This window comes from Lissotriton vulgaris, chromosome 12 (assembly GCF_964263255.1).
Source record: "Lissotriton vulgaris chromosome 12, aLisVul1.2, whole genome shotgun sequence".
NCBI classification, from domain to species: Eukaryota; Metazoa; Chordata; class Amphibia; order Caudata; family Salamandridae; genus Lissotriton; species Lissotriton vulgaris.
Genome location: NC_141700.1, coordinates 557,730,421 through 558,791,222, shown reverse-complemented (window position 1 = coordinate 558,791,222; position 1,060,802 = coordinate 557,730,421). Strand labels below are relative to the sequence as shown.

General features: G+C 46.6%; 1 protein-coding gene across 1 annotated transcript; it reads right to left on the bottom strand.

Moving 5' to 3' along the window:
* Positions 1-345,013: 345,013 nt before the first annotated feature.
* LOC147677738 (uncharacterized) lies at positions 345,014-978,807 on the bottom strand. The gene is made up of 12 exons (XM_086946495.1): positions 978,748-978,807; positions 973,747-973,769; positions 963,751-963,799; positions 963,583-963,649; positions 865,589-865,639; positions 745,791-745,818; positions 703,776-703,815; positions 593,572-593,613; positions 462,214-462,249; positions 411,485-411,520; positions 348,722-348,776; positions 345,014-345,125 (listed from the first exon to the last, which is right to left on the bottom strand). The coding sequence occupies exons 2-11, from the start codon at positions 973,766-973,768 to the stop codon at positions 348,725-348,727; spliced, it is 423 nt and encodes a 140-aa protein (XP_086802621.1). The 5' UTR covers position 973,769; positions 978,748-978,807; the 3' UTR covers positions 345,014-345,125; positions 348,722-348,724.
* Positions 978,808-1,060,802: the final 81,995 nt, after the last annotated feature.

The following is a 1,060,802-nucleotide window of genomic DNA, read 5'->3' as shown; positions in this document are numbered from 1 at the left end:
CTTTTTCAATTGTCCAAAGGAAACAAAATACATCACGAGAGTTCCTTTCACCCATGGGCCCTTACATTCTCAAATGAGGTTTACATCACCCGTGATAACAATTTAAGAGAGGCCCTACGAGTTCACGTTCATCAACAAAAACCTTTACGGGCGATTCTTCAAATGTTGATATAATGCTCCTGTGTGCCTGCGCTCTTTTTAACCGTGGCCTTCCTGAACAACTGCCTACATCAGCCTGACTTCAAATGCAGCTCAGCCCAAAATATGGCAGAGTCAAGACAGCAAACGTGTATGCGAATGGGCATCTTGGTAGAAGAGCACCTCTATACTTATCCTGCACTTCCTCCTAGATCCGTATACAGGTTATGAGAGCGGCGGTGTTCTTGGTTTGCATACAGTAATATAAACACGGTGTAGCTACACCTGTGTCTCTGCACCCGTTTCGCCGCATGGCATGAGTCCATCACAATACACACTCTATATATACTCTCTGATTTTGCGTGTGCATTGTATTAGGCACAGTGTGTGTCCCACAGTGTAAACACAGTGTGCGTACTTGGAACGCACTATGGCATGTATTTACTACCATATACACGGTGTGCATGCACCTGCCTTATTACCACGTGGTTTGCATACTAGTAATACACTTTTGTCTCGGCATGGTAGCTGTACAGTAGTTGCAAGCACATGCTGCGTGTTTACCACGCTGTCACCACTTGGCGTGCGCAAAGTTTTCTAAAAGACGCACGCCGTGCGTGAACCTGTGTTCCCTGCCTACGTACGCTCAGCAGAATAAACGCACTCATAGCGCTCGTGCATTAGTACAAACCCGTCGGTGTGTTCTGGCACCCGCCCTGCGCCTCGTGCGCTACTGGATGGACCTTCCGGAAGAGAGGTCTGCTCATGAGTAAGAATCTAGTTCCTTATCTAATCTGAGCAGCACGGGAGGGGGTGCTCGGCCATGTGTCCGTGTCTGAAGCAAGGGCCGAGGCCGGGGCAGGGACTGGGGAGGAGGCCCTCCGAGGAAGGAGGCGGAAAGAGGAGGGGCTTATGCTTCTGGTTGTTGAGATGCGGTGCCGGGAGACAAGAACAGGAGAAGGGCTGTAGCGGCGCATGGATAAATTAATTGGAGACACAGACACGTGGACTGGGGTCCACGAAGAGGGTAATTGAAAGAGGAGGTCCATGCACTGGAACGGGAAGAGAGAGGGGAGTATATAGAGGAGAATGAGGGACACGTTGCCCGAGGTAGAAATTTGACGACGGATACGGACTCAGACCGTTGAAGAGAAAAGGGGTTGATGCACCGAGGAGGAGAGTTGGGGGGCAGGGCTAGACAGGAGGAGAGGTAGGTCGGTGACGGAGTGGTTTGATTGCGATGGAAGAATTGGAAATGACCACGTGTCTGTCGCGTAATACTTCGCCACTTCCTGACTTTTTAATCAACACCACTTGGCATTCTTTTGCTTGCAGTTTCACTTCCTCAATTATTAGCATGGACGTAAATGTCTGAGCATGAGAAGTGGTACTTGGTAAACCTACTGGGCAGAAGGAAGAGTGGTGCGGTAACTGAGATACGAGGGAAGGGAGTATCAGAACTAGAAGAAGTATAAATGACACAGCTGTTAAACGAATACACTCAGGTGGGGAGTTTCAGCCTGTCTTGTTCCCACAGCAAATAGGAGTAGCCGTGCCAAGGCGTTTCGTTACATTTCCCATTACATTTATGTGTCCACAAGTCCCTGTATGATTAGTGCTGTTGTCTGAAATTAAGCACTGGCGGACTAGCATGTTTATGATTTGGGATTAGTTGACATCTATGTACTGAGGTGTGTGCTCTGAATGTGGTGGGGTTCAGTGGGATGATGGTAAGAGCTACATAAACCATAATAGTAAGAAGAGTGGGATTGGGAAAAGGAGAAGCATGTGTGTACGTATCTTGGGAAAAGTCTGCGGCTACATGAACAATGGAGGAAAAAGGGTTAAATGGTCTGGGGCAAAAAAGACGGGTACTAGATACTGACTGACGGGGTTGCAGTTATGGGGAGAAGGGAGTGGGGTAGAAATGCTTGGCCTAGGAAGATTGGCGCATAGACCAGAGGAAGAGGATGCTGCACAGGAGCAGGACATAAGATGTCCAGGTCACCCCGGCCTCACAGCTCTTCAGTCCCATTACTTCTGGCATATGATTTGCAGTCACACATTTGATTTCAGCACCTCTGCTCTGGAAACGTTTCCTTATCCATTCAGAAGATGGTTACATGAATGGGGAAGAGATGCACACCCATGCAAGACAGTAAACTGGTGGAGGAACTGGTAGGGGACAACATTGGGTACAGTGACCTGAGTGGATGGGAATAAGAAGTGCAATATGCATACCAGGTGAGGATCAATACAAGGGATGGGTCACAGTACAGGGATAAAGTGGAGAGAGAGAGAGCAATTCAGTTTGACGAGCAGGCCAGGAATTGGCTGGCCTGTGATGTGGAAATGGAGCTGCAGAAATTGTGGTAAATAATGAGGGGCAGGTGGAGGATGGTGAGCAGTAGTATGCACTGTGGCGAAGGAAGTGGAGTACAGTAATGAAGGAAGTAGAGCTGGGTGAAGTAAAGGATGATTCAGAGGAAGACGGAGTTTGAAATCCTTCACTCCTTCAAGGTGCTCATTTTTATACAAACAAAACTTAACTACTGCATAAAAAAAAACATTGCCATTTACAATACTAAAAGCTCAAACTTTTCTAATGCGAGACCTATTGCATTGCAAATGCTTGTTATGTATGAGAATTAATACACTCTTCTTCCTGGACTCTGAGGGACCCACTTTGGCTATGGTGTTAAAAGTATTTGTCAGGAGAGGAACCCATAAATCTTGATGTATCATAAATACATCTATTGGCACCCCGTTCGGCCCTGGAGCTTTGCCGGGGCGGTATGGGCTAATCAACGTTTCACTTCTTCTATATCAAAAACCAGTATGTCGGTAGAGCTCGGAGATATATAGGCCTGTCTGGGAATAACCTCTTTTGCTAATTCGAAGATTTTACTGAAATGGGCCACCCAGGCTTCCTCACCCACATGGATGTCGAACATGGATGCTCGGTCTTCAGCGAGGAAGGGTGCATTTCTTTCTTTCCAAAAGGTCTGACTATTATTCGTTGATGCTGCAGCTCTCAGCTCATCCCAAGCATCCTCTTTAAGGTTTGAATTCTTATACGCCAAGCCTGTATATATTGATTAGAGCAGGGTTTGAACAGTATTCGGATCTCTTGGGGTGAACCTAAGTGCGGCGTGTAAGTTGTTCAAAGAGCGAGCTGCATCAAATCAGCCTGGGGTAGATGCCTGAACATGGTGTGTGGGGTGAGTCAATTTTCTTTTTATGTAGTCAAGTATGCCCGCAAAAGCTTTTATTAACTGTATTGTCTCCGGATTATTGACTAGGCAGACAAGCACTTCAGTGTTCATCTCAGCCAGTATCTGCGGGAAGAATACCTCTTTGTTAATATTCTCACATTTAAGAGCATAGCCATTCGTTCTGGCAACAACCGGCTTTGGCGCTTTGTTTTTGTGTGCCTATTGAACCCCCCCCCCTCTCCTAAAAGAGCCTGTCAGGAGAGTATGATCACTGAAATCTGTGAAATCCGAGTTTATTTGTGAGAACCGGTCACTGAGTCCCTCCGAGGCCACTATATAGTCTACTGTAGAACAGTTAACCTGATTCCCAAAGGTCTTTTCCATTTGCCCTGTGTCAGGATCATTTTTATTTAGAATGAATAGATTCTAACTATTAGTAATCTATTCAGCGTGTTCCCATGCTGGTTGTTGGAAAAGTGGGGCAGATCTTCCATTTCCCACCGGTTATTCCACATAACGCCCTGTGGGATTTATCACTGACATAAATGTTAAAATACCCCATCCACAAGATGCCTACGCGATGTGCTTTAAATAGTGAGTCAAGTTCCTTCTTCAAAAGGGTTGGCACCATCGCCATATTCCCCATAAAATTGTTGTTATGATAATTGATTATAACCCTATCCCAATAAGCATCGCCCTTACAAAGTAATATATGGAAAAAGGAGAAGGGTCAACAGATTCAAGCACTTTGAGATTAAAGGTGTTTGCAACCAATGTTAATAAGCCACCACTTGCTCTTCCTGCCCTTGTAGGCTGGGCCATTGTTTGGTAAGAGCGGAATCCATCTAGAAAGATGTTTTCTATGGTGTAAGTTTCCTGTAGGCAAACTATGTCTTGTTTGTTCAAACAACTCTCCACGCCATTATAATATGGTAACTACGTTTATTTGGGAGTTTCGAGTTTTTGTTAAACCAGTGTAGGGCTTTGATCATGAATTGTCCTGTTGTTTCCCTCTGAGCCTCTTCAAATACGTTGACATTTACCAAGTCTATAATATATGGGCATGCCTCGGGGGGGAGGTCTAACCTGCGCTTGAAGGGAGAAAAGGGAAGGAAAAAAACAAGACAGGAGTCTAAGTGTTCAAAATGTACACTTAGAGAAGGGGAATTGTGCACACCATACACCGGTCCCTAACTGTGGGATGTCTACGTGAGGGAATATTGTGCTAGTGATGGAGCAAGGATTCGCACGAAAAGCGACTTGTTCACATTCATGAACCTCGTTAACTTGTAATAGTACTAAACAATCCTGTTTGTCATTAATATTGCACTTTTACAGTACACGCGGGTGTCCTAGAGATGCTTGCATATGTGTTTATTAATCGTAACTCCGCTTGCATACTACAGAATGGCCGATTCGCAGAAATTCAGTCTGCGCATGCGTCGGTCATACCCATGTGATGTGACGCACTCGCAGATTTGGAGGGAGAAGTTCGCTCATGCGCATTGTAGCTGACATGGCCGCTTGTCTATAATCACGCGTTCTGCTTGCCCATGCTGCTTTGCATTTCTATCTATTCCTGCTTAATCATTAATCGCTATAGTTATTATGAAGTAAGGGGTGCAGTGTAGATTATCATGGTGTACAGTGTACTCTATTTTTCTGTGATATTAATTTGTTTTCGCTTACTTTTCATGTACCGCGTATTTGGGGCCTGGGAGTGGGGAACGGCGCCATCTTTGAAACCTCCTACAACCCTGTCACATGAAGAGGGAAAAGCCGAACCGCGCAGAAGCAAGCCTAAGCCAGCTGGCTCCTGAAGCTGAGATGCGCCTGAGAACATCTTCCATGCACTGGGAAGAGAATTCGGCTGTACCTGAAATTGTTACAAATGTATATTCTTATGTGTGCTCTATTGTTTTACACCTTTCTCATACCCTGGGAACTGGAATGTAAGGGGTGGGTACTGAAAAATAAATATTAAGTATGGGAACCCAGAATTTTAGGTGGTGACTATGACCTAACCACCTCTGCTGACCAATCGTAAGTTGGGACCTTGTCACTTGCAACATTTGTGGGTGGTCTGGGGACCCAAAAGGGGTATAACTAGCCTAGTTTAGTTAGGGAAAGTTGTCCGACTTGTCCGAATAGCTGACCCCACGACTCTATAGGTGATTGATACAGAGAGCTGCGGAGCGCTCTGTCCGAATTTTTCACAAACTCCAAGGGGTGGAAATAGTCTTAAGTGCTGGCGAAGCACTTTGCTGGGAGATTCGAGAACCCAATCGGGGTTACTGGCGGATTCCGTGCAGTGAGGGGGTAGCGCAGGCGTTGCATCCGAAGCTGCAGGTGTTGGTCGTGCCCTTTGGTGAGCCCAGTCCTGACCCAAATCCTGAGGGGTATCCTGTCCTGATTTTCCGTGAGCTGTAACTGCTCACCTACTGATGTCCTAAATCCTTGAGGGTCCTTGTCCTCGTCTTTCCCGAAGCTGACCCGTGGCCAGGTTTAGTCCTCATTCCTGTCCTTGGTAAATATAACTGTGGGTGTCTGTCTACTATCCTTTCCTCCAGCTCTTTAATAAAGCCTCTATGCCCATGATATTCTCTCTGTTCTCTATTGATGCAATTGCAAATTGTTTGTTAGCATGTTCCATTTTTCCCTTTCCTGTAGGACATATTGAAACTGTTTTTGCTTAAATAAAGTGTGGTGAATATTTAGGAACTAAGTTAGATAGACTAAGATTAGGGTTTGAATCACTTATAGGCTATAGAAATTCACTGACTAATGTGTTTTACATTTATCGTCCCTAGTTTAAGCCTGAAACTGAATAGCATGTTCCCTGTTACCCTTGCCCAATAGAGTCTTTTTTGTCCTAAATGGTGTTTCCTCTTATTCATAGTTACATAATTTTTGTGATTCTGCTTATTGATGTGTTTATCAGCATTTGCCTTATACTTTTGTCACTTTAAACTTACATTCCTATATAAAGACTTTAAAACGCCTCAGGTGTCTGTGGTCATTTGGATAAAATACAAAAGTGATGTTAAATGAATAGACTAAGTGATTAAGAATTACCTTGTTGCCTGTCCTCAAACAGCTCCTGATCCATCAGGAAGAGCAAGTACCTGTGGTAAGTCAGGTGCTATGGTAGTAGTGTTACAGGAAACACACATAGAATACTGATAGTGGCGTGTAAACTCACTCGACTCACAAAATTGTATTTCGAAAATCACGTCTTGGGCCCGAGTGCGTGAAAATCTGGTAAACTCCGAGCCGGGTGACCTGCGCGCTCTATCAGTATTTTTCTGGTAGCAGAATGATGGTTTGGACTAGTTAGGATAGGTAGATAAGATAGTTACTGTTGAACCGTGAAAAAAAAATGAATGTGCTGCTGAGTATTTTTCTAATGCTGCTATAATAAGGATTGTTATTTCATTCAAATGTCATAAAATAAGTTTATTATATTTCATGAAATATTGAGTATATTACTAACCAATTGTGAGTAATTGTTTTATGTTGTGGGGATCCCCGGGGAAAAGAAATAGCAAGTGGTGAGTAGAATCCACTTGGCTGTGAGGTCACTGGCTAGGAGGGAGATTAGTGCATGGTTAGGCAGAACTGGAAGCGCTAATTAGGGTTTTTTTCTTTCCATTTATGTGTAAATGTTAGCTACCAAAACCGAGGTGAAACTCTCGTTGTGATATCACGTCACAAACGGCAGGAGTAATAGGTTCTTGGGGCTTGAATGACAGCAGGAGAGGACATTGGTGAAAATTGACTTAGTATATATCCCGGAAAGAAGTGGATTAGTCAAAAGAGTAGCAGGTTCTCTATTGCTCGTGTGGAAAGGATAGGCGGAAGGGACCTATCCGTAGTGAATGAAAAGTAGACAAAAGTGGTTTACTTGCAGTAAAAGGAAAACTCTCTTTCTTTTTAAAACCCTCAAGCACAGTGGCAAACGTTTTACGTTGTTAACTAAAATCCGCACTTGCACTTTAAGAAAAATTCAAAGTTTCCGTTACCTTGTAAAGGAGGGAGTCGGTCGCAAGGTTGCGCTGACGTCACTCCGTGCCGCGCTGGTATTGGTTGAGCCAGCGGGTGTGTAGCGAAGCCAGAATTGTAAGGGAGGAGTGAGTGCCGCAGAGTGAGACCGCGTCTCACGAAGGGGTCGCGCACCCATTGGTCAACAGAATTTGCAACTTCAGTGCTGATTGGTTGCTGAAAGTTGAAAGACGCACTAGCATTGGAAGCCGATACGTAAACAAAATTGAGCGAACCGAGCTTATAAACTGTTACGAGAGGTGTATTACCTGATCCAAGGAATCTAGGTTGTCATAAGGAGTTGATGAGCAGAGGTAGACCTCACAATATGTACGGAGTTAAGAGAAAAATGACTTTTGCCGAAAAGATCAAGAATTATTTCAAGAAAGATAAACCCATTAGAACTAGGGAGGGTGTGATCATTCCACCTCCTAATACTCCCGCATCCTTCATGATGTTTGACAAAGGGTACCATACTTGTGTGTGGTTGGAAAATTGGGTAAAGTACACTGAGAATGACGGAGTCCTAGCATTTCCCCTCGATGGTACTTTTAATGTTAGAATCTTGTTTAACTTGAGAACCCGAATGAATGAATTACACCCCCGACCCAGACTAACGCAGTATGAAGCTTTAGAGGAATGGGAAATTGAGGCTCTAGAGCGAGACAGACCCCGAATGGATAAGGGAGTGAGTAAATGGTATCCAAAATTGCAGCGAGAGACAAAAGAGCAAAAGATGAAGCAGTGGAGACAGAATATGATGGTTGAGGGACTGTTCCCGATGTTTGGGGTAACCGAACAAGCAGGAGGAAAGAAGACAGAGAAAACTCGACATCTAATGGCCATGGGGGATTCAGAAGATGAGTATCTGGAGGATTTGCTAATGAAAAATCCACCTCCTTATGCTGAAGCTTCAGGAACTCTAAGTTCGAAAAATCCTTTTCTCCACCATTCCAGAAGTAGAAGGGCAAGCGAGACAGATGTAGCTGGCATTGGTAGCAGACCTAGTAATAGTGATGACTTTTGCAGACCTAGTACAGCAGTCCCAAATTACCGACCTTTTGGTGAGGATAGACCAGGGTCAGCCATCCCCACTGCCCCGAATATATATCCTCCTTTGGTGCCTCAAATAATGCATGATAACTCGTCGGAAAGAGTTTTACAAGAACGAGAAAGAGATGCCCTGATTAAGCAACAAAATGATCTAATTCAGACTATAGCTCAGATACATCCCAGCCCTGACGCCCTGACAATCCCTGTAACTATCGGTCCTGCTATACCCCTTTATGGGGATAGGCAGGCTAGTCCTAAAACTCCAGTCATTACTCCCATTCCAGCACCCCCCAGAAAAGAGCCACTCATCGTTGATGACTAGGCAAGCGAATGTGAGTCTGTAATCTCCCTAATGGATCTGCCCATAAGAGAGCCTGGTACCAGTGAATCTCGGACCGGAAGTCAGGCTAAGGCTAGGGAAGTCCTAATCGAAACAACATCAGGGATCCGGAGTGCCACAGTGGTGACTCCAGAGGAACTAGATAGATGGACTAAAGAAACGGACCGAGAAACTTCCCCGCCCAAACCTTTGGACATTTACCGGCTAAGGGTAGAAATGGAGGAATTAATGGCCGGAAATGTAGGATTAGACAGATTAAATACTCTTAACGAAGAAGAGTTGCTGTTTATCAGCAAAAGCCTTACCCGGAATACTAGAGTGCTCCATGAAAAACTAATGGACGCTGCTGCGGACATGGGAATTGATGTAAGTCGATCCAAAGTCTTGCAGAAACCTTATAGGGCAGAATTCTCAGATAAGGATTTAGAAAACATGAATGTGTCAGGAAAGAAAACTCAGATAAAGGAATTGCTGAACATACTGCAGAAATCAGGAGATCTGGATAAATGGAAAGCCAGGTGGGCAAAGAAAAAGGAAGACAGTAGGTTGAAACCAAAAGCTTCCGAATTCGTGTTGAAAGAAGTAGGCCAAGCAGAAAAACTGTGTCCCATGAGGGAAGTGCCAGGTGGGAAATATGTACATGTCCCGTGGTCCCGGCAAGACATTGTGTCGTTTACCAACAACTTCCCAAGATTGAGGGAGAAGCCAGTGGAGTGGTATAGGCAGGTGGAGCGGTTTGTGAAAGTCCAAAAATGTCTCCTGAAGGACCTGGATGGGTTCTTTGACATTGTAGTTCCTGTAGATTTATGGACTGATTGCAAAATAGCCATTAATTGGCCCAGTGAAGAATTACCAAGGGACTCCCGAACTGGAGCTCCTTCCCCAGATGTAATGAGGAAATATGACCAAGTCATACAATACCTAAAAGACAAGGTACCAGCGAAGGAAACAGATTGGACTTGAATAGATAGAACTACCCAGGACCATAATGAAACGGTGCATTCTTATTATGAAAGGCTTTTGCAGGTATTCAAGACCTACAGTGGAATCGATAATATTGAAATGAAGGATATGACTCATTTCATTTATCGATTTGTGTTGTGGTTGAGACCGGAAATATCCCAGTGGATTAGAGATAATAAAATCTGTTGGCAGGGAAAGCCCATAGATGATGTCCTCAAGTACGCTAAGTACTGTGAGGATGAAATGGAGAACAAAAAGAAGGCCCTTAAGGAGAAAGTGATGTGGGCACAGGTGAAATTGGCTGAGCAACAAGAGAAACAGTTAAATAAAATGAATAGCAATGTTCAAAACACTAACCCGGGGGGGGGGGGGGCGGGGGAGGGAAACCTCGAGTAAAAATGAGTAAGGAAGAGGCTAAGAAGAAATTTCCCTGTCACGGGTGCGGGCAGATAGGGCACTGGAGAGACGAGTGTCCACATTTGCAGGCTGGTAATGCCCCCATAAATGGTTTAAATCCACAGGTGCAGAAAGAGGGGCCACAAAAGAATCAGCAACAGGTAAATCCACCTCCATTGCCTAGAGCTCCTAGACCTAATTATAAGAATCAGGCTCAACAGAATGAGAGGGTTGAAGTATGGGAAGGACAGAATGAGAGAAATCCGGCAACCTCACAATTCCTGCTAAATGATACATTCCTCTGTGATGAACAATACTGACGGGGCCTGAGGGGGGAGGAAGGGGAGTGCGTGCTTGGCGCATCCCTACCGGTAGACCAGACAGGGCCATACATTGAAGGAAAGGTTGAAGGAAATGATGTCACCTTTCTGTTGGACACTGGTGCTACCCGTTCGACTGTGAGAACAGCGGACGTTCCTAACCTACCCCTCTCGGGAGAAGCAATCCAAGTTGTTATCAAACCAGATAATTAGCACTCCTGTAACTGAACCCATGGAGATTTCTTTAGGGAATTTCAAAGAAATGCACAGATTTGTGGTCTGCGATTCCAGTCCAGTGAATCTACTGGGACGTGATTTGTTGTGCAAAATGAATTGTACCATCTTTTGCACACCAAGGGGTGTTGAAATTCAGACCCCAGATGAAGATGGCCTGTAAAAACTAATGTTGCTAAAGCCTGATACAGCAGTTAAAGCTCTGACCATTCATGACTTACCTGAAGAACTCCAACAAATGGTGATACCAGAGGTGTGGGATTTCACCGGGAGAGATGTAGGATTAATGGCAAATGTGGACCCAGTTGAAATAGCCATTAAACCCAATGCTACCTACCCGAAAACTAGACAGTATAAAATGAGTGCAGAGGTGAAAGCTGGAGTCGCACTCGAAATAAACAGATTATTGGAGGCAAACATAATACAGGAAGTAATGAGCAGTCCTTGTAATTCACCCATAATTGGAATTAAAAAGCCTAGCGGAAAGTACAGGGTAGTGCAGGACCTGCGAAAGGTAAACCAGATTGTTATACCCTGCTGTCCCATTGTGCCAAACCCTGCAGTGATCCTGTATCAGATTCCTTGGAATGCAGAATGGTTCACTGTCATAGACTTATGCCACACATTCTTTTCCATCCCATTGCATCCAGACAGCAAATTTCTTTTCTCATTTGAGTTTGACAGTCATGTCTATGTCTGGAATCGTGTCCCTCAGGGGTACACAGAAAGCCCCTCAATCTTTAATCAGATTCTAAAAAGATGCCTTGAATCTTTAGTTCTACCGAAGGAGTCTGTCCTTGTTCAGTACATAGACGATCTTCTAGTGGCGTCTAAAAGTCAGAGTGACTGTGTTACTGACACCGTTGCCCTGCTGAATCATTTGGGCAGAGGAGGACATAAAGTATCCCCTGACAAGTTACAGTTTTGTAAGAATTCAGTGAAGTATCTGGGACACCAAGTAGAGAAAGGAATCAGAAGAGTTACTTCAGAAAGAATTAGAATAATTCGAGACATGGAATTACCCAGAACCCAGAAGGAAGTCAGAATGTTCCTAGGGGTTGTGGGGTACTGCAGACAGTGGATTGTGGGATTTGCTGTTCTAGCCAAACCTCTGATAAAAATGACCAAGAAAGGGGCAGATGATCCAGTTAGTTGGGATGATGAAAGCATGACAGCCTGGATAAAATTGCGAAACTGTCTGTGCTCTGCTCCTGCACTAGGCATGCCTGATTACTCTAAGAACTTTGAGTTGTTCTGTGATACACGAGACAATTGTGCACTCTCAGTCCTAACCCAAGAGCATGGTCTGACTAGACGTCCAGTGGCCTACTTTTCAGCCACTCTGGACCCAGTGGCTGCTGGGCTTCCCGGGTGTCTGAAGGCAGTAGCTGCCACATGCACGAGTCTGGAACAGAGTGAAAACATTGTCATGGGACATCCTGTCACGGTTTATGTTCCCCATTCAGTTGTGATTCTGTTAACCCGAACCAAAACCCAGTACCTCACTCCTAGTCGGCTGACTAAGTATGAGAGAATTCTTATTGGTGCAGAGAATGTAATAATTTCCCAATGCAACATTTTAAACCCTGCAACTCTGTTGCCCCTCACCCAAAATGCAGAAGTGGAGGGCGAGATTGAGCATAATTGCATTGACTTGACTGAATTTAGCACCAAACCACGTCCTGATATAAAAGAAACGGCCCTTCCCATAGAGGACCTTGTGATGTTTGTGGATGGCTCTTGTTTGAGACATGAGGATGGGGGGTTGAGTGCTGCCTATGCTGTAGTCACACTGGAAACGACCCTAGAGGCATCCTATCTAAGTGAAATAAAGTCTGCCCAAGTGGCTGAGCTGATCGCATTGGCCAGAGCTTGCAAACAAGGGAAAAATAAACGAGTAACCGTATACACTGACAGTCAATACGGTTACGGGGTTGTTCATGACTTCGGCCAGCTGTGGTTACAAAGAGAATTCATGACTTCCTCAGGTACCCCTATCAGAAATGGAAAAGTGGTGCAAACCCTACTGGAAGCAATCCAGTTGCCCAAAGAATTGGCAGTAGTCAAATGTGCTGCTCACAAATCTGGTAATGACGATGTGACAGCCGGAAACAGATATGCTGACCAAATTGCCCAATACTGTGCCCGATACAAAATGTCCCTGAAAATCAAATTATGGGGGGGCGGAAACAGCTGCCAACTTATGGTGTTTGAGAATGTATCTACCTGGAAAGAACTGAGAGAGTTGCAGCAAGCAGTAGAGGAGGATGAAAAACACAGATGGGAGACTGAGGAATGTCAGCTCAGGGAAAGGGATGGTGTTGTGGTTGACAATACGGGTATGCCTGTGTTACCAGATAGCATGGCTGCCCCAATGGCCGGATGATTCATGGAGATACCCATATTGGAAGGGATGCAATGTGCCGTATGTTTGACAAGGTATTCTACAATTCAAAATTCAGGAATATCGCGGATATGCTTTGCCAAAGGTGCCTGGTGTGTCAGCAGTTCAACGCAGGAAAGAGGACTGTGGTAGAGCAAAGTACAATTGGAAAGGCAGAAGGTCCCTTTGTCAGACTACAGGCAGATTTTATACAGTTGCCTATGTGTAAAGGATACAGATATGTCTTGGTAATAGTTTGCCTATTCGCAAGGTGGGTGGAAGCATACCCAGCAAAGAAAAATGATGCCATTACTGTAGCCAAGTTGTTACTCAGGGAGCTAATACCTAGGTACGGTTTTCCAGAGACAATTGAAACTGACAGAGGTGGGCACTTTGCCAACGACATCTTAAAAGAGCTCTATACAGCATTCAAGATTGAGCCTAAATTGCACTGTGCATATCGTCCAGAGGCTTCTGGAATAGTCGAACAAGTGAATGGCTCTATAAAATCAAGATTGGCCAAAATGTGTAATTCCACAAAATTGAACTGGATAGAAGCTTTGCCCCTTGTCTTGATGGGATTTAGGAGCATCCCAAACCGAAAGACAGGCCTGAGCCCCCATGAAGTACTAATGGGAAGAGTGATGCGACAGGCATGGGTACCTGGACACAAACTGCTGAGTATTTCTGATGATTTGGTGCTAGAATACTGCAGGCAGCTGGGTGACCAAGTGCGTTCTATCTCTCACCAGATTGGGGAGACTGCTGTCGAATGGCCAACCACTCCAGCCCATAAACTGAGACCTGGAGATTGGGTGGTGTTGAAGAAACACACCCGGAAGAGTTGCCTTGGACCAAAGTGGGGAAAACCGAGGCAAAAAGGCTCAAGAAGAAAAGTGAACCCAGATATATAAAGAGACTGAAATTAAGATTGAAAACAGTAGAAGAGAAAATAGAAGACCGAAAAAGAGCTGCTAGTGAAAGACAACAGAAAGCAAGAACTCAGCAAAACAGACGCAGTACCAGAGTAAAAAGACTAAATAAAAACTATCGGAGTCCTGAATGGACCTATTTGGTGTTAGAAGAGATTGATGATACAGACGAGAGTGACAGAAGCGATCAAGATTCGATCGAGGATCAGAGTTCTGAAGTAGAAGCCCCACCTTGAAAAGTGAAACTGCGTAAGCCACTTGTATAAAGAAACAAAGAGGGGTTGGAAAGCCACCTGTAAGCAAAAATGTGATTCAAATGTAAATGGAAGACCTAGAGGGAATTGTTGTAAAACTTGCTGTAAGATATGCTTATGCATTGTAGCAATAGTTATAGTAATATGGATAGGACTAACAGTCTTTATACCCTTTATGATAAGTAAAGATACTAACCTGTACCCTACTAAACCGATGACCCCAGACCCAGAAGTTGTAAATACTGAAGAAACACCACGAAGTGTAGAAAGACGTGACAATTCAGTCAGCCTGAGACAAACACGACCTGACTTAGAAGCACCAGATGAGGAAGGACTACATTTTCACCAAATGAGAAACAGATCACATTTAAATGTCTTTGCAAATCTTTTAGTGCATTACGTAAAAGCTATGGAAATAGAAGATTGCTATGTTTGTATGAAACTACCTACTTCAGTAGCTGAAGGCGTGACCTATCACCATTTACCCCTGACCTATGGAATTTCCTGTAGTATATTAGCAAGCTTATTTTATAGAAGCACTTTACAGTACTACTATTCAAACACTGACGTGATTTTTTCTGAACTGCCTATTCGGGGACACCTGAATATTGTGCATGTCAGAAGTGAAGTGACTCGTTACATGGGAGAATACTTTCTGACTATAGGTGACATAGATTTGAATGAAGCTCGAAGAGATAATTTGACTTGCTCTTTACATGAGCAAGAGAAAATGTTTTTGAAAATGGCAGAAAAGAGAAGGGAGAGTTTCCAGAGAAAGGCCAATGATAAGAGACAGAAAACTCCTAAATGGGCTGAAAACATGGAGGGCACCTCAAATGGCGAAGCGAATCCTGCGCTGTTGTTGGATTTTGAACGAAAAGGGAAACTCTGTCTTCATAGAGAGAAGACTAGTTATTATAACAATGTATTCATCGGTTCCAGTGAATGCAAACATAATTACAAGGTAATTGGAGGTTGGGGTTTCAAAAATGGGTCAGAACCTGTGTTTCCCGGAATTTATTATATATGTGGGAACAAGGCTTATTTCAAATTGCCGGATCACTGGTATGGAAGCTGCTATTTTGGCATTGTCTTCCCGAAAATATACCATGTGAACAACGCCGCTGGAAGCAATGAAAATACTAATGGTTTAGTACGTAGTAGACGTGAGAGTGTAGGAGAAATTATAGGTGATATATTTAGTGCACTGATACCTGGAGTGGGAGTGGTTCTGAATACTCACCGTATCTGCAAATTGTCTACAGTAGTGGATCGGTTGTCAACTGACACTGCTGCTGGATTCCTGCTGGTCAATACTGAAATGGTTGCGATCAGATCAATGGTTTTACAGAATCGCCTTGCTCTTGATACCTTATTGGCAAAAGAGGGCGGAGTCTGCAGAATGTTGAAGGCGCAACATTGTTGCACTTACATTCCTGATAAGAGTGTAGAAATTAAGAAATATGTACAAAACATAACTAATTTGGAAAAAGAACTCAAACCACTGGAGGTTGATAGTGCCTGGAAGAGACGGACTGATGGTCTCTCCTCTGTAGGTAGTTGGTTTACTAACATAGGCCGCAGTCTCGTGGGAAAAATACTGATGCCAATAGCTGGAATAAGTCTGATTGTGTTCATTATAATAATTTGCTGCAAATGTCAAAAGTGTAGGAAGAAGTATACAGTGAATAAAAGAGGGGTCAAACGAAATATTGACAAACTTGGAATTAGAGGAGTTAAGAAACCAGATTTATAAGAAGGCCAAAGGTTTCCATCCCAATAAGGATGCTGAAAAGAGGCTTAACAACAAATTTGTCGAGATAGAAATGAGTGAGATGTGAGAAAAATTGAAGTTGGCATCTGTTTCCATTAATAGTGATGATAGTAAATATCATCAAAGAGGGGATTGATGGAGCAAGGATTCGCACGAAAAGCGACTTGTTCACATTCATGAACCTCGTTAACTTGTAATAGTACTAAACAATCCTGTTTGTCATTAATATTGCACTTTTACAGTACACGCGGGTGTCCTAGAGATGCTTGCATATGTGTTTATTAATCGTAACTCCGCTTGCATACTACAGAATGGCCGCTTCGCAGAAATTCAGTCTGGGCATGCGTCGGTCATACCCATGTGATGTGACCCACTCGCAGATTTGGAGGGAGAAGTTCGCTCATGCGCATTGTAGCTGACATGGCCGCTTGTCTATAATCACGCGTTCTGCTTGCCCATGCTGCTTTGCATTTCTATCTATTCCTGCTTAATCATTAATCGCTATAGTTATTATGAAGTAAGGGGTGCAGTGTAGATTATCATGGTGTACAGTGTACTCTATTTTTCTGTGATATTAATTTGTTTTCGCTTACTTTTCATGTACCGCGTATTTGGGGCCTGGGAGTGGGGAACGGCGCCATCTTTGAAACCTCCTACAACCCTGTCACGTGAAGAGGGAAAAGCCGAACCGCGCAGAAGCAAGGCTAAGCCAGCTGGCTCCTGAAGCTGAGATGCGCCTGAGAACATCTTCCATGCACTGGGAAGAGAATTCGGCTGTACCTAAAATTGTTACAAATGTATATTCTTATGTGTGCTCTATTGTTTTACACCTTTCTCATACCCTGGGAACTGGAATGTAAGGGGTGGGTACTGAAAAATAAATATTAAGTATGGGAACCCAGAATTTTAGGTGGTGACTATGACCTAACCACCTCTGCTGACCAATCGTAAGTTGGGACCTTGTCACTTGCAACATTTGTGGGTGGTCTGGGGACCCAAAAGGGGTATAACTAGCCTAGTTTAGTTAGGGAAAGTTGTCCGACTTGTCCGAATAGCTGACCTGTCACTGACCCCACGACTCTATAGGTGATTGATACAGAGAGCTGCGGAGCGCTCTGTCCGAATTTTTCACAAACTCCAAGGGGTGGAAATAGTCTTAAGTGCTGGCGAAGCACTTTGCTGGGAGATTCGAGAACCCAATCGGGGTTACTGGCGGATTCCGTGCAGTGAGGGGGTAGCGCAGGCGTTGCATCCGAAGCTGCAGGTGTTGGTCGTGCCCTTTGGTGAGCCCAGTCCTGACCCAAATCCTGAGGGGTATCCTGTCCTGATTTTCCGTGAGCTGTACCTGCTCACCTACTGATGTCCTAAATCCTTGAGGGTCCTTGTCCTCGTCTTTCCCGAAGCTGACCCGTGGCCAGGGTTAGTCCTCATTCCTGTCCTAGGTAAATATACCTGTGGGTGTCCGTCTACTATCCTTTCCTCCAGCTCTTTAATAAAGCCTCTATGCCCATGATATTCTCTCTGTTCTCTCTATTGATGCAATTGCAAATTGTTTGTTAGCATGTTCCATTTTTCCCTTTCCTGTAGGACATATTGAAACTGTTTTTGCTAAAATAAAGTGTGGTGAATATTTAGGATCTAAATTAGATAGACTAAGATTAGGGTTTGAATCACTTATAGGCTATAGAAATTCACTGACTAATGTGTTTTACATTTATCGTCCCTAGTTTAAGCCTGAAACTGAATAGCATGTTCCCTGTTACCCTTGCCCAATAGAGTCTTTTTTGTCCTAAATGGTGTTTCCTCTTATTCATAGTTACATAATTTTTGTGATTCTGCTTATTAATGTGTTTATCAGCATTTGCCTTATACTTTTGTCACTTTAAACTTACATTCCTATATAAAGACTTTAAAACGCCTCAGGTGTCTGTGGTCATTTGGATAAAATACAAAAGTGATGTTAAATGAATAGACTAAGTGATTAAGAATTACCTTGTTGCCTGTCCTCAAACAGCTCCTGATCCATCAGGAAGAGCAAGTACCTGTGGTAAGTCAGGTGCTATGGTAGTAGTGTTACAGGAAACACACATAGAATACTGATAGTGGCGTGTAAACTCACTCAACTCACAAAATTGTATTTCGAAAATCACGTCTTGGGCCCGAGTGCGTGAAAATCTGGTAAACTCCGAGCCGGGTGACCTGCGCGCTCTATCACTAGCGGCGCAGTGAGTTGCTCAGGCTCCCGTCCACCACCCTGAGAATGAATACCCAGTCTCCCCCGTCACTCGCCTGTTGCCGCGGTCCCCTGTGACCGTGGTATTGTGAGATCCCGACTCCTCTGGTTCCTTCAGGGGGCCGGTCTCGCTCGCGTTCTCTGGTGTCTTTTCGGCGTCTTCTCGGTCAATCCTCCTCGTGGCGTCCTCGCTCTTCTCCTCCTGCTCATCAGTCTCCGGCTCCTTCTCACCACCCGCCTTCTCAGTACACCCGGCCATTTGTGTCCATAAACCGCATGACGTTTGGCCTGGTTGTTCCCGGACGTCTGCAACGTCAACTCCACTAACGGTTTGGTCCAGCCCGGTGGTCATCTTGGGTTGGGTCGCGGCGACGGATCCCTCACACTGCACAGTATACGTTATGCCCTAGGGGCCTAAAAAAACCTATACTAAAATAGTGGTATAAGAACCACGAGAAAATTAGAAAGCAGGCCTGGGGCCTGTGGAATCGCTGGGGCTACTCTAAACAACCAAAGGTTAGGAAGTAGGAGGCCCACGGGAGACGCGTGCAGTGTCTAAACACAATTAAAGAAAAGGGGTAACACTGTGTCCCTCAGAACCTGGGTAATTAATGGTTAAGCATAAGAATGGTTCTGTTGGGTAAGACACATTACTTTGAAGCTGCTTATTAATGCAATCAAGAAAAGGCGCTCTCTAATACACACATTAATCGAGAAATAAATGCTCAAATAAAAGGACATGAGATCAAGAGATTATATTATGCAATTTATATCAGAATTACTTCATTCAATGATAACATACAATGCATGATAAGACCGTCAGAATTAGTGTCAAGGTGCAATTATGTGCCAAATGCTGATTTGCAGCCAAGAATTCCTAGTGTTCCTATTTGGATCCTGGTGGTTCTGGACCTATGACAAGCGTCGACGTTTCGACCCTCATGCGCCCCAATGGGTGGTCGCTGCGGGTCTTTCTCAAGACAGGGTTGTGGGTGAGTAAATGATGACAGTTTGTGCTTCAGACCGGGAAGACCTACTCACTAATGTCACATAATTGCACCTTGACACTAATTCTGACGGTCTTATCATGCATTGTATGTTATCATTGAATGAAGTAATTCTGATATAAATTGCATAATATAATCTCTTGATCTCATGACCTTTTATTTGAGCATTTATTTCTCAATTAATGTGTGTATTAGAGAGCGCCTATTCTTAATTGCATTAATAAGCAGCTTCAAAGTAATGTGTCTTACCCAACAGAACCATTCTTATGCTTAACCAGTGTCTAAACACAGCCGCAGGATACCATTGACTTTCTATGGGAAATTAAGAAGTTACAAATTTACAATTTAAGGACACTTCCGGATGGACTACGATGGAACCCTTTTAAACTAGGACACTTTGAGAGTCAAGACCCACGGGAGCACCGGAGTACTCGTGTTACCTCATCCAGGGAAGCCGGGTGCATAGGTGTCTTTCCGTGTCGGGTTTCGTCGTCGTTTTCAATGGAGAGCTGCAAAGAAGTGCTGCAGGCGACCAGAGGAAAAGTGTCCGGGTGTATCCAAGGGTGTATCGAAGATCTGTAGAACCTGAAAGCAGAAGGGACAGAGTCTGGGTCACTTGCCAGTGACCAGGGCGGCGATAGAAAGATGCCACCAGATGTCGGGTGATTTCAGGTGAAGATGTGAAGTTTGTCTCTTTAGCCACGAAGACCAGGAAGCGTTGATGATGACCAGGAGCTGGATTCGAGCTGTCCCACAAAGGATCTAGTTGACTGCGGTGTCGGTATCCGGACTGGACCCAACAAGCCTTGGCAAACGCAACCCACACAGGATGTTGAGATTGGCTTTGGTGCAGACCAGCAAAGTCTGAGGAACTTCTCCTTTGTAGGGAAGTTGGAGCAAGCCTGGAGCAACCAGGAAAGCAGGTTAGATTCAAAAGAAAGTCTTCGGGGGGGCTCACTAGCCAACGGACTAGGAACTGCGAAGAAGCGTCGAGCTGAAATGCAAAAGTGGGGCCCATGGGTCACTCGTGGCGTGGGGGCCTCTGAGCTTCGGTGCAAATGGTGCTCGGCTCTGGGGCTTCAAGCACCCCAATGCACGACTTTGAGTTACCTCGTGAAATGAGTGCAGCTTGCACAATTTAGGATGTCCAGGAGTTCCGGTCCCACGTCTCTCGTGTCCGTCACGGGTCTCAGCTTTGTTGTGAGCAAAGATCGGGGTCAGAGATGTCTGGAAGTCTGTGTCCTGTGTTGCAGATTCTTCGGGATCCGGCGGGCGCCTCAAAAATGCGGAACGGCAAAGTTGCTGTTGGTGCCTGTTTGAACAGGGTGGTCACTCCTTGACCACAAGGGAGATGTCTTCCATCTTCGAGTCGAAATGGAATGTCGAAGGTCCAGGATTTATGTTTCAAAGTTTCGTCCAGGGTAATCTAAAGTCCTAGTGACTGGGTTCCTGGCTATTCCGAGCAGACCTCTAATTCCTTCCTGCACTCGTTCTGGTCTCGACCCTCAGTCCTCAGCGTCAAGACGCTTCCGGGCATTCACTGCGCTTTATAAATTTAAAAATCAATCTATACTTATACTAAGTTTAGGGGCTGGACTACCCTTAAGGTCCCTCCTATGGGTGGACCTGGGAAGGCGGTGGTTACACTCCTTTCCCTTTGTCCAGTTTCGCGCCAGAGCTGGGGCAGAGTGCCCCAGCAACCGTTTTGAACTGGGAAGTGCATGGAGCACCTTGTGTGCCCCAGGCAGTGTCTGGAAAGCATCCACTGAATGCAGCCCTCCCTGCCCCAATACACAAAAGCCTGTCTGGGGAGGTGCCAGCACCTCCTTGGACAGTAAATCTATTGTCCAGGCCTCCCCTGCCGGAGTTTCCTCCAGCAACGGGAGGTCAGACTCGTGTCTGTGGCAGCAGCATCCATTTTGTGATGCTGAGGCTCTGTTTAACTTTAACCGGGTATACCAGTAACTACATGTCTTCTCCATCTAGAAGGGTGGAATGCTACCCCCGCCGCCAGGACTGGCAGGGGGGGACGATAGTATTCCAAAGTGTTTGACACCTTACACGACATGCATTTTTTGATAAATCCAAACCAAAGTTAGCATTAACCGCAAGGATTATAATGTACTTAAGAGTATATGGTATGGCTATATCATAGAACAGCTATAAGGAGATGGTTCCGAAAGCTGCAGAGGGGCTCAGCTCAGGCTAGGGCACCCTCTCACATAAAACCAAGCACTCTGCCTCCAGGATTGTCAAGGCCTGCCATAGGAGTGACTTATAGGTGTATATGTGTCTATATGTATATATAGATATAGGTATACTATATCTAAGTAAGGGGTGATTACACACACCTTACCCAGGCTGTGTGAACAGGCCTGTGGTGTCAGTTTGGAAGGCAAACCAGGGGTGGCACAATACATGCTGCAGCCCCTGGTAGGCCTAGGGTGCACCTATGCCCTGGGTACCTAGGGTACACTATACAGGGGGTCACAAGGGTGACCCAGTACCCAATCTGGTATATACCTAAAGTACATGGTATCAATTTAGAGAGAGAACAGCTTGGCTGTGGGCCTTATTATCAGGTCCACAGCCACACTAAAGTCGAAAAACCAGAGAATCACAGCAAAAAGTGGGGGCAACCATAGGAAGCAGACCCTACTCTCATACACACACACCCCCTTCAAACGCAGGGATATTAAACTAACCTTGACCAGTTGAGTCTTCATGGTCTAAATGGAAATATCTGGAGAGTCCATTTGCATTGGCATGGTTACTCCCAGGTCTATGTTCCACTGTAAAGTCCATCCCCTGTAGGGAAATGGACCACCTGAGCAATTTGGGATTTTCACCCTTCATCTGTTTTAGCCACAAGAGGGGATTATGGTCTGTCTGATCTTTGAAGTGAGTACCAAACAAGTATGGCCTCAGCTTCTTCAGGGCCAAAACCACAACAAAGACCTCCCTCTCAATAGCTGACCAACATTTCTCTCTAGGGGTCAGCCTTCTGCTAATAAAAGCTACTGGCTGGTCTTGACCATCTTTATTCAATTGTAATAGCACAGCCCCTACCCCCAACTCAGAAGCATCTGTTTGAACAATGAATTCTTTGGAATAGTCTGGACTTTGCAGAATTGGTGCAGTGCACATGGCCTGCTTCAGGTCATCAATTGCCCTTTGACAGCTGACTGTCCACTGAACATTCTTAGGCATTTTATTGGAAGTGGAGTCATTAAAGGGTGTCACTATGGAACCATACCCCTTGACAAATTTCTTGTAATACCCAGTCAGGCCCAAGAAAGCTCTGACCTGAGTCTGGGTGGTTGGAGCAGTCCAGTCAATTTCAATTTCAATAGTTCTTTATTCGGTATTTAGAAAATACCATAAAAGTACATGTTAAACAGTTAAAATCCATAAAATACAATTCATGTGCCACTAATTAAAAACAATTGACCAGAAATGCTTTCAACACCGCCCTCTTGAGTTCCTTAGCCTTACAGAAACCTTAATAAAATTCATAATGCAAAACAGAGTATGAGGATCATTGGCCCTTTGCAAGAACAGTAAAGCGACCTTGGCGTGTTTAAACTTTGCCTGTTTTAAAATTCCTAATAAAAAACTGTGCCTAGGTAGAACATAAAATGGACATAAGAGTACAAAATGAAGGGTATCCTGCGGACTTGCGGAGACCTATTGTCGCAGCCGCAGGTACCCTTCTGCTCAACAGTTGAAGTAAAACCAACGACCCCGCCGCCGCCAGAGCCAACCTGCACGAAGGGATGAAAGAGGTAGCCGAGTGGATGACGACCAGCCGCCTGAAACTGAACTCGGACAAGACGGAGGTCCTCATCCTGGGCTCCTCACCCTCCGCCTGGGACGACTCCTGGTGGCCTCCCGCCCTGGGCACCGCACCCAAACCGACAGACCATGCACGCAACCTGGGCTTCATCCTGGACTCCTCCCTCTCCATGACCAGGCAAGTCAACGCCGTCTCCTCGGCGTGCTTCAACATCCTACGCATGCTACGGAAGATCTTCTGGTGGATCCCCACCGAGACCAGGAAGACCGTCACCCAGGCCCTCGTCACCAGCCGACTGGACTACGGCAACGCCCTCTACGCCGGTACCACCGCCAAGCTCCAGAAGAGACTCCAGCGGATCCAGAACGCCTCAGCCAGACTCATCCTCGACATCCCACGAACCAGCCACATCTCCGGACATCTGAGAGACCTGCACTGGCTCCCCGTCAACAAAAGAATCACCTTCCGCCTCCTCACCCACGCACACAAAGCCCTACACGACCAAGGCCCGAGCTACCTCAACAGCCGAATCAACTTCTACGCTCCCAAACGCCACCTCCGATCAGCCAACCACGCCCTCGCCGCCGTCCCCCGCATCCGAAGAGCGACTACAGGATGAAGGTCCTTCTCCTACCTGGCCGCCAAGACCTGGAACTCCCTCCCGACCGACCTGCGCCTGACCCAAGACCACCTCTCCTTCAGGAAGAAGCTGAAGACCTGGCTGTTCGAGCAGTAGCGGCACCCCCCACCCCCAGCGCCTTGAGACCCTACGGGTATGTAGTGCGCTCTATAAATGTCATTGATTGATTGATTGATTAAAACCTGGTGGGTCAGCCAGTATGTGATGTAAAAGGTTGAGCCTAAAACGGGTCATTAAAAATCTGTCCTGTGCATTGTAAATGAGGGCGAGATAAGATTCCATTCCTTCCTCTGTTTTCAGTAATCTATAAGCTCCAACTGTGAGTTTGCGTTCTTCTACAGCCACCCTGCGTGAAGCTGCCAGTTCCCCAAAAAATGTTTTAACTCTCAATTTATCTTGGGGAGTAATTTCCATGGGGTTAGTAAAAAGATTCTTACAGCCAATTCCCTCAAGTGTAAACTTCACATATTTTAGCCAGGGAATACTGATTCCTTTGTCCCTTTTCAGACAGTCTGTAATAATTTGTCTGCTTAGATCTGCATCAGTGTTAGTCCAGATCTTCAGCCAGGCAATAAGAGGTCTAACCTTTATCAGGTTCTCAATGTATGCCCTTCCTAACTCTTCATGAACAATATAGGCGGGGATACTTTGCGGAGTTTTGAGTACCTTTCTAAAGTATTTGTTCTCCTCTGCCTTTAGCTGCTGGGTATTTACAAAACCCCAAACTTCTGACCCATATGACACTTTAGAGCAACACATTGAGCTATATAGGTTCATAACTTGTTTGGGCGACCACCTTCCCAGCCTACGTCCGTAGTTCATTATCGCCCCGGTTGAGGCCACCAGTTTTGAGCGTCGCTCTTCCACTAGAAGTTTGAAGTTTAAAAACCCGTCAAATTACAAGCCTAAGTAGGAAAAGGACTGAACCTGCCCTAAGTTATGAGTGCCTATCTTGTAAGAAAACTTCTTGCAGGGTTTGGATCCTGTCAGCATAACGTAGGACTTAGCCAGGTTTGCAGATAAATCTATGGTATCCATAAAACTAACAAACCCGTCAATCAAACGCTGGAGTACCTTAGGGGTACGGGCTAAAAGCACCGGGACAGGGCGGGAACCTACTTGGGGGGAATCAACTCCAAATTTGCCTAATTCCATATCTAAATTATTGATATATAAGGAAAACAAAAATGGAGCTAAGATACATCCCTGCCTGACCCCACTGTTGCATGGAAAAGGTAATGTGGTACCCCCTTCCGAGTTGAAGTGCACTTTGGCAGAGGTGTTCCAATGCAGTCCTCTCAGTATATTAACTAAGTCATGTTCAACCCCATATCTAGTCAGCAGGGCCCACAGCTTCTCTCTATTAACATGATCGAAAGCAGCAGTGAGGTCCATGAACCCTAGGTATACTGCCTCATTACTGGCTAGGGTGTATTTTGCCACCAGAAGATAGAGGTTCAGGCACTGATCCATTGTTGACCTTCCCGCCCTGAACCTGTATTGCGTGTCAGTAATAATTTGATGTGCTTCGGCCCAATTCGTAAGGCGATTGAGAACCACTCGACCCAACACTATGGCTGTTACATCGATCAAGGATATCGGTCGGTAACATTGAGGATTGTCCCGATTCCCTTTTTTAAAGATGGGGACTATTGTTGCGGATGACCAAGAATGCGTGAGGCCAGATACCACCACCGCGTTTAGAACCCTCGTAAGGATGGGGGCCCACAACTCCACCTTACTTAAGTAAAGGTCAGGGGGTATACCATCTGGGCCTGGCGCTTTATTTTTGGATAAACCCTGGATGGCCCCCACTACTTCCTCCAGTTTAAACTCAATCGTAACTACCCACCGCGGGCCCGACCCTTCATCCTCATTATTTTCAGCAGTGTGGTTATATACATTTTTTTAAATGGTTATGCCATTGTTCTGGCAGGATAGTGGTGCCAATCTCTGGGGCGTTGGTGTCCTGGAAACATGGGTTATTTATAATTTCCAGAACTCTGTCAGATCCCTTCTATCAGCTGCCTCCCTTAAGTCCTCCCAGGCTTGAGTTTGGATGGAATATTTCCTGTATTTAAGTGCCTTTTTATATGCGAGCCTACATTGTGCGATACGTGACTTGTCCTGGGGTAAGGTTTTCAGGTTTTCAGTCATCAAATGCCTTTTGACAGCTGACTGTCCACTGAACATTCTTAGGCATTTTATTGGAAGTGAAGTCATTAAGGGGTGTCACTATGGAACCATACTCCTTGACAAATTTCCTCTACCCAGTCAGGCCCAAGAAAGCTCTGACCTGAGTCTGGGTGGTTGGAGCAGTCCAGTGCATTATGGTCTGGATCTTGCTCTGCAATGGTTGAACCTGGCCTCCATCTACAAGGTGGCCAAGGTATACAACCTGGCTCTGCCCTATCTGGCACTTGGTAGCCTTGATAGTTAGGCCTGCCTTTTGCAGGGCCTCCGAAACATTTTCCAGGTGGATCAGGTGATCTTCCCAGGTGGAGCTAAAGACAGCAGTATCATCTAGATAAGCTGCACAGTAGTCACCCAGGTCTGAGAGGACTTGGTTCACCAACCTTTGAAATGTGGCAGGTGCATTTTTCAGATCAAAGGGCATTACCACAAACTGATAATGTCTACCAGGGGTTGAAAATGCTGTCTTTGGCGTTGCATCATCAGCTAGTCTGATCCTGCTGTTGCCAGCTGTCAGGTCAAATGTGCTCAAAAACTTGGCAGATGCCAATCTGTCTATGAGCTCATCTGCCCTGGGTATTGGATGGCGACCAAAGCGGTACAAAAGGGGCTGTACAAAAGGGGGGTGGTGATAGACGGACCATCTGAACCAATCAAACACTCACACCCAGTCAACAGATCTGGGTTTAATCCATCACTGTTCTTTAGCCCACTCCAGTTCAGACATGGCCATATGCAAATCAGTCTGACCCTGTGCCTCATGGGAACAGTCCAGCCAGAACTGCCAAGCCATGTCTTCCCTGGACCGGAAACAAGCTTCCGAGGACCGGTTTCTGGCATTTCAGCCGTCTTCAGCCCGGCTTGCTTGAACCCAGTGGGAAAGTGAGCAAGGGACTCACGTCTGAGCATACCCTGCCACACTTATGGCGAACAAAGCGGTACAAAAGGGGGTGGTGATAGACGGAGCATCTGAACCAATCAAACACTCACACCCAGTCAACAGATCTGGGTTTAATCCATCTCCGTTTTTTAGCCCACTCAGCCACCCCAGTTCAGACATGGCCATATGCAGTCTGACCCTGTGCCTCATGGGAACAGTCCAGCCCGAACTGCCAAGCCATGCCTGGGTATTGGATGGGCATCTGTCCTAGTGACAACATTGAGACCTCTGTAGCCAACGCAAAGCCTCATCTCTCTCTTACCACCTTGGGTGTGAGGTTTAGGCACTAGGACTGCTGGACTGGCCCAAGGGCTCTCTGAGGGTTCAATGACTCCCAATTCCAACATCCTTTGGACCTCTGTCCTGATACAGTGCTTGATATGATCAGGTTGCCTGTAAATCTTACTTTTAACAGACAGACTGTCCCCAGTGTCCACTTCTTTTTTAAAAATTTTATTTTTATAGAGTTTTATATAGCGCAACTTGACCCTCAACCAAATCGGGTATCAGAGCGCCTTACATAGCACCAGTTACGTTACATGAGGACATACATTCATTTTTGATAGGCACCGGGAGATTAAGTGATTTGCCCAGAATCAGAGACAGGATGTTCAGCGTCGTTACCGAGACTCAAACCCAGTTCCCCAGGTCCGAGGTCGAACGCCCTAGCCGTTGGGCCAACTCCTCTCCCTTCATTAGTGCACCAGGTAGTCTGACTTGGAGTCAGAGAAAACATATGTCTGTAGGCCTGCATAACTTGTCTGCAGTCCTGCTGCTGTTGGTCAGTGAGGCTGCCTGCCAGGGCTACACCATCAACTGAACCATCACCAGGGTTCTGAGAGAGCAGGTCTGGGAGAGGGTCACTCTCTTCCTCCTGTCCTTCATCAGTAGCCATGAGCAAGCCCATGTCTGCCCTGTCAACATATGGTTTCAGTCTGTTGACATGGAGCACCCTGTGGGGGCTCCTGGGAGTTCCAAGGTCAACCAAATAGGCTTTTTCTCAACAATAGTGTGGGGTCCACTCCACTTGTCCTGGAGAGCTGCTGAGGCCACAGGCTCCAACACCCACACTTTCTGTCCTGGCTGGTAAACAGTCAGCAGCCTTTTGGTAATGCTAGGCCTTTTGCAATTCCTGACTTGCCTCAAGGTTTTTGGATGCCTTTTTCATGTACTCTGCCATCCGGGAGCGGAGACCAAGTACATAGTCCACAATGTCTTGTTTGGGAAGTTTGAAAGGTGACTCCCATCCTTCCTTCACCAGACAAAGGGGTCCTCTTACAGGATACCCAATCAAAAGTTCAAAAGGGCTGTAGCCAACCCCCTTCTGTGGGACTTCTCTATAAGCAAACAAAAGGCAGGGCAGCAGGATGTCCCATCTCAGCATGAGAATTTTAGGGAGACCCTTAATCGTACCCTTTAAGGTCTTGTTGAATCTTTCAACTAGACCATTGCATTGTGGGTGGTAAGGTGTGGTGAACTTGTAGTTCACGCCACACTCCTTCCACATTGCAGTTAGGTATCCAGAACTGAAGTTTGCACCTCTGTCTAAAACAACCTCCTTAGGGAAACCCAATCTTGAGAAAACTCCCAGGAGGGCTCTTGCCACAACAGCTGCCGTTGTGGCCCTAAGGGGAATAGCTTCTGGGTATCTGGTGGCATGTGTCACTACCACCAGAATAAACCTGTGCCCAGAGGCTGTTTGGGGATCCATTGGTCCAACAATGTCAATCCCTGCACGTTCAAAGGGAACCCCCACCACATGTAGTGGTATAAGGGGGGCCTTTGTAGTGCCACCTGATTTGCCACTGGCTTGGCAGGTGACACAGGAGAGACAAAACTCCTTGGTGTCTTCTGACATGTGAGGCCAGTGAAAGTGAGGGACAAGCCTATCCCAAGTCTTGTTCTGGCCAAGATGTCCTGCTAGGCGAATATCATGGGCTAGTGTTAAAAGGAAGCCCCTGAATGCCAAAGGTATGACCAACCTCCTGGAAGCACCAGGCTTGGGGTCGCTAGCTTCTGAATACAGGAGCCCTTCTTCCCAATAAACCTTATGGGTCCCACTAGCATTTCCTGCAGCCTCAGCAGCAGCTTGCTGTCTGAGGGGTTCAAGAGAAGGGCAGTCCAACTACGCCTGCCTCGGATCTGCCCTGGAAGGTCCCCCTGTCCCAAGAAACTCAACCTGATGAGGCTCAAGCTCTTTTAGGACAGTTCTTTCCTGGGTCTCACAATCAGCTTCCTCAGAAGGCTGATCCTCTTCCTGAGGCAGGAGGGAAGGCACTGCCTTAACCCTACTGCTTCTCCTCCTGGTAGGCAACTGGTCCATTATTCCAGAATCCAGTGCCTGTTCAGTGTTGCAATTTTTGACCTGTGACCTAGTCACAGCAAGCACATGTGCTGAGATGCCTAGCATTTCTGCATTTGTCCTATACTCCACTTCAGACCAGGCTGAAGTCTCTAGGTCATTGCCAAGCAAACATTCTACAGGGAGGTCTGAGCTAACAACAAACTTCTTGAGGCCAGTTACCCCTCCCCAGGAGAAATTAACAACTGCCATACTGTGTGTGGTAGTGATGCACAAGTTGCTTACCTTCGGTAACGATATATCTGTAAGAAACAGTAGTTAGTATTAGATTCCTTACCTTAGAATATCCCCATGCAACAGACTGGATCCGGAAACTTTTGCGTAGCAGTTCCCCCTGCACGTCGGTAGGCGTCGTCTGCGGCTCCGCATCTGTCGTTGGCGCCGGGATGATGTCGCCGGAGTACTTAGACGCCTCCCTCGCGCGCTGACGTCAGTTCTTATACACAGCTTTTCCGCACCAGAAACAGAGAGCCATGATAAAAACCAACACTGGTGCCATGAAACTAGGGCCCTGAAACGGGATGACCTTAACCCTAGATATCGGTTCGCAGAATGGGGAGGATGGGTGGGGCGGTAAGGAATCTAATACTAACTACTGTTTCTCACAGATATATTGTTAATGAAGGTAAGTACCTTGTGCATCTGTTAGAAACAGGTTAATATTAGATTCCTTACCTTAGAATAGATACCCCAGCAATACCAACCCCGGTGGTGGGTCTGCGAACCAATAATCACACCAGAAAGACCGGGAGGACGGAACGGCCAAAGAAGCCATCCCTCCGGACTTGGCTGTCCAGGCAGTAGTGTCTTGCGAACGTGTGCAGCGAGGCCCACGAAGCTGCCTGAGAGATGTCCTGCAAGGGGACTCCCCGGCCCAGGGCAGTAGTAGCCTCCGTGGCCCGAGTGGAATGGGCCCTCAGCTCAACAGGAGGCTCCTTCTTAGCTAAAGAGTAGCATGCCTTGATACACAAGACGACCCACCGAAAGATGGTCCGGTTATGCACTGCCCGTCCCTTCTTAGCGCCCACGTAACCAACAAAGAGTTGGTCATCCACCCGGAACTGGCGTGTGCGATCCAAATAGAAAGAGAGCGCACGTTTTGGGTCCAGACGGTGGAGCTGCTCTTCCTCTTTAGAGGGATGCAGAGGCGGAAAGAAGGTGGGCAAGGTGATGGCTGCCTGATGTGGAAGGGCGTGACTACCTTGGCAGGAAAGAGGGCCTTGTCCGCAACACAACCTTGTCCGGATGGACAGAAAGGAAGGGAGGCTTGGATGAAAGAGCCTGGAGCTCACTCACTCTCCTGGCAGAGGTGATGGCAACCAGGAAAGCAGTCTTAAGGGTAAGAAGACAGAGAGGAGAGTTATGAAATGTCTCGAAGGGAGCGCACATCAGAAAAGTCAGTACAAGGTTGAAGTCCCACTGAGGCATCACAAAAGGAACAGGGGGGAACATATGAGTGATGCCCTTTAAGAACCTATTAACAACCAGGGACTTGAACAAAGAAGGTTGATCAGGTAGCCTTAAGAATGCGGAAAGGGCAGAAAAGTAGCCGTTGATAGTGCCCAGAGCAGAGCCCTGCTAGGCAAGAAAAGGAAGGAAGAGGAGAACCTCAGAAAGAGGGGCAGAGAGGGGATCCACAGCCTTTGCTGTGCACCATGCCACAAATTTGTTCCACCTGCAGGCGTATACCGACTTTGTGGAGGGACGCCTGGCTGCCAGAATCACATCACAAACTTCAGAAGGCAAGTCAAATGCCCTCAACTGTTGCCGCTCAATCTCCAAGCATGGAGGTGGAGACTGGACAGGTTCGGGTGGAGGACCGTCCCCTGCTGCTGCGACAGAAGGTCCACCTGAAGAGGCAGACGAATCGGGGGATCGACAGACATGCTGAATAGCTCGTTATACCAGCATCTTCGTGCCCAGTCCGGAGCCACAAGGATAACTTGAGCCTGGTCGCTCCTGATCTTCAGTACTCTGGGCAGAAGAGGTATGGGCGGAAAGGCGTACAACAGACCGCAGCTCTACTTGCCATGAAAAGCATCTCCGAGCGAGTGCCGCCTTGGAAATTCCAACGCGCAGAACTGATGACATTGCGCGTTCTCTTCTTTGGCGAATAGATCTAACCAAGGCTCTCCCCACTGCTGCAAGAGGTCTTGCGCCACGTCCGAGTTCAGACGCCATTCGTGATCCATCATGCACCGACGGCTGAGTTCGTCCGCCCTGGCGTTCAGGGAACGTGCCAGGTGTTGAACCACCAGGGTCACGCCCTGATGTTCCAGCCACTGCCAGAGGCGCAGAGCCTCCTGGCATAGGGTCCACGACCCCACCCCGCCCTGTTTGTTGCAGTACCACATGGCAGTGGTGTTGTCTGTGAACACCTGCACTACACTCCCCCGGACAGAGGGGAGGAAAGCCTTCAGTGCAAGCCGGATCGCCCGTAGCTCCAGAAGGTTGATATGGAGCCGGGACTCTGCCGGAGACCAAAGGCCTCTGATCTCCGCCTCTCCCATGTGGCCTCCCCAGCCCTGGAGGGACGCGTCCGTCACAACTACGTGCTCCGGTTGGGGTAGAGAGAGGAATCTGCCGCTGACCCAATGGCGGTCCGTGAGCCACCACTGCAACTGTCTTGCAGTGCCCTCCGAGATCAAGACATGGTCGGACAAGTTGCCCTGATGCTGGGCCCACTGAAACTTCAGCTCCCACTGCAGAGCCCGCATCCACCACCTGGGGTGATGCGCGAGAAGGATGCAGGAGGCCATCAGCCCCAGAAGCCACAGTGTCAATCTGACCGAGACTCGGGATAACGGCTGAAAGATCGGAATCAGAGCCTGAATATCCCGAACCCGCTGCTCGGGAGGATAAACCTGAAACTGCGCCGAGTCCAGAACCGCTCCGATGAAGAGGAGCTTCTGAGAGGGACACAGGTGTGACTTCGGCACATTGATTGAGAACCCCAGCAGGTGCAGGAGGTCGGCCGTAGTCTGGAGGTGGCTGACGACTGTCTGGGGCGAGCCCGCATTCAACAACCAGTCATCAAAGTAGGGGAAGACTGAAACCCCTTAACTGCGCAGATGAGCTGCGACCACCGCCATCACTTTCGTGAACACCCATGGGGCGCTGGTAAGGCCGAAGGGGAGCACGGTAAACTGAAAGTGCTCGTGGCCTACCGTGAACCGCAGGTAACGCCGGTGGGCCGGCAAGACGGGTGTATGAAAATAAGCGTCCTGCAAGTCCAACGCTACCATCCAGTCTCCTGGGTCCAGGGCAGCTAGGACCTGAACTAGTGTCAGCATCTTGAACTTCTCCTGCCGGAGGAAGCCGTTGCCGTTCCGCCGGTCCAAGATAGGGCGTAGGCCCCCTTTGCCCTTCTTGGGTACCAGAAAGGAGTGGGAGTAACAACCACACCCTACTTCTGGCCCAGGAATGCGCTCGATGGGCCCCTTGGCCAAGAGGGCCGTAACTTCCTCTCGTAGAAGTTTCAAGTGATCCCCCGACATGCGGTGGTACTGCGGTGGCATGGCTGGAGGGGTCACCTCGAAGGGGAGGGAGTAGCGCCTTCGGATGATTTGCAGGACCCACCTGTCCGATGTGACAGTGCGCCAGTGGAGGTGGCGATGGCGAACACTGCCCCTCACTGGCGTCACATGGGCCTGAAAGCTCGGACTAGGAAGGTTTTGAAGGCGGATGCTGGAGTTGCAGGTGTGGATTGGCCTCGCCGTTGTCCCCGACTGCCACCACAGCGGTTTCCACGTCCGCCACCACGCTGGACGGTAGTCTGCGGCCCATGGCTGGTAGGACGTGTGGGGGTGCCCCTTCCTTGGCCACGAATGGAGCGAAAGGCAGCCGTTTGCTGGCGCGGGCCAGAGAGGCCCAAGGACTTGGCCGTAGCCCTGGAGTCCTTAAAGCACTCAAGCGCATGGTCTGCCTTGTCGCCAAAGAGGTGACGGTCATCAAACGGCATGTCTATAAGGGTGTTTTGGACATCAGCCGAAAAGTTGGCAGACCTCAGCCAGACGAATCGCCACCGTCATTGCCATCGCTCTGCCCAGTGAGTCCGTGGTATCCATCCCACACCGGATAGAGTACCGTGCCGCATCTCGACCCAAGGGCTTGGGTGAGTTTAGTCCGGACCTCCTCCGGACATTGTGGCAGCACGTCTGCAACCGTGTCCCACAGACAGTGGGTGTAACGGCCCAAGAGGCACGCGGTGTTGACGGACCGCAACCCTAAACTCAGGGAGGAGAATACCCTTTTACTGTATTGCTCATACCTCTTGGATTCCCGATCAGGGGGAGCTGTCGGGAATGCAGTCTGGAAGTTAGAGGCCTGGATGACCAGGCTCTCGGGGGGGGGGGGGGGGGGTGGACAGAAAGCTAGGGTCGCCCGGAGCCGGGCGGTGGCGTCTGGCCATGTTCCTATCTACAGGCTGACCTGTAGCGGGCTTGGACCAAGTGCCCAGAAGAACGTCAGACAAGGCCTCATTAAACGGCAGCAGAGGCTCGGCCGAGCTTGCCTGCGGTTTAAGGACCTCAGTGAGGAGGTTAATCCTCACGGCCGCGACGGGGAGCTCCAGGCCCAAGGCCTTGGCCGCCCGCGTCAGCACCACACTATAGGCAGCCCCCTCCTCCGTAGCCACGGTAGGAGGGGAGACAAAACCAGTGTCCGGCGAGGTGTCCAGACCACTGGCCTCCCCTAGCTCACCTGTCCAGTCCTGATAAGACTGGCACTCCTGTGCCAGAGGATCCTCAGACCCCTCCCAATCCCCCTCGCTACCCATCTCCTGAGACTCCGCACCAAAGGATGGGGTCGGGTCATAGAAGTAGAAATCTTCTATCGGTGTCGAGAGCGGCGCCGTTGCGGCGCCGGACCCGAATCGAGGGAGGGATCGGGGACGGCGCCGCCCGGAGGCGGCGCCGGGGGCGACACCCTGGGGGCCGGCGCCAGTGAGGTCGTAAGGTCGACCGGCGACGATCCGGACCCGGATCCTGCGGGGGCCTGCGGCGTCGGGACCGAAGCACCCAACGGCGTCGGGGTCGAAGCACCCGACCCGCTTAGGCACTCAGTCGGGGCCGATGGACCCGAAGGCGCTGCGGAGCCCGACAGAGGAGTGAGCAACCTCATGGCCGTGAGGAAGGCCTCGATCTCCTCCGGCGTCGCGTTCTGCCCAGGGACCGACGGGTATGAAGCAGGCCGCGACGCCCGCGGCTCCGGCGGAGCCGCGAGGGCGGTGTTGCCCGAACCCCCGGCCGCGTCAAGCGAGCGTCAGGGGGAGTTGGAAGAGCCATGACGTCTCTTCGACTTCTTGTGCTTACCTGAGGACTTCGAGCCCGAAGACCGAGGAAGACTCCTGGAGCTATGGTGGCTCCGACCCCGCGACCGGTCCCTCGACCTCCTCGCGGACCGGGACTGCGAGCGGCGTGGGGCCGACTGCCGGAGCTCGAGTCGCTTGCGGGATCGCTCCCGCCTAGCTTTAGATGTCAGGGCCCGGCAGTCGGAGCAGGCCTTGTCGTCGTGGTCGAGGCCCAGGCAATGAAGACACCGGCGATGGGGGGCGGTAACCGACATCAGTCGGTCGCAGTCGGCGCAAGGTTTGAACCCGGGCATCCCTACCGGCACCGTCGGAGTCGTTAGACTTCGAAAAGGATAAAAAATGATTTGGATCTGCGCCTGCTGGCGCGGAAAAAAGAAGAACTGACGTCAGCGTGCGAGGGCGGCGTCTAAGTACTCCGGCGACGTCATCCCGGCGCCAACAACGCCGACGACGGACGCGGAGCCGCAGACGAAGCCTACCGACGCGCAGGGGTACTGCTACGCAAAAGTTTCCGGATCCAGTCTGACGCCTAGCGATATTCTAAGGTAAGGAATCTAATACTAACCTGTTTCTTTCAGATATTGCTAGCATTGGCCACTAGGCAATTTTCACCTAGTATGATCTGTTCAGGGTCCACAAAGCGGGGTGTCACCATTGTGACACTAGCACATGTGTCCCTGTAGGCCTGAGCCACTGTATTATTAATTATAGGAGTTTGTCTGTACTTGCCCAAGTTATTGGGACTCACAGTAGAGGACATGGCTATGTCCTCATTGTGAGAAGTTGGCCCGATATGCAACGTTCGCTATTCTAGCGACCGCTATGTATCGTTCCAACGACCCTTATGGTGTTTGGTTGTAAGTCAACCTATAGACCAGCTATCCTAGTAGCGTGGATACGAGCAGTCTAAGGCTAAAGACTCGAGAGGGCGCGTTAAGCCAGCTGTTTACCACACATGTACCCCTTGAACACCCAGTGAAAGGACACCACACAAGTGTTATGAAAATAAACAGTATATTTATTAAGAATCACAACAGCCCTGTACTCTTTATGAGGACAGGGTACTAAGCACAAACCAAATCTCTTTAGCAAATACTTCAAGTGCACAGTTAAAACAAGTGTCCGAGGACACGGAAAGGTTAAGGTCTCGGGCGGACCCGATAAGGCAAGTCGGAAGCGAGGGACTCGGGACCCTAGAGTAAAGAGGCTATGCAGGCACCGAAATGCCGAGTTACCTAGCCACGAGGGCTGCGGCTGCACAAGTCTTACAGGCGTCGGGGTCTTCGCTGACGAGCCAGGAGCCGGAAGAAAAGGAGTTGCTGGCCGGCGACCAGTGATGAATAGTTCGTAGAGATCCAAGCCTGGATCGGAGATTGATGAAACCTGAAAGCAGAGGGGACCAAGTTCGTACTACTAGCCAGTAGTCAGAGGGTACCAGGAAGGCACCGGTTGGCCGTCACCTCGACCAGGTGAGTGGGCGACGCTAGGCTCTGCAGTCTCACGGACCAGGAGGCGTTGTCGGCGACCACGGTGGAGGTGCGAGCTGTCCCACGAAGGATGATGCTGTCGGCGTCGCTGGGCCCAGGATGGGGCAACAAGCCTTGGCAAATCTCAGGGCCACGTGGTGGGCCTAAGATGGCGTCTTGAGTGGACCAGGAGGGTCCGGGGTGCTTCTCGAAAAGATGGAAGCAAGGGCCAGTCTGGAGCAACCAGACCAGCAGTGATGATTTTCGGATGTCGTCAAGGAAGGACACAAGCCAGCGGCTAGTGACCAGACAACGTGCTGAGCAGCGAGCAGAAGGGCCCCACGCAGATCGTGGAGATGCTGGGAGACTGCACTTCGGTGCTGGAGCGGCTCAGGGTCGGGGCTTCTCGGACCCCAGAGCACTCACCAGAGAGTTACCTCGATGGTCGTGCTGGTTTTAAGAGCGTGCAGGTTCTGATGATGGCCGGTCCCTCGAGGTCTCGTCGCACCCACAGATCACAGCTGAGCTGATGACGTGGGTAGAGGTCAGAGGTGCCAGGGAAGCCGGTTCTCGTCGAGCTGGGCCGTCGGATTCCTTGAGGAAGGACTTACAGCAAACCGCAGAGTTCTTAGATGGTGCCCGCTGATGCAGGGTGACTACTCCTTAGTCACAAGGGAGAAATCTTGAGAAGAGTCTTGAAGTCCTTTCGTAGAAAGTAGTTCTTGATTCAAAGATGATCTAATTTGGAAGGGTCCCCGCTCCGGCCTTTATTCTAAAGAAAGGGGTGGGTACATGACTAGGTCCTGCCCTAAGGGTGGGACCAGGAAGGGGGGTAGTTACACCCCTCTCCCCTGCCGGACTTTCCCCAGGCCAGGGCTGTCGCCCCTGGAACTGGTTCTAACCGGCAGATGCGTAGTGAGCACCGGGGTGCCACTCCGCAGTCACCTTCTCGCAAAAGCCCTACCTACCCAGAATACACAAACCCTGTCTGGGACGGTGCGAACACCGCCCTCGACAGGAAACCCTTTGTCCAAGCGCTCCTCGCTGGAAGGACTCCCAGCAGCAGGAGGTCAGACTCGTGTCTGTGGTGGCAGCATCCATTTTGTGGAGCTGAGGCTTTCGTTAACTTTAACCGGGGTTCACAGTTACGTACATGTCGTGTCCCTCTAGAAGGGCGGAATGCTAACCTCGTCGCCAGGGTTGGTGAGAGGGCAGCACCCCGATTCGTATGACACCTTACTCGACATGTCTTGATAACGCGACACCGAAGTTACCGATGTGGTACGCGTTATCATGGAACAGCCATTGGGTCTTTTCTCCGCAAGCTGCAACCGGCTCGGCTCGGGCCAGAACACAGTTCACACGAGCCCATGCACTCTGCCTTCAGGATTGTCAAGGCCTGCCATAGGAGTGACTGATAGGAACTCGGGTGTCCATTGTATGGTTAGATATAGAGCTACTATATCTAAAGCAAAGGGTGATTACACGACTTCGCCCCAGCTGTCATGCAGCCAGTTGTGTCAAATTTAGGAGGCCAGCCAGGGGTGGCATAATACATGCTGCAGCCCCTGGCGGCCCTGGGTACACCTATGCCCTGAGTTACAGGGTCTGATAAGGTGGCCCAGTACCAATTGGAAATGCACCTAGGGTACATGGAATCCATTTTAAAGAGAGAGCAGTAGGCCTGGGGTCCTGATTGGCAGGGTCCCAGGTCGACTATGTCCAAAACCAGCTAAAACACAGGGCAAAAAGTTGGGGGCAACCATAGTCAGGATGTACCTTCCTACACTCATCACAGATCAAAACAGCTTTAGTTGGTATTCTGAATAGGCCAGAATCCATCTCAGTTCCCAGGGTTAACCCTACTACATCCTTCTGTTGAGAACCACCACTCGGAGCTGAACTAGGGAGAACAGTTGCCTATGGGGCAATGGTGGCTGGAGCTGTCGCCTTTTTGTTACAATCACTGGTCCAATGAGTATTACTCTTACATACTTTGCACCAGGGTTTCTTTTGGCCTTCTTTCTTTTTAGATTGTTGGGAACCCCCACCAGTGGAAGCTTTTTGGGGACCTTGAGAAGACTTCTGTTCTTTTGCTTTCTCCCCACCCTTTTGGTCTTGCTTCTTCTGATCACCACCTTGGTTCTGTACCTTCTGCTTCACCCTGGTTCTGACCCATTTGTCTGCCTTCTTACCCAATTCTTGGGGAGAGGTCAAATCAGAGTCAACCAGGTGTTGATGCAATAGCTGGTTCTGACAGTTATTAAGAATCTGTTCTCTCATTATAAGGTTATAATATCCTGTATAGTCAATTACTTTACTGCCCAGTAACCAACCTTCCAGAGCCTTAGCAGCACAATTTACAAAATCTGTCCAGTCCTGAGTCTGTGTCTTCTGGGTATCTCTGAACTGCAACCTGCACTGCTCAGTGGTTAGGCCAAACCCATCTATCAGAGCACTCTTCAGGACATTGTAGTTGTCAGCATCCTCTTCTCTAACAGTGAGGAGCTTGTCTCTTCCATTGTCTGCAAAGGAGAGCCACAAGATTGCTGCCCACTGACTTTGGGGTACCTGCTGTACTTTGCAGGCCCTCTCCAAAGCAGTTATCCACTTGTGAATGTCATCCCCAATCTGATAGGGAGGGACAATCTTGTTCAGGTTTCTATGGTCATGAGACCTTTCCCTACCACTAGGAATATTGCTGCCACCAGTGGGCTCTAGCCCACACAATTTCTTCTCTCTTTCAAGAGCTAGGGTCTCTTTGGCCAGGGCAATTTCTTGTCTCCTGATCCTAAGCTTGACTTCTTTCATTCTAGCTTTGTGCTCTCTTCTCTGAGGGGAAGTCATTCTCCTTTGAGCAGAGGCAAAGGACCCTACTGATGAGTCAGAATGTCCAGATTCTTTTGAAAGAGATCTGCTTCTTCTGGGCACATCATTAGGCCTATGTGGAAAGATAGACGGAGGCCTTCCTATGCCCTATCCACCCTCAGGTAGTCCTGTGTTTCCCAGGTTAGGATCATCAACCTCATCCTGGTCTGCATCCTCATCATCAGCATCATTATCCTGGTTGGGATTCCACTAGGATCTTCTTCTGATGAGGGATGGCCCCCTCCCTGCTACCCTGTGCCTCTGGGTCTGATGCTTTTTCCAAGTCATTTGCCACTAAAAGATTTGCTGGGTGCTGGATGGTTGGACTCTGTCCTTGTCTTAATTTTCTGACAACACACAAGCTTCTCAAATCTTGAAAAGTGAATGTGTCATACTTAGTTGTCTGCACTTGGCTGACATCTGTCAGAGAGGCACTACCTCCTGCTCTTAAAGACATGACTAGTGTGGTGTGGTGTGTGCACCTACCTACACTATTTGTTTTCCTACTAGAACCTCAATAGGAGTTGTAGTCAGGGTGTGCGAGGCCCTTACCACCTACAACTGCTAAGTTCAGTAGAACGTATGTATTATAAGACTTGATTCATATGTACCTACAGGTACCTTGATGTGATCTTTCAAATTATATTCTCAAGATTATTTGGTAAAACAATGCAAGCTCTTATCCCATCCGCTGCACACCAATGTGAGAAGTTAGCCTTGCATATGATGTCCACTAGTTCTAGTGGGCACCTTGCACCAGTCTAATCGACCCTTATTGATGGTGGTTATAAAGTCAACCTTATAGAAAGCTATCCTAGTGGTAGCATGGACCAGCAGTCATCCGGCTAAGACTTCAGAGAGCGTATTAAGCAAGTTGTTTTACCAATTATAATCCCTTGAGTACAAAATGAAAGGACACCACCCAAGGTATATATCAAATATATATATATGTATTTATTCTAAACACAACCCCTCTGCACTCTTTATGAGGTCAGAGGTAAAAGTACAATACAAGTTACTCAATTAGCATACTATAAGTTGCACAGTATACGTTATGCCCTAGGGGCCTCACAAACCATATACTAAAATGGTGGTATAAGAACCACAAGAGAATTAGAAAGCAGGCCTGGGGCCTGTGGAATCACTGGGGCTACTCTAAACAACCAAAGGTTAGGAAGTAGGAGGCCCACGGGAGACGCGTGCAATGTCTAAACATAGCCGCGGGTTACCATTGACTTTCTATGGGAAGCAAAGAAGTTACAAATTTACAATTTAAGGACACTTCCGGATGGACTAGGATGGAACCCTTTTAAACAAGGACACTTCGAGAGTCAAGACCCATGGGAGCACCGGAGTAGTCGTGTTACCTCACTCAGGGAAGCCGGGTGCATAGGTGTCTTTTCGTGTCGGGTTTTGTCGTCGTTTTCAATGGAGAGCTGCAAAGAAGTGCTGTGGGCGACCAGAGGAAAAGTGTCCGGATAGATCCAAGGGTGGATCGAAGATCTGTAGAAACTGAAAGCAGAAGGGACAGAGTCTGGGTCACTTGCCAGTGACCAGGGCGGCGATAGAAAGATGCCACCAGATGTTGGGTGATTTCAGGTGAAGATGTGAAGTTTGTCTCTTCAGCCACGAGGACCAGGAGGCGTCGATGACAACCAGGAGCTGGATTTGAGCTTTCCCACGAAGGATCTAGTTGACTGCAGTGTTGTTATCCGGACTGGACCCAACAAGCCTTGTCAAACGCAAACCACGCAGGATGTCGAGATTGGCTTCGGTGCAGACCAGCAAGTTGTGAGGAACTTCTCCTTTGTAGGGAAGTTGGAGCAAGCCTGGAGCAACCAGGAAAGCAAGTAAGATTCAAAAGAAAGTCTTCAGGGGGCTCACTAGCCAACGGACTAGGAACTGCGAAGACGCTTTGAGCTGAAATGCAAAAGCGGGGCCCACAGGTTACTCGTGGAGTGTGGGCCTCGGAGCTTCGGTGGAAATGGTACTCGGGTCTGGGGCTTCAAGGACCCTAATGCACAACTTCGAGTTACCTCGTGAAGTGAGTGCAGCTTGCAAAATACAGGATGTCCAGGAGTTCCAGTCCCATGTCTCTCGTGTCGGCCACGGGTCTCAGCTTTGCTGTGAGCGAAAGTCGGGATCAGAGATGTCTGAAAGTCCATGTCCTGTGTCGCAGATTTTTTGGGATCCGGCGGGAGCCTCGAACATGCAGACTGGCAAAGTTGCTGTTGGTGCCTGTATGAACAGGGTGGTCACTCCTTGACCACAAGAGGAGATGTCTTCCGTCTTCCAGTCGAAATGGAATGTCGAAGGTCCAGGATTAATGTTTCAAAGTTTCGTCCAGGGTAATCTAAAGTCCTAGTGACTGAGTTCCTATACTTATACTAGGTTTAGGGGCTGGACTACCCTTAAGGTCCCTTGTATGGTTGGACCTGGGAATGGGGTGGTTACACCCCTTTCCCTTTGTACAGTTTCGCGCCAGAGCTGGGGCAGAGTGCCCCAACAACCGATTTGAACTGGGAAATGCATGGAGCACCTTGTGTGCCCCAGGCAGTGTCTGGAAAGCATTCACTGAATGCAGCCCTCCCTGCCCCAATACACAAAAGCCTGTCTGTGGAGGTGCCAGCACTTCCTTGGACAGGAAACCTATTGTCCAGACAACCCCTGCCGGAGTTTCGTCCAGCAACAGGAGGTCAGACTCGTGTCTGTGGCAGCAGCATACATTTTGTGATGCTGAGGCTCTGTTTAACTTTAACCGGGTGAACCAGTAACTACATGTCTTCTCCCTCTAAAAGGGTGGAATGCTACCCCCGCCGCCAGGACTGGTGATGGGGGGCGGGGGGGGGTAGTATTCCAAAGTGTTTGACACCTTACACGACATGTGTGAGAAGTTGGCCTGATATGTAGTGTTTCCAATTCTGGAACCACTTGGTATCAGTCCAAACAAACCCCAAAGATGTCAGGTTGTAAGTCAACCTTGTTAGACAAGCTATCCTAGTGGTAGCATGGACTAAGCAGCCTTAAAGGCTTAACTTAAGAGGTCGTGTTAAGCGAGCTGTTTTACCACATACAATCCTGTAATCAAATGAAAGGACACCACACAAGTATATATTATAAAAATATATGTATTTATTTCTAAATTACTCCCCAGTACTCTTTATGAGGAAAGGGGCACAAGCGTTAAATCAAAAGCACAGTAAAACATATAAAGTTGCACAATTATGGATGAGGGCGGGTGGCCACTCAGACCATATACTAAAAAAATGGTATAAGGAACACTTATCGAACAGTGGTTAGGCCTAGGGCCTAGAGATTCGCTGGGAGCAGTCAGGACTAGCAATGCTGAAGTCGGGAGTAGCCCACAGGAGACGGGTGCAGCACGGAAAGTGCGGCGCGCACCAATGCACTGTCAATGGTGCGTAAAAGTCAGTTAAAGTGAATTAAAAGATACTTCCGCTGAACCTAGGAACACAAAACTTTAGACACAGACCCTAGAGGTGTGTACCAGTGTATAGACACCGGCGTTGCAATGTTACCTCACCCACAGGCCGCGGGTGCACAGGGTTGAAGTGGCGTCGGGTTCTGACACGCAGGTTCTTGGTGCTTGAAGCTGTTGCAGCTGCAGGCGATGTGAAGCAGAAGTGTCCGGTGCGATCCAAGGGTGGATCGAAGTAGAAAAGTACCTGAAAGCAGAGGGGACAGAGTCTGGGTCACTCAGCAGTGACCAGGGTGGAACCAGGACGGAACCAGGCAATGTCGGGCGCAATCAGGCGGTTGTCGATAGGCTTCTCTCCGCTGTCACGTGGGCTCTGGGGCATCTGCGACGTCCAGGAGCAGGTCACGATCTGTCCCACGTAGGCTCTCGCTGTCAGCACCGTCGGCTTCAAGATTGCAGCAAACAGCACTTGGCAAAAGCAATCCACGCGGAACCGGGAGATTGCTTATCACTCGAACCAGGAGGGTCAGAGTGGGGGCTCCTTTTCACAGGAGCTGGTGCAGATCTGGAGCAACCAGAAAAGCGAGTCGTATTTCAAGTTTCGTCGGCACAGGGGCCACAAGCCAGCTGGCAAGTGACCGGGCCAACGCGTCGAGCGCACACAAGCAGAAGGGCCCCACGCAGCACTCGTCGAGTGTGGAGGGGTGAGCTTTGGTGCAAGTGGAGCTCGGGGCTGGGGCTTCTCAAACCCCGGTGCACAGCTTCGAGGATCACTCGTGGGCTGCACGGTCAGCGTCTCGTGGCCTTTTCAAGATGGCGTGCCCCACGCTTCCGGTCGCCTCCACGGGTCTCAGCTCTGCAGGGACTGTGGATCGGGCAGGTAGAAGGCAGGCAAGCTTGATCTCGTCGATCTCTGTCGCTCGAGTTCCGGCGGGAACTGCAACAAAGCAAGGGTCGAGGGCTGGATGGTGCCTGTTTGCACAGGGTGGTCACTCCTTGACCACAAGGGAGATTCTTCAGTCTTCTCACGTCGTGTAGAAAGTCGAAGGGTCCAGATTTCGTTTCTTATGTTTCTTCAGGATGATCTGAGTTGCATTGGCACTGCTCCCCCTCTTATTCGAATCTGGGGGGTTGGACATCCTGCTAGGTCCCCTCCTATGGGTGGGACCCAGGAAGGGGGTGGTTACACCCCTCTCCTTTGATCCTGGCCGCGCTGGGACAGGGGCTGGGAGGCCCCAGAACCGGTTTGGCCGGATTATGCAAGGGGCAGCCTTGTGCTCCCCAGGCAGTGTCTGGTTTCTTTGAAACCTCCCTACTCCAATCCACTATCTCCTGTCTGGGGTGGTTTGACACCGCCCTGTGACAGGAAACTCTTTGTCCAGGCCTCCTCTGCCGGGTTTCGGTCAGCAGCAGGAGGCCAGACCTGTGTCTGTGGCAGGGGCATCCATTTTGTGGATCTGAGGCTCATTTTAAATCAACCGCGTTTCAGTAAAGTAACATGTCTTCTCCCTCTAGAAGGGTGGAATGCTACCCCCGTTGCCAGAACTGGCGAGGGGGTAGTATTCCAATTCGTATGACACCTTACACGACATGTTTTGATAAAGCCAAACCAAAGTTGCTATATAACCGCGAGGATTATAAGGCGCTTAAGAGTATATGGTATGGCATTATCCCGGATCAGCTTAGGGAATTGTTCCCGACAGCTGCAGACAGGCTCAGCTCATGCCAGAGCACCATCTCACATAAAACCACGCACTCTGCCTCCAGGATTGATGAGGCCTTCCATAGGAGTGGCTTACAGGCTATATATGTGTCCAGATATAGGTTTAGATATAGGTATACTATATCTAAGCAAGGGGTGATTACACCCACTTGCCCCAGCTGAGTGATCAGCCAGTTGTGTCAATTTAAGAACCAGCCAGGGGTGGCAAAAGCTATGCTTCAGCCCCTGGTAGGCCTTGGTGGCACCTATGCCCTGAGCACCTATAGTGCATGGTACAGGGGCTGACAAGGAGTCCATTTCCAATTGTGGTATGTACCTATAGCACATGTATTATAAATTTAGAGAGAGAACAGCAGGCTGGGGGTCTGATTAGCAGGCCCACAGCCTCAGTAAGTCGAAAACCAGTGAAGCAAAAAGCAAAAATTGGGGTGACCATAGGATAGCAGACCCTACTCTCCTACATAACCCCCCCCCAAACGCAGGGACATTAAACTTAACCTTGACCAGATAAGTCTTCATGTTCTAAGTGGAAGTACCTGGAGAGACCATCTGCATTACCATGGTCCGTCCCTGGGCGGTGCTCCACTGTAAAGTCCATCCCCTGTAGGGAAATGGACCACCTGAGCAGTTTGGGATTTTCACCCTTCATCTGATTTAGCCACAAGAGGGGCTTATGGTCTGTCTGAATTAGGAAGTGAGTACCAAACAAGTATGGCCTCAACTTCTTCAGGGCCCAAACCACAGCAAAGGCCTCCCTCTCAATAGCTGACCAACGTTTCTCCCTGGGGGTCAGCCTTCTGCTAATAAAAGCAATGGGCTGGTCTTGACCATCTTGATTAAGTTGTGAAAGCACAGCTCCCACCCCCAACTCAGAAGCATCTGTCTGTACAATGAACTGTTTGGAGTAGTCAGGACTCTTCAGGATAGGTGCAGAGCACATGGCCTTCTTCAGGTCATCAAATGCCTTTTGACAGCTAACTGTCCACTGAACCTTTTTGGGCATCTTCTTGGATGTCAAGTCATTCAATGGTGTCACAATGGACCCATAGTTCTTTACAAATTTTCTGTAATACCCAGTCAGGCCCAAGAAGGCTCTGACTTGTGTCTGGGTAGTTGGAGGAGCCCAGTCCTGTATGGTCTGGATCTTGCTCTCCAGTGGTTGAACTTGACCCCCACCTACTAGGTGGCCCAAGTACACAACCTTGCTCTGCCCTATCTGGCACTTAGTAGCCTTGATAGTCAGGCCTGCCTTTTGCAGGGCCTCCAGAACCTTCTTCAGGTGGATCAGGTGATCCTCCCAGGTGGAGCTAAAGACAGCAATATCGTCTAGATATGCTGCACAAAAGTCATCCAACCCAGCAAGGACTTGATTCACCAACCTTTGGAAGGTGGCAGGTGCATTCTTCAAACCAAAGGGCATTACCACAAACTGATAATGTCCACTAGGGGTAGAGAATGCTGTTTTGGCTTTTGACTCTTCAGCTAGTCTGATTTGCCAGTAGCCAGCTGTCAAATCAAATGTGCTCAGAAACTTGGCAGAAGCCAATTTATCAATGAGCTCATCTGCTCTTGGAATGGGATGAGCATCTGTCCTAGTGACAGCATTGAGACCTCTGTAGTCCACACAAAACCTCATTTCTCTCTTCCCATCTTTGGTATGAGGTTTTGGCACAAGGACCACTGGGCTAGCCCATGGGCTCTCCGATGGCTCAATCACTCCAAGCTCCAACATCTTTTGCACCTCAGCCTTTATACAATCCCTGACATGGTCAGGTTGCCTGTAGATCTTATTCTTCACAGGCAGATTGTCACCAGTGTCCACCTCATGGGTGCACCAGTTAGTCTGACTGGGTGTGAGTGAAAACAAATGTCTGTGGGCCTGCAACACCTGTCTGCAGTCCACCTGTTGCTGCTCAGTGAGGCTGCCTGCCAAGGCTACTCCATCAACTGAACCATCATCAGGGTTCTGGGAAAGCAGGTCTGGGAGAGGGTCACTCTCTTCCTCCTGTTCCCCATCTGTGGCCATGAGGAGACTCATGTCCTCCCTGTCAACAAATGCTTTCAAGCGATTTACATGGAGCACCCTGTGGGGGCTCCTAGGGGTACCAAAATCAACCAAGTAGGTGACTTCTCCCTTCTTTTCAATGATAGGGTAGGGTCCAGTCCATTGGTCCTGGAGAGCTGCTGGCCCCACTGGGTCCAACACCCACACCTTCTGCCCTGGCTGGTACTCAACCAGAACAGCCTTTTGGTCATGCCAAGCTTTCTGTAATTCTTGACTTGCCTCAAGGTTTTTGGATGCTCTCTCCATGTATTCAGCCATCCTGGAGCGGAGACCAAGTACATAGTCCACAATGTCTAGTTTAGGCTTTCTGAGAGGTAACTCCCATCCTTCCTTCACCAAACTCAATGGACCTCTTAAAGGGTGGCCAAACAAAAGTTCAAAAGGGCTGTAGCCAACCCCCTTCTGTGGGACCTCTCTGTAAGCAAAGAGCAAGCAGGGTAAAAGGATGTCCCATTTCTGCCTAAGCTTCTCTGGTAAACCTTTTATCATTCCCTTTAGGGTCTTGTTGAACCTTTCAACAAACCCATTGCATTGTGGATGGTAGGGTGTGGTAAACTTATAGTTTACTCCACACTCTTTCCACATTGCTTTCAAGTATCCAGACATAAAGTTAGTACCTCTGTCTGAAAGAACCTCCTTTGGAAAGCCCACTCTTGAGAAAACTGCAATGAGGGCTTTTGCCACCACAGGAGCTGTGGTGGTCCTCAGGGGAATTGCCTCTGGATACCTGGTGGCATGATCCACTACCACCAGTATAAATCTGTGCCCAGATGCTGTTGGAGGATCCATGGGACCCACAATGTCTATTCCAACTCTTTCAAAGGGTACCCCCACCACAGGTAGTGGTATCAGGGGGGCCTTTGTTGTGCCACCTGACTTACCACTGGCTTGGCAAGTGACACAGGAGCGACAAAACTCCTTGACATTTTCTGACATGTGAGGCCAGTGAAAGTGTGGAACAAGCCTGTCCCAAGTCTTATTCTGGCCTAAGTGTCCTGCAAGGGGAATATCATGGGCCAAGGTAAGAAGGAAGCCCCTAAACTTCAAAGGTATAACCAACCTCCTGGTTGTGCCAGGCTTGGGGTCTCTAGCCTCTGAATAAAGGAGTCCTTCATCCCAATACACTTTATGGGTACCTTGAGCATTCCCTGCAGCCTCAGCAGCAGCTTGCTGTCTGAGGGGTTCAAGTGAAGGGCAATCTAATTGGGCCTGCCCCAGGTCTGCCCTTGAGGGTCCCCCTGTCCCCAGAAACTCAACCTGATCAGGTTCAAGCTCCTCTGAGACAGTCTCCTCTTGGACTGCAGAATCAGTTTCCTGTGAAACTTGATCCTCAACCTGGGGCAAGTGGGAAGGCACAGCCTTAACCCTCTTGCTCCTTCTCTTGGGTTGTGGTTGGTCTATTGTTTCAAGATCCACCACTGGTTCAGGAAGGCACTTCTTAGCCTGAGACCTTGCCACTGCAAGGACATGAGCTGAAATCCCTAGCATTTCTGCATGAGTCCTGTACTCCACTTCTGACCAAACTGAGCTTTCAAGATCATTGCCTAACAGACAGTCTACTGGGAGGTCTGCACTCACAACAACTTTCTTTAGGCCATCTACCCCTCCCCAGGAGAAGTTCACAACAGCCACACTATGGGAAGTAGTGGAGTTGCTTGCATTGGTCACTAGGTAACTTTCACCTAGTACAATCTGTCCAGGGTCCACAAAGTCAGGTGTCACCATTGTGACACTGGCACAAGTGTCCCTGTAGGCCTGAGCCAGTTTCTCATTGATTAAGGGAGTCTGCCTATATTTGCCCAGGTTACTGGGGCTTACTGCAGTGGGCAAAGATAAGTCCACATCATATAGGAGAACTGCCTGTGTGGGGATTCTGACTAGGGCAGATTCCACCTCAGTACCCAGGGTCAACCCTACTAAACCCTTTGGCTGTGTACCACCACTGTTAACTGTACTAGGGGGTGCAGGTGCTTTAGGAGCTGCAGTGGTGGGGACTGGATTTTGTTTAGTGCATTCACTGCCCCAGTGTGAAACTGATTTGCAGGTATTACACCAAGGTTTCTTTGGGCCATCATTCTTCTTTTTCTTGTTTCCATTTTGGGAACCCCCCTCCTTATTGCTAGTTTGGGGGCCTGAAGACTTCTGGTCCTTTTCTTTATCTTTCTGATTCCCACCCTTCTGGTCTGTTTTCTTCTGGTCACCTTGGTTCTGGTTTTTCTGCTTAATCCTTGTTCTGACCCATTTGTCTGCCTTCTTTCCCAATTCTTGGGGAGAGGTCAAATCAGAGTCAACAAGGTATTGATGCAACAGCTGGTTCTGACAGTTATTAAGGATCTGCTCTCTCATCATAAGATTGTAATCAATCAATCAATCAGTGACACTTATAAAGCGCGCTACATACCCGTGGGGTCTCAAGGCGCTGGGGGGGGGGGGGAGCCGCTACTGCTCGAACAGCCAGGTCTTCAGCTTCTTCCTGAAGGAGAGGTGGTCTTGGGTCAGGCGCAGGTCGGTCGGGAGGGAGTTCCAGGTCTTGGCGGCCAGGTGGGAGAAGGACCTTCCTCCTGTAGTCGCTCTTCGGATGCGGGGGACGGCGGCGAGGGCGTGGTTGGCTGATCGGAGGTGGCGTTTGGGAGCGTAGAAGTTGACTCGGCTGTTGAGGTAGCTCGGGCCTTGGTCGTGTAGGGCTTTGTGTGCGTGGGTGAGGAGGCGGAAGGTGATTCTTTTGTTGACGGGGAGCCAGTGAAGGTCTCGCAGATGTCCGGAGATGTGGCTTGTTCGTGGGATGTCGAGGATGAGTCTGGCTGAGGCGTTCTGGATCCGCTGGAGTCTCTTCTGGAGCTTGGCGGTGGTCCCGGCGTAGAGGGCGTTGCCGTAGTCCAGTCGGCTGGTGACGAGGGCCTGGGTGACGGTCTTCCTGGTCTCGGTGGGGATCCACCAGAAGATCTTCCGTAGCATGCGTAGGATGTTGAAGCATGCCGAGGAGACGTTGTTGACTTGCCTGGTCATGGAGAGGGAGGAGTCCAGGATGAAGCCCAGGTTGCGTGCATGGTCTGTCGGTTTGGGTGCGGTGCCCAGGGCGGGAGGCCACCAGGAGTCGTCCCAGGCGGAGGGAGAGGAGCCCAGGATGAGGACCTCCGTCTTGTCCGAGTTCAGTTTCAGGCGGCTGGTCGTCATCCACTCGGCTACCTCTTTCATCCCTTCGTGCAGGTTGGCTCTGGCGGCGGCGGGGTCGTTGGTCAGGGAGAGGATCAGCTGGGTGTCGTCGGCGTAGGAGATTATGCTGAGGTTGTGTTTGCGTACGATGGCCGCGAGGGGGCTCATGTAGACGTTGAAGAGGGTGGGGCTCAGAGATGATCCTTGGGGGACGCCGCAGATGACTTCGGTGGCCTCTGACTTGTACGGTGGTAGGCGGACTCTCTGTGTTCTCCCGTCGAGGAAGGAGGTGATCCACTCCAGCGCCTTGTCCTGGATTCCGACGTTGCTGAGGCGCCGTACTAGGGTGCGGTGGCAGACCGTGTCGAATGCCGCGGAGAGGTCTAGGAGGATGAGGGCCGCTGTTTCTCCATTGTCCATCAGGGCTCGGATGTCGTCGGTGGCGGCGATGAGGGCGGTCTCGGTGCTGTGGTTGGCTCGGAAGCCGGACTGTGAGGGGTCGAGGGATCCGTTCGTCTCGAGGAAAGCGGCCATCTGCTTGTTGACGGTCTTCTCGATGACTTTGGCTGGAAACGGGAGGAGCGAGATGGGGCGGTAATTCTTGAGGTCGGTGGGGTCCGCTGTTGGTTTCTTGAGTAGGGCGCTGAGTTCGGCGTGTTTCCAGCTCTCGGGGAAGATGGTGGTGTCGAGGGATGTGTTGATGATGTCTCGCAGGTGGGGTGCGATGACAGCGTCGGCTTTGTTGAAGACGTGGTGAGGGCAGGGGTCGGTCGGTGATCCGGAGTGGATGGAGTTCATCGTGCGGATGGTGTCTTCGGTGCTGATCGGGGTCCAGGCGCGGAGGGTGGTGGTGGGGGGTGGTTGTTCGGTCATGGTGTGCGTTGGTTGGTTGTTGAAGCTGTTGTGTATGTCCGCGATCTTGTTGTGGAAGTATGAAGCCAGGGAGTTGCAGAGGTCTTGCGATGGGGTGATGTCGTTGTTTCCTGCGCTGGGGTTGGAAAGCTCTTTGACGATGTTGAAGAGTTCCTTGCAGTTGTGTGCGTTGTTGTCCAACCGGTCCTTGAATGCTGTTTTCTTGGCGGCGCGGATCAGCCGGTGGTGTTTCCGGGTGGCAAGTTTGAAGGAGGTCCTGTTGTCCGGTGTCGGTTCCCTTCTCCAGACTTTCTCGAGGGCTCGGCAGTTCTTCTTGGAGCTCTTGAGTTCGTCGGTGAACCATGGGGCTTTCTTGCTGCCGGGTCTGCTGGGCGGGGTCCTCAGTGGGGCGAGTTCGTCCGCGCAGTTGCTGATCCACTTCGTGAGGTTGTCGGCGGCCTGGCTGGGGTTCGCTGAGCTGGCAGGAGGGTGCTGGCTCAGGGAGGTGGCGAGCTGGTCTGCTGTGATCTTGTTCCAGCTTCTGCGGGCGGTCTGTTGCTGGTGGTGGTGGGTCGTTGTTTTCTTGAAGGTGAAGTGGACGCAGCTGTGGTCCGTCCATTGAAGCTCTGTGGTGTGGCTGAAGTTGATGTCCTTGCTGGATGAGAAGACTGCGTCGAGTGTGTGTCCGGCGAGGTGGGTGGGGGTGGACACCAGTTGCTTGAGTCCCAGGTTGGTGAGGTTGTCGAGCAGGGTGCTGGTGTTGCGGTCGTTGTTGTTCTCCAGATGGAAGTTGAGGTCTCCCAGGAGGATGTAGTCAGCGGAGGGGAGGGCATGTGGGCTGACGAAGTCGGCGATGTCCTCGCTGAATTGTGTGCGTGGTCCAGGGGGTCGGTAGATCAGGGTGCCTCTGAGGGTGGTGTTCGGGTTGGTGTGGATCTGGAAATGCAGGTGTTCGATTGTACAATCCTGTATAGTCTGAAACTTTACTTCCCTGCAGCCAACCCTCCAGAGCCTTAGTGGCACAATCTACAAAATCAGTCCAGTCCTGAGTCTGTGCTTTTTGGGTGTCTCTGAACAACAACCTGTATTGCTCAGTGGTTAGGCCAAACCCTTCAATAAGAGCACTCTTCAGAACAGAGTAGTTTTTGGCATCCTCAGGTCTAACAGTGAGGAGCCTGTCCCTCCCTTTCTCAGAAAAGGAGTACCATAAAATTGCTGCCCACTGATCCTCAGGGACCTGCTGTACCATGCAGGCCCTCTCAAGAGCAGTCATCCATTTGTGGATATCATCCCCTTCCTTGTAGGGGGGCACAATTTTTGTCAGATTTCTATTGTCATAGGCCCTGTCTTTTTCTTTAGGAACTTTGCTGCCACCAGTGGCATCTAAGCCACTTAATTTCTGTTCCCTAGCCAAGGTAAGTTTAGCTTGAGCCAAGGTAAGTTTAGCTTGAGCCAGAGCTACCTCCTCCCTCTCTATCTGGAGTTGGACAGCCCTCATTCTGGCCCTATGCTCTTTTCTCTGGGAGGAAGTCATCCCTCTTTGAGATTCTCTTGAGGCACTAGAAAGATGAGAGTCCCCTGATAGAGATCTCACCCTCCTGTTGCCTGGGAGAATTTGGTTATGAGATCTGGAGTGGTGCTGGCCCTCTCCATTCTCATGTAGGTCCAAGTTGGCCTGGTTAAGCCTGGCAACCTGTACCTGGTTTCCCCCCTGATCCTGATCTTCAGGCTCTTCTAAATCAGAGTCTTCCTCTTCCTCCTCCTCCACTACTTCATTGTCAGGAAGATCCTCATTCTCAGGGGAGTTTATCCCTTCACTTGTTTCTAAGGGAGCCTGACTCACCTTATCTAGGTCATCCTTTTCTAGGAGAGCTACTAGGGAAGGAATGGTAGGGCCTCTGCCCTTTTTTAGCCCCCTGGCTGTGCACAAGGCACTCAGGTCTTTGTGGCTAAGGTTGTCATATCTGGATGTTGTCCCTATAGGATCAACTATTACAGGAGCAGAGCCTGAGGCTCTACCTGTATCAGACATGACTGCTAGTGAGGTGTAAGTGATGCACTTACCTACACTAAGTGGTTTCCTACTGTACCTTGCTAGTGAGTTGTAGTCAGGGTGTGCTAATCCCTTTAATCTACAACTACTAAGTTCAGTAGAACTTAATATGCTAAGCTTTTGATTTATATGTACCTAGAGGTACTTGATGTGATCTTTCAATTTGATAAAGATTGCAATGGTAAAACAAACAGCAAGCTCAAATCCGCACCGCTGCACACCAATGTGAGAAGTTGGCCTGATATGTAGTGTTTCCAATTCTGGAACCACTTGGTATCAGTCCAAACAAACCCCAAAGATGTCAGGTTGTAAGTCAACCTTGTTAGACAAGCTATCCTAGTGGTAGCATGGACTAAGCAGCCTTAAAGGCTTAACTTAAGAGGTCGTGTTAAGCGAGCTGTTTTACCACATACAATCCTGTAATCAAATGAAAGGACACCACACAAGTATATATTATAAAAATATATGTATTTATTTCTAAATTACTCCCCAGTACTCTTTATGAGGAAAGGGGCACAAGCGTTAAATCAAAAGCACAGTAAAACATATAAAGTTGCACAATTATGGATGAGGGCGGGTGGCCACTCAGACCATATACTAAAAAAATGGTATAAGGAACACTTATCGAACAGTGGTTAGGCCTAGGGCCTAGAGATTCGCTGGGAGCAGTCAGGACTAGCAATGCTGAAGTCGGGAGTAGCCCACAGGAGACGGGTGCAGCACGGAAAGTGCGGCGCGCACCAATGCACTGTCAATGGTGCGTAAAAGTCAGTTAAAGTGAATTAAAAGATACTTCCGCTGAACCTAGGAACACAAAACTTTAGACACAGACCCTAGAGGTGTGTACCAGTGTATAGACACCGGCGTTGCAATGTTACCTCACCCACAGGCCGCGGGTGCACAGGGTCGAAGTGGCGTCGGGTTCTGACACGCAGGTTCTTGGTGCTTGAAGCTGTTGCAGCTGCAGGCGATGTGAAGCAGAAGTGTCCGGTGCGATCCAAGGGTGGTTTGAAGTAGAAAAGTACCTGAAAGCAGAGGGGACAGAGTCTGGGTCACTCAGCAGTGACCAGGGTGGAACCAGGACGGAACCAGGCAATGTCGGGCGCAATCAGGCGGTTGTCGATAGGCTTCTCTCCGCTGTCACGTGGGCTCTGGGGCATCTGCGACGTCCAGGAGCAGGTCACGATCTGTCCCACGTAGGCTCTCGCCGTCAGCACCGTCGGCTTCAAGATTGCAGCAAACAGCACTTGGCAAAAGCAATCCACGCGGAACCGAGAGATTGCTTATCACTCGAACCAGGAGGGTCAGAGTGGGGGCTCCTTTTCACAGGAGCTGGTGCAGATCTGGAGCAACCAGAAAAGCGAGTCGTATTTCAAGTTTCGTCGGCACAGGGGCCACAAGCCAGCTGGCAAGTGACCGGGCCAACGCGTCAAGCGCACACAAGCAGAAGGGCCCCACGCAGCACTCGTCGAGTGTGGAGGGGTGAGCTTTGGTGCAAGTGGAGCTCGGGGCTGGGGCTTCTCAAACCCCGGTGCACAGCTTCGAGGATCACTCCTGGGCTGCACGGTCAGCGTCTCGTGGCCTTTTCAAGATGGCGTGCCCCACGCTTCCGGTCGCCTCCACGGGTCTCAGCTCTGCAGGGACTGTGGATCGGGCAGGTAGAAGGCAGGCAAGCTTGATCTCATCGATCTCTGTCGCTCGAGTTCCGGCGGGAACTGCAACAAAGCAAGGGTCGAGGGCTGGATGGTGCCTGTTTGCACAGGGTGGTCACTCCTTGACCACAAGGGAGATTCTTCAGTCTTCTCACGTCGTGTAGAAAGTCGAAGGGTCCAGATTTCGTTTCTTATGTTTCTTCAGGATGATCTGAGTTGCATTGGCACTGCTCCCCCTCTTATTCGAATCTGGGGGGTTGGACATCCTGCTAGGTCCCCTCCTATGGGTGGGACCCAGGAAGGGGGTGGTTACACCCCTCTCCTTTGATCCTGGCTGCGCTGGGACAGGGGCTGGGAGGCCCCAGAACCGGTTTGGCCGGATTATGCAAGGGGCAGCCTTGTGCTCCCCAGGCAGTGTCTGGTTTCTTTGAAACCTCCCTACTCCAATCCACTATCTCCTGTCTGGGGTGGTTTGACACCGCCCTGTGACAGGAAACTCTTTGTCCAGGCCTCCTCTGCCGGGTTTCGGTCAGCAGCAGGAGGCCAGACCCGTGTCTGTGGCAGGGGCATCCATTTTGTGGATCTGAGGCTCATTTTAAATCAACCGCGTTTCAGTAAAGTAACATGTCTTCTCCCTCTAGAACGGTGGAATGCTACCTCCGTCGCCAGAACTGGCGAGGGGGTAGTATTCCAATTCGTATGACACCTTACACGACATGTTTTGATAAAGCCAAACCAAAGTTGCTATATAACCGCGAGGATTATAAGGCGCTTAAGAGTATATGGTATGGCATTATCCCGGATCAGCTTAGGGAGTTGTTCCCGACAGCTGCAGACAGGCTCAGCTCATGCCAGAGCACCATCTCACATAAAACCACGCACTCTGCCTCCAGGATTGATGAGGCCTTCCATAGGAGTGGCTTACAGGCTATATATGTGTCCAGATATAGGTTTAGATATAGGTATACTATATCTAAGCAAGGGGTGATTACACCCACTTGCCCCAGCTGAGTGATCAGCCAGTTGTGTCAATTTAAGAACCAGCCAGGGGTGGCAAAAGCTATGCTTCAGCCCCTGGTAGGCCTTGGTGGCACCTATGCCCTGAGCACCTATAGTGCATGGTACAGGGGCTGACAAGGAGTCCATTTCCAATTGTGGTATGTACCGATAGCACATGTATTATAAATTTAGAGAGAGAACAGCAGGCTGGGGGTCTGATTAGCAGGCCCACAGCCTCAGTAAGTCGAAAACCAGTGAAGCAAAAAGCAAAAATTGGGGTGACCATAGGATAGCAGACCCTACTCTCCTACAACATGTTTTGATAAAGCCAAACCAAAGTTAGCATTAATCGCAAGGATTATAATGCACTTAAAGAGTATATGGTATGGCTATATCATAGAACAGCTATAAGGAGATGGTTCCGAAAGCTGCAGAGGGGCTCAGCTCAGGCTAGGGCACCCTCTCACATAAAACCAAGCACTCTGCCTCCAGGATTGTCAAGGCCTGCCATAGGAGTGACTTATAGGTGTATATGTTTCTATATGTATATATAGATATAGGTATACTATATCTAAGTAAGGGGTGATTACACCACCTTACCCAGGCTGTGTGCCCAGGCCTGTGGTGTCAGTTTGGAAGGCAAACCAGGGGTGGCACAATACATGCTGCAGCCCCTGGTAGGCCTAGGGTGCACCTATGCCCTGGGTACCTGGGGTACACCATACAGGCGCTCACAAGGGTGACCCAGTAACCAATCTGGTATGTACCTAAATTACATGGTATCAACTTAGAGAGAGAACAGCTGGGCTGTGGGCCTGATTAGCAGGTTCACAGCTACACTAAAGTCAAAAAAACAGAGAATCACAGAAAAAAGTTGGGGTAACCATAGGAAGCAGACCATACTCTCCTACATATACCATCAGACAGGGTGGTCGAATAATTAGTGTCTGAGGCCTCAGCTCAACATCTAGAGTGGACGTATCTGTGGGATAGGCTGTATACTTCCCGTGTCACCACCTGCTGTTGAATGCGCCATGGGCATGTATCCCGAAAGAATGCCAATGGGGCCCTATTTTTATCCGTTGGCGCTACACTCCCCCTTTCGAATATGGATTCAGCCTGGTGAGCTGCATCTGATTTATTTAGTGCTAGTCGGTCATTTAACCTTTGTGCTCCAACTTCCTATTTAGGTCATCAGTGATGTTTGGGGGTATTTCAGTAGTGCATGTGTTGGTGGACTTATTGTCCCTTGCGACAGGCTAAATGGTAAGAGACTTCTTTCCCTTTGGTGCTTTTTTATTTCTGATACCTCCCTGTTTTCTTTTTGGTGGTGGCTCCGAGGGGGTGTATGTACTGACTCTTGGAAGGGTGTATGCTCTGTGTCCAGACTAGTGCAAGGGTTATCCACCAGGCCCCCCCTCACATTGGCCCGCTATGTCCGTTAGGTCCATTACGTGAAGGCCCATGTTTTCACCAGAGTGGGTCCTAACCACTTCGAGTTAAAGACAGCGTTCAGTTAATTCTATCTCTTTTGATAATATATTCGCTGCGCTTGTCAAAACACAAAAAACAATCCAAGATGTTAATAGTCTCTCCTCCTCATTAGTGTTGTTTAATCTTTCTTTTTACCATTGCCTAGGTGTGTCGCTCAATCAGGAAGAACTGGAAATTAGAGGGGGGTGGCCCACACAGCCTCTCACGGGTGCTGAAAGGCCCACCTTCGCCCAGGCTTCAGGAGCGCACTGGCCTTTAGTAGCACCTGTTAGTTGCAGAGTAGCTGCAGGAGCGGGATCAGGACGATTGTGAGACTAGTAATCCCCAGTGGCTGGAAAACAAAAACTGTGGCTCTTCCGGTGGGTAGTCCCCCTCGATATCTCGATACCCAGTCCTATGTGGAGCAGAGGGATTCTGCTTCTTCAGTCCCTCTCTAGGCATCGTAATCTTAAGTCGCTTCTTAATTTCACATGCAGTACATTTAAAGGGTATCGGCAATGGTCGTGTTAGTCAAAGTTGTTGTATAGTTTCCCTGCAGATCTTGTGGTAGTCTTCCGATTTGGGCCTCCGTTCAGGATCTTCCCTGTGAGGCTGACAACAAATCTTTATGCATCAGGTGCCCCCAGGTCTAGGCCAGGATGGGGGCGAACACATCCTGCTGCTAGTGGCAGGAGGTGCCACCCTAGGTCCCTCATACACGTAAGGTGCGCCTAGCCATGACCAGCTTCACTCTACGAACACTGGGGGCTGAGCGGCTCTGCTGCACCTTTCTCCCTCAGCCCGGGTCACCGCACCTACCGGCTGCCGCCCGCGCAGCTCTCCCTTGGTCTCTGGAACGGGGGGGCTACTCTTCGCAGCGGTATGCGGTCCGGCTAGAGTAGTAGGCAAGGTGAAGGTGCCTGGTGAAGATGTAAAAGAAGCCCTAAAGAAAATGCTGCGAGTTGACAAAATGACATACCGTCAAATCAAAGAAGCCTTGAATCTCAAGTTCAATCCAATGACGAATGTAGATTACGAAAGGTAAATATTCAGTCAAGAACGACAGAAAAATTGTGAAACCATCGACAAATTTGTTGAGAGACTGGATACGCTAATCACGCACTAAGTTCTGTGCTCTGAGTGAATTTAATGATGAAGAATCTAAATGCCTCAGAGTTATCGACGGATGCCTGTCAGATTCATTCAGACAACAAATGCTTAGTGAAACTCTTAGTCTGGAGTAAGTTATCATGGCCACCAGAGCTGAAGCTGAATAGTGTGCTGATCAATAATCTGCTAACATGGAGGCCGGAGGTGCCCAGACTGAATCATTGATGAACGTGAAAAGTAAGCCCAAGCACAAGGCAGAGGGACAAACAGTGATGTCTCGACGGCAGTTGTGCTTCAGTTGTAGATTTTCATTTCCACACAAAGGTAAATGTCCTGACATTGGATTGGTTTGCAAAGCCTGTGGGAAGGAAAAACATTCTTTGACAGTTTGCAAGGAGAAGGAAAAAGTGAGTGTGTCACGGCGTGAAGAAAAATGGCTGCCCAAACGCTTCAGAAGCGACGTTCGCCCTTAAATCCAAGCAACCACACCAATTGAGGCAAATCGACACCAAATGAAGTTGCTCGTTATTTAAATCATCGTCAAAATGTTCTTCAGTATCTACATCAAGTGAAAGTGAAGACAATGGTTGTTCAAGGTCGATGATTACCTCAGAAAAATGTAGGTCAAAGAAAAATCAACATGAAAAAGCATCGAAGTCATTCAAATTTTGTCAGAAGTTTGCACTAATAGTACTTTATTATCGACAGTCGTCAGTCGATAAATATAATGCTGAGAAGAAATACAATGAACTATCTATATTGCCACGACTTATGCAATTGAAAACTGAAGTGTACACCTGGACTACATTGACGCCAATAAAAAGTCAATGTTCATTTGAAGCACTGACGAAACACAAGAAAACAAAAGTACAAGCACCCATTCATGTACCTCAAGGTACGGCGTCAAGTGCCTGTTTGCTCAGTTTCAGCACAGCTGCTGATATGGAACTGATATTAGTGAACTATAACATGAATGCTCATCACAAAATAGTAAGTCAGCTCTCTTCGTTGTTTTATGGGTTACGAAAACTCAAGACTATGAAAGTACAATTGCACATAAACAAGGACGTTCATCCTACTGCTCAAAGACACAGAAGAACTATATTTCATTCACAGAAAGATGTTGAAAAAGAACCTGAATCACTGCTCAATCATGACATCATTGAACGTTCCACTGATCCAACGCGCCCTGTTTTTCTCCCATAGCGGTAGTGCCCATATAGGACAGTGAAGGAGTTTTAGGCATCTGCACTGACATCTGTCAAAGGCAATTGAACAAGAACAACATCCAGGTCCGCACAGCCCCGATATGATAACCCAACTGAATGGTGCAAAGGTCTTCTCTCGCCTTGATCTGAATAAAAGATATCATCAGTTGGAACTTGAGGAGAGTTGCAGCTGCATTACAACCTTTTCTACACATATTGGCCTGTTCCGATACAAAAAATCAAGTTTTGGTGTTTCATCAACCGCACAGCTATTTCAAAATGTCATTCAAAGTATCATATAGCCTGTAATGAATGCGTTTAATTATAGTGATGACATATTGGTTTTCTGGGCTACATAGAACGAGCAAGATAAAGCTCTCACGAATGTGTGTCATTTACTTGTGGATGCAGTTTTGACCTTGAATGCTGATAAAAAGTTTAAGTTTCATAAGACAAAGCTAACATTGTTTGACTACATCTTTGTTAGTGGGAGCAGCACACCCCATCCAGCTGAAGTGCAAGCTTTGAAATATGCCAGTCCCCCACAAAATGTTTTATGTTACGTTCATTTCTTCGCATGACAAGCCACTGGTCTAGATATATACATGACTTTGCTACCCTAAGTGCCAGGATGAGAGACTTGACGAAAAAGAATGTTTCATTTAATTGGTTACATAAATGCAAGCAAAGCTTCAAGAAGATCAAACAAGCTATTAAGAACGCTACTAAAGCGGCATACTTTGATTCAAAGCTTCATACAGAGGTGTTTGTTGACACTAGCCCCGACGGATTAGGCTAAATCCTTGCACAGCACAGTGGACACCCGAATGTTCGAAGACATATTGTGGTATATGCAAGCCAAAGTTTGTCCCAAACTGAGTGTACATATTCACAACCTGAGAAAGAAAGTTTAGCAGTTGGGAACGATTCCACTTATTTTTATATGGAAAGCTTTTAACACTTGTGATGGACCATCAATCGTTGTTGACCATCTTTGACAATCCAAAGGCCAAAATGCTTCCTCGCATCAAATGTTGGGGTCTATGATTACTAGAATACAACTACACAATCATGCACCGTTAAGGGAAAGATCAAAACCCTGCCAACTACTTCTCACAAGTGCCTTTTACAGTCCCATGGTACCCCCTCCAAGATGGATGAAGCCTACATAATTTTCATTGTGAAATCAAGCACAACAACTGTCATTTCGTTGGAACAAAATGTCACTGCCACGAGTCAAGATAGTGATATGTCAAAACTGAAAGACATTATTACACATCAGTTGTGGAACCAGCACACTCAGGGCCAGATGTAGGTAAATGTCTTTTACCGATTTTTAAATACCGAATGTTACCGATTCGGTATTCAAAAATCGGCAAATGAGATGTAGGGAAAAAATCGGTATTTTTTACCGAATCGGTAAAATTCGGTATCGGACTTTCGGAAAATACTGATTCGGTATTTACCGAATCGGTATCTCCCATTCATTCCTATGGGCCAAAAGGCCCATAGGAATGCATTAGAAATACCGAATCGGTAAATACCGATTCGGTAAATACCGAATCGGAAAGCAAGCAAAAGTGAAACTGAAGACAACAGCCAATCAGGTGCAACCACCCTCCCCCTTCCTACCAGGAAGTGACTACACAGCCAGCTGCAACTAATTAGAAGATTCTGGAGAGGCAGTTGGAGCTGAGAGAGTGGGAGCTGCAGCAGACGGAGTTTGTGCACTTTTAAAACTTACAAATGGCAAGCAGCAAGGATACAGAGCAGAGTGAAAGGAAAAGAAAGCTGAAATTCAGTAGCATGGAGCTACAGGTTCTTGTGGAGGAGGTGGTAAAGGTGCACCACGGACTTTTTGGAAGGCAGTCCCTGTCTGTGCCTGAATCTGCTAAGAGGAAGATTTGGCTTGAAATACTTGAAAAAGTAAATGCAGTGGGAGTGACCCCCAGACTTAAAGAAGAGGTTCTATGATATAAGGAGCCTATCCAAAAACAAAATTGCTGACCACCACAAACAGGCCTCGCAAACAGGTGGAGGAAAGAACACAGCACCCCCCCTCACTGACCTGGAGGAGCTGGTGGCCACAACCTTGGAGCCAGAAAGCGTCCATGGACTGGGAGAAGTGGACAGCTCGGCGAAAGCTGCAAGTAGAAAAGGTAAGATGCATGCACAGTAATCCCCCTCACACCCTCATCCATCCCTCACCCCTTGATTGCCCCAGTCCCAGGGTGTTAGTGCAAAACAGTAGCAATGCATCATGGTACATGAAGTCATTTAATGAAAGACCATGTAATACAGTTAGGCAAATGATTGCAGACAAGGGCAGGCAGCATGTAATAAGTGCATTTTCGCAAGATTAATTGCAGTGACAGTGAGACATTTGCACCTAGCTGATATGTGCTCGTATGTCCACAGGTCACACTTCAAGGAGGCAGTCACAGGAGGCAGAGGACACGGCACCCGAGAGGGATGACAGTAATGAGCCAGGTCCCAGTGCAGCACAGGACACAGGTGTACCGAGTGGGCAGCCAACTTCCCCAGCACCTGACAACACAGAAGAACTGCAGGCATCCCCAAGACCATCACAGTCACCACTATTGGTCTCCTCGCCAGAAATGGCAGCATCACAGGATAGCAAAACACCTGCAGCACAACGTAGCAGGAGGCATGTAGTGTCCCCACTGGTGGAAATGGAGACAGCTGATGGTGAAATGGTGGGTCAAGATTCACAGAACTAGCCTGGAGCTGACATCTCTGCCACACTGCAGCCCAGCGCAGAGCCTGTACCTACTGCCAGTAGACGCCGCACAGTTCCAGGAAGGAGTGTAGGTGCACGTGGGGAGGGGTCCAGTGTCTTCCAAGGCCTGGAGGGATCCATGGTCAGGATTCAGAGGATGCAGGGGAAGGGCATCATGGCCTGTCAAAGACAAATGCGTAACCTCAACATTAACATGCAGGACATTGGTCAGGGCATCAGGGAACTGGTGGAAGTTAACAAGAGCATGGCCACGGGGATACACAACATGACCCAAACCATGCAGCAACTGTGCACTAAACTGGACTCAGAAATGACATCGAGGCGCAGGGAGAAACAGCGTGCAGTGAGAACCGAGAAAGCCATACACCGGCTGGCAACAGCCACATCCCTGCTATGTAGGCGCAGCATGACCAGTCAGGAAGTCCTGACTCAAAACAGTGATCAGCTGACGAGGGGCATAGCCGGAATGACCGGTGCGCTAGAGGCTCTACTCAATGCACAGACAGCACAAACTGCAGCTATTGAAGTGCCGGAGAGTGAAGCTAGCACCAGTAGGAGCAGCACGGCAAGCCACCCTGTTGTAGAGACCAGGAGGAGCAGCAGGCGACTGGAGGTTACAGGCCAAATGCCCAGTGTTCAGAGTGAGCCACATACACCTGGCAGTCAAAGCGTGGCCGCAGATGAACAGTTATTACCATGGGCTACTGCCATTGGACAGGAGGTGTTATTTTGAAAGTTAGTGTTGCACATTTGTGCCATTTCAACCTGCGTAGTGACAATCTACAACTACGGTGGTTGCATTCTACACCTGTCTGTGTGTGTTTAATCACTGTGAGCATTGCAGTGAAATGCTCACTGGTGCACTTTTGTTGTTTACCATAACAGGATAGTTACTAGATTAAAACATAATTTTGTGCATTCAACATAGGTCTCAGTCTCATTACTTACTCAGAATTAGTTGCGTGTAATCTCCTCAATTCTGTATCTGCCATTACTTGGTGTTGACACTCCAGCAGGTTGTGTTTCAGGCGCAGCAATGTCGTCGTCATGATCCTCATAGTCTGACAACTCCACCTCAGTTCCCTTCTTCACTGCAAGGTTGTGCAACATCGCACAGGCAGCGATGATCTTACAGCAGGTGATGGGGGTATACTGCCTTGCACCTCCACTCTTGTGCAAGCACCTAAATCTGCTTTTCCAGATCCCAAACGTACGCTCAACAAAATTTCTTGTGCTTTTGTGGGCCCGGTTATATCTCCTTTGGCTGGGTGTTGAGGGGTTGAGGTAGGGGGTGAGTATGAAGGAGCGGAGGGTATATGCGCTGTCTCCTGAAATGATATGGGAATACATCACTCACATGCATACATGTACTTCTTGCAGCTATATGCGTTATGGGTGTCACACACTGTGTCTTACCTAGCAGGTATCCTTCACCAAATTCCCCTGCAGTCAGCCGTGCATAGATGCCGCTGTTTTGAAATATGTATGAGTCGTGGTACTCCCAGGGAATTTTGCCACAAGATCAGTGATGTGGTACTTTGCATTGCAGATCACCTGCACATTGATGGTGTGCGTAGACTTCCTATTCCTGTATATATATTCGGTGGCAGCAGGGGGACAAATGGGAATGTGCGTGCCATCAATGCAGCCAATGATATTGGGGAATCGTGCCATCTGGTAAAAGTCAGATTTTGTTTGGACCAGTTCAGCATGGGTTGCAGGAAATGATATGTAATGGTCCATCCTCTGTAACATGGCGTCAAGGAATTTGTGAAAAAACCTTGACAGGCTGCACCACCTACCACAGCAACCACACTCTGGTAGCTACCAGACGCAAGCAGGTGTAGGCTGCACAGCACCTGGACGTGGGGAGGAATAGCGTGTGCCCTTGGGGTAGTGTGCTCCAACAGTGGTTGGAAGTCCCTGATGAGGTCCAAGATGGTGTCTGAGTCCAACCTGTACCTCTGGAGTATCTCTGCCTCTGTGAGCATGAACAGGGTGATCCTCTGTCTGTACACCTGCTCCTCTCTCTGCCATTCCCTCTCTTCTTCCTCCTGTAGCCGTAGCCGTCTTGCAATGACATAAAATGCTGCCATTGTGCAAGAAGAATTGCATTTTGGGTCCATTTTTATTGGTTGCACCTGGTTACCACCTGATTCCAATCCATGGTAAATACCGACTCTTGAGGCAAATTCGGTATTTTAGTGCTTACCTACATCTCATTCTTCATTTTTAACAATTTTTATTTACCGAATCGTAAATTTACCGATTCGGTAAATTTACAGAGTCTGTAAATTTACCGATTCGGTATATTTTCCGATTCGGTAACTTACCGATTCGGTAATTTTTCCGATTCGGTATATTTACCGATTTGGTAATTTACCGATTCGGTAACTTTACCGATTCGGTATATTTACCAATTCGGACCATTTTCAGACTCCTACATCCCGTTCACTCTATACCGGTCGGTAACGGCCGAAAATCGGTATTTTCGGCCGTTACCGACCGGTATTGGGCCACCTACATCTGGCCCTCAGTCTCTTACCAGTGACATTGAATACCAGAAGTAAAAAAAAAGTCAAAGATGAACTGCCCATTACTTAAGAAGGTGTTATCCTGAAAGGTTCACAAATTGTTATTCCGGAGAGCCTGCCACAATAGATAATTGAAGTGGCTCATGAAGGAAATCAGGGAATCGTTGCCACAAAGTGAGCTCTCTGAGACCAAGTCTGTTTTCCCCATCTCGATGAGAGAGGTAAAAGAGAATTGAAGGCTTGTCATCTATGCAACTGCCTTTCATAAAAAACACTCAATACACCTTAAGCATGTCAAAGTTGCTAAAGCATGCATGGGTAAGAATTGCCTTTGACTTCTACTTTTCTCTTGACTACGGATATCACCTGATGATGATTGTTGAATACTCCTATTTTCCATTGACAGAAGATCTCTCATCTGTAACTCAAGAAAGAGTCATCGAGAGATTAGATGGCATCTAAGTGACATTGGGTGTACCTGCGATCCTAAAATCTGACAACGGGTCACCTTTCAACAGTCTCGAATTCAGAGACTTTCTCAGTCATCTTAATATGAAGCATCAGAAGAGCACACTTATTTGGCCACAGGCCAATGGCCTTGTCAAACATTTCACGAGTGCTTTTAAGAAAGTTTTTCAGCGTGCTGTTTTGGAAAAGCTCAAACTTAAAACTGTATTGAATTCTATTACAGGACCAGAGGTCTGGATTGTTGCTTCTCTTTCCTTTCCTGCAAATTTTTAGCAGCCAATGAAAAACGTTTACACATAAAATAAACTACATTTCCTATGATGCATATGTACTTTAACCACCAATCACAGTCTGTACTTTGGTATAACAGCACTCCTTAACATATCACAAGCCTCTTTCTTTGATGCTCGCAGCTGAGTTAAGTGCTCTAATACAGTTTTTTCACTGGTTTCATTTATGTTAATGTATTTCATGCTGTAAGTAATTGCCGATCGCGCCGCTTGCACCCCAATCCTGCGATTAGTTTTATTATTGTTGTATACGCCTTCTGGGCATTTGTCACCCGTTTTGCTATCTTTGTTGCTGCGCTCCATCACGCTGTTCAGTGAGCGATGACCACGCTGTGAGTGGTGCAGGCCAGCGGAAGGATGTGCAGAGCGCAGAGCATTTCTTTATTTGCTTGCCCCGGCACATGTGCTGAGTTCAGTAGCTGTTGCCGCTCTCCTGATACCACTACAGAGCCATCCCTCATCGGGCCCACGAGCAGTGATATTTATCTATAGAGCCAGATGCATGTAGCCAAATTGGGCTATATTTGGGCACCTTTTGGCTATGTGACATCCTATTTCTATTTCTACCTACTCGTCGGTATTCTTCCAACACCGAACTCCACTCTGCATTTAGTCCGCAGCATGGTGTTACGCTGTACTCTGGCTGCAAGAATAGAGTTGGTCCTGGGCTGAGTTCAGGCTCTTTAATGTTAGTGGCTCTTGAGACCCTAATTTTGGGCTGTAATAATATTTCAAGAGCTTTGCTGAGAAGCTATTTTTACCTATTTCACCTACTCTGTGTGCACTGTGGAGACAGGTCTGTCGGTGGCAGTGACAGACGGTACCATTTAAAAAATAAAAAACTTAATTAGCAACCTCCGATGTTTGAGCGTGAGCGCTGGTGACATTGAGGAAATCGTATTTTAACCTTGAAATAATTTTAAAATTTGTACAGTGCTTCCAACTGCCTTGGGGGAATTGTAGGTTGCCTGGGGAACATACCAGCTCTGTGTGACTTGCTTGTATTGCCCGCCCCATTCCGCCGCGTCCATTGTGGGCGTTACCTGGGGAGGTTGAGGAGCCCATCACTTCCGGGCTGACAGGAAGGAGGGTAGCAGTCTAGTTTTCGCCGTCCTGCCCCCTACTTAATGCGGGGAGGACAGCGGCCGCGTTGTGGAGACAGGTCTGTCGGTGGCAGTGACAGACGGTACAATTAAAAAAAAAAAACAAGCATTGGAAATGCAATAGGTCTCGCATTAGGAAAGTTTGAGCAATTGGTATTGTAAATGACACTTTTTTTATTTATGTGTTGGTTTTGAAAATAGCAAAAGTAATAGCTTTGTCAGTTACAATGTCAATAGTTTTAACTTTCGCAAATGTGACACCTATAGCATTTGTAATGCAATGTGTGTTGTCTTTACGTGACTTAGATGTATTGATATTGCAAATAACAATGGCTTTTAATTTTGTAAATAATTAATACTTAAATAAAATTTATTGTAATTTATAAATGGCAATAGCTTAAACGTTTGTAATTTAATTTTGTGAAGATTATGTTCAGTGTATTTTATTGGACGAAAATCCAAGAACATTGCATTTGCACCTGGTGGTGGATGTGGTGGTGGATGTGGTGGTGGTGGATGCGGTGGAAGTGGTGGTGGATGTGGTGGTGGTGGTGGATGTGGTGGTGGTGGTGGATGTGGTGGTGGTGGTGGATGTGGTGGTGGATGTGTTGGTGGTGGTGGTGGATGTGGCGGTGGTGGATGTGGTGGTGGTGGATGTGGCGGTGGATTTCATGATGGATGTGGTGGTGGATGTGATGGTGGTGGTGGATGTGGTGGTGGATGTGATGGTGGATGTGATGGTGGTGGTGGATGCGGTGGTGGATGCGGTGGTGGATGCGGTGGTGGATGGGGTGGTGGTTGTAGTGGATGTGGTGGTGGATGAAGTGGTGGTGGGTGTGGTGGTGGTGGTGCATGCGGTGGTGGTGGATGCGGTGGTGGTGGATGTGGTGGATGTGGTGGTGGTGGATGTGGCGGTGGATGTCACGGTGGATGTGGAGGATGTGGAGGTGATGGTGGAGATGATGGTGGATGTGGTGGACAGTGCACACAGTCAGAGCAGCGTGCACCAAAAACAAACACAGCCCATACAAAACCGAAACAGCATGTATCAAATGCAGAGACGGTTCACACAGAACATGAGCACCGTGCACCTAAAGAACACACAGCCTATGCACAACTGAAGCAGCATGCATTAATAGTTCCGACAGTACACATAACACGAGCAGTGTGCATCAAAGTACACAGGGATTAAGCAGCATGCAGCCAAACCAGCATTTCCCAAACAGTGGGTTGTGTGACCCACAGGTGGATCGTGCGCCAGTTTAGTCGAGTTGAAAAAGTCCCAGCATATGCAAGCAATTAGCTTTTCGATATTGCTATTTAATAATAAATGTAGCAGTATTAGAAAAAATGACATGCCTACTGTTAAAAGTAATAGTGCTACCAAGATAGTCGGCAGCCTGTGTAGTCCACTTTCTAGACCAATTGTTAAGAGAGACGTTGACAGCCGGATGACCCGCCCATTCCAGGAGACATTTAACTGACTGAGGTGAAGACCAATCATGAAAGGCCACATCTATTGAATGGACCGCCCCTCCAAAAAACAAGAGTAAGCTGCGGTATTGATCGGAAAATAGTGTACAGGAAGCATACACGTCTTTGCCTGCACCTATCCAGACAGTACAGCGTTGCATCTTTCTAAGTTTACTAGAAAGATTGGCGGGACGTGCAACACTCTCCGTGAATACAAATAAAGCAACCATTTTGAAATAGTGATTCGTTGTGTTTTCACTGTTTTATATTAAGCCGCAAAACAATATAAAAGGGAAATACGTATTTTTTCTGTATTCAGCATAATATTATGCTTGGGTTAAGGAAGAAAGAGAACGATTGCGCCAACGAAAAAATAAAATGTGAAGTTTTCAATTTAATTAAGTACAATTGTAATACTTTCAATAGCATATATTTTAACTTTCGAAGTGTGTTCTCCACTTGTCATTAAATAAATGCTTCGAAACGACTAGCAGTGCTGTCATTTGCCTCCATTTGCCGCTTCATCCGGAATATACTTTTGTGTCCCTTATCTACGTTTGGAAAAGACTGTTCCCTCCTGAGGGCGATACTATCTTTGATATGTGTCAGGGTTTGTAACTTCTGCAGCTCGATTACGTGCCAGATAAGGCGTAAATTAATCCCTAGGAATCATTTTTTTGTTGTTAGTATCCCACCGAACGACAAAAGAAATTAGCTCGGAGGTGGAGATTTGAAGATCTTTCCCACCCCCTTCTTCCGAATCAGATGGTAGAGTCTACTCGAAAGCCTGCCCCTAGTGTGCTCCGGAAGTGTTTTGTAGTCTCTTTGGTGACGCTACCAGTGTGTGTGAAGGAGTGACTGCTGGAATCATGGGGGCCTGGGAAGGTAATGGTTTATTTTATTCCATTCATTTGCCTTTATGCTGAGCTATCGAACTTTGGTAACAAGCCTAATTTGAAACATTTATTATGTTTTTTAAAGTCTCGGTGAGGAAACGTTAAGGTTTAAGTGAAGGGATAAAAGTGCAATGTCTGTAAATGGCAACAGTGATCTCACTGGAGAGCCATGATTATTGAGTGAAAAATGGGGAGAGTGGGTTAATGCACGGAGCTAAAAGTGGTAAAGCAAAATGCACGAACCGGTATACGGATGTAATTTACCTTGACAGCAGAGAGGTGACCAATGGACGGAGGGAAGAGAGAGAAGGGGAGGGTTGAGGAGAAATGCGACACGGCGGGCAGGGGAGGGGGCGGAGCGGGTAAAAAAATAAATAAACAAGACGGAGGGAAGAGAGAGAAGGGGAGGGGGGAGGAGAAATGCGACACGGCGGGCAGGGGCTGCCACTTAGAGGGTGAATATTTCAGGCAGCCTCCCTCCACTCCTGTGTTCTCACTGTAAATTACATATTAAAGTGGCCTGGTAACTGAGCGCCGGTTGCCGCGCGATAAGGTGCGGGGAATCAATATGTTTGCCATGTGACTGCTAGTTGTTTATGACACCTGCCTCTGGAACAGTTGAGCAATGTTCTGTTTGCGCAGGCTGCATTACAGCCGCTCGGTATCGGCCGGCAGCAGAGCCCTGATCTAACGCCCAGCTTGCAAATCGCATTGATTTTTTCCCCCCTCTCTGCTGTGTGCCACTACTGCATTCAAATGTCGCTGTTTCGCAGAATACACACCCGCAGTTGAGGCATGCGTCGGTGAATTGCAAAAGAAATCTCAAAAGGCAGATTTTATGTTCAATTCTTTTAACCCGTGCTCATTGTGGAAATTGGAGGGAGTCGGGGTTGAGAGGCCTCACTTGCTGAGCTGAAGACTCGTGGTATCAAATGAGAGAGAAGCCTCGTTCTGATGTCACATGCAGTACCGAAGCCTCGTTCTGGTGTGAAACGCACTAATGAAGCCTCGTTCTGATATCGAGTACAGTGATGAAGCCTTGTTTTGAAGTCCAGGGCAGGGTTTCGACTTGAGATGGCGTTGACTCTGCTCTGCTTATGTCCCATTGTGGCTTCTCATTGAGAGGTAGATGTGGTGTTTCACGCACTACCTCATGTTGTGTTATCCTGTACTGTTTAGACTGGTTGTGGTGTTGCATTCAACTCAGTCAATATGCAATGTCACATGCTCATTTATATATTTGTTGTAGTGTCCGATGAGAGTGAGGCCTCGTTCTGACGTCACATGCACAACTGAAGCCACACTGTGCTATTGTTGCAGTCCTGTTTTGGTGTCACCTGCACTATTAAAGCGCTCAGTTTTGCTGCATTCCAATGTCAACACATTACGATGAGACATACTCGTCAGTTCAAATAACTTTATATGACATACTCAGTTCACACTATGTTTTTCCGTCACCTGCACAGCTGAATACTCGTTATGGTGTCCCATGTGTAGTTGAAGATGCCTTGTTGTCTTGCATGCACCAGTGAAGCCTCTTGTGGTGTTGCACGCTCAGTTGAAGCCTTGTCTCGTGGGGCAGGGGAGGGGGCGGAGCGGGTAAAAAAAAAATAAACAAGACGGAGGGAAGAGAGAAGGGGAGGGGGAGGAGAAATGCGACGTGCGGCAGGGGAGGGGGCGGAGCGGGTAAAAAAAAAATAAACAAGACGGAGGGAAGAGAGAAGGGGAGGGGGGAGGAGAAATGCGACGTGCGGATGAGGGAACTGATGTGCACGCGCTTTTAAGCTCAATGCGCATGCGCATTGAGCTTAAAAGTCACGGGCACTGCAAGGAATCGCCACGATTCCTTGCAAGTAGTTAAAGAGTGGATAAGCCCCCATAGTCTCGCAAGCTCGATGCGCATGCGCATCGACAGGCGAGACCTAAAAAACTTAATCAGTAACCTCCGATGTTAGAGCGTGAGCGCTGGTGACATTGAGGAAATCGTATTTTAACCTTGAAATCCTTTTAAAATTTGTACAGTGCTTCCAACTGACTTGGGGGAATTGTAGGTTGCCTGGGGAACATACCAGCTCTGTGTGACTTGCTTGTATTGCCCGCCCCGTTCCGCTGCGTCCATTGTGGGTGTTTGCTGTGGAGGGTGAGGAGCCCATCACTTCCGGGCTGACAGGAAGGAGGGTAGTGGTGTAGTTTTCGCCTTCCTTCCCCCTACTTAATGCAGAGAGTACAGCGGCCGCGCAGCGGACACGCGCAGCGGGCTTGCCTTTGGTGCGCGGCCAGACGGGGCTAGGGGCCCAAACCCCTGCCCAAAAATCTCCGGATGGCCCCTTAAGACTAAAGTATTCTAAAGAACAGATGGAACAAATGTGTCCACCTATGGAAGAGGCCTGTAAGCATGGTATGTGGGCAGAAAGGATGCCCCAGAGGTGTAAGGTCTGTCTATACAACCCTAGGGAATTGCTGGGGCACAAGAGTAAGGAGGAGACATTGACCATGATACAGATGAACTGTCGCTCCCTAAAGAAACATAAACTTGAAATCTTTGATCTTCTAACCGACAACCAGCCAGATGTACTCTTTCTAACGGTGACCTGGTTAGACGAGGAATCCACACCAGAAATCCTGGAAGCACTCCCCTACAATTATGGTATGCTAAGAATAGATCGGGATATACAACGGGGGGGATCGCTATGGTGCATAAGCTAGGGGTGACGTGTACCCTAGAAGCAGTGAGCATTAAAAATAGCGAAGCAGTTTTTTTCTCAATGAAATTCGGGCCTAATATTGTAGGAAGGTGGATATCTGACTATGGTTACCCCCAACTTTTTGCCTGGTGTTTAGCTGGTTTTGACTTAGTTGACCTGGGGCCCTGCTATTCAGGACCCCAGGCCCTCTGCTCTCTCTGTTAAAATGGATTCCATGTACTCTAGGTACATACCAATTGGACCCTGGATCACCTTGTGAGCCCCTGTACAGTGTACCCTAGGTACCCAGGGCATAGGTGCATCCAAGGCCTACCAGGGGCTGCAGCACGTATTGTGCCACTCCTGGCCTGGCATTACTATTTAACACAACTGGCTGATCAATCAGCTGGGGCAAGGTGGTGTAATCACCCTTTGCTGTAGATATAGTATACCTATATCTAACCCAAAATGGACACATAGATTCCTATAAGTCACTACTATGGCAGGCCTTATCAATCCTGAAGGCAGAGTGCTTGGAATTATGTGAGATGGTGCTCTAGCATGAGCTGAGCTTGTCTGCAGCTTTCGGAACCATGTCCCTATGGCTGTTCCATGATAACGCTATACCATATACTCTTAAGTGCATTATAATCCTCGCAGTTATTGCTAACTTTGGCATAGCATTATCAAAACATGTCGTGTAAGGTGTCATACGCTTTGGAATACTACCCCCTCGCCAGTTCTGGCGACAGGGGTAGCATTCCACCCTTCTAGAGGGATAAGACATGTATGTAACTGTAACCCCGATTAAAGTTAACCCGAGCCTCAGCATCACAAAATGGATGCTGCTGCCACAGACACAAGTCTGACCTCCTGCTGCTGGGAGTCCTTCCAGCAACGGAGGCCTGGACAAAGGATTTCCTGCCTGGGGAGGTGCCAGCACCACCCCAGACAGGGCTTTGTGTATCTAGATAGGCAGGGCTGAAAGGAATGAGACATGCCTGGGGCACACAAGGTGTCCCTGTGCATACCCCGGTTCAAACCAGTTGCTGGGGCACTCCAGCCCCAGCTCTGGCGCGAAACCGGACAAAGGATAGGGGGTGTAACCACCCCCCTTCCTGGTCCCACCCATGGGAGGGACCTAGTCACTAGTACAGTCCCCTTTAGCAGGATAAAGGTAGGAGCTGGTCCCATTCCAAATTAGATTATCCTGATTTGAAACTACAAAGAAGAAACTCTGGACTTTGACGTTCTGCTCCACAGAAGACTGAAGAAAATCTCCCTTGTGGCCAAGGAGTGACCACCCTGCATCTGCAGGCACCATCAAGCGTCCTAGCGGTTCACTTTGTCGTCCTTCCTGGTGGAACCAGACTTCAGAGCCCGACGAGACCCGGACTTCCAGACCTCTCCGACCTCTACCTACATCTGCAGCACAGCTGAGGTCCGTGGGTGCGACGAGACACGTGGGACCGGCCATCTTGGAGAAACTGCACTTCGCTTCCAGCACGACATCAGAGGCATCCTCGAGAAACTGCTTTAGGGACTGAGAAGCCCCAGCCCCGAGCAGCTCCTGCACCGAAGACCAGCCCTCCAGCATCCACGAGATCTGCGTGGGGCCCTTTTGCTTGGTTGCTGCTCGACGCATTGTCTGGTCACTTGCCGGCTGGCTAGTGGCCTCCTAGATGACGATCCTTGAAATCCACACCGCTGGTCTGGTTGCTCCAGACTGGCCCTTGCTTCCCTGCAAAGGAGAAGCACCCCGGACCCTCCTGGTCCGCACCAGACGCCATCTCCACTCACCGCATGGGTTGCCTTTGCCAAGGCCTGTTGACTCCGAATCTGGATCAGACACCGCCGACAGCGAGAGCCTGCGTGGGACAGCTCATGCGTCCATCCTGGTCGTCGAAGACGCCTCCTGGTCCACGTGGCTGCAGAGTCAAGCGTCCACTCTTCACCTGATCGCGACGACAGCATCTGGTTCGTTCCTGGTCCCACTCCGGTCACTGGCCAGTGACTGTGAACATTGTCCCCTTTGCTTTCAGGTCTCCATCTTCCTCGATCCACCCTTGGATCGCTCCAGACACCTTCCTCCTGGTCGCCTGCAGCATCTTTCTTCAAGGCTCCATTGACTTCAACGCGGAAACCTGACACACTTTCACACCTATGCACCCGCAGCTCGTGGGTGAGGTAACGAGAGCATTTCGGTGCTCATAGGTAGATTGACTCTCCTAGTGTCCAGGTATCCTGTAGATTTAGTCGAAACCAGTCGGACCTGTCCATATTCAGCTATTTTGTAACTTGTTCGTGCCCATTGACTTTGTACCGCATCTCGCGCGTGAGTTCACACTCTGCACACGCGTCCCGTGGGCCTCCTGCTCCTTACCTAAGGTTAGTGTAGTGTAGTCCCGGCGATCCTACAGCCTCTGGGCATCTTCATTTCCTCTATCGTTCACCTTATGCCATTTACTTAGTATATGGTTTGCCGTGCCCCTAGGGCACCATTGTAATTTGTGCGACTTACTGTATTTTTCTTAAGAGTCTTGTTATGTGCTTAGCCCTCTGATCTCATAAAGAGTTCAGAGGTGTTTGTTAGTAATAAATATATTTTTTATTTTTATAACAACCTGTGTGGTGTCCTTTCATCTGGTATTCAAGGGGTTACATGTGGTAAAACAGCTGGCTTCACATGCCAAAATAGTTTAGCCTAAGACTGCTTTGTCCACGCTACCATTAGGATAGCTGGTCTATAAGGTTGACTTACAACCAATCACCATAAGGGTTGTTTGGACTGATACAAGGTGATCACTAGAACTAGTGAGCATCATATATCAGGCCAACTTCTCACAAATATGACTATAAATGGCTACCTGATTTACCGCCCACCTGGGCCGTCATCACAATTCATAGATAGCCTGAAGGAGGTGGTTGCGCAACCTGCTTTACGCTATAATAGGCTCTTAATTTTAGGGGATCTCAACCTTCACCTGGAGGAGGAAGGCAATAGGGAAGCTCAAGTGGTGATCACCTCACTGCAGCTATTCAAGCTGAAACTCCAATCATGGATGCCCACTCATCAGGCGGGTCATCTTCTTGATCCTATCTTTGCTAATTGGGAGGAAGTGGAGGTTCAGCCCCCGATCCAGGTACCATGGTGAGATCATTACCTGGTTCAGTTCTCTATACCAGGCCTGCCTAAAAATCCTACGCAAGTTAGGCCGATGGCGCACAAACGTAGGCAATGGGGGAAACTCAATCAGGCTGACTTAGAGCTTGCTTGGAGGCTAGGTTGCCCAGCGCTAAGCGATAACTTTCATGAGGCATGGAAGGAATTTGAGGACTGGCTGACCAGGGCCCTAGATAGGGTTGCGCCGTGGACGAACAAGGCCCCGGCGAGGTGCACTAAGACGGCACAGTGGTTTAATGCTGACTTAAGAGCAGCCAAGTCCGCATGCCAAGGTTTAGAGCGCACCTGGCGCAAAAACTATGAGAAGACGGCCAAGCTGGAATATAAGAGCAGTATAAAAGAGTACCATCGCCTGATAAGGAGAACTAAAAAAGAATTTTTAACTAATATAATCGAGCTAGCAGAAAGTTCATCCAAGGAGCTCTTCTCCATATACAAGGAGCTCACGTCACTCAACAGGACTCTGGCTCCTGATACCTATTCCGAGGAGATCTGCGAGGCGCTCGCGGACTTCTTTGTTGAAAAGGTCGAAACCATATATAGGTCCTTTCCAATGGGAGCGATGGAGCCACCCACAGGACAAGCCAGAGAAGTGAGACCTAGGGGTGATAATGGCCTCAGTCAGTTTGTAGTCCCCGACAATCCTGAACTGATGAAGATAGTCCGCAGTGTTCAGTCAGGCTCCCCAACAGACACGGCTCAACCTAAGATTTTTAATAATTTGTTGGGATTTCTTATAAAACGCATAGGACGTTTGGCAGAACTATCCTTTCAAGCAAGCTAAGTACCTCAGGATTGGAAAACAGCTCAGGTTATCCCGATCAAAAAGAAGGCCAACCTTAATGTGTCCCATTTGGACAATTTTCGTCCCTTTTCGCTCTTACCTTTTTGTGCTAAAGTGGTAGAGAAAATTGTCAATGCCCAGATGGTTAAATATAAGGAAGAGTGTCAACTTCTCCACCCCTCACAGTCAGGTTTTAGGGCCAACCACTCTACGGAATCGGCACTGCTCTTCTCCACAGAACTGCTGCGCGGGAGAGTGGATGAAGGGCGGACGGCCGCTCTGCTGCTATTAGATCTTAGTGCGGCATTTGATACCGTCTCGCATCCCTTACTACTCTCCCACCTCAGGGAGGCAGGGGTTGTAGGGCCAGCTCATGAGTGGCTTTGTTCGTTCCTTGCAGACAGAAGGTTTCAAGTCCTCTGTCCCCCCTTTAAATCGGAGGTACGATCTCTAAAGCAAGGGGTTCCGCAGGGCTCTATTTTGAGCCCTACTTTATTCAATCTGTATATGGAACCACTGGCGAAGATAGTGGAAGCCTACGGGGTGGAGATTATGTCCTACGCGGACGACACGCAATTGGTGGTGACACTATCCCAGCCCCCGGAAGAGGCGGCAGCGAACTTCTCCACCTGTCTAGGAGAACTGGCAGGCTGGATGAATAACAACTACCTGCGCCTCAATGCGAGTAAAACCAAACTTCTAGTGATAGGGAAAGCTCCGTCCATCTGGTCTTCAGTGTGGTGGCCACCCGAACTTGGGCCCACGCCTAACCCCTCGGAGCAGGTGAAAAACCTGGGAGTTCAACTGGACGTCAACCTGTCCTTTGAACACCACATTAGAGGGTTAGCCGGCAAATGTTATGGCATTTTAAAAAGTCTGCGTAAAACCCTGGACTTACTCCCCGTTACTGGTAGGAAAACGCTAATTCACACCCTTGTCACTCCCCACTTGGACTACGGGAACTCGTTGTACATTGGGTTGAGCAAAAAAGGACTGCACCGACTGCAATGCGTGCAGAACGCGGCCGCCATGCTGGCACTGAACCTTCCTCGAAGGTATTCGTTGAGTCGTGCCTTAGCCACCCTGCACTGGCTTCCTGTCCGTGAACGCATTATGTTCAAAACGATGTGCATGGATCAGCGCATTGCTCAGGGAAGGGGACCTATCTATCTTCAGAAGTTGCTGACCGTGTACCATCCTAAGCGGCTTCTGAGATCCCTAGGGAGTATGCTCTTCCAGGTGCCACGTATCTACAGAGCACGGATGGGTGGTCGCTCCTTCAGATACCTGGCCAGTAAGCAGTGGAATGCTCTTCCGATTGAGCTTCGTATGGAACCATCGGAGACGAGGTTCCGTCAGAAACTGAAGACTCACCTTATTCCTAAGTAGTTTAGGTTTCTGTCTGCCATCGGGGCCTTTTGAGGTCTATACCTGACAGTCAATGGAGCTTGCTTGGTTTCTGTCGCCACAGCATGGGGACAAACTGTTTCCTAGTGTAACCAGGCGCTTTATACATTTTTTTATTATTATTATTACAGTGGGTTGGAATAGACTTGGCTTACCGGAGCGTATTGCTATTATAAATTACCTCACAATGGAAGAATGGGCCACTTTTGAGGAGGATGAGTATGACTACTACGAGGAGCAACAGGACCTTTTTTAGAGGACAAGTTAGTGGATGCCTCTGTCCAACAATCTGTTAACAGGGCCATTGAGACGACTGCCTCCAATACCGTGAACCAAACATTGGTGGCCGCTCTCAAACAAATTACTGCACAGTTGGAGTGGTTCGCAAAGCCCCATTGTTTTTCCACCTTCTGAAGCTCCAGGGTCCTCACCAGGCTACTCAGGGGGAGCGGCTAAAACAAAGGCTAAGTCGTCTACATGGCCTCACGCACTGGCCCTAGCTAACTTACCTCAAGTTTCTGCAGGGGACCACGAATATTCTGCTCCTTCAGCTTTGTCTAGGGTGCCATCAAAGAGCAAAGTGCCCAGAGACACTGACACTGATACGAATACCGACTGTTCGGATCACAATTCTCCCCTAAGAAGAAGAAATTCCAAAAAGTTGCCCTCTGCCAGATCCTCTAGCAATATTTTGCAAATATCTTCCCCATTTGATTTCAACCCCCAAGACATTGTTCAACCTCGGTCCTCAGACTGGGCTCCTGCCCCTGAAGTTACAGACTATCTTCATGCGAATCTGCATAAATGTTTTGACAAGGAGGTTCGCAACCGCTTGCGGGCTGAATGCCCCCGACCTGACATTACCAACAAGGTGGCTGAAACTCCGGACATTGACCCTAATATGCTGGCTTTCCAGAAGAAATTTGCCAAAGACCTGAAGAAGGGTATCGACAGTGCACGGCGCCGGTGCCAGGATAAACTTTTGGATCGGGCTGAGCCTCTAGCAAAGATTCTGGAGATGGTTCACCCGTAGATCCTGATATTTTTGCGGGCTGGACTCAACTGGCTTTATGCTTTCTGGGGAATGCCAATTGTGCCCTATCTACCAAGAGGTGCAAATCTTTTCTGATGAGAATAGACTCCAACCTCATGTAAATCGCCTCTGCCAAAGTGGGCCCCTTAGCTGAGGGCCTCTACTTCGGGGACAGATTTGTTAAGGGTGTATCCAAATACGTTGGCACCTTTGTGTCTCTTGATAAGGCCCGAACCAATGTAAAAAGAATCTTTCAAGCTGGCCTTTTTGGCAAGGCGAGGCAGGGGAAGGGGCCCCTCGCCAGGCCGACACTACTATCAAGGTCCCCCAAGAGGCAGTTATGGTTGTGGCAGAGGTGACTGGCAAAACACCACCAGGGACGGTATCTTCTACCCCACCAGGCAGCGTTTCTCCCGCCGCCGCTTCAATCGAGGTGGTTCCAAGAGCGGGCTTCCAGCCACAAATTACTTTAGGTAAGGAGTCTGGATACCTCCTCCATTCCTCTGGGAGGACTTAGCCGTTAGTTTCTATACAAATGGATGTCCATTACACAGGATGTGTGGGTCCTTCAAACAGTCCAAGGTTTCGACATAGATTTCTTTCAAACTCCACATCAGGAATTCCGCCCCCATTAGATGCATTTTTCCCAACAAGATAGCGTTTTTATACACGCAAAAATAGCAGACGTGCTGCTGAAGAATGCAATGGCATATTGCGACAAGAGCTCCGGAAGCTTCTGTAGCAACATTTTCCTGGTACAGAGGAAGGGAGGTGGACACAAGTGGGTCTTTAATTTGATAGATTTCAACCATTTTGTCACATACAATCACTTCAAGATGGAGGGTACCCATCTGTTGGCAGACTGCAGGAAGAAGACTGGATGGTTCAACTGAACCTTAAGATGCACATTTAACTATTTCAATCTTCCCTCCTCACCAGCGTTTCTTACAATTCTGGTGGAAGGGCAGGTGGCTGGAATATTTGGTCCTTCCTTTCGGGATTTCTTCAGCTCCTTGGTGTTTCACCAAGCTGATGAAGCCGGTAGTGGACCATCTCAGAGAACAGGGATTACGTTTGAATATTTATCTAGTGACATTCTTATCATGGCCCCATCTCTATCCCAGGCCTCTCTTAATCCACAGATGACGATGGCTCTTCTGCTGGAATTGGGGTTCGGTCTCAATAAACTCAAATCGGTTCTCCTTCCCTCTCAGTCGATAGAGTTTCTGGGATTTGTGATTGACTCAAGCGGCGCAGTTGAGACTCCCAAAAGCCAAATTGCGAGACTTTAAGAAGGAACTGAAGTTGACACTATCCAAGCAGGTGGTATCCTTGCGGACTATTGCTCGCCTGTAATCCTCGATACGGGCCATTTTTCCTGGCCCCCTTCGTTACCGGGCCTCACAACATTTGAAAATACGCCACCTTGAGAAGGGTTTGTCATACACGGATCAGGTTCCCCTGACAGAGGCGGTCAGAGAGAAACTTTGCTGGTGGCTGGGCCACGTGGATGCCTGGAACGGCAGAGCTATCGTCGGTTCTTGCCCAGGAATGGTGATAGAGTCAGATGCCAGTCATTGGGGCTGGGGAGCTCGTTGTGGGGAAGTATTCACAGGAGGCAGGTGGTCTCTCCAGGAATTGTTCCTTTTCATCCATTGCCTAGAGCTTTTAGTTGGGTCATTGACGATTCAGAATCTTTCTGCAAAGTCGGTATCTTGTTCCATCCTTCTTTAGATGGACAACATATTGGCAGTATGATACATCAATAAGGTAGGGAGTTCGAAGTCCCCGATGTTTGTGGAGATTGCCAAGGATTTCTGGCACTGTTGTCTCACTCATCAGATTTCAGTGATAAAAGAGTACATTCCAGATCAGTCCAACACTGTAGCGGACTGGAACTGCAGTCACCTGAAAGATTACAGGGATTGGCAGCTCCAGCCATCACCGTTCCAGGTGATTCACTCGATTCGGGGTCCATGTGTAATAGACCTTTTTGCCTCCAGAATTAATCGCCAGTTGGAGATTTTCTTCATTTCCATGCTGGAGCCTCTGTCAAGGGCCACCAACGTTTTTTCACAGGATTGGTCTGCAACTCTGATTTACGCATTTCCCCTGTTTGTACTTATTCCCATGGTGGCGACCCGGTTGGCAGAGGTAGTCTTGGTCACCACCCTGTGGAAAATTCAGACGTAGTTTCTGATACTCTTGGAACTGGCATGCAATTTCCCTCTCCTCCTTCCTTGGTCCCAGAAGATGCTGCAGGACACTCAGGAGGAGTTGCACCCTTTGGTAATATTGGGGCATCTATCCCTGGTGGCATGGAGGCTTTCCGTCAACAGTGGACGTTGCCAGGACTTTCGGAAACGGCTTCAGGTTTCATTCACCAAGCCTGGGCACCATCCACCTGGAAGCGATACTTGTCAGCATGGCGATGCTGTATGGGTTGATGCCTGAAATGGCATATGTTGATCCTGTGGAGGCAGAGTTATCTCAGGTGAACCATTTTATTTTGCATAAGGCCTCGCAGGATGTCACTTACAGGTCAGTAAATAACTTTAAATCAGCTATTTAGGCTAGACATGCCCAAGTTGATGGCAGACCAGTAGGTATGCACCCAATGGTTTGCAAACTGTTCAAAGGTATTGGTGTGGCGAACCCGAGGAAAGGCTAAATATTCCTTTTTGTGGGACCCATCTAAGGTACTAACCATGTTTGAACATTGGCCAAATAATTCTCAGTTGTCTTGGAAACAGTTATCAGCCAAATTGGCTATGGTTTTGTGTTTATCTGCCTGTTGTCGCACCCCCGATGTGAGAGTTCTAGACTTGACAGTTAGAGTATTTACTCCCGAAGGAGTTTTGTTTACTGTTTCTGCAAGAACTAAGACTTTTTCAAGTTGTATTGAATATAGCGCGTTTCCTTCTAATGAGAAATTATGTGTTGTTCAATGTCTAAAGGCTTATGAAGAATGCACCCGTTCGGTAAGACCGGAAGGTTGTTCAAGAGTATTGATTGCTTTGCACAAGCCTTTTGAACCTGTCACATCTGCCACAATTGCTAGATGGCTGAGATATGTCATGGCAGAATCTGGTATTGATACGCATGTGTTTGGTGCTCATTCTGTTAGAGGCGCAATGGTGTCTAAGTCATATATATTGAGTTCCAATATTCAGGTTCTCATGAAATCAGCTGATTGGTCTTCTGAATCTACTTCTAAGTAGTTTTATTATAACCCTGTGGGTGCTTTTACTTCTGTTGTTTTTGATAAGCATTAAACTAGCAATAATCCAAGCCTCCGGTCCTCTAATAGAATAAAACATTTGCTAGCATCCGCGCCAAGAATTTTCAATTCTATTAAGGACACGGAGGAAAGGATTATCCTGCCCATTATGTCATTATCATGACTGCTATGTGTTACCAGCCGATATATAGTGGGTTTGTTTCCATGGATATTACCAGTTCCTTTTCTTTTCAGATTCGGAACAAAAGGGAGAATGATCCTGTTCCCGGGTGATAGTCAAATTTGGCAATTCAAGTTCTGGTTAAAGTTTTAGCTGTTACTTGCATCAAGGAGGACCACTGACGGGCTGTAGATGCTGAGGAATTCTCGTTATAGGTGTCAAGGATTGTCTCAAGGCAAAAAAGAGGCTTGTGATATGTTAGGAATGCTCTTATACCAAAGGACAGACTGTGATTGGTGGTTGAAGTGCATAAGCATCATGTGAAATGTAGTTTATTTTATGTGTAAACGTTTTTCATTGGCTGCTGAAACTTTGCAGTTAAAGAAAGAGAACCAATAATCCTCGCCTCAGTGTCCTGAATAGAATTGAAAATTCTTGGCACGAATGCTAGCAGGTTTTTTATTCTACTCTTCAAGCTTACTGTTTGACCCTCCATTCGACCACAGGTGAAGGCCTTGCAACCTTGATGTTCGGTAGAGTGATGACGACCAAGTTACCTCAATCGACCAACAGAAGATCAAGTACTGAGGAAGAAACTTGTACAAGAGACTTGGATCATAAAGTGTAAATAAAGGCCTATGCGGACAAGCGGCGACGTGCAAAAAAACATTACTTTTACTATAGGAGATCGAGTGCTTGTTCGTCAATCTAGAAAACGAAACTCTGATGCTCCCTTTGATGCTGAGCCATCTCATGTTGTGACCTGCAAACGACCTATGGCAACTGTCCTACATCCTGGGAAGTCCATTGCCGAGATTCCTTACATTTCCGACCTGTGGCTCATTGCTCGTCAGGCACTGATGTTAATATAGAGACTCGGTCTGAAAGGACAGTTGAAGACCCCATGACTGCTGTTGTTCCAACATCGCCAGCGCAGATCATGGGCATTTCAACTGCCTGTCCCCAGTTCCTCAAGACATGGTCAGTGCCTGTGATCAGAGCACCAGGAAGACTCATCGAAGAGCTATGATTGTATATATTTGTAAAAACTGTAATATTTTTATTTAACAAAGGGGGAGATGTAGTGTCATGTGAGTTAGCTACGATGGAACCTTTTTGGCTCCTGATGGACTCCGCAGAACTGTGACATAACTGTTAGAACATAGTGAAGTGAATGCAGGCTTAGAATGTTGAATTCACAGTTACACAGAGACAAATAAAGACGTATTATACTAAGCTCCGTGTGTGGTGTAGTCAATAGCAGATACCCAGGCTGGGGAGGCCGCTACAGTGTTCACGTTGGATGTTGTTACGAGTTATACAACCAAACTCAAAAGCCCTTTGTAAGAGGTTACATTAGGTTTAGTACTCACTCTAAGTATGATGGTTGATTCAGGCGCCCTCATAACTATAATTTCCAACACTTTATTCTACAAGTATTGGGGTCAAGAGTTTGCACTTAACAGTCTAGATGTACACCCCAAAGCTTATGGGGATCAGGATATTAATATGCTTGGATACTTTGTAGATATTGTCATGTGTTTGGGTAGACAGACTATCACTAAAATATATGTTGCAAGCAAACGTAGAAACATTGTGGGTTTGCAGGACCTTGCTAAATTAGGCCTTATACTAGTTCCCAGCACAGATCCACTTGTTATCATCATTGAGACTCTCATTTTTTTGGTTGAGAACATCAGCTCTAAAACTGTTTCATACATTATTGATACGTTTCCAGAAATGTATTATGACAACATTGAAGTTGTAAATAAATGTGGTCACAAAATTAGACTCCTATACCAATTGTCCAAAAAACCAAATCTGTTCCACTCAAAATTGAGGATGAACTCAAAGAACTTTTAGACAATTTAGTTACAAAAGGCATCAGTGTACCTACAGACTCAGCTGAATGGGTCAGCCCAGTCGTTATTGTATGCATTAATCTGGCGAAATTCGTCTCTGTGTGGATCTCCGCACCCTTAATAAAAACGTACTGGTGGACTGTCAACCCCTACCTGAAATTCAGCAAATATTGGACAGCCCAAATTTTTTTTTTTACTTGACGTTCAATCTGCTTACCATCAGATTCTACTTGATCCAGATTCACATGAACTTAAAACTTTCATTACATCTTTCAGGGCGTACACATATTGCAGATTGCCATTTGGAGGAGCGTTTGTTGCTTGTGTCTTCCACAAATCGATTGACACCATGCTAGCAGACATTGCAGGTGTGCAAACTTTTCAGGAGGATAGCCTGAATTTTGCAAAAAATGGCCAGAAACACAATTTTATTTTGGAAAGTGTGTTAAGGAATTCAATGAATATGCCATCAACCTAAGGTATGACAAGTGCACAGTTTTGTCTCACAAAATCACCTATTTGGGCCATACCATCAATCCCAAGTACTCCCTAATCCAAGCAATACAGAATGCAGATGCATGCAGAGATAGAAATAATCTTTGCTCTTTTTTTGGATTGCGTGAATATTTTTCTCGCTTTGTGCAAGGGTATTAATTTATCGTTCAACGTTGAGCAATTTACTCGAGAAGGGTGAAAAGTATATTTAGTCGAATGATGTCAATGAAGCTTTTCAGAAAATGAAACATTTGATAAGTTTCTTAACCTGCGTTGGCACCATTTGTGGTAAAAAGCAAATGTTCTGTAACTGTGAATACCAGCGAAGTTGGTTTAGGGGCTATTCTGTCACAAATGTCTGGTTATTAGACTAAATTAGATTAATCTATACTACTATTATAAAGAGAGAACTTGCACCTTTAGGCAAGGTAAACTCGGGAACCAGAGCGCCAATCTACACACCCAATACATCTATGAAAATGTCAGGGTGTGTAGATGGACATAGGCTATATAAATAAAATAAAAAAGTAAATAAAAAAAATTAATTTTGAAAACAAAGTAGTCCCCTGAAAGTAGCGCCGGCCGGGACCTAGCGCTGGCCGCGACGCGACGTGCATGATGACCGGGACACAACGTGATGACGATGAAGGGGGAGAGGCGGTGCAGTGACCAGCGGCTGAGCGGCGGCACAGGTAAGGAAAGGGAAAGTTTACACGGAGCGCGGAAGTGAGTCGGGGCGGGAATGGTCCGTGTCCGTGTCCGTGTCCATGCAGGAGGCCAGGCGACAGAAGCACGGAGCGCGGGAGTGATTCGGGCGGGAGGGGGAAGGGAGGGAGACAGTTATGAGAGAAAGGATTTGTGCAACTTGCCGGTAACAACTACAAAATCAAGCGGAGCCACTGCAATGACATTCAAAATTGGATATTCTTGGTCCGTGTCCGTGTCCATGTAGGAGGCCAGGCGACAGAAGCACGGAGCGCGGGAGTGAGTCGGGCGGGAGGAAGACAGTTATGAGAGAAAGGATTTGTTGCCAGAAGCATGGAGCGCGGGAGTGAGTCGGGCGGGAGGGGGGCGGGAGGGAGACAGTTATGAGAGAAAGGATTTGTGCAACTTGCCGGTAACAACTACAAAATCACGCGGAGCCACTGCAATGACATTCGAAATTGGATATTCTTGGTCCGTGTCCGTGCAGGAGGCCAGGCGACAGAAGCACGGAGCGCGGGAGTGAGTCGGGGCGGGAGGGGGGCCTGGTCCATGTCCGTGCATGGGCATGCACGGACAATGTCGGGGCGGGCGGGGGCATGGGCGGGCGGTTGGCCCTGAAGCCTCATTGCTCCCAGGCAACGCTGGGGCGGGCTGCTAGTAGCTTATAAAGCGCATGGTTACTCCAACAGAGTGTCCCCGCGCTACGAATTCTCCTCTCTGTAGAGTGATTCCCCTATCATAAGAAACAGTTCTCAGCACCAGTCTACATGGGATGTCCTGAAAAACCAAGTTTTAAGTTGCTTGCGGAATAGCACTTCTGAGGGCTGCATCCTAAGATCGAGCGGTAGTTGGTTCCAGGCTTTAGTTGCTAAAAAGTTGAAGGATCTACCTCCTAAGCATGCCTTTTGAATTCTCAGAACTGCCAACTTAGCGGTACCTGCAGATCTGAGATTCCGATAGGTCTATAGGGGGTAAGTAGAGGCCAAAGATAGCTGGGTCCTTTGTCGTTCAGGATTCTACGGTAGAAACACTATGCCGTAGATGTCACCCTGTCCAGCACTGGTAACCAGTGTAATTCCCTAAGGGCCGTACCTACCGGGGCTCGCCTTGGGATGTTCAAGAGCTACCATGCTACAGCATTCAGAACTCCTGGCAACATTCCCATGCTGCTTTAGGTAACCCCTAAATAGAGAATGTTGCAGTAGTCTAAGCGAGATATAATCAGAGCATGAATTATGGTTTTTTTGCTGCCAAAGGTAAAAGATCTAACGTTTTCCTTCGCATTCATAATAGGCCTAACCAGGTACCGGCCACAGGAGATATCTGAACCGCAAAAGAAAGGGTGTTATTGAACCATACTCCTAGATTTTTAGTCTTAGGTTTGGGGACAGGGGTTGGACCCAATTCTTCCAGCCACCAGATATGAGACCAAATGGAAGGTTGTTTACCAACTACCATAATGTCTGTTTTTTCAGCATTCATTTGGAGACAACTGGTGTTCATCCTGTTGGCCAGGTAAACCAAGCATGCTTTGAATTTAGTCGCATCCTCTGCATCCCTCTGTTCTAATGTTCTAACGTGATGATCAGCTGAGTGTCATCAGCATAGGACATCAACTCACCCCGTGTTTTAGGATTATGTCCGCTAGTGGTTGCATATACACGTTAAATAACGTTGGGCTAAGGTCAGAGCCCTGTGGTACTCCTTGTAACATGGTTCAGATATCCGACTTAAAAGGCTGTTGTAGGACTTGGAAGGATCTGTCTTGTAGGAAATGCTTGATCCATTCCCAAGTGCAACCTCTGATTCCAGCATCCCACAACTGTTCCAAGAGAAGACCGTAGGATACAATATCATAAGCTGCTGTTCTCCCTTCATCCGCTACCATTTTTAGCGCTTCAGAGGCTAGAAGTAAGGCCGATTCAGTACTTTATAAAGCTCTGAAACCCGACTGGGTTTCATGGAATACCTGGCTTTCTTCCCAAAATTTGGTAAGTTGGGAATTGAGGTATTCTTCTTCTACTTTAGCAAAGAAAGGTAGCAGTGATACTGGTCTCCAAGGGCCAGATGTAGGTAATCCTAATTTACAGATTCTAAAATACCGAATTTTACAGAATCAGTATTTTAGAATCGGTAAATGGGATGTAGATAAAAAATCGGTAAAAAATACCAATTCGGTAAAATTCGGAATCGGACAATCGGTATTTACCGAATCGGTATTCCCCATTCATTCCTATGGGCCTTTTGGCCCATAGGAATGAATGGGAAATACCGATTCGGTAAATACCGAATCGGTAAATGCCGATTCGGTAAATACCGAATCGGAAAAACCCAAAAGTGAAACTTAAGTAGGCAGCCAATCAGGTGCTACCACCCTCCCCCTCCCTACCAGGAAGTAGCTACACAGGCAGCTGCAACTAATTAGAAGCTTCTGGAGAGGCAGTTTGAGCTGAGCTGAGTCCCTGAGCAGCAGAAAGAGTTTTGTGCACTTTTAAAACTGCAAAATGGCAAGCAGCAAAGAGAAAGAGCAGCCAGAGAGGAGGAGGAAAATGAAATTCAGCAGCATGGAGCTGCAGGTCCTTGTTGAGGAGGTGGTGAAGGTGCATCAAAAACTGTTTGGCAGGTAGTCCCTCGCTGTGGCAGAATCTGCCAAAAGGAAACTCTGGCTGGACATACTTGATAAAGTTAATGCAGTTGGAGTGACAACCAGAGGCACAGAGGACCTTAAGAAGAGATTCTACGACCTCAGGAGCCAAACAAAAAAAAATTGGCTGAACTCCACAAGCAGGCAAGCAAAACTGGTGGAGGCAAGAACCCATCACCCCCCCTAACTGACCTTGAGGGGATGGTGGCTTCAACCATTGAACCGGACAGCGTCTGCGGACTGGGAGAAGTAGACAGCTCAGCCAGAGCTGCAAGCAGAAAAGGTAAGACGCATGCACAGCATTCCCCCCATTCCATCAACCTTACTTTTACCCTTTGTGGCCAAGCGAACCCCAGTCCAGGACTGCTAGCACTATACAGGAGCAATGCATCATGGTACATGTAGTTAGGGAATGTAAGACCATGTCAAACAGCACAGCAACCAGCAAGTTAGGGAAATGATTGCAGAGAGAATAAAGCTAAAGTCAGAAATATTTTATTGTAGTGACTGTGAGACAGTAGCGCTCAGCTAATGTACGCTCATATGTCCACAGGTGACACATCTCGCAGGTGTTCCCAGGAGACTGAAGGCACGGCACCAGAGAGGGAGGAGAGTCATGAGCCAGGTCCAAGTACACAGAACATCTCACAGGACACAGGTGCACCAAGTAGCCAGCCTCCTGCACAAGACGCAGAAATGGCTCCAGAGTCCCCTGAAAGATCACAATCCCCTCTGTTGCTGTCATCCCCAGAAATACCAGTATCACAGCATGAGACAACACCTGCATCACAACCAAGCAGGAGGCATGTTGTGTCCCCACTTTTAGAAATGGAGTCATCGGCAGGTGACATGGAGGGGTTAGAAACACACACCTTGCCTGTGGATGGTACCTCAGCCACACAGCAGACCAGTGCAGAGGTGGCCCATACTGGAGCAAGACGCCGCAGAGTCCAAAAAAGCAGTGCATCTGCACGTGTGGAGGGTCCAAGTGTGTTCCGTGGCTTGGAGGGGAGCATGGTGAGAATCCAGAGGATGCAGGGAAAAGCCATCTTGTCTTGCCAACGCCAAATGAGGTCCCTGAACAACAACATAGGAGACATAGGAAAGGGCATCAGGGAACTAGTAGAGGTCACCAAAAACATGGCTTCAGGGATTCACAAAATGACCCAATCGGTGCAGCTGCTATGCACCAAACTGGACAACGAATTAGCATCAAGGCGCAAGGAAAGGCAGCGTGTGCACCAACAAAACAAAGCAATCAACCGCCTGGTCACAGCCACATCCCTGCTATGCAGGAGAAGCATAAACATGCAGGAGGCTGTAACCCAAAACAGCAATGAGGTCACTAGGGGCATGGGCAGGATGACCAGTGCTCTTGAGGTGCTGTTAAATGCCCAAACTGCACATACTGCTGCCCTGGATGTGCCAGAGAGTGAAGAGAGCACAAGCAGGAGCAGCATGGCAAGCTCCCTTGTCCCAGAGACCAGGAGGAGCAGCAGGCGCCACGCTGAGGCTACAGGCCAAACAGGAAGTGAGCACAGTGAGCAACATACAACTGGCACTGTGAAGGGAGGACACAAATGACTATTACAGTTCATGTTGAAGTGAACCAGGACTCACATAATCCAATTTAAATAATTTGTGTTGCACATTTTTGCTTTAGGAACCCACTTAATCACACAATTAAACTACGTTGGTTGCATACTCCACCTGTCTGTGTGTTTTTACTTACTTAAAAAAAGTTGCATGTGATCTCATCCCATATGAGTCTGCCATCAGTTGGTGTTGCAACTCCAGATGTGTGTGGTTCAGGCACTGCTTGCTCATCATCATGGTCCTCATAATCAGAGAGATCCACTTCGGTGCCCTTCTTAACCGCAAGGTTGTGCAACATTGCACAGGCTGCAATCATCTTGCAGCAGGTGATTGGTGTGTACTGGCGGGCCCCTCCAATCTTATGTAGGCAGGGAAACCTGCTCTTCCACAGACCAAAGGTGTGCTCCACAATGTTTCGGGTAGATTTGTGTGCCCTGTTGTATCTCCTCTGGCTGGGTATTGAAGGGTTGAGGTAGGGTGTGAGGATGAAGCACCGGAGGGCATATGCACTGTCCCCTATTAGTAACAAGAAAAAACTTTACTCACATGCACACAAACACATCCATCTGCAATATGTATCAAGGGAGTTTCACACAGTGTCTTACCTAGCAAGTATCCTTCGCCAAATTCCCCTGCTGTCAGGCGTGCGTAGATCCCACTGTTTTGGAAGATGTAAGAGTCGTGGTTACTCCCGGGAAATTTGGCTACTAGGTCTGTGATTATGTATTTGGCATCACAGATCACCTGTACATTTATGGTGTGGGTGGACTTCCTGTTCCTATAAATGTACTCTGTGGCAGCAGGTGGACAAATAGGTATGTGGGTGCCATCAATACATCCAATGATGTTGGGGAACTGCGCCATCTGATAAAAGTCAGTCTTTGTCCTGAAACGTTCTGCATACGTTGCAGGGAAGCTGATGTAGTGATGCATTCTCTGCAACATAGCGTCTAGGAATTTCTTGAAGAAACGTGACAGGCAGCTCTGGGACACCCCACCTACCGCAGCTACCATACTCTGGTAACTCCCAGATGCAAGCAGGTGTAGGCTGCACAGCACCTGCACATGAGGTGGGATTGCGTGCGCCCTTGGGGTTGGGGGGTCCAACAGTGGGTGGAGGTCCCTGATAAGGTCCAGGATGGGTTGGGGGTGTAACCTGTACCTTTGTAGGATTTCTGGCTCAGTTAGCTGGAATAGGGTGATTCTCTGCCTGTACACCTGCTCCTCCCTTCTCCAGACCCTCTCTCCTCCTGCCTGTAGCCGTAGCCGCCTCGCAATGACATAGAATGCCGCCATTCTGGTGAAACTGTTGCATTTTGGGCCCTTTTTTATAGCCTGCACCTGGTTACCACCTGATTTCAATCAATGGTAAATACAGACTCTTAAATACCGAATTTCATGCAAATTCAGTATTTAAGAGGTTACCTACATCTCAATAGTCATTTTTACCATTTCTTACTTTACCGATTCGGTAAATTTACCGATTCAGAATATTTACCGATTCGGAAACTTTACCGATTGGGTAAATTTACTGTTTCGGTAAATTTACCGATTTGATGTTTTTGTGTCCCCTACATCTCACAAGCCAAATACAGGTCGTTAAAGGCCGAAATTCGGTATTTTCGGCCTTTACCGACCGGTATTTGGTTACCTACATCTGGCCCCAAATTTCTAGGAGCGTGGGGTCAAAATAAAGAGCACACCATTGCTTTCGCTTCATGCTCTTTGTAGACGTCAGAAAGCAGTTACAGTACTATTGAACGTTAGTCATTGGTCTGTAGCTGGGCAGTGAAAAGTTTCAAAACTTTTTTTTGTGGCACACATTTTGATCTTTTCACAGACCATAAACCCTTATTGTACATATTGAAAGGCATGGCACAGGGAATGCTTCCTCGAAAATAGTCAGGTTATTATCAAGCCTTCAAGAGTAACATTTTACAGTAAAGTACACCTTTGCTTTAAGAATTTCAGGGCAGATTGACTAGCCCAAAGGCCTGTTGAGGATCCATCAGAAATTGTGAATGATGATATTGAGTGTGTTGTAGCCCTGTTAGATGAATTATTGAATGGCAAAGGGGTAATCACATCTGAGCATTGGTAAGGGCATTCAAAGATGATGTTGTTCTTTAAAGCATTTTTCACTTTATGAAACAAGGATGGCCCAAAGAACCAAATGTAGAATCTGCCCTGAGACCTTATGTCCAAGTTTCAAGCAAACTTTCTATTGAGAAGGGTGTTTTGTTACCTCATGACTTGTGTGTTCCTCCATCCTACATTAGAGAAACGCTGATCAGGGAAGCACATGATGGTCATTTGGGTGCAAATGCCACATGCAAAAACCTCAAGTAGTTGCATTGGTTGACTTCCATGGAATCACACATGGTCACATTTATGGACAATTGCAGCTTGTTTGATTTCTGATAAAAGTTGGAGAGTACATGCAACACCACTCCACCTAGTAGATTTTCCTGCATGGTGTAAGGTAACATTAGATTTTGCTGTCCCATTTGAACTACTACCTGCAGAGAAAAGATACATGTTGGCTATTTTTCAAAATGGGTCTATTTTGATTACACTTGTGTACCCAATACAGAGGCTGTAATCACGTTTTTAGCAAAGGTTTTTTGAAATTGAAGGGGTGCCAAAAGAGACTATTACCGACAATGATACACATTTTACTTCAATGAACCTGAGAAAGTTTACTGAATCTCATCAAATTCAGCATATTCAGGTTGCTTTGTATTCTCCCACTTCAAATGGGTTAGTGGAAGGGATGGACAGATTTCCTAAAGGTGTACAGACAGCGTTGGCCACAGGGTCTGACATTGCGAATTTTTTGAGGAGGAAAATTTGGGTGTATCTAATCACACCACATATCACAACTAATGTGTCTCCTTTCAAACTCTCAAAATAAAGCACTAAGTTGGAATTTCTTAGTGTCCCCCTGTTGCACTTCGATGGTTAAATTAACCTTGCTCTGATTAAAGATAAGATCCACAAATGTTAGTTTCTTCTTACAAACATTGATGATATCTTCATGTTATGGAAGGGTGAAACATCTGACCTCTTACAATTCCTAGAATTCTTGAATACTATTGACGACCGGATTAAATTTACATACAACATGAATCAGAATAAAATACCATTCCTGGATGTACTAATCATTAAACAAGGCAAACAAATTGACTACAGACATCTATAGAAAAAACACCGACAGAAACCATACACTGCACTTTACCTGCTGCCATCAAATTTCCTTGAAAAAACACCTACCATATTCGCAGATTTTGAGAGTCAAAAGAATTTCATCCAACAATGAAATCTTTGAAAAAAACCAAAAACATGATGATCAAAACATTTTAAGAAGGAAATTATCCCATTTCACTGTTAGAAAGCGTGATAAAAAGATCTGAGCACATCGACAGGACACAATTGTTGTCCTGCCAGAAAAAATTGGACACCAGTAATAGACCGATATTCGTGTCGGAATATTCTACGAAGAGCTATCAAATCAAGAAAATCATGTTAAAACATTGGCCAATGGTAAAGGAGCGACTTCAACTGGATTTTCAATGCACAACCTTTAATCGCCTACCAGCGTACAGAAAACTTAAAGGAACTTCTATCTAAACCTCAGATACCAGAAAAAATCTGACACAAAGGAACACTTCCTTGCTTGAATTGCAGTCATTGCAATAATATTATCAAAGGAACGTTTATTCCTCATCCCACCAAAGGTACACCGATTCACCTCCGAACCACTGCTACATGTGACTCCAAAAACCTTGTATACTTATTGAAGTGCCCCTGCAAACTTACCTACGTGGGAAAAAACAGAACGAAAAATCAAAGTGAGATTGACAGAACACAAGAGCAATATCAGAACCAAATCAGAAAAATCACCAATAGCAGTGCACTTCAACAATCACAGACACAACATCAGCCAATTAAGATTCATGGTATTAGAAATAGTCACTTTACTCGAAGGAGTGGACAATCGAAAAAGATTACTGCAAAAGGAACTAATAAGGATAAAAAAATTGGACTCTTGTCAGCCAAAAGGTCTGAATGATAGTATAGAATACAGCTGTTTTTTATATATATTGTTTCTGAATATTTCCATTATTCCGTGCACAGTATTGATATGTGATTGCCACCTCTGTTATATTTATACCACTATCTGTGTAGGCCATACTCATTACATTCATTTTACATTATGCACGTTCCTAAGATGGCGCCCGTTGCCTCTTTATGGCCACCTTTATACACCATTATATCCACGTTGTTTACATTGCAAATTCATATCATGCATCTTCCCATGACGATACTCGTCTGCATTTTTTTCTTATTTTCCTGTTTTCTTATAAGTTCTTGCATACACTTCGTAGACGACAGGAATTTTATTTTTATTCTTTTTTATTCTGTTTTATCCTCATGCACCTTATACAATACTAGATCATGAATTTGAAATTGATTCATACCGCGACTGTACTCTGCTGATCGATATATCGGAAAGATTCTGAAGCACTCTTTTAATATGGTGCCTATCGCTCCTCTAAATATTGAACTACTGCGTTATACATTTGGAGTCCTCTTTCTACTTTTTGCGTCGTAACGTATTTAACACACCCACTGTGTACCTAGAAAACGAACACGTACTGCGTTTACGCCGGCATTTCACTTTTGAACAAAGTACTACTTACTTATAGGTAAGCATCCGATATATCGTTCCCTGATGGATTTTTTCCAATTTACGTACTCTTTTCAGCTCACCCGCGCTAACATATCTTTTACCATTACCTTTACAGACTTCGTGACTTTAAATCTACAGCACCCACTTGGTATTCCCAGGTAGGCATTTTCCTAAAGCACGCCGTTGCACAAGTTACTACTTGTGTAACGATATATCTGTAAGAGACATTAGTTAGTGATAGATTCCTTACCTTAGAATATCCCCAGGCGTCAGACTGGATCCGGAAATTTTTGCGTAGCAATACCCCTGCGCGCTGTTAGGCGTCGTCTGCGGCTCCGCGTCCGTCGTCGGCGTCGTGAGCGCCGGGATGACGTCATCGGAGTATATAGACGGCGCCCATGCGCGCTGACGTCAGTTCTGATAACACAGCTTTTCCGCGCCAGATACGCAGAGCCATGATAGAACTAACACTGGTGCCATGAAACTAGGGCCCTGAAAGGGGATGACCTTAACCCTAAATATCGGTTCGCAGAACGGGGAGGATGGGAGGGCGGTAAGGAATCTATCACTAACTAATGTCTCTTACAGATATATCGTTACACAAGTAGTAACTTGTGCATCTGAAAGAGACACGTTAGTGATAGATTCCTTACCTTAGAATAGATACCCCAGCAATACCAACCCCGCGGTGGTGGGTCTGCGAACCAATATCACACCAGAAAGTCCTGGAGGACGGAACGGCCAAAGAAGCCATCCCTCCGGACTTGACTGTCCAGGCAGTAGTGTCTTGCGAACGTGTGCAGCGAGGCCCACGTGGCTGCCTGACAGATGTCCTGCAGGGGGACACCGCGGCCCAGGGCAGTTGTCGTTGCCGTGGCCCGAGTGGAGTGAGCCCGCAATCCAGCCGGGGGCTCCTTCCTCGCCATGGAGTAGCATGCTTGGATGCACAAGATGATCCACCTGGAGATGGTCCTCTTGTGTACAGCCTTTCCCTTCTTCGCGCCCACGTAACCAACGAAGAGTTGGTCATCCACCCGGAATTGGCGAGTGCGGTCCAAGTAGTAGGAGAGCGCACGTTTTGGATCCAGACGGTGGAGCCTCTCCTCCTCTTTCGAGGGATGCGGAGGCGGAAAGAAGGTGGGCAAGGTGATGGACTGCCCGATGTGGAAGGCCGTGACAACCTTGGGCAGAAAGGAAGGTCGTGTACGCAACACCACCTTATCAGGGTGAACAGACAGGAAAGGCGGAGAAGAAGAAAGAGCCTGGAGCTCACTCACTCTCCTGGCAGAGGTGATGGCAACCAGGAAGGCCGTCTTCAGCGTAAGGAGGCGAAGAGGACAGTTATGAAGTGGCTCAAAGGGAGCACACATCAGATAGGTGAGAACAAGGTTCAAGTCCCACTGGGGCATCACGAAGGGAACAGGAGGGAACATGTGTGTGATGCCCTTCAGAAATCTACTCACTATAGGGGACTTGAACAAAGAAGGCTGATCAGGTAGCCTCAAGAAGGCTGAAAGAGCAGAGAGATACCCTTTAAGAGTGCCCAGAGCAGAGCCCTGCTGGGCAAGGGAAAGAAGAAAGAGCAGCACTTCCGAAAGGGGTGCAGAGAGGGGATCCACAGCCTTTGCTGCGCACCATGCCACAAATCTATTCCACCGGCAGGCGTATACCGACTTAGTGGAGGGACGCCTGGCTGCCAGAATGATGTCACAGACTTCGGGAGGCAAGTCAAATGGCCTCAACTGCCGCCGCTCAATCTCCAAGCTTGTAGGTGGAGACTGGACAGGTTCGGGTGCAGGACCGTCCCCTGCTGCTGCGACAGAAGGTCCTCCCGAAGAGGCAGACGAATCGGGGGATCGACTGACATGCTGAGTAGCTCGGGATACCAGTATCTTCGAGCCCAGTCCGGAGCCACAAGGATAACCTGGGCCCGGTCGCGCTTGATCTTCTTCAGCACTCTGGGCAGAAGTGGTATAGGCGGAAAGGCGTACAACAGGCCGCAGCTCCACTCGCGACGAAAAGCGTCTCCGAGCGAGTGCCGCCTTGGAAACTCCAACGCGCAGAACTGCTGACATTGCGCGTTCTCTTCTGTGGCGAATAGATCTAACCAAGGCTCTCCCCACTGTCGAAAGAGACCTTGCGCCACGTCCGAGTTCAGACGCCATTCGTGATCCATCATGCACCGGCGGCTGAGTTCGTCCGCCCTGGCATTCAGAGAACCTGCCAGGTGTTGAACCACCAGAGTCACGCCCTGATGTTCCAGCCACTGCCAGAGGCGCAGAGCCTCCTGGCAAAGGGTCCACGACCCCACACCGCCCTGTTTGTTGCAGTACCACATGGCGGTGGTGTTGTCGGTGAACACTTGCACCACGCTCCCCCTGACAGAGGGGAGGAATGCCTTCAGTGCAAGACGAATCGCCCGCAGCTCCAGAAGGTTGATGTGGAGCCGGGACTCCGCCGGAGACCAGAGGCCTCTGATCTCCGCCTCTCCCATGTGGCCTCCCCAGCCCTGGAGGGACGCGTCCGTCACAACTACGTGCTCCGGCTGGGGTAGAGAGAGGGGTCTGCCACTGACCCAGTCGCGGTCCGTGAGCCACCACTGCAGTTGTCTCGCAGTGCCCTCCGAGATCAGGACATGATCGGACAGGTTGCCCTGATGCTGGGCCCACTGAAACTTCAGGTCCCACTGCAGAGCCCGCATCCGCCACCTGGCGTGACGCACCAGAAGGATGCAGGAGGCCATCAGTCCCAGAAGCCGCAGCGTCAACCTGACCGAGACCCGGGATAACGGCCCGAAGACAGGAATCAGAGCCTGAATATCCCGAACCCGCTGCTCGGGTGGGTAAACCCGAAACTGCGCCGAGTCGAGAACCGCTCCGATGAAAAGGAGCTTCTGAGAGGGACACAGGTGTGACTTCGGCACATTGATGGAGAACCCCAGCAAGTGCAGGAGGTCGGCCGTAGTCTGGAGGTGGCTGACGACTGTCTGGGGCGAGCCCGCCTTCAACAACCAGTCGTCGAGGTAGGGGAAGACTGACACCCCTTGCCTGCGCAGATGGGCTGCGACCACCGCCATCACCTTCGTGAACACCCGTGGGGCGCTGGTAAGGCCGAAGGGGAGCACGGTAAACTGAAAGTGCTCGTGGCCTACCGTGAACCGCAGGTAACGCCGGTGGGCCGGCAGGACGGGGATGTGGAAATAGGCGTCCTGCAAGTCCAACGCTACCATCCAGTCTCCTGGGTCCAGGGCAGCCAGGACCTGAGCCAAAGTGAGCATCTTGAACTTCTCCGTACGGAGGAAGCCGTTCACGTTCCGCAGATCCAAGATAGGGCGTAGGCCCCCTTTGCCCTTCTTGGGTACCAGAAAGTAGTGGGAGTAACAGCCACGTCCTACTTCTGGCCCAGGAACGCGCTCGATGGCCCTCTTGGCCAAGAGGGCCGAAACTTCCCCTTGCAGAAGTCGCAAGTGATCCCCCGACACACGGTGGCATTGAGGTGGCATGGATGGAGGGGAAGACTCGAAGGGGAGGGAGAAACCCCTTCGGACAATTTGCAGCACCCACCTGTCCGAAGTGACTGTATGCCAGTGGGAGAGGTGATGGCGAACCCTGCCTCCCACAGGCGTCACATGGGCCTGAAAACTCGGACTAGGAAGGTTTTGAGGCGGGGGCTGCTGAGGGAGGTGTGGACTGGCCTCGCCGCTGGCCCCGACCACCGCCACGGCGGTTCCCACGGCCGCCACCGCGTTGCTGAACATTCTGCGGCGCGTGGCTGACGGTCCGTGGTGGGGCGCCCCTTCCGTGGCCACGAAAGGAGCGAAAAGCACCCGATTGCTGGCGTGGGGCCGCAAGGCCCAAGGACTTGGCCGTGGCCCTGGAGTCCTTAAAACGTTCCAGCGCATGGTCTGCCTTGTCGCCGAAGAGGCGACGGCCATCAAACGGCATGTCCAGGAGAGTGGCCTGGACATCGGCCGAGAAATTGGCGGACCTCAACCAGGCGTGGCGTCGAACCGCCACCGTCGTTGCCATCGCCCTGCCCAGTGAGTCCGTGGTATCCAGCCCACACCGGATGGAAAATCGTGCCGCATCTCGGCCGTCCGCAAGGGTTTGGCTGAGTTTAGCCCTGACCTCCTCAGAGCATTGTGGCAGCACCTCCGCAACCGTGTCCCACAGAGTGTGGGTGTAGCGGCCCAAGAGACAGTTGGTGTTGACTGACCGGAGCCCTAGGCTCACAGACGAGAAGACCTTCTTCCCGAACTGCTCATATCTCTTGGATTCCCGATCGGGCGGGGCCGTCGGGAATGCGGTCTGGGAAGTGGAGGCCTGGATGACCAGGCTCTCGGGGGTGGGGTGGGTGGACAAAAAGCAAGGGTCGCCCGGTGCCGGGCGGTAGCGTCTGGCCACGTTCCTATCCACAGGGGGACCTGTGGCGGGCTTGGACCAAGTGCCCAGCAGAACGTCACACAAGGCCTCATTGAACGGCAGAAGGGGCTCCGCGGAGCCGGACTGCTGTTTGAGCACCTCAGTGAGGAGATTAGTCCTCACGGCCGCGACGGGGAGCTCAAGGTTTAGGGCCTTAGCTGCCTTCGTCAACACTACGCTGTAAGCAGAACCCGCCTCCGAAGCCACAGTCGGGGGCGATGTAAATCCAGTGTCTGGCGAGGTGTCAATACCACTGGCCTCCCCAAGCTCATATGTCCAGTCCTGATGTGACTGGCAATCACGTGCCAGAGGGTCCTCGGACCCCTCCCATTGCTCCTCGTCACCCAGCTCCTGGAGACCAGGATGAACAGCCAGGGCCTCCTCGTGGAGATAGAATTCTCCGACGGCCGACGGAATCGGCGCCCAGCGGCGCCCCTCCGACGCCTGAGGCGGACCGTAGGAAGCATTGGGGTCGGCAACCACTACGGCTGCCGGGGACGACACCTGAAGGGACGGCGCCGGTGAGGTCGTAAGGTCGACCGGCGAGGTCCCGGATCCGGAGCCGGATCCAGCGAGGTCGCGCGGCGCCGGGACCGAAGTCGCCAGCGGCGCCGGGCCCGAAGCACCCGACGTCGTCGGGGCCGAAGCGCCCGACCCGGAAGGACCTCCAGACGGAGCCGATCGGCCCGAAGGCGCCACGGGAACCGACTGAGGAGGGAGGGCCCTCATGGCCATGAGGTACCTCTCGACCTCCTCCTGCGACGCGCCGTGCCCAGGGACCCGAAGGTGTGGGGCAGGCGGCGACGCTTGCGACTCCCGCGGAGCCGCGTGGGCGGTGTCGCCCGAACCCCCGGCCGCATCGAGCGAGCGTCGGGGCGGGTCGGAGGACCGATGGTGGCGCTCCGACCTCTCATGCCTCTTACCTGAGGACTTGGATCCAGACGATCGGTGACCACTCCCGGAGCGTCGATGACTCCGACCTCGCGACCTGTCCCTCGACCTCCCGTGGGACCGGGACCGGGACCTGGAGCGGCGCGGGGCCGACTGCCTCAGCTCGAGACGCTTGCGGGACCGCTCCCGCCTAGCCTTCGACGTCAGGGCCCGGCAGTCGTCACAGGTTCGATCGTCGTGGTCGAGGCCTAAGCACTTCAGGCACCGGCGATGGGGGTCCGTGACCGACATGAGTCGGCCGCACTTCGAGCAAGGCTTGAACCCGGGCATCCCTGGCACCGATAGTCGAGAATCGACTAAGTAGAGGATCAAAAAGATCAAAAAGTTTTCAGTCAAAAAGTGACTGGGGGTAGAGCTTCTTCCGGATCTGCGCTAGCTGGCGCGGAAAAAAGAAGAACTGACGTCAGCGCGCATGGGCGCCGTCTATATACTCCGATGACGTCATCCCGGCGCTCACGACGCCGACGACGGACGCGGAGCCGCAGACGACGCCTAACAGCGCGCAGGGGTATTGCTACGCAAAAATTTCCGGATCCAGTCTGACGCCTGGGGATATTCTAAGGTAAGGAATCTATCACTAACGTGTCTCTTTCAGATATGACTCGTTTTTAACCATCGCGTATCTTTGGTGCTTTATAAATCACGTTCTCCTTCATTCATTGATTCTAACTACACTGTATTGCTATAGTTGGCACCGCATGTTACATTAAAGTTCCCATATAACCCGCTCTAACCTTGTTATCGCGTCTCTATCACTAGACTCTCCCAGCATCTCTTGGTTACTCTCCTTTCATAATGTCCAAAAAATAAAAGGGCTTGCGGTCTTTACTTTATCACAAATGCCACCTCCATATTATAGCACATTTGAACCTAGAAACTCTGCTTGTACCTATTAGAAGGTTCCAAACGCTTGATTTTGATCATTTATTTTCAGGATACACAGTCGCCTGATGAAGGGTCCTCGACACGAAATGCACTGGGGCGATTGATGAAATGCATTATATACGTGTGATACCAAGATGATATCGGAATGATGTACAGTCAAATATGAGAATTATCATTGTGATGCTACAGCATGCAATAAAAAACAAAACAAAATTATTTTGAAGATCGATAAAACAAACTTTTGTGAATCTTATCTTTAATCAGAGCAAGGTTAATTTAACCATCGGAGTGCAACAGGGGGACACTATGAAATTCAAACTTAGTGCTTTATTTTACGTATTTAACCCACTCCCTACAGGCCAGAGGGAGATACCCTTGTGCACCCAAGCAGATTACTGTTAAAGAACGAATTTACACCAGAATCACCAACAGTGTGCCTCACTACTCTTTTTTGTTGATCCTTTCAAACTCTTACACAGGAGACTCACCAGGTCATCAGTTCGTCTTTATTAGATCAGGAATCTCAATAGAGGTGTCTCTAATTTTGAACAAGTCAAACAATAAGGCTGCTGTTGCTGTACAAACATGACAGTCTGATATCAAGGTTCATTTTGATGAGAAAAATCATGCCTAAGTGGTTGAATTAGACATTGGTAACTGGGTGCTTGTAAAACAGAAAGTTTGAGCTATTGGTATTGTAAATGGCACATTTTTTATTTATGTTTTGTTTTTGAAAATAGCGAAATTAATAGCTTTGTCATTTACAATGCCAATAGTTATAACTTTTGCAAATGTGACACCTATAGCATTTGTAATGCAATATGTGTTGTATTTACGTGATTTACATGTATTGATATTACAAATAACAATGGCTTTTCATTTTTTTCAATAATGAATACTTAAATAAAAGTTATTGTAATTTATAATGGCAATAGCTTAAAAGTGTTGTTACATTTGTAATAAAGCTTGAAACATTGAGAGAACACATTTGAACCAGGTGTTGTCGAATGGTTGCACAGATTGATGCTGTGGTGGTGCTGAGTGATGTTGTGATGGCAAACAAATGATGCTGTGGTGTTCAGTGATGCTGTGGTAGCACATAGTGATGTTGTGGTGCCCCTGAGTGATGATGTGGTGCTGCAGGGTGATGCTGTATGCTATGCTATGTTTTGTTTTGCTATCCTATGTTTTGTTTTGTTATGCAATGCTATGTTTTGCTATCCTATGCTTTGATTTGTTATGTTATGCTATGCTGTGTTTTGTTATGCTATGCTATGCTATGCTATGTTTTGTTATGCTATGCTGTTTTGCTATGCTATGCTTTGTTATGCTATGTTTTGTTATGCTATGCTATGTTTTGTTGTGTTTTATTATGCTATGCTTTGTTTTGCTATGCTATGTTTTGTTATGCTATGCTATGCCATGTTTTGTTGTGTTTGGTATGCTATGTTTTGCTATACTATTATATGTTTTGTTTTGCTATGCTATGTTTTGTTGTGTTTTGTTAAGCTATGCTATGTTTTGTTGTGTTTTGCTATGCAATGCTTTGTTATGCTATGCTTTGTTTTGTTATGCTATGCTATGTTTTGTTGTGTTTTGTTATGCTATGCTATGTTTTGTTGTGTTTTGCTATGCTATGCTTTGTTATGCTATGTTTTGTTATGCTATGCTATGTTTTGTTGTGTTTTATTATGTTATGCTTTGTTTTGCTATGCTATGTTTTGTTATGCTATGTTTTGTTATGCTATGCTATGCTTTGTAATGCATTGTTTTGTTATGCTATGCTAAGCTTTGTTTTGTTACGCAATGCTATGTTTTGTTATGCTATGCTATGTTTTGTTGTGTTTTATTATGCTATGCTTTGTTTTTCTATGCTATGTTTTGTTATGCTATGTTTTGTAATGCTATGCTAAGCTTTGTTATGCTATGTTTTGTTATGCTATGCTAAGCTTTGTTTTGTTATGCTATGTTGTGTTTTGGTATGCTATGCTTTGTTGTGTTTTGTTATGCTATGCTATGTTTCGCTATGCTTTGCAATGCTGTTTTGTTATGTATGCTCTGTTTAGTTGTGTTTTGTTATGCATGTTATGTTTTGTTGTGTTTTGCTATGTTTTGTTATGCTATGTTTTGTTATGCTATGCTTTGTTTTATGTTATCCTATGCTATGTTTTGTTATGTTATGCTATGTTTGGTTCTGCTATGTTTTGTTGTGTTTTGTTATGCTATGCTGTTTTTTTCTACTATGCTATGTTTTGTTTTGTTATGCTTTGTTATGTTATGCTATGCTGTGTTTTGTTGTGTTTTGTTATCCTATGCTATGCTTTGTTGTGTTTTGCTATGCTATGTTTTGTTTTGTAATGCTATGTTTTGTTTTGCTATCCTGTGCTTTGTTTTGTTATGCAATGCTATGTTTTGTTTTGCTATGCTGGTGAGGGGGTGTGAGTGTGTGTGAGGGTGAGTGAGGGTGAGGGGGTGTGAGTGTGAGGGGGTGTGAGGGTGAGGGGGTGTGAGGGTGAGGGTGTGTGAGTGAGGGTGTGTGAGGGTGAGGGGGTGAGGGTGAGGGGGTGTGAGGGTGAGGGGGTGTGAGGGTATGTGAGGGTGAGGGTGTGTGAGGGTGAGAGGGGGTGAGGGTGTGTGAGGGTGAGGGGGGTGAGGGGTGTGAAGGTGAGTGGGTGTGAGGGTGAGTGAGGGTGTGTGAGGGTGAGGGTGAGTGAGGGTATGTGAGGGTGAGTGACGATGTGTGAGGGTGAGGGGGTGTGAGGGTGAGGAGGTGTGAGGGTGTGAGGGTGAGGGGGTGTGAGGGTGAGGAGGTGTGAGGGTGAGGGTCCGAAGTAAATGGTGGCAGGGCAGACATCATAAGACAGAGAGAAGAGACTGCGTTGTAACTGCGTTGGTCAGTTTCAGAATCAGGAGGGGCAGAGTCTTCGAGGGATCAACGTGTCTAGAGGCAAAGCATAGCGGATGTAGCATTGCAACTAGCAAGTCGAGTGTTTTCAAGCTGAGTGTCCCTAGAGAGATGGCAACACAGCAGCAGCATTTGAGAAGCAAGGCTACTGTAACCAAGCACGGTAGGCTTTCACTTTCGTCACGACAAAAAAAATGAGAAAGGTGCAGGGAACGCCAAACAAAACACGGCTTCCCCGCGAAATGGATGCAAAAAAAACCAAGCTCTCGGCATTGCGTTGGCGGGGGAGCGGGAGCGCATTCCTTTGAAGTCTGATGCCAAGGCTCAGACAAATGGTGGTGTGCGATGTGCACGCGGGGGCGGGTGAGCGGCAGCCTTTGAAGTCTGATGCCAAGGCACAGACAAATGGTGGTCTTTAAAAGGGTGGCGAGTGTGCTTACAACAATTCTTCTTTTCATCAGGCTGAATCCTTACTCATATAGATTGAGTCAAAAGTCCATTGTTTTATATAGAAAGGAGAGCTTTATTGATTCAGGTAAAAACATGAACAGCCGACACGTGTTTCGCCCCCTTTGGCGATTCGCGCCAGGGCTTTTTCAAGGCTATTTACATCTGAGTCTGCTCATTGCAATTCTTCCTCATTATTATGCTGGTTTCCAACAAACATCCGATTTTTCAACAGTATACATTTGTGAGGAGAAATCTCTAAGTTCCGAAGTCAGGAGCCTGCAGGTCGTTCCTTCCGCTTTCGCGTGTGTTTTCTTTTACGCTTACTATAATCTCGCCTATTTATCCCTGCGGGATATAATAATAGAGACCTAAAAAAGAACATCAAGGTTAGGGAAGTTAAGCCAAAATCCATGGATCCTGTACGAGTTGTGAAAGTGTCTAAAGGTTCCGTTTTGATTTTTGGTAATGGTTAGTGGAGTAGGAGATGTTTAGCGAAACTTCCACCAGAACAAGTGTAGGAAAGCAGGATCTGCTCTGCTTCTTATGGTTACCCCCACTTTTAGCTTGATGTGATGCTGTTTTTGACTATTCTGACTGGGATCCTGCTTATCAGGACTTCAGTCTATCTGCTTTCTCCTTAAAACTGTATGCATGTATTTAGGTACACCCCAACCTTTGTTAGTCCCTAGTATATGGTACACAGGTACCCAGGGCATAGGTACCCCAGAGGTACCCCATGGGCTGCAGCATGTATTATGCCACCCATGAGAGACCATTCAAAATGGAACTACATGCCTCCCATTGCAGCCTGTGTAAGTCGGTGCATGCACCACTTACTTAAGATATAGGTTTTCTATATCTACGGGTAACTGCCCTTAAAACCTATAAGTCACCCTTATAGCAGGCCTTCACAATCCTGAGGGCAGGGTACTTGGTTCTAAGTAAGAGGGCGCCCCTGCATGAGCAGGACACTCCTGCAACCTACGGAGTCCATTCTCCCGGGATGTCAGTGAAACAGCCATATACTATATATTGAGGGGCATTACGCGACCACATGATTACCAATTCTAAAACAGCTGAAACAAACACTATTGTGTTTGGTGTCAAACATGTTTGAAGATTCCACCCCTCAGAAGCCTCCTTCATGCGCTCCTGGAGTTCCCGGTACCAGCCTTCTAGTCCCGGGCAGCACAAAATGGTTGCTGCCGACCACAGACACATTTCTGCCCTCCTGCTTCTGAGCCAAGCTCGAGCAGGGGAAGGCAGACCAATAGGCATCCTGTCACGGGGGTGTGACCACCTCCCTTACAGGATTTAGTGTATTAGGACTGGGTGGGTACGCTTCCAAGCGACTGAAAGTCATCATGAGGGACACATTTGGTGTCCCTGTGCATAGTCCAGTTCAAACCAGTCCTGGGAGCCGTTGGCTCCTGCTCTGGTGCGAAACTGGACAAAGGACATGGGAGTATCCTCCCCCCTGTCCAGACCCTCCCCTGGGAGGGTCCCCTGAATCTTTCCAACCCACTCCCGTGGGTACTTAAGGGCTTACCTGGCTGTAGGACCTTAGATTCGTCGTGGACAAAATTCAGAACTGAAACCACTGCACTTCTATCGTCTGGGCACTTTGGACTGAGCTGGACTTCATTTGGGCCTGACTTTGTCTCCCTCTCAATCTGCTGCATCGTCGGTGCCTGTGCACTGTACAGGATCTCTGTAGGATCTGTGGAGCATCCAAGACATCTGAAGATAATCTCCCTTGGAGTGAAGGAGTCACCCCCCTCCCCGAAAGGTCCAGCAACACAGGAGGTGGGTTCCTATATCCCATGAGGCCTGATCTGCCCTTAAGCACCCAACATCAGTCGGTATTCTTCTACTGAGCCCTGGTCACATTCAAATGACCTAAACTCTGTCACCTCTGCTTTCAGGTACACTTCAACCAGAGTCCACGTTTAGATTCCAATGGACACTTTTCTCCCTTCCAGCAGTGGCTCTTCTGCGAAGTCATCCATTGGGTTCGACTGCGGTTTCTTATGCTGCTTCACAACTATGCACCTGGCTTCCCTGGGTTAGGTAACTTGGGTACCTCAGCATCCACGGGTGGGGTGACTCTCCAACCTTCTGTCTTTCACTGGGTTTCTTCTTAGTCCACTGAGAAGGGTCCCTAAACTTAAACATTCCAACCTCAACTTCCAGGTAGACTTGTACTGAGCACAGGTCGTGTTCTCACACTGCACATGCACTCTGGGGGCCCAGTAATTCTACGTCCTCTCAACATTGTCCCAACTCGAGTCGTGGTTCTTATACCATTTTTTTGTATATGATTTGGTCCCCCACTGGGGCCCACTGTGTATTAGTGCTATTTACTGTGATTTATTCGCTATATCATTGTGTGCTTTGTGTATATCTCCGTGTAGGAGATTCTGGAACATACTAGAGAGTATTATATAATAAATACATATGTTTATAAATACCTTGTGTGGTTACCTTTTGTTTAATCTATTCTATAAGATTGCATTCTGGTACAACAAGCTGCTTTACACCCCTTCAAGACTAAGCCTGAAGGCTGCTCTCCGCAGCTACCACTTGGATAGCTTTTTAAGGTTGTCTGAGACCTCTTAAATCACCATAAGGGTTGTCTGGGATGGTGCAAGGTGCCCACTAACATTACTGGACAGCATATACCATGTCAGCCTCTCGCACCAAGCAAATACAATTTTGACTGCCAAGTCAAGTGGCAAAGGATTATCGGATTGGAACTCAGATCTTGACAGCTCATGGTGGTATAAATCACAGAATGCAGCACGATCTCCATCTCATACACCCCTCGCATTGCTTCTTGTTATCCACTCCCAATGTTAACCAGACAAGTAATATCCAACATGAATTGGTCGTACCATGTCATATGCCCACTGATACTATTGACCAACCTGCTACTACTAGATCTTCCAGAAAAGTTTCAATGCCATCTCGTTTTAGAGATTTCTATGTTCATTAATGTTTCTCTTCATAATGTAATTTTGTTTTATTATTTGTAAGGTAGAGAGATGATGTACCATACTTGCTGATGTGTTAGCTCACTTCTTTTACTTTGTAGCAAGCGCTATATAAATACAAACCTTTTTCCCTCTTCTATCCCTCCACTATCCTTCTCAGTCCAAATAACTGAGTAACATATCCACCACTCAAATTACTTTCATATTTTCACTATACAAATTCATTACTAATCCTTTATGGGTTCCGGAGTAGCGTGCTACTCGCCAAAAAAGCACTTTGACACCTCATCAGGGGTTGTAAGTGCTATATAAATGCATTTACAATACAATACAATTCATTGTTTCACAAACCACTTGCAGCCATTCGAGCGGTGTATTACTTCAGTGTGTGTTCCACGTTCTGGACAGGTCTCTCTGTAAACGTCCATTCTTCTTACTGGCAGTTGCAGAGGTGTTCGCGGAGAGAGTAGTCCTGTCATGGGCTTTTTACCATATATACAAAATAAACCTTTGTACTCTTCTCACCTGCTGCCTGGTCCTCACTCTTTACAGCAGGCATGCAAAAACTAAAAGGATGCCTCTGGTTTAAGCCACAGCACGAGCCAGACGGATCCACGATACGGCTTCTTTTTTCAAGGGTTCCATCTTCACCTGCGCACATGGAATAATCGTCTACCATGGGTTCAGCTCTATCCTTCCATTACTTAAAAAGGACACCCACAAACCTCGACTTTTAAAGCAATTCCTCCTGCGCCTCAAATACTTACCATGCCGTCCGTCTGAGCTGGGAAATTCGAAGCACAAGATTTATAAAATCTGGCAACTCATCAGAACCACATTTCAAGAGAACGTTACACATCTATTCACGGGAATGTGTCGTGCCATTGAGCCATCAGATTTACAGCATTTGAGATCACGTAACAGCTGCTACTACATCCGAGCAGGATCATACAACCAGGGACCGTCATATACCTATTTTTAGAACGTGATGCAGCGTTGAGCCATCAGACCTGCTGTAGTTGACACCTCACAACAGATTTTACCCTTGTCCAAGATCCCTTCGTCGGATACCCATTTTTGCAGACACATAATTTGTGTATACATTCCTAGTAGATACCTCAGTATCATACCAGCAATTGAAAATACAGAAGTCCTGATGAAGGCAACTCGCCGAAACGCGTTGGATTCAGTTTTGTATTTGACAATAATAATCAATTGTTGATCTATGCTTTAGTGCTGGGATTATCAATTCTGGTGATTAGGAATATATTGATGTTTAGAAACTTGTATAAACTATTGTAAAAAGTTGGATTCAGTTTTGTATTTGACAATAATAATCAATTGTTGATCTATGCTTTAGTGCTGGGATTATCAATTCTGGTGATTAGGAATATATTGATGTTTAGAAACTTGTATACATTATTGTAAAAAGTTGTATATATGGTGAATTTAAAAAAAAGTGATAAAAAGCAAAATAACATTTGTGAGAGAAAAAAGTAATTAAAAAGAAGTTTTATAAATCCACAATTTTGGGTATTTCAATCTATATAATAACAATATGAGATAGAGTTCTAGAAATACACACATAACCCGGTGTTCAAGTGAACTTTCAAAAAGTCTGGCTTAAGCCACTCCATCCTCTATTACCCAAGGGAAGCCACTTATATAAACTCCATAGAATACAACATACAAGTAGGGCACACAGGTATGAAACAAGCATTGGCAAAGCCAATAGGTCCGGCTTGTAACAGAAAGAGCCTCTTCAACCTATGGTACGTTTAGGCAATCAATAAGGCATCATAGATGCATCCTGGCACTCTTGCACTGTCCTTTGGTGGTCTTTTATACCAATGATGTTTATCTCTGGCCTAAAGACAGCCAGCCTTATGTTTTCCATAAGAAAATACCAGACATTTATATATATATGGGATTCAATCAACACCTTTTCCCAATTGCGCTGTTTAAATGTCCCTCAAATTAAGCTCCCTTCTACGACAGCACAAAACATAGATCAACAGACCAGGAGACTCTAACCATTGGATGCTTTCACTTTGAGTGACTGCATTTTGCCCTTGCAGATGTGCACTCAAAATAAAAAATGTTTCCTCAAGAACAGAACTTTTCAGACACTTGCACTTCTCAGTGACTGTTAGTCCCTATGTAAAGTAGTGTATCATAAACTATTTCCATAACACTCAGTACAATCATTCAAAGTTGCAATGTTGCAGATTTGGTATATTCATTTATCTTGCAAAAAAATAGCACAAGTCATGAGAGTTGCTAGAGTGCATATATAAACTTCTGGGTTGAAGCTACACCGCCCTCATGTTTGTAACTGATATTTTAAGCAATTGTATCTGACTTGCATAAGGCTTAAGAGGACCATTACTAACATCTTGTCACACAGAAGAATTCCAAAGCTCTTGCTTTTGCATCTGACTCGAAAGGGACTTTTAGTGACGACTTCATGAACTACTACTTCACGAAAAAATGTCAATGCTTTTAGATATCACTCGAGAAGGACCTCTAGTAATGACTCAAAGAACTTCAGCTCTGTGAAAGTGTTTTGAATATTCTGCATCAGACTCAAAAGGGACCTCTAGTAACGACTCATGGAACTGCAGGTTTGTGAAGACGGATTAGTTTAGTAACGACTTATGGAACAGCAACTTTATGACAAAATTTCAATGCTTTCGCATCTGACACGAGGGATCGCTATTAATGCCTTAAGAATCTGAAGATATGTAGAAGAATTGCACCTGATTTGAGAGGGACCCCTAGTAATGGTTACCGCCACTGTTTTCTCGGCACTTACCTTGTCTGGCACAGGAATCGCTGCACCAACTCTTGCCTGCGAGATACTCAGTCTCCCAGAATCCCCTGCTTTCCAGTGCGCGTATAAAACGCGCCGGCAGTCCCGCAGACTTTGTTTTGCCACCGTTTTCTCTGCGCTTACCTTGTCTGCTACAGGAGTATTCTGGGTTTCGGGCTTTGCTGCACCAACTCTTGCCTGCCGGAGACTCAGTCTCCCAGGAGCCCCTGCTTTCCAGTGCGTGTAGAAATCACGCCGGCAGTAGCACGGCACGCCCGCGGGCGGAGCCTGGACCAAGAGTGGGCCCGTCCACGCATGTCGGAGGCTGGGCTGGGCCCCCCTCTAACGTGGTCTTCTTGTATACTCTAGCAAAGGCTCATCTGTTGTCGAACAAGTTACTTACCTTCGGTAACACTATATCTGTAAGAAACATAGGTTAGTTATAGATTCCTTACCTTAGAATTACCCCCAGGCGTCAGACTGGATCCGGAAAGTTTTTCGTCAGCAGTGCCCCTGCGTGTTGAAAGGTGGCATTGGTCGGCCCCGTGTTCTTCGTTGGCGTCATGATCGCCAGGATGACGTTGCGGTAGCTAGTTAGATGCCGCCCTCGCGCGCTGACGTCAGTTCTGTACACGACTTTCCAGGCCAGCAGCGCAGAGCCATGCAAGACACTGACCACTGGTGCACAAAACTACGGCCCTGAAAGGAATACCTTAACGCTAGAAGTCAGTTTGCAGAACGGGAAGGATGGGTGGGGCTGTAAGGAATCTATAACTAACCTATGTTTCTTACAGATATATTGTTACTGAAGTTAAGTAACTTGTTCATCTGAAAGAAACAGTTAGTTATAGATTCCTTACCTTAGACTAGATACCCCAGCAATACCAACCCCGGAGGGTCTGCAAACTAAGTTCACACCAGAAAGTCCTGGAGAACAGAACGGCCAAAGAAGCTGTCTCTCCGGACTTGCAGCAATGCCCAGGTAGCTGCCTGACAGATGTCATTAAGGGAGACTCCCCGTCCCAAACCAGTAGTGGCTGCCGTCGCCCTGGGGGAATGGGTGCACAACCCCACTGGAGGCTCCTTCTTTGCCAAAGAATAGCAAGCTTTAATGCACAAAACGACCCACCTGGAGATGGTTCGTTTGTATCGCCCACGTAACCATCAAAGAGCTGGTCCTCCACCCGGAATTGTTTGGTGCGATCCAAATAGAAGGAATGCAAAAAGAAGAATTGATGGACAGAATGCAGAACAATGTCATACATTCACCCCAGTACAGGGATCTGGGCCTAAATCCATCGTTTTTTTACTCACCATGCCATTCCAGTTTAGACCCAGCCATATGCAAATCAGTCTTGACCTTGCGCCCAATGGGAACAGTCCAGCCCCAACTGCCAGGCCAGGTCCTCCCTGGACTGGAAACAAGCATCCTAGGACCGGTTTCGGGCTTTCAGCCCTCATCAGCCAGGATAGCTTGATACCAGTGGCATGGAGAGCACGGGACTCACATCTGAGCATTCCCGTCCCACTCAGGGTGACAAATGCAAAAAGAAGCATTGATGAACAGAATGCAGAAAAATGTCATACATTCAACCCAGTACAGAGATCTGGGCCTAAATCCATCGTTATTTTGCTCACCATGCCATTCCAGTTTGGACCCAGCCATATGCAAATCAGTCTTGACCCTGTGCTCAATGGGAACAGTCCAGCCCGAACTGCCAGGCCAGGTCCTCCCTGGACTGGAAACAAGCATCCTAGGACCGGTTTTGGGCTTTCAGCCCTCATCAGCAAGATTAGCTTGACTCTAGTGGCATTGAGAGCACGGGACTCACGTCTGAGCTTACCCGTCCCACTCGGGGTGACAAATGTAAAAAGAAGAATTGATGGACAGAATGTAGAAAAATGTCATACATTCAACCGAGTACAGAGATCTGTGCCTAAATCCATTGTTATTTTGCTCACCATGCCATTCCAGTTTGGACCCAGCCATATGCAAATCAGACTTGACCCTGTGCCCAATGGGAACAGTCCAGCCCGAACTGCCAGGCCAGGTCCTCCCTGGACTGGAAACAAGCATCCTAGGACCGGTTTCGGGCTTTAAGCCCTCATCAGCCAGGATAGCTTGGCTCTAGTGGCATGGAGAGCACGGGACTCACGTCTGAGCATACCCGTCCCACTCGGGGTGACAAATGTAAAAAGAAGAATTGATGGACAGAATGCAGAACAATGTCCTACATTCACCCCAGTACAGAGATCTGGACCTAAATCCATTGTTTTTGCTCACCATGCCATACCAGTTTGGACCCAGCCATATGTAAATCAGTCTTGACCCTGCGCCCAATGGGAACAGTCCAGCCCGAACTGCCAGGCCAGGTCCTCCCCGGACTGGAAACAAGCATCTTAGGGCCGGTTTCGGGCTTTCAGCCCTCATCAGCCAGGATAGCTTGACTCCAGTGGCATGGAGAGCACAGGACTCACGTCTGAGCATACCCATCCCACTCGGGGTGACAAATGCAAAAAGAACAATTGAAGGACAGAATGCAGAACAATGTCATACATTCACCCGACTACAGAGATCTGGGCCTAAATCCATTGTTTTTTGCTCACCATGCCATTCCAGTTTGGACCCAGCCATATGCAAATCAGTCTTTACCCTGCGCCCATTGGGAACAGTCCAGCCCGAAATGCCAGGCCAGGTCCTCCGTGGACAGGAAACAAGCATCCTAGGACCAGTTTCGGGCTTTCAGCCCTCATCAGCCAGGATAGCTTGACTCCAGTGACACGGAGAGCACGGGACTCACGTCCATCACTTGTGTGTCTTTTGCTTTCTCACCCAAATAGAAGGAAGGCAAATGTTTTGGATCCAGACGGTGGGGCCTCTCTTCCTCTTCTGAATGATGCTGAGACAGAAAGTAGGCAGGCAAAGTGATGGTTTGGCTAATGTGGAAAGAAGTAACCACCTTGAGAAGAAAGGAAGGTCTAGTTCTGAGGACGACCTTGTCTGGATGAACAGACAGAAATGGAGACTTGTAAGGAAGAGCTTGTAACTCACTCACCCTGCGCGCAGAGGTGATGGCCACCAGAAAGGCAGTTTTCAAAGTTAGAAGCCTTAGAGGACCGTTTTGTAGTGGCTCAAAGGGAGCGCACATAAGATATGTAAGAACCAAGTTCAATTCCCACTGGGGCATTATGAAGGGAACAGGAGGAAAAAGATGAGTAATGCCCTTAAGGAAGCTATTTACCACAGGGGACTTGAAAAGAGAAGGCTGGTCAAGAAGCAGAAAGGCAGAAATCCCTGAGAGGTAGCCCTTAATAGTGTCCAGAGCAGAGCCCTGCTGGGCCAAAGAAAGGAGGAACAAGAGAACCTCAGAAAGAGAGGCAGAAAGGGGACCTACAGCCTTTGCTGCGCACCAAGCCACAAATGAGTTCCATCTACAGGCGTATACCGTCTTAGTGGAGGGATACCTGGCTGCCAAGATAACATCACAGACTTCTGGAGGCAGGTCAAACGACGTCAACTGCCACCGCTCAATCTCTACGCAAGTGTTGGTTTCCACCTCCAAAGCCCATACACTGCAGGAGCGAAGTATGGCCCGATCCACTACCCCTATCCATATGCCACTCACTGGCTGATAAACAATGAGTGAACAAATGAGCAAAGGGGAGGGGGCGGAAAAAAGAGGAACAGAGGGAAAGGACAAAAGATGATTGCTTCCACCCGCGTAGTAAAGGCCAGGGGCTTCTTTGTCTCCACAGCTCTGCACCTAGGGAACAAGACACTGCTTTACCGGTCTGCTCTTTCTACTATAGCAACCCTCATACCCTTTTGTCCATGACCATGCCCCCAACAACACACAATAACCTCCTTACCAGTTTGGACTGCAGGGTGCTCAATATGAAGACATCCAATGGGTGAATACACTTTCCAGAGAGAAAGAGGGGAGGGGGGCCGGTTCAGTGCAGGGAAATCCTGAAGCAATCCTCTTGTAGAAACAAAACCCGCAATAAGGGGGAAAAAGTCAGATAAGCGACACAAAAAACCCCTTAATCTTCATTTGGGATGCAAGATTCTTAAAAAGGTAAAGAATAGGGCGGCAACAAACGGTGGATACTCTCAGCGCATTCTCCATGCCGTACAAACCAGGAAGCACCAGAAAACGTCCAAATTGGCAAAACGAAGCCGATAGGTTCCACAACAACGTGGAAGTCCAAAGCGTCTTTATCCGAGTTACCGCGCTGTGACGGTATTCTGCTGACGCCCGAACCACCGGGTCTCTTTGTCTAGTGAAAGGGAGCTGGCGCCCCAGCGCCCTAGACAGGCTGAGTACTAGACCCCACAGAGATGCACCGGATAACACCGCTGGTGTCGAAGTGGAGGGGAGGGGAGGGACCTCACGAAGGAAACAGAGAAAGCACAGGAACTGCCAAACAGTCCAAGAGACCTGCTCACGAGCCCGTGATCTGCTGTGCTGCGGGTCTATAGGTTATGACAAAGTCATACTCGTTAAAAAAAAAGAACACACCGCATTTGGCGTGGTGTCAAAGCACGAGCAATCGGAAAAACTCCAGATTTTTGTGATCGGTGTAGATCGTGATGGTATGCCGAGCTCCCCACAAATAATGTCGCCACTCCTCAAAGGACAATTTAACAGCCAACAGCTCCCTCTCGACCACGGTATAATTACGCTCCACTGGCAACAGAGTCTATGAAAAGAAGGCAATGAGGTGCATATGACCAGTCTCTATGTCTCTTTGGGACAACACTCCACCAACAGCGCACAATGAAGCATCCGTTTCCACAAAAAACGGCAGGGCGGGATCAGGATGCACCAAAACAGGTGCTGTTGTAAATGTCCTCAACAACGTTTGGAAAGCGTCATGAGTTTCAGTAGAACCCCCTTCCTCAACAATCGTGTCATAGGCACCACAATGTCGGAGAAATGGGAAATAAAACGCCAATAAAAATTGGCGAACCCCAACAAAACCTGGATGTGCTTGACTGATGTAGGTATAGGCCAAGTAACAATAGCATGTACCTTTCGGGGGTCCATCTGAATTCCTCCTGCTGAAATGATGAAACCCAGAAACTCCACCTTATGCGTGCTGAACTGACACTTCTCTAGTTTGGCATACAGATGATGTTGTTGCAATTTCTGCAGCACCTGTGTCACATGTTCTAGATGGTCAGCACAGGTCTCCGAGAAGATTAATATATCATCTAGATAGACTATGACACTTCTATCCAGATAATCATGGAGGACCTCATTAATTTTTGAACTGAAAGGCCGCCGGCGCATTACATAAGCCAAATGGCATTACGCAATATTCGAACAAACCATGTTTGGTTTTAAACGCCGTCTTTCATTCATCCCCGGGACGAACGCGTATCAGATAGTAAGCACCGCGCAAGTCCAATTTGGTAAAAACCGTAGCTTTTCGCAGCTGATCTAATAGCACAGGGATGAGTGGAAGCGGGTACTTGTTCTTCACCGTGGCCTTATTCAGGGCCCTGTAGTCCACACAAGCGCGCAACGTGCCCTCCTTCTTTGGAATGAAGAAGATTGCCGAGGACACGGGCGAACTAGAGGGACGAATGAACCCTAACCTTAACATCTCGTCGAGATATTCCTTGAGGTGCAACTCTTCGGGTTCCGAGAGCGCATAAATGCGACTACACGGCAGTGGAACCCCAGGTACCAAATCAATCTTACAATCCAAGGACCGGTGAGGCAGGAGACCCTGAGCCTGGCCCTCATCAAAAACATCCCTATAGGCCTCATACTGCAATGGAACAGAGCCTACATCGGTTAGTGCACATGACAAAGGGGACACCCCCTCACTCGCCTCCTGATAACAATGCTTCAAACATTGTATGGAGTCCAGGGTCACCAAACGTTGAACCCAATCGATCCTGGGATTGTGCTCCTGGAGCCAAGGTACTCCTAACACTAACCCAAAGGATGGATCATCAATCAAGTCAAAGCACACCAACTCGGAGTGTCCATTCTCACACAGCAAACGCAGAGGAACTGTCTGACGTGTAATGGAACCCGAGGTCAACTCTGTTCCATCTATCGCCCTCACTGGCTCTGGCTGCTCCTTATAACAACAAGGGAGCTCTTACTTCTTTGTCAAAGATATATCGATAAAATTCCCTGTGGCACTGGAATCCAATAACACCGACACCGGCACCCTGTTGTTATCAGACAGCAGAAGAAAAGCGTCAATGATTAAATGTCTAGGCACACGGTCAATGACACCCAAGACCTCATACGTCCCCTTGGTTTCGTTCCTGCAAACAGGACCGCCTACATGATGAATACATGCTACCTTCTTACTATACAAAACACCAGAGGGCTTCACTGGACATTCTCTCGCATAATGGCCTCCCTGTCCACAGTACAAACACAAATTCAGTTCCCTTCGTCGTTTCTTCTCCACCATTGTCAATGGGCCTCTAACCCCACCTATCTCCATTGGTTCTGACACAGTCTTCTGTTCCCCAACAGGCCTCGCCTCAGGCTTAGCATAACCTCCTCGAGATACCTGGAATCGATTCCGATCCCCGCGTCTCTCAGACAATCGATGGTTCAGTTTTACTACAAGGTCGATAAAAGCAGCGCAATCGTCTGGGGGATCCACCACCTGAGACACCACATCCTTACGGTACTCACAAAGACCCTGATAAAACAAGGAAGTCCTCTTAGCCAGTGGCCACTGAGTTTCAGACACCAACCTGTTAAATGTTGAAATATACGTTAGCAGATCCTGCCTGCCCTGACGTAACTTTAGGAGCTCCCCATCGCTTGCCTGCATAAAGGCATGCTTAGCGAACAATCCCCGCATTAACTCCTTAAAAGCAGTGTAATTGTACAACACCTGGTCATCGTCATTCACAAGAGGGATAGCCCACTGAGCAGCGGTGCCAGCCAAATACGAGATGGTGAAAGCAACTTTGGCGGAATCATCAGGGAAGGCATTAGGCTTGCACATGAAATGCAATCGGCACTGGTTCATAAATGTACCAAACTTTTCGCTATCCCCTGTAAACCTCTCAGGGGGTGCCAAAGGCACCGGAACAGGTGTTATGACGTTAACAGCTAAGGGAACCCCACCAGTAGCACCCTGTCCTGTCCCTCCTGTATACTGGAAGGTTGCAGGCTGTATAACTGGCCCTTGCCCACGTTGTTGTAACTGTTCTCTGGTTTTCACTGCCCCCAATTCATGCTTCAATCCCACATTCTCCTGTATTAAGTCCTGTACCTGATTTTGTAAAGCTGTTATAGCTCCCATCAGATGCTGCATAGTAGGAACACTAGTAGCTCCACCTAACTGCTCATCCATACTCGCTCAGGCAGTGTTATAATTTCGTGGGCTTGGTATTTTGTTGGTTTCCACCTCCAATGCCCATACACTGCAGGAGCGAAGTATGGCCCGATCCACTACCCCTATCCATATGCCACTCACTGGCTGATAAACAATGAGTGAAAAATGAGCAAAGGGGAGGGGGCGGGAAAAAGAGGAACAAAGGGAAAGGACAAAAGATGATTGCTTCCACCCGCGTAGTAAAGGCCGGGGGCTTCTTTGTCTCCACAGCTCTGCACCTAGGGAACAAGACACTGCTTTACCGGTCTGCTCTTTCTACTATAGCAACCCTCATAACCCTTTGTCCATGACCATGCCCCCAACAACACACAATAACCTCCTTACCAGTTTGGATTGCAGGGTGCTCGATATGAAGACATCCAATGGGTGAATACACAGAGAAAGGGGGGAGGGGGGCCGGTTCAGTGCAGGGAAATCCTGAAGCAATCCTCTTGTAGAAACAAAACCCGCAATAAGGGGGAAAAAGTTGGATAAGCGACACAAAAACCCCCCTTAATCTTCGTTTGGGATGCAAGATTATTAAAAAGGTAAAGAATAGGGCGACAACAAACGGTGGATACTCTTAGCGCGTTCTCCGTGCCGTGCAAACCAGGAAGCACCAGAAAACATCCAAATTGGCAAAACGAAGCCGATAGGTTCCACAACAACGCGGAAGTCCAAAGCGTCTTTATCCAAGTTACCGCGCTGTGACGGTATTCTGCTGACGCCCGAACCACCGGGTCTCTTTGTCTAGTGAAAGGGAGCTGGAGCCCCAGCGCCCTAGACAGGCTGAGTACTAGACCCCACAGAGATGCGCCGGATAACACGCTGGTGTCGAAGTGGAGGGGAGGGGAGGAACCTCACGAAGGAAACAGGGAAAGCACAGGAACCGCCAAACAGTCCAAGAGACCTTCTCACGAGCCCGTGAGCAGAAAAGGAGTGATCCAAAAAACCCACCCAGGCACAGAACCTAAAACCAACATGGATAGATACAAAGCACTGAGGAAAGGGCAGACCCTGCCTAAGTCTGCATAGGTAAGTCATGTGACATCAGGAACATGGTCATGGAAAGAGGACTAATCCCAAACCCTAACAGCAAGGAGGTGGAGGCGGGACAGGTTCATGTGGAGGACTGTCCCCTGCTGCTGCGACAGAAGATCGTCTGATCAGAGGATCGATGGCCATGTGTAGCACCTCGGGATACCAGACTCTTCGTGCCCAATCCGGAGTAACAAGAATGACTTTGGTCCGGTCGCGCTTGATCTTCTTCAGCACTCTGGGCAGAAGTGGTATAGGCTGAAAGGCGTATAGAAGACCGCAACTCCACTTGTGACGAAAAGCGCTGCCTAGCGAGTGCCGCCTTGGGAATTTCCAACACGCAGAATTGCTGACATTGCATGTTCTCTTCGGTGGCGAATAGATCTAACCAAGACTCTCCTCACTGTAGAAAGGGTCCTTGCACCACCTCCGAGTAAATACACCATTCGTGAACCATCATGCACCTGCGGCTGAGTTTGTCCGCCCTGGCGTTCGGTGAACCTGCCAGGTGTTGAACCACCAGGGATATGCCCTGATGTTCCAGCCATGTCTAGAGGCGGAGAGCCTCTTGACATATGGTTCACAACCCTTCCCTGCCTTGATTGTTGCAGTACCACATGGCAGTGGTGTTGTCCATGATCACCTACACAACTCTTCCCCGGACAGAGGGAAGGAATGCTTTGAGTACAAGACGAATCGACTGAAGCTCCAGGAGGTTGATGTGGAGCCCGGACTTCGCCGGAGACCAGAGGCCTCTGATCTCCGCCTCCCCCATGTGGCCTCCCAATCCCAGAAGTGCTGCATTAGTCACCACTGTGAACTCTGGTTGGGTAAGGGAGAGGGATCTACCGTCGACCCAATCCTGGTTCGTTAGCCACCACTGCAATTGGTGTGCAGTGCCCGCCAATATTTGGACGCAATAAGACAGATTCCCCTGATGTTGTTCCCACTGAACTTCAGGTCCCACTGCAGAGCCCGCATATGCCATTTGGCATGGTCCACCAGCAAGATGCAGGAGGCCATCAGGCCCAGTAGCCTGAGGGTCATCCTGACCGAAACCCGGGATAGAGGCTGAAAGATCGGAATCATTGCCCGAATATCCCGGACTCGCTGTTCGGGAGGATAGACCCGACACTGCGTCGTGTCCAGAACCGCTCCGATGAAGAAGAGCTTCTGTGAGAGAGTCAGGTGTGACTTTGGCACGTTGATGGAGAACCCCAGCTAATGTAGGAGGTCGGCCATAATCTGGAGGTGGGAGACAACAGCATGGGGCAAGCCCGCCTTCAGCAGCCAGTCGTCACGATAGGGGAAGACTGAAACCCCTGATCTGCGCAGATGAGCTGCGACCACCGCCATCACTTTCGTGAACACCCGAGGGGCGCTGGTAAGGGCCAAAGGGAGTACGGTAAACTGAAAGTGCTCGTGGCCTTCCGTAAACTGCAGGTAATGCCTTTGGGCCGGCAGGACGGGGATGTGAAAGTAAGCGTCCTGCAAGTCCAACGCTAGCATCCAGTCTCCAGGGTCAAGGGCAGACAAGACCTGAGCGAGCGTCAACATCTTGAACTTCTCCTTCGGGAGGAAGTGGTTGACGTTCCTGAGATCCAAGATAAGACGCAGACCTTTGTCCTTCTTGGGCACCAGAAAGTAGTGGGAATAGCAATAACAACCTACTTTTGGGACAAGAAAGCGCTCAATAGCTCCCTTTGGCTAAGAGTGCCGAAACCTCCTGTTGCAGAAGGGCTAAATGATCCTCCGACATGCAATGGTACTGAGGTGGCATAGATGAAGGGGTAGTCTCGAAGGGGAGGGAGTAGCCCCTTCAGACTCTCTGCAAATCCGACCTGTCTGATGTGATGATGCACCAGTGGGGGAGGTGATGGCGAATCCGGCTGCCCACTGGCGTTTTGTGGCCCTGAAAAGTGTGACTTGGAGGGTTTGGAGGCTGCTGCAGAGAGGGCAGTGGTGGACTAGCCCACCCGCTGGCCCCCAAAACCACGGTGGTTTTTCCCACATCCCCGGCAGCGCGGAGCTGAACAGCTTGCGCTGGCCTGTGGGTCACCCCTTCCATAGCTACGAAAGGGGCGAAAGGCAGACTGCTCAGGGGCAGGTTGTGGAGAGGCCCAAGGACCTGGCCGTAGACGAGAGTCCTTAAAGCGCTCCAGCGTGTTGTCTACCTTGTCGCCAAATAGGCGATGGCCATCAAAGGGTATGTCCATAAGGGTGGATTGAAAAAACAGTCGACCTCAACCAGGAGTAGTGTTGAAGGGCTACAGACGTGGAAATCGTCCTGCCTAGTGAGTCCGCGGTATCCAGCCCACAGCAGATGGTAAACTTTGCTGCGTCTCTCCCTTTGGTAACTGTGTGAGAGAGTACAGCCCAGGCCTCCTCCAGGCACTGAGGCAGCACTTGCTCAACCATATCCCACACGGAGTGGGTTTAACGGCCCAACACACATGCAGTGTTTACCGAACACAGTCCCAAGCTGGAGGAAGAAAACATCTTCTTCCCAAGATGATCCAGCTTTCTGGATTCCCTATCAGGTGGAGCGTTAGGGAATGCACCCTTGGAGGTGGAGGCTTGCACTACCAAGCTCTCAGGGGTGGGGTTTTGGGAGGAGAAAGATGGGTCGCCCGGAGCCGGGTGGTGGTGTCGGGCAAAAATCCTATCCACAGGAGCCCCTGTGCTGGCCCTGGACTAGGTGGCCAATAGGAGGTCAGTGAGGACTTCATTAAATGGAAGCAGGGGCTCTGAGGAGTTCGCTGCCAGTTGAAGCACCTCTGTCAGGAGGATAGTCCTGACTGCCACCGTAGGTAGCTCGAGGTGAAGAACCTCGGCTGCCCTACGCAACACCATGGCGTAAGACGCTCCCTCCTCGGTAGACACGGTAGGAGGAGACAACATGCCATGGTCTGGTGACGTATCCAGACCACTGGCTTCCCCAAGTTCCTCTCATCGCTCAGGTCCTCCACAGCTAATTTGCTCCATGTCCCCAGGTTTAAACTGATGACAAAAGTAGGAAAATCCATTGCAGTTATTGGCGCGAAAGCATGGAACAAGCTACCCCCATTCCTGCATCAATCTGCAACTGAACGAAATTTCAGAAAGCTTTTAAAAACATGGATCTATTCCCTGCCAAACTCTGAATGCATGGGGCTTTTATGATCTGCTGCGTAGCCAGGTAGTCTTTCTTTCCCTTTACTGTCATCTGCCTTTCAGGAATCTGAGCGCCAAGATACTCCTTGGAGTGGTAGCACGTTATATAAGTGCCATCTCACATCACATCACATCACTGGTTCATAGCCTAACTGGTCAGTTAGAGGGTCTCGAGACCACTCCCAGTCCTCCTCGCCCTCTTTTGGCTGCCTTTCTGGTCTAAAAGAGCCAGGGTAGAACAAGGGCACAATAGTACCCGTCGGCGCTGAATCCAGCGTCGATGCGCTGCGTCTACATCGAGGTGGCGCCCAGGATCGACGTTGGCAGGGGACAAAGCCGACGCCAACTGCGGATGTGGTGCCGGTGGAATTGGCACCAGTGGAGGTGTCACAAGGTCGACCAAGCGCCGATCCGGATCCAGCTGAGTCCACAGGGCCCGAAGGTGCGCCAGCAGAGTCGGGCTGCCCAAGGATGGCATGCATCGCTTTGTAAAACTGACAAAGCTGGGCTGGGGTCGCTCTGGGTCCCAGGAAGGGGGGAAGGCCAGAGTCGACCCTTCAGGCTCCGCACGAGGAGCCGCAGGAGGGGCACCACCCGCATCCCTCATCCCGTCGGCCGACGGACGTGGAGAAGTCAAACAGCGACAATGTTTCTTTGACTTCTTCTTGTGCTTCGACTTACCTGAACCCGAGTGAGAAGACTTGGACGTAAAATGAAGATAGTGGCTCCGTGACCGGTCCCTCGACCTCCCACATGACTGGAACCTCGAACGGTGCGGAGCCGACTGCCGGGCCTCAAGAAGCTTTCGGGTCCGCTCAAGCAAAGACTTTGAATTAATGATCCGGCAGTAGGAGCACAACTTGGGGTCGTGGTCGTGCAGGCAGAACAGGCACACACGGTGCGGATCCGTCACCGACATCAGTTGCTGCAGAAACTGCATGGCTTAAAGCCAGGCTGGGTTCCCATACATAGTAGAGGAGACATTCGTAGACCAGGAAGGCAGGTACGCATTGGTGAGGGGCAGACTGGATGGCCAAATGCTGCTCATAGGCTCCATCTATGCACCTAATATAGAACAACCCTCCTTCCCAGACAAACTGACGCGAGTATTGGCCAGATGGAGTGGCATACCGTGGCTCATAGGGGGTGACTTTAATTCCGTGCTTAATGTGGATTTAGACAGGTCATTCCTACCTCTGACGAGAACCACAGCAATATCTATTGCACAAGCCCTAAAGACATAGCTGGAACACTGGTCGCTGATGGACATATGGTGCACTCTTCACCCTAACACATGTATCTACTCGTTTTACTCGGCAGTGCACGCGTTACATGTCAGGCTAGAACGTATAGAGGGATCATACTCCTTCTCTCCACTCATAAAAAAGATAGAATACTGAGGACGCACACACTCCGATCATGACCCACAAATGTTGTCCCTTGCTTGGAATGCAGGCCCTCCTCCAATTCCTATCTGGAGGCTTCAACCAGCAGCACTTGAAGATCACGCTTTCCGATCCTCATTAGGGACCGCACTCCTGGATTATTTTGAGGCAAACAAAGGCACCAAAGGGGACACAGGGTTAGAATGACATGCTTTCAAAGTGACCATGAGGGGTCACTGCCTGGGCGCCACATGGAACATCAGAAAGCAACTAACTAATTCATTCAACACCATAGAACGACAATTATTGCGACATGAAACAGAGGTAGACACAAACACGAGATGCGCCGCACAGGCTAGCAGAAGAACTGCAGGCAGAGCATGAGGACCTTTTAGAGGGGCTCCGCTGTCACAATTACACAACACATATCGCACGTTCACATTCTGTGGCAGATAGAGCAGGCCGACTACTAGCATGGCTCTTACACTAGGACCAAACTCGCCACCCAATAAGTGCTCTGCGGGCGGAAGGGGGAACACCATATACATTGTGGGAGGGATGAGCCGAAAAAGAATCTCAGGGAATTAGTAGGCGGATTAATTTTGGCGAAGTTTTATTGAGGTGGTGATGAATAGAAAATATATTAGGTAAACAAAGGGGCTTCTTTTCTTCTAAGTAGACCTTCCGTGGTTTTCTAGGGTCTTCTTCCGGTCAGACCATGGCTTCTACCGAGAGGATGTTCCCCAGAGTCTCAAAAAGAGAAGTAGAAGAGGGCGTTAAGTACAGCTGCTATAAGGATTCTGAGTCCAGGATAGGGCCCTTAACCATTCCCAGGAGTGTGAGGATCTCATGCGGGAAAATGTGTACTGTTTGAAAATAAAATAGAACTAAACATTAAAAAAAACACAACCTATTGTGAGGATTCGTGTCCTCTGTGGGTCAACTATCAATCCCTTGTCTTCAGAGAACTGGTCAAGACACCAAAAGTAGATCATTTCTTTTATAGGGATGGGTGCATGCCATGTAGGGAAAAACTCCCTTTCATACCAACTCTCTTGCTGTTTAGGCCGTTACATAAACCATATCGCGGTCAGGGTGTGCTCGTGCAGGCGGTTCAGTTGCCAAGGGAAGTTCTCAGAGATGTTCAGCCAATACAGGGATTTCACAATACCCTTCAAGCTTCCCGCCCTTCTCCCCAACCCCTCACTCCCCTCCCCCTACCCTCCCCGAATCACGTACCGCAGGGGCCGCAACTCTCCTGAGTTGTCGCTGAATGAGAGCATCCTCCTGGAGAGTCCACCAGTCCTCGCACCAGGTCTCGAGGGTTTCGTCTGCTTCGTCGTTCTGGCGCACAGAGTTCGCTGGATTCGCCTACGCTTCTAGCCTTCCTCTCGGACCACAATTCGGTCCTTCTTCTCCTACGATGTAGCGTCTTCCTCCCTCGCTTCAGCTGGACTCCTTCTCTCCTCGTGGATTTCGGCGTCTTCTGGATCTGCAAGGTCCTCCTTACGTAGTGGTGGCTCCACCTCCTTTTGTCCCATTGGCTTCTATTCTCCAGAAGCCGGTCCTCTTCCTGCACATGAGAGAAGTCAGGGAAGGTTAACCCTTGCTTTTCTGGTCTCTTCAGGATATCAGTCCCGACAGTCTGTGGTAATTGGGGCAAGTCGAGCTATTTGCTCTGGATCTTCAGCATCCTTGGCTCTATTCCAGGCCTCTCTTAGGGTAGGGTCTTTCCGCTGGGGTGCCAAAAACTCTTTATCATACTGTTATATGGGGGACTTCTCTTTTCTGGGTTAACGCGACTATGGTCCAGTCTCTTTTTTCTTGTTTCATTTGTTTTCCACTCTTCCTGGGTTTTCCTGGGAGAAAGTGCGTACTCCGTTCCTGGGGAAAAAGGTGCTGTCTTGCTCCACTCTTCTCCGTTGGCCCAGGTCTCTTGTATTAGCTTAAATATATGGAGATTATCGGTCCCTAGGACTAAGGGTTCGGGTAGTTTAGGAACCAGACCCACCTGGTGTTGACCAGGGTCCGTTTTGCACAAGTATGTCCATGGTGGGGTATTGTTTGTTATCCCCATGCACACATTGAATGGTGACAAACCCATTGGTTTGAGAGACCTATTCAGGGATTGCCCGGGCTGTATAACGCTCTGTAGATAACTTGTGTCAACTAGGGCTTGTCTGTTTTCACCATTGACCACCACTGTAAGGTGATAAGGAGGGTTTTGATTAGCGGGGGTGCAGTAAAAGGAACCTGTCAAACCAACCTCCATGGGTTCTTCTTTTTGGGGACACAGGCGAGCGATATGACCGAATGCCCCACAGTTGAAGCATTGTGGTCCAGGTTGGGGAGGTGCTCGGATAGACATAGGTAAGGGACCTGGTAACAACGTGACTGTCTCTGGTTTTTGAGGAATGGGCTGTTTGGTAACCTTAGCGACGGTTCCTCCAGACTGTTTCCAATGGTGTTCTTCAAGGCCCCTTTGGAGTTCATGTGCACGATTGAAAGCACTAGCAATCTCCACAGCCCTTTCTAGGGTTAACTGAGTATGTTGACATACCCATATATCTGTATAGGGGGATATAAGGAGGATAAGTACTGTTCCAGATATACATTTTCCATTATTTCTTCCTTGATGGAAGTCAGCTGTTTCAACCACCTATCTGCCAGGTCCCTGACACAGTAGGAGAGAGCTCTAGGGATTTCTTGGGGTTCCTCTTTTAGCTGCCGAAGGCGGATCCGATATGTCTCCTCGACTATCCCCAATCGTTTTAAGATATTCATTTTTACCTCATCATAAGGGGTGGTCCCAAATGGGTTGGCAGCTTGATAAGCGGCCTGGAAATCACCAGAAAGGAGTGGACCTAGGTATTGACCCCATTTGTCCATGGGCCAACCCGCAGCTCTAGCATCCTTTCAAAGTTCGAAAAGAAGAAGTCAGGGTCCTGTAACACCACTGTTTCTGTAACACCACTGAGGGAAGGGTGGTGTGACCTCTTTGTTGGCAGAGGGTGTCTGCCAGTTTCACAAGGACTGTTTCTTGTGTCTGACTTTATTCTGTTAATGTCTTGTGGAGTTTCTCCCTATCTTCTTCAGCCACTGCCAGGAATTTCTCCATGATGCGACCCAATTTCTCTTGGCCCTCGGCCATATTTTGCATTGCGGCCTCCATTTCCTCTGATCCCACTTCTGACACCAAATGTGGGAGGGACGGGCGGAAAAAGAATCTCGGAGGCTTAATAGGCGGATTCATTTTGGCAAAGTTTTATTGAGGTGGTGATGAATAGAAAATATATTAGGTAAACAAAGCTTCTTCTTCTCTTCTTAGTAGACCTTCTGTGGTTTTCTTAGGTCTTCATCCGGTCAGACCACAGCTTCTACTGAGAGGACGTTCCCAGGAGTATCGAAAAGAGAAGAAGAGGGCGGTAAGCATACTGCTATAAGGATTCTTAGTCCAGGATAGGGCAGTGCACCATTCCTAGGAGTGTGAGGATCTCATGCGGGGAAAAGTGTACCATTTAAAAATAAAATTAAAATAAACAGAAAAAAAACAACACAACCTATTGTGACGATTCTTGTCCTCTGTGGGTCATCTATCAATCCCTTGTCTTCAGGGAACTGGTCCAGAAACCAAAAGTAGATAGTTTCTTTTATAGGGGTGGGTGCATGCAATATAGGGAAAAACTCCCTTTCATAACAACTCTCTGGCTTTTTAGGTCATTACATAAACTATAACGTGGTCGGGGTGTGCTCGTGCCGGTGATTCAGTTGCCAAGGGAAGTGCTTAGAGGTGGTCAGCCGATACAGGGTTTTCACAATACCCTTAGTGATTACCTTCCTTCTCTCCAACCCCTCAGTCCCCTCCCCTCCCTGAATCATGTACGGCAGGGGCCGCAACTGTACTGCGTTGCGGCGGAATGAGAGTGTCCTCTGGGGCGTCCACCAGTCCTCGCACTAGGTCTCGAGGGTTTTGTCTGCTTCGTTGTTCCAGCGCACAGAGTTCAATGAATTCCCCTCCGCTTCTGCAAGCTGCCTTCCTCTCGACCCGTCATTTGGTCCTTCTTCTCCTCCGACGTGGCGTCTTCCTCCCTCGCTTCAGCTGGGCTCCTTCTATCCTCATGAATTTCGGCGTCTTCTGGATCTGCAAGGTCCTACTTATGTAGTGGTGGTTCCGCCTCCTTTTGTTCCCAGTGGCTTCTATTCTCCAGAAGAAGGTTCTCTTTCTGCACATGAGAGGCGTCAGGGAAGGATAACCCTTACTTTTCTGGTCACTTTGGGATGTTAATCCCGACAGTCTGTGGTAATTGTGGTAAGTGATGTAAATGAGATATCCATGTTGGGTTTCCCGCCTCACATACATGCAACATGAAATACATGCAGCCATGACACAGCACTGTACCACACTGTATCAGTCTAGGGGGCATTGCGATGGCCAGGACCTGACTGCCTTCTTAGGCGCATTGCGCCTCCTAGAGGCGACACTGAACCACAGAGAGACATTAAATGACCCCCTCAAGCTTGAGGAGATCAGAGCAGCCATAGCTGCACTAGCCACTGTGAAGACGCCGGGACCAGATGGCCTCCCGGCAGAATACTACAAAGCGTACTCTGCATCGCTGGCCCCACATGTACATGCAGTGTACAACATGGCTCTGAATGAACAGCGGCTCCCTCCCTCAATGTGTGAGGCCAATCTAGTGTCACTGCTCAAACAAGACAAGAACCCTGCAGACATGGGCTCTTACAGGCCCTTAGATTTACTAAATGTAGACTATAAAATATTTGCGAAAGTTTTAGTAGAACGCATAACACACGTGGTCCCGTCTTTGGTCCGCAAGGATCAAAATGGGTTTGTCCCTGCCCGCAGTACCTCCCTAAATATCGGACGACTATTCAGAATAGCGACCAATGCTCCCACGCAGTGGCCGAGAGCAGGATGTCTGACACTAGATTTGGAGGAAGCGTTTGACTCCCTGGAATGGGAACATCCATTTGCAGTACTAGACAAATATAAACTGGGCCCAGTGTTCCTTAATCTGGTTCAATTGCTATACACCGAACCAACGATTTGGGTCAAGGTGGGTCCCTATATATCGGAAAAAGTGCAAATACAGAGGGGAAACAGACAAGGATGCCCCTGTCTTCTTTCCTTTTCTCCCTGGCCATTGAGCCACTAGCAGAGTCAATCCACACCAAACTGCAGGAAAGCATACTGCTGGCAGATGGCACGCATGTGGTGTGATTGTATACAGACGGCTTAATGATATATGTCAAAGACACCAGAAGAATTCCCCAACAATTAGCACAAATTCTCAAGCCTTTCGCCACCCTATCAGGACTGAAAGTCAACGCTGCTAAGTCCTGCTTCTACCCATTCTGTGACACAAACGAAGACCCGGGGTACATCCTCAATGGTGTATGAGTGGAATGGCAGGCAGACATGTTCCGGTACCTGAGAATAAGACTATACAGGCAGCCCACGGACCTAATCGAGCGTAATCTGGGCAGAGCACACACCGCGATGTGTTCCCAGATGTTGTTCTGGAGCACACTGCCATTGGCAGTGACAGGCAGAGTAGCACTGATTAAAATGGTATTCCTCCCCAGACTCCTCTACTATTTTACAAACTCACCATTTCACATTCCCCCTCCCTTTTTCCGGTTGTTGGAGAGATTGTTTAGAGATTTCATCTGGGGCAACACCGGCCACCGAGTAGCGATAAAGAAATTATATCTACCCACACACCAGGGAGGTCTTGCATCCTTAAATCTGGAACAATATTACTTGGCCGAGCAACTGTAATGGGTCGCCAGGTGGCTGGCTGACTGACAGCATGAGGACACCACTGCGGCAAGCCCACGTTACTCGCTCTCACAACTGACTGCGGCCTTCCACCCTAGTGTGTTACTCAGGCAGCCAAAACCGATACTGCTCGCAGTAGCCTATAAATGCTTCCGTAGACGCCTATATCTGACCAGACGTGTTGTGCCATACACACCAGCGATGCCTCTGGAGGGAACACCTAAGGGTCAATCGGTAGTGACCAGAACGTAACTGCGAAACTGGCACGAGGCAGGGGTTCAAACTATGGGAGATCTGCATTAAGACGGGGAGTTAATCGCTTACATGACACTAGTGGAAGAGGATGAGCTACCCCAGGGCAGTTCCTTTTACACTGAGCATTGATAGCCACTCTTGCGGCCAAATTAGGTGATTTGGCAAGGGAGCCACAAATACACCTCACGATGCAATAGGTACATGTCATGGGGCAGGGCATGTATCTCACGAGGTGATTTGCGGCCTTATTGAGGTAGCATACAGCAATCGATCTGACATCGCTACGAGGTCATTGGGAACAAGACATGGGCCGCCCATTCACAATAGGGAATGGGCCTAGGTACTGGAGAGCCCGGTGAGCATTCCCAGAAAAGCGCTGCTTCGCCAGATCCAGTATTACATCACACAAAGGGCGTATCTTACACCAGCCAGAATCAACCGGTACTTCCACTGCATAGATGCAGCCTGCCCACGCTGCACCATCGCAGACTCAGACCTGTTACACATGCTCTGGGTATGCCCCCACTTACAAACATATTGGATAGAGGTAGCAAATACATTGGCCATATGCACGGAGTGCGCATGCCTATTCGAATTGCACACATACATTTTACATCTATACCAAAGGAGCTGGAGCACCAAAGTCACCTCTAGATTTCTCGATCTGGAAATGATAGTGGCCAAGAGGCTAATCACTAGGAAATGGAAGGCACAGGCGCCCCCCCCACATATTAGCATGGAGACAATCCATGTTGGTGAGGGCAAAAGCAGAAGGCGTGGCACTCCGCAGAGAGGATACCATGAGCACACGCATAATTCCAATAGCAACAAACTGGGAAGCGATAATGTTCTGATTTGTTGCCTTTACCTCAAATTGTGAAGCGCTCTGATATCCTTCGGGATCAAGTTTGCGCTATATAAAACTTTATAAATAAATGAATAACGTGTGCTAACACCCATACATACCACCATTAGTGAAGACACACATACACCAGGATCCGCGGAACAGGAAAACACACGAGTAACAGAAAACTTCCTGACCTGGTAGGAGGAGCAGGAATAGGGGATATACACTGCATGTACAACACCGTGCTGGATTAAGAAATAAGTCAACAACAAACTGGCACTCAAATGAATAAATACTGGATGGCGACTGAGGTGGGGGATCGGGAGGAACTCTCAAGGGTTGTTAGTTCATACCTGTTTTAATTTATGTTGTCCCTGTACCGTTATTTCCCGCCTCCAGTACAAAAGAGGTTACATAATGCGAAACAAGTCATAGCAACGTAAGACACTGTTATCAAAAGCAGCAGAAAACACACAAGGCCCTGACACCATAGCAATGACACTAATGATCAGTAACAATGTACCACTGCCTGTTTATATTGCTGGAGAAGGAAAATAACTGGCAATCTTTTCCCACTGTATATACGCTGTTGCTTGACCAAAAATGAAGTTAATGATGTGTCTGTAAAATTCAGCATATGTAACATCTACTGTTGATATATTTGAAAAAACAATAAAAATATATATTTTGTAAAAGTAGGTATCCCCCTTAACCTGACTAGAAGCAAGGGTCCCTATTTGGACAAAGGTATCTACCTCTGCCAACTAGAGACCCCCATTTTTAAGACAGGCTCTACAAGAACCCGATTGATTGACTGAATCCCATTCTTATAGTCAGTGTCCAGATAGAACTTTTGATTCCAATATCACTCTTCTTAGATTGGTTCAAGGTGGGCGTTCTTCGATAGTATCTCCCTTCTCTCCAGTGTAGACACAGTCTTTGTTCCCATGTGATGATACCACAGCAGGAAGTAATGCACAACATCACCAAATGAAACATCCAAAACAAGGGCACACATTCCACATGGCAGCCATCTGCCCTTTAAGAATGACACTTTTGTAAGTGGCAAAAGACAGACCTTGACAGAATGGTTTTCTTTGCCCTATAAGGAGACCACTGTCTCTACCTATTTACATCCTCTGTGATCTAATGGATGAGCTCAGAAAAAAATAAGTAGGACACTACTGCTGGAAGGTCATTGCTGCATTTCCAAAGGCTGTCCTGTCCACATTACGCACACCTAAATGTCTAGTGCATCTCAATAGCCTTAAAAATGCCAACAATCCATTTAGCTAGTTTGTGAGGCTGTGACACAGCCTCCAACTGGAGCGATGCTTTACCAGGGGAAATCCAAAGCAGATTCCTCTGGTATCATACCACTCTTCCATCTGCCATTCAGCTCCATGTTATCATTCACCTAACGCTCTGCACTCACACAGCACGTACAAGGAATACTAGCTTGGTTATAGTGATTCAGCTAAACTTTAAAATGAGAGGCCAGTAGGCTGCATGCTCGTTACCAGAAGTAAAAGGTGTTGTGCTTGGCTCTATTGATTCAAAAATGGTAGGCTGCCCCAACCCCAGGCCTCTAGAACCTGACACATCGAAAACAGTCTCACGCAATAAGGAGAGCAAGTTGGATGCACTTCTACAAACCACAGAGTTCTGCCCTGGGTCTCAGAATCTTTGCTCATGCCAGGCACCAGTGTGTTTGCTAGATTGTCCTGCGTGCTGGGCATAAAAAAAGTCAGGATTTATGTGGAGAACACAGTTGGGTGAATAAGTCAGGAATTAAGACTTGTAAATCCATGCAGGCGACATTTCCAACACAGCACATACATGTTATGCTCATTAGAAACCAACAAAATATGTTCCTATTAACCAGAGATAACAATTGGCATTCATTCTAAAATAACAGACCTGATGGCATTTACAGTCTATATTCACAATAAAAACATTAGGCCTACAGCCCTTGGCAATCAACATTACATTAATAAAAGCAGCTGCCTAACGGGCTTGGCAAAACATATAAAACATTTGCAACTGACAATAATTCAGCCAATCCTACTGGCTTTGAAAGCATTTCGTCATCATAACATGAACATTTCGATTATAAAGCACATTTCCTGCATTACACCAGGTTGCCCAGAAACCTCCCAGGCCCCAAAACATAAAGAGTCTCATTCTTCCAGAGCAACACACAAGTTCATCCGTAGGAGCAATCTAAAAAACAGTGCAGCTCTTGCTGGTGTCACTGTTTCTCCATCCTAGGAAACAAAGGGTGGTGCTCTTCTTCTTGTGAATGAGGGACTTGTGGGGGCTCCCTGTTGCTCCTGTTGGCCCTTACAGCTCCACTCAATACACTCTATGGTGTCCCTGTCCTGGGAGAACCACAGCACACATTATACTAAATGTTATGCAGCCCCTGGTGTTTACTGAGTGCTCCCTCACCCTAAGGTGTTGTTTTGTTGGGCCTTGGCGGCTGCTGTTGCCAGGTCTAGTAAATCTTGCCTTTTCCTTTTCAACTTTTTGATGTTCCCGTTTTCGTGTGCTTCATTCTCATGGAGGTGCCCCTGTCCTTGCAGGGCACCCATACACACTACTCAGGAACATAGTGTGGTGGTCCAAATACCACATGGGCCTGCAGATTTCCCCTTTTCCTGAAAAGAGATGCCAGGTTTTCAGTCACAAGTAAGAGACACATTTGCCATACTACCTTTGTAGGCTGCCCATAGTAAATTCATTCCCATGAGGCACAGGGCCAAGACTGAGTTGCATATGGCCATGTCTGAACTGGGGTTGCTTGGTGAGCAAAATAACGATGGATTAAACCCAGATCTGTGACTGGGGTTGAATGTTTTGCCATTGTGCAACATTCCGTCCATCATCTTGTGGGTTTTGCCATAGTAAATTCAGAGCATGCCAAGTTCACCAGACAGGTGCTTAGTGTATGAAATCCACAGTTCTTCGTCAATCTGGGACCGTGCCATACCCCAAAGCCGTGCTCTGGGTATATAGTACACCCGACATTGGCCTTGCCCCCTCAGTGTCATGGCTGAGGCCCGGAGCACCTAGAATATCAAAACATAGCAAAATATGTGCATACATGCCAACAAAACCGGCTTTAGGCGGGTTTCAAAGAAAAACTGGCTTTATTTTTAGCTGTTTCACAACGAATTCCTCAGCTTTGTTTTCACTCTCTCCCTCTTTCCAAATGTTGGCATGCGTGATCTGCCTTTCGTGTGTCGGGAGGTGCCCGCGCGGCCGGTTGCAGGGAGTGAGAGAACCCGTTAGCTGTAGACTGAGGAAAACAGCCCACCGCCGCCCGTGAGCAGCTGACAGGCCGTAAACACACACACGAGGTTAAAAGTCACGATGAATCAGAAGGAAAGGAGTAATTAACACAGCGAAAGGACACGCGGGAAATTTGTCATACTAGGCTTGTGTAACATCAGCTGTGAAAACAGTTTTCACCATTAAATAATTAAAGTGTGCCTGGGAGTCAGTCAAGGGATGTTGACCTATGCAGGCGTGGTTCGCACGTTCAGTAAAGGCATGCGATGCGGCGAGCCTTCACGCTGAAATGCGTGCGAGCATTTTCCAAGAACAAAAGCTCACTGAATGATGTGACTTCATTAAACATGAGCACCGTCAGGTATGAAGATTTTAAGTACCTTAAAAGGTAACGTCTCCAGATGACTAGGGCTGTGTATACGCGGAAAGAATGGTTGAATTATTGACGGATACTTCCATTAATCTGAGTAAAGACTTTTTTGCTCTGATCATTACATCATGGAGCGTGATTTCGCATAATGCACTGAGAAGAACAAGCATGTGGACGAATAGTTGATGCTTGAATTACTTACCTGTAAATCCATTCCTCTGAGTCCAGCCTTCCTTGTTCTGGTTGAATTACGTACCAGTAAATCCATTACTCTGAGTCCAGCCTTCCTTGTTCTGGTTGAATTACGTACCAGTAAATCCATTACTCTGAGTCCAGCCTTCCTTGTTCTGGTTGAATTACCTACCAGTAAATCCATTCCTCTGAGTCCAGCCTTCCTTGTTCTGGTTGAATTACTTACCAGTAAATCCATTACTCTGAGTCCAGCCTTCCTTGTTCTGGTTGAATTACTTACCTGTAAATCCATTACTCTGAGTCCAGCCTTCCTTGTTCTGGTTGAATTACGTACCAGTAAATCCATTACTCTGAGTCCAGCCTTCATTGTTCTTGTTGAATTACGTACCAGTAAATCCATTACTCTGAGTCCAGCCTTCCTTGTTCTGGTTGAATTACTTACCAGTAAATCCATTACTCTGAGTCCAGCCTTCATTGTTCTTGTTGAATTACGTACCAGTAAATCCATTCCTCTGAGTCCAGCCTTCCTTGTTCTGGTTGAATTACGTACCAGTAAATCCATTACTCTGAGTCCAGCCTTCCTTGTTCTGGTTGAATTACTTACCTGTAAATCCATTACTCTGAGTCCAGCCTTCCTTGTTCTGGTTGAATTACTTACCTGTAAATCCATTACTCTGAGTCCAGCCTTCCTTGTTCTGGTTGAATTACGTACCAGTAAATCCATTACTCTGAGTCCAGCCTTCCTTGTTCTGGTTGAATTACGTACCAGTAAATCCATTACTCTGAGTCCAGCCTTCCTTGTTCTGGTTGAATTACTTACCTGTAAATCCATTACTCTGAGTCCAGCCTTCCTTGTTCTGGTTGAATTACGTACCAGTAAATCCATTACTCTGAGTCCAGCCTTCCTTGTTCTGGTTGAATTACTTACCTGTAAATCCATTACTCTGAGTCCAGCCTTCCTTGTTCTGGTTGAATTACTTACCTGTAAATCCATCACTCTGAGTCCAGCCTTCCTTGTTCTGGTTGAATTACGTACCAGTAAATCCATTACTCTGAGTCCAGCCTTCCTTGTTCTGGTTGAATTACGTACCAGTAAATCCATTACTCTGAGTTCAGCCTTCCTTGTTCTGGTTGAATTACGTACCAGTAAATCCATTCCTCTGAGTCCAGCCTTCCTTGTTCTGGTTGAATTACTTACCTGTAAATCCATTACTCTGAGTCCAGCCTTCCTTGTTCTGGTTGAATTACGTACCAGTAAATCCATTCCTCTGAGTCCAGCCTTCCTTGTTCTGGTTGAATTACTTACCTGTAAATCCATTACTCTGAGTCCAGCCTTCCTTGTTCTCGTTGAATTACTTACCTGTAAATCCATTACTCTGAGTTCAGCCTTCCTTGTTCTGGTTGAATTACTTACCTGTAAATCCATTACTCTGAGTCCAGCCTTCCTTGTTCTGGTTGAATTACGTACCAGTAAATCCATTACTCTGAGTCCAGCCTTCCTTGTTCTGGTTGAATTACGTACCAGTAAATCCATTACTCTGAGTCCAGCCTTCCTTGTTCTGGTTGAATTACTTACCTGTAAATCCATTACTCTGAGTCCAGCCTTCCTTGTTCTGGTTGAATTACGTACCAGTAAATCCATTCCTCTGAGTCCAGCCTTCCTTGTTCTGGTTGAATTACTTACCTGTAAATCCATTACTCTGAGTCCAGCCTTTCTTGTTCTGGTTGAATTACGTACCAGTAAATCCATTCCTCTGAGTCCAGCCTTCCTTGTTCTGGTTGAATTACTTACCTGTAAATCCATTACTCTGAGTCCAGCCTTCCTTGTTCTGGTTGAATTACTTACCTGTAAATCCATTACTCTGAGTCCAGCCTTCCTTGTTCTGGTTGAATTACTTACCTGTAAATCCATTACTCTGAGTCCAGCCTTCCTTGTTCTGGTTGAATTACGTACCAGTAAATCCATTACTCTGAGTCCAGCCTTCCTTGTTCTGGTTGAATTACGTACCAGTAAATCCATTCCTCTGAGTCCAGCCTTCCTTGTTCTGTTTGAATTACTTACCTGTAAATCCATTACTCTGAGTCCAGCCTTCCTTGTTCTGGTTGAATTACTTACCTGTAAATCCATTACTCTGAGTCCAGCCTTCCTTGTTCTGGTTGAATTACTTACCTGTAAATCCATTACTCTGAGTCCAGCCTTCCTTGTTCTGGTTGAATTACGTACCTGTAAATCCATTACTCTGAGTCCAGCCTTCCTTGTTCTGGTTGAATTACGTACCAGTAAATCCATTCCTCTGAGTCCAGCCTTCCTTGTTCTGGTTGAATTACTTACCTGTAAATCCATTACTCTGAGTCCAGCCTTCCTTGTTCTGGTTGAATTACTTACCTGTAAATCCATTACTCTGAGTCCAGCCTTCCTTGTTCTGGTTGAATTACTTACCTGTAAATCTATTACTCTGAGTCCAGCCTTCCTTGTTCTGGTTGAATTACGTACCAGTAAATCCATTACTCTGAGTCCAGCCGTCCTTGTTCTGGTTGAATTACTTACCTGTAAATCCATTACTCTGAGTCCAGCCTTCCTTGTTCTGGTTGAATTACTTACCTGTAAATCCATTACTCTGAGTCCAGCCTTCTTTGTTCTGGTTGAATTACGTACCAGTAAATCCATTACTCTGAGTCCAGCCTTCCTTGTTCTGGTTGAATTACTTACCTGTAAATCCATTACTCTGAGTCCAGCCTTCCTTGTTCTGGTTGAATTACGTACCAGTAAATCCATTACTCTGAGTCCAGCCTTCCTTGTTCTGGTTGAATTACGTACCAGTAAATACATTCCTCTGAGTCCAGCCTTCCTTGTTCTGGTTGAATTACTTACCTGTAAATCCATTACTCTGAGTCCAGCCTTCCTTGTTCTGGTTGAATTACTTACCTGTAAATCCATTACTCTGAGTCCAGCCTTCCTTGTTCTGGTTGAATTACTTACCTGTAAATCCATTACTCTGAGTCCAGCCTTCCTTGTTCTGGTTGAATTACGTACCAGTAAATCCATTACTCTGAGTCCAGCCGTCCTTGTTCTGGTTGAATTACTTACCTGTAAATCCATTACTCTGAGTCCAGCCTTCCTTGTTCTGGTTGAATTACTTACCTGTAAATCCATTACTCTGAGTCCAGCCTTCCTTGTTCTGGTTGAATTACGTACCAGTAAATCCATTACTCTGAGTCCAGCCTTCCTTGTTCTGGTTGAATTACTTACCTGTAAATCCATTACTCTGAGTCCAGCCTTCCTTGTTCTGGTTGAATTACGTACCAGTAAATCCATTACTCTGAGTCCAGCCTTCCTTGTTCTTGTTGAATTACGTACCAGTAAATCCATTACTCTGAGTCCAGCCTTCCTTGTTCTGGTTGAATTACGTACCAGTAAATCCATTACTCTGAGTCCAGCCTTCCTTGTTCTTGTTGAATTACGTACCAGTAAATCCATTAATCTGAGTCCAGCCTTCCTTGTTCTTGTTGAATTACGTACCAGTAAATCCATTACTCCGAGTCCAGCCTTCCTTGTTCTGGTTGAATTACTTACCTGTAAATCCATTCCTCTGAGTCCAGCCTTCCTTGTTCTGGTTGAATTACTTACCTGTAAATCCATTACTCTGAGTCGAGCCTTCCTTGTTCTGGTTGAATTACTTACCAGTAAATCCATTCCTCTGAGTCCAGCCTTCCTTGTTCTGGTTGAATTACTTACCTGTAAATCCATTACTCTGAGCCCAGCCTTTCTTCCTCTGATCATTACGTTGCTACTCTTCATCCCTCATGATGTAACAAGGCAAACAAAGAAGGGGACGAAAGGTAGTGGTTGAATTACTTGCTTGTAAATCCATTACTCTGAGTCCAGCCTTCCTTGTTCTGATTACTACATCACAAGGCAATAACGTACACTTCTACATAATATCCTGTAATGTTTCCATTATCATTTAGGAGAACTACAATAACGACCAGCAATAACCACACCTTACTGTTGGTTGTTACCATTTTTCCTAGCGATCCTTACGATATGGTGGAAATGTCTGGTAGTAGTACTATTAACCATCTCCAAGTGGTCATTTGGAAAAAGGTGCTTTGTAATTGTGTTATCACACGCTTTTTCCATGCCACACAATCATAAGCATCTTTAAAAAGGGTACATTGCTTATCTGTAATATTAGTTATCTTCCAGGGGAATCCTCATCAAAGTCATAGGCACTGAATAGACCCACCAACATGCGGGGACCCCGGTGCACTTCTTAAATGTTATGTCATATACACTCAGGAGCACCCACCGCCCCATGTCATCATTGACCCTTCAACCTCAGAAGCAATGACATCAGCCACTAGCTCACCACCATTGCCTCCATAAATACAGTCACCTTTCCCCAAGCATGGAAACACACGTAGGTCAGACCCCTCTTCAAGAAACCTTCAGCAGACCCCAGAGAGCTCCAGAACTACCTTCCTATCTCCCTTCTCCCCTTCCCCGCCAAAGTCCAGGAGAAGGCCATTAACCTCAACTGAAAAATCATTTGGAAAGAAACGAACTACTGGACCCAACCCAATTGGGCTTCATAGCCAACCACAGCACAGAGACAGTCCTGTTCACAGGAAAAGACAAAACCAAGCCCTACTTGACAGAGGAGAATCAGCCGCCCGCATCCTCCTTGACCTCTCCACAGCTTTCAACACCATCTCCCACCAAAAACTCATCGACCGACTGTGCCAGATTGGGATCACAGATAATGCGTTTAGATGGATGGCATCCTTCCTCACCGGACCCACCCAGAGTGTCAGCCTCCCTCCCTTCACCTCGCAACCCAAGCACACTATCTGCAGAGTACCCCAAGGCTCAGCCCTCTGTCCTACCCTTTTCAACATCTACATGACCCCACTCACAGATATCGTCAGATTGCACAACATCAACATCATCTCCTAAGCAGACAACACTTAGCTCGTCCCCTCACTCTCAGCGAACCCCACACTAACAAAGACCAACTTCCACGACTGCATGAAGAACGTCGCCACGGAGATGAAACTAAACTGCCTCAAACTCAACACTGAGAAAAAAAAAGTTCTAATCTTTGGTAGACACACTGCCCTTTGGAACGACTTCTGGTGGCCAGCGAACCTTGGACCTACCCCCACGCCAAAAGACCACGCATGCAACATCGGCATCATACTGAACAGTGAACTCTCCATGAACCGTTAGGTCAACTCCATCGCCTCACCCTGCTATCACACGATGCGCATGCACTGAAAAATTTTCAGATGATTCTCATCAGCACAAAGAAAACTGTGATGCAGGTCCTCCTCACCAGCCGGCTCGAATTCGGCAATGCACTCTATGCCAGCACCACCACTGAACTCATGCAAACACTCCCGACAATCAAGAACACAGCAGCGAGACTGATCATTAACCTGCTCAAGAGGACACACATCACCCAACACCCAAAAGAGCTCCATTGGCTCTCCATCCAGAAAAGATGCCAGTTCAAGCTCCTGATCCATGCCTACAAAGCCCTCCAGAACCAAAGACCACACTACATGAACCATCACCTGATCGTCCAGCGGCCAACCAGAAACCTCTGCTTTGCACACCTTGCCCTCGTTCAGATTCCACGCATCCGCCACAGCCGCGCCAGAGGACGCTCCTTCTCCCAACTCGCCTCCATAGCCTGGAACACCCTCCCCCTCCACACCTCACCCTCAATGAACCACTTTAGGAAAGGACTCTGGACCTGGATCCTCAACTGATACCTGCAGCACAGCATCTGAATACCCCCCAGTGTAATTAGCCCTGCTATACAAATACTACTTGATTGATTTAAATTTATACATATATGTAGCTTCCTTGTATGTAGTACTTTACATACACACACACATACACATATGAAGGCCATCAGTTATTCTAACTCAAGGACTCCGAGCCATAAGCCTGACGTCTACAGACAATTCGTTGTGTGGTATCCAATGGATGCGGTAAGGGGTTTTAATAACACACAGAGGCTTGATACCCATTCGGAGTATTATCATATGGAGGAACTGTGTGGACTGCAAAGTCAGCGATGGATGGAAGGCGCTGTGGCAGTTATCCTGATGGGCCCATCATGGAGTAAGGAGCGATTGGGACATTTGGCAATAATAAGATATGTATAACATACTGCAACACCGCATCAGCATGGTGGCTGAAAGAACTGTACACAGTCTACCCATTGACCAAACAACAACCAATGAGAATAATGGTTATAGTATTTCAACCAATCAAGTACTGTGTTGGATTTGCTTCCTAATTCCAGCATTGAAAAAGACATTACACATCTGCAGGGGAGATGGCATTACTTTTAAAAAGCATTTTTTAAAAACATTTAAAAACTTTATTCAATTTTTTGTGTAACATACATATATGTATATATATATATATATATATATATATATATATATATATATATTCACTGAAAAAACCATAGGTTTCACACCAGTTATAGTTAGGAATTAGCATTTAAAAAACCTATTAAATTCACTGACAAAACCAGTTATAGTTAGCTGGAAATTTTACTGATATAAAACCAATGAAATTCCACGTTATAGTTAGTTGGACTCACTATAACTTGCGCGTGCAATGCACTGCTGATGACGTCACATATTACATCACTCATGACATGGTCAGTGACATCACTCATGACATCACTGATGACACCATCCAGTGAATATGTGTCTTTCTGAAAAATAAATATTAGTGAGTAATGTTTAAATATTTAAATATATATATTAGTGTTTCACTTTGTGTATAAGTGGCTACATGTGTTGGTAAGTAGCTACATGCGTATGTATATGGGTTATTAGATGTTTCTCTTAGTATCAGTATGAGTGTCTATATGGTTTGGTGGGGGTATTACTTAGCACATAGATGCATGAGTGACTGACTCTCTGTTTGTATGTGTTTTGAAGACAGCATATGTGCAGGACTGTATGGGTGGATGAGTGTTTATATGTGTTTGTTAGTGAGTGAATGACTGTCTCACTAGTGTCTTTATCAGTAACTACATATGTTTTAATCTAGTATATGTGAATATTGATGTATATAAGTGAGTATATGTGAGAGTAAGAGATTGTAAGAGTTCCTGTTTAAATAAGTATGTGTTTCTATAAGTGATTGTTTAAGAGAATAAATATGTGTAATTTTCAATAGAAGTAAGGTGGAAGTGTGTGTATAACTCTATATTCAAATAAATGGATGTTCAATAGTTTATTTGCACGTGTGAGTATGTGTGTGAGTAACTTTTGGATGACTGTCGGTGTGTAACAGGATGTATAGGTGTATCACTTCATATGATGAGTGAGTATATGTATGAGTGACTATATAGAACTGTTGGTGAATGACTGGATGTGCATATAGATGGTGGAATTACTGAATTGCTTGTTGTAACTGATATGGGTATCTCCATTTTTTTTTAAATTTCAGTTTCTATTTTTGAATATGTGTTTCAAGGGTTACATTACAGTGAAAGGAGGTCTGTCACTATGTCACAAGGATGGTGTCATCAGTGATGTCATGAGTGATGTCACTGACCATGTCATGAGTGATGTAATATGTGACGTCATCAGCAGTGCATTGCACGCGCAAGTTATAGTGAGTCCAACTAACTATAACGTGGAATTTCATTGGTTTTATATCAGTAAAATTTCCAGCTAACTATAACTGGTTTTGTCAGTGAATTTAATAGGTTTTTTAAATGCTAATTCCTAACTATAACTGGTGTGAAACCTATGGTTTTTTAAATGCTAATTCCTAACTATAACTGGTGTGAAACCTGTGGTTTTTTCAGTGAATTTCAAAGGTTTTTTTAATGCTAATTCCTAACTATATAAGACCTGAAAGCCCACCAGGAATCTCCAGTATGCGCCAGGGGACTGCATTGCAGAGAGGTGTAATGAAGCCACAACCCTTTTTACACCTCTCTGCAACGCAGCCCCCGTGCATGTTTGAAGAGGGGAAACTAATTCCCCTTGCATACTGGGGGCCCCTGGGGGCCAATTAGCCCACCTGGAACCTCCAGTATGCGCCTGGGGCTGCATTGCAGAGGTGTAATGAGACTATGCCCCTTGTTACACCTCTCTGCAACGCAGCCCACTGCCGCGTTTGCAGAGGGGGAACTAATTCCCCTTGCATACTGGGGGTCCCTGGGGTCAACTAGTCCACCAGGAGCCTCCAGTATGCGCGAGGGAGCTGCATTGCAGAGAAGTGTAATGAGGCCACACCCTTGTTACACCTCTCTGCAATGCAGGCCACTGGCGCCTTTGCAGAGGGGGGACTAATTCCCCTTGCATACTGGGGGTCCCTGGATCATATCTGCCCAAACACCGATATTCCGAACGATTGTAAATGACTTTTCTTGAGAAACATTTGGATTTGGATTATCATGTCCTATACTTTGGAATTTTTGAAAGACTGACTTTGAGGATGCTATAAATTACTCAAGTCTGCCCGAATTGTGTGGGTAAAATTGATACCTAGTCACTTTTAATAAGAATATACTTATGTCTCGTCTAACATTTGGAAGAAATATCTAGTTATATGACAACGGGATACCGACATAACTTGAAGGAAATAAGAACGCCCTGAAGAAGTTCTGTTGTACAGAACGAAACGTTTCGGCTGGCTGTGGTACATAAACTTAAGGAAAATAAAAGCATTTGAATATACACCAAGATTCAGCGCTTCAATAAGTACTCTAAGTGATATGATTTGATTGGACTCATTGTGAAAGTGGTGCTGTGCCAAACTTTGGAATATTCTCCACTACTCTCTACTACTTACTCTCTCCCACTCTCTACTACTCACTCTCTACTGCTCTCTACTACTCACTCTACTACTTACTCTCTACTACTCTCTACTACTCAGTCTCTACTACTCACTCTCTACTACTCTCTACTACTCACTCTACTATTCACTCTACTACTCTCTACTACTCACTCTGCTACTCTCTCTACTGCTCTCTACTACTCTCTACTACTCCCTCTCTACTCTCTATTACTCACTCTCTACTCTCTACCTCTCTACCTCTACACCACACTCTCTACCTCTCTCTACACGCACACATATAGACATATATGCATATATATATGTGCATATGCATTTATATATATGTATGTGTATGTATAAAAAAACAAGTAAACATTTTTTTTTCTAATCAGCTACTTTTAAAACTGTCATTCTTTTTCCCCATGGTACACTCCCCGGTGCGCGTACCGGGCGCCCCCCCCGCGAAAATCAAAAAAAAAAAATTTTTTTTTTTGCCCCGTGGGGCCCTTTTATGGCCCCCACATCAAACCTAGGGGGTCAAGGGGGGTCTACTCTGCCCCATTATGGTCATTTCCCCCTTTGTTTTGGCCACCTCTTGTGTCTCGATCCTACCGAGACACAAGATGGCGGCCGCTCCGGACTGTTTAGAATGTTTACAGACACCCCAGAGCCAATCAGCTTTCTGCGCGCAAGTCGCGTGGCGCGCCCGGTGCGCGTACCGGTGCGCTTACCGGAGCGCTGCTATAGATATATATATTTTTTTGAACCTTAATTACTCAAAATCCACTGGAGCACATATCTTGAGACATAGCAAAGGCACATCGGGCTACCAGTCCCTACAATTTTGCCAAGTTTGGTGGAAATCCATTCAGCCGTTCGGGCTAAAAGTGAAATCGACCGCCCTATGGAAATTAACATGGGGAAAACGCGTTTTGGGACCCCCCTTTTATCTCGGCCCCCGCTTGACGAATCCCCCCCAAACTTTCAGGGAAGGACCGGAACGCCGCGAGGCCATTTTGAGGAAATTTTCAGGCAGATTCGTCAACCGGCGCCAAAGTTATTCCAAATAGAATTTTCAGATTTAACATTGAAAAAAATCCTAACTATAACTACCTACTGGCGACCGCCAGTAGGTAATATATATATATATATATATATATATATATATATATATATATGAAACACGCCCTTCTGCCACAGCAAAGAGGATGAAGCCACACAGGGGAGTCAGGGGAGGTGTCCTTTGTTGCACAAAGAACCAGAGTTCAAGCGAATGCATTTCAGCTCACAACGATCCTTCCTCAGCGCGACGTGGTTCACAGCAGCCTCAGAACAAAGTGACCGGTAAGTATCCGGGTCCCGACCTGCCTGGTAAATAAGTAGTCCGCCCCCAACAGCCAAAATGTCATTGGTCGCAGGAAGCATGTGGTACATCATTCAGTGCATCTGGACTGCCACTCCCAGAATGCAGTGCGCTGGTCCGGCACCACATGCGGATTACTTGCACCTTTGAAGTGTCAATCAAAGTCCACCTCCTCTCCCCTAAACTGCACCAACCTCGTAGAACCGACAGTCCATCAAGCAGGGGCGGGATCAATGATCCGGTGCCCATTGTGAAGTCAATAAACTCCAAACACTGCCGTTTTCGTGTCGCTCCGCGTGGTGAACTCCTAGAATCCCAATACCCTGGGTTAAACACAAACTCCACCGAAGCAGATGCCAGCAGCTAGGAGCCTCTTCTCGGTACAGGGGCCTCATGAAGCGCGATACTGGCGTGCGCGCTATTAGTGAAACACGCCCTTCTGCCACAGCAAAGAGGATGAAGCCACACAGGGGAGTCAGGGGAGGTGTCCTTTGTTGCACAAAGAACCATATATATATATTCACTGAAAAAACCATATGTTTCAGGCCATAGATAGTTAGGAATTAGCATTTAAAAACCATTGAAATTGCTCCTATATAGTTAGTTGTACTAACTATATTTCGCGCACCCGCAATCCACTGCTGATGATGTCACATATTAGATCATTCATGATATGGTCAGTGACATCACTGATGACATCTCAAATGACATCACTGATGACATCACTGATGACATCATCCAGTGAATGTGGTTTGCTTCGGTATTTAAATATGCATTATATATATAGCAATTTGCATTGAAGAATGAGTGGATATATATAAATAAATATTTGGATGGAGGATTTAGTAGCAGTGTAATTGACTGTTTTCTTCACCAATTTATTATATTTCACTAAATATAGTGGATAGTGACTAAACTGTGTGAATATCTGTATCACTTTGTCAGTTGTTGTGTAAACTGGTTCTACAGTTGGTTACTAGCTATGTGAAAGTCTATATTAGTTATTGATTAGTTAACTGAGTATTTGTTTGAGAGAGTGAAAGTGTGTGTGGTTCGGTGGGGGGTGTGTAACTGTCCAAAGATGTGTGAATAGTTGACTCAGTAGATATATGAAGTTAAAACTACATGTTCTAACAGTTGTTTGGGTGAGTGAATCTGTGGTGATGAGCAAATATATTTCTCAATGGTACATGTCCAACAAACTAGAAAAATAAAAGGCAGTGTATGTGTCAATTGTTGTATATAAGTAAGTATACATAAGACTCAATGATTGTGTGAGTGACTGTATGGATAACTGTATACTTGTAATAAGGATTTTACAATTCACTAAGTATGACTTAATATCTAAATGAATAGATGAAGTGGTGTTTGTATAAGTGTGTAGCTAAGTAAATATGTAAGTATGATCCATTGTTTGCATAAGTGAGTAAGATGACTTCATATGTGAATAGGATGTGTGCTGGTGTGTAATGTCGATATAGGCGTATAAGTATTTTTGATAGTGTTCTATTGTTCATTGACAGCATGTATGAGTGAATCGACAGGTAAGGGATTAGATGTGTGTATACATCTATGAATCACTGAGTGGGTTTTTAGATTCTTGTATTGCTGTGACAATGGATTCAAATATGATACTCTGTATTTTACAAAGAGTGATGAAAGATTTTACTAGTGTATGAAAAGGTGTATGTGATTGTCACATGGATGATGTCATCAGTGATGTCATTTGAGATGTCATCAATGATGTCACTGACCATGTCATGAATGATCCAATATGTGACATCATCAGCAGTGGATTGCGGGTGCGCGAAATATAGTTAGTACAACTAACTATATAGGAGCAATTTCAATGGTTTTTTAAATGCTAATTCCTAACTATATAAGGCCTGAAACCTATGGTTTTTTCAGTGAATTTCAAAGATTTTTTATATGCTAATTCCTAACTATATAAGGCCTGAAACCTATGGTTTTTTCAGTGAATTTGCAAGGTTTTTTTAATGCTAATTCCTAACTATATAAGGCCTGAAACCTATGTTTTTTTCAGTGAATTCGCAAGGTTTTTTAAATGCTAATTCTATTAGCGGATAACGTTTAAATATGTTAATATCCTTGTGGGACCACCTGAGCAGCCCTAGGGGGTCAGGTTCTTTCTACCCTGCCCCCTTTTTGCATTCTACATGTTTGTTTTTCTGCTTCTTTTGGCCTCGGTCTACCTAGCACAAGATGAATGCCAACACTTCCTGGATAAAAGTATTGACAGCCAATGAGCATGCTGCTTTCCTGTGAAAGGCATGCTGATTGGCTGCCACTGTCTGTCAAAACTCCAAACCAGGAAGTGTTGGCAGCCATCTTGTGCCTCGGTAGAACCAAGGCACAAGAAAGCAGTGAAACAAAGGTGCAACACACGCAAAGGAGGCAGGTTAGAAGCCCCCTGACCCCCTAGGCCTGCTCAGGGGGTCCCACAAGGACCCCCCAGGCCCAACATTTTTTTTTTTCTTCTGGTTTTCCCCATGGTACGCTCAGGGTACGCGTACCTGTAAGCGTACATGGGAACGCACCCAGCGCTTACCCCGCGAAATTGTCCCAAAAAAAATATAGTTTTTTTGCACCACAGGGTCCGTCTAGGCCCCCCTCAGAAAACCTAGGGGGTCAGGGGGTGTCTACCCTGCCCTATAATAATTTCCCCCTTTTTATTTTCACCTCTTGTGTCTCGATTCTACCGAGACACAAGATGGCGGACTCTCCGGACTGTTTAGAATGTTGACAGATACCCGAGAGCCAATCAGCTTTCCGCTCGCGCACTTCCGTGGTGCGCCGGGTGCGCTCCCCGGTACGCGTACCCGTAAGCGCTGGAAGCGCGTATATAGATATATATGTGTTTTTGAACCTAATTTTCGTAAAAACCACTGGAGCAATTTTCACCAAATATAGAAAAGGCACTACTGCGTGCCAGTCCCTACAATTTTGCAAAGTTTGGTGTAATTCCGTTCAACGGTTCGGGCTGTAGCCTTGTCTATTCGTCTTATGGAAATTAACATGGGGAAAACACGTTTTGGGACCCCCCTTTTGTCTCGGCCCCCGCATGACGAATCCCCCCGAAACTACCAGGGAAGGAGCGGAGCGGAGCTGGCCTAAATTTTGGAAAATTACACGCAGATTCCTCAGCCGGCGCCAAAGTTATTCCCAATAGAATGTTGCGGATTTCCTATGGTAGCTAGGCCCTAACTATATATACCTACTGGCTATCGCCAGTAGGTAATATATATATATATATATATACTAGCAGTCCGTCCCGACGTTGTCCGGATATGAATTGCTGCCGGCCAGTAGTATATTTTTTTGTAGGATTTCGTTTTGATAGCATTTCTTATCTGTGTCAGGCCTGTGAAATGCTCCGATTCACAGTGCACTGCTGATGCACTTAAGAGTGCGCGTTCAGTAGTGTGTGAACTCGAGTTTCCCTACTTTATTTTTCCTTGCAATATTATATAGAGCGAACTCGACAACATGGCATGAGCACAATTTACATTACAGAAGATCACATTCATTAGTGGTAGGCACGGGGAGACAAAGCCATTTGCCTGGAATCACAGGATGTTGAGCTGATGGCGAGATTCGAACGTAGCTCCCCAGCTCTAAAGTTCGCAATTCTAGAACTCGTGGCGGGAGGTGTGTCTAAAAGTGTATGTCGGTACTGGCCATCAATGAGAGAGACCTGTGCATTTTTCAAATGGGTGGTGAAAAAATATGAGTATGTTGCTGGAGATGTGGGCCGCCGTGCCACCAATGTACTTACCGGGGGAGGGTAAACTCTCATTATACCGCAACTTTCTTTTATGCATACCATCCCTTGGCATACTTTCATTACGAAAGTACCATGACTCCGCAATGCCATTATAACGATAGCATTATATTTTATATGCTTTTACCACTTATACATTTACAACGAAATTCGTTGTAAATGCATGAATGGTAAAAGCATGTTTTTAAAAAAAAATTGTATAAGGTAAGTATGGGTATAGGGGTATATGTTTTGGGGTACTGAAGTATATGTTTTGGGGTGTTTGGGTTCAGATATAGTTTTGGGTTATGGGGTATAGGGGTAGTTTTAGGGTTCAGGGATAGGTATGGGTTTTGGGGTACAGGGGTATTTTTAGGGTTCAGGAGTAGGTTTGGGCTTTGGGGTACATGGGTATTTTGAGGGTTCAGGGCTAGGTTTGGGTTTTGGGGTACTGGGTATTTTAGGGTTCAGGGGTAGGTTTGGGTTTTGGGGTACAGGATTATTTTTAGGGTTCAGGGCTAGGTTTGGGTTTTGGGGTACAGGGTATATTTTTAGGGTTAAGATGGGTTAGTGTTTAAGGGTGTTGGGGTATTTTAAGGAGTAAGGGTGGGTTATGATTATGGGGTGCGGGGGAATTTAAAGGGAGCAGGGTGGAATTAGCACACAATATGAGACATGGCATGAAGGGCGGAACGTACCACACGCCCCCAGCACACGCCCACAGCACAAAGCAGACACGCCCACAAGGGACTACTTTGCTGGCACGGTTCTTTTACCTTTTAAATGTATATGGTGGGCGTCTGCATAGCCTATGTCCTTCTGCTGCAACTGCATTCTAAAGGCCGTTGTACCAACTTCCTATGCTGCACAGGCTTTTAATGCCGCCTGTGACATGTTCCACTTTTTTCTTCTAACGAGGTTAGTCCCCTGATTGGCTGAACTGTTTTACTTTTTCCCAAGGACTCATGGGAAATGTAATTTACTGTTAAAAATCTTATAATGTTAGAGGCTGCTAGTGAAGAAAGTTAAGCTTAATCCTCGCCTCCGGGTCCTGCCATAGACTTGTTATTTCTTTAGCCATTTCTTATTGAACTCTGCATTCTTATATTTGATGGTTAGACTACTTAAATACTGTAGCAACTCACCTTTGCTTGGGTATAGCTCATTCAGTTTAGGTCTTTGGTGAAGTGTTACAGACCCGATTGCTTACCAACAATCTTCATTACTCTAAGTCCAAGTCTTCCTTGCCCCAGTCCTAAAATTGTGCCACCCTGTTGGTTGTCACATTGTGACTCGTGGAATGAGGGTGAAGCTTGTTAACATCAGGAAGTGCTCGGGTAGTGTGCAAGATGGTTTTCCCCTCGGTCTTCTGCTGGGGAGTGTGGTCAAGGGCCCGTATCGCAGCAATAAAAATTTGCTACACGTATTTCAAGATTTTAACTTTTTTGGGACAGAAAAAGACTGTCATTGACAGAATCAGGGCTCATTTAGTTTAGGACTTGGGCAAAGGAGACTTTGACTCAGAATGGAGAAGATTATCAGTAAGTAACTGTATCAGTATTAAGTTTCTGTCCGTAGTTCAGTTCTTATTTATTGAGTTTTAATTTACTGAATGATTTCGTTTCAAAAGTGGTCCTAAGACCCCATAAAGTCATTTTATATATGAGTGACAACAATTCTGTAAAACATAAGGTACAACAAAGGGTATTGTCATAGAGGCAATGATTCAGCCTACACTTGTTATGCAGCATACAAATCGCTTATTCAAGCCTCAGCCTTCATACGTTTAAGTGGATTCATGCTGTGGAAAACATCCTCAATTCTTAGGGTTTAATGCATTCGAACCATCCAACGTATAAGCCTTTAGTTGCAGAAAAAAAGGTATCTCCTCAATAGCCTAATGCAGGGGTCTCCAAACCGGTCCTGGAGGGCCGGATTCATTCCAGATTTTTTGGATATCCCCATTGAGATACATGTAGTAATTTTAAAAATCTGGCATGGATCCGGCCCTCCAGGACCGGTTTGGATACCCCTGCTAATGTATTAACTCCTTCCCTTTATTTCAGCCTTTTTTGTTCACACCATGTGTTTATTATGTTGCTTTCTGGGATGCGTCCACCGTGATTATTTTTTGAGGTCTGACTTGATAACACAGCTAGCTTAAGGATCTATAGCCCAACCGAGAGAAATACATTCTCTATCTCTTCATTATATTGGCTATTTGGTGTATCCTTCAGCCTCCAATGGAATGCGTGCGTCACTGCATGTTATTTGCTTGCAACACAAAATATGATATTTTACATCTCCAGACGAACAATGAATCTTCAAACATTACATTTCTTAACTCGCTGGTGCACTGTATAGTAATAACAACTGTTTTTGTTGTGTTTTTATCCCTGCAGTACAGTTTTTAAAATGTGTCAGTCAGGACTCAAAATGCAAGCCAGGCCTAATGGTTTTGTCAGTGCTTAATACATATGTTATGTTATTGTAGTTGTGATGCTGAAGTAACGTGCAATCATCATAATAAGAAATACCTCTCCATTGTAACGGCAGAAAGTCAGCATGACAAATAATTTCTGCGTTTTTAAATGAATTATTTATAGACTTCAAAAATTCTCAAAGAGAATCCACTTAAGTAGGTGTGAGGAGTTTCACTAGCTCCAAGATCCTTGAGAAACATGCTATTGATCAAATATTTCGGGATACTGTGAAGGCTCTGATTTATAAGTAAGTAAAAATCAAATAGTGGCTGGGGCTGTTTAAATGGTTGGCTAGGTAATGGTCAGAAAACTAATAAGAGGTGGGCCAACAAAACATGTAGACATTTAGAATGACCCGAGGCAAAGCAAACTTGTGGATGTAAGAGTGGGATCTGTTATAGTGGGCGACCATTTGGAAATTGTTCTACATTACATCGTCTATATTTCATAGGGATTCCTCATCAGGGCACTAACCTCACAGCTGCACCTCAGCAATAACAGATAATAGGAGGAAGGCTGCACAGGGGGCCAAGGTGGCTAACAACTCCCTGGCACAATGAAACTGGGTAACAGGGCCACTCTGGTTGGGCAGGTACTCCCTCTTCTAAAACAGTAAACACATTTTAAACAAGCATTTGCAATGCAATAGGTCTCGCATTAGGAAAGTGTGAGCTATTGGTATTGTAAATGACAATTTTTTTAAATATGTGTTGGCTTTGAAAATATATAAATTAATAGCATTGTTCACAAAGCCAATAGCTTACACTTTCCTAATGCAAGTCCTATTGGCTATGGCAATGCTTGTTGGTAGCAAGCAAGGACAGTGCTGTTGTGGTGCTGAGTGATGCTGTTGTGGTGCTGAGTGATGATGTGGTTGGGCTGAGTGATGTGGTGGTGTATTAGAGTGATGCAGTGGTGTCCCAGAGTGATGTGGTGGTGTCCCTGAGTGATGTGGCGGTGTTCCTGAGTGATGTGGTGGTGTTCCTGAGTGATTTGGGTGGTGGTGTCTATGTGTAATGTGGTGGTGTCCCTAAGTGATGTGGTGGTGCCCCTGAGTGATGTGGTGGTGCCCCTGAGTGATGTGGTGGTGCCCCTGAGTGATGTGGTGGTGTCCCTGAGTGATGTGGTGGTGTCCCTGAGTGATGTGGTGGTGTCCTAGAGTGATGTGGTGGTGTCCTAGAGTGATATGGTGGTGTCCCTGAGTGATGTGGTGGTGTTGTGTGGCCTTCAGCAATGTGAGGCGTGCAGCAGTGTGGCGTGCAGCAGTGTGAGGTGTGCAGCAGTGTGAGGCGTGCAGCAGTGTGAGTAATGCAGCAGTGTGCAGCGTGCAGCAGTGTGAGGCATGTAGCAGTGTGAGGCATGCAGCAGTGTGAGGTGTTTAGCAGTGTGTGGCGTGCAGCAGTGTGTGGCGTGCAGCAGCGTGAGGCATGCAGCAGTGTGAGGCATGCAGCAGTGTGGCGTGCAGCAGTGTGAGGCGTGCAGCAGTGTGAGGCATGCAGCAGTGTGAGGCGTGCATCAGTGTGTGGCGTGCAGCAGTGTGTGGTGTGCAGCAGTGTGCAGCATGCAGCAGTGTGAGTAATGCAGCAGTGTGCAGCAGTGTGAGGCGTGCAGCAGTGTGAGGCGTGCAGCAGTGTGAGGCGTGCGGCAGTGTGCAGCATGCAGCAGTGTGAGTAATGCAGCAGTGTGCAGCGTGCAGCAGTGTGAGGTGTGCAGCAGTGTGAGACGTGCAGCAGTGTGTGGCGTGCAGTAGTGTGTGGCGTGCAGCAGTGTGTGGCGTGCAGCAGTGTGTGGCGGGCAGCAGTGTGTCATGCAACAGTGTGCAGCATGCTGCAGTGAGTAATGCAGCAGTGTGCAGCAGTGTGTGGCATGAAGTAATGTGAGGTGTGCAGCAGTGTGAGGCGTGCACAGTGTGGCGTGCAGCAGTGTGAGGCGTGCAGCAGTGTGAGGCGTGCAGTAGTGTGAGGCATGCAGCAGTGTGAGGCATGCATCAGTGTGTGGCATGCAGCAGTGTGTGGCGTGCAGCAGTGTGCAGCTTGCAGCAATGTGCAGCAGTGGAAGGCGTGCAGCAGTGTGAGGCGTGCAGCAGTGTGAGGCGTGCGGCAGTGTGCAACGTGCAGCAGTGTGTGGCGTGCAGTAGTGTGTGGCGTGCAGCAGTGTGTGGCGTGCAGCAGTGTGCAGCATGCAGAAGTGTGAGGCCTGCAGCAGTGTGAGGTGTGCAGCAGGGTGTGGCGTGCAGCAGTGTGTGGCATGCAGCAGTGTGTGGTGTGCAGCAGTGTGTGGTGTGCAGCAGTGTGTCGTGCAGCGGTGTGCAGCATGCAGCAGTGTGAGGCGTGCAGCAGTGTGCAGTAGCAGCAGTGTGAGTAATGCAGCAGTGTGCAGCAATGTGAGGCGTGCAGCAGTGTGGGGCGAGCAGTAGTGTGAGGCGTGCAGCAGTGTGAGGCATGCAGCAGTGTAAGTGCAGTCTGCTGCTTTCAAGTCCGATGACAGATGCCAGCTTTGCGCTTGAATGCCTCACATGTGGAGAAGTGTGGCTCAGGGGTTAGAGGCGGCAGACCCGGAAGCTGAGATCGGCCCTGGACCAGGGTTCAATTCCCCGCCTCGGCGGGTCTTGGGCTAAAAATTCCACGGACTCGATAATTCTCGCTCCAGTGCCTTCTCGACTCACGGGTTCACACTCTGCGACTCTGGGCAATAGCTTGCTTAATCTCCACAACGGCCCCTCGCGGCGGGATGCCTGGCTTTCACCTTGTGGATACCCTGCCGGGGTTATCTCACAGGGGAATACCAGGACGGGTTCCCTAAGCAAGCGCCGGGAAACCCACTGCGGGTAGCTGTGCGCTATATAAGCTCAAATACATTTACATTTACATTTACATTTACATGCACTGGTCATAAACCGCATTCCAAAGGTCTTTGGGAGCATTTTCTGGTGCCCCTTACTAAATCTCTCGCATAGCGATCGCTTAAGCGACAGCTAGGCGAGACCTAAAAATGCAGAATCCCCCGAATAAGAATAATTATATGGCCCGGAACTTTATCTCCGAAAACATAGACACAGCTCGGTGTACAGAACTAATGCCCTCTAACCTATCATACTTGTGTTACAACGGCTTGTCCTTTAAGTTCACGGGTGGCAAAATTGCACAAATGTCTTTGCAGCACGCCTTTTAACAGACATCAAGACATTATCCCCTAGGATCAATTCTCAGAGGAGCACGAGCCTGCAGCCCCATGCATCACTGACTCCTTACTCAGTTTATGCATGTCTTGTGACCTAGTGATGGTCGTTATTTTCACGTCTGGGCCCACTAAATTCGATTTCTCTGGCTGATAAAGTGTCTTTGTATGGCTGTCAATCAAAAAGCTTATCAAGCACAACACACTTTTTTGCAAGGTCGAAATGATTTTGCTTACATGCTCTCTTCCTTTTTTGGAACCCTTAATTGGATTTTTCACCGCTATTTTCACCTTCAATGAAAAGTTGTCAGTGTTGGTGAAAGTCCCTTGGCATAGAAATCGGGGTCATTCCAGTTCCCTAACAAATCTGGCTTGGCAGAGGTTGTGCACTCTACCAGCTCGTCCAAGCGGGCTCTTAGGGCGAGGACGCATTAATAAATTGGTAGCATTGCAACAAATCTTACATCCCCATTTGTGTTTTCTGCCCTCTGCAGTGGGGACTTTTTTTATCGGTGTCCATCAGCTATGATGCAACTCTCTCATAGGGACCATACTATGTTCCACGGAATTAAGCTTGTCATGCACCCTCCCTATGGAAGCCATCAGAATCTGATCCTCTTTTGTCATGTTGGACATGGCTTCCTGATCCTCCTGGCAGCAGGATATGATATTGAAAATGTTGGTTTACGCTTTTTTCCAGCTGGGCTTTGTGCTCAAGAATGTGAACCCCATTTTGTCTTCTCCATTGGCTTCTGAAAGGATAGAGCTTCTACCTCTCCAGTCGCCTATGCAACATCAGCACAGGGGGATTGCCTCTGCCTCCGTATAATGTTCAGTTGTGCAGAGCAAACTCTGCTAGTGCCCCGAAAGTGTCCTTCTCTTGTGGGCCATGCAGTGTGTATACTACCCAGGGTTATTTCACCCTCCGGGGTTTGGGCAACACCAGTAGGCCACACTGTCAATTTCGCAGAAAGGGGGTAAATGTAAGAGCCACCTGCAACATCCTGCTGGCCACTGCTCTCCTTATTAGCCATGCAATGGCTTTCCGCAGTCTGTGGCCTGGCAGCAAGGCGCACTTGGTTGCCAGCATTTCCCTGGGGCCTTGTGCTATCACCATTTGAAAGCCCAGGAAGATCGCTTAGCTAGACAGTTGCCATAAAGCAACTTGGTCCTCGCATCCTGCTTGGAGCCCTGGTCTTGGTGGTTCCTGCAGCCTTCTTGCTTTAGCATGAGGATATGAAATCACTCATGTGCTTGGCGGGACCACAGTATCTCTCCTGGTTCATGAGTGGCAGCCATTCCAGCAGGTGCCACTCGCGAATCTCAGAGAGATGGCCGCCGTCTCTAAGAGACCATAGCATCTCCAAGCCAGCATAGCTATCCACCCCAGCTTGATTATTTCAATACTTTATTATTACATTTGTATTCCCCCCGTGCTTGAATGCCATTATTTTGACTTCATTCTGTTGATTTTTTATTGAGTTCTGTGAATTTTTTTTTTGGGGGGGGGGGTTATATAGCGCAAACTTGACCCAAAGGTTTCGAGTATCAGAGCACCTGTTGCTTACACAAGGACACGTTCATTTTTGTTAGGTCCAGGGAGATTAAGTGATTTGCCCAGAATCACAGGATGTTGAGTGTCATTGCTGGGACTCTAACCTGGCTCCCCAGATTTGAGATTTCCCGCCCTAGCCGTTAGGCTACATCCTCTCTCCTCCTCTCTATTTGTACAAAATAGAATAGTATATATAAAAATAGGTCATGGCTGAGCGCTAGGGTAGTTGTGCATATATGGTGTGTCAAATGTGAGTGCACACATATTTGGCTAGCAGTATTACATGTGTTGCTAAGATATGTTGTGTTTTGTTGATTGCCTCTTTATAGCAGTCACCACCTTTACTGTACTACTCTAGTACAGTCCATTTGTATACTTTATTTTCGGTCAGTGGACCATAAAAGTGCATGTGCAATATACGTACCATAGATAAAACATGCTAAAAAAGATAAAAACCATCTAGAAACAATATAAAATGGTGTAGGACAAAACACAGATAAAAAGTCAATCAATACTAAATTCATTAGTTAGTTTCTAAAAACGACTTGCGTGCCCACCACATAGAGGTTAAAAAGCGCGAGACAGCCAATACAATTGGGAGTTGGATGTTATATTTCAGTAATCTAAAGGTCTCTTCACAGCGTCTAAACTAGTACTGTCTTTCTGGGTGCTTTTCTTGCGGCTGTAGGCTGTATATTCAAACCACTGCAGCTGCATGTGGTGCTTGGTTGTGTGATTGGCTTTAGGCCATAATGGCCACACCCTTCCTATACAAATACATGCTGTGGAGAGAAAGAAGTAGGTTGGAGTGCTCTTATCTGACTGAAGGCAGGCAGAATCCTGCATTACATGACTTCACTCAGGAGACATGGCTAACATGACTTGTCAGTTGTTGTTAACATGCCAGTTGTGGCGGTCATCAGAAGCATTATGTAAAGGGAGCTAGTGCACTGTGAGTCCAGCCACGTGCTCTCAGGCTGCATCAGTCTCAGGTGGTGTTCCTACCCCTTTCAGGCAGGTCCTTTCACCGAGGATGGGCAATTCCTGCTTTCGAACAGGTTGTGTGATTCCTGCAGTGGCTTTCTGCCAGTACTGCCATGAGTCAGGCCCCATGGAGCCGGGATCCTGCCTCTAAGCTATGAGTCAGAGCCACTCAGGCCAGGCCCTGCGAGGGCTACTGTAACTCCATTCAGCCTGGAGCAGCCTGTGATTGAAGGCATCCGCCCAGTCACGTGATTCGCGTGTTTACTCAGTTACACACCGTGCTCTTTTACATAAAGGTGTCTTCTAGGATTTTTTACAGGTTGGTTTTGCGGAAGTTAATGACATTGTTGTAGGTTGACCAGGCGTCCCGGATTTGTCCGGACGGTCCAGGTTTTTAACCGGCTGTCCAGGCAGATTTCCGTAAATTTCGTTCCTGTCCCGGTTTTTAGAGTGTCGACTGAAAACGGCGGGAGGTTCTTTTTTATGTTTTTACAAAGCAGGGATAGTTAGCAGTTGTTTCAAGACAGCAATTTAATTAATAGGCAAGCTCCTGGGTTTAAAAATGGCATTTTATGTATGTTTTTACTGCCTGTTCTGTAATTCTCTGCGGAGGAGCGCTCTCATCGCTTGAAGTAAAACTGTAGTCCTTCTTCTATTTCGTGAAACGTCCCGGTTATTGGCTTTACAATTCTGGTCACCCTACATACAAACAATGATTGTTTGTATTGTATTGTACTGTGATTGCATTTGTATAGCGAGTCAGTTTTATACCCATCCTTCACATATCAGAGATCTTGCTCCCCCACACAAGCTCACATGTTGCCTCAGAGACATACACTTCTCTCGGGATCTCTCCTATTTCTTCATTGAGGTTCACTGAATTGCGCTGCATTTTGTATATCTTTTCTGAGAAATTCCGTTTCCGAACAGCCTGCACACGCTTCCTCGTCGCCAGCAGTGCATTTTTTTCACATGGATGTTGTAACACGCTGGTAGTATATCGCATTACAGACAGTTACATCAGAGCACGAGCTATAGATGGTAACATTTCCACTGTAAGCACATTCCTTTTCGTAGCGCCATCCTGGGCGTCCTGGTAGAGTCTATTATTTGTAAAGATCCTCTTTCGGGGAGAAGAATAAGGGACCTCGGGGTTAGTGTGTGTGCGGACGAGCGTTTAATAGTCAAACTTGACCAGCTCTGGCAGTTAGACTGCACACCAATCCAGAATTTATGTTCGGTTTGGCCTTCCTTCAGAATCCGTTACTGTTACTGGAAGAATAGTCATGCTGCCTGATGAAGTGCCTGAGCGGAAACTGAAGCACTGTGGGAGATTGAGCACTTACCTGAAATATAACAGTTCAGGTTCGGCAACAAATCAAATGGTTTCCTGTAGCTTAGGCCTTGTAGAAGTGCATAAGTACATTCTATACCCATATGTTTTCGTAGTGGAAGGTATCGTAGGTCAAGGTTACCGATTCAATTCTGAAAGGCCTCTTTCCTCAATCATAATGGGTTAAGATTGGAAGTTTTAGTCCGCCACCGGACCAACTAACATTCACTAAATTTAGAGATGAACTGCAGATCCAGTGATCTCTGTACCTTGACAGGAACCAGACATGGCGGTTCCTGCCAAGGTACATAGTTTGGCCGACAACTACCGTGGATTTTTATGGATATCCACCAAACCGTTATGAAGGCTTTGTCTTTCTATAATAAAGTCCCAAAGTATGTGTGCCTGTATATAGTATATCAATAGCATAAAGTAGCCAATAGAAGGCAGTGGTGCGTTGCACATAGCCAAAGACAAGCATAAAGTCAATGAGTAAGAAGAGTTGGTGCTGGGTCAGGGCCAGACTGGCTGTAGCGAGCACTGGGCGTTTTCCCGGTGGGACTGAATGGTGAGAACCGGTTTTGGACCCGTGGGGGCCGGTATTGCAGCAGTGCTGCAATATTGGTCCCCTGTAACAAAAGCGGGAGCAGAGCAGTGGTTCTCATTAGCACCCCCCACTCCCGCTACCGAGGTCATTAAGCAGATTATCAGGACTAGTTGCTGTTCCCAGTCAGCCGTTGGCTGGGTTCAAGATGGTTAATGCATTGCGCTGTCGTCTTCTTAAATAGAGGCGAATCTTCAACCTTTCCTAAATTGGAGTAGCTTTTGGGCGGTGTCAGGTACGCTCCACAGGATCCGGATGACGAGTATAAGGCCCACCTCCAAACGTCACAAACACTCTGATATAATATATCAACAGAGGATTTGAGCCATTAGGTGAGGGGAAAATGCAAAATAATAAACAGGGAAGGGAAGGAAGGGGTCAGCTGGGAAAGGGAAGTACCTGAAACGACAGAACATGCAGAGATAAGAACACTGTTCAAAAAGCACTGTCCATACCTAACATACTTTCCTAATAGACTAAATACCTGTGTGTAAAAAGAGGACTTGGCAATAGGTTTTCTCTGATCCCCCTCTGGTAGAAATGCTTGAGCCCTATATGGGATATACATAGATTAATACCAATCTCATATTCAATTGCAGAATCAACCGGACCAGACAAGATATTCTCTACCTTACCTGAGTAAGAGCTTATGCTTGTAGAATAAGGAGTTCCGGGTGTGAGTTTCCACCTGAATGAATAACTGGACCCAAGGGGGAAAAGAAATAGAAGCACATGTGTAGAATCACAGACCACGGTAATGCGTGGGAAGCAAGAACCACAGCACTCCGCTCTGTTCTGTACATGAACACTAAGTCATCAATAATCCACAGGTACCATAAATGTTAGTGTTCAATAAACAAACAATGGAAGGTTGTTGAATAGTAATATGAAAGACTAATACTATAAGAACACAACCTCCTTACCACATGTCAGTATGTTCACACGGCAACGCGTAGCTGCGACCGCCACCGCGCTCCGCATGCGAAAATAAACAAAGTGCTCCAAACAATAACAAGCGCTTGTTCTGGATACGCGGAGCTGCGACCGCCACCGCGCACCACCTACTCCACGTAGTAAAGAAATATGAAGTTGTAATCCTTTCAATGTACACAAAGACACAGCGGCGTGTGGTGCCCTCTACCACACTGCTCCGCTCTTGCTGCCAAATCAATCAACAAGGAAAAGGTTCTCTGTAAATAATAACAAAACGGCAGCGTGTGGCAGAACACCACCACGCTCCGCTCTGATTGCTCACACAAAAAGGCACGACGCAGCAGTTCCTTCACTGCACGCACCGAGAAACGGCAACGCGTGGATCCTCCACAGCGCTCCGCTCAATGACGGTCTGAAAGGGGCGAGGGACCGCTCCTACCTGAAGCAGAGATCACCACGGCAGCATCCCAGGCGTCCAACACGATAGAGCGGAGAAGCGACCTCCTTCCTCCGCTCGTCTCCAAAACACAGGATAACGCGCAACCGGATGCGCGTCACTCAGCCTAAAGTAGCCTCAGCCGAGGCTTCTGGGAAATGTAGTTTTTCCATGCCCGGTTTAAGAAGCCAGTCTTATCTTCCTCATAGCGCTGTAAAGCAGGCGCTTAGTCGGGCCCTGACAGGCGGGCCTGATGGATACTGGGATGTTGTCCCAGTTCCTTGAAGCAAAGATGGAAAAGTTCTGCAGGCTTGTTTTTTCTTTTTTACATATCTTAGTCTGCAGTCTGACTTGTGAGCTTGTTATTGGGAAAAAAATCTAATGAACCCCCTGTTGGGTGGAAAAGAACCCAGCCAGGCGATGGATGTGCACCCCTGTGTGCCCCGACTGCAACAATGTCTGGATCCTTGGTGCTGATTTTTGTTGTCATGGGTGAACATGGATCCGATATGAGAACAATGATATAGGTCTATCTTACAGATTGCAGTGTTGCTGGACCAAGAGGTGTGCCCAAAGCACTACCCTTATGGTGGTGAAACGCTTCTTCCTTTTCCAGGAGTTAAGTAGCTCGAGCACGGTGGTGGCAGCATATCGTGTAGTGATCAGTAGATGTGAACAGACATTTTTACTTGTGTCACTGGAGTGAGGCCTACAGGCTCACTCATGGAAAGTTTCACTGCAGTATGCTTAACTCTCCTTTGGCCTACATCACGTTAGTATGTAGTGCTGTGCAGGGTGTGGGCTATTGCATACATGTGCTGGGTGTGCCTGTGAATGGTACAGTAAGTGGAAGAATCTGGGATCCATTTTGTAAGACCCAGTGCTGACTGCAGGAGCATGAGTAGGTAGAGGAATTCCCCCAGGCAGATTTGTGGATTCCTGCATTCCTGTGAGCTGGGTAGGACGCACACTGGAGGAGGAAGAGCCAGGCTCTTCAGTACACTTCAAAGAGTGCTTTAAGAATAAGGGAGAGTTCAAGCCCTAGGCACATCTCAGGTCAGAGATGGGGCTAAGGGAATTAGCAAAAATAGTGCTGGCCCCTGGGTAACCTTTTAAGGCACATATCACTGGGGCTGAAATCCAGGTGTGAACCTCTAGTCACTACCGTGGCCTGTGTTGTGGGGCGATCAGATTTGTAGTAGTTCCTGCTGTGAAAAACTGCTTTATGGAGGAAGGGCAGGACAGAGGAGTAGGCACTTCTAAAGAAAGCAGCCCCCTGACACAAACTACAAAGACTCAGACCCTATATTGCATCTGGTGTCTGGAATTGGCCAAGGGAAATTCGAGACCACCTGTCCCTGAAGCCTGAAGCACCAGTGGCTGCCTTTTTGCCAACACCAGTGTGCACTGTGAGGAAGAGGAGAGTGCTTAGAAGGGGGAGGTCCAGTGGGGGATCCTGGTGAGTGGATCTCTGTAGAGTGGTTATGAGGAGACGGCTGCTGAACCGATTGGGTCACAACCTATGTGCAGGTTCAAGTCCCCATATGCCAGAGGGGCCGCTGTGAAGTTAGCTGTGGTTGGCATCACTGCTGTGCTGTTCGGCCATTGCTCATGTGCGGAGTAAGGTCAGCAATCTTGTATGCGAGAGGGGTCGTTTTGAAGACTACCATCATGCTGATTAGACTGTAGCCTGTGAGCAGAGTAAAGGTGGCAACCCTGTATGCCTGAGGGGGCCGCTGTGAAGGTTACTACCATGCTAATCAGGCCGTCGCCCGTGTGGGGAGTAAGGTTAGTGACCTTCTATGAGAGAGAGGGTCACAGGACAGGACAAGGACTGTTGCCTGGTTCAAGACTCAGGCAAGAGGAGAGGTTGCCAAGGTGACCTGTGCAGGCCCAAGCCCCGCCTGAGGACAGAACCAGAGCAATCAACCCCCCCCCCTCCCACTCCTAGGAAGGATCAGAGGAATATACCATCTCACCAAAGAAAGCGCCTTTGTCACCCAGCCTCTGAACCTGCAGAGCCGTGAGTGCTACTCACCGACAGCAGCTGTTGCAGCTCCACGACATTCACAAGTCAAGCACTCCTGGAGACTCTGGTCACGCAGTCGCTGCAGGAGCAGGTAAGACTGATCATAGGGTGAGAGGACCCCAGGGGAACTTATTCTGCTGCGTAGCTTTTCGAGCCCTGGAACACTAATGACTTTGAAAGAGTCGGAGTGGGACTTCTGAGACTCAGACTGCCAGTGTGGCTTACCCTGAATGTCAGCTATAGAGAAGGTGGACTAACCAATACAATTAGTGAGACAGAGATAGAACTGACAGAACTGCATATTGAACACTAGAGCCCTGACCTCAGTGGGCTGTGTGTATTGTTTGTGTATGCTATGTTTGTATACAAATACGTATTCTTTCATAAAAGCATGTATTTGACTGCACAATCATTTATTGTTGCTTTTGCATGTATTTTGAGTTGTGAACCTGTTTCCACCCCTGTATCAAGCCCCATCGAGAACTGCTGGACTCAAGCTATTACTGTGAGTCAAGTGCTGAAGGGATACTTAGCCTGATTACTCTGGATCCACAGTAAGTTGGGCCCCGGAACCTCAGGAGTAAAAGTCCTCAACCCCCACGATTGAGCCCAGTACCTCCTGCTTGCCCCGTGGCCCGTTGAAAGAGGTTCTGATGCCCTACCACCCAGGGAGGATTTTCCTTGTGTGTGGGGATCATTATTCTTTTCAGTCTTCACACCATCCACCCTAAATTCTGCACGTGCTGTAATACCTTTCCTACGACAGCCCCTACTATGCCAGGCTGTTGGACAAAGCTTTCTGCAGACAGAACAAACGGGGACCCATAAATGGGAAGGTGGCAGTCTTCTTGAACCTAAATACGCCAGACGGACTATCAGTTTGTCAAACAGAGTACTCCATAGCTTTTGCAATGGATTACCCTGTCTGCCAAACAAATCTAGCACTTAATTTTAGGAGGCGGTGATGTGGTCTAACCTAGTGGGCACTATTCTGGGACTAAACTCCCACCAGCAGCATTTTCTCTCTTGTTCTGTCTCTGTTTGAGAGACAGACACTGTGTGGTAACACTGGAACACTCGTAATACAATTTGTGCTTTGATCAGTATCTTAAAGAGTTTTTTAAAATCCTCTAAATGGGAGGGCCCTCTCTGCTTTAGAGCTCAACTCTTACCTCAGCATCTCAAGTGCCACTACCAGTATGTACATGTTTTTTCTGACCTGCCAGATCATATCAAAGAAGATTATAACCGAAGCGAAAGCTGGGTGATTGTAAAAGATTGAGAGAAAGGACTAGCAGCCCGACTCATCAATCTAAATTGCGCTCGCAAAGGGCCAGATTCTGAGAATCTGGCCCTTTGCGAGTGCAATTTTTGCATTTGGGATTCATCATCCCAAATGCAAAAATCGCTATTAGCGAAATCGCATATTTGCGGGGAATTGAATTTAAGGAATCTCTAATAGAGATTCCTTAAATGCAATTCATCAACCAATTTGAAATTGCGAAATCGCAATATGTGGTCGCAATTTACCACGAAGTCTGACTTCGTGGTAAATTGCGAAAAAAGAGAAAAAAGCACTTTAGTGCATTTTTTTCTTTTGCATGTTACACACACACATGTCTTTTGGACATGTGTGTGCTCAACACCTGTTTAAATTTGCATTTAAGGGGTGCCACAGGGTGTCCTTTGGACACCCCTGGCACCCTTCAAATCGCTATCTTATTTGCGATTAGCAAATTGCTAATCGCAAATAAGGAATACTCCCCATTCATTCCTATGGGCCTTTTGGCCCATAGGAATGAATGGGGAGTTATTCCTTATTTGCGATTAGCAATTTGCTTATCGCAAATAAGGAATGTGTAGGAATCGCATCTTATTTTGCGATTCCTACATGAATCCCGTTTTGCGAGTCTGTAATAGCGATTCCTTATGAATCGCTATTACAGACTCGCAAAACGGGTCTTTGATGAATCTGGCTGAAAGAGATTAACTGTGAAGGTAAATGAGCCTAAACACTCCTTGAAATATCCACTTGCCAATGGAATGGTTAGCTGCTCATTTGCCTGTGGACAGACTACAAGCGTGTACGAGTAGCTGATCAGAAACTCTGATACGAGCTGTCCTTTGTAGGTAGAAATTCAGGGTTCTGAACAAATAGATTCTGGCAAAGAAGCATATGATTAAGGATGAAAAACAAGAAGAACAATTTTCTGATTATAAAGAAATGTTGCATACAGAAAGATACCATCCTAAGAAACCATTGTCCTAGTGAGAAATTAGGTAAGGCTCTGTTAAGAGCCTGTAGTTCCCCAACTCTTGTAGTAGAGGTTGTCCCCATCATGAAAGCAATCTTCCAGGTCATCAAGACAAGGAAGGAAGGATATTGTATTAGGGTATACCTTTAGAAAAACACAGCCCTAAGTAATAAATCAGTCATATATAAAGGATGGGTGGTGCATACACAATGGAGGTAGAAAAGCCACTGAATAAGAAGTAAGCAAATGAAAGTGACAAGAAAGCCAGCCAACAGTAAGCAATGGGCTGGCTCTGAACCCGCTGTAAATTTTGGTATGGTGCACAAGAGGTAGTTTGACAAGAAAACACGTAAAGCTGTCTGTACTCAAGGCCTAAACTGGAATCTTTAATATTTATATGTTGGTGAGCAACACAGGAAGCATAACCGCGTGCTAAACTGTCCCATATATGGTCTAGAGCAACAAAATCATCCATATTTCTCATCATAAGGAAAACGCTTCTAAAGCAATCACAAGAGGGTCCACTCTATTAGATCAAAAGCGATGTTTAACAGCTCAGATGATTGTTGGAAAGAATGGTGGTTGTATATACACATTCAGTCCAGCTGGAAAGAAATTCTGTCCAACATTAAATTGATCATTGGCACTTAACTACCCCCCTACCACTATCCTACCCAGTGGTGGGTGACACTGTGTAGAATGGTGAGTACCCACTCACAAATCTGTCATGAAAATTAATAACACAATAACTCATAGCAGCTAAACTTGATATAGCCCAGACATGAAATGCTCAGACCATTCCACCAATATCTTAGTGGTGCACAAAAGTGTCGAATTAGTATGATTTGAAGAAATTATCATCCATGAGAAGCAAAAGAATGCATGAATTTGAAAAAACATGACTACCATATAAGACTGATGTCAAAAAAGACCGCCAGGGCACAAAGAGTGTTCTTTATATGCCTGTCACACAGCATGTACCTAATTTAAGTAGAATGTCGACCTCCTCAGACAGCCTCAAAAAAGAAAATATAAATGCTATGTAATTCTTTTTGATTCGGTGATGTTTTGTGCTTCTATGCCTTTCATTTTCTCTTCCTAATCATAAAGTTTGCAAATATGCAAGTAATGCTAATTTTGAGCTGTCTGTAACCTCGACACTTTGTTTACTGCAAAATATGTAGTACCACTCTCCCTCAATATCTCAAAAACGTAAAACTTTAAAAAAATCAACCTAGTCTCGTCTTCCTCAGGTGGTCAGTCATTTAGTTGAGAGTTGAAGGGTAGTCATTTATTGTTACCAGAACTGAGGTGTTACAACTTTAGGAGCCTTCACAAAACACATTCAAGCTGAATCATATATTGGTGCATTGATAATCTTGGCCTAAAGTAATCAACCTGTTTTGTCTTATTAATCTGCCCCTTGTCCGACATTCTGGGTGTCCGAGAGACGCTTGCTTATGTGTCTATTAATATTAATACGCTTGCAACCTAAAATGGCCGCTGATACGCAGGAATTTAGACTGCGCATGCGTCGGTCATACCCATGTGACGTGACGTATTCAATGTCTTGGTGGGAAGCTAGTTGCACTTGCGCAATAGAGCTAAGATGGCTGCTCTGTTCTCACATGCTTGAAGCTTGCATTGCTGCTTTCGCTAAGCTGTTCGTTCTGCTTAATCTTAATGCTTTAGTTATTATAAAGTAATGGGAGTAGTATAGTGGTTCATGGTATACAGTGAAATCATTTATTCTGTGTTCTAAAACTGTTTCTTTTCTGTTTCATGTTACACTTTGAAACTTGGCCTGCTATATTTTGCCGTACCCCATCTTGAATGAAACTGAGTCTGTACGAGAGCCGCAAGTCTCCAGAGTAATGACCTTTGAATCCCCGCCAAGGAGCTGACTGACTGAGAAGATGCTCCTGGGAACCTCAACTAGTGAACTCTAAACGAATACATTGTAATTGTAAATAGAACATGCATTGTTATATGAACTGAAGACATCATGAGAACCCAATATTCAATGGGCGGGAACCTCAATTTGAATAGGAGACGGCAAATTCTGAAATATTAGGTGGAGTGATGACCTGTCCTCCTCAAATTGTCCAATAAAAATTGGGAATCCTTACTCTTGCTACATTGGGGGGTGGTACCCCTCCCCGAAAAACAGTATAACTAGTGAAGGTTTAGCTAGAGAAATTGTCCGACTTGTCCGAATAGCTGACCTGTCACTGACCCAACGCACTCTATAGGTGACTGAAACAGAGAGCTGCGGAGCACTCTGTTGGGAGGTTCAAGAAACCCAATCGGGGTTTTGGGAAGTGAAAGTGCTGGCAAAGCACTTTGCTGAAAGGTTCGAGAACCCGATCGGGGGTTTGGCAGATTCCTTGCAGAGAGGGAGTAGCGCAGGCGTTGCAACCGAAGCTGCAGGTGTTGGTCGTAACCTTTGGTGAACCCGGTCCTGATCCAAATTCTGGGGTTATCCTGTCCTGACTGTCCATGAGCTGCACCTGCTCGCCTACTGGCACTTAAATCCTTGGGGTTCTTCCCGTCTTTTCCAACTGACCCGTGGCCAGGGTTGGTCTTCACTTTATCCTAGGTAAATATAAAGTCTGTATGAGTGATTGCTTTTCTAAAATTTTTATTTCTGTTCTAAAAAATTCTTGAATATTGCAAAGCTTAATTGCATATGTTCCATTTCTTTCCCCGTCTCTTGGTAAATGAGATATTCGTGTATTATTGACTTTAGCCTGTTCCAATTTTCAACCCACCTTTAGTAAATGCTATATCGTTTCTAGATAGTATTTGTTTCTTTTTTCTCACCCTCCCTTTTAGGAGACAAGTTGAATTAATAGTATGTTCCAAAATCTTACCTTCCCTATAGTTTAATTGTGTTGAATTACATAGTTGCATTTCTCGTTTTCAACTGTTAAGTAACTTACGAAAGTATATGGGTTTAGTATGTTCCCTTTCTTTACCCTCCTTTCTTCAACGTTGCGAAAGATTGATTTCTAAATATAGCATGTTCCTTTTTCGTTTTAACGTCTTAAATGCTTAGCATACTCTATCTCTTGCATAGCTATACACTGTTTATGATTTTGATTATAGATAGTCTCATTGCTTTCAATATTTTTCTTATGACAGATGATAATGATGATTAGATAAAAGTTTGAACCTACCCAGAGTCTGTGGTTATTTCATTTTTACCAATGTTATAAATGTTCTTGTGTATCTAGCTTAAAAAACTCAACTCTCTGATCCAATGTGTTTAGGTTCCTAGTATCTACATTGCTAGGTTATAGATATAGGAAATTGGAGATTAGAATCACAAAATATACTGATATTAGTGCGTGAGTTACTAAGTAATGTGTGCGGTGGTTTAGAAAATTATGGGCCCAGGTGAGTATTAATAACATTTCCTAGCTGGGTGACCTGCGCGCTCTATCAGATCTACAGAGCACATCTAGTTCCCTTCTGAGTTGATTCCTTGATTTGGTACAGGGGCAACATCACAAACCTCTTTAGGGAATAAAATTAATTTGCACCAAAGAGTTCTCACACTGGGCCAGATTTGTAGTCTTTAAAACAATGGTGAAATAGTAAACAAAACACACAGGAACAAGAATGTTTAAGACAATCATGATGGTGCTCAAGCTTCAAGCAACATCTCCAGGAACGTGCCAGAAAAGTAATTTTGAAAACATGGTGGTGTTGAAGAAGGAGGTCTTTGAAATTTGGGAATATCACCTATTAATGCTGGGTATTCTTGGATTGAAACTGTAGAAAGCTGATAGCCTACATTCTTCATGTCATTCCCATGAACTATGGTGTTGTCTCGAGATAACCGTGTTCCCTCAAGAAGCCAACATGAATTCTTGGGTTGTAGATTTGCTAGCTTATTTCACTTTATAGGTCTAATAGGATGGTGCACCAGCGTGGACATGAGACCCAAATGTAAAAAACAATTTTGAAGTTTCTAAACCATGCGATTTTCAAAATCACAGGGTTTGCAACGGCCAAATGACATTTTGCTATGTATTAAGACCATTTGCGAATGGGAAAAGCCTTTTCAACTCACATAATGGGTTTACAGATCCATTCAGAATAGTAGTTAGGGGCATGAAAGAAGCATTCCCTCTGATTGTGATTCAGAATGGTGTGTATCAATGGCTTACAGTCGCAATTGTGTAAACCATTGAAAAGTAAGAAAATAAGTTACTTACCTGTAACTGTAGTGCTCTAGTATTGGTATCTTTCATAGATTCACATGCTTGAATCACTCCCCGTCGTCGATGTGGGAGTCCCACTGTATTATATCAAAACAATCATATGAATAGCATAGGCTACAATGTCACTAGGCAATGAATTTAATAGCCTGTCTATGACCTTTTGAAAAAAGGACCAAACTTAGTCACCAACCAGTCAGGTGACAACACCCTCTAGAACCTTCCCCACAGAGGCTAGTTCCCTCAGATTTTCAAGCACAAGTGGGAATAAATATAACCCCAAAAGTAAAAGGAGAGCCTCTAGGGGAGTAGGGTGGGTCGCATGTGAATCTATGAACGATACCAAAAGTGGAGAACTGCAGTTACAGGTAAGTAACTTATTTTCTTTCCAGTAATGGATCTTTCATATATTCACATGCTTGAATCAGAATAGTTAGCAGTAATATAAATACATATCATCATATTGTAAACATAGCAAATTGTTGCAACAATAATAACGAAAGTAATAACATAACCATGGCAGATGGTGGGATAGGACTACCTCACAGGTCTTTAAAAGACCATTTATTTGCTAACGAGGCTTTGTTGTGTGTTCTCACCTCTCCTTAGCGTCCCTGCAGCCCCGCTCTGCAATTTGAATCTTGGGATCAACTATTCCAAGTCTTTTATCATGACTTGAAGACCTCGCAGTACGAATTCAAAAACCTTTTTTTACGTGGAAATCAGCTTTGGAGAAAGTGAATGATTTTAACTATTTAGGGCTCCTCTTCCGCTCTTCTCTTGCATGGAAGGATTAGTTACTTACCTGTTATCCTAGTTCTCTTCCAGGGGTATACTCATCAAAGTCATAAGCACTAAATTATCGTCCACCCATAAGCGAGAACCCGGAACATATAAACTAATACATATATATGTGTAAAATATATAAAAAGAGTACATAGTACTAAAAGAATTATACACATATACATGTATAAACGAATAATATGCAGCCCTAACCATAACCCATAGGCTAATAAAGCCATAATTACATGCCTTCTGAGGAATTAAAATAATCTATAATATCCAATGCAAGAAAAGAACATGAGCCTTAAATGCATTCCACAGAAGACAACCTTTTATTTTCATCAAAGAACAGGTAATAAAAGGCAATTAGCCTAAGTAGGCTGCATAAATAAATAACATCCCTTTACAGAAAAGGAGACTGTCACCTCGCCTTTAAGGCCTCAGAGAATCTGAACACTTTTCTTTAAGGCATCCAGGAGAACCCTGCTCCCATCATGCAGCACAGGGGACAGTTAGGTCAGTTCTTTTGTACGGTACTGGAAACCTTGCAGGAACCTGCATACAGAATGCAATGATAACATATCAAAACACAATGCTACTGCTCGCCCGGGGAGGTGGGAGGGTGCTTATGACTTTGATGAGTATACCCCTGGAAGAGAACTAGGATTACAGGTAAGTAACTAATCCTTCTCTTCCAGGGGATACTCATCAATAGTCATAAGCACTGAATAGAGTAGCAAGCTCATACCCACTCCCAAGTGAGCGAGCAGAAATAAAGATTAAAGCACTTTGACACATATATCTTAGCTAGCATTAGCAAACAAGTTTCTTAGTGATGCCTGCCCAACCTGAGCATCTGCCTGCGTGTCTGAATCAAGACAGTAATGGCGAGTAAAAGTATGGACTGAACGCCATGTAGCTGCCGTACAAATTTCTGCCATAGAAACATTCCTAAGGAGAGCTGTGGTAGAAGCTTTACCCCTCGTAGAATGAGCCTTTGGCCTTCCTGACAAAGACCTGTTAGCTTATTGATAAGCTAGTACAATGCAAGAAACAATCCACCAAGAGATGGATCTTTTGGACGCCGCAGACCCCGTGTTAATAGGACCATAGTTAACAAACAAACGATCTGACTTTCTCAATGTCTTTGTTCTGTCCAAATAAAACTTGAGAACCCTCTTAAGATCTAAAGAGTGGAGAGATCTTTCTGGAGGATTTGTAGGATTTGGAAAAAAAGTCGGCAAAGTTATAGTCTGATTAATGTGAAAGTCTGAAACAACCTTGGGTAGGAAAGCAGGATGCGTTCTGAGTACTACTCTATTAGCATAAAACACAGTGAAAGGTTCCTTACAACACAGCACCTGGATCTCGCTCACTCTGCGAGCAGAAGTAATGGCTACTAGGAATGAACCCTTCCAAGTTAAATGTTGTAAGGAAGCTTTGTGGATAGGCTCAAAAGGAGCACCCATTAACTTAGTCAATACCACATTAAGTTCCCAAGGCGGAGAAGGTGATCTGACTGGAGGATACACCTTTCTTAGGTTTTCCAGAAAATCTATCACCACCGGCATCCTAAAGAAAGAAGCCTGGTTAGGTGATTTTCTGTAGGCGGTGATCGCTGCAAGATGAACTTTATTAGAGTTAAACTGAAGGCCAGACTTCACCAAATGCAGCAAATAAGGCAAAATCACCTGCTCTTGACCTTGGACTGGGTCATGACCGTTGTCCACATACCACAGGAAGAATCGTTTCCATTTAAAACCATATGATTTTCTTGTAGAAGGTCGCCTAGCCTCTTTAAGGATATGCCGACTGTCTGGATTCAACTGCAAGTAACCATACTGGATGACTTCAGGAGCTATGCTGCCAGGCGTAGGGAGGACAAGTTGGAATGGAACACTCTCCCCTTCTGCTTTGACAGAAGGTCCGGGAGACATGGCAACCTCCTGTGTGGCACTTCCGACACCTGACGGAGGTCTGGAAACCACCACTGGCGAGGCCACTCTGGAGCAATAAGAATCATCCTGGAGTTGGTTCTGTACATCTTGTTGATCCCTGTTGGTATCTATGGGATCGGTGGAAAAGCGTACAGTAAGTTCTGACACCAATCTATCAAAAGTGCATTCCCTTGAGATTTGATCTGGGGAAACGTGGCTGTGAAGACGGGGCATGTTGCGTTTCCCACGTCTGCAAACAGGTCGATGTCTAGAGTTCCCCATGCTTGAAAAATACTGTCTGCGACCTCGTCGTTGAGAACTCAATCGTGAGCCTCGACGAAGTCCCTGCTGAAGAAATCCGCTTGAGAATTGAGAGAGCCCGGCAGATGAACAGCTACTATCGACAAGTCCCTTGCTAGCAACCAATGCCATATGGTCTGGGCCTCCATGGAGAGAGTCCTTGAATGGGTACCCCCCTGCTTGTTTAAATAATACATTGTTGTTGTATTGTCTGTTGAAACAGGAGGGATCGAGACTTGAACGATGGAAACAGGAACTTGAGAGCTAGATGGACTGCTCTGAGCTCTGGCAGATTGATGTGATAGCCCCTCTTGGATTCTGACCATAGCTTTTGTACTTGGAGAGGGCCCATATGAGCACCCCAACTCTGGAGAGAGGCATCTGTGATCAAAGTTTGAGTTGGAGGATCTTGATGAAACAGCACTCCTTTCATTATGTGCGACCTCTTCATCCACCATCGAATGGAATCTTTGGCTGACTGATGAAGGATTATCCGATCCTCCCAGCACCCCAATATCTGCATCCATTGATCCTCTAAGCACTGCTGTAGTGGACGCATGTGCAATCTTGCGTTTGGTACTATAAAGATGCACAACGCCATTGACCCCAGTAGAGAGGACACTTGGCGAACTGTCTGGACACTGGTATGAAGAAGAAATTGACATTTTGTCCGAATTGATAACCACCTCTCCTCCGAAGGACACACGTTTACTTTTTATGTGTCCAAGAAGGATCCCAGATAGTGAATCTTTTCAGTTGGGTTTAGTATGGACTTCTTGAAGTTGACCTGAAGTCCCAACTTGCGCAGAAGTTGAAGGCATCTTGCAAGATGATCTTCTAGTAGAGATGGGGATGAACTTTTCAGGAGCCAGTCGTCCAAGTAAGGGAAAATGAAAATCCTCTGCTACCAAAGGAAAGCGGCTATCACCGCCATACACTTGGAGAATGTTCGGGGAGCTGACTTCAGAACGAATGGAAGTACTGCATATTGGTAATGATGAACAGACACTTGAAATCTTAGAAACTTGCGAGGTCTCTTTGAGATTGGAACATGAAAGTATGCATCCTTCAGATCGATGGAACACATCCAGTCCAGGAAGATTTGATGAAGTGCTAACATTCAAAATTTCTCCCTTCAAATGAATCTGTTCAACAATCTCAAATCCAGTGTAGGTCTGTACTCTGCAGTGGGACCTTTCTTTCTCACCAGGAAGAAGCAAGAGTATAGCCCTCGATTTCTCTGCGGAAGAGGAACTCCATCTATGGCTTTTTTGTTTAATAGGATTCTCACTTCCATTTGTAGAAGGCTGTGATTTTGATGAACAACACCTTTTGGAGTTATGGAAGGTGGTGGTTTTTTGAATTTGAGAAGATATCCGTTCTGAACGATGTCGATGACCCACCTGTCTTTTGTCAATCTTCTCCACTCGTCCAGATATAATGCAATGCTTCCTCCTACCGGAGTGGACAACAGCCTTGGAGGAAGTTCCGTCTCATTGCTTCTGAGGTTGTTTTGAAACTGAAGACTGCTGTCTGTTTCCACCTCTGCCTCGCCCAGGCCTGCACTGTTGAAACTGCAACCTCTGTTGAGACTGACCTTGATTTTGCGAAGACCAGCTCGACGTTTGCCCACGCTGTTGAAAGGACCTCTTGTCGTAGTGACGAAAGCGACGGCGAAACTCCTTCTTTTTCTCTAGGCCGACAGCCTTTAGAGTATCAAGTTCAGCCTTCATTTTGGCCATCTCACCGTCTGCATGAGATCCAAATAACGTTGTTCCATTGAAAGGCAAATTAACTATTTTCCTTTGGGCATCGGGCTTAAGGCCCGTGAGGCGAAGCCATGCTGGCCGTCTGGAACAGATGCCATGTGCATAACCATGAGCTGCTAAATCCGCAGAGTCAGCAGCCGTACTAATAATTTGGTTGGCAACCAAACCACCTTCTTCCACAATCTCTAAGAAATCCTTCTGATCCTCCTTAGGCAATTTCTTAGCAAATCTCGTCAGAGAGTCCCATAAAAGACGGTCCTAGCGACCCAGCAGAGCCGCTGCACTCGCCACTCTCATAACAGAAGCAGCCGTATTATACATTCTCCGTCCCAAGGAGTCCATGTTCTTGCTGTCCTATTCTGGTGGAGCAGATGAAATGGAAGTAGCAGAATGTGCCTTCCTGGCCGCTGCCACTATGATTGAATCCGGTGGTGGGTCAATACGTAAAAATAAAGGATCCTGATCTGGAGCCTTATATTTCTTTGCAATTCTAGCGAGCCCGAGCCCACTGTAGCAGGTGTTAAAAATGTCTTCATTGCTGGTTCTATCAATCCTGGCACCAGAGGTAGTAGAGGTCTAGCTGATGACTTATGATGCTGTGTTTCAAATATAACGGAAGAGGTAACTGGAGGTACTGACATCGTTATATTAAACTTGTTGGCCCCCGACACAATACCTCACTGAAAGTTCCTAGATCATCAACGGGAGATATCCTGGAAGGAGGCGTTGATGAAATCATGGGGGAATAGTCTCTGTAAGATGACCTCATTGAGGTGGACGTGGTAGGAGATCTCTGTCTTCTCCTAGGAGTAGGCGACCGATGAGGCCTACTGCGGTCCTTTGAACGTGAACGCCTGTCCACTGGGGATCTAGAACGTCTTGGAGACCTACCAGCCGGTGGTCCTGGACATTCCAGAGCAAGAGGTCTATCACCAGTTCTGGGATACATCTTCCAATGACGGATGCTCTTCAACCATCTAGGAGACATGCCAACAGGAGGTGATTTGCGCACAGGAGAGCCCTCCGTGGCTACCTGCACAATTTGTATCCCCATCGACAAAGAGCTCCTTATAGGCTGTGGAGATCGAGACGTCAGTTTATGTGCTTCTTCCCCAGGAACCAATTGCCTGACCCTCGACGTCAAATTCCTCAACGTCAAACCAGAATGAGCCACCATAGAAGATGCTTGATGAGGAGAGGCTCTGACAGATGGAGATCTTTTCGAAGAAGCCCTCAACGTCAGATCCTTCGACATCGACCATGGTTGGTCTGTAGGTGTCCTCGACGTCGGCTCCGACCTCGACCTGTGACGGGTCAGAGAAGTCGATGTAGAATGCTTCGACGCCGACCTTGGAGCAGGTGGCGGAGACCTCAACGTCGATTTTCTCGATGCTGGTAACCTTTTTGACGTCAAACCAGACTTGTCATGCCTCGAGCCCGAAGCATTCTTGACGTCGACTCGTGCCTCAACGGCAACCTTGATCTTCTCCTCTTCTCAGGTCTCGACGTCGATCTACTCCTAGCCCTCGACGTCGATCTACTTCTCATTCCTCGGCGCTGGCTTCACTGCAATCGACACCACATGCCACGATGTAGAAAAGCTTTTCGACGGCGATCTTGACCTCGGTTTCGACGTCGACTTACATCTTAGACGCCGGTTTACTTCTATCCACTGGTCTCGACGTTGACAAACCTGACGGCGATCTAGACTTCGACGTCGACCTCACTTTTTTTACTCGCTCTCGACGGTGCCTCATGATGCCTTTTCTTACTCCTACCATCAGGAGAAGCAGATCTTCGACGTTTTGTAGGAGAGGAGGGCCTTCCAGACGAGATTTCACTTCCAGCACCCTTCTCATGATGTTTCTCCGTCTCCATAAGCCCTAGAAGATGAATCTTCTCTCTTTCCTTAAGAGTCCTTCTGGAAAGTTTGAGGCAGTGGTAACATTTCTCTATGTCATGTGTGGAAGGCAAACAAACCACACAAACAGAATGAGGATCTGTTTTTGTCATCTTCTTCCCACAGGAAGGACATTTGTAGAATAAAGGTGGACTAAAAATTCTCTATGAATTAGTCAGAAAAGATTGAAAAATACCACTAGCAGTCACAACTGTCAAAAAAGTAGGAAAAAAACAAATTCTGACTGAAAAACAATCAAATTCAGTAGAGCTCAAGTTCCAGGTTCCTCACAGAACAAGCCGGAATAAAGAACTGACCTAACTGTCCCCTGTGGGGCTTGATGGGAGCAGGGTTCTCCTGGAGGCTTTAAATGCAAAGTTTTCAGATTCTCCGAGGCCTTAAAGGCGAGGTGACATTCTCCTTTTCTGTACAGGGATGTTATTTATTTATGCAGCCTACTTAGGCTGATTGCCTTTTATTACCTGTTCATTGAGGAAAATAAAAGGTTGTCTTCTGTGGAATGCATTTAAAGCTCATGTCCTTTTCTTGCATTGGATTTTATAGATTATTTTCATTTTACAGAAGGCATGTATTTATTAGCCTATGGGTTATGGTTAGGGCTGCATATTATTAGTTTATACATGTATATGTGTATAATTCTTTTAGTACTATGTACTCTTTTTATATATTTTACACATATATATGTATTAGTTTATATATTCCTGGTTCCCGCTTATGGGCGGAGATAATTCAGTGCTTATGACTATTGATGAGTATCCCCTGGAAGAGAACTCACTTTTAACCGCCAGAGCACAACAATTTAATAGGAACATTGAGGCAATCTTCAGATTTTCCCATAGGCTCGGACAGAAATCAACAAAAGAATTTGCACCCCTCTTATCGTGGGTTAAGACCTGGGCAAACCTCGAGGCTGTTCTGGTCAGATCTTGCATCACTGACTGTTTATCTCAGAATGGGGTTGCGCGGATCCCGTGGGTTGCATATTTGAAAAAAACCTTCAAACTAATAGGCATAAATGAGTTTGACAATACTCTCATGATCACTCCTAAATGTAAAGAGGAAGTCAGACTTCGTTTCCTTACCAATTGTTCGGATCTAAGGCTTCCGAAGGCACAGCCTATGGTGTCAGTCGCAAGATATGTAACGATTTCTACCACAGCCATCTTAGAAACATATCTTGTCTGGATTTATAAATCCTATCTATCGCTGTTACCTCACCCGTTTAAGATTTTGCATGATACTTTTCAAGGTTACCTTCCCCCTTCAATGTGTATGGTCACATGATTTAGTCACATGCCAACGAGACCATGAGGCAAAACTATATGCAGTACCTAGACGCTCCTTTTTAATGGCCGTTTTATGGAAATCCAAATTGAGAGCCCATAAGGAAGGCCTAGTTTTTCTACAGAACATTTCTACAAAAGAAACATGCTATGGGGTGCTACATTTTATGAGAAGTGCATTAGTTATTAGAAAAAGGTATGAGGTCATCCTTCTGTGATCGTTGCATTAACCCTGCTCCGAACTAGCTGTTGCATAGATATTTTATAATTTTAGCTTCTTATTATTCATAAACATTTACTTATTGAATGTTGTAGGGTTCTTATTATCTCTATTATCTCTACACCACATATATATAAATTCTACAATGGTCGCTGTAACGCTATTTTAACAATTTTACTTTTTAGCTGGAAAAATATTATTTATTTATTTCATGCATATGTGCTCTTTTTATTGTCTTTCATGGTTCACTCCGAATAAAGATTTGATTTACTCAGACTCAGGGACCACATTCCAGCTGCTGATGATCCACTACCAGTATTTGACTTGAGTTCATTTAAACCTATGGGCTTTGAAATGTTTTTCTTAAAGTTCCTAGAAGAGTCTGTTGTGAGGGAAAAGAAGAAAGCCAAGCAGGCTTGCACAGGATTTAAGACAGATTTGTGTTTGAATCTACTTAAATCTAGTCAGGAGGCTGCCAGCGAGGAAGATGGTAGTGGAGAGTCTGCTAGTGAGGAGGAAGGCAGCAAGGTTTGTTGTTCCCTCGGCTCTTGTGTCCGTGTACTTGTAGTTGCACATGTGTTTTTGGGGACTGAAATAAATGTGGAAAAATACTAGCTGTAGCGTCGTCTTTTGCTTGTGGCAAAAATAAATGAGGATAAATACAGAAAAAATGCTCCAAAAATAAATATGGATGAGTACAGACGGAAATGGCAAAAAAATAAATACCATAAAACCGGGAGCCCTATTCTTAATATTACTTGGTCTTTTTTGAATTTCATGAACAGTTGCCTGATTGTGAATGCTTGCAATTTGCTAACTCGTCTTGCCAGTAACAGAGCCATCTTCCATGACAGAAATCTTAGCTGTGTTTTGTGGTTTGGTTTGAACAGACTTTTCATTAGATGGCTTAATACCACGTTTAGATGCCAAGACGGAGGGAGTTGTTTCATCGGCGGAAAAGATCTAAATAGTCCCTTAAGGGATTTTTTAATGAATCTTGCCGACCATAGAGACAATGGAGTCCTCAATTTCCTGAAACGAGAAATTGCTGCTAGGTGCACTTCCATTGATGAATGTTCAAGACCAGTTTTGGCTAATTGAAGAAGATAAGGCAAAACCTGCACTGGTGTTGCAAGTAATGGCTAAAATTATTTTTCTTGACAACACATATAGAAACGTTTACACTTAAATTGGTATGAGCTATTTGTGCTTTAGAAAGAATTTCTCTGCAGCCTTTTGGTATATTCAACTCTCCAAGCTCATTGTCATCAGGATCCAGACCAACAAGTGAAGAGAAGTCGGCTTGGGATGAAGTACTTGGCCCTTGTTCATGGATAGTAACATCGGAGTAGCTGTCAGAGGAATGTAATGTTGCTCCGAGAGAAGGAGAAGTTCCGTGTACCACAATTACCTGAGCCATTTTGGAGCAATGAGGATTAATCTGCATGGTTCCCTCTTCATTTTCGTGAGAATCCTTGGTATTATAGGAATTGGGGGAAAAGCGCTCGCAAATATTTTCGACCATGCGATCAAAAAGGCATTTCCCCACGATCCTCTCTGGGGATGCCAGCTTGCGTAATATTGGCCTTTCTTGTTTGTCTTTGTTGCAAACAGATCGAGTTTTGGTGTGCCCCACCTAAGCAAAATGTCCTGGAGAACCATAGAATCGAGTTCCCACTCGTGACAAGTGGTTGTTAGTCTGCTTAATGTGTCCGCCAGCACATTGGATACTTCTGGGATGTGTTCTGCCCTTAGTGTTACCTTGTGTTGTAAAGGCCCAATTCCAAATTACTTGTTGCAGATGAGATAGCGCCACCAATTTTGTCCCTCCCTGTTTGTTTAGGTAGTGCATGCTGGTGGTATTGTCCATGCGGATAAGTACAGACATGCGTGCAATTCTGGGGAGGAATGAACACAGAGCCAGGACTATGGCCTTCAATTCTAGGAGATTGATTTGCATTGTTTTTTTCGATAGTTGCCCATTTGCCACTGACTGATAGCTCTTGAAGATGAGTGCCCCATCCCTTTAGGGACGCATCCGTGATAATGACAAGATCTGTTGCATGAGAGAAACGTCACCCCGTGAGAAATTTTGGTTCATACCCTCCACCATTGCATAGGTTTTATCATTGTTGGGGTTATCTGAATCACATCTTTGAATGAACCCAGAACTTGCAGCCATTGTTTGTCTAACTGCTCCTGTAGGGGACGCATATAAATTCGCAGTCTGCAGTTTGGTATCAGAGGAATGCAGGAGGAGCACATTCCGAGAGATAACTTGTACAGTCGGATAGAAGAAGACTTTCTTTTGCAAAGCCTTTGAGACAATTTTTGATCTTGTCCTACCGCTCTGGAGATACTAAAGCCTTGTCTGACTGAGTGTTTAAGACTGCTCCTAAAAACATTAATGATGTTGTTGTTGCGAGAGTTGATTTCTGTAGGTTTGGTGTGAGAGCCAACTGTTTGAATAATGAGAGGCACTGTGCAGTATCCACTGTGGCCTGATGGAAAGATGTAGCTTTTATGAGCCAATTGCCTAAGTACGGAAAAACACGAATTCCATTTAGTCTCAGACGTGCTGCCACTGGAGCTATGCACTTGGTGAATTTTCTTGGAGATGAACGTAGTCCAAAGCAGAGCATGTGGAACTGAAAGAGTGTGCTGGTCACCTGAAAACGAAGATACCTCTGATGGCTGTGATGGATTGAGACGAGAAAGGATGGGTCTTGAAGGTCCAAAGCTGTCATGTAGTCCCCATGGTTGAGAAGTTTAAGATATCCTGCAGGGTGACCATTCAGGATGACTGTTTTTTCAGGTATTTGTTCAATTGTCAAAGAGGAAGCAGGAGTAGAGGCCTGTGCCCTGTTGAGACGTTGGAACATTCTCTATCGCCCCCTTTTGCAACATGATAGTGACTTCCTTCAATAGTTGTTTCAGATAGGGAGTAACAAACCGTTTTGGAGGCACATCCAGGCTTTGCTAACGAATTCCAGGGTATGCCCTTGATCTATGATATCCAGGACCCACTTGTTTGTTGTTATGCTGGACCACTGGTGAATATAATGAAAAATTTGTCCTCCTAGTTGTTTCTTAGATTTGGGATAAGTAGCCGGGTAAAAGGAAAGATCATTGTTTTCTGTTGACATCTCGTTCCCTGGTGGGATGTTGTCCTCTGGCTGGTTGTTTGTAAGCCGCTGCCTGTACTGTTGTACATATTGTTATCTATTTGGCCCTTGATAAGGCTGGTATTGTTGCCTATAATTCTGGAATCCCCTTCTGTAGGAATAAGCACTTGTTCCTCTAGCTCCTCGAAAGGGTTGCTTTCGAAACTGCAATCTTCCTAGGGCATTGGCGGTGTCAGTATCTGCCATGATGGATTGTGGAGCTTGGTCAATATGTTTTCTGAATAATGCTTCGCCATCATATGACATGTTCAGGATTTCCTTCTGGACTTCTGGTCTGAATGTTGTCAGTATCAACCAACCCTGCCTGTGGAGGACAGCTGCTCCAGCTAGCTGTCGGAATCCTGTAGAAGCTATAATCTCCGAAGAGCTCTCTCTCCTTCAAGGAGAATCCTCCTGGCATCTGGCTTAATCTCTGGCAGAAGCTCAATGAACAGTGCCCTACCAACCACATTTACCTGTCAAATCTCCCTAGAATTGCCATAGAATTTGCTGCTCTAACTGTTATTAAGCCATGCTGGAGAAACGTTTTTCAATTGTGAGAACATCCTAAGGACTGCTGATTGATCAAACTCTAATACCTTCGCAAAACATTACTGTAAACAGATCGAGCACATGTCAGATGTGGTTTTACAGGACTACCAACATGTATAACGGTAGCAGGATTGTCTTTAGATTTAATCCTCTGTAACCACAAGAGAAGCCTTCCCTCTCTTTCTTTGAGGGTCTTCTGTGAGAAAGTGAGACATATTTTACATTCTTTGACTGTGTGTTCATGATAGAGGCAATAAATTCCAATGTAAAGTCTCTTTTTGCCAAAGGTGTTACATGACCTGAATAATCCCTTTTTAGAATGGTCTGACATGGTCAGAAGATTCCAAGGGAATATAGAAATAAATATATCTGACCTGAAGAGAAGTTTCTTGAACCAGAAGAAATAACTGAGCAGTGCTCAGGGAGAGTTCCTTCACAAGATGTGCAGTAGAAAATCTGAGTGTGCTAGCCTCTGTGGGGAAGGTTCTAGAGGGTGCTGTCGCCTGATTGGTTGGCAACAAAGTTCGAGATTTGTTTTTTAGAGAAGGTCATAGATAGGCTATTACATTCATGGCAATTGTAGTCTATGCTATTCATATGAATGCTTCGAAATACAGTGGGACTCTCACTTCGATGACCGGGAATTTCAAGCATGCAAATCTATGAAAGATCCAATACTGGAGAGCTGTCTCCTCAAACAGTGGCACAGATTTGCGGAGGAGAAGCTGTCCACGTTGGACAGCTTCTCCTTTGGGAATTGAGGGGCATATTACCAACAGTTAGCGATATTTATCGCTAACTGAGCTTAGCGTTAGTTTTTTTAACGCCGCGCTTCGCCCAATATTATCGATGAGATAACATCCTATTACCAATGTTTATCTCAAAAGCGATAATATTGCAGGCGTTAGCGTGAATATCGCTAGAAAACCCGCGGTGTTCACGCATTAGCCAGACCCCCCAGGATATAGCGGCATGGAATAGCAAAATTAGCGGCACAAAAATGGAAATTTAGCGGCACAAAAATTGAAATTTAGCGGCACAAATATGGAAATTTAGCGGCAATTTTGCGATTTTTTATGTCCATTTTTCCTACAACAAACACAGATATCTTAGTTTTTTTAGTTATTTAACAACGTGAAGCTATGTATATTTGGTTTCTTTACAATGTAGACACTTTGGGGCAGATTTACAAGCCCCTTGCGCTGCTTTTTTGCGCTTGGTGCCACTGTACCTGCTGCACTAATGATGGCTATACCTATCGCCCCTTTTATTAGTAAGCACGTTAAATAGTACAGTGTATTTTGAACACAACCTGATATCCCACCGGATGCCCGTTCCATCCATCTACCCACCCACTCTTCATCCATCCATCCTTCCCCTCATCATCCATCCATCGTTACCCTCATCATCCATCCATCCTTTCACCCACCCCCTCATCATCCATCCATTCCCTCATCATCCATCCATCCATCCACCCTTCCCCTCATCATCCATCCTTTCACCCACCCCCTCATCAAACATCCATCCATCCCCTCATCATCCATCCATCCTTTCAACCACCCATCCATCCATCCATGCTTCCCCTCTATCTATCCCCTTATCCATCCATCCTTCCTCTCATCCATCCTTCCTTTCATCCATCCATCCTTCCCCTCATCATCCTTCCTTTCATCCATCATCCATCCTTCCCCTCATCCATCTTTCCCCTCATCCATCATCCAGCTACCCTTCCACCCATACATCCAGCTATTTAAATTTTCTCTCCATCCTTCCCCTCTCATCAATCCATCCATCCTCTCTCATTATCCATTTATTCAATCTTTCATTCATCCATTCAACCCATATCCTGGAGTACAGAAAGGTGCCATTGCTTGTTTGCCTTCTATGGCCTGTAGTCCTTTTTTTTAAATCGGAAAATTGATACTCTGCTAATTCTTTAATCTATAGAATAAAACCATGATTTCATAGTATGCTCATAGAGAGCCCAGCGTTTTTGCACTAAACTTCAGCTTTAAGGAGAAGCTTGCTACGATCCAATGCTAAAAATCGTACATGGATGGAGCACTTAGTGCAACATCTTTAAGCAAGGTCTGACATTTTGCTAATACAATTCACATTAGAGTAGAAGTGCAAGCACATAGACAGTTCCGGGTGTGCATGCTGCAGATAATCTCTCAGCAATGCAAGATTCGAGTTAAAAAAAAAATATATTAACAGATTTAAGGTAGCGTGTCTTTTGTTTTCAATTTAAATTGTTCTCCGTTTCTTTCCCAAATTGACTTGCTGACTGTGTTTAAATTTGCCAGGTCAGTAAATGAGCCTTCCCACAGGCCTAAGACTCGAAGTTCCTATTCCTGTCACTGCAAACCCTTTCACATTACACTTGAAGGAGAACTGCTCTGTCCGATTCCTGCTCCATCCTCTGTGACAACAACCCATCCCCCCTCCCCTCCTGTTGATGTGCAAGGTGAGGGCTCCCATTGTCATTCTTGTGGGCCAGGAAGAGGTGCGAACGAGCGCAGTCCCGGGCAACTCTGAATGACAAAGAGCCTAGACCTTCACACTGCCAGCTGCAGCCGAGCTGCTTTAACCCTCTGACCCCAGTGTCTGTAGATCATCTACAGGTGTGGGGCAACCTGTGCATGTCTTTGGATAAAGCAGACCCCCCAGGATATAGCAAAAAATGCCGCGATTTCTACAAAAATGCCGATTTCGTGGGCATTTTTGTAAAAATCGCGGCATTTTAAAAAAAGTGCCGATTTCGCTGCAAATCGCGAAATCGCGAAATCGCGATATCCTGGAGGGTCTGATTAGCGTGCAAATGCTGTTAGCCATGTTATCTACCTCCCATTGGATAACATGGCTAAGAACTGGTATTAGCAGGCGTTAGCGTTTGGCGATATTCGCGCTTAGCGCGAATATTTCCGTCGCTTCGCCTTTCTTGGTAATAGGCAATAGCGATGTTAGCGACTGATGTCAGTCGCTAACGGGTTGGGTACGCCCACTTTGCATGTCATTAGCGATAAATATCGTTGACATGCAACGCGGACCCCAAACTGCTCGCTACCGCCTACAAGCTGTCGGTAACTGGTGTTAGCGACAGCTTGGTAATAGGGCGATGGAATTATCGTCGCTTAGCAGCCGAAAACGGCCGCTAAAGCGGCGATAATTCAATATCGCCACCCTTGGTAATATGCCCCTGTGTTTTCTCAGGAAGATGGGTTGCTTTAAAAAAATCCCAGTTGAGAATGCAAACACAGGTGTTCAGCTTTTCCTTGGAGGCACCATCCAAGTGCTTTAGACAATCATAGAGGGCCGTAAAGCGCTAATTGCCTGTTGGCAAACAATTGGTGTGCAATTGCGACTACACTTGGTGACCAGTCTTTTCGGACATCTTTTGCTAAATACTTAATTCAGTATGCCAGATTCTTTTCTAAGAGAACTGTGGAAGATATTAATGAACTTCCCAAAACTGTGCCTTGTTGTAGATATTTGGACCAACACTCCATAAATTGTATGAAAAATCGTGATAAAAAATACTTTCACTCAAGAGATGGATCAGATCTAAGGAAAGTATCCATAATTTTGATATAGTGCAAACGCCTTGAACTCGCCAGAGTTCCTAGATACAATATAATTAATTTAAATTGTGGCTAAAGCTGATTATCACCTTTTTTGCATTCTCTCTCTCTGTATCAAAAAGTAGGTACTCACCTCTATCCACTTCAGTAGAAAGTTCTCTGTCTCCTATGAGAATATTAATACATTAGTTAAACTTCACAGATTCTTCCACCTGTAATGTACCATGAAAAAGACATCATAAACTTTTATGAATTACACCCACATCAATGTTCTTATTTACTACATAAACTGTATCCAATGTGAGAGTGACCTCACCTACCTTCAGTCAATAACTCTTTGGAAGTAATCCATACACAGGCCCTTGTAATATACCTTTAATAATGGGAGGTGTCATGAACTGGGATTAGGGTAGAAGAAGCCATAGCAATATTTTAAGATAACCTTAAAGGGCAAAGTCCAGAATGCAAATGTTGTATCATCACAACCACACTGTTTAACCAGCTATCTGATGGTACTCTCCCAGTCACTTCTTTTGTCCCTGTTCTATTATGATATCTTCTAATTTGTAAGACTTTCTGTCACTGTTATTTACCTTTATTTCTCTATGGAAAGCTTCTAGAAAAGATGGATTTTGAGTTCTTTTTGAAGTAGAACAAATGTTGACAAAATTGGTAGAGGAGTGAGTTCTGAAGGAGGTCCCTTGACTTTTTAAAATACGCGCACGTTATAATTTTATTTTTGAGAGGAAGGATATAAACCATTGTATTTCTTGTTCCCTATATTTTACATGAATACTAATACAAGTCAGATATTGGCTCATTTCTCAGAGTCCACAATGTAGTAATTAATGAATGTGTGGAATAGATGATGGTTTGTCTCCAATTAAAGTGAGCACTATGACTTTTAGACAAGGTCCTTCACTATCACCAATGAGAAATGGAATAAACAATTAAAAAATGAAGAGTCTCATTAACGCAAATTCCCCATCCAAAAAGGTTGAAAAACATTTTGAAAATGTACAAAGAAAATATTTATTGTAAACAGGGTCAAATGTATTTACAAATAGATACTTTGCAATTAGGTTACATGTATAACGGGTCTGATTTAGAGAATGGCAAATGGGATTCTCTGTCACAGGATATAATACACTTGTGCTATGGCGTTCGAGATATCCATCATGTTTGTGACAGAGTATTCTGCCCACCAAACTCTAAATTTGGCCCTAAATTTGGCCCTATATGCTCCATACCTTCAAGAGGGTGTTTACTATATTTTACACAAACATGCACATTCAGAACACTTGACACCCTCTAGCAGCTGAATCCAGTCCATTTTTAATTGAAAATATGCTTTAAAGAGAACATAACAATATTCTCATACAAAAGGATTTTTACACTATTTCAGACAGACATGATAATTCAATAAAGCCTTTTTCAGGCAATACTTTTGTAGGCATATTTTCTTTCAGTAATCTGTCTCCTTTAACTGATTAATTGCATTTTAACAAGCATTTAGTCTATTCATCAGAGACTTTACACCAATTTTTTTTAACATCCATGATAGTTTTCATAGCTGGTTAAATAAAATGGAACATATTCCTGGTAAAATAGCAGTCTCCTCTGGCTGGTGTTTCAGGCTGCCTAGCTTTCTTTTGTCTGGTGGCTGTAAGGGCGGTCACTCAATGGTTTTACAAATAACCTAGAGCCTGATTCACAAGGGATTTACGAGTAGTATCTTTACGAGTGCAGAGTGTTTGCACATATTATAGAACTGTACTATCTTTTTGAGCGGAGACTCCGCGCTCATAAAGATACTACTCGTAAATCCCTTTATGAATCCCTAGTGTCAACCAGACTAAAGAAAAGATAAAATATATTTGATCTATGATTTGTATTATTTGCAGAATGACTGCAGGTGTCTCCAGGTACCAATGCAAACAACAGAGCTAGTGTCATACAACAAATGGCATCCTAAACAATAGTGGATGGAGACTTGATGTGACTGGAGATATCCAGAATACTGTGTCCTGAAAATAGAGAGCTTGAAGTGCAGGAGGCCAAAGTCTGGCGCTGCTAATTCATACCTGTAGTATAACACTGCCACAGGGGATGCCTATGATAGTTAAAATACAAAGCTATTTCCTCTGATAAACATTGACTTACTTTAGGCAGCATAGGAGTCCTCCATACTTTTAGATTGTATGTGTACATTGAATTGAAAGCTAGGAACAGCTATAAAAAGGAAGTGTCTCCCCTAGTGACAAGTGGTGGTCTGGCTTGAGCACACAGCTTTCGCCAGATAATTATGTGAGGATCACCAGGATAGGTGATTTGACTTCGCCCACATGTTAGGTGTCAGGAGTACATGTTTTGATTGAGCAGAAGTTGTGTGCTTCAACTAAAAATGTTTGCCCTTCAAGAAGCTGTGAAAATTATATTTATTTATCTGCTGCCTGAGCTTGAACTTTCAGGACCATACATAAAACATTGCAATGCTGTTAAAGTGTCTTACATAACAAAATAATCCATGGGGGGGGGGGGGGGGGTTCTCTGGAGCTGCACAGTTGGGAGGGCAGTCATAAATTTACATGGATTTTTAGGTCTGGCTTGACAACTGTCGCCTAACCTTTTAACCTACAACAGTATTATTTTACAGTTCTTTGCTTCCACACAAATAAATATATATTCCCTGGCTATATCCTTGTACTGCTTAACATTACCATACAACATTCCTCTAAATCTCGACCTATTGGCATTGCTATTGCTTGTTTTAGTAATGGAGAGATAATGAACAAATTAAAAATCACTGTTTTTATGGATGTGCCTGTGAACCCTGAAAGTGCACTTTTTGCGAATATTTATTCATGCTTTGTTTTATACAGCACAAACTCCACCAGGCAGAGTATCACAGATTGTACTATTGGAATGCGGACTTCTCTCTGCTGGATCGCTGAGGCAACAAAAACCCTAAAAACTCCGAAGACAACCACCCGCCACTATTGTAGAGAACAATAGTGACTACCTAATGACCTCTAAGGATAGTGTCGGGAACGACCAATACATTTAAATAAAAGTCTAAAATAAAAATAAGAAGTGTGCATTCCTAGACTGCAGAGAAACTAAACATAGGCATTATCAGTTTTGCCAAAGAATGCCCATAACTCTCTAATACTGTCTCTAGACTACATGCAGTGCTGACTCAAACAAGTGCCTACCCAAGTACACAGTTCTGGGTATTGTCTTGAAGAGTGTAGTATATTGAGACTCTCAACATAGGATCAATTATGCATCTTCACTGGCATTGCTGAAGGGTTTATTTTCTTCAGGATCAAAACAGGCATCAACATTTATATATTGGTATATCAAAAGAGGGAGTGCATGCTGTGTGCCATTTGCCTTCTCGAAACAAATACACACCGGTCCCCATTGTGTAACAATTCCAGTTACTTCATAAGTACATCTCAGGGGTTCAATGAGCTTGCTATGGAGACTTTTTTCAAAGTTATCATAGACATATACCAAGAAATTATTTTCTCATCTATAGTTGTTCCTATATACAACTACTAGATGAAAAATACCTTGACATAACGCAGTGTACCAAGGTTGCTGCACATTGTACACAACAGAAAGCACAACCCTTTAGGCTAGGGGCCTCTATTAACTAAGGTCACCGGATACAGAAAGATACACATCTTTGGCCACTAGCCCTCACAACACCATAATGCCTTTTAATCCAGGTCATTTGCAATTGTATCAGGCCCTGTCCCAGTTTCTTACCTGATCCAATGCTGGGTGAACCTAGATGGCCTCCCTCGTGTGCTGGTGAAGTTCCTCCGAGTTCCTCAAGGGGCCGGCCCACCACCATCAAGATCTCTCAATGCGATGCACTGAGACTCTCATGGATGCTGTTTAAATAGGAGGCAGAAGGCCACGATGTCTGAAAACCCACAAGACTTTTGGACTGCACCAGCCACCACGGGACCATCAAAACCAGTTCTACCGCATCCCACATCCCGGTCTTCACACCTCTAAAGCTCCTACGGATGGTGTTGGCCCCGTCCCCCTTCCTATTTCGCCTCCCATCCAAAGGCAATTCCTGACACTGGGTTTCCGGGTGAAGCATGGCGCTTCTGACATAAAAATGTGAGTCACATACCGACTACAGGACATTGCAACTTGCACTGAAGAATTAGATCACATATTGGCTACATTGATTCAATAGCGATCATTTCTAGAAAGTAATTGCATATTGACTAGAGAACAGTTTATTTACCTTGTACAAAAAATCAATTAGACATTGACTAGAACAATTCCATCAGATTGTAATAGAATAATTTGGTAGACACTGGCAATTACTAAAGAGTACTAAACAGTTTTTATTGATGATGAGCACTATTTTACCACCAGTTCATCAGACTTATGCTACGCCCCTAGCTGTCTTGTCTACACTACACAGTCTCAAACAGGGAACCATAATCTTCTTCATGAGATGTCAGAAAATGATGCATGACACATGCTTCAACAAAGGCTGTGCTCTCCTTGTTATATTACGCGGACCACCTGTTCAAGCTGCATGTGACTTGCAGCCTTTGAACAGAATAAACAAACGTGAATTGCTATCTATGGCATGTACAAACAAACTGAATAAGGAACTGATCGAGGACTGGTTTCCTGCTGGTGAGGTTTTAATCGCGCCTTAGCATTCAAGGGACAGAGTAGAATTCAAGAATTAATATTAGTCACAAGAGTAATTGTTGAAATAATGCACCTGCTCTGTCTGCACTTGTTGTCCGTGCAGCTAGCAAAGGTTTTATTTCATTTGTACCTCCATGAGCACATATTTTCTTTATCTGTAAATACAACAGCTTCGTTTATTGGTAAGAAGGATGGCTTCTAACTTCTGCCTCTTTGCATGGATGGGAGATACAGGCCTCTTTGGAATTCTTAGTTCAGTGGAAACAGTACTGGTAAGTAGTATTCCACGCAGAGATTTCACCAGGTTACAACAGGCCAAGTTTACAAGAGGAATATTGTGGAAAAACGTGAACATTGGCACAGTAAATCCAGTTTCAACATGGTATTCCTTCAAAAATCATAAATCTTCAGTCACGGATTTACTATGACCCTCGGTAATGGAAAATCTGGGATGGGAAATTAGGGGAACAATGACGGGCCACTCGTAATGACATGCCCCATTACATTTAGAGCTTGATGTACATAGCCTTTTTGAGGTTGCAAACGGTCCGATTCGCAGAATCGGACTGATTACGAATTCAAAAAGTCATTTCCAAGGGTCACATGTATGAAACAATTTTTCATCCGCAAACCGTGTGAATTGCATAATTTGCCCGTTTGCGAATGCAAAATAGCCTTTCATGATGTATGAAAGGCTTTGCAGTGGTAATCACAATTTTTTGCGATTACCTAAAATTGCAAATACAAATAGGGAATCACAATTTACGGTTTTGTAAGGACATTTATGAAGCATTTTCCAAATGCAAACTGTGCATTCAGGGAAATGCAATTACCATCGACTTCAAGTCGATGAAAACCATGTGCAAACTTTGAAAAATGCTCAAAACTGCATTTTTCAAAGTGATATGTAGTGCACACATGCCCCTAGGGCATGTGTGCACTTTACATGTGCATATTAATTTTTTGGGGTGTGCTTCGGTGGGGTCTTAGGTCTACACATGGCTTTGCATTCGCTAATTTGCGATTACCAATTAGGTAATCGAAAATTAGCTAATGCAATACTATTCGCACCCATGGGCCTTTTGGCCCATAGGAACAAATGGATTAATATTTCCTAATAGTGATTCGCTATTTACTGAATCGCTAATAGGTAATATGAAAGACTTGCAAAATCATTGCCGATTCCTTACATACATAGCATTTTGCGATTACCAAATAGTCACTGCCTACTCTTAAAATATGAAACTTAAATATTATTTTTTTTTATTCTTAAACACATCCCGTTTAAAACCAGGCTGCATTATAAAAAATAAAAAAAAAGATTGCTTTATTTTAAAGCGATCACAGACATGCTGTTCTGCTGACCTCAGCAGGCCTCCATCCCTGTGAGGGCAGCGAATCGCAGTGGGTCACAAGTTGTGACCTACCTCATTAATATTCATGAGGTAGATCTATTTACAACTCACTATGAATCGCTAAATTAAACTCAATTGAGTTTCAAACATTAGCAATAGTGATTTCCTGATTGCGATTCGCAAAAAATCCCAATTAGGAAATCGCTATTTCTAATATTGGTACATCTAGCCCTTAGTTCTAAGTGACATGGTCGTAGGTATCATGAACAAGAATGACCTCCCTTTGTGGCCAATGGAAAGATAACATACCCATTAAGAACTGTACTAACTTTCCAATGTGATCTATGGACTCCATAAACAAGTTTTTCAAATTGATTCATTTTTGGCTCACACTAATCTCGGGATTCCTTGCCCACTCGCCATGATGCAATTCTGGTTCTTTTTAACATTGACTCCACTAAGTCTTCATCTGGAAGCAGCAGATAATCTCTCTTCTGGCTTCTCTTACATTAACCTTGCATATTTTTATTATTATCATTATATGTTATTATATTATTATTTTTATATATTTACTACTAACACACCTAATCTTAACTTCTGCTCTGATTGGAAATGTTTCATTGTATAGTACCCTCATACGTTTGGGTCCAGGTGTACTATATAAAATGTATTACATAGTAAAAATAATGCTCAGTTATAGAGTAATGGCACCTAAAGGGTGGAGATCAGCAAGAACCTGGCTGGATTGAGTTTCGCGCCAGAGCTGGGGCAGGGAAGCCCCAGCACCGGTTTGAACTGGACTATGCAGGGGACACCTTGTGTGCCCCAGGCATATCTCAATCCTTTGAGCACTCCCTGTCCCAATACACAAAATCCTGTCTGGGGTGGTGCTAGCACCTCCCAAGGCAGGAAAACTATTGTCCAAGCCTCCCTCGCTGGAAGGACTCCCAGCAGCAGGAGGTCAGACTTGTGTCTGTGGCAGCAGCATCCATTTTGTGATGCTGATGCTTTGTTTAACTTTAACCGGGAATAGTTAGAACAACATGTCTTCTCCCTCTAGAAGGGTGGAATGCTACCCCCTTGCCAGGACTGGCGAGGGGGTAGTATTCCAAATCGTATGACACCTTACTCGACATGTTTCGATAAAGCCAAACCATAGTTAGCATCTAACCGTGAGGATTATAATGCACTTAAGAGTATATGGTATGGCAATATCCCAGAACAGCTAAAGGACATGGTTCCGAAAGCTGCAGACAGGCTCAGCTCATGCTAGAGCACCAGCTCACATAAAACCAAGAACTCTGCCTCCAGGATTGTTAAGGCCTGCCATAGAAGTGACTTATAGGTGTATATGTGGGATCACTGACAGAACCTCGACAGACAAAATATCGAGAGGACAAAATATCGAGGTTAAAATATCGACTGACAGAATATAGACTTCCTATCTTAAAACAGGTAAGTGCAAAAATATCGACTCCAAAATATCGAGTGTAAAAAATAGTAACTTGAAAGTAATATAACAATAAATTAAATTAATATAAACATATTTAAAATACTTAAATACACATAAAATTAAGAAATTATTAATGTATCTTAAAAAAAAATGTTGAATACATATATATATATATATACATATTATTAACTAAACATATACAATATTTTTACCATAGGATAGCGAGAGGGTTAAAGGTACTGTAACGACTCCAGTGAGTGCAACAGTAGGGAAAACGTTGGATAGCGTAGGGGTAAAAATTACTATTCCAACTCCATAGAGTGCAACAGTAGGGAAAGCGTTGGATAGCGTAGGGGTAAACATTACTATTCCCACTCCAGTGAGTGCAACAGTAGAGAAAGCGTTGGATAGCGTAGGGGTAAAATTTACTATTCCAACTCCAGAGAGTGTAACAGTAGGGAAAGCGTTGGATAGCGTAGGGGTAAAAATTACTATTCCAACTCCAGAGAGTGTAACAGTAGGGAAAGCGTTGGATAGCGTAGGGGTTTAAATTACTATTCCAACTCCAGTGAGTGTAACAGTAGGGTAAGCGATGGATAGCGTAGGGGTAAAATTTACTATTCCAACTCCAGAGAGTTTAACAGTAGGGTAAGCGTTGGATAGCGTAGGGGTACAATTTATTATTCCAACTCCAGAGAGTGTAACAGTAGGGAAAACGTTGGAAAGCGTAGGGGTTAAAATTACTATTCCAACTCCAGTGTGCAACAGTAGAGAAAGAGTTGGATAGCGTAGGGGTAAAAATTACTATTCCAAATCCAGAGAGTGCAACAGTAGGGAAAGTACATACTTCTTATATAAATATAAATATCATAAATAGTAAAATCTATTGCAAATTAATTTAAATATTTAAGAATTGTGTACATTATATTACATATTCTATTACAATGATAAATAATAATTATTTAATAATATAAATTACCTACTAATACTAATTATTTACCTATTAACAATCAATTAATTTAAAAATGTTGAATATTTTACAACATAAACTGAATATATTTATTTAAACAATGTAATTACTTACAATTTAATGACTTCAAAATCTATTCCTCTATAAACACACAACCCACTAGAGAAATTAAATTAATTAAATTAACATATTTATTCATTAATCATTTAAATGTATTTACCAATTATATTGTAATTAATTCCCACTTAATAATTAACAATTAATTCGAAATAAATACCAATAAATTAAATTACATATTTAATTCATAATTATTAAATTACTTCCCACCCATATCCCCTATAAACCCACATCATGCTACAGAAAATAAATTACTAAAAATAAATAATTATTCAATTAATCAATTATATTTAATTACCAATTATATTTTAATTAATTACCAATTAATGATTAATTAACAAATAATTTTAATTAAATACCAATTAATTAAATAACATTTTTAATTAATTATAATTAAATTACTTCCCACCCTATTCCCCTATAAACCCACAACCCGCTACAGAAAATAAATTACAAAAAAAAATATTTAACAATTAATCAATTGTATTTAATTACTGATTATATTTTAATTAATTACCAATTAATGATTAATTAACAATTAATTTGAAATAATTACCAATTAATTAAATAACATATTTAATTAATTATAATTAAATTACTTCCCACTCTATTCCCCTATAAACCCACAACCCGCTACAGATAATAAATTACAAAAAATTATGGGCCTCATTTATGAAAGCCTTGCGCCACCGGTGCGTCACTTTTTCCCATGTTAAAAGTGACGCACCGGCGGCGCAAGGCCTTCATAAATAAGGCCCTATATATTTATCAATTAATCAATTAAAATTAATTACCAATTATATTTAAATTAATTACCAATTAATACTTAATTAACTATTAATTTTAAATAAATATAAATTAAATAATTAACATTTAATTAATTATAATTAAATTAGTTTCCACCCTATTCCCCTATAAACCCACAACCCGCTACAGATTTATATTACACAAAAATTAAACAGTAATATTAACTTACCTTAAATTCGATATTTTTGTTGTCTATATTATGTCTAGTCGATATTATGTCCATTCTATTTTTTTGATTCGATATTATTGCTATTCTAGTCGATATTACATTTTTCTAGTCGATATTTTTGTAGTCTATATTATGTCTAGTCGATATTATGTCTAGTCGAGATTAAAAACTCGATATTATGTCCAGTCGAAATTAAAAACTCAAAATTATGTCTACTTACCGTATATGTGTCCAGATATAAGTTTAGATATAGGTATACTATATCTAAGCAAGGGGTGATTACACCACCTTGCCCCAGCTGAGTGATCAGCCAGTTGTGTCAATTTGAATGGCCAGCCAGGGGTGGCAAAAGATATGCTGCAGCCCCTGGTAGGCCTTGGATGCACCTATCCCCTGGGTACCTATGGTGCACTGTACTGGGGCTCATAAGATGACCCAGTATCCAATTGGTAATGTACCTAAAGTACATTGTAGTGAATTTAGAGAGAGAACAGCTGGGCTGTGGGTCTGATTATCAGGCCCACAGCCTCATTAAATCGAAAACCAGTGAAGCAAAAAGCAAAAAGTGGGGTGACCATAGGAAAGCAGACCCTACTCTCCTACAGCTGCGGTGCACAGAGCGAAGACGGCCCACACTATAGATCCCACTGACAACACAGCACAAACCCTGACACTAGCAGTTCAAGAATACAGAGCATACGCATAGGATATGGCGAAAACTAGGCACACGGATAAATAACAAGGTTTACGAGCTAGAGAATAAGACGGGAAAAATGCTTGCGATGTTAGAGAGGAGGGAAAAGGCAGATAGGTGGATTGCCCAAATAACACTGGTGGATGGCTCAACCACCACGGATCCCCAACTAATAGTAGAGGAATTGGCCACCTATTATGAAAAGGTATACACACCGCGAGGCACAATAACGGGAGAGGACTGCACGCAATTTTTACACGACATACCACTGACCACACTGCCAACAGAAGACATGCACACACTCGAGAAAGACTTAACAGTAGAAGAAGTAGGAAAGGCACTGGCGGTGCTTCACACGGGAAGGCAATGGGACCAAATGGCCTACCGGTGGAACTCTACAAAACAGTCGCCCACAAGATCACCCCCCACCTACTTCACATGTATATTGACTGTTTAACACAAGGCATACTATCCAGAGACCAAAGATAAATACAATCGTGGCAATCCACAAACCTGGGAAACCTCCGAGACAGACCTCTTCATATCGTCCGATATCCCTAATGAATGTGGATGCAAAAATATTGGCAAAACTATTGGCGCTCTGACTGCAACCTCACCTCACGACATTGGTCCACCCGGACCAGTCGGGCTTCATGCCTGGACGAAACACCTCCCTTAACCTAAGGCGTCTTAATGGGGTGCTTAACCGCACTGCACTGCTGCGGGAAGATGGGGCCATTCTCTCATTAGACGCCACGATGGCGTTTGACCTTGTGGATTGGCCATTTCTATTTGCAGTGCTCCACAAGATGGGTTTCGGCCCCAAATTTTGTGGATGGATCAAGCTACTGTACACAGCTCCTCTAGCCCAAGTAGTAGCTAATGGCCATATTTACCGGGAGATTACACTGGGACGAGGGACGAGGCAGGGATGCCCGCTGTCCCCGCTTCTTTTCGCGCTCATATTGGAACCGCTGGCGACAAGAATACGCACGGTGCCATTGATCCGCGGGATAACATGGGAGGCGGGCTGGGAGGACCGAATCTCCCTTTACGCCGATGACGTACTGATATATTTAACGTCCCCGACGGAGTCCCTGGAGGTCCTACTGGACGTCCTCACGACATATGGAGCAGTAACGGGATACACCATAAATTGGACAAAAACGCTGCTATACCTATTGCACGGCCAAGTGCCTATTCTTCCCCCTGACTGCGCAATCCAAATTGATACGTAGCTGGAACGACGGGGGAATAGCCTTACCGAGTATTAAATTATATTATTGGGCTGCGCAACTGATGATTGTTAATCAATGGCTACATGCTCCACAGCACGACCCAGTATATAGATTAGACAGAATCGTACTACCGGTGGAACACTTTATGAAGGCCCTTTACACTAACAAAAGACGGCACACACTCACAGGCCCTACGGCCCATACGATCAAAATTTGGCATACAGCACAGAGAGCCCTGGGATAGGAGGGAGTGCTCACATTGACCACCACACTCTGGGATACACGCCGCCTTGGCACCCTGGCCAACACCAAGGGGTTCCGGCAATGGGACCTAATTGGCATTACGAAAATAGGGGACCTGTGGGTGAGGAGAGAAATTATCACATTTGCAGCTTTACAAGAGAAGTATGGAATGGCTGAGACTGAGCTATACTGCTACATCCAAATCAGACACGCACTCCAGAGTGCAATCCCTCCAGGCACCAAATTAGCTGATTCTTCTCCCCTTGAAGCCAGACTCCTCACTGACTACATGGACAAAAAAGCCATATCACAAACATACCGTAAATTAGTTAACAATCTTCCGGACCCTACGGTGGTCCTACGTAGCAAGTGGGAGGTAGAATTAGGGGACATGGAGGACTCAGACTGGATGGATGCGCTGGCATCGGCCAGAGACAAAAAAAACAGTTGATGGACAACTGTTGTTTTTGCATTTGTCACCCCGAGTGGGAAGGGTATGCTCAGACGTGAGTCCCGTGCTCTCCACACCACTGGAGTCAAGCTATCCTGGCTGATGACTGCTGATAGCCAGAAACCGGTTCTAGGATGCTTGATTCCGGTCCAGGGAAGACATGGCTTGGCAGTTCGGGTTGGACTGTTCCCATGAGGCACAGGGTCAAGGCTGATTTGCATATGGCCATGTCTGAACTGGGGTGGTGTGGAGTGCAAAAATCGATGGATTTAGGCCCAGATCTCTGTACTTTGGTGAATGTATGGCATTGTTCTGCATTCTGTCCATCAACTGTTGTTTTTGCATTTGTCACCCCGAGTGGGAAGGGTATGCTCAGACGTCAGTCCCGTGCTCTCCACACCACTGGAGTCAAGCTATCCTGGCTGATGACGGCTGATAGCCAGAAACCGGTCCTAGGATGCTTGATTCCGGTCCAGGGAAGACATGGCTTGGCAGTTCGGGTTGGACTGTTCCCATGAGGCACAGGGTCAAGGCTGATTTGCATATGGCCATGTCTGAACTGGGGTGGTGTGGAGTGCAAAAAAACGATGGATTTAGGCCCAGATCTCTGTACTGGGGTGAATGTATGACATTGTTCTGCATTCTGTCCATCAACTGTTGTTTTTGCATTTGTTACCCCAAGTGGGAAGGGTATGCTCAGACGTGAGTCTCGTGCTCTCCACACCACTGGAGTCAAGCTATCCTGGCTGATGATGGCTGATAGCCAGAAACCGGTCCTAGGATGCTTGATTCCAGTCCAGGGAAGACATGGCTTGGCAGTTCGGGTTGGATTGTTCCCATGAGGCATAGAGTCAAGGCTGATTTGCATATGGCCATGTCTGAACTGGGGTGGTGTGGAGTGCAAAAAAAAGGATGGATTTAGGCCCAGATCTCTGTGTCAGGACGCACTCCGCAGGATCCAGGTGTAGCAAGAATGTCCACCTCCTGACCTCACCAACACCCTGATACAACTAAATACAGGGTGTTCGAGCGATCGAGCGAGGGACGGGAAAGGAAGGGAACAGCAGGGAAGGGAAACCTGCAAAAGAAAGCATACAATTATATATTTACTCATATATATAGCTACTCTCATACATTCTCACTAAATAGAGTCCTATTCACCTGGAGACCAATCTCTATGCTCCAATATCACACAAAGTCCTCTAGAAACTCCTAATGTCTCTGCCCCTGTTAGACACAGAAACACATATTAATGATTGGGACAGAGAAGGACGACAAACACTATTGATGTGTGTGCACAGTGTACCTACCCTTTCTGCTCCCTTGAAAATTATAAAGAAATTGGAACTCCTCTAGGGTTTGATGCTTTCTCAATAAACATAGGCAGAGACCCAGTGCAACAAAATAAAGAACTGAACGACTCTTTACAGCTCCCGGAACCAAAAATAGCTATATGTCAATGGTGACCTTTACCACGATTCCAAGCTAGTATCTGTATGGCTCCTTAAAAATGAAACAACACCCAAACACGGCAGAACATAGTATTTATCACCACTGTTCTCTGCTTTGGTATTTACAATCCAAACGGGAAGACGAATGTCTATGATCTAAATCACAATAAGCAAAACAACCAAATTCGGCAAAACGTAGTAAGATTACCACTGTCCTCCGCTTTGGTATTTGTAATCCACAGGGCATGGCAAAGACGTCTCTGTTATCTCGCTTCACCTACCACGGCAAAGCGTAGCACGATCACTACCGCTCTCCGCGAGGGGAACCCTCCAGTTAATGTCCTTTCGTAACGGTAATGCGAGGAGAAACCCTCCGCATTCCGCTCTCACCCAAAATACAGCCAATGAATCCTCGCAAGCTACTGAGAGTTTACGGAGAAGCCTCTCCGCTACTACAAGAGAAGTTCAATTAGCCGTGCTCAAGCAGCCATGAAACCTGAGCCAGACTTCGAAATAAACGATCCGAGTGCTCTCGACGGAGAGCTCTTAAAACAGTACCTTAATCCCAAACCGCTGGATTCTTCGGGAGCTCAAAGATGACAAACAGTAGAATGCCTCACCGGGCAGTCAAAGGCAAAGGAACCACTCCTACAACAAAATCACGCACAACGTTCTTAGAACCCGCCCCCCCTATATATAGAATATAGCTGACTGAATCCTTCTGGGATTTGTAGTCCATACATCAGGCAGGCGCGGCTGAGTCAATACCTGACACTCTGTACTGGGGTGAATGTATGACATTGTTCTGCATTCTGTCCATCAACTGTTGTTTTGTCATTTGTCACCACGAGTGGGAAGGGTATGCTCAGACCCTGGGATGGGAGGGAGTGCTCACATCGGCCACCCCACTCTGGGATACACGCCGCCTTGGCACCCTGGCCAACACCAAGGGGTTCCCGCAATGAGACCTAATTGGCATTACGAAAATAGGGGACCTGTGGGCGAGGAGAGAAATTATCACATTTGCAGCTTTACAAGAGAAGTATGGAATGGCTGAGACTGAGCTATACTGCTACATCCAAATCAGACACGCACTCCAGAGTGCAATCCCTCCAGGCACCAAATTAGCTGATTCTTCTCCCCTTGAAGCCAGACTCCTCACTGACTATATGGATAAAAAAGCCATATCACAAACATACCGTAAATTAGTTAACAATCTTCCGGACCCTACGGTGGTCCTACGTAGCAAGTGGGAGGTAGAATTAGGGGACATAGAGGACTCAGACTGGATGGATGCGCTGGCATCGGCCAGAGACAAAAAAACAGTTGATGGACAACTGTTGTTTTTGCATTTGTCACCCCGAGTGGGAAGCGTATGCTCAGACGTGAGCCCCGTGCTCTCCACACCACTGGAGTCAAGCTATCCTGGCTGATGACGGCTGATAGCCAGAAACCGGTCCTAGGATGCTTGATTCCGGTCCAGGGAAGACATGGCTTGGCAGTTCGGGTTGGACTGTTCCCATGAGGCACAGGGTCAAGGCTGATTTGCATATGGCCATGTCTGAATTGGGGTGGTGTGGAGTGCAAAAATCGATGGATTTAGGCCCCGATCTCTGTACTTTGGTGAATTTATGGCATTGTTCTGCATTCTGTCCATCAACTGTTGTTTTTGCATTTGTCACCCCGAGTGGGAAGGGTATGCTCAGACGTCAGTCCCGTGCTCTCCACACCACTGGAGTCAAGCTATCCTGGCTGATGACGGCTGATAGCCAGAAACCGGTCCTAGGATGCTTGATTCCGGTCCAGGGAAGACATGGCTTGGCAGTTCGGGTTGGACTGTTCCCATGAGGCACAGGGTCAAGGCTGATTTGCATATGGCCATGTCTGAACTGGGGTGGTGTGGAGTGCAAAAAAACGATGGATTTAGGCCCAGATCTCTGTACTGGGGTGAATGTATGACATTGTTCTGCATTCTGTCCATCAACTGTTGTTTTTGCATTTGTTACCCCAAGTGGGAAGGGTATGCTCAGACGTGAGTCTCGTGCTCTCCACACCACTGGAGTCAAGCTATCCTGGCTGATGACGGCTGATAGCCAGAAACCGGTCCTAGGATGCTTGATTCCAGTCCAGGGAAGACATGGCTTGGCAGTTCGGGTTGGATTGTTCCCATGAGGCATAGAGTCAAGGCTGATTTGCATATGGCCATGTCTGAACTGGGGTGGTGTGGAGTGCAAAAAAAGGATGGATTTAGGCCCAGATCTCTGTGTCAGGACGCACTCCGCAGGATCCAGGTGTAGCAAGAATGTCCACCTCCTGACCTCACCAACACCCTGATACAACTAAATACAGGGTGTTCGAGCGATCAAGCGAGGGACGGGAAAGGAAGGGAACAGCAGGGAAGGGAAACCTGCAAAAGAAAGCATACAATTATATATTTACTCATATATATAGCTACTCTCATACATTCTCACTAAATAGAGTCCTATTCACCTGGAGACCAATCTCTATGCTCCAATATCACACAAAGTCCTCTAGAAACTCCTAATGTCTCTGCCCCTGTTAGACACAGAAACACATATTAATGATTGGGACAGAGAAGGACGACAAACACTATTGATGTGTGTGCACAGTGTACCTACCCTTTCTGCTCCCTTGAAAATTATAAAGAAATTGGAACTCCTCTAGGGTTTGATGCTTTCTCAATAAACATAGGCAGAGACCCAGTGCAACAAAATAAAGAACTGAACGACTCTTTACAGCTCCCGGAACCAAAAATAGCTATATGTCAATGGTGACCTTTACCACAATTACAAGCTAGTATCTGTATGGCTCCTTAAAAATGAAACAACACCCAAACACGGCAGAACATAGTATTTATCACCACTGTTCTCTGCTTTGGTATTTACAATCCAAACGGGAAGACGAATGTCTATGATCTAAATCACAATAAGCAAAACAACCAAATTCGGCAAGACGTAGTAAGATTACCACTGTCCTCCGCTTTGGTATTTGTAATCCACAGGGCATGGCAAAGACGTCTCTGTTATCTCGCTTCACCTACCACGGCAAAGCGTAGCACGATCACTACCGCTCTCCGCGAGGGCAACCCTCCAGTTAATGTCCTTTCGTAACGGTAATGCGAGGAGAAACCCTCCGCATTCCGCTCTCACTCAAAATACAGCCAATGAATCCTCGCAAGCTACTGAGAGTTTACGGAGAAGCCTCTCCGCTACTACAAGAGAAGTTCAATTAGCCGTGCTCAAGCAGCCATGAAACCTGAGCCAGACTTCGAAATAAACGATCCGAGTGCTCTCGACGGAGAGCTCTTAAAACAGTACCTTAATCCCAAACCGCTGGATTCTTCGGGAGCTCAAAGATGACAAACAGTAGAATGCCTCGCTGGGCAGTCAAAGGCAAAGGAACCACTCCTACAACAAAATCACGCACAACGTTCTTAGAACCCGCCCCCCTATATATAGAATATAGCTGACTGAATCCTTCTGGGATTTGTAGTCCATACATCAGTTAGGCGCGGCTGAGTCAATACCTGACACTCTGTACTGGGGTGAATGTATGACATTGTTCTGCATTCTGTCCATCAACTGTTGTTTTGTCATTTGTCACCACGAGTGGGAAGGGTATGCTCAGACCCTGGGATGGGAGGGAGTGCTCACATTGGCCACCCCACTCTGGGATACACGCCGCCTTGGCACCCTGGCCAACACCAAGGGGTTCCCGCAATGAGACCTAATTGGCATTACGAAAATAGGGGACCTGTGGGCGAGGAGAGAAATTATCACTTTCGCAGCTTTACAAGAGAAGTATGGAATGGCTGAGACTGAGCTATACTGCTACATCCAAATCAGACACGCACTCCAGAGTGCAATCCCTCCAGGCACCAAATTAGCTGATTCTTCTCCCCTTGAAGCCAGACTCCTCACTGACTACATGGATAAAAAAGCCATATCACAAACATATCGTAAATTAGTTAACAATCTTCCGGACCCTACGGTGGTCCTACGTAGCAAGTGGGAGGTAGAATTAGGGGACATAGAGGACTCAGACTGGATGGATGCGCTGGCATCGGCCAGAGACAAAAGAACAGTTGATGGACAACTGTTGTTTTTGCATTTGTCACCCCGAGTGGGAAGCGTATGCTCAGACGTGAGCCCCGTGCTCTCCACACCACTGGAGTCAAGCTATCCTGGCTGATGACGGCTGATAGCCAGAAACCGGTCCTAGGATGCTTGATTCCGGTCCAGGGAAGACATGGCTTGGCAGTTCGGGTTGGACTGTTCCCATGAGGCACAGGGTCAAGGCTGATTTGCATATGGCCATGTCTGAACTGGGGTGGTGTGGAGTGCAAAAAAACGATGGATGTAGGCCCAGATCTCTGTACTGGGATGAATGTATGACATTATTCTGCATTCTGTCCATCACCTGTTGTTTTTGCAGGCATCGGCCAGAGAGGCAGCGATCCCATCTCGGCTAAAACTAGTGCAACTCAAAGTGCTACACCGCATATATTACTCTTGCACCATGTTACACAAACTGGGACATACGCTCGATTCACTCTGCCTAAGGGGATGCGGACTAATCTGAACATACATATCATATGGGAGTGTCCTAAAATACAAACCTATTGCGAGCGTGTATTAAATGAAATCTCAGGGGTGGGCGAGGTAGAGGTCCAACGAGACCCCGGATGTTGCCTATTGAATATCTGGAAACCCACGGACCTCAACTTGGGGCTACAGACTTGGGCAACGCTTGGGATGGCGATTGCTAAGCGGAACATTGCCAGGAACTGGGGATCAGGGATAGTGCCCACACAGACACAATGGGAAAATGACATGGATACAGCTATAGTGGCGGAAAGAGCGGTCTATACCGACAGGGGATGTCCCAAAAAATGGTCCAGAATATGGGGGAAATGGAATGAATACCGGGGAAATATTTTTGAACCTCCGCAAGCATCATCCGACCCTGAAGATAGCCCCTAAATTTGAAGGAGAACCTGTGTTAAGTACATACTGCAACCCGAGAGTGGTGATGGGGGAGGGAGCGGTGTGATGGAGATTATTCATTAAACAACTGGACAATTACTTGTCCTGTACACAGGAAACCGTATACTGTATTGATGTATTACCAATGGAGAAGATTGATGTTTATTGATGAATGTACGCTCCTGATAACGAAATGCTGATAAAACAGTTTACTAATCAAAAAAAAAAAAAACACTTTTGGTCGAGCTCAATGCTCCAGGATCCTGTCAGTAGGAGACGGGAAAAAGAACTGAAGTAACTACTACCTGCTATGCATAATGGGATATTGGTGGAACCTGGTCCCTTAAAGGCACAGGGTTCTTTTTCAGACATATAATGACAGCCTATGAGGCCACTATGCCCTGCTCCTTTCATCTTTATCATAAAGATAAAAATGGTTTGTGAGAGATATTTCTACTGACCAACACTAAAATTATCTAAAATATACTTATTCTGGCCCCCTTTTTCTCTTCAGGATGAGGAACCTGGCCAGTGTAGCCTAGGTAAATAGGCTGCAGAATCTGTCTCTTTTTCTTACGTGTCTTTGCAGGCCTTCCTGAAGAAAGGCTAAAATCTACACTTAAGAAGATATATATATACAACAGCTGCTCCGGGGTCCCCGCGCATCGGCTGGACTATTCAGCGCTTATGGCTATACATGGAAATCCCCTGCGAGAGAACTAGAAGTAACAGCTGGTGATCGCTAAAGGAATTGCGTTCAACCCTAAATGAATCAACCATTACCTGACCAATTAAAATATGGTCTATAGTTGAAGAATAGCCACCCCATTGAAGGTTGGTAAAATCATGCTATCTTCTCCTTTGCTCTGGGCATTAGTTCTATATTGAGCTTAAATGTCAATTCATTCAATATTTCTCTGTATGCATCGTGTGGTTGGCCATTAACAAAACAATCTTTATAACTGCATAATTCCTCATTAATTACTTGACATTTTTCGATGTTAATATCTCCTGCCCAGATACAAATGTAGAGTATCCTGATACTACTAACAAATAATTAAATTTCATTTTGTAAGCCTGATACTTTTTGAGGAGTCAAATCAATTATTATAGTAATTGATCAATACAATTCCCGGGTTGTCCTTCAGTTGTAAGAACAGAATCTGATAGTACGGTGAGCTAGTGTATACCTTTGTCAGTGTAAGTGGGGTCAAAATGTATATCAGTATTTTGCTCTTCCACTGGGCAAGGGGATTAGCTGGAGTCATCAAATCAACATTAATGTAAAAATCAAACAATAAAATCATTGCAGATTTATAAAATGAAGAAAGAATTGATTGTTAAAATTATACCACAAAATTCAGAGCTGGCCAAACCCAGAATTCTTGCCCACCCATGTTACACCTGTAGTTTCCAGTAGCTTCTGTGCTTTATCCCAGTACTTAGCTAGAATACATTTCTGAGTACTAACCTTGTCAAATGCTGCACAAGGTGTTCATTGGAGAAGGAACTTGTCCAACTTCAAAAGACCCCCAAACTTTCAGGTGTTCTTCTTGTGGATCCAAGCCAAAGATGTCACGTTTTCACTAGCCCTGCTTCCTTAGGGCTACATCAAATGTATAATCTTAGTGAGTCTGCTGTTTCCTCTTCCAAACGTGCTTTCTTGTCCAGGATTTCCTTGTTGACCAAAAGAGCCAACTTCCCTGACCCTTTGTGAAAAAGGGTCAATGAAGTTCTAAATGATACCAAGTACATAGTAGTAAATTGTACCTTGTAGGAAAATTACCTACACAGATGCAAAGGTGAAATGCTAGACACTCTTATTTGATTATTTACCACCTGCAGTTTTCAGACCCCTGTAGTAGGTACCAATGGTTGGAAGACTTTTGAACTCCTGTGTTATGGTATTGAATGTACCTTCTATAACACTATTTTTGAACAGGCATCAATTGTCACGCTCCAAATTGTGTGGTCCTTAGTTATTCGTTTGGTTGAAATATTTACCTGTGAACTATTTAGCAATCAAGAGTCAAAATGATGATTACATTTAAGTGGATATATCTGCAGTCAAGATGATCGATGGGGTTAAAATCTAAAACTCATTCCGTCATATTGAAATATTTCTCTCAACTCTTTCACTTAACTTGACAACTATTTGTTACTGTGTACCGCACAAACATGAACACCTGAGCACTGTGCCACATTGTTTTATGAAATAAATATCTGTACGAGGTTCCATATAATATGTATTCTTTATATCATACCTCATGAGTGTTTTATTACTTGTACTCATTAAATTGAGCCACAAAAGATAATATCGTTGATTTCATTGTACCACACATACCACTTTGGTTATGATACCAACTGAAAGTTGTCCCAGACATTCCAGTGTTTTGATATGTTCATTCTGCTGAGAGCACCTGTTGACATATGGTTCACTCCTGCTTTGTGAGGTGAAGCAACATCAATTTCTCTGTTTACAAAGGATCTTTAAATATAATCCACTCCTTTTGTTAATATAGTGTATTAAAGTCTATAGTTACAATCTTTAACTGTCTTCCTTGCGCCAAAGGGTGCAAGCCACCAACATTACACATATATCTTTCAAGTAAAACATTTTATGTGGATTTTTAATTCCCTTTCTCTACAGATTACTGATAAAAATGGCCACCTATCAAGCTACCCAGCCAATAAATCAGGCATCTGTTACTAAGGGTACCTCTAGACATTATGCCTGAAAGGTTTATCTAAAACAAGCTGTCATGATAGTTGTTCCATTCGGTCTCAAGGAATTACTGCAAAGACCTCAGCTAAAAGTCTTGCTTGAGCCACTCTAAAAAAATACATGTTGGATGCAGAAGTGTTTTAGGTAGGAAACTGTCCTTTATTACTTAAATATATCTTGCTTTCTCCAAGTGTGCAGGGAAATATGGCCGCACAATGATACCCAACACTGTCCATATTAACGAAATGTGATGCAATGGGAATCAAGAAGATTTTTCTGTATTCACAGAAAAATCTATTTTATGCAAAAGACTGCATGTACACTGCAGAGATTTTGCTGCCATCTTGTATAGTCACACGGATCTACCTTTTCCAGCCAGGAAAGGACTTGACTTTGTTTCTTATGTAGATGGACTGTTACCATAGTCATCAATTTAGAGAATAGCCTATGGTTGGATGTAAGACAAATTGTAGTGCCACAAACTGAAAATATTTGAGTTCAACTGAAAACATAAGGAATTTAGAATGTCACTTTTCAAAGGCAGGGCGGAAGTATGAATCTTGAAGGTCCAAATACACCAGTTGATTCTGAGAATCCGGGGCTTTACAAAAGTAATAATTTTGAATTTCTGCGTCCTGAGAAACTTGCTGGAAAAACATTCTCCATTCTCAACAAAGAGAATCTCACCAATGACTGGCTTATCAATGTGCACTGCAGATAAACTGCATCTATGCCAATCTACGAATAAGTACCATGGCTGTAGCATCTACGAGTGTCACAGTTTTGCTTGAAAGTGTGAACGCTACCTATCTCCATGCTGGAGATACATTATTTTTGATAAGTTGATTTTGCTGACACATCTGCTGTCATATGATCTCCTCCTGCTTGGGGAGATGATGCAACATATATTGCATGTTCACAGAGTCTACTTCACTCCTCTTATTATTATATTGTATTAAGTCTATGTTGATAGAATCTGCCCTTAACTGCTATGCACCAGAGGACACAAGCTACTAATATTAAGCATATATCTTTTGAGCACAAAGGGGAGTTTGATTCTACTTTCTGAGAAGACCACACCTACGCTCTTTGCAACTTGTGCCATTGGGATGCCTCTTATCGCCCAAAGGGAAACGGATAAACACACCCTTAGGCAAGACTCTGTAGAAGCCTCAAGTGCCAGGTTTTCTAAGGTAAACAATTAATAGTTGTGTGAGGCAATCAACTTAGACTTTATCTGAAGAAAATAAACATGAATAGACCTCAATTTGATTGGAGGTTTTCTGATATAGGAAGGGTTGAAAAAATGTGAATTCGAAATAACCGACTGTACCCACAGACTTTCGGTGGGATGTTCACCATGCCACTAAAATCATAACTGCAAATGCGGGAATGCCATATCAGGATAAGATTATGGGAGGCAAATCCAGTACAATGCCCAGTGTCCAGTGATCCAGGGGACAGCCTACCTGGTACAGAGCCATTAAACCCTGTAAATGGTCCATCATAAGTTATGGACGTTGAACATGTGAGATAAAACTGTCATTAAGGGGGTTAAAGAACTGTCAAATTGTATGTGTAAGTGCATGCCTTTCCACGGTGAATATGAAAAAATCAATTATCTGTAATAAAAGAACTCAAGTAAAGACTTCTTCTTAGGTTTGAATATACACTTTGTCAGGTACAAGATTAAAGAACATTGTTTCATCTCACCTAAATGGTGTATCAAATTCACCAGGCATATGTCTTCCAAAATTTGGGATAGAATCAGATTTAGCAATGGGGGTACTGTTTGACCCTCGAGTCCAGATAATAGTGCAAAACCAGTGCTGTGCAATTTACCAAGGATTTTCCCCAGAATATCAAAAAATAAATACTATGGTGCCAAAATATCAAGGAGTAAATATTGAAAGTCAAAATATTGTGAAGGTGCATATATATATATATGACGAAGGCAAGTGCTGAAACGCGTTTGGTTTTTGGATTTGTGCGCAAATAAACCATATTGGGTTTAATCTGCTGTGAGGTCTGATTTTTGCTGGTTTCTTGCCTGCGGAGCTCGAATATATATATATATATATATATATATATATATATATATATATATTGCGCTCATCACAACCAAGCGAATCCACAAGGAATGAAATGACAGCACTCGGGGGGTACCTTTTGCCACAAAGTAGTTTTATTAACTACAAGCTAGCCACAGACGCGTTGCACAAGTTACTACTTGTGTAACGATATATCTGTAAGAGACATTAGTTAGTGATAGATTCCTTACCTTAGAATATCCCCAGGCGTCAGACTGGATCCGGAAATTTTTACGTAGCAATACCCCTGCGCGCTGGTAGGCGTCGTCTGCGGCTCCGCGTCCGCCGTCGGCGTCGTGAGCGCCGGGATGACGTCATCGGAGTATATAGACGGCGCCCATGCGCGCTGACGTCAGTTCTGATAACACAGCTTTTCCGCGCCAGATACGCAGAGCCATGATAGAACTAACACTGGTGCCATGAAACTAGGGCCCTGAAGGGGATGACCTTAACCCTAAATATCGGTTCGCAGAACGGGGAGGATGGGAGGGCGGTAAGGAATCTATCACTAACTAATGTCTCTTACAGATATATCGTTACACAAGTAGTAACTTGTGCATCTGAAAGAGACACATTAGTGATAGATTCCTTACCTTAGAATAGATACCCCAGCAATACCAACCCCGGTGGTGGGTCTGCGAACCAATATCACACCAGAAAGTCCTGGAGGACGGAACGGCCAAAGAAGCCATCCCTCCGGACTTGACTGTCCAGGCAGTAGTGTCTCGCGAACGTGTGCAGCGAGGCCCACGTGGCTGCCTGACAGATGTCCTGCAGGGGGACACCGCGGCCCAGGGCAGTTGTCGTTGCCGTGGCCCGAGTGGAGTGAGCCCGCAATCCAGCCGGGGGCTCCTTCCTCGCCATGGAGTAGCATGCTTGGATGCACAAGATGATCCACCTGGAGATGGTCCTCTTGTGTACAGCCTTTCCCTTCTTCGCGCCCACGTAACCAACGAAGAGTTGGTCATCCACCCGGAATTGGCGAGTGCGGTCTAGGTAGTAGGAGAGCGCACGTTTTGGATCCAGACGGTGGAGCCTCTCCTCCTCTTTCGAGGGATGCGGAGGCGGAAAGAAGGTGGGCAAGGTGATGGACTGCCCGATGTGGAAGGCCGTGACAACCTTGGGCAGAAAGGAAGGCCGTGTACGCAACACCACCTTATCAGGATGAACAGACAGGAAAGGTGGAGAAGAAGAAAGAGCCTGGAGCTCACTCACCCTCCTGGCAGAGGTGATGGCAACCAGGAAGGCCGTCTTCAGAGTAAGGAGACGAAGAGGACAGTTATGAAGTGGCTCAAAGGGAGCACACATCAGATAGGTGAGAACAAGATTCAAGTCCCACTGGGGCATCACGAAGGGAACAGGCGGGAACATGTGCGTGATGCCCTTCAGAAATCTACTCACTATAGGGGACTTGAACAAGGAAGGCTGATCTGGTAGCCTCAAGAAGGCTGAAAGAGCAGAAAGGTACCCTTTAAGAGTGCCCAGAGCAGAGCCCTGCTGGGCAAGGGAAAGAAGAAAGAGCAGCACTTCCGAAAGGGGTGCAGAGAGGGGATCCACAGCCTTTGCTGCGCACCATGCCACAAATCTATTCCACCGGCAGGCGTATACCGACTTCGTGGAGGGACGCCTGGCTGCCAGAATGATGTCACAGACTTCGGGAGGCAAGTCAAATGGCCTCAACTGCCGCCGCTCAATCTCCAAGCTTGTAGGTGGAGACTGGACAGGTTCGGGTGCAGGACCGTCCCCTGCTGCTGCGACAGAAGGTCCTCCCCAAGAGGCAGACGAATCGGGGGATCGACTGACATGCTGAGTAGCTCGGGATACCAGTATCTTCGTGCCCAGTCCGGAGCCACAAGGACGACCTGGGCCCGGTCGCGCCTGATCTTCTTCAGCACTCTGGGCAGAAGTGGTATAGGCGGAAAGGCGTACAACAGGCCGCAGCTCCACTCGCGACGAAAAGCGTCTCCGAGCGAGTGCCGCCTTGGAAACTCCAACGCGCAGAACTGCTGACATTGCGCGTTCTCTTCTGTGGCGAATAGATCTAACCAAGGCTCTCCCCACTGTCGAAAGAGACCTTGCGCCACGTCCGAGTTCAGACGCCATTCGTGATCCATCATGCACCGGCGGCTGAGTTCGTCCGCCCTGGCATTCAGAGAGCCTGCCAGGTGTTGAACCACCAGGGTCACGCCCTGATGTTCCAGCCACTGCCAGAGGCGCAGAGCCTCCTGGCAAAGGGTCCACGACCCCACACCGCCCTGTTTGTTGCAGTACCACATGGCGGTGGTGTTGTCGGTGAACACTTGCACCACGCTCCCCCTGACAGAGGGGAGGAATGCCTTCAGTGCAAGACGAATCGCCCGCAGCTCCAGAAGGTTGATGTGGAGCCGGGACTCCGCCGGAGACCAGAGGCCTCTGATCTCCGCCTCTCCCATGTGGCCTCCCCAGCCCTGGAGGGACGCGTCCGTCACAACTACGTGCTCCGGCTGGGGTAGAGAGAGGGGTCTGCCACTGACCCAGTCGCGGTCCGTGAGCCACCACTGCAGTTGCTTCGCAGTGCCCTCCGAGATCAGGACATGATCGGACAGGTTGCCCTGATGCTGGGCCCACTGAAACTTCAGGTCCCACTGCAGAGCCCGCATCCGCCACCTGGCGTGACGCACCAGAAGGATGCAGGAGGCCATCAGTCCCAGAAGCCGCAGCGTCAACCTGACCGAGACCCGGGATAACGGCCTGAAGACAGGAATCAGAGCCTGAATATCCCGAACCCGCTGCTCGGGTGGGTAAACCCGAAACTGCGCCGAGTCGAGAACCGCTCCGATGAAAAGGAGCTTCTGAGAGGGACACAGGTGTGACTTCGGCACATTGATGGAAAACCCCAGCAAGTGCAGGAGGTCGGCCGTAGTCTGGAGGTGGGTGACGACTGTCTGGGGCGAGCCCGCCTTCAACAACCAGTCGTCGAGGTAGGGGAAGACTGACACCCCTTGCCTGCGCAGATGGGCTGCGACCACCGCCATCACTTTCGTGAACACCCGTGGGGCGCTGGTAAGGCCGAAGGGGAGCACGGTAAACTGAAAGTGCTCCAGGCCTACCGTGAACCGCAGGTAACGTCGGTGGGCCGGCAGGACGGGGATGTGGAAATAGGCGTCCTGCAAGTCCAACGCTACCATCCAGTCTCCTGGGTCCAGGGCAGCCAGGACCTGAGCCAAAGTGAGCATCTTGAACTTCTCCGTCCGGAGGAAGCCGTTGACGTTCCGCAGATCCAAGATAGGGCGTAGGCCCCCTTTGCCCTTCTTGGGTACCAGAAAGTAGTGGGAATAACAGCCACGTCCTACTTCTGGCCCAGGAACGCGCTCGATGGCCCTCTTGGCCAAGAGGGCCGAAACCTCCTCTTGCAGAAGTTGCAAGTGATCCCCCCACACACGGTGGTATTGAGGTGGCATGGATGGAGGGGAAGACTCGAAGGGGAGGGAGAAACCCCTTCGGACAATTTGCAGCACCCACCTGTCCGAAGTGACTGTATGCCAGTGGGAGAGGTGATGGCGAACCCTGCCTCCCACAGGCGTCACATGGGCCTGAAAACTCGGACTAGGAAGGTTTTGAGGCGGGGGCTGCTGAGGGAGGTGTGGACTGGCCTCGCCGCTGGCCCCGACCACCGCCACGGCGGTTCCCACGGCCGCCACCGCGTTGCTGAACATTCTGCGGCGCGTGGCTGACGGTCCGTGGTGGGGCGCCCCTTCCGTGGCCACGAAAGGAGCGAAAGGCACCCGATTGCTGGCGTGGGGCCGTAAGGCCCAAGGACTTGGCCGTGGCCCTGGAGTCCTTAAAACGTTCCAGCGCATGGTCTGCCTTGTCGCCGAAGAGGCGACGGCCATCAAACGGCATGTCCAGGAGGGTGGCCTGGACATCGGCCGAGAAATTGGCGGACCTCAACCAGGCGTGGCGTCGAACCGCCACCGTCGTTGCCATCGCCCTGCCCAGTGAGTCCGTGGTATCCAGCCCACACCGGATAGAAAAGCGTGCCGCATCTCGGCCGTCCGCAAGGGTTTGGCTGAGTTTAGCCCTGACCTCCTCAGGGCATTGTGGCAGCACCTCCGCAACCGTGTCCCACAGAGTGTGGGTGTAGCGGCCCAAGAGACAGTTGGTGTTCACTGACCGGAGCCCTAGGCTCACAGACGAGAAGACCTTCTTCCCGAACTGCTCATATCTCTTGGATTCCCTGTCGGGCGGGGCCGACGGGAATGCGGTCTGGGAGTTGGAGGCCTGGATGACCAGGCTCTCGGGGGTGGGGTGGGTGGACAAAAAGCAAGGGTCGCCCGGTGCCGGGCGGTAGCGTCTGGCCACGTTCCTATCCACAGGGGGACCTGTGGCGGGCTTGGACCAAGTGCCCAGCAGAACGTCACACAAGGCCTCATTGAACGGCAGAAGGGGCTCCGCGGAGCCGGACTGCTGTTTGAGGACCTCAGTGAGGAGATTAGTCCTCACGGCCGCGACGGGGAGCTCAAGGTTTAGGGCCTTAGCTGCCTTCGTCAACACTACACTGTAAGCAGAACCCGCCTCCGAAGCCACAGTCGGGGGCGACGTAAATCCAGTGTCTGGCGAGGTGTCAATACCACTGGCCTCCCCAAGCTCATATGTCCAGTCCTGATGAGACTGGCAATCACGTGCCAGAGGGTCCTCGGACCCCTCCCATTGCTCCTCGTCACCCGGCTCCCGGAGACCAGGATTAACAGCCAGGGCCTCCTCGTGGAGATAGAACTCTCCGAAGGCCGACGGAATTGGCGCCCAGCAGCGCCCCTCCGACACCTGAGTAGGACCGTAGGAAGCATTGGGGTCGGCAACCACTTCGGCTGCCGGGGACGACACCTGAAGGGACGTCGCCGGCGAGGTCGTAGGGTCGACCGGCGAGGCCCCGGATCCGGAGCCGGATCCAGCGAGGTCGCGCGGCGCCGGGACCGAAGTCGCCAGCGGCGCCGGGGCCGAAGCACCCGACGTCGTCGGGGCCGAAGCGCCCGACCCGGAAGGACCTCCAGACGGAGCCGATCGGCCCGAAGGCGCCACGGGAACCGACTGAGGAGGGAGGGCCCTCATGGCCATGAGGTACCTCTCGACCTCCTCCTGCGACGCGCCGTGCCCAGGGACCCGAAGGTGTGGGGCAGGCGGCGACGCTTGCGACTCCCGCGGAGCCGCGTGGGCGGTGTCGCCCGAATCCCCGGTCGCATCGTGCGAGCGACGGGGCGGGTCGGAGAACCGATGGTGTCGCTCCGACCTCTCATGCCTCTTACCTGAGGACTTGGAACCAGACGATCGGTGTCCACTCCCGGAACGTCGATGACTCCGACCTCGCGACCTGTCCCTCGACCTCCCGTGGGACCGGGACCGGGACCTGGAGCGGCGCGGCGCGGGGCCGACTGCCTCAGCTCGAGACGCTTGCGGGACCGCTCCCGCCTAGCCTTCGACGTCAGGGCCCGGCAGTCGGAGCAGGTTCGATCGTCGTGGTCGAGGCCTAAGCACTTCAGGCACCGGCGATGGGGGTCCGTGACCGACATGAGTCGGCCGCACTTCGAGCAAGGCTTGAACCCGGGCATCCCTGGCACCGATAGTCGAGAATCGACTAACTAGAGGATCAAAAAGATCAAAAAAGTTTTCAGTCAAAAAGTGACTGGGGGTAGAGCTTCTTCCGGATCTGCGCTAGCTGGCGCGGAAAAAAGAAGAACTGACGTCAGCGCGCATGGGCGCCGTCTATATACTCCGATGACGTCATCCCGGCGCTCACGACGCCGACGGCGGACGCGGAGCCGCAGACGACGCCTACCAGCGCGCAGGGGTATTGCTACGCAAAAATTTCCGGATCCAGTCTGACGCCTGGGGATATTCTAAGGTAAGGAATCTATCACTAACGTGTCTCTTTCAGATTCGGCGATTAGCCTTCGTCAGTGTGTGTGTGTTCACACATTCAACCGGTGCATTTATTAACATTAGCAGTGTACAAAGGTTACACCTCTAAGCCGACATCGACAGAGGACTAGAACCCTCCCAACCTTTGCAAGCGCCATCTTGTAACGGTACAGTACACCATTTACATTATTCAGTGCTCATGGTAAATACAATAAGCATTGTTGAACCTACAAATAGGTAAGCGCGCTCAAGTGGGAGGTATATACAAATTAATTGTAATGCATACACACTGTTAGATATAGCCATGGATCGGCAACAGTCCTCTAAAATAAAGAGAGGTGAACCTCCTAACAACCTTTGCACAGGATTATGTACATTGTCAAAATAAATGTAAACATATCATACATTGTGTGGAGACTTAAAGGTGCAGAAAGAAAACGTGAAAAAGTGCCATGGGTACATCATTTCTAGTTAATTTTCATACATCATATGTTATTAGGAATCAAAGAGCCCTTTGAACCTACAGATGAATCTGGTTGAAAATATATGTATATGAACCGCGAGTCTAATTCTGTGTGTGCAACACTAGAAGATCAGTTTCAAAATTCATCTAGGTCAGCCATCATTATTAGCACACAAGAACATGTCGTTCATACAGTTATCCACAGAGTTTCAGCAAATACAGAATACAATTAGATACACTAATAACAGCACCATCATTTGCCTAAATGGAAAACCATTTCTTCCCCACTGTTCATCCCCTTCGGCCATTTTGTGGAAAGATCTATAATGTAGCGTGATTCGAGTCTGCGTAATCATCGCAGACGGTCACCTCCCCTGGCATTATTCTTGATGGTATCAAGACCAAAGTATTGCAGCTGGCTACGGTCACTATTATGTTTCTCGGCAAAGTGCCGGGCAACTGGGTAGGATTGATCGGCTTTATCGATCGCCCTAAGGTGTTCTAAGATCCGTAGCTTGAGCATGTTGATAGTGCTCCCTATGTAGCGGAGGCCACATGGGCAGGTCAAACAGTAAACTGCTAGAGGTGTGCTGCATGTAATAAACTGTTTTATTTGCAGTTTCTTGCCAGTGTCAGGAATTTCTATAGAGAGGACCCTTTTGCTTCCAGCGCACGCTTTGCATTTTCCACATGGGAAAAAACCCGCTCATAGTTTTTAGGGTGTTGCTCTTAGGGAGTGGTTTTTCTAGATGGCTAGTGACTAGATAATCTCTTAGAGAGATTATCTAGTCACTGGTTTTGATCTGGTTTTGTTAAAGGTTATGAGGGGGTGAGCGGGTATCTGGTATCTGATGGTTTCTCTGGGATGGGTTTGGTTGTCAGCAGGGAGTCTCTAGGGATAGCCCTTACTTTTCTCAAGGTGTTTTTTAAAAGAGCCTCTCCGTATCCCCTGGCCTTAAATCGGTTCACACATTCAATTGCTGCCACATCAAAATCCTCTAATCTTGAACAGTTCCTACGGAGTCGAAGTAACTCTCCGTACGGAATACTCTTAATGAGTTGTGGGGGATGGCTACTGCTGGCAAAGAGTGTAGAGTTGCCAGCAGTAGTTTTTCTGTGTAGAGCTGTGTGAATCTGCTGATCCTCTGAAAACACTTTTAGGTCCAGATAGTCTGCGGTAACCGGACTTACCGTCCCTGAAAAGTGTAAGTTGTAAACATTCTCATTCAATTGGTTAATAAAGGCCTGTGCTGTTACTGATGAGCCCCGCCAGACAATAAACAGGTCGTCAATGTATCTAAACCAGCCCTCCGTCTTTCCTTCTGAGCCATCTACCATACAGCTCCTCCCACCAGCCAACGAAAAGATTCGCATAGCTGGGAGCGAAGCAGGTACCCATCGCCGTTCCAGACACTTGTGTGAACAGTTGGTCCTCGAATAAAAAGATATTATTGTTCAAACAAAATTCAGTGAACTCGAGGATCATAGTATTGTGTGTAGTAAATCTCAATTGTCTTATATATATATACCCACTTTCACAATGTTTTGGTTCTCGATATTTACTCATATCGAAAACCAAAATATTGTGAAGGTGTGTATATATATATATATATATATATATATATATATATATATATATATATATATATATATATATATATATATATATATATTTCAACGACTTCTCCGCAGAAAGAGAAAATGAGAAGCAACTCCTACCGGTTTAAAAAAAATATATATTTTCCAATCGGCATATTGTCTTACTGGCTTATGCATTTCGGTCATTTCTATGACCTTCCTCAGAGACGACACTTCCGCAGCTCATAGTGAAGGGCAGCTACACTTCACCTCGACCGTAGCTTGTTTAATTTATTTCCCCTGGTGGGCGCCACGTCAGGCAGTTTTTCCAAAGCATGCTGGTCTGTGTGGTGCGCTGTCCCCTCTCAGTTATTTCCCTCCAGTGGGTTTTACCACAATGATTTTGTTGCCGTTCCGGAAGCCAAGGGTAAAGTCCTTTTTACTTCACCTAGGACCCGACCAAAGTACAGTCTTTGGCGGCACCCAAGCCCCCCTGTCTGTGTCTCCACTTCCCACGATTTGGTCCAATTGCGGGTGCTTCTAGGCGCTCTTGATGGGCGGTGCGTGACTCTTGGGCAGGACCAGCCACATAAAGATTACAGCGACTTCTCTGCAGAAAGAGAAAATCCTCCCGGTTTAAAAAATATATATATTTTCCAATCGGCATATTGTCTTACTGTCTTATGCATTTTGGTCATTTCTATGACCTTCCTCAGAGACGACACTTCCGCCGCTCATTGTGAAGGGCAGCTACACTTCACCTCGACCGTAGCTTGTTTAATTTATTCCCCCTGGTGGACGCCACGTCAGGCAGTTTTTCCAATGCATGCTGGTCTGTGTGGTGCGCTGTCCCCTCTCAGTTATTTCCCTCCAGTGGGTTTTACCGCGATGATTTTGTTGCCGTTCGGGAAGCCAAGGGTAAAGTCCTTTTTACTTCACCTAGGACCCGATCAAAGTCCAGTCTTTGGCGGCACCCAAGCCCCCTGTCTGTGTCTCCACTTCCCACGATTTGGTCCAATTGAGGGTGCTTCTAGGCGCTCTTGATGGGCGGTGCGTGACTCTTGGGCAGGACCAGCCACATAAAGATTACAACAACTTCTCCGCAGAAAGAGAAAATGAGCCGCAACTCCTCCCGGTTTTAAAAGTTTTTTATATATATATATATATATATATATATATATATATATATATATATATATATATATATATATATATTCTAAACAAATGCCCTGGAGCCTTCCAGGACGCACGCAGCTGCAGGCCAGCCAAAGGCTTTCATTGATGTCACTCGCCTTCACATCCCAATATGTTACAGATGCCTGACGCGTTTCAGGGCTTGGCGCCCCTTAATCATAGGCTGTTCACGAGTGAAATGCAGGTTGCTCTATTTGTCATCTTATATTGCATGCTTCTATTGGTTAGCAACGCCCTTTGTAGGGCGGCACCTAGTTCGTGCTGCATTGTGGAATTTGTATTCCTCAGAGCCATCATTTTCAAGCCCTCAGTGGGTCCCGTGTTCACTCGAAAATTTAAAACCAGTTTACAGTTCTTTAGTAGAGTTTGTTCTGTGTCAGCGAGCGTATTAAATCAGACCTGCAGCACTGAAAATGTCCCAAGCAGTTTTGGAACCCAGCCTCTTCATTCCCGTTTTTCCGAAGATGGTGCTGTCCTGACGCGGACGGACCGCCGCGTTCAAATAGATTCTAAACAAATGCCGTGGAGTCTTCCAGGACGCACGCAGCTGCAGGACAGCCAAAGGTTTTCATTGATGCTTCTATTGGTTAGCAACGCGTCTGGCTATCGATACTTTGTTGCTTTGATCTGCGAGGCACTCAGTATGCAGACAGTCGACAATAAATGAAGTTGAACGAACAAACTTCCTGAGGTTTCTGTCCTGTTTTGGTGCTACCTGTATGTTGGATGTTACGGCTTTGCACAGCCGAGGATGGAGACCCACCATCTGTACCTAAAGGAAGCAGTCTCAGTTGGATGATGTATCATGTTATAAAAAGAGCAACATTCTGGCAATCAAATCAGCATGGAATGACCAACATCAAAAATTGGTTACATGGAGAAGTGGCAATTTAATTTCGGAAGAGGAATTTTGTTTCATTAAGAAAGAGCATCCGGTGATTCCAACGTTCTATTTGATACCAAAAGTTCACAAACGTATTGACACACCACCTGGGAGGCCTATTATCTCAGCCATAAACCGTTCTACAGAAAATATTTCAAAGTACATTGATTATTTCTTACAAGACTGGGTAAAAGGATTGACCTCTTATGTACAGGACACCTCAGATTTTATTCGTAAAATAGATGATGTGAACTGGAATCCAGAATTATTGTTAATGACTTTGGACGTTACTTCGCTTTACACGTCAATCAGACATTGTGATGGGCTGAAAGCAGTAGCACACTATTTGAATCAACGCCCAATGAATTTTTCATCTCATAACAAAATGATATTGACTATGGTACAAACTGGTTTAGAGAAGAATTTTTTCCTCTTTAATAACCAAGTATACCATCAGATAAGGGGTGTCGTGATGGGGGCCTGCTTTCCCCCAGCTTTGCATGCTTACACATGGGGCTGTGGGTGGAGCAGGTCCTTATGGGGAGACATCGTGCGGATATGAAGGATCATGTAAATTTGTACCTGAGATATATTGATGACTTGTTTATGATTTGGAAGGGCTCTCACAGTAGTGCACAAGTTTTTGTTGATGGATTGAACGACAATAATTTGAATCTTCAATTCACTTCAACCATCAATGATAAGTCCATTCATTTTCTTGACGTGGAAGTGTATGTGGAGAACGATAGCTTGGCCATTACATAGGAAACCAACTGCTGGCAATACTGTACTGCATGCGGCAAGCCAACATCTGCATCATTTGATACGCAGTATCCCCTATGGGGAGATGCTGCGCATCAGAAGAATATGCAGTTCAGATATAGAATGCACTAAAGCACAGGAAGCCAGTAGATTGCGATTTTTGGTTAGAGGCTATTCTGAGGAGGTTGTGACCAATGCCATTAAGCGCACAAAATCTGTGACAAGACAACATGCAGTAATTCCAAAAGCCCAACAGGAAAAGGCTGGTAGCACAGAACCCAAGATACAAACAAGAATAATCTTAACGTCTAGTCAACAACATTCAGAAATAAGGAAAATTTTCTAAAAAAAATGTTCTATAAAAATTGGAATTTGGTAAAGGGTGATCCGGTTATAGGAAACCTAGTTGCCAATAAACCTGAATTAACATTTAGAAAATCTCCCTCTATGGGTAGTGCTTTGGTAAGTAACAGCCCGGAAGTATCCATACCAAGCACATGGATGGCGTTAAGCAAGGGTTTCAGAAAATGCCCAACCTGTAAAGCCTGTCGATATGGTTGCAGCAAGACTCATTTCACTAGTCCTTTTAAAACTGAACTTGTCCCTATCACTAAGAGACTAACCTGTAAAACTGACTACGCAGTCTATGTGTTGCAGTGTCCATGTGGGTTGAGGTATGTGGGGAGGACCCGACTGCCCGCCCACAAACGGATCCTGCAGCACATTAGAGCAATTACAGGAAAAGATCAGGCTTATCCAGTAGCACGTCATTTTGAGCTGAGACATGAAACTGATCCGAAGCATCTGCAATACTTTTTAATAGACACAGTACCACCTCTTAAATGGGGAGGGGATAGAGAATCTAGATCACGCCTCCTCGAAACTTGTTACATACTAGAACTCGACTGTAAGAACCCTGGGAGATTGAACGCTAGCGGAGACTTGTACACCTGTCTGCAGCTTGTTGACTTCCCCTAGGGGGGAGAAATTAGGTTTGGTACAGAATTTGAGATGACCACATTGATGTGCCTTGAATGAATGTCGTCAATATAATGAATAACATCTAGGATAAGGTTAGACATTCATTCCCTGATTTTAATATGTGGACATATGTAATTTTAGGTTTAACGGATAAAGCACTTTAGATTATAGATTTAGATGTATAAGCACTGTTTTTCTGCACTTTAAGGATGGTCGATAATAAGATTCCCATTGAGGATTTATTGATATGGCATTATGTACATATTTGCCCACTGGGGCTCTATTTTTGTTGGAAACTTGACCAATTTTCAAAAAAATCTTGGTAACTACAATAATTGTTTTATCAAGTTGAAAGAAAAGAGTTGTATAATATCAAGTTTTGATATGTATTTATATTCCTATTTATATATTTATTCTTAGGTATTCTCAGTAAAAAAAAATTATATGGAGTTTTTTTTTATCATTGGAATATTTATACAATATTTGGCCACTGATTTCAGACACTATGTCTAGTATTTTATCATGTGGCAATATTTGAAAGTATGTTGTCAGTTTCCATGCGTATTTTGCACAATGTACTGCCATTTCCGGGTTCTAGCACTTTAAAAACCCTCCTTTATATCTGCAACATGTCATGTGATCAAGCTTCGTGTTAGAAGCGAAACGCTTCATGGCGGATTTGCTGGGCAAACAATCGGCGCAATAAAGCACTTGAAATTTGGCACCAGTAAAAGGGTCTACTCATCGTCATTTCTACCTGTGAACGGCTGTTCTTTGTGGCGAGAATTCCTATATATATATATATATATATATATATATATATATATATATATATATATATGTAAGTATAGGTTTACTATACTTAACTTCACATATATAACATATGGAAGCTAAGCATTACTTATCATACTGTTATACTGTTATAACAACCTTTGTCCCTAATGACTGGGGTACAAATTAGGTTTTCTGCACCCACCAGTCATAGCAAATGACGCTTTTGCCCAGATTAGTCAGCAGCAGGGTTGGACTGGAGCCACAATTTGGCCGGGCAGCCAAAAAAAGTGTCCCACATTCACAGATCACAACCTTTCGTTATACATTGTTTAGTTAGGATAATGGAGCTAAATTATGACAAACATTTGCGGTAAGAAAACAAGTTACTTACCTGAATTATTCCCCGTCGTCGAGATGGGAGTCTCCGGTACATAAAAAAGCAATGCATAGCAGTATAGCAAACTGAAAAGAGGCCTAGGCCCATTTTCCTTTTGCAACTCATAGCCTTCGTTATGTAAAAAAGGCCCAAACTTTTTCCTGAACCAATCAGCTGTCCTCACCCTCTAGAACACTCCTGAGAGAACCTCTTGCCCTTCAGATTTTAGCACACTTGTGCATACTAAACACTTGCCGTGCCAAATCCAAGGTGAGCCGCTCAGGGGAGGAGGGTGGGTGCATGTGAATCTATGAAAGCCTCCAATACTGGAGAACTACAGTTACAGGTAAGTAACTTGTTTTCTTACTCCAGTATTGGAACTTTCATAGATTCACATGCCTGAATTATAACAGTGAGCAGTAACATCACAAAGCACATTTGTTCCTTATATTCCAACATCGTGCATCACAACTTGTGTATTATAAAGCTTAGTACAGTATCATAAATGTGACTTTGTAAACAAGACAAAATAGGATGGAGGGATGTAAAAAAGGCTCACCGTCATTGGATGATGTTTCTCAGCACCGCTTCTCCCACCGCCGCTTCCGTCTCTGTGGCTGCTTCCAAGCAGTAGTGCTTGGTAAATGAGTGCGTAGACGCCCAGGTCGCTGCTCTGCAGCTATCCTGTATAGGCACTCCTGCAAATAACGCCGTGGACGTGGACACTGTTCTCGTCGAATGGGCACAAACTTGTGAGTTCAAAGGCTTCCCAGCAGCTTGATGACAGTAAACAATTGTACTGGAAATCCATCTGGCAATTCCACGTTTTGATAAAGGAAAACCCTTCCTGGCTGCACTGAAGGCGACAAATAGCTGTGAAGATTTTGGAAAACCTTTGGTTTCTTTAAGATATAACTTGAGACATCTTTGAACGTCTAATGAATGTAAGACTCTTTCCGCCGCTGTTGTTGGGTGAGGAAAGAATCGTTTCAACATCAATGGCTCATTCAAATGGAAATCTGTAGGCACCTTAGGAAAAAATCTTGGATTAGTCCTCAGAATCATTCTGTCCTCTTTGAACTGCAAAAAAGGGTCTCGAATTGTGAGAGCTTGTAGTTCTCCTACCCTCCTAGCTGAAGTTAGGGCAAGGAGAAGCGCCACTTTCCAAGATAAGAATGTAAGGTCCGCTCTGTGTATGGGTTCGAAAGGTTGTTTCATTAAATGAGACAATACTATGTTGAGATTCCAGAGCTGTGGCGGAGGTTTTATTGGAGGGAAAACCCTGAATAATCCCTTCATAAACTGCTTGATGATCCTGGCTGACCATAAGGAAGGGCCTGATGCAGATCTCCTGTATCGGGATATTGCAGCTAAATGCACTTTTAAAGAAGTGTGAGCTAATCCAGACTTTGCTAACAGCAAGATGTATGGGATGATTTCATGAGGTGCCGCCGTCAGAGGATGGGCACCATTCTGTTGACACCAGAGACAAAACCTCTTCCACTTCATCCTGTAGGTTTTGTTTGTGCTCTCTGCCCTACCCTTCGATAGGATGTTTCTGCACTCCTGTGAAATATTCAGATGTTGAACTCACAGTGCTCAGGAGAAAGGCTGCTAAGTGCAAGGATTTCGGGTCCGGATGGAGCACTTGTCCCTGGGACATTGTCAGGAGCGATGGTATCGGCTGGAGGCGAATAGGTTATGCTTCTGACAGCAGCAGAATCTCCGCGAACCAGTGCTGTCTGGGCCACCAAGGGGCTATCAGGATCAGCCTGCATGGTTTCTTCTTTATTTTCCTAAGGACCTTTGGAAGGAGGGGAATCGGGGGGAAAAGTGTAGGCTAAGACGTCGAACCATGCCATCGAAAACGCATTCCCCCAGGATCTCCCCTGGGGAAGCCAGCTTGCGAAGAAACAGCATTTCTTGTTCTCCCTTGTGGCGAAGAGGTCCACCGTTGGTTTGCCCCATGCTCGAAAAATGCTGTCCATGACTCCCTGGTCCAACTCCCACTCGTGGCAAGAAGTTTTGAGCCTGCTGAGTGTATCTGCTTTGGTGTTCTGATTCCCAGGTAGGTGTTCTGCAGACATGGATATTCCTTGTTGTAGAGCCCATTTCCATATGTTCTGCACTTCTTGAGAAAGGGAGAGAGATCTTGTGCCTCCCTACTTGTTTAAGTAGTGCATCGCAGTCGTGTTGTCTGTTCTTATCAACATGGACAAACCTCTGATTTGTGGCAGGAAAGCCAGCAACGCGAGGCGCACTGCCCTTAGTTCCAGCAGGTTTATGTGCAGGCGTTGTTCTTCTAACTTCCATTGACCGCTGACCTGCAGGTCCTGCAGAAACGCCCCCCATCCTTCCACGGACGCATCTGTAGTTACTACAAATGGGGCTGGAGCTGTGGGAAATGAGAGTCCTTGAGAGACGTTTTGCTGTTGCGTCCACCACGCTGCTGCTTGCAGCATGACCGGTGTCACTCGCACCACATCCTCGAAGGATCCCTGTGCTTGGCGCCATTGGAGGTCGAGCTGTTCCTCTAACGGCCGCATTCTTAATCTGCAGTGGGGCACGAGGGGAATACAAGATGACATTATCCCAAGCAATGATTTGTACCTGCGTACTGAAAGATACTTTCTTTTTAGTGATCTCTGGAAGTGAGACACTATTTTTTGTTGTCTTTCTGTGGAGGGGAACGCTTTGTTTTTCTCTGTGTCTAAGATTGCTCCCAGAAAAGTTATCTGTTTCTGTGGTTGAAGGGATGATTTTTTCTCGTGCAGTCAATCCCAGCTTGGTGAACAAGTCTATGCACGCCCCAGTTGACGCTCTGGTTAGTGCTTCTGTTGGTGCCTTGACTAACCAGTCGTCTAGGTAAGGAAAAACTTGATGTTTTTGTTTCCTTAAAACAGCCGCCACTGAAGCCAGGCATTTTGTGAACACTCTTGGGGCTGATTTGAGGCCAAAAGGCAGTACCTTGAATTGGTAATGTTCCCCAGCCACCATGAAATGAAGATACTGCCTGTGTGCAGGATGGATTGAGACTTGAGAGTACCCGTCTTGTAAGTCCAAGGTGGTCATATGATCCCCTGGGTTTAAAAGTAGAAGGATGTCCTGTAGAGAAATCATCCGGAATGACTGTTTTTTGAGATAGGTATTCAGGGATCTGAGATCCAGTATAGGACACCATTGTAGGATGTTTTTCCTGACTAGAAAAATCGGGAGTAAACTACTTCTCCTTTTTGAGAATTCGGTACCGGTTCTATTGCTCCCTTTCGGAGTATTGTCCGAATCTCCTTCCGGATTTGATGCAAATAATTGACCTTGTGATGCATCGGTGGCATCCGAGGGGGTGTCTGAATAAATTCTAGAGCAGGGGTCTCCAACCTTTTCTGCGGTGTGAGCTACTTCTGATCCGTGAAAATCATTGCGAGCTACTAAAGGCCAAGCAGCTTGTACATTATTCCCAAAGTCCCTCCACACCCAGCTTCATTGACGAGGAATAAACAGACACCTATTTAGTGTCTGCAATGCACAATATGAAACCAGAGCCTGTTATTAGTCCTCGCTTTCCTCTTCAACAAACTGTGTACTCCTGACCTCTGGCATAATGAGCTAAGAAACTTCAATCATAAGAAATCATACTAAAACTAGAAATTTCATACTAAAAAACATAACCTGTACATCTGTCTCTCACACCTTTTCATCCACCTCACTACTACGTTCCATAACTCGGTTATAGAACCTCAGTGATCATCACACACAACATGGAACACTTCCCACATAGGCTCAAAAAATAAAGACAACACCTTTCCGACCACAGACCCTACCTGGATTGGCTTGCAGGGTAGTAAGCATTATAAACAAATGCTGCAATGCAATTATTTTATTACATCATACCCCCTTTTTCTACATCATGACATGAACAGACCTTGAAATGCCGGAGTTCAGGGTGTGCACTATACAAATTCTCTCATAACAGACTTTAAATTTGTTCCATATAATAATAACCTGGTCCACATGTATGGTGCACATGACTTGCCACTTAGTTCATTATTAAATATAAATCATCAGGGATGGTGGTAGTCAATGATTGGTTCATGTTCAAACGTTATTACTACTAAAAATGCCTCCCAATGTAGGTACTGTAAAATGCTGTTCATACGAAAGAAATAAACGTTGTCATTTTCAAAACATTCCATCATATTTTATGTGCCTTTTGTGCCCCTGTTTGCATTATTTTCAACTCTTTGCTCACGCAAGGAAGGGGACTCAGACCTTAGCTTCCTTGGCCCATGCTCTGGTCTACGAGTTAATTTATTGGCCTCGCTTACAACAGATTCTGAAACATATGGCCACTGCAAGGGTGAGGAGCTGTTTTAAATGGGTTACATTAGCAGTGAATTGTGAAGCCTTGCACTTCATTTTAAATAACTCGCATGATATCCTGAGACTAAATGCGTTTTACACGTATTTTGTGTTGGAAAAAAGCACCTCTTTGAAGTTCTTCCTGGGCACAAACCGGAGCCAGTAACTTAATTTTGCATTACATTTCTTCGATTATTTAATTAAAATGTAATGAAAAGACATGTACAATTATCTTGTCGTTTCCGTTTTGTGGCCAGGAACAAAGTGCAAGGAACACTATTTATTTCAAAATAAAAGATGCCTGTTAAACGCTGCTTTAATTAAATGATTAAATTAAATCAGAGTTTCAGATTGATGTATTACGAGTCATGTTTCAGATGCCTCTAATAACGGCATGGCCAGGCATCTACTTAAAAAAATATAACGTTTCACTTGGCCACAAACCTGATAGCTGTCTCGTTCTGCTTCAGGTGGCTGGCACTGCTCGCCTGTATTGCTGCATGGAGACCCGATTATGCTGTCAAGGCTGCCGCTCCGGCTGCAAAATGCACAGGATAATGGCAGGAAGGCAGGCAGCAAAAGGCGGGCAGCAAAAGGCCCGCATAGGGGTTCTCCGTGAACAGCCAACACTGCCCATGTGCTGGCTGACGTCAACAGCTACTTCCCGCCCTCGATGGGCTCAAATTGCAGTTGGTTCCAACCGCGGCAGAGAAGAAAACTGAAAAAGGCCTAAAAATCAACATAATGACATCAATAGGCTACTAAAGTTAAAGTCAGGACGCGAGCTACTGGCAGGGCATCTGCGAGCTACCAGTAGCTCGCGATCGACCGGTTGGAGACGCCTGTTCTAGAGTGTGGCCGAATCGAATGATGTTGAGGACCCAACAGTCCGTGGTTATTATTTGCCAATTGTGAAGAAAACGGGAAATGTTTCCACCCAGGGGAACATAGGATCTCAGTGTATCCGGTGTGATCAGCATTCGCAGGTTGCCCTGACGACCTCCTCTGCCTCTTGGAGCAGATTTGGAATAACCTCCCGATTGCCGCTGTGTGTACTGCTGACGGTAGGGTTGAGAAGTGGAGGTATAACAAGAATATCTCCCTTACTGATATCCTCCTCTGTATGATGTTTGGCCCCTACCCTTAGAGCCACGAAAAGGAACGTTTCTGTATTGCAGAGTTCCCAAAGCTTTGGCAGTATCCACATGCTTGCCGAATAAGTCTTCGCCGTTGAACAGACGATCCAAGATTTTATTTTGGACCTCCGGTCTGAATGCCGTAGCAATTAACCACCCTTGTCTGCGCAGCACCGCCGCTCCTCCTAGAGACCTGAAAGCTGTAGTCGCTATATCCATAGCGCAGTCTATGATTTCTGCTGAAGTCCTCTCCCCACTCCAAAAGAATCTTTCTGGCTTCTTGCTTCTCCGCATCCGGCACGTGGTCAATATAAGGTGACAGGTCGCACCACATTTGCCTGTCGTACCTTCCCAGGATGGTTAGAGCATTTGCGGCCTTTACTAACAGAGCTGACATCGAGGAAAATCTCTTCCCTGCGTTGTCCAGCCTTCTTCCTTCTCTGTCCGGGGGTGCTGTTATCGGAGCCGACGGTTTCTTGATTTCTGCTGAGCCGCCTGTGTAATCACCGAATCCGGTTTGGGGTGACCCAAAAGGCAGGCTGGGGCATCTGCCCGCGCTTTATACTTTTTGTCTAATCTCGCGAGTACTGGGGTCACTGTAGCTGGTGATTCCATCACCTTTAGGCCTTCCTCCCAACTATGACTCACAATCGGCAAAGATCAAACCGATTTGCGATAGGTTTCTTTAAAGTCATATAAAAAGCATTCGGCCTTATCCTCAGACATGGAAAGCGAGAATCTTTTAGTGGCCCTTTCCATCAGGTTATGAAACCCCCCACTCCTTGCTAGGATCCGTAATCTCCCCATCCTCATGCTCCTCATCAGTAGTGTCAGGATCACGCTGGGGTCTCGATGGCGGAGACTTAGGCAAAGGCTCCAGCAAGATCTCTCGTCTGCGCACCGGCGTACTCGGTACAGAGCATGGCTGAGGTGTAACTTCAGGGATTTCCTTAGTCATTTGAGGTGTAGGATACCTTCTTCTATAATCTTCCAGCATAGATTGGAGATCTCTCAACAACGAAGAGGGCACACTTGTCATCTCTTCTCGTTGTTCCTGGTAGTGGTGATGTTGGCGATGACTCTGAAAAACCTCATATTCATCTTGTGAGTCTTCTTCCTGGTACTTAACCTTCAGTTGAGATGGGCTGCTAGCGTATCCGAAAGGACCACCATCATCCTCTTCCTCCGAATCTTCCTCCTCCAGAAGGTGAGAAGGAACCAATGGTGATATCTTATTTGGTGACGTAACTTTTGGTGCTATTGTTCTTTTCCAGGCCAAAAAATGTTTCTACAGTGTTTTTTCCGTCGTCGACAAGCCCGTCGACGAGATCGTCGTTGCTGTCGTCGACGAAATCATAACTGTCTGCGCTATCGTGGACGTTGTCGTCACTGTCGTCGTCGACGGTCCCATGGTCGATGTCGTCGACGACATGGACGTCACTGCCTTCGTCGACGAAGGGCTCGTTGTCGTCCACTCCGTCGTCGTCGGCGGAAGCATCGACGGCAATACAGCCTTTACCTCAGTTTTCGTCAACGACTATGGTGTTTTCGTCAACAATGATGTTCGCGTCGTCAGCGACGCAGATTTTTTCACCTCAGAAGGTGTAGAAAAAGATTTTTTAATGGTAATTTTCACCTTTGGAAGAGATTTCGACGGCTCTGATGAAGTCTTCTTAGCCTGTTTCTCCTCTGAAGCATGAACCTTCTTCTCCTTAGACTTTCCTAAAGGAGATTTTGAGGGACTGCGACCCGAAGACCCTGGTGCGGTCTTTTTTGGGGATTTTTCTCACCTGAGGTATGAGCCTGTGGAGATCTGTTCCTCTTTTGAGATCTCCTGGATGATGTTGACTCCTCCTCACAGTCACTTGAGAGGATCTCCTTCCTGGGCTTTACCTTCGGGAGCCAGAGTAGAAGCCTTCCTTCACGATCTCTCAAGGTCTTATTGGAGAAAGTGCGACAAATCTTACACTCCTTCGCCTGATGATCCGGGTTAAAGTAATATATACAGTCTTCATGAGGATCATCTGTATAAAGCCTTTTCTTAGAGCAGGTGGCACAAGCTCTAAATAAGCTTTTCTTCTCCTTGTCAGCCATGGTAGAAGAAATAGAGAAGTTTTCAAAAACTCAATCTAGAAAAAGGGGAACACCCAAATTAAAGTCACAGGGTATACATTGAAGATTTTGAGCAGAGCTCAAAGGAGACTCCCTAGCACAAAGTGCGGTAGAAAATCTGAGGGGCAAGAGGTTCTCTCAGGAGTGTTCTAGAGGGTGAGGACAGCTGATTGGTTCATGGAAAAGTTTGGGCCTTTTTTACATAACAAAGGCTATGGGTTGCAAAAGGAAAATGGGCCTCGACCTCTTTTCAGTTTGCTATGCATTGCTTTTTTATGTACCGGAGACTCCCGTCTCGATGACGGGGAATAATTCAGGCATGTGAATCTATGAAAGTTCCAATACTGAAGTAATAACAGTATTTTAAAGCTTATAGGGCCAGTACTTAAATAGGAAATTAACATTCAAATGAAAAAATATACTAGAATTATCAAAAATACTAGGAACTCACTTTTCATTGTGTTTTTTATCCATACTTTTGCTGTGGATGTTTTGATTGATGTTCATTGAGGAACATAATATGGCACAGACCTAAACTTCCTTTTACACTCACTTTTTAATGATATTAATTTTCTTTTTTGCAGTGCTTGAGAGGCCCTCCAATGTTCTGAGACTGGTGAAAGGTGCATCTATTTTTTTGTTTTACTTGCGGCTAGCATCACGTGTGGCTAGCATCACGAGTACGTTCTGAAAAAGGGAATGATGCTAGTGTGTAAATGCAAAGATAAACAAAAAATTTTGTTTTTTTCCTTGCATGCGGTTTTATATAGCATGAACTAGACCCCAATGCTTTGGATTGCTTTACATGAGCACCAGATAAAATGTTCATATTTTTTTAGGTTCATGTAGATTGTGATTTGCCCAGAATCACAGGACATAGAACTGACGCTGGGACTTGAACCTGGTTTGTGGTAATGGCCACCCCTGGGGTGGCGTCCCCTTAGTGCACTGCTTCATATCCAATAACTGGAGTAATCCACATTCAATCAAAACGTTAGGCAAGTTGATTGCAGAGATTGAATTTATTCTATTTCATAAGTTCCTCTTTGTATGTATTTTTTCACGTGGTCTCAAAAATGTACATCTTCAAGTTAAGCAGGAATTATAATTCAGTTTATTAGTCCTGATGCATTTCAGGCTCGTGGAAGGCCTTCATTAGGGGAATATTCAACACCTAAACGAATGAAGTGAGAAAGGGTCTGGGTTAGAAAGTAACTGCGGAAATATCCTTTGCATCAGATGTGTAACAATTTAAGAACGCAGATCAGTGTTTTCAGAAAGCTCTTAAACCCAACATGGGAATTCCCATTCGAAAAGAGCCTGTTGGCACCCTAAATGGTGAAGGGTTTTCTGATGCAAAGGATATTTCCACAGTTCCTTTGTAGCCCATTGTCATTCTGTCTCTGACATTAGCGCGCTGGTCTGACTTCATGTGCATGGGGTTAAGGCTGTAACAGACTTTCACGCTGTGCACCAGGCTGGAGTCCTTAGTAGCCCAAAACTGGCCTCATTCAGAGGTCCGATGCCAGCTTGCCAATCCGAGGCTGGTCAGCAGTTTCCGCAATGACGGATTTACAATTAAAAGATGGACGATATGTCGAGCATTTGAGTGGCCAGGCTGCCTTTACAGCTTTGGGTCCGCCCCCTCCCCCCCCCCCCCTCCCATCTAGTGGCCGCTTCACTGCAGGTATAATTCACATTTTTCCTATTATCCCTAAGACTAAACTAGTTTCCAAAAGTGTGTCTTGTAGAACATTTTTTGTCCGGTAGCTCCTCTCTCCCATCTACCCTTTGAACAAAAGCTGACTCTTCGCAGGCACCTCTACCCCCTCAGGCCACTGGAGGGAGGTGTTCGAGAAATGCTGCCTAGGCCGTTGGAGGCCTGTCGATCGCCACCTGCTGGCCAGTGTAAATATCGGTTAAAAACATACAGCACCAGTTTTGCATCCTGCTCGCACAAGAATGGAAAATGTTTTGGTTTTTTAAAGCGATTAAAACTGAGTTGCGCATAGAACAGATGCTGTCCATGTTCAAGTTGACCTTCCGCCCCGACCCATGAAAAATGTGCGGTGCCTGAAGCACTTCGATATCCATCCATGGAGTAAGGAACCGCGCTAGTCAAGCAGATGCTAAAACAGCTCTTTAAGGGGTGCGCTCAGCAGGTTTATTTAATCGCTAAACCAACAGCCAAGCGGTTACACTTTAACTCTGTACGTTGCGTTATTACCCTGTTTTATGCTGAACTTTCAGTGTGGCGGCGTCTAGTTTTCGCACAGTCAACATTCCAGCTGGCGCACGCCTTGCAAACTGCTGAGTGTGTCATATTTACCCGAGAGAGTTCAGCAAAAGGCTTTTCGTTCGCTGTCAAAAAAGGAGTGTTATGTGCAGAAAAGTGGGAAAAAAAATATATTTCTGGTTATATCTGAAATGAGGCCGGACACCCTATGAATCCGTGGAGATGTAAAGTGTTGTTGAATTGGAAATAATTTGTATTAGCATCACGGTATTAATTCACCACTCACAATAACTGTACAAGCTTTAGTCTATTAAATGAAAAAAAAATAGTTTACCTACCATATTAATTTGACTACAGCTGTTGGGCTGGAAAAGTGCCCTGCATGGAGACAGACGAGCACCTCTGCTATGAGGATCCCCACCTGTATATATATATATCAAGCTCCATGGCCCCAGTAATAATTTCTGATCATGGGCGGACATGGATCATGCATGTATGCCATAACCTAGGCCTGTCTCATGGTAATGTGGTTTTGTTGGACAGGGAGGGGGCCTCAAGCACTACCTTCCTGATGTTAGTGGGCTACTGCCCTTAATAGAAGTTATGTTACACGAGCACGTTGATGGCAGCAGACGCATTATGTGTTTCAGAATGGTCAGTGGAGTAAACAAGCTTGCGTTCCTGTAATAAACAAGTAGTGTGAACTGGCCCACTCATGTAAAGTTCTGTGGCTGTGTACTTAACTCGTCCTTGGTCTGCATGGATTGTGTGTAGCGCAGACGGCGCATGATGATGGTGTGTGCATGCTGGGATGTATGTGTGCCTGGGTATGGTACATAACATGAAGGTCTGTGGGTTCTATTTTGCCAACACAGGACCTGGACAGGCTAGTAGAGGTGACAAACCTTAGACAGGAGACGTGTATTGCTAAGGGGTGGGGTAGGAGCACCCACTGGAGGAAAAGGAGCAGAGCATGTTCTATGAACATGCTCTGTGCTAACTTCCCTCTTTTCTTAGCAGCTCTGAGTTGAGAAGGTTGACCGTCATTAAGGGTGGAATCAGAAGGTTGGGGGCGTCACCATGTTAGAATGTATGTAAAGGGGTTGGGGTTATTACTGCTCCTCTGAAGGTTTGATGGTTCCTGACTTTAAAAGAAAAAAACGCTCTTACCATCCTGTCTGTGTCATCGTGAACTTAATACTGACGACGAGGATGACCCATCAAACCTGCTGACTATGCGAAGGAATTTGAACTCACGCATTCTCACCCGCCTTGGAGATTCTACTTCAGTGAGGACGTGGTGCTGGATTTGGCTAGCGGTGCTGTGTGTCTTCTTGTGGTGCTCCTGGTTGAAAGAAGGGAAGGATTGTGACTCCAGGCTTAGTGTGTAACCGCGGCAGATTGTGTGTCAGGTGCAGCAGTAACAGTTGTCAGAGCTCCGGAGGTGGATTTGGCTGAGCTACTAATGGTGACGTCAGGTTCTGAGTTGATAGCAACATGTTGGCGTAGGAACATGTGTGTGGACGTTCTGGAATTCTGCCCTATTTCCTCTAAAAAGAAGACGAAATGCCTACGCTAAGTAACAAGTCATATTTCTTTTAGAAATAATGCTGTGTGTACCTTGCAGCCATTTTGGTTGAGAAAGCCTTGTAGATGTGGAGAAGTTACAGTACGAGACTTCAAGCGTACTTTGCCATTTACCTAAAAAATAAAGTCAGTTCAAGTGGACTGAAGACTGTGATCAGGATTTTACAGTCATAAAAGGGTGTATTGCAGGGTTGCCTATGTTGTGTCATTTTGATTCTAACAAAAATACGTTTTTATCCACTGATACCAGTGTTAAGGGTTTGGTTGCTGTTCTGGCCAAGATGGACAATGGCGAGCTTAAGATAGTAGCTTTTGCCTCTCGTTCTTTAAAAAGGGACAGAAGAGTGCTAGTTAGTCATTGAACGAGAAGCTTTGGCTGTGTACTGTGCCATTTTGCACTTCAAATTCTTTTGGTGGGGGTTGCCTTTCATGGTGAGGACGGACCACAAGCCTCTCAACAGAATTTTCACTTGTAATGAGTTAGAGATGTTCTCTCCCAGGATCAGAAGGTGGAGGATAGGGTTGTCCAACTACAATCTTATACAGTAGAATATATACCTTGCTCTAAGAATTGTGCAGCTGACTGCTTATCCACGTTGCCAGCCTATGAGGGAGAAAACTATTCTGAGAGGGAGTTGGCGAATTGGGTGTGTGACCCAGGATTAAAGGATAGTGAATGGGAAGAGGCCACAGTGGTGCTGATTTGGAGAAACTTAAGGAATTTATGGTGGAAAGGTGGCTAGACAAGAAATTGTCTTTAGATGGCTTCCTTACAGTTCAGGATGAATTATGCATTGTGAAGGATAACATATTCAGGGGGAGAAGAGATTATTAATTTGGCCAATGAGGGACATCTGGGCAGGAGTAAAACTAAAACAAGATTACGTGACTGGTACTGGTGGCCAGGGATGGACCATGATGTGGAGGCAGTGGTCAAGGATTGTTGGCAGTGCGCCAACAATGATAAGCCCACGAAAACTCATGCTGCTCCATTGTCTCCAGTCGAGATCCCAGATGAGCCGTGGACCAATTTAGCATTGGACATTGCTGGCCCCTTTGAACTGTTCAATGAAAATTAGCGGTGTGTAATGCTTTTAGTAGCCTAAACGTCCAAATGGGTTATCACAAAGTGTGTCTCTATGGTGTATACCCGGACAGTTATTGAGTTTCTCAAAGAAGAATTTTCAAGGGAAGATATACCGAAGAGTTTGGTCACGGACAAATGGGTACAATTTGTATCCCAGGAGATGTGTGATTTCTTGAGTGATGTCTCAAATACACATTTCAAGACGGCTCTTTACTTTGCTCAAGCAAATGGTCTTGCTGAGAGCAGGAACAGGCAGGTAAAAAGTTGTGTACAGCATGCGTTCTAGATAAATTCTTCTTACAGGACGCCTTAAGGGAAACTTGGTGGGCACATCGGTTTACACCTAATGAGGTTAAATCCATTTCACCGTTTGCAGTGTTAAGGGGCAGGAGGCCTCACTGCAAGCTTAACCCAGCTTGGTTTAAATTAAGCACAACAATGGAGAGGAGATGGTCTGAAAATGAGATAAAGCAACATAGACAAGAACATCTGAACATGTATAAGAAATGTTTTGATGAAAAGAATTGTGTATGTGTTGGTGGTTGCAAAAAATGTGATAGGTGTTTGTGAAAAGCTCTGGAATGGTGAAGAAAGGACGGTCAAAATTCATGGGTCCTTTTGTAAAACGTGAAGTGAGGAAAAATGTGATTTTGGATTCAGGAGATGTGTGGAGCTTTTCTAGATTGGTAAGAGTTGAAATCTCCCCTGCTCAGGATGAAAGGTCTAAAAATCTTTCCATTGATGACTCAAATGTTAATGATTGTGCTTGAAAGAGATTCAAGATCAAGCCCAAGTGGCATGATGACTATGTGATGTAATGGTCGGTGTTTTTGTACTTCCTGCATCAGTTATGCAGGTTACATACTCAGTTCTTTACTTATTTTTGTGCTTATTTGTGGTATGTTCTTAATGGTGGGGATGATACTGAGTTGATTTATTTGTTTGTTGGACAATCTCAGCAAGTTTTTTGTATATACATTGTTTTTCTTGATTTTGTTTTTATATTGAGAGGGAGTAAGATGTGCTGTGTTCTAACTTGCCTCTTTTCTTTGCAGCTCTATTTTTAGAAGATTGACCCTAAAAAAAAGTCAAAATGTAACTTTATTCGATTAATTAAAATCATCAAAGTGCAAAACACAGAACAAAACAATCTAAAACAGCATACACAGTACATGAGTATAATGCTTTTCACAGAGTTGCATGAGAACTTCACGTAATTAAATATACCCCCCTGAACAAGCCAAAAAGCAGGGTTAATCAGACCTTGGAGTAAAATAAATATATAAAATACAATTCATCCCATCTCAATCTTATTCAGTAGCATACGAGGAGAACGTTGTGAATAAAAATAGTAAAAAAGACTAGATATCAAGATTTAAAACAGAGTCCAGACTTTGGTTAAATGGTATCCTGTTCCTATACCGGATTGCACCTATTAAAAAGCTTGTCCGCAATCTGGTCAGAGATAAAACCTGCTCCCAGGTCCTCATGTATGTTAAAAACTGGGGTAGAGGACGGGAGCGACAATAATCTACGAAAAAAAGATGTTTTCATCCCCCTGTCTTTCTCTAGCCTCTATATATCCGCAGATGTCACACCCATAGGTCGCCATTGGAAGACATTTGACATTATAGATCTTCAAAAGTGCTGGTAGAGGTTTGGAGCCAATTCTTTTAGCGAAGTCTAGAATAGCCCCCGAAGCTCTAGCCAATATGTTTTTTTGTGTATAAGCTGCATAGACCATGAACGCCGGTCATAAAATAAAACCCCTAAATACGGGAAGGCATGAACTTTTACTAGTTCCAAGTTCCTGCAATAGAATTTTGCACTCCTTAACAGATTTGAACCAATAGACATGGAATGTGACTTTTTTAAAATTAGTAATCAGGTCCATGGACTCCATAAAATCTATAAAACATTCTAAAAGCTTTTGCAACCCCCTTGCCGTCCTTGCAATTAGTACCGCATCGTCGGCATACAACAATGCGGGAATCATTTTAGTGCCAGCTCTAGGGATATCTTTACAACAGGAGGTCAGGGCAGCCCCTAATTTATTAATATAGAGTGTGAACAGCAGGGGGGCCAGAATGCACCCCTGCCGGATCCCTTTCTTAACTGCCCAGGAATCAGTTAGGCTCCCATCTACATTATAGCGCACTGCTGATGTGTTTTCATGGATGGCCGCCAAAAAAGAAATCAGGTCATCCTCAATACCTATGTCTTGAAGGATCACCCAAAGCTTTGACCTGTTAACAAGGTTGAAATCTGAGGTTAGGTCCATAAAGGCCAGATGAAGATCCCCATGCTTTGCGACCGTGTACTTCCCTATTACCAAGTGGAGGTTAAGACATTGACCGAACATACCTTTCCCTTGCCTAAAGCCATATTGAAGATCTAAAACTATACTGTTATGATCAAGCCACTTTAAGGACGACTTTCCCCATAATTTTTGCTGCGGAGTCCAGAAGCGAAATAGGCCTTTAACAGCTGGATCGTCTCTGGCTCCCTTCTTAAAGATTGGTACAATCACCGCCTTTGACCAAGAAGGGGGGAAGCCAGACCTTGTGGCTGCATTAAAAACATTAGTTACATTTTTTCCCCATAATTTAGGGTCTGCTTTATAAAGATCAGCCGGAACTCCGTCAGGCCCCGGGGCTTTACCCACTAACGTAGTCATAATCGCCTTAGTGACTTCATCTATTATAAAAACCAAGGATGGTGAGAGCTGGACACTGCCAGCTATGCAAGCGGGTATTTCGTTAGTCCCATCCCTCTACACTTTCCCAAAGTGTTGAACCCACTTCTCCGCATGAATTAAACAGTCTTTATCAGAGTTTGATGACTCATCAAAGAGAGGACAGCGCTCCAAATTCTGGTGCTATTTACCAGAACGCTGGCTTGGCTAAGCTTCTCCCATGCCATCTCTTTTAGGTTCCGTTAGCCTCCCATGTTTCCTGAAGAGCTATAATATGGTGGGTGGCAAGAAAAGTTTCCCAACTTGACATCACCCCTTTTGACCCTCAGGCCAGCAATGTTCTAAGATAATACATTCGTGCTACCTCCATTTGTTGGGAGCTGGGTGGAAGCAATATTGGCAATGGATTGAAAAAAACAAGGACCCCCTGAACACTGGTGTCAGTGAACTCCTAGGATCGTTGTGCGGTAATCAAGAAGCCTCATTCAATATCAGTACGCAGACGTAAAGAAGACAAGGCTCTGCTTTTAAAGAAATCCTCATATAATATTTATCGATGCCTTGGAGTTATTACCACATCTGTGGCATAACGTATAGAAGCCTTGCCGCCTAATTTTCTGTATATCAGGACCATATCTGTTCCAGCCATTATTTTGCGAGTTTGCAAGACCATTTTGATTGTATCCAATATAAAAGTCGGGTAACCCTTCTTAAAACAATATCACTGTGTGGCTCCTGAAGAAGGCGTCTACGCCGAAACGCGCGTCGAGTTTCACCCGCCACAGTGTTGTCTCTCTTGGACACCAATGATATTAATTTGCTGGGGTGTTCTTTATATGATTAAATAATATTTGTATGAATTGTATGTTTTTTAACTAATCTTATCATCATACGGTAGTTGCTTAGTCAGTTATCTGTATGATTTTTTAACTGTGTTCATTAAAATCATGATTGTTTTTAATTTTATTTTAAACTTTCTCTGAATGATTTTTCGCTGTCACTTTCTGTTACTTGTTTGCCCATTTGTTGACTGCCTAGGAATTTCTGTTCACACAGCCAGATTGGCAATGCCAGGTGGAGCGGTCTGACCATCCACAGGGGAAGAAATATTTAGAATCAATGGGCCAGCTAAGGGGGGATGTGTTGCATCCTCTGTTTCCAGCTCCGAATTCAGTAAGACCTTTAGGGCAATGTTGTTAACAGGTAATCAGTCTTGGGTATCTAATCCAGACAATACCTCGTACCTGTTCATAACCGGGATGGGGGGACTGGCTCTTCCCATATTCTCAATGGGGGTTAGTAGAAATATCCCAGCGGCATAGTCCAGATCGATGTAACCGACGTAGGGCATAGGGCCTGCGCCCTTAAGATCGTTTGCACAACCGCAGGTCTTCTGAAGTTAACAATCACACAATCACCCTCCATGTTCTTTTGCGATTGCCCCACCCACCCAACTCTGTGTACCATTATGATATTGTTACTCATGGCTACCCTAAAGCCTTTATGTCTGGATAACCAATCTACAGTTATATTACGCAATTGTATCCAGGATTCAGGTTGGTCCAGTCTTAGTGGGGGAACGCCAGCCAGTACCACAACATAAGGACATGCAGCTGGCGGGAGATCTTATATATCCCGAGAAGGCTTAGTAATAATGGGGTGTGACGTAGAGGGACCGTCTCTGTGATCATTAAAGGGGTTCAAAGTGGGTTTAACTTGTTCAACAGTTAGATTTGCCTGGGGCGCCCCCGGCTTAGGCATATTCTCTACGTCTGGGCGGGAATCAATCGTCAAACCAACTAACCCCTGGCCTCCCCTAGGCAAAAGCGCACTATTCACACCGACCCCGATTGCAAATTTAAAGGTCGTAGCGTAACTAGGTGCACACTACCAGTAGCCCCATTTCCTGCCCCATGAGCCACATCCCCATCACAAGCCCCTGTAAAGTCAGCCTCCCCAGACAGTGATGGTGCCACAGGTCCCTTGTCTTTCCACCGAGTAGTATTGTAACATCCATATACCCCCAAGTTACCTTGGCCATGAGAGCCTTTCAAAAATAAAGAGAGTTTTTCTTCGATCGCCCCTAATTTATTTTAAAAAGGTGCTAGGAGAACCGAGATTAAAGTCTCTAGGCGTTTCCAATGGTCAGGGTCGCTTCCGTGATCTGTCAACACGTGCAAATTGGAATTTAGAGAGTTAGGGCAATTAGGCTTCGGGTGGTGATTCTCGCGTAGGGTTTGATGTTTGAGCTTCGATTTTGGCTGAGGACTTGCACGTTCTTTCTAATTACAGCTGTTAGTATTGTGAGGCTCAGCAAAGATCCTGATGTGCGGATCACAACTTGGTCGGGCCTGATGCAGGAATAACCGCTGACCTCTTAATCTTGTCAGTGTGGGTGACCTGTGTGACCAGGAATTGGCCACCATGAAATACAAGCCTTTGCCCATGTATGCATTAAAGTCAGCGTCTGCCGTGCGGGGCACTGTATGTGCACGGAATTCAGTGACCTTGTGTGACTGGGAAGGAGGCAAAGTAAAGTGCAGGCCGTCACCAATGTGCGCGCCAAAGCCAGCAACCCCTATGTCGCCAGGAAGAGGGCCACCATGGGAGACAAGGATGTCGTCTGTGTGTAAGCTGAGGTCAGTGCCCCCTCGTCTGATGAGGAGGAGGCCACCATGAGTAAAGGTTGTACTTGTTGCCTTGGTTTGTTGTGTTTAGGAAGTCAGTAGGAAAACTTACCCATCGCGAAGGAGCCATGTGAGGTCGTCCAAACACCTGCTCAGGCCATCCGAGGTCTGACAAGGCAGTGAGGCTCATCGAGGCCATGGGCCCTCAGCGACAAGAGATAGGAGCTTGCGAAGAAGCACTCTCATCCTCCCTGGATTTTGGCTGAGGACGCACGTTCTTTCTAATTACAGCTGTTAGTATTGACTTTTAAGGTGAGACATAGATTATTTTGCGTAGGGACTTGCGTGAGTCGCATCTGGAAATCACTGCCACTATAGAATCGGGGAATAACCAAGCCCACTAGATAGGTCAGAGGGATACCGGGAGCTAGCACGCTAACCTTAAGAGGCTGTGGTAATTATTTACTGCGTTGATTCTAGGCTTTGTGCAATCACATTAAAATAATGCTTTCTTCAATAAAGCAAGTATTTTGCTGGACACTCATTGCAGCTACTGTGTGTACCTTGAGTCTTGAGCCTTTTCTTGTCCCAAGCTACCACTGAGTCAGGTAATGAAAGGGGTAGTATTTTGCCCAGCTATTCAGGACGAACAGTAGGTTGACCCACAGGACATCACGTGTAAAAGGCCTCAACCCCCATATTTAGGCCATGTAGCTCCTTCTTGCTCGGTGGCCCTCTGAAAGGAGTTTTGACAACAGTGCTTCCTTTAAATGTAGATTTGGAGTCTTTGTTTAATATATGTTAAAAATGTGATCTATATAAATGGCGTTGACTTTTAACAATATTTAAACAAGATGTATGATTTGCATACATGCCAACATTTTAGAGGAGGAAAGTGGGAGTTTCTAAAAAAATAATAGGAAGAATGTTTTTCACCCATGGACTTCTATGGAAGAAGAAACAATTTCAGGCGGGAGACAGCCAAAAGAAAGCCATTTTTGGCTTAAAATCGGGAGTCTCCCACCAGAATCGGATCTATTGGCATGGATGGATTTGTGCAAAGTAGACCCTGGAATCGGATCTAGACAATAATGCCCTGTGAAAGTGTGAAGCGATCTCCAGGTTGCTGCCTTGCAAATTTCTGACATTCGAACATCATGCAAGAAAGCTATTGTGGCCGCTTTTCCCCTAGTGGAGTGTGCTTTAGGAGACAAGAAAAGGGGTTTATCTGCCAACTGGTAGGCCAATTTTACACAGGACACTATCCATCTTGAAATGGGTCTCTTGGAGGCTGAGAAACCTGTTCTCCTGGCACCATAATTCAGAAACAATTGATCCGATTTCCTTATGCCCTTGGTACCCTCCAAATAGAATTTAAGCACTCTTTTGAGGTCCAAGGTGTGTAGCGACTTCTCCGCAGGAGTCGTGGGATTTGGAAAAAAGACGGTAGGGAGATTGACTGATTAATATGGAAATCAGATATAACCTTTGGTAAAAAAAAGCAGGGTGAGACCTTAACACTACCCTGTTGTGGTGAAACACAGTATATGGTTCTTTTGTACACAGCGCTTGGATTTCACTTACTCTGCACGCTGATGTTATCGCTACCAGAAATGCGGCCTTCCACGTCAGGTGCTGTAATGTGGCTTTATGAATGGGCTCAAAAGGAGGGATACACTTTCTTCAACCCCTGTAGGAAATCCTTAACCACCTGCTTTTGGAAAAAAGAATGTTGGTTGGGTGATTTTCTGTATGCCGTAATGGCTGACAAATGAACCCTGATTGAGGCATATTTCAAACCCGCTTTAGCTAAATACAGAAGGTAAGGAAGAATGACTTCTTCTTGCCCCTTCGTAGGGTCAAAATGATTTTCAACACACCATATGTAGAATCTCTTCCACTTAAAAGCATACGCTGCTTTTGTGGAAGGCCTCTTAGCCCTTTCCGAATATGCATGCAGTCCTGCGGCAGATTCAAGTGTCCGTATTGTAGGACCTCAGGATCCATGCTGCCAAGTTCAGGGAGGGAAGGCTGTGATGGAGAATCTTCCCGTCCATCTTGGTCAGCAGGTCCGCTCTGTAAGGCAGTCTCCTGTGGGGTAGCACCAACAACTACAGAAGGTCCGGGTACCACCACTGACGTGGCCAGTCTGGAGCTATCAGAATCATCTTCATGTTGGATCTGATGAGCTTGGACACCACATTTCGGGATCAGAGACAGAGGAGGAAAGGCTTAACCAAATGTCTATGACCAATCCTTCAAAAGGGCATTCCCCTTTGTCCCTGGACGGTGGAATCTGGATGCGAAGGCGTGGCATTTTTTGTTTTTATCGTCTGCAAACAAATCTATTGATGGACGACCCCACTGTAGGAAAATATCTGCCACCACCTCGTTGTGCAGCACCCAGTCTGGCTGATCTTCGAAGTGCCGACTGAGCGCGTCTGCTTGGACGTTCTGCTCTCCCGGAAGGTGCACTGCCACTATAGAGAGGTTCCGAGCCAGAAGCCAGTGCCAGATTGCTCGAGCCTCCAGGGAGAGAGGGCGAGAGCGCGTACCACTCTGCTTGTTTAGATAATACATGGTGGTCGTGTTGTCTATTTAGATAAGGACCGGGTTGGACGTGATCGACGGCAAGAAAGCTTTCAGAGCAAAATGGACGGCTCCTACCTCCAACATGTTTATGTGGTAGGACTGTTCTTTCGTGGACCACTGATCTTGTACTTGAAGGCACCCCATGTGTGCCCCCCCATCCTTGCAGAGATGCATCCGGTATCAACTATTGCACTGGAACTGGTTGATGGAAAGGGACTCCCACCAACAGATTCTGCGGCCGAGTCCACCACATGATGGATGATTTTGCTGCTTGGGAGAGCAGAATCCGATCCTCCCAGTGACCCATTGCTTGGTCCCACTTGTCTTCTAGATCTTGTTGCAATGGTCTCATTCTCAGCCTGGCGTTGGGGATGAGAAATATGCAGGAAGCCATTGACCCCAGCAAAGATGCCACTTGTCGGACTGCTGGGCGATCTGTCTGAAGCAGAGCCTTGCACTTCTGCTGCATTGAAGAAAGTCTCTCCTCCGAAGGAAACGCTCTTCCTTTGTTTGAATCCAGAGTCGATCCCAAATGATGGAACGTCTGGGTGGGCTGTTGTACAGACTGCTCCATGTTGACATGAAGACCCAGTCTGTGTAGTAGACGTAGACAGACCTGGAAATAGTTCCTTACTTTTTTTTTAACCTTTGAGGAGCCAATCGTCTAAGTAAGGGTAGACGAACAGACCTCTTCTGTGTAGGGCGGCCACCACCACTGCCATGCACTTGGTAAAGACTCGTGGGGCAGATTTCCGTCCGAAGGGTAAGACCTCGTACTGACAGTGTTTGTCCCCGACTACAAACCGCAGATACTTGCGATGACGTGGAGTAATAGGTATATGGAAGTACGCATCTTGGAATTCCACCGAACACATCCAATCTCCTGCTTGCAGATGTGGACATATTTGATGAAGGGCCAACATGCGAAATGTCTCCTTCACGATGACTCTGTTCAGCTAGCGAGGGTCCAGGATAGGTCTGAACTTGTGCTCCTGACTCTTTTGGGCACAAGAAAGTACCTGGAATAAACTCCCTTCCCTCGCTGCGCGGAAGGAACCTTTTCTATGGCCTTTTTTCATAGAAGGGTTACCACTTCCTGCCGGAGCAATTTTAACTGGAAAGGACGAGATCTTTTGGGAGGAATGTCCTTTGGAAGTACACGAAAACGTAGTGCGTATCCATTGCACAGTATACTGAGCACCCAACGATCTTTTGTGATGCTGCACCAATCTGCCAGATGATGTGAAGCACTTCCTCCCACTGGAGTGGGCAACGGCGCTAGAGGAAGCTACCGCTCATTGATTCCCTGCCGATCTGGCCGTGTTAGAGGTCTGCTGCTGGTGACCACCTCTACCTCTGTTTGATTTATGGCCTTGGTACATGCCCTGGGACCATTGAGGGGTTTGAACTCTCTGCTGGTATCCCTTGCGTTGGTTGGGCCTGTACCGACGCTTGAACTCCTTCTTCTCCAAGCCGACAGCTTTGAGGGTATCGAGCTCTGCCTTCATTCTGCCCATTTCCTCATCCGTATGGGTGCCTAACAGGGAGAAGCTGGAGAACGGGAGATTCAGGATTCTCTGCTGAGCATTCGGCTTGAGGGCTGTCAGCCTCAACCAGGAGGATCTCCTGGCGCAAATCCCATGGGCATATGAATGCGCTGATAGTGTAGCACCATCCGCTGCCGTGCTGATCACTTGGTTGGCAACAAGCGACCCTTTCGTGATGACCTCCTCAAAGTCCTTTTGATCCTCTTTTGGCAACTTCTCTTTGAAGCGGTCCAAAGAGTCCCACAAGGCCCTGTCATAGTGACCTAATAAGGCTGCTGCACAGGAGACTTTCAGTGACGATGCTGTAGACTCGCACACTTTACGTCCCCAAGAGTTCTGGGACCTACTTTCTTTATCGGGTGGGACCGATGAAGAAGCAGCTACAGCATGAGTTTTCCTCGCTGCCGCGATTATAACAGAATCCGCAGGCGGGTCTGTCTTCAAGAATACAGGGTCTGTGGAGGCAGGCTTGTACTTCTTCTGAATCCTAGCCGGAGCGGCTTTAAGCGCAGCTGGAGTCAGGAAAATGTCCATTACGGGCTCCAGAAGTCCAGGAACCAGGGGAAGTAACGGACGAGAGGCTGCTCTCTGATGCAGAGTCTCAAAGATGACTGTTGTTGCCACCTGAGGTGTTGACATCTCGATGTTTAGCTTCTGAGCCCCTCTCTGAAGCACATCATGGTAGGTGTGATGTCATCTATTGGAGACACTCTAGACAGAGGGCTGTCCGATAGGGTGGGAGAATAGTCCCTCTTCGAGGATCGAGTTGAAGAAGAAAAAGACCACGTAGGTGACCGTCTTCTTTTACGATGGGAACTATATCTGCGCTCCCATGATCTGCCATTTCGCTCCTCACGCGTGGGCGAATGAGATCTGTACTAGTCTCTGTAAGGGTGACCTATGAAGAGGAGTGGCGTACTCCTGCATCCGCTGCGTTGCTCCGGTATCCTTACTTCAGTGATGCAGGGGAAGGAGCCATCTGTGGTAAATATAGTTTCCCGTACAAGTTTTTCCATATAATTACAGACAGGTAAAAGAATAGCTCAATCAAATGAGAGGCAGAGTCCGTGGTGTCTGAGTCATACGGGCTTTAATCAGGACCATGGAAATCAATTCCATCAATACAAGGGTTCGGGGGTATATGCAATGATGGCAAAAAGATGTCAACGATTTATTAACTGTACATGACATATATAGTAAAACACACAATGGTAATGGATACAGTAGGCGTGACAAGTGAAATGTATATGATAAGAACACATGTGCGTAGCAAAAAGGCGTGTACAAGGGTGTGCACGGAGGCGTGTGCTGGAAACGTCACAGAAACGTGTCATAAGTGGGTGGGTGCATAGAGGATTCTGTAGAGTCAGCTGAAATCTATGACCTGGATGCGCGCGCAGTTAGCATGACGTGCAATTGACGTGTATCTGGGGAAAGCTGAGGGTCTGACCTTAGCACTAGTAGGGGAGACAGAAGTCTGGCATGTCAGATCGACCTGTTCCTATAACATGTCTGATATCTTGTATTTGGAGGATGTATTGTCTGAAGCAAAAGGTCTCTCGGGCAGAGGCTATGCTATACTGAATGCATATGTGTCTAAGTGCAATGCGCGGGGCCATGGGCCTACCAGGGTAACGGGAGCAATGAATTACGTGAAGAAGACAGGAAGGTTTGGCCCTTTGCTCTGCAGCCGGGGATATGTTTACCTATTTCACTAGACAGGAATGTGTTTTTGAGGAGGCTGGCTGAACTGGCTACGCTGATAACTTGAAGGCAAAATACTGTTTTGGCAGGCAGGCCAGGCCGAGCCAGGCACCGCTTCGCTTGGCAGGAAGTAAGGCAGAGGTCAGGGATGCATCTCCATGCTGCAGCTTTCAGAGGCAGAGACAGAAATGGTTCGAAGGCAGAAATCAGGGCCTAGCTCGGCAGAGCCAGGAAAAACGTAAAAGTGCACCACGTAAAGACGTTGGCATGGCATGGTTAGGAACTGAATTATCAATCCATTCATGGTGGATCTGATAGAGGACATGTTGACGTTGGACGCAAATGTATTTGCGTCTTCAGATTCGGTTGCGGAGGGAAGTTACATGCACTTTAAACTCGTACATGGAGACGTTGGGGTACACGTTAGGGGACATATCTGACCATAAAAATGTATTTCAATTACCTCATTCCCTCCTTGTCCCCTACGGACCCTTCAGGATATATCTATTTTCATGAGACCATCTATTTGTTCATATAACATCATCTGTTCTTCTTTCTTTATTCGGGAATGGGAACGTGGACTTGAATGGGGAACACAAGCTGTGGCGCACAAGCCGCAAATCGCTGGCCCACATTGAAGACATAGACAACAACTGAATACTATGGCCAATATAATTCCTAGGAATGACAGTAGCTTCCATCCCCAGGCTGTTATTACGCTCCAGAGCCAACCAGACCAAGCCCAGGAGCCTGGGTTCTGATGTATCTGATGGGCAATTTCGTGAAGTCTGGTAATGGCCTTATAGACTGATGGCGCGTTATTAGGAATAAACATGCAACAACTGGATCCGATGACTCTACAAGCTCCGCCCCTATCGGCCAGGATGACGTCAAGGACAAGGCGGTTCTGAAGAACAACAAGTCTCATAGCAGACTGCTCCTCTGTTAAGTTGCCCAAAGCGGAAGTAGTCTCATTCACTACTGCTTCGAGTATTCTGGTTAATTTGCGTATCAGTTTACTATTTGAGACAGTGCCTAAATAAGGAAAGAATCCTTTATTGAAATCTGTATATTGTTCCCATGTAGTTTCTGTCTGGTCAACGATTGGGAGACCTCTCTTGTGTCTAACGAGATCGAGGCGGGAATTCCTGTGATAGTCAGATGGGGCTAGAAAAACTGGTGGCAATAGGAATGCAATGAAACAAGTACCATCCCAGTCTAGAGGTAAACGGACATAAGCTGTATGACCACAAATGAAATAGGAATGTCGGGAAGCTTTGAATGTAGACTTGCCTTCATCACTGAATTCGACCACAGTAGTACAGACACTATGGCCTAGATGCACTGAACCATTCTTTCTGACGCATAATGTACCTTTTGCTGGTAAAACGGATATAGATGGCAAGTCTGGACTAGTTTCTGACTGAACGTTTAGAATCATGAGGTTAAGTGTAAAATGACCTAATCCATACACTTCATTTTCTAGATCGGTCCCTGTCATTTGTGGGAGACCCTCTTCGTTTGGGAAACATGCTTTATTCATGACAGTGTTTAGATTTCCCCATATCCACTTGCCTTGGGAAACTCTGGATTCAGTGTCTAAGGAGGATATTAAACTAAACCATGCACCACAGGAACCCTCAACCTTCACTGCAGTCCTGGTGGTTAACAAAACGATCTTTGGTTCTTTCCAGCGGGGCTCCAGAGGGCTTGACCGATCGAAGTTGCGGACTACGACGACATCTCCTGGGACCAGTTCATGCGGTTTCACCTCGGTGTTGTCTGGGAAGGCTGCCGCAACCTGTGAACGACATGATAGTAGTGCAGACATCAAGGAGGCAAGGTAATCTGTCAGCATAGTACTGTCAACATCGGTTATTTTACGTGGCATAGGCGTCCCCCACATATTAGGAGGTCTACCGAAGACCACCTCATACGGGGATAGCCCTGTCCTAGAATGGGCTACCATTCGCATATAAAAGAGGGCAACTGGTAAAGCTACTATCCAATCTACTCCTTTCTCTTTACACACTTTGGCAAGACGGGTTTTCAGAGTCTGATTGTGTCTCTCCACGAGGCCTGCTGCCTCGGGATGTCGGACACAGTGAAACTTCCATTGATAACCTAATAGAAGTGAAACCTGCTTCATGAGTTCGGACGAGAATGGCTGACCGTTATCTGAATACACGACACGGGGCAAACCGTACCGTGGGAAAAACTCACGAACCAACTGCTTGGCAGTGGTCGGGGCAGTGTAATCTGGGACGGGATATGCTTCTGTCCATCGGGATAGGGCACACACAACTACGAGGACATATTTGAATCCTCGGCATCTTTCCATCTGGATATAATCCATCTGGAGGACTTCAAAAGGATGATCGGGAGGATGAAATCCACCTCGTTCCACGGGAATACCTTTTCCTGGATTGAACTGACAACAGATCATGCAGGTACGCACTTTCTGTTTTGCTGCGGCTCGTAAATGTTTGTTAAACCAGAGGTTCTGTAAACTGTCTAACATGGCTTTCTCTCCCAAATGTGCTGGACTGTGTGCAGTGTTGATGATAACTTGAACCATAGAGTCGGGGAGAAACCATGTGGTCTTTCCCCTCGTCATCCATCCCTGTTCAGTCTGGACCCCTCCTTGTTCAGTCCATTTCTTTATTTCATCTGGAGTAGCATGTGTCTGTATGTCGATGACATCTTGTGTGGGATCCCTGACTGTCATGCAATATGTCAGTGTCATATCAATCGTTTGAGTATGAGTCAGTGCTGTATGTTTCGCTGTTCGATCTGCCAGGTCGTTACCCTGGGAAATAGTGTCTGTGACTTTTGTATGTGCTTTGCACTTCATGATGGCTATGGCTGTAGGCAAATGTATTGCTTCCAACAGAGCTTGAATGAGGGGGCCATGCTGGATCTTGGCTCAGTGAGAGGTCAAGAAACCTCTCTCTTGCCAGAGGACACCAAAGTCGTGTACGACTCCAAATGCATAACGTGAATCTGTGTATATGTTTACTTTACGGTTCTTGGCTCGTATACAGGCTTGGGTCAGAGCAATGAGCTCTGCTGCTTGAGCTGACAGGGTGTCAATGCGATGTGTTTCTATGACTTCAGTTTCAGTGGTCACTGCATATGCGGCCACTAATTCTCCTGTACTTGTTCTCATACATGAACCATCCACATAAAGTGTCAGGTCTGGATTGGGTAATGCTACATCTGTCAGGTCTTGTCTAGGCTTCGTAATTGTATTAATGACATCCACGCAATCATGTGGAGTAGGATCTGTTGTGCTCGATGGTAAAAGTGTAGCAGGATTTAATGTATTGCAGCGTCTGATTTCTATGTGTGGTTGAATCAATGTCAATTCATAACCTGTCAGTCGTGCTATAGTCAAGTGTTGAGTCTGTGTCCTGTTTAGGAGAACCTCCACAGAGTGTGGAACCTGTACTGTCAATTGATGTCCCAATACAATGGAGTCACTTTGTCTGATTGCTAGAGCTGTTGCTGCAACTGATTTTAAGCACGCAGGCAAGGCCTGGGCTACTGGATCCAATGTACTCGAAAAATAAGCACACGGTCTGTGTTTGTCTGCTTGAACCTGAGTGAGAACCGATAACGCTGTGCCATCGCGTTCTGTGACAAAAAGTGTAAAAGGTTTGCTGTAACATGGTGTCGCTAAAACAGGTGCTTGACATAAGGCTTTCTTTAATTCGTCAAAAGCTTGTGTATGTTCCTGAGTCCATGGGAGAACAGACGAATACGCTGCCTCCTGTGTTGTCAACTGTATGAGTGGTTTAGCTAGAAATGCATATTGGGGAATCCATTGTCTGCAATAAGAAGTGAGTCCAATAAAGGCTCGTACTTCTTTCTGTGTCTTGGGTTGTGGAAGATGTGCAATTAACTGAATGCGATCAGGTGTCAGCTGCCTACCCCACTTGGACAGCAAGTGCCCAAGGTACACCACTTGCTGGGCACAGAATTGTAGCTTCGAAGGAGACACCTTGTGTCCCTTGTCTGCCAGGAAATACAAGACTGTCAGTGATGCATGTTCACATTCTGGTTCACTACGGGCGGTGATCAATAGATCATCGACGTATTGGAGTAGGGCAGTGTTGGCAGGCATGTGGATACTGTCAAGTTGTCTTTTCAATGCTTGGCTGTAAATGCTGGGGCTTTCTGTGAATCCTTGAGGGGCGCGTGCAAATTTGAAGCTACGGCCATTTAAACAGAATCCGAAAAGGTACTGGCTTTCCGGATCAATGGGAACACTAAAGAAGGCGTTCTTGAGATCGATTACAGTAAAGAACGTCGCCTCTGAATCAATAGCTGTCAATAGTGACGAAATGTCTGGGACCACTGGATACTGTGGTACAATGCATTTATTCAATTCTCGTAAATCGATCACCAATCGATAAACTGGAGGTGCATTCGGATCAGTGCGTTTAAGAATCGGAATGATAGGGGAATTACAAACATTGGAGTCGGTTTCTACAACCACTCCTTGTGCAATGAGCTCATCAATGATTTTCAGTAAAGCCACTACAGCATCAGGTGGTAACTTGTATTGTCGGATTCGTGGTAGTACAACTCCTGGCTTGAGTGTAACACGGTATGGTGTAATGTGCATACAACCTACATCAGTGGGGCCTTGTGCCCATAAATGTGCAGGAACATACTGTAACCTGGGATCAAAATCTCTCAATACATAATGACCCTTAAAATCATGAAGGAACAGCCTTACTCCTTCCGGAGAACAACAAATTACAGCTCCTAGAGCTTTTAGAGTCTTAATACCAAGTAAGTTTTCTGGACATGATTTCGTGAGCAATAAATCTGTAGTACGGGATAATGGACCAACTGCAAGAGGAACTGGTTTCGATACTTCATTAACAATAGGCTTTCCTGAAAATCCAAGGGAAACATTCTGTGAGCCTGAGAGGGGTGCCCCTGGAACCTCGTCATGACTAATGGTAGTTCTGCTTGCCCCTGTGTCAATCAAACATTTTCTATCCTTTCCTAATACCTGACTATGTACATAAGGACCCTCTTGATCTACAGGAACCTCAATAAGAGGCAAGCCAACCTCCCTCTCTAGGCTGTTTCATGTGTACTGCTGATAATCGGGGTAGTCGGACTGTGCATACTGGTACATCTGCTGTGTAACATGTTGTGTTGCGGCAATGGGCTGGGGCTGTGGTACCGCTACGGTCTGTTGTGAAATCTGCATAGGCTGTATATTCTGCGGAATATGTTGTTGGACCTGGTCCTGTCTAGGGGGACGCGGTCTCTCTTTAGTTTTACCTGTAGCTATATTGTGTTTCAGAACTGCACAATCGTTTACATAGTGACCTGGCTGTTTACAATAGTTGCATGTCCCTTTAACAGGAGCTGCCGAATTATTGAACTGTGTCGTACCCCTTTTCTGACCATTAGCTGGAACTGACTGAGCAACTAGCACTTTCATTTTCGTGTCTTTCATACGTCTCTGTTCGTGATCATGTTCCTCCCTGATTCTGTTCTGGTGGTACTGTAACATTTGTAACATTTGGGAAGGTGTATTTGCTTGCCATGTGCTCTCGACTTTCAATACACGGTTCTTAACCTGGGGCAATGAATTCTCGACTAATTTGGTCACAAAAAGATGTGGGTAAGACTCGCTACTTGTTTTCAGGCCACTATTAATGATAAAACATTTCTCGAATCTGGAGTAAAAATCACTAGTGTCTTCGTCGTGTTTCTGTTTGCAGGCTGAGATTGCATCCCAGTCCTCCTTTTTAGTTGTCAACAATCTTGGCAAAACCTGTACTAATAATCCTGGTAATGCTTTAGTTTTGTCCCCAAGACCTAAACTAAAGCTTTCGACCAGTTTCTTCGTTTTCCAATTCAGTCCAATTAATCTTTTTATCTCCCACCTCCCATTCTTTTTCCTTGAGTTTCTCGTAAATACCGGCAGGCAATAATACTTTTAATATTTTCATAATATCGGGATATGTGTAATCTCCCATGAGTAACATGTCTTTTATTTCACGGTAAAACCCTGCTGGATCTTTATCATGACTCGGCACTATTTTCTTCATTTCCAATAATTCCATTTTAGTTATGGGCGTGTATACAAATACGCGTTCTAGTGTATCATCTGGTTTCCGGATTGGATGTACTTCTCGTAAAGGGTTCTGTCTATCGAAGTGATATGGTAATCTTACTGGGGGTGGGACGGAAACAATACGTGGAGTCAGGAAAGTTCTGTATTTGTGACGTTGTTCTAAAATGATGTCAATTAAATCGGTACCTAGACCTCTCCATCTTCTCAGGAGTAAGTCTTGCAGCACAAGTTACTACTTGTGTAACGATATATCTGTAAGAGACATTAGTTAGTGATAGATTCCTTACCTTAGAATATCCCCAGGCGTCAGACTGGATCCGGAAATTTTTGCGTAGCAATACCCCTGCGCGCTGGTAGGCGTCGTCTGCGGCTCCGCGTCCGTCGTCGGCGTCGTGAGCGCCGGGATGACGTCATCGGAGTATATAGACGGCGCCCATGCGCGCTGACGTCAGTTCTGATAACACAGCTTTTCCGCGCCAGATACGCAGAGCCATGATAGAACTAACACTGGTGCCATGAAACTAGGGCCCTGAAAGGGGATGACCTTAACCCTAAATATCGGTTCGCAGAACGGGGAGGATGGGAGGGCGGTAAGGAATCTATCACTAACTAATGTCTCTTACAGATATATCGTTACACAAGTAGTAACTTGTGCATCTGAAAGAGACACGTTAGTGATAGATTCCTTACCTTAGAATAGATACCCCAGCAATACCAGCCCCGTGGTGGTGGGTCTGCGAACCAATATCACACCAGAAAGTCCTGGAGGACGGAACGGCCAAAGAAGCCATCCCTCCGGACTTGACTGTCCAGGCAGTAGTGTCTCGCGAACGTGTGCAGCGAGGCCCACGTGGCTGCCTGACAGATGTCCTGCAGGGGGACACCGCGGCCCAGGGCAGTTGTCGTCGCCGTGGCCCGAGTGGAGTGAGCCCGCAACCCAGCCGGGGGCTCCTTCCTCGCCATGGAGTAGCATGCTTGGATGCACAAGATGATCCACCTGGAGATGGTCCTCTTGTGTACAGCCTTTCCCTTCTTCGCGCCCACGTAACCAACGAAGAGTTGGTCATCCACCCGGAATTGGCGAGTGCGGTCTAGGTAGTAGGAGAGCGCACGTTTTGGATCCAGACGGTGGAGCCTCTCCTCCTCTTTCGAGGGATGCGGAGGCGGAAAGAAGGTGGGCAAGGTGATGGACTGCCCGATGTGGAAGGCCGTGACAACCTTGGGCAGAAAGGAAGGCCGTGTACGCAACACCACCTTATCAGGATGAACAGACAGGAAAGGTGGAGAAGAAGAAAGAGCCTGGAGCTCACTCACCCTCCTGGCAGAGGTGATGGCAACCAGGAAGGCCGTCTTCAGCGTAAGGAGACGAAGAGGACAGTTATGAAGTGGCTCAAAGGGAGCACACATCAGATAGGTGAGAACAAGATTCAAGTCCCACTGGGGCATCACGAAGGGAACAGGAGGGAACATGTGCGTGATGCCCTTCAGAAATCTACTCACTATAGGGGACTTGAACAAGGAAGGCTGATCTGGTAGCCTCAAGAAGGCTGAAAGAGCAGAAAGGTACCCTTTAAGAGTGCCCAGAGCAGAGCCCTGCTGGGCAAGGGAAAGAAGAAAGAGCAGCACTTCCGAAAGGGGTGCAGAGAGGGGATCCACAGCCTTTGCTGCGCACCATGCCACAAATCTATTCCACCGGCAGGCGTATACCGACTTCGTGGAGGGACGCCTGGCTGCCAGAATGATGTCACAGACTTCGGGAGGCAAGTCAAATGGCCTCAACTGCCGCCGCTCAATCTCCAAGCTTGTAGGTGGAGACTGGACAGGTTCGGGTGCAGGACCGTCCCCTGCTGCTGCGACAGAAGGTCCTCCCGAAGAGGCAGACGAATCGGGGGATCGACTGACATGCTGAGTAGCTCGGGATACCAGTATCTTCGTGCCCAGTCCGGAGCCACAAGGACGACCTGGGCCCGGTCGCGCCTGATCTTCTTCAGCACTCTGGGCAGAAGTGGTATAGGCGGAAAGGCGTACAACAGGCCGCAGCTCCACTCGCGACGAAAAGCGTCTCCGAGCGAGAGCCGCCTTGGAAACTCCAACGCGCAGAACTGCTGACATTGCGCGTTCTCTTCTGTGGCGAATAGATCTAACCAAGGCTCTCCCCACTGTCGAAAGAGACCTTGCGCCACGTCCGAGTTCAGACGCCATTCGTGATCCATCATGCACCGGCGGCTGAGTTCGTCCGCCCTGGCATTCAGAGAACCTGCCAGGTGTTGAACCACCAGAGTCACGCCCTGATGTTCCAGCCACTGCCAGAGGCGCAGAGCCTCCTGGCAAAGGGTCCACGACCCCACACCGCCCTGTTTGTTGCAGTACCACATGGCGGTGGTGTTGTCGGTGAACACTTGCACCACGCTCCCCCTGACAGAGGGGAGGAATGCCTTCAGTGCAAGACGAATCGCCCGCAGCTCCAGAAGGTTGATGTGGAGCCGGGACTCCGCCGGAGACCAGAGGCCTCTGATCTCCGCCTCTCCCATGTGGCCTCCCCAGCCCTGGAGGGACGCGTCCGTCACAACTACGTGCTCCGGCTGGGGTAGAGAGAGGGGTCTGCCACTGACCCAGTCGCGGTCCGTGAGCCACCACTGCAGTTGCTTCGCAGTGCCCTCCGAGATCAGGACATGATCGGACAGGTTGCCCTGATGCTGGGCCCACTGAAACTTCAGGTCCCACTGCAGAGCCCGCATCCGCCACCTGGCGTGACGCACCAGAAGGATGCAGGAGGCCATCAGTCCCAGAAGCCGCAGCGTCAACCTGACCGAGACCCGGGATAACGGCCTGAAGACAGGAATCAGAGCCTGAATATCCCGAACCCGCTGCTCGGGTGGGTAAACCCGAAACTGCGCCGAGTCGAGAACCGCTCCGATGAAAAGGAGCTTCTGAGAGGGACACAGGTGCGACTTCGGCACATTGATGGAAAACCCCAGCAAGTGCAGGAGGTCGGCCGTAGTCTGGAGGTGGGTGACGACTGTCTGGGGCGAGCCCGCCTTCAACAACCAGTCGTCGAGGTAGGGGAAGACTGACACCCCTTGCCTGCGCAGATGGGCTGCGACCACCGCCATCACCTTCGTGAACACCCGTGGGGCGCTGGTAAGGCCGAAGGGGAGCACGGTAAACTGAAAGTGCTCCAGGCCTACCGTGAACCGCAGGTAACGCCGGTGGGCCGGCAGGACGGGGATGTGGAAATAGGCGTCCTGCAAGTCCAACGCTACCATCCAGTCTCCTGGGTCCAGGGCAGCCATGACCTGAGCCAAAGTGAGCATCTTGAACTTCTCCGTCCGGAGGAAGCCGTTGACGTTCCGCAGATCCAAGATAGGGCGTAGGCCCCCTTTGCCCTTCTTGGGTACCAGAAAGTAGTGGGAATAACAGCCACGTCCTACTTCTGGCCCAGGAACGCGCTCGATGGCCCTCTTGGCCAAGAGGGCCGAAACCTCCTCTTGCAGAAGTTGCAAGTGATCCCCCGACACACGGTGGTATTGAGGTGGCATGGATGGAGGGGAAGACTCGAAGGGGAGGGAGAAACCCCTTCGGACAATTTGCAGCACCCACCTGTCCGAAGTGACTGTATGCCAGTGGGAGAGGTGATGGCGAACCCTGCCTCCCACAGGCGTCACATGGGCCTGAAAACTCGGACTAGGAAGGTTTTGAGGCGGGGGCTGCTGAGGGAGGTGTGGACTGGCCCCGCCGCTGGCCCCGACCACCGCCACGGCGGTTCCCACGGCCGCCACGGCGTTGCTGAACATTCTGCGGCGCGTGGCTGACGGTCCGTGGTGGGGCGCCCCTTCCGTGGCCACGAAAGGAGCGAAAGGCACCCGATTGCTGGCGTGGGGCCGTAAGGCCCAAGGACTTGGCCGTGGCCCTGGAGTCCTTAAAACGTTCCAGCGCATGGTCTGCCTTGTCGCCGAAGAGGCGACGGCCATCAAACGGCATGTCCAGGAGAGTGGCCTGGACATCGGCCGAGAAATTGGCGGACCTCAACCAGGCGTGGCGTCGAACCGCCACCGTCGTTGCCATCGCCCTGCCCAGTGAGTCCGTGGTATCCAGCCCACACCGGATAGAAAAGCGTGCCGCATCCCGGCCGTCCGCAAGGGTTTGGCTGAGTTTAGCCCTGCTCCTCAGGGCATTGTGGCAGCACCTCCGCAACCGTGTCCCACAGAGTGTGGGTGTAGCGGCCCAAGAGACAGTTGGTGTTCACTGACCGGAGCCCTAGGCTCACAGACGAGAAGACCTTCTTCCCGAACTGCTCATATCTCTTGGATTCCCTGTCGGGCGGGGCCGACGGGAATGCGGTCTGGGAGTTGGAGGCCTGGATGACCAGGCTCTCGGGGGTGGGGTGGGTGGACAAAAAGCAAGGGTCGCCCGGCGCCGGGCGGTAGCGTCTGGCCACGTTCCTATCCACAGGGGGACCTGTGGCGGGCTTGGACCAAGTGCCCAGCAGAACGTCACACAAGGCCTCATTGAACGGCAGAAGGGGCTCCGCGGAGCCGGACTGCTGTTTGAGGACCTCAGTGAGGAGATTAGTCCTCACGGCCGCGACGGGGAGCTCAAGGTTTAGGGCCTTAGCTGCCTTCGTCAACACTACACTGTAAGCAGAACCCGCCTCCGAAGCCACAGTCGGGGGCGACGTAAATCCAGTGTCTGGCGAGGTGTCAATACCACTGGCCTCCCCAAGCTCATATGTCCAGTCCTGATGAGACTGGCAATCACGTGCCAGAGGGTCCTCGGACCCCTCCCATTGCTCCTCGTCACCCGGCTCCTGGAGACCAGGATTAACAGCCAGGGCCTCCTCGTGGAGATAGAACTCTCCGAAGGCCGACGGAATCGGCGCCCAGCGGCGCCCCTCCGACACCTGAGTAGGACCGTAGGAAGCATTGGGGTCGGCAATCACTTCGGCCGCCGGGGACGACACCTGAAGGGACGTCGCCGGCGAGGTCGTAAGGTCGACCGGCGAGGTCCCGGATCCGGAGCCGGATCCAGCGAGGTCGCGCGGCGCCGGGACCGAAGTCGCCAGCGGCGCCGGGGCCGAAGCACCCGACGTCGTCGGGGCCGAAGCGCCCGACCCGGAAGGACCTCCAGACGGAGCCGATCGGCCCGAAGGCGCCACGGGAACCGACTGAGGAGGGAGGGCCCTCATGGCCATGAGGTACCTCTCGACCTCCTCCTGCGACGCGCCGTGCCCAGGGACCCGAAGGTGTGGGGCAGGCGGCGACGCTTGCGACTCCCGCGGAGCCGCGTGGGCGGTGTCGCCCGAATCCCCGGTCGCATCGTGCGAGCGACGGGGCGGGTCGGAGGACCGATGGTGTCGCTCCGACCTCTCATGCCTCTTACCTGAGGACTTGGAACCAGACGATCGGTGTCCACTCCCGGAACGTCGATGACTCCGACCTCGCGACCTGTCCCTCGACCTCCCGTGGGACCGGGACCGGGACCTGGAGCGGCGCGGGGCCGACTGCCTCAGCTCGAGACGCTTGCGGGACCGCTCCCGCCTAGCCTTCGACGTCAGGGCCCGGCAGTCGGAGCAGGTTCGATCGTCGTGGTCGAGGCCTAAGCACTTCAGGCACCGGCGATGGGGGTCCGTGACCGACATGAGTCGGCCGCACTTCGAGCAAGGCTTGAACCCGGGCATCCCTGGCACCGATAGTCGAGAATCGACTAACTAGAGGATCAAAAAGATCAAAAAAGTTTTCAGTCAAAAAGTGACTGGGGGTAGAGCTTCTTCCGGATCTGCGCTAGCTGGCGCGGAAAAAAGAAGAACTGACGTCAGCGCGCATGGGCGCCGTCTATATACTCCGATGACGTCATCCCGGCGCTCACGACGCCGACGACGGACGCGGAGCCGCAGACGACGCCTACCAGCGCGCAGGGGTATTGCTACGCAAAAATTTCCGGATCCAGTCTGACGCCTGGGGATATTCTAAGGTAAGGAATCTATCACTAACGTGTCTCTTTCAGATATAGATTATACAACGGACCTGGGTCGGATTGTTGATTTTCATACTGTACAATAAGATGTTGAGTCATGTATATACCAGCCAGTCGCTGTTCTTCTGGAGTGAGGCTTAAAAATGTTTGCACTACTAAATCATCTTTATATATACTATCATCCCCGGCCCATTGGACTGCGGACCGGGCTAGTTCCTGATCACGTAAGTTATTGAGTTCATGATAACCTACTCTTTCTTTCAGGATTTTATCAGTAACTTGGAAAATATGTTCAAGGGAACATTGCTCTGATATCGGGGAAAGGTAACGTTTCTTGTTTTCTGAACGAATGGGTCTGTCAAAAGGTCTATCAAGAGAATACTGTTTAGGGAGTTTCACCCTACCTACATACGCCATTAGGTCTTGGGTCGCTGCTGGATTCTCTGGTTCTTCCTCCTCTGAGGATTCCCTTTCGTCTGACTCGGGTGTTTTATCAGCTTTGCGTCAGGCATGTATGGCCACTATTTCTTTACGGATTTTTCTGGACATGGCCTCTATACATTTCTCTTTGTCATGCTTACAATCTGCAATACTCTGACTCCATTTTGTCAATCCTTCCATTTCTTTTTGCGAATACCCTGGCTGATCTTGTTCCCTTATTAAACAATTAATCAAAAATCGTAAAATTGGGGGCGTGGCCGAGACAGCGATGTGATCAGCCGCGTCTCGTGCGAACTCCGTCGCCCTGCTGCCTTACTACGCCTGTTTAAGCGAAGTTCCGGGGGGTGCCTGCCCCTGGGGATCCCCTGACCACTGTCGCCCTGCCAGCGATCCCCTCCGGTGGCAGTCTACAGCCGCTGAGATCCCCGCCATCGGCGATTGCGGCCCGGGGACCTCCGAGACCAGCCCCTGGCCGCCATCTTGCAGCGGGGTTTGCCGGCGAGACGCCTGTCCTGCTCCCCGCGGAGTGGGCTAGAGTGACGGACTGCGGGGGGCATCGGAAGCCTCCAAGCCCCCCCAGCGGCTGTGTCCCTCCAGCGGACCCCCACCGGCTGCCTGCATAGCTGTCCGAGGCTGCTGGGGCCGATCCACCTCCAGCGAGGGACGCTGCGACTGCCCGGACACCACTGCCACGGGAGGTCCCGGCTTTGGCGAGAACACCAGGCCTGCCCCGGAGAGATCGCCGGAGGCCCCCTGCTGAGAGCGCTGACAACGACCTCCGCATCCGTCGAGGGATCCACACGGTGAGCCGCAGCGCGCCGCCCCCCCCCTTCCCCCTGTCTTTCTCTGGGGGGCCCGGCGGTAGGGGGACCCGATCGCGGATCAGCCCGCCATCTTCGTCCCTTGGTGTGCTCTCGGCTGCAACGCGCCTGGGGAAAGTGACCTGGCTCCCCTGTGCCCGCGATCCCTGCCGGCGCTTCTAGTTGCCATGGACACGTCGGCGGCGGCCCGGGGAGACGATTGAGGACCGAGTGCGGATGAGGCACGGGCCTTAGAGGGCCCCAACGCTGTGAGTCTCGGCTCCTGGCCGCTCCCCCCACGCACCACGGCTGTACCACTGCCTGGGGGCCTCGGACAACCCCTGCCTAGTAGCCTGGCACCCCCGATCGTAGACCGCCTATTGCTGGACTGGTGGCGCGTTTGGGGGGGCCCCTTTGAACACAATCCCCAGCCACACGGGGAGCGGCCCTGCCTCAGGCGGACCCGGGAGGCAGAGCCCCGCCGCATGCCTACGGAGGCCATTCGCCTGGGGGCCCTGAACTCAACTCATTGTGGAACATCTACCGGCGGAGGCCCTTTGTCGCCCCCCCGCACAGCGCACTTCGCCGCCTCCCCGACTGGGCCTCCTCGCCTGCACTAGCTCCCCCCAACGCCCTGGACCCCTGCTGCACGGGCGAGCCTACCCTACCACCAACGTACCTGCCCTGCCCTACCTCGGGCTTGCGGAGGTCATCTCTCGCCGACTCCTGATCTCCGGCCTTGGTCCCCTGGTAGTAGGGCCTGGGCTGCTTGACCACCGGGGCGTTGGTGCGACCCCCCTTGAACTTTCCTCCATCACGGTTCGGAGGCTCCACGCAACAGCCTGCCCTGCCTCTCACTATCCCTGGACGCCCTACGTGGATCATGACTCGGGGCAAAGGGACCAAGCCGGACCCTCCTCCAGCGACGACCAGAGGTACATCTGTGGCTTCCATGTGGGGTAAGGCGGGTTCGTCGCCATCTTCCGGGGGCCCCCCGTCATCGGGGGGGAAGCCTCTACCGCCGGCCGACTCCCCTCCGGTGACGCAGGCCTTCATGTCCTCCTTCATGGCGGATCTTAAGTCCGAAATTGGGTCCCTCAGGACGGAGGTCCACACATGCGTCAAGGAACTGCGCAAGGAGGTCACCGACATTGGCGACCGGGTTGATGGCCTGGAAAAGACAGTGGACTCCCGCACCGAAGACCTAGAGCAGCTCTGGCAGAGGGTGGCGACCCTCGAGGAACAACACATCCAGCTCCAGATTAAGCAGGAAGATTTGGAAAACAGGGGGCGCCGCAACAACCTCCGCATACGGGGTGTGCCGCTCGGAGAAGAGGGGACTAACACCATGGCCTATGTGGCGCTACTCCTGCAAGCGGTGTGGGGCGAGGAGGATGCTCCCCCACCGCGCCTTGACCGCGCACACCGAGTCTTCGGAGCGGGGGGCAAAGCCGGCCTCCTCCCAGACATTGTCGCCAGACTTCATTACTTCACAGAGAAGGAGGCCATACTCAAGGCGGCTAGGGACGCCCCGGACCTGCGATACGAAGGACACAAGATCCAGATCTTCCAGGACCTGGCCCCCACCACTCTCCACAGGAGGAAGGTCTTCCGTCCGATCACGGAGAGGCTCTGGGCCCTCAACATTTCCTATCAATGGGGCCACCCCTTCGCTCTCATCTTCAAGTGGGAGGGCAAACGGAGGGCCCTCCGGTCCTACCAGGAAGCGGCGCAATTGCTTGAAATGCCGGAGTCCCCGGATCACAGCCCAGCCCGCTCTCACCACCAAGAGAAGGCTCCTCCGCGCCCCGACTGGTCCACTGTGAGTAAACGTCGCCGGTCCCCCCCTGTGGACGCCCTCTCTACCTCGCAGACCAAGCAGGACATCATTGCTCACATTCGCTCCCTTGAGGGCGACCGCGAGGAGCAGGACTCGCAGCCTCTCGCTTCTGGCACTGAGGGCGGGGACCATCCTCCGACACCAGAAGGCCACTGATCACGATCACTGAGACCCGAGCTGCCTTGAGCCTACACTTGCCTCTTGGGCACACGGACTTACCCTACCGCGACGAGGCGGCCTGTACCTGCTGCCCTTGGAGGGGGACCCCTCCTTCTCTCTAGCGGGCCGACACTGTGGCTCTCCCCCCCTGCGGGGGTCGGGAGCATCTGACACTGGACAGCCCCACTCCTGAGCCTTGCATCACACCGCTGAGCTTCGGGGCCTTCCCGGACACAGGACTGCACACACGGACCCCATGGCTCGACCTACCCCCGGACCACCTAGAGGCAGCGGGGTGGACGAGCTGCGAGACGACTGGATTTCATTTCATCTACCCAGATCTCTGCTCCCTCCCTTTGTCCCGTAGGAAGTGACATTCCTGGTTTCATCCAAACCCTCGGGTAGAGGATGCCCGGTACCTGGGACAATGTACACTGGCCCTGTTGGCCTGTTTTGGTTATATTTCTTCTTTGCACCCTTTCTATCCTTTCTCTCTCGTCTCTTCCTACTTTTCTTACGCTCTGCCTTCTCTTACTATTCTCTCCCCGCGCCTGCGGAGGGGTGACATGGTGGGTCCTACGGGGGTTGACCTGCTGGAGGCAAAGTGCGGCTGCCGCTGCTCTGGCTGCGGGGGGATTTGCTATACTGGGTCTTGCGCGGCTCCACTCCCTCTTAGTACTATGACAGCGAACACCCCTACACCTTTGAAGGTCCTCTCCCTCAACGTTAAAGGGCTTAACTCCCCCAACAAGCGAAATCAGATATGGCGCTACCTCTTCCACCACTCCCCCGACATTATCCTCCTCCAGGAGACACACCTTCTCCAGGGCGACACCAAACGCATGGCACACCCTAGATACCCCACACAGTTCTGGGCATCTTCTGACACCAAGACAGCAGGGGTGGCAATCCTCTGTAGGGCTGGCATTAGGCGGGGACCCGCGAAACCCTTCAAGAGCGCTGACGGGCGCTTCCTCCGGGCTACGGTGCAGGTGGGTCATTTACAGCTTACCCTCGGATGTGTGTATGCGCCCAACCAGTCGCAGGACAAATACCTCCGGACACTCCTGCGGGATCAGCTCCCACCGGGAGACCCTAACATGATCCTTGGCGGGGACTTCAATCTTGTCTGGGACCCTGGGCTGGATCGTGCGGGGGCCTCCTTCAATGGCACTGGAGCAATGTCCTCTACCCTTAGAACGCAGCTCACAGACCTGGGACTCGTGGACGTGTGGCGATACCACAACCCGGGGACCCGAGATTACTCCTTTTATTCACACTCCCATCGGACATACTCCCGAATCGACTATCTCTTCACATCCCTTGAATTGGCCCGAGACTCCCTAGCCGCCGCTATATCCGACATCTCCCTGTCAGACCACGCCCACGTGGAACTTTTGCTTCAGGACCCCCTGGCCCATGCCACCCGTGAACGCCGATGGGTGCTTCCTCCGAGAGTCCTTGGGGACCCGGAGGACGTCGCCAGCATCCGTGACGCCATAGACTCGTATTTCGCTATTAATGACACCCCTGACCTGCCCTTTCATACGGTCTGGGATGCCTTCAAGGCCACCATTCAGGGTCATATCACCTCCCTGGCGGTGGCGCGGCGGAAGGAGGCGTTCAAGATGGAAACCGACCTGGCTAGCGAGATTAAATTAGCGGAGGCCCGGGACCGGGACTCCCCCTCACGGGCGTCAAAGAGAACTCTCGCCAACCTCAGGCGGCAACTCCGCGCTCTACGCACCAACAAGGCGGAACACTCCCTGCTGGCGCTCAAACAACGCTACTATGAGGGTGGGGACAAAGTTGGCCGCCTTCTGGCAGGCAGGTTGCGGGCACGTGCCGCTAGGGCCCACATCGCCAATGTCCAACGGCAAGACGGCACCTGCGCCACCTCTGAGAAAGCCAAGCAGGCCGCATTCGTCGCTACTACACTTCACTATATGCTGAGGAGCCTACCTCTACGGAGGCACGGGAGGCCGTCCTTGCGGATTTTGAGGGGTCTCCGCTATCCCCGGCGTGTGCAGCTGCACTAGAGGGCCCCCTACAGGAGGAGGAAGTAACGGAGGCTGTTAAAGATCTCCCCACTGGGAAAACCCCGGGACCGGACGGCCTACCGTTGGCCTTCTATCGCCTGTTCCTGACCCAGCTCCGCCCGCATCTGCTGCGGCTATACGGTTCCTTCTCTGACACCACCGGCCCATCCCATGACATGGGCCTGGCGGAAATTGCCCTGATTCCCAAGCCTGGGAAGGACCCCACTCTATGTGCCTCTTATCGCCCCATCGCCCTCCTGAACACTGATCTTAAGATTTACACCAAGATCCTGGCCAAACGGCTGGACCCGCACATGCCGGGTTTGGTAAACCCGGACCAGGTGGGCTTTATACGGGATCGTCAGGGGGCCGACAATGTTCGCAGGTTGGCACACTTAGTGGGGAAGGTGCAGCATTGGGATATCCCGGCCTGCCTCCTCTCCCTGGACGCGGAAAAGGCCTTCGACCGGGTCGATTGGTCCTTCCTGCGGGCGGTCCTCCGGAAACTAGGTCTAGGCCCTAACATGATCTCTAGGTGCATGGCCCCGTACCTCGGGCCGCAGGCCAAGATTCGGGTCAACGGCCAACTGACATCGCCGATCTCGATCCACAGGGGCACGAGGCAAGGGTGCCCGCTTTCACCGCTCCTGTTCGCCCTGGCGGTGGAGCCGCTGGTGGAGCTGATTAGGCGCACTCCTGACATCCACGGGATCCCACACGGGGGGCGCTCCAACAAGGTAGCACTGTTCGCGGACGACTTGATCCTTACTCTTACGCGCCCTCGGGACTCTCTCCCAGCGGTGCATAAAGCCCTCACACTGTTCGAGCAAGCGTCCGGCCTCAAGATTAACCACTCCAAATCTTGGGCACTTAACCTTACCACCCCCGAGGAGGAGGTCTCTTTCCTGAGGGGGGTCACGCCCTATCGTTGGGCGGAGGATCACATTAAATACCTGGGTCTGGACCTCACGCCCCACCTTGACTCGTGGTCCTCGAGGAACTGGGCCTCTTGCCGCAAGGAAGTTCTGGCGGACCTGCGGAAATGGAAGCCCTTGATGATCTCTTGGCTGGGGCGGCTCAATGCGGTCAAGATGTCGATCCTCCCCCGTATTCTATATGTTTTCCAGTGCCTACCCACTCCGATCCCGCTCCACTGCATCAGGAGTCTCCAACGTGACCTTACGTCCTTCATATGGGGTGGCAAGCGACCCCGGTTTTCGCAGAAGGTTCTCATGGAACCAAGAGACAGGGGCGGTCTCGCCTGCCCGAATCTTCTCCACTACTACTGGGCGGCGCATCTTCGGTTCGTGATAGAATGGGGTGCCCGCGAAAGCTACAAACACTGGTTCCACATGGACCGAGTAGTCACGGGGCGCACCATATGGGATTTACCCTGGCTGCCGCGAGTGGCGCGCTCCAGGAGTGCATACATGGCGGTCCCCACGAAGACGGTTCTTGATGTGTGGGACAGAGTGGCAGTATCCAAGGGTCTAACCACGTTCCCCTCTCCACACACCCCCATTGCAGGTAATCCGCACTTCCCACCTGCTGCCCGGACCCGGGCTTTCGAGAACTGGACACAAGAGGACTGCAGGGTTGTAGGGGACCTCTTTCTTGGAGGGTCGCCTAAGTCTTGGCCGGACTGCAGGGAAGAATTCAACCTCCCTCTAACCGCCAGCTTACAGTATGCGCAATTGCGCCACTGGACTTCGGGTGATGACATATTTCGGGCTGCCACCAGGGCATACACTCCATTCGAGAAGTTGGCGCGCTCCCTAGGGGGACTGAAGCGGCTAATCTCCCAGATCTACAACATCCTGCAACATCCCACCACCCCGCCCGCACATCCCTACCAAAGGCAGTGGCAGTCGGCGACTAGCGCCAATATCACGCCTTCTCAATGGGCTCGGCTGTGGACTGACATCCCCAAAACCTATCGCAGCATCCCGCAGAGGGAGAACGCATACAAGATGCTTACGCAATGGTACTACACCCCCCTGCGACTCAGCAGAATGTTCCCCACTTCCTCACCGCTATGCTGGAGGTGTGGCACTGCGACTGGCGACTTCATACACATCTGGTGGTCATGCCCTACCCTAGCTGTCTTTTGGAAGGAGGTTCTTAGTCACATCAAGAAGGTACTGGGTTTCCCCCTCCCTGAAGAGGTTTGCACACTCCTGCTGGGCATTCGACCCCCCACACTTAGAGCCCTCACGCGCAGCGACTGGATCCTCACCCTTCACATGTTAGGCGCTGCCAAGCAACTCATTGCTCTGTACTGGAAGCGGGCTGAGGCACCGCCGATAGCCTCTTGGTTTGTGCGCCTCTGGCAGGTCCTGACTATGGAACTGCTCACGGCGCGGATACAATCGAGGGGGGTGCGCTTCAAGGCAGTGTGGGAACCTCTTGTACGCCACCTGTGCTCCATCAGCTATGCCCGCCACATGCCTCCCAGACTTCGCGCCCTGCAGCTATTTGAGGACGCCCTCGTCCCTGCCGACCCGAGCAGACTAGGCTCTTAGCCACTTCCCCTGATGTAGGCTTGCGCCTCCTACCCCCGACCAGCGACTGCAGTCTTTCCCCCCAGACCCCTTTCCACCTGGCTACTCCTCACTCCTTTTCCGACTTTTTCTTCTTTCCTACTTACCTCTCTGGCTTCCGCCCTTCCATGGGGCAGTTTGGGCCCCGTTGGGCCTTTTGAAAAAGTGACACCACCGCTTTCTCTCATATACGCGCCTCCCCCGCACAACGATACATCGCCAGCACATGGCCGCCTCTTGACATCATTTCCCTTAAGCCACGCGGCCGGCCCCTCCCAGGGGTTGTAGGCAGGGCGCTGTGTTAATGCCTCATCCTCCCCTGGTTACATAAGTACACACACTCCTTTTTGCGCGGCCGGCCCCGACATGGGGTTGTAGGCTTATCGCTGTGTTCACAATAAAAACAGATTTGAACAAAAAAAAAATCGTAAAATTAACCCTTGAGTCTCGACTTTCTGATATGCCATGGCTTCACGAACACATTCTGGACCCTCCCCTGATCGAATAAAGGGATATATTTTGTCTAGATGTTCTGGCATTTCTGGTAACGTCATCAAGTAATCTGTAAGACGTCTTAAACGTAATGATGCTAACAACAGGTCCCCTTGTTTGCCAGGGACAGGATCGTATCTACAATCTCCAATTATTAGTTTGAGCTTTTCAGCTGGGCTTGCTTTAGGTGTACGCTGCATTGCTAATTCTCTCATTGTCAATCGATGTAATTGTGGCGGGGTGTGATAGGGACCTCCTGAGGCACCGCCTGAGGCATGAGCATGACTGGACGTCATTGGGTGTGGGAAAGGTACATTTAACGGGGACGACTGACTCTGAGTCGCATCTGTAGCAAAAGGGTCAAGAGGACCAATAGTAGGGGGACCGGTAGGGGAAATGACAACAGGTGCAGGAATTTGCTGACGGGGAGGGGTCGTGACTTGATCAGCAGGAATATGCTGTGGCAGATTATTATTGGCAGGTTGTACGGGTACATTGGTATATGCGGGAGCTACATCATCTAAATAGGAAGAAAGGAAAATGTCTGCTGCGGTATTTTTATGACGTAATTTAGTCGGAACCAATGGAGGTGGCAGATCATTTGGTATTTCCGGGGTCGCCTTGGGCAGGCCCTATGCCAGAACTGGATACAGTCCTGTTATAAGGGCATTACTCTGTCTGTCGTGTTGTTCCATTCTGACTCGCTGTCCTTCTTCTAGTAATTCTTTTTCTCTAGCCTTTTTGGAATCCTCTCTACTTTTCTCTGCTTTTCTGAGTTCTTTCTCTGTCCGTCTATGCGATTCTTTACGCCACAATTCTATAGCATCTTTCTGTGATTGTCTGGCTTTCTTTTTCCATAATGCTTCTTCTACTCTCATGATGCACTCGGCATCCCATGTCCCTGTAACGGGCCATCTCTGTTTCTCTTCCAAGTCCTTCATATAGTCCACCCATAAGTCTAAGTACAGTATGGCATCTAAGCCATGCTTATGGTACATTAAATGTCCTGGAGTGTCCCTAGGTGGGATGGGAACTGCTTCTTCAAGTATCCCTTTCCTAGTTCCTATCTGTCGTAATTTCGAAAACAAAGGCATTGCTACCTCTATCTAGACGCAAACACGATAAACACAGTAAAGAAATGCAAACAATCATTCATACCACGACATTAAACACATTAGAACATTTCGAACAGATACTGACTAATAAGTACTATAACAAGAATACTGATTCACTGAATAACTGAATTACTAGATGTACTGCTAAACAGTACAGATACACTGCTAAAACAGTGCAGACCGGATCTGTGTACCCAAACCCGTCTTGACCGGATACAAATTAATGCACCCGTCTTGATGCGTCCCCAGCAACGGTACTCACCGGGAAGCACGGAACGGAAGGCCTCGGAAACTCGACTCGACTGGACTGCTACGACGTCACTGCTGCTGCGCACTACGCATGCGCCTCGACTCTTCGGACAGGTGGGCCTCTGAACACCTCGGACACTGCTCTCTCGGCTGGGCTCTGGTCGGGATCCTCCGCACTCCTCACCGCCTCGTCTGGATTCTGTCCCGCAGTCTCCGTCACCTCGTAGGCCTGAGGGAGGTACAGGAAAACCTGCAGATGCGCATAGAAGTCCGTCACGGCTGTGGTAGGGGGCAAGGCCTGCGACGCATCGCCGGCGCGTGGGGTGGGGGAGGGGTCCCTATTCGGGCGCCAAATTATGTGGTAAATATAGTTTACCGTACAAGTTTTTCCATATAATTACAGACAGGTAAAAGAATAGCTCAATCAAATGAGAGGCAGAGTCCGTGGTGTCTGAGTCATACGGGCTTTAATCAGGATGGCTCGAGCCATGGAAATCAATTCCATCAATACAAGGGTTCGGGGGTATATGCAATGATGGCAAAAAGATGTCAACGATTTATTAACTGTACATGACATATATAGTAAAACACACAATGGTAATGGATACAGTAGGCGTGACAAGTGAAATGTATATGATAAGAACACATGTGCGTAGCAAAAAGGCGTGTACATGGGTGTGCACGGAGGCGTGTGCTGGAAACGTCACAGAAACGTGTCATAAGTGGGTGGGTGCATAGAGGATTCTGTAAAGTCAGCTGAAACCTATGACCTGGATGCGCGCGCAGTTAGCATGACGTGCAATTGACGTGTATCTGGGGAAAGCTGAGGGTCTGACCTTAGCACTAGTAGGGGAGACAGAAGTCTGGCATGTCAGATCGACCTGTTCCTATAACATGTCTGATATCTTGTATTTGGAGGATGTATTGTCTGAAGCAAAAGGTCTTTCGGGCAGAGGCTATGCTATACTGAATGCATATGTGTCTAAGTGCAATGCGCGGGGCCATGGGCCTACCAGGGTAACGGGAGCAATGAATTACGTGAAGAAGACAGGAAGGCTTGGCCCTTTGCTCTGCAGCCGGGGATATGTTTACCTATTTCACTAGACAGGAATGTGTTTTCGAGGAGGCTGAACTGGCTACGCTGATAACTTGAAGGCAAAATACTGTTTTGGCAGGCAGGCCAGGCCGAGCCAGGCACCGCTTCGCTTGGCAGGAAGTAAGGCAGAGGTCAGGGATGCATCTCCATGCTGCAGCTTTCAGAGGCAGAGACAGAAATGGTTCGAAGGCAGAAATCAGGGCCTAGCTCGGCAGAGCCAGGAAAAACGTAAAAGTGCACCATGTAAAGACGTTGGCATGGCATGGTTAGGAACTGAATTATCAATCAATTCATGGTGGATCTGATAGAGGACATGTTGACGTTGGACGCAAATGTATTTGCGTCTTCAGATTCGGTTGCGGAGGGAAGCTACATGCACTTTAAACTCGTACATGGAGACGTTGGGGTACACGTTAGGGGACATATCTGACCATAAAAATTTCAATTACCTCACATCTTGGAGACAAGTGCACAGCAGGAGAAGCTTCCCTGTGCTGTGAAGGAGACCCATGACTTGGTCTGCTTGAACGCCTTTCTGGAGAGGCAGATCTTGCTGAAGGAAGTCTAGATGAATGAGAGGAAGAATGGCGTGATGCTGATTCCGTTACCAGAACCACCGATCCTCCTCCAGACCTCACAGAAGCGGGACTTTATGTAGGGCGTGCGCCTCTCGACGCCGACCTGGGCCTCCTTCTCAACGTCGATCTCCGGTCTGTTGCTGAACCCGGTCTCGACGCCGTTTCCCTGGTCCTCGACGTCGAGTGCCTTGCAGACGACGCCTTATTATCCGTTCGTCTCGACGTCGAACGTCGATGAGCCGACGACGGCGTAGGGGTTCTTCTCCTCGACGCCGAACGTCCTGAAGATGAAGGTCCTAAGGTCCTCTGCTCCTTGACGGAGAACGTCGCAGTGTTGACGGCGGAGGGCTCTTCTTCCTCGACGCCGATCGTCGTCGAGACGACGGCGGAGGGTTGCGAATCCTCGACGACGATTGTCGTCGAGACGACGGTGGAGGGGTCCCAATCCTCGACGCCGATCGTCGCCGAATTGACAATGGCGGAGGACTCCCGACCCTCGACGTTGATCGTCGATGGACTGACGACGACGGATGGGTACCTGCCCTTGACGCCGAACGTCGAGCTGACGACGGGGAGGGGCTTCTACTCCTCGACGCAGATCGTCGCCGAGTTGACGACCGCGGAGGGCTGACACTCCTCGACGCCGATCGCCGCCGAGTTGACGATGGCGGAGGGCTTCTGCTCATCGACGCTGATCGTCGTCGGGTTGACGACAGCGGAGGATCTCAATTCTTCGACGACGTACTTGAATGTTGATGTCTTCTCGACGGCGAGCCCGCCGTCAATGGCCTTTTCTTGGATAAATGACCCACCGGTGGTAGATTTTTCAGCGCTGAGCCCGAAGCTGAAGTAGAAGGGCGAGGGACCTTGCTACTGGAAGTAGATCTTGCCCTCTTGGAGCCCTTCTTAGCCGGTGACCTGCCTCTGAAAATCTTTTTTGCCAGCCCATAAAGACGAATCCTTTCTCTGTCCTTTAAAGTTATTTTGGACAGGGTCTGGCAATGAGGATAAGCCTTAGGGTCATGCTCCTTAGGCAAACAAAGAATACAGACCTCATGAGAGTCTGACCTGGCCTTCTTTTTCCCACAAGAAGGGCAGGGGTCAAAAAAAGAAGGCATTCTGAGTGGAAAAAATGACCAAAAACTGTCAAAAAAGACAGAAACTTACTTCAAGAGATGAAAGGCGTTGAAGTAAGTAACGAAATTTTTAAAAAGTGAAGCTTATTTCTGACTAAAATCAGAAAAAAGTGGAGTTGTGTAACCAGGATCCTTCCTGAAGGAGCCGGAAAGAACAACTTACCTAACTGTAACCCCTGAGGCTTGATGGGAAGCTGGGGGTCATGACTGCCTTAAAGGTACAGTGCCAGTTTATCTCTATTTCTATGAGTTAGCTTTTCAGCCTTTTTAGGCTCTGTTTCTGCAATGCAGCCTGGGAGCTGTATATGCTTTTAGTCCTATCTGAGAGTTTGTGCTGATTGCTAAGCATTAAAACAGTTTTAAAACATGTTCTGCTGTTCTGCTGTTGTTTTTCCCTGTTTCTAATGTATTCTATTATGATATCACTAGCGGCCCGTCCCAACGTTGTCCGGGAATGAAATAGAATGTCTGCAATGGTCGGAATAGGCAAGGCAAATTTATTTCAAAACTTGCCTTTGCGTCCGCTCAGAAGCCCTCGTTCGGTACCGCTGAAGGTGAGCATGTGCTCTTCTGTTTGTTGTCCTTGCCGCAATATGCGAACGTGTGTGTCCGCTCCAGCCGGCGCCCGATCGCTGCAAAATGCACGCACTCCCCAAACACGGCGCGGTGCACTTAGACGCCCCACATCGCGTCAACGGCAAACGCCACAACTCCTGCTTCTGAATGCTTCCGGCGTCTCCGACGGCACACGCCCACAACAATGCCGAAGGGCACGCCCACTCGTGTTAGAACGCTAGTCCCACACAGAACGCTTATCGCAAGCTGTATAATACCGCAGGCTTTTGCCGAATGCACACGCCCATCGCTGTATGCACACGCCCCCAGCACAACGCACACGCCCACAACGGACTACTTTGCCCCTAACGTTCTTTGCCCTTCTAATGTATATGGTGGGCTGCTGTTTGGTCTATGTCCATCTGCTGAAACTGTCCTTTCCAATGCTGTATTGGGTGTTCTGATTGGCGCTGTGGTTCCTGAGCTTACCCGCCTCAAAGGTTTGGGCTCTCTCTTTATTATATTAGTATGGATGGGGAGTCCTTACAGCATTATTCAGCTCTAGTGTGTGTAAGGCTGCCTTTCCTTTTTTTATATATATATGGAGGTACATATATGTGGAGCACATATATGATTGTATTTCCGGGGTCCCGCGCATGGGCAGGAATATACTAGTGCTTATGACTATTGATGAGGATCCCCTGGAAGAGAAGCAGTAAAACAGTGCTTTAATAAAAACCATTTGCACTCGGTGAAAATACACACAAGGACCATCCAGATGTGAGTTTATTTATTATGACAAAAGGAATATCATTTACTGATGGAAGTTGAGTACAAGGGGTCGGTTCTGATTAACAACACCGAAAACTCCCCCAAAAATTATTTCCCTTCTCATTTCCCTTTCTCATCCCCATCTTTACATGTGAGAGGGCTTCACCCCATGCAACATCTTTTAAAAAGATGGTGATAAAAAACAAAACCTTTACCTCCCATGATATCACATAAAGGCTCATTACAGATACACCACCTGAATTTGTTTGTCTGCTTTGCAGATTGCTTTTGTTGGAGGACTAACTGTTCGAGTTTCATTCCTTCAGTGGCCTGGTGAGTTGGTAGCCATGCAGTGAAGTGAACTTCAGCCAGCACCACTGGGAGTTGTGGTGGGAGGCAAATTCATTTTGCTATTAACTTCTCTCCTGAGTTGTACTGTTTGCTTCAGTAAAACCCCCTGACAGCGGATTTGAATGAAGGAGGTGGTTATGTGATCGCTTCTCTCCTGGTGCATGCACAGGAGCCAACTTGCCTTGAGTCCATGTACATTGGCTTAGTATGGAATGTATTCAAGAGGTGGTGCTCATACAGTTTGAGCTTCATCATCAGGAAGTAAGCCAGAGCTTGAATGGCTTACAGAAAAGAGCAGACTCCAATTCTTACATAGACCGAAGCAGCATTTGGATGCTGCTAGAGTTTTTGATTTGCTCTCAATAGTGCCCGTGCTGGTAAAAGGGAAGATTACAGCATTGAGGTTTCATCTGACAGGGATTCCTCTTTTAGAGTCCATATGAAATTGTATTTCTGGAGCAGGTCTGATATCCTCAATTAGGAAGTTAAATACACAGAAGAAAAAGCCCAGGCAAGATGGGTTGGAGTACTCACTTTTCTCCCCATCACCCTGGTCTTTCCATGGCCCTGATGAGGATTCTGACACTTCTGCCTTGCCTGATCCAAGAGGGCAGTTAGGGGACAAGGAAGGGTTGAATATTGCCCTTTCTTTAATGAGGGAGAATATGTGCCATCCTTAAGAGCCAAAGGAGACGCATCTACTAGTTTTGCCCTCTTTCCGTAGTTCTGCCGACCTCTTCCTATATCTATGCCTAGGATTTTGGTTGTTAAGGAGGCCATCCCACACAAATGGAGGAAGATGGAAAAGACCACTGCTGGATGTTTTGTAACGAAGATGTATCCTGTGCTGAATTCATATTTCGTTTTCTGACTGCTGAAGTAGATCAGTTGCTTCCAAATCTTGCAGGTAGATCATTTGTGGTCACAGGAGTCTCCTCTCATTTGGACGTCATAGATAAATAAGTGGATGGGGCTCTGCCAACGCCTACTTGGGAGTTAAACTGTGAATGGTGGTGTCAATGTATTCCTCCTAAGCCTCTCAGAGTTTAGCCAGATTCTTTCAGTCACATTCATCCACTGTTTTGGCAGCCAAAGATTAGGTGGGTCTATTTGCCAAGATGGAGTTACAGGCACATTTTTGGTGGATTCATCTCATGATACTTTGTGAGCCACTGGTATTTCCGATGGTTTGGTGACTACTGCTAGGCATACGTTTGGACCCATGACTGGAAGATGGAAGGCCTCTAACATTTAACTGGGTATTCTTTTCACCCTTCTTAGGCCATTTCATATTTGGCACTCACCGGAAGGATCTTCTGCACCAGTCTTTCAAGAACAGAAAACATGCTTTACCATTCATATCAAGCAGTAGAGGCTCAGAATTGGATAACTCCTCCCACAAGTCTCTGGCTCATTATTGTTGTCATAGCCCAGCACCTAATGAACTTAGAGGTGGATTCAGGTGCATTAATTAGAATCTTCATCTAAAACACCTTCAGATTCTTCTAAACGAACTCATTACTGACCACTATAGTCTCCCTGGCTCAGGCCATACTTAAGATTTGGAGAAGGCTACGATCCTTTTTTGCAATCGAAAGCTGCTCATTTTAGATGCAACGTTTCTATATGTTGTCTTAGAAGTGTACTGGATCGAAATTTCCATACTGCCACCAAATTCTACCTCTAATAACTCCCTGCCCACGCTCTCTGGAGTAACAAGCCTTGATGTCAGGCATTTAGACCCCCTTGGACAAGTGATCCATTGATACAGTTCCCAATAATGTTTAAGTAATTGTGTGCATTCTCATGTTTCCTCATGCTAAAGATTTCAGTTGTATTGCGCCTAATCCTCAAGCTATATCAAGCTGAAGAACGTCAATAAGTTTGTAAGAACAATCAAGTTCAAAATGGGCACAATTGAGTCTATAACCCTTCTATCTTTTTAGGAGATTATTTGGTTGCACTGAACTTGGAGGATGCCTATCTGCAAATTCCTGTTTGGCTTCCTTATCACAAGTTTCTATGTTTTGTGATTCTGTCCAGTCACGTCAAGTTAAAGTTCCTGACCTCCAGCCAGAAATCCTCTCCAAGTTTCTTCTCCAAACTGCTGTCCATTCCTTCACAACAAGAGAATAGCTTTACACCTGTACCAGGGTGACTGGACGGTTTAACCCGGCAAAAGGTGTGCCAAACTCTATGGGCTCCCTGACCCAGGATTTTAAACCCCCCCAGCTCTTTGAGGAAACGATCGATGAAATTGACCCACCACTCGCATGTAAACTGTTCCGCCAATTCAGATACAAGATCCTTCCTACCAAACTGTTTTGGAGCAAATGGCGAACCAATGTATCTTCTGATGATAAATGCCTGGCCTGTAAAGAAAGTCCTGAATCTCTAGTCCCTTTTGTTATTTTTTTGCCCGCACTACGAGTCCCTGAGGGCTAAGTGGATTATCCCCCTTGTAAGCTTATGGGACCTGGTCACTATTTAGATGTGCTATTTAGATGTGCTTAGAATTCTTACCACAGACACCCTTAGAGTAGTAGTCTTTGGCCTAGCAAAAGTTTTGTTAGCTGTTTGGATCAGACGCTCAAAGTGTATTGTATAATATTTTTTATATTGGAGCTTTTTAATTATGTATACAGTAGATATGTATTTTTATATGGTTTTTACTCTTTTATGATATTTTAAATGTTTTTTAGAATTGCTTATTAGTTTTTGGTTTCTCTATAATCATCCAGGCGTCTGTAATTTATGCTCAAATGTATTTGGATGCGATGTACATTTGAGATCTTTGTGATCGAAATAAAGTTTTGATGAAGATGATGATTCTGTCCAGTCAAATCAAGTTAAAGGTCCTGTCCTCCAGCTAGAAAACCTCTCCAAGTTTCTTCTCCATGAAGCTTGTCTTTGTGGTAGCATTTCCTAACAACAAGAGAATAGCTTTACATCTGTACCTGGATGACTGGATATTTCATGCGGCTTCAAAGGACCACAGCTTGATAGATGTGGACGCTGGAAGCTCCTGATAAACATGATGAAATCTATACTGGAACCACATAAGGACCCTCAATTCATTGGAGCAAAGTTTTAGAAAGAAAAGGATATGCTATACTTGCCTCAATTATGTCTGTGATCCTTGTGAGTAAACAAAGGCCTGGAGGACTGCCGAACAGCAGTTACAACTTCAGGTAAACTCAACTGTATTTAAAATGTCTAATTGATTACTGTCCACATACTAGGCACACTCTCAGAAGAGACAAGTGTGAAACAGGGCGAACAGAAGTGATATGTTGAAGCATGCTTTATCTGAAATGTATGCTAGTGATTGATGAAGTATCAGTGAGATTGAGTTGGGAAATACCACGCATTACACTGGATTTTCAATTTTCACATTTTCATAGATTACCCATAAAAAAATTAAATGAAGAAGCTTGAATTATTTTGGAAATGTGGTCATTTTATCTGCCACAAAATTTAAACCTATCGTTTTCACAAAATGCTAAATTTGTCACCCCATACTAATTTTTCACTACAGTAAATGAAGTGATTTTCCTCACATAATTAGCTCTTCATTCTGTGAAAACAACACTTTGTAGCCCAAAGAAAGCTTTTCATTTTTAATACATACTCACAGTGTGTCCATAGACGAAACTGTTTAATTTTCTGAAAATTATACTGTTTTCCCCAAACATTAGCTTGTCATATTTTGAAAACAGACTGTAGTCTCCAATAATCCGTCATAATGGAATACAATCCATTTGTATCTAAGTTAGATTTTGATAAATGTGCAGTTTACACCAAATGGCAACATTTTAAGGTAAATTTCCCTTTTTTATTTTTTTCTCCATTGGATGAGTTTCTGCCTTTTCTAGAAAAGGATGGTACAATAAGTAAAGACTTACAAACTACGAACAGTATGGATAAAAGATGTAAAACACTTCAACATTTTAGTTAATTCTTCCTCATAGCGGAAAAATGTATATAATCACTCTAAAATCATCACCCTGCTTGGGGAGTGTGTGATGAGTAAAGGAAGGAAATGCAAACAAGGGGCTGGTCAGGCGGATAATACAAGCCCCTGTGGTGCAGCGGGCCCCCAACTCTTCAGGGAGCCAGCATTCAGCCGAAGGCCAATCAATACCTGTGAGATGGGAGACAAAGGGACACCCCTTCGCATTCTGCAGGCCTCCCCCATCATTTTTTGTTATATCACTGGAGATTATATTAGACTGACTGGAGATGACATTAGACTGGCGACACATATTCATTATAGTATATCAGATAAGCTGGTTGGATAATCTGGCAGAAAATGGCCTTTGATACTGCATCTGGGTGAAGTGTGGTAATACTGGATCAGGATTAATAGTTTCTTACCTGTAACTCCAGTTCTGTCGTAGGGGAATTTCTATTACAGTCATAGGCCCTGAATAGTTGCGCCCACATGTAGGGACCCAGTGCAATTCTTCAATATATCTTATTAGGTGTAGATTTTTACCTTTCTTTACACATATGTCCTCTCTTCTGAAGGCCCACCATTGGCTTCCCATAAAAAAAAGGATTTTGTTTAAATCCATGGTCTTGGGACACAAAGCTCTGCCTGGTTCAAAAGTCGGCTACCTGAGGGAGAGGATTCATGACTACGTCCCCCCAGAACACTACGTTCATCTTTGGAACATCTGGCAAGAGTTCCTAAAATCCGTCAGCTTAGAACAGGAGATAAATCCTTCTCCTATCTTAGTCCGGTTACATGGAACAAACTCCCTTTTGAGCTGCGTACTTTGATCTCCCCACTTTCAAGAAACACTTTAAAACATGGCCCTTTCAACAATCTTCGTAGGCCTAACCATGTGGGTGCTGTTATGTCTGTTTAGTGCCAGGATACTCTGAGTAGCTGCTCATTTATAAAACTCATTAACATAACATATGTAGATCCCATGGTTACCTCTGTCCACTCGACTGGGGAGAAGGGTCGGTTGCTTATGACTATAATGGAAATTCCCCTACGAGAGAACTGGAGTTACAGCTAAGAAACTATTCTTTCTCTCGTATGGCATTTCCATTTATAGCACTCGAGTCATAAGCACTGAAACGAGTAGCAAGCCCATCCCTACTGAGAGCGGTGGAGAGGACAGACAATTCACTGTGGTAGCTTAAGCATATAAGTTTCTGAGGGAAGCCTGTCTTACTTGAGCATCTGCTCTAGCGTCAGTCTAGGCAACAGTGATTGGTGAATGTATGAACAGACCTCCATGTGGCTGATTTGCAAATATCTGGAATAGGGATAGTCCTCAATAAAGGAGAAGTAGCCGCTTTTCCTCTTGTAGAGTGTGTTTCGGGCTTAGCTAATAGGGTTTTGTTAGCTTTTTAACAGCACAATAGGGTACAGGAAACTATCCATCGGGAAAGGGATTGTTTGGAAGTGGCCAACACCGTTCGGACCGGACAGTTTTGATTAACAATTGGCCCGAGCTGCGGATGTCCTTTGTTTTATTGAAGTAACATTTTAGAACTCTCCTCACTTCCAGGGAGGGAACAGTGCTTTCCGTTGAGGGATCTGAAAAATATAGGTAAGCAGATGGGGTGGTTGACATGGAAGTCTGAAATAACCTTCGGGAGGAATTTTGGATGAGTTCCCATGACCACTTTGTAAGAGTGGAATATTCCGTATTTTTCGTGAGAACATTGTGCTTGGATTTTGCTAACCCTGCTAGCTGATGTACAAGGGAAGCTGTTTCCCAAGAAACGTGTTGCAGGGAGACTTTGTGGCTAGGTTCAAAAGGATCCTGCATAAGACGTGTGTTAGATCTGGGGGTCTCTAGTTGACAGAGGTAAGTACCTTTGCCCAAATAGGGACCCTTGCTTCTAGTCAGAGTAAGGGGAATACACACTGTTGATAACCCCTGCTCACCCCCTTGGTAGCTTGGCACAAGCCCACTGGATTATCCCCAAGGCAATGTGTAAAGTATTTGTACCAACACTCACAGTAATATAGTGAAACACCACAAATGGACGCTACACAAGTTGCTAATAAAAATAAAATTATCTTTATATAGATTGGGCTGATCAAAATGACATAACAATCACATACACCATCAAGCATGTCTTAGCAATGTTCTCTTATGGAAAAAGTTCACTTGTGGGCTCAATATGGCTGTGAGCCCTTGTTGTTAGTGTGGGGAAGTTGCTTGCACAATGCCACTCATGTGCCTCTCAATAATGACGCTCCTGGCGTAGGGAGTATCACTTCAAAGACGCCGCCCTTGGCGATAAAAATTACCCCGCTGTAGCACAAGAGGGACTGTACTTATGTGCTCACTTTTTAAAGATCAGGAATTCACCCCTTTCAAAAGCGCGGGCGCGCGCCAGTCACAAAAAGGGTACTGCCTTCAAGTATGGCCCTCGCTGTCTTTGAAATCACCGGAAGGACGATTCTCCCGATATTGCCATTGTGACTTGAACTTCAAATGAAAAGAAAGGGGGTTGGTCCTTTTACCTTGCCTTCCGTTGAATGCGCGGGCCGCCAGCAGCGTGTTGAAGCACGTTTCCCCTCACGCCGGCTTGGTCTACGATCGGAACCAGTTAACTTTCAGATGCGGTGGGGACTTTGTCATCCATGCAGGTCCACGGTGAGGCAGCTTCCTTCTTGGCGGTGCTCCCCGGCTCTAGGGTGCCCTCATATCTTCGTTTTCAGAGCGTGGGGAAACAATCTTCACTAAAAGATGTGTTATTCAATTCTGAGTTCAGGGATACCAGATTTCATATGTCTATCTTGCAGCTATGGGAAGATATGCAGGTAAACATGTTACACAGCAGCCCCCATGTTATCCTATGCGCAAGATAACCTCTCAATAGTGAAAAACGAAATTGGCAGTATTTCACTATCAGGACATGTTACCCACACTAGTACATGTCCTACCTTTCACATACACTGCACCCTGCCCAGGGGAGTACCTTGGGCCTACCATAGAGGTGTCCATTGTGTAAGAAAAGGGAAGGGTCAGGCCTGGCAAGTGTGTACACACGCCAGGACAACATGGCAGTTCACAGACTGCGCACAGGCACTGCAGTGGCAGGCCTGAGACACCATTTTAGGGCTACTCATGTGGGTGGCACAATCAGTGCTGCAGGCCCACTAGTAGCATTTGAATCACCAGCCGTGGCACACTCAGTGCACTTTACTAGGGACCTACTAGTAAAACAAATATGCCAATCATGGATAACCAATCACAGTAATAATTTAACCAGGGAGCACTTGCACTTTGGCACTGATCAGCAGTGGCAAAGTGCCCAAAGCATCTAAACCAATCAATCAATCAATCAAGAAATTTGTATAGCGCGCTACTCACCCGGAGGGTCACAAGGCGCTTGGGGGAGGGGGGTCCGCTACTGCTCGAACAGCCAGGTCTTGAGTTGCTTCCTGAAGGAGAGGTCTTGGGTCAGACGGAGGTGGATGGGGAGGGAGTTCCACGTCTTGGCTGCCAGGTAGGAGAAGGATCTTCCTCCCAGGGTGGCTCTTCGAATGCGTGGAACGGCGGCGAGGGCGTGGTTGGTTGATCGCAGCTGTCGGGTGGGGGTGTAGAAGGTCAGGCCGTTGTTGAGGTATCTGGGGCCCCGGTCGTGGAGGGCCTTGTGTGCGTGTGTGAGGAGTCGAGACGTGATTCTCTTGCTGACGGGGAGCCAGTGCAGGTCTCTCAGGTGTCCAGAGATGTGGCTGTGTCGGGGGATGTCCAGGATGAGTCGTGCAGAGGCGTTCTGGATGCGTTGGAGTCTTTTCTGGAGTTTGGCTGTGGTTCCGGTGTAGAGGGTGTTTCCGTAGTCCAGTCGGCTGGTGACGAGTGCTTGAGTGACCATCTTCCTGGTTTTGGTGGGGATCCATCGGAAGATCTTTCGGAGCATGCGTAGGATGTTGAAACATGATGATGAGACGGCGTTGACTTCTCTGGTCATCGAGAGGGAGGAGTCCAGGATGAAGCCCAGGTTGCGTGCGTGGTCCGTTGGTTTGGGTGCGCTGCCCAGGGCAGAGGGTCACCAGGAGTCGTCCAGGCAGAGGGTGATTATCCGAGGATGAGGACTTCCATCTTGTCTGAGTTCAGTTTCAGGTGGCTGTTCATCATCCACTCAGCTACGTCTTTCATCCCTTCGTGCAGGTTGGTTCTGGCGGTGGCTGGGTCGTTGGTGAGGGAGAGGATCAGCTGGGTGGCGTAGGAGATGATGTTGAGGTTGTGTTGGCGTGCGATGGGTGCGACGGGGCTCATGTAGACGTTGAAGAGGGTGGGGCTGAGTGATGATCCTTGTGGTACGCCGCAGATGACTTCGGTGGCCTTGGATCTGAACGGGGGGAGGCGGACTCTCTGGGTTCTTCCGGTGAGGAACGAGATGATCCACTCTAGTGCCTTCTCTTGGATTCCGATGTTGCTGAGGCGCTGCACTAGGGTGCGGTGGCAGACAGTATCGAATGCTGCGGAGAGGTCCAGGAGGATGAGGGCCGCTGTATCCCCATTGTCGAGCAGGGCTCGGATGTCGTCAGTGGCTGCGATGAGGGAGGTCTCGGTGCTGTGGTTGGCTCGGAAGCCGGACTGCGAGTGGTCGAGGGATTCGTTCGTCTCGAAGAAGGTGGCAAGCAGTCTGTTGACGGTCTTCTCGATGACTTTGGCAGGAAAAGGGAGGAGCGAGATGGGGCGGTAGTTCTTGAGGTTGGTGAAACCAGCAAAACGAAATCTATCACAGTGTCAAAAAATGTAAGAGGTAGAGGCAAAAAAGTCAGGGGAAACCATGCCAAGGATGCCAGGTCTAAGAATGTGAAAGTATTATGTTGAGTTCCCAAGGAGGAGAGAGACGTCTAATGGGACGCAAAAACCTTCTACAACCCTTCTGAAAAATCCTTTATGGCAAGGAGTTTGAAAAAAGAGGTTTGTGAATATCACTTTCTGTAGGCAGTAAGAGCTGCCAGGTAAACCTTTATAGAAGAGAATTGCAAGCCAGATTTAGTCCGATGTAATAGATATGGAAGAATAACATCTTGGCAAGTAGTAGGGTTCACGTTCTTGGAGTAACACCGAATGCAAAATCACTTACACTTCAAGGCATAAGCGGAACGAGTGAAAGGGTACTTAGCCTCTTTGAGGAATCTCCATACAGTCTTGTGGCAGGTTCAAATGTCCATACTGCACTAGCCGAGGAGCCATACAGCCAAATTCAAGGAGAAGAGATTGGGGCAAACCATTGGCCTTTGAATTTCGTTAGGAGGTCTGGTCTGCATTGCAGCTTGAGATGTGGGTGTAAGACCGGTGAAGCAGGTCTGTGAACCGCCATTGACGTGGCCACTCTGGAGCTATGAGTATCATTTCTGTTTTTGAGTGGGATAGCTTGATTAGGACTGCCGGGATCAGGGGAATTGGTGGAGAGGTGTAAAGAAATTTGTTGGACCAGTCGATCCATAGGGCATTCCTCAAAGTCCCTGGATGGTAGAACCTCGAGGCAAAGAGGTGGCATTTTTGTTTTTATAGATGGGGAACAAATCGATCGCTGGTGTACCATACATTTGGGAGATACTTTGTACGATATTGTAGTGCAAGAACCACTTGTGGTTTTGTTTGAGCTCTCTGTTGAGTGTATCCGCTTGTATATTTGAACACCTGGGAGGTGAGTTGCAGTGATCTGTAGCTTCCTGGCCAAAAGCCACCAAGCCTGGGCATTGAGTGACAGGGCTCTAGACCGCGTCCTCCCTGCAGGTTGAGGTAGCTCATGGTGGTGGTATTGTCCATCTGAACAAGCAGGTTGTTGGTTGTGAATGGTGGATGAAAAGCTTTGAGTGCTCAGTGATCTGTGCAGAGCTCTAGGAGATTGATGTGCTAAGTCATCTCTCTCTGAGACCATGCACCCTGAATCTGTAAGTGACCCATGTGGGCTCCCCATCCGAGTAGTAATGCATCTGTCACTAGGGTCTGAGAGTAGATCTGCGGGTGAAACGGCATGCCTTGCAGGAGATTGGTTGGAGAACACCACCATTTCAGGGACTATTTTGCATGAAGGGACAGCCTGATCTTGTCATCCCAGTTGCCTTAGTTGGTCCCACTGATCCCAGAGACATTCTTGGAGAAGCAGCATGTTGAGGCATTTGGAATGAGGAAGACACAGAAGGCCATTGAGCCTAGAAGAGACGATACTACCCTCACCGTTGGACGAGATACCTTCACGAGAGTGTGACATTTCTGAAGGATCGATATACGTCTCTCCTCCAAAGCACACACTTTTGTCTTCTTGGTGACTATGTAGGCTCCCAAGTAATGCAAAGTCTGAACCAGAGTTGGTATAGACTTGTGGTTCATATGAATGCCCATCTGTTGAAGGAGATCGCAGGTCCCCTCCGTATGGACATGGGCTTGAGGCCAATTGATGAAGAGATTTCCCTTAGGCCCTTGACATTTTGGCGGCGGCTATGGGCAACCCCCGAGCTATTCCCCTACAAGGATGAGCTAAAGGAGCTCCTCCCCAGACTTGTCATCAGTAAAATACAGTGGCTGGCCCATATCAGGAGTGTCTTGACCAGGCTTGGGAGGACAGAACTATGGTCATCACCAGAGCTATCCTGTGCTATGATTTCCAGGTCGGATCTTATTAAACATTACAGGCAATACAACTTGTTGTCGCTCCAGGAAGGTGTTAAAGAGGGGAGGCTGACAATGGAGTTCCTACAAATAAAAGGGGTGTATATGAAGGAACCCTTCTTGGATGTAATTTACCCACCTATGGCCAGGAAACTATATCTGCAATTCAGATTGGGGAATTTACCACTGGCAGTGCAGACCAGTTTATGGGCTCCCGAGAATTTAAGTGTGTGCCCCATTTGTAATTCAACGTCTGAATCTGAAATTCATGTGCTGTTTTTTTGCCCTGCTTATGTGTCGCCTCGCAAGCGCTGGATAATCCAAATATGCAAAAACCTTTGGTTTGTCCGTTTCGCAGAGACTTTTAGAGTTTTAAAATATGATACTGACCCTCCAATTGTATTTGCGGTATCTCGTTGTGGCACATTAGGAGAGACCTTCTAAAGAAACTATAGGGGAGGACTATTTGAAGGATCTCTTTTTTACCTTTCTGTGTACTGTAATGATTGTTTTTAGAATTTCAAATGTCATGCGTCTGTCAGTGGTTTTAACTGTGCACAATTCATGGAAGTGTAATTATTGAATTATTTGTGTAAATATTTGGAGATCACCTTTTGCTATGCACTTTTATGGCCTGAATGGCCGAAATAAAGTTTTAACAACAAATTAAGTTTGGCTTCTTCAGAAGGTGACGTCTTTATGAGCCAACCGTCTAGGTATGGGTAGACGAAGATTCAGTGCCTACTTGGATGGGCTGCCACCACTGCGATGTACTTTGAGAATGTTCTGGAGGCTGACTTTAGGCCTAATGGGAGTATGTGTACTGATAATGGTCCTGCGCCATAACAAACCTCAAAAACGTCTGTTGTTGTCGGGCTATCGGAATGTGGAAGTATGCATCCTGTATGTCGAGGGAGCAAAGCCAATCTCCCTGATTTAATTGTGGATAGATATGAAGTAGTGAAAGCATCTGGAACTTTTCTTGCCAAATCCACTTGTTGGCTATTTTGAGATGGGGAATGGGTCTGAATTCTTATTTGTCCTTCTTTTTCACCAGGAAGTACCTGGAATAGATGCCTGTCCCCTGGTGAGTGTGGGGAACAAGTTCTACTGCTTTCTTTCTTTGGTAGGATGTTAAACTACAACCATAGCAATGTGAGATGGAAATTTGATGGATTGGGAGGGATGGACAGTGGCGGACTGGTGAACCTCAGACAATATCTATTTTGCACAATATTCGGAACCCAGGCATCTTTTGCGATTTTTTGCCACTCTGCCAGATAATAAGTAATGATTCCCCCTACCAGAGTGGGTAACGGAAAAGGGGGAAGATAGGACTCATGGTTAGGACGCTGTTGCCCGTTTACCTCCCTGGGCAGGCTGATGGGTAGAACGTCCTCTTGTGTGTTTTTGTTGTTGCTGCAAAGATCTCTGGAGTTGCTGTTGAGATCTGCCTGTGCACATCTGAGGGGTTTGAAACCTCTGAGAATAAACGCAATGCTGGTAGGAAGAATTTCCCTTGTTCCTGTGGTCTCTCTAGACCTGCCACTTTTAGAGTATCCATTTCGCTTTTCATCCTTGTCATTTCGGTGTCAGTGTGGCTTCCAAAGAGTGTGGAGCTTAAGAATGGAAGATTCTGTATGCCATGCTGACTCTTGGACTTGAGGAATGTCATCCGGAGCCAAGCATATCTCTTTAAGGTTACTCCATGACAATAACCATGAGCCGCTAATAGGGATGAATCTGCTGCAGCGCTAATCACTTGATTAGACACCATTGCCCCGTAAAGTACAATCCATCTTGGAAGATGCTAGACTAAATGCTGGATGGAGTCCCAGAGGGCTCTATCATATCTGTCCAGAAGTACTGTTGTGCTGGCTGCTTTCCTGGATGTTGTAGCAGTGCTGCATACTTTGCAGTCTGCCGAGTCCAGTTTCCTGCTTTCTTTATTTGGAAGAGCTGATGATGATGGAGAAATAGAGTGGTGTTTCTTAGCTGCCAATATCACCACCGAATCTGGAGGGGGATCAGAGCGGAGAAATAAAGGGATTTTGCTCCGGAAGTTGGAATTTCTTCGCCAGCCTCAAGCAGGCTTAAGAGTGGCAGGTGTCAAAAACTGCTCCATGGCAGGTTCTAGAAGGCCAGCGACCAGTGGAAGTAGTGGTCTTGAAGCAGTTCATTGGTGTAGAGTTTCAAATATTACAGATGTGGAAGCTGTTTGTAACAATATCTGTATATTTAGTTTGGCTGCTCCACGTACCAGAAACTTTTGGAGGTTGTGATATCATCCACAGGATAGATACGAGCCGGTGGTGAATCTGATGACGGTGGAGAGTATCCTCTTGTAGATGAGCAGGAAGTATCTGTATGTCTGTGATGAGACCTGGATTTTGATCTTGGATGGGGTCTATATGGCAGAGATTGGTGCAAAGATGGCACAAAGATGTTGGTGAGCACATTGGTGTGTGATAAGATGATGGCTAGAGCGGTGGCACGTTCAAGAGCGCAACCTATTTCTGGTAGTTGGATCTCTGTGAGGAACTTCCGCAACTGGAACAGGTGGTACTGGTGGAGGAGGCAAGGCGGGTTGTGGTGGAGGAGGTAGTGCCAGTGGTGGATATGGAGGATTAGGAGGTAGCACAACCAAGGTAGAAGTAGGTGGAGACGATGGTACTACCATAGAGGGAGAATATGCTCTAGAATATTGAGTCGAGAGACAAATATATTCTTCTCCTCTGCTTCCTTGACTACTGTTGTCCTCTCGATGTCGAGAAACTCATTGATGTTGACATCTCACTACGACGTTTGGAAGGAACTGCCCTCCTTGATGCCCACCTCCCTAGTTGTCAAGCTAGTCTGTCCTGGCAACGAAGCACTCCTCGATATCGAACAGTGTCTGCTAGTTCACGGTGTATGATCTTTCGACCTGCACAGGGGTTGCCTCAAACCTGATCGACATTGTTTCCTCACCGTTAAACCAGCTGTTGAAGGTCAGGCCATACCTCGTATCAACGTCAAAACTCTCAACGTCGACTGGGACTGATGTCGTTTGACCAAAAATATTCTTTTCAGACCTCTTTTCAGGCCTACCACGTCCTCTGGAGGTTGCAGACAGAGCCTGGTGGAAGTTTGACCACCTGCTCTGAGGTCCCACCTTCAGGCTGTGTTTGATAGCGCTGTCTCTCCTCAGTCCCATGAAGGCGAATCTTCTCTCTTTCATGAAAGGTACGTCGCGAAAAGTTCCTGCATCAGGAACATGAGTAGGTGGAAGGCAGATGAAACAGACTTCTTGGGGGTCTGTTATGGCCTTCATTCTCCCGCACTCTGGGCATCTGTCAAATAAAGATAGCATTTTATTTGACATAATACCACAGTTTTCTGTAAAAAAAAAAAAAAAAAAAAAAGAGACAGGGAGACATGAAATACATTGAGTGAAGGTGTCACCAATTTGTTTCAGAATTTTGATGAGAAAAAAGCCTAAAAAGGCCAAGCTCAATGCTCCAGGGTCCCATCAGCAGAAGCCAGAAAAATGAACTGAAGCAACTACCACCTGCTAAGCATGATGGGATACTGGTGGTCTCTGGGTTCTTAAAAGCACAGTCTTTATTTTTAACCATATAATGGCAGCCTATGAGGCTACACTGTCCTTTTCTCCTTTTTCTTTCAGTTTGTGGGGGAGATGTACACTGTTTGCACACAAATCATAAAAATCTACATATATGCTTCTTTCTGGCCCTTTTCTGAGCTCATTATGGAGAAGTGGGTCACTGAAGCCTATGTCTATAGGCTGCATTATCTGTTTTCTGTCTGAAGTATCTCTGCTGGCCTTCATGAAGAAAGGGGAAAATCTACACTTAAGAAGATATGTATTGAAGAAGTGCTCCGGGTCGCCCCACAACTGGTGGAATTATTCAGTGCTTATGATTATAAATGGAAATCCCTTACTAGTAAATTGTTATCTTAAGAAAAATCTATGTAAGAAAGAGTATTTACTGGGACGTTCCTCCACTGTTGGGGATGAGAGTGTTGTGAGGGTTCCCTGGCCTTTTTTGGAAGAGGAAATTTTCAGAAGGGTGGACTACCAACGAATTCAGATGGCCAGTACATGGGAACCACTAAGGCAAAGAGGTAATCGTAATTCTATGTCAGGACCGGAGGCTCCGATTATGCCTCTCCATCTTTGCAGCATTTATTTGACAGCAGCAATTATAAACAAGAAAACCCAAAACTAAATTTCCCATGAGCATATAAATACCAACAGCACATGCTCCCATCATAATCCAGCTAGCCCTATATTAACTGCAAACTGCCATCTTAGGTCCACTTTCTTTGCTGCTGCTCAGCCAGTTAAGTTTATTTCATCCCCTTTTATTCAATTTACTTGATTTATTGTTGATACTATTATTATTATTATTATTTTTTTTGCTATTTCAAATTTGTTTATTTTTTAAAAAAAAGTTATTTTACATTTGTTTATCAAAAAATCATCAATCCATATAAACATTACGGGTAAATTATCAATCCACACCCACAATTTGCAAAAAAACATTTATCTACACAAAATGAACCAAACACATATTTTGTACACAAAATGAACCCAAACCATACATATAACATAGAACAATTAATGACAAAATGTGTACAATGACAAGACAATAGAAACACATTGAACAAATACCCAAACAGTACACTATTCACAAGATCCCCGTGTTTTAAACATGGAAAAAAATCATACATATTTTGTATCCCTATGCTTGACAACAACAAAGGGTAATCTTTTTTTTGTTCCACTTGTTTGGACAATAATGAGCTGACAACGCGTTTTGAACCCAATTGCACATTCATAGGGTTCTCTTCTTGACCAAAAAAGCTACTCCTGAGATCAGCAAATCTCATTTATTCACAACAAATCATGCTCTCTGTTCTTATTTAAGTGACTGTGGAGTTCTAATTAAAGCCATGTTGTCATTAGCATTTTTTTTTTTTAAACCTTTATTGTGCAGATAATAGCATACAAATACGGGCCTACAACCAATTGGCCGGCCACGAAGCAGTCTGTAAAGCACTTAAATCAGTAAGGAAGTTTCACGGCAGTCACCCAGTACATTGCGGACTAGTAGTTCAATCGCGGAGGAGCTAAGTGTGACCGCCGGACGTAGGATCAAAGAAGGTTAATTTTTTATAATAAAAATTATAGTAGGATCAGTTGCGATTTAATCATCTGAGTGCCCATAGCGGCCACGAATCAAACAACAAAGCATTAAGGCATCAATAAAAACGGTTATTGGCAACAGTCTACAGCAATCAGAGTATAGATGTTATATGTCCAATTAGCACCCATCGTAGCCCGCCACGTGCACCCAGACCACCAAATTACTATACTTATACCCAACTGAGTAACCAGAACGGCAAAAGGAGATACAGTCATTCCATGCAATACCCCAGAGGATAAGAAAAGGGAGAAACGCCAAAAAAGGAAAGAAAAGAAGGAACGCCGTGCTGCAGTACGCGCCCCCACAGTGATAAGGGCGAGCAAAGTGACTGGGGACCACGTTATTGGGGGTGGGGCGTTCAAGTCATGATGTCTGTGCGAGCAATATCATCTAAAGTAAGTAAGCCTTGTCCTCCCCCCCACAAGTAATCACACCGTGGGAAACACGCACAGCCACGGCGCCCTAAGAAAGGGACACAAAAGAGCCGCAGAAACTAAAAAACAGTCAGAAAAAGACCCCAACCCACCCACCCCACCCTGCACCCCAAAGAAGGCTACGGCCTACCCCCCCAGCAGCGTGCCTGTCGCCCTAAATAGGAAACCCGAAATATAGAAAGTTAGAGCGAGGGAAAGGAAACAGAGGAGACAAAAAAGGAAAGAGAACCAGGGGGAGGGAAGAGCCATCGATCGAACCAATCGGCCCCTACCCCCCCGCCACAACACACATTTAATACTACATCAAAACGAAATCGACATAATCTCGGGTATCATAAACCTTCGAAGGAATCGTCCATAGTATCATGATTGGGGGCACTCCTCATCTTCATCCACCAACCATCAGTCCTCCGGGTCCAAAACCGGCTCACCCCTGTCCTTTCTTAGCCATCACTACCACGCGTGGTGGAGTAGTGAGCAGCAAACAAATCAAAGAGGTGAGGCCGTATGGTAAAAACAGGACAGACCATGGGAGAGAACCAGAGGACTCCAGTAACCAGCGGCCAAACAAGAACTTTGTGCGGCAGTCCAGACGTTTCAGCAATGGCAACGGCAACAACAAACAGTGTGGGTAAAGTCTCAACGCACAGGAAAGCAGAGTCGTCCCCGCAAGATAGCAAGATAACACTGGGGCTTCACCGGGGCAGTTCGAATCGGCAATCCACGTTGTTCCCCAATCAGTCGAGCAGGGACAGGCCCCGACGCAGTGCCCACGCCCGCGCCCGCCACGATCAAGGCGACCCCGGGATCCGGGGCCATCGGCGTACAGTCTTGTCGGCGCACAGTGACAGCACTCCTCACAGCAACAGAGGGGGGCGACGCAGCACACACTCGGAGCCGAGCCGTGGCCGTGGGGGAAGGCCCGGCAGCAATGGTGGCCGTCTTCCTATCTAGCACAAGGGCGTCGAGGGCCAGGGTCGCGCGTAAAGTCTTCAAGGCATCAAGAACATCGCCAAGCGTGGGCTCCCGCTCACATGACCAGACCCCGTGCATTTCAGTGACACAGATTCGCCGCCCCGGTCCAGTCCGTGACCCAGGACGCCGGTCGCCATCTTGCAAATCCAGCCGCGGCCCCGCGCGCCTCAACTTCTGAAACGAGCTTTCAAGCTAGGCCCCCACGGGTGCCCCCTCGAGCTCCAGGAATGACAATCTGGGTGCAGAAAGGAGAGCTACCAAAAGGGGGACCGCCAGCGCCACCGCCCGCGGGCGCCACACGCCAACTCCGGGCTCAGGGCTTCAAGATGGCCGGACAAGGCAACAAAGGGGGGAGCCTCCTACACGGTCCTCCCCCGTCCACGGCGTGCTGCTCCTCACCACGGGGCTCTGTGGCCGCTGGACCGGGCCCGATCAATCGCCATCGGCATAACCGCACCACGGCCTCTTCCACGCGACCTCTCCTCCCCACCAGGGGCCGCCGTTGACACCGTCTCGCCGGCGACCTCCACAGGCGAGTCCCCGGTCTCCACGTCGCGGAGGCCCCAGACCAAGCAGGGGTGTAACTTCGGATCCGCAGCTCACAGGAGTCCCCGGGACAGGTGGTGAGTACAAGCTTTCATTCGTCTTTACGAGTCTTCCCGAGTATGTCGTCTCGGGCCAGGATACATGACAGGATTTGTGTGCCGAGCAGGAAGGCTGGCGGAGCCGAGCTACAGTGCGGCCATCACGGTCGCGAGGTTGGCTCCTCCCCCGTTGATGCTATTATTAATAATAGCCTTGTGGGGCATAATTACTATTCTGTTGGCTAAATGAACTGAAATGTTTAATACATTGCATCGCACGTCGGCGCTCATATTTACCGCTTAATCCACATTTAGGCGCTCTTCGCCTCCCGAGTCAACAGTTGTGCGCGAGAGTCCTATACTGTGGAGTTGGAGCTGGGAGCGGGACTCACTGGTCTCTCTGACAAGCGTTACCCTTTTCTATGTCCGCGAGCCCTCGCGCGCATGGGTGCCAGTGAACTTGCCAACTCCTGCAATTAATATTATGTGTCAGAAATTCGAATTCACTTAATAGGGTGCATCAAAGTATTTATCAAAATGGCCCTTTATGATCCTTTTGAAGTGGATATTGAGCACTAACAGGAAGAGAATAAACAACAAGAAAACCTAGGGGTCTATGTAGGAAAGTATCATAGAAATTCCTATTTGTTTAAACCGACGTCAAGCTCAGTACATCTGTTAGGAGTTAAGACTAAAAAGTTCTCACAGGACGCGAAAAACCTCGAGTGTGGGGCCACCAGTGATTGTAGATCAACAGAACATTGTATAGGATTCCCATCAAAGACTTACAATGATCAATATTATCATTTGGTCATCCTTAGGGTCGTGTGTCACTGGATAATTGAGACAAAGATCGTACCCTGTGGGGGATAAGGGTTATGACCCGCATTCACTGTTGGACCATGTGATATTGATCAGATGGGATCTAGTGCAGTGGAAAAAAACAAAAAGTGGTGAATTAAAATAGTATAGAGATTCTAGAGAGAAAATATTTAATAGGGAAGGTCTCTTCCTGTTAAAAACAAGAACAGCGCAATAACATAGCCGTTTAACCAAATAGCTGCAAGGGGGCCAACATGTTTCAGCCTAATGGGAAAAAGGGGACACAGGCTTTCTTCAGGGCCTCTGTTCTCAAAAATAATGCTACTGCATAAATGTGAATCATGTGGCAAAGCAAAAATTGTCAATAAACAAACGTGAATATCATTCTATAACAGCAAAGGATATATATTTCCGACATCTGCTAATTCTCTTCTGTGACACCTGGTGTGTTAGTTACATCTACAACAGAAAAAACACATAGTGAACCCACTGTAAAGATTATTCATGAAAGATTAAATGTCCACAATTTTAAGGACATTGAGGGCTTCCTTGAACACAACCTGGTGGAAACTTTGGACTCCAGTGTTCAACAGTCCGTGAACAAAGCCCTGGCAAAGCACCTGAGAGGCTATGCCCGCCAACAGGGGCAAATACCGAACCCCCCTCTGACAGAGGGCACCCTCTTGGCTACCTTTAGACTGAGTAAAGCCAGATCCAAATCTATTAGGGACCCTCACACCTTGAAACAATGTTCGACACCCTTTCTGGGGATCATGGCTATAGTGCCCATCAACAAGAGATATGTCCCCATCATCTGGATCCCGATCCAAGACAGAGATATTTGGGGACTCCGATACCCCGGATTGAAGAGTGATTGATCAAGAAGATGAGCCTGGCCCCAGTAAGAAGAAACGTGCTGATCACCTCGATGATTCGTCTTTCACCCCCAAACCTTTGAAGGTACTGGACTGTGAGCCCTGCGACATCATCCTCCCAGGTGCAACCAACTGCCCCCCTACCCCCCTACCCCCAATAGGTGGCAGACTATGTACAAACCCATATCAGAGAGTGTTTTGACAAGGAGGTGAGAGCCCAGCTCCGGTATGAAAGCCCCGTGTCAGAACTCCCCGGCAAGGTGACTGAGACCCCTGAAGTAGATCCCACTATGGTCAAGTTTCTAAAAAACAACTCTGGCCTCACAGGAAGGGGCTGGACACGTTGTGGCACAACTGCCAAGTCAAACTGTTAGATGTCACCGGCCCTCTTAAAAACATTCTGGAGCCTGCCTTTCAGCCTAAGGACTCAGTGGCCCCCATTGATCCCGATGTACAGGTAGGCTAGGCCCAATGGGCCATGTGTCAGCTCGGTAACGCGAACAGCCCAATTTCTACAGAGTGCAGGCGCTCTATCCTCACGAGAATTAACCCAAAGCTAAACAAATTAGCGCCCTCTAAAGCTAGCCCTATAATTTAGGGCCTCGTCATTGCTGGCCCTTCCGCCAACGATCTGGCTAAATTCGTGTCAACATACAGCACCCTAGATAAGGTTCAACTCTCCTTTGAAAAAGTTTTTCGACAATCCCTTTTTGGCAGGGGAAGGCGACTCAGAGGGCGGTCGTCTGACTGGAGTTTCTACCAAGGACCACACCGTGACTACTCTCCGCGAGGATGGGGATGATGGCAAGACTGCAACTCCAGTACCACCTTCTATCCCTCAAGATCCCACGGCGGGAGGATCAGGTTCAGCAGAGGGCAGCCCAGATGGTTCATGTATCCTCCCAGGAGTCTGGATTTACAAGTGAAACTTATTTCTCTAACAGAGGTGACTTTTGGGGCACAACCTGTCTCTTTCCGAACCACTAGCAGCCGTTAACTCGAGATCTCTGGGTTATCGAATAAGTACAGGGGTACAAGCTGGAGTTCTACGACTTCCCTTACCAGAGTTTGCCTCCCTATGAGATGTATTTTTCCCAACAAGAGCAGAATCTCATCTCCTCAGAAATACTAATGCTTTTAGAGAAGAAAAAAATCTGCTTTTCATTACCCCACCCTCAAGGGTTTCTCAGTTCCATTTTTTTGGTGCAGAATAAAGGGGGCGAGTCATGCTTAGCTCTGAACTTGAAGGACTTCAATGCCTGGGTTATTTACAGGCATTTCAAGATGGAAGGGATCCATCTTCTTCGAGACATCCTTCATAGGGAGACTGGATAATGCGTCTAGACCTATTAGATATTCAGTGTTGTGGGATGTGAATACTGTTCTGAAATTCCTAGAGGGTTAGCCTAATAATAACTATTCATCCCGCAACTGCTATCAGCTGAACTGACAATGTAGTTATGTTTGATTTCTTATACAAGGGTTTTAGATGTACAAGCCCTTGATCTCTTGGGTAGAGTGTTCTCTCTGAAAGGGATTTCATTTTCTATTACTAGGCGAACTAAATCTAATTCCAGGATGGTTTCCTACCTGTCATTCCCTGGTAAAAGTAAGCTTTGTGTGGTGAAATGTTTGAAAGCATGTGAAGTGAGTACTAGTGAATTTCAATCTGACCCACTGGGTCAATTGCTAATTGCTTTACAAAAACCCTATAGGCTGGTGGTGGTGGCTGCCACATTAGCTAGATGTGTGTGTGCTGGCTCTTGTGAGAGGAAGATATTAACACATCAGTATTCAGTGCTTATTCAGCTAGGTGATCTATGGCTTCCAAATCCTTTGCTCTAGGTTCATCGTTGGATGATATTCTCAAGGCAGCTGATTGGGCATTCATATCAACTTTCGAATCTTTTTTTTGCAAATCGATTGTTGATATTTTATCAGTGGTGGTGGCACAGCTTTAAACAAGCATACTCGGAGCCTCCCGTCCTGATATAGAATAACATAATTTCTAGCTTATGCAATAAGAATTTTTAGTTCTTTTAAGGACACGGAGTAGAGAAGGATTAGCCCACCCTGGACTATATATGTATATTGTCATGAGAACAAATTACATGCTTATTAATGTTGAATTGCATGATTTGTGTTTTTTAAGGGTACCCACCCTGTTATAATGTTTAGATGGTTATTCTACATGGACAATGATTATGGCTTGAGGTTTCCTTTTTCATACAAAATTACCAGAAGCAATCGTGAACCAGGCTGAGTTCAAACACTGGCTGAGGACCTAGCTCATCAAAGTTGGACGCCATGTCAGCTGGCTCCTCATAGAGAAGTTCTACACAGCCCACGAGTGATGGCTTTCAAGGAGGACTCCTGTTGAGTCCTGTTTTTTTCACGTTTGTTGGAAGCTCTAGTCGCTGGAGTCTTCCAGAATTACAGATTGACAGTTCCCAGTGTCAATGGGCGAAAAAGAGGACCTAAGATGGTGGTTTCCAGTTATTATAGGGCTAGCTGCATTATAATTTGGAGAATGTGACTGTTGGTATTTATATGCTTATGTTAAATGTAGTTATTGATTTTCTTGTTTATAGTTGGCTGCAGTCAAATAAATGCAGTAAAGATAGAGAAGAATACTCCCCGCCTCTGTGTTCTTAAAAGAATTGAAAATTCTTATCAATCATATAAGCTAGAAAAATATTTATTGTATTTATATAAAGCTTACTACCCCTGACGAGGCGTTGAAGTACTTTTTGGCTGGTACAAATTCACTAACGCACAAACAAATCACTTTAGGTGGCAAAAGGGATAACAAAGAGGAAAAGAAAGCGAATCAGTGGAGGGTGTAGTCAAAGTAGTGGTGAGGGAATTGGTGTGTGCTGCATTGGGAAGTCACTGCATGGGAAACTACAAAGGCATCCGATAAGAGCAATAGGGCATTACAGCAGGAAACTAACAAATGAGTCACTGAATTTGGTATATGTTGGAAATGGCCCTTTTTGCAGGGTTATCCCCAAACTTTTTGCTTTTTCCTCCTATTTTTCCCTGGCCTGTGTGTGTTGGTTTTAGGACTCTGGCCACTTTACCACTGCTAATCAGTGCTAAAGTGCATATGCTCTCTGTGTAAATTGTGTTATGAATTGGTGTTTCCATGATTGGATATTTGATTTACCTGTTAGCCGCTAGTAAAGTGCACTGCGTGTGCTAAGGCCGGTGAATCAAATGCTACCCGAGGGCCTGAAGCACTGGTTGTGCCACCCCCGTCAGTAGCCCTAAAAACGGTAACTAAGACCTGCCACTGTAGAGTCTGCGCCCAGTTTGTAACTGCCATGTCGACTAGGCGAGTGCACACACTGGCCGGTCCCTAACATTCCCTTTTCTTACATGTCAGACATCCCTCAGGTAGGCCCAAGGTACCCCTGTATGACATTCAGAACTCATCTGGAACAAGAAGACTGCCAAGAGGGAGAAGCTGCGAAAAGGAACGACTGCTTTGATGGGTGCTTTGCTGGGCTGACCTGCAGTGGCTGCTTCTGCCCTGGGCAGTGAAAGGCCTGGACTGGACTTTCTGCAATCCAATGTGTGAGACTCTCCAAGGGCTTGTGGTAGAGCTTGCCCCCTGTTCACGAAGTCTCAGGAACAACAAAGACTTCAAGCTCTTCTGCCCGCAGCACTGGGGACTGTGTGTTTTGTGTTGCAAACAGAGGAAAAGCAACTTGACGACATCTACGATGCCGCTGCCGACTTTGTGTCCTGAAGGCACCGCAGAGGGCACCGCTACACCTCAACCTTTGTCTCACCGACAACGCCTGTTGATGCGGCCAACGAGCTGCTGCTCGCACCACGACCTGTGGACATCGCACTCCACACTGCCTCCCTTCACACCGAAGCTTTGGCACCGCAGAGAGCACCGCGACCTTGGTCTCACCAATGCCGCCAACAAGCCGCTGCTTGCACCGCGACCTGTGGGCACCTCACTCTGCACCGCCTTGCTTCACACCAAAGCTTTGGCACCGCAGAAAGCACCGCAACCTTGGTCTCACCGACGACGCCTGTTGATGCCGCCACCGAGCAGCTGCTCGCCCCGCGACCTGTGGGCACTGCACTCTGCACCACCTTGCTTCATGAGGACGCCTTGGCCTGCCTGCCCGCAGCACTGGGGACTGTGTGTTTTGTATTGTGTCTACGATGCCGTTGTCGACTCCGTGTCCTGAAGGCACCGCAGAGGGCACCGCTACACTGCAACCAGCGTATGACATTGTTCCTCATTCTGTCCATTAACTGTTCTTTTTGCATTTATCTTCCCCTTTATTGGCAGTATTTTTTCTTCCTCCGTGCATACTGAATTACCTTTTTTGCCCTAATCTCACCTGTGTTTCTCTGTTTTTTAAGTCCCAGACCCTAGATTAGCTGCAAGCCTAAACTCCACATCCTGTGGACGATTACTACTACAAACCTTGATATGGGCAACTTTCAACTCCTTAAGCTTGTTGTTCGTGTTTCTTCAGAGGCAGGAGTTTGCGCTACTCCTTTTCCCTATGAACAACAGTGTAGTTCGATCTGTCTTGCCATTGTGCAGGACTCTTTTGGTGTCAATTCAATTCCAATACGGGACCCGGGGCTTTCCCTCCACTGTTGATACCGGCATCCTGATCCTGCTGTCAATTTGTATGGCATAATATTATGTGGAAAAATATTGTACTACAAAAATATAGTTAAAATCATGACTACCAGTATAGCATGACAGAAAGTATATATAAGTAAGTGATGAGCTACTATTCTTAACTCTACATCTATGTATCTTTAAAAAATATATACTGGAGAGGCCCGCGAGAACTGCTGCACAACGTTGCGGACCTCTCCGTCTCCTCGGAGGCGGGGGTTAAGCGGAGAGAGCGCCGGAGGTGAACGGAGGTCTTCGGGGTCTAATCGCAGGCGCAGCCATAGGCCTGGAGGAGTGGCCGACGGGGAGCAGCCCGGTCTCTGTTAACGGCTGGCTAGAAGGGCGGCAGCAAGGAATGGAGTGAAAGGCCTGACCGGAGCTGTGGCGAGCACAGGACCTTCCGTCGAGAGCGGCTGCGGAGGTAGACATCCCCGCTCGGCGGGTGAGTGCTCCAGCGCAGTGCCGCATAACTACGGGCTGAGGTGCAGGTGAGAGGCGGCTAATTGGCACCGGGAGCGCTACGAGCTCTCGGCCCGCATTTCGGCGGGCGGTGGGGCCGGGAGGAGGGCCCGGGAGACCTGTGTTAGTGGGCAGGGGTGTCCAGCGCTTCCGGACCTGTGCAGGAACAGACATTGAAGGGCCACGCGTATTGGCCTGGCCCGGGAGAATCTTGACGCCCCCCATCCCCTACCACTGCCTGCATATCAATCCGCCTAAATCCTGAATTTCGGCGAGGGGAGCGCCTCTGGCCTTTGTACAGCCTGCCCCTCTCGCCCCGCGCCGGTAGGCGGCGGAGCCCGATTGCTCTGCGGAGGGCCTGAGTTAGGCCTCTGCTTCCCAAACTCGGCAGGACTGGCCATTAAAAGCTGAGCACGGGGCTAGCTGGTAAAGGGCAATTTGAAGTGACGGCTATCTGTATCGTCGTCCCTGCTTTCAAGTGAGTGGGTTGAAGGCAGATTCCTTTGACCGGGACCCCACTGTGGCAGCGTGGGTTGACGAATAAGCAAGGAGCGTCAGGGCAAGAAGCAGCGTGCTGGGGTTGGCCCAACTGACAGCGTTGATAGGCGACAAGTACAGCAAGCCCAGCGCGAGTAGCAGTCATACCCTCGCCTCCACTGCGAGCCCCCAGCGGCGACAAAATGGCGGCGGCCCGCACCAAAAAAGACAAACTACCGAAGGACAGTAGCCAGAATCCTGCCCAGCAGTCCGCCTCGCCGGTCTCTAACATCTCTCCACACCAGGCTGACAACGAAGCACCTGCGACTAAGGCGTCATGCTAGAGCTATTTGCCACCATCAAGAAAGATATTACGGAGCTGCTGCCTCGGATAAGAGAGAACTATGACGCGATGTAGACAATGTGGGGGAATGGGTCGCTACTTTGGAGGACCATGACCTAGGTACAGCTGAGGATATACACCGACTACAGCAAGACGTGATCCGTCTCACGGAGCAGAACCTGGACCTACAGGCCCACACCGAGGACCTCGAGAACAGATCTCGACGAAATAACATCCGGATCAGGGCGGTGCCATGGAAAGGTGAAGGTACAGACCTGCGAGAGAATGTGGAGGCCCTTTTTAAGCATATTTTGAATGAGGACAATCTGCAGGAGATTAAAATGGACCGGGTACATCGTGTGGGTTTACAAGTGGTGCCAAGTCCCCCCCTCCAGATATCCTCGTCTGTGTGCACGACTTTCAACTTAAGGAGAGGATCTTGAGGAGGGTGCGCAACCTCGTCCCCCTTCTCTTTCGTGACCACCACCCGGTTTTGTTTCAAGACTTAGCAGCCTCTACACTACTCAAGCAAAGAGACTTTAATCCTATCACTACTTACCTGAGGGAACAGGGGGTCCCCTACTTGTGGGGGCACCCATTTAGGCTTATATTTAAGTGGATGTCTAAGCTGGTTCAGGTTCGGTCATTGGAGGCGGCATGCTCAATTTTGGGTTTGAAGAGACCGACTACCCCGTCTGAGACTAGTAGCTCCCCTGAAAGACGTCGTAGGCGCTCCGCAGAATGGTAGAAGGTGGGCAAGCAAGCGCCAGCTTTGAAACCGGACAGGTCGCTAAGCTTAAAGGAGAGGGGGGATGCGGTGGCTTCGGTGGCCTTAGTGACGGACGTTCCCGGAGACGCCTGAGGCTTCACACCTATAGCGTGGCCTCTCAGGGATTTGCCTGGCGCCGGGGGGTCCGGATGGGAACCTCCTCAGGTACTTGTAAGTGTCCGTGTTGAAGGGAATGTCCTGTCTCAGGAAGTGGGAATGGTTTGGGTGGTTGCCATGTTTCCTTGCCATTAGGGCCTATTCAATGGACTGCTGTTTATTCCTCTTTCTCGTTTTGTTGAGCACTGATTCAATAAGGTTTTCTTTAGCTGGGGGGGACGGGTGGGGGGGATCTGGTGGGTTTGGGGGAGGGAAGGGGGGGCTCCGCATCAGCTACCGGAGGGTTTAGTAACGAAGGAGGAGGTTTGGTCCTCCTGTACGAATGCGGAAGGAAAGGCGATGACTGACAGGTTGCCCTTGGGGTGTATGCTGTGGACTGAGGTGGACAGTGTGACTGTGGCCCTCACCTAGAGTGGAGTGGAATGAAGCCTGGTAGAGAGAGGTCTATGGCTCGGCGTCGATGTGTGAATCGCCGACGGGTTATGTGTCCTCTTTGGGGCAGACCGGTCTTGGACATCGCATGCCTGTTAGCTGTGTTTCTTTTAGGAATACGTGCAATGACTAGAGAATTGAGAGTAGTGAGCCTGAATGTCCGTGGCCTCAATAGTCCTATGAAGCGTGCTGCCATTCTGTCCCTTTTGGAGAAGTCTGATGGTGATGTATGCCTGTTACAGAAAACTTACTTGCTTTCCTAAGATACCCGGCGTATGCAAGACAAGCGTTTCCCTGTGCAGCTCTGGTCCTCTGGCCCAAACAAGAAGAATGGAGTGGCATTACTGTTTAGTAGCCGTATGCATGGAAAACTGCTCTCTCAGGTGGTGGACATCAGAGGTAGGTTCTTGGCAGTGCGGGTCCAATGGGGCGCGGCGACCTTCACAATAGGGTCCATATATGCTCAGAATGCTCAGCAGGAACCCTTCCTTCGCGCTGTTCTTGCGCAGGTCTTGGCATCCCCGGATGCATTGATCTTGGTTGGAGGGGATTTTAACCTTGTGATGGAGGGAGGGATGGATAGATCGGGACAGCGCTCGCAGCAGACTGGAGTATGGTCACAGGATGGGAAGCAGTGGTTGGCGGAGAGAGGACTACATGATGTGTGGCGCGTTCAACACCCCCAGGAGCGCGATTTCACTTACTACTCAGCGACACACAAAACATACGCACGTCTTGACCACTTTTTAGCCACGTCAGCCTTCTTACCTCATTTATCTTATGCAGACATTGCGCCTTGCTCCTTTTCTGACCATGCACTCATATCAGTACAGGGCTCGCTATGCAACACCAGACCCCCATCAGCTGTGTGGCGACTTAGAGATTCTATGCTGCACTCGGAAGACGTCGTAACTAAGATCCGGGACACTATCACTAACTACTTTGCTGAAAATCCAGTGGGAGACACGTCCTTGGCGTCAACCTGGGAGGCCCTGAAGTTGGTGGTTATGGGGGATTTCATTGCACTGGCGGCCACTTATGCTAAGCTACGCAGGGAAAAGCGCACAGAGCTAGAGGAAGATGTAAGAGGCTTGGAAGCTATCCACAAGAGGACGGGGGCCCCAAGGGTATGGAGAGAATTGGAAACAAAGAGACGCATGCTTAAACACCTCGACCTTGACAGGGCGGCATATGCTTTGCTGCGTCTGCGCCATAAATTTGACATCTGTGGGGACAAGGGGAGTAGGATGCTAGTGCACAGGCTGCGGGCACGGGTGCAGTCCCATGCCATAACCGAAATCAAAGACGGTAGTGCGAAACCACACAACACTGATGCTGCCATCCTTGGCACCTTCCGCCACTTTTACCAATCTCTATACACAAGGGAGGGGTCCACGCAGGAGACACAGGAGACCATAGCGGAATACTTAGCGTCTTCTCGCATTGCTCCCTTCCTTCCCGACTCGGTTGAAATGCTGGATTCGGCGATTCATGCTAGCTAAATCTCCTGGGCCGGACGGGTACTCGGCCATATACTATAAAAAATTCTTTAGAGAGCTGGCCCCCTTCTTGACCCGTCTTTTTAATTCCTTCCTTGATACAGGAGTAGTCACCCCCTCCATGACTGAGGCAGCCATAACGGTGATCCTCAAACCTGGGAAGGAACCGACTGAGTGTGGCTCGTATAGGCCGATATGGCTCCTCAACATTGATGCTAAGCTGTTTGTGGGAGTGCTGGTGCGAGGCTTAGCCCCTTAATGGATGGGGTGATAGAACCCGATCAGGCGGGATTTATACCGACCAGACAAGGGGGAGACTGCTCCACTTACTGGATCTGGTCCAATGCTCCAAGACTCAGGCTTTCCTGTTGTCCATAGATGCGGAGAAAGCTTTCGATCGCGTGGACTGGAACTACATGTTTGAGATATTGAAAGCTTTTGTCGTGGGAAACAACTTTTTACGTTGGATTCGATGCCTATATGTGGAGCCCAGGGCGGTGGTGAGAGTCAACGGCTGTAAATCTGCCCCCTTTTCCATCACTAGGGGGACGCGTCAGGGGTGTCCGCTCTCGCCGCTGCTTTTCGCGCTCTACATGGAGCCTTTTGCCCAGCGTGTTTGAGCCCACGCTCACATCTCAGGTATCCGCTTTGGGGCCGACACCCATAAAATCAGTCTATATGCGGACGACGCCATTTTGGCGCTGACCTGCCCCCATACGTCCCTGCGGTGCTTGTCCACTGAGCTCCGGGCCTTTCATGCGGCGGCAGATTTCAAGGTCAATTTTGCTAAGTCGCAAATCCTTAACATCTCCATTCCGGACTCTAATGTAGTAGATCTGCAGTGCGATTTTGCCTTTCAGTGGGTGCATTCGTCTATCACCTATCTGGATATACGCCTAGCTCCAACACTACCCAAAACCCTTTCACAGAACTATTCTGTGCTGGTGGAGCAGGTTGCTAAATCCCTGGCCGAGTGGTCATGTCTTAAACTGTCTTGGTTTGGCCAGCTTGCCGCAATAAAAATGACGGTGCTCCGCCGTGTACTCTATCTCTTCCAGATGCTGCCCCTTACGCCACCGCTAGGCATGCTAAGACGATTGCAAACTCTTCTTAAAAAACTCCTGTGGGATAAAAAGAGACCTCGCTTTGCATTTGCGGTTACCACCTCCCCGAAGGCATCTGGCGGCTTGGGTTTCCCCCTACTTTCCGCCTACTTCCAGGCAACCCGTCTTCGATATGTGGTGGAATGGAACAGACCCATGTCCAGTACGCATTGGTTATTTATGGACCAAGCGGTGACCGGCTGTAACCTCTGGAGAGAACTTTGGCTCCCGCGTAAATGTGGGGCGTGGGGGCTTTACTCCTCGCCGGTTACGTCCCCAACGCTCAAAGCATGGGATAAACTGGCTCTACGTAAGGGCTGGATCACTTTTCCCTTCCCAATGACACCAATCGTGGATAACCCTGACTTCCCCCCGGGATGCTCATCGCCAGTTTTCCATCGTTGGCGGGAGAAGGGTTGCAAAAGGGTGGGTATGCTCTTTGACCTGGAAGGCCTGATCCCATTTTCGACTCTGAGAGCGGATTACTTCCCGCTGGGTCCAGAGGATGAGTTCTATCACGCACAGGTGGCGCACTGGGTAACCCACCCGGCTCATGTGGCCCTTATGTCTAGGCCGCTCACGACCTTCGAGCGCTGGCTGGTTTGTTAAAAAGATGACCGCAGCCTTATTTCAGAACTCTTTGCGATGATCGTGCGCAACCCCAGAAAGCAACGCACGAGGGCACAGGTTCGATGGGAAACGGAATTGGGACGCCCCCTGGCAGCCAAAGAATGGGAGCATGTGTTCTACCGGGCAAACCACACGACTTCTAACATCACAGGGACCGAATCCGCCTATAAAACAATCACCTATTGGTATTATACCCCGGCGCGCGTGCAGGCTTGGGACAAAGCGAAGTCGGGCCTCTGCTGGAGGGGGTGCGGGATGTCGGGATCCATGCTTCATCTGCTGTGGCGCTGCCCGAAACTGGAACGCTATTGAGCAACAGTTCTTGACCAACTGGACGCTGGGGAGCCTTCTGCAACCGGTGAGCTGCTCACGGCCGGGCTTTGCTCCGCGGACTGTGTGCTTGTGCTGGGCGGCATCATCGTTGGTGAAAGGAGGGCCGGGCTTTGCTCCGCTGGTGGCCTGGCCGGGCTTGGCTCCGCCGGGCCACGAAGAAACCACAACTCCCAGCAGACCCTTGCGGCATGGACGCCGCCCTCGGAAGCAGGAAGTGCCTGGGGGCATAAAGGAGCATCTGCGAGGGAGTGCTGCGGGAGCCTTCTGCAACCGGTGAGCTGCTCACGGCCGGGCTTTGCTCCGCTGTGTGCTTGTGATGGGCGGCATCATCGTTGGTGAAAGGAGGGCCGGGCTTTGCTCCGCTGGTGGCCTAGCCGGGCTTGGCTCCGCCGGGCCACGAAGAAACCACAACTCCCAGCAGCCCCTTGCGGCAAGGACGCCGCCGCCGCCCTCGGAAGCAGGAAGTGCCTGGGGGCATAAAGGAGCACCTGCGAGGGAGTGCTGCAGAAGCCTTCTGCAACCGGTGAGCTGCTCACGGCCGGGCTTTGCTCCGCTGTGTGCTTGTGCTGGGCGGCATCATCGTTGGTGAAAGGAGGGCCGGGCTTTGCTCCGCTGGTGGCCTGGCCGGGCTTGGCTCCGCCGGGCCACGAAGAAACCACAACTCCCAGCAGCCCCTTGCGGCAAGGACGCCGCCGCCCTCGGAAGCAGGAAGTACCTGGGGGCATAAAGGAACACTTGCTCCCTCGTCCCACGGGACGCGCGCGGGCGCACCCGGGAGAAGCCCGGGACAAGGACGGGGCCGTCTGCGGCCATCAGACGCCAGAGGAGACGGGCTGGGCCACGGACTTTGGCTCCTTGTTTCTGGACTATGGACTTAGAGTAAGCCCTACTTTTTAATCATTGTCTTACGTTTACTACAGCTAACTTGGTCTTATTGTCTTGATAGCTCTTCTTTTCTACAATCGGGCTTGGGTTTTGCTATCTTACATACCCCACAATTAGCATCTGTAGGCCCTCATTATGTCTAAGCTTAGGTCGGCTAAACCAGCGGCAGTAAATGAGGTTCGGACAATGGATAATTATCTTGTTAAGGTTGTAAGCAAAATTAACAAAGACAGGAGACTATCATTAGGTAGGGGTAGTCCAGATAGTTCACCTATAAAGCTGAGTGCACCTTCCACACTGCTGCCTCATATAGACAGTGGTTTGCCCGCTCCAAATAATGATGACTCAAATAATGACGCTTCCATTATAGTGCCAACAGAGGAACGGGAAATCGTAACTGAAGCTACCCCAAGTCAGAGAGCGTCACCCTCCCCAAGGCCCTCACCACCTCAAACACCTGCACGGAGGATAGTGCGTGCTTGTTGGAAGGCACCTGTTAAAAGGGTGGTGGGAAGGAAGACCAAAAAGACAGGTCCAACACCACATAATAGGGAAGATAGTCACGAGCCTGCAAACACAGTGGGGGGGAGTACTTTACATCCAGCCCACATTGAACTCTTGGTTACCATCATGGAGACAAAACTAAAGGCATTGATTAGACCACTGGAGGAAAAGTTAGACCTAGTTGCCAGTGAGGTCTCTAGACTTGGTAGTCTCTTAGATTCCCACATGACTCGGCTTCCTATTCAGACGAGTCCTCAAATTGGCCCACAAGGTAATTCGGGTAACAGTACAGAGGGACCTGTTGGTCTAGTATCGGTTAGCTCTAGGGATAATGGCTTAGGGGTTACTGTTCAGGCGCCCACAGTTGTACATGCACCGAACATCCCAACTGCAAACCCACCATTAGTGGCAACACCTATAGCACACACCAGCACAACCCCAAGTAGCACTAAATGGTAGCCAAAATAACTTAGCAGGGGGAGATACTGCCGGGAGAAGTAGGATTAGGAGGAAGAACTCTGTCAACCTCCCACCGGAGTGTGTTCCATACACAGTGGTTTTAACAAATGTGCCTGAGGTTGACTCTTGCCTAACAGACCCTAGGCTAGAAACACATGCAGCCTTAAAAAATAAAACCCTTGCCTGGTTGAATAGGAACTGTGGCTTTCCGTATGCCTTTTCTAACGATATAATATCCACACGTAGAGTTGGTTGGATTGGCAATGGTAGGAAAAATACAAGTGGGGACTGCATTATTGTTAATTTTAAACATCCGCAACATGTTGCAACAGTCCTCCTTAGAGCTGCCTCCTTAACAAACATTGATAATTCTGTATGTGTTAGACCTCTTGGTTTCTTTTATAATCATCTGGACAACTCCCAACATCGAGTGCCACATAACCAAAGGTATCCAGCACATGGGCATGGGAGGGGAATGGCTGGTTGTGGGTCGAATGCCCCTTTAAATGTACCCCTAACTGTACCCTTGCAACACAATAGAGCGGACTCTTACTGTTATCAGGTGGCAAACAGGCAGTTTGATCACACTTTACCTCTCTATAATCGTTGTTCTGCCTTGTCATCACTAGAGGAAAATGATTGACTGCCCGTTGCTTCGGAGAACTCTAGCCAGATATCAACTCCGACTCTTAAAATTGCTACATGGAACATTGCTGGCTTAAAGAATAAAACTGTGAATGTTGATTGGCTACAGTCTTTAAAATCCTATTATATCATTGCCCTACAAGAGACTTGGGACCAAACAAATAGTTTTTCTTTGGATGGATTTTGCCATTTATTCAACCCAGCCAGTAGCAGTGTGGCAGGAAGATCTAAGGGGGGTTTGTTAACCCTTTTCAAACTGGACATAAAAGGAACACTAACCCAATGTTCTTCGGGCTCGGAAAACTGTCTGATTGTTGAACTATCTATTCAGGATACAACCAAGATTATTTTTGTTAATTTTTATAATTCACATGCAAATGAGCATACCAGTCAAAACTTGGAACTATTGGATACATTTTTGTCAACTTACAGTATTAACCCCTTCGAGGCTGATGACGAGCTGGGCTCGTCATGGTGTAGCCTTCTCAAACACTGATGACGAGCCCAGCTCGTCATGAACAATGGGTTTTTTAAAAAGTCAGCATAGAAGGAGAATCAACGCAGCGCGCATGTGGTTAATGTAGATGCCGTTGAATTGATAATACTAGGGGACTTTAACATTCACCCATGTACACTACCATGTATTATTCATGATCCTGATGGCCCCCCCCTCTCCACACCTTTCCATCTGGAACATACTAGGCAAGGTGAGCTCCTTGAAACATTTCTTGCAAGATGGAACTTACATGAATCAGGATGTGGGGATGGAAAAGATAGGTCCCCTACCTTCAAGGGTAAAGACGTGGGCACTATTATAGATTATATTTTTGTGTCTTCTTATCTGTTAAATATTGTGATAAAATACTACACAGAGGTGTCAGTTTTTAGCGATCATAACCCTGTTTTAATTGAAATAAAGCATACGGATTTAATTTCTCTAAAATCAGTAAAAGTTAGAGGGGGACCAAATGTTATGGTAAAAGATCAAAATCGTAGGCTGAAATGGACAAAAATAGACCCTGAAACTTTTCTTCGAGAGGTTTTGTCCAAAGTGGAGGATGAAGTTGCAATATGCTTAGCGAATAGAATAGAATGTAAGGATGTTATAGTAGCATTTGATAATATCTGTATTGAAATCAATCGTAGTCTGCAGAAAAAATCTAGGCAGCACCCGCTACTGGGAAAAAGATGGTTCGATAGGAAATGCTCAAAAGCGCATGTCGTACTATTAAAAACTCTGAAAGCCATCCCTAAGAACCGTGCAGATGTCGCTAAGCTAGGATTGCTTATAAAAAAAACATCCTAGAAAGGAAGAGGGTCCTAAAAGACAACGCTTTGGCCCAACTTCTTGAACCAGAAACTTTAAAAGATGGTGGCCTTTTTTGGAAAATTATAAACCAGACACTCTTTTCTGATGATGAAAATACCCCCCTAGAGGCAAATATCCCAGATGAGGGCTGGATCGAACATTTTAGCCAAATATACTCGGAAGCTAGCAGTGCCACCACTTCTATTCCTATCTCAGATGCTGAGGAAATGGTACCATGCACCACAGAGGATGCCGTTATCTTTGTAGCCACAGAAGTGGAAAAGCTGATAGATCTGACTCTAAAAAATAAGGCACCGGGTCCTGACGGGGTACCAGGGGATGTCTTTAAAAGTGCCCCGAAATTTTGGTCTAAGGTCCTATGTAATGTTTTTAATGGTCTTTCAACTGATAAAATCCCGGATTCCTGGAAAAAACTCCATCATCATACCGGTCTTTAAAAAAGGTAACAGGCAAGACCCATCCTGTTACAGACCCATTTCATTGATAGATTCATCGGTGAAAATACTGGGCCGGGTTATTTTATCAAAACTGAATGACTGGTTAATAGAAAATAGGGTCCTATCAAACGTTCAGTATGGCTTTAGATCAAAAAGGAGCACAATAGATCAAGGCCTTAATTTGCATTTGTTGGTAGAAAAGTATACAAGGGCCAAAGAGGGGTCCATGTACTTAGGTTTCATGGATCTCTCGTCAGCCTTTGATCTGGTAAACCATGCTAAATTATGGAAAATTCTGCTAGAGATAGGATTAGATAGGGCACTTGTTTGCCTTTTAGCAGACTTACACACTGACCAAATAGCCTCGGTCAGAGTTACCCAGTAGGGGCGTTGCACGAGCCACTTTAAATCAGAAAGGGGGGTTAGGCAGGGGTGTATTTTGGCCCCCCTCTTATTTACAGTCTATATAAATGCCCTGGAACCAGCACTTAGAGAGGCATCCATTGACATTCCACGTATAGGAGAACTGGGAATTCCGGTTCTCCTATACGCGGATGACGCCGTCCTGCTCTCACGTACTGGTGTAGGTCTCCAAAGACTCTTAGATGCCTTTGAGGACTTTATGGGGTCATTGGACCTAAAAATTAATGTAAAAAAGTCTCAAATAATGATTCTGGGTAAGGGTACAAAAAACAAGCTCACAAAAACATTTACTTGTGGCAAACAAGAACTTTGCAGGGTTGCCACCTTCCCTTATCTAGGTATCACTTTTGATGACAGAGGTACTTGGGGCCCCCAGATAAAAAAAGGAACATCTCCCTTGCCAGATCTTCTTCTGCATTGCAGGGCTTTTCAAAAAAACTAGGAGCAAGGCCAGTAGCAACTCTTTTAAAAATTTATAAAGCTAAATGTCTCGCCGTTGCTACATATGGAAGCGCTATATGGGGATATTGTCCCATGGAAAGTCTACAGAATACTGAGAACAAATTTTTAAGAGCCGTTCTCTCTGTACCACAGTCCTCCTCAACATATATCGTTCACACTGAACTTGGTTTAGGTTATATTTCAGACCTGATTAAAGTGGCTCCAGTTCTGGCCTGGCTAAAGACATGGCTGAACCAAGAAATTCCCCTTAATCATATTATCCTAAAAGACTGCTTGCAGCTGGACAGAGTAAATAAAATCCAGTGGCTAGCCTATATTAAGAACTGTCTTGTTAAGGTGGGGAGACCAGATCTCTTTTTTTCCCCGGCCTCTATAACTGTTAAAGATATTGAGCTTATTAAAGGCCTGATGGGAGAAGTGTTAAGGCTGGAAAGGGAACAAGTAGAGCTCGAAAAACCAACAGTGCGGACTAGCATCATTCTGAGTACTCATGCTGGACCAGAATCATACCTAATTATTGTAAATCAACCTTTTCATCGCTTTCTCTTAACGCGTTTTCGGTTCAATTTGATACATTTAACTCTCGGACATTTCTCAACCTGGAGTACCCCCGAAAATGCTATGCCGTGTTCCTGTGACAATTTTTCAATCCAGAACACTCTACATTTTTTAATGTTCTGTGACCACTACACGGCACCAAGAAGGAAATATTTGGTCCCTATCTTAAAGGAGGCAGGTTTCATTCAGGTCAAGCCAGCGCTCCTGTTCTTACAGCTATTACAGACCCCAGGACTATGTTTCATGTTGCAAGTTTTTTAGTGGGGGCTGTTAGGATCAAGAAAAGGATGTTGTCTGATAATATAACAAATACGACCCCATAAGAGACGAAATTAAATACTGGTCATAGGAAAATGTGTACTACATGAATTAATATCCTGAAATGCAATATGTATATATGGTTTTTACTTACTGACCTCTTTTTAATACTTTAAAAAAAAATCTGAGTCTGATATATGATAATGTGTTTTTTATTTTTTCCTTTTTGTAAAAAACTATAGAATGTAAATTAATTCAGATTTGATCATGTATAATTTGTGTTGTTGTTTGTATAAAATTGTATTTTTGCCTATGTCTTTTTATGATATTAATTTATCGAAAATAAAGTATTTAAAAAAAATAAAAAAAACTGGACGCTGCTTTTCAGATTACATTGCCCAGATTGCCCGAGCATGTTTTACTAGGACTCCCCCACCCTAAATCCTTCCCCTTGCAGTCACTGAGAGGGAAACAGATAGCGTTGGCTCTACTAGCAGCGCGACAGGTTCTTCTGGCACAATGGGGTTCCCCAGCGCTTCCTGACCCACGTGACTGGTTCCAGCGGCTTTGGCACACCCTTGCTATGGAGCGCCTGTCTCTGGAGATGCATGGGAAAGGTGCTGACTATGAGGCCCTCTGGGAGCCGTTTGTGTTGCGCTTTTGGCCAAGGACCTGTGGGAAGTGACGTGCCCGAAATACCTGCAAATATTACAGCTTATCCCTGTGGAACCTGCTGGGGCCTTAGCACGCGTCTGAGGTATGTGTTTGTTGTAATTACACAAGGAGAGACTGGACCTTGAGAGACCGATGCTAGGTGGTTGAGCTGATGCGGAGGGGTGGGTGGGGGATAGGGGGGCATGGGGTGGGTGGGGGTTTTTGTTGTGATGTTCTTTTGCTTTCTCTTCTCTAAAAAGCGGTCAATATGCTTCCGGTGCGGTGGTGGTGATTCCTCAACTGCGGCCTCAGGGATGTAGACCCGAACGCTGTGTGTAACCATTATGTGCATCCGCCCTGCCGGCGAGTCGATGTAGGCAGCTGGGCTGTGTTCTATGATGTTCTTCCGCACAATAAAACTGTTTGATTCTAAAAAATATCTACTAATAGAAGGATGTATAGATAATTGTTAAATTACAGATACTTGGAGTTAAGAATAGTATATCTATACTTATCTATGTATATTGTATGCACACCTTTACAAAACTGACCTAGGCGATGTTTTAGCTACAATGCTTTTGCAGCACACTATTTAGAATATGATATTTTGGTACAATACCCTTCTGTCCTTATCTTTTTTCAGTGTTAATTCCTTCACAAATATTGCAAATATGTAAAGATCACAGAGGCAGAACACTGGAAAGTGGAACATAACGAAATAGCATTGGAGCAGCCACTACGCCTCCCCTAATAGAACACATACATTGCCAAAGCTGCGCTGGCTATCATCCTTCTAGCTTTTTAAATGCTTGTTATGTTTGCCCATGGTATTTGTAAAACCTACCAAGCCATCCCAGCATAAAAAATGCAGGCTAAAAGAATAAATAATTTTGGGCACAATAAGCTGATGCTGATGCAATGGCCTAGTTGTTCCAGGCTCTAAAGGGAACTTCTTTGAAAGCAAAGATGCTCCTTGTAAAAAAGAAGAATGCCGAAACACAGAGAGAAGTTAGCCAATACAGTTACCCACTGCCCAAGCTGTATAGTGTCGTGGGTGGAAGATAAATAAGAACGCCAGAACAAGAAGATGACTAACTGAAAGCCCCTTTAAGTGTAATTTATATTTAAATTTAGTAAAATCACAAACTCTTGGGTTATGCCAAACCTAATAATTGAAGCCTTGTGAATATTGCAAGTATCACATTCTGCCTATAGGCAATCACATCCTTTCCCTCTCATTCACACTGTACACTGAGTTACACGTGTGAAGGAGGAAATGTTGGTGAAAAGGTCATGCAGCACTTAGAAAAAAGATATAGTAGTGATATACTTATATCTCTCTTTTGCCTGCTAAAAACAGACTTTGGCATCACCGAGCTGAATACTAGGCCAATGTCAGACAACATGGGTGAAATCATCAGGCGTAGAAACTGGCCTGGTGGTCGCTTCATCTTTGCACTTCACTTTCTCAGCATAGTCAGTCTGTCACTACAGAGAAGTATACGACCGGGCACTATACGGTTTCATTAAGCATAGGCTGATCTACACAAAAATGGTGGTGTACTTCGCTCTGGTGTGGTTCAGCTCTCATATTAGCAAAGATGTTCCAACTAAATATTCAATGAATGCTAGAGAAGGATGATTACTGACAGAAATAAACATCTGAACAGTAGGAAGGGCTGACAAAAAACATGGTGTTCCTACGAAATCGTGCGGCATCCGGAAGACGCGTGAGCGTGTGTGTGTAAGGAACTGCAAGAGCAGGTATCAAGGCAAAAGGAAGGCTTTATAGTGGCGCCTTGGAATAAACACCTAGTGAATTGTGGCGATTGCCACATAATCTAATGAGAACAGAGGTTAATCACATATATTGTGCAATACATTTTTTCAACTTGGATTCCATCCATTAAACCTTTTTTCGTACAGAGGGACATGACATACGATCCCGCTGACCCACGTTGTCAGTGACTGACACCAAGCCCTCACCATCAGCAGCAGTGACCAGATACACCACATGACTATCTTTTGCACTGGCAGCATCAGCAGCATGTTCAATTAAACCAATGGAACACACTTCAAAACAAAGACTGCTTAGGTTGAAATTTGATCACAAAATGGCTAATTGTTGCTTTGGATTTTAGATAGCAATGTTACAAAGTTGCCATCATTGCTAACAGAGTGAAACTGCAGGCGCTAGCTAGGGTACTCCCTTGTAGAAGTAACTGTTCTCTTTTTAGGTCCGTACAAAAAGGACTGGCCCAATCTGTTGGTCTCCCACGATAACCGCCCCACTGCTAGGAGCAGCAAAGAAAGGAAAACATCAAATGATAATAACTGAATGTTATTATCAAACAAGTTACTTGCCTTCGGTAACGTTAAATCTGTAAGAAACATTAGTTAGTTATAGATTCATTATGGATTCATTACCTTAGAATTACCCCCAGGTGTCAGACTGGATCCTGAAAGTTTTTTGTCAGCAGTATCTCTGCGTGTCAGAAGGCCGGCATCGGTCGAGTCGCCGGGATGAAGTAGCGGCAGCTACTCAGACGCTGCCCTCTCGCACTGACGTCAGATCTATACATGACTTTCCGCGCCAGAAACGCAGAGCCATGCAAGACACTGACCAATGGTGCACAAAACTAGGGCCCTGAAAGGGTAACCTTAACCCTCGAAATCAGTTCGTAGAACGGGGAGGATGGGTGGTGGGGTAAGGAATCTATAACTAACTAATGTTTATTACAGATAAAACGTTACTGAAGGTAAGTAACTTGTTCCTCTGAAAGAAACACGTTAGGTATAGAATCCTTATCTTAGAATAGATACCCCAGCACTACCAACGCCAGAAGTGGGTCTGCGAACCAAGATCACACCAGAAAGTCCTGGAGAACAGAACGGCCAAAGAAGCCATCTCTCCGGACTTGACTGTCAAGACAGTAGTGCTTCGTAAAAGTGTGCAGCAAAGCCCATGTAGCTGCCTGACAGATGTCATTCAGAGGAACGCCTCGTTCCAAAGCAGTGGTTCTCGTCGTCGCCCTGGTGGAATGGGCGTGCAGCCCCACTGGAGGCTCCTTCTATTGCCAAAGAATAACAGGCTTTGATACACAAAACGACCCATTGGGAGATAGTTTGTTTGTGTACGGCACGTACATACCCAACAAAGAGCTGGTCATCCACCCGGAACTGTTTGGTGCGATCCAAATAAAAGAAAAGCGTACGTTTACGCTCCAGGCGGTGGCGCCTCTCTTCCTCCTTCAAAGGATGTGGAGATGGAAAGAAGGTGGGCAAAGTGGAAAGCAGTGACTACCTTGGGTAGGAAGGATGGACGAGTCCTGATGACAACTTTTCCAGATGCACAGATAGAAAAGAAGGCTTAGAAGAAAGCGCCTGGAGCTCACTCACCCGTCTGGCAGAGGTGATGGCACCAGGAAAGCAGTTGTGAGAGTTAAGAGCCTCAGAGGACAGTTGTTCAGTGGCTTAAAGGGAGCGCACATTAAATAAGTTAAAACTAGGTTCAAGTCCCACTGAGGCATAACAAAAGGAATAGGAGGAAAGAGATGAGTTATGCCTTTCAAGAAGAAAACAAGTTACTTACCTGTAACTTTGGTTCCCCAGTATTGGTACTTTCATAGATTCCCATGCTTTGTATCATTCCCCGTCGTGGGAAGGGGAGCCTCGGTAAAAAGAAAATACCATAGCAGTAGGTACAAAAGAGAAACCTGGGCCTAGGCCTCACTCATTTTGAAGCCTATCCGCCTCTTTTTGTAAAAGAGACCAAAAAAGTTGCAACAACCAATCAGAATAGCCTCACCCCATAGAACCCTCCTGAGAGAGCCTCAGATCCTCAGATTTTCGTAGCCGTTGTGTAACAGTAACCACTTCTGCTGAAGGCTGAGCTTTCCCAGGGGAGGAGGGTGGGGGCATGGGAATCTATGAAAGTACCAATACCGGGGAACCAAAGTTACAGGTAAGTAACTTGTATTCTTGCCCCAGTATTGGACTTTCATAGATTCCCATGCTTTGTATCAGAGTAGCTAGCAGTAAACAACAAATGCACATTTTGTCCTATGCATATCAGCATAAAACATCACAAGTATTCTCATAGACAGTCAAAACTCTTTGTAACAATAAATAGGCAATATTATCAAATACAAAATGTGCAATAAAGGAAGGAGGGATAGAAGGAAAAGCTCACCGCTCACTGGAATAAATTCCTCAGGACCGCTTGTCCGACTGCTGTGTCACTCTTCGTGGAAGAATCCAAACAGTAGTGTTTCGTGAATGAATCGGCACTGCTCCATGTCGCTGCCCTACAAATGTCCTTGATAGGGACACCAGAGAACAGAGGCGTACATGACGACACTGATCTCGTAGAATGAGCTTTGATCCGTCCTTTCAGCAGCTTCCCTGCCGCTTGATGGCAGAAAAGAATTGTGCTGGCAATCCAGCGTGATATCCCCTGTTTTGACAGGGGCAAACATTTTCTTGGAGCGCCAAAAGCGACAAAAAGCTGCGATGTCTTCCTGAATTCCTTTGTACGTTGAAGATAGAACTTTTAGCATCTTTGGACATCCAAAGTGTGGAGAGACCTCTCCGCCAGAGATGAAGGTCGAGGAAAGTAAGACTTTAGCACTATAGGCTCGTTTAGATGAAAATCTGAAGGTACTTCTGGGATACATTTTGGATTTGTCCGTAAAATCAAAGTTTCCTATTTGAACTGTAATAAAAGGTTCAACAATCGTGAGTGCTTGAAGTTCCCCAACCCTTCTAGCTGAGGTTATCGCCAGAAGAAAAGCAATTTTCCATGACACAAACTTCATGTCAGCTTTATGGATTGGTTCAAATGGAGCCCTCATGAGGTGGGCTAGGACCAGGTTGAGTTGCCAAATCGGAGGAGGAGGTGTCACCGGAGGAAAAGCTCTGAATAGACCTTTCAGGAATTGCTTGATCAGTTTCGCTGACCAAAGAGAAGGACCAGAGTTTGTTCGCCTGAACCTTGATATCGCTGCCAGATGCACTTTAATGGAAGAGTGTTGAAGACCTGATTTGGCCAAAGACAATATGTACGGTAAGATCTTATGAGGAGCCGAAGTAAAAGGGTGAAGATTTTCCTTTTGGCACCATGTACAAAAACGCTTCCATTTTGCTCGATAAGTCCTAATTGTACTAGGAGCCCGAGCTTGGGCTAAAATGTCCTTGCACTCTTGAGGAATATCTAAAGCACAGAACTCCCGGTGTTCAGGAGCCAAGCTGTCAATTGCAGAAAGCTCGTGTCCGGATGCATCACTTGGCCCTGGGACATCGTCAGCAGGGTAGGAATGGGACGTAGGAGAACCTGCTACCCTGAGACAGAAGGAGGAGCTCTGTGAACCAAAATTGGCGGGGGCCAAGCTGGGGCTATTAAAATCATGGTGCAGGGTTCTGTCTTGAGTTTCCTCAGTATCCTTGGTATCAAAGGAATCGGTGGAAAGGCGTAAAGAAATGCACCTGACCAGGCTATCGAAAGGGCATTCCCCAACGACCCTCGATGGAGATACCTGCTTGCGTAGAGTTGGCATTTCTTGTTCTCTGGGGTCGCGAACAGGTCTATAAGAGGAGTGCCACAACGAGAGAATATCTTTTTGAGAGTTCTCTGATCCAAGGAATCGGTGGAAAGGCGTAAAGAAATGCACCTGACCAGGCTATCGAAAGGGCATTCCCCAACGACCCTCGATGGAGATACCTGCTTGCGTAGAGTTGGCATTTCTTGTTCTCTGGGGTCGCGAACAGGTCTATAAGAGGAGTGCCACAACGAGAGAATATCTTTTTGAGAGTTCTCTGATCCAATTCCCATTCGTGGGAGATTGACCTTAGGCGGCTCAATGAATCCGCTTCCACATTGAGGGAACCTGGGAGATGTTCTGCTGAGAGAGAAATCTGGTGACAGATAGCCCATTCCAAAGATTTCCTGTGCCTCCCTTGAAAGAAGTTTGGATTTTGTTTTGCCCTGCTTGTTCACATAGTGCATGGCTGTCCTGTTGTCTGTACGCACCAGGACTGTAGAACCACAAATCTTTGGAAGGAAAGCTTGCAGAGCCAAACAAATTGCTCGCAGCTCCAGTAGGTTGATGTGAAATGTCCCTAGCTCTGGAGACCAGTTATCGCTCACTTGAAGATCCTGTAATGTCACTCCCCAGCCTTCCAGAGAGGCGTCTGTGGTCAGGACTAACGGAGAGGGAGGAACCGTGAAGGAGAGACCTTCCTTGATATTGCTTGCTATAGTCCACCACCTGACTGCTTTCTTCATGATAGGAGTAATCTTTATCCTGTCCTCAAAGGACCCCTCTGCTTGACACCATTGCATGTCCAGTTGTTCCTGCAGAGGACGCTTGAGAAGCCTGCTGCCCGATCAGGCAGGTTTCATCCCAACCAGAGCTACGTCGCATAATCTCCATACTCTGGAAGCGGTACTTCAGGATATAGACCCGAAGTGTTCGGCGGTGGCAGTATTCCTTGACGCTACCAAGGCGTTTGACTCCCTGGAGTGGGACTACCTGCTGGGAACGCTTGGCTATATGGGGATGCCACCAGCCTTCCTCCAATGGGCCCAGTTGCTTTATACCCGCCCAATGGCCTCAGTCCTCCTGAATGGAGCCAAATCCACTCCTTTCCCTGTATCTAGAGGTACGAGCAAGGTTGCCCCCTGTCCCCCATTTTATTCACCCTGGCCATCGAACCCGTAGCCGCTAAATTGCGACAGCACCACAATCATAGAGCGCAAATTTACCCATCTGGACAACTGCTCATCTCCCTATAAGCAGACAACATGACGTTATATGTCCATAAGCCGCAAGAGAACCTCAACCCTATACTCCGGGAGATCACTAAATTTGGAGCCATCTCTGGAGTGCAGATTAATTGGTCCAAATCTGCTATCTTCCCCCTCACCGATAATACTCTGCAGCACCAGTTGGATTACCCACTGGCTTGGGAGGACGACGAGGTGAAATATTTAGGTATACGGATTACCAGAGACCGGGACATGCTCATGCGGCTTAATTATGACACAGCTATGGTTAAAATAACGGACACTATCACTAAATGGCTGTGCCTCCCGCTCTCCATGGCAGGAAGAATCTCCTTAATCAAAATGGTCATATTCCCCAAATTGCTGTACCTCTTTATTAACATACCTTACCACCCCGGGCCTTTCTTCTTAAAATCACTTAACTTGCAACTTATTAGGCTTATTTGGGGAGGGAAGCAGGCACGGCTGAAGCTCAATACCTTGATGCTGCCGTACCATCAGGGAGGGTATGATGTCCCTAATTTTGAGATATACTACTACTGTGTACAAGCGCATTTTGCCACATACTGGTTCCACCCCCCGCCGTTCATGCCCCACTTGGCAGTGGAGGATGACTATATGGCCCGCCGCCTACGCCATGCTACCTCTTCACGGCTGTGAAGCAGAGGGAAAAAGACCCCTCCACGTTGGACTGCACCATACTGGCGTGGCAGCGCATTGCTAATAGGCTGGAAATACCCATGTTGTACTCACCTAAGATATCCCTGCAATGCAACCCACTGTTACAGGTTACCTATGAAGGGCTTTGCCGTAAGATGCTAGAGAAATTTAACTTCCATAGCTGGGGGGATCTTTATGTGGAGGGCCGCTTCCGTACCAAAGAGCTCTAAGGACATGGTTTCTGACCGAGCGATTACCATGGGCGATTCTGACAGCCGTTCCAAATCAGTTTGCCTAACACGAAATAGCTGTGGGAATCTGTCTTTGCGGGCCCGCTGCAAGCCCCCCCCATCCCGTAAGCCTATGTTTGGGGCCGGTGGGGTTACCCAAGGGACCCCTCTTTCCAACCATGCACAGTGTGGCAGGCACCATGAGGTTCCCGCCACAGGGTGCAAGGTTTTCCCCAACCACCCTATTTTTCAGTGGGAGAGTGTGTTCTCGCTTGGAACAAAGGCTCCTGTTGAAGTTAATGTGAGTCCGACCGAACGATGTTTGGAAAATCATAATCAGTCAGTCGGACTCGCAGAACCCGATTCGGTCGGAAACCATTTTGAAACCGATTTGTTCGGAAGAGTTTCCGACCGACATTGTAATCGGCCCATTAGGTGTGGCATGGAATATTTTAAGATACAGCGAAAGCACTGGAAGGTTCTTTGTTGATCTTGCTGATGTCCAGAGGTATTGGAGTACTTCCTGATTAAATAGTTTCTCTTCTATATCCAGTGTTCACTAATTTGTCCCACAATCTCTCAGTCTCTCATCAGTGCCATGCCTTAATGTTAAACCACATAATTTGTCAGCAGTTAAAATCTCTTTTCACCCCTATTAGCAAAGCTAATCATTTTGTGGTTCACAAGGCTGTTCATTCCCCTGAACATATAAGTGCACTAATTGAATTGTTTGCCTTTTACCTCCACGTTTATAACTTGTCCTTTACCACGTGCTTAGGTTAGAAAACTCTGAAGTTTAAAAAAATGTAATTTCGGTTTCGGAGTATACCTAATATAATTCTAAAACTAAGACTGGCTTTACAATGGAACCCATAATTCTGTGTGAATAAAGGAGGAGCAAAATGTCATACCCATTGATATTGTTATGTCACCCAAGTCAAATATACACTAGATAGATGTAAGAATTATTTGAAGCATGGAGCGGGTGTCTCAGCTGGTTTTCTGATCTATTACAATGTGAAACTAATACACAAACATTGCTTTTGTCTTTTCTAGAAACTGATTCTATTACAAAGATAACCCAAAATGACTGTCCATTTCTGCTCCTCTGTGCAATAATCATGGTAGAAAACATCCTCATAGCATTCTTCTCATCTCTCTTAATGCCTTACCAAAAACACTTTCCCTTCCTTTACTGAAATTGTTGGTTCCGACCACCTCTCTTAATCCAGTTTTGACGAGGCCGTTTTGCTCCATTTTCCTCCAGGACAACATCATTTTGCTTCACCTTCACCACTTCTTTAGGTTTTCATCACATATTGTACCCTTTCAACAGTGAACGTCAATGTGTTGGGACAGGTTGCCGTTATACTCAATTTCAATTTCAAAATGCTTTATTCGGTATATAAAATATAACCATATAGCAGACAGAGTAAAATTATAAAATTATACATTGTGGTACATTAGGAATACAATTAACATACTGTACAAGGGCATGAGGTATTTATCTCCACAAACAAAATAAATGTAAAACATTTTCTAGATGTACAAATTTCACAATATTATCAGTCTTATCATCTTGTGGGTATTTATTTACATTAATTCCTAAAGGCGTTTATATATAGTTTAAAAATACACAATCCCAATTTTGGAAGTGTAAATTTAAAATGACATATCAATAGCAATAGTACGAATTTCATCTTAAATGTATAATTTCTAATTCTAAAAGTTCAGTTTAAAGTGACATGTGCTAATTGTACGAATTTCATCTTGAATGAATACACAATTCAGGTTCTAAAAGTACAATATTAAAATGACCTATGCTAACAACAGTATACAAACTTATTAAAATATAGCAGAGGAATCGTATAATTCTAAATCATATAATGATAGATTTCCTTCTTGAAACACATTTTAAAATATAGGTAGCTACATAAAAACATATATCCGTACTATTCAGTTCAAACATTAACCGCAGGGCATCTGTAGTTGTTCTTTTGTGATATTTTAAAAATATGGGCTTTAAATACAATTTCCTTAAGAAAATATAAAATTTACAAAAAAGCATGAAGTGGCAACAACTCTGTTTAGATGTCCCATCACATGGGCAGGGTAAGGTACTATTCCTTCCGGTATAGGGAAAAGACACTAGGTGGTGCACAGTGCCTAATCTCAACCGTGTCAATACAAAGCGGTGGGAACTTCTTGTAACAGCTATCAGATATTGCTGGAGACCTTCTTTGGCGTTATATTCATTATAAAATGCATATGTACGTTGACTTGCATATTTAACGGCCCTGACCTTCTCTGCATGTTCCAGAAACGATTCCTTTAGCTCTTTTTTTGAAAAGGGAACACCCAGTTCCAAGTTCAAAAAAGGGTCGAAATCAAAGACTGACTTGTACCAGAACCGGATGTGCCTAAGCCAGGGGATACACATGCAGTGTTCCAATTTTAGGCAATCTTTAATTACATCTTGGGTGAATTCTGTTTCAGCTTTTGACCATATAGACCGCCATAGGGACAGTGGGCGTAGGGCAACTAAATCTCTGATATAGGGTAAGCCTACTTCCTTGTGTATGATCTCAATGGAAGCAGATGCCGGGGTGCATAATAAGCGATTTAAAATAAGGTTTTCCTGATGTTGGATCAGCTTACAGCTGTTAGTATTATGTCCCCACACACCTGCCCCATACAGTGCAGATGACAAGCACCTCATAATATAAATATGGATCATCTCTTTTATTCTGCGGTTCCCCAATTTAGTGGCGATTCTGAAAACGCTGTTGGTGTTCCTGGTCATTTTTAGCTGGACACTCTCCTGTTCACTGGTCCATCCCCCGATTCCTGAAAAAGTTATCCCTAGATAACAGAATTTCTTGACGGGTTCTAACCTAACATTATCTAAAAAGAAGGTCCTATTTTGTTTAGTCTTCTTCCCACATGTCATTGTAAAAGTTTAATCTTTGTTGATTACCAATTTCCGTTTAACTATAAAAGTATGAAAATTATTAATGAGGCATTTCAAGCCATTTTGAGTACGCGATAAAAGAACCGGGTCGTCTGCGTAAAGCAGAATTGGAATAGGCTTACCATCAATTAGCGGTGCATCCACGGCAGACGTTCTAAGTATTGCATCTATCTCATTAATAAACAAAGAAAACAGAAGTGGTGCTAAGACGCATCCTTGCCTTATGCCTCTGTTAACTTTAAAATACGGGGTGCACTCACCGGCCATCCCGTAGCGCACCTTGCATGTTAATGTTTCATATAATCTGGCAAGGAAATATATAATCTCTTTTGGTGCACCCATGTCTATTAAGATAGGCCATAAAAGTGAGTGTTCGACTAAATCAAAAGCAGAACTTAAGTCGGCAAAACATAAAAAAACATTTCCTTCCTTAACTGTTGTATATTTGTTAATAATATGGTCAAGGTTGATGCATTGCTCAATCGTGCCAATCCCCCTCCTGAAACCGTACTGTACTGGTGATAAAATAGATTCCTCTTCCGTCCACGTTTCTAATCTGTCTAGGAGGACTCTACTTAGTACTTTTATCGATGAATCAAGAAGGGAGATGGGACTATAGTTGCATGCCTCTGACCATGAACCCTTCTTAAAAAGGGGTACAATAATTGATAGGCCCAAAGTCTGAGGGAGTTCAAATTCGATTGCGGCATTAAAATAACGTGTTGGGATGGGCGCCCATAAGTCCATTTCATGTTTGTAGAGATCTATCGGCACTCCATCCGGCCCGGGGGCCTTGCCACCATTGCTCTTCTCAAGTCCTGCCTGGACCTCATTCAAAGTAATAGATAACCGAGTGGTCGGCCATAAACCAGAAGTATCTAAAAGCAACCCATCTGAATTAAAAACCTTAGAGAAGTGCTCTGTCCATGTTTTGCAGTTAACGTTGGAAGTTACTACAGGTTTAGTATTATTCTTTAGAAAAGGGCAATTGATTATCTCCCACAGGAGTTTACTATTTTTTGTAGTTGCAGCCATGTCTAAATTTTGCCATGCCTCATCATGTAGCTGTTTTTTCCTTACCACTAGCGTAACTTTATAAACATGCCGCTTTTCCCTGACTTGTTCCGGATCTCTTGATTTTGTTGACAACGCATGTTTTAGTGAGGACAAGGCTTGTGTACAGTCTTTGTTGAACCAGCCCGATTGTTTGGCTCTGTGTTTGTGGTTCTTTCCAGTCAATAATCCCTCTATTGTTACATTTATCTTCCTGATCATAGATAACACAGTTTCTGGAGTAGTCACATCTTTAAGGCAGTAACTTATTTCAGCACCACATTTAGCGTTTACCTCTGCTAGGAGCTTATTAGGGTTAATTTTGGCCCACCTAATTCTTGGTCCATTCGGTCTAGAGGCCATGATTTCCTGTGTCGGTTTGCTATAAGCACAAGTTACTACCTTAGAATATCCCCAGGCGTCAGACTGGATCTGGAAATTTTTGCGTAGCAATACCCCTGCGCGTCGGTAGGCGTCGTCTGCGGCTCCGCATAGGTCGTCGGCGTCGTTAGCGCCGGAATGACGTCGTCGGAGTACTTAGACGCCGCCCATGCGCGCTGACGTCAGTTCTGATACACAGCTTTTCCGCGCAGATACGCAGAGCCATGATAGAACCAACACTGGTGCCATGAAACTAGGGCCCTGAAAGGGAATGACCTTAACCCTGGATATCGGTTCGCAGAACGGGGACGATGGGTGGGTCGGTAAGGAATCTATCACTAACTAATGTCTCTTACAGATATATCGTTACACAAGTAGTAACTTGTGCATCTGAAAGAGACACGTTAGTGATAAATTCCTTACCTTAGAATAGATACCCCAGCAATACCAACCCAGGTGGTGGGTCTGCGAACCAATAATCACACCAGAAAGTCCTGGAGGACGGAACGGCCAAAGAAGCCATCCCTCTGGACTTGACTGTCCAGGCAGTAGTGTCTTGCGAATGTGTGCAGCGAGGCCCACGTTGCTGCCTGGCAAATGTCCTGTAAGGGGACTCCTCGGCCCAAGGCAGTTGTTGTTGCCGTGGCTCGAGTGGAATGAGCCCGCAATCCAGCAGGGGTCTCCTTTTTGGCCATGGAGTAACATGCCTGAATACACAAGATGATCCATTGCGAAATGGTCCTCTTGTGTACCGCCTTTCCCTTCTTCGCGCCCACGTAACCAACAAAGAGTTGGCCATCCACCCGGAACTGGCGTGTGCGATCTAGGTAATAAGAGAGCGCACGTTTTGGGTCCAGACGGTGGAGCCTCTCTTCCTCTTTCGAGGGATGCGGAGGCGGAAAGAAGGTGGGCAAGGTAATGGACTGCCCGATGTGGAAGGCTGTGACAACCTTGGGCAGAAAGGAAGGTCTTGTCCGCAACACAACCTTGTCCGGATGAACAGAGAGGAAAGGTGGAGTAGAAGAAAGAGCCTGGAGCTCACTCACTCTCCTGGCAGAGGTGATGGCAACCAGGAAAGCAGTCTTCAGGGTAAGAAGACGGAGAGGACAGTTATGGAGCGGCTCAAAGGGAGCACACATTAGATAAGTGAGTACAAGATTCAAGTCCCACTGGGGCATCACGAAGGGAACAGGAGGAAACATGTGTGTGATTCCCTTCAGAAATCTATTTACAATGGGGGACTTGAATAAGGAAGGCTGATCAGGTAGCCGTAAGAAGGCGGAAAGAGCAGAAAGGTACCCCTTAAGAGTGCCCAGAGCAGAGCCCTGCTGGGCAAGGGAAAGAAGGAAGAGTAGAACTTCCGAAAGGGGTGCAGAGAGAGGGTCTACAGCCTTTGCTGTGCACCATGCCACAAATCTGTTCCACCTGCAGGCGTATACCGACTTTGTGGAGGGACGCCTGGCTGCCAGAATGATATCACAGACTTCGGGAGGCAAGTCAAATGGCCTCAACTGCCGCCGCTCAATCTCCAAGCTTGTAGGTGGAGACTGGACAGGTTCGGGTGCAGGGCCGTCCCCTGCTGCTGCGACAGAAGGTCCTCCCGAAGAGGCAGACGAATCGGGGGATCGACATGCTGAGTAGCTCGGGATACCAGTATCTCCGTGCCCAGTCCGGAGCCACAAGGATAACCTGGGCCCGGTCGCACCTGATCTTCTTCAGCACTCTGGGCAGAAGTGGTATAGGCGGAAAGGCGTACAATAGACCGCAACTCCACTCGCGACAAAAAGCGTCGCCGAGCGAGTGCCGCCTTGGAAATTCCAACGCGCAGAACTGATGACATTGCGCGTTCTCTTCTGTGGCGAATAGATCTAACCAAGGCTCTCCCCATTGCTGAAAGCCTTGCGCCACGTCCGAGTTCAGACGCCATTCGTGATCCATCATGCACCGACGGCTTAGTTCGTCTGCCCTGGCATTCAGAGAGCCTGCCAGGTGTTGAACCACCAGGGTCACGCCCTGATGTTCCAGCCACTGCCAGAGGCGCTGAGCCTCCAGGCATAGGGTCCACGACCCCACCCCGCCTTGTTTGTTGCAGTACCACATGGAGGTGGTGTTGTCCGTGAACACCTGCACTACACTCCCCCGGACAGAGGGGAGGAATGCCTTCAGTGCTAGACGAATCGCCCGCAGCTCCAAAAGGTTGATATGGAGCCGGGACTCCGCCGGAGACTAGAGGCCTCTGATCTCCGCCTCTCCCATGTGGCCTCCCCAACCCTGGAGGGACGCGTCCGTCACAACCACGTGCTCCGGGTGGGGTAGGGAGAGGGATCTGCCACTGACCCAGTCGCGGTCCTTGAGCCACCACTGCAGTTGTCTCGCAGTGCCCTCCGAGATCAAGACATGATCAGACAGGTTGCCCTGATGCTGGGCCCACTAAACACTTCAGGTCCCACTGCAGAGCCCGCATCCGCCACCTGGCGTGATGCACCAGAACGATGCAGGAGGCCATCAGCCCCAGAAGCCGCAGCGTCAACCGGACCGAGACTCGAGATAACGGCTGAAAGATGGGAATCAGAGCCTGTATATCCCGAACCCGCTGTTCGGGAGGGTAAACCCGAAACTGCGCCGAGTCGAGAACTGCTCCGATGAAGAGGAGCTTCTGAGAGGGACACAGGTGCGACTTAGGCACATTGATGGAGAACCCCAGCAAATGCAGGAGGTCGGCCGTAGTCTGGAGGTGGCTGACGACTGTCTGGGGCGAGCCCACCTTCAACAACCAGCCGTCTAGGTAGGGGAAGACTGACACCCCTAACCTGGGCAGATGAGCTGCGACCACCGCCATCTCCTTCGTGAACACCCGTGGGGCGCTGTTAAGGCCGAAGGGGAGCACGGTAAACTGAAAGTGCTCTTGGCCTACCGTGAACCGCAGGTAACGCCGGTGGGCCGGCAGGACGGGGATGTGGAAATAAGCGTCCTGCAAGTCCAACGCTACCAGCCAGTCCTTCGGGTCCAGGGCAGCTAGGACCTGAGCCAAAGTCAGCATCTTGAACTTCTCCTTCCGGAGGAAGCCGTTGACGTTCTGCAGGTGCAAGATAGGGCGTAGGCCCCCTTTGCGCTTCTTGGGTACCAGAAAGTAGTGGGAGTAACATCCACACCCTACTTCTGGCCCAGGAACGAGCTCGATGGCCCCCTTGGCCAAGAGGGCCGTGACTTCCTCTTGCAGAAGTTGCAAGTGATCCCCCGACACGCGGTGGCATTGCGGTGGCATGGATGGAGGGGTCGCCTCGAAGGGGAGGGAGTAGCCCCTTCGGACGATCTGCAGCACCCACCTGTCCGACATGATAGTGCGCCAGTGGGAGAGGTGATGGCGAACCCTGCCTCCCACAGGTGTCACATGGGCCTGAAAACTCGGACTAGGAAGGTTTTGAGGCGGGTGCTGTGGAGGGAGGTGTGGACTGGCCTCGCCGTTGTCCCCGACCGCAGCCACGGCGGTTTCCAAGGCCGCGACCGCGCTGTTGAACATTTTGCGGCGTGTGGCTGGCAGCACGTGTGGGGGCGCCCCTTCCATGGCCACGAAAGGAGCGAAGGGCACCTGTTTGCTGGCGTGGGGCCGTGAGGCCCAAGGACTTGGCCGTAGCCCTGGAGTCCTTAAAATGTTCCATGGTCTGCCTTGTCGCCGAAGAGGCGACGGCCATCTAACGGCATGTCCAGAAGTGTGGCCTGGACATCTGCCGAGAAGTTGGCGGACCTCAACCAGGCGTGGCGTCGAACCGCCACCGTCGTTGCCATTGCCCTGCCCAGTGAGTCCGTTGTATCCAGCCCACACCGGATGGAATAATGCGCTGAATCTCAGCCTTCCGCAAGGGTTTGGGCGAGTTTAGCCAGGACCACCTCCGGGCATTGTGGCACCACCTCCGCAACCGTGTCCCACAGAGTGTGGGTGTAGCGGCCCAAGAGACAGGCGGTATTTACAGACCGCAGCCCTAAGCTTACAGACGAGAACACCTTCTTCCCGAACTGTTCGTATCTCTTGGATTCCCGGTCGGGCGGGGCCGACGGGAATGCGACGGGAATGCGGTCTGGGAATTGGAGGCCTGGATGACAAGGCTCTCGGGGGTGGGATGGGTGGACAAATAGCATGGGTCGCCCGGGGCCAGGTGGTAGCGTCTGGCCACGTTCCTATCCACAGGTGGGCCTGTGGCGGGCTTGGACCAAGTGCCCACAAGAACGGCCTCATTGAATGGCAGCAGAGGCTCGCTGGAGCTTGACTGCGGTTTGAGGACCTCAGTGAGGAGGTTAGTCCTCACGGCCGCGACGGGGAGCTCAAGGTGTAAGGCCTTGGCTGCCTTCGTGAACACTACACTATATGTAGACCCCTCCTCCGAAGCCACAGTCGGAGGGGAGGCAAATCCAGTGTCTGGCGATGTGTCAAGACCACTGGCATCCCCAAGCTCATATGTCCAGTCCTGTTGAGACTGGCACTCCAGTGCCAGAGGGTCCTCAGACCCCTCCCAATCCTCCTCGTCACCCGTTACCTGTAAAACAGGATTAGTAGACGGGGCCTCCTCGTGGAAATAAAAATCTCCAAAGGCCGTCGGAAGCGGCGCCCAGCGGCAAACATTGGGGACGGCGTCCACAGCGGGCGCCGGGGGCGACACCCGTGGGGCCGGCGCCGGTGAGGTCGTGAGGTCAACCGGCGACGACCCGGATCCGGAAGCGGATCCAGTGAGGTCCTGCGGCGCCGGGAACGAAGTTGCCGGTGGCGCCGGGTCCGAAGCACCTGGCGGCGTCGGGGCCGAAGCACCCGACCCGCTAGGGCCTCCAGTCGGGACCGTTGGGCCCGAAGGCGCCACGGAACCCGACTGAGGAGGGAGGGACCTCATGGCCATGAGGTACCGCTCGATCTCCTCCGGCGTCGCGCCGTGCCCAGGGACCCGAAGGTGTGGGGCAGGCGGCGACGCTTGCGACTCCCGCGGAGCCTCGTGGGCAGTGTTGCCCGAGCCCCCGGCCGCATCGTGCGAGCGTCGGGGTGGGTCGGAGGAACGATGACGTCTCTCCGACCTCTCATGCCTCTTACCTGAGGACTTGGAGCCTGACGACCGGTGTCCACTCCCGGAGCTGCGATGACTCCGACCTCGCGACCTGTCCCTCGACCTCCCGTGGGACCGGGACCGGGACCTGGAGTGGCGCGGGGCCGACTGCCGGAGCTCGAGCCGCTTGCGGGACCGCTCCCGCCTAGCCTTCAACGTCAGGGCCCGGCAGTCGGAGCAGGTGCAGTCGTCGTGATCGAGGCCTAGGCACTTCAGGCACCGGCGATGGGGGTCCATGACTGACATCAGTCGGTCGCACTTCGAGCAGGGTTTGAACCCGGGCATCCCTACAGGCACCGATAGAGTCGAAGACTCGAAGAAAAAGAATGATCAAAAAGATCAAATGTTTAGTCAAAAATGACTAGGGGTAGAGCTTCTCCGGATCTGCGCTAGCTGGCGCGGAAAGAAGAAGAACTGACGTCAGTGCGCATGGGCGGCGTCTAAGTACTCCGACGACGTCATTCCGGCGCTAACGACGCCGACGACGGACGGGGAGCCGCAGACAACGCCTACCGACACGCAGGGGTATTGCTACGCAAAAATTTCCGGATCCAGTCTGACTCCTGGGGATATTCTAAGGATTTGGAATCTATCACTAACGTGTCTCTTTCAGATGTTTGAGTTTTACAACCCCAGCCAAGTAATGTCAGTGAGATGTTATTGTGATCACTCACTGCTTGCTCCACAATCCATAAATCACAATACGCCGTACCGCTAGAAACTAGTATGTGGTCAATATTGGAATTGAAGTTCCTGCCTTTAAATGTGGGGCACCTAATGTTGCCGCTTTTTTTTGAGCAATCCAATAGTTCTAAATCTAGTTTACCGGCTAGGCTGTTCAACGCCAGTCCATATGTGTTGTGTGGGAAGTGGTTATGGATAATAGTACCTCTATCCTCGTGATCATAGATTGTGCCACAGATCCCCTTCTGGGCGTCTACGCAAACTTGCAAATTAAAATCTCCTACCCAGAGTATAACTGGGGAATCTTTATGATCTGCGAGAAGTTTATCTATTGCTATTTCTATATCTTGTACCACCAAACCTCTACTGGCATCAAAAATATTGTTGTAAAAATTGACGATCACTAAATTGTCAGCTTTCTGGTGCTCGAGGCAAGTTAGTAGTGCATAAGGCCCGACTTCAATGCGTTTACCTAATTTAAATTCTGTAAGCCCAGTAGAAATCAAGGTCAACAAACCACCCTTAGCCCTGCCAGCGACAGAATCTTCTGTATTTATATAAAAGGATGTATAACCTTCAACAGTAATTTGATCTCTGTACCATGTCTCTTGGAGACATATTATATCGTGCCCTTGGGTAATAAAATCATTCCAGAAAGGAGTATTAAGTTTACCATTTATGCCTGCTATGTTCCAGGTAATAAAATTCAGTCCATCTCCAATTCCATGTGCTGTTTGATGCGGGGGTAATGACATTGGATTAATGGGCTGGATAGTATCAGTTACAGGCATGTTGTTGTATTTTAACAGAGTGTCAGCCTCTGAACTAATATTTATTTCCAACCCGCATTGATTTCTACCCGGGTTGTTGGAGAAGTCTACGTTCTGGACTATATCTTTTGTGGTATTTCTTCTCTTATCTGTTTTTCCCTCAGCGGAGCGCAAGTATAGCATATCCGCATCCTGCCCAACTTCATGGCCCTCTTCCTGACCATCCGTGGCCCTATCCAAAGCCTTGAGAGCTTGAGCTACTCTGTTTGTCTCTAAATATACTCCATGCTTCATACCCCTCCAGACCATTTTATTATCCTTTGGTACACCAGCCGCATGAAAGTCCCATTTCTCATCAGATATGTTTCTGTTTTCGTCATTGCCTAGCCCATTAGGCTCAATAGAATGTGGCAGTCAGTCTACACCCGGGGTCTCCAACCGGTCGATCGCGAGCTACCGGTAGCTCGCGGAGACCCCGGGAGTAGCTCGCCTAGCCCTTCGCTCTGATTGGAGAAAATCCGTGGATGGGGCGGGCGAAGGGGATGATGCGACGCAATGACGCTCCTCTCCATCGTCTACTCAAAACGCGCTGGCATCGCACTGTCTGCCATTGTGCGACGGGTGCCAGCACGGAGCAGTAGGAGACGTGACTTCTCCGCCTCAAGCAGCCAGGAGACGAGCCTTCCACTGCAGGTAAGCAGCGTTATTTCCCTGATCCTTCCGTCGCTCCCATCCACCCTCTCTTTGCTCCCAGCAGATGCATGCCATGACCCCAGCCGCCCCCGCAGATGCCACCAGGACACCGAAAACTGCTCTGACTCACTCGCACTTTCCCGGTCCTGCAGAAAGAGGTGACTTTCCCTACCCTCTCCTCAACCCCACCCGAGGGGCCCCCACTCCGCCCGGCGGAGAAGCGGCTGAACTCTGAAGATCACGCGGATGAAAGTCACCTTTTATTTTTCTGCACCAAGCCCAAATAAAGTCCTGCTTGGTGAAGATGCAGAGGGCAGAAAACAGCAGTCTGTCTGACACCTCGTGGCACCGTGAGAACCCCACATTTCCCAAACAGTCTTCTGACTCGGAGGTCACACCCTGGTACCCTAGCATCAGCACCGTGAAGTGCACTATGTTCTTTCATTTCCAAGAGGCGTTGTATGCACCTTGCAGCTGCTCCTAATTCACATTTACTCCTGGTTTACTGTTTCAGCACTGTAAATGACCCCCAAAAACAACTTCCATAGGCAGTGCTAGGCTAGTTACCTGGCGCTCCAGTCACTGCGTCCATAACTGATGACACAGCAGGCCCTCTGGACCCTGAATGGTGCTCTTTCATATGTTACACATCGACACCAATCAGAATGGGAGCTATTTTTGCCTCTTGTTTAACAGCTGTACGTATTCCAAACAGTCAACTTTTACAAGTGTAACTCAGTTGAAACGCCACCATAGTCGGAGTGCAGAGTCAGTGCAGATTCAGAGTGAAGAGTGCAGAGTCAGTGCAGATTCAGAGTGAAGAGTGCAGAATCAGAGTGCAGAGTCAGTGCAGAATCAGAGTGCAGAGTCAGAGTGCAGAGTCAGCGCAGAGTCAGAGTGCAGGGTCAGTGCAGATTCAGAGTGCAGAGTGCAGATTCAGAGTGCAGATTCAGAGTGCAGTGTGCAGATTCAGAGTGCAGTGTGCAGATTCAGAGTGCAGTGTGCAGATTCAGAGTGCAGATTCAGAGTGCAGTGTGCAGATTCAGAGTGCAGTGTGCAGATTCAGAGTGCAGTGTGCAGATTCAGAGTGCAGTGTGCAGATTCAGAGTGCAGTGTGCAGATTCAGAGTGCAGATTCAGAGTGCAGTGTGCAGATTCAGAGTGCAGTGTGCAGATTCAGAGTGCAGTGTGCAGATTCAAGATTCAGAATGCAGATTCAGAGTGCAGATTCAAGATTCAGAATGCAGATTCAGAATGCAGATTCAGAGTGCAGATTCAGAGTGCAGATTCAGAGTGCAGATTCAGAGTGCAGATTCAAGATTCAGAGTGCAGATTCAGAGTGCAGATTCAAGATTCAGAATGCAGATTCAGAGTGCAGATTCAAGATTCAGAATGCAGATTCAGAGTGCAGATTCAGAGTGCAGATTCAAGATTCAGAGTGCAGATTCAAGATTCAGAGTGCAGATTCAGAGTGCAGATTCAAGATTCAGAGTGCAGATTCAGAGTGCAGATTCAAGATTCAGAGTGCAGATTCAAGATTCAGAGTGCAGATTCAGAGTGCAGATTCAAGATTCAGAATGCAGATTCAGAATGCAGATTCAAGATTCAGAATGCAGATTCAGAGTGCAGATTCAAGATTCAGAGTGCAGATTCAGAGTGCAGATTCAATGTTCAGAGTGCAGATTCAGAGTGCAGATTCAGAGTGCAGATTCAGAATGCAGAGTGCAGATTCAGAATGCAGAGTGCAGAGTGCAGGTTCAGAGTGCAGAGTGCAGATTCAAGATTCAGAATGCAGATTCAGAGTGCAGATTCAAGATTCAGAGTGCAGATTCAGAGTGCAGAGTGCAGATTCAGAATGCAGAGTGCAGATTCAGAATGCAGATTCAGAGTGCAGAGTGCAGATTCAGAGTGCAGAGTGCAGATTCAAGATTCAGAATGCAGATTCAGAGTGCAGATTCAAGATTCAGAGTGCAGAGTGCAGATTCAGAATGCAGATTCAGAGTGCAGATTCAAGATTCAGAATGCAGATTCAGAGTGCAGATTCAAGATTCAGAATGCAGAGTGCAGATTCAGAGTGCAGATTCAAGATTCAGAATGCAGAGTGCAGATTCAGAATGCAGATTCAGAGTGCAGATTCAAGATTCAGAATGCAGAGTGCAGATTCAGAGTGCAGATTCAAGATTCAGAATGCAGAGTGCAGATTCAGAATGCAGATTCAGAGTGCAGATTCAAGATTCAGAATGCAGAGTGCAGATTCAGAATGCAGATTCAGAGTGCAGATTCAAGATTCAGAATGCAGAGTGCAGATTCAGAATGCAGATTCAGAGTGCAGATTCAAGATTCAGAGTGCAGATTCAGAGTGCAGAGTGCAGATTCAGAATGCAGATTCAGAGTGCAGAGTGCAGATTCAGAGTGCAGAGTGCAGAGTGCAGATTCAGAATGCAGATTCAGCCTGATGAAATTAGGCTTAAAGCCAATGAAACTGGGCGTGGTGGGGTCTCTCAGAAAAATACGCGAGTTTATTCGGGTTCAGTAGCTCACGGCGATTTTCACTGACCAGAAGTAGCTCTGACTACACAAAAGGTTGGAGACCCCTGGTCTACACCCTCTAGGTTTGAAAAGGGCTCAAATCGATTTGTCAGGGGTAGTTGGAACATTACCCTGTCAAAGGGATTTGCTACATATGGTCTCCTTCTATATGCATGGTGCGGGGGGAAGGGTGGGCTATGTTTTGCGCCAGGATAAAAATAATTTAAATCTAGTGTTTGAATGTCCCCCTCTCTCCCAAACCTTGGTTCCCTGCGAATAAAATCAACCGCCCAGGGATCTTTAAAATTCACGATGACGCAGTCCCCTTCTAGGTCCTTGACAGTGCTCCCTACCCAGCTTACCCTTCTAACGTTTAGTATCTCTGTGCTAGAGAAGGGGGGGAGCGTTCTATTTGTATTATTCCAGAAAGTGACTTTATTCTTCAATTCCCTATATGTTTCCAGTGTCTCAGTCCCAATCCCACGAACTCCCACCAGGATAATTGTATAGGGTACTGCTTCGGGGGGAAGATTTACACAGGGAAGTCGTTGGGGAATATGCTTGTTACTCGTAGGACCCTGCCCGTTAGGCTGACTTTCTGCTGTTTGTACACGCAGTTCAGGTTGTTTCTTAGCCATAACGCCTGTCCTCGCTGCCTTATTACCAGCCGACCCTAATGAGTTAGTCTCTGGCAAGCATTTATATACACTGATTTTGGCAGGTTGGGTATCTGGGAGTGCAATGGTATTAATTTGCATTGCTTCGCTATTACTACTAGGGTCAGTGGTTGATGGAGCAGTGGTAGGTAATGTAGCCTTTGGACTCTTCAAAGTTGTTGTTATGTTGTCCAGTCTGGTTGTATTTCCAGTAACTAGTTTTTTCAGATGGTCTAGATTGGAATTAATCATTTTCATCCTTTCAATCAATGGCAACATCAGTGATCTAACCAACCTTTCCATTTTCTCTAGGAGCCACTGATCAGTACAACATTGGATAGCTAGTTGGGGTTTATCAGTAACTAATAAAGGTGAACAGGGGGGCTGCACAGGCTGCCGAGGTGCCTGGTGTAGCTTTTTTGGAGCTTTTGGCTACGTCATCCTTTCGTGGGCTACCCCCTCTTTTTCTTTTGTCTGGTGGGCCGAGGGTACTAGTATTTGTAATTTCTTGTGGCACAATGTTGGAGGGTACAGGGTTCGCAGGTGTTGGTAGCGACAGTGATAGGATAGGTGAAAGAGGTAGTGGAACGCTACCCCGAGGGGCACAAGAATCCAAACTAATTGGCGTTGAATTTAGTAGGGAGCATGCCTCAATATTGTCTGTTTCCCCTTGTATAAGGCTAGGTTTTGGGCTCAGGATGATTGATGGAATATTACTTTGGGGTGGTTCTGGTGTAACAGCTGATCCAATCTTGCCCAGCGAAGAGCGTTTCCCTGTTAAGAGGTCTAATGAAAAACGCTTCTCTGCTAGCGCTATCTCTTTTTCTATAACCACTTTAGCCCGTGTTATGAATTGATCAATAGTGCCTGTAGCCACCCCCCCTGTTATATGCGATAGTGACCTGGCCGTCTTTCCTAAGCGATCGAACCATAATGCAACAGTTAAACCGTTATAAACTAGCATACAAAATGCAATGAGATGAGTAATCGAAGTACTAATTACCTAGATTGTGTGTGCTGAGCCCTGCACGAAAGAGGGGTGGCCCAGCCCGGCCTTCTCTGGTCTTTGAGGGCCTAAGAGGGCCCGCCCTTTGCCCGAAGCAGACCAGCGCGCGGTCCCGCGACGCGGGAGCTGCAGGTGTTTTAACAGTCCTCCGGGCGCTGGGATGCGGTCATCAGGCGGGGCCCCAGCAAAGGATCCTGGGAAATGGAGTCTCCCGCTTGGCGGCCGCAGATGACAAAGAGCGGCGGGGGGGGGGGGCTCTCAGGTCAGCGTCGAGTATTTTGCAGTCCTCTGGGCTCAGGAACCAAATGGGGGTGAAAGAACACTCAGGGCTCCATGAGGTAGACAGTAGGTAGGAACACCACTCGCTCCACCGGAACTGCAGGTGTTTTAACAAACAGTCCTCCGGGCGCGGGATGCAGTCATCAGGCGGCGCCCCAGCAAAGGATCCTGGGAAATGGAGTCCCCCGCTCGGCGGCCGCAGATGACAAAGAGCGGCGGCGGGGGGACTCTAAGGTCAGCGTCGAGTATTTTGCAGTCCTCTGGGCTCAGGAACCAAATGGGGATGAAAGAACACTCAGGGCTCCACGAGGTAGACACTAGGTAGGAACACTGCTGCTATACTCAAAGCTGTCTGCCACTCTGCCACTCTGCTACGAGACTAATCACTAACACCAGCAAATTTAACAAGAGATCCACTGTTCTTGTAATTTAGCTTAGATTGAATTTTAATTTTGTTCTGGCTCGTTTTTTTGTAACTGATTTATCAATATCGATGCAAAATAGACTTGAATAAAAATTTTTTTAAATCATTCACTTAAACTGTTTATCCTGCCTCTGACAGAAATTTCAATGAATTGACTGCAAAAGAGGAAAATAAGTTACTTACTTGTAACTTCAGTTCTTCAGTATTGGTATCATTCATAGATAGATTTTCCTCGGAGTCCCACGGTACCAAATAAAGCAGAATGTACAAGTATCATGGGCTAAGAAGGCAACGAAAAGTCAGTTTAATTGCCTATCCATTTCCTTTTTAAAAAAGGACTAAACTTGAACTATTATCAATTAGGCGACAGCACCCTCTAGAACACTCCCAACAGAGGCCGAGTCCCTCAGATATCCGAGCACAAATGGGAATACATAAACCTGACCTATGAGGGGAGCCTCTAAGAGGAGGAGGGTGGGTTGCATGTGAATCTATGAAAGATACCATTAGTGGAGAATTTCAGTTACAGGTAAGTAACTTATTTTCTGCTCCAATATTGGCTCTTTAATAGATTCACATGCTTGAATCAGAAGGTAAATATATAAGTAGTAGAAGTACCCTTGAGGATAGTGGTAAGCGTCCAACACATATGTCTATATATCCATGTATACATATCTTTGCGTAAATAGTCCATACATGAAAAGACAATTATGTAGTATACAATGCTATCATATACATTAGTTAAGACATATTAACATCAGCTACAGCTAAAGAGGCTCACCTTATTGAAACAGATGACATAAAAATGCCTGTCCTACGACTGCATAACTTTTCTGCACCTATTCTAGGCAGTAGTGTTGCGTGAACATGTGTGTGTTCTTCCACGTCACAGCAAGACATATCTTTTACAGCGGAACACCAGCAAACAGAGCAGCCAAGGTAGAAACTGCCCTTGTTGAGTGTGCCTTCGCTCTTATAAGAGAGCGGCTTGCTAGCTTTGGTGTGCAAACTGTATTGTGTCAGAAATCCATCTTGCGATTGTTTATTTTATGACTGCCGTACCTCGACGAAAAAGTCTGTAAGAGCCCAACAGCTGATCTGTTTTCCAGAGTTGGTTGGTAAGATGGAGATAGAATTTAAGACTGCTTAATGTCCAAGATGTGGGGAGACCTCTCTGCAGGTTAGGTTGTTGACACCATGAACAGAATCGCTTACATTTTAATGTACATCTTGTTTGTAGCTACAGCTCTTGCCTTGGTTAAAATCTCCCTACAGTCCTGAGGGATATCTAATTTGTTCACTGACAAAATATTGCCTCTGAAAATATCGCCCCACTAAAATATTGTGACATAAATATTGTTGTCAAAAATATAGTCATATTATACTTATAATGTAAATTACAAAAATATAAGATAAAAAATATCGTCACTATCATTGTATTACATATCGATTTTATAAATATAGATACATATTATACATTAAATATATTACAAAGCAACACTAACACAATACAAATTGAATATATTTAATTAATTTAAATATATATATTTATTTCCAATTTATATTATGAAATATTTTTTTTAAAAAATAATTAAATATATACATACATATATATAAAACCAGTAACTTCAAAATATTTCAAAAACATACTATTTTCATTACAAATAACAAAATAACATAAAACAGTTACAATTTACTAAAAATGCATAACGATTAAAAACATTAAGACTTATAAATATTAGAATTTTTAATACACAAAACATGATAATATAATTTCAGTAAACATAAACTAAACCATAAAAATCTACAAATAATACATATACTATTCACATTCCAATTTAAACAGCAGTACAAAAAGTGTTGAACTCAGGAGGATTCAAATGTAATATTCACACTCCAGTCAGTGCACCTCAAGGTGCTTGCTACACAGTACAGGGATCTTTAGGGAGGCAGTCAGCTAGGGCCCCCAATGTCGCTTTCCAACAGCGTTTTCATGTCGGAAAGCCTGACATAGAATGGCTGTCGGAAACCGACATCATAATCCCGATGGCAGAGTTGCCGTCATTAAGGGATTACACAGTGTTTCCGACAAACCAACAGGCTCCTTGAGCCCATCGGAACAACCCGCAGGTTTAACTCCAACCGCCGTCAGCCTAATATGGCAGTCGGATTTTAAATCTACCACGTGGGCAGAAAGCCTCTGACCGATGGTCGAAGGCTTTCCGACGGACATTGGAATCAGGCCCTAAGCGCTTAGTGATTTTTTTTATTTTTAATGGTAATGAACATGTAAATCACTCCCACACCATTTTGGGTTTAGAATAATTATATCAAAAACTACTAACATTACTAATAACATTGCTAACTCTAGTTCTATGCCTTCTCTCATGATTCTGATTAAAACTCAGATTAATATTTTCCACTCCTAGCAAGTATGTCTATCCCGTCCACACTTACACACACACAAAAACAGAGGTGTGGCCATGCAATAAAATTAAATAAAGTGAAGTCCCACAATTTTCTTTGTTGTTCTTGCTGATGTCCAGCAATCTTGGCGTACCACCTGATGATAAAGTTTCTCTTCTGTATCCAGTGTTCTTAAAGAAGCCAATATTATGTTGTTCTACTTTCTGTCCTGCACATGGACTATACCAACTTACACTCCCTCCCACCAGAATCTCACTAGCGCAATGCTTCCCAAAGCTGGAGTACTAACCACATCATTCGGCAGCTGATCAAATCTCTTGAATCTATTTGTTCTAAAAATAGCTCCCCCTTCTTTAACAAAACCCTTGTTTCATATGTTTGATTTGAAAATCTCTGTATATATTTTTCATACAATTTCCACTGGTCCCCAAAATCATTCTTATTTATAGTGTTGCACCCAAAATTCCATCCAACATGCTCATGTCAGAACACATATACCTTTCATTGATAAGGTGGGTGCTAAACGGGTTATAGATGTCATATTAAATTGACATATCCTTTCTTATGGTGTGGCCTTTATCTTGACATAAATTCCAAAACCTAAGCCCGAGATCATGCCTTTTTATTGTCTATCCACAAATTATCTTAGAAATCCCAAGTCAAACTGAACAACCCAACTTCTTCCTCGAGAACACGTTTCCCTAATGACAGAACCGTTATGCACCAAATGAATCACAATAGTAGTCAAATGATAGGGGTTCACATTTTTTGCTGAAAGGTAGAAGTCTAATATGGTGGAAGAATCTTCTTAACTTTGGGTGATCTGCATCTGAGTAGTGTTTAGTAAAGAATGTCTATTTATTTCACATATATTTTACTCTCCTACTCAAATACGCGATGGCCATTAGTGAAGCAGTGGAATTAGACTCTATTATAATTTCAATAATGCTCTTGAGAAATCCCAAGAATGTCTCTAACTTGCTGAAGAACTGGAATTACAGAGTTCTTCAGAATGATATGGCAACAGAAACACTTTAACTCAGAAAGATCAATATTAAAAACATAAGGAAATATTTTCTAAACATTCCTGCATGAAGTTCCTTCATCCACACTCAATACTGCTACACATAACCTGGTTTAAAACCATTAAAATGACCTTGATGCCTGTGACACAAAAGAGTTCCCTCTTTTTAAGTAACATACACAATACCATTTGTCAAACATGATTTGACATTATCAGTCTCAAAAGCCACTATCGGGATAAAGCGAACTATCACCCTACGGGTACCCTGGCTATGATATGTGTGCCCAACTGATCACAGATAATATAGAAAGGCAGTGAGCAATGTGGACAGAAGAGGACTAAAAAAATTATAGGAATCATGCTCTGGGATAGAGCCATGTCTTTATTCTTTTACTGAAGTAGGTCTTTCAACTGTCTGATATCAGTTGGGAGTTTGTTCCAGAGCCGCACTGCTGCGGTGCTAAAGGCCCTACCTCCTGATTTTGTTCTTCTAAATCTGGGCACTTTCACCAAATTGGCAGAGGAAGAACAAAGGCTCCGGGTAGGGACATACTATGCTAATTTGTTCTGCATTGGTTTAGGTCCAACACCATGCAGAGCTTTAAATACAATGCAGAGCGACTTAAATTGTATACTTTGCGATACTGGGAGCCAATGCAGCTCTGAAAGAGTCTGAGAGGCAGATGAGCGTTGTGGCCTCATTAAGGCTAACTTATCTGCCATTATCTGGATTCTCTGGAGTTGCAAGGCACTTTCGTGCCACAAGTGACCTCTAGGTATTACTTTTGGGGCCTATAGTCTTGTCAGCCTACTAGAGATTATTATAAGGCACTGCTTTTGTATATATAATTACCGTGGGACTCCCGCCTCGGCGACGGGGAATGATTCAGGCATGTGCATCTATGAAAGATACCCCAATACTGGATAATAGGAATGCATTCTGAGAGCAGGAGAAGCTCCCTGAACCAGCCTTGGCTGGGCCACTTGGGAGCAATCAAGATGAGGCAACAACTTTCCCGTTTCATTTTGTTAAGAACCTTCAGTACTGGTGGGAAGGGGGGAATGCATATCTATACTAATATAATAAAGAGAGAGCCCAAACCTTTGAGGCGGGTAATCTCAGGAACCACAGCACCAATCACAACACCCAATATAGCGTTGGAAAGGGCAGTTGCAGCAGAAGGACATAGGCTATGCAGACGCCCACCATATACATTTAAAAGGTAAAAGAGCCTTGCCAGCAAAGTAGTCCCTTGTGGGCGTGTCTGCGTTGTGCTGTGGGCGTGTGCTGGGGGCGTGACAAACGCTGGGGGCGTGTGGTACGTTCCGCCATTCATGCCATGTCTCATATCGTATGCTAATCCCACCCTGCTCCCTTTAAATACCCCTGCACCCCATAATCATAACCCACCCTTACTCCTTAAAATACCCCAATACCCTTAAACACTAACCCATCTTAACCCTATAAATATACCCTGTACCCCAAAACCCAAACCTATCCCTAAACCTTAAAAATACCCCTGTACCCCAAACCTAGCCCTGAACCCTATAAATACCCCTGTACCTCAAAATCCAAACCTACCCCTGAACCCTAAAAATACCCCTGAACCCCAAAACCCAAACCTAGCCCTGAACCCTAAAAATACCACTGTACCCAAAACCCAAACCTACCCCTGAACCCTAAAATACCCCTGTACCCCAAAACCCAAACCTAGCCGTGAACCCTAAAAATAACCCTGTACCCCAAAACCCAAACCTACCCCTGAACCCTAAAATACCCCTGTACCCCAAAACCCAAACCTAGACCTGAACCCTAAAAATACCCCTGTACCCCCAAACCCAAACCTAGCCCTGAATCCTAAAAATACAACTGTACCCCAAAACCCAAACCTACCCCTGAACCCTAAAATACCCCTGTACCCCAAAACCCAAACCTAGCCCTGAACCCTTAAAATACCCCTGTACCCCAAAACCTAAACCTACCCCTGAACCCTAAAAATACCCCTGTACCCCAAAACCCAAACCTAGCCCTGAACCCTAAAAATAACCCTGTACCCCAAAACCCAAACCTACCCCTGAACCCTAAAATGCCCCTGTACCCTAAAACCCAAACCTAGCCCTGAACCCTAAAAATACCCCTGTACCCCAAAGCCCAAACCTAGCCCTGAACCCTTAAAGTACCCCAAAACCCAAACCTACCCTGAACCCTTAAAGTACCCCTATACCCCAAACCCCTAACCTAGCCCTGAACCCTAAAAATACCCCTGCACCACAAAAACCCATACCTATCCCTAAACCCTAAAATTACCCCTGTACCCCATAACCCAAAACTATATCTGAACCCTTAATATACCCAAACACCCCAAAACCTATACCTCAGTACCACAAAACATATAACCCTATACCCATACTTACCTTATACAAACATTAAAAAAAAAACTACTTTTACCATTCATGCATGTACAACGAATTTCGTTGTAAATGTATGCGTGGTAAAAGCATATAAAATGTAATGCCATGCGTTATAAAGGCATTGCGGAGTCATGGTACTTTCGTAATGAAAGTATGCGGAGTGATGGTATGCGGAAAGAAAGTTGCGGAATAATTGGTGTTTACCCTCCCCGGTAAGTACATTGGTGGCACGGCGGCCCACATCTCCAGCAACATACTCATATTTTTTCACCACCCATTTAAAAAATGCACAGGTCTCTCTCATTGATGGCCAGCACCAACATACACTTTTAGACACACCTCCCGCCACAAGTTCTAGAATTGCGAACTTTAGAGATGGGGAGCTACGTTCGAATCTCTGCATCAGCTCAACATCCTGTGATTCCAGGCAAATCGCTTTGTCTCCCCGTGCCTACCACAAATGAATGTGTTCTAATGTAATGTAAATTGTGCTCATGCCATGTTGTTGAGTTTGCGCTATATAATATTGCAAGAAAAAATAAAGTAGGGAAACTCGAGTTCACACCCTACTGAACGCGCACTCTTAAGTGCATTAGCAGTGCACTGTGAATCGGAGCTTTTCAGAGGCTTGTCACAGATAAGAAATGCTATCAAAACGAAATCCTACAAAACAATATACTACTGGCCGGCAGCAATTCATACCCGGACAACGTCGGGACGGGCTGCTAGTACATCTATATATATATCCTAGAATATCTGATCAATAGGGCATTCCCCCACAACCCCGGGAGCTGGTATCAATTGCCATAAAACTGACATTTGGTGTTCTCGTTGGTCGCAAAGTTCCAGTGCTGGCTGCCCCCATTGTGAAAATATGTTGTTCAGCTCCGAATGATTCAATTCCACTTGTGACACCCTTCCGTGGATCTGCTGAGTATGTCCTCCAAGGTGTCTCTTATGCCGGAGACATGATCAGCCCTCAGAGAAATCTTGTGAGTTGCTAGCCAACTCCAGAGCTTTTGGGCTTCCTGGGAGAGTGTTTGTGATCTCGTGCCCCCTTGCTTGTTGACATAATGCATGCTGACTGTGTTGTTTGTAAGTACCAACATGGATGACCTTGCTATTCTTGGCAAGAATGCTTGAAGGAAGAGGAAGATAGCTTTCTACTGTAGGGGGTTGATATGCAGAGCACTTCCCTTGAATTTGTAGGTCTTGGAGATGACAGTCCCTGCCTTCCATAGAGGTACCTGTAGTTATGACGAAGTCGGGGATTTGTGGCAAGAACGTGAGGCCCTTGGAGAGAATGGAGGTTTGAGAGCACCACCCTAGCGTCTGCAACATCGAAGTACCCTTCTGTCTGGATCCGATGCTTCTTAAGCTCCTCTTGCAGTGGTCTAATATTCAGACAAGCTAGAGGGACAGGATTTATCAAAGAGGGCATCATGCCCTCAGTGACGTGAATAAGAATACTGAAACTGACTCTTTTGGACAGGTTAACGGAAATATGTGCTAGGTGTTGTTTTCTGTCTGAGAGAGAGAAAGGCTTTGTTTTGGACTGTATCTGGGACGAAGCAGAGAAACAATAGTCTCTGTTGTGGAGTGGTTGTTGATTTTTGATGACTGAATGTGAGACCAAGTGATGCAAGCTTTTATGGCTTTCGATGCACATCGCCGTTCGACGTCAAGAGATCACCATCTTCATCAGCCTCTCACCGGCATCGCTCGCCGTCGAGGTTTTCGACGTCAGAGCACCCGACGTCGAAGCAACAAGAATCGAGGAAGCAAGGTTCGACGTCGAGGGACTTCCGACCGACGTCGAGGCCCGCTTCAGAGAGATCCAGAGATGGATTGGTGATTCTAGTGACAGAGTCAGCATCCCGCCACTCATCCTCGCGTTCGTCCAGGCGAGCTTCTTCAAAGTCAGCCTCTCCAGAGGCTAGAAACCCTGTCCGCAAGTCACCGTTGCGACGGACAGAGCCTTCTTCTACTGAGGTGCGGTTGTCCCCGAGTTGGAATCTGCCATTACATCACTGGCGGGATTCAGGGGCTACGAGGAGGATGCAGGAGTATGCCAATCCTATGCACAGGTCTCCTCTTCAAAGACTGGTTGAAGAAGAGGATAGACACAGCCCTCCCAGGCACAGAGTCCAAGCTGAGAGATCACCTGTGAGGAGGCCTGCTAGGTCTCGTTCCCCCAGAAGGGAGGGCCGCCCAAGCAGATCACGGGATAGGAGGCACAATGCTCACCGCAGAAGTAAGAGAACACCGTCTACTTCTTCTACCTCCCCTGACCACTCTTCAAAGAGGGATTATTCCCCCACGCTTTCGGATAGCCCTATCTTTAGGGTCTCACCGATTGATGACATTAATACGTACCATGATGTCCTGCAGAGGGGAGCTCAGAAACTCAACATTGCAATGTCTGTTCCTCAGGTCACCACGACAGTGATTTTTGAGACGCTTCACCAGAAGTCTGCGACTCGTCCATTGCTTCCATTGGTTCCAGGGATTGTGGAACCTGTCATGGACATATTCCTGTCTCCAGCAACCATTAAGGCGGTGCCGGCTCGCATCCAAAAGAAATACAAGCCAGCTACCTCTGACCCGGTCTTTGTTAAGTCTAATCCCCCTGCAGACTTGGTGATCGTAGCAGCAGCACGTAAGACACATGCGGTCACTGCTATCTCTTCAGTTCCTCCAGATAAGGACAGCAGATCCCAGGACTCGTGGGGTCGCAAGGTCTGCAACTCTGCCGCTTCTACACTGAAGGTCTCCAGTGCGGCCGCACTTTTAGGCAGATATGATAGAGCCTTATAGGATTCCATGGAGCGCTTCAAATCTACACTGCCAAAAGAAGACCAGAAAGACTTTGAAGAGACACTGACAGAGGGCTGTCTGGTGGCGAACCAGATGATTAGCACAGCGGCGGACGGCGCAGTTCTTTCGGGGCATTCGTATGCGCATGGAATATGAGCCAGAAGGTCGTCTTGGTTACGCTTGACAGGCCTTAAACTCGATGCTCAGCAACGCATCTTAAACCTTCCATTCTCTGGTTCCTCTCTCTTAGGCACGCACGCTGACAAAGAGATGACTTGGATGAAAACCGAGTTGGACACTGTCAAGGCGGTTGAATTGGAGAAGAAGAAGGAATTTAAGCGCCGCTACAAATCCAACCAGCGCAAGGGGCCTCAACAGAGGGTTCAAACCCCTCAGTGGTCCCAGGACAAGAACCAGGGGAAAACCCAGTTTCGAGGAAGAAAGTCCAACAGAGGTAGAGGTGGTCACCAACAGCAGTCCTCTACCACAGCGAGAGGTGGAAAGTCATGAACAGTGGCTTCCTCCGCCGCCGTTGTCCACTCCAGTGGGAGGAAGTGCTTCTCAACATCTAGCAGAGTGGGCCAGCATCACAGGAGATCGCTGGGTGCTGAATATACTACGCAATGGATATGCGCTACGTTTCCGTGCGCTTCCAAAGGACATTCCACCGAAGAAGTCTCGTCCTCATCAGTTAAAGCTGCTTCGAAAAGAGGTGAGAGCTCTTCTCCAAAAGCAAGCAATAGAGGAGGTTCCACCCTCTCAAAGAGGAAAAGGAGTTTGCTCCAGATATCTTCTTCTCCCCAAAAAAGATCAGGAGGACAAGTACGACCAATCCTGGACCTTCGACTTCTGAACAAGGTCATAATCAGGGAGAAGTTTCGCATGTTGGCCCTTCACCAAATATGTCCACATCTGCAAGCAGGCGATTGGATGTGTTCGGTGGACCTCCAAGATGCATCCTTCCACATCTCCATTGCAAAACGTCATCGGAAGTACCTGCGGTTTGTGGTCGGCCACAAACATTATCAATACAAGGTCCTGCCCTTCGGACTGAAGTCGGCTCCTCGAGTCTTCACCAAATGCATGGCGGTGGTGGCAGCTTTTCTTCACAGAAAAGGTCTCTTCGTCTATCTATACTTGGATGACTGGCTGCTGAAAGGTCCATCCCCACTGCAAGTGAGGAGCGACTTCCAGTTTTGTCTGCATCAGTTGCACGACCTCGGGCTGCATATCAACATGGAGAAATCAGTGCAGCAACCCACCCAGTCTATCCACTACCTCGGCTCCGTTCTGGACACAAGCGTGGGAAGAGCGTATCCTTCGGAGGAGAGACTGTCTTCCATGAAGCAGAGGTGCAGGCTTCTGCTCCAGGTGCAGAATCCGACAGTCCGGCAGGTGGCATCCCTGCTAGGATCGATGGCATCCTGCATCTTTCTCATTCCCAACGCCATGCTGAGGATGCGTCCTTTGCAGCAGACGCTGGAGGACCAGTGGGATCAGTCAACAGATCGCTGGGAGGATCAGATCTCTCTCTCCCAGGCGGCGAGATCCTCCCTTCCTTTCATGGTGGACTCAGAAGCGGAATCTGATGGTGGGAGTCCCTTTTCACCAGCCACTACGAGCACAATCTGTGGTGACAGACGCATCTCTGCAAGGCTGGGGGGCACACATGAGATACAGATACAAGGGCGGTGGTCAGCAAAAGAACGGACCTACCACATCAACATGCTGGAGCTACAAGCAGTCCATCTAGCTCTAAAGGCTATCCTGCCAGCAATAGAGACCGATTTGGTCCTGGTCCAAACCGACAATACGACGACCATGTTCTACCTGAACAAGCAGGGTGGGACTCGGTCGCGTCCTCTCTCCCTGGAGTCACAAGCGATCTGGCACTGGCTGCTCGCCCGGAACCTCTCGTGGTGGCGGTGCATCTTCCAGGAGAGCTAAATGTCAAGGCAGATGCACTCAGCAGGCACTTCGAAGATCAGCCAGACTGGGTGCTACACGACGAGGTGGTAGCAGATCTTTTCCATAGTTGGGGTCGTCCGGATATAGATTTATTCACGGACGAAGAAAACACGAAATGCCACACCTTTGCGTCCAGATTCCACAGTCCAGGGACAAGGGGGAATGCTCTTTTGATGGACTGGTCAGGGACATTTGCCTACGCCTTTCCTCCTCTGCCCCTGATCCCGAAGGTGGTGCCCAAGCTACTCAGATCCAACATGACCATGATTCTGATAGCTCCAGACTGGCCACGACAGTGGTGGTACCCGGACCTTCTTCATCTGTCAGTACTTACACACAGGAGACTACCTTGCAGGCTGGACCTGCTGACCAAGATGGGAGGGAGGATTCTTCACCCCAACCTTCCCTCACTGAACTTGACAGCATGGCTCCTCAGGTCCAGCAATACGGACATTTAAATACGGACATTTAAAACTGCCTCCTGATTGCATGCACATTTTAAAAGAAGATAAAAGACCCTCCACAAGAACGTCTTACGCGTTTAAGAGGAAGAGGTTTTTTCTGTGGTGTAGAGAGCATCACTTTGATCCTACGAAGCGGTCGCTTCATTCCTTAGACCTTAAGAGGGTGCTTAAGTTCTACCTGGAAAGTACCAAGGGCATTAGGAAGACAGATCAATTATTTGTCAATTATGGCGCCATGAGAACAGGCTTCCCCGCCGCTAAGAGATCAATTTCGAGATGGATTATGTCCTGCATTACCTTAGCTTACCAGCTGGCGAAAAGGCCCTTACTTTTACCTTCTAATGCACATTCCACTAGGGGGAAAGCAGCCACAGTTGCTTTCTTACATGACGTCCCAATGTCAGAGATTTTCAAGGCTGCCACCTGGAAATCAGTTCATACTTTTACGAAGCACTATTGCCTAGAATCTGATTCCAGGGCTGATGCTCAAGTAGGCCAAGCCTCCTTGAGGAATCTGTTTGGATAGTTTTTTGTTCTATCCTAGCTTGGTTTTTCTAAGCTTATTGATCACGTTTTCTGTGTTCTCCTTTGCCCGCAGGGAGATGAGGTGAGGCTCGCTATTCTATTCTAATGCTTATGACTATTGATGAGGATCCTCTGGAAGAGAAGGATTAGTTACTTACCTGTAATCCTAGGTCTCTTCCAGGGGTATCCTCATCAAAGTCATAAGCAACCCTCCCGCCTCCCCGGGCAAAGGTCTACTATACTTTGGAGATATTGTTAACCTCTTTGTTACATGGTTTATTCCGTCTCCGCAAAGAACAACTGGCCTAACTGTCACCCCTGAGGCATGATAGGAAGCTGGGGGTCAGGAGTGCCTTAAAGGCATGGTGTCAGTTTATTGCTATGCAGCTACAGGTTAGCTTTTCAGTCTTTTTAGACTGTGTATTTGCAATGCAGCCTGTGAGCTTTCTATGCTTTCAGTGTTTTATGAGAATTTCTACTGCTTTCTGAGCATTAAAACAGTTTCTAAACAGACTTTGTTGTTGTTTCTCATGTTTCTAATGCATGTTATTCATGTTTGATGGAAATTCTTAACAGCATGATTCAGCTCTAGTGTTTATTAGGCTGCAATTGCTTATTTTTACATATATATATATATAGCTATATATATGTGGGGGACATATAATATGGTGTTTCCGGGGTCCCGCGCATGGGCGGGAATATTCTAATGCTTATGACTATTGATGAGGATCCCCTGGAAGAGAATGATTGTTTCAGCAGGAATTTGTTTAACTTTCTGAGGGCTAGAATTGGTCTCCATTCCCCGGATTTCTTTCGGATTAAATAAAAACGGGAGTAAAAATCCATGCCCTTCTTAGTGGGACGAAGTTTATCGATTGCTCCTTTGGTGAGCATGATAAAGGCTTCCTTCTAAAACAGTGAAGAAGAGGTGGGTGCACCACCCTTAGTGGATTGTTAAATGGTCTTTCGATAAACTCCAGGGTATGGCCATAGGTGACCAAGTACAATACCCATTTGTCTTTAGTGATCTGACGCCAATGGTGGGGGTAATTGGAGATGTTCGCACCCACTGGATAGGGAGGGGGAGTAGCCGGTCCCAGGTTGAGGTCACTGCTTATGGTTCGTGTCTCAGCCTTGGGGGGTGTTTTTTTCTTGTAGATCCATACTTTGTATGTGCTGTCGCAGGTGGTGGATGTTAGGATTGCTGTTGTTAGGCAGCCCTATATTGAGAGTGAAAGAGTTGATACTGTTGGGAGGAATGGCACCTCTTCTGATGGTTGAAAAACCTCTTCCGCATGCCCTTCAAAAGTGAATCTTTCTAAATGATTTCCAAATAGTGTCTGTACATCGTAGGCCATATCTAAGATCGTTGACTGGACCTCTGGCCTGAAAGGGGTTGCTTTAAGCCAGCCCTGTTGCTTGAAGACTGCCGACCTGGCGAGTTAGCAAAAAGCGGTGGAGGCTATGTCATGAGATTACCAACGTCAGACCACATCTGCCTATCATAACAGTCTAGGCAAGCTAGAGAACTGGCCGTACAAACCGTGATGACTGGCATGCAGGAGAACCTTTTACCTATATTATCTAAACGCTTGCTCTCCTTATCTTGTGGCGTGGAGATGGTGGTGGCAGGGTTCTTAGAGCAGCGTTGCGCTGCCTGAGATATGACCAAGTCCAGTTTCGGATGACTCTTGAGGGAGGAAGGAGATCGTCTGAGACCATATATTTTTTGTCTATAAGGGGGGTGCCTCTGCCACGGTTGCTAGGTTCTTTCTTATTTTTAAGCCTTCTTCCCATATATAATCTGTGACAGAGATGGATCTGACTGATGTTCTGGTCTTTTCCTTGAAATCATATAAAAAGCAGTCAGACTGCTTGACTGAGACTGGGAGGTGAAACCTTGTCGCAGCGCGAGCCATCAACTTGTGAAACCTTTCAATGTCCTCTGGAGGAGAGTTCGCTGGATTTGGAGGCTGTGTCTGGAATTTCAAAGTCCTCCTGATCATCATCTGTTGATAATGGGCTGTCTTTTGGAGGTGCTGCTATGTACGAAGCGGGTGTCATTCAGAGAGGCAGGGGCCTTGGAGTTGCAGGGGAAGTAGGCTGATGTGGAGTCACTGGTTGTGCTTGAGGAGGTGCCGGAGACCTTTTCCGATAGTACTGCATATTACCTGCAAATCTTAGAGAGATAGAGGTACTTGAACTCTGTAGTCCATGGTTCATATTGGTACGGTTGGTGATAGTGTTTTGGCTGAGAAGCATAATAATGCTGATAGTATTGTTGTTCTTCTATGTCATCAACTTCACCTTGATATTTAACCTACAGCTCTGATGGACTATGAGCTGTACCGAAGGGGCCATCATCTTCTGACGCCTCCAGATCCAATAGATGACTTGGGAAGAGAGGAGAAACCTTGCTGGGGTAGGAAACCTCAGGTCATAAGGATGTCTTTACCATTTTAGGAATTTTTTATCATTGGCGATGGAGGGGTCAATGAGATAGCCGTCGAAGGAACATCCATAATCATAAAGGCAACACACTGTTTTGCCCTTGCCGCTGTCGATACACTCTCCATTGTCAGGGCCGTAGTTGATGGGACTGTCGTTGATTGGGCCCCCAACGACAGGATCATCGTCGATGGGATCATGGATGATTTTGATGACGATGTCGTCAACGTGGTGGTCGATGGAGTTCTTGTCAATGGGATTGGGGCTTCATTGGCTGACGTCATTGTCTTCGTCGTTGACGGTCTGGACAATGAAATGGTAGTGACGGTTGTGGCCATATTTGTGGACGATATCCCTGACAACAATGTCATCAATCGAGTTCTTAGATGGGTTTTTTGTCTCGAAATTCAGAGGCTGATTTGTGAGGGCGATCACAAGCCCTTGTAGGTGGAGTAGTATGCTTAGGTGATGCTGCCTCTGAGGAAATTTGTTTGTGTGGCTCCTTTTTTAGACATTCTCTGTGGTGAGATGTTTTTAGGGCCTTCCTACTATCCTCAGAAGTCCCTTGTTCCTAGGATGTGGTCTTTTGTGAGACCTAGTAGGTGTCACTATCCTCCTCAGAAGATTATATGATCCGAGTTTTTACCCTTTGAAGCCACAGAAGAAGCCTCTCCTCTCTGTCTTTCAAGGTTTTGGAGAAACATGTATCCTTTTTTTACCACAGGTCTTGAATGATCTGAAAGGGGCCTTTTTTTGGTGTATCAGACATTGTAGAATAGTAATGGAGCAGTAGAAGTCGGTTTCCAAGAGCTGCTCAGGAAGACTCCCTTCACACATGATGTACAGTGAAAATCTGAGAGAACTAGCATATCTTGGGAGTGTTCTAGAAGGTGCTATTACCTGATTAAGGCTTTACATTTGGTCTTTTTTTAAAAGGACATAGATAGGCTATCTAAGTGTTTTTCATTTCCATTAGATCCTGTGATAGTAATATATACTGCTATATTATGGTACCGTGGGACTCCCACTTCGACAAAGGGGAATAATTCAAGGATGTGAATCTATGAAAGCTCCAATACTGGATAAATATAATTCTTTTTCGGGGAAGGGTTTGAAAATAGATTGCTTCAGAGCTCTACTCATTCGACCCTAAAGCGTTGGTTTCATATATGGGAGTTTTAATATTTCTAATCATACATATTTATTGTGAACAAACATACTGTAAACATAGTATACGTTCACATTACTTTTAAGGTGAGTAAATAACGGAACAAAGAAAAGGTATAACATTATCAAATATCTAACACTAATTTCAGAATGCAAATCAATTGGCACTGTACAAAGCTGCAACTTATGCTGTAATTCTCTGCATTATCTAAGTAGGAATTATATTTAACATGCCCATTCCTACCTCAGAATATTCAATAATAGGCAAAAATATTAGAATAGAATACCAAGCTAACCTCAAAAACATCCCATGCAGGGTACTGCGTAGGCCAGGAGATTGGCCTAAAGAGTTAATGTGGTAAAAGATCAAATATTATAAAATTAATATATACTGCTTAGAGGCCTACACTACTTGTGCGTGAGCGCATACTGTAATGTCTGTCACAGCTATAGACTAATCTCCATATTGCACTCTAAAAATGTCCATCCGGAGACAACAGAGGTAGAAGCTACACTGACAGTGGGAGGGGATCAAGACCCATATAGAAAGGAGGGAGGCCAGGAGAAGTTTGGCTGGCATTCAGATAATATGTGGAGATACATGATGAGACTCTGTTTTGCTGTATACTGTTTAGTGAATAGCACTGTAATAAGCAATCTCTCTTCAGAAACAAACTGTTAAGTAGCACCTAAACGGGATAGTAAGAATTAGGGGAAATCTATAAAAAAGCACATGAAAACAAACAAGATTCAGGGATAGGTTCTCACAAACAGTTGTCAGGATGCCCCTTACTTTTTATTATCTCTGTTGAATTGTGGCATTCTGTCCAGTGTTTTGGGGAAGAATGATAAGTCATGGATCACAGCTGGTGGCCCTTAGTGTCTTAGGCATTTCTATTGTCTTTGCTCCTACTGGACTCTCACCTGAAAGCTAGTTGGGTCACGATGGTGGCATGGCCCTCTTCACTGAAGTCCAAAGTGATTTCCTGTCCACATTAATTATATCTGGCCAGGTCAATCTAAACCAGTATAGGCAGTGGCTAAATTCATTTTATTTGTTCTGTTCAAACAAACTGCATTCAAATCAGCAAACTAGACAAATGCTTAACTAATATCTTTAATATTAACAGTTTTAACAATTGCTATGCTTATTAAGGAACTAAAATAATTTATGTTGCTTGCTGTAACTGGACAAACTTCATCTGTCGCCAACCTAGAAAAAATATACATTTACATTACATTTCTAATTAACTGTATGTAGTATAAATCATGTATTACTCAGGCAGAACAATGGCTAGACACAAATCATGTTTCTTTAGGGTCTCTTACAATTCCAGACCAGAACTGAAATACCGTATCCAACAACTAGTTCCATTTCTGGGTAGTTGGAACATTTGTGAAACATTTAACGATTGGTGGGCAGCTTCCACCAGACAAAAATAAGATTCTAGTAAATTAATTGAAAACAAGTTAAAATAAAATGTTTCCGCAATTCCTTTATTGGGAATGTTTGCCAGAGACTAGATAAATCACATGTTAGAATTATAGATGGAATGAGGTGTGGCTACCATACATTATATGGATATTGATGAGTTTGGCGATCATAAAGAGGTAGAAGGGCATAGGCAATCTTCCTTTTTACGGTCATAAAAGCAAAAGGTAACTTTTTTTTAAATGCCCCATTGCGGTAGTTTTATATCTTTTTAAAACAGAATCATTTAGCTCCACCCTATCTGCAAATGATTTAATTTAAATTTTATAAAGAGCTCAAATGCCATGGGGCATCTTGGCACTCCTTACAACGCAGAAAGGGTACATCTGCATTGCCTAGTTGTTAAAGAGATGTGTTTTAGTGACTTCCTGAAGGAGAAGAGCTTTGGATTGTCTGTAAATTTGAAGGGACCGCAGTTCCCAATTTTTGCTGTTACTGCAATGAAACTTCGTCCACCCCACTGAGCTCTTTTTATTCTGGGGGCTATGAGGAGTCTGAAACTGGAAGATCTTAGGTGTCTTGATGGAGGATACCAAATGAAGAGCTTTTTCAGAAAATCTGTGCCAATGTTATACAGCGCTTTAAAAGTTAGGCATACAGATTTGAACTGGATCCTTTTGTAAATTGGGAGCCAGTGTAATTTAATCGATTCTTGGAAGACCACTTTATATTTAGGAATGCCTAAGTACTGGACTCAGAAATTGACATGGTACTTGCCTGGCCGACAACTGAGATCAAGCACTAAGTTACAGCTCACGCCGCTCAGAGTTCAAACTGTCAGAAATGGTGGTCGTGCCTTTTCTTTCATGGCACCATCCCTATGGAATGAACTTCCTCTGAGCCTACGTACAACCAATGAACTTATGAGCTTCCGTAAAAAAATGAAAACCTGGCTCTTCTGCTAGTTCTATCCTCTGGCTCATTTCCCCACCTCCGCACCGTCCGCATGCGCCATGAGACTCCCTTGGGATGTGATATGTGCGCAATACAAGTATCCAGACTAGACTAGTCAAGAGCATTCTTGTGGCCGAATTTTGAAGCATCTGGAGTATCATTAATAATTCTTTTTAATGTTAAGGAATAAGGCATTCCCATAGTCCAGTGCCTTGTTAAGGAATAAGGCATTCTCATCGTCCAATGCCTAGTGTAGTGACTGCTGTATCCTGAAGATCTAAGGGAATGAAAGGGCATATCTTACTTATCATTTTTAGAAGGAAAAATACTGATGATGTTAGGGCATTAACATGGTCCTTAAACGTCAATTTGTCATTAAAAAATTACCCCTAATTTCTTAACTTTGTTCACAGCCCATATCATTTGGCCATCAGTTGGGTGTCCAAAACGAAATGTCATTCCCCAGAAAAATGATCTCTGTCTTCCCGGAGTGAAGCCGCAAATGACTTTTGATCTCTTGCTCAATTTCTGATTGCAGGTATGTAGATTTAAATGAGTAATCTATACTGTAAAAATAAATCATGCCATACTGTAATTGATTGTAATCACACCAGCTGAGAAAATCACATTTAAACCAAGCTGTGGGTTAGAAGCTGTGGTAACATATAGAGTGATGCCCCCTATCTTGTAATGAACTCCACCACAGTAATAAAGAAACATACTATCATAAGAACTTCTTCTAAGGGAACTAAGATTCCAGGAATAGCTGCTCCGAAAAAAGAAAATTCTCTATTTAATGTTTAAAGTGTAGTTCAAATTCTGAGCACGTGACATGATTTTCCAACGGTCCATGGGCCCGATGTAGGTAATCTCGATTTACCTACTCTTAAATACCGAATCATACCGATTCGGTATGTAGGAGTAGGTAAGTGGGATGTAGGTAATTCCACTTTTGAAATTACCGAATCGGAATGACTCGGTAATTACCGAATCAGTATTTACCGATTCGGTAATTGCCATTGATTCCTATGGGCATTAGGAATCAATGCCAATTACCGAATCGGTAAATACCGATTCAGTAAAATTACCGAATTTGCAAGGGGGACAGGGTGTCACTTTGACACCCTGTTGAACCCCTCAATTGTGCATGGGTGCACATGTTGCTGACATACATGCTCGTAGGGCATGTATGTCTGCAACATGGCACATTTTTTAAAGCAAAAAAAATGCTTTTTGTAGGGTTTTCATTATTTACCACCAACTTCTAGTTGGTGGTAAATAACGAATTCTTAAACCCTTGTAGCACTGATTACAGTGCTACCTACATGTTAAATTACAGAATCGGTAATTTTACCGATTCGGTATTTTACCGAATCGGAAAAATTACAGATTCGGTAATTTAACATGCCCGTACATCTCATTTTCCAAATACCGGTCGGTAACAGCCGAAATGACCGAATTTAGGCCGTTTCCGACCGGTATTTGCCTACCTACATTGGGCCCTAAGGGCCAGATGTAGGTAAATGTCATTTACCGATTTTTAAATACCGAATTTTACCGATTCGGTATTCAAAAATAGGTAAATGACATGTAGGGAAAAATTCGGTATTTTTGACCGAATCAGTAAGATTCGGTATTTACCGATTCGGTAAATACTGAATCGGTATTTGCTATTGAATCCTATGGGCCTTGAAGCCCATAGGATTCAATAGCAAATACTGATTCGGTATTTACCGAATCGGTAATAATACCGAATTGCTAAGGGGGACAGGGTGTCACTTTGACACCCTGTTACACCCCTGTAACTGGCTTTTGCGCCATGTGGCACACAGACATACCCTTAGGGCATGTCTGTGTGCCACATGGCACAGGTGTACATGCACAGATGTGCATGTACACATGAATTCGTAATTTACCATGCAATTGTATTGCATGGTAAATACCGAATTCTTAATGCCCTGTAGCACTGTTAGACATGCTACCTACATCTCAAATTACATATTCGGTATTTTTACCGAATGGTAAATTTACTGAATCGGTAAAATTTACAGAATCGGTAAATTTACCGATTCTGTAATTTTACCGATTCGGTAAAATTACCGAATATGTCCATTTTTGGTGCCCCTACATCTCCATAGCCCTTTACCGGTCGGAAACGGCCGAAAATCGGTATTTTTGGCCGATTCCGATCGGTAAAGGGCTACCTACATCTGGCCCTAAGTGTCCTAGCAGCAGTCATTGTAATGTAGCAACTCACTCAAGTCTAATAAATATTTTACTGTGGAATAGCCATTTTCAGATCATCATTTAATACCGTGATCACAACTATTTTTTCATAAGCAAATAATACAGCTAACGCAGACTTCGATTTATTACTGGCTTATAAAATTCAATTGGAAAGTTAAAAGCTTAAATTAGCTAACCTCTTATTTGTTCTTGGCCTTCTTTTTTGCGCGAGCAGAGAGGAATCTGTTTCGACTGAAAGAAGTAGACACTAATTTACTTGCAATGTACATCTTACCTAATCTATGTCAAAATAACTTAACAAGTTTTATCTCCCCAACAGTCAGATCTTTACTTTTTTACAGACTTATAAAGCCATACAAGTTTACACCAAACTAGCTGATCATCTCCTGCCCTTCTGGCGAACAGAACTCTGACTCTCATATAAATTTTAAAAAACAGATGCCCTTTATTTTACATGTACTGCAAAATACGTTGTTGAATTAATATCTTAATACAGTGACTGATGTAAAGATGACAAATGCTGAGTATGTAAGGTGACTTCTCTCTTGCAAGGCCAAATGTGTGCAGCAGTAGGTAGTACAGTGGGACTATGGTGCAAGTTTCTCAGTCGTAAGAAAAAGCAGGATTAGGTTGGAAGTTCATGCAGTGAAAAGTTTTGCTTGTTAATCTTCTGGAGTATTTTTTCCTTCTTAGTATATTTCCTGTGTCAGATGTCATGCAGAAAGGATCAAATCCACAACTCATTTGTGACTATGGCATGGGATCCAAAACTCTAATGAGCAAAGCTGAAAACATTCTTCAATATCTAGTCAGTTGTCTTTTATAAATCTCTCCTGGCGGCATATTCTGTAGTTGTTGTGGTTAAGGAAATGGCCTTGCATGGGGTTGGATGACTGGGAAGGGATTCGGGAGGGGCCTGTTAAAAGGGTAGGGCATCCCCATTGGACAATTTGCGCGGCCCATTGGTTCGATGTAATGGCACTGCATGCTTGTAGAAAGGAGAACACCCGCCCTCCCAATGGCACCTGATGTTCTGGCAGAGGCAAACAAGAGTTGCTTCCCTGGCCGGTAGAGGAGAGGTGGAGGATGAGGAGAAAGTGGAGGTGGAGTAGAAGACTTTTGTTTGCTGGATTCCTTGCATCTGCCCTTGTACTGCTGGAGAAAGATTTTGGAAGTGTTGTACTGGGGTTGCCAGACTGTCATTGGCGGAAGGCGAAGTTCTTTTTTTAATTTCAAATCTTTTTTATTTAAGAATTGAAAGAGTACAAAAGAGACAGAAGAATACAAAGAGTAATGCATGGGCGGACACATATGTTACATACATGAGGCAATAGATCCCAGAGGCATGTCACGGGAGAAATAAGTATGGCGAATCACAAACAGATATTACACAGCCAATGAATGTCGAGCATAATAACCATGCATTAAATAGTGGACCTGGAGAACCAAAGTAATGGAGGATAGGGAGAAAGGAAAGAAGAGAGAGCAAAGGAGAGGAGAAGAGGAAGAAAACCAGAAAGCAGCAGCGTAACCTGTGGCACAAAACTTAGGTCAAGACAGTGGGTTCACAGCACCGATATACATGTCCATCCATGTGGTGAAACGAGGAACGGGTCAGAGGTATAACCACCAGATTGGCCTACGGCGGGTCATAGCAAAGCTCCAGTGAGTCAAGTAGGCTCCAGAGTTTGGCGTGGGGTTTTCGCCAAGGTGAAGAATGAAGAATGTCGTTATCTGCACCCCTTAATGCAGCCAGCCATTCCTGCCAAATTTTGAAAGAGACATCGGAAGCACTCTTCCACTTACTCAATACGACTTTACATGCCAGTGTTAACATGAGATCCAGGAGGTGTCTCTCATGCTCCTTTGTTATTCTCGGGCCAGTTACCCCCAGTAAGACATACGCGAAGTCTCTGGGCGGACGGTAGTGGAAAATACGTTGAATATAATTATAAATCCTGTCCCAAAACATTTGGAGTAGTGGACAGTAAAAAAGCATGTGGGCCAGGTCACCAACATGGGATTTACAGTTCCAGCAGAGGGGGCTATCAAGGAGTTTGAGTTTAAAAAAGTTTGTTTGGGGTCCAGTACGACCTGTTAATAAACATAAATTTGGTCTGAGAGAGTATCGGAGATATTTTGTTTGAGAAAGGTGTGAGGTGAATCTTATCCCAATCGAATACCATATTAGAGGAGTTAGCTTCTTTCTCCCAGTCTCGTTCGCACTTCCTATGTGCTTTCTGAGGCATAGGGGAAAGAATTTAGTAAACCCTCGAGACCATGTGGCCCAGTGACATGAGGTGTAATAATTTGTTGCAAAGTGTAGGTTTGTGTGGTGAGATGGCTCTGACAGAGAAAAGGCTTTTGAGGCCTAGGAACCTATAAAAATCCATTGGCTAGAGATCAAACCGTGTCTGTAAGGTGGCAAAAGCAAGGGTTGTTGGCCCTTCGTAAATGTCCTTCAAGAGGTCCAACCTCTTCTTAGACCAATCGTCCCAAAAGAGATATTTGCCCTCATCTTTCAAGGCCGGATTAAACCAAAACGAGGCTAAGTTGGATTCGGTGAATTGGATTGTAACTTTACAGCGTCTCTCTAGGTTTAGGAGAGCCCTTTTAGTGTTAAGGAATATATACTTGGATTGAGGAAAATGCTGTGACGTCCATCGTCATTATGGCGAAAAGCGGTAAGTTATTGATAATAGACTTCTCTACATGAGCCCATACAGGAGTGTAGTCCTGGTGCGTTTGAAACCAATGCGCTCCTTGCTTACAGAGGTAAGCCGTCTGGTTGCATCTGAAATTTGGTAAACCTATTCCCCCTTTGTCTTTTGGAAGTTGGAGTTTCCGCATGGAGATTCTTGGCTTCTTCCCCTGCCACAAGAAAACATTAAAAAGCTTATATATCTTGGTGAGGAAATCATCAGAGAGTAACATAGGCAGCATACTTATTAAATAATTCACAAGGGGCATGAGCATAATTTTCAGAGTTTCCACTCTGCCCCACCAAGGCAGAAATTTCGGAGACCAGCCATCTAGCAAAGAGGAAATCTTTTTATGGAGGGAGAGCTCATTAATTTTAAGAGTACTAATTACATATTTCTCAAACTCTATTCCCAAGTATTTAAAGCTCTTCGGTTGCCAACACAAGCCCGAGCTCCCCAGGATGTTCTTGTCACCTATATTATTGAGCAGCTTTACCTCAGTCTTATCTTTATTGAGTTTATAGCCTGACACCTCTGCAAAGTCTGCAATAGAGGACATCAGAGCCGGGATTGCCAACTCCGCATTCTCAGAAACCACCAAAACGTCATCAGCATAAGCCGAAATTTTGACTGTAAATCCTTCAAAACAGATTCCCTGGATGAGGTCGTTATTCCTGAGAGAATAAAGAACTGGTTTGATTGCTAATAGAAAGAGGGAGAGAGAAAGGGGGCAGCCCTGTCTTGTACCTTGTTTCAGATCAAATGAGTCCGACAGGCACCCACCTGCTCTTACCCTCGCGGTCGGGTTAGCGTATATGGCCATCACCATACGGATGATATCGGGTCCCAGATTAAATTTACGTAGAGCGGCTTCCAAGTAAGACCAGTCGACCTTGTCAAAGGCCTTCTTGGTGTCTAAGGTCGCGGCCACCGTGGGGGAGGTAGACAGTTTTGCTCTCTCTAAAATGTGAGCAAGGGTTCGTGTGTTGTCGCTTGACAGTCTGTTTTTGAGAAACCCTACCTGTGACGGGTGACCGAGCTGTGGCAGGACCGTTTGAATCCGTTTAGCCAGTATCATGGCGTAAATTTTACAGTTGAGGTTGATCAATGATATCAGCCTGTAGTTCTTGGGAGATGTCGGGTCTTTCCCATCTTTCGGAAGAACTGCAATAATGGCCTCTGCGGGGGTACCCTGTACTCGACCACTTATGGTAAAGTGTTCGTATAAGTCCTTAAGTGGCTCCGTCAGGGCAGAGGAAAAGCTCTTATAAAACATAGCATTGAACCCGTCCGGGCCCGGAGCTTTCCCAGTTTTGAGGGATTTAATGGCCTGGTCGATATCCTCAAAGGATATGGGACGGTTGAGTTCGGTCTGATCATGCGTCGAGAGAGAAGGGAGTATACATTTGTCTAGATACTTCCCTAACTTGGAGCCATCGATCTTCATGTTTTTACTGTAGAGGTCGCTGTACAAGTCTTTAAAGATGTCAGCTATTTTGGTGGGGTCTGAGTGCGGAGTACCTCTTTTATCCACAATGCCTTTGATAGCCGTTTGCTGCAACTTAAATTTCAAGTAGGAAGCAAGGCTCTTACCCGCGACACACCTGAAATTTTTATGATGTTGAAGCCAAATTCCTGCCCTTTCGCTGACTATTTTGTTATATTCGTACTTTTTGTTCATCACGTCGTTTAGGATCAGGGGGTCTTTACAAGCTATGTGCTGAGATCTCCTCTTCTAAGTTTGTTAGAGTGGAATTGGCGTCCTTATTCATGGCTGCGCGAATTTTAATTAGCACCCCTCTGACTGTTGTTTTAAGGGCCTCCCATCTTGTAAGAGTCGTTGTGTCCTCCTTTTTATTAGGAGTAAGATATTCAGTTATGGCTGTTTCCATGGCCACCCTATTTGTTTCTTTCATTAGGACCGCGTTATTGAATCTCCACAAATTCGACCTTTTAACTACATTGTGCACAGCCAGAGTCATCGTAATGCAAGAGTGATCAGAAATGACTCGTGGTTCAATAGAGGTGTCCTCAATGTTGGCAATGGAGTTACCAGATGTGAGTAAGTAGTCTATGCGCGAGTAGGAGTCGTGGGGTGAAGAGTAAAAGGTATAGTCTCTACCTGTTGGATTCATCAGTCCCCATGAGTCAGTAAGATTAAAGCGAGAGCAGAGATTGAGGAGTGCTTTGTGTGAGTTGTTCGCTTTGAAGGAGCAGTGGGAGTCCCTATCTAAGAGAGGATCCATAGGAAGTTTCAGGTCACCACCAAATATATGCATTGCAGTATCTGGAATCGGATCGATATGGGCACAGAGTTCCTTCCAAAAACCTGGATCATCTTTATTGGGGGCATAGACGTTGGTTACATACAATTCTCTATTGTCCTTTGATAGTTTTGTAGTGACCCATCTACCTTTCTTATCAGCAGTACTGTGTAGGACATCAATATTGGCTCTTTTCGCAATCAAGGTGAGAACCCCATTCTTTTTTCCCAAGGCATCAGATGCAATTTCCTCACTATACCATTTATTTTTCCATAGAGTTAAATTGAGGTGAGTCAATTTTAGTTTCCTGCAACATTATAATGTCACCCTTCTGTTTGTGTAGGTAGTTTAAAATTTTCCTTTGTTTGGGCTCGCCTGCTGATGCGCATGCGCATAGCTGGTGAAGCTCTATAGTGGCTTATCCAGAGTTTAACAACACTGGCGATTCCACTGGCGATTCCATGCAGTGCATGTGCTTTTTAGGTCATTGCGCAAAAGCAAGCCCTAAAAAGCGCGTGCACAATGCTACCAGCCGCCTGCCTGCCTGCCTCGCATTACCACATCAAAGGCAGCCCAGGCTCCCTCCCACAGCTTCTCTAATTATTCACGGCCGGCTGGCCGTGCTTTCAGTTTCACGGCCGCCAGGCCGTTTCTCTCGTTTCTGCCGCAATAGATAAGGCCGTCGTTATTGATATTCTAATTGTGGTCGAAAGGGTCTTCTTTTCATTCGCCCCCCCTCCCGTTTCTCTTCATAATTTCCACGCTATTTGACAGCTACGCCAGACCCCCCATTGTATTTCCTAATATTGACAACATTTTCCTCGTTGTCTATTTATTTCACCATTTTCTCATGAAACTAGGTGTCCTAAAATGCGACACGTGAAGCTTATTCTAAGATGCCCGAATGTCTGTTTGACAGTGAGTGCAAAGTGTCAGGCATTCAACAAATGACCGTGGGTTCAGATATCAGAGTGAAACTGCGCTCCAGTATTTGAAACTTGCTCCCAACGTGCGCTTCTGTGTTCCATATTTGGAGGAGGGTACCCCATACAAATGTAGGCATATATAGCAATAATAATAATCGGTATTATAAAATGCGCACATCATATTTTAATAACGCTGGTTAAGGAGCTGGCCCTCCGAACTCCGCAACCTGTTTAGTTGCGTTTGACCTGGCATCAGCTACACTCGATTCAGCACACAGACTTACTAGTCCCTCTTTCACCCAAACCTCCGAAGTTTAAAGCCAAGTTCCAAAAATAACCAGATTTTAGGGCTTGAGTAATTCATTTAGTTCACTAATCCTTGTACAGCACCTCAAGTTCGAGGTGCTTAAGCGGCTTACATTTCACACTGTCAAAGAAACAACTTACAGTAAAAGTAACCGTGACGTTTCGTGCAAATAAACGTTAGTGCAAAAGGTGCATGCACCTAAGTACACGTCCACATTAGTGGAGAACGAACATTAACCTACCAGTCTCTCTCATACTGACAACGAATCGGTGTGTGAGCTTGTTGGATGCTATAAATATGATCTGGGATTCCATACAGTCACTGGTTCTAAATTCAAAACCAGCTACAAGCATGAAGATTACGTCAAACGTGCATTACTTATGTATGGGTTGTCAGCGTAATTGGGTTTCGTACATGGCCATCAGTTACATTTACACACTCCGCATTCACATTGTAGATTACAGTTTACATATAGCAAATTCTCGGAGCTAGAACCTCTCATGGGCTATCCAAAAGAAGGCACGTATATACAGAGTTAAATGATCTTCAGTTTACATTCAATCAAGGTGAACCGGGACTACATAAGTGAGTGCATTGTTGTTTTAAGTGAAAACTGCCAGTCAAACAGTCCGGTTAGAGGCCCCTGCTTTTTGTAGTAAATTCGCAGAAACAGTCTTAACAGTCATTTAAAAAAAAAAACTCCCTTTACGGGGTGTGGCACTATGGAATGCCCCTTTGCCCTTTCGTCTCCTGGGACGTTATTACCTTACGTTGCCACCTAGAAACATTCGAAAGCTGTACTTTTCAAACCTGTTTTCTAAACCGTGCTTTTCTAAAGCTCTTTTCGTCTAGTGTTGTTTCTCCTTCCTGAAAATTCTTGCAGTCATATGTTTCAAGCATCGTCATACCCACATTATAAACCCCTATTATACGTTCAAGAGCACACCAAGGAGAAAGCAATGCTGTATTGGATCGATAAGAAGCCGGATACACTTCAATAAGTATCATTCCTTTTAAGGTTGTAGTGGCTTTCAGGATGTGCACCCGCCAAGCATGGAGTAGTCCAGGGAGTAGGAAGCTCGGGCAACCAAGACTGATTACTGAAGCATCTTCTGTCATCACGCACGTCTGAAACGGACTGCTTAACAACATGGAACTATTAAGCATTCTTAAGTGATGAAATAAAACGGAACAATAACCATATTTTCAACGTGCTATTTTACGTTTTTGTAAAAGCAGTTCCTGTGACTGCATGTATTCCTCTGCTTTGCATTACCCTGGACTAGTACTGTAGTGTAGCCTTGGAAAGCAGTTCGTTCATGCTAGTGAATGTTTTTGTCTGTTGTGCCTCTTTGTGCGAACACTGTCGCCATGAACTTATCTAATATTTGAAAGTATTGCTTTTTTTCTTCAATGTGCAAATACACTTTGTTCAGTATACAAAGGCAATCTTTACTAAACATTGCTCATCATTCAGGATGACACATTAGCCAAGGACTTATTTAATGTTTAAAACCCTTTTCTTTTTTTCAACGTGAAATGTTACTTTTTTTTTTAGTAAAGCTGTTAACCGCATCCGCGCTAGCGGAATTCTGCTCCTGCGCTGAGATATTCAAAAGCGTGTGAGGAGGCTACGCCATGACGAGCCCAGCTCGTCATGAGCGTGGAAGGGGTTAATGTTCACGCAAAGGAATCATGGCGCTATAACCCAAGAAGACAGTGTACTGATTACGGGAACCAGCCTTATACACATGCGCCAAACGCTTTCTTAAACAGACAGATTTTCAATGCATGTCTAAAAGTTTCCATTTTTGTGAGAAAGCAGTATGCGACAGAAGAGAATTCCAGACCTTAGGAGCAAGTATTGAATACCGCTGTCCTACGATTCTCCACCACACAGCTCCACCGACACAGCTCCACCGATGCACCCACCACACAGCTCCACCGATGCACCCACCACACAGCTCCACCGATGCAGCCACCACACAGCTCCAACGACACAGCTCCACCGATGCACCCACCACCCAGCTCCACCGATGCACCCACCACACCGGTCCACCGACACAGCTCCACCGACACAGCTTCACCGATGCACCCACCACACAGCTCCACCGATGCACCCACCACACAGCTCCACCGATGCACCCACCACACAGCTCCACCGATGCACCCACCACACAGCTCCTCCGAGGCACCCACCATACAGCTCCACCAAGGCACCCACCACACAGCTCCACCGAGGCACCCACCACACAGCTCCACCGAGGCACCCACCACACAGCTCCACAGATGCACCCACCACACAGCTCCACCGAAGCACCCACCACACAGCTCCACCGATGCACCCACCACCCAGCTCCACCGATGCACCCACCACCCAGCTCCGCCGAGGCACCCACCACACAGCTCCACCGATGCACCCACCACACAGCTCCACCGATGCTCCAACTAAGCTCCACCAATGCACCCACCACACAGCTCCACCAATGCACCCACTAAGCTCCACGGATGCACACACCACTCAGCGCAACCACAGCATCACGCAGAGCAATCACAGCATCACTCAGCACCACCACAGCATCACTCAGCACCACCACAGCATGACTCAGCGCAACAGCAGAATCACTCAGCGGAACAACAGCATCACTCTGCGCAACCACAGCATCACTCTGCGCAACCACAGCATCACTCAGCGCAACCACAGCATCACTCAGCGCAACCACAGCATCACTGGTTCAAATATGTTTTTTCAATGTTTTAAGCTGTTTTCAAGCTTTCATGCTTTATTACAAATGACAAAAAGATGTTAATATTTCACTTCTGTTCTTGGATTTTCGTCACAATAAAAAACACTGAACATAATCTTCACAAAAGTTATTTACAAAAGTTTAAACTATTGCCATTACAAATTAAATAAATTATTTAAGTATTAATTATTTAAAAAAATTAAAAGCCATTGTTATTTGTAATATCAATACATCTAAGTCACGTAAATACAAAACATGTTGCATTACAAATGCTATGGATGTTTGCGAAAGTTATAACTATTGGCATTGTAAATGACAAAGCTATTAATTTAGCTATTTTAAAAAATAACACATAAATAAAAAAAAAATCATTTATAAGACCAATAGCTCAAACTTTCCTAATGCGAGCCCTATTGCATTTCCAATGCTTGTTTGATTGGGTGATTGATACCCTTGACATTGAGTGACACTATTTTGATAGCTTGTCTATTGGAGGCCATGAGGAGGGAAAAGGAATGAGGTGTGATGCGTCATATTAATTGCAGTACAGGTTGTGCAGAGTATTATGCCCTTGTCAAAGGTGAGGACCACAAAATGGACATGCAGTGGAAAGTGTGTCTAGGTGGAGCACTGTCTTTGACACTGAAACATAGATTATTGCTGCATGAACATAAAGGCAGAAGAGGAAGTGAAAGCAAGAACCAAAAGAAAATAATAAATAGCAAGAAGACCAGAAACCCACCCCAACCACCCCACACCCCAAACCCACCCTCCCCACCCCAAAAGTACTCTAGGAACATGGCGACAGGGAGAGGCTACCACACCAGTTTCTCTCTCCTGTGGCGACTCCAAAGGAACCTGCTTACTCCTGCAGAAACTAGAACGCTTAACATTAACAGACAATAGGAACATCAGGAACATGACTTGGTACATCGCCTTAAAGCAGTGAGCGTAACTAGAAAATGGTCATATATGCATCGGAAAACACAAAAAAGGCATTTGGTACAACAAACCCAGAGCCTCCATCATCGTAAATGCAGTAATTGGTAATGTGTGGTGGCCGCTTAAGTTACCCGTGAAAGCACGGATGAGCCAGCGAGCTTGGCTTATATAGTGAGCAGGCGGTATCGAAACTAGACCTACAACATATCGAGTAGAAGGTTAGACTATGCCTATAGCAACTGGAAGGAACTAAAAGCATGGCAAGCGGCATTGTGGTTTACTTCAATGGATAATGCATTGCTACGCAACAAGCTCCCAAAGTCACTAAGCATCCACCCTGTGAAATAAACACACAGAGCGCTAGAGAATAACATGTCAGGCGAACAAGTCTTGCATTAGTGAGCACTGCATGGTAGCTTCCCAGACACGTAGGCATACAGTAAAAAGAAGTGCTTCCTACCACATCGCCAATCACCCTCTGTGACAAAGACACTAAAGATGGGCAGACCCCGTAAGCCATGAGCAGGGTGATGACCACCATGCCCGTCGTAGGACCAGACATAAAAGAACAACAAGGCAGATTGGTGCCGTGTACTAATCGGCAGTCTATAGTAAATGTCAGTATTGTTACAGGTGGGCCATTATAGGACATCAGGACCACACAAGCTAGGTGCCATCACCATTACCGTTCAACGCAGCAGTGTCCATTGATGAGTCATCCAGGACGTCGAGAAATTTCTTTAGGTGTGATGGATCAGTGAATATTTGTGGCACCCCTTGAATCAGCACTCGAAAACGGGCAGGGCCTACAAAGCCATATTGGTAGTCGAGCGTGCGCAGCCGTGGGCAGAGGGCTAGGAAGTTTTTTCTTATATTGACAGTCTCTTTGCAATAATCCTGGGAAATGTATACCTTGTTTGTCTTCCACAAGATGTGATTATGCTTGTGCATGAACGCCAAAATTAACTCCATGTGCTGGTACCTAAGAGGTTTACAGACAATCTGTCTAGGGCCCCTTTGACCAGGCGTAATACGGGCAGGAACCCTGTGGGCTCGGTCGAACTCCAGTGGAGTGTTGAAGGGGAGGTTGGTGGTCTGTGGGAACCAGGATTCGAGGAAAGGTATACACGATCCATCTTTCTCTTCTGCCCCCTCCGGAATACCAAAAATACGCAGGTTCCCCCTGCGGTTTCTGTCTTCCAATTCTCCAATTTGGAGAGGCGCCTTGACATGGACGTTGTGATCAGTGAAAGTTCTTTAAGGGATTTGGTAACCTTCACTTCTGAATCTTCAAGTTGACTGATCCTGCATTCGGTTTCTGAAAGCCTGACATTTGTATCTTTAATATCTTGCCACACTGCAGCAATCTCTTCTCTGGTGGACTTCGTGATCTCGTGGACTTCAGCAAGTTTGAGGAGTATCGTGTCCAGCGTCGCATTAATGTCACGCGTGCCCTTGGTTGGTTAGATTGGGTTCGGCGGTTCGGCCTTCAGCCGTTTGAGATTCTTGGCTTTCTTTTCCCCCATGACTAGGGATTGATATCAACACTGACAACTGCGTTTAGTTGTGGCACAGCGCAGCGGAAACACAGTGAAAGACCTTGGATCAGCTATTGGGTGTTGGGCTCCGAGGCTTAGAGGACCGCATAGACTGTGGAGCGCCCGCAAATTAAATAAGGAAATGATTGGAGGGTTGTGGTCAAGTACCCAGCGGGAGCTTGAGTTTCGCCCCACTATACAAAAGCTCGATCAAAATCAGCCTCACAGCCAGCAGTATTTAGTTATCCATGAAGATGTCCCAGGCATCGGCCATTTTGGAGTTAGGCAGGACGAAAGTGGAGTGGACCCCTTCCTTCATCATTGCGTGAGGTAATTAACAGGACACAGCAAGGGCACCACTCAAATGAGGCAGCATTAGTTATGTCACAATCCAGAGGCGCTTGTGTTCACATTCCTATTCAGGGGAGAAGAGGCACAAGGACTGTAGAGACCCACCGAGCCCATATCATGACAGGCAGTAATGTGGCAGACTGGGGTATAAGCATCAAGCATCAAGCAGGTGGTAACCAAAAGCCTGGAGATGTGGAGAAGTGTGTAAGGCTGGCCGCTTTACTGGTGCAAGGGTTTTATAGACCGCCCAGGACAGCAGATATTAGCACCATTAGGACGGGCTGGTGGAGGATCGGGCGGCCGCCATTTTGCGTGCTGCTGAGCGAGATACCACAGAGGAGATGCCGGTCAGGCCCGGATCGTAGCGCTCACCGTGATTGAAGGCATCGGCAGGATTGGCAGAACCGGGCTGGTCCGATTGGTTGGGCCGGTGCGAGGAGCTGCTAGAGCGGTGCAAATCCGCATCAGGAGAGATCGGCTGCCCGGTACACGTAGATGACGGGCCGGGGTCTGCGAGGGCTCACATGTGGTCGCAGCAACAGCGCTTCAGAGCAGCAGGTAGACGCGTTCCCTATTAGTCGGAATATCGCCGGTAGGTTCCTGACGTATTCCGCCGCTCGGCCTCACATTAGGAAGAGCCTGTGAGTGCAGGGAAGCACTGGAAATCAGCTCAGATTCTGCGCCACGGGAGGAGAAAAGGGCTCAGGCCGCCATCTTCGCCGGCGAAGTTCTGAGGGAAAATGCAACATTGCTTAAATTGTCTGTAATCTCTGAGCAGAGACTGAGGCCCCGAGAACGTGCAGTAGCTCTACTAACCTTGGAATGTTCGAGGACAGAATCACCTTTATCTCCCAAACGTTTTGCACTATCGAAGGTAAGTGCATTAACGTCGTTTGCACATCTGAGGAAAAATTAGACAAATGGATCCAAGCATGGCATGGTATGGGAGAAAGTGTAGCTTGCATAGGCTGTGCAGCTGAGTCAGCTGTGTCCAAGCCTGCTTTAATGGAATTCATGGAAGCATCCTAGCTGTTCTTGACCACTTCAGTAAAATGGTCTTTCAAGATGATCTTGTAGTGGGGTGTTAACCAGCTGGCTCTGGCCCAACTAGCATGAGTGTACCTCCTCAAAAGGCATGTGGCATTGATGTATTGTAAGGCCATATTTCTAGCAGATAAAATGTACTTACCCCATATTGCCAATGGTTTGGACTCCCTATCCGTGGGAATAGTTGGAAAAGCCCCTGGCTCTTGCCCTGGGCCACAAGAAGCCTGTACCACCTGGGTGCGCAGTGAAGGAATCCAGGTCGCAGGAGGCTGGGGGTGTCTGCGTGCCACTAATTTGTTAATTGTGGAGAAGAGCAATTTTATGCTCCATACTCTTTACTAATCACATGTTCACCTGTATGTAAATGTGTGGCTATATATGTATACAGACGCCACATTTTATATAATCAAAGTATACTCATTAGCTGTTCTATATTAACTAAATGCACAGTTTAAAGTTAGTTTAACTGAGACTAGGCCTCGGATTCTAAAGTTTAAATTGCTAAAATAACGTAGTTTCGAAATGTGCTTTTCCGTTTTTCTTTCTATTACAGAAGCAAGATAATCATAAATAACTGGAAGAGTAGCTCATTATTTTGCTTATAGAAATGTTACGAGTAGATAATTTCAATGAGAAGTCTGTTGTGATCTTACACCATGTGTGGGGATGAGAAAAGATCTTCCTGTACCATGTAGTCCAGACCACTGATACATTCAAGGTCATTCAGCTGTGTGCGCTTTCGCCCAGCGATGACAACGAGGGGCACAAAAACTGCTACAGAGAGATGCCGCAACCCGATTGTTCCAAGTTTGGAGGGAGTCGGTGGGAAACCGCTCTGAAGAAACATTAAACATGTTTTAATTGTCTCTTAGAATAGTTTTTAGGTGATCCTGTCCTGACTTTGCTGAGGGAAGACCTTTCCTTATTTCTGCTACTTGAGATCTCAAATCCCCAAAATTCTTGAGTTTAACTCTTGAAAATGTATGCCCTTTACAATGATTTCTGCCCTTTACAATGAACCGTACAGATAAGTTACTTACCTGTAATCCTGGTTCTCTTCCAGGGGTATACTCATCAAAGTCATAAGCACTAAATTATCCCCGCCAATTTACGGGACCCCGGAACATATACAAAAATACATACATATGTATATGTATAGAACCACAAGTACATAGTACATCCAAAAAACATACACATATATATGTATACACATATAGATATGCAGCCTATATTATGTCCAATAGACTGAACAGCCAAAATTACATAGATTTCTACTGTAAGAAAATAATATCACATGTAAATAAAGTAACATAGAACATATACTGCAGTAGTGTTCAACAACAACCCTTTATTTTCATAAAGAAAAACAGGTAATTGCAGGCAATTTGTTCTTAGGTTGCATAGATTAATAATTATCACCGTATAACAAAAAACTGGACACTGTGCCTTTAAGACCTCCAGGAGCACCCTGCTCCCATCATGCACCACAGGTGACGGTTAGGTCAGTTCTTTTTGTACGGCATACTAACCTGTAGTAACCAGAATATCAGATGCAAATAATACAATATGATACTGTTGATGCTCATCCGGGGAGGTGGGAGGGTTGCTTATGACTTTGATGAGTATACCCCTGGAAGAGAACCAGGATTACAGGTAAGTAAGTAACTTATCCTTCTCTTCCAAGGAATACTCATCAATAGTCATAAGAACTGAATAGAGTTGCAAGCCCATACCCACTTACTCACGGATGAGCAGACAGTCACAATAATTTTTAACATAACATCTAACTAGTAATCATCCAAACAGATTTTTGAGTGAGGCTTCCCCGAATTGGGCATCCGCCTGTGTATCAGAGTCCAAACAGTAATGGTGTGTGAAAGTATGCACTGAACGCCGTGTGGCTGCTTTACAAATCTCTGCCATAGGAAAGTTTCTAAGAAGAGCTGTGGTAAAAGCCTTTCCCCTGGTGGAATGGGCCTTAGGCTTGCCAGGGAGGACTCTATTGGCCAATTGATATGACAAGGATATACAAGATGTGTAACCACAAAATCCAGAAAACATCTGTGATGAGGGAACCAGAGGCATAGGGTGCTGGGAGTCGGCAGCCTCCAGCATAAACTATGTACCACAATGAAGCCGCTCCACGAAGTTACTTGCTGTTGCACATTTCGTGGTACCTGTGTACCACTGCCACACCACTTGGTATCATGTTCACACGCTGGATGTATAAATTCCACTGGTAGACAGGTTTTTTACGGGTAATTTATCCCCATATTAACATTAATTTACATCATGTCCCCCGGTATTTATAAATCTATACACCATGCCTGACAATCCTTGGGTCATCTCTATCGCCTGGCAGAATCATAGAAGTTTACACTTCAAAATGCTTTATCTCCACTCCGCAATAGCAGAGGGATCTCACTCGAGCGTTTCAGCCACACACATGCGCAGCGCGCGAACGCTCCTTAAAACAAAGCGAATTCACTGAGCCTACACGCAATCGGCGGGCCGCGCTCCACACATGCGCTAGTAAGACACTACCGGCACACACGTTCTACCATGTTTCCTCATTGAGCAAGAGCCACTCGCTCACGCTGTCCATATGATGACGGGGACGCCGGCCCCACCCTTGATTTTCACTTTCCTGCTTTTCCGACACGCATTGGATTACATCCGCAACTCATATTTTGGAGGTCAGGCATTTCCCTGACCTGCGACACACCACAGTGTTGGGACACCGGATCTCAGACAGCGGGTCCTGTTTTAACAGTAATTGGCAATTTACTCATCACGCTGATACTATAAAAACCGGATGCCGGCTCACTCCATTTCACATCGAGGAGGTGCACAGTTCTAGGCGTAGAGGTGGAGATCACGTCCTGTGACAGTAAGAGTATGAGTGTTGGGTGAATGCTTTGCTTTACATGTTTTGTGATCTACATCACCCCACTGAGTGGAAATCCTCTCATCACAATTTGGTAAGAGTGGAGCCCGTTGTTTTTGTTTGTTGTTTATCAGGGTCCTGATGAATGCCGCGGACTCATCTGTGCCTTTAGGCAGAAACATGTTGACCCCATTGATAGCGGTGGGGGGATAATAATATCCCCATGACACTGATCACCTTGTTTTAAACTACCATATAGATGCCAGCACTATTACATTTAAGCTGACACCTTTAATGGCCTTTTAACTCATAAACCTTTTCCCGTGGGCCCCCACTTAGTTTAGAAGCGCACCCCTGTCGTCAGGTGTATGACCGCCCTCTATCAAACCAAGTTTTTAGAGGGCGAGGACTGGTCCATGATGAAGCATGGTTCGTAAAACCACCCTGTTTACATGAAAAACAGTATAGGGCTCTTTACAGCATAACGCTTGGATTTCACTAACTCTGCGAGCCGAGGTGATAGCCACTAAAAAAGCGGCTTTCCATGTCGAATGTTGCAAAGAAGCTCTGTGAATAGGCTCGAAAGGGGCACCCATCAGTTTTGTTAATACAATGTTGAGCTCCCAAGGTGGCGAAGGAGCTCTAATTGGAGGATAAACCTTTTTTAATCCCTCGAGAAAATCCTTGACAACTGGGATTTTGAAGAAGGAAATTTGATCAGGTGATTTTCTATACGCCGTAATAGCTGCAAGATGCACCTTAATAGACGAAAATTTAAAACCAGATTTAGCTGAAAACAGCAAATATGGTAAAAGCACCTCTTCCTGACCCCAGACGGGGTCATGTCCATTGTTTGTGCACCATAAGTAAAACCTCTTTCACTTAAAAGCATAGGTTTGTCTTGTGGAAGGCCTCTTAGCCTCTTTAGGAATGTTCATACATTCAGGAGGTGAATCTAGATGCCCGTATTGAAGGACTTCAGGAGCCATGCCGTCAACCGCAGGGATGAAAGATTGGGGTGGAATACCTTCTCTTTGCTCTTGGATAGGAGATCTGGCCGGCATGGTAACATCCTCTGTGGGACTTCTGATAGCTGAAGGAGATCCGGGTACCACCACTGACACGGCCATTCCGGAGCTATCAAAATCATCCTGGAATTGGTCTTGTAAAACTTGTTGATCACTGTGGTAATCAACGGAATTGGTGTAAAGGCGTACAGTAATGTCTGATACAAATTCATCAAAAGGGCATTGCCCCGAGATCCCAGTTTTGGAAACCTGGATGCGAAGACGTGGCATTTTGCGTTTACCGCATCTGCGAGCAGGTCGATGTCTGGTGTTCCCCATTCTCTGAAGATGCTTTAAATGACTTCGTCGTTGAGAGATCAGTCGTGAGCTTTGACGTATTCCCTGCTGAGGGCATCTGCTTGGACGTTGAAATTCCCCCGGAAGATGCATTGCCAGAATGTTCAACTCTCTTGCAAGAAGCCACTTCCAGATGCTTTGTGACTCTAGAGAAAGAGGCCTTGATCGGGTAACTCCCTGTTTGTTCAAGTAATGCATGGTGGTCGAGTTGTCAGTTTGAATCAGAAGATACTGAGATTGAAGTGACGGGTATAATGATTTGAGAGCTAGGTGCACTGCTCTCAGCTCCAAGCGATTGATATGGTAAGTTTGTTCCGTGTCCGACCACAGGCCTTGAACTTGAAGACCCCCCATGTGAGCACCCCATCCCTGGAGTGAAGCATCCGTGACTATTGTTTGTGCAGGAGAGTCCAGGTGAAAAGGAATTCCTTTCATGAGATTGTATCTCTTCATCCACCATTTGATGTAATATTTGGCCGATTGAGAGAGAAGCAGCTGATCCTCCCAGCGCCCTGACACTTGCGTCCATTGGTCTTCCAGGGATTGCTGCAATGGATGTTCAACCTGGCATTTGTTATGATGAAGATGCATGATGCCATCGATCCCAGCAGTGATGACACCAGCCTGACTGTAGGATACTGTGTGAGAAGAAGGTTGCGGCATTTCTCCTGAATTGAGAACAATCTCTCCTCGGAAGGACACACGCTTGCTTCTGTAGTATCCAGTAAGGCACCCAGATAGTGGATCTTCTGAGATGGGTTGTAGATTGATTTCTTGTAGTTTACATTAAGTCCCAATCTGTTTAGCAACTGTAAACAGTACGAGAGATGACTCTGAAGCAGAACAGGTGACGAGCTTTTCAGAAGCCAGTCATCCAGATAGAGGTATATGATTATTCTTTGCTTGCGAAGAAAAGCTGCCACCACTGCCATGCACTTGGAAAACGTTCGGGTGCTGATTTGAGCCCGAACGGGAGAACTTTGAACTGAAAATGTTGGGCAGACACTGGGAATCGCAGAAATTTGCTATGTTTTATGGCCACTGGAACGGTATACACCCGTTACAACGCATCTTTTACAACTACCTACTATTACAACGCATCTTTTACAACGCATACCATTACAACGCATTGCGCTGGGGGGCGCTCTAGGATAGGGAATAAGTATAATTTACTATCCAACACCTTCCCTAGTGTCCACGGGGACTGGAGTTAGAATAGTAAATTATACTTACCACTATCCAGCACCTCAAAGCGCTATGCGTTGTAATGGTATGCGTTGTAATGGTCGCGTTGTAATAGTAGGTAGTTGTAACGGTATGCGTTGTAACATGGTACATCCCACTGGAACATGAAAGTATGCGTCCAGTAGGTCTATTGCACACATCCAATCTCCCTGATGAAGCTGAGGGAATATCTGATGTAAAGCCAACATTCAAAATTTCTCTTTGGGAATGTACTTGTCCAGCAGTTTTAAGTCGAGTATTGGTCTGTATTCTCTGGTGGGACCTCTTTTCTGAACCAGAAAATAGCGTGAATAAATCCCTTATTTTCGTTGTGGAATAGGGACTCTTTCCAGGGCTGCTTTTGTAGGAGCACTTTTACTTCTGCTTGTGATCAGTGGTGTCTTTGAAGAGGCTTTTATTGTGGAGGAACAGATTGTGGTGGGGATTTGAACCCGAGCAGAAAACCATTCTACACAATATTCAAAACCCACTTGTCCTTTGTTAAATCCTTCCACTCCTCCAGGTATAACATAATACTTCCTCCCACTGGAGTGGTCAACGGGCATGGAGGAAACCATCCCTCATTGTTTTGCTGATGGTTTAGGAACGTTAGGTTGCTGTTTCGTAGATCCTATTCCTCATTCAAATTTTCTTTGTAAGAAATTGGACCTGGATTGAACTTGCCCCTGATTTTGTGTGTTCCAATGAGGGGTTTGAACCCTCTCGCGAGAGGAACGTCGATCATAAGGATGGAATTTACGCCTAAACTCTTTTCTCTTTTCTAAGCCAACAGCTTTCAGAGTGTCCAAATCGTTCTTCATCTTGGACATTATCATTCGCATGTGCGCCGAACAGAGAGGATCTGTTGAATGGGAGGTTTGTGATCCTTCTTTGTGCATCAGGTTTTAGTGCCGTCAGATGAAGCCATGCCGATCTCCTTGAGCAGATGCCATGCAAGTATCCATGGGCTGCGAAGTCAGATGCATCTGCAGCTGCACTCATTATCTGGTTAGCTGGTTAGCTACCAGACCGCCTTCTTGTAATATTTCTTGGAAGTCCTGTTGATCCTCCTTTGGGAGTTTGCTTGAAAATCTCACCAAGGAATCCCAGAGAGACCTATCGTATCGACCCAGCAAGGCGGAAGCACTAGCCACCTTCATAATCGAAGCCGAAGTATTGTACATTTGTTTGCCCAGAGAATCCATATTCTTACTGTCCTTCTCTGGTGGGGCAGTAGAAGAAGATGTCACCGGATGTGCTTTCCTGGCTGCAGCCACTATCACTGAGTCTGGAGGTGGGACTGCAAGAAGGAAAACCGGGTCCTGGTCTGGGGACTTATATTTCTTGGAAATCTTGGAGGGCACTGAACCCACTGTGGCCGGAGTAAGGAAGGTCTGCATTGCAGGTTCTAGCAGACCTGGGACCAAAGGAAGTAGAGGTTTGGCAGAAGACTTGTGATGTAAAGTCTCAAAGATCACTGATGCAGAAACTGGTGGAGTATACATAGTGTCAGTCAGTCAGTCATAAAACTTTTATTTGGTTACCATAATTTTTTGTAGCCATAAAAAGTACATATAACATATAAATATAGCAATACAGAACAATAAAAAACGACAGCGGGCAAAACAGTTACATCAAAAGATGAAAAACATTTTTAAAGAGAAAATGTTACATGAGATATACAAAGAAGTACAATTCATTGACACTCTGGGGAATTAAAAAGGTGAGAACTGCATTAATCGAGGTTGCAGCGATATTTGATACATGATTTTAAGAAGTTGGCAACACACTTTGCTAAGTATTCTGATTCCAGATATTGCAACGCCAGATAAGCCGGGCGGCAAGTTCTCAGTCCCATTTTACGCAGCAGAGGAATAATCCAGCGCTTGCGAGTAAACTCGTAATATTTGCAGAACAGCACTACATGGAGCGTCGACTGGGGAGATAGACCATCACATGGACATTTCATAAGAGATGGTGACTACTCCTGCTGTCTTGGGAATGAGACTATACGGAAAAAAGAATTAAATCGGAACCTTGTCAGAAGATATTTTTCATGGGAACTTAGATGAAAGGTTAAATAGGATTGAATACTAGGTGCGGTTTGTACGGTTAAAATCTGGAAATCCGAGGGTTTGTGCAATTCTTGGGATAAGCGCAGTGCCCTTAGGTGGGTTAGACAGAGCTTTTTTAAGTCTTTCCTTGAAATGTCCATCAGGGCAAAAGGCTCCACAAAAAGAGAAATGAGGTCCAAGTCTTTAAAAAAGTTCTTCACATATGTAAGCCAATGGATTTTTGGCCAGTTTACCAAGCCCAGGCAGTCCATTATAAGTGGACGGGTCAAGTGGCACTGTGGCTTCGTCCGAATTCGGTGTCACAAGAGAATGGGTTGGCATCTGATGTTGTCAATTAGATAATCCATACCCAACTCAATGTGGCAACCGAAAGTTGGTGCGCTTTGTGGAACTGCCAATAGGTATTTTATGAATCCGTTTTCAACCAATTGTAGGGTGTCTATGTTGGCGTAACCCCAGACCCCTGCACCATAGACTGCTACGCTATGGCACTTAGCGTAGTAAATTTTTATTAATTCTGCCGGGGCTGGTTTCCCCAGTTTCCTCGAGAAGGAGACTAGCGCCGAATTGGCTCTTTGGAAAAGAAGTTTCTTGCTGCTCATAGCCTGTTTCCAGCGCAATTTGTCATCCATAAGGATGCCCAAATAAGGATACACCTTGGTACAATCCAGCTTGTTTTTTTCAATATAAATTGATTTTGGTTTCTTAAGGCCATTCCCAAAGTGCATGACATAGGTTTTTCTAATGTTCACTTTTAATCCCAGGGATGCCATATAGTTGCAATACTTGTTGAGTTGGGATTGCAATTGAATTGAGTTCTAGCTAAAATGACAGTCGTCCGCATATAATAATGAAGGAATGGGGCGGTGATTAATGGAAGGAAGGTCCTGGCACCCTTCCAACATGGCCAATTCCAGGCCATTTGTGTATAAATTAAAAAGGAAGGGAGCCAGGACACACCCCTGTCTAACTCCCTTTTTGACGGAAAATGAGGGGGAAAGTTCGCCGTTTGCCCCATATCTGACACGAGCAGTCGCGCCAGATTAGTAGAGTTCGCGGAGGAAGGCAACAAGGGGGGGATCAACCCCCAACTCACTAAGAATGGTCCACAGTCTAGCATGCGAAACGCAGTCAAAAGCTGCACTAAGGTCTACGTACACTACGTGCAAATTCCCTTTCTTGGCTCCTTCATATTTACCTATTAAGAGGGCAAGATTTAGTGCCTGTTCGACAGTTCCCAATCCCTCCTGGAACCCATATTGCAGGTCGGTCATGATGTTATTTGTGGTCGCCCAATCTTGGAGACGCTCCAGTATCAACCGGCCTGCAACTTTACCTAGGGAATCCAGGAGGGAAATGGGCCTGTAACAGGCAGGGTCGTTTCGGTCGCCCTTCTTAAAGATTGGGAGCAAAATGGAGGTGGACCAAGAATCAATTAGACCAGTGGATGTAACTGCTGCTAAGACACGAGTTATTAGGGGGGGACCATAGTTCCTGGTTATTATTAAAAATATCCAGTGGTACACCGTCAGGGCCGGGGGCTTTTCCAGATTTAGAGGCAGAAACGGCTCTGGTAACATCATCAAGGGAAAAAGAAAGCTGGATTGGGTAAATCTGGTCCCCCGACGGGCTACCCCCCACTGGGCCCTCCGGTTGATCTCTGAATGGGTTCCACTGAATATCTTGGAGAAGTGAGTTACCCACTCTGCGGCGGTTATTGCTACGTCTAGATGTTGAGTAGTTGGTGCATCAACCAAGAAGGGAGATTTGACTACACGCCAAAACATGGAGCTGTCCTTTAATTGGCAGCTCTCATGTAATTGGGCCCACAAGTTTTTCTTTATTTCCTCTCTACGTTTTTTTAGTGCTGTATTATAGTCCTTTCTAAGTTTATTAACCTCGGGTTTATCTCTGACAGGGTTGCGGAGGGCAGCCTTGAGGTTTGAAAGGGCTTTGCGGCATTGTGGGTTAAACCAGCCATTTTTGGAAGGTTTGCTGTGCTTTTGGTTGCAGAACAACTCATCACTAATGATTCTTAAGATTTCAATGAAACTAGTTAAAATCAACTGTGGACCGGACTCTATGGCAACACATTTATACACCCAAGGAAGTGCTCTCTTCATTACTTCACCGGTGAGTGCTACCGGGTCGATTTTGGCCCATTTAACAGAGAAACCATTTAGTTTATCCATACTCAGAGATTGTTGCGTTAATAGGCTGGGAGGATTACTTTTGGGCGGAACTGTCTTAGTTATCATTGTCACACTATTGGGAAAGTGATCGCTACTTGGATCAGAACCTGTTTTAAAGTTTACCAGATGGCCCTTCATTTTCTGGGAGGACAGGATATAATCAATAACACTTGATAGGCCCCTGCCGTGAAATGTTGGCAAAAAATCAATAGGGGGGTCAATCAACGCGTTTGAAAATTCCATTTCAAGAGAGAAGAGGCAATCATTCAGGCAGTTGCCGATGTTGGTATGTGAAAAATGGGATAAAAGGGACCCGTTTTCATCTGTAAGACCACAGAGACCGGTTTTATAATTGCTTCACAATGTAATATTAAAATCCCCTCCCCATATCACATTTAAGGGGGAGGAATGATGATGGTCCCGCTGGTCTGTTAAAAAATGAGAACTTTAATTTAAGGTTTTAACGCAATCAACTGGGAGAAGATTATTATAGAAGTTTACCAGGTAGAACACCATATGAATATTTACTGTTATTTTTAAGACCTGATAGTTCTCCTCGGATTTTAGTTCAAGAAGGTCCGTATTGGGTAGAGTGTTTGATATGTACACTACTAAGCCACCCTTTGGTCTACCGAAGGTACTGGGGATTGCAGGAGCAAAAAAGGTTTTGTAGCCTAGTAGGTGGATAGGTGTAATCAACCATGTCTCCTGTAAGCAAACTATATGATGGACATTAATTGTTTCTAGCCACGATTCTTGAGAAATTTTGGTGCGAAGCCCCGCTACATTCGAGAATAAAATGGAAAACTCTAGGGATGTGGTAGTTAAGAGTAGGGGATCTTGGGGTAACAACGCAACTCTATGGGTAGATTTTGCAGATGTCGGAGGATTACAGGCTAGTTTGTTTTGGGCGTCGCATTTATGGCAAGCATCTTTAATCAAGCCTAAGTCGGCAGTGTCAACAGTTAGATTGATTAAGCCTACTTGGGGATAACAAACTGTGGGTAGTTCCGAGGCCCTACTTAACAGAGTTGTATTTGATACATGTGGACAAGGGAGAGAGTCAGTTAGTCATTCGACTTCATCCAGCCCGACAAGATGCTATATCTGTTCCACATAGGGATCGGGGGAGGGATGGGTAACTGGTCTGTGGGTTAACCTATGTTTCTGGGTATTAGAATTACACCATTTCGGGGGGTAAAAAAAGCCCAAGGGCAAGATGTTAATCCCTTGATAATCTACGAAATCATTAGCTCCTGCTCTCAGGATTTCCCTGACCAACAAGGGGGAGGCAAAGGAAAGAACTATAGTATCCCCTCCAGGAGCAAAATCACTAAAGCCTAGGCGTTTTACACGCCTCACCATTTTGAATTCCTGGAAGAGGAACCTAGTTAAACCATTCCTAGAAGCCAGCCAGTGTTAGGATTTGTTTTTTAGCGAGGTCGGATTTTCGCTGTCAGGATTTAAGGGTTGGGGGACATTTGCCAGTACTATTGTAAAGGGGGTAGCTTCTGGAGGTAAATGTAAGTGGTCGTTAGTGGGAGTGGAGGAAAATGCTCCTATAGAGCCAATTGTCATATTCGTTTTCTGAACTATTGGTTGTTTACTGGCTAAAGTTTTGGGACACGCATTATGTGGGAGCCTAGATGAATCCAACGAGTGAAATGGAGTAGGCAAGGGTGCGGGGGGACGGGATGAAGGTACCTCGATAATAGGATTTATCCAGGCGCTGGAGTTAGCAGCAGGGGTGTTAATATTGGTAGGGGGGATCGTGACAAGGTTGTTACTTATAGCTGAACCAACCCTCGACTGATTGGTGCTGTTGTCTTGTATAAGCGTTTCGATTTGGGTTAGTCTACTGGTTAGTTGGTCAAATCTTACTCTTACAAAGAGATCCAATCGCTCTACACAGGCAACCAATACCTGCAGCTCCTTCTGGAGATTTATGATGGAGTGTGCTTGGGAGTTGTGTTGGGCGCCCACAGGTTTTGCTTTGAATCTGGGAGACTGTTTTACAGCCCTTTTGGATTTTAAGAGAGGACGAGGAGGTACTGTGGTACCCAAGGGATCTGTAACTGGGACATTTGTTGTGGGTAGGTGAGGGGTTTTAGATCTTTTAGTGGGGGTTTGCGAGTTGAGCTCATTTTCCAAGCTTATTATTTCATCAGAGACATTAGATACACAACCATTCAAGGATGGAGGTAAGGGTGGTCCTGGATTAGAGTCATTTTCGCCAGTTGGAAGTGTGGAAGAGTTTTGGCTCAGTCTCGTAGTTGTCCCCTCTATAGATTCTTCAACAGAGAGAATTTATTTATCGATTACCCCAACCGCCCCTGTCAGATACGAGAGAAGGGACTGCTGGGAAGTGGAGGAGTGAGGATTAACCTCCTGGTTTTTTGAGCATTGGGGGCTCAAATGTTTCCTCTTCCCCATATCTATTTGACGGTGTAGGGTGGATGGACAATACAAGCAGGGTTATAAGAATCCTGCTCAGTAAAGTTAAACAAATAGCTGTTAAGGGGGGAAGATGAAGTGTTAATTGTGACCATTGGTCGAAGAGAATGTCACTAGAAAGAATGATTTACCAGGGTCCCTGGCCCAGTCGAGTCTCCTCAGGCCACAGAGGGCCCGACCTTTGCCCGGGCTTCGCCCGGCGTCCCGCACGCGTCCCGCGACGCTGGTAGTGCGCGCTATTAGTAGCGCCTCCGATGCCGGGAGATGACGTTGGCTGCTCCTACCGCTGTACCCCCAGGGAAATGTAGTCCTCCACTCGGCGGCCGCTGATGGAGAGAGCGACGGCAGGAGGACTACTGCGGGAATGGAGTTGGTAGGTGGCGGCTTGGGCGGCAGTGACAGTCGTAACAGCAAGCACCCGGTGATTTCTCCAAAGGACTGCCCCGAACAGAAAAGGATTGCACCCGCTCCACCCGAAGTGCGCGCTATTAGTAGCGCCTCCGGTGCCGGGAGATGACGTTGGCGGCTCCTGCCGCTGTACCCCCAGGGAAATGTAGTCCTCCACTCCGCGGCCGCTGATGGAGAGAGTGGCGGTGGGAGGACTACTGCGGGAATGGAGTTGGTAGGTGGCGGCTTGGGCGGCAGTGACAGTCGTAACTGCAAGCACCCGGTGATTTCTCCAAAGGACTGCCCCGAACAGAAAAGGATTGCTACATAATGATATTGAGATTGTTGGCACCCCTACAAAGGACTTCATTAAAAGTTGCAAGTTCGTCTATCGGGGATACCCTAGATGGGGTGTAGTGGACAGAGTAGGAGGAGCAATCTCCAATTGAAGATCTTGTGAACGTAGTTGTTGTTGGAGATCAACGTCTTTTCTTAGGAATAGGAGAGCAGTGAGACCTTGAACGACCTCCTGACCTTGAACGCCTTCTCTCAGGTGAACTAGACCTTCTTGGGGACCTGCGTGGAAGTGATCCCCCAGCGGCTCTGGGTGGCGATAGAGATTCCTGCTCCAGGGGCTCTATGTTTCCAGTGCCGAATACTCTCCAGCCATCGTGGCGATAAGTTAATAGGAGACTTTTGTCTTGGAGTCGGAGACACCTCAGGTGTGACTTGTATAATGTGGAGTTCAGGAGAAGATGACACTTCTCTCGACGTCGACTGCTGTGCCCTCAATGTAGACCTTGGTTTTTCTGGTGCTTCTTTAGAAGAGGCAACAATCCTCTCCCTCGACGATGCCTCGACATCGATACTGATAATGCCACCACCGCCACCGACCGCTTTGGAGACACACTGGGAGAGTCATGCCTCCGCAATGATGCTCTTGACGTCGGTCTCCTGGACGTCGATCGGGACCGTCTTCTCGTTGTCGAACGTCAATGGTGTGTATGGTGCCTTCGGCGTCTATTTCCTCGTCGCCGATCGCTCGACGTTGACAGTCTGTGGGTCGGAGAGGGGTTTCTCGTCGTCGAACTTCTCTACACCCACATTCAAGAAGGAGGCAGAGATCTCGACGTCGACCGGTGTCTAGTCGTTGACTGATGTTTCGACGTCGACCTAGAAGCGTCTTCACTAACATACTTCGAGCCCGAAGTATGCCTCGCCGTCAACTTAATTTTTGTTGACGACAGTTCATGTCTCTTTGACGGCGATCTGTCCCTTGACGTCCTAGAGTGGTCTACTCGCTTTTCTGATGCCGATTTCGACGCTGACGGCGAGTAATCTGGAATCTGCTTTTTTCTGGAAGCAAGTGAAGCAGATCGACTCTTCTTATGTTGTTCATGAGAGGAGGGCTTCTTGGAATGAGCCTCAAGGCCACTTTTGGTTCTTCCTGTCTCCATCGACCCATGAAGTCTGACCTTTTCTATGACCCGCAGAGTACTTTTAGAAAATTTTTGACAGTAGTAACACTTCTGTGGATTGTGTGAGGATGGCAAACACACAATACACACAGAGTGAGGGTCAAATTTCGCCATCTTCTTCCCACAGGAAGGACATTTGTTAAACAAAGCTGGCATTTCTGACATAAAAAGATGACAAAAATGTCAGAAAGTAGTTAGAAAATACTACCAGCTAAAAAAATGTTGAATGAAGAAGTAGAAAATCAATTTCTGACTGAAAAAGTGAAAAAAAGACAGAGCTCAAACTCCAGGATCCTCACAGAAGGAGCCGGAAAAAAACTGGCCTGACCGTCACTTGTGGTGCATGATGGTAGCAGGGTGCTCCTGGAGGTCTTAAAGGCACGGTGTCCAGATTCTCTGAAGCCTTAAAGGCAAGGTGCCAGTTTTTTTTTATACAGTGATAATTATTTATCTATGCATTTATCTAAGAACTAATTGCCTGCAATTACCTGTTTTTCTTTATGAAAATAAGGGTTGTTGTTGAACACTACTGCAGTATATGTTCTATGTTACTTTATTTACATGTCATATTATTTTCTTACAGTAGAAATCCATGTAATTTTGGCTGTTCAGCCTATTGGTCACAATATAGGTTGCATATCTATATGTTTATACATATATATGTGTATTTTTTTTTGGAAGTACTACGTTCTTGGGATTCTATACATACACATATGTATGTATTTTTGTATATGCTCCGAGGTCCCGCAAATGGGCAGGGATAATTCAGTGCTTATGCCTATTGATGAGTATCCCTGGAAGAGAACTTGGTTCATTTCAGACTGACACTTACTGCTAAGAATTTCCCCCTGACATCGGTTGATGCTTTATTTAGACTAGGGAAGTTCTTTTATGGAAAAGATACTACTTTGTTTTGCATTTTATACTTTATAATGATTTGCATTGTCCTTCACTTGATATATCTAGGTGGATTATTTAACAATAATACATTTTATGCTTACTTGACTGATTGATTTACTGAATGAATAAAGCTTGTAACTTTGACTAATTTACTAATAAACCTTAAACATTTGCAGCCACATGCATCAAGGTATTTAGGAGTCGCAAACGGTGCGATTCGGTAAAATCGGCCGTTTGCGATTCCTAAATATCCTTTTAGTATGCATCAATCATTTTTGGCAAAATCGCTATTTTGGTTTCACTATAATTTAAAATTGATGTTCAGATGTTAGCTACCAGAACACACTTTCAGCTAATAACCAATGGTCCATACAACAAGTGGCACAATCTGTTTAACAACTACACCAGAACTAGATTCTATAGTAAGCTAATAACCAATGGTCCATATGACAAATGGCACAAACTGTTTGACGACTACACCAGATCTAGATTGTATAGAAAACTGTGGTGCATCAGTACTTGGCCTGAAGTCAGTTTCTCCTCGGCTGCTGTAATAGGATCCAGCAAAGCTTCATTAAAATGTAGTAGGGGCTCTTTTGCTTGAGCTGCTGGCTGAAGCAACTCTGTAAGGAGATTAGTCTTGACAGTAGGCAAATAAAAGTTCAACAACTCAACTGCTTTTTGGATCACAGCATGAAAAGAGGAAGCTTCTGGAGAAGGATCAGAAGGAAACTTTTTTTTTAAATTTGTTTTTATTGATTTTCACAGCAAATATCCAGACGTTGTAGAGCGATACATAAACACATTGGTACATGGCTTAGTTGCATATGTTGACATTCAGATTAAAAGAGTACATATTCACATTGCAACAGGTCAATGAGATACCCTACTTGACATTACATAAAGTCGTAAATCGTTGATTGAGTCTCTCACAGAAGTCCATTGCGGGTAATACACAACAGTTTCGCCTACATCAGAAGACCAGCATAACATGTCATGATTAATCAAATCTAACATGACCTATCACATTTATTCCATACAAAACAAAACTTACCCAAACCACCCTCCCCATAGGCTCGGCAACAAGTGTCCATACGAGCATTTTCACATGTCTAGATCTGAAACATGAGTGTATCTTGGTTCCACAGACTGTCCTAGGTGTACTGTGTATTCCTGCAATAATAGGTAATAGAATCCACTGACTCTGTAGGGAGCTTATGTGTCCTATTGTCATTGGTCTGTGACCTCAACAGATGGTGTAGCAACTCCCTAGTAGGACGATATATCTATTGCTGCATATTCTTCCATGATTGCATTCCAGCTCAGCGATATCGGTGCTTTCCGTAGGAATCTATACTCCTCTCTCTTTAGTTCAGCTCCTCCGCCCTGCCCCATGTCATCACCTCCGCATGCCAATCCTGCAGGGACGGAGCCCTAGAGGCTTTCCAACGTGTGGTTATGGCTCTTTTAGCTAGAAGGAGCGCAAGATTAGCAAATCGACAAATGGGATTACCCTTCTTCCCGCGGGGCCCTAGTCCCAATATACAGTATTCTAGTGTGTTGTTATGACGCACCGTGGCTAAATCCGTCAGTATTTTGCATACTGTCTTCCAGTAGTGCCCCAGTCTAGGGCAGTCCCATACCATGTTCATTAGACCTGTGTTGGGTGCGTAGCAGCGCGGACAGGCATCACTTGCCCCCGAAAACATAGCGCCCAATCTGCGTGGGGTTAAATAAACTCTGTGAAATAACATTAGTTGAATAAATTTGAATTCAGTGTTACAAGACACCTTTTTGGGGTGCCCTAGTACAGTATCCCATTTCTTGTCTATAAATGCACGGCCCACGTCTTCCTCCCATTTGTCGTGTAGTGGTCGCAATGAGATTGCCATTTCAGTCCGAATCCTGTGAGTCAACCATTTTGTTAGGCGTGCCCCATTTCCCATCAGGTATTGCATGGTGAGAAGCGTGTTCGTGGCTGGTTCAGTACCCTCCGGTGACCATGTAGTGCGTATATATCTGGATATATGTGCATGTAATAGGAACAGTGTATCAGGTGACCATGTACACGTACAACCGTGGCATGTGTCATTAATACACCGTAGTGACCAGTCCTGTTTGTGTGGGGATACCTAGCAGCGGAATAGAGGGAGCATACGGAGGTGTCCGTCTAGTGTACTTTACTACGCTCCTCCAGTAAGTAATGGCTATTCGTAGCAGGTGGGGTGTCGATGCTGGTAGGAAGGCCTGAGGTAGTAAGAGCTTGTGGATGACCCCTTTATCCCTATCCCTCAGAGACATATCCAATTCGTGTAGATTATGTCCTGCAAGCCAGTATGCCAGCCACTGCAGTCAGCTAGCGTAGCAATATGCGCGCAGGTTTGGTACTTCCATCTCCCCTTGTTTCGTGGATAACTGTAATTTCGCGAGTCCAATACGTCTGCGCCCCATGCCCCAGGCTAGCTCCACCAGTAAAGAGTTCAATACTTTAAAAATTCTCAAGGGTATAAGTATGGGTAGATTGGTGAAATAATAAAGCAGCCTCTGCAGTAACACCATTTTAGTGATGGCTACTCGGCACGCCACCGATAGGGGCAGCGAGATCCAAAAGTGGATCTGAGATTTGAGAGCAGTAATCGCGTGCGTTAAGTTACCATCCAAGAGATCTGTAGCATCACAGTAGATCTGTATTCCGAGATATTTAAAAGTATCGGGTGCTACGTGGAAGGTCCAGGGGCCGAAAGTAAATTGAAAGCTTCTCGTAGAGTTATCGAAGAAATAGGCATACAACTTGGCAGCGTTAATAGCCAGGCCTGAAAGTTCTTGGAAGGACGCAAAGATCGAGGGCATTGGATGTGGGTCCGCATCCATGTCTTTAACATAAAGAATGAGATCATCTGCGTATGCTGAAACAGTGTGAGTTCCACGACCTCGAGTTATCCCCTTACAACTTGCAAATGAACGAAGCCTGTGCAGAAGTGGTTCCAGTGCTAGTATAAACAACAACGGCGACAAGGGGCATCCCTGTCGGGCACCCCGAGCCACCGTATATTGCCTCGAGATATGTTGACCCGTGCGCGCTCGCGCAGTGTGGTTCGTGTACAATAAGCGCACCCATGCAATATATTCGTCAGGGATACCAAATCGTGCTGGGTTATGTAACATACAATCCCATCGCAAGGAGTTGAATGCCTGCAGCAAATCAAGTGATAAGCAACCTTCCTTGGGTCCCGCAGCAAGTGTGCCCAGCATAATTTGTTGTAGGCGTCTGATGTTAAGCGTTGTATTCCTGCCAGGTACAAACCCACATTGATCAGTGTGTATTAGTTTGGGGATAAGCTGACAGAGGCGGTTGGCCAACAATGTAATCAGGATTTTATAGTCTGTGTTAAGGAGTGATAAAGGTCTATAACTTGGGATGACCCAAGCCATACTTCCCAGGCTTTAGTAAGGAAACCACCAGTGCTTGCAGTGTAGTAGCGGGGAGCCCAGTTCCTTCTAACGACTCGTGATATATGCACCTTAAACGAGGAATCAGCAAGTCGGCCCGACCTGTCTGCCTGTGTGTGTTGTTTCTGTGTGTACAGTCGGTGATCAAAACCACGTAGCTCCTCTAGGAGTTCTGCATATTGTATGTTAGCCTCCCGTAGCTGTGTCAATTGTTCATTTGTCCCTGCAGCTTCCCCTTCTAACGCAGCTAATTTACCCTCAAGGTCAGTAAGCTTTTCAATCAGAGCAAGCCTAACTCCTATTTTAGTGCCAATTGCTACGCCCCTGATAACCGTTTTAAAGGCATCCCACTCCATCTGGCAAGTGCTAGCGGACCCCTCGTTCTCCGAGAAATAATGGTCAATCGCCTCCGAGAGGGCATGGCCGAAGACCTGATCTTCCAGCATCGCAGGCTGCAGTTTCCAGGTCGGTATCGGAGTTGGAATCTTGCCCCATTGTAGCGTTAATTCCACCCGGTTATGATCCGACAGGGTTTTGCCCACATGGAGCACAGAAGTAACGGAGCTCATAAGGGTGCCGGAACACAGGAACCTATCTATCCGAGTGTGCAGTCTGTGTGGTGGTGAATAAAAGGAATATTCTCTGTGCCCTGGATGTTTTGACCGCCATGCGTCATGAATTTCCCACCCTTTTTGTCCATCCTTTAAGCGCCTCAGCCTGCTTTTTGCTTTCTGTAGCGTGTAATGGGGTGTGAGACCTGTCTAGGTAAACGTCCAACACAGCATTGAAGTCGCCCCCCCAACACCCAGGGACATTCGGCCCATCTCGTCAGGGCTGCACCTAGCGTGGCTAAATACTTATCCTGGTCAGTGTTTGGTGCATATATACAGCCCATAACCAAAGGAGCCCCGTCCTAACAAGTCATGAAGCAACACATACCTGCCGTTGGGGTCTATTTTCTGCTCTAGAAGCCTGAAAGTGAAATTTTTGTCGCACCCATACCGCCGCCCACCTGGCAAAAGCTGGGTATGTTGTGGCGAAGAGTTGCCCCCTCCATTTTTTATGCAACTTGGCCGCCTCAGCAGCATAAATGTGAGTTTCCTGCAAGTAGGCTATAGCCACTTTCCTTCTATTGAGCTGCGCCAGGACACAGTGTTGTTTATGAATTGAGCCCATGCCCCTCACATTCTAGATACAGTAGGTGTATTTATTATGTAATGCCATTGTGGTGCAGATAGGGTATTTGCCATGTGACATGTGAAGACCAAATCCCTTCAGACATTAGCTGTGCACGAGCCGAGCATGCTTCAACAGATAAACTCCCCAATACTAGGTTCCCCCATAGAACATCAGAGGACCAAACTTGAAACAAAAGTCCAACATGGACTCTAAACAATAAATGCCACAACGCAATCGCCTGGGGGTGTGAAGGGCAGAACTGCGACAGTACGTACAAACATCACAGTGCCCATGTGAGACTGCGTTGGTTAGGTTAGCACACTACCCTATACAGCATAGTTACACTAGACCTACAAATTGGTATACATTCCCACTCCCGACCACCCTGGAACACAGCATTAGAAGTCTCTGGCAATTTGAGCTGTAATCGAGGGGAACAGCGTTATGCTAGTCTCAGACTCTGAGCCAACTGTGGCCGCATCCAACGAGGGCACCGAAGTCGCCGCAGTCTGGGCATCATGAGCAGCCAACACCGTCGCCGTCACAAGTGCATCCTTCTGGCTGTTTGTAATCTGTTCCGTGGTCGGGCCAGTGTCCACAGTGTTCACATTATTATCATGCTCCGGCCCCAATAGGCCAGCTGTTCGTAGTGGGGAGGCACGATGTAGTTGTCCTGACGGAAGTGAGGCCTGTGAAGTCTCCGGTGTAAAAGTTCTTTCTAGCCAGTCTAGCTGCATCCTCTGGGCTTTCAAAGAAAATCGACTTTTGTCCGTAGACAACCTTCAGTCGGGCTGGAAAAAGCAGTGCATATTTTAAGTTATGTGCACGTAGGCTCTTTTTGATGTCTTGAAAAGTAGCTCTAGCTTTCTGGACTGCCGGTGTAAAATCTGGATAAAGAGAAATTGTCCTATTATCAAAACGTATGGATGCATTCGCTCTAGCTGCTCGCAGAATCGTGTTGCCACCCTTGTAGTGTAGTATGCGTGCTGTCAGCGGACAAGGTGGTGCACCCGGTCGAGGAGGTCTGGGAGGCACTAGGTGTGCACGCTCCACACTGTACAGAGATGTTAGGCACTCCACGCCACATGATCTCTCAGCCAGTCCTCTACAAACTGTGTGGGGTTGGAGCCCTCTCTGTGCTCCGGAATTCCGAGTATGCAGACATTATTACGGCAGGACCTCCCTTCCGCATCATCCACTCTGTCCTGCAAGCCCTTCAGTTGACGTTGGAACTGTTCGAGCTGAGTGGAATTCATGGTCTGCTGGGGTATGAGATCGTCCAACGCCAATTTATTCGATTTGACCTGGTCCGCAAGCTTTTTGTGGTCTGCTGTAGTAAACTGAGGTTGGCGGACATTGTTCCCATTCGCTCCTCCAGCGCCGTTCGTGAATCGCGTATCTCCTTCAGGATTAAGTCCAGCTTAGCATTGTGAGGATCTATCCCAGTGGGAGGTATCACATCATTGTCCGAAGCATTGGAGGGGTCACTGCCAAATGTAAGCTGCATATCGTCGCCGGCGGTTGTGTCCTCTTGTTTGTTCTTATTGCGTCCCATAGTGCCACGGCGTCCGCCCGTCCATCTCTGCTCCAGTATGTTGACTTGGGGGGCCACTAGGGCACTTAACTTAGCAAGTATATGTGTACAGGGAGGTTCCGGTCAAAGGCGTAAACAGACTATGCTGGTAGCCGCGTGGCACGATCACACATACCAAGCAATACACCGATCCCGCACTCCCTGCGAGGACCGTCAGGAATGCCAGACTTCACATAGCCAACGAGCAACAAATCAATCCCAGCGGTGGCGGTATCACATTCCCAGCTTGATCTAGGGCACTCCACTACAGCCAGGATAGTCAGCAGACAGGAAACTTTACCCCAGTTAGTGCGCGAGGTCGTCAACCATGGGGGCAGGGGGGACAGCGCCCAGAAGTGGCTCCAATCTTAATACAGTACTCCTGTCTCAGGAGCAACTGTAGAGCTCATGCATAGAGGCAGATGTAATATGCGTAGTTCAACTCAGGGCGTCTCCGCGCAAGTTATGCCTTCAGCAGGCAGCGGGGATTATGGCGGCGCCTGGCTGAGGAGCAGAGGGATCTCCACCTGGGCTCACACAAAATGCCCCCCCTCGCAGGCTTTCAGTGGAATCGCCAAGACTTTGCTGCACAGTTGGGGGGGGGGGGGGGGGGGGGGGGAGGCGACCGCAGCTCCCACGCTCCATAATGCTAGCGGTGTCTTCACTTGTCAGGCAGTCACTGCGGCGTCTCCCGCAATCACCGGTGTTCGCGATGGTCCGATATACTGCAGATCGTGTCCGCCATCTTAAGTTCGCTTCGCGGTCGCTGCTGCGCCCACCAGACCAGGAGTGCAATCGTCCGCTTCAGATGCCTCGGGAGTTATTGCCCGCTACAAACAGTGCCCGCATCTCCCAAAACTATACTGCCCACACTCGCCACAGCCACGGCAGGAGCCGCAATGTTCGGCGGGAGCCCCACACACCAGACACGGCTCCGTCCTCCACCACCTCAGGGCCTCGGCATCGCTCAGGAGCAGGATGAGTATGGGCAAGGTCCGCTGAGCCCCCAGGGCGCAAAACACAGCCACCGGTCCCAGGAGTGCTCAGTTGTCGAAGGGTGGGTGTCCCAGCCGAGCAGGTCCAGGCAAATGCAGGATAATTCACTATGTATCAGGGTATGGGACGGAGCTCTTTCACCTCACGTCCTCCATGCCCGGCAGTTGGACACGCCCCCCTGATCAGAAGGAAACTATATTCATTTGTAGCAATGTGTCTACACCACTAGCCGTTCCAAGCCCAAGGAATCCACAGCATCAGCAGGTGAGCAATGCTCTTTGCCACTGTCATCAGCATCATGGCCATCCACTGGATCTGAATAAGAGCCAAAGAGGACACATAGTTTGCCAATACTGTGTGTGAGCTGTCTGGCTTCAAATGTGGGCTTCTTCTTTCACTAAACATTGAGGCACACACACCAGGAGTAAACAACAGCCTATGAATCCTTTTGTGAAGACATGTCTTGGGGCATTGGTGCTGACGGTGTCAGGACTGGAGCCTGTAGGGTTTGTAATGGTGGAGTGGCATAGAAGGCGAAGGTGGCTCAAATCCAGTAGCAATCTAACTGGGGGTGGGATGCACACCTGTTCCTCTTCTTTTAAATCCATGTTTTTACATATTCTGTTAATCCTGAGTTCATCGTTGATAGCGTGCGTCCTGGCTATAGTGCCTCCCCTCATGACACCTTGTGAATCAAATGAAGAAGGGTGGGGTGACACATGTCACCCCTAAACCAGTCGCACAGCAACCATTTCGCCATTTGGCTGTTCCATCCATACACCTTATTTTTCCATTTTCGAAATATCTTTCATTTTTATCCACATTTCTCCATATTTCTTATGTTTTTCAGTTATATGCACTTAACATCCGGGTTATATTCTGCCATTTCCCAGGTTTCTAATGTTTGAACCGTGCCCTCGGGACCTCAATTTCAAACACGATCAACGCAGTGGTTCGTCCAAGGCAATGTTTTATTTAAAGTTCCAATGCATTTCGGGCACTTCGCTGCCCTTCGTCAGGGAACACTACAAACAACAATAATAGCAAAGTATGAGTTTCATGTTTTCTCATGACTCGATAAATTTAATTTAACTCATCTTTAAGTTTAAATGAATAAACGCCACCTCGTTAAAAATCATTATACAAGTTTTTAACGCCATCAATCACAGCTTTTGTAAGTGATATGCTTTCAACAACGTTATTATTACTCGTGCCCAGTGGTTCTAAACATGAAAACTACGGACTCATCTTCTCCACCCCCATAAAGTAGCATACTCAGTTCCTCTGTCATTACATTTCATGTGCTCACCAAAAGATTCGTGTGGGTCGTTATACTTAAAACTACGTAACCCATAATGCTGTGCTCACTTTCCCACAATATTGGATTTAAAAGAAGAGGAACAGGTGTGCATCCCACCCCCAGTTAGATTGTTTACAAGTTTCCCCACACTGCTGGGATTGCACCCACAAGAGAAGAGAACTTTTTATAGACCTATAAAAGACTTGACATTCACGGAGGAAGATCTGGTTCGTTTGGAAATTGCAACGATGTTTTGTTAGGTTGAACTGAATGACAGTAATTATAATATATGTGGTTCACGCAAGGATGTATTTAAACATGTTTTTGATAAACGTAGTTGAAAATCAGAATGCAATGTTTCATGAATGCGCCAATATTGTGGGAAAGTGAGCACAGCATTATGGGTTACGTAGTTTTAAGTATAACGACCCACACAATTAACGTGAACATGTAAGCGAGAGGCAACGTGAGGTACGGGCCAATCAGGAGGAAGGTAGCATAGAGAAGGAGCTTTAAATGAGAGGGATACAATTGAAGGGTGATTTTTATCGGAACGAAAACAGGACAGGACGGTACTTTTGCGTTCATGGCAGGTACGTGTGAGATAATGTAGCGACATAGAGAGATAGAATGTGACTAAATTGAAAGTGACTTGCGAATTAGATCACGAATATTTTGGTGAGCACATGAAATGTAATGACAGAGGAACTGAGTATGCTACTTTATGGGGGTGGAGAAGATGAGTCCGTAGTTTTCATGTTTAGAACCACTGGGCACGAGTAATAATAACGTTGTTGAAAGCATATCACTTACAAAAGCTGTGATTGATGGCGTTAAAAACTTGTATAATGATTTTTAACGAGGTGGCGTTTATTCATTTAAACTTAAAGATGAGTTAAATTAAATTTATCGAGTCATGAGAAAACATGAAACTCATACTTTGCTATTATTGTTGTTTGTAGTGTTCCCTGACGAAGGGCAGCGAAGTGCCCGAAATGCATTGGAACTTTAAATAAAACATTGCCTTGGACGAACCACTGCGTTGATCGTGTTTGAAATTGAGGTCCCGAGGGCACGGTTCAAACATTAGAAACCTGGGAAATGGCAGAATATAACCCGGATGTTAAGTGCATATAACTGAAAAACATAAGAAATATGGAGAAATGTGGATAAAAATGAAAGATATTTCGAAAATGGAAAAATAAGGTGTATGGATGGAACAGCCAAATGGCGAAATGGTTGCTGTGCGACTGGTTTAGGGGTGACATGTGTCACCCCACCCTTCTTCATTCAAATCCAGTAGCGCCGTATAAGTATGCGCCAGGAAGAAAGTCCACGGCCTGACTTTGGGTGTAAACTCATGTGGTGCCAACTCTCTATAGAAAGAGAGCTCTGAATCATCACTGAAGGTGTAGAAAAAAAGAACTGATGTTAGGATGTATGGGAGGGTGCTTTATGGCTCCAGTGACGTTGCAACTGCGTTGTCTTGGGTGCCTGTGTAGTGACGGCACCCTCTACCAGCATGGGACAGCTACTGAAAGTTTTCAGATCCAGTCTAACACCAGGACTATTCGAGCAGAGAGGAATCTGCAGATAGAAATATCCATGAGATATAGGTGTACTACATAGATATTATCTGTAGATGTTGAGTACAGCACTAAGAAACGGTTTTCTTGGACAAAGTTCTGTGTAGAAAACAAAGGTTTGAAAGCCTCCAGGTTTCCTAGGATCCTTCTCACGCCAGCCTGAGAAAACTACTGACTGTGGGAGCCAACCGGCAGTAAAATACATCATGAGTAGTGGAAGCTTCTGGACTCCTAAAGGGACAAGAGTAATTTTTCTTCACATTTTTGCAATGTAAGCCTATCAGACTGCACTTTGCTGTCAATGATAGAGAGATCTCACTTCTTTTTAAATGTGAAATACTGCAAAGTAGTTTTAAAAGCATCCATCCATCCACATTTCGATAAAACTCTTACCTTGGATAGTCTTTTGAAGGATGCTGCACCTTATATCGACATATGTACAATGGCACCCTTATGTACGTGTTACTTACCTTCGGTAACGATGTATCTGGTAGAGAAAATTCTAGCCGCAGATTCCTTCACGTAGAATTATTCCCAGGCGTGAGACTGGATCCGGGAACTTTTTTGACACAGCATCCCTGCGCGCCGGGGGCAGGGTGACATCGCGCGACTCCGCGCAGGCATCGTCCGCGCATGTGAAGTCAGCGAGGTCACATAAGACCCGCCCCGGCACGCCTATGTCAGTTATCTTCGGAGAACTTTTCGCACAACAACGCAGAAACGCCAGATAAAACATAACATAACATGTGTATTTGTAAAGCGCACGTTCACCCCAGCAACGGGGCATCTTGGCGCTGAAATAACAGATGTATATTGTTACCCAACTCAATGGTACTCATTTTATCGACCTCAGAAGGATGAAAGGCTGAGTGGACCCGCCGGGATTTGAACCTGTGACCATGAGGTCAAACACAGGCCCCTGTAGTGGATGCATTAGTCCACTGAGCCACCAGATCCGGCGTCCCTCTCCTGTGGGAAAACTATGGAAGCCTGGGAGCAGTGTGCGAAGAGCAGAAAAATTGAAAAGAAACAGTGACTAACAAAACCACCCACAGTAGAGTAAACACCGCAGAATCCAGGGCACGCAAAGAAGAAGCAAGCAGAGCCCTGGGCAACCACCCTGCCAGCACATAGACAGACTCCCACTCCTACACCCGGGAGGCAAGGAACATGCGTAAAAGTCATGGTACACGTACGAAACCCACCACCCCCATCCTAAGCAAGGAAGGGGACCAGTCCCAAGACAGACAGGGACAACAAACCTGCAAGCCACCCCAACATAGAGAGCAACCGCCCACAAGGGACAAGGGCATGGCCAGATGACCCTTAATCAGAGGATAGCAATGGAAGGAAGGGAGGAGAGGGAGGACAGGGATAGAAAACAATCCCCCCAAACCTGGAGTAGCCAGAGCAGGAGGGCACCGAAACACCGGAACCCTGTCCTCCAAAGAACCAAATGAGGAATGAACCGCCCCCAGACGGAGCCACCCGTCAAGAACAAAGAAGGCACTCACAGGAGATACAGCCCCCCACCAGGAGGCGAGTACCGAAGCCCAACCCAAGGATCCTCGCAGAATAGGAGAGGAAGGGCGGGCCGTGAAGGAATCTGCGGCTAGAATCGTCTCTACCAGATACATAGTTACCGAAGGTAAGTAACTCGTACATCTGATAGAGACTACTAGCCGCAGATTCCTTCACATAGAATAAATACCCTAGCAATACCCCCTGAGAAGGAGGGTAGCCGCAGATTCCTTCACGTAGAATAAATACCCTAGCAATACCCCCTGAGAAGGAGGGTCTGCAAAAGGACCCCACCAGCCAATACAGAACAGAGGGCCCCACAGGGAACCAGATCTGTGGACCAGGTAAGTCAAGTCAAGTGAAGTTTAAATTTGTATAGCGCACTACTCTCCCAGAGGGTCTCAAGGCGCTTGAGGGATGGGGGGAGCTTTACTTATCAAACATCCAAGTTTTTAGTTGTTTTCTGATGGAGAGGTGGTTCTGTGTGAGGCGGAGGTGGGTGGGGACGGAATTCCAGGTCTTGGTCGCTAAGTAGGAGAAGGATCTTCCTCCCATGGTGGATCTTTGGATGCGTGGAATTGCGGCGAGGGCTTGATTGGACGATCGAAGTTGGCAGGTGGGGGTGTAGAAGGACAGGCGCATGTTGAGGTATTCGGGTCCTAGGTCGTAGAGGGCTTTGTGTGCGTGGGTGAGGAGACGGAACGTTATTCTCTTGTTTACGGGGAGCCAGTGGAGGTCTTTCAGGTGACCGGAAATGCGAGCTTGGCGGGGGATGTCTAAGATGAGTCTGGCTGAGGCGTTTTGGATGCGTTGGAGTTTTTTCTGTAGTTTGGCTGTGGTTCCGGCGTAAAGGGATCTTTCCGTAGTTTAGTCGGCTTGTGACCAGTGCATGGGTGACCGTCTTTCTTGTTTCGGTGGGCATCCAACGGAAGATTTTGCTGAGCATACGTAGGATGTTGAAGCATGATGATGCGACGGCGTTGACTTGTCTGGTCATTGAGAGGGAGGAGTCCAGGAGGAAGCCCAGGTTACGTGCGTGGTCCGTTGGTGTTGGTGCGTTTCCCAGGGCCGGAGGCCACCATGAGTCGTCCCAGGCGGAGGGGGATGATCCTAAGATGAGGACTTCAGTTTTGTCCGAGTTTAGTTTTAAACGGCTGTTCTTCATCCACTTGGCTACTTCTTTCATCCCTTCGTGTAGGTTGGTTTTGGCGGTGTTTGGGTCTTTGGTGAGGGATAGGATCAGCTGAGTGTCGTCTGCGTAGGAGATAATGTTAAGGTTGTGTTGGCGCGCAATGGATGCGAGGGGACACATGTATACGTTGAAAAGGGTGGGACTGAGTGAAGATCCTTGGGGTACGCCGCAGATGACTTCGGTGGCCTCTGATCTAAAAGGGAGGAGGCGGACTCTCTGGGTTCTTCCGGCGAGGAACGAGATTATCCAGTCCAATGCTTTTCCTTGTATTCCGACGTCGCTGAGGCGTTGTATAAGGGTGTTATGACAGACTGTGTCGAAGGCTGCGGAGAGGTCGAGTAGGATGAGGGCAGCAGTTTCTCCGTTGTCCAGTAGAGTTCGAATGTCGTCCGTTTCTGCGATGAGGGCGGTTTCGGTGCTGTGTTTGACTCGGAAGCCGGACTGTGAAGGGTCGAGGGATTTGTTGGATTCGAGGAAGGCGGCGAGTTGACTGTGGACGGCTTTCTCAATGACTTTGGCAGGGAATGGGAGGAGTGAAATGGGGCGGTAGTTCTTAAGTTCAGTGGGGTCTGCTGTAGGTTTCTTCAAGAGGGCGCTGAGTTCGGCATGTTTCCAGCTTTCCGGGAAGGTGGCGGAGTTGAGGGAGCAGTTGATGACGTCTCGGAGATGGGGTGCGATAATGGAGTCTGCTTTGTTGAAAATGTGGTGGGGACATGGGTCGGTTGGCGATCCTGAGTGAATGGTGTTCATAAGGCGGATGGTGTCTTCAGTGGTGATTGGGTTCCAGGCGCAAAAGTTGTTGGAGGGGGGTTTAAGTTCGGGGGTAGGTGGGGTGGGCTGGTCTCCAAAGCTGTTATGTATGTCAGCGATTTTGTTGTGGAAGAACGAGGCAATGGGAACCCATTAAGAAGACCCCCACTGACCCCAAAAGGATGTAGGAGGGAGAAGAAGGCTGAAGAGGCCCGTGCACTGACAGCAGAGGCACCAAAGGCAAGGTCGGAGAGGCCGAAGCACCGCACTCCCCACAAGGCAACACAGCTGCCGCCCAATGCCAAGACAGGAAGAGCGGATGAAGCCTAGATGACCCAAGGAAATGAGGGAAAGGAAGGCAAACCCACACCGGATGGAGAGCAACCTGCCAGCCAGAACAGCGCCGGCAGTCAAAAGCCGCAAGAAGAACAGCCCCAGGCCCAAGGAAGGCCGAGTAGGCGGCGCCTGGCAAGGGAGAAACAGGATCATCCCAGACCTCAGTGCAGGAGCAGGGAGAGGAGATGACCGGGCACATCACTACGAGTGGCCACGCACACTACCTTAGGAATCAAAGCAACCTACATAAACGCAATGGAAAACAGGCACCCGAAGGAGACCAGAAGCTGCTAGCAAAGCGCAAGTCATATGACAGCTACCACTACCCTACAAAGGGCACGTTAAGTCCCGAGATATGGCAACCCTCTTTGGAAGAACTTCCGTAGCAGAGGAAAAACAAATGATCAACAGGGAAAAAAACACCCCCGCGGTAGGCTTGACAAGCAGCCCAAGCAAAGCAGAAGGCCTAATCTCAGGGCCAAGTCTCAACTCCGGCAGAACACACACACATAATCAACAAAAGGGCCGTCCAGCAGCCAACAATGCCAAAGTCCCAAGGAAGGACGGAAATGGCCAGAAAACACACTCCTAAGAAGGCCCAGAAACAACCCAACTCAGGAGTCACTGAGGAGGGGACAGAGGAGTAGGAGGGTAAGGCGGAGGAGGAGGACGGAGCCTTGACAAGAGCCTTTGGATGGCGGAGTCGGCTGGGGAATGGAACAACAGGCTGCCATCAAACGGAAGGTCGATGAGTCGCTCCTGAATATTCTCAGGGAATACTCCATCCCGAAGCCAAGCATGGCGACGGAAAGCGACAGAGAAAGCCATGGCCCGGCCCAGCACCTCTGAGATGTCCAGAACAGAGCGGAGAAAAAACACTGCAAGCTCCCAGCCTTCCAACGCATGATGCCGTAAGTCCACCTGACCACCCTCCTGGGAAGCTGCGGATCCCAGAGACTCAGCCGAGTCCCACAAACAGGAGGAGGCCCTAGCCAGCACACAATGGTGTTAGGGGCCCGCAGGACAGCTCTGGTAAAGGCGAACATATTGCGCCCCCAAGAGTCCAACCAGCAGGCCTCTCGGGACGGCGCAGTCAACAGCGTCGGCAGGGAGGGAAAAGCAGCCCGCAAAAGAGGACTGGAGGCAGAGGGGTGGAGGGAAAGGCACGCCGGGTCACGCGGCGCCAGGAGGTGCCGGTGCGGATGTTGAGGCACCGGGACCCCTGAGGCAGGACGCCTCCAAGCCCCAGTCAAGGAAGAAAGGCGAGCACCTTCAAAGGGAAGTAAGATTTCCCTCCCACCAGAGCCCTGGTAGAGGACCTCCAATAGATGGTCCGCCGGAAAGTGAGCCATCGGGTCACCGATGCGCAAGATGCCCACAGCCGCGGACACCGTGTGAGCGAAGGCCGCACCCGCCTCCCTAGGGCCCCGCGGTGGAGAAAGCAGCTCCTCCGTGAGCGACGGCTGCAAACTAAGGCGGCCATCCCCGAGGCCAAGCAGGACGGGCAAGGGCCAGACCTGGAAGTCAGAAGGAGCGGAAGAATGCGGGACCGGCACTCTTCCGACGAACACCTCTGCCTCAGGAAGGGAGAGGAGGCGCCCTTTGACGCCGGTGAAAAGACACCACATGGCGACCAGTCTCCGGGGAGGACGACACCAATATACAGCCTGCCTCCGAAGAAGAAGGAGCGTCCGAAGATGAATCCGCTGTAGGAACCCTGCATGGAGCCATAGAGTCTGCAGCCTGAGGCAGGTTGTGGGCACCATCTCCTCTCAGTCTCCTCTCAGAGAGCGCAGTCCAGTCCGCAGATTGCAGTTTGCCGACGAGAGCACGAGAGCAGGAGAACGACGCGGAAGACACAGCGAAAGGCTCCGCAGCTCCACTGCACCGCTGGGCACTGCCACCCACCAGCTGAACTTACGTGGAGGGGTGATATTTGGCTTACGAGGCCAGCTCAAGCCACCCCGCCCCCCCCCGACGCCGCCGAGGTCCGGCCCGGTCCCGTTCGGCGTGTCGGGGCTGGAGCAGTAGCAGAGGAGGGGGTGGCGTGCAACGACGCAGGTGTGGGAAGCTGTGTCTGGGGGGCAGAGAGACAGGCGCCGAGACTAGAGCGATCCCCTCACGAACCTCGGAGCCAAGGGGCAGCGGAGCCGCGGAACCACAACTGCGGAGACCACCCTCCCACTTGACAGCTTGGCCCTTTGGCTGGTGCGCAGTGGACCTCTCATCATCGCTGGCCTGCAAGGGCAGCCTGGGGCGTATGACCACGCTCCCACTGTTGCTACTGCTGATCACAGCTGACTCCAGTCTCAGTCCCTGCCAGATTCTCCAGTGCCTGATTCTCCAGTTCGCTTTCTCAGAGAGCTGACGCAGTGTGGGGGCAAGCTGCAGGGATTGCTGCAGAGCTGAGTCGCCGTGAAACTGCACCCCCCTGCGCATCCCCGAGCAGTCGTGCAGATCGCTCCAGCCTTGGCCTACAGTCGTGCCACGCAGCCGGCATCAACCTTGTCCCCCAGAGAGAAAGTGTGGGAGGAGCCACGGGACAAGCAGCCACAGCTGAGAGAAGCAAGTGAGAGGCGAGTGAGAGGCGAGCCACGAGGACGTCTAGCGCCGGTCAGGCAGTAAGGCGACCGACCGGCATACCGACCGGCATACCTGGCCCGTAAGCAGCCCCAGGCCCCCCCAGTGTCTCCCGTGACTTCCGTGACCCCGCGGGGGGTTTCGGCCCCCGCCAGAGCGGGAGAGTGGGAGAGCCACGGGCAGGAGAGCGGTGGCGTGGCGCCTCTGTCACCGGTAGCAGTGGGGCCGACCCGGTGGGAGCAGTGGGTGCAGCAAAGAGAGACTCGCCATATCACATCACGGTCACCACGGTTCGGCTGTACCACGTTACGGGTCCCGCGAGGCGGGCTGGCTGGGGTCGTGAAGCTGAGAAGTACAGGCGGCGCCAGGTGTGAGCGCTGAGCTCAGTCGAGCAGAGCGCTGTGAAAACAACACCTGCGCTGGGGGATTAACACCCAATAACACCTGGTAAAAAACTCACAACCGACCACCAGGTAGCTACTGCTGGGGGGAAAAGAGTAAGAGAAGGCCAGTTCGCGTCCAGGTGAGAGCACCAAGTCCAGCTGAGAACAACACCTGTACCCTGGCTGGGCGTCAGGGACCATCTGCAGACGTGAGCTGCCACTGAAGAGCCTTCACCACAGGTACCTCTCTAGCGCCGCAATTATTCTGGGTTAGGAGGTGGAGCGAGCGGGCAGCGGACAAGTAGACCAGAAGGAGCAGAACCTCCGCAGGCTGATCTGCACGCCCCACACGCAGTTACTTTCCATATCCCCAGCCAGCCCAGCCAGCTCACAAACAGCACAAGTTACTCACCCCTGAGACCCCCTGAGACCCCTGAGACCGCCACAAATACCGATTTCATCATAACAGCGGTTGTTACAGTAGCCAGGTGTGGCGCGGGTATTGTGCATTGAGTGTGGAGGCTCAGGATAAACAGCTTCCATTACCGGCATCTTTGCGAGGGCTTAACAAGGAAAACCAAGAGACTACAAACAGGCAGAGCAATGAGATCAGGAACAGTCAGGCTAGAATTAAAGCCCAAATCACCTGCCAAATCCAAAACGAGGAAAAGGAAACAGGGCAACCTAGAGCCGAGAACCTCACCAAACCTAGGTCACGTCCAGGCTATTAACCTTCAAGTGCGTAATAATATTGGAGAAGACTGCCAGCAGTCACGGAAATGCTGTCACCCAACCAACCGCTACCCGCAACTGACTCCATCCTCAACTTTTTGGGGAACGGGGTAGACAGGAAAAACTATACGTTGGAGCAGAGTCCCCTAAATGAAGCGGAAACAATTGAGCCAGTACGCGGGCAGACCTCAGCCATTCTTAATATGACGCAACCGAGTAAGCACGGCCTATCTCCCCTGAGAAGCCAAGATAGGCCTAAGGAAACGAAGGTCATGGTTCACAGGGAGGGGGCAAGAGAAGACTCGCCTGGCCTCCATCCAGTCAGCAGTTCCCCAATTCCTGCAATCCCTGCAATGGAAACTCGAGGCACAGGTATGGAGTCACCAATGGCTCTAACAAGGGAAGAAAGTGGGCATCCCTCACCCCATCCGCCAGGATTCCCTCTGACTCCCGCAAAAAAATCCCAAGGGAACCTGAGCAGAACCATTGAACAACTAACCCCAAACATTGGTCCAACGGTGTTAACGGCATCTCAACGCCGTATCCCACTGCAGTTTAATGACTCTCAATCGATAAATAATTCTATAGACAATGATATGTCTTCCATTGCAGCACAAGAGTGGGAGGAATTAATTGCTGCCTACAATCCCAAACCTACTGAAGGGAAACCGACGACCAACGCCACCCTAAGATCAGAAGGGGGCACCAACCTAGGCAAACCAGACTCAGACACCCTATGGTCTACAATCCTATGCACCTTACAACAGTCGGCCACCGCCCTGGAATTTCAGTCACAAAAAATGGACTTACAGCTCACTGTTTTACAGTCAATGGCAGATTCAATTTCAAGGATTGACTGGAAAATCTCGGAATTAAATGGACTCATAAGGAGGGGCCAAGACGCAGCTTTCGTAGATAAACAATCCATCACCCAACCCCCACCTTATGACTCCCTCCTAGACAAATTATCATCTTTACCATCAATGTTAGGGGACCTGATAAGTGACTTAAAATCATCAGCTCTACAATCTTTGAAGCAACAATCCCTCGACCCCCCCCGCAGGTCCCCCGGCGACTGCTTTAAGGACAACGACCAAGGTGCTAGGCGACCAGAGCCTAGCCACTACTTTGTCACCCCATGCTCCAGCTTTTGGGCTACTGGAAACAGAGCAAGCGACTACCACCACGAGCACAGTCGAACTCCCCACACAACCCAACGCAAAGTCCCGTAGAAAGAACAAAAGGAAAGGTAGGAACCACACGCTAACAGGGGTAAGACTCAATCTAGAAGAACCACCACTCTCCATTACGGTTTCAGACACCAACGCCCGGAGTCCGTCACCCAGTGCCCCCCGGTGCCCTCTGCCCGAAGCCCGAGGTAGCGCTCCAACAGAGTCCCCATCGCAGCGTCCAAAATCAACGCTCAACTCCATAAAAATCTGACACCAAAAAAATATAATAAACAGAAACTTTTACAATTCAAAAGAATCCAGACGGGCCAGACTTCGGATAATAGTAAAATTATACTGGGTGAAGAGGCTACATCAATCAGGCGGGATGTTGCCCCCACGCTCACGATCTCGGAGGCATGCCATGAGCCCAAATTAAAAACAATCAGTACCCTCCGGATTACGAAGTTAGACAACGACCAAAGCGGGGGCTCAAACACCTCAGGTGCAGCATCCTCAAGTCATTTCCCTGAACCATCTTCACAGGCCACCAAGAGCCCACTGACGGTTCCAACAAGAGTGCAGCGCCATACCATTCCAACCACAATCTTATTCATTCCAGAATACACATCTAGAGGGAATGAAGACATATTGAACAGGGGGAATATATTAAGACTTCTGCACTCCTTAACAAACCTCGCAAATATCAGCTCGACTGACCTCTTGCAAGTAGGGTTTCAATCCAACACCATGCTTCACCAGCCTGATATCACCAAAACAACTTGGATCTCGCTGGAGATAGCTAATACATTTTTTGAAGAGGAGGCAATGTTCCAGCAATGGGGAATCGCCTTGAAGCTGGAAAGGCAACCTCGCTATCAGACTCCCCTTTTACCTTCCACTCAACCTCAGTCTCAAAAAAACTCAAATTCAATACTTAAGGGAGCTAGGAGCTGCTCACCGGGGCAATGCTCCCGAAACATTAAAAGCCCTCAATTGGACTGCAACCATAATCAAAACACGAACCTTTCGCTATCCACCGACCCTAATTGGAGATGTATCCAGAGCACCATCGCCATAACGACTGCTGACGTCTGACAGAATGGGCAAGTGCCCTCCAACCCTTCTGCGCGACGCGGGCCATAAGAATTGGGTCATGGAACATCAATGGCTTAGTTAGCAAAAGGAACGACCCGGAATTCATACATTATTTAACTTCATTTGACCTATTGCTAATACAAGAAACCTGGGAAGATAAAGCCTTTGACCTCCAGGGGTTCACGTCACTCTGTATGCCGGCAAATAAAAACTCAATCTTTGGCCGCGGTTCAGGAGGACTGGTGGTCTTCGCCTCTATAACGACAATAGGAGAAATCAGGGCTCTGGACTTTCACATAACTCCACCAAGTGTCATACAGGTGGCAAAGCTTTCACTCCCCTTAACAAAGCAGCATCAGGAAGTTATTATTATAAATACATACATCCACTCTAAACGGAAACAAAAATCGGTGGAAGAGCTGGCGCACGTTCTACAAAAAATAAGGGATTCTAGGGTGTCGGACACCATCATTCTGGCTGGTGACTTTAACATGCTTCTTATCAGCAAAGAGCAAGGCACTGAACTGGATACAGCATGGGGCGTGCCGCCACAAGGCCGAACAAAAAACAATTTAATGAAATATTCAAAAAACCTACTTTTGCTACTAGATAACCACAATCTAAGGGCCTTAAACGGACGTTATGCGGAAGACGACCCACCCGCAGCCACCTTTCACTCTAGTACACAATCCTCGCATCTGGATTATATGTTCATGTCTTTAGACATGTTCAGCTGGATAACATCATTCAAAACAGATGCGACTGACTTCAGTGATCACCTGCCCCTTGTGGCCGAGATAAGTTCTAACTCGGCAGACGAAAAAGAACGCTATACTGGCCCAGAGACAGAAGTCAGCGCTAACCTAAAGCGGATACGGTGCAACCCCGATAACATCAACCTTATTAGTACCACTGCGAAAACCCTCTTCCATCAAGTTCATGGCTCATCCAAACTAGCGAACGTCTGGCAAGAATTCATTAACAACATCGGCGAGCAAATGGGAAGTACAAGGCCTATTAACCCTCACCTCGTGAAGGGCACGCATGCACGAGACAGATGCGGCTGGATATGAAATCACAAAAACGTTTGATCAATCAAACTCTGAGGTGGATGCGAAAGGACCAGGGAAACCCTAGCCTGCAAGTAGTGCTGAGGGAAGCAAAAAAGCAACTCAAACGGCTGAAATGGGAATGCCAAAAGCAAAGAAATGACGACTTTTGGGGGAAACTTCTCTATGAAGGGAAGCAGAAAAACAGCTCCAGGTTCTGGCAAATGGTGAAAAGAATACAGAACCCTGACCATCTGGGTCAAAACTCGCACATAGCAGAGGAAGTATGGACCAAATACTTACTGTCACATTTTAATAATGACAACAATACAGGAGACACGACGACAAAGTCACCCTGCATGAAGATTACAAAGCTTGGTCATGATGGTAACTTTAACAATCATAGGGGGACAAGTAAGTGCGGAATGCGGGAGGGTAAGGGTCCCACCCCACCGCAACCTGACTATCTAAAATTGGAAGGAAGATCTGTAAAGGACGCGGAGACAGGGCTCACAGGATTTACCCCAGCAGACATTGGATGGCGAATCAAGGGGCGTCCGAATGGAGCTCCGGGACCGAATGGGATCCCTCCCATGTTGTATAAATCTGACGAAGCTTTCTGGAGTGCATCCCTGGGGTTAGTCTTTAACGAGGCCAGACTCACTTTATCCCTTCCGGACTCCTGGCATGGGTCCATTATAAGCCCGATTTATAAACATGGGCGCAAGAGTAATCCGAATAGTTATCGTCTCATTGCCTTGCTTGATATAGAAGCAAAATACTTCGCTGGACTCATTCTGGCGGAACTATCGGCATGGGCGTCAGAAAAAGCCATCATCCCTCCCAATCAAACGGGTTTCCGTAAAGGCCAAGGGACAACAACCAACATCATGGCCTTGTCCCTACTGATGGGTGAAGCAAAAGCCATTAAGGTACCGCTATTCCTTTCATTCATCGACTATACTGCCGCCTTTGACCACGTGGACCGAAACAAACTTTGGGAAAAACTATTTAATTGGGGCATTCCGAAACACCTTCTGGATATCCTAATACTGCTACACTCTAACACCTGGGTTAAAATCAAACTTGGAACTGGCCAACATCTCTCGAAGCCGATTAGGACAACTAAAGGACTAAAGCAGGGGTGCTTATTAGCGCCAATTCTATTCAATTTGTTTATATCGGATTTACCTGGAGAACTCGATAAATGCCGCAATCACGCTCCCAAGTTAGGAAAAGCCACCCTCTCAAGTCTGCTATATGCGGATGACTTAGTACTGATAAGCCGGTCGCCAATAGGCCTTCAGCACCTCCTGAATTGTACCCACGCCTTCTCGGTAAAGAATGCCCTACAAATAAACCTAAACAAATCGAGGGTCATGACGGTGAACTATAGAAAGAAAAGGACCCCTTGTTGGTTCCTGAACGGAGAAAAGCTGGAACTGGTAGCCACTTACAAGTATCTTGGTGTCATACTGGATTCTAAGAACACGTCTAGGCCACAGCTTCAGTCCATCCGAGGGAAGACAACAATGACCTACCTTGCATTAAAATCACTAAAGCCCAAACTTCCTGACCTCACCCTCAAACTCTTCCTTGAAATCATCTGAGTGAAACTTCAACCAACGCTCACTTACGGGAGTGAATCTTTGCACGGGAAGGATGCCGCACTATTGGACACAGTTATAGCCAACTCTTATAGGGCTATCTTTAACCTCCCCAAATATGCTTCTCCGGCCCAAATCCGTTTAGAATTTGGGCTCATCAAACAAGTACTAGAAAGACGGAGTGCATATGTAGCCAACTGGCGCAAGATCCGCGATTCAGATCCTGACTCTCTAAATGCTAACGTCTGGGAAGAGCTACTCAGATGTCGCACTTCACTGCCTAGGGACTACCTATTTGGATCTCTTGAAGTGCTAGGTTTATCTGACATTTGGGAAACAGCCATAGACCTTCAGTCCTTCAAAAAATTGGCTAAAAAGTCTGCTCGGATAATCTCAGCACTAGAAGACAAGAAAGACCTAGCCAATAGAGTGCACGGATGGATAACGGTGGGAGATTACGGTAAAATACGGCCACAAGCCTATCTTAACATCGGGATGAAAATAAAAGTTAAAGAAAAGTTTTTAAAACTGCGCCTTGGGGCCATCCCGATATTACCGCACCTGCCTCCATGGGAGAGATCTCATGCCTCTGACTTGTGTCGCCTGTGTAAATCTGGCAAAGAGGACATTGTCCACGTGATATGCATATGCCCGAGATTAAGGGATCTGAGACAGAACCTGTTGCTATCATTTTTTAGATCACATGCCGTTCGGACTTGTAGGCAGGCAGTTAAACTGTGTTTCACCACAAGCAACATCAAACTGAATTGTCAGGTTGTGAAGTTCTTTGACCTAACAAAGGAAAGACTAAACCATACTTGAAAGACTCATTGTGGCTTAGTAAAAACCTTGAATTGATCACAATAATTGTTGCATTTTAAAAAGTAATTCATTTTTTTTTATTGTCATATGGCTTTTATACTTTTGTAAAGATTTTAATTAATCATATACAAATAAAAAAAATAAAAAATAAAAAATATATATTACTATCTGGTGTCACTGGACAAAGTTCCTCCAAGTCACCCCGCACCGGAGACCGGAGTGAACCTGGAATCGAATCGGCCCCGGGCAGCGCCGACCTGACCCCCCCTAGGCAGCCACCTTCGTGGGGGAACGAGACGGGCCTGGTGAGTGACACGAAGCCCTCCGCCAGCTGCGGCCCAGAATGAGGCGGATTCGCTCAGCAATCCTTGTAGCGGTGCCAGGGACGATCCAACCTCCGACTAGCCCGCCGACGAGGCTGCCACCTGTGGGGAGGGACGAGTGGGGCCCGGAGAGGGACGAGAGGTCCTCACTCGACCTCGACCCGGAGCAAGACGAGGAGGGTCCACCGACTCCTGTGGCTCCGCACGGTCCTGCTGCTGCCGGCGCGGTAACAGTGTCACCGCGGCCTTAGAGGACCACCTTGTCAAAGGACTGAGAGGGGCTCAGGAATGCGACCCGAACCCCGGCGACCTCCCGCGACACCACAGGGACTCCCGCAGGAGTTTGCGGCGAAGCTGTGGCCTGAAGGAGGTGCCCCAGAGGAGCCGCACTCCAACAGCACCACATCCTCCAAGCCTGGATCCGAACCAGTCGGCGCCAGGGCCGGAGCCACCGGCGGCGCCGCGGAGGGCCCTACGCAAGGCGAGTGGTCCGCCGACGCTCGAGGAGGGGAAGGAGGGGAGACGCCAGTGAGGCCTGCAAAGCTGCAGCGTATGTCTCCATTTGAACTCTCGACTCCCCAACACCAGGAAACGGTGGATAGGACGACACACGGGGCCGCAACACCCGCGGAGAGTCCACGTCCCCGGCAGGCGGGAAACCAGCCCCCAGGGACAAACTGCGACACTTACCCACCGGGAAGCGATGCTCACGTGACATCGGAGAAGGGCGAGGACGACGACCACGGCCGTATCTGAAGCCATCCGCCGAAGCAGACCGGGGGGAGGACGTCGACCTGGAGAAACGCGCAGAGAGAAGTTTCATCCGGCGCTCCCGCCGCGACTTCGGCTTCAACTGTTGACAGGCCTCACAATCAGTGGTGCCGTGATCCTCCCCCAAACACCACATACAAATGAGGTGCGGGTCCGTCGCCGACATAAGATGCCCACAAATGTCCAAGTTTTGAAGCCCGAAGGCATTCGCACACTGTTCCACATAAAAGAAATGGAAGAAAAAGGGGCCCTAAACAGGCCCGAGCAAGAACGGGATCCGCGTTGCACGCGGAAAAAGAAAAAACTGACGTAGGCACGCCGGGGCGGGTTTTTTATGACCTCGCTGGCGTCACGTGCGCGGACGACGCCTGGGCGGAGTTGCGTGATGTCGCCCCGCCCCCGGTGCGCAGGGATGCTGTGGCAAAAAAGTTTCCAGATCCAGTCTCACACCTGAGAGTAATTCTACGTGAAGGAATATGCGGCTAGTAGTCTCTATCAGATATATAATTCTAGGGACAAATATTGAATTTGAAAAAGTTTGGGGACCACCCATGCAACTGTTAATTATTCTAACTTTTATGACTATCAATGAAGATTATAAGATGAAGAAACTGGACTGTCTAGCTAAATCCTAGGGAAGCAGGAGTGATTATCCTCATCTCCGGAGTACTTTAGGGCAAAGTGTATGTCTAGTTCATGAGGAACAACAGCCTTAGGATGGTTGTGGTAATAGTCACTGAATGTGTCTAATGGTATATGAAGTACAAGTATAAACTATACAAGTCTCACCATTGCTGGATTCTTCGTCCTCCTAAAAGGAAGTGTTGTTCAAGACCTTTATTTGGCATTCTGAAGAAATACGATTAGGCAGTATCACTGACAGTAAATGATTAGTTGCTGAAACTTGACTGTGCATCAGAAATGAAAATGATATTATGGATGGGGCTGTTCCCGTCAACAGAACAGTTGTGAACAGTGAAGTTAGCGTTAATATGGTTATCATCAATGAGGTCATCAACGACGAGAGCCTTGACAAGTCGTAGCTAAAGAGAAAATCCTCAGTCAATGATGATGGAACTGTGGACAAGGTTGTTGTGGGTGGTGTTTTGGATGGTGGTTTGGAAATAGAATGTGAGGACTTGTCAGTTCCTCAACAGATGTTTCTTCAACTTGTTTGTTGACCGTACTATAATTAGCATGGCTGTGGAAGCCAATGTAGATGAAGAGGCGACATCGAAGTAGAACTCACAGGTCTAGGAAAACTTTACTTCTCCAGCAACATACCGGCAGACCCAACGATCTGCAACTTGGAGGCAGCTGCAGAAACTAGAGATTGGGATCAAAAGCATGAGGCTCTGATCAAATCCAGTCCTTTCGGAGAGCCAGCACTAAGAAAGCAGTGCTCAAGCCTTGAGGATATCTACCCATTCTGTTGTTGAGGGTATAGGAGTTTAAACTCTGACAAATATCACACTAATGTCAGTTCTCACTTAAATGGTCAGATTTGTGAAGACAGCACACATCTTTTGTGAGGTTTTTCTGTATACTTTGTTTGCTTCAGATGCAGAACATGGCCCGAATAATGATCTTGAGAACGTTTCAGCCATCAGAAAGTCACAGGGTAATCAACCGTAAAGGTGCAGATAAGAACATAATCTGTGGTTCTCCAGTATTGGTGTCTTTCATAGATTCACATGCCTGAATCATTTCCCATCGTCGGAGTGGGAGTCCCATGGTACATAAAAAAGCAATAATTATGCACATAATAACCATAACCTAGGTAATAAAGAACCAGGAAGTAAAGTAGCCATAAACTACAAGGAAAAAACGTCCACATTTGTGACTTGTCCAAGTCATTATATACAGTCCAAACTGCAGCCAATCAGGCGACAGCACCCTCCAGAATATTCTCAGAGGCTCAGGCTCTCAGATTTTCTCACATAAGAGTGAACCAAGTGATAAGAGCATAAACAGCCTCAGAGGGGAGGTGGGTGGGTTGCATGTGAATCTATGAAAGACACCAATACTGGAGAACCACAGATTACAGGTAAGTAACTATTGTTCTTCTCCAGTACTGGGGTGTCTTTCATAGATTTGCATGCCTGAATCAGAGTAGAAAGCAGTAGTCCAAATAATGTTCGTAAGACACTAAATGTAACATAAACATATGTGCAAGACATTATGTAGTAACATACCAAGAATGCTATAATTATGCATAAATACATGTATGCTTGTATACACAGGGCAATATTATTAAATATAATCAGCATGGCTAATAAGCGTCTGAGAAACAGTACAGAGGAGGCTCACCTTATTTAAAAAGATTAAGGAGAACCGCTTGTCCCACTGACGTATCTGCATTACTGGCAGCTTCAAAACAGTAATGCTTCGTAAAGGTGTGTCTGCTGGACCAAGTTGCAGCTCTGCAGATTTGATGAAGAGGCACACCAGCAAAGAGAGCAGTAGAGGATGAGATTGCTCTTGTAGAATGTGCTCTCGGAGTTGCTTGTAATGGGGTTCCTGCTTGCTGATGGCAGAAGCAAATTGCAGCAGAAATCCAACGGGCTATGGTCTCTTTGGATACAGAGTGTCCTTGCTGTATCCTTCCGTAGGCCACAAATAGCTGGTCAGATTTACGGATCGTAGAAGTCCGTTGTAAATACAACTTGAGACATCTCCTGATGTCAAGGGTATGCAAATTCCTTTCCGCAGGTGATTGAGGATTGGGAAAGAAAGTCTTTAAAATGATTGGCTCATTGAGATGGAAGTCCGAAGGTACTTTAGGCATAAAATTGGGATTAGTGCGTAGTACTACCGAGTTGGATGTGAATTGAAGAAAAGGTGGATTGATAGTGAAAGCATGAATGTCACGGACTCTCCTGGCTGATGTTAAAGCTAATAGTAGAGATACCTTCCACGATAGAAACTTCAAATCCACTTTATGAATAGGCTCAAATAAGTGCCGCATGAGTTGTGCAAGTATCACATTAAGGTGCCAGGATGGAGGTGGACGCCGGATACGGGGAAACATCCGAAACAATCCCTTGAAGAACTGTTGGATGACCCTAGCTGAAAATAGAGAATTGGGACCGTCTTGCCGAAACCTTGAAATAGCTGCCAAAAATAACTTCAGAGTAGAATGGGATAGGCCCGACTTTGCCAAGTGTAGGAAGAATGGTAAAATCTGCTCAGGTTTTGCATGAATGGGATGAATAGTGGCAGATTGACACCACATGCAGAATCTTTTCCATTTAAGCCGTTTTAACAGTGGCAGGCGCTCAAGCATTAGCTAAACCTTCCTTACAATCCGCAGGAATGTTTAAATGAGCGAATTCAAGGTGTTAAGGCGCCAGGCTGCTAATTCAGAGATGCAGGGTCCGGTGGCAGATCTGTCCGCTCTGGATGGATAGGAGGTTCAGTATTGGTCGAAACTGAATGGGATCGCATTCTGAGAGAAGGAGAAGTTCGGTAAACCAGAACTGGCAAAGTCATCTGGGAGCAATGAGAATCAAGCGACAGGGTTCTCTCTTCATTTTCTGGAGAACTATGGGAACCAGCGGTATAGGAGGAAAGGCGTAAGCATATATCTGCGACCAATTCATCGAAAACGTATTCCCGCATGACCTTAGGTGTGGAGCCAACTTGCAAAGAATGGGCATTTGCGGTTCTGATTGGTCGCAAACAGGTCCAGATCGGGACGACCCCACTCCTGAAATATCCGATCCAACGTTGGTTGATGCAGTTCCCATTCGTGACTGGATACTGTCGATCTGCTGAGAGAGTCCGCTAGAACATTGGAAACTCCCGGCACATGTACCATTGAGAGGCTGATCCCGTGTCGTATCGCCCAGTCCCAGATTTCTTGGACTTGTTGAGAGAGTAGGGCAGACTTTGTTCCTCCTTGTTTGTTCAAGTAGTGCATACTTGTTGTGTTGTCTGTCCATATTAGTACTGAAGCTCCTAGAATGATAGTTTGAAAGGATTTCAGGGCCAAGAAGATGGCTTGTAATTCTAGAAGGTTGATATACCACGTCCGTTGTTGGACGTTCCACTTTCCGCTGACAGTCAACCCTTGAAGGTGTGCCCCCATCCCTCAAGGGATGCATCTGTGGTGATGGTAAAATTCGGTGCGTCTACTAGGAATGCGCACCCTTTTTTCACATTCCTTTTGCGAGTCCACCAGAGTTAGGCTTCTCCCATCCGAAAAGTGATGTTAATGAGATCGTCGAATGACCCCGAAATCTGCAACCATTGGTGATTCAGTTCCTCCTGCAGGGGCCTCATTTTGAGACGGCAGTTGGGTATCAAGGGGATGCAGGAAGAAATCATCCCTAAAAAAGACTTGAACTACCGGACTGAAACGCACCTTTTTGATCATAATAGGTGGGCCAGTTTGCAGATCTTTTGTTGTCTTTCGTTTGAGACCAATGCTTGAGTTAGTTGAGTGTCAAACGTGGCTCCCAAGAATGTCTTTCTTTGTGATGGAACAAGATGAGACTTGTCAAGCTTGATGGAGAGACCCAGAGATTGGAAAAGGGACAAGCATCTCTGAATGTGGACGCTTGCGGCTGAAAAAGTATTTGCCTTGATAAGGCAGTTGTCTAGGTATGGAAAGATTTGTATCCCTTCCAGACGAAGGTGTGTGGCCACCGGTGCTAGAACCTTGGTAAACACATGGGGTGCTGAACGTAGTCCGAAAGGAAGGACTTTGAACTAGAAGTCCTTGCCCGCCACTCTGAACCGCAAGAATTTTCTGTGTCTGGGTAGAATTGGCACATGGAAAGAAGAGTCTTGGAGGTCCAGGGTGGCCATGTGATCCTCCACCGAGAGGAGTTGAAGGATTTCTTGAAGCATTAACATCCAGAAAGGATAACTTCTTCAGGTATGTGTTGAGGGAGCGAAGATCGAGAATGGGGCGCCATTCTCCCGATTTTTTTCATTACCAGGAAAAATCTCGCATAAAGTCCTGTTCCTCTTTGTAACTGAGGGACACTTTATATCGCTCCTTTTCGTAACATCAAATTTATTTGGGAAAACAGTTCCTTGAGATGAGCTGGAGGTGGGCTCCTGGGAGGAGAGTTTGGAGGAATCTTTATGAACTCTAGAACATGGTCTCTGGCCATGAGGTCCAGGACCCAGTTGTTCGATGTTATAGCGGACCAGTTCAAGTAAAATTGGGAGATTCTTCCTCCAACTTTTAAAGGGGAAGGCGGTAGAAGTGGCGGCAGGTGTCTGTTCTCATTGCTTTTTGGATTAATCCCGTCCGCGGTAGGAGAGCTTCCTTTTATTCCGCGAATAAAAGGTACTCCATTGCCCTTACGACTGTTGTCTCTGAGGCTGATATCGTTGATTGCTTTGACAGGACTGGTAAGTTCTTTGTTGGTTGTAGCCTCCTCGTTTAGAAAAGAATCCACGTCCTTTAGCGCCCGAAAGGGCGGCTTACGAAATTGAAGAGTACCGAGGGATCTTGCCGTCTTGGTATCCTTTTTAATGGTCTAAAGGGCTTCTTCCACGTGTTGGCCGAATAATGAATCCCTATCACACGGCAGGTCAATAATATTTCCCTGGACCTCCTGGTGAAAACATGTTGATTTCAGCCAGCCCTGTCTTCGCAGTACTGCGCCACCCGCTAGCTGCCTAAATCCTGTGGATGCGACATCCACGACCGAATCTATGATCTCCGCAGAGAAACGCTCCCCTTCTTGTAGGATCTTTAAGGCTTCAGACTTTGATCGCTCGGGCAACATGTTGATGTAGGGAGAGATGTCCGACCACATCTGTCTGTTGTACCGACCAAATATGGCCAGTGAATTAGCAGCACGGACGGTCGTCGCTGCCATGGTGGAAACCTTCTTCCCGATAGCGTCTAATCGTCTGACATCCCTGTCCGGAGGAGCTGTGATCGGAGAGGATTGATTTCTAGCTCTTCTTTGTGCCGCTTGGACAATAACAGAGTCAGCTTTTGGTTAACCTATGAGGTATGCAGGTGAGTTATCTGGTGCCTTATACTTCTTGTCTAGCCGAGACAGGATCACAGGAATAGAAGCAGAGGCTGTCATGACTTTCAATCCTTCTTTCCAAATGAAATCAATAATGGGTATAGTCTGTGTCTGCTTCCTCGGCTGATCTTTAAAATCGTATAGAAAGCACTCATCCTTCTTTGTTTCCATAGGCAGAAGGAACCTTTGTGTTGCCCTTTCCATTAGGAGATGAAAGGCTCTGATATCAACTGGAGGAGAATCGATGGGAGCTGGAGTTGGAGGAGACAGAGTTTGAATCTGGTAATCGTCCCACTCCGTGAGAAGAGATCTATCGTCCAATTCACTTTCTCCCTATCATCGTCAGAAGTGTTAACATCATGGAAATGATGAGACGGCACTGGAGAAGGTGGTCTGGGAGACCTTAATGTAGAAGTGGAAGCTTGAGGCACAGGTTTCGGTGGAACGGACTCGCCGATTCAGACGGTTGAAAACAGTGAGAATAATCGTCTAACATGTATTGAAGATTGTTCAGCAGAGCTAAAGGCATCTGTGCTGTAGGTATCAAGTCAGGAGCTGGAGCTACAGTATCCGGGGAAGGATTGTCCTCCTGGTAATCCTCCTGATATTTAATGAAAAACTCTGAAGGGTTCCTGGCAGTGCGAAACCTGTCATCGTCTTCAGACTCCTCTTCATCTTCCCCTGAATCCAGTAATTGCTCAGGTAACTCCAGAGGTACCTTGGTAGGGGAAATCTGCAATGGAGAAAGGGCCTCCAATGAAGAACCACGCCTCTGTAATACAGAAGACGCTGTCGTAGACGGTGCATAGGATGCCTTGGCTGTAGACGCTGACCAAACCTGCAATTCTGCGCAAGATGACAATTGTAGCGTCGATGAGGGGGCCGTCAACGGTGTCGTCGTTGATTGAGCTGAAGGCAATGAAGTGACCGTCGAAGAGGCAGTTTTCGTCGACGAGGAAATCTTCGTCGACGAGGGAGACTTCGTCGACAAGGTGGTCGTTGACGGCGAGGTAGTCTTCGACGACGAGGCAGCCGTCGATGATGTTGTCTTCGACGATGAGGCGGCCTTCGACGAGATCTTCCTAACCTTCATCGATATAATTTCCTTCGTCGACGAGATGGGCTTCAAGGAGACGACAACTAGCATGCGCCGACTGTGATTTTCGTCGACGAAGGAGTCGTCGTCGATGCCGTCGACGACAGAACTTTTTCTGAGGTAAATCCTTCTCAGAAAGTTGCTTTGAATCCAGACACTTCGCATTCTTTCTTGGGGGCGTAGTAGTCAGAGTCTTGCCCTTAGAAGGTGGAGGAGCTTTTTCTGAGGTGGAAAGCAATTCAGTACCCTTAGAGGGTTGTTGTTTTCTCAACACCTTAGCCCCAGGAGAAAATAAATCCTCCTCAGCAATCCTCTTCCTAGAAGACATAGAAGAGCCAGAGACAACACTTCCCACATCAGATAGGGGTTGTCCGGATCTTTAATCTTCTGTAGCCACAGAAGTAGACGCCCTTCTCTATCTCTGAAGGTTTTCTGAGGGAAGGTCCTGCATACCTTGCACTCTCTCACCTGGTGATCAGAAAAAAGGCAATAAATGCACTTCTTGTGGGGATCTTCAGAGAACAGCTGGAGCTTCCCACAAGATTCACAAGGTCTAAAGAGAGATTTCCTTGAAGAAGACATGATGAGGTGAAGAAATTCCTGAGGAATTAGAGAAGTACCGAGCAGAGCTCAGGGAGACTCCCTTCACACAACGTGCGGTAGAAAATCTGAGAGCCTGAGCCTCTGAGGAGACCATTCTGGAGGATGCTGTCGCCTGATTGGCTGCAGTTTGGACTGTATATAATGACTTAGACAAGTCCCAAATGTGGAAGTTTTTACCTTGTAGTTTATGGCTACTTTACTTCCTGGTTCTTTATTACCTAGGTTATGGTTATTATGTGCATAATTATTGCTTTTTTATGTACTGTGGGACTCCCACTCCAACGACGGGGAATGTTTCAGGCATGTGAATCTATGAAAGACACCCTAATACTGGAGAAACTGCTTACCTCAGGAAGCCCAAGGTGGTGATGATCCTGGAAAAAATATTGTCTACCAACTTGAAGAAAAAGTAGAATCACAAGTTTCTGAAGAAAGAGAAAAGCTCCGAAAGTTGACTGTAGTCAGCTTGACAGTCGGTAGAAAATCTGACAGTTATAGACTCTGGGGAGGTAAAGCTCAGAGTCTCTCCACCTTATTGGCAAGAGTCTGTGTCAGACAATGATTTGGATATATCACAGATAGCTTGTTAATTTTTCAATGTAATGAGTCTATATGTATACTTCAATGTTACCACTGAGTAGCAAGGGTTCCCAGTGTGAAAAGGATAAGTTACTTACCTGTAATCCTAGTTCTCTTCCAGGGGTACCCTCATCAAAGTCATGAGCACTGAATATTCCCACCCATGTGCGGGCAGCCCGGAAATAAAAAAATATATACATGAAAAACAGATATATACAGCTCTGTATATATTCATATAATTTTTTTCTCAGTCCAACGCAGCCCACATATAGGAGGCTAAACATTGCAATAATAAATCACTGCTTTTATAAACACATAATGAATATGTAGACCACAGGAGGGCAAGTGTCACTTGAACTCTTTTTAATGAGCAAAACTGATGAAAAATGAAAAAAGCAGGTATTGTTAGCCCACAGGCTGCTTTGCAAGCCAATAGCATAGAAACTGAAAGCAATTGTAAAAAAAAAAACGGCACTGTGCCTTTAAGGCAGCCATGACCCCCAGCTTCCCATCATGCCTCAGGAGTGACAGTTAGGTCAGTTGTTCTTTCCGGCTCCTTCAGTCAGGACCTTGAAATCCCAGCTCTGTCTTTGTTTACTCGTTTGTCAAATTATTCTAAACTTATTGTGGTTTTCTACCTTTCACTCAACGTCTTTTTGATTTTAGAGTAAGGTGTACAAGTTTTTTGGCAGAAAGTGATTTAATTTCTGTCAGGATGCCTTCGCTTTTCGATGCTTGCACTGCCTGTAGCAAGAAGAAAGCCAGGTCTGACACACATTCTGTGTGTATCCTCTGTCTCCCTGACTCTCACTCTCCAGAGACCAGTCAACATGGTAAAAAGCTGTCCAGGAGAAGTCTCAAGAATAGAGAGATAATTCTTTTATATGGTCTCTCTGAAAGAGGTAGGTCTCCTGTGAGACAGAAGAAGCAAGACCGAAGACGGCAGCTTCAACGTCGAGTCAGGTAAAGGACCCGCCCATGACGTCAACCAGGCGACTGTCAACGTTGAAGAGCAGATCTCCGTCAGCGTTGGCTAAACATTCGACGTCGAGACAGGACACTCCGTCGTCGCACATCCCTGAGCGGTCGACGTCGAGGCACAAGTCTCTGTCAAGATTGTTCTATAGATCATCGATGTCGAGGCATAAGACGCCGTTGTCGAAGCAGAGGACTCCGTCCGCTTCATCCCAGAGAAGGTCGACGTCGAGACACCAGTCTTCGGCACAGAGGCGCTCAACGTCGAGACAAAAGGCTCCGTCGACGTCAGCGCAGAGAAGATAGACGTCCAGGCAGAAGACGCCTTTGACAGCAGCACGAAGACGGTCGCCGTCGAGGCAGAGGTCTCCGTCGGCGTCAAAATCCAGACGTTCGCTGTCGAAGCAATAATCTGCTTCCAGGGAAAGATCGATGTCGAGACGTAGGAATGGAGCAAGCTCACGTTCAGCGAGCTTTCCTCCGTCACCATTGCCGAAGTCGAGAGCAGGTTCTCACCGCTCTATCAAGATGGTCTCCTTTTTCCTGCTCAGGGTCAGCGGTGGTCATTTCGACTTTAAATAACTCAGCATCCTCACCTTTACAAATCAGTCCCACTGAGGACCCTGCACGAACGGAGAAACAGAAATCAATAGTGCTTATGACTATTGACGAGGATCCCCTGGAAGAGAATAGGGAATATACAATCATGTCACTATATGAAAGATCTAGGCAAAAGTTCCAGAAGCTTCGTCTTAACCACACAATCCCTGAGGTTACATTTCTTGCACCCAGGATTTCTACAGAAGGTGCTTCCCACCATTGACTGGATTCAGCCACATCTGGAATGCAAACATATGATACATGGGAGCACATGTAATCTACTGGAAGCACTACTTGAAATAAAAATGAAACAGCCAAGCAATTATTACACTCCCCAGACCAGACCTTGCCAGTCCTTAAAGCACACCACTCACTTGCCGTTCAAGGAACTCTGTATGGGCCATTAGCTGAAACAGGATCATCTTTATCCAAACAATAAGCACAGAATAAAATACTGTGCTTTAGATTTACACCACCAATCAACGTTCCATGCTTCAAGAACATAAGAAACATCAACGATCATGGGACATGCAAGAAGGTAGCAAAGACTTGACTGTTTACCAACAGATGAGACTACCACTAATCGGTACCAAACCCATACCAATCCACTGAAGAAGCTTTCTTCAAAACAGAAATAGCAAGTACAGGAATATGCAAATGTAGCTCTGCTAATTCTTTCTGTAGTTCACATTTAAGAGCAATCACAACATAAGAGCACCATAAGAGCATCCCCGTGGTCACTCCCAGTAAAACACTTCCCGCAATGGCCACAGAATAAACCACACAACAGTAACCAGACAAGATTAATATATACAAGCATGAGTGGCTCTAGTGTTCTAATTGAACACTAATAGGCAGATTATGATTTACAAAGTCTTGTACTACCTGATGTCTTCTTCCAATGTCTGAGATGACACATCCCTACAAAATTAAAAGCAAACAAACTTTAGTTAGTGTTTACTTAGGCACATATTTTTAGAGCAGTGCAATAATTTGTTAACTATAAGGGTGTGCGAGACTCATTTCAGTATGAGAGAAGGTCAATGTGCTGACAGAGGTCATGCCTTAAATTACCCACCTGTGAACCGCCTACCATACCTTTTGGTGAAACTGCAATGCCTGGTGAGTCTCAATATTGACTTGCTTGACATTGTTTTTGTACCTCAGACACAAACCAAAAAAATAAAACAATAAAACAGCATTGTACCTCACATACCTAGCAGGCCATTCATAAAGATAACTTGGGAGTAATTTACGTATGTATGTTCATTCTTACACTTTTGAGTATGTTTACCTTTTTTGGCTCTTTAAAAATCCAAGTGTAAAGTTACTCAAAACTGTAGATGTGCAAATCTCTACCGCCTGACACAGGAGGTGGAGCCAGATTTATGAGTGTGAGTCACTACTGCCAAAAATAAACTGTAGTATGTCCAGCACCACACATGGCCAACCATTCATACTACAACACACTTCCATAGAAAACAATTAATGTAGGGATTTTAAATAAACCCAACTGAAAATGATGTTAAATTAAATAATTTAAAATAGTAATCTAAATACGCTTAATTTAATGTTAAAAACATATACAGAACTATAGCATTTAATATTTCATTATAAAATATTTTAAAACTTTTTTTGAATTCAAAAACAATGTAGGCTTACATTTTGATTGAATTACTCTTAATTCTATACATCATTTGAAAAAATATTAGTGAATAATAAAATACAATTTATTTTACTGTAGCCACAAATGCATTTTTTTATTTTAAGGTCAGAATTTTTGTTTTAATTTAATTTAATATATTTATATTAAGTAAAGATTTTATTCAAAATGAAGTTAATAGAGTTGCAGCATTTTTTCATAAAACGACCGCAATGAAAAGTGTGGCATGAGGAAAGAAATGGGGTGCATGCAGGGCCCCCCATGTTCCTCTACGGAAGAAAACAAGTTACTTACCTGTAACTTTGGTTCTCCATTATTGGAAACTTTCATAGATTCCCATGCTTGAATCATTCCCCGTTGTGGAGATGGGAGTCCCCGGTATACATAAAAAAGCAATAGAAACCATTACAAAAAAAGAAACTAGGTCTAGGCCCATTCTAGTTTTGTAACATATCCACCTCTTTTTGTAAAAGAGACCAAATAAAATGAACAACCAATCGGATTAGCCTCACCCTCTAGAAGCTTCCTGAGAGAACCTCAGACCCTCATATTTTCGTAGCCGTTGTGAAACAATATAACTGAAGATGCTGAAGGTTGGGCTTTCCCAGGGGAGGAGGGTGGGTCGCATGGAAATCTATGAAAGTTTCCAATACTGGAGAACCAAAGTTACAGGTAAGTAACTTGTTTTCTTACTTCAGTATTGGAACGTTCATAGATTCCCATGCTTGAATCAGAGTATCTAGCAGTTAGGAGCACATTTTTTTTTAACTTTGATTGCTTATTTATCTATTATTGATTATTAAAACAGAAAGTCATGAGACATCAATCGGTGTAAGCTAGAAAAGAGATGTAGCCAATTCACCAATATCACAAAGTCAATGGTAAATAAACACATTTGTAAACATAAGGAAAGAGGAAGAAACAAGCAAATGAACTTCAAAAATGTGCAAAGAGCTTAAACAGAAAGATGGAAGGAGGGTTGAAAGGGAAAAGCCCACAACCTAATGAAAGGGGTTCCTCAGGACTGCCTGGCCCTCTGCTGTGACAATCTGCATTGAGGAATCCAGGCAGTAATGTCTTCTAAATGTATGAGTACTGCTCCAGGTTGCTGCTCTGCAGATGTCCTGGATAGGAAATCCGGCAATGAGGGCTGCCGAAGAAGAAATCGCCCTCATGGAGTGAGCACGGACCCGACCTTCAAAGGGCTTGCCCGCTGCTCTGTGACAATATTGGATAGCGCTGGTAATCCAATGAGCAATCCTCTGCTTGGAAAGGGGAAACCCTTACGAGGGGCGCTGAAAGCCACAAAGAGCTGAGGTGACTTCCTGAAGTCTTTAGTACGTTGAAGATAGAACTTCAAGCACCACTGAATGTCCAGTGAGTGGAGTGCTTTCTCCGCTGGAGTAGTAGGTTGAGGGAAAAAAGCTTTGAGTATAACCTTCTCATTCAAATGAAAGTCTGAAGGCACTTTCAGTATGAACTTTGGGTTGGTACGGAGTATCACTGTCCCATTTTTAAATTGGAGAAAAGGTTCCTGAATGGTGAGGGCCTGTAATTCACCTACTCTCCTGGCTGAAGTTATGGCTAGAATAAGAGCACCTTCCAGGAGAGGAATTTCAAGTCCACCCTATCAATAGTCTCAAAGGGATGCTTCATGAGCTGAGTGAGAACCAAATTAAAGTGCCAAAGAGGCGGCGGAGGCTTAACTGTACAGGAAACTCTAAAAAGGCCCTTGAGAAACTGTTTAATTATCATTGTCGACCAGAGGGAAGAATCAGAAGATGATCGTCTGAAGCGAGATGGCAGCAAGATAAACTTTTATGGATGAGTGAGCCAGCCCTGCTTTTGCTAAAGAAAGAATGTAAGGAAGAACTTCATGAGGTGCGGAAGAAAGAGGGCAAATGCCATCCTGCTGGCATCAATGGCAGAAACGCTTCCACTTAAGCCGGTAGGTTTTGTACGCACTTGGAGCCTGAGAAAGTAAGCCTCTACATTGTGCCGAAAGGGTCAAACCGGTAAATTCTCGGTGCTCATGAGCCATGCCAATAACTGGAGGGATCGAGGATCTGGGTGCCAGACTTGGCCCGGGGACGTTGTCAGCAGTGAAGGAAAATCGGCTGCACAGGAAGTGTATGCTCAAGGGAGAGGAGATGCAGCTCTGTGAACCAAAATTGGCGGGGCCACGCAGGAGCTATCAAAATCATCTTGCAAGGCTCCGCCTTGAGCTTCCTGAGAAGTCTGGAGATCAAAGGAATGGGGGGGGGGAAGCGTAGACTAAGGAACCTGACAAGGCCATCGAAAGCGCATTACCCAATGATCCTGGGTGGTGAAGTCTGCTTGCATAGAATAGGCATCTCTTGTTCTCCGGTGTGACAAAGAGGGCTATGGACGGCCTGCCACATAGGCGAAAAACCTTCTCCAGAGTGGACTGGTCCAGTTCCCATTCGTGGCTCACTGATTTCAGTCTGTTCAGCGTGTCCGCCGTCTCGTTGAGAACACCTGGAAGATGCTCCGCTTTTAGAGATATCCCATGCTGGATCGCCCATTCCCAGACTGTGTGAGCTTCCTTTGACAAAAGACGAGACATGGTACCGCACTCTTTGTTTATGTAATGCATGGCTGTCGTATTGTGCGTGCATACCAGGTCTACAGACTGCTCTATCCACGGGGGAAAGCCTGTAAGGCCAGGCGAATCGCTCTGAGCTCCAGCAGATTGATATGTAGAAGACGTTGTTGGGGTAGCCAACGACCGCTTACGTGAAGGTCTTGCAAGACGGCTCCCTAGCCCTCCAGCGAGGCGTCCTTGGTTATTATTTGAGGAGCTGGGGTGACCCTGAAGGAGAGGCCCTGAGATATGTTTTCCTCGCTCGTCCACTATGATGCGACGCCCCTCATGAACACGGTAACGAAGATCCTGTCCTCGAAGAACCCGTCCACTTGGCGCCACTGCATGTCTAGTTCCTCCTGCAGAGGGCGCATCCATAAACTGCAGTGAGGAATCAGAGGAATGCAGGAAGAAATGGACCCTTGAAGGGACTTGTAGAGGCAAACTGAAAGTGACTGCCTTCTTATTAGTAAACAGGGCATGACCATCAGCTTTTCTTGTCTCTCCAGGGACGGAAAGGCTTTGTTGAGGGAGATGTCCAGAATGGCCCCCACGAACCGGGCTGTTCTGGATGGTCACAGAGTCGACTTTTCCATGTTGAGAGTAAGACCCAGTTGTCGAAAAGGTGCTTGCATGCCACAACTTATTCCTCTATCGAGTGCTTTGAAGGAGTCTTTAGCAACCAGTATGTCCAGGTAAGGGAAAACTTGATGCTGTTGCTTTCGCAGAAAAGCTGCCACAGGAGCTTTTACTTTTGTAAAGATCCGCAGATCTGAGTCCAAATGGTAAGACCTTGAACTGAAAGTGGTTCTTGGCTACTGTGAAGCGAAGGAACATCCTGTGGGCTGGATGGATGGGTACATGAAAGTATGCGTCCTCTAGATCCAATGTGGCCATGTAATCTTCTGAGTTGAGGAGTCATAGGATGTCCTGCAAGGAAACCATTCGGAATGATTGTTTGATGAGGTAGGTGTTCAGCTCCCTCCGATCTAGAATTGGGCGCCACTTCTCCAAGGTCTTCCAAACTTGGAAGAACCGGGAGTAGAAACCCGCTCCCCGTTGAGAGAGAGGAACCGGCTCTAGCGCCCCTTTCAGGAGCATTTGATGGACTTCTAAACGCAGACGACAAAAATGTTTTGACTCGGTGCCGCGAGGGGGCTTGGAAGGTGGTGCATGGACAAACTCCAGAGTATGGCTGTATTGAATGATATTCAGAACCCAATAATCTGATGTTATTTGTTGCCAGTTGTGAAAGTAATGTGAGATTCTGCCCCCCACTGGTGTTACAGGAGGAGAAGGAACAGTAGTTAGAGGCAGCAAGCCGCTATTGACGCTTAGAGGAGTCCTTCTCCTGGCGTTCTTGTCCTCTGGTGTTAGATCTAGAGAAAGAGGATGATTGACCCTGCCGCTGGTTATATTGCGGGTGGTAAGATTGAGAGGCTGATGCATATGAAGAATACTGTTGTTGCTGGTATTCTCCTCTGTAGATAGGAAGGCCTCTGCCTCTGGCGCAACAAAAGGGGACCTTGCGGTATTGCAGAGTCCCTAAGGATTTTGCGGTCTCCGTGTCTATTTTAATGTCCTGGAGAACATCATCAATTTGCTTCCCAAAGAGCGCCAATCCATCATAGGGAAGATCCGAGATTTTGTTTTGGACCTCTGGACTAAACCAGGTAGCTCGAAGCCAGCCTTGGCGGTGAAGGATACCAGCTCCCGCTAGGGAACGGAACGCAGTTGTTGCAATGTCCACTGCACAGCCAGGCCCGGACTGGGAACCACAACCGTCCCTGGCAAAGTGCTCGGCCGCCGCCCCCCCCCCCCCCCTCCCCCACTCGGGTGGGTTGGAGGTGCCGCCGAGCTATTTGCTGGGGCCGGTTTTCGGGCGATTTTGGTACAAGGACAATTTTGCAGCTAAGCTGCAAAAACGAACCTGTGACAAAAACGGCCCCCATGGGCCCAAAACCGTCCCCCACCCGTGCGGCGCACCGGGGGATTGCCAATGCCCGCTATGGCCTGTGCACAGCCAATGACCTGTGAAGTGGTTCTCTCTCCCTCCTGAAGAATCTTTTTCGCATCCGCTCTTGCAACTTCTGGCAATTGATCCAGATAGGGGGAAAGGTCACACCACATCTGACGATCGTAGTGACCAAGTATTGCTAAGGTGTTTGCCGCCCTGACCATCAGGCTGTGTTGAATTTCAACGAGGTATACCCTGAAAACTGCCTGACCTGGGTCATAGAATAGGTACGTTAACTAGGGGTCAGCGTTTATTTACTTCAAATAAAGAATCATTTCTCAAAGGTTCAAAAAATAATTTCAAAATCCAAAATTCAGATGTTCACCACAATTTAATTTCACAATTCATATTTAATAAGCATAAAGTTACGGAGACTCAAAACAAACTTCATAGCTCCAAATGTATAAATCAAAGCATCTGGTTCTGAAAATCCAAAATACATGAATAACTATTGTGATTCAAAGTCATTTGTATCGTATTAAAATTTGAACATGCTCTTAATGAAGAGGAAAAGAAAGGAATTGGGTAAGATGGGGGTGATGAGATAAGTGGGGGACTGGGTAAAGGTGGTGTGACAATAACACAATCACATTACGATTAGAAGAAGACCTTTACAGTCTAATAAGATCCGTAGTTCCCTAGATCTCTTCACACATAGGATAGGTTTCTCAAAATAGCTCGATCCTATGATAGGAGAAAGTGGTGTGGTCAACGTTTCGACCCCGCTAGATGTAAGGGTTAGTCACGCCTCATTCTGGGGTCTTCATCAGGACATTGTAGTGTGGGAGCACCTAAAAGCAATACATTGTTTTCAGTGTTTTAGTGTAAAAGGGTCTGTGGTGAACAGATACATTGTAGATGGGTATCAAGGTGCCTGATACCTACTTCATAAGCGGCCTCCAATTGACCGTCTGTCTGGGATCTTCAAAAGTTCCTTGGTTACTTGTTTAATCTGTAAAAATGTAAAGGGATCCCTTGGTTAGGACCTAGGACATGTCATTGGTTGTCCTATGTATGGGGTGGTTTAGGATATGGGAGACTTACTATGGCGATGTCTTGGCAACACAGGGTATAGATCTCCTGGTAGTCGTGCATAAAGTCCAATAGTCTATTTCCATGAACGGCGTTATCAATCTGCCGTTTCGGGTCGCTAGGAAAGTCAGCCCACAGTGGAAGATTCTAAGGGAGAAGGATGTAAAAAGGCGGCACATGGGTCACCAAGAATTTGCGAGGTTATGTCGTGCTCGCGAAGGAGTACTTGTTACACTAAATGTCTAGGAAAAATAACACATGCACGCGTCTAGGATTACCTTAGGAAAATTAACCTATAAAGTAATCAATGATTCGGGTGTGCCGCTATTAACATGGTGTAAAGCCGTTGTTAGATTATATGTGCATCGGTGTAATTTCTCAGGGTGACAGTTTACTCTCAAGTTCTAAATGCCCACTAAAAGTGCACTACTCCATAGCTTGCTGGGAGATCCTTACGGTAGTAAGCCCAAAAATAGTGCACTAGCGGCTTATATTAACATTCTATTTAAAAACAGTAAGCTTTGCCGCTTCTAGCGCACATAAGTCTGCTCAATACGTGGTAATAGGTTCAGAATCGGTTCAGAATCAGTTGGGGGTGATTAGAACACGAGTGTTTATACGAATTAAGTGATCGCCGTTAAAAATAATTGTGCGATGGTGCTGATGGCCCTTCATATTGCACATATCGCAACAGCGTTGTTCTTGAAATCGCGTAGGGGGCCCAGAAACAAAAGGGTTTATCACATGGGATGAAGATATACGTGAGCCCACTTAACCTAGTTAGTCACAACTTGAAATATACTGCGGGGAACACTTGAAACGTGCTAATGCATATTCCAGTTAAGTCAGACCCCGTATTTAACAAAGAAGAACGGACCGCATGAAGCGGGCTTTAACTAGTTTAGTCACAACTTGAAATACACTACGGGGAACACTTGAAACGTGCTAATGCGTATTCCAGTTAAGTCAGACCCCAAGAAGAACGGACCGCATGAAGCGTCACCCTACCTTCACACCGCCTCCGTCGCTGCTTGAGTCAGGGTGAGCCGCTCGACTCGCATTGCTTATTGCTTCATAAATTATGAAGAAAACTCATGCGGTGCAGGCGCTGGATGCTGCTCGGTGGGCTCGACTCTCCTCACCCAATCAGGAGTCTATCATGCGATGGCCGTGTAACAAGGTGGGGGGTGGGGGGTGGGGGTAGCGCAAGGGAGTGTCTAAAAAGAGTGGCATTTAAATCGTATTGTCAATTGTTCTGCACGACGATAGTAGGGCGGTTCAGTTGTCTATAAATGCCTGAAAAGTGATTCCAAATGTTATTACTTCTGACAAACTCAGTAATAGAGATTTGAGTCGTGTAATAAAGCGCAGTTATTGAATATGCATCAGAGGAACATGAAGCCTGAGAAACGTATCTTAGATAAGTGTGTTACAGCGGATATTATTGCAATCTTGAATAACAGGTTTGATAAGGCACAAAACACCACGGTGGTAAATTCGGAATACAAAACAAGGTTCAATACATTTACATCAAAATATCATGGACATTAAAATCTCCTGGATTATATGATGCTAGATGGGTATATACAACATAAGTGGTCTATTGTATTGAAATAGCTCCGATTTTATGATGCTAGATGGGTAAAAACAACATATGTGATGGATCATACACGTCTGTGGTAGATAATCAACAGTACAGTAGCTTTGGGGAACGCGATAACCGCGCTCATGTTATCATGACATTTACAACATCCAATTACAATATCTAATATGCCTACTGTTATCTTATTCTGGGTCAAGGCCTGCCATCTGGGCATATGTGGCATCTAATTCATTCAGTCCATTGCGTACTGTATCAAAAAAGTACATCCATTTGCATTCCCTGGTATTCATAATGGAACTCAAATTCCCACCCCGTGGCCCAAGGGTGATTTTCTCAATGATCAACCATTTCATAGATTCAGGGGTGTGGTTGTGTGTTGTGTAGTGTTCTACTAAGGGAGGCCCCATAGTATGGCATCTAATCCAGCTACAGTGTTGTAGAATGTGTTTTTTTGCCTTTTGTTTGGTTTGTCCGACATACATAAGGCCACAAGGGCAAATGATGGCGTATATGACTTCGCTCGTGTTGCAATTTGTGAATGACTTGAGATTTATTGTCAGGTTGTTGTGTGTCAATGTTTTGATTTCTTGACATGTAGAACATGCTTTGCATTTCGTACATTTGAAATGTCCTACCACCTCAGGTAAGTTCCATAGTTCTTGGAGTGAAGGGGTGGGTGGTGTGTCCAACAGTGAGGGAACTACAAAGTCTTGAATGTTTTTAGCTTTCTTGAATGCATGCATTGGAGGTTTCGGCATCTCTATCACGTTTGCGATTATGCCCCAGTGTTTATTTATTATTTTCCTTATGTCGTTACTTTTGGTGCAATGAGTTGTAACGCATATCATCCTGTCATTGGTTGTCGTGCGTTCTTTTGGTGTTAGCAACGTTTCCCTATTGCTGTACCATGCCCTTTTCCTGGCCCTTTTGACTAGTCTCTTCGGGTAACCCCTTTCCAGGAGGCGCAGAATGAGGTCATCTGATTCTATGAAGAAATCATCTTTCAGAGTACAGTTCCTCCGGATCCGGAGGAACTGTCCGAATGGTAAATTGTCCCGGAGTCCTCTGGTGTGGTGGCTTGAGTATTTCAGGAGGGTGTTGCGTTCAGCCGGTTTTCTGTACAATGTAGTGTATAGTAGGCCATCATTCACTTTTATACTGATATTGAGAAAATCTATAGATTCTTTATCAGAGTGCATGGTAAATTTGATGTCTTCGGATTGTGTGTTGAGCCATTCTGTGAATGAGGTGAATTCTTGTTTATCCCCTGTCCATATGATTAAGACGTCGTCTATATACCTCCGCCATTCTGAAATCTTATTGAGGTATGGGTTGTGTGAGAAGTTGGCCCGATATGCAACGTTCGCTATTCTAGCGACCGCTATGTATCGTTCCAACGACCCTTATGGTGTTTGGTTGTAAGTCAACCTATAGACCAGCTATCCTAGTAGCGTGGATACGAGCAGTCTAAGGCTAAAGACTCGAGAGGGCGCGTTAAGCCAGCTGTTTACCACACATGTACCCCTTGAACACCCAGTGAAAGGACACCACACAAGTGTTATGAAAATAAACAGTATATTTATTAAGAATCACAACAGCCCTGTACTCTTTATGAGGACAGGGTACTAAGCACAAACCAAATCTCTTTAGTAAATACTTCAAGTGCACAGTTTAAAACAAGTGTCCGGGGACACGGAAGGTTAAGGCAAGTCGGAAGCGAGGGACTCGGGACCCTAGAGTAAGGAGGCTATGCAGGCACCGAAATGCCGAGTTACCTAGCCACGAGGGCTGCGGCTGCAAGTCTTACAGGCGTCGGGGTCTTCGCTGACGAGCCAGGAGCCGGAAGAAAAGGAGTTGCTGGCCGGCGACCAGTGATGAATAGTTCGTAGAGATCCAAGCCTGGATCGGAGATTGATGAAACCTGAAAGCAGAGGGGACCAAGTTCGTACTACTAGCCAGTAGTCAGAGGGTACCAGGAAGGCACCAGTTGGCCGTCACCTCGACCAGGTGAGTGGGCGACGCTAGGCTCTGCAGTCTCACGGACCAGGAGGCGTTGTCGGCGACCACGGTGGAGGTGCGAGCTGTCCCACGACGGATGTCGCTGTCGGCGTCTTGAGTGGACCAGGAGGGTCCGGAGTGCTTCTCGAAAAGATGGAAGCAAGGGCCAGTCTGGAGCAACCAGACCGGCAGTGTTGATTTTCGGATGTCGTCACAGAAGGACACGAGCCAACGGCTAGTGACCAGACAACGTGCTGAGCAGCGAGCAGAAGGGCCCCACGCAGATCGTGGAGATGCTGGGAGACTGCACTTCGGTGCTGGAGCGGCTCAGGGTCGGGGCTTCTCGGACCCCAGAGCACTCACCAGAGAGTTACCTCGATGGTCGTGCTGGTTTTTAAGAGCGTGCAGATTCTGATGATGGCCGGTCCCTCGAGGTCTCGTCGCACCCACAGATCACAGCTGAGCTGATGACGTGGGTAGAGGTCAGAGGTGCCAGGGAAGCCGGTTCTCGTCGAGCTGGGCCGTCGGATTCCTTGAGGAAGGACTTACAGCAAACCGCAGAGTTCTTAGATGGTGCCCGCTGATGCAGGGTGACTACTCCTTAAGCAAGCTTTTCTTTGGCCAGGGCAAGTTCTTCCCTTTCGATCCTCAGATTAGCTGCCTTTTCCTTAGCTTCGTACACTCTCCTCTGAGGGGACGTCATCCCTCTTTGAGAAGAGTTGCGAGAGCCATTGGTTCGAACGGATCTGTTAGAGCCTCTTGATAGAGACCTAACTCGTCCATTTCCAATGTTAAGCGCACCTGACAGTAGCGCCGGGGGTCCCCCAGTACCACTATCATGTCTGCTTAAGTTGGACCGTGTCAGTCTGCCGACTTCTACCTGTCCTTTATCTGCCTCGTCCCCAGAGAGATCCTCATCCTCATCCTCCTCGCCGTCTTCGTTCTCAGTTGCGAGGTGTATGAGGTCAGGATCGCCCCGGGTTCCCTCGAGGGGAGGCATGCCTCCTTCTGGATTAGAAGGGCTAAGAAGCTTCTCAGCCTTTCTGGCATCATAAGTCTCTAGGAGACCAATCAGAAAGGAGGTGGTGGGGTTAGCCCCTTGCTTAATTTTCCTAGAGGTACATACTTGTCGTAACTCATGGAAGTTAAGCGCAGTATATCTTGACGGGATGACCTGTGGAGGGTCAACTGACACCAGGGGAGACTCAGTGTTTCCTCCTGTGACCGACATACTGCTTCTAGTGTGGTGTAAGTGATGCACCTACCTACACTATGTGTTTACCTACTTTTCCCTTGCTAAGAGTTGTAGCCAAGGTGTGCTAAGCCTTGAGGAGCTACAACAGCTGGTTCAGTAGAACTCAGAGTATTCTAAGCTTTAGTTATATGTACTAACAGTACTTGTGTGATCTTTCAACAAGATATTCTTAGGATACGTGTGGTAAAACAACAGCAAGCTCAAATCCCAACCGCTGCTCACCAATGTGAGAAGTTGGCCCGATATGCAACGTTCGCTATTCTAGCGACCGCTATGTATCGTTCCAACGACCCTTATGGTGTTTGGTTGTAAGTCAACCTATAGACCAGCTATCCTAGTAGCGTGGATACGAGCAGTCTAAGGCTAAAGACTCGAGAGGGCGCGTTAAGCCAGCTGTTTACCACACATGTACCCCTTGAACACCCAGTGAAAGGACACCACACAAGTGTTATGAAAATAAACAGTATATTTATTAAGAATCACAACAGCCCTGTACTCTTTATGAGGACAGGGTACTAAGCACAAACCAAATCTCTTTAGTAAATACTTCAAGTGCACAGTTTAAAACAAGTGTCCGGGGACACGGAAGGTTAAGGCAAGTCGGAAGCGAGGGACTCGGGACCCTAGAGTAAGGAGGCTATGCAGGCACCGAAATGCCGAGTTACCTAGCCACGAGGGCTGCGGCTGCAAGTCTTACAGGCGTCGGGGTCTTCGCTGACGAGCCAGGAGCCGGAAGAAAAGGAGTTGCTGGCCGGCGACCAGTGATGAATAGTTCGTAGAGATCCAAGCCTGGATCGGAGATTGATGAAACCTGAAAGCAGAGGGGACCAAGTTCGTACTACTAGCCAGTAGTCAGAGGGTACCAGGAAGGCACCAGTTGGCCGTCACCTCGACCAGGTGAGTGGGCGACGCTAGGCTCTGCAGTCTCACGGACCAGGAGGCGTTGTCGGCGACCACGGTGGAGGTGCGAGCTGTCCCACGACGGATGTCGCTGTCGGCGTCTTGAGTGGACCAGGAGGGTCCGGAGTGCTTCTCGAAAAGATGGAAGCAAGGGCCAGTCTGGAGCAACCAGACCGGCAGTGTTGATTTTCGGATGTCGTCACAGAAGGACACGAGCCAACGGCTAGTGACCAGACAACGTGCTGAGCAGCGAGCAGAAGGGCCCCACGCAGATCGTGGAGATGCTGGGAGACTGCACTTCGGTGCTGGAGCGGCTCAGGGTCGGGGCTTCTCGGACCCCAGAGCACTCACCAGAGAGTTACCTCGATGGTCGTGCTGGTTTTTAAGAGCGTGCAGATTCTGATGATGGCCGGTCCCTCGAGGTCTCGTCGCACCCACAGATCACAGCTGAGCTGATGACGTGGGTAGAGGTCAGAGGTGCCAGGGAAGCCGGTTCTCGTCGAGCTGGGCCGTCGGATTCCTTGAGGAAGGACTTACAGCAAACCGCAGAGTTCTTAGATGGTGCCCGCTGATGCAGGGTGACTACTCCTTAGCCACAAGGGAGAAATCTTGAGAAGAGTCTTGAAGTCCTTTCGTAGAAAGTATTCTTGATTCAAAGATGATCTAATTTGGAAGGGTCCCCGCTCCGGCCTTTATCCTAAAGAAAGGGGTGGGTACATGACTAGGTCCTGCCCTAAGGGTGGGACCAGGAAGGGGGGTAGTTACGCCCCTCTCCCCTGCCGGACTTTCCCCAGGCCAGGGCTGTCGCCCCTGGAACTGGTTCTAACCGGCAGATGCGTAGTGAGCACCGGGGTGCCACTCCGCAGTCACCTTCTCGCAAAAGCCCTACCTACCCAGAATACACAAACCCTGTCTGGGACGGTGCGAACACCGCCCTTGACAGGAAACCCTTTGTCCAAGTGCTCCTCGCTGGAAGGACTCCCAGCAGCAGGAGGTCAGACTCGTGTCTGTGGTGGCAGCATCCATTTTGTGGAGCTGAGGCTTTCGTTAACTTTAACCGGGGTTCACAGTTACGTACATGTCGTGTCCCTCTAGAAGGGCGGAATGCTAACCTCGTCGCCAGAGTTGGTGAGAGGGCAGCATCCCGATTCGTATGACACCTTACTCGACATGTCTTGATAACGCGGCACCGAAGTTACCGATGTGGTACGCGTTATCATGGAACAGCCATTGGGTCTTTTCTCCGCAAGCTGCAACCGGCTCGGCTCGGGCCAGAACACAGTTCACGCGAGCCCATGCACTCTGCCTTCAGGATTGTCAAGGCCTGCCATAGGAGTGACTGATAGGAACTCGGGTGTCCATTGGAGGGTTAGATATAGGGCTACTATATCTAAAGCAAAGGGTGGTTACACGACTTTGCCCCAGCTGTCATGCAGCCAGTTGTGTCAGATTTAGGAGGCCAGCCAGGGGTGGCATAATACATGCTGCAGCCCCTGGCGGCCCTGGGTACACCTATGCCCTGCGTTACGGGGTCTGATAAGGTGGCCCAGTACCAATTGGTAAATGCACCTAGGGTACATCTCGTAATTTAGAAAGAGAACAGCCAGGCTGTGGGTCTGATTGGCAGGCCCACAGCCAGAGAAAGTCGTAAACCAGTGAAACAAAAGCAAAAAATCTGGGTGATCATAGGATTGCAGACCCTACTCTCCTACAGGTTGTACGGTGAGAGAATACATTGCTGTTCCTAGTCGTCCATAAACAGGATTGCCAGATCTGGGACGAAGGCTGCCCCCATCGCCACACCTTTGCTTTGGATGTAAAAATTATTCTGGAATACGAAAAAGTTCTTTGTCATGGCGATCTCTAGTAGTTCAATTATGAAATCAGTGGATACTCCTGCTGGTTGTGGTCTCCTTTGTAGCGCTCTCCTCATAGACTGTAATGCCTGTGCTTGGGGAATACTCGTGTACAATGAGACAATGTCCATTGTAACTAGTAATTGTTTATCCTTGTCGAAGGGTCTTTGGTCCACTAAGTTGATAACTTGCATCGTGTCTCTTAGGTAAGTAAAGGTTGTTTCCGCGAGTGGCTTGAGGAAAATATCTACATATTTACACAGTGGTTCAAGGAGTGAACCACACCCCGATATGATTGGTCGACCGGGTGGTTTCACTGGGTTTTTATGAACCTTAGGTAAGATGTAAATGGTCCGTACCCTTGGTTGGCTCACAATTTGAAATATTCAAACTCCTTATCCGTGAGGAAGCCAGCTTCTTTGCCTTTCTCAGTGATGGCCAGAATCTCAAGTCTAATCTCTTTGGTAGGGTTGGTAGTTATTGGTCTATAACTCACGCCGTCCTTTAGTTCAGAGTAGATCTCTTTTTTGTAATCCTCAACATTCAGATTCACTATGGCACATCCCTTGTCTGTCGGTTTTATAACTACAGATTTGTTGTTTCTCAGTGAATCCAGGGCTGTGCGTTCTCCTTTAGAGATGTTGTGTCTCACAAACGGTCTTGTATCGCAGATCCTCAACACACACCTCAGTACTACACTTTCATAGGTCAAAATCCTATGCGAGACTGATGCCATGTTAGGCATAAAGTTTGAAGGTGGTCGTAGTCCAGTGAAAGATGTTGTACTCGTTAATGTCTTGTTTCGGAAGAAATTTTTTAGTCTGATCTTACGGAAAAATCTAGCAAGTTCCGCCTTTATGCTGAATCTATTTACATGTGCAGTAGGCACAAAGGACTGCCCTTTACTAAGGACACTAGCTTCATCCCTGGATAGATCGTGGCTTGATAGATTCATGATTGGGTTAATTCTTCTTACCACCTGTAGGTTCTCATTCTGGTGCTGATCTCTCCGTGATTCTCCTGTTGGAACCTCATTTGTTTGGTGTTCTGGCCCTGTTGTCTCCCATCGTCCCAGTTCTGTGGGTTCTGTCCTCTGGTCGGGCGCCTGTTCCACGCTCCTTCTATGCCTCTCGGGGGTCTCCAGGTAGTGTCCTCTAAAAAAGACTGGTGTTGTCTGGCTGTGCGGTCTTGGGGCGGTTGATACCATTGGTCCTGGTATTGGTAACTACCGCTTGGTCCTGCTTGTTCGTTATCACTACCACCGCTGTAGGACGAGTCCGAAAAATTGGTGAATCACCTTCCTCCTCGGTATCCACCTCTACTTCTGTAGAAGAAGCGTCCCTGGTTATCTTGCTTGAAGTATTCTTCTTGCAGATACGGGTAGGTTTTCTTTTTGTTGTAGTATTGTATATCCTTCGCTAGCTTATCCAATTTTTTAGTCTATGTTTCTACGTCGAAGTCTTTTAAGGTTTTTTCTAGGCGTTCCAGAGTCTCTTTGGCACTAGAGAAGGCTGTATGACTGGCTATCTCTTGTTTGAGATCTTTTATCTCCTTGGTTAGTTGTTCAACTTGCTCGCGTGCTGTCTCCACCCCTAACACCATCCAATGGCGTGAACAATTGTTTGCTACGAAGCTAAAGCTTTTTTGAATTTTGGGTTGTCCACAAAGATCGCCGGTTCATTGCGAACTTGCAAGCCCGTAGGTATGATGTTTGCATCTTAGGTATCGTGTTAGATGTCCATGTAATTTGGTTCGTACTAGCTTCTTTTCCAGTCGTTTTAATTTATTGATTTTCTCATTCAAGGAAAAGTCAACATTAGTACTATTTGATGTTAGGAAAGTCGCCCCTGTGGCTCCCTCTATCAGACCTTTTATACATTCCTCAGTGCAAGAGAGGGTTTCGTTTTCATTCATGATATTACCCTCAATGGAAAATCTAATTAATAGTTCCAAATTGTAGAAAAAAACCCTTGCAAGACAGCTCTTGCCCAGAGAGTGTTGAGTTTCAACGGGGTATACCCTGAAAACTGCCCGACCTGGGTCATAGAATAGGTACGTTAACTAGGGGTCAGCGTTTATTTACTTCAAATAAAGAATCATTTCTCAAAGGTTCAAAAAATAATTTCAAAATCCAAAATTCAGATGCTCACCACAATTCAATTTCACAATTCATATTTAATAAGCATAAAGTTACGGAGACTCAAAACAAATTTCATAGCTCCAAATGTTAAATCAAAGTATCTGGTTCTGAAAATCCAAAATACATGAATAACTCTTGTGATTCAAAGTCATCGGTATCGTATTAAAATTTGAACGGGCTCTCAGTGAAGAGGAAAAGAAAGGAATTGGGTAAGATGGGGGTGATGAGATAAGTGGGGGACTGGGTAAAGGTGGTGTGACAATAACACAATCACATTACGATAGGAAGAAGACCTTTACAGTCTAATAAGATCCGTAGTTCCCTAGATCTCTTCACACATAGGATAGGTTTCTCAAAATAGTTTGATCCTATGATGCGAGAAAGTGGTGTGGTCAACGTTTTGACCCCGCTAGATGTAAGGGTTAGTCACGCCTCATTCTGGGGTCTTCATCAGGACATTGTAGTGTGGGAGCACCTAAAAGCAATACTTTGTGTTCAGTGTTTTAGTGTAAAAGGGTCTGTGGTGAACAGATACATTGTAGAGGGGTATCAAGGTGCCTGATACTAAGCATGGGCGAATTTTGCGAATCTGGCGTTCGCGAATTTTGCGAATTTGCGAACTCGCAATCCGCAAAATCCGCGAATTCTCGCGAATTTGCGGATTTTTTTTGTGTTCGCAAGGGTTTCTGCCAGTTCGCGAGGATTTTGTACCAGTTCGCGATTGCGAACTTACTTGTCGGCACGCAACGGTCGCGACTATGTTGTTTCTACGTCTTGTTCATCATCCCAGGTTCACAGCACCCTCTGTTTCAACACTGCCACCCTCTGTTTCACCCATGCCACCCTCTGGTACATCAATGCCACCCTCTGGTTCATCATCATCACTGTAGATTATGGGGGAAAAAGCAAGCACACCTGCCCTGCTTCAACTGACATGAATTAATTTGGGGTTGATTTATTAATGTGTCACTGTTTTAAAATTCCAGTCTGCACCTGCTTCCTTATCTGTAATTTGCTTTCTGTTGCAGTGCAATTTTTTTTCCCAGGACCTTTGTGCCCTACTTGTAGCTATTCTATGATCCTGCTGTGAGGGTCAGAGCAGGGTCATACAATTGTTGCAACTAGCAACTGAACTCTGGAGGGGCCCCAGTCAGGAAGCACTACAGGGAATGGTTACTAATGATGAATTTGAACTTTTGCACCTGCTGCTGAGTGCTTTCAGTTTAGCAAAACTCGTTTTTCTGCAGAACAGCAAATGTAATGCCAACAAACTTACTTGTGAAAGTTTATTTCTAATCCAAAAGTGATCCAAAGAAAGTCAAAAGGCCTCAAATCCAAAAAAGGGCAGGCAAATGTCAACCTGAGGAGTTATTCTGATAAAAATCATCATTTTCAGAAGGTCTATGCTGCTTGCTAGTGGATTTCTTGTGCAGCATTGCAAATTTTGTAATTTTGCGAGTGCAAGATTGTTGCTGCCCGCCGCACCTACATGTTCGCAATTGCGAACTTACACTGCACGCCGCAAAATTGTATCACCAAGAAAAAAAAATCCGCTGCGTGCGAATTTTCGTTACATTCGCGAGCGTTCGCGGATTGCGAATTTACCGAAAATCCGCAAAATCCGCGAGCGGAACGGATTTTCCGCCCATGCTTACCTGATACCTACTTCATAAGTGGCCTCCAATTGACCATCTGTCTGGGACCTTCAAAAGTTCCTTGGTTACTTGTTTAATCTGTAAACATGTAAAGGGATCCCTTGGTTAGGACCTAGGACATGTCATTGGTTGTCTTATGTATGGGGTGGTTTAGGATATTGGAGACTTACTATGGCGATGTCTTGGCAACACAGGGTATAGATCTCCTGGTAGTCGTGCACAAAGTCCAATAGTCTATTTCCATGAACGGCATTTTCAATCTGCCGTTTCGGGTCGCTAGGAAAGTCAGCCCACAGTGGAAGATTCTAAGGGAGAAGGATGTAAAAAGGCGGCACATGGGTCACCACGATTTTGCGAGGTTATGTCGTGCTCGCGAAGGTGTACTTGTTACACTAAATGTCTAGGAAAAATAACACATGCACGCGTCTAGGATTACCTTAGGAAAATTAACCTATAAAGTGATCAATGATTCTGGTGTGCCGCTATTAACATGGTGTAAAACCGTTGTTAGATTATATGTGCATCGGTGTAATTTCTCAGGGTGACAGTTTACTCTCAAGTTCCAAATGCCCACTAAAAGTGCACTACTCCATAACTTGCTAGGAGATCCTTATGGTAGTAACCCCAAAAATAGCCCACTAGCGGCTTGTATTAACATTCTATTTAAAAAGAGTAAGCGTTGCCGCTTCTAGCGCACATAAGTCTGCTCAATACGTGGTAATTGGTTCAGAATCGGTTCAGAATCAGTTGGGGGTGATTAGTACATGAGTGTTTATACGAATTGAGTGATCGCAGTTAAAAATAATTGTGCTATGATGCTGATGGCCCTTCATATTGCACATATCGCAACAGCGTTGTTCTTGATATTGCGTAGGGGGCCCAGAAACAAAAGGGTTTATCACATGGGATGAAGATATACGTGAGCCCACTTAACCTAGTTAGTCACAACTTGAAATATACTGCGGGGAACACTTGAAACGTGCTAATGCATATTCCAGTTAAGTCAGACCCCGTATTTTAACGGACCGCATGAAGCGGGCTTTAACTAGTTTAGTCACAACTTGAAATATACTACAGGGGAACACTTGAAACGTGCTAATGCATATTCCAGTTAAGTCAGACCCCGTATTTTAACTAAGAAGAACAGACCGCATGAAGTGTGACCCTACTTCACACCGCCTCCGTCGCTGCTTGAGTCAGGGTGAGCCGCTCGACTTGCATTGCTTATGAAGAAAACTCATGCGGTACAGGCGCTGGATGCTGCTCGTGGGCTCGACTCTCCTCGGCCAAACAGGAGTCTATCATGTGACGGGCGTGTAACAAGCTGGGGGGGGTAGCGCAAGGGAGTGTCTAAAAAGAGTGGCATTTAGATCGTATTGTCAATTGTTCTGCCCGACGATATATGGCGGTTCAGTTGTCTATAAATGCCTGAATAGTGATTCCAAATGTTATTACTTCTGACAAACTCAGTAATAGAGATTTGAGTTGGGTAATAAAGCGCAGGTATTGAATATGCATCAGAGGAACATGAAGCCCGGGAGTGGCTATGGCCTAAGAAACGTATCTTAGATAAGTGTGTTACAGCGGATATTATTGCAATCTTGAATAACAGGTTTGATAAGGCACAAAACACCACAGTGTTAAATTCGGACTACAAAACAAGGTTCAATACATTTACATCAAAATATCATGGACATTAAAATCTCCTGGATTATATGATGATAGATGGGTATATACAGCATATGTGGTCTATTGTATTGAAATAGCACCTCGATTTTATGATGCTAGATGGGTAAAAACAACATATGTGATGGATCATACACATCTGTGGTAGAAAATCAACAGTACAGTAGCTTTGGGGAACGCGATAACCGCGCTCATGTTATCATGACATTTACAACATCCAATAACAATATCTAATATGCCTACTGTTATCTTATTCTGGGTCAAGGCCTGCCATCTGGGCATATGTGGCATCTAATTCATTAAGTCCAATCCTTACTGTATCAAAAAAGTACATCCATTTGCATTCCCTGGTATTCATAATGGAACTCAATTCAATATTCAATATTCAATAATGTATTTGATTTAGTTCTCTTACGAGAACAACAAATTATACACAATACAAATTCAATTTTTGCTAAAAGAGATTATCACATCAATATCATTTTAAAAAAGACTTAAAAAAAGTGTACAGGTTACTACACACAAATTCATTGGGTGGAGCATTGGAGAGGGAAATCAACATCTGGACCGAGTTTATATAACATTTTGTTTTGATCGGGGTAATGTATCTATTCCTAGCTGCTACCACGATCTCGCTAGGACATACAAACAGAACATGTTCTAGATCTTGCACCCCACCTTTGCATAAGTCACAGAGATTCGTCTCTCCTTGATTTGATGACCACTTAAAGGTGTATGATTTCAGCGGTAATATTCCTAGCCGTATTTGAAGTATAGCTCGCCTTACTCCATGATTTAGGTTAAAAAAGATATATCGTTGCGTTTTTTTAAAAACTATTGTGTCCGCTAACTGTTTGTACATTGAGAGCCTGGAGCAGTGTTGAATATCCAATTCCATGCTTAGCCTCGGTGTTAAGTGCTTCAAGCAGAGTTTCAGCTGGGCTGGTGTCCAAGATATTAACATTTCTAGAGAGACTGATGATAATTTAAAAGCATTACTTAGGTTTTTTCCAAATATATACTTTCGATAGTCTTGCTCCAGTGTCTCTATTTTTAACAGTGCTCTAAGTGTTCCTGGGTCTGCATGAGCCAGGTTATATGCCCATCTAATTATGTTTATGATCCCTCTGGCATAGGAACTAACTAACAATAGTTATAGCCTGAGAGCCTGAGAGCTTGAAGCGGAACAGCTTGCGGCATCCTGGTCAACTTCCGCAGGATTTTCCCTTCTTTGACATCTATTTGAGACCATTCTTTTGTTGGGATATGTTCTATTGCAAATGATAAAACTGCAGGAATTTTTGCATTATAAACCTGGAGCAAGGAGGAGAATTGTCTTCGACCAGTGGATGAGTAAAGTCTTTGGAGAGCCCCTGTATGGGCATCTGCTTTATGTCCCATTTTTTGCAGATGAGGCTGGTTGCGCAAAGTCTGAGTAAATGTTCTCCCAAGATATATATATTCTTTTACGATTTCCAATGGATTACCTCCTAGTAGCCAGTTATAATTGCAATAAGTCTTCTTTCCTGTAAATGGTAGAATTTTTGTTTTAGTGGTATTTGGGATTAAATAGTTTTCATCTGTATATGTGGTGAGTGCCGTGAGGTTTCGTTGGAGACCGAAGGGAGTCAGATCCAATATTACTACATCATCGGCGTACATCAGGCAGTAAATTTTGGTGGAAGCAATCTTCGGCGGAAAGTTATTGACCTGATTAAGAGTTTCTGGTAGATCGCTCAAATATAAGGAGAATAATAGGGGGGCTAAAAGACACCCCTGTCGCAGGCCGTTTGGAGTTGGAAATGGGGAGGTTAGACCCTTCTCCCTCCCCATTTGAACTTGGCACCAAGTCCCAAAGTACAATGATGTTATTAAATGGAGAAGATGTTGTGGTATTCCCATTTTCTGTAGTTTGTTCCAAAGTTTGACTCGATCGACCATGTCGAAGGCAGTGGTAAAGTCTACAAATACTGCATATACTACCTGCGATTTTTTTACCACATATTTTTCCAGTATTGTTTGAAGTACTGCAATATTATCTATGACTGCGTGTTTGGGTCTGAATCCTGCTTGGTAGAGTGGAATGGAGCCGGTTGAGAGTGCCCATTCTTTTAGGTGATCTAGAAGTACGGCAGCAAAAATCTTCCCGGTTGCATCTAGGAGAGCTATTTGTCGGTAGTTCCCGGGGAGCAGTCTCAAACACTTTTTATGAATCGGGATTACTATGCTTCCCTTCCAGGACTTTGGGGTTTCCCCTGTACTAAGTATGTGGTTATACGTGCATGTTAAAAAGTTACTCCACTCTTTTGGGTTGTTCTTTAAGACCATAATCGGAATTTGGTCTGGGCCCATTGCAGCCCAGTTTCTTGCCTTTTTTATGTAATGTTCTACTAAGGAAGGTGTTAGTGGCTCAATGTTTATGACTTTATCCTGTCCTATATCGATTTGCATTACTTTGTCGCAGTTGGAGACTTGGTTTACTTTGTATAAATCAGTTATATATGTTTCCCAGTCTGAAGGTGGGACAGGGTTTGATTTTAACATTTTTTTTGTTCCTGTTTCTTGTGCTATTATAGTCCAATAAGTATGTTTGTCTTGTCTTTTTGCTGCTATCTGTAGGTCTATCCATTTTTTATCCTGTAAGATTTGGTTTTCTTTTAGTTTTTGTCTTCGGCGATAGTTTTTTAGTTTATTGATTTCCTGTTTTCTGGTGTCAGAGAAATACAGGAATTGTGCCCTAATTAATTTGTTTAATTCCCTTGCCTTGGGATCTGAGGTCAATCTTTTGTTGCCTTGTGTTTTTATCCTTCTTCGTTTTCCGCTCTTCTGTAGTAGTTGAACAAGATTCTTGGCAACTGCCTCAAAATTTAATATTGGGTTTATGTTGTGATTAATTGAAAGTAAATTTGAGTTCTCAATGGTTTGGGTGATTTTTCCTATGGTTTTAGGGTTCCACGTTAGCCGACCTTGGACTGGATTCATGAGAGCTGTTTTGTGCAGTTCCATTATATGTACTGAAGTTGTTTGTTTCTGGGTTATACCTGTTGTTAATTGTAGAATAGCGTGGTCACTTCCTTTCTCGAACTTTATGTTAAGTTGATGGGCTAGAGCAAAGAGGCCTGGACTGCAGATCATATAGTCAAGGATTGATGCACTGAATCCTCCCCTTCTTGTAAAGGAAGCAGGGATGTCACCTTCTATGTTGCCATTTAAAAGTACTCCGTTGAGAGTAGCAAGTGATGCTAAAATGATTTTCCCTCTCTTATTTGGTTTACATCCTGAGGGAAATTGAGGAATGGATATTGCCTGGGCCTCATTTTTTTCTCCTGAATCCCATGTTTCTAATAAATTATTAGAGATTTGCCCGTTTAGGTCTCCTATAAGGAGCATCTGCGGGAAATTCTGATCTTCTACCACCTTTTCGATATCCTCGAAAATAGTTATCGATAGTGCATCTATTTTTGCTCCCAGTGGAATATAGACGTTACAGATAAGCATTTTGGTCGAGCTTCTGGTCTTATCAGTCCCTATTTTGATTTTTAAACATTGAAAGTTCTTTGAATGTGTTGGAATAATTTCTTGATCCCAATGATAGTCGTCAGATAGGAGGATAGCGATCCCTCCTTTTGCGTGTCCATGGTTAACCGGTTCTGCTGGTATATCATACACAAAGTAGTCGGGGAAATCGAAGTTTGTAGTTGCCCAAGTTTCTTGTAGTGCCACGATCCCTGGACGATCTTGGGAAATTATTGCTAGCTTTTCTTGAGATTTTCCTGCGATGTTCCAGGAATAGATGGTTAGACCGTGGCTAAAAAGGGCTATAACGGAACTCAAATTCCCACCCCATGTACTGCACACAGGACTGTCCTGAATCGGTCCACATCGGTTAATCTAACCAAATCATTCCTGAACTTTCTACCGCAGCGATATTATTAGATGACGAAAAAGCATTTTACTCGCTGGAGTGGTCTTTTCTACACGCCAAATTACAGATTTTGTGAGTTCCCAAAGGTTTTTCTGATCTTAATCGCCTCCTGTAAGTTAACTTGTTGGCCTGGCTCCGAGTGAATGGCGACCTAACCAATCAATTTGTACTTTCACGTCATACCAGACAGGGGTGCCCTTTATCACCCCTTTTGTTTATCATTGCCATGGACCCCCTTGCGCGGCATCTGCAGAAGTGGCATCTACAGCACGGACTAAGATGTCCTCATGGACCACTGTTGGCTTCGTTTTTTGCTGACAATGTAATGATATTCGTTCAGGACCCCGAAACTAATCTTCCTCCTTTGCTTCGAGAAATCGTGCACTTTGGGGTTTTCTCTGGACATGCCATAAACTGGAATATATCAGAGATTTTTCCACTGACAGATGCCACTGTCCCATTTATCTTAGACTTTCTGCTGCGCTGGTGCATCCCCCTCCCCGTATCTTTCTGCAATTGAGTGCTCCAGAGGTTATCCATCTCAACTATGGGCCCACAGTTGATAGGTTGTCGACACAAATTGATCGTTGGATCAAACTTACTCTGTTGATTGCTGGTAGAATTGCCATCATGAAAATGGTAGTGCTACCTCGATGCCTATATTTATACCTTAATAGCCCTTATGAACACTTTTTTATACACTCAGCGTTATGCTTATTAGACTGGTCTGGGCTGACAGGCAGCCACGAATCAGCTGATAAACCTATGCCATACCAGCGCAGGGGATTTGGCGTCCCTGATTTTTACTGATATTACTTGTTTGTGTAAGTGCATTTTGCGTATTACTGGTACCACCCCGAAGCTAGACAGCAATATCTGAAGCGGGCGTGGTCACAGGCCCGCCCATGTTTGCTTTCCTCTATTATACCTCCAGGCTTGCCAAGAACATTGTACGAGATTTAAACATTACAAACTACATATTGGGCCTGGGTTAAGTTACAACAATACTTGAATTCTGACCTCCTCTACTCCCCACACATACCGCTTCTAGATAATCCTTGGCTGCCTCCGATCACAGAAGCACTCACCAAGCAAACCCTAGCCTTGTGTGGACATCATACTCTGAGTGACCTTTTTCATGACACCCAACTCCGCACTGTTGCGGATTTAACAGCGGGGCATGACGTGTCCTACACGGACAGATTTATTCTGCATAGATTACGAATCTCTATACGTGCCACATTCCCATCTCCCCCAGACGAACCAACAGAATTACCCCCACTTACATTAGTTATTACATCAAGTAGTGGGGGCCTATCTGCTTTCCCGACTCTATCACTTATTTTTATCACCTGGACATGCGGTCGGGGTGAGGGCCCGGGCAGCATGGGAGAGGGACCTAGGCTACCCCCTACTAGACCAGACGTGGGTTTATTGCTGCGAGCAAAATCAGTACATCTCTAGTAATCACCAGCATAAACTGTTGCATTTCAAATATCTACACAGAGCATACATCACGCCACACTTGTTAGTGAAAATGGACCCCATCAAACCACATTAGTTACTCCAGATTTGCAATGGACCATGCAGATTTCTCTCACTAGGTATGGAGCTGCGCACCAATACTTGCATATTAGGGGGAGGTTTTTTGCTATCTATCCCAGATGATAGAATCCGCATTACGTCTGACCCCGCCGCTGGCCCTGTTAAACTGCAGAAGTAAGACGATTTGTTGCTATTGCTCTGCTTCTCGCTAAGAGACAAGTTGTTACATTGGTGGGGATCCACTGTTCCAACGGTGAAGGTTTGGGTACAGGACTTAATATATTGTGACACATATGCCACATTACAACCACCTGCCTCAAGACCCAAAAATATATGTCAGCCATTGCGGACTTATTTATTGCTTACCCGAACTGAGCCCCGTTGGATTACATATACACATGCAATGTTTATTGCTTCATTTACACCCCCATACACCTGTTCAGGGGGTTTGCAGACTCTCCTCTCATTATGATACAATACTTTCATTGTGGACTATACTTGCTCATAGACGGGCTCTCCGGACCCCGTTTCATTTCCTCCTATTGTTATTCCAAATGTAACTGGTGCTGCTAGATCCCTCTCTGTACGTGTGGATGTACTCTTTACTGAATATAATGTATTCCGACTATTGATGCTGCGAAGGCTGATGCTTTCATTATGACATTCATGTTGTCCCTGTATTTCTTTTGCTCTCCTGTCCTCTATTCTGTTGATCTTTGTTCTCTGTTGGAAAACTTCAAAAATTAAATAAATAAAAAAAGTCCATCCACAGGCCTGCCTCAAAGGAGAGGAAATAAAGTTGTCAAACAGCAGCTCCTATCTACAGGTGACACTTGACTCTAAACCTAGCTGGAGAACCCTCACTGAGAAAACTCTATCAGACTGGTAGCACTGTATCTGCTCCGGAGTACAAAGTCAAACTCTATGTGGAACAAGGTTCACACAATTATTGTTATTATCTGATCTACAATATCATATGCTTCTGCTGTGTGAACCGGTTACTGGGAAAAGTATGAGAAATCTATTAAAAAACTCCAAAACAAGGGTGGTGCTCCGTGCTTGACAAGAAAAACAGACCACCATAGAGATCTAGGTGTTGAGATGTTGGACAACCACCTTCGCAGACTCAATGGGAAATTCTAAAAAGAACTTAGGGGCAAATTAAAATTTGGGAGGTCAGCCCGATCTCTGCCAGGGCGACAGAATAAATTACTGCATTGCCCTAGAGGAGGTGGCGATTGGCAAATTTGGAAAATGGCAGTCGGCCCAGAAGACATTTCAAGCATTGATTGGAACCTCCGTCAAGGCGGTTCTGGCCAATTCATTGTCACTTTGCTAGAAGGCTCCGTCAAACATGACAGAGCCATACTGCAAAGTTACAATCCGTTGGGCCGTCGGAGAACATTTGACTGTGAGAGAATAGTCTCTGCCGTCATCAAACTATGGTCTGCCCACATTTAAAATGGGTGGCCGGAGCATAGTCTTGGCAGGGAGGCAACTCCATCGTCGAAGCGACAGGGTTTCCTCACTGTCAAGATCTTAATCAGGTCTTTAATCAAAGTTAAAATCTTTTGAAACTATTAGGGAGAGTGCTTTACTGTGATGGGACACTGTGAGATCTCATTTGACTAAGAATGAGGAGACTTTGACAGTAATTTGGGAAGAGGCAATGATTACCTTCAATGGCATAGGTCGAGGTATACAGTTTGAGTATATGAAGCAGGGTGATTTAAACTTCTGTTTCTTAAATAATCTTTTATTTACATGGGCGATTGTTTTACAAGGAAGGGTGAGTCCAACAGTGTCCTTTTGAACTCATTTGGAAAACCTTCTCATATGTTATTGTTCTGTTAATGTCTTAGGTAATTATTGCTGTACTTTAAGCTAGCGTCTCTCCATTAATTTATGTTCTTGCTTTATATCCAAGAAGTAAAAAAATTGGTCAATCTGATCACTGGAGGGCTCGAAGTGATTTGGACTCTTGTATCTTATGATTAAATATTTTGAGTACATTTACTATTTGTGAATTCTTCATCTTGTCTGCAATTGATCTTTGGAAATGATCGTTTTAGGCTTGCAGTGCCATGTTAATGGATGAGTGTGGGCTGTTGTACAGCACACAGCCGTACAGTAACATCACAACGCTAATGTGGTTTTTGGTTCTTAATCTTTTTGCTATAATGTAAAAAACATGCGGATACACGTGATATAACAGTATTCAATAACCAGTAAGGATAAGTTACTTACCTGTAATCCTAGTTCTCTTCCAGGGGTATACTCATCAAAGTCATAAGCACTGAATAGTCCCGCCCACGTGCGGGACCCCGGAGCAATAGCCAATAATATGCATATATCAACATATATATATAAAAAACACCTAAAATCCCATATATATATATATAGATAATGCATATACACATAAATATGCAGCCTGAAAAACATCATACTAGGCTAAAAAAAACTGCCATTATTGCATGTAACACTTTTACATTTGCTACATAAAGACATATATAATACATTATATGATAATGTAAAGAAGAAACACTGCCCTGGGTTTCTTTGAAACACACAACCTTTATTTTCAAAGGTAAAAATAGGCAGGCTCATAGAGGCAGCTTTAGCCTAGATAGGCTGCATAGTAAAAACTGAAAAACTTGGCGCCGTGCCTTTAAGACCTCCATGAGCCTCCAGGCTCCCATCATGCACCACAGGTGACAGTTAGGTCAGTTCTTTTTGGACGGCGTATAACAGTGTAATCACAGCATGGGTAACATAGAAAAAATAGATAGTCCTGGTATTCGCCCGGGGAGGAGGGTGGGTTGCTTATGACTTTGAGAGAGGACCAGATGGCTAGTCTGTATCCCCAAATGATATAGAGTTTAATCAAAAAGAGACTAGCTAAAGTTGGGGGGGGGGGTTAACAAGATTTAGTATTGAAATCTAAGTGACTCAGTCTTGTTTTGTCAAGGGGTGGTGACACCTGGTAGGTGTGCTCATGAAGCCCTCACCCACCAACCTAGTTGGTGGCATGCTTCATCATCGGGCCCACCCAGTGACACCTAGCGTGTCCCGGGTGTGCTTCGACGCCTGATTACAGCGGAGCAGGTATATCGCTGAGTGTGCGGTGAAGGGTGCTTTGAATGTGAATTTAAAACGGCTTGGCGGAGGTTCCAGTACCCGAAGGTGAATTATACTTTAATACCTGGGCCACCGTCAGCGGTTAAAAATAAGGCTGAGGGAGGTTAGAGGCGAGTTACGACCTCCCACGTCCTTTGGTGGGTCAACATGTTTCAGCCAGTGCCTTATGAGTATGCTGGCTTTCTTCAGGACAGATAAAAAGTGTGTGCAATTAAAACTAGTGGGTGTGTGATTCAGACTATGTGTCTACACGCCCTAAAGTGTTTATCTATGTGTGAGAGGGGGATTCCCTTCTCAAAAACACCTGTACATGTAACATGTAAGGACAAGGACAAAACAAACAAGGGGAAAAGAGAGTCAAGTCAAGTCAAATGATTTATATAGCGCGCTACATACCCAGAGGGTCTCAAGGCGCTTGAAGAAAGGAGGGGAATTACTTGTCGAATAACCAAGTTTTAAGTTGTTTTCTGAATGCTAGGTGGTTCTGAGTGAGGCGAAGGTGAGTGGGAAGTGAGTTCCAGGTTTTAGTTGCCAGGTAGGAGAAGGATCTACCTCCCATGGTGGTTTTGTTGATGCGAGGTACAGTGGCAAGGGCTTGGTTGGAGGATCGTAGCTGGCGGGAGGGGGTGTAGAAGGAAAGACGTGAGTTGAGGCATTTGGGTCCAAGTTCGTAAAGTGCTTTGTGCGCGTGGGTTAGGAGGCGGAAAGTAATCCTCTTATTGACGGGGAGCCAGTGGAGGTTTTTCAGGTGACCAGAGATGTGGTCTTTACGCGGGATGTCTAGTATGAGTCTGGCTGAAGCGTTCTGGATCCGTTGGAGTTTTTTCTGGAGTTTTGCGGTGGTACCGGCGTATAGGGTGTTTCCGTAGTCCAGGCGACTCGTGACCAGTGCGTGGGTGACCGTTTTCCTAGTTTCGGTGGGGATCCAGCGGAATGTTTTTTTGAGCATGCGAAGAATGTTGAAGCAAGATGATGAGACGGCGTTGACTTGTCTGTTCATAGAGAGTGAGGAGTCCAGGATGACGCCCAGGTTACGTGCGTGGTCCGTCGGGGTGGTTGCTTTTCCCAGGGCCTCAGGCCACCAAGAGTCATCCCAGGCGGAGGGGGAGGTACTCAGGATAAGGACTTCTGTTTTGTCTGAGTTCAATTTCAGACGGCTGTGCTTCATCCACTCGGCTACTTCTTTCATTCCTTCATGTAGGTTGGTTTTGGCAGTATTAGGGTCTTTGGTGAGTGAAAGGATCAGTTGAGTGTCGTCAGCGTAGGAGATGATGTTGAGGTTGTGTTGGCGTGCGATGGCCGCGAGGGGGCTCATGTATACGTTGAAGAGGGTGGGGCTGAGTGAAGATCCTTGTGGCACGCCGCAGATGACTTCAGTGGCTTCTGACTTGAATGGTGGGAGGCGGACTCTCTGGGTTCTTCCGGCAAGGAACGAGGTGATCCATTTCAGTGCTTTTCCTTGGATTCCGATGTTATTGAGGTGCTGTAATAGGGTGCTATGACAGACTGTGTCGAAGGCTGCGGAGAGGTCGAGGAGGATGAGGGCGACTGTGTCTCCATTGTCCAGAAGAGTTCGAATGTCGTCTGTTGCTGCGATGAGTGCGGTCTCAGTGCTGTGTTTGGCTCGGAAGCCGGACTGTGAGGAGTCGAGGGATTTGTTGGTTTCGAGGAAGGCGGCGAGCTGGTTGTTGACAGCTTTCTCGATGACTTTGGCCGGGAATGGAAGGAGCGAGATGGGGCGGTAGTTTTTGAGTTCCGTGGGGTCAGCTGTGGGTTTTTTGAGAAGGGCGCTGAGTTCTGCGTGTTTCCAGCTTTCTGGGAAGGTGCCGGAGTTGAGGGAGCAGTTGATGACGTCTCAGAGGTGTGGTGCTATGATGGAGTCTGCTTTGTTGAAGATGTGGTGAGGGCATGGGTCTGTGGGGGATCCTGAGTGGATGGAGTTCATCAGGCGGATGGTGTCCTCAGTGGAAATTGTGTTCCAGTCATTAAGGATGTTCAGGGGGGGGTGAAGGTGTGGCAGAAGGATGGGTGGGTAGGTCTCCGGGTCGGTTGTCGAAGCTGTTATGGATGTCTGCGATTTTGTTGTGGAAGAATGAAGCTAGGGAGTCGCAGAGGGCTTGGGAGGGGGTGATGTCATTGGAGTTGGCGGTGGGGTTGGTAAACTCTTTGATGATGTTGAATAACTCCTTGCTGTTGTGGGCGTTGTTGTCTAGTCGATCTTTGAATGCGGCTTTCTTGGCAGTTCGAATAAGTTGGTGGTGTATGCGGGTGGCATTTTTGAAGGCGTCCTTGGTGTTGGTGTTTGGGTCTTTTTTCCAGGCCTTCTCGAGGGAACGACAGAGTTTCTTAGATTTCTTAAGATCATCGTTGAACCAGGGGGCGTTTTTGCTGCCTAGTTTGATTTGACGTTTTTTCAACGGTGCTAGGATGTCGGCGCTGTTGGATAGCCATTGGGTGAGGTTAATGGCTGCTTGGTCGGGGTTTGAGGAGTGGGCAGGGGGGTTTTGGAGAAGCGATGAGGAGATCTGGTCGATGGTGATTTTGTTCCAGTTTCTTCGCAGAGTAGGTTGAGGATGGTTGTGGGTTGTGGTCTTATTGTAGATAAAGTGAACGCAGCTTGGTCCGTCCAATGGAGAGCTGTGGTGTGACTGAAGGAGACATGTTTGCTGGAGGTGAAGATAGGGTCGAGTGTGTGACCTGCAATGTGGGTGGGGGTAGTGACAAGTTGTCTGAGTCCGAGGTTAGCGAGGTTGTCCAGAAGGGTGGCGGTGTTGCTGTCACTGCTCTTTTCCAGGTGAAAGTTGAGGTCTCCCAGTAGAATGTATTCCTCGGAAGGGAGGGCGTGTGGGGTGATAAAGTCAGTGATGTCGTCACTGAATTGTGCACGGGGTCCTGGAGGTCGGTAGAGGAGGGTGCCTCTGAGTGTGGTTTTGGGGTCGGTGTGGATCTGGAAGTGAAGGTGTTCGGTGTTGGCAAGGTTGACGTCAGAACTGGTTGAGATGCGGATGATATTCTTATGGACGATAGCGATGCCTCCTCCAGTATGGTCGGTGCGGTCCTTACGGATGATCTTGTAGCTTTCCGGGATGGCAATGGTGATGTCTGGGGCTGATGAGGCGTTCATCCATGTTTCTGTTAGGAAGGCGACGTCCGGTGAGATGGTGTCTAGTAGATTCCAGAGGTTGATGGCGTGCTTGTGGACCGAGCGGGTGTTGAGCAGGATGCATTGTAGGTGGTTGGTGTCAGATGTCTGTTTTGTGTGTGTGGATGGGGAGTTGGTCTTGGGGCCGCAGGAGTTGCAGGAGAAGGGTCCATGGGTGTGTCCAGGAGCGGCTTGGACGCAGTTGGGGGGTCGGCCGGGGTTAAGGGCTAGGAGGGTGGTGGCGTCGTATGTAATGCGGGAGGGGTGGGTGGAGCGGGGACCAGGGGTTCTGGCGCTGGGCGCGGCCTTGGCGCGGACGGGCGTAGACGGGCTTACCTTTGGTGCACCTTCGGCGCGGCCGTAGCGCATGGACGCTGCGTGTTGGGACATCTGCTTTTAATGGATAGTAGAGGGGGCGGAGCGTGGGCGGGTCAGCTGGGAGGCGGTAGCGGGGAGGCGGGCCAGGGGAAAGCACAACAACAAAATGGTGGGAGGGCTAGGAATCGAAACCAACACAGTACAATGCCAGCTATGAAGGAATGCACTGTAAGCAGTGAAAGCGCAAAGGACTGAATACTGCTCCGAATATGTAAAAAGCGCTATCAAATGCAGTTATGTTAAAGCGCTACCCAAATGAGCTAAGTACAAAGCGCTATGATATTACACACGAGGGCTGATTGAAGGTGCTTCAGCTGTGGGCAAATGCAGTTACGTTAAAGCGCTACCACAATGAGCAAAGCACAAAGCGCTATGATATTACACACGAGGGCTGATTGAAGGTGCTTCAGCTGTGGGCAAATGCAGTTACGTTAAAGCGCTACCACAATGAGCAAAGCACAAAGCGCTATGAGTCAGTGAAGCTAAAGAGTCACAAGAGCTACGATACCACACACGAGGGCTGATTGAAATCGCTTCAGCTGTGGGCGCTGGAAAGAAGATTGCAAGCAGGAGCCAGGGAGCGTGGGGGAGCAACCGTTCGGGACGAGGTCCAGGCGGTCACAGTCTTCTCTTGGAGGTGGAGGACTCTCTGTTCGTGGGTGGGCAGGTCAGCTGGGAGGCGGTAGCGGGGAGGCGGGCCAGGGGAAAGCACAACAACAAAATGGTGGGAGGGATAGGAATCGAAACCAACACAGTACAATGCCAGCTATGAAGGAATGCACTGTAAGCAGTGAAAGGGCAAAGGACTGAATACTGCTGCGAATATGTAAAAAGCGCTACCAAATGCAGTTATGTTAAAGCGCTACCCAAATGAGCTAAGCACAAAGCGCTATGATATTACACACGAGGGCTGATTGAAGGTGCTTCAGCTGTGGGCAAATGCAGTTACGTTAAAGCGCTACCACAATGAGCAAAGCACAAAGCGCTATGATATTACACACGAGGGCTGATTGAAGGTGCTTCAGCTGTGGGCAAATGCAGTTACGTTAAAGCGCTACCACAATGAGCAAAGCACAAAGCGCTATGAGTCAGTGAAGCTAAAGAGTCACAAGAGCTACGATACCACACACGAGGGCTGATTGAAATCGCTTCAGCTGTGGGCGCTGGAAAGAAGATTGCAAGCAGGAGCCAGGGAGCGTGGGGGAGCCGTCTTTATAGCGTTGAGGGTGCAGGCTATAAGCGGCTAGGGTGTAATGATACTGGTGGTACCATTATTGTGAGAATCGCACTAGAATTTCGTTGGTGGGGTGGCTAAAGAAACGATATTCACAACAGTTAGTGAAAGAAGTGGTAAAGAACAAAAAGAGCGCAGGAATACTTTCTTACGCTAGTTTTAAGGAGTTTTGGCTTCAAGGTTTTGAAGTGGCAAGGGGTTGGCCCTGTGAGGAAGAAAAAAGGTTTTGCCACTGGGGTTAGGAGACCTGTAGGGGAGAAAAATAGCGCTTACCCGTAGTAGAGGTGGTAGTTCGTCATACTCACAGCATTTCTGGCCAGAGCCTGCTTTGGACCTGTAGTGCCTCCTTCGCAGAACCGGTAAGGAATGGCCAGTGCTGCTGGGTTTTATACTGCAGTCGATTGGGTAATTGAGCGCACCTGTGTGGTTTGGGAAATGGTAGAAAGACTCGAGCTGCCGAGTCATGATATTGCCCAGGTGCGTGGGGAGTGGTCGCGAGTATGCGCGCATGCTAGCGGAGTTGTGGCCAATCTGTGCGCATGTGCGGTGAGTCTCGCTCTCAGGGCGCATGTGCGAGCGTAAGTGTTGTTTTCGCACATGCGCGCTGGAGAGTAGTTTGCGCGAAGTACTAGCGCGCCTGTGCAGGCCATGGTGCAGAGGGGCATATAGACCATGCGCATTCGTGGACAGATTATCGGAATGACAGTGCCCTGATACAGTATGAATACCTGGGTAATTGAGTAAATGAAATGGGCAGATTGCCATTAGAGGGCTATCCTGTTATAGGTGTGCCAGGCTATTGTACAAGGGGGTCATAAGCATGGGAGGGGATCCACAATCCCAATTCTCAGAACTGATGGGCTCTATCTCCAAGGAGATATTTTACAAGGGGGGGGTTCCAGTATAAAAAGGGTAAAAATGGCCCTTGGGTTATGAGGATGTTAAGGAGTTCCACGGAATGACATCGTTCAGACCATCAGTGGCAGTTGAAAGTCGGTATATCCATCGCTGTTCTTTGCTAAGGAGTTTCTTGTCATTGTCAATGGGACTTTCTGGGATTTGTTCAATGACTGTCCAGTTGAGGTCATTGGGTGTATGGCAGTGGGTGATAAAATGATTAGTTAGTCTACTGATGTTTTTCTTGCATCGTATGGTACTACGATGCTCAGTAATTCTGGTTTTGACTTTGAGTGTTGTCATCCCCACATATCGGAGGCCACACGTGCATGTGAGGAGGTATATCACATTGCGTGAGTTACAGTTTGTGTGGTTCCTTTGGGTCCAGATCTTGTTGGTTTCAAGGTTCAGGGTTTTGGTGTGGGTTGTGAGGTGACACACACTGCAGTCGTTGCAGGGGTAATGTCCAGTGATCTTGGGCAGGCCCCATGCATTGAGGACTGTGTTTTCGGGTGGCTTTGGTGGTAATCTCGGTCGAGTGCTCACCAGTTGGTCTTTTAGATTGTTGCACCTCTTGTACGCAAATCTGGGGGCGTCCCATTTCCTCTGCCCGGAGTTAATTATTCTCCATCCCCCCTCCTCAGGAAGCATAGCAAAAGAGAAGACCATTCATGGGCAATTCGACCAGTATATTCAGTCCTGCAAGGTGCCAAAGGGGCTGAAGTTAATAATAATGAACAACAGAATAGACAGAAACAACGTCCTAATTATGACTGAACCTATAGTCGGGTCGGAAAACCTGAAGGAAAGTCAATAAAACTTCTCTCTTGGAACATTGCAGGTGCAAAATGCATCTTAAATGACAGTAGGAAAACAGCCTCTTGGGATATGTACGACATCATAGCGCTACAGGAAACTTGGTTAATGGATCCAATTGATGTACCAGGCCGATTATCATTTCACGTTAGTGCGACCCGCACTCAGCGTCATGGCCGTGCAAAAGGGGGACTGTCGGTCTACATAGCCACTTCATTAAACATTAAGGTATGCCAATTGGCCACACCGGCGCCAGACATGCAAATCATCAAATTGGAAAGGGTAACAGAGACCAACACTGGAACCATTATTTTAATCAATATATACGCTCATCCGAACACTACAGTTAAAAAAGATCTCTTCAAACGCATCTGCAGCGTCGTATCGAATTTCCGTCTTGAACAACCAGCATGGGAGATCATCCTTACAGGTGATTTCAACACAAATCTTCTACACCGTCCGGAAGAAGAGGACAATATCGTCACAGCTAATGAATTTTGGGGCGTCGAAACCCAAGAGATTCCACCCACAAAGAAAACAGACAAAGTGGGTAGGCAGTTGATGTGGGACCTCGAGCACTTAGGACTACGGGTGATAAATGGAAGAACTAGCCAGGACAAACCCCCTTCTACCACCTACATTGGCCCAAACACAAGCACAATACTGGATTATACCATAGTCACATTAGCCCTATTAAGATTAATAAAGAACTTCCGAATATTATGCTCTTTAGACAGTGACCACTCGATGCAGCACGTTGAAATGACACTGGCTCCACCAAGACATCTACAAGCACCGATGACAGCCGGTGAAATTTCATCAATCAACTTGAAGAGATTAAGGTGGACGAGCAATACTCTACCACAAATAGCTCAGGATGCCAAGAAGCTATTCCAAACACTAACCCAAGAAAATGATCTGTGCCCAGAAATCTGGTCTGATTTCCTAAGCAAACTACCTAGGACAGGTGTCAACCAAAAAACAAAGATCCATCAAACGAGTGGGACCGATTTTACAAAGACTACACTGTCCCTAAGAAGACGCCTGCGGAAGCTCACTAGGCAAGCACAAGGCCACAATGCAAATTCAAACATTTGGCAAGCAGTGCGATCAACAAGGAAGCACTATAAGACCTTGATTTGGACCGAAAAGAAAAAACGAGACAGCGACTTTTGGGCCAAAATGCTTCACAATCTAAAAAAATCTGACTCCAGGGTGTTCTGGCTGCAAGTCAATTCTTTGAACAGACCAAGACAAACCATAAGCATGACCTGCATCACTGAAAAGGTATGGGTCCAGTACCTGGTTGACACATTCTCGATAAAAATACAGTCACCGCCGATAACAACTGCTTCAAGAGCACCTAGAGCACCAATGAGTCCGGCTGTGAAGGGCACTGCCTGTGTTTGGTCAAATGTCCCGGGAAACCAACAGGAGGTTTTAGATCAACCACCATGGACAGATGATGCACTCCAAATACTACAAATAATAAAGAAAAGTAGACAAGACAGTGCACCAGGACCTAATGGCATCCCCCAGGCAATTTATAAGGAGGATCCCCACTACTGGGCCTGTAACTTCAACCTCCTATTCAGGGCAATAAACAACACTAGTCGGCTCCCTGAAAGCTGGAGAGGGGCGATCATCAATCCAATCTATAAAGGCGGAGATCGTAAGAATCCAGCCAACTACCGCCTTATAGCACTTATTGATGCGGAAGCGAAATATTACGCATCCCTGGTATTAGCTGATCTTGCTCAATGGTCCGAAGACAATAATAAAATTCCGATAAATCAGACAGGATTTCGCCGTGGCATGGGTACTGCAGCAAATACAAAGGCGCTAAGCTTAATAGCGGAAAAAAGCCTTCAAAATCATCAGGCACTCTACACCTGTTTCATAGACTTTAAGGAGGCGTTCGACCGGGTTAGTAGGCATCTACTCTGGTCAAAACTGAAGCAGCAGGGCCTGCCGGATTCAATCCTAATTCCTATAATGGATCTGTACACTAACACCTGGATGCAGATAAAGATTGACAACGGAAAGCGGCTAACTCGGAAGATTAGCACTTATGATGGTCTCAAACAAGGCTGCGTTCTGGCCCCACATCTTTTAACTTATTCATGGCTGACATGTCAACAAGGCTAGACAAGATCAATGCTCACCCACCGCGGCTGGGAAACCTACGTTTAACACACTTATCCTATGCAGACGATGTGGTCCTACTTAGCCAGACCAAAATAGGCCTACAGCGTCTCCTACATGAACTGACCGGTTACACAAAACAGAACCTGCTAGAAATAAACAATAAAAAAACAAAGATGATGGTAATAACAAGATGCCGCAAGCCTCCACCTATCCTGGAAATAAATAACAACAAATTAGAAGTAGTGGAAAGCTATAAGTACTTGGGGATCCCACTGGACAAGCGCCTCAATTTCTCTACACACCTCAATGCCATGGAAAAGAAGGGCACTGCCTTGTTGCACGCCTTTAGTACCCTAGCCACCAAACTTAAAGGCCCTCTATCTAACCCTCTATTAACCGCAATGAAAGCCAAGCTACTTCCAACTATAGTGTACGGAAGCGTGTTACACCACGGAAAGAGCGCACACCTAATAGACAACATTCAAACAAAAGTCTACAAGCGCGTATTTGGTCTACCACACAACGCATCACCCGCGCAAGTGCGACTCGAATTCGGCCTTCAGTCTCAAGTACTGCTGAAAAAATATGAGACTGTTAAATTTTGGTATGGCATCTGGATGAACCTAGACAATGAGGTCTACCGTGCAATGTGGGAATCAATACATAACAGCCCGAATTCCCAGTATGCCAAATACCTACGACAATCCATTGAAACCACTGAACTAGCAGCACTTTGGGAAACCAAGCTTCCTGTACCAACGTTCAAACAGGCAGTAAAGAAGGCAGCCAACAGGCACTCATTGCTTAATGACAAGCTAGCCCTGAGCCATCGCTCACATGCCTGGATGACCATACAATCATATAAAAAGTCCATGCCAGCAGCCTACCTGGAACTCGCATTCTCATCACATATCAAACATAAATACCTTTGCCTAAGGATGGGGAACCTGCCGACCAATGCCGATCAACCCAATTGGAGAACCCCAGTGACCAAGGAGTGCGACCTATGTGGCGCAGCAAAACAAGATTTCATTCACTTGATCTGCATTTGTCCCGCACTGGACCAGGAACGCAGGAACAGGCTAAAAGCGAAGTTTGTACAATATGGTATTCGCACTTGTCGTTCCGCGATCATACAAGTCCTGTGTTCCAGAGACCCACAGTTGACCTGCAGAGCAGTTAAATTCATCACCATCTTTGAGGAAAAGAGAGGAACTTTGGTAAAGATCCAATCCATACCCTGAACATATAATACTTGTGTAACCATTCCCTCTGTAACTGTCTCCTGAACTTTAAACGTCATCTTTTTTTACTTGATTTTAACTTCTAATTCTGTATGTACCTCCAGTTTAGTTTTATTACTCCTTGTTCTTAATATTACGGCATTTTATTTTTTGTAATGGTTTTTACTAACTATACAAATAAAGAAATTCACTCACTATTCTCCAATGTTTTTTAATGATTTTAGCCACCTCGTTGGATGCTGTATTGTAGGTTGTGACGCAGGTTATTGGTTGTTCCTGATCCTCCTTTGTGATGGTTTCAAGGAGTGCGTCACGGTTTTGGTTTCTCGCCCTTTTCTGTGTTTTGCGGATAATGGCTTTTGGGTAGCCACGGCTTTCCAGCTTGGTAGCCAGGTCTGCTGATTGTGACTTGTAATCACTGACGTTGGTGCAGTTTCTGCGTATGCGGAGAAACTGACCGAATGGTAAGTTTTCTTTGAGAGGGCGAGGGTGAAAGCTCGTGTAATGGAGCAGTGAGTTCCTCGCTGTTGGTTTGTAATATGTGGTAGTGATGAGGGTCCCATCTTTGGCTGTGATTTCCAGGTCTAAGAAGAGTAGTTGGTGGTTGTTTGCTGTGCTAGTGAATTTCAGATATGGGTCCCTGGTGTTGAGCCAGGTCATGAATTTGTCCAGGTCATTCTGAGTGCCTTGCCAGATGACCAGAATATCATCAATATACCTGTGCCATTTCAGGATGTGATGACTGAACGGGTTGGTTTCCACAGAGATGTTAGTGCATTCAAAATGGTGTATGTATAATCCTGCCACGCTTGGGGCTAAAACACTGCCCATAGATGTTCCATTTGTTTGTAGATAAAAGGTGCCCTCATACTCGAAACAGTTTTCTTTGAGGGCCAGAGTGGCACATGCCAGTATGAAACTCCTCGGGTGTGGTAAGGCCAAGGGGATTCTTCTAAGATGTCGTGAAGAACTTTCAAGGTGGCATCCTGGGGGAGACTGGTGTACAGGCTCTCCACGTCTAACCCTACCAGCAGTTGTGTGTCAGGGTCAAAGGCCATATTGTTTATGACCTGTAATAGATGTTTAGTGTCCTTTATGTATGTGGATGTTTTTTGCACCAAAGGATTTAAGAAAAAATCGCAGTAACGTGATAATGGTTCCAGTAGGGAGTTTATGCCTGATACAATAGGTCTGCCAGGTGGTGGGATTTTACCCTTGTGTACTTTGGGTACAGTGTAGAAGTACGGGGTCCTGGTGTGCTCAGGGCATAGGTATTCAGCTTCCTGTTTGGAGATATGTTCCGCATCTGCTGCCCTCTTGACAAGTGCAAGGATAGTTGCTCGTAGATTCTCTGTTGGATCCTATTCCAACCTGCGGTAGTTCCTGTTGTCGCTTAAAAGTCTGCGACATTCAATGTCGTAGTCTGTCTTGTCCAGCAATACAATGCCTCCCCCCTTGTCAGCTGGTTTTATGACCAGTGTGGGGTTATTTTGTAGGCGTTGTATAGTTTGTCTATCATCCCAAGACAAATTGTTGAAGTGGTTGGTCGGGTTAAGATTCTCAATGTCATGGTATACTGCCTGTTCAAATGTTGTGATTTCGGCAGGGATGGTTGAATATGGTGGGACAAAAGTTGACTTGATTCTGAGACCCGTGATGTTAGGGTTCTCGTTGGGTTGGTCACTTTCTGGGGTGGGTTTTTCAAAGAACGATTTCGATTTAAGTTTTCTGAAAAATTGCGCCAGTTCAATGTGTAGTCTGAATTTGTCGAGTCTGGCGGTTGGCACAAATGACAGTCCTTTTTCCAGGACTGACTGTTCTTTGTGAGATAGCGGGGTACTGGACAAGTTAAATACCAGTGATGGCTGGGTGGAGGCGTTTAGTGTTTGCTCGGTCCCGGTGTTGCTTCTTTTGCTTTTTGGCGTGTGTTCGAGCTGACTGGGTTCTCTTCTTCGGCCCAGTGGACCTGTGTGTTGTTGTGTTGGATTGGTCTTCGGCGGGCCCGTGCCCTTCAGCCCTGTCTTAAAAAAGGAATGTGTGGGCCCTGGTTGCCCGCGAATAGCGGCATTGGTCCCGGGGGATACATTGTAGGGAAACCGTAGTAGGGGTTCTGCATGTGACCGAAGTTAGGTGGGAAGCCATAGAATTGGCTTTGTTGTCCTCCTTGCCAGGTGTTAGGCCAACGTTGTCCTCTTCGTCCTCTTGCACCTCCTCCTCGTTTTTGTGATCCGCTGCTGGAGTCACTGGAGATAGAACTATCGTCACCTGAAGAGTTGGACATGTTGGTGTCCTTATTTGGTGGTGTGTAGTTTTCTTCCGAATACGGGTACACTTTGGCATAACTAAATTTCTTGAGGTCTTTGTCAAACTTCTTAATTTTCGCCTGGGTCAGGTATTCCTTATATTCATTTATCTCTCTGTTTTGGTCATCTAGCTTTTTCTTGAATGCAGTAATGGTGGCTTTGAAATGGCTCTCTGTGGCTTGGATTTCGATCATGATAGCATCTGATAGGCGCTTTGCTGTTTTGATGATGAGTATCATCCAGTCCCTGGTACAGTGCCAGGCGATCTGGACCCAGTCCTTCCTGAACGTATGGTCATCAAGGAAGATCCTGGGTGCGTTAGTTACTAGAAGGCCCCTTGGAGCCGTATTAGTTCTGAGGTTTTGGGCCAAGATTGTCCCACGAAGGATGGTGCGTATTCTGTTGCGCTTTTTCTCTGTTAGGGTCTCCCAATCGGTGGTTTGTGCGATGGTGTTGGCGATATTAAAATCAGCTTGGAAGGACTGGTCTGACAGAATGTCTGCCACGTCACTCTCAGTGAAGGTCAAGCCATGGTTTTCCCCCATGGTTTGGGTATGCTCTCACAGCTGTGCGCTGCCAATATGATCGTGTATCAAGAGGGAGAGAGAGGACCAGATAGCTAGTCCGTATCCCCAAATTATAGAGTTTAATCAAAAAGAGACTAGCTAAAGTTGAGGGGGGGGGGGTTAACAAGATTTAGTATTGAAATCTAAGTGACTCAGTCTTGTTTTGTCAAGGGGTGGTGACACCTGGTAGGTGTGCTCATGAAGCCCTCACCCACCAACCTAGTTGGTGGCATGCTTCATCATCGGGCCCACCCAGTGACACCTAGCGTGTCCCGGGTGTGCTTCGACGCCTGATTACAGCGGAGCAGGTATATCGCTGAGTGTGCGGTGAAGAGTGCTTTGAATGTGAATTTAAAACGACTTGGTGGAGGTCCCAGTACCCAAAGGTGAATTATACTTTAATACCTGGGCCACCGTCAGCGGTTAAAAATAAGGCTGAGGGACGTTAGAGGCGAGTTACGACCTCCCACGTCCTTTGGTGGGTCAACATGTTTCAGCCAGTGCCTTATGAGTATGCTGGCTTTCTTCAGGACAGATAAAAAGTGTGTGCAATTAAAACTAGTGGGTGTGTGATTCAGACTATGTGTCTACACGCCCTAAAGTGTTTATCTATGTGTGAGAGGGGGATTCCCTTCTCAAAAACACCTGTACATGTAACATGTAAGGACAAGGACAAAACAAACAAGGGGAAAAGAGAGTCACTAGGAAGTATTACATACTCATGACAGCCTTCTTTATAGCGTTGAGGGTGCAGGCTATAAGCGGCTAGGGTGTAATGATACTGGTGGTACCATTATTGTGAGAATCGCACTAGAATTTCGTTGGTGGGGTGGCTAAAGAAACGATATTCACAACAGTTAGTGAAAGAAGTGGTAAAGAACAAAAAGAGCGTAGGAATACTTTCTTACGCTAGTTTTAAGGAGTTTTGGCTTCAAGGTTTTGAAGTGGCAAGGGGTTGGCCCTGTGAGGAAGAAAAAAGGTTTTGCCACTGGGGTTAGGAGACCTGTAGGGGAGAAAAATAGCGCTTACCCGTAGTAGAGGTGGTAGTTCGTCATACTCACAGCATTTCTGGCCAGAGCCTGCTTTGGACCTGTAGTGCCTCCTTCGCAGAACCGGTAAGGAATGGCCAGTGCTGCTGGGTTTTATACTGCAGTCGATTGGGTAATTGAGCGCACCTGTGTGGTTTGGGAAATGGTAGAAAGACTCGAGCTGCCGAGTCATGATATTGCCCAGGTGCGTGGGGAGTGGTCGCGAGTATGCGCGCATGCTAGCGGAGTTGTGGCCAATCTGTGCGCATGCGCGGTGAGTCTCGCTCTCAGGGCGCATGTGCGAGCGTAAGTGTTGTTTTCGCATATGCGCGCTGGAGAGTAGTTTGCGCGAAGTACTAGCGCGCCTGTGCAGGCCATGGTGCAGAGAGGCATATAGACCATGCGCATTCGTGGACAGATTATCGGAATGACAGTGCCCTGATACAGTATGAATACCTGGGTAATTAAGTAAATGAAATGGGCAGATTGCCATTAGAGGGCTATCCTGTTATAGGTGTGCCAGGCTATTGTACAAGGGGGTCATAAGCATGGGAGGGGATCCACAATCCCAATTCTCAGAACTGATGGGCTCTATCTCCAAGGAGATATTTTACAAGGGGGGGGGTTCCAGTATAAAAAGGGCAAAAATGGCCCTTGGGTTATGAGGATGTTAAGGAGTTCCACGGAATGGCATTGTTCAGACCATCAGTGGCAGTTGAAAGTCGGTATATCCATCGCTGTTCTTTGCTAAGGAGTTTCTTGTCATTGTCAATGGGACTTTCTGGGATTTGTTCAATGACTGTCCAGTTGAGGTCATTGGGTGTTAAAATGATTAGTTAGTCTACTGATGTTTTTCTTGCATCGTATGGTACTACGATGCTCAGTAATTCTGGTTTTGACTTTGCGTGTTGTCATCCCCACATACCGGAGGCCACACGTGCATGTGAGGAGGTATATTACATTGCGTGAGTTACAGTTTGTGTGGTTCCTTTGGGTCCAGATCTTGTTGGGTTCAAGGTTCAGGGTTTTGGTGTGGGTTGTGAGGTGACACACACTGCAGTCGTTGCAGGGGTAATGTCCAGTGATCTTGGGCAGGCCCCATGCATTGAGGACTGTGTTTTCGGGTGGCTTTGGTGGTAATCTCGGTCGAGTGCTCACCAGTTGGTCTTTTAGATTGTTGCACCTCTTGTACGCAAATCTGGGGGCGTCCCATTTCCGCTGTCCGGAGTTAATTATTCTCCAATGTTTTTTAATGAATTTAGCCACCTCGTTGGATTCTGTATTGTAGGTTGTGACGCAGGTTATTGGTTGTTCCTGATCCTCCTTTGTGATGGTTTCAAGGAGTGCGTCACGGTTTTGGTTTCTCGCCCTTTTCTGTGTTTTGCGGATAATGGCTTTTGGGTAGCCACGGCTTTCCAGCTTGGTAGCCAGGTCTGCTGATTGTGCCTTGTATTCACTGACGTTGGTGCAGTTTCTGCGTATGCGGAGAAACTGACCGAATGGTAAGTTTTCTTTTAGAGGGCGAGGGTGAAAGCTCGTGTAATGGAGCAGTGAGTTCCTCGCTGTTGGTTTGTAATATGTGGTAGTGATGAGGGTCCCATCTTTGGCTGTGATTTCCAGGTCTAAAAAGGGTAGTTGGTGGTTGCTTGCTGTGCTAGTGAATTTCAGATATGGGTCCCTGGTGTTGAGCCAGGTCATGAATTTGTCCAGGTCATTCTGAGTGCCTTGCCAGATGACCAGAATATCATCAATATACCTGTGCCATTTCAGGATGTGATGACTGAACGGGTTGGTTTCCACAGAGATGTTAGTGCATTCAAAATGGTGTACGTATAATCCTGCCACGCTTGGGGCGAAAACACTGCCCATAGATGTTCCATTTGTTTGTAGATAAAAGGTGCCCTCATACTCGAAATAGTTTTCTTTGAGGGCCAGAGTGGCACATGCCAGTATGAAACTCCTCGGGGTGTGGTAAGGCCAAGGGGATTCTTCTAAGATGTCGTGAAGAACAAGCCTGTATTCAGAGGGCCATAGTTCACAAACAAATGATCAGACTGTCGAACACTCTTGGTCCTGTCAAGATAAAATTTAAGCACTCTTTTTAGGTCCAAAGAGTGTAGCGCTTTCTCAGCTGGAGTGTTCGGATTAGCAAAACAAGTAGGCAGTGTAACTGACTGGTTAATGTGAAAATCCGAGATCACCTTAGGAAGGAATCTCGGATGAGTGCGAAGTACCACTCTATTCGCATGGAAAACGAGATAAGGTTCTGTAGAACAAAAAGCCTGTATCTCGCTCACCCTGCGCCTAGAAGTGATAGCTACTAAGAAGGCCACCTTCCACGACAGATGTTGAAGGGACGCCTTATGAATAGGTTCGAATGCGGGGCCCATCAATTTTGACAAAACCACATTCAACTCCCACGGTGGAGAGGGAGCCCTCACTGGTGGATAAACTTTCTTGAGACCCTCCAGAAAATCCTTTACCACTGGCATTTGAAAGAACGAAACCTGAGTGGGTGACTTTCGATATGCTGTTATTGCTGCCAGATGGACCATTATAGACGAATACTGCAAACCTGATTTAGCCAAAGAAAGTAAGTATGGTAACAGTACCTGTTCTTGACCTCGAATCGGGTCATGACCTTCAGCAACACACCACATGAAAAACCGCTTCCACTTGAAAGCATACGACTTTCTTGTAGAAGCTCTCCTAGCCTCTCTCAAAATGTGCACACAGTCCTGCGAGAGGCCTAAGTGCCCATATCGGACGAACTCAGAAGCCATACTGCTAGCTTCAGAGACGGCAGGTTGGGATGGAACAGTCTGCTGTTCTCTCTGGTCCGTAGATCCGGACAGCAAGGTAGCCTCCTGTGCGGTACTTTGGACAGATTCAGGAGATCCGGGTACCACCATTGGCGTGGCCAATCCGGAGCCACCAGGATCATGTCTGTCTTGGACTTGTACAGTTTCTTGATCACCAAGGGAATGAGGGGAATCAGTGGAAAAGCGTGGAGTAATGTCTCTGACCAGTCCATCCATAGAGCATTCCCCTTGGACCCTCGTTGTGGGTATCTGGACGCGAAGACGCGGCATTTTGCGTTTTCGGCGTTCGCAAAAAGATCGATTTCTGGTGTCCCCCAGGCCTGGAAGTCATCTTTTATTACTTCTTCTTTTAAGACCCAGTCGTGTGCTTCTGCGAAGTGTCTGCTTATGTCGTCCGCTTGGATGTTGAGGACACCTGGCAGATGGACCGCCGATATGCTCATAACCCGTGCCAGAAGCCACTTCCTTGAACAAGCAGGGAGGATGTCTTGATCGCTGGAAAGAAAGCCTTGAGAGCTAGGTGGACAGCTCTGAGTTCCAACATGTTTATGTGATACAGTCTTTCTTTCTCCGACCATATTCCTTGAATTTGAAGCGATCCCAGATGAGCGCCCCAATCCTGAAGGGACGCATCCGTCACCAGTGACTGTCTGGGCATGTCCTCCTGGAAAGGGACTCCTACTACCAGATGACTCAGCTGCATCCACCATCGGATAGAGATCTGTACCGACCAGGGTAGTGACAGTTTGTCCTCCCAACGATTTGATAGCTGGGACCACTGGTCCTCCAGAGACTGTTGCAGGGGTCTCATATACAGCCTGGCGTTTGGAACAAGGAAAATGCATGACACCATGGACCCTAGAAGAGACGAGATCTGCCTGGCCGAGGGACGAGGAGTCTTCAGTAGCATTTGACACTTGAGGAGAATAGAGGATAGTCTCTCCTCCGAATGATACGCTTTTGCGTCCTTTGAATCCAGAAGTGCGCCCAGGTAGTGTATCCTCTGTGTTGGAATGAGGATAGACTTCTTGAAGTTCACGTGCAGGCCCAGTTTCCGCAGCTGAAGTATGCAGAACGTGAGATGTTGTTGAAGCCGATCCGGAGACGCACTCTTTAGCAGCCAATCGCCTAGATAGAGATAGACGAAAATGTGCTTCCTCCTCAGAAAAGCTGCTACGACTGCCATGCACTTTGAAAACGTGCGAAGAGCTGACTTTAGCCGGAAGGGCAGGACTGCGAACTGGAAGTGGCTTGTTTGGATGCAAAACCTTAGAAACTTCCGATGCTTTGCGGCGATGGGGATGTGGAAATAAGCATCTTGAAGATCAATGGACCACATCCAGTCCCCTTGATGCAGAAGTGGAATTATTTGATGTAACGCCAACATTCTGAACTTTTCTCGCCGAATGAACTGGTTGAGGCGCCTGAGATCTAGTATGGGCCTGAACTCCTTGTTTGGACCTTTCTTTGGAACTAGAAAGTATCGGGAGTAAATGCCTTGCAGACGCTGTGTCTTTGGGACCTCCTCGATGGCATTCTTTAAGATCAAGGCAGACACTTCCTGTCTCAAAAGATGTATACGATGGGTCACAGACTTTTGAGGAGGAATGGAAGGCGGAGGGGACTTGAATCTAATGGCATATCCATTCTTTACAATATTCAGAACCCATTTGTCTATTGTGATGTTTGTCCACTCTTCCAGGCAAAAACTAACACTTCCCCCCACTGGAGTGGGTAACGGGCTCAGGGGAAGCAAAAGCTCACTGTTTTTGTAGCTGCTGCTTGTTTCCAGATGCGATTACTGGAATGGGGTAACCCAATGTGGTTTGAGGACCTGGGTGATCAATGATATAAGAAAGAAGGGGTCCTAACCAAATTGCTTCAACAATCAATATATGCACAACATTAATTATTTCAGTGAGCTTCTTGAGTTGACCTGCTCCATTGAATCAATCAAAAAACTTTTTTGCTACTGCCAACAGCAATACGCAAATGATAAAGTACCTGACACAAACCAGAGATTATTTGGAAAACATATGGAGTTTAATGGATTACTCCATCTGAAATAGTCATTTCTATATACATTTTTACAGTTATATACATTTTATTCTAACGGTAAAAATAGAGAGCCATCGGCTTCTAAAGGGGTGCAAGAAGAAAGAGAAAAGAAGTGATTGTGAAAGAAGGGTGTAAGCCTCAAAAGAAAAATGTGACAAGTGAAATATTTTAAACAATTTCAATGTTTTTGCAGCTGTGTTTAGTTATTCAGCTTATTTAGCAAAAGGCCACAATAAATGACTGCTGTTATTTCATTTATACAGACATGTATGACATGTATAATGTTTTTCTAGATGGTGGTCCTATTTGCACATGACAAGGGGGCGTCGACGTTTCGACCCGTCTTTTGGTACAAGGGCGATTAGGAGCCTCGACCTGCGGGTCTTCCTCAGGACTGATACGGACCCGTTTTTTTACCGTAGACTTCTTCAAAATTAACCCACTGTTAGCTAATGGGTGGCCTCTGTCCTCCTCTTCGGGGATAGATGTATGGTATGTATGGTATAGATAAACGTAAAAGACCACCCAACTTGGGTGGATTAGCGTCTGTGTGAGATGTTACAAAGTAGATACAGACACAGTTCAAAAGAAGGGGGGAACGTCCCAGGCACTTATATGTCGCCCGGGCGTCATACCAATTGGACTCTGGAACCTCCGTGCGTTTTTACAAAAGTCCCCGTTCCATTTAAAGGGCAACCGCTGAGCGCTTTCCTTCTCGCGTTTTGCCTCCGCCACACCGATCCGCTGATTCAGATCCAGGCATCCATATGCGGACTGCTTGGAAATGCCACCTCTTCCTCGACCAGGACGACGCTGGGAGAACTGAGATCTTCTCTGATTCTGCTGAGACGACCAATGAGGGGTTTGAACACTCTGCTGGTTCTGTCTCCTGTCGTACGGACGGTATTTTTTCTTAAAATCCTTCCTTTTCTCAAGACCAACAGCTCTCACTGTATCAAGTTCCGTTTTCATACGTGACATCTCATCATCAGCATGAGATCCAAAGAGTGACTTTCCGTCAAAAGGCAGGTTAAGAATGTGTTGTTGTACCTCAGGCTTAAGACCTGTGAGCCTCAACCAAGCGGAGCGCCTGGCGCAGAGTCCATGCACGTAACCATGGGCAGACAAGTCAGAGGTATCAGCGGCTGCACTAATCACCTGGTTAGCTACTAGCCCACCTTCATGTAAGATCTCCAGAAAATAGTGTTTGTCTTCTTTTGGAAGCTTCTCTGCGAAACGAGACATGGAGTGCCATAGGGCATGGTCATAGCGACCCAGCAAAGCTGAAGCGCTGGCGACTTTCATGTAGGAAGCAGAGGTGGCACACATTCTCTTTCCTACTGAGTCCATAGTCTTACTGTCTTTATCTGGCGGCACAGAAGATGACGGCGCTCCTGTTTGATTCTTACGTGCTGCTGAGACAATAACAGAATCCGGTGTTGGCTCAGCCCTCAGAAAGAACGGATCATTGTCCGGTGCTTTATATTTCTTAGCGATCCGAGAAGGAACTGCTCCCAATGTTGCTGGAGTTAAGAACTTGTGTTCCGCTGGCTCCAACAGACCTGGCACCAGAGGAAGTAAGGGCCTTGACGTTAGCTTTTGGTGCAAAGTCTCGAAAATCACCGTTGTCTTGGTGGTAGAGACCGGCATTTCGATATTAAGTTTAGCTGCTCCCCGACAGAGAACCTCATTAAATGTAAAAACGTCATCAATCGGTAAAATCCTACTTGGAGGAGTTGATGACAGTGTGGGGGAATAGCCCCTTTTCGAATTTGTAGACCTTGTAGAGGATCTAATATCACGCCTTTTCGAAGAATGGTGACGTGATGATCTAGGCGAAGGTGAAGAACGCCTCCTCACTGATGGAGACTTTCTCGGAGGAGTACGCTCACGTCTTCTGGGAGAGTGCACCGACTGTCTTTGAGAAGATCTTGATCTTGCATTAGATCTTGCAGACACAGGAGATCTGGATTTAGACCTTGGAAGATTTATTTTCCTTGTCTTCCAGTCTCTAATATCACCCAACCAGCGCAGCGAGATATTAGTTGCTGGCTGAACAGGTGAAGGTGCTCTCAAGGGCTCTGGAGACACTTTCACAATCTGCAGTTCAGAGGAGGAAGAAGAACTCCCAGAAGACACAGTATGAGCCGAAGACCAATCCTTAGACACCGTCCTAGGCTTCTTAGGTGCAGGAGACGCTGACAACGACCTCCTCGACGACGATCTCCTCAACGGCGATCTTCTCGTCGGTTTCTTCAGCGTCGATTCCCTCGGCGGTGATTTCCTCGGCGGCGATTCCCTTGTCAGCGATTTTCTCGGCGGCGATTTCCTCGGCGGCGATCTCCTCGGCGGCGATTCCCTCGATGGCGATGGTCTCTTAGGCGTCAATGTCATGCGCCTCGACAGCGATGGATTTCTTGACGCCGTGTGCCTCGACGCCACCTGGATTGGACTCTTCGACGTCGAAACCTCTGCTGGTCGGATCGACGTCGTGGCACCTCTCGACGGCGACCTCCACTTATGTTCCGAGCCTCGTGGCGGCGACCGTCGACGTCGATGAGACGACGTCGAGTCCCGCCCTTTTGCAGTCGTAGGCGAGCTGGACCTGGACCGTCTACGCTCATGTCTCTTCTCACCTTGCTTCGACGGCGTGATCTTCTTCGACGGCGAAGGATGCCTCGATGTCGACGGTCGTCGCAATGGTGATTTTGATGCCGATTTTGAACACAGAGGTACCTTAGAAGAAGATCTGTCCCTCGACGTAGTAGGGGACTGATCTTTTCTCTTCTTCCCTTTGTCTTTGCGCTCTTTGTGCGAAGAAGGCCTCTTGGAATAAACATCTTCTCTTCCACTCACAGTCTTTCCTCTGTCATACAGGGACTGAATACTGCTCTTCTCCCTCTCCTTGAGAGTTTGGTTAGACAACCTGCTGCAGTGGTAGCAAAGTTCTGGCTTGTGAGAAGATGGTAAACAAGCTACACAGACCGAATGAGGGTCTGACTTGGCCATTTTTTTACCACAGGCCGGACACTTAACAAACAAGGCTGGCATTATGACTGGAAAAATAGTCAAAAAGCAGAAAAAAATTGCTTAATTAGTCAAACAATGACTAAAGACATCGAGTAATGACGAAAAAATTAGAGAAATACCAGAATAAAGTGATAAAATATCACAAACTGGCAAGCTCAATGCTCCAGGATCCTCACAGAAGGAGCCGGAAAAAAGAACTGACCTAACTGTCACCTGTGGTGCATGATGGGAGCCTGGAGGCTCATGGAGGTCTTAAAGGCACGGCGCCAAGTTTTTCAGTTGTTACTATGCAGCCTATCAAGGCCAAAGCTGCCTCTATGACCCTGCCTGTTTTTACCTTTGAAAAGGTTGTGTGTTTCAAAGAAACCCAGGGCAGTGTTTCTTCTTTACATTATCATATAATGTATTATATGTGTCTTTATTTAGCAAATGTAAAAAGTGTTACATGCAATAATGGCAGTTTTTTTTAGCCTAGTATGGTGTTTTTCAGGCTGCATATTTATGTGTATATGCATTATCTATATATATATGGGTTGTTTAGGTGTTTTTTATATATATATGTACATATATGCATATTATTGGCTATTGCTCCGGGGTCCCGCACGTGGGTGGGACTATTCAGTGCTTATGACTTTGATGAGTATCCCCTGGAAGAGAACCAGGGCCACCACTCCTCATCAATCAATGTTTGTACCAACTGAAGAAGATGAGAATTTCATAATTAAGATTAAAGTGGCAAAGACAGTTATTCCGAGGGGGAATACAATCTACCCGCAAACTAACTACAGTAGTTTGAGTGCAACAGAAAACACAGACAATTTGAACGTGCTAAACTATCTAATTTGTTTTACCACAATGTCAACTCAGCGTGCCCTATTAGTTGCATTTGCTTGATAAGACTTAAATATAGAAGTAATGAAGTAATTTTACCTTCTCTCTTTTAGATTCCGTTCCTCTGTCTGAGTGCTGAAGAGGTGGAAAATCATAGGTTAATAATGCTGTCCGCAACTGTACCATATATACTCAAACATTAATCTGATTTTTTTTTTACAAAAGGCAGTAGAGCAAACTACCACCTCCCCCCGTGTCCTGGGGCCACCAATCTGCATGCCTGAAAACGGAGAAAGTATTTTTAGCACTGACTCTCAGGGTGGAAAGGCACAGCAGTCTAAGGCTGGCTCTGGAGGAACTGTGGGATCGGAAGTAAGAACTTAACAATGCCAGAAATAACACTCACTAAATCAATTTCAAGTCACAGATCTTTCTTTTAAAAAGGTACACTATTTTAATGCACACACATAATCTTACACACAAAATTGAAAATATGTACAAAATGGCAGGTGGAAAAAACAACTAGAACCCCTTCTAAAGGGCCTAAGAAACAACAGGGGTACACTCTAAAAGAAGGTCACTATAGTCAACTAACTAAATCCAGATTCGACCCAGTAAATCTGGGAAATCACTGATGTTTGTGTGCTTGTGCTGGTTTGCTCAGGACTTTTAGGTATGCCGGGAAACAACCTTTACAACGTAACTTTTACAACGCACTACCATTACAACAAAACATTTACAACGCAACATCCATTACATCGCATGCCATTACAACGCAACCATTACAACGCATGACACTACAACGCATACCACTACAATGCATGTCATTACAAGGCAGTCATTACAACGCATACCATTACAACGCATACTATCACAACGCATAGTACCCTTACACTATTCAACACTTACCCTACTGTTGCACCCCCTGGAGTTAGAATAGTAATTTTTAACCCTACACTATCCAACACTTACCCTACTGTTGTACCCCCTGGAGTTAGAATAGTAATTTTTACCCCTACACTATCCAATACTTACCATACATGCAATGTAATGGTATGCGTTGTAATGGTATGCGTTGTAAAGGTAGTATGCGTTGTAAAGGAATGCGTTGTAAAGGTAGTTTTTAAAAATTCGATGTAATGGCATGCGTTGTAATGGAATGTGTTGTAATGGATGGTGCGTTGTAAAAAATGAGTTGTAAAGGTATACATTGTAAAAGTATGCGTTGTAACGTCATACATCCAGGTATGCCTATAGTAAACCAGGGGAAGGTTATCGTTATAAAAATCAGGCCTATTGATCTTCTCTAAGGGTGGTCACACTTGAAGAAGCAATGCAAATAGATTTTTCCAAATGCCTGGGGATTTTTATTGCATTACCACCATACCAGACTCTTTTACCTATTTTTAGAACGATTAAGCCTGTTTTCATTTCATTTTATCTGTACCTGCACGGATAGCGCGCCAATACCTCTGGGGAGACAAACGTTTAGGGCACGATAATTACTACAGATTATGCGGTCGTGTTCAGTGCCAGCAGACTGTTATGAACTGCTATTTTTTTTTATCTGGTTTTAATTTTAGTTTACTTGCACTTTTAACGTGCTATATAATTTTGGAGAAATAATGTTTGGGCGTTATTATTTCAACATCAACTACACGGCCGTGTTCAGTGCGGATAGTCTGGTTTCTACTATTGCTACTCGCCTCTTTGTTGGCGGTCTTGTCCCTGTTAAGGGTATGATATTTAATGGCAGCTAGGACGCGGAGGTGTGCAGCTGGCAAGCCGAAGGTGCACCTAAGGCAAGCCCGTCTGCGCCCTTCCATGTCCGGAGAGGGATCAGGAAACCTGGTTCCCCACAGTTAAGAGAGACAGGTATTCACTGCAGCCCAGCTAAAGGCACTTCAGATGTTTTAGCATTAATTGCGGGTCTCTTTCGAAACATCAACAAGATCTGCTTAATTTTCAATGGGACAACAACCCGGATGCCTTGTTTCTTACTGAGACCTGGCTACATGAGGATCGGCAAAAAACATAATTGCAGCTCTCCCGATTAACTACTCTATAGTCAAGAAAAATAAACAAGATAGGACAGGCGGGGCTCGGGGGGGGGGGGGGTGCCATCATTTATAAAAAAGATTTTTAATGCAAAGTTAGAAATGTATCTGCTTGTGAAACTTTGCTTTTTGCCCTCTCGCTGACGCATGCATTTAAGCTATATGAGGTCTTGATCGATCGCCCCCCTGGGTCTGCTGGACCTATGGACTTAGTAGCTCCCCTCATATAAAAATCCACCAACTTTACACTACTTGGTGGTATTAACCTACACTTGGAAGACTTCAAGTGCAGCCAGAGTACTTCCTTTATAGAGGATTTGAGTGTCCTCAGTCTTGGTCTGCATAACTCTGCACCCACTCATACAGCCAGCCATCTTTAGATCTGGTCTTTTGCAATGTAAAGGAATTGGTTACAGATCCTCCACTCAAGTTACTGTGGTCTGATCATTGTGCGGTACCATTTAAGGCTAGTATCTCATGCGGCCCTTTAACAACATGAACCATACTCTTTTCTAAATTCAGAAATTGTCGTTTCAGCCATGGTTAAGAATCTTAATAGTACTTGGCCTATTTTAAACCAAGCAGCTGAAATGATGCAGGACCTGGTTCATGACTGGCTTATGGTGGCCATGGAGAAAACGCTATTGGCTACAGATAAAGTCATTGGCCGGTGTCACCCACCAGCTCCCTGGTTCAATGGCCTGCTCAGACCGGAAAAAAACACTGTAAAGACACTGGAGAAAGGCTTATACAGAGGAGGCTAAAACTAATTATAAAGTTGCTCTAAACAAATATCATGGGCTCTGCAAATCAGCTTGTGCACCATTTTACTCTAAGATCTTAAATACCTAAAACTGTCCTGAGACACTTTTTAAGGTGGTGCAGGAACTTTCTGATTCTAGTAACTTACCCCCTGCACTTCCCATCTCTCAGACCCAATGTGAGGATCTAGCTCACTTCTTCACCCGCAAAGTGAATAATATCCATGACCAACTGGTGAGGGATTGCACAGTTGGAGAACATATCCCAGAAGCTGTAGATGATGATATTTGTAACCCTATACTAGCTGATAATAATGATAGTCTGGCTAATCCTGCATTCATTTCTTCAATAGGGACATGGTCTCTTTTAGATATGGTGATCTTCAAGATCATACTACAGTCTATCAAATCACGATCCCCACTGGATCCTTTATTGCCCAGCTAGCTTGGGTTACTGCATGCCAGTTCGTTATTAACAATAATGGATTTTCTCAATTCCTCCTCATGCGAGGGATATGTCGCTTTGAGTTAGGATTACTCAATGGTTTTCTCGCTTTTGAAAAAAGCTAACTTGGATCCAACCAATCTGTTGAATTTTCTCCCTGTTACCTATCTTCTCCCAAAGTTTGGAGGAACATGTAAAGGCTCAGCTTACATCATGGGTGTAATTAAAATTTTTTTGCATCCCTCCCGATCATGTTTTAGGGCGGAACACAGCGCAGAGACCACCCAAATGGGCGTATCTGAGCACTTGAGACAACACCTAGATGATGGTGGAACTTTTTGACAGATTGCTGTCCCTCGGTCTGGAAGGCTCAGCAGTGGTGTAGCTTATATCGTTCTTAAAAGATCATACATTCCAATTGCAAGCCGTAACCTCTGAAGTCCTACAAGGCTCAATTATGAGTCCCCTGTTGTTCAACATCTACGCCTGCCATCTGGCGGATGTAGTGGAGAGTTGTGGCTTGACCCTATTTTCTTATCCAGATTCCAGTACTTAATTTGTAAAAACTTAAGTGTCAGGGCTGTTCTCGGAAGGCCACTGCAGCCTGCACCACCCATACCCTGCCAGCGCTGCCAATGGCAGTACTAGCATAACGCCTAACCATCACAAGCCTACAAGTGTGACAATTCAGACAAGTTCAGGCCACAGAAAGCTATAATAATGGCATGAGAGGCTGGTATTATTTATTTTTAATGTATAGTGACTTAATAAACACGGGTGTCGCGCTCATCTCAAAATTTAAAAAGAAAGCGCCACCAGGTGGTGGACTGTCATTAGAGCTAATGCTGACAATTAAGTTGCTGTGCTGAGCACCGGAAACCACCGGCACAAATTAAGCACTGGATGACACGCAGATCATCTTTACAATGATATGCACAGAATCATATACCCTCTGATCTTAACCTGAGCTTGAGTCTCATCTCCTCATGGATGAACAAAAACTCACTCAAGCTCAATGGGAATAAAATGGAGGTCATGATGCTGGACAAGCACTCCTCTCTCTGAGGTCCACAACATTGGCAGGACTCTGCTCACTCCATCCTTGAAGGTCAAAAACTTGGGATTCCTGCTGGAAGACACGCTTTCTATGATACCTCTGGTGACCAAGGTGACTGCCACTTGCTTTACTGTGCTTAAGTGGCTAAGAAAGATAATTTGGATGATTCCCGTTACAGCCCAAAGGACTGTGATCCAGGCCTTAATTAGCTCTAGACTGGACTATGGTTCCAAGATCTTTTGGAGCGTGATCATGTGGAAAGTTTGCCTTGTTGATGTTACTCAGATCTAACACATGCTGCCATGTCTCCTTATTTTTTCAATATATGTAAGCAGCGGGAGCAAAATCCTACTTTCCTATCTTTTAAGTGTTTGTGTTTCTCTATTGTTTCAGGAAGAGATGAGAGCATTCTCTGGAAATTCCAGGTCATATTCGAATTAAAAAAATTCAACAACCACCAGTTTGTTGTTACTCTCTGGCAGATTTTTATTTAGAAAGTAGCTCATCCTTCCTCCCACTGACAGAGTGACACGGGAGGAGGTTTCCCTGGGAAACTCAGGCTGTATTTTCATTGTTATTGTACTTGGGCGACCGGTTTCCTCTCCTATGCTGCCCATAATTTTTTGGTTTGCTGCGCTGCTGCATTTGTGGTCTTGACTGCTGGCCACAATTGCCATATTGTGTTTGCAAAAAAAGTTACTTTGTTGGAAGGACCTTTGATATTGGCACCTGTAAGTTCTATAAGGTTGCCTGGCCTGAAGGACCCTATATAATGTATCCGTCTCTATATCTGTTTTGATGGCTGAAGAGCCTTTTTTCGTTGATGTTCTGTCCATCAAATGGCATGTCCATGATCTCAAATTAGACTACAGGAATGTATGACTTGGGGGAATTAATTATCTCCAAACATGTCATCCAGTCCTGACACCATCAGGAATACAGAAACATAAGGGGTCTTAGAGGCTATTTTAAAATTTCAATATAAGATGCATGAGTTTCAGAGATAAACATAATAAGCACTCCTCACTCTCATGGCTAAGGGCTGGGTTGCCTATCTGACGAAAGGCACTTGAGAAGGCATCCATAGCTGCATTTATTCCTCTATGAGATGATCCTAGATTGTAGTGCATCTATTTTTACAGTGGGAAGGGCATTAAGTGGAATTATAAATTAGTTCCATTCTGAGTCCTTACTAAGTGTTCCCGGTTGGTCCTCTCCACACATATGGAGGTCACGTCATCATCATTGAAAGCAGATGATCTATGTTATAATTTTCACTGTCATTATAATTATGAGCAATCCTATCCACCCAATGTTCTTCTTCCAATGAGCTAGACATCTCCGTAATATTATTGGTGAAGCCTGATTTTCATGGTTTCCATCTTTATAGGGTACAGTACTTTGCGGAGCATGACTAATTTGTGGCATCAGAGGTTCAGGTTATAAAAATGGTGATTGAGGAGTTTAAACTGCCTTCAGTGACACTGGGTAAGCGAAGGTGGAGACAATCGTTGGCAAAATGTCCTTTACTAATTCCTACACAGTATTTAACATTTCAAGTGGTACTTGACCCATTGGCACTTTAAGAGGTAGCATGTTAAGTGCCTCGATGATAAAAGATATTGGGATTCATAAAGAAGCCATGTCCACTGATGAGTCTTTACACATCTTCTTTTTCTTCTTCCCAATCCACATATTAAATTTTTAGGTCCGTTGGCCTAGTGGCTCCATGAGACTCAGGTTGTCCCCCCTCCTCATTGAAGAAGGCCTTCATTTGATCCAAATCTTGCTAGTTGATTTTGTCATCTCCCTCTTAGCCAGATGATGCATACAGTAAGAGCCTTCTTGGTGGTTGCAAAGGCACTGGTGAAAATGTCAATGATTGCAGAGGCATGATTTAAGACACCAGATAAATTTCAGATGCGGATGAAACCAAGGACAGTATTGGTGGTAAGGCTGGCAATGCTGGTGGCAGCATTATTGGAAATGCTGCACCTGAGATGGAGACTTCAATCTTGGTGCTGTTGCTAGAAGCTCATTGAGGGGTGATTCATAAATGGTTGGCTCGTCGATAAGTGGCTAGTTGATGGTTGGCATGTTGACGGAATGCCAAAGGTTAAATCTTTGAAGGTTCGCATTACATAGCTTGGCAAAGGTTGGATTGTCGACAGATGAGTTGAAGATGGTCCAAGTGGTGTTCTTGTCGATGAAGGACTTCTCTTCAAAGAAGGCAAGACTGGTGTTGTGTCAGAGCTCTTTGCCGATGACGTCATCGTCAACTAAAGGACAGAGTCCAAAGTCTGTCTTGTTGTTGCTGGAGGATGAGGTGCTCTCAAAGGGGTGACCAACATGTCAGTCATGTTGAAGTGGAGGAAGCTAAATTGACAGCTTATTAAATAATCTTTGCCTGAATGAGAGGACTCTGAAGAGGTTTTTGTAATCTTCGCTGAGACCTTAGTCTCCAGTGGCAATGCCCATGTTGACTTCGCTGAGTACTTATCTGAAGCCTCTCTGACATCTTGTTTTGCTGCTGAGGGCAATGGCTGACTGGTTGTATGACTATCAAAGGCAAGGTCACAGGACTGTATAGCATTCTTGGAAGTCTTAGACTTCTCTGTGGAAGTTTTCTCTGGCTTACTTTGAGTTCTTGATCTCATTCCAATTATGAGAAAATCTTCCAACCGGGCAGAGCTCTCCTCAGATTTCCCGACAATGGTTGCTTGATAAAAACCAATCAGGTAAATGAAAGAGTCCACCAGGGGAAGGCCTGAGTATGTTGGTCTGATAGGATGGAGGTGCTGCTAATCAGCTATTATTATTATTATTATATTTAAGTTTGTAGAGCGCTCAGCTACCCGTAGGTTTCCCGGCACTAAAACCAAAAATGAGAGGGGAGAGTCTGAAGAAGAGCTGTTACATGTTGAATAACCACGTTTTTACCTGTCTGCGAAACCTAAGGTAACTGGGTTCAGTTCGTAACTGAAGGGGAAGAGAATTCCAGAGTGAAGGGGCCAGCCAGGCGAAAGAGCGGCCACCCATTCTGGCTTTTTTGATTCTGGGAACTGAGAATAAGTGTTGGTTAGATGATCGCAGAGTGCGGGGGGAACAGTAGTGCTGTACCAAGGATTTAAGATAGGGTGGGGCCAGGCCAGTATTTATTCTGTGCATGATGCAGAGGGCCTTAAATTTTGTGCGGCTTTCAATGCGAAGCCAGTGCAGAGTACGTAGGGAATTGGAGGTAGGGGAAGTATTGGGTAATTTGCAGAGCAGTCGCGCTGCCATATTCTGGACTGTCTGCAATTTGCGAGTCACCTCTTTACAGGCTCCCAGGAGAAGGATGTTCCCGTAGTCCAGTCTAGAGGTGATTAGAGCCTGAACCACGGTTTTCTGTGTATCCTGGGGAAGCATCCAGATGATCTTACGCAACCACTTAATGATAGTAATGCAAGTGGAGGAAGTTTTAACCACGTGGTTCTTCATAGATAACTGGTCGTCAAAAATGACGCCGAGGTTGCGTGCTATTTTAGATGGGGTGGGTAGAGTGCCCATTTGAGAGGGCCAGTGTTGGGGTCCCCATAAGGTGGTATTATGGCCAAACAGAAGAAGTTCTGTTTTCCCCCCGTTCAGTTTCAGTTTGTTGTCCAACATCCAGGCTGCGATGTTGCTCAGTCCTGTACAGAGGGAAGATGAAGGGGAGTGAGAATCTGAGGAAAGAGAGTAGATGACCTGGGTATCATCGGCGTACGAGTAAATAGTGAGCCCAGCTTGCTCCGCAATAGCAGCCAAAGGTCTGACATACAAATTGAAGAGCAAGGGGCTCAAGATGGAACCCTGCGGAACACCGTACGCCGATGTAAAAGTTTGGGAAGTGGATGAGGAAGAGAAAACTTGGAAGGTGCGGTCCGATAGGAAGCTAACAAACCAGTTGAGAGCTGTGCCGATGATGCCAGATGATCTGAGGGCATTGATAAGAATGGGGTGGAAAACCGTATCAAATGCAGCACTCAAATCAAGCAGAATGAGTGCCACAGTTTCCCCCCTATCTACTCGGCATCGAATGTTTTCAGAAACCCCCAGCAGAGTAGATTCTGTCGAGAAACCAGATCTAAAACCGGATTGTGATGGATGTAAAATTCCCCTCGATTCAACATGGGTTGAACGTTGAGAGTTGATGTGCTTTTCCATGATTTTCGAGAAGACCGGAAGAAGTGAAATTGGATGTAAATTAGATGGAATGCTAGGGTCAGCATTACCCTTTTTTAGCAAAGGCACTATCATCGCATGTTTCCACGCGGAGGGTACTGTAGCTTCTCTAAGGGAGGAATTTAGAAGATCCATAATGAGTTCGAGGGAAAAATTGTCCAACCTTTTTAATATTTGGGGAAAAGAGGGTCCAGTGGGGAACCGGATTTGATTTTGCTGATAATATCAGAAAGAGTCTTGATGTTAAGCGGATCCCATGTGTCGATCAACTGTAAGGCGGGAGGACAGGTATCCCATGGGAACCTAAAATCACAGGAGATCGTAGGTGGTGTGGGGGGGGGGGTCTGCTGTGCAGGGGTAAGAGACCTATCCTCTGAGGTCAATCGATCAGAAGATGAGATTGGGGCAGGTAAGTAGGGCAGAGAAGGGGGGGGCAGGTTTCTCAAAATTGGAATAAATTGTATACATTTTGGCGATAGAAAATTCAGCCAGTGAATTGCACTGTGCCGTATCTAGACAAGGTGGTTTGGGCTGACACAATGCGCCCGAGAGTTTTTGTACTACCTTAAAAAGTGCTTTAGGACGATTTTGTGCCTCAAGGATAGTTAGGTTAACATGTACAACTTTGGCAGTTTTGCATAAGGAATGGTATTTTGTTAAGGCAGCTTTGTAGATTTGCTTGGAGCATAGATCATATTTTATGCACCATTTGCGCTCAAGGTTTTTGCAGATGGTTTTTTCTTTTTTTAAGGCAGCTGTAAACCAGGGCGCAGGCGGGTGGTGAAGGCTGTGCTTTTGCATGCGCTGAGGTAGGCATGCATCGGCAGCCTGTGCAAGCCAGACATTTACAGCATCAGCTGCTTCAGTACTAGTGACTTCCGTGAGAGGTCTAGTATTCTCAAGATGGGAGTTGAGTTTGTTAAGGTCTAATTTATTCCAGTTTCTGGATAGTCTAGATTCTGTAGGGTTTGAGGGGGTGATCGGTAGACGACCAATGGTAATAATGAAAGTCACCATATAGTGGTCAGACCATACAATAGGTGAGGGAGCCTCACAGTCAATGGCTTCTAGATTAGAAAGAATGGGGTCCAGAAGGTTCCCTGCTTTATGCATAGGACCAGAATTATGTAAAGTAATGTTTAAAGCAGCCAAGTCCTGTAAAAGATTGCTACTGGTGGAGCAAGAAGGATCATTCAGGTGCAGGTTGAGATCACCAATAATTGAAAAATTAGTTGAATTCTGGATTAGCGGTGCTATATACTCAGGAAAAGTGGCGGCCCAGGAACTCGCTGGGCCGGGGGGCCATAAATGAGAATCCCGGAGAGAGTGAAGTTGGGAGACAGAGAAAGCTTAAACAGACCTGCCTCACTGTTAGGTAGTACAAAGTCTTCCCATTTACAGGAGTAGTCTGTTGTAAACTATGGCTATCCCTCCACCATCTTTCATTACTCTGTTTTTTCCAACATAAGTGTAATTGTCAGGGAGAGCAGCAGCAATATCCGGGCCAGAGTGGTCTTTTAGCCTTGTCTCGGTGAGGAATAGGGCTGCAGGTTCCTCCGAGACAAGTAGATCAAAGATTTCTCTCTTATGTTTGACTAGTGATCTACAATTTAAGCTAATCAGCGTCCGAGTCTGGGGCAGGTCTGTAGCTGTAGGTTTAGGGCGTGAAGGAGGAAAGTCAGATGAGGCTATGTTGGTTATGGAGGGGAGGGAAGTAAGCGGGAGCAAGCAAACTGGGCAGGTAAAAGGGACACAGTGAGGATTCATGGTAGTGCAGTGAGCACACTGTGATGGCCTGAGTCTAAGGAGAGCTTCCCTGGAATAAGTATGAGGTAGCCCAGAAAGTGTAAGGCCAGAGGTCAAAGCCCCTAGTCCCGGCCCGTCGCGGACGGGCGCAGACGGGCTTGCCTTAGGCGCGCCCGCTGCGCTCGTCCGCTGCGCTTCCTAAAGTTAGATTTTAGGAGATTTCACCCCGCCCCCTTCTTCTGACAAGAGAAATCTAATAACTCTAGAATGGGCTTTTTGCTTCAGGGGATCATGGATCTCCAGATAGCCAGGAAAGTAATTAAGACTCCCAAAAGTACAGCAGTTATTTATAAAAATAAAAATCTCTGGTCTTGAAGAGGACACTTTAAAAAGACTGAGGACGCTTTTAGGTTCAATAATTGTCATTGTTTTGACATACAAGAACAAGTAACTTACCTTTGGTAACGCTTTTTCTGGTGGACACAATATCTGCCTGTGTATTCCTCACCTTTTGAATACCCCCTGTGACAGCATTAAGCGGGAAATTTTTTCCTAGCTCTACCACATCGACGTGGACGTCACAATAGACAGGCTCCTCTTGCAGCACCGTATGATGTCATCAGAGCCACTAAAGGACCTCGTCGGCGTGCTGACGTCAGTTCCACCAATTTTTTCCGTGCCACCGAGGCAAACGGGCGGACTGCTACATTTCAAATATATACATAACATATCAAATATATACACATATGCAAAATCACAAATGCATAATCAATAAAGGCAAAGAGAAATAGCAAGGGAAAAGCATTTCTCATTATTAAAACATAAACATGATTAAAATAAAAAAAAATTGGCAAAAGCAGGTGGACAACGGGGAGTCGGGTGGGACCGTGAGGAATCCACAGGCAGATATTGTATCCACCAGAAAAAGCGTTACCGAAGGTAAGTAACTTGTTCTTGTGATGGATACTTCTGCCTGTGGATTCCACACCTTTTGAATAGACTCCCAAAGCCATATCTTTCCCGGAGGAGGGTGTCCACCTGACTAGACCAAAAAATCCTGCAAAACCGAGCGAGCAAAATGGCCATCCCTCATAACCTCACAGTCCAAGTAGCAATGCTTTGCAAAGGTGTGGAGGGAGGCCCATGTTGCTGCTTTACAGATATCAAGAACAGGAACACCTCTAGCCAAAGCAGAGGAAGTAGACGTAGCTCTGGTGGAATGAGCTCTGATATCTTCAGGAGGGTCCTTCTTGGCCAGGGAGTAGCAAATCTTGATGCACAAGAAATCCACCTGGAAAGAGTCCTCTTGTGCACAGCCTTGCCTTTCATCTTCCCAACATAGCCCATGAAGAGCTGATTGTCCAGCCTCAGATCTTTTGTCCGATCCAAATAAAAGCTGACAGCTCTCTTAGGGTCCAAACAATGCAGTCTCTCTTCCTACTTGGAAGGGTGAGGAGGAGGATAGAAGGTGGGTAAAGTAATGGACTGTCCAATATGAAAAGGGGTAACCACCTTGGGAAGGAAAGCAGACCTGGTCCTTAGAACCAACTTATCTAAATGAATGGTCAGGAGGTAATGAATGAATGAATGAATGAAAGGGAATTTGTAGAGCGCGGACTAAGCCCAAGGGCATCAAGGCGCTCAATAACCTCCTGCTGCAAAAGCAGTGAGTGATCCTCTGAGCGCCAACCCTGGCGAGGAGGGTAAGGAGGAGGAAACTCCAAAACGGAAAGGGCGTACCTATTCTCTACAAGATTAAAGACCCAACGATCGGACGTGATCAGCCTCCAAACTTGTAGAAAGTGGGACACCTGACCTCCAACCGGACCAACATGTTCTAAGATGGGGAATCTAGAACTGCTTTTCTGTTGTACCAACGGTGGCGGGAGGAGAGGTAATGGAAGAAAGAGGAGGACGGCTGTTGTTAAGCTGCACCCCTGAGGCCTCTTTTATTCTTCCCTCTGTATGACTTGTACAAGGGATTCTGCTGTTGCTGACTCTGTTGAGATTGTTGGCGCCCACGAAAGGAAGCAGACCTCCCAAATCCACGATACCACTTATAGGCGTATCCTCTAGACTGCACCTGGAGACCCAGAGACCTTGCAGTAACCCTGTTGTCTTTAAAACGCTCTAAGGCTGAATCCGCGATAATGGCAATCAAGAAAACCCTTGGCCAATCCGGTGCGATCAATATAACTTGGGCCCGGTCTTGACGAATCTTCCTCAGAAGGAGTAGTTTCTGTCCTGTAACTCCAGTTCTGTAGTAGGGGTATCTCTCTTATAGTCATAACCTAGTGAACAGTCCCGCCCATGTGCGCGGACCCCGGAGCAATCAAAAATAATCTCTTAAGCTGTCAAAACATGCAGACCTGCATAGACACTTAAGAGAGAATTTAAAGACAGATAATGCAGCCTATATCCACAGGCTACACTGCCCAATACTTCAACTGGAAATTCCACCAAAAACCACAACAGCACAGCCTGTCCAGGGTTTTCCACAGAGAAAAACCTTGCTTTTTACAGCAAAACCCTCTGGAATGATAGAGAGGAAGGAGTGGATAGACAAGCCCCATAGGCAGCCATTATGTGGCTCAAAACAGGATACTGTGCCTTTAAGAGAACTTTCCAGAAGCCTCACAGTATCCCAGAATGCAGTGCAGGTCCCTTTCACCATCAGTTCTTTTTGAAGGCGTAACACGCCAGACCTGTAGCATTCCTTACATGAATATCTCTCTCCACCGGGGAGGAGGGCGGGCGCTTATGACTATAACAGAGATACCCCTACTACAGAACTGGAGTTACAGGACAGAAACTACTCCTTCTGTAGTAGGGGATCTCTGTGTATAGTCATAACCTAGTGAATAGAATGGCAAGCCCATCCCCACACCAAAGCGGCGGTGGAGAAACGAGAAATAACACCACTATTGTGCGAACAAATATCGCAGCAAAGCCTGCCCAACCTGAGCATCTGCCCTGGTATCAGTGTCCAGACAGTAATGCTTAGCCAAGGCATGGACCGACTTCCAAGTGGCGGCCTTGCAGATTTCTGCAATCGGAACATTAAGTAGCAAAGCAGTCGTGGCAGCTTTGCCCCTGGTGGAATGAGCCTTAGGTTTACCTCCTAAGGTCGTATTAGTCTTTTGGTAACACAATGGTGTACAGGACACAATCCACCTAGAGATGGACTGTTTTGAGGTAGCAAGACCGGTCCAGACTGATCCATAATTGACAAACAATTGATCTGAACCATGAATATCTCTGGTTTAAGCCAGATAAAATTCCAACACCCTCCTAACATCCAGGGAATGTAGGGACCTTTCCGCTGGAGATGCAGGATTCTGAACAAACGTAGGCAAAGTTATTGTCTGGTGGACATGAAAACCAGAAATAACCTTTGGAAGAAATATAGGGTGAGTATGCGTAACAACCTTAGCAGCATGAAATACAGTATAAGGTTCTTGGCAAAACAACGCCTGAATATCACTCCCCCTGCGGCCGATGCGATGGCCACGAGGAACGCCGCCTTCCAGGACAGATGCTGCAACGAAACCCTATGAATAAGTTCAAAAGGCTCCTACATCAATCTGGACAGCACCACATTCAATTCCCAGGAAGGCGAAGGAAGCCAGACAGGCGGGAATGCTTTCTTCCAGCCTTCCAAAAAATCTTTGATCACAGGGATCCGGAAGAAGGAAGTCTGAAGGGCATTTCCTGTAGGCAGTCAGCGCAGCAAGATGAACCGTAATGGATTAGACATTAAGGCCCGACTGCGCCAGGCGTAGAAGATACGGAAGGATGACATCTTCCTTACACGTCGTCAGGCCATGGTCCTTGGACTTGCACCAGATGCAAAAACCTCCTCCACTTGTAAGCAGAAGAAGTCCTAGTGGAAGGATGCTTAGCCTCCTTCAGTATGTCCATACAAACTTCGGGTACATTCAAATGGCCATATTACACCATCTCAGGAGCCATGCAGCCAAACTCAAAGACGAGAGGTTGGGGTGCAACATCCGCCCCCTGAACTTTGTGAGAAGGACCGGCCTGCAAGGCCTCCGTATGAGAGGACGGAGAGACCGGTGAAGCAGGTCCGTGAACCACCACTGTCTGGGCCATTCCGGGGCAATCAGGATCATCCGCGCCCTGGACTGGGACCGCTTGATGAACACCGCCGGAATCAAGGGAAAGGGTGGAAAAGCGTACAGAAAGCTGTTCGACCAGTTAATCCAGAACGCATTCCCCAGCTTCCCCACAGGCAGTACCTGGAGGCGAAGTCTCGGCATTTGCCGAAGACCTCTCCTAGTACTTCGTTGTTTATGACCCATTCGTGGTTTTCCTGAATCAGTCTGCTCAGCACGTCTGCCTGAACATTCTGCACACCTGGCAGATGGGTAGCCGTCAGAGTCAGTCCTCTGGATAAAAACCAGCGCCAGATCGCCCGCGCCTCCTGCGACAGAGTGCGCGATCTCGAACCTCCCTGCTTGTAGAGGTAATACATTGAGGTCATATTGTCCGTCTGTACAAGCAGAGAGTTGGTCTGGAAGGACGGAAGAAACGCCTTCAGTGCCAAGTGAACAGCTCTGAGTTCCCGGAAAATGATGTGATACGTGGACTCCATCGGGGACCACGTTCCTTGTATCTGCAAGTTTCCGGAAAGCGCCCCCCAGCCGTGGGGAGACGCGTCCGTCACGACAGTCTGTGTGGAAATGTCCTTGTGAAAGGGAACCCCTCTTAGGAGATACTCCGCTGAACACTACCACTTCAGAGACTGAAGAGCACGCAGAGACAGTCGTATCTTGTCGCCCAAAGATCCTGTCTTCTAATCCCCCTGATCCTCCAAGCACTCCTGCAAAGGTCTCATGAGCAGCCGTGCGTGTGGCGTGAGGAATATACAAGAGGCCATCGACCCCAGTAGAGAAGACACCGTCTCCACTGTCGTAGATGGGGCGGTCACAAGAGCCTGAGCCTTCCTAAGGGGAGATAATCGACTCTCCTCCGAAGGAGACACGCTTGCTGACAGCGTATAGACGGAGGCTCCCAAGTACTGTATGCACTGGACCGGAATGGGGACAGACTTGGACATGTTGATGTGCAACCCCAGCTCGTTCAAGAGAACGCACGTCCTCTGGAAGTGCGCCTGAGTTTCCGAGAAGGAGGAGGCCTTGATCAACCAATCGTCCAGGCACGGTTAGAGAAGCCACCTCGTTTTTTCTCAAGCGTGCAGCCACCACTGCCATGCACTTCGAGAATTGTCTGGGCGCAGACTTCAGCCCGACTGGCAGTACTGTGTCCTGATAATGATGGGCGCCGACTTGGAATCGCAGGAACTTCCTGTGTGCAATGAGCACATGGGAGTATGCATCCTGTAGATCTATGGCACCAAGCCAATCTCCCTGTTGCAGCTGAGTATAAACCTGATGCAACGACAGCATGCGAAATTCCTCTACTGCGAATCCACTTGTTTGCGTGTCGCAAATCCAGAATGGGCCTGAACTCGTTCCTGCCCTTCTGGCGAACCAGAAAGAACCGGGAGTACAGACCTCTCCCCCTTTGAGACAGAGGTATGACCTCTATCGCCCTTGTCCTAAACAGGATAACGGCCTCTGCTCAGAGCTCGCGCAGCTGAAACCGCAAGCCGACCGGAGGAAGTGCTGGAGGAGGGCCGATGAACCGAAGACTGATGTAGACCCAGCCGGCCTTTGTTCGCCGAGGAGCAACAAGCTCTCCCGCGTATGCGCACAATATACTTGTAAAGCATTAAATGGCGGCCCGGGACCACCGGCAAATCCTGGGAGGAAAAACGCCGCTAGAAAAGGCCTCAGGCCTCAGGCCGTTCTCCATGCCCCAAACCTACAGCCGTCCAAAAGTCCCCGATTCAGACTTCATGCGAGCCACTCACTACTCTCATGGCAGCCCAAGGGTTGCCCAAAGAACAGGAGAGTAGAAGCACACTGCTGAGCCGCAGGCTGCAGAGACGTCAGGTGAATAAAAATATGGCAACGTAGGACCAACCCACAATACCTGGGGGTCGGCAGGAGAGAAAAACTCTGCTCCGACACCGATGCCTAGATCCGAAACTATCAGGCCCATTAGACCACCTCTTGTAAGGCTTCCCTCCTGTCTCTCGGCAGAGGAACCACAAATCGGTGAAGAAAACCCCCCCACAGAGGGATCTCACAACAACGGTCCAACAACAGCGGGCCACAGCGCGAGGTCTACATGCCGCAACCCCTGCGACCAAGTCAGGAGCACAGTCGGAGCCAGAACCTCCTGTCAGGCGGTAGTGGACGAAAGGTAAGTCCCGCCAACCAGTAAAGAGTCGGGGAGGGACTCCCCGTGCTCATGGCAGACGTATCCCTGGCATCAAGGCAAGGAGGTTCGCAGACTGAGGGGCAAAAGGCCCCTGGGGTGGTGGGCGGAAGAGGGAACCTAGAGGATTCTGAAACATCCCCGGAGGTCTCACCAGTAGTGGTTGAGCAGGAGGCGACCTAGCAGACGTGCAGGCATGCAAGTACTCAAAACTAAGCAAAAGGACAAACGTCCCTCGCTTACACGTGGTGAGTAACCACAAACTCCCCATCAGAAGGGTTCCTCGACGCTGATCAACTGCTCTGCGTCGTGAGTGGAAGGTGCCGGGAACACAAAGTCCCCACCTACGACGGGAGGCTCACCAAGGAGCGAGGCCTGGAACAAGACCCAGGCGTCAAGAGCCGGCAGTACTCTGCGGATGTAACCCACGACGCCGACCTCACTACGACGTCACCATCACTAAGACAGTGACTGTCTCTACGACAACCAACACTCAGACGTCAAAATCCAGGCGTCAAACACGGAGACGCCGAGCCATCCCTAACGGTGACGTCCGGACCCAACGAAAGAGAGCAGAGCCCAAGTGACCAATGCCCCAAAAGGAGCATCACTGCTCCATGACGTCGAGCCTCACCGCTCCATGACGTCAAGCCTCACTGTCCCATGACGTCGAGCATCCCTGCCCCATGACGTCGAGCATCCCTGCCCCATGACGTCGAGCATCACCGCTCCATGACGTCGAGCATCACCGCTCCATGACGTCGAGCATCACCGCTCCATGACGTCGAGCATCACCGCTCCATGACGTCGAGCATCACTGCTCCATGACGTCGAGGCACCCCATGACGTCGGGGAACCCCATGACGTCGAGGTACTCCATGAGATAGAGACACTCCATGACGTCGAAGTCGAGACACTCCATGACGTCGACGTCGAGACACTTCATGACGTCGACGTCGAGGCACTTCATGACGTCGACGTCGAGGCACTTCATGACGTCGAGGCACTCCATGACGTCGACGTCGAGGCACTCCCTGACGTCGACGTCGAGGCACTCCCTGACGTCGACGTCGAGGCACTCCATGACGTCGACGTCGAGGCACTCCCTGACGTCGACGTCGAGGCACTCCATGACATCGACGTCGAGGCACTCCATGACGTCGAGGCACTCCATGACGTCCAGGCACTCCACGACGGCCCCGACGCCGACTGGAACCGCGTCATAGCTCAGACGTGCCCTTACTGGGGATAACCCCAGAGATTACAGCATGGGACTCGGTAGAGGACCTACCCTCACCTCACCCAGAGGCTGAAGATGCCTTCAAACTCCTCTGTTTGAAACCTGGAAGCCGAAGCCCCCTAGAAAAGAAGGTACAGAGAAGACAGGTGTCCAAAGACACAGGCAAGCACAGAGTACAAACCCTGTGAGCTTCAACTTTGGCCTTCAGTTCAGCTGCAGACAAAGCACATGTCAGACTAGAAATAGTCTCAAGACAAGAAGACTGCAGAAATTCTGCCAAAAAAACACAGCAGAATGCAGATAAAGGCCAAAGACGTCGAGTGAAGCTACAAAAATCCAAAAATATCACAAAAATAAAATAGAAAAAGCTCAGAAAAGAAGAGCTAATGCTCCAGGGTCCTGCTAGCAGGAGCCGGAAAAAAGAACTGAAGGTGAAAGGGACCTGCACTGCATTCTGGGATACTGTGAGGCTTCTGGAAAGTTCTCTTAAAGGCACAGTATCCTGTTTTGAGCCACATAATGGCTGCCTATGGGGCTTGTCTGTCCACTCCTTCTTCTCTATCATTCCAGAGGGTTTTGCTGTAAAAAGCAAGGTTTTTCTCTATGGAAAACCCTGGACAGGCTGTGCTGTTGTGGTTTTTGGTGGAATTTCCAGTTGAATTATTGGGCAGTGTAGCCTGTGGATATAGGCTGCATTATCTGTCTTTAAATTCTCTCTTAAGTGTCTATGCAGGTCTGCATGTTTTGACAGCTTAAGAGATTATTTTTGATTGCTCCGGGGTCCGCGCACATGGGCGGGACTATTCACTAGGTTATGACTATAACAGAGATCTCCTACTACAGAACCTGAGGAATCAAGGGTATGGGAGGAAACGCGTAAAGGATTTGTGAGCTCCAATCTATCTGAAACGCGCCCCCAACGTCCCCTGCATCTGATACTGGAGACTGCAGAACAACGAGCAGTACGTGTTTTCGTGAGTGGCAAACAGGTCCAACCGCGGAGATCCCACATCTGAAAGCTGCGATGGTCCACTCCTGGATGAAGCTGCCACTCGTGATCGGCCGAGTAACACCGACTGAGACTGTCCCGCACGAACATTTAGCACACCGCCAGATGATTTGCAAACCCACAAATCCGTTATCCCTGAGCCCAGGAACAGAGTCGCAGAGCCTCTCGGCAGGGACAATACGACCCTTCACCTCCCTGTTTGTTGATGTACCACATCGCGATACTGTTGTCCGTTAGGATCTGAACCGACTGACCGCGAAGGGAAGGAAGGAAAGCTTTTAGTGCCAAACATATCGCCCGCAATTTCAACAGGTTGATATGATGCAACATTTCCTCTGGAGACCACAGACCTTTGACCTTCAGTTCCCCCAGATGAGCACCCCACCCTAGAGTGGAAGTATCCGTGATTACTGTGGCCACCGGCGGAGGAGACTGAAAGAGTTTTCCTTGAGACAGGTTGCCCTGCACACTCCACCAAGTCAGCTCCGCTGCAGCTTCTCTGGAGATTCTGATCTTACCCCCTAGATCTCCGTTGTGCTGATTCGACTACCTGCAGAGGCACCACTGGAGTGCCCTTGTGTGCCACGTGCATGGTTGACCAACAGAATGCAGGAAGCGAACAGACCGAGCAGGCGAAGAATCTTCAGGACTGGAACAACCTCTCCATCGTGAAATAAAGGAATCATCTCCTGTATGCCTAGAATCCTCTGCGGAGGCGGGTATGCGTGACATACAGTAGTGTCCAGTATTGCCCCTATGAGCAGGCTGCACTGAGAAGGCAGCAGGTGAGATTTGGGTACATTTATCGAGAAACCCAATTTGAACAACAGATGAGCTGTTACCTGCAAGTGGCGCAAAACCAACTCTGGAGACTGTGCTTTCAACAGCCAGTCGTCCAGGTAGGGGAAAACAGAAACCCCTGAACTTCTGAGATGAGCCGCTACCACCGCTATCACCTTTGTAAAGACTCGAGGTGCGGAAGTAAGACCGAACGGGGGAACCGCAAACTGATAATGTTGCGACCCCACCGTGAACCGAAGATACTTCCGATGCGACTTCAGGATGGGAAAATGAAAATATACATCCTGTAAATTGATGGACACCATCCAGTATTCCTGTTGCAGCGCAAGAAGAACCTGAGCCAAGGTCAACATTTTGAACTTCTCCTGCCTAAGGTAAAGGTTCAAAATCCTGAGGTCCAAGATTCGTCTAAAGTGACCGTCCTTTTTCGGGATCAGGAAAGACCGGGAGTAGCAACCCTGACCCCTTTCCAGCTCCAGAACCACCTCTATCGCACCTTTCTTAAGCAAAGTAATAACCTCCTGCTGCAAAAGCAGTAAGTGATCCTGTGAGCCCAGCCCTGGCGAGGAGGGTAAGGAGGAGGAAACTCCAAAAAGGAAAGGGCGTACCCATTCTCTACAAGATTCAAGACCCAACGATCGGACGTGATCTGTCTCCAATCTTGTATAAAGTGGGACACCTGCCCTCCAACCGGACCAACATGTTCTAAGATGGGGAATTTAGAACTGCTTTCCTGTTGTACCAACGGTGGCGGGAGGAGAGGTAGAGGAAGAGGAGGAGGACTGTTGTTAAGCTACACCCCTGAGGCCTCTTTTATTCTTCCCTCTGTATGACTTGTACAAGGGATTCTGCTGTTGCTGACTCTGTTGAGATTGTTGGTGCCCACAAAAGGAAGCAGACCTCCCAAATCCACGATACCGCTTATAGCGGTATCCTCTAGACTGCACCTGGAGACCCAGAGACCTTGCAATAGCCCTGCTGTCTTTAAAACGCTCTAAGGCTGAATCTGCCTTGGAACCAAAGAGCTTTGACGCATCAAAGGGCAAATCCAACAAAGTCGCCTGAACATCAGCAGAGAAACCAGATGATCTAAGCCATTCCTGTCTCCTTGCAGCCACATAAGACCCCATCACACGAGCCACAGAGTCGGCAGTGTCCATGCCCGACTGAATCACCTGACGTGCGGCAGCCCGAGAATCAGAAAGAACTTCTAAGAAATTGGCACGATCTTCCTCAGGCAACTTCGGGGCCAATTGCACAACTGAGTCCATCAAAGCATTGATATATCGTCCAAGAAGGCAAGTTGCATTAGTGGACTTAAGAGCCATACTTGCAGAAGAAAACACCTTCTTTCCAGCTTGCTCCATCTTTTTAGAATCCCTATCACCCAGAATGGTAGGGAAAGAACGAGAAGACTGCTTCGAACAAGAAGCCTGGATAACCAAACTTTCCGGCGTAGGATGAGATGACATAAAAGCTGGATCACCAGGTACAGGCCTGTACCTTCTCGAGATGGAACGAGAAACCGCAGGAGCAGAAGTTGACAAAGATGTGTTTAGAACTTCTGTAAGAATATTAGATTTTAACTCAGCTGAGGGAAGGTGAAGATCTAGTAAATCAATGTCCTGTAGAACACCTCCACTTGCAGATGGAAGATTATATTCAGGAGAAGTATCAAGGTCAGTGGAAGTATCAAGGTCACTAGCTTCATGAAGGCCTTCAAACTCGTCCATAGAGTCAACAATCTCCCCTTCCTCCTGATTCTGTGCATATTCCTCCTCTTCAAGGAACCTCTGCACCTCTCTCCTAGAACGTTGTTTAGGTATAGGCGACGGTGGAGCCATACATGGCACCGATGAAGCCATCAACAGCGTCAACGGAGGAGCCTCAGTGTGAGAAGTTGGCCTGATATATGATGTTTCCAATTCTGGAACCACCTTGTATCAGTCCAAACAATCCCTTATGGTGTCTGGTTGTAAGTCAACCTTATTAGACAAGCTATCCTAGTGGTAGCATGGACTAAGCAGCCTTAAAGGCTAAACTCAAGAGGTCGTGTTAAGCGAGCTGTTTTACCAATCACAATCCTGTAATATCAAATGAAAGGACACCACACAAGTATATATTATAAAAATATATGTATTTATTACTCAAGATAATCCCCAGTACTCTTTATGAGCGAAGGGGCACAAGCGTTAAAACAAAAGCACAGTATAACATATGAAAGTTGCGCAATTATGGATGAGGGCGGGTGGCCACTCAAACCATATATTAAGAAAGTGGTATAAGAGATACCAATCGAACAGTGGTTAAGCCTAGGGCCTAGGGAATCGCTGGGAGCAGTCGAGACAAGCAATGCTGAAGTCGGGCAAAGCCCGCGGGATTCGGGTGCAGCGCTTAAAGCACACGCATGCACCAATGTTAAATCAATGGTGCGTAAAAGTTACACAAATAGAGTTTAAGGATACTTCCGCTGAACCTAGAAGGACAAAACTTTAGACACAGACCCTAGAGGTGTGTACCAGTGTGGGAACACCGGCGTTGCTGAGTTACCTCACCCACAGGAAGCGGGTGCATAGGGTCGAAGTGGCGTCGGGTTTCGTCACGCAGGTTGTTGGTGCTTGTAGCTGAAGATGCTGCAGGCGATGTGAAGGAGAAGTGTCCGGTGTGATCCAAGGGTGGTTCAGAGTCGTAAAGTACCTGAAAGCAGAGGGGACAGAGTCTGGGTCACTCAGCAGTGACCAGGGTGGAACCAGGACGGAACCAGGCAATGTCGGGCGCAATCAGGTGGTTGTCGAGGAGCTTCTCTCCGCTGCCACGTGGGCTCTGGGGCATCTGCGACGTCCAGGAGCGGGTCACGGGCTGTCCCACGCAGGCTCTCACCGTCGGTGCTGTCGGCTTCAAGATCGGAGCAAACAACACTTGGCAAGAGCAATCCACGCGGGATTGGAAGATTGCTTCTCACTCGGACCAGGAGGGTCAGAGCAGGTGCTCCTTTTCAGAGGAGCGGGTGCAAGTCTGGAGCAACCAGAATCACAAGTCGTATTTCGGTTTTTGTCTGCACAGGGGCCACAAGCCAGCTGGCAAGTGACCGGGCCAACGTGTTGAGCCAAGGAAAGCAGAAGGGCCCCATGCAGCACTCGTCGAGTGTGGAGGGGTGAGCTTCGGTGCAAAAGTGGCTCAGGGCTGGGGCTTCTCAAACTCCGGTGTACAGCTTCGAGGGTCACTCGTGGGCTGCACGGTCAGCGTCTCGTGGTCTTTTCAAGATGACGTGCCCCACGCTTCCCTTCGCCTCCACGGGTCTCAGCTCTGCAGGGACTGTGGATTGGGCTGTAAAAAAGCAGGCAAGCTTGATCTCGTCGATCTCTGTCGCTCGAGTTCCGGCGGGAACTGCAACAAAGCAGACGTCGAGGTGCTGGATGGTGCCTGTTTGCACAGGGTGGTCACTCCTTGACCACAAGGGAGATTCTTCAGTCTTCTACGTCGAGTAGGATGTCGAAGGGTCCAGAGTTTCGTTTCAAATGTTTCATCAAGATAATCTGAGTGCGTTGGCACTGCTCCCATTCTTATACCAATCTAGGGGGCTGGATTACCTGCTAGGTCCCCTCCTATGGGTGGGACCAAGGAAGGGGTTGAATACACCCCTTTCTCTTTGATCCAGGCCGCGCTGGGACTGGGGCTGGTCTGCCCCAGAACCGGTTTGGCCGGATTATGCAAGGGGAAGCCTTGTGCTCCCCAGGCAGTGTCTGGTTTCTTTCAAACCTCCCTGCTACAATCCACTATCTCCTGTCTGGGGTGGTGTGACATCTCCCTGTGACAGGAAACCCTTTGTCCAGGCCTCCTTGGCTGAGTTTTGGTCAGCTGCAGGAGGTCAGACTCGTGTCTTTGGCAGAAGCATCCATTTTGTGGTGCTGAGGCTCCTTTTAAAATCAACCGCGTTTTAGCAAAGTAACATGTCGTCTCCCCCTAGAGGGGTGGAATGCTACCCCCGTCGCCAGGACTGGCGAGGGGGTAGTATTCCAAATCGTATGACACCTTACACGACATGTTTTGATAAAGCCCAACCAAAGTTAACATATAACCGCGAGGATTATAATGCACTTAATAGTATATGGTATGGCATTATCCTGGAATAGCTTAGGGAATTGGTCCCGACAGCTGCAGACAGGCTCAGCTCATGCTAGAGCACCATCTCACATAAAACCAAGCACTCTGCCTCCAGGATTGTTAAGGCCTGCCATAGGAGTGGCTTATAGGTTTATATGTGTCCAGTTAGGTTTAGATATAGGCATACTATATCTAAGCAAGGGGTGATTACACCACCTTGCCCCAGCTGAGTGATCAGCCAGTTGTGTCAATTTTAGATAGCCAGCCAGGGGTGGCAAAAGATATGCTGCAGCCCCTGGTAGGCCTTGGATGCACCTATGCCCTGGGTACCTATAGTGTTCTGTACATGGGCTGATAAGGTGACCCAAGCCAATCTAGTTATGCACCTAGGGTACATGGAATCCATTTTACAGAGGGAGCAGATAGCCTGGGGCCCTGATTAGCAGGGAACCAGGCCAACTAAGTCGAAAACCAGCTAAACACAAGGCAAAAAATCTTGGGTAACCACAGTCAGGTAGCCACCTTCCTACACAACCCCCCCCCCCCCCCCCCCCAACGAAAGGAGATAAGGCTATCCTTGGCCAGGTAAGCCTATATTGCCTGAGTGGCCATATAAGGAAGTACCTGCACTAGCATGGGTACCCCCTGTCTCATGGTCCACTAAGCAGTCCCTCACCCTTGGGGTATTAGAGGGTCTCCACCATAGGGAATCACTACCTTGGGTGTGTTTATGCAAAGTTAAAGGATGGTTTGGATATGGAGTATTGAAGTGAGGCTCCACTAATTTAGGGCTCAGCTTCCTCCAATTATCTTCCACCATGTGTGGCTTTCTTTCTTCAACTGAGTTGCACTGTGCTCTCAGGGTCAGCCTCTGGCTACCGAAAGCTGGAGGCTGGGTCCCTCTGTTTGGCTTGCTGGAGGGACAGTTCAGGTATGGGCCTTTTGGGTCCCAGGTTTGGCTGTTCCCAACAGAATCCATCTGTGGGAGGTCCCTAACTACTTTTAAGGGGGCTCCCTCAGGAGATTTTATAGTTTTCATCTTACTAAGGCTACTAGTTTTGGTGCCCCTAATCTGTTGATGGGGGTGCTTTATTTGACAGGGGGCCCTCTGGGCCCCACTGTCCTTCTTGTCCTCTGCAGCCCTGGGCTGACTAAGGCAAGGTAGAGAGGGGCAGGTTACCTGCTCCAGACTGGGTCCCACCTGAGAAGGGTCCACTGCCATCAGAGGCTCTGCCAGGCCAGGCATAACAACCTCTGGGGCAGTTCCTTCATCAGGGGTAATATCAGTTCCCTGAGGAGGCTGATCCTGTCCTAATGTCTGGTGAGGGGAAGATTTCTCTTCCTCCTCCATGCTCTCAGTTTGGGTGGAGTGATCCATCATTTCAGGCTTCACAACACACATATCAGTTTGAATTTGGGCTGTGGCCATCACAGCCCCACCAACCTTTTCAGGAGGAGACTCAGTTTGGGTTTCTGCTGTTATCATAACAGCTTTCCTATTCTGTTTCGGAAGATCTTCTGCTAAAGATGGGGCTGAGTCTTGCACAGCCCTACCAACCTTTTCAGGAAGGACATCTTGGGTTGGGACTGTAGCCAGTACAGCCCCACTAACCTTTCCATTGGCATTTACCATTCTAGAATGGATTTCCTGTTCAACCTCAGCCCAGGCTGAGATTTCTAAATCATTGCCAAGTAGGCAGTCTACAGGCAAGTTTGGTGACACTGCCACTCTCTTTGGGCCAGTGACACCTCCCCAGCTGAGACTTACTACTGCCATGGGATGATTTGTTTGGATTCCATCAATGTTTGTTACCTGGTTTGTGGCACCAGGTAAAAGTTGCTTAGAGGGGACTATACAGTCAGCCACCATGGTGATGCTAGCCCCTGTGTCTCTAAAGGCTTCAACTTTCAAACCATTGATGATGGGTTCTTGTCTATATTTGCTCAAGGTATTTGGGCAATCAGAGAAGTTGGCAAACCCCATGCCAGTCTCATAAACAAGATTATTTGGGGAAGGGGACCTGGATAGGCCAGGGTCCACCTGTGCTCCAAAAGTAAACCCACCCAGATTCCTGGGTGTGCTCCCACTTCCTGGGGGATTACTGCTGACAGTAACAGGAGGTGTTGGAACTGGCTTTAGAGGTATATTATCTTTGTTGCCATTCTCGGGACAACTGCTGTCTGTTTTCCAATGCCCAACCTGTTTACAGGCATGACAATAAGGCTTTTTCTGAGTTGAAGAAGTGTCTTGGGACCCACCCCCATCCTTGGAGTTTTGGGGCCCTGGGGAAGTCTTTTCTTTACTTTTATCCCCACCCTTATCTTGAGGCTTGGTTGACTCCTTCTTCTGGTTATTGTCCTGATTCTTAGGCCTAATCCTGGTTCTGACCCATTTATCTGCCCTCTTTCCCAATTCTTGGGGAGAGGTCAAATCTGAGTCCACCAGGTGCTGGTGTAAGAGCTGGTTCTGACAATTACTTAGGATCTGCTCCCTCATAATCAAATTATACAATCCTGTAAAGTCATGTACTTTGCCGCCATGTAGCCAACCCTCCAGAGCCTTATTAACACAATCTACAAAATCAGTCCAGTCCTGTGTCTGTGTCTTCTGGGTGTCTCTGAACTTCAACCTGTACTGTTCAGTGGTTAAGCCAAACCCATCTATTAGAGCACTCTTCAGGACTTTGTAGTTTTTAGCATCCTCATGTCTGACAGTGAGGAGCTTATCTCTCCCTTTCTCTGAAAAGGAGTACCATAAGATTGCTGCCCACTGTTCCTCGGGAACCTGCTGTACCATGCAGGCTCTCTCAAGAGCAGTTATCCACTTGTGGATGTCATCCCCTTCCGTGTAGGGGGGCATAATCTTTGTCAGGTTTCTAGTATTATAGGACCTGTCTTTCTCTCTAGGAATATTGTTGCTGCCACCAGTGGCATCTAAGCCACACATTTTCTGTTCCCTTGCTAAAGCAAGTTTAGCTTGGGCCAGGGCTAACTCTTCCCTCTCTATCTGGAGTTCTACAGCTCTCATCCTGGCCTTATGTTCTCCTCTCTGGGTGGGAAGTCATTCCCCCTTGAGAGGTTCTGGAGACACTAGAAATGTGAGAATCCCCTGAGGGAGATCTCACCCTTCTATTGCCTGGAACAGTTCTGCTTTGTACTCTGGGGAGGTGCTGGCCCTCTCCATTTCCAAGTAGGTCCAAGTTGGTTTGGCTAAGCCTCCCCACATGTACCTGGATATCCCCTTGATCTGAATCCTCATCAGGAAGCTGCAGATGCTCATACGCTGTTTTGTACTGTAAGTTTTATCAGGGTTGCAATGCGGTTAAGGAACACCAGAGAAATAATTGACTTTAATGCTATTTAAATAGAGTCCCATGTAAGGAAATTTCCTCTTTCCCCTTCGTTCATGAAATGCATTTTTAGCCCACTTTTTAACTTATTTTTTAAACTTGTATTTAAAATGTGCGTATATTGTGCATGTATTTTTATGGTGTCTTTTTAAGTGCCGAATAAAGATTTATAATTGAAAATTGAAAACTTGAATCCTCATCATTATGTGGTTCATGGTCCACCTCATTCTCTGGGGTGCTATTCTCATTCTCTTGGGGTTTCACTCTATCTCCTGATCTTAAAGGAGCTATGCTAGCTTGCTCAAGGTCATCCTTCTCCAGGATGGCTATCAGGATAGGAATGGTAGGGTTGTGACCCTTTTTCAGCCCCCTTACAGTACACAAGGTACTCAGGTCTCTGTGGCTGAGGGTGTCATATCTGGAAGTTGCCTTGGTCTGGTCAACTGTCATAGGCTGAGAGCCAGAGGCTACACCTGTGTCAGACATGACTGCTAGTGAGGTGCAAGTGGTGCACTTACCTACACTAAGTATTTTCCTACTGTACCTTGCTAGTGAGTTGTAGTCAGGGTGTGCTACTCCCTTTAATCTACAACTACTAAGTTCAGTAGAACTTAAATATGCTAAGCTTTTGTTTATATGTACCTAAGGTACTTTATGTGATCTTTCAATTTGATAAAAAGATTGCAATGGTAAAACAACAGCAAGCTCAAATCCGCACCGCTGCGCACCAATGTGAGAAGTTGGCCTAATATATGATGTTTCCAATTCTGGAACCACCTTGTATCAGTCCAAACAATCCCTTATGGTGTCTGGTTGTAAGTCAACCTTATTAGACAAGCTATCCTAGTGGTAGCATGGACTAAGCAGCCTTAAAGGCTAAACTCAAGAGGTCGTGTTAAGCGAGCTGTTTTACCAATCACAATCCTGTAATATCAAATGAAAGGACACCACACAAGTATATATTATAAAAATATATGTATTTATTACTCAAGATAATCCCCAGTACTCTTTATGAGCGAAGGGGCACAAGCATTAAATCAAAAGCACAGTATAACATATGAAAGTTGCACAATTATGGATGAGGGCGGGTGGCCACTCAAACCATATATTAAGAAAGTGGTATAAGAAATACCAATCGAACAGTGGTTAGGCCTAGGGCCTAGGGAATCGCTGGGAGCAGTCGGGACAAGCAATGCTGAAGTCGGGAAAAGCCCGCAGGATTCGGGTGCAGCGCTTAAAGCACACGCATGCACCAATGTTAAGTCAATGGTGCGTAAAAGTTACACAAATAGAGTTTAAGGATACTTCCGCTGAACCTAGAAGGACAAAACTTTAGACACAGACCCTAGAGGTGTGTACCAGTGTGGGAACACCAGCGTTGCTGAGTTACCTCACTCACAGGAAGCGGGTGCATAGGGTCGAAGTGGCGTCGGGTTTCGTCACGCAGGTTGTTGGTGCTTGAAGCTGAAGATGCTGCAGGCGATGTGAAGGAGAAGTGTCCGGTGTGATCCAAGGGTGGATCAGAGTCGTAAAGTACCTGAAAGCAGAGGGGGCAGAGTTTGGGTCACTCAGCAGTGACCAGGGTGGAACCAGGACGGAACCAGGCAATGTTGGCGCAATCAGGTGGTTGTCGAGGAGCTTCTCTCCGCTGCCACGTGGGCTCTGGGGCATCTGCGACGTCCAGGAGCGGGTCACGGGCTGTCCCAAGCAGGCTCTCGCCGTCGGCGCTGTCTCCTTCAAGATCGGAGCAAACAACACTTGGCAAGAGCAATCCACGCGGGATTGGAAGATTGCTTCTCACTCGGACCAGGAGGGTCAGAGCGGGTGCTCCTTTTCAGAGGAGCGGGTGCAAGTCTGAAGCAATCAGAATCACAAGTCGTATTTCGGTTTTCGTCGGCACAGGGGCCACAAGCCAGCTGGCAAGTGACCAGGCCAACGCGTTGAGCCAAGGAAAGCAGAAGGGCCCCACGCAGCACTCGTCGAGTGTGGAGGGTTGAGCTTCGGTGCAAAAGTGGCTCAGGGCTGGGGCTTCTCAAACCCCGGTGTACAGCTTCGAGGGTCACTCGTGGGCTGCACGGTCAGCGTCTCGTGGTCTTTTCAAGATGGCGTGCCCCACGCTTCCGGTCGCCTCCACGGGTCTCAGCTCTGCAGGGACTGTGGATCGGGCTGTAAGAAGGCAGGCAAGCTTGATCTCGTCGATCTCTGTCGCTCGAGTTCCGGCGGGAACTGCAACAAAGCAGACGTCGAGGTGCTGGATGGTGCCTGTTTGCACAGGGTGGTCACTCCTTGACCACAAGGGAGATTCTTCAGTCTTCTACGTCGAGTAGAATGTCGAAGGGTCCAGAGTTTCGCTTCAAATGTTTCATCAGGATAATCTGAGTGCGTTGGCACTGCTCCCATTCTTATACCAATCTAGGGGGCTGGATTACCTGCTAGGTCCCCTACTATGGGTGGGACCCAGTAAGGGGGTAGATACACCCCTTTCCCTTTGATCCAGGCCGCGCTGGGACTGGGGCTGGTCTGCCCCAGAACCGGTTTGGCCGGATTATGCAAGGGGAAGCCTTGTGCTCCCCAGGCAGTGTCTGGTTTCTTTCAAACCTCCCTGCTACAATCCACTATCTCCTGTCTGGGGTGGTGTGACACCTCCCTGTGTCAGGAAACCCTTTGTCCAGGCCTCCTTGGCTGGGTTTCGGTCAGCTGCAGGAGGTCAGACTCGTGTCTGTGGCAGAAACATCCATTTTGTGGTGCTGAGGCTCCTTTTAAAATCAACTGCGTTTTAGCAAAGTAACATGTCGTCTCCCTCTAGAGGGGTGGAATGCTACCCCCGTCGCCAGGACTGGCGAGGGGGTAGTATTCCAAATCGTATGACACCTTACACGACATGTTTTGATAAAGCCCAACCAAAGTTAACATATAACCGCAAGGATTATAATGCACTTAATAGTATATGGTATGGCATTATCCCGGAATAGCTTAGGGAATTGGTCCCGACAGCTGCAGACAGGCTCAGCTCATGCTAGAGCACCATCTCACATAAAACCAAGCACTCTGCCTCCAGGATTGTTAAGGCCTGCCATAGGAGTGGCTTATAGGTTTATATGTGTCCAGTTAGGTTTAGATATAGGCATACTATATCTAAGCAAGGGGTGATTACACAACCTTGCCCCAGCTGAGTGATCAGCCAGTTGTGTCAATTTTAGATAGCCAGCCAGGGGTGGCAAAAGATATGCTGCAGCCCCTGGTAGGCCTTGGATGCAATAATGCCCTGGGCACCTATAGTGCTCTGTACAGGGGCTGAAAAGGTGACCCAAGCCAATCTAGTTATGCACCTAGGGTACATGGAATCCATTTTACAGAGGGAGCAGATAGCCTGGGGCCCTGCTTAAAGTCGAAAACCAGCTAAACACAAGGCAAAAAATCTGGGGTAACCATAGTCAGGTAGCCACCTTCCTACACTCAGCTTCGAACCTCGACGTCGATCGAACTCCAGGCGGCACCGATTCAGAAGCCGAAGGAGTCCGAGGAGCCGGAGTGGAGGATCTCGGCATCGGGAAATGCCAAGCCGGAGTCGACTGCAAGAATGGCATGAAGGGTGCCTGGGGATAAAATTGAGGAACACCCAGTTTAAAGGCCAAATGACCCACGGAGCCTGAAAGTGCGCTGGATGGAGCAGAGGCCCTGGCAAATATCGCATTGAGAAAATGCTAAGAATCTGACCCAGGAGCAGGAAAAGGAGGATATGGATCCGGGCCTTCCTGAAGAGGAGTCACCTGAGGTCGAACTGGGGGCTTACTTACCTGTAATCCTAGTTCTCTTCCAGGGGTATCCTCATCAAAGTCATAAGCACTGAATATTCCCGCCGACTTGCGGGGACCCCGGAAATAATATAAAATGATATATGTAAATCACATATAAATAGCTCCACATTTATGTATGCACATATATCATTTTTTCTCACACCATTGCAGCCCCAAAACTGAGGCTAAACAATGTAAATACTCATACATGCACTGAATTAGCAATGAAATAAAAACACATTAAGTCAAATAGCCCTTGAACTCTGTGTTTTAATGAGCAAAACACTCATAAATTCTGAAAATTGCTAATAAATAGACATTGTTAGCCTATAGGCTGCATTGTAAAGCAATAGCATAGAAAATGAAACCATTTTCAACAAATAAAACTGGCACCTTGCCTTTAAGGCAGCCATGACCCTTGGCTTCCCATCATGCCTCAGGGGTGACAGTTAGGTCAGTTGTTCTTTGCATAACCCTGAAGACAGGGCTCACCAATAAACTAAAAATGCATTGATCACATCTCATTTGCCTGGGGAGGAGGGTGGGTTGCTTATGACTTTGATGAGGAATCCCCTGGTAGAGAACTAGGATTACAGGTAAGTAACTTATCCTTCTCTTCCAGGGGATCCTCATCAATAGTCATAAGCACTGAATAGAATAGCAAGCCCAACCAACCACCTGCAGGCAAATGAGAAGAAACATGACCTAACCGAACTCAGCTGTTAAACAGATTCCGCAAGGAGGCCTGGCCTACTTGTGTATCTGCTCTAGTGTCTGAATCTAGACAGTAATGCCTGGTAAATGTATGGACAGACCTCCAGATCACCGCCTTACAAATCTCAGACATAGGCACATTACCCCCAGGTCCCTCCGTCCTCGACACCTTCATACTTACAAGTGGAGATAACCATCTCCAGACAGAAAAAAACAAGAGGAATGCTGGGACACTAATACTTCCCCTCCCCCCGGGAGTACATAAGCAGTACTCACCCAGCAGACCTCCTGTTCTTTTTTTCTGTCTTTCGACAGAATTGATGGTGTGCTGGTGCTGCTCCTGCTGGCTTGAGTGGCGGTGCTTCTCTTCTCCCCCCCGCCCTGCTGCCTGGCTGTGTGGGCGTGGGGTTCCCTGGACTGCCTCCTGGCCTGCCGGGCTTGCTTGGAGTCAGTCTTCTTCTGGTGCCGGTGTTTGATTTGCAGGGCTCCGGGCTTTGCTATGTGCTGACTGCACCTACCGGCCCTTTGTGGCTGGTGCTGGAGTTCCCGGTTGCTTCCGGGTCGCGGGCTCGTCTTCCCGAGCCTGGCCGGGGAGGCGTGCCTCGCTGGATGTGCTCCTGCCGAAGTTTCCTGGATTGCTTGCTGTTGGAGTGGGGGCCTTGTTTCTGGGGTTGGCCCCCACTCCGGGTGAGTCCCGCTTGCAGAGTTTTTGTTTCTTTTCGCTTGCGCTGCTTCTTTGCGCTGTGTTTCCATGTTTGCTGGTGCTGCCCGGTCCCAGGGACGGCGGCTCCGGCCGCTATTGCACTCCGTACTCGATGCTGTGCGGGGACTGCCTCGGATGGCTTTGCTGGGTGCCCCACAGGCTGTTGGGGATTGGGGCTTTCACAGACCACGAGCGCGCCGCCCGGGTCCGGGCGTCTGCCGCGCTCCCGGTTCTGGTTTCCTTGCCGGTGTTGTGTGTGCTTCTGCTGTATCCGTGTTTTCTCTCCTTTGCAGGTTCCTTGCTGCCCTGCCATCGGAGCGGCGGCTACACGGATCTTCCCGGCGGTTCATGGAGCTGCTGCGGGACGGAGTTCGGCTATTGGTGGAGCTCTGTCGTCTTGTTACCGGTTGCTGGGCATACACAGTGACGCGCCAGGATTGTGGGTTTGAGATGCCCGATAATCTTTGGGTTTGTATCATGGGGCCACGTGGGATGTCGGGTGTGCCTTGTGTTGGGTTTCATGGTGCATCTGTTGTTTCTGCTCCCTGATGCCCCGCTGCTGGTGTGGCCATGCGCTTGCCGCTTGCATTTATTTTTGCCCATGCACTACTGTGGTCTCGTGCACTGGGGTACCGTTTTTCTTTCCTGCTTTGTCACGGGAGGCCGGTGGGGTTGGTGCTGTTTTTTTTCCCACCGGGTTGCGGTGGGGGCCTTGTTGATCTGATTGGCCCCCGCTCTGGCTGTTTTCTTCCCCTTTTTTTCTGCTAGGAGATCCTGTTGCCCTGTTGGTGTCTGACCTGCTGTGGTGACGGGCGGGCCTTCTTCCATTCTTCCTTTGGGATGTCTGCTGCTGCCTTTGGGTGCCCCGCGCTGCTTGCTTCCTGTAGGGGCTAGGTGGCGGGTGCTTCTGTATGCCTTTGGTCACTCTGCTGACCTGGTGATCTCGGTGTTCAGACTGCCCTTGCTGGAGTGTCTTTACTTCTTTCTGTAGTTCCGTGTCCGACTCTCCATGTGCCTATTGTCTAAGATGGCAGGCTAGCCTTCTGGAGCATGCCATGATACAGTACAGAGACTCCTGGAGTTGCCGGGGATTGAACCCGGGGCCTCTTTCATGCGAAGCATGCGCTCTGCCACTGAGCTGCATCCCCTCGACTGCACTCTGATGTACTATATATAACACAGCCCATGTTGTGCCGTCTTGTCCGAGCGGGCCCCCTGCTCCTTCCTGTGACATGCGTGGTTGTGCTGTTGGTGGTTGCTTCTGGGTTGGTTCTGCTGGTTGCTCGCCCTCTCGCACGTATCTGGAGCCCTGGCTGTCTCTTTTCGTCCCTTTTGGCCCTGGCCTTTCCTCGCTAGGCCTGTTGGGTTTCGGGGGTTGGCGTCCCTGGGATACCATTCTATTTGGCGGGCTGCAGGTAGGTTTTGTGGCTGTTGGTCTCGGGCACTGGGGTGCCGTGTTCCTTTCCCTGTCCCTCGCCTGTCTGTAGGTGTTCTGGGTTGGCTTTGGCTGCTCGTGCACCTGCGCCCTTCCCTGGTCTGTGCTGCTTTTTCCTTGTGCCTGTGCGGGCCTTGTTTTGCTGTTGGTCCCCGCTCTGGCTGTTTCACCCCATTTTTCTCTTCGTGGGCTGGTCCTGGTTGTGGGAGCTGGCTGCCCTGGCTTTGCCGTGTTCCGGCCTCTTGATCGCCTGGGGGTGCCGTGGTTTGTGCGGGGTCCTCCTCCTTGGGGTGCATGCGTTCGGCGCCATGCTTCGTCCCCTCTTCTTTTTTGGCTGGTCTTCCTGCTGCTTCCAGTGCCCACGCTGCTTGCTTCCTGTGGGTGCTCGGTGGGAGTTGTTCTGTGTACTCTATTGCCCCCCTGCGCGGTGGTCTGGTGGGTGCTGGTTGGCCTTGCCCTCTGCTGCTTGTCTATTTGGGGGTGGCTTCTTCAGCGTCCTTCTCTGTGGGTGGCCTTCTCTCCTCGGAGGGCTGGCTGTGGTGGCCTTGCTCCGGTGGTGTGCCCTGGCTCTTCACCTCCGCTTCCTGGCTTCTTCCAGCTTGGTCGGCTGCGCCTGGTTCCTGTCCTTGGTTGCTTGCCGGTGTCGTGCCAGGGGGTCTCTCGGGTGCTTTGTCCCCTCTGCCTGTGCTTGGGTGGCTTGTGCTGCCTTGGGTGCGGCTGTTCTGTTTCAGCCCTGCCTGCTCCTGTAATCGTCTGTTCCCTGCTTGGTGCCTGTTTGTGGCGGCTGCCTGGGGCTTCCTGTTGGTGTGGGCTTCCCTTGCTCCCGCTTGGGGCTTCTGGTGTTGTCCGGGGGCTTTTCTATGTGCCTGGCTTGGCTGCTTCGGCGTTGGCTCCCCCGGGGCTGGCCTTTGGCTGTCTGCCCCTCCGTTTTCTGTCAGGGTGCCTGCCTGGTTTGTTCCTGGCTGGGGCCTCCGGGCTGCTGCCGGTTCCTGTCTTGCCTCCTGTTCACCGGGTTGGTGTGCTGTCCCCGTGCTCCACTGTCTGCTCTGTGTTGGGCTTGGTCGGGCCGGGTTGGTCCCTGCCTGGCCTTCTGGGGCTGCTGGGGGCTGTTGACTTCCGGGTCCGTCTCCTGTTTGGGGGTGTTTGCTCCCTGGGTTGTTCTGGTCTAGTCTGGTTCCCTTGGTGGGTGCCTGGCTGTGGTTTCTGCTGCTGCTACCCGCTCCTGCTTGTGGTGCTCCTTTTTGGGCTCTGCTTCCCTGCTGGTGTCTCTTTGGGCCCTGGCGGGGTGTTCTGAGTTGGGGCCGCTTCCTGGTGGTTCCTTCTGGGCCTCCTCCTGCTGTTGGTTCTCTTCCCGGGCTTGTTTACCGGTGTTGTGGGCCTGTGTGGGGTTCTGTGGCTTCGGTTCTGCCGGCTTCTTGCTGGCTGTGTGTGAGGCTTCGGGCTGTGCCTTCTGGGTTTTCGGGCTGTGCTGACCCTTTTTGGCCTACTCTGGGGGTTGTTGCCGGCCTTCTTCCTGGTTCTGTGGTCCTGGCTCGCTCCTTCCTCCCTTGCTTTCCCGGGCTTTGTTCCCGGTGTGGGTCTGTTTGGTTGCCCCTCCGTCTATGGTTGGGGTGCTGTTCTGTGGTGCTCGTGCCTCTGCGTGCCCTCCCTCCTGGCTGCGGGTTGTCTGTGGTTTCCTGCTGCTTGGTCCTCTGCTCTTCTTCTGGGGTTTGCTTGGGCCTGCTGTTCCTCCTGCGTGGTCGGGTTGCTTGGCTCTGGTCCTGGCTCCCCGGTTCTGTTGGGGTTTGTTGGCCTCTTTCTTTGCGGTTTGCTTGGCTCCTCTCCGGCTTTGCTGGGTTGGGGCCTTGTGGTTGTGGTCTGGGTGCTGTGCTCCCGGGGCTTTCTTTTCCCGCTGCTCCTGCCCTTGCTGCTTGCCTGGCCTGGGTGTGGGGTTCCTGTCGGTCCTGTGTATTTTGGGCGCCTTCTTTGTGCTGCCCTCTGTGCCTCGTTGGGCGGCTGCTGGAGTTTCCCGGTTGCTCTGCGCTCCCCTCCTGCCTTGTGTTCCTTCCCTTTGAGGTTGGGGTTCTCTGGGCTTGTGGTCGCCTTCTCTGTTCCCGACCTGGTTGAGTTTTTTTCTTTGGGGCTGGTTTCCGGTCTTGTTGGCCTCTCCTTGTTTGGTGGGCTTTCGGCTGGGTTCTGGGGTTCTTCCCCGTCCCTGTCTTTTGGGTCGGGTTCTAGGTCCTGTTCGGCTCCTGGGTGCTTGTTGCCTACTGGGCCTCCGCGGTGGGGTTTCCTCGTCGGGTCTCTTGTGCTCGAGTCCTTTCTTTTGGGAGTTTGGCCGTGTTTCTGGCCTGTGCTTCTCCTTCCTTTTTGGGCTGGGCGCTTGTGCCTGCGCTCTGTTGGCCGTTCCTTCTTTGGCTTTCTTCCGGGTTGTCTCGTCTTCCTGGTGGGTCTGCCTGGCCCTGTGTGCCTTCCTGCTGGTTCTGGCCTGGGCGGTCTTCTCCGGTGGGTTGTTTTGGCTGGTCTTGGTGTCCTGGTCCTGGTCCAGATCCCGGTTGCCGGTTTCTCGGGTTGGCGGCCTCCTTTCTTTGGAGCTCCGGTCCTTGTCCTTGCTGTCCTGTTCTGGGTTGCGGGCTGGCCTGTTCCTGCGGTCTTCCTTCCTCCTTCTCGGTGCTCCCTTGGGTGGCTGCTTTTGTTGTGGTTTCCTGGGTGTGCTTGTGCGTGCGGAAGGCCGGGTTTTCTGCTTTGGTATTCTCCACTTGTAAGTATGAAGGTGTCGAGGACGGAGGGACCTGGGGGTAATGTCCTATTACTTACCGGTAATCTTCATTACTCCGGGTCCCGTAGTCCTCGACACCTTCATGCGCCCCTCCCTCCCTCCCGGGCGCCGGCCTTCCTGTCTGGGCTTGTTAGTACAGGAGGTCTGCTGGGTGAGTACTGCTTATGTACTCCCGGGGGGAGGGGCAGTATTAGTGTCCCAGCATTCCTCTTGTTTTTTTCTGTCTGGAGATGGTTATCTCCACTTGTAAGTATGAAGGTGTCGAGGACTACGGGACCCGGAGTAATGAAGATTACCGGTAAGTTATAGGACATTATTAAGAAAAGCCGTAGTAGCCGCTTTCCCTCTAGTGGAATGCGCCTTCGGAGAAACCCCCAGGGTCTTCTGCGCCAACTGATAAGCCAGCTTAATACAAGAAACTATCCATCTTGAGATAGAACGTTACGAGGCTGCATAACCTGGTCTGATCGATCCATAGTTGACAAATAACTGATCAGACTTACGTATCGTTTTGGACTTATAAAGATAACATTTCAGAACTCTTTTCAGGTCCAACGAATGCAATGCCCTCTCAGCTGGTGTGGAGGGATTGGGAAAAAAGGTGGGCAGAGAGATGGTCTGGTTTACATGAAAATCTGATACCACCTTAGGTAGAAAAGAAGGATGTGTTCTCAACACTACCCTATTCAGATGGAACACTCTGTAAGGCTCTTTGAAACAGAGAGCCTGAACTTCGCTCACCCTGCGAGCTGACATGATTGCTACCAAAAAAGCAGCCTTCCACTAAATATTCTGTAATGTTGCTTTATGAATGGGTTCAAAAGGTGGACCCATCAATTTTGATAGCACCAGGTTCAACTACCAGGGGGGTGACGGAGGTCGCACTGGAGGGTAAAGCTTTTTCAATCCCTGCAGAAAATCCTTCACAGCTTGCAACTGGAAAAAAGAAGGTTGGGAAGGTGAACGCCAATAAGCTGTTATAGCAGCCATATGCACCTTAATCGAATTAAACTTCAACCCTGCTTTAGCCAGATACAATAAATAAGGAAGAATGACTTCTTCCTGACCCTCGATAGGATGACAATTGTTCTGCATACACCACATATAGAAGCGCTTCCACTTGCATGCATAAGAATGTCTTGTGGAAGGACATCTTGCCTCTTTTAAGATGGACATGCAGTCTTGCGGCAGTCCTAGGTGGCCGTATTGTATGATTTCAGGAGCCATGCTGCCAAGTTCAGTGACGGAAGGTTGGGATGATGAATCCTCCCGTTCATCTTGGATAGCAGGTCCAGCCTGCATGGCAGCTTCCTGTGCGGAGTCACTGACAGATGGAGAAGGTCCGTGTACCACCATTGCCTCGGCCAATTGGGTGCAATGAGGATCATTGTTGTGCATGAGTTCGTCAGCTTGCTCACCACCTTCGGGATCAGCGGAAGGGGTGGAAAGGCGTACACACATTCCCCTGACCAGTCTATCAAAAGGGCATTCCCTTTCGATCCTGGTCGGTAGAATCTTGAGGCGAAGTCTGGGCATTTGGTATTTTCGTCGTCCGCGAAGAGATCTATGGTGGGACGACCCGTAGACTGGAAGATGCTTTCGACCACCTCGTAGTTGGGAACCCAGTCCTCTCTGTCATCGAAATGCTGACTTAGAGCATCCGCCCTCACATTCTGTTCTCCTGGGAGGGGGACTGCTGTGACTGACAAATTGCGAGCCAGGAGCCAATGCCAAATGTGTTGGGCCTCCAGTGAAAGAGTCCGTGAGCGTGTTCCTCGCTGCTTGTTCAAGTAGTACATTGTGGTGGTGTTGTCCGTTTGTACTAACACTGATGACGCCTGAATCGAGGGCAGGAATGCTTTGAGGGCTAGGTGGACTGCCCTCAACTCCAACCTGTTGATGTGGTAAGTGCGCTCTTTGGGAGACCACAGACCTTGCATCTGGAGATGACCCATGTGTGCTCCCTATCCTTGTAGAGATGCATCTGTGATCAACGTCTGGACAGGAGGAGGTTGATGGAATGTAAATGTAAATTGATACTTGTATAGCGCACTACTCACCCGCAAGGGTCTCAAGGCGCTTGTACGAATACCGCTGTGGAACCCATCCTGGATTTCCCTGTGAGGCATCCACTCCTGGGCACCCCCAAGGTGGAGGCCAGGCATCCTTAGCGTTCTGGGGGCCGTTGTGGAGATTAAGCAAGGTATTGCCCAGAGTTGCAGAGTGGGACTCCATGATTGGAATAGGCACCGAGGCGAGAATGATCAGGTCCGTGGAATTTTTTGAGCCCAAGACCCGCCGAAGCAGGGAATTGAACCCTGGTCCCAGGCTAGACCTCTGCATCAGGGTCTGCCGCTCTAACCATTGAGCTACACATGGAACAGAATTCCGACCTGCATATTTTTCTTTTTTGTCCACCAAGGAATGGATGCTCGCGCTGCGTCTGACAGTGTAATTCTGTCGTCCCAGCGAGCTGACTGTTGGTCCCACTTGTCCTCCAGATCCTGCTGAAGAGGACGCATTCGTAGCCTTACATTCAGGACCAGGAAAATGCAGGATACCATCGACCCTAGCAGGGAGGCAATTCTTCGCACCTTCAGGTCTTTGTTGCGAAGCACCAGTTGACACTTCTGAGCTATGGAACACTGTCTCTCCTCCGAAGGAAACACTTTTCCTACCTCGGAGTCTAGCAGCGCTCCTAGGAAATGTATCTTCTGCGTAGGTTGTGAGATTGACTTGTTGAAGTTCACCTGCAGTCCTAACCGGTGGCAGAGGTCGATGCAGCTCAGAAATGGATTTCTTACACAGTCTGAGGAAGGACCTTTCAACAGCCAGTCGTCCAGGTATGGGTACACGAAGACACTCCTGCGGCGCAGAGCGGCCGCTACCACTGGGACACACTTCGTGAACACTTGGGGGGCTGACTTCAACCCAAACGGGAGGACTTTGAACTGGTAGTGGGAGGTCCCCACCCGGAACCGAAGGAATCTTCTGTGATTGTGAGCTATCGATACATGAAGGTATGCATCTTGTAGGTCCAGCAAACACATCCAATCTCCTTTCCTGAGATGTGGATATATTTGATGAAGCGCCAACATGCGAAACCTTTCTTTCTTGACATACAGATTGAGTGTTCTCAAGTCCAGAATGGGTCTGTATTCTGCCTTTTGGTCCTTTCCCCCTTTGAGAGATTGGCACCCTCTCGATGGCTGACTTTTTCAGGAGGATAGCTACCTCTTTTTTCAGAAGGTTCAGCTGATGTTGGCATTGGAGGAACGGGTGGAGGCCGATGTTGGAAACAAAGACAGTATCCATTCTGAAGTGTAGCTAACACCCAGCGATCTTTGTAATGGTATGCCACTCTTCCATATGATGCACGATGCTTCCCCCCACTGGAGTGGTCAACGGCGCTTGGGGAAGGAAGAACTCATGGCTTGGATTGGGCTTTGCTGGAATTATTGCCCTGGCGCTGATTTCCACCGCCTTAGTAATTACGCCTGCCTCTGTATTGAGACTTCTGCTGCCCCTGCTGGTCCTGACCCTTCTGCTACTGAGGGGTTTGAACCCTTTGCTTGGAAGAGCCCTTATTGTAGGGGCGAAACCTTTTCCGAAACTCTTTCTTCTTTTCAAGCCCCACAGCTTTAGGAGTGTCTAATTTGTCTTCATCCGCTGCATCTCTTCATTGGTACTTGCACCAAATAACGATGTTCCTGAAAAAGGCAAGTTCAAGATCCGGGACTGAGCTTCTGGCTTTAGTGCAGTAAGATGCAACCAGGAAGACCTCCTTGCACATAGCCCGTGAGCATAGCCATGCGCTGAAAGGGTAGCTCCGTCTGCTGCAGCGCTGATGATCTGGTTGGAGACCTGGCTGCCCTCCAAGAGAATCTCCTCAAAGTCCTTTTGATCCTCTTGGAGGAGTTTTTTGATGAACCGCTGCAGAGAATCCCACAGGGACCTATCATAGCGGCCCAAAAGCGCTTCTGCATTGGATACTTTCAGAAGTGAGGCTGAGGTGTTGCAGACTCTTCTTCCCCATGAATCCTGCGACTTGCTTTCCTTATCCGGAGGTACTGTGGAGGAGGAAGCTACAGCATGGGATTTTCTCGCCGCTGCGATAATGATCAAATCTGGTGGCGGATCGGCTCTGAGGAAGAGAGGATCCTCCTCTGGCGAACGATACTTCTTGAGAATCCTCGCTGGGGCGGCCTTTATTGTCGCTGGCTTGAGTAAACACCTCCATAACAGGTTCTATAAACCCCGGAACCAAGGGTAGCAGAGGATTGGGCGCAGACCTGTGATGCAAAGTCTCGAAAATTACTGAGGTTTTGGTCTGATGAGTGTCATGGGAACTCCCAGCTTAAGAGCCCCTCTGCCCAATATGTCTTGAAAGGTAAAGGTGTCGTCCACTGGAGATATTCTCGATGGAGGACTGTCCGTCAAAGTCGGAGAATAATCCTTATGAGATCGAGTAGGGGAAGAGGAAGAAGTCGGAGATCTGCGTTCCCTTCTTCTGCTCCTAGACCTGGACCTCCGTCTGCTGGAGCGCACAGGGGTGCGCGATCGTTCCCTGGGCCTGGACACTGGTCTGTCTCGATCCGCTGCCAGCCTGGCCGCTGTTTCCTTGTCTGGAGCCCAATGATGAAGAGGCCTGCACCATCTTGGTGACAACCTGATGGAAGGCAACTTCTGAGTGTCTCTCCTCGCAGGCGAACGTATTGGAGGAGGTGATCTCCTCTGTTCATGCAGTGAACGAGCAGGAGAATGCCTTGACCTCTCACTGTCGGAGGAATAGATAACCACATCTGGAGACCTATTACGGTAAAGAGAGCGAGAGCCTGAAGAAGATGATGAAAGGCTCACTTGAGGCGTGTTGTCTCTTGAAGGGCCTCTAGAGCGGGATCCGGTGCGACTCTGTGATGCCTGATCCGCTGGACCCCTCTTCCCTTTAGCAGGAGGACTCATGCACCCAGGAGAATGTTCAACAGACTTAGACCGTCTCACTGAGGCCATTTCTCCTTCCGCAGCTGACGCCGACTGGCGAGATCTCTGTTGCGACATTGGCCTGTGACCTGGCGACGGAGTTGGCAAACTCGACGTTGTCGTTTTCTGGGTCGACGTTAACCTAGGCAGTACCGGCCTCGACACCGATGATGGAGGCTGCGCCGAGGATTGATGAACCTCTACTTGCGGAGATCTGTGACTCGAAGTCGAACGCCTCTGGGATTCTGATGGAGAGACTTGCCTCGACGTCGAAAGTCGATGCTTTGACGTCGACAGAGGATGCTTCGACGTCGATGGAGGATGCTTCGACGTCGAACGTCGGTGGTGTGGCGTCGACGGAGAGTGTCTCGACATCGAACTCTGGTGATGAGGAGTCAACGGAGTGTGCCTCGACGTCGAGTGCCTCTGATGGGGCGACGACGGAGTGTGCCTCGACGTCGAACGCCATTGACTAGGCGCCAACGGAGTGTGCCTCGACGCCGAACGCCTGTGATACGGCGTCAACGACGGCTGTCTCGACGTTGAGCTCCTGTGCGTCAACGGAGACCTCTCTCTCAACGCTGAAAGTCGCCCGTGATATTGAGAACATCTCAACACTGACAAACACTCTACTAAGTGGTCTCTTCCAAATTAAGATCTGTGGTGGTACTTTCTATATAAAGGGAAAAACTACTACCATTAGAGGAACCTGTATTACAAGTGAGCTACAAATCACTTAGGAGGCATTAAAGCCTAGTCCATTTGTTGCCATGGTTCTATTACAGTCTGGAAGGACTCAGAAGCCTCTGTAGGCCCAATATTAGTGTAAACCCTGCAATAGTAGCAAAGCCTTACTGACACCGAAATACATAAAACACTTTTAAAACAAAACAGTCTATACAAGATTGCGACAATACAGTAAACAATATCTTGTAACGTTAAAGTCCCCTCCCCAAAGGAGCTTAGCAGGGCCTAGGGACAAAATATGGTGCCAAACTTGCGCAAAGAAGTCCGGGTCATCACTGTTGGGACCATATAACGCAGCAAGTGTCAAAGGTTGGGCCAGAAGTGTACCATGAAGGATCACATAGCGTCCCCCAGGATCGACAATTACCCGGGAAGTCTGCCACGGGAGCCCTCTGCATATAAGGATGGACACCCCCGAGAGTAATTGGAATAGAAAGGGGAGTGTGTTTTGCCCCCATGTCTGGAAAGAAGTCTGGAGGCGGTCGCAGGCAGCAGGTGGGTCTCCTGTAGAAGACAAATATCCACCTTGTGCCGGATAAGGTGGGCATGGACCAGACGTGCCTTGCGGTGGTCATTCAGGCCACGAACGTTCCAGGTCCAGAAGGTGGTGTCAGTCATGGTGCTGTATAAGGGAAATTTTTTTCAAGGAGAGTGACAAGTGAGGAAGAAACCTCGTGATGAGGCATAAAGCGGTGCGGCTTGTAGAGAAGGAAAAAGCATAATACTGCAACCTTGGGCGTGCAAGGAAACAACATAGGTTGTGCAAGAACAAACAAAGTGGCCTCAGAGGGAGACCACAAACCCCATTAATCCCCCAACCACACCAACCCCTCAAACAGGCTGAGAGTCCACCCACACCCACCCCAATGAACCACAACTGGAAAGGGGAATTGTGGGGATGGGAACAGACTCACTGAAACTGGAACTGTGCGTAACGCGGGTTTTATTGATTTAAACACTCTTCTACGCTGTATTACTCTTCGGTAATAGGGAAGGGGGAGGCCACTGACCGATTCTTCTCCGGTTCCTCTTCTCTCCCGGTGTCTTCTGGGACTTGTAGTCCGGAAGGTAAGTGCGTCTTCTTCCAGCTTGGTGTTCAGGTAGGGGACGTAAAGGAAAAAAACGGGACTGGTCTTAGTCCGGGTGTCAACAGATTGTACAGTGATTCAGGGAAAGGGAGTGAGGGACACACATGCGCAGCAACAACCCTCTAACCGGAATGTGAATGGCGATGCGGTGATGGGGAAAGGGTAGTGCACTGGATAGCCGTGTGAACGCCTCAAGGAGGTTTAGCCAACTTACGTCCTGGCCAGCCCGCAAAGCGTGACCGTACCTGCGAGAGCCACACTTCCCTTGAAGTGTGGCTGGGCGAAGCGCCTTCTCGTTGGGCTCCTGGCTTGTCGCTGCAGTCGCCTGTTCTCCCTCCAGTCTCTCCTCCGGTCCACTCCTCTTTCTCCTCGATGTTCCTGGCACCTCCACCGTCCCCGCTCTCTGCCCCCGATCTTCCTCCTCCTGCCGTGGCTCCTGGCTCGCCTCCGATGTTCTCTTCTCCTCTCCTCCACTCTTCGCCATCACACTCCTCGCCTTTCCAATCTCCAGACCTCCACTCCTCACCGTCGCACTCCTCGCTTCTCCAAACTCCTCCTCCGCCTCCCGGTGATGAACACACCTGTGCTTGCTTTTCGCAGGTTTTTACCTTGTGTTTGTGGGCGGGGCCTGCCTCGGGATCCGCCCAATTAAAGTAACAGTGTTCCTCAGGGTGGTTGTACTCGAGTCCTGGTGTGACAACCTTGTCTACCTTCCAGTTTTCGGTCTGCTGTTTGGAGAAAAGCAAAAGGTCATTGTCTCTCATGTCGTCGTCCGCGTCTCCCCGTCACAGGAATCCTCCCATGGAGGCATGCGTCGCTCGGCATAACAAATAGGCAGGGTGGCCAAGCTAGGTATTGTTGCAGACAGCAGAGGGGAGAACGTCCGATGATCAGAGGCGCCCTGCCTAGAGCATAGCTACGAGGAGGACAGCCCTGGGTGAGAAGGAGATGCGGGGAGGGCCAAGTCAAAACAGGTAAGTCAGCAAAGATGGGATGAACCAGCAGAAAAGACAGTGAGTCAGGTCAGGACAATCATTGTCGCTCAAGTTGCCGTCAGTAGTGGCTTGAGAATTTGCAGGTTAAGATTGATGCGAGCGATCTAGTTTCTTTGCAAAGATCAGAGCGTCCTTAGGGTCTATGGGAAGTTCGCTTTAACAGCCTTGAACGTGTCTGCCAGGCACTACCCAGGTACTTTGCTACCCCACAGACTGTTACCAGGGATGATGCATCGGTGGTTAAAACACATAGGGACATCTTGTGGCACCTAAGACTCAGCTCTTTGCAAATTGGTTTTAACCATGTCTTCCTAGCAACCCTGTATGCTGAACATGCAAAGAAAAAATGGGCCACAGACTCAGTGGGAGCTGAGTGTGAGAAGTTGGCCTGATATATGATGCTCACTAGTGGACTAGCAAGCTCTCAAGGGTGGGGTGCTGGGTGAGAATACTGAGGTTCCAAGGAGCAAAGTTGTGGGAAGTTGGCCTGATAAATGATGCTCACTAGTTCTAGTAATCACCTTGTATCAGCCCAAACAACCCTTGTGGTGATTGGTTGTAAGTCAACCTTATAGACCAGCTATCCAAAGCAGTCTTAGGCTAAACTCTTTTGGCATGTGAAGCCAGCTGTTTTACCGCATATAACCCCTTGAATACCAGATGAAAGGACACCACACAGGTTGTTATGAAAATAAACAATATATTTATTACTAACAAACACCTCTGAACTCTTTATGAGATCAGAGGGCTAAGCACATGACAATACTCTTCAGAAAATTACAATAAGTCGCACAAATTACAATGGTGCCCTAGGGGCACGGCAAACCATATACTAAGTAAATGGTATAAGTAGAACGATAGAGGAAATGAAGATGCCCAGAGGCTGTAGAATCGCTGGGGCTACACTACCCTAACCTTAGGTAAGGAGCAGGAGGCCCACGGGACGCGTGTGCAGTGTTAGAGCACACGCGCGGGTTCCAATGCAAAGTCAATGGGCACAAACAAATTACGAAATAGGTAAGTAAAGACAGTTCCGACTGGTTGAGACTAAAAATACAGGATACCTGGACACTAGGAGAGTCAATCTACCTATGAGCACCGAAATGCTCTCGTTACCTCACCCACGGGCTGCGGGTGCATAGGTGTGAAAGTGTGTCGGGTTTCCGCGTTGAAGTCAATGGAGCCTTGGAGAAAGATGCTGCAGGCGACCAGGAGGAAGATGTCCAGAGTGATCCAAGGGTGGATCAAGGAAGATGGAGACCTGAAAGCAGAGGGGACAATGTTCAAAGTCACTAGCCAGTGACCGGAGTGGAACCAGGAAGGAACCAGATTATGTTGTCGCGATAAGGTGAAGAGTGGACGCTTGACTCTGCAGCCACGTGAACCAGGAGGTGTCTTCGACGACCAGGATGGAGGCACGAGCTTTCCCACGCAGGCTCTCGCTGTCGGAGGTGTCTGTTCCGGAATCGGAGTCAACAGGCCTTGGCAAAGGCAACCCACGCGGTGAGTGAAGATGGCGTCTGGTGCGGACCAGGAGGGCCTGGTGCTTCTGTTTTGGAAGGAAGAATAAACCAAAAGAGAGCAAATACTGTGGTTGATTTACCAAACAGTCACCAACTGAATTGGAACCCAGACTAACAAAGACTCAATTGCTAGTCGGAATTAGAAATATGTCAATTGTATTTATTTCTATTCGGAAATTCCTTATTTTTATACACGAACCAAATTGCTTTTTACATTTTATATGTATATATATACAAAAAGGACAGCTAAGAGTGAGTGATATAAATTACAGTGTAGGACAGACAGTCAGTGAGTTGGGCATACTACTTTCACACATCAGTCATTCCACATTCACACTCGTATTCATTCCATACCATAACAAACAATGTGCATGTGAGAAAAGGTAAGACAAGGGGGAGGGGTCAAGTGAGCACAATCAAGAACAGGTCAAAAAAACTTTAAATATTGAAAAAATACTTAATATCACAACAGTTATATGACAGACGTAATATATATTCCTTATTGACCAAAACCTAACAACAAAAGGTACACAAGGTCGACGCGTTTCGAATCGGACCCTTTGTCCGATTCTCATCAGGACCAGAGAATCTGTGTGTATTCAACGTTAAGTCACGGTGGTAGCTGTATCAAGTTGTTTAAACCTCAAATGTTTAAAACGAGGTTGTCAGGGAACCATCGGGCGCTTTTACAACAAGGGCTCTCTGAGCGTAGCGTATTGCTCGAGGTGCCGTTGTAGATTGTTTGTAGTGCAAGAGCCGCTAGCTCTCTGAGCGTAGCGTGTTGCTCGAGGTGCAGTTGTTTGTATGTAGTTCAAGAGCCGCTGGCTTTTCCGAACTCCTATTCCCAGCGTATGCAGCGCATGCAGACCGGCGAGCTAGAGAGACGCCACCGATCTACGCTGGGAATAGGAGTTCTTGTAGTGCAAGAGCTAGCGGCTCTTGCACTACAAACAATCTACAACGGCACCTCGAGCAATACGCTACGCTCAGAGAGCCCTTGTTGTAAAAGCGCCCGATGGTTCCCTGACAACCTCGTTTTAAACATTTGAGGTTTAAACAACTTGATACAGCTACCACCGTGACTTAACGTTGAATACACACAGATTCTCTGGTGCTGATGAGAATCGGACAAAGGGTCCGATTCGAAACGCGTCGACCTTGTGTACCTTTTGTTGTTAGGTTTTGGTCAATAAGGAATATATATTACGTCTGTCATATAACTGTTGTGATATTAAGTATTTTTTCAATATTTAAAGTTTTTTTGACCTGTTCTTGATTGTGCTCACTTGACCCCTCCCCCTTGTCTTACCTTTTCTCACATGCACATTGTTTGTTATGGTATGGAATGAATACGAGTGTGAATGTGGAATGACTGATGTGTGAAAGTAGTATGCCCAACTCACTGACTGTCTGTCCTACACTGTAATTTATATCACTCACTCTTAGCTGTCCTTTTTGTATATATATACATATAAAATGTAAAAAGCAATTTGGTTCGTGTATAAAAATAAGGAATTTCCGAATAGAAATAAATACAATTGACATATTTCTAATTCCGACTAGCAATTGAGTCTTTGTTAGTCTGGGTTCCAATTCAGTTGGTGACTGTTTGGTAAATCAACCACAGTATTTGCTCTCTTTTGGTTTATTCTAGTATTGGACTCTGCGTTACTGTGAATGAGTCAAAGCCCTTCTTTGTTGTTTCATTCTGTTTTGGAAGGAAGCAAGGGCCAGTCTGGAGCAACCAGACCAGCGGTGTAGATTTCAAGGTTCGTCGTCTAGGAGGCCACTAGCCAGCCGGCAAGTGACCAGACAACGCGTCGAGTAGCAATCAAGCAAAAGGGCCCCACGCAGATCTCGTGGATGCTGGAGGGCTGGTCTTCGGTGCAGGAGCTGCTCGGGGCTGGGGCTTCTCAATCCCGAAAGCACTTTCTCGAGGGTGCCTCAGAGGTCGTGCTGGAAGCGAAGTGCAGTTCTTCAAAGATGGCCGGTCCCAAGTGTCTCGTCGCACCCACGGGTCTCAGCTGTGCTGCAGATGTGGGTAGAGGTCGGAGAGGTCTGGGAGTCCGGGTCTCGTCGAGCTCTGAGGTCTGGTTCCGGCAGGAAGGACGACAAAGTTAACCGCTAGGACGCTTGATGGTGCCTGCAGATGCAGGGTGGTCACTCCTTGGCCACAAGGGAGATTTCTTCAGTCTTCTGTGGAGCAGAACGTCGAAGTCCAGAGTTTCTTCTTGTAAAGTTTCAATTCAGGATACTCTAATCTGGAATGGGACCAGCTCCTACCTTTATTCTGCTAAAGGGGGCTGTACTAGTGACTAGTTCCCTCCCATGGGTGGGACCAGGAAGGGGGGTGGTTACACCTCCTATCCTTTGTCCGGTTTCGCGCCAGAGCTGGGGCTGGAGTGCCCTAGCAACTGGTTTGAACCGGGATATGCACAGGGACACCTTGTGTGCCCCAGGCATGTCTCATTCCTTTCAGCCCTGCCTATCTGGATACACAATGTCCTGTCTGGGGTGGTGCTAGCACCTCCCCAGGCAGGAAACCCTTTGTCCAGGCCTCCGTTGCTGGAAGGACTCCCAGCAGCAGGAGGTCAGACTTGTGTCTGTGGCAGCAGCATCCATTTTGTGATGCTGAGGCTCGGGTTAACTTTAACCGGGGTTACAGGTACATACATGTCTTATCCCTCTAGAAGGGTGGAATGCTACCCCCGTCGCCAGAACTGGCGAGGGGGTAGTATTCCAAAGCGTATGACACCTTACACGACATGTTTTGATAATGCTATGCCAAAGCTAGCAATAACCGCGAGGATCATAATGCACTTAAGAGTATATGGTACAGCGTTATCATGGAACAGCTATACGGACATGGTTCAGAAAGCTGCAGACAGGCTCAGCTCATGCTAGAGCACCATCTCACATAATTCCAAGCACTCTGCCTTCGGGATTGATAAGGCCTGCCATAGGAGTGACTATAGGAGTATATGTGTCCATTTTGGGGTTAGATATAGGTATACTATATCTAAAGCAAAGGGTGATTACACCACCTTGCCCCAGCTGAGTGATCAGCCAGTTGTGTCAAATAGTAAGGCCAGGCCAGGGGTGGCACAATACGTGCTGCAGCCCCTGGTAGGCCTTGGATGCACCTATGCCCTGGGTACCTAGGGTACACTGTACAGGGATCACAAGGTGATCCAGGTTCCAATTGGTATGTACCTAGTGTAGGAGAGTAGGGTCTGCAATCCTATGATCACCCAGATTTTTTGCTTTTGTTTCACTGGTTTACGACTTTCTCTGGCTGTGGGCCTGCCAATCAGACCCACAGCCTGGCTGTTCTCTTTCTAAATTACGAGATGTACCCTAGGTGCATTTACCAATTGGTACTGGGCCACCTTATCAGACCCCGTAACGCAGGGCATAGGTGTACCCAGGGCCGCCAGGGGCTGCAGCATGTATTATGCCACCCCTGGCTAGCCTCCTAAATTTGACACAACTGGCTGCATGACAGCTGGGGCGAAGTCGTGTAATCACCCTTTGCTTTAGGTATAGTAGCTCTATATCTAACCATACAATGGACACCCGAGTTCCTATCAGTCACTCCTACGGCAGGCCTTGACAATCCTGAAGGCAGAGTGCATGGGCTCGCGTGAACTAGGTTCTGGCCCGAGCCGAGCCCGGTTGCAGCTTGCGGAGAAAAGACCCAATGGCTGTTCCATGATAACGCGTACCACATCGGTAACTTCGGTGTCGCGTTATCAAGACATGTCGAGTAAGGTGTCATACGAATCGGGGTGCTGCCCTCTCACCAATTCTGGCGATGAGGTTAGCATTCCACCCTTCTAGAGGGACGACATGTACGTAACTGTGAACCCCGGTTAAAGTTAACGAAAGCCTCAGCTCCACAAAATGGATGCTGCCACCACAGACACAAGTCTGACCTCCTGCTGCTGGGAGTCCTTCCAGCGAGGAGCACTTGGACAAAGGGTTTCCTGTCGAGGGCGGTGTTCGCACCGTCCCAGACAGGGTTTGTGTATTCTGGGTAGGTAGGGCTTTTGCGAGAAGGTGACTGCGGAGTGGCACCCCGGTGCTCACTACGCATCTGCCGGTTAGAACCAGTTCCAGGGGCGACAGCCCTGGCCTGGGGAAAGTCCGGCAGGGGAGAGGGGCGTAACTACCCCCCTTCCTGGTCCCACCCTTAGGGCAGGACCTAGTCATGTACCCACCCCTTTCTTTAGGATAAAGGCCGGAGCGGGGACCCTTCCAAATCAGATCATCTTTGAATCAAGAATACTTTCTACGAAAGGACTTCAAGACTCTTCTCAAGATTTCTCCCTTGTGGCTAAGGAGTAGTCACCCTGCATCAGCGGGCACCATCTAAGAACTCTGCGGTTTGCTGTAAGTCCTTCCTCAAGGAATCCGACGGCCCAGCTCGACGAGAACCGGCTTCCCTGGCACCTCTGACCTCTACCCACGTCATCAGCTCAGCTGTGATCTGTGGGTGCGACGAGACCTCGAGGGACCGGCCATCATCAGAACCTGCACGCTCTTAAAAACCAGCACGACCATCGAGGTAACTCTCTGGTGAGTGCTCTGGGGTCCGAGAAGCCCCGACCCTGAGCCGCTCCAGCACCGAAGTGCAGCCTCCCAGCATCTCCACGATCTGCGTGGGGCCCTTCTGCTCGCTGCTCAGCACGTTGTCTGGTCACTAGCCGCTGGCTCGTGTCCTTCTGTGACGACATCTGAAAATCAACACTGCCGGTCTGGTTGCTCCAGACTGGCCCTTGCTTCCATCTTTTCGAGAAGCACTCCGGACCCTCCTGGTCCACTCAAGACGCCGACCGCGACATCCGTCGTGGGACAGCTCGCACCTCCACCGTGGTCGCCGACAACGCCTCCTGGTCCGTGAGACTGCAGAGCCTAGCGTCGCCCACTCACCTGGTCGAGGTGACGGCCAACCGGTGCCTTCCTGGTACCCTCTGACTACTGGCTAGTAGTACGAACTTGGTCCCCTCTGCTTTCAGGTTTCATCAATCTCCGATCCAGGCTTGGATCTCTACGAACTATTCATCACTGGTCGCCGGCCAGCAACTCCTTTTCTTCCGGCTCCTGGCTCGTCAGCGAAGACCCCGACGCCTGTAAGACTTGCAGCCACAGCCCTCGTGGCTAGGTAACTCGGCATTTCAGTGCCTGCATAGCCTCCTTACTCTAGGGTCCCGAGTCCCTCGCTTCCGACTTGCCTTTACTTTCCGTGTCCCCGGACACTTGTTTTAAACTGTGCACTTGAAGTATTTACTGAAGAGATTTGGTTTGTGCTTAGTACCCTGTCCTCATAAAGAGTACAGGGCTGTTGTGATTCTTAATAAATATACTGTTTATTTTCATAACACTTGTGTGGTGTCCTTTCACTGGGTGTTCAAGGGGTACATGTGTGGTAAACAGCTGGCTTAACGCGCCCTCTCGAGTCTTTAGCCTTAGACTGCTCGTATCCACGCTACTAGGATAGCTGGTCTATAGGTTGACTTACAACCAAACACCATAAGGGTCGTTGGAACGATACATAGCGGTCGCTAGAATAGCGAACGTTGCATATCGGGCCAACTTCTCACATTGGTGAGCAGCGGTTGGGATTTGAGCTTGCTGTTGTTTTACCACACGTATCCTAAGAATATCTTGTTGAAAGATCACACAGGTACTATTAGTACATATAACTAAAGCTTAGAATACTCTGAGTTCTACTGAACCAGCTGTTGTAGCTCCTCAAGGCTTAGCACACCTTGGCTACAACTCTTAGCAAGGGAAAAGTAGGTAAACACATAGTGTAGGTAGGTGCATCACTTACACCACACTAGAAGCAGTATGTCGGTCACAGGAGGAAACACTGAGTCTCCCCTGGTGTCAGTTGACCCTCCACAGGTCATCCCGTCAAGATATACTGCGCTTAACTTCCATGAGTTACGACAAGTATGTACCTCTAGGAAAATTAAGCAAGGGGCTAACCCCACCACCTCCTTTCTGATTGGTCTCCTAGAGACTTATGATGCCAGAAAGGCTGAGAAGCTTCTTAGCCCTTCTAATCCAGAAGGAGGCATGCCTCCCCTCGAGGGAACCCGGGACGATCCTGACCTCATTCACCTCGCAACCGAGAACGAGGATGTGGAGGAGGATGAGGATGAGGATCTCTCAGGGGACGAGGCAGATAAGGGACAGGTAGAAGTCGTCAGACTAACACGGTCCAACTTGAGCAGACACGATAGTGGTACTGGGGGAACCCCGGCGCTACTGTCGGTTCCGCTTAACATGGGGAATGGACGAGCCAGATCTCTGTCAAGAGGCTCTGGCAGATCCCTTCATACCAACGGCTCTCACAACTCTTCTCAAAGAGGGATGACGTCCCCTCAGAGGAGAGTGTACGAAGCGAAGGAAAGGGCAGCTAATCTGCGGATCGAAAGGGAAGAACTTGCCCTGGCCAAGGAAAAGCTTGCTTTTGCTAGAGAGCAACAGTTAAGTGGGGCAGTCCCCACTGGTGGCAGCAATGTACCTAGTAATAGGGAAAAGAGTTTCGATACGAAACACCTTGGGAAGATAGTGCCCCCCTTTAAACAAGGGGACGACATCCACAAATGGATTACTGCTTTGGAGAGGGCCTGCACTGTGCAAGGTGTTCCCCAGAGTCAGTGGGCAGCTATCTTGTGGCTCTCCTTTGAAGGCAAAGGAAGAGACAAGCTTCTCACCACAAGGGTAGAGGACGCTAACAATTACCAAGTCTTGAAGAATACACTCGTTGAAGGGTTCGGCCTAACCACTGAGCAGTACAGGGTGCTGTTCAGGGATACCCAGAAAACGCAGTCTCAAGATTGGTCTGATTTTGTCGATTGTGCCACTAAGGCTTTTGAGGGCTGGTTGCTGGGCAGTAAGGTTACTGATTACAAAGGATTGTATAATTTGATGATGAGAGAACAAATTTTAAACAATTGTCAGAACCAGTTGTTGCATCAGCATCTTGTCGACTCGGATCTGACCTCTCCTCAAGAATTGGGGCAGAAGGCGGACAAATGGGTTCGTACGAGAGTTAAACAGAACCAGGGCCAGAATCAAGGTGGTCAGAAGAAAGCAGACCAGAAGGGTAAAGATTCTAAGGGGGAACAAAATGACCAGAAGTCTTCGACAGGTCCCCAACAACCCAAAGAGGGTGGGGGTCAGGCTCCCCAAAAGAAGAAAGAAGGCCAATCCAAACGATGGTGCCAGTACTGTAAAAGTAAATCTCACTGGTTTAGTGAGTGCACCAAGAAAGGAGGAGGGCAGACTCCTGCCACTGCAGCCCCTAAGGCACCTGTGCCCCCTAGTACAGTCAGCAGTGGTAGTGCGCCTCCCAAGGGTTTAGTAGGGTTAACCCTGGGTTCTGAGGGGCGTGACAACTTAGTTGGCACACTCACTCAGGCTGTCCTTGTCAGTACAGGGGACGTGGACGTGTCCCCTGACGTAAGCCCCAATACGTTGGGCAAATACAGACAGACGCCTTTTATAAACGGAAAGATGGCTCAGGCCTATAGGGACACTTGTGCCAGCGTCACCATGGTGACGCCTAACTTTGTGGACCCTGGACAGATCATGCCAGGTACAGAATTCCTGGTGACCAATGCAAGCAATGTCACTACCAATCACAGTATGGCAATTGTAGCTTTCTCCTGGGGAGGGGTAACTGGCCAAAAGAAGGTTGTAGTTAGTCCAGACCTCCCAGTGGATTGTTTGTTGGGCAATGATTTGGAGTCGTCACAATGGTCAGAAGTGGAGCACCGGACTCACATGGAAATGTTAGGTTTGCCAGCACATGTGTTCGCTGTGACTAGGTCACAGGTCAGGAGATGCCCCACTGAACAGGTGCTGGATCCTGGAACAACGGACCAGACACCTCCCAAGAAAAAGAGCAGTAGGGTTAAGGCTGCGCCTTCCCCCTTGCCCCAGGTCGAGGATCAAGTCTCAGAGGAGGCTGACCTACAGGAATTGAGGGAAACTGAGCCGAGAGAGTTCGAACTTGATCAAGTTGAATTCTTGGGCTCAGGGGGACCCTCAAGGGAAGACCTGGGGAAGGACCAGTTAGACTGCCCTTCTCTTGAACCCCTCAGACAGCAGGCTGCTGCTGAGGCTGCTGGGAACGCCACAGGTACCCACAAGGTATACTGGGAAGATGGACTCCTGTACACTGAGTCAAGAGACCCCAAGCCTGGCATGACCAGGAGGCTGGTCGTCCCCTTGTCTCAGCGTGGTTTCCTACTTACCTTGGCCCACGAGATTCCCTTAGCAGGTCACTTAGGCCAGACGAAAACGTGGGACAGGCTTGTCTCGCACTTTCACTGGCCTCATATGAACGAAGATACCAAGGAGTTTTGCCGCTCCTGTGTCACTTGCCAAGCCAGTGGTAAGTCAGGTGGCACGACAAAGGCCCCCCTTATACCAATGCCTGTGGTGGGGGTGCCCTTTGAACGGGTGGGGATCGACATCGTCGGTCCCATGGAACCACCGACAGCATCAGGGCACAAGTTTATACTGGTGGTAGTGGATCATGCCACCAGGTATCCTGAAGCTATTCCCCTTAGGACCACTACAGCACCTGTTGTGGCAAGAGCCCTAGTTGGAGTATTCTCCAGAGTGGGCTTCCCTAAGGAGGTCGTCTCCGACAGAGGTGCAAACTTTATGTCGAGCTACTTAACTGCTATGTGGAAGGAATGTGGTGTCAACTACAAGTTCACTACACCCTATCATCCACAATGCAATGGGCTTGTTGAGAGATTCAACAGGACCCTAAAAGGGATGATTCATGGACTACCGGAAAAGCTTCGGCGTAGATGGGACGTCCTGATCCCCTGCCTCTTGTTCGCCTACAGAGAAGTCCCACAGAAGGGGGTTGGCTACAGCCCTTTTGAACTTTTGTACGGGCATCCTGTAAGAGGACCCCTGTGTTTGGTGAAGGAAGGATGGGAGAGACCTCTCAAAAAGCCTGCAGCCAACATAGTGGACTATGTGCTCGGCCTCCGCTCGCGGATGGCTGAATACATGGAGAAGGCATCCGAAAACCTTAAGGCCAGCCAAGAACTCCAAAAAGCTTGGCATGACCAAAAGGCTGTCTTGACTGTTTACCAGCCCGGACAGAAGGTGTGGGTGTTGGAGCCAGTGGCCCCAGCAGCACTCAAGGACAAATGGTCCGGGCCCCACACCATCCTGGAGAAAAAGGGAGAGGTCACCTACCTGGTCGACCTAGGAACTCCCCGGAGCCCCCACAGGGTGCTTCATGTCAACAGGCTAAAAGCATATGTCGACAGGAAGGACATGAGTTTGCTCATGGCCCTAGATGAGGGACAGGAAGAGGAGAGTGACCCTCTCCCCGACCTGCTCTCTCAGAATCCTGACGATGGCTCGGTAGATGGTGTTGTCTTTTGTGGCAGCCTCTCCGAACATCAACAGAGCGACTGTAAACAGGTTCTTCAGTCGTTCCGACATCTGTGATCTCTGACACCCAGTCAGACCGATTGGTGCACCCATGAGGTCGACACTGGTGACAGCTTGCCCGTAAAGAGTAAAATCTACAGGCAGCCTGATCACGTTAGAGACTGCATCAAAAGTGAAGTGCAGAAAATGTTGGAGCTGGGAGTCATTGAACCCTCGGATAGCCCTTGGGCTAGTCCCGTAGTTCTAGTGCCGAAACCTCACACCCAGGGTGGTAAGAGAGAGATGAGGTTCTGCGTAGACTACAGGGGTCTCAATGCAGTCACTAAGACTGACGCCCACCCAATACCAAGGGCAGACGAGCTTATTGATAGGCTGGCTTCGGCCAACTACTTAAGTACGTTTGACCTGACAGCTGGGTATTGGCAAATCAGGTTAGCTGAGGACGCCAAGCCTAAAACCGCATTTTCAACCCCTGGTGGGCATTATCAGTTCGTGGTGATGCCCTTTGGTCTGAAAAATGCACCTGCCACCTTCCAACGGTTGGTGAATCATGTCCTTACTGGGCTGGATGACTTCTGTGCGGCGTATCTTGACGATATTGCTGTCTTTAGCTCCACCTGGGAGGATCACCTGGTCCACCTGCGGAAGACATTGGAGGCGCTGCAAGCCGCAGGCCTCACTATCAAGGCCACCAAGTGCCAGATAGGGCAGACACAGGTTGTATACCTGGGCCACCTTGTAGGTGGAGGTCAGGTTCAGCCGCTGGAGAGCAAGATACAGTCAATCAGGGACTGGGCTCCTCCAACCACCCAGACTCAGGTTCGAGCTTTCTTGGGCCTGACTGGTTACTACCGGAAGTTTGTCAGGAACTATGGTTCCATTGTGACACCATTAAATGAACTGACAAGTAAGAAAATGCCAAAAAAGGTTCAGTGGACAGCGAGCTGTCAAAAAGCATTCGATGACCTAAAGCAGGCCATGTGCACGGCGCCTATCCTCAAGAGTCCGGACTACTCCAAACCATTCATTGTCCAAACAGATGCTTCTGAGTTGGGTGCGGGAGCTGTTCTTTCTCAACTGAATTTTGATGGTCAAGACCAGCCCATTGCTTTTATAAGCAGACGGCTGACCCCTAGAGAGAAGAATTGGTCAGCTATTGAGAGGGAGGCCTTTGCTGTGGTTTGGGCCCTGAAGAAGCTGAGGCCATACTTGTTTGGCACTCACTTCAAGATTCAGACCGACCATAAGCCCCTCTTGTGGCTAAATCAGATGAAGGGTGAAAACCCCAAACTGCTTAGGTGGTCCATTTCCCTACAGGGGATGGACTTCACAGTGGAACATAGACCTGGTACTGATCATGGCAATGCCGATGGGCTCTCCAGATATTTCCACTTAGAACAAGAAGACTCACCTGGTCAAGGTTAGCTAGTTGTTCCGACGTTTGGGGGGGGGTCATGTAGGAGAGTAGGGTCTGCAATCCTATGATCACCCAGATTTTTTGCTTTTGTTTCACTGGTTTACGACTTTCTCTGGCTGTGGGCCTGCCAATCAGACCCACAGCCTGGCTGTTCTCTTTCTAAATTACGAGATGTACCCTAGGTGCATTTACCAATTGCTACTGGGCCACCTTATCAGACCCCGTAACGCAGGGCATAGGTGTACCCAGGGCCGCCAGGGGCTGCAGCATGTATTATGCCACCCCTGGCTGGCCTCCTAAATTTGACACAACTGGCTGCATGACAGCTGGGGCGAAGTCGTGTAATCACCCTTTGCTTTAGGTATAGTAGCTCTATATCTAACCATACAATGGACACCCGAGTTCCTATCAGTCACTCCTACGGCAGGCCTTGACAATCCTGAAGGCAGAGTGCATGGGCTCGCGTGAACTAGGTTCTGGCCCGAGCCGAGCCCGGTTGCAGCTTGCGGAGAAAAGACCCAATGGCTGTTCCATGATAACGCGTACCACATCGGTAACTTCGGTGTCGCGTTATCAAGACATGTCGAGTAAGGTGTCATACGAATCGGGGTGCTGCCCTCTCACCAATTCTGGCGATGAGGTTAGCATTCCACCCTTCTAGAGGGACGACATGTACGTAACTGTGAACCCCGGTTAAAGTTAACGAAAGCCTCAGCTCCACAAAATGGATGCTGCCACCACAGACACAAGTCTGACCTCCTGCTGCTGGGAGTCCTTCCAGCGAGGAGCACTTGGACAAAGGGTTTCCTGTCGAGGGCGGTGTTCGCACCGTCCCAGACAGGGTTTGTGTATTCTGGGTAGGTAGGGCTTTTGCGAGAAGGTGACTGCGGAGTGGCACCCCGGTGCTCACTACGCATCTGCCGGTTAGAACCAGTTCCAGGGGCGACAGCCCTGGCCTGGGGAAAGTCCGGCAGGGGAGAGGGGCGTAACTACCCCCCTTCCTGGTCCCACCCTTAGGGCAGGACCTAGTTATGTACCCACCCCTTTCTTTAGGATAAAGGCCGGAGCGGGGACCCTTCCAAATCAGATCATCTTTGAATCAAGAATACTTTCTACGAAAGGACTTCAAGACTCTTCTCAAGATTTCTCCCTTGTGGCTAAGGAGTAGTCACCCTGCATCAGCGGGCACCATCTAAGAACTCTGCGGTTTGCTGTAAGTCCTTCCTCAAGGAATCCGACGGCCCAGCTCGACGAGAACCGGCTTCCCTGGCACCTCTGACCTCTACCCACGTCATCAGCTCAGCTGTGATCTGTGGGTGCGACGAGACCTCGAGGGACCGGCCATCATCAGAACCTGCACGCTCTTAAAAACCAGCACGACCATCGAGGTAACTCTCTGGTGAGTGCTCTGGGGTCCGAGAAGCCCCGACCCTGAGCCGCTCCAGCACCGAAGTGCAGCCTCCCAGCATCTCCACGATCTGCGTGGGGCCCTTCTGCTCGCTGCTCAGCACGTTGTCTGGTCACTAGCCGCTGGCTCGTGTCCTTCTGTGACGACATCTGAAAATCAACACTGCCGGTCTGGTTGCTCCAGACTGGCCCTTGCTTCCATCTTTTCGAGAAGCACTCCGGACCCTCCTGGTCCACTCAAGACGCCGACCGCGACATCCGTCGTGGGACAGCTCGCACCTCCACCGTGGTCGCCGACAACGCCTCCTGGTCCGTGAGACTGCAGAGCCTAGCGTCGCCCACTCACCTGGTCGAGGTGACGGCCAACCGGTGCCTTCCTGGTACCCTCTGACTACTGGCTAGTAGTACGAACTTGGTCCCCTCTGCTTTCAGGTTTCATCAATCTCCGATCCAGGCTTGGATCTCTACGAACTATTCATCACTGGTCGCCGGCCAGCAACTCCTTTTCTTCCGGCTCCTGGCTCGTCAGCGAAGACCCCGACGCCTGTAAGACTTGCAGCCGCAGCCCTCGTGGCTAGGTAACTCGGCATTTCAGTGCCTGCATAGCCTCCTTACTCTAGGGTCCCGAGTCCCTCGCTTCCGACTTGCCTTTACTTTCCGTGTCCCCGGACACTTGTTTTAAACTGTGCACTTGAAGTATTTACTGAAGAGATTTGGTTTGTGCTTAGTACCCTGTCCTCATAAAGAGTACAGGGCTGTTGTGATTCTTAATAAATATACTGTTTATTTTCATAACACTTGTGTGGTGTCCTTTCACTGGGTGTTCAAGGGGTACATGTGTGGTAAACAGCTGGCTTAACGCGCCCTCTCGAGTCTTTAGCCTTAGACTGCTCGTATCCACGCTACTAGGATAGCTGGTCTATAGGTTGACTTACAACCAAACACCATAAGGGTCGTTGGAACGATACATAGCGGTCGCTAGAATAGCGAACGTTGCATATCGGGCCAACTTCTCACACCTAGAGTACATGGAGTCCATTTTAACAGAGAGAGCAGAGGGCCTGGGGTCCTGAATAGCAGGGCCCCAGGTCAACTAAGTTGAAAACCAGCTAAACACCAGGCAAAAAGTTGGGGGTAACCATAGTCAGATATCCACCTTCCTACACTGAGCACCCGGGGCAAGATGTTGTAGGGGAGCCTATCATTTTCCAACCTGCTATGGTTTCATTTACCGGGAGGATCCCGAACCTCAATTTTAAATAAAGCGATCTATCACTGGGCTTTTGTATAAAATCAAGAAACGGTTCGAGCCTCATAACAGGTTTGTGCTCCAGAAATTGTTCTGTGAGGATCCCCCATTTACAGCTACGTAGCTCCTCCTCCTGTACCCAGTCCCAATATATCTTCTTCATTATTTGTTTTGGGGGTGGGCATTGGCTGTCCCAAATTTCACTCATCCCTAGTTTTAAGACCAGCTGCCAGAGATTACATAACCACTTGATCTTATTACCAGTGTTGAGTATAATAATTCACCTAGCACGTACCCAGAATAGTAAAGGGCGGAGACAAACTATGTCTTTCAATGAACGCCTTCCCATGTTGGCGCAAGGGTTTTACAGGGGTGTAAACGGGGAGTGAGACCAGCTCTCTCAGAAACTTATTTTCTGATCTTAATAAATCAGTAGTATTCTCAAACCCCCACAGCTTAGATCCATAAACTGCAGAGGACAATGCTTTCCCTTCATACACCACAAGGGCAGGGGCTATAGGTTTGCTCATGGATTTTCGATGTTCCCTTAAGATTGCTCCTGATACTCGCTTGTGGTTATGAAGCATTTTGGCCATATGGGTTTTCCAATTAATCCAGCTGTTAACCCTTACCCCCAAGTAGTCAAATGGGTCTACCAACTCCAATGGAGTACCAATGAGGGAGACGTTATTCTTAAATCTCTTTGAGGGTGCAATGGCGATAAGCTTCGTCTTAGTGGTGTTAATAGTAAGGCCTCTTTCGTCACAAAATGAGCCAAATCGATCTAACAACCTTCGGAGGCCTACCAGGGTTTTAGATATCAGGAGGGTGTCGTCGGCAAAGAGCAGGGTGGGTATTTTCTCCCCCGCCAGGGCTGGGGCATCGGCTGGGTCCTCCCTCAAATGGTCTACCACCCCATTAACAAAGAGAGAGAACAAAGTCGGTGCCATCACACAGCCCTGGCGGACCCCCTGCTCACAGCCACCCTCTCTGTCAACTGCCCCTGGTCCCCCATCTGATCTTTGCATAATTCCCCTCATGCAATTTCTTAACGAATTCAAGAAGGGCAATGGGGAGGCCCAGGTTTTACAGCACCTGCCATAATTTACGGCGTGGCACTAAGTCAAAGGCCGCCTTAAGATCTATAAACGCCAGGTAAAGGCTGCCTTTCCCGATGGTCACGGTCTTCCAGTACACAGCAAAGAGTCTGAATACCTAGTCCATCGTACCCACCTTCTGCCTAAAGCACGCTTGGAAGTGGGAAAGGATACTCTCTTCTTCTATCCACGACCCTACCCTAGATATGATAACCCTGCCAACCACCTTCTGAATCACGTCAATCAGACTGATCGGCCTGTAGTTGGCAGGGTCATCGCTCACACCTTTTTTAGGTCTCGCCTAGACGAAAGCAAAAGCGAAGCTTTTGCTGTCTATGCGAGACAACTTATGTTGCCGCTTTTCTGGGAATATTGTGGACATCAGACTGTTACGAGCTTTTTCTGCTGTAGTCAGGCTGTCACGAGCTTCTCCTTTGGAGATTTGACCTCGTGAGCGCGCCTTGACTGCATCTAATGGGCCGTGCGCTTCCGTGCCACTCGCTTTTCCTGCCGAGATTAGACCTCGTGAACGCGCACACATCCTCTCTCTTCAAAGAGAATGTGCACGCCCTTCAACGCCTCTCTCACCTCCCCATCTAAAGTTTGCTGTCCTCTCTCTCGCTAAGGCTCTCTCCGGGTCCTTTCCCTACCTGCCTCTCCATGCTCCGCTCTCTGTCTCGTGGGCCGCGGTGCTCCTCTATCTCTTCGGTGTCGAACGTAGAGAAGTCCAATTTTGTATATATGGTTCATGTTTAGGAAACTAGTAATGTTAGAGTGAGTACTTATCAGATATATATGAATGATTTCTGGGCAGAGTTGAAATTATGGACAAAGAAATTGTCCTATAAATGTATATACACATAATTAGTATTAAGATATCGCGTTTTAAGCGAATTCCTACATTCCCAAAATGCTCCTTGGCTATATGCAAATAAGGTTTGCACACTCATTGGAGAGTGCGTCTACCCCCTTTCACACACCCCTTTCGTTTGTGCTCCTTCCGATTGGCTTACATCGGAACTGAAAGGACGCTACAAAAGCCACCATCTTGGAAGAACTAGATACCAAGCCCAGTCAATACAGATCTACCGGTAAGAAAGCAAACGTTGCGACGTTTATCTGTTTAATGCAATTAATGTGAATTTATGAGCAAGAACAAAAACATGTTGCATTTGCTACATGTTGTAATTTTGCTTGAAATTTACATTGAACAACAGAATCAAAAATTAGAAAATTACACGGACATTTACAATACCTGGGTATATAAGTGCTTCATTTCAGTTTTGACGCAGAACTAAACCGGCGAGCACAAGACAAGATGCACCACTTTCATGACGATCGTTACACAAAAGGACCGCCTTCATTCTCATGCGTGCCTGGAAGTTGCCTGTTTGTCCCTTTTCTGTGTTGCTGACAGCCAGACCTTGCCCGCTTCTCAGACACGCCTCCACTAGTTTGTACAACTCTCTTGCATATCTTTGGCTCTCCTCCTTTACGGCGAGTACCCTGTTACCGATTGATGCTTGGGCACTGTGCTCCACTGTTAAGGTAAAATAAAATAAAATAAAAACTGTTAAATAATAATTGACGTTTTACAACGAGGAGTCACATTGTTTTCGAACTTATCTGTTTTGACTTTTTGCCCAATGTTCCTTTAAATCCCACCGAGTTCTTCTTTGTTGCATCAGGTGACCGAGGAGGCTCCTTCAGGAAAGTATATTTTTTCAACCGATTTTGCAGGAAAGAGCAGGCTGAATCAATGTTTTTCTTCAATCCGAATCAATCAGGAAATGAATTTCCCCTGCATTTTTTCCTGAAACTCTCTCTAATCTATTCCAAAACATCGGACCGCATGAATTCCCCTATAATTGCAAAGCACTAATGCGCTTCGATGCCTCTTTAGGGGTTTAACTCACAGCGCATAAGAAGCTCCCCAAACTGCTTTGTCTTGTTCAGTAGAGAAAACATCTATAATTGTTTTATTTATGCGCCGCAATGTGTTTCAGAAAACAAGAAACTTTGACTGTACCGGATTTGTTTATTATAATTAAATGCATGTATTGTGTTCTACTATTTTTGTGACTAGAATAGCCGCGTAATTAGGTCCCGATCCCCGAAATTCTGCAGGACGCGTGTTATTTATTACACTCCCGCTTTTTACTTGCCTTCTCGGACACTGACAGAAGGAGACCGCTAGAACTACTTATCCCTTCAAGCTCCGTGGCTGGCAAGTTGACATACATTCTGTACGACGTGGAGTGCTGTTTACGGTAGCTGAAACTGAGGGCTAGCGATATCTCTGTTCCCGGCCCTTTCTGACAGTACAAATGACGTTCAAGCCAACAAAAGGAAAGGTGAGTGAGAGAGAAAGTCCTGCTTTCTGGTGGGAGCTTGGGGACGGGTAGTCTGAGTTCGTAGAAGAGTTCTTCTGTTTCCCATGCGCATGTTTCAGAACCTCAACCAGGCAAGTCTGATGCTATCTGGGACTTGCAGTCCTGTGTATCCCAGTATAAAATCTGTTCGTCAGTACACAGACACAACAGGATTACCTATTGACGCTGGATTGGGAAAGAAGAGAGCCCTTGATAATGTGCAAGATGCACCATACCACTGAAGAAAGAGTTTAGAAATCCCTGCGACTTGGGAGTCAGAGAAAAGGGATCCCATGGATACGGGGGTAAAGGCATTATTTTATGTGTGGGAGTGGGGATAGGGGCCGGGGCAGAGGTATAGGAGACTACATTTCTGTTGTGGCGAGCGTGGGCCGGTAGCGGGGGAGGTGCTGTGTTTGGTGGCAGGGTCAATTTTTGGGGACCCACTACAAATTGCCTTTGGGCTTGAGGCCTGTTTCTGTCACTCTGCTAAATTTATTGTGCCTCGCACGTGGAACACGCTGCACCGTATTCACTACATCCACCTTTCCCAGGCAGTCTCATGTCTCATGCGCATATAAACAGCATCTTGGTAATGAGCCGGCTCTGAGGGCTGCGAACAAAAATATCACTGAGCATGCTTCCTCACTCCCAAATCAGATTCCGGGTCTACAGATCGCACTGTGCAGTATGTCACTGTGTTACTTTTAGGGTGGTTTTGGATTAAGATTCGCTGCTTTCAGGGCTCTTTTCATGTCTGTCTGTCTGTCTGCTTGCCGTGTGTATCTGGGCTGCTTATTAGGAGCTAGGGAGTTGTGCCGTGTTTCCCTTGCTTCTTTTCGTCTCTATCTTCCTGGACTGATCTTCAACAGGGGATAGTGCGGTGAACGCGGATTCTATTCTCTCATCGGTTTTCATAGTGAGAGGGTAACCATAACCTTTTTTGCCTGTTTCTGTCTCGGTCTCCCTCTGTCAAAAATTGCGCTTGGGGGCTGTGTGTATGTGCCTTGTCTGTCCCCCAAACTCTGCACAGTCGCATACATTCGAGAAGAAAATCTTTCATCTGGAATATTACAATGAAAATCAGGGAAGGAATATCCAAGCCGGATTCAGAGGAGGTAAGCACCAATTGTTGTTGTATGTGTTTTTATTTTTTAGCTGTGTAAGAATTTATTTCCTCGATGCCAAGGACTTTATAATCCTAGCTCTTTTCTGGTGTTATAATTGTGACAAATGCCTTGATGAATTGACTTACATTTGTCGTCCTCCTTAACCTATTTTCTGAATTCCAATGGTTATACTTAACTGCTCAGATAAAGATTTTTTACCTACATTGTGCTTGCTCTCATCCCCATCCTTGTGGGCGATCTTACTTTGATCCATCGGTTACATGCTGTATGTGCATATCCACACAAGCCCCAGACATGATGCACAAACTCGCAATTAACATTGGCATGGCCTGTCTGTACCCGTCATTTAGCTCATGTGAGGGGGTGACCCAGTGCCTTCAGACCCTGACCGGTGCGTAGTTGTGCTTTACCAACTCCTGATGGATTGATATGTCTCTGCCACTTCTATCATTCATACACTCACCCTCTTTGCACGGTGCTCATGCTGGAGATGCAGGGTCGAAGAGTTCTGTGTGCCCTATACACCTAGCCCAAATAAAGTCTCCGTGCACAGCAGTTCCGTTTTTAAGCTGAGAATGTTCACAGCCCTGGAAGATGTTCTCTGGCCCCTCACTGCAGTGTTCCCCTCGCCTTCAATGCACATCTTCTGTGATGTCATTCAGGTTGAACTGTTATGGTGCTTGCCTGCTAGGAATGGTTTGTCCATGCTCCTAGTGCATGTGTTCGCTGCCAGGGAATGCTTGTGCTCACCTGCAAGGGATGTCCTGTCCACTCTTCTGATCTATGAGCCCAGGTGCAACAGATTGTTTAGTTGTACAAAAAATGGATATATTCATGTGCAGTGGATGGTTAGTGTGTTTTTAAACCCTTCATGGTGTGGCATATCGGCTGATCTTGCTTGGTGCTCACCTGCATTATTGCCTATGCAGGGTGGCTGCATTGTTTCTTACCCTTGCTACAGGCAGTCTGTCTGAGTCAAGCATGATGTTTGCACAGCCATGAGTTTTCTACTCGTGTTATAATTTGTGAAGCACACATTGGTTTACCACATCCTGAGTGTTTGCTTGCATTAGCCTCTCTCTTACCTCACCTATTGGCCTTCTATGTCTCTCTATTCATTGATGTCCTCTTTCCCTCACGTTTTCCCATTATTTTATTTCTTTCTCTCTACAATGCTCTCTCTGCCTCTTCTGCTCCATCTATCACTCCCTTTGCTTTCATCTCTCTTTCTATCCCCTTCACTGTTTCCGTTCACTCTCTCTGCTTCCAATGTCTCGCTCGTTTAATACACCTGTCTTACCTCTGTCTCTCTCTCCCTATTTCACCATTCTCTACTTCTCCCTCGCTCTTCCTCTGTATGAGCCTCATCTCTTTACCTCATCTGCACCTCTTTTCTCTCTACTTCAATGCAATAGCTCTCGCATTTGCGAGAGATTAAGCTATTGGCATTGTAAATGACAATGCCATTTATTTATCTGTTTTCAAAAACAAAACATAAATAAAAATGTTGGCATTTACAATGCCAATAGCTCTAACTTTTCAAAAGGCGAGACCGTTGCATTGTAAATGCTTGTTATACACTGTTACGACCTCAGCTCCCTTCCACGAATCCGGAACTGGGTAACCCTTGGTAATCAGATTTATTATTAGGGAGATGAAGTTTGCCCAGGTCGCAGGTTCATGTAGAAGCAGATCCCCAGGAAGCCCATCAGGGCCTGCCGCCTTTCCGGGGGCTAAATTCTTAATAGCCATTTGTAACTCAGTGATGGAAAAAGGTTCTTAAGGAACCTGCATTTCTAGACCATCATTGACAGGTACAGAAGGCGGGGGGCAAGGCTCATCTGCTCCACAATATAAATCATGAAAATGTGAATACCATTGTTTTTCCGTTATATGGTTAGTAATTGGATCAGCTCCCCTTCTCTTGGCTTTACTAATTAAATTCCAGAATAAGGTAGAGTCTTTCCTCTGGGATGCAGATTTAAGGTCCTGCCAGAGTTGTTCCTCCCAATCGCGTTTTGCTAGCGCTATTGATCTAGCGTAATCCTTTCTAGCCACTCTTACTAATGATGGGTCTTTTTTAAGCAGGGCTGTGGTGAGCGCCTTCCTCTTTCCCCTACATTGGTCCGTGTACCAAGGGTTGCTTGATTGTGCTAGAATCTGTTTCTGTGTACTGTTGCCCTCAATAATAAAACACTGACCCACTCTCTCAATTGTGTTATTGTAAAGTTTGGCGAAGGAATGGCCCTGAAGATTTTTTGTAGCCCCCTCGAGTTGTTCCAACTCAACAATCTTCAGCGCTATATGCTCACTGATCTTGTTTAATTTTCCTTCCTGGCATATAACCCTGTTCCACTTCAACCGGCGGTTACAATTCGAGGGCATAACCTCCTTGGTTTCCTTTAACGGGGCCTTAGTTGTATTTCCATTAATCATTCCCCGCTTTAGTTTCATGCACAAGGGGTTATGGTCACTGTCCTGGGACGATATTACCTCCATATCAAGTAAGTTTCCCCAGAGACGAGTGTCCAACAGAATATAATCTATACGTGACGGGCCACTAAGCCTATTAAAAGTATTGGCCCCATCTGGGTCAGAACCTGTCCTACCATTTACAGCTCTCAAGTTGTATTCTAGAGTTAGGGCATTGATTTGAATTGCCCTGGGGGGCCATTTTTTAATAGGCGCCAGCGTCAGAGTAGGTATGGACCATTTAATGTCTTCCTCCATGATTCCTAGGAAATCTTCCCCACCCAGGCGTTCAAAGGTACAGTTTAGATCTCCTGCCACAATGATTTTAGAGAGTGGGGGGCTATTAGCTATTTCTGACTCTAGGGCTGCTATTGTGGTGGACATTTGGGCCCCTGCAGATCCTCTTGCATAAACATTGTATAGATCTACCTTGTTGCCCTTGTGATGACCCTTAATTGTAAGATGTAAAATATCCTCTGTCAATGAATTATGGGTAGTAATGGCCCAATGTAGTGCAATCTTAATCCAAATATGGAGGCCCCCTGCTGGACGACCCTTCCCATAGCTTGTTGCAGGGTGTAGAAGAACAATAGTTACTTACCTGTAATCTGTGGTTCTCCAGTATTGGTGCCTTTCATAGATTCACATGCCTGAATCATTCCCCGTCGTCGGAGTGGGAGTCCCACGGTACATAAAAAAGCAATAATATGCCATAAATATGTAGTAAATACTAATAGAAATAAACCAGGAAGTAAAGTAGGCAATGCTACAGTAGGAAAAACTTCCACATCTATGACTATCATAGTCATTTTGTATAGTCCAAACTACAGCCAATCAGGCGCCAGCACCCACCAGAATGTTCTCCCCAGAGGCTCAGTGTAGGAAGGTGGATACCTGACTATGGTTACCCCCAACTTTTTTGCCTGGTGTTTTGCTGGTTTTCCGACTTAGTTGACCTGGGACCCTGCTATGCTATTCAGGGCCCCAGGCCTACTGCTCTCTCTGTAAAATGGATTCCATGTACCTTAGGTACATATCTAATTGGTACTGGGCCACCTTATCAGACCCTGTAACTCAGGGCATAGGTGTACCCAGGGCCTACCAGGGGCTGCAGCATGTATTATGCCACCCCTGGCTGGCCATCTAAATCTGACACAACTGGCTGCACGACAGCTGGGGCAAGGTGGTGTACTCACCCTTTGCTTTAGATATAGTATACCTATATCTAACCCTAAAATGGACACATAGATTCCTATCAGTCACTCCTATGGCAGGCCTTGACAATCCTGAAGGCAGAGTGCTTGGAATCATGTGAGATGGTGCTCTGGCATGAGCTGAGCCTGTTTGCAGCTTGCGGAACCAAGTCCTAATAGCTGTTCCATGATAACGCGTACCATATACTCTTAAGTGCATTATAATCCTCGCGGTTATATGCTAACTCTGGTATCGCTTTATCAAAACATGTCGAGTAAGGTGTCATACGAATTGGAATACTAACCCCTCGCCAATTCTGGCGACGGGGTTAGAATTCCACTCTTCTAGAGGGACACGACATGTATGTAACTGTGAACCCCGGTTAAAGTTAACTCAAGCCTCAGCATCACAAAATGGATGCTGCCACCACAGACACAAGTCTGACCTCCTGCTGCTGGGAGTCCTTCCAGCGAGGGAGGCTTGGACAAAGCGTTTCCTGTCAGGGGCGGTGCTAGCACCATCCCAGACAGGGTTTTGTGTATCCTGGGTAGGCAGGGCTTTAGAGGAAGGTGACTGCAAGTGGCACCCCGGTGCTCACTATGCATAGGCCGGCTAGAACCAGTTCCAGGGGCACACCAGCCCCTGACCTGGGGAAAGTCCGGCATGGGAGAGGGGTGTAACCACCCCCCTTCCTGGTCCCACCCATGGGCAGGACCTAGTCGCGTGCCAGCCCCTTTTCTAGTATAAAGATAGGAGCGGGCCCCCTTCCAAATTAGATCATCTTTGAATCCTGAAACTACTTTCTACGAAAGGAACTCAAGACTTCTTCCTAAGATTTCTCCCTTGTGACTAAGGAGTAGTCACCCTGCACCCGCAGGCACCATCTAAGAACACTGCGGTTTGCTGCACGTCCTTCCTCCGGAATCCGACCGACCAGCACGACGAGACCCGGCTTCCCTGGCACCTCTGACCTCTACCTACATCATCAGCCCAGCTGAGATCCGTGGGTGTGACGAGACCTCGAGGGACCGGCCATCTTCTGAACTGCACGACGCTTATCCAGCACGACCGCCGAGGGATCCTCGAGTGAGTGCTTTGGGGTTCGAGAAGCCCTAACCCTGAGCAGCTCCAGCACCGAAGTCCAGCCCCCCAGCATCCACCAGATCTGCGTGGGGCCCTTCTGCTCTTTGCTGCTCACCGCGTTGTCCGGCTACTTGCCTGCTGGCTTGTGGCCCTCTTGACGATGCACCACGACGACAACACCGCTGGTCTGGTTGCTCCAGACTGGCCCTTGCTCCCCTCCAACAGAGGAGCACCCCGGACCCTCCTGGTCCACTCCAGACGCCATTTTAAGACCACCGCGTGGGCTTGCATTTGCCAAGACTTGTTGCCCCAATCCTGGGTCCAGCGACGTCGACAGCAGATACCATCATGGGACAGCTCGCACCTCCATCCTGGTCGCCGACAACGCCTCCTGGTCCGTGAGACTGCAGAGCCCAGCGTCGCCCACTCACCTGGTCGAGGTGACTCCATCCGGTGCCATCCTGGTGCCCATCTGATCACTGGCTAGTGATTCAGGACTTGGTCCCCTCTGCTTACAGGTATCCTCCATCATCGATCCAGGCTTGGGTCCCTCCGAATCTCTTCACTGGTCGCCTGCCAGCAACTCCTTCTTTCAGGCTCCATAGACTGCAACGAGGATTCCCGACGTCTTTTCAGACCTATGCAGCCGCAGCCCCTGGGCTAGGTAACCTCAGCATTTCGGTGCTCCAGCATAGCCTCACTATCCAAGGGTCCAGATCCTTCTTCGTTTCAGCTCTACCTAGTCGGATTCGTCCGATAACACTAACTTTGTAATTCCTAGCAACCATAGACTTTGTCCCGCATCCCGCGTGAAAGTGCACACTCTGCACCCGATCCCCCTAGGCCTCCTGCTAGTAATCTGAAGGTTCAGTAGTCAAGTCCTAGTGATCCTAAAGTCTATTAGAGTAGTAATTACCTGCTAGTAATTTCGCATTCCACTTTTAGAGTATATGGTTTTTCGTGCCCTTCGGGCATTTGTGTAAATTGTGCAACTTTGCGTATTTTCTTAAGAGCTTTGTATCGTGCTTAGCAGCCTGTCCTCATAAAGAGTCCAGGGTTGTTGTATTCTAAATAAATACACTTTTATTTTCATAACAACTTGTGTGGTGTCCTTTCACTTGGTGTTCAAGGGGTATATGTGATGGTATAACAGCTGGCTTAACACGCCCTCTAGAGTTTAGCCTAAAGACTGCTCTTGTCCATGCATCTACGGTTGACTTACAACCAATCATCAATAAGGGTTGTTTGGACTGATACAAAGTGCTCACTAGAATAGTGAACATTATATATCAGGCCAACTTCTCACATTCAGGCTCTCAGATTTTCTCGCAAGGAGTGAAGGTAAACCAAAATAGCCTAAAAGCCTCTGAGGGGAGGTGGGCGGGTTGCATGTGAATCTATGAAAGACACCAATACTGGAGAACCACAGATTACAGGCAAGTAACTATTGTTCTTCTCCAGTATTAGGGGTGTCTTTCATAGATTCACATGCCTGAATCAGAGTAGCTAGCAGTACATATCCTTGCTGGGCAGACGCCAATGAAGCCAAGCTTGTCAGCCAGTAATGCAAATAACAATGCAAAGTGAAAATACACATATCGTATAAAGCATAACATAATGCAATCATGGAAATATGTGTGAACATAACATAAGAAGCGTCTGACAGCAGAAACAAGGAGGTGGGAAACAGAGGCTCACCTTAGTGAAACAGATTCCGTAGAACAGCTCGACCCACAGAAGTATCAGCCTCGCTGATCGATTCTAGACAGTAATGTCTGGTAAAGGTATGGCGACTAGCCCAAGTAGCCGCTTTGCAGATCTGCTGAAGAGGGACCCCAGCAAATAAGGCCGTAGATGAAGAGACCGCTCTTGTAGAGTGCGCTCTGGGCGCTGACAGTAAAGGTCTCCCAGCCTGTGCATGGCAAAAGGCAATGGCAGTAGAGATCTATCTTAAAATAGTTTGTTTTGAAACTGCCTGCCCCTTACGAATCGCACCGTAGGTAATGAACAGCTGGTCAGAAGTGCGTAGATTAGATGTTCTTTGTAGGTAGAATTTGAGACATCTTTTAATGTCAAGCGAGTGTAACGCTCTTTCCGCAGGTGTTTGCGGGTCTGGAAAGAACGACTTAAGAACAATAGGTTCGTTGAGATGGAAATCTGAAGGTACTTTCGGAATGTATTTTGGATTTGTGCGAAGTATCACAGAGTCACTAGTGAATTGCAGGAAAGGATGGTGCACAGTGAAAGCTTGGATATCACTAACCCTCCTGGAGGATGTTAAAGCCAAGAGCAGTGATACTTTCCACGAAAGGTACTTCAAATCGGCCTTGTGGATGGGCTCGAATGGGTGACGCATGAGTTGAGCTAGGACCACATTTAGATGCCATGAAGGAGGCGGACGGCGTACAGGAGGGAACATTCTAAAGAGGCCTCTGAAGAATTGTTGGATAATCCTTGCTGAGTACAGAGAAGTGGTCCCATCCTGTCGATATCTGGATTTTGCAGGCAGAAACAACTTTAAGGTAGCATGAGACAGACCTGTTCGTGCTAACTGCAGGAAAAAAGGAAGAATTTCCTCAGGTTTTGCTGAAAAAGGGTGAACCCCTGCTGAACGGCACCATATGCAGAAGCGCTTCCATTTCAGACTGTACGTTTTGATGGTAGCAGGCGCTCTAGCCTTGGCCAACACCTCTTTACAGTCCTCCGGGATGTTTAGGTGTGCGAACTCACGGTGTTCAGGAGCCAGGCCGCTAATCTCAGAGATGCTGGGTCCGGATGGAAGACTTGTCCTTCCTGAATGCTGAGCAAGTTCGGGATTGGATGTAACTGAATTGGCTTGCACTCTGACAGTAGGAGGAGCTCTGTAAACCAATATTGGCGCGGCCATCTGAGCGCAATCAGGATGAGACGGCAAGGTTCCTTCCTCATCTTCCGCAGAACCTTGGGGACTAGTGGAATCGGTGGGAAAGAGTACGCAAACGTCAGAGACCAATTGATGGAGAACGCATTCCCCAGAGAGTTCTTGTGGGGATGCCAGCTTGCGAAGCTTTATTGAAAAGTAACAACCTAGGCAATTTGACAAATAAAAATCACATATAGATCAAAGAAATATATAAGAATAAACTACAGCTGGCTAAAACACAAGTTTTTATTAAACAATTAACACAAGTAAAAAAGGGTCATTTATATGACATCAAATAGTAGTTAAAAAAGTCACAGTATATAATTGACAGTTACACATTATTAAATTAACAAACAGTAAAAAATGGGGGTAGGTGGCATAAAAATTCGGTCTCTACGCGCGTTTCGGCGGCCAGCGCCTTCTTCCTGGAGCAGCCACACAATATCTATAAGGTGAAGATGCATATAGAACATAGAATTATATCAATTCCAAGTCACATATTAAAAATCAGTTTCTAAACATTATTTTTTTAAAAAGACAAAGATTTTAACTTTATAGCAGCTGTAGAATAATAAGAAGCAACATTAATAATTTATATATATCTCTTGTCATTTCCTTGCGGAATTTAGACTGTCTGTTTGTGGACAGAAAGGTATTTTCCAAATGGTGGAAGAATAAATGCCATTAATGAGCATTTGTATAGAGATATTTTTCTTTTTTACAAAATGGGGTTACATCTATCATAGGAACAGTCTGTGCTGGTCTTTATTAGGGTTTTGATAGGTGATCAGAAAGACTTAAGCAACCTTAATCAGGTTCACACCATGAATAGGCATTTGTTTTTAATTTAGTCAATAGCATATCAATGTATCGTGGCAAAGAATAGATTATTGCGAGTTGATCTGATACTTACTAATGGGTAATTTTTAGCAAGGAGCTGTTTAAAAATTGATTTTCATTTCCTTGTTAGTATTCTTTCGATATCAGATAAATTAAAACTGAGAAGAAAGAGGATAATATCATAAATGTTTCATAATTATTAATAGCTATCACAGGAAAGCAAATATTTAGCGTTATTTTTACCTGATTATATTGGTGATTAAGTAGTTAAGCCCGCCAACCGGAACCCTTTTATGTGGATGGATGCTGGATAAAATTCTTTCCTGGATATTCTGGGTTTCTGATTATTATCGCGGTGGGGAAAAGGGAGATAATAGAATGTATAGTATTTTATTTATTATTTATCTCTCTTTTAGTAGAAGAAGCTATTATTCCTTTAATTGATCAAAATTATCCTTAGTGTATAAGTTAGTGGTATCAGTCTTACCCAATAGATTATATCTAGTTCTTATAACTTTGTAAAAAAACTTCCAATTTGATGGATCGTCTATTGTTGGTATGGTTCTGATAACCTAGAAAAAGTACACAAAAAATATACTAAGGGATCGAATGTATAATATTTACTTAGCGAAGATTGAGATCCCTCTGTTGTTAACAATTTATCTTACCTAAAAAGATTGGTACTTGTCCTTCAAGGACAAGTACCAATCTTTTTAGGTAAGAGAAATTGTTAACAACAGAGGGATCTCAATCTTCGCTAAGTAAATATTATACATTCGATCCCTTAGTATATTTTTTGTGTACTTTTTCTAGGTTCAAGGACAAGTACCAATCTTATACATCAATATTATACATTCGATCCCTTAGTATATTTTTTGTGTACTTTTTCTAGGTTATCAGAACCATACCAACAATAGACGAACCATCAAATTGGAAGTTTTTTGACAAAGTTATAAGTACTAGATATAATCTATTGGGTAAGACTGATACCACTAACTTATACACTAAGGATAATTTTGATCAATTAAAGGAATAATAGCTTCTTCTACTAAAAGAGAGATACATAATAAATAAAATACTATACATTCTATTATCTCCCTTTTCCCCACCGCGATAATAATCAGAAACCCAGAATATCCAGGAAAGAATTTTATCCAGCATCCATCCACATAAAAGGGTTCCGGTTGGCGGGCTTAACTACTTAATCACCAATATAATCAGGTAAAAATAACGCTAAATATTTGCTTTCCTGTGATAGCTATTAATAATTATGAAACATTTATGATATTATCCTCTTTCTTCTCAGTTTTAATTTATCTGATATCGAAAGAATACTAACAAGGAAATGAAAATCAATTTTTAAACAGCTCCTTGCTAAAAATTACCCATTAGTAAGTATCAGATCAACTCGCAATAATCTATTCTTTGCCACGATACATTGATATGCTATTGACTAAATTAAAAACAAATGCCTATTCATGGTGTGAACCTGATTAAGGTTGCTTAAGTCTTTCTGATCACCTATCAAAACCCTAATAAAGACCAGCACAGACTGTTCCTATGATAGATGTAACCCCATTTTGTAAAAAAGAAAAATATCTCTATACAAATGCTCATTAATGGCATTTATTCTTCCACCATTTGGAAAATACCTTTCTGTCCACAAACAGACAGTCTAAATTCCGCAAGGAAATGACAAGAGATATATATAAATTATTAATGTTGCTTCTTATTATTCTACAGCTGCTATAAAGTTAAAATCTTTGTTTTTTTTAAAAAATAATGTTTAGAAACTGATTTTTAATATGTGACTTGGAATTGATATAATTCTATGTTCTATATGCATCTTCACCTTATAGATATTGTGTGGCTGCTCCAGGAAGAAGGCGCTGGCCGCCGAAACGCGCGTAGAGACCGAATTTTTATGCCACCTACCCCCATTTTTTACTGTTTGTTAATTTAATAATGTGTAACTGTCAATTATATACTGTGACTTTTTTAACTACTATTTGATGTCATATAAATGACCCTTTTTTACTTGTGTTAATTGTTTAATAAAAACTTGTGTTTTAGCCAGCTGTAGTTTATTCTTATATATTTCTTTGATCTATATGTGATTTTTTATTTGTCAAATTGCCTAGGTTGTTACTTTTCAATTGTGCTTATTTCCCTGACCTAGGAATTACAAAATTCATTAATTCAGGGGGTCCTTGTTACCTACACTTTAGCTTGCGAAGCTTTGGCATTTGCTGTTGGTCCTTGTCGCAAATAGATCTAGGTCTGGCCAACCCCACTGATGAAATATGTGTTCCACTGTCTCCTGGTGAAGCTCCCATTCGTGGGTGGTGACCGTTGTTCTGCTGAGCGCGTCCGCGAGGACGTTTTCTGTCCCCGGAACATGCACTGCTTGCAGATTTACATTGTGGTGAAGAGCCCATGTCCATAAATCCTGCGCCTCTTGAGACAGGAGAAGAGATCGTGTTCCTCCCTGCTTGCTGACGTAGTGCATGCTTGTTGTGTTGTCTGTTCGTATCAACACATTGGCATCCTGAATGATGGCACAAAACGCCTTGAGTGCAAGAAAAATGGCTCTCAGTTCTAAACGGTTGATGTGCCACCGTTTTTGCTGCGCAGTCCATTTGCCGCTGATCGTGAGCCCTTGTAGATGAGCCCCCCAGCCCTCGAGGGACGCATCTGTAGTGATGGTTAGACTCAGTGCTTCTTGAAGGAAAGCGCACCCCTGCCTCAGATGACTCATCTGTGTCCACCAGAGAAGAGACTTCTTCATGAGTGGCGTGATTAGAATGAGGTCCTCGAAAGTGCCCAAACCTGTTGCCACTGTAAGGTCAGTTCCTCCTGAAGCGGCCGCATTCGGAGCCGGCAATTTGGAAGTAATGGAATACAAGCCGATGCCACCCCTAGAAAAGACTTGTACAGTCGGACTGAAGCTGACTTTCTTTGCATCAGATCTTGTGCTAGCCGACTTATTTTTATCTGTCTCTCTTTTGAGACGAAAGCTCTGAGTTTTTGAGTGTCTAGAGTCGCTCCTAAGAATGCCCTTCTTTGAGACAATTGCATTTGGGATTTGCTGAAGTTGATTGTCAGGCCTAGAGACTGAAATAGGTGCAGACATTGTTGTAGGTGTTGATGAACGGTTTTGTGAGAACTGGCCTTTATAAGGCAGTCGTCTAGGTATGGGAAAATTTGTATTCCCTCCAGCCGGAGGTGCGCAGCCACTGGAGCTAAAACTTTTGTAAATACTCTTGGAGCTGACCGTAAACCAAAGGGAAGGACCTTGAATTGGTAGTCCCTGCCAGCCACCCTGAAGTGAAGGAATTTCCTGTGGCGAGGTAGAAGGGGGATGTGGAAATATGCATCCTGGAGATCTAAGGTGACCATGCAATCTCCTGCTGCTAGAAGATGTAATATTTCCTGAAGCGACAACATCCGGAATGTCAATTTCCTTAGATATTTGTTCAGAGCGCGAAGATCGAGGATCGGGCGCCACTCCCCGTTCTTCTTCTTTATCAGGAAGAACCTGGAGTAAAACCCCATTCCTCTCATCTTCTGTGGAACGCTCTCGATCGCTCCTTTTTGTATCATCACCTTGATTTGGGCAAACAGCTCCTTCAGGTGAGCTGGAGGCGGTCCTTTTGGTGGAACATTTGGAGGGAATTTTTCGAATTCTAGGGCATGGCCCCTGGCCACAATATCCAGGACCCATTTGTCTGTTGTTATTGACTGCCAGTTGGAGTAAAATTTCGATATTCTTCCGCCAAGTTTTTTGTGAGGGTGGAAAATTGGTGGTGGCAGGTGAAAAGTCTCATTGGCGCTTGTCTTTGCCGCGGTAGTTTGTCTTACCCCTGTTCTGGGTGTAGGTTGATCTTTTCTGCCCATAAGACTGGTAGCGCTGTGTCTGATAGCGCTGGTTACTTTGTCTGTATGTGGATTGTTGTTGGTATCCACCTCTATTGGAGGACGTCCCTCGTCCTCTTGCTCCTCGAAAGGGCGGCTTGCGGAATTGCAGGGTGTCCAAGGATTTTGCTGTTTCAGTATCCTTTTTAATTGTTTGTAATGCTTCCTCTACTTTGGGACCAAATAAATATTCGCCATCGAATGGCATGTCTAAAACTCTGTTTTGGACTTCTTGCCTGAAAGAAGTTGAATGTAACCACCCCTGTCTGCGCAGGACAGCAGCTCCTGCTAACTGTCGAAATCCTGTAGATGCGACATCTATAGCTGAATCGATAATCTCTTCAGAGATTCTTTGGCCTTCTTGAAGAATTTGAAGTGCTTCAGTTTTGGATTGCTCAGGGAGGAGATCGATAAATGGTGCGATGTCAGACCACATTTGGCGGTCGTACCGCCCCAAAATGGCCAATGCATTGGCAGCACGAACAGTTGTTGCAGCCATGGTGGAAACACGCTTTCCGATTGAGTCTAGGCGTCTGCCATCCCTGTCCGGCGGCGCCGTAACTGCAGAGGATGGATTTCTGGACCTCTTCTGGGCAGCCTGGACAATTACTGAGTCAAGTTTTGGATGTCCGATCAGACATGCAGGCGATTTTTCAGGAGCTTTATACTTTTTATCTATGCGTGGCAAGACCGGAGGAATGGAGGCCGGCGTTGACATTACCTTAATCCCTTCTTGCCTGATGAAATCAATGATGGGTATTGTTTTTATTTGTCGTCTGGGCTGATCCTTGAAATCGTATAAGAAACAGTCTTGCTCCGTCTGTTCCATCTCTATATGAAAGCGTTTGGTTACACGCTCCATTAGTAAGTGAAAACTCGCCACATCCACCGGAGGGCAGGCCGACGTAGTCTGAGGAGATGTTGAAGGAGATTGTACTTGATAGTCATCCCACTCCGACAAATCATCCACTTCTCCTTCTTCCCTTTGGTCTTCATCCTCCGAAGACTGCGGAGCTTCCTCTTGAGTAGGTTATGATTGTGAAGACGGACGCACCGGTGGAAGCACGGGTGAAAGTGCTTCAGAAGTTGGAGTTGTCGGCCCAGAACCTGCTGACTCTGATAGTGGGAACCTCCTATAGTAATCGTCCAGCATATATTGTAAGTTGGATAGCAAAGCCATAGGCACTTGAGCAACAGGGTTATCCTCCACTGGTGTCAATATATGAACAGGAGATTGAGAAGCATCATATTCTTCTTCTTGAAGTTTGATATGCAACTCCAATGGGCTAGTTGCTTGTCCAAATGTATTCTGGACCATCTCATCCTCACTTTCAGTGTCCAAAAGTTGGTCTGGCACTTCAGAAGACACCTTTTGAGGTGAAATACGAAGGGGTGAATGCTGCATTGCTGTTTCACGCCTTTGCCCCGATGCTTGTTGTGGTGTTAGAAACACTGTCGACGGAGACCAAACCTGTAGTGCCGTGCATGATGACAATTACGGCGTCGACGGAGGATTCCCTTCCGATGGTTTTGTCGTCGACGAGTCATCCTTCGTCGACGGGACACTCTTCGTCGACGGTACACTCTTCGTCGACCGGACACTTTTCGTCGATGGGACACTCTTCGTCGACGGGACACTCTTCGTCGACGGGACACTCTTGGTCGACGGTACACTCTTGGTCGATGGGTCACTCTTCGTCGACGGTGTTATCTTCCTCGACGGATCAATCTTCGTCGACGGTGTTACCTTCGTAGACGGTGTGGAGCCCGTCGACGAGCTCGTCGACGATTTCTTTTTCGTCGGCGGTAGAGCCTTCAGAGGAGTCGACGACGAGGCGTCAACGACGAACGTCGACGGTATAGGCCTCACAGAGACAAATACCATAGTTGGAGACGACGTCGACGATGACATAATCATACGAGGTTTAGGAGAGGAAAAAGTTACCGTTGATGTCACTGTAGTCGTCGTTCTCGTCGACGGGACACTCTTCGTCGACGGTACACTCTTCGTCGACCGGACACTTTTCGTCGATGGGACACTCTTCGTCGACGGGGACACTCTTCGTCGACGGGACACTCTTGGTCGACGGTACACTCTTGGTCGATGGGTCACTCTTCGTCGACGGTGTTATCTTCCTCGACGGATCAATCTTCGTCGACGGTGTTACCTTCGTAGACGGTGTGGAGCCCGTCGACGAGCTCGTCGACGATTTCTTTTTCGTCGGCGGTAGAGCCTTCAGAGGAGTCGACGACGAGGCGTCAACGACGGACGTCGACGGTATAGGCCTCACAGAGACAAATACCATAGTTGGAGACGACGTCGACGATGACATAATCATACGAGGTTTAGGAGAGGAAAAAGTTACCGTTGATGTCACTGTAGTCGTCGTTCTCGTCGACGGGACACTCTTCGTCGACGGTACACTCTTCGTCGACCGGACACTTTTCGTCGATGGGACACTCTTCGTCGACGGGGACACTCTTCGTCGACGGGACACTCTTGGTCGACGGTACACTCTTGGTCGATGGGTCACTCTTCGTCGACGGTGTTATCTTCCTCGACGGATCAATCTTCGTCGACGGTGTTACCTTCGTAGACGGTGTGGAGCCCGTCGACGAGCTCGTCGACGATTTCTTTTTCGTCGGCGGTAGAGCCTTCAGAGGAGTCGACGACGAGGCGTCAACGACGGACGTCGACGGTATAGGCCTCACAGAGACAAATACCATAGTTGGAGACGACGTCGACGATGACATAATCATACGAGGTTTAGGAGAGGAAAAAGTTACCGTTGATGTCACTGTAGTCGTCGTTCTCGTCGACGAGAAGGTTGAAGTGGACATCGCCGTTTGAGGAGATGAGGTCTGTGGTAAATTCCTCTCAGATGACTGAGGAATCTTGATGGTGATTTACTTTTTAAGGTCAGAAGTGCTCTCTATGCCTTTGCTTGTGGGGACAGCCTTGGATGTTGAAGGCTTATCCAGTCCCTTAGTAGGTGGTTGATTTTTAGTCACCTTTGCCTTAGGTGATGACATTCCTTCAGGCGCAGGCCTCTTCCTAGAGGCTGCAGTTGAACCAGAGACAATGCTGCCCACCTCAGAAGCAGGATTAGAAGAATCCTTTAGTCTCTTCAACCACAGAAGTAAACAACCCTCTCTATCCCTGAGAGTCTTATGAGGCATGGTTCTGCAGATCTTACAGTCAGAGGCCTGATGATCTGGGTATAGGCAATAGATACACTTTTTGTGTGAATCTTTTTCAAAAAGCCGAAGCTTACCACAACAATCACAGGCTCTGAAGAGAGACTTCTCAGAAGACATCATTGAAAGTAGTACAAATTGAAGTTAGAGTTGAGAAAACTGAGCAGAGCTCAGGGAGACTCCCTTTCACACGACGTGCGGTAGAAAATCTGAGAGCCTGAGCCTCTGAGGAGAAAATTCTGGTGTGTGCTGGTGCCTGATTGGCTGTAGTTTGGACTATACAAAATGACTATGATAGTCATAGATGTGGAAGTTTTTCCTACTGTAGCATTGGCTACTTTACTTCCTGGTTTATTTCTATTAGTATTTACTGCATATTTATGGCATATTATTGCTTTTTTATGTACCGTGGGACTCCCACTCCGACGACGAGGAATGATTCAGGCATGTGAATCTATGAAAGACACCCCTAATACTGGAGAAGGTGGAGTACCCAGATTTGTATATAGGGAGCGTACTACAGGTCTCCTGAAACAAGCAGACGTCGAACTTATCAATGAGGTCGTTCCATTCAGGTTTGGCTAGTTTTTTTTGTAGTCCTGCTATGTTCCATGACAGTAGTTGTATCACCCTCGGTTTTACTGCTGGAGCAACTACAGTATCACGCTTGTTCCCACCCTTCCCATCCCCCCTACGGGGGCTTAACTCTGTACTAACCACATTTGGTGGACTCTCTCCTTCGCTCCCTCTTGTATTTCTGGTAAATGGGGCGCTGGTGGGTTCCATCCAGTCAATCAAAAGTATTGAGGTCTGATTCGTTCTGCTCCCTGTCTGTAGACCAGAGAGGCAGAAGCCTGATTTGGATATCTGAATGCTTAGGGGGTGAGGTGCGATATTCCAAGGCCACTAGATTCTCTGCCAATTCTGCATTAGATAGCTGTAGCTCGATACAATCTGTCCGGGAACTGAATAGGGAAACCCTTTTTACCCTTACCATATCCTCCATGATGATAGACCTACAGCCCCTCACATGCCGTAGCCAATGTATCTCTTTGTTGTGGATGGCCTCACTACTTTCATAGCCAGAATTACTACTTATTTTGGGAACCTTAGTCATGTAAACTATTGTGGCTGGATTTCTTGCAGGGGAGCTGTTCTTACTTAATCCTAGTTGCTTGTATGACCCAATAGGTGGGTTTTGGTGGGCTGGATTGGTAAGAGATGGACCCTGCTGCTTAGCTCCAATGTCCTGACTTCTCCTCATGGTGCCTACACTCGATCTATTTGAGTCTGTTGAGGACGGCAATGGGCGATGCCCTTGCAACATATTGCCAGCCAACCTTGTTCCCCCCACCCCTTTCACTAATGTAGGGACTGGCTGCACCTTAGGTGCTTTACATGGTTTAGTAGTTGGTAGAGGTGAGGAATTTGTATTTGTGCTTCTAGTCAGATCCATTTTCCTGATTAGTTCTACCATCATCTCTTTTATCATAACTACCTCCCTTCCAAGCATACCCACTCTTTGCAATATCAGCACGTTATTATTATCGCAGCTAGAACACATTCGGGGGCGTCATTTGGAGACTCTGTGACCCTGCTTACACATAATAGATCATCTACTAAATCGCCTGATAACCTTTCTAGCACCGCAAATCTATTTGAACATGGAATGCTACCCACAGTACTGTCTCCCAGGGAAACTAAATTATTGGGACCCACTACTTCTTTATTGGGGGTTTCCTTCAAGGGAATTACCTCGACTGACCCTTCTGCTGGACTATGGACCTCCCAGACAGGAAGGTTAGTAGTTGATTTTTTGTTGAACATAGCAGGGATCGCCCTTTTCCTAGCCTGGATCAAAGACTCGACAACCGGATCATTACGAACCACGCATTCCTCGTCAATGGCTTCGATTCTGGTGAGCACACAGTCGGTTGCTGCGTGCGCCGCTTTTTTTTGCCTTTTTCCCTTTTTTCGTAGAAATAGTTGCCACCCCTCCCTCCATGGTTTTCCTTTTCCCCATACTACACTCCCCTTAACAAACAAACAGGTCTACTGCAAATTAATACCCCTTCTAAACACCAACGCTACTGTTTACCAGTCCATTTTCCTGATAACCAGGTCTTGACCCACAAACAGTACCTTATGTCCTTCTGAATCACATACGAGGTGTTAGGGGGTAGCCCTGTCCTGTCTCTTCCTGTCGCGGACAGGCGCGGGACGGGCCCGCCATTGGCCCGGGCAGCGCCCGGGTACGCCAGCGCACGTCCCGCACTGCGGAGGCGCTATGTTCTTTTAAGCGCCTCCAGGCGCTTCCTGATAGTGTCGCAGAGTGCGCGGCGCTGGGGCACTTGGGAATTGTAGTGCCGGATCGCACTTCCCGGTCCTCGGCCCACAGTCACAAGGGTCCTGCCAAGGGCTGCTTGCCCCAACGTGATTCAGCAAATAACAATCCCACGCTGCGGGAGGCGCTATGTTCTTTTAAGCGCCTCCAGGCGCTTCCCGATGGTGTCGCGGAGTGCGCGGCGCTGGGGCACTTGGGAAATGTAGTGCGGGATCGCACTTCCTGGTCCTCGCTCCGGTCCTGGGCCCACAGTCACAAGGGTCCTGCCAAGGGCTGCTTGCCCCAACATGATTCTGCAAATAACAATCCCATAAATGAATGTGTCCTTAACTGGTGCTCATGAAAAGCGCCGGTTTTGATGATCTAGTGCTGGTGCTGAACACCGGGAACCACAGGCTCAAATTAAGCACTGTATATACCGTGAGCAAGACTGATTTCGAAACATTTCGGTGTAGGGCGAAAGCTTATACAATAAAGTGATTACGAAGCAAAAAGGAATCCTTGGAGTGCAGTGCTTTTGTTTTGTTTGTCTACATAACATGGAGACTGGTCTATCTCCGATGCTTGCACCAGTCTGAGGAGTGCACCGTATGGGACCTGTTCATTTGCACAAATATTGATGTGAAATTTATTGCATATATGTTTTTATGTAATCTTGCAAATTATAATAAGCTAATCAACTAAATAATAAAACATTTAAAAAATGCATATAAAAATATATATATATACTAGCAGCCCACCCCAGCGTTGCCCGGGGCAGAAGGGGGCTGGGGGCAGCATTTCAGGCTTGCGTGCACTCCCGCCCCGGCCCCCGCCCGCCACAACATTGTCTGTGTCCCGGACAATGTCGTGGCGGGCGAGGGCCGGGGCGGGAGTGCACGCAAGCCTGAAATGCTGCCCCCAGACCATTAGCCTTACCGCAGTTGTTCCGGGCCAACCTCCCGCACCGGCTCCCTCCCGACCCGTGGCCCAGAGCCTTACCTGAGCCGCCGCTCTTCCCCGAGCTCCTCACTTCACCGCCGCTCCTCCTCGTCATCACGTACGTTGCGGCCAGCGCTACGTCGTGGCCGTCAGCATCGCGGCCGGCGCTACTTTCAGGGCACTACTTTTTTTTTTAAAGTTATATTTTAGAATTTACGTTTTTTTTTTCTTCTATAGCCTATGTCCATCTGCACACCCTGAGGATTACAACAATGTATTGGGTGTGTGGATTGGTGCTGTGGTTCCCGAGTTTACCTTGCCAAAAGGTTTGTGTTCTCTCTTTATAATAGTAGTATAGATAATATGTGTGCAGAAAGTAGAGAACTCTGGGTAGTTCCCAAGATTTAGGTGGAGAGCATGATATTATTATAAGTAAAGCAATCTACCCAAAAAAGGTACTTAAATCCTGCTTTGTGGATAGGTTCGTACAGGCTTCTCAGTAAAAAGGCCGAGCTTTCCCAGGGGAGGAGGGTGGGCGCATGAGAATCTATGAAAGTTACCAATACTGGGGAACCAAAGTTACAGGTAAGTAACTTGTTTTCTTACCCCAGTATTGGAACTTTCATAGATTCCCATGCTTTGTATCAGAATGGCTAGCAGTAAGCAATAAAAGCACATTTTGTTACATGAACGCTATCACCTGAGCCTGTAGTAATTCTCATTGGGAACAAACCATAACCTGTTACCATAGAAAGAACACGATAAGTGATACAAAATGTGCCACCCAGAAAGGAGGGACTGTAGGGAAAGCTCACCTCTTATTGAAAAAGATTCCAGAGGACTGCTTGTCCAACAGCAGCGTCGTCCTTCACTGTAGACTCAAGGCAGTAGTGTTTCATGAAGGTATGTGTACTGCTCCACGTCGCTGCCCTGCAGATGTCTTTGATAGGGACTCCAGCAAATAGAGCCACTGAAGATGCAACCGATCTTGTGGAATGTGCACAGACTTTTGATGCCAGTGGCTTGCTCGCTGCTTGATGGCAGAATTGAATAGCGCTGGAGATCCAGCGGGAAATGCTGAACTTGGTTAGAGGAAATCCCTTCTGCGGAGCACTGTAAGATACGAACAGTTGTGAGGATTTCCTAAAAGTTCTTGTGCGCTCCAAATAGAACTTTAAACACCTTTGAACGTCCAAAGAATGCAAGGATCTTTCTGCTGGAGTCGTAGGTCGTGGGAAGAATGACTTTAAAATCAAAGGTTCATTCAGATGAAATTCAGATGGAACCTTTGGGATGAACTTTGGATTAGTCCGAAGGATTAGGACATCCCGCTTGAACTGAAGAAAGGGTTCTACAATGGACAGCGCCTGAAGCTCACTAACTCTTCTGGTAGATGTCAGAGCCAACAGAAGAGCTAGCTTCCATGATAGGTATTTAAGGTCCGCCTTGTGGATAGGTTCAAACTGAGCCTTCATTAGCTGAGCTAACACCAAATTAAGTTGCCAAATTGGAGGCGGAGGACGGACTGGGGGATACATCCGAAACAGGCCTTTCATAAACTGTTTGACAATTCTAGCAGACCAAAGAGAAGGACCTGAAGATGTCCTTCTGAATCTTGAGATGGCTGCTAGATTAACTTTTACAGAAGAATGTGCCAGTCCAGATTTAGCCAGCAACAGGATGTATGGTAAAATTTGATGTGGAGCTGAAGTGTACCGATGGAGACGTTGTTTCTGACACCATAGGCAGAACCTCTTCCATTTTGCCTTGTAAGTCTTGTTAGTGCTCGGAGCTCGAGCCTGAGATAACACCTCCCTACACTCCTTGGGGAGATTCAGATGTCGGAACTCCTTGTATTCAGGAGCCATGCTGTTAAGTGAAGCGAGCCCGGATCCTGGGGGGGGGGGGCACTTGACCCTGAGACCTCGACAACAGGGAAGGAATCAGTTGCAGGGGAATTTGATGATCCTGAGAGAGTAATAGGAGTTCTGTGTACCAGAATTGCCGGGGCCACGCCGGTGCAAACAAGATCATTTTGTACGGCTCTGCTTTGACCTTCCTGAGTATCCTCAGAATGAGGGGTATCGGTGGAAAAGAGTAAAAGAATGCGCCGTACCAGGCAATCGAAAGCGCGTTCCCCAAGGATCCCGGATGGTGATCCCTGCTTGCATAGAACCGGCATTTGGTGTTCTCCGGAGTCGCAAACAGGTCTATGGTCGGGGTCCCCCAGACCGAAAACACCTTTTCCAGAATGGCCTGATCCAACTCCCATTCGTGAGTGGTATTTTTCTGGCGACTTAGTGCGTCCGCTGTTATATTGAGAGAACCCGCAAGGTGTTCTGCTGTTAACGCAATCTTGTGAAGGATCACCCAATCCCAAATCAATTGAGCTTCCTTGGACAGAGTTTGCGATCTTGTTCCCCCCTGTTTGTTGATATAGTGCATGGCCATCGTGTTGTCCGTCCGGACCAGCACTGATTGATTCTGTATTCGTGGCAGAAAAGCCTGTAAAGCTAATCGGATGGCTTTGAGCTCCAACAGGTTGATGTGGCACTGGTGCTGACTTGGATCCCAGTGACCACTGACTTGTAATTCTTGGAGGACCGCTCCCCAGACTTCTAACGTGGCGTCCATGGTGAGAACCATGGGAGACGGAGGAAGCATGAAAGTCAAACCCTTGGCGATGTTGCTCCTCACCACCCACCAGTCGCATGCCTTTCTCATCTCTGGTGTTACTAGAATCCTGTCATCGAAAGAGCCTTCTGCCTGGTACCATTGTTTGTCGAGCTCCTCTTGCAGAGGACGCATTTGCAGCCTGCAATGCAGAATTAATGGTATGCAGGATGAGATCGACCCGAGAAGGGACTTGTAGAGTCGTACTGACATAGACTTCTTTTTGAGTAATTGGCGAGCCGAGAGCATCAATTTGTTTGGACGATCGACTGAAGGGTAAGCCTTGCAGCGTTTCGTGTCCATTCTTTCAACTCTATTGAACCAATTTACTTTGCAATCTTTTAAACCACGATGGCGACAGCCACCATAAACTTACCTTCTCCGCAACCCTTCATGATAAAAGATTGCGAGGTTTCAAGTCAAAGATGGGAAGAGTGGCGTGGCTATCTGATTAACTATTTAGACACATTTGAAAGTAAAGAATTTCCTGCCGAAAGGAAAAAGATGATTCTGCTCCATTGCTCCATTGTTTAGGACCTGGTGGCTTAAGAGTATATAACCGCATAGAAAAGAGAGCTTTAGCAGGAAGTGAAGTCAATGTGTTTACACAAACAATCGCAGATTTAAATGCATATTTGGCACCAACTGTGTGTAAGGATGTTCATAGGTACAACTTTTACCACAGGAAACAAGAATGCAATGAAAAAGTTGAAGATTACATTGCTTCCCTTAGGAGATTGGCTATGTCTTGCAAATTTGGAGTAATAGAAGAAGAACATATCTGAGATCAGTTAGTCATGCATTGTAATAATGAGAGTTTGCAAGACAAATTATGGATTAATGGTAATGCCTCCTTACGTGAGAACAGTGCTATTATTAGCAAGGCAGAGCTCACGTTCAGATGTGATAAAACAGTTGTGAACAAAAATAAGTGTGACAACAGTGAGAACACTGTTAAATTCATAAAAAATAATACTTCCAAGCCCACTGATAAGTTTAAAAAGTATGATAAACCTAGTGGGAAAGAAAAAAAAATTGTTAAACAAAACTGACCTTCCTCTGGTAAAGGGAAGTGTTACCGCTGTGGAAGCATTTCCCATTTGGCCAATGATAAAAAATGCCCAGCTTTAGGACAGAAGTGCACTTATTGTAAGATGTCTGGTCATTTTGTAAGTATGTGTCATAAATCCAAGTCAGTAAAATGCATCGTGGATAAATGTGAACAAGAAGAGCATAATGAGGGCTCTTCAGATAACGATGATAACGTTATATGTTGTATTCATGAAAAAGGTGAAAATGCCACAGGTAACAAACAAAGGAAAAAACCTGTTTGCAAGATTAAAGCAGGAGGTGTTCTAGTTTCATTGATGGCAGACTCAGGATCCCCCTACACGATAGTTAACAGAAATGTATGGAGTAACTAATTTTTTCAAGAAATAGGTACTGAATTAGAAATCCCAGACATTCACCCTGTAAGTTTTACTGGTTAACCTATTGATTTATTGGGATTTTGTAAATTGCTTTTCGAATTCAAAGGTAGACAGGCTGAGTGCAAACTGTACGTCTCTGTCTCTGGTCCTAGTGTCCTTGGTTGGTGGGATCAAGGAGAATTGGGGATACTATTGGATCCTAATGGTGATGACCCGGTATTGAGTGTGCAGAATAATGACGAAGACCTAATGAACAAAGTAGTTTTGAAGTTCCCATATGTTTTTTCAGGTGGGATTGGAATACTCAAAGGTTTCTCACATGAAATAATTCTAAAGAAAAATGTTGTTCCTTGTATCCACAAGGTAAGAAACATTCCTCTTGGAATAAAAGATGAAGTTATTATGGAAATTCAAAAGCTAGTGGACAAGGGAATCATCAAACGTGTAGAATCTTCGGATTGGATCGCCCCCTTGGTCGTTGCGTGGAAAGCCAACGGCCGGGTCCGCTTACGTGTGGATTTAACGGAGTTAAACAAAAACATTTTCATTGTTGTTTTTCCCCTGCCTAAAATATCTGAGCTACTCTCTGCAACCAAGGATATGGTTTGGTTTTCGAGTATAGATTTAACCTCTGCTTATCATCAGGTGTCTCTCCATAAGAATAATAAACATCTCACAGCCTTCATTACTCCTATTGGTATGTTTCAGTTCAATCGTGTCCCATTTGGGCTAGCCTCAGCAGCAGCAATGTTCCAAAGGATTATGCATCTAATGTTAAAGGATGTAAAAAACGTTTTATTTTTTCAGGACGACATTCTTGTAATGGGGAAAAATAGAGTGGAACATGATGGCCTTTTGTTTGATGTCATGCGTGTGTTAAACGATAAGGGATTGACAGCGGAGAAATCCAAATGTAAAATTGTCAAAATGAGTGTCACCTATTTAGGTCATGAAATCAGTGCTCAGGGAATTCGTCCTAAGACAAACCTAGTAGATGCAATTAGGAACGCTCCTCCGCCACAAAATAAGGATGAAGTCAAATCCTTTTCAGGATTGGCGGAATTCTATTCAAAATTTGTGTACAATTTTACAAGCAAGATGTTTTGCATAAGACAGTTGCATAAGAAAGGAACTGTATTCAATTGGTCTCCTGATTGTCAAGTGAGTATGGATAACATTAAAAAATATATTTGCTCTGCCCCTGCTCTTCAGGGTTTTGATCCTAAACTTAAGAGCTTCATAACCACAGATGCCAGTGGGAAGGGCTTGGGAGCTGTCTTAACCCAGTTACAAAACGATGGTACTGAATGTGTTATCGCGTGTGGCTCTAGATCTCTTACACCCATGGAAGAGAAATATTCAGTGATCGAAAGGGAGGCCTTAGGATGTGTGTGGGGTTTAAGACATTTCAGGCAATTTGTATGGGGTACTAGAGTAACCTTGAGAACAGACCATAAACCACTTACTAAGGTATTAACGTCCCATGGTTTGAATAACGTTTCTCCCAGAATTTCTAGATTTTCTGTACAATTGCTTGATTTTGTTTACGACATAGTTTACCTACTAGGAATTAAAAACAGATTTGCAGATTTTCTTAGTAAGTGTCCTCTCCCCATCCTTGAGGATTTAACATCTGAATGGGATGACTGTCTGGTAGCCGGTATCTTCAATAAGGAATTGTTGAGTATCAAACATGAAGAATGGATTGACAGTACTGCAAAAGATTTGGCTTTACTTTCTATTACAAACTACATTTTGAAAGGATGGCCTGATAAAGCGACCCTTTCTAATGAACTACTACCTTTTTGGGAAGTCAGAAATGAGCTTTCTCTTAAAGATGGGGGTCCTAGTCAGGGGTGGTAAACTAATTCCTCCACTTGTTCTCAGAGAAAATGCCATTAAATTGTGTCATGAAGGCCACATGGGCATTGTCAAAACGAAGTGTGGGATCAAACAGTCATACTGATGGCCTGGTGTCGACAGGGAAATAGAAAAAGTGGTATGTGATTGTGTAGAGTGTATTAATTCCGACAAAAGTCTAGTGACATTTAGACCCACTTTACATCCCATTGTTGTTCCCAACATGCCTTGGGAAAGAATCAGTGTTGATATTTTTGGTCCATTCAGCGCTGGGGATGGAACTTCTAAATACATTTTTGTTGCAATAGATCATTTTTCGAAATGGCCTGAATATAGAGTTGTAACTAAAGCAGATTTGGAAAATTTACTACAATTTTTAGGCAATGTTTTTGAAAGGGAAGGCCTTTCTAAGGACCTTGTCTCTGATAATGGAGGGCAATTTACCAGTGACATATTCAAGAAGTTTATAAATGAGAGTGGCATCACCCACAGAACTACTTCAATATATCATCCCCAAGGAAATGGAAGCGTTGAGCGCTTTAACAGAGTGATCAAAAATATAATTGAGTTAGCCTTGAGCAATGAGTGTGAGTGGGAGGATGAGTTAAGAAAGATGGTTAATGCTTACAGAATTACTAAGGGCCAGATGTAGGTGGCCAAATACAGGTTGGTAAAGCCAAAATTCTGTAAATTTCAGCTTTACCGACCGGTATTTAGCCCTGTGCGATGTACGTATTACCGAATGCCTTCGGTAATAACAAATCAGTAAATCCAAGGGAAACAGTTACAGATTCCTTATTTACCGATTGGTGAACACCGAAACAAACAATACCGAATCGGTAAATAACAAATCGGTAAAAATTCCGAAATGCGATGTAGCAAAATTCGGTAATACCGAATTTGAGCAAAATCGGTATTAACAAATCTGTATTTACCACTGATCCAGAGCAGGCGTTAATAAGGTGCAGTGCATAAAAACAGCCCCAAAATGCAACAGTGTGAACACAATGGCGGGCCTTTACCTCATAGCAAGGCGGCTACGTTTGAGAGCAGCAGGAGTGAGGTTTTGGAGATGGAAAGAGCATGTGTACAGACTGCGTGTCACACTGTTCCAAATGACTGAGCCTTAAATCCATGACAGGCTACACCCACACATCATCCTTGACCTGATACGGGACCTGAAACCATATCTTAAGCATCAGACATCAAGGGCGCACGCAATACCCACCCATGTACAGGTGCTCTGTTGCCTACACCTCCTGGCATCAGGAAGTTACCAGGGTTTGATAGCCGCAGTAGGTGGTGTGTCACAGAGCTGCCTATCCCGTTTTTTCAACCCCTTCCTGGACGCCATGATGGACAGATTGCATCATTATATAACCTTCCCAGCACACAGGCGGAGCTGCAGAAGACCAAGCTGGATTCCTACCAAAAGGCACAGTTCCCACACATAATAGGCTGCATCGATGGGACCCACATACCAATCTGCCCACCAGCAGCAACAGAATACATTTACCGCAACCGCAAATCCATTCACTCCATAAACGTGCAGGCGATATGTGATGCAAACTCCATCATCACTGACATTGTTGCCAAATTTCCAGGGAGTACCCATGACTCCTACATATTCAGGAACAGTGGCATCGACACACGTCTGGCTGCTGGTGAATTCGGAGCAGGATACCTACTAGGTAAATCAATGTCACACACCCTGATGTATACCTTGGATTAATCTATTGGTGACACAAATTAATGGCACTTTCTTTCACATTTAGGTGACAGCGCATATGCCCTCCGGTCTTTCCTACTCACCCCATATCTCAACCCATCCACCCCAAGGGAGACGAGATACAATGTGGCACATAAGGGCACACGCAACGCGGTGGAGCGCACCTTTGGACTACTTCAAAGCAGGTTCCGTTGCCTCCACAAAAGTGGAGGTGCACGTCAGTACAGCCCCATCAAATGTTGCAAAATAATAGCAACATGTGTAATGCTACATAACATTGCCACAAAAAAAGGAACAGCAGTGGAACTAACTGACTCTATGGATGAGGGCAAGGACAATCCCCAGACAGAGCCCGGCACAGCTGGTGTGGCATCAGAACAGGATGGGAGACACAGACGGGCTGAGATAACACGCAACTTTTTTTGAGTGAGTAAGGAGACAGAGCCAGTTACTGTATTTGTGTGATGGTGTTTAATAAGCACACCACTAGGATTAAACCAGTGTCCATACAGACATGGATTTCATCACCCATCAAATGAGTCCCAAATCCTAGTTGGATCTATTTCCTGCGCCCAAGCGCGGCATTTCCACGTTCCGTGGCCCCACTGTCTGTACTGCCTGCATGTTCCTGGGCAGCGCTGTGGCGTTCGCTGCGCCTCCTGCTCTCTGTGGGAGGGGGCGTAATGCTACTATGGCTAGTGGCCTCCTCACTGTCCCCCCCCCCGCTTCCATAGTGGCCACCTTCTCATTCTGCAGTAGTTCCAGTGGAGAGGTCATTGACACCATCCCTCTAGCCACATCCCTACAACAATGTGCCATCTCCTCCTGTATGTCTATTGACCGTCTGCACATTAGGGAGGTAGCAGTGGACAGCTGGTTCACTGCTTTGGTATAAGCCTCAGGTCTCTGCCTCTCCCTGCGCCTAGAAAGACGGTCCTGCTCCAACTGGCTGCAGAGCTGGCTCACAGTCTTCGCAACGTCTCTCATGCCCTCAGACATGTTGTTGTTCATTGCACTTATACCCTTTTCAATTCTGTGCATGTGCTTGTTCATGTGAGACATCTCTGTATGCATTGACCGCATCACTCTCCATTGCAGGAGCTGGACCTTAAGCATGTTGCCTTCCAGTCCTGCGACACACTTTCACCCTGCTCCGAGACTTGAGGACTGGCTGGCCTTGCCCTGCGGCGTCTTGAGGATGAGTGGGCACGCTCTGATGGTGTCTCAGCCCTTTCCATGTTGCCGTCCTCATCCACTGGAGACTGTTGGCCCCCTGTGCCCTCCTCCTCCGACTCCTCCATCTGCTGCAGGGTGGCCACAGCATGCCTCCTGCCTGACTGTGGTGGTGATTGTGGCAGTGGGGATAGAGTTGGGGGAGATGGCGGCATTGTCTGGTGCTGTGGTGATGGTGGGGAAGGAGGAGTTGTTGGTGGTGGTGCGGTGGTTGTGTGCCCTGCAGGCGACCTCTCATCCTCCTGTTGTCTCCCCTCTGGCCTGGGTGCCTTCGCTCTGCTCCCCTCTGCTGCACTGCGAGATGGCCCACCTGTAATGACAGAATGTAGATATACTCACTTCTCTGGCTGCATATGCATTGCATTAAACATCATGCCTGCCAATCACACTGACTGCCCTCTGCTTGCTAATTGCTTTCACATGCTATTGGGTTTGCTAGACTGACTGTTCTGAACATGTGTTTCCTAAGACTACATCTCCCACAAAGCATTGCAGGTAATAATTAAAACATGGACTGGAGTGGGAGTCCCTATGCCTCTATGGGGATTGGGGCTGGGGAGGGGGAAGCACAGCATGCTGGGCATGCATCTTACCTTGTTTCCTGGCAGCTCTGGCAGAGCTGTCTGCGTCTCCCACGCCACTCACACTCTCGGCTGGAGGGTGGACTCTACCATGAGTTCCAGTGCTGTTGGTGAAGGTGCTGTGCTCTTCCCTCCACCAGTTTTGCTGGCCTGCCTCTGACTGTCCGCCATCCTCTCCTTCGCCGTCTTCCTCAGGTCGTACCACCTTTTCTTGATGTCCTCAATGGAGCGCTGGGTGATCCCAATTGAAATGATTTTGCTCTGGATCCCAAGCCAGATCTGTCTCTTCTGAGACTCAGGCGCATGGAGGGACTGCTTTCCAAAAAGCTTCTCATGGTCCTCGCTCACGTATTGGATTAGGACTTCCAGCTCCTTCTCGCTAAACTTCCTCTTCCTTTTTCTTTCTGCTCCCTCCTTTTCTCTCTTCTGGCTTGCCATTTCCAAAGTTTGTTGTTTTTTATTTGAAGATGAGAGGCTGTTTTGCTCCTGGCTCCTCTGCTCAGCTACCTGCCTCACAGTCAGCTCCAGGTTCAGTGCAGCTGCCTGGGTGTGGCCACTTGCTGTTTGGTAGGTAATTGGGATGCACAGGATTGGCTGATTCATCAAAAACCGAATTTTGAATTACCAATTCGGTATTTACCGATTCGGTAATGGATTCGGTAATAACGATTCGTTATTGGCATTTCGTTTTTTTTTTTACCGATTGCTTCCGATTTGGGATTTTTAACCAAATGTTACCAAATATTTACGTACATCGGAGATACTGATTCCTTAATACCAAATCGGTAAAATTCGGTATTAAGGAATCGGTATTTCACGTTTACCTACATCTGGCCCTAAGTGTGATTCTACTAATTACTCTCCTTTTGAGCTCATGAGAGGAAGATCTGCTCGCACCAAAGACAACATGGATTGGTTAAAGTGCACTGAAATTATCTCATGGTCTGCAAAGGATGTCAAAGTTTCCTTAGAGGTAAAACAAAATACCTTGAAGGAGAAACATCTCAGTTCTAATTCCAACAGTAAGATTATGTTACAAGTGGGCGATACTGTAAAAGTGAAGAAGGGTAGACTTGTTCGCAAAGGGGAAAGCAAATATTCCTCTCCCCTCAAAGTTATTAAGATCTTATGCAACTCTGCTCTTCTAAGTGACGGGAAAGTCTGGAACGCAAATAGAATTGCGTTGTATAAAGGCCATATAACAAAAACAGTCACCAATGATGTTAACAAACATAATTATGATTGGGTTGATGACGTTGTGGTTGAAACTTGTCCACCTAACAAAACCATAGTCATCCCTACTCAGACACCTAGCACAAGTAGAGAAGATGAACGTGCAAGTTGTTCTCATCACATTGTTCAAGAATGTGTTGAAGAAGGAAGGGTGTCTCGTTCTAGACGTCTATGCATGAAACCAAAAAAGTTTGATGACTACATCACTTGTAATGTGTACATATAGCGCAAATCGCCCACATCGCAGGCATCTATGCGCTTGCTTAGGGAACCCGTCCTGGTATTCCCCTGTGAGATACCCCGGCAGGGTATCCACAAGGTGAAAGCCAGGCATCCCGCCGCAAGGGGCCGTTGTGGAGATTAAGCAAGCTATTGCCCAGAGTCGCAGAGTGTGAACCCGTGAGTTGAGTAGGCACCGGAGTGAGAATTATCGAGTCCGTGGAATTATTTAGCCCAACCCCCGTCGGGGCGGGGAATTGAACCCTGGTCCAGGGCCAATCTCAGCTTCTGGGTCTGCCGCCTCTTACCCCTGAGCCACACTTCTCCACTTATATTCACAACTAGGGCACTGTGTTCGACTTCTATCACAAAAAAATGTATTATATGTTTCTTGCACCAATTACTAAAGTTGTATTTGTTTTAACTGTTATTTATATATTTTTTTATTTTATTTGTATTTTATTGGAAGAAAGGGAGAAGTGTTATGTATTACCTTTTGTATCTCTGTGTATTGCCCTTTAAGTCCTCTTGTGACATAGGTAATGTTCCACCTCATTAGGTAGAATGTATTCTTTTGGTGCTGGAGAGAGCTGTTAGAGGTTGGATGTAGCCGTTTCTCCTTGTCATTGAAGAGGGTTTAAGTATTGGAATAAACCTGGAAATACTACCATTGTCTACTGGATTTATTCATGACATGTCTCAGCACCATGGCGTGACCAAAACCCAGGTGCGTAATTAAAGAACTGAGACCAATGCCCTGGGCATGTCAAGGAATCTGCAGGATGAGAGTTACTCACACTGATATCAGTGAAAAACCTTGGTATGTAGTGATTGCACCAGCATCACAAGTGGACTGGATGTCACACACGCTGAGGCAAGTGTGCTTTCAGTGCCATGGCCATGCCATGTCAATGAGCCTGTATTAGCCAGGGTAGGATGTTGCTTACACTGATATCATTCTGAAACCCTGGTATGTAGTGAATAAGTCAGCATCCCTTTGGTCATGATGTCGTTAATACTGATACCAGTGTCGTGCCATGTCAATGAGGCTCTATGGCCCATTGGTACGGTATTGCTCACACTGATATTGTGAAACCGTGGTATGTAGTGATTGAACAAGTATGGTATGTTATGTAGATACGTATAGCTGACGACTCACCCGGAACGGTATTCTGGGTATTTTGATGAACAGTCCAGAACTAGTCTTAAGGAACTGGCGTGAATTATAAAAAATATTGTTAAATAAACAGAAGAGTGCAGCATGCTGATGCAAAGCAGAAAAAGGAGAGGCAATGATGACATCTTAAATAGAGTGAAGTTCAGCAGAAAGCCCAGTGTTTTTTCATCAGCAAATTGCCCTATTTGCCCTTTAACATTCATCTTGAAATCAAATTTGCACCTTCAAACAAATACATTAAAAAGAAACTGTAACTGCAAGTCCACGCCTCACAAAATGAAACAGACATCCTCAAAATGAGTGTAATTAATTACATTACACAGGCAGTGTTACTTGGCCATAGCCACTGTATGTATATGACATATGTAACTATTGTTTTTTAAACAATAGCGATTTTCGGCATGTATTTCATGACATTACATCATTAAGAAATGTATGCAAGCAGTACCTAGCAAGGATGCTGTGACCCTGGTTCAAGCAAGGAAAAAGGATCCTTATACAGATATTGAGAGTGGTGTAAATTACAGCATTGTCAGGTTTCAATGAGCCCCTCTGGGTTCTGGTCCCCACCTGCTGCTGCAATAGTAGCTATGCCCCACCACAAACAAATTGTGCATGCACTGTGGTGAAAATACCAATGACACGCCCACGGGGATTTGCTGAATTAACAAGAGGCGATGCTGAAAACTGACTCTTGCAAGCTAGCAGGTAAAATATTTACCATGCTCATAGGCGTTCCCTGTCCACTTGTCTCTTCAAACCCTCCCTCTCCGGCAGCGCAACCCCCCCCCCCCCCCCCCCCCCCCCCCTCAACATATACAGCCCAGGTACGCCAATGGCGATGGGAACACATTTGTATTTATTAATATTATGGGAAACGGTTGTCATGTACCAGCAGCTGAAGAGCGTCCCAGAAGCCTACAGTAGCCGCGCACGTGTTTGTGGAGGAAATCTTACGGTGTGGGCTGCACGTCAATCCTTTGCAGGCGCTAGACCAAGACTACCACCGGCTTCCCTGAGATTTCAGATGTTACTAACCAGGCTGCTGTACACTACGCTAGCATTCTCATTTCCACTGTGCCCAGTCAGTTCGCTGCCACTATAAATCTTTTCTTGAGATAGAAAACACCCGTAGCCACAGTTGGCGGAGAGAGCATGCCAGTATCTGGGGAAGTGTCCAGTCCACTGGCCTTCCCAAGTTCCCCATAGAAGTCAATCTGTTCTGCAGAGACATCCTGGTGTTCCAAAGGGTCCGTACAAGCACGGAGAGGTGCACTCCCAAAGTGTCTTTTCCAATAAGACGACCAATTCCTTTAAGTAAGGCAATCCTTTATTTTAAATGTCATCAGACAACATGAGCTCCAGCCAGCACGTTTAGTTCATTAAGGAATGAACTTCTTCAGGGCTGAAAATTACAAAACATAAATAACATAAAAATACACATACATAACGATTGACACAGTGATCTACAGTGATAAAACTCAAATGAAAAGGTTAGAAAACCAAAAACAAAAGTTTGTAAAAAGGACATACAAGACTATAGAAAAGTGCTGGATAGCCATGTGCCAAGGTGAACATATTACATATGACAAACTCCACTGGACTGAACATGCTTGCTAACATACATTAGTACCCTTGATGGTGCCCTATTGTTGGCCCCTACATGTCGTGCTCGAAGTTTCATGGTATACTAGGGCCTTGATTGAAGCTTCAACTGCATAGGGTTTCCTGGGTAAGTATATGTGTCTGATGACATTTAAAATAAAGGATTGCCTTATATAAAGGAAAGGGTCAGTCTTACTTATTGGAAAATACACTTTGGGAGTGCAACTCTCCATGCTTGTCAGTTTCTTTTCTGCTTTGCGCTTGGCACCTAAAAACGGCAGGTGCAGGAGTTGCATGTGCACACCAACTCTCATCACTTTCGGATCATTACAAGAGAAACATAGCAGTGAGGTGCGGCTATTACGGTCCACGTTGTTTGTTGCTTAGTATTGTTCCAAATGGTCCATAGACCCCTCACATTCCTCTCCCGAGCCCAAAAATCTTCAAAGTGTTTAAGCGACAACATAGAACGCCTGGGTCAATCGACGTCAGATTCGGCGTCTAGTGATGCCGTTACGACTCCGTGTCGTCAGGCATAAGGATGGGGCAGGCACCGCCAGCACCAACTTCAGGTCCGACGTCGGGATAGTTTGCGATGGCACGACGGAGTTGAATCCAATGGAGCCCCTTCCGACCCCGTGGGCCTTAGGGCTCACCAGAGGGGCCGACCTGCTCTAAAACACGGCGCATGGCCTCGAAAAATTCTTTCCTTTGAGCAGGGGTCGCTCCAGCTCCGAGAAAGGGAGGGAGGCGTGTAATCGACCCTTGTAACGGCTCTGCAGAACCATGCCTAGAACATTGGTGCTCCTTACCTCGTTCGTCACCGGACGACAGTCGAGGCAAAGATGAATTTAACTTCGACTTCTTATTCTTCTTGTGCCTCTTCCCCGAGTGTCCCGAAGACCTCAAGTGGGACGAAGAGGACTTTGGGCTCTTGGATCGGTCCTGCGACCTCCTCTTCTTCGACCGGGACCTCCGTGGAGTCTCGCTGGATGGTGTTGACTGTCGGGCCGCAAGGAGCTTCCTATCTCGTTCCCACAAGGACTTCGGAGCCATACTTCGACAGTCCGAGGACAACTTCGAATCGTGGTCGCGCTTTTGACACCAGAGACAGACGAGTTAAGAAGTTGGCAACCGACATCATGCGGTGGCATGCACTGCTCGGTTTAAATCCTGTCTTCCTCGAAGACATCCTTGCACACAAAGTTGGAAAAAATTCCAAAGTCAACAAAAAGTCGAAAAAAGGCTTGTCACAAAGCAACAGAGGGGTAGCTCTTCCTAAATCAGCGCTTAACTTGTGCAGAAAGAAAAGAAGTGTTGTCCACGTGTCTGGGTGGCACCTATACAGGTGATCATGACGTCATAACCAACGCAGACATCACACAGAGCCAAATGGAGCCACTCATCGGCACGCTCAAGGGGTATTGCTTGAGCAAAAGTTTCCGGATCAAGCCTGACAACTGGGAAATTCAAAGGTAAAGAATGTGCTGCTAGAAGTCTCTATCAGATGGTGTAGATATCATTTTGCACAGGTTGGGAAAAATACTTCTGAAACATTCTCAGCTCTTGACGCCCAGGAGTGATGGGGTTCCAGGATGAAGCATTTGGCAAGTCCAATCCCGCTGTGATTTCAAATGTTTATCGGGGCCTCGTTGACACAAGCATCCCCCCCCCAGCCAAGCCGGTGCACAGGACATAGCTTGCTACCGCTTAGTGCCCTCCACCACTTGTTCCCAGAAGCTAGGTCTGTCTGGACCCTCTCCACATGTGGGCATCCATCAGTGAAATCTAGTTGCTAAAGTAGCCACTCACCACAGCCGTGCCATTCCTGCGGGACCACCTTTGGGCATCGTCCAACCCATGGCCACAACAAAAAATCTGGCACATATTGTAACACTTCTGTGTTCCCGGCATCGGGGACGGCCCGGATACAACAAGAATAGCAAACAGCAAGTGGCTAATAACGTATTTAATGGAGTAGGAAAATAATTGGCTGGATTAGCCGAACAGGAAATTATACAGGACAATGAAATAAAGCAATGTCAACGATACCCTTTTGCAGCACCAGGGGTTCTTACCGCCCTCCGCATGTACAACGGTCCCGGAGTACGCCAACGGAGGGCACAGTGCTAAGCAACGGCCGACAATGCCGTTCGGCAGCTGCTAAGGGAATAATGTCGGTGGTGTGGGTGCTCTTGGTGTTGTCACGAACTTGGGAATGCCCAGCCGGGCACTCAACCATGCAGACCGTGACTGGAGCCAGGGAGCAGCCGCTCAACTTACTCCCCAAAAGAGCACACCCTTAAGATAGAATGGAGTTTCTAAGTTCAACCTCTGGTGTCTTGTAACAGAGACGCGGCAAACACCTCTGTAGCGTGCGTCTCCGTTATCTATGCTACGGACAGAGTGGGGCAGAGAGCAGCCGCTCGATCTTGCCTCCTATCTTCTACTCCGTTCTCTCTTGGCACAAACTCTGCTATGGGCTCCACGGCTGAGACGCGGCAAGCACCTCCGCGGTGTGCGTCTCAGCTACAGGCCAAAAGGTTGTCAGGGCGGTGACGGTGAGCAGCCGCTCAATCTCGCCTTCGAATACGCAATCAGCAAAGTTGTACCCAAAGCTCACTTCAGCTGACACACGTAAAACACCTCCGTGGTGTGCGTCTCAGCTAGTCGATAAGGATCGTGAATCGGGGGCAGGGAGACGCCGCTCACGCTTACCTCCAAAACACCTCCGGTTCGCCGCACAGAACGGAATTCCAAAGAAGCTGGGATCTGTGGTTGAATCCGACGTAGGCAAGGGATCTGAATATCTGACGCTGCGTCCTCGCTGAGAAACGCTTATGAAGGCGTTTCCGGTTCGCGAGCCTCTCGCTAGGCAGGCTGGTCGTTGTAGTCCCGGTCCTGTGAGGGTGCTGATCCGTCCGTGTCGGATCGCGCTGCAGTCCGCGGGAACGTCAGGGGCGAGGGGAATCATGACACATACTCTAATGGAACATGGCATGACTTAAATCTAAGCTGGAAGATCCGGACTAGGGAACTTTTAGTGACACATTTGATATGAAAACAAGTTACTTACCTGTAACTTCAGTTATCCAGTATTGGTATCTTTCATAGATTCACATGCCTGAATCATTCCCCGTCGCCGAGGCAGGAGTCCCACGGTAAATAAAATAGCAGTTCCAAAGGTAAAGAATAGTAGTAGGCCCTAAGGAAAAGGCCTGAGGCCCAAAACTTGGTAGCCTATCTACATCATTAAAGTATTTGTCCCAACCGATCAGCTAGCAGCACTCTCTAGTCTAGAACCTTCTCTGCAGATCCAGTTCTCCTCAGATTTTCGTTAGCACAAGTGGGAAATGAGTATCCCAAATAGAGAACTGACTCTCCGGGGAGGAGGGTGGGTGCATGTGAATCTATGAAAGATACCAATACTGGATAACTGAAGTTACAGGTAAGTAACTTGTTTTCTTATCCAGTATTGGGGTATCTTTCATAGATTCACATGCCTGAATCAGAATAGCAAGCAGTATGCCAGGTAGGAGACGGTTGCGGATGGTGGGAGACTTGTACTGATAAACTCCCAGGTACATTACTATTAATAAACAAGAAGAGTAAGGCAACTGAACTTTTCAAGTAAAACATGATCAGAAATTTAAAAGAACATTCATAGAGTAGTAAAAACATGGATATCTAACGTCACATACATCCATTTGTTAAAATCGAAACATGTATATATATATATATATATATATATATATATATATATATATATATATATATATATATATATATATATATATATATATATATACCTTAAAATACATTATATATGTATATCAATATATTGAAACCTCTGTTTAAATACAAAAGTAAAGAACACAGGTTACCTGAAGCTGTTCTTAAAGAAATAGGTGTCGTAAGACAGCCTGACCAACTGCCGCATCCTCTTGATTCGTTGATTGCAGGCAGTAATGTCTCGTGAACGTGTGGACATTCTTTCATGTCGCGGCACAGCAGATATTTTCCAGCGTCACTCCTGCAAACAATGCTGTAGACGCTGCCACAGCTCTTGTGGAGTGAGCCTTGACCTTTCTCAGTAGTGGTCTATTCGATTTGATATGGATTGCGGAAGCTATCCACCTGGAAATTGTGGCTTTTGTGACTGCTGTACCGAGCGTGGTTTGACCGTAAGCCACAAATAATTGATTTCCTGAAGGTTTTTGTCCTTTGCAGGTAGAATTTTAAACATCGCTTGATGTCCAAAGAATGTAGTGTTCTTTCCGCTGGTGTAGTAGGACTTGGCAAGAAAGCTCTCAACTTCACTAGTTCATTTAAATGGAACCGTGATAGTACTTTAGGTATGAATGTTGGATTCGTTCGAAGAGTGACATAATCCTTAGAGAAATGCAGGAAAGGTTCTTTATTAGTGAATGCCTGAATTTCACTTACTCTTCTGGCAGATGTTAAGGCTAGAAGTAGGGCGACCTTCCATGTGAGATACTTGATGTCTGCTTTATGAATGGGTTTGAATGGATGTTTCATCAGTTGTGAGAGAACCGTATTGAGTTTCCATTCCAGTGGAGGAGGCCTAACGGGAGGATAAGCTCGGAAAAGACCTCTCATGAACTGTTTGATTGAGAGGACGAACATAGTGAGGGGATGTTGGCAACTTTCCTGAACCTGGATAGCGCTGCTAGATGGACTTTTATGGATGAAAAAGAGAGACCAGAGTGAGCCAGATGCAGTAGATAAGGAAGAATGTTCTCTGCAGGAGCTTCTATCGGGTATATGTTAGAGTTACACCAAAAGCAAAACCTCTGTATTTAATACAATAAGTCTTCAAGGTGCTTTGTGCTTGTGATTTTAGTAAGATGTCACAGCAATCCGGAGGAATATGAAGGTCTTGAAATTCTAAGAAATCAGGAGCCATTCGTGTAGTTTTAGAGATTGAGGGTCTGGGTGAAGTATCTGTCCCTCGTTCCGCGACAGCATTGTTGGAGTTGGAAGAAGACGGATTGGACGGTCCTGGGATAGCAACAGAAATTCCTGGAACCAGTACTGGCGCGGGCACCGGGGAGCAATCAGGATGAGACGGCAGCCCTCCAATTTCATCTTGCACAACACCCTAGGTATCAACGGGATCGGGGGAAAAGCGTGAGCACAAATCCCTGACCGTCGCATGGACAGGGCATACCCTTGTGACCCCTGTTGAGGGTATCTGCTGGGGTAATACCAGCATTTCTTGTTTTGCTTTGTTGCAAACAAATCCAAAGTCGGTTTGCCCCAAGCCTGGACAACTCTGTTCACTTGAACGTGTTCTAATTCCCATTCGTGGCAGTCTGATAGGGACCTGCTGAGTTTGTCCGCTATTGTATTGTGGAGGCCTCTGACATGATCTGCCTTGAGAGTTATGTTGTGAAGCGTTAGACATTCCCATAACTCCTGAGCTTCCTTTGACAACGCTGCCAACCTTGTCCCTCCTTGTTTGTTCACGTAGAACATGCTGGTGGTATTGTCGGCTCGAACTAAGACCGAAGACCCTGCAATCCTTGGAAGGAACGCTTGCAAGGATAGGAAGATTGCCTGCAGTTCCAGACTGTTGATGTGTCGTTGTCTCTACTTCTGAGACCATTTGCCTTGTACTTGTAAATCTTGGAGATGACCTCCCCTTCCCTCCATGGACGCATCCGTTGTCAGAACGAAGTCTGGAGGGTTTTGTATGAACGTGAGTCTTTTTGTCAGATTGGGTAACAGTGACCACAATTGAAGAACATCCACCATTCATGGAGTGACTTTGATGACGTCGTCGAAGCAACCTGTTGCTTGTTTCCACTGAAGATGTAGATCCTCCTGAAAAGGTCTCATTTTCAGGCGCGCCAAGGGGATGAGATTTATGGCCGAAGAACAAATTCCCAGGAGTGAAGCGAACAGGAAAGTGACTTTCTTTTTGAAACCTGACGTGCCAATTTCTGTAGGCAAAGTTGTCTTTCTTGAGATAAGAATGCCTTGCATTGTATTGTGTCTAGACGTGCTCCCAGGAACGACAGGATCTGCTTTGGATGTAACTGGGATTTGCTTTTTTTCACAGTTAGTCCCAGAGATGCAAAGAGATTGCAACATGTTGAAATGGCATTCTTTACATTGTGCTTCGAAGGACCTTTGATTAACCAATCGTCCAAGTACGGGAAGACCTGGATTCCCCAAGAAGCAACGTTGCTGCTACTGGTGCCAGGAACTTTGTGAAGATCCTTAGAGCCGATTTGAGTGCAAAAGGGCGCCAGCCACAGTGAATCGTAGATACTTTCGATGTTTCCGCTGAATCGGGATGTGGAAGCATGCATCTTCCATGTCTAAGGAAGCCATAAAATCTCCCTAGTTCAGGCAGCTCAAAATCTCTGTAGGGTGACCATACGAATACCTTGTTTTTTGAGGAACCTGTTGAGGTTGCGAAGGTCCAGAATTGGTCGCCATTCTCCTGATTTCTTTTTGATGAGGAAAAAACGGGAGTAGAAACCTGTCCATTTCTGAAGAACTGGGACCTTCTGTATAGCGTTTGTCCTCTGGAATAAGGTCAATTAGACCCGCCATGTCCGACCACATTTGGCGATCATAACGTCCTATGATCGCTAATGAATTCGATGCCCTGATGGAGGCGGCAGCCATGGTTGAGAACTTTTTACCAATGAGGTCAAGACGATGTCCCTCTTTGTCCGGCGGTGTAGTGATCATTGTGGCCGGATTTTTAGACCTTTGTTGGGCGGCCTGTGAAATGATTGAATTCGGCCTGGGTTGATCAATGAGGCAGGAAGGGCTGTTGATCGGAGCACGATATTTTTTATCAATCCGTGGAAACACTGCAGGCACGGATGCAGGATTTTTCATAATCTTAATGCCCTCAGTCCATATGTAATCTATTATTGGAATTGCTCAGGTAACTTTCCTAGCCTCCTCCTTGAAATTGTGGAGGAAACAATCAGTTTGTTCCACAGTCACTGGAAGCTGAAACCTAGTAGCAGCTCGCTGCAAGACGTTATGAAATCCACCTATATCTTCTGGAGGTGACTCTGATGGTTGTGGAGTTGGTAGAGTCGGCATGGGAATAATATATGAATCCCACGGATCCAAGTGAGGATTCTCTGGCAGTTCGCCTTCTTCAACTTCTTCATCCGAAGAAGTGTCCGGAGTTTGAGCAGGCTGAACAGGCTGATGCTGTTGAGGAGGTTCTGTAATTGGAGACATTGGTTCCGGAACCTCCAGCTGAGGTAGAGGTATAGGATCTGGAACTAACACAGGCTGGGGTGGTGGAACGACTTGCTGTGGTGGAAAGCGCTGCCTATAATCAGCTAACATGGCCTGGCTAACATGGCCTGCAAGAGGGTAGGAGGCAGATAGCTGGACTCTAAAATCCGAAAATGCCTCTGATATCCTGTGTGGTGAGGAACAACAATGTCCTCCTGGTAGTAGTGTTCCGTGTAGTCTTCATCTTCCTCGTCTTCTTGACATTTAACACCATCCATGCTGGTGACGAGCTCAGCTCATCATGGAGTACAGCTGAGCTGTACTCATGACGAGCTGAGCTCATCACGGCCGTTGGATCATTCGCACGCGGGGCTAATTTCCCCGTTGTGCTGAACGTTCTAAAAATGGGTGCGGCCGTGACGAGCTGAGCTCGTCATGAGGGCAGCTCTGCTGTGCCTCATGACGATCTCAGCTCGTCACCAGCATGGGGGCGCTACGCGCGCCCCCTCCCCCCGCACAGCGGGGGGAAAACACCCCGCAGCGAAGGGGTTAATGTTCAGTTCTGAAGGGTGACGAGCTATTCCAAAAGCTCCTTCATCGTCATCATAGTCATCATCCTCTGCTTGGGCATATGTGTCAAGGAGGTGAGACGGAGTAAGTGGTGATATATACGAACACTCTTGCCTCTGGAAAGATTTAAGCTGAAAACTTTTCGAAGAAATAGGCGTTGAAAAGGTTTGCACCGCCATTAAAGACTTAGTAGAAGCAGGTTCCACTCCTGTAGATGGCATGGTCGTTGACGTGGACAAAGAAGATAGATTCACCGTCAATGGACTCTTCATTTTAGTCGACGTCGACGGGACCATCGTCGACGGACTTGACTTCTTCGTCGACGGGGCACTCGTGGACGGCACAGAAGATGTCTTCGTCGACGACCGAAGCTTCGTTGACAAGTGTTTAGACGGTTTCGTCGATGAGGCTTTCGTCGGTGGAACATCAACAACGGCTTTTTTAGACACTATGGAAATCCTCGTCGACAGGATAGGAGAAGTATTAGAAGTAGTAGAAATTGTCGCCGTCGACGAAGGAGCTGAAGATGTGAAAGAGATAGTTGACAAAGGTAAAGCTGAAGAAACAGAACAGCTTTTACTCACGGTTTTGATTAATTGCTTTTTAGAATCCTTGAGAGCTGAAGCTTCTGTAGACTGAATTGGCCCAGAAGATTGAAAAGGACCAGAAGTAGAGTGTGAGGATTTGAGATGTTTTCTCCCTTCACTTGACGAACTGTCCTGAGATCTTGCTCTCTTGCTGGAGGTTGAAGCTCTATCATCATCTTCAGCTGAAGAAGATTTTAGCCACAACAGAACTCTCGCCTCCCTATCCCTTAGAGTTTTTGAAGGGAAGGTTCGGCAGATCTTACAATCTTAAGCCTCATGTTGTGGGTAGGGGCAATAGTCCTTATGTTGATCATCAACATAGACTCTCTTTTTGTCGCATGTTCTACAGGGTTTGAACAAGGCCTTCTTGTCAGACATCATGAAGGAAAAACTGAGTAGCACTCAGGGAGACTCCCTTCCTAACGACGTGCGGTGAAAATCTGAGGAGAACTGGCTCTGCAGAGAGGGTTCTAGAGGGTGCTGCTAGCTGATTGTTTGGGACAAAGACTTTGGTCTTTTTAGCATAATGATGTAGATAGGCTACTAAGATTTGGCCTCAGGCCTTTTCCTTAGGGCCTACTACTGTTCTTTACCTTTGGCACTGCAATTTTATTTACCGTGGGACTCCCGCCTCGGCGACGGGGAATGATTCAGGCATGTGAATCTATGAAAGATACCCCAATACTGGATAACTGTATGTTTCAGGAAACATGATATGTGGAGCCAGTATATAGGTCAGGGTTTACCACTTTTGCCCAGCATCCCCAGGTGCAAGGGGTCAGTCAGGGGGAGGCCTGATCATGTGGTTCAAAAACTTTTTAGCCCTCCTCATTACGAAGCTTGATATAGATTTGTAAGATGTTATGGGCTGTATCTTATTGGGGATGGGTCCTCTTTCTGAGTCAAAAGCAGGAGTTAGCTTAATGCCCTAGAAATAGTCAGTAAGACTACCCGCTTTTACATATTTCAGTACTCTCATCCACAGATGCTCCTTTAATCAGTCTTTGACCAGGGAGTGAGGAACTTGTTTAGCTGTGACAGGGAAATCCCATAGCAAAGGCTAGCCTATCTCATACAGCATAGCCTTGATATAAGCAAACAAGTCAATCCTCCCACAAACCGGGGATTTTAAGAGAGCACTGATCAAAACTCTATATGATTCTAGTTCACCTATGTACCAAAGTATGTGCCAGTACATAATGGGGTGAGACAGAATAAGATCAGTTCATAATAGCTTCAGAACTTTACATAAAACCTATGGCAAGGAACTCACTTGCAGGATATAAACTACATACAGCAGCTCTTCTGATCAGATCATCTGGATATTTCCTCTGGGATAGATGTCCACTGAGTTCTGCTGTATGTAGTTTATATCGTTCCAGTTCTGTGCAATTTCTCCTTAGTCTGAGAAATTGTCCCATGGGGAGGTTGTCACGTAATGCGCAAATATGGTGACTGTCATAGCATAATAGTGAGTTCCTTGCAATAGGCTTTTTGTAAAGTTCTGAATATATCCCATCTTCTTTAGGGTACAGCTTTAGATCCAAATAATTTGAGAATGACATTTGCAACAAGACTCACCAACACACTAATTAACTTCGAAATGACATAGGAGACTGGCATATGATGATATCTGACAATTGTATATGGAGTACATTAAACAACTGTCAAACTATCTTAATGACTACGAGACCCACAGTAGAATCTGATAACATATGCACTACAATATCCATGTTAGTGACTCTGACAATAGATGTAGTCACCATATATGGCTTGTCTCTATATTTACTCTGTCCACAGGGGGCTGGATACATAGTAAATTGAATTATATGAGATATTTGGCAATGTTTGTACCGAGCACGTTCGCAGGCGCGATCCCTTTAAGAAACAAGATACACGCACCCGTCAGACACGCTATGTGATACGTGCTTTGTTTGCGGCCAGCTTCTTATTGTATATCAAGAGCAATGGCCACTATTTCGCTGGACCCGTCAAGTTGAGACGTAATCACCACACAGGCAAGAGCCGTTTATGCTGCTCAGTGCGATTCAGAAAAGGGGGTGGTGATGAACAGAGTGTCTGAATTAAGCAGACCACTCTTACCCAGTGCAAAGATCAGGGCTTGATCCATCACCGTTATTTATCTCACTGCACCATCCCAGCCCAGAACCTGGCTATATGCAAATCAGTCTGTCCCTGGCCCAGTGCATCATGGGAACAGGGCAGACTAAACTACCAAGCCAATTCTTCACCAGAAAGGAGACAAGCTACCGGGGACCGGTTTCTGGCATTTCAGCCTTCTTCGGCCCGGCTTGCTTGAATCCTGATGGTGCAGTGAGAAAGGGACTCATGTCTGAGTATACCCTGCCACACCTATAGTAGCCAACAACGATTCAGAAAAGGGGGTGGTGATGAACAGAGTGTCTGAATTAAGCAGACCACTCTTACCCAGTCCAAAGATCAGGACTTGATCCATCACCGTTATTTATCTCACTGCACCATCCCAGCTCAGAACCTGGCTATATGCAAATCAGTCTGTCCCTGGCCCAGTGCATCATGGGAACAGGGCAGACTAAACAACCAAGCCAATTCTTCACCAGAAAGGAGACAAGCTACCGGGGACCGGTTTCTGGCATTTCAGCCTTCTTCGGCCCGGCTTGCTTGAATCCTGATGGTGCAGTGAGACAGGGACTCACGTCTGAGTATACCCTGCCACACCTATAGTGGCCAAAAACGATTCAGAAAAGGGGGTGGTGATGAAGGATTAGTTACTTACCTGTAATCCTAGTTCTCTTCCAGGGGTATACTCATTAAAGTCATAAGCACTGAATTATCTCCGCCCATGAGCGGGGACCCGGAACACATAAACAATATACATATATATATATGTAAATATAACCAAAAGTACAAAGTACTAAGTAATTATACACATATACATGTATAATAACCATAATATGCAGCCTAACCTTAACACATAGGCTAATCAAACCAAACCTTACACGTTCTGAAGCATGAAAATATGCTGTATATAAATGCAATAAACAGGCATGAGCCTAAAATGCATTTCATAGCCATGAAAAAACCTTTTATTTTCATCAAAGAACCTGTAGTAAACAGTTATTAGCCTAAAAGGGCTGCATATGAAAAAATGTCTGTGTACAGAAAATCAGACTGGAACCCTGCCTTTAAGGCCCCAGAGAATCTGCACACTTTGCCTTTAAGGCCTCCAGGAGAACTCTGTTCCCATCATGCCCCACAGGTGACAGTTAGGTCAGTTCTTTTGTACCGTACAGTAAACTTTAGCAGGAATCTGCACTTAAACATATTGAAACTTTAAACCTTAATGCTACTGCTCGCCCGGGGAGGCGGGAGGGTGCTTATGACTTTAATGAGTATACCCCTGGAAGAGAACTAGGATTACAGATAAGTAACTAATCCTTCTCTTCCAGGGGATACTCATTAATAGTCATAAGCACTGAATAGAGTAGCAAGCTCATACCCACAGAAGCGGGCGAACAGATAAAAGCATAGTCATACTTTAAAATCACAGTGTTTAACTAGTGTTAGCAAACAAATTTCTGAGTGATGCTTGTCCCACTTGTGCATCAGTCTGAGCATCAGAATCCAAACAGTAATGGCGTGTAAACGTATGCACTGAACGCCAAGTAGCTGCTTTACATATCTCTGACATAGCCACATTCCTAAGGAGAGCTGTGGTAGAAGCTTTTCCCCTCGTAGAATGAGCCCTAGGTCTACCTGATAAAGACTTGTGGGCTAGCTGATAAGCCAGTAAGTAAGTAAGTAAGCTTTATTTCGATATAAAAACATATCATAAAAGCAACACATTACATCAGTAAAAACAGTTTAACAACAGTCAGTGCAAAATATCCTGCATGATCATCATTTGAAAATTAAAAAGAAAAACATCTTTAAAAATAACAAGATAGGAGGGGAACACGTTACTGAATCAGCAATTTTTTCGCAGTTCTTATACGCCAAGCCCAGCCTAAAAATTTTGCCATACAAGAGGCAAAGAAGGGTCTTGCATCTGTACGCAGTATGCGTAAGGCTTCCAGATGTGAACGGGTTCCCAAGCTCCTACAAAGGGGCTTCAACCACCTCCGTCTAGGCGCTGCGTAAGCGCTGCACTCAAACAGCAAGTGGGCAACAGACTCTACCCTTAGATCGCAAAAGGGGCAGTAAGGTACAGTTTGTAAGGGCGGTTTCCAGGTGGAAGTAAACTGGCATAAAGGAAGCACCCCCACCCTGAATTTAAAGTACAATGATCTGTCGCCTGAGCTATGGATAAAATCCAGATAGGGTTCCCTGTAAGGGATCTCCTTAGCTAACAAAAATTGGGCGACAGATTTACAATGGTTTGTGTTACATGCTCTCTCGTTGTCCACCCATGACCAGTAAGCCTTCTTTAATAATTGTTTTGAGGGTGCTGATTTATTAACCCAAGCATCTCCCAAACCCAGTTTGTAAAGGAGCCTCTTGACCTCCCTAAGCCAGATAACCTTATGGCAACCCGGAAGGGACAAAATGTCATTTAGGGCTTCTGCATAGCTGCGGAGTTCAGGGACATTCCAGATTCTGGACCATAATAGAAGGGGATGTAATTTGGCTTGCTCACATATTGGTCGAGTGCCTACATCTAGCAAAAGGGGGATTGTGGGGGTACTGTGGGGTAGGCTCATAAGATCTTTGTGAAAGTTTTTCTCAAGGTGGGCCAAGGTGTCAACTCTATGGATGCCCCACAGTTCGGCACCATACAGTGCCGCACTCACAACCCTTGCCCTATAAATGTCTAGGGGTGCCCCAATTGGTTTTAAAGATGAGGCACGCTGTTCTTTGAGCAGGGCACCTGCAACCCTCTTATGAGTCAGAAACACCTTTTGGTGGTGTGCCTTCCAAGTCATGGTGTCGCTAAGGCGTATGCCCAAATAGTCAAATTCTTTGACTCTTTCGAGTGGAACAGAATCTAGAGCGGGGGGAACGACAGATTTCTTGAGCGGGTTGAGGACAAGAAATTTAGTCTTGCCTATGTTTATAGTCAGACCCTTTGTGTCGCAGAAGGCCTTGAAACTAGAGAGCAATGTTTCGATGCCCATCGGTGATTTCGAAATTAGAAGGGTGTCATCCGCGAATAGGAGCGTCGGAATTTTCCTTCCAGCCAGGGTGGGTGCGTCTGATGGATGTTGGAGGAGGTGCTCCACCACTCCGTTAACGTAAAGAGAAAACAGAGTGGGGGCAAGCACACACCCCTGGCGGACGCCCCTATCGACAGGGATACAAGGTGTTTTCTCCCCCTGGACACCCCATCTAATTTGGGCAAAATTGCTATCATGAAATTTTTCAAGCAAGGCCAGCAGATATGGGGGCAGACCTAACCCATCGAGGACATTCCACAGTAGTGCTCGTGGTACCAGGTCGAAGGCTGTTCGCAAGTCAATAAAGACTAGATATAAACTGCCCCCTCCCAGCACCACCACTTTCCAATAAATCATTAGAAGGCGAAATGTCTGCTCGATTGTACCTGTCCCTGTTCTAAAGCCTGCTTGAAAGTCTGACAGGATCTGATTTTCATCAGCCCACTGGATAATCCTGCCCAATACCACTTTACCCGCTACCTTTAGGGTTGAGTCCAGTAAACTAATGGGACGATAATTTGCTGGGTCGTCCCTACAGCCTTTCTTGAAAATAGGGACGACCTCAGCGCCCCTCCATGAATCAGGGAACGAACCTCCCAACAAAACCTCATTTAGAAGGGAAGCGATTAGTCTACTCCAAAAAGAGGGGTGGTTCTTTATCAAATCACCCGGAATCCCATCAGGACCTGCCGCCTTATTTGGTACGATACACCTGATTGCCCTCTCTACTTCCAGGCTAGTAAATAAACTATCATGACATGGGAGGTCAGCTGTAGGGCTAGGTAGTGGACCCAGAGATGGCTGAACTAAGTGAGATGCCCCTAAAGGAGCAGAATATAGTTTCGAGAAGTGGGCAAGCCAGACATCACCAGGGATATTGCAAGTTAACTGCTGATCAATAGGCTTTTCCCTGGCTCTTAATAGATCCCCAAACCCCTTAGCATCTTTCCTGGTACTTGCCTCTACTAGCTCCCCCCAAAAATTGGAATCATGAGCCTCTTTGGCCTCAGTCACGTTTTTTTTGTAAAGTTTCCTCGCGGCCCTGATGTTAGCTGGGTCTTTGGTCTTTAGTGCAGAGATAAGTTCCCTCTTAGCTGCACGACATTTGGTAGAGTACCACTTATCTCTCGCCTTAGAAACACCTTTCGAGGCAACCCTAAGAGTGGGGTGGGGGACGATGAACAAGTCACTCGGTGCCACTATAGTCTCTGTAAATAATGGTAAAACCTTTTTGCTGGTAGGACTTAAGGCATCAAGCCGAGGCTCCACCCCTGACAAAATAATCCCGGCTTGCCCCATCCTTGCTTCGTCTGCTGAAACTTTGGCCCACTTTAGGCGCCTGCCACAGTTTGTAGGAACGGTTTCATGTGAAGCTTTCCACTTATGATCAGACGTGCCTTGGTTTCCAGCCTGCCAAGGAAGGGTGATGGTTAACGAAAGGGGGTTATGGTCGCTATCACACGACTCTATAACCTCCATGTCTTGGTGAAGTGACCAAAGGTTATAATTGAGCATGATAAAGTCAATTCTGGAGGAGTGGCCCAGCCTGTTATATGTATGAGCACCCATATGATCAGATTTAGAGCGGCCATTTGTTGGTCTCAAATTGTGCTCCATACAAAGAGCATTGATATCTATTGCACTTTGTGTCCATTTAGGGATCCGGTCAAGGGTCAGGATAGGGATACCTCTCCTAGTGTCCTCTTCAAAGGTATCCAAAATGTCTTCCCTGGCCAGTGGCTCAAAACAGCAATTGAAGTCGCCTGCAAGAAGAACGTAGGAGTCAGTTTTACAGGCAGCTAGATTGCTGCTTAGGCCTGTTGAGGTTAAACGTGATGCCCCGCCTTTGGCACCCCTCAGATAGAGATTGAATACTTCCAGGTTTCTTCCCCCTTTACAATGTATTGATATCCACTGGAGATCCGGTGATTGGGTGGTCCTTTGATTTACACTAAGACCTAGCGCAATACTGACCCATATGAGAAGGCCGCCAGACGGGGGACCTTTGGATCCTTGATGTTGAACAGCCGGGACAAAGTAGGTTGAAAAGCCTACTCTGTGTCTGGGTTCTTGGCACCAGGTTTCCTGAAGAAGGCAGATGTTATAAGGTTCTAGAAAAGCATTCCATTCAGGAATGTCAAAGTTGCGTCCAAGCCCTGCCACATTCCAGCTTAAAATCTTTAATAGGGGATCTCCAGAAGTAGAATGCTTGAAAGAATAGGTAGGCAAGGAAGGTTTGGTCACAACCGGTCTAGAGGACCTTGGAGATGGCTCAATCTGCTGGTAATTCGGGACCACAGCTGTACCGGACAAATTAGTCCCTGCTACTTCAGTAGGGATAAATGAAAGGGGAATCAAACAAGGTGAGTCTATCCGTTCTTCCACTCCACAATGATCTAAAATAATGGGTATGGTTGGCCCCCCATCAATAGGTAAAATGTTTGGTGGCCCTGCAGGGCCTGCTGGGTGGTCGAGAGCTAAGCATGCAATTTGACCTTGAGCCTGTGATGGCGTTATTTTCCTCAGTTGCTGTTGGGCCAGTTGCATAGAAAGTCAATCTACCTCCTCTAGGCTGCCGAATCTATTGTAAGTTGAGAGGCCATTCCAATGTGGGAGAATATCCTTGTGACTCCGGGGATGGCTCATCCATGGATGATGTTGTACCAATGTCCAATCATCTACCTGGTTGTGTCTTGGTCGAGGAGGGTAAAAGAAGGACAACGGCCTAGGTATGACAGAGGACTCTTCACTGCCTGGCCAGGAACAGATATGATGCGCCGTGTGTGGATCCTCGAAGGTCACCACTATACAGTCCCCAGGACTGGTTTTCTTCGTTGGACCCACCCAAGGAGTTCTACGAACCATCAGGACTCGACTTCTTCGGCCATTAGGAATCGGTCTGTTCACGTTGTGCCAATACATTATCTTGTTTTTCAGAGACCAATGGTTTTCGTATTGGCCATTGCCGATCTTAGGGACACCCGTCAGCACAACCACATAATCATTGGCCTCTGGGGGAAGGTCAATATAACCCCCTCTGAAGTTGTCCTTTACAGGGGGGCCCTGGGTTTCACTAGGGTTAGGTCTAGGAAGCACTTCAGGTTTAGGGTTTGCTGGATGGCGCGTGGAACTCCGTTTGGGAACCTGAGGTTTAGTGGTAGCGGAAGCATGGTCCACAGCCACAGTCCTCGGTTTAGGAACCGGCCTCACAGTAGATGGTACTGGGAGGGGAGGTTGCTGGACTTGGGATGTAGGAGCTAGTGGTAATGGGTCAGCTGCACTGAGGCCCTGATTTTCAAGACTTCTCAGGCCGAGAGTGGCCAGAGCAATAATGCTCTTTTCCATCTCGAGCAAGTTGTTTTCTATCCTTGACAATCTAAGGTCAAGGGGTGAGAGAAGTTTTTTGAGGGTTTCCCAAACCATGTCTATGAATTCCTTGTTATTCTTACCCAGCCCCTCTGCCTGTGGGCCCTCATCCTCTAAAATGATGGTAGGGGGAATAACTGGGCCCTCTCCCCTTCCCTCACTTGGTGGCTGTGTACTTGGAGTACGCTCTGCTATAGCGTTAATTGCTGGGACGTTAGTCACTGCCAGATGTTGAGAAACTGCAATTTTTGCCTTCTTACGAAAGTAGGCAGAGCGAGAGTGGCGTTTTCTTTTTGGTTGTTTGTCACTAGTGTTGGTAGTGATCGGAGCTGCCTGAGGGAGTGGGTTAAGGGTAGAATTCTGAACACGAGAAGCTATAGGCAGAGTTGCCTCGTCTATGTTAGATGGTTGCTCTAAGGTTGGGGGAAAAATAGCAGGGATCGGGGAGTGATGGACATCGACATGAGTTACTATACAATGGGGGCGGACAGGACGCTCCGGAGTAACCGAAGCAGCTATGTGGCCTAGGGAGGATTTTTTTGAAAGTGCAATGACTTGAGACAGCCTTCTAGCAGCTACCAATTCTAAGGAAACCCGGGTTTGGAGTTTGGATATCTCTTCGTCTATAGCTATATTAGTACGGGTAATAAAGTCATCCATGGGGCCACTAATTTGTGGCCCACCTTTAGAAGCCTTGCTACGTGTTACCCTGGTACTCATGGCGCTTAGTGCAAAAGGACAAACGCTGGTCAGGCGGGTGGGATGGGATAGTATGAATATTTATTTACCTTTATAGGCTTAGTGAGGAGTATGGAAATAATAGGCGAAAGGGGATGGGCCAGTCCAGTCCTGCTCAGTCCTCGGACGGCCTCAAACGGCCCGCTCTTAGCCCGGTCTTCGCCCCGAGCTGCGTCCCGCGCTGCGGGAGTTTAATGCTATAATATAGTGGGCGTAATGGGCAGGGGGGCGGCCCGCCGGGGAGAGCGGACCGGATGCTGTTTCCGTGGTCTCGCAGGGACTCCTGGTTGCTGGAGTCCCCGCACACTCGCAGCCCCGCCTAGCCTCTCACCCTTACCTCTGCCTTCCGGGATCTGCTGGCGGTGATTGGTATGCAGCGCGCTCCCGTGCGAAGCGGCACCCGCGGAGCGGGTGCGGCGAGGAGTTAGCTGGATCTGCCCTCGGTGTCCTCAAACGTCTGTCAGGTAAAGCCTCTGACCAATAAAGTAAGTGCCCCAACAGGTAGTGGTAGGAGACGCCTTTAAGAGCCTTAGGCGGGCGGGGGGCGGGCCGGCGGGGAGAGCGGACCGGATACTGTTTCCGTGGTCTCGCAGGGACTCCTGGTTGCTGGAGTCCCCGCACACTCGCAGCCCCGCCGAGCCTCTCACCCTTACCTCTGCCTTCCGGGATCTGCTGGCGGTGATTGGTATGCAGCACACTCCCGTGCGAAGCGGCACCCGCGGAGCGGGTGCGGCGAGGAGTTTGCTGGATCTGCCCTCGGTGTCCTCAAACGTCTGTCAGGTAAAGCCTCTGACCAATAGAGTAAGTGCCCCAACAGGTAGTGGTAGGAGACGCCTTTAAGAGCCTTAGGCGGGCGGGGGGCGGGCCGGCGGGGAGAGCGGACCGGATGCTGTTTCCGTGGTCTCGCAGGGACTCCTGGTTGCTGGAGTCCCCGCACACTCGCAGCCCCGCCGAGCCTCTCACCCTTACCTCTGCCTTCCGGGATCTGCTCTCAAGAAAGAACAAGGAAAACCCTACTCACATCGGAACCAGGGCGTCATATTATAACAAAGAACAGCGGTTCCTGTGGTATGATATTTGTATAAATGATTCAAATATTTGCTTAATAGCACTTTCGCATAACCACGAAGGGTAGAAGGAGATGTCGAAAAGAGATGCAAAGACAAGTTTCAATCAGTCTCAGTAATGTTTATATTTCAAAACATACGTTGTTTAATTATACAATCGATATATAGTTTGTCACATAATCATGTGAAAAGCACAACAAATAACCGTACGGGTGCACAGTGTCCCAAGTGTATACATATGAAACCAAAAAGAATAGTTACAACAACAAACAATTAAACATACACATGACGGTTTCTTATAGGATGACTGATTAAGGAAAATGACCCAAGTATTAATAAATGATTCTAACTAGTGACCATATCCAGTCATAGGCACTTGTTGTAGGTTCAATTCCTTATGGCGTCGACGGCGTTTCAACCCTTAAGAATATGGGTCTCATCAGGACAAGACATACGGGGACATCTACAATTAAAACGGAGTGAAAATTAAGTGTTGGAAGTGACAACTACGTAATCTAATCGGTATTTGCTTAGGGGATCAATGTACCTGTATAGAGACTTGTAATCACCCATGCGTGATGAAAAAGATAAAATTGACTTACAGGTAGCCCAGCCGGGTACTGTTGTCATATGTGGGACAGAAATTGGAAATTAGCGTCAAAGAAACAAGACGGTATTCATTAATTTGCATATTATGTAAGTTATTAAGGAAAAGACAGTACTCACCACTGTAGTGGTCAGCAACTCAGAATGATGAGTTATTCTCTCCAGGGAGTCTGATATCTACAGGACAGTGCCTGAGGGTTTTGCGCTGGCACCGAATAGTGCTTGGATTGGTAGCGGCGAGGTACGTCAATATTCCCATACAGGGCGATGCCTGGTGGAGAAACGGACATCTGATAAGTGCCAGGGTGTACCCAAAAATGAAAAGGTACGATTATAGGGCAGGTACAGGGAGGTTATCCTACCTGCAAGGATCTTGTCTCGCTCGATGGCGTCTCAGTGAGTCGGTAGTGCTCGGGCGGTCTGCACTTCCGGGTATTGACGCTGACAGACCTGACGGGGAGAGCAGCGAGAACTCGATCCGCCGCAGGCTCTGCAAATGGAATGTCGAGTCTGATAGAAGTATATGTGGGCTGATCCGACATAAGTTGGCTATCTCGTAACATTAGCGGAGAGTGGCTGTAGGCATGTTTTTAATGTGGGATAGGCATTTACGGGCAGTCTTATGGCTACTGCCTAAATGTATGCAAAATATTTACAACCCTTTATATTCGATCTTTTTTACACATTGATTTTCAACACTTAACAATTTACAAATAGTGGTATGCAATACACGTTGACTTATTACTACTGATGTACAGTGTGCAATAATATACAGAAACGCACGTGAGGAGGAACAACTTATATGTATGAGAGCCAGTACATAGAAGACATTGGCTACAGTGAAAAAAGACCATCTGAATGATCTAAACAGAGAGACAAAGGATATGTTCACATGAAGTCTGGGATGTAAACAATTTAGTTTCTTATACTAGATACATATCCTCTCCATTCATCCGCTGAATTCAAACCATGATTGATGGAGTCAATTCTCTCAATCCAGTGACATTCCCTGCGCTGTAAAATTTGTGCGATATCGCCTCCTCTGTCTGGCACAGTTATGGTATCAATCACTTGCCATTTAATTTGGTCTGCAGTGTGATTATGATCTTTAAAATGTGTTACTAGTGGTGCTGTCAGAACTAGTTTCCTAATACGGCTTCGATGTTGGCCTACCCTTGCTTTGATTGGCTGTTGTGTCTGTCCAACATAGGGAAGGCCGCAGGGACACCATATACAATACACAACATTGCGTGTGTTACAATTTGAGAATGTTCCCAATGTGTGTGTTACATCTCCATGTTGGAACGTAGTGGTTTTGGACGTAAAGGGACATACCACACAGCTACCACAGGGGTAGTGTCCTACCACTGGTGGTAGACGCCACGCTGTCTCCAATGTAGCTGATGCTACTTTTGTTTTTTCACTGGAGGAATTTACCAGATGATCTTTTAAATTCCTTGCTCGTTTGTAGGCAAAGAGAGGAACCTCTAGTGATGTATCAATGCTCTTTAGAATATGCCAGTTTTTTGTTATTAAACTGCGAATTTTGTTGGTGTGTGTACCAAAGGTGGTTACGCAGACAATTTTCTGCGTGTCTTTTTTTGGGCGTTTCAACAAAAGTTCTTCCCGCGGGCAGTACCACGCACGTTTTAGCGATCTCTTTACCAACTTGTTGGGATATCCTCTGTTTAGTAATTTTAGTTTCAAAATTTCTGATTCTCTTTTATAATCGTCCCTACGGGCACAATTGCGACGAATGCGCAAAAACTGCCCGAAGGGAAGGCCATCTCTTAGGGCTCTGGGATGATGACTTTTGTACGCCAGTAGTGTGTTCCTCTCTGTATCTTTTCTATGCAGCGATGTAATCAGCTTGTTTCCCTCATTTATAATATTTAAGTCTAGAAAAGCAATGTGGTCTTTTAAGATCGTGGATGTGAATGTAAGATGTTTCTGAATGTTGTTTAGATGGATCACAAAGGCATGGAAGTTTTCCGTTGTGCCACTCCAAACTAAAAAAATATCATCTATATATCGGTACCAACATTTAATGTTGGTACGATATGGGTTGGAATCATGGATGGCAAAGGTGCGTTCAAGTTGGTCCATGTAGATATTTGCCAGGTTGGGAGCAAAAATTGCTCCCATGCTGGTCCCGCAACACTGTTGATAATATACACCCTTGTGCACGAAATAGTTCTTTTGGAGGGCAATACTCAATAAAGAAATTATGAATGAGGTAGGTACAGTCATAGGCCTGGGTCTGGTATCAAGAAGACATTCAATAACATTAATGCTATCCTCCTGAGGTATGTTCGTATATAATGATGAAATGTCTAGGGTAGCCAAAAAATCAGTTTCTTCATTGAATGACACAGTGTCCAACAGATTAATCATATGCATTGTGTCTCGAACGTAACTAGGTTGAGTGGGTACATAGTCTCGGATGAAGAAGTCTATATATTTACCTATTGGCTCTAGGATCGACCCACAACCTGATAAAATTGGTCTACCTGGAGGATGTGTAATGCTTTTGTGGATTTTTGGTAAAGTGTATAGGACCGGAGTCCTGGGGTTCTCCGAGTTCAAAAATTCAAATTCATGTTTGCTTAAGAAGCCAAGGTCTAATCCATTTCTAGTGATATTCAAGATTTCTTCTTTAATGTCACCCAGAGGATTGTGAGTCAATTTACGATAGTGTTTTTGATCAGAAATTTGCGTGTCTATAGTTGTCTCATAATCAGACCGATTTTGGACTACGATTCCTCCGCCCTTATCGGCTGGTTTCAGTATTATCGAAGAATCACGTTTGAGATTATTTAGAGCCTGACGTTCCATGAGTGTGATGTTATACGGGGTAAACTGTCTACTGTTCTTCATAATCTCTACATTTTGTAAGATTACTTTTTCAAATGTAATCATTTCTGGTGGCATCATGCTGTTATTTGGGTAAAAAATTGAGGGCGGTCTCAGCCCTGTTACTGATTCTTTTGCAGAGTACGCCCTGTCTTTGAAGAATATTTTTAACCGAATTTTTCTGAAGAACTGGAACAGCTCAGACTTCAGATTGAAGAAATTGGTTTTCTCTGTTACCACAAAGGATAGACCTTTACTAAGCAAAGATATTTCAGCTGTAGACAAAATGTGATCCGATAGATTGAAAATAGGTATGGTGTCAATGTTCGGTAGGCATAGGGATTGATCTAGTAGGGTTGGGGTCCCCACTGATAGTGTTTGTTGCGGGTCTGTCGCTCTCCGGCATATTGATGCCATACTCTCCTCTTGGGTCTGCCTCCCCTCCCTAAAAAAGGTTGACCCTGATGAATGTTTGGATTACTCGGGCCTGCTGAGTTGTTAGAGTCACTTGAATCACCAGATGATTCAGAAAAAGTTACGGCTTGATTACGTTTAAACCTGCCCCACGTTTGTTGTCTATTTTGTGTCAGGAAATCTGAGTAATAGTCTTCCTTTAAGTAGGGGAAAGCTCGTTCTTTGCTGTAATTTTTTATGTCTTTGGACACCTTATCTGCTTTCTTTTTGAGCTCAAAGGAATTGAAGTCTTCAATCGTTTTATTTAATTTATCTAATAGGACCTTAGCTTCAGTGACCCCATCACCGCCTAGTAATTCTTTTTCCAACTCCTCAATTTCTTTCAATTCGGCTATTGAGTGTTCTAAGGCGGTTTCAACGCCTAAGACCATCCAATGTCTGGAACAGGTTACTGAGATATTGCAAAAGCCGCCCTTAAATTTTGGATCCTCACGGAAGATACCTGGTACGTTTTTAATCTGTAGCCCTTGAGGTATTATACCTGCTCTGAGATAGTCAGTAAGCATGCGTGCGTGAAGGTCTGTTCTTACATGTTTCTTTTTAGCCTTATCCAATTTGTCAAGTAGTACTTGTCTAGGGCTACTTGTATTTGTCGGTAAGTTCGAAAATAAAGAAGGTCCACTTGTCAATTTTGTTATGTATTCCTCAGTATATAGAGGTGCATCACTTTCCGACATCCCAACCTTTCGTAGCAAAAATACCCTGTTATTGTACAGGGAGGGAACAATCCGATTGCGGATAGAAACCCTTGCGGTGGAGACACCGCGCAAAAAGTCTCAAGAAAGAACAAGGAAAACCCTACTCACATCGGAACCAGGGCGTCATATTATAACAAAGAACAGCGGTTCCTGTGGTATGATATTTGTATAAATGATTCAAATATTTGCTTAATAGCACTTTCGCATAACCACGAAGGGTAGAAGGAGAGCCTCTCACCCTTACCTCTGCCTTCCGGGATCTGCTGGCGGTGATTGGTATGCAGCGCACTCCCGTGCGAAGCGACACCCGCGGAGCGGGTGCGGCGAGGAGTTAGCTGGATCTGCCCTCTGTGTCCTCAAACGTCTGTCAGGTAAAGCCTCTGACCAATAGAGTAAGTGCCCCAACAGGTAGTGGTAGGAGACGCCTTTAAGAGCCTTAGGCGGGCGAGGGGCGGGCCGGCGGGGAGAGCGGACCGGATGCTGTTTCCGTGGTCTCGCAGGGACTCCTGGTTGCTGGAGTCCCCGCACACTCGCAGCCCCGCCGAGCCTCTCACCCTTACCTCTGCCTTCCGGGATCTGCTGTCGGTGATTGGTATGCAGCGCACTCCCGTGCGAAGCGGCACCCGCGGAGCGGGTGCCGCGAGGAATTAGGTGGATCTGCCCTCGGTGTCCTCAAACGTCTGTCAGGTAAAGCCTCTGACCAATAGAGTAAGTGCCCCAACAGGTAGTGGTAGGAGACGCCTTTAAGAGCCTTAGGCGGGCGGGGGGCGGGCCGGCGGGGAGAGCGGACCGGATGCTGTTTCCGTGGTCTCGCAGGGACTCCTGGTTGCTGGAGTCTCCGCACACTCGCAGCCCCGCCGAGCCTCTCACCCTTACCTCTGCCTTCCGGGATCTGCTGGCGGTGATTGGTATGCAGCGCACTCTCGTGCGAAGCGGCACCCGCGGAGCGGGTGCGGCGAGGAGTTAGCTGGATCTGCCCTCGGTGTCCTCAAACGTATGTCAGGTAAAGCCTCTGACCAATAAAGTAAGTGCCCCAACAGGTAGTGGTAGGAGACGCCTTTAAGAGCCTTAGGCGGGCGGGGGGCGGGCCGGCGGGGAGAGCGGACCGGATGCTGTTTCCGTGGTCTCGCAGGGACTCCTGGTTGCTGGAGTCCCCGCACACTCGCAGCCCCGCCGAGCCTCTCACCCTTACCTCTGCCTTCCGGGATCTGCTGACGGTGATTGGTATGCAGCGCACTCCCGCGCGAAGCGGCACCCGCGAAGCGGCACCCGCGAAGCGGCACCCGCGAAGCGGGTGCGGCGAGGAGTTAGCTGGATCTGCCCTCGTTGTCCACAAACGTCTGTCAGGTAAAGCCTCTGACCAATAGAGTAAGTGCCCCAGTAAGATACAAGACACTATCCACCTAGAAATGGATCTCTTGGATGCTGCCAAACCAGTATTTGTAGGACCATAGTTCACAAACAGACGGTCCGTCTGTCTCAAGGACTTTGTTTTATCTAAGTAAAATTTCAAAACCCTTTTTAGATCTAATGAATGTAAAGTCCGTTCTGCCGGACTTGAAGGGTTCGGAAAGAAAGTAGGCAATGTTATGGATTGGTTAATATGAAAAACCGACACCACCTTAGGTAGAAAAGCAGGATGAGTCCTGAGCACCACTCTGTTTCCATGAAAAAAGGGTGTACGGTTCATTGCAACACAAAGCCTGGATTTCGCTCACCCTACGAGCAGAAGTGATGGCCACCAGGAACGCTACTTTCCAAGAGAGGTGTTGCAAAGACGCTTTATGTATCGGCTCAAATGGGGGACCCATTAATTTAGTCAATACCACATTAATCTCCCAAGGTGGGTACGGAGACCTGATTGGAGGATAAACCTTTCTTAACCCCTCCAGAAAATCCTTCACCACAGGCATTCGAAAGAAAGATATCTGTGTTGGCGATTTTCTATAAGCAGTTATTGCAGCAAGATGGACTTTGATGGACTTAAACTGCAAACCAGATTCAGCAAGGTAAAGAAGATAAGGCAAGACCACCTTTTCTTGACCCTGAATAGGGTCCAGACCCTTACTCTGACACCAAAGGTAAAAGCGTTTCCACTTAAATCCGTAGGATTGTCTCGTAGAAGGCCGCTTTGCTTCCTTAAGGATGTTCATACACTCCGGATTCAGCTGTAAGTGCCCGTACTGGATGACTTCAGGAGCCATGCTGCCAAGCGCAGGGAGGGCAGATTGGGATGAAACACTTGCCCCTTCTGCTTGGACAGAAGATCCGGGCGACACAGCAATCTCCTGTGCGGTGTTATTGACAACTGGAGGAGATCTGGGAACCACCACTGGCGTTGCCACTCTGGGCAAATCAGTATCATTCTGGAGTGAGTCTTGTACAGCCGATTGATCACTGCTGGTATCATCGGTGTCGGTGGAAAGGCGTACAGCAAATTTTGACACCAATCTATCAAAAGGGCGTTCCCTTGAGACCCTTTCTGGTAGAACCTGGACCCGAAGACGGGGCATTTTGCGTTTGCCGCGTCTGCGAACAGATCTATGTCTGGTGTTCCACAATCCTGGAAAATGCTGTGTGCGACGTCTTCGTTGAGAACCCAGTCGTGCGCTTCGACGAAGTCTCTGCTGAGGTCGTCCGCCTGTGTGTTGAGACTCCCCGGCAGGTGAATTGCTGTTATGGACAGGTCTCGTGCAAGTAACCAATGCCAGATGGTCTGGGCTTCTATGGAAAGAGTCCTGGATCTGGTACCCCCCTGCTTGTTTAAGTAATACATTGTAGTTGTATTGTCTGTTTGCACCAGGAGGGGCCGAGTCTGTAGCGATGGCGCCAGGGACTTGAGAGCAAGATGGACCGCTCTGAGTTCGAGAAGATTGATGTGATATCCTTTCTCGAAGTCTGACCATTGCCCTTGTACCTGCAGAGGGCCCATATGCGCCCCCCAGCCTTGGAGAGAAGCATCTGTTATCAGAGTCTGCGTTGGTGGGTCCTGATGAAAAGGGACTCCCTTCATCACGTGCATCTTCTTCATCCACCACCGGATGGAATCTTTTGCAGACTGTTGGAGATAAATCCGGTCCTCCCAGCATCCCGTCCTCTGTTTCCACTGATCTTCCAGACACTGTTGTAGAGGACGCATCTGCAAACGTGCGTTTGGCACGATGACAATTCACGACGCCATTGACCCCAGGAGAGAGGACACTTGCCGAACTGTCGGACGTGCAGTTTGAAGGAGAAGTAGACACTTCCCTCTGATGGATGACCACCTCTCCTCCGAAGGACACACGTTTTCTACTTCTGTATCCAGCTGAGCACCCAGGAAGTGGATCTTCTGGGTGCGGTTCATTATCGACTTCTTGTAGTTGACTTGCAGACCCAACTTGTACATGAGCTGAAGACAAATCGACAGATGTTCCTCTAGAAGCAATGGGGATGAACTCTTCAGAAGCCAGTCGTCTAAGTACGGATATATGAAAATCCGACTCTTTCGAAGACAAGCCGCCACTACAGCCATACATTTTGAAAATGTCCTGGGAGCTGATCTCAGGCCAAAAGGAAGCACTGCGTACTGATAATGACGAGCCGCCACTTGAAACCTGAGAAATTTGCGATGTTTTCTGGATACCGGAATATGAAAATAAGCGTCCTTTAGATCGATGGAGCACATCCAATCCCCTTGGTGTAATTGAGGGAAGATCTGGTGAAGAGCCAGCATTCGAAATCTCTCCTTCCGAATGAATTTGTTCAGTCGCCTCAAATCCAGAATGGGTCTGAACTCTGTGACTGGACCTTTTTTCTGCACAAGAAAGAATCGAGAGTACAGGCCTTGACCTCTCTGCTGGAAAGGAACTGGTTCTATGGCCTTCTTCTTCAGGAGGACGTTCGCCTCCTGTTGCAAGCGCTTTATATTCCACTATAGCATCTTTAGAGGGCGCATGACAGGGGGTGCCTTCTTGAATCTCAAAAGGTACCCGTTCTGAATGACATCCAGCACCCATCTGTCCTTCGTGATCTGTTTCCACTCGTCCAGATAACGCACAATACTTCCTCCAACCGGAGTGGGACACGGTTGTAGAGGAAGCATCCGTTCATTGTTTCTGAGGCTGCTTGGCAGCTGATGACTGCTGCCTATTTCCATTGCCTCTTCCCCGTCCAGGCCGCCGCTGCTGGAATTGCGATCTTTGTTGATTCTGGCCTTGATTTTGCAAAGACCAATTCGTTTGTTGACTCCTTTGCTGAAAAGATCTCTTGTCATAGGGACGAAAAGTACCCCGACGTTTAAATTCTTTTTTCTTCTCAAGGCCTACGGCCTTAAGAGTGTCCAACTCCATCTTCATCTTAGACATCTCGTCGTCTGCATGAGATCCAAACAGAGTTGATCCATTAAAAGGTAAATTGACCATTTTCCTCTGTGCCTCCGGCTTTAGCCCCGTAAGGCGAAGCTAGGCTGTACGTCTTGCGCAAACACCGTGTGCATAGCCATGAGCCGACAAGTCCGCAGCATCAGCAGCCGCGCTAATGCTCTGGTTAGCCACCAAACCTCCTTCCTCCACTATTTTCAGGAAGTCTTTCTGATCCTCTTTAGGGAGTTTATCTGCAAAACGAGCCACTGAGTCCCAGAGCAGACGGTCATAGCAGCCCAATAGAGCAGCCACACTGGCCACTCGCATGACCGATCCTGAGGTATTGCACATCCTTCGCCCCAAGGAATCCATACTCTTACTGTCCTTTTCAGGTGGAGCAGAAGAGGTAGATGCTGCCGAATGCGCCTTTCGGACTGCTGCTACAATCAGGGAGTCTGGTGGTGGGTCAGACCGCAAAAACATTGGGTCTTCCTCTGGAGCCTTGTATTTCTTCGCAATCCTAGAAGGACCTGAACCCACTGTGGCCGGAGTTAGGAATGTCCTCATTGCTGGGTCAATCAATCCGGGCACTAACGGTAGGAGAGGCCTGCCAGTCGTCTTGTGATGCAAGGTTTCGAAGATGACTGACGTTGCTACCTGGGGAACTGCCATTTTGATGCTGAATTTACTCGCTCCACGACATACTACATCATTAAATGTGCTTAAATCGTCTACTGGAGATACTCTGGAAGGAGGAGTAGAAGATATAGTCGGAGAATAGTCTCTATATGAAGATCTTGAAGAGGACGAAGACGATGTAGAAGATGGAGTAGGAGTTCTACGTCTTCTTTGAGGAGTTGCCGATCGCTGCCTCCTACGCTTCCCTGAACGAGATTTCTCTCTCACTAAGGATCTTGAGCGTGATCTTCTATGCAGTTCCGTCCGAGGGACCGGAGCTCTCTCCCCCATTATCGGACGCATCTTCCAATGCCTTAAACTTTCCAACCACCTCGGTGACAAGTTAATAGGCTGCTCTGTATGCTCAGGTGAAGCTTCAGGTGACACCTGCACAATATTCAGCTCTGCGGAAGACTTAGAAGCTCTCTACGCTGCACTGTGTTCAGAGACCAATGAACCAGACGGGGTCCGCTGTCTGGGCACCAACGGTCTGTCATCTGACACCTGCCCTGAGGTTGAGCCCGAATGAGCCACCACAGAAGAGTCCTGGTGCACTATCCCTTGCCCCACTGCAGATCTGTTGTCTTGCTGATCATGCGGGGAATCCTCCACTCTAGGTTCGGGACTTATTTCTGACCTCGACAAAGACCTAATTGAGGTCCGGGAGGCTGGTCTTGATAGTCTCGACTCCGACCTATGATCAGGTGGGGGAGACCTAGACACTCCATGCTTCGAGCCCGAAGCATGCTTCGACGTCGACTTACGTCGCGATGGAGACCTTGACCTTCTCTTTTTAGGTCTCGACGTCGAATCCTTCGACGTCATCCTTTCTCTCGACGTCGATCTTTTCCTCGACGACGTATGTCTCCCTCTGGACGTCGACTGATGACTCTTCCTCGACGTCGACCCTTTATCCTTCGACGTCGACCCTTTATCCTTCGATGTCGACCCTTTATCCTTCGACGTCGAACCTTTATCCTTCGACGTCGACACACGATCCTTCGACGTCGGACATCTCTCGTCCCTCGACGTCGACCTCATACGATCCTTCGACGTCGGGCGTTGCACTCCCGACGTCGTCTTCACTGCAATCGACACCAATTGCCTCGATGTCGACAAGGATTTCGACGGCGACTGCCTCACCGACGATGTCCTCGACGTCGATGGAGCTCTCTTCGACGTCGACCTGGTTCTCGACGTCGAGCGCACCTTTTTTGACGGTGACGCTCCCTGGAGTCGATGCTTCTTAGTTCTACCTTCTGGAGACGCTGATCTTCGACGTTTGGGCTGAGAAGATGGCTTGGCAGATGATAATAGGCCTTTAGAACTCTTCTCACCACGGTTTTCTCTCTCCAGAAGGCCCAGCAACCTCATCTTCTCTCTTTCTTTTAAAGTTCTATTTGAAAGGTTGAGGCAGTGATAACATTCTTCCACCTCATGAGAAGCTGGAAGACACACCACACAAACAGAGTGTGGGTCAGTTTTCGACATCTTCTTCCCACAGGAAGGACATTTGTAAAATAAAGGTGGCATTCTGACTAAAAACACCAACAGCTTAGTCAGAAAAGGGTAACAACCCACCACCAAAGTTATATTTTGTCAAGAAAAGGCAAGAAAAACCAATTTCTAACAGAAAATACTTCAAAAGAGCAGAGCTCAAGTTCCAGGTTTCTCACAGAACAAGCCGGAAAAAAGAACTGACCTAACTGTCACCTGTGGGGCATGATGGGAACAGAGTTCTCCTGGAGGCCTTAAAGGCAAAGTGTGCAGATTCTCTGAGGCCTTAAAGGCAGGGTGCCAGTCTGATTTTCTGTACACAGACATTTTTTCATATGCAGCCCTTTTAGGCTAATAACTGTTTACTACAGGTTCTTTGATGAAAATAAAAGGTTTTTTCATGGCTATGAAATGCATTTTAGGCTCATGCCTGTTTATTGCATTTATATACAGCATATTTTCATGCTTCAGAACGTGTAAGGTTTGGTTTGATTAGCCTATGTGTTAAGGTTAGGCTGCATATTATGGTTATTATACATGTATATGTGTATAATTACTTAGTACTTTTGGTTATATTTACACATATATATGTATATTGTTTATGTGTTCCGGGTCCCCGCTCATGGGCGGAGATAATTCAGTGCTTATGACTATTAATGAGTATCCCCTGGAAGAGAACAGAGTGTCTGAATTAAGCAGACCACTCTTACCCAGTCCAAAGATCAGGGCTTGATCCATCACCGTTATTTATCTCACTGCACCATCCCAGCTCAGAACCTGGCTATATGCAAATCAGTCTGTCCCTGGCCCAGTGCATCATGGGAACAGGGCAGACTAAACTACCAAGCCAATTCTTCACCAGAAGGGAGACAAACTACCGGGGACCGGTTTCTGGCATTTCAGCCTTCTTCGGCCCGGCTTGCTTGAATCCTGATGGTGCAGTGAGAAAGGGACTCATGTCTGAGTATACCCTGCCACACCTATAGTGGCCAAAAACGATTCAGAAAAGGGGGTGGTGATGAACAGAGTGTCTGAATTAAGCAGACCACTCTTACCCAGTCCAAAGATCAGGGCTTGATATGCTGCTCAGTGCGACAAGATTGTGTTCTTGGTTTGACGTCATCAGGGGTTGGATACTGGTGAACCTGTGCTGCAATCGTTTTAGGCAAGAAGATCCAAGAGTTGTGACATTACAAATTGGATGTATGACGAGTGTGAGAGATGTCGGTAAGGCTGATGAAAGATCTAGAGATTACGAGATCACGAGAAGAGGTACACATTCATGATATCTCCAGTAGTGCTTTGCTAGTTCCTCACTCTCATAAACTTTTTCATACCATGGCACAAACCTGATTTCTTCATAGACAAAAACAAAAAAGTACTGGCTACCTACATGTGTATTTGGTTTCACAGCATCAGTAGTTGGATGACGTTTAATCTGTGCTGCGATATTTAAGGGCATGCAGTGGTGTGAGTTGTGATACTGTCATTTGGATGTATGGCAAAAGTGAAGGACGCTGGTCAAGGCTGATATGAGATCAAGAGATTACTTGTTTATGAGAAGAGGTACACATGTGATGTGTCTGTCTGTGTTTTGCTAGTAGCTCATTTTTACAAACCACAGCATGAACATGTTCTCTTTAAACAAAATAAGAACTGCCAGCCTATATTTGTCCCCAGGTAGGTACAAATAATGGTGGCACAGAGCACCATTCATTTGTTGGGCAACATATTAGGCTCTGGTTAGCTAAGTATAATACCACTATGACACCTAAGAGCATCTCAAGTTCTTGTTTTTTTACCACATGCAGTGATACAACAATTGTGGAGATCTGAAGCTTGAGAGGGATATATAACTTGGGGTAAGATGACCCTTTTTTGTTCTTCAACCCTATTCTTCAGAGAGCACTTGTATAAAGGGTGGCGGCTAGGAAATATAGCTATTGCTTTATGACACAGATGCGAGAAATAGCTTTTGTGATTAACCTCACTCTCGGAAATGAGTTGGGATGACGGTTGTTATGAAAAGTGTTAGATTTCGGGGTCTCTAGTTGGCACAGGTGGGTACTTGTGATAAATAGGGACCCTTGCCTCTAGTCATGGTCAGGGGGTACACTCCTAAAATAACCCCTGTTCACCCCCTTGGTAGCTTGGCACGACCAGACAGGCTTATCTCAGAGGCAGTGTGTAAAGCATTTGTGAACACATACAGTAATCAAGTAACAACACTACAAATGGACGCGACACAAGTTTTATATCAAAAATAAGTATTCTTTATATAGATTTAACACGAGACCACAAACGATAAAAAAATCCACAATACTGTACTTAAAATGGTAGAATTAACTTAGTTCTCTTTGGTTCTTAAAATGCGACACCTTATGATGCCTCACGTTTCCACAACGAAAGTGTTGCAAAGATGGAGATGTGGCAAAGATCAGGTGCAAAGAAAGAAAGACATCAACTTCTTCCTGATGCAGCACGCTTCTCAGATGTTGAGAGAAGTCTCAACTCGATGCGTCAGCTGCAGCGGCGACACCCTTGTTCAGAGATGCGACAACAGTGGCTTTGGCGGCAACACTCTTCTCCCTCAATGCGAGACGCAACCACTCGATGCGACAGCTGCAGCGGTGACACCCTTGTTCAGTGATGCGACAACAGTGGCTCTGACGGCGGCACACTTCTCCGTGGATGCGAGGCGCTTCTGCAGTGCAATGCGACAGCTGCATCGGTGACACCCTTGTTCAGTGATGCAACGGCTGCGACAGCGACACACTTCTTCTTCTTCGTTGCGAGACGCTTCTCTCGATGCGGTGCAATGCGTCAGCTACAGGGGCGACACCCTTGTTCAATGATGCGTCGGCAGCGGGTGCGATGGTGACACGCTTCTTCCTCTTAAGTCGCGCTTCCAGCTCCTTGCGACACGCAGTCCCTCAGAAGGCCCAAAACAGCAGCAGGCACTTCCAAATAACTCTTGGGGAGCTGAGGGTTGAAGTCTGTTGTCCCTGAGACTTCAGCAGGAGGCAAGGTCTTCTCTCAAGCCCTTAGAGATCCTTCACAAGTTGAATTGAGCACACAAAGTTATTTCTCCTTTCTTTGGCAGTCAGGCAACCACTGCAGGTCAATCCCATAAGCAGCACTTCAGCTTAGGGATAGTCTCTCCTCAGTTTCTTCAGGTTCCTCTCCTCAGCAAGGGTTTCTTCTTGTTTGTCCAAAGGTGATCTCAATTCTTGGGATCAGGGTCCCAATACATATACCCCAAAATCCTTTGTCCTCTGAGGGCAGAGGGGCCTGTGTTTACATGACTCCTTCTTTCCTTTCACAGTGCAGGGCAGAAACATCAGACACCCCATAGGAGGTGGAGCCAGCATTGTAGAGGGGCGGCACAGCCCTGGAGCACTCTGTTGACATGACTCCTCCTCTCCTTTCACAGTGCAGAGCAAAGACATCAGACACACCACAGGAGGTGGAGCCAGCACAGTCCTATTCAGGTCCCAGGTGCAACTCCTCCCTCCCATCTAGATGCAGATCTCTCTATTCACCACTGGGCTGACTCATCCTGTCTTCTGGAATGCCCCAGCCCTGCCCCTAAAACTCCAGACAAGGAATACACAACCTAGCAGAGGCAGGCTTGGATAGTTAGAAAAGAAAATACCTACTTTCTAAAAGTGGTATTTTCAAACAAAGAATGTTAAAACCAACTTACTAAAAGATGTATTTTATCATTCTGAGTTCAGGCACACTAAACTCGAATTTCTACCATGTTCCCTGAGTCAGTTAGGATTATAAAATGTAATAATCTAACTGCCCATTCTGGCCTATGGAGAACAGGTAGCCTTGCAATAGTGAAAAACGAAAATGGCTGTAATTCACTATTAGGACATGCCACACATGCCAGGGCATGTCCTACCAACGCACCCTGCCCTTGGGCCTACCATATGGGTGTCTGATATGAAGAAAAGGGAAGGTTTAGGGACTGGCAAGTGGGTACACTTGCCCAGTCAGCATGGCAGTACCAGACTGCACACAGGCTCTGCAATGGCAGGCCTTAAACACACTTTACAAAGCTGCTTCTGTGGGTGGCACAACCGGTGCTGCAAGCCCACCAGCAGCAATTGGTTTACAAGCCCTGGGCACACTCAGCGCACTGTACTAGGGTCTGACAAGTAAACCAAACAAGCCAATCATGGAATCACTAATCCATACATCAATTTATAATAGGGATCACTTGTACTGTGGCACTGGACAGCAGTGGCACAGTGCCCAAAGCATCTAACACCAGCAAAAACACATGAGGCAGCAGCAAAAATGGAAGGGAGACACACGCCAAGGTGCCAAGTCTAACAAAAAGTGTGATATGTTATGTTGTCTTTCTCATTTGTTTCTTTGTTTAGGTGGACCGATACCCCAATGGTGGGTCACCCGACCCAATACCAGGCTTACTGACCCAAGGACGGTATTGAATTAGTATATAAATTGAAGCAGAGTGACACCTGTTTTTTCTTGTCCTGAGGAATGCCCGAAAAAAATACTTTTTCAGAGTTACACCTGGGCAGAAACATGTCTACCTCACAATAAGTAAACTGTGTGTCTGTTACACAATCCTTAGCTTTGTTTTTAATCCTATCCTCTGGGGTCCCCAGATAAAAGTATCATTTTTGCCCACTTTACACTGAACATTGCACTCTGCCCCTCACTCAGATCCCTGTTATAGGTCATCCTTGACAAAAGACCTCCGCTCCTCCTCAGCAGGGAGTTGTAGCCCACAGCAGGCACCTTGTGGTCCTGCTGTGTGGAGAGAGCCCAATGATGAAGCATGTCACCCTTGAATGAGGGAGGCTTCCTGTCCAAAAGATTTCATGCTCTTGACTTCCAATACCTGTTGTCCTCAATGCTTGTACCAGACATATTTTTGTGTGTGAACATTATCTGTTGTACAGAGAGTAATTTTGTAATCAAACATTATACATGAGATTTAAATGACTGGGCAAAATGGCTCACAACTCTAGCGGTACAATCCAATTTATTTCCAAAATTCTATTAGTATTACCTTTTTGATGCTGCCTGTTTCATATCCCACTGCAAACCAACCCTGTTACATTAAATAAAGAAAAGATCAAGTTATTTCTTAACCACAACAAGTTAAAATTAAAGTTATTTCATACAGAGAAAAAAGCAACTCTTTTTAAAATGGAGGTAAAGAGTTCTGCAGTTAAACAGTTTTCGTATAAAATGTGGTGTGGCGTACTGTAGCTCTAATGTGTGCCCCTTATGCACTTTAGCAGAGGAAACTGCCTCCTTTCTCTTTTTTTCTCCCGCTTATGATAGACCACAAAAACTATGGATAAGGCCAGTATATAAACCTTTGGAGGTTCACCACTATTTGCAGGCACTACGCACTTTGCGTTTGGACACAAGAGAGGTAATTGTTGTTGGGATGCTGAAATTTCTGCATGATGCTTTGATTATCCGTATGCACAGTGTCAAAGTGTTGAAGCAATGTGATGCCTTAAAAGTACACTTTTCTTTTCTGTATCCATGCTGAATGCTGCTCAGACCCTGCTGCAGTTTCCTCACGCGTATGGGGACCAATTCACAGAACCAGACTGCAACAAAATCCTAAACTTACTACTCATGGTATTCACAGAATGCATTTACGACTGTCGTAAGTTTATGTCTGCACTCGGGCCGGAATTTCCTCGCCCGGAGTGGAAGCTCCACACCAAGAGCGGAATTTCCACCATCGGGCCGGAATCTCCGCTTCCGAGCCGGAATACCCACAATGCATCTGATATAGTCAATTAACATCCGATTGTGGGTATTCCGGCCCGGGAGCGGAGATTCAGGCCCGATGGTGGAAATTTCTCTATGGGTGTGGAGCTTCCACTCCGGGTGCGGAAATTCTGGCTCGAGTGCGGACGTAAAGTTAGGACAGCCGTAAGTGCATTCTGTGAATACCATGTGTAGTAAGTTTAGGATTTTGTCTCAGACTGGTTCTGGGAATCGGGCCCATATTTCTTATCTTGTACTTACTGATTGTGGGACCTTTGCTTGTGTGAGACTGATGTTATTTATCAGCTACTATCTAATTATCGGTTGACTCGTTTTTAATTTTCGACCGCTCGCGTTCAAGAGGGTTTGGTGCAATTATAGTCATTTCTGGGGGCATTCTGTTTGCAAAACTGGGGTTTTTAAAAGTGTTTTTTAAATTGTGCTGTGTGTACTTTGACTGCCTCTTGTACTTGTACTTGTTTCTTGCTTCCTTCTGACCGACCCGAGATGCCATCTTTGTGAGGCTGCACTCAAGTCGTTCAGTGTTTCCTCACTATTTCAACTCACCTGACGCAAAGCGGATGTGCCGCCAAAAGCCCATCTGCATCCGGATCGTGGCCAGCAGCAGCCATGTCAGACCATTCTGCTCCTCTTATCAAATATACTGAGAGGGAACTGTGTGCATTACACCCAGCACAATGTGTTCATTTGGGAGCTTCTTACTCTGCACATCCCGAAACAAGTTTTATTTGCCCAAGTTGCAGCCTTTCTGCTGATCCTATTGGAACTGGCCATTCTTTCACTTGATAATTCCTCTGGACCTTTACTTTTAGATGACTCATCTATCGCCAACATAAACACCTTTTAGGGTGGGTCTTTTAAACTGCCGGACCTTACCTAGACATGTTTTGGACATTTTTAATCTTCTTACTGATAAAAACTGATGTGTTGTTCCTCACAGAAATGTGGCTTAAAGACGGTTCTGCTGCTGACATGACATTAGCCATTCCCCATGAGTTCTCTATCAAATATTTTGACAACAAAAATGGGGTGGGATTGCGATTATAAATCGCTCATCATATCTGTGCTCTGTTTCTAAGCTTACTAACAATTATAATACTGAGGACATGCTGTTTAGTATTAGTCTTTCTGCTACCTTCTCAGACTCAGTTTTAGGTGTTTTTATATACTGACCCATGGCTGGAACAGCTACATCGGTACAATCTTTGTCTGAGACTTTATGCCAACTTTACCCAATTCACGCTATTTTTGTTGTTTTAGGATACTTTAATCTCCATGCGGATGATACTAAAAACAAACTGGCAAAGCAATTTATAAGTGCTCTGGAAGGCTTTAACCTTGAACAACTTTTCAAAGTACCCACCCACATAGCAGATCATACCCATGAACTTATCTTGGCCAGTCCACTTCTGATCAAAGTACTTCCAGTGGTCAATCTCCTATGGTCTGATCATGCTTTAATTCCTTTTGAGATTCTAACACCCATCCCTTGTGTCCTGCCTTGCATGACAAAAAAGTTGTCCAGACCTTGGATCAAAGTTACCGACTTGCTTCTGGCTGATGCCTTTGAGTCTGTCACTTTTGATCAGATCAGAGTTTTAGAATATGACGCCGTTCTATTAAATGATTAGGTTGAAAAGGCTATTAACACTATTGCTCCTAAGAAATGTTATTCTGTTAGAGATTGAAGCCTTCAGCTCCGTTTTTCTCAGATGCTCTTAAACTTCATAAATCTAGTTGTAAGAAGTTGGAAAAGCGTTGGAGTACCAGTTATGATGAAGATGCTAAAGTGATTAATAAGTCTGCTCTCCAAAAATACCATGGCGCAATTTGTATGACTCGTAAAACATTTACTGCCCTGTCTATTTCTGAGGCAGATAATTCTCCTAAAGAATTGTTTACAGTGGTTAGTACCTTTCTTTACCCTCTGGCGACTAGAAATGCTCTTACTCATTCGATGGAGCTTTGAGAAGGCCTCTCGTATTTCTTTCATAAGATTCAAGCTATTTATGATCTTTTTCTGTGTCTTTCCTCTACCTCTTTAAGTCTTCCTACACCTCCATTATCTACCCTCTAATCGCCCAAACTCTGTGATGACTACAAATGCTGTGGGTGGCTTGGACGCCGATGTAGGAGGCAGTGGACTACAGAGTTCCTCCGCGGCCGCCTCTCTCCCGTAATAATCCTGTACTCGATTCCGGGTCCCCAACCCCGGATCTTGCTCCTTAAAGCCCTGTGCCCTTATTGGAAAGGGGTACAAAAGGGGGTGGTAATGAACGGAGCACCCTGCCCAAGGGGGTACCGTGGGCCTTCCATACGGTTGACCAATGTGTACAGAAAGGGAAGGGTTAGGCCTGGTCAGTGGGGACACTGGCCAGGTTGACATGGCAGTTCACAGACTGCAGACAGGCGCTGCAGTGGCAGGCCTGAGAGACCATTTTAGGGCTACTCACGTGGGTGGCACAATCAGTGCTGCAGGCCCACTAGTAGCATTTGTATCACCAGCCCTGGCACACTCAGTGCACTTTACTAGGGACTTCTTGGTCATACAAATATGCCAATCATGAATAACCAATTACAATAACAATTTACACCGAGAGCATATCCACTTTAGCACTGATCAGTAGTGTTAAAGTGCCCAGAGTCCTATTGCCAACAACCACGGGTCATAAAAAATAAAGGAGGAAGAAGCACAAAGTTTGGGAATAACCCTGCAAAAAGGACCATTTCCAACACAACCCCTTCCAGCCTAAAGCCAGGGTAGACCAAACGATACCTCGATGGGATTCCCTGCTTGAGGCGATATAACACGGAAACTGCCTAAACAGCAGGGCACTATTCCTGTTCTACGCCGCTCTGAACCCAGTTGGATCACCCTAGCCATACCCTCAGGGTCCACCATGCCAATCCATGTAGAACCCTTCTCTTCAACTGTGGACACCACCTGTGCAGCACCTAAACTTACCTTGCTCACAGGTGTGTCCCAACAGACAGACAGCAAGCCACAGTGGCCACCAAGAGAGATCAGGGATGAGACCCAGGTCTCATGCCTCTAAGGGCTCTCAAACCGTTGTGGCGTCAGAGGGTGGGGGGCAGTAGCCCTAGGTGCTTGGCACCCTTTGTCCACTCTGCCTCCTGTTAGGTCAGGTCTGACATCCTGGCACTGACCCACCAGTCCCGGACCTGTATCCGGCGGCTGGACAGGAGGCTGGGGTGGGCTTTCCCACAACCGGTCCTCCTCTTCCTTGGGGCTCTATACCCTCCTGCCTGGAGCGGTACCCCCTTCTAGATTAGTCAGGGAACCTGTGGCAGGTGTCCTACAACATTTACCCACCAGTTCAGGGGTCTATCCTGCAACTGGGATTCCAGGTCAGGGGGGACACCCTGGACCTGGCCCTTCAACCTAGGCTCCAAAGCCTCCAGGTCAGACAACACCTGAACCTGGCTTCCCCACCCAGGGACCAATCCCTGCGGTGGAACACTTGCCCGGCGCACCAGGACTTTACTCACAGATGTGGCCATACTGGTAGATAGTACCGACCGGCCAACACAGCGGTGTGGCCCAGTCCACCCCCCTGGGTGAGACTCCTGGCCCCCTTCTAGGGGCAACCCTGTCCACCAGGACAACCAACCACAGAGGCCACTGACAGCTGTCGGTGATGAGAGCTAGCCCTCCTGCCTGTCAGGTCTCTCTAATCTCTGTGGTGTCAGAAAGTGGGGGGGCAGTAGCCCCAGGTACCTGGCAACTTTCCTCCACTCTCCCTCCTGCCAGGACAGGTAGGGCATCCTGACACTGGCCCGTCAGCCCAGGGCCTCTACCCTCAGACTGACCAGAGGTCACGGGCGAGGCTCTCCTCCCCCTACCTCTCCTTCTGGGGTCCTGCCTGCTCCTTCCAGGAAAGTCCCCCTCAGAACACAACATTCCCACCAGTTCAGGACCTCTCTCCAGCAACTGGTCTCCCAACCTAGGGTCTAAACCCTCAGGTTGCACCGCGGTCAGAGGCGAGGACTCCCTCCCTCTGTACCCCCTTCCAGAGCGCTGCACCCCGCCAAAGGGAGGGGTACCCCTAGAAGCCAAACTGGTCAGGACACTGGTTACAGATGTCCTTCCTTCCAAGTCAGGCAGATCCTGAACCTGGTCTCCCAACCCAGGAACCAATACCTTTGGTTGTGCACTTACCTGGCACACCAGGACTTCTGGGGACTCACACAGTACCCCCCTGAGGATGACAAATGACCCATGTGTCCCGTGACAGTCTGCCTGGTGCAGATCTCCCAACCCCTGTCCACCTGGCAGTGCATGAAGATCCCCCAGGACAGAAGTGGAGTCACCATGGTCACTCCTGGGAGACTCAGCCCTTCTGGCTGGCCCCTGACCCACTTGGGACTCGTTCCCTCTCTCACCCCTCAGTCTGGACTTCTGCACCCTCCCAACTGGAGTGGCACTACCAGACACCAGAACTGATGGAGGCCTGGTTACAGGCACTCCCCGTTCAACAGACACTAGGAGATCATCCTCAAATGGCCTACTAGCAGCTTCTAGGCCTACTAGCAGCTTCTAGGCCTCCAGCCTGGTGTTCCCTTAAGGGACCCCCAGGCCCTGAGACTGGGTTTCGGGCACCGTGAGACACATCGTCCCACACTCACTCCTTCTCCACTGAGACCGGACATTAGCTCCTACACCCCTCCCACTACACTGGGACCTAACTGGGCTACACTGAACCTCTTCCACCTCACAGGTCTGGAAGACAACCAAGAAGAGAATGCACCTCGTGGACAGGCACCCAGATGGGGCCAAGGAAGGAAAGTCACCACTTTCTCAGAAACAACCGACTCCGAGGGGGATACCCCCGAAGAGTATGACCCAAACTACGACCAAGGTCACAATTCTAATCGAGGACATAACTCTAATAGGGGGAATAGACATGGAGGGTTTGATCGCAACCAGCAACAGAACCGTTTTTTAGGGAACCGCCGGGGCAACACCCGTCCACCGTCGAGGCCCCACAAACGAGGAACTACCATCAGGGTCGCGGCCAACCGCAAATGTATGTGCAGACCCGCCATCATCAGTACTGGCGAACATAAGGGGGCTCCCTGTGTTCAACCTGTCCAGTGAAATCATAGACCCAGTGGCCATCCAACTTTTATCGAGGGGCCTATCCTTTGTACCTTCTGCCAATTTTAGCAAATTTGAACTGAATAGAGATCTACAGCTATTTTTCAGGAAGGTTCGCCTTCAAAAGTTCTTTTTAGAGGCACCACCTACCAACAATGACTATAACAGATCGGGTTGCAAACCTCCCTCCTCATTTACTCCCTCCCTAGAAATGGTGGGACCGGAGGTAAATATCTTTGAAAAGACAGTCATGCGTAAAATCAACAAAATGACCAAGTATGTACCCATACCTAAAGCCAATCTGCCTACTCCAGAGAACAGAGCCCTTAAAGATCTTGAATCAAATTGAAACATCACAATTAAACCTTGTGATAAAGGGGGAGGGATCACTCTGCTCGACACCTCTGACTATAAAAGAAGAATGACCGAACTATTGTCTTCTTCTGGCCATTATATACGGATCAATCGGAACCCTGAGAACGCTTTAAAAAAGCGTATATTGACAATGGTTCAGAAAGCTGTCATCCAAAATCAGATATGTGAAGCTGAGGCGGAATTTTTGACCCCGAGCAACACCAAAATACCCATCATATATGGGTTACCTAAGACCCACAAGTGTAGCTCAGATCCACCCATGCGACCGATTGTCTCCACAATTGGCTCTGCCACCGAGCCATTGTCTAAATATATTGATAAATTCCTAAATCCAATGGTGATCGAACTGGCATCCTATGTGCGGGATACAGGACACTTTATCCAGCAAGTAGAAGGCACTCAATTCTTTGAGAGTTCTGAAATAATGGTTACTCTCGATGTGGAAGCATTGTATTCCAACATCCCTCAAAGAGGAGCATATGATGCTATTGAAACCGTAATTTCAAGAAACACCGACATCACAAATAAGGGATTCATTTTGGAATGCCTCAAGATAGTTCTATTTGAGAACTACTTTGAATTCGACAACACCATGTACAGGCAGGCCTCTGGAGTCAGCATGGGAGCGAGTTGTGCCCCAAGTATAGCCTGCCTGTATATGGGTGAGTTTGAAAGAATAAACATCTTTAACGATATTGGCCCCCTTCTTCGAAAACGTCAAGAGCTGGAAACAGTTTATTGACGACATTTTTTTCATCTGGAAGGGGCCGAAGAACAACTTCACGAATTCATCGAGTGGCTCAATGCGGCGGACGCCAATTTGAGATTTACGAGTCACATCAGCACATCCAAAATAGAATTTCTTGATATTTGGATTGAGCACCAGGATAATTTCATCAAGGTCTCCTTGTATACAAAACCCACGGTACGAAACACCTTACTTCAATATGCCAGCTTTCATCCTCGCAGTCAGAGGGACAGTATCCCATATAGTCAGTTCCTTCGCATTAGAAGGAACTGTACGTATTTGGATGACTTTTTGATCCAAGCAGACATCCTACAGGAAAAACTCTGTGTCCGAGGTTATCCACCTAGACTAATTAAGTAGTCTTTCAAACGAGCAAGATATACCAACAGGGAGGCGATGTTTGTGGAAAGAGATCCTGAGAAATTAAACCAACTAGTATCCGTGACCCGTCATTCTGAAATGAACCATAAAATCAGACAAGCCATCAATTCGAGCTGGCATATTCTGAATTTAGAGAATGAAAAAACACACCTAAATCGCCCAATCTTTGCTTTTAAAAAAAACCCCAACCTGAAAAATCATCTTGTAAGGGGCAAAATCCAAGAAACATCTGGAAGCAGCCAAACAACCATAACTGGATTGGACCCAGTTTATGGTAACCATAAATGTGGGACATGTCATATCTGCCCAAAGGCCATTGTTGGTGATACTGTCAGTACTAACACTCGCACAATATCCGTACGACGCAATGCCAACATGACAAATTGTCGTACCAGTAACATCATTTACTTGGTATTGTGCCCGTGTAATCTCCCCTATGTTGGGGAAACAGGCAGAGAATGTCGGGTGCGAATTGGGGAGCACAAGTCCAATATTAGGAATCAAAAATCAGCAGCCCCATTGGTAACACATTGGGTCGAGAAAGATCACAAAGAACAAGAACTTCGCTGGTTCATCTTGGAAAAGATAAAGACCAGCCCAGGAACTGACTCTACTAGCCTCCGTAAAAAACGGGAGGTATTCTGGATTTTCTACCTGAATGCTGTTGAAAAGGGACTTAATGAAGAATGTGCCTGGCACCAAGCAATCTTGTAGATAACCCCTTGAGATCTGACCCTGAAATTATATGGAAAATATGGAACACTAAAAAAGCACATGGCATGGTGTAGAATTTTGTATCTTTACAAAAATATACATGACATAAAAATGAATTAATAATATGGACCCTCTGGAATTGGGTAACTCTCTGATCCCAAATGTTTTTTATATAATGATTATAACCATCAGGTTCCTTGGCTATCGCGATTGCATTTAGCCGGTTTTCCCAAAATGTCCGCGGCGAGGCTTCTAAAATGCCCACAAGGAGATTTGTCTTAGCGTATGAACGCTTTATTGGTTTACACAAGATGGCGGTAGGCTCTCATGTAGGAGAAAGGAGTCCCTTGTTTATGTTCGGTAACCTCCCACTCAGCTGGGGTAGTTTTAGGAAAGCGCGAAACAACTGCCTATTTAAACGCAACTGAAGTTTGCACAGGCGAGTGTCCTGTATCCCGCAGTTGGTCGACCGGTGCAGTCGGCGGAACCCCATTTGAAAACGACGAACGATCTCACGATGGTAAGTGTCCCTGAGCGATTGTCTGATTCTGTAACTGAATCAGTAAACTCTTACTTGTAAGGGGTTTTATTATTTTTCTCATTCGCCTTCAGGAACCCGTGTGACCCGTTTCCCCTCGCTACATTAGGCTGACTATTGAAGTCAGCGGAATCCCATCTAAAGTCGCCCGCACTCTCCCTTGAAGGTAATTATTTTGACTAACAACTTGGTGATTCCAGAATGAATAGGGCCATCTATATCTGTAATGGGTTTCCCTCTTTGTTGATTGTTAATAGGACTCCATTCAGAACTCCTCGACCCGACCGTTCCGTCCCCATCTGCGACATCAAAGGCACCTGATTAGCGTTCGAAGGTAATTATTACAAGGCGACAAATTATTGTCTCCAGACGGAATCAGGCTATCCATAGATATAATGGGCTTCCTTCTTTTTATTGCCAATAGGACTCCCATCAACTGGCGCCATAAAACACAGTAACGCAATGGGCTTCCTTCTTGATTAATTGCCAATAAGACTCCTATCAACTGGCGGCAGAAATTACAACAGCGATACATCGCTTTACGTACGATCGCTTTGGTATGTGTTCTTGACCTAATGGGGGGCACTGCTAACTGTAAGTACATAGGGTAGAGCTATAGGCATGAGTTACATCTATATCTCCTCTTCAAAATAGAAATCACGACGGATAGTCACCAGCCGTCTTAAATCGTCAGAAATACGGCTTTTTGCGAGTTACGTCTATGAACACTTTGTCTCAAAATCAAATTCCGCCGGATGATGCCTGTTGGAGAACTAATACCTTGGTAACTAAACCTTGCTTCTCTCCCATTCTATTGTCGAACTCTAGAATTTTATGTGGGCTATAACAATCATATGTATCCTCTCATTAGGTAGTGATTGGAAACTATCATCCCCTGGTGAGGTGAGGTGTGACTTATTTCTACCATCGCCCGAAGTCAGTTTAATAAAGCAAACAGGTAATTTATGCGAATAGGACTATCTGTTTAGAGCCTAGTAAAATCAACCTATAAGATCCTTTTGGTTATTTATGGGAATTGAGCCATTTGTTATGTGTTGTTAGATATTACAGTAGCTCAGACAAAAGGTTAAAAGTTGTCCATCATCAAAGAAATTAGGAACTAAAATGAATATACTTAATATAAAAGGAAAAAATCCTTTTAGCTACATTTTGAAACTGTCCTGTTAGATTTTCAATTGTATCTGAGCTATCTAGTGTTGAAGATTCCATCCAGACGCGGGTATTTACTGTCAATAAATTAAATCTAGGATACAGACTAATACCATTGTATACTCTAGACTGCCTGTGCCAATATTGTTGCCCGAATTTCCTATATGTAATAAGGAATAGGTTGTTGGGAGGTGGGGCCCACCTTTAGTGATGAAAACAACGACAACAACCCTCTTTGCAAAACCTTGGGCCTAAAATATAACTGTTGGGTCATATGTGTGTGAGAATGAATGTGTGGATGTATTTATAATAAAATATGGGTATTGTGTTATGAATTGTGCTCTAATGTTCATTTAGCCTAGGCTATCACTATGCCTATCTCTGATTCCACGTAACAGGGAATCTCCTACGGGGAGTGTCTCTAGATAGGTTGATGCTGCACAGTTTCAAAAGAGTCAACCGTATATGTATCATACCAAGATGTACTGTGTATTTAAAAATGGATTATAACAATGTAAATTGTATGTTGAATGTTTCCTGATACTGCACATGTAGCTAGAACAAAAAACTAAGATATTGCTTTTTACTTTCAGATTTTATTCCTGTTCCCCACCCAGTTTACTGCCCCAGCCCTGACGAAGGTGTGGCCACATTGGCCTTTCACCGAAACGCGCGTCGGCATGTGTTTCCAGGAATACGGCACTTTGTCCTAACTACATCAGGACCCGTATTAATATCATCTGCCTGGAATAACTTCCCGATCTGGGCAACATATTGACCATCTATTGTTGCTCACGCCAGGACTAGAAGAATGAATGGATGAATGAAAGTTGAATGTTAGAATAATAGATAGAGTAAATTTTCTTATGAGTGAGTGTGTAAGTATGTTTGAAGTGTGGTCGTTACTGGGTAGGTCTTAATTCAGTATTAAAAATAAATTTTGTGCCCCTGTAGTATAATTTTTCCCTATTGTATATGTTTCCTTCTGTTTCAAAAGTACCACTTGAAACCAAAAGCACTATTTAATCTTTACATGTTTGTCACTTCAAAATCAAAAAATATATTTAAAAGAAAGAAATAAAAAAGATATTTTTTTTTAATATATCCTGTTGAGTCTATTTGGATTGACTTTGTGTTTGTTCTGTGCAGTTTCAGCTTCTAGGCTAATCACCCCCTTTTGCATAATGTTTGGATCCTCTAGTTAGGGCCATTATAATCACAGGCAGGGTGCCTTCTTTCATTCTTTTCACAGTTGTTTTTCCCCCCATGGCCTGCCTATATCTTTAAGAAACCCCACGGGGAACCCCCTTCTTTCGCTCTGGAAGACAACTGTGCCACTCCTTTTGAGATCACTCTCCAATGCCTCCTCAGACTCTCAGGAATCCACCAAGAGGTCTGCCTCCAACGCAAGCTCTCTGGGATCAGAGAACTCACACTCCACCGAGTGTTGGCATAGCTCTGGAAAACAGGGACTTAACATATGCTCTCCAACAAATGAATCACACAGCCCCCCACAGTTGTTAACCAAGGTACCCTTTGCCTCACCCTCCAGTGCCTCACACAAGTACCCCACACAACTCTCCACTTTGACACTGTGCATACCATTTATTCCCTACCCACCACACTCTTGTGTTAATGAAAAAAAGGGGGGCAACTATGTGATTAATAATGTCCTCAACATTGCCCAGAACGTATAAACAAGTACCTCAAGTCGAAGATTTTTATATCAAAAGACTTCTAAATCGATTGGGGACTTGTACCATTCTGTTTTATCTGGTAGTATTATACCTTTTGTATAAAGAGGAGAACAGAAATTATGCAGTTTCAGTCTTATTTATTGAAAACGGCCACATTTTAACTTACGGTGGCTCCTCTGTGCCGAATTATAAGTACAGATGCTCCTTAGAAGGTAATAATGAAAAAACGATAACATAAACTAAATGATTAATTGCAAAATAAGACTGAAACTGCATAAATTCTGTTCTCCTCTTTATACAAAAGATATCATACTACCAGATGAAACAGAATGGTACAAGTCCCCAATTGATTTAGAAGTCTTTTGATATAAAAATCTTCGACTTGAGGTACTTGTTTATACGTTCTGGGCAATGTTGAAGACATTATTAATCACATAGTTGCCCGCCCTTTTTTCATTAACACAAGAGTGTGGTGGGTAGGGAATAAATGTTTTTCCCATAAAGTAATAGGTCAAGGAGTTTACTGGGAAAAAGAAAAAAACAAATGCTATGTATGTGTTTCTTTATATAAAGATAGGTATCTAAAATATTGTTTCTCAATTTTTAGATTACAAGTCAATTGTCAAATGTCCTGATGAAGGTGCGACTATTGTAAACAAACACCGAAACGCCGCGTTGACTCTTTCTTTTGACTGTTTTTTATCATAATCTATGTTTTACCATGAAGATAACCTTTTTATCAATGTTTTTTTTAAATTTAGAGTGTAACCCTAAAGGGAGGTACCACAATAAATTGTGCAAAATGTTTTCATATCTTTGTTGGATTTGTTTATTGAATAATGTTTTGTTATACAGTGCGATAAGTATTCAATATTTCTCTGCCACCATAGCTCGATTAAGACTAGTGACTCTCCTTAGACAAAATTCCCCCACACGTCTTTCTAGAGTCAGCACTTTTGACTCTTTTCGCAAATATAAACCACAGGGTCCCATTTTCTGTAGTATCTGGAGAGATTTCTACAATCTTCAGCCCAGGGGAGGAAGGAGAACTCCCAGAAGAAGCCACAGAAACCTTAGATCGGTCTTTAGACACCGTTCTAGGCCTCTTAGCTGCAGGAGACGTCGACGGCGGTCTCCTCAACGTCGATCTTTCCAACGGCGATCCTCTCGAAGGCGTTCTTCTCGACGACGATCTTCTCGACGGCGACCTCCTCGACGACGATCTCCTCGGCGACGACCTCCTCGGCGTCGACTTCCTCGACGGCGACCTCCTCGACGTCGAGTGTCTCTTAGGCGTTGACGTCATGCGCCTCGACGGCGATGATTTTCTCGGCGTCGTGTGCCTCGACGCCACATGACCTGGGCTCTTCGACGTCGAAACCTCCACTGCCCGGTTCGACGTCGACGTCATAGCGCCTCTCGACGGCGACCTTGACTGATCTTTCGAGCCTCTCGGCGATGACCGTCGACGTCGATGAGACGACGTCGAGTCCCGTCCTCTCATAGCCGTAGGAGAGCCAGACTTGGATCGCCTACGCTCATGACATTTCTCACCTCTCATCGACGCCGAATCCTTCTTCGACGGCGACTTCGACGGATGTCGTGACGCTGATTTCGACGATTTTGAACATACCGGAACTTTAGAAGAAGATCTGCCCCTCAAAGTTGAAGGGGAACAATGTTTTCTCTTCTCCCCTCTTTCCTTACGCTCTTTTTGCTGAGAAGAAAGTTTCCTGGAGTGAAAATCTTCTCTTCCACTCACGGTTTCTCCTCTGTCATGCAGGGACTGAAGCCTGCTCTTCTCTCTCTCTCTCAAAGTTCTATTTGACAACTTGCTGCAATGGTAGCAGAGCTCTGGCTTGTGTGTAGATGGAAGACAAGCCACACAGACTGAATGTGGGTCTGTCTTGGACATTTTTTTACCACATGCCGGGCACTTAAAAAATAAGGCCGGCATTGTGACTGGAAAAAAAGCCAAAAAACCACAAAAAATTGTTGATTTAGCAAGATAATGACTAAAGACGTCGAGTAAAGACAAAAAATTTGAAGAACTACCAGAAGAAAGTGAAAAAATATCACCAACTGGTGAGCTCAATGCTCCAGGATCCTCACAGAAGGAGCCGGAAAAAAGAACTGACCTAACTGTCACCTGTGGTGCATGATGGGAGCCTGGAGGCTCATAGAGGTCTTAAAGGCAAGGCGCCTGTTTTTTTCCTGTTTTACCTTTGAAAATAAAGGTTGTGTGTTTCAAAGACAACAAAGGCAGTGCTTTCTTCTTTGCATTTTCATATAATGTAATTTATATGTCTTTATTTAACAAATGTAAAGATTTTACAAGCATTTGGGGACAGTCTTTTGAGCCTAGTATGGTTATATTGGACTGCATATGTATATGTATATGCATATTAACTATATATATATAGTTATTTTATGCGTATTTCTGTATATATATATATATATATATATATATATATATATATATATATATATATATATATATATATATATATATATATATATATATATATGTATATTATTGGCTATTGCTCCGGGGTCCCGCACGAGGGCGGGACTATTCAGCTATTCAGTGCTTATGACTATTGATGAGTATTCCCTGGAAGAGAACTACCGTTTGCTAGTAATGTGAATGTCGGTGTGATAGCAGGCGTCGGTGTACCTTTCACAACACAGGCTAGATTAGGTGCATTTTGGTTGCATGAGCCATGCAATTGGATATTCCTACACACTAATGAGTGATCCGGTGTTGTTGTGTAATCCTCACCATTCAAATAAGACTCTTTTCCCTCCCTCAGGCACCTATAGGTAAAAGGAAGCGACCAAGCTTCATGGAGATAAGCGGTGCCCAGAGGTTCATATCTGCCTATTGGGTAGCACTTCATGCAAGCTTCGAACTTGAACAGAGGGAAAGGTAATGTTATCAACCCATGGACTAGCCACACAGCAGAAATTGTCTCTGCCACCGAAAATGTTAAAGGTTCTAACTTTTCAATATGTAACATAGAAAAAGTTGCATCCTTCATAGACATAAAACGTTGCTTGTCAATTAAATTAAGAGGGGCAAACAAAGATGATGCGTTCATTTAGTGCCAGGGAAATGTTCCTCCTTTCAACCTTTGCAAAGTCCATGCAAATTGCATAATGGAACGCAATTGATTTTGACCATGATACAAACAGAGACATCATCTTGCACAATATCAACAACAGATGAAACAATATTATCTAAAGTGTAAATGCGGGAAGAAAGCGTGTTAATGCTGTTATCTACAACTGCTAGCACTTTTTCTAAATTTGCTTGATCTGTAGCTCGTAAGCGGGAAGCAGCCTCAATCTGGGACAGTTTCCAAACTTCGTTGTAAATAGCATCCACCTTTTAGATCTGCCAGAAGCCCGGCCCTTGACAAAATCATTTAGATCAACATCGTCAGTCAATTTAGACAAAGTAGCTTAACTGACGCTAAAGTGGAATGTTGGAGCCAACTGACATAATTTGCCTACTGAATAGGTAGTCACAGAATGGCCACTTTCAAAACGGGGATCCACTCTAACCTGTGTGTAGCCTTGAGCTAAACCCAGAAAATGATGTTGGCAAGAATCTGCCCCTCTGTGCCACCGTATCCAACCATTAGGATCCAAACTGGATATGTTAAAAGAAGAATTAAGCAACAGGGTTTGCAAATCTCTAATAGATAAGTTAGTATTATTATCTCAACCGGGGTATTCTGCCAATTCTGGAAAAGTAGGAGCATAACATTTTTTTGTAGTAGCCAATCCAAAGCAAGTCGTTTGTGAAATTATAGAATTAAAAAACAACATATGGTTCGGGATGAGACATGCAAGATGCAAAGCCTCGGTGCCTTGCACTTGCCAACTTTTAGAACCCCAAACAGATTTAATATCAATTGTATCCTTCCACAGTTCATAGCCCCCAAAAGCCAATTGGTCAAGAAAGGACTTAGAATATAGTAATTTTGTGTGGGTAAGTCTAACTTTGGAAGTGGACTTCTCGGTAATTTTAAAATAAAATGCATTTGGATTTGACTGATTAAAATCAGTAAAATAGGTGAACCTCTTTAAAAGAGAACTGGAGCTGCCTTCAACAGGAGCTGTCGTAAAGTAAAAACAAGGGAACCCTACTCACAAGGAGCCTGGGTGATTAAGTATTATAAGAAACAACAGTGGCTCCAGTCGGAAGATACTTTACTGCTGATTCAAGAATTGCCGAAAGGTTCGCGTATATATGCAGGGATTGGGGTGAGATGTCAGATAGAGAAAGACACATAGACACACTGATTCCGTTCTTCAATGTTTGTATTGAAAATACATTTTTCTGTGAAAAACAATTTTTAACGATTTGCAAGAAATATTTACAGTTGTGTAGTGTGTCCCAAGTGAAATTATGAACCACAAAAATATTTATATAACAATATGTGTGAGGTTTCAGACACACTTTGTGGTTTACAAAAAGCGACCACTATCTTTTTTCATTTTTCAAGTACATAACATCTATATGATAGAATGTCTAAATATAAATCCTCATAATCAAAAGCAGCATAATATTTGAAATCGGAAAACAAAGCCTCTACAGCCTGAACATCCCAATCATCAGAACGTATATTTTGTTTAATCACATCCCCCATAGAAACTCTTAGGACATTCGGGACATTTATAACCTCTGTGGGACCATGGATTTGAAATCTAACAGCATCCCATACAATCCCATCTAAGACGGGCCAAGCAGTAATGTTTACAAAAGCCAGGTCCCTCTTCAATCTGTGCGATGAGGAATGGGGTGCCAAAGTTCCATTAATGTGTCGAATAGATGTTCTCTCCTCTACATAGTGTCCGTTGACAAGACGGAAAAAATACACCACAAATCCAATTGACATTAACAAAAAAATTGAAAAAAGCACCAACCAAATGTAGGTCCAAGGAGGAATCAAAAAATGTATTTTAAACCATGTAGCAAAAACAGAAATTTTTGAAGGGGTCTTCGATGTGGCAGAGTCAGTGTCAAATGAAAATCTGGACTCAGTAGACAAACAAGTTTGCAAATCAGGCATCGATAAATCTGGGGGGTAAGTATATTCAGTATCTTCAAGATGACCAGCAGGTGGGGACCTCAATAAAGAACTGGAAACCACAGGCATCTCGATAGCAACATCAGGCCTGGTGTCAGGAGCCGGAGCCAAAACAGAATGTCTCAGTATAGATGGACAGGAGACCGCAGGCGTCATACTAAGAAGAATCGGCCACTCTGCGTAATGTGACATTGTCAATGGAGATGTACCTTTTCTCTTAACGACCTGGAAGTGATGGTAAAATGATTGTTCTTGTGCCCTGCACGTCAAGTACAGGAACAGGAGCTTGATAAGAGGGACCAAATTCTTTCTTGTTTTCGATCTTCTCTCGAACCAGTTCTCCAACTCGGGGTAGCCAGCCAACTACCAGAATCTGCAACGCAGCATCAGATGTGGAGGGCAAGTGTTCCTTTGCGAGACTGTCTCTCGTCTCTTGTAGATTCTGTAAAACATGACAATGTTCATCTACGTCAAAGGGGGCAGCAGTCGCCGCCTGGTCTAGACCTTCAAGGTCCGGGACGAACATTTTGATACAAAAGAGCATTTTGTATGGGGCCCACTCACCCAGAGACCTTCTAGGGAGATTTTTAAGTGCACGTTGTACACTATTGAGATGGGCTAGCCAGTTCCTGCCAGTACCTTTAGCCCTGGCTGTCAAAGACTGCTTTAAATCTCGGTTCATTCGTTCCACTACACTATTACCCTCAGGTCTGGATGGAGACGAAAACTTGATTGGACCCCCATTGAACTCATGGGATCCTTGTATGCCTTAGAGGCTAACGCTGGACCCTAATCCGAATGGAAGGTGCCACTGGCAAAAATTCCCACAAAGACACGCAAGTCTCTTATGACAGTTCACGAATCTGCGCTGCAGTGTGGCCAGACCTAAACAAAGGGTGTGCAAGAATCAACTGCAACTAGGATGTACTTATACACAGTATCAGAGGAAAAAGGACTGCAGTGATCTAAATAAACACAGCCAAGTGGTCTATTAGAAATGTACAACTGTGTCTGTGGTGGACGCGTAGCAGTGGAAGGCTTCATCTGCTGACATATGTCACATTGAAGGACATAGTCTCGCGTCTTTTTGTACAGTCCCCACCACCAGAAACGTTGTTGTAATTGAGATACAGTAGCCAAAACGCCTGCATGCGCAGACTCAACACCCTCGTGGGCAGCTGTAATCAGTGTGGACCTGCGGTCCGCGTTGGGAATCAATCTTTCACCAACGTCCGGTATTTTCACATAAGGAACTTTATCAGGACTTAAGTGATAAGAATACTTTGTAGGAAACTCAGTAGGACATTTACTTCCCTTCTCAGTAGCGGCAATTACTGCCAAGGTGTCATCATCAATCTTACTTTTGGAACATGTAATGGCAGCAACCAAATATGTCGAAACTTCTGTTTTTGCGGCCTCATCGGCCAAACTATTGCCAACAGCATGAACTCCCACACGTTCATTACCAAGAGTAAGAATTACATACACGAGTGGTAACTGCTCTTCAAGTTCAGCCACTCGAACCCACATCATTTTATGTTTTATTGTGCTACCCTTGAATCACGAAAATCATTCTGAGTCCAAAAGAACAGGTTTTCATTTTAAGACTGGACACAGTAGTAAGAGTCACTCACAATGAGAGTAGTCACACCAGGATCAGCGTACTCTAATGCAAGCATCAGAGCATGGAGCTCTGCCAATTGGGCGGTACAGTCCCCTAATGTCTGTGTATGTACGACATCAGACTTGAATTCATCATTCACCATGGTACCAACCACAATGGCGCAAGCTGAGACGTATGCGTGCTTAGACCCATGCGCAACTTGCGCTGATCCATCAGTGTAAATGATACAATGGAAATCCTCCGAAGGCCGCATAGTCAACGGAGCAGGATGAGCAAACTCATACTGCAAAAACTCCTGTGACTGTAAGGAGGCGTCAAAAATGAATGTGACATCCGGAGACGTCAATGATGAAGCTTATTGTATCCACCGTGGGTGCAAAGCTTTAGAATTAGGTACACTGGCTTTCGTCACTGCCTCTAGTGCAGGATACGGGGTAATAACCAACATGTGTTTTCCCTGCGACAGTGCGCGTTCCTCCAGAATCGCCATTTGCACTGCTGTCAAAACTTTTTCCACAGTGGAAAACTGTATTTCAGCCGACGTGTACAAGTGTGACTTGTAAGTGATGGGTACTGTGTCACCTTCGTTAAAAGTAGGGTATGTTTTTTAACAAAAAAAAGTAGGGTATGTGAACCCCACTGTTCCAGGGATGATTCTTATCGCCAGGTTGGTGTGGTTGTCACGAGTCAGTAGGAATTTAGATTCTAGAAGATCAGCCTGCAAAGATTGCAAAATGGCTGTATGTTCAGGCAGCCAGCATGATTTAGTAAAAGCAGGTTGTATCAAAGCATACAATGGCATGATACGCTGGGCATATTCAGGAATATATGTACGCCCGAAATTAAAAAATCCCAGCAAGGACTGTAATTTTTTCAGTGTTGTAGGAGCGCGCAGCTGTGCGCATTTCTCCAAGAAGTGAGGAGCCAATCCTCTACCTTCAATTTTGAGCTCATAGCCCAGGAACAACATTGTGTACTCTGCAATGTGAGACTTTGCAAAGTTGAATTTGTAACCGAAGTCCTCAAAATCACAAATTATGCGGTCAACGCGACACAGATGCGCCCAGATTTCGTCGTCTGTGAGACACATGTCATCCACATGGGAACACGCATCTGGGTCAACTCTCTCCAAAAGAGAGACAATACGGGCAGCAAACACACCCGAACTATTCTTATAGCCCATGGCCAGGCTTTAAATTGGCGTTGTTTGCCACCACTGGTAAAACTGGTCCATTGGGAACTCAGACCAGACAAATTGAGGGCAAAAAAACCGTTGGATATGCAAGTGTGGTTTTAAACCGTTTACGCACAAGACCATGCACCAAAGCAGAGTCGTGGGTATTCTGTACTGCGCAGATACGGCAATGCGAGTTTAAATGCCGGTCATCCAATACCAAATGGTACGAACCATCAGGCTTGGTCACAGTAAAAAGTGGGTTATTCATCGGTGGCACACAAGTTTCAATCACTCCTTGATATTCCAATTGCTCAAGGATTTCCGCCACAGAAGCTTTTGCTTCACGGCGCATGGGATATTGAGGTTGAGGCTGTGGCATAGACCGCAAGGGGATCTTGAGATGGGGGCGAATTTATCCCAACCACAGTGAGTACAGTGCAAAGCCGCCGCAAGAGCCTTAGCCCACTCTTCTGCAAAATTCAGCGCATGCTCCTTAGATACCGTGTGCGTGAAACTAGGGAGGATTACCTCCTCCCCTCTCGGAACTGCGAGAACAAAATGTGGGGGGCAGTCAGCCTCCGCTAACAAAATGTCATAGGTAGTTGTAAGATTTTCCCAAAATACCCCTTTTATGGTACGTTGTATGTCACCTTCAATTAAAAGGTCAATTTCAAAAAACCTATCAGGGGGACCTACTCTAGTATCAGCTGTCTCAACAACAACAAATTGGTCAGTCGCTGTCACCTTCAGTAGTGGACGCAGGGCTCTCGTACCAGCCCCGCCCGAAAGACGGAAAAGCAGTACAAAAGGGGGTGGTGATGGACGTAGCATCTGAACCAATCAAACACTCACACCCAGTCAAAAGATCTGGGTTTGATCCATCGACGTTCATCGACGTGAGTCCCTTGCTCACTTTGCCACTGGATTCAAGCAAGCCGGGCTGAAGACGGCTGGAATGCCTGAAACCAGTCCTCGGAAGCTTGTTTCCGGCCCAGGGAAGGCATGGCTTGGCAGCTCGGGCTGGACTGTTCCCATGAGGCACAGGGTCAGACTGATTTGCATATAGCCATGTCTAAACTGGGGTGGCAGAGTGGGCTAAAGAACGGCGATGGATCAAACCCAGATCTTTTGACTGGGTGTGAGTGTTTCATTGGTTCAGATGCTCCGTCCATCACCACCCCCTTTTTTTTTTTTTTTTTTTTTTTTTGAAAACCTTTATTGTGCCAAAAGACAGTACAAATACGGGCCCACAACCATCCGGCCGGCCACGGTCACACATTCGGCACTGGTGCACGCAATACGACGCCATGGTAATGCGGCATGACAATGGTCGCAGTGTAAGAGTAGACTGGTAAGCGCCGTCATACCTCGGCCCAGGAGCAATGTAGGTTAATTTTCAAAGTCTTTTGTTTGCGCAAATAGTAAAGTCAGGCCATACTGCTCCGCACTTAAACAACGAAAATAATAGGCAAGGTCCATGTAGGTGGGACTCGACAAAAACATCTATATCTGGCAAATCGATTTACAACATGTAAGTCCCGACCAGAGGATGGCCACAGGATAGTAAGACTACAGGAAGTTATCCAGCAACCCATCTCCAATGCCATCACCACCCACCCCCCAGTACTCCCAACATGGGCCTAAGAAAGAAGGGAAAATCAAAAAGAGCAAAAAAAGGTACCATAGAAAGGAAAAACTCAACTAATAAGTAACCCCCCACCCTACACACATGCAGAGGCTATGGCTTACCCCCCTCTAGCAGAGTGTCTGTCGCCCCGTAAACCCGAAATACAGAAGGAAGAGAAAGGAAGAAGAAGAGAAAGCGAAAGTGAAAATAAGAGTAAAAAGTTAATTCCAAACAGGATGATGAGGTTTAATTGTAAAATAAAGATCCAAAGTGAGTCCATAGCAACAGGTCCGGGAGGAGATGAATCAGGGCAATGCAGTTGGGACTTATACGGGGCAGCAGTCTCAAGGAGGACTAGCAAACATTATTCAACAGGCAAGCGATCGCACTCAGTGGAACCAGGATAGTGAAGAGCATAGCAACTGGCGATCACAAAACGCTACCCCAAAAGCACCCACTCCACCCACAGACCCAGGGAAGAAGCGATGAAAGAGCTAGCCAGAAGAAAAGTGCAGGAAGAAAAAAGAGAGGAAGGAAGAAGGAAGAAAGGAAAATGAGGCCCATAGAAAGAAAAACCAACAAGGAGATATACCCCCCACCCTACACACATGCAGAGGCTACGGCCTACCCCCCCCCTAGCAGAGTGTCTGTCGCCCCAAAGAGTACCCGAAATATAGACGAAGATAAAGAGAAAAGCAAGGAAAAGAATAAAATGTCACGGTTGATCGGAGGAGGGCCAAGGATTAATGTGAGCAAAACATAATCGATACCTGCGGCCACCCAACCCCCGGCCCCAACCTAACACCCATTCAACTTGTACCTCCAGCAAACACAAGCCCCAGTCTCAGTCTTATTTGTCCCGGTGTGCAGCAAGAAAGTCCCCATCCTCAGCCTTGTCCCCTTCGAATCCGTAGTCCAATCGAATCTAGTCGCAACGCAGCCAGTATGGACGAAATGGACCACCTTGGAGACCATCGTGAAAGTTGGGGTGCAGGAGACAAGGCAAACTGGATCGTTGCTTGGCTATAAGGAACCAGAGGACGTACCTTCGCTAATCCACAGCTAAAGCTCCAGGGGGCAGAACGGTGTACAGGTTCCAAGATAGCAGCCGGCCGGTGCACAGAGAGCAAGTCCAGGAGGGCGCTCGGCACCATGGCACCCGTGAACAAAAGAAGTGGGCGAGGCGGCGACGGGGGCCCGAGCCCCGGCAGCACAAGAGAGGCACCGTCGTCAGACTCCTCCAGAGAAAGACCGAGGAGTACCGCAGCGGGTCCCGGGACACGTCCCTCCGCCACCGATCCGCACCCCAATTCGGACAATCCTCCGACAGTCGGCTCAGGGTATGGCGCAACGCCCCGCTCTGGAGAGTCATCTTGGCCAGCCAACAGGGCCCCATCGAGCTGGGCCCCCAAATCGGTAGCAAAATCACGAAAGGCCAATCTCAGGTCCCCCAGTGCCGCCAGGATGTCACAGAGCCTCAGCGGTGGATGGAGAACGGAGGGTGCTGCTGTGTCCGCCATCTTGGGTAGTCTGCCATGGAACGCCCTCGGGATCAAGCCCCCGGCATCAGCCATCGACATCAGGCAATCAATGAAACCTCTGTGAGGCCCCGGTGGTGCAGAAAACGTGGAGGCAGCCGAGTATGAAGAGGGAAGAGTGCTAGGAGCAACTGTGGCGCTGGGAGACCCACCGGCCGGAGCAGGGCGCCTGCTGCAGAAGATGGCGACCGCTGCTACAAACTGCAACAAAGGAACAATCCCGGACCCTCGCAGCCGGGCCGGGATACAAGAAGCAGGAGCTGGCCACAATGTTGCATTCAAATCGCGCTGGGCTGCTGGCAAGGAGAATGCTGCTACAAAAAGAACACCAGCGCCGAGCTCCGGGGCCGGTGCCCCAGCTCCTCCCTCTCCGCAGCGGCCGCCGCCGTCGCAATTACCTCCGGCCGTCCCCACTAACAATGGCCCGGCCGTTCCCTCTACTGAAGGCCGGAGCGGTGACCGGGGTGGAACTCCGCACTGGCAGCTCCGTTTCGGACCGGGGACACTGCAACGTGGTCAGGAGAGCAGCGCCGGGAAACGTGTTGCCAGGAGGCACAGGATGTCAAGCAGGATCTCAATGAAGGGCGCCAGGGCCGACGGAGCCGAGGAGCTAGGCGGCCATCTCGGCTGCAGGCTAGGCTCCTCCCCCCCACCACCCCCTTTTGTACTGCTTTTCCGTCTTTCGGGCGGGGCTGGTCGCGACTCTGCTGGCCACCCGACCTCTGCCGCTGCCTCCACCACCGGACGAAGAGGCCGATGTGTCCTGTAAAGAACGAGGAGAGCGCTGATCAGGACCCTGAAATCAATCAGGTGACTTAATCGTAGTGCGGTCGCGCAAATCATGAACGCGCTCAATAGACGCAGGCACTGGTGATGGGGGACGGGACTCCTGTTTCTGTTGCTGTTTCCCCTTTCTTTTATTTCTGTTCCAATGTTGCTTTGGAGCTTTGGGTTGAACGTCTGCATCAGACTTCGGACCCTGAGGTTGTTTTTTATCTTTAGCAGAAAAAGGCTTGACACCTAAACTATTGCGACCAATGGTCTTATAAGCCGCCGTAATAATTCTCGGTAACTGTCGGGGTTTGTCGCATCGGGGACATCGCGAAAGGCATTAGCCACCTGAAAGTTCACAGCATCTACCTTTATATTAGAAAGGGCCAGATCGGAAACGACATCAAATGAGCCCACGAGTCTCATTCCCAATTCAACCGCAGCCTCCGGTCTGTGTTCATCCTGAACACGCTTAATGACCGTCGGAAGGACAGCCATTGACGGAGTGCCAAAGCACCTCGAGTACACTGCCACAAAAATTCTACCCCATGACTCGCAGTCACCGGCTTCTGGTACCAAGTCCTTGGGTAAACTAATTGTAAGAATCCTGTGTTTTTTCTACGGGAGTCAAATTAGGAAAAACCGCCTCCAGCTGGTCAAATTTCTCGGCAAGCCAAAAAGGCATATCATCCTTATCCTGGGGAGGCTTGCCCATAACCGCATTAACCATCACGGGACTAAGCTTCATTCCGCTCGGTCCAGCTGGAAGTGCCGCAACACCAGGGGCCAGCCCTGGAAATTGCCGGTGATATATTGAACTAGGGACCGGATAACACTGATTGCAGAGTTATACAGGGGGCCGTAATTCAGCAACGGGGACTACCCCCGCACGAGGGTGCGGGGTGAATCCAGCCAAAACCGGCTAAGAAGCACCTGGAATGGACAAAGGACCCAATCTAATCGCTGTTACACTGTGGGGAAGGGCGCCATCAAACCAAACACGGTGCTGCCATGCTGAAATTGGAATCTCCTGTGTCCTATAAGGAACATATTCCAAGGGCACGGCTGTGTGAGTGTAAGTGTGAAATACCTGCGTAGCCGCATCCACTGGAGGAAACGTCACCCATGAGTAAAAAATCTCAAACGGGTAAGCAACCTCAGGACTCACTACCAAAATAACTGCCATACCCTTCAAACCAACGTTATAAGCCTGCAAATGATTGCAGACCGCAATGCGACTATGCTGCGGTATGTCAACGTTAGCCATAGTGACACAGAGAAGATGAGGTACAATGTAAAACAATGTAGCACAACTGGGTAGGAATTCAAATGGAAACCGTTTTGAAAGACTCAAGCTTGAAAAGACCTATGTAACTATAGGTAGGTTTTTCCAACACCACTGTTAACCGGAAACAATAGTGAAGGGGCTAAGGACCGATAGAGGTACTACTCAAACGTCATGAAATAAGACCACCATCGTTAGGCGCCATGTTGCAGGGATTCTGCTCCTATACAGAACTGTGCATAGTGAATTAGGGTGTGCGAAAACTCACCTTAGTACCCCAAATCCCCTACCAGACTAGCATCACTGTCTCATTGGCTCTTCCAAAATACCAATGATTAGACAACCCAGAACATGGGACTTAGGTTACCTCAGGCAATGTGGAAAACATGAACACTCTTTCGTTATACTCTCATACCAGTCCAAAACAGGGAGTAAAAGAAGACACTTGCAAGTTTGAAATATTTATTTCTAACGCCGTGTTCTCATGCGCAGCATCTTAGCTAATACAAGCAGACATATTATCAGAAACAAGATTGTCAGCATAGTTACTATTCCATAAATACAAAGGGAGAAAGCATGTTATAATGCTAAATGGAAACAGGTTTAAAATATACCTATATTTCACCCTCCCTTGCTAGCAGGTTATTATATATCTACAGAAGGTCTCTTGGGATTACATAGACGGCCCCATACCTCTGGTATTAGCAGAAAAGGATCACATCAAATTCTGCACAAGCTCTCAGCATACAAATGTTCTCCAAGTGTGTGTAATCATGCCTATGCAGTGCATTATTAAAACGCGCCAATCTCAGCGGTGGCTGCAGCTGCATATGTGTTACGTCTAGAACGTGCGCTGAACAGTCCGAACAACAATCATTGTGTTGAAATAACCTTGAAGGCCTCGGCACTCACTGTTCAGACTAAGCTTACCAAGCAAGGCTGCTAATATAGAAAAACATGTTATTCTCGTGTGAAGCAAAACACTCTGCTAAACTCTAAACATTTAATAAAGTGTGTGCAGTGTGCAAAAGGCAGCAGAAAGGAAAAATGGTGTTTGAACTTCTAATAAGCTCATGTCAACTTAACACTGTGTGAATGCAAGGCTCAGCCCCACGACAGTTGGTAACATTCTACTTAGCGTTGCTTCTCGTTTGGTCTTAGAAGGATGAAGATAAATGCAACCTAAGGTCATAGAATGTTGCACCTTGGTTGGCGTGTCTGATTTTAGCAGCTTTGCCTTAAGAAATATATAATCTCCGCTTCCCTCACATAGAGTGGTACCTGAACTGCCAAGTTGTTTTTGACGTAAAGAGCCACTCCTCCCGGTGTGTGGCCTCCTGCTTGTGAGGCTGTTGCGTTTGATTCATAGACTGTATAGGCCAGCCATGGTGTTGAATGCAGGGCCCAAGTTTCTTGTACAGCGATATCATATCTCTTGAGGTGTTGTATTGCGTCCTTTTTATCTTCATCATCAGTTAGGCCTCGAATATTTAACTTGGAAGCAAGATTATTCTTATTGAAGAGGAGCCCGGGGTGTTAGGGATAGGGGTTTAGGGCCGTGGTAACCATGACCAATCTTTGGTATTCTTCCCTTTAGCCAGGCATTGGTGTTTGCCCCCCTCTGGATCCATTGAAATTAGTATTAACCCTTCGCTCCACGCTCTTGTTCTCAGGCCATCTTTTGTGCCGTGCAGGATGGAGCTAGTTGCAGGTTTTGTTGTGTTCTTACTATTCTCTCTCTCTTGTGGTATTTTTTCTTGTTTTGCCTGCTGCACTGAGGCGGCTCCTATTTTCAAGATCACTGGATATTTTATTATTACCAGGTTTATGATCTGAATTCCCCAGTCATCCAATCGAATTTTGTTTTTCCCTTAGGGCACTTGCCAACGCCTGGTTGAAGAAAGTTACTTGTGTTGTCTCGTTTATGTCACCGAGCTCTGGAGCAAGGAAAGCCACGCTGTTGATGTCTGTGGTTTTTATATTTACTAAACCCAGCATATATGAGCAAAGCTTCAGGATGTTTCCTCTGTTGAGGATGTCCCACTTCCCTTGTGAAATATATTCGGGAAACATTATCTTTAGATTTTTTAGGTTTTCATATTGAGCCGGGATGGATGGTTTTTGTCAGAAACCTACTTCTAATCTTCCAAGTCCCCCATATCGTTAGTGGTTTGGCTCCTCCAGGTGACCAATTCTTCCCAGGGAAGACTAGTCCGCACTTCCTGTAGGAGTATGTCACTCATGATTCTACAATGTGGGGATGGTGGGTCATCAATGCTCGTTCTAGGGGGTATTATTTCCCTGTCGTATTTGTTTGTGGTCGTCAAGGTGGTTTGTTTTACTTGGGTGGAAATCTCTTTGGACACTACTTTTGGCTTGGGATCTTGACCTTTTATTGTACTCGATTTGGGTTTTCCTTGGTGAGTATTTTTTTTTTGGTTGACCACTTCAATCCCTGGTAACCGGAGAGACTCCTATTAACTTGTCAACTATCCTTTCTGATTTTAGTGTTTTCACCTCAGAAGCCCCAATTTGAGGGTGGTCATCAGGGTTAAGATCAAAGTGTTCATTTCGCTTATGCCACATGTCTTAGACTGGTGAGCATTGGACATTTTCCTCCATTATTGGCCGTGGCTTTTGTTCTTTCATGACCTGTTTTACTGCCAGATGTACTGTGGTTCGTTTGGGGTCATAAGCACCTCAGGTATTGCTTTGAATTCTACCAAGTCGCTTCTGTTCCTGATGCTCTATAATTTAGAATACATTTTTTGGGGGAACAACGTCCACAATGTTTCCTTCATTTCACTCAGAAGCCAGTGTGAAAGGGGCCCATCCTTGTTACGTTTGCCCTTGTTCGATTTATTTAATTTTCTTAATTTTGTCTTGTTTTTTCTGGATAAATGCTGAACTTCCATAGGTGTTGTTTCTAGGTGAGTTATAATTTCTGTGCTTAAAGTTAGATGGAAGGGAGTTCTTCTTTCAGGTTTTGAGTCATATTTTGTGTCCTGTGCGTTGATTCTTGATATTTGTTTAGTGTCACGCTTCTCGTTCTGCTTAATTTCCTGAGGTCTCTCCAGCTTCTCCTGGTTACCATTATTCCTTATCTCTAGGTTTATATGAGTTATTGGTATTTCTCTTCCTGTAATTCTGTTTGTTTGTTCACCAGAGTCCCCGGGGAGTTATTTATTTATTTAAGTTTAGTTGTGCAGCATAACGTACGTTTGAGTTTAGGTTTGAATTTTGCTGGGAAGTGGGGTTTGATTTTGCAGCCATCTGGTTACCTCTCTCTTGAGGTTGTTAACTGGAGTACTCATTATTTCAGGTAGCTTTTAAAAGTTCCTAGTATAGGGCTTCATCCACATCCCTCCTGTTTAATGTTTAGCGCTGCATTTGTCTGGGCTCTATGGATCCGGAAGTTTAGTCGTTCTAGCTTGAAGTCCAGGCCCGATATTAAGCCAGCTACTGTCTGAGGTATGTTTATTTGAGTATCAAGCTTGTCTGCATGCATAAGGGCCACATTTGCCATTGAGATCAGAGCGCTATTGATCACTGTGAGGTAGTTTTCAATTTTAAGTATCAGTGCATAAGGGTCCTCTTCAGTTGGAGGAGATTTGGATTTCATGGGCACATTATTGTGAGGAAAGGAGCATGAATTCGAAAGGTTAGGGCTCCAGCTGGCTAGAGAGCATCATTTTGCAGGCTCGGTGGCAGTTGCCTCTGATGGAAACTTTGAGCGATTACTGTTTTCCCCAGTGCTATTTACTGGCAATAAAGGGACGGCACCTCTTGTCAATGGGATTGCAGTGCTAAGTTTATGGTTGGGCTCTTGAAATTCCTTAGAATTTCTAATATTTGTTTTACTATTGGCGAATTGATTGTAAATGGGCTTAGGAGATGATGGTGGTATAGTATTCGTATTTGTCTCATAGTTTAGACCATGTGTCTTTAAATTCTCGCTTATTGGGTTTTTGCCTTTGTTACCGTTATTGCTCTTTTGCTGGTTTGCAAGCTTGTTGACTTGCTCTTTGGATTGGGCAGAGAGACATTGTTTGGCGTTGATTGAGTTACCTGATGGTATAATTGCTGCCACCATCATTTTGGCGCTGTTAGAGTTTCCAGGTTTGGCCACAAATGGTCAGTGCTTTCTCGTGTTGGGGGCACTATTTCCCTCTTTGAATTGAGCTACTTTAATGAAATCGGCAGGTCGTTGTTCTGGGGTTTTGAGCACTGGTAGGCCTAGGTCTGCTGTTGATGCATTCACTCTTTTCTCTGCAATGATTATTTCTGAAGACAGCGGGACGTTAGACAGTGGTCTTTTTTGTGCTTCCACATATTTGTTGGGATTAGCGTCAGCTCTGTTTCCACAAAGTTCATTTCATTTACGTCCTTTCTGGGTTGTTGGACGTAGATGTCTTATGGGTTGTTTCCACAAGGTTCATTTCCTTTTCGTCCCTCATGGGTTGTTGGAAGTAGATGTCTTATGTCTACGCTGCTATTGGAGATTTTATTGTTATCATTATTAGTTTCATTATTTTCATTACTTTTGCTTACATTTTTAACTCCTGTCGGTGATGCTTCTTCTTGTTGTCCCACCGTGGGGGCCAGGGCTTGTTTTACAGGGCCCACCGTTGAGGGTATAGCATTTTGTTTTTTTCCTCTTTACTGTTTTGTGAGGGCAGTAATGTACTTGATAATGAGCCTGAGCCTGGACAGAGTCTCTTGTTCACATTCTCTTCTACTCACTGTAGTATATGGATTTATTATTTATTTATATATTTATTTTTGGGAGATATTTATTGGTTGGCTTGTTGAATTGTGAGGAAGCCTTTCTTGCTTAATTGGTCTGGGCCGCTGACCCGCTTTTGGCTTAAAAGATTTGGTGCAAGGATTCCAGGTATCGGTGGCCGACGAGTAGGATCTTAATGCTGAGGCATATTGTTGAGTCTTGACCCCCGCTCGGTTTTACAACTGGCTTAGTGAAAGAAGCAGTGGTGAAACTGTGGACCACATAGCGCGCAACTTGGGGGCCAAACTTGAAGTGGTGGTCCGATTTGACAGTAAACAGAAATGGACTGAGGGTAAGGCAGAGACCAGAGGCAGGATTGTTGCAAGGGACCAGTACCCGACCACCACTGCTATCTCCCTACTGGGGGTGATAAGGCCTGGGCCGATGACCGGCAGCCAGTAGTGGTACTGGAATCTGCCAACCCACATCAATCCTGGAAGCTGTAGGATTTCCCTCCTGGTGGTGGACTGTACTGAATCGTGCTGGGAGCTGGGAATCAATTAGTCAAGGGGGGGGGGGGGGGGTGATGAAGTGATCAATGGAGCTGAAGTTTGCCCGGGGGCTCCCTCACCCCCGAGAACTAAGAATTGAGGACGTAGATGTTAAGGGGTAAGTGGGGCCAACCAGGTGGGCGCAGGCTGCAGCCGGAACTAACCGGGCCGCCACACTCTCCATGGCCGCAACGGTACTGGCCGCGCTTGCTCTGCGTGACCTCACCAGAAACAAAGACAGCATCCAGGCACGGTCTCGTCACGGTATGTGCTGGGTGCACTCTCGGTCAGGTTGCGGGGGGCGGGGGGGCACTAAGGTGCAGAGGCACTCGGGAGGCAAAAGACGGAGGATGGAGGAGCGCGAGCAGCGCTAGCTCGGCGTTTGGCATGTGACGTTCAGTGCTCAGATGTTATTGACCGTTAGTGGTGCAGGTGATGGTGTATCATGCCCCCCACTAAGGTGCCTGTGGTGTTTTGAGGGAAAACTAAAGGAGTTTGAAGGCTGCGGCCGCCATAGGCAAGCAGGACTGGCTCGACCTCTGGCCAGTTGTACCACGTGGTCTATGGGAACTGTGTCCTTGGCCAAGAAAAGGCTAGGAAGCCTGTTGGCCTTGGTGGCTGGGAGGGCATAAACACGGTTGGAAGCCCTTTCCGTAACCATGAAAAGGGTGGAAGGCGGACTGGGGTTGGTGAGGGGTAATGGAGGATGGATGACTCCCCCTTTTCACCAAAAAGGCAAGAGCCTTCCAAGAACATATCCATGACCTGTCAACGCTGAATATCAGCAGGTAAGGGCCAGTTGAGCACCCTGATCAGACCCAGCTGCCCGGATGTTGATTACAATGGGTGCTATTTGTATATCCCGCAACTTTTGCTCCATGGGCGTTTACTAATTATTATTTTTGGACAAATTAAAAGTATGATGAAGCATACTATTTTTAACACCTGTCTCCACCAGTTTTAGATGTACCACTTAGGCATTTTGCAACATATACGAGAGGACTGTATTTGCTTTCTTACTGTTTACACAGGTATCATGGTCCCGATCGGCAATGCCACGCGGTTCACCCTTGCTGCCGTTACTATGCACCCCCATGGTTATTAATGACTGAGAAGTGCACTTCTCCTGTGAATTTCTCCCACTATTTTATGTGTTTCCCTGGGGTTTGGGCATTCCCATTAGAGTGACTTGACGAGCTTCCTAGTACTCCAAGAGCACTTGATCCTTATATTGTCATGGTTCTGGCAAGGCAAGGACATGTTTGCAAAAGCCCTCTACCCTGACTCCCGTCCCATTCACAGATTCACGAATGAATGATAGCAAGGATGAATGTAAAGAGCCACATGTAGCCTATAACTCCCACAAGCCACCATTCAGGTACAGCCACAGTGCAGCGGGAGGGAGGAACTTGAACTACAAAAGCCACTCTCCTTCCTCAAACCAGTGCTTGTTCATCTACTGTTCAGTTGTGTTTGTACTTCTCCCAGGTCGTTTGTTCCTTGAGAAGGTGAAGTATTCGAAGGGCAGCCCGGCGAAACAAAATACTATTTTAGGATTGTGCGTTCAAGCCGCGCACAAAGCCTTGCAGCTGTTCTGCTGGGAAAATCAATTAGCAAAACACACAAGATGATGGACGGAATGTTGCACAATGGCAAAACATTCATCCCCCAGTCACAGATCTGGGTTTAATCCATCGTTATTTTGCTCCCCAAGCCACCCCAGTTCAGACATGGCCATAAGCAAATCAGTCTTGACCCTGTGCTTCATGGGAACAGTCCAGCCCGAACTGCCAAGCCATGTCTTTCCTGGACCGGGATCAAGCATCCTAGGACCGGTTTCTGGGTATCAGCCGTCTTCAGCCAGGATAGCTTGACTCCAGTGGCCTAGTGAGCACGGGACCCACGTCTGGGGAAAATCAATTAAGATAAGCATCTCTGCATTTTTTGAAAAGCCAACATCGTTTGGGAAGCGGTGAGTCGCTGCGAGGTGGTGATGGTCGGCGTATGTATTTCGGCAAGGTGGAACCACATAGGAAAGGTTTGTGCATTGCCTGGTGCTCCCGTGACCTTCCCCGAGCATCCTTTGTACAACCTCCGCTGCTGTGAACGTGCCGTTATTTTTTTTTTCTGCTCCTGAACGTGTTTTGCAGTAGGGGCACAGGTAACAGAAGAAAGATGACCTGTTTTCTTTTGGTGATCCAACTCATGTGCCTGTAACAAAACATTCCTGGAGGTATGTGGGCAACGCTTCTACTGCTGTGGATAAACAGCACTATGTACTTGGTCCGAGGATATAATTTTGGGACTTTTCATCGTTTGTGCTTTGTTATAGCTTGGTGCAATATTAGTTGTTCTCTGCTCTAACTGTTATCACCTGACCGGATTCTGTGGGGTTCCTCCTCTAGTGGACACGTCTGGGAATTGCTCTGTGCAGTGTTTCTTAAGAGAGCAAATTTGAGTAGGTACAGGAAAGGAGAGAATGCGTTACTATTGTTATTGCTTATATCCGTATGTTTGCATGATTAATCGCCCCTTCTTTTCTTATTTCTCACCACCAAAGAAATACCGTTTCCGAGTGACGAGGCTTGCGCGCCAGAGAGCTCTAGGCGGAGAGGTACCCTCCTTCATTTATTATTTTGTCCCATTTTCCCCTTTCCCCTGTGGGCGGCTTAGTGGCAGGAGTTATGTACTCCTCTCTCTCTGCTGGTCTGCGCAGGAGAGAGTGGGGAAACTAGTCATCGCCCCTGCTGGATTGTTCTGGAAGCTTAGTGGCTTACCTCATCTGCTAAGCTGACAGATTGACAAGCCCACGTAGCATATCCAGCCCGGGCGATGGATGCAAATACAAACCTAGCTTCTCTAGTGGAAACCCTGACCTCATTACAAATAGAGGTGAATGCCTTCAGAGAGGAAAATCAGGAGGTACGGAAGGAGATGGGCACGTTACGCAGAGAGGAATGGGAACTATCACGGAAAGGATGTGGTTCATACATAAAAGAGTGCACTTTACCTCCTCCTGCACACAGGGCAGCCGATAACCGGTGCAGTGGGTGGGGTTTCACCTGGTATGGGGTTCTTTTCATCCCCCCACTATTGGGGTCCAGTCAAGCCCTGTTCCTGATTCTATGCAGGTCATACATTCCCCACATATACCCTTGGTGGCGCCGGAACGCTTTTTTGGGATCCCAAAAAGTTTTGTATATTTCTCAGTCAATGTAAATTACACTTTCTGTGTAAACCCAGAGTCTTTCAGGAGGACCAGGCTAAGACAGCTTTTGTTATGTCAAATCTGAGAGGGAATGCAGCTAGCTGGTCAATTCCCATCATAGATTGTCATAGATTGTCATTAGCACTCTGCACTTTTCCTTTCCTGAGGCGGAAAGCCGGGAAAGATAGGCTGCTCATTTGTGGTCTACTGTTTTACTATTTTAAATTGTTTTTAGATTGCTCTTTGCCTATTTTGCACACTTGCTCCTCTTGTCCCCGGCTACCTCCCAGGCACTTACCTCACCCTGCTCAGCCGATTAGATGCTGTCGCGGGCTGATCCGGGGGTGAGCAGACATTTTACAGGGAGGTGCAGGGTTGGCGGTCCAGACATTCCGAACCTCCCGACCTCTCAAGTATTTACACCGCTACGCTCCGGACCCTCATTGATTGTCATTAGCACTCTGCACTTTTCCTTTCCTGAGGCGGAAAGCCGGGAAAGATAGGCTGCTCATTTGTGTTCTACTGTTTTACTATTTTAAATTGTTTTTACATTGCTCTTTGTCTATTTTGCACACTTGCTCCTCTCGTCCCCGGCTACCTCCCAGGCACTTACGTCACCCCGCGCAGCCGATTAGGTGCTGTCGCGGGCTGATCCGGGGGTGAGCAAACATTTTACAGGGAGGTGCAGGGTTTGGCGGTCCAGACATTCCGAGCCTCCCACCCTTTTCCGGTATAAATGTGTGTCCCTTTCCGCCCACGCAGCGGGCGCGCCGATTGCGCGCCGAAGTCACGCCCGTCCGCGCTCATACGGGTCCAGGGGCCACAACCCCTGGCCAAATTATGATGCCTAGACTTGTGTACGGGGCGAAACAACTTTGTGCCCTGAGACCCACACTAGAACACACTGCTTCTGCGTTTGACAAGTTCGATCAGCTTCCGCAAAACTGTACCCACTGTTCTTTCTTCCTCGATGTCCCGCAGCTTTGTAGCAGCCTCACGCAGAGGACTCCTACTTCCCCCTCCTTGGGTTATACCTTTTTTAGTATGAATTGTCGTTCTCTACCGAAACACAGACGCGAGATCTTTGATCTCCTCACTGATGAATCCCCTGACGGGCTCTTCATCACTGAAACCTGGCTTCACGCTTGTTCTGGCCCTGATGTTGCAGAAGCATTACCCACTGGCTATGCTATTGTTAGGTGCGACCGCCCCAGAAAAAGGCTATTATATTTAAAAACACCTACCAATGTCAGCTAGATCCTGTTGTTTTAGACAACTGCGAGGCAGCGCATTTTAAGCTTGCTCTGCACCCCAAGACTACTCTCACCGGCCTGCTAGTTTACCGGCCCCCTGGTCCGGCAAACACCTGGCTGGTTTTGTTTACAGATTATATAAGCTCGGTGCTTCCATCTACCAGCAATTTCCTAGTGGTGGGCGACCTTAATGTGCACTTGGAAGATCCCACCAACAGCTTGAGCAATAACCTTATAGACGATCTGGCTGCTATGAACCTCATTCTACATAATAAGGGCCCCACCCATAGTGGTGGTCATCTACTTGACCCCATTTTCTCTAATATTCCCCAGTTACATTGTTCCCTGTCTCTACCGGTTCCTTGGTCGGACCATTACCTAGTTACATTTTCAGTCGTTAGCACTGTAGCGTTGACCAATTGCAGAGCCTCTGGGAGCATATTGAAGAGAGACTGGAAAAAATTGGATTTAGGTGTGCTTAATGAAGTTCTTGCTGACCACCAGCCGTTCAGTCGGCTCGACCTAGAAGATACAGAAACTGTGGCTAGCGCCGTGAATGCTTAGCTCTTTGAAGCTATTGAAATTTGCCTTCCTTCAGTTCTGAAGAAAAAATCAACTCACGGAAACCCTGCCCCTTGGTATAATGAGTCACTTCAAATCGGCAAATCCCAATGCAAAAAACTTGAACGGGTTTGGAGAAGGGATTATTCCCCCTCCGCTTGCCTCGTTTATAAAACTGAACTGAAGCAATACCACAAAGCTTGCGCCCAGACTAGGGCAAGCTACGTGAATAAAATGATTTCTGAGGCGGCCAACAAATCTAAAATATTGTTCAGCGTGGTCAAGGAACTTACTGGTTCCAGAACTATGGCCACACTTCCTCCCCTATCTAACGATAAATGCAACGAGCTCGCACAGTACTTCATCTCTAACATCGAGAATATTCATCAGGACATTTCTGCGCAAGGAGTTAGCAGCATCAGTAACATTTCTGTTAACCTGCCCCCTGAAGCTGACGAGGCGACTTTCCATACTCAGCCAACAGCCTCACTCTTGTCCTGGCCTGATCTTCTCCCTTCTACTCTCTTAGAGATCTTGGGCAATGTTAAGTCAGGCTCGCAGCTGGACCCTGTACCCGTCTCCATCTTATGATCATTGGAGCCCCCCCAGCTTTCTACCATCTGCACTTTGCTTAATCACTCCTTGAATACTGCAACTGTCCCCAGCTGCTGGAAGCACGCTATGGTCACCCCACTCTTGAAGAAGCCCACTGTGGACCCCAGTGTTTCATTCAACTATCGTCCCATTTCCCTACTGCCTATTTTTTCCAAAGTGTTGGAGAGACATATCCACGTACACTTGTCTCAGTACGTGACGCTTAACAACTTCTTACATCCTTCCCAGTCTGGCTTTCGCTCAGAATTCTCTACAGGGACCACTCTTTTAGGTGTGACAGAAAATCTACGCCTACACTTGGATCGAGGGGAAACTGCTGCACTGATATTGCTTGATCTCAGTGCAGCATTCGACACCATAAAGTTCAAGGCGCTATGCTACATGCACAAGATCAAAATGGGTGTAGCTCCCCTTTATCTTCAGTCGCTTGTTAAGCCCTATTCTCCTTCCCGCTCGCTCCGTTCCTCTTCTCAATATTTATTCTGCGTTCCCAAGTATAGACTGTCCAGAATGGGGGGCAGTGCTTTTCCCAACTTGGGACCCAGACTCTGGAACTCCCTCCCTCTGGCTGTTCGCACGGAGGTCAACCATGCTTGCTTTCGGAGAGCTGTAAAAACTTGGCTCTTTAATCAGTAGATCTCACTTTGTCGGGTGTCAGGTTACTTTTGTCACTCAGCGCCGGGAAACCCGTACGGGTAGCTGTCGCCCTTTACAAACTCAATAAATAAATAAATACATAGAAATTACCCTCTGTTGTACAACTATCCCAATTTCTGTAAGGAGATGCGTAAGCTATTTGATAGGAAATCCAATTTGCTCACCTCTGATCATGAACTCATTACACTCCGGCAAGGGTCACAGGACTTGATCTCCTATATTACTACCTTTAACCGTTTACTGGTGGAAACCGATTGGCCGCAAGAGAAAAGAACTACGCTATTTTACCAGTGATTGCGAGGAGAATTAAAAGACGTTCTTGCACAGGTTGTACATCTCCCTCAATCCTGTGAGGAGCTTATAAAGCTGACCTTGCAATTAGATCATCAGTTGCAGAAGGAAATAGTGACGGAGGACGGAGTGATGCAAGGTTTTTTGTTCCACGTGCAAAGCCAACAACTGAAGACAAACATGGAGAAGGGTTGGAACCCATGCAAGTTAACGGTATTCGAGGTCCGCTGTCCATGGAGGAGAGATACAAGAGGGCAAGCAAAGGCTATGTCTTTATTCCTAGAAAGGAGGAAACTTTATAAAGGACTGCACAGCAAGGGGTAGACAGGGAGAAAGGCCCACTTCCACAAAGATACAATCTGTTCTGGAGAAACAAGGTAACTACAGAGAGGAATCGGAAAACTAACAAACCCGAGTGAGCCTGAGGTCCCTTGCTCAGGGTTGAAAGAAACTGAGATCTCCTCATTCATTGAAAATACCACACAATCCTCTCTTCCACACATTCATGTTGTTGTGACTTTATGGCTAGACGATGGACTCCAATACCAGGAGCCTGCTATGTTGGATTCCGGAGCGACCAGCAATTTCATTGATTGATCTTATGTCAAAGAGATGGGAATATTGTGTGAGAAGAAAGAGACACCAAAACCAGTGAAAGCGGTGGATGGAACCGCTCTCACTTCCGGACCAATCCGTTATCATACCTTCCCCATTGGAATGCAGTTTGGAAAGGAACATTACCAGACAATTCAATTCAACTTAATAGATGCCCCGCATTTTTGCATCATATTAGGTATGCCATGGCTAATGTGCCATGATCCCACTGTGAAGTGGGAAGCCTGGATTGTTGAGATGAACTATGCATTCTTTCTTGAACATTGCACCAAGGAAATGGCAGTGCTTTGCTCCTCTGTAGAGTCACCAGCTCGTCTTTTGTCCCACAGATTCACCAACCAACAAGTGTGTTGCATTGCTCCCTTGCCAGCAGCATACGACCAGTTCAAAGCAGTTTTCAGCAAACAAGAAGCCAGCCATCTACCACCCCATCGGGAGTAAGACTGTAGAATCGAGTTGATTCCAAAAGCTGCCATCCCCTGTAGACGAATATACACTTTGACTGAACCAGAGACACAACATCTGCGCCAGTACTTGGACGAAAATCTTGCAACCGGTTTCATACGTCTATCCTCCTCTCCGGCCTCATCTCCGCTCTTCCTCATACTCAAGAAGGAAGGCGGGGGAGGAGCTTCGCGCGCAACCAAGATGGTCGCGTGAGCACAGGGCTCCCGAGACCCTCGCCACCTCCCGCATCTATCCTGAATTTTATCCTGACTACGACGACGGGTTATTGACAACGTGACCCAGCTGATCTAAAAACTGTTTCCAGAAATTGATTTGGACTCCAGGAACCGCAACTACCATACTCTGAACTTTTGTGGCCTGCTCCATGGAACTGCCCGGGGCTCGAGTCATCATGGTGCCCAGGTGGTAGTTGAACAACTACGGCCAACGGGGTCCCGCTTACGACCCCAGAGTTAACTTTCGGTTTCGTTTTTGGTTCCTCTGCCTCCTCCTATTTCTGCATCGCTTTGCCAGCCCGGGAACCGGACCCCGAAACATCACTGTGTGCCAACTGCAGGGTGTCCCGGGTCATGGGATATCCCGCCGGGACTCGCATCCGGGGATCCCCGTGGATGAATTGTGAGGAGTCATTTTTACCAGGTCCCAAAGGCCCCTTCGGGCGCAGCACCCAATATATCGGGCAAGCCTGATAGCGAGAAGCAAAAGACCAAGACCGTTCACCGTGGGGGCACTATTCAAAAGAACATAATGGATCGCTATACCCATCCTAAAGGGTCCCCCGGTGGTGCGAGTCGGTCTCTGGAGGACGCCGGCGACTCCTCAACTGCTGTGGATGATTTGACCCTGCACGATGTCATGGGCGCCATTGCTAGTATGAAAACCTCCATTGGTCAACAATATGAGGCTCTGGCTCTAAAGCTTGACACCGTGGCAATTGATGTCAACCTGATCAGGACTGACCTATCAAAAACCAACGAAAAGGTCAAATTCTTGGATCTGAAGACCTCCAGCCTTACGACTGATGTCTCCGATTTACAGACGGAGGTTCGCAACCTACGATCCTCCAATGATCTCTTCGCCCGTCGGCTGGAGGATTTTGAAAGTCGAGCCAGACGTAATAACATACGTATCACTGGGGTCCCTGAAAAATCGGAAGAATTCACAGCGGATCTCCTCGTGGAGGATCTCATCTTAAACCATCTCGCCCCCAAAGGCCTGAGCAACTTCTTTGCGGTGGAACGTGCACACAGAGTGCCAGTTGGGAAGCCGAAACTGGGTGCCCCGCCGCGACCTATAATTGCCAGAATCTTGAATTTCAGAGATAGAGACGCTATCCTGCAGGCATCGCGAGTGGGTGGCCCCACGAAGTTTGAAAACATTACGGTGAGCTTCTACCCTGATTCCACCCAGTTCGTTCAGAAACAAAGGATGGGATTCCTGGGAGTGAAGCGGTGACTGCGAGACATGGGTATGAAATATGCGAGGCTTTTTCCAACTCGGCTACGTGTTGAACACAATGAACGGACGTTCTTCTTTGATTGCCCCGAGAACGTGAGTGACAGGCTTGACACGTTGCCTGCACACCGTGATCGTTCGGAACATTCTGGTGGGACTGATGGAGCCGAGGGTAGCCCGCCGGAACAGGAATGAGAAGCGGTAGCTGGTTTTCAGAAAGTGTACCGAACTGGCAGCTGTGGTTTCATGACTTTTGCGATACTTATGGTACTGTACCCAGAGGTGGCGAGGGAGAATGGGACACTTCCTCCTCCGGGTTTCTTTTTGTAGACTAGTTTAATAATTGGGCGACAGGCACACTGCAAGTTGGGGTGGCTTTTGAGTCTATCGCAGGGGTGCAGGGTGGAGGGGTGTATTTTCGGGCTTTGTTGGGGAGGGGGGGAGGTTTGGGTTTGTTTTATTTTGTTTCAAGGCAACACATCGTCTTATATCTTGATCTGGGTGTTCTGTTCGCTATGGGGTGGATTCAGCACTTGCTCTTGGGATGGGGGTAGGGGGTTGAAGTTATTGTGCTGGAATGTCAATGGGTTGGGGGACAGGATAAAACGTGGGGTTGTGTTACAATTATTGAGACGCCTTTCCCCTGATGTAGTTTTACTGCAAGAGACACATTTGATCGGCAACCCATGCCATGCTATGAATCGGCGAGGATATCGTCTGATTGCACATTCTGGATTCACCACTGGATCTAGAGGGGTGGGTATCCTAGTCAGGAGTTCCCTCCCCCTGGGGGTAGACGACATAATCCTTGATGACAGGGGACGCTATGCTGTGCTCACTGGTAGGGTAGGTGGGAGGGGAAGACCATCTCACTGCTCTCTGTATATGTTCCACCTGGGCTGCAGACCACGACCTTCGCTGAACTGGGGAAGGTGGTTTTAGGGCTCCCTGAGGGCACTCTGATTATGGGTGGAGATTTCAACTCTGTTGTTTCCGGTAGGGAGGACCGCAGCCCCCCCAGGGACCTCACGAAATCACAGTCATGGTTAGGTGAATTTTTGCAGATGCTGGGACTGGTAGATTGTTGGAGGCTATTGCATCCGGGAAAGGCGCAATTCACCAGTCTGCGAACAGCAGAACTATTACGTCCACGCTCGGAGGGACCGCTTTGAAGTCGGATAGGAGCCCTTCTCGCCCATGCTCGAGAGCCTCAAGACGCCTGAATCGCGGATGCCGGTCTTCGCTGGTTATTTATTTTACTCTGAGCCGTGAAACAAGTTGATTGAAAGCAGCCCAGCGTGCGGACCACACCTGGAGGGCTGGCCTACCTCTTCATTTCTACACCCTGATACTGTGTACACGCAGTGGCCTCCTACCTCCGTCTTTTCTCGATCGAAAAAGCCCCCTGTCTGGATTGATCGTTTGTATATCAGCTGAACTGAGCATCCCCTTTGAGGAATTTGTAACTTCGGTAAAATTCTTGGAAATATGCGAGATAGCATCCTGCTCCACTCGGATTTGAGAGTGGCCGCTGCTTTGATATTTTGTTGCCCCCCTTTTTGCTCCACACCGTGTACTTGCCCTGATGAAGGTGCGGCCGTAGATCTGGCCTAGCACTGAAACGCGCATCGGTGTGACCATCTTTTGTCCTGCTATTACCATCCTTATTCCCCAGCAAGTTGCTGAGAGGATACCGCAGGACAACCTCAGTGTATCAGTGCACGATGTGTACTGAGGTTCTTGCATTGTGTTAATTGGGTGTGATTGATGAAATGTGTGATGTTAGTTTAGTGGAATGATTCTGTGATGATGAATGAAAGATGAGTGGGTGCTGTGGGGCGTTATATTTATGTCTATAGTGATTAAAAATTCTTTGTTATTCACACATATTTGGATGATGAATCTTTCGTGTATTTGTTCAATAATATTTATATCCTGAAAATGAAAATAAATTGATATATTTTTTCTATCTTTTCTATTTTTGTGTGATCAATTGAAATGCCGCGGCCTTGAACATTAGTGAGCTCAAAGTTGTGTCTATTAAAATTGTTGGACTCTTTATGAGCCTTTTATCAAAATATAAAGGGCATACTTATCTTTTTTGGTCTTTGGCAATTCACCTTTCACTCTGGCGCTCACGGTAGCCTTTCTAGGCTTGATTATATCTTGTTGCCAGCGGCGCAGGCCTCTTTGGTTAGGGAAGTTAGACATCTAGCCAGGGGTATTTCGGACCACTCCCCACTGTGGCTTTTGATGGACATGAAGATGGGTGCTGAGGGTCGAGTGGCTCCGATTAACCCTTGGTATCTCCGTAACCCCAAAACCAGGGCTGAATTGGTTAAGTCTTTAGATCATTATTTCACTGAGAATGTGGGGTCTGTATCCTCTTCTGTTTCATTGCGGGAGGCTTTTAAGACTGTTATCCGTGGACAGGCGCTATCGCTAATCGCTGCTGCTAAAAAAAGCAAACATGAGGCAGTGGTCCGCCTAGAGGCCGAAATAGCTGAGTTGGAAGGGAATTTAAACGTAGATATCACTCAGGAGAAGGTTCATGTCCTTGGTCTCAAACAACTTGATTATAGAGCCCTGGTAACGGACGCTGCTAGAATTGCTAGTAGAGAGCAGCAGGGACGGCTGTACGATGTGGGAGACAAGGCTGGGCAGCTGAGTGCTTGGTTAGACAAAAAGGAAAGGGCGAGTCGTGTAGTTCCTGTGGTTGAGAGAGCTGATGGAGTGCGTGTGACTGACCCGGTTGAGATTGTGGAGTGTTTTGCGGAACATTTTCGAAACGTATACTCCCCAGTCTCCGATAGACCAGAGGAAGACTCCCATCTACTGATAAGAGATATTGCGTTGCCGCGCCTATCGGACTTAGATAGGGACTTGATGGACGCAGCATTTTCGGTTGATGAGGTGGCGGCTGCTATCCGATCCGTCCGCTTGGAAAAAGCAATGGGCCCCAACGGTCTCCCCATCGAGCTTTACAAACTGCATCCCGACAAAATGGCGCCGCATCTTTGTGCTATGTTCCTGGAAGTGCAAGACATCGGCTCCCTTCCCCGTGACCAGCGACTTGCGACCATCATGGTGATCCATAAGGAGGGGAAACCGCGAGATCGCTGCGCATCCTATAGGCCTATATCGCTCCTTAACGCGGAGCCCAAGATCCTAGCTAAATTATTGGCAAACCGCTTGATAAAGGTGATCGGTGAACTGATCCATCCGGATCAATCTGGTTTCATTCCTCATCGCAACACGGCTCTGAACCTGCGATGCCTGCATGGCGTCCTGGCGAGAGAGACGTCGCTGCGTGATCCGGCCATCTTGGTTTCTTTGGATGCTACGATGGCCTTTGATACGGCGGAATGGCATATCTCTGGGCTGCTCTTGCAAAGTTTGGTTTCGGCTCCGGTTTCATCGGCTGGGTAAAGCTTCTATACGAGGAACCATTAGCTCAGATTGTGGTAAATGGTCGGGTTTCCAGGTCCTTTGTTCTGGGGAGGGGCACGCGACAGGGGTGCCAGTTGTCCCCACTTCTTTTCGCCCTCGCCTTGGAACCTCTGGCAGCTTGGCTGCGGTGGGAACCATCAATGAAGGGTATTCAGTGGACCCCAGAATTTGAGGATCGAATATTATTACATGCAGATGACATCCTGTTGTATCTCTCGTCACCTTGAAAGTCCTTGATAGTACTGATTGATGTGCTGAACTCGTTCGGGAGGAACTCCGGCCTTGTGAATAATTGGACGAAGTCCTGTGTTTACGTACTTTCGAGGGACACTCCCTCTTTACCGCGTGGCTGTCCTATACAGGTGGCACAGACGGGATTTAAATATCTGGGGGGTCTATATTACACTGGACCCGCTGTCTGTTATGAACGGAATCTGCTTCCTCCACTCCAACTTTTAAAATCTGATGTGGCGGCCTGGAGTAGACTGCCATTGTCCCCCCTGGGGCGTGCAGCCCTGTACAAAATGATGTCCCTGCCGCGGTTTTTATACGCGCTTCAGAACATGTTCGATGTAATTCCGGTGGGTTATTTCCGTGAGGTTGAGAGTCTACAGAGGCAGTTGGTGTGGGGCGGAAGTCCGCGTATCGCCCTCGCCAAATTGACGCTCCCGTGGTATGACGGCGGTATCGCACTTCCGGATATCAAGCGTTACTACTGGGCCTTCCAGCTGGGAGCGATCAACCATGGAATGTACGGTTCGGTTTTGAACCCTGCGTTCGAGATGGATAAGTGGCAGCTACGGGGTGGAGATTATAACAGGGTGCTTTACTCCAAATCTGCGGGAGGGAAACTGTCGGACCCACTAATATAGCAGTGCGAGTGTGGAAGTGTGCGAACGCGGCAATGGGATGGACGGACCGATTGACCCGGGCTACTCCGCTTTATGCGTCTGATAAATTGTGTAGCTTGTGGAGGACGAAAGGCTTTGCGAACTGGGATAGGATCGGTATTAGCAAAGTAAGCGACCTCTGGGCCAAAGGTAGGATTAAGACCTTTGAGGAGCTGAAGATAGAGTACGAACTTAATGACAAGGAGTTTTTCCGTTATATACAGGTCCGCCACGCGTTGAATTCGTTTTTTCCTGCAGGTGTTGCTATCCCGGAATCGTCTCCACTCGAAGATCGGGTGCTCGATGGATACGTTCCAGACAGCACCATTTCTCTGATATATAAAAAATTGATTAACGACCGTGCTGACCTGTTGGTACACCTTAGAGAGGTTTGGACCAATGACGGTTTAGAATTAGATGATGAGGACTGGCAATCTGCAATATCCTCGCCCAAGGAGGTCGCGATTCCAGCCCGTCTTCAATTCGTGCAGCTTAAGATCCTGCACCCGATCTACGTGACTGGCCCTCGCTTGATTCAGATGGGTTATTCTGTCGATGGATTGTGCAAGCGTGGGTGCGGCTTAACTGGTACTTTCCTCCACATAATTTGGGAATGCCCGGAGATAGCAGTGTTTTGGAATGGAGTGCATGCAGTGATGACAGAGGTCACGGGAGTGGCGCTACTACCAGGAGCCAGGCGTTGCTTGCTGAATGTATGGGAACCGACTGATTATAATGTGGCGCAGACTCAGTGGGCGACCCTGGGGAATATGGCTGCCAAGAGAGAAATAGCACAGTTGTGGGGCTCCCAGAGGCCGCCCACGGTTTCGGCATGGAAGGAGAACATGGACTGGTGTATGTTTCGTGAGAAAATGGTGTATGTGGCACGTGGTAGACCGAGGAAGTGGGGTAAAATTTGGGGTCAATGGAATGCGTACCGGGGCGATGTGTGTACACCTCCCCTCACCGAAGTTCTGGATGCTCCTCTCTTCCCCTAATCCGACATTCCTAATGCTATCTAATCCTAACGTAAAGTGGCTTCGTTTCCCCCCTGCTCCACTCCCCCCTTATTTCTCGTACTGATGTTCTGTATTACATTGTGATGCGTTTTCTCCCCTACTTGAACACGTACCCAGCTGTATGCCTATTAATGCCTTGTTTGTTATTGTTCTATTTTCAATTAAAAGAGTTTAAAAAAAAAAGAAGGAAGGCGATCTCAGGATGTGTTTTCCTGAGAAAGCTTTATCATATGTTTTCTTCTTTCTGAAGATGGGTGGTCTCAGCAACAGCACCTTAGCACTCCTGACAGGTCTGCTTCCACCGGATAACTCAATTTTCTGGGCAAAGTATCTCTGTGTGTTGTAATGTAGCGCTTTGTGGATAATACAAGCCATTTTTTGTTTAATCCTGGCTTCGTACGGTAGCCAGTTTAACGCTTTCAAGTGTGGAGAGATATGGTCACATTTCCTCGATTCGGCGAAGAGTCTTGCAGCTGCATTGAGACATGCTTTTAGAGGTGCTGTGGAGATTTTAGGTAGACCTGCTAAAGTTGTACATCCATATTTAATCCTCGAGATAACCAGGGATTGGACTGCTAGTTTGAGATCCGCAGTAGAAATGAATGGTTTAATTTTCCTAATGTAGTTAAAATGGAAGCGGGCACTTTTTGCCATTGCTTTGATGTGGGCTTTCATATCTAGGTCTAGGGGTGCAATTTACTGTTGTGATCAGTTTGGTCCATTCCTTCACTTCTGTGTGGTTCTTCGGTGGTGTGATTAATAGGAATTCCGTTTTTTGTGCATTTAGCTTCAGGTGATTGCTAGTTAACCATTGTAATGATATTTGTAATGCCTCATTCATTTACCGATAGAGGAAGCCAATTCACCTCTAGGTTCTGGCAAGAGCTCTGTGGAGTAATGAAGGTTGATGCACGTATGTCTACCTGTTATCACCCTCGAACAGACGGAAAAACAGAAAGGATAAATCATACCCTGGAACAGTATCTACAGTGTTTCACTATTCAACATGTGACTGAATGGAGCACCTTGTTATGGACTGCCGAATTTGCATACAATATCACAGAACATTCTACGTTAGGGTGTTCGCCTTTCTTTTGCTTACAAGGTTATCATCCAAACTTAATGACTTTTGAGTGGCCGATCGTTGCTAAGCATCCCTCTATACAGGAACATCATGCACATCTCTGTACAGTAATATCAGATGTAAAAAAATATTTAACCAAGGCACAAGACGCTTATAGGCATATCGCTGACAAGAAAAATTCAGAAGAACCAGCCTACCAAGAGGGTGATAAGGTCTGGTTGCCGACCAAGAACCTTCATTTAAAAGGGGTGAACAAGCTAAAACCTAGATAAATGCGTTCCTGCAAGATAATCAGGGGCATCACTCCAGTAGCAATTAAGCTAGAACTCCCACACTCTTGGCACATACACCCTGTGTTTCATTTGTTCTTGTTCTCCTAACACTAGATTGCCCGATAAACCAGCCCCACTGAATATAGACGAGGAGGCAGACTATGAGGTACAAAGGATTTTGGATTTCCGCTAAGCATGAGCGAATTTTGCGGATCTCGCGTTCGCGAATTTTGCGGATTTGCGGATTCGCAATCCGCAAAATCCGCGAATTCCCGCGAATTTGCGGATTTTTTTTTTTTTGTGTTCGCCCGTGTTTCTGCCAGTTCGCGAGGGTTTTGTACACTTTCGCAAATTGCGAACTTACCTGTCGGGTCGCAAGTTTCGCGAACTTGTTGTTTCTACGTGTCCAGCCTGTTTGGGACACTCTTCTTCATCACTGCCACTCTCTGTCACCACTGCCACTCTCTGACTACTCATGCCACCCTCTGGCCCACCCATGCCACCCTCTGTTTCATCACCACACCCTCTGGTTGTCCAGTGTACATTATTTTCGGCAAAGCAAAGCACACCTTCCCTGCCTCAAGTGACCTGAATTAATTTGGGGCTGATTCATGTGTCACAGGATATTTTTTTAGCTGGCACCTGCTTCCTTAGTGCGCCCTGATTAGTGATCTTTTGCACTTGCTAAGTGCTTTCATTGTTGCAAAATTAGTTACAACACCTGCCCTGCCCCAACTGACAATAATGAATTAGGGGCTGATTAATGGATTTTAACTTCCAGCCTGGCTCCTGCTTGTCTCCCTTAGCTGTAATTCAGGACCTTTGTGGCATATGTGTAACTATTCTGAGGTTCAGAGCAGGGTCACATAATAGTTTCAACTGGCAACTGAACTCTGGAGGGGCCCCTCAGGAAGCACTCCAGGAAATGGCTACTAATGATGAGCCTGAACTTTTGAACCTGGTAAGTAGTTACTTTCAGTTTTGCTAAGATCGTATTTCTGCAATTTTGCACTTATTCGCGGGGCGCGAACTCACGCGAACAGTGCGAGCAGTGCGAGCAAAATCCGCTGCTCGCGGATTTGCGGATTTTGCGGGAAATTCGCAAATCTCGCGGATTGCGGATTTCCCGAAAATCCGCAAAATCCGCGAGCGGAACGGATTTTCCGCCCACGCCTAATTTCCGCTTGAGAAGGGGGTGTGTTTATTACTTGGTGGATTGGAAAGGGTATGGTCTTGAGGATCGGACATGGGAACCGGTGTGTAACCTCAACTGTCAGGTTCTTCTAAGATGCTTTTACTTATCACACCCCACTAAGCCGGGACAACCGCTGAGAAAGTGGACATTAAGGAGGGATACTGTCATGGTTCTGACTAGGTAGGGACGTGTTTGCAAAAGCACACAACCCTGACTCCCGTCTCATTCACAGATTCACAAATGAATGATAGCAAGGATGAATGTAAATACCCACAAGTTGCCTATAACTCCCATAGGCCTCCATACAGGCAGCGCAACAGTGCAGCGGGTAGGAGGAGCTTGAACTACAAAAGCAGCTCTCCTTCCTCAAATCAGTGCTTGTCAATCTACTGTTCAGTTGTGTTTGTACTTCTCCCAGGTTCTTTGTTCCCTGAGAGAGTGAAGTATTCGAAGGGCAGCCTGGTGAAACTAAATACTATTTTAGGATTGTGCGCTCAAGCCGCACACAGAGCCTTGCAGCTGTTCCGCTGTGAAAATGAATGAAGCAAAGCATCTCTGAATTTTTTTAAAAGCCGACATTGTTTGGGAAGTGGTGAGTCACCGCGAGGTGGTGACGGTCGGCGTATGTATTTCTGCAAGGCGGAATCACATAGGAAGGGTTACTGCATTGCCTGGTGTTCCAGTGACCTTTCCGAGCATCATTTGTACAGCCTCAGCTACTGTGAATGGTGCCATTATTTCTTTTTCTGCTCCTTCCCATGTTTTGCAGTAGGGGCACAGTAACGGAAGAAAGGTTACCTGTTTTCTGTTGTTGATCCAACTCTTGGGCCTGTAACAAGACATTCCTGGAGATATGTGGGCAACGCTCCTGCTGCTGTGTATAAACAGCACTATGTACTTGGTGCCAGGATATAATGTCATGAATTTTCATTGTGTGTGCTCTGTTTTAGCTTGGTGCAATATTAGTTGTTCTCTGCTCTAACTGCTATTACCTGTCCGGATTCTGGGGAGTTCCTCCTCCAATGGACACGCTTGGGTTTTGATTGCTCTGCGCAGTGTTTTTTAAGAGAGCAAATGTGAGTAGGTACAGGAAAGGAGTGAATGTGTTACTGTTGTTATTGCTTATATCCGCATGTTTGCATGATTAATCGCCCTTTCTTGTTTTTATTTCTCACCACCACAAATATAACATTTCCCAGTGACGAGGCAGGCACACCAGAGTGTTTTGGGAGGAGAGGTATCCTCCTTCATTTATTATTTTGTCACATTTTCCCCTTTCCCCTGTGGGCCTCCTAGCAGTGGGAGCTATATACTCTCTCTCTCTGCTGGTCTGCGCAGGAGGGAGTGGGGAAACTAGTCATTGTCCCTGCTGGATTGTTCCGGAACGTTAGTGGCTTACCTCACCTGCTAACCTGACATATACATAGACAATATTACTTCCTTAAGAATAACAGCACAGGTGCACCACAATACTTAACATAAAACAAGTCAGCATTTGGTCTACAGTTCCAATGAGTCACGGAGATCGAAGTTCCTCAGTTTGATTTCTTTATTTCAAAATAGTGTTCTGTGGTGTAAGGCGATTGATAGCTGGGGATCACCTGATACTACGGGCTATATGTGTTTATATGTGTCGCAGTTACCGTCCCCCCCACCCCTCCCCCTTGCCGCGCACGCAGCGATTCGGTGACAGCTGCCTAGCCTGTCACGGGGGTAGGAACTACGGGAGTCAGCATGCCGTGCGTGATCGGCAAGCTGGTCAGCAACGCCCATAAAAGGCGTAACCACTCATGGAATGGCGTCGGATATTGAGATCCTTGCCGGCCTTCCGTTGGGTGCAGACTACGGACCTGTGCTACCTGTTCTTGTTCTGAGAACTCTGTTTGGATTACGAAGCAACGTCTTGGAGGTAAGGAAGAGCGGCTGCTCGCGTTACCTCGTCTCGGTCGAGCGTTTGTTGATACGCTCCAGAGAAAGGATTGGGCAGAGACGCACACCACGGAGGTGTTTGCCGCGTCTCTGCTTGGGTGTATTGCGCTGATATCCCGGGATTGCAACAGTGGGTGTAGGTGCGTCAGACATTCGAGCACTACACCGGAGAAAGGATTGGCGTCCCGTTACATGGGCTAAGGGCTTGGTAGGTCGAGCGGCTGCTCCCTGACATCCAGTTACGAACATTGCGGTAGAGTGCCCGGCTGGGTATTCCCGTGTTCGTCTCTCATAGCGCCCTGCCTGTTTATTCAACAGTGTGGTACACCGGATACTATAAGATCCCATAAGCCACATTCGAGCGGCATTTCCGGCCGTTGCTTTGCACTGTGCCCTCCGTTGGAGGAACACCGGGACCGGTGTTCATGCGGAGGACGGTTGGACCTTATCCCTACATATGATCTTGGGCGGCTAATGGGTATCGTTGACTACACTTCATTATTCTTGTTTGCATTCTTATTCATTTGCGTACATACCAATAAATACTATTGGGAAACTAACCCTTGGTGTATCCCTGTTGTTGTGTTTCCCAGTCCTACCCGACCCCGAGAACACACGGTAGAATACACAATATCCGACCCGTTTCTCATATCTTTCTCCTGGTCGGGTCAAGGGCGCCATGGCCACGTTGGACGACGTACTGGCAGCATTGGCGACTATGCAAGTCGAGTTCTCCGCTTCCAGGCAGGAAACCGCGGATTTAAGGGCCAGGCTAGACTGCGTGCAAAGGAATCCCTTTGATGCAGGAACCTCAACAGCTGCCTCCCCTCCTGCAGTGGTGGTAGGGATGCCAGTCTCGATACCGTTGGCCACACCTGAGAGGTACAGCGGAGACCCCGACACCGTACAGGTCTTCCTAACCCAAGTGGCACTGCACCTATCATGTAAACCCAAGGCTTTTCCCACCAGCAAGGCGAGGGTGGCTTTTCTTATTTCCTACCTCGCGGGGAATGCTGCACAGTGGGCGGTGCCGTTGGTGAGCAGGGACGACCCTCTGCTGTGTGACTGGGGAGAATTCCGCAAGGAGTTTCTGAAAGTGTTCGACAGATGTGCTGATTCATACACAGCAGACCGAGAAATGCTGGAGCTCCGTCAGGGCAGTAATGATCTTCTGCAATACCTGAACGCTTTCCGACGTCTGGTAGCCGAGACCAAGTGGCCCGTCTCCAAGCAAACGGCTCTATTCCATCAAGGGCTATGCGATGAACTTAAGGACGTGGTCGCTCAGATCGACCCTCAACCTAAGACATGTGAAGGTCCCATTGACCTGGTTCTGCGTCTGGACCATCGCTTGAGTGAACGCAGGGGGGACCACAAAAGAAAAGGGAAGCTTCTGCAATTGTATGTGGCGCAAGGAACCCCTGAGTCCAGCAACACGGCTAAGGCGGAACCGATGGATATTGGGGCCATCAGAGCCAGCTTAACCGCTACCGAAAAGGAAGCACGCCGCAAACAAGGTCTCTGCTTGTATTGCGGCAAGAAAGGGCATTATGTTCGTGAACGCCCAGCCAAGCCAAAAAACAGCAGAGGAAGGGCCAACAGAAACATGACGGCGGCTGTTGACGTCCCGACGGAAAACTGAAGGACTCCCAGAGAAGAGAAGGGGCCTCTAGGAGTCTACAATGTATCCCCTTCCTATCGCGCCTTGATCGGGCACGAAGACAACACCTGTATGTCAATGTTCATGTACGTATCCACACCCGATGGATTCCTGTGTTGGCCATGGTCGACTCAGGGGCCACTGGACTCTATGGATCAGGAGGAAGCGAAGCGATTGGGCATCGCTCTCATACCCAAAGATGTCCCAGAGGACATATATGCGGTGGACGGGAGGAGGCTGGCTACAGGTCCTATAGGACATCACACAGGGGAAATATCCGTGAAATTCGGGGAACAGCACAACGAGCTGATCGATTTCAGCATCATAAGGGCACCCCAGTACAGGATAATCCTGGGCCTACCCTGGTTGCAAAAACATAACCCCTTGGTCAACTGGGTGACACACGAAATCCTTATGTCCTCACAGCATTGCCGCCAACATTGTGGCATGAACAGAGGGTCTGTCGACGACAACCTAGGGATGGATCACACGGTAGCCACGGCGGCGGAGAAAGAGGTTGTTTTGCCCGGAGTATATCGAGGCTTCCTGGACGTCTTTGACGAAGTACGAGCTGAAACGCTCCCCCCGCACAGAGTCTATGATTAACAGATAGATCTGGTGCCGGGTGCAAGCGTTCCCAGCGGCAGGCTCTATGCTTTATCGGAGCCTGAGACCCTCCATCTGCGCTCCTACCTTGACAAACTACTAGGGTTGGGTTTCATCAGACCTTCCAAGTCCCCAGCAGCGTCACCCCTGTTCTTCATCCCAAAGGCCAACGGAGAATTAAGGGCTTGCGTGGACTTCAGGGCTTTGAACGCCATCACAGTAAAAAATCGGTACCCCTTGCCACCCATAAACGTACTATTGGAGCAGGTGAAGAAGGCCCGTATCTACACGAAGCTCGACCTCAAGAGGGCATACCATCTGGTATGCATGCGACATGGAGACGAGTGGAAGACGACCTTCAAGACCAGGTTTGGTCTCTTCGAATACCTTGTTATGCCGTTCGGGCTTTGTAACGCCCCTGCGGCCTTTCAGTACTTTTTGAATGAGGTGTTCCGTGACCTTTTGGATGTGTACGTGGTTGTGTATATAGATGATATCCTCATCTACTCTGACACGGAAGAAGAACACGTACACCACGTATCAACAGTGCTCCGGAAGCTCCAGGAAAACATGCTGTTCTGTAAGCTCAGCAAATGTGACTTCCATGTCATGTCAGTGGAATTCCTAGGGGTAATGCTGAGCCCTGATGGACAGGAGATGGCGGAGCGCAAGGTCAAGGCAGTAGAGGAATGGCCTATTCCGCGGGGAGTGAAGGAGTGCAAAGCTTTATCGGGTTCGCCAACTTTTATCGGCGGTTCATCGATGGGTTCTCCGGACTCGTGGCACCGATCACTCAGCTGTTGAGGAAGTCTAAGACGTTCCTGTGGAGTCCAGAGGCACAGGCTGCGTTCATCGCCTTGAAGAAAGCATTCGTGACCGCTCCTGTACTGGCGCATCCCAACCCGGAATTGCCCTACGTGGTGGAGGCAGATGCCTCGGAAGACGCTTTGGGGGCCGTATTGTCACAACAACACCAGCGCACGGGAGTGCTTCATCCCGTGGCTTTCATGTCCCACAAATTGAACGCTGTGGAGCGCAACTATCACATCGCGGAGAAGGAACTGTTGGCCATCAAGGACGCCTTCACTGAGTGGAGGCACTGGTTGATGGGAGCCCGACATGAGATTACGGTTTTCACAGACCACCGTAACCTGCAGTTCATGACTGCGGCGAGGCAACTCTTGCTACAACAACTGCGATGGATGCTCTTCTTCTCCGGTTTCCATTTTCGCATCACTTACAGACCGGGTGTGCAAAACAGGAAGGCCGATGCGCTATCCCAGCAGACATCTGTCTCGGTGCAGGCACCCACACTCGAGCACTCCATCATCCATCCAGATGTGGTGCTGGGGGTGATTCAGCCAGATGCGTTCCTCCAGGGCGTCCAAAGAGGGATCCGCTCTTTTTCCTGGAGAAGTTGGCTTCAGTGTCACAGGGAATGGCAGATCAAGGATGGGATACCGGTGAACGGTGGACGCATGCTGCTGCCTACTCCCAGGCTCCGGAAACAGGCTTTCGACTGGTGCCACGTTTCCCCCTGCGCAGGCCATCTCGGGGCTGAGAAAACGGTGGCTTGTCTGGGGAGGCACTTCTGGTGGCCATCCATGAGAACGGATGTCAGGAGGTGGGTAGCAACCTGCACAATTTGTGCGGCCATGAAAACGGACCACGGATGCCCACAAGGGTTGCTACGACCCCTTCCTACGCCCTGCAGACCCTGGGAGAGCATATCCCTGGATTTTGGCGTGGGGTTGCCAGTGGATCAGGGTTGTACTGCGATCCTGGTGGTGGTCAACTATCTCACAAAGATGGGGCACTTCGTGGCATGCAAGCAAGTGCCCTCCGCTGGCCTACTGGCTTTGATGCTGCTAAAGCACGTGGTGAGGTTACACGGTCTGCCCAGCCTCATTGTGTCTGACAGAGGCTCTCAGTTCACGGCCCAGTTCTGGAGGACGTGGTGTTCCGCGTTGCATGTCACTTCAGCCATGTCCACAAGCTACCACCCTCAGACAGACGGTCAGACGGAGCGCTTGAACCAGTCCCTCAAGCAGTACCTGCGTTGTTTCGTGGATCAGGGAAAGGAGGAATGGGTGGATCTCCTGTGGATTGCAGAAATAGCCTACAACAACTCCACGCATAGCTCCACCAAGGCTTTCCCTTTCTATAGCAACTATGGACATCACCCTCGGTTTCTGCCGTTCCTACACCGCATCAAGGAACAAAAAGTGCCTGAAACATCCAGGCAGGTAGCCCACATCAAGGAAACGCTCCAGCTTTCGCAGACATACTTGGAGGCCGCCAAGGCGACGTACAACGCTGCGGCTGATAGGAGGAGGCCTGGACCTGTGTACGTCGTAGGCGATTACGTTTGGTTGTCCACCTGGAACCTGCGGTTTCACAAGCACAGTGTGTTTCATCGCAAATACATCGGACCTTATCTCATCACCAAGTGTGTCAGCCCCGTGAACATGAGGCTTGGTCTGCCTAGGCACCTGTGGATCCATCCGGTGTTCCACGTTTCCCTGCTTAAACCTTCGTCCTCTGACCAGCGTGCGCCGCCGGTACGGGTGTCGGTGATGCCGATGTGGAATACGAGGTGGCGGGGATACGGGACTCCAAGTGGTGTAGGGGCAAGTTGTGGTATCTTGTGGCCAGGAAGGGCTATGGCCCGGAGGAGCAGTCGTGGGAACCTGCATCGGGGGTGCATGCGCCCCGTCTGGTGTCATCGTTTCACAGGCGACACCCGTCGTGCGCTGGGCCTGCTGGACGGGCCTGATGAGAGGAGGATGTACTGTCATGGTTACCCCCCCCCTGCCGCGCACGCAGTGATTCGGTGACAGCTGCCTAGCCTGTCACGGGGGTAGGAACTACGGGAGCCAGCATGCCGTGCGTGATCGGCGCGCTGGTCAGCAACGCCCATAAAAGGCGTAACCACTCATGGAATGGCGTCGGATATTGAGATCCTTGCCGGTCTTCCGTTGGGTGCAGACTACGGACCTGTGCTACCTGTTCTTGTTCTGAGAACTCTGTTTGGATTACGAAGCAACGTCTTGGAGGTAAGGAAGAGCGGCTGCTCGCGTTACCTTGTCTCATGTCGAGAGTTTGTTGATACGCTCCCGGGAAAGGATTGGGCAGAGACGCACACCACGGAGGTGTTTGCCGCGTCTCTGCTTGGGTGTATTGCGCTGATATCCTGGGATTGCAACAGTGGGTGTAGGTGCATCAGACATTCGAGCACTACACCGGAGAAAGAATTGGCGTTCCGTTACATGCGCTAAGGGCTTGGTAGGTCGAGCGGCTGCTCCCTGACATCCTGTTACGAACATTGCGGTAGAGTGCCCGGCTGGGTATTCCCGTGTTCGGCTCTCATAGCGCCCTGCCTGTTTATTCACCAGTGTGGTACACCGGATACTATAAGATCCCATTAGCCACATTCGAGCGGCATTTCCGGCCGTTGCTTTGCACAGTGCCCTCCGTTGGAGGAACACCGGGACCGGTGTTCATGCGGAGGACGGTTGGACCTTAGCCCTACATATGATCTTGAGCAGCTAATGAGTATCGTTGACTACACTTCATTATTCTTGTTTGCATTCTTATTCATTTGCGTTACCAATAAATACTATTGGAAAACTAACCCTTGGTGTATCCCTGTTGTTGTGTTTCCCAGTCCTACCCGACCCCTAGAACACACGGTAGATTACAATATGGCTGAGTCGTTTCTGTTTTTTCTGTTTATTAAACACTATATATATCGTAATAGTGGAGTTTAACATCTCCTTGTTTATTTCCTCTGTATTTTGCAGATTTGGGTATTTCTTACCTTTTATACCTTGCATAAGTGTCTTCATGCTGTGGGATCGTATTTAAGATATGGATGACAGTTAGGTAAGAAGACAGTTTTTCTTTAAACCAGTTGGGGTTCTAATAATTTGTTTTGGTAATCATTGTCCTATTATAATGCAACAGGGGCCATCTGTATTTCAGATCTGTTTAGACTAGGATTATCCTGTGTTTGCATCATTCATTTCCCCTCGTATATTTTATTTTGTACATTATAAATGCTGCTTTATATTGAGTCGGTAAGGTCATCTTTTGGAGGCTTGTAACTTAGTTGACCTTCATAGTGTATGCTGGCTTACTCTTAAATCTCATTTGTTTGCAGTAGAGATTTGTTTCCATCAGGGGGATATTATTAATGGCTCCACCCCTTTATCTACAGATCTATTCATCATATATAGATCCATCTGCTTGGACCCACACACACTGGTCACACTGAACATCGCGGTTACTCTCATTGGATTACCATTGGATATCTTGCCCTCAGTAAGTTCTTCTTACCGATTCAAGATGAGACTTGACAACTATTCGATCTTTTTGCAGCATCATGCATAGGTCTACTGATCTTGTCACTACTCATATTTTTAGATTTGGCAAGCCGGTCTTCTCAATCAATAGCAACGTTACTCCCTCAGATCTTTATCTATTTATTTATCACATCGCCCTTCTGAAGACTCTTCTATCAGCATAAGGTACATTTTAGCCTATATTGCACTCAGTTTTCTCTGATTTTCCTTTAATTGTACTCCCCTTATCACAAAGTTGGAGCGGCTCATCTGTTAAGAAGTTAGAATATATAATACCACACATCAATGTAATTTGTGAGTGTCTCAGATGTCTCAGGTTACTTTCTCACATGGCCTAGTAGTATCAAATTAGAAACATGGGGAGGTCAAGATTCAACCGGTTGTCCCCATTGGTTATTGGTAGCAAGAGTTGTACCATGCACAACTATTTTCTTTCTTTTCTTTGAACTGACATGTATTTTCTCAGTTCAGTTCCTTTTTCTAATCTAGTTCTTTCTATCTTTTCCCTGTTGGGCTTTTAATTCTCCACTTTCTGTCCCTTTCGCATGCTCTCTCTAGTATACACCCTGAACACTATTGGTATACTAGAACATGCATTCCGAGCAATTATTTGTGCTTTGAATCCATTACAGAGATTATGGAAACAAAGAGATTACCTATACGTTAAGGATTAGTTACTTACCTGTAATCCTAGTTCTCATCCAGGGGTATACTCATCAAAGTCATAATCTATGAATAATCCCCGCCCATGTGCGGGATCCCGGAGCATATAGAAAATACATATAAATATATATGTATAAATATGTGAAACATATAATTGCAGCCTAAAAAACATTTTCTAACTGGCAAAAGTGCCACAAAATTACATAAATTAGTATACATACAGTAGTACCCTTCCAAACCCTAAGGAAGAAAGAGCAGAAAACATTTGTATACAACAATGCTTTATTGCCATAGGAAAACCTGTAATTGCAGGCATTTGCCAGTAGGCTGCAGTAGAGTATAAAGCAAACAGAGAAAACTGACACCTTGCCTTTAAGGCATTAGAGTAGGGGTACCGTGCCTTTAAGACCCGAAGGCAACCCCCTGCTCCCATGGTGCACCACAGGTGACAGTTGGGTCAGTTCTTTTTGGAGGTGAATAACACCTGAGGAGATCCATAATAAAAACATCTCATAACTTAGTAACTTTGCTCGTCCGGAGAGGTGGGCGGGAGCTTATGACTTTGATGAGTATACCCCTGGATGAGAACTAGGATTACAGGTAAGTAACTAATCCTTCTCATCCAGGGGATACTCATCAATAGTCATAATCTATGAATAGATTAGCAAGCTCATACCCAAAGTCCTGCGAACGAGCAAGAAGTGTAAAAACTTCACAGAAAAGCTAAGACATATATTGACAATATATCTTAAGCAAACAAGTTCCTTAAAGAGGCCTGCCCTACTCTGGCATCGGCCTGAGTATCTGAGTCCAGGCAATAATGGCGGGTAAAGGTATGGACAGACCGCCAAGTTTCCGCTTTACAAATTTCAGAGATAGGAACATTACGAAGGAGAGCTGTAGTGGAAGCATTTTCCTCTGGTAGAATGTGCATGTGGTCTACCCTGCAAGGTTTTGTTAGCTAGTTGATAAGCAAAAGCTATACAGGAGACGATCCAGCGAGAAATTGACCGTTTGGAAGCTGACAGACCAGTATTAGTACTGCCATAGTTAACAAAAAGCCGGTCAGACTTTCTCAGAGGCAGGGCTTTTGACAAGTAAAACTTCAGGACCCTCCGGAGATCAAGGGAGTGTAATGACCTCTCCGGGGGAGTGGAAAGATTAGGAAAAAAGGTAGGTAAGGTAATAGACTGGTTGATATGAAAGTCTGAAACCACCTTAGGCAGGAAACTTGGGTGTGTTCTTAAAACCACCCTATTGGCATGAAAAACTGTGTAATGTTCCTTGCAACACAAGGCCTGGATTTCGCTGACCCTACGGGCAGAGGTAATCGCCACTAAAAAAGCAGCTTTCCAGGTCAAGTGCTGCAAAGAGGCCTTATGGATAGGCTCGAAAGGAGCACTCATCAGCTTAGTCAGTACAATATTCAGCTCCCAGGGAGGAGAGGGAGACCTCACCGGTGGGAAGACTTTTTTCAGGCCTTCTAGGAAATCCTTAACTACAGGCATAAGGAAGAAGGATGTCTGACTGGGAGACTTCCTATATGCTGTGATGGCAGCTAAATGAACCCTGATGGAGGGATATTTCAAGCCTAATCTTGCTAAATGCAAAAGGTATGGAAGAATCACCTGTTCTTGGCCATGTACCGGGTCAAGAGAATGCTCACGACACCATATGAAAAACCTCTTCCACTTGAAAGCGTAAGACTTCCTAGTGGAGGGTCGCTTTGATTCTTTAAGAATATTATTATTATTAATGGACATTTATTAAGCGCCTGGTTACGCCACTGGCGTGTCCCCGCGCTATGACAAGTGGAGTGACTGTCCCCCCTCCTCCCAACCAAGCTATCTACTGAAAAGGTGCGTTTTAAGTTTTTTCCTAAACTGGACTTCGGAGGGTTCAAGCCGAAGTTCCAGCGGAAGATTGTTCCAGCGCTTGGGAGCAAGGTATCTGCAGGATCTGCCTCCCATACGAGCTTTGAATATTCTTGGGACTTTTAGCAGCCCGGTCTGCGAGGACCGAAGACTGCGTGCAGGCTCATAATGGGCTACTAGGCTCTGGAGCGGAAGAGGTGCTTTGCCGTTCAGGATACGATGACAGGTGGCAAGGGCCTTAAACTCCACTCTCCTCTCTATGGGGAGCCAGTGGAGCGCCCGCAAGGCTGGTTTGGCGGATGACCTCCTAGGGAGTCTAAGGACCAGCCCCGCTGCCGCGTTTTGAAGAACCTGCAGGCGGCCGATGACCCTGCCTGTGGCCCCCAGATAGTCATGCAGTCTGCTGGGAGGTCTAGATGTCCATACTGGATGACCTCAGGAGCCATGCCGTCAAGCGAAGGGAGGGAAGGTTGGGGTGCAACACCTTCCCCTGGTCTTTGGTCAGCAAGTCTGGACGGCATGGTAGGCGCCGTTGAGGAACTTCCGACATCTGAAGGAGATCGGGGTACCACCACTGGCGTGGCCACTCTGGTGCTATCAGGATCATTCTGGTGTTGGTCCTGTAGAACTTCTGGATCACTGCCGGGATCAGAGGCAGGGGGGGAAAGGCGTAGAGTAACGTTTGAGACCAGCTGATCAAAAGGCCATTCCCCAGTGATCCCTGTTGGGGGAACCTGGACGCGAAGACGGGGCATTTTGCGTTGTCCGCGTCTGCGAACAGGTCTACGTCTGGTACGCCCCAACACCGAAAAACTTCTTGAGCCACTTCCTCGTTGAGCACCCAATCGTGCGCTTCGACGAAGATTCTGCTGAGGCAGTCTGCTTGGACGTTTTGAATTCCTGGTAGATGAACTGCCACGGCGGACAGGCCTCTTGCTAGGAGCCAGTGCCAGATGGCTTGTGCTTCCAGAGACAAGGCTCTTGACCTTGTGCCTCCCTGCTTGTTCAGATAGAACATAGTTGTTGTGTTGTCCATCTGAATCTGGAGGTGTTTGGTGCGCAGGGCAGGATAAAGAGACTTGAGAGCAAGATGGACTGCTCGCAGCTCCAGGAAGTTTATATGGTAGCCTTGCTCTATCTCGGACCAAAGGCCTTGAACTTGGAGTTGGTCCATGTGAGCACCCCAGCCTTGGAGGGAGGCATCCGTGACAATTGACTGAGATGGAGGAGGACAATGAAACTGAACTCCTCGTAGAAGATTGGATTGTTTCAACCACCATCTGATCGAGTCCCTGGCTCCTTGAGGAAGCATGACTCGGTCTTCCCACTGATCCGATCTTTGAGACCACTGATCCTCGAGGGCTTGTTGCAGAGGTCTCATGTGAAGGCGAGCATTGGGCACAATGTAAATGCATGATGCCATCGATCCCAGCAGAGAGGACACTTGTCTGGCTGTTGGGGCCTGATTGTCCAGAAGAAGGCGAGCCTTCAGAAGCATAGATGACAACCTCTCTTCCGAAGGACACACGCTTGCCTGAAGTGAGTCCAGAGAAGCACCCAGGTAGTGGATCCGCTGGGAAGGGTTGAGAACTGATTTCTTAAGATTGACGTGAAGACCCAACGACTTCATCAGTCTGAGGCAGAACGAGAGATGGTTCTGAAGCAGAGACGGAGTGGAGCTCTTCAACAACCAATCGTCTAGATATGGATAGACGAAGATCTTTCTTTTGCGGAGAAAAGCAGCCACCACCACCATGCATTTTGAGAATGTCCGAGGTGCAGATTTCAGTCCAAACGGCAGTACTCGATATTGGTAGTGACGACGTCCGATCTGAAATCTTAGAAACTTCCGATGTTTGATGGACACTGGTATGTGGAAGTAGGCGTCCTGCAAGTCGATGGCACACTTCCAGTCCCCCTGGTGTAGGTGTGGGAAGATCTGGTGCAGGGCAAGCGTACGGAACTTTTCTTTTCGTATGAACTTGTTTAACCTTCGAAGGTCTAGAATGGGTCTGTATTCTTTGACAGATCCTCGTTTTTGAACCAGGAAATATCGTGAGTACACTCCTTGATTTCTGTGAATTAAGGGAACCTCTTCTATGGCCATTTTCTCTAGAAGGACGGAGACTTCGTCTTTTAGCAATTGAGTCTTGTAACGTGGAAGATGTTGCAACTGGGGAAACAGCTGAGGAGGAGGGGATTTGAACTTCAGCAAGTAACCATGCTGCACAATACTCAGCACCCATTTGCCTTTTGTAATGGATTGCCACTCTGTCAGATGATGAGAAACACTCCCTCCCACCGGAGTGGTGAACAGACGTGGAGGAAGCAATGGCTCAGGGCTTAGGAGGTTGTTTTGAGTTGAACTGCTGTCTGGTATTGCCACCTCTTCCTCTGCCAGGACGACGCTGCTGGAACTGCGTCTTCTGTTGCGACTGGGTCTGCCACTGAGGGGATGAACCCTCTGTTGGAAGGCCTTCCGGTCACCTTGGCGAAAGCGTTTCTTGAACTCCTTGCGCTTTTCTAATCCCACAGCTTTGAAGGTGTCCATTTCAGCTTTCATTTTGGACATTTCGTCGTCCGTGTGTGGACCAAACAGAGATTTCCCATTGAAGGGCAAATTCAAAATCTTCTTCTGGGCATCTGGTTTGAGCCCTGTCAGGCGGAGCCAGGCTGAACGACGGGAACAAATGCCACTTGAGTAGCCATGAGCTGCAAGATCAGAGGCATCAACTGCGGCGCTAATAACTTGATTAGCTACCAGGCCTCCCTCCTGCAAAGTCTCCAGAAAATCTTGGCGATCTTCCTTGGGGAGCTTGTCTGTAAAACGAGTCATGGAGTCCCAAAGAGACCTGTCGTACCTTCCAAGTAAGGCAGAGGCACTCGCCACCTTCATAAAGGAAGAAGAGGTGTTGAATACCTTCCTTCCAAAAGAGTCCATAAGCTTGCTATCTTTTTCAGGTGGTACTGAGGAAGACGTAGAGCCTGCATGGGACTTCATGGCAGCCGCCACAATGATAGAATCCGCAGGAGGATCCGATCTGAGGAACAAGGGATCCTCTGCAGGGGCCTTATACTTTTTGGCTATTCGAGATGGAACAGATCCCACCACTGCTGGTGTGAGGAATGTAGCCATAGCTGGTTCTAGGAGGCCAGGGACCAGGGGAAGTAGAGGTCTGGGCGCTGTACGATGACGGAGGGTATCAAAGATCACAGAAGAGGGAACCACTGGAGTGTTCAGCGTGATATTAAGCTTTGTTGCTCCTCTGACTAATACATCTGAGAAAGTCGCGAGATCATCAATTGGAGAGACTCGGGAAGGTGGCGTAGAGGAATAGGTCGGAGAATAATCTCGGTAAGAAGACCTAGTTGATGACGACCTTGTGGAAGACCTTGTACGTCGCCTCCTATGGGACCTGTCACGATTCCTGTTGTGACTGTCCCTAGATCTAGACCGATGTCTTGATGGAGACCTTGGTCTTGGCCTGACTGGAGATTTGGATCTTGGTCTTGGCCTGACTGGAGATTTGGATCTGGCAGGTGTCTTTGACCGCACTGGAGAACGTGATCTGACTTGCGATCTCGGTCTGGGTGACCTCCTGGGGCTCCGAGGACATCTAGCTGGTCTAGCTGGAGTCTTCGCCTTAGAAGGGGAATATGTACGGGAGTAGTCCGAGCCCGGACTACTCTGTCCAGATACAGCCCCTTGAGGATGAGAAATCAAGCTGCCTCCTGATTTGGGCGTAGATTCTGGAGAAACCTGCACAATGTTCAAGCCAGGAGATGACGATTTTCCTCCTGAAGACTTTGAACCCGGTGACTCCACCTCTGCAGTCACTTTATCCCTTGACGGCGAAATCCTCGACGTCGAAGAAGTCTGGGTGACTAACGGCGTTGAGCGGTGTCTTGAATCACGCCGTGAAGAGGCCGACTGAGAGCCTCGACGTCGATCCGGAGACCTCGACGTCGATCTTCCTCGACGTCGATTAGGTAGAGGCACTTCATGACGTCGAGTCGACGACGTTGCTCGACGATGACCTTCCTCAACGTCGCGTCGACAGCGACCTTTCCTGACGTCGCCTTGGCGTCGACCTCCTTGACGTCGAAGGATGGGATCTGACAGTCCCTCTCGACGGCGGCCCGCTTGCCAGCGGCGACCTAGATGCCGTCCTAACTCTCGACGCCGATCCCTCCCGGGGTGGCGGAGAGTGTCTCGACGTCGACGGAAGCCTCGACGTCGACGGAGACTTAGAAGTAGCAGCAGCCATGGACTTCGAGCCCGAAGCATGGTGCCTCGACGCCGACTTACTTGACTGCGGCAGAGATCTTCGACGTCGTGAAGATGATCTGGGCCTTTTCGACGGCCTCCTCGACGTCGACGGAGATCTTGGACCTTCATTCCTCTTTCTGGAGCCAGGAGAGGTGGAATGACGCCGTTTTTTGGGCATGCTTGCTTGTAGGAGACGATCTAGGGGCTGAGGAAGCACCCACCTGGTGACTCTTGTCCATCTCCTGCATGGCATGAAGTTGAATCCTCTCCCTGTCGCGAAGAGTCCCACTTTAAAATTTTCTACAATGATGGCACTGATCAGGAATATGTGAAGATGGAAGACACACAATACACACAGAGTGTGGATCATTCAGAGCCATCTTTTTGTCACAAGAAGGACATTTCCTAAAAAGAGCAGGCATTCTGACAGGAAATTCCTATGGGTTACCACAGAAAAATAAATCAGAAGCCTTATTTATTCAAAAAATGTAGAATAATTTGAGGAAACTCTCTCAAAAAAACAATTTCAGTTGAAAACTGAAGAGCTCAAGCTCCAGGATCCTCACAGAAGGAGCCGGAAAAAAGAACTGACCCAACTGTCACCTGTGGTGCACCATGGGAGCAGGGGGTTGCCTTCAGGTCTTAAACCACGAAACTTAACGGGTTTGGCGATGAGCACAGTAAGGCTGCGCCACACTGTAATGAACAAAACGATTGCCAGTACTGTGCACTATTTTAAATCCAGGTGAAAGAAGAAGCTCCTAGTCGCTACTTCCAGAAAAGACCACTATTTCAGTCAAAGTTTCTGGTAGAAAAATTTGAACTTTTAATTATATTTTTTGTAAATTTAGTTTGTTTTTTATGTATATTTTTTCAAAGAAATTTTTTTTTTTTGCATATAAGTGTGCAAACATATATTTACAACATCAAGCATTCATCATATATAGAAAATGGAGGAGTACAGTTTTTTGAAACAGGGGGGATTGATGGATTGTGGAGACACTAAAGACACAAATAGACACAAGACACGTGTACACAAGACAGTGAATATATAACTGACATTTCTGGGGTGTGGTGGTAATTGGTAGTATAGTTATGTCAAAAATCTTCAACTTATTCAGTTGCTGCAATTAATTGCGGAGCTAAATCCTAATCCTATTAGTAATCATAGGGATGGTGGCATACAGTACATAAGCTCCAAAAAAATCACAAAAGTAGCAAAGACCAAACACTATTTTCCAATATTTTTCTATCACTCTTATTTTAGAGTACAATTTGATCTAAGGCCAACAGTTTGGCCAGAACACAACTACCACCTCGGTCGACGCATTTCGAATCCTTAAAGTATTATAAAGGATTCTCTTCAGGACCAAACAAAATCAATCTGGAAGACACAATAAGTGAAAGCATTCTGTCAGTGAAACATGCATATAGAAGAGAGACTCTCAACTTACATTCAGCCACCACATACTCTCAGGAAGCTTACCTGTCGCAGAGTTTCAATAAAGATTTGAGATAGTAGTAAGCTAAAAGGATTTAAAAACCATGGATCAGAACGAGGCCATAGAGTAGTCATACTCCATCAGTCAATATGGAGGGGAAATTATTTGCAAAATACTCACTAGCAATTAGCTCTGTCAAATCCAATTCTGGGTTGAATTCCTATCGCACATTCAGTATGGATCTATGGCATCCCTCAGCGCTCAGTAAGTTCGGGTTGAAACACCTCGAGTACAGTTCTGAAACATGATGGGAAATACTGTTACTCAGGCTACTCGTACTATGGTGATGGTATCTTTTAATGAGATGTATCATGGTCGTAGGGCTAGTCATGGGGGGGGCGTTCGGGAGATTAGTCCTTCTGATACCGTGTGTGCAAGCTGCTTGGGAGGCCCCTCTTTAACGGAGCATTACGTTAGGGTGTAGCCTCGATTCTAATGCTAGCGCGTACTGCCTTAGAAATGTTAAAAATATAGTGCGCAGTTATAATGCTCATTGGAGCTCGCTATACAAGAAAGAATCGTGCCCTCTTTCCTTACTTGTGATCCGCCGTCCGCCTCCTCCAGGTTAGTTCGCCATTGCGAGTTGACGCGATGTGAGTGCATCCGGGTCAGCCTTATTTTAATGGGCGGTGTTTCCGGGTTCGCTCGCATGCCTCATGGGAGTTGTAGTTTCCTTTGGAAATATGACGCGAAGCCCTAAGTAAAATGCTGTATTGTGACGCTGTTGGTCACATATCGTCCTTGTTGCGACGCCGTTAAAAAACACTGGAAAATGTGCTTGGTGTGAACGGAGCAATGTGCTTATTATTCTGCTGGAGGGCATTAAGTAAAATGTAGCGGAAGGGGGACAGTGTCATACATGCATTCTTCAAGGCTAATCACAGATATCTTTCTGGAGCATTTCTAAGTTGAATGTGATTTGGAGGTGTGTCACATGGGGCTGCAAGTCCAAAACGGGCGGTGTGAAGAGGGTGCCATTGGATCGATGGATGTGCTGGATATAGCCATTTGCTCAAAGGAGGATTTTTATAGTTTGTATAGTTCAGACATCTCATTAAGACCTTGTGTTGCGGTGTTAAACTTCAATATTAGCATTGCCTCGCGTTGTCGCAGCTTAGCCTCTACGTCTCCGCCTCTAGGGTCAGTGTCAATTTTTGAAATTATTGTCCATTTGAACTCATGTTCGCTGTGCGTTTTCTCTATCCAATGTTGTACCAGTGGAGCAGTGAGGACTTTTTTCTTAATCCTGGACTTGTGTTGAGACATTCTCTGTCTCACTTCTTGGGATGTCTTGCCTATATATAATTTTTCACACGGACAGAGTATCCCGTAGACCACATTTTTCGTTTTACAGTTGGTGAACTGATCATGTTTCCAAAATATCCCTGCATGCTGAAAAAGATTACCTTCAATGGTTGATGCGCAACAAAGACATGTGCCACATTTATGATGGCCTGTTATAGGTGGCAGGCTCAAATAATCACGCAATGTTGGAGTTTTAGGTTTGGGGATCGCAGCTCGAACAATATGGTTAGCAATACTTTTATCCTTTTTATATGCAAAAAGGGGGACGTCTGTGAGTTGGTTGTCAAGGTCCTTAACTAGATGCCAGTTCTGGTGGATCAATTTTTTGAGGATGTTAGATGAAGGGCAGTATGTGGATACACAAACGGTGCGTTGTTGGGTTTTTTTTTTGTTTTTTGGTCAATAGTTCTTCACGAGGTGTCCACCAAGCTCTCTTAATTGCTTGTTTGAGAAGTTTGGCTGGATAGCCACGGGCTAACAGTTTCCCTTTCAGGACATCAGCATGTTCCATAAATTCATCTTTGAAGGTACAGTTTCTGCGGATGCGCAAAAACTGACCTATAGGAAGGTTTTGTTTTAAACTTCTTGGGTGACTGCTCGAGAAATCCAATGCTTTATTGCGATCAGTTTTCTTTTTGAAAAGAGTGGTGACCAGTTGACCGTTGGAACAGTAGACTTCCACATCTAAAAAAGACATCCGTGTTTCAGAAGTCTGGAGGGTGAATTTAATATCTTCTGTCCTATTGTTAATCCAATCATGGAACTGAGTCAGTTGTTCTGAGGTCCCCGACCAGGTGAAAAAGACGTCATCTATGTATCGCACCCATTCACCAATCCATTGGTGGAATGGGTTGCCATTGTGGATAAAGGTGTCTTCATATTGGCTCATATAAAGGATCGCTAATTCTGGGGCGAAAGGACAGCCCATAGCGACCCCCTTTATCTGGAAGAAAAAATCTTCACCAAACTTAAAATAGTTTTTTGTGAGTGCCAGTTTGGCCAGTTTGAGAATAAATTCTGTGGGAATTTTACATGGGCTCTACCGTCTATTTAGAAAGATTTCAAGTACCTCCAGTGCTTGATCTTGTGGTATCTGGGTATATAGTGAAACAATATCCATGCTTACCAAGAGGTCATGGTGCTCTGTAAATGGTAACCGGTCTAATTTTGTCAAGAAATCCGTGGTGTCCAATATGAAAGATTTGACCGTCTGAATAAATGGTTTTAAGAAAAAATCAATGAATTTCGAGACTGGTTCAAATAAAGAGTCACATCCGGAAATTATGGGTCGTCCAGGTGGTGTTGTCTCATTTTTGTGTACTTTCGGAAGTACATAAAATAATGGGATTCGTGGGTGTTTATTAAGTAAAAAATTATATTCATTTTTACCAAGGAATCCTTGTTCAAGTCCATCATTGAGGATAGCGCTGAGTTCTTTCTGTAAATCAGCGGTCGGGTCTGTATTGATTTTGCGGTAACACTTAGAATCCGAAAGCTGTTTAGTGGCTTCTAGAATATAGTCATCCGTTCCCCAGACTACAATTGATCCGCCTTTATCGGCTTGCTTAATGATAATATTTTCGTCCTGTTTGAGTGATTGCAATGCCAATTTCTGTTGTTGGGAGAGATTCGGTTTAATATATCCTTTCTTTTTCTTTTCTTGAGCTGCCAAAGCAGAAAGAATGGTCTTCTCAAAATGGACAACTTATTTTGGAATTTTATTCGCCGGCGGGCAGAAATTTGATTTTCTCTTCAATCCAGTTGTTTCAAGTTGTGGTTGTGTTTCCTTATCAGCAAAGAATGTGACCAGACGGATTTTCCGACAGAATTCTATAAATTCCAGTTTTAATCGAACAAAGTCCGTGAATTTAGCTGGTACAAACGATAATCCCCTTTCTAGGACACTGATTTCCACGGAAGTTAAGACTTTCTTTGAGAGATTGTAAATGGGAGATTTTTCATTTGTTGCTAGTTCTTGTAATTGTGTCTCCGTGTTGACATCTCCCATGGTTGGTTGTACCTTGTTTTTCCTCGGGGCTTTTGCTGGCCCTGTCCTAAAAAAGGTTGTTGTTGTTGGTTTTGGTAGTTCGGTTGGTAATTCGTTTGGTATTGTTGCTGATAGTTTCTTTGGAAACCTCCTCTTTGGTTGAATTGAGGGCGGGAGGGCCCTTGTTCCGGCTCGCTTCCTCCTGAAGAAGAGGTATCAGAGAAGGTTAGGTATTTAGTCATTGATCTACCTTGGTTGTCAGACAAAAAACGTCGTGCTTCAGGTCTAGTATAAAATTCTTGTTGAAGGTAGGGATAAGCTCTCTCGAAGGTGAAGTTGCGTTTGTCTCTCTCGAAGTTATTCTCTTTTTGTTGCACAGTGAAGTCCTTGAACTCAAGTATTTCTTTTTCAACTTTATCAAGCAGGATCTTTGAGTCTTGTATTAAGGGGTTGACTTTTATTTCCGCCTCTAGTTTCTCAATCTCTTCCAGTTGGGTTTTAGACAGACGTTGAGCTGTTTCTATAGTTAAGACCATAAGGTCCCGACTACATTTAGTCTCTATGAAACTAAAACCTTTTTTATACACACTGTCTTCTGTAAATATCACCGGTATGTTTTTAACAATCAATCCAGTTGGTATAGTGCCTGACCTAAGATGTTGGAGTAAGTAGTGGCCATGTAAATCTGTCCGTATCTGTTTCTTTTTCAGTCGGATTAATTTGTCTGATTCATTATTTACCTGGGCAGAGTTGCTGAGTGTAGCTGAGCTGAACGAAGGAGGGTCTCTCAATAAATTTTTAATGTGATCTTCGCTATAGGCAAATGTTTGCTCCTCTGACATTATCTCAGACTTGGAGTAGTGAGAGTAAATCAGAAATCCTTTTCAGAGTGAACGCTTGGAAATCATCCGTACAAAGCATACACACTCAAAATTATACGTGAAAGAATAAATAGTGAATGAAACTAAAAGATAGTGAATGAAAAACAGAAAAAATGCCACAGTGGAAGGTGCCCACAGTCCACAACAAGTGGACACTAATAGATTCAAGACCAGAGACTACCTTGAATGTCTCACAGGAAACCTCGCGGGCCAGCGCCCGCTATATAAACCACGAAACTTAACGGGTTTGGCGATGAGCACAGTAAGGCTGCGCCACACTGTAATGAACAAAACGATTGCCAGTACTGTGCACTATTTTAAATCCAGGTGAAAGAAGAAGCTCCTAGTCGCTACTTCCAGAAAAGACCACTCTTTCAGTCAAAGTTTCTGGTAGAAAAATTAGAACTTTTAATTATATTTTTTGTAAATTTAGTTTGTTTTTTATGTATATTTTTTCAAAGAAATTTTTTTTTTTGCATATAAGTGTGCAAACATATATTTACAACATCAAACATTCATCATATATAGAAAATGGAGGAGTACAGTTTTTTGAAACAGGGGGGATTGATGGATTGTGGAGACACTAAAGACACAAATAGACACAAGACACGTGTACACAAGACAGTGAATATATAACTGACATTTCTGGGGTGTGGTGGTAATTGGTAGTATAGTTATGTCAAAAATCTTCAACTTATTCAGTTGCTGCAATTAATTGCGGAGCTAAATCCTAATCCTATTAGTAATCATAGGGATGGTGGCATACAGTACATAAGCTCCAAAAAAATCACAAAAGTAGCAAAGACCAAACACTATTTTCCAATATTTTTCTATCACTCTTATTTTAGAGTACAATTTGATCTAAGGCCAACAGTTTGGCCAGAACACAACTACCACCTCGGTCGACGCGTTTCGAATCCTTAAAGTATTATAAAGGATTCTCTTCAGGACCAAACAAAATCAATCTGGAAGACACAATAAGTGAAAGCATTCTGTCAGTGAAACATGCATATAGAAGAGAGACTCTCAACTTACATTCAGCCACCACATACTCTCAGGAAGCTTACCTGTCGCAGAGTTTCAATAAAGATTTGAGATAGTAGTAAGCTAAAAGGATTTAAAAACCATGGATCAGAACGAGGCCATAGAGTAGTCATACTCCATCAGTCAATATGGAGGGGAAATTATTTGCAAAATACTCACTAGCAATTAGCTCTGTCAAATCCAATTCTGGGTTGAATTCCTATCGCACATTCAGTATGGATCTATGGCATCCCTCAGCGCTCAGTAAGTTCGGGTTGAAACACCTCGAGTACAGTTCTGAAACATGATGGGAAATACTGTTACTCAGGCTACTCGTACTATGGTGATGGTATCTTTTAATGAGATGTATCATGGTCGTAGGGCTAGTCATGGGGGGGCGTTCGGGAGATTAGTCCTTCTGATACCGTGTGTGCAAGCTGCTTGGGAGGCCCCTCTTTAACGGAGCATTACGTTAGGGTGTAGCCTCGATTCTAATGCTAGCGCGTACTGCCTTAGAAATGTTAAAAATATAGTGCGTAGTTATAATGCTCATTGGAGCTCGCTATACAAGAAAGAATCGTGCCCTCTTTCCTTACTTGTGATCCGCCGTCCGCCTCCTCCAGGTTAGTTCGCCATTGCGAGTTGACGCGATGTGAGTGCATCCGGTTCAGCCTTATTTTAATGGGCGGTGTTTCCGGGTTCGCTCGCATGCCTCATGGGAGTTGTAGTTTCCTTTGGAAATATGACGCGAAGCCCTAAGTAAAATGCTGTATTGTGACGCTGTTGGTCACATATCGTCCTTGTTGCGACGCCGTTAAAAAACACTGGAAAATGTGCTTGGTGTGAACGGAGCAATGTGCTTATTATTCTGCTGGAGGGCATTAAGTAAAATGTAGCGGAAGGGGGACAGTGTCATACATGCATTCTTCAAGGCTAATCACAGATATCTTTCTGGAGCATTTCTAAGTTGAATGTGATTTGGAGGTGTGTCACATGGGGCTGCAAGTCCAAAATGGGCGGTGTGAAGAGGGTGCCATTGGATCGATGGATGTGCTGGATATAGCCATTTGCTCAAAGGAGGATTTTTATAGTTTGTATAGTTCAGACATCTCATTAAGACCTTGTGTTGCGGTGTTAAACTTCAATATTAGCATTGCCTCGCGTTGTCGCAGCTTAGCCTCTACGTCTCCGCCTCTAGGGTCAGTGTCAATTTTTGAAATTATTGTCCATTTGAACTCATGTTCGCTGTGCGTTTTCTCTATCCAATGTTGTACCAGTGGAGCAGTGAGGACTTTTTTCTTAATCCTGGACTTGTGTTGAGACATTCTCTGTCTCACTTCTTGGGATGTCTTGCCTATATATAATTTTTCACACGGACAGAGTATCCCGTAGACCACATTTTTCGTTTTACAGTTGGTGAACTGATCATGTTTCCAAAATATCCCTGCATGCTGAAAAAGATTACCTTCAATGGTTGATGCGCAACAAAGACATGTGCCACATTTATGATGGCCTGTTATAGGTGGCAGGCTCAAATAATCACGCAATGTTGGAGTTTTAGGTTTGGGGATCGCAGCTCGAACAATATGGTTAGCAATACTTTTATCCTTTTTATATGCAAAAAGGGGGACGTCTGTGAGTTGGTTGTCAAGGTCCTTAACTAGATGCCAGTTCTGGTGGATCAATTTTTTGAGGATGTTAGATGAAGGGCAGTATGTGGATACACAAACGGTGCGTTGTTGGGTTTTTTTTTTGTTTTTTGGTCAATAGTTCTTCACGAGGTGTCCACCAAGCTCTCTTAATTGCTTGTTTGAGAAGTTTGGCTGGATAGCCACGGGCTAACAGTTTCCCTTTCAGGACATCAGCATGTTCCATAAATTCATCTTTGAAGGTACAGTTTCTGCGGATGCGCAAAAACTGACCTATAGGAAGGTTTTGTTTTAAACTTCTTGGGTGACTGCTCGAGAAATCCAATGCTTTATTGCGATCAGTTTTCTTTTTGAAAAGAGTGGTGACCAGTTGACCGTTGGAACAGTAGACTTCCACATCTAAAAAAGACATCCGTGTTTCAGAAGTCTGGAGGGTGAATTTAATATCTTCTGTCCTATTGTTAATCCAATCATGGAACTGAGTCAGTTGTTCTGAGGTCCCCGACCAGGTGAAAAAGACGTCATCTATGTATCGCACCCATTCACCAATCCATTGGTGGAATGGGTTGCCATTGTGGATAAAGGTGTCTTCATATTGGCTCATATAAAGGATCGCTAATTCTGGGGCGAAAGGACAGCCCATAGCGACCCCCTTTATCTGGAAGAAAAAATCTTCACCAAACTTAAAATAGTTTTTTGTGAGTGCCAGTTTGGCCAGTTTGAGAATAAATTCTGTGGGAATTTTACATGGGCTCTACCGTCTATTTAGAAAGATTTCAAGTACCTCCAGTGCTTGATCTTGTGGTATCTGGGTATATAGTGAAACAATATCCATGCTTACCAAGAGGTCATGGTGCTCTGTAAATGGTAACCGGTCTAATTTTGTCAAGAAATCCGTGGTGTCCAATATGAAAGATTTGACCGTCTGAATAAATGGTTTTAAGAAAAAATCTATGAATTTCGAGACTGGTTCAAATAAAGAGTCACATCCGGAAATTATGGGTCGTCCAGGTGGTGTTGTCTCATTTTTGTGTACTTTCGGAAGTACATAAAATAATGGGATTCGTGGGTGTTTATTAAGTAAAAAATTATATTCATTTTTACCAAGGAATCCTTGTTCAAGTCCATCATTGAGGATAGCGCTGAGTTCTTTCTGTAAATCAGCAGTCGGGTCTGTATTGATTTTGCGGTAACACTTAGAATCCGAAAGCTGTTTAGTGGCTTCTAGAATATAGTCATCCGTTCCCCAGACTACAATTGATCCGCCTTTATCGGCTTGCTTAATGATAATATTTTCGTCCTGTTTGAGTGATTGCAATGCCAATTTCTGTTGTTGGGAGAGATTCGGTTTAATATATCCTTTCTTTTTCTTTTCTTGAGCTGCCAAAGCAGAAAGAATGGTCTTCTCAAAATGGACAACTTATTTTGGAATTTTATTCGCCGGCGGGCAGAAATTTGATTTTCTCTTCAATCCAGTTGTTTCAAGTTGTGGTTGTGTTTCCTTATCAGCAAAGAATGTGACCAGACGGATTTTCCGACAGAATTCTATAAATTCCAGTTTTAATCGAACAAAGTCCGTGAATTTAGCTGGTACAAACGATAATCCCCTTTCTAGGACACTGATTTCCACGGAAGTTAAGACTTTCTTTGAGAGATTGTAAATGGGAGATTTTTCATTTGTTGCTAGTTCTTGTAATTGTGTCTCCGTGTTGACATCTCCCATGGTTGGTTGTACCTTGTTTTTCCTCGGGGCTTTTGCTGGCCCTGTCCTAAAAAAGGTTGTTGTTGTTGGTTTTGGTAGTTCGGTTGGTAATTCGTTTGGTATTGTTGCTGATAGTTTCTTTGGAAACCTCCTCTTTGGTTGAATTGAGGGCGGGAGGGCCCTTGTTCCGGCTCGCTTCCTCCTGAAGAAGAGGTATCAGAGAAGGTTAGGTATTTAGTCATTGATCTACCTTGGTTGTCAGACAAAAAACGTCGTGCTTCAGGTCTAGTATAAAATTCTTGTTGAAGGTAGGGATAAGCTCTCTCGAAGGTGAAGTTGCGTTTGTCTCTCTCGAAGTTATTCTCTTTTTGTTGCACAGTGAAGTCCTTGAACTCAAGTATTTCTTTTTCAACTTTATCAAGCAGGATCTTTGAGTCTTGTATTAAGGGGTTGACTTTTATTTCCGCCTCTAGTTTCTCAATCTCTTCCAGTTGGGTTTTAGACAGACGTTGAGCTGTTTCTATAGTTAAGACCATAAGGTCCCGACTACATTTAGTCTCTATGAAACTAAAACCTTTTTTATACACACTGTCTTCTGTAAATATCACCGGTATGTTTTTAACAATCAATCCAGTTGGTATAGTGCCTGACCTAAGATGTTGGAGTAAGTAGTGGCCATGTAAATCTGTCCGTATCTGTTTCTTTTTCAGTCGGATTAATTTGTCTGATTCATTATTTACCTGGGCAGAGTTGCTGAGTGTAGCTGAGCTGAACGAAGGAGGGTCTCTCAATAAATTTTTAATGTGATCTTCGCTATAGGCAAATGTTTGCTCCTCTGACATTATCTCAGACTTGGAGTAGTGAGAGTAAATCAGAAATCCTTTTCAGAGTGAACGCTTGGAAATCATCCGTACAAAGCATACACACTCAAAATTATACGTGAAAGAATAAATAGTGAATGAAACTAAAAGATAGTGAATGAAAAACAGAAAAAATGCCACAGTGGAAGGTGCCCACAGTCCACAACAAGTGGACACTAATAGATTCAAGACCAGAGACTACCTTGAATGTCTCACAGGAAACCTCGCGGGCCAGCGCCCGCTATATAAACCACGAAACTTAACGGGTTTGGCGATGAGCACAGTAAGGCTGCGCCACACTGTAATGAACAAAACGATTGCCAGTACTGTGCACTATTTTAAATCCAGGTGAAAGAAGAAGCTCCTAGTCGCTACTTCCAGAAAAGACCACTCTTTCAGTCAAAGTTTCTGGTAGAAAAATTAGAACTTTTAATTATATTTTTTGTAAATTTAGTTTGTTTTTTATGTATATTTTTTCAAAGAAATTTTTTTTTTTGCATATAAGTGTGCAAACATATATTTACAACATCAAACATTCATCATATATAGAAAATGGAGGAGTACAGTTTTTTGAAACAGGGGGGATTGATGGATTGTGGAGACACTAAAGACACAAATAGACACAAGACACGTGTACACAAGACAGTGAATATATAACTGACATTTCTGGGGTGTGGTGGTAATTGGTAGTATAGTTATGTCAAAAATCTTCAACTTATTCAGTTGCTGCAATTAATTGCGGAGCTAAATCCTAATCCTATTAGTAATCATAGGGATGGTGGCATACAGTACATAAGCTCCAAAAAAAATCACAAAAGTAGCAAAGACCAAACACTATTTTCCAATATTTTTTTATCACTCTTATTTTAGAGTACAATTTGATCTAAGGCCAACAGTTTGGCCAGAACACAACTACCACCTCGGTCGACGCGTTTCGAATCCTTAAAGTATTATAAAGGATTCTCTTCAGGACCAAACAAAATCAATCTGGAAGACACAATAAGTGAAAGCATTCTGTCAGTGAAACATGCATATAGAAGAGAGACTCTCAACTTACATTCAGCCACTACATACTCTCAGGAAGCTTACCTGTCGCAGAGTTTCAATAAAGATTTGAGATAGTAGTAAGCTGAAAAGGATTTAAAAACCATGGATCAGAACGAGGCCATAGAGTAGTCATACTCCATCAGTCAATATGGAGGGGAAATTATTTGCAAAATACTCACTAGCAATTAGCTCTGTCAAATCCAATTCTGGGTTGAATTCCTATCGCACATTCAGTATGGATCTATGGCATCCCTCAGCGCTCAGTAAGTTCGGGTTGAAACACCTCGAGTACAGTTCTGAAACATGATGGGAAATACTGTTACTCAGGCTACTCGTACTATGGTGATGGTATCTTTTAATGAGATGTATCATGGTCGTAGGGCTAGTCATGGGAGGCCTTCGGGAGATTAGTCCTTCTGATACCGTGTGTGCAAGCTGCTTGGGAGGCCCCTCTTTAACGGAGCATTACGATAGGGTGTAGCCTCGATTTTAATGCTAGCGCGTACTGCCTTAGAAATGTTAAAAATATAGTGCGCAGTTATAATGCTCATTGGAGCTCGCTATACAAGAAAGAATCGTGCCCTCTTTCCTTACTTGTGATCCGCTGTCCGTCTCCTCCAGGTTAGTTCGCCATTGCGAGTTGACGCGATGTGAGTGCATCCGGGTCAGCCTTATTTTAATGGGCGGTGTTTCCGGGTTCGCTCGCATGCCTCATGGGAGTTGTAGTTTCCTTTGGAAATATGACGCGAAGCCCTAAGTAAAATGCTGTATTGTGACGCTGTTGGTCACATATCGTCCTTGTTGCGACGCCGTTAAAAAACACTGGAAAATGTGCTTGGTGTGAACGGAGCAATGTGCTTATTATTCTGCTGGAGGGCATTAAGTAAAATGTAGCGGAAGGGGGACAGTGTCATACATGCATTCTTCAAGGCTAATCACAGATATCTTTCTGGAGCATTTCTAAGTTGAATGTGATTTGGAGGTGTGTCACATGGGGCTGCAAGTCCAAAACGGGCGGTGTGAAGAGGGTGCCATTGGATCGATGGATGTGCTGGATATAGCCATTTGCTCAAAGGAGGATTTTTATAGTTTGTATAGTTCAGACATCTCATTAAGACCTTGTGTTGCGGTGTTAAACTTCAATATTAGCATTGCCTCGCGTTGTCGCAGCTTAGCCTCTACGTCTCCGCCTCTAGGGTCAGTGTCAATTTTAGAAATTATTGTCCATTTGAACTCATGTTCGCTGTGCGTTTTCTCTATCCAATGTTGTACCAGTGGAGCAGTGAGGACTTTTTTCTTAATCCTGGACTTGTGTTGAGACATTCTCTGTCTCACTTCTTGGGATGTCTTGCCTATATATAATTTTTCACACGGACAGAGTATCCCGTAGACCACATTTTTCGTTTTACAGTTGGTGAACTGATCATGTTTCCAAAATATCCCTGCATGCTGAAAAAGATTACCTTCAATGGTTGATGCGCAACAAAGACATGTGCCACATTTATGATGGCCTGTTATAGGTGGCAGGCTCAAATAATCACGCAATGTTGGAGTTTTAGGTTTGGGGATCGCAGCTCGAACAATATGGTTAGCAATACTTTTATCCTTTTTATATGCAAAAAGGGGGACGTCTGTGAGTTGGTCGTCAAGGTCCTTAACTAGATGCCAGTTCTGGTGGATCAATTTTTTGAGGATGTTAGATGAAGGGCAGTATGTGGATACACAAACGGTGCGTTGTTGGGGTTTTTTTTGTTTTTTGCTCAATAGTTCTTCACGAGGTGTCCACCAAGCTCTCTTAATTGCTTGTTTGAGAAGTTTGGCTGGATAGCCACGGGCTAGCAGTTTCCCTTTCAGGACATCAGCATGTTCCATAAATTCATCTTTGAAGGTACAGTTTCTGCGGATGCGCAAAAACTGACCTATAGGAAGGTTTTGTTTTAAACTTCTTGGGTGACTGCTCGAGAAATCCAATGCTTTATTGCGATCAGTTTTCTTTTTGAAAAGAGTGGTGACCAGTTGACCGTTGGAACAGTAGACTTCCACATCTAAAAAAGACATCCGTGTTTCAGAAGTCTGGAGGGTGAATTTAATATCTTCTGTCCTATTGTTAATCCAATCATGGTACTGAGTCAGTTGTTCTGAGGTCCCTGACCAGGTGAAAAAGACGTCATCTATGTATCACACCCATCCACCAATCCATTGGTGGAATGGGTTGCCATTGTGGATAAAGGTGTCTTCATATTGGCTCATATAAAGGATCGCTAATTCTGGGGCGAAAGGACAGCCCATAGCGACCCCCTTTATCTGGAAGAAAAAATCTTCACCAAACTTAAAATAGTTTTTTGTGAGTGCCAGTTTGGCCAGTTTGAGAATAAATTCTGTGGGAATTTTACATGGGCTCTCCCGTCTATTTAGAAAGATTTCAAGTACCTCCAGTGCTTGATCTTGTGGTATCTGGGTATATAGTGAAACAATATCCATGCTTACCAAGAGGTCATGGTGCTCTGTAAATGGTAACCGGTCTAATTTTGTCAAGAAATCCGTGGTGTCCAATATGAAAGATTTGACCGTCTGAATAAATGGTTTTAAGAAAAAATCAATGAATTTCGAGACTGGTTCAAATAAAGAGTCACATCCGGAAATTATGGGTCGTCCAGGTGGTGTTGTCTCATTTTTGTGTACTTTCGGAAGTACATAAAATAATGGGATTCGTGGGTGTTTATTAAGTAAAAAAGTATATTCATTTTTACCAAGGAATCCTTGTTCAAGTCCATCATTGAGGATAGCGCTGAGTTCTTTCTGTAAATCAGCGGTCGGGTCTGTATTGATTTTGCGGTAACACTTAGAATCCGAAAGCTGTTTAGTGGCTTCTAGAATATAGTCATCCGTTCCCCAGACTACAATTGATCCGCCTTTATCGGCTTGCTTAATGATAATATTTTCGTCCTGTTTGAGTGATTGCAATGCCAATTTCTGTTGTTGGGAGAGATTCGGTTTAATATATCCTTTCTTTTTCTTTTCTTGAGCTGCCAAAGCAGAAAGAATGGTCTTCTCAAAATGGACAACTTATTTTGGAATTTTATTCGCCGGCGGGCAGAAATTTGATTTTCTCTTCAATCCAGTTGTTTCAAGTTGTGGTTGTGTTTCCTTATCAGCAAAGAATGTGACCAGACGGATTTTCCGACAGAATTCTATAAATTCCAGTTTTAATCGAACAAAGTCCGTGAATTTAGCTGGTACAAACGATATTCCCCTTTCTAGGACACTGATTTCCACGGAAGTTAAGACTTTCTTTGAGAGATTGTAAATGGGAGATTTTTCATTTGTTGCTAGTTCTTGTAATTGTGTCTCCGTGTTGACATCTCCCATGGTTGGTTGTACCTTGTTTTTCCTCGGGGCTTTTGCTGGCCCTGTCCTAAAAAAGGTTGTTGTTGTTGGTTTTGGTAGTTCGGTTGGTAATTCGTTTGGTATTGTTGCTGATAGTTTCTTTGGAAACCTCCTCTTTGGTTGAATTGAGGGCGGGAGGGCCCTTGTTCCGGCTCGCTTCCTCCTGAAGAAGAGGTATCAGAGAAGGTTAGGTATTTAGTCCTTGATCTACCTTGGTTGTCAGACAAAAAACGTTGTGCTTCAGGTCTAGTATAAAATTCTTGTTGAAGGTAGGGATAAGCTCTCTCGAAGGTGAAGTTGCGTTTGTCTCTCTCGAAGTTATTCTCTTTTTGTTGCACAGTGAAGTCCTTGAACTCAAGTATTTCTTTTTCAACTTTATCAAGCAGGATCTTTGAGTCTTGTATTAAGGGGTTGACTTTTATTTCCGCCTCTAATTTCTCAATCTCTTCCAGTTGGGTTTTAGACAGACGTTGAGCTGTTTCTATAGTTAGGACCATAAGGTCCCGACTACATTTAGTCTCTATGAAACTAAAACCGTTTTTATACACACTGTCTTCTGTAAATATCACCGGTATGTTTTTAACAATCAATCCAGTTGGTATAGTGCCTGACCTAAGATGTTGGAGTAAGTAGTGGCCATGTAAATCTGTCCGTATCTGTTTCTTTTTTCGGATTAATTTGTCTGATTCATTATTTACCTGGGCAGAGTTGCTGAGTGTAGCTGAGCTGAACGAAGGAGGGTCTCTCAATAAATTTTTAATGTGATCTTCGCTATAGGCAAATGTTTGCTCCTCTGACATTATCTCAGACTTGGAGTAGTGAGAGTAAATCAGAAATCCTTTTCAGAGTGAACGCTTGGAAATCATCCGTACAAAGCATACACACTCAAAATTATACGTGAAAGAATAAATAGTGAATGAAACTAAAAGATAGTGAATGAAAAACAGAAAAAATGCCACAGTGGAAGGTGCCCACAGTCCACAACAAGTGGACACTAATAGATTCAAGACCAGAGACTACCTTGAATGTCTCACAGGAAACCTCGCGGGCCAGCGCCCGCTATATAAACCACGAAACTTAACGGGTTTGGCGATGAGCACAGTAAGGCTGCGCCACACTGTAATGAACAAAACGATTGCCAGTACTGTGCACTATTTTAAATCCAGGTGAAAGAAGAAGCTCCTAGTCGCTACTTCCAGAAAAGACCACTCTTTCAGTCAAAGTTTCTGGTAGAAAAATTAGAACTTTTAATTATATTTTTTGTAAATTTAGTTTGTTTTTTATGTATATTTTTTCAAAGAATTTTTTTTTTTGCATATAAGTGTGCAAACATATATTTACAACATCAAACATTCATCATATATAGAAAATGGAGGAGTACAGTTTTTTGAAACAGGGGGGATTGATGGATTGTGGAGACACTAAAGACACAAATAGACACAAGACACGTGTACACAAGACAGTGAATATATAACTGACATTTCTGGGGTGTGGTGGTAATTGGTAGTATAGTTATGTCAAAAATCTTCAACTTATTCAGTTGCTGCAATTAATTGCGGAGCTAAATCCTAATCCTATTAGTAATCATAGGGATGGTGGCATACAGTACATAAGCTCCAAAAAAATCACAAAAGTAGCAAAGACCAAACACTATTTTCCAATATTTTTTTATCACTCTTATTTTAGAGTACAATTTGATCTAAGGCCAACAGTTTGGCCAGAACACAACTACCACCTCGGTCGACGCGTTTCGAATCCTTAAAGTATTATAAAGGATTCTCTTCAGGACCAAACAAAATCAATCTGGAAGACACAATAAGTGAAAGCATTCTGTCAGTGAAACATGCATATAGAAGAGAGACTCTCAACTTACATTCAGCCACCACATACTCTCAGGAAGCTTACCTGTCGCAGAGTTTCAATAAAGATTTGAGATAGTAGTAAGCTGAAAAGGATTTAAAAACCATGGATCAGAACGAGGCCATAGAGTAGTCATACTCCATCAGTCAATATGGAGGGGAAATTATTTGCAAAATACTCACTAGCAATTAGCTCTGTCAAATCCAATTCTGGGTTGAATTCCTATCGCACATTCAGTATGGATCTATGGCATCCCTCAGCGCTCAGTAAGTTCGGGTTGAAACACCTCGAGTACAGTTCTGAAACATGATGGGAAATACTGTTACTCAGGCTACTCGTACTATGGTGATGGTATCTTTTAATGAGATGTATCATGGTCGTAGGGCTAGTCATGGGGGGGGCGTTCGGGAGATTAGTCCTTCTGATACCGTGTGTGCAAGCTGCTTGGGAGGCCCCTCTTTAACGGAGCATTACGTTAGGGTGTAGCCTCGATTTTAATGCTAGCGCGTACTGCCTTAGAAATGTTAAAAATATAGTGCGCAGTTATAATGCTCATTGGAGCTCGCTATACAAGAAAGAATTGTGCCCTCTTTCCTTACTTGTGATCCGCCGTCCGTCTCCTCCAGGTTAGTTCGCCATTGCGAGTTGACGCGATGTGAGTGCATCCGGGTCAGCCTTATTTTAATGGGCGGTGTTTCAGGGTTCGCTCGCATGCCTCATGGGAGTTGTAGTTTCCTTTGGAAATATGACGCGAAGCCCTAAGTAAAATGCTGTATTGTGACGCTGTTGGTCACATATCGTCCTTGTTGCGACGCCGTTAAAAAACACTGGAAAATGTGCTTGGTGTGAACGGAGCAATGTGCTTATTATTCTGCTGGAGGGCATTAAGTAAAATGTAGCGGAAGGGGGACAGTGTCATACATGCATTCTTCAAGGCTAATCACAGATATCTTTCTGGAGCATTTCTAAGTTGAATGTGATTTGGAGGTGTGTCACATGGGGCTGCAAGTCCAAAACGGGCGGTGTGAAGAGGGTGCCATTGGATCGATGGATGTGCTGGATATAGCCATTTGCTCAAAGGAGGATTTTTATAGTTTGTATAGTTCAGACATCTCATTAAGACCTTGTGTTGCGGTGTTAAACTTCAATATTAGCATTGCCTCGCGTTGTCGCAGCTTAGCCTCTACGTCTCCGCCTCTAGGGTCAGTGTCAATTTTAGAAATTATTGTCCATTTTAACTCATGTTCGCTGTGCGTTTTCTCTATCCAATGTTGTACCAGTGGAGCAGTGAGGACTTTTTTCTTAATCCTGGACTTGTGTTGTGTTGAGACATTCTCTGTCTCACTTCTTGGGATGTCTTGCCTATATATAATTTTTCACACGGACAGAGTATCCCGTAGACCACATTTTTCGTTTTACAGTTGGTGAACTGATCATGTTTCCAAAATATCCCTGCATGCTGAAAAAGATTACCTTCAATGGTTGATGCGCAACAAAGACATGTGCCACATTTATGATGGCCTGTTATAGGTGGCAGGCTCAAATAATCACGCAATGTTGGAGTTTTAGGTTTGGGGATCGCAGCTCGAACAATATGGTTAGCAATACTTTTATCCTTTTTATATGCAAAAAGGGGGACGTCTGTGAGTTGGTCGTCAAGGTCCTTAACTAGATGCCAGTTCTGGTGGATCAATTTTTTGAGGATGTTAGATGAAGGGCAGTATGTGGATACACAAACGGTGCGTTGTTGGGGGTTTTTTTGTTTTTTGGTCAATAGTTCTTCAGGAGGTGTCCACCAAGCTCTCTTAATTGCTTGTTTGAGAAGTTTGGCTGGATAGCCACGGGCTAACAGTTTCCCTTTCAGGACATCAGCATGTTCCATAAATTCATCTTTGAAGGTACAGTTTCTGCGGATGCGCAAAAACTGACCTATAGGAAGGTTTTGTTTTAAACTTCTTGGGTGACTGCTCGAGAAATCCAATGCTTTATTGCGATCAGTTTTCTTTTTGAAAAGAGTGGTGACCAGTTGACCGTTGGAACAGTAGACTTCCACATCTAAAAAAGACATCCGTGTTTCAGAAGTCTGGAGGGTGAATTTAATATCTTCTGTCCTATTGTTAATCCAATCATGGAACTGAGTCAGTTGTTCTGAGGTCCCCGACCAGGTGAAAAAGACGTCATCTATGTATCGCACCCATCCACCAATCCATTGGTGGAATGGGTTGCCATTGTGGATAAAGGTCTCTTCATATTGGCTCATATAAAGGATCGCTAATTCTGGGGCGAAAGGACAGCCCATAGCGACCCCCTTTATCTGGAAGAAAAAATCTTCACCAAACTTAAAATAGTTTTTTGTGAGTGCCAGTTTGGCCAGTTTGAGAATAAATTCTGTGGGAATTTTACATGGGCTCTCCCGTCTATTTAGAAAGATTTCAAGTACCTCCAGTGCTTGATCTTGTGGTATCTGGGTATATAGTGAAACAATATCCATGCTTACCAAGAGGTCATGGTGCTCTGTAAATGGTAACCGGTCTAATTTTGTCAAGAAATCCGTGGTGTCCAATATGAAAGATTTGACCGTCTGAATAAATGGTTTTAAGAAAAAATCAATGAATTTCGAGACTGGTTCAAATAAAGAGTCACATCCGGAAATTATGGGTCATCCAGGTGGTGTTGTCTCATTTTTGTGTACTTTCGGAAGTACATAAAATAATGGGATTCGTGGGTGTTTATTAAGTAAAAAATTATATTCATTTTTACCAAGGAATCCTTGTTCAAGTCCATCATTGAGGATAGCGCTGAGTTCTTTCTGTAAATCAGCGGTCGGGTCTGTATTGATTTTGCGGTAACACTTAGAATCCGAAAGCTGTTTAGTGGCTTCTAGAATATAGTCATCCGTTCCCCAGACTACAATTGATCCGCCTTTATCGGCTTGCTTAATGATAATATTTTCGTCCTGTTTGAGTGATTGCAATGCCAATTTCTGTTGTTGGGAGAGATTCGGTTTAATATATCCGTTCTTTTTCTTTTCTTGAGCTGCCAAAGCAGAAAGAATGGTCTTCTCAAAATGGACAACTTATTTTGGAATTTTATTCGCCGGCGGGCAGAAATTTGATTTTCTCTTCAATCCAGTTGTTTCAAGTGGTGGTTGTGTTTCCTTATCAGCAAAGAATGTGACCAGACGGATTTTCCGACAGAATTCTATAAATTCCAGTTTTAATCGAACAAAGCCCGTGAATTTAGCTGGTACAAACGATAATCCCCTTTCTAGGACACTGATTTCCACGGAAGTTAAGACTTTCTTTGAGAGATTGTAAATGGGAGATTTTTCATTTGTTGCTAGTTCTTGTAATTGTGTCACCGTGTTGACATCTCCCATGGTTGGTTGTACCTTGTTTTTCCTCGGGGCTTTTGCTGGCCCTGTCCTAAAAAAGGTTGTTGTTGTTGGTTTTGGTAGTTCGGTTGGTAATTCGTTTGGTATTGTTGCTGATAGTTTCTTTGGAAACCTCCTCTTTGGTTGAATTGATGGCGGGAGGGCCCTTGTTCCGGCTCGCTTCCTCCTGAAGAAGAGGTATCAGAGAAGGTTAGGTATTTAGTCCTTGATCTACCTTGGTTGTCAGACAAAAAACGTCGTGCTTCAGGTCTAGTATAAAATTCTTGTTGAAGGTAGGGATAAGCTCTCTCGAAGGTGAAGTTGCGTTTGTCTCTCTCGAAGTTATTCTCTTTTTGTTGCACAGTGAAGTCCTTGAACTCAAGTATTTCTTTTTCAACTTTATCAAGCAGGATCTTTGAGTCTTGTATTAAGGGGTTGACTTTTATTTCCGCCTCTAATTTCTCAATCTCTTCCAGTTGGGTTTTAGACAGATGTTGAGCTGTTTCTATAGTTAGGACCATAAGGTCCCGACTACATTTAGTCTCTATGAAACTAAAACCTTTTTTATACACACTGTCTTCTGTAAATATCACCGGTATGTTTTTAACAATCAATCCAGTTGGTATAGTGCCTGACCTAAGATGTTGGAGTAAGTAGTGGCCATGTAAATCTGTCCGTATCTGTTTCTTTTTCAGTCGGATTAATTTGTCTGATTCATTATTTACCTGGGCAGAGTTGCTGAGTGTAGCTGAGCTGAACGAAGGAGGGTCTCTCAATAAATTTTTAATGTGATCTTCGCTATAGGCAAATGTTTGCTCCTCTGACATTATCTCAGACTTGGAGTAGTGAGAGTAAATCAGAAATCCTTTTCAGAGTGAACGCTTGGAAATCATCCGTACAAAGCTGTACTCGAGGTGTTTCAACCCGAACTTACTGAGCGCTGAGGGATGCCATAGATCCATACTGAATGTGCGATAGGAATTCAACCCAGAATTGGATTTGACAGAGCTAATTGCTAGTGAGTATTTTGCAAATAATTTCCCCTCCATATTGACTGATAGAGTATGACTACTCTATGGCCTCGTTCTGATCCATGGTTTTTAAATCCTTTTCAGCTTACTACTATCTCAAATCTTTATTGAAACTCTGCGACAGGTAAGCTTCCTGAGAGTATGTGGTGGCTGAATGTAAGTTGAGAGTCTCTCTTCTATATGCATGTTTCACTGACAGAATGCTTTCACTTATTGTGTCTTCCAGATTGATTTTGTTTGGTCCTGAAGAGAATCCTTTATAATACTTTAAGGATTCGAAACGCGTCGACCGAGGTGGTAGTTGTGTTCTGGCCAAACTGTTGGCCTTAGATCAAATTGTACTCTAAAATAAGAGTGATAGAAAAATATTGGAAAATAGTGTTTGGTCTTTGCTACTTTTGTGATTTTTTTGGAGCTTATGTACTGTATGCCACCATCCCTATGATTACTAATAGGATTAGGATTTGCTCAGCAATTAATTGCAGCAACTGAATAAGTTGAAGATTTTTGACATAACTATACTACCAATTACCACCACACCCCAGAAATGTCAGTTATATATTCACTGTCTTGTGTACACGTGTCTTGTGTCTATTTGTGTCTTTAGTGTCTCCACAATCCATCAATCCCCCCTGTTTCAAAAAACTGTACTCCTCCATTTTCTATATATGATGAATGTTTGATGTTGTAAATATATGTTTGCACACTTATATGCAAAAAAAAAATTTCTTTGAAAAAATATACATAAAAAACAAACTAAATTTACAAAAAATATAATTAAAAGTTCTAATTTTTCTACCAGAAACTTTGACTGAAAGAGTGGTCTTTTCTGGAAGTAGGGACTAGGAGCTTCTTCTTTCACCTGGATTTAAAATAGTGCACAGTACTGGCAATCGTTTTGTTCATTTCAGGTCTTAAAGGCACGGTACCCCTACTCTAATGCCTTAAAGGCAAGGTGTCAGTTTTCTCTGTTTGCTTTATACTCTACTGCAGCCTACTGGCAAATGCCTGCAATTACAGGTTTTCCTATGGCAATAAAGCATTGTTGTATACAAATGTTTTCTGCTCTTTCTTCCTTAGGGTTTGGAAGGGTACTACTGTATGTATACTAACTTATGTAATTTTGCGGCACTTTTGCCAGTTAGAAAATGTTTTTTAGGCTGCAATTATATGTTTCACATATTTATACATATATATTTATATGTATTTTCTATATGCTCCGGGATCCCGCACATGGGCGGGGATTATTCATAGATTATGACGATTGATGAGTATCCCCTTGATGAGAAGTATTGTTCAAGCAGTCCGTTTGTCCACGTTTTTTATATAAAATGTAACAGTCCTGACTAGATATAGACAACACTTTCTTGAATATGTCAAATAGGAAAATATGTTGTTGATTCTGGCCAGGCCTCTTTTCATGCTCTTATGTATATATGTATATATGCATATGTTTTTATACATGTTTTTATAAGTGTCTTATATATGTTTGTTTATATGTTCTTGTTTAAACAGCCCTGAAGAAGTCCCTTTTAGGGACGAAATGCGTCGGCTGTATGGTGCTTCATTTTTCTTTTTTGAAATAAAGAAATCAAACTGAGGAACTTCAATCTCCGTGACTCATTGGAACTGTAGACCAAATACTGACTTGTTTTATGTTAACTATTGTGGTGCACCTGTGCTGTTATTCTTAACTAATTACGATCCTTGGGGAACCAGCATTGTTACAGTGGGTGCTATTCAGTGTGCACACAAACCCCTGTGAAACCAGTGGGTGCAATAAATATAATCTGGGGCTACTTTATGTTAGGTGCTGATTCTAAGAAGGTTCCACTGTAAGGTCTCTTACTTGCATTATTAGTTCCTGTTTATATACAAAAAAGAGATCTCTACTTTGTAATACCCTGGACAAACAGACCACTGAAGTAGATGGGCTTGAAGTATTCTCACACGTAAATGATGAGTTTTTGTGCTGGTTTGCCCTGCTACCTATTGTTGTTGGTTCCATTTATTTTAGTGTTGCGTCAGGGACGTTAGCCAGTGGCTTAAGAGTGGTAGTTTTATGCTTCTAATAGGTAAGATGACGCATGGGGTTACCCACTGGGCACTTCCTTCTTCTTTGACACTTCCATATCACTTTAATGAATTACATGAGCACACACCATGTCTGTTTTTTCTATACTCTCTGGGTTTTGAGAGCTCCTAATTGTTAATTCTGGGACTTTTTGTTTCTTTTAGAAAGACAGTGGACCCAGAATGCATATGGGCCATCACCGTCCCTATTCGGCTAACCTTATGTGGCCAGTATACATTTATATATCATTTTTGCACGATTATGCTTGCAGAGTGGCTTATAATTAATGTCCTAATGAATGCCCTGAACCCCTTTCGGGGTCAATTATGGGCAGATACATGTTGACCATTTAGAAAGGTATTTTTGTTCGAAAAACTCTCCGTAGTCACTTTTTAATTCTATCCTAGGGGACCACTGAAAAGTTCATTAGGCCCTCTGGAGGTAGTTTTAATCACATTGTTTCGATACATTTTTTGCACTCTGTCCCTCACTAACCCTATACAAATGTCTCAGCTCTAAAAACCCATCAGCTCCTCTCTTCAAGGAGTTGTAGCCTACACCTGGTACCATGCGATCCAGGTGTGACGAGGGAAACCCAGTGATGAAGCATGTCATCTCCAGGCTTTTTATTCTTAGTATTTATTCAGGAATACTTTTTTGTCAGTTCGAATAAAGAGGGGGAGTAGAATGTATCTGGTGGGGCCTCTCTGCAAGATCCCTTGTGTGATTGTTTTATCCATAAGCAAGGTCTGTACATCCCCTGAAAAGCCAGTGGTTCCCAGCCAGGCGTGGCACGTCAGGGCCACCGATGAGGAGATAATTCTGCCCAGTATCTCTGTTGTGTCAAGTCTACATCAAATAGTGAACATTGCTACTTCTCTCCCATCAGCAATAGCTTGGGCGAGTATGGCTCGGGCCTCATCTGAGACCACAGGCAGCACTTGCATAACCAGAATCTACACAGTGTGCTGGTATCGGCCCAAGAGGCATGTGGTGTTCAACGACCGCAGTGCTAGACTGGTGGAAAAGAAAATCTTGTTTCCAAAGGTATCCAACCCTCTCGGATTCCCTTTTCCAGTGGAGTGTCAGAGAATGCACTGGTGTTGATCCTGGAAGTAGCTTGGACTAGCAAGCTCTCAAGGGTGGGGTGCTGGGTGAGAATACTGAGGTTCCAAGGAGCAAAGTTGTGGGAAGTTGGCCTGATAAATGATGCTCACTAGTTCTAGTGATCACCTTGTATCAGTCCAAACAACCGTTATGGTGATTGGTTGTAAGTCAACCTTATAGACCAGTTATCCTAATGGTAGCATGGACAAAGCAGTCTTAGGCTAAACTCTTTTGGCATGTGAAGCCAGCTGTTTTACCACATATAACCCCTTGAATACCAAATGAAAGGACACCACACAGGTAGTTATGAAAATAAACAAGATATTTATTAACTAACAAACACCTCTGAACTCTTTATGAAATCAGAGGGCTAAGCACATGACAAGACTCTTAAGAAAAATACGGTAAGTTGCACAAGTTACAATGTTGCCCTAGGGGCGCAACAAACCATATACTAAACAAGTGGTATAAGGAAGTCGATAGAAGGAATGGAGCTGTCCAGAGGCTGTAGGATCGCTGGGACTACACTATCCTAACTTTAGGTAAGTAATAGGAGGCCCACGGAACGCGTGTGCAGAGTGTGAACTCACACGCGAGATGCGTAACAACGTCTATGGACAGTACAGTTCAAGAAAAAGGTGAGTATGGACAATCCTGGCTAGTTAGGACTAAAACGACTGTGAAACTGGACACTAGGAGAGTCAATCTACCCTTGAGCACTGAAATGCTCTTGTTACCTCACCCACGGGCTGCGGGTGCATAGGTGCGAAGTCGTGTCGGGTTTCTGCGTTGAAGTCTATGGAGCCTAAAGGAAAGATGCTGCAGACGAACAGGAGGAAGATGTCCGGTGTGATCCAAGGGTGGGTCAGGAATGCTGAAGACCTGAAAGCAGAGGGGACAATGTTCAAAGTCACTAGCCAGTGACTGGAGTAGAACCAGGAAGGAACCAGAGACTGTTGTCGCGATCAGGTGAGGAGTGGACGCTTGACTCTGCAGCCATGTGGACCAGGAGGTGTCTTCGACGACCAGGATGGAGGCACGAGCTGTCCCACGCAGGCTCTCGCTGTCGGCGGTGTTGGTTCCGGATTCGGCGTCAACGGGCCTTGGCAAAGGCAACCCACACAGTGAGTGGAAAAGACGTCTGGGGCGGACCAGGAGGGTCCGGGGTGCTTCTCCTTTGCAGGGAAGCAAGGGCCAGTCTGGAGCAACCAGACCAGCAGTGTTGATGTCGTGGATCGTCGTCTAGGAGGCCACTAGCCAGCCGGCAAGTGACCAGACAACGCGTCGAGCAGCAAACAGGCAGAAGGGCCCCACGCAGATCTCGTGGATGCTGGAGGGCTGGTCTTCGGTGCACTAGCTGCTCGGGGCTGGGGCTTCTCAATCCCCAAAGCACTTCGTCGAGGTTACCTCAGCAGTCGTGCTGGAAGCGAAGTGCAGTTTCTCCAAGATGGCCGGTCCCACGTGTCTCGTCGCACCCACGAATCTCAGCTGTGCTGCAGATGTGAGTTGAGGTCGGAGAAGTCTGGGAATCTGGGTCTCGTCGGGCTCTGAAGTCTGGATCCTCGAGGGAAGACGACAAAGTGAAGCCGCTGGACGCTTGATGGTGCCTACTTGTGCAGGGTGGACACTCCTTGCCCACAAGGGAGATTTCTTCAGTCTTCTGTGTAGAAAGTCGAAGTCCAGAGTTTCTTCTTGTAGAATATCAGTTCAGGATTAATCTAATTTGGAATGGGACCAGCTCCTACCGTTATTCTCCTAAAGGGGGCTGTACTATGACTAGGTCCCTCCTATGGTTGGGACCAGGAAGGGGGGTGGTTACACCCCATATCCTTTGTCTGGTTTCGTGCCAGAGCTGGGGCTGGAGTGCCCCAGCAACTGGTTTGAACCGGTGTATGCACAGGGACACCTTGTGTGCCCCAGGCATGTCTCATTCCTTTCAGCCTGTCCTACCTAATACACAAAATCCTGTCTGGGGTGGTGCTAGCACCTCCCAAGGCAGGAAACCCTTTGTCCAGGCCTCCCTCGCTGGAAGGACTCCCAGCAGCAGGAGGTCAGACTTGTGTCTGTGGTGGCACCATCCATTTTGTGATGCTGAGGCTCGAGTTAACTTTAACCGGGGTTCACAGTTACATACATGTCGTGTCCCTCTAAAAGGGTGGAATGCTACCCCCGTTGCAAGAACTGGCGAGGGGGTAGTATTCCAATTCGTATGACACCTTACTCGACATGCTTTGATAATGCTATGCCAAAGTTAGCAATAACTGCGAGGATTATAATGCACTCAAGAGTATATGGTATAGCGATATCATGGAAACAGCTAAAGGACTTGGTTCCAAAAGCTGCAGACAGGCTCAGCTCATGCCAGAGCACTATCTCACATAATTCCAAGCACTCTGCCTCCAGATTTTTAAGGCCTGCCATAGGAGTGACTTATAGGAGTATATGTGTCCATTTTAGGTTTAGATATAGGTATACTATATCTAAAGCAAAGGGTGATTACACCACCTTGCCCCAGCTGTGTTACCAGCCAGTTGTGTCAGTTTTGGATGGCCAGCCAGGGGTGGCATAATACATGCTGCAGCCCCTGGTAGGCCTTGGGTGCACTTATGCCCTGGGTATCTAGGGTACACTGTACAAGGACTTACAAGAGTGACCCAATACCAATTAGATATGTATCTAAGGTACATGGAGTCCATTTTAACAGAGAGAGCAGGAAGCCTGGGTCCTGGATAGAAGGATCCCAGGCCAACTATGTTGAAAACCAGCAAAACACTAGGCAAAAAGTTGGGGGCAACCATAGTCAGATATCCACCTTCCTACAAAGGTGATGGCAGCGGGCAATTGTCCTGGGCACAGAAGCCACCATGCAGGTCATCCATAGTGGCTTTGTTAAATGAGGGCTGATGCAGCTCCAGGACACCTCTACCACCCTCCGCACCACCACTGAGAAAGATGCACCCTCCTGCACTAGCCGTGGTGGGTGCAAGGACCATGCCAGTGTCTGGTGAGGTGTTCAAACCCACAAGATCCTTGTGCCACTTGTCTTCTGCGTCATCTAGGGAATGCTTGTATCCATAAGGGTCCTCTGATCCCTCCCAATCGTCACCCTTGCCAGGCCTGTCAACTGAAAATGGCACTGGCTCCGATTCGGGAAGCTTAGGCCTGGCCGGCGCAGGAGTTGGGCAACATTAATACAGCTCCACATAGGAATTGCGTATAATGATGGGGCCCGTGCCACAGTGGGGTGTTGGTAGCTTTGGGAGCAACAGTACTGGAGCAGGCATTGAGGTAGGTCACAGTCTCGTGGGCAGCGCCAAATCCAGATCCATGAGGCTTGACTTGCGCCAAGGAGGCACTTGCCAGCACAGAACCAGTGGGGGCCCTCCAGTACCCATGGGGACCGAAGGTGCTCGAGAGGGGTCGGGCCGCACAAATGAGGTGCATAGCCTCATAAAATACTTTGAGTTGGGTGGGGGGGGGGGGGTCGCTCCGGCTCAGGGAGACTCTGGGAGGTGCGGAGCCATCCCTATCACAGGCTCCACCGCGCAGTGAGACCTGGAGCACCGACCTTCCCGTGCTAGGTCATGGATTTGCACCGATGCTGAGAAGTCGAATTCTGCTTCAACTTCTTAGTCAGGAGTGCACCACAATTGAGTCCGGGCCCTTCTCAGCAACTGGGATCGAGAATGTCAAAGGGTCGACCGATATTGGACGACAAGGGCCTTGAGGGACTGTTCCTTTAGTGCCTTCAAGTTCATGGAACAGCAACTCTCAACCTGTCTTGACATCATGGTTGCGATCCAGAAACCAATGCAAAACAAAATTGGCTCTGTCACAAATATCTGCTTGTGACAGGCACCACATGTTTTTTTTTTTTGAATAAATATTTTTATTTGCATTTTATCATAACTCAACATTACAGTCATGTGATTAGCAGTACATATACCTCTACTCCCGCACCCACCCTCCCCAAAGTTATACATCACTGTCACAGTTCGTAACACTCTGATTCAATGTCCATAAATTCAATGTGCAATTATCTCTTAGTATCCCACCCAAAGTATTCCTGGAGGTGCTCTTGTGGTCTTGCAGCCAAATGCTTTAATCCCCTCCCTCATAACCCCCCATCCAATCCATGGTAGTGCCGCCACCTGGTCCAGACCCTACGGAATTTCTTCGGGAACCCCCTAGCTTTATAAGTCACTCTCTCGGCTGCCATATAAAGGTCCAACCCTCTTCTCCATTCCTCTAATCCCGGCGATACCGGGGACCCCCAGTGCTTCGCTATGTCTCTTTTCGCTACCACCAGTACCAGTACCAGGAAGGCTAGGAGGGGACGCGGTAGGTCCACGTCGTTGGTCATACCCAGTAATGCCAGCTTGGGCTCCTGTTGGAGCGGGACCCCCAAGACCTCCCTCAGTTCTGTGAAGATGTGAGTCCAATAATTTTGTATCAAGTCACATGACCATATAATGTAATAAAAGTCTCCGTCATCTAGGCGACATCTAAAGCATTTTGTGTCCTCTATTTTCCCCATTCTATGGAGTCGCACCCTATCGTAATAGGTTCTGTGAAGCACATTACATTGGATAAGGCGCAGCCTAGACTTAATTGCCACCTCCCGGGGATGCATTAGTACTATGTCCCAATCTAAGTCATCCATGTCTCCCACCTCTGTTTCCCATGTCTGTCTAAGCTTTGCCAGGTCACCTAGCATGTTGTTAGTTAAGGTTGTATATGTGAGGGAGACCGCCTTCCCCTGGATCTGCTCCTGTGATAGCCATCCCTCCAATGGTGCGTACTCTGGGAGGCCGCTTAGTTGGATATTTTGGGCCCGCCAAGCATGTCGCAGCTGCGTGTATTTGAAGAGCTGTGAGTGGTGAAGCCCAAATTCCGTCTTCAGGGTCAAAAAGGATTTCAGTTCCCCCTTGGCGATCAGGTCCCCTATGGTGCAGATGCCTATGTCGTCCCATCTTTGGAAACCTTTCAATTTATATAGTTCCGTTAACCACTTGCAGTGCCATATCGGTGTCTGCCGGGAGGGTTTTTTCTCCCACCTCATGCGTTTTGTAGCCTTAGTCCATGCAAGTAATGTAATCACTGTCGCTGGGAGGAGCGGTTCCCGTCTAGTACCTCCATGAAGATAGTATTGTAAATTTTGCGATGACATTTTAAGTCTTTCTAGGGCATAAGTGGGATGATCTGCCTGAGCATGTAGCCAATCGTTAATCGGTGCCATGTGTTCCGCCCAGTAGTAGGCTTCCAGGTTAGGGAGTGAGATCCCCCCACTGTATTGGTGTCTCTGGAGAGTAGTCAACGCTACTCTAGGCTGCTTACCCAACCAGAGAAAAGCCCTCAGATCCGAATGAATTCTGGATATCAACGTTGTCGGAAGCGGATAGTATTAGTTCTGTAGGGCATATAAATACTTGGGTAGGATAATCATCTTGTACATAGCCGCTCGACCTAGAAGTGTAAGTGGAAGCTGTCTCCAGCGGTCCATATCTGCAGTGGAGTTCAGTATAATCCGCTCCAAGTTTTTTTGGAACGATAGTATCTTATCAAGGGTGATGTATATCCCGAGATAGTGGAAACCTGGAAACCCTCCACCGTTGTTAGTAGTTGCCATGGCAGTGTCACCCATACAAGATCGATTTGTGCCAGTTTATTGTGTATCCCGCGTGCCTACCATATCGCTCTAATTCCAGGAACAGCTCCGGGACAGTAGTCTCTGGGTTTGTAATATACAAGAGTATATCATCCGCGTAGAATGTAATGTAAATTGATACTTGTATAGCGCACTACTCACCCGCGAGGGTCTCAAGGCGTTTGTACGAATACCGCTGTGGAACCCATCCTGGCTTTCCCTGTGAGGCGTCCACTCCTGGGCACCCCCAAGGTGGAGGCCAGGCATCCTTAGCGTTGTGGGGGCCATTGTGGAGATTAAGCAAGCTATTGCCCAGAGTTGCAGAGTGGGACTCCATGATTGGAATAGGCACAGAGGCGAGAATTATCAGGTCCGTGGAATTTTGAGCCCAAGACCCGCCGAGGCGGGGAATTGAACCCTGGTCCCGGGCTAGACCTCTCCATCAGGGTCTTCCGCTCTAACCATTGAGCCACACTGGGATACCTTCTCTTGTGCGGGGTCTGTGTCAGCTCTTCTAAAACCGGAGATGTCTACATTTTGTCGGATCCTAGCTGCCAATATCTCAATGGTAAGTGCAAAGAGGAGGGGGGATTAAGGGCATACCTGGCGGGTCCCTCTCTGGATCTGGAATTCACGAGACAACCTCCCATTCACCCTCACTCTGGCTCTTGGTGTAGTGTAGAGGAGGTGGACCCACTTCTGGAACTTAGGGCCAAAGCCGAACTTTTGCAAAACACCCTCCAAAAATGGCCAATGAACCGCATCGAAGGCTTTCTCCGCGTCCAGAGAGAGAAACCAATGTGGCGTTCCCTTCCCCGCACTTCCTGCAGCCAATTGTGGGTACGTCTAAGGTTCAGTCTGGTGGCTCTGTCTGGCAGAAAACCCGTCTGATCCAGATGTATAAGGTCTAGGATCACCGACCTCAGTCGGAGCGCCAAGATAGTCGCCAGGAGTTTCACCTCTGTGTTCAGGAGGGAGATGGGGCGATAGGACGCACAATCCTCTTGCGGTTTTCCCTCTTTATGTATCAGGATAATTGTTGCCAGAGAGAGGTCTGGAGGGAGTCTCCCCTCTTGGCATGCCCCCACGAAGAGCCCCTTCAGATGGCGAGCCAAAAGGTCCGCCGTACGTTTAAAAAACTCATCCGGGAAACCGTTTGGTCCCGGAGTTTTACCCGGTCGCAATCTGGCTAGGGCTCCAGATATGTCATCCACTGTAATGTCAGCCTCCAGCGTCTGAAGGGCCTCAGGAGACAACAAGGGCAGGTCCGTCTGCCCCATGTATTGTAGAGCTTCCTCGCAAGTCCCCAGGTCTCTGGCTGTGTAGAAGAGTTCATAGTGTGTTGCAAATGTCTCAGCAATTTGTGCATCAGAACTAACAAGCATCCCATCTGCATCTCTAATGTGGTCCACCCACCTAGCTGTGCGCTCCTTTTTACTTAGCCACGCTAGTAGTTTGCCTGACTTGTCCCCCACGTCATAAAGGCGATGGAGGGTGGCTAGGGATTGAGTTTTAGCCTCATTAGTCACCAGTTCTCTATAATGTTTCTGATTATAAATCAGTCTTCTAAGAGTTTCATCATTTCTCGAACTCTGGTATTCTCTCTCTAGGCCCAGGATAGTCTGTTCCAGTACAGTCACCTCTGATTGGAGTTTTCTCCTTTACTCCCCCAGTCTACTCTGTATCCTATCCTGCATTACCGGCTTCAAGGATTCCCAGAAGGTCACCCCGGAATCGACTGTTCCCTCATTTTCAGCAACATAGACCTGTACATCTGCTCTCAAGCCTCTCCGGATAGTCGCGTTTTGAAGATCCCAAGCTGCAAGGCGCCAGGAGGCCCCCACCTTACCCCGAGTCCGTCCCATTCTAACTAACAGTGGGGAGTGGTCAGAGATTCCCCTCGCACTATAGTCTGCGGTGTCGTCTACTGTCAAGTACTGTCTAGATATGAATATATAGTCCAACCTCGAGAATACCTTATGTGCGCCCGAATAGTATGAGTAGACCGTCTGGTTGGGGTGCAACCATCTCCAGACATCCATGAGTCCTATATTAGCAATCAGTTGGGATAGGGGGGTCCGGTTCCCTCCCTTAGACGCCATTCCTGACCGGTCCTGCCCTATGTCCATTACGTCATTGAAATCTCCTCCTAAGATTTGAATGGTGTCGGCCGTATCTAGAAGTATGTTAGCTAGAGTCTTGAGCTTGTTTGCCTGTAACTTAGGTGGTGCATATACTGAGATGATCGTGTATGTGCGTCTATTCCATGTCCCCTGGACCCCAACATAAGTCCCCAGAGGGTCTATCCAGGTGGGTGTAGTACAAAATGGGGTGGTTTTCTTTATAATGATAGCTACCCCTCTCGAATCAGTCGTGTAGCCCGCATGAGCCAGAACTTTGTGGCGACCCCTGGCTATGAAGGCACAGTTACTTCCTTTGAGATGGGTTTCCAGCAGGACAGTTATATCCGGGTCTAGTCTTTTAAGGTAGGATTTCACCAGTCCTCTTTTAATCTTATTACCCAGCCCGTTCACGTTCCAAGTCAGGACACTAACTCCCCTGTGGTCTGTAGGTAACGCAGCTGCATCGCTCGCCATTCAAGGTGCAAATAGATCAGTGTGGTAGGTCTCTGGTGTAGACGTGTAGTGTGGAGCACTGAGGCACATGACTGCATTTTTCTGACTGTCTCCCCCTCCCCCCACCAACTCCTCCCCAACTGAACTTTGTAAAAACCCTCAACCCCACCCTCCCCCCGTCCATCAAAACCAGTGTAACAAGTAACCTACTGGACTTTCAGGCGGTAAAGGTCTGTCGCCCTCCCAATAAAGAACCCCAACTAAGCTATCCTTAAGGCTCTATCTGAACAGCCCACAGAGTTCTCCGTACCTCGATTATCGAGTTAGTGATAGCACAGCGCTCCCCGTACAGTGTAAACAGATAGAGGAACCAATAAGCAAACAAAAGTGGGACGTGTCAATGGAAAGGGGGTATGTGCTTGTAACTTGCGTGCCCCCATAGCGATGAGCTGCTGGTCCAGATGTCAGTTCCATTCTTCATCAGGAATACGAATCTTGTGTCTCAATGTCCGGATCTTCTGGTGTGCCGGACGCTCGCTGCTCCAGCTCTCGGATTGCTGTGACTTGAGGATGTAAGGATTGTTCCGTCAGTTCTTCTCCATCTGATGTACGGCCACCCATGTCGTCTTCCGCCTCCGAGCCAGTGTGGTTTACCAGGCAACTGAACCTGGACCCCGGTGCCACTGCTTTCTCTGCTGGTGTTGTTAGCTTCTGTCCCCCACGTCCCGACATGGAGGGTCCGGATAAGGAGTTGTATGCGAGTGTCTTCTGGTACCTGGGACCTTTGGGATTTAGGAGGGCTCCTCCTGAAGTTGGCGGCCGCCATTTGGGAGCGTATTCTGCGTCCTTCCTCCTCGGCCTCCCGCAACAGTGGGCGCTCCTCTAACCATTGCCAAGCCTCCTCCGGTCGGTTGAAAAGAAATGCGTTACTTACCTGTAACAGCAGTTATCCAGTATTGGTGTCTTTCATAGATTCACATGCCTGAATCATTCCCCGTCGTCGAGACGGGAGCCTCCGGTAAATAAAAAAGTAATGTCCATAGACATACATAGAGAGAAAGGGGTCCAAGGGTCTCCCCTTAGTAGCCTTTCCTTGTCCTTATGTAAAAAGGACCAAACTGACATAGTCAGCCAATCAGCTCCGACCTCCCTCTAGAACCTTCCTGGGAGGAGCCTCAGTCCCTCAGATTTTCGTACGCACCCAGCTAGGTTTGGCGTAGTATAGTTCCGAGAGGGAAGTGAGTCCTTCCAGGGGAGGCGGGAGGGTTGCATGTGAATCTATGAAAGACACCAATACTGGATAACTGCTGTTACAGGTAAGTAACGCATTTCTTATCCAGTATTAGGGGTGTCTTTCATAGATTCACATGCCTGAATCAGAGTAGCTAGCAATCACAGTAGCACATTTGTAAAACAGAGTTGCTCTGCCGTCATAGTAGATAATGCATATAATATCATACAATAAAGAGACAGCTTAGAAATAATATCATCAGAGCAATAATGTGCATACCTGGAAGGCGGGATGTAGGAAGGCTCACCTTACTGAAAGAGATGGAGAAGCACCGCCTGGCCCACTGCTGCATCCTTCTGGAGTTCGATATCCAGGCAGTAGTGTCTGGAGAAAGTATGCGGTGACTTCCAGGTCGCCGCCCTGCAGATGTCCAGGATTGGCACTCCTGCAAACAGCGCCGCTGACGTGGACATCGCCCTGGTGGAATGAGCGGTAACATGATCATTCAGAGGCCGGCCAGCCTGTTCGTGGCAGAAGGAAATCGCCGAGGAGATCCATCTGGATATGCTTTGCTTCGTGAGTGGTAGGCCCATTCTTGGCCTGCTGTATGCCACGAACATCTGTGAGGATTTCCTTAGATCCTTAGTCTTCTCCAGGTAGAACTTCAGGCACCTCATAAGGTCCAAAGAATGCAGTGACCTTTCCGCCGCTGTGGAAGGGTTGGCGAAGAAAGACCTAAGGACCAAAGGTTCGTTGAGATGGAAGTCCGACGGTACCTTTGGAATGAACTTAGGGTTTGGTCGCAGTATCACCCTATCATGTCTGAATTGTAGATAAGGTTCTTGAATGGACAAGGCCTGCAGCTCGCTGACCCTTCTGGCCGAAGTTAGAGCGAGCAAGAGTGCAGTTTTCCATGAAAGGTGTTGAAGCGATGCCCTGTGAATGGGTTCAAACGGGTGTCGCATGAGCTGGTTGAGTACCAGGTTAAGTTGCCAGGTGGGGGGTACCTTCCGAGGCCTCGGGAAGGATCTGTACAGTCCTTTGAGGAATTGTTTAACTAGCCGACTAGACCACAGGGATGGTCCTGTGACCGTTCTGGTGAACCTCGAGATTGCTGCCAGGTGGACTTTGATGGACGCATGCGCCAGTCCCGACTGGGCCAAATGCAGGAGGTATGGCAGTATTTGTTCTGGTGTGATGGTGAGTGGCTGTAAGCCCCGTTCCGAGCACCATATGCAGAACCTCTTCCATTTGAGACAGTAGGTCTTGTTCGTACTGTCCGCTCTTGCTTTGGCTAGCACATCCCTGCAGTCTTGTGGGATATTCAGGCCCCCGAATTCTCTGTGCTCAGGAGCCAGGCTGATAATTTGAGCGATTGGAGGTTCGGGTGTTGCACTTGTCCGTTGGACATCGTCAGTAGGGCTGGGTGTTGGTGCAGTCGGATCGGTGATTTGATGGATAGTCGAAGCAGATCCGAGTACCAGTGTTGCCTCGGCCAGGACGGGGCGATCAAGATCAGGGTGCATGGTTCCGCTTTCATTTTCCTCAGGAGCCGTGGAATCATCGGGAATGGAGGAAAGGCGTATGCAAAGACGCTGTACCATCCGATGGAGAACGCATTTCCTAGTGATCCTGGTTGGGGATGCCAACTTGCGTAGCACGGGCATTTTGCGTTCCTCCTGGTGGCAAAGAGGTCGATGTTTGGGACTCCCCAAAGAGAGAAGATGTGAGTGAGGGCGCTGTCCGATAGTTCCCACTCGTGGGAGAGGGATTTTTGCCTGCTCAGGGCGTCCGCGATGGTATTGTCCCTTCCCGGCACGTATTCCGCTTTGAGTTGGATGTCGTGTAGTACCAGCCAGTTCCAGATCGTCTGTGATTCGCGTGAGAGCGAGAGTGAACGCGTTCCCCCTTGTTTGTTCAAATAGTGCATCGTCGTGGTGTTGTCCGTCCTGACGAGCACTGGGGATTTCTGGATGCGGGGTAGGAAGGCTTGTAGAGCCAGAAACACTGCTCTCAGCTCCAAGAGGTTGATATGGAGCAATTGCTCTTGAGAGTCCCATTTGCCGCTGATCTGTAGGTCCTGGAGCACTGCGCCCCAACCCTCTAGGGAGGCGTCTGTTGTTATCACCAGCGGTGATGCTGGGAGGAGAAACGGCAAGCCCACCATCAGGTTGTGACGACTTGTCCACCATTGTAGAGCTTTTGAAATCTTCGGTGTGATCCGAAGGATGTCTTCGAATGAGCCAGTGCTTTGTGTCCATTGGCTCGCGAGTGCCTCCTGTAAGGGCCGCATTCTGAGCCTGCAGTGTGGTATGAGGAGTATGCAGGAAGACATCATCCCGAGGAGGGAGGAGTAAGTCCGAACTTTCAGTTGCTTTCTCTTTGCCACAGCCGTGGCCAGAGATAAGATCCTGTCTGCTCTTTCTTTTGAGGGGAAGGCCTTCGTGCAGCTTGTGTCTAACATTGCCCCTAGGAAGGTAATTTTTGTTGCGGGCACCATGCATGATTTCTTGACATTGAGCGTCAATCCCAGATTTTGAAAGAGATTGGTGCAGGCGTTGGAGGACGTGACCGCGTCCCCAGGTGAGGGTGCTTTCACCAGCCAGTCGTCTAGGTAGGGGAAGACTTGGTGGCCCAGTTGGCGCAGGAATGCCGCCACAGGCGCAAGGCATTTCGTGAATATGCGCGGCGCGGACTTGAGGCCGAACGGCAGTACTTTGAACTGATAGTGACGGCCCGCCACCTCGAATCTTAGGAACTTTCGGTGAGTTTTGAAGATAGGGATGTGGTAGTATGCATCCTGGAGATCCAGTGACACCATAAAATCTCCTTTCTCTAGAATGCCCAGGACTTCCTGAATTGTCACCATCCTGAATGATTGGCTTCGTAGGAAGGTGTTGAGCCCCCGGAGATCCAGGATGGGTCTCCACTTGTTTTCTTTTTGTTGAACAAGAAAGAAGTGGGAGTAAAATCCTTTCCCCTTCGAGGATGCCGGAACCCTTTCGATTGCTCCTTTTTGTAGCATTGTCGAAAGTTCCTTTAGAAGCAGGCGTGGATGTTTGTGTGTCCGTCTGCGTGGAGGGGTATTGGGAGGGATGGAGGTGAACTCGAGAGAGTGGCCAAATCGAATAATTTGAAGAACCCACCGGTCCGTGGTGATGTTCTGCCAATTGTGAAGGAAATGGGTCAGCTTTCCTCCAATCTGAAAGGACGGAGATGGTGTTCAGACTGGCTGGAGGAGGTGGTCACTGGCGGCCGCCAGCGCCCCTCTTGGTGTTTTTACCTCTGTAGGACGACCTTCCGAATGAAGACTGTCTGCCCTGTTGTTGCTTGTTTTGGTACTGGCCTTTTTGATTGTACGAGAATGAGGCCGAGGACCTGTTTTGATATGAGCCTCTATAGGAGGATTGACCCCTGGGCTTGTTGCCACGAAAGGACTGGTTTCTGAACTGTAGAGATCCCAGGGCCCTTGCCGTGTCTGTGTCCTTTTTAATGGCCTGTAGGGCCTCGTCGACCTGTACTCCAAACAGGTGCTGGCCGTCGAAGGGCATGTCTAGAACCTTTGCCTGAACTTCTTGGCGGAATGAAGTGGCTTTGAGCCATCCCTGTCGTCTCAGCACAGCCGCTCCCGCAAGTTGACGGAAGCCTGTCATGGCTGCGTCGATAGCACAGTCTATGAGTTCCGCTGCAGAAGATTGACCCTCCACGAGGAGCGCTTTCACCTCACCCTGGACGTCATCAGGTAGTTCCTTTAGGTAAGGGGCAATGTCCTCCCATAATTGTCGATTGTGGCGTCCTAGCAAGGCAATGGAGTTGGCCACCTTGATGGACATGGCCGATGTGGAAGTGAAGCGCTTGCCTATTGTGTCCAGTTTCCTGCCCTCTTTATCCGGGGGAGCTGACAGTGGTGATGAAGGGTTGCGGGAGTTTTTCTGGGCCGCCTGCGTCACTACCGAGTCCGGTTTGGGGTGACCATTTAGGCAAGCCGCTGCAGTGAGTGGTGCCCTGTATTTTTTATCAAGGCGTGGGACCACCGCTGGCACAGAAGCAGGAGTGAGCATTAGCTTCTTTCCCTGTTCCCACAAAAAGTCTATGATTGGAACAGCTTTTGCAGATTTTTGAGGCTGTTCCTTGAAGTCATGGAGGAAACAGTCCGTTTCCGTGGATTCCACCACCATGTGGAATCTCTTCGCCGCTCTCTCCACCAGCTTGTGGAAACCCGCAATGTCCACCGGTGGGGAGTCCGCTTGGCGTGGTTGTGGTGAAGCTGGGGATGATGTAATATATTCGTCCTCATCAGCCTGGTCCGAGTGGTCTGAGTGAACCTCCTGGACCTCTCCTTCCTCCAGTTCTTCCTCTTCCTCTTCTTCGTCCGAAGAGACCACCACTTGAGGATGAACTTCCTGGTGGGGTTGATGGCGAGGATGAGGGCGTTCCGGTGCGGACACCTGAACATGCACTGGAGGCGTCTGATCTTCCTTGTCCTCTGGTGCGGGACTTTCAGGTGCTTGACCTCCTTTGCTAGGTTCCGGAAAGCGCCGCTTGTAGCCTTGCACAAGAAGTTTCAAGTCATCCACCAGTGTCGCCGGCAGGCATATCATGGGGGTGACTTCGGTGTGGACAGTGGCTTGGACCGAGTGCTCCTGATACGTGAATTCGTCCTGTTCCTCATCAGTGCTTTGGCATTTTATGTGGAGGTCTGTGAGAGAAGTAGCGGGATTCAGATGGTCATCCTCCTCGGATTCCTCGCTTTGGAAAATTTCTTGAGGTGGTTGTTTTTCCACCTTGCTAGGAGACGTCGTTTCCGGGGTAATTATTGACTTTTCCTGTTTGGTATACTGAATGGTAGAGCTCGTAGTCGTCGCGGGGTCCGTCGACGGTGGTAGCATCATGTACGGCGTCTCCACCAGCTTTGATTTCTTCCATGTTTCGTTCGTCGCCGAATCGCTCGTCGACGGTGTCGTCGTCGAGCCCGTCGTCGACGGTGTCTTCGTCGACGGTGTCTTCGTCGACGGTGTCTTCGTCGACGGTGTCTTCGTCGACGGTGTCTTCGTCGATGGTGTCTTCGTCGACGGTGTCTTCGTCGACGGGCTCGTCGCCGACGAGCCGGGCGTCGACGAGGTCTTCGTCGACGGAGGGGTTGACGAAGGGATCTTGGTCGTCGACGACTGCGCAGCCGTCGTCGTCATCGACGGTGCCTTCGTAGACGACTGTCTCGTCGACGAGTCTCTCGTCGACACTCTCGTCAACGACGGTTTGGACGACGATGTGCTCGTCGCTGTTGATGGCGTCGTCGACGGTGTAGTCTTCGTCGACATTGTCAGGGGAATAATTGAAGAAACAGGCCTACCTGTAGATGAAGAGGAAGTAGTCATCGTCGTTGAAGCTGAGGGCGACGATGCCGATGTGGTAGACACCGTGGTTTTTACTGAGGTAGTCCTCTGGCTTTGTCTGGAGGACGGAGCAGGCATTTTGAAGGTTTTATCTTCCTTCGCCGACACTGAGGATGACGCCGATCTCGCCTCAGAAGACTTTTTGTGAGTCTTCGCAGGAGGAGTGTCTGAGTGGCCCGGGGAAGCGTCCCTTGGCCTCTTGCTCGAGACAGCAGAAGTTCTGGAAACGCTGCTCACAGAGGACTCTGGATTGTCCCTGTTCTTAAGCCTGTCCAGCCAGATCAGAAGGCGACCTTCTCTGTCTCTCACGGTCTTTTTGGGAAAAGACCGACAGATTGCGCATTTTTCCGAATTGTGATCCGGGTAAAGGCAATACAGGCACAGGTCGTGTTTGTCATCCACGTGAATCCTTTTCTTACTGCAGGAAGAGCAGGCCCTGAACAGGGCTTTCTTCCCCAAGTCAGACATGACAAAGGCAGTATAAACACACACTTACTTCAGGGGTAGTGTGTTGAGGAAGTCCTTGAAGAGTTTTTTGTTTCAGAGAAACTTCCAAGAGAGTTTGATGATTTTTAGTAATAATCCTGAGGAGAGCTCAGGCTGGAGACTCCCTAGCACAACGTGCGGTAGAAAATCTGAGGGACTGAGGCTCCTCCCGGGAAGGTTCTAGAGGGAGGTCGGAGCTGATTGGCTGACTATGTCAGTTTGGTCCTTTTTACATAAGGACAAGGAAAGGCTACTAAGGGGAGACCCTTGGACCCCTTTCTCTCTATGTATGTCTATGGACATTACTTTTTTATTTACCGGAGGCTCCCGTCTCGACGACGGGGAATGATTCAGGCATGTGAATCTATGAAAGACACCCCTAATACTGGATAAAGTGTGACTTGCCTTTGAAAATTACTTTCAATTTCGCCGGGAAGAGCAGCATGTATGATATGTGTAGATCTCGCAATCTTGCTTTCACTGAGTCATAGGAGCGTCTTTGTTTCTGTACCTCTTGGCTGTAGTCGGGGAAGATCATGATGTTCGCGTTGTCCAGTCGAATTTCACCCTTTTTTCTGGCTTCTCTTAGTATGAGGTCTCTGTCTGCAAAATTAAGAAAGCGTGCGATGATCGGTCGCGGCTGCTCTCCCTCCGACGGCTTCACCAGCAGAGCCCTGTGTGCCCTTTCGATGACGAAACAGTTCGAGAATATGGCCTTCGGGAAAGTTGTCGTTAGCCAGGAGTGTAGGTAGGCCGCCACATTCGTCCCCTCGATGCCCTCTCTAAAACCTACGAAGCGCAGGTTGTTGCGTCTCGCCCTGTTTTCCGCATCGTCCACCCTCCACAGCAGTTGCCTGTGTGATGCTTGGAGTTCCGCCATGTCTTTTTGGAGGGTGGTGAGGGAATCCTCTGCTTCACCAATACGGGTCTCCGCCGTCGTCACCCTCTCCTTTAGATTCCGAAAGTCTTGGCGCAGCAGTAGGACCTCTGAGCCCACCTCGCCTATTTTAACCTCTAATGCTGCTCTAGAGTCCTGTATGTCCGTCCTAGAGGCTTGAATCGCTTCCAGCAGCATGGCGGTGTAAGTGCGCGTGCCGGGCGCCGTCGGGATTGCTTCCTTCTGTGTACGGGCCGTGGCATATTATCAATGGTTTCCTGCCTTGCAGATTTTGCCACCGGATCCCTTTTCCCCATCTCGTCTCCCAACACTGGTCAGTGGTACGTTGAAATGTTCTCTTTAATCTATTTTAGCTCGGAGGGCTTCCGCGGAGGAGCAAGTGTGGGCAGAGAGGACGAGGAACCGCGACGGTGATAGTGCGTCGCGTTTGTTTAGGCCACCTTCTGCGGCAGGGTCACACCACTCGCCAGATCTCACGGCCAAGAGCAGGAGCACGGCCTGAGTGTTAGTTATGAGGAAGTTCACAAGTACTCCCGTCCTTATGACTCCAGTGGGGTGCACCCCGTGGTGTCAAAGTTTATTCCCACTCCCTTGGTGGTCGTTTGTGGGGGCTCTCAGGCCACCTGCACGTCTGGTGTCACTCGATTCATCCCCAGTGGCTCGCCCCGTATGGTCGGTCTCTCTCTGGGTCTGCGGGCCTCGCCGGGGGGGCGGTGAAGGCAGATAGGGCCGGGGCTCCAAGGCCGCGCCCACCGCAGCAGGACGGACCCTGAAATGGAGTGCGCCTAGGTCTCAGCACGGGGGGTCGTCGCCTCCAGCGCGCCCTCCGCCGGGTCGCCTCTCTCGATCAGTGTGGCCCCAGGCCGGGGTTTCCAGTGGCCGCGTGTAGGGGCCACAGCCAGGAATACAGTCCGTGCAGAGGCGCTGGCCGCCGGTCACTCACCGCCGTTTGCTGGTGCTCAGCGGGACCTCCAATGTCACAGCTCCCAGTGCCCGGAGACGCGGCCCTCGGGGGAGCCCCTTCCAGCCTGCCCCGTATCCCACGGCAGCAGCCCCCAGGGCCTCGGGCAGCAGCACGTCTCCGGCCGAGGAGGCCTACCGGCAGACTCCACCGGGCGTCCCCACCCCTCTGCCTCCTCCGGTCCGCGGGTCTCGACCAGCTCCTCGACGGCGGCTCCCCCGCAGCTTCCACACGGCCCGGGGCAGAGCTCAGGCAAGGGGTTGGGTTATAGCCAGGCGCACTGCCGGCACCCGCAGCCACAATCCGCCCCCAGCACTCTTGGCCAGACTCCACAAGGGGGGGGGGGGGCCGCCGCAGCCGACAGTCCGTTCCTCGTGAGCCCCGTGTAGGCGGGAGCACCGCCGGGAACAGGCCCTGATCCCAGGGAAGAGTCACTCCCGGTCCGTAAGGACGTGTCCGGCCACCATCTTGGTGGAGGGGTCTCGCGCTACCAGCTCTTCTGCGGCTAATTTCTGCACACCGCCAACAGTATTCAGCGTTTCCCCCAGCTCCGCAGGTACAGCGTCTGCTCCGGTCTTTTATTTGCCGTTTTTCTTGAAGGTTGGATTTATTATAAGTCGGATTTAATGCAGGTCATCGGGAGCTTCACAAAGGCACGTCTTTCCCGGCCATACTGTTGGCCACCCCCCGGCACCACATGGTTTGAACTAGGTGGGCTTCTTGAGAGAAATCCCTAGAACACCAGGAGGTGAATTCTCAAAAGGGCTTCAACAAAAGTTGAGAAAAAAGTCAGTCAAAAAGGAATGGGGTAGCTCTCTCCAGATCTGCGCTGACTGGCATGGAAAGAAAAATGTGCTGGAGTGGTGCCTATATAGGCAACATGCACATCACTTCCAGTGAGGATGACACTGATGGGGAGCCAAATGACTCCACCTTCCAGTGTGCAGGGGGACTGCTTGAAAAATGTTCAAATCCAGTCTGACGCCTGAGGAAAATTCTAAGGTATGGAATCTGCATCTAGAAGTCTGTATCATGGGCGTGGCTTGCAGAGCCAAGATGGTGGACGCACTGTAAGGGTGCTCCTGGACCCCTCCTCCGCCATCTGCCCTGCATCCTGCAATCTCTGGCACCCATCCGTCCTCCCCACGTACCTGCTGTAGCCTCTGGTGTGTGTGGGGCGCCATTTGAGGCTATTTGTGTGATGGGTCGGCCTCCTGGGGGGCTGGCCACCTGCTGCTTCTCCAGGGCCCTTGAATGCGAAATGGCGGCCCTCATCACGCCACATCGATGTGCCAGATGCTCCTGTCCTGGGGGTGCCGCTTGAAATCGTGGCTCTCTCTGGTCCTGCTGCGGACTCCAACAACCGGATTTGCTTAGCCTCTGGCTGCTGCCAGCCGCCAGTGGCATTCCATTCTTGGGGGGTGTGAGGTGGCGGCACAGTGCAGTGAGGTGTGGTGCTCTTGTGTGCCCCGGGCCGTGAAGGAGGCGGGGCGGCCGTCGGTGGAGCTGCTTTGGCTTGGCTCTGGGCCCGACCGCTGCTGCTGAGGTGAGCCGGCCGGGAGTGGGCTGTGCAGTGGCGGCTACCGTATCGGGTAGCGGGGAGTTAGACTGTCAGAGGGCCTCCCGGACCCCCCCTCCTCCTGCAGGCGCTTTCCGTTGGTCATGGTGGGAGGCCCTTGGCAGCAGGTGTTGAGCTGCGGGCGCCTCTTCTCCTCTACGTCTCCCCACGAGAGGTGGTGTCTTGCTTGGAGGAGCTGCGGCCCGAGTGCTGTCTTGCGGCCTGCGAGGCCGAGCTGTCACCTGTGCTCTTGAGTGGGGGGTGGGCCAGGGTTCGGCTGCATTATCGTGCAGCGGGGGCAGGGGGTTGGCGTTGGGCTTTCTCCTGGGACGCCCGCCCCCCTCTCATCCCCCCTTGAGGCTTTTGGGAGTTCTGCTGGCCCTGTCACTTTGGTTGGACGGGCCCCCTCCTCCATGGTGTTCTTCATTCAGTGGTCTTGGAAATCATCTGGATCCTGTGGATTTGGCACTTGAGGTTCTGCGAGGGGCAGGGGGCCTGGAGCTGCTACCCCCCCCAGACTTTTTCACCTTTGCCCGGGTCTGTGAGGCCTACCCCTGCCTTCACCATCTACCTGCAGCTAGTTTGGGGTGGCGAGGTGCGGCTGGGTGGCTCCGCCCCCCTCGGGCATTCCCGCTTCCTCCTGTCCGGATCTGTGAGGCCTACCCCAGTCTTCTCCTTTTACCAGCGGCCGGTTTGGGTGGCGGGGTGAGGCTGAATGGCCCCGCCCCCCCCCCTTTTTGGGTGTTCCTGCTTCCTCCCTCCTGGCTCAGGACTGACTGGGGGCTCCCCGGTGGGGGCGCTTGTGGCCTTCGCCTTCCACCTTCCTAGACTGCTCCTTTCCGTGCCATCTGGGGGGGCCGGGGTTGCCCCTGCTGATCTTTCGACCCATGGAGCTCCCCCTGCCCTAGTGGCGGTTTCGTGAAGGTTCCCACGCCAACGGTTGGGACCTTCGGCTGGGGCCTGCGTGCTTTCTTTCTGACCCCTGCGATTCCTGTGGCCCTGCCCGGTCGACAGTCATGGGCAAAGATAGGACATCCAAAACAGCGGCCGTACCCACTCAAACTAAAATGGATAGGTTCACCACCCCTGGGCACGAGCCGCCAGGGCAGGTTGGCGGTACACCCGCCGTACTGGGCAAACACCTGGCAACCATCTTGAAGGCCATAAGCAACTCACAAGCCTCAGTGGAGGAAAAGATAGGAGAGATCAAGGTGGATGTGTCTCTCCTCTGCCAGAACCTCCGCAATGCCACGGCCCGAATATCCGAAGCTGAATCCCGAATCTCGACTGCGGAAGATGACATCAGTCAGCTCAAAGAGCAGGTGGCCAATCTAAGCTTCCACACCTAGGAACTTCACCGGCGCGCCGAGGATGCTGAAAATCAACCTACGACTGGTGGGTTTTCCAGGGGGGGGAAGAGAAGAATCATGCGGCTGCCTTTGTGGAGGCTTGGTTCACCTCCTGGATGCCGAAGGACTCCCTCCCAGCTTGGTTTGTGATAGAGAGGGCACACCGGTCCCTCGCCCCCAAACCACCAGTCGGGCCTCCCCTCGTCTTATCATCCTGAAGATTCTTAATATCAAGGACCGGGATGCCATCCTGCGCGAGGCGCGCTCTCAGGGTCCCCTAAAATTCCAAAACCATGTCATCATGGTGTTTCCGGACTACACCAGAGAATTGCAGGATCATTGTCAATCATACGCCGAGGCCAAGAAGAGATTACACTCCCTGGGCCTCCAATACCAACTGCAGTTTCCGGCACGTCTGCGGGTTGTTTTTCAGAACAAGATGCACTTCTTTGAGTCTCCTCAAGCGGCTTGGATCTGGTTAACGGAAGAACAGCCCCTCAGGCTGCTGCGTGGTCAGAACCTCGAGCCGCCGGGCGCCCTGCCCTCGCAGCCCCGGTTGCCGGGGCGCCAGCGGCGCACGCGCTCCCGCAGGAGGCGCTGGTCTCAAGGGGTGCCACAGAGATCCTCAAGCCTCGCAGCACAGAGAACCCGTGACTCCTCAAGCTCCCCCGCCTCCCCTCCCCGTCTCAAGCCGCATTCTTCCGGAGGCCCGTCTATGGAATCCCCACTATCGCCCCGCCGGGAGTCCCCGGGGGCGACTACTGATCTTTCCCGCAGCCCGACCCTCTGATGGACTGGCGGGGTCCTAAAGCTTCTGTAGGCGCTTGGGGGCACGCCCGACCTGCTGGGGGTCTGGAGCTATGGCAGACTGTTAGCTTTGAATCTTTGTCTTTTTGCTGAGACACTACTCCTCCACTCATATGGAGGAGTCCATCCACACATCTCAACTGGAGAGTTTTAGTTTAGTTTTTACTTCTTTGGGGGGGCCGACAGATGCTTCTGTTCTTGAAGTGTATGGTGGGGGGCGGGGGAGGGGGTTGGGATTGTTTTTTTCCCGCAGTTTGTTTTTGTTGTGTTATTACACCTGTTCTCACATGACACCCTGCCACAATTCCCTCTGGGTCATTTCAGGGCTCATCTTGCCACCTGGTTAGACGCGCTTGCGACCCTTCCCGTGACCACGACTCCGGATGAGGCTTCCTTCCATTGTTCCGACCACTTACCGCCATGACTGATACACCGGTACCAAGGGCTGCCCTTCACCTAATGTCCTGTAATGTAAAAGGCCTTCTGGACCGCTTCAAACCCATGGATGTATTGCGGTATGCACAGCGCCTTGGGGTAGAGGTTTTCCTACTTCAGGAAACGCACTTCCTGGTGAATCGTTGTCCCTTTCTGGCACGGTACGGATTTGATCGGGTTTGCATTCGGGGTTTACCAGGGGTTCCCGTGGGGTTGCAAGCCTGTTGCAGCGTTCCCTCCCCCTTGTGCCTTCAAAGGTCATTCACGACCCACAGGGCACATTTGTGGCCCTCTGTGGCTCTTTGAACGACAACCCCTTGAACTTAGTATCCAAATATTCACCTCCTTCATTGCTTGCAGCGACCCTGGCCAACTTGATCGACCGCGTGTTCTCACTGCCCTTGGGCCCCACTTTCATTGGAGGGGACTCTAATGCGGTTTCCTCCCCGGATCTGGACACGTCTGCCCCCTTATCCCACAGTAGAACTGCGCAGGCAAAACAATTACTGAACTGGTCCAAATCGCTGGGGCTGTGCGACGCTTGGCGCATCTGGCATCCACAGCCAAACAGTTTACTCACACTTCGTCTGCCCACCACACGTATGCACGCATCAACGCAATCTCGACGGACTGTACCATGATTCAGGATGTACGTATCCTTCCGAGGGGTATATCTGATCACTCTCTGGTTTTACTCAGCTCATGGACCCCCCATTCGTTCGCTGCGTCCGACGTGGAGGTTGAATGCGTGGTTCCTCCAGGACAAGGAGTTCCAGAAAGTGGTGAGGCAAGAACTTAAGCCGTACTTTTTGGCCAACAACGGGTCTGTGTCCTCTCCGGATATCCTTTGGGAGGCGAGCAAGGCCACAATCCACGGTGTCGCTAGAGGCTAGCTTAAGCGGCAGCGGCAGGAGCAACTGCAACAGGTTTCCTCCCGCGAGGCGCGGCGCTGCGCCTCGAACACAACTTGTCTGAAGCCGCAGATGCGCCCGGGGAGAGACTTCTTGCCCACCTCCGTGCTGAGATCAGCCAACTGTCTAAGGATGCCGCTAAACTTCTCTGGCGTTCATCGGTCGGCAGGGTATATGGATGGGGTGACAAGAATGGCTCCCTGCTTCACAGGTTGGCCACCTATCCCAGGGAGAACCACATTATTCCCGAAATAGTTGACCCGGACGGCTCGGTGCACCGCTCCCCTAAGGAGATCGCCCGCGCCTTTTCCAACTACTACCGGCAACTATACACAACCAAACCCCCAACACTTTCACTCACGGGTCTGCTAGAAGCCGGGAATATGTCCCGATTCTCCAAGGGTGGGACGATGGCGGAGCGGGGTTGACTGGTGCGCCGCGCAAGAGAAAACCTTGTATGAAGTACGCGGTTGTTCTAAGAAATATCGTAGGGTGTGGGGGAAGTGGCTGGGAGCATTGATTTAGAGTTATGGAAATGTTTATCTATGCCATTCTGTAACCTGCCAGATTCGTCCATCGGGAAAGTCTTACCTTTTGTATGTACCTATGTTTTTATGCATTGCAATATGTGACTGATTTTGTGTGTGAAAACAATAAAAAAGTTGTTTATCAAAAAAAGAAGTCTCTATCATATATATTGCTTTTCCTTTGTATGACATGTATGAGGTCCTTTTTTTATTTTGAAAGTAGCTCTGTTGTAGACATTGTTTGTGATCTGCAAACACCCTTTTTTAACTGTTACTGTGGGCTGCCTTTTATTTTAATATTTAACACTAAAATAATTTGGAAAAAGAAAGAAAGAAAGCAGCTTCGTGTACTCACCCTGGTTGATATATCTGGTCAGCCTGTAAATCATCACGATCTGTTATCAACGATACAATTGTCCTCTCATAAATTAATTTTATTTCTTAAAAAACTCAAATTAGTTCAAAAATTTGAAACATACTGCATAGGCGTCCTGATTCACAGTGTTCATTTATCTAACTTCTAATTAAGTATGTGAAAAGGCATTTGTGAAGGTAAATACCACATTCTGATTCATGAGAATCAGCACAGGTGGAACTCTGTTGCTTCAAACAGTAATACCGAATGCAAAACATCATCTGTTACAGTAGAATTGATGCATTTGTATTTCAGAAATGAGAGGGGGATCCAGAGTGCTCTTGGAGAGGTAGTGACCCAGCCTATTTCTGTGGACGTCCTAAACATTTACAATTTGCATTCAGTTGTTAAGAATGGGAAACTCACAAATGTACTCCAGTCAAAGGCAGGTCGGAAGGTGGGAAACACACTTGTATTTAATTCAAGTGTCGGGAACAAGGTGTTTCCACAGGGAGAAATATTTGAATTGTGAAGAAGAAAATATAATCATTAAAAAAACATTGCTGCATCAACTACTCATGCATTATTTTCCATCTACATGCCTAACATTTTACCATTGGAGTACTTCCGGAAATCTACAACTGTTGCAGATTCCAAGAGATCTCCTGGGATTCTGTGTGGAATTCCAAAAACACTGGAAATACACCCTAAACCTGAAAGTGTTCCTAGAAGAGAAGATGTTCTACTTGTTGGCCAAGTGCTTTGTGCATCGACTCTCAGTATTACACACACACTTTCCATTACTTAAAAGAAAAGCTTACTTACCTATAAATTGGCTTTCCAGTGAAGAAACTGTCTTTACTTTCACCTGCTTGCTACACTATTGCCAGGAGTTGGAAGAGTTTAGATAACTTTAACTAGAATTCTCTAAATAATATACAACATTATAATTAAATCAGGAGATGTGCTCCCAACTCGGAGAGAAAAAAATTAAGACCTGCCAAAACAAGAATGGAACATATCTAATTTACATTTGGGTGGTAACAGAGATTCTACTGAAGATACCTACGCTACAGAATGATAGGTATAAACTAGTATGTTTCTTGGTAAAACCATAATTACAAAATGTCACATAAGCTAAGTAAGGACGCTTTTTGGACATTTTATCCTGTGTCAGAAGTCACTGGCTCTGTCCACTGGTACCTGTGAGCTCTATTGCCACTGAAGGTATTAAACCTTTCCTCAGCTGGAGCAGGTCTTAGGCACTCTCAAGAGGTCCATCCTCTCTTTGACCTGGAAGTTTTCTTCTCAGAAGATGACGATAATTACTCAGAGACTCAATTCAGAAGCCCCAAGGGTCCTAAAATACTTAGGTAAAACATAAAATATGTAACTAAATCTTCTGATAAGGCAGAGGAAGAAGCAGAGTTTTGAAGAAGACATTATCAGCGTCGGACCCTTGTATGTTGCCTCACAATAACATAATAGACATTGTGATGCTCCACCAATGGTTTCTGCCCCGCTGGACAAGCTAACATCTTTACTAAGTGATTTAAGATTCCCTTTATAGACTGCCCAATCCTTGAACTCCAGGTTCTATTGCTGTACCTCCACAGTTCTTTCCTGTGATGCTTGATAACATTTTAGTTCCCACTCCTAGAACTCCTGTTATTTCATTTTTTATCAATCATTTTATTATGTATTTTTAATGAGCCAAGCTGAAAAAAAAGAGAAAACAAACCACAGAAGCAGCAACCAATACAGTTACAATCATGGCATTACAGATCATATAAAAGGAAAGGGGACGCGAAAGCTAAGTAGGAAAGAGGGGTAAAAAAGGGGGGGGAGCGGGGAGTAGTAAGATGGAGTGAGGGGAGCAGAGTAGGTGGTTCTGTTCTATCAACTGGTGTAATGCATAAGGGACAAGAGCGAATTTAAGAGAATAAAAGGGGAAGTCCATCATGGATGTGGGAGCACTATGTCTTCCTCCTCGTCCTCTTCATCCTCAGTAATAGATACCAGCAGTAACAGATAGTCCCTAAGAGGCTGCCATATGTCTCTTGGCTGCCAAGTAGGGGCCTTTAAGGAGGCAAAGATGTAACTTGTAGTGTCAAAATAGACAAATATCGAAGCCAGGCTTTCTCTGTAAGAAGTGTATTGCTGCTCTAATGAAGGGCCACCTGCCACTTGGCCAACAAAAGCGCAATAGCTGTAAAGCATTGCATGCCCACCAGTAAAGCCTTAACATATCCAAGGAGGGCTAGCAACGCGTCAGGAGCGAGAGCTTGGCCAGTAATGCATGATAATGTAACATGCACAAACTCCCAAAAATCGTGGATTGGAGTACAATTCCAAGCTGAATGAGCAAAGTCGGCGTGTTCTGCAGTGCATTTAGGACTGCAGTGAGACCTGGTAGGGTCTAATTTGGATAGGGTTCTAACATTCCTGGTACAATAGATAGTACACCTACATCTCTGCCACACCGGCCTCCAGTGACACCTTCATTTCCATCACCACCACATCCTCCATGTGAATCTCGACATGTACAGATGATGGCAGAGACGGGCACACAAAAGGAACTGAGTGGGATGGTCCCAGACGACCTTAGCCCTATGCATGATTTAAGGATTCTCCCACTGATGATGTTGGGACATTTCATACCGTCACTGAAAGAGCTTCAGCTAAATTTAGTCTTCCATTGTCTGCTGTTGAAAAATCTTGCTTTCTGTTTGATTTCAAAGAAAATGTGAGACGGTTGATCAGAGCTATCGCTATCCTAGATAATATACCGGAAAAAGATGTTCTCACTATCAAGAACTCAGACACTGTCACCTCTAGCAATTTTAAAATTGATATGAAAAGCAAGGCACCTGCTGAGCTTATTTCACTAATGAGGTAAAGACCGATTCTTTGATATGGGCTGCGAGTGCGACTCAGACATTACTGGAATCCCATGACTACTTGCACAGTCTCACCAGTTAAAGAAAGCAGAAATGAGTTCTCCATGGTCTGAATTGTATTTTTTTTGCTGCCAGTTCAATTAAAATTGCCATTGCCTTTGCTATTTCATGAAGATATGATCGACAACTCTGGCATGAGATATCTCCTTATTCTGCTAGAATGTCTGAAGAAGTAGAAATCCAACACATGCACATCTAAAAGAAGGCAAAATGGCATCCTCTGCTCTAATTGATGCAGTTTTGTATTCTTCCACCACCGATTTCAAACACTACTTTTATGAGGTATTATGGCTGTGTTGAAAAGTACCACTTTCATGCCTCAAACACCGCCACAAAAACTTTATTTGCCTTTCGATAGACTAAATGTTTTTTGGAAAAGTGTGCATGATGTACTTCAGATAGAGACTGCTAAATCACTGGGTATATTACAAAGAAATAGTTTTCGAGCTACAGATATCTATAAATAGCCAAAACCAATAAGATAATTTTTGCTTAAGACAACATTGAACATCAAAAGATTATTCTCAACAGCGCACTAAGCAAAGTGCCTCATTTAGAGTTTGACAGTTGAAGTAAAGGCAGATAGGGTGGCGGAGGACTTTAAGTCCACCAATCTGCCTTTACTCAGCTTGCCAAATTTATAGATGTCTGGAGGTTACTATAATTGTAGGAAAGGGTAGACGAATTGGTAAAACATAAATGCCAGCCGTCAAACTTTTCCAAAGTTTTAATGTTTAAAAATAAACTCCCAAAGGGGAGCTCGATTTAAAAAAAAAAATGAAATAGCCCCACATTACAGAAGTTTTCTCCCATGGTGTGGGGGATACTTTTTCTTTTTATCTTCCTTAGTGCCTGGCTATATCTGGCAGTGACACATAGTAAAAAAAAAAACATCCAACTACCCACACTAAATAGAGCAGACAGTCTGATGGCTTACCCACATTCCCTACTTCCTCTGTGAGCGGGAAGGTTTACAAGAGCAGAGTAAATTATTCTACTTCAGCTTGGCAGTCCACCCACCTCTAAATCAGGGGAACGGACATGTGTTTGCAGAAAAGGTACTATGTAGGATGCTCAAGACTACTGTGCTTCTTTAAAATGTTCATTCATTCCAGAGGTACACCTAGGCAGGACTTCTATCGATATTGCTGGACTTCTGGAGCCATGCGCTGATACTCCAACAACTGTATGTTGGGATTGTTGATTTTCCACTTCATTTTCTACAGTAGATTCAAACTGCATAGCAATTTCTTATGTGGTCTTATAGATAGAGGAAGAAGGTCTGGGAGCCGTCACTGTCTGGCCAATTCTTGGGCAATAAGTATAATGTTTGCTTTGCAGTGCTTTCACTTCATTAGTACGAATGGAATTAGTGGGGATTTTGGGAAGATCTCCAACAATTTGTTGGATCAATTCATAAAAAAGGAATTGCCCACTGACACTGGATTCCACTCTGAACACAAAGCTCTGGCATTTTTCCGTTTGACTTTGATACAAGTGTCTGGTGGTAGAAAACCCCAGCCTTGGAAAACATCTTAAAACGTGTCATTGTTTTGCTCCCATTCGTGATTTTCAGTAACATATATATGCTTAGGAGATCTGCTTGGCAGTTTTGAAGCCCAGAGAGATGCTCTGCTTGACTGAATACATTCTTCCCAGGAAAAGTACCATACTGCTTGAGCTACTAAGTATAGGACTCTCAGTTTGGTGTCGCCCTGCTTGTTTAAATAATACATTATAGTTGTTTTTCCTGTCTGAATACACAACCTACGTGTTGTGAATCATGGATGAAAAACCTTCAAATCAAACTGGGCAACTTTGTGCTCACTGACATTCAGATGGTATAGTTTCTGTTTTCACAATCGCAGTCCCTATAGAGATAGACTGAACTACTGAAGCGGAAAGCCGGGAGCAACGAGCGAGCCCTTTTAAAAAATTGCTTTTTACTGTGTATTCTTGTGTACTTTGAAAAACTTACTTCTGGCAACACTCTCGCTATTAGCCCTTCCCCGCACAGCCGATCTGAACGCTGTCGCGGGCCGCCACACCTTGGCACGTCATTCCGGAGAAGCCTGGTGAGGCCACGCCCCCCGCTTTAAAACGCACCAAATTGCAGGCGCCGGCAGATAGACTGAACTCCTGAGGCGGAAAGCCGGGAGCAACGAGCGAGCCCTTTTAAAAAATTGCACTTTACTGTGTATTCTTGTGTACTTTGAAAAACTTACTTCTGGAAACACTCTCGCTATTAGCCCTTCCCCGCACAGCCGATCTGAACGCTGTCGCTGGCCGCCATTCCTTGCCACGTCATTCCGGGGAAGCCTGGTGAGGCCACGCCCCCCTCATCGCGGGCCACGCCCCCGCTTTAAAACGCGCCAAATTGCAGGCGCCGGCAGATAGACTGAACTCCTGAGGCGGAAAGCCGGGAGCAACGAGCGAGCCCTTTTAAAAAATTGCATTTTACTGTGTATTCTTGTGTACTTTGAAAAACTTACTTCTGGCAACACTCTCGCTATTAGCCCTTCCCCGCACAGCCGATCTGAACGCTGTCGCGGGCCGCCATACCTTGCCACGTCATTCCGGGGAAGCCTGGTGAGGCCACGCCCCCCTCATCGCGGGCAACGCCCCCCCGCTTTAAAACGCGCCAATTTGCAGGCGCCGGCAGATAGACTGAACTCCTGAGGCGGAAAGCCAGAAGCAACGAGCGAGCCCTTTTAAAAAATTGCATTTTACTGTGTATTCTTGAGTACTTTGAAAAACTTACTTCTGGCAACACTCTCGCTATTAGCCCTTCCCCGCACAGCCGATCTGAACGCTGTCGCGGGCCGCCATACCTTGCCACGTCATTCCGGAGAAGCCTGGTGAGGCCACGCCCCCCTCATCGCGGGCCACGCCCCTTCCTGTTTTCCACCTACATAAACCATGTGCCTTCTACGGCCGCGCAGCGGACGGGCGCAGCGGGCGCGCCGGCAGCGCGCCGAAGGCGCGCCAAAGGCAAGCCCGTCTGCGCCCGTCCGCGCCAGGACGGGCTTGATGGCATACCACGCCGCCCAGCCTATTAGATATTCCCCCCAAGCACTCAGGGACTTTCAGCACACTGCCATTCTACCATCCCCTACAGCTCTGCATCACATTACGTCAGCAGGCCTCACGCGCCCTAACCAACCCCTCCCCAACGGCCGCATACCCCTAGCATCGCCACCAGTGAACACCACATCCCTCAGGGTATCTTATCTTAACACCCGTTCACTGGTGAAGCAGTCTGAGGATATTTTTATCCTGCTAACTAGCTCGAACCCCGATATGCTTTTACTCACAGAAACATGGCTCACCTCAGAGTCCATGCCGGATATTCTGGCAGCCCTCCCCCCTGATTACTACATCCTTCGTGCCGACCGTCCCGGCGACCGGCCTGGGGGTGGGGTAGCGGCCATTATTTCCAAGCGCCTGAAATCCTTATCCTCTTACTCCCTTCCTTTACCTGAGGTGGAGACCCTAATTATCAGCGTGCAAACGGACGTTGGCCCCCTCACTTTCCTTTTACTCTATCGGCCCCCACACTCCATGCCCTCTTTTCCCACCATTCCAAGTGAACAACTGTCTTCCCTTCTTATATCGCATTCCCATCTCGCCATTTTCGGCGACCTGAATTACTGGTTTGGCGACAGCCACGCCGGCTCTCATGCTACTGAGCTCTTTGAGACGCTTAAAAGTCTGAACCTTGTCCAACATGTCTCCCAACCCACTCACATCAAAGGACATGCTTTGGACCAGATCTGGATCTGCAACCTGGAGTTGTCCACACCAGACATACGTCCGTGTACCTGGTCTGACCATCATTTGGTAGACACCACCATCACGGTTGCCGCTCAGGCCCCTGCTCCCTTGATGGCTGGCGGCCTCGCCCGCAAATGGAGCTCATATGACTCCAAGGGATTCCTTACTGCCCTGGCTGACTCCTGCCCGTCGATCTCTGATCCTATTGACACGGACAGGCTAGAACATAACGTGGCCACCTGGCTCGAGTCGGCAAGCGATTTGTTTGCCCCCTTGGTCAAATTCCCCTGTACCAGACACAGGAACTCTCACAGGTGTTTCTCCGACGACCTCAAAGCCCGGAAACTCAAAACACGCCAGTTGGAACGCATCTGGAGACACGATTATTCTGACCTAGCCAAACAATCTTACCTGATCGCCCGCAAAGAATTTAAGACAGCTATCCGTTCAGCAAAAAACGAACACTTCGCCAGTAGGATCTCTCTGGCAGCTAACAAATCTAAGGAGGTGTTCAGAGTTCTGAACAAGTTAACCTCAGACGACAGGACCCTACCAGCCCAGACCCCTACTCAGGAGGCCTGTGACACCTTGAACTCGTTTTTCCTAGAAAAAATGTCCACTATTAAAAAATCCATTCCTTCACTCCCCCAACTGTCACTATCGGATAAATCCCTCAACAACCCCCTGTCCTTCACTTCTTTTCGGGTTCTAGATTCCTCTTCTCTGGCGGAACTAGCCACTCGTGTAAAATCTGGCTCCTCAAATGACTGCTGCCCACCGTCTGTTTTGCGGAGCATATGTCTCAATTTACCTGACAGTATCCTACATCTACTTAATAGCTCCCTCAGCAGCGGCATTTGCCCCACTTCCTTTAAGGAAGCCATTCTGGTACTCTTACTAAAAAAAACTGGCGCCGACATGACGGAGCCATCGAACTACCGCCCCATCTCCCTCCTCCCTTATTTTTCTAAACTTATGGAGGCTCACGTCACTCGCTGCCTGTCCAGGTTTATAGAATCCTCCGGCTACCTTGTACCAACCCAGGCCGGCTTCAGACCCGCCCATTCCACAGAAGCCGTTATCCTGGCAGTCCTTGACACACTCAGAGGCAACGCGGACGCGGGAAACCCCCAAGCCCTCGTCTTACTGGATCTGTCGGCCGCGTTCGACACGGTGGATCATGACATCCTTCTCCACCGTGTCGGGCAGGCGGGCATCCAGGGCGTTGCTTTTGAGTGGGTCAGGTCCTTCCTTACGGGGAGAACACAGGCGGTCCGCCTCGGTCCCTACACTGCTAAAAAAACTCTCACATCCTGTGGTGTTCCCCAAGGTTCTTCCCTCTCCCCGCTCCTCTTTAATCTTTACCTCCGGCCACTCATTCAATCGCTTCTGAAATGGGACATCGTCACTTATAACTACGCTGACGATCTCCAAATCATCTTTCCCCTTAACTCACCAAATGCCATCAAAACTTTTCATGGAGCCATGACTCATATCCAACTCTGGATGGACCAGAACCAATTGAAGTTGAAACCCGGTAAAACTGAGCTCCTACTTCCTGGACTCAGCTCTACCTACTGGGGTCCACAGTTCTGGCCTCCAGAGTTTGGCTCCCCCCCGTCCCGGCAAAAACAGTAAAAAGTCTGGGTGTCATTATCGACACCGAGCTTTTTCTTAGGGCTCAGGTGGGAGGGGTGGTCTCCTCCTGTATGTTTCAACTTCGGAGGATCCGCAAAATCCGCCACTTTCTTCCCCCGGCAGCACTCACCCAAACTGTTATTTCGCTGGTACTTTCCCGTCTGGATTTTTCGAACGCCATCTATCACGGTCTACCACAATACCTGACTCAACGCCTTCAAATCGTCCAGAACCAGGCTGCCCGCCTGATCCATGGAACACCTAGATGGCAATCAGCTAAACCTCTGCTTATGAATTTGCATTGGCTCCCGGTTGAGCGAAGGGCTGCCTTCAAGGTAGCTTGTCTTACCTTCAAGGCACTTCATTGCCCTTCCCCTGCTTTCCTGAAATCTACCATCCGCCCATACTGCCCTACACGTAATCTTCGATCCGTCCACCTTAACTTGCTGATCACCCCCAGGAGCAAAACTAAGAGATTCGGCGGACGCCGGTTCTCCTATCTAGGACCTCTGGAACCTCCTCCCTCTCTCTATCAAATCCTGCTCCTCTTTTCTCAATTTCAGGAAAATGCTAAAAACGTACCTCTTCCCTACCCCCACGTAGACTCTGTTACCTCTACCTTCCCCTCACTCTGTTCTGTCTACCAGCACCAGGAAGCTTCGGTGTCAGTGCGCTTTATAAGCAACACTTAACATAACATAACATAACATAACATAACATAACATAACATAACATAACATAACAGTCCCTGTAACGTCAAGTTTTGAAGATGGGCTCCCCAGCCTGTTAGGGATGCATCTGTCACTATGGTCTAAAAAGTAAGCTTTGGTGAAAACGAGTTTGTTTCAAAAGATTCTTGATTTCGCACTATTATGTGATTTATTGTCTTGCTTGGGACTTTAGCTTCAACTTGCTGGTCCTATTGTCTTGGTCTTAAATCCATTGGCCCTCCATACATTTGTGAAGGGGTCTTAAGAAGACAGATAGTGGTACTGTAATCTTGAAAAACCTGTTCTGGCAATTGTGCTTTTATTATTCAGTTGTAACTCCTTAGATATGGTGCCACAACTGCCATGCATTTGGAAAAAATCCCTGATGTAGGTTTCACCCGCAAAAAAGCACTATTTATTGATAGTGAGCTTTTTACATGGGCAATCTCAATAACTTTCGGTGTTGCCCTATTATCGCAACATTAATAAAGGTGTCATGCAAATCCACAGAACACATCCAATAGCTTTTCATAAGTTGTGGGTGAATTTGGTGCAGGGCCAACAGTCTGAATTTCTGTTTCGTGATGTACTTGTTAGCTTGCCTCAAGTCCAAAATGGTATGGCTTTCTTCTTTGGGACCTTTAATGGGGACATACAATATATCAGTAAATGCCTTTTCCTCAATGTAATGAAAAAAATGGTTCTACTGGCTGCTTTTACAGGTGAGATGTCATCTCCTTTTTTCTTAAAGCATACAACTGGTATTTGGCACATCTTGTACTGGAATCTTGGGAGGTGAAGATTTGAACTGGACTGTGTATTCTTGAAAGACTCATTTCTCTGAAGATATTGGTTTCCACTCTTCCAGGTATGCACACTCCTTCCCAGCAGAATGGCAAACAGAAAACAGGAAGGAGGCTTCATTGTTTCAATTGATTTTAGAGTTTTCAAGAACTCGAGGAACATTGCTGTTGTTGCAGCCCTCTTGTCCTTGTGGAATGCTTGTGATACAGGCTTTGCTGTTGTTTCTGCCCATATTAGCAATAAGCCTACTAAGGGGACTGAACCTTTAGCCGCTCCTGAAACTGGCAGGTTCTATGACGATTTGGGGCTTTAAAATACTTTTTCTTGTCTTCAAACATCCGTGGCTTTGAGTGTTTCTGACTCTTTCTTCATTCTTTCCAGTTTGTCATAAATGTGTATACAGACCCTGCGAATAGAAGATGTATTATCTTCAATTAGGCGCCTGAGTTGATGTCTGTTTAAAGTAATCAGGACAGCCATAGAAGGGGGATGCAGAATGTCAGTAACTGCACTGATTACCTGGTTGCTCTCTAACAGCCCTTCCAGGATGACTAATAAGAAGTCTTGTCTGTACTACCTTGGCCATTCATCCACAAAAAAGGGCAAGGACTTTCAAATTAATCTGTCATATCTGTCTAGTGAAGCTGTGCCCTTGGCTGCCTCGAGGGACAGTGCAGCTGTCCCACACACTTTTTGATTTGCAGCATGAATTTCTTTGTTCTCACAATCCAGAACCATTGGAAATATTGCAAGCGCGCACAACAAAATGTCAGCCCCCGCTAATCCTCCATGCTGCCGCAATTACGACGATCTTTAGAACAAGTAAAGACTGGTAGTACTTACATATTTTGCTTTGTAGCAGCTTATGGAGTTTAGCGTTTCCTGGTGGTGCTGTTTCTGGAGACCTTAGTGAATTTTTGATGGTGTTTTTGTCAAGGAGTTGCCCACTGGTCTTGTCAGCACAGCTCAGCTGAAGTTCATATCAGGAAGACAAAGTTAGCTTTAGGAAAGGGCGTGGCTGAGGTCTAAACCACACCCACAGCTAGTTCTAGCTTTCTTTTGCGGTGCCTGTCAGTTAGTTTTGCTTTTATTTCTCATTAGAACTGGATTTGATTGCATTGCAGTTAACTAACGAAAATGGAACTACAAAATATGCTTGTTGGGAATAATAAGCGTAAAGAAACATCTCCTTCACCAGTAAAATAAAAAATGGTATATTCTAATGAGCCCTTGTTATCCACCTTACTGGATGAATTGCAGGCTTTTCATTTAACTACAGATACTATTGCGTTAGAAAGTAAAACCATCCGTAAAGACACAGCTAGTCTTCCTATGAAAGTTTCTGATAATATAATTAAAATTCAAAAAAACATTGACAGTCTGATTCCTATCACAGCAAAACTATTACCAAGGAGTAATCTACTATTGAACTTAGAAAACTGTAATCGACAGTATAACCTGCCAAAAGAGGTAGTTGGAAAGGACAGCTGACAGTATTTTGAAAATATATTGCCTTATCTGTTGTATTTATAGTTTCCAGACAAAATCGAAATCAACAAGGCACACAGATTTCCCTCTCAACGTGATCCTTGTCATCACAAACCACGAAGAATGATTTTTAAAGCTTTGCGCCACCATCATTTAGTGATGATCCAGCAAGCAGCGAGACAGATACCCATTAATAAAACATCCATCCATCAGGACTTTGCCAAGGAAACTGTAAAAATATGCATAGAATTCAATGAGCTTAGACCACGACTAAAACATTCTGGTTTTAAATATGCACTTTTTGACCCGTCCATGATGAGAATCTGGAAAGGCGGTGTAGTGTTCTTGTGCATACAGAGACACGGACACTGGGTGTTATATCGGAGCTTCTTTATTTCACGTACTTCGTCCTCCTAGGTCATCGGCTATCCACCATCCCCAGCCCTTGGCTCCTCCCTATCCGCCCGCCCTCGTTCTCCCTCGGGCAGATCTTAGTGTCCAGTGTATGTGCATCCATCATTACATCTCCCCCCTCTGTAAATAAAAAACAAAACACAGCAATGTATCAGCACCCTTTGCTTTCACGTCGCGGAAGATCGCCACTTAGAGTTCTTCAATGAGGCTAGACGGTTTTCTAATGGTCCGCTTGGGGTGCGACTGAGGATCAGGGATATCTCACTCGTGCTCATCAGGAGTTCCCATCAATACCTGAATGTGGCTGAGCGGTGTCTCTTGTTCATTGTTCTAGACTAGTGATTCAGTCAATAGTTCTTTTACGCTAGGGCTGGACTTCTTAAAGTGTGTCACATTCCTGGTGACTCGCCATCCGTCTGTTTCCGCGGTGATCATAGTTCCTTGCTGTCTCACAACTTTCAACGGAGTCTCATGATATTTGCAGTCAGTCTTTCTGTGCTGCTCTTGCCGCGCCAACTCCCAGTCTCCTTCTCGAATTTCAGCATGAGAGGCATGTCGACGTTCATCTGCATATCCCTTTATCTTTTCTTTCTTCAGCCTGTCCATGGCCACAATTTCCTCGTGGTCGAAGTCCTGATAAGGTTCACTCACCGAGACATTCATCATGGGCAGTCTGGTGCGCACTGACCGGCCTAGCATGAGGGTGGCCGGACATTTGCCCTTGGTGGAGTGGGGCGTGTTTCGGTATGCACGTAGTACTTCATTGAGCGCTGTCTGAATGCTCTTGCAAGTGAGCTCCGCTTGCTGAATGCCTTTCTTTACCGTGGCCATGAATCGTTCAACCATTCCATTCGCCTGTGGCCAGAGTGGTGTGATTTTCCGGTGTTTAAAGTTTAGGTGTTGAGCAAACTCAGCGAAGTCGTGGTTGTTGAATGGAGGCCCATTGTCAGATTTTACCACTTGAGGAATACTCCACGCAGCGAAGACTTCATCGAGAATTGGTATGACGTTGGAGGCTTTGGTGGATGTGCACAGTTGTGCAATGGGGAATCTGGAATATTCGTCCATGATGACCAGGACATATTGTCCCGACTTGAATGGCCCAAAGAAATCAATGGCAATGTGTTGCCAGACGCCATCCGGCAGTGGAGACATTTGCAGCGGTGCAGGGGGATCTGGGCGGCTCACTAGCTGACACTGTGGGCAGTCCTTCAAAGTTGTTTCCACCATTGGATCCAGTGTCGGAAACCAGACCCACTCTCGGAGCGCTCTTTTCGTGGTTACTATGCCCCTGTGTCCTTCATGTGCTAAATTGATGACCCCTTGTCTTAACTGTCTGAGAATCACAATTCGAGTGTCTCTTAGGATGAGACCATTTGTCGCTATTGACAGTTCATCATGGACGTGTTTGAATGCGGACATCTCTTGGTCACCTTGTCCCTTAGCTTCTGAATGTCGCCAGCTATTGGTCTGTATGCGACGTTTTACTTCCTGCAGGGTGTCGTCGGACTGAGTGGCCTCACAGATTGCTTCCAGCGGAACTGCAGGGGGTCTGGCCTGATCTACCACGAAATGGATATATTCGTCCGCAATCGACCATTTGGATTTGTTGGTCCTGAAGGGGTGTCTGGACATGTAGTCTGCAGGGTTTGCAGCTTTCCCTGGCTTGTGTACAATGGTGTATGTGTATTCTTGTAACGTGAGGCCCCATCTCTCTATTCGTGGCGGCATTTTGGCTCGAAGGTTTCCAAAAATTGTGATCAGAGCTTGATGGTCAGTGACCGAGGTGAAATGCTTTCCGAAGATAAAAATGTGGAAATGTTCACAGGCCCAGATGACAGCTAAACTTTCCTTTTCTGGCTGGGAGTATGCCCTCTCCGTGTCTGTGAGACTCCTACTGGCATATGCTACTACGTGACGTTGATCTTCATCTCTGTCATACTGTGCTAGAATGGCCCCTAGCCCCACAGGGCTGGCATCCCCGGTTATTTCTGTCTTCTTTTTGGGGTTGAAGTAGGCCATATTTTCAGCAGACTCCACAGCTTCCTTGATGTCTCTGAAAGCACGTTCACATTGAGTGGACCACTGAAATAGCTGCCCCTGTTTGGTGAGAGTTCTCAGGGGGTGACTTATTGTGGCCTAGTCTTGTATGTACCTGGAGCAGTAACTGGCCATACCCAGGAATGAGCACACATCCCCAACGTCCCCTGGGCTCGGTGTATCATTCAGAGCCGCTACCTTTTCGGGGTCCGGTTCCATGCTATTTCCAGAGAAAACGTGGCCGAAGAATTTTAGTGTTGGCTTATGAAATTCACACTTGTCCTGATTGAGCGTGAGGTTGGCTTCCGTCAGGGCATGGCAGACCCGATCTAGCGAGGTATCATATTCTTGAGCGGTGGCTCCGTATACCAGGATGTCATCACTGTAGTTCAGTACATGGGGAACATGATGGATTGTTCTCCTGGTTGCTTCCTGAAAAATTTCCGCAGCTGAGGACACCCCAAAACTGAGTCTTTTGTACCTGAACAACCCTAGATGTGTTGAAAATGTTGTGATGTATCGGGATCACTCATGCAACTCCAGTTGGTGGTATCCTTTGTTGAGGCCCAATTTTGAAAATATTTTTGTTTCATTGAGTGACGTGATCATGTCACTGATGTGGGGGCCTGGGTGCCTCTCCCTCTCTATCGCGGTGTTAGGCGCTCTCATTTCCACACATAGACAGACTCTGTCCGTTTCTCCTTTCTTTGGAACTACTACCACCGGGGAGACCCAGGGTGCTTGTCCATCAGTTCTCTCTATGATGTCGGCCTCGAGTAGGTCTTGGAGCTCCTTCTCCACGGTTTCCTGTAGATGAAATGGGATTTTCCGGTGATGTTGTGCCACTGGTGTTATTTGCTCGTTGATGTGGAGTCTAATTTGGCAATTTCTCATCTTCCCGAGACCTCGAAACAGCTTAGGGAACATCTGAGTAATGTCTATTTTGTCATCCACTTTGCATAGTATGTCCACCAGCCTTAGTCGTTCTGCAGTGGGCAGGCTCAGTAGGCAGTCCGCCTCAGGCCCATCAATGACGTGGATGTAGGCTTGGATGGTGCGATCTTGATATGATAAATCGGTCGCGAACTTCCCAAGACAGTGGAGTGGTTTCTTTGACATCCATGTATATACTCGCACGTGGGCGTTGATCAATTTGGGAGGTTTCTTCGTCCTTTGAAATTCCTTTACAGGTAAATAATTTAGTGACGCTCCGCTGTCCAGCACAAACTTGGCATGGTGGGAACCAATTCTGATGTCTAGCCGTGGGTATTCCTTTAGACGATCAGGATCCGCTACAAAGCATATGTATTCGTTGCGGTCCTGCGAGACGGGTGATAGTGATCTTGGCCCTCTTGATGATGACCGTCGAGATCGATGTGTTCGGCAGGAGTTACAGCTGGATTGTGACGACCCAGTGGATGAGTCTCGGCTATCCTGTACTGCTCTGACATGGTGACGGCTGCTTGAGGGGCGATATTGTCTGGTAGGTTCTCGTTGATCATCCTTGTGGGAAGTCCCACACATGCTTTCGAAATGATTGTCTCTACCACACTTCCGGCATCGTTGGCCTAGTGCTGGGCATGTATCTGCATGTAGGAAATCGTAGCCGCATCTGTAGCACTTTAGTTGTCGTTCTGATCTTTTCTTGGTGCGACTCGTGCTTCTGCGCCGACAACTTGACGGGTGGTACTGTTTTTTTGGATCTGGAGGAGCGTGCTTGTGATGGGGATCGTCCATGCACTTGTCAAGACTGCATCCTAAACGCCTGTTCACGTTTCTCTCTTCTCAAGGCCTCCATCTTCTTCGCATGCTCGTCGGCTTGATCATCGACTCTTGTCATTTCTTCAATCTCATCCAGCGGGTAGCTTTTCTTGAGCAGTTTGCGTCTCAAGGGCTCTGACAGACAGCCTTCTATGATTCTCAATCGGAGGGCATCCTCCGTGGAAAAATGATCAAAGTCACAGTATCTTGCTAAGCGTCTCAGCCGTGTGATGAATACGCTCATTTGCTCACCTTTCTCTTGTGATGCGAGGTTAAATGTATATCGCTCATAATCAACATTCTTTTTGTACAAGAACTTGCGGTTGAGTACTTCACAGACCTTAGTGTATGACTCAGTGGACTCAGTAGGCAACTCTTTTATGATCTGTCCAACTTCTTTGCCTACAAGATTCCTGAGAGCGATCAATTGCTGTCCAGGCTCCGTTACATGGGACCCTTTCATGAAGTCCGTGAATTCTTCTAGCCATTCTTGCCACTGCAGGCCCATATCCCCACCAGATTCAAGAGTGAGGGGCTACGGAGGGCGCAGGAACGATACTCCCAACACACCCATGGGGCCGGGTCAGGCATTGCGCTATCCCGCTAATTCGACATGCACTGACAAAAGTACTTCTTGCACTCACTAGTGCTTGTTTACTTGCACTCGCCAGTGCTTGTTACTTATTTTCTTTGCACTCGCCAATGCTTGTTGACTTGCTTCTTGCATTCACCAATGCTTGTTTACTTGTTTCCTTGCACTCGCCAGTGCTTGTTTACTTGATTCCTTGCACCCGCCAGTGCTTGTTTACTTATTTTCCTTTCACTTGCCAATGCTTGTTGACTTGCTTCTTGCACTCGCCAAAGCTTGTTTACTTTTTTTGCACTAGCCAATGCCTGTTTCTTGTGGGCACCGTGTATTTACCAGTGCTTGATGGCTTTCAGGCTCTCTGCCTGACTCCAAGATGGCCGCCGAAGATCCCGACAGGGGATTGGACGAGCCGCCTGACTTCAATATGGCCGCCGCAAGACTCTCGTGTGCAACGAGATTTGGCGTTCTACAACCGAAGAAACGGTGTTCTCACTGCAGCTCCCTCTCACCGATTGTCGGTGGTAGCCAGCACTCACCCTCTCAGACGGGCGTCGTCGCGGGCGCACAAGGTGAGGCAGCCTTCAATGTTTATTGCACCGCCGGGGTGGGCTCCCGGCGAGCAGGCAACTTTCTCGCTCCAACCCCCGGGACGGGCCACACACACACGCGGTGCAGCGGGGTGAGCTACAGGCAGGTGAACACACCTCTGGACAGCTGGGGTGGGCTACCAGCGCACGAGGGCGCTCGCGCAGCGGTTCCGCTACCACGCGGTCACCGGCCCCACAATGCTGGATGTGCAATCCAGGGACGTGCACCGACAGAGTTAGCCATCCTCCTCACGCCACAGGTTCCGATCCCAATCTTCGTCGCCAGATGTAGTGTCCTTGTGCATACAGAGACACGGACACTGGGTGTTATATGGGAGCTTCATTATTTCACGTCCTTCGTCCTCCTGGGTCATCAGCTAACCGCTGTTCCCAGTACTTGGCTCCTCCCTATCCGCCCGCCCTCGTTCTTCCTCGGGCAGGTCCTAGTGTCCAGTGTATGTGCATCCATCATTACAGGCGGTATGTTCAAGTCATTTCAACATCTGAAGATCTTCGTGCTTTCTCCACCTTCCATGGAAACTAATATTCCTGATATTTGATTCCTCTGCCATAATAGTACCCTCATAACTTGCCTTTCTTTTTAAGCTTCACTTTGAAGGCAGTGTTGAGGTGGGTCATTCTTGCTTATGCATTTGTGTGATTCAGCAGTATTATATACGTTTCTATGTTGTCTTATTTATGTCCGTCCCTGTCTTTCCTTTTATTCCTTATATTCTTGTCATTCATTTTCAGAGCTACTTTTTATTCTTCTACACTTTCATCTGTTTCTTTCCTTTGTTAATATGGGTAATGTTAATAATATTAAAATAGTTTCTTTAAATATTCAAGGCATCCTGATAAGCATATCAGAGTTTTAGATTACTTAGCAAGATATAAAACAGACATTTGTTTACTCAGCGGAGACACATATTGATGATACAGTTTTAGAGTATAAGGGAAAAAAGGGGGTTGATAACATTATTTCTTCTCCTGAAGATAACAACAAAATGGTGTTGCTATTCTTTTTGCAAAAAGATTACATCTCCAAATCTTGAATAAAGGTTCTGATGCAGATGGTCGTTATAGTCAAAATTAGAACTGATAATACAGTTCTTCACTTGATTAATGTTTATGGTCCGACAAGCGATGACCCTCATTGTTGGTCTCTCTTTACATCGGAGGTGGCTCAAATTAGGTAATGTTCCACATAACATTGGAGGTGATTTTAACCTCAAATGTCATCCTTTGTTGGATAGAACAATGTAAACTAAATATCGCTCACCCAAAGCTTTTTTCACATTCAAATCTTTTTTTTTGGTCAAAATTATTTTTATTGAGTTTTTAACAGAGTAAGCCCATACAATTGGACATATCCCATGCTTTATAGTCTCCTTTGACAATACAATAAACTGTTAGTGAAAATTACAGTTCTGCATGGTGTAAGAAAGGTTGCTATATCAGTAGTGCCCCTAGGGAACAAGACATTGTTCCGTACCAGTAGATATGCTTGAGCTTCTTGGTCTTCTTAGTAAACCCCCTTCCCTCCCCCTCACATATAGTAAACTCTAACTAGCTTAGAAGAAAAAGAAAAGAAAGTAAAAGAAGAAGAAGAGAAAAGAATGATAACATTAGAATCTGTTTTTAAATCTACTAAGTTAGTAGATATTTGGCGTTTACACCAATCAACTGAGAAATATTTCAAACTATTTCAAATCCTCACAATTCAGATTCCCAAAGAGATTATCAGTTTCCCATCAATTAATTTGTTTATTTACTGCTTTGCTTATTCATAATATAGACATTTCTGATCATGCACTCAATTCAGGTGTTCTACAATGTAATACAACTCAAAATGCTCAAAATAGATGGAGTATGAAGACACATATTGTCTTTAGTGAAAAAAATAAACCAGAACTTTTGTCAGAACTTTATGATTATTTTTCTTTTAATTCAGATTGCTCTATTCCTATTGAAGCTGATTGCGGATCCAGTCAAGACATATATTAGAGGGGTACCATATCTCTTTAGGCACATGAAAACAAATCATTCAATTGTCAGATTAAAGATTTGGATAAGCAGATTGCAAAATGTTAACGATTCTTTCTTTCATCCAATTATCTCAAATCTAAAGTACAACTGCAAAACATTGTTATGAATTAAATTCAATATTAAGCAAAAGGCTGGCATACACATTTCTAACTAGAAAGCCAAATTTTGATTTAGTGCGAATAGATCTGGTAGACTTTTGGCAAATTATCTGTGTATTAAAAAAGATACAACTCAAATTAATGTAATTCATGGTTTGGATGGTAAAACTGCATTATCTCATAGAAACATAGTCAATGAATATTTGAGTTATTACTCAACCTTGTACAATAATCCATCGGGTGATTCTTCACATAGGTTCTTGAAAAGTTGTCAATTTCCAAAACTATCCCAATCCAGTAACGATAAATTTAGATTCACTGATTTCTGTGAAAGAAGTTGATTTGGCTATTGAGTTCCTTAAATTACGCAAATCTCCTGGTCCAGATGGTATTCCAGCTGAATTTTACAAGGAATTTTCTTTGCACATCATTTGTTCAAGCTTTTTACCCATTTTAGTTAAATAGGTTCAACATCTGGGTCCTTTACAGATGCACTGATTATTGTTCTTCCGAAGCCTAATAAAGATCCGACTACTGTTTTGAATGATTATTGCCATATTTCCTTACTAAATCAAGATTTAAAGCGTTATGCTAAAATTCTTGCAACCAGGTTGACCGCTGTGCTTGATTCCCTTATTCATATTAATCAATCTGTTTACATGAAACATAGACATTCTGTAAATAATACAAGATTGTGATTACATGCTATCAAAAATGGTCCGTACTTGCCCTTACTATCTGTAGTATTGGCATTAGATGCTGAAAAAGCATTTTGATAAAGTTAATTGTCAATATTTATTTTGTACCTTATTTGCATTTAATTTTGGTCGTTCATTTAGATATCAGCACTCTTTTCTACCCCATCTGCTTGAGTTTCTTTTAATGGTCAACTTTCCAGTAGGATTCCTTTTTAGGGGCACTAGACAAGATTTTTCCTTGTCTTCCTTACTCTTTCTACTTGTTATTGAACCTTTACTCCCAGCTGTCAAAAACTGTGCAGCTATTGGAGGCATTAGTATTAAAGATGTTACCATATAAACCTCAGCCTATGGGGATGATGCGTTACTGTCTATTTTTAATCCAGAATCTTTCCTTCCTCCTTTATTAGATCTAATTTTCTCATACACATAGATTTTAGGTTATACTTTGAATACTCACAAAACATTTTTTTTTTGCTTTAAATGTTTATTGCATCCCTTGTATGCTACCCATAAATTAAATAATATGGCAAAAGGAAGAACTTAAATATCTTAATATTTTTTGCCTCCCCAAACCATTATAAAAAAAAAAAATGAAAAACTGTTAAATGCAATGGGGGTTTCGGTTTACCAGATTTTCTTAGTTATCATAAAGTACTTATATAAAAAGAGTGCCCTTTGGTTTAATCATTATCATTTTAAGAATACACCTGCATGACTCTCATAGAAAAAGGTTTGATTTCACCATTTCCTTTACCTGCTTTACTGACTATGTCTAATGCTTCAACTTTACTAAGTAAATCCATTATACTGAAATCTACAAATGTTAATATTACACAATCAAGATTCATTTTTAAGTCTCCTATATTGCATACCTTGAATATGTCATTATGGCATAATCCATTGCTAAACCTTACTCAAGGGGCGTGGCCAAGATGGCGGGCTGAGAGGACGCTCTCTCGGTGAGCTCCTGTGGTCCCGAAGCCCCTGCACCGCTCTGTGGCGCTGATCTCCCCCGGATTCAGCGGTACCGGCGCCTGTGCGGTCGAGCACACAGTGGCACTGTTTGGAGCCCGTTGCAGCCTCACAAACCCGGACGCTCAGCACCAGTGAGGCCCTGGAGCGAGAGCCGATTGAGGTGCCATCGGAGGCCCGGAGAGCGGGCGGCCGCCGCCCGCCGGAAAGCCAGAGTCCGGCACCGGCAACGCAGTGGGGCCCTACTGAGCTGAGGGGGACCCAGCTTGCGCGGCCGACGAGACCTGGAAGCGGAGGTATCCAGTGTGGCGTACGGGGCTCCGGCCGGAGTGACCCGAGGGAGGAGCCAACGGAAAGCTGCTACGCCGGTCCGGGGATCAGGAGGCCGGTAGGCCGGTGTCTGCGCGTCGATCCCCGACCTCCAAGCCAGCAACCCCACTTTGAGACTGAGGACGAGTTGGCACCGAGGGGTGCCTGTAGGTGCCTTGCCTGCTGGGGGAACGATTCAAGACCCCGCCGTGGCCTAGCTTCCGAGGGGACTTCTCCGCCAGGCCTGTGATGCAGCATCACCACGCGGGCCCGCAGGCCTGACCGGACATAGGCCTCTGCTTGCTGACTTCCATTGGTGGAGCCGGAATCCGGCAGCTGAAGCGGGGGTTCCCCCGGGGCACCCCTCCGGACCCCCTTAACCCCGCACAGCAAGGCACAGCGTCCGAGGTGGTGGACGGACGCCGGGGAGGGGACTGCCTCGACATACCTCCCGCGCTTGCACTGTGGAGAGTGACCCTGACTCCGAGGGAGGTGGCGCGGCCTGTGTGTTGGCCCAGAGGGGAGGTTAGTGCCCTACACACCCAGCCGTCAGTGACTCAAGACCTCTGCTCCTGCTCCAGGACGCAGTTGAGGCGACCTGCTGCTGAGCACGGACCACTGCTGCCCCCCGGGTCGGCGTTCTCACTGCTCGGAGAGCGCGCTGGGTGGGGAGAGACGGAGGAACGATACCCGAGGGAGCGCCACAGTGCCCGGACCTCGCAGGGCACCTCGACTCCTGACGCCGACACGCCACGCAGGTCCTCGTGAGGGTCATCCCGCCTGCCGCGCAATCCAACCGCCACGAAGTCGAGCACCAGAGGGGGGAAGAAAGGAGACCGCACCTTGCCGGAAATGCTGGGCAGGGGTGCCCCGAGACAAGATAGGGGCCAACCCGCCCGAGCCCTCCGAACACCTCTCGTGGCATAGAGGGGGGGAGCCCCTGGTAACCAGATCCTTTCTGGAGTCACTGTTCAGCTCCCTCAGAGAGGACTTCCAAACGCTGAAGCAGGAGGTGGCCGGAGAGGTGCGCGAGGTGAGGAGGGAGGTCGACTCCCTTGGTGAAAGGGTGTCCACCGTGGAGGAAGCCGGCCACTATCGAGATGAGGAGATCACGCATCTGCAGCAAGAGGTCCTGCGGCTCAGAGACCAACAGATCGATCTCCAGGCCCACGCGGAGGATCTAGAGAACAGATCCAGGCGCAACAACATTCGGGTCCGGGGCGTACCGTCTCAAGAAGAAGGTGAGGATGCGGCCGCATACCTGCGGGACCTGTTTCGAGAAATACTGGGCGAGCCTGGGGATTTCTCTGTGAGAATCGATAGAGCACACAGAGTGGGCCCGCCACGGAGAGCCTCGCACCACCCCCAGACATCCTGGCCTTCCTGCCGGACTTCCCTCTGAAGGAAAAGATTCTCCGCGAGGCACGTCGACAGCAGCTCCTGCGTTTCCGGGGTCACCCGGTGGCCCTGTTTCAGGACTTATCAGCGATCACACTGCAGAAACGCAAGACATTCAAAATAGCTACGGATTTCCTGCGAGAACATGATACGCAGTACTCCTGGGGCCACCCTTTCCGGCTCATTTTCCGTTGGAACGGGACTCTCCATCAGCTTCGGTCCCTCCAGGACACCTGCGGAGTACTAGGGATCACCGCGACAGAAGAAGAAGTCACGCCTACACCTCGCCGCAGACGTAGCACTAGGGATGGCTGGCAGACGCTTCGGAGGCGGCGGTCCTCACCTCCGGCCCGGCGGCCTGACTCGTCCACTATCCGTGTGGAAATGGACAGTGCAATACAGGAGGTGACCAGAGACACGGTGGCTGGTGATGTGGCCCTCACGGCCTGAACATGCTCCGGGGGGAGATCATCTTGGCTTCATCTTCATTGCAGGTGCAGGGGTTCCGGGGAAGGGGGGCGGCGGGAGGGCATGGGTTGCGGCTGGACGTCCACTTAAATAACTTTCCAAGGACTCGTCCATTTCGGACCGGACTGGGACAATGGTGTTTTTTGAAGAGTTGAGGGTGAGGGAGGAGGGAGTGGGGGGGTGTTGGGGGGGATTTGGGTTCGGGGGGTTGCAAGGGAGGGGAGGGGGAGGAGGGGAGTTGGGGTGTTGGAAGGTAGTTCTAAAGGAGGGAGTGGGGGGGGGGTTCAGGGGCCGTGCTATATTGTTGGTGCATTTGCTTTGACCTCACACTACCTTTACGCGGATCCGGGTACCGTGTTGTACTGTTGCTGCATCAGCTCCCACCTTGCACCACAGATCTGGATTTGCATGATTTGTGGCGACGCCTCCACCCTACTGCCCGAGCCTACTCCTACTATTCACACGCGCATAAGTCCTATGCGAGATTAGATCACCTTATAGTGACGGGGCCGCTTTCCGACCTAGCAACGGCCTCCGAAATAGGGGTTTTTACGTTATCAGATCACGACCCAGTAACGGGCACTTTCCAGCTACCACCGATGGGGTCTGGCGCCTCAGAGATGATAATGATGATACCACCCGAGCGACCCAATGGGCTGCACTGAATGCGGTGCTTCGCGGTGAGTTTATTGCCGTTTCCTCTGCGGAAAACAGGGAACGCCAACAAAAAAGAGACGAACTTACGAGCAAGGTGAGGGAGCTGGAACAGGGGCACCTTAGAACGGTCTTGAGGCAACTTAAGGTGGCTCGAAAACTCCTATCTGCACTAGACATGGATAGAGCGGAATACGCAGCATTGCGCCTGAAACATGCGTACTACACCGGTGGTGACAGGTGCGGCCGGCTCTGGGCGCATAAGCTCCGTGTTAAACACCAACTCCACCGGGTGAAGGAGCTCTCGGTTCCTGGAAGGGGGACGGCCACGGAGGATGACCAAATTGCGGACGGGTTCCGCCGCTACTATGCCGATTTATATGCCGGCGTGCCCCCCTCGGCGCAAGCAGAGGCAGACTACTTGGCTTTGGTCGATCTTCCCGCGCTTGCTCCGGAACAGGCAGAATACTTGGAACGGGACATTCGAATCGAGGAGGTGATCACGGCTATTTCCCGACTCAAACAGGGGAAAGCCCCGGGACCCGATGGTTACACCCCACTTTTCTATAAAACGTTCTGCCAGGAACTGGCGCCGCTGCTGACGCGACTCTTCAACTCTTTCTCCGACCCGGGGGCTATCCCCCCGGACCTCCTCCAAGCGACGGTGTCGGTTATCCCTAAGCCGGGGAAGGACCGGACTGAGTGCGGCTCCTACCGGCCGATCTCACTTTTAAATGTGGACCTCAAGCTGTACACAGGGATTCTGGCGGTGCGCCTAGCACCTCATCTGCCGGGGCTAGTAGATTCGGACCAGGTGGTGTTCGTTCCTGGTAGGCAAACGGTTGACAATACCAAGAGAGTGATCCACATCCTGGAAAAGGCATCCCGTATTCCTGGGGAACGAATGCTTCTCTCGGTTGACGCGAAAAAGGCGTTCGATCGGGTGCACTGGCCGTACTTAGAGAAAGTTCTATGCAAACTGGGGATAGGTGAGAAATTTCGCACATTGATATTTAACTGTTATAGATTCCCGTCTGCAGTGGTTCGAGTGAACGGCTGTAGCTCCCAAAAATTTGCGATAGAGCGGGGTACCATAAAGGCGTGCCCATTATCGCCGCTACTCTTCGCTCTTTACATGGAGCCCTTCGCTCAGAGGATTCGTCTAAATCCTGATGCGTCGGGTGTCCGGATGGGGAGGTATGTCCACACCGTTAGTTTATACGCGGACGACGTGATCTTGACACTCGACGACCCAAGAAAGGCGCTCCCTGCCTGCATCGCCGAGTTGGACGCCTTCGCTGCAGTGGCGGGTTTTAAAATGAATATGGGGAAATCGGCAGCCCTTGACATCTCGCTGACCACCGCCACGAGAGCCGAATTACAGAGTCTTTTCCCCATGCGCTGGACCAAGGACCTAGTGCCGTACCTGGGTCTGCTATTGGCGCCCTCTTTACCAGCCATGGTGACGGCCAACTACACGGCCTTAGGTAACAAAATCAGGGAGGAACTGACGCGCTGGAATAAAGGTACATTATCGTTGCTGGGCAGAATCGCAGCGGTGAAGATGACACTCTTGCCACAGGTGCTATATCTCTTTAGGGCCCTGCCACTTCAACCTCCGAAGGGGTGGATTGGGCAGGCTCAAGCCGACATCGCGCGCTTTGTCTGGCAAGGTCGCAAACCCAGGCTCAAGAGGGCCTTGTCCACGCTGGCACCTGAATCCGGAGGACTTGGTATTCGGGATCTACACAAGTCCAGGCGGCGCAATTGCGGTATTTAGTGGAATGGAGCAAGTGGGAATCTGACAAGCACTGGTTGTTCCAGGACCAGGCGGTAGCAGGTAGAACCCTGCAGGAGGTGCCCTACCTGCGCAGGGCACACCGCCCCCCCCCCCCCCCCCAACCTCTACGCGTCCTTCATCACGCGAGTCCCGCTACGAGTTTGGGATGCTGTGAATGCTAAGCAGGAGCTCACCACCTTCCCCTCACCGTTTACGCCACTGGTTGAGAACCCGGACTTCCATCCTGGAATGGAACCGGGAGCCTTCGCGCACTGGCGAGCGGCTAGATGCAGTGCGCTGTTTCATATATATGGCCCGGATGGCGCCATATCATTTTAGGATCTCAGGCGAGAATACCGCTTACCTAAGACCGAACGGATGCGATATCTACAGGTGTGTCACTGGGCGCTTCAGCCGCAGGTGCGTGTTTTAGCTGACCGGAAGCTCACACCCTATGAGAAGTGGCTGGTGACGCGCTCCTCGGACTCCAAACTCATCTCAGATCTATACAAGCTTTTGCAACCCCCCCCTTTCCACATTTACAATCCAGGGCGGGAGCCCTGGGAACGGGAGATGGGAAGGACACTGAGTCACACGGAATGGGACCACATTTCCTATTGGGCACGCCACTCTGCATACCACACCAGCCTTACCGAAACATTCACCAAGATATCCACATACTGGTACTATACACCTGAGAGAATACACGAAATGAATCGTAATATTGTTAACACCTGTTGGCGAGAATGTGGACAGATAGGCACACTTACGCACGTCTTGTTGGATTGCCCTTTACTGAGCCGCTACTGGAAGGAGATCATAGATGAGATAGACCAGTGCTTCGACATTGAACTACCCCGTTTCCCAGCCTATGTCTTGCTAGGGTTGCCCAATGGCCTAATGTATCCTCTGAAGTCCAGGAAGGGTAGGCAGATAGCGATAGCCTTGGGATCGGCGATTCAGAACATACTCATCCACTGGCGCACCACCACGCTTCCCACCATTGTTGGCTGGTTACATAGATTGTGGCACGTTCTGGGAATGGAGAAGCTGTCCCTCATGGTGGTGGGGGAGGTGGACAAGTTTGAGGAGCTGTGGCAGCCTTTCCATACCCTCCTACAATCAGAATTCAAAGAACTTACCTGTCCCCGGTACCTTCGATTACTGCGACTAACGTACCCGGCTGACCCGTCCACCTAGTAAGCCCGGGAAGAATGCTTAACGAGACAAGAGGGGTGAGCTGCAGATATGGTAGAGGTTTGAAACATTCGCACGACACGGGAGTGGGGGGACGTGAGAATTTGGGGGGCAGGAAGGGTGGGGGGGAGTTGGGGAAGGAGTTGTTGGTTTTTGGAAATGGTCGTCGCCGCATGCACACTTGGCCAAATGCTCTGAAGGAATTCATAATTGCACTATATTGTGCGCTGATGGCGCTCCTGGAGAGGGAACTTTGCACTATCTCCTATGAGACAACTGTATTCATTTGTTTGTATTGTTTTCCATTATGCAATAAAATGCTTTAAACCTAAACCTTACGCTTTTTCCTTACAATATTCTTTCAGATGTCACCTCTGATAAAGAAATTCATATTCAGACGGTAGCTACTACATTTCATACTGTATCAATGATTTATAAAAATAAAATTGAGCGATGTTCAAGGGGATAATATACATTTTTATCTAGATCTTGGAATAATGAACTATCTATTGTTACCTTATGATATATGGAAGAATATTCGGATGAATAATATATCTGGATGTTTACTTGTGTCTATGTACCAAACAAACTCTTACATACTATTTAATAGCCTGTGGACACCCTATAAAGTTATTTCAGGCATAAATGTTGTCTTCTTTTAATTGTTGGAATTGTAATTTGAATCCAGGTTCGTTAAAACATATGCTTTATAAATGTAATATATTTTTCTACGTTTTGGAGGGAGGTTTGGGATATCATAAAATAAATATTGGATCTCTTCAATACCTTTTCGTATAAATTGTTGATTTTTAAAGCTGTAGCTCTTTCCACAAATATTCTGATTTATATTGCAAACTTCTGGATTATTAATTCTCTGCAGCTTTAAAATCTATTAAAACTAATTGGAACACTGCTTCATTATTATCACTCCATACATGGTGGTCATGGATACTTTTTACTAGAAGAGGTGCTAATCTGTCTTTATCTGGTGAAGTTCATAACAACTCTACTTATCATTTATTTTGGAAACGGATTGATAATTATTTAGCACTATATTTATAAACCTGTATTTCTCATATGTTATGTATTGTTCGATATAAAAAGAAATAAAGGTTAAGTAGCTCTAACAACTAATATATCTATCTATGTGAAAATATAGTTATTCCCCTTCCCTTATTATTTATTTTTATTTTTCATATCATATTACAGCTGTAATTGTATAGGTACATTTATTATATTACTGCCTATGCTAAGGATAATGTTTTAAGTACATTTTTCAGTGCTGTTTTTTTAATTGTATATGCCTTATAAAATGTAATAAAATATTTTGAACACAATCTGAAACCATGGGTGTTTGCGTAGATGAGGGTTTCTTGCTCAGTGCTGACACCATTACTGAGCAAGGTTTTAGTTACTAGCCAACGTAAAGGTCAATCTTCCTCCGACGCGTTAAACTTTTTAATCAGTCTTAGTGTAGCCATTTTTATACCTGTCAGAGAAATGGATTTCTCCTTCACCAATTTCGAGTAACCCAGCACTAGCGACAATGTTGGTCTTAGAGCCGCTCTAGATTGAAGAGTCTCCCTAATAACATATACAGTTTTTGAGGAATGTCGAACTGAATGTTAAAGTTATTGATCTGTTACCAACCCATTCTGAAACGTGGTGATGTCACAGGCCTGGGATACATGAAACAGAGATGTTACTGGTGAAGTTGGAGTATAGGTTGAGAAAGAGTCTGTTGTAGAATATTCTGAGATTGATGGGGGTCAATGTAACCTTTTTCTTTTATACCTGGCAGGTGTTGTTGGAGGATGTGTACTTGCATTTGCGCTGGCACAAGTAGTGGAGAAGCAATTGGTACAATTGCTATTCACGAAGTCATCATTCCTAACAGTTTCATGACAGTTTGAACAGTAATGAATGTGAAAAAGAGTTATAATGCCATCAACCATTCTACTGAGTAGCATATACCCTGTCCCCTCTCCTTGCAGGTATTTCTCATCTTGAATCCACCTTTGGGTTCCACCGGACACTTTCACCTTCTCCAGCAGCGGCATCTTCCTGAAGTCCTCCACTGAGTTCCACAGCTGCTTCCAACGCCACTTCAAACCTATGCACCCGGCTTCCCTAGTGTAGGTATCCTGGTTCCTAGGGTATCCACAGTTATCCACAGGTGGGGTGGCTCTCCAACTATCTGTTATCCACTGGGTTTCTTCAGGCTCCTCTAGGAAGGGTCCTTCTCCTTTGAAATTGCAGCTGCAACGTACCCATTGAGCTATATTGAGCCCGCAGTCGTGTTCCCACTCTGCACATGGCCTCCTTGGGGTTTCTGGTTACTTATCTTGGATGGTTCCTTAGGCCCCTGGCACCTCTACGTCTTCTAGGTATAGCCTTGACTTAAGTCGTGGTTCGCATACCACTATTTTAGTATATGTCTTGGTCTCCCCCTGACGACCACTGTGTATCCGTGCTGCTTACCTGTTTTTATTGCAAAGTATTGTGTATATCTCCGGGCAGGAGATATCTGTATGTGGTAGTGAATGTCTTATAATAAATATATATTTTTGTATTTGCACTGCTGTGTGGTTCTTTTTCACTTAATCTATGCCAATAAGATTGTATTCTGGTAAAACAAGCTGCTTTACACTCCTTCTGGAGTACGCCTGAAGGCTGCTCTCCACAGCTACCACTTAGAGAGCTTTCTAAGGTTGTCTAGGACCACTAAAATCACCTTAAGGGCTGTCTGGATTGGTGCAGGGTGCCCACTTATATAAGTGTGCACCATACACAGAGCCAGCTTCTCACATTGGAGTAAAGCAGTTGGGATTCAAGCCTGCATTGTTTTACCAGATAATCTTGATGTGGATTAATTGAAAAACCATCACTAATATTAGGCGCATATAATACAGATTAGAATAAGTAAATTCTACTGAATTTAGGGTAGGGTAGTTAAGGGTATAGCACAACCCTTTCTCCAACCTCAGAGAGTTTAGTTTCCAATAGGGTAGGTAGGTGCAACACCTCACTACACTTAGAACTATGTCTTTAGTTGGGGATACCAGTGTACCCCAGTCTGCTAAGCACAGTGGCCTAAAGTTACAGAAACTAAGGACCATGTGTAGTCTTAGAAAGATAAAGACAGGTTGCAACCCCACCATGAAGCTTCTTTCAGAGCTGCTACATCAGGATGGTGTCCATCATGCAGGGGCAGAAGAACAAGATAATGTGGGTGGGAATACTCATGGAGAAGGAGCACTAGGGGGTCTCCCTGGTGATCTCTATTCTGAGTATAGGCAGGAGGACTCAAATGATTCCAACCTACCAAACTCTGACCCCTCAGCGAATAGTGCAGATGGCACAGAGAATATACCCTTTGTTTCTCCTGTGAGGATCTAGAGTAGATCAAGGAGGTCTAGCTCCTCCTCTAGAGAATCCAATACTTCAGGAACTTCCACAGGGACCTCCATATCTAGTAAGAGGACAGCTCTTAGGAAAGGGAATACCTAACACTCAAAATTGAGAAAGTCAGACTTAAGCTCAGGAGATATCAGTTGGCCCTTGATAAAGAGTCCCTGGAAGTAGAGAAGACTAGGAAAAGACTGTGACTAGGTTCTCATGCTGGCAGCAACAGTGTCCCTAAAATCAGAGAAACCTCTTTTGACAATACGAACCTGAGCAGGATAGTCCCTCCTTACCAGGAGGGGGATGATATCCCTAAATGGATCACTGCTTTGGAGAGCGACTGCAAAGTTCAGAGGGTCCCTCAGGAGCAGTGGGCAGCTTTCCTGTGGCTCTCCTTTTCTAACAAAGGTAGAGATAAGCTCCCCGCTGTTAGAGAAGAGGATGCTGACAATTACTCAGTACTGAAGAGTGCTCTCATAGATTGGTTTGGCTTAACCACTGAACAGTATAGGATTAAGTTCAGAGACACCCCGAAGGCACACAACCAGGACTGGGTAGATTTGGTTGACAGTGCTAATAAGGCTCTGGAAGGCTAGCTTCAAGGAAGCAAGGTACAGGACTATGAAGGATTGGACAATTTGATTATGAGGGAGCACATCCCTAATAACTGTCGGAACCAACTTTTGCATCAGTACCTGGTGGACTCTGATCTGACCTCTTCCCACGAATTGGGAAAGGAGGCAGACAAATGGGTCCACACCAGGGTTAAGCAGAAAAAACATGGTAATGGAGATGACCAGAAGAAGCAGGATTGATTTAAATCTCAGGATAAGTGTGGGGGCAAACGTAAAGATAAAACAGAGTCTTCACATGTGCCCCAAAAACCTGTATCTTGGGGTGAATCCCAAAATTCCAAGAAAGGCAAAAAGTAACCTTGGTGCTACATTTGTAAGGTAAAGACCCATTTGACAAGGGATGCTGATTGTCCAAAGGCTAATGAAACTCCTACTAACCACGGCCTCTAAGGCACCTGCTCCCCCTAGCAAAAGTACAAGTGGTAGTACAGCAAGGGATTAGTGGGGGTTAATATTGGATTCTGAGATGGGTTCTGGCTTAGTCAGGGCTCCAGATCAGGCTGATCTAGTCTGTGATGGTGGCATAGACCTTGCCACCTTACTTGTAAGTCCCACCAACCTGGGCAAGTACAGACAACAGCATTTGATTAATGGAAAAGAAGCAATGGCTTACAGGGACACAGGGGCCAGTGTCATTATGGTGACAGAGAAACTTGTGTCCCCTGATCAGATCATACTTGGACAAATGTACCAAGTCACCAACGCTAGCAATGTCAGGACTGACCATTCCTTGGCAGGTGTGAACCTCAGCTGGATGGGGTAACTGGACCTTAAAAGGTTGTGGTATCTCCTTACCTACATGAAGATTGTCTGTTGGGCAATGATCTAGAAACTTCAGCCTGGGCTGAGGTAGAGTTCATGACTCATGCAGATTGATGGGCATCTCTGCAAGTGTGTCTGCAGTCACCAGGGCTCAGGCCAAACAGCTCAGCACAGAGAAGGCACGGGTTACTGGAAACATTGACCAGGTGCCTCCCAAGAGAAGGCGCAAGAAAGGTAAGGAATTGCCCTCCTCACAAACTCCCAATGAAGATCAACCTCCTGAGGGAGATTATCTCAACCCCTGTGAAGGAACTGTCCCAGAAGAACTTGGGCCTGACCAGGCAGAATTATTGGGGAATGGGCCCTTCCAGGGCAGACTTGAGGTTGGAGCAGCAGACCTGTCCCTCTCTTGAACCCCTCAGACAGCAAGCTGCTGCTGACGAAGTAGGGAATATCAAGGATTCCCATAATATCTAATAAGAAGATGGGCTTCTGTACTCTGAAGGTAGAGACCCTAAGCCTGGTGCCACCAGGAGGTTGGCAATACCCCAGAGGTTCAGAGGTTTCCTCCTCTCCCTGTTACATGATATTCCTCTTGCATGACACTTAAGGCAAAGCTAGACCCGAGACAGGTTTGTCCCTCACTTTCACTGGCCCCATATGTCAGAAGACACAAAGGAGTTTTGTTTCTCCTGTGCCACTTGCAAAGCCAGTGGTAAGTCAGGTGGCACCACAAAGGCTCCCTTAATTCCACTTCCAGTGATTGGGGTCCCCTTTGAAAGGGAATGGATTGACATTGCTGGTACCTCGAACCCTCCAACTGCATCTGGGTACCGTTATATACTAGTGGTGGTGGGTCATGCCACTAGATACTCAGAGGCCATTCCCCTTAGAACAGAGGTCTTCAAACTTTTTGATGCCGAGACCCCTTGTAAAACCTTTTTAGGCGTAAGGACCCCCTTCCGACAAACGTTTCTAGAAACTGGTACTTCTCATCACCAACTTTTGACAACCATAAATGCGCCTGTTAGACCTCATCACATCCATCCATCATTCATCCACCCACACTTTCACACATCCATCGATCCACCCTTTCATCCTTCCATCCATCCATCCACCCTTTCATCATTCCATCCATATATCCATCCTTTACCCATCCACCCTTCCATCCACCCACCCATCATTCATCCACCCACCTTTTCACACATCCATCCATCATTCATCCATGCAACCTTTTATCCATTCATACATCCATCCACCCTTTCATCCTCCCATCCATCCTTCATCCATCCACCCTTTCATCCTCCCATCCATACATCCATTCTTCATCCATCCACCCTTTCATCCTCCCATCCATACATCCATCCTTCATCCATCCTTTCATCCATCCATCCATCCACCCACCCTTTCATCCATCCATCCACCCATCGTTCATACCCCCATATTTTCACACATCCATCCATGCATCATTCATCATTCATCCATGCAACCTTTTATCCATCCATACATCCATCCACCCTTTCATCCATCCATCCTTCATCCGTCCACCCTTTCATCCTTCCATCCATACATCTATCCTTCACCAACCTATCCTTCATCCATCCACCCTTTCATCCTTCCATCCATACATCCATCATTCATCCGTCCACCCTTTCATCCATCCATTCACCAATCATTCATCCACCCATCTTTTTACACATCCATCCAACCTTTTATCCATCCATACATCCTTCATCCATCTACCCTTTCATCCTTCCATCCATCCACCCTTTCATCTTTCCATCCATCCACCCTTTCATCTTTCCATCCATCCTCCCGTTCATCCATCCATCCACCCTTTCATCCATCCATCCACCCTTTCATCCATCCATCCTTTCATCCATCCATCCACCCTTTCATCCATCCATCCACCCTTTCATCCATCCACCCTTTCATCCATCCACCCTTTCATCCATCCATCCACCCTTTCATCCATCCATCCACCCTTTCATCCATCCATCCACCCTTTCATCCATCCATCCACCCTTTCATCCATCCATCCACCCTTTCATCCATCCATCCACTCTTTCATCCATCCATCCACCCTTTCATCCATCCATCCACCCTTTTATCCATCCATCCACCCTTTCATCCATCCATCCTTTCATCATCCACCTTTTCACACATCCATCCATCCTTCAGCCTTACATCCATCCATCCACCCATCATTCATCCACCCACCTTTTCTGTGCCTCTCTCATGGGGGGGGGGGGGGTGATTAGTATCTCTCTGTGTCTTCTTCCTTCTTCTCTCCAGCTCATGGGTGGGCATCTCTGTGCCTCCCTGCTGGGGACGGGGGACGTGTGTCACGGGACCCACAGCTCCGGGCGCGCAACATCCATTTTACTCAAAGGGCTACACTACAGCCTGCTCCCCCTGCCCCCCACCCCCCCAGCTCGTGTATGTGAGCCCAGCTGAAACAGCTTCAGGGACACACACAGCCACACCCGAATACTTGACAGGTCTTTAAAAGACCTTTGACTTCTTAATGAGGCGTTGATGTTTTTCACACCTCGGTGTGAATTAGGGCTTCGCTGTGAGCACCCTCGATCAGCACAATGCCAGGAACTGCACTCTGCAGAATCTCTGCAGAATCTGCGACCCCCTTCCCAGGACTCCACGACCCCTCTGGGGGTCGCGCCCCACAGATTGAAGACAGCTCCTGTAGTGGCCAGGGCCCTCTGAGAATATTTTCCAGAGTCGGCTTCCCTAAGGAGGTCTTAACAGACAGAGGTACAAACTTCATGTCTAGTTATATCACTGCCATGTGGAAAGAGTGTGGAGTAAACTACAAGTTTTCCACACCCTACCATCCACAGTAGAGTGTGACTGTTGAAAGGTTCAACAAGACCCTGAAGTGTATGATTATGGGACTCCCAGAAAAGCTTAGGCGAAAATGAATGTCTTACTACCTTCCCTTCTCCTTGCTTACAGAGAGGTTCCTCGGAAGAGGGTTGGCTACAGTCCATTTGAGCTTCTATTTGGACATCCAGTTAGGGGTCCATAATGTCTAGTCAAGGAAAACTGGGAGCAACATCTCAAACCTCCTAAACAGGACATTGTGGACTATTTCCTTTGGCCTGCCTTCACGCATGGCTGAGTACGTGAATAAGACCAGTAAAAACCTGGAAGCCAGACAAGAACTTCAAAAAGCTTTGCATGTCCAAAAGTTGTCTTGACTGTTTACCAGCCAACCAGAAAGTGTGGTTGTTGGAGCCTGTAACCCCAGCAGCTCTCCAAGACAGGTGGAGGGGCTCCTACACTATCCTTGAACAAAAAGGTGAGGTCACCTACTTGGTGGACCTATGTACTCCAAGAAGTTCCCATTGGGTACTTAATGTAAACCGCCTGAAACATTTTGTGGACAGGGCTGACATGGGCTTGCTTATGGCAACCGATGAGGGACAGGAAGAAGAGAGTGACCCTCTCTCTGATCTCCTCTCTCAGAACCTGGATGATAGGTCAGTGGATGGAGTAGCCTTGGTAGGCAGCCTCCTCATTGACCAATAGCAAGCTGATTGTAAGCAAGTCCTCAATCAGTACAGACACATGTTCTCCCAGCCACCCAGTCAAACCATCTGGTGTACCCATGAAGTGGACACAGGTGACAGCCTGCCTTTTAAGAGTAAAATCTACAGACAGACTGACCATATCAGGGATTGCATCAGGACAAAGTTCCAAAATATGGTGGAATTGGGGTCATTGAGCCTTCAGATAGCCCCTGGGCTAGTCCAGTAGTCCTTGTGGCAAAACCTCACACCAAGGGTGGAAAGAGACACATGAGATTTTGTGTGGACTACAAACGGCTCAATGCAGTCACTAGGACTGATACCCATCGTATTCCAAGGGCAGATAAACTTATAGATACTTTGGCCTCAGCCAAATTTCTGAGTACATTTGACCTGACTGCTGGCTACTGGCAGATCTAACTAGCTGAGATTTTAGATTTTATCTTGTATCATATTGAATTTTAGTGATATTGTTCTTTAACTAGGATGTTTATTGCCATTGATTATCTCTTGCTTGCCTAATTGCACTTAAAGCACTGTTCACTTTGATGATGATCTCACAAGTCACTTTAACTTTGTTAATGCAATACGATTGTCATCGAATTTTTTTTTTAATAAGTCTTTTCAGTGTGTATATATATATATCTATTTTCTTATGGTTAATTGACATTGAATATTGCTGCTAGCATCTTTCACTTTAGCTTTTGCCAAGTGAGCAAACAGCAGTTAATTTAGAGAAGGTTGACTCACCGAATGTATGAAAATATTAGTAGTACGATAATCCCTGACAGGAAAATTTTGATCAATGGTGACAATTTCTACTTATGCACTGTATCCTTATACGTTCAACTAGTAATTGTGTTTGGCCTGTATTTGTTTTTCTTTTTTGTAATGGTTTTAATTAATCAACAAAAAAACGTTCTATCTATCTATCTAACTAGCTGAGGATGCACAGCCAAAAACTGCTTTTTCATTCCCCAGTGGGCATTATCAATTTATTGTGGTGCCATTTGGTCTTAAAAATCGACCTGCCACATTTCAGAGGTTGGTGAACAAAGTCCTAACAGATCTGGAAGCCTTTAGTGCAACATATCTAGATGATGTTGATGTCTTAAGCTCCACCTGGGAGGATCACCTGGCCCACCTCAGAAATGTTCTGGACGCCCTGCAAAAGGCAGACCTCACTATCAAGGCCACCAAGTGCCAGATAGGGCAGAGAAAGGCTGTGTACTTGGCCCATCTGGTAGGTGGAGGCCAGGTTCAACCATTGAGAGATCAAAATCCAGACCATTGTGGACTGGATTACTCCGACTACCCTAAGGTCAGCGCATTCTTGGGCCTGACTGGGCACTACAGACGATTTGTCAAGAGGTATGGCTCCATTGTGACTCCCCTCAATGATCTTACATCAAAGAACATGCCAAAGAAAGTTCAGTGGACAGAAAGCTGTCAAAAGGCATTTGATGACCTGAAGCAGGCCATGTGCACTGCTCCCATCCTGCAAAGTCCTGACTACTCTAAAACTTTCACTGTCTAGACAGATGCATCTGAGATAGGGGTAGGGGCTGTATTATCACAACTAAAAGCAGAGGGCCAGGACCAACCAGTAGCTTTTATCAGCAGAAGTTTGACCCCCAGGGAGAAACGTCAGTCAGCCATTGAGAGGGAAGCCTTTGCTGTGGTCTGGGCCTTGAAGAAGCTGAGGCCATACCTGTTTAGCACTCCCTTCATTGTTCAGGCAGACCACAAGCCCCTACAATGGCTTAAAAAGATGAAGGGTGAAAACCCCAAACTTTTGAGGTGGTCCATTTCCCTACAGGGGATGGACTATACAGTGGACCATAGACCTGGGAGTAACCATGCTAATGTAGATGGACTCTCCATATATTTCCACTTAGGAAATGGAGATTCGTTTACGTTTCAAAGCTTTATTCGACTTTTAGTCATAAAAGCAACCTCCTAAACATCATACAATAAATACTTAAAATACTACATTAAAAAACATATTAAACAGCAAAAATCGAAAAGCTAGTAATACTATAAAATGTATACATACAGTTTTATAAAATTCCATATAGAAATGTTAAAAATGGACAAGGAAGGTTATACCAGCAGTTAATAAATCATATTATTCAATAGGCCGTGAAGCACGAGATCTTATTACCCACGCCCATGCAAGGAATTTTGCTACGCCTATTACTAGTGGTATTGAGGTGTCAGACATTAAAATTCTTAGGGCCTGTAAGCAACAACGAGTACCCAAATTCCTACAGGTTGGTTTTAACCACTTTTGGTACGGGGTCACATAGAGGGGGCAGATGAAAAACAAGTGTGCAATGTCCTCTATTTCATTTTTACAATGATTGCAATAAGCGTCCTTTAGTGGAGACCATTTTTGTGTAAAAGCGTTCACTGGGAGAGTTCCCACCCAAAATTGGAAATATAGTTTCCTATCCAATGGACGTTCAACTACATCCCAGTATTTTTCGTATGATGGAATTTGTTTTGTATCCAAAAAGCGTAAGGTCAGGGAAGATTGCAAACCATTGCAGTACAGTGTTGCATATACTGACTCCCAGTAAATATCCTTGAGTTGTTTTTTTGAAGGAAATAGGGCAACATCCTTATTACCCCACAAATGGTCCAGACCCAATTTCACCAGTGTGCTCCGCAGTTCATTTAGCCATACAATGGAATGAAAGCAATCAAACTTCACAACATCAAAAAAAGCAGATGCATAGTGACTTAACTCTGGGGTTACCATTAACCGCCTCCAGTATAGCAAGGGACGTAGGCGGGCAATGTCTTCAATATTTTTCCTACCTAGATCCATCTTAAGTGGGATAATAGGTGTACTTTGTGGGGCCCTAACAAGCCCTCGTAAGAATCTATTTTCCGCCCGCCCTAGGTCACCTAGATTTGAAAAACCCCAGAGCTCAGACCCACACAGGCATGCACTTACTACTTTCATACTATAAACTTCAAGTGCACAATTTATAGGTCTTGTCAAAGAAGTATTATGTTTGACTGTAACTGCACCTGCTAGCTGGCTAAATTTTAAAGATGCCATGTTGATGTGTGAATTCCATTTCATGTCATTTTGGAGGGTGATTCCTAAATAAGCAAAGGCATCTACTTTTTCCAGTGGTTCACCCTTGTATTTTATCGTCCCCTTAAAACCTGTTTGGGAGTTCAGGCACATATGATGGAGATTCAACTCAGCAAGGTTAGTCTCATCTCACGTTTGGGAGTGGAGGGTGTAGGAAAGTAGGATCTCCATTTAAGGTACCCCCACTTTTTGCCTGGTGCTCTGCTGTTTCTGACTAGTCTGACTGGGATCTTGCTAATCAGGATGCCCGCCTCTGTGCTTTCTTCCCTGAATTAGTTGTGGTAAGTACTTAGGTACATCTCAGATTGGATACTGGTGTACCCTTATAAATTCCTACTATATGGTACTGGGTTACAAAGGGTATAGGTACACCAGGAGTCCCCCATGGGATGAAGCATGTATTATGCCACCCATTGGAGACCACTCAAACTTTAACTACAGGCCTGCCATTGCAGCCTGTCTAAGATGGTGCTAGCACCACTTATGAAAGCTATAGGTGTCCCTATATCTAAGGTCGCTGTACTTAAAACCTATAAGTTACCCCTAAAGCAGGCCTTTACATTCTGAAGGCGGGGTGCTCAGTTCTAAGTGTGAGGGTGCACCTGCATGAGCAGGACACCCCTACAACCTTCAGGGTCCATTCTCCCGGGTTGTAAGACCATCAGCCATTATGATACATAGTGGCCAAGCACCTTTACGCGATGACCATCTCTAAACTGGCTGTTACGAACCCTGTCATGTTTGGTATCAAACATGTTGAATCCTACACCCACACTGTAAACAGTGTGAAAGGTATGATTCCATGCACTGTAAAGTTCCTACTGGAAACCCTCAAGCTCTCTGTACAAGCCTACTAGACCCGAACAGCACAACATGACTGCTGCCAACCAGAGACACAATTCTGCCCTCTTGCTGCTGAGCTAAGCTTGACCTGGGGAAGCCAGAACAATAGGTTCCCTGTCAAAGGGAGGTGTGGCCACCTCTCAGTTAGGATTTAGGGTATTGGGGCCAGGTGGGAGCGCTTGCAAACGCCACTCAGGGGCACATTTCCCATTTCCTTAGGGTAGTTAAGGGCTTACCTTTAGGTGGGTTCCTAGATTCGTCATGGGACAAGATTCATATCAAGACACCACTTCTTCCTCAACCGTCTGGGCTCTCTGGACTTCGCTCTGGGCATCAAGAATGCAACTGGGAAGACTTCTGCTGCTCTGGTCTCGTCGCCTTGCTCGTCTGCTGCAACGCCCGTGCCTGTGCTCCATACAGGAACCTTCCAAGGCCTATGGACATCCAAGACACCTGAAGGAATCTCCCTTAAAGTGAAGGAGTAATTTCCCTGCATCTACAGGCAGTGCAAGAAGCTGACCGGTCTGCTGATCCTGAGCTTCCATGGACTCCGAAAGGCTCTGCAACACAGGTGGTGATTCTTCACATCCCTCGAGGCCTGCCCTGTCCTCTCATCAAGTTTGAGGCCTGTATCCCTCGTCGAAGCTGCAGGAACTGAAGCACTGTGCACCGCGTTGACTTTCTGTTGCAAAGGCTTGTTGGCTTCCTTCCACCAAGATTTTCGGGCTCCAAGCAGCCCCAACCTCATGCATCTCCTGTGACCAAGATCTTCATCCTCACCGCACCACTTGCATTGTGAGCCTGCATCTTTGGTGAGCTGCTCAAGGTCCTCTTGCGACTCCAGTGTCTCCGGCCTGGGGGTCCTCTTGAGGGTCTTGTTTAAATTCAGCAGGCTCCCCTGATTGCTCGGTGCCTGCCCTGACTCCCCTGCTTAAGGTGAGTCCCCTGGACCTTACTATTCAGGACACTATATCTTCTTCGCTTTCCACATTGGTTGCAGTTGCCAAGGCTTGTTGGTGCTCCCGCCGGACACTGACATGTCTTGAAGGTGGCAGAGTATGTGGTTTTTTCTCTAGTCTCTTACAGTTGCGTTTTGTTGTTCTTAGTTCAGTAGTGAACCAGCAGGTCTGTTCGGATGATCTCTTGAGTTTGGTGGGCTTGATGGGGGTGAGTGTCTGCGCAGCCAGTTATCCAGGCAGAGAAGTTCTTGACGGCCTGATCTAGGTTTGTTGCAGTGTACGGGTGGGAGGTGTCGAGGGAGACAGGCCACAGGCTCTATGATAGCGGTGCGAGGTGTTGGTCAGCTTGGTAGTGGTGCCGGGGGGTTCTATAATCGTAAAGTGGACAATAGTGTGGTCAGTCCAAGTGATCTCAGTGACATGTCTGTGCTTGACTCTGCTGCTGGCCGTGAAGATATGATCGAGTGTGTGTTCTGCGTTGTGCGGTGAGTCAGTGACTAGTTGGGTGAGGCCTCTGTTGTTTATGCTTTCGAGGAGGTTGGTGGTATCATTAAGGCCACAGAGCTGAAAACTGAAGTTTCCAAGGAAGCTGTAGTGTTTTGAGTCAATGGCGAGCAGGGCAATGAATTCGGGGATGGTGTTGCAGAATTTGGGAGGTGGCCCTGGCGATCTGTATACGAGGGTGCCTCTAAAGTGAGCTTTGCCTTCAGTTTGAAGTTTGAAATCGAGGTATTCCATGATCGTGTGGTGCCATCAGCGGAGGTCGAGCAGTGGATGGTTTCTTTATGGATTATGGCAATTCCACCTCCGTGCTTGTTGATGCGGTCTCGTGTGCTATCTTGTAGTTGTCGGGGGCTTCTGAGGCGATGTCAGGTGCAAATGCGTAGTTGAGCCATATCTCAGTAACGAAGATGATGTTGGGGTGAGTTGAGGTGATGGTGTCCCAGATCTTGGTGGTGTGCTTGAAGAGTGATTGCACGTTGCATATGGCCATGTCTGAACTGGGGTGGCAGAGTGAGCTAAAGAACGGTGATGGATTAAACCCAGATCGGTTGACTGGGAGTGAGTGTTTGTATTGTCAACGCACTGTCCATCATCACCTTTGGGTTTTCTTTGCACGTTGAGCGGGACACAGTGAATTTGTTCTGAAGTAGGCATGGTCGGCATGGCAGTAGTTGTGTGTGCGGGCGTTCCAGTGTTGCAGAAGAAAGACAGTACAGGCAGAAGCAAACACCTTCTGAAGATCACGAAAAGGTGTGGCAGCAGTTGCTGCAGAGTCTCGGAGCCCACTGTATCTGTGAGTCGCGAGAAAGCCAGGATTCCTGGCACTGGACGCGTACCAGGCACAGACGGGCTTGCCTGTGGCGCACCAGTGGCGTGGGCACCCTGCAGCCCACATTAAGTACGTCCTGATGCGAGGGAGGAGTGTTGGGTGGCAGTGAGCGGGGCCGATGGGGGCAGGAATTGGTTTGGCGAAACAGGCTGGAAAAGAGCGACAGGAGGGAAAAATCACTCAGAGTGCAAGGAACAAGGTTTTATTATAGAAGCTAGAAAAAAAATACAGCAATGAGTGGTATTACTCCCAAAACGATACTAAGTAACAGGGAAAAAGGCTATTATTAAAACAGTCTAGCAAAGAAATACAGGCAACAATGCGTTTATTAACAGAAGTCTAGCAAAGCAATGCAGTAAAGAGTAGTATAAACCACAAAACGGTAATAAGTAATAGACAAAAGCAACGCAATTAAGTAATGAGCTGTTTTACCTCTAAACGAAACTGAGTAACGGAAAAATACAGATGTATGCAGACAAACAGTGAAGGCAAGGAATTGGGGTAGCTGGGAGGCATCAGAATGTCTTTGTTTTTGGAGCTTTAGTATGCAAACTATGGTTTACCTTTAAAAACACTTGAAAATCAGAAATAATCTCCTACTGATAATGTTCTTATTCACAGCAGATTTGATGGAGAATGTTGACTCAAAGGCCATTCTAGTGTTTTTTCTCTAAAGGATTTATGTAGAGGTGCTTCTCTGTTGATACTGTGCACTCCCTCAATTGAGCTTAACAACATTTTTTCTGGGTATCCTTGTTTAAGACAAAGGGACTAAGACTCACAAAGGATTTGCTCATTTTAAAAGATTTATCTACGTCTAAAGCCATAGCATTTGATCATTTTCACTGAAATAAAATGGAAAGTTTATGCCTAATTGGTTAATCAAGAAAAATGTTCCTCTACAGCTCAGCTATGACACATGATTAGAAAGTTAAAAGTTTTTGCTGAAGTTATGTTTCAATCTTAGCTCTAATACAAGCCTTCAATTTGGTATATGTCACTGTATTCTTAACTATTCTCATTGTCTCACCTTTTGTTTTGTAGCGAAGTCTTGAGTTCTGAATAGAACATAAACAAAACAAACATGCAAAAGCATTAACATTATCAACCTAAAAAAGTCTTCTATCACTGTTTCAAGATATTCAACAACTGAATTCTTAGTAGAAAGAAGAACAATAGTTACTTACCTGTAATCTGTGGTTCTGCAGTAGGGGATCTCTGTGTATAGTCATAATCTAGTAAATAGTCCGGCCCATGTGCGTGGACCCCGGAGCAATCAAAAATAATCTCTTAAAATGTTTTCTTTGCTTTCCTGCATAGACACTTAAGAGAAAATCAAGACAAATAATGCAGCCAAACACTTCCAAGGCTACAAAGGCCACCACTTCATCTAAACAGTGAAAAGGATAGCCAACAATGTCAGATTTTACACATTTTACCAAGTTTCCTTCATAGAGAAAACTCCCCTTCACCAAAATCCTTGAAATTATAGAGATGAAGAGTTGGACAGACAAGCCCCCATAGGCTGCCATTATGTGTCTGGAAAAGGGATACCGTGCCTTTAAGGAACTCTCCAGAGACCCTCGGTATCCCAGGATGCACAGCCAAAGACCTTTTACTTTCAGTTCTTTATTCCGGCTCCTGCTAGCAGGACCCTGGAGCATTGAGCCCTCCCTTTTTGGGTATTTCTTCAATTTTTGGCACTTTTCAAGTGTTATGAGTGGTTCACTCGACGTCTAGGGTCTTCCTCTTCCTTTTGCTGTATTTTTAGCCAGTTTTGCCCACTCTTTTTGTCGAATATGCCAGCTTTATTCGACAAGGATAAGTTACTTACCTGTAATCCTAGTTCTCTTCCAGGGGTATCCTCATCAAAGTCATAAGCACTGAATATTCCCGCCCATGTGCGGGACCCCGGAAACAATATAAAAATATATATGTAAAAGCACATATATCCAACACTACATATATATACGTACATATATTATTTTTCTCACACCAATGCAGCCCCAAAGAAGAGGCTAAACCAATGTAAAACCTTGTACATGTACTGCAATTATGAAGGAAACAAAAAACACATTAAATCAAATAACCTTTGAATTTTGTGTTTTAATGAGTAAAACCACTCATCATTCCTGAAAATTGCTCATAAAAGACATTGTTAGCCTCAAGCTGCATTGAAAAGCAATAACATAGAAAATGAAAGCATTTTCAACCAAAAAACTGGCACTGTGCCTTTAAGGCAGCCCTGAACTCCAGGCTTCCCATCATGCCCCAGGGGTGACAGTTAGGTCAGTTGTTCTTTGCATAACCCTGATGTCAGGGCTAAACACAAATATAGAAAACGTAAAGCTCTCATTTACCTGGGGAGGCGGGTGGGTTGCTTATGACTTTGATGAGGATACCCCTGGAAGAGAACTAGGATTACAGGTAAGTAACTTATCCTTCTCTTCCAGGGGATCCTCATCAATAGTCATAAGCACTGAATAGAATAGCAAGCCCAACAACCACCTGCAGGTAAATGAGAAGTACATCCTCTATCTTATAAGACCCAACATCACAGCCTAGACTGGCTGCTAAACAGATTCCGCAAGGAGGCTTGGCCTACTTGGGTATCTGCTTTCGTGTCAGAATCAAGACAATAATGTCTGGTAAATGTATGGACGGACCGCCAGGTCGCCGCCTTACAGATCTCAGACATGGGCACATTATTGAGAAAAGCCGCAGTCGCAGCTCTTCCCCTGGTAGAATGCGCTTTGGGAGAAAACCCCAGGGGGTTTTGTGCTAGTTGATAAGCAAGCTTGATACAAGAAACGATCCACCTAGAAATGGAATGTTTGGAGGCAGCATGGCCTGACCTGATCGATCCATAATTTATGAAAAGATGATCAGAAAGACGTATCATTTTAGACCTGTCAAGATAGAATTTTAACACCCTTCTCAGGTCTAAGGAATGCAGAGCCCTCTCAGCTGGAGTAGAGGGATTTGGGAAAAAAGTGGGCAGAGAGATGGTTTGATTTACATGAAAATCTGACGCCACTTTAGGAAGAAAAGATGGATGCGTCCGTAGCACCACCCTATTCAAATGGAACACCGTATAGGGTTCTGATGCACAGAGGGCTTGAATCTCGCTCACTCTGCGAGCTGACGTGATAGCCACCAAAAAAGCTGCTTTCCATGAAAGATGTTGTAAAGTAGATTTGTGAATGGGTTCAAAAGGAGGACCCATTAACTTTGATAGCACCAGGTTAAACTCCCAGGGTGGAGAAGGAGGACGCACTGGAGGGTATACTTTTTTCAATCCCTGCAGGAAGTCCTTGACAGATGTTAGCTGGAAGAAAGAGGTTTGAGACGGTGACCGCCTATAAGCCGTTATGGCCGCTAGGTGCACCTTGATGGAATAAAACTTTAAACCTGCTTTTGCCAGAAACAACAAATAAGGAAGAACTGCTTCTTCTTGACATTTGATTGGATCATGATTATTCTGTATACACCACATATAGAATCTCTTCCACTTGCATGCATACGAATGTCTGGTGGAAGGACGCCTTGCCTCTTTCAGAATGAACATGCAGTCCTCTGGCAAACCTAAATGGCCGTATTGGATGACCTCAGGAGCCATGCTGCCAAGCTCAGTGACGGAAGGTTGGGATGGTATATCCTCCCGTTCATCTTGGACAACAGGTCCGGCCTGCATGGTAGCCTCTTGTGAGGAGTCACTGACAGATGAAGCAGGTCCGTGTACCACCACTGCCTCGGCCAATCGGGAGCAATCAGAATCATTGTTGTGCTTGAGTGTGTTAGTTTGCTCACCACCTTCGGAATCAACGGGAGAGGTGGAAAGGCGTACACAAATTCGTTTGACCAGTCGATCAAAAGAGCATTCCCTCTCGAGCCTGGATGGTGGAACCTGGAGGCGAAGCTTTGGTATTTGGCGTTTTGGTCGTCCGTGAACAGGTCTCTGGTGGGACGACCCCAGGATTGAAAAAGTTCCTCTACCACCTCGTCGTGAAGAACCCAGTCTTCTTTGTCGTGGAAATGACCGCTTAGAGCGTCTGCCCTCACGTTTTGTTCTCCTGGAAAGTGAACCGCCGTGACAGACAGCCTGCGAGCCAGAAGTCGATGCCAAATCCTCTGCGCTTCCAATAACAACGTCCGGGAGCGCGTTCCTCCCTGCTTGTTTAAGTAGTACATTGTGGTGGTGTTGTCTGTCTGTACTAACACAGATGCCTCTTGTATTGAGGGGAGGAACGCTTTGAGAGCTAGATGTACTGCTCTCAGCTCCAGCATGTTGATATGGTAAGTACTTTCCTTGAGTGACCAGTGACCTTGCACCTGCAGTGGTCCCATGTGCGCTCCCCAGCCCAGAAGGGAGGCGTCCGTGATCAGCGTTTGCACAGGAGGAGGTTGATGGAACAGGACTCCCACCTGCATATTCTGAGCTTTTGTCCACCATGGAATAGAAGCTCGAGCTGCTTCTGAGATGATGATGTGATCGTCCCAGCGAGCAGATTGTTGGTCCCATTTGTCCTCCAGATCCTGCTGAAGAGGACGCATTTGAAGTCTGGCATTCGGGACCAGGAAGATGCAAGAGGCCATCGACCCTAGCAGGGAGGCAATCCTGCGCACTTTCTGAACCCTGTCGCGAAGAATCAGCTGACACTTCTGGGTGATTGATGATTGTCTCTCCTCCGAAGGAAACACTTTTCCTGCTTCAAAGTCTAGCATAGCTCCAAGAAAATGGATCCTCTGAGTGGGCTGAATGACTGACTTTCCGAAGTTGACATGGAGCCCTAGCCTCTGGCAGAGCTGTATACAAATCTGGAATTGCTTCCTTACGCTGACTGGCAAAGGACCTTTCACCAGCCAATCGTCCAAGTATGGGTACACGAAGACCCCTCTGAGTCGAAGAGCAGCTGCCACCACTGCCACACACTTCGTGAACAGCCGAGGAGCCGACTTCAACCCAAACGGTAGGACTTTGAACTGATAGTGGGAAGTCCCCACCCTGAACCGAAGAAATCTTCTGTGACTGGGGTGTATCGGAACATGAAAGATAGCATCTTGAAGATCAAGCGAACACATCCAATCCCCCTTCCTGAGATGTGGATATATTTGGTGAAGCGCCAACATGCGAAATCTCTCCTTTCTGATGTGCAGATTCAGCGTTCGCAAGTCCAGAATGGGTCTGTATTCTGCCTTTTGCCCTTTTTTCTTGACCAGAAAATAACGGGAGTACACCCCTTTTTCCCCTCTGAGCGACTGGTACTCTCTCGATAGCTGACTTTTCGAGTAGAGTGGCGACTTCCCTTTGTAGCAGGTGTAGCTGATGAGTCGATGTTGACATTGGGGGAACCGGTGGAGGCAGATGATTGAAACGAAGACAGTATCCATTCTGAAGCGTAGACAACACCCATCTGTAAATGTAAATGTAAATGTAGGTATACTTATATAGCGCAACCTGTCACCACAAAGGGCATCCTGGCGCTTGCCTAGGGAACCCGTCCTGGTATTCCCCTGTGAGAGGCCCCGGCAGGGTATCCACAAGGTGAAAGCCAGGCATCCCGCCGCGAGGGGCCATTGTGGAGATTAAGCAAGCTATTGCCCAGAGTCGCAGAGCGTGAACCCGTGAGTCGAGAAGGCACCGGAGCGAGAATTATCGAGACCGTGGAATTTTTGCCCAAGACCCGCCGAGGCGGGGAATTGAACCCTGGTCCAGGGCCTATCTCAGCTTCCGGGTCTGCCGCCTCTAACCCCTGAGCCACACTTCTCCACAATGGCCCCATCTGTCTTTTGTGATGCTTTGCCACTCTTTCAAATGATTTGCCAGGCTTCCCCCCCCCCTGGAGTGGTCCACGGCGCTGGGGGAAGAAACGACTCATTGCTTGGATTGAGTCTTGCCGGTGTTGTTACCTTGGCGTTGATTATTTCCTCCCTTGTAATTACGCTTCCCTTTGTACTGGGACTTTTGCTGCCCCTGCTGATCTTGGCTCTTTTGCCAGTTCGGGGTTTGAACCTGCTGCTTTGCCGAGCCCTTGTTAAAGGAGCGAAATTTTCTCTTGAACTCCTTCTTCTTCTTAAGACCCACCGCCTTGAGGGTCTCCAGCTCTGCCTTCATGCACTGCATCTCTTCGTCCGCACTTGTGCCGAACAACGATGCGCCGGAAAAAGGTAAGTTCAATATATGCGCTTGGGCTTCTAGTTTCAAAGCCGTAAGTCGCAACCATGAGGACCTCCTCGCCGTTACCCCATGAGCATATCCATGAGCTGCTAGGGTAGCCCCATCCGCTGCAGCGCTTATCACCTGGTTGGAGACTTGAATACCTTCCAAGAGAATTTCCTCAAAATCCTTACGATCCTCTGCCGGGAGTTTTTCCACAAAACGCTGCAGAGAATTCCACAGGGATCGCTCATACCGCCACAAAAGGGCTCCCGCATTAGAGACTTTGAGAAAAGCCGCTGATGTATTGCAGACCCGTCTTCCCCACGAGTCTTGTATCTTACTGTCCTTATCTGGAGGAACAGTGGAGGATGAGGCGACTGCACTGGACTTCTTCGCCGCTGCAATAATCACTGAGTCCGGGGGAGGATCAGCTCTGAGGAATAGCGGATCGTCCTCTGGAGATTTGTACTCGCCGGAGCAGCCTTGGCCGTCGCTGGGGTTAAGAAGATGTCCATAAAAGGCTCTATAATCCCTGGAACCAAAGGCAGAAGAGGTTTGGGAGCAGACCTATGTTGCAGCGTTTCAAAAATTATTGAGGTCTTGACCTGCGGAGCTTTTAAGGTAACTCCCAGTTTAAGACCACCCTCTACCAAGTTTGTCCTGAAACGTGAAGATATCATCAATCGGTGATACCCTCGTTGAAGGAGAGTCTGTTAGGGTAGGAGAGTAGTTTCTGTGAGAACGGGTAGAGGAAGAAGAAGTAGAAGGAGTTCTTTGCTCTCTCCTTGTGCTCCTTGATCTTGACCTACGCCGGCTGGTTCGCACCCTGGAGCGTGACCTTTCCCTCTGCCGAACTGGGGATCCTGATCTTCCTCCCTGTTGAACTGGAGAGCGTGACCTTTCTCTCTGGCGAACTAGAGAGCGTGATCTTTCTCTCTGGCGAACTGGAGAGCGTGATCTTCCTCTTTGTCTCACCGGAGAGCGTGACCGTTCTCTAGGCCTAGAGAGTGGTTGCTGGATCCGGAGCGACTGCGAGGAACTCTCTGTTCTGGAGACCTCTTCCACTTGGCAGCGTGACTGACACTCACTTGCGAGCCCTGGTCATCCTCTGCAGCTGAAGCGGATCCAGAAGACCTCCGAGACCGCTGCGCCACTGGTTGAAGCTGAACCACTGGAGTTCCATGCCTCAAAGTCGACTTCGGAGGAGGTGAAGTCCATGAAGGCTTTTCCACCCTCAAATCTTGCTCCTCTCTTGATGGCAAGTGTCCTACCGACACTTGCGAATGCCTCGACGTCGAGCGGTGTGACGCCGACGGAGGGTCCTTTGACGACGATGAGTGCCTCCACGTCGAATGGATCGTCGACGGAGATTTTCTCGAGGTCGATCGCCCATGACCGGGCGACGACGGAGGATGCCTCGATGTCAATAGCTTATTCGGTGTCGATCACCGATGACCTGGCGACGACGGAGGATGCTTCGACGACGATCGCCGATGACCTGGCGTCGACGGATGCTGCTTCGACGTCGATCGCCGATGACCTGGCGACGACGGAGCATGCCTCGACGTCGAGCGTCGATGACCAGACGTCGACGGAGGCTGCCTCGACACCGATCGCCGATGACTAGGCGACGACGGAGGCTTCGACGTCGAAGACTCTCCCTGAGTCTTCGACGACGGAGGTCTCGACGTTGAGCCGCCCGGCTTCAACGGTGACCTCTCTCTCGACGCTGCACATCGCCCGGTTGACGGCAGCGGAGATTTCTTGTCTTTCGCCCCTGAAGACCTCACCTTCTTCGTCGTTGGAGACCTCGACGCCGATCCTGACGCCAAAGAAGAGCAGGTCGGGACTTTTTTCTACGTCGACCGCTTCTTAAGTCTCTTTGGAGACCTACCTCTTTCTGAAAGTCCATAAATCCTGCTTCTTTCTCTGTCCTTGATAGTTCTGGATGACAAGGACTGGCAGTGGACACAAGATGCTACCTCATGAGAGTCAGGTAGACAGCGAATACACACTGGATGTGTATCTGACCAAGCCTTCTTATGCCCACAGGCAGGGCAGGTGTCAAAGAGAGCTTTAGGCATTTTGACAAAAAATTAACCTTTTTTGAGCCCAAAAAAGGTAGAACTATCTCTCTAGGGTACAAAACCGTCGAGTGAAATCCAAAAATAGAAGAAAACACCAAATATTTCTGACAGAAAGTCAAAACAAGCATTTGCAATGCAATAGGTCTCGCATTAGGAAAGTTTGAGCTGTTGGTATTGTAAATGACAAATTTTATATTTATCTGTTGGTTTTGAAAATAGGGAAATTAATAGCTTTGTCATTTACAATGCCAATAGTTTTAACTTTCGCAAATGTGACACCTATAGCATTTGTAATGCAATATGTGTTGTATTTACGTGCCTTAGATGTATTGATATTACTAATAACAATGTAGCATAATTATGTGGCAATGAGTGGTATTGTGTGGAGTGTGTTGCATTCAGTAGAGTGTAATTATGTGGCGTGTAATTATGTGGCACTGAGTGGTATTTGGAGTGTATGTTGCATTGAGTGCAGTTTAATTATGTGGTGTGTAATTATGTGGCACTGAGTGGTATTTGGAGTGTATGTTGCATTGAGCGCAGTCTAATTATTTAGCATATAATTATGTGACGCTGAGTGGAATTGTCTGGAGTGTATTTTGTATTCAGTAGAGTCTAAATATGTGGCATGTAATTATGTGGCACTGAGTGGTATTGTTTGGAGTGTATGTTTCATTGGGTGCAGTGTAGTTATGAAGCATAAATATGTGGCACTGAGTGGTATTGTGTGGAGTGTGTTGTATTCAGTAGAGTGTAATTATGAGGCGTGTAATTATGTGGCACTGAGTGGTATTTGGAGTGTATTTTGCATTGGGTGCAATGTAATTATGTGGCGTGTAATTATGTGGCACTGAGTGGTATTTGGAGTGTATGTTGCATTGAGTGCAGTGTAATTATGTGGCACTGAGTGGTATTCGGAGTGTATGTTGCATTGAGTGCAATGTAGTTATGAAGCATAATTATGTGGCACTGAGTGGTATTGTGTGGAGTGTGTTGCATTCAGTAGAGTGTAATTATGTGGCGTGTAATTATGTGACACAGTGGTATTTGGAGTGTATGTTGCGTTGAGTGCAGTGTAATTATGTGGCGTGTAATTATGTGGCACTGATTGGTATTTGGAGTGTATGTTGCATTGAGTGCAGTGTAATTATGTGGCTTGTAATGTGGCACAGAGTGGTATTTGGAGTGTACGTTGCATTGAGTGCAGTGTAATTATGTGGTGTGTAATTTTGTGGCACTGAGTGGTATTTGGAGTGTATGTTGCGTTGAGCGCAGTGTAATTTTGTAGCATATAATTATGTGGAGTGTATGTTGTATTTAGTAGAGTGTAATTGTGTGGCGTGCAATTATGTGGCACTGAGTGGTATTGTTTGGAGTGTATGTTGCATTGAGTGCAGTGTAATTATGTAGCATATAATTGTGGCACTGAGTGGTATTGTGTGGAGTGTGTAATTATGTGGCACAGAGTGGTATTTGGAATGTATGTTGCATTGAGTGCAGTGTAATTATGTGACGTGTAATTATGTGGTGCGGAGTGGTATTTGGAGTGTATGTTGCGTTGAGCGCAGTGGAATTACGTAGCATATAAATATGTGGAGTGTATGTTGTATTCAGTAGAGTGTAATTGTGTGGCGTGTAATTATGTGTTGGTCTGACTTGTTACAACCATGGCAAATCTAACCAGTCTTGTCTTTGGGAACTATTAGTTTTGCTACTGGGTTTTAGCCATGCTGCACAGTATGCATGGTGCTGTGTAGCATGGCTAAAGAATTTATTAAAAAAATATGATACAAATGGCAGTGTCCTTTTAAAGGCACGCACACGTGCCTACAAAATTATGCCAGTGTTTTTTGTTTTTTTTAGTTACTAAAAAGGAACAAGGTATTACGCTATATTTTCAAATTTGCACTCCTTTTTGAGAAGCCTACGCTTTATTATTTAACATAAAGTGTCAAGAACGAAATATGCGCTTTTAAAAACACTAAGGGCGCCGGTGATCAAGTGCTATGTTAAATAATAGAAACAATCCAACTACTAAAGCGAATGTGTTTATAGTAAAAATCCGATTATTGGTAATCGACTGTAGCCGAGTACTCACGGCAGCGATTGTTGGCCTGCGAGGTCCATTGGATGCGGGAATCTTAGGCCGCTGTTCTCCGCGGGGTGCGGGGCTGGAGGGGCTTCCACTCGCGGGGAGAAGCTATGATACAGCTGCGGGGTCTTCAAGTCCGGCGGCTCTGGCACCACAGGGATGGACAGGTTCAGGGTCCCACCCCCAGTATTTCAATGAGGGGTGCAGAGGACACGGAGCGCTTCTCGCCTCACGCTCTCTGCCCGCAGAGTAGGAAGTGGGAACCACGGCTGTGTCTGGAGTAGATCGGGTTCCCCTTGTCACCATGGACACTGCTTTGAACCATCCCATTGGCTGACCAGGCATTCTAAGCTTTAAAGGAGCATTATACATGCACATTCGCGGACACAGGATCACTATTTGATGACACTGAGCGCTGGATAGCGCGCGCCTTGAAATACATTTTCAAGTTTCTCCCCGCGTTGCTGTTATTCGAATAAAAGATAATCATTTCAGAAGAGTGAAAGCTGTGTCACCTTTGGATGACTTTAATATGTAGCCTTCAGTGTACCCAACTTAAAACCAGTAGCGATTACCTAAAGCCAGATGCATAATAAAAATCTGTTTTCTTTTTTTCAATTCAATGATGAACGGTACTTGAAGAGGAAGCCTCCTCCTCATAAGATGGCCTGAGTGTCTGCGCGCTCGAGGCCTCCGCCTACCCTTCCTGCAGTTTCGCTTGCACTTTCTCCACCCTTTTCTATGTCGGCGCTGCACTGAAGGACACAGTCAGCGGCTGGATCTGACGTCACCTCCCCAGGCGCCGCAGCTTGCAGCGTTAGTGTGAGCACCGGGGCAGGGCCACGAACTTGGTGCCACGTCAGGGCTAAAGCTGGGGCGGCGGAACACCGACATGAACCCGGCACACCACGAGCATCTGTGAGAGCAGCAGCCCCAGCCATGGAAGCCCGCTACACTCTGAAGAGCCCCAATAAGGATAAGCAAAGCCCCTCCCTCTCGCTCATTGTGAGCCTGGCAGCTGCCCGTGTCACCCAACCACTGTGTGGTGTGTGTGTGGGGGGGGGGGGAGGAGGGCAGAGGGCGGCGGCGGCGTGTGTATGCGTGCGTGTCTTTGTGTGTGCAGGGGGGTGGGGGGCGGCAGCGTGTGTATGTGTGCGCGCGCCTGTGTGTGTGTGTGCATGCAGAGGGGTGGGGGCTGGCTGTGTCTGTGTGTGTGCGCCGTTAATGCATGCAAGAGGAGCGAAGCAAAAGCAGGGGCTGTGAGTTCGTTTGCGCAAGCGCGGCTCAGACGCGCGCTCCCGCGGTCAAAACTGAGACTGCAAAAGCGCGCATCTGAGTCGTGTCCACATTCCCAAATACGGATGACAATAGTTGTCGAAGCTGACAGCAATCAATGCTTCGCAATGAATTCAGGTCGTGCTTCGACCTAAAAACAATGAGACGACTTTAGGGGACTGCTTATTTTTGTACCAACTGTGCCATCAAAATAATCTGCTGGCAACCCTAACCATAGGACTGTAAGTTTGTTGCAGGATAAGCACATTATTTATTTCCTCCACCCTCGATCCCCGATTAATGCCGCAATAGTTTAACTTAGATCTTAAACCCTACACCGCCGTCAATAACATGATGAGTTACTTCAAGTGTCTGGAATGCGCCCTGAGTTCAGTCAGCTCGCTCCTCGTACTCGCCCTTCACTTTCACGCTCACCCTGCACTCACACCATTCACCCACTCACCCTGCACCCACAGTGATCCCTCTGCACTCACAATGCACTTGCGCTGTTCACCCTATACCTTTCCCTGCAGTCACACGAGTACACTTCTCATCCTGCACTTATTTGACACTTCACTCACCTGTCCCCCTCCCTGCTCAATATGCAACTTACTCAAACAAGCCCATCAGTATTCATACATTCATTCGTCTCATTCTGAACTTGCATTCGCACCCAAAATCAAAAATTCATACGCCACCTCACTCACCCTGCACACTCCTCTTACCCTATTCTCGCACTGTTGCATCGCTCACCGTGCACTCACAAGTGCACTCTTGTCACCCACACAGTGTGCAGAGGGTTAATCTGCCTGCTACAAAGAACGTATACTATGCAGATCACAGAACTGAGTGCGAGTTAACTATGAGTAGCGCTATAACAAAATGAAATGTTTGTCAGAAAGGTGCTATAGAGAGATGAGGTGCATTGTTGGTGAGTGGCAGTGTAGGAATTTTTGGAGAAGGAGGAAACGGGGGTGGGGCACCAAAAAAGACTGTTGCACCGTGTGCGACCAGTGTTAGGACCAGCCCTGGCTGTGAGTGTTAGTCCTCTCCGAATTTCTGGTCTAGTGACTCCCCTGCTTCTGGCTATATTATTATTTACATTTGTAGTGCGATACTGTTACCAAAAGATGTCCTGGGGCTAATAACCATCTGCTGCCAGTAGGCAAATGAGAAACACACAGAAGGAGAACCAGACAAATGGGGTAACCTACAGAGCATAGAGAAAGGTTTTTATATCTTCCTAAAGGATAATAGATTCTTGGTGGAGCGAAGCAAAGGAGGGTGTAAGTTCCATAACTACGCGGCCTGCACCAAAACAACGAGACAGACAACTCATGCCTTCTTGAATTAGGGAATAATAAGCAGAGTGGCACAGGCCGACAGGAGCATACGGGTCTGACCCAAATGCTTGGTGAGGAGAGATGAGAGGATGAGATAGGACAGCAAGGGAGTGAGAGAAATCGATTGAGGAGGTCAGGGATGAGGAGAAATGTGAAATGCTGAAGAGAAGTGTGGACACAGAAGAAGTGAGTGTGAGCCAAAGGTGAGGGCTTCTGCTAGAACAAAGGGGAGATGTGAAAGTTGAATGGGGGGACTGGAGAGGTGTAAGATACAAATAGACAAAAATTTGAATGGAGAGACGAGGTGAATGAGAAGTGCTGAGGGGCACGGGAGGTGACCGGACCAGAGAAGCCATGAGATAAATGCGAGAGACTGTTAGAGATGAGGGCAGTGAAAAGAGAGAATGGCAAAAGGTGAAGTGAGAGGTTGAATGGGGAGAGTTCAGAAGTTGTAAAAAGGGGTGAAAGAAAATGGCCTGCAAAGTGAGAGAGGGATCTGGGGTTAGGAGAGGAGAGAGGGATGGAAGGGAGGGGGTGAGAGGAAAGCTGCATGGTTAAACTGCTCAACTCTGCACAAAAGCGCCAGGTTTTTAAGGGACCCCGGCTTCTCCTGGCCAGGGCCAGGTGAGCCTCTAATGTGGCAGCACATATTCCTGCGGAGTGGAAGGCCCTTCTCAAAGGTTGACTAGAAATCTTTCAGATGTTAATTGCTGTATTTTGGCTATGAACGGGTACTGATGGGGTGAAATCTTTCCTCAGTGTTACTGTGTGTAAAAAATGTCAAAATAATGAAGCAATGCTATCCCAAAATACACAGCATCACATAACATCACTTACATTTTCTTCCCAAAGAATTCTAGTCAAGCCTGTCGCGTAATTTGGTCCTCACCTGCCTCATAATTCTAGTAGCCCTGCCTACAGGTTTAGAAATTTTTGTCAGGAGGGGGTCCCAACACCTCAAAATGTTGACAGGGGGGTCTCGGCATCCAAAAGTTTGAAGACCTCTGATGTAGGGTGATAATTAATTAATTATCAGAGGGGAATTGTACATGAGTTTTAATTTGCTAGGAAATTATTAATTTAGGTGTGCTTCAGTTAGCATAACCAGGCCGTATCGACAATCATTCATAAAATGCTGCAGAAAAGTGCATGCTTATTTTAGGTGTACAAGCTTTCCACATGCATGTGTCTTTATTTCAGAAAAGTATTTTAACTGTGCTGCAAACCATGGTTTCTGCCTCGTTGCAACAAAATAACGTTTCATTATCTTCAACAGGAGATAATGAAATGGAACTAACTCTTTAAGGCCACTCAGCTGAGCCTCCGTTAATGTGTCAATTATGTGCAAAAGCAGCTTATTGTTTTTTCATTAACAAAATGCATGCTTTTCTCTCTCCCACAAGATGCATGTGCACCGTTAGCCAACGTGAGTACGTTATTTTAAAATAATGTGATTGGTGCTGTGAAGGTAACATTCAGTACTGCACATTTACGTAATGTCAAGCTATGAAAAATTGAATCCTTTCTTTGTCTAAAACATTTTAAAGATGTGCTTTTAGTGAGACAACCAACTTATACTAATTTTACTTTTAGCTAAATAACAATGTACAGTTATCGTCCGGGCTTTTCTTTAAATCGGACTTGTCACTTTTTGCAGCTCTATTTACATATGTTGATTAACTATTTGTTGCTTTCTTCAAGCTCCCGAACTCAGAATACCATGGGAATGGGTGCCTTTAGAAACGGGCTCCACTTAGCCACTAATGCCGCAAAGGTTTATCATGCCGGGTGGAGTGCCGTGGGCACAACTATTGCAGTAACAGAGTGCGGATCTAACCACTGCCACTTACACCCAAGGTCAGTAAATGCTACACAGATACCTAGTAAGCGTTAGAGAACGCCCACCGCGTGCCCGGGCTACCCAAATTGCGTCCCATATGACAGCTAACTAACGGGCCTGCTGTCTAAAGGAAACAGATAACTCCAACCACACGCGGAGGCCCTGACGGGTCCAACCAGCGTTCCCTCCACGGATCCTTTATGCTGTCACAGTGTCACCCCCAAACCCCGAGTTAGCTTCCAAATTCGAAGGCGGGCTGAGACGGGCTATCATCACTCACACAACCTCTGAGCTAGTTCGTTAACCCCGCAGCTTGCAGCGTTAGTGTGAGCACCGGGGCAGGGCCACGAACTTGGTGCCACGTCAGGGCTAAAGCTGGGGCGGCGGTACACCACGAGCATCCGTGAGAGCAGCAGCCGCAGCCATGGAAGCCCGCTACAATCTGAAGAGCCCCGGTAAGGATAAGCAAAGCCCCTCCCTCTCGCTCATTGTGAGCCTGGCAGAGGGCAGCTGCCTGTGTCACCCAACCACCGTGTGTGTGTGGGGGGAGGGCAGAGGGCGGCGGCGGCGTGTGTATGCGTGCGTGTCTTTGTGTGTGCAGGGGGGGTGGGGGGCGGCAGCGTGTGTATGTGTGCGCGCGCCTGTGTGTGTGTGCGTGCATGCAGAGGGGTGGGGGCTGGCTGTGTCTGTGTGTGTGCGCCGTTAATGCATGCAAGCGGAGCCCACATTCCCAAATACGGATGACAATAGTTGTCGAAGCTGACAGCAATCAATGCTTCGCATTGAATGCAGGTCGTGCTTCGACCTAAAAAGTTGCGAGCTGTTAACCAGGGTCCTGACAGAAGGAGCCGGAAAGAACAACTGACCTAACTGTCACCCCTGGGGCATAATGGGAAGCCTGGAGTTCAGGGCTGCCTTAAAGGCACAGTGCCAGTTTTTTGGTTGAAAATGCTTTCATTTCTATGTTATTGCTTTTCAATGCAGCTTGAGGCTAACAATGTCTTTTATGAGCAATTTTCAGGAATGACGAGTGCTTTTACTCATTAAAACACTAAATTCAAAGGTTATTTGATTTAATGTGTTTTTTGTTTCCTTCATAATTGCAGTACATGTACAAGGTTTTACATTGGTTTAGCCTCTTCTTTGGGGCTGCATTGGTGTGAGAAAAATAATATATGTACATAAATATATGTAGTGTTGGATATATGTGTTTTTACATATATATTTTTATATTTTTTCCGGGGTCCCGCACATGGGCGGGAATATTCAGTGCTTATGACTATTGATTAGGATCCCCTGGAAGAGAAGTGCCCTGAGTGTGCCAGGAAAAAGGCTAAATCTGACCCCCACAGAGTATGCATACTCTGTCTCCCTTCCTCCCATGTCACTGAAGCCTGTGAGATTTGTCAATCCTTCTCCAGGAGGACCCTGCGTGACAGGGAGAAGAGTCGTCTCCAAGGCCTGGAGCAGGGGAGACATCAGGAGCCAGGTGGGTCTGGGCATGGAGGGACTGTCATCATCCTCTGCCCGTGCTTCGGCCTCTGGAGTGCTCCCCAGTCAAGAAAAGGCACCGGTCCCGGTCGACGTTGATGGCTTCGACGTCGGCGTTGAGAGGCATGACCACTATCTGTTCCCCGTTGACCCAGGGCTCTGGTTTGAAGCGTCGTCGCCGTTCGCCGTCAAGGGGAAGGACGTCGAGACCTCGGACACGGTCGACGTCGAGGACTTCACCGGCGTCGACGTCGAGATGATTCCAGAAGGCTCCGGCGCTCGCCGTCGAGGCGACACCACAGTTCGCCGTCGAGGTCAACTCGACGTTCGACATCAAGGAAAGACAAGTCGACGTCGAAGAGAAGAGAGTCGAAGTCGAGGAGTTCATCGACGTCTAGACGATCGACGTCGAGAAGCAGAAAGGCGAAGAGATCGACGTCGAGGAAGGAAAAGTCGACGTTGAGGGGGCGTTCAAGGGCCAGGACGTTGTCCTCTGCCTCAGTAGTCAGCCTGTCTTCTGCATCGACGAGTCTTCGGTCGCGGCGGCGCCGGCGCTCGGCTGAAAAGAGGTCTGCCTCCAGGGCACCCTCTTCAAGATCTGTGCAGAACAAGAGGAGAGTGGTTAGGTCTTCGGAATCCGAATATTCTCAGAGTTATTCGCCTTCTAGGCCCAGGGCGCCTACGCCTCCACCAGTGGCTCCGCCATTGCCACCGAGGAAGCCTCCTCCGCCACCTCCTTTGCCTCCTCCTCCGACTTCTCCACCTCCGCCTCCTCCGCTTCCACAACTGCCTCCTCCATCTCTGCCGCACCTTCCGTCACCGCCTACGAGGCTTCCACAGCCTAGGACTCCGGTTCTGCCTCCACAGCTCCCGCCTCCTATACGGTACTCCCGATTCTTTCTGGTGCGTAAGAAGGACAAGAGCGAGTTCAGGACCATTCTGGATTTGCGACAAGCAAACAAATGGATTTGCAGGGAGAAGATTTGCATGCTGTCTCTGCACCAGATGCTGTCTCTGCACCAGATTTATCCTCAGCTGCAAAGAGGAGACTGGCTTTGCGCAATAGATCTACAAGATGCGTACTTCCATGTGCCCATTGCACGGAAACATCGGAAGTTCCTGCGATTTCTGGTCGGCACAAATCACTATCAGTACACCGTACTACCATTTGGACTGAAGTCTGCGCCCAGGACTTTTTCAAAGTGCATAGCAGTGGTGGCGGCTCACCTGAGAAAGAACAAGGTGTTTGTCAACCCGTACCTGGATGACTGGTTGATCAAAGCCTCCACCTTCCAGGAAGCGCAATTGCACTTCAACAGGACGGCCGTTCTGTTGAGCCAGCTTGGGTTGCACATAAACATGTCCAAGTCTGTTCTGACTCCTGTCCAGTGCCTACAGTACTTGGGAGCCTCCATCGATACTCTTTCAGCAAGCGTGTCTCCTTCGGAGGAGCAACGCTTATCGATCCTTCGGAAGACTCAGGCTCTCATGGCGGTTCCATCTACGACAGTGAGGACGGTGTCTTCTCTACTGGGGTCAATGGCCTCTTGCATCTTCCTCACGCCACACGCACGCCTTCATATGAGGCCGCTGCAGGAATGTCTGGAGGATCAGTGGGACCAGAAGCGGGGAGCTGGGACAACACGATCCGGCTGTCCCTTCACGCTCAACAGTCCCTGAAATGGTGGTGCTCAGCAGAGAATCTCCTCAAAGGGGTTCCATTCCACAAGGACATTCCCATTCAGACTATCGTCACGGATGCTTCTCTCCAAGGCTGGGGAGCGCATTCAGACCATCTACAGATCCAGGGAACGTGGTCCCCGGCGGAATCCACCTATCACATCAATTTCCTGGAACTCAGAGCTATCCACTTGGCATGGAAGGCCTTTCATCCGTCCTTCTAGACCAACTCCTTGCTTGTACAGACGGGCAATACGACCACAATGTATTACCTCAACAAGCAGGGGGGCTTGAGATCACGCACACTGTCACAAGAAGCGCAGGCGATCTGGCACTGGCTGCTAGCCAGAGGACTGACGATAACGGCTACCCATCTGCCAGGTGTACAGAATGCGCAGGCGGACGCACTCAGCAGGCTGGTACAAGAAAACCATGAGTGGGTTCTAAACGACGAAGTGCTAAGAAACATCTTCGGCAGGTGGGGCACTACGGACGTAGATCTGTTTGCCACCGCCGAAAACAGAAAATGCAGAGACTTCACCTCCAGGTATTACCAACCTGGGACTCTGGGGAACGTGCTATGGATCAGTTGGTCGACCAGCTTTCTGTACACTTTTCCACCCATTCCCCTGATTCCGGCGGTGCTCATCAAGCTGTCTCAGTCCAGAACGCGGATGATCCTCATTGCTCCGGAGTGGCCCCGACAGTGGTGGTTCACGGACCTGCTTCACCGGTCTCTCCTACCCCACCTGCTGCTGCAGTGTCGGCCGGACCTTCTCACGAAGTTCGGAGGACAGATGGTGTACCCCAACCTCTCATCGTTGAGTTTGGCGGCATGGCTCCTGAGATAGTGCAATATGGACACCTGAATCTGCCTAGCGATTGCATGAATGTACTTAAGGAAGCTAAGCGACCTTCCACTAGGACTTCCTATGCCTACAAGTGGAAGAGGTTCTGCATCTCGTGCACTTCCAAGAACTATGATCCGATGACCTGCAAGGAAGATTTCATTCTTCCATACCTTTTGCATTTGGCTCAATCTGGCCTTAATTCTCATTCAATTAAGGTTCACCTCGTAGCATTAACTGCGTATAGGAAATGCCCTTCACAGACATCCTTCTTCCAGATCCCTGTGATTAAAGATTTTTTGGAAGGATTGAATAAAGTGTTTCCTCCTGTTCGGCGTCCTTCGCATCATGGGAGCTGAATGTGCTGCTGTCCCGGTTGATGAAGGAGCCTTTTGAACCTATCCATAAGGCTTCTCTGCAGCACTTGTCATGGAAGGCGGCCTTCCTTGTGGCCATTACATCGGCCCGCAGGGTGAGTGAAATTCAGGCATTGTGTTGCCAAGAACCTTATACTGTATATCATGCTGCTAAGGTTGTGATGCATACTCACCCTAAGTTCCTTCCTAAGGTGATTTCTGATTTCCATGTCAATCAGACTATAACGTTGCCTACGTTTTTTCAGAACCCTTCTACTTCAGCGGAGAGGTCTTTTCATTCCCTGGATGTCAGGAGAGTGTTGAAATTTTTCTTGGATAAGACCAAGGACATTTGTAGGTCAGACCAATTGTTTGTCAATTATGAGTCGGTCAGGACTGGTCTTGCCACCTCGAAACAGTCCATTTCTAGATGGATTGTGTCCTGTATCCAGTTATGTTATCGGAAGGCTAATAAGACCTTAGGGAGTAAGCCTAAGGCTCATTCTACCAGAGGCAAAGCAGCTACAACAGCTTTACTTCATAATGTTCCCATTGCAGAGATCTGCAGGGCTGCCACTTGGAAGTCGGTCCACACCTTTGCTAAGCATTACTGTCTGGACTCTGATGCCAGAGCAGATGCTCAGGTTGGGCAGGCTTCATTGAGAAATCTATTTGCACAATAGAGGTGTTGTCTGTTTTTTCTCCACCGCCGGGTTGGTTGTTTGGGATGGGCTTGCCATTCTATTCACTAGATTATGACTATACACAGAGATTCCCTACTACAGAAGGAGTAGTTTCTTTTCTGTAACTCCAGTTCATAAGTAGGGGTATCTCTGTTATAGTCATAAGCGCCCGCCCTCCTCCCCGGTGGAGAAAATGGTACTGTAATGTATGCTACAAGCCTTGCTTTATACACCTTCAAAAAGAACTGAAAGTAAAAGGACTTTGGCTGTACATTCTGGGATACCGAGGGTCTCTGGAGAGTTCCTTAAAGGCAAGGTATCCCTTTTCCAGACACATAATGGCAGCCTATGGGGGCTTGTCTGTCCAACTCTTCATCTCTATTCCCCCAATACAACATTGTGAGGGTAGATAGACTAAAAAAGACAGGAGGCGGTATAGCCTGCATCCACCGATCGAACATAGAGATCAACAAAATGCAAGCCGAACCACTCGAATCCTGTGAATATCTAGGTCTCAATATATGAACAACAGACAATCAAAGATGCAACTTACATGCGCTGTACCACCCTCCACATAATAATGGGACCTTTATAGAACAGTTAATGGAGATCATCACGGTTAACTCCAACGATCACTCTAACAATATATTCCTGGGCGATTTTAACCTACCCTGGGAGGACAATAAGGACAAACAGGTCAACGCTCTTAAAGACTTTTTAACGGAGCTAAACCTTACCCAAGCCTGCACACAGCCAACATACTCGAAAGGAGCAACACTAGACTGGATAATTTCGAGAAACAAGAATATCTCGAACCACTCAGTGGTTCCGTGCGACTGGTCGGATCACTATGTCATTACCTTCCTTATACCCACCTTGAAAAGGAACAAGACCACGCAGCCTATTAAACTCAAAAAGTGGACCCGGGACACTAAAGACTCGAATATTGAGCTATTGGTGGAAAATTGTGAGAAGGAACTGAATCCACCTAACAATCTGCAGAATGTGAATGAGTTAACAGATCCCTACACTACATCAGTAACAAATATAGTAAACTCTACCTTACCACTAAAACTGAAAAGAGTCACAGAAAAGGATAAAAATCTGTGGTTCAATGGGTCACTAAATGAAGATAGACGGAAACTAAGACAAGCTGATAGAAAATGGAGACAACACCCATCAACCCCCGAGCTGAAATCATTCCGAAAAATCAGAAATGAATACAACAAAAAGATCCTCAATTCCAAGAAAGAATTTATTAGATCAGAACTGGATAACGCGAAAAACAGACCACAGAAACTATTCGAGATATTAAAGCAGCAATCCAACAATATTGCCAAAACTGCCCAAGAAACTACTAAAACTCAACTGGGTTGTGAAGAATTCTCAACTTTCTTCACCAATAAGGCCGACATGCTTGAAAGAGAGCTCAGGACGGCAGCTGACAACATGCCCAACCAAACACAAATTCAGAGCTATACCACCTCGACAATCGATCTTGATAGGGCAAAGAACAAAGCACAGTGGGATACCTTCAAGCAATACGACCAGAATACCATCGCCAGAACGCTCTCGGATATCAAACCTAATAACCACTATAATGACCCACTCCCCTCTAAATGTCTTCAAAAAATCAACCATATCGTCATCCCTATATGGAATAGAATAATAAATGCCTCACTATCACAAGGGATCCTGCCGAATTGCCTAAAAACAGGCGAAGTCATCCCCATCATCAAAAAACCTACAGCGGACCCAGCAGATCCTAATAACTTTCGCCCAGTTACCAATATTCCATTACTTGCCAAATTAATTGACAAATGTGTGCAAAATCAACTGAGCCAACACATCGCTAACTTCATGCTACTGGACGACTGCCAATCGGATTCAGAACAGGCCACAGCACGGAAACAGCGATCCTACATATTGTTGATGATGCGTTACAGGCCCTAGATAGCAATAGAACATGTCTACTAATCCTTCTCGACCTGTCATCTGCTTTCGGCACGGTAAACCATGGAAAAGGAATAGCCAGGCTTCATGACAGGATGAGTCTGTCAGGAAATGTGCTGAAATGGTTTGAATCCTTCCTTCAAAGATGTCTGGTCAACCAGACACTATCCCCATCGTGTCCTAACTCAATTGGAGTCCCTCAAGGGTCTACCCTATCTTTATCTCTTTTCAACCTTTATGTCGAACCACTGACAGAAATTCTCCGAGACGCAAACATATCCTATCACATGTACGCAGACGACACGCAGATTTACATGAAGATCGCATCCCTGGAAGACATCAAGGTAATGAATGAGGCCCTAAAACTGTCACTTTGCTGGTTAACTACCAATCATCTGAAACTAAACGCACAAAAAACAGAATTCCTAATAATTTCACCACCAAAGAACCACACAGAAGTGAAGGAATAGACCGAAATGATCACAGCACTAAACTGCACTCCTACGCTAGTGGATTCAGCAAAATCGCTAGGACTCACGCTAGGTAAGAACCTAGACATGAAAGCCCACATCAAATCAATGGCAAAAAGTGCCCGTTTTCACCTGAACTACATTAGGAAAACTGAAACCATTAATTTCTATGGCGGACCTCAAACTGGCAGTACAATCATTAGTGGTCACAAGGATTGAATATGGATGCGCAACCTTAGCAGGTCTACCAAAAATTTCCACATCTCCACTAAAAGCATGCCTCAATGCAGCTGCAAGACTCATCACCGGAGCGAGGAAATTCGATCATATCTCTCCACACCTGAAATCGTTAAACTGGCTACCGTTCGAAGCCAGAATCCAACTGAAGATGGCATGTATTACCCACAAAGCGCTCCTCTATAAAACACCAAGATACCTGGCACAGAATTTTTAATTATCTGGAAGAGGCAGACCAGCCAGGAGTGCCAAGGAGCTGCTGCTGAGACCACCCATGTTCCGGAAGAAGAAAATGTATAACAGAGCTTTCTCCGGAGCAGCCCTCAGAATTTGGAACTCACTCCCCTCAAATATTAGGAAAATCACAAACACTGCTACATTCAAGAGGGAAGCTAAGATCTTCCTAATGAGTAAGTTCCTCAAATAGACAGGACAGGGCATCATCACCACCGGAACATAGATGTTCCAAAATAGTTCAACAAATGGAAAAGAAGAGAAAATCTTATGCTATGCTAAGGATAACCAATGTCGATACAATACCAATACAGATCTACAGATGCAGAATGCACGGAATAAGACAACTCGAAACTATTGGTACTGGAGTCACAATACACCAAGTACAGCTCAGTAGACTAGTCCAAGAACCTCCATTGAAACTTTTAAGTCAGACATTTACAGGAATTATACAGACATATGTTATTTCCGAACCTTATACAGATATATGTAATTTCTGAAACTACCTCATACCATGTGAAATGTTTATTATATTGCTTTGTACAAAACTTACCTCATGCCAGATACGATGTATATGTATATCGAACCTACCTCATGTGAATATGAAGCGCTCTGATACCCAAGGGTCACGTTCCCGCTACATAAAACTCTCTAAATAAATAAATAAATAAATAAAATAAATTTCAAGGATTTTGGTGAAGGGGAGTTTTCTCTTTGAAGGAAATTTGGTAAAATGTGTAAAATCTGACATTGTTGGCTATCCTTTTCACTGTTTAGATGAAGTGTTGGCCTTTGTAGCCTTGGAAGTGTTAGGCTGCATTATTTGCCTTTATTTTCTCCTAAGTGTCTATGCAGGACTGCAAAGAAGACATCTTAAGAGATTATTTTTGATTGCTCCGGGGCCCACGCACATGGGCGGGACTATTCACTAGATTATGACTATAACAGAGATATCTCTACTACAGAACTGGAGTTACAGAAAAGAAACTACTCTTTCTCCAGTATTGGTATCTTTCATAGATTCACATGCCTGAATCATTCCCTGTTGTCGGAGTGGGAGTCCCACGGTACATAAAAAATCAATAACTATGCACATAACAACCATAACATAGGTAACATAGAACCAGGAAGTAAAGTAAAACACAAAATATGATGGACAGAATGTTGCACAATGGCAAAACATTCACCCCCAGTCACAGATCTGGGTTTAATCCATCGTTATTTTGCTCAGCAAGCCACCCCAGTTCAGACATGGCCAAATGTAAATCAGTCTTGACCCTGTGCCTCATGGGAACAGTCCAGACCGAACTGCCAAGCCATGTCTTCCCTGGACCGGAATCAAGCATCCTAGAACCGGTTTCTAGCTATCAGCCGTCTTCAGCCAGGAAAGCTTGACTCCAGTGGCGTAGTGAGCACGTGACCCATGTCTGGGCATACCCTTCCCACATAGGGTGAACAGCAAAACACACAATATGATGGACGGAATGTTGCACAATGGCAAAACATTCACCCCCAGTCACAGATCTGGGTTTAATCTATCGTTATTTTGCTCACCAAGCCACCCCAGTTCAGACATGGCCATATGCAAATCAGTCTTGACCCTGTGCCTCATGGGAACAGTCCAGACCAAAATGCCAAGCTATGTCTTCTCTGGACCGGAATCAAGCATTCTAGGGCCGGTTTCTGGCTATCAGCCGTCTTCAGCCAGGATAGCTTCACTCCAGTGGCGTAGTGAGCACGGGACCCACGTCTGGGCATACCCTTCCCACATAGGGTGAACAGCAAAACACACAATATGATGGACGGAATGTTACAGAATGGCAAAACATTCACCCCCAGTCACAAACTGGAATGGCATGGTGAGAAAAAAAACAATGGATTTAGGTCCAGATCTTTGTACTGGGGTGAATGTATGACATTGTTCTGCATTCTGTCCATCAACTGTTGTTTTTGCATTTGTCACCCCGAGTGGGACAGGTATGCTCAGACGTGAGTCCCGTGCTCTCCATGCGACTGGAATCAAGCTATCCGGGCTGATGAGGGCTGAAAGCCAGAAACCGGTCCATGAATGCTTGTTTCCAGTCCAGGGAGGACCTGGCTTGGCAGTTCGGGCTGGACTGTTCCCATGGGGCACAGGGTCAAGACTGATTTGCATATGGTTGGGTTCAAACTGTAATGGTATGGTGAGCAAAAAAAACTATGGATTTAGGCCCAGCTCTCTGTACTGGGGTGAATGTATGGCATTGCTCTGCATTCTGTCCATCAACTGTTGTTTTTGCACAGGAAGTAAAGTAGCCAGAAACTACAAGGAAAAAAACTTCCACATTTATGACTTGTCCCAGTCATTATATACAGTCCAAACTGCAGCCAATCAGGTGACAGCACCCTCCAGAATGCTCTCCTCAGAGGCTCAGGCTCTCAGATTTTCTCGCACAAGAGTGAACTAAAGTGAAAAGAGCATAATGAGCCTCTGAGGGGAGGTGGGTGGGTTGCATGTGAATCTATGAAAGATACCAATACTGGAGAACCACAGATTACAGGTAAGTAACTATTGTTCTTCTCCAGTATTGGGGTATCTTTCATAGATTCACACGCCTGAATCAGAGTAGAAAGCAGTACATCCATATAATGCTGGTAAGATTCTACATGAGACATTATGCAGTAACTTACATAGTAGTTCCATAATATGCATATGTATATATATATATATATATATATATATATATATATATATACATATATATATATATCAGAGGGAACGCTTCCTGTCGGTGCCCGCGTTCGAGACCGGGAACGTGTCTCCTTTCAATTCGGAAACAAAAACTTACGCGGCACACTTCTTGGCAGAAGTTATTTTTCTTTTATTTCAGGTCAAATCGCAAAAACTCCTACGCGTTTCGAACAAACGTTCTTGGTCACGGCAGTGTTCTACGTTAGTCCCTTTTCAATTTCCACATTTTATACTCAATCTCATTACATTTGTAAAACAATGCATTGTGGGCCATGTAGTTGTCATATATATTACATATCATTTTGTTTCATTTGTCAGGGTAATAGTGAGGTCACATATCATTGAGTGGTGCACTATTACACGTTTACTCTTAAGTAGAATATATTACGTGTTTCACTGAATAACAAAAATTATCTTCGTGTTTCTTAACATTCTAGTGCCTTTCACTAAATGATGTCACCTTTGTTCCTCGGGCTGAGTGCCCTTTTCCCCACTTTTTACCCTTAAGTTGTTGTATGTAATTGGCCTTGTTCTACTTTATACTGCAATTATTGCTAGAATTGCCTTCTGAACCAAACTGTACATAACACAATATTAATAAAGTTTTTGATTGTCATTTCTACAATGTATATATATAAATATAGGGCATTGTTTATATAAAGAATAAGCATAGCTGATATGTATCTGAGAAACAGTAAAGAGGAGGAGGGAAGAACAGAGGCTCACCTTATTTAAAAAGATTACGGAGAAGGATTAGTTACTTACCTGTAATCCTAGTTCTCTTCCAGGGGTATCCTCATCAAAGTCATAAACACATGAATATTCCCGCCCATGCGCAGGACCCCGGAAACATAATCATATATGTGACAAACATATATGTATCTCTATATGTGTATCTCTATATGTGTATGTGTATATGTGTGTATATATATATATATATATATATATGTATATATATATATATATATTTTTTTTTTTTTTAAACAATGTGCAAGAGCTACGAGAGGTCACACGACAGCCTTCTGCCACCTGGCTTCACAATGCAGACTGCTTTTCTGCTCCAATTAGTATTTCCATTGCCAACGCGTTTCAAGGTCAAAGCCTCTTCTTCCTGGGCTGCGACAAACATGACATTTACATCTCGCATTTCATTTCCGGTTTTATTCACCTGCCTCCAATGGGCGTGGGTTCAGTGCACTAGATATTGGTGCATGATGGAACATGTATTTCCTTACTGCGAGCGTTAATTTTCAAATATTCGTTTGTATTTTAAAAGCTTCAGTATTTCCTTTAGTAGGTTAGGAGACATCAAAGCAGGCTAATTTAGCATATAGAAAGCTGTGCTCAAAGTAATGAAAGTTCAAGAACTGCAGCCTCACCAACTGGTCGCAGCGTTCCTTCACCCGCTGGTGATGGTGCTCCTCTCCACGGCCAGGCTGCCGTGTGCATATTTTTAAACAATGTGCCAGAGCTACAAGAGGTCACACGACAGCCTTCTGCCACCTGGCTTCACAATGCAGACTGCTTTTCTGCTGCAATTAGTATTTCCATTGCCAACGCGTTTCAAGGTCAAAGCCTCTTCTTCCTGGGCTGTGACAAACATGACATTTACATCTCGCATTTCATTTCCGGTTTTATTCACCTGCCTCCAATGGGCGTGGGTTCAGTGCACTAGATTTTGGTGCATGATGGAACATGTATTCCCTTACTGCGAGCGTTAATGTTCAAATATTCGTTTGTATTTTAAAAGCTTCAGTATTTCCTTTAGTAGGTTAGGAGACATCAAAGAAGGCTAAATTAGCATATAGAAAGCTGTGCTCAAAGTCATGAAAGTTCAAGAACTGCAGCCTCACCAACTGGTAGCAGCGTTCCTTCCCAAGCTGGTATATATATAAATAATAAAAAAAAAAATGCAGACTTCCATAAACTTGAGCTGAATAATGTATATCATAAATAATACATTAAAAACCAGGGCATTGCAGAAAAACTAGCCCAAAAAAGCTGAAAAGCTAACTCATAGCAACATAGCAATAAACTGGCACTGTGCCTTTAAGGCAGCCAAGACCCCCAGCTTCCCATTATGCCTCAGGGGTGACAGTTAGGTCAGTTGTTCTTTGCGGAGACTCAAAAGCCATGGCACAAAGAGCTGACAATTCTTTAAACAAAATAAAGGTTCCTTAGCCCGGGGACGTGGAAGGGTTGCTTATGACTTTGATGAGGATACCCCTCATCAAAGAGGGGACTAGGATTACAGGATTACAGGTAAGTAACTAATCCTTCTCTTCCAGGGGATCCTCATCAATAGTCATAAGCACATGAATAGAACAGCGAGCCTCACCTCTCCCACCTGCGGGCAAAGGAAAAAAGGCACTTAATAATCAAGCTCAGATAACTAAACATGAAAACACATCGATATCTCATTATCTGAAAAGATTCCTCAAGGAGGAATACCTACTAATACCTAATGCCTACTTGAGTATCCGCCCTGGAATCGGAATCAAGACAATAATGCCTTGTGAAAGTGTGCACCGATCTCCAGGTTGCAGCCTTTCAGATCTCTGTCATTGGAACATCATGCAAGAAGGCTAATGTAGCCGCTTTACACCTAGTGGAGTGTGCTTTAGGTGACAACAATAGGGGTTTATTCGCTAACTGGTAGGCCAATTTTATACAGGACACCATCCATCTTGAAATGGACCTTTTGGCAGCTGGATAACCTGTTCTCATGGAACCATAATTTAAAAACAATTGATCTGATCTCCTTATGGCTTTTGTTCCCTCCAAATAGAACTTGAGCACCCTCTTAAGGTCTAATGAGTAAAGGGACCTTTCCGCAGTGGTGGTAGGATTGGGGAAAAAGGACGGAAGGGAGATCGAATGATTAACATGAAAATCAGATGCAACTTTAAGTAAGAAACTAGGGCGAGTCCTTAACACTACCTTGTTGTGGTGGAAAACAGTATATGGTTCTGTGGCACATAGCGCTTGGATCCCACTTACTCTGCGCGCTCATGTTATCGCCACTAGGAAAGCGGTCTTCCATGTCAAGTGCTGTAACCTGGCCTTATGAATGGGTTCAAACGGGGGACCCATTTATTTAGAAAGGACTAAATTCAACTCCCAAGGAGGAGAAGGAGGCCGAACAGGGGGATAGACTTTCTTTCATCCCTGTAGGAAATCCTTAACCACCGGTAGCTGAAAAAAGGAAGGCTGGTTGGGAGACTTTTTGTAGGCCATAATGGCCGCCAAGTGTACTCTGATTGAGGGGTACTTCAAACATGTTTTGGCTAAATCAAGAAAGTGAGGAAAAAAACACTTCTTCTTGCCCCGTTGCAGGATTCAAATGATTACGCATACAACACAAATAAAATCTATTCCACTTAAAACAGTACGATGACCTCGTGAAGGTCTCTTTGTCTCTTTCAGGATGTGCATGCAGTCCTGCGGCAACTTCAAGTGTCCATATTGCAGGACCTCAGGAGCCATGCTGCCAAGTTCAGCAAGGGAAGGCTGGGATGGAGAATCTTCCCGTCCATCTTGGTCAACAGGTCTGGCCTGCAAGGTAGGCTCTTGTGAGGAAGTACCGACAACTGCAACAGGTCCAGGTAGCACCACGGACGCGGCCAATCCGGAGCTATCAAGATCATCGTCATGCTGGATCGCATGAGCTTGGACACCACCTTCGGGATCAGAGACAGGGGAGGAAAGGCGTACGCAAAGATTCCGGACCAATCCATCAAAAGCGCATTCCCCCTCAACCCTGGATGGTGGAACCTGGAAGCGAAGGCGTGGAATTTTTTGTTTTGGTCGTCTGCAAACAAATCAATGAAAGGTTGACCCCAATGATGGAAAATATCCACCACCACCTCGTCGTTTAGCACTCAGTCTGGCTAATCTTCGAAGTGCCAACTTTTTGCTCCCCTGGCAGATGCACTGCTGTGATGGAGAGGCCTCGGGCCAGGAGCCAGTGCCAAATCGTTTGAGCTTCCAGGGAGAGCGGGAGAGAACGCGTACCACCCTGTTTGTTGAGGTAATACATGGTGGTCGTGTTGTCTGTTTGGATCAGAATTGAATTGGCCTTGATCGAGGGCTGAAAAGCTTTCATAGCTAGGTGTACTGCTCGCAGTTCTAACATGTTTATGTGATAGGACTGCTCCTTGATGGACCACCGGCCCTGCATCTGTAGGCAATCCATGTGCGCCCCCCATCCTTGAAGAGATGCATCCGTTATCAAGGATTGCGCCAGAACTGGTTGGTGGAAGGGGACTCCCACCAAGAGGTTCTTTGGTCGAGTCCATCACAGAGTGGACAACCTCGCTGTCTGAGCTAGCACAATACGGTCTTACCATGACCCCAATGCCTGGTTCCACCTGTCCTCCAGGTCCTGTTGCAACGGTTTCATCCTCAGCCTCGCATTGGGAATGAGAAATATGCAAGAGGCCATTGATCCTAGCACAGATGACACTTGCCGGACTGTTGGGTGATCTGTTTGGAGAAGAGTCTTGCACTTCTGTTGCATCGAAGAAAGTCTCTCCTCCGAAGGAAACGCTCTTCCTATGTTTGAATCCAGAGTGGAGCCTAAATAATGGATTGTCTGGGTAGGCCGGTGCACTGATTTTTCCATGTTCACATGAAGACCCAGTCTGCGGAGCAGCATCAGGCAGACTTGAAAATTGCTTCTTACTTTCTGAGGAGATGGTCCTTTCAGGAGCCAATCGTCCAAGTAAGGGTAAACAAACAGATCCCTTCTGTGTGGAGCCGCCGCCACCACTGCCATGCACTTGGTAAAGACATGTGGGGCAGATTTCAGCCCAAAGGGCAAGCCCTTGAATTGATAATGTTTGCGGACGACTACGAATCATAGGTATTTGCCATGATGAGGCACGATAGGTATGTGGAAGTACACGTCTTGGAGATCCATCGAATACATCCAATCTCCTGTTTGCAGATGTGAACATATTTGATGAAGCGCCAACATGCGAAACTTTTCATTCAAGATTACTTTGTTCAGCAGTCGAAGGTCCAGTATAGGTCTGAATTTGTGCTCCTGATCTCGTTTTGGCACAAGAAAGTACCTGGAATAAACTCCCTTCCCTCGCTGAGAGGGAGGGACCCTCCCTCCTCGATGGCCTTCTTCTGTAGAAGGGTTAATACCTCCTGCTAAGTAGCTCTAGCGGGTGAGGACAAGATCTTTTCGGAGGAATATCCTTAGGAAGCACGCAAAAACGTAGTGCGTATCCATTGCGAGGTATACTGAGCACCCAACAATCTTTTGTTATGTTGCACCACTCTTTCAGATGATGTGATACACTTCCTACCAATGGAGTGGGCAACGGCGCCAGAGGAAGCTCCTGTTCATTGCTTCACCGCTAATCTGGCCATTTTAGAGGATTGCTGCTGGTGACCTCATCTACCTCTGGTGGACTTACAGCCCTGGAATTGTGATTTGAGTTGGTTCTTGCCTTGGGACCATTGAGGGGTTTGAACTCTCTATTGGTAGCCCTTGCGCTGGTTGGGGCTGTATCTCCGCTTGAATTCCTTCTTCTTTTACAATCCCACCGCTTTGAGAGTGTCTAGTTCAGCTTTCATCCTAGCCATCTCTTCTTCGGTGTGGGCGCCGAACAGGGAGGAGCCCGAGAAAGGAAGGTTCAGAATTCTCTGCTGTGCATCAGGTTTAAGACCTGTCAGTCTTAACCAGGCAGACCTCCTAGCGCAAATCCCATGAGCATACGAATGTGCAGACAGAGTAGCACCATCCGCTGCCATGCTGATCATCTGGTTGGCCACAAGGGATCCCTCTGTGATAACCTCCTCAAAATCCTTCTGATCTTCTTTAGGGAGTTTCACATTGAAATGATCCAAGGAGTCCCATAAAGCTCTGTCATAGAGGCCTAATAAAGCTGCTGCGCTAGATAATTTTAGCGATGATGCTGCAGACCCGCAAACCTTCCATCCCCAAGAGTCCTGGGACCTACTTTCTTTGTCCAGAGGGAAAGATGAAGACGCCGCAACTGTGTGCGTTTTTCTTGCCGCAGATGTGATAACAGAGTCCGCAGGCGGATCTGATTTCAAGAATACAGGGTTTGTACCTGCCAGCTTGTACTTCTTCTGAATCCTAGACGGTGCAGACTTAATGGTAGACGGAGCCAGAAAAATGTCCATTACTGGTTCCAGAAGACCAGGGACCAGAGGGAGCAACGGCTGAGACGCAGATTTTTGATGCAACGTCTCAAAGATCACCGTCATTGCAACCTGAGGAGTTGAAATCTCAATGTTCAATTTTTGAGCTCCTCTCTGAAGTACATCGAGGTATGTATTTATGTCGTCTATTGGAGACACTCTTGATAGAGGACTATCTGATCGGGTGGGTGAATAGTCCCTTTTAGAGGTGCGAGTAGAGGAGGAAGACCATGAAGGAGACCATCTCCTTTTGTGGCGGGAACTGGAAGGTCTGCGCTCTCTCGATCTGCCTGCACGGTCCCATTGTCTGGCTGAAGGTGATCTATCCACCTCTTGCACCAATCACTGCAGAGGCGATCTGTGGAGAGAACTGGTGTATTCCTCTTCTCGTTGAGATGCTCCTGTAGGGTTTTTGCTTCAGTGATGAAGGGGAAGGAGCCATCTCGGAGACAAGTGAACAGAAGGGGAGGCCTCCCTGTGATGTGAAGGTGATTTTTGTCGCAACCTCTCTGAATGCCGCTCTGGAGATGGAGATGGCGTATGTCTTGATGAAGGGCGTCTCGAGGAATGAGAGGATGAGTGCCGTGACGCTGACTCAGTCACCAAAACCACAGAAACCTCTCTAGACCTTACTGATGCCGGTCTTGACGTCGAGCTTATGACCTGCTCTGACAGAGCCATCCTCGACGCTGACTTTGACCTTCTCGACGTCGATTCCCAGCAACGTGTTGGAACCAGACTCGACGCCGATTCTCAGTTCCTCAATGTGAATCGACTCGCCGCCGACGGAGAATCCCTGTGCCTCGACGCCGAATGTCGTGGCGCCGCCGACGGCGGAGGACTTTTGCTCTTCGATTCCGATTGTCACCGTGTTGACGTAGGCGGAGGGCTCTCGATCCTCGATGCCGATAGTCGTCGAGATGACGACGGCGGAGCTCCTCTGGTCCTCGACGCTGATCATCACCGAGTTGATAACGGCGGAGGAGTCCTCCACGCCGAAGGGACCTTCAACGTCAACCGCCGAGATGACGACGGCGGTGGACTCATGCCTCTCCATGCTGATCGTCACTTGGTTGACGACGGCGGAGGGCTTCTGATCCTCAACGCCGATCGTCGCCGAGATGACGGCGGAGGGCTTCCACTCCTCAATGCCGGTCGCTGCCGGGTTGACGATGGCGGAGGATTCTTCAACGTCGACGGTGAATGCCTTGATGTACCTGAATGTCGGTGTTGTCTCGATGGCGAGCCCGCTGTCGACGGTCTTCTTTTGGATATATGACCCACCAGTGGTAGTTTTTTCAGCGCCGTGCCCGACGCTGAAGAGGAAGAGTGACGAATCCTGCTTCTAGAAGGAGATCTAGCCCTCTTGGAGCCTTTCCTCACCGGTGACCTGCCTCTGGAGGAAGATTTCTCTTTTTCTGCAAGTCCAAAAAAACAAGTTCTTTCTCTGTCTTTCAGAGTCCTCTTGGATAAAGACTGGCAATGAGGGAAAGTCTTGGGAACATGGTCCTTAGGAAGACAAAGCACACAGACTTCATGAGAGTCTGACCTGGCCTTCTTTTTCCCGCAAGAAGGGCAGGGGTCAAAAAGAGATGGCATATCTGACTGGAAAAAATACCAAATCCTGTCAAACGAGACAGAAACCTTTCTTCAAGAGATGTAAAACGTCGAAGTGAGGCAAAATGTTCGAGAAAAGTGGAGATTATTTCAGACAAAAATCAGAAAGAAGTGGAGCTGTGTAACCAGGGTCCTTCCTGAAGGAGCCGGAAAGAACAACTGACCTAACTGTCACCGCTGAGGCATGATGGGAAGCTGGGGGTCTTGGCTGCCTTAAAGGCACAGTGCCAGTGTATTGCTATGTTGCTATTAGTTAGCTTTTCAGCTTTTTTGGGCTAGTTTTTCTGCAATGCAGCCTGTGAGCTGTCAATACTTTCAGTCCTATCTGGGGGTTTGTGCTGAGTGCTAAGCATTCTAACAGTTTCAAACATGAGTTGCTGTTGTTTTTTCCCTGGTTTTTAATGTATTATTTATGATATACAGGGGAGTCCTTGCAGCATTAGTCAGCTCCAGTGTATGGAAGGCTGCATTTGCTTTTTTATTATATATATATATATATATATATATATATATATATATATATATATATATATATATATATATATATATATATATATATATATATATATATATATATATATATATATATATATATATATATATATATATATATATATATGTATATATATGTATATATATATATATATATATATATATATATATGTATATATATATATATATATATATGTATATATATATATATATATATATATATATATATATATATATATATATATATATATGTTTGTCACATGTATGATTGTGTTTCCGGGGTCCGGGAATATTCATGTGTTTATGACTATTGATGAGGATCCCATGGAAGAGAACTGCTTGTCCCACAGACATATCTGGATTACTGGCAACTTCCAAACAGTAGTGCTTGGTAAAAGTGTGCCTGCTTGACCATGTTGCAGCTCTGCAGATTTGATGAAGGGGCACACCAGCAAAAAGAGAAGTAGAGGAGGAGATTGCTCTAGCAGAATGTGCTCTTGGAGTTGTTTGTAATGGTCTTCCTGCTTACTGATGACAGAAACAAATTGAAGGACAAATCCAACAAGCTATGGTCTGTTTGGATATTGGGTGTCCTTGGCGTATCCTTCCATAGGCCACAAATAGTTTGTCAGATTTACGGATTGAAGAAGTCCGTTGCAAATAGAATTTGAGACATCTCTTGATGTCCAGGGTATGCAAAGTCCTCTCCGCAGGTGATTGAGGATTAGGAAAGAAAGTCTTAAAAATTATTGGTTCATTTAGATGGAAGTCCGGAGGTACTTTAGGCATAAAAGTGGGGTTAGTGCATAGCACTATAGAGTTTGAAGAGAATTGAAGGAAAGGCTGATTAATAGTGAAGGCTTGAATGTCACTAACCCTCCTAGCTGATGTTAAAGCTAACAGCAGAGACACTTTCCACAACAGAAACTTCAAATCTACTCTATGAATAGGTTCAAAAGGGTGTCGCACAAGTTGTGCAAGCACTACGTTAAGATGCCAGAATAGAGGTGGACGGCGAATAGGAGGAAACATCCGAAACAATCCTTTGAAAAACTGTTGAATGATCCTAGCTGAGTAAAGAGAGTTGCAACCATCTTGTCGATATCTTGGAAAGGCCTGATCTTGCCAATTGCAAAAAGAATGGTAGAATCTGCTCCGGTTTTGCATGGATTGGATGAATATTGGCAGTTTGACACCACATGCAAAATCTTTTCCATTTAAGCCTGTACGTCCTAATAGTGGAAGGCGCTCGAGCATTGGCTAAGACTTCCTTACAGTCTGCAGGAATGTTCAAATAAGCGAATTCCAGGTGCTCAGGCGACAGACCGCTAATCACAGAGATGCAGGGTCCGGATGGCAGATCTGTCCGTTCTGGATGGACAGAAGGTTCAGTATTGGTTGAAACTGAATGGGATTGCATTCTGAGAGAAGGAGGAGTTCGGTGAACCAAAACTAGCAAGGCCACCTGGGAGCAATGAGAATTAGGCGACAAGGTTCTCTCTTCATTTTCCGGAGAACATTGGGAACCAACGGTATCGGAGGAAAGGCGTAAGCATAGATCTGCAACCAATTAATCGAAAACGCATTGCCGCGTGACCCCTTGTGGGGAAGCCATTTTGCGAAGAATGGGCATATGTGGTTCTGACTGGTCTAGATCGGGACGACCCCACTCCTGAAAAATTCGATCCAACGTTGGTTGATGTAGCTCTCACTCGTGATTGGATACTGTTGATCTGCTGACAGAATTCGCCAGGACATTGGAAACTTCCGGAACATGTATCGCTGACAAGCTGATCCTATGTCGTATCGCCCAGTCCCAAATTTGTTGGGCTTGTTGAGAGAACAGGGCAGACCTTGTTACTCCTTGTTTGTTCAAGTGGTGCATACTTGTTGTGTTGTCCGTCCGGATTAATACTGATGCACCCAGGATGATGGTGCAAAAACATTTTAGGGCCAGGAAGATGGCCAGCAATTCAAGAAGGTTGATATGCCACGTACGCTGCTGGATGTTCCACTTGCCGCTGACCGTCAGCCCTTGAAGGTGTGCTCTCCACCCCTCGAGGGATGCATCTGTGGTGATGTTGAAACTTGGAGCTTCCACTAGGAATGCGCACCCTTTTTCCACGTTCTTTTTGCGAGTCCACCAAAGTAAGGCTTCCCGCATCCGGGGAGTGGTCCGAATGAGATCGTCGAAGGACCCTGAAGCCTGCAACTATTGGTCGTTGAGCTCTTCTTGTAGGGGTCTCATTCTGAGAAAACAGTTGGGGACTAAAGGAATGCAGGAAGAAATCATCCCCAGAAATTACTTTAACTGCCGGACTGAAACGCTCCTTTTTGATCGCAACAGGTGGGCAAGTCTGCAAATTCGTTGTTGCCTTTCGTTTGAGACAAACGCTTGTGTCAGTTGAGTGTCTAACGTGGCTCCCAAGAACGTTTTTCTTTGCGATGGGACAAGATGAGACTTGTCAAGATTGATGGAGAGGCCCAGAGATTGGAAGAGGGACAAACATCTCTGAATGTGGGCGCCTGCGACTATGAAAGAATTTGCCTTGATAATGCAGTCGTCTAGATACCGAAATATTTGGATCCCCTTCAGACAAAGGTATGCGGCCACAGGTGCTAGAACCTTGGTAAACACAAGGGGTGCGGAACGTAGTCCGAAAGGAAGGACTTTTCTGTGTAGAATCAGTACATGGAAATACGCGTCCTGGAGGTCGATGGTGGCCATGTGATCTCCCGCAGAAAGAAGTTGAAGGATTTCTCGAAGCCTTAACATCCGGAAGGATAACTTCTTTAAATATTTGTTGAGGGAGCGAAGATCCAGAATGGGGCGCCATTCTCCCGATTTTTTCTTTATCAGGAAAAATCGTGAATAAAACTCGGTTCCTCTTTGCGATTGCGGGACCATTTCGATCGTTCCCTTTCGCAGCATAAAATTTATTTGGGAAAAAAGCTCCTTGAGGTTAGCTGGAGGTGGTCCTTTGGGAGGAAAGTTTGGAGGAATCTTTATGAACTCTAGAACATGGCCTCTGGCCACAATGTCCAAGACCCACTTGTCTGATGTTATAGCGGACCAGTTCGAGTAAAATTGGGAGATTCTGCCTCCAACTTTTAAAGGGGTAGGTGGGTAGAACAGGTGGTGGTTGTCACTGTTTTTGGCGTTGGGACTGGTATCGTTGGTTACTTTGAAAGGACTGGTATGAGCTTTGTTGGATATATCCTACTCGACTAGAAAAGGATCCACGGCCTTTAGCGCCACGAAAGAGCTGCTTCCAAAACTGTAGATTACCAATAGATCTTGCTGTCTCCGTACCTTTCTTAATGGCCTGAAGGGCCTCATCCACATGTTGGCCAAACAGTGATTCACCATCAAACGGCATATTAATTACCTTTGCCTGAACCACCTGGCAAAAAAGATGTCGATTTTAGCCAGCCTTGCCGCCGTAGTCCTGCGGCACCTGCTAGTTGTCTAAATACAGTAGATGTGACATCCACGGCCAAATCTATGATTTCCGCAGCAATACGCTCTCCTTCTTGCAAGACTTTTAAAGCTTCGGATTTAGATGGTTCCAGCAACATGTTGATGTAGGGAGAGATGTCCGACCACATCTGTCTGTCGTACCGGCATAAAATGGCCAGTGAATTAGCAGCACAGACGGTTGTCGCTGCCATGGTGGAAACCTTTCTTCTAATAGCATCCAATCGTCTGCCATCCCGATCCAGAGGAGCTGTGACCGGAGAGGAGGGGTGTCTAGCTTGAGCAATAACAGAGTCAGCTTTTGGTTGACCTATGAGGCATGCAGGCGAGTTATCTGGTGCCTTATATTTTTTGTCGAGGCAAGGCAGGACCGTAGGAACAGAAGCAGGAGCTTTCAGGACCTTCAATCCCTCTTTCCAAATGAAGTCAATGATTGGGATAGTGCGTACCTGCTTCCTCGGCTGATCTTTGAAATCATAAAGGAAACACTCATCCTTTTTTGTTTCCATAGGTAGGAGGAACCTTTGTGTTGCCCTTTCCATAAGAAGATGAAAACCGCTGATGTCAACTGGAGGAAAATCGATGGAAACTGTAGTTGAAGGAGATGGAGATTGTATCTGGTAATCGTCCCACTCCGTAAGAAGCAATCTGTCATCCAATTCTCCTTCCTGCCTATTGTCGTCCGAGGTGTGCGCATCATCAGAATAATGCGAAGGCACTGGAGAAGGTGGTCTGGGTAACCTCAACGAAGAAAAAAGAAGTTTGAGGAATAGATGTCGGTGGCATGGACAAAGCCAATTCAGATGGAGGAAAACAGCGATAATAATCATCTAACATGAATTGTAGATTGCTTAATAGAGCCAAAGGCATTTGTGCCATTGGGATCGCATCAGGAGCTGGACCCACAATCTCTGGGGAAGGATTGTCATCCTGATCCTCCTTGTGGGATTTAATGAATAATTCTGAAGGGCTCCTGGTAGTGCGAAATCTGTCATCCTCTTCGGACTCCTTATCATCCTCCCCATAATACAGTAATTTTTCAGGTGACTCTTATGAGGGGAAATATGCAGTGGAGCGAGGCCTCCAATGAAGAACTACGTCTGTGCAGCAAGTAAGATGCTGTTGTCAATAGTGGTAAATGCCCAGACGTTGTAGATGGTGCAGAGGTTGCTATGGCCGTAGACGCTGACCAAAACTGCAATTCTGTGCAAGAAGATAACTGTAGCGTTGACGAGTGAGCCGTCAACGGAGTGGCTTCAATGAGGTCAACGTCGACGAGGCAGTCGTCGACGACAAGGCAGTCTTCGACGACAAGGCAGTCTTTGACAACGAGGCAGTCGTCGACGACGAGGCAGTCTTCGTCTACGAGGCGGTCGTCCACAAGGCGGCCGTCGACGAGATCTTTCTAATCTTTGTCATCGAAGGGACGTCAACAGTAGATCTAATTTCCTTCGTCGACAAGATTGGCCTGACAGAGACGGAAACCAGCGTCGACGGCGATGATGCCGACGACATGATCATCTGTGGTCTCGGCGACGAGAAGGTTGCAGTCGACGTTGTAGCGTTGACGGTCAGTTTCGTCGACGACGGGACTTTTTTCTGAGGTAAATCCTTCTCAGAAAGTCGTTTTGAAGCCAGAGACTTCACAGTTTTTCTCAGGGCGTAGTAGGCAGAGGCTTACTTTTAGAAGGTGGGGGGAGCCTGTTTTGAGGTGGAAGGCAATTCAGCACCTCTAGAGGTTTGCTGATTTCTCGACACCTTAGCCCCAAGAGAAGACCAATCCTCTTCTTAGAGGACACAGTTGAGTCCAAGGCAACACTCCGCACATCAGATAACGGGTTGTCTTGATCTTTGATCTTCTGTAGCCTCAGAAGTAGAAATCCTTCTCTGTCTCTGAGAGTTTTTTGAGGGAAGGTGCCACAGATCTTGCAGTCTCTCACCTGGTTATCAGGATACAGGCAATAAATCCACTTCTTGTGGGGGTCCTCAGAAAACAACCGGAGCTTCCCACAAGACTCACAAGGTCGAAAGAGAGATTTCTTAGATGAAGACATCCTGAAATGAAGAAAATTCCTGAAGAAATAGAAGAGTACTGAGCAGAGCTCAGGGAGACTCCCTTCACACGACGTGCAGTAGAAAATCTGAGAGCCTGAGCCTCTGAGGAAAACATTCTGGAGGGTGCTGTTGCCTAATTGGCTGCAGTTTGGACTGTATATAATGACTTTGACAAGTCATAACTGTGGAAGTTTTTTTCCTTGTAGTTTCTGGCTACTTTACTTCCTGGTTCTATGTTACCTATGCTATGGTTATTATGTGCATAATTATTGCTTCTTAGGTCTCGCCTAAGCCTTGCTTTCTACTCTGTCTCTGTCTCTTTATTTCTTTCATTCTTTCTACCTCTTAATCCAAACACCAGGCTCTAAAGTAGGTGTCTTTGCCACTGGACCCCTCCCTCTCTAAATAAGACCCTTCCCCAGATTTGCTGACAGATGGTCTCGGTGGTGTTGATTTAGGGGCACTCTCCTGACCCAGGCCGAGCGGGTTGCAGGCTGTCTCTGTGCCTGTGTTTTCTTGCTCTCTCTTGCCTTTAACATGAGGACTTACCCGCTGGGTTTTCCTGGCACCGCTGACATCTGGCGGCACCTCCCCCATGTGAGCTTTCATTCTCTCTTTCACGTTCCATTGCCCCCAAGCCTGCATGCTGCACCTCACCACTCACTCACTAAATAATCACTTTTGTTTTTTACTAGGAAATATTCTTGGCAGTTGCTGTTGCTGACGAGCCTCAGGCTTAGTTCTCATCAGCTTTTGTAAAGTGACTCAACTATTCTGCCACCTCTCTTTCTTATCCAGGCACTTTGTCTTCTTATATCTTCTTTTTCGTGTCTTCTTCCTCTCTCTGCTTCTTTCTCATCCGTGTCTAAAATATCCCTCTTCTGTTCTTTCTGCTTCCTCTCTAACTTTCTCCTTTTCTCTTCTTCCTCCACTTTTCATATTTATTTTTCTCTACTTTTCCTCTCCCTCAGCCCATGCTCCACTCTCGCCCACTCTTATTCTCACCTTTTCTTTTCTCCCTCTTGTGTCCGTCTCTTCGTGGGTTCTGCCCCCCACAACCCCCAACGTTGTGCGTTTTAATTTTTTTCTTCTGTTTGCCAAAACCTGCATGTTTGTTCATCCCTCCCACGGGCCCCTGCTGCTGCCTTCTGTCGGCGTTGTCTGACACTCGCTTTAACCTACCTTGCTCTGGTTTATTGCCCCCAACCGTTTTTCTTTCCCCAAACCTTTTACCCTATATGGCAACTGTCATAATCAATATGCCTGTCTACACTCAAGATATAAAATGGAGCGTAACCTTTATACGGTCATGTTACACCCCCAGTTCTTCATGGGGAAGCAGCCTTCTCGCTACTGCCGCCACTTAGTAACAGTAAAACAGTGTTAATTAACAAAGATAAAATGCATATTTGCAGTTGTTGCCACTCGTAACATAATTAAAATGCACAGATTGATAGAGAAGCACCCCACGTCATTTGTGCTAACTTTTTTTTTATTTTTAGTTTTCCCATTCAACTTAGATCCAAAAATAGAAAAAAAGGCACTCATGTAATTCTTTAGGCGCATGTTTTCTTGGTGTGCGCACCTACAAAATGACATGCAGTTTGCGTAAGTTTTTTTTTCTATTTTAAAAGCCATGCTGCACAGTATTGGTTATTCTGTACAACTGGGCTTTTTATCAATGTCGCCATCGATTTGCCTCTTGCTGTGTTCGTTTCCGCACAAGTGGAACATCCCCATAACCTACCCTTTCATCCTTGAACAGTAACGTTCGGACCTACTTGGCTAGCAAATAAACATTAGCAAAGCATGTCTAGCTCACGTACATTTCTTGGTGAGACTAAAGGCAAGTGCGAAACCTTTGGTATTTAAAAAACACCCCCCTTTTTTCCCAAACTAGTTTGCTACTTAAATGAAACCAAACTAGCATTTACCAGTTCATCTTGATACGACGCCATACCTTGACATCGCTGTGAGAAGTTGGCCCGATATGCAACGTTCGCTATTCTAGCGACCGCTATGTATCGTTCCAACGACCCTTATGGTGTTTGGTTGTAAGTCAACCTATAGACCAGCTATCCTAGTAGCGTGGATACGAGCAGTCTAAGGCTAAAGACTCGAGAGGGCGCGTTAAGCCAGCTGTTTACCACACATGTACCCCTTGAACACCCCGTGAAAGGACACCACACAAGTGTTATGAAAATAAACAGTATATTTATTAAGAATCACAACAGCCCTGTACTCTTTATGAGGACAGGGTACTAAGCACAAACCAAATCTCTTTAGCAAATACTTTAAGTGCACAGTTAAAACAAGTGTCCGGGGACACGGAAAGGTTAAGGCAAGTCGGAAGCGAGGGACTCGGGACCCTAGAGTAAGGAGGCTATGCAGGCACTGAAATGCCGAGTTACCTAGCCACGAGGGCTGCGGCTGCACAAGTCTTACAGGCGTCGGGGTCTTCGCTGACGAGCCAGGAGCCGGAAGAAAAGGAGTTGCTGGCCGGCGACCAGTGATGAATAGTTCGTAGAGATCCAAGCCTGGATCGGAGATTGATAAAACCTGAAAGCAGAGGGGACCAAGTTCGTACTACTAGCCAGTAGTCAGAGGGTACCAGGAAGGCACCAGTTGGCCGTCACCTCGACCAGGTGAGTGGGCGACGCTAGGCTCTGCAGTCTCACGGACCAGGAGGCGTTGTCGGCGACCACGGTGGAGGTGCGAGCTGTCCCACGACGGATGACGCTGTCGGCGTCTTGAGTGGACCAGGAGGGTCCGGGGTGCTTCTCAAAAAGATGGAAGCAAGGGCCAGTCTGGAGCAACCAGACCAGCAGTGATGATTCTCGGATGTCGTCACAGAAGGACACAAGCCAGCGGCTAGTGACCAGACAACGTGCTGAGCAGCGAGCAGAAGGGCCCCACGCAGATCGTGGAGATGCTGGGAGACTGCACTTCGGTGCTGGAGCGGCTCAGGGTCGGGGCTTCTCGGACCCCAGAGCACTCACCAGAGAGTTACCTCGATGGTCGTGCTGGTTTTTAAGAGCGTGCAGGTTCTGATGATGGCCGGTCCCTCGAGGTCTCGTCGCACCCACAGATCACAGCTGAGCTGATGACGGGGGTAGAGGTCAGAGGTGCCAGGGAAGCCGGTTCTCGTCGAGCTGGGCCGTCGGATTCCTTGAGGAAGGACTTACAGCAAACCGCAGAGTTCTTAGATGGTGCCCGCTAATGCAGGGTGACTACTCCTTAGCCACAAGGGAGAAATCTTGAGAAGAGTCTTGAAGTCCTTTCGTAGAAAGTATTCTTGATTCAAAGATGATCTAATTTGGAAGGGTCCCCGCTCCGGCCTTTATCCTAAAGAAAGGGGTGGGTACATGACTAGGTCCTGCCCTAAGGGTGGGACCAGGAAGGGGGGTAGTTACACCCCTCTCCCCTGCCGGACTTTCCCCAGGCCAGGGCTGTCGCCCCTGGAACTGGTTCTAACCGGCAGATGCGTAGTGAGCACCGGGGTGCCACTCCGCAGTCACCTTCTCGCAAAAGCCCTACCTACCCAGAATACAACCCTGTCTGGGACGGTGCGAACACCGCCCTCGACAGGAAACCCTTTGTCCAAGCGCTCCTCGCTGGAAGGACTCCCAGCAGCAGGAGGTCAGACTCGTGTCTGGGGTGGCAGCATCCATTTTGTGGAGCTGAGGCTTTCGTTAACTTTAACCGGGGTTCACAGTTACGTACATGTCGTGTCCCTCTAGAAGGGCGGAATGCTAACCTCGTCGCCAGAGTTGGTGAGAGGGCAGCATCCCGATTCGCATGACACCTTACTCGACATGTCTTGATAACGCGACACCGAAGTTACCGATGTGGTACGCGTCATCATGGAACAGCCATTGGGTCTTTTCTCCGCAAGCTGCAACCGGCTCGGCTCGGGCCAGAACACAGTTCACGCGAGCCCATGCACTCTGCCTTCAGGATTGTCAAGGCCTGCCATAGGAGTGACTGATAGGGACTCGGGTGTCCATTGTATGGTTAGATATAGAGCTACTATATCTAAAGCAAAGGGTGATTACACGACTTCGCCCCAGCTGTCATGCAGCCAGTTGTGTCAAATTTAGGAGGCCAGCCAGGGGTGGCATAATACATGCTGCAGCCCCTGGCGGCCCTGGGTACACCTATGCCCTGAGTTACAGGGTCTGATAAGGTGGCCCAGTACCAATTGGTAAATGCACCTAGGGTACATATCGTAATTTAGAAAGAGAACAGCCAGGCTGTGGGTCTGATTGGCAGGCCCACAGCCAGAGAAAGTCGTAAACCAGTGAAACAAAAGCAAAAAAATCTGGGGGATCATAGGATTGCAGACCCTACTCTCCTACAATCGCCATACCTGGACATCACTGACACTAAAAGCTCCACAACTTTTGCTTTAAACACAGTAAGTTTCCTAAGATTACAAGCAACATGGTCTTTTTTTTGCAACTTTTTTCAATGACATAGGTGCATAGCAAGGCGCATAGCATGTAAACTAATTGCTTGATTATTGCAGTCATGTCATGCCTCTTGGGAAATGTCAGTTAATGCATTTAAATCAATTATGTCGTATGTGCACCTTCGCATCTAGCTGTCTGGTGTTCTTCCTGCATGTTCGTTACACCTTGGAGACTTTCACTCTGAACTCTATCTATCACCCTCACTCTATCTATCGCCCTCCCTCTATCTATCCCCCTCACTCTATCTATTGCCCTCTATCTATCTATCTATCTATCTATCTATCTATCTATCTATCTATCTATCTATCTATCACCCTCACTCTATCTATTGCCCTCACTCTATCTATCGCCCTCACTCTAACTATCTATCTATCTATCGTCCTCACTCTATCTATCTATCTATCGCCCTCACTCTATCTATCTATCTATCTATCTATCTATCTATCTATCTATCTATCTATCTATCTATCTATCTATCTATCTATCTATCTATCAATCTATCTATCTATCTATCTATCTATCTATCTATCTATCTATCGCCCTCACTCCCTCCCTCTATCTATCTATCGCCCTCCCTCTATCTATCTATCGCCCTCCCTCTATCTATCTATCGCCCTCACTCGATCTATCTATCGCATCACCAAAGCATCACTCGGCACCACCACAGCATCACACAGGGGTACCACAACATCACTATGCGCTACCACAGCATCACTGAACGCCACCACAGAATCAATCTGTGCAACCATTCAACAACAACTGGTTCAAATATGTTCTCTCAATTTTCTAGCTTTATTACAAATGTCACAAAAAAAATTATATTTCACTATTCTTGGATTTTCATCACAATAAAATACACTGAACATAATCTTCACAAAAGATATTTACAAAAGTTTAAGCTATTACCATTATAAATTACAATAACTTTTATTTAAGTATTAATTAATAAAAAAATAAAAGCCATTGTTATTTGTAAGATCAATACATCTAAGTCACGTATTGCATTACAAATGCTACATTTGCAAAAGTTAAAACTATTGGCATTGTAAATGACAAAACAAAACAATTAATTTCGCTATTTTCAAAACCAACACATAAATAAAAAATGTGTCATTTACAATACAAATAGCTCAAACTTTCCTAATGCGAGACCTATTGCATTGCAAATGCTTGTTTATGTACAGGGATTCTGCCGAGTGTATAGTTATAAAATGAAAGGAGGACCCCGCTCAGCTCAATTGGGGACTGGGGGGATAATAATTCTAAAACAAACTCGGGCGTCCCCTCAACAGAAAACACACAAGTTGAGTATTTTACCCAAGGAACAGCATGCCGTTATTTCGGCGGGAAAGGTAAAGTTACAATATTTTGAATTCTAATCTCTAAGAGCGTGCTTCACATAGGGAGGCAAGGTCTATGGAACAACAGTCTTAAGTATCTACAGTGACCAAGTCTTTAGTGCGTAGCATATCTAAGTATATAAAAAAAAATTTAACCATAAGCATTTTAAAATTCAAACATAAGCATTAATTTCTACGACAATGAATAACACAGATAAAACACTTTAGAGTGATTTAAAGAGATATTTTCCACACCATGAATTTCGTAAACCTCTGTTGTATGTTTATTACATATTCCAAACCAAATTAATATTCATACAGTATACAAATTCTTAAAAAACATGATTATACATTTCATAAAAGCAAATTAAAACAAGAATCACAAGTCGACGCGGCGTTTCGGTATTCTGTATTTCTACCTTCTTCAGGACTGATTCTAGACAAATTTTAAAAAGGTTTAAAAAACAGGGTTACTTTTCTTACATTGATGCGGATATCTATTCAATCAATTCTCTATGCGGTCACAAGTCATGGTCACTATAATGTGCTCTTTTCTCATAGACATTTTCAGTAAACAACGCCTTCACATTTTACATCAAGTTTTGGCATTTCCATATTTTCAAACTTTTTCCCTTATTAGTTATAATTACTCCCCACATTCCATGAAACACATATAGCTCTATTGGTGTACCTTCCTATACTTAGACAAAACTAATGGTGTTTACCTTTCCCTTGGACTCAAAAGTCCAATGCTCACGAGGCCGCTTTTAGGACCTTGGTCTAAAAACATATTTATTATAGGTTTTTTTATTCTTACAATTACCTTAAATTAGGTAGGGCAAGTTGCCCACTGGACGCAGTTTACTTCAATCCTGCACCTTGTAGTCTTCGGATTATTTATATTTCCGGGGTATTAGTTCCCAGTGTTTGATGTACTGGTTGAAATAAATATGTAATAACAGTGTTAAAATCCAACACATCCCTTTTGGTGGCTCCTCCTGGCGGTCCAAGACCAAGTTAATTGACCTTAAAAACCAGGTACTAAATAAACACTTTCTTCTGATCCATAATGTAAATAAGGTTGTAACAAAAGGGATGTGTTGGATTTTAATACTTATGTTTGAATTTTAAAATGCTTATGGTTAAATTTTTTTTTTATATACTTAGATATGCTACGCACTGAAGACTTGGTCACTGTAGATACTTAAGACTGTTGTTCCATAGACCTTGCCTCCCTATGTGAAGCACGCTCTTAGAGATTAGAATTCAAAATATTGTAACTTTACCTTTCCCGCCGAAATAACGGCATGCTGTTCCTTGGGTAAAATACTCAACTTGTGTGTTTTCTGTTGAGGGGACGCCCGAGTTTGTTTTAGACAGGGATTCTGCACAACACAAAACTGTGCACAGAAACTAAGGCCATCAGTGAATTAAGGTGTGCCAAAACTCACCTTAGTACCCAAAATCCCCTACCAGGCTAGCAATCAGTGTCACATTAGCTCTTCGTCCTATAGCAAAGAAACCAATGATTAGACAACCTAGAACATGCGACTTTGAACCATCTCAGGAATGGTGGGAAGTGAGAACACTCTTTTGTTATACGCTCATACCAGTCACAACAGGAGTAAAATAGAGACACGGTAAGGTTACAATGTTTATTTTAACAACGTGATCTCAAGCGCAGTATTTTAATCAACATCAGCATACATATGGATAATAATAATACGGACAGCATGGTTACAATTCCATAAAAAACAAAAGGAGGAATCATGTTACAATGATAGTGCAAACAGGTGATGAAAAGCGCCTATTTAAAGCACCCTATATCTAGAAACTATGTATTATAAAACTATAGAAGGTCTCTTGAGCTTTCTTAGGGGGACCCATTTACCTGTCAGCTCAGTAAGTGTAAATTACATCAGGACCGTTTAGTCTCTCTGCATGCCTGGATTCTTCCAAGTGTGAGCAATTCTGGCAAGTGTGCTATGATAGAGGCGCCAGAATCCTACTCGGCTTGCAGATGCCAAATTGTTGGGTCTAGAATGTGTTATACAGACACGCCGATAAACAGGCTAGCACGTTATGAGAACCTTGGCGGCTTAGCACTCACTATACAGACTGGGGACACAATGTATGTCTAGAGATTTTGAAAAACAAGCCTTTTCTCATGTATAGACCTTTGTGAAAGCCAACTCAGCAAAAACAGCCAAGCAGTGTTGTGTGCAGAAGCAGCAAAAGGAAAATTGGCGTTTAAACTTCGAACAAGCCATGCTAACTTAACATGCACTCAGAAAGAGGCCCATAAACAATACGACACCCCCTCCCATGTTCGGGGAACACACAGCACTCAGGGTAAACATGATAGAACGCAGAGTTCAGGTTCGAGGAAGACAGAACCAAGTCCTGAAAGTTTGCTGAATCTGAAATTTAGGAGTGAAAACCTAAAATATATCAAATTTAGTGAATTTAAAACACATGTGGCTATGGTGTAGGAAAACTTCTCAACTATGTAATAAAAAAGCAAGATAAAAATTAAAAATATTCACGAGTTTAGCACGTGTCTGTGAAGTAAAAACATAAGTTATACTTCAGTCCAACAACGTGTAAGCACCAAATGTTGCAACTGCTACCAACAAGAAGTTGTCGTTTTCATCCATGAACATTTCAGCCATACAATTAAGCAAGGGGAAAGAACATACATGTACCAATTGCCGGAACCTCTACCATCATCAGAGGACAACTCGGGCTTACTTCAACATAACTGCGATCCAGAAAGTCATTGGCCGCAGTCCAAATGTTCCAATTACCTAGAACCCCATGTGCCGCTGCGCAGGCCATAATCCCAGTACCAGAACAGTCTATTCCATGAGCAACTAAGGGACTCATTAGTAGATCAAAATCCAGATCAGGAGACACAGTGTTGCAGAGACATAAATCCAGGACCCATTCGAATTCACAATCCAGGCAATGAAAAACAGGCTGCACGCACGTGAAGAAAGAAAACCGGAAAGTTAAACCATACGCTACACTCAGTCGCCAAAGGCAGCGCTCCATAGTATTCTAGCATCCAGTCACGCAGGTGGAGCAGCCAGGACTGAACGTCGATGGGCACATACTGTGCATCCATTTTGCAACAGACAAAATAAAAGCAGAATGCAGGCGCCCAAAGCCAGGAGCAAGTGGAAACTTCCAAAGACACTCGAAAAAATCGAATGAAAAAATGCGGGGATCACACCGAATATAGTCTGAAACAAGGTAACAAGGCCAGAGCATACTACTTTAAAAAAAGGAGGCAAGCCAGTAGTCGACAAGGCATTCAAGATTGTGTAGATCATAGCACCGAAATGCGAGGCAGGTTCGTGTTTAATAAGGCATTCACTTCTGTGTGAGCATTTGCAACGTGAAGGACGAATGTCTCATGCGCAGATATAAGGGGAACTTCCTTCTGGGACAAAAGAGCTCTTATTTTGCTCATCTTGTTGAACTCTGCTTTCAAGGTCGGAATCGAGGGCCAGATGGAAGAATCAAGCCTGTCATGTGGAGGAGGGAACAACACATTCTTGTAACATGTAACGCGCTGGGAAACGGTAACAATGTAAGCAATACCAGCGTGTAACCCACAATATTCTTCATTATTTAATAATAAATAACTACCATTAGCAAGCAGTGTGAAAGTAGGTGTAATGGCTGGAACAGGGGTGCCTTTCAAAACACACGCCAAATTGGGTGCAAGGCATTACAAGAGCCGTGCAATTGAAGATTTCTGCATGTTAATGAATGGTCTGATGTAGTGATGCAATCCTCGCCATTTAAAAATACTTCTTTACCATCCCTCAAACACCTGTAAGTGAATGGGAGGCGCCAAACTTCATGAAGATATGCTCCCCCCAGGGGCTCAAATCTGCCTATAGCATAGTGGTTCATGCAATCCTCAAACTTGAAAAGAGAGGAGGGTAAGGTTATTAACCCGTGGATAAGCCACACAGCCGAATTTGCCTCTGCTACAGAAAAAGGAAATGGTTCTAATTTTTCAATATGCAACAGGGAAAACGTGGCATAAATTGCTGTTTTAAAGTCAAATTAAAAGGCAGAAATAACAAGCTCGTGTTTATGTAATCCCAAGGAACGCAACCATTCTTAAGTGTCTGAAAAGTCCAGGCAAACTGCATTACAGAGCGCAATTGATTTTGCCCATGATATAACACTGCAACATCTCCTTGTACAATGTCAACCACAGATGACACAATATTATCTAAAGTGTAAATTCGGGAAGAAAGGGTGTTAATGCTATTGTCTACAACAGCAAGCACTTTTTCTAGATTAGCTTGATCTATAGCCCCAAGCCTATGAGCAGCTTCAATTTGAGACAGTTTCCAAACTTCATTGTAAGCAGCATATATCCATCTGTTCGATTTGCCACCCAAAGGCCTTTTACAAAATCATTTAAATCAACAGTATCAGAGATGTAGGACAAATGTGACTTAACAGACGCTAAGGATGAATATCTGAGCCAACTCTGGCACAATTTGCCTACAGAATAGGTGGTGACTGAATGGTGAGTCTGGAAACAGGGATCAACTCTAACCACCGTGCAGCCAGGGGTCAGACCCAGAAAGCGGTGCTGGCAATAATTCGCACTTTTTTGCCATAGCAACCAGCCCTGGGGACTAATGCTGGAAACATTAAAAGAGGAATTACTAAACAGTGCCTGAATCTCACTCAGGGGTGTACTGGTAAAACTATTCCAATGGGGGAATTCGCCCAAATCTGGAAAGGAAGGAGCATTCCATTTTTTAGAAGTAGCCAATCCAAAGCATGTTATTTGTGAAATAGTATCATTATTATTATTATTATTGCAGTCTTGTATAGCGCGTAGTTACCTTGGGGCATCCCAGCGCTTTTCAGAACGGAGGTGACAATCACGTATGTTCAGGGTCAGCAGTTAGCAGAAATGGTGTGTTTTCAGATGCTTGCGAAAACGAAGGAGACAAGTCTCAGAACGCAAGCTTAAGGGGAGTGAATTCCAGAGTACCGCAACATTCACAGAAAATCTTCTTCCCCCTGTGCGGGCCTTTTTAACCCTAGGGGTCTTAAGCAGGTGTTTTTGATTTGATCGTAGGGTTCTGCTGGCCTTGTAAGGTGTAACCAGACTCTGCAGGACGGGAGGGCCTTTACCCTGCAAAAATTCAGAAACAACATATGGTTCGGGATGAGACAAGCACGATGCAAAGCCTCAGTGCCTTGTACTTGCCAACTTTTAGAACCCCAAACAGATTTAAGATCAACAGTATCTCTCCACAGTTCATAGCCCCCAACAGCCAACTGGTCAATAAAGGACTTTGAATAAAAAAATAATTTGGTGTGGGTGGGGCGGGCGCACAACAGAATGGCCGCACGTACGTGAGGCTCCTGATGGCTGGAATTAAAATCCTACATTTATCCTTCTAACAGTCGGGTGCAGACAGATAAGTGCGGGCAGAGCTGTACCCGAAGGTCCTGAGAGCACTCGGTGAAAAGCTGGAGCTGAATGGGCACGATTTGGGGAAGCCAGAGCCGACTCAAGATTTTGCCAAGCGCTGCGCTGGGAACAGCCGGAAACGCGCTGCGGCAGAGCACGGCAGGAGAGGCCGGGGTCGGGAAAGCAGAAGTAAGGCCCAGAGTGCGCAGAGTGTGCACGGAGACGGCGTGGAGCACTCGAGGAGCTGCTGCCTGCCCGGCTTGGTGCCTGAAGGTGTAGCTTGAACATCACGCCATACAGCGGAAGAGCCCTGCATGGGGAAACACGGCGAGAATTGCCGGTACTTAACGGGCCTGAAATTTAAGGAGGAGGAGCCGACGTAGGGGCCATAACTATAGGGGAAAGCAGGTACCACTGCAAGGAGCGCCACGAGGGGGTAGGACCCGGGTGCATGGTGGACAGGACCCACCCCCGTGTACGACGAGTGCACTACTACGTGCTGCGAGGCCCGCGATTGCAAGAAGACACCTGAGGTGATACATTAGATTGGCGCGGCACTACCGAGCGATTGCAGAAACAGATTGGGGTGCATGGTGGCCAGACTTCCGCAATAGTGCCCAGTGTGCCGCAGGTAATCTTGGTGACTGTGGCCTGCCCGACTGCGAGTCATGCTGCGGGTACGGGGACAATAGGAAGTCACTGATCTCGCCGGAGTACTGCAGTCTGCCACCCTGAACTGGGACTTGGGAAGGCTTCCAGATTACCAATAAGGACGCCGTGTTGCGTGCGAGAGGTGGGCATTGAATTGGCGGCTGATGTGGGGACTGGCTTGAGAGAGCAGCGGCAGCGCGACCAACCCCACGAAGATAAGGCCGGAGCACGCTGCGAAGGATAGACATCCATCCTCCTGAGGCGGAAAGCCGGGAGTAGGCAACCTTGCACTAAATTTTTAATATTGTATCTTGCTCTCACTAGCTGCATCACCTGCTCCCCTTGGGGCCACAATCTCCAGTCCTCAGCGGACTTAGCGCTGTTTACGGGACCCTGGGGAAAGGATAAACACCCTGACGCCATTACCGGCGAGATCGCTGGCCACGCCCCCTTTTTAGGCCACGCCCCCGCCCTCGTCATTTAAGACCTCGCTGACTACGAGCGTTGTCTAAGACATCCATCCTCCTGAGGCGGAAAGCCGGGAGTAGGCAACCTTGCACTACATTTTTAATATTGTATCTTGCTCTCACTAGCTGCATCACCTGCTCCCCTTGGGGCCACAATCTCCAGTCCTCAGCGGACTTAGCGCTGTTTACGGGACCCTGGGGAAAGGATAAACACCCTGACGCCATTACCGCCGAGATCGCTGGCCACGCCCCCTTTTTAGGCCACGCCTCCCCCCTTCTGCCTTTCGACACCCATAAAAATGTGCCATTTCAGGAAGCGCAGTGGACGAGCGCAGCGGGCGCGCCGTTTGCGTGCCCGCTGCGCTCGTCCGCCGCCAGACCGTCCGCGCCAGACCGGGCCCAGGGGCCTGTCAGGCTGGCCACATCATCACATATTCGGCCACTTCCCTAAGGGACTTACAGTCTCCCTACCTCTCACTCTCCCCCTCTACCATCAGACGCATCCTCGCGGCCGGCATCGCCCAGCCAGATCAGCACCTCACCAACTCGGATGCACCCCTCAATCTGCCCACTCAAAGTAACACCACCATTAGAGTTCTCTATCTAAACACTCGATCTTTAGTAAAACATCAGGCCGATATCTTTATCCTTCTCTCTAACGAAAAACCTGACGTTCTCCTACTCACTGAAACTTGGCTGACTATGGACTCACTCCCTGACATTTTGGCAGCCCTCCCCCCAGACTATTACATCCTTCGCGCCGATCGGCCAGGAAATCGCCCTGGGGGTGGGGTAGCGGCCATAATCTCCAAACACTTGAATTCCACCTCTATCCTATCTATCTCCCTCCCGGGTGTTGACAATCTCATCTTTAGCTTAAACACGGAAAGCGGGGCCCTAACCTTTTTCCTTCTCTACCATCCCCCTCAACCGATGCCAACCTTCGCGGCCACTCTGTCTGATCAGTTGATCAACCTCCTCACTTCCCATCCCAGATTCGCCCTCTTCGGCGACCTCAATTATTGGTTTAACGACATCAATGCCGGGCCCCACGCCTTGGAGGTCTTCGAGGCCCTCACCAGTTTGAACCTGTCTCAACAAATTTTTTCGCCCACGCATATCAAGGGCCGCATCTTAGATCAAATTTGGACCCAAAACCTCATTTTTTCCCCTCCCTCCGTCTCACCCTGTACTTGGTCTGACCACCATTTAATAGACACCACTCTCATGCTCAGTGGCCACTCCCCCATCCCACTGATGGCCGGAGGTCTCTCCAGCAAATGGAATGCCTATGACGCTGAAGGATTCCTTGCGAATCTGTCAGACACTTGCCCCGCCCCTGGCCCATGCACTAATGTGGATAAACTAGAAAATGGCATCACTCTCTGGCTACAGTCAGCCAGTGATAAATTCGCCCCCCTCACTAAATTTCCCCCGACCAGACACCAAAACTCCCACAGATGGTTCTCGGATAACCTCAAAAAACTGAAACTAAAGGTACGTCAATCAGAAAGGGCATGGAGACGTAACTACTTCGAACTAACTAGATTACAATACATCTCAGCTCGCCGAGACTATAAAATTGCCATAGTCTCTGCCAAATCCTCTCATTTCTCGGACCGAATTTCCTCCTCAGATAATAAATCCAAAGAAATCTTCAAAATTATGAATGAATTGACATCTGACGACAGAACCCTCCCAGGCCAGACTCCCACCCAAGAAACTTGTGACGCCCTTAACCTTTTTTTCGTTGAAAAAATCAACAAAATCAAGGCATCGATCTCCACTGTCCCCCAGATCATCACTCCGGAAACCCCCCTCAATAACACTCCTATTTTCACTGAATTCCCCCCTATTAACCCTACCTCCCTAGGACAGCTCGCCTCCCGGGTAAAATCAGGTTCCCCGAACGACGGCTGTCCACCCTCGGTCTTGCGTAGAGTATGTCACTCCTTACCTGATTGCATCTTACCTCTCTTGAACAGTTCACTCAGCACAGGCACTGTCCCGAGACCCTTCAAAGAAGCCATCCTTGTCCCGCGATTAAAAAAACCTGGCGCGGACCCAGCGGAACTCTCCAATTACCGCCCCATTTCGCTTCTGCCTTACTTTTCAAAACTCCTTGAAGCACATGTTACCAGATGCCTCTCCAATTTCATTGAGTCCTCCTGCTATCTGGAGCCTAATCAGGCTGGCTTCAGGCCCTCATTTTCCACCGAAACCGTCATCTTGGCTGTCTTCGACATGCTAAGAAGAAACGCCGACTCAGGAATCCCCCAGGCTCTTGTTCTCCTGGATCTCTCGGCCGCGTTCGACACGGTTGACCATAACATCTTGCTCAACCGTGTCGAACAGGCTGGCATCCAGGACCCCGCTCTCGGCTGGATCCGGTCTTTCTTGTCTAACAGATCCCAAGCCGTCCGCCTAGGCCCCTACACAGCCCCCAAGACCCCCACAACCTGCGGAGTCCCTCAGGGCTCCTCCCTATCACCCCTCTTGTTCAACTTGTACCTCCGTCCCCTACTCCATTCACTCAGCAATTGGGACATTACAGTCTTTAACTATGCGGACGATTTGCAGATCATCTTCCCACTCAACTCCCCCAATGCAATAGACAATTTTCACTCCGCCATGCTCCACATCCAAGATTGGATGAACTCCAACCAATTGAAGCTAAACCCCGGGAAAACTGAGCTTCTTCTCCCAGGTTCTAGCCCTTCCTCTTGGGGTACCCAGTTCTGGCCTCACGCACTGGGACCCCCGCCGGCCCCCTCCACCTCTGTAAAAAGCCTCGGCGTAATAATTGACGCCGACCTTTCTCTCCGACCTCATATTAGCTCCGTGATCTCATCCTGCTCCTTCCAGCTTAGAAAGATCCGGAAGGTCAGTCATCTGCTCCCCACCCCTGCTTTGACTCAGGTCATCATCTCTCTTGTGCTCTCCCGTTTGGATTTTTCCAACAGCATCTATCACGGACTTCCCAAAACCCTTCTTCACCGTCTTCAGGTGATCCAAAACCAGGCAGCCCGGATCATTTTTAAATCCCCAAAATGGCAATCTGCCAGACCTATGATGTACAAACTTCACTGGTTACCAATTGAACAAAGGTTGGCCTTCAAGTTGGGCTGTCTCACATACAAAGCCCTCAATTGCCCCTGCCCTGCCTTCCTGACCTCTCTGATCACCCCCTACTGTCCAAACCGCAACCTCCGCTCTATCCATCTTAAATCTCTTACCACACCCAAAACTAGAACTAACAAATTTGGTGGACGAAGGTTTGCCTCTTTGGCTCCGAAATTCTGGAACTCCCTTCCCTTGAACATCAAATCAAGCAGCTCCCTCCTTCATTTTAGGAAGTTGCTCAAAACTTTTCTCTTTCCCCTACCCTGCTAACCCTGCACTTAACCTCAGCTCTGGAATTCGATGTCTTATAGCGCCAGGAAACTCATGGTGTCAGCGCGCTCTACAAATTTCATTTAATAATAATAATAATAATAATAGAGCCTTAGAATTGCTGTGGGGCTGGCCGGGTGTACTGGCAGGTTACCCTCCTTACAGTGAAGGCACTGGAGAGACCTGTAGGTGCGGATAGGAGGCTGTAAATCGACCCACAGATTGGCCGACTAGAGCGGAGGGCAGCAAAGAGGCGCCGGGGCCTGATGAAGATTTCTAATGGCCCGCGCAAAGCTGTGCAGTATAGGAGATAGAGTGCGCAGGGAACCCACTCTGCAAGAAGCGAAGCGCCTGGCTCAACAATGGGGAAAACAGATACCAGGCAGCCGAAACTTACCTTTGAAAACTCTAAGACTAGGCCCTAAAATAAGCAGAATGAGACGGACGCTATGGAGGAAGGACGAGCCACTGGGTCGCAAGGTGCGGACATGGGAAATATTCTGCAAGAAAAGAGGCAGGGCTTCGCGACTGTAGTGGACAAGGTAGACCGCATGTCTTCGAGAATGGATAATATACGCGTGGTGGGGATTCCGGAATCTACCAATACTGGCAAAATGGAGGAGTATGTAGAGAAATTGCTGATTTCTGCAGTGGGGAAAGATGCGTTCTCCCCGCACTTCATTGTTGAATGGGCACATAGATCCCTTGGTCCGAGGCTTGTGCCTGGAGCGTACCCAGTCCTATAATTGCACGGCTGTTGAATTATCGTTATAGAGACGTGGCCCTGCGAGCGGCTAGAAACAAGCAGACTTTGTCTTACGAAGGTAATAACTTTTCAATCTACCCTGATTTCACACCCATGGTGCAGGAGGAACATAAAATGTTTATAGATGTCAAGAAGAAACTGCGAGAAGCGCAGATTGACTATGCATTGCTATATCCATTATATATATATATATATATATATTATTGTTGCAGTAAATAACAAATCTCTTCCATTTAGCTGCATAGCACGCTCGTGTGGTTGGTCTTCTTGCCTCCCTAATGATGTTCATGCAATCTGGGGGCAAGTTAAGGTATCCAAACTCTAAGACCTCAGGAGCCAGATCGCTAGGTTCATCTTCAGGGTGTGCTACTCCCTTTCTACTACAACAGCTGGTTCAGTAGAACTCAGAGTATTTCTAAGCTTTGTTATATGTACCTATGGTACCTTATGTGATCTTTCAAATGGTATCTCAAGATTATATTTGGTAAAAACAACTGAAAGCTCAAATCCCACCGCTGCCACCAATGTGAGAAGTTGGCCTGATATATGATGCTCACTAGTTCTAGTGATCACCTTGTATCAGTCCAAACAACCCTTATGGTGATTGGTTGTAAGTCAACCTTATAGACCAGCTATCCTATTGGTAGCATGGACAAAGCAGTCTTTGGCTAAACTCTTTTGGCATGTGAAGCCAGCTGTTTTACCACATATAACCCCTTGAATACCAAATGAAAGGACACCACATAGGTAGTTATGAAAATAAACAAGATATTTATTAACTAACAAAACACCTCTGAACTCTTTATGAGATCAGAGGGCTAAGCACATGACAAGACTCTTAAGAAAAATACGTTTAAGTTGCACAATTACAATGTTGCCCTAGGGGCACAACAAACCATATACTAAGTAAGTGGAATGTGAAAGTCGATAGAAGGAATGGAGCTGTCCAGAGGCTGTAGAGAGTCGTAATGGGTCCCAGAGATCCTCCCCAGCTAGAGAAGACGAAAATCTACACTGAATATTCAGAAGACGCAGTGCAACTGCAGATCCGCGGCTGGCAAGAATAAAAACTGTTATGGTCCATTGCCACAGTAAGGTAGTTTAGGATCTGCACCAGATGTTAGAACACATGGGAATTTCGGATCACCTCTCCTGGAAGCAGAGGACCCTGTAAGTTTCATCGAGGTGGTCCTCAGTGGGAGAGGAAATACTGTGTGGCCCTCTAGAGTCAGCCCCCAGAGGGAATACCCCACTGATGTTTGGTGGCTATCGAGCTGCTGTTGAACTAGAGACAGTACGAAACTGTTGGTTGGGGAGGGGGGAGTGGGGGGGGTGGATGCATGGTACTGGCAAAGTTGGGTTGCTTCAGTGGGTGGGGGAGGGGTGGGGGAGAGAGGTAAGGTCGTGATGTTCTGGAGCTTGAAGTTCGGGTGTTTTGAGTTTGAATTCATGAAGGTCCATTGGTACGCGCAGGTTCAAAATATCCAGTACAATGTGGGTTTGAGAAAGGGGTTGCTGACTGGGTGGGGGAGGCCCCCTGTATCCCACTGAATAGAATGCAGACTTCTAGAGACAATGGCTGAGACCACCAGATCTGTTCTTAATATACTCACATGGAATGTGAGGGGTTTGGGGGATCCTAGAAAGAAGAGACAGGTACTAACGTATTTAGATAGACATAATGTGCACATTGCTATGCTGCAGGAAACTCACTGTCCATGTAATAAACAGGTCACCTTTGGTAATAAGTGGGCAGAGATTAGAATCTTCTCTTCATATTTGACTTATGCTTGTGGGACTGCAATACTGATTAAGAAACAAGTGCCCTTCCAAATGGCTGGTACCTTATGCTATATGGATGGGAGGTACTGCATGACATGGGGAAGGCTGGGTACCCAGTCGGTTATATTAGTTTGTTGTTATGGGCTAAATGTGGATGACCCCGAATACTTTGAAGGTTTATGGGCCAAGATTTTTTAAACATAGGCTACACATATAATATGGGGTGGTGACTTTAATGTCACGTATAACCCCACCGCAGATAGATCCCACTCAGCGCCGCATCACTGCACCAAAGCACAGGCAGTGGTTTAGGAAATCAAGTTGAACTATCACTTGATAGATGCTTGGAGGCATAGGAACCCACACGCAAAGGAAGGCACGCATTTCACGGCACATGCAAACTCGTGGGCCAAACTAGATTATTTTTTAGTGTCTAAGGGATTGGCACCTGCGTTCCCGGACACAAGAAATCTTGCTAGAAAATATTCTGACCATGCACCAGTGTTGTTAGCACTCTCCTCCACTGACTTTTATGTGCCCTGTAGCCCTTGGAGGTTATATTCCCCAATTTTACTAGATATGGTTTTTCAAGACGAACTGAGAGAGGAAATCCTTGACTTTTTTTAACGGAATACAGACTCGGTGGCGAGTGTGGAATTGGTATGGGAGGCCTTTAAAGTTACGTTACAGGGTTATTGTATAGGCAAGAGAGCAGGGGTGCTTAAAGACTTACAAGCTACTCTCAGGAATCTAGACAGGGACCTCAAAAGATTGGAAACTGAGCTTGCAGCGACCCCCAATGTGGAGTCACAGATAGCCTTTTGGGAAAAATTGACACTTTACAGGGAGGAAGCACAGAGGGAGGCGAAATATAAAAGCAAGTATTGGGTTGCAAGAAATTATGGAGAGGGGGATATGCCAGGACGAATACTAGTGCAGAATGTGAGGAGACCGCAATGCGCCAACTATGTTACAGAGATAAAAGACTCAGGAGGCACACTTCATCAGGACACATGTACTATACTTAACACATTTCTGGAACATCATAGCGCACTGTATACTACAACAGGCAATGTGGATGTGGTGCTAGATGGCTTTCTTGGGGATGTGGCACTGGGGTGGCTTAGTGATGCGCAGAGGGTTTTTTTATGTGCACCATTTGAGTTGGATGAGGTACGAGACGCCATTATGAGCATGCAATCTGGCAAGGCCACAGGAACTGACGGTATCCCGGTGGAATTTCATAAAACGTACATAGAGATCATGGCCCCGGTACTTAGAGAAGTTTATGAAGACGCATTGGGAGTAGGGCACTTGCCCCCCGACAATGATACTGTCCTTGCTCAAGCCAGGTAAAGCCCCTGAATTTTGCGACTCATATAGGCCATTATTGATGCTTAACTGTGACGCGAAATTACTTGCTAAACTCATAGCGACGAGATTGAGTTTATTAATGGAGCACTTGATATTGCCAGACCAATCAGGTTTCGTGCCTGGCAGATCGACCTCTCACAACTTGAGGACGTTGTTTGCAATTTTACATACTACTTCCCTGGCGCTCCCCATGGCGGCCATTTTTTCAGATGCTACCAAGGCGTTCGATTCACTGGAATGGGGCTATTTATTCGCAGTAATGAAGCGAATGGGGTTCCCACCCTTGTTCTTGGCCTGGATTGAATTGCTCTATACGAAACCAGTGGCCAAGGTATTGATTAATGGCCACACTTCAAAAACTTTTGATATAACAAGGGGAACCAGGCAGGGATGTCCTCTGTCAGCGCTGCTTTTTATACTGGCAGTGGAGCCGCTGGCGGCGGCACTGCAGCACAGGAACAATGACAAAGCACTGCGGTGCTTTCAGCGTCCAATACTTATCTCGCTATACGCGGACAACATTACGTTATATATTTGTGATCCACAACAGAATCTGAGCCCGGTGCTGTGGGAATTCATTGTATTTGGGAGACTGTCCAGTGTACAGATAAACTGGGCCAAGTCTAGCTTCTTTCCTCTTACAGCAGCGGTGGAGCGCTTTGAGATGGACTACCCCTTAGACTGTTGCGCAGATGAGCTCAAATACCTGGGAGTCAAAATTACGAGAGACAAGGAGGAGATGATGAGGGCGAACTATGGTACTATCATGTCCAAGATGAGTGATTGCGTGACTAGATGGTTGACACTTCCTCTGTCTATGGCGGGGCGAGCTTCCTTAATTAAAATGGTGATACTCCCACAGTTGTATCTTTTTTTGAATAAACCGTACCATCCGGGATCGTACTTTTTTAAGTCACAGAAGTCGGAGTTAAAAAGGCTCGTCTGGGGGGGTAAACAGCCTAGGTTGCAGTGGGTGGTGTTGACCAGACCCTACTCACAGGGGGGGTTCGGAATTCCTGACTTCGAGTTATATTTTATAGCGGCGCAAGCCCACTTTGTGTGGTATTGGGTTACGCAACCTCGCTATATGCCGCAAGTGGCGGCGGAACATTGGCTGGCACAAACTGTTCCCATAGAAGGAGCATTATATAGTGCGATAGGGACAAGAGAGAGGCAACCGAATGCACTTTCTAGCACGATCATAGCATGGCGTAAGATTAAGGAGATTTTGGGCGTGCCATTGGAATATGGACCGCTGCTGCCCCTTACATATCACCCGGACATTTCACTGCTTCAAGAGGAATTATTTAAGAGATTCAAGGAAAAATATAGCATGGCTGCCTAGGGAGACATGCACCATGAGAGTAAGTACCGCGCTCTTGAGCATATGTGTCCGGAGGCATTACGGACACCGCTAGATGTTTTCCTGTACATTCGATTAAGGCAGAGTATAAAAACACTTACCCCGAAGTTCCCGGATGAGCCGGTAGTATTGAGACGGCTACAATTAATGCTGGATAGGACCAAACCCACAAGACTAGTGTCCCTAATTTATAAAACAGTGCATACACAAAGAGAAACGATTTAGAAAAGGGGGTGGTGATGAACAGAGTGTCTGAGTTAAACAGACCACTCTTACCCAGTCCAAAGATCAGGGCTTGATCCATCACCGTTATTTATCTCACTGCCCCATCCCAGCTCAGAACCTGGCTATATGCAAATCAGTCTGTCCCTGGCCCAGTGCATCATGGGAACAGGGCAGACTAAACTACCAAGCCAATTCTTCACCAGAAAGGAGACAAGCTACCGGGGACCGGTTTCTGGCATTTCAGCCTTCTTCGGCCCGGCTTGCTTGAATCCTGATGGAGCAGTGAGAAAGGGACTCATGTCTGAGTATACCCTGCCACACCTATAGTGGCCAAAAACGATTTAGAAAAGGGGGTGGTGATGAACAGAGTGTCTGAGTTAAACAGACCACTCTTACCCAGTCCAAAGATCAGGGCTTGATCCATCACCGTTATTTATCTCACTGCCCCATCCCAGCTCAGAACCTGGCTATATGCAAATCAGTCTGTCCCTGGCCCAGTGCATCATGGGAACAGGGCAGACTAAACTACCAAGCCAATTCTTCACCAGAAAGGAGACAAGCTACCGGGGACCGGTTTCTGGCATTTCAGCCTTCTTCGGCCCGGCTTGCTTGAATCCTGATGGAGCAGTGAGAAAGGGACTCATGTCTGAGTATACCCTGCCACACCTATAGTGGCCAAAAACGATTTAGAAAAGGGGGTGGTGATGAACAGAGTGTCTAAGTTAAACAGACCACTCTTACCCAGTCCAAAGATCAGGGCTTGATCCATCACCGTTATTTATCTCACTGCCCCATCCCAGCTCAGAACCTGGCTATATGCAAATCAGTCTGTCCCTGGCCCAGTGCATCATGGGAACAGGGCAGACTAAACTACCAAGCCAATCCTTCACCAGAAAGGAGACAAGCTACCGGGGACCGGTTTCTGGCATTTCAGCCTTCTTCGGCCCGGCTTGCTTGAATCCTGATGGAGCAGTGAGAAAGGGACTCATGTCTGAGTATACCCTGCCACACCTATAGTGGACAAAAACGATTTAGAAAAGGGGGTGGTGATGAACAGAGTGTCTGAGTTAAACAGACCACTCTTACCCAGTCCAAAGATCAGGGCTTGATCCATCACCGTTATTTATCTCACTGCCCCATCCCAGCTCAGAACCTGGCTATATGCAAATCAGTCTGTCCCTGGCCCAGTGCATCATGGGAACAGGGCAGACTAAACTACCAAGCCAATTCTTCACCAGAAAGGAGACAAGCTACCGGGGACCGGTTTCTGGCATTTCAGCCTTCTTCGGCCCGGCTTGCTTGAATCCTGATGGAGCAGTGAGAAAGGGACTCATGTCTGAGTATACCCTGCCACACCTATAGTGGCCAAAAACGATTTAGAAAAGGGGGTGGTGATGAACAGAGTGTCTGAGTTAAACAGACCACTCTTACCCAGTCCAAAGATCAGGGCTTGATCCATCACCGTTATTTATCTCACTGCCCCATCCCAGCTCAGAACCTGGCTATATGCAAATCAGTCTGTCCCTGGCCCAGTGCATCATGGGAACAGGGCAGACTAAACTACCAAGCCAATTCTTCACCAGAAAGGAGACAAGCTACCGGGGACCGGTTTCTGGCATTTCAGCCTTCTTCGGCCCGGCTTGCTTGAATCCTGATGCGTGGAAGGGTATTCTCAGATGTGAGACCCTTGCTCATTGCACCATCAGGATTCAAGCAAACCGGGCCGAAGACGGCTGTAATGCCAGAAACCGGTCCCCGGGAGCTTGTTTCCTTCCCAGTGTAAGAATTGGCTTTTGTAGTTTGGTTTGCCCTGTTCCCATCATGCACTGGGACAGGAACAGACTAATTTGCATACAGCCAGGTTCTGAAACTGGGATGGTGCAGTGAGCTAAAAAACGGTGTTGGATCTAGCCCTGATCTCTTGACTGGGTGAGAGCTTTCTGCTTAATTCAGAGACTCTGTCCCTCACCACCCCTTGTTGTAAATACACAAAGAGAAAGGCCCGCACCATTGTCGCGGGTGAAATGGGAAGTAGAACTGGGGAGATCTCTGACAGATGCACAGTGGGAGACCCGCTGCCTACATACTGAGAGGGTCTCAGTTAGTAGCATACTCCACATCATACACTACAAATTCCTACATAGATTATACTACACACCTGCTAAGATGCACAGATTTAAACTAAGGGAGGATGATAGATGTGACAGATGTCGCGCCACAGGTGCAGATTTTCTACACTTAGCATGGGACTGCCGGAGCATTAGAAAATATTGGGATAGAATCTTTGGGGCATTACAGCAAATGATAGATGCATCACTGGAACCAGACCCATTATTAGCGCTGTTGGGGTGTGACACACCAATAAAGGCGGAACACAGAAGATTCGTCGCTATGGCACTACTCCTCGCCAAGCGAAGGGTGGCATGCAGATGGGGGAGGGGGCGTGCGCCTAAGTTTAAGACGTGGATAGACGATTTAATAACTTGTCAGGAAAGACTTGCTGTGTATGCGGAGCTGCTGCCGGTGGCTTCTAGACCGAATGATATCTGGGCCCCCCTAACTTGCTATTAACTACATAATAAGGCAGCTGACCAAGGGAGCAAAACTTCGGCCACAGTAGATGTGGGGATAGGAGAGCTTAATGGCAAGTAGGGAAAGAGGGTGAAAGATGGCGCTTGCAGTATACAGAATTCAGAGAACTGCGGGGTTACGTGGAGGACATGATCCTGTTGTCTTATGTACATAATGTCGAACCCAGATAGACCCCAATAGGAACTGCATCAAATGTGTTTAAGATTTCGGACATGTAGAAGGACCACGGGGGGACTGAACTCTTGTGCTGCAATCCCACTGATTTATGTTCTATTATTGAAATGCATATGTACCACGATGTCATTAAAGATGTACGGCGCTGTTGTAGACCCCTGGACCGATAAGATACTGTACTCTGAGATGAAGATGGTATGTTTTTGTGTGTTAATTGAAACCAATAAAAAAAGATTTTTAAAAAAAAGTAATTTGGTGTGGGTAAGTCTAACCATGGAAAATGACTCTCCAGTTAATTTAAAATAAAAAGCATTAGGGTTGGACTAATCAATATCGGTAAAATAGGAAAGCTTTTTCAGGAATGTTTTGGAACTGCCTTCAACTGGTGCGGGACAATGTTCCCACTGTGTGAAATTAACCATGCTTCAGAATGAGCCAGTCTTATGCAGAAAGTGATTGCCAAAATGTTGGTAACAGTACAAATAACCATAATTTGCGGACTCTAAACATAAATTTTCAGCATCGAAGGCGGCATAATATTTGAAATCAGTAAATAAGGGTTCAACCGCCTTAACATCCAAATCATTAGAGCGAATATTTCGTTTAACCACATCCCCCATAGAAACACAGAGTACATCAGAAACATTAATAACCTCTGTGGGACCATGAATCTGGAACTTTACAGCATCCCCTACAATACCAAGCCGCTATAATAACAAAAGTCTGGTCCCTCTTCATGATGTGCGAAGAGGAGTGGGGAGCCAAAGTTCCATCAATCACTCGAACTGACGTTCTTTCTTCAAGAAAGTGTCCATTGATAAAACGAAAAAAATATACCACAAATCCTATTGGCATGAACAAAAAAATAGCAATCAGCACCACCCAAATGTAAATCCAAGGTGGGATCAAAAAATATTTTTTAAACCAGGTAACAAAAATGTAAACTTTTGAAGGGGTCCTTGATTTGGATGAGCCAGTGTCAAATGAAAAACCTGATTGATTAGCCACACGAGTTTCCAAATCAGGCATAGACAAGTCAGTTGGATAAGTATATTCAGTGTCATTAAGAGGATCACCAGCAGGTTGATTCACTATAGGATTCGTAAGTGGACTCATTTCAATTGCAACATCAGGCCCGATGGCAAGATCCGGGGCCAAAACAGTGTCGCACCATTGCTGGACACTAATCCGCAGGCGTCATACTATACAGTATCGGCCACCCTGTGTGGTTTGACATGGTCAATTGAAATGTACCTGTTCCCCTTTTATCCAGGAAGAGGAGGTAAAATGACTGTTCTTGTACCCTGCACACCAAGCACGGCAACTGGAGTTCGATAGGAAGGACCAAATTCTTTTTTGTTGTCGATTTTCTCGCGGACCAGTTCTCCAGCTTGGGGTAGCCAGCCGACTACCGGAATCTGCAACGCAGCTTCAGACGTGGACGTGGAGGGCAAGTGTTCCTTTGCAAGACTGTCTCTGTTCTTTTGTAGGTTCTGCAAAACATTAGAATGTTCGTCTACATCTTAATGCCAAAGAGAATTTCGAATGGGGTCCGCCCACCCAGAGACCTTCTAGGGAGATTATTAAGTGCACGTTGTACGCTATTCAAGTGGGTGAGCCATTCTCGGCCAGCACCCAACACCTTCGCTGTCAATGATTGCTTTAAGTCACGGTTCATTCGCTCCACAACACTATTGCCCTCAGGCCTGTATGGAGACGAAAACTTGACCTGGACCCCCAATGAAGCCATGGCCTTCTTGTATGCCTTAGAGGCAAACGCTGGACCCTGGTCCGAATGGAAGGTGCTGCATGCAAAAATTCCCACAAAGACACGCAAATCCTTTACGACAGTTCGGGCATCAGCGCTCCTTTGAGGCCACACCCACACAAAGCGCGTGCAAGACTCAACTGCTACTAAGATGTACTTATATGCAGTATCACAGGAGAAAGGACCGCAGTGACCCAAATAAACACACACAAGTGGCTTATTTGATATGTACAACTGAGTTTGGGGCGGGCGTGCAGCAGAAGAAGGCTTAATTTGCTGACAAATGTCACATTGAAGGACAAAATCACGTGTCTGTTTATACAAACCCTGCCACCAATATCGTTGTTGAAGGAGAGATACAGTAGCTAATACGCCGGCATGCGCCGAAGCCATCCCCGCATGGGCTGCTGTAATCAAAGCCTGTCTGCAGTCTGCGTTGGGAATCAGTCTGTCACCAACGTTGTTAATTCTCACATAAGGAACTTTATCGGGACTTAAGTGATAAGAGTACTTCGAAGGGAAACCCTTAGGATAATTACCTCCCTTCTCAGTCGCGGCAATAGCTGCCAAGATGTCATCATCAATCTTACTTTTGGAACGTGTAACCGCTGCCACTGCAAATGTTGCAACTGCTGTCTTCACAGCTTCATCCGCGAGACAGTTGCCAACAGCGTGAACTCCTACGGGCTGATGACCAAGAGTATGAATTGCAAAAACGAGTGGGAGACGTTCTTTAAGTTCCGCCACTTTAACCCAGATCATTTTATGTTTTATTGTGCGACCTTTGGAGTCACGATAATCATTTTGAGTCCAAAAGGGTGATTGTCATTGAAAGACTGTGCACATTAGTAGGAATCACTTACAATAAGAGTTGTCACACTGGGGTCCGCGTACTCCAATGCAAGCATCAGAGCACGTAGTTCTGCTAATTGGGCGGTACAGTCCCCTAATGTCTGTTTATGCACGACATCGGACTTGAATTCACCATCCACCATTGTACCAACCACAATTGCACAGGCCGTGGAATACGCGTGTCTAGAACCTGTAGCCGCTTGGGCACTTCGATCATTGTAAATGATACAATGAAAATCCTCCAGTGGGCACATAGTCAGAGGAGCAGGATGAACAAACTGCAAAAACTCCCGAGTTTGCAAATAGGAATCGAAAACAAATGTTACATCAGGAGCTGTCAAAGATTTAGCCCATTGTATCCACAGAGGGTGCAAAGCCTTGGAATTTGGCACACTGGCCTTCGTCACTGCCTCTAAGGCAGGATACCGAGTAAGGATTAGTTACTTACCTGTAATCCTAGTTCTCTTCCAGGGGTATCCTCATCAAAGTCATAAGCATTAGAATATTCCCGCCCATGCGCGGGACCCCGGAAACACTATATTATATGTGCCCCGCATATATATAACCATATATATATATATATATATATATATATATATATATAGCTGCACGTTTCTGTTGTCCCATAAAGGTGTCAGAAAAAGATAGGCTGGCACACTGGTATCCGATTCACAGATTTTATTACACCAAAAGACCCCCTTCACCCCTTACAGACGCGTTTCGCCTTTGCAGGCTTCGTCAGTGTAACGTTAGTGCAAAATCAAGATCGCCATTTTAAAGCCATTGTCCCGCTATGCATGTCACAAACATAAAAGAGGGACATTATCTGTTTGACAATTTGGCGGCCATCTTGTAATGTACATATTACATTGAAATCTTAGGCTAAAAAGAGGCGATTAATGTGAAAGTGCATAGTGCTCATTAAAAACCATTAACGTTATGTTATAAAAATATGTTTTTTTCATCAATACATTGACACAGCAAAAATTCATATATTCAGCAATTGAAATATTTCCCACAATTGTTTTTTTCAATATGCTTGATGTTAGTTATTGAGCCCTGAATGGGCAATTTTATCAACAGTGCAAACAGTGTTAATCAGGCATGACATGTTTGTTGGAAAAGATGGAGATGTTATATAGTTTCAGTTCATCCTCGTACCATCTTATCCACACATTCCAGGCAATTTACAGATTATAAATGAACCCAAAGTTCTTCATTATTGTTCAAACCCCACGGAGTCGTAGTTTCTAAGCTAATGATGTGTTTAGACTCCAAAATACGTAGGGCCTTGTCTCTGTCACCCCCTCGTTCTAATTTGGGGACCTGGTCGATGCAGTAGAAACTAAGTTTTTCCCACTTGCTTTGATGGTGTTCAGCAAAGTGTCGGGCAACAGGATATGATTTATCTTTGTTTGTAATTGCCTGCATGTGTTCAAAAATTCTTAGTTTCGCTGGTTTAATAGTGCTGCCGATGTATCGCAGCTTGCAAGGACAGGTGAGACAATATACAGTGTATTCTGAGTTGCAATTAAGCAACTGCTTGATCTAAAAAAAAAACATATATATATATTATAAATTCGACAGGTTGCCCTCTAAGAAAGGAATCCACAGGCAAAATTCATAGCTCCTTTTATTTGGACTTCAACTGCTTGTGAATAGCGGCGCACCAACAGCTTCAAAGTTCTTGCACAAACACCAGACGCGTTTCTGGTTTCTGATTTGGCCGTTAGATCATGTCGGTGACACGCCGATACACGGCGAGATCAGTTTAACTTTCACCGACTTGGGTTATAATCTTTTGATGCTAATATAGCATTAGAATAACATCGTAACTCCGAGTGCAACTGTACGAGGATCTAAATGTACAGTAAGGTGTTCAAAACGTACAGAATGTATATAGTGTAAATATTGGTGAATATGGGGTCAGAATGCCATGATATGCTGATACACAGCAAAATCATTTTTGTTTTTGTTTTTGTTTTGTCATTGAATACGATGATAAGAGGCATCAGTACATCGTAAGGGCTAAAACACATTGTAAATATGTTATTGTGTTTGATATTTGAACCCACTTAGAAATGGCCGCCATAATGTCAGTACTTGCACGCTTGTCCCTTTTCCCTTCTCACTAAACAGGAAATGAAATGTTTATATGGTGCCGGATAGAACGGCAAACAGTAACACTGACGAAGGACTAGAGGTCCGAAACGCGTCTGTTTGTTTTGGTCAGAACGCCTGATTAAAATCTTTTGCAACATACCCCCGTGAGTGCGTTTTTCGTCCATGGATGATGGGTCGAATGGAGCTGCAATATATATATATATATATATATATATATATATATATATATATATATATATATATATATATATATATATATATATATATATATATAAATTCGACAGGTTGCCCTCTAAGAAAGGAATCCACAGGCAAAATTCATAGCTCCTTTTATTTGGACTTCAACTGCTTGTGAATAGCGGCGCACCAACAGCTTCAAAGTTCTTGCACAAACACCAGACGCGTTTCTGGGACTCCAATCCCCTTTCTCAATGGTTGTGTGCTATGAGCCAACTGTTTGTTCTGTTCCATTGCACTTCAATTACATATAGTCCTGCCCAGTGGGCGTGGCCCCTGGCCTCTTGGGACATGTAGTGCCTGGAAAATTCGACCTCCAGTGAGTCAGTAGAACCTCGGCATCATTATTGCTTTCCAAACCTCAGTGGGCTGAAGTACTGGCACGTCTCAGCCCTTCACTTTGCTTTATGTAGAAGTCCCGGATTTTTTGCATCCATTTCACACTGATCCTTATGGAGCAGCGCTGGTCTGCCTTGAGGCAGCGGGATCCTTTCGCGGCTGAGCAAAGCCGCTGCAAATAAATTCGACAGGTTGCCCTCATAGCACACAACCATTGAGAAAGGGGATTGGAGTCCCAGAAACGCGTCTGGTGTTTGTGTGTCAAAGCTCCAAGCATTACCTGATGTGTATATTCTTGACTCTCACTTGCGCAGGAGCAGAGATGATTTCAGGCTCGGGAACTAGATGCTAATACCCAAATCCCAAGAGACGATGCCGGCAGGTCTAGTAGAACCTCCCTACATCATCCTCCGGGAAGGGGGTGTGGATAAAATAACAAACAGAGAAGAGACTGGTCCGGAAAGTTTCTTCAGACTACTTCCTTCAGGGTGTCTGCGAGTTAGAAACCTGTAATAGGAGCACACCATTAGTTTTCCCTACACTCCTACCCTGACTCTGGTATTCACGAGTTCTTATGTAACTCACTTTACTATTTCTGGACCTTGCTTCTCTTCTTAAGGTGTATTTGCTTTTCTCGTCTAGTTAGCTGTTGCTGCATAGGAAGACAAGAGCGAATGGGTTAGATACCTACTTGTACTACTCTACGGTTAACCCTGAACTATATCTTCTAGAGCATACTTACTTCACTAACTGATCGAAGTCGCTGCATTGGGGGTTCTGTAAGGTTGCAGTTATTAGAAAGTCTCTCGACCAAGTCTTTTCCTATGGATAGTTTTGTTTCTTCAGGCAATTGATTCAAGGTATGCAAAGTTCGTGTGATCATTCCTTTCTTTGTTCACTCAAAAGGTTCAAGAAATAAGTCTTTCCACATTTGAAAATACAAATACTATTACTGTAGGTAATCTTCAGTTTGGCCAAACACTGGTTATTGCTACTTAGCTTTCCGTTCGCTGACTGACTCTCTTCACCGTTGGGGTTTCTCTTCTCAGGAAATCACAAATTGTTCGCTTCACTCTTCGTCGACGCTTCGGAGGTTTTTCTTCACCGCTGGAATCTCGAACTTGGAATGGGGGAAGAATTGTTACGCGTTTGAATTAATACGCCGTAACAACATTTCCTCGACACTCGCGCTAAACGCAAATGGAGTACTACAACCAGGATATTTAGAACTAAGGATTCAAGGAATTCACCAGAGCTACGCACACAGGTTCGTCTTCGCTAACAGGTCAGGTGAAGTGCGTAGTTTCTAGAACTCGCGCTCCGTTCGTACTCTCCGCACCAAAACGAGGTTAAACGACTGGAGCGTCAACCTCACAGCACCACGGCACTGTGGCAGCCATTTTGTCTCTCCAGATTCGGACCCTCTCAGACCATGACGAATATGCGGGCATTCTAGCTTCATCTTGGGTTGATATTGAACCACATATCTGCGAGTCCAAATGACGGGTTCTGACAGTACCCCCCAACAAGGCAGGCTCCTTCCGTCTGGGTTTGGAAGGGTAACGTTGATGAAAGGAATGGATTAATCTGGGAGCGTGAACATCTTCCTCCAATTCCCACGATCGCTCTTCCGGCCCATAACCTTTCCAATCGATGAGGTAGTACAGTTTCCCTCTGGAGACCTTAGAATCCAGGATTTCTTTCACCTCAAACTCCGTTCCCGTCTCCAGATGGATTGGCTTAGGGGGTGATTGCATTCTCAGTCCTGCAGAAGCTCTTTTAAGCAAGGAGACATGAAAGACGGGATGAATCTTCATCTTAGGAGGGAGTGTCAATTGATAGGTAACTGGATTAATTTGCTTCTCCACTGGGTAAGGACCAATAAAGCGGGGTTGAAATTTTCGATTCCCTTTCAGTTTCAGATGTTTTGTGTTCAACCACACCTTATCTCCAACGGACAGTGGAGGACTAGCACGTCTCTTCTTATCTGCATAAGTCTTATATTTCTCCTTAGCCTTTTGCAGATTGTCTACTGCTTCTTGCTGGATTTGATTCAGTTGAGAAACCAAGTCTTTGACAGCTGGGACTGCAACTTCCATTTGTCGAATTGATGCATTTGGGTGCCGCCCATAATTCAAGAAGAAGGGGGAGAAACCAGTGGAGCTATTTTTAGCATTGTTATGGGCGAATTCCGCCGACCACAAGTATTCTGCCCACTGAATTTCCTCTTTCAGGAGGAATAATCGAAGGTATTGTTCCAGTTCTTGGTTCACCCTTTCTGTTTGCCCATCAGTCTCTGGGTGATAGCTCGTAGAAAATCTAACTTCAGTACCTAGACCCTTCATAAAGGCTCTCCAAAAATGGGATATAAACTGGGTACCCCTATCCGAAATGACCACCTTGGGTATGCCATGGATCCTGACAATTTGGGAACTAAAATGATCTGCTAGTTGTTTGGCTGACGGAGTTCCTTTTAAGGCTATGAAGTGGGCCATTTTAGAGAAAGCATCTACTACCACTAGAATGGTGTCAAAACCCCTGCTCAAAGGTAAATCAGTGATGAGATCTAGAGTTACTGTGTGCCAAGGATAAGGAGGGGTGGGTAGGGGTTGTAGGAAACCCTTTGGGGCTTGTCGTTCATATTTTCCCTGAGCGCAGATCTCACAGGCCTTAACATATCTCTCAATATCAGTTGACATTCCAGGCCACCAATAGTGTCTCTTTACCAACTCTTCTGTTTTGTTTTCTCCCTTGTGTCCGGCCAGCTTATCGTCGTGACATTCACGCATCACTTGTTGCTGCAGTTCTGTTGTTGGCACATACAAGGCCTCCCCATGATATGGCAACTGCTGAACAATTGTCCTGTTAGGACCTTCCTTAACCCAATCCTGCATAGTCTCTGAACTCATGTTTTCTGCTATGGCCTTTTGGATATTGATCGAGACTGTGGCTCCAATAAACTTGTTCTCAGGGATGATCGGTTGAATATCTATGGCTGCTCTCTGAGACTCGGTGCCCAATCTGGAAAGCGCATCGGCCTTCCCATTTTGTGCTCCTGGACGAAAGGTAATTACAAAGTCGTAATCTGCAAAATACAAGGACCATCTAAGTTGTCTTGGCGTGAGCGTTCTGGCGGATTTCAAGAATTTCAAGTTACGATGATCCGTAAATACTGTGACTTGATGCTGTGTTCCCATCAGGTAATGCCGCCACTCCTTGAAGGCGTCCTTGATAGCCAGTAGTTCTTTCTCGGTGATGGTGAAATTGATTTCTGCCGGGGTCAGCTTTCTAGATCTGTAAGCTACTGGATGCAGTTGACCCGTGCTCTTGTGACGCTGAGACAGGACCCGCCCCAGCGCCTGATCCGACGCATCGGTCTCTACATAAAACGGTTCCGATGGATCGGCATGAAGCAGTACCGGTGCTGTGGTAAAGGCTTCTTTTAAGGCTGGGAAGGCCTCCTCGGATTCTTTCGACCACTCAAATTTTGTTCCCTTTCTCAACAGTCTGGTAAGGGGTAAAATTTTTCCGGAGAACTCACTGATGAATCATCTGTAAAAGTTGGCAAACCCAATGAAGCTTTGGACCTCTTTCACACTCGTTGGAGATTTCCAGGTGGTCACCGCCTCTACCTTCTTTGGATCCATTAAAATGCCAGACGGGGAAAGGACAAATCCTAAGAACTCGACCTGAGAGACATCGAATGCACATTTCTCCAATTTCACGAACAACTTGTTCTCTTGCAATCTCCTCAATACTCCTTTCACCTGCTCATGGTGTCTCGTCACATCGGAGGAGTAAATCAAGATATCGTCAATGTACACAATGGCGCACTGGTTGATGAACTCCTTCAAAACATCATTGATAAAGTGCTGGAAGGCAGCTGGGGCATTACATAGCCCATAGGGCATCACCTGGTATTCGAATAGCCCGAATCTAGTCCGAAAGGCCGTCTTCCATTCATCTCCTTCTCGCATTCTGACTAGATGGTAGGCTCCTCGCAGATCTAATTTTGTATAGATTTGGGCTCCTATGACCTGATCCAATAAGACTGATATCAAGGGTAGGGGGTACCTGTTCTTCTTTGTTATCCTATTGATTGCTCTGTAATCGATGCACGTTCTCAATTCTCCTTCCTTTTTTGGCACAAAAAATAGGGGCGATGAGACAGGTGACTGTGATGGTCGGATGAAGCCATTCGCCAAATACTTGTCCAGGTATTCCTTTAGTTGTTGGTGTTCTTTTTCTGTTAGTGCATACACTCGACTGCATGGCAGGTTGGCTCCAGGTTCTAGGTCTATCTTGCAGTCATAGACTCTATGTGGGGGTAAAAGTTCCGCTTCCACTTCGTTGAGCACGTTCTCGAACTCCTTATACTCCTCTGGAACCTGGTGTGTATCAATGGCACACATAGAATGCTCCACAAGACTCAAGGCATGAGCTGGGTTTATCTCCTCTCCGATAGTTCTTGAAACAAAACAGTTCTCGCAACAGTAATTTGAATCCATAAGAACGGTTCTGGAGTTCCAGTCAATCGTAGGGTTATGCTCCGTGAGCCATGGCAATCCAAGAATTAATTGAAACTGTGGAGCGTCGATTAAATTAAATTGGATCTGCTCTCGATGGCCATCTGCGGTAATCAGTTCCATCACCTCCGTGTGGCTCACAATGGGCCCCGATGATAAATTTGTTCCATCTACTGCTCGGACTGGTTCACTTCTCTCTTTCTTAATTGCTTGGATTCCCACCTTGTCCGCAAAACGCAAGTCACAGAAATTTCCCGTCGCTCCTGAGTCTATCATAACTGAGACTTCGGTTAGGACCGTTGATCGGAATATCACTTTCATAGACAGAATCAAATGTGGAGCTGCCGCTTGCAAGGTGTTCGCCACGTGGTGTTCATTTGGAGTCTCTTCAGTAATCGCACCCACCCGTTCAACTCCAGCCACGGGTGGTGCTGCTAGTTTTCCTTCGGCTTGAATGTTCCTTTGGGCTTCTTCGGACAGTTTCGGACAAAATGCCCACTCGAACCACAATACATGCACAGGTTATTAGTCCTTCTCTTTTCTTTTTCCTCCTTCGTTAGTGGTCCTCTGATAGTTCCGATTTGCATTGGTTCTATTCCTGATGCCGCCTCGGAGGTTCTTGTTCCTTCTGAACGCACCCTGTCGAACCTAGGAATGGCCGCTCGGGAATCTTTCTTCTTTTCTCCTCTTCGCTCCCCTTGACGAAAATCTATTTCTAGAACTAAATCGATGAGGGCCGATATCTCCGTTGGGCGGTTCGGAATTTGGGCTAACGTGTCTTTCAGCTCGTCTCTCAAACAACGGTAAAAAACTGCTGCTCGCTTGCTTTCCGGCCAATCCGTCTCCACAACCAACTTGTTGAACTGCGCCAGATATGCTATTAAATCTCGATTGCCTTGTCGTAAATCAAGTAATTCATTGTCCACAACCTGGGAGATTCTCCTACGATCAAATATTCGAAGAAATTCTTGTTTGAAATTTTCGAAGTTCCTCAACAGCGGGTCTTCTCTTGTGACTAGAGGCATGGACCAGGCCGCTGCATCCCCGCTCAGATATGAGAGAATGAAGGCCACTTTAGACTGCGCGTCAGGGAAAATGGACGGACGACATAGGAAATGTAAAGAGCATTGGGAGAGGAATATCTGTGCCTTCTGCGGATCCCCATTAAACCTTTCAGGGGCGGCTAGAGGGATAACTGGAGACAGGGAGTGAATAACTTGCGTCGTTGACCTATTAGTCGCTTCTAACACTGGGTTCATGGCCTCTCGCTCTAAACTACTAGTCCGGTGTAATCTCAGGGCTAACTCAGCTGTCTCTTTTCGGGCATTAACTACTTCTTGTTTTAAGTTTTGGTTCTCCTCTCTTACTGCTCCCAGTTCCTTGTGGATTGCGTCTAGGATTGTCCCTAACGATTGGACATCTATTCCTTCTGCCATCTCTGCTCAGGCGCAAAAAGATACTTGGGCACTTCACTCTGTCAGAGCTCCAAGCATTACCTGATGTGTATATTCTTGACTCTCACTTGCGCAGGAGCAGAGATGATTTCAGGCTCGGGAACTAGATGCTAATACCCAAATCCCAAGAGACGATGCCGGCAGGTCTAGTAGAACCTCCCTACATCATCCTCCGGGAAGGGGGTGTGGATAAAATAACAAACAGAGAAGAGACTGGTCCGGAAAGTTTCTTCAGACTACTTCCTTCAGGGTGTCTGCAAGTTAGAAACCTGTAATAGGAGCACACCATTAGTTTTCCCTACACTCCTACCCTGACTCTGGTATTCACGAGTTCTTATGTAACTCACTTTACTATTTCTGGACCTTGCTTCTCTTCTTAAGGTGTATTTGCTTTTCTCGTCTAGTTAGCTGTTGCTGCATAGGAAGACAAGAGCGAATGGGTTAGATACCTACTTGTACTACTCTACGGTTAACCCTGAACTATATCTTCTAGAGCATACTTACTTCACTAACTGATCGAAGTCGCTGCATTGGGGGTTCTGTAAGGTTGCAGTTATTAGAAAGTCTCTCGACCAAGTCTTTTCCTATGGATAGTTTTGTTTCTTCAGGCAATTGATTCAAGGTATGCAAAGTTCGTGTGATCGTTCCTTTCTTTGTTCACTCAAAAGGTTCAAGAAATAAGTCTTTCCACATTTGAAAATACAAATACTATTACTGTAGGTAATCTTCAGTTTGGCCAAACACTGGTTATTGCTACTTAGCTTTCCGTTCGCTGACTGACTCTCTTCACCGTTGGGGTTTCTCTTCTCAGGAAATCACAAATTGTTCGCTTCACTCTTCGTCGACGCTTCGGAGGTTTTTCTTCACCGCTGGAATCTCGAACTTGGAATGGGGGAAGAATTGTTACGCGTTTGAATTAATACGCCGTAACAACATTTCCTCGACACTCGCGCTAAACGCAAATGGAGTACTACAACCAGGATATTTAGAACTAAGGATTCAAGGAATTCACCAGAGCTACGCACACAGGTTCGTCTTCGCTAACAGGTCAGGTGAAGTGCGTAGTTTCTAGAACTCGCGCTCTGTTCGTACTCTCCGCACCAAAACGAGGTTAAACGACTAGAGCGTCAACCTCACAGCACCACGGCACTGTGGCAGCCATTTTGTCTCTCCAGATTCGGACCCTCTCAGACCATGACGAATATGCGGGCATTCTAGCTTCATCTTGGGTTGATATTGAACCACATATCTGCGAGTCCAAATGACGGGTTCTGACATTGTGCAAGAACTTTGAAGCTGTTGGTGCGCCGCTATTCACAAGCAGTTGAAGTCCAAATAAAAGGAGCTATGAATTTTGCCTGTGGATTCCTTTCTTAGAGGGCAACCTGTCGAATTTATATATATATATATATATATATATATATATATATATATATATATATATATATATATATATATATATATATATATATATATATATATATATATATATAACAAAACAAGCAATTGCAGCCTAATAAACACCAGAGCTGAATCATGCTGTAAAGAATTTCCACCATACATGAATAACATGCATTAGAAGGTATATGCTACTTACCAGTATGCATCTGTTCTTGGCATGTATGGCTGCTGACATTCATATCTTGTGCATAGATCGCCGCCTAGTGTTGGGTCCGGATGATTGCACTTTGTTGTCTTGAAAGAGTCTTCGAAATATCACGAGATAGGTGACTCCTCCCTTGGACTACAGTGCGCATGGGCATCTTGTCCATCCTCAGATTGTTTTTCGCCATTGTGGCAGAGATGAAGATAGTAAAGTAAGAGATGGCCATGCCAGAGATAATGCTGCAGCTGCTACAGGCACCGGGGAGGAGGGCGGGCGATATGAATGTCAGCAGCCCTACATGCCAAGAACAGATGCATACTGGTAAGTAGCATATTCCGTTCGAGGCATGTGGGCTGCTGAATTCATATCTTGTGCATAGACTGTATAGCAGTATCTTCTCCAGCGGTGGCTACCTGTGCCAGCTGCAGCAGTTTGAAAAAGAGTTTTGCGGACAGCCTGGCCTACAGCAGCTTGCTGTTTTGCTTGCACGTCTACACAGTAGTTTTATTTTTTGAAAGTGTGTATGGTGGTCCATGTAGCTGCCTTACAGATATCTTCAAGAGGAATATTTCCTAGGAAAGCCATGGATGCCCCCATTTTTCTTGTGGAGTGTGCTCTTGGGGGGACGGTTAAAGTGCGTTTTGCCTTTTGATAGCATATTTGGATGCATTTAACTATCCATCTGGCTATTCCTGATTTTGAAATAGGATTCCCTTTGTGTTGTGGTGCAAAAGCAACAAACAGTTATTTTGTTTTCCTAAAGGATTTAGTTCTGTCCACATAATAAAGTAGAGCTCTCTTTACTTTTAATGTGTGCAGGGCTCTCTCAGCTACTGACTGTGGATTTTGAAAGAACACTGGCAGTTCTATTGATTGGTTGATATAGAAATTGGATACAACCTTAGGTATGAACTTAGGGTTTGTTCTAAGAACCACCTTGTTGGCATGTACCTGCATGAAAGGTTCTTGAATTGTTAGTGCTTGTAAGTCGCTCACTCTTCTGAGTGAGGTGATGGCAACCAAGAATGCAACCTTCCACGTTAAGAATTGTAGTTCGCTTGAATGTAGAGGTTCGAAAGGAGGGCCCATGAGTCTGGTAAGCACTATATTTAGATTCCGGGAAGGGGGTGCCTTGGAGGAATCACCTTTTTTAAACCCTCCATGAAGGCTTTGATTGCTGGTACTCTAAACAGTGAAAGGTGGTGCCTGTTTTGAAGGTATGCTGCTATAGCAGCGAGGTGTAGTCGTATTGAAGAGTATGCTAAGTTAAATCTTTGTAGATGCAGCAGGTAACATATAATGTTTTGTATTGAAGCGTCTAAGGGGTTGATTTGATTATTGTTGCAGTAAATAACAAATCTCTTCCATTTAGCTGCATAGCACGCTTGTGTGGTTGGTCTTCTTGCCTCCCTAATGATGTTCATGCAATCTGGGGGCAAGTTAAGGTATCCAAACTCTAAGACCTCAGGAGCCAGATCGCTAGGTTCATCTTCAGGGTGTGCTACTCCCTTTCTACTACAACAGCTGGTTCAGTAGAACTCAGAGTATTTCTAAGCTTTGTTATATGTACCTATGGTACCTTATGTGATCTTTCAAATGGTATCTCAAGATTATATTTGGTATAAACAACAGCAAGCTCAAATCCCACCGCTGACACCAATGTGAGAAGTTGGCCTGATATATGATGCTCACTAGTTCTAGTGATCACCTTGTATCAGTCCAAACAACCCTTATGGTGATTGGTTGTAAGTCAACATTATAGACCAGCTATCCTAATGGTAGCATGGACAAAGCAGTCTTTGGCTAAACTCTTTTGGCATGTGAAGCCAGCTGTTTTACCACATATAACCCCTTGAATACCAAATGAAAGGACACCACATAGGTAGTTATGAAAATAAACAAGATATTGATTAACTAACAAAACACCTCTGAACTCTTTATGAGATCAGAGGGCTAAGCACATGACAAGACTCTTAAGAAAAATACGTTTAAGTTGCACAATTACAATGTTGCCCTAGGGGTACAACAAACCATATACTAAGTAAGTGGAATGTGAAAGTCGATAGAAGGAATGGAGCTGTCCAGAGGCTGTAGAGAGTCGTAATGGGTCCCAGAGATCCTCCCCAGGTAGAGAAGACGAAAATCTACACTGAATATTCAGAAGACGCAGTGCAACTGCAGATCCGCGGCTGGCAAGAATAAAAACTGTTATGGTCCATTGCCACAGTAAGGTAGTTTAGGATCTGCACCAGATGTTAGAACACATGGGAATTTCGGATCACCTCTCCTGGAAGCAGAGGACCCTGTAAGTTTCATCAAGGTGGTCCTCAGTGGGAGAGGAAAGACGGTGTGGCCCTCTAGAGCCAGCCCCCAGAGGGAATACCCCACTGATGTTTAGTGGCTATCGAGAGGCTGTTGAACTAGAGACAGTACGAAACTGTTGGTTGGGGAGGGGGCAGTGGGGGGCGGTGGAGGCATGGTACTGGCAAAGTTGGGTTGCTTCAGTGGGTGGGGGAGAGAGGTAAGGTCGTGATGTTCTGGAGCTTGAAGTTCGGGTGTTTTGAGTTTGAATTCATGAAGGTCCATTGGTACGCGCAGGTTCAAGATATCCAGTACAATGTGGGTTTGAGAAAGGGGTTGCTGACTGGGTGGGGGAGGCCCCCTGTATCCCACTGAATAGGATGCAGACATCTAGAGACAATGGCTGAGACCACCAGATCTGTTCTTAATATACTCACATGGAATGTGAGGGGTTTGGGGGATCCTAGAAAGAAGAGACAGGTACTAACGTATTTAGATAGACATAATGTGCACATTGCTATGCTGCAGGAAACTCACTGTCCACGTAATAAACAGGTCACCTTCGGTAATAAGTGGGCGGAGATTAGAATCTTCTCTTCATATTTGACTTATGCTTGTGGGACTGCAATACTGATTAAGAAACAAGTGCCCTTCCAAATGGCTGGTACCTTATGCAATATGGATGGGAGGTACTGCATGACATGGGAAAGGCTGGGTACCCAATCGGTTATATTAGTTTGTTGTTATGGGCTAAATGTGGATGACCCCGAATACTTTGAAGGTTTATGGGCCAAGATTTTTTAAACATAGGCTACACATATAATATGGGGTGGTGACTTTAATGTCAAGTACAACCCCAGCGCAGATAGATCCCACTCAGCGCCGCATCACTGCACCAAAGCACAGGCAGTGGTTTAGGAAATCAAGTTGAACTATCACCTGATAGATGCTTGGAGGCATAGGAACCCGCAGGGAAAGGAAGGCAATCATTTCACGGCACATGCAAACTCGTGGACCAGACTAGATTATTTTTTAGTATCTAAGGGATTGGCACCTGCGTTCCCGGACACAAGAAATCTTGCTAGAACATATTCTGACCATGCACCAGTGTTGTTAGCACTCTCCTCCACTGACATTTATGTGACCTTTAGCCCTTGGAGGTTATATTCCCCAATTTTACTAGATATGGTTTTTCAAGACGAACTGAGAGAGGAAATCCTTGACTTTTTTAAACGGAATACAGACTCGGTGGCGAGTGTGGAATTGGTATGGGAGGCCTTTAAAGTTACGTTACAGGGTTATTGTATAGGCAAGAGAGCAGGGGTGCTTAAAGACTTACAAGCTACACTCAGGAATCTAGACAGGGTCCTCAAAAGATTGGAAACTGAGCTTGCAGCGACCCCCAATGTGGAGTCACAGATAGCCTTTCGGGAAAAATTGACACTTTACATGGAGGAAGCACAGAGGGAGGCGAAATATAAAAGCAAGTATTGGGTTGCCAGAAATTATGGAGAGGGGGATATGCCAGGATGAATACTAGTGCAAAAGGTGAGGAGACCGCAATGCGCCAACTATGTTACAGAGATAAAAGACTCAGGAGGCACACTTCATCGGGACACATGTACTATACTTAACACATTTCTGGAACATCATAGCGCACTGTATACTACAACAGGTAATGTGGATGTGGAGCTAGATGGCTTTCTTGGGGATGTGGCACTGGGGTGGCTTAGTGATGCGCAGAGGGCTTTTTTATGTACGCCATTCGAGTTGGATGAGGTACGAGACGCCATTATGAGCATGCAATCTGGCAAGGCCACAGGAACTGACGGTATCCCGGTGGAATTTTATAAAACCTACATAGAGATCATGGCCCAGGTACTTAGAGAAGTTTATGAAGACGCATTGGGAGTAGGGCACTTGCCCCCCGACAATGAGAGAAGCGCTGATACTGTCCTTGCTCAAGCCAGGTAAAGCCCCTGAATTTTGCGACTCATATAGGCCATTATTGATGCTTAACTGTGACGCGAAAATACTTGCTAAACTCATAGCGACGAGATTGAGTTTATTAATGGAGCACTTGATATTGCCAGACCAATCAGGTTTCGTGCCTGGCAGATCGACCTCTCACAACTTGAGGACGTTGTTTGCAATTTTACATACTACTTCCCTGGCGCTCCTCATGGCGGCCATTTTTTCAGATGCTACCAAGGCGTTCGATTCACTGGAATGGGGTTATTTATTCGCAGTAATGAAGCGAATGGGTTTCCCACCCTTGTTCTTGGCCTGGATTGAATTGCTCTATACGAAACCAGTGGCCAAGGTATTGAATAATGGCCACACTTCACAAACTTTTGATATAACAAGGGGAACCAGGCAGGGATGTCCTATGTCAGCGCTGCTTTTTGCACTGGCAGTGGAGCCGCTGGCGGCGGCACTGCGGCACAGGCACAATGACAAAGCACTGCTGTGCTTTCAGCGTCCAATACTTATCTCGCTATACGCGGACGACATTACGTTATATATTTGTGATCCACAACAGAATCTGAGCCCGGTGCTGTGGGAATTCATTGTATTTGGGAGACTGTCCGGTGTACAGATAAACTGGGACAAGTCTAGCTTCTTTCCTCTTACAGCAGCGGTGGAACGCTTTGAGATGGACTACCCCTTAGACTGCTGCGCAGATGAGCTCAAATACCTGGGAGTCAAAATTACGAGAGACAATGAGGAGATGATGAGGGCGAACTATGGTACTATCATGTCCAAGATGAGTGATTGCGTGACTAGATGGTTGGCACTTCCTCTGTCTATGGCGGGGAGAGCTTCCTTAATTAAAATGGTGATACTCCCACAGTTGTTGTATCTTTTTTTGAATAAGCCGTACCATCCAGGATCGTACTTTTTTAAGTCACAGAAGTCGGAGTTAATAAGGCTGGTCTGGGGGGGTAAACAGCCTAGGTTGCAGTGGGAGGTGTTGACCAGACCCTACTCACAGGTGGGAGGTTCGGAATTCCTGACTTAGAGTTATATTTTATAGCGGCGCAAGTCCACTTTGTGTAGTTTTGGGTTACGCAACCTCGCTATATGCCGCAAGTGGCGGCGGAATATTGGCTGGCACAAACTGTTCCCATAGAAGGAGCATTATATAGTGCGATAGGGACAAGAGAGAGGCAACCGAATGCACTTTCTAGCACAATCATAGCATGGCGTAAGATTAAGGAGATGTTGGGCGTGCCATTGGAATATGCACCGCTGCTGCCCCTTACATATCACCCGGACATTTCACTGCTTCAAGAGGAATTATTTAAGAGATTCAAGGAAAAATATAGCATGGCTGCCTAGGGAGACATGCACCATGAGAGTAAGTACCGCACTCTTGAGCATATGTGTCCGGAGGCATTACGGACACCGCTAGATGTTTTCCTGTACATTCGATTAAGGCAGAGTATAAAAACACTTACCCCGAAGTTCCCGGATGAGCTGGTAGTATTGAGACGGCTACAATTAATGCTGGATAGGACCAAACCCACAAGACTAGCGTCCCTAATTTATAAAACAGTGCATACACAAAGAGAAAGGCCCGCACCATTGTCGCGGGTGAAATGGGAAGTAGAACTGGGGAGATCTCTGACAGACGCACAGTGGGAGACCCGCTGCCTACATACTGAGAGGGTCTCAGCGAGTAGCATACTCCACATCATACACTACAAATTCCTACATAGATTATACTACACACCTGCTAAGATGCACAGATTTAAACTAAGGGAGGATGATAGATGTGACAGATGTCGCGCCACAGGTGCAGATTTTCTACACTTAGCATGGGACTGCCGGAGCATTAGAAAATATTGGGATAGAATCTTTGGGGCATTACAGCAAATGATAGATGCATCACTGGAACCAGACCCATTATTAGCGCTGTTGGGGTGTGACACACCAATAAAGGCGGAACACAGAAGATTTGTCGCTATGGCACTACTCCTCGCCAAGCGAAGGGTGGCATGCAGATGGGGGAGGGGGCGTGCGCCTAAGTTTAAGACGTGGATAGATGATTTAATAACTTGTCAGGAAAGGCTTGCTGTGTATGCGGAGCTGCTGCCGGTGGCTTCTAGACCGAATGATATCTGGGCCCCCCTAACTTGCTATTAACTACATAATAAGGCAGCTGACCAAGGGAGCAAAACTTCGGCCACAGTAGATGTGGGGATAGGAGAGCTTAATGGCAGGTAGGGAAAGAGGGTGAAAGATGGTGCTTGCAGTATACAGAATTCAGAGAACTGCGGGGTTACGTGGAGGGCATAATCTTGTTGTCTTATGTACATAATGTCGAACCCGGATAGACCCCAATAGGAACTGCATCAAATGTGTTTAAGATCTTGGACATGTAGAAGGACCACGGGGGGACTGAACTCTTGTGCTGCAATCCCACTGATTTATGTTCTACTATTGAAATGCATATGTACCATGATGTCATTAAAGATGTACGGCGCTGTTGTAGACCCCTGGACCGATAAGATACTGTACTCTGAGATGAAGATGGTATGTTTTTGTGTGTTAATTGAAACCAATAAAAAAAGATTTAAAAAAAAAAAAGTAATTTGGTGTGGGTAAGTCTAACCATGGAAAATGACTCTCCAGTTAATTTAAAATAAAAAGCATTAGGGTTGGACTAATCAAAATCGGTAAAATAGGAAAACTTTTTCAGGAATGTTTTGGAACTGCCTTCTACTGGTGCGGGACAATGTTCCCACTGTGTGAAATTAACCATGCTTCAGAATGAGCCAGTCTTATGCAGAAAGTGATTGCCAAAATGTTGGTAACAGTACAAATCACCATAATTTGCGGACTCTAAACATAAATTTTCAGCATCGAAGGCGGCATAATATTTGAAATCAGTAAATAAGGGTTCAACCGCGTTAACATCCAAATCATTAGAGCGAATATTTCATTTAACCACATCCCCCATAGAAACACGGAGTACATCAGAAACATAATAACTTCTGTGGGACCATGAATCTGGAAATTTACAGCATCCCCTACAATCCCATCTAAAACGGGCCAAGCAGCTATAATAACAAAAGTCTGGTCCCTCTTCATGATGTGCGAAGAGGAGTGGGGAGCCAAAGTTCCATCAATGACTCGAACTGACGTTCTTTCTTCAAGATAGTGTCCATTGATAAAACGAAAAAAATATACCACAAATCCTATTGACATAAACAAAAAAAAAGCAATCAGCACCAGCCAAATGTAAATCCAAGGTGGGATCAAAAAATGTTTTTTAAACCAGGTAACAAAAATTGAAACTTTTGAAGGGGTCCTTGATTTGGATGAGCCAGTGTCAAATGAAAAACCTGATTGATTAGCCACACGAGTTTCCAAATCAGGCATAGACAAGTCAGTTGGATAAGTATATTCAGTGTCATTAAGAGGATCACCAGCAGGTTGATTCACTATAGGATTCGTAAGTGGACTCATTTCAATTGCAACATCAGGCCCGATGGCAAGATCCGGGGCCAAAACAGAGTGTCGCACCATTGCTGGACACTAAACCGCAGGCGTCATACTATACAGTATCGGCCACCCTGTGTGGTTTGACATGGTCAATTGAAATGTACCTGTTCCCCTTTTATCCAGGAAGAGGAGGTAAAATGACTGTTCTTGTACCCTGCACACCAAGCACGGCAACTGGAGTTCGATAGGAAGGACCAAATTCTTTTTTGTTGTCAATCTTCTCTCGGACAAGTTCTCCAGCTTGGGGTAGCCAGCCGACTACCGGAATCTGCAACGCAGCTTCAGACGTGGACGTGGAGGGCAAGTGTTTCTTTGCAAGACTGTCTCTGTTCTTTTGTAGGTTCTGCAAAACATTAGAATGTTCGTCTACATCTTAATGCCAAAGAGAATTTCGAATGGGGTCCGCCCACCCAGAGACCTTCTAGGGAGATTATTAAGTGCACGTTGTACGCTATTCAAGTGGGTGAGCCATTCTCGGCCAGCACCCAACAGCTTCGCTGTCAATGATTGCTTTAAGTCACGGTTCATTTGCTCCACAACACTATTGCCCGCAGGCCTGTATGGAGACGAAAACTTGACCTGGACCCCCAATGAAGCCATGCCATCCTTGTATGCCTTAGAGGCAAACGCTGGACCCTGGTCCGAATGGAAGGTGCTGCATGCAAAAATTCCCACAAAGACACGCAAATCCTTTACGACAGTTCGGGCATCAGCGCTCCTTTGAGGCCACACCCACACAAAGCGCGTGCAAGACTCAACTGCTACTAAGATGCACTTATATGCAGTACCACAGGAGAAAGGACCGCAGTGATCCAAATAAACACACACAAGTGGCTTATTAGATATGTACAACTGAGTTTGGGGCAGGCGTGCAGCAGAAGAAGGCTTAATTTGCTGACAAATGTCACATTGAAGGACAAAATCACGTGTCTGTTTATACAAACCCCGCCACCAATATCGTTTTTGAAGGAGAGATAGAGTAGCTGATACGCCGGCATGCGCCGAAGCCCTCCCCGCATGGGCTGCTGTAATCAAAGCCTGTCTGCAGTCTGCGTTGGGAATCAGTCTGTCACCAACGTTGTTAATTCTCACATAAGGAACTTTATCGGGACTTAAGTGATAAGAGTACTTCGAAGGGAAACCCTTAGGATAACTACCTCCCTTCTCAGTCGCGGCAATAGCTGCCAAGATGTCATCATCAATCTTACTTTTAGAACGTGTAACCGCTGCAACTGCAAATGTTGCAACTGCTGTCTTCACAGCTTCATCCGCGAGACAGTTGCCAACAGCGTGAACTCCTACGGGCTGATGACCAAGAGTATGAATTGCAAAAACGAGTGGGAGACGTTCTTTAATTTCCGCCACTTTAACCCAGATCATTTTATGTTTTATTGTGCGACCTTTGGAGTCACGATAATCATTTTGAGTGCAAAAGGGGGGTTGTCATTGAAAGACTGTGCACATTAGTAGGAATCACTTACAATAAGAGTTGTCACACTGGGGTCCGCGTACTCCAATGCAAGCATCAGAGCACGTAGTTCTGCTAATTGGGCGGTACAGTCCCCTAATGTCTGTTTATGCACGACATCGGACTTGAATTCACCATCCACCATTGTACCAACCACAATTGCACAGGCCGTGGAATACGCGTGTCTAGAACCTGTAGCCGCTTGGGCACTTCGATCAGTGTAAATGATACAATGAAAATCCTCCAGTGGGCACATAGTCAGAGGAGCAGGATGAACAACTGCAAAAACTCCTGAGTTTCCAAATAGGAATCGATAACAAACGTTACATCAGGAGCTGTCAAAGATTTAGCCCATTGTATCCACAGAGGGTGCAAAGCCTTGGAATTTGGCACACTGGCCTTCGTCACTGCCTCTAAGGCAGGATACCGGGTAAGGATTAGTTACTTACCTGTAATCCTAGTTCTCTTCCAGGGGTATCCTCATCAAAGTCATAAGCATTAGAATACTCCCGCCCATGCGCGGGACCCCGGAAACACTATATTATATGTGCCCCACATATATATATATACACCCTTTAAACCCAAATCGACATTCAATCCAGTCTCTCTTCATGACAACCTGGACATTTACCAAGAACTTATTGTAGAAGATCTCAAGAAACTATATACCAAAACCAACAAAAAGAGCCAAGTCATTGCACGCCAAAACCAACGCTACAACATACTGATTAAAAAACTTAAATCAGATGAGAAATTAGTAGTAAAGCAGGCGGATAAGGGTGGGAATATTGTTCTGTGGAAACGCGAACAATATATCGCAGAAGCAGAAAAACAGCTTGGAGACAAAGCCTGCTATCGTAAATCTAACATTGTGACGATCAAATTGGCATGGAAAAACCTCAATGAAAAACTTATGGCCTGGCGAAGTAGTGTATTAATAACAATGGATGAATTCAAATTCCTCAAAACAGACTTCCCAGTGATCCCAACGTTTTATCTGCTACCAAAAGTTCACAAGGACCCACTTGAACCTCCCGGGAGACCCATTATCTCAGCGATTGGCAGCTCCACAGAGAATGTGTCACGTTATATAGATTTCTTTTTGCAAGAATGGGTGAAAGGTTTGGACTCTTATATCAGAGACACAACTGATTTTATTTGTAAATTGTCCCAACTGGAATGGAAAAGTGAGTACCTGTTGATGACACTAGATATCTGCTCCCTGTACACCTCGATTAGGCATACAGATGGCTTAAAAGCGGCACAGTTCTATCTTGATAAGCGCCCTCCACAACATGCACACCATACTAGAATGCTCATGGGAATGCTGCTCATCTGCCTAGAGCAGAATTTCTTCACATTTGATGGCCAGGCTTACCAGCAGTTAAGGGGTGTTGCCATGGGATCCTGCTTCTCCCCCAGCTTTGCGTGTCTTCACATGGGGCTGTGGGAGGAGCAGGTTCTCATGGGACAGCACAGAACCACTGCTGAGCAACACATTGTACTATATCTGAGATACATTGATGATCTCTTCCTGATATGGAGGGGTTCAGATGACAGTGCCAGGGCCTTCATTGAGAACTTAAATGTGAATGAATTGAATTTACAATTTACTTCAACCATAAGTGACGTATCTGTGAACTTTCTAGATGTTGAAGTATACATTGAGCACGGACATATCCATACAAAACTGCACAGAAAGTCAACAGCAGGCAACACCGTGCTACACGCTTCTAGTCACCACCCCTGCCACCTTATACGTAGCATCCCCTATGGGGAAATGCTACGCCTCAAGCGAATCTGTAGCACAGAAAAGGAGTGCACCCTTGCGCAAAATCTTAGCAAGAAGCGATTCCTAGAGAGGGGATATGGTAACAAAATAATTGATGAAGCAATCAAGAAAACTGCCAAACTCACAAGACAGCAAACATTAGAGCACCAGCCAGCTACAACCAAAGAGAAGGGAGAGACACAATGCAGGGCAATCATTACTTATAGCCAACAACACGCTGAAATTCGCAAAATATTTACGAAAAACTGGAACTTGGTACAGGGGGACCCTGTTATAGGCAGGTTGGTACAAGGGAGACCTGAAATAACCTTTAGGAAATCGCCCTCACTAGGCAGTGCCCTGGTAAGCAACACTCTTGAGGTCCCGAAAAAGTGGTGGGAAAGAATTACAGGCTTCAAAAAATGTCAAACATGCAAAGCCTGTAAACATGCAATCAATAAAACCCACTACCAGAGTCCCTTTCAGGACAAGCCAACAGCCATCGAACAGAAGTTAGGATGCAAAACTGAGTTTGTAGTCTACATTTTGTTATGTCCATGTGGTCTGCAGTATGTCGGCAGCACTCGGCTGCCGGCACACAAACGCATCCTGCAACACCTAAGAGCCATTACAGGGAAGGACCAATCCTATCCAGTTGCTAGACATTTTGAGAGCTCACACAACAGCAATCCAGACCTATTACAATACTATCTGATAGACTCAGTCCTGCCCCTTAAAAGAGGAGGGGACAGGGATGGCAGGTTGCGCCTTCTGGAAACGCGCTATATACTAGAGCTTAACAGCAAACAACCGGGAGGGCTCAACAGTAGTGAAGATCTTTATACTTGTCTGTGATACAATACACGAAGACCACTACTAGTTGTGATAATTGGATGCATACCCAACATAAACCGATTCGGCAGCCTGAAATCTTAATTTTCTTCAATTATGATTCTAATTGTTTATAGCACTATCACTTTAATATTTACTTTTTAAATACAACCCCTTAGGAGTACACATATATTGTGCAAATATTCACATAACCATCTATAGGAGATTTTATATATTTTCACCCACTTTGGGTGTGATAGTGAACCACAGTACAGCACATACCTTCCATCTTAATCCCTGGTAAATGTGCAATATTAACAAACACTGAAATCCACATTGGTTTTTAAACAAATAATGCAATTGTTTTGAAATGGAGTGGTTTTTATGATGGCTTTCCTTTTTTAATTTTTTAAGGAAATTTAAAATATTTATATTGTGTACATATATTAATTTTGTACAATGATATGTATATATATATGCTTTTTTTTAGAGAACAACTTTTTCTAAATATAAGTTACAATGTACTGTATCTAGCTACTTGCGCATTTGCACATTTACACCTTGCTGCTATGAAATATTCTCACACTGTTATATCAGTGTGGGAAACAGGGATTTTTTATGTATGGAAATAGGGCACTATGCCCAGTATTATTACCAAATCTGTAACTGTGACTTTAAAAACTGTGTAATGTTGCATTGGTCACATGACCACCTACACTATATATGTTGCCTCCTACTCTCCTTGCATGACATGTGATCAAGCCTCGGCTGAGCCGAAACGCGTCATGACGACTGGTGGGCTGTTCATTCACGAATAAATGCACTGAAAATTGGAACGCGCTTACTTGGTGGCTATAACGAGAGTGAGCCCAGAATTTGTGCCAAATTTTTCGGTGATTTATTTCTTAATCACACCAGCCATCCGCCATAACGCGTTTCACCTCCCAAACGAGGCTTGATCACATGACGTTGGTTGAAACAAACAAGGGTCTTAAATATTCAAAAAAGTAGGTGCGGCATTGTACTTAAAGTGACATGTGCATCATATACTATTTCAAATAGCGCAAAGCTGGTGCAGGAAGCGGAAATAGTAAAGGTTAAATGGAACAAAACAGAATTGAGGGCAAGTGCCCAACGTATTCAATTCTAATTCATTATTCCTCCAACGGTTTAAGGTACATTTCATCAAGGATTCATTCATAATTGAATTTGTCAATCGAGACACTCAATATCCAAGATTATTAATTATAACCACATTACAAAAAGCTATCAAAAATATATATATACAAATATTATATCATATATATACAAATTTATATACACATAAAAATGCATTGCAAAAATATATATTTTTATAATCCATCTATCTATATACACTAAGTCAGTATTTACATATGTACACATTAAGTCCAGTCATGCATACATCTCTTTTAGGAATATATGAGTGCTTGTGCATTCATTTTCGACTTAGACTTATAGATCTTTCAAGTGTTATAATTGATGATGGATAAGAGTGAAAACACAAAAGCCTTGTACCGTTGTGTTCTAAATAAAATATCAAGATAAGCACTAAAGACTTGTTGATGTATAAGACCCTTGCAAGCAGCTGTGAATTGAAAATATTTAAAAACATAGTATAAAGTGCCCGTGTTGCCTAATTAACAAAAAAATGTTACATTTTAAAAGAAAGAGAAATATTGTTTCACAGAAATGGAGGAGGAAGTTATTGGGAACCAAAGAGGTTAATTCCGCCAAATGGCTGTTATGTTAGTTGTAATGAGACAAATCTCATACTTCCGCTGGAATGAAATAAAGAACATCTTCCAACTGAGAGTGACTGGGTACGATCATATAGCCTCAGAAATTACAAACAAAGAAAGAAATCCGCCTAATAGGGGGTGACATATGTACAGAAAAACTGATTCTTAATGATGGACATTGGGGCTCACAAGTCCTTGAGACAGGTGTATAAGTCCTCTCGATCATTCAGTCCAGTTGGACTCTTGCTGTTCATTTCTAGAATGTATCTTGTCTCAAGGAGACGAAGTTTGCCCTCTCTGTCACCCCCCGTTTGAGAGGCAAGACCGTATCCACTAGGTAATACTGAAGACCACTGGGGTCACTGTTATGCATCACCTCAAAGTGGCGTGCCACCGGGTATGATTGGTCCTTGCTGACTATGGCTCTAATGTGTTGGAGAATGCGTTTATGCGCCACAGGTCGAGTACTGCCCACGTAGCATAAGCCACATGGGCATTGCAGGACATAAACGACAAACTCCATCTTACACGTTAGTCTTTTTGTGATGGGGATTGGATGTTCTCTAAAGGGGCTTGTGTAATGGGTTTTGTTCACTCCATATTTGCAAGCTTTACAGAAAGCACATTTTCTGAAGCCAGTACTCAGGGCTTCCCATGTCCCTGATATCGTAGCTTCTAGAGTATTACTCACCAGTGCATTCTCCATTGCTGGGGATTTGCGAAAGGTGATCTCAGGTCTTGGTGAGACATCACTACCAATTATGGGATCTCCCCTTATCAAATTCCAATTTTTAAGAAAAATCTTTTTAATGTCGGAATGCTGCAGGCAAAAGGGGACTATAACTCTAGAGTTAACATGCAGGCTATTTGGATTGTCTGTGGATTCCTTGCTCTTGGGTATTAGAGCTGCCTCTCTTGTAATGGAGTTGGTCTTTCTTATAGCCACCTCAAGAATGTTATCATTATAGCCCCTTTCCAAAAAGCGTTTCCTGCATTCTTGTTGTGCAATTTTGAAGTCAGAATCCGTGCTACAGATCCTTCTCATTCTTAGCATCTCCCCGTAGGGGATGCTGTTGATTAAGTGGCGAGGATGCTGACTCGCGGCATGAAGTACTGTGTTGCCTGCTGTTGCTTTTCTGTGTAATCTGGTTTCCAGTTGATGATTTTTAATATAGATTTGGACATCTAAAAAGTTTACAGAGGTGTCATCTATGTGAGAGGTAAATTGTAAATTATATGAGTTAATATTTAGTTGTTCCACAAATTGCTCAGCATCAGATTTCACACCTTTCCAAACAAAAAAGAGGTCGTCGATGTATCTTAAATACAATACGACATGTGAGCTCATAATGTCACCATATGTGCCCATGAGGACCCGCTCCTCCCACAGCCCCATATGTAGGCATGCAAAACTTGGGGAGAAGCAGGCCCCCATAGCGACCCCCCTCAACTGTTGATATACCTGTCCATTGAAAAGGAAATAGTTCTGTTCTAGACAGAGTTTTAACATGCCCACAATCATGCGGTTGTGGTTGGAACATAAGTCAGATCGTTTTGACAGGTAGTATTCGACTGCCTTAATCCCATCCCGATGTCTTATGGAGGTATATAAGGCAGTGACATCCAAAGTCATTAAAATATAGTCATCATTCCATACCAAGTCATTGAGTTTGCAAATGAAGTCTGTGGTGTCTTTTATATAAGATGGTAATGTTAACACCCATTCCTTTAGAAAAAAGTCTATATACTTGGAAATATTTTCAGTTGCGCTATTTATTGCCGACAATATAGGTCTACCTGGTGGTGAGGATATATTTTTGTGGACCTTTGGCAATAAATATAGTGTTGGTATCACAGGACAGTCTTTTTTGAGGAATTTGAATTCGTCATTAGAGATTAAACCTGCACTTCTCCAAGCCACAAGTTTGGAATTTAACTCCGACCAGGCGGTCTTAATCACAATGAGGTTGCTCTTTTTGTAGCAGTCCAAGTCGCTGAGCTGCGATTCTATATATATAAAAACAAGCCATTGCAGCCTAATAAACACCAGAGCTGAATCATGCTGTAAAGAATTTCCACCATACATGAATAACATGCATTAGAAGGTATATGCTACTTACCAGTATGCATTTGTTCTTGGCATGTATGGCTGCTGACATTCATATCTTGTGCATAGATCGCCGCCTAGTGTTGGGTCCGGATGATTGCACTTTGTTGTCTTGGAAGAGTCTTCGAAATATCACGAGATAGGTGACTCCTCCCTTGGACTACAGTGCGCATGGGCATCTTCTCCATCCTCAGATTGTTTTTCGCCATTGTGGCAGAGATGAAGATAGTAAAGTAAGAGATGGCCATGCCAGAGATAATGCTGCAGCTGCTACAGGCACCGGGGAGGAGGGCGGGCGATATGAATGTCAGCAGCCCTACATGCCAAGAACAGATGCATACTGGTAAGTAGCATATTCCGTTTGAGGCATGTGGGCTGCTGAATTCATATCTTGTGCATAGACTGTATAGCAGTATCTTCTCCAGCGGTGGATACCTGTGCCAGCTGCAGAGTTTTGCGGGCAGCCTGGCCTACAGCAGCTTGCTGTTTTGCTTGCACGTCTACAAAGTAGTTTTTTTTTAAAGTGTGTATGGTGGTCCATGTGGCTGCCTTACAGATATCTTCAAGAGGAATATTTCCTAGGAAAGCCATGGATGCCCCCATTTTTCTTGTGGAGTGTGCTCTTGGGGGGACGGTTAAAGTGCGTCTTGCCTTTTGATAGCATATTTGGATGCATTTAACTATCCATCTGGCTATTCCTGAATTTGAAGTAGGATTCCCTTTGTGTTGTGGTGCAAAAGCAACAAACAGTTGTTTTGTTTTCCTAAAGGATTTAGTTCTGTCCACATAATAAAGTAGAGCTCTCTTTACATCTAATGTGTGCAGGGCTCTCTCAGCTACTGACTGGATTTTGAAAGAACACTGGCAGTTCTATTGATTGGTTGATATGGAAATTGGATACAACCTTAGGCATGAACTTAGGGTTTGTTCTAAGAACCACCTTGTTGGCATGTACCTGCATGAAAGGTCCTTGAATTGTTAGTGCTTGTAATTCGCTCACTCTTCTGAGTGAGGTGATGGCAACCAAGAATGCATTCTTCCACGTTAAGAATTGAAGTTCGCATGAATGTAGAGGTTCGAAAGGAGGGCCCATGAGTCTGGTAAGCACTATATTTAGATTCCAGAAGGGGGTGCCTTGGAGGAATCACCCTTTTTAAACCCTCCATGAAGGCTTTGATTGCTGGTACTCTAAACAGTGAAAGGTGTTGCCTGTTTTGAAGGTATGCTGCTATAGCAGCGAGGTGTAGTCGTATTGAAGAGTATGCTAAGTTACATCTTTGTAGATGCAGCAGGTAACATATAATGTTTTGTATTGAAGCGTCTAAGGGGTTGATTTGATTATTGTTGCAGTAAATAACAAATCTCTCCCATTTAGCTGCATAGCACGCTCGTGTGGTTGGTCTTCTTGCCTCCCTAATGATGTTCATGCAATCTGGGGGCAAGTTAAGGTATCCAAACTCTAAGACCTCAGGAGCCAGATCGCTAGGTTCATCTTCAGGGTGTGCTACTCCCTTTCTACTACAACAGCTGGTTCAGTAGAACTCAGAGTATTTCTAAGCTTTGTTATATGTACCTATGGTACCTTATGTGATCTTTCAAATGGTATCTCAAGATTATATTTGGTAAAAACACCTGCAAGCTCAAATCCCACCGCTGCCACCAATGTGAGAAGTTGGCCTGATATATGATGCTCACTAGTTCTAGTGATCACCTTGTATCAGTCCAAACAACCCTTATGGTGATTGGTTGTAAGTCAACCTTATAGACCAGCTATCCTATTGGTAGCATGGACAAAGCAGTCTTTGGCTAAACTCTTTTGGCATGTGAAGCCAGCTGTTTTACCACATATAACCCCTTGAATACCAAATGAAAGGACACCACATAGGTAGTTATGAAAATAAACAAGATATTTATTAACTAACAAAACACCTCTGAACTCTTTATGAGATCAGAGGGCTAAGCACATGACAAGACTCTTAAGAAAAATACGTTTAAGCTGCACAATTACAATGTTGCCCTAGGGGCACAACAAACCATATACTAAGTAAGTGGAATGTGAAAGTCGATAGAAGGAATGGAGCTGTCCAGAGGCTGTAGGATCGCTGGGACTACACTATCCTAACTCTAGGTAAGTAATAGGAGGCCCACGGGACGCGTGTGCAGAGTGTGAACTCACACGCGAGATGCGTAACAACGTCTATGGACAGTACAGTTCAAGTAAAAGGTGAGTACGGACAATCCTGACTAGTTAGCACTAAAACAACTGTGGAACTGGACACTAGGAGAGTCAATCTACCCTTGAGCACCGAAATGCCCTTGTTACCTCACCCACAGGCTGCGGGTGCATAGGTGCGAAGTCGTGTCGGGTTCCGGCGTTGAAGTCTATGGAGCCTGAAAGAAAAGATGCTGCAGGCGACCAGGAGGAAGATGTCCGGTGTGATCCAAGGGTGGATCAGTGAAGAGGAGAACCTGAAAGCAGAGGGGACAATGTTCAAAGTCACTAGCCAGTGACTGGAGTGGAACCAGGAGTGGAACTAGATGTCGTTGTCGCGATCAGTTGAAGAGTGGACGCTTGTCTCTGCAGCCACGTGGACCAGGAGGTGTCTTCGACGACCAGGATGGAGGCACGAGCTGTCCCACGCAGGCTCTCGCTGTCGGCAGTGTCGGATCCGGATTTGGAGTCAACAGGCCTTGGCAAAGGCAACCCACGCGGTGAGTGGAAACGGCATCTGGAGTGGACCAGGAGGGTCCGGGGTGCTTCTCCTTTGCAGGGAAGCAGGGGCCAGTCTGGAGCAACCAGACCAGCAGATTTCAAGGTTCATCATCTAGGAGGTCACTAGCCAGCTGGCAAGTGACCAGACAACGCGTCGAGCAGAAAACAGGCAGAAGGGGCCCACGCACTTCTCGTGGATGCTGGAGAGCTGGTCTTCGGTGCAGGAGCTGCTCGGGGTCGGGGCTTCACGGTCCCCAAAGCACTTGGTCGAGGTTCCCTCAGAAATCGTGCGGGAGCGAAGTGCTGCTTCTTCCAAGATGGCCGGTCCCACGTGTCTCGTCCCACCCACGAATCTCAGCTGTGCTGCAGATGTAGGTAGAGGTCGGAGAGGTCTGGGAATCCGGGTCTCGTCGGGCTCTGAAGTCTGGATCCTCGAGGGAAGACGACAAAGGGAAGCCGCTGGACGCTGATGGTGCCTGCTTGTGCAGGGTGGACACTCCTTGCCCACAAGGGAGATTTCTTCAGTCTTCTTGGCAGAAAGTCGAAGTCCAGAGTTTCTTCTTGTAGAGTTTCAGTTCAGGATTAATCTAACTTGGAATGGGACCAGCTCCTACCTTTATCCTGCTAAAGGGGGCTGTAATATCACTAGGTCCCTCCTATGGGCAGGACCAGGAAGGGGGGTGGTTACACCCCCTATCCTTTGTCCGGTCTTGTACCAGAGCTGGGGCTAGAGAGCCCCAGGAACTGGTTTAGACCGGTGTATGCACAGGGACACCTTGTGTGCCCCAGGCATGTCTCATTCCTTTCTGCTCTGTCCTACCCAATACACAAAATCCTGTCTGGGGTGGTGCTAGCACCTCCCAAGGTAGGAAACCCTTTGTCCAAGCCTCCCTTGCTGGAAGGACTCCCAGCAGCAGGAGGTCAGACTTGTGTCTGTGGTGGCAGCATCCATTTTGTGATGCTGAGGCTCGGGTTAACTTTAACTGGGGTTCACAGTTAGGTACATGTCGTGTCCCTCTAAAAGGGTGGAATGCTACCCCCGCCGCCAGAACTGGCGAGGGGGTAGTATTCCAATTCGTATGACACCTTACTCGACATGTTTTGATAATGCTATGCCAAAGTTAGCAATAACCGCGAGGATTATAGTGCACTTAAGAGTAAATGGTATAGCGTTATCATGAAAACAGCTAAAGGACTTGGCTCCGAAAGCTGCAGACAGGCTCAGCTCATGCCAGAGCACTATCTCACATAATTCCAAGCACTCTGCCTCCAGGATTGTTAAGGCCTGCCATAGGAGTGACTTATAGGAGTATATGTGTCCATTTTAGGTTTAGATATAGGTATACTATATCTAAAGCAAAGGGTGATTACACCACCTTACCCCAGCTGATTGATCGGCCAGTTGTGTCAGATTTGGATGGCCAGCCAGGGGTGGCATAATACATGCTGCTGCCCCTGGTAGGCCCTGGGTGCACCTATACCCTGGGTACCTAAGGTACACTGTACAGGGGCTGATAAGGTGACTCAGTATCCAATTAGATATGTACCTAGAGTACATGGAATCCATTTTACAGAGACAGCAGTGGGCCTGGGGTCCTGAATAGCAGGGCCCCAGGTCAACTAAGTCGAAAAACCAGCTAAACACCAGGCAAAAAGTTGGGGGCAACCATAGTCAGATATCCACCTTCCTACAGCCTGAAACTATGGATCACTCCACACAAACAGAGAGCATTGAGGAGGAAGAGAAATCTCCCTCCCACCAGACTTTAGGAGAGGATCGGCCTCCTCAGGGGACTGATCTTACCCCTTGTGAAGAAACTGCCCCAGAGGTAGTCAGGCCTGGCCTGGCAGAACCCCTGATGTCAGTGGACCCTTCCAAGGTGGGACCCAGTCTGGAGCAGGTAACCTGCCCCTCTCTACCCTGCCTCAGTCAGCCCAGGGCTGTAGAGGTCAGGGAGGCCAGTGGTAGACCCCAAAGGTCCCCCTGTCTAAAAGAACCCCCCAATCAGCAGATTAAGGGTACCAAAGCTAGCTGTCCTAGCCAGGTGAAAATAAAACAAACTCCTGAGGGATCCCCGTTAAACTTAGTTAGGGACCTCCCACAGATGGACACTGTTGGGCACAGCCAAACCTGGGACCTAAGGGCCCCAAACCTGACCTGTCCCTCCAGTAAGCCAAACAAAGGGACCCAGCCTCCAGCTTTAGGTAGCCAGAGGTTGACCCTGAGAGCACACTGCAACTCAGTCCTGGAAAGAAAGGCATATATGGTGGATAGTGATTGGAGGAAGTTGAGCCCAACATTAGTGGAGCTTCACTTCAGTACTCCATCCCAGCACCAGCCTTTTACTTTGCCAAAACACACCACAAGTAGAGATTCCCTATGGTGGAGACCCTCAGATACCCTTGGGGTGAGGGATTGCTTAGTGGACCATGAGATAGGGGGTAACCATGCCAGTGCTGTTACTTCCTTATATGGGCTGGTTTTCGACATAGTTGGCCTGGGATCCTGCTATCCAGGACCCCAGGCTTCCTGCTCTCTCTGTTAAAATGGACTCCATGTACCTTAGGTACATATCTAATTGGTATTGAGTCACTCTTGTAAGTCCTTGTACAGTGTACCATAGGTAACCAGGGCATAAGTGTACCCAAGGCCTACCAGGGGCTGCAGCATGTATTGTGCCACCCCTGGCTGGCCATCTAAACAGACACAACTGGCTGGTAACAAAGCTGGGGCAAAGTGGTGTAATCACCCTTTGCTTAAGATATAGTATACCTATATCTAACCCTAAAATGGACACATATACTCCTATAAGTCACTCCTATGGCAGGCCTTAATAATCCTGGAGGCAGAGTGCTTGAAATTATGTGAGATAGTGCTCTAGCATGAGCTGAGCCTGTCTGCAGCTTTCGGAACCAAGTCCTTTAGCTGTTTTCACGATAACGCTATACCATATACTCTTAAGTGCATTATAATCCTCGCGGTTATTGCTAACTTTGGCATAGCATTATCAAAACATGTCGAGTAAGGTGTCATACGAATTGGAATACTACCCCCTCGCCAGTTCTGGCGACGGGGGTAGCATTCCACCCTTTTAGAGGGTCACGACATGTATGTAACTGAGAACCCCAGATAAAGTTAACTCGAGCCTTAGCATCACAAAATGGATGCTGTCACCACAGACACGAGTCTGACCTCCTGCTGCTGGGAGTCCTTCCAGAGAGGGAGGCCTGGACAAAGGGTTTCCTGCTTTGGGAGGTGCTAGCACCACCCCAGACAGGATATTGTGTATTGAGTAAGTATGTGCGAAATTTGCGAATTTGCGTGCCGCAAATTCACGCGAAATCGAATTCGCAATCCGCGAATTTGTGCGAATTTTTGGTTTTTAGCGTGTTTGCTGGGTTTTTTGCGTGTTCGCGGGGCTTTTTGCGTGTCCGCGGGCCGCTTGCATGGCGAAGTTACCCATGCGGTCGTGTATGGGCACAGCACCCTCTGGTTCACCACTGCCACCCTCTGGTTCATCACTGCCACCCTCTGGTTCACCACTGCCACCCTCTAGTTCACCCCTGCCACCCTCTGGTTCAGCACTGCCACTCTCTGGTTCACCCCTGCCACCTTCTGGTTCAGCACTGTCACCCTCTGGTTCACCACTGCCACCCTCTGGTTCGCCACTGCCACCCTCTGGTTCATCACAGCACCTCTGGTTCACCACTGCCACCCTCTGGTTAACCACTGTCACCCTCTGGTTCAGCACTGCCACCCTCTGGTTCACCACTGCCACCCTCTGGTTCTCCCCTGCCATCCTCTGGTTCACCACTGCCACCCTCGGGTTCATCACAGCACCCTCTAGTTCACCCCTGCCACCCTCTGGTACAGCACTGTCACCCTCTGGTTCACCACTGCCACCCTCTGGTTCATGACTGCCACCCTCTGGTTCATCACAGCACCTCTGGTTCACCCCTGCCACCCTCTGGTACAGCACTGTCACCCTCTGGTTCACCACTGCCACCCTCTGGTTCATCACAGCACCACTGGTTCACCACTGCCACATTCTGGTTAACCACTGCCACCTTCTGGTTCACCACTGCCACCCTCTGGCTCACCCCTGCCACCCTCTGGTTCACGGCTGCCACCCTCTGGTTCATCACAGCACCTCTGGTTCACCACTGCCACCCTATGGTTAACCACTGTCACCCTCTGGTTCAGCACTGCCACCCTCTGGTTCACCACTGCGACTCTCTGGTTCACCACTGCCACCCTCTGGTTCACCCATGCCACCCTCTGGTTCACCACTGCCACCCTCTGGTTCACCCCTGCCACCATCTGGTTCATCACTGCCACCCTCTGGTTCACCCCTGCCACCCTCTGGTTCAGCACTGCCACCCTCTGGTTCAGCACGATCACTCTCTGGTTCACCCCTGCCACCCTCTGGTTCATCACTGCCACCCTCTGGTTCACCACTCCCACCCTCTACCGAGACCTTTTGTGACGCAGCGGCAGCACAAACGAAGCCCTATGGTGCTGGATATTAACAATGTGAAGCATCTGATAGATGCATCACTTTGTAAAGCCCTGCGCCATCAGGAGGCGTTCCGGCACAGGGGAGGGCGTTCCTGCGCAGGAACGCCTCGTAAAAGTGGCTGAGTGAAATCTACGTGAATTCACTCAGTCACTTTTAGGCCAATGCTGCAACAAAACCCTGCGCCTGCTTGAAGCAGGCGCAAGGCTTGATGCAGCATTGGGGAGATAGGGCCCCCCAGAGCATTGCTGGAGTTGCGGCGCAAGCTTGACGCAGCTCCAGCAATGCGCTGCTTTTACGGCACAGATGCGTGATGCATCTGTACCGTTTTTGCCACATGTGGCGGTGCTGCGGCACACAATAACTGGCGCATCCCTGGGGATGAGCCAGTTATTGTAAATCCACCCCTATACATATAGCCAACGAGGGAGCACTTACTGATTAGACAGTAGAAAGTACTCCAGTTGCATAGAAGTATTGCACAAAAAGGTGGCATCTTTGTGGACAAACACGCAGGGCGGGATTCATTCTGCCCCCTGTTAAGACTTGTTTTTTGTGCCCTTCTGCCCTCTGTTAGACTCGTTTTCCCCTTGTTTTTCTGCCCTTCTGCCCTCTGTTAGACTCGTTTTTCCCTTGTTTTTCTGTCCTGCCCCCTGTTAAGACTCGTTTTTTGTGCCCTTCTGCCATCTGTTAGACTCATTTTTCCCTTGTTTTTCTGCCCTTCTGCCCTCTATTGGACTCGTTTTTTGTGCCCTTCTGCCCTCTGTTATTCCCTTGTTTTTGTGCCTTTCTGCCCCGTTAGACTAGTGTTTTGTGCCCTTCTGCCCTCTATTAGACTCGTTTTTCCCTTGTTTTTCTGCCCTGCTGTCCTCTGTTAGACTGGTTTTTTGTGCCCTTCTGCGTTCTGTTAGATTCGTTTTTCCCTTGTTTTTCTGCCCTTCTGCCCTTTGTTAGACTGCTTTTTGTGCCTTTCTGCCCTCTGCATCACCACATCATAACTCAGCGCTACCCCAGCATCACTCAGCACCACCACATTATCACTCAGCACCACCACAGCACTACTCAGCGCCACCACAGCATCACTCAGCGCCACCACAGCATTACTCAGGGCCACCACATTATCACTCAGCACCACCACAGCACCACTCAGCACCACCACAGCATCACTCAGCACCACCACAGCATCACTCAGCACCACCACAGCACCACTCAGCGCCATCACATCACTCAGCACCACCACAGCATCACTCAGCACCATCACATTATCACTCAGCACCACCACAGCATCATTCAGCACCACCACAGCATCGCCACAGCATCACTCAGCACCACCCCAGCATCACTCAGCACATCCCAGTATCACTCAGAACCACCACAGCACCACTCAGCATCACCACAGCACCACTCAGCACCACTACAGCACCACTCAGCGACACCCCAGCATCAATCTGCGCAACCATTCAACAACAACTGGTTAAAATATGTTCTCTCAATGTTTCAAACTTTATTACAAATGTCACAAAAAGATGTTAATATTTCACTTTTGTTCTTGGATTTTCGTCACAATAAAATACACTGAACATATTCTTCACAAAAGTTATTTACAAAAGTTTCAGTTATTGCCATTATAAATTTAAAATCACTTTTATTTAAGTATTAATTATTTAAAAAAATTAAAAGCCATTGTAATTTGTAATATCAATACAGCTAAGTCATGTAAATACAAAACATGTTACATTACAAATGCTATAGGTGTCACATTTGCGAAAGTTATAACTATTGGCATTGTAAATGACAAAGCTATTAATTTAGATATTTTCAAAACTGTTGCACCTCGGGTTCGCCCCTGCTCACTGGGGTCGGGGTATGCGCAGTTGCGTTTCCTTCAAACAGACTTACGGACACAGGAACTTTAGGTAGGGCAGGTTTTATTAATTTGAATGTCCTTTTCCTATGTATCGTTTTTCTGTAGTAGGGCAGGGGGCTTTCGGATTCCTCCGTCTGTCTGTGCTGGCGCTTCTCTATAGCGGTCCGGCGGTCGTCCCGGTGTCTTCTGGTACTTGTGGTTCGGACCTCTTCCTCCACGATGTCGTGCAGTCACGCCGCTCCGATGAAAAGAAAAGACAGCACAGTTTTAGTATGTTGTGCTGCCTCACAGGCACAGGGAAGGGAGTGAGGGAACACACGTGCACGAAGAATCAATTAGGGTCCGCTGTGATAGGGTGGTGAAGGAAGGGTAGTGCACGAGAGGCTTAAGGTGCCTTTACGCTTAAATCCCGCCCAACTTGTAAACCTTGATCGTACCTCTGGTAGCCACACTTCCCTCGAAGTGTGGCTGGGCGATGCGCCTTCCGGTTGGCCTCCTGGCTTGTTGGGCTCGTCTCCTCTGGATCCTCCGATTCTGCCTCTCCTCTCTCGGTCCCCTTCTCCGGCCGTCGCCTCCTCCCTCCGATGGTCTCTCTCCTCCTCCGGTCTCCACTCCGCCTCCGTCCTCCGATGGTCACTCTCCTGCTCCGGTCTCCACTCCGCCTCCTGACTTCGCTCCGCTCCGCTTTCGTCTCCTTTCCTCTGCTCCCGCCTCTCCTCCGTCTTCTTCGCCGATCTCCTCTCTGCTCCGCACTCGTCTTCTTCTCCGTCGCTCTCACCTCCGTTGCCTCCGGGTGTAACACACCTCTGTGTGCTGTTTGGGGCTGCCTTTACCTGGGATACGGGGGCGTGCCCTGTGACGTAGTCCTTGTCCAGCTCCGCCCAATTAAAGAAACAGGGCGCACCACTCTCTTCGGGTTCCTTATCTCCGAGGGTGTCCGTGTTTCTCCAGGCCCTTGTGTGCTAGTTGGAAAGAGGTAAAACAGGTAAGCCTGGCGGGTCCAGGTCCTCCCAGTTACAAAAACCAACACATAAATAAAAAAAATTGTCATTTACAAGACCAATAGCTCAAACTTTCCTAATGCAAGACCTATTGCATTGCAAATGCTTGTTTTTATATGTGTCGGTGCTTCCTGTTGAGGTTTTGTGACAGGCGCCTCATTGCCTACTTGTAACTATTCTCTGACCCTGCTTTAAGAGTCAGAGCAGGGTCAGAGAATAGTTGCAAGTAGGCAACGAGACGCCAGGATGCACTTACCGGCTTACAGCAGCAGATGCCCAAGTTGAAGTTAATTTCTTTGTAACCTTTGTATCCCTTTTGTAAAAGGTTACAAAAAATTAGCTTCAACTTTCGCACCTGCTGCTGTAACCCTGTAAGTGCTTGGCTGAAAAGTCGTCCCCGCTGATTCGCGGATTTTACTGCGATTTCACGAGATTCGCGGATTGCGAAATCGTGGAAAATACGCAAATTCCGCAAGTGGAACGAATTTTCAGCCCATGCTTAGTATTGAAGTAGGACAGGCTGAAAGGAATGAGACATGCCTGGGGCACACAAGGTGTACCTGTGCATACCCCGGTTCAAACCAGTTGCTGGGGCACTCCAGCCCCAGCTCTGGCGCGAACCCGGACAAAGGATAGGGGGTGTAACCACCCCCCCTTCCTGGTCCCACCCATAGGAGGGACCTAAACGCAGTACAGCCCCCTTTAGGAGAATAAAGGTAGGAGCTGGTCCCATTCCAAATTAGATTATCCTGATTTGAAACTCTACAAAGAAGAAACTCTGGACTTCGACGTTTCCGCTCCACAGAAGACTGAAGAAATCTCCCTTGTGGCCAAGGAATGACCACCCTGCACAAGCAGGCACCATCAAGCGTCCTAGTGGTTCACTTTGTCGTCCTTCCCGGTGGAACCAGACTTCGGAGCCCGACGAGACCCGGACTTCCAGACCTCTACGACCTACATCTGCAGCACAGCTGAGATCCGTGGGTGTGACGAGACACGTGGGACCGGCCATCTTGGAGAAACTGCACTTCGCTTCCAGCATGACTTCAGAGGCATCCTCGAGAAAGTGCTTTGGGGATCGAAAAGCCCCAGCCCCGAGCAGCTCCTGCACAGAAGATCAGCCCTCCAGCATCCACGAGATCTGCGTGGGGCCCTTTTGCTTGATTGCTGCTCGACGCGTTGTCTGGTCACTTGCCGGCTGGCTAGTGGCCTTCTAGACGACGATCCACGAAATCTACACTGCTGGTCTGGTTGCTCCAGACTGGCCCTTGCTTCCTTCCAAAAGAGAAGCACCCCGGACCCTCCTGGTCCGCAAGTAGGCAACGAGGCGCCAGGAAGCACTTACCGGCTTACAGCGGCAGGTGCCCAAGTTGAAGTTAATTTCTTTGTAACCTTTGTATCCCTTTTGTAAAAGGTTACAAAAAATTAGCTTCAACTTTCGCACCTGCTGCTGTAACCCTGTAGTGCTTGGCTGAAAATTCGTCCCCGCTGATTCGCGGATTTTACCGCGATTTCACAAGATTCGCGGATCGCGAAATCGCGGAAAATCCGCAAATTCCGCAAGTGGAACGAATTTTCAGCCCATGCTTAGTATTGAGGTAGGACAGGCAGAAAGGAATGAGACATGCCTGGGGCACACAAGGTGTCCCTGTGCATACCCGGTTCAAACCAGTTGCTGGGGCAACCCAGCCCCAGCTCTGGCGCGAAACCGGACAAAGGATAGGGGGTGTAACCACCCCCCTTCCTGGTCCCACCCATAGGAGGGACCTAGGCGCAGTACAGCCCCCTTTAGGAGAATAAAGGTAGGAGCTGGTCCCATTCCAAATTAGATTATCCTGATTTGAAACTCTACAAAGAAGAAACTCTGGACTTCGACGTTTCCGCTCCACAGAAGACTGACTAAATCTCCCTTGTGGCCATGGAATGACCACCCTGCACAAGCAGGCACCATCAAGCGTCCTAGTGGTTCACTTTGTCGTCCTTCCCGGTGGAACCAGACTTCGGAGCCCGACGAGACCCGGACTTCCAGACCTCTACGACCACTACCTACATCTGCAGCACAGCTGAGATCCGTGGGTGTGACGAGACACGTGGGACCGGCCATCTTGGAGAAACTGCACTTCGCTTCCAGCACGACTTCAGAGGCATCCTCGAGAAAGTGCTTTGGGGATTGAAAAGCCGCAGCCCCGAGCAGCTCCTGCACAGAAGATCAGCCCTCCAGCATCCACGAGATCTGCGTGGGGCCCTTTTGCTTGATTGCTGCTCGACGCGTTGTCTGGTCACTTGCCGGCTGGCTAGTGGCCTTCTAGACGACGATCCACGAAATCTACACTGCTGGTCTGGTTGCTCCAGACTGGCCCTTGCTTCCTTCCAAAAGAGAAGCACCCCGGACCCTCTGGTCCGCACCAGACGCCATCTCCACTCACCTTGTGGGTTGCCTTTGTCAAGGCCTGTTGACTCCGAATCCGGATCCGACACCGCTGACAGCGAGAGCCTGCGTGGGACAGCTCGTGCATCCATCCTGGTCGTCGAAGACACCTCCTGGTCCACGTCGCTGCAGAGTCAAGCGTCCACTCTTCACCTGATCGCGACAACAGCATCTGGTTCCTTCCTGGTTCCACTCCGGTCACTGGCTAGTGACTGTGAACATTGTCCCCTCTGCTTTCAGGTCACCATCTTCCTCGATCCACCCTTGGATCGCTCCGGACATCTTCCTCCTGGTCGCCTGCAGCATCTTTCTTCAAGGCTCCATAGACTTCTTCGGCGCGGAAACCCAACACACTTTCACACCTATGCACCCGCAGCTCGTGGGTGAGGTAACGAGAGCATTTCGGTGCTCCTGGGTAGATTGACTCTCCTAGTGTCCAGGTATCCTGTCGTTTTAGTCTTAACCAGTCGGAACTGTCTTTTACTTACCTTTTCGTAACTTGTACTGTCCATTGACATTGTCTTGCATCTCGCGTGTGAGTTCACACTCTGCACACGCGTCCCGTGGGCCACCTGCCCCTTACCACAGGTTAGGGTAGTGTAGTCCCAGCGATCCTACAGCCTCTGGACAGCTCCATTCCTTCTATCGATTTCCTTATACCATTTACTTAGTATATGGTTCGTCGTTGTCGCGACTGGCAGTAGCGCAAGATACAAAAGCACCACTAACTTTTTCCTGGGGCCAAGCAGAGACGATATCTGATGCTAGGTCCCTTATTTCCTCAAAGCACGAATCCCAGCAGAGAATAGTAACTACTCTGCCTGACTTCGTGCCCCAAGGGAAAAAAGGGAATGAGGATGAAAGTGTATTCACAAGACTTCTCTCCGGGACGTGGTTAACACTCTTGGCTGGGTCACTTATACGTGCAAGGCTGTAGGTAGAATGACAAAACAAACCATTACTCAGGTGCTCAAGAAAAACTTCTACTCTCGTTATTGTGAAAGTGTCTTTCTTCCACTCACCAACTATTCCTCTATTCCCCTCTTCAGATAACTTCCAAGGTAAACCCAGTCGGTGTCTCTTCTATGCCAGGATACAACCAAGTCCCAAAAGGTTATTTATACCACTTGAATTTCACCAGGATATAAAATCTCTATGAAGAAAGGAACCTTCTTCGTTTCCTTTTCCCTCGTGTTGTTACTGTCACAACACGGAGACTAATACTTCCACAAATGAGTTTCTTTGTATCCAGATTATGAAGGGTTTTGCTTCACGCTTTTCCGAACGTGTTCTCAAAAGAAAAAGGAGCAAGCGGTATCTGCAGAGTTCCGCACTTGCTCGCTCACCACCACCTCTCTACGAACTAGAAGCGTGAAACCTAAACGCGTCTGAGCCCAGTCGCGCTACAGGTTTAAACGCTTCACTTATCTCGCGGTTTGTCCGAAGCGTCTTTGGCACTTATAAACAGATACCGCGGCTACCCTGATAAACTAAACACAGCTGCACAAAATGTCACAGGGATCAAGTTCTTTTAGAAACAAAAGTGCGAGCCCGCACTTTTGACAGGAAATTACTTGATACAGTCTTGAATACCCTCCGGCACTGCAAAACTCGATCTTCAAAACCACCAGACGTCCAAGAGGCTTGAAGTCTTCACGCTGGGATCCGGCGGGGAACACCATCCGCCCTTCCTCGAAGCTCAACCAGAATAATTGACAAGCACCTTCCCCTTGCAGAGGAAGGGCTTATGTCCCACGAGGAAACGCCAGGGCAGTCTGGGACTTGTAGTTGGAAGAACTCTTCCTGTTTTTACTGCATATCTGGAATTCTGCCCTCGGGATTTCAGAATCGCCACAGAACCCCCTCTCGAGGACAGCCGTCCCGGTGGTCGTCCAGGCTTCCCAGGATGTCTCTCATGGAATTGAGCGACCAACTCAGGACAATTCAGATTAGCCAAAGGCTCCCAGGTCCTCTCCTCAGGTCCGTATCCCTTCCACCCCACCAAGTATTGAATCCTACCCCTAACCATACGGGAGTCAAGGATAGCCTGCACCTCATATTCCTCCTGCATATCAATGTCAATAGGAACTGGCCTATCCAGAATTCTAGCACTAGCAGGACAAGGAAGGAGGAGGGAAACATGAAATACAGGATGTATTTTCCAGGTATCAGGGAGGGACAACCTCATAGCCACAGGGTTAATAACCTCCACTATGCTGTAGGGCCCCACATACTTAGGTTTCAGCTTGTTTTCCCCTTTCAAATGTATGTGCCTAGTGGAAAGCCACACCCTGCCTCCCACCCCATAATCAGGTGCTGGTGATCTCCTCCTATCAGCAAAGCGTTTCTGGGAAGACTGAGCACTCGCCAAGCTGTTCCGTGCAGCAACCAGCACAGCTTTGAGATGGGCATGGTGTTCATGAATGCTGGGTACAGGAGAATGCACGGGCACCTCAAAGGGAAGTGCATTAGGATGATAACCATACAGACAAAAAAAAGGAGAACAACCCAAGGTGGAGTGAATGGCATTATTGTAGGCAAACTCAGCCATCCAGATTAACATAGTCCAGTCCATATCGTTTTGCAGAGCAAAGCAGCGAAGATACTGGTCCAACGTCTGGTTCAGACGTTCCGTTTTGCCATCAGTCTGGGGGTGGTATGAGGAAGAGAGTCGAGCATCGACGTCCATGGTCTTACAAAGAGCCTTCCAAAATCGGGAAGTAAATTGAGTTCCTCTATACGTAATGAGCACACAAGGAATGCCATGTGCTCGAACGATATGTTGCAGAAACACCTGTGCCAGTTCAGCTGAAGTGGGAAGACTCGTCAATGGAATGAAATGACCCATCTTTGTCAAATGGTCGACGACCACTAGGATCACGGTCTTATCATTACAGGGTGGCATTTCTACTATGAAGTCCATAGACAATGTGTGCCAGGGCTTAGGAGGAACAGGCAGAGGTCTCAAAAGTCCCATGGGTTTGACATGGACGGATTTCCCTTGCATACAAACAGCACAGTTTTTAATATACTGCCTCACATCATCCCTAAGGTTGGACCACCAGAATTCACGTTCCATACCAGCAATGGTCTTGTAGATCCCCCAAATGGCCTCCTAAGGGGGAGTCGTGTATCCATCTCAAGACTTGTAGTTGCAAGATCTCAGTAGGGACATAGATAGCGGACCCATGGTAGGCAAGATCGTCTTTTTCCATTCGATGTTCAGGATCTTCTTGTATCCATTCTTGTACTTCCGACTCAGCAAGAGCTACTCGCACATCGTCCAAAAAGTCCTGTGTAGCCAACAAGGCTATTGAGGGTGGTCGAACACTTGTTTCTTTCAGGATTAGCGGGGGTTCTTCAGCGGTCCCTGCACTTTGGTCTTCAGTTTCACCTATGCGAGACAGGGCGTCCGCCTTACCGTTCTGTGGCCCAGGTCTATACTTGATAACAAAATCATAATCTGAGAAGAATAATGTCCATCTCAATTGCCGAGGCGTAAGTGCCTTCGCTGTTTTCAAGATTAGAAGATTTCGATGATCTGTGTAGATTTCAACCGTGTGAACAGCTCCCAATAGGTAGTGACGCCATTCCTCACATGCCCTTTTTGTTGCAAGGAGTTCCTTATCCGAAATGGAATAGTTAATCTCGCAAGGAGTAAGTTTCTTGGAGAAAAAGGCAACAGGATGCAATTGACCAGTGTCAGGATGGCGTTGTGATAGAATACCCCCTATCGCATATTGCGAGGCATCCGTTTCCAGCACAAAGGGTATTTGAGGATCCGGATGGCGAAGGATGGGAGCTTGTGTAAACTGATCTTTCAAAAACTGGAATGAGATAGCAGCCTCCTGGTTCCATACAAACGGAGTATTTTTTCTCAACAAGCTGGAGATTGGATGGATTATTTTTGAGAAATCTTTAATAAACCGTCTGCAATAATTGGCAAAGCCAAGGAAACTCTGAACTGATTTAACATTTTGAGGAGTACTCCATCCGATGATAGCCTCGATCTTACTAGAATCCATTTGAAATCCTTTTGCATTGATGATATATCCAAGGAATGCAACCTCCGTGACATGGAACAGGCATTTTTCGAGCTTCGCATACAAGGAATTATGCTGCAATTTACTGAGTACGATCTTCACATGCTCCACATGCTCAGGAAGAGTAGATGAATAGATCAAAATGTCATCAATATATACGATACAAAATGTTTCCAGACAACCTCTTAACACTTCATCCATGAAATACTGGAAGGCGGCAGGGGCGTTACAAAGCCCGAAGGGCATCACTCTATATTCGAACAACCCAAACTTTGTTCGAAAAGCAGTCTTCCACTCATCTCCCTTCTAGACTCTGACCAAATGGTACGCCCCTCTAAGATCGAGTTTGGTAAAGAAACGGGCACCCTTCAATTGATCCAAAAGCACCGGTATAAGAGGGAGCGGATATCGATTCTTTATGGTCATTCTATTGATGGATCTATAATCGATACATGGTCGTAACTCGTCGCAGTCCTTCTTCGGGATGAAAAACATAGGGGATGAGGCAGGAGATGTTGAATGCCGAATAAATCCTGTAGCCAAATTCTCATCGAGGTAGTTCCTCAGATACCGCGTCTCCTTTTCAGTCAGGGCATATACTCGACTACACGGGATGTCTGCTCCCGGAATGAGTTCGATCCAGCAATCGTATACACGATGTGGAGGTAATTCCGTTGCCTTTTGTTTATTGAACAAGGATCAATAAGAATTGTATTCTTCAGGAAGAACAGTGGCGCAACAATAATGTCCTCTAGTACACTCTGTTGCTAAACACACGGAAGGCGTGGTGTTAATCTTTTCCTGGTCAGGCAAAGCTTGTCTACAATTCTCTTTACAAAAGTCCGATGACAGAGTGATGGTGCGCGCAGCCCAACTGACCTTAGGATCGTGAAGGGTCAACCATGGCATTCCTAGGATGAGCCGGAATTGAGGAGCATCAATCAGATCGAATTGTATATGTTCCTGATGATTCTGGTTCGTCTGCATCAATAACGCACGAGTATGATAGGACACAGGACCTGATGACAGGACAGTACCATCTACTGCTTTCACTAGCTCCGGTTTGTCCTTCTTCTCGCAGATGATTCCTATCTTCATAGCGTATTCTTGATCGATGTAGTTGCCGGTAGCACCAGAATCAAGTAACGCATCGATCTCCATGGCTTCACGAGAATTGACCCACAGGGTGACCTTCAGATTCATATGAGCTACGGCTGGATGCAAGGTGTTCGCAAGCATTGGTGAGATCGTTTGTATTTGACAACCCAAGGCAGAGACCACTTCCTGATTTGGGCTTTCTAGTTTTCCGCCGGTCGTCCTGATTGTATCATCGCTTGGTTAGGTGGCCCTTGGGATCTTCCCGGCAAGGCATTTCTCGCTCTACAATCCTTAATGAAATGGCCTCCCTTGCCACAATACAGACATTGTTTCAGTCTTCTTCTCTTCTCCTTCTCTTCCTTAGAGAGGGGTCCCCGTATACCTCCGATCTGCATAGGCTCTACCCCATCAGGCATTTTCGGATGCTCCTCTGTGGTACTCTTGAACCGGGGATAGAAGAAACGTCCTTCTCCTCTGTTCCGATCACCCCTTCTCTCCAGGAGTCGATGGTCTAATTGGACTGTCAGGTCGATAAGTTCCTCACAGGTTGAAGGGAGCTACACTACATGGGCTAACACGTCTTTAAGCTTCCCTCTTAGCCCTTGATAGAAGATGGATATTCTTTTTGCCGTGTGCCACTCTGTTTCGACCACTAGTCGATTAAACAATGTGATGTAGGAAAGCAAGTCTTGAGACCCTTGTCGCAATGTTAATAGTTCTCTATCCAAGGACAACATGTGTAGCTTCCGATCAAAAAGCCTTCGTAGTTCTAAACAAAAGTCCTCGAAATTGTGTAGCACAGGATCATTTCTCTCCACCAAGGGAATCGTCCAACTTGATGCATTGCCTCCCATATACGACATCATGAACGCCGTTTTTGCAGCATCATCCTGAAACACCCCCGGTTTGCACAAAAAGTGCAACCTACACTGATTCAAGAAAGTCTCGAACTTACGGGGATCCCCGTAGAACCTTTCAGGGGGCGCTAGAGGAATACCAGTGTTTTGTATCACATGAACGGTGGGTACGGTGTCAGAAGGTGAGGAAGTGTCTGGGGAGGACAGAGAGAACCCCCCCCCCTTCAGCTCCCTGAGTAACAGTAGATGCAGGGGGTTGCAACGTAGCTGGCTTTATGTAAGACGCCCCTCCCGTGTTTTTACGTGCTAACCCTGCCACTTCCTTCCGAAGCACCCCCACTTCCTTATATAACACCTGATTCTCGGTTCTGGAAGTAGCAACCTCTTGCTGAAGTGCCGCAAGGCTCTCCACCACAGAATTCAACACACTTTCTACATTCATCGTCTAGGCCGGGCTTGTATACGTGGGCTTGTCAATCTGTCGCGACTGGCAGTAGCGCAAGATACAAAAGCACCACTAACCTTTTCCTGGGGCCAAGCAGAGACGATATCTGATGCTAGGTCCCTTATTTCCTCAAAGCACGAATCCCAGCAGAGAATAGTAACTACTCTGCCTGACTTCGTGCCCCAAGGGAAAAAAGGGAATGAGGATGAAAGTGTATTCACAAGACTTCTCTCCGGGACGTGGTTAACACTCTTGGCTGGGTCACTTATACGTGCAAGGCTGTAGGTAGAATGACAAAACAAACCATTACTCAGGTGCTCAAGAAAAACTTCTACTCTCGTTATTGTGAAAGTGTCTTTCTTCCACTCACCAACTATTCCTCTATTCCCCTCTTCAGATAACTTCCAAGGTAAACCCAGTCGGTGTCTCTTCTATGCCAGGATACAACCAAGTCCCAAAAGGTTATTTATACCACTTGAATTTCACCAGGATATAAAATCTCTATGAAGAAAGGAACCTTCTTCGTTTCCTTTTCCCTCGTGTTGTTACTGTCACAACACGGAGACTAATACTTCCACAAATGAGTTTCTTTGTATCCAGATTATGAAGGGTTTTGCTTCACGCTTTTCCGAACGTGTTCTCAAAAGAAAAAGGAGCAAGCGGTATCTGCAGAGTTCCGCACTTGCTCGCTCACCACCACCTCTCTACGAACTAGAAGCGTGAAACCTAAACGCGTCTGAGTCCAGTCGCGCTACAGGTTTAAACGCTTCACTTATCTCGCGGTTTGTCCGAAGCGTCTTTGGCACTTATAAACAGATACCGCGGCTACCCTGATAAACTAAACACAGCTGCACAAAATGTCACAGGGATCAAGTTCTTTTAGAAACAAAAGTGCGAGCCCGCACTTTTGACAGGAAATTACTTGATACAGTCTTGAATACCCTCCGGCACTGCAAAACTTGATCTTCAAAACCACCAGACGTCCAAGAGACTTGAAGTCTTCACGCTGGGATCCGGCGGGGAACACCATCCGCCCTTCCTCGAAGCTCAACCAGAATAATTGACAAGCACCTTCCCCTTGCAGAGGAAGGGCTTATGTCCCACGAGGAAACCCCAGGGCAGTCTGGGACTTGTAGTTGGAAGAACTCTTCCCGTTTTTACTGCATATCTGGAATTCTGCCCTCGGGATTTCAGAATCGCCACAGTCGTGCCCCTAGGGCACCATTGTAATTTATGCAACTTATCGTATTTTTCTTAAGAGTCTTGTCATGTGCTTTGCCCTCTGATCTCATAAAGAGTTCAGGTGTTTTGTTAGTAATAACTATCTTGTTTATTTTCATAACAACCTGTGTGGTGTCCTTTAATTTGGTATTCAAGGGGTTATATGTGGTAAAACAGCTGGCTTCACATGCCAAAAGAGTTTAGCCAAAGACTGCTTTGTCCATGCTACCATTAGGATAGCTGGTCTATAAGGTTGACTTACAACCAATCGCCATAAGGGTTGTTTGGACTGATACAAGGTGATCACTAGAACTAGTGAGCATCATATATCAGGCCAACTTCTCACACTATGTCCTTCTGCAGCAACTGCCCTTTCCAACGCTGTATTGGGTGTTGTGATTGGTGCTGTGGTTCCTGAGATTACCCGTCTCAAAGGTTTGGGCTCTCTCTTTATTATATTAGTATGGATCTATATGGATATATATATGTGGGGCACATATAATATAATGCTTCCGGGGCCCCGCGCATGGGCGGGAATATTCTAATGCTTTTGACTTTGATGAAGATCCCCTGGAAGAGAACCAAATTTTGAACTTTCTGACTTTCTGGTCTCAGTTGGAGATATTGTGGATGGTGTTGAGGGAGCTGATCCAAGTGTCATTTGAGATTTTGCGCCAGCTGCGGTGGGGGGCATTAGAAAGTCTCGGGCGAAGGTCCAAGAGCAGGTGATGTTGAAGTGGACGATAGAGTAGTATGTCCAGGTGAGTTCTGTGGTGTGGCTGTACTTGATGGTCGCTGGAGGTAATGATAGGTTCTAGCGTATGGTTTGCAGTGTCATGGAGTCGTGAATGAGTTGGGTGAGTCCAATGTTGTTCATGCTGTCAAGGAGGTAAGCAATGTTGATGTAATTGTGGTCTTCGAGATGGAATTTGAGGTCGTCGAGGAAAATATAGTTGTTGGAGTCTATGGAGAGGGGGTGATTACATTGCAGAAGACTAGACGTGGAGGACGGTAGGAGAGGGTGCCCCGATGGTGGTTTTGCTGTTTGTTTGGGGACAGAATATGAGGTGTTCCATGGCCGGGGTGATGTTGTCAGGTATCGTGGTACATTGGATGGATTCCTTGTGCATGATGGCAATCCCTCCGCCAGGCTTGTTGATGTAATGGGTGATCTTGTATCCTTCGGGTATTATGGTGGTGATGTCGGGCACAGAGGTGGGGTTGAGCCAGGTTTCAGTGAGGAAGATTACATCACGTGTTAGGGTGGAGAAGAGGTCCCACATCTCAATGGTGTGTTTCCATAGTGAGTGTTTGTCAAAAATGGCTCATGCAAGTTGGTATTTTTGTTCAGGTGGGGTCTGTGGTGTGCTCAGGCTGGGGCTGGTCAGTGGGCTGGTGCGTGTGATGTGGCAGGTTAAGTGGTAGTGGATGCAGGTGAAAGATCCTATTGTGGGGCATGGGTCGGCATGGTCGCAGTATTTGTGGCCGACCAGGGTCAAGGAGGTAGAGCTCTGCAATGATGTACTCGGCGGGGGCTAGGAGTCGAGGTCCTGGTTGCGTTCCAGGCGCGGAGCGGCGCAGATAGGCTTGCACTTGGCGTGCCCACTAGGCAGATGTGCTGCGGCCTGCAATAAGTAGTTCCTGGGGTGAGTGGGGCTTCTGTTGGTGGGGAGAATGGTGAGCAGAACCAAACCTGGGCTGCGGCGGTGTCACTGGATCAGGCTGGAACAAGCAGGAGCTGCAGGCCACAGGCAAGCGATATGCCCAGGTGCTTACTTGTAAGGCCGTGCTGCAGCCTGGATTAAGTAGGTCCTGGGGTGGACAGAGCTTCTGTTATCGAGAAGAACGGTGAGCAGGAAAACAGGCAGGAAATAACACAGCTGTGTCACTGGATCAGATTGGAACAGGCATGAACTGGAGGCCACCGGCAAGTAAAAAATGAAAGATTACATTTCTAACATTCACGCTACCAGCGTTAAGGTAAAGAAGCTAAACAGCACCAAGAATACGAATAGTAAAAATAAGTGAGGCTTGTAAAAAAAAATAACCATTAATAGTAAATGTCTCCTAAAAAAAAGGACAAACTTTCAATTCCTCTCACAGAAAAATTATAACAAAGAAAATGTGAAAACAGTGACATACATGTAAAATGCAATGGTATTTTAATAGTACACAATTAAAAAAATTCTCGAGTAACTCTTTGAGTTGGACAGTAACTGATATTTCTGTGCTAGGCTTTAATTTGTTGAATGAACCAATACCATCCGGCAGTTTAGGGCGATAGCAATAACTGCATGGATACTGTAGGGTGAACAACTACTGCAGTGCACAGCAGGCAAAAGGGCCATCCACAGTCAGTAAAACAAATGAGTCTACAAGCTCCAGTCTTGACCAAAAAAAACGAATGAGTGGGCCTTAAGTTAGCGCATCTCCAAGGAGTGAGTGCAGCAGGATCAGGCAGCTTCTGAGTCTTGGAGGGTGATGCACACAGAAGCTAGAAAGTGATGTCAATCAATGGAAGGTGGTATAGAAAACAGCAGTTTTGGTAAAACGCCCTAGGGAATCTCAGCAGTAAAGGGCTGACCCAGAGAGCCTCAGGGATTTGGTGCAAGTAAGTTCATTTTGAAGGGGTTTGAGGAACAAAGACAATTTAGGAATTAAGTGGGAGATTGAATAGAGCCTAGATTTACCCAGCCTATTGGGTCCACGACTATGTCATTTCTCAACATTATGACATATATTTCAAGACCTACTTTGTAAAAAGGAAGTACATATACTTTGTCCTTTAAGTTAGCTACCATCACTATTTTTAGGGCAATATGCACAAGTTACTTACCTTCGGTAACAATATATCTGTAAGAAACAGTAGATAGTATTCGATTCCTTACCTTAGAATATCTCCAGGCGTCAGACTGGATCCGCAAACTTTTGCGTAGCAGTACCCCTGCGCGTCAGTAGGCGTTGTCTGCGGCTCCTCTTGTCCATCGTCGGGATGACGTAGCCGGAGTACTTAGACGCCGCCCTCGCGCGCTGAAGTCAGTTCTTATACACAGCTTTTCCGCGCCAGAAATGCAGAGCCATGATAAAAACCAACACTGGTGCCATGAAACTAGGGTCCTTAAAGGGGATGACCTTAACTCTAGATATCGGTTCGCAGAACGGGGAGGATGGGTGGGGCGGTAAGGAATCTAATACTAACTACTGTTTCTTACAAATATATCGTTACCGAAGGTAAGTAACTTGTGCATCTGAAAGAAACATGTTAGTATTAGATTCCTTACCTTAGAATAGATACCCCAGTAATACCAACCCCGGAGGTGGATCTGCGAACCAATAATCACACCAGAAAGCCCTGGAGGATGGAACGGTCAAAGAAGCCATCCCTCCGGACTTGGCTGTCCAGGCAGTAGTGTCTTGCGAACGTGTGTAGCGAGGCCCACGTAGCTGCCTGACAGAAGTCCTGCAAGGTGACTCTCCGGCCCAGGGCAGTGGTAGCCGCCGTGGCCCGAGTGGAATGGGCCTTCAGCCCAAAAGGAGGCTCCTTCTTAGCTAAAGAGTAGCATGCCTTGATACACAAGACGACCCACGAGAGATGGTCCGTTTGTGCACCGCCCGTCCCTTCTTAGCGCCCACGTAACCAACAAAGAGTTGCTCATCCACCCGGAACTGGCGTGTGCGATCCAAATAGAAAGAGAGAGCACGTTTTGGGTCCAGACGGTGGAGCCACTCTTCCTCTTTAGAGGGATGCGGAGGCGGAAAGAAGGTGGGCAAGGTGATGGACTGCCCGATGTGGAAGGCCGTGACTACCTTGGGCAGGAAAGAGGGTCTTGTCCGCAACACAACCTTGTCCGGATGGACAGAAAGGAAAGGAGGCTTGGAAGAAAGAGCCTGGAGCTCACTCAATCTCCTGGCAGAGGTGATGGCAACCAGGAGAGCAGTCTTAAGGGCGTAAGACGGAGAGGAAAGTTATGAAGTGGCTCGAAGGGAGCGCACATCAGAAAAGTAAGTACAAGGTTCAAGTCCCACTGAGGCATCACGAAAGGAACAGGGGGGAACATATGAGTGATGCCTTAAAAAATCTATTAACAACCGGGGACTTGAACAAAGAAGGCTGATCAGGTAGCCTTAAGAAGGGGGAAAGGGAAGAAAGGTAGCCCTTGATAGTGCCCTGAGCAGAGCCCTGCTGGGCAAGAGAAAGAAGGAAGAGTAGAACCTCAGAAAGAGGGGCGAAAAGGGGGTCCGCAGCCTTTGCTGTGCACCATGCCACAAACTTGTTCCATCTGCAGGCTTATACCGACTTTGTGGAGGGACGCCTGGCTGCCAGAATCACATCACAAACTTCAGGAGGCAAGTCAAAGGGCCTCAACTGTCGCCGCTCAATCTCCAAGCATGGAGGTGGAGACTGGACAGGTTCGGGTGGAGGACCGTCCCCTGCTGCTGCGACAGAAGGTCCTCCTGAAGAGGCGGACGAATCGGGGGATTGACAGACATGCTGAGTAGCTTGGGACACCAGTATCTTCGTGCCCAGTCCGGAGCCACAAGGATAACTTGGGCCCGGTCGCGCCTGATCTTCTTCAGCACTCTGGGCAGAAGTGGCATAGGCGGAAAGGTGTACAACAGACTGCAGCTCCACTCGTGACAAAAAAGCGTCTCCGAGCGAGTGCCGCCTTGGAAATTCCAACGCGCAGAACTGATGACATTGCGCGTTCTCTTCTGTGGCGAATAGATTTAACCAAGGCTCTCCCCACTGCTGAAAGAGGCCTTGCGCCACGTCCGAGTTTAGACACCATTCGTGATCCATCATGCACTGACGGCTGAGTTCGTCCGCCCTGGCGTTCAGGGAACCTGCCAGGTGTTGAACCACCAGGGTCACGCCCTGATGTTCCAGCCACTGCCAGAGGCGCAGAGCCTCGTGGCATAGGGTCCACAACCCCACCCCGCCCTGTTGGTTGCAGTACCACATGGCGGTGGTGTTGTCCGTGAACACCCGCACTACACTCCCCCGGACAGAGGGGAGGAATGCCTTCAGAGCAAGCCGGATCGCTCGCAGCTCCAGAAGGTTGATGTGGAGCCGGGACTCCGCCGGAGACCAGAGGCCTCTGATCTCCGCCTCTCCCATGTGGCCTCCCCAGCCCTGGAGGGACGCGTCCGTCACAACTACGTGCTTCGGTTGGGGTAGGAAGAGGGATCTGCCGCTGACCCAATCGCGGCCCTTGAGCCACCACTACAACGGTCTTGCAGTGCCTTCCGAGATCAAGACATGGTCGGACAAGTTGCCCTGATGCTGGGCCCACTGAAACTTCAGGTCCCACAGCAGAGCCTGCATCTGCCACCTGGTGTGATGCACCAGAAGGATGCAGGAAGCCATCAGCCCCAGAAGCCGCAGCGTCAACCTGACCGAGACTCAGGATAATTGCTGAAAGATCAGAATCAGAGCCTGAATATCCCGAACCCACTGCTCGGGAGGATAAACCCGAAACTGCGCCGAGTCCAGAACCGCTCCAATGAAGAGGAGCTTCTGAGAGGGACACAGGTGTGACTTCGGCACATTGATGGAGAACCCCAGCAGGTGCAGGAGGTCGGCCGTAGTCTGGAGGTGGCTGACGACTGTCTGGGGCGAGCCCGTCTTCAACAACCAGTCGTCGAGGTAGGAGAAGACTGAAACCCCTAACCTGCGCAGATGAGCTGCGACCACTGCCATCACTTGCGTGAACACTAGTGGGGCACCGGGTAAGGCCGAAGGGGAGCACGGTAAACTGAAAGTGCTCGTGGCCTACCGTGAACCGCAGGTAATGCCGGTGGGCCGGCAGGGCGGGGATAAGAAAATAGGCATCCTGCAAGTTCAACGCTGCCATCCAGTCTCCTGGGTCCAGGGCAGCTAGGACCTGAACTATTGTCAGCATCTTGAACTTCTCCTCCTAGAGGAAGCCGTAGACGTTCCGCAGGTCCAAGATAGGGCGTAGGCCCCCTTTGCCCTTCTTGGGTACCTGAAAGTAGTGGGAGTAACAACCACACCCTACTTCTGGCCCAGGAACAAGCTTGATGGTCCCCTTGGCCAAGAGGGCCGTAACTTCCTCTCGTAGAAGTGTCAAGTGATCCCCGACACACGGTGGTACTGCGGTGGCATGGCTGGAGGGATCACCACAAAGGGGATGGAGTAGCCCCTTCGGACGATTTGCAGCACCCACCTGTCCGATGTGACAGTGCGCCAGTAGAGGTGGTGATGGCGAACCCTGCCCCCCACCTGCGTCACATGGGCCTGAAAGCTCGGACTAGGAAGGTTTTGAGGCGGATGCTGCATGGGCAGGTGTGGACTGGCCTCGCCGTTGTCTTCGACCGCCACCACAGCGGTTTCCACGTCAGCCAATGCGCTGGACGGTAGTCTGCGGCTCGTGGCTGGCAGGTGTGGGGGCGCCCCTTCCTTGGCCACGAAAGGAGCGAAAAGCAGCGGTTTGCTGGCGCGGGGCCAAGAGGCCCAAGGACTTGGCCGTAGTCCTGGAGTCCTTAAAGCGCACAAGCGCATGGTCTGCCTTGTCGCCAAAGAGGCGACGGCCATCAAACGGTATGTCCATAAGGGTGTTTTGGACATCAGCCGAAAAGTTGGCTGACCTCAACCAGGCGTGGCGACGAATCACCACCGTCGTTGCCATTGCTCTGCCCAGTGAGTCCATGGTATCCAGCCCACACCAGATGGAGCAAGGTGCCGCATCTCGACCCTTCCCAATGGCTTGGGTGAGTTTAGTCCAGACCTCCTCCGGACATTGTGGCAGCACGTCCGCGACCGTGTCCCACAGAGAGTGGGTGTAACGGCCCAAGAGGCACACGGTGTTGACTGACCGCAGCCCTAAACTCAGGGAGGAGAATACATTTTTCCCGTATTGCTCGTACCTCTTGGATTCCCGCTCCGTGGGAGCCGTCGGGAATGCAGTCTGGGAGTTAGAGGCCTGGATGACCAGGCTCTCGGGGTGGGGTGGGTGGACAGGAAGCAAGGGTCGCCCGGAGCCGGGCGGTGGCGTCTGGCCACGTTCCTATCTACAGGCTGACCTGTAGCGGGCTTGGACCAAGTGCCCAGAAGAACTTCAGACAAGGCCTCATTAAACAGCAGCAGAGGCTCGGCCGAGCTTGCCTGCGGATTAAGGACCTCAGGTTAGTTCTCACGGCCGCGACGGGGAGCTCCAGGCCCAAGGTCTTGGCCGCCCGCGTCAGCACCACACTATAGGCAGGCCCCTCCTCCGTAGCCACGGTAGGAGGAGAGACAAAACCAGTGTCCGGCGAGGTGTCCAGACCACTGGCCTTTCCTAGCTCACCTGTCCAGTCCTGATAAGACTGGCACTCCTGTGCCAGAGGGTCCTCAGACTCCTCCCAATCCCCCTCACCACCCATCTCCTGAGACTCAGGACCAAATGATGGGGTCAGGTCATAGAAATAGAAATGTCCCATCGGCGTTGAGAGCCGCGCCGGACCCGAATCGAGGGAGGGATCGGGGACGGCGCCGCCCAGAGGCGTTGCGGGGGCCGACACCCTGGGGGCCGGCACCAACGAGGTCGTAAGGTCGACTGGCGAAGACCCGGATCCAGACCTGGATGCTGCGGGGGCCTGCGGCGCCGGGACCGAAGTCACCGGCGGCGTCGGGACCGAGGCACCCGACGGCGTCGGGTCCGAAGCGCCCGACCCGTTGGGGCCCCCAGTTGGGCCGCTGGGCCCGAAGGAGCCGCGGAGCCAGACGGAGGAGTGAGCGTCCTCATGGCCGTGAGGAAGGCCTCAATCTCCTCCGGCGTCGCGTTCTGCCCAGGGACTGACAGGTATGAAGCAGGCCGCGACGCCCGCGGCTCCGGTGGAGCCGCGACAGCGGGTTCGCCCGAACCCCCGGCCGCGTCACGTGAGCGTCGGGGGGAGTCGGAAGAGCGATGACGTCTCTTCGACTCCTTGTGCTTACCCGAGGGCTTCAAGCCCGAAGACTGAGGACGACTCCCGGAGCTATGGTGGCTCCGACCCCGCGACCGGTCCCTCGACCTCCTCGCGGACCGGGACCTCGAGCGGCGCGGGGCCGACTGCCGGAGCTCGAGTCGCTTGCGGGACCGCTCCCGCCTAGCTTTAGACGTCAGGGCCCGGCAGTCGGAGTAGGCCTTGTCGTCGTGGTCGAGGCCCAGGCAATTAAGACACCGGCGATGGGGGTCGGTAACCGACACCAGTCGGCGCAGGGTTTAAACCCGGACATCCCTACCGGCACCGTCGGAGTCGTTAGACTTCGAAAAGGATAAAAAATTATCGAAAAAGTTTAGTCAAAAATTGACTAAGGGGTACCACTTTTTCCGGATCTCCGCTTGCTGGCGCGGAAAAAAGAAATGACGTCAGCGCGCGAGGGCGGCGTCTAAGTACTCCGTCGACGTCATCCCGGCACCAACGACGCTGACGACGGACACGGAGCCGCGGACGACGCCTACCGACGCGCAGAGGTACTGCTACGCAAAAGTTTCAGGATACAGTCTGACACCTGGGGATATTCTAAGGCAAGGAATCTAATACTAACCTGTTTCTTTCAGATCCTTCATTCCAGTAGGATAAAAATAAGTAAAAGAATCTAAGTACAAGCATTCAAAAGAAAACTTTAAAAACATATTTACCGCATTTTTAAGTTTCCTGTTTTCTATCCTTAATGCCTCATTTTCTTGCACCTAAAGAAAAAGTTCCAAATTCATGAGCTATTGAGATATATGTTTAACACTTCTGATTGTAATTACTCTACGAGGACATCCACTGAACTAATCAGTGACATGACAGGAAAATGGTTAAAGTTACATTTGGAGGCTCATAAAACACAACAAAAAATGTTTATGCCAATGGGGCACTTCAGTCCTGGCTGTTTGTTACACCTGCTCACTCCTCTAATGGGTAACATCTGGGGAAAAATTTTAACAAAAATAAAACAAAGGCCATTCTTTTTCCAATTCTATACACACACACATGCATATATATATATATCATATTTAACAGTACTACACCCAGCCATCAGTGTGTGGCAACATTTTGCAGCTACAGTGCTTCTCTGCTCCCATTTAATTTGATAACTCTGCTTGCATTCACTAATTTTTACTATTATCCTTCTCAGCCCCTTCTTGTTCCCCAACATTGTTTCTGTATTTTACCATGTTTGCTTTTTTGGCAATTTAACTCCATTCTGTTCCTGTGCTGTGACTACCAAACTCCAGGGTGTCCTCTGGATAAGGGTCAGTATCATGCTAGATACTGTCCTCACAATCATACCGTCTGTTCCTGCTGCTAGAAAGAAGCTGATGCTTTAAATGTTTATTACTACCCAGTGTGCCTAACACAATTGAATTAATGTGTAAAAGTATTGATCTGTGCACTCCCCTGAATTATCCTGGTAACTCGACAGTTTTCTAGTTGGGTGCTCATGGGGTATCGCTGACTGATCCAGAGCATCTTCAACTATGCCCACTGCTGAATTGCATAGAACAGATGCATTGTCCCCCTGGCATTCGTTGGTGCCCCGATAGGGGTTCAATCGCTCCTCAATATTTTTCACACCCAAAGTCGTGCCTATGAAAAACAAACAATCTGTGCAACACACGCATTTCAGCATGGCCCCCCATCTACGGACGCTTTCATACAAGCAATGTAGTCATTGAGGGATCGTAATAGACACACTCAACATCGCGTTCTTTCAAAAAACATAGCGAACCACTGTAGATGCCAAATCCCATCTAGGAGAATGTGAATTGGGCACGCTCTTGAATTATGAAGTACGTTTTGCATGAAGGGAACATGGCGCTGACGTTTTGCGATTTATATTGTATGTTTGCTCTATCTGCATATTTTCATTGTACAACATTAGCGCTCAATTAACTTGGGGACCTGGTGTGATTATGTTTTTCATAGATACACAAGATGGCACATACTGTTTTTTTTTAACATGAGAAATCTGATGGCATGAACCTCACGGGAAAATACAACATTCTATACAGGTCCAGTTGACAGTGAATACACGCTGAAAGTTTTTCAACAACATGGACACGTTGGGTAAGCACGGATAACACGTTATTCAAACAGGGATTTATCGCATAACTCGTCATTCAAAAACTCTTGATATGGTTTGAGGTGATTACGTTATCATTTATTTAAATCACATTTGACAAGGCAAATTTTTGATTATTTTGATTGGTTGACTAAATAACTAATCTTCAGATAATGAAGGAAAGAGACACTATTTGAATATACTTTATATGTTTTGGTTATCATATATGAAAATGAATATAATGGCAACAGACACATGGTAGGGATTTCAGGAGAGTAGGATCTGCTTCTTATAGTTACCCCCACTTTTTTGCTGATGTTTCAATGTTTTTCAACTTTAGTCTGGCTGGGGCCTTGCTATCCAGGACCCCAGCCTAGTTGCTTCCTCTCTAAAATTATTGCATATCATTTAGGTACACCACAGATTGGATTGTGGGGTACCCTTATAAGTCCCTAGTATATGGTATCCTATATACCCAGGGCATAGGTACCCCAGAGGCCTCTAAGGGGACGCAGCATGTATTATGCCACCCCTGGGAGACCATGCAAAATGACACAACAGGTCTGCTACAGCAGCCTGTGTAAGGCCCTTACTCCGATATAGGTTTATTATATCTACCTCATCACTAAACATATGAATATAACAGTCACCCCTATGGCAGGCCTTATCAATCCTGAAGGCAGGGTGCTGGGTTTCATGTGAGAGGATGCCCATGCATGTGCAGAGCCCCTCCGCAGCCTTCGGAATCTCTCCTCCAGGGTTGTTAGTGAGGCAGCCTAGACCATATACTCTTAAGTGCATTATAACCTCGCGGTAAATGATAACTTTAAAACGGCTGCACAGAACCATGTCCTGTTTGGTGTCAAACACCTTGGAATCATACCTCCACACCAGTAACTGGTGTGGGAGGTATGAACCCTCTATGGTAGAACCACTAGTGTGGGTTACCGGGCTACCCGGTACCATGTTTCCTTAACCCTGGCATAACAAACTGAATGCTGCAGCCACAGACATGAGTCTTACCTCCTGCTGCTGGACGAAACTCCGGCAGGGACGGCCTGGACAATAGGTTTCCTGTCGCAGGGAGATGTTACCACCTCCCAGACAGGCTTTAGTGTATTGGGGCTGGGTGGGTGCACTCCAAGAGTGCTTTGAAGTCTGCACTGGGGCACATTTGGTGTCCCTGTGCATAGCCCAGTTCAAACCGGTTGCAGGAGCTATCAGCCCCTGCTCTGGTGCAAAACTGGACAAAGGAAATGGGTGTAGCCAACCCTCTTTCCAAACCCTCCCATAGGTGGGTCCTCAGAGTTTGTCCCACCCCTTCCTTGGGTGTAAAGTAGGAACCCCTGACCACAGGACTTTAGATTTACCTGGACGAAATTCTGATAAAGAATCCTGGAACATCTACACAACGCTAGATGACTGAAGAATCTCCCTTGGGGTAAAGGAGTTACTCCCCTGTGTGGCAGGCACCAAAGACGCATCTGACCGGTTTGCATCTCTGAAGCTCCCACCGGACTCCGAAGAATCTGCAACACAGGAGGTGGGTTCCAAGACTTCCCAGAGGCTGACCCGAGCTACCAGCAAAGCTGAGACCCGTAGACCTCGTGGGGACTGTGGAACCAGAACCCCTGGACACCATGCACATTTGCAAGTGCATAGGCTTCTTAGCAATCCTTGAGGCTGTGCTTTGGGTTACTTGTAGCCCAGACCCCGAGTAGCAATTCCACCAAAGATTGCCAGGCTACACTCCACAAGTGTTTCAGTGAGCTGGCCCTTTGTGTTTTCTCTTGAGGTACCTTCGCAATCCCTCGTTCGTCGACCTGTGGGTCCCTGAGAAGGCAACTAACTTTCCTTGGGCTTCCCTGGTTGCTCCAGACGTGCCCTGACTCTCCATCGCTTGGTGAGTCCCCTGGACCTTGCTGGTCTTCTCCGAAGCATCTTTTCTCTTTCTGTGTGGGTTGCTGTTGCCAAGGCTTGTTGTGTTCAATCCGAGCACCGACGCCGCAGCACTCGACATCCTTCGTGGGACAGCTCGAATCCAGCTCCTGGTCGTCGTCGACGCCTCCTGGTCCTCGTGGCTGCAGAGTCAAGATCCACCTCTTCGCACCTGAAGCACCCGACATCGATGGGCATTCGTCTATCATCCCACTGGTCACTGGCAAGTGACCCAGACTCTGTCCTTTCTGCTGTCAGGTTAATCAAATCTTCGATCCAGGCTTGGATCACACCGGACACTTTCCTTCTTCACGGGAGCAGGACTTTGAAGCTGTCGCCATTTAAAACGACAACGATTCCCGACACCATTTGACACCTATGCACCCGGCGTCCCTGGGTGAACTAACTCGAGTACTCCGGTGCTCCCGTGGGTGTTGGCCCTAGAACCCCCTAAGTCTAAAGGGGTTTGCTCAAAGTCCTCTCCTAAGTGTCCTTAAACTTTAAAATTCCAACCGCGACTTTCCCCATAGAAACTAACAGAGCTCGCAGCTGTGTTCTCACACTGCACACATCCCCCGCGGGTCCCCTGTGTCAGTACCTTGGGTGGTTCCTTGGGGTCCCGGCGATTCTACAAGCTCTAGGCTTTGTGTCTAGTCAAGTCGTGGTTCTTATACTACTTTCTTAGTAATGGTTTGATCTCCCCATGAGGTCCATTTTATATTGTGCTATTTACTTAAATTCCATTGTGTTTATATTGTGTACCTTGCTCTCTAATCTCATAAAGTGATTAATAGAGAGTGTTTAGTATTAAATAAACATATTTTATATATACCTTGTGTGGTTCACCTTTCATTTAGACATTCAAGAGGTTATAATCTGGTAAACCAAGCTGCTTTACACTACTTTAAGACTTAGCCTGCCTGAAGGCTGCAAGCTACCACTAGGATAGCTTTCAATAAAGGTTGTCTTAACCTATCATCAATAAGGGTTGTTTGGACTGGTGCAAGGTGCCCTCTATAATTAGTGGACAGCATATGCCAGGCCAACTTCTCACATTGGTGTGCAGTGGTTGGATTCAAGCTTGCTATTGCTTTACCAGATAATCTCATTGAGTGACTAACTGAAAACCACAATAGGTACATATAAATCAAGAATAGAATAAACTACGTTCTACTGAACGTAGAGTTGAGTGTCAAGGGTCTAGCACACCATTTCTCCAACTCAAGAGAGAGTTTAGTAGTCCCACTAGAGTAGGTAGGTGCAGGCACTGCACCACACTAGTATGTCTTCAAAGGCTGACGCCAGTGGCTCCAGATTAACTAAGTATGAACATGTCCCATTTCCAAAATTGAGGAACATGTGTGCATCTAGAAAACTGAAGACAGGGAAGAACCCTAAAGCCCAAAGCCTCATAGAGGTATTGCTTTTAGATGATCTCAGTAAGACCTCTGGTTCTCATGAGACAGGCAGGTTGGGTGGGGCAGCAGAAGAGGAAAGGCGAGGAGGTGAAAACACCCAAGACTTAGACTCTGAAGCTGGCCAGGAAGATCATGATGATTCTAACCTGGACAATCCAACTCTCCCTGTGGATGAAGGAGAGAGCCCACTGGATCCTCTCTTCACCCCTCCAGGAAGAGTTAGCAGTGTACCTAGATCTCCTTCTCAGGAGTCTGATCACTCTGGTACATCTGTAGGGACCTCTGTCTCTCATAGGACCTCAGCCTCCTACAGGAGAGAGTCCTCCCATGATAGAAATTGCAGACTGCTTGCATTTGAGGAAGAACAACTCAGGATAAGGAAAGATCAGTTGGCTTTAGACAGGGGATCCCTGGAGCTCCAGAGAGCTTCTCTTAAGTTGGGGCAAGAGCCCCATGGTGGCAGCATCACCACTGCATTGTCCCTGCAGCCATCCTGGAGACAGGGCAGGAGAGGCAGGATAGTCCAAGTACTTCAAAAAGAAACCGCTAGAAACTTAACTTAAAAGAAGGCACCAGGAATAAAAATAGGACCCTCGGACCCACTCTTCAGTTCACTTTCTGGAGCTGCAGAAGGACTCTCAGAGGACTACCAGCTGCTGTGTACTCCACAAGACTGCTTTTCTGCACCTGGAAGGACTGCTTTGCCGCCTGTAGCCCGCCTTGAGCCCTTAGAGGTCTGCACTGCAACTAGAGCCCTGCTTCTTCAACTGAACCCAGGACTACCAGAGTAACTCCAAGGTCTAGTTTGCTGGCCTCCTGTTCAGAGCCACAAGGACATAACAGGTCCCACCATCTTGACCCAACCTGAGTGAATCCTAACCCCGTAAGTGGTGGCCCTCTAGTCCTAGACACTTGGTGGTGGTGCTAAAGGTGCCCAGATAGCCAAAATCTAAACTTGGGACTTGTTGGTCAAAACTGCTCTGAGAACTGAGGGAAGACTTGGACCAACCTGCTCATCTACACGACCAAGAATGCTTTGCCAGTCAGCCTGACTTCCTGGCAGCTTCTGCTATGTTCTTCCCAGCAGTAGCAGATCCTGGTCAGTGGTGCTTCGCCAAAGGTGTATCCAGCCTCCTGGGACTCTGTGTGTCTACAGTCTCCTGCCTTGTACCAACAGATATTTTTGACTTTAAAAAAGTGACTAAGTTTGAACATAGAAGTCTTCACCACAACATTGTCCCACGGCTCCTTAACAATGACAATCCCTCCTCGGACACCCCTGCATCCTTGCCCCGCTGAATTTTACCTTCACAGAATTTTTTGGGGAGAACTTCTTTTAAGTCAGAAGGTAACCACCTATCATATCGGATCTATCACTCAAGCACCCACATTTCATTGTACTCAGTGATTTTAACCTACACGTGGAAGACCCCTCATGCACTCAGGCCATGAGATTTTTAGATTCCCTACAAAGTCTTAATTTGACGCAATTCATTCAAGGACCAACTCATGTCGCAGGTCATACATTGGACCTAATATTTTCTAACCTCTCGGGCACTATAACCTACCCTCCCCTTCCCCTCACCTGGTCCGATCACTATCTTCTTTCGGCCGACATTCAGTTACCTCTAGCACCGATCCCGGTGGAACTGGTACGGACCTGAGGAGAAACTGGCATAATGTCTCATGTTCAGCCTTGGAGCCTGTCTTCTGTTGCCCCCTGGAACCTCTTATAGAAGACATTGACATCTGCGTTAATAAGCTTAATGCGACATTACTGTCAGCTATTGACAGCATTGCCCCATTGCTACCAGTCTCTTCAGCAAGATCTCGTCCCTCAGCCCCATGGTTCTCAACTGCCTTGCGTATAGAAAAAAGTCACTGCAAAAAATTAGAACGCAGCTGGAGATTAGCCTATGATCCAGAGGCAAAAAGTATTTACAAAGCAGCCCAAAAGAAATTTAGTAAACTAAAAAAGGCTACTATGAAAGAATATTTTGCTGCTCAAATTACTAACGCAGATAACTCGGCAAAAACATTGTTTAGTATTGTCAAAGACTTTGTCAAACCTCCTGCCATAATGCCCCACAACCTTGCTAGTCAATCTTTGTGTAATGGGCTGTCAGATTTTTTTCAAGAAAAAATTGAGAAAATTTCCTCCTCTTTTCCAGCAGTGTCTGCTCCTGAACAGTCACTCTACCTTGGCTCTAACAGTTATGATAATGCACCTTCCCTGATAGCATTTAAGGACCTTACCCCAGATTCTGCGCTTAAACTACTTCTTCAGTGCAAATCAGGCTCCCCTATGGACCCGGCCCCTCCTATGGTGATGAGTGACCTTGCTCCTCTGTTGGTCGAGCCTCTTACCTCCATTTGGAATGCCTCACTACATCTTGGCCATTTTCCTACCGCCTGGAAAGAAGCTATGCTAGTCCCCATCTTGAAGAAAACAGATGCGGACCATACGCAATTTTGTAACTATCGTCCCATCTCCCTCCTCCCCAAACCTGCGAAGGTCTTGGAAAAAGCTGTCCAACTACAGCTCGCAGAATACCTGGAGATCGATTCCTTACTCCATGACTCCCAATCGGGTTTCCGCACAGGTTTCAGTACGGATACGGCGCTCCTGGAAGTCTCTGAGACCATTCCAGAATGTGTGGATAGGGGAGAGAAGGCCATGTTGGTCCTCCTGGACCTATCCGCCGCTTTCGATACGGTGTCACATAAGAGACTTCTAGATCGATTGGAGCAGATTGGACTGGGCGGTGTTGCCCTCTCGTGGATTAGCTCCTTTCTTCAAGGACGTACTCAGAGGGTTCTTCTTAAACTGTTTCAATCTGAAGGCAAACCACTTGTATGCGGAGTCCCGCAGGGCTCGGCCTTGAGCCCACTGTTTTTTAATGTCTACCTGGCCCCGTTGGCCAAGGTGGTGGAATCTTTTGGGGTCAGGGTGATCTCTTATGCTGATGATACACAGCTTATATTTTCTTTTAGAGATCACTCTGACTCCGGCCTCACCAACTTCCGACACTGCCTGGGTGACATATGCTCCTGGATGGCTTCTAACCATCTTCGTCTCAATACTGACAAAACGGAGGTTTTGTTTTTCAATCAAAAACAGAGCATACCATCCACTTTGTGGTGGCCTACGGTACTTGACCCCCCCCTACCCCTGTTCATACCGCTCGCAACTTAGGCTTCCAGTTTGACGATACCCTCTCCTGCGGCCCCCAAATCAATAAAGTCACTGCAGCCTGCTTTTGGAAACTACGGATGATGAGAAAGGTCTTCCCCTTTCTGCCTCTAGATGCTCGTAGAACTGTTACTCAGACCCTGATCACCTCACACTTGGACTATGCCAACGGTCTCTACGCAGGGGCCCCTCAATATCAGATTGAACGCTTACAAATCGTTCAGAACGCGGCTGTGAGGTTGATTGGCAATATTCCCTATAGGCATTCGGTCTCAACGTATCGCAAGAAGCTCAACTGGCTCCCAATAGCCAGTCGCATTAAGTTCAAGCTACTTACTCTTGCTTTTCGGGCCCTTAATGGAGCAGGACCAGAATACTTAAGAAAGAGACTAGTTCTATCCCACTCTGTCAGAACCTTACGATCTAACAATCTTCGCCTCATTGTTGTTCCACGGTTCCGCCTCTCTAGAATGGGTGGCAGAGCCTTTGCAGTCATCACGTCCAAACTTTGGAACAGCCTACCGTTAGATCTCAGATTCACCCCCTCTGAAGCACTCTTTCGCAACCGTCTCAAGACCTGGTGAAGGACTGGGTTATTTAAGACCCAGCGGTGCCAGGGGACAACACCTGAAACCTTCGTGGGTAACCTGTTCCGGCGTACAAATGACAGAGACACGGGACACTTCCTTCGGCGTCAAAGATTCGAAGTTTATTTACTGCAGGGAACACAGAAGTCACGTGAAGTACACAGCATGTAAGTTCGCGGAGTCTGATTCAATTTGATACTGTGGGTCGCTCCTTTTTATACAGTTTTCTCTCATAGGTTAACATGGTACACAAAGGTTTACAACTTGGTTCCCATTGTAAAAACCACAAGGGGTTACTTTCATGCATTCAGGGCCCGGAACATAAGTACGGAAACATTTGGTGGTTCCCAACTGTAAAAACCCATCTTCCCACCATTAGTACATTCCAATCGGTAGTAAAACAGATCGAAGAAGGAACAGGAACAGGTGTAGAGGAAGACAGAAACCGTGGGGAGATCGAAAAGGGTGTAAAAGGGGTGGTATCGGGAAACACGAGTTGCGGGCATCAAAGAGACGTGCCTAATGAGATGCACGGCTAAGACAATAGACCGGCACGGCAAGATGTGCCTCAAGCGGAGCCAGCTGCCTTACAGTATCATCCCCCTGGTCATAAAGACACTTTCAAAGGAAACGTGTCTTCCACAAGAGTCTTGGGAATCCCAGGGTCGCGAAGCGGACAGCGTCCGTTCGCTGGCTACTTGAGGGCAAGAAACAAAATGGATGCCGTATCTAAGATGGAACCCGTGGGTACAGATAGATAAACCCACGAACCAGACGAACGATTTAGGCTAGTACAGCGAAACTGCGTACACCCACTAAACTCGTCATTTGCGGTTCGTAGATACCAGACTCGACCATATTCGTGCGAGTCGAAAACACCACTTACCATCGTTACGGAACCTCAGACGCTCCTTTTGCCCTCATGTAGGCAAGCACTAGTCAGAATCATACTCGATATTCATCAGACCATCTAGATGCTGCTGCAACATAACTCTATCCATCTGAGTTCCTTTGGTAACAGGCGGCTGTCTTATACACGTCGTAGCACAGAGGCCGCATAAGGCAGGACCACACTGCACACAAAGGCAACACGTGAACAGAAACGCTGCAACAACTCCGATGATCATCAGAATCTTCCAACCCCAAATCGACATCAGGCCCCAAAACCACTCAAGTAGCGTCCAATCCCCTACTTACACGTGTATGGACTCAGAGATCTTATGCAACTTTGAGATGGCTTGATAGACAGTCGGAGCATTATCTGGAATGAAAATACAGCAGCTCGAATGGATCACCTTACATACTCCACCTCGATCTGCTAGAACAACGTCTAAAACCATACGGTTTTGTAACGTCATAAGCCTATCCGCCTGAAGTTCTGTGGTAATATTGCCAAGGGCACTGGCAGTGATATTAGCTGTTGATTCCACCACTCGAGTCAACTGTCTCAGGTTCCTACTATTAACCATAGGTCCCCAAAATGGAAAGAAACCCTTGAAAAAGTCTCCTGCCTCTTGACCGGCAGTGTCCTCTTCGCTAATCACGCCCCTCACAATTCTAGTCTTGTGATAATCTGCATCAACGGTAAACGTTGGAGGCAACAGATTTGCAATGTAACATGAGCCCACAAAGTCAGAGGGCAACCACGTATACGCACGATCATGACAGACGAAGTATGTACCCTTGGCAGCCAGAAACACAGGGGAAGAGAGCATCGGTAGGATATAAGTCTCGGAGCAAGCACTCTCTCTAAGACGAGCTCTCGATGTTCGACCACGACCTAGTAGACAGAAATTACCAAGGTGGGGTACGATCCATATCGGAGGCGAGCTTCTAAGCTGTCTTTCATTCACGAGCGCACTGTACTCAACCTCACTTAGATCCCTATAGGCTCGCACCTCTTCATCCGGGATGAGCGACGGTTCATAGATATCCCTATCTAGATCAGCAATCGCTTTAGCCAAAGGTTTGTGATACGGACCAGGATCATAGCGGGAAGGACGTGGCTCACGATTGGGGTGGGAATCTAGTGCGCTTCGAAACATTGTTTGAAATGCTCGAGCTGAACCCTGGGAACTATAAGGAAGAACCAAATATGGAATTCCCTTGTCCGTGGTATGTGGCATTAACCCACACACCCAGCAGTTGGTAGTGTTTACGACCAACTGATGCTGATGAAGGAGTTGGATGAAGGAATTATTTCTAAATTCCGCCCGTCTAGCCTGCTCGTGTTGGGGTAAAATATGAAAGGAATGAGGGGACACAGTGGTGATAGATTTAGATTCAGAAGTAGGAGTAGGTATGGCAGAAGGTAGGGAGCACTGTATCATAAAATACACCCCACCCACCAATAACGAGGAAACAATTAGAAACAGAAGGAACACCTGAAACATAAAGCATTTGGTACGAATAATTTGTTGGAGTTTGAATCTTTGCACCCGAGCTTCTTCCAAGTCCATCAGCTTTGAAAACGCCATCCCCTAAGACCGTCCACAACGTTTCTTGACGCACTTCGTTCTGTGTAGCAGTAGTCAATCCCCAGGAGTTCCCAGGAATCGACGGCCTTTAACCTAGTGTCAAGACCTACTAACCAGAAGGAAGTACACGCGCGGCCCTACGGTACACCTGGATGCAAGGTATCTTATTCACAAATTTATACAAAAGTCTCTCAGCTGTGGAAGCAAAAACACAGATGTGGAAAAAACTCAATATTTACAAAAGCACAGTTATCCAAGTGTTTAGACTGATCGTAGCAATGGGGTAACGTAATTGTCGAGGAACAAAAGCAAATTTATTAGTCCTTGGTATTAGATCGCAAAAAGTATCGGGTTTTTCCAGGACGTGTCTGTTCATCAAACAATGGATCCGATGAAGGAACAGAGTTCTGCTGATCAGTCAATTGTTCAGATCTTGAGTCTTGTGGTGACAAATGTTCGACAATGTCGTTCTGCTGCACTGAGGATTCTCCGGCAGGCTGAGCGTCGCTAAAGGGTACAAAGGTCTGCAATCCTTCGGTTTCAGATGAAGCAATGCCCTTCCTCACCCACGAGTCTGCTGGTAAAGGTATGGGTACCTTTTTGGTATGGGTAGCATGTACCCAATTCTTACGGCCTTCCAAACGGACAGCAGTTCTCGTGGCAAGGAGGACTTGGAAGGGTCCGGTGAAGCGGGGCTCGAGGTTTCTTTTGCGTGCGAAGTTCCGCGTCACCACCCAGTCTCCAGGCTGGAGCTGGTGGCCTGGACCCTCCGTCTGTGTCGGCAGTGCTTCAAAGACCTGTTGGTGAATTAACCTCAGTTTAGCAGTCAGATCATGAAGATAATCAATCAGCATTGGGTGCTCAAGATCAGAAAACACACTCGGTCTAGGAACCCCCCAAACATTCGCAGGACGACCGAACACTATTTCGTAGGGACTAAGCCCTACTCGGGAGTGTACAGTCGCCCTTGTTGACAACAAGGCTAGAGGTAAAGTGTCAGGCCACGAGAGACCAGTCGTAGCCTGAATCTTTGCTAGTTTGAGTTTAAGGGTGCCATTATACCCTTCAACCAAACCCGCTGACTGGGGATGATTGGCGCTATGGAATTTCTGAGTAATTCCAAGGCCCTTACACACACTCTTCATCACACTCCCCACAAACTCACTTCCGTTATCAGACCATACAATCCGTGGCATTCCATACCGAGGAAAGTATTCCTTCAGTAGGATTTTCGCAGTGGACAAAGCAGTATTGTCCTTAAGAGGGTAGGCTTCAATCCATCGGGAGAATGCGCAAACCACAACTAAAACGTATTTCAGGTTATTACATCTCTCCATATGGATGAAGTCTAATTGGATCACCTCGAAGGGACATGAAGGGGGAGCAAAATGGCCAGGAGGTGTAGGGGTTCCCTTTCCAGGGTTGTACATCATGCATACCATACAATTCTTCACCAATCTCTCGGCACACTTCGTGATACCATCATTCTTCCACACAGGGGACAATAACTTACAGATACCTTTCGCACTGATATGTGCTAACCCGTGTGCCATCGTCACAACAGCTAGCACATACGCATCTGGCAACATCCATCTCTTATGCTCCGACAAATCAATCCAGCAACCATTCGCGTCCAGTTTTCCCGTACTCTCTTTCCACTTCGTCTTTTCAGTCTCGGTGGCCTCGTTCTGTATCATTTTCACACTCTCGATGGTATCCTCGCACATACTAGTCTCTGTAGGCCACCTAACCGAACTCGTCACATAGATTCTAGTGCTAAGGTTCCGGGCAGTCTCCTTAGCAGTCTCATCAGCAAACGCATTCCCACGACCAACATCATCCGTCACCTTACGATGTGCACTACATTTAACAATCGCCACCTGCTTAGGCAATGTAAGTGCATCCAAAAGATCATTCACAAGTTGTCCATGCTGAATCTTAGTGCCATGCGACGTCATAAAACCTCTCTCTCTCCACAAACGTCCAAAGCTATGAGCGACGCCAAAAGCATATTGGCTGTCGGTAAACACATTCACACGTTTCCCTTTCGACAACACACACGCTCTAGTCAAAGCGATCAGTTCTGCAGCCTGGGCAGAGTTCTGATTCAATCTCGCAGCTTCCACAACAGTATTCAAAGTTACCACAGCATATGCAGTCTTCACATCACCATTCGGCAATTTAGAACATGAACCATCCACATACAAGGTCCCATCGGGATCTTCCAAAGGGGTGTTTTTAAGGTCCACACGACCTTTTGTTTCCTCCTCTGTTCGTAAGTAGCAGTTGTGAGCTGCTACTTCGTCTGATTCCATACTAATCGGCAATAAAGTCGCCGGGTTCAGGACATTACAACGTTTTATCTGAATATGGCTTGCCAACAGCGTCAACTTGTACCCAGACAACCTCGCACTCGTCAAGTGCTGAGTTTTCGTACGATTCAAAAGAGTGTCAACTGCGTGCGGAACCATCACCGTAAGCATATTATCCATAACCAATCCTGCTGATTGTCGGATGGACACCGCAGCTGCCGCTGTTGCTCTCAAGCAACTCGGCAATGCTCTAGCTACTGGGTCCAAGGTCGAGGAAAAATATGCGCATGGACGCTGCTTATCACCAAAAGGTTGCGTCAAAACACTCAATGCACAACCTTCTCTCTCGTGAACGTATAGTGTAAACGGCTTACTGTAGTCAGGGGTACCTAACACAGGAGCCGAACACAATGCGTCACGCAGTTCAGAAAAACTTTTCTGACATTCTTCCGTCCATGGTAAAGGAGTTGGAACATCCTTGCACGTAAGAGCCACCAATGGTTTCGCTAACAATGAAAAATTTGGAATCCACTGTCTGCAGTATGACGTGATACCTAGAAAGGCACGCACATCTCTCTGAGTTGTTGGCACAGTCATTCGAGCAATCGCTGCAATTCTCTCTGGGGTCAACCTTCTTCCCTCCTTTAACAATAAGTGACCTAGATAGGTTAATTCTTGACAACAATATTGAAGTTTAGAAGGCGACACCTTATGATGTAAGTCACAGAGATGTTGTAACAACGATATCGTGGCAATTTTGCAAATGTCCTGAGTATCTGCAGCCACCAATAGGTCGTCGACGTATTGGATTAAGGCTGCACCAGCCGGCAACACAAACGCATCTAGTTGGCCCTTCAAAGCTTGACTGTAAATAGATGGACTTTCACAGTAACCCTGAGGAGCGCGCTTAAACCTAAAGCTGCGACCTCCGAGACAGAAACCGAAAAGGTCCCTGCTTTCCTCGGCAATCGGGATGCTAAAGAACGCATTCTTCAGATCAATCACCGAAAACCAAGATGCAGAGGCTGGAATCAGAGTTAGTAGCGCCGTGATGTCAGGCACAACAGGGAACTGAGGAATCACAATTTTATTGACCTCCCGTAAATCGATAACAAAACGATAAACAGGCGGTTTTGATGGATCAGTGCACTTCAGAATGGGCAGCACAGGGCTATTGCACACGTTTCCCCGTATCTCCTCGATAACATCTTTTTCGATCAAATCATAGATGATCGCTAACAGTGCTCGCTCACCATCAAGGGAGATACGGTACTGGGGAATACGTGGCAACCGCACATTTGATTTCACGTGAACAACATAAGGGGAGATGTCAAGCAGGCCCACGTCGTTGGGACCTGTTGCCCACAAAGATGCAGGAAGAGAACTCAATTCCGGAGGAAGCTTATCGAGAGACAAATACATTGGAGAGACAACTCTCTCACCCAACGTAAGCTTTACTCCCGCAGGAGAACAATACAAAGTCGCATATAAAAGTTTCAGCAAATCCAGACCCAAAAGATTTTCACCACACCCAGTGGTCAAAATCAACGGAGCTTTCAGCTCACGTGGCCCAATGGTGAGAGGCAAAGGGCACGAAACTGGATTGCTAACAGGGGCGCCAGAGAATCCAACGGAAACATTTGTTAAGCCAGACAAAGGTGCGCCAGGGAGTTTCGAATGCATTATGGAACTTTTCGCTGCACCAGTGTCCAACAGAAAAGGCTCAACGACGCCCGAGGTGGCAACTGCGACGTAAGGCCCTCTCTGATCAACCGGAACTGATACTACTCCCTCTCCTTGTCTATGGCTGTCCTAGTAATTACCGTCGTCAGCGTCCTGATCGACGTAATAATCATCCACATTGTACTGAGCAGATCGCCCTCGCGACGATCCACGTTGATCAAAACAATTATTCGAGTCAGAAGTGTTAGTGGAACGATCGTTTTGAGCACCGCGACCTCTACCACGTGATGTCTGTTGAGAACCACCACGACCTCCTCTAGACGAATTACCACTATTACGCTCGTTGAGAACTGGACAATCGAATTTTAAATGACCCTCATTCCTACAATAGGCACACTGATTGTACCCTAACGAAGATCTCTGCGAAGAGGAGTCATTTCGAGATTGCGACCTATTAGATTGCGGCTGCGATCGATAACGTTGTTGCGAATCATTCTGATTCGAACGCGGAGGATACGCCTGTTGCAACAGCACTTTAGTTTTGAGCTCTTTCGTCTTTTTATCAGCACGGTCATTCTCCTCCTTCTCCCTATTCTCATAATATTGAGCCGTAGCCAATATTTGAGCAGACGTAGAGACAGCCCATGCACTCTCAGAATTTCTTAATTTGTTGCTCAAGTCAGGTAATAAGTTAGAAACAAATTTGTCCACGAACAACCTCTGACCACCCTCGGTACCCATATCCTGACCACTATGATCAATGAATGCCTCCTCAAATCTCGTAAAGAAATCAGAGACGCTCTCGTTCTTCTTTTGTTTGCAAGCGGACAACTTGTCCCAATTTACCTTCATAGCCGGCATAAGCGTTTTCATTAGGGTAATAATTCTTTGAGGCAGAGCCGTAATGAGCTGTTCAGGTTTAGCCCCACCAATTTGTCGTGTATCTGCCGCCGTAAGAGCAGCCCAATCACCACCTAATTCGTTTGCATGATCTTCCTGACGAATCTTAGCCCATACCGGTTGCGGTACGACATTGCCAAACAGCATATCGATATCAGCAAGGTTCATTATCGTAGCATCCATGAGCTGCGATAATTCCTTGTAATACCCTGCAGGATTTTTGCGAGGGTCAGGCAAAGATTGCTTCACCTGCAACACTTCTGATCGTTTCCATGGGAGGTGTATCCATACTCTCTGGAAATGTGGCAAGATCGGGGGTTGAGCTGCAGCATTACCTGGCATCCACACTGGTGGAACCTCACGCATGGGATACTGACCAGGCGCGTCTAGTGGTCCCTCAATATCTTCCACGAACAATGCTCGAGGCATTATAGAGGGACGGAGAGATAACAACTGCTCAACAGCGCGTCGAACATTAGAATCCACTATCATTCCGCTCGAAAACTGAAGTTGTAGATTAGTCAAAGCAGTCAATACATCATCAGATGCATCGGCCGATATTTGATCACGTAAAACCTTACACATTTCCTCGAAAACATATCTTTGTGTCGGTATATTGAATTGACAGAACGTGTCAAGTACCGCACGTGGAGGATTTCTAAGGGGGTGTTTCATCCAACCCATCGCCATATTATACAGCGCAGCACGTTCCCTATTACCGGGAAGCTGACTACGTCTTTGAGGAGCGTCCGAACCAGCGGATTCGAGAATAGGTCCAAGAGAATGAAAGAAATTAGCAGCAACAGAGGGGGTACGACGTCGGGTAGATGGAGAAGTATAATATAGAGGATTAACAAGAGAAGAGTCAGAACCAGATGAAACAGCAGGAGTAAGTAGAACAGGAGCAACAGCGGGAGCAGGAGTGTGTGGAAGTACAAGCGGTGGAGCAGTAGGAACAGAAGTAGGCAAAGGAGCAGGAACAGTCGGAAGGACGGGTACAGGTTGAGGAGGAGGTTGAGGAGGAAGTATAGGAGGAAGTACAGGAGGAACCACAGGAGCCATGGTACCCTGCGCGTATGGAGGTGGTGATTTCATAAGATAGGACATTAAAGGATCCTCACCTAATTCCTCCTTCTTATCCGACTCCGTTGGAAAAGCGGGATAACATTTATCTATAGACATACGCTGAAGTCTATCAAAAACTTCCTTTTCTTTTTCCTCCTTATCTCGCTGGAACTGTTCTGCTTTCTTTTCTATAGTAGCAACTCCATCTCTCTGATTACGTTTTGTCTGTCTGATTTGTTTCTGTCTGGCTTCTTTACGCCACAACCGAAAGGCATCAAACATGGCCGGCCTAGATTTCTTTTTAAACAATTTAGACTCAAGGTTATCTAAAATCGAGGTCTCGAAACTACCATGAGGTGGCCAACGAAGGGCACCATCCTTTCTGGTATAGCGAATCCAATATTCGTTAAAGGTAATCGGACCTAACCCATGCTTGCTATATAATTCATAAGTCGGAGTTCCAACCGGAGGTATCGGACACAAGTCCTTCAGTCGGGAATCCGCACCACATTTTCTAAAGCAACCAAACAAAGTACTACGACCAGGCATCTTGCACACTAGCCGAGTTTCACAAACTTCAAGGGTTACGGGATTTACCAAGTCCCTGCAAAGAGCAAAAACCCTCGGTTTTTGGCGACTGCAGACGTCAAATATTACAACAAAGAACCAAGTACTAAGAACCACAAATGCAATGGAACCATGCAACAACTAAGCACCCACAACTAAGGACTCTGGGAGCGACCCACAAATACTTAACTCAAAGATCGATGGCGTCACCAGGAAGGCCCGTCAATCGTCTCGCTGTACCAGGGTCTACGCCAGGCGCCAAAACAGGTCTACAGTCAGGGCAGCAGTCCGTCGCAGCCGTCAGGAGGCGGGAATCTTCGCGGGAAAAGTCGTCGGGCCACTTATTTCGACAACAGGATCGATGAAGCGGGGTGCACCTTCCCTCGGAGATTTCACACGAAGTTCCTCACGATCGTCGGGCTTGGACCGGTACCACTGATGCAGCCCTACGTTGGGCGCCAACTGAAGGACTGGGTTATTTAAGACCCAGCGGTGCCAGGGGACAACACCTGAAACCTTCGTGGGTAACCTGTTCCGGCGTACAAATGACAGAGACACGGGACACTTCCTTCGGCGTCAAAGATTCGAGGTTTATTTACTGCAGGGAACACAGAAGTCACGTGAAGTACATAGCATGTAAGTTCGCAGAGTCTGATTCAATTTGCTACTATGGGTCGCTCCTTTTTATACAGTTTTCTCTCATAGGTTAACATGGTACACAAAGGTTTACAACTTGGTTCCCATTGTAAAAACCACAAGGGGTTACTTTCATGCATTCAGGGCCTGGAACATAAGTACGGAAACATTTGGTGGTTCCCAACTGTAAAAACCCATCTTCCCACCATTAGTACATTCCAATCGGTAGTAAAACAGATCGAAGAAGGAACAGGAACAGGTGTAGAGGAAGACAGAAACAGTGGGGAGATCGAAAAGGGTGTAAAAGGGGTGGTATCGGGAAACATGAGTTGCGGGCATCAAAGAGACGTGCCTAATGAGATGCACGGCTAAGACAATAGACCGGCACGGCAAGATGTGCCTCAAGCGGAGCCAGCTGCCTTACAGTATCATCCCCCTCGTCATAAAGACACTTTCAAAGGAAACGTGTCTTCCGCAAGAGTCTTGGGAATCCCAGGGTCGCGAAGCGGACAGCGTCCGTTCGCTGGCTACTTGAGGGCAAGAAACAAAATGGATGCCGTATCTAAGATGGAACCCGTGGGTACAGATAGATAAACCCACGAAACAGACGAACGGTTTAGGCTAGTACAGCGAAACTGCGTACACCCACTAAACTCGTCATTTGCAGTTCGTAGACACCAGACTCGACCATATTCGTGCGAGTCGAAAACACCACTTACGATCGTTACGGAACCTCACTGGTTGTTCTCATCTGCATAGTTAGACTCCTTTTCTTTTCCAGCTTACAGTCTTAGCGCCGGGACACCCCCGTTGGGGGTAGCCGTGCGCTCTACAAGTTTCATAAATAAATAAATAAATAAATAAACCACCGACCAGGCCGAATTAACTTCTTGTAACCGACTCGCACTCTATCACAGTCAGCCAAAATTTTCAAGTTTGATGCAGTCTCGCACGATTAGATGTCCGCTTTTGGAACTCTGATCTTTCAGATGATAATTTCAACTAAAAACAGTGAAAATTGAGAAATCCGGTTCTACCGATTGGATTGTCGTCAGTTTGGTGTCAAATGATCTGGTAAATGTTATTCTATTTTTCTAAATTGGTGTGGGATTTCTTTGTGTTTTCACTTTATTACTGTTTGAGTGCTGCACAAATACTTTATACACTAAGTTAAGTCTGAATGCTTTTTGTGCAAATATACCAATGGTTAAGCACAGGTTAATTTGGTGACTTTTTGTGGTTCACACCCAGTGAGTGCGACTTTTGCTTGACCAGGACTCATTTCCCAGTCAACCAAACAACCCAATTTCTCACACTGGCATACAATAATTTACCTTCTACTCACTGGTGCCTTAATCACCCTGTAGAATTTACTTTTTTCTTAAGTATAAATTTGACTGTTAATCAGAGTCATTCTTAGTTTTATTCAATTCCTATATCTGATCATGCGCTATAATAACAAGATTTGATTTACTGCTTCCATCACTCTACAAATAGTAAATGGAGACTTAAAGCATCTGTTCTCAAGGATGACATTTTTTTCTCTATTTGTCCTAATTTTGCAGCAGAATATTACCTATTAAATAATTTGTCAACGACTTCAATTTCTAACACTTAGAGTACTTATAAAGCTGCTTTAAGAGTTTTATAATTCTCCTCTTTTACTAGATCTTATCAAGAATCTCTTGACACATCCCCACTAGATGGTGCTATGACTTTGGAACAAATTATAGATTTTCTTCATGTCAAAAAGGGAAGGGCTCTGAACCTGATGGTTTTCCCACTGACTTTTATTTACATTTATATTTCTAGATTGTTGGCTACCACGTTACTAGATTTAAACAATTTTTTCATAAAGGTTCTGTCAAATATTTTCTTTAAGCAGTATTCAGTTAAATTCCCTAACCTGGTAAGGATTCTACTTACTTTAAGAGTAGAATCCAACATGGTGTGACAAAGTGTTACCCCAAGAGACTGATGCACTAGGAACTGGAAAAGAACGATTTCCTCCTTACCTTTCTCCCTATCCCCTCCTTTATTTGCCGAGCGTAACACGGGAACAACACTGTTTCTTTACGCCCGTAGTTGTCCCTGTTCACGTGACTGAGTCAGATGACCCACTGGGATTCAAAGTGGAAGACGCCGGAGGAGGAAGTCGCTCGTGTGGAACCTAGGAAGAGGAGAAACGGGAGTCCGGAGAACACAAGCACTGTATCCAGACTTTCTTCGTGAGGCCTGCACTGAGAGAGCTGAGGACCTCCAAGGTCTACGAGAAAGCACTCCCGGAAAAAGGACGGCAGAGCTTGTCAACCGGAGAAGATACAGACGGGAAGCCGGACCCTATCTGGCAATGCGCGGACACCCGCTACGGCCCAGGAGGGACGTGGCATCACAAGGTACGTGGTCGCCTTGGGTCAGTGTGGGGCCAGGCGACTGAGAGTACCAAGTGAGGGGGTGCAAGAGGGAGGTGTACTGATTGACTCAATACTGTGCGTAACCGTTGCTGTTGTGAGAGCCACGTATAAAGCACTGGTGTTGGGGTCAGGGTGTTACCTCCCGTCATTTCCCCGCTCCTTGCGCACAAGTAAAGAACGAGAACCCTATCCTTACAGGGTGTTCTTTTTTTTAATTCCCTCATGCTGTCCACCACAACCCAATGAGAGCATTCCTCTGCAACCCTTGAAAGGAGAGGGCGGAAGATTCCATACTCTCTGACGGAAGAGAGGAAGAGAAGGCGCATGACACGACGAAAGTTAAAAAAAATCCCTGTTTTAAGTTACCCAGAATAAACCTATTAGTACCTACTCTATCTCTGTGTCCTGGTCTGCTTCTCCACCACGCCACGCATGGCTTCTGATCAAATTTCATTCCAGGTTTTCATCAGTTTTGTTTATTGCAACATAGAACCCCTTTTGGCTAACTTAAAAAAGTGGGTGACTGAATGTTTTCAATATGCTTTGTACAAAATTAAGTACTCTTGCTACGCAAATGATATATATTTTATTATAATGACCCAAATGCAAAATAATCTGCTTTCTTTTCAGAGGATCATCGTTATTCCAAAATATCACAATAGAAATTAAAAAAACACTAAGGGCCTCATTACGATGTCGGTCGGAAACTAAACCGATTAACTCCTTGTCAAATTTGGTTCTGCGACCGATTATGATGCTTCCGAATACCGTTCGGTAGGACTCCCACTGACACCTATGGGCGCCTGTGTTCCGACCGACAGCACTGGCTCCTATGGGGAAAATAGGTGTCTGCAGAAAACCTTGCATCCTGTCACAGGCACCCCATGGTGCCTGCCACACTGTGCATGGTTTTACAGGGGGGTCCCTGGGGTACACCTCAACCCCAAACCAGAAGACTTAGAATGAACGGGGGCCTACAAGGGGCCCCAAAAGTCAGTTTCCAACAGCCTTTTCATGTCACACAGACAGAGTCGGAAAGGCAGTCAGAATCCAACATTACAATTAGTCAGTCAGAAAAGCTGTCCGTTGAGCTGTATGAATCGGCTTCGACCATCTCAGATTCTCCGAATGCCGGTCGGAACCGATTCAAAATGACCAAACGATTCCCCTTACGATCACGAGCATCGTAATTAGGCGGACAGATTTGTTTCTGACCCAGTCGGATAGATCCCAAGACGGTCTAGGAGAATCTGACTGTCGGTCATAGGCTTTTCGTCCGACATCGTAAGCAAGCCCTAAATTGGAGGTCCACCACCCTGATTAACTTTGTTTTAAAGACATTTTAAAAGACTATATTAGGCACAGTGTAAATACAAAAATAAATATCCAGGCAATTAGTTTTCAAATTTAATCTGAGACTTGGGTGACTCTGAGCTGACATTTTTTAAATCAAAAAATGCCTTGACTAGTGATTGGTCCCCTTTACTTTTGTCCTGGTTGGGTCGATTAGAATCTATTAAAATTATTATAACTCTGAATCTAGTTTACTCTTTATCAATGTTACCACTTAATCTTTGTTATTAACTCCAATAAACCTAGAATATCCACCAATATAGAACCTCTGATATAGAAATTTGATTATGGTTCACAACAGAGATTGCCTTTTCTCCACCGTGATTTTTAAAAAATAAATGCTGTTACTCAAACCTCTTCATTGTCACTTCCCATATTACAGAATATGTGCAGAATCTTAAAGACGTGCACTTTAATATATATTTTGAAGCTGATGCTTTTTCAGAAAACCCTGCTGTGGTATACTAAACATTTCAAGGTAAAGTGGAAGATCTCCTTTCAGAAAAGATAACATGATGAAGAAATTCACTTATTACACCATTTAATAGAAGAGAAAGATTGTAAGCTGAAAGAAAAGGTTGGTATTCCAAATTCATTTTCTACTCAATCTACTAAACTTTGGAATGGTTTGTAGGAATATTCGTGTTTTTCTCAACCATCACAGCAATATTTATATCAATTTTCATTACTAAGAGCATTTTATACTCCTCCGAAGGTACCCCCGGTTTATTCCACACTAACACATTCAGATATCAACAAAAAAAAACGGCAATAGAACTTGAATGATAAAATAAGCTCCATAATACATTTTCAATCCAATCTTTGTCCTCAATTTGGACAAAAATTAACTACTTCAAGGGCGCCTCATTTCACACAAACACTTACAATTCTTTATAATAGACATTTATTTAGCCAGACTCTCTCAAACAAAAACAAATAATTTCACTTCTCAGCAATACAGGTTGTGTACATCTCACATTAGATTCATTTGTCATATTATTTTGTAATGCTCTGCAGTTAATTTTTTTTAAATTTCAAGCTTAGAGAAAAATTTATGAACTTTGAGGTAACAATGTCTAACTTTCGCTCCAAAGAACATTGTGAGGACGTATATTAAATAAATTGCAGCAATTACCTCTGAAAAATAGGTTAGTTCATATTTTTATTCAAGGGGCATTTCAGCAAAAATTAAAAAATTCGAAGAACCATTTTAAATTGCCTTTTTAAGTTTTGTGGAATGAACATCGCTTTATTCATATGACTTAAGTGTCTAATTTCACTTCAACACAATCTTCTACTACAAATGTATTGGGATAGACAACTCTGGTACATTACTTACCTGAATTGCGATCAAGAATTTTCCTAATCTTAACTGAAACAACTGAGATTGTTATACCTCCCTGATTTATTAATTTTCAATCTTCTTTTTTTTCATTCCCCTCAAGAATCTACCAAATGCCAAATTGACTCAACTGAAGTTCCTTAACCTCCATGGGTTGTATAATTTTTCACTAACTTTTATATGTGAACTATCACAATTTTAAATTTCATACATATTTATACATTACTACTCATAATGATCTGATTTCTGGATTAATATAGTATACAGCTGCAATCTCCTGGGAGCCTTTTTCACTTTTTTCTCCTTTTCTTCTTTCATTTCTCCGTTTTTTTGCTCTTCTTAGTATAAAAAACCTTACCTCTGAGTAATTTAACTAGTTCTTCGTATACTCTTACATGATACAACATTTTCTATAAGTTGTTACTTCATTATACTATATTGTACTAATAAACTTTGAATCAACTGTACACAACAACATAAATGACAACTGTATGCATTTTCATCTGTATTTAATAAAAGTATGCACATTTAAAAAAGAAGAATCAGTTCTCATAAAGAAAGGTGTTCTTTAGCAACGCCAGTGGTATGGCAGAATGCAGACTGTCAAATCATTTTATCAGTGGGTGTCCTGTTCAGGATCACTCTAGGGATTAGAGGAATGTGTGCAAAGGTTTAACAACATTTCCTTGCTTTCACTCAAGAGAGCAGTCTCTAGATTATTTGTTTTTTGGCAACAAGATACATGGCTAAGATGTTGTCTGCGATCTATAAGCGTTTGGAGTCTTCCGATGTGATCACTGTGACATAATCTCTCCTTTTGCCATGTTCACTTCATTATTTTGATCAGGAAATCTGGTGTTTTCGACCTCTTCATTAACCGAGGCTCTCTGATTTGACTTCAGTCACATGTGCTCTAGGACTGCAGAAAGGAAATCCAACTTTTTATCATGATATCTTTATTTTATGACTCTGGACTTAAGTATTTTGACCTTTGCAATAACTGAGGACTACCTATCCTGACTGTTTTTACTCTTGGTTGCAGTAACTGTAATTGTAACAAATAAACTGTCTCTGCATCTAATTCTACAGAATGTACAAATGCAGAAATGAAAGAAAAACCTTTCCATTTCCACCTTAAAATATACATAAGACTTGAGAAATGCAACTGAAAATAGGAAGGTGCCAATAACACCAAACATGCACCATAGATGTAATCTAGTACGAAAAAATAAAAGGCTGGGGTAATCACATTTAGAGTATTTGTGGTGCTGTTACACACTCTTGGAAAGTAAACTGCTGTGAACACAGATTGAAACTCAATCTCATCTCTAAACCTGGGCGGAGTTCCGCAAGCGGCGGAGTGCGGTAGGGTCATGCCATTAGTGGTGATTTTCAGAGCCAGGTGATTGTCCCGCACTGGAAAATCATTGCGAACGGCACCATGTGCAGTGCAAGAGGGCATTGCTTCTTTCTGCTGCTCGATTGTATTTTCTACCCAAGCAACAGCTTTCTGAACACGAACTAAAGATTTCTGAACACGAGCGGTTAAAAGCATACGTGACCACTAACATTGAGGAATCCGCTCGCCTGCTTTGAGGAATCTCGTCAGGAGGTTGATTTACTCATTCGCACTCGCCATCTAGACATTAACGAGCACTAGTGAGGAAAAATCTTGCCGAGAGGTGTATTTTCCTTGCTCGCCAACTTGGCGTTGACTAGCGCAAGCAAGGAAAACAACTCTGCTTCGTGGAGTGAAGCTTTTTTCGGAACTCCTGAGTTCGCACAGCGAGGAAAACTCTGTAAACGCCACGAGCGGAGTTCACCACACAGGCTTACTCCTCCCCCTATATTCTCTGGTTTAGTACACTGTCCTCACATTGTCTGTATGAGAACATATTTTTCTTTGACTCCTAAAATCGATGCAGCTTGTTCTTAGTTTCAGTATGTTTGTATGTAAGGTCTCCAAGGCTTGCAACCAAGAACATAGAAAGGTGGTTGCTTCAAGGGTCCTCAGACAGGACACTCTGCACTGGAGCATGACTCATTATGAGGCAGCTCCCACTGCTTCCTGCACGTTCTGGCCACACTGGAAAGGAACACTGCTGCAGCAGCTTCTGTGTCTAGCAGTCATCTGAATAAGTGGTTTGGGGGAGGATTCTACTGTCAGTCTGACATGTGCAATGGAGACCAGTTCACAAACCTGTTTTGTTTCTGAGCCTACTTACCTTTGAGTAAACGCTGCTTGGACAGTGAAGGTTAAATTGACCGGCAGTAGAAAAAAAATAAATAGCCCCTAGTACACTGCTTGGGGACCGTTAGTCCTTTCCTTAGGTTATGACAAAGCAAACTCTGATGGGACATATTCCCTGTAACTCTCCCACAGTATTTTTCTGCTTCATTTATTTTGCAGGAAAACAACAGCAATTCAAGGTGGAGCTGAGTTTTTCAGGGGGCCACAACACAAAAAGCAATTATGGTATCCTATTAAAGTACTTTGCAAACTGCTTCTGTCTATGTCAGCACGAGCACTTTGTCTTTTATTGAACATTTCTCAATGCACTTATCCTGGTCTCTCTCATATGGCTGTTATCATATTTCGTTATTTCTTTGTGTTCCTTGTTTACTGTTTGACTTATTCTTGAGATATTTTCCCTACCTGCTTTGCGTTTTTCATCGCAGCAAGTTTTACCCTTGGTTGAATCCTATTATTTTAGGCTTCTCTTTATTTCTTCTTGATAACTTATTCTGTGCCCCACACATTTCCTATTGCACATCATAAATGCCATGGTGGCAGCAGGAGATGGTCGCCTTTACCAAGCTTCAATAGCAAAGATATGACAAAGAAGGAAGAAAAACCTACATCGGACACAAGGTTAATACCAATTCCTGCAGTAATGACTTCCGGATTATAGTGGCACCCATTGCTATTTGCTGAAATGAACGCCTTTTATCACAGTGTTGCAGAAGGTGAACCGTTGCATTGATTCTTCAACATTCGGCGTGATCTACAGCTTGCCCTGCCAATCCCCAGAAGCAGTTTCCCATGCTCTTCACAGATTTCTTAAAGCTACCTCTATAATGAAAAGTAGGAGTTGTATAGAAGAGAAAGTGAAGTGGGAAAAAAAGTCTGTCAGTAAGACGACTGGTATAGAATACAAATAAAGGTAGTCCAAAGGATGCTATTTCAATGCAAGCGCAAATAGAAGTATAAGCGTACTTGAAAATTATAAGAGAACATAAATGGTAGGGGACAAAAAGTTGCTAACATTGCAAAGAAAATACCAGAATAAAAACAAATGCAAGAGGCTCCCATCTGCAGCAGTAAGCAAAATAGGAATGGCAAAGAACATAATGGTTACAAAAAGGGATTTAGTTGTCCTCATTATTAGGAAATATGTTCTTAAGAAGGTAGGCAAACCATTCCTCCAAACTAAATGCCTTCTTGTTCGCTGTTCATAACTGCCCGCAGATAATGCTGTTTTTTACGGGAAAAAACAGGATTTGTCGAAGTTTACTGAGTGATGCCCTTGAAGCAGTACCTCTGTAGGTATACCCCATCTATATAGTGTTACAGTGCATGGCAGTATCTTTTCATACACTATATGAAACTAACCACTGTACTGAGGGCTGGGCCTTGTTGCGCACATTGCTATGCTAGCATAGGCTTATTAGAAGTTTAAACGCCATTATACCTTTCTGCTTCTTTTGCACACAAAACTGCATATAACTGTTGTTGTAAGTTAGGCTGCGTGAAATGCTTCACATGAGAATGGCTTGTTTTCAGCATCCCTAGACTTACATCGTGACTCTAGTCTGCACACTGAGTGCTAAAGCCTCCAAGGTTATCATAACAAGGTAGCTGTTGTTCAGGCTGATCGGCTCACGTTTTAGCCATAACATACATGCAGCTGCAGCCAACGTGAATGTGGCACCATTAATATTGCACTGTAAGCATGATTTCAGGCACTTGGAAGATTCCCGTTTTCCAGAGAGACAGAGAGCTTTTGCAGATCCTGATGTGATTCACACCTACTAATCTTGGAGGTATGGGGTCCCCCGCACAAGCCTAAGAGACCTTCTATATTTTATAAAACATAGTTCCTAGGTAGGGAGGATGATTTACTAGGCGCTATTGGACCGGTTTTCACCATCATCATAATATGATTTCTCCTTCTGTGTTTTATGGAATTGTAACAATCATGCTCATATTATTTGTAATCATGTGTATGCTTATGTTAGCAAAGATAATGCATCTTAGAGCACGTCGTTAAAATAAATATTTTAACCTTTCCTGTGTCCCTTTTATACTCCTATTGTGGACTGGTATGAGAGTATAACGAAAGAGGGTTCTTGCTTCCCACCATTCCTGAGTATAACCTAAGTCGCATGTTCTGGGTTGTCTAATCATTGGTTCCTTTGCGATAGGACGAAGAGCTAATGTGACACTGATGCTAGCTGATTAGGGTTTCTAGGCACTAAGGTGAGTTTTTTGGTACACCACAATTCACTGAGGTCCTGGGTCTCTGTGCACAGTTCTGTGTAGGAGCAGAATCCCTGCGACACCACAATATCGCTAGGTACCTATATTAATCGTAGAGTCAAAATACTAATTATAGTCTAAAGCCAACAGGAGTTTGGGGTGGTCGCACAAATTACTGAAGCAACTCCGTTGTGGTCAACGTAGCAGTTGGGCTCCCTATGTTTCTCTCATCGTTTCGACAAATGGGACATGATTGGGCTCTCCACAGTGGGCGACTTAGTTCATAAGGGCAGGATATTGACATTCAAAGACCTGCAAGCCAAACACTCCCTGGCTCAAACGGAACAATTTCGATATCTTCAAATCAAACATGCCCTTCTCACTGCCATCCCGGACCTCACTTCAATACCTGAAAACTCCCCCCTAGAGGACAGGCTATTGTCGGAACCTCTCCCTGAGAAGACCATATCCCTCACCTATCGAAAACTCTGCAACAACCTCCCAGACACCTTTCAATCCCTACGGGCTAACTGGGAGGGTGACCTGGGTCCTCTGGAGGAGGAGGAATGGCGGGCAGCGCTAATGTCACCTAGGGAGTCGGCAATTAACCATCGGTTCCGATTAATCCAACTGAAAGTGCTACATAGAACATATATGTCCGCCCTTACGCTACCTAAAATTGGTAGACGCCCGGACACGCTATGCCTCAGAGGGTGTGGACTGCCAGGCACCTTTTATCACATCCTATGGGAATGCCCGAGGGTGCAACAATTCTGGTCTGGGGTAATACGTAAAATGAGTGCCTCTCTGGGAAAACCGGTCCCAATATCGCCAAAGGAGAGTGTCCTCAACATATGGGGGGCCACAGACCTCAACGAACTGGAACTACAATGGGAAGCACTGGCCTTCCTACTGGCTAAACGATCCATTGCTTTGAAGTGGGGTTCCCCCGAGAGGCCGCTAGTGGTAGGTTGAGTGGCAGAGATGGACCGCTGCATGTTGGCTGAAAAAACTATATACAAGATTAGGGGCTGCCCCAAGAAATGGGACAAGAAATGGGGGCACTGGAACAGATACCGGGGTGAATTGTGTGAATCTCCAAAGTTGAACTGGCAATGACCCGAGATGGGCCTACCTCACGAAATGTATGTTGATGTATCATTATGGCTGCTGTGTAACCTGCTATATTTGTATGATTCTCCTTGTTACTGATTTATTGACTCTGTTTTCTAAATAAAATCTTATGTTAAAAAAAAAAATACTAATTATATGCTTACCCTGTGACGTTGTAGTTTGGAGCTATAATACTAATAAATAATACTGATTATACGCTTACTCTGCACAACTATTGGCCTGGCAGAAAAAACTGACAGCATGGTGAATCACGCTTCAGAAACCCTAATTTCTCTTTTTTTCTGTTTGAAAATTAAATAGAGGTAAGGAAGAGGAGAGTTTTTTGTATGTAATCAAATGTATGTAAAAATCTGAAAAACTGCAACATCTAGTTATACCCGTTGCATAGATTTGCCTATTGGACTACAGGTAAATAAGCCATTAACAAAGAAAACTGTACCCGTGATGTGTTGGGCTATTTGCAGTAAATGCATCAACTTATGTCACATTTACACAATCTGAATTTTGCACCGGATGTATATTCTTCAAACTTAATTTTTTATTCAAGTGAGGATTCTTGGAAGTCTAAGAATGCCACAGAAACCATTGAAATCTGATTCGAACGTAGCGGGAATCCTACTTGTAAAAGTGTCCACGCTTTTAAACTTGGCTCCAAGCGGGCCTATTATCTGCCCCACGCGGGAATTACTGAGTGTTGTTAGTTAAGATGAACAATTTCATATCTGCCACTAGGTGTCACACTATTTCTACTAGTTGAAATTTAAAAAAAGAGAAATAAACTTTCTGATGTACTTTCAAAGAGGCTAATGATTCTCTTTAACAAGCATTTACAATGCAATGGTCTCGACTTTGTTAAAGTTAGAGCTATTGGCATTGCAAATGGCATTTTTTTCATTTTTAAAAAAAACAGAAATAAATGGTATTGTCATTTACAATGGCAATAGGTGAGCATTAGAGAGTATAAGCCGACACAGAGCCACACACACAGAGCCACAAACACAGAGCCACACACACACACACAGAGCCACAAACACAGAGCCACACACAGAGCCACACACACACACAGAGCCACACACACAGAGCCACACACACACAGAGCCACACACACAGAGCCACACACACACACACACACACAGAGCCACACACAGACAGAGCCGCACACACACACACACACACACACACACACACAGAGCCACACGTAGAGCCACACACACACACACACAGAGCCACACACACACACAGAGCCACACACACACACACACACACACACACACACACAGAGTCACACACACACACACAGAGAGTCACACACACACAAACACACAGAGTCACACACACACACACACAGAGAGCCACACACAGCTCTCTGCCCAGTAACGCCCCAGGGAACAGAGGCACGAAAAACCGGATCACAAGCAGGGAACAGAGGCACAAGCAGGGAACAGAGGCACAAGCAGGGAACAGAAGCACAAGCAGGGAGCAGAGGCACGAAAACCGGATCACAAGCAGGGAACAGAGGCACAAAAACCGGATCACAAGCAGGGAACAGAGGCACAAAAACCGGATCACAAGCAGGGAACAGAGGCACAAGCAGGTAACAGAGGCACAAAAACCGGATCACAAGCAGGGAACAGAGGCACGAAAACCGGATCACAAGCAGGGAACAGAGGCACAAAAACCGGATCACATGCAGGGAACAGAGGCACACAAACCGGATCACAAGCAGGGAACAGAGGCACAAGCAGGGAACAGAGGCACGAGCAGGGAACAGAGGCACAAGCAGGGAACAGAGGCACGAAAACCGGATCACAAGCAGGAAACAGAGGCACGAAAACCGGATCACAGGCAGGGAACAGAGGCACAAGCAGGGAACAGAGACAAGCAGGGAACAGGCACACAAACTGGATCACATGCAGGGAACAGAGGCACGAGCAGGGAACAGAGGCACGAAAACCGGATCACAAACAGGGAACAGAGGCACAAGCAGGGAACAGAGGCACGAGCAGGGAATAGAGGCACGAGCAGGGAACAGAGGCATGAGCAGGGAACAGAGGCACGAAAACCGGATCACAAACAGGGAACAGAGGCACGAGCAGGGAACAGAGGCACGAAAACCGGATCACAAGCAGGGAACAGAGGCACGAGTAGGGAACAGAGACACAAGCAGGGAACAGAGGCACAAGCAGGGAACAGAAGCACAAGCGGGGAACAGAAGCACAAGCAGGGAACAGAGGCACGAAAAACGGATCACAAGCAGGGAACAGAGGCACGAGCAGGGAACAGAGGCACAAGCAGGGAACAGAGGCACAAAAACCGGGAACAGAGGCACGAACAGGGAACAGAGGCACGAAAACCGGATCACATGCAGGGAACAGAGGCACGAAAACCGGATCACAAGCAGGGAACAGAGGCACAAGCAGGGATATGCTGGTCCACCAGTGATGTGTGTACTCATACCCAGGGACCACACCTTTTGCAACATCAGCGCTTTTTGCCCCACAGTTGCAAAACCCCATTCCCGCCGCGCACAAAGGATCTCCTGGGGTTTAGGAAAGCCAAAACCCAGGGTCTGCAGCCAAGGAAATAAGGTTTCCATCAGCTTGTCAAACTGCACTGACACCGCGAGACAGTCAGGTTACAGGCATTTCCCCCCCAGGACCGCTGCGAGGGGAACTATCAGCGAAGTAACAGGGCACCCCACGAACGTCTGCGTGCCGGCTCACTCGCACAACTCGCTGGGGGGGGGGCTCGCACTTCCCAGGAAATGCTCTCTGCAGGCCGCTGTGCCCGACCTCCTGTGCGGCTCCTCCCCCCCCCAGCGATCGGCCTGATGCACCGCTACCCGCCCCTTGCTTCAACGCCACTGCCACTCCAGGGCGCTGAAGTCAGAAAGAGGGGGGAGGGAAGTGTGAGGAAAAAGTAAGAGGAGCTGGAGACGCTCCTATTAAATGCTGCTTTGTTTGAGGTAGTCCCCTGCGCGGCATGAGGCTGAGTAGCAAGAACCCCCTGTCAACGTCGCAAGCCCATGCAACAATACCACCAGCAGGTACAGACGCCGGCGGACCTGGTGCCAGGGGTCAGAACCGGGGAAATGCAGCTTCAACGGGATCCCACACGGGCATAGCCTAACTTGGTGGGACAGGAGGGGAGGGGCTGCTTCCCCCAATGCTGTACTCACCTCGCCTCATGCGAGACTGGTCTCACAACATCAGGAGCATCACACAAAGCTCTGCAGTTTCTAAATTCCATGATATATGAATAAATTAGGTGCAATAGCTTTCTCCACTCGATGGAGTGAAATCTCTCTGCTGTGTTCCTAACTGTGGACTTGAGCAGGACGCTAGCTCATCCAGCCGGAAATATGTCGCCTTCCCTCCCGCAAGGTTGGCGAGACGGTTAGCCTGGCTTTCCTGTCTTGTCGGAGACATGCCAGCTCTCCGGAGAGGCCAGCGCGCACCCTGTCGCCATTCAGCGGCAAGCTTGGTGGTGCACTCACCGGCCAGGTGAAGCCGAAGGCGATGCGGATGGGGTTGCTGAAAGTGGCCTCGCCACCCTCGGGCACGGTGAAGGAGCCCTGGCCCAGCACAGGCGTGACGGCGCTGCCGTAGGAGCAGGGCGGCTCGAGGGGCACGTTGGCCTGGTAGTGCTTCAGGCAGACACGAAGAAGGTGCGGCACTGGCATTGCACCAGCGCCCCCTGCTGGACGGAGTCGCGGCAGCAGTTGGCGTTCCCCAGCGGACCTTTCTTGTTCACAAACTCCTGCAGCTTCAGCTCGAAGAGGCCGGAGCACGACACCTGCCGGGGACAAGCACACAAGAGATTAGAGCCAGCAGACTCCGCATTTCATCCAGCGTTGACTCTCAACCAAGCACACGTACTCAAAAGCATGCAGTAATACACAGCGCAATCAAACAGACACATCAATGACGCAGTCACACACGGCACATATTTACACAACCTCCTCATAAGTACCCATATACGCGGAGTATACACACATCAATACACAAAGATCGCAATAATACACACATATTGACAAAATACACGCCACATGCGAGACCGGTCTCAAGACATCAGGACAACATGTAACATCGCGGCCGGCCTGAGGTGAGGGAGCGGGTCAAAGGCTGGCGAGAAACACACACAGGCAGCTGGTAAAGCACCGAGCAAACACATTTGGCAAACTACGTCGCTTAAAAAGGATTAAAAACAAGAAACGAGAAAACAAGCCGTCAGGAGGGCAGTCGAACACCACCATGTTAATCCGATGTGAAGCAGAAATGCCTCGGAGAAACCACCAACATTTTCGGATTAGGGGGCGTGTTTTTCTTTCTCTCCTCTTCTCATTGGCTGGAAGGTAAAATTCCAGCCAATGGGAAGAGGGGAGAAAGAACCTAACCCCCCCCCCCCGAATCCGGGCTTGAAAAGAGTGACGTCCCTCTCCTCCAATGGCTGGCCTCCGTTTAGGAAGCCAGACAATGGAGAAGAGGGGAGGGTTCAAGCCCCCATACTGAATAACAAAATTTCTCGCAAGCGCAGCCTACGCAGGCCGAGACCTAAAAAGGGGCCTTGCTTTTATTACAAAGCTGTATTACCATCCGGAGAAGCCTTGAGCATAGGTAACATACAATCGATTAGGCAAACGGTTGACATGAATGGCACAGAGCAGCTGACATATCCATTTCTATTACATGTAAAAGATATAACCAATACAAAATAAATTTTACCTTGCTTTATTTCAGTGTGCGTTTCACAAATGAATATTTTCACTTTGGGAGCCCCCCTCGGTACCCTCTTCAGAAATTCACGCACCCAACCTGTGTAGGTAACTTACGTTAGATGCATTATTGTCCTCTGCCAGCCCCCACAACCCCCCTCCCCCAAAAATAAGGTTATGTTTTTGCAGATATGTTTTCAATAGAATAGTTTTTTGTTCATTAGGTAGTGATTTTTAAACAACTGCACAATAGACAGCCCACACTAAACAAGGTTAAGAATAGCGGACACTCCTGTAGGGTACTGAGGCTCAAGCAAGATTTCAACCGCGGGGCTCCTGAAAGCTTCCTAAAAAGCCTAGGTTCTCTGTGAGAACGCAGGCCCGGCAGTAAAACTGTTCAGTAAAACTATTCAGCAATTCAAACGCGTCGAGCTACTTCTGCTACTACACAGCGTGACCACAGGAGGGGGTTTGGAGGTGATGCTGGGGCAGTGCGCCCACATCCCACAGAGTTCAAACTGTGGTGGGCTGCAGTTTTCAACAAGCTCCGTTATTTTGGGAGAGAGACAATGCTTGCCAAGCACTGGAATTCTAGGATCTGCATGTGAAATGCACTCAGTGCTCTAACACCACTTCACTCATTAACCTTTGATTGAAGCCTGAAGATCACAAACTGAAACTTCATTTTCAAAACTTTAGCCCAGAAGTTACTTGATCAATTGTCTCGTGTAACACTTTCGCCAATCCTGGATTTTCATGCACCACAAGGCTGTATTCTCGAGCTTGTAGCTTTTCGTTTTCAACATAAGTACGGGTTGAAAATACAAAAATGCAAAATGTTGCTGGCTAAAACGCCACAACTGCCTGAAGGAGTCACACATGAGTCCTGGATTATATGTTTTTAAATGGTGCAGTTTAAAGGAACCGTCGCAGTGCAAGCTTTTCTAGCACAATACAAGCAGGTCACAAAAACAGAAGTGTGAGTGACAGTGTGAATAAATGGTTGAGAATGTGGGAGCGTATTTGTGTGAGAACTAGTAGAGTGCGGTAGTAAATGTGAGTGTGTAGTAGTTTGTGAGAGTGTTTGTGAATGAGCAACTGAATTTGCATGAGTGAGGCATTTTGAGTGCCTGTTGACCGGCTCTTTGGGGTTTGGTGGTGCTGCTGGAGGAGAGAGGCGACAGGACCACAAGTCCCAGCCTCCCGTGCGGCCGTAGCCATGATCATCATCTCTTAGCGCCTGGAGGCGCTATACATTCACCCACGGGCTTCCGCAGCGCACAACAGAGACCGGGCCCGCAAACCCTCCTTCGTGAAGAAGCCATTATGGGTAAGCAAAAACTCTCATGTACATCAGGCACTGTAAAGATTAAGGCAAAGATACCATGCAATTGCGCCTCTATTATCTCCTACTTCACTACAGCTGTAGGAGCTATAACTACTGAGATCCATAATGTGGAGGCCCAGTTGGGTTTGGGAACTGAGGTATTTGAGGTAATGTAGTATGGTTTAGGGCCTCCTTTTGCGTGCATGTTATGTTAGCATGGCTTATTAGAAGTTTAAGCGCCATTTTACCTTTTGCTGCTTTTTGCACACAACACTACATAGTTGTTTTTGCAAGTTCGCTTTCTTGAAGGTCTATACATGAGAAAAGGTTTGTTTTTCAACATCTCTAGACATACATCGTGCCCCCAGTCTGTACAGTGAGTGCTGAGCCGTCAAGGTTATCATAACATATGAGCCTGTTTATCTGCATGTCTGTGTAACACATTCTAGCCACAACATTTGGCAGCTGCGAGCCAAGCAAGATTCTGGCGCCTTTATCATAGCACACTTTCCATAATTTCACACACTTGGAATATTCCAGGGATGCAGAGAGCCTTGCTGATCCAGATGTAATTTACACTTACTGAGCGGAAAGGTAATGGGGTCCCCCAAAACAAGTTCAAGAGACCTTCTATAGTTTATAATACACAGTTTCTATATAGGGAGGGTGTTAAAACTAGGCGCTATATCACCTGTTTACACTATTGTTGTAATATGATTCCTCCTTTTGTATTTGATGGGAGTTGTAACCATGCTGACCATATTATTTTTAATCATATGTCTGCTTATGTTGACTAAAATACTGTGCATGAGATCACGCCGTTAAAATAAATATTTTAACCTTAACGTGTCTCTTTTTTACTCCTGTTGTGGACTGGTATGAGAGTATAACAAAAGAGTGTTCTCACTTCCCACCATTCCTGAGATGGTCCTAAGTCGCATGTTCTAGGTTGTCTAATCATTGGTTACTTAGCTATAGGACGAAGAGCTAATGTGACACCGATTGCTAGCTGGTTGGGGTTTCTAGGTACTGAAGTGAGTTTCTGGTACACCACAATTCACTAATGTCCTAGGTCTCTTTGCACAGTTCTGTGTATGAGCAGAAATCCTTGCAACATGGCGACGCCAACGAGTGTGGTCTTATTGTGAGACACTTGAGTAGTGCTTATATCAGTCTACGACCCCCTCACTATTGTTTCCGGTTGACAATAGTGACGGATAAAACCTACCTATAGTTACATAGGTTAGTTCAAGCTTGATAAAATGGTTTTCTATTTGAGTTACTACCCAGTTGTGCCTTATTCTATTCAATTGTACTTTTCTATTACTATGTCGATATGGCTGCGGTTGATATCCCAGCACACAGTCGTGTTACTGTACGGAATCACTTGCAGGAATACCTTGTTTCATTACAGGGACAGGCCGTGGTTTTTGTAGTCTCAGCTGACGCGGCGTATCCATTTGAGTTTTAATACTCATGGGTTACTTTTCCCGCGGTAGATGCTAATACTGGTGTATTTCACACTTACACCCCTGCTGATGCTCCTGCAGCTTACGCTCCATATCAGACAGTGGAAATTCCAATTACTGCTTAGCAGCATGCCGTTTGGTTTAATGGCGCCCTCCCACACATTATTACAGCGGTCAGACAAAGGCCGTTGTCGATCCCAGGCGCTACTTGGCCTGTTTTAGCTGCTTACACACCGCATCCACGAGCGAGGCAGTTAACAGCTCTGCTACTAAGACCCCTTTATGATTCTGCAGTGTCAGTTAGTAGGGGTTTGGTTCATTTCATTTGACGCAACCTCCCGGGTGGGGCTCCGGGTGGTGTGGCGCATCCAGTTGGCAGTGGCGGGCTGAAGCTTAGTCCCGCCATGGTTAATGCGATCATGGGCAAGTGTCCCCAGTATAAAGAGGAGATGCCTTTTTGGCTTGCCGAGAAATTCGACCAACTGGAAGCAATATTCCCGAATACTAGTCCTGTGGAGAAACACAGGATACTTACGGTTAATTTGCAGAAAGACTTAGTGCCAGACGTAAATTAATGTACAACTTGGGGTGTGATTTTTGCGGCAGTCTCTACTAGGTGCTTTGGCACCCCGTCAATTACTGTCCTGCCCTCTGTGATCAAGCGTGGTCAGGATGAACACGGACCAGAGGCGGCTGTGGAGTTGGGAATGCAACTCCTGTGAGCGTTTGACATGGTATGCGATTTCGTACTTGCTAATTTTAAGCGGGATGCAGTAAGTTTCTAGTTCTCTAATGCTCTGCGAGATGTCCCCGACGCCGACAAACTCTGTAAGTTACGGAAAATTATTACGGAGGCTTATAAGACCGTTGGCCGTAATGGTTTGGGTGTTAAGCCTTTCGCTAAGAAAGAAAAACAGCAGCAAACTCAACCAAGCGTCACCTGATAAAGATGACCGCCCAAAAGTTCAGAAACAAAATTAGAGTAAGAACAAAAAATCGGAGAAACAGCAACAGTAAAAGGGGTCCAGTCCCGCTTCACCTACACTTGCCCCTGCTGAGCGTACAAATGAGTTGCGCGACCGCAGTACTATTAAGTCACCAGATAGATTTAAGGTTCCTGAACAACGTTCTCCTCGCTCTTTGCAGGAAACATCGGTAACAGCCACCGGTGGAGGAGGCAGCGGCAGAGGTCAAGGTGCTCAACAGAGCCGTGAGCAGCCTCGTAAGGCTGACGGAAAAGGCAAGTAGGACGAGACACCGCATCCAAGGCCCCAGTTTCAGAAGAAGAAAGTTGCTGTGGTAACAGCGAGATATGCTACAGATAGTGAGAACGCAACTTCTGAATGTGATATGGGCGCTAACGCTGCTGGACAGCGCTGCGGAAATTACCATTGTTCGAGAGGCGCTGCGTCCACTACTGAAGGTGACAGCGACTGACACCTTTGTTGTAGTTGAGACAGCTGACACTAGAGTGGCTCCCCCTGACAGACTTTATGAAATAGTCCTTGTAATTGAAGGTGACATAGAACGTACCATAAAAGGTTTTTTTTGGGAAAATCTAACAACTACCTATGATATTTTGTTGGCGGAGGTCGATTGGTCCCCACTCTTTGTCTTAGCTGCTCCGCAAGGGGAGGAGGTGATACTCCCCGCTTTCGGGCACACAGTGCCGCAGGAGCAGGCTCTGCAGTTTGCAGAAGATTGGGCTAAGTCACTTGCGCTGGCGTTGTACCGACTCATTGTGGATGGGACAAATTTTCCCCTCTACATGAGATTCCCTTGCGGACGATGCTACAGCCTCAACCCCAATACCCCATGTGACGTGAAGCAAAAGCTTCCGTTGCAGAAATCCTTGAACAATTGGAATAGCAAGATGTAATTGAAACGTCTGTGTCTCCGATGAATAAGCCACTTTTTACTGTGACCAAGCCAGGTGGCTCGTACAGTTTTGTATTGGATTACCGCCACTTATACTCACATTGCCGTACGTGCGCGGTGCAGAATACTCACATTTCTGCTCTTGTGGATAGTCGCGTGTGTAAAAGGTTCAAAACCACACTTGACATATCAATGTTTTTTTTTTGCCCACAATCTGTCCCCTCTTAGTAGTCAATTGACAGCTTTTACAAGTGGTGGCAAAGGATTAGTTACTTACCTGTAATCCTAGTTCTCTTCCAGGGGTATCCTCATCAAAGTCATAAGCATTAGAATATTCCCGCCCATACGCGGGACCCCGGAAACACTATATTATATGTGCCCCACATATATGTATACATATATATATATATAAATAATATATATATAAAAACAAGCAATAGCAGCCAAATCACATTAGAGCTGAAATATGCTGTGAAGAATTTCCACCATACATGTATAATAAGCATTAGAAACATGAGAAACAAGACCAAAGATTGTTTAGAAATTGTTTTAATGCTCAGAAAGCAGTAGAAATTCTCATAACTCACTGGAAGCATACGAAGCTCCCAGGCTGCATTGCAAACACACAGTCTAAAAAGACTGAAAAGCTAACCTGTAGCTGAATAGCAATAAACTTACACCGTGCCTTTAAGGCACTCATGACCCCCTGTATCCCATCATGCCCCAGGGGTGACAGTTAGGTCAGTTGTTCTTTTCGGAGACTGAAAACAAACCCAATAACAAATAGGTTAACAATATCTCCTTATTAAAGAGCATCCTTTGCCCGGGGAGGCGGGAGGGTTGCTTATGACTTTGATGAGGATACCCCTGGAAGAGAACTAGGATTACAGCTAAGTAACTAATCCTTCTCTTCCAGGGGATCCTCATCAATAGTCATTGTAGGAAGGTACCTCCTGACTATGGTTGCCCCCAACTTTTTGCCCTGTGTTTTAGCTGGTTTTTGACATAGTCGACCTGGGACCCTGCCAATCAGGACCCCAGGCCTACTGCTCTCTCTGTAAAATGGATTCCATGTACCTTAGGTACATTTCCAATTGGTACTGGGCCACCTTATCAGACCCTGTAACTCAGGGCATAGGTGTACCCAGGGCCTACCAGGGGCTGAAGCATGTATTATGCCACCCCTGGCTGGCCTCCTAAATTTGACACAACTGGCTGCATGACAGCTGGGGCAAAGTCGTGTAATCACCCTTTGCTGTAGATATAGTATACCTATATCTAACCCTAAAAATGGACACACAGATTCCTATCAGTCACTCCTATGGCAGGCCTTAACAATCCTGAAGGCAGAGTGCTTGGAATCGTGTGAGATGGTGCTCTGGCATGAGCTGAGCCTGTCTGCAGCTTGCGGAACCAAGTCCTAATAGCTGTTCCATGATATCGCATACCATATACTCTTAAGTGCATTATAATCCTCGCGGTTAAATGCTATCTTTGGTATTGCTTTATCAAAACATGTCGAGTAAGGTGTCATACGAATTGGAATACTAACCCCTCGCCAATTCTGGCGACGGGGGTTAGCATTCCACCCTTCTAGAGGGACACGACATGTATGTAACTGTGAACCCCGGTTAAAGTTAAACGAAGCCTCAGCTCCACAAAATGGATGCTGCCACCACAGACACGAGTCTGACCCCCTGCAGCTGGGAGTCCTTCCAGTGAGGGGAGCCTGGACAAAGGGTTTCCTGTCCGGGGCGGTGCTAGCACCGTCCCAGACAGGGTTTTGTGTATCCTGGGTAGGCAGGGCTTTACAGGAAGGTGACTGCTGAGTGGCACCCCGGTGCTCACTACGCATAGGCCGGTCAGAACCAGTTCCAGGGGCACACCAGCCCCTGGCCTGGGGAAAGTCCGGCATGGGAGAGGGGTGTAACCACCCCCCTCCTAGTCCCACCCATAGGCAGGACCTAGTCACCGGGTCAGCCCCTTTTCTTAGTATAAAGATAGGAGCGGGCCCCCTGTTCAAATTAGATCATCTTTGGAATCAAGACACGACTTTCTGCGAAAGGACATCAAGATTTCTTCTTCAAGATTCTCCCTTGTGGCTAAGGAGTAGTCACCCTGCATCCGCAGGCACCATCAAGAACACTGCGGTCTGCTGCAAGTCCTTCCTCAGGAATCCGACGTCACAGCTCGACGAGACCCGGCTTTCCTGGCACCTCTGACCTCTACTCACCTCTACAGCCAAGCTGAGAACCGTGATTGCAACGAGACCTCGAGGGACCGACGATCGCCAAGACTGCACGACTTCTTCACAACAAGCCCGCCGAGTGTCCCTCTGGTGAGTGCTTTGGGGTCCGAGAAGCCCCAACCCTGAGCAGCTCCAGCACCGAAGATCAGCCCTCCAGCATCTCCACGATCTGCGTGGGGCCCTTCTGCTTTTTGCTGCTCACCGCGTTGTTTGGCTACTAGCCCGCTGGCTTGTGGCCTTCTGAACGACGCCCGACGACATCACCGCTGCTGGTCTGGTTGCTCCAGACTGGCCCTTGCTCCCCACCAAGAGAGGAGCACCCCGGACCCTCCTGGTCCACTCCAGACGCCATTTTGAGTCCACCGCGTGGGCTTGAATTTGCCAAGGCTTTGTTGCCCAATCCTGGATCCAGCGACGCCGACAGCTTCATCCATCGTGGGACAGCTCGCTCCTCCATCCTGGTCGCCGACAACGCCTCCTGGTCCGTGAGATCTGCAGAGCACAGCGTCGCCCACTCACCTAGTCGAGGTGACTACCATCCGGTGCCCTCCTGGTGCCACCTGACTACTGGCTAGTAGTCACGAACTTGGTCCCCTCTGCTTTCAGGTGTCATCTATCTTCAAGATCCAGGCTTGGATCACTTCGAACTCTCTTCACTGGTCGCCTGCCAGCATCTTTCTTCCAGGCTCCTGGTCCGTCTACGAGGATTCCCGACGTCTTTTGAGACATATGCAGCTGCAGCCCCTGGGCTAGGTAACTTCGGCATTTCGGTGCCCCAGCATAGCCTCACTATCCAAGGGTCAGAATCCACTTTCGTTTTCCTCCTACCAGGTCGGGTTCGCCCGAGAACACTAACTCTGTGAAATCTAGCTACCATAGACTTTGTCCCTCATCACGCGTGAGAGTGCACACTCTGCACCCGAGTCCCCTGGGTCTCCTAGAAGTAATCTAACGATTCTATAGTCAAGTCCTAGCGATTCCAAAGCCATTTAGTACTGTACTTACCTGCTAGTAATTTCGCATTCCACTTCCAGAGTATATGGTTTTCCGTGCCCCTCGGGCATTTGTATATACTGTGCTAACTTAAGTATTTTCGTAAGAGTTTTGTTTTGTGCAGAGTACCCTGTCCTCATAAAGAGTACAGGGCTGTTGTGATTCTTAATAAATATACTGTTTATTTTCATAACACTTGTGTGGTGTCCTTTCACTTGGTGTTCAAGGGGTATATGTGTGGTATAACAGCTGGCTTAACACGCCCTCTCGATTCTTTAGCCTTAGACTGCTCGTATCCACGCTACCAGGATAGCTGGTCTATAAGGTTGACTTACAACCAATCATCAATAAGGGTTGCTGGACTGATACATAGTGTTCACTAGAATAGTGAGCACTGCATATCAGGCCACCTTCTCACAGTCATAAGCATTAGAATAGAGTAGCGAGCCTCTCCTCATCCATGCGGGCAAAGGAATGATAAGACAGTAATCTCATCAATAAGTCTGAGTAGACTATAGACTACCCAAACATATTCCTCAAGGAGGCTTGCCCTACTTGAGTATCAGCCCTGGAATCAGATTCGAGGCAGTAATGCCTCGTAAAGGTATGAACTGATTTCCAGGTTGCAGCCTTGCATATTTCCGACATTGGAATGTCATGCAAGAAAGCTACTGTAGCGGCCTTCCCTCTAGTGGAATGCGCTTTTGGAGACATCAACAAAGGTTTGCCTGCTAGCTGATAGGCCAACTTAATGCAAGAGACAATCCATCTGGAGATGGACCTCTTGGCCGCTGGAAAACCTGTTCTCATTGAGCCATTGTTCACAAACAGTTGGTCCGTTTTCCTAACCCCGTTAGTCTTTTCCAAATAAAACTTAAGCACTCTCTTAAGATCTAAGGAGTGAAGTGACCGCTCGGCCGGGGTCGTAGGATTTGGAAAAAAGGAAGGGAGGGAAATAGACTGATTTATATGAAAATCAGAGATGACCTTAGGCAAGAAAGACGGGTGAGCCCTTAGGACTACTCTGTTCTGGTGGAAAATAGTATATGGTTCCTTTGCACAGAGCGCTTGTATCTCACTTACTCTGCGCGCAGAGGTAATCGCCACCAAAAAAGCTGCCTTCCAAGAGAGATGTTGTAAGGAAGCCTTGTGGATGGGCTCGAAAGGAGGAGACATTAACCTGGATAGTGCTAGGTTTAATTCCCACGGAGGAGAAGGATTTCGCACAGGGGGATACACTTTCTTCAACCCCTGGAGGAAGTCCTTAACCACTGGAACCTGAAAGAAAGACATCTGATCAGGTGATTTTCTGTATGCTACAATAGCTGACAAATGCACTCTAATTGAAGTGTACTTTAAACCAGCAGTTGCGAGGGAAAGGAGGTATGGTAAGATGACGTCCTCCTGTCCCTTAGTCGGATCCAAGTGATGATCTCTACACCACAAGTAAAATCTTTTCCACTTGAATGCATAGGACGCTCTTGTGGAAGGTCTCTTAGCCTCCTTTAAAATGTTCATGCATTCGGGAGGCAAGTTCAAATGTCCATATTGCAGGACCTCAGGAGCCATGCTGTTAGGTTCAATGATGGGAGGTTGGGATGCATTATCCTCCCGTTCATCTTGCTCAACAGGTCCGGCCTGCAAGGGAGCCGTTTGTGTGGACACACAGACAGATGTAGAAGGTCCGGATACCACCACTGCCGAGGCCAATTCGGAGCAATCAGGATCATTTCCATGTTCGACCTGAGGAGCTTGGAAACTACTCTCGGAATCAGCGCTACGGGAGGAAACGCGTATGCGAACATCCCTGCCCAATCCAACAGTAGAGCGTTCCCCTGCGTTCCTGGCCGGTGGAACCTGGACGCGAAGGCGTGGCATTTGGTGTTTTCGTCGTCTGCAAACAAGTCTATAGATGGACGACCCCAGCAACGAAAAAGCTCTTCTACTACTTCGTCGCTTAGCACCCAGTCTGGCTGATCTTCGAAGTGCCTGATGAGTGCATCTGCTTTGATGTTCAACTCGCCTGGAAGGTGCACTGCCACTACTGCGAGACCTCGAGAGAGAAGCCAATGCCAGATTGCCTGAGCCTCTCGAGAGAGTGGGCGAGATCTTGTGCCTCCTTGTTTGTTCAGATAGAACATGGTGGTCGTATTGTCCGTCTGAACTAGGACCGAGTTGGATTTGATCGCTGGCAGGAAAGCTTTGAGAGCCAGGAATACCGCTCTGAGTTCCAGCATGTTGATGTGGTATGTCTGCTCCTGCGCAGACCACTGGCCCTGAATCTGAAGCGGACCCATGTGTGCTCCCCAGCCTTGTAGGGAGGCATCCGTCACTATAGATTGGGAAGGAACGGGTTGGTGAAACGGCACCCCCACCATCACATTCTTCCTCCGAGTCCACCATCTGATGGCCTCTTTCGTCGCCTGGGAAAGAGTGATTCGATCTTCCCAGCGTCCTGTCGCTTGGTCCCACTGGTCCTCCAGAGCCTGTTGTAGAGGACGCATTCTCCGCCTGGCGTTTGGGATGAGAAAAATGCAGGACGTCATGGATCCAGGTAGAGATGCTACTTGTCGGGCTGTTGGAAACCGAGACTCTAGCAGAATCCCACATTTCTGACTCATGGAAAACAGTCTCTCCTCCGAAGGAAACGCTTTTCCCAAGCTTGTGTCCAGAACGGAGCCTAGGTAGTGGATGGACTGTGTAGGCCGCTGGACTGACTTCTCCAGGTTCACATGGAGGCCGAGCCTGTGTAGCTGGTGCAGGCACAGTTGCAGATCGTGCGTTACTTGTACCGGAGATGGACCTTTTAGGAGCCAGTCGTCCAGGTATGGGTAAATGAAGAGACCCTTCTTGTGAAGAAAAGCCGCCACCACTGCCATGCATTTGGTGAAGACTCGTGGTGCGGACTTGAGACCGGAGGGTAACACCTTGTACTGGTAGTGTTTGTTCCCTACGACAAACCTTAGGTTCTTGCGATGTTGTTGCGCAATCGGGATGTGAAAGTACGCATCTTGCAGATCCACCGAACACATCCAATCTCCGGCTTGAAGATGTGGACATATTTGGTGAAGCGCTAACATGCGGAACTTTTCCTTGACGATGACTTTGTTTAATAGTCGTAGGTCGAGTATTGGTCTGAACTTGTCCTCCTGATCTTTTTTGGGGACAAGGAAATATCTGGAGCAAACTCCTTTTCCTCTTAGAGCGGGAGGAACCTCTTCTATCGCTCTTTTTTGCAGCAGGATTTTTACCTCTCGTCGGAGCAAGTTTAGCTGGTGAGGGCAAGAGCTCTTTGGAGGGATGCTCTTTGGAAGAGCACGGAAACGTATACTGTATCCATTGCGCAGTATATTCAGCACCCACTGATCTTTTGTGATGCTGACCCACTCTGCCAGGTGTTGTGAAGCACTTCCTCCCACTGGAGTGGGCAACGGCGCCAGAGGAAGCCTCTGTTCAGGCCTTTCCTCCTCTTGTGGTGTTGGAGGACTGTTGGTGACCTCCTCTACCTCTGCTGGGCTTGCCACGAAACTGGGGTTTCCCTTGAGTTTTGTTTTGGGACCACTGAGGGGTTTGAACCCTCTGTTGAGCCCCTCTCCCCCTGTTGGTCTTGAAGCGGCGCTTGAATTCTTTTTTCTTCTCCAAGCCCACCGCCTTCACCGTATCCAGCTCAGTCTTCATTCGGGTCATCTCTTCGTCCGCCTGTTCTCCGAAGAGAGCGGAACCCGAAAAGGGTGCGATTCAGAATCCGATGCCGAGCATCCGGTTTCAGACCTGTAAGGCGCAACCAGGCCGATCTTCTGGCACAAACTCCATGGGAATAGGAATGAGCCGAAAGCACCGCCCCATCCGCAGCCGTGCTTATCATCTGATTCGCCACCAGACACCCCTCTGTAACAGTTTCTTCAAAGTCCTGCTGGTCCTCTTTTGGCAGCTTGGCTTTGAATCTTTCCATCGAGTCCCATAAGGCTCTGTCATATCGACCCAGAAGAGCAGCTGCACTAGCGACCTTAAGAGTGGAAGCAGCAGAGTTGCAAACTTTTCGACCCCAGGAGTCTTGTGTTTTGCTGTCCTTATCTGGCGGGACTGAAGAGGAACCAGCAACCGCATGTGTCTTCCTTGCCGCTGCCACAATCACAGAGTCTGCTGGAGGGTCAGATTTTACAAACACCGGGTCAGAAGCCGCCGGTTTGTACTTCTTCTGAATGCGGGCTGGTACCGCTCTGATTGCTGCTGGGGTTAGGAAAACCTCCTTGACAGGATCCATAATCCCCGGGTCTAAAGGCAGCAGAGGTCTGGAGATGGCCTTCTTGTGTAAAGTTTCAAAAATGACTGTCGTTGTCAATTGAGGGACAGACATTTCGATGTTCAGTTTAAGCGCTCCTCTTTGCAGCACATCCAGATACGTGCCAATGTCATCCACTGGGGAGGACCTGGACGCAGGACTGTCCATCAACGTCTGGGAGTAGTCCCTCTTTGACGATCTGGTAGAAGAGGTAGAAGAAGTAGACGGAGTACGTCGACGTCTACGGTGAGCACTGATTCTTCGCTGACAGCCTGATTCGCTCGGCCGACGGATCTGGTCGACGCTCAGAATCTGTGTATAGGGCTTCTGGACCTTGAAGGTTCAGTTGAGGAGCCAGAGGACCGATAAGATGAATGATGAGACGCAGATTCTGTCACCATGATTGCATCTGAATGCCTCGACGTCGAGCGTTCTTTTATCGCCGTCGAACGCCTTCGAGGAGTCGGAGGATCAAACAATCTCGACCTCGAATGTCCATGAGAGGATCTGTAGTCTCTCGACGTCGAGCGGCGATGAGTAGCCGTCGATGGAGTCCTCTGTCTCGACGTCGAACGGCGATGACCGGCCGTCGACGGAGCTCTCTGCCTCGACGTCGAACGACGATGTCCTGTCGTCGACGGAAGCTTCTCTCTCGACGTCGAACGACGATGTCCAGTCGTCGACGGAGCTCTCTGCCTCGACGTCGAACGGCGATGGTCGGCCGTCGACGGAGATCTCGGTCTCGACGTTGAGTGCCTGTGCGACGACGGCGGAGGGGTATTGGGCACCCTCGACGCCGAGCGCCGACGCTGCACTGACGGAGACTGCGTCCTCGACGCCGATCGACGAGCAACTGTCGACGGCGGAGGGGTCTTGGTCCTTGACGCCGAACGTCGCTTCTTGGACGACGGCGGAGGGGTCACACTTCTCGACGCCGGTCGTCGCCTGGTTGACGACGGCGAAGTGACCTCCCTCGACGCCGGTCGTCGCCTGGTTGATGACGGCGGAGGGGTAATAGATCTCGACACCGACCGTCGCCCGGTTGACGGCGGCGGAGTAGCCTTCCTCGACGCCGATCGTCGCCCGGTTGACGTCGGCGGAGGGGATTTCGACGACGGAGCTGGATCTTTCGACGCCGTCGACGTACCTGGTCTTCTCCTCGACGGCGAGCCCGCCTTCGACGGTAGTTTTGAAGAGGAAAACTCCACCTGTGGTTCTTCTCTCAGCGCCGAGCCCGACGCTGAAGTTGAAGGGTATGAAGACTTCTTTCTTGAAGATGTATGAGCCTTCTTGGAGCCCTTCTTCACTGGTGATCTTCCTCTTGAAGCCCTGTGAGCCAGGCCATAAATTCGAATCCTCTCCCTGTCTTTGAGAGTTCTTCCTGACAGGTGCTCACAATGTGGACTGGTGCCTGGATCATGATCTTCAGGCAGACATAGGATACAGACGTCGTGGTTGTCTGATTTGGCCTTCTTGTTGCCACAAGAAGGACATTTATCAAAGAGTGAAGGCATTCTCAGAAGAAAATGTTCACTAAACTGCTGAAAACAAGCAGTATCTTACTTGACTAGATGTAAAATGTCGAAGTAAGAGTAAAAGTTGTCAAAAATGAAGTATTTTTCTGTCAAAAACCAGAAAAATAGTGGAGCTGTGTAACCAGGGTCCTTCTCTGAAGGAGCCGGAAAGAACAACTGACCTAACTGTCACCCCTGGGGCATGATGGGATACAGGGGGTCACGAGTGCCTTAAAGGCACGGTGTCAGTTTATTGCTATTCAGCAACAGGTTAGCTTTTCAGTCTTTTTAGACTGTGTGTTTGCAATGCAGCCTGGGAGCTTCCTATGCTTCCAGTGAGTTATGAGAATTTCTACTGCTTTCTGAGCATTAAAACAATTTCTGAACAATCTTTGGTGTTGTTTCTCATGTTTCTAATGCTTATTATACATGTATGGTGGAAATTCTTCACAGCATATTTCAGCTCTAATGTGATTTGGCTGCTATTGCTTGTTTTTATATATATATTATTTATATATATATATATATTATTTATATATATATATATATATATATATATATATATATATATATATTTCGCTCGACTCTCCTCAGAATCCACAAGAAAGAGGCAGCACTCGCGGACCAAGATTAAACCAGGGTTTAATTAGAGGGAAAAGAAAAGCACAGACGCGTTTCGGCGTGAGCCTTCGTCAGTGTATATATATATATATATCAATGAAAAAACCATTGGTTTTAGGCCATATATAGTTAGGGATTTGCATTTAGAAAACCTTATTTTACTCGCATAAAACCATTGAAATTCCATATATAGTTATAAGCGCTAACTATATATCGCGCACCCGCAATCCACTGCTGATGATGTCACATATTACATCATTCATGACATGGTTAGTGACATCACTGATGACATCACTGATGACATCTCAAATGACATCACTGATGAGATCACTGATAACATCTCATTTGACATGACTGATCACATCACTGATGATATCATTCATGTGATAATACCATGAACCTCTTCAGACTCTAATATAACCTTAGATACAATCAGTGTAAACAGACAGTCACTCATCCATGGAGTTACTCACACACCTAGTCAGTTATGCCAAAAATCAATCACACCTCCATTTTCTCAACTATACAGTTATACACACCTTACTTATTCAAACATATACTAACACATATTTACTTTACTCTCTTATACAATCTCTGATACATGTTCACAATGATCCATACAGCCACTCACACATTCACTGGCTCTTATGCAGTTATTTATAGATGTCAACTCTCACATGTACTCTGTTTTACATATGTACTTAATTTGACATGTAGCACTGAGATATCCATTTACTCACTAATACACTCATGCACAGTCAACCGCCCATACAGTTGTTTCCACATGCACTTTTGAATCTATACATATAGTGAATCAACTACTCACACATCTATGTACAGAGTCACACACCTCCCAGCCACCCATACACCCACACTCAGTTTCCCATACAAATACTTGGACAACCAATCAATAACCCATACAGTTACTCATATAGCTACTGATCAACATATGCAGCAGTTTGTAGAACAACAGATATAATGATGCACAAATTAAAACAGTTTAGTCACTAACCCATGCACTCAGTGAGACACATTTAATCACTCACTCAATCAGTCAGTCATGCACCTAGTAAATCCTTCATCCAGACACTTATACATCCACTCATTCTTCAATATGTAAAACATATTTTAACTTTACAGAAACATACAGTCACTGGATGTTGTCATCAGTGATGTCATTTGAGATGTCATCAGTGATGTCATCAGTGATGTCACTAACCATGTCATGAATGATGTAATATGTGACATCATCAGCAGTGGATTGCGGGTGCGCGATATATAGTTAGCGCTTATAACTATATATGGAATTTCAATGGTTTTATGCGAGTAAAATAAGGTTTTCTAAATGCAAATCCCTAACTATATATGGCCTAAAACCAATGGTTTTTTCATTGACTTTTCAAGGTTTTGTAAATGCAAATTCCTAACTATATATGGACTATAACCTATGGTTTTTTCTGTGAATTTCATTGGTTTTTTAAAAGCTAACATCTGTAGCTGTAAAATGTATTCTACTTTAAAACCCAAAATATATTTTAGATGTTTATTGATAATTTTAATTGAAATATTTTTTTTCTTCGCTTCCGGTAAGCGAACCGGGAAGCTTTCCGTTAGCTCATCTTGATGCCGCGATCTAGTACGCGAACCGGTAAACGTTACGTTAGCGGAACTGTGACGCGTCACGGAAGCGCGACGTATCATTGTCGCGAATGCGTCTTATGACGCGCCGCTTTAGCGCTCCCGAAAGTGCTCGGGACCGCGAACCGGAAACGATGCGGGACGCGGCGCGCACCGCGTAACGTGAGCGGAACAAGTCATGTGACTTGTTTATCAAAGTTTTCATTGGTTCATTTCACTTTTGGTTTCCAAATGATGTATGACTAGGTCATGTGACCTAAAAATAACACTTTTCATTGGTTCCGAACTTTAGCTTTTCCAAAATCACGTAAACCCCTTCTTCTTTCCTCACTCTGACTTTCATCTTGGTGAGAGAAAGGCCATTTTCCATTTTGATTGCAATGGCTTCTATCTTTGCTTCAGCTGGTGGACCCCCACCACCACCTCAACCTCCTCATGACAAGAGAGGACCACCATCTCAATTCATCTCAAACAGAGAGGAGGAAGAAGACGACTTAGAAGAGGACACTGATGGACCTGAATTTATTCAGGAGTTGCCCCGTGTTTCCGGAAGGAAAACAAGTTTCATTTGGCAATTTTTCTCAATTCCTCGAGGGGAGAAGAAGGTTAATGCCAAATATGCCACCTGCCTAATTTGCAAAAAAAGATTATCTCGAGGCACAGAGAAAAAGTATAGTATGGGCAACTATACTATGCATCGCCATATGGTCAGGTGGCATCCATTAAATTACAGCCGGGCAGAGTTAAGGGATCTGCAAGATAATCCCCCGACAACTCCTGTGGCCAAATCAACTTCTAATATAAATTTGACTGTAAGAGAGGCACAGGAAACTGTGCCAAACATACAGCCAAACTTCAAGCACATGAAGTTAACGTGCATACATTGTGGTGCTATGCTCTCATGTGGCAACATGAGCGTAAACTTAATAAACTTGGTGTATGATAACCATAACTGCCCTAACCCACCCAAGCAGTAATTTTTTCTTTGCTCCTGTTGAGCCCTTTTCGATGCCTGTTTTTTTGTTGTTTCCCCTCCATGAAAAACACAAAAAAAACATAAAACTGTTCTAAAAATACAAAAAAAACAAAAAATGTTCAGAAAAAAAATAAATAAATAAAACAACAAAAACATTAAAAAAAGTTCTTTTCAGAACTACCTCCCCTTTCAAATAAAATTGCTAGAATGTTTAACACTCTAGCAAGCTCTATTTCTTTTGGTTCGCTTCAAGTTCGCTGCCCGGTTCGCGAACTTGAAGCGAACCAAAAAAATATTTTTTTAAAAAAAAGAAGAGTTAGTATAAGGGAAGTAAACAGAGAGTAATGTAAAATGAAAGACAGCTATAGAGAGTAAATCAGAGATAGTGTTTAATAGATCTATTTATTAATTCAGGATGACGATAAGGAGTGATGTCTCGTGAGGTTTGTTTAAGGTGAGACCTACTCAGGGTTACAGATCAATTTTACACTTGTTGAAGAATACAGAGCAGATAAAGCATGTGAAGGCCTACCAATGAAGTAAATCATGTCCTCTTATTACATCATTCATGACATGGTCAGTGACATCATCAGCAGTGCATTGCGGGTAAAAAGAGTAGAAAACATTTACCTTATAATTCTTGTTACCTTTTTTAAATATTTTTTCATACTTTCAATCTGTAAAAGAGAAAACAAACATTTCCAAAAATATTACTACATGTATTTAAAAATTACAAAGGAAAAGGTTCAAGAAGAAACACTTTTTCAACAATTTTGACATTTACAGAAGCCTCTGCTTCTCTACGTCCCCTACACAATCCTAAAGATATATATTTTAAATAAACAGTATCTTCATGCTGATGAACTGAGACCTATTTTGGAACATGGTACTTCTTTTGCACTGCTGATGTCTCACAATAGTGATGCAATAGCAGCGCAAAAAAGATGTAAAGCCATCATAAAATTGTCTCTAATATTTTAAATGATAGTTTCAGGATGCAAATAAGATGTGTGCTTTGAAGAGCTTTCTTTGAGGTGAGGCCTATTCCTTTTTTTTTTAAAAACAGTACCCGGAAATACAGCACTATAAGCATTAAAATTGACACTTACAGAAGACTCAGTTTTTCCATATCTACCTCACATTTCTAAATGTATATCAGAAGAACATTAATTATACATGTTATATGGTTTATTTTTGCTGTTCTCAGAATGTATCAAATTTCACTTAAATCAGTGACTTGAACATATTCATCATGTAACAGCGGGGGAAAAAAACACAATCAAAATGACTGTGTTTAAAAAACCCATACAACCTAAGAAATCTGATTTCAAAACTCCTTAAAATTAACTTACTTTCAATGACGTCGAAGGATCTCCTATGAACAGCATTCACTCTGTTGTGCTATAAATATTTTCAGCCCGCCACTTTCTGAAAGAAAACCTCCATCGATACGAAAAATATGTTACATAGAAGAAAAGACTTCTCTCATTCTATCACATGTTTCCACTAGGCCAAATCATGTTGCCGCGATTCGCTACTCTTGTAATTCTTCCAATCAAATCCCGTCATTTTCTATTTTCGCAACTTTCAAAAAGAATACATTTAAGATTATTTTCACAATCCTGGACTACTAATATCTTACCCTTCTTTGTCACTCATGTTCTCCTTTTCCTATGACACTGATACTGCTTACTATGAAGCAGACTTACTTGCATCAGGTTTATATAGTTGGATTTTTAAATTGACATTATAATTAAAAGTTTTGGACCAATAATCTAGACAGCATTGCAGACTTACATTCCCTTTACTTCATGAACCTTTTGCAATTCTTCACAGGAAATCCCGAGATTCTTTCATTAAAATTTTGGTTTTAAAAACACCAGGTAAGAATTTTTAAGGTCAAACGGCAATTTTTTTTTTAAAGTTACAACGGAATCATTGCAGAATGACCAGCCGTTTCGAGACTTTAAATAAGCTGTATAATGTACTGATGTTGTTGAAGGACCATCGTGATAGATAATTGCTACAGTTACAAAAGTCCTTCCTGATATTGAAAGCTGAGAAGCCACAAATTTTTTTATTAAAGTTGACAATTTTGATCCATCAGGCCTACATCGTTGAATCATTAAAATGACATACTGTCCATATCTACGTATAAATAATGTTGACATCATTTCAGATTTACATTGGCTACACTCCATGTTGCGATCCGCTGCATTTACTAGCGTATTAAAGGAGACTGATTTACTGTCTGGCAAAGTTAAATATATAAATCTTTCTGAGTCTACACTAGTAGTACTTGATACCCTACAATTCTCGCAGTCATGCTGCCATTGATAAGAAAGCCCAAACAGGTGATCTACATCTACACCCTCATCTTGCAATACATCAAGCATATACATTAAAAACTCCTGACAATCTTGCTGATTATTTTCAGAGAAGTCTGTTTGCCCTGAACATTCATCTAACAGATAACGAACTTCAGACACACTTTCTACTTTTGTTCGATCACTGCTACATTTCTCGAAAACAGAATTCAATAAACAGCATAAAATTTGTTCTGAATTCAACAGAATCTGTTCTTTTAAACTCTCTAGTGAAAAGAGAACATTAACCACTACATTTGCATAGCAGTTGACACCAGAACTGTTTTCAAATTGAAAACCGACAACATCTTCAACAGAATCCACTTTCTTTCTGCTAACAATTGTCGGTTCATTGACTTTTAGTCTTTTTGCAACAACCTCCCTACTATTACTGATATTTCTACGTTTGCGGCCTACCACACGTTTCTCAAACAAAGGATATTGAGGCAAATGTGGCGCATACTCTCTTCTTAACCTATTGTATTCCTTAACACAATCTAGATCCGCACAAATGTTTGTGACATCACAGTCAATCAAGTACAATCCTGATAAAGTTCTTACTCGTGACAATGCCACATATGCCATACCCTCCTTGAACACAGAACTGCCAATATTCACCAATGCACTGTCTACACTTAAACCTTGCGATTTATGAATTGTTACCGCATATGCCAAGCAAACAGGAAACTGTTTACGGCGAACATATAAGTCTTTAACAAGCAAAAACCTAGCAGAACAACGACCAATTAGCTGTACTTCCTCAATGCCATCAAATTTAATTTTTAAAAATTCTATTCCATCTCTATTTCTGTACTTCTCAAAATCAACAACATTACCCATTGATCCATTTACCAGACCTCTTTCAACATGTAAATTTCTTCTCAAAATGATTCGGCAATTTAAACACACATTCAAAGTCTTTTCAAAACCCGCTGTTTTAGATATAGTCTTCTCTAATGAATCCAATTTTGATTTCAAATTTTCTGACAAAATAATTGTTGATCCCATGTGCTCTATTTTGTCAATAGCTTCAAGTTTCACAATCTCTTGCTTTTCTAAATTCAACATTTTGTTGTTGAAGATGGCACATTCTGCAAGAGTTGGCATCAAACATATTCCGGATTTCTTCTCAGTAATTTTCTGAAAAATATTCTCAGCCACAATCTCTTGTTCGGGATATAAATTTGAAAGTAATCGTGCATTCAAAGCTTCTTTTCCATGCTTGGTCACTTTTCCAATTCTAATATCTTGTAGAATATTCTTGTAATCTTCATCTTTTGCCTGACGCATATTTTCATGCAGTTCAGCATAATTGAAGTTTAACCATATATTGACGTTGCCAATGCTCCCTAGGCACTTCCTGGTATCTTCATGCGTGAGTATTTTGAACACAGGTTCTCCTTTTACTGGTGTCAGCTGCAGAAGATCTCCGAAAACAATGATGTGTTTGCCACCAAATAACACATCATATTCAGTTTTAAGTACTTCTTGCATTCTCAAATGCACAAAGGCAAGCATAACATTGGAAACCATGCTTACTTCGTCAATGATAAGTAGTTTCATTTTCCTCAAGACTCTTGAAACTTCACAGCAAGCATCCCCAGATAACTTGTGATATTGTAATTTGTTGTCATGCTCCACCGGCAGCATCAGTAGACGATGCAAAGTAATACCTTTAATGTTATGTGCTGCAAGTCCAGTAGGAGCGGTGACAACACAAGACAGCGATGACTCAGTCCTTTCCTGCAGATAGCATGAAATTGCTTTAATGAGGAAACTTTTTCCAGTTCCCGCTTCTCCACTCACATACAGTAGGAGAAGGCTTCAACGATGTACATGAGAACTCTTTCTTCTCATGACTTAATCCATGCTCAATTTGCTTGGTAACTTCATCATATATTTTCCTCTGCTCAACGTTGAGTTGTTTTTCCAAGTCTTCTAAGTTAACTGAATCCTCCTGAGCATGTGCCATGGCTCTTTCCACTTCATTCATAGCAGTGGCAGCTTCATTTTCGATAATAGGTCCTCCAAGTGGATCTTGACTCAATGAAACAGAACTCTGACTGTCCTGAGAACTGTCTCTGGCAATCTCGGCTGCAATCGTTGCTTCCTGCTCAATTTCCAAAGTTAGCATTTCTTGATATTTGGGAAAAGCAGGACATTCTATGCTATCCTTAGCAGCAGTGAAAGAGTCTTCGTAACAGAGGAAATCTCCAAGCAGTTCCTCTTCTGCACGCCAAGGCTTGAAAAGTTGCAAAAGTGCTAAATAGAAAAACTCCTTTGTTTCTGAAGATTCGCCACTCAATTTTCGATGGTTTACTAATTGGCATTTTCTTTGCTTGACCAGGCATCCCTCACTTCCAATTACAGCATACACTCCTTTCTCAATATCTTCTTTGATGTTCCTCTTGAATATATAATTTTGTAGAACCTCATATAGACAAACATTCTCAAGGTGACTGCTTCGATTTGGATAATATGTATCCAACATGTTGGTCTTCAAAATGTCGGTACTGTTTGGTTCCTTTTCTGCCAAATATTCAATTTCCCGGACAGGTTTTAGAACCCGATTTCGCGTTGCAGCAAGACCAAGACTCGCCCAAACAATACTCCTGGATTTGGCATAGAGACTTGCTGAAGACAATCGATCTGAACATTCGTAAGCTCCGATTTCTCGATGCGACAACATCTTCAGACTGAAACTGTACAACTTCTTGCTGAGGCTCTTTTCATGGGAAATGTCCTCCCACATATCCTTCAGTTCTGTCTTTTCTTTTTTGGTGATGTAAGATGTCACATACCGAGCCACAGCCATACAGTTGTCACCCACAAACTGTATATCCATGTTAGCATTCCACATGGACAAAATCACTGGGTTGTAGTCGTTGATGTACTTGGACTCTTCGTTCCTTTTCAAATTGTATGTATTTTTGGGTGATTTCCTCGTCACATTATGTCGCAGTGAAGACATCAAACTGTTCACTTTTCCTTTAGAAATCACCGGTCGTGGAAAGTTGAAACGACATTTGGTGTAGAACTTGTCCTTGTTTCTGAATTTACGACGACAGTACTTTCCACAACGATGGCTTTGGAAACGTAGAACTTGTTCTCTTAGGCTTTTCTTCTCCGTTGCGTTTGGAACAGCACACGTAGAATACTGTTCTATGAAATTCATCACTAAGTCATCCGGATCTGTTCCAAATTTAGGTGCATCCTTGTTCCACAACAACATATGTATATGAGGAGCACCTCTTGCTTGGTACTCCTTTCTCCAGAAGAAATCCAACACCTCTCCAAGAGGTGGATTCTTCTTATTTGTGATGAAAGACATCATAGCTTCAAATCTATGATTGAAGTACCTGCATACATTCACAGGATCCAAAGAACACAGTTCTCCAGGTGTCTTGAATTCAATGTTTTCAATATTTCCATTTGCCTCTCGTAGAAATTCAAGTAAGTCTTCCCAGCCATACTCGGCACAGCTCAGAGTGAGGAACCATGTCGGAGTTCCTAAGTTCCTCAGCATACATTTTAAATCACCATGACGACGGTACCAGTACTCATTAGTACCACGCTGACACGCCATGAGATTAATTAAGTGAGAATCCAAAATACTGTCTTGGACATTGACTTTATGCATAAAGTCCCTTGCCGAGATATTTCGCATCTGAATACCACTTTTTAAGATGTGGTTCACTGCATATGACAGTCCAGACAGATCGCTTTCAAACAGGAGATGAAACAAATAGGGAATGCATTGACAAAACCTAGGATCGTCAGCATACAATCGTAAAGTCCGGTATTCAGACGCAGGAATTTGATGAGGTCGCTCATCATATCTTCCTCCTCGACCTGTGGGAAATAGCTGTGGGAAACACCGAGCTTCCAAACTTTCCTCCCAAACACTAATGGGACTCCCTTTAGCTTGTTTCATTTGAAACAACTCAATAGCATTCCCCATGACTTCCTTGGAATGCAAAGGATGAACACTATAATGTTCATATATTTCTTCACTTTTAGAGGCTTCTACTTTCTCAATTTGGCCAGCACACAAATCGCTATCCTCTTCATCACTTACTTCCTCTTCTGCAACATATACATTCTTATAGTACTTATTATTTGTCTTTAAATACACTGTTGCCTTTTTGACTTTCCTAACATCCACTAAATCTTGCCATATTTTCTTATTCTTTGTCGGAACCCCATTAACTAAGATAACCAGAGGTTCCTCTTCCACTTTTTCTATTCCAATTGTGTTAATGTTTTTGTTCAAATCTAGAGGCAAATAAACAACTCTTCCCTTTAATCTTCTCTGTAAATCTGTTGGAGGCAACTTCCCTGTCTTTGGCTCCATTCTTGCAATAGCCTGAAAGGGATGGATACTTTGAATCAAAATACATTCATAAGTATTTAAATCCTTCAATTCAGAAGGAATCTCAACCAATTCCAGATTATTATGAACTGCCCTAGCAGGCATCTGGTTTTGGTTTAATTTATTACAACAATAAGTACACACACATTGATCCGATCCTAAATCAAAATAATTTTCTACCATCAAGTATGTGGCAAAATCCTTCCATTCACTATTATTTTCCCTTTCACTTTTTGCATATAAATCCACTACTTTAGTCTGATTCTTATAATAAGTGCGTCGACAACATATACAAGTGAAATTAGGCCTCTCACTTGATTTCATCTGAAAAGTGGCAATTTCCTTCTGAAAATTATCTGTACTGGAAACCTGTACATTATCTTCAACATTACCCTCTACTTCAGGGTCAATTTGAACGTTCTCATCTTTACTACTAAAGTAACAAAACTCAATTTCTTCACAAATATTCTTCACATCTATTTCAGAACCATGCAAAAGAGCAGCACATAATTGTTTAAGCATAATTGCTGGACTCTTAGCATAATACAACATTCTCACTAATTTTCTCACTTTATTATGATGCACTGCTAGCATCCTGAAATGATGAAAAACACTCTGGCATACTCTCCTGGAAAGACAAGCCAGTGAATGACCACGCAAACCTCTCATTTGTCTCACTCTGCAAGGATCTAAATTTTGCAACAACTTCATTTTCTGCTTCAAACTTTTCTTATTAAATGTCCGTATAAAATCACAAAGCAAATTGATGGAAACCTGTCGCACACTGCAAATAGAACTACACTTCCAAATGTACACAGGACCCTTAGGACGTCTTCCTAAAACCTCATCACTTAGCACCTCTTCTGTCTCTGTTGTCACAAGTTTTTCCTTTTCAACTGGACAACCATCCTTCACTTCATAAGCTCGACCACTGGTGTCAACTGCAAACATCAAATCATTATCCTGAAAATAACTCTCCTCATTAAAAATGCCTCAGAACTTGAACTATGCATCCATTCTCCGGAAAAAACTTCACAAAAGTTACTACGATTTACTACTCTCTTCCATCTACTGTTTGTTTTGAAATCAGAAATTACTTTGCTTAGTTTCCTAATTCTATTGATTACCAAAATAAACAACTTTCGCTTAATTTCAAAAGCATGATCAATAATTTTCTCTACATTTTTCTTCTTCTTATAAAATGCCGCTTTCTGTTGGCCTTTTTTAATATTTCTTAATAAATTAACTATTATCCTGTTACGGAACATTCGTTTTCGAATGTCCCTAAACTGTTGTTTCCTTCTACTATCATGCACAGAGTTATCTCTTCCTCTACCAATAACATTTTTGATGGGTCTTTCCTTTCCATTTAAATTACTCTTCTTTTTCTGAACTGAAACATTTTGGCGAAAAATACTTTTTTTACAAAAAATATTTTTTAAGAATGATTTTGTGCTCTAACCCGGAGCTTTCTTGGTGTTTTGATAAGTATTTGGGGAAGAGGACTGCTGCAATAAAACATCATCCTGCTGTCTTTGACGTTTTCTAGCCTAATTCTATTTTTCGTAGGCATTTTTCAAATTTAAAAAAGATCTGCAGTTGAATCTGTGGAAAAATATACTAAAAAATGTTATTAACCACTATTACCAAACAGTAAATGAATAACAGTCATCAAAAACTTAACGCCCTACTTATTATTTAACATAGAAAATCTTTTGCACCAGCACTGCATCACAAGGACATTTTCAGTCATTTCCTCTTGAATGCAGGTATACAATTGATTTATGTGCTGTGTTTAAAAACAATTTTTTGAAATCAATTACATTTCTGGATATGTACTGCTAGAGCTTTATAGGTTGCTTTGGGTCATATTTATAAGGCATATGAGTGTCTATAATGTTATTTTTCCTTTTTAAATGGAAAGCGTTCTTCATGGTGCAAGTTTCTTATAAATACGCTCCCACCTGCGAAACGGAACTTTGCGATGCGAAGCTGATTGCCTCCCCGGTGTCTGTCAACATTCTAAACAGACCGGAGCGGCCGCCATCTTATCTCTCGGTAGGATCGAGAGAGAAGAAGAGGTGAAAAACGAAGGGGGAATTTAATGAAAGGGGGCAAGGTATACCCCTCTTGACCCCCTAGGAATGTTGTTGGGGTTTTTAAAGGGTCCCGTGGGGAAAATAAAAAAAATATATTTTTCACGGTAGAAGCGCTTTCCGAACACCGAACTGGGCCGCAAACTGCTAGCGAAACGGGAATAGGTATAAGGGGGTGCGGGAGACCATTTTGTGCTTCGTTTTAATTAAATTACTAAGTATAAGGGGGTGCGGGAGACGTATCCTAATCCCTTATATTTTCTGAGGGTGGCTGAGAAGGCTCATATATGTTGATACATGTGTTCCAGCGGCTCTGCGTGAGCTTTTTTTTTTCTTTGCTGCGTCACGTCTGTTAACGTTCGATTCGAAGGAAATCAGGAAGTGTTGACAACCAATTTGTCAGTGCGATAAAATATTTCGTTATAAATGAATCCTTATTGATAAACATTGTCTGCGCCATCTTGTCTTTTTTACAATGCCACAATTTTGTCGTGCACGGTAGCCATTTTAGATGCCAGGCCGGTCCCAGGCTATCACCTAGCCCCAGCTGTAGAGAATCCACACATACCAACCCTCCCGATTCAGGCGTCAGACTACTGATTTCAGTGCTACTCTCCCGCCTCCCGATTCCTGCAACCAAAAACGCGGGGGTATATTACCAACCACTAGCGATAACTTCTTTAGAGACAAAAATTATCGCCGCACATCGGCGATTTTTATCGCAGATAAACCTTGCTATTAGCAAGGTTTATCGCAAATGCGATAAAAAACGGCCGCAATGCATGAATATCGCTGAAAAGTCAGCAATATTCATGCATTATCCAGCAAATGCTCTTAGCCATGTTATCCACCTCTCATTGGATAACATGGCTAAGAACTGCTCGCAAATGCGATAAGAAGCGGCCGCAATGCATCAATATTGCTGAAAAGTCAGCGATATTCATGCATTATCCAGCATATGCTTTTAGCCATGTTATCCACCTCCCATTGGATAACATGGCTAAGAACTGCTCATGGCCCCATGAGGAACGCTTTCCATTTAAAAAGGAAAAAATAACATTATAGAAAAGAATCGTTTTTAAACACAACATATAAATCAATTGTATACCTGCATTCAAGAGTAAATGACTGAAAATATCCTTGAGACACATGAAAGCGTTTTCTGGAATGCCCTAGCACCATTTTTTGGACATTATTAACATGGCTATGTAACTCCCATAATCAAAATCTAAATTTGCCAAGCGCAGGTGGCAACGTATTTACAAGACACTTGCCCCATGAGGAATAATTTCCATTTAAAAAGGAAAAAAATAACATCAATTACACTCAAATGCCTTATAAATATGACCCAAAACAACCTATGAAGCTCTAGCAGTACATATCCAGAAATGTAATTGATTTCAAAAATGGTTTTTAAAAACAACATATCTGTTTCAGCTTACATAAGAGACCATGGAATGGGCTTCATATACAACAATAACTTGTGTTACTGCATGCCAGAATGCTACACCGAATATGCAATTACAATTTCTCAAAGTAACAAAATCTATTTCTATATCACTACAGACAAAGCCACAGTTTAAAAACACAGCTTTCTTCATCATATTCTCCTTAGCAAGGTTTATCGCAAATGCGAAAAAAACGGCCGCAATGCATAAATATCGCTGAAAAGTGAACGATATTCATGCATTATCCAGCAAATGCTCTTAGCCATGTTATCCACCTCCCATTGGATAACATGGCGAAGAACTGCTCGCAAATGCGAAAAAAAACGGCCGCAATGCAGGAATATCGCTGAAAAGTCAGCGATATTCATGCATTATCCAGCAAATGCTCTTAGCCATGTTATCTACTTCCCATTAAATAACATGGCTAAGAACTGCTCAGAGCCCCATGAGGAACGCTTTCCATTTAAAAAGGAAAAAATAACATCATAGAAAAGAATCGTTTTTAAACACAGCATATAAATCAATTGTATACCTGCATTCAAGAGGAAATGACTGAAAATGTCCTTGAGACACATGAAAGCGTTTTCTGGAATGCCCTAGCACCATTTTTTCGACATTATTAACATGGCTATGTAACTCCCATAATCAAAATCTAAATTTGCCAAGCGCAGGTGGGAGCGTATTTACAAGACACTTGCCCCATGAGGAATGCTTTCCATTTAAAAAGGAAAAATAACATCAAAGACACTCAAATGCCTTATAAATATGACCCAAAACAACCTATGAAGCTCTAGCAGTACATATGCAGAAATGTAATTGATTTCAAAAATTATTTTTATAAACAACATATCTGTTTCAGCTTACATAAGAGACCATGGACTGGGCTTCATATACAACAATAACTTGTATAACTGCATTCCAGAATGCTACACCGAATATGCAATTACAATTTCTCAAAGTAACAACTTCTATTTCTATATCACTACAGACAAAGCCACAGTTTAAAAACACAGCTTTCTTCATCATTTTCTCCTTAATTCATACTATTCTCTATCTAAAATAAATACATCTTTTCTCACCTTAGCAAATACTTTTTGAGTTTTGAAAACAGTCTCAGAAATACACCAAATTGTCTTCAGCAGAAGAAAAAGGATGCACTCCAGAGTCTGCAGCTATTGAAAGCACAGAAATACAGATATTCATTTCACATATCTCTCATATTAGCCAATCATAACTCTTCCCTCACTTTTTTCAAATCAAAACCCTTCCCCCCTCTGCCCTCTCTGCCTTTTTTCCATAGCAACGACCTCCTGGAAGACCTCTCATGTTTGCAAATTCACACAACAATGTTTCAATTGAACTCTGAACTCTCAGTGCACCTGCGTATCCAGTGCAATCTTTCATTAAAAGTTTCTTCCTTGACCATTCAAATTACATCTTTCAAAGAACACATCCATGCACCCTAACTTTCTGTTTTCAGAAATGGAAATACACCAATCACTGCTAATGAATCATTAGCATTGGAAATCCACAGTTTTTTTTCTTTACAAACTCCTACTGTTTCAACTGCCCTTTCATTACCACACTTCATCTGACTGCAGCACAACCTTCTCCCACCATGTTTAACGTCTGGATTGTTGGACATAGTTACATCCACTGGGCTCAAAGGTATGCTGAGAGCAGAAATTTACACAACCTCAATTTACAAGATGTGGAAATTAAGTGGTTGGGCCAAAGAGGATTAAAATGTCACCAATTGATACCATTGGTGAAAACCTTTATGCATTTGCCAAAACCTGACCTGTTAATTGTGCACTGTGGAGGTAATGATTTGGGCACTTTGACAGGGGTAGGTCTGGAAATGCTTTTAAAGGACACCTTTGAGCAATTAATGACACTTTTTCCTCAAACTGCCTTGGTATATTCCAATATATGCCAAAGACAGAAATGGAGGTGGTCCAACCAATTTTGTCCACAAATTGAGAAGTCGAGGAAGCATGTAAACAAATCTGTTTCAGCTTTCATGAGAGACCATGGAATGGGCTCCCTGTACAACAATAACTTGTGTTACTACATGCAAGATATCTACAGAGGAGATGGAGTTCACTTCTCAGATGAGGGCAACAGAATTTTCATTCTGAATTTAAGAATGTGCATTGGTACCTACTTATAAGTACCTAAATGTACCATAAACCCAAAAGCTCTTCTCAGAGCTACCCTTCATCTAATCACTCACAATTATTATTTTTTTCTAACTTTTTTCACTAATTTTCCACAAAATACGCTCCCCGGTTCGCTAACCGAAAGCTAACCTCGCGGAATTTTTTTTTAAAATGTTTTTTTTCCGCACATTTAAGCCTCCTCAGCCACCCTCAGAAAACCTAGGGGGTCAAGATAAGTCTACCGTGCCCCCTTCTACACATTCTGAACATTATTTGCCCTCCATCTTGTATCTTAATGCGACCGAAACACAAAATGGTGGACTCCCGTGACGCTTAAGGTTCGCTAACCGGGCCGCTTTCCAGAAAGCGGTCCTAAAAAAAGGTGGGAAAGTAATTAGCAGAAAAACGACTAGAGACACTCTCACCAAATATAGATTAGCTCATACTACATAACAATCCCTTTCATTCTCACAAATTTGATTGAAATTTCATTTAGCCATTTAGCCTGTAGACCTATCTAAATACCCTGAGGTAAATTACTTCACAAAACACATCTAAAATATTGGAATTGACAACCAATGAAAACTTTACTTTCATTTACAATTTTTATTACCTGACATTTGATTGGTTATATACCTGAATATATATAAAGGAAGAGAAGGAAACACAGCCATTTTCACTGCTACTTCCTGAACTACATTTCAAGAGCCTTTTCACCTCCCTGTAAAGTTATTTGATAATTTGTAAGTGGCACTTTAAATTAATTTGTAAAAACGTTTATTGATAATTATTTACTGTCCCCCTGCTATAGTTATAGATACAGATAACCTCCTCTGTTACATTTATTGATTGACTTACACTTCTCTGCTATAATTATGAATTTACTTACTTTAACTTCACTGTTAAAAAAACAGAACTACATGTCTGAACTTAAACCCAACAGTGCCCTAACTCTTCTAATATAATTATTTTTTTTATGCAATTTACAGCAAAAAAATGGAAGGGGAGCAAGAAAAAACTAATGTTTCCTTCGAGATTACATCCGAAGACATTGTAACTGAAGAAAATGTGGATGAAGATTTTATGGATCAATCTTTTGACGAACAATTTATTCAAACCTTACAAGAGACAGAAACATCCATGTTTGACGAGATACCAGATGATATAATGCTGGAAGTTTTTATGAACTATGAAAATAATAAATATTTTTTTTTTAAATCAAAATAAATAAATAAATTAAAAAAACGAACAAAAACAACAAATAATTAACATACAGTATTAGAAAAGTCTATCATTCTTTTATCCTGAAAGTACGCTGCCCAGAACGCTTTCCGGTTCGCGAACTTGGCGCTTACCACGCAAAAAAAATATATTTTTTTTTTTTTGGACCCTCCTAGGCCCTTTTAAAACCTCCACATAAAACCTAGGGGGTCAACGAGGATCTACTATGCCCCCTTATGGTAATTTCCCCCTTTGTTTTGGCCTCCTCTTGTCTCTCGATCCTACCGAGAGACAAGATGGCGGCCGCTCCGGACTGTTTAGAATGTTGACAGACACCGGAGGGCCAATCAGCTTCGCATCGCAAAGTTCCGATACGCGAAAAGTTCGCTAACCGGATCGCTGCCCGGAGCGCTGTTACAGATATATATCTTGATTTAAACGTTAATTTCTCAAAATCCACTGAAGCACATATATTGAGACTTAGCAAAGGCACATCGGGCTAACAGTCCCTACAATTTTGCCAAGTTTCGTGAAAATCCATTCAGCCGTTCGGGCTAAAAGTGAGTCCAACCGCCCTATGGAAATTAACATGGGAAAAACGCGTTTTGGGACCCCCCTTTTTTCTCGGCCCCCCCTTGACGACCACCCCCAAATTTCCAGGAGCTGCTCAGAAACAAAATGTGCCATTTTCCTGAAAATTTCAGCCAATTCCGTCCACAAACGCCAAAGTTATTAGGCATAGAATTTTCAAAAATCCCATAGGGAAAAAATCCTAACTATATATACCTACTGGCGACCGCCAGAAGGTAATATATATATATATACATATATATATATATATATATATATATATATATATATATATATATATATGTGTGGGGCACATATAATATAGTGTTTCCGGGGTCCCGCGCATGGGCGGGAATATTCTAATGCTTATGACTATTGATGAGGATCCCCTGGAAGAGAACAGGGCCAATTCCTTCGTTTGGCTATGGGCTATAAGAATAGTCCAGACATTTTTGGAGCCTGCATAGTCTTTCTCCTGGAGAGACTCGACGCAGATGCATGTTCGTATGTGGATGACATTTATCTCACAGACGACTAATTATGGCCACATCCGTGCCATGTTGACCGCATAATTTGCCGTTTTGTGGACATAGGCTATAAATTGAACTTTACAAAATTGCACATTGCTGAGTACACAGTTTTGTTCCTGGGCTACGAGCTCAACAATGAAGGTCGAGGAACAACATGGCTGAGTAGGACGTGTGCCTGGTCTGCTCCGGCAACTATCACTGAACCGTCTAACTTAATGGTGGCCTGCAGTCCTGCAAATCGAAGTTTCATTATCCGCAGAGGTACCTGATCCCCCTTGCTGACAGAGTGTGGATTGAGAGTCGGGGAGACCCCGTTTCTGCGATGATGGAGACGGCTCGGAGGCCTCGGAGCGCGATCTAAGATGGCGGCGCTGGGGCGCTGAGTCAGATCGCGGAGCGCCCGGAGACACTGCTGATTGCTGGGCGTCTTGGACGTGGGGCTTACTCTTCCTACGGCCCGGCTGGGACAGTGACGGTGGACCGGAGCTCCGACGGAGAGCCGCGTCGGGCCCGGGAATATCGTCCCCGCGGAGACCTGCGGTATCTCGAGGTGAGGTCTGGCCCCGGGGAGAGTGACGCTGACGACGCCAGCCCTGCTTTCCTGCCGGGTCCGAGTGCGGGGGAGACGGCCTGAGCCCGGAGTGAGCATCTGCACAGGAGGGGCCCACGGGAGTTGCAGTGAGAGTGTGGGGGTCCCGGGGGGCCGGTGCGACGCTACGGGGGGCCATCATCAGTGCGACCTCGCAGTGAGACCTTGGACGGCTTGTCCTCTGCCCCCCCCCCAACTCACCTCCCCGCCCCGAGGAGTGAAGGGTCGTGCGGGGAGGAGGCCACCAATTGAGTTTAGGTGGCAGAGGAGGGCACGGCTCGGTCTAGAGGCCCATATTGCACCTCCCTCTGGATAAGGGCGCAACGGCAGGAGCACTGTGGGACACTAGAGGAGGACGTGCATAAACGGGGGGGGGCACTGACTTTGCCTCTTCCACTGGGTTTCCTGCCCCTGTGTGGGCTTTCCGTGGTGGAGGATGCTGGGCAAGTCCTCCAAGTTACATCCGAAGCGATCTCTGGCGGTCCATACGGAGGTTGCCGGCCTGGGGTGTGGAACTCCCTGTCTGGCCCCTGTGTCCGGTTCCACCTTCTCCCCCCCCCCACTGCTTGGTGGGGAATATAACTAGAGGCTTTTCCTGATGACCAGGAGGAGAGACCTGCGCAACGACCGATGGGGGGCTGGAGCTGGAGGGCTGGCCTGAAGAGGGATTGCGAGTGAGGTGAGCTGCGGAGAGATTCTGAGTGGCGCCCAGACAACGTGGACCCTGTAGGTGTGTAGCCCGAGGATAGAGCACCATGGGCAAGAAAGACAAAGATCCCAAACCCCCCGACAGGGTACATTGGATCGTTACACCACGGCGCCCATCCCCCCAGAGGGTGACTCTTCGGTTGCTCGCTCGGACACAGCACTACTGATGGGTGCCATACAGGTGTCCCGTGAGAACATACAGGCGTTATTCAGAGAATAAAATCTGGGAAGTGGGCACGAAAGTGGCGCTTTCGTGACAAGACCTCCGAAATCTGGCGGAGCGACTGACGGAGGCGGAAACTAGACTAGGGGAAGCCGAAGATACTATTCAGGATTTGAAGAAAGGCATGGCGGACCTTCAATCCTCTCATAAGCAGCTTCTGTGGAAGGTGGACGATGCAGGAAACAGAGCAAGACGCAATAATCTCCGCTTTGTGGGCTTTAGGGAGGGAATCGAAGGGGCTAACATGGCGGAGTTCCTGCACTACTGGCTTCTACGCACTTTCCCAAAGGATAAATTCTCGACTTGTTTCGTAATAGAACGGGCACATCGAGCGCTGCTGGCTAAGCCACCGGTGGGAGCTAGGCCACAACCAGTCATTGCCCGCTTCCTGAATTTTTTGGACAGAGATATGATTCTAAGGGAAGCTAGAAAACTTGGAGAAATCCGCCTAGAACATGCCCAGATAATGATCTTCCAGGACTACAGCCAGGAAGTGCAGAGACAGAGGCGTACCTTTGATGCGGTGAAGGCTAAACTGAGGGACCTCTGCATACAGTACATGCTCCTGTTTCCTGCAAAGTTGAAAGTGATCTACAAGGAGAAAATATACTTTTTTCAAAACCCGGAAGAGGCATGGCAGTGGTTGGAGGAGCGCCCTCCTTTGACAAGGCACATATCCGGGGTTCAGACGGTGTTGGATGTGGGGAGATCCATGGACGGCCCGAAAGGATCGCCAAAACCACAGAGACTGAGGCAGAAGCGCGGAAGCCGAAACCTGGCTGTAACCCTTTATCCCACATCCAAATCTGCACGGCGGAGGGGGCGGAGCACTGCCTCCCCTGACTCTATCGGCTGATGGGCTCCAGGTTCCGCTGCCTTGCGGGAAAAACACAGTCGGAAGGGGAGGGAGAGCCTGGGGGCACCTCCTCCGAGGGTGAAGAATAGGAAGAGCAATCATTACATCCCCTGGTAGTGGCGATAAACTATATGGAACAGGAGACTACACAAGAGACGGGGGCTTCTCAAGGGGACTCCCTGGACTCTAATTCGTGAAGATGGGACAGTACGGGCTGACCGAGTATTAACTCTGTGGCCAAGGAGCACGCAAGTTGGATACCCCCTCCTGTTTGCTTTGCTCTTTGGTTTAACTTTCTTTCTTGTTCTTACCTGCTCGTACTTCTACCTGTGCATGTTCCTTTGTTAAAGGTTTCAGAGCGGGTTTCTCGTATTTTGGGGGTGAGATTGGGTGGGTGACAGACCTCATTCACCTGGAAAGCTTTATCTCTGTCTTTGGATGGCGATGGGACTGGAGGGGAGAGGGGGGTGGGGAGGGGAGGTGAGTGTTATTGGGGTGGAGCTATTTCATTTTCGGGTAAGGGAGGGGGGGCAGTTTTGGATGAGTGTACATCTTGGTTGGGGATGTTTGTTCAGTTTTTTAAGCATGTCATGGTTAGGACCGATGTCTACGCCTGTGATTCCAACACCCGACTCCTGCTGACGCGGAAAGTTTACTTGTCTGTTAGGTAGTTCCAGGGCGGAGGTCCAGGTTAATAGCGGTGTTAAGATCCTCATGTGGAACGTGAACAGCTTGAGCAAAAAGGTTAAGAGGGGGTTGGTACTGGCTTATGTGATAAGGATGGGGCGAGATATTGTCCTACTGCAGGAGATGCACCTTCAGGGTACCCGTGTGGATTCCTGGCGAGGGGCTCGTACAGTTACTGGCGCATGCAGGGTATACCACAGGCTCCAGGGGGGTTGCCATTCTGATTAAGAAAACACCTCCCTTCATGGTCACGCAGACTTGGATGGACTCACCGGTGACATACGTGGGGGTACGGGGAACATGGGGACGGCAGAGGCTCACGATCATCTCAGTCTATGCACCACCAAAATAACAGGCCAGGACTTTGTTGGGCGTCACAGACATCCTACTGAACACATTGGTCACTTTGCAGGTGATGGGAGGGGATTTTAATGATGTTATGTCATCTACACAGGATAGGTCGGGGTACAGATCTAGTGACTCTACACTAACTCCTTTAGCTAGAACCGTTTCCACCCTTGGACTAGTGGATGTCTGGAGATGGCTGCACCCAGACGCTAGCACCTATTCGTACTTCTCAGGGGCTCATAAGGTGTACTCTAGATTAGACTATGTCTTTATGCTGAGACGGGATCTCAGTGCGGAGGATGTGGCGGAGTATCAAGCGAGAGGTATCTCGGACCATTCGCCTCTTCTGGTGCGGCTGGAGGGAGGGCGTGCATTGGGGGCGAGGAGTTGCCGACTGTCTGCATGGGACCTGCAGAATAAGGATCTAGTGAAGGGCCTCAGAGCAGATGTGAAGGTATACTTTGTTGAAAACATGGAATCGGTCTCATCAGGGGTAGTCCTTTGGGATGCCTTCAAGGCGGTTCTAGGGGACAGGGCCCAGAACAGATTAGCCTGGGAAAAGAGGAAAGTGCAGGAAGAGCTACAAACCTTGGAATCTCAGATTCTAGACTTAGAACGTGACCATGTGGCTGATAGGGACCCTCAGACTTCTACTGGATAAGCAACAACAATATAGGGAATTGGTGACGGACGAGGCTAAAACGCAGGCACTGGCGACTGCACAGGCTGTACGATGTAGGGGACAAGTCGGGAAAGCTCCTGGCGTGGCTGAGTAGGAAAGAACGGAATGCCCGATGAGTCGAACAGGTGAGGGATAAGCAGGGGCATCTGCGGCGGACGGATGTGCAGATAGTTCAAGTCTTTGCCGCCTATTATGAGGATTTCTACGAGGCTAGGGACCTGGGAACACTAGACACAATCGGGTACATTGTTAAAATTGACACCCCTGTTCTCTCCGACGATGACCAGCGGGACTTGGAGGGAGATATAACAATCGACGGGATCAAGGAGGCCTTGACTAAACACCGTCCGGGGAAGTCCCCTGACCCAAATGGGTTTCCTGCTGAATTTTTTTTTAAAACTGCGGATCTTCTTGTTAGCCACCTACTGGCCCTGTTTGAGGGGGCAGCACAGGAGGGCATCTTGCCGCCAAGACCTACGTATGGCCATAAATGTCCCGATCTATAAGCAGGGTAAACCGCCCGAGGAATGCGCGTCGTACCACCCCATATCCCTCCTGAATGTGGAGATAAAACTCCTGGCAACAATTTTAGCCCTCCGACTGCGGCAGGTAATTCCCGACCTGGTCCACCTGGACTAGACTGGTTTCCTGCCGGATAGGGCAACTAGGTTAAATCTTAGGAGGACCGACAATTGGCTGATGAAGGGGCAAAATCGGCAGGACTCCCATTTGTTTTTATCCTTGGACGCCGAAAAGGCGTTCGACGGGGTGCACTGGCCCTTCCTCGAAGGAGTAGTCAGGGATTGAAAAACCTGAAAAATGGTACTAGTCCTGCAGGTCCAGTACCTTGAAAAATCTCCTTGACCTAACAGTAACCTACTTGACCTCCGTCTCTGAAAGCGGAGCAAATGTGACAAGATAACAAGATTTAAAGGCATCTTTATTGTTCATTTGCTTTGTGAGCAATAAAAAGGCCTTTAATTCTTGTTATCTTGCCACATTTGCTCCATTTTCAAAGACGGAGGACAAAAGGTAGTATGCTTTCCTACTCGCCAGAAAGGGCGAGTAGGACCTAAAAATAGCTCGACCTCATAAAATTTACCTCGCAAATGCGAGCGGTCAAGTGGATTTGTCGAGCCCTGACTGTCCAGGTTTGGATTTGGCCCCAAGTTCCGGCAGTGGGTGAGATTACTGTATACAGACCCACGAGCCAGAGTGAAAGTCAACGGGGTGCTATCAGAGGATTTCCCCATAAGAAGAGGGACCAGGCAGGGGTGTCCCCTGTCCCCATTGCTCTTTGCCCTAACCATTGAAGTAGTAGCGTGCGAAATTAGGCAGAACAAGGATATTAGGGAATTTAAAATAGAGCAGACGGACCCGTATGAGGAAAAAATATCGCTATATGGGAATGACGTCCTATTATATGGTCACCCATCCGGTCACCACAATCCCGGCGTTGTTCACCACGCTGAGCCGTTATGGCGCTCATGCTGGTTATACGATAAATTGGCATAAGTCAATCTTATACGATCCTCAGCGGGGGGAGTACTGGTCTTTCCTGCCTGGTGCGCTCAGGACTACAGATGAGGGATTTGTGTACTTGGGGATATATATGACTTTGGATAGAAGCCTCTCATACCAGAGGAATATTAAGCAGGTGCTGGATACCTTTGCTGAGGACGCTGCTAGGTGGAAGACGCTCCCCCTCACGATGCTGGGACGTGCTGCCATGTTTAAAATGATTATGCTACCACGGGTTTTTGTACGCCTTACAAAATGATTACTTCCCACTGATATAAACGCAGAGTTGAGATCACTGTTGTGGCTCGGGAAACAATCCAGAATGGCATTGGGAACTCTGCAAAGGAACCAGTATAACGGAGGGATCTCCCAACCGAACACTGAAGCCTACTACTGGGCGGAACACCTAACCCCCATCAATGAATGGTTGCATGCTCCAGCTGACCATCCCACATACAGCCTAGAGAGGAGAACTATGACACGGCACAACTGCCTACACTATATATACACGGGGGAAAGGGGAAGGAAAGACTACATTCAGCTACAAGGGTTACGCTGGGGATATGGGAGAGGGCGACTTAATCAATTGGCTGGACTCACACACCGACGAAACAGACCCCAATATGGCATTGAGCATGGCTGAAGGAGCTGAAAAAGCTGCGAGGGTTAAAGAGGTGGGACGACATCGGTATCTCCGTACTGGGGGATCTGATGAAGAGGGAGGAACTAAAATCTTTCCAGGGATTCAAGAAGTGTTTGCACGCTTTTAGAGTCTTAAAAACTGATTTGTCAGACCATATCGTGTTCGCTATGGCCAAGTACTTGGGCGCCCTCTGGTCCATCAGAAGAAAATGCCTTAAAACAGACTTGAGCACGGATCTGCTTCAGCACATATGGACTTCTTTCTAGCAATGTTTTTATGAATTTTAAAAATCATTGTATAAATCATTTAAATGAATTGTTTTATAAAATTGTCTTTTATGGTAAACTTTTACCGAAATAAAGATTTTTGAACTTGAACTTTCCAGGTATTGAGGGCAGAATTCGGAGTGCACCACACACAGTACCTCAGATATGCGCAGTTGCGACATGCGTGGCGGGCGGAGGAGGCGCTTGCCTTGCCTTTACAAGAGTATACACTGCTTGAAGGACGATTGTTGCAGGAACGCATCCTGTGTAAAGCAATTTCCCTGACCTACAAAACATTGATCAATAATATGCCAGATGGGTTGGTAAAGCTCAGAGAATCGTGGGAGCAAAATGTGGGGGAGATGGATACAGTGGACTGGGAGGCTGCCCTGATACATCCGAGGGAAGTTGCAATCAAGTCCCGCTTGCGACTTATTCAGTATAAAATCCTGCAGAGGGTGTATTATGATAGGGTGCGGTTGCACCACATGGGGAGGGCTAGTGACATAAATTGTCTCAGGTGTGGTCAGAGGCGTGGGGATTTTTACCATACTGTCTGACTGTGCCCCATCATACAGACATACTGGGCAGAGGTCCTGGGAGAGTTAGGAGAGGTCCTGGAAGTCAATCTGCCGCTAGACCCCAAATTGGTGCTGCTAGGCATAACAAACGATGTGGACTTGAGTTGCGCACTCCTAATCTTTGTAGTTTTAGCACTGGTGGTGGCTAAGAGGGATGTGGCACGGGTGTAAGGGACCCCCACGCCGCCAAGGTTAGATGAATGGAGGAGGGGCATGGACTTATACATGGCAGCAGAGAGAGTCACGTACAAGGCAAAAGGGTGCCCAAAGAAGTTCAACAGAGTGTGGGGGAAATGGCGTCAATATCATGGATTGGATGGGGGATTGTAAATAAGAGAGGGAGGGGTACCCAGCTGCTCTGGCTGTGTGCCGGGCAAACTTGGAATGTTCTTTTGCACTCTGTGGACTCCTGAAGATGCAATGCACAGTCCTGTCAGGAGGGAGAGGGGGACTATGGTTTGGCGGAAGGAAGGGGGAGGGTGGAGGGAAGAAGGGTGGTGGATGATGGTTATATGTGACATGCCTGTTTTGTTCATGCATTATCAAAAAGCAAATAAAAATATTAAAAAAAAAAAAACAATGAAGGTCGAGGTTTGGCTCCTCACTTCCTGGAGAAATGTGCACTTTTGCGAGCTCGCACAACACTGAAAAAGCTACAATCTTTACTGGGCTTTTTGAATTTTGATCGTACCTACATCCCGGAATATGCCAGGCGTATCAAGCCGGTTTATGCGTTGATACAACCTACTTTTTTCATATCGTGCTGGCTGCCAGAGCATTCAGCCATCTTGCAATCATTGCAGGCTGATCTTCTTGAATCTAAGTTCTTGTCGACTCGGGATAACCACACCAACCTGGTGATAAGAATCGTGCCAGGGGCGGTGGGTTTCACGAACCTCACTTTTAATGAGGGTAACACAAGCCCTATCGCTTAGAAGTCACACTTGTACACTTCGGCTGAGTTGCTGTTTTCCATTGTGGAAAAAGTTTTGACAGCAGTGCAAATGGTGACTCTTAAGGAACGTGCACTGTCGCAGGAAAAACGCATTTAGTTTGTTACTCCGTATCCTGCCTTGGAGACAGTGACGAAAGCTATTGTACCGAATTCCAAAGCTTTGCATCCTCGGTGGATAAAATGGGCTACGTCTTTGACATCTCCGGATGTCACGTTCATTTTTGATCCCTTTCTGCAGACTCAAGAGTACTTGCAATATGAATTTGTTCATCCTGCTCCTCTGACTATGCGGCCACTTGAGGATTTCCGCTGTATCATTTACACTGATGGAGGTGCACAAGCAGCTACGGATTCAAAACATGCGTATTCTTTGGCCTGCGCAATTGTGGTTGGTACTATAGTGCATGGTGAATTCAAGTCCGATGTTGTGTGTGAGAGGTTGGCCTGATACATGATGCTCACTAGTTCTAGTGATCACCTTGTATCAGTCTAACCAACCCTTATGGTGATTGGTTGTAAGTCAACCTTATAGACCAGCTATCCTAATGGTAGCATGGACAGAGCAGTCTTAGGCTAAACTCTTTTGGCACGTGAAGCCAGCTGTTTTACCACATATAACCCCTTGAATACCAGATGAAAGGACACCAAACAGGTTGTTATGAAAATAAACAATATATTTATTACTAACAAACACCTCTGAACTCTTTATGAGATCAGAGGGCTAAGTACATAACAATACTCTTCAGAAAAATACAATAAGTCGCACAAATTACAATGGTGCCCTAGGGGCACGACAAACCATATACTAAGTAAATGGTATAGGTAGAACGATAGAAGAAATGAGGATGCCCAGGGGCTGTAGAATCGCTGGGGCTACACTACCCTAACCTTAGGTAAGGAGCAGGAGGCCCACGGGACGCGTGTGCAGTGTTAGAACACACATGCGGGTTTCAATGCAAAGTCAATGGGCACGAACAATTCACAAAACAGGTAAGTAAGGACAGTTCCGACTGGTTGAGACTAAAACTACAGGATACCTGGACACTAGGAGAGTCAATCTACCTATGAGCACCGAAATGCTCTCGTTACCTCACCCACGGGCTGCGGGTGCATAGGTGTGAAAGTGTGTTGGGTTTCCGCGTTGAAGTCAATGGAGCCTTGGAGAAAGATGCTGCAGGCGACCAGGAGGAAGATGTCCGGAGTGATCCAAGGGTGGATCGAGGCAGATGGGGGCCTGAAAGCAGAGGGGACAATGTTCAAAGTCACTAGCCAGTGACCGGAGTGGAACCAGGAAGGAACCAGATGATGTCGTCACGATCAGGTGAAAAGGTGACGCTTGACTCTGCAGCCACGTGAACCAGGAGGCGTCTTCGACGACCAGGATGGAGGCACGAGCTTTCCCACGCAGGCTCTCGCTGTCGGCGGTGTCTGTTCCAGGATCGGAGTGAACAGGCATTGGCAAAGGCAACCCACGAGGCAAGTGAAGATGGCGTCTGGTGCGGACCAGGCGGGTCCGGGGTACTTCTCTTTTGGAAGGAAGCAAGGGCCAGTCTGGAGCAACCCGACCAGCGGTGTAGATTTCAAGGTTCGTCGTCTAGGAGGCCACTAGTTAGCCAGCAAGTGACCAGACAACGTGTCGAGTAGCAACCAAGCAGAAGGGCCCCAACGAGATCTCGTGGATGCTGGTGGGATGGTCTTCGGTGCAAGAGCTGCTCGGGGCTGGGGCTTCTCAATCCCCAAAGCACTTTCTCGAGGGTGCCTCAGAGGTCGTACTGGAAGCGAAGTGCAGTTCTTCAAAGATGGCCGGTCCCATGTGTCTCGTCACACCCACGGGTCTCAGCTGTGCTGCAGATGTGGGTAGAGGTCGGAGAGGTCTGGGAGTCCGGGTCTCGTCGAGCTCTGAGGTCTGGTTCTGGCAGGAAGGACGACAAAGTTAACCGCTAGGACACTTGATGGTGCCTGCTTGTGCAGGGTGGTCACTCCTTGGCCACAAGGGAGATTTCTTCAATCTTCTGTGGAGCAGAACGTCGAAGTCCAGAGTTTCTTCTTGTAAAGTTTTTCAGGATAATCTAATTTGGAATGGGACCAGCTCCTACCTTTATTCTGCTAAAGGGGGCTGTACTAGTGACTAGGTCCCTCCCGTGGGTGGGACCAGGAAGGGGGGTGGTTACACCCCCTATCCTTTGTCCAGTTTCGCGCTGGGGCTGGAGTGCCCCAGCAACTGGTTTGAACCAAGGTATGCACAGGGACACCTTGTGTGCCCCAGGCATGTCTCATTCCTTTCAGCCCTGCCTATCTGGATACACAAAGTCCTGTCTGGGGTGGTGCTAGCACCTCCCCAGGAAGGAAATCTTTAGTCCAGGCCTCCGTTGCTGGAAGGACTCCCAGCAGCAGGAGGTCACACTTGTGTCTGTGGCAGCAGCATCCATTTTGTGATGCTGAGGCTCGGGTTAACTTTAACCGGGGTTACAGTTACATACATGTCTTATACTTCTAGAAGGGTGGAATGCTACCCCCGTCGCCAGAACTGGCGAGGGGGTAGTATTCCAAAGCGTATGACACCTTACACGACATGTTTCGATAATGCTATGCCAAAGTTAGCAATAACAGCGAGGATTATAATGCACTTAAGAGTATATGGTATAGCGTTATCATGGAACAGCTATAAGGACTTGGTTCCGAAAGCTGCAGACAGGCTCAGCTCATGCTAGAGCACCATCTCACATAATTCCAAGCACTCTGCCTTCAGGATTGATAAGGCCTGCCATAGGAGTGACTGATAGGAGTATATGTGTCCATTTTGGGGTTAGATATAGGTATACTATATCTACAGAAAAGGGTGAGTACACCACCTTGCCCCAGCTGTCGTGCAGCCAGTTGTGTCAGATTTGGATGGCCAGCCAGGGGTGGCATAATATATGCTGCAGCCCCTGGTAGGCCCTGGGTACACCTATGCCCTGGATACCTAAGGTATGCTGTACAGGGACTGATAAGGTGGCCCAGTACCAATTGGTAAATGCACCTAAGGTACATGCTTGTCAATTTAGACAGAGAACAGCTAGGCTGTGGGTCTGTTTAGCAGGCCCACAGCCAGGGAAAGTCGTAAACCAGTGAAGCAAAAAGCAAAAATCGGGGGTGACCATAGGATTGCAGACCCTACTCTCCTACATAACCCGCCCCCCCAAACTTAGGGACATTAAACTAACCTTGACCAGGTGAGTCTTCTTGTTCTAAGTGGAAGTACCTGGAGAGACCATCTGCATTGCCATGGTCAGTCCCTGGTCTGTGCTCCACTGTAAAGTCCATCCCCTGTAGGGAAATGGACCACCTAAGAAGTTTGGGGTTTTCACCCTTCATTTGATTTAGCCATAAGAGGGGCTTATGGTCGGTCTGAATCTTGAAGTGAGTGCCAAACAAGTATGGCCTCAGCTTCTTCGGGGCCCAAACCACAGCAAAGGCCTCCCTCTCAATAGCTGACCAACGTTTCTCTCTAGGGGTCAGCCTTCTACTTATAAAAGCAATGGGCTGGTCATGACCATCAATATTCAGTTGAGATAGAACAGCTCCCACACCCAACTCAGAAGCATCTGTTTGGACAATGAATGGCTTGGAGTAGTCTGGACTCTTGAGAATAGGTGCAGTGCACATGGCCTGCTTTAGGTCATCAAATGACTTTTGACAGCTAACTGTCCACTGAACTTTCTTTGGCATTTTCTTACTTGTCAGGTCATTAAGTGGAGTCACAATGGCTCCATAATTTCTGACAAATTTCCTATAGTAACCAGACAGGCCCAAGAAAGCTCTGACCTGTGTCTGGGTGGTTGGAGGAGCCCAGTCCTTGATGGCCTGTATCTTGCTCTCCAAAGGTTGAACTTGGCCTCCACCTACAAGGTGGCCCAAGTATACAACTTGACTCTGCCCTATCTGGCACTTGGTAGTCTTGATAGTGAGGCCTGCCTTTTGCAGGGCCTCCAAAACTTTCCTCGGATGGATCAGGTGATCCTCCCAGGCTGAGCTAAAGACAGCAATATCATCTAGATATGCTGCACAGAAGTCATCCAACCCAGAGAGAACTTGGTTCACCAACCTTTGGAAAGTGGCAGGTGCATTTTTCAAACCAAAGGGCATTACCACAAACTGGTAATGACCTCCTGGGGTAGAAAATGCTGTTTTGGCCTTGGCATCCTCAGCTAATCTGATTTGCCAATAACCAGCTGTCAGGTCAAATGTACTCAAGAATTTGGCAGAAGCCAATGTATCTATGAGTTCATCTGCTCTTGGTATTGGATGGGCATCTGTCTTAGTGACAGCATTGAGACCCCTGTAGTCTAGACAAAACCTCATCTCTCTCTTACCATCCTGGGTGTGAGGTTTAGGCACTAGAACTACAGGACTAGCCCAAGGGCTCTCTGAGGGTTCAATGACTCCCAATTCCAACATCTTCTGTACTTCTTTCTTTATACAGTCCCTGACGTGGTCAGGTTGCCTGTAGATTTTACTCTTTATAGGCAGACTGTCACCAGTGTCCACCTCATGGGTGCACCAGTTTGTCTGACTGGGTGTCAGAGAGAACATTTGTCTGAAGGATTGAAGAACCTGTTTACAATCCTCTTGTTGATGCTCAGAGAGGCTGCCAGAAAAGACTACACCATCTACTGACCCATCATCAGGGTTCTGAGTGAGCAGGTCTGGGAGAGGGTCACTCTCTTCCTCCTGTCCCTCATCTGTAGCCATGAGCAAGCCCATGTCTTCCCTGTTGACAAATGCCTTGAGCCTGTTCACACGAAGTACTCTGTGAGGGCTCCTGGGAGTTCCAAGGTCTACCAGATAGGTGACCTCTCCTTTCTGTTCAATGATAGTATGGGGTCCAGACCATTTGTCTTGGAGAGCTGCTGGGGCCACTGGCTCCAACACCCACACCTTCTGTCCAGGCTGGTAAACAGTAGGGACAGCCTTTTGGTCATGCCAAGCTTTTTGGAGTTCTTGGCTGGCCTCAAGGTTTTTGGATGCCTTCTCCATGTACTCTGCCATCCTGGAGCGGAGACCAAGTACATAGTCCACTATGTCCTGTTTAGGCTTTTTGAGAGGTAACTCCCATCCTTCCTTCACAAGACACAGGGGTCCTCTTACAGGATGCCCAAATAGAAGTTCAAAAGGGCTGTAACCAACCCCCTTCTGTGGGACCTCTCTGTAAGCAAACAGAAGGCAGGGTAAAAGGATGTCCCATCTTCGCCTAAGCTTTTCAGGTAACCCTTTTATCATCCCTTTGAGGGTCTTGTTGAATCTTTCAACAAGCCCATTGCATTGTGGGTGATAGGGGGTGGTGAACTTGTAGTTGACACCACACTCCTTCCACATAGCAGTCAAGTATCCTGACATGAAGTTTGCACCTCTGTCAGAGACAACCTCCTTAGGAAACCCCACTCTGGAGAAAACTCCAAGTAGGGCCTTGCCACAACAGGAGCTGTAGGGGTCCTAAGGGGAATAGCTTCTGGATACCTGGTGGCATGATCCACTACCACCAGTATAAATCTGTGCCCAGATGCTGTTGGGGGGTCCATTGGTCCAACAATGTCAATCCCCATTCTTTCAAAGGGTACCCCCACCACAGGTAGTGGTATAAGGGGGGCCTTTGTTGTGCCACCTGATTTGCCACTGGCTTGACAGGTGACACATGAGCGACAAAACTCTTTAGTGTCTTCAGACATATGGGGCCAGTGAAAGTGTGGGACAAGCCTGTCTCAAGTCTTGTTCTGGCCTAAGTGACCTGCAAGAGGAATTTCATGGGCCAAGGTGAGAAGGAAACCTCTCAGAGACAAGGGGATGACCAGCCTCCTGGTAGCACCAGGCTTGGGGTCTCTTGCCTCAGAGTAAAGGAATCCATCATCCCAATACACTTTATGGGTACCTGTGGCATTCCCTGCAGCCTCAGCAGCAGCCTGCTGTCTGAGGGGTTCAAGAGATGAACAGTCTAATTGTGCTTGTCTCAAGTCTGCCCTTCAAGGTCCCCCTGTCCCAAGAAACTCAACCTGTTCAGGCTCAAGTTCTTCTAGGACAGTTCCTTCTGGGGTCTTTGGGTCAGTCTCCTGTGAGAGCTGATCCTCACCTTGAGGCAAGGGGGAAGGCACTGCCTTAACCCTACTGTTCTTACTCTTGGTTAGTGTCTGGTCCATTGTTCCAGGATCCAGCACTAGTTCAGCTGGGCATTTCTTGGCCTGTGACCTAGTCACAGCAAGGACATGTGCTGACAAACCTAACATTTCCACATGAGTCCCATTATCCACATCTGACCATAGGGAGGATTCCAAATCATTGCCCAAAAGACAGTCCACTGGAAGGTCTGAACTAACAACAACCCTTTTGAGGCCATTTACCCCTCCCCAGGAGAAATTAACAAGTGCCATACTATGGTTGGTAGTGACATTGCTAGCATTGGTCACTAGGTAGTCTGAACCTAGTATTACCTGTCCAGGGTCCACAAATGCTGGTGTCACCATAGTGACGCTGGCACAGGTGTCCCTGTAGGCCTGTGCCATTTTTCCATTGATCAAAGGCGTCTGCCTGTACTTGCCCAGAGTACTGGGACTTATTGTAGGGGTCACATCCATGTCCCCAGTACAAACAAGAACAGCCTGGGTAGGTACTCTGACTAGGTCAGAGCCTGCCTCAGATACCAATGTCAACCCCACTATAGCCTTAGGGGGAACACTACCACTGCTAACTGAACTAGGGGTTGCAGGTGCCTTAGGGGCAGTAGTGGTAGGAGCTGGGCCTTTCTTGGTGCACTTACTAAATCAGTGAGTATTACTTTTACAGTATTGGCACCATGGTTTCTTCTGACCATTATTCTTCTTCTTTTGGGAATTCTGGGTTTGTTTGGGTTGTTGGGGCCCTGTTGAATTCTTCTTCTTTTGGGAATTCTGGGTTTGTTTGGGTTGTTGGGGCCCTGTTGAAGACTTCTGGTCATTTTGTTTGTTCTCATTACCCTTCTGGTCTGCTTTCTTCTGGCCACCACCCTGGTTCTGGTCCTGCTGCTTGACCCTTGTCCTGACCCATCTGTCTGCCTTCTTTCCCAATTCTTGGGGAGAGGTCAGATCTGAGTCAATAAGGTGCTGATGCAACAACTGATTTTGACAATTACTTAAGATTTGTTCTCTCATAATTAGATTATACAATCCTGTGTAATCAGTAACTTTACTTCCCAGTAACCAGCCTTCAAAAGCCTTAGTGGCACAATCAACAAAGTCAGCCCAATCCTGAGACTGGATTTTCTGGGTGTCTCTGAACAGCAACCTGTACTGCTCAGTTGTTAAGCCAAACCCATCAATCAGTGTATTCTTCAGGACGTGGTAATTGTTAGCATCCTCAGCTCTAGTAGTGAGGAGCTTATCTCTACCTTTACCTTCAAAGGAGAGCCACAGTATAGCTGCCCATTGACTTTGGGGGATGCACTGGACAATGCAGGCCCTCTCCAAAGCAGTCATCCATTTGTGGATGTCATCCCCTTGTTTAAAGGGGGGCACTATCTTACTCAAGTGTCTAGTATCAAAACTCCTGTCTTTATCTCTAGGGATGATGCTGCCACCAGTGGGGTCTGCCCCACTCAATTTCTGCTCTCGGGCAAAGGCAAGTCTTTCTTTGGCAAGGGCAAGTTCTTCCCTCTCAATCCTCAGATTGACTTCCCTCATCTTAGCTTCATGCTCTCTTCTCTGGGGGGATGTCATCCCTCTCTGAGAAGATGCATGAGAGACATGGGTATGAATAGATCTGTTAGAGCCTCTGGAGTGAGACCTAACTCGTCTATTCCCAATGTTAAGCCTGCCTGAGAGTGGGCCTGGGGGTCCCCCAGTTCCATTCTCATGTATGCTCAAGTTGGTCCTGGTGAGCCTACTGACTACTACTGGACCTTTGTCTGCCTCATCCCCTGATAACTCCTCTTCCTCTTCCTCCTCTTCACTTTCTGCTCCATGGAGGTTAAGGTCAGGATCACCAAGGGTTCCCTCTAAGGGGGGCATGCTCCTATCTGGATTAGAGGGGCCTGTGTTAGAAGCCCTCCTGGCATCATATGTCTCCAAGAGACCTATCAGAAAAGGAGTGGTAGGGTTAGAAACCTGTTTTAGTTTCCTGGAGGTACACAATTGTCTCATCTCCAGGAAACTAAGGGCTGCATATCTGGAAGTGACCTGTGTAGGGTCATCAACCACAAGGGGGGCCTCTGTGTTCCCTCCTCTGGTAGACATGCTTTTCTAGTGAGGTGTAAGTGGTGCACTTACCTACACTATGGGTTTACCTACTGATCCCTTGCTAAGAGTTGTAGTCAGGGTGTGCAACTCCCTTTCTACTACAACAGCTGGTTCAGTAGAACTCGGAGTATTTCTAAGCTTGTTATATGTACCTATGGTACCTTATGTGATATCTCAAGATTATATTTGGTAAAAACAACAGCAAGCTCAAATCCCAACCGCTGCACACCAATGTGAGAAGTTGGCCTGATAAATGATGTTCACTAGTTCTAGTGATCACCTTATATCAGTCCAAACAACCCTTATGGTGATTGGTTGTAAGTCAACCTTACAGACCAGCTATCCTAGTAGCGTGGACAAAAGCAGTCTTTAGGCTAAACTCTGAATGGCATGTGAAGCCAGCTGTTTTACCACATATAACCCCTTGAATACCAAGTGAAAGGACACCACACAGGTTGTTATGAAAATAAACAGATATTTATTTACTAACATACACCTCTGAACTCTTTATGAGATCAGAGGGCTAAGCACATGACAATACTCAAAATGAAATACGAGTTCGCACAATATTTACAAGTGCGCCTTAGGGGCACGACAAACCAAATACTCAAAACAATGGAATGCGAGGAAGGAAAGTACTGTAAGGAGATCCAGAGGCTGGAGGACAGCTGGGACTACGCTACAAACTAGGTAAGTAAGGAGCAGGAGGCCCACAGGACTCACGTGCAGAGTGGTAACTCTCACGCGGGATGCGTACTAACATCTATGGATCTTACAGTTTAGAAAGTTACGGATTACGGACGAACCCGGCTGGATGGAGGGAAAACGACAGTGGACCTGGACACTAGGATAGTGTACACAGACTTCAGCACCTAGAAGCTTTAGTTACCTACCCACAGGCTGGGGATGCATAGGGCTGAAGTTGCGTCGGGTTTGCTGAGTTGATCCCGGTGATGCCTGAAACAAGGAGTTGCTGGCAGGCAGCCAGATGGAGGAGTCCGGTGGTTCCAAGGATGGAACTGAAAAGAAGGAGTCCTGAAAGGGAAGGGGACAGAGTCTCGGTCACTAGCCAGTGACGGTGCTGGAACCAGGAGGGAACCAGATGCTGTCGCCGCAGTCAGGTGAAGGAAGGGTCGCTTCTCTCTGTAGCTGCGTGGACCAGGAGCTGCTCTTCACGACCAGGCTGGAGGCACGAGGTGTCCCATGTAGTCTGCTGCTGTTGGCGGTGTCGGATCGTCGATCTGGACAACAGGCCTTGGCTAATGCAAGCCACGCGGTGAAACAAAGATGGCGTTTGGTGCGGACCAGGAGGGTCCGGGGTGCTTCTCCTTTACAAGGAAGCAAGGGCCAGTCTGGGGGACCAGACCAGCAGTGTTGGATTCTTCGGGTCGTCGTCTCAGAGGTCACGAGCCAGCCGGCAAGTGACCAGACAACCGGACAAGCAGCAACCAGGCAAAAGGGCCCCACGCAGATCTCGTGGATGCTGGGGGGCAGGTCTTTGGTGCAGGAGCTGCGTCGGTGTGGGGCTTCTCAGACCTCAAAGCACTCGGCGGTCGTGCTGGAAGCGCTGTGCAGGTTTCTCAAGATGGCCGTCTCCATGTTGCTCGTCGCACCCACGGGTCCCAGCTGTGCTGTGGATGTGGGTAGAGGTCAGAGAGGTCTGGAGGTCCGGGTCTCTTCGAGCTGGGTCGTCGGATTCCGATGGAAGGACTCTGCAGCAAACCGCACAGGAGCTTGATGGTGCCTGCGAAGCAGGGTGGTCACTCCCTGACCATAGGGGAGATTCTTCAGTCTTCTGGAATCAGGAGGTCGAAGGTCAAGAGTTTCTTTGTGGAAGTTGTCAAGATTAATCTGATTTGGAATGGGACTAGCTCCTACCTTTATTCAGCTACAGGGGGCTGCACTACGACTAGGTCACTCCTATGGGAGGGACCAGGAAGGGGGGTGGTTACACCCCCTTTCCTTTGTCCGGTCTTGCACCAGCTCTGGGGCTGGAGTGCCCCAGGAACTGGTTCTGACCGGTGTATGCACAGGGCACCTTGTGTGCCCCAGGCATGTCTCATTCCTTTGAGCCCTGTCCTACCTAATACACAAAATCTTGTCTGGGGTGGTGCTAGCACCTCCCAAGGCAGGAAACCCTTTGTACAAGCCTCCCTCCCTGGAAGGACTCCCAGCAGCAGGAGGTCAGACTTGTGTCTGTGGTGGCAGCATCCATTTTGTGATGCTGAGGCTCGAGTTAACTTTAACCGGGGTTCACAGTTACATACATGTCGTGTCCCTCTAGAAGGGTGGAATGCTAACCCCGTCGCCAGAATTGGCGAGGGGTTAGTATTCCAATTCGTATGACACCTTACTCTACTTGTTTTGATAATGCTATGCCAAAGTTAGCATTTGACCGCGAGGTTCATAATACACTTAAGAGTATATGGTATAGCGTTATCATGGAACAGCTATTAGGACTTGGTTCTGCAAGCTGCAAACGGGCTCAGCTCATGCCAGAGCACCATCTCACATAATTCCAAGCACTCTGCCTTCAGGATTGATAAGGTCTGCCATAGGAGTGACTGATAGGAATATATGTGTCCATTTTAGGGTTAGATATAGGAATACTATATCTAAAGCAAAGGGTGAGTACACCACCTTGCCCCAGCTGTCGTGCAGTCACTCCCATCGGACTGCCGTATTAGCCACAGTGCTCCTGCCAATACAAATTGAGCCATCACGCTCCACTCCTGGCGTTTCCATACAACCTTGATGGTAGCCCCGGAATTGTTTTGAAAGAATGCCAATAACCCCGCGGTTTCTCCTCTATAACCCAGAACGAGACAACCATAATGCGATAATAGGCATTGTGTTAATAATTGTTGAAAAAAACAATAATGCTGATAATTCTTGTCCGTCCTGATAATGATGTCATAATTTAAAAAGGCATCGAAGCGTCGTCGACAAAAAACCCCATATGCAATATGATGAATGCTATATTGTTTGATGCAATGGTTTGGTTATGTTTAAGAGATTGAGTCTGTAGCACTGAACAATAGTATACAGACAGATTTTCGCTTTGCCTTTTTGGCCATTTCTTTGTTGTTTTGTCTTACATGTTGTGGGTCACGGCTGTGCCCACTTGTTATCTTGGTCTTAAAACTCCCTCTATGAACTTGATCATTTAAAATAAAATTCTTGTTCGGCTGGACAAAGAAACATACTACTTATTAGGTGCATGATTATTATTTTTTGCTACCCTGTCCACATATAGGGACCATTGTCTTTTGTAAATTGATACTGCCCAAGGTCCCTATGATATACCTTTTGGGTTCTTGTGAAAATATATGTGCAGCCAGTTGAGTCAGATTTGGATGGCCAGCCAGGGGTGGCATAATACATGCTGCAGCCCCTGGTAGGCCCTGGGTACACCTATGCCCTGGATACCTAAGGTATGCTGTACAGGGACTGATAAGGTGGCCCAGTACCAATTGGTAAATGCACCTAAGGTACATGCTTGTCAATTTAGACAGAGAACAGCTAGGCTGTGGGTCTGTTTAGCAGGCCCACAGCCAGGGAAAGTCGTAAACCAGTGAAGCAAAAAGCAAAAATCGGGGGTGACCATAGGATTGCAGACCCTACTCTCCTACAATAATGACATCTTGGCAGCTATTGTCGCAACTGAGGGAGGTAATTACCCTAGAGGTTTCCCTTCTAAATACTCTTATCATTCAAGTCCTGATAAAGTTCCTTATGTGAGAATTAACGACGTTGGTGACAGGTTGATTCCCAACGCGGACCGCAGGCAAGCTTTGATTACAGCAGCCCACGCCGGGATGGCTTTGGCGCATGCTGGCGTGTCAACTACTGTATCTCTTCTCCAGCAACGATATTGGTGGCAGGGTTTGTACAAACAGACATGTGATTTTGTCCTTCAATGTGGCATTTGTCAGCAGATTAAACCTTTCTCTGCTGCGCGCCCGCCCCAAACTCAGTTGTACATATCGCGTATGTTTATTTAGATCACTGCGGTCCTTTCTCCTCTGATACTGTGTATAAGTACATCTTGGTAGCAGTTGACTCTTGCACGCGCTTTGCCTGGGTGTGGCCTCAAAGGAGCGCTGATTCTAGAACTGTCGTAAAGGATTTGCGCGTCTTTGTGGCAATTTTTGCGTGTGGTACCTTCAATTCGGACCAGGGTCCAGCGTTCGCCTCTAAGGCGTACAAGGATGCCATGGCTTCACTGGGGATCCAGGTCAAACTTTCGTCTCCATGCCGGCCTGAGGGTAATAGTGTTGTGGAGCGGATGAACTGTGACTTAAAGCAATCCTTGACAGCAAAAGTTTTAGGTGCTGGCAGAGATTGGCTCACCCATCTCAATAGGGATCAACGTGCACTGAATAATCTCCCTAGAAGGTCTCAGGGTGGGCGGACCCCATACGAAATGCTCTATGGCATCAATATGTTGGTTCCGGACCTTGATGGTCTAGACATGGTGGCGGGAGCCGCATCCTTTGACGTAGAAGAACATTCTAATGTTTTGCATAACCTACAAAAGACCAGAGACAGTCTTGCAAAGGAACACTTGCCCTCTACGTCAGAAGCTGCGTTGCAGATTCCGGTAGTCGGCTTGCTACCCCAAGTTGGAGAACTGGTCCGAGAGAAGATCGACAACAAGAAAGAATTTGGTGCTTCCATCTGCCGTGCTTGGTGTGCAGGGTACAAGAAAAGTAATTTTTGTCATGTGGCGGCTTTCCGCCGTCCCGGGCGCCACAGGACACATGCAGGCATCGGGAATACTCACTTCCGCCCAGAAGTGTTGGCCCGGTCTAGTCCTCCGTCTCACTAGCACTTCCGGGGGACTACGCTTAAATGCGTGAAGCACCGCCAGGTCGGTGTTTCTGATTCTGAAGTATCGTACGGAGCCCAGCAGACGTCGGAGGACTGTTCTTCTGCCCCTCAAGACTTCTGGAGGTTCCGCTGCACTTTGAGTCACGGTAACGCCTTACCTGTGCCATTACGAGTTACGTGACTTTTCCTTGCCGCTTTTATTTATTCTTCGACACTGTGTTGTGCGCTGGCCATTTCTCCCCTGAACCACTTATTTCTCAGACAGCCGCGCTGGAGCGCTGCTACTTGCACCAATTGGCTGAGCACTGGGAGAGCGCTGTGATTCTTTTTGTTGGGACCAGGATTAACCCTTTCCTTGGCAGTCGCGCAAGAGCGCTGCTGCATTTCCTTACTTGTGTTGCCCCTCATTTGGCAGTGGCGCAGGAGCGCTGCTGCATTTTCTATCAGTAAGCGCAGGAGCGCTGTGACACTCTTTTCTTGTGCTACTGCTAGTTACCTTGCACGTGAAGCGGAGGAGCACTGTTGAACTATTGCATGTGACGCAGGAGTGTTGGACAAACATGCACTGGGCCGCGCTATAGCGCTTACCCTGGAGCCTTGGTATTGTACCCTTACGCGCAGGAGCGCCTTCTTCTTGTTTGTTTCGTACTTTGGTGGTTCTTGCGCAGGAGCGCTTTATTTCATTTCCTCACCAAGGCACCTGGACGCTGAGTTGCTGACCTCTTCATTGGTCCTGCATGAACAGTGGGTCTTGGTAAGTACCGGAGACAGGGGCTCTTTCCTGCATGTGTTTTGTGGGGTGTTATGAAGCAGGAGTAGTACCACGTCCTAATTGGGTCTTTTATTGTTCTCTCAGCTGTGCCAAGACCCTACCCTACATCCCTTCCACCAAAGGCCACTCCTCTTGCTTATTTGGCCCCCATCCCGGGATCCATCTTATCCTTGTTGGGTGTTACTAAGGGCGGTGGTTTGTGTCGTCTCTGCAGATTCGCTTCACAAGCCCAGGTGAGTCTTGTGGGGCGCCCGACAATTTTACCTCCTCTTCCTGGGCAAAAGGGGAACAGGTACATTTCCATTGACAATGTCAAACCACACAGGGTGGTCGATTCTTCATAGTAGGACGCCTGCGGTTTCGTGTCCAGCAATGGTGCGACACTCTGTTTTGGCCCCGGATCCTGTCAGCGGGCCTGATGTTGCCGTTGAAATGAGTCCACTTACGAATCCTTTATTGAATCTACCTGCTTGTGATTCTCTTGATGACACTGAATATACTTACCCCACTGACTTGTCTATGCCTGATTTGGAGACCCGTGTGGCTAATAAATCCCCTTTTTCATTTGAAACTGGCTCTTCCACATCTAAGTCTCTGTCAAAAGTTCCGATTTTTGCTACCTGGTTTAAAAAACATTTTTTGATTCCTCCTTGGACTTACATCTGGTTGGTACTGATTGCAATTTTTTATTTATGTCCATAGGATTTGTGGTGTATTTTTTCTGTTTTATCAATGGACACTACGTTCAAGAAAGAACTTCAATTAGAATGATTGATGGAACTTTGGCTCCCCACTCCTCTTCGCACATCATGAAGAGGGACCAGACATTTGTGAATATAACTGCTTGGCCCGTTTTAGATAGAATTTTATGGGATGCTGTAAAGTTGCAGATACATGGGCCCACTGAGGTTATTAATATTCCCAATGTACTCTGTGTTTCTATGGAGGATGTAGTTAAACAAAATATTTGCTCTGATGATTGGGACGTGAAAGTCGTAGAGGCTATTTTCTGATTTGAAATACTATGCTGCTTTCGATGCTGAAGATTTATATTTGGAATCTTCGAATTATGGTGATTTGTACTGTTACCAGCATTTTGGCAATCACTTTCTGCATAAGACAAATTCATTTAGAAATGTGGTTAACTACACACAGTGGGAGCACTGTCCCGCATCAGTAGAAGGCAGCTCGAAAACATTTTTGAAAAAGTTTTCCTATTTTACTGATTTTGATCAATCAAACCCTAATGCATTTTATTTTAAGTTGACTGAGAAGCCCTCTTCCAAGGTTAGACTTACCCACACTAAATTACTGTATTCAAAGTCCTTTATTGACCAGTTGGCTGTTGGGGGCTATGAACTGTGGAAAGATACTATTGATCTTAAATTTGTTTGGGGTTTTAAAAGTTGGCAAGTGCAAGGCACTGAGGCTTTGCATCGTGCATGTTAAATCCCAAACCATATGTTGTTTTTGAATGACACTATTTCACAAACCACCTGCTTTAAATTGGCTACTTCCAAAAAATTAAATGCTCCTTCGTTTCCTGATTTGGGTGAATTTCCCCATTGGAATAATTATAACAGTACTTCCCTAAGTGACTTACAAGCACTGTTAAGAAATTCCTTTTTTAATGTTTCCAGCATTAATCCCGAAGGCTGGTTGCTATGGCAAAAAAATTACAGATTACTGCCAGCACCGTTTTCTGGGTCTGACCCCCGGCTATACAGAGGTTAGAGTTGATCCCCGCTTTCAAACTCAACATTCGGTCACCACCTATTCTGTAGGCAAACTGTGCCAGAGTTGGCTCAGACATTCATCCTTAGCGTCTGTTAAGCTTCATTTATCCAAACTCACGGACACTAAACTTAAATGATTTTGTTAAAGGTACTGCAGCAGGCAGATTGAAAATATGGGTATATGCTGCTTACAATGAGGTTTGGAATCTGTCGCAAATTGAAGCTGCTTCTAGGCTTAGAGCCAATTTAGAAAAAGTGCTTGCCATTGTAGATAATAGCATTAACACCCTTTTTTCAGAATTTACACTTTGGATAATATTGTATCGTCTGGGGTTAATATTGTGCAAGAAGAGGTTGCTGAACTGTATCATAGACAAAATCAATTGCGTTTTGTTATCCAGTTTGCATGGACCCTACAAACGTTGAAAAATGGTTGAGTTCCACGGGATTACATGAACACGAGTATATTATTTCTGCCTTTCAATTTGACTGTTAAACAGCAATTTATGTAGTTGAAGGATGCCACGTTTTTACTGTTGCACATTGAAAAGTTAGAACCTTTGCCTTTTTCAGTAGCGGAATCCAAACTCTACCTTTTCAAATTTGAGTCCTGCATGAAACACTATGCAATAGGTAGGTTTGAACCCCTGGGCGGTGCTTATCTTCATGAAGTCTGGAATCTCCCGTTCACATACAGGTGTTTGAGGGAAGGAAAGGAAGTTTATTTGAATGGCGAATTGCACCACCACACTAGATCACTCAGTGTGCAGAAATCTTCAATTGCACGGTTCTTGTAATATTCTTGCACCGAACCTTGCTTGCGTTTTAAAGGGCACTCCAGTTCCGGCCATTACACCGACATTCACATTGCTTGCAAATGGTAGTTATTTGTTATTAAATAATGAAGATTGTTGTGGTATGCATGCTGGTATTGCTTATATCGTTACGGTTTCCCAGCGTGTAGGTTGCTGTAAGAAAATCTTGTTCCCTCCTCCACATGGAAGGCTCGATTTTTCCATCTGGCCTTCAATCTTGACCATGAAAGCAGAGTTCAACAAGATGAGTCGAATAAGAGCTCTATTGTCCCAGAAGGAAGTCCCCCTTACATCTGCGCGTGAGACATTCGTCCTTCACGTTGCAAATACTCGTACGGATGTAAATGCCTTGTTAAACAAAGACCTGCCCCTGCATTTCGGTGCTTTGATTCACACAATCTTAAATGCCTCATCGACTACTGGAGTGGCACTTTTTTTAAAGTAGTATGTTCTGGCCTTGTGACCTCATTTCAAACTATATTTGGTGTGATCCCTGAATTTTTTCATTCTATTTTTTTCGAGTGTCTTTGGCGGTTTCCCTTTGCTCCTGGATTTAGGTGCGGGCATACTGCTGTTAATTTGTTTACTACAAAATAGATGCACAGTCTGTGCCCCACGACGATCTGTCCCCGCTGCTCCACCTTCGTAACTGGATGCCAGAATACTATGGCTCGCTGCCTCAGGCGACTCTGAGTGTGGCGTATGGTTTACCTTTCCTGTTTTAATTCTTCACTTCCGTTCAGCCTGTTTTCCATTGCCTGGATTGCGGATTTGAATGGGCCCTGGATTTGTGTCTCTGCAACACAGTGTCTCCTGACCTGGATTTTAATCTACTAATGAGTCCCTTAGTTGCTCATGAACTAGATTGTTCCAGTGCTGGGATTATGGCCTGCGCAGCGGCTCATGGGGTTCTAGGCAATTGGAACATTTGGACTGCGGCCAATTACTTTCTGGCACGCAGTTATCTTGAAGTAAGCCCAAGTTGTCCTCTGAAGTACTAGAGGCTCCGGCAATCGAGGAACATGTATGTTCTTTCCCTTTACTTAATTGAATGGCTGAAATGTTCATCGATAACAACGACTTCCTACTGTAGGCAGTTGCAAAATATAGTGATTATACTGCTTCACAACCACGTACTGAACTTGTGAACATTTTTAATTAATGTCTTGATTTTTCCTCACATGTTTTAGGTCTTTTTTCATGCCATGGTCACCCATGCTTGCTTTCACTGACTTGGTTATTTTGATTCAGATTTTTTATTCCCAATTCTCAAGTTTGGCAAAATTCCTGAACTTGGTTCTGTCTCATTCGAACTTGAAATCTGCGTTCTATGAAGTTTGCCCTGGTTATTGTGCGTTCCCCAAACAAGGGAGGGTGTAGTATGGTTTAGGGCCTCCTTTTGCGTGCATGTTATGTTAGCATGGCTTATTAGAAGTTTAAACGCCATTTTACCTTTTGCTGCTTTTTGCACACAACACTACATAGTTGTTGTTGCAAATTAGCTTTCACAAAGGTCTATACATGAGAAAAGGTTTGTTTTTCGACATCTCAAGACATACATCGTGCCCCCAGTCTGTACAGTGAGTGCTGAGCCGTCAAGGTTATCATAACATATGAGCCTGTTTATCGGCATGCCCATGTAACACATTTTAGAGACAACATTTTGGCAGCTGCGAGCCAAGCAAGATGCTGGCCCATTTATCATAGTACACTTGCCATAATTTCACACACTTGGAAGATTCCAGGGATGCAGAGAGCCTTGCTGATCCAGATGTAATTTACACTTACTGAGCGGAAAGGTAATTGGGTCCACCAAAACAAGCTCAAGAGACCTTCTATAGTTTATAATACATAGTTCCTATATAGGGAGGGTGTTAAAACTAGGCGCTATATCACCTGTTTGCACTATCATTGCAATATGATTCCACCTTTTGTATAAGATGGAGTTGTAACCATGCTGACCATATTATTTTTAATCATATGTCTGCTTATATTGACTAAAATACTGCGCATGAGATCACGTCTTACCGTGTCTCTTTTTTACTCCTGTTGTGGACTGATATGAGAGTATAACAAAAGAGTGTTCTCACTTCCCACCATTCCTGAGATGGTCCTAAGTTGCATGTTCTAGTTTGTCTAATCATTGGTTACTTTGCTATAGGACGAAGAACTAATGTGACACTGATTGCTAGCTGGTTGGGGTTTCTAGGTACTGAGGTGAGTTTCTAGTACACCACAATTCACTAATGTCCTAGGTCTCTTTGTACAGTTCTGTGTATGAGCAGAAATCCTTGCAAGAGTAACAGCCGCTGATATTGCCCCATCTAGCATACCTTCGCCGCTCTTAATTCCAGAACCTGATTTTAATCCAACCCCAGCAGTGACGGCCAGTGACCTTATTCGGGACAATGAAATTCCATCAACCTCACATATCAATTCACAAATGGAGGGCAGGAGGAGCCCAGAAATGATAAGAGGCAAGGCATCGTTTGCAGTTCCTAGTAAAAAAAGGAAGAAAAAATGATTAAAAGCAGGCCCTGTTACAAAGGAACTACCAATTGGGAAGGGGATTAAAGGCCATCGGACTACTGAGGAGCCACCAGCTTCTAACCCAACACAACAACTGTGGACTCAATGATGTTGCATATTGAGACTCTTGTCGGGTCACTCAAGGAGTACTTAGTTAATTATGTCAAATCTGGACTAGATTGCTTGACAGAAAGGTTGTCTAAAATAAGAGACCAAATTGGGTGATTTGGGGGATAACAGTATTAGGGACAGGAGGCGGGGCAATAATGAAATAAGTAATATATCTATTATGTCTAATAAAGGTACTAATCTCCAACATACCTATAGGACGACATTCGAAGGGGGAAGGTCTCTAAATACTACACTCTCAGGGTCCATGAAACCCAAAGAGGCAACTTTGGGGATCAGGGATGGCACCAGAGAGGGGGTTGTGACTGCAACCCATTGGAGGACTAAAACTCCATGTCCAACAGGGCCTGATAAAACATCCATAGGAAAGCTTGCTAAACTAGGAAGGCTGCATTAGCTACCGGAGGCTATCCAGTTAAAAGTGGTTTTAATAGGGCTGTCCCCTCTCAAAAAGAACATCACAGAGACAACCGAGGAACTTATTCGTAAGGTTATGTTCTGGTGCAAAAAATTCTCTGAGCGAGGGTCCAGACCTTCCTCACACGTCACCCTAAATCCGATTATAATGATTGGATAGTCATTAACTTTGATTGGACAGGGGTAGCAGGCTGGCTCTATCAGGAAAGTTCTAATTGCGGCCTAGGGGATTACAGTCTTGCCCTTGTTTTTTTTTTTTTATCCACCAGTTTTTGGCGAATGGGTCAGAGACTGGACGGGCCCGCAAAGACATATAGCAGGAGAATGGACCTATAAGTCTATTGCCAGAACTAAGCACCAAGATGGCCATCCCCTTCTCATAAACACCACTAACCTACTCAAATGTTATCCAACTTCTGCTGCAGTAGCAGAAGAAAGGGCCAAAGAGAGTAGGTTTGTAGCTGCAAATAGGCTCTCCCCATTGAGCCAGCTGGATAGCAATGATTGACTAATCTATCGTTCCTCTATGCAAGGGCAAGTTAGAGATAGTCATATGGACTACCAAACTCATACAGGAGCAGGAGGCTTAGATAGGGGAGCAAGCCAAAATACTAAATTGGAACATAGCAGGACTAAAAAACAAGATTGACGATGAAAGGTGCAAAAGGTTTTTTAAAAGAGTATGATGTGTTTGGGCTTCAAGAGTCCCGGGAAACCGAAAATACCTTCTGGCTGGAGGGTTACACAACCTATTTTGAGCCAGCAAGACCATCTGTAGCTGGTAGGGTAAAGGGCGGTTTAATAACCCTAATCTCCTTAAAGGTTATAGGCAACCACCGTAAATTAGACTCAGGTTCATTAAACTGTCTAGCAGTACAGATTACGCCTACTAATGCACTTAAAATTCTTATTGTTATTATTTATGACTCATTTGACAGAATTGCTGCAAATGAACATTTGGCTAGTTTGAATTGTTTCCTTGGGTCTTATAATGGAGTGCCTGTGGTGTGTGTGAACGTGGGCGAGTTTGTAGGAGTGTGAGCTGGAGATTGAGAATTTATGGAAGCATTAGTGAGTGTGTGAGTACATGTGAGCGTATGTGTTAAGCTTGCACGTGTGCAGGTAGACTTGTCTTACTGGAGGAAATGGCGCTTAGCTTTAACCACCAGTTATCACAACAGACTCCAAAGAAAATAAATGGCAACAAGACCGAGGTGCTCGTGGTGGGAGGGAACCCATCTGTCTGGACGACGGCATGGTGGCCTCCATGCCTAGGTGAGGCCCCCACACCACGGAAGGAAGTCAGAAATCTCGGGGTCTGGCTCGATGCTGACCTGTCTTTCGGACCACAGATAAATAGGGTGACGGGCATCTGCTTCAGCATTTTAAAGATTCTGCGGAAGGTCCTAGCTCTCCTTCCTACGGCCGCCCGCAGAACACTGGTGCACGCTCTAGTCACTTCACGCATGGACTTTGGTAACCTACTCTATATGGGAGCTACCTGTAAAGCAATAAATCGACTTCAGGTGCTACAGAATGCTGCAGCTCGCCTCATTTTAAATCTTCCTAAAAGATCGGACACTAAGGCTGCCCTCCAGTCACTCCACTGGCTGCCAGTGAGGAGCAGAGTTGAATTTAAATCTCTCTGTACCTGCCATCGCATCCTCGCTAAGAAGGCGCCAGCACCACTCCAGAACTTAGTCACCAGGTACGCACCAGCTCGCGCTCTGCGCTCCTCGCAAGGAGGCTTACTTAAGGTCCCTAGAGTGAAAAAGGCCCGAATGGGAGGAAGATCCTTCCGATATCTGGTGGCAAAAAGCTGGAATGCTCTACCTCTTAATCTCCGTTTGGACCCCTCCGAATCTAGTTTTCGGAGGAAACTAAAAACTCACCTCTTTTCAAAATAAGTGGGCTCCCCCCTTACTTCTCCTTCAGAGTGTTACAGTTCAGCGCGGGGACACGCATTCTGCGTAACCAGGCGCTCTATAAATGCCCCTTAATAATAATAAAGAATATATGCTTTAAAACATAATATTAATGGCTTCAAGGAAGAGTAAATATGGTGGGGGAGGATGAGATAGGAAACAGGCTTGCAAAAAAGTTGCTTGCAACATCTGCTGGCGCACTCACCCTGTTTCGGGTACAACCCAAAGCTGGTGAAACAGATCTTTCTATGTGATGATAGTCACTCAATCAATCAATCATTTTTAAAGCGCACTGGTGAGGGGGGGGCACTACTGATCGAACAGCCAGGTCTTGAGTAGCCTCCTGAAGGTCAGCAGGTCTTGGGTCTGTCGGAGGCTCCGTGGAAGGGTGTTCCATGTCTTGGCAGTGAGGTGGGAGAAGGATCTCCCACCGGTGGTTGTTCTTCGGATGCGCGGGACGGTGGCGACAGAGGTCGGCAGAGCGTAGCTGGCAGTTGGGGATGTAGGAGAGCCGTCTGTTGAGGTAGGCTGGGCTGGGCCGGTCCTTAGGAGTGCCTTGTGTGCGTGGCTGAGGAGCTTGAAGGATATCCTCTTGTTGACGGTGAGCCAGTGCAGGTTTCTCAGGTGGGGGTGATGTGGCCGTGGCGTGGTACGTCGAGAATCAGTCGAGCCAAGGCGTTTTGGATACATTGTACTTGTTTGATGAGCTTGGTCGGGGCTCCCGCATAGAGGGCGTTTTCGTATTCGAGTCTGCTGCTGACGAGGGTCTGGGTGACTGTCTTTCTTGTATCTGTCGGGATCCATCTGTAGATCTTGCGGAGCATGCGGAGGGTATTGAAGCAGGAGGAGGAGACTGTGTTGACTTGCTTGGTCATTGAGAGCGCTGAGTTGAGGATGATTCCCAGGTTGGGTGCGTGGTCGGTGGGTGCCGGGCTGCCCCCAGTGCTGTCGGCCACCAGAAGTCGTCCCAGGCTGAAGGGTTGGAGCAGAGGATGAGGACCTCCGTATTGTCCGAGTTCAGCTCCAGGCAGCTGGTCTTCCTCCAGTCGGCGACGGCCTTCATTCCTTTGTGGAGATTGGCTTCGGCGGTAATGGGGTCCTTGGTGAGGGAGAGGATCAGCTGAGTGTCGTCAGCGTAGGAGATTATGTTGAAGTCACACTGTTGGGCTACATGTGCGAGCGTTGCCATGTAAATGTTGAACAGCGTCGGGCTGAGGGAGGATCCCTGGGGTACACCGCAGATGATCTCGGAGGCTTTGGAACAGAATGGGGAGAGGCGGACACTCTGGGTTCTGCCGGAGAGGAAGGAGGTGGTCCAATCCAGAGCCTTGTCTCGGATCCCTGCGGCGTGGAGGTGTGTGCGTAGTGTGCGGTGGCAGACGGTGTCGAAGGCGAAAGAGGTCTAGGAGGATGAGTGCTGTGGTCTCGCCGTTGTCCAGCAGGGTCCTGATGTCGTCAGTGGCGGCGATGAAGGCAGTCTCGGTGCTCTGGTTGCTGCGGAACCCTGACTGGGAAAGGTCCAGGATTCTGTTTTCTTCGAGTTATCGGGTTAGCTGTCTGTTGGCAGTTTTCTTGATGACCTTGGCTGGGAAGGGGAGCAGAGAGATGGGCCGGAAGTTCTTGTCAAATCCCTATAATGTAAACGTTCTCTCCTCTCTCACCATTAATGCCCGCTGTTTTACTGCATGTCTGCTGGGGAGATTCACAATACTCAGGAAGAGAAGTCATGCTCACACTAGATGGCACACCCAATAAATATCCTAGACAAAAAATTCTGGCTGAAGGAAGACGAATGCGAAGAACAGCAGGACGAGGAGGAGGGATGGAGTGGGGCACATAGGGGAGGATCAGGACCGTAAGAAGGACCAGAAACACCAATTGCATCAGAACCAGGACTAGGGTGGCCCAAGACCATAACCACCAGATTTGTCAGGATTAATGGACATCAACCAGACGGCTAAGCCTAAGAGGTTTCAGAGGACCACTACCAGAAAGACTAAGAACAGGAGATGAAGGGGGTGCAAGAGAAGGACGAAGAAGATCAGTTGGCGGAGCATCTCACCCACTAGGACCCAAACCATCAGAAGGAACAGTATGAGACCAGTGAGAGGCTCAATGAGGATCAGTAGCACATGGGGGAATAGTTGAGCAAGGAGATGAAGAATATGTGGGACCAAGAGACAGTGGGCCACCATGGGGCCTGAGATTAGCACGGCCATCAAGAACAACAAAACCAGGAGGATCATCACCTGGTGGGCCAGAATAAGTACAAACAAGAAGATCAAAAAAACTTTAACCTGCAGTTGGAAGAAGACCAAAATGAAGAGCCACCAAACGGACAACACTACCAGGAGAATCAGGATACCAATCATCAGGAGGATGGGAAACAGAGTGAGAACAGGACTAGTAGTGATTCTAGGACAAAGGTATTAGGACACGCGCTAAGGCTATGCATCATATAAATGGTTCCTAGTTATTCTTTTTGCTGAAGCCCCTTATACTGACCCAACCTTTTTTAGCCCACTTAGAGAACTGTGCTAAATATAATGCAATTTTACTGTACTACAGATAAACACTGTTTTCATATATAAATATGGCTTCTATTTATGGTTTTAGTGGGTGGAAGCCTTATTTTACAAAGCGTTCTTTATCCTAGTAATAAGAAATACATAGCTCCACATTGAGAGTCGGGTCTCATTTAAGACCTTGTGTCTTATTTTTAAAATCAATCAAGGGTCTGCCCCCCTTTATCTTAAGGAGATTGTCCATCTCTATGTTCTGCCCTGTCCCCTACGCTCAGCCACTCAGGGCAATTTGGGAACACCTAGCTGTAGACTATCAAGAATGGGCGGTATTTCTTTTGCGTTCCTTGGACCCAGATTATGGAATTCTCTTCCTTGGTCAATGAAGCAGGAACAGTGCTATTTCAGGTTCCAGAGAGACCTTAAGACTTGGCTCTTTTCTCAGTGATGAGTTTCTGGTTGCTCAGTTGCAGTATTCCAACTATCTGCGCCGGGAAACTCTGTTTAGGGTAACTGTGCGCAATATAAATTGAATTTAATAATAATAATAATGGAAAGAGAGTTATAGTGGGATTATGTGGACAGGGTGTGGGTATCACTGAAATCTAGAGGAAAGTAAGTCATGAAATATGTTTGGGCTCCCACTAAAGACTGTAGACATGTGAATGTAGTACTTACATATTTATTGTTGTCTAAAAAAGAAAAGATTTCATCGACAAGCTGTTGTCTTTCTTCTTTGACCTGCCTGTGGAAAAAAGTATGTGTTCATAGTTTAGAACTGTGATGAAAGTTGAGTAAAAGCAGCACTGCCTATGACAATAAAAGCGATAAAGTAATTGTACTTACAAGCCTTTCGTAGATATGCCATTCTTATCTAATATCGGGTCGCAACTATCTATTGAAAAGAACAGTTTATACAGTTCAATCATCTTACATTTATACATATGTTAAAATCATTACATGTGCAAATATCGTTAAAATTAAAACTGAAATCAATGTCTTACAGTGTTGCACAACAAACAATTATCAGCAACAATCTGTCTTCAGTAGCTTTAAAGTTAATATTATTTTATACAAATAATACTGTTTTAGCTTTCAAATACAGGATGGATAAAAGGCTGATTCAGCTTTGAAAATGCTGTAAATATTCAGTAGACTTGGTGCTTTTCTAGCATCCAGACTCAAATAACTGAAACATATCCATAATTTAAATGTCCTAACTCTCTAAAAACAAGCATTGTTCTAACCAGGGACTCCTCTTTGCATGGACCTCACAGGCTGTTACCTATTGTGCCTTTTGCTGGGTGATGTAACTGCCATGTCAGAGTTTGCTGTCAAGAAACCTGAATGATACCTCAATGTGAGTGCTGTTGGCTCACCTAGGCTCACTGTGGAAGCACAAGCTTGGATATAAAATGAAATAATGAGGATTTTAGATTTAGAAACCAAGAAGGCAGGTGGGTATATCATATAAGTGCAATGAGATATTCAGAGACATAGGTCCGTACCTCAAATTGTCTCACAAAATTCTACAGGTTAAAAATGTAGAATGTAGAAACCTTGCTAATCTTTTTGGGGCATTGACAAGGGCATATACATGCCGACCTCTCTCTACAGGGTTGAAACACTTCCTGCATTATTAATCCTACTCACTGGGGACAGGAATATGGCAATTTAGTCTACCATTACGTTATGTTATGTTATGTGGATTTGTACTGTGCACAGCTGCCCCAGCTAAGGGGCGTCCTGGCGCATGGCAAGGTAACACGCAACAGCCACAAGAAACACAACAGCTAAAAAGAAGGAACCAGGTTAAAATAAGAAAGTTTTAATAGCCTTACGAAAAGAAAAAAGATCCTCCAACAACCGAATCTCCACCGGAAGGGAGTTCCACAGTTCGGCTGCTTTGACCCGGAAGGAACGACCACCAACACGGCACAGCTTGTATCTGGGAGTGATAGTGAGAGCTTGGCCCAGAGATCTCAGATGCCGAGTGGGGACATACCAGGACAAGAGGTCCATAAGTATTTGAGGAGCCGTACCATTTAGAATCTTGAAGGCTAAACACAGTACCTTGAATTGAATTCTGGCCCTGACTGGCAACCAGTGCAACGCTTTCAAAGTACTGGAAACAGGGCAGGATCTGGGAAGACCAACAATTGCTCTGGCAGCGGCGTTCTGCACGCGCTGAAGGCGGGTGACTTCGGCCAGGTTAGCGCCCACCAGGAGAGAGCTGGCATAATCCAGGCGCGATATAACAGTCGCCTGTATTACCAGCTGCCGGGTGCGGGGGTCGAAGAACTTCAGGACTGGACGCAGAGCCCGGAGGATTCCAAAGCAGCAGGCAGCCGTTTTCTTCGTGTGCCCCACAAAACTGAGAGTGGGATCCATTCACACTCCCAAGTTTTTCAATTCCGTCACCGGAAGAGGGGCCGACCCAAGCTCCGAAGGCCACCACCTATCCCCCCAGAGATCCGCCCTTCTACCGACGATCATGATCTCGGTTTTCTTCGCGTTGAGCTAGAGACAGTTGGCCTTCATCCAGCTTGCCACCGCCCTAAGTCCACTCTGAAACCTGGGGGCATCCTGGTCCGCATCCCCGCTGATTGTAACCGCTACCTGGGTGTCATCGGCATATGACACCATGGTCATACCCCACTGCCTGACAACCTCAGCCAGCGGTCTCACGTATAGATTAAACAACGTGGGGCTCAGCGAGGATCCCTGCGGCACTCCCTGTTTCAGAGGATGGAACTTGGACTGGAACGGTGGCACCGCAACGCTGAAGAAGCGACCATCAAGGAAGGACCGGAACCACTGGAGGGCGGATCCCCCCACTCCTATCTCCTCCAGGCGATGCAACAGGATAGGATGAGAGACAGTATCAAAGGCGGCGCTTAGATCTAATAAAACAAGCGCCGCCGTCTGTCCTGCATCCATCACTGTGCGAAGATGTTCAGCCATGGTGAGAAGGGCGGTCTCCGTGCTGTGTCCAGCACGGAACCCGTTCTGGGTGGGGTCAAGGATGTTAGCTCGAGTAAGGTGGTCGGAAAGAACCTTGTTCACATGGGCCTCCACGACTTTGGTCGGCCAGGGGAGCAGGGAAATAGGCCGATAGCTTTCCGGCTTTTCCGGGTCGAAGGAGGGTTTCTTTAAAATAGGAGAAACCACAGCCCGCTTCCAACTTGCTGGAACCGTACCCGAGGCCAGCGAGATGTTAATCAGGGAGAGTACTGAAGTACGACCCATAAACAGCTGGTCTCTAAAAAGGGCTGGCTTGAGCGGATCGGCGGGCGACACGGATTTCACCTGCTGAGCCAAGATGTCAAATCCCTCAGATGTCAACGGGGGCAACACATGCAGCAGAGAATCTCCAGAGATGTTACATAGAGTACCTGCCGGTGGCCTAGTATCAGGGAATGTTAATTAGATGTTCTGAACTTTTTCTAAAAAGAACAGGGCAAGGGCCTCACAATGCGCCGTGGAGCTCGTTGTTGTTGCCGAGGCCCGCTTTGCCACAAGGTCCTTTACCACTTTGAAGATGGTTTTTGATGGATTAGGGCTATTGCCGAACTCCGCAGCGTAGAAAGCTGCCCGGGCCCGGCATATAGCACGATGGTAAGTTTTAACGGCAGCGAGGTAGATGATCTTCTTCCCGCTGTCGTACATCTTCCGCCATTCCCTCTCTGCTCGCCTACAACTGCCCTTGAGTGCACGTAATGCACTATCATACCAAGGGCTTGACTCCCGGGAACTAATTTTCCTAGTCGAGATGGGAATCAGGGAGTCAAGTGCCTTAGTGATCCAAGAGCAGAACCGATCGTAGCCTGCATCTACATCCTCCAGAGGTCCCAACGGCGCCGCTGCGAGGGCTCTATGTAGGTCCTCAAGTCTCAATTTACTCCAATGCCGTGTGGAGACCAACCTTGCGGGAGCAGAAGGAGAAAATCCCGGCACGGGGACATCAATGGCCACTAAAGAGTGGTCCGTCCAGCCGAGCGGAGTTACGGCCGTAACTGTGGCCTCTGTCAAGTTCGTAAAGAACGGATCTAACGTATGGCCGCCTACATGTGTGGGATGCCGCACTATTTGATGGAGTTGAAGAGCCTCCAGATCGGCTAGAATACAGCACACCGTAGAGATATTCTGATTCTCGAAATGCAAATTAAGGTCCCCCAAGATAGAAAAATTGGCCCAACCCACCGCCAGCGAACTAACAGCATCAGAGAAGGCAGCCCTAAATGCCACCTCGCTTCCCGGAGGGCGATAAACTACCATCCCATACGTAGTTGTAGATCACAAATTTCTATCTCTTCCGTTTTATATGAACACCTCAAGACTTCACCTATCTTCCAGGACTGAAGATCACATAGGTAACCACCACTACTGAGATACGGAGGAGCCCTGTGATGAAGCATGCCACCCTCTGGGTGGGAGAGGTCATACGTCCAAACAATACAAATATCCTTTGAGCTCCTTTCATCTGCAGAATTCTGTAAAGCATTAAGAGCTTAGCACCTACACCCCTGGTTACTTATTATAGTTATGTGATATACACAAGAGAGCCCTTAGCTGCTGGGGGCATTCTTCTTCTTCTCCTACCTGAAATCGCTGCAACTGTTGTCCTGCCTTGGCGCCCTAGCGCCCAGCATCCTCACCGCGACCAAGGACTACAAGTCCCTGCGGGACCTGCGGCCGAAAGCCGACGCCGCACAAGTTGATCCTGCGCCTGGTGGTGCATAAGAAGCAGTGAGGGCTCCGGTGGAGCGGGAGCCCTTAGCTGCTGGGGGAATTCTTCTTTTTCTCCTACCTGAAATCGCCACAACTGTTGTCCTGCCTTGGCGCCCTAGCGCCCTCACAGCAACCAAGGACTACAAGTCCCGGCGGGACCTGCGGGTAGAAGCCGACGCCGCACACGTTGATCCTGCGCCCGGTGGCGCATAAGCAGCAGCGAGGACTCCCGCATCGCGGGACGCGCCGGGAGAAGCCCGGAACAAGGGCAGGGCCGTCTGCTGCCGTCAGAGGCCATAGGAGGCCGGGCTGGGCCCATCCCTTTTAATACCGTGGGGACTGGCCTAATAAAACGTCTACTGGCCACATTGGATAAGCGCTACATGGGACACAGTTACAAGTATGAGCAAAAGAAAGAAGTCTCACTCTGAGAGCAAGTGTTTACAAGATTTACAAACTGGGGGTCAATCATCATTACTTTTATATTTGGTGGGAGCCATGGGTGTGTTAGAAAAGCAGATAACTAATGTGGAAGAGACCCTAGGGAAAGAGCCAGGAAACCTGGATGTAGAACCCACAACACACACACAATCGCAGGATGAACCATTGAGAGAAAACAACACAGAGGCTAGAGTAAAAAATGGGTGTGTACAACAGCCGTTAATGGTGATTGAAGCGAGTTCTTCTGATGAAGAAGTAGAGGCTCAACCCCCGAATAAACGCTCCAAGAATCCCGTAACCTTGGAGGGGGCGATAATAACTTAATTACAAATACTAGCATCATCTATATAATCCCCCCGAAGGAGCCTCTTAACAGAAAAAGGTCCAAGGTGATGGCCGCACGCAGAAATAATAAAAATCCTGGTAAAACTAACCATGCTACGCAAACAGAGCGTAAGATCACCGCGATTGAAAATCTCACGAAGGGTTTAGATAGCCTTCGTAGCACCCTGGTCGAGGCCTTACAGTCCTTGGCCAATAACGTAACTAGCTTGGAGGAAACGGTCAAAGGGAGTAAACATATAATAAAAACAGATAAAGTTAATCAGGTCGGACCGGGCAGTGACATGAAAAACACACTTGATTCACACCCTATTGCCAAGCCACCCATGGTAAATCCAACATTTCCTCCAGGGGACCCCGTGCAAATTAATCATAGATCTAAGAACAATAGAACTCCATCATCATTACACTACGATCCACTAAATCCATTGACTACAGGACCCGCCCACAACGTTTTTGAAAGACCCGTCTCTATCTTAAATGGCCAAACCAACCAGAACACCATGGTCATGATGGATCGCTTAGATTTAGCCTCTGCTGCCACCCCTTCGTGGTGGTACTGGCAAATGTGCCTATATTAGCACAGGCAAAGCACGAAAGCTGGATGGAACTCAGAAACAAATCCCTACATTGGTTGGGCAATCAAACTGGGCTAAAAAATGAACTGTTCAGCCGCTTTAAAATGGCAAGAAGGGTAGCGTGGGTGGGAAGGGAAAATAAGACCTCCCCCGGTGATTGCATTGCCTAAACCTTTAGTGATCCCAGACTTGTCCACGACATTCTATTCCGCGCTACATATACCCCGACACATCATAATTCTATAAGCATCAACCCACTGGGGGCTTTCTACCCCCCATATCAACTCATAGGCAGGACCCCTAATTACTATCAGAGTAGTACTTCACAAGCCACACATATTCAAAGGTGGAATACCTCATTATTAAATCGTTATGAGGTCCTATCAGGCATGGACGACCAGGATTGACAGGGGAAGAACAGAAAGGTGGAGCAAACCCATGAGATTATCAACTCGCCACAAATAGAACAACATGGTCAACAGGGGCTGGGCCGTATAATGACCCCAGAATAAACATTACTGATTACGCTCCGCCCGAATCAACCGAGACTACTGACCAGAAAAAAATGCTCACACATAACAAATTCAAAACCAAAGCACAAAGACGTCAGGCAGCAACCCTATCAATAATAGGACCACCATCTATCGAGGGCATTAAAGATGGCGTCATTACTGAGATTGGGGATAGGGCCCCCGCAAAAGAGTTGAAACCCAACAACAATATTTTATGTTAGAACATTACGGGGCTGGCGGATAAAATACCTCACCCCCCATGGCTGGATATTGTAACCAAGTATAGTATACTCTGCCTTCAGGAAACATAGTCTATAATGACCTACATATTTTGGGTTACCAAACTTTTAATACATTGGCAACTGCTAGCATAAAAGGGCAGAAATAAGGGGGGGGTTGTGCACATATATCTCAACTACGGGCGGGGTTAAAGTAGTCAAGATTTTAACAATGGAGTATTACCAAATCATGTTAATTAACTGGGGAGACACAAAAAAATATGACATTAGTACATTTCTATAATAATATTCCGACATTATTATTGAAAAATGTTATAAATAACCTCATGTCGAACTTATTTAATTTGGAGGAACAGATGGCTGGAGATATGGTCCTGCTGTGGGTAGGCGATTTTAATTGCACCTTATGCCCCCGTGGTGCCGCCGGTATCTGTGGTTTAGGTGATAATAAGGATGATCCAACCCACTTCATCTACTCTAAATTGGGGGATTTGTTAAACAACTTGATATTCCACTTTCATTTGTCATATTCCAATGAACTATGCTCACCTATCATACCTTTCCAGCCCACCTTCAATGGGAGAGGGTACAATTCGATTATCGATTTCACCCTACCTACGAGGTACTCGGGGTTAGTACTAACCTGGGGAATACTCGATACCATCCTTAGTGATCATTATCTAATTGCGATCGCCATAAAACTCAAGGGCATCGAACAAAAATCGATGATTAACCCTCCATACAATCCACCAATAAGGCTGGCTAGCAGAAATGGATATTGTATCAAATGGGATAAAGTGGAGCCTGTGGCTTTCCTTCAAAACCTAGTTAAAAATACCTACGAGGATATACAAATCTGCCTCTTGCAAAAAGAGGAACCCCACCTAGTTATTGATTCCTTTATTATTAAAATCTTAGCGGAATCAAAAACATTGTTAACTAGGGTATACCACCAGGGTAAGAATAAAGGCCAAGGCTGGTTTGACGAGGGTTGCACCAAGGCACTAACTACACTGAAAAATGCCTTACATGCCTCCCCGGATTGAACACGCAGAAAATATTCAACTTCGTGAAAACCAATATATTCGCTATTTATTAGCAGCCCCCAAATCAATAGACACTTATGTTTCTCACAATGAAGTGGGCCTCCCATATATTTCTGATATTATTAAAACCTCCCCCTTACTATTGTGACACAAAGTATGGGTAACACCTGAGACAAGTTTAAATAGAGACGTCATCAAAGACTGCCTTAAGTTAGATGGAGTGGCCAATATAAAATGGTTCAACTACATAAAACAAATGCTCACTGACATTGGGCACCCGGAATTCTTTGTAAACCCTGCAAGCATGGAAGCCATGCCTAGAAACACACTGAAAAAAATTGGCCCTCGAGCATTTAGATAATAAAAGGTGGCTTCGAGAAAAAGCAAAATGCACAGCTATTGAGAATCAGCTAATTACCATCAGCGGCGGGGTTCAGCAGTATTTATTATTGGAACCAAGCTCCTTTGCTCGCATGCTGTTGACCCGCTTCCACACGGACACTTTTTACAAATTGGTTACCTTCCCACTATGTAATGATTGGACAAGGGAAAGAGTAATCTGTCCATGTGATGACACCTCATATCAATCTAATATCCACTGTGTATTGTTTTGCAAGTTTTATCTGATTCCGAGGGCGAGATTCTAGAAACCTATATTAAAGGCCTGGGGCTTACGCTCCTACAGAGTGGCCTTTCACAAGTTAAAATCATTAGAAAACGCATATGTCATCAATGCTGTATCCTCTTATTTAAAACTTGTTATAAGGTTCAGGAACACGATGTAATACATATGGCCACTGCCTTCCATTAAGATCAGAATAATCCTGGAAAGTCTGTATATAGTGTATAAAGAGATTGTTATCATCTTAGACTTAACAATATATATATATATATATATATATATATATAAATATATAAAAAGGTCTAACCTCTTTACCTTTGATACTGGCTATATAAATTGTACCGAGTGGAGTGACTCTTGGAAACAACCGGCTTTGCATGAATTGTATTATAGAACCTCCTCCTTCTTTTATATTATCAAATTTTACATGTATAGATCTTTTTTTAACGTGTTTTTAAATGAATGCTTTTATGATTTTGTATTTTTCAATCGAATAAAGCTAAATTGAACTGAACTGAACACAAGTGTGTCCTCGGGGTGTTTTTCCTCCCCACTTCACTTTTTTTTAATAGATAGATGGACGTGTACAGGGCTTTCACATACTATAGTGGCAATATGTGATTTTTTTTTGGTGTATGTGTTATACCCTCAGAACTATGGAAGGGAAGGGGTCAACTCATTATATAATAATTATTGCCCAATTGGCCCCTGGTCTAAATGTGTTGTGATATGTGAGTGTTAGCATACTGTCAATAGTTATAAACTTTTTATTTGGCATCTATCCATCGATCGATACTTTAAAAGTAAAGATACCATACAAAATATTTCGTTACAAAACTAGACATTGTAGTAATTACTGCTCTTTGTTTCACTGTTTACAAAACTGTATACAAATTCAAAGTATCCCAGTTCCACAAAGATTCTTATATACGTTTCAGTATTTAAAATGCTCTGATGAAATCAACTTTCTAAATATATATGAGGGCTTATTAATTAGTTTTAGAAAGAAAAAACATATTTTAAACTATGCATGTGTTTAGGACATTACTATATCATGCACATGATCTAGTCCGGCGTCAAAACTGCACACTGTGAATTAGGAAACCAAGACTGAAATTGGAGTTCACTGGGTCCTAATGGATCTGCCCCCCCCCCCCCTCCCTCCGGCCACACTAGACACGGTGGGACGTCTCAAGTGACTCCCTTGCCCTTCCTTGAATTATGTTATCCTCCTTTTGCTGTACCCTATGTCCCAGGTTTGGTTCAAGCTGCACTATATCTGAACTGTTCACATGCATGCATTCTGGTGGTAAGACTCATCGACATTGATACGCCTGGTCTATAGACACTGCCCTACAAACTCTTGTGGTCACTGTGATACACTCCTCTGTCTCTTCCTTTGCTGTTGGGTACTAGACACTGTACTGTTGGCAACCAACTTTTCTTGACGCACAAGCACGGCTTTGTTTGTATGCTTAAAATGTGCAAAATGTTAATAAAAATATTTAAACAAACAAAAAAAAGACTGAAATCAGAGTTTCGCCCATTTAATCAAACTGTGAGATCCTATTCTAACCAGTGCCTACTTTGTGCAGGTCGGTGATTCTGGCACCCTTTTTTGGAGACCGGAACTTCAGTTTCATCATCAGACTTCGAAGAGAAGAGAAAGAGAGCGCAGAAAAAGGCGAAGTAAGGATTACAGAATTGATAGGTAAACATAAAAGAAAAAGCGAAACAGGGCTAAAAAAGAACCTGCAAGAGTGATATGAACAGACAGTAAGTGTGGGATGCTGAAAGAAAGTTGCATAAGTGGAAGAAAGACTATGTAACCCATGTACTAGGCGAAGAAGCTTATTGGAAAACTCTCTAGGCCCCAACAATTCTTTTTTGTTTTAAATTAGGCGCTTGTTCTACCGTTTTTTATCAATTTGTAACTAATTTTTCAGAACAAACACAATTGAAAACAGAGCTGATTCAATTCGCAGAATATGACTTACAAAACAAGCTCTTAACTCAAGCAGGATTTGAAGAACTTTAATACTGCTATATTGATGACTATGCACCACAAAATAAACCGTATCTTTATTGGTCCATAGCAACATCACTTCACCAAACATCCGATATACACCTTTTGCTAGACTGTCATCAAAAGGATAAGCACATACAATAAATGAAAAATGCAGTTTTCTTTTTCTATGCATTACAAAGAGTAAGTAGCGCTTTTCTCTTTTCTGCTTTTAACAGCTGCCTTGTACATGGACTGCAGGTTACTATTGTGCACTGGCTAAGCCAACTTCATAAACGTCTTCTTAAGCATTACGTGATGCTTACCTCCAGAATTTAACTGCGGCATTCTGAGGGGGAAAAAATAAACTTTAAGGATTCATTACTCTTCATTTGTAAAACGTATATATACAACAGTCTTGTGATCATTAACATGTCAGAACAGTCAGGAAATTTTCAAATTCAAAAGTATGAGCCTTGGATGGCAGGGCACAGCATGTTGTGCTCCATCACACTAAGATACCATAAATAATTTTACATTGCCAAGTTTTAGAAAAAATGTCTGCGCAGCACTGGGAATGCTTCTACACCAAGGCATGGCCAAAGAAAAGTTTGCTAGGACCTAACCACCAAGAATGCCAACAAAGTATTTTTGCTTTGAAGACTTGGATTTAATTGGAAAATCATATCTTATAGGCAGTATGCACTCCACACATCTGAGTGGAGATAATAGGTGTCACTTTTTTCTTTAACGTATACATGGAAAATAATGCATCAAAAATTACATATTTTATTGCACAACAAATAATTTAGCGCTGTGGTGAAAAGTTTTTCTGTTACTAACACTAGACTCGCGATTACTGAGCATGTACTTATATTTGGAATGCTAGAAACAGTCTGAGCACATTTTACCCTTCTGTCCTTTAAGGATAACCATTACAAAAGTATGTTCCTACAAAAGAAAACATGATATAGTTCTTGATGACATGCAAACAAATGTAAGAGGTACAACCAAGTTATATTGGAGCTAAAAGTCAAGGGTTCTGAAGTATGCCATATTTCACATAAACTAAAGCACATCTGCCTTCTGCCTATAGAACAGTGTTATGTTATTATGTTATTAAATTATTTATTAAGCGCACTAAACACTGATTAGTTTCTTGGCGCTGAATTTGACAGTAACACAACAGGTAAAAAAGTAGGATTTAAAAAGCTTGTCTGAAAAGCCAAGTCTTCAGTGCTTTCCGAAAAGGTAGAAGATCTTGACAGAGCCGAATTTCTAGTGGCAAGGTATTCCATAGGCGGGGGGCAAGTGCTGCAAACCTACGTCCACCAGAACGTTTAAGCTTGAACGGGGGGGATCTGGAGAAGGCCCAAATGGAGTGAGCGAAGGTTGCGGGGGGGAACATATCTGGTGATTATTTGATTAATGAACTTGGGGCTTTTGCCATGCAGTGATTTAAAAATCATGCAGCCTGCCTTAAAGGCACAGCGTTGTGTAATCGGGAGCCAGTGCAGTTTAGTAAGAAGGGGGGTCGCTGCTTGCCACCTTGGTTGCTTCAGTATCATCCTGGCAGCATAGTTCTGTACCATCTGGAGACGCTTGAGTAGAAAGACTAGAAGACCCAAATAAATGGCGTTCGCATAATCCAGATGGGGCAGAACAGTGGCGATCACAACCTGGGTAGTGGCCTCTAGCGTTAATAATCGCCGAACCTTCCTAATTTTTTTTAGCTGATAGAAACACTTAGAAACCACCTGGCCCACTTGTGCCTTTAATGAAAGGTCACTGTCCACGATGACTCCCAGCGTTTTAGCCGATGGTGATGGTTGTGGAGCTTGACCCAGGTCTAAGGGCCAGTATTATCTATAAAAACAATCTTATATGTAGAACCTTGGATAGTCCACTCTTGGAATGTGAGAGTATTGGCTTCTCTATATCCTTTTCGCCCACCTGCACCTTCTCTGGGATCCTGGTTTATAGACCCCCAGGTGATTCTCATGACTTCTGCAATAATCTGTTAGATAAGATTTCCCTTTCCATCAGCAGTTCCCCCAATTTTACCATCTTGGGTGACCTAAACATTCACCTGGATGAAGTCAATGCCGTGTCATCGCAATGTCTACTGGATACCCTGAGAGTGGTACAACTGGAACAAATTGTGACTAGTCCCACGCATACTGGCGGCCATCTATTAGACCACTTTTTTACTAATCTTGAAAACATAGAGTGTGGTCAGCCCAGCTTTGTACCATGGTCAGACCATGCACTACTATCCTTTAGGTGGTCCCCAGTAACACAGACCCACAAGGCCGCTATTCTAAAGAAGGTCAGTCGAGTATGGTCTAGATTACCCGCTAAAAACTGGGAGGCAGCCCTGAAAAGCTGCCCGCCCGCCCCCCATGAGGATCCGGTTGTTGCCAATGAAGCCTTTGAGCATTGGATCAACTCCACACTAGACCCTATTCTGCCCAAAAAAGATCTACTGCACAGAGAGGGCCCCAACAAACAACCCTGGTATACCAAGGAACTTAAGGAACACAAACAACTGTGCAAACGTGCGGAAAGGAAGTGGAGAAAGAACTACGCAGTCGCCGCGAAAAACGAATACAGGTCATCCCTGAGATCATACAAAAACCTATTAAAAACAACACAGGCCGCCTACTACCAGAGCAAAATTGCGGAAGCAGCTAACGCCCCCAGGGAAATTTTTAAAATCTTTCAATCCCTAGCCAATACATCCAGGACTATTAGCCCTGTTTTGAACCCACAGAAACACTGTGAGGAGTTAGCTATCTTCTTCGCATCCAAGGTGTCGAATATCTACTCCGGCTTTGCACCAGTGATAGATTCCCCAGATAATTGGGAGAGCGGACAAAGGAGGGACCAGGAAGTAGACCCTAATCCTGTTGCAGATCTTAAAGTCCTCCCACCTCTGGATCTGGATGGAGTAGAAAGTCTCCTGGCCAATCTTAAATCAGGCTCCCCGGTAGATGCTGCACCTCCGGCAGTTCTGAAACAGGTAGCAGGGACAGTGTGTCCTGTGATAAGGCAGGTCATCAATGCATCTTTGGCCTCCGGTGTTGTGCCCCCTAATTGGAAGAAGGCTAAGGTCAGAGCCTTGCTAAAAAAACCTAACTTGGATCCTGAAGACCTGGCCAATTACAGGCCCATTTCTCTTCTACCTACCATCAGTAAAATAGCTGAAAAACATGTCAACCAGGTTCTCTCGTCCTTTATTGAATCCACGGATGGATTACACTCCACCCAGACAGGGTTCAGAGCAAAACAAGGTACAGAGACAGCTCTGGTGGCGGTAGTGGAGGCAGTTAGGGGCATTGTTGATGCAGGAGGATGTGCTGCGGTGGTCCTGTTGGACCTCAGCGCAGCCTTCGATACTGTAAACCACTCTCTCTTGCTGCATCGGCTGCGTCTCACAGGGGTCTCCGGAGTGGCCATCAAATGGCTCCATTCTTTTCTATCAGAAAGAAGCTTTTCCGTCTTTGAGGGAGAGGTGTCATCCAGCCAGCTGCAATTGAATCATGGCGTTCCCCAGGGATCTTCCCTCAGCCCCACTCTATTTAATATCTATATGAGACCTTTGGCTGAGGTGGTTCTTCCCTGGGGAATCCAACTTGTTACCTAAGCCGATGACACGCAGCTGGTTGTATCCCTGGTGAGGAACGATGCCCTAAATCAGGGGATCAATAATCTGACCCCGTGTCTCACCAAAGTTCTGGAATGGATGACCTCCTCCTGTTTGAAGCTAAATGGGACTAAAACTGACATTATGCTTCTGGGCTACAAAGCCCCAATTAATCTGGACCCTTGGTGGCCTCACTGCCTGGGACCCCCCCCAGCACCCAAGACTCACATAAAAAGCCTGGGGATCTGGCTAGATTCCTCCCTTAGTTTTCACTATCAGGCTAAAAAGGTAGCTGCTACCTGCTACGGGCTGTTGAGAGTCTTAAAAAAAGTCCTAGACCTCCTGCCATTCGAAGCCAGACGATTGTTGGTCCAGTCGCTGATCTTGTCGCGGCTGGATTATGCAAACGCCGTCTATATGGGAGCTCCAGTCGGCACCATAAAAGTTCTACAATCTGTGCAGAACTGTGCCGCTCGGCTGCTCATGAAAGTTCCCAAAAGATGCTCAGCGAAAGCCGCACTTCAACACCTCCACTGGCTGCCCATCAAGGGAAGGATTACTTTCAAAACATTGTGCTTGGCGCATAAGTCCATCTATGGCGCTGGACCGCCGATTCTGGATCCCCTCTTCGGTCGCCATCGATCAGTGAGATCTCTGAGATCCAACCAGCGGAACTTGCTGGTGGTTCCCAGGATAAAGCTGGCGCGGATGGGTGGCCGCCGGCTCTCTGTGCATGCAGCTAAAGAATGGAACGCACTCCCAGATAACATCAGGCATGAGTGCAATCATCTCGCTTTCAGGAAGCGTTTAAAGACACACTTGTTTCAATAGTGTCTTCCTGTTCCCTTGGTCTTACAGCGCTGGGATGCTCAAGAGTAGCCATGCGCTATAGAAGAAGGTATTCATTCATTCATTCATTGAGGGCCCCAGTGCTTAGCGCTGTCCCCAGTCAATACCAGTTCTGTTTTCCCCGGGTTCAATTTCAATTGATTTTGGTCAGTGGTTCAATTCGCATTCTTTTTCCGTTTTATGAATGACAGTTTTGAAAATAGTCAGATGTAATAAATCTGCTAGATATCAGAATATTTTTTCATGGGATTGTTGATAAGATGTTTTTTCAGACATTATGCTTTTCTCATAATAAATGTGTTTCTAATAATGTGGCCTCACGTATAATTGGAATTAATGCAGATCTTTTCTGAACTATGAAGTCACATTAGTTAAACAGCACTTACAAATACTCTGATTCTACCACAGCACCTGAAGCCGATATTTACATGCAGAGCCTCAAAGAAAAGCAACAGGTAATAATGTCATCCCAAAACCCACAGTTGCACAGGTTTCAAATAAAACAAAGGACATAACTCCTTGCAAATGTTTCCGACATTATCAGTTGCTTCTTGCACGAATAATATATGTGTTGATCTATGAAACAGTTCCTTGGTGAATATATTCACATTGTTTTAACTAAGATGGATTTCTGCACCTCTTTTAAGTACGCCTGGTTCTAGGAGGCACCCACATTGTTATAATAAATTTGTACACGATGGTCAATTTTTACAATTAAAATTGTCAGTACAAGTGAACAGCTGTCACATTTATGCAGTGGCATGTTTTCTTTTTTCATTTGTTTGTCATACGTTTGTAATAAAAAATGAACCAGCACACTGGGATGCCATACCTTGTAGCTTTGGAAATGCTGGATTACTTTGCATCTGGGTACTTGTAGTTCTGCATTTCTAATAAGATAAGCAACATGGTTCATATATGGTTACAAATGAAAACCAACATGTGAAAACCAAATGAATGAAACAAATAACCAATTACATCACTGATATTCGCAATTTTGTTTGTAGGATAACAAGCCACCGCTCGCACAACAGCCATGCAAACCATACTTTGCACACCAAACGTAATACTCATAACCTCACTCTTAATGTCACAGATTCAACTACAAATTTTGTAAATTATCTTACAGATGAGATTACATATCGCATTACCTTGTATCACTTTGACGGAGACAACTATGAATGTAGTAGCATTAATTGGTTTGTGTTATTGTTTAAGTATAATTCACTTTAAGGTTTTATTAGTACAATTATTATGAAGTTATAAGTACTGGAAACTGGTGTACCAGTTCAGTTTGCATGGCAGTTGTGTGCGTAAGGATCGTGATCATATCTTACCTTTAACCTTTGTGTTTTTCAGTGATTTCTAGGGTTTTAATCATATACCACATCCTAGTGTCCCCTGCACACAAATCTCAGAGAAGACAGCACTAGCCCCCACATGCATCACTGTTCCATTTTGCGATTCCTTAATTGCGAAAATTAAGGAATCGCAATTAAGGAATTGCAAAATGCAATTCATTAAGAAATACGCAAAAAAATTGCGATTTCTTAAAATTCCTTATTTGCGATTCTCTAATTGAGAATCGCAATTAAGGAATTTCTACCCATTCATTCCTATGGGCCTAGAGGCCCATAGGAATGAATGGGAGGGCATTCTCAATTTGCAATTCATCATTGTGAATTCGAAATTGAGAATGCAATTTCAAGGGTGCAGGGGTGTCCAAATGACACCCTGTTGCACCCCTGAAATTTGCTTTTGGATACATCTTACACACACACACATGCCCCAAGGGCATGTGTGTGTGTAACATGTAACAAAGAAAATTGCATTTAAAAGCATTTATCTAGATTTTCGCAAATTACCATGAAGGTCAACTTCATGGTAATTTGCATTTCTAATTTGCGAATTCGCAATTTCTAAAAGTATGATGAATTGCATTTAAGGAATCTCAAATTGAGATTCCTTAAATGCATTTGTAATTTAAGAAATCGCAATTGTGCGATTTCTTAAATTGCGAATTTCTGAAAAAGGTTGGTGCATCCCAAATCAGGAAATTGCATTCGCAAACGGCCGAAAAATGCGATTCGCACCGTTTGCGAATGCAATTTACCTTGAAGCATGTGGGCATAGATGTGCACCGCCTTCAGCCAAGTGAAGAATGTGGCAGCATTGCCAAGCCTCCAGCCAGTTCCTTCACCCAACTCTGTGGACGCCTAACATCTGAAGTGCCCCACAAAGGTTGGGCTTAGGGTCAGGCCTCTGACGAGGCCCTGCCTCCAACACTTTGCAGGTGGTTAACAACCATTATGCAAGGGCTTTGGTTGTGTGCAATGGGGTTGGCTGCCTCTGACCTCCAGCAAGCCTGAGGACTCAACTCACGGGTGGGCAAGTCTCGCTGCACAGAGCCTTTGGCCTGCTCTCCAGACGCCATGGGCCTGACCGATTGTAGGCCTGAGCCAACAACACATCGCTGCACATGGATACTCTATACCTTACACTCTTTGTGCATCCAACACTTTCTGTGAAGGCCTTTCACCAGCCCGAGTTCAGCTCTGCATGTAGCGAAAACCTGCAGCACACAGCCTTTTCCCATACACAATAGGGAGGTTTGCTTTAGTGCCTGGACCTGCTCCTAAATCTCCGCAGGCAGTCACCCCTGCTGCCCACGGTCATTTGTCATGTTCAGCTGGGCTGCATACACTGCCTTGCCTTCTCTTTGCCCATGCGCTCAACTACGAGCCCAACTCTCTGCAAGTGGCGAATACCTGCAGCACTGTGCCTGCAATTGTGATTACTTTTTTTTAGAAAAACAAGTGCCACCCCCACCAATTTTCAGTGCTCTTTACTGCGAGCAAACAAATCAAAAAATGAATTACCGATTTGTTTGGTATATTTATTTTTACCTGTTGTTTTAGAAGTTCAACATATAAGCTTAAACGAGTTGTCCGAGGAAGACACTCAACATATAACCAATACTAGACAAAAAAAGAATATATATCACAAAATTCACGAAAACAGTTTCAAACAAGGGGGAACACACAACTAGTGTAATACATATTTCATAGTGAATGATCATTTAGCAACATTCATTTCATAGTGAATGATCATTTAACATTCATTAGATTGATCGGAACATTTGCTCATCCAAAAACAATATGTACTCAATGAAGGAGACACGTTCTGGGAAAACAATGGAAGAATGCAGACAAATTAATCAAATAGCCAGTGAAACCAAGAAAACAATTATGTATTCTCTGTGCATTCCTCCAATGATGCCGACGCGTTTCGAGACCGTGAGACAAGTTAACGGACTCTCATCAGGGCTCATTCAATCTGGATCTAAAAGTGTGTGTTAAAAACAAAAGAGAGAGCGACATGTCACCATTGTATTCAGTACCCGGGTGACTGCCCCACTGCCCCTCTAGGCCCTTTTAATACCTGAAAGTGGCTCCGGAGGCCTGATCTCGAGGATCTGTATACACCAAAACTTGTAGCGGGACCTTGTTACACCAACTCACACATTCAGGGTGCGCAAAAGATATTTACAAAAACCAAAGATTTTGAAGCCGCCTACCTGGAGACTCAGCGTTTTGTCAGTGGTCTCAGGTAAATGGGCGTGCTGTTCGTTCTGGTGGAGGCAAGAGAGCGTAGCATTGTATTAAAAGCCTGCCAGTGGTCATACTGTTTGTAGTTCAGGCGGGCCTCCGGAGCCACTTTCAGGTATTAAAAGGGCCTAGAGGGGCAGTGGGGGCAGTCACCCGGGTACTGAATACAATGGTGACATGTCGCTCTCTCTTTTGTTTTTAACACACACTTTTAGATCCAGATTGAATGAGCCCTGATGAGAGTCCGTTAACTTGTCTCACGATCTCGAAACGCGTCGGCATCATTGGAGGAATGCACAGAGAATAATTAATTGTTTTCTTGGTTTCACTGGCTATTTGATTAATTTGTCTGCATTCTTCCATTGTTTTCCCAGAACGTGTCTCCTTCATTGAGTACATATTGTTTTTGGATGAGCAAATGTTCCGATCAATCTAATGAATGTTAAATGATCATTCACTATGAAATGAATGTTGCTAAATGATCATTCACTATGAAATATGTATTACACTAGTTGTGTGTTCCCCCTTGTTTGAAACTGTTTTCGTGAATTTTGTGATATATATTCTTTTTTTGTCTAGTATTGGTTATATGTTGAGTGTCTTCCTCGGACAACTCGTTTAAGCTTATATGTTGAACTTCTAAAACAACAGGTAAAAATAAATATACCAAACAAATCGGTAATTCATTTTTTGATTTGTTTGCTCGCAGTAAAGAGCACTGAAAATTGGTGGGGGTGGCACTTGTTTTTCTAAAAATTATACACGGTCCAGCCTACCCAACGTCCCGGGACCTATCTCCTTAACTTTCAATATGCAATTGTGATTACAGCATTAAAAGTAATTTTTTTATTGTATTTTATTGATGGAGGGGGGCTTTTGTGATGCTGCCAAATATGAGCCTGTGGGAAAGGGTGTATGTACTCTCCCTGCCCCCTTATAACCTATTTCGTTTTCCCAGCACAGTGATCTGTTTACCATTTATTTATTTATTTTTATTTTGACAGTTTTGTATAGCGCGAACAAGACCCTTGCGGGTATCAGAGCGCTTTACAAGGCACATAAAGGTGATTTGACAAATACATAAGAATACGATGACTTAAGCAAATACATTCCTGGTAAAAGTTATCGACTACCACATATCAGCAGGTATTTATAATTAAATTCAGGTGAATCTAGCTAAGAGGATCGCTTTCACTTCTTTTTTGAAGAAAGCAGCGGATGGATTCAGTCTTGTTTCTGTGGGTAAGGCGTTCCAAATCCTTGGGGCCATTCCTGAGAAGGTACGGTTGTAAGTTTTTTTCTTGCAGAAACGTTGTGGTTTAAGTAGAAGATTATCAGAACTCCTAGTTGTTCTGCTACCACCCGATAGTACTAGTTTCAGTGCAAGGTATCTTGGTGGTTTTTGGTGCAATGCCTTGTGAGTCATACAGGCGATTTTCAAATGGATTCTGGCCTCAAAAGGTAACCAGTTGAGGGCTCGAAGGTCGGGGGAAATGTGGCAGTTTCTTCTAGAGCCAATGATGAGTCTGGCAGCAGTATTGATTGAGGCTCTTAGCGGAGCGGTTGTTGATCTGTGAAGTCCGCAGAGAGCGACACTTCCATAATCCACTCTGGGGACTACTAGGGCTTGGACTGCCTGTTTAAAGTCATTCGCGGGTATGAATGGTTTTAGTCTTCTCAGAGTGTTCATCTGGAAATGGGCTCCTTTAGTGGCAGCGCTTATGTGTTTCTGCATGTTTAGATTATTGTCCAGAATTATTCCTAGGGATTTTGCAGAGTCAATAATGGGAGGTTGGCCATCGAGTGCAGTTAGGTGCTGCATCCATTCTCGGATCGTGTCTGTTTGTTTGGGGGGAGCGATGAGGAGGAATTCTGGTTTTTGTGTGTTAAGTTTTAGATGGTTATTTGCCAGCCAGATCTGTCTTTTTTGGAGCGTTGAGTTAAGGGACTTGATGTCTTCAAGAGATTTGACCTTAATGTAGAGCTGTGTGTCGTCAGCGTACATGTGGTATTGGATGTTTGAGGAGTTGAGAAGCTCAGCGAGTGGTTCCATAAACAGATTGAAGAGTGTAGGGGAGAGGGAAGATCCCTGGGGTACTCCCAAGGTGACTGGGGTGGGGTTAGATAAAGATTGGTTGATCTTGAATCTTTGCGTTCTGTCTTGGAGGAAGAAAGTGAACCAGTTTAACACTGTTCCAGATAAACCCATTCTATGTTTTAAGAGTTCTAGTAGGTTGCTGTGTTTGACTGTATCGAAGGCTGAGGATAAGTCAAGTAGGATTAGCAAACAGGCCTTATTTTGATCCAGTATTTGTAGGGCGTCGTCTATGTTGTGCGATAATGTTAGCCTCCGTGTGTTTAATGAAATTCAGATTCTCTGGTCATGTTAATAGGAGAATCGCAATTTCATTACAAGACAAGGAGGCTACATTATGCATGTTGGTAGCAATGAATAACAGCATCAGAGACATGTTCAATTAGTTTGCAGTAGTGATGCGCAAAGGTAGAAGCGTTAGACCAATCTGCACACTCAAGGATAACATCTAACTTACCACCAGACCAGAAAGATTTGCTGGCCATTGCACTTCTTAGAGAATGGGCTTGAAATTTAGAGAGATCAATACCAGCAAAGTTCATAGCCAACTTAACCCACCTAGCAATAGAGCAGGAAGAGATGGGTTTAAAGGATTTGACATAGGAAACCAGAAGTTGATTTGCATCAGGAGGACGGAGGTCTTTCATTCTTGAGTCATATTCCTTCATGCAATCAACTACACAAAGCTTTTTGCAGGGATCAAAGCAAGGGTAGAAAATGAAATCAGACATAGTTTTAGTTCTTCTATGAATTTCAAATTTAACACCAAACATGTCATAACTCCTATAAGAGATATCTAGGGCCTTAACGTCGGAATCTCTGCGACAAGAAACCAGACATAAGAGAGAGGGCAAGTTTAATTGAAAGACATTTTCTGTTAAGAAGGGAGTTATCAGGCCAGGAGCAAAAAAGGTCAAGCAATACTTTAACATCCCAAACAGATTGATATTTAGGCCTAGGGGCCCTTTTAAGTCTGATACCTTTAAGGACTCTACAAATAATAACATTCTTACCTACCGTCTTACCGTTGACAATAGAGTGTCCGGCGGAAATGGCAGACCTATACAAGTTAATAGATCTATAGGAGAGACCATTGTCGAAAAGTTCCACTAGGAAATTGACTATATTAACGATAGGAGCTTCCACGGGATCCAAGTTCCTTTCCAAGCACCAACTAGACCATTTTTTCCAGATGTTATTATATCTGTAGTGTGTTCCAGGTGCCCAAGATTCTCCGAGGAGTGTGAGAGCAGATGACGAAAGTCCAGACAATTGATTAGATTGCCTGACACTTTCCAGGCAAGAAGGTTCAGGTTCCCTGAAAGAACCAGGTGGTGATCTTCTCCGTTTGCGTTTAGGAGGAGTCCTTGAGAAGCTGGAATTAGGAGGGGAATGTCGCAAGAAAGTTCCAGAGCTGTGGGGAACCAAGCTTGAGATGGCCAGAAAGGGGTTATCAGGACTAGAGAGCACTGTTCCTGTCTCACTTTCTGCAGAACCCTTTGGATCATAGCAAAGGGGGGAAAGGCGTAGGGACAGAGAGGAGCCCAAGGTTGGAGGAAAGCGTTGATAGCGAGAGCACCCTGGTCTGGCATCCAGCTGAAATATTGTGGAAGTTGGAAGGACTGACGGCTTGCAAAAAGGTCCACATCGAAAGGACCCAAATATTGAGCCAGAGAATTGAAAACGGTCGGATTGAGTTTCCAGTCGCTGAAATCTACTAGGAATCTCGAGTTCCAATCTGCTGAGAGATTGGATTTCCCAGGGAGGTACTCTGCCCTCAGGGAGATCTTGTGTTCCAGACAGAACATCCAGAGTTTGTTGGCCAGATCTGATAGGTCGGCAGATCTCGTACCGCCGAGACGGTTGATATACGAGACTGCGGAAACGTTGTCCATCTTCAGGAGAACGGATCTGCCCTGAAGAGATTGTCTGAAGCTCATCAATGCATAGAGCCCGGCCGTCATTTCTAAGAAATTTATATGGTGGGAAGACTCCGAAGGGGTCCATACAGCACCAGTGTCCTGGTCGAGGAGACGAGCACCCCAACCATGAAGGCTGGCGTCTGACTCTAGAACAAAGTCTGGAGTTGAACCAAAGATAGCTCTTCCATTCCAGGCGTCCAAATTGTCCAGCCACCAAGAAAGTTCCAGTCTGGCTTCTTCGTCCAGAGAAACCTGGTCTCCATACCAAAGTCCGGATCTGAGAGCTTTGGCGTTCACTCTCTGAAGAGCACGGTAGTTCAGGGGACCAGGGATGATAGCTTGGATCGAGGAAGAAAGAAGACCAAGAAGTCTGGCCAACTCTCTGAGGGAGAGAGACTGATGTTTGAGGATAAATCTGATCTCCTTCCGAATTTTGGCAATCTTTTTTTTGGGCAGTAGGAGGAGACACCTGGACGTGTCCACAGTGAAGCCTAGGAACTCCAGAGATTTGGAAGGTAAAAGGATGGATTTTTCCGTTTATAATAGACCCAAGGCTCTCTATGAGGTTCATGGAGGTTTGCAGATCTTCTAGATTCTGTGAGTGAGATTGGGACATTATCAAGATATCGTCTAAATAGATGATGAGACGAATACCCCTGGCTCTTAGGGCGGAGACTATCGTTCTCATGATTTTGGTGAAACACCAAGGGGCAGATGAAAGACCGAAAGGGAGGGCCTGAAATTGAAAAAGGCGATTATCCCAAATAAATTGGAGAAAAGGTTGATGTTCTATTACCATGGGTATGGTAAAATAGGCATCTTTTAAGTCCAATTTGACCAGCCAATATCCTTTGAGTAGAAGGTCCGTGAGCAGATGGATGCCTTCCATCTTGAAATGACGGTAGACGAGGTACTTGTTTACGTCCCGAAGGTTTATTACTGGACGCCAACCCTTGTCTTTCTTTTCTACTAGGAAAAGGGTGCTTACAAAATTCTTTTGAGACCAAGGAACCTCTATTATTGCGCCCTTCTTCAACATAGAAGAAACCTCTTCTTTGACGATCTCTAGATGTTCTGAAGAAAGAACCAGAGGATTGGGAGTGGCAGATTGTAAAGGAATCTCTGTGAAATCTATTTTGAAACCCTGAACTGTTTAGAGAACCCACAGGTCTTGAGTCAAAGATTCCCAGACGTGAATGAAATGTTTGAGCCTGCCCCCGACCTTTGGAGGGGGAGAAGAAAGAGAAGCACTTACTTTGGGTGGTGTTGTTGGAAGCACCACGAGCGGGGGAAGCCTCTTCCGCGTGAACCTCTTCCTCTCTGTGGGAAGTACTGTCTGGTGTTGGAGGGGCGGAAGCCTCTACCGGATGAACCTCTTCCTCTTCCATAAGCGAAGGGCTGGAAATTCCCTCGGCCGGAAGAACTCTACCGGCCTGACCAAAAACACGTTTCATATTGTTTTGGGCTTTGTCCAAAGCTGTAAATGTTGCGACGTATTTGCCAAGAGTTTTAATCATATCCTCTCCGAAGAGGAGGCCGTTTGGTTAACACGAAGGCTCTTTTTCTGCAAGATCCCCGAGTTTCGGGTTGATTCTAATAAGCACAGATTTCCTCCTTTCAATATTGAGCGAGGAATTAGCATTCCCAAGGAGTACTATGGCTCTCTGGCTCCAACCTTTTATTAGGTTTATATCCAAGGGTGTGTTGGAAATATGTGATTCCTCAGCAAGGTCGAGGATCCTAGTATGGGGGCCTAGTAGGTCAAGAAGACAATCTTGACAGGTTTTAAAAGCCCTTTCCAGGCCTTTTCTTGGATCCTTGCCCAACTTACACAAGAACTTAATTAGGTCGGGGTCTAAGTTAGGTGTTTGACAGACTTTACCCTCTATGAATGGGCCAGGACACTCGGACCTCATGGTGTTACGCGATTCTCTTTCTAGAGAGTTCCTCAGCCATTTGGTCACGAATTTAGCTACGTGATCGTGTGGATACCACTTTTTACTGTTAGGGTGGGAGATGTTTTTTGGGGAGAACATTTCCTCACCGAGAGGGTCAAGGATCGCGTCCTTCGACGAGGGGGAGGAATCCGCCTCTGAGAAAGTGTTAAGGTCCTAGTCATCAGTGTCTTGCTCATCAAGATCCAGGACGAATTTGTCGTCGGGATCTTCGAAGAACTCGTCTTCCTCAGAGCTGGGATCGACACGAGCACTGACAATAGTTGCGCCGCTGAGGGCGCCCAGCAAATTCGTGCTGCTAGGGGCACCCAAACCATACGTGCCGCGAGAGGCAACCTTACCTTTTGGGGCGCCTTGGCCTCCCAAGCTTTTTGAGGTGCTTGGACCTCCCATCTCATTTGAGGTAGCGTAACCTCCATCAGTGCTTAGGCAATGTTTCGTTTTTTTATTAGCCTTAGAGTGTTCAACTTCCGGATCGGAAGTGTTGTCATCAAGTAAAAGGGACCTTTTATTAGAGATGACCTCACGCAATGTATCTAACATGCAGGACCTCATTTCCTTTTGAAGGAAAGACTTGAAAGCGTCGCTGTTATGATTGGGCGAGCTTGCCACAGCGTCATCTGACTCTAAATCAGACATGGCAGGTATGTAATATTATATAAGCTGAGGTGTTAAGAGTTATCTCTTTAATTATGAATTAAAAATAAAATTAAATATGTTATAATAACTAAATAAATATATATAACAATAAGGAGGTGTTTTAATGATAATAATTAGTTTAAGTATTAGTAAGTAAGGTTATAATTCACTCTTTTTTTTCATTTTTATTTATGAACTTAAACTAACCTAACCAAAGTTCTGTATTAATTCGGGTAGTGAGTCAAAAGGCCTGAAAATTGAGGGTTGCGCTCGAAAGGCAGGAAACAGCTGGTTGGGAAGAGTGCAGTCGATAAAGCCCGATTTGAAAGGGCAACCGAAGCGCTTGAGCAGCTTGACGACCGAAAGGGAGGAATGGACCTTAGCAGGTACACAGCATTGCGCTCATTCCTCCGGTCCCAAAGGCAGAAGTGGCGATGTGATGTCGGGCTTGGAGTGGGAGGTTTTTGAACAACCGGTATGTTGGGGAGAGTGGGAGGTGATACAACCGGTATCCCGGTAAGGTGGGACAGACTCAGCTCATAAACGCGGTAGGAGGCAGGAGTGCGCACAACGCGTCGGTACACAAGGGGAACCTCCTAGAAGTGGAAGGGAAACAGAAATCGACAACCATAGATTGGAAGTCAAGGGAGGGGAGGAGGGGGGATCGCAGCGAGACACGGCGATCGAGGGAGGGGCGGGAAGCCAGTCACAGCGCGAATTCAGCAAAGGTGCCATAGCTTGTCAAAATACCTAAGCACATTGTAAAGTATAAGCACCATATCAATATAATATACAATAAGAAAATTGGAATAGATTAAGAAGCAAGGTAACAACAGTAAAGATTGAAGAGTAGTATTTATCTGTCGTGAGCCGCATTTAAAAGAGGCAGCTCTACTCCTGCTCATGCCTTATATTGTTGACGTGATGTCATCTAATTCTTTGTTTTACCTTTGTGATGTAAGCGGCTGTTGAGTGGCATTAAAGGATTAATGCATAATGTTAGCCTCCGTGTCTTTAATGAAATCCAGATTCTCTGGTCATGTTAATAGGAGAATCGCAATTCGGTACTATGCCCAGACCGAAAGCCTGATTGGAATTGATCTAACAGATTGAAGTGGTCGATTTGGTTGCTAAGCTGTATGTGGACACATTTTTCGAGCAGTTTCGCCAGGGTCGAAATGTTGGATATGGGGCGATAGTTGTTCAAGTCTGACGGGTCAGCTGAAATTTTCTTTAGGATGGGGGTTACCTGACCTGCTTTGAGGATGTCGGGATAATTCCTTGCACAAGAGGTGTTTATAATCCTGGTAGATAAGGGCACTAGCTGTGGCATGAAGGTCTTTAAGTGGGTAGCAGGGAGAGGATCTGTAAAATGGTTAGAGGGATTCAAAGCCATGAGCGTATTCAAGATAGCTTCTTCGCTCTAGAAGTTGAAGGTGGTCCAGGACGCGTTGTTCTTGAGTTCGTGCTTTGAAGAACAGTTAGGCGGGATCACTGGTGTAGTCGGTGAGGTAATAGTGTGTGTGTGTGTGTGTGTGTATGGGATAGTTTGTCGTTCTGTAGGTCTGTCTTTCAATTCTCAGTCTTTGTAGTGTAAAAGGCGGTAAGCTCCTCACAATTGGGGAGTGTTTCTGGACTAACTTGGGGGGGAGTGGGAGACCCCCTTTGATTGAGTTTTGATTATATCAAAACGTTTTTTGGGGCAATTCTTGGCTTGGTCTAATTGTTTTCAATTGAAGTCGGCTTTTGAGCGTCTAATCTTTCTGTAATATGAGTTTCTGGTGCTCCTTAGTAGTTTGAGGTGGGCAGCGGATGGAGCAGATCTCCATTGTCTTTCAATTGCACTCAGTGATCTTCTGTCTTCATTTAGCGTACCATCATACCAAGGGTTTGAATCTTTTGTGCTGACTCTTTTCAATTGTAGGGGTGCTATGTTGTCGAGTACCATGTTCATAGAATTGAATTAGTGATCGGTCAAGTCCTGTACATTATCTAATCCATCCAACGGTGTCGTGAAGATGTGGCTGGCGGTTGCGAGTGTGGAAGGATTGAGGTTATCTAGGTTTCTCCTCCAGATTGTTGTTCTCTTGGGTTGGATGGAGAGTAATTTCACTACTTCATTGATATGGAAAGTGATTATGTGATGGTGGGGCCAGTCGCAAGGTAGAATCGATTCAAGCTGAATGGAGTCTGCTTTGGAGATCTCTAGATCCAGGGTTGAGCCCCTATCATGGGTGGGGCTATCACAAATTTGAGACAGGTTGAGATTGGACAGGAAAGCTTTGAGGCTATTGACCTCTGGGTCGTTTAAATCGTTCCAGTGGAGGTTGAAGTCCCCAAGGAAGATCTGGGTAATCTGTTGACCGACATTTGTAGCTAAAATATCCATGATGTGCTCGATGAAGGTAGGGTTGTTGCCTGGAGGATGGTAGAAAGAGTGGAGTGAGCATATTGGTTTGTTACTGCTCGAGATGTCAAGGCAGAGGTATTGACATGACGAGAATACTGGGGAGTTAGAGCAGTTCACAGAGAGGTTGTTCCTATGAATGCAGGCAATGCCACCCCCTAGCTTATCAGGTCGATCAAGCCTTGTGATGTAATAGTTTGGGGGAACTAAAATGCCTAAGATGGGTGAGGATGAGTCGTTTAACCAAGTTTCCGGCAGGATGATAAGGTCAGGTTCATGGGATATAATGAGGTCAGCTATCTCGACGGCATGACGCGATGCCGATCTACAGTTTAGTAGGATACATTTAGGCTGGGCCTTGTTCAAGGTGGTGTTAGGGTCCTCTTGAGATTCTTTTTTGTCAATACCTCTGGGGGTGTGTCTTGCACTGCTAGATGCATTGGGTTGGATTAGGGACCGTGTCTATGTGTCGTCTGTGTGTGCTGGTACAGAGGGAAGGGAAGGGAGTTCGTAGGAATAAAGTAGGGAAGTGAGCTCACTTGTAGATAGGGCTCGCTTTTTCCTGGCCGGGCGGGATGAGGCATTAGGGTAGGGGACTGTATTCCATTTGGGGAGTTGAGGAGGGGGGCTAGAGCACTGCCGATTCTTTGGATTCGTTCATGAAATGGGTTGATGCCGGATCAGGTCGTGTAGCGTTTGATGTCCTCTTTTATTTGTTGAAGGGATAGAAGTATCTCATCGAGTCTAGGGTCAGGTGTCGGAGTTATCATGTTGGTAGCCTGCACTGTATTAAGATGAGGAGGCGTTATTGCTAGAGTGGTGTCCCGGGGCAAAAGGCGAGCTGGTTCGACGCATGTTGGTTTTTCAGTGTGGGAGTCCATAGGGGAGGGCTGGGTGGAGAGTGGAAGTGATGTTGTGTACTTTAGTGGGATCTAATTTAATGTGTGACATATTTGTAGAGTGGTGAAGACTACGCGAGGGGAGGTGAGGAGGGGATGTGAGGGGTTGTTGGTATGAGCTATGGGAGGAGGGACGGAGAGATTTGTAGTGCGGGGAAGGGGAGAAGATAGTCTTGCGGATGGATCTAGAGTAAGTGTGTTGGCAGAAGAGATTGGGGCGGTGCCCATAATGGGGTGGGTGAAGGTGCGGTTGTGGCGATGGGTCGGGGTGGTGGAGGATGCGGGGGCGTGAGTGTGATCTGGGGGCAAGGTGATGCGAATGATAAGCAGGGTGAAGGTGCGGTTGCTGCGATGGGTAGGGGTAGTGGGGGATACGGGGCTTGAGTGAGATCTGGGGGTGATGGTAATGGTGGCTGCATCCAAAAATTTCTGTGCCAGCGAGCCAAAGTGAATGCACCACATTTGTGAATCCACAGCAAGGCTGACGAATCCGCAATCGAGAATGGAGAAAAAGCTCCCACTGCAACTGTGAGCTTTTATTTTTTAATTGAATTTTCAAATCTTCGTGGATTGGCAATACTGTGGAGGATCCAATAATTTACTGTCCATAAGGCTCTAAAATTTACCTCCTCATGCCTGAACCAACCACCCTTTTAAAAGCAAATTTCTCAACAACTAAACAAGATTAATACCAAACCAAGCACAAGTGTTTTTTTAAGTAAAGTTCTACCTTTAAGCCGAATTTGTTGTAAATTCTGTTCAGACATTTTTTTCTGTATCAGTGAGCAAAGAATCCGATGGGGAATTAAAAATTGGATTTTTGGGATCTCCTTTTATTGGTCCCTGCATAACAGGCCTGACTGAAACTTGCCAGTAAGAACTCAAAGTTGCTATACCTTTTTTTGGAAAGTTTCATGTAGATTTGTCAAACAGTGTCAAAGTTATTAAGAACAACATTTCCTAAAGAAACTGACCTAATCACCTTAACTAAACTACTGGCTCCATCACTGGCTGTGTAACAGATGCAAACACAGATAAATAGATATAAATGTTGAGAGGGTAATATGCGGTTTATTATCAATTTTGAGTGTATGAGAAAGGTCATGGCTCAGCGTAGGCGAAGTCTTGAATGGGTCATGATGCCTCTTCGCATGCCTCTCCGCTCCAACAACTGAACTAAAAAGCATATTTTACTCTGTTTAGCTGCATTTATGTCTAAAGCCATGGTTTTTTTTGTGTGTATTTGCTTTAACCAAATGAATTGAAACAAAATCAGGATACAAGAGGTTAAATGTATCTAGTACGGTAAAACCACATTAAAACGGATTCCTGACTCAAATAAAGTAATTGGTGCATGCAATATATGATGGGGCAGTGTGTTTCCCATGTTCGTACTAGACTATGTTTATAAACTTGCATCTGACCTTTCTGCTGTTGAAATAAATGCTTACCGCTGGCAAGGAGTCAGGCACAGGGCCAGGGTTAAGGCCAGGCTTTAAGGCCAATCCCTCCTGCCGATATCTAAATGCAGCGGTATTAGGAGAAAAGTGTATTATAGTAACTAACTGGATAACTCATTTAAAAAGAGTAATAATTATGGGTCAAACATGCTAAATCACAGAAATTCAACAGGTATGGTATCTAATGCCACACCATAACGTTATCCATCTTGCAGAAACACAAAAACACCCATTTTAAAATCACACTAGAGACTGACTACTAAAAGTAAAAAGTGAGGCAACGTAAGAGGCATTCATACTCAAATTGTACAAACACACCACAACTAATCCGCAGGAAAAACAACAAAACAACCATTACATATATAATATATAACTTTATCGCTCATTTTAGGTTTCAGAGTAGCATCCTACCTCCCGCAAAGATAGTTAAACGCCTCGTTGGGGGTACTAAGGGCTATATAAATACAATTTAAAATTTTAATCACAAGAATTTATTTCAGTAGTATTTTTGTTACTGCCTCAGGCAAATAATTGCTAAAACCACATTGACGAATTGAGCAGGTGCGGTACCTGATGCATCCAACTTCAGAGATCTCTCCTGCTGAAAGTCAGGCGGGAAAAGTTCATCCGAGTTTTATATTTAATTACATTCTGCAATCAACAATTCAAATATGAAGGTACAAGTGCGCCAGATGCAAAGGAAAACGGCACAAGACATTTCGCAGATTTCTTGATCAATTGCAAGCTATAAGTATCAATATCCACAAAGCACGCACATAACTGTGACAAACTAGGCCCAATGCAAACATAAGTCTCACATGTATCCTAAAACCTTTCCAGGTTTACCACAGAGTAAATGGCAGGGTAAGATTCTGTCACAAGCACCCTTATATTAAAAGATTAAAGCGCTAAATTTGAAGAAAATAATCTTGAACATGGCATTCAACCTTGAAATCGAGAGTACCGACCACCAATCTCGTCTGTAATTTCCTGGAACAAATCCGTTATTTGAGCCTCCCATCAGACGTTCTGTCCGTTAGAGGTGGAAAACCTGACGGATTCTGATTGGTCTGAAGAACCCTTACGCAGTAGCGTGAACATAACTCTAGAAGTTGATTGGTTTACTGGGACTGCCGTGTGGTTTGGGATTCGTTGCAGTAAGCTGTCACTCATTTACTTAGCAGTTGTGTTTCCAAGTATGCACGCGAGTCGAGGCCAGAGAGCGGGCTTCGCGTTTCCCTGAGTTAAATGGTACCCCAGCTTTGCTGTTTTCTGCCTCAGAGAAACCCGAATTATACGGCGTCACGTCCTATACCCTCATTCATTGCCTTATCAGCTGCCGAGATTCACGCTAAGCAACTAACGTTTCAAGTGCCATGCCGCGAAGCTTCTGTGTTCGTTCCGAATGAATGTCCTCTCCTCATAATAACTGCAGTGCGAGGACACTCTTGATCCGCTAAGAAAGGGGGGAGGGAGCGGCGCCTCAAGGAAACCGTTGCATCTTGTTCCATTTCTAAACACTGCTTTCTACGCATGACAGTATTTTCTCATGTGGCCTCCACTTACCGGAGCTTTGTTCGACACAACCACGGTCCCGCCCTGCTACCCTAGCATTCACCACTGTGGCTAGAAATTCAGAGCTACTACCTGGCCGGTATTTGCAAAGTAACGAGAATACTTTCGATTTGACGCGCTTTTTCACTCAGCCATTCCAGAATAGCAAATGCTACCTACAAACCGTGCAGACATAATTGTCTTTAGCGATCTCAAAATGAGGTACCGACAGTTTTCACTGGCAGGCTTCTTGCAAATAGCATTGAAATGCATGTGACTTGAAGGGGTATGTATACATTTTCTGTTGAATTATCCCTGTGATTTGATTCAAATATCAACATAGGAGAATTAAGTATAAATTAGTTATGGTTTCTGGTTTATAGTCCCATCATATGAGGCTACAGTGAGTTACAACTTTCATTATTCGAATGGGTGTGCGATTGAACAATGGAGGAGGTTGCCCTTGAACCGCTAGAAAACTGCTAGCACCAGACCAAACATTGTCCTGTAGAATCAGAATGTATGTTACAAAGTAATGACCGTAGTGCACATCTTAGAATCTGGGTGCAATCTGATGCTGTGATTCTCAATTAACAGATCCAGAAGAGTGAAAACGTAAGCATCTCTAAGCAGTATATTACCCACTTCACGTAATTTGGAAGAGGATACTTACACACTGTAACCTTCACATTACAATCAGCCTGTTCACTTCTTTGCGGCTATCACTTGTGTGTATAATTACCTCACTTATACATCCTTGCAAACCTTCTGTAAGTCCCCTCTCTCAGACAATATCAAACACATACAGATTTCCTCACTTGTAACACAGCCGGTATCAAATAATAAATATAGGTCAATTCACCCTCTGATCCTGTGTTTGTCATCAAGAGCTTAACGCATGACAGCTATATTCTATTGGGTTGGAGGCTGTGATTACCTAGGTAGAGAATGGACATAAGGTACTAATTGCTTTTAAGAGCTGTGTGAATACCAGAAGTAAATTGTTCAGTTATTGAAAGCAGGTCATTGGATGCATTGGACAAGACATTCTTTCAAAGGCTTAGCATGGGGCTTGCCTTTCACAGTATGAAGTGCTTAAAATGGTAGGAAAGTCCCTCCCAGGATTTCGATGTAGCATAGGGGTTTGTCGGAGTATGATTTTTATATTGATCATATTCCGAGACCCAAGAATACTATGCCAGACTGCCTTTGCAGTTGCTGGGTGGAAGACGTGATGATTTTGTTGATGATCAGAAGGAACTTCTGTGGGAAACAGAGAAGGTAGTTAAGTGATTTAGAATGAAAAGAAGTGGCGCTAGAGGATCAGAAGCTTTGGATAATTAAGGGAGGGATGATGAGAGGTTGGCTATGAAGGGGTATGTTGGCTGAAAATGGCCATGTGATTTTGAAGAAGGAAGACTGGGATTTTGGGAAAGATAGGCTCCAAAGTGGGGTCAAGGAGAAATTGGGGAATCTGTCACACAAAGGACACTTGAAGAAGTACCACAAAGGCCAACGTTAGAAAAGTTTACTTGTGGCATGGTATAAGGTGTTTTGAAGCTTCAGTGGAGGTACCAATGCAATAAGGTAGGACTGGATATTTTGTGGCCTTTTGCTCTATTACCAATGAAAGGTATCTGTTAGTTGATGGATGAATAGTACCAAAACAGGATTGTGAAAATGTCTGTTAATGCAGCTACTACCTTTGTTTTGATTGAGGTTTTTGAAGGATGAGTTTTATAGAGGGAGTGTGCCTGAAACAGTTTTCACTGATAAAGGTGTTCAGTTTGCAGCCAAAAACATACTTTTTGACGATTATTGGTGTGGTCTTTTTCAGAACAGCCCAACATGCATTCAGATGGCCAGTGTGATGGAATGGTGAAAGAGGCGACATTATATGAATATTGTGGACCTTTTTTACTGCACGCAATGTTGTTCCTGTCCCTTTTTAGGTCGAGGGACCGTAGGGCTTGGCCGTAGGCCAAGACCGGAAGTCCGGAGAATTATTGTTACTTAGTAGGGCTGCTTTATCCCGCCTCTCTTTTCGTCTCTCCTCCATTGGCTGGCTTCCTAAACGGAGGCCAGCCATTGGAGGAGAGAGCCATCCCTCCAAAGAAGCTCCGTCTTTTTCGGATTTGGGGGCGTAAGTTTTGCTGTTCTTTAGACAGTGACGTTGTCTGTCACTCAAAACAGCAAAACACTCCTCCGAACATTTTCAGAGTTGCCGGCCGCCATTTCTTTTCACCGCAGTGAAGGTGAGCATCAAGCCTCTTCCCCCGTTTATGCCGTTTTTAGTGCTCCTGCACCCCTGTTTGATGCTCTCTATCTCTTATACTGCCCCCACAGTCCCCCAGCCCCCTCTGCGCTTGATACGCGTGTTCCCCTCCCCTCTACGTACTGCATCTTTGGCTTTCTCCTCCCCGCCCCCTCCTGAATGCTCTGCGCTCGTCCGTCACCCCGTCTCGTCTCTGTGCCTTGTTTTAAGACTTGCACCCTGTTTGAGAGGTAGTTAGGTGAAGTGCCTTATTTAAAAAAAAATGTGTTAATAAGCGCTGCCCTCTGAATCCGACACTCTTCTGGACCACGAACATGAGGCACTTTTCCGGCCCTTCACACTTCCTGCAGCGAAATAGGCAATGGCTTCATAGCGCTTCATGCCCACACGCCTGGAAGCTAGGCGTTATGTACACAATGATTGCTGACGTATGTTCAGTGGCGCAGCCATAGTGTCCTTAGCCCCAGTGCAAGGAAGTAAATGACCCCTCCCCCGCTCGCCTGCGCTCCCCCGGCTGGCAGCAGAGGCGGCGCTCTCACCTCTCCAGCATGTCATGGGTTAATCCTGGCTGGGAGGGGGAGGGGTGTGCTCGGCTCTGCCCCCCTGCTCCTCTTCCAGTGTGGCACAGCGCGCTCGGGGCTGCTGAGTGAGAAGACCCAGCAGTGCCCATCAAGCAGCGCCACACGGGCATGGCAGAGGAGAGATGAAGGTGTCCGCGTGCAATGTTACCCTCTGCCCCCTCCCCAAGACCCCCCCCCCCCCCCCCCCCCCCGGAGCGCCCGACCTAGGAAGCCGCTGGCTTGGATACGGCGCAAGGTAGGCATCAGCCACCTAGAGAACGACGTGTTTGACTTTGTGTGTGGCTAGCGCTCCGTGCGTGGAAGATGCTTCAAGGCGCTTATTTGTGGAAGTAGCTAACAGATCGCACGGTTTCTGTCACTTGCAGCAGTACTCATTTGCGAAGCAAAAGAACTGGCAATAGATGGCTGCCCAACACTGTTTCCGATGCCCGTGAGGCGGCGTTGCATTTCAGAGATGGAAGTCACCCCTTGCCAAGTGCTAATAGCGCCGCACGTTGGTTCCCATGTGTACCTTTTGCATTCTGCTTTGGTTTTACATGCCCTATTAAAACAAGCATTTGCAATGCAATAGGGCTCGCATTAGTAAAGTTAGAGGTATTAGTATTGTAAATGACACTTTTTTTATTTGTTTTTGTTTTGAAAATAGCGAAATTAATAACTTTGTCATTTACAATGCCAATAGTGTTAACATTTGCAAACGTGACACCTATAGCATTTGTAATGCAATATGTGTTGTATTTACATGACTTAGCTGTATTAATGTTAAAAATTGGGCCACCTGACCGCCTCTATTAATATTTTTTTAATCTGCCTCACAAACTTGCTGGGACAACTTAACTGTGTGCAAGCAGCGCTATGTGCATGACCGGCACAGAGATGGCATCAGTACACCTTTACTGTATTGTATGTATGATAAGATTACCATACGACTTCGCATCATTAATAAGAACTCAATGTTTCTGTCCTGGGTTTTCCCCTTCAAATGTCTTCGAAATAGAACGTGCATCCAATATGAGCATCTTGACTACAAGTCCCAGAATTCATTGCAGAGTTAAATAAAATCCCATGACTACAACACGGTGCCCTTGATGACAGGGAGTCATCTGGTTAGTGGCCCTTTCTTCTAAAGACAGACATGTTCTTTAAACAACCCAATGTGACCTTTCCCCCAAAAAACAAGTGTTTCTCTAATTATTTGTCCAATTGTCGGAACAGGATTTGGAATGCTCTGGCGCTGGCTGCATTAAGGGGACAGGGAGGCGGAGTTCCCGGAGTCAGCAGGGATGCAAATCTGTTTGCAATCTGAGGTACAATGTCTGCTGCATTCGGACAGCCAATCAGCAAATGATGCAAGGGAGGAGTAAGTATTGAAGAGGCATTGTCGCCTTATTAAGGGTGAGGTTGTGTTTGGTGCCGAGTGAGGGTAGCGGGGGGGGGGGGGGGTGCTCAATGCAAAGCAGGAAGGGGTGGGTGCAAAAAAAGAGCTTCAAGGAAAACAAAAAACAAGCATTAGCGAAATGAAACAAGTCGTATAGGGGTGGACAAACAAAAGCGCGGAGATGCCGGTCTTATGGCCAATTGAGCGCTATGCCAGTTGCACGCAAAAAAATAACAAGCTTGGTGCTGTGACATTAGGCAGGGTTCCCGGGTTTGGGCGAGCAGCTTTAAAGGGCCTCGAGTGTGCAACTGCACCACGCCTTTGTGTGCCGGACTTCAGCATACATGTCAACATCCCCGAATCAGGCGGGAGACTACCGATTTCAAGGATAGACTTCCACCTGCTGATTGCTGCCTGCAAAAACCAGATTCCTTGGCGGCTTCAGACAGCAAGGACTGGTCTTATTTTACTCGAATTATGAACTGCCAGTAAACTGCTCCCTGCAGGCTCCCTTTTTATCACGTTCTCTCTACCTGCCATAGCAATTTCTCTGTGCTCCTGACAGACAAGGAAAACATCTATATTAGTATTTCTGATATCCACTCCTGCAGCAGCACACTTGCAAGTCACCATACATGCCAATAGACCGATGTAGGCAGCAAAAGAAGTTAATAGGAGAAATACATTATCCCGATTATTTAAAAAAATCTTCAATTTTTCTTTTCCAAAATTTTGCCATGTACACTTCTGTGTGGCTGGACCAGCCCCTCTGTTACCACGGGTCTCCTCAGTGCAAAGCCTCACGTCCCTACAGTGGCAGGGCTAGGAGAATGGCTTCCCTCTGATATGTGGTATTGTCTGTACACTGGGGTGTCTGAAGCGGAAGTGGAACATACATGTCAGGTCTGAAGGGGGGTGATGGAAGCGGGAAAGCAGTTGTGTATGAATTTTCGTGGCCACCTCCAGTCCAGTGCGCTGCTTCTTCCAGTCACGCAGCTCTGCCTGGATGAAAGGGCAAGCTTTGCTTCGCTCACACCAGATGCTTTGATATGAGTGGCACTGCTGGCCTCTCTATAGCATGTTTGCAAAGATGTTGAGTTTGAAAGCATGCTGTCATTTACGTCTTAGTGCTGTTGCTGTGTAAACATCGAATGTGGGATATTGGAGGCGTTGGTTTTTAATCACTGAAAGTGGCCCAAGTCTGTGTGTAGCGCAAACAGTGGCACTCATATCTGTCGCGTTAAAGATGTGAAAACAAAACGGTGTTGCTATAACACTAATTCTTTGTGTGATGGTAGCATCTCAAACTTTTTTCTCATCAGGATTGCAATTTATTTGACTATGCGCCGTCGGCAGTGACACCATGTTTTGATTTTGCAGTTTGTTGACACCATCAGTACTGTATCCCCATCGTTATTTATTTCTTCCCTCTTTCCCTCTCCCGCTGCAGTCACATGAGAACAGAGCTAATTTCATTGGCACCGGCCCCTGCGGCTGGAGTGTGTTGCGGTGTAGTGCCAACTGCCCCCGCCCTCTAACCCCCCCCCCCCCCGATGCAATTAAGCCTTTGATGTTGCACATGCTGCTGGCAGGGGGAAGGCTTGGGCAAGTTCGTCCACGAGTAGCTTGTCATGTGATTAGATTCTCATGAACTGTTGGGAATCCCTGAAGAGAGCCAATCAGCTGCCTGAAGCGAGCCTTTGGGGAAAGAAGCAGATCAGCGTATGAGGGCTCACCCCTGATCTATTTCTTTGAAATAGAAAGGGACGAGCCCTAAAAAGCGGGACTACAAGTACCAGAATGCACCTTAAACACCGGGACTGCTAGTGCGAATATCATGACTGGCTTATCTCCTCCGTCTAGGTATCCGTTAACTTGTGTTTTTTGACTCTGCCCTTTTGTTCCTTCCACATACCTCACTGGCAGGCTGTAGGCTAACTACCCAGCGTGTTCGTCCATTCCCCAGCGCTGTTTTTGTGTTAACGAGGAGCTTAACGAGAACAGCATGACCGGCGTGTTTGTTTTGTTGACAAGTCACATTTTTACTGCCTACTGTCTTGGTTTTTAGCAGCCCCTTGCTTTCTTCTGCTTTCCTGCCCGGTGGAGCTGTTCGCCCCGTGCGCTCCTTTTACTGTGTGGGGCTTATTTACCATATAAAGCCATGCGCCCTGGTAACTCTTGCTTCTAGAGAGAGCAGAGCGCCCGGGACTCAAGCATGGCGCACACGGGCTGTACACACCCACCCCACCCCGCCCTCTGCCCGGGACAGGTGACCTTTAGAGTGCAGTTAACATGGATTAGGGGATTTGGCTGATAAGACATTTACTTGGCTTGTGTTCTTTAGGAAACCTGCATTCCGCCTTTTCCCCTTGGCTTGCGTTTTTTGTGTGTCCATTTCAGCCTCCTTGGAAGCCTCGAGACAAAATAAACACCCCTCGCTCGCAGCACTGCCAGTCTGCTCTGTCCTCGTGGGCTTCGGTTCAAAGATGACCTGGTTCACCCAAGCACTAATGGCTGAAAGTTTACTTTGTTAATTTAGAAGTTCCAAATGTGTAAAATACGAGAAAAAATGGTTATTTAGACCAGAAAAATAGGTTGGCAGTAAAGGAACGGGTATAGAAAATGTTCTGCTTCAATGGTAAAGCGCTTTAACATAACTTTTTATATCTGGTTATTTTAACCCACGTAAAGTTTGTACTCTTTTTAACAACATTTAACAGATTAAAAGGCCGACTTCGTAGAGATTTGAATATGGAACCTGCGGGTCTCGTCAGCGAGTGCTTAGCTCGCTGAGCTACCTAATTTGGTAGTCCAGGCTGTTTCCTTTATAGAGCCCCTGGGGGTGGCCAGGAGTAGGAGTCACTTACATTCATTAAGGGGGGGGTTCTACTGCTTGCTGCCTGTTTCCTGTTACAGCCTGCAGATCTTGTCTGTGATTTGTGTTTAAATGTGAGCTCTCGCGACAAAGTTGTAAACCTGATTTATTTGTTTTCGCTGTCTGAAGTTTTTTACACGTCATTGTTTGTCTTTGATGTGATTTACGGCCTTTGAGACACGCCAGGGCCCCTAGGCCTGTATCTCCTGGCCGGGCCTCTGCAGACATTTCACAGGGCTGCTTTTGTCTCAACAATAGCCCCAGAAGGAGCCCCCGCGGGGGGCAAACAACCCGAAGCGTAATATAGTTGTCTGGCGGCCCTGCTTCCGACCACAAGATGGAAATGTGAGCACGTACCGGGTGATGTCACTTGGTGAGGAGCCCCCCATCCGTGTCTTGAGTGGTGCAGACGGGTGAGGCGTGGGGGTCTGGACCTGTGGGGGCTGCGCAGGGTTCAGCTGCTAATGCCAGGTGCTGAGCCAAGGTAGATCCTATCTGATCCTGGCTGCTGCCGACGCTCAGTGTCTCGCCTTTGTTCTGGTGCACATCTCTGACTGGACACTCCTGGCCCTGTGGGTGTAAGGTACTCCAAGGAAGGCTTCAGCTTTTATAACAGAGTCCGCCGTGTTTTATTATCCTGATAAAGTGATACAGGGAGACAGCCTGGTACTCATTTTAGGTTTCACCTGTATAACACTTGCACTGTGCTTGAGAAAACGATTGTGTTTAATATAAACCTACAAGGGACTTATATCCTGCCTCACTCTCTCACTATAGAATACTTACTCTTTCACTTTTTACTACTCGCTCTCTAATACTCTTTACTAATAACTCTCTCCTACTCACTATCAACTACTCACTCTACTACTTGTTTTGATTGTGTTTTTCAAACATTTGCAGACACATTTTCCCATGTATGACATTAAATACAGACATGCAAACAGGTATTTGAGAAAGGGAAGCCGGCTAACGCCGGACAGTTAGTGTTTTACATTTTTCATGAATACACAGAGTCAATTTACATTAAAATCACCTACTCTCTGCGTTGGTAAAAGTAAAACACTGTTTTTTCATGGCAGTACACAAAGAGTTTCAAGGAAGGCTTTTAGTCCTTGCTGGAGTACACTGAAGTCACATTCATGCCTGACACCCCCTGTTGGTTAAACTCATCTTTTGCATTTGACACGCTCCGCTGGCTGCTGGTGAAATGCACTTTGAATAATTCATCAGTGGAGAGAAAAACATATTATGTCTCCTCTCTTTGTTGTTTTATATTTAATGCGTTTGGCTGAGGATTGAAACTGTTCCTAGCTGCTGTTTACAAAAGTGTGTCAGTGGATGTAAAACCGTGCCCTGCATGGCAACTCTTTTTAAAGACCCTTCCACACTCACCTGGTGCCAGCTAACACCAGACGGCCTTTGGTACTTATTTACACTACACTTATTTTAATGGGCATTCCTGGAAAATAGGGCCTGCGGTTGTGGTTGACTTTCGCTGTTTTTGGCGAACACACACACGCCTTATAACTCAGACATACATATACAAACACAGACTTCAACTGTCCGCCAGGCACACTATAAGTGGATGCACACGTACACAAGCATACATGCACAAATACACATATGCAGATTCCTATACACAGACCAAAGCACACTGCTGGAACAAAACACACATGCACACACAAACACACATAATACTCGAAATTGCAAAACTGGGCTTTGAAATTACCAGTTCTGGTTGATTTCTCTGCAGCGTTTTAACGCAGACTGTTGACAAAAAGGTAAACTTTTTAATTATGTTTGACGCCCCCCCCCCCAATTGTTGCCAGTTCCACAATGAACACAGTCAATAGTTACTATTTCTGTATTCATGTTACGGGACAGCTAGTCTTTGTGAAACCATTTTAAAGTGGCTACAAGTAGTGAGAGTACACATGAATTGAACTTTCCTAGCTGGAAGGACAGGCGGTTGTCGTCACCACAGCTTTGCGTTTTATAACTCAATGGAAATCTTGTTTCAGCTAGGCTCTGTGTGTGTGGGGCTCTGTGTGTGTGTGTGTGGGGCTCTGTGTGTGTGTGTGGGGCTCTGTGTGTGTGGGGCTCTGTGTGTGTGTGGGGCTCTGTGTATGTGTGGGGCTCTGTGTGTGTGGGGCTCTGTGTGTGTGTGTGTGTGGGGCTCTGTGTGTGTGTGGGGCTCTGTGTGTGTGTGGGGTTCTGTGTGTGTGTGGGGCTCTGTGTGTGGGGCTGTGTGTGTGTGGGGCTCTGTGTGTGTGTGGGGCTCTGTGTGTGTGGGGGGCTCTGTGTGTGTGGGGGGCTCTGTGTGTGTGTGGGGGGGGTGTGGGGCTGTGGGTGTGGCTGTGTGTGTGGATAGATTTTTTTGTAGGTGGCTCTATGTGTGGGTGGCTCTGTCTGTGTGAGGGTGGCTCTGTGTAGGAGTGTAGCTATTGGCATTGTAAATGGCAATGCCATTTATTTAACGATTAAGCTATTGGCAATGTAAATGACAATGCCATTTATTTATGATATTAAAAAAAAGAAAATAAATGTCATGAGCAATGCCAATAGCTCTACCTTTAATGATGCCGAGACCATTGCATTGTAAATGCTTGTTGAATGCTTGAGAGGAAGGATTACTGGTTACAAAAATTTATGATTCTAGGTATAATCTTGGATGAAGAGGAAATCTTTGAAGGACTATGAAGAAAGGAGGAGAACAGAAGATCATCAGAAGAAATTCAAGATTCATTATGATAAAAAGGAAGATCACCAAAATGTGAAGAGCAAGTGTGGTGATGTAATTTGTGTGAGATAAAGCTTGAAGAGGGAAAAAAGGAAGGATGGTTATACCAAACCCTTAAGATTTGTAGAATTTAGAAGGAATATGGTGGTACTGGAAAAAGGGTGATTTAATTCATTTACCTCAAATGGAATCATATGTTCATTCTTGGAGAGTGTCCCTTGATCAAGGACAAGGCCAGTGTGGTGGAAGGGTTATATTCTGAAAGGACTGTTTTAACTGATGACTGCTGCTCCAATATTCCATATGTTGATTTGCAATTCTATGTCAGGACCTGGAGGCGATGATTATGCTATTCTGTCTTCGTTTTATTCAAAGGCAGCCATGTTTACAACAAGAACCACAAAAATGTAGTTTCCCATAACCCCAGGCAAATATGGAGAAAGTTCAACATCCAATAGGGAGCCAGGATCCATCTTCTTCTGCTCTTGTCCTTCCATTATCTACCACTTTCATCACTGCTCAGCAGCCATGCACAGATGAGTATTGGTCTTGTCGCCCTCTGCTTGTGGTGAATGTATTGGGTATGTCTTGCACAGTAACTGGTGTTTCATTTACGGCAAGGTACCTTCTCTTATTCCAGCAGCTGTGGGAACGCTTAGTCCCTCCTTTCGTTCTGCTTTTTTCACATTGTTGTGAGCGCTGCCTTCCTCACAGCGGGTGCCAGGGCGTGCGGTGCTCCTCCGTCGCCAGAGGGCGGTTTCCCCTTTCGTTGCATCTGTTAGCCGCAAGCGTGTTTGTACCAGTCCCAGCAGTTCAGGGAACAAGTCTGTAATTTCCTGCTGTGGTTAGCAGTTTATTACTGAGCGTCACCATTCTATAGGGCGATCTATAGCTTTCAAGAGTTCCCATCCGCCTACAATATTACGCCCTGCAGGGTCAGTACTCTGTAAATGGATGTGTTTTCTTTTCCTCTTGCTTTGACCGGCACGTCCCAGGCAGTAGGTATATACATATCTGTGCCCACTGTATTCCGAAGGGCGTTGGTGTCTGCTGAGGCCTGTAGCGTTTAACATAGTGCTGCTCTGCCATCATACTTCTGAATGTCCCCAGCCTCCATTAACCCTCTTAATTCTAGTGGTCTCTCACCGGCCTGCCCTGATTTTTTTATACAGTCTGTCAGATAGTTACTAAGATACTTATCTAATCCTTATGGAGGAATACGATGACTGCTATACAGAGAAGGAGGAAATCACATATTTCCCGGTCACGGATGACTTCTGTGACACTGTGGACACTTCAATCCATAAGGTGGTCACGGACTCAGCGGCACCCTTGGAGAGAAAACTGTGGAAATGGCACGAAAGTGTCTACAACCCCTCTCACCAAGGGAAGAACTACCAGGGCCTTTGGCCCCCTTACATCCAGGGCTTCCTAGCGTATCCCCCTACATGAATCCACGTAAATGCTCGCAAGCCACAGGGCTGAACCTGAACACCATTTCTAGACTCTAAAAGGCATTCCTGGGTCATGAGGGCATTCCAGTACCAGTGGGTGATATTGTCCCTTCTCCTCCACCTGTGTCAGGGAGGTCCTCTACAGGGTCTGACAGGGACTCTGATCACAAACAGCTCTGGCGTCCGGTGGCCAACTTCCCTGAGGGCTCAAGTTCTACCACTGAAAGGTCTCGCAGATTACAGTCCGACACGTTTGAGCCCGAGGAACTTATGTAGTCTTGATCCTCGAAATGGACCCAAGGAGACAAAGTAGTCACGTATGTGGCAGGGAGGTTGTGCAAAGTCCTCAACAAGGAAATTTGCAACTGCCTTTGGGTGGAATGCCCCCTCTCTCCTTGGACAGTAAAGTAGCCGTCACACCAGAAATTGATACCAGGATGGCCACCTTTTTTTCGGAATACATCAGAGATCCTAAGAAGGGCATTGAACGATCCTGACGGTCATGCCAAAATAAGCTCCTGGATGTGACCGTTCCTCTAACCAGCATTTTGGAAATGGTAAAGGACACCAAAGCATCAGGGGCTTTTATTTCCCCAGTAGGGCTCTCCGGCTGGTCCCAGCGTTCTATTATTTTCCTGGGCAGCGCCAACTGTGCCATCTCTACTGAGAGGCGCATATCATTGCTGATTAAAATAGACCCCAAGCTAGGGGACCTGGCGACTTCAGAAGCCAGACAAGTGGCACAAGGCAGGCTCTCTGGAAATTCATGTCCATTTTCAATTCTTTAGATAAAGCCCAATCGTCAATTAATTAATCACTTCCATTCCCTGGGGTTTATTATCAATGGAAAAAAATCTGCCCTGGTTCCTTCCCAGACTCTTACTTTCCTGGGCTTCGTAGTCAATTTGGTGGAGACTACTCTGAGTCTGCCTTCAAGGAAAATGGCCACAATACAACATAAGGTATGCAGGACCCTGTCCAAACCATCCACATATTTCTCACAGATTGCAAGGGTGGTCTGTCTTCTTTCATCCTCTATCCAGGCCATTTTCCTTTTCCTCTGCTCTTCCGGGCCCTACAGAGGCTCAAGATCTCTCACTTGCGCTGCGGCCTCAGGTATGCCCAGTATGTTCCCCTCTAAAAGGAGGCCAAGGATGAACAATGGTGGCTCACTCATATGGAGGCCTCGAATGGGCACACCATCTTCAATTCCCAACCAGCTCTTATGATCAAATCTGACACCAGTGGCACTTGTCAGGGCACTTGTTGTGGGGACTCCACCACCGGCTGCAGATGGTCCACCGCAGAACAATCCCTGCACATCAATTGCCTAGAGCTGACGGCAGGTTCCTTCAAAAGACTGGGCCCCATGTTGTGTTCTCCTAAAAAGTTACAGTGTAGTGGCCATCTATCACATCAATCACCTAGGGGGCACTCGTTACATGGCCTTGTCAGATCCTCACAAGTATTTTTGGGAATATTGCCGTGACCATCATGTTTTGGTGGGAGGCGAACACCTTCCGGGGACGGCCAACCAAGTAGCGGATTGGCAATCACGATATCTCAAGGACACAAGTGCGTGGAGATTGCTCGCAACCATGTTCCAAGTCCTTTCAAATTGATGGGGTCTGTTCATGATAGACCTGTTTGTGTCCTGTCTAGTCTAGACCACGCATTTGCCCGGTACTTTAGATAGAGACCAGATCCCGGTGCAGTAGCAACCATTGCCTTTCTCCAGGATTGGTCGAAGGAGACAAGCCATGCCTTCCCTCCATTTGCCATGATAACAAGACTAGCTGCAAAAACTTGCAGGCAATAGGCAGATCTGCTGGAAGTGACCCCAATGTGGAGGTCGCAAGTCTGGTTAATAGTTCTACTGGAACTTTTCTTAGGATTTTAAAATCCGTCTACCCCTAGATCCATGTCTTTTCAGCGATCCCTCAAAGAATCCCCATCATCTGATGACGAGCATTTCCCTGCAGCTTATGGCGTGGAGAATTACCGGTCTAGATGGCAAGTCGCGGGACTTGGGGGAAGCACTTCTGACCTCCTCTCTAAGGCCTGTGCCTACGGTACAGTCAGATGTTCCATTTTCTTGGAGATGCTGGTAAATTCAATCTTGAGCCTTTGTGTATTACAGGAAAGATGTCTTCCAAATAGGAATAGAATCTTCCAATTTCGGCATTTGTCATTGTAAGAAAAAGTGAGGTAAATGAAGTACAAGAACAGATGAAGATGGGTCCAGCTCCCAATTGGAAGTTGAACTTTTTCTTTATTTCCATGGGTTTATGGGAAATTAGGTTTTTGTGGTTCTTGTGGTAAACATAGCTGCTATTGAATAAAGCAAAGCTGTTGTGAAGGCCTACAAGAATGAATACCAAGGACGAATCAAATGATCATACTCTTGTCTTAAATTTGTTATATATTGTAAACAGGTTGTTTTTAGTCTTACTGGGAAACCTTATCTACAAAAGACGTGTGCTGGGGAGTAATTTATAGTTCTTGTTAGCCTTGGCTTCTGTATGTGGAGGGTGGTGGTTCTCCACACCTTACAGCACCGTCCTAATAACGTTGGAGACTGATACTTACTGTGTGACTCTTCCTTGGGGCGCCTCATCACCTATACATAATACCACCCTTTCTGAAGCTTGAACAGCATCCTGGCCTAATTCTTATGGCAGACCTTCTGGGGGGCCTCTCCGTTTTCCTTAAACATACTTGCAGGATTGCAGCTACCCCCCTCTATCGGAACCCCTTGGCTGGGCAAATTGTTCACAGGTCTTTCAACTCCAACCAGGACCTTCCCTTTGCTTTTAATCAACTGCTACCACAACACTACTACCACAACACAGTTAGAACATCAAAGTCACTGACAACAGCTCTTTTGATCAAGCATCTGGAATAGCTCCTACATGAGTTCGCTTCGGCTGAAGTTTTGTTATTAGACGATTTTAACATCGGAGATCTGGGACTCAGTTCAGGTAGTCACCAAAACCAAAGAGCAAGAAGCCATGAACACTTTCTTAACCAATTACAATCTATGTTCTGTGAAGCAAATTACATTGGCACAGGATCCCAGTGCCCATCTATCTGCAACAGTTAAGAATCTCTCGACAATTGATTATATTTTTTATCACCATCTCTGGCAAGTAAGTTAGTTAAAATGGAGATCCCCACTCGTACAGAGAGCTATCATAATCCTCTGACTGTAATAATGGACTTGCAAGTTCCTGTTGCTGATGAAGTAACTGAAGTGGGGCATTCAATACAGATCGAACTCCACACTCTAGTCAGAAGAATCAAATGATACTCCTTAGGTGCCGATAAGGTGGGCACTTGGCTCATGGAAATAATTCCAAATTTCATTCAATACTCCCCCACAGGCCATTATCATAGGTGGGACACAGCCATTACTAAATTAAGAGACCTCCTAACAGGCCCTGAAGTTCATCACAGATTCTCCAGGCCTCCCACGCGGTGGATTTCCAACCCGGTTTTAGTCATCCAAAGAAGACCCCTAAGGAAGGCCATGCGCTCGCATAAATCTGAAGGTACAGAGCTTACTGCCAATAGTATGGCTTTATTATGTAAAGCCTACAAAAAATCAAGAAGGGAAGCTAACAAACAAAAAGAAAAAAGGACTGGCTAAAAATATTTGCTCTGTTGAAGGAAAAAAACCTAACTCATTTTTGGAACTACATAAGCAAACTTAGCTCCTCCAACGAGCTGGGGGAACGCGGTTTCTGAAGAAGTCTGGTCTCAGTATGTGATTCAACAATACTGCTGTGATATCCCGGACGTTGCTGAGGTCGTAATCAGAGATCCGGCCAGCAATACTCTGATGGATACCCGTGAGCTGACTACCGGCCTGCACGTTTCTGATATCTATGAAAAACAATGGTGCTCCAGAGCCTAACGGCCTTCCATCTGCTGTATTCAAATGTGCGACAGGAGAATGGGCTAAGCTATTACTTCCCTTACACAACTATGCGTTTACTACCTTTCAAATACCAGATTCATTCTTAAAAAAGGAGATCCTTCCCTTCCAGCTAACTACCAACTTATAGCCCTATTAGTGCTTGAGGCCAAGGTCTATGCTCGGGGTTCTCTCAAGTCACTAGAAAAATGGGTCGCGTAAAATAACATTTTACCATACTTTCAAACTGGGTTCCGACCTTCTGCCTCCACAATTGACAACATCACCGCCCTAGCCATTCTGAGTCAACAAGCAGCGCAAATAAATCAGCTCCCCCTCTATTGCTGCTTCATTGACTACAGTGCCGCCTTCGATAAAGTGTCTCGTAACACTCTATGGAGGCAATTAGACAAGTGGGGGATCCCTCGGCGCACTTATCTCCTTGCATAAGAACACATTGATGCAAGTCAGAACTGGCCCCACGACAGTCACTGCAAAAAGTCCACCTTCAGACGGCATAAAGCAAGGATGTGTTCTTGCTTCCCTCTTGTTTAACCTCTACACCGCTGACCTGGGGAGATTCCTTGAAAAAAGCAGCTTCCTTCCGCCAAAACTGGGCAACGCAAAAACGAATTTGCACATTCTGCAATATGCTGACGATATTGTCATAATGGACCAGGCCAAGTCTGGCCTCCAACTAGCTTTGTGTGAGCTCATTGAATACAACACAGCTAATGCTCTTAAAATTAACCAGGATAAGACCAAGGTTTTGATTTTCGGCCATTGTAAGGAAAAGAAACGTTTTACGTGGAACAAGGTCCCGTAAAGATTAAAACAACATCAAAATACAACTACCTAGGGGTTTGGTTTAGCGAGTCTTCTAGACCATCAGTCCACTTAGCTGCTCTGAAAAAGACATCGGGAGCAACAGCATACAGCCTGACTCGACTCACCCAGTCCCTGAGTAGCTTCTCCGCCGAACCCATACTGAAGGTGATTAAAGCTACCCTTTTTCCTGCCCTAAGTTATGGGCACCAGGCCTTATCTGATGCATGCTCGGCCAGTCTCGACCACTCCCAGGTTACCATTTATAAAAAGCTCTTTTGTGTACCAAATTATATTCACAGGGCAAGACTACAACTGGAGCTGGGTCTCCAAAGACAATCTATTACCTGCGAGGCTGACACCCTGAAGTACTACATAAGTGTACTAAAAGCTGCAGATAGCACGCTTAAAGCCCGGTTAAAAGTAACCTTTGGCAGCTCTGGGAACCCATGGAACCACCAAATTGTAAAAGCCATAAGAACGCTACATATCGACGAAACATCACTAACTGCAGACTCTATCCCATACACAGTCTGGAAAAGGGTTATCAATAAGCAGGCAACAAATCTCCTACCAGATGGACACTTGAGTTTTAAAAACATCAACTATCTTGCTCCCCTTGAACGATTCATACCTCCCCGGGGTAACGCAACCATACCTTTGAAAAATATAATGTTTATGCGTCTTCTAGGTCTGCGCTCCACTGCCTTCAACCGATGGGCTCCAACTGATGAGGAGGGGGCTTGTAGACTGTGCAATACAGGTCTGAATCTTTGCTGCATCTACTGTGCTGTTGTCCCGCCCTAGACGCTCCTAGAAGACTTCTCCTAAAACCCTTATATCAGCACATGTTGGGAGGCATCTGCTCTCTGTTTTACTTGCACAGATATTCAAACGCTCGCAAAGTCCGGAAAATATGTGAGGCTCTTGGAAAACCTGTTCTCTCCCTCTCCTGCCTCTCCCCAACCTGTCCCGCCTTCCCAAAAACTCATCACAGACTATTTTTGCACTTTGTCCTAGTGTCTCTTCACCAAACTGCCACAAAGCTAATTTTATCCTTGATTTTGAAGCTTATAATTACTATTATGGTCACTGTACAAGTTTGCCTTGTTCGAAACGTGTAATGAATTTGATGCTTTGCTTTGTTTTTAATGTGGTAAAGATGCTAAGGCGACATTTTTATTGCAATGGTTTTAATTAACTGTGCTACCTAATAAAATCTGAAAACTGAATCATAGTCCTCTCCTCCATGCCCTTAGTAGAATGTTAACTTTCAGTTTTTTTAGCGTGGACATTTTACATTACCTGTGTATACTTGTATAGCACAGTTTGTTTGGTGGTATTCTCCTTAAATATTACTTTTTGTTTCTCGCTTCATTCTTCTTATTAGAATGTTGTCAAAGTGTTTAGTTGTCTTCATTGAAGCGGCGGATGTGTTATAATTTATCTGGGTATATGACTCTTGGATGTTTGAGAGAGTTACTGTGTCATTTTGAAATCTAAAAACATGTAGGGCCAGATGTACGTCCTTGTTATTTTGCGAGCAAAAAATTGAGCTCAATTGTGACTCGCCAAATGACATGTATAACAGTGTCAGAGACAATGTTTACGATTCTCAACGGGGTCGCAAATTGCATGCCTCATCAGTATTCATGAGGAACTCGCAATTTGCGACCCCGATTAAGAATGGCTGGCCTTGCAGGTATGGTGGCCTGCTGGGCTCAGCAGACCTCCATGTCTGGGACTGTATTTGAATAAAGCAGTTTAAAAAGAAATGCAGCCTGTTTTCCCTAAAGGAAAACGGAACGCATATAAAAAATGGAACGTTTTTATTTAATTTTTTAAGGGCAAGTATTGGTCCCTGGGAGCACTGCCTGTTCCTAAACAATATTTTCCCCTGCATTTGCAAAGGGGAAGGGGTCCCCTGGGAACCCCTTCCCTTTTGCAATTGGATTACCACCCTCTTGAAGAGGGCAGTATATTTCGAGTGTTTTGCGACCGCAATTGCAGTTGCAAAACATTTGTACATGACTTGTGGGGTCGCTATTAGGAAGCGAATGGCCCTTCCTAATAGCGTGTCGCTAAACAATATTTTGCAAGTCACAATTTATTTGCCACTCGCAAAATAGTATTAGTACATGGCCCACAGGATTTTTGCATGCGCAAATGGGTCGCAAACCCGTTTGCACACGCAACATCCTGTTGTACATCTGGCTCATAGTTATGCTGGGTTTCGTATAGTTAATTTACAGAAGTTGATGGTAGTTTGCTGTTGTGGTGGGTGTATTCTTAATGAATCGTCAGTTTTCCACCTCTGGGGTTTTACGTGCCTCATTTATGTCAGTAGGCAAGGAGCACACAGAAAAGGATTATTGTTGACTGTTGTGCTGGTTGCACACGTGAAGCTGGATCTTGATGGGGCACAGTCCTATTAGGCGATCAAACCAAAACCCTCACCCTTCCTTTCATAGGCCAAGTTCAGTCCTGATGATAACCCGTAATGGAACAGGAGGACAACAGAAATCATAAATCATCCTTGAGGCAGTTGTACTTGTGTCAACACCAGGAATCAGGTACTACTATGGTCAATGGCTAACCGTCCTATATCACATATATTGTGAGGTTTCAGGCCAATCACTTTGGGATATGATTTCACCAGATCACTGACAAAATATAGAATACAGAAATATAGAATACCCAAAATATCGAAGATAAAATATAGAAAGCAAAAATATCGAAGTCCTATCTACAAACAGGTAAGTACAAAAATATTGAATCAAAAATTTCGGAAAAAAATACATAGTTAGTCAAAATATTGAATTTTTTAAAATGTCTTAAAAGTATGAAATAATAACTATAATTAATTAAAACCATACTTAAACATACTTAAAAAAACTTTAAAATGATTAAATAATTAATTTAAGTTAAAAAAATAAACATACAATTAGATTTTTTAACACATATTAACATATTATTAATAAAAAAGATACAATATTTGTACCGTAGGATAGCGGGAGGATAAAATTTACTATTACCACTCCAACAACTGCAACAGTAGGGTAAACGTTGGATAGCGTAGGGGTAAAAATTACTATTCCCACTCCAGTGAGTGCAACAGTAGGGAAAGCGTTGGATCGTGTAGGGGTAAAAATTACTATTCCCACTCCAGTGAGTGCAACAGTAGGGAAAGCGTTGGATAGCGTAGGGGTAAAAATTACTATTCCCACTCCAGTGGGTGTAACAGTAGGGAAAGCGTTGGATAGCGGGAGGATAAAAATTACTATTCCCACTCCAGAGAGTGCAACAGTAGGGAAAGCTTTGGATAGCGGGAGGGTAAAAATTACTATTCCCACTCCAGAGAGTGCAACAGTAGAGAAAGCGTTGGATAGCGTAGGGTTAAAAATTACTATTCCCACTCCAGAGAGTGCAACAGTAGGGAAAACGTTGGATAGCGTAGGGGTAAAATGTACTATTCCCACTCCAGAGAGTGCAACAGTAGGGAAAGCGTAGGGCTAAAAATTACAATTCCCACTCCAGAGGGTGCAACAGTAGAGAAAGCATTGGATATCGTAGGGGTAAAAATTACTAGTCCCACTCCAGAGAGTGCAACAGTAGGGAAAGCGTTGGATGGCTTAGGGGTAAACATTACTATTCCCACTCCAGAGAGTGCAACAGTAGGGAAAGCATAGGATAGCGTAGGGGTAAAAATTACTATTCCCACTCTAGACAGTGCAACAGTAGGGAAAGCGTTGGACAGCTAGGGATAAAAACGACTATTCCCACTCTGGTGAGTTTAACAGTAGGGAAAGTAAAGAATTAATATATTAATAAAAATAAATTAAATATCAATACCAATAAAAAATTAAAATAAATTACCAATTTAAAATTATGTAATGATTAATCAAGTAAAAATACAAATAAATATTAGTTATTAAAATTTGTTTCCTATTAATACAAATGAATTACCAATTAACAATTAATTAACAATAAATTAAAAATAAATACCAATAAATAAATAAAAATGATTTATTTAATTACAATTAAATTACTTCCCACCATATTTCCCTATAAACACACAACCCGCTACGGAAACTAAATTAGTAAAATAACATAATTATCAATTAATGAAAATTAATTACCAATTAAAAATTAATTAATTAGAAATTATTTAATAATTATGAATTAATTCAAAATAAATACCAATAAATAAATTAACATATTTAATTAATTACAATTAAATTACTTCCCACGCAATACCCCTATAAGCCCACAACCCGCTACGGGAAATACATTAATTAAATTAACATAACTATCAATTTATCAATTAATAAAAATTAATTAATTACCAATTAAAAAAATGTAATATTTAATTCAAAATGAATACCAATAAATAAATTACCATATTTAATTAATTTCAATTAAATTACTTCCCACCCTATTCCCCTATAAACCCACAACCTGATACGGAAAATAAATTAATAAAATAACATAATTATCAATTAATTCATTACCAATAAAAAATTAATTACCAATTGAAAATTAAATAATTACAAATTATTATTTAATTAACGGTTAATTCATAAAAAATACCAATAAATAAATTAACATATTTAATTAATTACAGTTAAATTACTTCCCACCCTATTCCCCTATAAACCCACAACCTGCTACAGAAATAAATTACGCAAAAATTAAATAAAATAACATTAAAAAAGCCGTTAAAAAATTTGATAATAAAAATTCAATATATTTTAATACCTATATTATATACCTTGATATTTTAACTTTCTATATTTTAAAAATCGATATTACATTACTTACCTTCAATTCAATATTTTTCCCCACTATATTCTGTCCATTCGATATTTTGTCCATTCTATATTTTGACTTCAATATCAGTGCTATTCTATATTTTGGAATCGATATTATGTCTGTTTACCGATTTCATCTTACGTTGTTACAGTTTCAAGGCAAGCATCTACTTCAGCAACCATCACTGGCATTAACTGGTAGGCACAGAGAAAGATGTGACTAGATGCCGTTATAAGTAGTTTGTTTCCTACCTTAACAATGCTTTTTTTGATCTGCAATTAAGAAACATGAGTGCTAAATGAGACAAAAGGAAGATGGTTAAACCATGGAGCTTGGAATGTCAGAAATAAGACCTTGCATTGCTGAACATCTGTCAAGGACTACTTTGTTGTGATCAACACAAAATAGATCTCCTTGCAGACAAACTAAATGTATACATAAAAAGACAGTATTTTGCAGTAATTATCTTACCCAGGGCCACATGATGTACCTTAATAGCAGAACAGTTAGCTCTTAGTTATGTTTTCTTTCAATTTTTACAGCTTAAGCCGGACTTTCGTTCAAATAGCTTTATGAAAAGCTGATGTTAAATCATCACCATCATAAATGTAGTCACCAGTAATACACAAGAAAATGTAAATTTCATATAAAACGGACAGCTAAACAGTATCTCTGAATCGAATAAGAACACATTTTAATTTAACATATCTCAAGAAGCCACCTACGGTTATATCCATAATAGTTCTCCTTGGAGCAGGAAAGGATAACAACACACAACAGAGAGAAATAACAGAGGAGTACAAAACATTAACTTCTTAAAAGCCATGCATGACCCACATGGGAAACAACCTTTACAACGCAGTCATCACATCGCACTACATTTACAACGCAGTCATTACATCGCAACATCCTTTAGAACGCATGTCACTACATCGCAGCCATTACAATGCTTGTCACTACAACGCAGGCATTACATTGCATGTCATTACAACGGATGTCATTACAACTCATAGCACCCCTACACTATTCAACACTTACCCTACAGGTGCACTCCCTGGAGTTAGAATAGTAATTTGTACCCCTACACTATCCAACACTTACCCTAAAGTTGCACTTCCTGGAGTTAGAATAGTAATTTTTACACATACACTATCCAACACTTACCTTAAATGCAATGTTATGGTATGCGTTGTAAAGGTATAATGTGTTGTAAAGGTATGCGATGTAAATGTATGCTTTGTAAGAGATGTTGCGGTGTAAAAACTGCGCTGTAAAGGCATGCGTTGTAAATGTATGCGTTGTAACGTCATACATTCGACCCACATATATCCCTTGCAGCTTCTTTGCCAGAGTGGGTCCTTTTGGATGCTTTGCCAGAGTGGGTCCTACTGGATGCTTTGCCAGAGTGGGTCCGACTGGATGTGCAATCAACAGACATTGTCCGCCCAACACCACCCTACTCACCCAGAAGGTGACCTAAAAGAGAACATCCAAAAGCACCGCATTTGGACGGGCTTCGAATGTAACCTCAAAAAGAAACGTTCTGATGATTCCCCGTGTTAGGACAAATTTGTATTCCATGAAACCTCACTCTGATTTGCTTGGAAATCCACTGAGGACCCTAAGCCATATGCTATCACTTCATTTCTGATGCTCGTCCAAGATCTCTTTCTCTCCAACATGCTGGGCAAAGTTATGAGAATAGCAAAATGTGACAGTCACCAAGCATCGCTTCCTTGTTTTGATTCACATTTTCAGGATCTGGTGCCTGGTGAGGGAAAGCTTGAAATTGTGAATCAGACATAGTAAAAATGAAGGAATTGCAGTTTCGGATTCGCTAAATGATATGTACTAATCAACGCGAGTATAAAATAGCGATTTCTTAGTGTTTCACATCCCTTAATACTGATTTCTATTTTGTGATTCAGTTTTCATCGCATATTGTGAACGTCGTAGCAACTGATGACATCACAGACTTAAGAAGTCACTCAGAAACATTTTTTCAGACCCTTGGAGAGGATCACACCTTACAACAACTCCTTTATAACAATGGAAGGAATGAGAAGGTCAAGTCAGCAGCCACAGGAGGTGTTTGGAAAAAATAGAAACGTAATTTTAATGACCAAGTGCTAGACATCCTGGAAGAAAGATGTGGGTCAGAAAATTATAAATTAATTGAAAAGGTCTCATTTACAATCAGAAAGGCTACAAAAAAGAATTTGAAGGCATATCCAACACTGCCAACAACTGACACTTCAATTCATAGACAAACAACTCAGGGTATATAAAATCAAAAGTGTTATTTGCATTTTTTAATTATTAAGTAATAATTAATATCTTTGTAGTGCAAGTTAAATAAAGTAAATATTGTCAGAACATCCTGTGTTGGAAGTTATATATAGGACAAATCAATAAATCATAGGCAATGTATTGCTTGTAGATTAAATTGTGTCTTCATTCCCAAATCAGAATTATATGGAATAAACCTATAAAGTAGAATAAAAGGACATTGCTTATATGTCGCAAATATATTTATTGAACAATTAAAACACACATTGTGCAACATTAATTAAGAATATCTTCAAATAATAGGCTAAAAGTAAATAATCACATTGAATTTGAATATATAAATATGATCAGAAGTAACACATATTGTGTTCCCTTACGGAGCCACCTACCAGAAAAGCCAGGCACAGACTGAGGAAGAACACTCGGAGTAGGAAGCCCTCACTATATATGAAACAGTAGCTACTGAAAATACTGCACTACCATCAGAAGAAGCCATTATGAACCAGTGTTGACCTTTCTCATGCCACTTTCTTTTTGTACTTCCACTGTAATACTGACAGTAATATCTTAGCCAATGGCACAGAGTTATAGAGACAGATCAACAACTGTGTTCCCTGTAAGGTGTGTGTACAGGCGGCCACACATATTTCTTAGCACCACACAGAGAAAAGCTCAAAGTGCATACACACCACGAAATTACACTTGCATAGAATCTTGAAACTTATTGGGAAATAAAGCAGGTTTCTTTGGCACTTTGGGTTCACAATGATATATCGATGGGCCACATACTTTGAAAATGATGTCTATGAGGGGCAACTTGTTTACATGGTTGGAAGGGCGAGTAAGCTTCTGCACCGAAGGTTAATCTTTCCTAATGCTACTAAGGAGAAGTGTGGCAAGGAGGAAGTACTAAATTAACAAGAAGGGGAGAGAGAGATTAAAGGTGGATTCGTTCTCCCTGGTCAATAGTTAATAAACAAAAGGAATCCACTGAGGAAGGGCTTCCCTACTCAGGTTGGGAACAGGACCCTTGGTGTCATGCTTTATCATTGGGGTCTTCGCACCCCTCTACAGGATGCGGCGTGCTTCAACCAGCGACTACGCGGGAGCACTTATTTTGACTATGTGTGGTGTGTGTGAAGGAATATTTATGTGCGTGAGTGGTGAGGTTATACGGCGAGTGAGGTTTAAAAAGAGCCTGGCTCGTGGGGTAAAAGACAATTTTAATCTGCCCCCGGGCTGGTGCTATTAAAAACGTGCAGTAAATGGAGGTGTATAATGCAAGACTATGTGCACTACCTCCCAAAAATATTTTCTGATGGTCCACTCCGTTAAATAAAACACTAGGCGCAGTGACCTGTGGAAAAATATGCAATCATTGTGTGGGCTCCGATCACTAGACAGAGATGTCATTCTACTTGTGAATTTGTGCCTGGCGTGAAAAAATGACATATACAAGACATACAATACACTCAACATAAAGCACACACTCTAAGAACGAGTTATTTATCCATTTCTTATTTGGTGGTAATAATATTCAGGGTTCAGATATAGTGAGAGGTAATGGGGAGGAAAAGGAAATGACATTGCATACTGTTATTAGTTAAATCGGAGCCCACACAATGATTGCATATTTTTCCACAGGTCACTGCGCCTAGTGTTTTATTTAAAGGAGTGGACCACCAGAAAATATTTTTTGTCCCCTTCCTTTACAGGTCGACAATTCTGCAACTTTCTCTTCTTGTAGGTACATATTATGACCTGCACTAGTTTGCACTTTTGTAAATAAACTACATGTTTTAAGTAGAGATACGTGAGTAAGGTGGGGAGTTGTGTACCCTGTCCTGAAGAAGGAGCTTAGTCTCCGAAACATGTTGACACACACATGAGAGGTAGTGCACATAGTCTTGCATTATACACCTCCATTTACTGCATGTTTTTAATAACGCCAGCCCGGTGGCAGATTAAAATTGTCTTTTACCTCACGAGCCAGGCTCTTTTTAAACCTCACTCGCCGTATAACCTCACCACTCACGCACATAAATATTCCTTCACACACACCACACATAGTCCAAATAAGTGCTCCCGCGTAGTCGCTGGTTGAAGCACGCCGCATCCCGTAGAGGGGTGCGAAGACCCCAATGATGAAGCATGACACCAAGGGTCCTTTTGGTGTGTGAGGGGTATTTTACAACACAGGGTGTTCCCAACCTGAGTAGGGAAGCCCTTCCTCAGTGAAAGCAAGGAGGAAGTAGCCATAAATCAGCATATGGGCACTGTAAAGTTTTTGATGTAAACTGTTGGATCAGGCATTAGCATGCTAGGGATAATAGTTGGTCCTGCATCACTTAAAACGGCCTATTCAATAATGTTTGGGGTAACACAGCTGGCTGGGAAATAGCAACATTTTATTGTGCTTCTTACTGTACTGCTTCCTTTTCCCCTGCCCACATGGTACTAAGTATTACAGTATGCCACACTTTTTTTGCACTTCAACTGCTGAATGCAAATGAAAGCAGCCTAGAAACGCTCAGCCGCTCTTTCAGGCTATCTTCATTTACATGTAGTTGCAGATGCATTTGCCCTTCTGGGCCCACTTTGATTCTCCCTTAGTTTTGCATATTAAATGTTTGGGGCTGCCTCTGTTGTGCACAGCCACACATAATATGTTTTCGTGACATTATTTTAGGAATATGATGTACATATTTTTTGTTATTCAGTGATACATCTCGGGAGTCAGTCTTCCCATTTTGTACAAGATTGCAATACATAACCTGGTGTACTGTTTTGTTTGCTTGAGTTAGCAACAGCTCCTAACATTTTAAACATAACACAATAGCACAGCCGAAGCTTTCCAACACAGTAGTTTGTATCATATAAACTGTGTCTTGTCTCCTTGGGGGCAGAGAGGAGAATTCTGGCAGAGCCTGACATGCAGCCTTGCATAAACTGAGTTTACACTATTGATGCGGACCACCTAACTGCAGGACACCTGGTATGGGGTCTGTTGCCAATCCCAGAGATCACTAATATATCCCTTTGCTCACACTTTAGGGGTAGGCCTAGACAGATAGATAATATGCTATGGTTGGGATGTTTATTTTATAATGCTAGATGTACCGGCCTAATAACTACAGCACATTTGCTTTATAATAGACTACGATAGTTTCAATAAATGTATTGTAAACTTTCTTTGTGTCTCTCTTTTGTTTACTAAGGGCATGCAGAGTGAGAGACCAAAGGTGATGATCTGTTTCCGGGGTTCCCTTTGGGACTAAAGGATCATGTTCTAGTTTGCCAAACTCACCTGCTATTCTGGGAAGGGTTGGAGTTCAGGTGAGGCACTGTGAGCTAGCCAGGATTTAGACCGACAGATACTGATGTTGTAGATAGATTCAGTCCCTACATTCTGATGTCCAGTCATCCCAATACACAGATCTGCTTTACCAGCAGAATCCCTGTGATATGGCGCTACCAACATTGGTCAAGTACTCATTTAACAGGTCTCGGAAGTAGTACTTGTATGTATCCATACACCTCCTCCGGAGATATCCGTGGTGTTCGGGATTAATCCTCCACATAATCTTTTCTTTGGGTAGTTCAAGCTTGAACCTTTAAAAGGATTACCCATATTAGTGTTTGCATTTGTATTTCCATTACAGTTTTATTAATGCATTTTCTGCACTTGTCCCTGAAGAGGTCAAACAATCCTATGACACATAATGGGCACTTGCACTAGCCCCTGCTTTATAAACCAGTTATACAGTCCAGCCCACAAGTGCAGCCACAATACTCAATAAACTGGAACACTAAAGCACCTGTTCAAGAAATACTCTCACAATTCGAGTATCAGAGAGTAATTCAACATCTATGTCTTCCACATGAATAACCCCCTTTTTCCTGTATTAAAACCTGATCATTCACATTGTTTAGTCTTAGAGTAGACTATAGACATTTAAATAGTTATATACGCACATTTGTGATACCAAATATTCACAGTACAGCACTTGTAAATGATATAGTCCGTAATATATTTAAAACAACCTTGGATATTTCCAATGTTTTTTTCTGCCAGAATATAGAACCAAAAAGCAGAGATTGGACTGCCTTCTCAGTGCTAGGCTTTCAAAGTTGCTTTAGTCGACTTCCCATGGTGCCTGCATTGTGTCAATTCTCCATGATATTGACCCAAAACGCATTGTCCTATGTAGATGATATCTACCTGATGGACGATCAGTAAAATGCACATGTAGCTGAGTAGATATCATCATATTGGGATTTGCAGAATCTGGCTGCAAGTTCAACTTTAAGAAATCTAATATAGCATTTCTAAGTGTGCTATTTCTTGGATACAAACTTACCTATGAGGGGAAAAGCCTTGCACCACACTTCCTAGAGTAGTGTGCTCTGCTACAACCACCAAACACTCTTAGGAACTAAAAACCTTACTAGGATTCCTTAATTTTGACAGAGCTTACATACCTGATTATGCACAACGCATTCAATCATTATATGAGAGGGGCGGAGCTTGCCAGCACTGATGGCAGACGCATAATCCCCGAGCTCCGCGCCGCCGCCTGTAAAAATCCGTAATTTATCCTGTTCCTGCAGTATTTTTGCACCGGCTGGTGCTGATTCCACCCTGGGAGGCATCGGAGGCTGAATTGCGGACCCAGGTGCTGATGCGCGCCTCTTTTGCCCAGAGCGAATCGGGTCGCGACCCAGGCCCCGGACCACGGGCTCGAGTGAGCCAGACGCCGGGGGACGTGCTGCGACATGCGGCCGGAGGAGATTGCCCAGGCCAGACTGACACCGAGCTCCTGGCTCCCGGAGAGACAACTGTGGCGATCTCGACGGAGGTGAGGCCCTTGGCACCTGGGACTGTCCCGGTGGCCTCCTACTCACCCTCCCTCCCCCCCTTTGACCTGGGGCCACGCAGCGGGGATTGCAGTCCATCGGAGGCCTCTAAGCTACGACACCCCGCCTAGACTTTAGGCCACCTACCCGTAAAGCCACCCGCATTCGGGCAAGGACAACAGGCGCCCCAGGAGGGTCAGTTTACCCCACACCTGGACTTTGAGCAGCGCCCACTTGACATTCCTGAACTCGGTGGGTGAAGGGGTATTGCAGGCCCAGTTTGGCGCGCAAAATCTCGACTTAGCCTTCCGTGAGCCACTGGAGGAGGTGGTTGGTTATTCCAGTCTGGGCAACTGGTGCTTGGGCGAAGTCTGCCCCTTGCGACCTGCGGAGACGTAAGGTGCGGGTCCAGTCGATGTCCTGAGAACGGAGGCACTGCCGAAAGCTGCCGGGAGAGTGCTACAGTCGGACGTGTCTGCCGTGGCGTGCCCTGTGTTTCGCCTGACCTTTTGAGGACACATCTCTCGGGAGGGTCGGTATGCGGAACCCTCCAGCCTGGACGCCGTCATGGGAAAAGGAGACAAGACCCAGAGCAAACTTCCCTTCGAGAACCGCCGTGCCAAGACAAGTGACTCCCAGGAGGGAGCTCAGACTCCCCAAATGAACGGCGCGGAGAGCTCGGGCTACTCTGATATCAAAACCATGCTGCTGTCTATGGAGAGGGGCATACAGGACAGTATAACTTCCATAGGCACTAAAGTAGACGCCCTAACTTACCGTATGGATCGCATGGCGGAGCGGGTGGATAAACATGCGGAGCGCCTAGACATGTCCGAGCGTCGACTCACAGAGGTGGAGGAGGCCCAGATGGAACTGGATAAGGACCGCCAGACCATGGGTAGGCTACTGCAAGTCATACAAGATAAAGCTGAGGATTTAGAGGCCCGCTCTAGGCGGTCCAATATACGCATCACGGGTGTACCAGAGACGACGCCGACAGGCAATATGGAAAAATTCGTAGAGAAGCTCTTGGTCACGCTACTGGGGGATGACTCCTTTTCACCAGTGTTCATTGTGGAGCGGGTGCACCGCTCGCTGGGTCCTCGCCCTCGCCCGGGAGCCCCGCCACGACCCAATATTGCCAAACTCTTAAATTATAGGGACAGAGACATAGCCCTCAGACTAGCCCGCGACAAGAAGAGCCTGCAATACGAGGGGTCTGCAATCTCCCTATATCCGGACTTCACTGCCAGGGTGCAAGAGGAACGCAGGCACTTTGCGCCTTATAAGAAACAGCTTCGGTAACTTGGGCTGGACTATGCCATTTTATACCCTGCAAAGCTCAGAATCAACCGGCAAGGACACGCCCATTTTTTCACGGATCCTAAAGCTCTGCAGCAAGCCCTGAAAGGGTGGGCCAAGGAACATCGGAGGGATAACGGCAACCGTGCGGAAGCTGAAGTCAGCGGGAGTCAGATTGACGAGCAGGACTGAGGCGGACTGACGAACACCTAGTGGAGATCAACGATGGTCTCGCCACTTTGTTCGGATGAGTCGTGCCAAGCACGGGACTGACGGTGGAACTGGCACTCCCCACGCTTCTGCCCTGGCGCCCTACAGGCTGAAGTGGTCCGGGGCCGGGTTGCCGTCCTTGCAGATTCATGGTGAGACTGTTCTGATTCATATGTACTTCTGCACCTGGCCTTGGGGGTTTGTGGTTTATCTGTATTTATATACTTGTTAGGTGCACACAGCACAGTTGGGAGCGGCTGCTCTCGCTGCACACCCTTCGCATGCGCCCTTGGTGGTTATTTGGTGCTGGACTGATACTCTCAGCTGATATTAGACCTCATGGCGGCGGCTCGCGGGGCCGACCTCAGGCACATATTGTACTCAGTTGGTTTATTGACTGCCTGGCAACCTTGAGGGTTTAGCCATGCAAGGCCGTATTGGGGTTGGTCTGCTGTGGGTGGGGGGCCGAGTTAGTTGGGAATGGGACTGTTTCGTTTTTCTTGGGAATATGATCTATCTGACTTATGACACTGACGTAGATTCACTCCATTGGTTCCCAGCGGTATCCTGGTATGGCTGACTTGAACACAGAGAGCGAAACCTCCCACATACCCAGACTTAAAGCTCTCACATGGAATGTCCGAGGCCTAAATGACCACCGAAAAGTTAGGAAAGTCCTCAGTTATCTGCAGCGACAACACATAGACATCGCCCTACTCCAGGAGACCCATCTCCCCACACACAGTCACATGCTGCGTTGTAGAGGACTCAAAGGTAACATCTCTGCTGCAGGCTTTACCTCTAATGCCAAGGCTGTTTTGACTTGGGTTAATCCGAAATTTAAACTACAAGTGCAAACCCTAGTTGCGGACGCTGAGGGCAGATTTGTTACATCCAAATGTAACGGCCCTTCCCTAGAATTCACCATTATTAATACACATGGCCCCAACTTTGACTCACCTGAATTTTACCAGGCCCTTGCTGCCAGGGCCAAACAATATGACCCGAAATGCTTGTTGTGGGGGGGGGGGGGCGACCTCAACCTCAACCTCGTCCTGAGCCCTGCCCTCGATACGTCAGCGGGTCCTAGTCGCAGGCCCTCGGCTGCCGCTTTGGAATTGCAGAGTGCGATGATTTGCAAGGGTTTAGAGGATGTGTGGCGCTTTCGTAATCCGCAACAGGGTGGATACACACACTACTCCCCTTATCATGACATCCATACTAGGATAGACTATTGGCTTGCTCCTGCTGCTCGCTTAGGACAAATCAGAGACGGCAGAGTGTTGCCCAGAACCCTGTCGGACCACTCGCCTGTGCTACTGGAGCTGCGTATCCCGGGAAAGTCCATACCGCCATTCACTTGGAGATTCCCACCTTACTCCTTATTAGACCCGGTGTTCAGAGGCGAATTGACTGACGCCATAGATGTATTCTTTGAAACTAATGTTGGCTCTGTGGATAGCTTCCAGGTTGTATGGAAGGCTTTCAAAGTCTATATACGAGGGGTGGCGATATCGAACCACTCGGGCATGCTCAAGTCCATTCGGCATAGGCTGGCGGACCTTGAGAAAAAACTTGCCGTGCTGGAGCACAGACAGAGCAGACTTCCAGACAGCACGGTGGGGGAAGAAATTAAGACCTTGCTCGCCAAATACCACGATGAGGCGGATAGAGCGGTCAGACACATGGGCAAATACGCTACTGCCAGGGTGTACGGGGAAGGAGAATGGCCAAGTGCAGTCCTAGCCAGGCTGATGGGAGGGGAAAGAAGGCGTCAACACATTACGGAAGTGAAGTCTGAAGATGGAGAGCTGCTTACAGACAAGCGAGACATAGCGAACGTCTTCAGAGACTACTACTCTGACCTGTACACCTCCAAGAGCGATGATCTAGAAGAGGACATTAACGACTATCTTAGTCACATTGACATCCCCTTATTGACCGACACTCACAGGGAGTTCTTCATGCTCCCTATAGAAAAAGACGAAATCCTCGAAGCTTTAACTAGTATGAGGTCTGGGAGCGCACCGGGATCGGACGGGCTTACGGCGGGCTTCTACAAAGCTTTCAAGGAACAACTACTCCCTCACCTTTCTGCCCTCTTCGACGATATATGCGTGGAGGGCTGCATGCCCCACTCTATTTGGGAGGCACTTCTAGTCACCATACTGAAACCAGGAAAACATTGTGACGCGTGTAGCTCATATAGACCTCTATCTCTGCTAAATGTTGACACTAAACTGTTTGCCAAATTATTGGCCACCCGTCTGGCGCTCCTTGCTACTCGACTGGTAACCCCGGAGCAGGCTGGATTTATCCCTGGCGGAAACGTAGTATACAATATTCTGACGGTTCTGGGCACGATACAACATGTGCGGCAGGACAGGAAGGCATTGGCTGTTTTCCTTGACATGAAAAGGCCTTTGACTCGGTGGAGTGGCCCTTTATGCGTATGGTACTGCAGCGCATGGGCTTAGGTCAGCCCTTCCTACAGATTGGGAGCACTATATCATCTTCCGCGAGCACGGCTCCGTATGGGCGACCTGGTCACTGACTCCTTCCCCGTCAGTAGAGGCACCAGGCAGGGGTGCCCACTCACGCCCCTTCTCTAGGCCCTGGTGGCTGAACCGCTGGCATGCGCCCTGCGAGAATACCATGGAAACGAGGGCATAGGCTTTCCGGGTTATAAGATTATAGTGTCAATGTATGCAGACGACACCCTACTGTATGTTCGCGACCCTGATAATAACTTATCTTCGGTACTTAGAGAGGTGGTTCGCTTTGGTGCACTTTCTGGTTTAAAGGTCAATTGGTCCAAATCACTTGCTTTCCCCTTGACTCCTATCACACAACCCACTCCTATGGAGTACCCACTACAGTGGACCACTGACACGGTCAGATATCTGGGGGTCCAGCTCCACACAGATGCTGAGATCCTCTTTAGAGCTAACTACGGCACTGCCTTTAGCAAGCTAGAAGATGACGTAACGGCCTGGTGTAAGCTCCCGCTGTCCTTAATGGGCCACATATCCATAATGAAAAGGATCGTGCTCCCCAGGTTCTTGTTTCTGTTTATGACTATCCCAATGGTCCTCCCCAGGTCTTTCTTTTCACGACTACGACAACAAATGATTAAATTAGCATGGGTGGGTAGACAGCCACGCGCTAAATTGACGTTACTCACTTTGCCCTACTCCATGGGGGGGGGCTTAGCGCTCTGGATCTAGAAATATATTACCAGGTGGCCCAGGCAGCGCATTTGCATACTTGGCTCCATGGAGACCGGGGCATTCCGCATGTGCGCATGGAGACTCTCTTTGTCAACCCTCTTCCACTCCCGCATGCGATCTTCCAGCCGGTGGATCGCAGAACAGGAATACTGGACTTTGTCACGGCTACGATCCATGCATGGCATAGCCTCTTGCAGGCGCAAGATGGTGCGCTGCTGTATTCACCCGTGATGCCGGTAGACTGGGCCAGATGGCTGCCCCCGCTACAGGAGAAAGGGGTAGCTATTGCCTTACAGAAATTGAACATAAAGGTCGCTGGCAACTTATTCTGCGATGGAGTTGTGAAGACATGGGAGCAAGCTTTGGGAGCCTGCGGTGCACCTCCGCTCCTGATGCGATTTCAGATTCATAGGGTACATCGAGCCCTCAGCGACTTACTGGGTGGAGACATGGCGGAACCCCCAGAAGTTCCGGAGCTCACTTATGTCCTCAAGACTGCTTCTCCTCAAAAACTGCTGTCCAATCTGTATAAAATATCGCAGGCGCACAAAGAACACTTATACATTAAGGTGCGACTGGCGTGGCAGACTGACCTGAGTACTGCTCTTGATGATGAAATGTGGCGATACTGCTGCTCTAACACTAGGAAAATTTCCCTCAATGGCTGGCATAGGCTGGTACACTTTAAATTCCTCAATCTGGTATACTACACCCCGGCTAGGTTATATAGATATGGCCTAAGGGACTCCGCAAATTGTGAGAGGTGTCATGCCCCTGATGCAGACTTTCTACACCTCGCCCGGCAGTGCCCCGGTGTCTGGGACTTCTGGGAAAGAATTTTTACAGATATTAGCAAATTGCCGTCACGCCTGACCCCTTGGTAGCCCTACTAGGATACACCAAAAGACTCCCGAGGGCGATAAGGCGATTGGTTGACGTGGGCCTGCTCATAGCCCGAAGGGTGGTTGCTTGTTGCTGGATGGGAGGCCCTCTGCCCACTCCCAAGCGTTGGGCAAATGACATGCTTTATTTCTGCACGCAGTCGGAGAACTATAGTGAGGTCCAACCCCCCACTAGCAGACCTAAACATTTCTGGGGACTGTATCAGACTTACTTGGCTAATAAAGCGGGAGCCTGCTCTACTGCAGAGTCATAGTGACATTGTGTGTATACAGTGAAGGGAGGGACCTGGCTGGGACGCTGAGAGCTGCTCTTGTCTTGCTATTATGTACTACACGCATTATCTTATATTAATGTACGCTTTGCAGTATGCCGCTGAGTGCCGCCTGCCCAGCTGTGGGTTGTTGGCTAAATGGCTGTGTATAAACTTGAGTGAAGGAAGCAACGCAATGTCAATACAGTGATGTCAGCAAAAGTCAGATTGGCGGGAGGGTTTTTTTTAATTGAATTACTGTTTGTATACTGTTGTTCTCATGGAAAACTCAATAAATAAATGTAATTAAAACATTTTTAATCATTATATGAATTGATTCATCTTGATTTTTTCAGTTTACATTGGAAATCAGAGCATACAGACATACTCAGATCACTGCAATCTGACTTGCTTGCCTGCATCACATCACTTGCATACATCGGTAAATACTACCAACCTGGTCATCTGTATAGTTGCGGGTGCCATTGGCCTTAAATATCAAACCTTTAATAAAGATGAAAAACTGCTGATAGCATATACATTGCATTCATAGTCCAATGCAGAGATACATTTTGCATCCACTGGAAAAACACTGACTGCAGTGCAGATGGCTATACCTAAAGAGTGGCCTCTTACGCAAGGGAAATGTATTACCGTCATACTCCCAATCCAGCCTCAGAGGCTGTCACGAATGCAAGCGTTCCAAATGCTAAAGCCCTCCATCAAAGATGGATCCATAGGGCAACATCCTAAACAGCTACGGATAGAGACTTTGTTTTTGACCAGTCTTTACAGACTCAAGAATTTCCTCAGTGTGATTATGTTTATACCATACCCAGCAATGTTTTGCCTCTACAGTACTATAAATATTTTATTTATACTGATGGCTCAGCCCAACCTGCTATAGGGACCAAGCACCATTATTCAGCGGCATGCCTCACCGTTCTGGTGTTGTTGGACGGTCAATTCCAACTACAATAAAATAGCACCCAGTCCTTAAGGGACTGTGCTGTGCAGTTGGCTGAACTAAAAGCATTGATTCTTGTACTAGAACATTTAGATCCTGAATTCCCCACACAGTGTGCCATGCGTATTATTGTGTCCAGTCTTTTAATGACAATTTGCATTATTGACGCCAAAATTAAATCAAAGATTCTAAAGGCAACACTGTAAAGCATAAATTACTTTGGTTGAAGGTGACAGACCTGAAAGATAGGTTGCCACAAACTCATGTCATACATACCATGAGTCATCAGCATGTTGGGAATTATTTGGCAGATGAAGCAGCCAAATCCTTAGTTTCAACTGCAACAGCTGCTGTGATTATTTGTTCTCATGCGAGGGTAGATGACGATATACTATTTATTGTTATTGCTACACGCGATGACACGCCTTTGCCAAGGGCTTTCTAGCTAAATATACGTACCATTTATGCAAACAAAATGCTATATTTGTTAAAATTCGGGGGGTTGGTTATTGTTTTATTCCCAACCAAGACTGCAGGCTAGACTTAGTTATAGCTCTGCATGAAGCTGTTGCTTCTGCACATGCAGGTGTGTCGACACACATTTCTTACTATAGCAATGTTATTGGTGGCGTGGCGTAAACAGGCCCAAAAATATGTTCTTAGTTGTGACATTTGTCAAAAATTAAAAGAAATAATGTGGCTCACCCACCGCAGACACACCTGTTGATTTCCAACAATCCTTTCGGCTGCATTTGTTTGTACCATTGTGGTTCTCTCAATTCAGATGGAACGTTTACATGTATCCTACTTGTGATTGCTCAAGATTCCTCTGGCTGTGGCCACACCGTTCGTCTGATGCTCGCACTGTTATTAAAGATTTGAAAGTCTTTATCGGAACACATGCATGCACTATATTCCATTCAGACTAGGGCCCTGCTTTCTCCTTTAAGGCTTACAGGGATACAATGGCTTCTCTGGGTGTAGATATACATTACTCTTCCCCCTAGCGTCCTGATGGAAATTCGGTAGTAGAGAGGATGAACTGTGACTTAAAGCAATCCTTAACAGCTTGAGTATAAGGTACAGGATGTAGCTGGATCCATCACCTACATGTGGCACAAAGAGCACTTAATATTCTCCCTAATCTTCTCAGGGTGGCCGGACCTCATACGAGGTCTTATTTGGCATCAAAATAAATATTCCACACTATGACGGTCCAGGCATCATGGCAGCAGCTGCACCCTTTGGTGTAAATTATCGTTCTGCTGTCTTACAGGATTTGCAACACTTCTGTGATGGCCAATCAAGTAAACAGTTGAAGACGTCTGCCTCTACCGGAATCAAGGAGCAGCCAGCAACTTCTGGCTGGATTCCACAAATTAGGGATCTCGTTCGAGAAAAGGTTGTGGTCAAAAGGGAATTTGGCCCATCATACCGTGCACCTGTGACAGTCCTTGGTATTCAAGGTGTAAGAGCTGCCATATTGCCACCACTTGCTGGTTCCAAAGACAATCGTTTTGTGCCATTAATCACATCAAGTTATATCATGTGGCCGATTCTTAACAATAGGCCATGAGGAGTCCTTGGTAGTTCCCTAACTCTTCTTATTACCATACCGGAAATTCTGCTACAATTTGTGCTCAACTTAAAAGTGTTTTTTCTCCAGCAAGTGGGAGGGGCTGTGAACAGTTAATTCCTGATACGGCTACAAATGCCAGCCATATGACGGAAGTCACTACTGTACATACTGCTGTGTCTCCTGAAGATTATGTTGCTTCTACCGATCCACCTCTTGTGGAAGCTACCAGTTCTTTTACTACACATGTGGCTCAACAAACTCCTTCTGGTCATTATATGGGAACAGATGATTTTTCATCTGACTCTTTTTAAATTGCAATTTTCTGCCAGAACGCTCTGTCACAGAACTCGAAGACGAGGTATTAACAGCTCACTTTTCTTTACATAAACTGAAAAAAAGACATGTCTCTCATGAACATTTCAGTTGTCTGGAATATTATACTATTTTTGAAAGTGGAGACCTGTATCTAAATTCTGCTAATCATGGTGAACTCTTCTTTTATCATCATTATGGACTTCATTAATTTGCATCGAGCAAGTGTTCAACACACTCTTTTTAATTACACACAATTGGAACATTATCCGACTCCCCACAAGGGAGCTAAAAAAAAATATAGGGATAAATGCACTTCTTTTTCTGGACAGGATTCATTAGACCCAAAATCTTTTTATTTTTTAACTTGTTCCCAAGCCAGCAAAGAAATATATGCTGACTCAAACCAAGCTAATATAGACAGATTTACTTGTCAAACAATTAACCTTGAAAGGCTAGGAGTATTGGTAGGATACCATTTAAAGAAAATCAATTTGGGGTAGCAAACATTGGTAGGTTCAGGGAACGGACACCGTATTTAGAGCATGCTTATTTCCACCACAAATGTTTCTTCTAAATGACACAATTCAACAGACTACTTGCCTAGGATTTGCTAAAATGAAAGACCTGAAATCACCCAACATTCCTTCCATTGCCCAATTTGATAATTGGCAACATTTAACAAAGTATACTGAAGATCTGCTCAATTGTAGGGTGTAGTATGGTACATTTTACTCTACACTTTCAGGTCCAAAAGCGTGGTTATTGCGGCCAGTGGACACAAATGGGTGTTATGCTTGTATTTTGAATTCCACACCGAGTTTTACGGAAGGCAGTCCAAACCCTCGTTATTCCCAGTCTTAACACTTAGGAATAGTCACCAGCGATTTGGTGGGAAAATTGCACCAACAATGGTTGGGACATTCCACACTGTCTGCAGTAAAACAACATCTTTTCCTTCTATTGGAAGACATGGACCTACCCGATTTCTTGTTGGGTCCTACGTCTCCGCACTCTAAAACATTTATTTATGCAACTTACAATGAAATTGGGAAAATGTCACAAATGGAAGCAGCTGCACATTGAAGGCAAATTGATCAAGATCATTTTGATAAAATACTTGCTGTTGTTGATAATAGCATTGATGCGTTGTCTTCTCAAATTTACAGTTTGAATAACAGTGTGTTGTTTTTATCAGTATTATGCAAAATGACATGTCTTTATTATACCATGGGCAAAGTCAGCTTAGAGCTATCACGCAGTTTAGTTGGACACTTCAGGTCCTACAAAATGGAAGCGTGCCATGGCGTTACTTAACTTCTACACAACTATTCTTGCCTTTCAACCTGACACGTAAACAGCGACTCATGGCCAAAAAGAATGCCACTTACACAATGTTACACATTGAGAAGTTAGAACAACTGCCCTTCATTGTAGCTAAAATGCCCTCCGCAGTGTGGTTAATATGTGGCATAATATATTTGCCAATTTCAATGTTTCAGTTCTCATCTTGTATTAAACATTTTCCGGTAGGTTGATATGAAGCCCTGGGAGGGAGCTTTATTTAAGAGTTGTGGTCTCTTCCTTTTGATTACTGGTGTGAATGGGTGGACAGAGAGGGATTCCTTACTGGAAATGAATGCAACTTATATATCGGCCACTCACTTGTTTGTAAACACTTTACTATCCTTGAAGCATGTAACACTTCGGTAGCAAACTTGACCTGTTTTGTAAAGCGAATACCAGCCCCTTCAATTCTCCCACTCATTGCTGACTTTTCCAGAGTAAATTATTTAATGTCAAGCGACCAAGATTGTTGTGGATAGAGGCTGGAATCCCATGCATCCTTTCTGTTTATCAGATAGTGACCTGCTGCAATACTGTGCTTTTCACTCCCTGCCACAACTGTCACAGAGTAGTACGGGTAGGGTGGGGGGTGAGAGAGAGGAGGAAAAAATATACAATTTCAGTTCCTTGACTGCCGGCTTCCGCCTTGCCGCTATCTTCTTCTGTTCCTCCCGGACCGGAAGCAGGAAGCACATAGGCTTCCCTAAGCCAATCACGACGCTGCTGTCACCAGCATGACAACAGTGTTGTGATTCGTCTGAGTGCTGTTGTTTGGCGTTCAGACAAGGTGTGGAACCTGTGCATGTTCTCCTTCCAAGCTGTGCATTTTAGCGTGGTGGAGAACATGCTAAGTGTTAAGCAAGGTCGTAAATCATTTTTAACAACATCATTTTAAATTGTATTTTGTGACAACGTGTGTATTTGAGATTTTATGTTGGTTATGATCATGCTATTGGTCGATCAATAAACTATATACATGCTAAGTGTGCATTACAGTTTGTCCAGCCCAAAATAGCCGGCAAAACCGTCATGCACACTTAAGTGCCCCAACCACTCCTCCCCCTGCTGGCTGCGAAATACAGCCCGCCCTGCCCTTCCCCGTCATGTAAAACTGCCTCAGAAAAATAAAACGTTAATAACATTGTGTTAATATTATTTTATTTGTCCTTTTTCCACTGCTGAAAGAGCAGTGGGCGGTGCTCAGAGCTGCAGCTGCTCCCCACAACGCATGCAGTTTCTGATAGTTAATTATGGTCTTCAATTCCGTCTTTGAATGCAGATTTTAACAAGCTAAACCAACTCAAAGCGTTATTGTTTGCAAAAGACGTGGCATTAACATCTGGTTGAAACCTTTGAACTGCAGGTTGCAAGGACATCTAGCGAAATATAGTCACTTTTAAGCACAAATCTTCCATTGCATTTCCGCAAGCAACAATCTGGAATGGCTTAGTCAGTACCTTTCAGAAAATATCTGTTTTCTGGTGTTTTTGGGGGCATACCCTTGCTGTTTTTCCTTATTTACAGCATTTTGGTTCTGTTTATGTTACTCCGCAATGGATGTTCTGTTTCAAAGCGCACGGGTAATAGAACTACCATTGGCCAAACTGTGCCATGAGTGCATGCTATGATTCTTTAGAGTCTCTGTACTCCAGGAACTCAACACTGACTGGTCATTGTCATTCCGACCCGCCTGGTTTACCTCCGTACTACCTGTGTTTCATTGTCTATGGTGTCCCTTCAAGTGGGCACTTGATGTTTGCTTTGCACTGTAATTTCCTGTTCCTGTGGACATGAACCTGTTGATTAGTTCGATAAAAACCCATTTTTGGGATTGTCCCATGATCTTGCAGCTGCTTCAATATTCCTGTTATGAGCCGCTTCTTGCTAGGGAGATGGATGCGTCAACACCAGGACTTCTGAACTCCGGCTCTAATAACATGGATGCAGTACAACAGGCTACTTCCTCAGCATTGACTGATAACGAGGATCATGTCTGTTCTTTGGAGCTTTTTAATGGGGCTATTGAGGAGTCATCATCTGCGGAGACTGAATTCGTCTGGATTCACTAAACATTGATCATGTGGAAGAAATCTTAGCTGCCTCCAGCTCAACCTAATTTAGCCCCCTTTTCAAAATGTTCCTGTTCCATTTTTTAATATGCCTATAAATTTGAATATTATGCTGATTAGTATTGCTTTGAGTTTGCCTAGCTTGTGATTTTTATTATTTTGTTAGTCGCTAAGTTACTCACCTGACAAAGGAAGGAGTGTTGTAATGTCCCTTCTGGGAGCACTTTGATTCTCCCTTAGTTTTGCGTATTAGGTGTTTTAGGCTGGCTCTGTTTTGCACAGCCCCAAAAATACACTTGTTTTTGTGAACTTATTTTTAGGAATACGCTTTACATGTTGTTTGTTACTCAGTGATTCTTCTCAGGAGTCAGTCTGCACATTTTTGTGTACAAGGTTGCTTGGAATACATATCAACATGGTGTACGGTTTCCTTTAATCGAGTCAGCAACAGCACCTCACGTTTTAGACGTAACACGGTAGCACAGCAGTAGCTTTCCAACATAGTTGTTTTTGTCATATAAACTGTGTCTCATCCCTTTGGGTCAGAGAGGAGAATTCCAGCAGAGAGGCTGGTCTTGGAATGAAAGCCCACAGAGCCTGACATGCAACCTTGTGTAAACTTATTCTTATAATGCTGATCACCTAACTAAAATACACCAGATATGGGGTTTGTTGCCAAGCCCAGAGATTACTAATATATCCCTTTGCTCACACAGTAGGGGTAGACCTAGACAGATATATAATTTGCCATGGGCAGAATGTTTATTTTATACAGCCTGATAATAGTGCTAATTATGTTGTTTAGTGTTATATGCCTAATATTCGCAGCACATTTACTTCATAATAGAATTTAATATTTTCAATAAATGTATTGTAAACTTTCTTTGTTTACTAAGTGCATGCATGAGTGAAACGTGAAAGGTGATGATCTGTTTCCATTGTGCCCTTGGGGACTTGAGGGTCATGTCTACATTGGCAAAATCTCCTGCTATTCTGCGAAGGGTAGGAGTTCAGGGGAGACACTGTGGGCTAGTCAGGATTTGGGCAGACAGATAGTGATGTTGTAGGAAGACTCAGTCACTACATTCTCACGCCCTATCATCTCAAGGCACAGTTCTGCTTTACCAGCAGAATCCCTGCAACAAGATAACCCAGTTGCTAAATGTGTTCATTGCAGAAATCCTTGTGTAATTTTCAGGTCACATGTTCCAGGCCTGGTAAAATAGGTTGGTAAGGTTTATACCTGCTACAAATAGCTGCATGCTACTTTCAAAGGGATACATTAGAATTTTTCATTTACATTTTTTTAAAACGGATATGATTGAAATGGTTAGTAATTAACACCAATAATTAAGGGGTGAATTAATTCAGTTTCTACTTTATTAGTACAATTATAGATGCACAGTAGTTCTGCATATTTTGCATGTACACAGAGCTTAAGAAAATAACACTATTCATGTGACATTCAGAGAGTATCTATTTTTAAACGTTTCTAAATATTCACCAGAGAATGTTTTAATGACAGGGATTAGCCTGTGAATCCGAGTGAGGGCTACAGGGGTCAGACATAGAAACAAAGAGAAAAGCACTCACAGAAAATGTCAGTATGAAGTAATACATTGAACATATTTATATTTTAAACAATGTGTTAAAAGTTTAATATATGCCCTCCCCTAATAATGAATTCTTCTGGAACGCTCTATATATAATTGGCAATCTTTGATGTGAACTGAAACCACTGAGTCTCCATTTTTGTTTTACCGTCTAAACTTAGCATTTGGTGGTTTGAACATGTTTTTCACGAACACAACAAAATGCCAAGCATGCATTTATTAGGGTTAGACGTTGTTCTGAAGTCTGACGGTTCCAGTTACACAGTGTGCATGGGACCCATGTCTGGACATACCTATCTCACTTATTGCGATACAATAAGTATACAAAACAGTGATGGATGGAATGTTCAAATTAACCTCAGCCACTGGAAATCACTCGGGCCTCATCTCAATACATGGTTATTTTGCACATCATGCCACACCACTTTCTCTATGTGTTATATTGATCCTAGTTGCTGTATTTGTTATTGAATTGCTCCTGACACTTCATATGTAAGTAAATATGCTTTTGCTGGTGAAATGGACTAAGCTCCTGCCACAAACGTTTGTACTCAAGCAGAAGTGGGCACAGTTCATTCATGTAAGAAATGGGATTACTATTTACAGTGGGTGAATACACTCCTCAATGAACTATCACAACCCTTGTCCGGGTAAATCGTTAAAGTCACTAAATGAACCTGGGAAAAAAACCCTGGTACTTATGGCACAGAAAAGACAAGCTTAACTTGGGGCAATGTGTAAAGTATTTATGCAGTACCAAAACAGTAATTAACAGTAATAAAATCAAAATTCAAAACAATGAAAATCCCAAACTGAATTCGAAAAACAGAGTACACTTTAATGAACAAAAAGACACCAAAATTAAAAGTGTCTAAGTAGGGGAACCAGAGGTATGAATTTTTAAAGTTTTAAGTTGTAATAGCACCAAAAAGCGCAAAGCACCAAAAATAGTCCATGGTCGCAGTAGACTGGGACATAGGTGCAATTTGAGGCTGACTGCGATGTAGCAGGGTTGTCTTGGTCAAAGATTTTACCTTCTGACGTAGTCCTTTAAGCCCCAATCCACCACAGGAGTGCACTTCTAAAGACCTCCAGGATCTAAGGGGAGGCACTTTGAGACTCACTTATTTATTTAAATCTGTTAATTGTTTTAAAACACAAACAACATTCAAGGGACTCATACAAATACAGAATAATCCACAATTCGTAGCCATGAAGCTTCGTCAACTTTGCATCCAATAATACAGTACAGGTCCCCTCATCATTGTGATAGCATGCCGACTACTCCAACCACCTTCGGTAAGCCGGTCAATGATGGTTCCAGTTACCAATGAATCACCCTTCATGGTCCCTTTAATGACCCACAACTCCCCTCCCCCCCCGCTGTTGGTACTGCCACCTCAGGAAAAAATGTCATGTGCGTACTACTCTCGTGCCACATTAATTTGGGTCGGCAATTTGTCCACACTTAATGTCCAATAACCTTTCATGTTACAGGGATCCCCCCTTACGCTAACTCATCCTAACCACGAAAGTGCCATCTACGCCTGCTCCTCCCCCGCCGATTTACCTGAATCTGACTCCTCTTCCGCATCTGCCATCCAGAGATCCGCCACCAGGGCCTCCCACTCCCTTGCCGCTTCTAACGCCCGGTCACTGTGGGACCTATGCGCCTGCTGCCTCCTAAGTGAACTCTCGGTGCCCGCCCATATTATCAGCGCAGCCTTCCACCCTACCTAACTAGGGCCTGCCACTGCCTTCCAGTGGGACGTTATTTCCCTTTTGGCCAAAATGAGACCTAAGTCCAGGAATTTGCTAGTTATCTTATTTCTGCTAGTATGAGGGAACCAGTGTAAGAGGCACACCCCCTTGTACACATCGATCTGCCGCTCCGTGATCCTGCCGAGTGTCCCCGTCACCTCTTCCCAGTATGCGCCTAACTGCGGGCAATTCCATAACATGTGGACCAGGTCCGCTCCCTCAGCCCGACATTGGGGGCAGATCGCCGCAGTACCATGAAAATATTGATTAATTCTTGCCGGGGTAAGATACGCCCTATGTAACACGAAGAATTGGATCAGCTGGAACCTGGCATTCCGAGTGCCCTTCCATGCCCTTCGGAGTATCTGTGACCAAGGTACAGCAGGGACATCCCTTCCACTGCTCCTGCAGTCTTTGCAGCGGAGCAAGTCCGTCACCCGCCATCCTTTTATATAAGCATGTAATCGCCTTATGCGTGCCAGTCTCCATCACCACATATTGGCATGTTCCGCTGACCAATGGTTCAGATAAACCCATACCCCAATACTTCTGTAGAGCAGAACTTAAAGTCGCATGCAATAGGAAATGTCCCCGCAGGAGCCCAAATGACTCCTGTAGAGTAGCGGCAACAGTGCTCCGTCGGCGTACAAGTGGCCCACCATCTGCAGAACCAACTCCTCCCAGTCCGCCAGGCCAGGCCACTCGCCACCGTGCTGCAACACCGTACACATGCCCAATGGTATCTCAGGCGCATATGGTCGCAGCACCGCAATCTTGCTGTGATACCGCTTCCAGCAATACCTCAGGGTACTTCCCGCCATGGATAAATCAGCGAGTCTCAGTTTTTGCTTTAGTATTACAAACGACAACACGTGCTGCGGCACGTCAGGGGCGATCCCCCGCCCACCGGTCCCCGAAACTCCAATGCCACCGCCTGGGTGAGGACCTGGAGTTGCGCGGTCAGATAGTATAATTCAAAGTCGGGCGAGGCAAGGCAACCCTCCTCTTGCGATCTCATCAATGTGTTCAAGGCCACTCTACGCCGACCTGTTCCCCATATAAAGCTACTCACTGCCGAGCGGAGCCGTCGAAAAAACGCCGCCGGTATTCGTATCGGTAAAGTCCTAAAAAAATACAATAGGCGAGGGAGCGCCACCATTTTCAGGAGCGCGATTCGACCTATCACCGACAAAGGCTGGGAGCTCCAGAACCGCATGCTACCCCTCAGGCCCCTCATAACCCTTTCTATATTACCCTCAAGGAGATCCGCCATAGCCGAGAACAGGTATGGCCATTCCAGGCTATCAAACGCCTTAGCGATGTCGACCGACAGCACCAATGCTTCACCGCCCCCCCCCGCCTCCCTCATCAAGGATCCCGAGCAGCCTACGAACGCTACTGGCAATCTTACGCGTCAGGATGAAGCCCGCCTGGTCCTCATGCACCAGCCGCGTCTTCAACAGGAGGAGCCTAGTGGCGATCACCCAGCTCAATATTTTATAGTCTGTAGTGAGCATGGAAAGAGGCCTATACGCAGCAGGATCAGTTGCCGTTTTCCCAGGCTTAAGCAGTGGTATAATGATGGCCTCCCTAGTCGACCCAGGCAACCTCCCTGTTTTCCGAGCCTCTCGGTACACCATCAATAGTCTTGGAGCCAGTAGGTCCACGTAGCTGAGTAAAATTCAATTGGCAAGCCGTCGCTCCCAGGCGTCTTATTGCGCGCCAATTGCTTAATTGCTTAATTGCGCGGCGAATCTCGGCTAGTGTAACATCTTGCCCCAAGACTTCCGCCTCTTCCTCCTCTATAGCAGGCAATTCCAGACCCTCCAAAAATGCCTGGGGTCCCGTCACATCAGCCCGGAGGCGACTGGTGTAAAGATCCGCATAAAAGGAGCGGAACACCTCATTGATCCGCTGCTGATCATGCTCCCACCGGTCAGCAGGGGACGCCAGCGCCAGGATAGGCACACACCGAGGAGCGGGGTCCGCAAGCCAAGCCAAAAATTTCCCCACCTTGTCCCGCTCCGCATGCGCCCGAGCCAAACGCCTTATAATCAAAATATTGGAGCCGTTCCACTTTCTTTCGCCACCGCCTCCTTTCGAGCCAGCGCATCATCGCGTGTCCCAGTGCCATCGGAGTGAGCCTTCTCGGCCTCGCGCAATGCCAATTCAGCCCGGTCAATCTCCTGTAGTAGCAGCTTCCGAAACCCCACCCATTTGGTGATACAAATGCCACGGACCACCACCTTGAAGGCATCCCACTCCATAGCCGTCATTGAAGCGGTGCCCGCGTTTTCGGCAAAGTAACGTTCTATCCCCTCGCCAAGTTCCACACGGAATACCAGGTCCTCTAACATCTCGGGCGCAATCTCCAGTGAGGAATGCTGGGTCGCTCCCCCACTCAACAGAAATTCACCAAAAGGGGGTTATGGTCCGATATGGTGCGCGTCAAATACTCACTGCTGATCGCCAATGAGGTCAGACCAGCACTACAAAAGACAACATCAAGCCGGACATGGAGGTCATGAAGGGCTGAATAAAAGAAATAATCTCTATCTGCCGGGTGCTGCGCACGCCAAACATCAACAAGCCCCCAATTATCCTGCCAGTGGGCGCGGACTGCTGCCAGTTTATTTATCGGGGCCGAGGGCAACAGAGGGTGCGATCTATCCATGGTCACATCAGCAATAGAGTTGAAATCCCCCCCATCAGGACCAACACCGTGAAGTAGTCGGCAAGGGCGGAGGACAAAGATTCCAAAAAGGATGCTTGCTCCACGTTATGAGCATAAACGCTACAGAGGGTCACCTCACGGCCATACAAGCGGCCACGAACCGCTTCATACCTGCCTCCCGGGTCGACTAAGAGGTCTATAATTTGGAACGGGACCCAGGCCCTAACCCAAATCAGCACCTTCCGTGCGAAGGCCGAATACGTGGTATAATACAGCTGCCCGCGCCACCTACGCTGCAGAGCCCGTCCCTCAGTTTTAGTAAGATGTGTCTCTTGCAGGAATGCAATCTGTGTCCCCCTGCGGACTAGATAGGAGTGGATCTTATACCTACACTGCATAGAGTGCAATCCCCGAACATTCCAGGTTATACATTTCACGTCAGGAGCCAGAACCGTAACAAGTGCGATAAATCCCGCTCAAAGCAGCCCACCTCCCCTTGCTGCCAAACAGGGACGCCCACATTCAAAAAGGCAACATCAGGTAGCACAGTTATAATACAAATGCGCAACAGCAAGCAACATCCCCAAAAGGCACTTTGAGACTCACAAGGTGTTAGGCAGTGACCAACAGCAGGGTCCAGTCCAGGCCCAGTTGCCCCTGGTGCTAGACAAGTGCTAATTAATAATCACAATCAGTGTAGGAAATAAGGGAGATCCAGACGGGACCAGGATGTGTCAGGTATTACTGAGCTGGATTTGAGGTCTGGATTGGTTCTAGTGACATTTGCATGGGACACAAGAGCAGGCCGTTACTCAGAGAGTGACCTCGGCAAAACTAAATTTGGTGCCCCCTCACACTCGTCCTCTTTAATAGTCTATGTATTGAAAATTTGAGTGAAGTCAGGAGAAAGGTGAAAAGGGGGGGGTGAAAATTAAGGATCGCTCTAACAAGAAACACAAACAAAAAGCAGTCAAGGGTGGACAAAATCTTCAGAAAAAGTGCTTAAACACATTATTCTTAGGACAAAAGTTCTAGGGAGACTGCTGCAGGGAGCACCAGCTATCCTCTGGAGATCGCCGCCCTGGGCATGGGCCCAGCTTGGACATGATTAAGGCCGGCCCTGTGGGACACATTCAGCAATGCCTGGACATTGTCGGTGATCCAGTGGTTTCAATCTCATATACTCTGCCCCATTAACTGGAAAATTGCAGTAGAGGATTTACCTCCTGTTAGACGGACCGGGAGGGTCGGCCGAGGACAAGGGGAGAGGTCTCCGGGGAGAGCCGTCTCCAGCGATCGTACAGACAAGTAACTTCCCCCCCACAGACGGACACCACACCAGGATAAGGTTCAACGATACTTTATCAGCGATTCTTTAGGTACGGTAGAATTATACAAGGAGGTCTGGACTCAGGGGTCCCCTCGATTCTGGTCTCTGGATTGGGAAAAGGGTAGCGGGACAGTCTTGTTACCAATAGATGAAAATAGCTCTCAATCCTCGAGCTCGGCGTTCTAGATGATCGGGCCGCGGCGGAGCCAGCAGGTCCCGAGATGGATGAAGGAAGCGACGGTCCGCGGCGGAGCCAGCAGGTCCCGATGAAGATGGTGGTTACAAACGGTCCGCGGCCACGCCAGCAGGTCCCGACGACGATGAAGGTTACGAAGGTTACGGCAGCGCCAGCAGGCAGGACGATGGTTCGCAAGGCAGGGCTACGGCAGCGCCAGTAGTCCGTCAAGGATGAGTTCTTCACTGCGTCGCTCGACTCCAGGATACAACTGCCTTCCTGCTCTGGAGCTGCCCCAGTTATAGGGCTGGTGCCCTTTGATGTCCGGACCCTCGCACTTGGAGGTTGGGGGGTCCGGGATGAAGGGGTCCAGACACCCAGCAGGGGGGTGGAGCCAGCGCCCGGGGAGGTCGTGGCGAGCGGCACCTGGCGAGGGAGAACCATCGACACCTCTTTCTCCCATTGACCTGCCAAGTAGTCCGCTCATCTCCTGGGTGGATGGTGGTGCCGGGATGTCTGAGGCCTAGCCAGGCCCAGGGTTGGGGTCGATCGGGGGCCACGCGGCCTCGTGGCGGAGTGTCCAAGATGGCGCCCAGGCTGGGCGCGCGGGCCAGTAATGGATCGGGCCCACGAGGTCGATATGTTCAGAGGCAAGGGTCCCGGAGGGGACGGAAAACGTGAAGTGGTGGTGTGTGACACTCGAGGGACCGGGCTCGGGCCTGGTCGGGCAGAGGGGGAGCGGCCCTTCACGTGGCCTGTCCAACATGCGTCCCCCCCAGCTGAAGGCGGGGAGAGTCACCCATCCTCTTGGGGACTCTCCTCGTCGAGGCGGAAAAACCGGGACAGGCCATCAGGAGTGGAAAATGCAGATCGCTCTTGGGCCCGGGGAGTGAGGCCGATCTGCCAGTAGCCCGCCGTCAAGTCGAAAATGCTGAGGTAGCGGGCAGCTCCCATGCGGTCGATTAGTTCATCCGCCCGGGGGATGGGATGTGCGTCTGTTCTGGTGACCGCATTCAAGCCCCGGTAGTCGACGCAGAACCGGAGTTCCGGTGTGGTGCCGGGAGCGGCTGCTTTGGGGACCAGTACTACTGGGCTGGCCCAGGGGCTGTCTAAGGGCTCAATGACCCCGAGGGTGAGCATTTTGGTTACTTCTTCCTGGATGCAAGCCCGTACCCGATCTGGTACGCGGTAGGCCCGGTGGCGGATAGGGGGGCTGTCCCCCGTGTCCACGTCGTGCACACACCAGGAAGTGACACCTGGGGTGAGGGAAAACAGGTCGGCGAACTGCAACAGAAGGTCTCGGCATTCCTGGCGTTGGTTCAGGGTGAGGGCTCCCGAGAGCCGGACCCCATCCACGGAGCCATCTTTCTCCCGAGTCCGTAGAAGGTCAGGAAGGGGTTCGGAGTCTTCTTCGGCTCCATTGTCTGTGGCCATCAGGAGGCTGAGTTCTGAACGCACAAAGTGGGGTTTCAGCCTATTAGCGTGGAGGACTCGGAGGGGGTTCCGTGACGATTCCATGTCGATGAGATAGGTGACAGGACCCTTACGCTCGACTACTTTGAAGGGCCCCGTCCACTTGTCTTGCAGAGCGCAGGGCTCGGTGGGGGACATCACCCATACCTGTTGTCCGGGTTCAAATTCGATGGAGGAGGCATTTTGGTCATACCACTTTTTCATGTCCTCTTGACTGGCCTCCAAGTTTGCTTTTGCCAGCTCTCTGAACCGTCGGGTCTGGTTGCGGAGGGTTAGGAGGTATTTGAAGACATCTGGGGGGTTCTTTAGAGGGGGCATTTCCCAGCCTTCCTTGACTAGACTGAGAGGCCCCCGTACGGGGTGTCCATACAATAACTCAAACGGGCTGAAGCCGAGGGACTTCTGGGGGACCTCTCGATATGCGAAGAGGAGGCACGGCAGCAGCACATCCCACTGGCGACGGAGGGGCTCTTCCAACCCCCCAATCATCCCTTTGAGCGTGCGGTTGAACCGCTCAACGAGTCCGTTTCCTTGAGGGTGATAGGGGGTCGTGAATTGGTAGGTGACCCCACACTGTTGCCAGAGGGACTTCATATATTTGGAAATAAAGTTTGTGCCCCTGTCGCTGACGACTTCTCTGGGGAAACCCACACGGGAGAAGATCCCCATCAGGGCCCGGCCGACCACCGGGGCTGTCACAGTTCGCAGGGGAACAGCCTCGGGGTAGCGGGTGGCGTGGTCCACTAGTACCAGGATGAACCGATGTCCTTGTTTGGTACGGGGGTCCAGGGGCCCCACAATGTCTATCCCGACCCTCTCGAACGGGGTGGTGACCACGGGAAATGGTTGCAGGGGGGCCTTTAGTTTGCGGCGGCTCTTTCCACTGGCTTGGCACGTGGGGCAAGATCGGCAATGCTGGAGGACATCATTTCTCATTTTGGGCCAGAAGAAGTGGGTTACTAGGCGGCTGTAGGTTTTATCCTGACCCAGGTGTCCAGCCAGGGGGACATCGTGGGCCAGGTTTAGCAAGAAGTCTCTAAAACGGAGGGGCACCACTAGCACTCGGCTGGCCCCCAACTCCGCGATCCTTTGTTCACTGTATAGCAGATCATTGTCCCAGTAGATCCAATGTGTTCCGGAGGTATCCCCTGCGCTCTGGGCGAGGGCTTGTTGGCGGAGTCCCTCGAGGGAGGGACAGGTCTTTTGCTCTTGGCGAAACTGTTCCTGTGTGGGTCCCCCCTCTTGATGCCACTGGTCGAGGCCAGCGAGGTCCGGAGGTTGAGCTGGTTCTGGGGGGACGGCACGGTCGGTGTCTTCGACTGGGGCGACCGGGGGAGGAGGCGCCGGCCATTCTGGTTCCTCTTGTCGGGGATTGGCACGGGCGGCCATGGACCGGGTGGTGACGCACGCCCAGTCCGGGACGCCCAACATCCCCAGGTGTTCTCTTCGTTCTACGGCTGCCCAGGGAGAGCTTTCAAGGTCATTTCCCAGGAGACAGTCTACGGGAGCATCATCTCGGACCGTTACTTTCAACATGCCGGAGACCCCTCCCCATTCGAAAGGGACGCAGGCCATCCGACACAGACTCTCCGAGTTATCGGCTGAACGGACAGGGCAGAGAATGTTTGGTATGAACTGTTCTGGGGTCACCAGGTGACAGCGGACGGCTGTTACACTGGCCCCGGTGTCACGGAGGGCTTCGGCCTGGCGTCCATTGATGCTCACCCATTGGCTGTACTTCCGGGTGTTAGCGGGTAGGGGGACCCGCGGGACCATGTCTTTCCCCCCTAAGCATGCTAAAGTCATGGCGGCTGGCTCCCATTCTTGATGCTCTTGTTCGTATTCTTCCTGCTCCTCGGAGATCTGTTCTTCCCCTAGGGCAGCAGCGGCCACCTGGCGGGGTCTTGGGCTCTGGTACTGCGGGCAATTTGGGTCGTTTGCATAGTGGCCGACTCGTTGGCATCGGTGACACGTGACGTTGGCTCTGTATCCCGGTCGCGCCGGGGTGCTGCCCCGGTTGGCCGGGGGGGTGGTGCTGTTAGCGGGGGCGACCGGAGCGTTGTCTCTTCCTCGCCCTTGGCCCCCCCCTCCTCCTCGGGGACGGTGTTGACCGTTGTTGTTCCGGTTCTGTTCATAGGACCCATTTCGGCCCACTCTGGTGATTTCCCACCGGTCAGCCTCGGCTGCGAGCTGCCGTGGATCAGTCAATTTGCTGTCGAGGAGGTGCTGCCGGAGCTCGATGAAGCAATTGTTTGATAGATGCTCCCACACCATGAGGTTGAAGAGTTGTTCGTACGTTGTGACATTGCTTCCTTTGATCCAGCCCTCGAAGGCTCGGCTAAAGTAGTTCACGTAGTCCACCCAAGTTGTACCCGGGATGCGGGTGCAGTCTCGGAACCTCTGACGGTACATCTCGGGTGTGAGCCCATAGCGGGTGAGGAGGGCAGCTTTCATGTGGTCATAGGAGGTCATCTGATGGTCCGGGAGCTGTAGCAGGGCATCGCGGCCCTCATTGAGGAATCTCCCCCATAGACCGGCTCCCCAATCGCTTCGGTCGATCCGGTGGGCGGTCATAGCGATTTCGTAGGCCTTGAACCATTGCTGGATGTCGTCCTCTCGGAAGTATTCTCGAACGACATCCTTGGGGATGTGTACCTTTTTCTCTGTTGCCCCTGGGTCGCGGGGTTGCTCGGGCACCCCTAATTCTCTGTTCTGCTTGCGTAAGTCTATCTCAGCTAGTTTGCGCTCGTGTTCATACGCCAGCCTCTTTTCCTCGAGCTCCCTTTGTCTCTGTTTTTCCTCTCTTTCTTCGCGGAGACGCAGGTGCTCCAAGCTTATTTTTTGTTCGGCCAGTTTAAGTTCAACATCCATTTTGAGCCGGGCCATTTCTAGTTCGTGTAGTCGTGTTTTTTCTCGTTCCTGGATCTCGTCTTGCGAGAGACCCGTTCTTTGCTCCTCGGGGGCCGTGGTGTTTTTTCCTACTGCTGCGATGTTTTGGTCGGTGGTTCCCACGGCCCCGGTTTCTGCCCAGGACTCTAGGGCCTGCTTGAAATCGTCTTTGGTACTTAGGCCGGTGGTAGCGATACCTAGTTGGATGCAGAATTGTTTCAGTTCACGATGGCTGTACTCGTTCAATTTCTCCATTTGGAATTTCTCGGTGGATCCGCTTTCTTTGGTTGTCATTGTGATTTCGTCGTGGGGTGAGCTACTCTCTGTACGATTATGCGGTGATTCGGATCGCGCCGCTGGCCACCAATGTTAGACGGACCGGGAGGGTCGGCCGAGGACAAGGGGAGAGGTCTCCGGGGAGAGCCGTCTCCAGCGATCGTACAGACAAGTAACTTCCCCCCCACAGACGGACACCACACCAGGATAAGGTTCAACGATACTTTATCAGCGATTCTTTAGGTACGGTAGAATTATACAAGGAGGTCTGGACTCAGGGGTCCCCTCGATTCTGGTCTCTGGATTGGGAAAAGGGTAGCGGGACAGTCTTGTTACCAATAGATGAAAATAGCTCTCAATCCTCGAGCTCGGCGTTCTAGATGATCGGGCCGCGGCGGAGCCAGCAGGTCCCGAGATGGATGAAGGAAGCGACGGTCCGCGGCGGAGCCAGCAGGTCCCGATGAAGATGGTGGTTACAAACGGTCCGCGGCCACGCCAGCAGGTCCCGACGACGATGAAGGTTACGAAGGTTACGGCAGCGCCAGCAGGCAGGACGATGGTTCGCAAGGCAGGGCTACGGCAGCGCCAGTAGTCCGTCAAGGATGAGTTCTTCACTGCGTCTCTCGACTCCAGGATACAACTGCCTTCCTGCTCTGGAGCTGCCCCAGTTATAGGGCTGGTGCCCTTTGATGTCCGGACCCTCGCACTTGGAGGTTGGGGGGTCCGGGATGAAGGGGTCCAGACACCCAGCAGGGGGGTGGAGCCAGCGCCCGGGGAGGTCGTGGCGAGCGGCACCTGGCGAGGGAGAACCATCGACACCTCTTTCTCCCATTGACCTGCCAAGTAGTCCGCTCACCTCCTGGGTGGATGGTGGTGCCGGGATGTCTGAGGCCTAGCCAGGCCCAGGGTTGGGGTCGATCGGGGGCCACGCGGCCTCGTGGCGGAGTGTCCAAGATGGCGCCCAGCCTGGGCGCGCGGGCCAGTAATGGATCGGGCCCACGAGGTCGATATGTTCAGAGGCAAGGGTCCCGGAGGGGACGGAAAACGTGAAGTGGTGGTGTGTGACACTCGAGGGACCGGGCTCGGGCCTGGTCGGGCAGAGGGGGAGCGGCCCTTCACGTGGCCTGTCCAACACCTCCCTTGCTGGATCATATACTAACTCTTACTTACTTGCTAACTATGTCCTCCTATGGATCTTGTATGTATGCACTGAGGGGAAAGAGAGTTACCATTACTTGTCCGACCAATGTATTTTGCATTTACAGTGCACCAATTCAACAAGGGGGTTACTGTTCCTGGTAGGACACTAATAGTGTCAAGCGAAAGAAGAGAATTGAGTAGGTAGCCAAGTACTATGCCAATCAGAATGGGACAGTCAACAAGAATGTCTCTTGTTGCCTTCACACATCCCTAGGGATATCATGCTTCATCAGTGAGCGGATGCTCCTCGTCAGGCCAGCGCTGCAATGCCCTACGGGTCCACCGAAGGGTCACTTTAGCGGAGATCTTTTTATTTCGCAGTTTGATAAATGTGGATTGTCCCCCTTGTTGAATTTATATTGTCTTTTGGAGCACGGATACTGGACCTTGATTAGCTACTAGTCCCCCTCTTTCTTTATGTAATAGGCATTTACAGTGCAACCATTTGGCTACTCAAGGAGGACCAGAAATTGGTAGCCAATTTCAGGGGTGTTTATTACAATTTAACAATCAGATTCAGATAAATCACTCTTAAGACCAGGCTATACAGATATAGTATTTCAACTCAAAGGCCGAGCCTTCAGAAAAAGTTTAGGCTGACAAGAATTACACAGACCTTTAACTCTATAGCAGCTATCCAGAATAGCAACATTAAGGTCTGGTGCTCTGAGTACAAATTTGAATGATCCTTTCTATACATTAAAATCTATATGATTCAAATACAAATACAACACCTCATTAATCGGGTGTCAGAGAGTAGCAATGTACAGAATACAATAGTAATAAGGCACAAGAGTACAAGCAATATCATCAGAATCATGTTCGAAGCTCTCTAATGAGTATTCAGCTACTCCAAGAAAGCGTTAATCCCAATCTACTTTTGAGAAGTAATAGGACATGGGAAATGTCTCTAATTGTCCATTCTCGGGGCAAGGGGATTTGGGAAAATGGTTCAGGTCGGAGTCCATGGTAAGGTCTGCAGAGAATCTGCTGAAAGGGATGCAAAAGATCAGCATGGAGTCGTAAAGTACAAAGTCTCTTGCCATCTGCTCTCAGCAACCTCAAGTCTGTCTCCTCTACCCTCGACTAGGGCATCAATGATTTATGATCCACAGAGTCCAATGGCAACTCCCCTTGAGCTGCGTCATCAATAAGGGTTAATCGTATTTGTTGCAAACTTTCTATAGATCCATATGGTACACATTCTGTAACTTGGAGAAGGAACATCGGCACACCATCCTGGTCACCCGCTCATGGTTTAGAACAACAGTCCATTGTTCGTTTGCAGGTTCTCATTTGTTCGTCTCTGCAATCTGTTCCCAGACATATATCTACTTCTTGTTGCAGGAAAAGTATCTATTCTATACTAACAAATGGTGAGAATGCCTGCAAAAGAAAGCAAGTCAGCAGAAATACAGAACACTGTCAGTTCCCAGGAGATACAGATTCAGGTCTTTTGAGTGAAACCCTGCTAATTTGAGATAATAAATCAATTGTGAACAATTATTATATGTGTGCACATTCAAACATTCATGAGAATATGGTTCTTTAGTACTTTTAGTTATTTGGCATTAATATGCATTAAGAAATCACGTTGCACAATGCTAAGTATATCGGCATACTATATTTTATGAAAGTACATTTGTGTAACATAAATGTATAAGTTGACATTTACATTTACCGTTCAACTGACTCTAATATCCTACACATATTAGCATCATTTAAAACCAAGAGCAACATTTCTAGTAGTTACACAGACCAAATTGCACATGTTTATGAATCTTGTTCCGCCTCAGCAATGAAATAAAGAGAAAGTTCTCTAGGGCAAACGTCGCATTGCAAATGTTTCACCATTCAAAATAGTGCGTATCGTAAGCATAGTAGCTTTTAGTTACAACGAAGCATAACATCTATATTAAAACATCAGTCACTTGATTAATCCATGTCACTATTAATATTTCTCCTTTTAATTGAGAATGGTTCTAAGTGAAATATTAAATACATTTAGTAGATTACAGATATATACATATATATATATATATATATATATATATATATATATATATATATATATATATATTACCTACTGGCGGTCGCCAGTAGGTAGTTATAGTTAGGATTTTTTTCAATGTTAAATCTCAAAATTCTATTTGGAATAACTTTGGCACCGGTTGACGAATCTGCCTGAAAATTTCCTGAAAATGGCCTCGTGGAGCTCCGGTCCTTCCCTGAAAGTTTGGGGGGGATACGTCATGCGGGGGCCGAGATAAAAGGGGGGTCCCAAAACGCATTTTCCCCATGTTAATTTCCATAGGGCGGTCAATTTCAGTTTTAGCCCGAACGGCTGAATGGATTTACACCAAACTTGGCAAAATTGTAGGGACTGGTAGCCCGATGTGCCTTTGCTATGTCTCAAGATATGTGCTCCAGTGGATTTTGAGTAATTAAGGTTCAAAAAAATATATATATCTATAGGCGCTCTCCGGTGCGCGCACTTGAGTGCGCTCCCGGCGCGACACGCGACTTGCGCGCAGAAAGCTGATTGGCTCTTGGGTGTCTGTAAACATTCTAAAGAGTCTGGAGCGGCCGCCATCTTGTGTCTCGGTAAAATCGAGACACAAGGGGTTTGAAAAAAAAAGGGGCAAATGACCATAAGGGGGAAGAGTAGACCCCCTCTGACCCCCTAGGTTTATGTAGGGACTAAAATAGGGTCCTGCAGGGCATTAAAAATTTTTTTTCGTTTTGCGCGGGGGAAGCGCATGGTACGCGCACCGGCGAAGCACGGGGAAAATTCAGGACCATATTTATGAAGGCCTTGCGCTGTTAGTTTTGCGCCTCCTGTGCGTCAATTTTTGTGACGCACCAGCGGTGTAAAAAAATGCGCATTGTTATGCAATATTTAAAAAGTGACGCATCTATCTAGATGCGTCACTTTTTAAATATAGTGCAACGAGGTACATTTTATTACACTGCTGGTGTTATGCGTCACTTTTCTGTGCGCACTCCTTATGACATTCCAGATGTGTCATATTTAATGTATGACGAATCATGTTGCAAGGAGTTACAGATACGTCAGTATTTCTGACATATCTGTAAACATAAAAGTGATGCGAGGCAGGTGCAAGATTTTGACGCAACAGCATCCTAAAAGTGACGCAGAGAAATCTTATAGATTTCAGTACGTCGTTATTACCAAGCTTTTTGCGGGGGAATGCCCCCTTTGCATACATTATACCTGACGCAGATATAATGTGGCGCAGAGTTTTAAAAAGTGACCCATGTACCTAGATGCGTCACTTTTTAAAAATAGCGTCAGGTATAATGCATGCAGAGGGGGTGTTCTCCCGCAAAAAGCTTTGTAATAGCGACGCAGTGAAATCTTTGAGATTTCACTGCGTCAGTTTTAGGATGCTGTTGCGTCAAAATCTTGTGCCTGCTTTACAGCAGGTGTTAGACTGAGGCAAGACCTTTCACATGCTGCTTTCCCCATTTGAAAGGACACATTACTGGAGTTGCGTCACTTTTGTGACGCACTCCAGCAATGCGTTACTTGGAATGTCATAAGGAGTGCGCACAGAAAAGTGACGCATCGCACCAGTGGTGTAAAAAAATGTGCCTCGTTGCGTTATATTTAAAAAGTGATGTATCTAGGTAGATGGGTCACTTTTTAAAATCAAGCGCCACATTATATCTGCGTGAGGTATAATGCATGCAGAGGGGGTGTTCCCCCACTAAAAGCTTTGTAATAGCGACGCAGTGAAATGTTTGAGATTTCACTGCGTCACTTTTAGGATGCTGTTGCATCCTTTAAATATAGTGCAACGAGGCACATTTTATTACACTGCTGGTGTGATGCGTCACTTTTCTGTCCACAGTCCTTATGACATTCCAGATGTGTCATATTTAATGTATGACGAATCATGTTGCAAGGAGTTACAGATACGTCAGTATTTCTGACATATCTGTAAACATAAAAGTGATGCGAGGCCGGCGCAAGATTTTGACGCAACAGCATCCTAAAAGTGACGCAGAGAAATCTCATAGATTTCAGTACGTCGTTATTACCAAGCTTTTTGCGAGGGATTGCCCCCTCTGCATACATTATACCTGATGCAGATACAATATGGCGCAGAGTTTTAAAAAGTGACCCATGTACCTAGATGCGTCACTTTTTAAAAAATAGTGTCAGGTATAATGCATGCAGAGGGGGTGTTCCTTGCAAAAAGCTTGGTAATAATGACGCAGTGCGTCACTTTTAGGATGCTGTTGCGCCAAAATCTTGCGCCTGCTTCACAGCAAACCTTTCACATGGTGCTTTTTCCATGTGAAAGGACACATTACTGGAGTTGCGTCACTTTTGTGACGCACTCCTGCAATGCGTTACTTTTGTGTTTACAGATATGTCAGAAATACTGACATATCTGTAACTCCTTGCGAATTGATTAGTCATATATTAAATATGACATATCTGGAATGTCATAAGGAGTGCGTCCAGAAAAGTGACGCATCGCTGTTTTCACGTAGCGATGCGTCACTTTTCAGAAATGAGGCCTCCAGTTTATTCACTGTGTCATAACTTTCTTTTCTAACACTCACCTTCTTTCATTCCTCCTACTTCACTTCCTTTCACCTCTCATACCTTTCTGTTCTTTCTTACTCATTCTCCTTTCAATTATCAATGCACTATATTTCACTTACTCTTCATTTTTTAAGATTATAGCTCTTTGATGAGAATTGGAGGTAGTTCTGAAAAGAACTTTTGGTTTTCTTCTTTTAACTGAACATGAACAAAAACAGGGAATAGAAACTGCTCAACAGGAGCAAAAAGAAAAAAAAAAAAATTAGGGGTGGGAAGGGCAGTGATGGTTCTCCAATGCCCGAACCATGAGCAGGACACTTTGCTCCCCATAGGTGAGGAGTTGATTGCAGTATCTGCATCTGACGACCCCATGGTTAAATGCAGGTTGAATGTTTGCTACCTGCCCCTGTGATTGTTCTCTTCCAGAAGAAGTTGCTCCTCCTGTTGATGTAGAGGCCCCATCTCTGGGAACCTCTTGTGCCAGAGCCCTGACACTTTCCCGGGCAAAATTCTGGGGGTGCCTCCTCTCCACATGGCGAATCATGGTGAAGTTGCCAAAAGAGTATTTTTTTTGGGGGTTACCCCGTGACAGGACCTGTTTGCAGATCCTGCACTCTACTTTTGGTGCATTCACCTTCTTCTGGTCTGCTGGAAACTTAAAAAATTTCCAGATGAAATGTTCTTTGACCTTCGGCTGAGGAGGCTCTTCATCAATGAAATCATTGGAGTCATCTTCACTGCTGGATGGTCTGGCAGCCATGATGAATCCAGGAATATGGAGCAGCAAAAAAGGCAGGTCTTTCAGTCACAAAAGTGAAAGAAGAAGTGAAGGAAATGGGTGGGGATTTCATTCATTGTAAAAAAAAACTGTTAGCAACCAATGAAAAGTGTTATTTTAGGGTCACATGACCCGACGCGTTTACGCTGCGCGCTCCGGAGCACTTCCGGTGCGTTTACGCAGCGCGATCGTAGGCGCTTCCGGGGCGCAAACGTGGCGCGATCGTAGGCGCTTTTGCGTGCGTTTATGCGCCGCGCACGTAGGCGCTTCCGAGGGCACTTACGTTGCGCGCCGAAGTGACGTCATCAATCTTTTATAGAAATGCATAATCATTTTCCTTATTAAAAAAAACAAATTTTATTTGTATGGTACGAAATGTTTTGCATTATTATTAACTTTTCATTCATATTTTTTTTCACGAACGACAGTTGCGCTCTGGGTGCGCTTTCAGATGAGCTCTCGGAAAAGCTTACCGGAGAGCTTAGCTGAAAGCTTCCCGGAGCGCGCACCCAGAGCGCAAAAGAAAAAAATTATATAAAAAAAATGAATACTTAAAAAAAAACAGCAAATTGTAAAAAAAAAAAAAGTTAGAAACTCGATATACAAAGGAATTAGCATTTAAAAAACCTATGAAATTCACTGAAAAAACCATAGGTTTCACACCAGTTATAGTTAGGAATTAGCATTTAAAAAACCTATTAAATTCACTGAAAAAACCATAGGTTTCACACCAGTTATAGTTAGCTGGAAATTTTACTGATATAAAACCATTGAAATTCCCACGTTATAGTTAGATGGACTCACTATAACTTGCGCGTGCAATGCACTGCTGATGATGTCTTAATAAGCCAGTTAACCAATCAATTTATAAAAAACATCCATTTAGACACTTATTTAAACATTTATTCTTCTATCAACTTTTACATATACATATATAAAATATATTTATTTTTCAGAAAGACACACATTCACTGGATGGTGTCATCAGTGATGTCATGAGTGATGTCACTGACCATGTCATGAGTGATGTAATATGTGACGTCATCAGCAGTGCATTGCACGCGCAAGTTATAGTGAGTCCATCTAACTAGAACGTGGGAATTTCAATGGTTTTATATCAGTAAAATTTCCAGCTAACTATAACTGGTGTGAAACCTATGGTTTTTTCAGTGAATATATATATATATATATATATATATATATATAATCACGTTTGTTGCTTTCTTGAGCTGCACTCATAGGCTGGTATGCGCGGATGCAAGCAGGAGCTTCATGCTTAGACACAAACCTCAATTTCTTCCGCCGATACATTTCGGGCACACGCCTTTCTTCCCAGACGGTTAAACAAAAAAACCCACAGCTTGAATCCACACCTCCAGGATCAAATACTGAAGTGGAATTATATGAGATGTGGAACCAAGAACAAATGGAGTCTAATACACAGATTATGGAATGTGGCACCAAGGGAGCAGGATTGACTAAATTTAAACAGAAATCAACTTTTTGTCCTATTACAACTCATGATGCCATTGATACCTACCATGGAATCATCACTACAAAAATAAAAAAATTAAACAAAAAAATTGGATTGACCACACAAAAGTATCGAAACCAAGATCACAAATATTTCCAACTAATGAAAAAATTAAAAAATCACAGAGATGTCATCATAAGGAACAGTGACAAGGGAGGAAAATTGTACTTTGGGGACAGGAGGAATATAAAAAAGCTATGAGTCAATTGAATGACAGAAAATGCTACAAGCGCTCGGACACAAAATCTTTAAAGGAAATGTATCAAATATATTATAAGAAACTCTCAGGATGGCGAAGTAAGAAATTAATCAGTGAGGATGAACAGAAATATCTAATTAATAAAAATCCAGTTGTACCTACGATGTACTTCATCCCAAAAATCCATAAGGATGAAAAAAAGCCTCCGGGACGTCCGATCATAAGCGCAATGAGCAGCATTTTAGAAAAAACTTCTGTATACGTTGATTACTTTTTACAGGACTATGTCAAGTCTTTACCCTCGTACATCAGGGATACAAGTGATTTTATAAACAAAATCAAGGACTTTACATGGCATGAGGAATACTTATTATTGGCTTTAGATGTGTCCTCATTGTACACCAGTATCTCCCATGAGGATGGAATTAATGCGATCAAATATTACTTATCCACTAGGGACCCCATTTACAAATAACACAGCGAAATGATAACATCTATGATAGAATTTTGCTTATATAACAATTACTTCATGTTTAACCACTTGTTATACTGCCAGGTGCAAGGGGTAGCAATGGGGGCTAGCTTTTCCCCGAGCTACGCTTGCCTTCACATGGGCATGTGGGAGAAGCTAGTCCTCATGAGGGAATTTGCCTAAATCATGACTCCTAAGATTAAGGTGTGGTTTAGGTTTATAGATGACCTTTTTATCATATGGCATGGCACTAGAACAGAAGCACTGGAGTTTATAGCACAAATTAATGTTAACAAACTAAATCTGAAATTTACAGCAGAGATCAGTGCAAACAATGTAAATTTCCTGGACACCAAGGTATAAATACAGAATAACAAACCTGAGACTACCTTATTTAGAAAGAGAACGTCTGGGAATTCGGTTCTCCATGCTACTAGTTCACACCCACGTCATTTAATAAATAGCATTCCCTATGGCGAGATGCTTAGAATCAAGAGCGTTTGCAGCACAGCAAATGAACTAGAAAAGGCTCAACATGAAAGTAAGACAAGATTTTTAGCAAGAGGCTATTCAGAACAGGTGATAAACCAGGCTATGGCTAAAACAGGGACACTAGTTAGGGAGGACCTATTGTCCAAAAGCAATAATAAAACTTTGGTCACAATTGGCGAAGAAAATTCATCTAAAGATAACAAGACCACTTTTCGCTTAATCATAGGTTACAGCAGACAACATAAAGAACTAAGAAATATCATCCAAGAAAGCTGGCCAATTCTCTTAAGTGACCAGGTATTAGGACCCCTGCTTCCGCAGAGGGTGTCCATTACCTACAGCAGGGCTCCCTCCATGCGGTATAATTTGGTAATATCAAGTCCCGAAATTCTAGCCAATCCTATTTGATATCAAAATCTAAAAGGCTTTAGGAGATGTATAACATGCAAAGCCTGCACATATTGTATTAATACAACTACATATGTAAGTCCTCTTAGAGTTAAACCTTACAAAATCACCAAAATGCTGACATGTAAATCTGAATACGTGGTTTATGTTTTAACGTGCCCATGTGGTAGAATGTATGTTGAAAGTACAAAATTACAAGTCAACCTAAGAATATTGCAACATTTGCGCGCGATAACTAATATGGATAATACCTATCCAGTGGCCAGGCATTTCAAGGAGGTCCACGGATCCAACAACAAAGGCTTATCCTATTATTTGATCGACTCTGTACCCCCAAACAGACGGGGAGGGGACAGAGAAAGTAGATTGCGCAAACTAGAAACAAGATACATCCTACTACTAGACTCCAAACAACCGCAGGGTCTCAATAATACGGAAGACTTATATCCATGTCTAGAATAAGTAATTTTTGAAATAAAACTAAGATGATATAAGTAAAAAGATAAAACAACATCAAATATAAGGTCAACATGTCATTAATATACTTAAGAGAAACTTTTAATACACAAAAGTATTTATTATATATTTTGATATACATTTTAGGATGGGATGCTTATATGATATTTTAACTTGTATATAGTATTTATTTATTATATCGATGTTATTTGACATGTTAAATTTCTTTATGTATTACTTGTATATAATCAATCTGTGACAAAGGTTGGATCTAAGTGACTGGTAGACGAGGAGAAAAAAATGTGTGACAAATATAGAATATATGGAATCCAAAATACGGCTAGGAAGCCTTTATTGACTGTATACAATATACAGCAACATACAGAATTTTGATGAAATAATGTGCTGAATATACATGAAATGCTTTTTATCAACATATATTTTTTATCACGAAATGAATTTTATGATTCGGACACTGGCACTTTAGGGGTTATTTTTATCATTTTTTCTGTATTCAATTATATCATATGTATATAATTTTTGAACTATCTCCGGAGTATTAATAACATATAATGGTATTTTACCACAATCGCCTTCTTCTTTTGCGAATTTTCACATACAGTCGAGTTGTCAGTCTGACAATAATGGTATTTTACCGATATTAATCTATGCTGATATTTGCACAGTTAGGATATGAAATACGTAGTACATGAGGTCATAGGGATACAAAAAGCTTTTTACCTAGAGAATAATGAATTTCTTTCCTCGTTGTACTAGTATATGCTATTTTACGCATAAAGAAGTGATTTCATATCGTGTTGATTTTTAATGTCAGAATGGATATTTTATGGATATTTTATTACGACATTATTTAAACTCAACTGTATATTTGCACGTTTGCGTATTTGCACTAATATGTCAATTTGGACAATGAAATGTAAACAACAGCGACATGTTGCAAAGAAGTATGTTTTTTATCTCCATTGGGATAGATGTCACGTGAGGGATTTGAATTGTGCACTTTCACTTTAAAAATGCCTTCCATTGGTCATGTCATTGTCGAGTGAACAAGCGGCAGGAGCCGCGAAACGCGTCTTTGACTTTGGGCAAATAAACAACTTAAAAAGGAATTTGGGTCCGTGTCCTGCTTTCTGGCTACATGCGCGATTGAAGCGTATGCGCTAGGTTTCTCAGGATCTCGTAATATATATATATATATATATATATATATATATATAAAATCACGTTTGTTGGTTTCTTGAGCTGCACTCATAGGCTGGTATGCGCGGATGCAAGCAGGAGCTTCATGCTTAGACACAAACCTCAATTTCTTCCGCCGATACATTTCGGGCACACGCCCTTCTTCCCAGACGGTTAAACAATATATATGTATATGTATATATATATATATATCGCTCCTGGTGTCGGCGAGTTTCCTTCAGGTTGCCTGACCGCTGGTGGTGCCGAGTAGGTATTACTTCGAAGCCCACTACAAACAATACTCAACGCCTCCTACTGAAGCACAGGAAACCTCGGCACTCCAGAGTGGTTGCACAAACAATTTGTTCAGGCAGAATAACGTAACGCCAACTGCCGGCCAGTAGTATATTGTTTTGTAGGATTTCGTTTAGATAGCATTTCTTATCGGTGACAGGCCTGTGAAATGCTCCGATTCACAGTGCACTGCTTATGCAAGTTTCCCTACTTTATTTTTCCTTGCAATATTATATAGCGCGAACTCGACAACATGGCATGAGCACAATTTACATTACAGAAGAACACATTAATTTGTGGTAGGCACGGGGAGACAAAGCGATTTGCCTGGAATCACAGGATGTTGAGCTGATGCCAAAATTCGAACGTAGCTCCCCATCTCTAGAGTTCACAATTCCAGAACTTGTGGCGGGAGGTGTGTCTAAAAGTGTATGTCGATGCTGGCCATCAATGAGAGAGACCTGTGCATTTTCTGATGGGTGGTGAAAAAATATGAGTATGTTCCTGGAGATGTGGGCCGCCGTGCCACCAATGTACTTACCGGGGGAGGGTAAACACCGATTATTCCGCAACTTTCTTTCCGCATACCATCACTCTGCAAACTTTCATTACGAAAGTACCATGACTCCGCAATGCCATTATAACGCATGGCATTACATTTGATATGCTATTCGTTGTAAATGCATGAATGGTAAAAGCATGTTTTTTTTAATGTTTGGATAAGGTAAGTATGGGTATAGGGGTATATGTTTTGGGTTACTGAGGTATATGTTTTGGGGTGTTTGGGTATTTTAAGGGTTCATATATAGTTTTGGGTTATGGGGTACAGGGGTAGTTTTAGGGTTTAGGGATAGGTATGGGTTTTGGGGTACAGGGGTATTTTTAGAGTTCAGGGCTAGGTTTGGGTTTTGGGGTATAGGGGTATTTGTAGGGTTCAGGGGTAGGTTTGGATTTTGGGGTACAGGGGTATTTTAAGGGTTCGGGCTAGGTTTGGGGTACAGCGGTATTTTTAGGGTTCAGGGCTAGGTTTGGATTTTGGGGTACAGGGGTATTTTAAGGGTTCAGGGCTAGGTTTGGGGTACAGGGGTATTTTTAGGGTTCAGGGCTAGGTTTGGGTTTTGGGGGTACAGGGGTAGGTTTGGGTTACAGGGGTATTTTAAGGGTTCAGGGCTAGGTTTGGGGTACAGGGGTATTTTTAGGGTTCAGGGCTAGGTTTGGGTTTTGAAGTACAGGGGTAGGTTTGGGTTTTGGGGTACAGGGGTATTTTAAGGGTTCAGGGCTAGGTTTGGGGTACAGGGGTATTTTAGGGTTCAGGGGTAGGTTTGGGTGTACAGTGGTATTTTTAGGGTTCAGGGCTAGGTTTGGGTTTTGGGGTACAGGGGTATTTTTAGGGTTCAGGGGTAGGTTTGAGTTTTGAGGTACAGGGTTATTTATAGGGTTCAGGGCTAGGTTTGGGGGTACAGGGGTATTTTTACGGTTTAGGGATAGGTTTGGGTTTTTGGGTACAGGGCTTATAGGGTTAAGATGGGTTAGTGTTTAAGGGTGTTGGGGTATTTTAAGGAGTAAGGATGGGTTATGATTATGGGGTGCAGGGGTATTTAAAGGGAGCAGGGTGGGATTAGCACACAATATGAGACATGGCATGAAGGGCGGAACGTACCACACGTCCCCAGCGTTGTCACGCCCCCAGCACACGCCCATAGCACAACGCAGACACGCCCACAAGGGACTACTTTGATGGCACAGTTCTTTTACCTTTTAAATGTATATGGTGGGCGTCTGCATAGCCTATGTCCTTCTGCTGCAACTGCCCTTTCCAACGCTGTATTGGGTGTTGTGATTGGTGCTGTGGTTCCTGAGATTACCCGTCTCAATGTTTTGGGCTCTCTCTTTATTATATTAGTATGGATATATATATATATATATATATATATATATATATATATATATATATATATTACCTACTGGCGGTCGCCAGTAGGTAGTTATAGTTAGGATAATTTTCAATGTTAAATCTCAACATTCTATTTTGAATAACTTTGGCGCCGGTTGACGAATCTGCCTGAAATTTTCAGGAAAATGGTCTCATGGCGGTCCGGTCCTTCCCTGAAAGTTTGGGGGGGATTCGTCAAGCGGGGGCCGAGATAAAAGGGGGGTCCCAAAACGCGTTTTCCCCATGTTAATTTCCATAGGGCGGTCGATTTCACTTTTAGCCCGAACGGCTGAATGGATTTCCACCAAACTTGGCAAAATTGTAGGGACTGGTAGCCCGATGTGCCTTTGCTATGTCTCAAGATATGTGCTCCAGTGGATTTTGAGTAATTAAGGTTCAAAAAAATATATATATCTATAGCAGCGCTCCGGTAAGCGCACC

Bases quoted from the DNA above. Each gene is read 5' to 3' on its own strand.
- LOC147677738 (XM_086946495.1), bottom strand. From the start codon at position 973,768: ATGCCGCAGTTAAATTCTGGAG. The intron at 703,816-745,790 runs GTGAGACAATGA...CGTTGATAACAG, and splicing joins ACTTCGCTACAAAACAAAAG to ATCGTGATGATTTACAGGCT. The intron at 462,250-593,571 runs GTAATACTAATA...CCACCTCTTCAG, and splicing joins AAACAGGCAGCATCAAAAAG to CACTCAGACAGAGGAACGGA.